The following is a 1,153,433-nucleotide window of genomic DNA, read 5'->3' on the forward strand; positions in this document are numbered from 1 at the left end:
AAATGCTGACCAATGGAAAAGAACAGAATCCAGAAATAAGCCCATGCCATAGACGTAATTTTGATAGCTGGCAGAGGTGACATGACCCATCACTGGAGAAAGAAGGGAACTGTTTTTGAAATACTCATTTTTGCTTTTTCATATTGCTTTTATGGTTCATATTCATTAGTTATTGGTAAGGGGAAGAAGAAAGAATGGAGAGCAAATGGACAAATAAAGAGACCACTCCACGTCTTTCCTACTACTTCTGTTGCTTAGATAGTAGTCACTAGAACCTAGGCATTTTTATATATTACATTCATAATTGCATCTATTTGAGAACAAGCCCAAGAAGGTCATGACTTGGCACAACTCCTCAGATAAAAATTTGAATAGCATGTGTAGTGCTTCACAAATTAAAGTGTGCATAAGAATCACTCAAAGCGTTTGATAAAAAATGCAGAGATTCTGATTCAGTAGATCTGGTGTGGGGTCAGGGAAACTACATTTTAACAAACTTCTGAGTAATTCTGAAAACCACATTTTGAGAAACACTACAATAAAGAGTGAACCTAGTGGTAGATGCCTCTCAACACAGCTATGTAATCTTTCCCTCATCAACAAATTTTGTGGCTGTATTATTAGCTGAGAATTTGAACTTTTTCAAATGACCCTGCAACAGCCTGGTGAATGACACGAGTTGGCTATAAGTCTGAAAGCCTCCGTCTCACTACTAACCAGTTATACTACATCCAACAATGAGCCCTTTAGGAATCATTTTAGGCTGATTAGAAAACATAAGGTATCAATGTGAAAAAGTGGTATGACTTCCTGAATACAGAATGAGGAATACTTTCTGCTCCTGCAATTTCACTTTCCTCCCCATTTTTCCAGTGGGGCAGTTTGGCACCACTTAGTAACTACTGAGATTTCTCCATAGTTCACAGCAGCAGTGTTTCCCAGACCCTGCACACTCTTATCCCTACCACATGCAGACTTGAAGGCCTTGGCTAAGTGCAATACACAGAGCCAGACTCTATTAACTTCCATCCACAGCGATGCTATCCTATCCCCAGCAGTCCCAGCTCTGGTCTTGGCCATTGCTCCCAGCTTTGCATTTCAATGCTGGGTGAGGTACCCATCACTGTAACTCAAAAGCCCTCAGGAAACAAACTTTCCTGACCACTTCTTGTAAAATAACACTAAAACAATGTTTTCAGAGAATAAGCAAGGTCTGGCACATTGCATTTTTGATAAATTGAAAAGAGTAAGTACTTCAGGCTTCTCATATCTTTAACTATTTTTCTAATCTCTTATGTTCCTCATTGACTAAATTAGCACTTTCTTCCTTTAATCAAGCATATTCTACAAGTTTAAATTGTCTTGGAAAGTCTGGCTCAGGAATATTTATATATTTTTGGTGTATTGTTTATAAATAAAATATACTTGAATGCATGTAGTTGGGCTGTCATTAATGATTGCCTCATATCATGGGTCCCAAGCTGGGACTCATCAATACAGGCCCCATCAATACAGATGTAGAGGTCTCCACTCATCCCCTTCTGAATAGATATTCTTTTCTTAGACTTTCATGAGTTCCTAGGGTTTTCTAAGGGGAGATATATAAGTAGGATGAATCAGATGGAACCTGAGCAAGTCTTAGGCAATGACAGAGACTGGGCCTGTTGAGCAGGCACCAAGGGAAGTATCACCTACTGGTGAAGTGAAAGCCTCACTATTTGCTATCTAAAGGAACTGTGGGAGCCTCTGTGTTTAGGCAAAGGTGGGCTGCCTCTGAGAAAAGCTGGGAAGTCTGTGACTTACTTACCACGTAGATACTGCCCCCTCTTGCCATTATGGATTGAATTCTATCCCCCACAAAAATTTATATGCTGAAGTTCTGGAGTATCGTTAAGTACCTCAGAATGTGACTGTCTTTGGAGATGGGCACTTAAAGAGGTAATTAAGGTAAAATCAGGTCATGTGAGTGGGCCCTAATCCTATCTGACTAATGTCCTTATAAGAGAAGATTTGGACACAGACATACTCATGTTCAGAGAAAAGATGACGTGAGGATACAGCGGGGAGGCAGCCATCTGCAAGCCAAGGAGAGAGGCCTTAGAAGAAAACAACCCCGACAACACTTTGATCTTGGACTTCTTGCTTCCTGAACTATGAGAAAATAAATATCTGCTATTTGAGTAACCTGATCTGTGGGCTTTTGTTATAGCAGCCCTAGCAAACTAACACACTGCCAAGTGAACCCTTTTGGATCTCCTGAGCAACATTCATTTTCTCTTCTTGGGCACCTTCAACATCAGCGCCTTACTCCTCCCCACCCACTTACAATTCTCTTTTTTCCTACTTCTTCACTCAATCTTCATTGCTTATATTAGTTTATTAGTGCTGCTATAAGAAAGCACCACAAACTGGGTGGCTTAAAACAAGGGAAATTTACCCTCTAATGGTTCTGAAGATTAGAATTCCAAAATCAAGGTGTCGTCAGTCATACTCCCTCTGAGACTCTGGGTAGAATTCTTTGCCTCTTTCTAGCTTCTGATAGTAGTTGTCAATCCTTGGCATTCCTTGGCTTGTAGCTACATCCTTCCAATCTTTGCCTGTCATGACCTGGCATTCTCCCTGTTTCTCTGTCTTCTATGGTGTTTTCTTCTCCTCATTAGGATAGCAGCCATACCAGATTTAGTGCAAATTCTAATAACCTTATCTTAACTTGATTATATCGCAAAGATCTTATTTTCAAATAAGGTCACATTTATAGATACTAGGGGTTAGAACTTCAAAATATCTTTTGGGGGAACACAATTCAACTGTCCATTCCAGGGAAAGTTCAGATTTTCAGTCTCAAAAAACCCATCTCCTTTTATATTTTTGATCAAATTTCCTTCCTTTCACCTCCTCTGCAACAAGCCTACATTTTTCTAACATGCTGAAGAATTCTAAAATATAGTAACCCCTGCTAAGTATATCAAAGCAAGGATTTTTAAATATCTTTTTTTCAGTGATATATCGCCTGTACCCTTAACGGTGCCTGGCACTTAAAAGGCCCCATAAATATTTCTTGAATAAATGAATGGCTTGAAAGACTTATGGCATACTCTATTTTCTGACTTGCCCCATACTTGCCCTTAGGTAAAAAAACAGACCCAGCTAATTTCTTAATTATGGGGATGTGAAAGTAGAAAGTACAAGGAAAAATGTCTCTTAATAACTCAAAATATTATCCATTTGCATGCTACAATAGCCAAACAATATATTTCCAAGATAAACCAAAAGGGTGTATCAAGAGGCAACTCAGATGATTTATTAACATGTTAAAAAAAACCATTGCCTTTACTCTTAAATGTTATTAATAGATAGGAATGTAAAGTATGTGCTGTCTCATTTATTAAGACTTAGAGGTCTTTGGGAACAACATTAGAGAAATCATGAACCAAAAATTGACCTCCTAAAACATGTCAGCCTACAATAAAGACATGTATTGACACTGGAATAATCTGGCACAATGGTTGAATGTTGCATAACATGTATTAAAGTTTAGAACTGAGAGAAATGAAATTTATTTTCAAAAATCACTTTAATAAGTCTAATATAAATTAAAGATGTTAGGGGTAAGTTTTAACAAAAAAAAAACAGAAATCTGCAGCTACAAGGAACAAACAAACACAGCCTGCCCAAGCTCCTTCTTTAATGGCAGAGCAATGCTGGCAAGTGATCCCTTTCCCCTCAGGGTGTGATCCTCCTTTCCAGCGTTTTCAGTCTCGCCCAGGTTCCTCACTACTCTCATGTCCATTAGCTTTTAGTAAAGAAATTACCCCATTTATTTCTTTATATATTTTTCTGTCTCTAGAATAACTATCTGGAGATTAGGGACTCTGTTTTTCTTTTTTTCACTGCTGATAGTCTAATGCTTTAAAACATGCTTAGCACAAAGTAGTTTCTCAATAAAGCTTTGTCAGCTGAGTGACTGACAAAAATATTCAGTAGAGCATTTCTTAACATGGAAAGCATGGACCCAAAAGAGACTGATAGGAGAATTATAAGAGAATCTTATCCAAAGAAACAATGAAAATCTGAATTGCATGCAGATGGTAGGCAGCAAGCTACATGAGAAATGAAGTGAGATACAGTTCAAAGAGTAATTTAAACACAGCATTATTTGAAAATTGCAATTCTTAATAAACATGTGGAAAAAGTGGAATAGAAGAAGGGTATAGTGGAGCCCTTAGAGTTTCATAATGAGTCTGGGAAACACTTATGTTTTAAATACTGAAAGATCTGCAATCATATACCTTCATGTACCCAAGTCATTATATTTATTTTCTTTACATAACTACAAAAAAGTCAGCCTTTACGGAGCACAGTAAAATGCTACTATCAATGCCATTTTACAGATGGGGAAGCCAAAGGCTTAGAGAGAATGAACTACTGCTCAAAGTCCCAAAAAAAAATTGGACTTTGGATTCAGAAGATGTAAGTTAGGAAGATTAGTTGAGATCTCAAAGATACCCATGGTCAATTTTGATTCTAGTTCAATCCAGTCAACATGGTTCAAAAACAAATCATCTCACTTCTTTCCTCACATCAGTTTAGGTCTGGGCATATTGGCAATTACTGTAATTCCCATATTATTGCTCAAAATTTTTCTAGCTCTTTTGTATAGAGGATCTCAAAGCACTTTTAGTAATTGTGAATGATCATATTATTAATGGTTACACTTGGTATCCAGTTACAAAACAATTCAATACACTTACCTGTGTCTTCATTGAATTGTTAAGAAATTGCTTTATGCATTATTAACTAATATCTTCCAACTTTGTACTTTCTAAAGAAAGCAGTGACATTTCTTCATGCTGTGGCATAACTCTTAGCTTCTAAAAGGCTAGAAGAAGAAAAGGGAATTTTATCCCACCCTAGAAAAATTAAAACACATCAAAAAATAAATTAAATAAATAAGAAAAGCTATGGGAGAAATGGATATATAAAGTAAATAGCAGTAAAAAATTTTTAAAAAGCCAGTATCATCTTGATACCAAAGCCAGGAAAGGGCACAACAACAACAAAACTACAGACCAATATCCCTTATGAATATAGAAGCAAAGCTCCTCAATAAAATACAAGCAAACTGAATTCAACAACACATCAAAAAAATAATCCATCATGACAAAATGGGCTTCATTCCCAGGGATACAAGATGGCCCAACATACAGAAATCAATAAATGTGGGGGAGCAAGAGCAATATATGTAACCTAAACTTTTGCACCCCATAATATGCTGAAATAAAAAATACATATTAAAAAAAAGAAATCAATAAATGTGATTCACCACATAAACAGAAATAGAAACAAAGATCATATGATCATCTCAATAGAAAAAGTATTCAACAAACAGCACCCTTTCATGATAAAAACTCTCAACAAACTAGGCATAGATGGAACATCTCAAAATTATAAAATTCATATATGACAAATCCACAGCCATAATGAATGGGGAAAAGTTGAAAGCATTCCCCTAAGAACTGGAACAAGACAAGGGTGCCCACTGTCACCACTTCTATTCAACATAGTACTGCAAGTCCTAGCCAGGTCAATCAGGCAAGAGAAAGAAATAAAGGGTATCCAAAGAGGAGGTCTAATTATGGCTCTTTGCTGATATGATCTTATATCTAGAAAACCCCAAAGACTCCACCAAGAGCCTCCTAGAAGTGATAAGTTCAGCAAAGTCTCAGGATATAAAATCAATGTACACAAAACAGTAGTATTTCCATATACCAATAACAGTCAAACTGAAAGTCAAATCAAACACTCGATACCATTCATAATAGCTACAAAGAAAATAAAATACCTAGGAATATATGTAACCAAGAAGGTGAAAGATCTCTACAAGGAGAACTATGAAACACTGAAGAAAGAAATTGTGGATGACACAAACAAATGGGGAAATATATCCTGTTCATGGATTGATTGGTAGAATCAACACTGTTAAAACGTCCATACTATCCAAAGTGATTTACAGTTTTAGTGCAATCCCCATCCACATACCAACATCATATTTCACAGATCTAGAAAAAAATAATTTTATGCTTCATTCGGAACCAGAAAATAGCCTGAATCACTAAGTAATCTTAAGCAAAAAGAACAAAGCTCAAGGCATGTTATCAGACTTCAAACTATACTGCAGGCTATAGTAACCAAAACAGCATGGTACTGGTACAAAAATAGAGAAATATACCAATGGAACAGAATAGATAACCCAGATATAAAACCATCTATCTACAGCCAACTGATCTTTGATAAAGCAGACAATAATGCACACTGGGAAAAAGAAGCCCTGTTCAATAAATAGTGCTGGCAAAATTGAATAGCCACATGCAGAAAAATGAAACAGTATCCCTCCCTCTCACCACTCACAAAAATTAATTCAAGATGGATAAAAGATTTAAAGGTAAGGCATGAAACCATAAGCATACTAGAAGAAAATGTAGGAAAAACTCTTCTAGACATCAGTCTAGGCAAAGAATTTATGAAAAGGATCCCAATAGTAATTACAGCAGCTCCCAAAATAAATGGGACCTGATTAAATTAAAAAGCTTCTGCACAGCTAAGAAAATAAACAGAGCAAACAGACAACCTACAGAATGGGAGAAAATATTCACAATCTACACATCTGATAAAGTGCTAATATCCAGAATCTACAAAGAACTCAAACAAATCAGCAATAAAAAAATAAACAACCTCATTAAAAAATGGGCAAAAGACATGTACAGAAGGTTTTCAAAAGAAAATAGACAAATGGCCAATAAACATGAAAAAAGGTTCAACATCACTAATCATCAAGGAAATGCAAATTAAAATCACAAGATATCACCTTATTCCTGTTAGACTAGCTTTTATTAAAAAGTCCAAAAACTATAGATGCCGGCATGGATGCAGAGAGAAAGGAGCACTTTTACACTGCTAGTGGGACTGCAAATTAGTACAATCCCTCTGGAAAACAGTATTGAGATTTCTCAAAGAACTTAAAGTAGACATACCATTCGACCAGCAATCCCACTTACTGGGTATCTACCCAAAGAAAAAGAATTCTTTGTATCAAAAAGATACCAGCACTCAAATATTTATGGCAGCACAATTCACAATTGCAAAGTTGTGGAATCCACCCAAGTGCCCATCAATTTATGAGCATAATAGATTAACAAAATGTGGTATATTTACACTATGGAGTACATCACAGCCATAAAAAACGATGAACTAATGCCTTTTGCATCAATTGAGGAGGAACTAGAGGCCATTATTCTAAGTGAAGTATCTCAAGAATGGAAAAACAAACATCACATGTACTCTCTAACAAATTGGAACTAACCGATGGGCACACAAGTACACAACGGGAAGTAAAAATCATAGGAAATCAAGCAGGGGGTAGGGGAAGGAGTGGAGGGGCAAAAACCCACCTAATGGGTACAATGAACACTATGTGCATGATGGGCACATTTACAGCCCTGACTCAAGCCATGTATCAAAAACATTTGTACCCCCTTAATATTTTGAAATAAAAAAATAGAATTAAAATAAAAGAGGCAATAACTTTTTTTAGGACATATAACAAATAACAGCTAATGAGGTTGGAATATGCTTGAATTAGATACATCAAATGCACAGCCTCAGCTTCCCTCCATCTCACCTGTCTTCAGGGCCTTGAGCGAGTTCCACTAAGTCACCACCTTATAGGCCAATTCTTAAACCCACAGAGCTGGGTGGTTCCACTGAACACAACCAACAAAGCCTGTAATTTCTGTCTCTTCCCACCATTTCCTGACTCAGATGAAGTATTCAGCTACCAGACATGGGATATGGCTTCTCTAGCAGCCAAACTTAATGACATAATCCAAAAATGCAAGAGTGTCAACTCCCCATAGTTTACTTTGATCAGTGAGCAAGTGGAGATGGGAGGGAGCCAGTAGATATATTCGTTCGCCCCTACATGGACCATTTTGGGAAAATGTGCTTTTAAACAATCTGACAGGAGATTTCTTGCATGACTAGAAGACTGCCAGTGTTTCTCCGTGAAGCCAAGGATAGTGCACTACCTTATGTTTGCGTTCTTCCCTCTTTTCCTGACTTACCTTTTTGCTCACTCTCGCCACCCTGGGATTGCTTTTACCAGTAAAATGATAGCACCTGAGCTTTGCTACAGGCTGTTTTCCAAGGACCCTAGAAACAGCCTTAGGTACTATTTGAATGTTCTCAATGAACAAGGTGTAAAATTGGTTATATAGTGAGCTTCTAATTAGTAGAAAAGCAAACACTTAAATGATAAACCAGAATCATATGCTTACTCTTGAAGAGTTCAGCACAATTTTTGTGCTCAATTCATAACTCAACTACAAATGCCTATTAACATTGGCATTTTAGCAGTGTAACATCATAGGAAAAAGTCTGTTTACATAATGACATTTTTTCTACTTTGAAAAGAAAATAACACAATCACAAGTCTATTTTTTTGTTTGTTTAGGTAAGCATGAAAATGAGGCATATTGAGGAAAGAAAGATAGGATTATATGGCAACAGCAAGATATATAGGTTTACAGAGCATGGTACATACCCCACAGATGATGACCGGACCCTCTGCAGCATGACAGGCAAAAGGAAGGGCAAAGAGAAAGGTCAGGCGTGCTCTGCGTCTTGTTTTATAGTGTCTGGATAGGGCCCCTCCCTTGTGGTTCAGAGGTCACCATGGAACCACTTTGATTGGACAGTCAGGAGTCACATGACCTGAGTGAGCCTAAACTACACATGTGGGTTCTAGGTCACTTTCCAGACTTTATGGTACCCATGTGGCTTTTTGAGGAGAAATAATACAACCAATCATCCAAAGTACCTATCTAAAATTTAATTATCACTATCAAATAAAATCTAGGGAAATAGCAATAGAAACTACTAACCTTATCTTAAAACCCATCCCTCCCCCCACCTTCCACCCTATCCCAGCAAACTGCACCCAGCTGTATCCTGTTGTCTAGTAACCAGCCTTCAAACTGAGAATAATCAGCTGAATTTCAAAATGGAATTAAGCAAGTTCATTTGATTTCCTCTGCTTGCCTCACATAAAAAGACATAAAAATGAAAATGGATTGGTAGAGATGGTAGGAACAGTCAGGTGAACTCAAAACACTGCCATCGATCTCATTGTTTCAAGGAGCAATGGGCATGGTAGGCACAATTAGGCTTAACAGAAGAAAAAACATTCAGCTGTGACCACCATTAAAAAAAGAGAGAGAGAGATACAAGGAAGCAATTTTGCACAAGGAAGTTAATGTATTTCCTTTATAAAAATCTCTAGGGAAATGTGAAATTGTAAGTAAAGGAATTGGGAAAAGAGATGCTATAAGAGAAACCCTTGACTTTTCTCTAACCACTGCAAAATTTCACTAGAGCAAACTCTTCAAGCCATGAAGATTACAATTGACAGTTATAAGAGCCATTTCAATAAGAGGTTTGCTGGCTACTTTAAAGATTTTTAAAAAATAAGGAAATGAAAATCGGATGCTCCCTTGGCACGAACTCTTATAGAGTTTTAACGTCTTCGTCTTTGATAGGTTTTGGCCAGTGCTAGTCAAAACCAAATATGTGTTAACAGCACAAGAGAGAAATAGGTAAACATGTTGAAAAATTAGAAGACAGTCAATATTTCCCCCCTGAGATTTATCTCTGAGTGTTAGAAATCAGAGTCCTTCATATTAAGAGAGTCTGTTAGTATTATTAACGCCAGATAAGATTGATATATTTATGTTTTCAAAATACCAAAAAAAAAAAGAACTTGGTAACTATACAATTTGATTTATTTTTGTTGGAATTTAAAAGCTACAGCCTATTTAGTTCTATATGAGACATTCTGTTATTGGTTTGGGAAATTCTTTAAGGCTGATCCTTTAGTCTCACTTTTACTTACTCTAGTCAGACATCCTAACCGTTGATTTCTTCTCTCCTAGAATAAAATTATTCTAATAAACTGCATCCATCCCTACCCTCATTCCATGGTAATATTAGCAATGGGATAAATGCCAGGATCTATAAGATTTCCAACCATTTAAAGAAGATGATCTTTCAAAGATAACACTGTTCCTACATCTTTCTGTTGCTTCATCAGAATTTAAAGATTTTCTTTCCTTTTTCTTTGAGGTCCTGCCACATTTTCAGTTACCATGGACTATAATAGATTAGTGAACTAATTTTTAAATAATATTAGCTAATATAGGGTCTCTCCAGGAGAAAATGTCTAACAATTTAAAAGACAAACATTTTAGTCACCATGGAATGCAAGTGGGAGGAAATTTTTGGCCAGAGGACTATTCTATTTTTTCCAATTATATAACATGGAAGGTTGCCTAGCTAACCTATGCACAGTGCCAGTCCTAGGTTAAAGAAACAAATTAATTAGTAGCATGGGCAAATAAAACAGCAGTTTAAACAGCCAGGTAATGGATTTCTAGGGTAAGACCCTGGACCTCGAGTATCCACGCAATTACAAAAGCAAATGACTGTACAGTTATTGCATAGATGCTTTTATTGCCAAAGTTGTTATACATAAGTAGATTTCAATATTTATTTTGTCCCTCTTAAATTGCCATCCCATTGCTAAATAGCAAGAACATTTAGACCAGAAAATTGAGTTATTTTTTATAAGGAAAGTTAAGTGGACAGCAGCTGCAGGATTAATACATTCCCCTTGATTTATTTTTTATTTACAGATGCACATTTTCATTAGCTGGGATTTGAACACAATGGATTTTTACAACAAAAGCAAAAGCAGCCCAATTCTGGCTTTTATACACAGATGGGCTTCTCTCTGTCTCCTTGGACCAGTTTTGAGTGTATCTTCTTCCAACACAGCCCAGATGTGTCTATTTGTAAGCATTCCACTTGCAGCCTCCAGGCAGAGGGCATAATTTCCCTCCCTAATCTGCAGAGCAAATCTCAGACGCAATGTGTTTTCTGTATAGATGTGAGGAAGTCCCAGAGAGGTGGTCTGGAAACGTAAGCGGAATTTTTTTCCCCTTCCTCACATGTAAATAAAGGCATTTCATGCCTCTGTGATGATTTCTTCAGTTATCTGTCTATATTTGCTACAATGCTTTTCTGGAAGGCCGTAGGCTATATCACTTCTTTTTGCCTCAGAAAATAATCAAATTTGCATTGTAAGTGTCCCAGACTAATAGTTCGGTTTGATCACAGTTGTTGGACTATCTTCTAATGCTCTAAAACGCTTATTGTTCTAGACTTCAAATGACAATAGTTCTAAATATGCACAGATTCTCAAGATTTGCGGTACGTATTTTCACTGACCAGTCTTACTTGTTTTGGTGCCCAAGTCACGTTTAAGAATTAAATAAATGCACCGTCAATGTCATAAGGAACCTGAAGGTTTCCAATCACAGCCCTGACTCAGCTTTGGAGATGGTGCTTGTAGGAAATCTCAGGAGCTCTGGTTTAGAATTGTACTCAATTTTCTGTGTTAGGGTAGCAATACAGTGTTCTATACTGTTAAGAAATTTATAGGGAGAAACCTGGCTTTACTATGGCGGTTGGAGGAACGGCAGTGATCACACGTCGGCTGCTGGGAAGAACTGGATTCTCGTTTCAGGTCACCATCAGAAAAGCTAAGTTTGCTGTAGAGTAAGGATCAGGAGATCTGATCCTGATTGCAGAACCATCTCTGATTACAGAATCTTGGGTTGTGTCTCCCACTTCATCCTCCAGACCATCCCAGAAGATCTAATAAGATTCCATCTGGGAAATCACTAGGAGTTCTTAGAAGGGAAAGAAGGAAGATTATTGGTAGGAATAAAAACAGGGTTGAATGAGTTCCAGAAAGCAGGGTTCTCAAACTCCTGGACAACAATCTGCAGAAGAAGACAACTTCAAAAAACCAACTAGAAGCAACATGCAGAGAAGTAAGATGAGAGGCGCATCCTCAGGAAAGAAGACAGCTGGTCTGCAGCAGAAAAATCTTGAGCCAGCTCTTCCAGGAAGATGGGGGGGTCGCTCTGCAGAGAACCCCCCTTCAGGATCCGTGAGGAAGACAAGAAAGAACAAACAGAAGACTCCTGGAAACGGAGATGGTGGCAGTACCAGCGAAGCACCTCAGCCCCCTTGGAAGAAAAGGGCCTGGGGCAGACCCCACCGTTGAAAGTGAAGAGGCATTTAAGAATAGAATGGAAGTTAAAGTGAAGATTCCGGAAGAATTAAAACCATGGCTTGTTGAGGACTGGGACTTAGTTACCAGGGAGAAGCAGATGTTCCAACTTCCTGCTAAGAAAAATGTAGATGCTATTCTGGAAGAGTACGCAAATTGTAAGAAGTCGCAGGGCAATGTCGATAACAAGGAATATGCAGTTAACGAAGTTGTGGCAGGAATAAAAGAATATTTCAGTGTGATGTTAGGCACCCGGCTGCTCTACAAGTTTGAGAGGCCCCAGTATGCTAAAATCCTCTTGGCTCACCCTGATGCGCCGATGTCCCAGGTTTATGGAGCGCCACACCTACTGAGATTATTCGTAAGAATCGGAGCAATGTTGGCCTATATGCCCCTTGATGAGAAGAGCCTTGCATTATTGTTGGGTTATTTGCATGATTTCCTAAAATATCTGCCGAAGAATTCTGCGTCTCTGTTTACTGCTAGTGATTACAAAGTGGCTTCTGCTGAGTACCACCACAAAACCCTGTGAGGGTCTGTCTACTGACCACTCACTGTTACCTGTCTGGTATCTGTAAACACTTTTTGTTCTTAGTCCTTTTCTTGTATAATTGATGTTCTTTAAAATTGTTAATGTATAACAGGGCTTATGTTTCAGTTTGTTTTCTGTTCTGTTTTAAACAGAAAATAAAAGGAGTGATGCTCCTTTTCTCATTTCAAAGTTGCTACCAGTGTATGCAGTAATTAGACAAAGATGAAACATTCAGTAGAACATTTTATTGCCTAGTTGACAACATTGCTTGAATGCTGGTGGTTCTATCCCTTTGACACTACACAATTTTCTAATATGTGTTAATGCTACGTGACAAAACGCCCTGATTCCTAGTGCCGAAGGTTCAACTTAATGTATATACCCGAAAACCCATGCATTTGTGCTCTTTTTTTTTATGGTGCTTGAAGTAAAACAGCCCATCCTCTGCAAGTCCATCTATATTGTTCCTTAGGCATTCTATCTTTGCTCAAATTGTTGAAAGATGGTGATTTGTTTCATGGTTTTTGTATTTGAGTCTAATGCACGTTCTAACATGATAGAGGCAATGCATTATTGTGTAGCCACGGTTTTCTCAAAAAGTTGATATTTTAGGAATTGTATTTCAGATCTTAAATAAAATTTGTTTCTAAATTTCAAAGCAAAAAAAAAAAAAAAAGAAATTTATAGGGTACAGTGCTACTGGACCAGCCAAGACAGTAAGGAGGTTTCCAAACAATCAATGGCGGATGTCTGGAGTGCAGAGTGGAGGCAACGGTAGCCAGCGTCTTCATGACTACACGATCACAGATTGCAGAAAACATCTGAGCCCTGTTCCCGGGGTTTATAGTCTCCCTCTTTCCTATTCATATCCCTTACCAGGCCCTCACAGTCTCCAAAGGAAGTTAAACAACTGGGGTGGTAGGTAAGCCTTGCCTACTCCATACTTTTTTCTGTGTCCCTGTGCCTAAAACCACTAGGGAATTTGGTTGAAAAGAAAGACAGGATCTAAAATATTAGCAAAGCAACCAGAACATTTTCCCTGATATTTCTTATACTCACAAGCTTCCCAGCCCATTGCCTTAGGGAAATTTTTTCCACTTTCCTTTCACACATGCTCCTTCATCTTTATGGATGAAGGAATTATCACCAAAGACAAATTATTTTTAAATCTGAAGCTACAAAATGTTTGTGCTTGTTGGAGCATAATGCCCCATTGTTTTATCAGCAGGGTGGCTTGTGAAACAGCATCCACCCTTTCTATGCCAAATGTAGAAAAGGGTTAAAATGATGCTCCCAAGCACTGATGGTGGTCCTTACTTCAGCAAAACTAAATGAGCTGTACACCTTCCAAACTACAGCGTTGAGAAAGAGAACTCAATTCTCTATCCAAAGTATCTTCTTACCCAGCTGGAAGCCACTTCCATGTGAAAATCTATACATTGAGTTTCAATCCACAGTATATTTTCTAACAGTTCATCTGATTTCTTGTAATCTAGAGTATCATAGTATCACTCTCTGTTTCAAGAACTTGAGTAGTTAAGGCACAATTTAAAGGTCCCTTGTTATCAAATCCTGTGGAAATAATCCTCTTTGAACTTTACCTCCACTCTAGATGCAATATTTGTTGTGTGGAATTTGTAGTCAGTGTTTGGTGCTTAGGTTTTATTTGTCCAATTTTTTAGCTTAGCATGAGTTCTTCTGAGATTCACCTCTGCTTAGCTAAAGCAATCATAGAATAAAAACAAATACATAAATAAAAAGGATATTTTTTCAAACAAATACTGACTCAACCTTAACTGGAGTGGAGGGAGTCGTGCAGCAGTAATAATAAAAGTGGCAAACGTTAGCAATCTGCTTCATAGCATGAAATAAAATGTATTTTAGTAAAAACATGAACACTGCTCCAATGGTAATTTTTCACACAGCTGTGATAAAAGAACGATAAAAGTGACAAGGCATAACAATTCCTGAGTAAACACACATATAAAATGAAGTGGAAGTTCGGATCTAGTGTTTTGTTTTACTTGCAGACTCTAAACCTACCATGGCTGATGACTTGATTTTTTTTTTTAACAGCTATCGGCTTTGTTCACTTGTACTATTTAATGGATGATAAAGGTTTCCAAAAAAAAAAAAATGTTGCATTAAGAGATATTCTTTCCTAGCCTGTGCATATGACATTTTGTCACTTTGTAACATTATATACTTTTGAATAGATAGCCTATCTACTGCCTCTTGATAGGAAGAAAAATAGCAAAAGCAATACCAATGAATCTTTCCTATGGAAAATTCACTTTCTTAGAAATTATGTTATTCTGTCTCTGTTTATTAAAAAATATGAGTCTTTGCCAAGGTAATAGGATACTTCTTTCATCTTTGGAACAAATGGATGTTTGTTTAACAATCACAATTATTTTTCAAAATAGAAACACAGCTTCTAGAATGTTCTTGGGGCAAATAAATGATTTTTAAGGAACTCGAAAGATAAAATGTATTCAGGAAAAAGATGGCTATATATTTTCATAAGTATAGTCACTTTCTGCAGAATAATCTGTGACCTCTGGGTCAAGACATGGTTAAAGTAACATAGATAAGCCCCAAACTGATTATTTCTCCCTTAGAACAAAGAGCTACCTTCCCGTTCACATTAAGTTTGTGAACTATTCCATCCAGTAGTTTATTCTTGACCTGGCACACAGTATGTATATATGTATGTATGTATGTGTGTGTTTACAAACATATGGCAAGCACCTGTATGGGACAGGGTAGCTATAGACACCTAGGACAGCCTGTATGTATGGTTGTAGCAGAGGTACTTGTTCGACAGAGTTCTGTGTTGCTATCCCACAGTGCCTAGGAAAGTGTCTTCCTAGCCGGACACTATATTTTCTGGTCTTTCTTTGCATCCAGATGCAGCCAGGTGGCAGGTGCCTGTGGAATGTAAGCAGAAGAGATGTGATCCCATCTGAGCCAACATGGTTAAGAAGCAGGTGCACTCGCTCTGTTCTCTTTCCCTTACATGGTATCAATGGAATCCACATGCCGAAGATGGCAGTGCCCCAGGATGGAAAGAGTTCCTACATCACCACACAGACGACAGCCTGCCAGAAACCATGTTAAAGTGTTACGAGAGTGAGAATAAACTTCAGTTGTGTTAAAAAATACAGTCATGCACCACATAACAACATTTCAGTCAACAACTGACTGCATATACAATGGTGGTCCCATAAGACTATAATGGAGCTGAAGAATTCCTATCACCTACTGACATCACAGCTGCCATAATGTCATGGCACAATGCATTAACTCATGCTTATAGTGATAGTGGTATAAACACCCCTACTGTGCTGCTAGTCATGTAAAAGTATAGCATATACAATTATGTACAGTACATGACAATAAACAACTATGTTAGTGATTTATGTATTTACTATATGATAATTTGTATTATTATTTTGGAGTGTACTCTTTCTACTTATATAAAAATCAGTTAACTGTAAAACAGCCTCAGGAAGGTCCTTCAGGAGGTATTCCAGAAGAAGGCATTGTTATCAAAGGAGACAACAGCTCCATGCATGTTATTGCCCCTGAACACCTTTCAGTGAGACAAGATGCAGAGGTGGAAGACACTGATCTTGGTGACCCTGCCCCTGTGTAGGCCTAGGCTAATGTGTGTGTTTATGTCTTAGTTTTTTACAAAAAAGTTTAAAAAGAAATAAAAAATTTGAAATTCTAAAAATAGAGAAAAAGCTTATGGTATAAGGATATAAAGAAAGAAAATATCTTGTACAGCTGTACTATGTGTTTGTGTTTTAAGCTAAGCACTATTACAAAAGAGGCAAAAAGCTAGAAAAAAATTTAAAAGTTTATGAAATAGAAAAGTTATAGTAATCTAAGATTAATTTATTATTGAAAAAGAAAAGTTTTTATAAATTTAGTATAGCCTAAGTGTACAGCGTTTACAAAGTCTACAGCAGAGTACAGTACAGTAATGTCCTAGGCCTTCACATTCACTCACCACTCACTCACTGACTCACCCAGAGCAACTTCCAGTCCTGCAAGCTCCTTTCATAGAAGTACCCTGTGTGGGTGTACCATTTTTTATCTTTTACAATATATGTTTAGATATGTTCAGATACACAAATACCATTGTGTTAGAACTGCCTACAGTATTCAGTACAGTAACATGCTCTACAGGTTTGTAGCCTAGGAGCAGCAGGCTGTACCATATAGCCTAGCTTTGTAGTAGGCTAAACCATCTAGGTTTGTGGAAGTACACTCTACGATGTTCTCTCACAATGAAATCACCTAATGACATATCTCGTAGAATATATCCCTGTTGTTAAGTGATGCATGACTATGCATCAGTTTTGGGATTTATCTTATAAAGGAATCTTGTTGGAATCCTATAAGGGAATGTTCCTTATCATATAAAGGAATCTTGTTCTCAGAGGATCTTACCTCTAATAAGACAGAAACCCCCTTTAAATGTTTTTGGAGATGAAATCAGATATATTTATATAAAATAATGAGGGTGATAAGGCAAGTAACCAAAAATTATAGCTTAGGATATCATCCACATAGCAGAATTAAGGAATATGGGCTACAAAGAAGGACAGGATCACTTAAGTCTAGAGTGATTGGAAAAGGCCTCATGGCAGAAACACCCTTTTAACTTGATTTCAAAGGATGGGTATCAATGTGACAGCAAGAAATGAGGTTGAAAGGCATTCGAGTCAGAGGGAACTGTGTGATCAAGCAGAGAGGAAATAAAGTGTAATGATTTGGGAATAGTGAATTGTCTGCCCAAAGGATTACAGCCTGCACAGAAGTAACCATAAAATGGTTAAACTGCAACCCTGTGAGTTGCCATAGTTCAGAAGTTATTGATAACCTAACATATGAATTATAAAGTTCATGGCTTTGGCATTGTGCAGAGAGTAAGAGATGTATTGGAGGAGGGTCATCTCAGCTTAAAAGTTTTTCTCTTCTTTTCAAATATCCAAGAGCTACAACATCTCTCTCAACACTGCAGATAATGACAGAGTGATACAGGAATTTCAAAGATCTGAGAGGTCACAGAACAGAGAAGAGCAAAGCATACATCCAGTGGGCTCCAAAGTAAAAGGAAACCATTCCCCTGGAAACTGACATTTCTCAAGAAGCATCATGGAAGTGACAGAAATTCTCCAGTCCCAAAACTGCAGTGATCTGTGCAGTTGTAATACATATTATATTGATATGATTATATCAATATAATATATGTTACAGAGCCTTCTTCAACTTTGTGAATGAGACTAAAACCTTGATCTTAACATTCAAAGCTCTGATAACCAAGCATTCTATCACAGATTGACCTGGTCTACACAGCGTGACTGGGAAACCTAGACGATCAGAGAGGGGATAATATGGCGAAGGAGTTCCCCAACCTTATTTAGAAGGGATTGAAAATTAAGAGCAGAACCCCATTATACAATAATTATTTTTCAATATTTTTATGCTTGAGTTGGTAATTTAGAAAATTATGTATGATTTCATTCGACAACGTGAATATAATCGTTCTTTAGAAGGATTCTTTTAGGACATCTTTAAATTACAATTAATGGATTATTCAATAAATGTTATCTATCTAGAAAACACATCCGCATTGTTTCAGTTTATATGTAGAACTGTCCATTTATAGACAAATATCTATTGACAAATAACTTTGCTTCCCTGCAACAGGCCAGATAGGTCTTACCTACAGGAAGACAAACTATGCTGCATTCCTTAAGGCAGGATATAGAAGAGATCTATCTACCCAAACATAAACCAGCTCCTACTGCTTCCTTTTTAAAAGGTTGAATCACATTAGAGTCTTACTCTATTTAAAAAAACAAATAAAAAAAAAAGCTTTCTTGCTTTTGTTTGTCTATTTAAATACATACATAGTTTTCAAACTTTTTTGCAAACATTAGGTGTCCTAGTGGTCTGTGTAGTTTGTTCAGCTTCTGTTGGGCTAGGCAAAAGAAATCAGAGGCTCCTTTCCAAGAGAGTGCTACGTGAAAGCACTGTGGAGAGAAGGTGTGGAGTGAGCAAAGGAGGTGGCCAAAACAGTTTCCCCAAAAGTTTGGCAGGAGCTTCATAGGCCTGGAACTAACTATGCCAGTCCTGGTTCTTATTTCCGAATGTGTTCTTCCCCAGTGTCTCCACTTCATTGGCTATTATCTTGCTGCTTCTCACCTTGTGCTATAATAATTTACAAGAGGAGAAGTTTGGAATAAATATATTATGCTTAAATTGACACAAATGTCAAAGGAAGACAAAAATATCTCCTCTCTACACAGATCAGTAGCTCTTTTTCCTTTTAACATATTACTCCAGAAAATCTAAAATATATGTGACTGAAGATTCTTTTGGATAGCATATAAAGGAGATGTACTCTGAGCATGGAACAGAGAAAGAATTTTTCTGAAGCCTTAATTCTTTCTCAAATGGAAAGCTATTGGAAAATGAAACAGCACAATGTATGGTCTTAAGAACATTTTCCATGAAAAAATAATAATTTAATTCAAAGACCTAAACCTAAGTAGAATTTTCTCTCTACAGTGTTCTGCTCTTACTCTACATTATTTCCTGGGCCTTCTCTCCCTTTCTTAACCACCTTCCCCCAGTTCACTCTCTGTGGAGTCACTAGACCTGGCTACCAAAAAATACACTCTTAATAGCACCAGTCCCTGACTTTAATCATCTCATTGTCTACCTAATGCAAGTTCAGAAAAGCACACAACACACTTTATAATCTCTCTTCTTTCTGATTTGCCAACCTCATCTCCTATCTCCCCACCTCCTTACACTCCAGCAATAATGACCTACTAATTCATTGTAACATACCCTAGTGTTCCATGCCCCCCATTAATTTGTTCATTCTGTTTGCTTTGAGTAGAATATGTCTTTCTTCCTTTGTTCACTTGGTGAACTCCTATTAATTTTCAAAACTCTTTGTACCAGTCAAGGTTCAATGTAGGAAATAGAAGCCAGCTGGGTATGTCAGAATGGCATTTAATGCAGGGCATGAAGTACCAACAAAACTGTTGGAAGGACTAAAGGAGCACAAGTCAGGGGCCACCAAGTTTTCAGGTCACAACATTGTAGCTATGATCCAGAAATTGGTAATTGCTGCTGATAGCCAAAGGGCGAAAAGCTACAAGAACTCTGCCTATGTTACGGCTGCCCTCGTTGCCAAGGCTGGCGACCTGGCAGTGAGATGAGAAGTCTGATCATCACTGCAAAAAACAATGTTTGCTGGATCCCATACCTCAGCTGCCATCACTGCTAAAGGAAAAATGGATTCTGCCTCCCTTCTGCCTTGCAAATTTTGCATTAGAGCCTCTCATTACAGTTTTTAGCCTCCCAACCCCAAGGTGTAGAGACATTGGAGGGAAGAAATAAGTGCTGAGTGTCAACAGATGGTATCTAATATTCCCTTGCTCAGGCCTCAGATCCTCTGTCAATCCCCTCTCTGAACATTCTACCCCCTAAGAATCTTGGTTAATCATTCACTCATGTGTTAGTTCACTTTGGCTGCTACAAAGGAATGCCTGAGACTGGGTAATTTATATAGCAAAGAGGCTTATTTGGCTCACAGTTCTGCAAGCTGTACAAAAAGTATTGCACCAGCATCTACTTCTGGTGAGGGCTTCAGGGAGCTTCCAATGAAGGCAGAAGGAAAAGCAGGAGCAGTTGTGTCACATGGCGAGAAAAGAAGCAAGAGAGGGAGGAGGTGGTGCCAGGCTCCTTTAAACATACTGGCTCTCACATGAACTAATAAAGCGAGAACTCACTCATCGTCATGGGGAGTGCACCAAGCCATTCATGAGTGATCTGCCCCCATGACCCAAACACCTCCCAGCAGGCCCCACCACCTCCAACACTGGGGATCAAATTTCAACATGAGATTTGGAGGGGCCAAATATTCAAACTATATCACTCCACTATATCACCTCTGTTCTTTACCAAACATATTCTTCTACTGTCTTAGGAGTCCCACCATATTGTAATACTTGCACACACATCTATTACATATACTTAAGTATTATAAATACCTGGTTATTATTTTATTCATCCTTTTTTAATCTTCAATGTCTAGCATAGTCTCTGGCACATAATGTGCCTCACATATTTTATTTCACCAAATTTTATTAAATAGCACTTTAATTTGCAAAAAAAAATATTAACTTTGAAAAGTGAAATTTCCTGTTTCAATCTCCTCTTTCAGTATATTTGAAAAATATAGAGTTGAGAAGTGGTGACATTCAACTCTGCTGAGATTTCAGTAAATTCTCTTTTCTTGGAAGACTGATAGAATGCTATTCAAATAAAAATATGAATTTGGGGATTACTTGGTTCTAGTAGATCATTTACTCATTGTTTTCTCCAGTGATCAATTTGCTATTCCCAACTGGAAATAGAAAATAAAGGATTTTATTGCACTTATTTAAACTGTAGTTCATTTATACATTGTGTTAATCTCTGTGCATGCTTATAAGCCTCATAAGTAAAAACACAACAAGCAATTTGAATTTATGCTCAAAAAAATAGACCAAGCATCAAAGAAATGTTCAAGCAAGGTTCAGAATATATTTTTATGTTCCATTCACAATAATTTGTTCACTTAAGTGTGGTGGATAGATAAAAATGCCTATATGTAGCCTTCTGCATGTCTGGAGTGATACTATCTACTTTCACAAAGTAGACTGGGTACAGTCCTATGATTCTAAATCACCAAGTTACATGTTTAAGAAATGCCTGTAGACACATAGTATCCCTCTGGACTCTGTGCCAACACCCAGTTGTCCACTGGAGGCTTGATTAGGGAGAAAACCAATATTTAATATTAATAAAACTAACAATGCCTTTTAAAATACTAAGCTGGAAATGTTTTATATAAAATTATGCCATGAACTAAGAGAATGTTATATAGCTAAAGATGGATTTACTTTCAGTTTCACTTAATTTCAGTAAAAGATTCAAAAGTAAAATTAGACTATACAGAGAAAAATTAGAAGAAGACGTTGCAGTTATCAGTAGAAAAATTAACTACAGGGTATATAACTTTCATCATCAGTTCTCAATATACTTTCAAGTGTTTCTCTCGACTTTTAAAATGAAGGACCTGAGTCACCCAATACTTGTGCTGAGAATATCAAAGAAGCACAATTCAGCAGTGTTACAGACTAAATGTGTTTTCCCACCCTGAAATTCATATATTGAAGCTCTGACCCTAAGTGTAGTTGTATTTGGAGATGAGTCCTCTAAGGAAGTAATTAAGGTTAAATGAGGTCATAAGGGTGGGGCCCTGATTTCATAGGATTAGTATCTTTATTAGAAGAAACACCAGAGAGAGCTCTCTCACTCTCTTGAGCTCCCAATCTTCTCTTTCTCCACAAAGGAAAGGCCATGTGAGGACACAGTGAGGAGGTGGCTCTCTGCAAGCCAGGCAGAGACCTCCTGCCAGAAACTGCTCATGCATCACAGTCTTATGATCTTCGACTCTAGACTCCGGAAATGTGAGAAAATTAATTTCTGTTGTTTAAGCCACTCAGTCTGTAGTATTTTGTCATGGCAGCCCAAGCAGACTAATACAATCAGCAAGTCAACCGCAATTCTTCTAGATTCTTCCCCTGCTCCTGCTCCCACTCAGACACACATATGATACCTTCACCAAAAAGCCGATGGCTTAGGAAGCAGCATATGGAAAAAGGGGGGAAAAAAAGCATTAAGATTCTTATGCACCACTATCAAGGAAAATGCCATATATACACTTTGTTCCTCTGAGATTTCTCTCACTTAAGGCTATCACAGATAACAATATTTATATAGATAATATAATTATACTTAATTCACATCATAATAATGTTAACGTAAGACCATCACAATGCGATTTAGCCACCTAGGGAAAACCTAAGCCTTACACTTTGGTTGGTAAAACACTAAATGGCAATAATAAAAATGGTATTCTAGGGTCATCAATCTTTCCTGTGAGGACACAAATGCTACTACATAATTATTTATTGTATACAATGTGTTAAAAATTAATTGTTCTAAATCTTGGCATTAGAATGGATAATAAGAATTAACATCTTTTAAATCATTTAATTACAAGCTAAATCTAAGAGATAGAAACACCCTCACCCTTAATCAAATTCATACTTGGAAGGCAGTAGACCCACTGTTTCCTGGAAAAAACATAATTTTGGTGAAACCAGCACAAGGCATATCTCAAATAAATTGTTTCCCTCACCCTACTATCTACTTTCTTACAAATCATTGGCCACTTACAAACACTTCTTCTAGCTCTAAGTTTTGGCTTTAGCCAAAAACTCCAAATTCAGAAATATCTTTAAATGATCAAAATATTTTGCTGGTTATGAAGTTATTATCTCTCAACTCCAAATCTACTATTCTATACATTTTTGTGATCCTAAGGCTATAACTCTGAAAACTACTTAAGTCCTTTGTCAGAATCCAAGTAAAACTATTACAAATTCCAGCTAGATTTTTCCAAAATAAAAAACCATTTCAAATACAAATGGATTATATACATAAAAGACTATTTTCCTTTAGAATGACATTTTGCCTATATGTTACAAATAAGCATCAGTTTTGGGGTTTTCTATACAGAAATGGAATCATGCCATATATTTTGTTATGTGCACAAAACAGTTAACTGTTGGTAGTAACTCCTAAAAAGTGAGAGTGAGAGCAAAAGAGACCTTCACTTTTCACTTTTGACATTGATTAGGTTTTTATACTGAACATTTTACTTTGGCAATTAATTTTTTAAACTTTATGCTGTTGAAGCAAACAATATTCTGTTTCCTTCCAGGGCTGTTGATAGGATCAACAGCACTACGATGTCAATTGCCTAACACAGTCTTTGGCACACAGGTGGCAGTCTATAGCACACAGACATTAACTAATCCATGCAGGGCTTGAGTTTCTCCTAAGTTGGTGAAAATAATTGACTATTACGGTTCAAGTCACGTAACAGTCCAGTCTGGGTTTTCTTCTTTGTGTTGAATCCTCATGCCTTTGTAAGCATAACGCAAGCTTACGCTTTGGTTCAGTAGAACACTGGGGTCATCTTTATAGAACACGGATCACTCTATCAAAAATGACTTCAAACTAAAATAGAAAATCCTTTATTTGTATTTCTCAAACAAGATGAAAGAGAAAAATGGTCCTAGCAACGTCTTTTTTATCACCATTTCCTTCTTTCACCCCTGCTCTCATAATGGTTGCACTCCCAATCTACATCCCTTAAGCCCCCTCCCATCCTACAAAAAAAAAAGCAAAAACAAAACATAACTCCTTCCAGCCATTTCTTTCTGTTTCCTTTTCTTTCTGATTCTCTATCACAAAATCTCAGATAGTAATCTGTCCAATATGACACATTTTGGACAACCTGGGAAGGGAACAGTTTGAGTAGGTCAGGCCAGAAATCTTTTCAAATGAGTAGCAGAGAGAAATTCAAGGAACTTGCACCGGGTAACTTACAGCCCTCCATGCTTGTTAACCCTGTGCAGGCTGCATGATGCTAAAGCTCCCTGTCTCTGTGGATTGAGGGCTCCAAATATATCCTTCATGACAGTGATATACTCCCTGCAGAACTAACATTTTAGTAGCACTAAAGAGACAGGAAGCAAATTTTAAACTTGTTTTTGTGAGGAAAGTTACATTTGTTTAGGGTGGTAGGTAGCCTCCAGTTTTATGGCTCTATGATACCCCCAATGCACAAACAGAACATCTTTCACCATCTTTTCAGGCAGTAAGTCACTGGAGATATTACTATTTATTCATTTCACACTCAGTGCCCTTAGGTTACATCAGCTCAAGCACACATGGACGTAAGAATCAGGAGACAGAATTATAATTCATATGTTGTCAAGAAATTCACGATAATTATGGCAAACATGATGTTTTGCTCAGTTTCATTATCAAGATTAAAAAGTTAAAAATGAGTCTTCTACCATTCATTAAATCATATCTGGGAAGTATATAAAGTATATGCAATACTAGGAATGTAGAGCATACACACTAGGTAGCCAGTGGTTTCTTACTTGAAGTATAAGGTAAAGTAAATGGAGTTTAAAGTACTGGTAGAAATAGTAAAATTTATAGCTGTTCAGGTGAAATAAGCAACATCATTCCCAAGAGAAATGGGTATGTCAAATAACCGATGAAGAAGGGAGAGAAATTATTACAGCAAGGAAAGGAGAGAAATAGCAGAAATGAAAATGTTGAATGAAGAGATGTCTAGAAATAATGACAAAAAGGGTCTAATGTCAATGAATCCATCTGCCCACACCAGCTAGTGTTGCCAGAGCAGGAAATTTAATAGCTTTTCATTTTATCATTGGCCTTCCATTGAATTACCAATAGAAAGCTCTTACCTCAAAATAGATGAAAAAACTAATTTGCACACCAATCAAAACCAACACAGTCTATTACACTGTCTCCAAATTCTGACACTGAATCTTTCCATTTAATAAAAATGAAAAACAAAATGCATCACAGCTCCTTTTGATAATCTCTACATTGGGTAATTTTTATTTTATTGTATTTTATTTTGTTTCATTTTAGGGTGGAAATCCCTCACAACAAATTAATCGTAGGACACTGTCCAGTTGTATACTAGTACTCTGTGAACGAGATGAATAGCCAACCCATTATAAGGCTTGTTCAAGGCCTAGCAATCACTGCAAATGCAATGTCATAGTTTGGAAGGCCGCCTCAATCCTTATCATTGCTCACAGACAGCGATAATGTACAAACACTACTGAGTAATAGCAGATTACCTCATAACTCTTTACTACAGAATGTTGTCCTTCATCAGTGTCAGGCCCAAATCAATTAGTTAGAATACAACAGCAGTTATATAAACCCCGTTTTGCCTTCTGCTTCGGTGTATTACAACCATTCTGTTTGTTTGTTTCCGCTTCAAACTCGATTTGCAGGAAAAGAACTGCAAAGATCAATTGGAAACCTCAACTTATACTCAGAAATCATTTCTTTGATATTGATGTAGTGTCAATGAAAATGACAGTGAAAAATGCGATTTACTTGAGGGGGAAAAAGAAATACTCTCAAGAGCTATGCTCAAGTATAATAGAAAGGTTGAGTGCTTGGAATTCCTTTTTAGATAACCTAAGGGATAGTGGAAGAATACTAACCAATTGGTCCTCAGAAAAATGTTAGCCTAATAACCTCAGCATTCTCTTATAGTGTAGGAGTACCAAACTCTATTCTGAAAAAGAAAAATAACAGTACAGAGGTTATGAATGTCAGTAAGAGGCAATAATGGTACTTAGAATTTAATAAACCAAAGACAAATCCTAAGACTTAAAATTTATCCCAGGTAATAACCATAAATTGGTTAAGAAGTTATCACCAAAGCTCTAGACCCATATCAGAGGGGCACAAAAGAAGGGATATCCCAGTGCCTACTTGCCACTCTCTCTAAATCCCTTCCTTAATTCTTACTATAGCCTACACCACAACTCGAGGGTCCTGTTGGTTGGTATCAGGATTTCAAATCAGCTATACCTTTATACAGATCCTTCAGGCAGACTGATACCACCAAAGAACACCATACCTCTTAGGTTAAAAGAGAAGAGATGTTTTTATTCACTTTGTATGATGTCAAATAAGAAATAGAACAACATTGACCCCAGGACACTCCATAGCCAGGATGGGAAAACATTGCAAGTGACCATTATATCATGGCAGACAAATTTTTGAAATCAGAATTTTTGTCCCTCCCTGTCTCTTCCCCTTTCCCTTCCCAACTGAAAAGAAAGCTGACTTTGTGCTTTTTGCCTTAAGGAAGGCAAAAAGGCATGGATTCCTTGAAGAAAGTAGAATCCAATGGAGCCAAAGAGAATCTTGAAGGAAGAGGTAGAACTTTCTCTGAACTAACAAAAAAAGGTTCTCCAAACTGAGAAAAACAAGAAGTCTGTGAGTGTCTTCAGAGATGGGGAACTGCTTCCTGCTCACTAAAAATGTAGCAGGATCTCAGAAGGAAAGGCCAGTTGGTACCGGTTGTGGGGTAAGGTGCCTCACCCAAGAACATCATACTCCAAGGGTATCACTAAAACAGTGGAGAAGTGGGTAGAGAGGTGGGAAGAATTAGACAGATGAGGATAAAAGGTCTTCCATCAACACACAAGGTAAAAGGCCAATACAATCATAATTTTCCTCACAACACCTCTAAATGCCCGTGAGGTAGGATCTACAAACATACAATCTCTCAGTAAATGCAAGTTAGCCAGCTTCTTCCAATATTGGAATATATCATTATTTCTTCCACTGAGCCCCACCCAGAGTAAGCATCTGGATTATGATAAGAGGTGATATTGTGCAGAAAACACCCATCAGAAGCACATTCAATTTAGCTAGAGGCTCATGCTTAGGGAATTGAAAACAAACAATGAAGGATCAGATAAACAGCCCCTATTCCAGGTTCACTCCTGAGCATTTCCTTGAGTTCTAGGTAAGTAAGCAAAATTCCCTGATTGGTTTTCCTCAATTTTTCTTTGATGACAGGGAGTTGAGTTTCACTGAACTACATGAAAGAATCCAATTAGATTAAAAGATAAATACAATAAGCCAGAACCTCTGTGAGAAGAAAGTTTCCTCGATTACCTATGTTATGTGGTTATCCTGTGGTGTGCAGAATCATCAGTCATGCTGTGTGCTGAAAGTTGAATGAAGGGTTGAAAATTTGGGAGTGCTTACTTGCTTACCCAAAGGTGGAGTGTGTTTTGTTCAAAAGGGAATTAGCTTCAGCACTAAGTTAACTTAGAGTCGAGTGGTTGACCTCAGTTTGCCTGTGTACTATGCATGATCTCAGGAAAGTTACTAAATCTCTTTCTCACTTACCTCATCTGTGAAAAACAAATGATATGGGGAGTGGGGGAGATGAGTAATAAATTTAAAATATACACATACCATATACCATAGCCTAAGTCCTGGAACGTAGCAACTGTTGATTTCTTTCTCCACCCCATTCTCCCCTTAGCCACTATCCTTACTCTCCCATTGCCATTCATTTTTTACTGAAATTCAGAGAATGTCATTTTAATTTTCTAATGCTTGTTATAACGCTTGCGATGACTTAGGCTTCGTGTAAAATTTATAAAATCTTGTTATATTTTGAAATCTTCTTATATCAAAAATTTTAATTCATTTTCTTCAAAAACTTCTCAATACCTCTTATCTGTTAGCTATAAAGCAAATAAAAGAGGGACAGAAGAAAGCAATTCAATAAAAATTGGATTTACCTTTTTTAAAAGAAAGATTTCAATCTTCCTAAATTTGTCTTTGATATAGATAATTTTCAAGAGTGGGACATTTAATACACCAAAATACCATGTTAAAAGTCTTTCCTTGAAGTAATCAAGATTTGGTGATCCTTTAGAAGAACAGTGATCATTAAAAACAGCAAAGAGAAAGCATTATTAGATGTAGAAGATCAAAGTTTCTAATATATTAAAATAAGCAATGCAGGCTTGCAAATTCCAGCAAGCTGAAGATAACATTTTCACTGCACATTTCTTTAACAGAAGATAAAGAGCACTGAATCAATATATCAGTGAAGAGATTATTATTTTGTACAAGCTGAAGGTTGGTACAGGTCATTCCCAGTAAAGCAAACAGAATTTGTTAATTTAATCCAACAGACTTGGCAGTGAGGCCAAACAGGAATTTAATCAGCAGGAGAAGGTGGTGAGCATCTCTAAAAATTGAATGATCGCTGTGCAAACAGTAAATATCATTATAGAAGGGTGAGGAAATAAAAAGGTGCTCCTTTCATGATTTTCATCAAGTTCATCAAACATAATAAATGATTCCAAATAAACCATTTCTAGGACTGCAACAATGACTTAATGTTTCTTGTGCTAGAAAATTAAAATTTATAAGGTTTTCCAGTCTCTCAGCTTTCTTTAATACTTTTCTTAAAAACAAGGTTATAAAATGAAGGATTAAGTGTGGTTGTAAAATGAAGCCCCTTTTTTTAAAGCATAAGCTTTTAGAATTCTCTTGCTGAATAAGCCATGTAGGTATGTACTGTATCCAAAACAAAAAGACTTTCACAGTGGTGTTTTTTTTCTCCAGCTATGAAAACACAATGTTATCATTAAGCCAGTGATTTCATTACCCTATGAAACCATAATAAACAAATTTCAATTGGTATTTTTCAAGAAGGACAAACAAAAATAAATCATGTAATAAGTGGCAAAGGCCCATAACCTTATTTTAAAGTCTCATAGAAGTTATTTTTAACTTTAAAGTACTCCAAAGTAAATGATAAGCTCATCATCTTGAAACTCTAGAAGAAGGTTGTCTGGCTTCATGCAAAACTAGACCAAGATATGAAGAGAGAATGAAGAACTCTATTATATTAAGCTATTGAGAAAAAAGAAAATCATTGGGGAAATCAGGGGCTGCTATTTTAAAGGTATGTACTGAGAGAATAGATTGAAAATCTTAGCTTTAGGGTAAAAGAGAGATACTTTTTCATAAATTTTTTCTGTCTAAAAATGGACAGCAAAATACATGATCATTTATTTCTAGCTCAATTTTTATACTGTTTTGAATCATTTATCTCCATATTTTCTCTCCCAAAGAAATAAAATTTTCTCTTTTTTTATGTGAATACTGTTAACTCTTCTCTTTAGAACCATCAGAAAAGGTAGAAGACTCTGTAGAATTTCAGTTAATTTAAGAGTCTAAATATCCTATTAAGTGTTCATGGTGGTTTGTTTGCAAAGGGAGCCACATAAATTCCTAACTTCCCTATGTGTACATCATCACTTTGCAAGGTGCCTTTGCAGCTTACTCTATCAATAGGTAAAGAATATTTCTCCACACTGAATCTGAGCTGTTCCTGTCACTTGCTTGTATTAATAGAGTGTGGTGGAAGTGATAGTTTGTGACTTCCAAGCATAGGCCTCAAGAAACTATTTGGTGATTGTTCTTGCCTTCTTAGAGTGTTGAATTGAAACTGCCACGTGAGAAAGACCAGACTCTAGCAGCACAAGGGACCATGCAACCAAGCTGTCCTAGCTGAAACCTTCCAGACCAACTTGCCAACAGCCAGTCAACAACCACTACATTTGTGAGTGAGGCATCTCAGATGGTCCAGCCCCAGTCAATTGCCAATTAACTATAGTCACATGAGTAACCCCTGGTGAAATGAAAAGAGCCATTCAGTTGTGTTCAGCCCAAATTGTTTGCCCACAGAATCATGAACACATAAATGCCTATTGTGTTATGCCACTAAGTTTTGGAGTGGTATGCTTCGCAGTAAGTGATAACTGATACATAATTGTCACTGGGAGTAGTGTGCTTCAATGAAACTTAGAAGAGTTAGCATTGGCTTTGGGACCAGGAGATACACAGAGTCTAGAAAAGTAATGATGCAATTGTTAGTGGAACCCTGAAAGTGGAGAAGAAAATACTATCGCATGATAGCATTGCATTATACCATTGCATGATTTTAAAAAATACAGTAAGTTGAAATGTATAAGATGTGCCTAATGAACTTGTTCTAGCTAAGAAATCTCTGGTCAGTATGTCAAAAGTCAGAACACTGGGTGTTTCTAACTGCATGTGACAAAGCAATGGAAAAAAGAGAAGAATGAAAGAAAGAACTTACTGTTTGCAAGTAGAATTTAGAGGAAGTTGCTAAGTTGGAAGACAAACCTGTTTCTTATCCCCAACCTCTCCAGTTAGCAGAAGATTCCAAAATATAAAAGTTACCTCATACAAAGATCAAATTAAGGGTGTGGGTATTTTGTTATGACCTCAGAAATCTTTAAGGTGGAACCTAATAGATCCTCTCGGATAAAGGGCAATGTTTCACATCATGCTGACACACACAATAGAGATCTGTGTCAAAAAGAATTATGGATGTGGCTGTGTGGGCATGTGATAAATCCTGATAAAATTAATACAAAATATACAAAGTTTCTGAGACATTTGTACTAGCAAAAGCATCTCCAGCATGTACTAAAAGGGGCTGAGTAATTAAAAATAAAAAGGGACTTCCTGGGCCTTTAGCTTTCTATTGGTAAGAAGCAGGCTGAGAACACAACTCAGCTACAAATACAGGCCATTTCTTATAGAAAAAGAAAGATTCAGAGGGTTGAACCAAGAATCAAGAACAATGGACTAGGAAATCAACCCACTGGAACCAGCCTCTAATCAAAGAACATTCTCAGCCACTAAAATAGAGAAACCTGGCAACATGCATCGAGTTAGATTTGAGAATTTCCATGGGCAAGTGACTGCTGTGTGTTCCCATTCTTCCCTTTTCTAATGCAAATGTCTGCTACAGTTATCCTCTCTAGTATTACACTGCATGTCATGTGTAGAGTAAAAAATTACTTACTCTTCTTATTTCATAAGTTTCTGGATCAAGAAGAATCATAACAAAGGAGTTGTATAGCTAGCCCTGATTTAGACAATGGAATCTTGGACTTCAAGGATGATTCCATGTGGATATAAGACTTTTATGGGAGAGGTGAGTATATTTTCATATGGAAGATATATAAATTAGTATTGCCAGAAGATGGATTATGGTAAGTTATATGCAAAGATAGCCACAAAAATTCTTCCAACCTCTGTATGCATGTCCCTTTGCAATGGGACTTTGTTGATCCTCCCATCAAGAGATCAAGTTTATTTCCCCATCCCTGAATTTGGGCAGACCTAGTGTTGTGGGAGCTCCAAATCCTAGGTATCAAGAGATTTTGCAGCTTCTCTTGTTGTTGTTGTTGTTGTTGCCATCTTAGAATGCTGTCCTGAGACTGCCATGAAGAAGCCCAACATAGTCAATTTGAGGATAATACACCACATGGAGTAGAGATGAGTCATCCAACTTAGGCCGCCTAGGCAACCAGCCAATAGCCAGTATCAACCTGCCAGACATGTCAGTAAGGCCGTCTTACACTAGCCAGTCCCATTAGAGCTATAGAATGTAGCCACAGCATTAACCCAAGGGAGATCAGCAGAAGCAGCACCCAGCTGAGCTTAGCCCAAATTATTTATCCACAAGGGGAAAAAAATGACTTGTTTCAGGTGGTTTCTTATGCAGCAATAAATAGCAAAGTAACATATTTCCTAATTTACAAATACAATCCAGATTTTAAATATTCTGTCCTGTTATCATATGATGTGTCCAATGGATGCCCTTTTTAAATTGAAAACGTGGTCCCACGACGCAGTAAGTACTAAAATGTGTCGTATAATGATGAACACTAAATGAACACCGTTCACCTTCTGGAAGGGGGATTGTTATTATAGTCTAGTATTAAAGTCCTTTTAATCCTGAACACAGGTACCTTTCCTTCCACTCACGTAAAACAAAAAGGGTGGGGTGGATAATCAAATTCAACTGCCTTCTCTCTGCAGAGATATTGTAGATAACACTCAGTGACATTTAAGTCCAATAAATTCTTTGAACATTCTTCCCCAGGTGTCATTGTCTCATGCCCACTCTTTCTGCCACATGTATCCATAGAAGCACAGACACATAAAAGATAAAATGAGGAGTGAAAAAACTGTAGATTAAGTGACAAAGATGAATAAGTGTTATAATGACACACTGAACAATCACATTTCTATAATATATTTTTGTTTGAATTGCCTCCCAGCTAGACCTCTCCTTTGGGAGACGCTGTGTAATTTCTCTGGTTATGTGATAGAACCAAGATGAAAGATAACTCACAAGCTCCTGTGGCTTAAAATATAACGGTTGAAAATTGGTGGGTTATTTTTAAAGTTTTTTTTACTTCTGTTCGGCTAGGAAAGGTAGAACTGTACTCATCACCCCCACCCCCGTCCTTCCGCAAAATAAAGGTCAAATTGCTTTTTTTCTGTTTTTAAAGACATTGCTAAAAATATATAATATATATATATCTGATGCAAATGTATAAAGAGTATTAGTACAGTGGCCTAAATAACATCTTCCTCTGCTCTTTCTCTACAATGAAAACCAAAAGATCTAAACTTCTTAAAATAAAGTCATATATTCAGATTCTGAGAAAAAAAAAACAACTTTGTAAATCATCTATAATTGAAGATCTGTAATTGCAAAACCTGTCACTGTAAAACTATATACCTCATGAAACAGTCAGTTGGATTAAGTGATCACTTATTTTAACTCCCACTATTCTTGGAAAAGATAAAATTCGAGAATTTATACATCCAGAACCTTATCTCTAAGGATAGCTGACTAATTCCACCAAAGTTAGAATTGATTTAAATATTGGTTATAAATTAAATTTAAATTATTTTAAACCTTCTAGACTGATTTAGTGCTGGTAACACCCTTGTTCAAATATACTGAATTATTTGAAGGGTTTTTTAAGCATATACTCCAGAAATAGCTAAAGTTTTATAAATGAAAACCAAAAATCATAGAGTGTTATCTCTGAAAGGAACCATAGTTAAAGTTCTTAACTTTATGTATGAGGAAACTGCAAATCAGAGAGTTAAAATGATATACCTGGAGTAGCAGGACTTGTTAGTGGTGCTGCTCATTTGAGAACCAGGTTTCCTGGCCCCTCGGATCAGTGCTCTCTCCCCTGTACCATGTGGACTCACACTGGAGATTGTGTCCACTGTGGATGGGAGACCCTGGCTTCTCTTACTTCTGAATCCAGGAGCTGCCACACCTCAGCACAGAATTTCTATAATGCCTCTGCCACAGCCCTATCCCAGACTTCAGATTCTCTAGAGATGAGCAAAGTATTAGTAATGTTTTTAAAAGCTCCACCCAGGAGATTCTAAGATGCAACCAGGGTTGAGAACCACTGAAATGGTTTCTCATCCTCATCTTCTTAAGTGACTCAGGCTTACCAGGGTAAGAGTCATAGCCTTGCTTTTCAGAATTTCTGGCTCTCTTTGGGCCTTTGGTACCCTAGACATCAAGAACCTAATTCTGAGAGGTTAGACTCTTTAGAGGAAAACTAAAAGGGAAAGATAGAGAATAATTAAAGTACATGGGTCTAAGGGACATGCATTGTCAGTGACATTTCCTATAGACAAATGAGAACTTACAAGAAGAGAAAATTGTAAAAAGATTTGCCTTAGCTATTAAATGTATAAACGTAGTATTATATACAGGCATTTCAGTAAAGAGCTAACCAAGTTTACAATAATATGTATCAGATTGTTTATGGGTTAATTTCTTTACAGCACTAAACCACTCACATAAAGTCATGGTCATCGGTTCACACATTCATGAAACTACAGGCAACATGACTTAGATACATTCTTAGAAATTATGACATTGGAGAGAAACAGAGTCATACTATTTTATAAAAAACAAGGTCTAAATCAGTCAGAATTCAAGTTAGCCATATCACAAAAATTGTGAGCAATTCAAAGATGAACCTAAAATATATCGACTGACCTTCAATTCCAGCCCAATTCTCAAAGAGTAAAGCCAAATCTGGGTTACTTTGAATATCAGAAATGAGAAAGGCAAAATTCACTTGCTGGAATAAGATTATAAACAGAGATGGCCTCCTCACCTCTTTGGAACTTTTGCTCAACTCTTGTAGTTCTGTTGGAAAAACTGATGATTCCTTGAATTGAGCTTGCAGGCCATTTACGTTTCCAGGTAAAGTGTAAACATAGTTTGGCCAGCAGTAGGGCCACCTATTTCAGTCTGCTTCCTTGCACAAGCAGAGTTTTCTTTGTTCAACTATTAATTTAGATCATTTTAAAACCAAATATTAAAGATTTGGCTTAAACAGTCTAAATCTGAACTACCTACTCAAGAAAGGGCACGTCTCAAGAGTAAAATGATGGTTACCGGAGGCTGGGAAAGGTAGCAGGGATGGGGGATAAAGTGGGGATGGTTGATGTAGGGAAAATATAGTTAGTTAGATAGAATTAATAATATTTCATAGCACAACAAAGTGACTATAGTCAACAATAACTTAAGAGTAAAATTGTAATGTTTCTAATACAAAGAGATTATAAATGCTTGAGGTGATGGATACCCCAATTACCCTGATTTGATTAATACACGTTTATGCCTGTATCAAAACATCACATGTACCCTATAAAAATATACAGCTATTACTGATACATAATAATTAAAAATTTAAACTTTTGTATAAAACAGTTTTTTTAATTGTTTAGGGAAAAAACAAGCGCAGGTCTGATACTACTTGGCTCAGTTCCATGTGGGGAATAGTCCGATACTCCAGAAGCAAACATGTCCCTTAAGCCTTAAGCAGGACTAGAAAGAAAAAAGCTAAAGTTTGCCTGGTTTTATCTTAATTTTCTAGCTTGAGGCATATTTTATAGAACTGATTGTTTTGTTTTTCTGCCTCTGTCACCAATTCTTCTCCACTACATTAAATCCCACACATGGCAAACATGAGTTAATTAAGCATTATATTACAGAGTATTAATATAAATGTTTCAGATGCTGCTCTGTAAGCCTCCATGGCATAATTACTATTGCCCTGAAGAAGAAATTAATTTTCATTGTTAACAGAAATACTTATAAACAAACATATTTAAATGTTTAACCATCAGTTCTAAAAGAACAGATTAAAGGAAGGACAGTTAAATCAAAACGTTAACATTTAGATGGTCCAGCAAGGTAATGTGAAAGGAGAACACATTCTCTTTTCATTTAAGCATATTGAAAAAGCTTTTCAAGTAACCTCATTTAGTTTCATTTCAAGAATCAAATAAGAATGTTGTCAATATCACACTTTACCTTCCAACAGTCAAATCATGAATATCATCAAGAAAGCATTTCTTCCAGCTCATTAATCTGCCTACCTTCAATAGATTAAGACAACTTCACAAGCATCGACAACCAAAGACAATGTAAAACAATAGCAGGGTGAAAATCACAGATCTGCAAGTAACTTTCACCATGAAATGTCCGATTTCCTTAAGTACTAAGTTTGACAGTTGATGTCTCTGACATTTCACTTTGACACTTCTTGTTTTATTTTTATTGTGAAGGTACATCCTCAGTCTTTCAAACACATGTTTTGGCTTGTGATTATCTTTCACCTTTTTTTTTAGAGCAATTTTTGTGAAACTGTGGATAAGTCAAAAATTTGTGTTGTTTTCAAATATGAGTTCTATGGTGGAACCAATGCAGCACAGACAGCTCGAAATATCAATGAAGTGTTTGGGAAGGATGTGGCTAATGAATGCACAGTATGTCAATGGTTTGAGAAGTTCCATTCTGGTAATTTTAACCTTGAAAATGAGCCATGTGGATGACCTGAGACCAAGGTGAATAATGATGAGCTAAAAGCTGTAGTGGAAGCAAATCCATCTTAGCTTACATGTGAATTAACAGCAAGGTTTGATGTTGCTATTCCAATATTGGACCATTTGAACAAATAGGCCAGGTGAAGAAGCTAGGTATTAATAGATGGGTTCTGCATGAATTAAATGAGTGTCAGAAGAGAAACTGTCTCGAGGCTTGCCTTTCTTTACTGTCACAACATGCATGACATAAAGGTGAACCATTTCTACTGCATATTGTTTTGTATGATGAAAAATGGATTCTTTTTGACAATCACAAGCGTTCAGCACAATGGTTGGATGAAGATGAAGTGTCGAAACACGGTCCAAAACAGAATATTTATCAAAAAAAGCTAATAGGGTTTGTTGGTGGTCCAGTGCTGGTGTTATCCACTATGGCTTTATGAACCCTGGTCAATGGATTACAGCAGATGTCTACTACAACTGATTGGATGAAATGATGAGGATGCTTGGGATTAAGCAACCAAAATTGGTCACTAGACACAGGCCAATCCTCTTGCAAGGCAATGCTTAACCACATGTCACACAAACAATGCAACTCAAACTACAGAGGCTGGACTTGGAAACGCTCTGTCAACCACCATATTCACCAGACTTTGCATCAACTGACTACCACTTCTTCCAGGCTTTGGACCACTTCTCACAAGGAAAAATACTCAATTCTCAACAATCCATGCCAAACACCTTTTGTGATTTTATAGCCACTTGCTCTCCAGGCTTCTTTGCTGCTGGCATAAACAAGCTACTGTTAAGATGGAAAAACTGTGATGATAGTTTAGGCACATACTTTAATTAATTGTATTGCTTCTTGTTTGAGATATAATAAACTACACTTTAGATTCAAAATCGGACATTTCATATTTATTAAATGCACCAGCCTACTATCTGGTGCATCTTCCATCTCCAACATAATCAATCATTCACACCAGTGGTTCCCACCCTTGGCTACACATTGAAATCACCTGAGAAGTTTTTAAGACCTCTGGTGCCCAGCTCTGAACCTCATAAATTCTAACTTAATTGTTAGAGGGGCAGCCTCAGAATTTTTTAAATCTCTCCATATGATTTTAATATGTAGCCAAATGCCAAAGTCCATCAAAGACCACCAAGGAAATACCTGTAGTCAAGCAAAGTTAGGCTTACTTAACTTGCTGAAGCAAGGGAGATCTCAGGAGAACCTCAGGGGCTTCTCAGTAAAGGGAAGTTTACTGGATGATTTTAAGGAGGGATTAGGGATGCAGGGGACAGTTACAGGCTGGATGGCATCAAGAAATGGGGACTACCCTGTGATTGGGTTTCTCAATTGTCTTCACCCAAGAGGCATAAAGATTAGTGCAGTGATATCATTGATAAAGAAGCAGAGATCACTCAAAAGGCAAAGTTGTTAGCAATGAGAAATAGAGTGTTAGTCATTTTTGTGGGTAAGGTGTGGCCTAGTCATTGTCCTGTTCTAAACGTGGTGTATTTATATCCTTTGGTGAACACCTTGGTCTGGTTACCAGCAAAGCTAATTTTCATTTTCTGTGTTGAATCAGGCTGATTTTCATATTCTCAGAAGATTCAGAACCACTGACTTAAACAAACTCAAAAACCTAGATGAATATGAGTGTTATCCAGTTGTGACATCTGTTATTGTTTTGAGTGTCAGGGTTAAAATTAGCTATTGTCTGGCTTATTAGATATTTTTTTTAATTTTGCCCCAATTTTTCCAAGTGAAACCTTCCCAAAGCTGAATCTTCCCAGAGAAAAATTTCTTTTCCCATTCCCTTGATAGGATATCTAGTTATGCCCACAAGTTTAATTTGCAAGAGAATACATTTTTTAAAGAAAAATCTGATGCAAAATAGCATCTTTTGTTAAACCACCTTTAAAACACTAGGTATGCTATATTTAAAACTCAGGTTCTATTTATTCTGTTCTTGATGGAAGCCATTGTAAATTTCTGACAATTAGCTGAGAGCTGCTTTATATGGTATTACACATGAAGGGTGGGGCCCCTTATAGGAATGTTTTCGACAATATTTTGATGATTCACCTAATGCTCTGTTCTATAAGAAATCAGAATGTTGGCAACCATTTATGCTTTGTACCAAGAATGAATATGTATATGCAATAGAAATTGGGGTATTTAGCTCTTCTTTAGAATATCTGTTTGCTCTCTTACAAAGCCTGGATAACCATAAACCCTATTTAATGTCTCCCTGAAAATAAGGTTCTTTTGGTGTTTTACATGTATCAGTATAGGAAATCTTATTTTTATTTCTTTATCAGAGTCAAAAATATATTACCTTCTGGTAGTATATCCAGAACACCTGTCATTCATAGGGAACCCTACTCAGGGCTGCCTGTTCTCAACCCAAGAAAATGCCGTGTCACAGGTTCATTTCTTCAGGGGTAGGCAATGAGACAGGGTTTGGGTTCAAGATGTAGATAAGGGATCAAAGGAAGGGGAGGGAGCGGGATTAAGCAGAGGAAAAAGTCCAACTGTGAAAAGGCCCAAAACAGCCTTGGCCAATCAGGCAGGAAGCTCTGGAGGGAACGCTGCCCATCAGAGTCATATTATAGTTGGTTGAAATTACTGAGTTTTTATCCCTCTCCCAGCTCAGTCACCAAGTATGGGGTACCCTGGAAAGGGCACAATCCTAAGCATCCATCCCTTTGCAGCTGAGGCAGACCCTAAAAGAGCAGGCAGCTGGAGACACTCTGCTGCCACCCTCTCTTCAGCTGGACAGCAAGTCCTTTCTTGAAGGGGCTTTGGGTAGCACACATTCACATCTACCACAGACCATGTTAGAGGATCTGTTCAGCAACAGCTTTCCCAATATGATATTATGATATCCAGCACTTGGTCTCCTGTTTAGACATAGGCAACACTAAGTAATCACAGACCATCTGCAGAGATGGGCAACTGAAAATGAGCATGGAGATGCAGGCCCAGAATACGCAGTTCTCACAGGCAGCTGGGTCTTAGAAGAAGAGAAAAATGAAGAGGCTGAGATATGTGTATGCCCGCTTTTTGTTCCTACATTCATCAAAAATATTTTGCTCCATGGGAAAGAGTGTGGAAACAGATGTGGAGACAGGTCAGGAGTAATATGCTAATGATGACCCTCCACATGGAAGGAAACACCCCGAGTGACAGGTGAGTTGTCCCCTCTATCCTTTACCAGTTGAGTCACAGATAGTAAGTTCAAAGTAGTACGAAGAAGCTTATTCTCATTTCTAGGTCTCCAGATTATAATGATAATTAAAAACTGTCATGTATACAGTAAATCACTTTTCTACATACTTATAAATATATTCCATTTGAAAGTGTAGTTTCTGGAGAATTGGTTGGTTTGGGTTGGTTGTTTAGGGAGTTGGAGGCTGAATTTTATTCTTGTAGTCCCATGCAAAAGAATAGATTTATCTACCAAGCTCTAAATAACATTAACATTTTTAGATCATCTGTACTCTTTTATGTCTTCATACAAAAGTCACAAGGGGGGATTTTAATCTCTCTATGGCAACATGATACTGTATACGCTACAAGTAGCAATTTTGCAGCCAGACTTTCACCCTCGTTCCCCTTTCAGCTGCTCAGGAAAGGGAGTGCCTTGGAACTCAGATCAAGGAATCACAGTAACATCCAGAGCACAGGAATCAAACACAGCTGTGGAGATACCCACTTCCTCAGTGAACTGTTGAAGGTGACTCCAAGAGTGACCACAAGGTGCAAATCAGTTTTAAAGGAGCATCAGCTATGTCAAGGGCATGTCAGTCTCTTCTCAGCCAACCAAAGACACTTTCTTTTGCATAATTATCTAGTCCTTCCTCTATGACAATATGATAATACAATTTTGCTAAGAAATTTCATTTTTAAAATAATAGCCAACTGTTTAATCAGGTAAGATTTGATGTCATGGAGACTCACTCACAACAAGATAATATGTAACAAGCTGATAATTTCTGCATGTGCAGCTAAGACAAGACAGTTTTTTGGAAATTATTTGAGACTGCCACAAGACGACTTCCTAAAACCATCTCTCTAGAATATCTGCCTGAAATAGATGAAACCTAACCAAGTTAGGGAAAACAGAGATCTCAGCTGGATCTGCCTGAGTCTTCCCGAACCTATGCTTTTAACGATGTTTAACAAAGTCTGGTCCTATGACCACCTACCACACAGACACTTCAGTTGCTTGTAAAATGCAGATGGCTAGACCCCACCCAGTGAATGAGAATATCCAGGTAATGTGCCCCAAGAGTCTGACTGTTCAACAAGTTCCCCTGAGTGTTTCTAACACCCACTGTGGTTTGAGAAACACTGTTAGAATTTTAGGCTGGAAAAGATCAAAGTCCAGAATTCAGACTCAAAGGAAAAATTCTACAAAATTCATTTGACATTTATTTGGAAAGAGTATTTTTCACAGGACAAAAGTAAAACTCATAGTCATTCAGTAAATATTGTATTGTGTTCCTGCCACATCCAGATACTGTGCTAAATACAACATATTCAAAAATAAAGTGCACTGAAGATTGTAAAAGTGCTCTAGAATCACCACACATTATGGCTCCTCTCACACTGAATTCAGACCTTGGGGTATGTATATCACTAGAAATTAAAATGAGAATTCAGGGAAAAAAATTAAACTTTGCTGAGGTGGAACTACCTAAAGGAAAGAAAAACATTAAAAGGGGTATAAAAGATACAAGTAAGGGTATCTAGTCTTTTCTGGGGAAAAGCAGGATGTGGCAGGGTGAATAGACATGCATGTGACTATTTTGAAATAAAAAGGCCTCTTGAAATGAGATCAGAGCCTAGAGATGATTCCCATCCCAACCTGAATCAGTTCTTTATACTAGAATCAGAGAGTTGATGAACTTTTGATCTGTCCTTTATTTCTCTGGAAGCATACATCTAAAAGCTGTTATCAAACAAGGTCATGAAGAAAGGATAAAAGGATAATACATAAATCATTGTTGATTTTCTATAAAGTATCCATGAACCCTGCTGAATCTCCAAACATTAAACCCACTTCACACACACTACCACAGTCCACTAGAATATTACTCCCTGCTTGCTAGAATAAGCTAAGCTTGCTCAAGAGTGAACACCTGAAATGGTTTCTACAAAGCTTCAAACAAATATGGTAACGGTATGAGAAGCAACATACACACAACTCCATTTGACCCTCAGAGCTTCTGTTTATAAGATTTCACAAAGTATTTGTGTTTATAATTTTGTCCTATGATTAAACAAAACCTATTTAGATGATTTTATCAACATCTTACTAAAGTCAAAACAAAGAAAATCACACATTTAAAAAAACTGGAAAACACATATTAAAATTAAATGGTGGAACTATGGTTGATTTGCCTACATTTCCTAATTATTTAATGAGAATGTGTTACTTTATAATAAAAATATTTAAAATTAATTGCTTAATAGGGAGTTTTATTTTATGACAAAATAGAATTTTTTAAGTAAAAATAAATTTCAAAGTGTCAGTCTTCAATTGGTCATTGTTTCTTTTCACCTTATTTCCTTTCTTCTTGTTTTTAATGTATTTTAACCTTCAGGCTAGATCATCTCTATATTCTTTCAAACATATATGAACTTCAACATTTTTTCCTATAACAAAAAGTTCTGGCTTTTCTTTTTCCCTTCTTTTTTATTGCAACCTCATAAATTCTAACTATAGCTGTCCACTCTACCTCCCATTATTCTCAATAGTCTTGACTAACAGACTTTGAAAGCATATTGCTTTAGCACATTAACTTTCGCTGGGGCACCTTTTTACCACACCTGACTCTCCTACCCTGCAATTTTATATCCGCTCTAACTAATAGTTTTCCAGGTAATAAATTATACATGACATCTGTCTTGTCCTAGTTTTTAAAATCCCTGTAGCCTCTTAAAATCTTTTTAACGTCCTTATTGTCAAGCCCAGGACAATTCTGGTATGTTCTTTATGTAATACTTTTCTAGTTGTCTTTTTTCTATCGTTGCCTTATGTTCTACTCCACTGTCTTCCTCAGCATTTTTTCCAGGAGGTTTTTTGTAATCCCTTTTTTGTTTCTTAAATTCTTTTTCATGGCTCACTCTACCAGTCTTGGGCTAGTGAAATGTGAACATCTCATTCTCCACCAAAATTGTAACCCTTCTATTTAAAATTTAAACACAATTACAGTCATGCACCAGGTACTGCTATTTTGGTCAATGGTGGACTACATATACAATAATGATCTTTTAAGATTATCATGGAGCTGAAAAATTCCTATAACACAGTGACAAATTGGCTGTAGCAATATCGTAGCACAACGCGTTACCTTTTCTATGTTTAAATATGTTCAGATACACAAATACCATAGTGTAAAATTGCCTACAGTATTCAGTGCAGTAACCTGCTGTACAGGTTGGTAGCCTAGGAGCAATAGGCTATACCACATAGCCTAGGTGTGTAGTTGGCTAAACCATCTAGATTTGTGTAAATATACTGTATGATTTTCACACAATAACCAAATTGCCTAATGATGCATTTCTTAGAATGGATCGCCACTATGAAGTGACACATGACTACGAAGACTATGACATAATCTACTACACATCACTCCTAGTTCCTTCTGTGAGTAATGGGTCACTCCTACCTGGTCCCTCAGAATATTACCTAGATTGGGACTTACACATCATATTGTCATTTCTTGGTTTTTTATAACCTACTTTTCCTTCTAAACTTTAAAATCCAAACAGAGGAAGATGAAATCTTCTTCATGTTTATATCATCAGTATTTATTCATAGCAAATAGCACAGGACAAATATTTAATAATTATCTTTTGGATAAATATAGGATCCACTTTTTACAACATACATTTAGAAGCAGATATGGGAATCCAGCTGTCTTCTACTAAACCAGACGTTAAAGAAATTTGATAAAGTGTAAAACAATGTTATCCTCCCCATTAAATCATTTGTTTTACAAAGCATAATCATTAAATATTCCATTTTATAATTCAATCATTAAATGTTATTTTACATATGTCATTATATAATGGATTTATTATAGGTAAGTAAATTTTTTAAATAAACATTTTTAAATTTTCTCGGTTTTATTTCAGACATAAAATTTCTCAGTCAAGATGCTGTAAAAGCTTCTGAACGCTTATTCTCAATTTCTGTTCTTCTCATGGACTAGTGAAGAGTCTACCACCCACTGACTGTACTTTGAGTAGTGCTGCTGTAAAGCATAGGACAGCCCAGAACCTGCCCTGCATCCATACACACACAACCCAGAACTGCAGGAGGAATGAAACACCTCATGGGGTGACTTTTAACCAGGAGGGGACAGATAAGGTTCCGAGATATGCCGTACATCCTTCCTGATGTTCCAGGGGATGGAGCGGCAGTCACCCATCGCTATGGTTGATTCTTTTTTTTTTTTTTTTTCTGAGACAGATTCTTGCTCTGTTGCCCGGGCTAGAGCGAGTGCCGTGGCGTCAGCCTAGCTCACAGCAACCTCAAACTCCTGGGCTCAAGCAATCCTCCTGCCTCAGCCTCCCCAGTAGCTGGGACTACAGGCATGCGCCACCATGCCCGGCTAATTTTTTCTGTATATTTTTAGTTGTCAATATAATTTCTTTCCATTTTTAGTAGAGACGGGGTCTCGCTCTTGCTCAGGCTGGTCTCAAACTCCTGAGCTCAAACAATCCACCTGCCTCGGCCTCCCAGAGTGCTAGGATTACAGGCGTGAGCCACCGCGCCCGGCCATGGCTGATTCTATGATGTGTGCTCCCCCTGCTTTGCTCACTCTGTACTCTCACTCCCCAAGATGACGCTTCCCCAATAAAGTACTCAAACTTAGCCTTTTGTCTCAGGCTCTGCTTTCTGGGGAGACTAGGAAGCAACACAAAATATGCTCTCTGCATCTGACTGAAGCCAGGGAGAAACACTGGGGCTCAGGACGTCCAAAATTCTATTATTCTCCTTCTAATGCTGTCCATGGTTTGTGCTTCTTGCTTTCCTCTTTTTCTTTTTGTTTTTTTTTTTTTTATTTCAGCATATTACAGGGGTACAAATGTGGGAGGCAGGAGAAGGAGATGGGTATGTTCATCCTTTCTTCTTTTTCCACTTCTTGGTCTGTCTCTTTCAGCAGCTGCTGTAAACTTGGTGTAAAATCATTCAACCTATTGTAGCTGCCTCTCTTCTTCTTCAATTCCAGACACCACGTTTTCTTCACTCTGGTATAAGCCATTTGGCCATAAGCAAGGCTCAGCTGATCCTTACCATTGAGCCTTAAAATTAGCTAGTGCAGTGAATAAGACATTTACCATAATCCTTGGCTCATCAATGGGGAAACAGGGGAAAAAAGATTAAGTGATCTTTCCATGAACATTCAATAATTTAGTGACTGAGTGGTGAACAAAGCTCAATTACATTGTTTAGTTTTCCTTTGTTTTCACATAACTTTATGTTCTGACGAGAGCAGACAGATGTGCCCAGCCAAGACGACCAACTAGCATAGTGCTATGACTCCGATGGCTACTATTTTAACAGATTAGCTATAGTAAAATGGAATATGTGAGTGAAAATACAAGTTCCTTGCAGAGAGAGGTCAAGAATTCTCCCTTAGAGAATGTATTACTTTGAAAACAGAAAATATTTCATAAATATATGATAAATAAAACAATAAATAAATGATTAATCAATCTAACTTGGTATTTTTACAGTCTGCAAGAATTTTAAATTATTCTGCTAGAATAAAACCACTCAAAGATTTCAATCACAGAGACACCTAGAAATCCCCTGGATCATAGGAAATAGTTTTAATTTAAAGATAGTGCAAAGTTTAACACATACACACACACACACACACACGCGGACAAAATATTCTCAGTCAATAATCAACATGACAGGTAGATTGAACTTATTTCACAGAATAACAATATAAACATATTAAGTAAATTCCACACTAAATCTCCATCAACACTTATGCATTCATTGTAAGTAAATATGTCAAGAAGTCTGAAGACTTGAGAAATGCCATCTATAAAAATTATCCAGCACTGGCCTTTTAAATTCTGGCAAATCCTGAGTACACACTTGACTCCAGAATATACAGCCAAACAATGCAAGCACGTGTGTGCCTAAACTGGAACTGGAAGCATAACTAGTCATCTGGTCAGGAGATGAGAATGTCATTCCCTAGGATAAGTACAGTTTCATGGGCAATTGATAATACATGCCAGTTCTATGAATGCGTTCTCAGACAGCGACTTGAAAGACCCTGAAACTATAAAGGAACAAAATGCCACTTGAACCAGAGTGTGATCATTCTGATTTGAAATTACTTGAAAGGAAGTGATATTACATACCAAATATGTTTTTTTTTAAAAAAAAGAAGACAAAGAAGAAGAAAGAAAAAAGAACTATAGAAGTTAAAAACTTATGAAGGAAACAACAGGTGAGACTCTTCAGAATTACAACAAACCATTCAAACCTGTGCTGTCCAATACTGTAGTCACCTGCCACATGTAGATATTGAAATATGGTTAGTGCAACTGAGGAACTGAAGGTTTAATCTTAATTAATTATAAATCACATTTGATTCTAATTAATTTTACATTACATTTAATTTAACTAACTTTAATTAAATTTAAATTTTAAAACCAATCTTCAATATGGTTATTAAAAAATGTTTAAATGTATTTGGAACAATTTGGCTATGTGAATCTACTTTTTCAATTGTAAATTCTATGAAACCTAAATACATACAAGTGTTTTCCACGGAAAATTTAGTGTTCAAATTAAGATTTTCTGATCCACTCAGTTGTTCGCTACTTGCAAAAGAGTGAAAGACAAACAAATAAATAATGGCACACCTTGCTAAGTACCTACTAAAGAGTCAGAAATCACTAAACCATGACAATTAAATACAAAGCTGCATAAAAATTTCCCCCTAAAAAAAAAACAAAACTATAGATAAGCAAGAAAATGTCCTGAAAGAAACTCGCTATCAGTTTTGCAGGCTCAAATTCTATATCAGAAGGAATATCAAAAGATCAAGAAATCACCAGGGGTTTTCAATATTCCTAACATTAGGTTCCATAATTATACTGGGCATGAGTTCAAAATGCAGCAAGCCCCATCATCATAATACAGCAGTCAACTCATCATTTCTCAAATCTTAAAGCATATTACCAGGACTTGAGAACAGGATGTTGGGTGGGATGGGGGAAGAAATACCCACTTGGTGTAATGAATGAAAAGGAATGTATTCCAGCTAAAACAAATCGAAACCAAAGGTAGAAAAGTTGAATAAATTTTTGTCTTGGATTTTAAATAAGAAAAATCTTGGAAAGATTCCACTTTTAAACATTCCTCAAAAATAACTATTTAGGGGTTAATATACGAGGTTCTAGATCTAATTGCAAACTCATGGCAATAGATGGCAACTATTATAAAGTCTGAAAGATTTAAGAAAATTTAGGATAAAAGCTTAGAACTTCTGCCCAGAAGGTATAACCTAACCTCATCAATACCTTCATAAATAAATATGATTTAGAATGGTCTTTGAATGCAGCAAGTAGAGCATTATGCTGCTGAAAGTCAAAAATGTTGGGCACCATTACAAAAGTTTAGAAACAAAACCTTTGTAGGGAAGAACGTCATATTCAAACCTGGAATAATGCATTCAATTCTGTGTACTGCTCACATGTCCACTAAAAGTTATGTTTACAATAGCATTTCTTCTAACAAAAAAAACCAATGTACATATCTTAATTAAAAATACTTTATCCCATGCTAAAAAATGCTAACGATCATCTGAGCCTTCAGCAAGTCATAATGTCATAATCTTTTTGCTGGTGAGGGGTTTTTCCTCAATATGGATGGCTGCTGACTGATCAGGGTAGTGGCTGCTGAAGGTCGGGGTGGCTGTGGCAATTTCTTACATAAGACAACTATGAAGTTTGCCATGTTGATTGACTCTTTCTTTCACAAACCATTTCTCTGTGGTGTGCAATGCTGTTTGATAGCACTTTACCCAGAGTATAACTTCCTTCAAAATTGGAGACAATCCTCCAGAACCCTGCCACTGCTTTATCAATTAAGTTTATGTTATATTCTAAATTCTTTGATGTCATTTCAACAATGCTCATAACATTTTCACCAGAAGTAGATTTCATCTCAAAGAAACAACTTTCTTTGCCCATCCATGAGAAGCAACTCCTCATCCATTCAAGTTTTATCATGAGATTACAGCAATTTAGTCACATCTTCAGGATCCAATTCTAGTGCTAGTTCTTTTGCTTCCACCACATCTGCAGTTGCATCCTCCACTGAAGTCTTGAACCACTCCAAGTCATCCGTGAAGGCTGGAATCAACTTCTTCCAAACTTCTGTTAATGCTGACATGTTGGCATCCTTCCAAGAATCATGAATATTCTTAATGGCATCTAGAATAGTAAATCCTTTCCAGAAGGTTTTTAATTTACTTTAGCCAGATCCAACAAAAGATTCACTATCTATAGCAGCTATAGCCTGACAAAATGTATTCCTTAAATAGAAAGACTTGAAAGTCAAAAGGACTCCTTGATCCATGGGCTGCAGAAGAAATGTGTTAGCAGGCATGAAAATAACATTAAACTCCTTGTACATCTCCATCAGAGCTCTTGGTGACCAGGTGCATTGTAAATGAACAGTAATATTTTGAAAAAAAAAATTTGTTTCTCTGTAGGTCTCAAAAATGGGCTTAAAATATTCAGTAAACCATGCTAGAGACAGATGTGCTGTCATCCAGGCTTTGTTGTTCCATTTGCAAAATACAGGCAGAGTAGATTTAGCATAATTCTTAAGGGCTCTAGGATTTTCATAAATGTAAATGAATATTGGCTATGACATTGGCCTCTAGGCAGAAGTTAGGTCCATTATTGTACATTGAAAGAAAAAAGATTCATTCATTTGTTCTACAAATACCCATCTCTCAGCACTCCAGTGCTAACCACCATAGTTCACACCACCGTCTCCTCATGCCAGTAACATCCCAGCTGTCTCCTGCTTCAGCTCTAGGCCACCTCCACCCAATCTCTGTAAATCCTCTGTACTCATGTTTTTTCTGTGTAAATTAGATCATGTCACTTCCGCTTAAATCGTATCAACAGTTTTCCATGGTATTAAGAGTAAAATCCACTCTCCTTACATTGCCTGCCAGGTCCTGTGTGACCCTGCCCACCTTTCAGTTGTCACACCCTGCTCACTCTCCCCTTGCCTGCTGAGCCCAGTTATGCTCTTTGGTCAGTTCCTAGCACACTCCAAATTCTTTCCCTGTCTCAGGACCTTTGCTCTTTCTGTGTCCTCTGTAGAACATTCTTCCTTAGGCTCCCATGTTGCTGACTCTATTCCTTCCTCCAGGTCTCAGTTTAAAGGTCACTTCCCCAGAAACGCTTTCCTGACCCCTTCATTTAAAAGCACTTTGCCCTTCTCTGCTTACTTCCTTCATATTATTAATGCTTACCACAATCTGCAATCATTTTGTGTTTTTGTCATTTTTAGTTCTTTACATTCTGAATCATGCTGACCCCATAGTAGTTGCTCAAAAATATACAGTGAACAAAACAATATAGCTAATGAGCCCGTAAACACCACCACCACCATTGAGGCAAATCAGTGGTAATATGTTTTAATAACTGTATATCTTCTTTCCCATTTCAAAGCTTTTCTATATATCAGTTTTATCAGAATTTATCTGGAAGAGGTGGAGAGTGCTAAACATGCACAGTACTGTTCTCCTTAATTATATACTTTCCTGAGAGTAGCCAGGATTTAAGTTCAAGTCTTCTGTCCTTTCTATACTTTGACCTTTAGAAGGGGTAGTGGAGTATAAATTGCAACTTCCATGAGTAGTTTGGATGCCCACAAATATCAAAAGCTTTTCCTTTACATGCTGATATTGTCTGATAATATTGCTGATATTGTTGATAATAGATATTAACAGGTGATAAACACATAATTTGAGGGTATACTAAAGAGACAAAAGACCATACTTCCTGGATTTGAATCTTCCTGCTCTGCTCCTTATCAGCAGTTCCCTTGAAAAATATCACTTTTCTGATCCTTGGTTTTGTCAGCAATAAAGTGAAGCTAATACAGCAACATCCATTTCTCAGGGTTGTTATGGAAAATAGATGGGCAAATCTATGTAAAAAGCACTTTGCAAACTTTCTTTACACTGTATGCTATAAGTTGTCATAACTATTTCAGTGTAAGCTTTTCTCCTTGGCTAAGCACAATTTGTAACCCTCATTTCTGCTTGGAATGCAAACGTTATGGCAACCTAGATAACTGGAAAAGTTTAATCATCACATAATGGGGCACATTAATGTGATAAGGATGGTTACACTGGCACAATCACTGTGCCTTATGTCAGTTTGGTCCCAGTGCCAATCAGGCCTTTTATATACATGCTTGTATGTGTGTGTATGTTTCATAAATTTATATTTTATATCCTAAATACTATTTGCCAAAATGAAACAGATTCTGAGAAATTGGTTTATTTCTGAGATATCTAATTATCCATGCTTTGCCTCTAAGAGTATAAAAATTACCCAAACTATTAATATATTGTGTTTTCAAGAATTTAACTCTTATTTGCACCATCTCAACAACCAGTTTTTAGTCCCAAAATATTTTCATATATTTAAAAATGATAAAGATCAGGTCATCATCTACACTCTTTGCTCATATTTCTGCAAAAAACAGCACTTAAATTCAGTTCTGAGTTTCCTCTCTCGGCTATGGCTTTCACTCTAGCAGAAATTTCATCAAGAGTTTCTGCTCATCTTATTCTTTTAATTATAATATAATAAACACTAGGATTAGAGACACAATATTTGATTAGTCCAGAACCATATAACTTATAAAGAGTTATCATGTTTATGGAGTTTATTATATAATAAAATAAATTATAAGCCATAATTAAATTCAGAGGTCTACTATTTTACCTCTATAACATCAAGTAGTTTACATGCTTGTAGAATTTATTCCATTTCTACTGAAATTTTATTTTCTTGTGGGAATTTTGTATCAATATATGTTTTTCCGTTTACTAGAAACAAGAAAGTAAGGAAATTTAAAACTCTAGAAAAGTAGAACACAGTATAATAAAGCCATGATTTATTCAACTACCCCAATATAAAACAGGAAGTCAGCTGCTTTTTTAAAAAGAAAATAATCCATTCTAAAAAGTATAGAGAATAAAAAGTATAGAGAATTTCAAGTTATCATAAATGCTTTTAAAGAAAAAAACAAGGGGCTGAACAGTAGAATAACAGGGATCAACTATCTTTAACTAGGATGTGTAAGAAGAGCTCTCAGAGATAACTTTTACGATGAGACCTCAAGAATAAGAAGGAGATAGCCATGTGTAATGAACACTTGTCATACTTGGAGCTACTCAGTGCTCCAAGTACCCTTCCTATATTTGGAGAATTTTCTATTTCATAAGCAAAAAAAGTGAACATTCAGACCTACTGGAAAATAATTTAGCATTTTGCAAGAATCTGTTGCAATTAAGCAAAAGAAGCCAGTCACAAGAGACCACATATTATATGATTCCATTCATGTGAAATGTCAAGAATAGGCAAATCTATAAGGAAAGAAAGTACATTCGTGGTTGCCTAGGGTACTGGGAGAGGGTGAAAGAAGGATAGGAGAGAATAGGGAATGATTATTAATGGGTACAGCAATTCTGTGGGGGATGATGAAAATATTCTTAAATTAGATTGAGGTGATGTTCGCACAACCCTTTGAATATAGTATTAAATCTCTAAACATCGGTGGAAGTGTGACTCACAAGACTGCATACTTTTTTCCTGTGGTCAACATTAGTTTAAACAATATAGGCTAAGAGTTGTGGAGAAGCATTTTCCTGGGAGCAGAACGATGTTAATCATGTAATTAAATGTTTAGGTTGAGCACCAGAGTCAGTGAACAAAAGCACCCATGTGTACTTTAATAAATTGATTGTAATACACAGAGCCCTGCAAAGTTCAAGACCCAGCAAAGAGCCCCACTTGCCTTAACTGAGGGGGTGGCAGTGGACATGAAGAGAAGTGGAAAAACTCTAGAAATATTTTGCAGTGAGACTTGACAGGACTCAATGATAGGTCTGATTTGGGAAGGAGGTCAGGGGGAAAGCTGTCAATTCCTACCCACCTATGAATCCCTCCCACATCCTGAAAGAAGAAGGAGAGGAGAAAGAGAGGAAGGAGAAGGAAGAGGAGGAGAAGGTATGTAGAAAGAAAAGAATTAAAGTAAAATTAGAATCAGAATTACTTTCTGAGCAGCCATGTGCTCCATACTCCCTTCCCCAACCCTAGCAGCTGAATGATTACTTGTCTAAATCAATCAGTTATGAAATTCTCCTAACCAGGGACTGATTTAGATATGGGCATACAATATAACTTTGACAAAAAATGTACATATAAGGGAATATCTTCTGGGAGAGCTTCTGCTGTGATTTTCCTTATTCATAAAAGGACACAGAAAACAAATACTTTGCTAGAATAAATATTCTTATCTAGACAAGATTGATTACTTTCTCATTTGCATCCTCAGGTTTTATATATATGTATGTACTACAGCTCATTTAACACTAACCTACTTACATGTTTGACTCTTTCTATTAAACTTTAAGACTCTCAAATGCATAGGTGATTTATTTATTGATTTATTATTTGTTTGAATTATCCTCAACTTATTAGCACAGTGCCCAGCACATGGTAGGTCTTATTAAATCTTTGTTGGATGGTGGCAAAAGGCTCCATATTAAGTCCAATGTTAGAAGACGTTAGCAATATGGTGAAGAAGACACGTGCTTTTTCATCCATTAGAGGGGAAAAAGGGAATCAGGTATTCCAGGACACAATATAGTTCAAACATGAAAACAATTCAAATGTGACGTGATTTTGAGCAGTCAGTAGAATGTATGACAGGAGAATGCAAATGTCAATCTTGCTGCTGCCTTGACATCTGGTGAAATCAGGAGGGACTCCAATGGCCTAATCCCAAGTTTCCCTTCCCACCCTGCTGCTGTGGATAAGGTCTCCTAACCAAATGACCCTCCGTATCAAACAGACCAGCTGCAGTTCCTGCTCATCCCTGGGTAGCAAGTTTTAGTTCTCTGCTAGTCTGTCAGTTTATTCAAACAAGCCAATCACACCTCCTTACAGCAACCAGGAAGCACCCCACATTCTTGTTACCACAAAGCCTGCCTCACATGGCCTCTGGTTGCTTGCTCTGCTCCTGAGTGCAACCCCCATGAGCCCCTGTGTCGCATGTGATATACTCTCCCCCTGGGCTGTCAGTATACGTACTATACACCTCCCTGTCTGGTGCTGGCTTTCATCTGCACCTTACTCTCTCTACGTTCTTCTCTTCTCAAGGCCAGTCCAGGCGTGCTCATGACACTGATCCCAAGAGATGCCGATCTCATCTGTGCAGTATTGGGTGTTGTGTGTTTGGCTATTCCTATAACCCTAGAGTAAGAATCCCCCCTCACCAGCAGGATGAATAGAGGACAATTAAAACAGACGATTGTCTGAAAAAGAAATTTAAAAAGCAATCCTATTTATAATTGCTATAAAAATATAAAATACCTAGAAATCAATCTAAGCAAAGTGAAAGATTTATACAAGGAAAACTGTAAAACTCTGATGAAAGAATAAAAAGAGGATACAAAAAAAATGAAAAGAAATTCCATGCTCATGGATTGGAAGAATTAATTAAAATTACAATACCACCCAAAGCAATTCACAGATTCAAGGCAAGCCCTATCAAAATTCCAGATATTCTTCACAGAAATATTGTTTAAAAATCCTAAAATTTATGTGGAACCACAAAAGACCCTGAATAGCCAAAACAATCCTGAGCAAAAAGAACAAAGCTAGAGGCATCATACTACCTGACTTCAAAATTTACTACAAAGCTATAATAAGCAAAAGAGCATAGTACTGGCATAAAAACAGACATATAGATGAATGGAACAGAATAGAGCAGTGGTCCCCAACCTTTCTGGCACCAGGGACTGGTTTCATGGAAGACAATTTTTCTGCAGACTGGAGCCTGGGCTGGGGCCATTCATGTAGCCACAATCACGGGGCAGCTCAACTGGCTGGATGGTCTAGGATGGCTTTTCTCAGCCGTCTTGCAGTTGGTGCTGGCTGTTATCTGGACTTTACTCTCCCCATGGTCTTTCACCCTCAAGGAGACTGGTCCAGGCTTTCTTTTTTTTTTTTTTTTTTTTTGAGACAGAGTCTCGCTCTGTTGCCCGGGCTAGAGTGAGTGCTGTGGCGTCAGCCTAGCTCACAGCAACCTCAAACTCCTGGGCTCAAGCGATCCTCCTGTCTCAGCCTCCCGAGTAGCTGGGACTACAGGCATGTGCCACCATGCCCGGCTAATTTTTTTCTATATATATTTGTAGTTGGCCAGATGATTTCTTTCTATTTTTAGTAGAGATGGGGTCTCGCTCTTGCTCAGGCTGGTCTCAAACTCCTGTGGTCCAGGCTTTCTCATGATGTGGCACTGATTCCAAGAATGGACACTGTAAAGCCTTGAGGCCCAGGCACAGAACCAGAAAATGTTACTTCCACCACAGTCTATTGGTCAAAGTGAGCCACAAAGCCAGACCTTAATCGAGTGATAGGAAAATAGAAGAACAACTGAATCACAGTGCAAAGCGGTACACTCATAGAGTAGGCAGGACTGAACGTGGTCGTGTTCGTATACTACCTGCCACACCCGCCCCCACATCTCGAGGAAGATGTGCCCAGATTTACCCTGTAGTTATGGCACTTCACTACATGTTCCTTAGGGTATATGGAAACCAGGATGAGACGCATGAATCGGAAGAATATTCACATTACACTTGTATGAGCATTTTTACTAGGAATACCGCATGAGTAAGATGAATGGTATCACTGACACTCACGGGTGTGAATGAAATATGAAATAAGATGAAGCACGTTAGTAACATCCAGTGGGATTTGCAGAGCCTATGCCGTTTTGATTTTTCTCCTTTTCTCTATACTTTGCAGAATTGGTTTTTAAATGGGCACAAAGGGAAATGCAGTGAATCTTACATTGGTAAACACAGAGATGAAGTACACAGATCAATATATTGACAATGAATGGGCCCCAAATAGCACCAAAACCACCACCACAATTTATAAAGAGTTTATATTTCCTCACACACTTTTGTTTCACGTTTTTTCCCACTTGCTCAAGATCTACTCTGCCTCTCTCACCTGCAGGTCTAGGACATTAATTCACTTGAGGATTTTATCTTCTCTTCTGTGATCCTTTATAAGCACCTCAGATCACCCCCTGGTTCTTGGTAACCTGGGTCCTTCTGTTCTCTAATTATTTCAACTTTTAGTTAAATTATGTGTCTAAAGAACACTGATAGTCAATGTGTGCATTTTACAAATTGAGAATCTTCAGTGAAGTTTACTATAGAAATAAAACCTTTTTCAAACAACACTCAGTTAAACGAGGCTGTTAACCACTGCAATCCTTCAATCTTAATTCTATTTTATTTTGGACAGAATCACTACACCTATCTCTACCAACTCAGTTTAATGCCAACTTGGTTTCTCTTCAAAAATGAAAACTAATTACAGAAAGGCTTCAGCTGTGCTGAAAATTAGAGGTGTTACACGTAACTCTTTGGGAACAGAGCTTGCCCATACTACCTTGGATATCTTGCGTTTGGAGATCAGCAACAGATTGTCACAAAGTCTGCTTGCCAACGAACAAAACTAGTGGTTTGCAGTTCTCAGTGAAATACACATTACAGGAAGGGTTTCCCTTTGTCTTTAAAATGCAACTTCTTCATAAACTTGATTATTTTTTCTTCTTTCCACCTCTGGATTTAACAATGCCACCCACAGATTAAGCCTTAAAGATTAGTGGGTTTAAAAAAAAAGACAAAAAAAGTGAAGTTTGCTGTATGCTGTCAGCATGGTTCTTTCATCAGAGTAAAGGGGTAAGCACCAAAGTTGACCTAGCAAAAGTTAATAGTCATAAATTTAACAAAAATTATCTTATTATAGAAAGCTGGGGGAAGGAACTGCAGGAAACTCTTTAGAAAAGTACCTATTCAGCCTTAAATTATTATAATTTTCTACCTCGTGATTCTGCTCTTATTTTATTTTCTATTCTGCAGTTTACAATATTATTGGATTCTACCTTTTTCTGTGTTTTGATCCTCTGAACTTTCTTTCATCTATTTAGTGTACATGAACACACATTATTAGCCAACTATGCCAATGACTAAGCTACTACAGCTGTGAGCTAAGCTTTTCGGGAAAGGTGATTACAGTATCCTGCAACGTCACAGTTTAAATTCTACAGCACTTGTGTCATGTCCTCTCTCCCATCCTAATTTATTAATAAACTCAGATAATAATTATGATAACTGACATCCATTGTACATGAACTAGGTACCAGGCACTGCACTAAACATTTTATGTGTCTCAGATCATTAAATCCTCCCAGCAGCCCATGAGGGCTCACCACACCATCTAATCAGAGTTTGGAGGAAAAGGATCTTTTCTCTTATTTGAATGCCATTTTTTAATTTCTATGCCAGCATGATGGACAATAATTGCAAAACCACATTTGAGTCTTTTCCTCATACAGAAGTGATTTGATTATGAAAATATGAGCACAGTGAAAAGTAGATAAATTACAAAAGAAGTTTCCTCTTTACAAAAAGCAATTGCCAGAATTTTTTGTAAAATTAAACATATTCACTGGATGACCCAGGAATTCTACTTACAGGTACTTATGCAAGAAAATTTAAGACACATCCACACAAAACAGCAGCTTTATTCATAATAGCCAAAAACTGGAAACACCCCACAGTCCCTCAACAGGTGAATGAATAAGCAAACTGGTGATGAATGTTCAATGAATATTCAAACAATGGGCTAGTACTCAGCAATGAAGAAGAACGAACTACTGATACATGCAAACCATGGATGATTCTCAAAACACCATGCTGAGCAAAAGAAATCAGACATAAAAGAGTACATATTGTACAACCTTTTTTATAGGAAATTCTAAAATAGGGAAAATTAATCTATAGTGACCAAAAGCAGATCAGTGGTTGCCTGAGACAGAAAGTAAGGAGAAATAATTGCAAAGGGGTGCAGGAAAGCTTTCTGGAGTTCTGTACATATTCAATATCTTGACTGGAGTGCAACTGATTGCACATGTATATATAATTCTTAAAACCCATCCTGTACAATTAAAATGGGTGACTTTTTATTGTAGGAAAATTAAACCTTAATAAATTGATTAAATATAAAAGATTGCCAGTAAAGTTCATGTCAATAGGAATTTTCTTTCCCTCAGCCCTTATATATTTTTAACTACTGTTGAGAGGTGAAGAGACAAAGTACTAACAGCTGCAGTCAATTAAAAAAATCATTCTAACCTAAAATAAAGACAGTTTCTGAATTATGTTAAACTCCATTTAATTCAAAAATCACTTATTTTTGCATCATGCAAATAGACTTATTATCTATCACACTTCTGTCTCTGGGGAATTAATTTATGTCTTATGTGTCACTACTGTAGACTTATTCAGAAGAAATGTGTTTTTCTTCTTTCCCAAGAAAGTAAGGAAGAGAAGCATGAGTCTCATAATAAGGAAACTTTGACAACCCAGGCAGGCTCACTCTTTCCACCTGACCTAGGAAACATGTTTATTCACCCCTTGTCTTTAGACCTCAAATTGTCAATAAGTGCATCCCTCCAATTTTTCCACCCATTCTGTATTGCCAGGGCCTACAGCTATAACCTTTCTCTTCCTAGGACCATCATCAGGAAAACAATAGCATGCTGGCAGCAGCATGACCCAGGGTCCACTCACCACTAATCCACAGCATAAGATTTCCCATCCTTTGCCTAATCCACAGGCTGGGGAATAGTATTGGCTGGACAAGAAAATTACTATCTGCTTCTCAGCAAAAGGTGTTCATCTGCTAGTTATGCAGTGGTGAGATAGCCTCCTCACTGGAATCAAGGTTAACAACAATTCCTACTGTCATGATGCTTTCTTTGGCCAACCCAAAACCTATCATGAGCTGTCTAAGCAATTCTGGCCAAAAGCTAAATTTTAAATTTTGGAGGTGATTGAATTGTATGTGAACTGGCATTGGAATGAATTGGGACCACACCTGGGGTGGCTGCATTTAATCCTGATGTCCCCACTGCGTCAGTTGCTGTTAGGAAAACAATCTCTTGGTGTTCCATGTTGCTATAATCACCACTATTCCCTGCCTATCCCCTCTTTCTAGTGGCAATTTCTGAATTTGTTTGATTTCCCTGATTACTTCAGACAGGAATATAGTTCTGCTTTTGTAAGGATGGCATGAGAATTTTTAGGGTTTTTCTTTCCAGAATATTACAGAGGTAAAAATGTTCTGAATTGCTTTTGTGCAGTTTCAGTCAATGTTATAAGTGTGACCATCACCAAGATACTGTGCATTGTAGCCGTTAGGTGTGAATTTACACAATCCCTCCTCCCCCTCCTACCTGCTTGATTTCTGTTGAGTTTTACTTCCATATGTGCTGGATTAATAAAATGTGGTATATGTATATCATGGAGTACTACTTAGCTATAAAAAAATGGGGAACAAATACCTTTTGTAACAACCTGGATGGAATTGGAGAACATTCTTCTAAGTGAAGTATTGCAAGAATGGAAAAACAAACTCCACGTGTACTCACTATTAAAGTGAATTTCTAGTTGATATTTTAATGTTCCATTTACCATTTACATGATACCTGTTTTCTGACTGTAATAAGGTGGATAGAAAACCCAGGAGATATTGCATCTTTTTTCCCAGGCCTGGATGTCTTTGCCTATTTATCTGAGTCCCCTTAGTCACTGGGTGTGATGCTGGAGTGTCCATTTGTTGATTGGTTAGAGAAAGAACAGTGATATCTGCAGCCACTTCAAATCATAAGTTAGTGTCCATTGTAGTCAAAACATTTTATTTATTCAGACTACATGGTAAGGATCCAATATAGTCCACTTGCCAATCACATTCATATGTGTTTCCTATATGGGCATCATAAAGGATGGTAGCCTTGTGGGTATTTAGGGATGTTGCCATTTCAATTTTTAGTTGTCTTTTTTTTTTCTTGACACAGAGCCTCACTAGAGTGCAGTGGCATCATCACAGCTCAATGTACCTCAAACTCCCAGGCTCAAGTGATCCTCCTGCATCAGCCTCCCGAGTAAATGGGACTACAGGCATGCACCACCATGACTAGCTAATTTTTTTATTTTTCTTTTGTTTGGTAGAGACAGGGATTCTCTATGTTGCCCAGATTGGTCTTGAACTCCTGGCCTCAAGCAATCCCCCCACCTCAGCCTCCCAAAATGCTAGGATTACAAGCGTGAGCCACCACACCCAGCCAAGCCTATTTTTTTAAATTGATAGTTTGACCTCATTAGCCAAACTGGGAGATTAAAATAGTAAAATTTGCATTATTTATTTTTCAACTTAATTTAAGGTGGCAAAACAAACTTCATCACTGGATTTTTTTGGTGTAGAAAAGACACACCTTTTCTTAATGTGGCAGCAAAGACAAAGTAGACAATAACGATAGCTTTACTCAGAAGGGTAATCCCTCATGTTGAATTCAGTTTTGTACTTGCACCTTTATGTTTTCTACATAAATGTATATAAGTTTTTATGGTCTTATTACTTCATTAACCACTACATCTCTACAAAATAACACACTGTGGTTTTAGCACTTCTCCATTCTTGTCAAGGGTTTCAAACTCACATCACCATAAACTTCCAGCACCACTTTTGATTGTGACATTACAACCCCTGGAAGGTTTACTAAATCTTTGTTAAAATTTTTCTTTGCTTATTGATATTAATTCTGTCAGCCCACCCTATAAGCATCCTAATGTAGCACCGCTTAAGACTTTTGTTTGAAATATTTCAGACAACAGTGTTTTGGTACTTCAAATAGAGTAATTGAATTGTCACCCTAGTATGACAAACTTTATAAACCTGAACCTCTAGTATTTATAAATTCTAAAACAACTATTCCCTCATTTCTGAACACTGATTTTAAGGGAATCTCACTGGTATTTAGACATACATAATTTGTATAATGCTGCTAAACCATTCATCAGAGTCTAAAACAAACAGAAGGACAGTCCCTATTGCCTTGCACAGGGGATACCTGAGCAAGAGACAGGGGCACCTCTGCACAGGTGTTACGCTTTGGCTTTTTTGCCCCAGCCTTGCTCTAGCCGACTTCCAGCCCTGGAACAGCTTGACATGCAGGCATCCTGCCAATGTCAGGAATGGAAGAAATTTCACCCTTGACCCCAGCCAGAACAGTTTTCCTTTTCCTATCCCCAAAAGTTTTGGCTTATACCTGGCACTTTGATGTTCTGAGTATATGTAGAGCACAGTTACACCTCATGAAAAGTTATTTAAAGAACTGGAACAGATATTGAATAATTTAATCTATGTCTTTTTATCCTTTGCAGAATCCCTCCTAACATCCCCAACCCTGAACCCTCCAGTCCTTTTCCGAAAGAAAAAAATAAGTTTCACTCATCTGGATAGCTTTGTGGCTTTTGCGTTATTTATCTCACTTTTCTATTAGACATTGCACAGGTAAACTGAATTTCAGCTTGTCAGTGACCTGTTGACAGGGTATTCACAGCACAAACAATCTGGTTTTTAGTAGGCAGTAGTCTTCATGACTAAGATAAAAAAAACTAAAGAAAATGAGGAATATTTTCAAGATTAAAAAAAGTAATATAAGCCAGGCACAGTAGCTCATGCCTGTAATCTCAGCACTTTGGGAATGCGGAAGGATCACTTGAGGCCAGGAGTTGGAGATCAGCCTGGGAAAGATAGGAAGACCCATCTCTACAAAATTTTAAAACTTAGCCAAGTGTAGTGGCACATGCCTGTAGTCCCAACTACTCAGGAGGCTGAGGCAGGAGTATTGCTTGAGCCCAGAGTTTGAGGTTGTAGTGAGCTACAATGACGCTACTGCACTCTAGCATGGACAACAGAGCAAGACCTCGTCCTCAAAAAAAAAAAAAAAAAAAAACGAGTAATGTAGTGTCACAAAGAGTGAAGCAGTAAAACATTTTTAAAACTTTAATAAATGTATTCTTGTATTCATACAAAAGGCAGTTTATATTAAGTATGTCACATGGAAATGAAAGGACTTGTTAAAGCTTCTAGGGTTCACATCTTGGGAATAGTTACATGTAACTTACGACTCTGTTGATTGAATAGAACTAAAATAAATAAAAAATATTACACTACAGATTTGTTTTTTAATCCAAAATTGTCCCCAGTAAATGTTCACTGAGGACCCAGGAAAAGGTCCAGCTAACACAGCTTACAATTTAGAGGGTGGTTATCCCAGGATGCCACAAGTAAGTAGCTTCACTGAAGCATTTCTGCATATCACTGCATTAGGAAATGTTATTTATTTTTACAACCATTTCCTCAGAGATCTGGCTAAAATCATTTTTCTTTTGAAATCACTTTCTTAATATATATCATACTGCCACCTTGTGGTTAAAATGTATTTTTAGTTTTCTTCTCTCATCTTTACAAGTGTGTTTATGTGTGAATGACATTTCTCTGAAACTTCCACTCCATGGTAAACTTTAGTAATATTACCTATATTCTCAATAACATCCATTTTAAATCAAAGCACCCCTTTTTATCCCTAAAACTATGAGTCTTTGAGTAAATCATATTTCCAAGCAGACACTGTTTATGCTTTTAAAAAGTTCTAAATTCTGATATAATTCCACAAAATAATCATAGAATGAGATAAAACATGATTCTGGATCTATGTACACAAAGATAAATAAAAAATATTGAGGCCATTGTTCGCATAACTTAGGGGAGAAAATAGCAGCTTCAAGATTAGCAAGAGGCTTTAACTTTATTTAAATGCTACAGTGTATGGAGTCTCACTATCGGCATTTAAGATCTTTGGCAAAGTACCAGGAAGGCCAGAAGCAAAAGTACAGAATTAGACTTAGAGGGTCACATAGAAAAGTTCTCTAGCATCTAGTTTTTTCCTACTCAGTGTTAACCCCAAACCAGAACCTTCGCCAACATCTGAGAACACGTTCGAAATTCAGAGTCTCAGTGCCCATTCTAGACCTACGAATCAGAATATCTGCATTTTAACAAGATTCCCAGGTGATTCATACGCACAGCACAGTTTAGAAGCATCGCTCTATCCTTTATAGTCGTGTCAAGAGGTTGCTTAGATTGACTGAAACTATGACCACTGAAGACCTAGCAGATGTGGTCAATAAACTTTGCGTGCCTAAAGGCTGCTTCAGGATGTGGTCATTATAAGTGAGTTAGTCGGTTTTTCAAATTTCCTACTCACTTATACAAAGAACAGGTCACATACGAGCAGAAGTACAAAGAGTTTCTATAAAAGGTCATCAGAAACTAAAATTAAATTAACACCTAAGGTAAAAGAAAGGTATATGATGATGACGGCCGGCTTTCAGTTTTTCTTTTCCTTCCTTTCCTTCGTCCCAGTCACCAAGCCCTCGGCCCCCCATGTCTTCTCCCAGGAGGGCAGCCCTCTGCCTTTGCTTCCTTCCCCAGCGGGCTGAGACCGTTTCAGTCTTTCCTGCCTGCTGTCTAGCCGTCAGGCCCAGCCCCTCCTCCCAATCCCAGACCCAGCCGGTGAGACCCCCTCTGAAGACATCTCTCTGCTGGCAGGAGCAGGAATCACAAGACCGTGCACTCAGGTCACTCTGCTGCGACCTTAATGCATGTGGCCTTACTGCTCAGCAATCTCATTTCTTACCCCAAAGGCGTCTGGATCCATCCAGATGCAGACACGCCCAACCGCCAGCCCACCAGCAAACAGGATTCCAAGTGGAAGCACACCTGCCCCAAGCCCCACCACTAAACCCAACCCTCCAGCTCCAGTTCCTCCCCTCCCTCCAGAATCGTCAACCCTTTCTCCTCAGCTGGCACATTCCCTTCAACAGAAAAGCCTGCTGCACTCTCACGGTCTTCCCACCCTCATGGCTACTCTCCTTTGAGAGTGGCCACAGGATGTGTCCTCACCTCCCATCCGCTCCTCAACCCCATCAGTCTGACTCCCACCTGACCAGCCCGTGGGGACCACCCACACTCAGGGCTCTGGTGACCTCCTAGGGCCAACTCCAGTGTGCATTTGTAGACTCCTGATTCCGGCTCCCTACACCCTGTGACTGTGCCGACTACCTTCCCCGGGTTGAAAGAGCTCCTTTGTTTGCCTCCTTGACAGGACTTCAGTCCTCCTCCCACTCCAGGTCTGCCAAAGTTTCCCGGTTGGCTGCTCTCCCTGTCTCTACAAAGGTGGCTGTCCCTCTTCTCTCGCTCAGTCCACACACTCTTCCTGGGATTTCTAATCCAAACACAGGCCTCTGACCATCACCCACAAGCAAATGACTCCAGAATGATTCTCTCAACCCAGAACCCTCTCCTCAGCTCTAGAACTGGCTGTGCAGCTACTGCAGAAAACCACCTGATGGCCCCACTGACTCAAAATTAAAAATCTCCCATCTAAAGTCTGCTTCTCCTCCTGCAGATTCTAAGGGAACGGAACCATCTATGCAGAAGTACAGACCAGAAACCTAGGAATTATTTTAAACCTCTTTCTTCATTACTATATCAGCTGTTCGCCAGGTTCTAATAATACTACACAAAATATCTCTTTACTCAATAAATATTCGTTTAAGTGCCTGTGAACCATAACACTAATAGCAACAGCACCAGTAGCAAAAACTTGCCAGGAATCCACGATGAGCCAGGTACTAACTAAGTGCTTTGCATAAATTGGACCACTTAATCCTCACAACAACCCTATGAGATAGGTATCATCATCCCCAGTTAAGAAATAGTCCAAAGTTCGCATTGCTCGTGAGTGACACAGCTCAAACCCACAACTGCCCAGCATCAAAACACATGATCTTGATCACCGTCCTGTATATACACTGTCTTCCTTCCACGTGCCAGGCGCTGCCCTAGGTTCTGGGAATACAAGAGTTTACTGTCTAGTGGGGAACACAAACGAGTCAACAAACAGGCACAGTACACGTAGTATATGCTAGGAGAGGGAAGTACGCAGTGCTACAGAACACAAAACAGAAACACCTAACGTGTTTCACCTACCAGTTAGGGTAGTGAAGGAAGACTTCCCAGAAGAAGGTAAGTTTAGGTTAAGCCCTAACTGATAAATAGCCTGGTTGGGCAAAAGAGCAGAGTGTTTCAGGCCTCGGTGCCAACATGAGAGAAGGCCTGGATGGGAGACTGTGGTGGCTTCAAAACACTGAACAGGCCGGGCGCGGTGGCTCACGCCTGTAATCCTAGCTCTGGGAGGCCGAGGCGAGTGGATCGCTCGAGGTCAGGAGTTCGAGACCAGCCTGAGCAAGAGTGAGACCTCGTCTCTACTAAAAATAGAAAGAAATTATCTGGCCAACTAAAAATATATATACAAAAAAATTAGCCGGGCATGGTGGCTCATGCCTGTAGTCCCAGCTACTCGGGAGGCTGAGGCAGGAGGATCGCTTAAGCCCAGGAGTTTGAGGTTGCTGTGAGCTAGGCTGATGCCACGGCACTCACTCTAGCCCGGGTAACAAAGTGAGACTCTGTCTCAAAAAAAAAAAAAAAAAAAAAACAAAACACTGAACAAAGTTCAGTATGGCCTATGTAAAAAGTTCGGGGGGTGGGGGGGATAAAGGAGGCAGATCATTAGGAGTCTTAAGTGCCTAAAGTAATTTAAATTTGGGGATTTTATGATGAGAGTGATAGAGATCCAGTAAGGGGTTTTAAGAAAAAAGTGACATTACTGGCCTTATTGAAAGTCAATCTGGCACAGTCCCAACCCTCATGTCTCTTTTATCTGGACTATTCAATAATTTCCAAATTGGCCTTCCAGCCTCTAGACTTGTGCTATACAATAAGGTAGCCACTAGTCACATGTGGTTATTTAAATTTAAATTTAGACTAATTAAGATCCAATAAGGGTGTGCTTGTTCACTCCTATAATCCCAGAACTATGGGAGGCCGAGGTGGGAGGATTGCTTGAAGTCAGGAGTTCTAGACCAGCCTGGGCAACAGAGCGAGACTGTCTCTAAAAAAAAGAAAAAGAAAAAAAATTAAGCAAATAATAAATGAAAAGCTCTCCAGATGATTCTAATATACAACCAAGGTTGAAAACTGTAGTCCTAATTTATCTAAAGTCAGCCCAATTCCAATGTTAATCTTCCTGCATAAACTGCTCCTAACCCCAAGAAATTGCTGGAGTTGGAATATTCCCATCAGACAGTAAGGCTAAAATAAAAGTCTAGTCAGCCAAGCTGCTAGGACAGCAGATGATATTGTCATTTAAAACCAAATAAATAAAATTTAAAATTCAGTTCCTCAATTGCACTAGCCACATTTCAAGTGCTCAACAGCTGCATGTGGCTAATACCCCATATTGAACAAGACAGATTAAGATCATTCCCATCATCCAGAAAGTCCTACGGGCTAAGGTTGTTCTAGTTCCTCCAATTCATCCTCTGCACTGAAGCCAGAATTGCTGTTGTAAAAGATAAATGTGCTTAGGTCACTCCCTTGTCTTAAAAGCTTTTGATGGCTCTGCACTGCCTCTCCATAAAACTCCTCGGCAGTGTATGTAATGCCTTTCAAAGTGCAACCTTTTCCCAGCCCTCCGGCCTTTCTTATTTCCCTGCAAGCTCCAAACTGTGAACTTGGCTTCCTAAGCCACTTGCTTTTTCCCTCTTGCCTTTGCACGTAAGGTTCTGGCTGCTGGAGAGTTGTTCCCACGCATGCCTCCCTTTGCCATTGCGCCTATCACTCCGAAATGCCATGGTAGGTCTGCGTGTCTGTCCCCCATCCCACCCTGCCCCTGGCCCAGAAAGCCAGTTCTCCGATAACTGGAATCTTTCTCCTCTCCATCCCCTGCACCCAGCTTGGAGCAGGCATCAATAAAATGTGGTTTGGGGGCTCCCCCAATGCCAGAACCTGAGGGTTGCGGAAGGGACTTGAGAGGAATAACTGGGTGAGGAAATTCTAGGCCTGGTTTGGACTTGGGAGGAGGAAGGTGGGGTGGAGCCCAACCGTGGGGTGTCCACATACCAGAAGTTTACTTCTCCACCATTTGCACAACACAGCTGCCGGAAAAACCTACTGCGCACGCATACTCGAGAGAGCTTTTCAATATGCAAAAAACAATGACAAAATAAAAATTTGCAACTACCATCAGGCCCTGTTTACTTGTTGCAAGACAAACTAAGAATGTTTTCTTAAACTATGTTAAGTATTCATTCATCACTTCACAGTTATTGCACACCTTCATACCAGGCACCATGCCAGGCATTTTCAAAGGCTTGATATGGACTTACAACTATATTCTAGTGCCATCTCTGCCCTAGCCAGCTGTATTAGTCAGGATTCTCCAGAGAAACAAATTCAATAGGAAATATATATATGTATCAAGAGAGGGAGAAAGACAGAGATTATAAGGCATTGGCTTATGTGATGATGATGGCAGAAAAGTACCATAATCTGCCTGCCATCTGTAAGTTGGGGATCTGGAAAAGCCAGTGGTGTGGTTCCATTTTGAGTCTGAAAGTCTGAGAACCAGGAGTGTCCACGATGTGTCAGTCCAAGAGCAGAGGACCAATGTCCCAGTTCAAGCAATCAGGTAGAGACTGGATTCTTTCTTCCCCTGCCTTCTTGTTCTATTCAGGCTCTGAATGGATTGAATGATGCCTGTTCACATTGATCCGGGCAATCTGCTTTATTCAATCTACCAATTCAAATGCTAATCTCATCAAGAAACACCCTCACAGGCATACCTGGAAATAATGTTTACTCAAATATCTGGGCACCCCATCATCCAGTCAAGTTGACACATAAAATTAGCCGTTATACTAGCTTTATATAAGCAAGTCACTTTATGTCTCTCTGGGACTGTTAACCATTGTAAATGGGACTAGGGAATAGATGCTCTTCAATAGACATAAAAACATACTCATTTTAGTGGAAAGTAAAGGGGCCCTTTTACTTTCTGTGTTATATTTTTTTAATATTTGGATTTTACAGTAAACATCTAATTTTCAGTAAACAGAAAAAATTCAAATTCAGTAAAAAAGTAAATGAATATATCAGTAATATCCCAAAATAACTATATTATCTGTAAAGGAAGTCACAAGATTTTCCTAAAATTCTTATAATTTTAGTCCACTACAACTTAAAGGGGAATATGTTATAAAAAGCACCACTTGGTGGGGCCAAACAAACCATATTCAAATCATAGCAATGTGATACCTCCAGCTTTGTTCTTTTTGCACAAAATTGCTTTGACCTTTTGGGGTCTTTTGTGATTCTATATGAATTTTAGGATTTTTTTTCTATTTCTGTGAAAATATTGACATTTTAACAATATTAATTCTTTCAATCATGAATTTGGGATATCTTTTCATTTATTTGTGTCTTTTTTGATTTCTTTTGTCAATGTTTTATAATTTTCAGTGTATAGGTATTTCACCTCCTTGGTTACATTTATTCGTAAGTATTTTATTATTTTGTAGCTATTGTAAATGGGATTGATTTCTTGATTTCTTTTTCAGATAGTTCATTGTTAATGTTTGGAAATGCTACTGATTTTGATATATTGATTTTGTATTCTGCAACTTTATTGAATTTATTAGTTCGAGCAGCTTTTTGGTGAAGTCTTTAGGATTTTCTATATATGTGATCATGTCATATGTAAACAGAGACAATCTGACTTCTTCATTTCCAATTTGGATGGCTTCTATTTTTTTTCTCTTGCCTAGTTGCTCTGGCTAGGACTTCCAGTACTTTATTGAATGGACATGGTGAAAATGAGCATCCTTGTCTTGTTCCTGACCATAGAGGGAAAGTTTATAATATAGCGTTATTAACTATAGTTACCATGATGTACAATAGATCCCTGGAATTTATTTCTCCTGTCTAACTGAAATTTTGTATCCTTTCACCAACATCTCTCTGATAGCCCCTCCTCCCAGCCTCAAGTAACCACCATTCTACTCTTTGTTTCTATGAGCTCAAAAACCAATTTTAAAGTTCTGTGTTTCTATGACCATTAGCTCTGCTCCTGCCCAACATTAAATCAAGTCAGCAGATCATTTATCTCCATGCTTTAGAGTCAACCTCAGAAAATAAGCAACATAGGTAACATAAAAAGCAAATGTAGAGAATGAAAATAATATGAAGACTCAGCCACCAAAAGATGCCTCTGCTTAGCAATCTTCATACTCCAAATAAAGACCAGGACCTTCACATTAAAGAAACTAAAAATAGTTATTCTAAGTCTACTGGCACTGTATAAGTATAGATCAAAGAGTACTGTACTGGTATGCAGTATGAGATCTAACTAGTATGCATTATACAATATCACATATTATAAATTTTGGTCCACGATATTTTTGTATATCCAAAGTATAACTAAAAAGCAAGACTTTTGAATATCAATATCAACATAAAAGTTTTCTGTTTCAATAGCAACACTTTAACTTCCATGGTCTCTGAGCCTAGACAATATCTTAACCTTCTATAAAAATCAGAAGTTCTGAGAACTAAATGGCATTGCATTGCATTTAAAGTTGGATTCCTGGTCAAATTAATTACTATGGGGAATGAAGAATTCCATAATAGCTCTAACTAGGAGAGGGATTGGGAAACAATCCTAACTAGAAAGTTGTATCTGAATGCCCCCTACTCCAACAATAAAAATGAAAAATATTTTTATTAAAAGTTAGATCAATTTGTTACTATTTAGATACATTTAGACTATACTTAAACATAAGAGCAAGGTTACTTGAATTCATATTTTTAAGCTGAATTTAACAAACAGCAAAAATTTTTTATGTGTCCATAATATCAATAATTTGTTCAACTAAACTTTCATCCTTTTCAAGCGTTGTTTTGTCACTACATCAACACAGTCAGGCAGAAGTTCAAATTTTGCTTGACATTTTCCTTGTTGTGTTTGGTTGTGGTGTGATATAAATATTGGACTTGCCATCAAATAACATTCCTGTCATGCTATTGTTAGATCATTTTTGTCTGTCATAAGCCACCAGAAGTGGTCTTTATCAAAAGTCTCCAAGGATATTTTGCAAGGAAAATTTTCCCTCTGACTCTATAGTTTAATATTTTATGAAGTGAAGTATGATCTTATGAGCTAAAACATAAAACTCTTAAGTCACCTACTTTACTACATAAATGTTATTGGTTATAAAATTCTCCCAACCACATTTTGAATCCAGCTGTTATAACTGGCTTGATGACCTCCTGTGGTAATAAATTGCACAGACTGAATAAATGCAATCTGGGAAGTACTCCTATCTACTCTGTTACTTTTACTTACTAAGGCTGAAGTGAGCAAGGGAGAGAATAATAGAAGTTCAAGTTTCCTTGAAGAGAAAATTGGACTTATTACTTTCTTGTAACTGTACTTGATAAATGCTGAATACCATATAAATATCACTCTTCTCTGCGCCTTTATTAATTGAGAAAATCTTTATTTTAAAAAGGAGGGTTATCAGTGCCTATTGTATATTCATTACTTCCACTCAAAAACACATACTATAATGTATCATGTGCACTTTTAGTATGCATTTTTAACTTGAAATATAATTTAAGTTGGCATTAGTTTAGGATGCACATGTCTTTCTACTTGTCCATCTGCTTTGGTTTTTACGTTAGCAATACAAGCATCATTTCTGTAGCTCATAAAATTTTCTATTTTGTTCTTTACTATCAAATAGATTTTGTCCATTACTGTTAGTCCAAAATATAATTTTTAGATGCTCAGTCTTATGTCTAAAAAGGGATAGAGGATTTGCCCTTGATTCTTCCACACATACACAGACACACAAAACAAAGAAAGAAAGAGAGAGAAAAAATAGGTAAAATGGAGGGAAGCAATTATAAGAATAATTTATATCCAAAATTCTGCTACTGACGAATGAAATAACACAGATCAGCCTGAGTTAATTTAATTGCTTGTATATATTGATAAAATTCATAAAAAATTATTGACTTCTGTTCTAATAGGCCTATGTAAACATAATTAAAAGCAGCTCTATTGTAAATCATCTCTTCCTACTCTGCCCTTTAAGCTCCAATGGGAAAAATGAAAATACCCTACATTTCTGATGAATTTCTCTTCCATTTATCTTTAGATATTTTACAACACCACGTCATTGATCCTAACTATATTACTTCAGATAAATAATGGAAAAATATCACTATATGCCTTCATGGACATGTGCTAGAGCACAGAAAAGTTAATTAACTTGCTGGAAGTCATACGACCAGTCAGCCTGAACCACATTTGTAGTCTCCTGTCTCCATACATCTCACATTCCACGTTCTCTGCTTGGCCTCACTGATCCCTGCCTCTACCTTGGGAAGTGAGTCTTTCCTGCATTTCTGAAACCTGAGCAATTTTATGGTTTAACTTTAATTTTCCTCTTGTCATTGTGCTTTTTCTTTTAAGATTTGTACTGCTAGATGTCTGAGCTGAAGGTTATTTTTTTTAAACTTTGAGCTGTGAGTTTTTTCACCCAAAAAAAAGTTTTGCAATGGTGCTCTCTCCATGAATAAATCAAAAAGGTGTTCTGTTTTCTTCTATGTTTAGTTTATATCAATGCAAAACAGTATGGAATCCAGCTATCAATTTGGAATGTCTCTTACAATTTTGATATTCTGTTATTCTGCAGCTATTACTTAAATAGCTACTACTTGCCTGAAATTACAACAGGCACTAAATTTCAGAATATGATGAAGGAAGAAAGTATTTTAGGCTCTTAGTATATTAAGTGAGGGAATCACAGGAGGCTATCCAGAGATTACTGGGAAAGAGGCTGGAATAAATGGGGCAGCAGGTAGAGTAGGAAAAGCTTCAATAATGAATCGAGGAGTTCCAACTTGATTGTTAACAGCAGATAAGAAGTTAACAAAATTCTTTCCCCTTCTGCTTGAGATGCTAACTCTCAATTAACTTTCTGTTACTATTCCCCTGATACCCTAATAAGGGTACAATGTTAACTGTATAGCCTCATAATATTGCTTATGGTAAAAATGACCCTGGACCATGATGAACTATAAATTAATTATAAAGAATGATGTGGATGCCATACTTTAAACTTCCCTAAATGTGGTGACTTTTGTAACTTGCTTGTCCTTGCAAGGGCCTTGGAAGCTATGCCTGTGAGGTTATTAATAGAGCAATTTGCACCTGTGGAGCTTAAGACTGCTAAACTGGACAGTTTCCTTACTTCTTAGCAATTGGACTGCTACAATAATTCCCTCAGAAAAGAAAAGACTCAGCTGGGTGCAGTGGCAGCTGCTCCAGAGTCTGAAGCAGGAGGATCTCTTGAGCCTACGGTCCCCGGAACAGCCTGGGCAACACAGTGAGACTTCGTCTCAAAAAAAAAAAAGAAAGAAAGAAAGAAAGAAAAGAAAGAACTGATGCTGCCCTGTGGCAATCTTTGTTTCTTCCTACTCCTTTTGAATCAGCTGCTGTTAATACATTCTTTGATAGTCTAAGTGAGTCTGAATGTTTAGTTGGGTCTAAGAAAACCACCTGGTACATATTGCAATAACCAGTGCAGATTCGGAGGATGATACAAAGGTACTTCAGGATGGGTTGAGTGTTAGAGGAGAAAGTGGTGCTAGAATTTATGGCAGAGTAGAGAGAAGGGTGCTAGGATGTCTGGCTGATTAAAGAGAAAAGATACCAGAGGCACAAAATCAGGTTAGATGGCCCTTAAGATAATGAGGGAGTGATTAGAGTAGTAATAATGGAAAAAAATACAACAAAAGGGACAAATCTGAGGGTTATCTTTAAGAAAACAATAACTTGATAACATAAAATGAAAAGATAAAAATAGAAAGTATGAAAAAGGATTCCAACATTTCTAATCTAAAAAATGAGCATAATGGAGGGGTCACTGACACAGAAAGACAAGAAGAGAAAGTTACTTATAAAGAATCAGTTCACTTCAGTTTCTGTCTTTGTTTAAGATAATGGCAGAGGCTTCAACTAAAGCTATTGTATAGACAATTATGTAGACAGGACTACTTGGCTACAGACATAGCCATCTTTGCGAATGGTGGTAAAACCATGAAAGTGGATGAGATCTTCAAGACATTGAGTACACAAAGGGAAGAACCAAGGTTCAAACATTTAATATTGAGAGAATACCCAAAATTAAAGGGTGCAAAAAGGAAGGACTAGCAAAAGCACAGAAGTATTAAAAGAGCAGTAATATCCATGGAAACTAAAGGAGAGAATGTTTGTAGTAGTGGTGGTCAAAGTTATCACAGAGGTCAAAGAAGATAGCTAGAAAGAGATGAATAGGGACCGTTGAGAAATAAAAGCCAATGCTATAGAATAGAAGCAACATGTTAAGGAGTTCAAAGGTCATGGGAGGAGAAAAACTGAAACCACACATGTAGATCACTCAATACCCAAGTTATTTGACAGGGAGAGAGAGAGAGAGAAATAGGATAGTACCCAGGAGAGGCAGCAAGATAGGGCAAAATTAAGCTTAATGTATGATAGAATCATGTCTGAAGGCAGATTTATGGAAATGAATAAATTATTAGAGATGGACTGGTAGATCATCAATCAATTGGACAATCAAAAAAAAAAACACTTATTGAGGAATACTGTGAATCAAGCAATGTACCAGCCACTGGAGGCATACAAGTATGACATTATTACCTCCCCAAGTAGCTCACTGTCAGATAGGAAGACAAGCAATACATACAAATTAACCATAATGTGGCAGGTGCTACTTAAAAAAGAGCCAACCCAGACCTGAGGGCTGGGGCAAGGCTTTGCTTATCAGATATCAAAAGTAAGTTTACAAGAATAAGGAGGAATTAGACAGACAAATAAGTGAAAGAAAGCTACCTAGGCAGGGATCATCGTGTGTATAAAAGAATAGGGGCATAGGAAACCTGGCAATTTTGCAAATTGCAATAGTTTTGTCTGGGTGGTACATAAGATGAAAACTAGGGAGTCAAAAAAGATGAGGCCTTGAATTAACAGTTAAAGTTAAATAACAAAAACCCTAATAGTTTGAGCTATAGAGCTTGAATTTGTTCTGAAAGTAATAGGGATGGATTCATTGAAGGATTTAGAGCAGAGGAATAACACAGCTTTTAAAAGAGGCCTCCAATGAATACTGTATTCATTTCCTATTACCACATTAGCAACTTACCTCAAACTTAGTGCTTTAAAACAGCACAAATCTATAGTTCTGGAGGTCAGAAATCTGGAATGGGTCTCACTAGGCTAAAATCAAGGTGACAGCAGGACTGTGTTCCTTTCTGGAGCCCTACAGGAGCATCTGTTTTTCTTGCCTTTTCCAGTTTCTAGGGATCCTCCACATTCCTTGTCTCGTGGCCTTTGTCCATCTTCAAAGCTATCAATGGCCTGTTGAGTCTTTCTCACACCGCATCACTCAGTCACTGACAATTATACCTCACTCTTCCCATTTCAGGGATTTGCACTGGGCCTGCCCTGGGTAGTCCAGGATAATCTCCCATCTGAAACTCTTTAATTTACTCATATATGCAAAGTCCCTTCTGTTACACAAAGTAACATATTCACAGGCTCAGGGATTAGGATGTGGACATCCTTAGGAAGCTATTAATCAGACTATCACAGGTGGCATTGTTCTACATTTCTGATTCCCTTTAATATCTGGCTTAACACAAGGCAACTGGATTCTTATATCAGGCAGCCTCTGGAAAAGTCCACTGTACACTTGTGAGATAATGAGAGTAAAAAAGGTAATGTCCAAGTATTACAATAAAAATAATTTTGATCTCATTAACTGGCTAAAAGGATCTCAGGGACCCAGGCATCCCAAGCCACACTTTGGAAACCAGTGTACTAGCACTTTGCAAACTACCAGCCTCTGGATATTTCATAACTGATCTGAGGAATTCACAGAATTGGTGAAATAAGATGAAAAACCTTATTATTATTTCCTCTGAGAATCAGTTCTTTTCACTTTGAATATAAAGTTAATATTATAGATACTTAATACCCACCATCATCAACAGTTTGTACTGAAAAAATATATATTTTTATGAATTCTGTTATAGAAATATTTTCATTTATACCAATCAGGAAATTTCTCCTCCTAAATCCTGTATGTATTTTTTCAATTTTTTAAAGCAATTTGTAGAGAAAGGCTTTTGAGAAATGTATGCTTGAAAACTAGGTTTTAATGCAACTGTATTTAAAAACAACTGAAATCACAGCTATTCTTAAGTGTTTCTTTGAAATACTCAACCCTGAAAATATGAGTGAAACTCAAAAGGCAAAGGTCTGGGTAAGAAAGAAAATGCACAAGAAGGCAGACTCTTCCCCATGAAATATGCATTTGCCAGTGATAATGGAAAAACAGAGGCCATTATCATTTTTTTCCCAGTCTAATTTAAAAGCCCGGCAAAAGAGAAAACAGCAATTCAAAATCTTTCATAATCCCAAAGGCCCCTCTGCCCTAACGATTAAAGTGATATAAGCTTAAGATTTCCAGAAGAATATATATTAGCCAAAATATAATATTTAGAAAATAATTAAAGCATTAGATGAAAAAATAGCTACTGGAGGTTCTAATTAAAAACAACACCTGGCATTTATTTCTTGATGCAACCCGTCCCCCTTTCTGACTATATATTAAAAATACCAAAACATAGAGAAAGAGAAATGAAAACCAATAAAAGTTAAGATTGATGGTCGACCTATTGCCAGGAACCAGGAGAACTTTGCCATAACTATACCTTATCTATATCACTGAACCAACTTATTGAGAAACAATTTATGACTCATGGGTACTTTGCCAACTAGAAACAATAAACTGCCCAACCTAAGATGATATCGGGAAGACACACTGTCAGTCACTTGCTCAAAAATTTTTACAAGCTACGTAAAAATGAGCAGTCACCCCATATGGAGTGGACACTGTATTTTGAAGCAGCCAGAGTTGTGCTGTTTAGCCCTCCCTTCAGTTTATATTTCTTTAGAAAGAGACCAGATCTCAATTCCAGCTGTAATAAACAACAGCTCAAAAACAGAAAAGGGAACCCTCTGTTGTTATTTGCCCCTGAGTTAGTACAGACCCCACTAGTAAAGTACTTCAGGAAGAAACAAATTAAGAGCCCGGGTAACTCTACAGGTTTTGCATTCATTCCTAGTATTAAATTTTTTAAAGCAGAAGTGGTAAAGGAACACTCCACTTCAGTCAGCCCAGCAAAAGTAGAATGCTGGCTACTGGGAATTAGACTTATCACTGCACAGTCTGGTTTCTGTGGCGAATTCATATGAAATTTAACTAGCATCAAGTTGGCTAAATGTAATCTAAGCATTTTGACTATCTATAAATATCCTTTATGGAAAGAGCTCTCCTCATTCTAGAGATCATGGGGAAAGCATAGTCAGTCTTTCGATCCACATGGACATGAATTTTAATCCTGGCTTCTCTACTCTAAACCTCAGTTTCCTTATCTGTTAAATGAAAACAATAATCTTCATGCATGGAAATCTCCATTATAATGTCTAAGCTGGAGTTGGTACTTAATAAATGACAGCTATTATTATAAGAAAGGATAAAGGGAGGAAAATTAGAATGGGCTTCAACAAAAATACTAAAAAACAAGTATAAGAGTACAACAGAGTAAAAAGGAAAAAGAAAAGCATACCTCTAAAAATGATTATAGGAATTGAAGGAAAATGTTTAACTATAATTCTTCTTTCTATAATAAAAAAATTAAAAGTCATAATCTCTATAAAAAAAGAAAACAAAATCCAAGGAGGAAACAAAATGAAGTTAAAACAAAGATGGCTAAAAGGTATTGAAAGGATAAAATTTAAACTTTAAATTCACTTTTTATAGGAATATTCATAAAAAATAAAATAGAAATAAAATATTATTTTAGTTGTAATAAAACTTACAGAGCTGATACTGAGGAAAATAGGATAAGTGATGAGAAGGATAAATTTGAAATGATCTCACAGAATGCAGAGGGAGAAGATTAAGAAACAAATGAAAAGGATGAGGGCAAAAGGAAGGAAAAACAGGCATTTAAACTAAAAATTCTTGATTTTTCTAAAAAAAAAAAAAGAATTATTAGAATAGATCTAATTTATCAAAGATAGGATTGAAGACAATTTTCCTAAACTGAGCCAAACCAACATAAAAAGAAAACATTCCACCTGGGTACCCTTTCTGAGGAAATTACTAAAGAAGGTATTCCAACCATATGGAAATTAGATCAGAATGAAGATTTCAAGAGAGATGGGAAAATAAAATATGGTGATGAAGGGACCCAGACCCTAGTGAAGGATTAAATTACAAAATCTATACATAATACAAAAAGCTGCTACCTGAGCACTGGAGAGGGAACAAAAACAGAGCCTGGTAGGGAGAATATGTTAAAGGCAGAGAAAAAGGATCCTATAGGAAGTCAATTTCCAGATTTTGTGGCTCTGAGATTCAGGCTAAGTGCAGCTGACACACACATCTGAATCAGCAGGCAAGGATGCTGGAGGAAAAATGCCGTCTTTCTTACTTAAGGATACATATTTAGAAAATCAAAACATTTTTCTGGTTAGGTCTCATTGACTGGGATAAAGTTATTTCTGATCCAGGACACCTTCCAAACTAAAATATATTAATATCTAACACTCAATACATAAGCAATGTAATTTTAACTTCTCTCAGAGAGAACATAATTACAGTATTTTGGGAGATATTTCTACCAGAAAAGAGTACGCTGACACTGCTTTTTCTTTCTTTATCCTGAGATAACATAAACAGAAATTTAAGAAATCACTTATTCAGTTATAATTTTTACAATTATAGTTATTATTTTTAACCAGAAAGATCATAATTATTTTTCAATTTAGGTTATGGTCAAAAATACCATATAACTAAATGTCAAGTGACAACCCATGCTCGGAGATTCAGACTGTAGTTACAGAAAAAATCACCAAGAAAATGTTGAATAACCCCCTGCCTCCAGAGGGGTTTCTTCCAAGATTGTATTTATCATAATGTTCCAGTGTTACACAGACATTTCTAAGCTACATTTCCTTACTGCTCAAGCAAATACAAGAAAGTGTTTAACATATGAGGCATAATTAGATTTCCTAAGATGTTCTAGCAGAGGTAGGGTAAGTCTGTAAAGATCTAACTGCTTTTTAAAAAGCATTATATAATAGTAAAATCACAATGCACATGTTTTACAGGCAACATTTAAAGAAGTAAACCATTTTATAACATGACAGATGTAATGAAAAATTCTTAAGACTTCGTATAAAACCATTTCTTTTCCACTTACAATGTCCCATTTCCTTGCATCACCTGATATAAGCATTTATCACTAAAAGCAGTTTTAAGTCATTTTATGAACAATTTATCTGAGGTAAAATACTGATATAATTATCTTTTAGGTGCATTTTGCAATAAATTGAACTCTTTTTATAGTCTCCTAGAGATAAAAAGAAAACATTCACATTAGAACATTTTACCTGATTTTCTATAATGGAAGATTATACACACCAAAAAGCTAATTGGATCAATCAAATCCAATTATGAAATACTATAGAGGAAAATCATTCATGCTATCTCATGTGTTTTGAAGAACTACATTTCATTGCTTTTTAAAAAAAAATACGTTTTGAGTTGTTAAATATTTTCCCCAAAAGTGCAGTTTTTCATTTGCCTGTTCCTACCTACACATTGTTTTTCTCCCTTTGGCAACTGAAATTATGTCACAGCATAGAAAACAACTGTGGTAGAGAATTATAAGGCAAATTTCACCTGCATTGTAGTCTACCATGGGCACTGACTTTCTAACACACTTACACACAAAGACTTATAAACAAATCTAAAAAATCTTTCTGTTCCCAGAATATACCCTCCTAGTGTTCTCTAACATTGCTGCTGCTGCAATAGTAAAGAATTGCTCTAAAGGAGCAATTACAGGGAAAAAGCATTTCTAATATCTGCGAATGAAATACAGCATTGTTTAACACCTGGTAACACAATAGAATTATCTGAGATTTAAAAAAAAAGAAAATACAGATACCTCACCCCAAGTCTACAAAATCAGAATTTCCAACGTGGCTCCATATATTTGTATTTTTTTTTAAAAAAAGCTTTTTTACTTGTTCTGATATGCAGCCAGGTCTGGGAACCACTGGTATAAAAGATCACACCAGCAAAATCCAATTCTCAAGAAACTGATCAGTATGTCAACTGACATTTACTTACAGTTTTCATTTTTTGTCATTTCATGGCTACTATATATTTTAATTTGTGTAAAAACATTCCTATCTCCTTGACAGAGGTAGAAATGCTAAAATCAAAATGTTTAGATTCATTCTAATTCAACACAATATCCTTGGATAAGCATAACTTCATAATCAAAAACTCAAAACAACAAAATTGAATACAAAATACAACATTTATGTGTCCTCGTATATGTTGAATTTGAAATATGGCTTTAAAAATAATACATAAGATCATCCAGTGTGGATGTAGTGGCATATTGTCAGAATTTTTCTTTTTTTCTCTTGCAAAACCCCAAAAGTAACAAGGAAAACAAGAACAGAAATAGAAATTCATCCATTAGCTATGTCTAAAATACAACTGAGAAGAACCCACATAAATTCTTTTAGAGCAAAACAGAATAATGAAATACTGTCATTATTAAAATATACAACATAGGAAAAACATACAAGAGTTCTGAATCTATTCATCAAATGGCAGGACATCCTCCAGGAAAAAAAATAGACCCACAGCAATCAACGTAAATATGTAGCTTTGTAAAGCTGTAAAAATTCAAAAATAATGAAGGAATATATTAGGAATACAGGGAAGAAAAGATCAAGTCATTCACTGGGGGAAAAAATGAGTCTGGTCTCAAACATCTCTATAGTAACATTCAACATTTAACAAAGCAGTGGAACAATTATAAAAAGTGTAACCCAAGAATATCAGCACAGCCAAATGTTTGTTTGACTATAAAGGCAATATTCAATCAATTTTTAATATGGAGAGAAATCTCATTCCCCATTCCCAATTCTTTCTATGTGAAGAGAGCCTCACTACTATAATACTCCTCTTCAATCTCTCTGCCTCCTCAATCCCTCCTAAGAAGTACCTTAGCTTATTATTAATGTGAAAAATTAGGATCTACACATCATATTCCAGTCCCTTCCTCTCTAACATTATTCCTGACAGTCACCTGAGAACAGAAAGTATGACATCTCAATTACTCTCAACCATGTATCAGGTCTGGTATAACATTCCTAAATGTGGAAATGTTTGATATTTTGGAAGGCATAATTCTTCATGTATTACAGGACTTTAAACCTTACTCCCCACTCACTAAATGCCAGAAGTACTTCCCAATTATTGTGACAACCAAAACTGCCCGCTCACATTTCCAAGTGCAAGCAATAGGGAGGAAATTTCCCCTAGTTGAAAATGACTTGTAAAACATATTGGCTGGAAGAAAAGTCCCTTCCAGAGAAAAGTCATGTGATTCTTCAGCCTGCTCATGACCAGGGGAGATATAGTTGCCTAATTTTTGAGTTCGATGTTAGGAAGTCTACTTGCCTACAGATAATATTGATAATAGACAATAGCTAACATTTATGGAAAGCATACTATACAGGCACAATCCCAAGAATTTCAGATGTGTCTAGCATTGAATCCTCAAAAATACCCTCTAAATTAAATACTTCTATCTTCCTCATTACATAGTAGAGGCACAAAGAGATCACAACCCTATTATCTAGGACAGGGGCAAGGAACATTGAAAATAAAAAGAGTCAGATATAATGTGGAAGTAAAATTTTACATGCAGACAGATTATGTTTCCTGATACAACCAGGAAGTGGCTTTAAACTTGGATGGTATTTTACTAAGTACAAAGAGGGTTCTTGAGCTCTGCAAAACTAGCAAAGGGGTAAACATGGAGGTTTACCTGGAAACCAACTGAAGAAAGTTTTTCAAGGATGAAGGAGAGATCGACCACGTCAAAAGCTGCAGATAAGTCATGTAAAATAAGGACTGAGAATTAATCACTGGTGACATGGAAAATACCAATGACCTTGAGAGGACAGTTTCAGTGGAGTGGCATGTGTGTGTCAAGAGAGTATTGACCAAAATTAATGCCATTGAGGCAGAAATAATTTGATAAAGCTTTGTTGGAAGCCAAATGTAAGGTTCAACCTTGGAAGACATACCAACAAAGTTGTGCATGTTCCAAAGTCTGCTACAAATTGGAGTGCTTTTGTAAGAAAGTTTAGGAGAAGGGAGGAGCACTCCTCATACCAGAGTTGTCCTTTTTCATTGGAGGGTACAATACAGAGGTTACAATCATTGGCTACAGATGACAACATACAAGCTAAAATGTTTTATGCACAAGACAACCAGTAAAACTTCATTATCAGAAACAAATCAGTAAAACTTCATCCTTCAAAGACAAATCAGTGTCCTCTTTGATGTCAATAGGTTACATATTAATCAGTTCATCAACAGTTTGAGGAACTCACACTAAGAGTTGAGGGACTCATGATAAGAATCTTTACTCAGAGACAGGATGTAAGCCATGAATCATAAGACTTTCCCCAGGCAGTTAATTTGGAACCCAGGCAAATGTGACCTGTGGGTTATCAAAGGCAAAAGCATGAAGTGGGCTCATAAGACAATTGGGGAGAACATAACAAGGCAATTGTTAGTGTCAAGAGAGGGGCTCAAGAGAGGTTTTTTAAAGATGGAAGAAAGAATCGCATGGTATTTTTAGATGCATATTTTTAAGCTGATGGGAATGATTTGATTGAGGGACAATAAACAATGATGGAGGAGAGAAAGGGACAAAGACTAGAATGCTGTCCTTAAACAGGCAAGAGGTGCAGAAGGAACACAGTGTTAGATCGGAACACAGATAGTTCACCCACGGTACCTGAAGGGAAGACAAAGCATACAAAATCAATGCTTGCACACAGGTAAATCGGATGGGAGAGGTTCGTAAAGTTCTCCTCTGATTACTTTTCTTTTCTCAGTGAAATAGGAAGAAAATCTATAACTGCAAGTGAGATGAGGGAAAGAGGTTATATAAGTGTAACTTGTCCAAAATTGAACTCCTTACTTTCTATCCCTTTAATAGAGTTTGCTATATAACAAAATACCCCAACATACTGGCTTAAAACAAGCACCATTTTCTGTGGGTAGAATTGTGTCCTCAAAAAAAACATAATATTGAAGTCCTAACCCCTAGTACTTGTGAGTATGATCTTATTTGGAAATAAATACATCTTTGCAAATGTCATTAGTAAAGATGAGGTCAAACTGGATTAGGGCCAATAATTGCATCCTTACAAGATGACCTTGTGAAGACACAGAGACATACAAAGAAAACGATGTAACAATGGAGGCAGAGATAGGAGTGAAGCTGCTATAAGCCAAGGAATGCCAAGAATTGCCAGCAGCCACCAGGAGCTAGAAAGAGGCATGGACGGATCCTTTGCTATAGTCTTCAGAAGAGTGTGGCCCTCCCAACACCTTGATTCTGGACTTCTAGCCTCCAGAACTGTAAGAGAATAAATTTCGATTGTTTCAGGTTACTCAGTGACTTAAACTCATGACTTAACTCATGACTCTGTGTATCAGCTGTGTGTATCTTCTGGTCTAAGCAGCTTTCCTATCTCTGCTGAGCTCTCCCGCACATCTGTCTGGATGTCTAGATGTCTGGCAGCTCAATGATTTCATGCATCTGTGGTCAGTTGAGCTCTCAGACATGTCTGGAAGCTAGTAGTCTTTCAGCCAGGATGCCTCAAGTCTCAAGGGGTAAGGAAAGAGACTCTATCTCTTGATTCAGTGTCACTTTGCAAGCGAATGCTTAAAAGGGAAAAGAATCTGTGGCCATTGTTATAATCATCTACAATAAATCTGATCTACCTGCAGCCTTCCCCCATCTCAAGCGACAGAAACTCCATCTTTCCTGAGCACACATGTGCACAGAGGGAAGTAAAACTCAACAGAAATCAACTGGGGGAGAGGGGTGGAGGGGACAGGCAAAAACCCACCTAACAAGTACAATGAACACTATCTGGGTGATGGGCACACTTTTAACCATGACCCAACTGTTATAAAAGCAGTCCATGTAACAAAAAATATTTGTATCCCTGTAATACTTTGAAATTTAAAAAAAAGAATATATGCAGAGAGACTTATTAAAAGAAAAGAATGAAAGAAGGAAACTCCATCTTTCCATGTATTCAGGCCAAAACCTTGTGGTCATCTTTCACTATTTTCTTTCTCTCACATGAAAATTTAATCTATCAGCAAATCCTGTTGATTCTACCTTTAAAGTATATCCAGAATCTACCATTTCTCATTACCTTCACTGCTGGCATTCTGGCCTAAGCCACCATCATCTCTCACCTGGATTGCTACAATGACCTCCCAATAGGTCTCTCTGCTTCTACTTTCACCTTCCTACTATCTTTTATTCTCAGCTAAACATCTGTAGTGATCCTTTTAAAACAGAAGTCAGATCACATAACTCTTTTGCTTAAAAGCCTGAAATAGATCTCCATTTTACTCAAAATAAAAGCCTAGACCTTGAAATGGTCCACGAGGCCTCACACACTCTAGCTGTCCTTTCCCTCCTTTCTGACCTCATCACCTCCTCTCCCCCTCAACTGCCCCATTCTGACCACACTAGCCCTCACATTATCCTTTGAACAAGTCACATAATAGGGACTCTATTTTAACTACACTCTTCACCCACAACACTCTTGCCCCATGTGTCTGATTATAACTCCCTTACCTCCTTCACACCTTTGTTCAAATGTAACCTTCTTTAGACCTTACCTGGACCACGCTAATACTCTAACCTGCCCTTGCTTAGCCAGAACTCAAATCCCACCTACCCTGCTCTCTTTTTACTTTTTCCCACAGCACTTAAAACTTTCTAAACCTTTACCTGTTAGTTTCATTGTGTATTGTCTGTTTTCCCCAATAAAAATGCAAGTTCCACAAAGGCATTGTCAGTTCTGTTCACTAATGTTTCCCAATGTCAGAAGAAATTATCGAAGAATTGGAAAAGGGAAAGAGAGAATTACTGGGTGTCCGTTCAGTGGAATGCTGGACATAATCTAGTAAACCGTCTGGCGTTTTTCAGATTCAGATTTCAGATTCAAAGGTGTGCATCTTTGATTGTCCTTCATTGATTCTGTAGAGATAAAAGTTAACATTAAAAAAGCTGATAATAAAGCAGGTGGCTTCTTCCATAGTAATGCAAATGATTTCTGTTCACAGCAATGCAAATGTATTTTGTTCATGACATCTTATTGGTCCTATCATTGAGTAAAATAAAATATTTGATGTGTGTTCTTATCTTATAGCTATAAATGTCATGTTTCTACCTTTTTGATAATGATCCTTTAGCACTTTGCAAGTTACACACTGAGATTCCCAGGTGGACCGACCTGATGGAGCCAACCGAACTATGTTGCCAGAGCAGCCTTCCTCGTGGGCTATTTAACCCCAAGCCCAGCCACATCTTTTCTTGGCTTCCATAGTGAATCCCAAGGGGCAATAGAAGCTTAACTTTGCTGATGATTTCTCTAGGATTTTTGTTTCCACTCTACTGAGTTTGTGAGGTTTGTTTATTTGTTCATTTGTTTTTTGAGACAGAGTCTGGGTAGAGTACAGTGGCGTCATCATAGCTCACTATAACCTCAAACTCCTGGACTCAAGCAATCCTCCTGCCTCAGCCTCGCAAGTAGCTGGGACTACAGGCTCACATCACCGTGCCCAGCTAATTTTTTCTTTTTTTTTTTGGTAGAAATGGGGTCTCGCTCTTGCTCAGTCTGGTCTCTAACACCTGAGCTCGAGCAATCCTCCAACCTCAGCATTCCAGAGTGCTAGGATTATAGGCGTGAGCTACAGGCCAGGCCTGTGTTTTATTTTTATTACTGGTTTGTAGACAGCCAGTAAATTATCCCCCATTGGTGGCAGCAGTGATTGAGAGTTTGGTATATGGTCTAAATTCTCTCAACAGATGATGGCAATCCATTTTTTGTTGGGTGAGAGATAAGAAGAGAAAATCTGATTTGTTAGTCTTTTTTTGTTCACTTGTTCATTTGTCTATTTATGACCACAAATCAATTAGGAATTCATACCCCTGAGAAGAAGAAAACTCTTTGAGTCTTGAACCAGGGAGTTTTGTTTTTCTCTGTTTACTTTTGACCTGTGGCTGAAGTTGTACAACTTAGGCTATAAACTCTCTATGTGCCTTTCTGTCTGTATGTTTGTGTGTCTGTAATTAAGAGAAGTCTTCACCTCTTGTTATATGAATACAAAATGTTTCCCTCTCTCCAGAAAACACAGTATTAATAATTTAAATTATAATGTCCTTTAAATTAAAGGAACTCCATTCTGATTGGTTCATAGAGGCAGCTATCAACGTGGCCTAAGCAACTATCATCTCTAATAGTCTTATAATTCACAAAACAATAAGGAAATTGAATTTCTAATAAGCTAAATGTGCTAGACATTTAAGAAAAAAAACTCCTCTTATAGAAACTTCTAGCTAAGAAATATTTTAAGAATCCAAGATAATATAACTAAGATTTAATTATATGGATTTGATAGTTTAGTTTTTTTTTTTTTCTTTGTTTTGAGACAAAGTCTCACTTTGTTGCCCGGGCTAGAGTGAGTGCCATGGCGTCAGCCTAGCTCACAGCAACCTCAAACTCCTGGGCTTAAGCGATCCTACTGCCTCAGCCTCCCGAGTAGCTGGGACTACAGACATGCGCCACCATGCCCAGCTAATTTTTTCTATATGTATTTTTAGTTGTCCAGATAATTTATTTCTATTTTTAGTAGAGACGGGGTCTCGCTCAGGCTGGTCTCGAACTCCTGACCTGGAGCGATCCACCCGCCTCGGCCTCCCAGAGGGCTAGGATTACAGGCGTGAGCCACCGTGCCCGGCCTGATAGTTTAGTTTTTTTAAAGAGCTGTCTTTTCTCTAATTTATTAGTTAAGTTTAATACAAGTGTACATTTTATTTTCTATAAGAGATTGCTTCTTCACAAAGAAACTAGTTAATATGAACTTCCTAACATTACTCCAACATTATATTTAAGATTATGAAAAGTATAAATTTGTGTAAAACTAATTTGAATCATTGTGACAATCTTTTTAAATCATCAGTAATTATGATTTATAATGTGTCAGCTTAAATATAATTTCTAACATCTTAGGTAACTTAAAATCTTGAATTAATATTAAACTGAGTTAGCTAATAGATAATTCTTGGGTACCTACATAATTTTTGAGCAATAAAAAATACTAAAACATTGGTTACTCACCATAATTTTAAGTTTATACATTATTATTATTTTTATATACTGTAGAGTGACTATATCTTTGTGTCACAAACATGTTCATTTTGGGCAGTTTAACATGTAAAGCTATTATATGTAGCTAAAGAAAGTTGGGTAATGCGTATTCATAGCCATGGTCTGCTAAAAGGCTTGAATGTGATGGTTTTCAGTTGCCTACCTCTCAGCTTTTCTGTACAATAGAAGTTAAATATTTCGATTAATCTGCATATGTGTTCACTATATTAACAGATGAACTTTTAATTTGAAATTAAAATGAAAGAAAACTTGCTTAAATTATGAATCAATCATCCAGTTAAAACATCTATTTAGGCACCCCATTATGAATGGAACACATCTCAAGCAGGGCATGTATGTGGCGAGGCACGCGAAAAGAAATTAATGAGCCCTTTTCACATTACAAGTGATTAACCGAGGCTCAAGAAAAACAGAAATGCAAATTAAGTGTAAGGAATACTTATGAGTTAGAAACGAAGGTGGTACAAAAACAAGGAAGGCAATAATGAAATGGTGGAAGAGTCTAAAACCCAGGGAAGGCTGGCCACAGTGGCCATGAGTGATGGTTTCTAGAAAAAAATTCCCTAGGAAGTGTCCACAAAGAGATGTGGAAGACAGAAAAACTACCCAAAAAACTTGGTCCCCAAACCTAATATTGAGCAAACACACTTATAATCATTTAACTGCCCGATTCATCACTTCCTTGTGTCCACATGATACAGCCAGAAACGATGAAATGCTACAGGTGTCAGCCACAGCCAAACATCAAAGGGAAACACACACCCCTCCATGAAGAGGCATGGTAATCACATGCTTCTAATGTCTCGCTAAATAATCGTCGGCAAACTTAAAGTATCTGAGTTGAGTACACCAATAAATCAATATTTTCTTTGGTTGCCTCCTCACTGAGAATTTAGATATAACCTCAATTTGGCTTACCTTTTTCTGAAGCTGATTTAATTTCAGTTGATGCGAGGAAAGGACCCCTCCATTTGCTTCCTCCCTGAGCCAATGTGCTAGGGCTTGGAACTTCAAGTCAGAGATAACTAGGTTTAACTCTGGTTCCACTTACCAGCTAAGCAAATTACTATGTACTCTAAATCCCAGTTAGGCGAAGTAAAGGGGCAAAATAATACCTATCTCACTAGGTTGTGGTGAGAACTAAGCATGAGAACATATTAAGCACCTAGCATGTGCCTGCCACAAAGAACACTCTCAACAAATATTCTCAATTCTTTCTCTTCTTGCAAAGTGCAACTGTTTGGGGAATGATTCAAGGATCCCTTGCATCATTGAAAATATTCTATTTCAAAGATAAGTTGGTCTTACTGAGTTTTTCCCCAATAGAATTAAATCCCTAGAAATCTTACAGTTCTGTAGAATTGAGTGCACCCCCAATATTTTCATGTCATGGCACCTTTATAAAATAATAATAGTGACATGGCACACCGGGATAAATGGACAAGGCTGATCTCAGCCACAGGCAACAGACCTATGGCTCCGGCCTTTCTATGATCTACTTGCTACCCCAAAAATGAAGTAGGTCATATTTCAGTTCATTTGAAACCCATAAGAGGTAGCCCACCCGCTAGAACTCTAATTCATTCTCACAAAGTGTCCTCACCAGACCAGCAGGGGGAGCTACCTGGAAACTTGTTAGAGATGCAGTCTCTTCCACACCCCATTTCTACTGAATCAGAAATTCTTGGATTGGAGTTCAGCAATCTGTTTTAACAAATTCTGCAAGTGATTCTGATGAACACTTAAATTTAAGAACTACTGTTCTACATGAATCTCTGAAATTCTTAAGCAGCAGAGAACCTTTTCTTTTCTAGTGAATATATTAATACTATTTTCTTTTAAATCTTGCCATTTTAGTGATAAGAAGACATGTGACTCCAAGGTAAGAGCAATTCTCTGATGGTCTCTCCCCCCTTATGCGTGGTATGTTTCAAGAATGAGCAGTAGAGTTCTGCCCCACCCCTCACAGCCCAGCAGCAAAATGTCCCTTCATGGCAGGAGGGTTAGGGGGAAGAAAAATAAAATAGAGAGTCAGAGTAGAAAATATTTAATTTTTGGAAAATCTTTCCAAAGGACCTTAGGTCCTTTTCTGCCTCCTAGAACCTATTTCCTTGAGCACCTATGAAGCACCTATGAAGCTTAATCTTTTGTTTTAGCTATTCTTGCCTAGAAGATGAATGAAATTTTCTACTTGGGTTTTAGGAGGGGAGCCCTTAACCTTTCCTACTCCATTACATTATGAAAATTAAAGTTAAATAGCCTAATGGAGAAGCGGGGAATTTATTTCATATTTAATAATTAAAGTCATCAAGATGATCGATTTAACTGTGCAGCATATTAGGTAGCAAACGTGAAAAGGAATTGTTCTTCAGATTAAAGTGCCATCTTTATTATAAAGTAAGCATTTTAAAAAGGACTTTTACAATTCAAATAGCGTCTCTTTTATTCCCTTATGGCCACACAAAAAAAAATGACAGACTTGTCCTTTTGTTGTGAATAATTTCCAAGTGAAAGACTCACAGCAGGGGTGAGAATAGCACAGCTCCAAAAGATCTGAAAAGAGAAGATTGATTCATCTTTTGACATTTGGTTTCTTGTGTATTTATTAAAAATTATACCCTTTTAGTGGAATTGGTTTTAACAAATGTCAACCTCAACCATTTTCACATTTTTAAAAAACCAATTCCACACGTTAGCTAGTTCCTTATTCACACCTGCAGTCCCAATACAGCCTGAGGAGTGTGCCCCTAAGATTCACTGGTCTCCACTGAACTTGGGTCAAAGATTCAGTGTCTCCCAGGACTCTGACTGAAGATTTCTCTGTTGTTACACTACTTTATATCTTGTGTGTTCTTTTCCTCTCACAAATGAATGTTACTCCTTTCTATTTTTAAGTTTCCTATTTTATAGTTAATAGTTATACAATATTTATTTCTGAAAAATGTCCTCTAAATTTTATAAGTTCTCTACCAACAGTCTTTAAATTAGCCACAATCAATAAACAATTTAGTCTCCTAAATGTTTTGCAGGTGTGTTAATGTGAAAAGGATTTAATTTAATCCAAATGTGAAACTGAGATTTTATCTGTCATTCATATGCAAAAATGATGACATTTATTAAAGGATCTCAAAAGATGTCATTTATTTGCAATACTTAAAGGCTACATTCCTTTTTTTCTGTCTTTTCTGTTTGCTTGTTTGTCATTTGTTGTTTGTATATTAATTGCCACTTTTATGAAGAAATTATTTCGAAACTCTGGACTAGAATCTAACATATATTTCTTAGATTTTATAGGTTATCAGAATAGACATAAAGAAGATAGCCTCTCCCTTTGGTGATTTTTCTAAGAAGTTCTAATTTGCCTGACAGCAGACAATAAAATGTAGTGATTTTGAAATCAGAGATTCCTGGGTTCATATTCTAGCTCTGCCTCTCATACAATGTGAATGACAATGAGGAAAATGCTTAATTTCCATTGCATGTATCTAGCAAGACTGATAGCAACCAAAAAACAGTATTAGGGTGTCTGACAGAGACATGTCACCTCTAACCTGCGGAATGATTCAGCTGATCCAGCTGGCAGACAAATGTCCCACTTTTTCCTCACTACTCAGACGCTGAATGAAAAAATATAAAGATATCTTCCGTGATTATTTTTACACCAAGAATACAAGAATAACCATATTCCATTGTTAGAAGGATGGTAATGTAAGAACTGAGATAATTTCAACAGTGGCAAACGCTGTTTTTATCAGTATTGTAAGAATTAATTTCTTAAAGAGGTGCCTTTTATTTTTAAATCAACACAGAGTTTTAGGCCACAGATATTTGAAATTATAATTTAACTACCAATTTCTTAGAAGAGAAAAAAATTAAGATGAGAAAAAGTTAAGGAACGAGGGAGGGAGGGAAAAGAGGAGGGAAGGAAAGAAGAAAAATAAGAATGGAGGAAGGAACAAAGAGTTAAATGTCATTGATTAAAGGGAGCTAGTATTAGAATCAGGTATTTAAACACATTAAACAATGTTTTCAAAACACTTAAAACATCATGGTCAACTCACATTGGAAGTATACTAGCATAGTATAGGCTCTGAAAAGTCCTGCAACAAAGAAATTGGTCTAGATTGTTTTAGCCTATGATTTCAAAAACTTCATTAATCATGGAACTCTTTTTTTCTTGGAATACCTCTGAACACACTGTTGAACTACGTTTTTAAATAAGACAATGTGGAGAATGTTAATCTAGGCTAATCATTGGGTATACCTGAGAACCTAGGGCCAAGTCTTCAAACATCTGAAGTCCCACTTGGGGCTTTATTATCCATCTTCATTTGTTGTGACCCAAACAGATTCTATGCCATTGACTGATTATGTTAGACATTTTCACACTTTTGTTTAGATGGTACCTTCTCAATTAATCAAAATCCTAGTCATCCTTAGGACCCAGCTGAAATACCTTACCGGATCCTCCCGGGTAGAATTAATAATTCCATTCTCTAGGATCCCCATAGTACTGTGGGTTTTTATCTCTATTCAGACTTTATTTGACTACTGATATTCTCTTTTTAGAATTAGGTCATAATACATGTATGAAATAAAATAATATAACTCTTATATCATACTGCCTTTTATCATAAATACACATAATTTGCATTGAAAACTAGGCTTGAACTCCTCTTGAATCTGCAAATCTTTCATTAAATTCTACACAATGCTTTACATAGAGTAGACACCCAAATATATCTCCCACTTGAATTAAATGAAGACTCAGAATTGAGATATTATTTGAATTTCCTCTAGGAAAGAGGAAATTGCTTTCATTTCATGTATTCCCTTAATTCCCCATCTAGACCCACACTTACTAAAACTTCTTAAAACAAGAAGACAAAACAACATATTTTATCCTCTGATGTTAAAATATCATGAAGAAAGATCCATTCTTAGTTTAATACTTTCTGAGAACTGGGTCATATGCATCTTAACACCACATAATTTGGCATTTTCAATATAGCCAGAATGAAGATTGTAGTGCAGCTAAAAAAATGCATTCAAATAAATGTAAAAAGTCAGGGTGCATAATTCAAATCCAAAATACATTAACAGCGGGTTTTATTGGCTTGTATCATCAGGAGAATTTCCTCTCCACTTAGTTTACTTGCACTGGCACAGCTTTAAGGAAATTAATCTGCAGATAATGCTTTATTTTAAATTAAGCTATGGAAGGAAACCTATATTTCTCATTTATTACCTTTATTGTCTTTCCCATGAAAGTTCCATTTCATAGGAAAAATATTTCCCAATAAACTGGAGTTAAAACTTCAGTGGAATGGGATCTAACCAAAGAGCTCATTAAATACTGTAGCTTTCCTACAGACACATAAATGTTAGGAGCTGGAAAGCTCTCCTAATTACTTGAAGAACACCACCTTTAACTCTCTTCCATTGCTGGACACAATCCTAGTCCTCAACAAGTTCACCAGTCCGTGGGGATTCCCTCTAATTCCTCTTGCAGCTCCTAAAACTCTGGATCCTTCTTGCTTTCATTCAAATATTTATCAGATAAAGTAGAATTAAGTTATATTTTACTGTCATATAGGCATTACTTTTGTACTTTATGCTTAAGAAGTACAGAAACCTCAAAATTCCTTACGTGTGACATTTTATCCCTATTTCCTTAAGTCTATATATTGGGTTCATTAACAAAAAATTTAAGCATGAAATGTCATATATATCCATATTGCCATCATTGGTGTCCTTTTAACACAGGCTCAGGGAAAGTATTTTGAATACATTATTATTAATGGCAGTTAACATTTATTAAGCACTCTTGTTAGTTCTTTACGTGAATTAGTTCATTCATTTCTCATAATAATATCATTAGGCAGATACTATTATTATTCCCATTTTATAGATGAGAAAACTGAGGCACATAAGGTTAGTTAACTTGCCCCGGGTTAAATAGCTAATGAGTGACAGCTATGGTATTTGAACCCAGGTTGTCTGGCTCCAGAATCTATGCTTTCAACTACTACACCACACTGTCTCTATTGAAAGTCTGAGCAAGAAAGTATTATAAACCATCTAATATGCCAGCTTTAAGAAATGATACAATTAATATTTTTTTAAGTATCCTCTCAAGCATATTTTTAGAAATATTTTTGAAAATGACTTCTTCACTCAACATGTCTGGCCTATTGGCCTCTCTTTCCACATGTGGCTTCATCCTCTAGGGCCCCGAGGTTGTCAGACTTCTTAGATGGTGGCCCAGGGATCCAAGAGCCAGTGTTCCAAAAGAAGAAATTGGAAGCTGCCACTCTGTTTAGGCCCAACCCTGGAAACTGGCGGAAGACCACTTCTGCTACCTTCTGTTGGTCAAAGCAGTCATAGAGCTCGCTTAGATCCAAGGTGGGGGTTCATAGTTGCCCACCTCTTGACAGAACAGGTGTTCAGAAATTCGTGGCCATCTTTAATCTGCCACACCTAAATTAATATATTTAAGCATGTCTTTTTAAACATATAGCACACAAATATATATATACATTGTAAATTTTAAATAAATACAATGATGTGACAAATGCTATCTTTGGAGACTCTTTTCTTTACATAGTTTACTTTTATTTTATTTACCTCCCCCTTTACCCTACACTTTCTCCTCTCAAGCACATGCCTCCTTTCCCCAGCCAGGTAACTAACGTTAATAAATGGGAGTATATCCTTTCCTGTAGATATATATAATCATGTTTTATATACACATGTGTGCACACACACTAACACACGCACACAGACCTTTAGTCATTTAGCAGCTCATGAAAACACTTTTCTTGATCAAACTTTGGTTAAGCTCCTCTAAGCTCTTTTCTCAACTATACTTTGACCTTGGGCTTCAGGGTCCATCATTGCCAGGCCTGCATGACTCAGTTTTAGCAAGAATCATGTGAAGTCAATTTAGCCAGAATCCCCCTTTATCCTTGATGTTTCCTCTTAGTAATTTTCCATCCACTATGCCCCACCCTGTTTCTTGCCTGTAAGTCCTGACTTGTCCTGGCTGTGTTTGGAATTGAGCCTAGTTCTGTATTGAGGTCTCTTTCCCCCCATTGCAATAGTTCCCAAATTAAATCTATTTTTACCCCTTTAACTACAGTCCAGCTCTCGCTTTTCTTTAACATAGTACACTGGAAATATTTCTAAGTTACATGGAAGGAGCTAACATTCTTTTTATTGGGTGCATATCTATGCTATTAATATGCCAAAATGCATTCGACCATTCCCTCTAAAGATGAAAAGTGATATCCAAGAAAATTACGACAAGAAAAGTACGGAGATAAAAAAAAATAGTGGATTAAACAAATGCAGTTACTCCTGCTCTTTCCTAAAGGCTCACTAAAATGACTTCACAGGGAATTTTGTGTAAGTCACAAACCTGCAATGACAGGAAAAACAGAAGAATATACAACAGCAACAAAATTTCAGAAACTGGAAAGCAGATGGATGTTTTGCAAATCATGTATCAGATCTGAGAAAACTAAATCCTAAATCAGCATTGCAGAGAGCCAAGAACAAATAAATTTACACTGCAAAATCTTCAAAAGGATTGGGAATTGTGATATCATGTACCTATGGGAAAATGGGAGACTGCAGCAAAGAATATTGGTTGAAAATCTATTTAAGAAGCAGTTAAATCTTAAAACTCAACTCTACTCAGAACAAGAAGGAAACTGCCCTTCTCCAACTCTGGCAGAAAACTGAAGGCTTAGTCTCTAAGGAAGGTAAAACAAAATATGTGGCAGTTACTGTCATGTGTTCACCAAAACCAGTTTCCTTGTCCTTCTAGGCACACAGCAAGACTGTATCTGCCAGCCTCCCTTGCAAGAAGGTATGACCATGTGACTGAATTCCAGCCACTAAAATGTGGGTGGGAGTGATGTGTTTCTCACATCCAAAGTTCCCATAGGTAAATATCTCATTTTCCCTCTTTTGGCCAACCAGATGCAAGGGATCCAGCATAAACTTCAATCCTGTAAGATTGAAAGAACTTGGCTCCCTAAATAACTACATAGAAGGCTGTCCGCTGAAGATCACATTAGACTTTGGGTAAGCAAGGTATAAAACTTTACTGTGTTAAGCCATTATGATTTGAAAATGTGTTTGCTAAAACAGCTTTTTCATATTCTCACTTACATAGAACCTAGTACCCTGAAGAGAGAAGCTATCACAACAAAACTAAACTAAACGAAAATATGTGGGGTTGATATGGCATTCAAGTAAACAAACACGAGAGCCTGGAAGGCTGTAGATCCCTGTAACACCAGGCAAAACATTGGATAAAACTTCTCTCAGTAATAACTTGAAGACAGACCACTGTTACTAAGTCTGCAGGCCTAGGGGAAGCGTTTGGAAAATGTTAGAGAGATCATGTATGTATATTGGCCACTACTGCCTGCCTTCAGCAAGGTATTACACGAAAGAGCAGGGCTTAGGCAAGAATTTGCTTCCATATAACAGAAAAGAATGGACAAAGTCCAGGGGCTTCATGGGTTTTGAAAATTCGGCCCTTCTTTACTCAAAGAGTAAGAGAAGATTTTTTTTTTTTTTTTTGAGACAGAGTCTCGCTTTGTTGCCCAGGCTAGAGTGAGTGCCGTGGCGTCAGCCTAGCTCACAGCAACCTCAAACTCCTGGGCTTAAGCAATCCTACTGCCTCAGCCTCCCGAGTAGCTGGGACTACAGGCATGCGCCACCATGCCCGGCTTATTTTTTCTATATAGATTTTTAGCTGTCCAAATCATTTCTTTCTATTTTTGGTAGAGACGGGGTCTCACTCTTGCTCAGGCTGGTCTCAAACTCCTGACCTCGAGCGATCCACCCGCCTCGGCCTCCCAGAGTGCTAGGATTACAGGAGTGAGCCACCGCGCCCGGCCTAAGAGAAGATTTTTAAACACCTTAAGCAACAAAATCCAATGAGACTTTTCAGCTAAGTAAAGTGACTCAGCCTTGTGACAGGTATCAAAATAAGGATACCACTCTCCCAATAAGCCACCACTCAAAGGAGCTGCTCTTAAGATGAGAGATACGAGAGTGAAGAAATAAGCAGGGAAACCCTAAGAATTATGTCTAGGAAAAATCTACATGAGTAGTGACCAACATGTAACATACTAAAAGCAAATAAATTGAAAACTATATCAAAATTTTGGTGGCATTACCAAAAAAATCATGAGGCTGGTTTGAAAAAGCCTAGTTTGAAAAAGTCTTAACATAACCCTTAGGAAAGAAGGGACAATGAAAGCCACACACACTCCCAAGGAAGGCATATGCACCAAAGTCCATTTCTGATGTGAACATGAAGGGTAATAGACAGGAAAGAACCTCCCAGAAGGACAGCCATTCCATGAGGAACAATGATCAAAGGAGTTCCTCTCCAAAGAAGAATCAACACCAACCAAGCAATTTCTTCCACCTCCAACTTTGTAATGCTTACTCAACAGAATTTCAGAATCTATGGGCCAGAGATCGCTGTATGTCTCCCATCCTTTTCTTTTCCAAATGGGAGTTTTCTTTGTGTTTACTGCCCCTGCTTCACCATCACCAAAGGGGTAAAGAGAGCAGATAATTTTTCCTTCTGGTTCATAAGCCCATGGTTCACAAGCAGACACATTCAGCCCTCATAGAGAAGACTGTATATCACCTATAAATCCTCAAGTTGGAACTGGGTGCAGTGACCAGATGGGTTTTCTGTCCTGAGGTCAAGCTGGGGTGATGTGTTCTGTGCGTAGAAGGAATATGAGTCAGAGCCTAAATGGCCAAAGGGTCAAACAGTGACAAAGACTGCTTTATGTTTATCGAAGCCCATTTCATTTCTCCTGGGCACATGCTAGATATACATTTTCCCAACCTGCCTTACATATAGGTGTGACTGAGTGTAACTGCCTTTGGCTGAAAGGATATAAATGTAATGCTGTATACAGGCTCTAGGCCCAAACCCATAAAAATCTCCCAAAGTGATCCCCCCACTCTTTTTCTATCTTCTGGCCAAATTCAGCAATTCAGAGAATTCTGAGGCCCTCAGGAATGGCAGAGCCACAAGACAAAATACTTAACAAAAAGCCTGGGTCCCTGAATGACCATGAAAAGAAAACAAGGAAAATGGTGAGGAAGGGACCGCCAACAAAGAATTGAGAACATTTCCCAAAACCAAAAGATATAAACTCTCTCAAATCAAAAATTGTACCAGGCAAAGTTAGATAGAAAAGGAAGGCTATCAAGACTGTCACAAGATGGACAGAGGCTAAAACTAAATCTGAGCTCAACTTCACTGAAACAAAGGGAGGGAGAGTCTTTAAGAGCTAGGGGAGGAGAACCATAGACCACCTGTGCAGGCGAATTAACCTTACCCAAAGGAACAGTGAACTTCCTTGTACTGTATCTCCACAACTAGGGGTAGTTTTACAACCTGGAGCAAGGCAGCCCACCAAAGTTAGACTCCTACCTCCCAGAGAATGGCCATGATAATTACATTTTAAAGCAACAGTTCACAGATCCTTGAGAAAGGCAATCCTGGGTTGTAAAACTCCCTAGAGGCTTTTTAAAAGATTTACATCTCGATTGCAGTACATTGAGCTCCATAGAGACAGCGCCAGGGCAAGTGAGAGCTGGACGGGCACTGGGTGACTCTGTGCCTCGCTGAGGAACAATAACTAAACATGGGCAAAGGAGATCCTAAGAAGCCGAGAGGCAAAATGTCATCATACGCATTCTTTGTGCAAACTTGCTGGGAGGAGCACAAGAAGAAGCACCCAGATGCTTCAGTCAACTTCTCAGAATTTTCTAAGAAGTGCTCAGAGAGGTGGAAGACCATGTCTGCTAAAGAGAAAGGAAAGTTTGAAGATATGGCAAAGGCGGACAAGGCCCGTTACAAAAGAGAAATGAAAACCTATATCCCTCCTAAAGGGGAAACAAAAAAGAAGTTCAAGGATCCCAATGCACCCAAGAGGCCTCCTTCGGCCTTTTTCTTGTTCTGTTCTGAGTATCGCCCTAAAATCAAAGGAGAACATCCTGGCCTATCCATTGGTGGTGTTGCAAAGAAACTGGGAGAGATGTGGAATAACACTGCTGCAGATGACAAGCAGCCTTATGAAAAGAAGGCTGCAAAGCTGAAGGAAAAGTATGAAAAGGATATTGCTGCATACCGAGCTAAAGGAAAGCCTGATGCAGCAAAAAAGGGAGTTGTCAAGGCTGAAAAAAGCAAGAAAAAGAAGGAAGAGGAGGAAGATGAAGAAGATGAAGAGGATGAAGAGGAGGAGGAAGATGAAGAAGATGAAGATGAAGAAGATGATGATGATGAATAAGTTGGTTCTAGCGCAGTTTTTTTTCCTTGTCTATAAAGCATTTAACCCCCCTGTACACAACTCACTCCTTTTAAAGAAAAAAATTGAAATGTAAGGCTGTGTAAGATTTGTTTTTAAAGAAAAAAAAAAAAGATTTACATCTCAAAGGGGCAGAGAAAGAGTTTATAATTCCAAGTTGTTTCAAGTAAATGCTGTAAGAAAAGGGAGGTCAGAGCCTGAAGTCAAGAAGAAACCTGTGTACAGTTTAGTCAAGTTGAGGGGAATGTTAAGGCAGTCCTGGTCAGCTTCTGTTGTGCAAATGCCCGAGAACTCCTCAGAAGACTGGATGAAAACAGGCCCACAAGAAGGCACACAATTGTAAAATTTCAGCATACCAGAAATAATCAAAGATCAACAAGTTTCTACAGAGAAAAATCCAGTCACATACAAAACAAAGAATCTGGATGACTTTGGACCTCTCAAAGCATCGCTGAAGCTAGAAACCAAGGGAGCAATGCCTTCAAAATTCTAAAAGAAAATGATATCCAACACAGAATTCTATATGCAGCCAAACTCTCAATCAAGTGTGAGGATAAAATAAAGATTTACATACAAATAAAGTGTCCATATCTTTCTCATGCTCTCTTGTTCAGGAGTCTATTGAAGGGTGTGCTCAACCTCAACAAAGTTGTTAACCAAGAAAGAAGAAACTGTAGGATACTGGAAAGAGGAGATTAAACACAGGAGAGAGAAAAAAGAATCTCCAGGTGATGGTGAAGGGAGATCTCAGGAAAACAGCTATGCATCGGGCTTAGTTAGGGGGCAACTAGTCCAGGCTGGAGCATATCAGGAAACATTTAGAATTCTCCAAAGTGGTGAAATTAGTAGAATACCTGAGGCATCAGAACATCTTGGGAAAAGACTCAGACAAGTTGGTGTCAAGTTTGGAAGTGAATGAATGTAAGTATATTAAAAATTGAGCAAGCAGGCAGATGGGAGCAGGCAAGAGGGGATGGGTATATTCACACCTAATGGGTGCAGTGCGCACCGTCTGGGGAATGGACATGCTTGAAGCTCTGACTCGGGTGGGGCAAAGGCAATATATGTAACCTAAACATTTGTAACCCATAATATGCTGAAATAAAAAAAATTAAAAATTAAAAAAAATTGAGCAAGGAAACAAAAAACAGATCATTATTAATCCCTGAGAAAAGTAAAACGTCGTGTAAGAAAGGAAAAGTGATTACAATATACTAAACACCTCAGCTGTGAATAGGGTGTTAGAGCTATAATGATATAATTAGTGAATAATTATCTAACCAAAACTACATTGAGGGGATGGGGGATGGGTAGGCTGCATGTGTGGTAGGGAAAGGGAACAAGAGAGCTAAATTCTCATCTACCATACAAGGATATCAGTGTAAAGTTCAATGTAAAATAGAAATCTATACATTATTGAATTATTGCCTCTGAAAAAGGAGAACTCAGAGGAGCCAACAAGAACACTAGTTATTTAAGGAAAAAAGAAAGCCTTATAAAACTATTGACCATTAAACTGTGTACATGTATACCCTGACAAAACCACAACTAAAATAAATGAATAGAATGGAATAAAAGAAAAGTAAGAGATGATTTTCCTTGCAGAATATTAAAGCATGCTATTAAGCCATTGTATTCAATTCAATTAGTCATTGCAAGGTAAAGGATAAATAGTGAAACACAAAAAGGCTAAAACCCAATGGACCCCACTATCTATTGGGATTTAATTCCCAATAGAATTAAATGAAAAATGTGATATTTAAATTACATACAGAGGTCAAAACTAGCATGGTGGTTACCAATGTCTGGGAAGAGAAGTGGAGAAAGGGGATAAAGAGAAGTTGGTTAATGGATACAAAAAAATAGAAGGAGAAAGTTCTAGTATTTGATAACACAGTAGGGAAATTATAGTTAATAATTTATTGCATATTTCAAATAGCTAGAAGAGAAGAATTGTAATGCTACCAACAAGAAAAAAAATTCAATGTTTGAAGTGACAGATATCCCAATTACCCTGATTTGATTATTCTTTATATTCAGATATCGAAGTATCACATGTACCTCAAAAATATGTAAAACTATTATATATCAATAAAAAAAAAACAAAAAAATAAATAAAAAATAAATTCTGTAGGGAAGGAATACATTGGCATCAGTGACCATTCATCTGAAAAATAAAATAAAATTATTCCCCTATCTCCCACAATATATAGAAATAAATTTGAGAAGGATTAAAGACTTAAATATAAAATTAAGCAATAAAAAACTTGGGAAAAATCTAGAAAACTATATATATAACTGTAAATAAGCATTTTTTAAAGATAGATCTATTTAAATTTATAAAAACAAATTATAGGGCCAGTCGCAGTGGCTCACGCTGGTAATCCTAGCACTCTGGGAGGCCAAGGCAGGAGGATTCCTTGAGCTCAGGAGTTCAAGACCAGCCTGAGCAAGAGCAAGACCTCATCTCTACTAAAAATAGAAAAAATGAGCCGGGTGTGGTGGTGCGCATCTGTAGTCCCAGCTACTCAGGAGGCTGAGGCAGGAGGATTGCTTCAGCCCAGAAGTTTGAGATTGCTGTGAGCTAGGCTGACACCATGGTACTCTAGCCTGGGTGACAGAGTAAGACTCTGTCTCAAAAAAAAGAAATTATATGGCAAAAGATGCCCTAGCAAAATCAGTAAAAACTTGAGAAAAAAATTTGTGACATACATATTAAATAAACTGTTAATCTCTCTGATACCAGAGGTCCTCAAAATTGATAACAAAATCGCAAACAAACCAATAAAAAATACAAGCAAATGATAGGAATTCATAATTTACAGAAAGACAATACCAAATAGCCAATTTATCTATGAAGATATGCTTGAACTTTCAGGTAGTCAGAGAAAAACAAATTAAAGTAGCCATATTATGAGATTATGTATTCAACATGTTAGCAAATTCCTTGTTTGGTAAAGCCTGCCATTAGTGGGGTTGCCACGCGAGACAGCACTGCTAGCAAATATCTAAGATGTTAAGGGTGCTTTTAAGAGGCAATCTGGACACGAATGAGATACTTCCTCTACCTTCTCTCCCTTTCTTTCTGTTCTGTCCATCCTGTTGCTGGTAACCTCTGAGTTTTCCTTCTGGGAGAATGCTGAGATCTTCACAAGCACACCCAGCTGAACCTGAGTCTTCAGGCCACAGGCAGTTAATTTACTAATGGATCAAAAGCTTGATCCTTTGAGGCCTTCAGGAAACTTAACATTTAAAAAGACCATACTACCCAAAGCAGCCTACAGGTTCAATGCAATCCCTACCAAACTACCAACGTCATTTTTCACAAAATAGGAAAAACTCAAAACTTATATGAAACCAAAAAAGAGCCCAAATAGCCAAAATAATCCTGGGCAAAAAGACCAAAACTGAAGGCATCACATTACCTGTCTTTGAAATATATTACAATGCTATAGTAACCAAAACAGCATAGTATTATTATTTAAAAAAAAAAAAAAAACAGAAATGTAGTCCAGTGGAACAAAATAGAGAATTTAGAAATAAATCCACATATTTACAGCCAACTGATTTTTGACAAGTGCCAAAAACATACATTGGGAAAAGGATACCCTCTTGGAGTGCTGAGAAAACTGGATATCCATATGCAGAAGAATAAAACTGAACCCCTATCTCTTATCAATTCAAGACTGATTAAAGAACTAAATGAAGACCCAAAACTATAAAACCACTAAGAGAAAACATAGGGGAAACATTTCAGGACATTGGTCTAAGTAAAGATTTTATGCCTAAGACCTCAAAAGCACAAGCAACAAAAACAAATATAGACAAAGTGACTATATTAAACTAAAAAGCTTCTGCATAGCAAAGGAAACAACCAACAGAGTTGAAGAGACAACCTGTTGAATGGGAGAAAATATTTGCTAACTATTCATCCAACAAGGTACTAATATGCAAAATATGCAAGGAACTCAAACAACTCAAGAGTAAAAGAAAAAAATGAATAACTCCATTAAAACAATGGGCAAAGAATCTGAATAGACATTTCTCAAAAGAAGACATACAAATGGCCAGCAGGTATTTTAAAAAATACTCAACATTACTAATCATCAGTGAAATGCAAATCAAAACCATAATAAGATATCATTTTTACCCCAGTTATAATGGCTATCATTAAAAAGACAAAAAAATAACAGATGCTGGCAGGAATGCAGAGAAAAAGGAATTCCGATGCACTGATGGTGGGAATGTAAATTAGTGTAGTTTCTATGGTAAACAGTATGAAGATTTCTCAAAGAACTAAAAATAGAACTACCATTCAATCCAGCAATCCAACTACGGCGTATTTATCCAAAGCAAAACATATCAGTATACCAAAAAATTACCTGCACCCACCATGATTATTACAGCACTATTCACAATAGCAAAGATACAGAATCAGGCCAGATGCGGTGGCTCATGCAAGTAATCCTAGTGCTTTGGGAAGCCAAGGCAGAAGGATCACTAAGGGTCAGGAGTTCAAGACCAGCCTGAGCAACATAGCAAGACCCTGTCTCTATAAAAAATTTAAAAATTAGCCAGTATGGTTATGATATATATATGGAATCAACCTAAGTGTCCACCAATAGATGAATGGATAAAGACAGTGTGGTACATATACACAATGGAATAATGTTTGGCCACAAAAAGGAATGAGATCATGTCATTTGCAGCAACATGGATGGAACTGGAGATAATTACATTAAGAGAAATACCCAAGCACAGAAAGACAAATGTTCTCACTCATATGTTGGAACTAAAAAAGTTGATCACATGGAAATAGAAAGTAGAATGATAGATACCAGTGGCCGGGAAGGGTGTGTGGGTGGAGGCAGGGAATGAAGAAAGGTTGGTTAATGGGTACAAGCATACATGTAGATAGAACAAATAAGTTATAATGTTTGATAGCACAGTAGGGTGACTGTAGTCGACAGCAATGTATTGTATATTTCCAAATAGCTACAAGAGAGGACTTGAAATATTCCCAAAACATAGAGATGATAAATACTTGAGAAGATGGATACCCTAAATACCCTGACTTGGTCATTATACATTCTATACATGTAACAAAATATCACATGTACCCAAAAATATGTAAAATGTTGTTACCAATAAAAAATTTAAAAAATTAAAAAGAAACAATCTGGCATTATCAATTAAACTTTAAATTCATACAGCCATAGACCCAGCAATCTCTGGTTTGGATATCCAGGGGTCCCTGACCTAGGGTGAGTTATATAATTATTTCATTATATATAACAATGTAATAGAATAATAGTAAATAATAGTAATTTATTTATTATTAATCATAGTAATTTTCTCTGGCCCATGAAATTGTCTTCCATGAAAACTTGGTCCTTGGTGCCAACAAGGTTGGGGACCACTGTGGATATCTATCATATAGTGATAAAAACCCCAATGAGTATAAATATCAGTACAAGGATGTTTAATGCAGCATTGTTTGAAGTGACAAAAACTGGCAATCTAGAGGGTTTTTTAATGGTGCCACTGATGAAAATTGCTGTTTCAATAGGTTAAGTCACAAAAACTGGATCAATACACTCAGCTCTATTTAAACAGTGTCCTTGACTTATCAAGAAAGTTAGTATTTTCCTTTCTCTCCTTTTCACCCTGTCTCTTGATTTCAACCATCCCAAACACTTTCAGATTTCTGAACCCCATGTCAGCAAAATGCCTAGCACCCACAGAGACAGTCACATATCCAAAGCTTTTCATCAGAAAGAAATCACTCTATTTCTATTTTGTAACCCTCACCAAAATTCTCTGTGGATCTGTTGTTTCCCATTAGATCACACTGTCTTTACTAAGATATTGCTTTGAAATTCCAGAAAACTGAGTGACAATTATATGACAAAAAAGCAACAATATCTGGCATAATCCCAGTTACATATAATGATATGTATCTTACTTTCTATCTTTCTCTGGAAAGGCATACCAAATTCTCAACAAGTTAACCCCATCTGGTTGGTGAAATTAACAATCAATTTTTTTCTCTTCTACAATGTCCACATTTCATTCAATAAACACATACTTTTGTAATTGGAAGCCTCAATAAATATAATTTTTAAAATAGCATTATCACAGTTCCAGTTTTCTTCTTTGCTGGTATTTATGTATGTGTCTATGAAAGTGGAAGGTAAGGTATAATGTTTTTTAAAAGATATGTGTTTGAATAGTAAAATGAACAATATAAATAATGAATAATATGTAACATTTAAAAATGAACAAAGAAAAAGGTAGAGCTACTTTACATCTGGGACTACAAATGAAATTTTTAAATATAATTTTTAAAGAAAGGATCCTTCCATTTTGGCAGCCTCTAAAACTTGAGAAACCATTCAATGGATTACTCTTCACATGCTTTTGTCCAATAGCCGTGTACATAAAAGATGGATGCTAATACACCTACATAAGTAAGATTTTTCTCTAAAGAAAGCTCTGAAAGCATAACTCCATTGAAAATATATTAGCCCATAAAATCAAGTGACTGCTATTCGTATTTTGGAACTTAGTGAGAAATAATTCTCTATAAGGTTATATCGTAAGTAAAGATAATAGAAGGCATCTTGAAGAGATCACACAAAAGAAGCCATATTTTTCTCATAATAGGGAAAAATCATATTATCTGTAGCCTTTCTAGGAAAAGATGTATTGAATGCACCATGAACTTGAAAATACTATGCCAAGGAGAACTAAGTCTTCATGTAAGTTGTCCTTTTGATTTAAAGTTATAATACCTCACCCTCCTTCAATTCTACTTGGCATTATATTTCAGCAACTCAAGGCTCTAAACTGCGTTCATACAATACAGACAAAAACTATCTTATGATTGCAAATATCCTGATTAACATAAAGCAATATGAATAGTAGTAAATGTCTATACTATACACATTTCAGAATGTGGAGCAGACGAGAATCAAAGTCAGGACTCCTGGATTCTAGACCTGGAGCTGTCACTAGCTGATCTTGAATTGTTTTCTCTCCTCTAACATGGTTAAATTACATGATCTAAACTTCTCCTGCCAGAAATTTTATGACCTTGTGGCTGGCTATAATCAGGACTGTGGAACTAACAGTTTTTTTCAGCCTTGCTGGATGCAACTAAGGATGTCTCCTCCTCTGCCTCTCACTCCCTTAGTACACATGGCCTTCTTTCACTCTTCATTGCTCTTTCCTTCCTCCTCCTGCCAATTCTTTCATTCAACACTACCATCCATTATTCTCCAGTAATAATAGCAGCATTCACTGAATACTTTCAATGTGCCAGACACTGTGCTGAGCATTTTACATTTATCATCTCATTTAAACCTGACAACCACATTATGAAATAGGTAAAATTACTTCCTCATTTTACAGATCATGAGCCTGAGATTTAGAAAGATAGTTTTTCCTTCACTCTACCCATGATTTCTGTGGCCAGTGTATACAACAGAATAATTAAACACTTTGAATGAATGAAGTCCTTGGCCATGGTGACAAGAATCAAAGGACCAAATGAGTAATCTCACAGCGTCTCAGCGCAATGCTGCTGATCATGAGTCTTGAGCCAATCCCTTAAATAATGCCTGAGATTTAATTGGGGCTGTTAATGCTGCTCAGGGAAGAGAGTGATTTCTCCAACTACCTTCCTGCAATAACCTGCATAAATCACAGGGTGTTTCAGCAATAAGTGGAGTTTGGATGTGATATGTATACCTTGATCAAGGACAAGATTCCCACACTCACAAAAACTGATAATTAACAGGTCAGGAGCCAGAGACAAACATTTTGGTCACAGTGACTTTCTTCTTTTTTTAATCAATTAACTGTTACTATTCCTGTATTGACAATGAACTGTTCTTGCAAATATTTTAAACTCATAAAGATGTTGGGGCATTCAGATTCAACTAACAATTATGAAGTGCCTATTCAGTGTGTGCCTGGCACCGTGTGCAGATCTTTGACACATGTTATCTTGTGTTTTTTTAGATAACATTTTTTTATATTAAGAAGCAGCACATGCTTATTATTTGAAAAATTTGGAACATGAGGGAAAGCTTAAAGAAGTAAAAAGAAAAAAAACGAAGGAGACAAGATGGCTGACCAGAGACACCAGCCGCCATATCATCTCAGAAAGAAGAAGTTTTACATGAAAAAGAAAAAGCAAACAAACAAACATAGACCATGTGTAATTCTGAGGGAAAAGTGCCAGAACCTATCAGAGATTCCATGGGAAGAAGTTGCAGAGCAAAACAAGAAGGAGCAAGGTATCAGCACAGATCGACTCCCTGGAGGCTTGGAGTCCAGCGAAAAGGGGACGGGGAGTGACTTGTCTCTCCCTCCGTCATGAGTCAGCAGGATCCCGAGCTGCTAGAGAGCCTTTCTACCCTCATGAGCCCAAAAGCTGCTGCCACCAGTGAACTAGGAGCTTCTTGAGGACAAAGCACCAGGCTGCCAGCCCCCATGCAGTCCCTTCCCATCACCAAAGACCCAAGCCAAGACAGCAGGTGATAGATATATTGCCCCTCCACCCACTGTGTGCCTTTGTCCTCCCTAGGGGGCTTCAGCCCTTCAGTTTTTGTCTCACTCATTCCCACACAAACATTTCCCAAGTCTGGCCCAGGTGGCAGGAGCCACAGGAGACCGGTGGGTCGCAGGGGATCTGCATGACTCCAGAGCCTGGACATTCCAGGTAAGCTGCCTTCCAGAGAGAGGGACAGAGATGACCAGAGTGCCAGCTTTCCTCCATCCAGACTCTTTTTTTCCTCTTCCCCTTCCCTGCCCATGGTTGCCAAGAGAGCCAATTGAGCCAGGAGTCTCAGAAGTAGCTGTTTCCCCCTCTCTGTGCATCCACCACACTGAGGCTACCACAGAGAGTGAGCCTCAACCCTTCTTCTTAAAGACCTGCTGCGGACTAAGGGGTGCTCAGACTGTGAGCTCCCTGCTCACTGGCCCTCCCTGGTGCTGCTTGCCCAGCTGCTCCATCAGATCAGGGCATACCCCAAAGCAGAGAGACATCAAACCTGCTTGAGCACCTCACAGGCAACTTGGGAACAGCAGGCTTCTCGCTGGCACAGTCCGGGATTGATCTTCAGGGACTTGAAGACAGGCCTGCAGGCCAGATCCTGTACCCCCAGGACTCAATCGTGTTGCTCAGGGGCATGGAGGGAAGATTTGTGCACTAATGTCAGGAGGCAAGGGAGCCTGCCTGGGCAGAACTGAAAAGAGAGTGCAGCATAGGTCCCAGCTGCAGTGCATCTATGGAGCACCCGCCCCCACAGGAAGGCCGCACTCTCAGCCCCCAGCACCATGATGGGGGAGCTCAGCTAGTTTGAGCTCCTGACTGCTGGAGAAAGGCCATGGGAGCATGGGAGAAGGCAGAAGAGAAAAATCCACTCCTGACAGCCAGACTATGAAACTCAGATGGCCCCTCCACCACAAGCAGACTTGCTGGCTAGGTGAGGCCACTTCAGCCCCTCCCTGGTGGCTTTCCCCAGAAACCTGGGAGATGACCTTTGACCCCTGCTGAAATAGTTACCAGCTTTTGTGGAGCCTGACGGCAGACTCACCTAACCCAGCCCTGCCCAGCCTCACTCTCCCACCTGCCGCTGTTGTGGTGGAGAATAAGGACTCATCTGGAAGTTCCAGGGTCCCCACCACGACCTGGGGCTTTTGAGTGCTTCTTCTGAGGCACTAGAGCTAGTCACAGGTCCCAGAAATAACACTGCAGCATATTCCTTCTGACAAGCACCACGTACTGACAGGAAGGTCGATTTGCACAGCCCTTTATACATTTACTGACTCAATCATACAGGGTGTGGTTGATTCTCACCCACCAGCACCACCTACTGTCTCAGAGATTAAACTGGCTGTGCCAATACAATTCATACTGTTAAGACAACAAGGCTGGGGAAAGAGAAAGGACTCCAAAGACCTCCAACCTCTCTCATCAAAGAGAGACAGGGAATCTGCCCACTCACATAGCTCATGACTCCCACAGCCTAAAAACAACTAGTAACTGAGAAAACCACCACATTAAGGATATCAATAACCAATGCATCCATCCAGAACCTAGACTGCCATCAAAGCACCCAGAAGCAAAGCCAAAGGTTCATACCCAACATATGCTACAGACACACCCTCAGGAGTGAGTGTGGGAAACCCCCAAAAGAAAATCCAAAAATAAAAAGTGACAGCTGCTCCAGATGAGAAGAAATCAATGAAAGAACTCTGGAAGAATGAAAAATTGCCAAAGGATGCCCCCAAACGGGAACACCAGCTCTCTAGCAATGAATATGAATCAAAATGAAAATATTGAAATGACAAAGAATTCCAAATATGAATTGTAAGGAAGCTCAATGAAATCCAAGAGAAAATGGAAAAGAAACCAGAAAAACAATTCAGGAAGTGAATAAAAAATTCACTAAAGAGATTGACATATTAAAATAAAAACAAATAGAACCTCTGGAAATGGAGGGAAGATGTCCAAGATGGCTGAGACATTGCTTGTTGGACCATCCTGGCAGGAAGGTAGGATATTTGATACAGAAGAGGGGAGAAGAGTTGCAGCTCAGTTGTGGATCACAGAGAGAGACAACATAGACAGCAGGGGACCCCATGGAGAAAAATTGCGAAGCTGAGAAGGAAAAAGATAAAAAGAAGATATGAGTGAGGATCAAATCCAGAGAGGCTTAGAGCCCAGTGAAAGGGTAGAGAGGGATTCTCTCCCCCCTACCACGTGCCTTCAGTGAACAGAGGCCTTTATTGAAGGTCTTCTCACCCTCCATGAGCCAAGTCATGGCAGCAAATAAGGAATAGTAGGGTGAACTGGTGAGTCCCAGAAGTTTAGGCAGTCTGTGAGGGGCTTTCCCCGGGAGAGCGGTACAAGTGATCAGAGTGCTGGCTTTCTTCCATCCAAACACTTCCTCCCTTCACCTCCCCTATCCACTGCAACCAAGAAACCAATCTGAGCTTGGGCTGACCAGCAGCGGTGACCACTGCCCAACCCATTACAATGCAAGAGTAATTTGAGCCAACAAATTCACAAATGGGCCACTTCTCTCACCTCAGCTGGCGTTCACTCCAGGCTGAGGTCTCCACAGAGAGAGGGGCCCACACCTCTTCCCTTGAGGACCTATGGTGGAACAGGGGTGTACAATTTGGGAACTCCCTGTCTACCAGCAATGTGTGGGGTCACGTGCCAGTGGCTCAGACAAGCAAGCTGGACCTGGTGCCCCCTGGATAAGAGAGGGGTGCAGAAGGACACAAGGGAGAAGGCTGGGAGCTGGACTCAGGTGGCAAAGAAGCCCATGCAGACATATCTGATGGGAGAGTGTGGTGGGGTATTGAGGAACAGGGATCTGGGAGTGTGCCCATCCCCCCCCACTGGAGAACCGCCATATTGGATAAGGATGTGGCCTAGCCCCTGGTTCCATGGCAAGCAAATGTCTCAGACCCAGGCACACCCAATGACTGGGTGCTACGGCCCCTCCCCCTGCCCATTACAACAGGGAGAGCAGTTTGAGCCAAGAAGTTTGCTAGTGGTCACTTCTCTCCAGTGGGTGCATGCTCCAGGCTGAGGTCCCCACAGACAGTGGGGCCCACACCTCTTCTTTGAGGACTGGTAGAGGAACAGGGCTGCACAATCCAGAAACTCACCACCTGTCGGTGTTTCACAGAGACACATGCTAGTGGGTTGGACACACAGACCAGGAAGAGGTTTGAGAGCTGGACTCAGGAGGAGAGGGTGCACATACAGACTAAACTGATGGGAGTGTGCTGTGGGGGTCCAAGGAGTGGCGATTTTGGAGAGCACCCACCCTACCCCACAGAAAAATTGTGCTACTGGATAAAGGCAGAAATATCCCAGCCCGGGGCCTTAGCATTCAAGTGTTTAGGCACCTCTCTCAGGAACAATCCTCCTGATTTGGAGAGCTTATCCTGACCCTTCTACCATCAACTCCCCCTAGTGGCCAAGAAACTAAATTCTGAGCCCCACCCAGGCTTTGCATTTGTTTATATTTTCAGCTGTCTGCACTGCCTTGGTTCCACAGTGGAACTCATATAAGAAAATAACACGAATTTTTGACATATCCATGGTTTCACAAAAATTGCTCTAAAAAAATTTTGAAAGATAAGCAGAAGCCAAAACGCGGGTTTGCAAGACAGGGGATGTACCTTCACAATAAAAATAAAACAAGAAGTGTCAAAGTGAAATGTCAGAGATATCAACTGTCAAACTTAGTACTTAAGGAAATCAGACATTTCATACTTAATAACCTAATATAAGGATTAAACAAGATAATTTATGTGAAATGCTTGAAATGGTAAGCATTTAAAATATATTACATACAGGCCAGGTGCGGTGGCTCACGCCTGTAATCCTAGCACTCTGGGAGGCCGAGGCAGGTGGATCGCTCCAGGTCAGGAGTTCGAGACCAGCCTGAGCAAGAGCGAGACCCCGTCTCTACTAAAAATAGAAAGAGATGATCTGGCCAACTAAAAATATATATAGAAAAAAAATTAGCCGGGCATGGTGGCGCATGCCTGTAGTCCCAGCTACTCAGGAGGCTGAGGCAGAATCACTTAAGCCCAGGAGTTTGAGGTTGCTGTGAGCTAGGCTGACGCCACGGCACTCACTCTAGCCCGGGAAACAGAGTGAGACTCTGTCTCAAAAAAATAAAAAAATAAAAAATAAATAAAATAAAATATATTAGATACAGATGTAGATATAGAAAATGAATGATAACTATTAGGTAAAGACACACACATATATACAAATTAGCAAACACATAGATGATAGGTAGATGGATAGATGAACACACACATGGAAGTGAACCTACACGTACATAGCTTACCCTGATGCTTACCCTAAACCTCAAGAAAACCATTTAGGCCCTGGAATATGCTCAAATACCATAATGCCAACCCAACCACACAGAATGCCAACTTTCTCTTTTTCCAATGAATTTGAGAAAGTTGGGTAAAACAATGTAAGGAGAAAGCAGTGGCACCTTGACTACATTCGTTTTTACTGCAAAAGGCTCTGGAGCCACCTTGTGGCCACAAAGCACATCAGGCCCCGCCAAATCAAGTTCCATGGAAGCTGTGATGTCTTAGCTTTTTCTAAAGACACCTTTTAATACTGATGAGGAGTTTCCTTGATTGGTAACTGGAAGAAGAACTCTATCCCATCTCAGAGGAAAACAATGCATAAAGCTCACTGTGTTGTCCACAAAGCTTTATTGGTGTTTTTTATTGAATTAACCTCACTAACCATTCTCCCTGTGAAGCGCACAGTGGGTTCTTAAGGATTCAGCTACCAAAACATGGGAGAGATAGGCATGTTACACGACTGACTAGAACACGATCAGAAAAGAGTTATAACAGAGATGTGTACAAATGAAGCACACAGAAATTATGGCTTTTGAGGAAGCTCACTAGGATTTTTAAAACAGAACTGAGAAGAGCCCTAGCAAGGGCTAGGTGGGGGAATTCAATTCAATGAATTTTTTGAGCTCCAGCTACTATGAGTCATGCTCTCTGCTAAGGGATAGAGATATGAAAATGGCTAACACCTTAAGAAGCACACCTAGGAAAAATCTTCAGAAAGTACTAAAGAATCAGAAGGAGCACACTGTTAGAAATTTCCCGGTTAGCCCACATAAGCCATAGGTCTAGGGGAGGAACCCTAGTAAATTTATAAAGGTAATTCCTGAACATAAAAATGTTGCTAAGTGAAGGGAAAACTTAATTCTTATATATCACTTCTGATCGTGGAGAGAGAACAAAACCATTCTCTCCAGTAAAAAAGCTTTCACTCTTCTGCAGCCAAGTTCAAAACATCCACTACTCCATTATTTCTTCCCTAGCCAGATAAATCCCAAATCATTGTACCACCACTTCTGTGAATTTTAGGCACTCCAGTCCTTATCTTATTACCCAGCACTTTATTCTAAGTGACTGAATTCTTTTCCAGTGAACTCAATTATTCATACATCTTGCCTCCTCATTTTACCCAAATACATGTGGAAGATGTGGAACAAGTCTTCAAGTTTTGCAGTTCCAAAGTCCAAACCCTCCATTCCCTTCAGCTGGTCTTGACTCCCATAGGTCATGAGCTCATCTATTGCTCTTCACCCCTCTCCACAAATTTGTACACATCTCAACTCACATTTCTCTTCTGTCCCCTAATCCCTGAGAAAGAGGTGTTTTGCTTCTGTTCAGAGATGATCTTTCTGCCATGTTCAGGATTTCCTCTCTGTTCACTTTTCTCTAGTACCTAACTTCATTGATTATCCTCTCTTTTTCATATACCTTCAATCTCTCTCTTTATGTAGTTCTCTTCCTCTCAGGCTATATGGGGAATTTCATATCTCTCACACTTAAGGGACCATTCTCTAGCTGCTTCCCCAACTCTCTCCTTCCTTTCTTATCCAACCTTTCTGGAAGCCTGATCATGATCTTCACTCTTTCCTTCTCCGGTTGTTTCTTGATCCACCACAGTCTGGCTTCCACCCTCATCACTTTTCCATACAGTTAGCAGAGCCCTCATTGATGTTTAATCCAATAGACTCTTTTTTTATTTTCTATCTTATTTGACCTTTTTATAGCACTTGACATTGTTGACCACTTGCTCTTCCTTGAAATTCTCCCCAAAGTACCCTTCATTCAACAAGTATTTATCAGCTCTTTGCTATATAAGACAGTCCATACTAAGCCTGAGGAGGTAAAGGGAAAATAGTCATCCCTGCCCTCAGTTTACAGTCTAGGAAGGAAGGCTGAGTACAAGGTAACGGGAGTGCAAAAGAAAAATTATCTCAGTGTCCTGCTTCTTTTAGTGAACATTTCTACATTCCCCTTTTCCTTACAACAAAGGTCCCTCCAATTTTTAACCACCCACCCTACCCATGTATGCATTCCCAGTATATTTATAAGTATATACATATGCACAGACATGTACTCATACATATTATCAGCTAACTTCTCAAGATAATAAGATGACATTTGTCATTAGCTATGCTGGATATAAATCCACATTTCAAATAGTCTTCTGGTTGGCTTCCCAAAAATTACTTTTTAATGAAGCTGATAAAGAGATTAAACTTGGAGTAAGAAAAATGCCAACTCTGCTGCGGTCTTTTGTTTGCTTATGCTTTCATTACAGATATTTATTGTCAAACTGCAATTTCTCTGCAGAAATCTTTTAAGTAACTGTTGTAGTAAAACTTATCTAACACTATTTAGTAAAATATTGTGTATACGCAATGTACTTAATAAGTATGTATTAATAGATTGAGGTAATATACATCAGGGCTTAGGTATTTTCTATGCTAAGAAAAGATAAAACATGTTTCAGGTAGTCAGGAAGACTAGAAGTCCAAGGTGCTGGGAGAAACTGGAGAAGCCCCCAAGGCAGAGTTCTGGAGTGCTGGGCACAAATGTTCCAGTCCTGGGAATATAACAACCCTGAGGAGGCAGAAATGCATGGAAATGGATAAGTGCCACTGAAAGCAGAATGGTTCCTGAACAAAGATTAATATTTGGATAATTGATTTAAAATAAGAGAAAACAAATATATATTTGTTTTCTTAATGCCCCTAGTATTGGCTTTCAGTTATGGCACCTGTCTAATTCTTTTTAATTAAAAAGAAGAACAGATTTTATGACAGGAAGGAGACCCATTGTAGAACCAAGTAGTGTTCCCACTGAGTATTCCTCATGTCCAGGCATAACTGGCACAAGGATGTTCGGTCAGGATACATTAGAGGTTATTTCAGTCCAAATAGTCAGCCTCAAGTGTAAGACTGAGCTGCTGAGTAAAAAGTTTACCTCTGAACCCTCAGATAGACTTCAGAATAAGGAAGGCATTCAGCCTAATGAAGGAAAAAAATCAAAGTGCCCAATCTTGGTATGAACATAGAGATCAGAGTTGGAAGTAAGAGTTGGAGACTTCTAGTTGTTCACCAAAACTTGCTGTCCCTTCTTCCATACAGACCTTAAAACTGGCCACCTGGCCAGAGACTATTTTCCCTGCCTTCCCTGCTATATAAATAAATTATCATCAATGGAAAATGAGAGGAAGTGATTGAACAACTTCTGCCTCATTCTTAGAAAACAACTTGCCTTGGACTTCTACTCATTTCTTTCCTGCAAGCTAAACCGTGGATGTGCTCATGCCACAAGTTTCAATCATGGTGCCAAGCACAGTGCTCTCGGAAACAGCAGAGCAACAGCATGGAAGGAGTTGGGTGACCTGAATGACTTCGTGAAGCAGAATGACTCTACCAACTTGGAAAACTCACTGCGGAACTATTACATGACAGTGAAACTGCCTTCTTTAAGCCACTCCATGGTCTTTTGGTCCTCTTTGTTACAGTGGCTTAGCCCATACCCTAAACAATACCAAAGGAAAACTGAATGGCTCATAGGATGGTTCCTGTTAACTGTTACCCTCTTGAATCCTCCTAATTTTATATAGCCTGGGGAAATTTTTGACTGATTATATGTGGTAGAAGCAGTATAGTACAGTACAAAGAGCACTAGAGTCACATAGACTTTGGTTGAAGTTCCACCTTGACCTCTAAAAACTGTACAACTTTGACCAAGTTACTTAAACTTTCTAAGCTTCAGTTCACCTATAAACTGAGGATAACTACATAGCAAGGATATTCAAAGAATTACATGAGGTCATATATAAACCCACATAACACAGTCCTGAAAAAGAGTAGTCATTTCATAAGAATGAGTATCTTTCCTTTTATCCTTTCTTCTAGAAACTCAAATCCCAGGACAAGATAGACATGACTCTAGTGAAGTGAATTTCTCATATAAGAATACTAGAATCAGAAAATTTAGCCAGTGGAGCTTTACCATGTCTTTGTTAAAACAATCATTTTGGCAAAATATTTCTCCTTGAACATTAGGTAATTTTTGTCTCACTTTAGAATAAATGTCTAACCATTTTTTACACAGTAAGAGGTAGACTTGGAAATAGTGTTGATCGTTATTTGAATTACTGTCCCCTTTAGGAGTTAGTTTGATTTTCAAAGGAGAAAACTAAATATATTTCTTGTCATTCACTTACAATTTACTGTTTATTGCTCTTTATGATTATCTTTAATAGCATGATCTTCTTTATTTTATCTTTCACACCACAGTACTCCATTTTAAAATGGTAGTCCCATCAAGTTCTAAGACTAGTCTTATTGGTCAGGTAAAAGTACTTAGAGATTTTAAATTATTATACTTTTCTGATGACATGTCATTGTGAAGTCAGTAGTTTATTATCTGGCCTCAAACAACACGGAAGAATTGTTTTGTTAATATGCCCTCTCCCTATAGTTTATTACAAAATATCCTGAATGATCCAAATTTACTTATAAGTCACAGCCGAATTCCCATTTTATAATCCTCCAGTTCTAATGAGTCACAGCAAAACTAGCAATATGCTTTTCAACATTTGCAATAGCATAACATTGTTTTCCACAAACCATACTGGTTTTGAGAAGTATGTGCTAAAGAGGCTGACTCAGAGCATTCTGAGATGTTTTGACATTGTATTTCTCAAAAAAAAAAAAAAAATCTCATACTCAAAGCAGAGGTCATTTATATGCAAAATTGGCAGATTGTTCATCTATATTAACTCCTGACAATTCAATGAAGGTTTTTTTAGCATTATGTTTTCCTTAATCTAATCTTGTGTGGCTTTTATAACATTTACAAACTAATTGGTAAACATACTCACATTTTCAATCATTTTACTTTGGAACATACTATCTTTATTCACCACACTAAAATATTGGGCAAAAAATCTTTCACAAGAAGTGCAGAAATAAAATTGCTAAAGTCTAATTATAAAACAAAAATATTTTGGTTTGATTTTAAATGTTTTCAGTACAGGAGGAAAACCAGTTTTAAGTGGAGTCCACTATAACTAGCCAATTTATATTAATATAATAATAACTTTTTTGCCCTCTTCATATGGAAAAGAGATTATGACAAAGAGAACGATCTTTGTTCTACCATATCTTAAAGAATAGAAGCATATTGCTTTGTCTGACCATTTAAGACCATGATCATTTTTTAAATTCAAAAATACTTAGACACACTTAACAATTGTCTTAATTCTTTGTAGTCTGTGCTATAAGCACACACACACAGATTACACAGATTTTTTTTTTAACTTTTTAATGAGTATTTTCTAGTTTCACTAGAAGTAAAAAGTGTAAACTTGTATTTCCACCACAAGGTGTCAGTCCATGGTAATTTAATCTTTAAAAGGTTTTACCCAGGAAAGTCAATGACTACAAAAAACACATATATTAAAACATAAATAGTCCTCGGTGGTGCCTTAGCAATGAATAAAGGACAATCACGGAAAAGGCGGTTGAGGGTTTATTTTCCTTTGCATTTTCTAATCAGACTAGTTCTGGGAATGTGTACACCAAATCCCCAGATGTTGCAACTCAGATCTCAGACATTCTCTACCCTGAGGGTGGTTCCAGCGTTCTTTTTTCTAAAACTTTTGAGGACTGAACTCTGATTTTTTTCCTTTTGTTCAAATTCCTTCCTAAGGAGGCCAGATGAGTCAGGCTCACAAATGGTAAAATCCCACTAAGCAGTTTTTTGTTAACCAAATACAGTGTGGTTTACTTCCCAACCTGATTCCGGTGTACCATTAGCATCACCAAAAAGACAGAAAGCCCCCATCTTAACTCAAGCATTCCAGCAGATCCTTATCTCGAAAGATTCTCCTCTCTGGACCTCCTAGAGTGCTTGCACCTTTATCTTAAATTAAGCATTTCCTTTCTGGTCTTTTAGATAAAGCCTAACTCTCTCAGCCAAAGAATCTTCAAACCCACCTATAACCTGTAAGTCCCCGCTTCGAGATGTCCCATCTTTTCAGGCCAAACCAATGTGTAATTCCCACGTACTGATTTATGACTTTACCTGTAGCCCCTGTCTCCCTGAAATGTATAAAACCAAACTGTAACCCAGCCCCAGCGAGTCCACTGCTCAAGGCCTCTTGGGCGTGGCTCCGGGTCATGGTCCTCAAATTTGGCTCAGAATAAACTTCTTTCAAATATTTCAGAGTTTGGATTTTTCCGTCCGCACTTTTAAATATTGGCATTAACTTTGCTTTAGGTTTGGAATACTTCATTGAGCCAGGATATGAAGGTGCACTTAGTAGCTGAGGGCAAGGAAGGGAAGGAGTAAGCATGGGGTTTAAGGGCATTTTCAGCGGGGGAGCAGGGTCTGTGAGACTTAGGATACAAGATGTGGACCATTCAGGGAGCAAGCCACTGTCAGAAATTCAGATTCGGATTCCTCAACTGTAAATAACAGCCACGTCACAGAAAGGCTGTTAGGTATTAAATAAGCTAATTTGTGGAAGGGTCTGTTAGCTCTAAAGCAGTCCATCTCCAAGTGTGACCTGAGCATGCTTCTGCATCGCCTGGGAACTCGTCAGAGATGCAGAATCTCAGGGCCCCCCCCCCCCACAGACTTGCCAGACCGGACACGCCCGCAGCCGGGCCCGCGCCGGGGGATGCCGATACACGCTGGGGTTCCGAGAGCCCCTGGGGGCTGCTAAAGGCGAGGGAAGGGAGGGCGCGGGAAGGCGGGATTATCGGAAAGGAAGCTGGGAGGCGCCAGCTGGCGGCGCGCGGAGATCCCAGGCGGGGCAGCTGGGGCGTCGGAGGGCCGTCCGGGGCCGGGAGGCAGCGCGCCGGCAGGTGGCGCCCGCCGCGCCGGGGCGAGGAGGCGGGGTCTGGGCCGGCGCGGGGCGCGGGGCGCGGCGGGCTGGGCGCCGCGTGGGTCGGCTCCGCCAGGCAGCCGCGGCGGCCGCGGCGGACGGTCAAGCCACGCTGAGGAGCGGGTGAGTCTCTTGAATCGTTCCCGCTCGCCGCCTGCTCCCCGAGTCCGCGCGTCCTCGCAGGGCCGGCGCCGGCTCCCGGCCCCAGGGGGTGCCCACTCGGGACCCGGCGGCGGCGGCGCTCCGGGGCGAGCGCTGCTCGGGTGTCCCGCGCGCGGGCTCAGAGCCCCGCTCAGTGCGATCTCGCCGCTCGGCTGTGGCCGGGCCAGGGGCTGGGGTCCGGGGGCGCGCAGGAAAGCTTTCGCTAGGAGCGTGGCGGGGGGTGGATACGATGGATTATTAGGTTTGTCTTCAGGTTGGGTTCTGGTAGCAAGTTTTTTAACTTTGCAAAGTCCTCGAGAGTTTGCATCGCCCTGACGAATGATTGGTGCCTAGTACTTAAAGTCCTGCTGCTTCGTCTTCGGGTTTCCTAGTAACTGGAAGTTTCGATTTTTAGTCCTTGGAACATTGGTCCTCTTTCAGGATTTGGATGGTGTTCAGGTTCCCACCAAGGTAGTCAATTAAGGCTTTAAACATGTCAAATCCACTGGTCAAATCCACTGGAGGGGGTTTGTAGACATAATATTGACGCACACTGCCAAATTCCTTACTTTGTTCTTTTTGTAAAACACATTTCCCCCCACATCCCCACGTCTAATAATGGGTCATTCATTTAGCATGCATCTTAAGCACACCAGGGAAGCAATGCTTTAAAAAGAGAAAAACAGCACAGTGAGAAAAAAAAATAATCTCCCCTTCATGTAGTTAAGTGTGGTAAAGCAAGTATGCACTTGAAAATATAAAAAGTTGGAAATACAATGCAACCCATAATGTATTCCAGTCATTGGGTTTCTTCATATTCTAAACTCTAAACATGAGTCAGTTGGGCTGTGTCAATATTTAGCAGGAACACCAGGCCAGCCATCCTGGTACAGCAAAAGGCAAGTTAGAGAACTTTGAGTCAAATTCTGGAATTCCTAACATCTGAACAGTGTGTTGTTTTCTGTTATGTTTTTGGTGTGTGTGTGTTCTTTTTTTCTTTTCATGAAAAGATTTTACTGTAGGACTTAATTATGTATTTGGTTAATGTCTCATGGAATCCAACATATTTTATTTGACTGATAGTTTATTTTCCTGGCTTGTGGGCACAAAGTTGACTGTGGGCCACACAGTCCACAAGCTCCCACACTGTCATGGACTTTTCTCTGGCTGTGCTCTTCAGCAGGTCTCCTTACGGTGCAAACAAATGGCTGAGTATCTCTCCAGGGCCGCTCTGGCTTTCCGCTCAGATTCTCTTCATAGTGGTCCTCAGGCAGCAAACACTGCCAACTTGCAAGATTTGCAAGATACCCCAGGACTAGATCTAGAAGCAAGACCTTTTTCTCTGCTGCTTTTCCCATGCCACCATCTATCTACGAAACTTCTCTTCCTTTAGTCTGCATCACACTACCACGCAGGTACTTGTTGAAATGCCTGCCTTCTCTTCTAGACGTCGATATTTTTGAGAGCAGAGGCTTCATCTCATTCAACTTTGTATTCCCACTGCCTGACCTCATTGTTCACAATATAATTCATGAATTAATATTGAAGAAATGTAGATTTATATGTTAACATGTTTGCTATCCTGAATCTCACAGTTCAAATATCCTCTAAACATGGTAAATTATTTCTTGTATTTGATTACACTAGATGATACTTCTACGCCCAGACACCCCCTCCAAACTACTCTATTTATAATGTTGGTTAAATCACCAAATGACTTGGAGTAATACTTCTTGAGGAAATAGACTGTTACTTCCTCCAGAGCGGGCACAAAGCCTCATTTCTCTTTTTCCTCTTTAGTGCCTGCCATACAGATGGGTTTAAAATACTTGATGGTTAGCATATGCTTTGCTCAGAATTCTTTTTTTTGAGACAGAGTCTCACTCTGTGGCCCAAGCTAGAGTGAGTGCCGTGGCGTCAGCCTAGCTCACAGCAACCTCACACTCCTGGGCTTAAGCGATCCTAGTGCCTCAGCCTCCCAAGTAGCTGGGACTACAGGCATGTGCCACCATGCCCGGCTAATTTTTTTTTTTCTATATATATTTTTAGTTGGCCAGATAATTTCTTTCTATTTTTAGTAGAGACGGGGTCTCGCTCTTGCTCAGGCTGGTCTCGAACTCCTGACCTCTAGCGATCCACCTGCCTCGGCCTCCCAGAGTGCTAGGATTACAGGCGTGAGCCACCGCACCCGGCCTCAAAATTCTTTTAAGTGCCAATGGTGAACACCCAAATCAAACTAACTGAAGCAAAAAAGGGAATGTATTGACTGTGTAACTGAGAAATTCATGATCTAGTCTCAGGGACTCTAAATACTCAAAATATGTCACCAGGACTCTTCTGTGTCTTTCTCCACTTCTTGTTCTGTTTCTGTTGTTGGCTTTCCTCTGTTCTAATGAAAATATCTTCCTTACAGCATGGGAAAAAAAGCATTGTAGGCTTATACCATCCCAACTTAACAAAATGTTAAAGACATCTCCTCTCTTTCTTCCACTTCCCTATATAAGTATCAGGGAAGGACTATATTTGGTTCAAGAAGGGTTGTGTGCCATCCCTGAGCCAATCAGTGTGATCTGGGCAATAGGAAACTGCAATTGGCCAAGCCTGTCATATGCCCACTTCTATGACCAGAGAATAGGTGTTTTGCCAATACTGTAATTGGCAGCCTCCTGAAATCGTATTGAATATAGGAGGGGCATTTCTCCAAATGGAGGAAATGTTTTATATCAGAAAAAAATAGAGAAAGAATGTGGGCAAACAAAACCAGGAAATATCCTCATCATGAATGTTCTGAAATTTCAAAATAGATATCTTGAAAAATGTTCCAAGAGCACCTCAACAAAGACTATGTTGGCATTATGTAAAAGTGACTCCTTTTTATTCTTTGTGAAGGTCAAATCTTTAAAACTTGGAGAATGTTTTGAGTATAGTTGTGTCACTTAACAACAGGAATATGTTCTAAGAAAATTGTTATTAGGCAGTTTCGTTGTTGAGTGAACCTTACAGGGTGGACTTACCTAAACCTACATGTTACAGCCTGCTACACACTTAGGCTATATGGTATAGCCGATCGCTCCTAGACTGCAAACCAGTACAGCATGTCACTATACTGTATCCTGTAGGCAGTTGTAACATGATGTTAGGTATTTGTGTAGCTAAACAAATCTAAACATAGAAAAGGCACAGTATAAAAAATAAAAAAAATGGTACACCTGTACAGGGTACTTACCATGAATAGAATTGCTCTGCGTGGGTCAATGAATGAGTAATAAGCAAATGTGAAGGCCTAGGACATTACTGTACACTACTGTAGACTATATAAACACTGCACACTTAGGCTACACTAAATTTATTTTTAAATTTTTTTCTTTCTTCAATAATAAATTGACCTTAGCTTACTATAACGTTTTTACGTTATAAACTTTTTAATTTTTTTAACTTTTTGACTCTTTTATAATGACAGCTTAAAACACACGTCATACAACTGTACAAAAATATTTTCTTTCTTTATATCCTTACTCTATATTCTTTTTAGAATATATTTATCTTTTATATTGTTTTACTTCTAATTTTTTTTTTACTTTTTAAACTTTTTTGTTAAAAACTAAGACACAAACACAGTAGCCTAGGTCTACACAGGGTCAGGATCATCAGCATCACTGTCTTCCACCTCCACATTTGGTCCCACTGAAAGGTCTTCAGGGGAAGTAACACACGTGGAGCTGTATCTCCTATGTTAACAATGCCTTTTTCTGGAATAACTCCTGAAGGACCTGCCTGAGGCTATTGTTCAGTTAAGTATTTTTTTTAATAAGTAGAAGGATTAAACTTTTAAATAATGATAAAAAGCATAGTAGTAAATGGGAATTTTTTAGCTCCATTATAATCTTATGGAACTACTGTTGTATATTCGGTCAGTCATTGCCTAAAACATGGTTATATGACACATGGCTATATTTTAAACTATTCCTGGAAAAAACTTTCTAAAGTACTACAGGTGATCTAAAATTCAGAAACACTTGGAATGCCTTCTGTCAATCAAGTTGTAGTATAGCTAATCTGTTTTTCTCATTGAATTTCATAAAGTACAAATTGGAGATATATTCCTCTGGAATTAAATGTAGAACTAATAAAAACCATGAATAATATTATGACATTGTATATTTCCCTTCCGTAAAAAATGTTATACCAAGCCTGAATGAGGATCTGTGAAGGTTGTTAAGGAAAAGATTTCTTTATACAGTAAGAAATTTGACAAAATTATTTTCCACAGGTTTGATCAGGAGAGTAGGCATGTCAATAATTGAGCACAAATTCAATACCACCACTGAAAATATACTAGCAATTCACATCTTACCAACAAAGACCAGCCCATTACTCCAATGAGAAAATGGCACTCTGAAAATATGACCTTTTGGTCCATCATGCCACTATCAGGGTTCACCTTACCAACAGTATCTATTTGGTTCATTGCTTAAAACTCAGAATACATTTCCCCATAAAATCAATTAATTATTGTTTCAGATTCCAGTGTCAACCCCAAAAGTCATATAACTTCCAGAAGTATAATCTTATATCAGCTACCTCCAACCTCCATTGATGACATTGTTAATTTCAAAATAATGCATTCCTAATTCTTTTTACCTTTGAAAGGAGTTGGCTTTCTTTTAGATCTGCGGTCCCCAACCCCCAGGGCCATAGCCCAGTACCAGTCCACCAGAGCTCCGCTCCACCACCCACCCACCCACCCACAACACCCCACCTCCCTTCCCCAAGTCCAGGGAAAAACTGTCTTCCATGGAAATGGTCCCTGGTGCCAAAAAGATTGGGGACTACTGCTTTAGATGAGAACCTGGAGTTAAATCTTCCTAAAATAAAAGGCAACATCTGATCCTTTGTATTCCAGGTAGACATCTAAGTCATTCATTTAACAAATAGGTGAATAAAGAAGAGTGGTTGCTATTGACAAAATGGCATTGGTTTGAGACTCTTACAGATTATAATGTGAGCCTAAATGTGTAATCGTTCACTATCCGAATTTTATTGTACTTTATCTGCCACTCTAGTCTTTAAGGAAGTAAATTTTTTATGTTTTCCCATCAAACATTAACAGTATAAACAGAATAGACTTAAAGAAGATAATTATTTTTATAGGTGGCTGAAGCCGTACTATTTTGTCGAATTAATGGAGAGCAGAAAAGATATCACAAACCAAGAAGAACTTTGGAAAATGAAGCCTAGAAGTCTAGAAGATGATGATTCTTTGGTAAAATAATAATGATAATAATTAAAATCTATAGACATAATTCAATACCATTCTCTATCTCCTAGTGTTGTAAAACTGAGTTTCACCGTAGTCCTCTGACAACTGCCCTCAGATTCCTATCATTGATGCTGTGATGGGTGCAAGGGGAGTGTGCTATGTATGAAAGAAATCGCACCTTGACTTATTATCAGGGACTTAACTGAGTAACCTTGAATAAGTCACTGAAAATCCTAGGTCTTAGTTTATCTATAAAGTGACAGAGTTGGACCAGGTAATCTGCAAGGCCCTTCCGATTCTTTCTAACTGTTCTAAGTGGGGAAAAAAAAAGTTATCAGTGACCATGTAACAGTAGTTTTGTAAGCAAGCATTTTTCTCGTAAGACACTATCGCACCTTACTTACCAAGTGATCATCAAGTGAATTGATGATTCACTGTTTAACCAAATATATTTACTTTTGGATAAGAATCACTTGCCCCACTTTTGGTCAACCACAAGATTGATTAAATGTTTCACACTACATTATTTGCCTGGAAAAGTGGCAGAAAATTTTGGTTCCAAACTCTTTTCTAAATCATCTCAACTGAAGTTTTAGCAGAAAATATTTATTTTATCTTAATTATTTGAATGAGAAAAGGTAATTAATTACTTTTGATTAAATTATAAACACAACAAATGTGCATAACATGAAATCATTTCATTTGTCAAGTTAACTATCTTACTCATCTGAAGCATGTATTTCTTTTGTCTTAAAGACAAATGAATAACAGCAAGTAATAGAGAACCACAATGTAGCTAAGTGCACCTTTGGTCAGAGCAACATATTCCACACGATCTTCAACTAACCAGTATTCAAAAGCAAGGTTCTAAATGCCTTATTCACTGAGAAGCATGATGATTGAGCAATAAGTAATTAATTTAAGAGAAAGTCCCTTGTTTTGATCACTTTTAAGATGTTTATTTTCTTTCCTTTGTAGAATAAGGACGCAGGAGAGACCAGCATGCTGAAAAGACCTGTGCTTTCGCATTTGCACCAAACAGCCCATGTGGATGAATTTGATTGCCCTTCAGAACTTCAGCACAAACAGCAATTCTTTCCAAAATGGCGCTTGCCAATTAAAATAGCTGCCATTATATCATCCCTGACATTTCTTTACACTCTTCTGAGGGAAATAATTTACCCTTTGGTAACTTCCCATCAACAGTATTTTTATAAAATTCCAATTTGGGTTATCAACAAAGTCTTGCCAGTGGTTTCCATCACCCTCTTGGCATTGGTTTATCTTCCAGGTGTGATAGCAGCAGTTGTACAACTTCACAATGGAACCAAGTATAAGAAATTTCCACATTGGCTGGATAGGTGGATGTTAATAAGAAAGCAATTTGGGCTTCTCAGTTTCTTTTTTGCTGTACTGCACGCACTATATAGTCTATCTTACCCAATGAGGCGGTCCTACAGATACAGGTTGCTAAACTGGGCATACCAACAGGTAGGATGACAATGTTGACACTATTACTAAACTAAAAGGTCTAAGTCACCTAACAGATTAATCTTTTCTTGTTGTAACGTCAATACCCCAAATTCCTGTTGAAATGCCATGTTGAAAAAGTAATCTGTCTGGAGATAAATATCTATATATGGATCTAGATCAGTAGAAATTGTCATAAGAAAAGTGTGTTACCTGATTTAATAAATGAAAACTAATAATAGTGACTAATACTGCTTATTATGTTCCAGAAACTATGCTAAGAATTTTTTGAGTATTATGTTATTTAATCCACATAATAAGCCCTTGAGCAATATACTTCAATTATTAGCTTTAATTCACAGTTATTGAAAATGAGACACAGAAAATTAAGGATTTTGTCCAAGGTCAGGCAGCTAGCAAGGGTTAGCAAGGGTGTAATTAAGAAAACATAAGTCTTTCTTAAGGGAAAATTGGAAAAGCAAATATCTAGGTTCCCATTTTCATTGAGAAAAATATAAAATCCAAAATATGAGTCTCTCTTAAAGCAGGGAATCAACTTCAATTAAATTGAAACAATACATAATCCTTTGTTATTCAGGCTCTATATTACAAATTATTATCTCTGCTGATAGCAGAAGCTAAGGATAGAAAATGTTTATAACCCATGTTAGTAAATTATGAATCTACCTACTAAGTAATCTGGATAGACAGAGAAGTTAAACTAAAATGTAATTCTTCTTGATCGAATATATGTAAGGAATATAGGAAAATTCTTATTTCACCACTGAAACCGCAGAACCTGCAGCAATGGCACACAGATAATAAATGTTAAATTTATTAATGTATAAATATTATATTGATATAAACTATAGGTCCATACATACAAATATAATCCTACTGACCTACTCATGTAGTAAGATTTGAATTGGTTTTACTATTTATTACATATTATTATTTTCTTCATATTATTTCTTTCCTTTGTGACCAATACAGTGTGTTATGAAACTGTCAATAACTAAAGTTTTGTTCATTGTCCAAAAAAAAGTAATCTGAATATTTTAAATTTTTATTATAGCTTCACTGGGGCTTGGTTGTACAGTTTTACATTGAGAAATTTTTTAAAGCTAAAAATAGAATACAACTTCAACAACATAAAAAAAATTTGTTCATGGATGGGGTCACATTTCAATCTTCTACCGCCCTCCCAAGATTACTTTTTAATGCTGATTGTTCTGCTTATTTATCACACATGCACGCGCACTACAATTCTATTCAAGTAAAATGTCAAATAATTATTAAATAATTAATACAACCAATTATATAAATGTTGCATTCAAGGGAAAAAAGTAATAGCTCCTATGTCATTTCTCTTAGAGGAATGCAAAGGAAAATAAAAAAAGAAAAAGCCACAAATTTGTGGAGGCCCCTCCCTTGTTATCAGGGCCTCCCTAGTAGACAGAGAGAGGAATGTAGAAGGAAATTCACATTTGGGAAATAACTGGTTTGCATTCCTCCTTTCTTCTTTTACCTTCTTGTAGGTTCAGCAAAACAAAGAAGATGCTTGGATTGAGCACGATGTTTGGAGAATGGAGATTTATGTGTCTCTGGGTATTGTGGCACTTGCAATACTGGCTCTATTGGCCCTGACATCTATTCCATCTGTGAGCGACTCTTTGACATGGAGAGAATTTCACTATATTCAGGTAAATGATATATAAAGTAACTCAGAGAAGTAAATCTTTCTATGCTTATAATACCTTACCCCATAAAAAATACAAATGTTTCCCAGTAACAAAGATCCCATACTTGTTCCAATCAATAATGTGCTCTCCTATTTTTTTTTCCTATTTCCTCTAAACAGGACAAGTGTTTTCTAGACATAAATAATAGCCATTACTAAAAGAAAAATATTCTTCTGACATTTGAAACTTGTTAGACAATTGGCTGCCCACCTAGTAACTACAAATGTGATATTTTGGGATCCAATATCCACAGTTTACTAGTTCCACAAAAATAAAAATATTATTTTACCCATCACCTGACTCCAATCATGCTTTTTAAGTGGCACAGCTTTGTACTATCCAGAAAAAAAAAATGGAGTTTTATCTGCCAAAGATGTTCTAATATCTAATTTTAAAGGCTGTTTTTTCCAAGTTGCATTTTTCTGGCTTACTCACTTGAAGTTTCTAAATATTCTTGGAATTTAAAAACTATCTCAGATTTACTGAAGTTTATCTCCTAGTGGTAGATTACACTTAAAAAGCATGATGTGCCAGAATTCAGAAGGGGATCCTTATCTGACAAGATTCAAAGAACTAAGTTTAGTTCAGTCGTAAGCACTGCCAAAATGTTTTAAATTATATACCTTTAGCTTTTATGGGTGGACATCTTTGGAAATTCCCACAAAGTTATACATTCCCCACTATCCTTTCTACGTGTCCACATATACCCCAACAAGACATTTTATCAGGGCATCTGATTAGACTGGAAAGTATGTCTCATATCTGAATCATTCCAGTGCAGCTTAGGGATGTTACCTCATTCTCCAAGCACAGTATTTGTTAATTTTGTAGAGTCAACGTGATAACCATTGGAGTTCTCTGGGCCTTGTTAAATAGCTTTCTTCTTACATTGCTCTGCCTGTCACACATATGCTGAGCACCACTTTTCAGATTCCATTAGGCATTGCAGCACTACATCTTGACAACTGAGTCCATTCCACTGTATGCATAACACCTAGCCCATGATAAGTATACAATACACATTTGATAAAGTTACTCTTCAACCAGTGACATGTATTTTTCAATTATTAACCTAGAAACTTTTCATTTAGAATCTGAGAATATGATTTACCTTGGAGATTCCTCTGAAAATATAAACTTAGCTATTTGATTGTATTCACTGGGGCTTAAGAATGCAGCTGAATAATTGTGAGTTAGATTTGTTCTGGCAGGCTAATGACCATTTCCAGTAAAGTGAATGGAAGTCAAAAATCATCTAGAAGAGCTATTGTCAGAATGCCATAAGATTACATAGGTGAACAACTATTTTTAAGCAACTTTCTGTGGTGCCAAAGCATTTCAATGCAAGCTAAAATTTTTCTTCACATCTCCAGATCTCTCTATTTTGTTCAAACAAAGAAATAATTGGTAATATTTTTCCATTTTATCAGACTCTTTTTTAAACATAGGCCTAGCTCATTCACTTCAGTATTCATGTGCCAAAATCAGAGTGAATCACATTCGTTGCCTTTGCAATTGATAAAAATCACTGAGGTCAAATTGATTTTTGCAGTAATCTTCAGTCAACCCACCAATATGTAATTGAACACCTGAAATGTGCAAGTCATTGGTTCATTCTGCAGGGATCCTATGAGGAGTAAGACTCAGTCCCTCATTTTAGATGTCTTTTGATAGGTGGCATTAAAACAAATGCACAAGAGATAAAGCACCATGAAATAAATGTCTTAAGAGAGATGAACAAAGTGCTGGAGAATGGAAAGACAGAATTGTTGATCACCTAAAACTGAAAAGGATGGTTGTGAATTTTCTCAACTTAGCCTGGGGATGAGAATATTACCCGAAAGTAAGGTAATGAAGGGAGATATGTAAAAAGAGTAGAAAGATATGAATGAACATTATTTAGAAATGTGATAGGAAAACAACCTTAGATGAATGAAAGGATTTCCAAGCCACAGAACAGATCCAGATGAGGTAGGATGGGATACACTGTTATTGAATCAATCTTCACTAAGGTAATTTTCTTCTTTTGCAGAGCAAACTAGGAATTGTTTCCCTTCTACTGGGCACAATACACGCATTGATTTTTGCCTGGAACAAATGGGTAGATAAAGAGCAATTTGTGTGGTATACACCTCCAACTTTTATGATAGCTATTTTCCTTCCAATTGTTGTCCTGATATGTAAAGGCATACTATTTCTGCCGTGCTTGAGGAAGAAGATACTGAAGATTAGACGTGGTTGGGAAGACGTCACCAAAATTAACAGAATTTAGATGTCTTCCCAGTTGTAGAATTACTGTTTACACACATTTTTGTTCAATATTGATGTATTTTATCATAAACGTTTCAAATATTTGGTAATAAAAAGACCACAAGAACAGAGACATACCAATGGAACAGAACTGAGAATCCAGATATAAAACCATCCTCATATAGCCATCTAATCTTTGACAAAGCAGACAAAAACATACACTGGGGAAAAGAATCTTTATTCAGTAAATGGTGCTGGAAAAATTAGATAGCCACATGTAGAAGACTAAAACAGGATCCACACCTTTCACCCCCACACAAAAATCAATCACGGTGGATAACAGACTGAAACCTAAGGCATAAAACTGTAAGAATTCTAGAAGAAAATATTGAAAAAACTCTTATAGACATTGGCCCAGGCAAAGAATTTATGAAGAAGACCCCAAAGGCAATCACAGCAACAACAAAAATAAATAAATGGGACCTGATCAAATTAAAAAGCTTCTGCACAGCCAAGGAAACTATCACGAGAGCAAACAGCCTACAGAATAGGAGAAAATAATTTGCATGTTACGCATCTGATAAAGGGCTGATAACTAGAATCTATATAGAACTCAGGAAAATCAGCAAGAAAAGAATCAAACAATCCTATCAAAAAGTGGGCAAAGGAGATGAACAGAAACTTTTCAAAAGAAGATAGACTGATGGCCAACAAACATGAAAAAATGCTCTACATCTCTAATCATCAGAGAAATGCAAATCAAAACCACAACAAGGTATCAATAACTCCAGTGAGAATGGCCTTTATCAAAAAGTCCCAAAACAATAAATGCTGGCGTGGATGTGGAGAGGTAGGAACACTCATACACTGCTGGTGGGACTGCAAACTAGTACAACCTCTGTGGAAAGTAATATGGAAATATCTCAAAGAGCTAAAGGTAGAACTACCATTTGATCCAGCAATCCCGTTACTAGGCATCTACCCAAAGGAACAAAAGGACATTCTATAAAAAAAGACATCTGCACTAGAATGTTTATAGCAGCACAATTCACAATTGCAAAGATGTGGAAACAATCCAAGTGCCCATCAATACATGGTTGGATTAATAAAATGGAGGCATATGTGTACCATGGAGTTTTACTTAGCCACAAAAATCAATGGTGATCTAGCACCTCATATATTATCCTGGATAGAGCTGGAGGCCATTCTACTAAGTGAAGTGTCAAAATGATGGAAAAACAAGCACCACATGTACTCACCATCAAATTGGTATTAACTGATCAACACTTAAATGCACATATAGTAATAACATTCATCGGATGTCGGGTAGATGGGAGCGGGGAGAAGGGGATGCGTATATACACACCTAATAGGTGCAGTGTGCACTGGCTGGGGGATGGACACACTTGAAGCTCTGACTCAGGTGGGACAAAGGCAATATATGTAACCTAAATATTCGTACCCCTGTAGTATGCTTAAATAAAAAAAATTTTTTAAAAGACCACTTGAGGATCTTAATATATCTCTCTGTTTATGAGTAGTGAGTTTGAAATATCTGTATTTCCTTGCAGATTTGATTCAAAGCAAAAAGAAATTTTTTAAATACTGTAACACATTCTGTATGTTTAGTAAAGCAAAACGTGACAAAACAATCACATCTGATTTGTCAGACTGTATAGCATAATTAATAATAAAAGTCCTTGAAATACCAGTCCTTGCTGCCCATTACTTAGGAATCATGAGCCATGAAAAAAAAATTATCTTGGCCAGGTGCAGTGGCTCATGCCTGTAATCCTAGCACTCTGGGAGGCCCAGGTGGGATGAATGCTTGAGCTCAGGAGTTTGAAACTATACTGAGCAAGAGTCAGACCCTGTCTCTACTAAAAATAGAGGCGTCATGGCACACACTTGTAGTTCTAGCTACTCAGGAGGCTGAGGCAGGAAGATAGATTGAGTCTAGGAGTTTGAGGTTGCTGTGAGCTATGATGACGCCCCTGCACTCTAGTGGGGTGACACAACGAGACTCTGTCTTTAAAAAAAATACTATCTAAATCTGTGACACGAGTATATTCAGTGTTTATGATTGTTGTTAAAGAACTTCCATTTTTATGTAACCCAGTTTTATTCATGGAACACCTATTTCAAAAAACACTCAGACTGTATCTACACAAGTAAAGCAACAGAGTAATATCAGATACACATCGAGACAAAATAAAACTCAGGCTACCCAGGAGAAAAAGTAAATTCAATAATTTCCACCTGAGTTGTGAACCACTCAATTGAACTTACTTTAATACGTTGGCAAAAGCATACCATAAACCAGTTCCTGAAAGAGCAAACTGTATGTGCATTAGCTGTCAGGACTTTCTAACTCTATTAACTGTACACTTAAAGGTTTTTCATAATTAGCAAAAGTAATCACAAGCCCTATCTTTTATACAGGTAAGCTGTTTATTTTGATTAAAGACAAGAGCTAATGCTAATGGTACAACTTAGGAAAAACAATTAGTACATTCATTGAGAGGAGTCTGGTTTTTCTATTTTTTGTTCTATGACAAAGGCTAATTATTCATTGTTACATGGAGGATAGGGAGCCTCCTTGAGTATAAATTCGAACTCTATGCACTATTGGGACTAAGACATACAGTGACATGTTTGCACATAGTGAAGAAAGGAGAGCAGCAACTGTCAACTAAAGACAAAGCAAATAACAGTGCACTTGAGAAATAACTTACTGTAAAAGAAAAAGGATGTCCTACCACCATTAACCAGCTCTGAGATGCCCCAGTCAAGTACTTGTTCTCTCACCTGCATGGCTAAGTGCCAGCATCTTCAGTACTGAGAAGGAGAAATTGAGTTCCAGCCTTCCTGGTACCAAGACATCATAGAGGCTGCAGCTTAGAAACAGAGTTCCAACCTGAAGTGGCAGCTCAGTGAAGCTTTCAGGAACAACAGCCGAGTTCTGGCTTGATTGTTGCAGCTGTGTCTGTTAGCCGGGGTAACAAGCAACAACAGGCCCATTCTGAAACTCATACCCCTTAAAGAATTCCCAGTGATAGGAATACAAGGGCCTTAGAAGCAAAGCACAAAACATCTAGATTCAATTTGTACTTATAGATTGGTTAAAAACTACACCATTCACTCTGTAGATTTTCTGAATTTTTTACAATGGTTGGGTAGTGTTATTAGAAGCAGAAGAAAACAACAAAAGTCGACTTAAAAAGAACAAATTATGTTCTCGTATAAGCTTGAATTTCCTTACATTATACTTACTCAGCCAATGTCTATGGACCACATCCCATATACCCGGCCAATGGTAGACAGGATATAGCAAGAGAGAGATGACCTAGTCCCTACTCACAGTCTTCAGGGAAGACAAATTTTAGTAAACCAATGGATTCTGAGTTTACTGGTGTCAGTAAGGAAAAAATGATCTGTTCTGTTCAGAAGGGCAGAGTCAGGAAAGTGTGAGGTTGATCAAGAAAAGAACCATTTGAGCTGGTTATTAAAACATAAGTAGAAGTTCTTCAGATAGAATTGGAGGGTAAGGTGTAATATGATGTGTTGAAAAGGTCTAGTTCAGAGAGGCTGGAACAGAGTATATGAAGGAAATAGCAGATTAGGTACAGACAAAGGCCTGATAGGTTATCAAGGTCATTGTATGACATGAAACTAAATTTAGACTTTACTCTTTAGGGAGTGAAGAAGCCACTGAAAAACTTTAACAGGGACTAAATATCAACAGATTTATATTCTAGAAAGACCTATTTCTAGACTCTCCAGGAGGTGGATTTGATGGTGAGGAGCAAAGGGTGAGGCAAGTTGGAAAACTGCAAAAATATTTAAGGAAATAACTGCAATATCCCAGAACAGAGATAATAAACTCCCAAATGAAGGTCATTACAGAGGACATGGATAAAAGAGGAGAGCTAATGACGTATGATAGGATGATAGAAGTTCCAGGAATTCATGAACAATAGAACATGAGACAGGGAGAGGAAGGCATTTAGAATAGGACTTCTAGAATCCTTTTAGCTTGGATGACTTAAAGAATGATGCCATTAAACAGGATAGATAATTCAACAGAAAGAGTAGATATTTTAACAAAAACAAAAGCTGTGTGTTCTGTACATTGTATGCTGCATACAAAAATCTCAGTTGCTAAGGAATGCGGCATGGTTTTTTTTTTTAGTTTCAGGGTATACAAATATAACTATGAAAGACATAACAGTTTGGGCAATGGGAAGGAAAAGGAAGATATTTCCCTGCTCCTTTGAAAAGATGATTTGTTAATAAAACTTCTGATATAGTTAATACAATTGTAGACGACAGTCACACAGGGTCTTCCTGGAACAGAAGGAACAGCACATGGAAAATTACTGACCATGAGCCCGGTGCCTTCCTTCTCCAAGCAGAACTCTCTTTCCTGATCAAAATGCGTCTACCTGGGGTTTATTTTCATTAAACATTTGCTCAACTGGGATCTTATAATCTTCTGTTTTAAAAAAAAAAGTTAAAATGATTCTGTACTATTTAGATAATTAGTTACATTTAATTTTATTTTATGACAATAAAAAAGAAATTATGATTCTGATGTGATTTTCAGACCAAAGGACATGTCTAAGGAAGGCTGTAAGAAATTATGGCCTATTAAGTGTGAAATCTGTAAAATTAGGCATGAAAATTATAACAAAAGTATGAGATTTTCATTTGTAATACTAACTGTAGAATTTTCTTCCAAGAAAATGAACAAGATAAAGTAGCTCCTTTTTTCTAAAACCTGTCTTCAAAATAAAACTGTTAGAAATTTTCCAGTTTGGATTTAATGTTAAGTTTTATTCAATTAATTAGAAGTCCTCTCTCTTCATGCTACTTTTTTCAGGCATTAAAAGGCCCTTTGAAAAAGTAAATTATTTGATCTTCTATTTGTTGAAAATAATCCTGTGCTTTAATAGATTAATAAATCACTGACTTGTGACCATTATACACGACCTGAGGCTAAAGTCTGGTACCTTCTTTTTCTCAGCTGGTACTTCTCCAGCTGACCAGGGGCCCTCACATTTATTGCCAGTGAGTACGTTACATTCCCAGAATTATTAATGGGTGCCCATTTTAACGGTGCCAAGAACAAGCTGCCAGTTCCTGCAGCTACAAACTTACTGAACCAAAAGAGACTGAAGAGGTCACCTGAGCTCTTTAATCCCTTCCCCAGAGGCATGACCCCACCAAAATGAGGCCTCCCTCAGAAGAATGTACTTCTCAACAACACTGAAGACAGAGGAGAGAGGAAAGGAACATTGATGCCAAAACTGTAACAGTAAGGAGCCTGTTGATCTTGGAACCAATACCCGCCTCCTGCACCTCAGCTGGACCAGGGAGTAACTGACTGAACAAGATCTTCTCAGAGTCAGAGAATGAGGATGTTAATCTTGGGGGTCTTGATGAGCATGCCATAATATGATTGACACATACCTAAGCACATGACCCTGGGAAATAACTTCAAATCTACCCTCAACTTGTAACTGGAAGCTGTACTGTCACAAAATATACATATTCATGGATTTATGTATGTAGTTAAATAGTGTAAGAACTGGAAAAAATGGGCTTTACTTTTTTTTTTTTTTTTAGAGACAGTACCTCACTCTGTCACCCAGGCTGGAGTGCAGTGGCACAATCACTGGAGCTTTGAACTCCTGGGCTCAGGTCATCCTCCTGCCTCAGCCTCCTGAGTAGCTGAGACTACAGGTATGTACCACCACATCCAGCTAATTTATTTATATATTTATTTATTTTTGTAGAGACAGGGTCTTGCTATGTTGCCCAGTCTAGTCTCAAACTCCTGGCCCTAAGTGATCCTCCCATCTTGGCCTCCCAAATTGCTGGGAGTACGGGCATAAGCCACCACACTCAGCCTCATTCTTTTTAAATAAAAAGAAACTTTTTTTTTTTTTTTTTTTTTTTTTTTTGAGACAGAGTCTCGCTCTGTTGCCCGGGCTAGAGTGAGTGCCGTGGCGTCAGCCTAGCTCACAGCAACCTCAAACTCCTGGGCTTGAGCCATCCTACTGCCTCAGCCTCCTGAGTAGCTGGGACTACAGGCATGCGCCACCATGCCCGGCTAATTTTTTTATATATATAATTTTAGTTGGCCAGATAATTTCTTTCTATTTTTAGTAGAGACAGGGTCTCACTCTTGCTCAGGCTGGGCTCGAACTCCTGACCTCAAGCGATCCACCCGCCTCGGCCTCCCAGAGTGCTAGGATTACAGGCGTGAGCCACCACGCCCGGCCAAAAAGAAATTTTTTGAGCAAAATCTTTAACAAAAGCCCAGCACATAACAGAGGTCAGAGCTGAAGCAGAGCAGAAGGACCAGGAGCACTGCCTTTTTGTTACTTCTTCCATCCTGCTCATAAGCCTTTGTGACAACTTGGGCTCCACAGTGCACGGTTTAAAAACCCCTCCTTAAGCCGGGCACGGTGGCTCACACCTGTAATCCTAGCACTCTGGGAGGCCATAGGTGGGCGGATCGTTTGAGCTCAGGAGTTCAAGACCAGCCTGAGCAAGAACAAGACCCCATCTCTACTAAAAAAAATAGAAAGAAATTATATGGACAGCTAAAACATATATAGAAAAATTAGCTGGGCATGGTGGCGCATGCCTGTAGTCCCAGCTACTCGGGAGGCTGAGGCAGGAGGATCACCTGAGCCCAGGAGTTTGAGTTACAGTGAGCTATGATGTTGCCACTGCACTCTAGCCTGTGTGACAGAGTGATACTCTGTCTCAAAAAAAAAAAAAAAGACCTCATCTCTAACAGAAATTTTTTAAAAGTTAGCCAGGCATGGTGGCACACACCTATAGTACTAGCTGAGGTGGGAAGATCACGTGAGCCTAGTAATTTGAGGATACGGTGAACTATGATCATACCACTGCACTCCAGCCTGGACTACAGAACAAGACCCTGTCTCTAGAAACAAACAAAAACCAAACTCTTTACCATGGCCTACAAATCCCCAAAACATGTGGTTCCTGCCCACTTTTCTACACTCATCTCCTGCCTCTCTTTACCTCACTTAAGCCACTCCCAATACATTGGTCCTCTCACTTTTCCTCAAATAAGCCCATTCCTACTTTAAGGCCTGCATACTCACTATTTCCTCTGTCTGGAATATTCTACCTATGCCTCAATTTTCATATGATTAGCTCATTTTCATCATTCACCTCTATGTTGACATGTCACCTCTTCAGAATGACCTCTTCTGACTACCATATTAAAACCGCTCTCTTCCTATACCACTCTTTATCCTTTTCCTTGGGTTTATTTTTATAGTTTTTATTACTCTCCAGTGTTATACCTTTTATAGGTGTGTTTGTGTTTGTCTGGTTGTCTGGTTCCCCATACATAAAAACAGAGACTTTGTCTTGTTCATGGCAGTATTCTCATAAACAATACTGCCTGGAACATAGTAGAAGTTTAATAAACACTTCTTGGATAAATAGAATAAATGAATTGATGGATGGATGAGGTACATGGCTTTTTTTTTTTTTTTAATAGATGGATTCTTGCTCTGTTGCCCAGGCTGGATTCAAACTCCTGGGCTCAAGCAATCCTCCCACCTCAGCCTCCTGAGTAGCTGGGACTACAGGCATGCACCACAGTGCTGAGCAATGGTTTTATTAACAATAAATGGTTGATAGAGTGACATTTAGGGAACAAAAATGACTAAGATAAGTGGTTCTCAATGTATGGTCCACAGACCAGCAATATCAGAAGCTTATTAGAAATACAAATTCTGAAACCTCCACACCAGACCTACTAAGTCAGAAACTGGAGGTGAACAGAGCAATCTATGTTTTATCATGCCCTTCCAAAGACTCTGATGCATGGTAAGTTTGAGAACCTCTGTTTCACGGATAGGCCAAACCTAGTCCCCTGCCTGTTCTGTCAGTAAGGTTTTACTGGAACACAGCCACTTCCAGTAATTTACGTATTATTTATGACACTAAAACAGCAGTGTCGAGTAGTTGCAACACAGACATTATAGCCCACAAAGCCTATAATATTTACCATCTGGCCCTCTGCAGAACAAGTTTGATGATCCCTAGTTTAGGTCAACACCTTATACTGTGTAATTATGGCAGAGTAAACACACACATCTATCTCATTTTCTAGCCAAATCCCACTGAAATTAAAAAAAAGTTATGGTTAAACAAGGCTGTAGAACAGACTGAAAAATAGAAAAGGATAGCATCAGTGTACCAGATAATTTGTGGAATTTCTGAGACATAAAAAGCATTTGGGGGAGGGGAGACACAGATGGGATCAGATTAACAGAGAGACAAGAAAGGAGAAACTGCACCACAAGATCCAAATAGAGGCTATTGCAAAAGGAAGCAATAGTTCCCAAGGAAACCCCAGATGAGTTTTATTTTCCAAGCTAACCAAACTAAATCAGCCCTGGAGAAATCATCGGGTGAATCATTAAAGGACCGCAGTCAGAAGAACTGGCCAGTGACCCTTCCACCCAAAGACCTGAACAGCTGGCTACAAACTTCATTTATAAACAAAGCTAAAAGTCTCCTGGGGAACAAAGGGAAAAGCTCCTGGCTTCAGTGCTAGGGCCTGAGAAGTGGAGTCCAACAAGACTTCCACAGGGACAGCAGAGGCACAGAAAGAGAAGGGCGGTCTGACCAGAGCATTTGCCAGCAGGATAAACGTCACGCATAGGTCTCTGAAGTGGGGGTTCTGAAATAGGAGACGCCCAGAGTAGCTTCTGGGATTCAAAGAGTAGGACAACACACAAGGTAAGGATGGGAAGCCCACCTTCATTCAGTGGAAAACCCACTTTCCCAGTGTTATTGGTTAAATTGTGTCCTCCAAAAAGATATGTTAAAGTCCTAAACCCTGGTACCTCAGTATATGACCTTACTTGGAAATAGATTATTGCATATGTAATTAGTTAAGATAAGGTTATAACGGAGTATGATGGTCTCTTAATCCATTATGACTGGTGCCCTTATAAGAAATGGAGAGGAGAACACCACGTGAAGACACAGAGACACACAGACACAGGGAAGATGACCATGTGAAGACAGAGGCAGAGATTACAGTTATGCCGCCACAAGCCAAAGAATACCTAGAGCTACCAGAGGCTGGAAGAAGCAAAAGGATCCTCCCCAAGAGGTTTCAGAGGTTGCATGGTCTTGCCAACACTCTGATTCTGGACTTTCAGCCTCCAGTACTACGAAAGAATAAATTTCTATCAGCCACCCAGTTTGTGGTTTGTTAGAGAACCCCAAGAAACTAATATACCAGCCCTCTTGACCACACATTCTACTGCTCCCCTTTTGTCACCAAAGGTGGAACCTGAATTAACAGACAAGTAAACAGGAACTCTCACTTGGCCAGAGAAATAGATCCTCATCATCAACCATCACCAATCAAATCATCACCAAATTACTTGAGGCAAATTAACACCATTAGAAAGGATCATCTGATTCAAATAAGATCTAAACAACTAAAACCAGCAGAAAACTAATGGAGGCAACAGAATAAGACTTTAAAATAAGTATAACTAATTTATTTGGAGAGATTTGATAAGATATTATATCAATTAATAAAAATATGACTGCTATGAAAAAGAGAAACACTTGGAATTCTTGGGAATTAAAACTATTATGACCAAATTTTTTAAAAAACTATGCTTTATAGCACAATACAGTTTATTAAGGTAAGAATAAAAGCACTCAAAGAAACAACAAAATATCTTTTGGTATTCAAACATGCATGCATATTTAAGAACATATATCAAATATCTTAAATAGAAACAATGGTGGGAAGAATGGGAATGCAAATCAGGGATGAAGATTAAAACAATAAGTGAAGGAAACAAGACTTGTACATGGGCAAATTACATTGTGCTATGAGTTAAGACGTTATAATTAACTATTTACATATAGAATTCAGAGAGGAAAAAAAATTTAATTGAGGAACTAAACTCCAGAATAGATATAGCTGAAGATTCACTTACAGAACTAAAGAACTAAACTGAAGGATTCTCCCAGAACATAATGCAAAAGAAAAAATTCGTAAAATGGAGAATGTTAAAGAAAAGTTAAGGGACATGGAAAAGAGATCCAGATGATTTCAAATACATTTGACGAATTTCAAAAGGATGGAGAAGGAGCAATAAAATGAGAAAATAAATAAATAATGAAAGAAAGCTAGAGAAAGACACTAGACTTCGGATCAAAAGCTCTGTAAGATGAAGAGGGTAAGAAGGGAAGGCAGAAATTCACACCTGTACAAACTTGGTGAAATTTTGGGCCACCAAAGATAAGGAGAAAAATCCCAAAAGCTTTCATAGAGGAAAAAACAGACAATTTGCTTTGGAAAGAAGAATCTAGATTCATAATAACTGAGGAGAAAGAGTGGGTGGCTATGCACTAAAATGTGGCTCTACAAAAAAGTTGGGCAATAGATGGTATTGCTAGAAGGGATGTAATTAATAATAGTTAGATACTAGAATTATCACTTTCCTCATAAAGCCTCATGTTCTGAAAGGAACAAGGCAATTATAGTTCTGGTCCTAGTTTTAAATGGACTGGTGCCAATGCATCATCAACCAGCTGTTCATCTAAAATTCATCTAACATCCATCTCCCGTAAATGGACATTCTAATGTCTACACATCTATAATCCAGTATAATTTCTGTAAATTCTGAGTAGCATCATTTCAAATTATAAATCCCCATGAAGTCTCATTTTATAGATGACACTGAGACCAAGGGAAGGAGACTTTTCCAGAGTCACTCTCTTGTAGGTGGCAGAACAAGGCCTGGGACCAGAGCTCCTGACTTGGTAGCCAGGGTTGGTGCCACCATGCCATGCTGAGAGTTCAACACTGATTGTTTTATAGTCTTGCGTTTTCTTGCCTTTGTAATGAAGGATGTGCATTTGTGACATTAGAAGGGTTGGAGGAGAGTTCAAAGGCTCAAAACAGAGCAAATCTCCCCATTCTCAGTAGAAATCCCCAGTCCTAGCCTCATGAGCTCACCAGTCAGAGGCAGTAATCTCCAAGATTGCTTCAGGTCACCAGAGGGATGGGATGTGTAATAGTGCTGGAAAAAGAGTCACTTGAAAACCCCACATCTGGGCATTGTTCAATGACCGCTAATACTTTGTGGCAAAATTCTTCTTTCTAATGGCACAGAAGGCCATAAAGAGTCTGACACTTCCATCAGTCACCACTGTGACTTCCTGACCCATCTCTTTTAAGCAATAATTCTAGCAATAGTTGTTCTTCAAAAGCAACTCCAGAATAATTATTAAAATTCTGTGAACTGATCATCACAGTGAGATATGCTTTCAAATTAAGAGCCACCATTTCTTCCTTTTAAAAATTTGTTTTTTAATTTACCAAAAAGCAAATGGAATGTGAAATTTATTGAATCTTGCTCTAAAAACTTGAAATTCAAATACAAAATAATTTATTAATGCCTAAGTTTCCTATACTTACTAGGGTTTTTTAAATCTATATTACATAAACTAGAGAATTAACATATTGTCTTTATATATATAATCCTAATCTAGTCTCTGAATTTTTTTTAAGACCAACTGTTTTAATATAGGCCAGGACTTTACATTCTCTATTACTCAATCTCAAACCACATTTCCTTCCTCACAATAGTCCTTTGACAAAATCAGTCTTTTTGTTCTTTTCAGAGAATAAGACTAAGTATAACTAATTCATAAGAAGTCCATATAAAACAAAATTATTTCAGATTTTTATCATATTTTCACAATATTACTAGTAGAGAAGGAATGGCTTTCCAGACAACTTTCTGGAAGGAAAATATGAGTAGTAAATATACCAAGCCTATATAGTTAAACAATTCCAAGATAGAATTCTCTTTTTTCCAAATGCTTAATTTTCATAATTCAACATATAATTTTAAACCAAGGCAACCAGATTTGCAACATGGAAGCTGAAATTTTATTATTAAATTACACTGGTCTATTGCATAAGTCATACCAAATGAAAGAGCAAATGCTTTTTTTTAAATCTTGCACAAAGAATGTTCAGGAATCTTCTTCAGATGACTAAAGAAGAACTTTTTGTCTGCTGAGGGCGAAGCTAAATTTGTTCCGTAAAAGCTGGTGAGATGCATTTCTCACTTTTAAGGAAATAAAGGAAGAATAATGTAAATTGTCTTTTAAAAAAATCCAGAATAGTGCCAAAAGTTAGCCTCCCACTTTGGCATCCTGCCTTTATCCTGAAAGATAATATCTTCTCCATTATAATAGCTTATGTAAGATGAACTGTCAACAAGAAGAGGGAGGATGGAATGAGGGATGGAGGAAAATAACAGCATCACGAAAGAAAAATTATAAAGCCAATCGACCCAGGATTCTCACTTGGTTTGCATTTATTTATGTAAACAGAATGAAAAAGTCAAATAGCCCGTTTGGCCAGATGCAGTGCAGATAGAAATGGCTGGCTAGGACTTTCCTTGCTATTGTCAAACAGCTGATGAGTGAATATTGCATCAGCTTGGTTTTTTTGATGTTTCCAGATGGCATAAGAAAACTTTATATTTCCAACAGTATATTCCAAAGATGAGAACTCAGCTGTGTGATTTTTAGAAAGTCACTAAAATTATCTATGCTTTTAGATCTTTCACAGTTGCCCAAACAAACATTCTCAAAGGCTCTATTTTTCACGAAAATATTCAACTGGATTCAGGGAAAGTAAATGATAAATTCTAGGGCAGGCACCAACCAAATCATGCAAACAGAAGAGGTTTTTCCAGACTAGAAAAAAATAAAAGTGCTCAGTGAATCCAAGGTGTGGGGCGAGGGAATCAGGGGAATGAAGGACATGTTTTCTTTGTATTGTCCCACTTCCTTGTTTGCTGTGTTGCACAAACCCTATTGAATATCAAGATTTGGCCTCTTATGAATGAAATACTTAACAGAGAAGGATGTTAGCTTTTTCAAGCCCATACATATCTTTTAACTGTTTGCAGAATTTTACAACAATTTGATTAAAAAGCATAAAAAAACATAGCTTGTATAATTGTATCATTAAAAATATTTTCAACTATTACTTAAGCTCATTAATGCTGAATACAAAATACTTAAGTGTTGCTATTTAAGCTTATGAGCTAAAAGGAATCTTAGCAACTGTGAAGTCTAACTTCCTTGTTTTACATTTCTGTTTTATTTTCTGCGAGCAATGTATTTTATTTGCTTCACGATTATGTTAAAGGAAAAGATTTTTTTCAGACACAAGAAATAATAATTTTTTAAAGGAAAGAAAATCAAGAAAAAATGAATTAAATGGTATTGGGCAATATAGGAAAAGATATTTATAGTGTATACATCATTTCTAATAGAAGGAAGACACATGGGTTTGTCATTTGTCAGGGTACCTTTTGCTTTTCTGAGCATTTTATGACCAGTTTTATGCAGCATAGAATCAAGTAGGAGTAAGAACGGCAGTAATTTGCAAAGGTGAAAGATGGATGTGACCACAAATCCCCTGATCCTGGTTGCAGACTGTCTACTAAGCTGGGTATGCTCCAACAGAGATTAGAATTCACCAGAAGCAACAAGTGAGAAACAGGGAGAAAACTGTTAAGAGGCCTATGGTAGGGGAGATTGTGGCTATTTCCTTCACTTACTGTCATTATCCCTTCTCTTGAGTGTGTGCATCTTTGTGTGTGTGTGTATCACAACTAGTCAAGATGGAATAATCAAATCTCTTAGCTGGAAGGGACTTTAGATGTTATATTCCTACAAGAAGTCTAGTCTCCACCATCCTGTCCTCAAAAAGGAATCATACAGTGGCAGATAACTGACCATTTTGTAAGGTAGTCTATTCATTTTTGTAAATACCAGCTGTTGTTCCTAATATTGCTATCCAGAGTCTCAACCTGAAAATAAATATCTTATCTCTCCCTATCTATCTTTCACAACAAAAACAAAAAATTCCCCTTTCCAGACATTGTTACATCTGTTAATGACATAACCATATTGTCAAACTCAAAAACTTTGTGTTTCCTTACATAAAAATCCAATCAATTATCCAGTCTTGTTGTTCCATTTTGGAATATGTAGCATTCTTTTCTACCCAGTTTCATGTACAGCATACCATCACTCCTTCACCAGTCAGACCAACACTAATACAACATGGAGGAGGATTATGCAAGGGCATGAATATCAGGAGGAAACATTGGGGTGCATCTTAGAGGTTGGCTACCACACAATGTAACAGAAAAGATGACTACTGACAATGGTAGAATCTCTGAGGAAGAGGGTATCTTTCTCCATAAGTCTAGCAAAACAAGTTCTAGAGATAGCCCCACTGGGCTCAGTTTCTGTAGTTTGAGCAGTGTTGTTTTTTGTGACATGTGGTTTTGCAAGAAGATTGGCATGTCTGTATTGACTAATAGCAAGCATCCTCATCATTTTGTCCAACTGATTGCAGTAGACATCTGCTATAATTGATTGACCAGGTTTCATGAAGCTATAGTGGATAATACCAGTGCAGGACCACCAAACAGACACCATTAACTTTTTTTGATGAATATTCAGTTTTGGACTGTGTTTTGGCACTTCATCTTTATCCAACCATTGTGCCAAACGCTTGCAATTGTCACAAAGAATCCATTTTTCATCACACATAACAATACAGTATAGAAATGGTTGACCTTTATGTTGTGACAGCAAAGAAAAACTTGGAGACAATTTCTCTTCTGACGCTTGTTTAATTCATGGGAACCCATCTGTGCAGCTTCTTTACCTTGCTGATTTGTTTCAAGTGGTCTAATATTGTCAGAATAGTAACTTCAAACCTTGCTGCTAATTCACGAGTAGGTTGAGGTGGATTTGCTTCCACTACAGCTTTCAGCTCATCATTCTCCACCTTGGTCTCAGGTCGCCCATATGGCTCATTTTCAAGATTAAAATCACCAGAACAGAACTTCTCAAACCATCAACATACTGTGTGTTCATTAGCCACATTCTGCCCAAACATTTTGTTGATACTTCGAGCTATCTGCACTGCCTTGGTTCCACAATGGAATTCATAAAATAACACGAATTTTTGCCTTATCCAAGGTTTCACAAAAATTGCTCTAAAAAAAAAAATTTGAAAGACAATCACAAGCCACAACATGCGTTTGAAAGACTGCAGATGTACCTTCACAATAAACATAAAACAAACAGTGTCAAAGCAAAATGTCAGAGATATCAACTGTCAAACTTAGTACTTAAGGAAATTGGACATTTCATACTTAATAACTTCTACTCCAAGCAAGCTATCTACAATGATTAGACTTAACACATACTATTTTGTTATTTTGTTTTAAAGGAGGCTGTTTGAACTGAAGCACAGTCAATGCAAATTGCTTCTAGGAAACCATTTCTGAGAGAATTTGGCTGTTTACATCTTTGGCCAGAATTCCTTGAGGTTTGGCTGCCAGTCATATTTTGCTTTCCTGGTAGAAATGTGTACTCATAGTATCTTGCCTACAAGGATGCCTCTCCAAAAGGAAATTCATACTACATCATCATGAAAGGACAAGAGCGCTCTCAGGCAGACTACTGGCTTGTACTCTAAATGAAATGAACCCACCCATCATTGCTTCCTTATCAAATATGTAAGACACTGTTTCAGCTATTGTGAATAAACACTGTGCTAGGTGCTGTGGATATACAAAATAATCCAGAGGTTATTCTAGAAAGGGTGGCAACACAAAATAGTATGCATGTTCTAAGTGAATAGTAAGGATAATAGGTGTCATAAATAATTAGAGAAGTTAGAGTTTTGTGTGAGCTGGGAGAACTCAAGAAAGGTTTCAAAAGGAAAGGGATCTAATCAGTGGATCATTTAGTAGAGATGGACCAGTTAGTAGAGTCCCACTAGATATAGGACTAAAAATGACATATTCTAATCTAATAGAATTTAAAAAGAGGGCTTATATAGGGGCATGATGAGTAAAAGAAGCTAGGTAATTAGGAAATACATTGGAAAGGTTTTAATATTCTGTATGTTATACTACAGACAGTGGAGATTTTTCAGTTTTCAAGCACCAGCAAGATAGTGTTTTAATATCAAACTGAGAAATAATTGTCAGTTTAAAAAAAGCAATTTTTTCTTAAAAAAGAAATAATTAAATCGCTAAAATAATTTTTTAAAAAGACAGTCACAATTAAAAGGAATCTTTTTTGATAAAAATCACACATAGCTTGGAAAGGAATTAATAAAGTTCAAAGTCAAGATTATGAGTAAAAAATATATAATTTAAACCCTAAAAAGGCTAACATAAAAAGTAATGTTATATAATCAAAATAAATCATCACTTTTATCCACATTTAGTGCTTTTTCCTGATTATGAAATAATTCCGATCCAGCAATCCCACTTCTGAGTATTTATCCAAAAGATTTGAAATTAATATGACAAAAAGATGTCTGCATTCCCATGTTCATTGCAGCACTATTCACCATAGCTAACATATGGTATCAACCTAAATGTTTATTGATGGATGACTTGATTTTAAAAATGTGGTGTATATTGGAATTGGTGTATAATGGAATACTATTCAGCCATAAAAAATAAAAAATCCTGCCATTGTGACAACATGGATGAACCTGGGGAATATTATGCTTAATTAAATAAGCCAGGCACAGAAAAACACATAAGGCATGTTCTCACTCATATGTGGATCTTAAAAAGTTCAACTCAAAGCAGAGAATAGAATGGTTACCAGAGATTGGGGGCATGGGGAGAATGGGAAAATAATGATCAAAAGATAGAAAACCTCAATTAGACAAGAGCAATAAGTTATTTTTTCTTTGAGATATATTGCACACTATGGTGAATATAATAAATAATAATGTACATTTCAAAATCTCTAAAAGAGTAAATTTCAAATGTTCTCACCATAAAAAATGATAAGTATTTGAAGTAATGATATGTTAATTGGTTTGGTTTAATTATTCCACATTGTATTCACAAATCATAACATCACTTTGTACTCCATAAATATGTACAACTATAATTTCTCAGTTTATAATTAAAAACAAAAATTACATAAAAACATAAAATAAAGTAATCCATATTCCTTGTTTAGAAAGCTTCCCTGGAAAATTTAACTTTGTAAAATATAACTGGAAACTCAGAAAAAATATAATTAAGAATTTAAAAATTGTTGTGATAAAAAAGGGATATCAACGGCCGGGTGCAGTGGCTCACGCCTGTTATCCTAGCACTCTGGGAGGCTGAGGTGGGAGGATCACTTGAGGTCAGGAGTTCCAGACCAGCCTCAGCAAGAATGAGACCCCATCTCTATTAAAAATAGAAAAAATTAGCCGGGCATAGTGGTGCACCCTGTATTCCCAGCTACTGGGGAGGCTGAGGCAGGAGGATTGCTTGTCCCCAGGAGTTTGAGGTTGCTGTTAGTTAGGCTGATGCCACAGCACTCTATCCTGGGCAACAGAGTAAGACTGTGTCTCCAAAAAAAAAAAAAAAAAAAAGGGATATCAAAAATCTTTGTATTAAAATTTAAATACTTTATTTTTAATTAGAATTTCACTGAGAACCTATTTACAGATAATTTTAACATGGTTATATCAAATGTTTAACTATTTTATGAGTTTACAGCTGTTTAGATACAGCAACTTAGAAGAGTATTACTAGGTGCTGGTATATTGATAGCATTAAAAAGTTAAAGTTGGCATTGAAAGTAGAGACAAAAAAAAACATGAAAAAATATACACTCAACAGTTAGAGTAGTCCATTTAAGTATATAAGCAAACAGCTGCTTGCATCTGAAATTATTGTAATTATAACAAAGTAATTTACATTTCTAATGACCCTGTATCCTGAAGAAAGCATAAAATTACATAGCATTTAATCTATTTAAGAAGGCTTTGAAGAGATTACTATCAAGAATAATTTTTTAAAAAACTTTTGGACTTAAAAGGGAAATTTTCAATTATCTAAATTATTCCATAATTACTCTAAATAAATGATAAACTATGATCATCATAATTAGCTTGGGAAAGTTCTGTATTACAAAGACATGTTGAAATTGAAAAAATAGAAAAAATTAAAATAAATAAGTAACATAAAATAAATGAAAAGTGGCAACTATTTTAAAAGGCCCTAATTATGACCTGTAGAAACATCTAGAATACAAGGACACAGGCACAGAAGTCACTATTTTAACAAGTTTTTAACACTACTTCTCATTCAGAATGTTATTGCACTTAAACGGAGGGCCTATTATTGAATTGAAGTATCTTTCTAGCAAGAAGTTAAAGCATAAGTTGAAATGTGATGGGTACAAAATAATTGGGGTGCTATAATGAAATAATTATGCCTCTTAATAAGTTTCATTCCAGCTAGAAATCCAGGTTAGCAAAAGTCAAACAGGTAAAACAAGGATTTTAGAGGTTGAGTATAAGATGAGAGATACTAACTGAAATATTTTGGGCAGCTGTTTTATGATTTGTGACTCTGGACATTTACTAACTTTTTCTGCTTAGACTCTTTCAGTGATTCTTTTTTTTAAAATTTTTAATTATTATGGGTGCATAATCGTATATATTTATAGAGTACATGTGATGTTTTGATACAGGCATATAAGGTATAATGCTCAAAGCAGGGTAATTAAGGTATTCGTCACCTCAAGCATTTGTTATTTCTTTGTGTTAGAAACATTCCAATCCCACTCCTTTAGTTATTTTAAAGTATACCATAACTTATTGTTGACTATAGTCACTTTGTTTTGCTATCAAATATTATTCATTCCAGCTAACTACCTAACTATAGTTTTGCACCCATTAATCATCTCCACCTTATCCCCCCTCTCCACTACCATCATTCTATTCTCTGTCTTCATGAGATCAATTGTTCTAATATTTACCTCTTACATATGAGTGAGAATATGTAAGACTTGTCCTTCTGTGCTTGGAGTATTTCACTTAACATAATGTTCTCCAGTTCCATCCATGTTGTTGCAAATGGCAGGATTTCATTCTTTTTGACAGCTACGTAATACTTACTCCATTGTGTATATGCACCATAACTTTTTTATCCATTCATCCCTTAATGGATATGTAGATTGATTCCAAATCTTGGGTATTGTGAATAGTGATGCAATAAACATGGGCGTGCAGATATCTTTTCCATATTTTGATTTTTTTTCTTTTGTATATATACCTAGCAGTGGGATTACTGGGTCGGATGGTAGTTCTATGTTTAGTTTTTTGAGGAACCTCCATACTGTTCCCCATGGTGGTTATACTAATTTACATTCCCACCAACAGTGTATGAGGATTCCCCTTTCTCCAACTCCTCACCAGCATTTGTTATGGCCTGTCTTTTTGATAAAAGCCATTTTAAGTGAGGTGAGATGATATCTCATTGTAGTTTTGATTTGCATTTCTCTGATGACTAATAATGTTGAGCCAACACCTGTTGGTCATTTGTATGTCTACTTTTGAGAAACATCTATTCTGATCCTTTGCCCATTTTTAATTGGATTATTTTATTTTTTCCTATTGAGTTGTTTGAGCTCCTCATATATGCTCTAGTTTTCAATCCCTGGGTGATTCTTTACTCTGGTAGTCATCCTTTCCAATGTAGTCCATGTGCTTTGAAGGAAGATGACCTATTCCCTAGTTATAGGGGTAGACTCTGCATCAAACCACATCTGAAGCTCTCCTACCACTGGATCTTTCAATTATGAAAGCCAACACATTTCTTTTATTGTTGTTTTAAAATGAGTTTTATTTCCTCAGAAAATCAAATTATATCATCCTTATATATAATATGTATGAAATATGCGTGCACAGTTAAAATAATAATAAAATGAATATTCATATACTAGACATCCAGCTTAAAAAATAAAACATGTGTTTCAGAGGCCCCCTAAATGCCTTGCCTTAGATAGCTGGCTCCTTACCCCGACCCTCAGAAGTAGACATCATCCAGAATTTTTGGCTTATCATTCCCTTGCTTCCCTTCATCATTTTAGCTCCTATGTACGTATCCCTATACAAAACTATTTTCAAAATAATACTAAAATGTTATTTGTCTTTTTAGTTTTCATTCTGTCTCAAGTGAAGAGTAGAATTTTCCAGAGGTTACATGGCATGTGATGTTGCAACAGATTGAATACAAAAGCAGATATGAGGAGCCAGCTGTCTTCAGTTAAGCCAGACATTAAAGGAATTTGCAAAAATATAAAACAATGCCACTTTTTTCACTTTTTGTTTTGGAAAATAGTTACTTTTCATAAAAGTATATTGATTATGTTAACATGTAATTAATTGGTCTATTATTGTTATTTTGAAATGAAATACTACATATTTTCAATATTTCTTAATTTTAATTTCTAAGACAGTAAATATTGATAGATATAACCCACAGAAACAAAGGCTCTTTGGGATTCTTCAATAATTTTTAAGAGTGTAAATATCTGAGGCATATAGCAGGAATAGTATTGTTAGGCTGAATACCATGCACATGTTTTTGGTCACTTTTCTTTTGGATTGCTGTTGCTTTTTATTAATTTGTAAAAGTTTTTATTTTTGGAAACTAATTACTTGCTTATATATACATAGCAAATATCTTTTCACAGTGTGAGTAATCTTTTTTAGTTCCCCTGTGGTTTCCTTTGATTTAAAGAGTTTTAATTTTAATGTCAAATGGATAAATCTTTTTCTCTTTTGGTTCATATTCTTGTATATATGTCTTATTTAACAGATCTATTCTTACTCAAATCTCATAACGATATTTTCTTATGTTTTTTCTTTAAAGATATTTTTCTATGTTTTCAAGGTTTCTTTTTCATAATGTCTTTCATTTTCGTAGAATTGATTTTTGTTAGGTAAAGTACAATTTCATTTTTTTCTCAAAATTGTTTTTCATAAATTAACATGAACAATAGTCCTTCCTTCCCACTGACATACAAGGCCTGCTCTGTCATAAATCAAGTTTTGTTCCTCTATTCCTGGGTCAGTTTTAATGTTCTCTATTCTGTTCCCTTGGTCTGTCTAATTCTGTGTTATACAATTTTTATAGCTGTATAATTAGGCTTGATATCTAGGAGGGCAAATCATTCTATGTTGTTGTTCTCTGGAAATTTCATGACTATTGTTTACTCTGCTATTCCATATCAATTTTAGAATTAATGTGTCTAGTTTCATGAAAAATCCTGATGAGATCTTGATTGGAACTATACTGAATGGACAGATATATTTAGAGAGAGTTGCATTTTCATAATATTGCATCTTTCTACCCAAGATTATGGAAGATGTTTACATTCATTTGGATATTCTTTAATGTCTTTTTCAATGTGGTTTATACTTTTCTCCATAAAAAGTCTACATATCTCTTGTTAGATCTATTAGTGGATAGTTGGTATGTTGGGTTGCTATAATAAACGGTATCTGAACTGCATTATTAAACTGCTCATTGCTGCTGTATAGACATGCAATAGACTTTTGTATTTTGATGTTTTTAATCTAGCAATCTTGCTAAACTCTCTTATTAAATCTCATAATTTTTCTGTGGAACCTTGAATTTTCTATGTAAAGTCATTTCATCTCTGAATAATGACAATTTCGTTTCCTCTTCTTCAATCATCATACCTTTTGTTTCTTTTTTTTTTCCTTACTGCAGGAGCTAAGACTACAAGTACAATGTTGAACGATGATGGTGACAGAAAACATCCTTGTCCTGTTCCTTACTTAAGAACATGCTTTCCATATAAGTATGAAATTTGCTGTAGGATGTTTTTGCAGGCCTGATAGCAGATTAAGAAAGTTTACTCTTATTCTTATTTACTAAGTGTTTTTTTAATACATAAATATATGTAGAATGCATTTCCTGCATTTATTAAAAAGATCATAGATTTTTCTGTTTAAATTGTTACTATAGCAAATTATATTAACATATTTTCTTTTTTTTCCCCCCTCTGGTCCTTGATTTAGGAGTACATGTTTTCTAATGTTAAGTCTTCTAGTACTCTTTGTAATAAATTTAAACATAATGTATTTTTCTTTTTTAATTGCTAGATTCCTTGTTAATTTTTTAACTTTTGCATTGATATCCAAAAAGAAAATTGTGCAGTTTTTGTCTAAGCTTGATAAAGGTTATGGTAGCCTCTTTAATTGAGTTAAGGAATATTCTCTATCATTCTGTTTTCTGAAAGAGTTTGTGTTTATTGGACTAATCCGTTCTTAAATATTTGGGTAACTCAAGAGTAAAGCCTCCTAGGCCTGATTTTGTTTGTTGTTTTTCTTTGTACTTTATGGAAAAATTTTAATTAAAGATTCAGTTTACTTATTGGCTGTGAGATTATTCAGGATTTTTTCCTTAAGTCAGCTTCAATAAATTATCTTTAATCTATTTATCCAAGTTTTCTTGAATCTGTTTATCCAAGTTTTCAAATTTATTTGTAAAAAGTTACTCATAATAGTCTTTCATTATTGGTTTAATCTTAAGAATATTTATGGTTATGTTCACTCTTTCATTCCAAAAAGTTGTTTAACTCTTTTCTTGATTACACTTGTTAAAGTTTCAGCTATTTTACTAGTCTTCAACTAATGAATTCTGGGTTTGTTAATCCTCTCTATAATGAGTTTTCCATTTCATTCAAGTCTGCTTTTATGTTCATTATTTTACATTTTCCGCTTTCTTTGGATCTATATTAACTGCTCTTTTTGGTTTTTAACATGTTAAGAGTTAGATGTTTAGGTCATTATTTTTAGTCTTTCTTCTTTTCTAATTAAGCTTGTATGGCTTAAACACCATCCACAAATTTTTATTCTCAATATCATTCAATTCTAGATATTTTCTAATTTCCATTATAATTTCTTCTCTGATACAGGAGATGTTAGAAGTATAATTTTGATTTGTTTTTAGTTTCTAGACATATGGGAGTTTTTTTAGCTGTATATTTTATATCGATTTCTAACTTAAATTGGTTGGATCAGATGTAATCCTTGCACTCTGGGAGGTTGAGACAGGAGGATCATTTGAGGCCAGGAGTTTGAGACCAGCCTGAGTAAAAGCGAGACCCCATCTCCACTAAAAATGGAAAAAATTAGCTGAGTGTGGTGGCACATGCCTGTAGTCCTAGCTACAGTGGAGGCTGAGACAGGAGGATTGCTTAAGCCCAGGAGTTTGAAGTTGCTCTGAGCGAGGCTGACACCATGGCACTCTAACCTGGGCAACAGAGCAAGACCCTGTTTCAAAAAAAAAAAAAAAAAAAGGCTGGATCAGAGAATATGGACTACAAGATATGTTAGGTATGCTTTATGGCTTACCATTAATTTTCATCAATGTATCATGTGTATGTGAATAGAATGTATATTTTCTAATTTGAGGGTTCAGTGTTGCACATATATACACATTAGTTTAAGCTTATTAGTATTATTAATAATGCTATTCAAATTATCTATAGCCTCACCGATTTTTGGTCTCTTTGACATATCAATGTCTCAAAAAAAAATGTGTTGAAATCTCCTCCCTGTGTTGGTAGATTTTTAAAAAGTCTGCTTGTAGTTCTGTCATATTTTGTTTCAAGGGTATGGGATTAGATGCACACAAAGTTAGAATTATTTTACCTTCTTGGTGAACTATGTAATTACCCTTTATAACTCTAATAAAGTCATTTTGTCTGATAGTATTTCTTGGCATTTGCCTGGTATCTCTCTTGAATCCTTGATTTTTAGTTTTTCTATGCCCTTGAGTTTTATGTCTGACTTTTATAAATAGCATAAATGTGTATTTGTTTCAGTCTGGTCTGAAAATTCTCTCTTCTAACTGGAGAGCTTATTCCATTCATACTTGTGATGATTACTAGTACGTGTAGATTATTTCTAACCTCCTTATTATGTGCTTTCTATTTGTCCCATTTTTTTTCACATGTTTTCCCTTTTCCCTAAATTTCCCCTCTCCTTTATCCTCACTTTCAGCAGATGACTTTGCTTTCGCAGAGAAAGAATCAGTCAGAAGAGAACTTCTGCAAGCTTGCCCGTAGCATCTAACAGTTTCACTGCAGCTAGACCATCTATAGAACCTTTTCTTCTATTGAAGATAAACAGTTCATTCTCCTAGCTAAGACTAGCGCCACCATTTATGCACAAAATCCCATCCCTTCTTGCCTACCCAATGGCCTTGCTCCAGCAATTCTCTATTCTGAAACATCTATCTTTCTCTCCCCACTGGATCTTTCCCATAACAATATATGAAGGATTTTTTTCCATCTTAAAATATCCCCTTCCCTGGACCCACCCTTTTCCTTTAGCTACCACCCCTTTCTGTTCTTCACTTTATAGCAAAACTCTTAGGAGTTGTCTATACGCTTGTCATCTCTGGTTTCTCTTCTCCCATTCTCTGAATCGATTCCCATCACGTAAGTTACCAGCAATCCCCACATTTTAAACCTTGTTCTCATTTCTTATCCCACTTAATCACTTAAAAGCATTCAGTAGTCCCAGCTACTTGGGAGGCTGAGGCAGGAGGAGGGAGAGCTCATTTCTTAAAAAAAAAAAAAAAGTATATGACACAGCTAATTACTCCTCTTTCCTTAAAATACTCTTTTCTCTTGGCTTATAGGACACTCAATTGTCCTGCTTTTTCTTGCCTCATTAGTGGCATCTTCTTAGTTTCCTTTTTCCTTTACTCCTTATCTCTCTTATCACCAAACACTGGAATGCTCCAAATCTCAATCTTTGGAGTTCCTCTCTTTTCTAACCACTCTCACTCCATTGGTGACTCCGTGGTTTGAATATTTTATATGCCAGTAACTCCAAATTAATATCTTTAGACTAGACTTCTCCCCTGAATCCCAGACTCAAATATCCAGCTCCCCACTTGTCATCTCTAACATAACATTCCCCACACTCAACTCCTGATCTATTCCCATCCTAATCTGGTTTGACACAATCTTCACTTTCTCAGTCAATGGCAACTTCAGTCTTGCTGCTGTTCAGGCCTAAAACATTGGCATTATCCTTGGCTCCTTTCTTTTTTGAGACCTCACATCCAATCCACCATCAAGTTCTGCTGGTTCTACCTTTAGAATATATTAACAATCCTACATTTCCCCTAACTCCATACCTACAACCTTAGCCTATCCCATCCCCATCTCTCACCTGAATTATTACAATAGCCCCCTATCTAGTTTCCTTGCTTCCATCCTGTCTCCTTTCAGTCTATTTGCAACACTGTAGCAACAGTTAGTCTGTTAAAATACCAATCAGATCCTATCACGTCTACTTAAAATCCTCCAAGACTTCTCATCTCATTCTGCATTAAAAACTAAATTCCTTGCATTAGCCTGCAAGGCCCTAAACAATCTCAGCCCACCTGCATCCCCACATGCCACCCTCTAATTAAGCCCTGACCTCACCTGCCACTACTGGGTTCCATTCAAACTGCTCCAGCAAGGCTGGCTGCTTTCTGGACACGGCACCTATCTGGCCTCGGGGTCTTTCCACTTGATTTCAACCCAGCTAGGACACCTTTCCCTAGCTGTCTACATGGCTCACTTGCTCATGTCTCACTTTCTAATAAAATGTCACCTTAGGGGCCTTCCGCAGCCACACTCTCTATTTCCCTATTTTTCCTACAGCATTTAGCATCATCAAACATGCTTTATATTTTTATTTATGTACCTTATCTATTGTCTGTCTTTCCTCAGTAGAATTAAGGGCTGGTCTTTGGCATTTTGGTGCAAATTAGAAAAAAGACTCAGGCATGTACATGTTTGCCTGTACGCACACATACACACACATGCACACACCCCCGCCCCCATACTGCCCCATGCGTAGGGTTTGGTTAGTAACTACATTTGTGCAAAGAAAAAGGCACGTGTAGAAGCAGAGTATTAGATGAATTTTACCTACCTCCAGACTCCCTCCCCATTCAACTCAGCCAGATGCCTCTGGACAGTACATTATCATACACATGGTTGACAGCCTTAAGTAGAATGCACACTTCATGAAGAAGGGATATTTTTTGTTTATTTTGCATTTTGCTTGTTGTTATGGCGTCCCCAGTCCCTTAGAGAGTGGCACACAAAGAAAACTCAATAAATATTTGCAGACCAAATTAATATTAACAGCGTCAAAAAACACAAACAGTAAGAGTTATTAGTTATTGTTTTAAAACAAAACATGGACCCCCTTGACTAAATGACATAATTCTAGAAGAGATTGTCTCAAAACATCAATGATGTTCATAAAAATGGATAAATTTACTGCTATGAAATGCCCTAGGAATTAAGAAGGCTCAGTACACGTATACTGAATATTGGAAAGTCTGGGAATTACTTTATTATATAATTGCATAATAAAAATAAGAACAAGAGAAATGTTCTTGACATTTTTAAGTCAATGGCCTACCTCTTACTTTTTGCTTTGTCTAAGACACGCTACAAATTTTAAAGAAGTCCTTTGAATGGTAAACTCTTTGGTGATTTACTTTGAGAAGGAAATACTTAATTGCTCAAAATTAATAAACATAAAAAAATAAGCCTATGAAAAGTCTATAGACATTACCTGTCCCAATGTCTCTTTTATGTAACAATTTTATTTCTTCTTTATTAAAATGTTCAATTCTTTTGCCCATTTATTGAAACCTAAACTTTTGCTTCTCTTCTGAATTTGTGTGAGCTATGTAGAATATTTAAGACATTAATCTTGCATTAAATTTATAGCAATCATTTCCGTTGGCTTATGTTTTTGAAAAAATATATAGAATTTTAGATTTTATTTAGTCAAAATTATAAATCTTTATCTTTGAGATTGCTTCCATCTATTCAAGCTTAAGTAGTCCTTTCCCCACTAGAAACATGACAAATATTCATTTCTGTTTTTTCTAATTTTCTTTCTCGTGTGACTTCTAAATTTTAACAATTTGACCTAAATAGAACTTATTGGTGTATTTTATGAAACTAGGCATTATAAAGCACTTTGTTATTTGTAAGTACTATGATCAATTCTTACAGCATTTGTTGAGAAATAAATGGCAATCTCTTTTCAGAGAGAGTTGGATTTAGAGTCATACAATTCCAACATTTTAAAGGACATTTCAATTTTACTTCAATGCATTTTAAAAATAAATTAACTGGGTTAAATATAATTTAAAAGATAATAAAATGGAGATTAAAATAAACTCCTGCTTTAATATATCTTTCATTACTAATCCTCTTTGATCCTTTTACAGTCATGAAGGTCAAACATTCATGTTTATAGAAACAGCAGTTGGATTTGTTTCTTAAAGCTGGTTTCTTTTATCAGATATCAGGATTTGTAATGTTGGAGACAACTTGATTATGCCTGGAACATACAATCTTAAGCCAGACATCAAAAAGATGATGAAATGGTATGAAACCATGAAATAATGTCTTTGCAATTTTTTAAAAACAATAAAGCAAAGAAGGAAATAGTCTACTGAAAAAAAAAGTGTTTATAGCTGTACCTTAAAAGTTTTTAAGTAGTTCATATGAGATATATATATATAATACACATTATTGAGCCAAAAAAAAAGAAAATGAGCATTTTTTAGTCCTTTTTTTGGTTCTCTGTCACTGCATAATGAATTGCCCCCAAATGGACGGCTTAAAACAACAATTCATTTTTGTTCACAGTTCTGTGTGTTGATTGACCTCAGCTTGGTAATTCTCACTCAAAGTCTTCCATGCTTCTGCTATCAGATGGTAGGTGAAGCTGATAGCATCAGAAGGTTTGATCCTGTTGGACATCCAAAATGGCTTCTTCACTCACATGATCTATATTTCACCTGGGTGGGCTGGAACACCTGGGTGCTGGTCAGGGATTCATCTCTTCACATAGCCTCTCTATGAGGCTAGGTTGGGCTTCTTCACAGCATAGTGATCTCAAGGTAATTTCTTACACGGCCACTTGCTTCCCCCAGACTAAGCATTCCAAGGGACCAAGGCAGAAGCTGCAAGTCTTCTTGTGATCTATTGTTAGAATTCACACAGCATCACCACTGCTGTACTCCATTTGTTATACAGGGCTGACCCAGATTCAATGTAGAAGAGACTACACAAAGGCATGAATCCCAGAAGGTGTAATTCATTAGAAGACCGTCTTTAGAGACTAGCTACCACAGTGCTTTCTACAACATTATGAAGAGGATAGTCAAGATGGTGTCCAAAATGACATTAAAAAACTACAATGAATTGGAAAAGGCAGGGGGGAAAACAGGAATAATTTTTTAATATTGTACAGCCAAGTGTGAATTTTCTAGTTAATTTTTTAATCTGTAATTAATGTGCACATTCCCTATTTCTGACATATTCCCTTCTGCTACTTTGGAGAATTTAATTGTGCATTCAAACAGATACCAGAGAATGAGACAAGGGTAGAACAAACACCCAACAACTTCCAACTAGATGATACCACATAGAGGTTTGACCCCTTGAAAGGCACATTTTCTCTATCAAGTACTAGAAGTACATGACAACTTATCGTATAATAGTGAGTGTACTGAAAATGTCACAGGACTTTAGTACTTGAAGGGACTTGACTGAAGATCAACTTTTCATTTTAAAGACAATATAACTAGTGGTTAAGCAACTTGCTAAAGGTTTGCATAAGTCACGGAAGACCTTCGAACTCCTGGTCCAAACTAATTTGCACTGCAATATGATGTCCTTTTCATTTACCCAGTAGTATTTCAACTGTAACTCTAAATTACTAAAAAGGCAATGAACTAGGGTATGGTTGATCCTTATTAATTTTTTTTTTTTTTTTATAGAGTCTCACTCTGTTGCCTGGGCTAGAGTGCCGTGGTGTCAACCTAGCTCACAGCAACCTCAAACTCCTGGGCTCAAGCGATCCTCCTGCCTCAGCCTCCCGAGTAGCTGGGACTACAGACATGTGCCACCATGCCCGGCTAATTTTTTCTATATGTTTTTTTTAGTTGTCCAGCTAATTTCCTTCTATTTTTAGTAGAGACGGGGTCTCACTCTTGTTCAGAGTGGTCTCGAACTCCTGAGCTCAAAAGATCCACCCGCCTCGGCCTCCCAGAATGCTAGGATTATAGGCGTGAGCCATCCTACCCGGCCTCTTATTAATTTTTAAGACATAAAAGTGACAGCTGTGAGGTAAAGAAGAGCATGAAGTATAGAAGGAAAAAAAAAGTCCAAGTTAGTTCTATTTAAATAAAGTATGAAGTTCTTTTAAAGAAAAAAGAAGGTAAAAAACCCTAAGTGACCACATTATTAACTTAAATTTTTTTCTGTCTGTATGGATTTGCCTATTCTGCACATTTTGTAAAAATGGAATCACAAAATATGTGGGCTTTTCTCTCTGGCACCTTTCACTTAGTAAAATTTTTCAGGGTTCATCCATGTTGTAATCTGTGTCAGTACTTCATTCCTTTTTATAACTGCATAATGTCCCATGGTATAGATGAGATTGTATACATTTCATTTATACCTTAATCAGTTAATGGACATTTGGGTTGCTGACATTTTTGAGCTATTATAAATAATGCTACAGTGAACATGTGAGTGCAAATTTTTATGCAAACATGTTTTCAGTTCTCTTGGGTATATAACTAGAAGCAAAATTGCCAAAGTATTTTGCAAAGTAGCTGCACATTTTATATTCCCATCAGCAATGTATGATGTTTCTAATTTCTCTACTTCCTCACCAACAGCTGATATTGTAATAATAACATTTTGATTATAGCCATCCTAGTGGGTGTGAAGTACTATCTCAGGTGGTTTTGATTTGCAACTCTCTAAGGACTAATAATGTTGACCATCTTTTTTATGTGCTTATTGGTCATTTGCATATCTTCTTTGGAGAAATATATATTCAAATTCTTTGACCATTTTGTAATTGGGTTATTTGTTTTTATAGTGTTTAGCTCTAAGAGTTCCCTCATTTGACAAGGTTATACTATCAATGAAATGATAAATGCAAAAAACATGGGCTCTGAAATTACATGGTTGTACTCAGTTATAAGGTAGTCATCTATGAGGTCCAGAATCAAATTTGCTTATATGAAAAATTTTAAGATTATTACTTTTTTAAAAATTGCACATTTTAAATGTTAGAGAACTCTAATATCCTCAAGAATACGTACAATTTAAATACTGTTTTATGCATGGACTAAATCCCACCAATAGGTAGAACTAGGTGAGTGCTCTTTGAGTGAAGGAATGGGAATTTACTAGTGACTGAAAATTTAAACATCAATGTATGAAGGCATGTTGTGATACTAGAGTATGATTATATTTTTACATTTAAGGAAAGTCTGATTATCATAAGAGAAATTCTATAAAAGTCACTGCCAATATCCATGAATTCTGCCCAGGTCATCAAATGCTGGGAGCACATGGGTGAAGTTGACTGACTCCATATTTTCTTGCATACTTCGAAGCTATGAAGAAATTCAGAGCTCTGCAGATAGTCCACCCTGGCCTATTTCTTGTTGTTTTTTTTAATGCTTGTGAAGTTTTCCCTTCCTACAAGGATACCCCAAAGATGACCAGCCTTACACTGGGGCTCCATGCAAATATTGGCTCCTCTTTCTAACATTGGTCCTAAGTCCACTTTACTGTTCTACACCAATTCTAGATTGCGAGCCAATGCTTATATCTTGACTTTTCTGAGCATTGTTATAATTTAAGATAAATTTGTTTAATTACCACAAAATTAGTTTAGAAGAATCCACAGAGCAGAGGCACATTGGGAGGGAAATAGCTTCAGGGTTCTATAGACATTCATGACCAAAGCTACCCAGTCAAATTCCTCCAGATATTTTTGCCATTTCCTACAGGTAAATTTAAATTATGCACATTTTAAAGCTTTCTTAGTCTACTTAAACAAAAACAAATTATAAAATTCAGTGCCAATGAGATCCTGAATTTAAAAGGTAAAAGTATATCCATATTTTTCATTACAATTTTTCAATTGTTATGGAAAGAAATATGGGAAGATATAACCAGAATATAAAATTTCTTTTTAATTTAGTAAACCCATATTTCAAAATATATCCCAAGGAAATATGCCTTTCATTTATTACCCCAAAGAGTAATTTGTTCCAAGAAGTTAAAGCAGTGTTACTTACAATAGTCAAAGAATCAGAAAAATGTATTTTCTTAAAATTTAGGGTTAAGAAAACTATTCTATACCAATATTATGAACTATACAGCCATTAAGAGATTTATAAGAATTTGGGCCATGTTGATACATGGAAATATGCTCATGAAACAATTTTTTTTCTTTTTTTTTTTTTTTAGAGATGGGGGTCCCACCATGTTGTCATGCTGGTCTTGAATTCCTGGGCTCAAGCAATCCTCCTGCCTTGGCCTCCTGAAGTGCTAGGATTACAGGTGTTAGCCACTGCATCTGGCCAGAAACAATGTTAATTAGAAAATACCTGTTTTGTCCATATGCATTCATGCATTCTAGTAGATTTATAAATTTTTCTATGTTATTTTGTCTTCAAACACAATCTATTTCAAACAGGTTATATGTCTAAATCTATTGAAGTATATGAATGTACATTGACAATAAATGTAAGATAATATTAACAGAACTTTATGTTTATTGGATTCTTTGGTTTCAAAAAAAAGCAGCATTTCACAAAAATCCATTCTATTGTTTTTATAAGCATTGCTCACAAACAAAGGTTCAGTGCTCAAAACAAATTCAGAGATTTTTTTGGTAATAGGTTAAGTAAATTGTCTTTACTGTAGAAATTCTCAGAACCTCTAATTCATCAATATGCATTGTGAATTTCTAAAATGAAAAGATTCCTCTTATTATTATTTATCTCAAAGTCTACAATTTTCATTGTGATTTACATGATTACATGATTTTCCCTTGTTTAAATAAATTTGTATAAATCTTATTTGGATTTGTTTACTAATGTATCTTCCCCATCAAACCATAAATTCTATCAAGACAAGTAACTCTATCTGTCTTCTTCACCATTGTTCCCAGAGTTCTAGCCAGGGCATATAGCAGGGACTCAACAAATATTTTTGTAGTAAATGAATTGCCAGAGGAGCATCTGGGCAAACCAGTGCTTAAAATTACACATTTTGGGAACTACCACTCTAAAGCTATTCAATTGTATAATAACTTCAAAGAAAAAATTATGTTAACACCTCTAGGCCACTAGAGATCCATTTAATAAATTATTGCTACGCTTCAGTGGAATCAATTACTACTTCAGGGAACTGAAGGGATTTCTCAGAGAGCATCTCATGACCTGGAAAAGTCTTGCAAAATCATATTTATACTCTGAAATTCCAACTGAAAAACAATGGTAAAAATTACAGTTGCCATGGAATGACCTGAAAGGAATCATACTTTGCATCAACACCAAAAATCTTTTGGAACACGTTTGTCGACATTGGATTTTCCATTAAGGATATTTATTTATTTTAATAGTTTAAGTATGAAAAACAGACATTCCTCGGAAACTGCAAATTGTTGACTCATTGGTTCCCTTTTGGGATAAGAGATTTCACATATTAGTTTATTTATTTTCTGAATAGTCAGAGCCCATGTTAAGACAGCTTTTAAAAATATTTTTAAAATATGGTTTACCTACATATTTTACCTACAATAACTTACGGTTTTAGAACAGTTAGAAAATGCTATATCTTTTAATAACCCTTTGTGAAAGTTATATAATGCTCTTGTTTTCTTAAAAAAAATACAGAAAACAACATACTTTTCATTAACTGCTAAGATTCATGAATTTTGTCCATAAATTCTCCAGAACAAGTTCTAGAGGAAAAAAATTTCCCGCTAATCTCATTATTTGAGAATTGTGTTTAAGCGAAATAAAAATTGACATAACATTTAATGACTTTTTTTTCCAGTTACCAAAATGGAAAAGTATGTCACCTAAACTTTAAACCTTAATGATACTTGGCGATAGGGGAGGGGTTACATTTCAAGTCAAACAAAGGATGTACTTCCAAAGCAGCATTTGCAAAGGTTAATCTGTGTATGGACTACAAAGGGGAAAGTGCAGTGCCCCAAAGATCGATCCAAGACCACCTCTTGGTTTTTTTCCTGGTTAATAAACCACCGGGAGGGATAATTTTTAAACTTAATTTGCTAAAATGGGAATTTACTAGCGTATGAAAACATTTGAGAATTTTTGGTAAATTGACTTTATATTCGAGAATAAAGATCTCTTGCTGCTTCTGCTGACACCTTCTACACAAAAAATAAAAGATACTTGACCATTTGGTAATCTACAGGGAGAAAATTTACAAAATGCCAGAGCCGACGTTGCCGTTACAGGTCAGAGATTCCCCGAAATACTGAAGCCACCGCAGCCCTAGGAGGTAAGCGGCTTTCCGAGGAACACAGGCATCCTGGCTCCCGGCCTAGCCTTCATTTCCCCGGCACCAAAGCTCGCGCGGCACCAGCTAGAGTGAAGGTCAAAGTCAACAGATGAATCTCTGCAATCCAGGGGCCGTGAGGGACCTCCTATCCGAGGGAGTTTTAAAATGTGTTTTATGAAAGGGCTTCTCTGAACATTTTATTCCAAGGACACAGTCCAGCCAAAAGACAGTTTAGGTGGGTAAAGTTGAGAAAAAAGAACACACACAGAAGAAAAAGCGCCGTTTCTTGGAGACTTGTCAGAAACTAGGAGCGGGGAGGTGGGAAGCGAGGCGCGCGGGCTTGCGGGGGCGCGTAATAAAAGCAACGTCTAAAGCTGAAAGGCGACCACACATTACAAAAGAAATGGAATACAAAAGTGGGCTTGACGATTCTACAGCTGCTCCAGAGGGAATCTCCGGGAGACCACGCGGAAGCCCCGCGGGGTGGCGGGGGGCGCAAGCGGAGGTACGATATTCAGAGGCTCCCAGTTGAGGGGAGTGCAAAACTGCGGAGCCGAGCGGCCGGGGCACCCCCTGCGCTCATTGCTCTCTCCGGCTCGGCGCTCTCCGTCCTCCCCAGCTGCCCCCACCTCCCTGCTCGCTCGGAGCTCCCCGATCCCTCCCCCGCTCTCCCCCGACCCCGTCGGCGCGCTCGGCGCCCTCCGGCCGCGCAGCCCCCGGCGGCACGTCACTGCGCTGCCGGCCTCCGCGCCTCCCCCTCCCCTCCGGCCCTGCGGGATCCGGCTCGCCGAGGCGGGGAAGCCGCCGGAGCGCGACCGCCGCGGCAGCCACCCTGCAGCCGCCAGTCGGAGGTGCAGTCCGTAGGCCCTGGGGCCCGGGCCGGCCCGTGGGGAGTCGGCGCCGCTCCCGGGGAGCTGCAGGGCTCGCCCCTGCCCCGAGCTGAGGGCGCCGTGCGCGCGGAGGTGAGCGGATCGGGGTAGAGCGCGAGAGGAGGTGGCGGCGGCGGAGTTGAGGGTCAAGATGCAGTCGGCGCCACGCTCTGCACCCGCGCTCTCCGGATTCCGCGCCCTCTGCGGGCGTCCGCCTGAGCCGACGGGGTCCCTGATGTGGCCCCTTCAGGTGGGGAGTGGGAAGGGTGGAGAAGGGTGTCGTTTCCTCCGATTCCGCCCCCTGCGTCTCGTGGTCTTCCCCGACCCCCGGGGCAGTCCTGAGGTCGGGCCCAGTAGAAAGAAGGCCAGGAGGGACATCGTCCCAGGTAGGATGTGCCCCAAAGGGAAAGGACAGGCAGGTTACTTTCGCCTCCCTGATTAGCCTTCCTGCCACTTTGCGTTGACGCAGGGCATTTATTGGGGATCATGCAGTGCTGTTTTGCGAACAAGTGTTTGTAGTAGTCATTTTGTTTATTACCCAGTAATGTGATCATGGTGTGTTTAGGCCATTTTGTGTTAGGAAGTAATTGGCCTCTTCTTTGAGTGTCCTAAATTATCTTTGAGCCCGGTGTTCGGCCTCAGCCAAAACTTGTTGAAAATTATGCCCTAAAAATCTTGCTCTGAAAATAGAGCAGAGAGATAAAGAGAATTTTTGTCGGGAGATTTCCGTTTATTATCTCCCCCACCCCATGGAGAAGGATTGGTGTCAGTTTTTACTCCTCAGGCAGTTCGTATTTTAGATGGAAAAACTTATTCCAGGCCATGGTTAATTATCCCTCATCACTATAGGGGAAACAGAATTCAGACTCCTCCCTGCACCCCGCCCCCACCCCACCCCTACGCCCAGGACTTAGATTAGATTCTAGTTCTGTTAACATCCCCACTGTTTGAAACCTTTTTAATTCTCCAAACCACCTCCCCATCCTCTTTCTTTTCCCCTTTATTTTTCTTCATGTTACTGATCTCTGTTTATTTTATTTTTCTCTAACGCCACACATATATATATACTTTTTTTTACTCTGCATCTTTCTATTGCTTCAAAGCTTAGAAGCTGTTTAAAAAAAAAACCATCCTAGCTATTTTGCAGGATATTTAGAAACATATATGGAACTATAAATGATGCCATTGGGATGGCTGCTGTTTCTGCCTCTTAGCTAGTCAGGCTGTCAGGGTTCCTAAATGAATGAGACTATTAATAATGATAAATTGAGCTGATTGTGCAGGAAGGAAATGAAAAGCTTTATCCAAATCACTTTTTATTCTACTACTGCCATGGAAAATGTACTTATGGTGAATGAGCATAATTGTATTTTAATACTGAAAAAAATAGCACAAATGAAGGCAAATTTTTAAAGAAAGAATTATAAATGAGTTAGAAAAGTGAGAAAGAGGATAGGTACATCAAAGGTTGGAAAGACTAGGACCACAGGTGTGATAAAAGACAAAATCAGGACATAAGGAGATGCATTTATTCTCTGCTTAGCCAATAACCATGGCATAGAGGTAACCAAGACATTGACATAACCATGACATTGATATATCACTTACCCCTTTGGGGCCTACGTGTCGTGATCAACAAAAAGAGATGTCTGACCTAGAGAACTGTTACATCTCTTTTGGTCCTGACATTTTTGATGCATTCAATACGAAAGAACATTTATTGCATCCTTAGTTACACTGCCAGACAATGTGGAGGCAGTGATGGACAAGACAAACATGGTTCTGCCCTCGCAGAGCTTACTGTCCAGTGGGGGAGATAGTAAACAGTAAAGAAACGATTATGTACAATAATTACAAAGGAAATTTAACAAGGGCTGAAAGGAAAAGGAAAAAAAAAAACCTGGAGTGAATCATTCTACTAAAGAGACAGAACATACTATGCAAAGTTCCCAGCATGGGAAAGTGGTCTTTTTTCCTTCTAGAAAAGGATGCTGTAGCTGGAAAATATACAGGGTAGGGTTAGAGATGTGAGCAGAGGCTAGCTCATTCAAGGCCTTTTCGGTCATGGTCAGAAAGGTGACTAAAGTTCTAAGTACAACAGGAAGCCATTGATTTTAAGGAGAGGAGAGACATTTTTGCGATGATTTACATTTCAAAACTGTCTTGACTGCTATGTGGAGAATGATTTGGAAAGGGGCAAAGGAGAAAGTAAGGCAGACCGGTTAGGAAATGTTTGCAGAGTTCTGGCAAGAGATGATAGACAGCTGGACTACATTGGTGTCAGTGGAAAGGGGTTTAAGAAATATTTTGGAGAACAGCAGTTGGCTTGGGATTTTATGTCAAGGATGAAGAAGCAAGGACTCAAGAATGACTCCCAGATTTCTGACTTGAACAGCTGGTGGGTAATGGTGCCAGTTACTGATATGAGGAAATTTCAGGGTGAATGGGAATAGGTCTTGGGGGAGAAAGTTCCGTTTTGAACCTAAGTTGATATGTCACTGGGACAGGTCATAACCATAGCCCCTTGGGAGGCGAAAGGGGATGGTCTCCAGGACAGAAGTGGATAGACTGGCCTTTGATAGGTGAAGGTGGTGATCATGAATTTAAGGTGAAACTAATGAGCTCACTTGCTAATTCTTCTTTAGCAACCTTCACCAACTTGGATACAGATAAAAAGAAAATGGATAGCTGAGTTCTTTCAGGACTAGAGTTTTGCCAAGCAGATACGATGGAGAGTAAGGGGGTAGAGGATCTTTTCAAAGGAGTGACTATCAATATACATTATAAAATCTAGTCTGGGTTTAAAGAGAAACCAGAGCAGGTTGATGGAGAGTGGAGGACATTACACAGTTGGAAAGGTAGGAGTTAACAGATTAGATTTCTTTTGCTGTCTAGAATTACTGTTGGGAATATTTAAACTAAGATTATTGGCAGTCTAGGAGATAGTGCTTGGAGATAGCAGAAAGTGAGTGACTGAGGTGGGGTAGAGGCAACAATTCATTGCCTTTGATGAGTAAGTCAAGGATACAAGAGGCCTTGAGGTCAAATGGTTCATCTCCTTGAATGATGAAGTCCTGGAGAAAGATGACAGCTATTGGGACAGGGAGGATGACTGTGTGTGTACTGGTGGCCAGAGTCTGCAGTCGTAAGGAGTAAGTCAGGAGTCAGTGAGGACCTGGAGAGAGTATTATGAGGTGCCATGAGTCTCAAAGGAACTAAAGAAGACATGTTCAGATGTGGGCTTATAAAGTCAAGAATATGCTACCCACCCCATGGCCCTTGAGGATTACATTTTCTTGATAACCTATGCAAATCAGCAGGTTGTGGATGTCATCAAATCTCTGGAGACAGCACATTCAGTGTAAGTGTCATCCAGTAATTGATGTTCTAGATATTTATGTGTAAAACAAATCAGGTTCTATTTTTCAAAACTAAGATAGCACAACAGCTGCCATTCAGCTACAGGAATGTCCAGAAAATCCTTCTAAACTGAAAACCATAGAAGGCCACGTAGCTGAGTGTAAGTGAATTCTTTACCATGATAATACACTCTCAAGTATTAAATGCATGCAGCAGGTCAAATCCCCATTCAAGAAAACTGTGACCTTGAAATTTCAAGGAGCCCATGTGTTACTTAATCACACTTTGAGGTTGAGCTCCCAAAGTTGAAATGTTAAATATAAGGCAGTGATATTACCATTATTATATAGCTTCAAGACTCAGAAACAAAAGAATTTTAGTGTTGGAAATGACCAGAGGAGTCAAGTACAAACTCTTTGTTTTCTATTTAACAAAGGAAATTGAGACAGAGAATGGAGAATCGAGGTGATTTCAGGAGCCTAGGGCTGCCCTTTTGCCTTGATACCACAAAAACAAAACTTTCTATAAATGACATAATTTTATCAATTATTTAATCTGGATTACCTATGGATAACATCAAGTGAAAAGGTAGAGACTCTGGGACTTTGTTAGTTAAAGTGTGGCCCATGGACCAGCTCCTTGGGCATCACCTGGGAGCTTGTGAGAGATGCAGAATGTCTTGCCTCACCCCAGACCTTCAGAAACTGAATGTGCATTTTAACAAGATCCCCAGGGAATCATATTTGCATCAAAGTTTGACAAGTGCTGTTCTAGGAAGTCAGTTCACTTGCGAATTCTGGTATGCTTGGGTCAGCAGGACCTATGATGCCTGGAGAACTGAGGAGAGGAGTCCCTTGTAGGACAGAACAAAGAGAAACCATCATCAGAACATTCTGAATTTTGAGTGCTGTGAAACAACAGGAACAAAATGTGCTGTGTGGTGGGATGACACATTTTACAGAGTGATATTACCCTTCCCAGAAAGTGAAGAAAGAAAATTGCAAAATGGTGTGTGGGCCTTCTGATACTGCCTGTGTCTGAGTGGGAAAGGGGAAAGGACCGCATGCATATTCTTCAGCCTCCTCTCTTCAAGGGTAATTGTTTTTCTCTAGCTAGTATATTTAATAATTTTTCATTATTACAAACAACAATGTAAAAATGGACATAAATGAGGGCCAAAAAGCCACATCTGCTATCTCCAAATACCTAAATAAGTATTAGATTGAATCCTGAATCTTTTAGTAGAGTTGTCCTCAATCTTGGCTGCATATTAAAATACCTGATAATCTTTTAAAAAATGCTGATATCCAGGCTGGACCCCAAGCCAATTAAATAAAAGCTGGGTGGGGGAGGGCAGTGACCAGGGATCACTGTGTTTTAAAGTTCCCCAGGTTATTACAGTGTGCAGCTGGGGTCGAGAACCACCACTTTAGTAGGTAATTTGCAACCCTGTTGGGAAGAGGCAGCTCTGAGATTGCAGTTCTGCTTCTCCACGTGCCAAAGCAGGGGGACCCCCCCCCCATCACTATCATAACATAGCACCAAGCCAAATCAGCAAAACTCAGGTCACACTCTCACTGGCCAGTGGGGTTTTCAGAACATTGAGAGAAGTAGGATTTTTTTTGCTTTGTTTTTCATTTGTTTGTTTGTTTTTTGAGACAGAATCTTGCTCTGTTGCCCAGGCTAGAGTGCTGTGGCATCAGCCTAGCTCATAGCAACCTCAAACTCCTGGGCTCAAAAAATCCTTCTGCCTCAGCCTCCCATGTAGATGGGACTACAGGCGTGCACCACCATGCCCGGCTAATTTTTTCTATATATTTTTAGTTGTCTAGCTAATTTCTTTCTATTTTTAGTAGAGACTGGGTTTCACTCTTGCTCAGGCTGGTCTTGAACTCCTAACGTTGAGCGATCCTCCTGCCTCAGCCTCCCAGAGTGCTAGGATTATAGGCATGAGCCACCACGCCTGGCCATGTTTTGTTTTTTTGAAACAGGGTCTCACTCTGTTGCCCAGACTGGAGAGCAGTGGCGTGATCATAGTTCACTGTAGCCTTGAACTTGGCTCAAGGGAGCCTCCACCTCAGCCTCCTGAGTAGCTGGGACCACAGGTGCACTCCACCATGCTCACATAAGTTTAAATTTTTCTTTGGTAGAGACAGGTTCTCACTATGTTACCCAGGCTGATCTCAAGCTCTTGCCCTCAAGCGATCCTCCTGCCTCAGCCTTCCAGAGTGCTGGAATTACAGGCATGAGCCTCTGTGCCCAGCTGAAGTAGGATTTTTTTTTCTTTTTTTTTTTTTCATTTCAATAGATTTAGGGGGTACAAGTGGTTTTTTGATACATGGATGAATTGTATAGTGGTGAAGTCAGGGCTTTTAGTGTACTCATCACCCAACTAGTATACATTGTACCCAATAAGTGATTTTTGATCCCCCACTCCCCTCCCAACCTCCTCCCCTCTTAGTCTCCAAAGTCCATTGTACCACTCTATATGACCATGTATACCCATAGTTTAGCTCCCACTTATAAGTGGGAGTGAGTACATGCAGTACATGCAGTATTTGTTTTTCCATTCCTGAGATTTATGGAATTATGGCATCTAGTACCATCCAAGTTGCTGTGAAAGACATTATTTCATTCTTTTTTATGGTTGAGTAGTATATGTATACCACATTTGTATTCCATGGTATATGTATACCACATTTTCTTTATCCACTTATCAGTTGATGGTACTTCGGTTTGATTCCACATCTTTTCAATTGTGAATTGTGCTGAAATAAACATGAGTGCATGTGTCCTTTGATAAAATAACTTCTTTTCCTTTGGATAGATACCCAGTAGTGGGATTGCTGGATTGAATGGTAGGTCTACTTTTAGTTCCTTGAGGAATTTCCATACTGTTTTTCATAGAGGTTGTACTAATTTACATTCCCACCAACAGTGTATAAGCATTTCCTTTGCACTGTAGTCATGACAACATCTATTGTTTTTTTACTTTTTAATGGCCATTCCGACAGGAGTAAGATGGTATCTCATTGTGGTTTTAATTTGCATTTCCCTGATGATTAGAGATATTGAGCATTTTTTCATATGTTTGTAAGCCATTTGTATATCTTCTTTTGAAAAATGTTCATGTCTTTTATCTACTTTTTAATGGGGTTATTTGATTTTTTTCTTGCTGATACGTTTGAGTTCCTTGTAGATTCTGGATGCAAATGCTTTGTTGGTTGTATAGTTTGTGAATATTTTCCCCCTTCTGTAGGTTGTTTGTTTACTCTGTTGATTATTTCCTTTGCTGTATAGAAGCTTTTTAGTTTAATTGTCATTTATTTGTTTTTATTTTTGTTGTGTTTGCTTTTGGGGTCTTAGTCACAAATTCCTTGCGTAGGCCAATATCCAGAAGAGTTTTTCCTAAGTTTTCTTCTAGAGTGTTTATAGTGTCAGGTCTTACATTTAAGTCTTTAATCCATCTTGAGTTAATTTTTGTATATGGTAAGTGATAAGGATCTAGTTTCAGTCTTCCAAATGTGGCACTCCAATTTTCCCAGCAGCATTTATGGAATAGGGCATCCTTTCCTCAGTATGTGTTTTTGTCTGCTTTGCTAAAGATCAGTTGGTTGTAGGTGTACAGTTTTATTTCTGGGTTCTCTATTCTGTTCCATGAATCTATTTGTCTACTTTTATACCAGTACCATGCTATTTTGGTTACTATAGCCTTATAGTATAATTTGAAGTTGGGTAATGTGATACCTCCAGATTTTTTCATTTTGCTTAGGATTGCTTTGGATATTTGGGCTCTTTTTTGATTCCATATGAAATATAGGATTGCTTTTGTAAATCTGTGAAAAATGACATTTGGTATTTTTATGGGGATTGCATTGAATCTGTATATAATTTTGAGCAGTGACATTTTAACAATATTGATTCTTCCAAGCCATGAGCATGGGATGTTTTTCCATTTGTTTGTGTCATTGACAATTTCTTTTATCAGTGTTTTGTAGTTCTTGTAGAGATCTCTCACCTCCTTGGTTAAGTACATACCTAGGTTTGATTTGTTTTGTTTTGTTTTGTTTATAGCTATTGTAAATGGTATCAAGCTCTTGATTTGATTCTCAGGTTGGCTGTTACTAGTGTACAGAAATTCTACTGATTTGTGTACATTAATTTTGTAACCTGAGATTTTACTGAATTTGTTTATCAATTGAGGGGGTCTTTTGAAGGAGTCTTTAGGGTTTTCCACATAAAAGATCATATCGTCAGCAAACACGGATAATTTGATCTCGTATTTTCCAATTTGGATGACCTTTCTTTCTTTCTCTTAGCCAATTGCTCTGGCTAGAACTTCTGGTCAAAGTAGGATTTTTTAAAAAGAGTTTACCCTTAGCCAGTTTTCCTGAAATTTGAGTAATAACAGTTACTCTTGATGAAAATGTTCTAAAGCTGGATTATGGTGATGGTTGCATGACTCTATAAATGTACTGAAAGTCATTAATTTGCATACTTAAAATCGAATTTTATAATATGTAAATTATACCTCAAATAAGGTTTTTTTTTAAGTTGCTGTGTATGCTTCAATATTCATAATTCATCATATTAATTAGATAGCCAGGAAGCCAGTGCCTGTTTTGTGTCATTGGGTCATCAGCACCCAGCCAGTGCCTGATGGGTAGGGCTCAGTAAGATGTTGGATAGGTGAATGGGTGGGGATTGATGGGTGGATGGATGGATGAGTATCATCATGATCTTTGGCTGTGGACTGATTCCTAAACTGATCCGTAAAGTTGATAGCACTCAGTGGTGGGCATTGGTGCCTTTGTAACCACAGACATGTGTCAACTATTATCTGGTAAGGCATTAAAATTAGGGAAATGGATTTGCATAGAGGCTAGAGTGCCAGGTCTTTCATAGCTGACTGTTTATTTACAAGTAAATTACTGCAACACAGAAAATTTTCTATTTGCCAGCCAATAAACATAGCTATTCTTATCTCAAAGTACCATCTGCAACAAGGTTATCAGAAGGGGAGATTATTTCAGCCATGTTGTGACATACTATGCCCAACTTCATTTTAGATATACCTCCTGGTCGTGTTAACTTACAGTGTTAGGAAAGCCTGGGTAAGCAAGCACAGGGCACATGGCTGTGCTTGAGATAGCATGCTACACTTGTAAGGTAGGCAGAGGGATGGGTACAGCATTCTTCTCTGCCTCATACACAGAAGAAAAATGGGTGAGGAAGCATTGGGGGAATGTTTTTGTTTTAACCTTTTGAAGAGTATCCTAGAATTTTATTAACTGAAGTCCTTGGGAAAAAAATTATTTAAGTAAATTTCTGGACTAACCTAGATTTAACTAGAAAGCTTTTTTGTTTAACATGCATCAGAATCATATGTAGGGCTTGTTAAAACACAGATTGCTGGGCTTCATCTCTGATTGAGGAGGTCTGAGCTAGGGCCTGAGAATTTACATTTCTGACAAGTTCCCATGTGGTGCTGATGCTGCTTGTTCAGGACCTCACTGGGATAACCTCCATGTTAGAAATAACATTCTTATTTGCAAGCAGAATTGCAGCTTGCTTTTGGAGTTTTCTAAAGGACTTACGAACTTCTTCCAAAAAATAAAAAGCCTAAAAGCAAAGCGAAAAAGAATCCCTACTTTTTCCTCCAAAGAAACTCTTTATTGTCGTAAATATAAGCAAATAGTTGAGTTTTGCTTGTTTATTTAAATACCAAGAGAATTTGGGGATTATCTTAGCACAACTTAAAGTTTGTGATAGTAAAAATAATCATCTAGTTACAGAAAATTCAACTGGGATATATGACATTGCATCTCCAGAATGTGCCCCTACCCCCTGAGTATGAAGCAAATGTCTCCAGGTGCAGGGGGCTGGCCCCAAGGTGCCTTCCTCCCCTCTCCTGAAGGGTTTTCTGTGCAGCAGGCTGAAGGGGCTCTTTCACATAGAGAGCTTCCTAGTATCTATGAAAGCAGTAGTCCTCAGACTTGTACATTTTACATACCAGTAAAATAAAATGAGAGAAAGGATCTGTATAGGATTGCCAACTCAAACAACTGTTATCACTATCATTTTATGAGAGAAGGACATTTTGACCCCCAAAATTAGGAAAGACATACTCTCAGAGTAAAGGACAATTCTTTAAGTTAAATAATTTTATGAATAACTCCCTACTCTGTTCATATATTTTTAAATTGCTATTTGAGAACTATGGGCCAAGCACTTTTAAGGCAAGGTAAAAGAAAACCAAATATAATTTGGGGGGCTTCTAGTTTTAAGCTAGAATGAAGTTGTACACTGTCAACAAACTGATTTGAGGAAATTCTGTGTGAATTAGAGACTATTTTGTAAATATAATTTTATTACTTCTGTAATCATTAAAGAATGACTGGATATAAAGGAACAAGCACCATGTGATATTTTCTTCTCTATGTTTCTAGACCATGCTCTGATCATACAGTCTAGTTTTTAATTGTATGCTGATGTGAGGTTTTTTCCTGCTCTGTGTTATAAGTACATCCTCTCTCTTCCTAACTATAGGAAGAGACAGAGGCAAAATTCCTTGAGCATAAGCACCATGCCTTCTCCTGCCCTTTGTCATAGGAGAGAAAGCACACAGCAGCCTGTGTAAATTCATGTTAGGCCACAGAAGGGTAGATCTGTCTTTAGATTATACTTGCATCATTCCTTGCCAATGGAAATGTACAATGTAAGGTTTTTAGTATTCTTTTTTGTAAATAGCTGAACCTCCTTCAGATGTTGACATTATTCATTTTTTTGTTACTCTATTTTTTCATGGATATCACAAGTGTTAACTTCAGCTCAGCTGTTAACCAAATGATCCAAAATAATAGATTAACAAATTGTAAGTTGATGAGATTTTGCTCCAGTGTCTCAGCACCAGATAGTTACTCATAGCTATGGGAGATGGGTTGCTCTTAGATGTGGGTGTGGGTGAGTCCAACAGGATAATGACATACTTCTTGACCCTGTCTTCTTTCCTCCCCTCTACAAGTAGTACATACCCTTGTGGTGTCTACAGAGTCTCCAGAAAACAATGTGGGTTGCTATCCAAGATTGTTCAAGAATTACACAGCCACCAATTATGTTTAGTTTTATAGTATTAATAAATTTAGATCTTTGCTGGTTTTTGTCCAAAAATGGGAATTATTTCACCCATATTTTATCATTTTATGATTAAAATTCCTAAGCATTACAGTTTTGGATTAAGCTAAAACTATCCTAAACTGAGATTCAAATTTTAGCTATTTAAAGTTAGTATTGTTTTTAGAAAGCATAGTTATAGATGACATTTGGAGATGCTAAACAGTTTTGAGTTAAGATTTCCCATATAATGTTTGCATTGCAGTTTCAGAATAAGCGTAGGTTGGAAGACTTGTATTTGAATCCTGGTTGTGTCATTACAAACTGTGCTGTGTCAGACACATCACTAAAGTTCTCTGAGCCTATTTCCTTATCTTTTAAGATGGGCATAATATATACTCCACAGCCATTTGAGAATTAAACAAGATAATATTACATATGAAAACATTCTATGAACTATGAAATGGCACACAAGCATACGGTGTTATATGCCTTCAGAAATAAGCAAGTAATCCATCTCTTAGATCTTTTTTTCCCTCTCTTTCTCTCTCATGGATGCTTTTACATTCCTTAGAAATGTAATGAAAAGAGTCTCATTTATTAGGCCAACTTCTATTCATAGCCACAGCCACACTACTAAAGGGTTCAGTTAGAATTTGCCATTATAAATACTATGTAAATAAAGCCCAAACTTGTTAGACCAGAGTCATGTATAAAACGCATGATATAATGAGGGGCCTGTAGGTGATTGTTAGGTCCTGTTCACATTATGGTTTACAGAAGGGGTTTGAACCTGCTTTGTAAAATAAGCAGAAAATTGATATTGTTTTGTTTTTAGTTCAAAAAGGTCTTAATCATCACTATGGTTAGATTTAAAGATTTTGCAATTCTTACATATACTTTGGGAGATGCTGCAGTACACACTCAGAAGCTCAGGACAGGGATATAGGAAACTGGGGTTCCTGTGTGTGAGTCTAGTAACCTTTTACAGCCTTAGATAATGCATATGATTAGGGGTAGGTAAGTTGGTCACTTCACTCTTAATTTTTTAATGAAATGAGCATTGATTTCATTACTTCTGGTTCCTTTAACCACTCCTGATTCCCAACATAACCAACCACATCTCCAAGAGGATGCTGACAGTTTTGTACTAGCCTAGTGCCTCTGACCCCTACCTGCCCTTCCAGGTGTGTGAGACCATTCAAGGGTAAGCAGATAGATACCACCGCTTCTATCTTGAAAGGTGTGAAATGAAACATGTAATAGATTTTAGAATAATAAGTTTTCTCCTTTCCCAGGATATAATTTAGACATTAAGATCACTAGGTAATACTGAGAAGCAATGAAATGACCAAAGAAAAAGGAGTAATATACCAATATGAGCACAACCATAATTCTTCCACCTTGACCCCCATAACCCCTCCCCCCCAAAAAAACCCTTTCTTAAATTTCTTACATGCACCCAAATGATACGTGCCTTAGCTGGACTGCCTGAGTTCGAATTCTGGCTCCCCCACCTTCTGTCTTACGACTTTGGACAAATTGATTATCTTCTGCATGTCTGTTTCCTCATGTATAAAATAAGCATGACAACATTAGCACTATCTCATAGGGTGATTGTGGCGATTCAATCAGTTAATGTAAAGGACAAGATAGCTGAAACATAATATGTGCTATTTAAGTATTAGGTAATATTACTATTATTACTGTCTTTCTAAAGCTTAATTTATTAATGTATTTGGAGTCATGGAATGTGTCCCACTTCTAGGGTAAAAAGTTTAATTTTTCTGGCTCCAGTAACTTCAAATTTCGTTTAGTAAAAACCTCCCCAAAATGGTTTTTTGAAACAGTCCACCTGTGCCTGGAAAATCCATTAAATCCTCTGAAGTGATTCACATCTGCTATTATTAGCATAAAAGAAATTATGCAATTAGGATAGAATGCAAGAGTATTTTTCATTCAGACACAACAGTGACATTAATTCATGGCAATCTTATTTGTATTCTTGAGCAAATTATTACAAACATGAACATTTCAGACATTAGTCTCTCAAATAAAAAATAACTTGACAAATTTTTCCAGGAAGGGTAACTGCATCATAGCCTATGCAGCCAATGAATAAAAAGGGAGGAAAAGGATTTCATGAGTATTGTGTCATTTAAGACCATAAACACATTACTAACCCATTTTCCTTAAGGTAGCTATCTTTCTCAATAAGTTATACGATGTAGGGTGAATGATAGAAGTCTATGGTAGTTCATTAATCCTTTGTTATTTTTTGATGCCTCTTTTTTAAAAAATATTAAGTGTCAGGGTTCATTTTTTATTAGCTGATTTATCTTACTTTCATTTAATGATAAAGTCACTAGTTACTGAGGTGTAGAAGACAGTTTATAGCCTTCACCCCAAATGACTCATCTGGACAGTTTTGGTTTAAATGGCTTTTTTTTTTTAATGGTTTTACTGTCTTCTGTTGATTTGTGAGCTATCACTTGGTGTCATGGTCCTCTCTGCCTCCAGCGGCATTTCTGATTGGCTGCCTCTGACCTGGTGAGAAGCTGGGTAATCACACTTATTAAACGTGTGTTTTTAAAAAAAGTTGTGGGTGAAAACTTCAGTCTCTTTCCTTTTGTGCTCTAGTGCCTTGCAACTCAGAGGGGTCTGCAGATCAGCAACACTGGCATTGCCTTTGTTAGAAATGCAGAATCTTAGGCCTTCCCCAGACCTACTTAATCAGAATCTACATAGTAACAAGATTCCCAGGTGACTTGTGCACATTAAAATTTGAGAAGCCCCACTTTAGCTCATCACCTTTGTGACAGTTAATTTTCCTATTGAGAGATGCTTTTTTAAAAGGTGAAAGATTTATACAATCTGAAGAGAAACCAGAGTAGAGATACCTTCTTAGCTTACAAATTGCGTCTGGCTGTGTTCTATGTTATATAGTGTGCCAAAATATTTAATCTTTAGAAATGCAGGATATTATTACAACGTCTAGAAGTGTTTTAATGTTTGATAATAGGTACTTGATGAATATTTTATTTTCTCTCCCCTAGGATATTCCTGGTGATCTTGGAAGAGTCCATATCATGGAATCCATTTCTATGATGGGAAGCCCTAAGAACCTTAGTGAAACTTTTTTGCCCAATGGCATAAACGGTATCAAAGATGCAAGGAAGGTCACTGTAGGTGTAATTGGAAGTGGGGATTTTGCAAAATCCCTAACCATTCGACTTATTAGATGTGGCTATCATGTAGTCATAGGAAGTAGAAATCCTAAATTTGCTTCTGAATTTTTTCCTCATGTGGTAGATGTCACCCATCATGAAGATGCGCTAACAAAAACGAACATAATATTTGTTGCTATACATAGAGAACATTACACCTCCCTGTGGGACCTGAGACATCTGCTAGTGGGTAAAATCCTGATTGATGTGAGCAATAACATGAAGGTAAATCAATATGCAGAATCCAATGCTGAATATTTGGCTTCATTATTCCCGGATTCCTTGGTTGTCAAAGGATTTAATGTTATCTCAGCTTGGGCACTTCAGTTAGGACCTAAGGATGCCAGCCGGCAGGTATGTATTTTAAAATTTTATTCTTATTTACCTGGTATTTTGTAGTTAAACAGCTAAGCAAATATCAGATATTTAAAAACCAAATTCTGACATTCTCCAATGATTATCATTTTGAAAACTGTGTACAAGCACCTGAAGATTAATGTTGTGACCTTGTGAGGGGACACTTCTATTCCCAAAATGATGTGGAAAGCTGGGGAAATAACCTGGACTTTTCTGTCATAACTAGTTAATTAAGGAAAAGGCAAAGTTGGCTAATGAATAATGTGACACATTGCATTGAGTCTCTCCTGGCTTCCTCACAAAAAGAAACGGTAACAAACAAGTCATTTATTTTCCCTCTTTTCTTTTCTTCCTTCTTCCCTTCTTTCCTTCCTTGCAGCTATTTGGTAACGTAGTCTTCCAACTCTGAATGAAATACTGTTCAATATGATCCTCAAGAATTTAAAACCATACAGTTTTTTTTATTTTTATTTTTTTTATTTTTTGAGACAGAGTCTCGCTCTGTTGCCCGGGCTAGAGTGAGTGCTGTGGCGTCAGCCTAGCTCACAGCAACCTCAGACTCCTGGGCTCAAGCGATCCTACTGCCTCAGCCTCCCCAGTAGCTGGGACTACAGGCATGTGCCACCATGCCCGGCTAATTTTTTCTATATGTATTTTTAGTTGGCCAGATCATCTCTTTCTATTTTTAGTAGAGACAGGGTCTCACTCTTGCTCAGGCTGGTCTCGAACTCCTGACCTCGAGCGATCCACCTGCCTTGGCCTCCCAGAGTGCTAGGATTACAGGCGTGAGCCACCGCACCCGGCCTGTTTTATTTTAAGTGTGGATTTTAATCTCTGTGCGGAAAGTAGTGGGCAGACTTGATTTCTTAGGTTCTCCTTTGGCATATGAGTTTACGGGCAATGTTTTATCTAGTTAAATTGGAAAAGAAAGGAGATGGGGAGCTTTGTCAATGCCTTTGTGGAATGAGAGCTTTTATTAGTAAACACATAAAATAGTGCACCTTAAACATCTTTTAAAGGTGTGCTTCTGCATTGTGATTAAACATGAAGATAAAATACTTTTGTTATTTTCATTGATAAACACAATTGATTAGGACAAGTGCAATGGCTCATGCCTGTAATCCCAGAATTTTGGGAGGCTGAGGCAGGAGGATCACTTGAGGCCAGGAGTTCAAGGTCAGCTGGACAATTAAACAAGACCCTGTCTCTAAAGATAGAAACAAAGAAGTTAGCCAGTTGTGGTAGCATGCACCTGTAGTCCCAGCTACTTAGGAGGCTGAGGCAGGAGGATCACATGAGCCCAGGAGTTTGAAGCTACAGTGAGCTATAATTGCACCTCTGCACTCTAGCCGGGATGACAGAGTAAGACCCTGTCTCTAAAAAAATTTTTAAAAAAGGACAATTGATTAGATCCCTTAGAAAATTAAGCATTGTATCATTGTATGCTGTATATTAAAGTCATGATAACCATTCACTTAAAAGTCTTTAACTTGAAGACTAGTAAAAGAATATATACTTTCCTACGGGCTATTCTGAATTCTTTTTTTTTTTTTGTCACATTCACCGAAGTTTAGCAATATATATAGACCAAAGCAAATTAGAGCCAGGACCTATGAGACAAACCGGAATTTAATCCTTCACCCACATGTGTGACAATTTTAATTTTTTAACAGAAAAAAATTTTGGACAGTGATTAAATTCAAAATGAGGTACAGAAATAGTTTAATTTTGTATTTCAGAATGCTTGTGCCCTTATTTTGAATGTTTGATCTATACTTTTAAGTTTGTTAGAAAATTTTATAACTTGACAGAAATTTTTTCCAAAGGAGTACAAAAAGAGTTTACTCCACCATTATCACAACTGTAATAAATTAATTTAGAATGCTTTTCCGTATTTCTTTGGTACAAAAGGACTCCTATTTTAGAAGTTCATTAATGTTTATATAATTGTATAGGATTTGTCATTCATCTGGCTAATGTTACCTAAGATTGATAATCTAAAGAGCTCTATACGGTCACCATTATGTAAATAGGTTTAGCATGCAAATATTTCAGTGTGGTATATTTCAGAGCCCTCATACAAACATCTTCAGGGATATATTTAGGAACTTGTTTTCCCAAACATTGCTTGGAAACTTTATAGAAATATTTTTCTAGCCCTAAGTGAGATGACCTACCTGTTAGTAATAGTAGCTCACTCCAGTGATAAACTTGGTGCTCAATAAATACTTGTTGAATTTTCAACTACATGGTTTTGGTTGTTTGCAAGACTACCTTAACCCACACCCATGACATCATTAGAGTTCCTTGAAAAGTAATATCTCAGTCTTAGAAAACGGCAGTAGCTTTTCTATTTAAATTAAACTTATAATCCTTATAATGTCATTTTTTTTACTTACCAGATCTATCATCATTTAAAAATAAAAGGATATCATATATTCACCAACGAAATAATATATCTGAGATTATCCATGGTTTTTCAGAGATACTTAGTATATTAGTTTCTAAGCCTAAAGATTTTTATGAATAGTACAGCATCATGACATACTTTTATTTTTAGAGGTTTTTAATTGTAAATGCCACCGTCTAGAGCCCATGCCCATTCTCGCTCTTGCTGAATGTCTGTAAACAGCAGAGGTTGCAATCACACTACTGGGCAGAATCACTACAGTCCTAGAACTAAATGTTGTCCACGAAGGCCGGGAGAGCCAGTCCCATCCTGCCCGCTATGCTATGGGAGTTAGAGAGCTGAAAGGAGGCAGGGGCATGGCCAGCAGCTCATACTCCACCTGGACCCCTGCAGGGGAGACCTTACCTGGCTGCTGCTACTGAAACACATGGCCACCTTTCTTTCCACCTGCCTGCCTTTTCGTAAGGACTCCACTCTGAGGACCCCAAGTTGAAGCTAGATTTTCGTGCATTTTACTTTCATGTTATTACAGGTGGCAAGGACTTTTTTGTTTTTGTGACACTTTTAAAATCTATTAATGATAGGTTAATAAATTAATAAATGCTTTATCTCCTTAACTCTAGTCATTTGCATCACTCAAGGCCATCACAAGCAATGCTCCATGGATGAAGTGGAGCATGCGATGGTTATACCATTTTTATAAACGGCAGTAGTGATGAGTCTCTTTGTTTTTTCCACAGGTTTATATATGCAGCAACAACATTCAAGCTCGACAACAGGTTATTGAACTTGCCCGTCAGTTGAATTTCATTCCCATTGACTTGGGATCCTTATCATCAGCCAAGGAGATTGAAAATTTACCCCTACGATTATTTACTCTCTGGAGAGGGCCAGTAGTAGTAGCCATAAGCTTGGCCACATTTTTCTTCCTTTATTCCTTTGTCAGGGATGTGATACATCCATATGCGAGAAACCAGCAGAGTGACTTTTACAAGATTCCTATTGAAATTGTGAACAAAACCTTGCCTATAGTTGCTATTACTTTGCTGTCCCTGGTATACCTGGCAGGTCTCCTGGCAGCTGCTTATCAGCTTTATTATGGTACCAAGTACAGGAGATTTCCACCTTGGTTGGAGACCTGGTTACAGTGTAGAAAACAGCTCGGATTACTAAGTTTCTTCTTCGCTGTGGTCCACGTTGCCTACAGCCTCTGTTTACCAATGAGGAGGTCAGAGAGATACTTGTTTCTCAACATGGCTTATCAACAGGTACTGAACGTGTTTGTTATTTATCTGATTCTAGTAGAATATTTTATTAGTATAAAATGTAAAACATGAAATTTTACGTACCTCATAATGGAATTCTACTTTTAGTATTTTAGGGAAGGGGACGGACGTATTGTTCTTTAAACAATGTTTTGGCATAAGAATTGTGTGGATGATTCAAAATTATTTAGGATAAAAAACTGCTACCATCCCCTTCTTTGCAGAATCAAAGCAGAGATATGGAGGGTTGGATTCCCCCCCCCCATTTTTAATGTTACAATTGCAATGATTACTTTCAGCATTAAAGAATTAATTATTTTAACGTTTTATAATTGGCCATGCTCCAAAAGATGATGAGGCAACTTTCAGTAAATATATACAGTAGGTCAGGCTGTGGTAGCTCATGCCTGTAATCCCAGGACTTTGGGAGGCTGAGGTGGGAGAATCAGTTGAGGGTGGGAGTTTGAGATCACCCTGAGCAACATAGTGAGATCCTGTCTCTACAAAAAAATTTTTTATAAAAATTAGCCAGGTGTGGTGGTGTGCACCTGAAGTCCTAGCTACTCAAGAGGCTGAGGCAGGAGGATCACTTGAGCCCAGTAGTTTGAGTTTGATTGCACGACTGCACTCTAGTCTAGGTGACAGAGTGAGACTCTGTCTCTAAAAAAAAAAAAAAAAAAGTTATACACACACAAAATAAAATCAGAGCCAGTGAAAATATAAAACAAAACAGTATGTCAAGATCAGGAAAAAAAGTAGAATACACCTCTGCTGGCTAAGAGTGTCTACACAGCTTCTTTGGCTTTGAGATTTCTGATACAATGAAAAAGGAGACGCTGTTACTTACAAGGCTCTTGTTATCGAAAAGCAGAAAAGATTCTAGTTCCTCAGGTGAAGCTTTTCTACTACTTAGCACTTCACAAAAAAAATCTCAGAAAGAGCTTCATGGAAGGGGCTTGATGAGGAAGTAGACTATGATTTTCCTCAATAATTTCCATTCTACAAATGTAATACAAGGGATTTCACTGAAGCTGTTTGATGTAGGATTTCTCAATGAAAGCCAAGGACATTGCACCAAAACAAATGTGTAAAAGCATTTGCATTTTATAAGGAGCCAAGGCATTGTGGTCCAAGTATGTAGCATCTAGTACTTAAGCTTGTTTCAACAATAAAGCCTTAATTAATGTTTAAGAAATTAATAGATTGATGTCCTTTAAGCCATTCTCTTTCTAAAAATAATACTTCCCCTAACTGGACATAAAGGCTTTCGTAGTTGCCCAACCAGCTCCCCCACCTCCTTGCAATCATTTGCTCAGGTCTCACCTTCCCAGTGAGGCCTATGTTGGACACCATTTTAAATGCTGCCACCTGCCTCCAATCCCAGGACTCTCGGTCCCTCTGAGTTACCCTGCTCCACTTTTTTCTTTTTTCAATAGCACTTACCATCTTCTAATACACTTGATGTTTTCCTTGTTTAATATATTTACCTTTATCTGCCTTCTCCCATCTGAATGTAAGTTCGAGAGAGAGGGATCTTTGTCCGTGTTCACTGTTGCATGCCCAAGGCCCACAGCTGTGCCTGGACGCAGTAGACACTCTGACAGCATATTTGTGGGATGAATGAATGGACTGGAGGGCAGGTAGATCCAGGTCATAGTCCCTGTGGCACACTGTTATTCTGTATTGTTGTATAAACATCGAACAAGAAGATGATACCTTTTTCAAGAGAGGAGCTCTGTGGCCTCTTTTAGGATGTTGGTATGATTGCTTCAGGAAACTAATATCTAAGAAGTAACTTTTTTAAAATTTCAACTGTTTTGTAAACTGGAACTCGACAAAGTTAAACTAGAGTTAAGTTAGAATCTGTTTTCCATGAATAGATATTTACTTAAATCAAAACTTCAGCTGAGCCTTGCATGTGCCTATAGTCCCAGCTACTTGGGAGGCTGAGGCAGGAGGATCATTTAAGCCCAGGAGTTTAAGACCAGCCTAGACAACATAGCAAGACCCTGTCTCTAAAAAAAAAAAAAAAAAAAACACACACACACACAAAAAAACCAACAAAATATAACCAACAAAACTAAGCTGAAAGAATCTAACCCTTGATTTATACAGTAATATTGTTTGTGTGTAAAATACCATAAATTCAGAGTTAATTGTCTGACTTGATTATATTATATGCATTATCAATGTAAGGAAAAGATATTTAGAAAAAAGCTATTTGTGAATGAGGCAGTTGGACAGTTGGAAGAGTATATTAATGAGGCAATTAAAGTGGCTAAATATTTGAGTTCCATAGGGCTTTATAGTCAGGGAAATCACAGCTTTCTAGGAAGAGAAGATGAGAAGAAAGAGATAAACAACACAAATACATTATTCATGTGAGGAAGAAAGATTCAGAAGTAGTTTAGAAATTCCCTGCCTGGATCTAAGTTGAACTAAGGTCAGAATGTACCCCAAATACCCAAGCAAGTTTAAACCAGCTCAGAAATTAAGTCTAACTGCCAATAACTTCTTTAGTGTCACCCTGGAACCCCCCCGCTCAGCAGTTCATGATCTTGGACTCCAGAGCCCCTGTAATGAAGATGCATTACCAACGTGATGGCATAGGTTTTCCCCTCTGCTCACACATATGCAAGGAAGGAGAAAGTCTTAGTCTTCTTTTTGTTTAACTCTCCCTTCCTTTTCTCTTATACCTGGAACAGTACCATCCAGTAACAGGTTCACCGTAATGGTTAGTTAAATTGAATCAATACAATTTAAATATGTCCATATATGACCTAGGTCGTCTTATGCCAAAAGTAATCTCTGTGCTGAACCAGTTAATGTTCTACCAAATAAAGGAAACTCACATTTGCTTTCTTGATAGATTCATGCAAATATTGAGAACTCTTGGAATGAGGAAGAAGTCTGGAGAATTGAAATGTATATCTCCTTTGGCATAATGAGCCTTGGCTTACTGTCCCTCCTGGCAGTCACTTCCATCCCTTCAGTGAACAATGCATTAAACTGGAGAGAATTCAGTTTTATTCAGGTATGTTGGGTTTTGTTTGGTGAGGGATTGGGCAGCATAGAACTTCATTGTTAAGTACAGTTGAATCTTAAATATGATCCTTATAAAAAGAGTACCTTTGGGGGCTGAATTTATGCATCTAGGAAACCATTGTTGGAGGCCAGCTTAGGACTACTCTGGTAGTAAGTGAAAGACCAGTACATGATTGTACTGGAAGGCTTTGATAGCACTACCTACAGTGTTAAGGATGAAGATTATTTTTAGAAGAAAAAAAAAAGAAAGTAGAAGAGGAGTGAGCTTAGATCAAATTTAATGTCAAAAGTCAATTTATTGTTAGCCAAATTAATGAAAAATTATTTTATGTTTTGAGTCATCTTGATCTGTGCAGAAAAAATCTCATTAATTTGAATTTGAGTGGGGAGGTCAGTCTCAATATTTTAAAGAAGTGTGTGTGTATACACACACACAAACACAAGTACTAGTAAACTAGGTAACTGGATTAATGGATTATGACAAGCAACAAGCCTGATGAATCTTGTTAAATTATGTATTTATTATATCTGTCTTATACTAATGTATATAAGTATAAAGGGATTTCAAAACAAGTTTAGTAAGTTAAACATTCACCTTCTCCAATAATAACTAAATAGTAAGTTTGCCTATTTTAAAAAATATACAACTCAGGGGGGGTGGGGGGAGGGGATGGAGGTATGACTACATGGTGAGTGCCAGGCGTACTGTCTGGAGAATGGACACGCTTGAGGCTCTGACTCAGGAGGATGGGCGGGACACGGACAATTTATATAACCTGAGCTTTTGTACCCCCATGATGAGCTGAAATAAAAAAAAATAAATAAAAAAATAAAAATATACAACTCAGACCCTATCTGTATTTTCACAAAATCTGTATTGGTTGTATCCAAATGGTTTATAGCACAATACACAGATTAGTGCATCTTTGCATAGATTAGTACTACTTTGATCATATACTAAGTTTTGTTTCATTTCTTTGCCTATTTGCTTGAGGGTTTTTTTGTTTAAGTCATGTAAAAGTCTCATTCAAATTAAGGACATAACCCTTGTCTAAATTTATTTTCCCTTTTTGAAGAAAAAGGAATGTGAACACTTTCCCAATAGCTAGTTTAATCACACCTACAAAGAAATAGAAGGCTCTCTGATAAAAGGTTCTAGACAGGTGCAAATTATCATTATAAGTTTAGATGAGTAATTGCAAACGTTTTCCTGCTAAAGAGTTGATATTTTCTCAGTGAAGTTAGACATTACATCATTTTACTGATGTAATATTATTTTTATGTGACAGACCATTTCTCAAAGTAAGCAATGTTAAACTTTAGGGAGCCAAAGAATGCTGACCTTTTAGAATTTAACCTGTAAACTGCCTAACTGCCTAACTAATCCCATTTAATATGGTCAGTAAAGCCATATGTTTGAATTGCTATTTATATTACGTATTAATATTATAGGATTTTTCATATTTACCTATTAACTAGTGTGTATGTGGGTGTGTATATGTATGTCCATGATAATGCTTTTCAGCATTTAATTTTATCATGTATGTATTTATGTATATACAGTCATGCCTCACTTAACAATGGGGATACATTCTGAGAAATGCATTGTTAGATGATTTCTTCGTATGAACATCATAGAGTGTACTTACGCAAACCATAGCCTAATTGCTCCTAGGCTCAAACCTGTACAGCATGTTACTGTGCCGAATACTGCCAGCAATTATAACACAATCATAAATATTTGTGTATCTAAACATAGAAAAGGTACAGTAAAAATATGGTATTATAATCCTATAAGCCACTGTTGCATAATGCTCTTTGATGTTGACCAAAATGTCATTATGTAGCACATGACTGTTTATATGTATGTGTATACACATACACACACACACACACACACACACACACACACACACACACACACATACTTTTTTTTCTTAATACACAACTGGTGGGAATATGGATAACCTTTACAAAGAAGAGTTTACTTGCAGGTACATGGATGGATGGAACTGGAGGCCATTATCTTAAGTGAAACAACTCAAAAACAGTCCAATACCTCATGTTCTCACTTATAAGTGAGAGCTAAATAATGTGCACAAATGGACATGACTGTGGAAAAATAGTCACGGGCGACTTGGGAGGGTGAGAGGAGGGTAAGGGATGAGAAATTACTTAATAGGTACAATGTTCACTATTCAGGTGATGGTTACACTAAAAGCCCAGACTTCACCACCATGCAATATATCCATGTAACAAAACTGCACTTGTACTCCTTAAATTTATTCAAATGAAAAAAAGAAGAGTTTAGTAGTCTGTATCAACACCCTTAAGGAAAAGCTAGATGTTTTGACCAATCATCCTATTAGAAATCAGTCCTAAGGAAATAAACCAAAATATAGAAAAAGGCCTAATGTGACATTTGTAGTTGAGGGAAGTTGGAAATAGAGTAAATTATCAACAAAAAGGAGTGGTTCAATAAATTATGCACATCCATTCAATAGAATATTATGAAGTATTAATGTCATTTTCATATTTAATGACATGAGGAAAATATTCTTTTTTATTTGACATATAATAATTGTACATATTTATGGGGTACATAGGGATGTTTCAATACATGTTTAATCATCAGATCAGGGTAATTAGCATATCCATCATCTCAAACATTTATCATTTCTTTGTGTTGGGAACATTCAATATCCTCCTTTTAGTTATTTTAAAGTATATAATATATTATTGTTAACAATAGCCACCCTACAGTGCTCTGGAATGCTAGAACTTATTCCTTTTATCTAGCTCTAATTTTGTATATTTTCACAAATCTCTCCTGATTCTCTCTTCCCCATACCCTTCCTGGCCTTTAGAATCCTGCATTCTACTTTTTACTTCTATGAGATCAACTTTTTTTAGCTTCCACATATAAATAAGAACATGTGGTGTTCCTGGCTTATTTCATTTAACATAATGTTCTCCAGTTCCATCCATGTTGCCTCAAATGACATGATTTCATTCTTTTTTATGGATGAATAGTATTCCATTATCTGTATATACCACATTTTCTCTATCCATCCATCCGTTGTTAAACACCTAGGTTGATTCCATATCTTGGCTATTGTGATTAGTGCTGCAGTTAACATGGGGTGCAAATGTCTTTCTTGATACAATAAATGCAATAATCAGAATACTAAACTGTATGCAATAAATAAATAAATATACATGTATCTATGAAAATGTCAAAAATTGTGTAATTCAGTAGAGGACAAAGAGTAGCTTGATAATTTAAGACAAAATAGTTTTATCAAAATAAAAACATGGTGACTAATGAATGAGTGCTCAGTAAAAAAAAAAACATAGTATATCTGGATGGGTTAATTTATGATTTTGGATAATTTGTTTCTTTTTCTTCCTCCCCTGCCCGAAGTCTACACTTGGATATGTCGCTCTGCTCATAACTACTTTCCATGTTTTAATTTATGGATGGAAACGAGCTTTTGAAGAAGAGTACTACAGATTTTATACACCACCAAACTTTGTTCTTGCTCTTGTTTTGCCCTCAATAGTAATTCTGGGTAAGGTCATTTTACTCCTTCCATGTGTAAGCCAGAAGCTAAAACAAATTAAAAAAGGCTGGGAAAGGAGCCAATTTCTCGAAGAAGGTATTAGAGGAACAATTCCTAATCTTTCCCCAGAGAGGGTTACAGTAATGTGATGATAAATGGTGCTCACAGATGCCATATAAAGTTCTACTCATGCCATTATTTTTATGACTTCCTCTATGTTCAGTTGCAAATGTGCTGTCAAATTACTGTGGGTTGAAACTTGTTAAATGAAATTTCAGCTGAATTAGAGATAAAATATTCTTCAAGTTAATTTTCACAAATGTCATGTTTTAACAATATAATTTTTATAGTCAACATACTGTTGAAATTTAGGAATGTTTTGTTTTGCACAACCATAACAGTATTGAATAACTATATTTCATAAGCAGGCAAAAATATTTATAGTTAATATAGATATAGCATAATGTTAAAAACAATTTGCAAACCAGCAGAATTTTAAGCTTTTAAAATAATTCAATGGATGTACTTTTTTTTCCTGAAACTTAAGTAAGGTTTTAATTATTATCCAAGTTAAGAAATAGAAATTCATAATCATACATTGTTTTTAAGAAAGGACATATTACATTAGCATGTAGGTAAGGGTGCATGCTAACATTCCTATATTTCTCTCATATAAGATAGGATTTGAAGAATGTAATTAATTGTATGAAGGTGAGTATGTGAACAAACAAAAAGACAAATGTGAATTTATATTTAAAATAACATTGGAGACATGAAATACATACTGATTAATGCATACCTCATGAAATATTTTATTTTTTATCACATTACAAAGCGCAGTTTCATTTTCATATCAATATATTGATAAGGGAGAGGACTCAGAAATATTTGGCCTCCAAAACTGCTATCTCTAATATAGTACCAATCCTGGGAATTGTATAATTATTCCTAGTTAGAGTGAAAGTATCAAGTTTACACACAAATAGTTGTCAGCTGATCCATGTTGTTACATCTTAGACAGTGACTGCTCTCTATAGTATGGGATTTTACTGATGTTCATTGAGAGATTATAACGTGCCAGGTGTGGATCTAAGCACTTTACTTGGTAGGTAGTTATTATCCCCATTTTACCTATGAGGAACTGAAGGATAGAAAAGCTAAGTAATTTGATCAAGGTCACACAGTTAATAAGTGGCAGAGTGAGTATTCAAGTTCAGGTAGTCATATTCCAGAGGCCACGATTTTAACTAGTAGGCAATACAGATCCTACTCCATCTCCATGCATTAGGTTCACGATGCCAGTCTATTAATAGATGCTTCCTCTTTTGTATAAAGGCATTGACATTCTTTAGGGTAGGTTGTATGTATCAAAAAGGTGTATGAAAATGTTACGATCCTAGATGTATTATTGCTTGTGGGGCAATCCTTAGCTGCTTACCCTGGTCTGGCCTGGGACATGAGCCTGGAGACCCATGGCAGTTCATACGCCTCCCTATGCAGTGACAGACTCAAGCAGAAAGAGGACGCAGCAGTGTTAATGAACTGCTGAGGTCCTACAGAATCTTTAAAAAAATCTCTGTAGAGTTGGTTATCTCCTTGGCTCTTCCTGAGAAGTCCTCCAGTCTGCACCACCATTTACTCAAGAGCAATTTACAGGCATGAAGGATATTAGGGTAAGTGGTTGATTATAAATCTATTCTGGAGACATACAATTATACAGATTATTCATAAAATTTTTCAGTGTTGGCATTTCACATTTAAATTGCATTTTGTTCAAACTTTAGAGTACCCTACATTCCCTCCCCTCCATTTGCTCTTTCCTTATTAAAATACGAAGTTGCAGAGAAGTTACAATTATATGCATTCCTCTTCCTAAACACACTGAGGTACTGCTGAATCCAGCTGCCAAAAATAAAAGGACTTTTATTTAGTGGAGGCTACTTTTCCCACCAATGGCTCTTTTCCCACTACTGCATTGTCAGTTTGGTAAATCACTCATGATTCTCTGATGATGTCTTCTTGGTGAATTTTAGTATCCTGCACTTTCTAATTGAGCTGTCCATTTTCTTTATTTTAATTATATTTCTCCCCTCTTGGTAATCACTTGTTAGTTCTTGGTAGGATTTCAGTTAGGTGATAATAACTTTTAAGGGTAAATACACAAGCATACTATTATAGTGGACTAGTGAAAATAACAGCATATTTTCGATATTTTATTGTTCCTTAAATTTCACTTTTTTAAGACTGCTTTAGCCATTTAATGTGAAAATATAATGAAATATTTCTAAAAGATGACTGTTAAAGTATATATTGTTGCATGTATATGTTAAGTAGCCAATAATATAAATATAATTATCATTATTACAGATAAATGGGGCCTTTGAAAATATGAAAAAACAAAATTTTATGAAAATGTATAAAAGATGCAACTGATGTTTCAAATGGCAACATCTTTTCAGTACTACAAAAATGGAATCATTCTGAAGTTTTAGAAAACATGTAATATATTCATTATAATTCTAAATATCTAAAAGCCTTTCTAAAATGCAAAACTATTAATTGACTTTTAATTGCCTTATTTTACTTCTCATGTGATTATTTTTCTTAATTGTTATTTTTCATAATTATTATTTTTCTGAATCATTCTTCTGGCCTCAGAAGTAGGACTGAATTCTGCTGTTGCTAGATGTGAGAAAGTGGTGATGCAAACTTTAAAGCAATAGAAATTTGTTTCCTGATCTGTGTTTGGAGAAATGCCCCTGAGAAAAATATAAGAATGTAGAAAATATACCCTGTCTTAATCCTATGCAAAAAAATCAAGTAATTTTTTTTCCTATGAGGAAAATAACCATGAGCTGTATCATGCTACTTAGCTTTTGTGTACAGATTTCATATGTCTCCTCTCTGAAGAATATTTAAAATCACATTTAAATATGAATATATTCATGCTAACATTATTTTTCAAAATATACATGGAAATTTATCCCAGATTGTCTACACATAAGATTTTTATTTAAATTTTAAATATTTGAAAGTATGAATAAATTATATTTATAGGTATTTATCAGAGATAATTATTTTGTGCCACATACAGGGATGTCTAATGAGCGCTAGTATTAAACTACCTGATTAATTTCTTATACATCAACATAACCTTGGCTTGATTAAGGAATTTTACTTTCAAAGTTAATTTGATAATAGTAACTTAAGGTATATTCACACTTACATTACAATCAAATTATGGAAATCATTTATGTAAAAGGGCTTCAAGAATACATCATATCTAATTTTTATATTTATGTCCTATGTAATATGATAAAACTGTAATTCTTTTTAATTACCATTTGCCATTAAGCTATTTCATAATAAATTCTGTACAGAGAGTTTTCCCCCAAAAAAGAGATTTATGAAATTTAAAGTTTCTTATGTGATATTTTAAATAAAGTACGATAAATATAATCATAAATATTTCTTTAGAAATACTATAAACACTGAACTTAAATATATAATACCTGTGTCAGTCTATAAAGTCCTTGTTTTGAAATAAGTAAACAGCCTAAAATGTTATTGAAATTATTTTGTAAATTCATGACCTAAAGCAGTACACACACAGTATAACACACCTTAGTCCAGTGTTAGTATTTATATTTGTGATGTGTCATCATGAAAATGAGATGTTCCACCCTCAATTGTCCATCAGTTAGTAAAACAAATTCTGATATATATTCAGTATATATATAATTAGCTTTAAGTGAAACTGGAATAATTTTAGTGGAAGCACAAATCTGTTCTTAACCTTTAAGCCGTGAATGTTATAATAATGAATAGGTTCTTTGATTTTTTTCTTAGTGTGAGGAAATTATAAAGTGCTTAACTTCCAGAGATTGTTCGTATGATACTAAAAACTGTTTCATTCAGCCTAACACACATACATTCTGAGTTGTTTTTTCTTTTTTTTTTTAACTTTCCAAATCACTGACTTTCCATCGTGCATTTATCTAAAATTAAAGCATACTGTGTGGATTCTCCCAGTGGTTAGATGAGTTAAATAACAAAAGCAGATGCTTTTGTGTGATCTCCAAATTGTCAATTATAAGGAAGTATTCTGTGGAGATTTTCTTTAAAGGTAGCTTGCAGATATCCAGCCTGAACGGACTGGAAGTTGTCTCCCAACGTCTGTTTACCCTACTTCTTTAAAAGCTGCTGTCCATCATGTTCCTCAGCTGCCCTTGCAATTAGGTGTACAAGTGACTTGAGTACTGGCCAGTGAGATGAAGTCAAAACTAATCCTGTCTGGCCTTCAGTTCTTTGTCATGATACCGTTTAACACTGATCGAATAAAATAGACTGCAATAATTCTTACCTTTAAAAGCTTTTAAAGGATAATGCGCAACTGATTTGCTGTTGTTAATTAATTATACTGATTTTCTTGCCTTGATTCTTCATTAGGTATTTTGTATCTGCTTGGAATATATTGTCTTCTTTGTAACTGTGTAATTGAAATTTACTAAAACTCTGTAATCTCCAAAATGCCGCTATTATATGCCATGGTTTTATAGCATTCTAATAGATCTGCCTTATAAACATTTAAATAAAAAGTACTATTTAGTGTTTTAACTTCTCTTGTGAAATGTTGTCTACACATGGTTTTTTTTTTCTTACTGAATACTAATTCCAATATTTGATGGAGGCCAACTAATACTATTGAGTATTTCTTTTTAGAAGCATCCAGAAGGCAATACATGTGATAGCCTTGTTTTGGAGGGCTTTTGTTTGTCTGTCTGTTTTTACCAAAGTAGTCATTTAGAAAAACCTCCATTTAATGAGTCGATATTCTTAAAATTATTTCATTGCACTGGTATTCATTAAGCATCTTTAAATCAGGACACAAAAATATTCAAGCTATTCTGTAAGCTCTCTGACAGCAGGAATTTTATCTTATTTAGTACTAAATCCCCAGTGTCTAGTACAATATGGTCTGTGGTAAGTACTAAAGAGATAGTATAATGAATCATGACTCATTTTTACAGAAAGTTATGTTTTTTATCACCCCACATCCATGCAGCCATGCCTACTTCCTCCTGCCTCTTCCTCACAGCCCTCTCCATCACTGCCTCCACCTCTAGCCTTGCCTCCCTGCCAGTTGCCTAGGGCTGCCCTGTAGTCCTAAAGAGCAGTCGCTGCTGCTGCCACTACTGCCAGCACACTGCTATATGCTGAGGAGTCCTGTGCACTGCACCACTGACTAGGACAAACCCACCTATGTGCCTGTGCATAGGATCTGTGGAGGCTCTGACTTCCCCAGCTGCTGCCTGGAAATGCGTAGGTGCTAATGTCCTGACAGTAGGATTACCAGGTAAAATATAAGACTCTCAGTTAAATTTGAATTGCAGACAAAAAACAAATAACTTTTTATTATAAATATGTTTTTTTTTTGTTTTGCTAAATCTAGCAACCCTACTTAAGGAGTGAATTTTAACCAAGGAGATGCAGCACAAGATGTAGCTCACCCAGATGGGCTATTCTAAAGTGCAATAACTCATAAGACCTTCATGAAAATATCCTAAAAGATCAAGCAATTAACTGCTCTTGTTCCAAAGTCATAACCAGCTCAGTAACACCTATATTTATGTCCCCTTCTCTACTGCCTCACTTCCATTTTTTTCCTTACTTCTGCCTCCCAGAGATAGCACTCCCCAGTAAAGTGGCAGCAGGTGAATGAATATTGGTTGCTGTTTGTTTATGACAGCCTGGGGGAACCTAGGCTAGCACAGTACTTTTGGCAGTAGATTCTTTTAATGGAAAGTGAAACATGAAATAAATGGTGATTTTAACAAAGTCAGGCATAGGAACCAGCAGGCTCAAAATCCAGATTTGTTGAAACCCCTTCGAGTGGATACATCCCTCAGGGACAGATTCACTTTGGTTTTTTTGTTTGTTTGTTTTTTTGAGACAGTCTCACTCTGTTGCCCGGGCTAGAATGCCATGGCGTCAGCCTAGCTCACAGCAACCTCAAACTCCTGGGCTCAAGCAATCTTCCTGCCTCAGCCTCCTGAGTAGCTGGGACTATAGGCATGCACCACCATGCCCGGCTAATTTTTCTGTATATATTTTTAGCTGTCCATATAATTTCTTTCTATTTTTAGTAGAGACGGGGTCTTGCTCTTGCTCAGGCTGGTCTCGAACTCCTGAGCTCAAACAATCCACCCGCCTCGGCCTCCCAAAGTGCTAAGATTACAGGCGTGAGCCACCGCACCCGGCCTGACAGATTCACTTTGATCAAATGTATGGTGATAGATTGTTAAATCAGAATAGTAATTTATCACTACTGTGAGAAATATCAATGTCCTATAGGCAAGAATACCATTATTGCCTTAACTAAACATATTCTATTCTTGAATCTGTTGTTTGTAAGAATTCAAATTATAATCCAAAGGATATCAGGATCTGTTACAGTCTGAGTTGTGTCCCTCCAAAATTCATATTTCAAAATCCTAACGGCCCCCCCCACCTCAGAATGTGATTGTATTTGGAGATAGGGCCTTTAAAGAGGTAACTAAGGTAAAGTGAGGTCATATGGTTGAGCCCTAATCCAGAATGACTGGTGTCCTTAGAAGGGGAGATTAGGATACCGTCAGGCACAGAGGGATGACCACGTGAAGAAAAAGGGAGAAAATGGCAAGCCATGGAGAGAGGTCTCAAAATGAAACCAATCCTGCCAACATTTTAATCTTGGACTTCTAGCCTCTGCAACTGTAAGCAAACAAATTTCTGTTGTTTAAAGCCACCCAGACTGTGGTATTTGTTAATGCAGCCCTCAAAAACTAATAGAGGATCCATGGAATCAGAACAAGTCAAGTTAGTTACAAAACTTGAATGATTAGTGTCATTGGAATAAACTTGTTTGATTAATCATCCCCCACAATAAAGACAGTTCTGTCGTGGGGTTACTTCACTACAACCTGCCCCATGTAAACACAATAAGCAGTTGTTAATTCTAAAAGCTCAGAAACATTTTTATTTCATGGAAATATTCCTGTGTCATGGAACTAAAGCTTTGATCAGGTAAAAGCAGTTCTTAATAAATTCTTCACTTCATTTATTACCATTTATTTAGTTTTCCACTAAACATGAATAGTTCCTGCAGCTTCCTACTTAAAAATCACTTGCAGTTTGGGGTACTGTTAGTACACTTTTCGTTAGAATGGTTAACTTCAGGGTTGGCTATTCTTTTACTTTCATTTTCTGTTCTCTGTACTTACTATTCCCATATTTGCATTAATGATTTTGTTGGAAAGAGGTAATTACTTGGATTTTGTTTTTAGACTTTGTTTCTGTACTGTCAATCTGAAAGAGTTTTTTAAAATATCGAGGTATATTACATTCCAGTTTTATATATATCTCTTCTGTTACAAAATTCCTCTAAAGTGAACCTACTAAAACTATAATTACATTTCATATGTGCTATAAAAGTCTCTATTTAAAGTAAATTACTCTGACTCAAAAAGGAATAACATTTGTTTGAACATTTAGAACATCTGGCATTAGTTTAAAGGCTACCAAATTCCTATGTAATCTAAAACACTTATTAGAAACGTTCTTAATTCATGAATATATAATTATCTGTATAATTATAAATAATTATAATTTTACTACACATTGCTAATTAGGCAGAGTGCAAACAAGAAAAAATCAGAAGGGAAAAGTCAGAACTACATTCTTGCTTAATATTATATTTATTTTAAAAATATATTTAGCTTTGTTTGTTACTTTTAAAAGTAAAAATTGTGTGTAGGTCAACATTATTAAAACTTCTAGTTAATCTTTAAGTCTACAGGTGCCTCTGAGAAGAAAGGGTTGTGTTGCTGAACCAGTAAATACCATTAAGTATGTGGTGAATACAAAAACAAATTGATGGACAAGGTGGCACCTAACACAGTAAAGGATGTAAAGGAGGTTTCCTAGAAAAGTCATGTAACCCGAGTTTCATAAGGAGTTAGTCATCTGAAGACAGCAGCACTTACAACACAATGCAGAGGTAATGCAGGAAAAAGTTTGGCTCTTGGGAAAACTGCAAGAAATTCACTCAAGATGGCTGAATGTGGAGTGTTTGAGGCCTTCCATCGTTGTCATTTCTCACCTGTCAATGACTAAAACAAATACCACTGGAGTTAAAAATAAATAAATAACAAAGCTGGGTCTATTAACTTACCAGAAAAAGAGGACCTACCCCATGAAGAATTTCACTGATTACACTGAGGAGGAAAAAGTCAGGGGCTTTTGAAGTGTTAGAAAGGGGGAATTCACGGGATTTATGCTAATTAATTATTGGAAACTGGTGCTCTAGATATAGGACCGAAAGAATATATAGATCTGTACACAGTTAAAATAAAATCTCCCATTGTTCATTAGTGAGGAAAGTGTCTTCAGTTAGGTCCAGTGAGGAGTCTGACTTGCCAAGGTCACTGAGGTTTATGGACCCTTATCAGCTTCAGCCTGTTGTGTTGAAACACAAGAGTCAGTTGATATCTCTTAGGCAAGCTCTGCTTTAAGTGGAAAATTTTCCTTTGCAATCTCCCTCTTCATCTTTCTTCATTCTGAGATGCCAGGATGACCACACAAAGGATAAGCAAATGATCCAATTGTCTGTCCCACCATCTTGGTTCTGGGTGCCATACCCACAGGATTACATTGTATTTATCCAAGTATTATTGTTACAGCGAGTGGTCCTGAGGACAGACCGAGCGGCACACGGAGAGTCGGAGAATCAAGGTTTATTCACCGGCGGGCTCAGAGGGGTCTCGCCACCAAATTCTGTGCCCTGTCTACCCAATTTTTCCCACTTTTATTAAGTTGGGGTGATCTAAGGGGTGAAGTCTCAGGTGACTAATGTCCGCCAGGTAATAGGTTAGGTTAGTTGTTGTACCAGGTAATAGGTTTAGTGTTATGTTGATGTGTCAGGAAATAGGTTAGTATTATGTTGATGTGTCAGGTGTTAGGTTAGTATTATGTTAATGTGGGTCTTTTGTGAGGGGTGGGGGTCTTAGGTGGCTGCTGTGTTAAGTAATAGATGGGGGTTTTCCTTATCATTATCAGTCTCCTTTCAATATGGTATACTCAGACTGTGCAACAGCAATTACGGTCATGTGAATAAAATGCTTAAACCCTTTGTACTCTCCCTGGTTGATAGCAACCTTAGACCTAACTGAATCGGCCTCTAGATGTAAGGGCTGAGAGTACTTTTAGAGATACCTGGGAGTAGGTAGGTAGCAGACTGGCGCAGCAGAGGCGTGCTGGGCCCACAAAGATATTTATGAGTAGCTGTAAAGATAAAAGAAAAACAAAAAGCATATGGAGGCGTAGGCAAGGAAGTTTCAAGAAGGGGAGAGTGGTCAGCAGTGTGAAATACTACAAAGTACAGCAGGATAAGTACAGAAAAGTGTTCACAGACTTTGACCACAAGCATTGGTGACCTCAGAGCAGTTTCAGAGGGCTGAGGATGTGGAAAGTGGAAATAAGGACTGCAAGTGCTCAGTACTGTCTCAGAGAACCTGGGTCTCTTTGGCTTAGGTGCTGCCAGGCCCTATCTAGGTTTTACATTTCTATTTCAGGGCCTGAAATGTCATTCAGTGGTCAAGGTTGAAGGAACTTTAGAAATTATTGAACAACCTGGTCATTCTACAAATGAAGAGGGAAGCCCTGAGATGTGAAGTGAAATTTTTTTTTCATTCAGTTTATATATAATTTTAAATCTATAAATTCTTTAGAAGATATAAAAACATACATTTAAATCTTGAAGAGTTTCTGGAGAATAAAAAAAAAAACAGATCAAAAGGGTTAAAGGATTTTTTAAAAAGTTTCACAGCCATGGTGTTTGGAGTTATTAAATTATATTGATGATTGTCATGAGAAGCTTTCCACTAAAGTCATGACCCTTCCTGTATTATTATTCAGGATACAATGGATAGATAACAACAGTAATAGTAATAGTAAAGATAACGATAATCTTGATTATATTGGGTGCTTATTATGCGCCAAGCGCCACTTAAACACTATCATCTCATTCAATCCCAGCAACAATCCTATTTTACAGATGAGAAAAGTGGGGCTTCCAAGGGTTAACTTGCTCTGGTTTCAATAATTTGACTCAAAAGCCTATTAACATTATGTACAATGCCTTTTTTGTTTGTTTATTGATTGGGCCACTAAAATACAAACGTGGTAAAAGGCTGGGGAACTTAGGAGACTGGTCATTTCTCTAGGGTGAGGTAACCTCTGCTTCAGCACCCTCCGTCCATCACATCACCACCCTGCATCCCACGTACACCCCTCAGCCCTCCACCCACTCACGCCTGTTTTAAGCAAGGCTACCAAGACAAAAACACACTCGGCGCCTAACGTGCCACCCCCCGCTAAGTACGGAGGTCTCCCTCCAGCCTCGCTCTGGCTCGCCTGCAAACTCACCCATCGCGAGCGCGGCGGGGTAGACTGGACTTTGGGTAGTTTGGCTCTCCCGGTTTCCGTAGGAGCCACCATCTCCTCCGCCTCTGGCTCCGCCCCTAGCAACGCGCAGGCTTGTGTTGGCAACTAGCGGACTGGCTGCGCCTAGGCCTGGGGCTGGGCGGCCTCGGCACGATGCCGGCGGTGTCGCGGTGGCCCAGGCCAGGACCGGACGCTCGGGGCCTTTCGCGACTGTAGCGGCTCTCAGGCTGCCTTAACTTCCCGGTGGCAGGGCCTCTTTGGACCCAGCGGCTGCGGGCACACTGTAGGGCAGGAGGATTCCCCCACCACCATCCCCCGACACACACTCTCCTCCCCGCTGCCGCCCGCCATGTCCACAGCACCGGCCGTGGCGACGGCCGAGGCCCAGGAATCCGGCTACAGGAGGAAGTCCAGCAGTCCCCGTCAAATCCCGGTGGTTGCGGTGGTGACGGAGGACGAGGAGGCGCGGGTATGGCCAGTTGTCTGTGCTTTGGGAGGTGGAGGGGACGGGGGTGAGTTCTGGGGGAGGGGACTAAGCCTGGGGGTGGCAAGGGCGGAAGTGGGGACCCGAGTGGAGATGGGGGAGCCCGCGGGACAGAGGTTCCAAGCGCAAAGCCGACCTCCTCCCCCGAGAACTGTGCAGCCTGCGAGTGGGACTGGCTGTCGTCAACCAGCCTGTCTGGGGACTGGTGCTGCGTGGTCCTCCTGGAGCTTTTCCACTAACCTGGGTAGGCGGGGCTTTGCCCGTGCTAGGTTGGAAAGTGTGGTCACGAAGGAACTGGGAGGGAAGATATCATTCTTAGCCAAATTTGATTTGATGACCAGATGACTGTTTGCACTGAGCTTTTATACGGAGATCTATCTCTGTTATCAAATGATGTTTTTGATGTAGGTGTACATTCTCCTATTGGTTGCTTTTACAAATGAGAGCCCTAAAGCCTTGAGAAGTTAATTGAGTTCCTAGTGCTTAAATGTTGCTACTATTAAAGCCTGCACCTGAAGGGGAGGAATATGTTGTTAAAACTAGAAATTAAGCATCCTTTTAAATATGCAATTGGAAGCTGGTGGTTATAGGTTGGGTCGGAGAGAATGGGGAGAGAATAGAATTCATTTGTTTTATTGTGCTGGTACAGAATTTGTTTTGGGTTTGCTTTTGTTATGAATAGAAAATAAATACTTCAAGTTGGTCTGTTGAGAAATTTCACCCGTGACGCTAGCTTGGATCTCCATTCGTGGCGGAGGTGTTTAGAAACCCTAGGTCGTTTATTTAATACAAGGCTTCCACTGCTCTCCCAGAGAGCCATGATCGTGCCTTAAATGCCGTGAACTCTGTGGAGTAATCCTGCCCTGCCTCACACTAATGGCGTGGGGCCATTGTGGGAATTCCAGTTGAGGCTTAGCAAGTCTCAGGCTGCGTCAGGAGCCCCGTCTCTTGCGTCCACAGCCTGGAGCCTTGGAGAGTTTTTGGGGGGTGGCCAGTTGACTGGGGACCTCTTCTCCCAAGGAAATAGGATTGAGCTCTCTCAGGAGGGTCAGACGTTTACATAGTAACCTGCAGAGCAACAGCACTTTTGCTTGAGAAGGAGCTAGTATTAGGGGAATTTACCTCAGTGGTTTTGTGGAGGTATTTCCAATATGGGTAGGGAGAAGAACTTTGGGGAACAATAGCTCTCCACTCCCAAGGCTGTAAAGGAGATCTGTACTCCCAGGCACGGGACTAAACTGACAGGTAAGTGAATTTATTTGGTAACTGATGGCTCTCATTCTTCCTTTACTTGGTGTAAGAAAAATTGGGCAACATTATATGAGTCAGGCAAACATGGGTTAAAACAAAAAAAGAAGAAATACTTTTAACAAGCCATTGCCAAAACAGTCCATAACGTACCAAGTAAAACAAAACAAGTATATGTGTATTTTCTCCCTTGCTTATCTTTCATTACTACCACTCCTTCCAGGGCCTAGGATTCTCTTCCAGGAGGAAATCTGTCAACATGCATTAATTCATGTTCTTGCCTTGTTAATAACTACTTCTAGGAGTAGTAACATTTTTGGAGTACTGAGGGAAAAGGCAGTTTCTACCCAAGAAATGATATAGAATAGGAACGTTTTAGAGCTGGTTTAGAGACCAGTCTAGTTTTTTGTTTGTGGTTGCTTTTACAAATGAGAACCCTAAAGCCAGGAGAAGTTAATTGAGTTCTTAGAATGATAAATTTAACCTTTTAGACCTCTGCCTCAGGCCAGTGGAGGAAAGACCTTTGGAATTCTTAATGTTTCCAATCCTTTCAAGCCATTCCACATGTGCATCTGTGTTTTAGAGATAGTATATACTAGTGGCTAAAAGTGAGAGTGTGGCTTCAATTCTGTAAGCCAGCTCTGTCACGTACCAGCTATGTGACCAAAGGCAAGTATCTAACTTTTCTGTCAAATGGAGATGATAGTACTCATGGCATTATAAAGACTATATGAAATAATGTATATAGAGAACTTACATGGTGCCCTATATATTGAAAATATGCAGTTATCAACATCATCATCATCATCCTTTATCCAGGGAGGTAGCACTCCTAAAATTATTTGTATCTTAAAGCTAAGGGATTCTCTGGAATTCTTAACATTCCCACTGCCTTCCAGGATGTCAAAGTGACACTAGATTCCCCTGACATAATACTTGCTTAATCTAGATTTTGGTCTGCTCACTTTCTCTCTTCAGAGATGTTTCTAAGAGGCAGCTGGAGATTTCTTAATACAGAAATGATACTTTGGCTGTTGTGTTTTTGATAGCTGTTTTGCATCATTTTCTTTATTACAAACCTAAATCTGAAGCATTTCAGTTACCATCTGAGTTTACATAATTGAAGAAAGGCTTGAATATTTACTTAAGGCAGAAGGTAAAATGTACAGGTTATTTTGCTCATCTTTTTATATATGTCTCACTTCTGCCTTAAATAGTATTTTTTTCTGCATCTTTCACAAAAATAACTTGCGTAAAAGGCAATATAGCTACTGCAAATACTAAGCTACCATAAATAGTATTAGCAGAATATTAGATTTTTCTAATTTCATTAACTTTGAAATGTTTATAGATGGAATTATGGAAAATGTAAATGTAGATTATGAGTGAAGCTATTAGTAAATGGGCAAAACAATATTTAGGAATCTGAAATTTTGAATCCTTTTGTGTTGTTCCATGTTGTGACTTTTCATGGAAAGATATTCTATGTAAGCACTCTAAATTTTCTCTCTAAATATTTTGATAATGCCTGCTATGATTCCAAAGCCTTCATTTTTAATTTATTTATCATACTTTTTAGATTTCAAAACAATAAAATAGTATTAGAATTTTGTTGGTCATTTTCTAATTGTTAGAAACTCAGGACAAGTTGCTTGCCTTTTCTAAGTCTTGTTTTCCTCATCTGTAAAAGAGATTTTTAGAAATGCCTACCTTATAGAATAATTGTGAGAATTAAAGTTTAAAGTATTTGTAAGGCATTTAGTGCAGTGCTCAGTATATACATTCTAAGTGTCCCATAAATGGTAACTACCTTGGTTATTATTGACTCTAGTCATGACATCGTTTATTATTATTAAGTAAATTCAGATGATATTTACAAGGTATCCAAACCTTTATTAGGTGCAGTACTAGGGAAAGACAAATAGAAAGATAGATCTCAGATTGTTTTTCTAGTATTAGTTCTGGTACCTATGTGGCTCTGGCTTTCTACTAGAAGGTAGAGGTAATGTAGATTAAAGATATATTATAGCATTTCACCCCTGGAAGAGTGGCCGTGAAATATACCTTAATCATATGTTGAAATTACAAGATACCTCATCGATTACCCTTTGTTTTCTATTTTAATGTTGTTCCCCTCATTCTAAAGAATTCCAAAGTCCTTTAGAGCAGGGCTTCTCCAGCTGTCATGCACATATGGAGGATTTGGGGATCTTATTAAAAAGCAGAGGTCTGGGGTGGACCCCTGGACTCTGCTTTTCTAACAGGTTTCCAGGTGATGCTTATGTTGCTGGTTGGAGGACTCCATTTCCCACTTTGAGTAGCAATGCTTTAAGTGCATTATAGCTGCAGGATGGTATGATCAGTGCTACACAGTTTTACAACAAATTCCCTGAAAGCTGTAGGAGATAGTTTCTGGTAGATTCAGATTATGAAATAATAGACAACAACAACAAAACAAAATTTCAAATCTCCCCCCTGCACCAGATCAGATGATATGATAAAAAATAAGGAATACCAAATGGGGCTTTAAAAGAACTACTTGTTTTCCTCTCCTGTCAGGGCAATGCCTCAATCAATCCTGGATTATTGTCACATCCTTCTAGTTAGTCCTTTGGTTCACACCTCTTCCTCTCTCCCCAATCTGTTCTCCTTAAACTCCTCTTCATCATCCTCCTTCCTCCCACTGAGCCCCACACACTCTTCCTTTCAGGATTCCATAGTAGCTTCCATTGCTTACCTCATCTAACATATTTACATTGACTGCATTACTTAACCTCTCTAAACCTATTCTTTTTTCTATAAAATGAGCCTGTGTTAGATGAGTGTTCCCTAAACCTGGATGACCATTACAGTCATCTGAGGAACTCTTTAAGGAAATTGTGCACAGCTGGGCCCTACCACAGATGCATGTACTCAGGCATAATCCCCAGTGTGAAGCCTGGGACACTTTGAAAAAGCTTCCTCAACTGATTTTTAACCACTGAGCTAGATAATATCTAAGGTCTCTCTCTGTCTAGCCTAAACTGCTTCTATTCCAATTCTTTGTCCCATATTTAGGGTTTTCCAATACATGATCTGTACTTTATCTGTACAGATAAAGTATATACTCTGCTTAGTGCCACCCCTAGTGAGGGCAGAAACTTTGTTGTTTTTTTCTCTAATATTCCCCAATATAGTACCCAATACCTGGTACACAGGAGGTGATATTAAATATTTATTTAATGAATGCCCTCCCCGTTTTCTGAATTTCACTAGATCTTACTCTACCTTCAGATCCTACCTCTCCAACATGAAGTACTCCTCCAACAGGAAGCACTTCCCATTTATTTTCACCCTCATAGATCTCCTCATGAACTGGTATAGTCCTGGGTCCGAGTCACACAATTTCTCACCTAATTGTCACTTGTTTTATGTTGGTCATGTTTTATTTGTATAAATTTTGTCTCTCTCACTGGAATATGGGAATATTTCCTTAAGAGTAGGAAATATCTTAATAGTTTTTTGTCCTTCCCAGCATTTCTCTACTCTGAGCTCAGAATAAAAATTTAGGTCCTGGATTCCAAAGCCTTCTATGCTCCAGCAACTTTGACCCCCTGGCTTCTCCTCAAGCATACCAAGTGTCCAGCCTAACGGCCTTTGCACATCCTGTGCCCACTGCCTGGAAATTTTCCCCTTGATAGCCATGGCTTGTTTCCTTACCTCCTTTAGACTTTGCTGAAATATTACCCTTCTGTGAGTCCTTCACTGACTACTGAGTGTAAAATTATACTCCTTGAGCATCTCAGCACCTCTTACCCCCTTTATTTTCTCCAGAGCATTATCATCATTGTATCAATAAAAAATGACTGATTTTTGTCTCCCCAGAAACATTAATTCTTTATGAAAGCAGGAGATTTTTGTGTTTTATTCTCTGCCATATCTTTAGCACCTAGAACAATGCCTGACACAGGATAAGCACTCAATAAATATTTGTAGAATAAATGTATAATTGTAATTAGTTGACTCGCATAGGTGTTATGGCTGAGCTTCCTTGCCCAAATTTGCTCTCCCTCGCCCAAATTTGCTCTCCCTCTGAGAACCTCTGAGAAGTTCCACAGTCTGCCAGTTGATGTCATATCCTATCACTGTCTATGATACTGCCATGGACTATGTACCCTGTTGAGGGTTCTTGCAAGAAATAACCTCTGCTGTGAGCTGGGCATGGTGGCATGTGCCTATAGTCCCAGGTATTTAGTAGACTGAGGCGGGAGGATCACTTGAGCCCAGGAGTTCGAATCCATCCTGGGCAACATAGTGAGACCCCTATCTCTAAAAAGAGAGGGAGAGAGAAATAACCCCTTTGGTCATCAATTGAGGAACCAGGCAGATAACTACAGTGCAAAGAATCAGAATTTCTACGTCAGACAGACCTGCTATCTCATTTAAGCAATGTGGCTTTAACAAGTTAGATCCTAGGGCCTCAGTTTCATCAACAGTGATAATAGTGCTACCTTTATTTGATAGATATGAAGATCAATTGAGATATAAAGTGCCAGACACATGAAAGAACCACTATAAATGTTGGTACCTTTCCCTATAACCAAGTATTAAATGAGCAGGATTTCTCCCCTCTGAAATGTCCCTTGGTAAAGTGGAAAAATAAGTTCATCCTATAATGTGAAGTAAGTGGAGGTCTAATTTTCATCAAAGCAGTTTATTAAACTTTTGATTTTAAAAGGTTTTGTTTTATATTTTTACAGTTTCTCTATAAACATGATGATAATAATTATTTTGATATTTACATGTATACATTCTGTTTTTACTTTCTGTTTGCTGATCTCATTTACCCAAAATCTTCAATTATCACTTTAAGCCTATGATTCAGAAACCTCTGCCCCAAATTTATCTCATCTCCAGCTCCCAGCACAAACCTCTTGCTCTAGCATTCCCTGTCTCAGTAAATGGTGAGACCATTTGTATAATTCCTCAAGCCAGGGAGTCATCCTCAGCGTTTTCTTTCCCTCTCCCACTGCATCCAATCACTCATTAGGTCCTCCTTGATGTTTAACTCCATTCACAGTCGTCTATACCAGTTGCTGCTACCTTAGTCAATGCCTGATTTTACAGACTGCTCTCCTACCTTCAGTTCAGTCCTTTCCATTTCAGTCTCACACAGTAGACAAAATGATCTTTTTATTATTACATTCTTCTAGTTAAATCTTGTGGAAATAAATGAAGACTACTCCAGTGAGAACAGAGACTATTCAGAGCTTGCTATAGGGAGGAAGTCAACCCCATCACTTGCTTTTGGTAAGAACTCCCAGACAGACAGGGAAGCTTTATAGTGGGGGCTGGGGGAAGGGGAAAAGGACTTCTAGTATGCTTTAATTGTAGGTTGTTGCCATGGGGAAGTTAGAGGTGAGCTAACTAGAAGTGGGACATTCTATATTATGAATTAGGAAGCATATTTGGCTTTCTCTGGTTAGTACTAAATTGGAAGCAGGGGGTGCAAATGGGGAAGCTGGCAGTCATTGACCAAATCCTGACTTTTCTGGCCCAGTTGCTGCAGAAGTTGTGACTTGGTTTCCTGGGCTGGTTGCTGTAGAGCTTGTGAACCAGATTTATTTTTTCATATATAGTCTGTCCCATTTCTGTTTATATATTCAGTCTCTCAAACCATTTAATGGCTTCTTAAGATCCTTAGTATAATGTACAAGGCCTTCTGTAAAATCCCATGCCAGATTAATAGCTACCTGAGCTCAGGGTGATGTGTTCCCCACACCTAGCACAGTTTCTGAAACAAAAAAACCTGCTAATAAGTATTTGCAGAAGGAGGAAAAGGTTAAGGAAGGCAGGGGGAGAGATAAAAATCTTTAAAAGTCAGTCAAGCAGGTAAAAACCCAGAGTAACATGAAATGATAATGCAAGATAAATAAAGAGGAGGAATCTATACTTTAATCTTTACTACTACTACTTGTCTACTTGTTTCTTTCTTTTCTTTTTTTTGAAACAGGGTCCCACTCTGTCATCCAAGCTAGAGTGCAATGACACGATCATAGCTCACAGCAGCCTCCAACTCCTGGGCCTCCAACTCCCACCTCAGCCTCCTAAGTAGCTAGAACTACAGGCATGCACCACACCCAGCTAATTGTTTTTTATTTTTGTAGAAATGGGGTCTCACTATGTTGCCTAGGCTGGTCTTGAAGCCCTGGCCTCAAGTGATCCTCCCACCTCAGCCTCCCAAATTACTGGGATTACAGGGGTGAGCCACTGTTCCCAGCCTTTGTTTCTTATAAACTTATACCTATTGATTTGGGGAAGAAATTCTGATAACACACAGTTATTAAAAAGAAAACCCTGCATTGAGTTTTTATTTCAATATTCTTGTCTAACCCTCTGAGCAAAAATTACAGAAAATAAAAACCCATTATATATGTGTGTATTATATAAATGTATATATATAAAATCTGAGAACATAGAAGGAAACAAGAAAAGACAACTAAGGTAGTGGCAAATGGCACTGTTGAATCCCCAAATCTTAAAAAGCACAATTCTATTTACCAAATTTTTTTGATAACAGTAAATTTAACAACTTAACAGTAATGTTTAATAATTTTTATTGGCATTCATAATATCAAATATAGATAAGTACTTAGTAAATCCTTTTAAAATTATTTTTAAAGGTAAAAATCATTTTGAGTAAATAAACTCATTCAAATACTTATTCTGCAAGCTTAAAGTTTAGGATGTTTAATGAAAAATTGTTTTGGAAAGAAATTTCTTGAGATCAGAATATGTGAATTTGTAATGTGAAAGGCAAGGAAATTCTAGACCTAAGACATGATGTAATAATGACTGTGGAAATACAGAAAACTATGTATTATAGATTTAAAACTCAGAAAATACAATTATGTTAATACTAAGTAAAATTACGTAAAGTCTTTATGCATGTAAATAAAAACAGAAAATCTATAAAAATAAGTATAAATGCATTTAGATGATAGATAATAAGTAGAATTTTTCCCCTTATGATTTTTTTTTCTTTTTTCTTTTGGGAGACAGAGTCTCACTCTGTCACCCCAGCTACAATGCAGTGGCATCATCATAGCTGCAGCTCACTGAAACCTCTAACCCCTGGGCTCAAGAAACCCTCCTGCTTCAGCCTCTGGAGTAGCTAGGACTATAGACAAGCACCACCAGGCCTAATTTTTTCGATGTATTTTAGAGATAGGGTCTCCTCTTCCTGGCCTCAAGCAATCCTCCTGCATTGACCTCCCAGAGTGCTAGGATTACAGAGATGAGCCACTGTCCCTGGCCCCCCCTTATGAGTATTTTTTATATCATTATTACATCATCTTTTCAAACAGTTATTTTAAAGTAGAAGTAAGTGTGAAAGGAGGAAAGAAGAAATAAAGGAAACTGGGATAGCTTAACTTCTGCAATGGGTGCAAGGAATATTGATAAAACATTTGAATTAAAATGTCCGGGAACAAAGCATTAATCCTGAGATAAATATAGCCAAAACTACATTCAGAATTTGGAGATTTCTGTATCATAAATACTTAAACTTTCATCAGATTATTTGTTTTTTTGCTATCGAGTTTCTTGTGTATTCTGGTTATTAACCACTTGCCAGATGGATAATTTGAAAATATTTTCTCCCATTCATGAGTTTTTTCTTTACTCTGTTGATTGTTTCCATTCCTGTACAGAAGCTTTTTAGCTTGATATAATCCCGTTTGTCTATTTTTGCCTTGTTGCCTGTGCTTTTCAGGTCTTACCCCAAAAAATCTTTGCCCAAACCAATGTCCTGAAGCATTTCCCCAACATTTTGTTCTAGTAATTACATAGTTTCAGGTTTTACATTTAAATATTTAATCCATTTTGATTTGATTTTTGTATATGGTGAGAAATAAGGGTGTAGTTTCATTCTTCTGCATATCCAGTTTTCCCAGTGTTGAAGATACTGTCCTTTCCTCAATGTGTGTTCTTGGCGCCTTTGTTGAAAATGAATTGGCTGTGAATGTGTACATTTATTTCTGGGTTCTCTATTCTGTTCCATTGGTCTATATTTCTGTTTTAATGCTACTTTTCCATGCTATTTTGGTTACTCTAGCTTTGTAGTATATTTCAAAGTCAGGTAGTGTGATGCCTCCAGCTTTGTTCTGTTTGCTCAGGATTGCTTTGACTATTCAGCATTGAGTACTTAAAGTTTCTTTCCTCATTTACCTATAATAACTTTATTATAAAATGCCCTCTTCTTGGTTGCATTTTCTAAGCATTTGTTAAACAACTAACAGTAGTATATGTCAGGCCCAGTGTTGGGCACTGGGGATGCCAGAAAACAAAAGCCTGCTCTCAAGCGAATTTGGGGGCAGGGAGTCATGGAGGATAAACATGTGAAACCTTTCAGAATAATGGGATGAGAATTGTAATGGATATACACTTAGGCTGCTGTGGGAGCACAGGGGAGAGACATTTTTCTAGCCTTTTTCATCCTTTGGGAAGGTAACATCTGAGCTTCATCTTGAAGGACCTGTAGAAATTAGCCGAGGAGAGCAATACGATTGTAACAACATAAGTGAAAACAGAGGAGGGGGTAAGAGACATTAATGGGGAGTCATTGAATGGTTTAGATGGGTTATGTTCAGATTTGAGTTTTATTATTCTGACCATAGAGCAGAGGACATTGTTGAAGGGCACAAGAATGGAAACAGGGAGAACAGCAGGAAACCTGTGCAATTGAGTGAGAGATAAGAACTGAATAAATCAGTAAGATGGACTGGGCTCAAGAAATATTTAAGATGTAAAGTGTGTAGTATTTAGAAGTTTCTGTTTCCTAATGTGGATTACTGGAAGAATGCTGGCACCAACTGAGAGGAGGGGATACCTAGGTCAGGCAGGCAATCTCCTACCTGTAGTTTAAAAGCAAGTTTTATCATATATCTGTGTAGGCAAACTTGGTGTAATGTGTATGCACATAGAAGATAATTTTATTTCCTAAAGCATGAAAGTGCTGTTATTTCAAATGGTTTCTTGGGTCTTTCAGGGCTAATGAAATTTAAAAACATTAAGATTATAAAATAATACTAGAATTTGGGAGGTTTTTTTTTTTTTTTACTCAAATTTATTTATTCCTACAAGTTCTTCTGCATCTCATTTCCCCTTGCTATTTTATTGTCATAAGATTTTTTTTAAGTTACCAAGGGAAATAACATATAAAATTAGTGTGTTTGCTGTGGTTTCTTGATTCCCTTGGTATAGACTACTAAGATTTGTATATTTTTTAGGATATTTTCAAGCCTATGGACCTTAATCATATCATCAAACTCCTTGAAGAGACTGATAAAGTGAGTAAATTTTGAGAGCAAATAACTCTGCTACATCACTTATAAACTTTTATTTCCCTGAAACGTAACATGAATTCCCATAAATGTTAGCCTCATTTATCTCCTTTTGTTGAAGATATTTCAAACAGTGTATATCTTATATTCAAGGACTGTGTGAATTTAGTGTGAATATATTTAACAAAACACAGAGGCTGGAGAAGGAGAATGGATTTTCTTTTATGGTATGGATAAACCCATGGTGGCTGTAAACTGAAGGAATCGTAAGAGTAGAGAAAGGATCATCTAGCCTCTATAAAGTGCTTGGATGAAGGGAGTGGTAGAAAAAAGGGTATTATGATGTACTAATTAAAATTTCCTAATATGAAATCAGGCGATACACCTACCCACGTACATACACACACACACGCATATACATACTCATAGATACTTTATTTTGAAAAATATACATACTCATAGATAATTTATTTTGAAATCGTATACAGAATGTAATGTAAATGAAATTATTTTGTACACAAGACTCAAAATTGAGAGTTCAGGTATTGGGAGAAAGTATAACAAATGTGTATGCACACATGCTCATCTACCACATGATATTATCCAAGAATTGACTGAATGCCTGAAAGCAGCACACACTATAAAATAATGTGGCGATTTCCAAAGAAGAGTGTATATTCTTAATAAATAGAAAATGGGTTAACCATGGAATAGCCTACCAAAACAAAGCAATGTCCTATGAATAGCAGGCACAAAAATTTGGTCATTGTTTTAACATTTTTTTAGTCTCTACTTTTTTACCTTGAAGAAAAACAAAAATAATAACTCTAAAAGAGTAATTTATCTTTTGCTGCCTAAGGTTTCTATGAAAAGTTATTTTTAAATTGTGACTATAGCTGCATTTCCTTAAAAAAGAAAACCTAACTATGTAGTACTCCTATTAGCTGTTTTGTTTGTTTGTTTTCTTTGAGACAGAGTCTCACTTTGTTGCCCAGGCTAGAGTGCCATGGTGTCAGCCCAGCTCACAGCAACCTCAAACTCCAGGGATCCTCCTTCCTCACCCTCCCCAGTAGGTGGAACTACAGGCGTGCGCCATCACACCAAGCTAATTTTTTCTATTTTTAGTTGCCTGGCTAATGTTTTTTTTTTTCTATTTTAGTAGAGATGGGGTCTCCCTCTTGCCCAGGCTGGTCTCGAACTCCTGACTTCAAGCAATCCTCTCACCTCGGCCTCCCAGAGTGCTAGGATTATAGGCATGAGCCACTGTGCCCAGCCTCCTATTAGCTGTTTAATAAGGCTAAGGGAAAAAATATAAACAATGCCATGGCTTCTCAGAAACAATTTAAGATTAAAAGAACAGAAGGAAATCGATCATGAAAACACATCACTGTATAGACTTTGTTTTCATTTTTAATTGACTGAAGATGTTTGGTTTGCACAGAATACTGAGCATATTTTTGAAGTTAAAAATACAATTTCTAGAGTCACATTGCCAAATTTGACTCCTAACATCACCACTTTTTAGCTGTATGTTTTTGGACAAATTACTTAAAATATTTCAGCTTGCGTTACTTGTTCTGAAAAAGAGGGATAACAATAGTATCTTCCCTAATGGGTCATTTTGAAGATTAATGAAGTGCTTGTATGGTGCATGACATAGAAAAAATGCATAATGTACTTCAGCTATTGTTAATATTGTTTCTGGAAACAATTATTGCTTTTATATTAACCTCATTTTGGGTCCCAATTTCCTAATCAAATTTAAATGGTAGTGATAGTTTCTATTAATACATAATATTTGTACAAACTGATGAGGTACATGTGATATTTTGTTACATGCATGGAATGCATAATGATCAAGTCAGAGTATTCAGGATACCTATCACCTCAAGCATTTATCATTTCTGTGTGTTGGGAACAATTCAGATCCTCTGTTAGCTATTTTGAATTATACCATACATTATTATTAACTATAGTCACACTACTGTGCTATTGACCATTAGAATTTATTCCTTCTGACTATATGTTTGTACTTATTACCCTACTTCTCTTCATCCCCCCATATACCCTTCCCAGCTTCTTGTAATTATCATTCGACTCTCTACCTCTATGAAAACAACTTTTTTAGCTCCCACATGAGTGAGAACATGCAGTATTTGTCTTTCTGTGTCTGGCTTAATTCATTTAACATGATGTCCTCCGGTTCCATCCATGTTACTACAAATGGCAGGATTTCATTCTTTTTTATGGCCGAGTAGTATTCCATTGTGTACATATACCACATTTTCCTTATCCATTCCTCCATTGATAGACACTTAAATTGATTCCATATCTTTCCTCTTGTGAATAGTGCTGCAGTAAACATGGGTATGCAGGTATCCCTTTGTTATACTGATTTCCTTTCCTTTGGATAAATACCCAGTAGTGGGATCACTAGACTGTATGGTAGTTTTGATAGTTTATTTTTATCATCACTGTTTCAGGAAACATTTTATAATGCTTACATCATAATATAGTAATTTAAGAATTACTTGATACTTTTAATATTTGTACTTTGTTTTTATATTGAAGAAATTTTTTAAAATCTCAACAGGTTTAATAGCATAAAAAAACTAAAATAGATCATTTGTTTTAGGATGATTTAGAAGAAAAACAGCTTAAATGGGTTAAGAAACTGGTGCAATGTTATCAGAATGGACTTGTATCCTTTACATATATATGTATGTTCATTTCATTTATCCTGAATCAGAATTTCTGTTAGAAAATGTTTTAGTTTCTTACTGCTGCTATAACAACTTACCACAAATTTAGTGTCTTAAAACAATATAAATTTATCTTACAGTTTTGGAGGTCAGAAGTCCAAAATCAGTCTCACTGGGCTAACTAAAGTTAGAATATTGGCAGCCAGATTTTGGAGCATTTCAGGTTAAAAAAAAAAAAAAAGAAAGAAAGAAAAGATATTGGCAGGGCTGTTTCCTACTGAAGACTCTGGGAAAGAATCATTTCCTTGCCTTTCCCAGCTTTTGGAGGCTTCCTGTATTCCTTGGCTCATGCCTCCTTCCTCGCAGTGGTATCACTCTCACCTCTGCTTCTGTCATCTATCTCCTTCTCTCTCTGACCCTCTCCTGCCACCCTCTTTCCCTGAAATGGATCCCTGTGATTACATTGAGCCCACCTGGATAATATAGTCTCGTTTTCCCATCTCAAGATCCTTAATGTGTCTGGGGGAGTAGGACACCGACATCTTTGGGGGGGCCGTTATTCTGCCTGCCATAGAAAATATCTAACATTTTGTGTTTTTTATAAATTGCCTTCTATCAGAAAGTAGAAATAAAATTTAAGAAACAGTATAACACAATTAACTGTGTGGATAATGTCAGTTTCCATAGTTTCAGAAAGACAGTGGATTTAGTTAGGAGGGCCATGTCAAAGTCTTGTTTCTGTCAATTTATGTGAGCAGTTTTACCTTTGATAAGCTTCTTAACTTCTCTACCCTTATAAAATAGAGATTATAGCACCTCATGAGATGGTTAGGAAGATCAGATGAAATCAGGTACATGTAAGTGCTTGATAATCTGCAAAACATTGTATATTATCCCCACTGAACATACCACCCTAATCAGAATACATGGAAACCAGTGTGTCTTAAAGCTCTCTGTGCAGAAAAACCAGTTTGTTGTTGGGTTTTTTTTTAAAGCCTTTGGGTATATATGCTATTATAAATTACAATAAAAGATAACAGGAATATCAGATTGTTATAAAAGTTTTTAAAGGTCTACCCACTTTCTGTACTCATCTTGTCACAGACTGGTAACACAATTCCAGAACTGACAGTAGTCCATAGCATAGACCATACTTTTAGTAGCACTGATCTAAATGACTTGAGAATTGTCTGACTTGGTCTAAAGAACGTATCAGTCTCTATATTAGCTTGTTCAAAACCTCCTAAACCTTCTATTTAGGGAAATGTACCTTATAGTTTTATCTAAATCTTCTCTTACTATATTTTTTCCTTGATTTTATCTGGATATGTTAGGTCAGTCTGAGAGCTTGTATAATAGATATTAAGCACAATTTACTGGTAGCTGAAAAAGTTTACTAATAAGTGATTTCTTCTCCAGTCTTAACCTGACACTGCCATCATTTTTTTTTCCTCGGGTTCGATGGTTGGTGACAAATGGCTCTATTTCTGGATGCTTTTCATAGGCTTGCTTTAGAAGTTATAAAATTTAGCAAAGATAAGTTAGGGGAAGTATCTTGATCATCTCTCTAGGAAGTTAACAGAGCATTATAATTACCTAGCTCTCCTGTCTCTTCCTAAGAAGGTCCTAGAAACAGTCTAGAAGTAATAGGATTCAACCAAGAGTGTAAGTCGTAACTCCCTTGATTTCTTAGCTATAAAACTAAATCAATGAAATTTGTTTATGTACCAACAGGATTTTTTAAATAGGTAAAATAAAGATGCTTTTTACCTGAATATCTAGAAAGGGTACATTTTGCTTTCATACTAGTTTTAAATGAAACAAAATAGCAACTAATTTAAACATTAAAAACAAGAAAATGCATCTGAGTTAAGTGTTAATAAAGTAGTACAGTAAAGTAAGATTTGGGTTGCTTATTCTGGAGCAGTGTATGTTTGTGTGTGTATGTTGGGGGAGGGACTGGAGATGAAGGATATAATTGAGCTTAATCAAAAGTTAATTTTTTTCAATGCCTTATTACTCATTGCCAATAGGAAGATACCAATCAACCAAATCAGTGTTACAGTAATTGGAAATCTAATTTTAAAGTTGTGTGGGGGAAAAAATTGAATAAGAGGTTACTGAGACAAAAATTAATATTCAAAAATAATTTGATTCTGAGTTTTCCTCTTCAGACTTCAAAGTAAGAATAATTAAAACAGTATTCTACCACATTTAACAAAATAGATGGAATTCTATAGACTTTCTTGGCAAAAGTGCTGCAAAGATATTAACCTTAATTTTATTTCTTAACCAAAAATATTAAAGCCCTTAAGGGATTTAGCACAGATATTTAAAATTCTGAATCTGTGTGCAGGAAAGATTGAAAAACAGCCCTGTTTTGCAGAATCTGCATATGATATCCTAAAATTGTGTGGGTAAGTTGATTTTCTTTATTTTGTATTAGCAAGCATTTTATTATGTTTTATTTTGTATTACAAAGATATTATACATTATAGTATAGCAGAGTGATACAGAACTCAGAAAATTTCAGTTAATCACTTGATTCTAGCAGTTGGTATTGCAAAGGTAGTCAATTTCATTGTAGTTTGAGATTATTAGCCACAAGAGATTAAATTATAAGTAAACTAAAAGGTTTTCTTGTAATTAGCTGTTCGTGGTGAATGATAAATATTAGATGAAACCAAAGAATTGTAGTATTTTTAGATAATTGTTGATTAAATTTATGGGTAATACTTATAGTTTCAGTCCAGTGTTTTTCTCTCTCTTTAGAAAATTTGGCTCTCCAAAGTATATTAGGTTATATGTAATGTTTTATTTGGTTTTCCAAATTTGAATGAAGAATGAAATATTACCAGTTATGTTTGGTATGTATTTGTAAAATTTGTGTAAATTAGAACTAAGAATTATGAAATTAATATTTCTCATCCTTTCTACTGTTATTTTTCCATCGGGTTCTGGGAACTGTGAATATATTGTGCTTCCTTGCTGCCACACAGTGGCTAATCTAGGTATATATTAAAATATCCATCTTTAGTTGCTCCATATAATATGGTAGAGGAAACTACTTAAAGTGGGAATAAACCTTTTTGACAATTTTACCCACTAAACCTTTTTACCAATTTAACTTTTTAAATTGTTTGTTTTAATATTCAAATAGTAGAAAGGTTTCGTAGGACTATTATACACGATAGGTACTAATGCAATTTTAGGTTTAGTAGCAATAGTATTTAAAATTTTGTAATTATTTACATTTAATTTTTTGATGTCAGAATAAAATAATCAAAATAATTTATTGAATTACTGCACTATGCCTTACTTTCTAAGAGGGACTATGGAAAATAAATAAATAAATGATTGATCTGGTGTTTTCAAGGAACTAATGGAAATTATTATATTAACATGAGATTGTATTATGTAGAGCACTTTTAAATTTCAAAGCTGTGCAAGTCCCAGAACACCAAGTTCATAAGCATCACTTTCAACATCAGTGCTCCTACAGAGCTCTGCCCAAAGTTGGTTCTCTATGAAAGCTTGTGACTGAATGTTTCATTGCATAATAGGACAAATCTTTTGAACTGCAGTCTTCACTTTCCCTCATATTTCATAATTACTTACGTTATTAATTTTTTTCTATTTTTAAATTTCTGCTTGTGTCCTAAAGTCTCTATACTTCACCCTCACTTGTGTCTCTTTTCAAGACTTTTTTGGGAGATAAACACATTGAAAATAAGAAAAATAAAGTCAAGCCTTTCTATTTTGGCCTTTAAATAGTATGTTTTTCTCATTGTATCAGAAGTACAATGCTTATTTTTTTTATAACCTTTTTTGGTTGAAAACTCTTCTGATGCTTTATCTTATAGGTTGTCTCCTATGAAAGAAAAGGAAAGCTTATGGACAAAAAGCACTAGTTTTAGAGTTCTTCATTGTAGAGATCCAGCAGTCAGCTGGATAACAAGTAATAAGTTGTTTGTTTCAAATGACAAATTCTAACAAACACTAGAAATGAAACTCTGTAGCATTTATATAATTCTCCTTGCCATAGCTTGCCCTTCAAGTATCTTTAAATTCAAATTGACCTGCATCCTCATGTGATAGTTCTCAGTACCATTTTTCAAACCCTTGGTTAATTTTTCCTGAAAAACATGAATTAAAAGTCCTATATATACAGAATATGTTACACTTCCAGTAGTACAGGAGGTTCAGATTTTGAATTCATGAAATGTCAAAATAGTTTACATATTTAAGGTATAACTTTTATATCTCCTTTGAAATTTAGACTAAATGACTCTGGTTCATGTGCCTGATCTTTTATGATTTGTAAATAAGTTATTCTCAAAAACTTTGGTTATAGTAGCTGTGAAATGCAATTCTAATATAATTAATATTTGTTAACCTAAATTCCTTAGTGTCTATAAAAGCATTCTGTAATTTTGTGGACAGTAACCAATCCAGTTAATAAGGAAAAGAGTACTGACCTCTAAGAACAAACAGTCTACTGATCTATTAACTAGCATTTTGAAAACTTCAGAAAAAGCCCTTAAACAGTTTTTAAGTTATAGGTGATCTTAGATCTGTGGTTTGTATCAGATTATACATCATCTTCCCTTGATAGAATTATAGCCATAATTCATTATTATTTTGCCCTCAAAGAGAAAGAGGATTCCTAAGCTTTTTATTCATGCAGTGATACAAAATGGCTTTCTAAACCCATGCATTTTATATCCATATTTCTTCATTTTTATAAAACTATTTTATTTTCTTTGTAGTCAGTCAGTTAGAAACACTTTTTTCTATATAGTTGTCAATTTCCCAAGGCTAAAGAATAAGATATCACCCTGATTTTATCCTTTAGAAAGGAAATTTCCCGTACTTTACAAATGATGCTTCAATTAAAGACTTTATTAAAAATTACTCTTACATTCTTCATTACTATGAAGCTTGCCATTTTTGAAAAAGAAAGTATCGGATGAAATAACTTATGCTGAAGATACTGCTAATTCAATTGCGCTTCTGGGTAAGTTAAGATTTCCTTAAGATAGAGAGAAATGTCTAATTTAGCTATGTTTAAGAGTGCTTGTTCTCCATATCTAGGTTCTTCTCTTATTTTCTAATTGGGAATTAATCATAGTGTGTTTGATAATAATTCTGACATTATTTTCTACTCAGATATTTCATGGGAACAATAAGAATATATGTTCCTGAAGTGCAGGAAATGGCAAATACCTCTTTGCACTTATCTGACTTGGTATTATTTAGTTTGATGAAATGTTTGTTAATTTTTCTTGTAAATCAGAAAGTTTACATCTCCCTCTTTCAGTAATCACAAAAATGTTTTATTTTATTTTATTTTATTTTAAGACAGAGTCTCACTCTGTTGCCCGGGCTAGAGTGAGTGCCGTGGCGTCAGCCTAGCTCACAGCAACCTCAAACTCCTGGGCTCGAGCGATCCTCCTGCCTCAGCCTCCCGAGTAGCTGGGACTACAGGCATGTGCCACCATGCCCAGCTAATTTATATATATATATATATATATATATATATATATATATGTATGTTTTTAGCTGTCCGTATAATTTCTTTTTCTATTTTTAGTAGAGACGGGGTCTCGCTCTTGCTCAGGCTGGTCTTGAGCTCCTGAGCTCAAACAATCCGCCCGCCTCGGCCTCCCAGAGTGCTAGGATTACAGGCGTGAGCCACCACGCCTGGCCCACAGAAATGTTTTAAACTTTGAACTCTAATACTTAATTGCTAGAATCATTGAGTTTTTAATTATTCATTAAATGATCTAAAATTTTAAATAAAATCATAAAATGGTAGAACATTAAGAACTTTAACATACATAAAGATGCAGATACTTCTATTTTATACATAAAATATGAAAAGTATCATAAAAGAGTAGGCATTTATATCTGGGTTATTGCTTGATTTTCTAGAGAAAGAAAATAATTTCCTAGGAAATGAGATCAGTGAAACACTAGGTCTTTGAGTCAGCTCCTGAGACATGACAGCATGTTCCCAAAACAAATCCTACATTAAATTTATGCTTATTAATTTAAGTCTTTATTTGCATAGGAGAAATAAAAGATATGTGATTGACCCGATAAATGTTTTTAAAAAACATTTACTGAATAATTATGTTTCCTGCATTATAATCCATACAGAAAAGTATTAGAGTTTCAACTGGAATGAGTAAAAAAGGATTTTTATTTTTGACATAGACGCTAACCCTTCATATCTAAATAAGTGTTATAGTCTTTAATTGTAATTACTTTAGGCAAACTACCTAGAGTTCATCTACTCTACGGCCTAGAGTAGGTGAAGGTATTGTGGAGATTAAACATGGGTAAAGAACACCTTAGGAAGCAGGCAGATTGAGAAATAATGGGAAATTTTAATTCTGTGGTAATAGAAATTTTAGTTCTATCAGTGGAAATTCACAGTGAGAAGCCGACTCAAAAGAGGACATGGTAGTATTAACAGATAAAAAGTATAGGTTTTATTGGTATCATTATTTAAAAAATGTGCTTGTTGCCCTTATTATTTTAAAATGTTGCCTCTGAGAGTGTTAGAAGGCATTTGTATTATAAATACATGGTCCATTTCTTACTGTCAGCCTGCTTTTTGCTTAAGATTGGTCACCTGTCTACAGAACACATTACTGTCTTATTTGAGAGCAGTATGAATTCTTAGCTTTAGATGAGCCTCCCTCAATAATTACTGACTGCAAGTATTACTGTTCTGTCCCTTATTTTTTTAATTTCCAGAAACATGAGTTTAAACTAAAATAATTGTGTGTAGGATGAAGTGTTAAACAAAGGCTATTCATGATTTTTAATAATAACTTCCAATTTCTACGATGGACTAGTAAGTTATAGTACATTTTCTTCCAAATAATACATAGATATTTCTGACTTAGGAGCAAGATTCTGGGAGTGGGTTAGTGAAGAAGTTGATACTCTGCCCCAAGATTATAAAACAGGAAATTATGAGATATTATTCAAATTTACAGGGAATAAAAGTGTGGAGAAGCAGATGAGAAACTCTAGAATTTCCCAAAAACCTGAATATTTGGGTAGTTTTATTAGAAGTTTGCAGTTGTTCTTGTTGCCTAAAGCTTTTTAAATCCTAGTGATTCTCCAACTCCAAAAGAAGGGTCCAAAAATAAAATTAAATAAAATTAAGAGTTAGAATAATCTTGAAACTGTCTTTTGCAGACAGAGATTCCTAAAGCAAAGGTTGGGCTTTTCTTTGTGCTTCTTCCTTTTGTCCACTTGTTTCCCTACTTACCACCTCCGGAGATGAACATTATACAAGGCCTAATGCAAAGGAGGAATACCTAATTATTCTTTTACCCTCAGAGAATCCAACCAGATCTGGTTCAATTCTAAAGCTGATGCTCCTGACTACAGATGTCCTCAGGCATCCAGAGAATGTGGATCATTTCCAGAGTCTCACAAATCATTTTCAGATTTCACTGGGGATTAACACTTGTAGGACTTCAACAATCCAGTAAATGCAATCCAGTTTGAAATACAAGCTAAAGCCAATTCGTAGTAGTTTAGATATGACTGAAAAGGAACCCTTTCTATTCCCTAACCTTACCCAGGTAACTTCAACATAAAAGTATTACATTTGCCCATAGGGCAGACTGTCTTAAAACCACACTCTTTCAGTCTGCCAGCAAATTGAAGAGCAAAGCTCACCTGGAACTTCTTGAAGCAAAGAATGTATTATTAAAGGCAATAAATTACTGACTCTTTAGTTAGGGAGAAAAATACTAGCCCATATCTTGCCAAAATAATAATAATAGCTAACACATGTAGAACACTATGTGCTAGACATTGTTCTCAGCCTTTTTCTCCTATTAACTTATTTAATCCTCACAATGATCCTAAATGTAGTAATATTATTATACCTGTTTTATAGATGAGAAAACTGAGACACAAGTTTACATAGGTAGTAAATGACAGAGCCAGTATTTAATCTGACAGTCTGGTTCCAGCATTTATGTTATTAATCATCATTATTTTCTTCCTAGGGAAAAAAAGCCTGGATTGATTAAAGGGCCAAATATATAAGGATAGGTCTGGGGTATTGTGTATGTGTATATGTATGTATGTATATATGCATATATGCAAATGTATATATGATTATACATAATCCAGTGTGAATCTCTGGGAATATTTTTAATAATCATGTTATTAATATTTATGCTTAAATTTGAAAGTAAGCTTATAACAGTGTTATTAAATAGCACTCGTTTATCTTTCTGGCAGGTGACTTAATGAAAATACCAAGTTCTGAATTGAGGATACAAATTTGTAAGTGTATTGTTGATTTTTATCATGCAGAACCACCAAAGAAGCATATTCCAGGTAAAGTCTGCAATGGTCCTTCAGTAATAGTTTGTGTATTAAGAGGACAGAATATTCTGTCTCATTTTTCTTTGAATTTGAAAGAGACAATGGGCTCATAAATGCAACACATTAAAAATAAAATTTTTTTTTAGAATCTTGAGCTCTTCAGTCATCCTAAAAAAAATTTCTATATATATTTCTTTCAGTTTTAGATTTGCGTATTTTTATTCTGATACTAAATGTTTATGAAACAGTTTGTAAAGTCACACCCAAATTAGTTTAATTATAATTATTACTATTCATTACAGTTGTTTAGTACTTTTGATAAATTATTTATTTTTAAAAATTATTTTTCTAACGTATTTTATAATTATTCATAATATCTGTCCAACCCAATTAGATGTTAAATTACTAATGCTGGTGCCATTCTCCATCATGTTTGGGAAAAGAGTTAAGTACATTACAGCTCAGGGATCTTAATATATAATGGTAAAGTGGACCTCACTGAAATGGGTGGGATCAAGACAGGGGGCACTTGCCCTGTGACAATATAATGTTATTTAAGACATACTTTATCCCTTCATAGGTATAAAGCTATATGTTCCTTAATATAGGTGGAAATAAGAGTCTGTGGTAATTCAGAGAAAGATTATTTATGACTAGGGAAAAGTGGGAAGACATCTGAATTAGAGAAATGAATAAGGAGATTATTAAATGTCAAATTTGAACTTTTGATGAGATAGACAGGTAGAAGTGTTTGGTAGATAATAGACATGGATACTAAAAGCATACAGGTTTGGAATCCACCCAAATAGAGATGAAAATTGAATCCATGAGAATGGTTGAGTTTGCCAGGAGATAAAGCATATAAACAGCAAGGGGCCAAGAATGACATTGTGGAGAGTACCCACACTGAGGTTTGGAAAAAGTGATTCAGAGAAATTCGTAGTGAAGGGAGGTTCAAAGAGGAGGAAGACCTAAAGACTGCCACATGTTGTGTGCCAATCAATGAAATGTTTGAGGAACGAGGAAGTGGTTTCAGTGTTAAATGCTGCAGAGGCTTCTGTAATTGAGGAATGAAAAGGCCAAGTTAATGTGGTATCTGAAAAGGTGTAGTTAATTTTTGACAGATCTATTGACATAAAGTGGTCATTGCAGATGCAGGATTAAAGAATGAGAGGATTGTGAGAGTAGAGGCAGTAGGTTTGATAGTGAGGCAGTAGAGGCAGTTCATGAATGCAGACTTATATTTTAAGATCATAATGTTAAGAGAGGCCAGGCGCAGTGGCTCACGCCTGTAATCCTAGCCCTCTGGGAGGCCGAGGCGGGTGGACCGCTCAAGGTCAGGAGTTCGAGACCAGCCTGAGCGAGACCCCGTCTCTACTAAAAATAGAAATAAAAATTATCTGGACAACTAAAAATATATATATAGAAAAAAAATTAGCCAGGCATGGTAGCACATCGCTGTAGTCTCAGCTACTCAGGAGGCTGAGGCAGTAGAATTGCTTAAGCACAGGAGTTTGAGGTTGCTGTGAGCTAGGCTGACGCCCACGGCACTCACTCTAGCCCAGACAACAAAGTAAGACTTTGTCTCAAAAAAAAAAAAAAGGTAAAAAAAGAATCTTAAGAGAAAGGAGGAAGATGGAGAACAGCTCAAATGTAAAAGAAAGGGTATTAAGGTTTTGATGTTTTTAGGATAGGAAGAAATGATGTTTGTAGGCAGACAAGCTAGAAGCTGGTGAGTGGGAAGTGGAAAGTCAAAATTCTCAAAGAAAGCATGAGAGGATGGACTTCAAAGCACAAGCTTAGAGTTAACCTTGGCGGAATAACAAGCACCCTTCAAAGAATAGGAGACAAATGGTGTAAGTGTTAAGATAGAGGAGTGTTATGGTGTAAAGAAGTGAGATTGACCTTAATTTGATCAAGCTCTGAAAATTAGGACTTTTAGTGCTCTCACTAACTGTCACACAGTTTCAAGAGATGGGCATGGCTGGACATCTGAGACCACAGCTGAAAACTCCTCGGTAAAGTAGTTAAAAGAGACATAGCCCTGGAGGCAGGAATCAAGTCCATGAGCCTTACTAGTACTATATCCTTCTATGGAAATGTACCCTCCCTAGAAAAAGATACAGTAAGTATGAAGTACATTTTGGCCCATCCATATGATAGACTATTATGCAAATAAAAAGTCATGATTTTGGAAAATATTTTACAGAATGGAAAGAAACTTACAATAAAAATTTTAGTGGCTACAGTAGAATATAAAATTCTGTATATACTATGTTACCAAAATTATATGCATATATTAAAGATATCAGCAAGAAATAATACTAAAATGTTAGTGTTATTATCTCTAGATTGTAAAATTACAGGCAATTTTTGTCTGCCTCTTCATACTTTTTGAATGCCTTTTTAAATTCGTTCAGTGAGTTGCTAGGGCATACCATACAGAACCCATCACAGCAATGGACAGGGCTTTATCCACAACCAGAGATCAACATCTCAGAACTAGGTCAGAGTTCAGGAATCTAGTTGGTCTCAAAAGTCAGATAAGTGAGATCACTAAGTGAGAAAATAGCCTTGTCTCAAGTAAACAAGTATCCTCTGGTGTTTATTTAATCCCTCTCATTGAATGTGGTTAGGCAGACACCTGCATCAAAAGGAGAGGTAGTGTTTCTTACTGGTGCTAAAGCAAAAGGAAATTCTTATATTAATAAGACATGTCACCAAGGATCAAGCTCCCCTAAAATACCATTAAATTCAATAGCATTTATCAGAGCAGCATTACATTTTTCACCTCTTATTTCATTGTGGACACCACATAAATATCTCTCGAAAGCACTGAAGTAATGCATTGGCCCAAATGGTGAAACTGAATAATAAAAACATTCAGTATGTGTAATGACGCCATTTTCCTTTATGGAAAGTCATATGTACTGACAAATAAGAAATATTGTTCTCTTTTAGAATTTAAGATGTATCCCCAAAATTTGTGGTCCTATTTCAAATGATACACCAGGGATCAGCAAACTGTGGACCCCAGGCCAAAATAGACCCACTGCTTTAAATAAAGTCTAGTTGGAACACAGCCATGCCTATGTATTTTTATATTGTTTATGCCTACTTTCTTGCTACAATATCATGCTACAATGTGCTACAGAGTTGAGTAGTTGATAAGAAACCTTATACCTACAAAGCTTAGCATGCTATCTTGCCCTTTACTAAAAAAATTCACCCATTCCTATGCTATATAATTCTTAAATGCCATATACTTTTTAAAGGTTGTTGGTTATTGCTGTTCCTTAATGATAGATAACTTACTCATTCCTTTGGTCTCAATGATCATTATGTGAGATAACTGTATATATTTATTAACTAATTGTTGTTAGGTTACCAGCAAGCTAGTTCATCATACAAGATTCAAATGGCTGAAGTTGGAGGATTGGCAAAAACAATGGTCCAGGCAATGCACTTGCTTGAAAATCAACTTGTTGAGAAACTTTGGGTACTGAAAGTTCTACAACATCTCTCAACTTCTGGTTTGTATAATATTATTATCATCTTTATCATCAACTATTTTTGTTTTCATCTAACAATGTCAATATTATAAAACAAATAATTTTTAAAATTTACTTTCAGAAGTTAATTGTACTTTAATGATGAAAGCACAAGCAGCCAGTGGAATTTGTGCTCACCTCAATGACCCAGATCCCTCTGGACAGGTTCTATTTCGTTCATCAGAAATACTTTGGAACTTATTAGAAAAATCTTCAAAAGAAGAAATAATACAACAGCTTAGTAACTTTGAATGTTTGCTGTAAGTATATGTGGTTAGATAGGAATGTTTTTTTAACCTTAAAATAATAGCCAGTGACATAACTAAGATCTTTGTTTGAATCCGTGTTCAGTTAGACTTTTGATTCATGTAATGGCTGTTTCAGGACATATTTTTTGTGCCATGAGATAAATGAATCTACACAATAACAAGTGCAGATTCCTTCTATGTGGAAGGCTCTCAGAGTTGGTTATTAAATTATGCCTTTGAATCTGTAACATAAAATTAGACATTTAGAAGAATTATTTATTTATTCAGTAAATCTATTAAGTGTTTACTCTGTTCTAGATATTGCAGTAAGCATTAGCAATAAAATGTGAGTAAGTCTTCAAGTTGCTTATTCACTTATTCAACAGATAAATATTGTCTGTGCCAGGTTCAGTACTAGGCCACAGAAATACACTTGAAAATAATATAGGCATGGTCTGTATTTTCATGGAATTTAAATTATGCTAGTAGAGATAGGCAAATAAATAGACAACTAAAAGAAATTATACTAAATGTTATTAAAGAGATTATTGGGAGGTACTACACATTTTTCGGAAAGTGAATCAGCACACTTCATTTGCAAGTGACCAAAAACCTAACCCACCTGACTTAAGCAATGTAGCAAATTTATGGACTCATGTAGCTACAAAGTCAAGGGATAAAACTAGTTTCATGTGCAACTTTATTCAAGGCTCAGCATAACTTGGTCTCTGTTCATCTCTCTGCACTGTCTTCCACTGTGTTGTTAGCTTCACCCACAAGATCCACATAGTAAGACCTAATAAGTATAGGTTCACATCAGATCAACCTCAAATCAAGCAGAAGAAAAGGCTTGTTATCCTGAAAGCTCAGAAAAAATTTTTTGAATCGAGTCCTTGTTGGCTCTGAATGGTCTGATGTTGGTCAAATGCCCATTTCAGAGTGAGTCACTAATACTAATGCCAGTGGAAAGAATGCTCTGTCTAAAAGGTAGCTAAAGGCAGCTTCATGGGACCAAAAGTCAGGGATGAGTAAATGCCTAAATAAAAATAAGGGTGCTATTAACATAAAAAGGACAAGTGGGTCACAGAGGCCAAAGCAACAAATGTCTACTGTCTACTGTAGAGGGAACTTCACCCAGAGTTGGAGAGTTAATAACTGCTTCTGAATGAACTCCAATCTAGTATCTGTGTGATAAATAGAAATTGGCTACACAGAAAAGTTTTGCATGCAGAGAGCATCCTAGATAGGAGGAACAGAAGTGAAAATAGAACTTATCAAAATCAAAAAACTGAAATTCAGTATGATGAGAGCATAAAGAACAGGGTAGAATGGTGAGAGACAAGGCTAAGAATGTTAGCAGGGATTGTAATGTGAAATGCCTAAGAAGCCTTTTAATAAAGAGGTAGGGCTTTATTCCAAGACCAAAAGAAGTTTTAAATGGCTTTAAAAAGGAAAATGACATGATTGAATATTTTAAAGTGGTCACTTTGACTGCCATATATAGTGTGGTTTAGTGGATTCTTGTCTAGTACATAGTGAATTGGAGGCAGATTTGTGGAAAAATTAGAAACACTTTCAAACAAATAATAGTATAATATAAAAAGGAAGATTTTGTTGATAGACACTTAAGTAGTATTTCCACAGAAGTATGTGTTTTAGTTTGGGCTGCTATAAACAAAGTACCATAAACAAAATTGCTTATAAACAACAGAAAGTTATTTCTCACAGTTTTGGAGGCTAGAAGTCTGAGTTCAGGGTGCCAGTGTGGTTGGGTTCTGGTGAAGGCCCTCTTCTGGGTTGCAGAGTGCTGACTTCTTGTAACCTCACATGGAGGAAAGAGAATGAAAGAGTTCTATGGGGCCCCTTTTATAAGGGCACTAAGTTAATCATAAGGGCTCCACCCTCATGACCTGTTTACCTCCCAAAGACTACACCTCCTAGTACCATCACATTAGAAACTAGAGTTTCAGCGTATGAATTTTGGTGGGACACATTCATTTGATAACAATATGATTTTTAAAATATGATTTTACTTTCTAGGGCTTTGAAGGAAGTATTTAAAAATCTGTTTATGAGAGGTTTTAGTCATTATGATCATCAGCTTAGAAATGACATATTAGTGATTACTACGATTATTGCTCAAAATCCTGAAGCACCAATGATTGTAAGTATGAATCAAATTGCATTAATTTTAATTGTGGAAGTGGTGGGAATGGGGGAAGGGAGTCTAAATTATGTTATAATATTTATGTATTTTGTTATAATGCCAAGTTATGCTGTAATGTCATGATGGTCACCAGTATACTTATCACTCTGCCAGTTCTTTGCATTCTTTTGGGAGTTTGGCATCCTCCTCATATTTTGTGATTTATGTACATATTTACCACATATGATGCTTTTCCTTCTTTCCTGATGATTCAGATTTCCATCTGGCATGATTTCTCTTTCCCTAGAAGAACTTCATTTACCATTTCTTATGGTGCTGGCTGCTGGTAACAAATTCCCTTAGCTTTCTTTCATCTGAAAATATCTTTAATTCATCTTACTTCTTGAAGTCTATGTTCACTGAATATAGAATTCTAAGTTGAAAAAAATTTTTCTTTTGGCACTTTCAAGATAATGTTCCACTGTCTTTTGGCCCCCATTGTTTCTGATGAGAATTATTCGTTATTTTAAATCATTGTTTTCCTATGTACAATGTATCTTTTTTTTTTTTCTGTATGTGTTCAAGGTTTTCACTCAATCTTTGGTTTTCAGCAGTTCTAATATGATGTGCCAAGGGCAGTCTTTGTATTTATCCTAGTCAGGGTTCATAGAGCTTCTTGGATATGTAAATTTACGTCTTTATCCAGATTTGGAGAATTTTTTCAGCCCCCTCCCATTCTCTCTCCCTTCTTCTTGTGCGACTCCAATTACTTATATGTGTGACCTTTTGATACTGTCCCACAGGTTTGTTCACTTTTTTCGATCATTTTCTCTCTGTTCTTCAGACTGGATAATTTGTATTAGTCTATATATTTAAATTCACTGATCTTTTTTTATTTGCATTCTGCTATTAATCCCATCCAGTACATTTTTTATTTCAGATATATTTTTCAGTTTTAGAATTTACTTTTGATTCCTTTTTATAGTGTCTGTTTCTCTGCTGAGAGTTGCTATCTTTCTAGTCAATATGAGTGTCTTTACTGTGGATTCTGATTTATTCCTGTGAAGAGTATTTTTTAATTAATATGTATTTTACTTGACTATACACATCCCTGTGGTGGATGGCAGCCCAAATCTCAGTTCGGTTCTTCTAGCCTGGTATGCTTGACTATTCCCTGCACTTGTGTGGTTCAGAGTTTTTAAAAGAGTTTGTACACAAAATTTGGGGTTCTCCCTCTGTGGTTCTCTCATTTATGAGATTTCTCCCTTCGCTTTCCGTTTCTGTGGTTCTTCAAGCCACTAAAACCACAGGGTTACTGATTTTTAGCCTCCTCACAAGGTGCAGAACATGGCCTGCTCTCAGGCCAAAAGCCATATTTTTAAAAAATGGGAAACACATAATGCCATTTCCTTCTTCAAAATCCTAACTTCCTTACAGTGTCTGCTTACTCTTGGTCACAAGATAGTTTTTATATTCTGTTCAGAGTTTATAATTGTTACCAGCAGGAGGATTTATCTTATAGGATCTACTCATGCATACTAGATACTTAGCCTCCCCATATTTTATAATATAAAAATCATCAAATGGATGAAATCCTAGAAGACAGATCTTTGGGAAAAATCTTAACATGTCAACCACATACTTTTTAGTTGTACTTCAAAGACCTGGCTGTGAAGGCATCAACTCCCTATCATTAGACATCAAGTGGTCCCAATATAGGAGACATAGAATTCTTACTGTACAAATAGGGAAACGGTCCGTCCTACATAGCATCCTGGTTAAGGGTGCAATTTGTAGATAGACTTTATTTTTCTCTGGAAGCCCCTGGTCAGTTAGTCAGTTCTCGTTACTGTCTTTGCAAACATTGAGATGAATTTCATGAACATGAGTTAAGGAAATAATATCCTCACCATTTAAAGAAACCACATGGATCCTAATGTAGTAGGAATGTAAAGCTATAAGCTCAAAAGTCCAGGGATTGCTCCTGTAAACTTTTCTTAATGTGCAAAGTCCAGCTAGAATATCTCTATCAGGAATGAATTCCCTCATGCTGAAATGTTTGCAACTCTGGTCATTCTTCAGGGCTTTTCATGTGAGGCAGCAACTATTATGTTATCGCTTAGCCAAATATTTGACATAATGAGAATGATTGGAGTAGGGGTTGGGGTGTTTAAGAAGAAAAACTGTTGAAAGTAACTGGATTTTCCTCCCTTATTGTGTCACTTGATAGTATAGCTAATGAATTACAGAAGTAACTATGAAGGACTAATACGTTTTGCGTTCTTACAGAACTTTAAACAGTATCTTGGAAAATATTTGTAGAATAATATAAAATATTTCTTAGAACTTATAGAAGCAAGTTTAAAATTAAATAAATTGCAAGTTTTTCTGACTATATGCTCTCTTTTTTTTTTTTTGCTTTATCCACATACTATTATTAATGCTTTATGAATTCAAAAGAATGACAATAGAGAATCTGATAAATGTGCTTAAGTAGTAGGTAAATTTGGCCATCTCTATCTTAATTTCCATCTAATTAATTCATCGTTCTGCTTTTTGTGTATTTCTATTAGGAATGTGGCTTTACTAAAGATTTGATACTATTTGCAACCTTTAATGAAGGTAAAAACCAGAAAACTTTAAACTTTTTATTAATTATCTTGAGGAATTCTGTACATCATTTCAGCTTTCATTTTACTCGTTTTTTCCCCTCACAGTTAAAAGTCAAAATCCTTTGGTAAAAGGACTTAAGCTTTCTAATTCCTATGAAGATTTTGAGTTGAAGAAATTGCTATTCAATATAATTGTGATCTTATGTAAAGATTTACCTACTACACAGGTAAAGAGTAATCAAAACAGGAAAATTAATAACAATTGTCTCACTTTGCGGTATAACTTTTTTAAAGTCCTCATTGCAAATCTTTCATCAACTCATATGTTTATCATAGAAAGTAACAAATTCTTACTGGCCTGAATTTTAGCTTTTAAATTTTTTCTTTGCTAATCTGTTACTAAACAGTAAAATACTTAAACCATATAAACCAAAAAAAAACAGTAGTAGAACCTGAGTTTTTTATTAATATATTTAGATCTCCTGAATAGGAGAGCATAAAATGGAAGAAGTTCCACATAGGCCCATCCAGCCTGATCATCTATCTCTGATTATCGTAGTAACAAGGGATGATTTAATGCTTGAGGAAATTGCTAACTCTGTGATGCCAACCTCAAACTCTTATAAACCTGCTTTTTCACCACACAAATCTGTTGTCTTTAATTTTTTCTTATCTATGAATTTACCTTAATACTTGATTTCCTACATAACAGCATGATGTAACTTAAAACACTGAAACGGAATTTCACTTCTGGCTCATCACCTCTTACTAGCTATGTGGCTTTGGCAAAATTACCTTATCTTTATGGAGTTCAGTTTCTCATTCTGTAAAAGAAAGGTTATACTACTTTGGCCCTGCTCACAGGGCTGTTGTGAGGTTAAAAGGAAGGCTTTGTAAACTATAAAGTGATAGAAAAATGTGTTACTAACAATTCTGTTAGTTTAGTTACTTGCTGCAGTAAGTGAAATTTCCTTTTAGTCCTAAAACTCTTTCAAGCTCCGAAAGATTACCATGAAAAAGAAGTGGAAATTCATTCTGTTAATATCATTACCAGTAATCTAAAGGTAGGGTAGTAGAGCGGTAAAGGCTTTAGTCAGGTGGAACCCCAGTGCTGTCACTTTGTAGGTACATGACCTTGTACAGATTGTTTGATTTCTCTTAAATCCCAGGTAGCTCAACATCTACCTCATGAGATCATTATGAGGATTTAAATAAGCTCAGCATTTTCTTAGTAATGCTACTTTGAAGAATATACATTTTTTGAGATGCTCAGAAAAAGAGGAATTGTCTTTACAGTTATAACTTTATTATTATATCAAAAATATATACTATATAGAACTTAAATATATTTTCTGAAATGCTAAATAGAAAATTATTCCATAAAATGTGGTTTATTATTACAGTGCAGTATTAAATAATTATTAAAATGGTAACTATAAAGACACTAAATAAAATTTATATTATAGTTTATAAATCTTGATTGAGTAACATTTTATAGGCTACAGAGTCAAGTAGCACAAAGATTATGGTGAGCTTCTTAAAGCACTTTGCGAGTAGTAGGATCAATAATTTTTTGATATCATATATTGATAGCCCCGTAATAGTAGTCATAATGAATATGTGCACTATCATTTGTAGTTCACTTGGTATTTTAAAAACATTATCAATTTAATTCTCACAATAGTGATAGAACTAATAGTTATTCCTGTTTTCTCAACTCTAAATCTTGCATTCTTTTCATGCAGACTAGTAGACAATTGACAAGACATCGTAATTGTTAGTGTAAAAAAGTCTTTATAGAATAATGCCAAATTAAAGGAAAATTAAACATAATATAGCATATGGTGTTTAATTCTGTGAACCATAAATATACATCAGTCAGAATTAGCTATAATATTAATTCTGTTATCTTAATAGCTATACTTTTGTCTTATTTTTATTGATGGATTGAATAAAATTTTAAAATACTAGGCAAATAATTAAACATGGCTTGTGACCTGACATTTATTTGATGGAATGTTTGTATAAGTTCTGTTGTGTTTGATTAAATATTTGTTGCTGTTGTTACTTCAGACAAAATTGTTTTTTATAATACAAAACTGAGTCTGTGAGATGTTTCCTTTTTTAAAAATAAGGAAAAGAAATGCCAGTACTTTATTTATCCCAGATTTTCTGCTCCTATGGTTTTATTGTAAACAGAAGCTAAATTACATATATAAGCATAGACAAAAAATTAATGTATACTTTATATTGTCAGCTAGAGAGTGCATACCTCAGAAAAGAGGGTCATAACTGTTATTTTTATATAATTTTTTGGTTTTGGTTTTGTTTTTGTGGGTTTTTTCTACCCATCAGAGGTTGGAGATATTTAAGAAGGAAATATTTTGAAATGATCAATAAAATTTCAAAGTATAAATCTTTTATTTAACTTCTTAGATTAAATAATTTTAATTATGTTTCTAACAAAGTATCCTTTGCTCTTTCTCATAGCTATTAATTGAGGGCAAAGTTGTTTTGGCTTTGTTTACCTATGTTAAAAAGCCTGAGAAACACAAAATAATTGAATGGTCTGCAGCACAGCATGAAGAATTACAGCTGCATGCAATTGCCACTTTGTCATCAGTGGCTCCTTTATTAATAGAAGAATATATGTCATGCCAAGGAAATGCTCGAGTTCTTGCATTTCTAGAATGGTGTGAGAGTGAAGGTGAGTGACACTGCAAGATTTTTGTCAAAATTGTAATCTTCTATTTCAACTGAACTCTCAATATATGCATAGAAAAGGCAATAAAATTAAAGAGAAATTTTAAAATGTAGATCTGTTTTTTAATATATTTTTGTTTTAAGAAAAAAAAGATTTCATTCGAAGTCAGATATTAATAGTAAATGTCATAACTGTAACACCTAAAAGAAATCATACATATAATCTGATTTAATTTTTTGTATTATTAGTCCTAGCCAAAAATTATATTTAGGAAGGAAATAAATCCTAGTAATGTTTTAATGCATTTATTCATCAAATATTTATTGAATACCTACTAGATACCAGATACTGTTTTGGCTGCCTAAAATACATTTATGGTTAAAATAAATAAAAATCCTTACCTACATAGAACTTAAAAACTAGATCTCTAGCCAGAAGTAAAGGCTCCACATGTAGTCTATCAAATTAGCAGAATCCCAATTTGTATTGTATTTTATTTTGATTCTTAAAAAGGAAATAAGAAATACATTCATGTTTTTAAAAATGTTATAAGAAAGAAACTGCTTTTTTTCTGGTAGTAATTTTGCTCTGGAAATAATTTTGTATGATGCATTTTCATTAGATCAAGAATATCACTCATTTGTCCACGGGAGAGGAAAAAAAATTATAGCCTTTTTGTTCTCTAGTTTCTAATATGTTGAGCTACTAAATTTAGTCTTGTCAAATTATTTTCCACTAAATAAAACAATTTTTCTGTCTACCCTTTATATCATTTATGTTTACAGAAGACTATAAGGCAAAAGGGAAAATGCTGCCTAACAAGAGGAAGACTGATAGCTAACAGTTATTGAGAACCTACTATATGGGAGGCTTTAAACACCTTACAAGTATTAATTCATTTAGTCCTCCCAACAAACCTAGGAAGTATAGGTACCATTATTATGCCTTTTTGTTAGATGAGTGGAACTCAATCTGAGAAGCTAGATTACTTGTTTCTGTCCAGGCTCCAGAAACCACACATTTAACCAACATATGCAATACTCAGAACAGTATTTTGAACTGTTTTTTTTAGCTTGAAACTTAAAGCTACTTCTAAAAGAACTTTTTAAAGAAAACATATCGTAAAGAAAAGAAGACTTGCCTTGCTATTTATAAAGACCTAACATATGGCTATAGTAATTAAAATTATGTGATATTGGCTCAGGGACTAGACCAATGGCATGGAATATATGGGAGGTTGGCATTATCAGAGATGATATTGCCAATTAATGAGAGAAGGTTGGTGCTGGGGCAGTTGGTTGTCCATGTGAAAAAGTAAAAATTAGATTCTTTCACTGTTAAAAAAAATCAATTGCAAAATGAATGTGAAAGACCTAAGTATGAAAAGTTAAACTGTGAAACTCTTAGAAGAAAATATGGAAAAATATCTTTATGATAGACATCAGACTGGGAAAAGATTTCTTTAAAAAAGACTCAAGAGCTTAAGCTATACAAGAAAGATCAATGAACTTAACTGCTATAAACACATAAATGTCTGTATGACAAAATCTGAATGAAATACTAATCTACAAATTGAGAGAAGACATTTACTACCCCTGTGACTGATAAAGGATTAAAATCCAGGTTCATAAAGAACTCCTACATATCAACAAGAAAATAACTCAGTGGAGAAGTGTACAAAGAGTAGGGATTGCCACATCACAAAGAAAACCCCAAATTTCCAAAAAACATTTAAAAACACTCAATCACATTGGTAATCAGGGAAATGAAAATTAAGATAACATTTAACAAATTTGGGGGGAAAATCAATTAGTCTTATTGTTTTTATATGGGAAACAATTTGGCAACTTTAGTAAAATTCAATGTGATTGTACTATATGATTCTAGTGTTACCTAGAGAACATGAACCAGAATGTTTATAATAATAGTTTGTACTAGTGAAGGATAAAGTATGATTCGTTTATAAAAATGAATACTGAAAACAACTAAAATATATAATCTAGACCTACTTGAGACAATGTGAATTTTAAAAACAATGTTGAGTAACACAAGCAAAAGATACAAACAACATGATACATTTGAGTAATATTTTAAAACACATATTCTGTTCTGGGAATAGAAGGAAGAAGAGGAAGGGGATATATTTTATTTCTTTAAAAAAAACTAAAGTAAATAAGACAAAATTTTAACATCTGTTTAAACGTGTAGATATATATCTGATATTTTGTTTATTTGAAATGTTTTTGTTTTAAATTTCTTGATTTAAAGTAAATTATTAATTTTTCTTCACAGATCCTTTCTGTAGTCATGGTAACAGTTTTCATGGTACAGGTGGCCGTGGCAACAAGTTTGCCCAGATGCGTTACAGTTTAAGACTTCTGAGAGCCATGGTCTACCTTGAAGATAAGACTATAAACACAGATCTTTGTGAAAAGGGAGCAATTCAGCAAATGATAGGTAAAATATAACATGGTAATTTACTGATGAAAGGGGAATATTTATATTATTATAGATATTATATAGATCATATAATACTATAGATTTTGTTTGAAATATTTTTCTACTGATTTGTTTTGTCTTTTTTTTTTAAGCAATGGAGTCTTGCTATGTTGCCCAGGCTAGTCTCAAACTCCTGGCCTCAAGCAGTCTTCCTGCTTCAACCTCCCAAAGTGCTGGGATTACAGGTGTGAGCCACTGTGCTCAGCCTTGTTTTATCTTTATGACTGAGGAACTCCTGAATATTTTCTTGATTTTTATTTCATATTAGAACAAACATCATAATCATTAATCCTTTAAACATTTGTTTCCTTAATTCAGATACCATTTCATTTAGGATTATCTTTATATATTTTTTAAATTGGCTATTGCTATGTTTCCTTCTTTTAGTAATAAGATCACCACTTTTGGCCAAGCCTTTTGGAGCCATTTTAAAAGAGGATAACATTACATTTTCCAGTGCATTTGGCTTACCAGGACACTGGTGTATACAGAAATGTACAGAGGAGTTTCTTTTCTGATATGAAATATTCTATGCTAAGTCACTTTATCCCCTAAAATAAGTACATTTAATCACAGTGTAAAATTCAGAGCCCCTAAATAAAAGCTGCTTTACTTTAATTTAAAAAATACAGTCCCCCAGCCCTCACCTTTCCTTAACTTTGAAAAGAGCTATAATATTTCAGTCATTCATAGCCAGTGATTGCTATATGAGTAGATGATATAATCTGCTAAATGTCAGTTAATTACAAATAGCTACTCAAAAATTCTTCTGTCTGTTAAATTAAAGTAAATGCCTACTTTTCCATCATTTGTGGAGTGGGGTGATAGCCTCCTATAATAATACTGGTAAGGAAAAGGAAGTATATTGAAAGGGGAGCTAGGCAAAAACATTTATCTTCTTACTGAGTTTGCTTAGGATGACCAAAACTGAAACTATATTTTATCACTCTTGTGCATATTGCATTGCACAAAACTCAGTCTTAAGGCCCCAGCCTAACTGGAGGAAGTCCTGGAAATATAATCTTCCTCTGTATGTCTGGGAAGAAATCTTAATCCTATCTGGGCTGGGGGAGTAGGGTAGGGAAAAGGGAAAACAAATAGCAATGGTTTTTCTCTTCTTAGAACGTTTCCCCTTGAACTGGAAAAAAAAAGCTGATCTCTTTATCATGTTGAGTTCTTGGAGACAAGGACTTTATCTCACTGAACCTGACACAGTTTTGTAGCAGTAACATGCTCAATGAGCAGTAATTACATTTTAAACATAAATATTTATACACTTTCTATGCAGGCACTGGGGTTACAAACATGTATAGAGCAGGCCGCTGGGGACCTTGCCCTTCCTTGATGAGAACAAAAGAATATCATAGAAAGATAGCATATGTTACCCTGCACCATCAGGCAGGTACTTAATGAGTAGTACAGAGAGTAAATGTTACAGAAACTTAAGAGGCTTGGGTAGTTTTTAAGGCTGGGCAGTCTTAATAGGATCCTGTGAGGGTAAGGGCAGTTTCAGGAGGGGATGGCCTTTCCAGTAAGGGGGATAGCATGAGCAGAGACATGGTGCTGAAATATGCACAATGAGGTGTTCAGAGCTAGTTTAAGTGAAGCAAAAGTTTTATGAAGACAAATGATATGAAATAGGTTAAATTGTACAGTCAGAAACCAAGCTGGAGAGTTTTGAGTAATGGACTACAATTTGAACTTCATCCTTTTTAGGCACAGGAGCCACACAGGGTTTTGATCAGTGAGGTCATGTGTCCAATGTTGTGTTTTAGGAAGAAGAATCTTGAAGAAATAGAGTGATTCAGAGTAGAACAAGGAGAAAAGGTAGAGGCAGGGAATTAAAGGGTACTTAAAAATGGAGCAAATAATTCAGTATTAACTTACTGTGTGTTACAGACACCAGGGAAAGTTACATGCCTACACCCAGGTAGGAAGGAGAATGAGATAATCTAGAAAGGAGAAGCAGACCTATGACTAGCAGGTTGCATTCATAGAAGATGCTCCTGATAAAGGCACATAGGCCCCTCTGTCCATGGAGTACCCCTTCACTGAACCTGCAGCAGCCTTAACTAGCCTCCCTGGGGTCTGATCCCCCACCTGTGATTCTTCCTAACAGGACCAAGAAAAGTCCCCCAGGGCCAGGCTGTGATTTCCATGCCCCTTCTACTTTGGAACATAGCTTCATACTTCCCTGCTAATGCCAGTGACCTCTTTAACACAGAAAAAAAAAAAGACTTTTGTTTCTCATTTAAAGCTTAAAGGAGAATTCCTTTTTGAGGCAAAATTTTATCATCAATATCATTTCATGAGGGTTAGTGGCTGTTTATAAGTCCTTTTCAGTTTTGATTAGAAGCAAGGGAGGGATTTTAAAGGACATGGAATGCTGTTACCTACAGTTGTTGAAGACACCTTCAGGTGGACATAACAAGAAGATGAAGAAAGAAATAACAGGAATAGAACACATACTAGAGAGTTCTTTCACGTTTGCTTAAAATTGACCCTGTTAACTCTGAGGAGAGGAAGAGATGAGATAAACTACAATCAGGCATTTTGGTCATATATTTGCAAAGGCACTCTTCTTTCATGAAACTGCATGTTTTTAAGCATAATTTGCTGAGTTGTCATCAGTATCAGGTTGTTAGGACATCTTTTAATGACACTCCATTAATTCTGTACTAGAATTTCTACATATGTGGGACTACTGATTGTATTAAAAGATCAAGGAATCCATTTGTCATCCTCTCTCTACAGCTTCTAGGTTACTACGCAAATGAAAATATCCCCTTCTAAAATAATTTCTCTAGCTGAAGAAATTTTTTAGAAGGAATTTCCAAATAGTAACTGATCAAAATAAAAAGCATCCAATAACTTTACATTCTTTAAACTTTTTCATACCAGGAATCTTTAAAAATATAATAAGCAAGCCTAATGAAAAAGAAGAGGCCATTGTTTTGGAAATCCAGTCTGATATATTGCTTATTTTATCTGGTCTTTGTGAACATCATATTCAAAGGAAGGTATGTATACCTGTGAAAGTTTTGTTCAGATCTCCCAGTCACGCAACACTATAAACTGTTATAACACTTTTTTAGTAAGTGCCCATAATTTTTTTTATCTTGTGAAAATTTAATTTAATTTTTTAATAATTAGAGTATAATTATATACAGTACAAGGTACAGATTTTAAATATGCCGTTTGATAGGTTTTAATGAATGTATACACCCATTTAACTAATACCCCAGTTAAAACAGAATATTGCCATCTCGCTAAAATTTCCTCATTGCCTGAGCAGCCATCCCCCCACCCACCTCCAGGCAAACCGCTATTTTTTTTTTTCTATTCCTATAGATTGGTTTTGCCTATCCTTTAATTTTATATGAATGGAATCACATAGTATTTACTCTTATGTCATCCAGCATCATAGTTCTGAAATATATCCATGTTGTTGCATGTATCAATAGTTCCTTGCTTTTTATTGCTGAATAGTATTCCACTGTATGAATATACCAAAATTTGTTTATCCATTCTTCTATCGATAGGCACTGGGGTTATTGCCATTTGAGACTATTATGAATAAAGCTTCAGTGAACCTTCTTGTACTAGTCTTTTTGTGGATATAATGCATTCATTTCTATTGGGTAAATAACCTAAGAGTGGAATTGATGTATCATAAAGTAGGGATGTGTATTTATAAAGAACTGCCAGTCTTCTAAAGTGGGCTATATCATTGCAAATGTTATTTGGGGTTTGAGTTGGGTTCATACCTAATACCAAAAGTTAGAACAAGTGCTTAATTCCCTTTGATCTTTTTTAGTTCCATCATAAACTCTGAGTCTCAGAGATTGATAATTTAAATATTTAACAACAAGAGACAGAATTGGAAAGATAAAAACCAAAAATGATCAAAGTTTCGATAGATAGGTTTTGGTAGGAGGCAACAGTAACAGTGAATGCATGCTAGCACCAAACTTTGGTGCAACTTCTTATATTCTCCCACTCTGTGCCTGTGCTCTTCTGGAAAACTAATCATAATCTTGCTTACTGAGAACCAGAACTGAGCAAGACAATGAGAACAATAGTTGGTAAGGGGAACATATTAAGTGGCAATAACTTCATCTAAATTATTGAAGGTTTTACCTTCCAGTTATATACTTATTTCTCTCTTGGGATTATTAGAAAATCATCCATGATAGTTATTACTATCTAGTATTGATCTCATGTGGTGCTAGACTGTATTTATTATAACATGGAAGAAAATCATGGGGCAAGTCTTATGGTTTTTTTTTAAAAAAAAAAAAGGAGAGAAAGGGAAAAAACAATCTAAAGGGACATTAAGCTGGCATATTGATTGATGCCCTCTCTTAAAATGATTAGCTTTATAATAATTTGTTTTAAATTCCTGAGAACAAGTATGAATTTTTTAAATTACACTAAAAATGCTATTTAATATTTTCCTAATGATGCTGCTGTATTTCTCTGATAAAAAAAATAATTTTAGGAAACAGGATAAAGTGGGGAAGGAGGAGATTATTTATTTCAATAAATAATTTTAAACAAATCTCTTAAACAGGAAATTTTTGGAACTGAAGGAGTAGATATAATTCTTCATGTAATGAAAACAGACCCAAAGAAGTTACAAAGTGGCTTAGGCCATAATGTACTTCTTTTTAGTACATTGGACAGCATTTGGTGAGTATGACTGTAACCAAGTTAGGTAGAATCACAGTACGGTCATGTGTCACTTAACAACAACGGGGATACATTCTGAGAAACGTGTCCTTAGGTGATTTCATCTTGTGCAAACATCATAAAGTGCATTTACACAAACCTAGAGTGGTACAGCCTACTACACATCTAGGCTAGATGGTACAGCCTATTGCTCCTAGGCTACAAACCTGTACAGCATGTTACTGTACTGAATACTGTAGGCAGCTGTAACACAGTGATAAGTATCTGTGTATATAAACATATTTAAACATAGAAAAGCTACAGTAAAAATATGGTATAAAGGATAAAAAATAGTATACCTGTGTAGGGCACTTACCATGAATGGAACTTGCAGGACTGGAAGTTGCTCTGGGTAAGTCAATGAGTGAATGGTGAGAAAATGTGAAGGTTGAGAACATTACTATACACTACTGTAGACTTTATAAACACTGTACACTTAGGCTACACTAAATTTACTCTTAAAATATTTTTCTTTCTTCACTAATAAATTAACCTTAGCTTACTGTAACTTTTTAAATTCATAAACATTTTATTTTTTTTAATTTTTGACTTTTTATAATAACAATTAGCTTAAAACTAAGTGTACATTGTACAGTTGTACAAAAATATTTTATTTCTTTATACTCTTATTCTATAAGCTTTTTCTATTTTTAGAAAGTTTAAATTGTTTTTACTTTTTAAACTTTTTTTTTAAAAACTAAGACACAAACACACACATTAGCCTAGGCCTCTACAAGGTTAGGATCATCAAGATATCACTAGATGATAGGAATTTTTCAGCTCTATTATTATATAACCTTATAGGAACACAGTTGTATGTGCAGTTGATTACTGACCAAAACATCAAATGTCATTATGCGGCCCATGACTGTATGAGAAAATTGTTAATACTCTGTAGCTATGCATGCCAATTTTCTTCCCTCAAAACCATATCAGAAAGATAACTCTTCTCTCTGTCTTTCTCTTTTAGATAGTCCAAAAATGACACTCAGCAGTGTCCTTTGGAAAATAATTTTGCCCATCACTCAAATACAAACTCACTCATATCTAAACTTAAATCTCTGGTCTAGGAAAAACACAAGTACCTACTATTGCTCATACAGTATTATTCTTATACTCGAAGACTATTGAATTCTCCATTTATCTTCTCTTCAAGGAGTTGAAAACCAATTGATTAGACATTGATTAGATGATATTTTTTCATAAACTTTTTAACATTCCTAATGGCAAAAAATACTCCTTTTCTTAAGCATTAATTGACCATATTTTGTCTTGGAGAAAATTACTTGACTTCTTTATATCACTAAACTTAATATATTTCTTTTGTTCTATTTGGGCCAAATGTAACACATTTAGTAACAAAACTCGGATTAATATTGCTTTCCATCAGATCAAGTAACTAGATTTACCTGCTGCAAATTCTCTGTATATATAGAGAGCTAGACTTCTCAGCTCCCATCCAAATACACACAATGGACCTAATTAGCTACTCAGATTGTTTTTTACTGTAGGGAAGAGAAGCATACAGTGATAATATGATCTTTTTTAAGTTTCAACAGCAAATTATTTTGACCAAAGCACTGTATTAACCATGATTTAAAACTTCAGAGACAAGTATTGATGAATAACCACCCTTACTATGGAGCAATATATTGGGATTCAGAGGTTTTTGCAGAAAATGTCTCGATGTTTCCTAATCCCTTCTTTATTTAACACATCTCAATTATACCAAAATAAAAATTAAAAATTAATAGATTAATGACTTTATTTCTGTGTTTTATTGTAATACAATTTCAAATCCTTTGGATAAGAGATAAAGTAGATGTAACAACAAGTAAATGAAGCATAAGTCATTTTATCTCTATTGTATTGACACCAAATGCATACTTTATAACATTCCAATTTAGTACAGGAAATACTTTTAACAGATGTCAGAGTGGAGTTTCCTCTCTTATTCCTGATTTGCTTTAAAATATATAAAAACATCTTAGAGCATTCTTAATTACTATTTTTAACACATAAAGTTAACTGGAAATATAATCTACTTGTCATCTTTTTGGGGTCTAGTAAATATTTAATTATTTTCTAGTCATTAGTACGTATAATTAGTCCAGGTTTATCACTTATATTCTTATAGTTCGGCTTGTGTTTTTTTAAATGTGTTTTCCAAATATTTTTCTCTTTAATGTGCATGTCATGCTTTATGTATATTATAGCACATTGTCACAAAATTATCACAAAAATACCCATGCAACCACCATCCTCATTAAGTTATATAATATACTAGCACCCCTGAAGGCTTCCTCACACCTGTCCATCTCGATTTCCCCTCCTACTCCCCAGAAGTAATCATCCTGATTTCTAATACCATAGATTAGTTTTGCCTGTTTTTTAATTAGTGAAATCACATAAGATACATTCTTTTGTGTCTGACTTCTATTTTCATGTTTGTTAAGTATGACATTAATGTACTTATTAGTTTTCATTCCTGTGTAGTATTACATCATATGAATACCACAATTTATTTATTGATGGACATCTAGAGTTTGTTTTTTAGCTTGTAGCAGTTTGACTAATATTGTAACAAATATTTTTGTACATATATTTTATTACATATGTATACGTATCTTTGTCAAGTATATATCTAATGTAAAAATCGTTGAATATCTATTTGGCTTTAGGAGATAATGCCAAAATTTTTTCCAATGTAGTTATATCAGTTACACCTTTCCAGTAGCGTGGAGATTTTTCTTTGCTCCCTTACCAACACATTGCATTGTGAGTATTTTTAATTGCTGCCATTCATTTGGACTTGTATCATTGTCTCATTGTAGTTTTAATTTTCATATTCTCGATTACTAGTGAGTTTATTTGCCATTTGAAAAGGCTCTTTTTTTGTGTGAAGTGCGTATTCAAGTCTCTTGCTCACTTTTCTGTTGGATTGATTGCCTGTCTTTTTTTTATAGAATTCTTTGTGTATCTTGGACATGATTCCTTTTCTGTTATTTGTTCGTGAAATGTATTCTGTGACTCCAAGCCTTGCTTTTTTCATTCTCTTCACTCTTTTTTTGTTGAACTAATAGTCTTAATTTTAGTGTGGTCCAATTTATCAATCTTTTCAAGAAGGAGCTATGTTTACGAAAGGGACACAGGAGGCTGACCTCAGCAGGCTTGCAATGCCTGGTTGGAACAAAGATTAGCCTCTGTTACTATTGACCATTACCACCAGCAATAGCTTGTTCAGCCTGGGAAAACAGTGTAAGTAATCCTGGCAGCAACTTTAGTCCTTTACTTCATATGAGCTACGCAGGCCTAAGCGGGCACGTTAGCAAATAATCTCAATTGAAGAGATGAGATATAATCAAGAATTATCAAATGTTTGCGGTATACCAATACCATGAAAGAGAGACAATAAATGGATAAACTTTGAAGAAATAGTTACTAGAATGACCAGAAGAGATCTTTAGGAATAATTAATATCGTAAAAGCAAAGGAGAATGTTGCATTACAGAAAAGAAATAGGCAGTTATTAAGAAGAATTGATACTGATTAAAAAAGGTAAAACTATACTGGTAAAGTTTCCTCAGAGTTATATTTTTTTAAGTAAAACATTAGCTACTCGATTTAAGGAAATGAAGAAAAAAAATGTTCTTTGAAAACGCTTTAATAAAAATAAAACTGGCTGGGTGAGGTGGCTCTCACCTGAAATCCTACCATTCTGGGAGGCCAAGGCAGGAGGAATGCTTGAGCTCAGGAGTTTGAGATCAGCCTGAGCAAAAGCGTGAACCTGTCTCTCCCCAAAATAGAAAAATTAGCCAGGCATGGTGGCACATGCCTGTAGTCCTGGCTACTGGGGAGGCTGAGGCAGGAGGATCGCTTGCGCCCAGTAATTTGAGGTTGCAGTGAGCAATGATGACACTACTGCACTCTAGCCCAGGTGACAGAGCAAGACTCTGTCTCAAAAACAAACAAACAAAAAAAACTGTACAAATTGAGTTTAACAATAAATGTCAAATGAATAACTTCTTTTCACTTTAAGGTGCTGCATTTTGGGATGTTATCCTTCAGAGGATTACTTCCTTGAAAAGGAAGGCATTTTTCTCCTTTTGGATTTATTGGCAGTAAGTATGGTTATAGCAATTGTAAGGCAAAGATGAATGTGGCTTTATTAATCTTTTCCAAACTGAGTGCCACAGAACACTACTCTAGGAATAAATGTGCCCCCAAATCATGTTCAAATATATTATTTAAGCAAAACATCACCTGGAAATTCATAATCACCAGCGTATTAAAGGCTCTGAAAATTCCTCCAGTTAAGAAATCAGTTTACTTAGGTCAGTGTTCCCAAATACACATATGCAGAGAATTTATTTTTTCTTTGTACCCCACCAACCTGCTAAGAAACAATTGTGAAGAGCTAGACTATACCAAAACCCCTATTCATTTATTAATAACTTCTAGCTTCTCCTAGTATTAAAAGTTAAGGGCCACATTAGACAAGGAACAAAGATAAGTATTTTAAACAACTGTGTATAGTTTGGAGGTAATGTGAAAAAGTCTAGTATGTCATGGACTACCATTTTGCAGACTGAGCAGGAGTGAGCATACTAAGCCTTCCAGGAAAGACAGTTGCCATCTAGCAGCTGTGAAAAATGTAACTTCCAGCAAGCCTGAGTTCTAAGTGGGGTCCATAGTCAAGAGGATATGGAAAAAAAGTGTAATTTTGTTTCAACAAAATTTTGAAACAAAAGAGATTGTCCTGCAGAGTTCTAGCGCTGTCTATGGTTGCCACCGTTCTTGATTTTATTAACAGAAGAACAAACCTACTTTGATTTAACAAAAATGCTAAAATTATTTGTATCCTTTAACCTCCCTAAAAGAAAATTAGTTCATTTCTCTGTTTTTGATTTCTTTATCTGTAAAACAGGGTTAACAACGGTACATACCTCATTGCACTGTTGGAAGGATTAAATGAATGTGTGTGCATGTACACGATTGTGCATGCATACTTATATAGTACACACATTGATTAAAATAGTATCTGGCACATATTGCTATGTGTTTACTATTGTGAATATTATTATTAGATTGTGTTTAATTCAATTGAACTGGTCAAGTTAGTTACAAATTATAAATATTCTTTAATGTAGTTTTTATATCAACTTCAACCTTTGACATTTGCCTCTTTCTCCTGAAAGTGAAGTATAGGAATAAAAAATTCAATTGACTGAGGGTTCTGCATAATACACTTCTGCTAAAATATTTATAAAGTGTGCAATGATAATAATTGCTGATAATGGTTAAATATTATTGAGAGCTTACTATGTGCCAGGTAATCTCATAATAACCCTTTGCAGGTAATATTATTATCTTTCATTTTATACAAGGAAACTGATAAGGTTTGCAATTCAAAAAAAAGGTTACTTGTTTCTTTTGCTATATTTAATTAGCAATATACTGTAAAAGTTAATCGACAAAAAATATTTCACATAGAAGAATTACTGTGTGGAGCCCATTGCTTTGGATGGAATTTTCTGTACCTAAATTTTGGTTTGCTGAAAACTAGTTGTAGCAAAATAAAGGAAATATTCTTGATAATAAGAGAATGTCTCTTGAATGCTTAAATACTCTTTTATGGATGCTAATTGTCAAAAAACAAAATTATATCTCATTTTATTTTCATATGTGACTGTCACTTGTAATTACCATCGGTTATTCTTTTGATAACAAAGACATTATAGTTAATATTAATGTCAAATCTTTACAAACCTTCATAAAGCATGTTAATGAGGAAAGATCTTATAATTACAGTGAACTATGTAAAGCACTGTTGACTTCACTGAACTTAAAATGAACATCTTCTCTTATTTTTGCAAATCTCCCTTTTCCAACTGAACCAAATCAATTACATTTTTGGTCATAGCATTTTTATGGTTACTTCAGAATTATATTACGTCTTTTTCTTTTTATCCTTTTGAATTTCTAATGTTTGAAAATGTACTCATTACAATGGGAATTTTAACAGGAGATTGTCCCAACTCTGAGTTTAGAAGAAACTGATAATGCAAATGTTCCTCTTTTTTTATTAAGGCAATAATTTTTAATATTTATCACAACTTTTTTCCTTTTCTATTTCCTTACTAAAGTTGAACCAAAAAAAATTCTGTAATCTAATACTCGGAATAATGGTTGAATTTTGTGATAATCCCAAAACTGCGGCTCATGTCAACGTTTGGCGAGGGAAGAAGAATCAGACAGCTGCTAGTCTTTTAATTAAACTGTGGAGAAAGGAAGAAAAAGAACTAGGAGTAAAACGTGATAAAAATGGGAAGATCATTGGTGAGTATATTTATAATTGTTAGTGGGAGCAATTAGATGCATTTTTTAAAAAAAGATCTTTAGGCCAAGCGCAGTGTCTCATGCCTGTAATCCTAGCACTCTGGGAAGCTAAGGCACGAGGATTGCTTAAGCTGAGTTCCAGACCAGCCTGAGTAAGAGTGAGACCCTTTCTCTACTAAACATAGAAAAATTAGCTGAGCATCGTGGTGCATGCCTATAGTCCCAGCTACTTGGGAGGCTGAGGCAGGAGGATTGCTTGAGCCCGGGAGTTTGAGGTTGCTGTGAGCTTGGCTGATGCCACAGCACTCTAGCTTGGGCAACAGAGCAAGACCGTCTCAAAAACAAACAAAAAAAGGAAATTGAATCCCCTCCTCACTCTCCCCCTTCATATAAAAAATCTTTAAAAGATATTATTAGAAAAGCCTGAGGACTTTCACCCCTTGGTCTAACTAAAGTTCTTTTCACAAGGGTTTAAAGAACTTGGTCTCATAAATTCTGAATGAGTGGAAGAAAACTAAATTAGTAGTAGGTTCATATTTTTATAGAATATTTTCAAGAAATGGTATTTGATTATACTATTAACTCAAAAAACTAACAGTGGTTCCTAAAGAAGTTTCTTTGCGTTCCTTGCTTTTAGAAATTGATTCAGTAATATTTCATTTACCAATGAAATTTTGGGTTATAAATAGATTACTTGAAAATAATTTTATAGCATTTTATACATTTCTGTTGATTAATGTTTATATAATTTTTACATGAAAGAATAAATTGTTTTCTAAATAAAAATAAATCAAAAGTTCATAAATTTTAATTTCTAGATTCTAAATTAATGAGGATAGAATTATCAGAATTTATAGTTCATTTATTTACATATTCTATAATGCTATATTACATTTTCTGAACCTTTTAAAATTCTTTTGGTTTCATCTAAACTGTTAGTACTGTTTATTTTTAAATGAAAATACTTCCCCTTCTGATGATTCGTATCTTCAATCCATTTTTATTATTTCTGAGTTTTGATCTATAACATAATAAATTAGTTTTATATTTACAGCATAATATATAGAAGCAAAAAGCAAAGGAGGTTTTATCATTGTTAAACTGACATTATTCAACTTCTAGATCTCAAAATTTTTAAAGTTATTTACATAAAAATTTTACTTTTAAAAAGTAATTTTGTGAAATTTTTAGATTTTACATAAATAATAAAAATTAAAGCTTTAAGTTTTGCCACCGTGTGGGGAGGAAATTACTGATTATTTATGATTTTGAAAAAGGTAAACCATGTACAAGGCATATTTTACTGCTATAATTATTTTTATTTATTTTGCTATCTAGACTAAAATCTAAAAATTCAGTATTTACCACAGTTTTTATCTTTCCCTTCTACGAATGATTAGATACGAAGAGACCTCTATTTACTAGTTTTCAAGAAGAGCAAAAAATTATGCCACTGCCTGCTAACTGCCCATCTATTGCAGTTATGGATGTTGCTGAGAATATCAGAGCAAAAATTTACGCTGTATTGGACAAACTAGGTAAGAAGTTGCTCCTCAAATTCAGAAGAACCTCTTTGTTTTGCTGAGTATACACATTAATTTTGCTTTGGAGTCCATTTTTCAAACATAGTGAGCAAAGGTTTCTATATACAGAGAAATTTATGTTCCATTGTTACCCCAGTTCTCAAACTGCACCCATGACCAAACAGAATCTCTAGATGTGGAGCCCAGGCATCAGTATTTTTTAAACCTTCCCAGGCAATTTCAATGTACAGCCAGGATTAAGGGCAGTTAGTTTAGATGATTAGAGTTTAACACTAGCATTCTGAATCATCTGAGTTTTTTAAAGTCCTTGCTTCCTATTAAGCAAAAAGTCCTCACACATTAAGCTACTGAAAGTAAGATATCATTGTCTCATGACAACACAGAAAGAATGATTTCTCTTCTAATGGCTAAATAAAGATGACCTGGCAGAGGTTTGTTATAGCGGAAGCCTATTCACAAACTACTCACAGAAGTAGCTTTTTCATAAATAAAGATGAAATCAAAAGTAACTATTAATATTTGCATGTGTTTTTATAATATTAAGGTCATTAAATATGAAACATCCAATTTTGAATCAAAAGTTTATTATATCTCAAACAAGAAGCAGTATAATTAATCAACGTATGCACATAAACTGTCAATACAGTTTTGCCCTCTTAACATAGCTTGTTTATGCCAGCAGCAAAGAAGCTGGAGAGCGAGTAGCAATGAAGTCGCAAATGGCATTTTCCACAGCTTGTTGAGAATTGAATATTTTTTCTTGCAAAGAGTGGTCCAAAGCCTGGAAGAAGTGGTAGTCAGTTGGCAAAAGTTCTGGTGAATATGGTGGATAACAGAGAGTTTCTAAGTCCAGCCGCCATAGCATGAGCAGCATTATGTGTATGACTTGTGGTTGAGCGTTGGCTTGCAAGAGTATTGGCCTGTCTTTATTGACCAGTCTCGGCTGCTTAATCGCAAGCATCCTCATCATTTTGTCCAACTGGTTGCAGTAGACATCTGCTATAATCGATTGGCCAGGTTTCATGAAGCTGTAGTGGATAATACCAGCACTGGACCACCAAACAGACACCATTAGCTTTTTTGATGAATATTTGGTTTTGGACTGTGTTTCGGCACTTCATCTTTATCCAACCATTGTGCCGAATGCTTGCAATTGTCAAAAAGAATCTATTTTTCACCACACATAATGATACAACGTAGAAATGGTTCACCTTTATGTCGTGACAGCAAAGAAAGGCAAGCTTCAAAGATGATGTCTTTTCTGATGCTCATTTAATTCATGTAGTTCCCTTCTATCCCCCTTATTTATCTTGCCAATTTGTTTCAAATGGGCCAATATTGTTGGAATAGTAACATCAAACCTTGCTGCTAACTCATGTGTAGGTTGAAATGGATTCGCTTCCTCTACAGCTTTCAGCTCATCATTATCCACCTTGGTCTCAGGTCACCCACATGGCTCATTTTCAAGATTAAAATCACCAGAATGGAACTTCTCAGACCATCAACATGCAATGTGTTCATTAACCACATCCTTCCGAAACACTTCGTTGACATTTGGAGCAGTCTGTGCTGCATTGGTTCCACAGTGGAACTCATATTCAAAAATAACATGAATTTTTTACTTATCCATGGTTTCACAAAAATTGCTCTTAAAAATGTTTGAAAGATAATCACAAGCCAAATTGTGTGTTTGAAAGAAAGAGGATGTACCTTCATTCACATTAAAATAAAACAAGAAGTGTCAAAGTGAAATGTTAGAGATGTCAAATGTCAAACTTAGTACTTAAGGAAATCAGACACTTCACACTTAATAACCTAAAACCATATATGCCTCTTGGAATCACTTACTCTGTTACAGTAATTCTGTCTTTATAATTTTGTTTAGATTTTGAAAATTTACCTGGCCTATCCACTGAAGATTTTGTCACCCTCTGTATTATACATAGATACCTCGATTTTAAAGTAAGTACCTTTTTAATAATATTATTATTAAAATCTAATATGGCAAAAAATTAATTGGGAAATAGACCTATTCACAGTTGTGAGCAATCAACCACATTTTGTGTAGTTTTTATTTTCCATTTTGCATCTGATACTGTTAAATATATATTAGATATAAAGAAAATATCCAATCAAATATATTTGGGATAAGATTTCATCCAACTCAGTTTATAAAAGAAGAGGTACATTACTGACATAAAGCTATTCAGAAGCCTAACAGAATTTTTTAAAATACAATTTCTTCTCTTTGAGCATTAGCATTTGAAATTAAATAAATTATTACATATTTAAATAAATTATTAATGCTTATTAAAGTATTTTATTATAACTTTATATCATGATCAAATCTAAATGTAAGGATATTAAGTTTCTTACCTTGCTGGTTATATTTTTATCAGTAAATAAATGCTTTTGAAGTTTCAGGAAAGTCTTTTTAAGTAAACATTCTCCTTAAACTAATATTAGTACTATGTATTTGAATGTTGTTAATGAATAAACCTCTATTTTCAAATGAAAACAAAGTTGAATTTTATCCATATCCTAGATACATAAGTTTTTCTCTAATTTTAAATATTCCCAAGCACATTAATTTCTAGACAACTCAGATTATGAGCTATCAGCATGATGGAACCATGGAGTTAAAAATTTGAGATACAATTATAATTAACTAGAAGGTGAGGAGTAGGGCCCTGTTTTCTCAGAGTACCTGGGTCCTAGGGTCCCCATAATCCTCATGTTCATTCTCCTACAAGTTCAGCTTGACCTAGCCTTCAATACAGGGCTTTAGGGAGGAAAGCAGCAATAGTTCAGAAAGATGAGAATAAATCAGCAGTTTCAGCAGCTGTGAAAACAAGGCAAGTGTTATAAGCCAAAGGCCAATGATGATGGCAATGAACTACACATAGGTAGTGGAACCTCATCCATGAATACCTTATCATTGAAAAACATTTGAAAAATTACTTCTGAATACTCAACTGTAACTGTTACCCTAAATCATTCCCAATATACTTATTCCCAAGAAGTAATCTAGGAAAAGCTTAAATGTTGACAAGAGTGACCACTCACATAAGTTTTAGGTAGAAGATTACCTAAAACCGTATCATTTATTTTTGGTTAATGTATCTTTATCAAACCTAAACTTTGTTATAACAGATTGGAGAAATATGGAATGAAATATATGAAGAAATAAAATTAGAAAAGTTAAGACCAGTCTCTACAGATCAAAAAATTTTAGACACTATTACAACAGCATCAGAAAATATCGGAAAGATGGTTGCTTCTCTGCAAAGTGAGATGATTGAAAGCCAAGCACGCCAGGACGTACAAAATGAACAAAAAGCATATGCAAAAGTAAGCCACGTGGAGTGGGGGGTATGAAGAAAGGTTGGTTAATGGATACAAAAATATAGTTAGGTAAAAGGAATAAGTTCTAGTGTTTGAAAGCACAATAGGGCAACTATAACAATAAGTTATTGTGTATTTCAAAATAGCCAGAAGAGAAGATTTAGAATGTTCCCAACACAAAGAAATGATAAATGTTTGAGGTGATGAATATCCCAATTATCCCAATTTGATCATTACACATTGTGTACATGCATCAAAATATCACATGTAGCCCTTACATGTGTACAACTATCAATATTATATGTTAATTTAAAAAGTAAGCCACAGATACCATTGAGGCACAAGATATTAATTTCAGTATATAAACTAGATTAAGTTATCCACAGAATTTGTCTTATTTGTGAATGTTTCAGCCTTGAGTTATTTTGTGGGTTTTCTCTTACAGTTATTTTAAGTGTCTCTGTGATGTTTTAAAAGAAACCATGGAATTAAAAGCTTGAGATTCCATTACTATATTAAGTGTTGTTTTATGGCACTATAATTTGAATTTTATAGTCTTACATCTTTAAAAGATAAAGAGATACCTGAGACACTGCCATTTTTTAAAATACCAAACATGAGTCCAAAACTTGTGGCCTACTTACATGTATACATTTAACAAATTCTATCTGACAACAGTGTATCTCTATTGACTATATGCATAACCTCACTGAGAGATAAAGTTGGCCCCCAGCCCTCACTCTATGATACGTCCTTACTGATATTCCAACCATAGGCATATCTATTGATGGGCTTCATCCTTACCTCAGAGCCAAAACCTTCATTGTGAGCATTCTATAAATAGAGATAAAGGTCTCTGACTTTAGCTATCAGAAAAAGCCTATCAGAGGATATCAGCCTTTTTTCCTAATTTGATAATATCTAGTATTTAGATATTAAAGAAATAGCCAATGTATGACAAAAATAAAGTTAGCCAACTAACACATTTTGTACACTTTGTGTTAAAATTCATAGAAAGGCTGTCTTCTGAAAAGGACTTTTGGAATGAAATGCTAACATCCCATTTAAGTGACACACGTGCCTGTATTCACCGGGTTGGTGGTGGAAAGGAGTTGGAAGAAATGAAGGATTCTAGACCAGAATGTTCCTATTTAGAAGACAGTTTCAGATATAACCATTGTTATATGTGTGTAGTTTATTCAACACTACTGTGTATATAGTGGACAAACTTAAGCCCTTATTTGAAACATCTGGTCTTTCTAGATGTTTAGAAGTATACAAAGTATGTTAAAAGTAGAGGTAGTAAATACATTTTGTAGATATCCATTTGTTAAAATTCTTATAATGTATTGTCTTTGGAAATTAAATGATCAAACTACTTCTTTGAGCAGTACACATTATTATATCTGTGCTGGTACAGGGAGGAAGGAGGAGAGAACAATGCAAAGGGCTTTGTACTAATGTGTTTATGGTGAGGCAAGATAGACCATTGTTTCTTCTGTCTGTGCATTTTATTTTACTTTGCTACGTATATTATGTATATAAAGGACAAATGAGTCCTAATTTACAAACATTTAGTCTTTCTAGATGTTAAAGAGGTTGCCAATATATGACAAAAGCAGAGTTGAGTAAACTAATACATTGAATACTGTTCTGAAAAACACTTAAGGAAGTGAAATTATTAAAAAATCCCCTCTAAGCATTACAAATGCTTATACCTGTCCACTGAGTTGACAGAAATGGGAAGGGGAAGGTTCTAGGACAGAATGTTCCTATTTAGAAGACACTCTGAGATTATAGTTTTTATGTGTGCATGCTGTTTATTCAGTGCTACTGTGTGTATGGTGGAAAACTTAAGTCCTGTTTGAAACATCTAGTCTTTCTAGATGTTTAAAAGTGCACAAAATATGTTAAAAGTAGAGAGCTAAAGTAACACCCTTTAAGTAATTTTTGTTATTTCATAGGAGTAGTTGTTGAATTTTGGGAATGGAATTATAAAACTTCATGTCTTGGAGAGTGTGCTAACTGTTCGCTGGGTGGTGGTGGGAAGGGGGAAGAAGTATGCAGAGAGAAGGGTTCTGTGCCCATGAGTTAGTTTAGTTCAGATTGACTAACATGGTTCTAATACATGCATTTTAGTTAACATTGCTGTGTATTAAAGGATAAATAAGTCCTAATGTTCAAAGTATGTTACAAGTATAGGCAGTAGGCTGGGCACAGTGGCTCGTGCCTATAATCCCAGCACTTTGGGAGACTAAGGCAGGAGGATCACTTGAGGCTAGGAGTTCAAGACCGGCCTGGGCAACATGGCAGAACCCCATCTCTACAAATAAAGTTTAAAAATTGGCTGAGTGTGGTAGCACATGCCCCTAGTCCCAGCAGTTCAAGGCTACAGTGAGCTATGATCGCACCACTGCACTCCACCCTGGGCAACAGAGCAAGACGCTATCTCTAAAAGAAAAAAAAGGAGAAGTAGTAAAAAATAACCTTGTTATAAATTTCCTTTTGTTAGTTTTTAGGAAGAACTGTCTTCTCAGAATTACCTTTGTTAATCTACCTCTTGGAGATAAATGTAGCCCTATAGTTCATCACTGGAATTGTGGAAGAGGGAGAAGAGGAAGGATGAAGGGAAGGGCTCTTTGCTAGTATAGTTGGTCCATATCTAGAAGATGGTTTTAGATTATAACCACAGGTCTATATGTGCACTTTTATTAAAGTACCTGTGTTTATTGTGGGCAGAGTTCATTATATTGCAACATCTAAGCTTTATAGATGTCCTGAGGTGCTAATGTATAATTAAAAAGTAGAGCTAGTGAATTAGCCAATTTGTAAGTTATCTTTTTGCTGTAATTGATAGAAAAAATGCATCTTGGATGTGGAAATTATTAAACCACTTCTGAGTAGTGTATAGCGGGACTTGTTCATTAGGTTGGCAGCAGAGGGGCAGAAGGAAGTATAAAGGCAGAGATGTCTGTAGATGTGTTCATATTTATATTTTGATGGTAGCCACTGATATATATGCATTTCTTTTTGCTGTACTATAAGAATACATTAAGTAATTCAATGGAAACATGTCTTCTTGCTAATATTTTAATGGTATAGATCTGATAATGAATTCTCTTGGAAACATTAAAAAATATTCTTAGGTTCATAATTTAAGATTAATGGTATATTCTATACTACCCAAGGGCAGGTGTCCTTTGATTATATGTTTAATGAATAGACTGTTGAGAATTACAGACTTTGCAGTTTGTTAGTAGGTAGCTCCCTAGACTATATCACCATAACAAATTCAGCACTCATAAAATTGCTGGTCTTACTGAAGTTATAAATTAGAAGTAGTTTTACCAATATAATTTTGCCTAAACTATTATCTATGGCTAACAGGAATCTCTTTTTATTTTCCCCAGTGAATTTGCTATTAAATCATTTATATAGCTTGTCTGGATTATAACCTGTTTTCACAAGTAGTAATCATGTAAAACAATCAGTCTTGCTAGAAAAATTATTGTTATAAAAATATTAGTTTTGCATTACATGACATGAAAAGCAGTAAAAACCTTAACCATATAATGATTAAAGGATTGTTTTCCATTTTAAGGCTTTTGTTTTTAAATTTTTAAGTTCTGTGAATAATCCTTTAACTAGTCAGCCTTAAAATTGACCTCAGCAAAGAGCAGGTGCTTCCTTCAAAATAAGAGTTTTCAAGCCCTTTGGTGTCCTTTTAGAGAAACCCAAACTCTTAATTATCTCTCTTATTTCAGATACAAGCTACACACAAGCAAAGAGAACTGGCTAATAAATCATGGGAAAATTTTGTGGCTAGAACTTCAAATGCTAAAATGTTAAAGGTAGGGTTTTTAAAGTATTACGATATCTACAACAAACAACCAACTCTTACAGAGAGACTTTTTCAGGAATGAATACTCATTCACTTTTTTCTGGTGACCTTTCTGCACATTACCAACACTATCCAATCCTCACATGCAATTTAGGGTGACAACTGAATTTGGTTCAGCCAGGAGAGGTGAGTGTGGTGTTCCTGGCCTACATAAAGAAGGAGATGATAGTGAGGCAGGAATGAGATGGAAAAATGTGCTCTGCTTTCTATTCTGAACCTTCTTATTCTTTGATTTCTTTTCTGTAAGAAGCAAAGGACAGAAAAAGCAACTGTCCTGTATTACCCTCTCCCCCAAGTGTTTTCCCCCTCTGTGATCACTGAAAGAAACATTATATTAAAGCTTAAATGGGAATTTGGGATAAATATCCCTTTGTAAAAAATGTGATAAGCTGCTTTAGCTATAAGGTAGAAACTAATTTTAAAAGTTTATAATGCTGATTGTTTGAAATACGTGAGAAGTGCCATGGATTTCCAAAGTTTCATATTTTTCCCCACCTTTTCCATTAGTACTTTGAATGCTTTTTTACATAATGTTACAGTTCTTTCTTTAGATGTGAAATTGTTAAATGTTAAGTTAGTCCACTAACTTAACTATACTATAGTGGAACTATACTAAGATAGCAAAATCAAATACAGCCATCTGTACAAGCTCACTCAAGGTACCAAGGATCCGCCTTTTCACTAAAAGTTCCTCCCAACTGTACTTACAAAATTTCCTCATAACTGCCTGTATTTTTAAGGAATAGTTAATGAAAATCAGCCCCTTTCCTACAGATCATTTGTTACCTCACATTTCACCTATTTAGTGCTCAACTATTGAGCTTGAATATAACTGCAATGAGTTATATAATTTCTATTGTTGTAAATGTTTAAAGCATAATAAGTGTATTGAATTAGTACTTAATTTTGCAATGTGCATCACCTGATATAAATTTAGTAGCTTATTAAATTATGTGCTAAAAATTGAACCTGTTTTCCTTAGGACCTGCTTCATTCCTTGGTCATGTATGGCCAATACCTCTGGAAATCTCAGGAACATTTTTAGTGTTTTTTGGTGTCTTCTTCAATGTACAAAGGATCTAACTTACTAATAACTGTCTTAGACTAAATGAGTAAATGCAGATTTCAGGGCTACCTAATAAACAGCCAAAGCATAAGCCAAACACAATTAAGTGTACTTTTCATTGTAAGTACCATAGTTAATGCTTTAATACCAATTAATATTATTATCTTTCTAATTTAAAATTCTGCAGAAAGCAAAAAGGCTTCAGGAAAAAGCTATAGAATCCTCTAGATACATTAAACGACCACAAAATGCAATATTGCACCAGACAGATATTAAAGGCCTTAACACAACGGTAAGATTGTTTTTTTCTATAATGTTTTCTTAATAAATATTACATTTAGGCCCCCAAACTGTTACTTCTATTGGATTTTTGTCCCATCTTTTCCTTTTGCTGTTCAGATTTCACATTGTTAAGACATACTTATCTCCAAGGTACATCCACTCTTGCCCAGCGCTGGTTTACAGCAGGCCCAGCCCTCTAGGATTCCTAAGAAACTTCTACAAACACTAGTCAGTGTATCTATCTTTATATATGTGCAGTGCCTCCTCTGTCTGGCAAGTAGATCCATGCCATATGCTAGTGTTCCTGGTGTCTTCTGCTGGATATAATTTTCCCTGGGTTACAAAGCTGATAAGTAATATAAGTAGAATAAAAACCCGCTTTTCCTGGCTCCAGAGCCCTTATCTTTCCATTATGCCATACTGTCTCCTACTTACTCATATGTATATCTTGTATCTTTTCCAAAGTAAGCTGAAGGATGAATGGGTTTTTCTCTTATTGAAAATTTTGTAAGTAGACTCACAGACATTTACCTTTTGCATTTTTAGGTACCCTCTGGTCCAGTAGTAACAGTGAAAAGCACTCCTGCCCGATTAATAGGAGGACCTCTGGCTGATACTGAGCTTGCTCTTAAAAAACTGCCCATTCGAGGAGGAGCCTTCCAGAAGGTGAAAGCAGTTAAAACTGTGGATGAACCAAAAAAGAGTATTCCTACATCATATACTCTAGAGACCTTTTGAAATAAATTCTGCTTATTATTTTTTAGTTAAATATATCTTTATATGTAAATATAAAGCAAATATTTTAGTAAAATACTATAAAAAATAAAAGTAAGGACATATAATTTATTTTTATTGAAAACATCAACACATAATATCAGAAGAGTTGTCATCAATTTCTTTGGAAAGACTACCAGTTCTCTTAACTGAAATTGTAAAACATAGTGTATTGGTTAGAACTCTTTTGGTTGCACATGAACTACTCCAAATAGTTTAAGCCAAAAAAAATTTTTTTACAGGCTCTGTATCTACCGCATCTAGGATTAATTTAGACCGCAGGCATTGTTGGATCTAGGAACTAAAACTATATGAGTAGGATCTTCGCCTTTCCTAGCAGCTCCTGCCTTACATTCTTTCAGGTTCATATCCAGTGGAGAAGAGTATATCCCTATTTCTCAATAGTTTCTACAACTGCCTATGCATCTTGAGACCCGTGATTGGCCACATTCCCACTCCTGAGCCATTCACCGTGACTTTGGCCAGATCCGAGTACGGCCTTACTCCTGGACCCAGAAGCAGGCCAACCCTGTCCAAAGCATTTGAATGGAATTGGGGAATCAGGGTAACTGTTATCAGAAGTATGTATTAATGCTGGGCAGCAAAATAAACAGTAACTCTGCAACAAATATGTTGGTCAAAAGTAAAATAAGTTATCTCTACTATAAAAAGCAAATGTTAGTCATGAGTTAAAGAGTAAAAATGAAATGTAAAAATAATAGCTGGTTTTACCCTTAATATATAAATATACAAAGCAAACTCTAATGCTATTTCTCTTCTTTAATGGGGAAGGGAAAAGGAGAGTAGGGGAAGTGTTTTCCTTCCTTTGGTGGTGGAGGTATCTTGCCGAAGAATAGGAGGTAGATGCCTTAATGCTGAATGTAGAGCAAATCCATGTCTCTGGATGCTATTATGAGGTTTCCATGTCCTGTCTTCATCCCCATCACACCCCTCCTCTAGCCAGGAAGCCACAAAATTGAGTTCATGTCCAAGGCTGGGAGAGACAAGAACTTGTTTTCTTAAACAGGAAAATAAACTGTATTTGAGTCTAGATTCTAGCTAGGCCCATAGAGTGCACTCAGCAGTGTACTGGTAAATGTATAATAACTGGCTCTCCAGAGGGGAAGCCTTGATTGATAGCATTTGCCAATTTGCATGGTATAAATACTCCCACTAGGACCAATTTCAGGCTACCGACCTGATGCCATGGAATGCAGAGTTGGGAAGAGATACATACATTCCATTTTCATTATTAGATAAGAGTAGGCTCTATCACCCCACTGGCCCACCTTTTCCTACTTCCTCTTTCCTCCTCCTCCTCCTTTCTGAACTCACATTTCTCTAGGAATTTTACATTATCCTCTCTGTGAGGGTAGTAGCTTTTTCACTGAGGGGAGAAGTTTCAACTGTTACTGTTCTAATTAGAATGAGTTGCCAGTTCACCTTTGGCTCGCAGCCTCTCACCCTGGCAGAGCTGCCCAGGCCCCTTGTGGCCCACAGGAGTAGATATAATAATATGCATCAGCTTATCAGTGAGCTTTGTTCTCTCTTGAATCCCTCTCTCTACTACCACCACCCCCAAAAAGATATTAAAAAGCATAATGTGTTCCTTTCCTTCACAGGAAGCCCTAAGCATAAAAATTCCATGTAAAAAGGGGTGTTACTAAAACACAGGAATGGATGTGGGTAGGGTAGGCAATGATGAGATACTCATAGAAAAAGCACCAAATACACCTTAGGTATACCTCAGTTTATACCCAGAGTTGATAGGAAGTGTCCATGGTTATAACAAGGAATCTTTGCCCCATTTTGTACACCACAAACACATTCCCCAGATTCTAAGCCCCCCTGGGAACAAAATAGAGAGCATATCTCAATCATTATTGTAATCAACATCTCAGTAAACAAATTACTGGATAAATGTGATGGTAGCCTCAGCTCCTGCTAACCTTTCCCTTGAGCTCTGTAAATGCAGCAAAGTACTGGCATCACATTACACAGGAGAGAATCTGTCGTCATAAGAATACCTACAAACAGTGCTGTACACCATGGTAGCCTTTGTGAAAACCCATGGGACAGATTTCTATTGATTCTTAGTCCTAGAAAAGGCCGGGCCTCTCCTGAACATGTGGTTTGGTTTTTCTTATAAGTATGTGAATCTTGAAACTGCTCATGAGTCCCTCCCTCTTCACTTTGAGAAATGGAAAACAGAGCAAATTTACCGGTACCCTTTATCAAAGATACTGGCTTTTATAACATGTACTCAAAAGTATTAATCTAAACCATAACTCCATATTACTAGTTTCCTGTCTTCACTTCCAATCATTCCAGTATCCTCATCTGCTTCATGTTATTCTACTGTTTGGTATATTTCTTTAAATCTTCATATCCTTTTTTGAATAAGATGTGAGATATAAATAGGTAATATAAAAGACAAACTGAGCTAATGCCTAAAGACAAAAATTCTATCAAACTGCACTTTACTAAAATGAAGTTTCTTACTGCCTTTTTGTTTGTTGTTCCTTTTTCAAAATGAAAACAATAATGAGAACACAAGTTTGTAGTCCTCAATGCATAGAAAAATACTTTAATATATAAGATGGCTTGGTAATGAAAAGCACATTTCAGAAGCCACACAGTACACTACATCAAGATAAAATATCACTTTTTGGGATAATACTGCCAGTTTGGCACAGTTTTAAAGTCAATATTAATGTATAAGAGACCTTACAAAATTAGTTATAATTTTCCATTGACTATTAAAAATGTATCACATTTGCTTTTAAGTGATATTTTATTTAAAACAAAGACACTTTACAGAGACTTCTAAATCAGAAATTATTGACAAATTACCTGAAAGGATGGGAATGATAATTCAACAGCAATAAAGCAATTACATACCAACAAAAATACAACCTTGATCAATATTAAAGAATTAGAAATAGTTTATAACTACTACAGGAAATATTTGACCTCATAAACACTGACAGAATTAAGCTTTCAGGTTGGTATCATCTTGCTGGAGGTATTTTCCGTGTTTTCCATCTTAAATGTAATACTCATGTTTTGTAAAATCCAGTCCTGTAAAATTTGAGAGGAGAAATTATTAATATTTATTCTAATATGACTCTTAAGATTCCCCCCTTTTGTATAGCCCTATTTAAAAGATTAATTTTAAAATCCTAAATACATGTCTGATGTTTTAAAATTTTCTTCAAATGTAATAAGAATAATTACAGGATTAAATGGCTTTCTTATGAACTTATTTATGAGGAAACAATAAGAATAATTTTAATGAGCTACAAAATGTATTATATTCCAAGGTCATTTAGAATCAGGTATTTGTATATCAGAGCTCCCATGGTCTCTAAATAATATAAGTAAGAAGGAAAATCAAAGCTTATTATATTAGAAAAAACTGAATATGGCAAATTTGCTAGCTTATTGGATAAACTTTAAAAAATCAGGATTAAAAATTAAAATGTAAAGAAAACTAAGCTTATTCTCTTAAATACACATTTAAATTACCTCCTGTTAGTTTCTGTGGAAAATTGTATTTGGGGAGCATTACCTGTCTTCTGCCCAGTCCATGAGATCTTGAAAGCAAGCAGTCTACATACATGTCCCAGAAATCCTGAGCTATGTTTAAGAAGACATTATAATGTCCAGGCTGCTGGGATTTTTGCAAGAACAACATGAAATTCCAGAAAGCATCCACATTGTGCTCTATCTTGAGTCCCTTGAGATCTATCAATGTCAAAGAACAAGCTTTCCAGCACTGGAGATCAATGTCTTGGGTGATCCCTGGGCTGATGTTGGCAAGCACTCCCTTTTGAAATTCAAAATCAGCATTAACCAGATTGATCAGCACCATGCAGCCTAGTGGCAGGTAGAAGCATCTTCCTGTGGCAAAACCCATATTCTAGAAAGAAAAAAAAAAGAGATATTTTTAACTTAATTCAAGTACTTCATCTAAAAATTATTTGTTTTTGATCAAGCCAAAATTGCCTACTATGTATTTGTTAGTTTTCCTCTAAGTTGCTAACTTTCCTTTGAAAAGGATATTATAATTCCAATTTGATTACCAATGTTCTGATAGAGTCTTCAGGAGCCACTGAAATCCAACACATCTTTATAAAAATGTGATAGGTTCATTTCATCACAGACCTTTAAAGCGGGAAGAAGCCTTAAAGAGCATGTGTTTCAATCTTCTCCCTTTACAGATTAGAAAAATTCTCAGTGATGTCGTTCAGTAAGTGCTCAGGCCTCCTGACTGCCCATCCAAGACTCCCCCACCAACACATTCCAAGTAAGTGGATCAAAATGTGTTCCTTTCTGTGTGTAACCATGAGAAGCGTTTGGTTGTTAATTGAAACGTTACAAATTTATTAACCCAAATGGCATTGAATCTCTAGAGCACCGTTTTAAGTTTCAAAGTTACTGCTGCTTCCATGTTTGTTTATTGAAAAATATTTGTTAAGCACTGATGTCTGGTGGATCCCTAGCTTCTCAGATTGATTGTTCAGGAGCTGGTTGGAGAAGTTTAACATACATACATGAAGGAGCATGAAAACAGAGGTGATAGCTAGTACGAGACGGTGCAGGGCCAATTACATTAAGCAAAATGCTAACATTTTCTAAGGCTTTGTTGCACAAGTTTCCCTGCCAATCAATTTCTCAGAAAAATCGGCCTACATACAGAACTTAGGTGGAAGTCAAGAACTAAGTTGGCATTGAATTGCCACAAAGCTGCTCTTCAAGGCTGGCATTGGAAATGTCCCCGTTACAACTCTGACAGCAGAAAAAGATAGGCGAGGAAGGCAGACCCAGAACACAGGACTCACCTCTTTCCCACCGTATGCCGCCGTCCGTCACTTCCCCCAAAAAGGTTAGGCTAAAGAGAGAAATCATACGAAACAAATTTAAACAAGATATTCAGGTCGTTTCACATCGTCGAAAATCGTGCGGATTCCCCAAACTGAGCTGATGGCCACTTTATGATACGTGTGCTAAAGGGGAGGGTCCGGGTGGGACCCCTCAGTTTCAGGTTAGCCCCCCGACCAGTGCCGTCCTCCCGGGATCAGGTCACCCGGACACAAGAGGGGGCCCACGCGGGGGTCGAGCGGCCGGGCGCGGGGTGCTCCGTGCGCTGCGCCCGCTCAGAGAGACCCGGGCGCACCCGCTCAGCAGGGACAGCAGGTCTCGGAGCCGGCCCGGGGTGGCTGACCGCGGCCCTCGCCAGCGCCCACCCTGCCCAGCCGGGCCCACCCGCGGAGGCGGGCGAAGGCGGGAGGCGGCGCTTCCCAGGCTCGGAGCTCGCCCGGCGGAACCGTCTCGGCCGCACCGCGCCCGGGCGCCGGGGGGCTCGGGCTCACCGAGGGCGGCGCTGCCGGCTCCGCTGCGGAGTCACCCGCGGACCGATCCGCGCCCCTTTTCTAGCGGCGGGGCGAGTGGGCAGAGTGGGGGGCCGCGCCGCCGCCGCCCCGCCCTCACCTCGCCCCCCGCCCCGGGCCGACCCCCGCGGGGGCCCCGCGCCCTGCACCCCTGCCTCGGCCGCTGCCCCGCCTCTCTTCCCGCCTCCGACTTTTTGAGATGCCAGCGGCCTTCCTTGCTCCCTTCCTTCTTTTTCCCTCGTTGGAAGAGCCATCTCGGCAGTAGTCAGTTCACATACTCAAGTTATCTTCTCCCTCTTCCCACCCCGTCCCCACGCTCTATTCTCCTGTCCAGAGGAAAACTCCCTTAAGGCTATGGACCGTATGAAAACCCTAAACCTCCCTGGCCGGTTCCACTCTCTAGCCATTTAAATTATTAACACTAACACATACACTCGTACAAACATACCCTTGCTTCTACCTAAATACACACTGTTTAATTCCTGGGGAAAAGTGTCCTCTAGCCTTTTGTGGAATGAAGACTCTGGGCAAGTCCCTTAAATTCCATGTGTGTATGTTGTCCATCAGTCCCAGCCCTGACACATCGTTTGGACTTTGTGTTTCAGTCCCCCTGCTAAGCCTAAGCCCCAGGAGTGATGATCAGATGGGGTCGGAAATCAATCTAAAGCCAGTGATCCCACATCCCCTCAGGCAGGTGATACTTCCTCCCAGGTTCTCGAGCTGGGATGGTGAGACTATGAGGTGAGATGAGCGCCAAACCCACAGCCAGACACTGTCCCCGCTAACGCCCACTTCTCCCAGCACCTACCACTACTCAAAGCTCCACTTTGTTCTCCTCCTCAAATCAGTGGAGCTGACATGGTTAATCATTAGTCTTGCCCTGTGCCCTTTCCATCTGCAGGACTAGCTCCTGCACAAAACAGAACTCGGAAAAGAAGACTTGTTTACTCAGATTATGTAGGATACACACAAATCCATCTCACACCAGGTTTTCTTCTGCTCTCGTGTTCCAGGTGTTTTAGTCCAGCGTTAATCATGGACTCTCAAAGTTAGTAGAGACATTAAAAGTTACCTAATCCAATATCCCAGCTGAACCGTGAACACCCCACCCTCCCAAGGAATTTCCCCACCCAGCAAAGCTGTTGTCCAAGCTTTGACTTAACCCTGGGCACATCCCCTGCTCCTTTAAGGAAGCAACCCCTTCCATTTTTGAGTTAAAGTTGGCCCTTCAACAGCTCCTTCTAAGATGAATTGGCTCTCATTTCCCTGTCGAATAACCACATGGTTCCTGTATACAAGTATTGCAAAGCCTCTATAGAAAAGTTGTAAAATATAGAAAGATATAAAGAGGCAGGTAATAGTTGGTGTTTTTATTTCCAGACTTTTTTCTCCAATTTTCTTAGTCCTTTTGTGTTGCTATAACAAAATACCTGAGACTGGGTAATTTAAAAAGAGAAGAAATTTATTCCTTGCAGTGCTAGATGCTGGGAAGTCCAAGATCAAGGTTCTGGCATTGGATGTCTGGTGAGAGCTTTCTCGCTGCATCCTCACATGGTGGAAGGTAGAAAAGCAAAAAGGGTCCAATACTGTGTGAGGCCTCCTCTACAAGTGACTTAATCCCATTCATGAAGGAAGAAGGAGCCCTCATGACCTAATCACTTCCTACAGGCCCCACCTCTTAATACTATTACATTGGAAATTTAAGTTTCAACATGAATTTTGGAGGGGCACAAACATTCAAACCATAGCACCAATGCTTGTTAAAGCACAACTAAGATCATTCCATAAGTATAATTTTGTATATTGTTTTATCAATTATTAGTATCTCAAATATTTTCCCATGTCATTAAAATGCATTTGTAAAGAATATTAGAGGACAAAACTACTGAATAACGGTACATATTTGGGTATGATTATTGCGACACACATACACACACAGAGACACTCAATGGAATGGTATCCTGAATAGAGAACTTCTATAAATCAATAATAGATTTGATGGCCGGGCGCGGTGGCTCACGCCTGTAATCCTAGCTCTGGGAGGCCGAGGCGGGTGGATCGCTCGAGGTCAGGAGTTCGAGACCAGCCTGAGCAAGAGTGAGACCCCGTCTCTACTAAAAATAGAAAGAAATTATCTGGCCAACTAAAAATATATATACAAAAAAAATTAGCCGGGCATGGTGGCTCATGCCTGTAGTCCCAGCTACTCGGGAGGCTGAGGCAGGAGGATCGCTTAAGCCCAGGAGTCTGAGGTTGCTGTGAGCTAGGCTGATGCCACGGCACTCACTCTAGCCCGGGCAACAAAGTGAGACTCTGTCTCAAAAAAAAAAAAAAAAAAAAAAAAAAATAATAGATTTGAGACCAGTCTGGACAATGTAGTGAGACCCCCATCTCTACAAAAAATTTATAAAATTAACTGGGCATGGTGGCACGTGTCTGTAGTCCCAACTACTCAGGAGACTGATGCAGGAGGATTGCTTGAGCCCAGAAGTTCAAGGTTATAATGAGCTATGATTGTGCCACTGCACTTTAGCCTGGGCAACAGAGCAAGACCGTCTCTAAAATTTAAAAAAATTAATAGAAAAATAAGTGAAGGACATTAACTGGCAACTCATAGAAGAGTAAACCCTAATATCCAGTAAACAGGAGAAAAGATGCTAACTTCAAGGGAATGATATATTGTTTTCCCCAATTAAAGCTTAACCGAAATTTAAGTATTAGTTTTGATAGTGAGGGATTCCGGGTCTCCTAGGGATGAAAGTGAGTGCTGTTGCCCCCATCTTGGTCCTGCCTAATCTTAATTCTCCATACCTGGGGGAGGAGGGAATACCCTACAAATCTGCCAATGAGAACTTGGCATGCCAGCTGCAAAAGAACGCAGAGGACTCTCTAGCCCATGGGCCAAGCAGCGTAGGTACCACAAAGTCTGGAAAGTGACCTAGAACCCACATGTGCAGTAAGGCTCAGGTCATGTGACTCCCAACTGTCCAATCAAAGTGGTTCCATGGTGACCTCTAAACCACAAGGGAGTTCCCTATCCAGGCATTATAAAATAAGTCCAGACCACAGTCCATCTCCCTCTCTTTGCCCTTCCTTTTGTTTGCCCTGCTGCAACAATAGGCCCATCGTCTTCTGTGGCATATGTACCATGCTCTGTAAACCTATATCTTGCTCTTGCCCTATAATCCTATCTTTCTCTCCTCAGTAAACCTCATTTTCCTGCTTGCCTAACTTTGGCATGTCTGGTCATTGTTCAACCATGGCTGTGCCAAGAACTGATGGTTTCAGACTAAAACCTAACAAAATTACTTGGTAAAATACAGTATTAGCAAGATTTTTCCCCCCTAGGTGAAACACCTAATGTTTATTGGTTATATATTTGATAGAGGTACATACAGTTATCAATGGCTGAATACATGTTTTTTGAGGTAAAAAGCATATTCTATATAAATTCTGTCCCAAGTGCTGGACTCAAAAGCACATGAAATTTTTATCAACACTTTCATGTTCTTCATTAAGTTAAAAATGGCTATCCCATGAAATGTTGTGGTAATCTAACCCTTGCCTTGTTTGAGCATCGAGCACTCAAATGCTGCTCTCTGCTGCCCTGGCCTTGTCAGAGAAAGCTGCCAGGAGGCTGTCTGGCTTGCTTGAATGATGGGATCAGATGGCCTGTCTTGGACATTCCAGTTCACCACTTACAGCCAGGTGATTTTGGATTTCATTTATAGCTTTTAAGCACCAGTTTCCTTATGTGTACAATGTGGATAAGAGCTCTTCCATGCTTGGGTTTTCCCAAGGCTTGAGACACTTTGTGTCTGTAAAGCAAGTTTTTGAGAAAACGAACACTTCATATATTTTTTACCAGAATGTAAGCAGCTATAATCACCATGGAAGAACATTGGCATAATCACTTTAATCTGAAAGTGATCCAGAAATTCCACTCTTGGTGTCTACCCTCAAAGTCACTGAGAGAAAATATTTATGTGACTAATTTCACACCTGTAATCCTAGCACTCTGGGAGGCTAAGGCGGGAGGATTGCTTGAGCTCAGAGTTTGAGACCAGCCTAAGCAAGAGCAAGACCCCCTCTCTACTAAAAATAGAAAAATTAGCCAGACATGGTGGTGTGTGCCTGTAGTCCCAGCTACTTTGGAGGCTGAGGCAGGAGACTTGCTTGAGCCCGAGAGTTTGAGGTTGCTGTGAGCTAGGCTGGCGCCATGGCACTCTAGCCCAGGTGACAGAGTGAAACTCCATCTCAAAAAACAAAAAAAACCTTTTAGCAAAACTAAGAATATAAGATAATTTTATTAACCTCATAAATGTTATCCACCAAACCCTACAGGAAACATCTTTCTTATAGTAAAATATTAAAAGAATTCTCTTTTAAATTAGGAGCAAGAAAAAGATGCCCATTATCTCTGCTAACATTCAAAATAATATCTGCATACAAAGGTTTGGAGGCGGGGAAAAAGAAGGGGGTAAGGATTAGGAAAAATGAATCAGAACTGTTTAGCCAAGCAGAGAGACAGCAAAGCTATTGGTGTGCATGGAGCTTGGAAATAAATTGCCTGGGTTTAAATCCTGCCTTCTAGGTTCAAATGATAATTTGTGACTTTGGACAAGTGATTTAATCTCTCTGTGATTCAGTTTCCTTATATTAAAACAGGGATAAAAAATGAACCTGCTTCAAATGGCTGTTGTGATAAGTAAATGTTTTTAAAGTGTTCAGAACAATGCCTAATACATAGTAAACAAGCTGTGTACAAGCATATGTTCAAAAATAAGAAAATTATATACACAGACAAATTATTTAAATTAACAAGAGAGTTTTATAAGATGTTGGATATAAAACTAATCTACAAAATTCATTGCATCTCTCTATATGAGGAACAAACAACATATAAATTAAAAAAGAGATACCATTTACAACAGCAACAAAAATATAAGGTATCTAAAAGTAAATTTAACAAAGGTATATTAATCGTTTATGGAGATTTTAAAAATTATATTGAAACGTTAAATACAATCTACATAAAAATAATGCTAATATATGGTCTATAAAGATATCATCTTCCCAAATCAGCAAGGTAAAATACCTGGATAGATGGGTATCACATTAAATAAATGAGCATCAGAAGAGAAATCGTCTCAAAGCTTGCCTTTCTTTGCTGTCACAACATAAAGGTGAACCATTTCTACACTGTATCGTTATGTGTGATGAAAAATGGATTCTTTTTGACAATCGCAAGCGTTCGGCACAATGGTTGGATAAAGAGGAAGTGCCACAACACAGTCCAAAATGGAATATTCATCAAACAAAGCTAATGGTGTCTGTTTGGTGGTCCAGCACTGGTATTATCCACCATAGCTTCATGAAACCTGGTCAATAGATTACAGCAGTTGTCTACTGCAACCAATTGGATGCAGTGATGAGGGTGCTTGTGATTAAGCTGCTGAGATTGGTCACTAGAGACAGGCCAATCCTCTTGCAAGACTACATGTTCCACAAACAACACTGCTCAAACTACAGAAGCTAGTCTTGGAAACTCTCTGTCATCCACTGTATTCACCAGGCCTTGCACCAACTGACTACCACTTCTTCCAGGCTTTGGACCACTTCTTGCAAGAAAAAATATTCAATTCTCAACAAGCTGTGGGAAACGCCTTTTGCAATTTCATCACCATTCGCTCTCCAGGCTTCTTTGCTGCTGGCATGAGCAAGCTACTGTTAAGATAGCAAAACTGTGTCATTAGTTTAGGCACACACTTTAATTGTACTGCTTCTTGTTTGAGATGTAATAAACTAAACTTTTGATTTGAAATCCAACATTTCATATTTAAGTACCTAATAACTTAATTGCAAGCAGGGAACTGCAAATTAAGACCACAGTGAGATATGAACTCACACCTGTCAAGTCAAACATTAAGAAATCTGACAATATCCAGTGATGGTGAGCATATGAAGTGTATTAGAGTACTTTAGAGAAACAGAACCAACAGAATATACATAATATATACAGTATATATATTTATATAAACTATAATATATACACAATATATATTATACAATATATGCACATACATATTATATGTATTATATATACATATTATGTATAAAATATAATATATAATAAAATTTATTATATTTTATATAAAAGAGAGATATTAAAATAAACAGATATTGTTATAAGGAATTGGCTCACCTGATTATGCAGGCTGCAAAGTCCCATGATCTGCCTCTGCAAGCTGGAGGGAGACCCAGGAACGCTGGTGGTGTAGTTACAGCCTGAGTCCAAAGACCTGGCTGAACCAGGAGAGCTGATGGTGTCTGAGCCTAAAGGTCTGATAACCAGGAGACCCATTCATGTAAGCCCCAGTCTGAGAGCAGAAGACTGATAGCTCAAGCAGTCAGGAAGAGAGAGTAAATTCTTCTTTCCTCTGCCTTTTTGTTCCATTCAGGCCCTCAATGGATTGGTTGATGAGGAGGGCAATCTGTTTTATTCAGTTTATCAATTAAAATGCTAATTTCATATAGAAACACTCACAGATACATCCAGAAATAATGTTTAACCAAATACCTGGGCACCCCATGGCCCAGTCACATTGACACATATAATTCTCCATCCATGAAGCAGCAGGATTCTTACACAGTGCTAGTCTAGCACACAAATTGGCACTATATTGTAGGTTTATGCAAGTGCATAACTTGCAGTAAGTCTTCTCATTCCCAGGAATACATCTTGAAGAAATTCTTACAAATAGGTGCCAAACAACATACACTAAAATGGAATATTCATATTAGCACTGTTCATAAAAGCAAAAACAATCAAAATGACCATTAACAGAATATACAATTAACTGTGGTATATTTGGCATAAGAAGATGTTATTCAGCAGTGAAAATGAATAGACCATATCTATATGCATTATAGATTTAAAAAAGAAGACATCATTTTTAAAGGGCTCAAAGACAAGCAAAATTAAACCATATGTTCTTTAAAAATACATATAAATGATAAAGTAATTTTAATAGTAAGGAAGTAATTAACACACAATTCAGGGGAGTGATTAGGTTTGGGTGTATAAGGAAATGAAATCTGGAAAGAATACATAAAAAGCTTCTATGCATAGTGATTTCATTAGTCTTCTTTTTATGGCTATGGTTTCTAACATATTTATGTTAGGTATATTATTTTATATTACCAAATAATGCCTAGTAAAATGTTTAGGTCAATGACAGAAATGACATACTTCACAGATAGACAAAACATGGTGACTGATCACACTGATATGAGATGGAGAGAAAACAAAAAAGAACGAATGCTTTCAGCATACTTGCCTATGAGGTGACATTGACAAATATGGAAGATGGAAAGAGAGATGGTTAGTGGGGAGGATTAATGTGATTTAGGACATGCTGCATTAGAGTTGATTCTGGATCTTATGGAATATCTAAAATTTATCCAGAAATGTAGCTAGTTTGAAAGGTCTCTATTTTGATAGAAAATTAGCACTGCCGTGACCACATACATTGATAAGAGAAAGTCAAGATGAATATGGGGAACTATATTTAGGGGTTCAAGTGAAGGAAGAAGAGAAAGAATAATCAGCGTATAGTTCCAGTGTGACATAATGTCACAGAACCAAAGGGAAGGTACAGTTGGAGAGCCAGACGACTGCTGTAGGGTCAAACACTTCAGAGAGGGCTACGAAAATTGGATTTGAAATAGATTTTCCATTTGGCAAAAAGGAGGAGCAGTGGCAAATCTCAAAAGCACACAACACATTTTAAAAGAGCCATGATAAACTCATGTAAATGTTTAGATTCTGTAGTTGGTTATTTATAAAGCCAAGTGTACTACCTAACTAATCCATCTTATTTATCATTAATGATAATGAGCCATGTGACTAAGCGAGTATGTTTTCTAAGTCATGCATTTTTTTATTAAAATTGTCTTCACTAGCAGCAATATATTCATCATTACCCTACGATAAGCATCCTGTTCCTAGCATACTCTCATTGTCCACAGACTTCATCTCTGAGTAATATTATAGAAGATCTCTTGCTTCTGTCACTTTAACGCTGACCCAACTCCAAAGTCCCTTTCACAAAATTCAGTTTTACCTCTACAATTAGGTGTCCATTTTCACTGCATTACTCGGCATCCATTTTTGAATTACTACAGTGTGTTGTCTTTTTTCCATGAGAACATATAATGTCCCCCTACTAGTTTATAAAAATAATCTCTTTCATGTTTTCCTAGTGACTGATGTATAGTATAAAGGGCACTCAATAAATATTTTTGACTGATTTCTATTTCATATCCATGCTATTTCCACAACTTATGAAGTTTTATCAGCTTTCCATCAGCCACACCCCTCAAGTCTTTCAGAATTCCAGTTGATAATGCTGGTTAAGATTTCCTGGTTTAATCAGACCAGTAGCCTATTAATTTGTCCCCATACTCCCTACCTTCTAATCACTTAGTTGCAGCTTTGTCACACTTGCGTTTATCCTGTTTCTCCTTTATTCAGCATGCTTTTCCAAGAAATACTGCCATCATCATTCCCCACAGAATCAAGATGAATCTCCACACACAGCAGGGACATGTTGACTGACTAATGCTACTGACTACCTACAAAAAGAATAATTTTTCAATTCATTGACTTTCTGACTCAGTATAATGAAAGACATTAATTTAAAACATCTACAATTGCATTGCCTCTTGTAAACCTTAATAACAATGTATTTATCAAAGCCTGATTCAATGGCCTTGGGGAGAAAGAAAGCAGGAAATGAAGTTGAAACAAATAAGTACCCTGCAGAGAAAACAAGCACTCACTGCTGACTAATTGAAGGCAAAGATGGCATTATTTTTTCAGGAACACAGGAGACAAAGATGTACAAAATAGTCTGTCAGAGAAAGGACGAAAAAAGGTTCAAGAGAGAAGTTGAAAAAGATCATTAACCCTTACCCCTTCCAAAAAGGATCATTATTAGAAAATATTAATATGTTGTTATTGTTTAAGAAAAACAAGAAATAAAAGCTTATCTTAGGACATTAGAACTGAAACATAGAAGGCATATAAACATTGTGTATTTTAGGATCTTCATTTTCCCTCTTTGCATTCTATCAGTGATTGCTCTAAGGATTACAATATATATACTTAAGTTTTCAGACCACTTAGGGTTAATATTGAATCAATTCATGTAAAATGTAGAAATCTTGCAAGTTAGAAGTCCCTTTACTCACCTTCCCATCCTTTTTTTATAGTTGTCAAATACATTACATCTACATACATTATAAATCCCATGATACAATGTTATAATTTCCAATGCTCTTTATTTCTTGCCCCCGAAGACCTGAATATTCATCTAGTTGTATTTTTCTGTAGTCTGGAGAACTTCTTTCATATTTCTTGTAGCACATGTCCACCAACAACATATTCTTTTAGCTTTCTTCATCTGAAAATGTATTTTAATGCACTTTCATTCATTTAGGATCATTTTCACTAGATATAGAATTCTGAGTTAATGTGTTTTTTGTTTTTGTGTTGTTTCCACCAGAACTTTTTGTTTTGTTTTTGTTCTTTTTAGAGACAGGGTCTTACTCTGTCGCTCGGTCACCCAGGCTAGACTACAGTGGCCTGATCATAGCTCACTACAACCTTAAACTCTTAGGCTCAAGTGATCCTCCCACCTATAACCTCTCATTAATTTTTAATTAATTCATGCCACTTTTCTAGCAAAATGCTGAAAATAGAGGTTCCTGAAAGATATATTTTATTATGTAAAATTTGTTTGAAATTACCATACACACATATAAACAGATGTTTCTAACATTAATACTTATTTTAAAAACTTTAATAATACACAAACGCATTTAGGGTGGGTTTTTTCTTTTGTTTATATTTTGAGCCTATACCATTTTGCAGTAAGGAAAAGAGTTGTTGGCAGTCTATTCTCGGTTCTTGTTGTGCTCTTGGCTGAAGAATGACCAGACACACCAATAGCAAGGGAAGCATGAAATGAAATTTACTGACGAAGAGCAAGATACATTGGCCACAGACAAAAAATGGCAAGGGGCCCCGGTTATGGTCTGGGGTCCTGTTTTTATTGTCTGGATCGGGCCCTCCTTGTTCAAACATCACCTGACCCTGTCTCAAAAAAACCTAAAAACATCTACACAGAAATAACCTAACAGAGAAGTAGGTATGCTGATGGAGATGAACATCTCATAATAATGTCTGAGTTCGTATTGCACATGAAAGTCATCCAGAGGGAAAATACATACAACCATTACAGGTTAAACGACAATTAACAGCTTTACTGATCAGTGGTGAAGGTCCAGGAGCAGCAAAGTAATCAAGACAGAGAGGGGTGGTTTTCACATCGTGTATTTCCAAATAATCAGTGTCTTAAATGAAGGGTGGAAGAGACTGTCACTTTGAAGTGTGAAAAGGATTCTAGAAATTAGTAGTTTTAGTGGTTAAGAAAGAATTACATGACTGGCAGAGCAGTGCAGGGCTGTTTAGTATGGCCGCGCATGTTAGGTCCAGAGCTGAGAGGGAGACACACAAAGCCTCAGGTTTAGCAAAATGCTGTTTATTTTGAGCATCTGGGTGCATATGGGTGGAGGCGGAAAAAAGTGTCCACCCCAGGAAGGGGAGAGTGGTGGGTTTTATAGAGTGTTTATAGAAGAGTAAGTAACTGAGCCAGAACAGCCGCTTGTAATAAATTTTTTTTTCAACCAGCTCCTAGGACCCTTGCCTCAGTCACATCCATCCTGCAGCTCCAGCACCGTCCTTATCAGGAGAGACAGGGAGGGATAAACTTCGTCCTTATCAGGGGGGAAAGGAATACAAGCTCCCCCTTTGCATTCCATTTCTTTATCTCCCTAGGAGTCTGGCAAAGGCTACTCGCCTAATAGTGCACATTTTCACTGCTTGAGGGAATGGGAAGAGCCACTCTCTGCCGGTCTTGTCCAGTTTAAGGAAAAGTAATTTTCTTATTAATGCTCACACAGGCACGCTTCAAATGACAGCTGAATAAAAACTCTTTTGTCCACCGGACTCCAGGAAGCTACTCTCTGACATACGGTTGAAGACAAGTTTCCTTCCCCCACGTAAGAGTTCTTATAGATCTCAGAGCCTGACATTATTTTCAATAATACTTTCGTGCCACAGGTTTTAAATTGTCTCCTGCAAGCTTCTGCTGGAGATTACTCAGCTCGTCACTGAACTAACAGTTTTTTGGGGTTCTTCTTTCCCCAGTCGAGTTCCCGTGTCTTTTACGCGCTTGGCTTTACAGTCCGATGGAGGCTTTTTCGCTCTAAGACTCTGGTACGTTCTGGTTTTCTCAATTAGCATAAAAATTGCTCCAAAGTAGCTGAGTCTCCAAGTCCATTCCATCGAAAATGTTCATTCCTGAGATACTGTGCACCCTACTGTCCCTTACCGCACTGCTTCTTGACTTTATCTCAGCGTCTTATTCTGCTTTACCCCCAAAGACAGGCCCCCTTCCTACTCCGCACCCGCATTCAGCGTCCCACGGCCCCTGAGCGCCGCCCCGGCAGCGCACGCTACGACGCATGCGCCGGGCCGCGGGCGCCTGCCAAGGGAAAACTCGCGCCGACGGCCGGCGGTGACGTAAAAAGGTTGCGCCGTACTTCAGTTCCTGCAGCTTCCGCGGGAATCGTGGCCGGTGGCAGTCATGGTGCATTGCGGTTGCGTGTTGTTCAGAAAGGTCCGTGTCTGGTGCTCCTCTGCCTGGTTCCCTTCGCCCCAGCTGAGGGCTCTGGTTCTCCCTCGCTCTTCTCCCTCCCCACTGTTTTTTTCCAGAGGTTTTTTTCCCCTCTTGGTTTTACCGTAGTCCTCTCTGCTCCTCCGGGAGTCAGGCTTTGCCAATAAAGGGTGACAAGGGGGTGTCTGCCTGGCGTGATTAGGGCGGTCGTTTGGGGACAGGGTTTGAGGTTCTTTAGGGGAATTATGTGCACGTGGCATGAGGAATTGGGATACCTGCCTGCCGTGACTCAAATATTGTAGTGTTTTTTTCTTCTTTTAAGTAATATCCATAGCCTGTTCTTCCATATTTTTTTCTCGAGTGCAATGGTAAGATCTTTCTAGGCCTGGCGCAGTGGCTCACGCCTGTAATCTCAGCACTCTGGGAGGCCGAGGCGGGAGGACAGCTAGAGGTCAGGAGTTCCAGACCCGCCTGAACAAGAAGGAGACCCCGTCTCTACTAAAAATAGAAAGAATTAGCCGGGCTTGGTGGCGCATGCCTGTAGTCGCAGCTACTAGGGAGGCTGAGGCAGGAGGATCCCTTGAGCCCAGAAGTTTGAGGTTGCTGTGAGCTAGGCTGACGCCACGTCACTCCATTCAGGGCAACAGAGGGAGACTCTGTCTCAAAAGAAAAAAAAAATTATTTCTAAAAAAGACTTTATCACGAAAAGAGAATGTGTAATTGACATGCCTTCTTGCAGAAAATTTAGGTCTGTTTGTGTGTACTGTCGATCTTAGAATGGCTGCTGTAAAAATTTACAACTGCTTCGAATTAAAAAAAAAAGCACACTTTATATGGGCCTCAACTAGTAATGTTTTTTGAAAACCTGCCGGCATTATATTTTGGCCATTACCTTACTACTAAGGATCAGATTGAAATATTTCCTTTAAGTGAGGCTCCTAAACCTCTGAATCTGGTGAATCTAGAGCAGTAAAAAAGTGTCACATATTGAATAGAACTTTAAAAACCTTCCTCTAGAGTGTATCAGAATGGTCAATATTTCAATTTTTTTCGAAACAAACTTTTTTTTTATTTTAATTTTTTATTTTTTTAAGGCTAGTTAAGGGAAGCAGTGGGAATGAAGAAGGAACAAAGGACTCTAACTGGTTGTGATCAATTAGTTGTAACCACCACTGCACTGGGACCATCCTTAAATAGATGTTTTGATACTTATAATGTGACTAAAGTTGTGAAGATTATGAATTTAGGAAATTATGCTAAGATATTTTGATAGCCTGGGAGGTTAATACATAAGTTCTATACCTAAACGAAGTTTTTGATTTAGTGAAGGAAAAGGTAAACACTAAATACATTATAAGATTTCAAAAAGGGTAATAATAGAGGTATAATAAAATTGCTGAGAGGGCCAGCAAAATCAGGGTAAGAGTTGATTAGAGGAATGAAGAAAGACATAAGAAAATATGGCATTCAAGTTAGTTTATGATAGAAAAGAACATGTGACAGTTTAAGTAGAGGAAAAGCGTGAGCAGAGTGGCATATAGACATGGCAGTCCATTATGTAGTACAGAGCAAAGAGGAAGAGGAGATGGGAAGGGTAGAACAAATGAAAATGATACTGGAAGTGTAGATTAAAGTCTTTGAATATACAGAGTACTAGGAATTTTAGACTTTATTTCATAAACAGTAAAAAGCAAACAAAACCATGGGTGGTTTTTGAATAGGGAGGAAACATGATTAGAGATCAGATCCATTTCAGAAAAATAGCTTGGGCAACAAGATGGAGGATGCATTAAGGAAAGAATGACTAGATACTGAAAGATCATTTTTTGGTCTAGTTACTAGGGCAATGGTACTGGAAAGAGGAGATAGGGTTAGCAGGGCTTCAGAAAAGACGTATGTATAGTCTGAAAGATTTTCATTTGTGCAGTCTCAGTGAATAGATGAACCATGGTTCCATTATTTGAGAGAACATTGGAGGAACAAATTTTGCCTGGGGAAAAGTTTGATTTTGTTACGTTAACATTTGTTTATGAGGTGACTATTATTCGTTCATCTGATATTTAAGAACAAGTTAAATATCAGAGGAGTTTCAAATATAAATTAAATACAGATCGTGTTCTCAGTTGCTTTAAACTACTAAAAGCTACATACATCCTGGTGGAGATGTTCAACATATTGGACATAGGAAATATCTTTCCTATGCAATAGTTATTTATACTCACCCAGGGAAGAAAGTCTGGCATGAAATGAGGGCCAAGGTCAGAGACCATGAGGATAGATGGGACAATAATTGATAATTGAAAAAAAAAAAGTCTTAAGAGACATAATCAAATGAGAAAGGGAGGTCACACTGGAGGTGAGCTAAGAAAAGGTGCTAGAATTGGCATACAGAAAGCCATTACTGATTTTTTTTAAAAGAAGTTTTAGTGGAACTAAGAACTAGAAAGGAGTTCTAAGTTGATAAGCACATTTGGTATATAAATGTTTCTCTTTTATTTAAGTATGGAAATTTCATTGATAACCTAAGACTCTTCACTAAAGGAGGAAGTGGTGGAATGGGTTATCCTCGCTTAGGTGGAGAAGGTGGAAAAGGTGGTGACATCTGGGTTGTAGCCCATAAAAAAATGACTTTAAAACAACTTAAAGACAAATATCCTCAGAAACGCTTTGTGGCTGAAGGAGGAGCAAACAGTCGGTAAGTACTTACTGAGTGACTTTAATTTTATAAAAATCAAACCCTCCTGGAAAAAAAAAGTTAGAAGATAAAAACTTAATTGGTATTTGAAGTAAATTATTTCTTGTATTTGTAACTGAGCGAAAGTCTAAAATATCTCAACTCATAAAAGGCTGGTCCTAAGGAATATTTTGGAGTTTTTAAACTTTTTATCCATTTCTTCTCCCATTGTCTGTCTGTATTCTCTTTGCATTTCCTATGTAGAAATAGAACATTATGTGAATTTCCAGCATTTTCTTTTAAGATTATCCTTGACAACCTTTAGGAAACCTTTCTCAAATCTGAACCATACTACTCCACCCCACCACCATTAAAAGTCAGTTTCGTATAATATTCCACTCAGAGATTAACCTTTTCTTGACTTTTCTAAGACTTTTCTGTGTGTGTACACAAATGTAATTATGTATATGCATATACAATTTTGGGATACAAAAATGAAAGCACAATATTTTACAACCACCTCTTGTTGTTTAACTTTTTTTTTCCATGTCAGAAAATTATTCAGAATAACTATAATATTATAGTATTGAAAATGAAAGTTTGTCATTTGTCTATTTAGGTTATTGTTGACATTTTTTGCTCTTATAGGCACAATGCATCATTCTTATGTAGGTATTATTTTACCTGGTGGTTCAATTATTTTCTTGATAAATTCCCAGATACGGAATTACTAAGTTACAAGTTTATGCCAATTTATTCTCTCATGAGCAGTTTGAGAGTAGCCAAATTAGTCTGTTACAATTTAGGTGCTCTCATTTGAGGTGAATTTTTCAAAAGCTTTGTTATTCAGTGGGTTTTCAATTTTTTTCTATTAATAGCTGATTTGTATCATAGCAATGGTCAGGGGTACAATATCTTAGTTCATTATTGGTTAAAATGATTTTTCCTGGTTAATTTGGTTACTTAAATCATTACCTGATACCATTTTAATGTAATACAATAGTCTAAAATGCAAATAAATAGGGAACATTTTAGTTTTTCTTTAATACTGTATTTGACCATTTGACCAATCTGCATTGGCCAGAAGAGTTGATTGCTACTCTCCTTTATAAACCATCATATTTGCTTGAAGTATAAACCCTCTAATTTAGAGGTTTTCCTTATTTTCATTTGGCTTTTTTTGGTAGGGTTAGTGCACTGAAAGGCTCCAAAGGAAAGGACTGTGAAATCTCTGCACCTGTAGGTATTTCAGTAACTGATGAAAATGGTAAAATTATAGGTGAGTGTACTTCATCTTCTAAGATTGTAAAAATGTGCACATTTTCTAAAATTGAGGATTTGTGGGAATATCTTGAGTTTTAAAAAAAAATTTTAAATTATTATGGCTACATTATAGTTGTATATATTTATAGGGTACGTGTGATGTTTTGATACAGGCATACAATATGAATTAATCAAGTCGGGGTAACCAGGGTATCCATCACCTTAGGGCTGTTAGGAACATTCTACTCTTTCAGTTATTTTAAAGTATACCCTCACTTATTGTTGATTATAGTCACTTTGGTGTGGTATCAAACTATATTTTTGCACCCATTAACCATTCCCACTTTATTCCTCCCTCCCTACTACACTTCCCAGCCTCTAATAACCATCATTCTACTGTCTCCATGAGATCAATTGTTTTTAATATTTAGTTCCCACATATGAGTGAGAACATACGAGATTTGTCTTCTTGTGCTTGGCTTATTTCACTTAACATAATATTGTCCAGTTCCATCCATGTTGTTGCAAATGGCTGGATTTCATTTTTTTTTATGGCTATGTAAATTTCCATTGTGTTTATGTACCACAATGGCTTTATACATTCATCCACTGATGGACACTTAGGTTGATTCCAAATCTTAGCTATTGTGAATAGTGCTGCAATAAACATGGGAGTGCAAATGTCTTTCTGATATACTGAATTCCCCTCTTTTGGATACATACCTAGCAGTGGGATTGCTGGGTCATATGATAATTCTATTTTTAGTTTTCTGAGAAACCTCCATACTGTTCTCCATAGTGGTTGCACTAATTTACATTCTCACTAACAGTGTATGAGGATTCCCCTTTCTCCACATCCTCTCCAGCATTCGTTATGGCCTTTATGATAAAAGACATTTTAACTGGGATCTCATTGTAGTTTTGTTTTGTATTTCTCTGGTGACTAATGATATTGAGCATTTTTCATATACCTGTTGGCCATTAGTATGTCTTCCTTTGAGGAATGTCTATTCAGATCTTTTGCCCATTTTTCAATTGGATTATTTGATTTTCTCCTATCAAGTTGTTGGAGCTCCTTATATATTCTGGTTATTAATCCCTTGTCAGATGGGTAGTTTGTAAATATTTTTTCCAGGTCTGTGGGTTGTCTCTTCACTTTGTTGATTGTTTCCTTTGCTGTGCAGAAACCTTTTAGCTTGATGTGATTCCATTTGTCCAATTTTGCTTTGGTTGCCTGTGCTTTGGGGGTATTATTCAAGAAATCCTTGCTCAGACCAATGTCCTGAAGCATTTCCCCAATGTTTTCATTCAGTAGGTTTTTTTGTTTGTTTATTTTGAGACAGAGTCTCAGTCTGTTGTGCAGGCTAGAGTGCTGTGGCATCAGCCTAGCTCACAGCAACCTCAAACTCCTGGGCTCAAGCAATCCTCCTATCCTGGGCTCAAGCAATCCTCCTGTCTCAGCCTTCTGAGTAGCTGGGACTACAGGCATGTGCCACTACACCCAGCTAATTTTTCTATTTTTAGTAGAGACGGGGGATCTCAATTTTGCTTGGCCTGGTCTCGAACTCCTGATCTCAAGTGATCCCCCCCACCCCCTCAGCCTCCCAGAGTGCTGGGATTACAGGCGTGAGCCACCCTGCCGGCCCTTCAGTAGTTTCTTAGTTTCAGGTCTTAGATTTAAATCTTTAATCCATTTTGGTTTGATTTTTGTAAATGGTGAGAGGTAAGGATCTAGTTTCATTCTTCTCCATATGAACATCCAATTGTCCCAGCACCGTTTATTCAAGAGACTGTCCTTTCCCCGCTGTTCTTGGTACCTTTGTCAAAGATACATTTACTATACCTGTGTGGATTTATTTCTGGATTCTCTATTCTGTTCTAGTGGTCTGTGTCTGTTTTTATGCCAATACCATGCTGTTTTGGTTACTACAGCTCTGTAGTATAATTTGAAGTCAGGTAATGTGATTCTTCCAGTTTTGTTCTTTTTGTTTAGGATGGCTTTGGTATTCCAGGTGCTTTGTGGCTCCATATAAATTTTAGGATTATTTTTTCTATTTCTGTGAAGAATATCATTGGTACTCTGATAGGGATTGCCTTGAATCTGTAGATTGCTTTGGGTAGTATGGACATTTTAACAATATTGATTCTTCTAATCTATGAGCATGGAATATCTTTCCATTCTTTTGTGTCTTCAATTTCTTTCCTCAATGTTTTATAATTTTCATTATGGAGATCCTTCACTTTGATTAATTTTATTCCTAGGCATTTAATTTTATTCGCAGCTATTGTAAATGAGATTACTTTCTTGGTTTCTTTTTCACATTGTTTACTGTTGACATATAGAAATGCCACTGATTTTGACATTTTGATTTTGTATCCTGCAAATTTACTGAATTTGTTTATGAGTTCTAATAGTTTTTTTTTGTGGAATCTTTAGGTTTCTTTAGATATAAGATCATATTGTCTATAAACAAGATAATCTGACATCGTCCTTTCCAATTTGTATGCCTTTTATTTCTTTCTCATATCTCATTGCTCTAGCTAGAACTTCTAGTACTATGTTGAATAACAGTGGTATAAGTGGGCATCCTTGTCTTGTTCCAGATCTTAGAGGAAAGGCATTCAGTTTTTCCTTATTCAGTATGATACTAGCTGTGGGTCTGTTCTGTATGGCTTTTATTTTGTTGAGGTAGGTTCTTCTTCTATACCCAGTTTGTTGAGAGTTTATCATGAAGGGATGTTGAGTTTTATTGAATGCTTTTTCAGCATCAAGTGAAATGATCATATGGTTTTCGTCCTTCGTTCTGTTGATATGATGTATCACGTTGATTGATTTGCATATGATTCATCCTTGCATCCCTGGGATGAATCCCACTTGATCATAATGAATAATCTTTAAAATGTTGAATTTGGTTTGCTAATATTTTGTTGAAAGTTTTTATATCTATGTTCTTCATGGATGTTGGCCTGTAGTTTTCTTTTTTTGTTGTGTCTTTGGATGTCAGGGTGATACAGGCCTCATAGAACAAGTTTGCGGGTATTCCCTTCTCAATTTTTTGGAATAGTTTAAGTAGGATCGGTATTACTTCTTTGAATGCTTGGTAGAATTCAGCAGTGAAGCCACTGGATCCTGCACTTTTCTTTGATAGGAGACATTTTATTAATATTACTGCTTCTGTCTTGTTACTTTTTATTGGTTTATTCAGGCTTTGGATTTCTTCCTTGTTCAATCTTAGCAGGTTGTATGTATTTAGGAATTAATCCATTTCTTATAGGTTTTTTCAACTCTGATTTTATTTCTTTGGGTCTTCACTCTTTTTTTCTTAGTCTGGCTAAAAATGTGTCAATTTTGTTTATCTTTTCAAAAAACCAATTTTTCATTTCATTGATTTTTTTTTTGCTTTGTTTTTAATTCCATTTATTTCTTGTATTGATTTATTTCTTCCACTAATTTTGGGCTTGGCTTGTTCTTGTTTTTCTAGTTCTTTGAGAGGTATCGTTAGGTTATTTGAAGCTTTTCTGCTTTTTCTACGTAGGCATTTATAGCTATAAACTTTCCTCTTATTACTGCTTTTTCTGTATCACATAGGTTTTGGTGTGTTCTGTTTTCATTTTCATTTGTTTTGAGAAATTTTTTAATTTCCTTCTTAACCTCTTTATTGAGCCACTGGTCATTTAGGAGCATATTGTTTAATTTCCATGTGTTTGTATAGTTTCCAGTGTTCCTCTTGTTATTTATTGATTTCTAGTTTTATCCCATCCTGGTCAGAGAAGATACTTGGTATGATTTTAATTGTTTTGAGATTTTTAAGACTTGTTTTGTGGCCTAACATATGGTCTATCCTTGAGAATGATCCATGAGCTGAGGAGAAGAACATATATTCTGCAGCTGTTCAATGAAACATTCTGTTTCATATCTCTGAAGTTTGTTTTGTCTGTAATACAGATTAAGTCCAGTATTTCATTGTTGATTTTCTGTCTGGATAATCTGTCCAGTGCTGACAATGGAGTGTTGAGGTCTCCAGTGATTATTGTAGTTATATATCTTCATATATATATCTGAGTGCTCCAGTATTGGCTGCATATATATTTAGAATTGTTATATCCTGTTGCTGAATTGATCCCTTTATCATTATATAATGACCTTCTTTGTCTCTTTTTTGCAGTTTTGTTTTGAAATCTATTTTATCTGATAGAAGTATAGCTATTTCTGCTCTTTTTCGGTTTCCGTTTGTGTGGAATATTTTTTTCATCCTTTTATTTTCAGTCTGTGTATGTCTTTATAGGTAGAATGGATTTCTTGTAGACAATATATAGTTCGGTCTTGGATTTCTTTTTTTTTTTTTTAATCAATTCAGCCACTCTATGTCTTTTGATTGGAGAGTTTAGTCCATTCACATTCAATGTTATTATTGATAGGTGAGGACTTACTACTGCCATGTTGTTATTTGATTGCTGGTTGTTGTGTGGTCCTCTCTTTCTTTCTTACTTCCTTCTTATCTTCTTTGTTAAAAGTGATTTACTCTGATGGTTTATTTTAATTTCTTGCTTTTTATTTTTTGTGTATCTGTTATAGGTTTTTTGATTTAAAGTTACCATGAGGCTTGCAAAAAACATCTTATAACCAATTATTTTAAACATGACAATTAACTCTGCTTACAAATAAACAAGCAAAGAGAAATCTAACAAACTCTACACTTTAATTCCATCCCTCCTCGCTTTAACATTTTGTTTTCATTTATATAGTTTTATACTATCTATCTCTCAACAATTTGTTTGAGTTATTTTTGATAGGTTTGTCTTCTAGTCTTCTTATTCAAGATATAGTTTATGTACCACAGTTACCAGCAATAGAGTATTCTGTATTTGTGTACTTACTGTTACCAATGAGTTGTATAACTTCAGATGATTTTTTACTGTTTGTTAATATCCTTTTCTTTCATACTGAAGAACTCCTTTTAGCATTTCTTGTAGGACAGGTCTGGTGTTGGTGAAATCTCTCAGCTTTTGTTTGTCTGGGAAAGTATTTCTCTATCAAGTTTGAAGGATATTTTTGAAGGATTTAATAATCTAGGGTTACGGTTTTTTTCCTTCAGCACTTTGAATATGTCATGCCACTCTCTCTTGGCCTGTAAGGTTTCCCCTGGGAAGTCTACTGCCAGAGCTATTAGAGCTCCTTTATATGTGTTTTTTTTTCTTTTTTTCTTTTTTCTTGCTTCCCTTAGGCCCTTTTCTTTATCCATGACCTTAGGGAGCTTGGTTATTAAATGCCTTGAGGTAGTCTTGCTTCAGTTAAATCTACTTGGTGTTAATATTGATATCTTTTTGTAGATTTGGAAAACTCTGTTATTATTTCTTTGAATAGACTTTCTACCACAGTCTCTCTCTGCCTCCTCTTTAAGGCCATAACTCTTAGATTTGCGTTTTCGAGGTTATTTTCTAGCTCTTGTAGGTATGCTTCATTCTTTTTTATTCTTTTTTCCTTTTTTATCTTCTGAATGTGTATTTTCAAATAGCCTGTCTTCAGACTCACTAATTCTTTCTTCTGCTTGATCAGTTCTGCTGTTGACTCTGATACGTTTCTCAGTTTGTCAATTGTATTTTTCAGCTCTAGAACTTCTGCTTGATTTTTTTATTATTATTTTAATTTCTTTGTTAAATTTCTCTGATAGGCTTCTGAATTCCTTCTCTGTGTTGTTTTGAAGTTCACTGAGCTTCTTTAGGACAACTCTTTTGAATTCTTTGTCTGAAAGGTCACCTATCTCCATTATTCTGGAATTGGTCACTGGTGGTACCTTATTTAGTTCATTTGTTGAGGTCATGTTTTCCTGGATATTCTTGATGCTTGTGGATGTTCATTGATGTCTGGGAATTGAAAAGTTAGGTATTTATTTTAATCTTTGTAATCTGGGCTTGTTTGAACCCATCCTTCTTAAGAAGGCTTTCTACATATTCAAAGGGAATTGAGTCTTATGATCTAAGTCTTTGGTCTCTGCAGCCATAATAGCACTGGGGGTGCCCCAAACCCAGTAATTTTGTGATTCTTGCAGACTCCTGGTGGTACCACCTTGGTGGACATGGATAAGATATGGGAGAATTCCCTGGAATACTAGGCAAAGTTGCTCACTCTCTTTCCTCACTCTCTGTGCTGGGCTGCTGGAGTTGGGGAGAGGAGTGAGGTGAGACTCTGTCATGGTCACTGCAGGTCACTCCTGAAGCCAGCTGAGTCTCACCCAAAGCTCATAGTGACTGCTGCCTGGCTACTTCTAATGTTTATTCAATACTCAAGGGGCTCTTTAGTTAGCAGGTGGTGAATCCTGTCTGGACTGGATCCTTCCCTTCTGTAGAGCATGTTTCCTTCTGGCCCAGTGGGTCTTGAAATGCTGTCCAGGAACTAAGGCCTGGACTCAGGGGCTTCGGGAGTCTGCTTGGTACTTCTACTGCAGCTGAGCTAGCACACAAGTTGCAGAACAAAGTCCTCTGAACTCTTCCCTTTCATTTCCCCAAGTGAAAGAAGACACCCTGAGCTGCACTGCCTGGAGTCGGGGGAGGGGTGACACAGGTACTGGCTTGGCCATCCCTGCTGGTGTATCACTGGGTCATGTGCACCCCAAGTGCACTAGCTCTGGGCCAGCACAGCTGCAGGAATTGCCCAAGGACTGCATCCTTTGCAAAGCCTGACTGCTTTACGGATTTATTCCACGTCCCAGGCTGCTGTGTGTCAACTGGTGGTGGGGCTAGCCAGACATAGGGTTTTGAGGCGGAGGATTTCCCTTGGCCAGGCTGGTCTAAACGCTCCCTCCATGGGTGCCTGCAGAATTCTGCCCTGTGCTGTGTTCCCCCCGTGACAGGGCGTCCCTGAGTTCCATTGCAAAGTCCCAGAATCACTTCACTCTCCCTCTGCTGGTCACACAGATTCTCTCTCCACTGTGTGTGCTATCATGGCACTGCCAGGAATGGGGGAGGAGTGGCGTAGGCAATGGGAGGCTGTCTTTTCTGCTCTCTTCAGTGCCTCTTTCCTTGATATAATGTTAATATCAGGTACCATGATCACTCACCTGATTTTTGGTTCTTCTGAAGGTGCTTCTTTGTGTGGACAGTTGTTGAATTTGGTGTTTGTGCAGAGGGACAATTTTTGGAGGTTTCTATTTGGCCATTTTGTGCCACCTTTTCCCTCTCTTGAGTTTAAGAATAATTTTTTTAAATAATTAACAGTTTCAGCAACTAATTTATAATAGAATATTTTAAAACACAAAAGTTGTTCAAAATTGACTTCTTGATTTAAGATTATTTTAAAGATACAAGAGTGCTCCATTTTATTTTTTTATTTTTTATTTTTTTTTTGAGAAAGAGTCTCACTCTGTTGCCCGGGCTAGAGTGCCATGGCGCCAGCCTAGCTCACAGCAACCTCAAACTCCTAGGCTTAAGCGATCCTACTGCCTCAGCCTCCCAGGTGGCTGGGACTACAGTCACACGCCACCATGCCTGGCTAATTTCTTTTCTATGTATTTTTAGTTGTCTATCTAATTTCTTTGTATTTTTTTAGTAGAGACGGGGTCTCGCTCTTGCTCAGGCTGGTCTCGAACTCCTGAGCTCAAACAATCCACCCACTTCAGCCTCCCAGAGTGCTAGGATTACAGACATGAGCCACCTCGCCTGGCCTACTGCTTTGTTTTAAAACGTATAACTAGTCTCTTTTCAACTGCTTTTAATTGTTTTTCTAGGGTCAGACCTTATGATAGAAATTCAATTCTTTGGTTTAGCCCTCTGGATTTGTAAATTGGAACTTCCTGGCATGTATTTCTGAAAGAGAATATCATGCTACTTATTCTACTTATTGATCTTTGCTGTAATTCTCTCCCTCTTTTTAAGGAGAACTCAATAAAGAAGGTGATAGAATTCTGGTAGCTGAAGGAGGTCTTGGTGGCAAATTACTTACAAATTTCTTACCACTGAAAGGCCAGAGACGAATAATTCACCTTGATCTAAAACTTATAGCTGATGTAGGCCTAGTAGGGTAAGTATCATTGATATTTTTACTATTATACTTTCAAAGAGACAGTCTATGAATAGAAAATAAACGTACATGGTAATTTGGGGCCAGAATTATTTGTAGTTTATGGAATTTGTGCATTGTGTATGTACTTTGGCAATATGACACTAAATATAGTTATTTTCAAATTGTCAGCATAGAGTTTCGTCATTAAAATTCATTGGTAAAAGGAAGATCAGAGCAATTGAATAGGTCAATGGGAATGTCAGAGAATGAATAAAGAAGAAAAATCGGTCAAATGCAATGTTATAAGGAGGTTAAAGAATGTTACCATATATTAAGGAATAAAATTAGGAATTCAAACAAACCATATTTTTAAAAATATATAGAAGGAAATAAAAAGAAGGGAAAAAAATAAAAAGAAGGGGAAAAAGAAGAAATAAAAAGGTTGAGATGTTCGCATGAGTCTTAATAGAGTCATTGAGGTGTCAGTAATCAGATGGCTAAAGATTGGTGTAGACAGTCTCAATTCTCACACTTACACACTAATGGACACCAAATTGGATCTTGCTATGACTATTTCTGTGCCCTTTATGCCTCTGCTTAGGATCTGTCTATTTCAGTACTGCAGGCCTTGCAAGATCATCATCTTCCATCAGCCTTGGTTTTTTCATTAAATAATGCTATTTAGCTGTGGGGTTTGCAGTGCTGCTGCCCACTGGAGGGGGATAGATAGCAAGATAGTGAATAGATAAAGGCAGGGAAAACTTAAATTTACATTTCTCCATTCTCTCTCTCCTCCTTCCTCTCTGTAGCCCTCTTAAAGCATTATAGTTATTCAGATGGGAGGAGAAGATAGGGAAAACTGCCTTATTTCTATTCTATTCCAAATTCCTAGTTCTTTTTTTTTTTTTTTTTTTGAGACAGAGTCTCACTCTGTTGCTCGGGCTAGAGTGCCATAGCATCAGCCTAGCTCATAGCAACCTCAAACTCCTGGGCTCAAGTAATCCTTCTGCCTCAGCCTCCCGAGTGGCTGTGACTACAAGCATGCGCCACCATGCCTGACTAATTTTTTCTATATATTTTTAGTTGTCCAGCTAACTTCTTTCTATTTTTAGTAGAAATGGGGTCTCGCTCTTGCTCAGGCTGGTCTCGAACTCCTGAGCTCAAGCAATCCTCCCGTCTCGGCCTCCCAGAGCGCTAGGATTACAGGCATGAGCCACCGCGCCCAGCCTTAAAAAATTCTTAAGTAGAGTGTTTTCTGTATATATGCTAGTGCTTTTACTTAGGCAGCTATTTTTGAAAAGTTCTTACTGTGAATACTGGCATAAGTAGATATCCTTTTAGCTGGTTTTCAAAATGGACTGAACCATAGAAGAAAATTATCATTTAACTAATACGCTTGTACTACTGTTGTCAAATCTGATCTTTGCATAGGTTGGATTTCAGCCTCTAAAATTTTCATTAAGTACTTTTCAAGAAAAATCTCAAATATCTGTTCTTCAGCCATTAGCATCGTCTTTCTAATCATACTTTGATCTTGGAAATAGTTGCTTGCTTTTTTATGTGCTTAATAATTATTATGAAAATATGAGGATATTGGAAATAAGCAAGTCCAGCTAGTAGTAATCTTGGAGAAAAATATTGCAATTTGCTTTTCAAAAGTTACAAGAGCCTGGGTGAAACAGGATATGAGAAAACAATGTATGTTCCAGAAGAAATGAGTCATTAAGAATCTCACATAATTACATTTTAAATTCATTACAGAAAGATTTTTTATGAGGAAAATTGTTAAAAGAGCTCCTTATAGAGCTTATGAATTTTTATAGAATTCAAAATTAATATTTGCAAAATGTTACATTATTATTCCAAATGAAAGTTTGGCAGAATTTTTTGAAAGAAGAGCTTTCTTAAGGAGACAGGGATCACATTTGTCTCATTACTGTATTTCTGATGCTTAGTATGTTGCCTTATACAAAGTCAGTGCTTGATAAATATTTGTTGGATAAGTTCAATGAAAATATGTGAATGAGATTTAGGAAAGAATCCTTTAAAATGACCCCCATTTCTAGTACTTACTTTCATACGTGGCAGGACTTTCCTAAGGGAAGTTTAGCAATGAAATCAAAAGCCTTTAATATGAGCATATATTTTACTTCACGATTTGCTTATCTAGAAATTTACTCCAAGAAAGAGATCAAAGGTATATACAGAGGTTTAAGGATAGTCACTGCATTGTTTAAAGTTTCTAGGAAAAAGTTAAATAATACATGCTTATTTGCGGAAAGAAAAAATAGTTGTCTATTAATCCTACCACTCAGAGATGACTATTAACAGTATATGTCTTTCTAGCTGTATACATGTTTTTTGCAGTGTTAGTTACAATAGTGAAAAATTGGAGACAACCTAAATGTCTATCAATAGGAAAATTAGTCAAATAAATTATACTTTACCATTGAAACGTGTTCACCTTATATTATTTCATTTAAAAAGCAGGCCAACCAACTGTAAGTAATTCTTTCAAAAAAAAAAAAAATTGACCAGGTGAGCTGGCTCATGCCTGTGATCACAGCACTTTGGGAGGCCAAGGCAAGAGAATCACTTGAGGACAGGAGTTTGAGACCAAGCCTGGGCAATATAGCAAGAAACCATCTCTACAAAAAAACTTTTTAAAAATTATCTGGGTGGGCATGATGGCATGCGCCTATAGTCCTAGTTACTTGAGAGGAGTCTACTTGAATTCTTAGGAATTCAGAAATAAGCAAGTATTATTAATACTGGTATTTGCTGTAATGTGCATTTTAATTTTCTCATTTCAGATTCCCAAATGCTGGAAAATCCTCTTTGCTAAGTCGAGTTTCTCATGCAAAACCTGCAATTGCAGATTATGCATGTAAGTATAATTTGATGGTATGTTTTAATGTATGGAGGTAAACTTTTTAAAGACTAATATTTCTTTTCAGTATGAATAAAATGAGAGCTCTGAGGGTAGCCTTAGTTTAAAAACTTTTAGCAGATAAAATACATGCATTTTCCATTAATCTTTGAAACCTCTAAACCCCTCAGCAAAGTTTCTTGTCCCTGTTAGACACTTACTTTATTGCATTTAATTTATTTCTCTGTTGCATAATCATTTATTTGGTTTAGTTAGAATTTTATGAGCCACCTACTCTTTATCAAGTACTGTGATAAATACTAGGAAAGCTGAGAGAATACTTTCATTTATTTAGAAAATATTTATTTCTAGGAACCACATTACGTTGTGGGGTTACAAAAACTGGTAAGCAGAAACGGCTACTATTCTGATTTTTATTGAGCTTACAGACTAGCAGGGGAAAGCATATATATCACTAATAAATAAAGGGAATATAGAAGGGTTCTAAGAAAGAGTGTAGGTGACTGCTTTAAATTTCCTTGAGGAGGTGTGATGCTTGGACTGAGATATGAAGAATAATTATGAGTTAATTAGTGAAAGGGAGGGAGGTGAAGGGTCTTTTAATCAGAGGAAATAGCATGTACACAAAGACTTAGTGGTGGCAGGGCGTAGATTTGTGTGTCTGGAGATATGAAGTAAGAGAAAGAGGAATTGAGATGAGACTAGAGATGTATGTAGAGACCATATCACATAGACCATGTGGGCTGTATTTGATCTTTCTATCTTAAAGGCAATTGGAAGCCTTTAAGCAAGGGATAAAATTATTAGATTTGCTTTTAAAGAGATATGCCTATAATATAAAAAATGGATTGGTGTGGGACTCAAAAGGATTTGCAGAAATCAGTCAGTTATTGCAGTAACTGGATGAGATATAATAGAAACTTAGGGTAAGAGTAATGAGTGAATACGATGGGATCTCTGCCATCATTAAACAAAAAGACACAGAATGACATTAACCTGGAAAATAAAATTAAGCCATTCTAAAATTAGACTGTGATGAAGTAGAGTTAACTTTGGACTAATTGCTGTAAATTGCATGGCCAATATTTGTTGTAATACAGGGGACTTGAGAAGGAAAGAGGAGGAAAAGCAAAAAATCGTAGGAAAGAGGCTAGTGTAGGATTGGTGAAGCTTAAGGATAACTTAATGAGAAAAGACTAGAAAAATTTCATCTACAAACCCAGTAATAGAAACCTAAATTCTGAGCCCCACTTCCCAAAACTTTCTTACCATGCACGTTGAAGTACAGTAGAGAAAAATTGAGACTTACTAATTCATAAAAATAAACAGCAAAGATAATCACAGCTTCCATTTCAACAAGTTAGAACAAAATCTGAATTAAACTGTTCACAGAAAAGAAATATTATTCATTCTATGCATAATGTTAAAACAATTTTGAGAGTACCAGCCTTTATTCTAGGCTTAATTTATTGTTGCTTTTCCTTTTAGTTACAACATTGAAGCCTGAACTTGGAAAGATTATGTACAATGATTTCAAACAGGTTGGTATTTTTGAATTAAAACATTTGATTACAAGTGAATGTACTTGGTTTTGGTACTTTGACTTTATATTTGCCTGTTTCTATGGTATTAGGGGGGAAAATGGTAATAAGATTTTTTTTATGATAAATGAAGCTGGTCAAAATAATTCTGAGCACTATCATAGTAAAATATTGTGTAAGAACTTAATTTCTTCTTCCAAAGATTCGTTCCAGTTTATTTATCTCCTTAATCTGTTTCTTCTCATTGCAAGTCCTTCTTTTATTACCATATTTGGATTATTGATCTTCATTTCCTAAAATCACTTTCTAAAGTTCATGGAAATGATTTTATTCCAACATTCTTTTTTTGAAAAAAAAAAGTTATAGTGGGATTTTGGTCTCATCTAGCTATTTAAATTTACTTTTCCTTGATAAGAACTATAGATCTTCTGTATATTAATAATTAGAATAAAAACTAAATAAATTTTTTAAAATATATACAATCTAGTAGTTGTGCTCCTAAATATTTCCCAGATGAGTTGAAAAGTTATGTCCACACAAAAGCCTCAATATGGATGCTTATGACACCTTTATTTATAATTACCAAAACTTAGAAATAACTTCACTAGGTGAATGGATATACTGTGGTACATTGAGACAGTGGAATATTATTCAACTGTAAAGAGAACTGGGCTATCAAGTCATGAAAAGGCATCGAAGAACCTTAAATGCATATTACTGAGTGAAAGAAGCCAATCTGAAAAGGCTACATACTGTATGATTCTAACTATATGATCTTCTGGAAAAAGCAAAGCCATAGAGATAAGCAAAAAGATAGGTGGTTGCCAGGATTAGTGAGGAAGGAGAGGTGAATAAGCAGAACACAGAGCATTTTAGGGCAGTGAAACCATCCTGTTAGGATACTATAATGGTGGATACATTATGCGTTCGTTAAAACCCATACAGTTACTTACTATTAAATTGGAACTAACTAGTGAGCACACATGTGCATAGAGGGAAGTAAAACTCAGTGGAAATCAATGGGGGGAGGGGGGAGGAAGGGAGGGACAAAAACCTACCCAACGGGTACTATGAACACTTGCACTATTTGGGTGACGGGCACACCTTTAGCTGGGACTCAAGGATTACAAAAGTGATCCATGTAACTAAAACATTTGTACCCCCTTAATATTTTTTGGGAAAAAACCCCATAGAATGTACAACATCAAGAATGAACCCTAATGTAAAGTATGTACTTTGGGATATAATGATGTGTCAGTGTAGGTTCATATAATCCTATGACATAATTGAAAAGGCATAAAAATTTATGTTCATTTATAATAGTAATATAACAGTAAAAAAACTCAATTATAATATATAATATTAAATAGTGTAAATATAAGATAATATACAGGGAACAACAGAGGAAAAGAAAACATTGTTAATTGTTAAGGGAAATCAGTACAGAACCTCTGAAGGACATTTCAGAGTCTGTGTTGTGTACACTGTTTTGTCATGTAGGTGCCACTTCCTTCAAGACTGAATTCTTTTTTTTTTTTTGAGACAGAGTCTCGCTTTGTTGCCCAGGCTAGAGTGAGTGCCATAGCATCAGCCTAGCTCACAGGAACCTCAGACTCCTGGGCTTAAGTGATCCTCCTGCCTCAGCCTCCCGATTAGCTGGGACTACAGGCATGTGCCACCATGCCCGGCTAATTTTTTGTATATGTATTTTTAGTTGTCCATATAATTTCTTTCTATTTTTAGTAGAGACGGGGTCTCGCTCTTGCTCAGGCTGATCTCGAACTCCTGACCTCAAGCGATCCACCCGCCTCGGCCTCCCAGAGTGCTAGCATTACAGGCGTGAACCACCGCACCTGGCCAAGACTGAATTCTTTATCCACACTGGGCAGTGGGTGTAGAGCACTACTTTTCTTCCCTTACTGCACCTCTGAATTTGTCTGTGTGGTTCAAGAACAACAATGATAAAGGATGACTAGGCCCAGAAATTTGAAACCAAACCTCTGGAATAGGGCCTGGGCATCTGTAGTTTCTAAATGTTCCCTAGGTGATTATGATCACAGTGAGGTTTGAAAAGCACAAGTGTAGAATGATGGTTAATAATTCTTGCCATCTATGAAAGGAATATAGGAACACTGTATTTTTCACTTTGTATGAATGGTTCATAATCCTGCTGGTATCATGTGAACAAAAAAGGAACAATGGTGCCAAATAAACAATTACAAATTGAATTTAAAACTATAGAGCTATACTTAGTAAATGTCTGCTGAATTAATATTCTTGTAAACTTCTACAAATTCAGATTGTGAAAGTTGAAATTCTATGAAAAGTTCATATTGGACAATACAATTTATGAAATTATAAGTTTATGTGATTAGTAAATGTTAAACTCATCCCTAAATTCCTAGATTGTTAGATTAATAAGTAAAAATAGGACTTTAATATCTGATAACAAAGGATTTTAATACTCTAATTATTTTGCTATAAAGGTATCTTGGCTTTTCAAAAATGCATTGGTAATCATAAATTAGGAACTGTTTATATTTGAAATATGGAAATTTTTGTATGTAATTGAACATGAGGTTTTCATATATTTTTCTTTTTCATCAAACCATTTAACTTTGTGTTAGATATCAGTAGCTGATCTTCCGGGTTTAATAGAAGGAGCACATGTGAACAAAGGAATGGGCCACAAATTCCTGAAGCATATAGAAAGAACTAGACAACTTCTTTTTGTTGTAAGTCATATACATGTGTTGTTCAAGTGAATGTGAAAATCAATAAGTTGAGTTTTCCTAGAAATTTTAAATAAGATTTAAAGATAGTGTAGTAGCTTATGTTACTCTGCTAAGTCTGTTATAATATGGGGATAGAAATGGTATTGTTTACTGTATCAGATACAAGTTTGGCCATACTTGGGAAGGCTTAATTCCTTAATATTTCTAACATACTACTATATTATATAGTGTCTCTTTCATACTTCATTGATGGTGCTAGAATTATAGGTGAGATTTGTCTATAATTGGTATAAACTTTCTTGTCTATACTAGTTTTTCATTTTATTAGTGACTGTTATTTTGGCAGAATAATTATAGTTACCTTGATACCTCAATTTCTGTTATTTATTTTGAATTGCTAAGTTACCAGTATAGATTGAGAAATTATTTTTGAGAGAATAAAATATTTCAAAATATAAAAATGTATAGCTGTTCTTACATTAAAGACTATCTCTTTCCTTCTTTTTTAGGTTGATGTTTGTGGATTTCAGCTTTCTTCCCAAACTAAATACAGAACTGCTTTTGAAACCATAATACTGCTTACAAAAGTAGGTTTTCTGTTGTATTGTGTTCTGTATCTGGTCTAATATGTAGGCATAAGGGACTATACGGAATGGCATATTTAGAATAAATACGCCACCTTACTTTTTAAAGCTTTGAATATCAGTTAAAGAATTATTTAAACTTGCTGTCTCCAGTTGTTCAATTTTCACTTGCTCCTCAAACTATTGCAATGGATAAAATCCTCCTTGGGCTTCCAACTACCTATTGTAATATTTACTTGTCGGACTTTATCTTGCTTCAACTTTGACACGTTGTCTGTTTCTTCTTCTTGAAACATTCTCAGTCTTAGCTTAATGAACTACATCTCCTGGTTTCATTTCTACTTCTTAGACTGTTTCTCAGTCTACTTCTTAGGTTCTTTTCTGCTCATCCTTTAAGTAACATTATTCAGAGTCCTATCCTAACCCTGTTGTGCAATCTTACCCATTTCCTGTTGCTTCAGTTACAGGTAATATCCCAATAACTGCCATATCTGTATCTGATATCCAGATCTTTTGGTTGATCTTTGGTTTGGTATACATTATTATATGTGATTAGACCAGATGCGTATTGGACAAGTTTGATTGGATGTCCTCTTAGCCACTCAATATGTATAAAACTAACTGGGGTTTTTTTTGTTTGTTTTTTTTGTTTTTTTTACCTGAGCCACTCCCAGAACTTTATTGAGCATGTAAGCCAGAAACCTGGGTGGCTGTCTTGATTCTTTCTTCTCGCCACCTACATTAAGCTCTGTCAGTTTTATATCCTGAATCTCTCTGAAATCCATCCACTTGTCTCCCTCCGCACTGTTATCATCAGCCCCTCTCACTGTAATGCCGAATGTGGTCCTGTCTGGTCTTCTCTGCTTCCATTCTTGCTTTTCTCTAGTTCATTTTTTATATGGCGGCTGGAGTGATCTTTGTAAAAGAACCAAGCTAATATTTGTTCCCTGTGTAAAACATTTTGATGGTCCCCATTGCTGTTAGGTCTAACCTGGACATGGTGTATGAGGTCTGGCAAGTCTGGCCCTTGCTTAGTAGTCCTTCCCTCAGCCCCTTCCCTTATATACTGAATTTCAGTTATGTGATTTTTCCTTTATATAACATGATGTTGACTTCCAGGACTTTGTAGATCCTGTTTCATTTGTCACATTTTTTCTTTAATGAGTAATGCTGCTGTGAACATTTACGTATAGGTTTTTGTGCAGACATATGTTTTCATTTCTCTTGGATACATACCTAGGAGTGGAATTGCTAGATCATTTGGTAACTCTGTTTAATATTTTGAGGTGCTGGCAACTGTTCCAAATTGGCTGTACCATTGTACCATTTTGCAATCCTGCCAGCAATGTATAAGGGTTCCAGTTTTTCCACATGAATGCCAACACTCCTCTGTTGTTTTTATTGTACCCATTCTAGTGGGAGTGCAGTAGTATTTCATTATCGTTTTTATTTGTATTTCTTGTTGGGCCTAAAAATACTGAGTCATAGAAATGCCCCCTGTATTTCTGGAGACAAGATTTGATTTCAGAAGTCACATAAGGCTTTGCCTTAAAGAAAAAAGAAATGTGTTGGTTCAAAAGCTGCCTCGTCTCAGGAGGGCGTCTCCTTGGTCAGTAAAAGCTGCACTTCAAAGAGACAGCTGTAAACTGGGCCTATGGTTCTCACCTGTTTTGAAAGACAAGGCAGGCCTCTTCCTAGAGCCATGGGTTGCCGGAGCTGGCAAGGACCCCCGGAGAGGAGAGCTGATCAGAGAGATATGCTAATGCCCAAGCCGGGCCCAGAAGGAGCCATGCGGTTAAAGTAATTAACACAAAGCACAGCTCATGTTGACTTCTGAAATCATCTCTGTCTCCAAGAACACAATCACCAGAGCCAAGATGTCTCTGTTTTTTGCTAAAGTAATAGCCTTATCAGAAAACTTAGAAGTTTGCCCCAAGAAGATTTTACAACTCATTGTTCCCCTAGTTAGAGTTAGTTAAAGGATCTGTAGTAGTCTTTTAGAAGACTTTGACCCTAAAGCAAACTGCCTGTTAGTATGTAAATCCCGTTGCCCTTGGCAACGGGAGCCTGTACCTACCCTATATAATACCTGTGTGGATATTAAGTTTTGGAGATATTTCTAGCGGGAGGAAATATCCCCATCCGGATACCCTGCTTTTATCTATTTTCATAAACCTTTACTTTATAAACTATATCTTTGGCTCTGTGTATTATTATTATTATTTCTGTTTCCTACTATTTTTTCATCCTTTGCGAGACCCCTGCCTGAGAGACCTGATCGGAAGAAAACCTCTTTGCTGGGAGCGTAGCTAACTCCCTGCACACTGGCGTGGTCAACTTAGAGACCTGATCCAAAGAAAGAGACAAAACCCCTTTTGCGGGGAGCGTAGCTAACTCCCCGTAATTTCTCTTATAATTAATGATGCTGAGCATCTTTTCATTTGCTTATTAGCCATTTGTACACCTTTGGAGAAATGTCTGTTCAGATTCTTTGCCCATTTTTTAATTGTGTTATTTCTCTTTTTAGTGTTGAGTTGTAAGAGTTTTTTGTATTTTTGGATATAAGTCCCTTATCAGATACATGATTTGAAAATATTTTCTCTCCTTCTGTGAGTTGTCTTTCCACTTTCTTTATGGAGGCACAAAATTATTTGTTTATTTCCCCAGTTTTATTAAGGTATAAAAGTTTGTCAATTTTTATGAACAGATAAAAATTATATATATTTAAAGTGTGCACGTAGTGTTTTGGTACATGTATGTATTGTGAAACAATTAAATCAAGCTAATTAACATCCATCACATACTTATTTTTTTGTGATGAGAACATTTAAGATAGCTATTCTCTTAGCAGGTTTCAAGTATATAATATGTTATTATTAATTAGAGTCACTATGCTATACCATAGATCTCAAGAACTTATTCATCCTGTCTAACCAAAACTTTGTTTCCCTTGACCAACACTCTACCATCTCTCTCTTTCAAGCCCCTGGCAACCACCATTCTGTTCTCTGCTTCTGTGGGTTCAACTTTTTTAGATTCCACATAAAAGTGAGATCACACAGTATTTGTTTTTCTGTGCCTGGCTCATTTCACTTAGCTTAATGTCCTCTAGGTCCATCCATGTTATCATAAATGACAAGATCTTCCTCTTTGTAAAGGCTTAATAGTATTCCATTGTGCATAAGTATGTGTGCATAAATATCACATTTTCTGTATGCATTCATCCATCAACGAACTCTTAGATTGATTCTATATCATGGCCTGTTGTGAATAAATGCTGCAGTGAACACGGGAGTACAGGTATCTCTTTGACACACTGATTTCATTTCCTCTGGACTTACACCCAGAAGTGGGATTGCTGGATCATATGGTAGTTCTATTATTAATATTTTGAGGAAACCTTCATACTATTTTCCGTAATGGCTCTCTTAATTACATTTCCACGAACAGCGTTCAAGGCTTCCTTTTTCTCCATAGAGACTAGCACTTGTTATCTCTCTTTCTTTTTCATAGTAGCCATTCTAATAGGTGTGAGGTAATATTTTATTGTGGTTTTAATTTGCATTTCCCTGATGACTAATGATGTTGAGCATTTTTTCTTATACCTGTTGGCCATTTGTAGGTCTAATCTTCTTTTGAGATACATCTATTCAGGTCCTTGCCCTGTTTTTGATTGGGTTCGTACTACCCAAAGCAATGTACAGATTCAGCACAGTCCCTATCAAAATTCCAATGACATTTTTTCACGTTTTTCTATTTCTAAAATTCATTTCAAACCATAGAAGAGCTTGAATAGCCAAAGCAGTCTTGAGCAAAATGTACAAAGCTGGAAGCTTCACACTACCTGGTTTTGAGACTTTCTACAAAGCTCTAGTAATCAAAACAGCATGGTACTGGCATAAAAACAGGCATATAGACCAATGGAACAAAATACAAAGCTCACAAATAAATCCATGCATTTATAACCAACTAATCTTTAACAAAGTTGGTAAGTAGACATAATGCTGCAAGGATAGTTTCTTCAAAAAATGTTTGGGAAAACTGGATACCTGTGTGTAAAAAATGAAATTTGACCCTTATTCCATCTCGTATACAAATTCAATTCAAAATAGATTAAAAACTTAAACATAAGACTTGAAACTATAAAACTATTGGAAGAAAACATAGGGAAAAAGCTTCTTGATGTTAGTCTGGGCAGTGATTTTTTAGACACAACCCCAAAAGCATAGGTAACAAAAGTGAAAGTAGACAAATGGGATTGCATCAAACTAAAAAGCTTTTGCACAAAAAAAGGAACAATCAACAGAGTGAAGAGACACCCTATGGAATGGGAGAAAGTATTTGTAGACCATACATCTGATAAAGGGTCAATATCTAAAATATTTAAGGGACCAAAACAACTCAATAGCAAAACAACCCCAAATTTTTTATTTTGATTAAGTCCCATTGTTTGTTCTTTTGCTTGTGCTTTTGGGGTTATAGCTAAGAAACCATTGCCTAATCCATGGTCACAAAGATTTACTCCTCAGTACATTTACTTTTTCCACAAACACTATAGGTATAACATTAAATTTTTATTATTGACTTCTGAATTTTATCTGTGTGAAGTTCAGATACCTATATTTGGCTCTGGACACAAGATCATGTGTCTCTAGGATGTTGTATAAGCTAAAATATGCTAGCACATGACCTAAAAAAAAGCATTTTCTGAATTTCCTTTGTTTTGTGCTTATTAGGATTTATTGCATTTCAGTAATGTGAGTGGGCTTTAGATTACCCAGGCCATTAAAGTACAGAAAGATATTACCAGATAGGTAATTTATACAGATAGTTTTATAAAATTATTTGATTTTTCTCTTTTGATTTAAAGGAGTTGGAGTTGTACAAAGAAGAACTTCAGACAAAACCTGCCCTCCTGGCAGTTAATAAAATGGACTTGCCAGATGCCCGAGATAAATTCCATGAATTGGTAAACCAGCTTCAGAATCCTAAGGGTAAGCCCATTTATTCATTTAATTCTAATTCAATGAATACATGCAGAGAATGCTAAGTTTTATAATCAGTGGAAAAGAAAACTGACAGTTTCTACTATTAAAAATCAAATATATTTGAAGAAAAAACACATACCATATAAGATGTTTAAATAACATTGTTACATAATTATCAAGTTCCATGGCCAGACATGGTGGCTCACACCTGTAATCCCAGCACTTTGGGAGGCTGAGGCAGGAGAATCACTTGAGGCCAGGAGTTCAAGATCAGCCTGGGCAACACAGCGAGACCCCATCTCTAAAATAAAAAAAATAAATAAGCTGGGCATGGTGGCATGCACTTGTAGTCGCAGCTACTTGAGAAGCTGAGGCAGGAGGATCACTTGAGCCCAGGAGTTTGAGGCTGCAGTGAGCAATGATCACACCACTGCACTCCAGACTAGGCAACAGAGCAAGAGTCTGCCTCAAAAAAAGAATAATAATCAAGTTCTAGAATGTATGATATGGACAATAAGTTAGAGGAGACAAAAGAAATATTAATTTGAACTGAAAAGGCCAGCCTTCGTGAAGAAGTAAAAACTTAAATTGGGGCCCTTGAAGAGTGCATAGGATTTGGATAAAAGGAGGAAAAAGTCAGCATCTACCTGTGAATTCTTTTGCTTTAGTTAACATACTTCACAAACTCTAGGACTTCATTCCCCTAGTATGATACACTATAAATTTAAAAACAGAGCTAATAGTTCTGAAGAGGTATGCTTCTTTCCAACACCAACTCTATAGGTCTCTGAGTATTTGTTTTCTAAAAAGAACTGGAGTTTTCTTATGTATGCCTGACAAAGAAAAACAGATGCTATTAATCCAAAAGGATTTATTTGTTTGAAATTTCCTTTATGGACCACTTTGTGTAAAATAACTTAAAGGGGCTCTCCACAGTTTTGAATATTGACCTTTTCAGAACACCCTTTATCCTATAGCAATGATGCTTTCATTTTTCAGCATCTAATAGAGGACCTCATGCACAAATGAGGAAAAGTAGGGTGCATAGTAAGTGGCTAACATGTTTTCAGTAGTACTAATTTGTCTTGTTTTTATCCTTGGGATAACAATTGGGGAAAATAGATTATATAGTGTACTCTAGGACTTGCAGATGGCACCGTAAGTTCCTTTCTCAAAAATTTTTCTCCTGTGTAATTTACATGTTGGAGATGTGTGGGATTAATAAGTTACTCTTTGGATATAAATATTCCCTGATATTGTCAGATCGTTAGACTTCATTCCTTAATGTCATTTGCTTCATAAGATCCTTAGTTTTGTTTGCTAGCTTGTCTTGCAAAGAGGGGAATTTTCACAGGAAGTACCAGAAGTGAGCGTAACTTAAGATTTTGTAACTATTCTCTGGACTATGATAAAACAAAAGGTAGGCCTTTCAGTGATATTTCCTGAGTTAGCTTCTCTAGACTTTCTTGGGGGCCTTAGGAATCTCAGAAAGCCAGCTCCATGCTGTCTTTTTTGATCTCTTTCAGTCTAGCCTTTCTAGTTCGTATCAGTTAACCCATCCAGTCAGTATGCTGTGCCCCCTTTCCATTGCCATGGTAGCAGGAAAGAGGAAAAAGTAATATAACAGCTGTTAGCCCCTGTGAGGTGATAGATTGGGCTCATCTGAAATGATCTTCCCTTGAACTCCCCGTACTTCCTCTTCAATTTTAGTATAAATCCTAGCATCAATGATGATAAGCCTATACTTTTGGGAAGTTAAAGATTTCCTGTGTACGAGGCCAAATATAAATGATGTCTTTATTTTTTTTAGAGAAAATTTCTTTCAAAGAATCTATTGCCTCACTTTATTGACCCCCCCCCCAAATTTATTACTACTGTAAGTAAATTGTTTTTGTGATTCATCTTCTTATACTCAGTTTGGTTTAAAATATATTCATCCAACAAATATTTACTGTGTACCTATCGTGTCAAGAACCTTACCATTGTCAGTAGTAAAATCCAAAGGTTCTGAGAGCTTATTAGAGAGAGGAGGGGAAAAAAGGAATTAAAAATGGTAAGTTTTTGGTTCCTTGCTTCACAGATAAAACCTCTAACACAATTTTGACTGACTTTCAAAGACAATCAGCTTAGCTTTGTGTCGTTTCAGATTTTTTGCATTTATTTGAAAAAAACATGATTCCAGAGAGGACTATGGAGTTCCAGCATATCATCCCCATATCTGCAATTACTGGAGAAGGAATTGAAGAATTAAAGAATTGTATAAGAAAATCACTGGATGAACATGCCAACCAGGAAAATGAGGCATATCATAAGAAACAGTTGCTTAATTTACAGATTTCCAATACAACATCTTACAGTGAGCGACTGTCAAAGCAGACTGTTACTAGTTCCAGAGTGGACATAATTTAAGCCTATTAAAAATAGTATCGGTGGAATACTATTTAGCCCTTAAAAAGAAGAAAATCTTATCATTTGTGACAACATGGATGAACCTGGAGGACATTATGTTAAGTAAAATAAGCTAGGCACAGAAAGACAACTACTACATGATTTCACTTATATGTGGAATCTTAAAAAATTTAGCTTTTAGAAGCAGAGAGTGGAATTGTGGCTACCAGGGTATCTGGGGTTGAGGAGATGTTGGTTAAAGGATGCAAAATTTCACTTAGATAGGAGTAAGTTCCAGAGATCTACTATATAGCATGGTGACTATAGTCAATAATAACAATGTATTATATTTTGAAAATCACTAAGAGTAGATTTTAGGTGTTCTTACTAAAAAAAATAAGTATATGAGGTAATGCATATGTTAATTAGCTCAATTGAGCTGTCTCCACAATGTATATATATTTCAAAACCAGGTGTACATAAATATGTACAATTTTTCTGTGTCAATTAAAAAATAGTATTGAGATTGTATTAATTTGAAAGCTTTTTTCGTGGATACTTTTTAGTATTACCTTTTTAAGTTTTTTGTTTTGTAGTTGAGTATATCAATAGTAAAAGAAAAGTGAGAGCTAAAAATTACATTTTACAAGTTTACAATCAGTCCACCTGTAATATTCTCTGATATTGCTTTACTTATCATGTCTTTATTGAGATCATTTTAAAAAATTAAATAGAATTCCCTAGATTATTAGAATGAGCAACTAATTAGATAAATAAGATTCCCTAGATTACTAGAATGAGCCGTTGGTTTGTTTTTTAGTTTATCATGTACCTAGTTGCACTAAATATATAATAGTTTTCTTTTCTGGAAAACCTCAAAACCCTAAATTTGAACATATGGTTAGTAATAATAAAGATTTCTGATAGTATTTAACAGAAATCAGTAGATGGATGTTTGTGATTTGAACTTTTGGAAAATTTTTCTTTCCTAAGCATTTTTACTACATTAGAGGAGACTGATATATAAGTTTTGTTTTCTTATGTCCTAGTCTATTTCATTTTCCATTTTCATTTTTTAGTAAAGAGAGAATAAATAGGAAGTACAAACCTTAAATAATATTGGCTGGACATGGTAGCTCAAGCCTGTAATCCCAGCACTTTAGGAGGCTGAGGCCAGAAGACTGCTTGAGGTCAGGAGTTGGAGACTGGCCTAGGCAACATAATGAGACCCTATCTCTACAAAAAAATTTAAAAATAAAAATAAATTAGCTGGGTGTGGTGGCAAATGCCTATAGTCATAGTTACTTGGGAGACTGAGGTGGAAGGATCTCTTGAGACCAGGAGTTTGAGGTTATAGTGAGCTGTGATCGCACCACTGCACTCCAGCCTCAGCAGCAGAGTGAGACCATGTCTCTATAAAAATAAATAAATAAAAATATCAATCGTCAATGTGATGTGATAATTTATAAGAGATCGCAATTCCTAAATTTCTGCCTGAGTATTTTAAAAACACAAATTGAATGTTTTCTCTTTAAATGATTTTATTATAAAATGTACATGTTCATTGCAAAAAAACCACAAAAATTCAAACAATACGAAAGCATATAAAGTAAAAGATAAAACTCCCTTTCTTTTTGCATTAGGGCTCCCAGTCCTTCCCATAGAAAACAGCTGTTAATAATTTATGTTCTTATAGAAATTTTTATGCATATATTTTCTACTCAAATGAGTTCATCATGTAAATTTTTAACTTTATTTTTTTTTACAAAATGGCAAGTTAATCAACATGAAAAAATTCTTTGCTACTTTTAAATTACTAGAAATTATTTGGAATTAATGTTAATAGAGCCTTTACATATGGCTATTCATACTTTTGTAAAGTATTAAAGAAAAATGATGCATTGTTTTAGATTTAAATTTCTTCTTACTTGTGAGTGTCTTTTTACAAGTGTTATTTCACTTTTGTTTGTTCTGTTTTCTGTTCCCCACTCCTACTTCCCATTCCAGTCCCCAGACTGGCTTTTCTTGTATTTCTTTTTTCTTCAGTGCACAGGTATTTATTGTCTCTCACATGCCAGGCACTGTGGAGGGTGTTGTATATATGATGTTGAATGAACAGACAGGACCTGCCGCCCTCGCAGATCTCCCATTTGATAACAAATTGCGGGGATTGGAATAGCCTGGTTCCACTTTACAACAAAGGAATAAGAGTGGAGAAAAGCGTTTACAATTTGTACTGATCATAGTGACTAGGTTTCATATGGGTATGTTTTACATTTATTACTTCAGTGTCATTTGTTTTTTTTTTCCTAGCTCTATTAATTACTAAATATAAACAAGTATCAATGTGAGGACAGTTTCATCAGATGAATTTCAAAAGTCTTAACACCATAATTTTATTTGCACTGTGACAAAGGACAAATGTATGTTGAGGATTAAGAGGAATATTATCATATTTGCTGTCAGTAATGCCCAGGGTACCATGCCACAACTAAGTGAAGCATTTTATTATGTGATTCACTAAAATGTTCCATTAGTATTTTCTAGTTACTGAAAGTGTACTCTATGTACCTTTATTTGACCTTTAATTTTTATTCTAAACAAAAGTAGAAAATCCAGGTGCTTTTTTTATTTTATACAAGTTACATTTTAAAAATGTAAAGATTTATTTTGAAGTAAATCTTTTAACATCTAAGATGCATTTTATTTTGCCCTTAAGCAAGACTTTTCATTTTTAACTTTCAAAATGCATTCTTGAAATCTGTACTTCTTAGAATATTTAATCATTATATTACTGAATAATATGAGTATTAAATGCAACATACAAAGTCCCAGTAGTTCTTGCAGAGTTTGCTATAACAGATTTATTTACCACTATGAAATACAAGTTTATACTAGTAGACACTGTCTGATATTCAGTATATAGTACTGGGAAGTTAGATCTGTACCATGAAGATTTCACCTATGAATAAACAAAATTCCAGAATACCTACTATATTGTGCTTTTTGTGATGTGTACCCATATTATATTTGTCATAGCAAGATGAACTTTGTTTTCTTTTAAATGGTAAATATGTATTAGTTACATAATAATGGAAAAAGTCTGTTTTTATAATAGGAAATATTAGGTCAGGGTATTTTATTTCAGGTTTTGTCCAATTAGTTTTCTTGTGATGTTGTGCGTTTCCTTATTTGTTTTGCAGGGATGGAGAACAGAGATTCCTTTGAGTAGTTAACGAAAGCTCCAGGTGTTTTCCTTGCCAAAAAATGTACGTAAACACTTGAAATAGTTTTAAAGCAGTTTCACGGGGTTTGCAAAATTCAGATTTAAAACTCAGTTAACAAAGGTAAATGCCATCCAGAATTTACAATGTCATTAGGGTACATTAAAAATAATGTTTCAAAGTAACAGCATAAGTACACTTACAAAGTATAGCTTAAAAAATGAAAATGAGCGATAATATAAATTGTAAGCCTACACAAAAGACCTTATTGCAAAAATATGGCAACACTTTGTTTAAAGACCAATAGTGAATTGAATTTAATGTATATTTTTACATCCTTAAGAGTATCTCAAATTTGGTTTAAATCTGTCTCACCTTACGCCATAGACAAGTGAAACAAATCCAGAAGTTTTAAGTACATGGTGTGTGCTGGTAACCATAATATCTAACATGGTAATGTTACCATATGCTGGGTGCTGAGTACATCACAGATATTAATACTAATTTATTTAGACACTACATTGTATTGCTTTCTGCCCGTGTATTTTTTTTTTTAAAGTTGGGTAGTGTGTACATGAGGTGGGATTTTTTTCTTTTTTAACTTGTTTAAGAGTCTAAAATACTTGATTTTTTTTTTAAAGAAGATTTAGGAAAAAAATAGTTTGCCTTATAAAAGTTTATAACTTGTTAATTAAGCCAATGAGGTAAACATATTGACATAAAATGTTGGCAGACAACATGCTCTAATTTTTACTGCAAAGTTAATAATGAAAAGTAACCACCTTAAAGAGAAATTTCATATGTATTTTGTATGTTTTCTGATTGGAGTTTGGCAAGTAGAGGGGAAAGTACCTCTTAGGGGAACCTCTTTAGCTTTGAGTGGGTGTCGAGCCAGCCAAAGGAAAAGCAAACAGATAATAGAAATGAGAAAGGAAGAGAGGAAAGAAAAATATCGGTGTTGAAAAGTTGTATTATGTCCCTGTGGATAATTTGGAAATAACAGATGGCGTTATTTGCCTCACTTGGCTATCGTAAGCATGAAAAAGCGGGAGGCAATTTCTACTACCATTTCTGACCAAAACCAACCACTAATTTTAGGCAATTCTAATATTTAAAAGTTTTTCTCTCACCATGTGACAGTTGCTTAATTAGTATTTGTTAAGTACTTGGAAGACTTCAGAGGAAGTAATCACCTTTGTGTATGTTATTAGTGTGTTTATAATAGAAATTAAATTCTTTGGGATGCCCAGATACTAAGCTGTGAAACATAGTTATTATCTGAATCCTATCCTTTGAAATACTTGGAACTTGAAAAACAGGTTATGCAGCTTATATTGGAACTAATTTTGGAGCAATACATGGCAAGATAGTTTTTTGCTATTTTGTAAACTCTGAGTACACTGAAAGTTGAAAGCAAAGAACAAAAGCTTCTTTGTACATGGCCCGTATTCCGATATGCTTTTCTTAAATTGCCATTATCTTCTGATCAGTGCCTTCATTTTTTTTTATTGGTTATCAAACATTATTGGTATTATTTCTGTATAAAAGCCTTTAAGAAGACTGTGGTGTAATTTTCTTAAGAAAAAGGACATGATTATAAAGCTAAAATATACCTTCAATTTTATTTTGTGTATGACTGTGTACAAATTGAGGGAGATGGAGAATATTTTAAATCAAGGACAGATAGTAAAAGCTTATGACTTTGGATGGATTTGAAACAAGATTCAATGACAGAATAAATAAAAGCTCCTGGTCAACTGAATTATAATGAGGGAAATAAGAGTACTCTATAATAATTGAGGCTCAGTTTTAAAAACAAATCTTTCCAGGAACTGCTACCACTTTGGGGTCAAGAGAAATTGTAAGAACAATAAAATGAGCACACATGGTCTTCCTTTCCTATAAAAATATGAACCAGAAAAACTCATCTGCCTCACAGAACCATTAATGTTACACAGTAATCTCCCTTTATCCATAGGGGACATGTCCCATGACCCCAGTGGATGCCTGAAACCTCAGACATACCAATCGTATATATACACCATGGTTTTTTTCCTGTACATACATAGCTATGATAAAGTTTAATTTATAAATTAGGCATAGTAAGAGATTAATAATAAAATAGAACAATTATAACAATATACTGTAATACAGATATGTTGATGTAGTCTCTCTCAAATTATATTTTTGTACTGTAGTGACTTTATGAGATGGTAAAATGCTTGTGTGACAAAATTGAGTGAAGTGAATGACATAGGCATTGTGACGTAGTGTTAAGCTACTATTGACCTGGTCAGATCAATTCAGAAGGAGATAATTAAGATAATTCCCAACAGGAGAATTACCTGCTTTGAGTAATCCTGGATCATTGAGCCATGACGATGTCAGGAACAGAGAATATCAATGACTATCGGGCAGGTAGCATACACCATACGGATCCACTGGACAAAGGGTTGATTCACCTCCTGGGTGGGATGGAGTGAGATTTCATCATGCTACTTACAATGGCACATGTTTGTTTCTGGAATTTTCTATTTAATATTTCCAAACCGTGTTTGACCATAAATAGGTAACTGAAACCGCAGGTTAGTGGAGGGACTGCCGTCCCAAATTTGTACCACATTCATCAAAACTTTAACATACATGTTTCTCTTTTAAAAACTAGGAAAAATGGTGGTGGTGGTGGGCATGGTAAAAGAAAGTTTTTGTTTTTTTAACACAATGAAGACATGATAAAAAAAAGATTTAAAATACCTGAATGCAATTACAGGCAAAAGCCTTCCATTATCCTATTTATAAGCCAATTCTTTTGTCCAGTCCCTTTCCCTTTCTCTCCCCCTACTTTACTAATAATTTTGTTAAAGAAGAATAGAAAAAAAATGTGCTGCCAAATTTGGTGGTGCAGCACAGATTCGTAACAGTTTTTAAAGTGATATTATTTCATTTACTCAGAACCTTCTTCCTTTCCCTTACTACTTTGCTAGGGCTGCAGTAACAAAGTACTACAATCTGGGTGGCTTCAACAAAAATTTATTGTCCCACAGTTCTGGAACCTGCATATCCAAGATCAAGGAGTTGGCAGGGCTGATTGCTTCTGAGAGCTATGAAAAGATAATTTCTTCCATTCCTCTAGCCTGGTGATTTGCTGGCAATTTTTGGTGTTTCTTGGCTTGTAGAAGCATCTCCCCAAACTCTGCCTTCACCTTCATGTGGTGTTCTCCACAAGTGCCTGGTTGTATCCAAATTTCCCCTTTCTATAAGGACACCAGTCAGAGTAGGGCCCACCATAATGACCTGCATTTTGAGGTAACAAGGATTAGGACTTCAACATACACATTTTTGAGTGATACATAAAACTTAAAATACTAATAATACACTTTGCAACTATACTTTCAGCTTCCCAATTAATAGATAATGTTATCTATTTGACAGGCTTCTCTAAAGAATATTGTATGGGGAGTAGTTTTCATTAATCTGTTGAATTTCAGTTATGGACTTGGAAATACTCTGGTGAGATATGACTAACACATAAAAAGGGAAACAATATATGCAAGTTAGTTTACATTTTGGAGTTGATGAATTGTATATAGCTTAGAGAAGATAAAAATATTCAGAGAAAGGGGAATGGAGGTAGGTTTCAGGTGGGTAAAAAGTATGAGGCCATTCCAAGTTCAGGAATAGCTGGAATGAGCATTTAGAGTGAGTAGCGTCTCAGAGGCAGAGAGGTAAAATAAGGAGATTGGCCCGAGTCTATAGGGTTCTGAGCAGTGACAGCAATACTTTAGGAAGTTCCACTGCTTAATGCTTCTTGACCTTCAGCAAATTACTCTGTATCTCATTGTCTTTGCCAGGAATATGGGGTTACTGGAATTAGATAATCCATGAAAAGGAGCCCAGTGCTTCGTATGTAATAAATAAGGTTATCTATTATTTTTAATTGACATTAATATATATGTGAGGAAATTGTTGCACCTATCTTGATGTCAAGAGGTGAGGGCTTGAATAGAATTGTGACAATTCCTTGTGGTGAAAAAGGGACAAGTAGATATTTCAAAGGAAGAATCAGGGAGATGTGGTTCCTAATTTGAGTGAAAGGTGTAAAGAAAATATACTTCTAAAGTGAAACTACTAACAAAATAAGGAATGATGGGAGACATAGAGGTATTTATTAATTTGTATTTGGAAGATGATGAAATTGAAGTAATAGTCAGCCATGTAAGCTGATAATTAGAAATAACACTAAAGTTAGGAAATGTTTTGGCCAGAGATTTTGATTCAAGGACACTGAAAACGGATTTCCTTCTAAGGAATTTTTCACTGATAGAGAAGGGCCCAGGAAAGAGTGTAATTTGATAATTACACTGGGGAGTGAGGGGAAGAAGTGAAAGCAACAGATGGTCAGAACTAACCAAACTAGACAAACCAGAAAAGAACTAGAAATGTTGGTGTTTCCAAATCCAAGAAAGAAGAGTTTAGGAAATAGAGGTGGTCAGAATTGTACAATGTAGCTCTGAAGTTGGAAGAAAATTAGGACTGAAAAGAGGCCTTTGGATTCAGACAGAAAGAGGTTATTAGGGACTGTGGTAGGCATAACAATGGTACCTTAAAGATGTCCACATTCTTATCTCCAGAATCTATGAACATGCTATGTTACAATGCAAGGGGGAATTAAGGTTGCAAATGGAATTGAAGTTGATAGATGACCATAAAATAGAGAAATTATTCTGGATTATCCAGGTGGGTCCAAATAATTGATTGCAAGAATTCTTAAAATATGGAAAAGGGAGAAAGAAAGAAGAGTGTCAGAATGATCTGATGTGAGAAAGACTTGACCAACCATAGCTGGTTTTCAAGATAGAAGGGGATCATGAGCCAGAGAATGCAGGTGTCTTCAGGAAGCTAAAAAAAGACAAACAAATTCTCCCCTAGAGCCTCAAAGAAAAAAAAACAAAAAGCCTACTGACATCTTGATTTTGGTCCAGTAAGACCCATGTCACACTTCTGACCTCTAAGATAATAAATTTATGGTATTTAAAGCTTCTGAGTTTGTGACAATTTGCTATGGCAGCAATAGAAAACTAATATAGTAACCAAATGGAAACCTTTGTAGAATTTTAGTGATAAATGGTATATTGCAGTACATTTGTTTTAAGATTTGACTTAACTCAAGTTAAAGAATCTCTGATGAGAAAAATGGGAAAGCTAGACTTTTCATTGCTAATGTAAAGTCTCATCTAAAGTACCTTTGAGAGTGATATTCTAAGAATCTAATCACTGAATGCCCCTAGGGCATTTAAGTATTCCATTCCATCTTTGCTATACCAAAGGCAGTCTAAGCATAGACTTCTAACTTGATTGATAAGTCTAGGGATAGGGTTGTCTTCCCTTTTTGTGCTGTGATTTTTAAAAATTATTATAATCAATTGCATATACATCCCAGCTAAAGTCTGCTAACCAGGTAGTATTCATCAATGATCAGGAAATAAGTTATAAAATGATTTTGTACACAGTTATTTGATTCAATTCAGTTTTTTTTTTGTTTGTTTTTTGAGACAGAGTCTCACTTTGTTGCCTGAGTTAGAGTGAGTGCCGTGGCGTCACCCTAGCTCACAGCAACCTCAAACTCCTGGGCTCAAGTGATCCTACTGCCTCAGCCTCCCGAGTAGCTGGGACCATAGGCATGTGCCACCATGCCCGGCTAATTTTTTCTATATATACTTTTAGTTGTCCAGATAATTTATTTCTATTTTTAGTAGAGACGGGGTCTTGCTCAGGCTGGTCTCGAACTCCTGACCTCGAGCGATCCACCCGCCTCAGCCTCCCAGAGTGCTAGGATTACAGGCGTGAGCCACCGCGCTCGGCCCAATTCGGTTTTATAGACAATAGAACTGAAGAGCAGAGCAAAGACCTTATTATCCTGTGTAACACTGCCATCATCCACCTGGTATTGCCAGAGCTGGCCTGGAGCCCAGGCCTATCTGTTCTCAGATATCTTTTCACCACCAGTGCAATCTTTCTTCCTTAGTATTACATTTGGGATTGGGTTGCTTCCAGCATTAGATAGCCTCATTTGTCTTCTGAAGTAGTATGGCAGATGAGAGGCAGGTAGCAGTGGATAGACAGCAGCACCCTGCCACACCGTGTTTTAGTCACTGGCAAATAGTTTCCTTGTTTGTTTACTAGAGCAACACACAACAGAAAATACTAACAACAAACATACAGTCATTATGTGTCAGACACTGTTGTAAACTTCTCTCTATATAGTAACTCATTTAACCCTCATCATAATTTTCTGATGTAGATATACCCATACTACAGATGAGGCACAAAGGGGTTACTTATCTTGACCCGGGTCATACAGGCACAGAGTGGGATAGAGGTGGGTGCCATCTTTTACTCTCATGTAAACTATAATTTTTCTCCTTTTAATTTTGAAAAATTTCAAAACTATAGAGAATTTGAAGGACTAGTACAATGAACACTCAATATATTTACTCTGTCTAAATCCAACAGTTACCCACATTTACCACACTTTCTTTATCTTCATTTGAGTGTGTGTGTGATAATTTCAAAGTAGTAGGCATCATGACATTTCGGCATCCTTAATTAAAAAAAAAATCAGACCAGTGCTATACAGGACTTCTCAACCCTTTAGTTTAATACGGATACTAACACAGAACTTCACATTTAAGAGAAGCCAACAAAGATTGTAACTGTGTGGTAAAGTTAGTTCAAATGTCTAACAGCTAGCTGTATGCTTTGTACTTTATATTAAGTACTCATACATAGAAAGGTCACTTGCCCAGGGCCACCCAGCCAATATGTAGCAGAGCCCCACACAAACCTAGGCTGTTTGGTTCTAAAGTTTGAACTCTTTTTCGCTTTGTGCCAAAGTAAACACTTTGAGAGGGGGAAAGTCCAGATTTAAGAATTTTTGATAACAACCTTCCTGCTAATGGGCAAGTCAGATTTAACAGGAAATATTTATTTGGGTACCCGACTCAAAATTATTTTTAGTTTTGCCTTTTTTTTTTTTTTTTTTAACCTATAACCCAAATCTGGACGGAACACAGGTGAGCGTGGAATCCGGGGAAGCGGAGGCGAGGGAAGGAGAAAAGGAGGGGACAGTCGGTCGCAGGATGTTGCCGGCGGCCCAGTGGTTTCTGGGAATTGTAGTTCCAGGCATTCTTGTTTAGGGCCGCGGGAGAGCCGGGCTGCGCTCCCAGAAGCCTCCGGTGCGGCTTTCTGGGAACGCACTTCCTGGAACGCTGAAGAGGAGACGCTCCAAGAGGCTCCTCAGTGTGGGCGAGTGAAATGCTCTGCGTGTGAGAAACAGGTAGGTGTGGTCAAGAACGTTCCGATTTCTGTGTCTTTTGCATAAGTAGTTGAGGGTTTTATGTAAAACAGCTAAATTGAGAGGGATCAGGAACATTGAAAAACGCTGACTACATTTGTGGACGTGAAAATTGACTGAGGAGGTATCTGATAAAGCTTTACAAAATTATTTTCTACACAGGAGGATGGAAATGTCGAGGTTTGTTGCCGGAGCAGCTAAGGGCTGGGAGCTTGGCTGGCCGAGGTGTGTGTGGAGCTGCAAGTGGCTATTTTTGAATAACCAGCTGATGCTGGTTGTGTAATGATGACCTGCTTGCGGTTCAAACCCACTCAGCGTTTCAGGGACGGGCTTGCTCCGAGAGCGTCAACAGTCGCTGTTGGAGTCTCTGTTCATTGGCTCTACCCAGGAGGGCTTTTTTGTTCCTTTTTTCTTTTTTCCATTCCTGTCAGCTCTGTTGCTCCTAAAGACACAGCTACAAGGGATGGAGGAGGAGAGAACTGGTGGGAGGGTGGGAGGCAGGCGGGAAGCGGATTGCCTTGGCAGCTTGATTTGCTTTCCTCTGCAGCCCAGATTCGGTGTTCAGGCCTTGGAGGGGACTGTCAACACGTTAGAGAAAGGCCAGACTTGGTGACCCCACTTAAAATGATTGCCCAGGGATTCTGTTGTGTGTTATTAATTGTAAAACGATTTCCTCTGACTTTGGAGTGAGCAATTATGGTTGGTACCAACTCAAGAAACGTACATTTGGGTGGAAAAACTTGAATGAAATCTTGTGTAGACTGTTGCTGACAGCATTCTGTATAATGATCATAATAGTGCTAGTGATGAATGCCTCAATCTGGGAAGCTCTCAGGCATTTATAAGTTTTCATTCTCATCCTTCCTGCTTGAGATAAATGGTATTTGGAAAGCTGGATGGGGTGGCTTATGGCTGTAATCCCAGCACTTTTGGAGGCCAAGGCAGGAGGATTACTTGAGCCAGGAGTTCAAGACTAGCCTGAGTAACATAGCAAGATCGCTTGTCTAAAAAAAAATAAAAATAGCTGGGTGTGGTGGTAGGCCTGAAGTCCCAGCCACTGGGGAGGCTGAGGTGGGAGGATTGCTTGAGGCCAGGATTTGAGGTTACAGTGAGCTGTAATTGGGCTATTGCACTCCAGCCTCGGCAACAGAGCAAGACTCTGTCTCTAAAAGAAGTATTTGAAGAGGAAGTAGCTGATGTTTAAAGTAGATATATGGAAGCATCTTAAAATGGTGGGTTGGGCCATTGGTGGAACTATAAACTCAAAAAAAGCATTCTAGTTGCAAATGTTAGTATGCCCAGTGCAGATCAACATCATCTGGTTTTGTTGCCAGTATCCTTTTAAAAAGTATAAAAGAGTGAATTTCTTTTACTTCCAAGACAACTGCACATTGTTTCTTCACCCTCCTTACTCTTTCCCTGTCATCAAGGATCTAAAAAATTCATTAAGGCTGGGCACCGTGTTCATGCCTGTAATCCCAGCACTTTGGGATGCCAAGGCAGGAGGATTACTTGAGGTCAGGAGTTTGAGACCAGCCTGAGCAGTGTAGTGAGATCCCATCTCTACAAAGATACAAAAATAAACACTAGCCAGGGGTGGTGGCGTGCATGTATAGTTCCAGCTACTCAGGAGGGCTGAGGCAGGAGGATCACTTGAGCCCAGGAGTTCAAGGCTGCAGTGAGCTATGAATCCTACCACTGTACTCTAGCCTGGGTGACAGAGCAAGACCCTGTCTCCAAAAAAAAAAAAACCCATTAAATATCATATATAGCCAAGACAGTAAAGTGATTTTTTTTTATTCTTATTTCTCCTATCTTCTTAAGTCACAAAATGAGAGTTAATTTTTTTCTTCTGTGTCTTACATATAAATAGTGCATGAATTTAAGAATAAACTGCCTTTTTTGGGTATAACATTTCATTGGTTTTGGATGATTGTTAATTATTTTTTCTAATTCCATGTGAATTTACATTGAGTTTTTAGGGAAGTACTATATTAATTTGGAGCCTTTTTCCTATTTCTTTAGGCCCAGATCATCACTACACCGTATGTTCAGATCTGTATATGTTTCTTCTAAGTTGATTAAAGCTATTTTAGAACTATCAGATACCTCAAACGGTAAGTACATCTTTGATTATATCTCATTTCCCTTCCTCCTGTTACCATATATCAGCCAATAATGACACTTTTTTCTCTACTTCCACAAAACAAAGGTATAGGAAAGACCTTCCTTGCAAGTGCAATGATTGATGACTTAAACAATTTCTAAGAAAACCCAAATTATAGGTAGAAGGGACTGCCAGTGTTACATAACATCAAGAATTAATTTAGCTGGGACTGGGTGTGGTGGCTCATGCCTATAATCCTAAGACTATGGGAGGCTGAGGCGGGAGGTTCGCTTGAAGTTAGGAGTTTGAGACCAGCCTGAGGAAGAGTGAGACCCCATCTCTACCAAAAATAGGAAAATTAGGTGTGGTGGCATGTACCTGTAGTCCTAGCTAGTCAGGATGCTGAGGCAGAAGGATTGCTTGAGCCCAGGAGTTTGAGATTGCAGTGAACTATGATGACACCACTGTGCTGTACCCAGGGTGACAGAGTGAGACCCTGTACCAAAAAAGCAAATTAATTGCTATTAGACATGTGTTCTCTTATAGCTGTTCCTCAGAGTTGTCCCTGAAAAAATAGCAGTGGATCTATGAATTCCTAAAGCTTTTAGCCACTATTCTTGCTCCCGCCTTCTTTGAACTGTGTTCAAAATTAAATATATCATTTTTAAAATATTTTTATTTGAATTGGTGTCTTTGATAACATTTTATTGTGTACTAAATTTTATCCGTCTCCTTCTCTGAAAGTCACTGTGGAACAGATAGTCAAATGACAAATATGAAATGGTTGTTTTGAAACAGGCTCTAGATTTGGTCAGAAAATGTTCCGAAGAGAATGCTCTATCATTCTTGTTTTATGGCTGTAATCATCTGTGGTTGTTTGCTGAGAGCTGAGAATAAAAACATGCTTCTAGTTGAAGAAAGTAAATAAGCCTACTAATAATCATTACAACTTAAATTTCTGACCGTATTCTGGTTTATAAAGGGCTTTGCTATTTGTGATCGCATAACTATCTTCTGGGACATTTTATAGAAATTTGAGGTTCAGAGGACATATGTGACTTGTCCAGTTTGTAAATGATAGGTTATGACTGGTATTTGGGCCTTTGGTCTCCTGGACAACAAACCAAGCCTACTCATCTGTATATGTGACCCAGCTCAAAGCTGTCACCCAGCTAGTGTTCATGACTGCCTGTCACATTTGTTAAAGTGTTCTTAACCTTACACATTTCCCACAGTCCCTAATTAGGGGCTTTCATCTGGCAAAAAGATGTTTATTTTTTTCCCATTTCTGTTAAAAATGTATTTATAAGTATAATAGTTTAGCTTTGATAACTATTAATTTGATATTAATCACTCTTAACTAAGAGAAGTACATCAAATTCGTAATATACCTAATAAGTTGAAAATAGAGGAATCAACACAGGAATAATTGACTTTCTAACCACTATTGAAGTGAACCAGTGTTGCCAAACTTAGATATGTATTTCTAGAAGCACAGACTTTATGTAAGTACCCGGGAATGGCCTCATCTTTCCTGATCACAGGTTTCTAGGGGAAGAAAATGAACTTTTGACCAATAAGGAATGGAAAGCAGGGGCACAATCTGGAAGTAGCCTGAATGCTTCAGAACACAGGATGGTGTGAATTGCCCCAAATTAAATGAATGGATACTAAATTTTTAACTTTCTTTGTATATCCTGATCATAGTCATATCAGACCCTCCATTTCTTTATTCATTCATTCAACAAATAATTGAGTGCCTTTTATGTGCCAATATTGGAATATTGAATATGTCCAAAGATCCCTCTATTCTGGGATCTTTGTCCTAGAACTCAGTTTGATGGGAAGGAAAAACACTAAACAAGGAATTATAAGAATGGTCACTGCTACCAAAAAAAAGTGCAAAAGTGCTACCAGAGCATATAACCAGGGGCAGAGGGAAGGTTTAGGGATAAGCTTCCTGGAAACTAGAAAGATAGCTAGATATTATTAGCTAAGCAAAGAATAGATTGGGATTAGGAAAGTTCTAGGAAAAAGAATAGCATGAGGGAAAGCCCTTAACACATTAACTGTCATGAGAGTTGTATTTAACTCACTCTAGTTTTGACCCCAGGGCTGTATGAAACAAATATAAAATCTGATGTTCTTATTGTTACAATTCATAGTGATAATTTAATTCTAAAAATGTGGATTAAATGAATAGAAGTCAATAAATTTCATTTTTCTATTTATGTTTACCTTTAAATTACACTCAAAGTTTTTATTCTATTTTTGTAATAAAACACTGTGGCCCCAAGGAAAAGTTTCTGGGGTGTGTGTGTGTGTGTGTGTGTGTGTGTGTGGGGCAATCAATGTGTTAACCCAATTAGAAAGTGGAAAATTTGGGAAGTTAAAAGTGGTACGGCTACATAGACTGTAGTAAGGTGAGAGAATGGCACATAAGGAGGTTGAGAATTTGGCAGGAATCAGATGGTGCAAGCCATGGGGAGGATTCGAAAATTTAGAAACTTTATTCTGTGGGAAATGGGAAGTTAAGTGAATGGTAAGAAGTGGAGTGATAGGATCAGATTTGCATTTGAAAAAAATTATTCTGGATTCAGTGTGATTGACATACACAGGAGTAGAAGTCTTCTTATACTCAAGCATGAACAAATCCTGATCTGGAAGTCAGCATTATCTTTCAGTTTTAAAACATTAAACTTATTGCTTCCCTCAGTTATACTATAAAATGTTACTTTATCACTCTCAAGGGATATATGACTTATCAAATTATAGGTATGTGGAATTAAGAACAGGAAATGAAAGGTAAAGCAGCCAAAGGAAGTTATAAGGAGCTAGACATAATTCCAGCACCAAGGTTGAAATTTAGCTTAAGAATTGAGGTTAATAGTATTTCCCTCTGAAAAAATACCATGGTATCTTTGTTGACTCTAAGTAGGACTTTCAGTCAGCCCCTAAGATCTGAGCTAAGAATACTTCATCAAAAGCAAGTTTAGAGGATTGATATAATTCTTGTATTGATTTGATTCAGGATCTAGTTAAATGTGCTTAATACTGTAATAAATATTGACCCACCTCTGTTCATTAATGTCATTTGATAGTCTGTAGGCAAAGAATTACAGAATTTGTTAATAATGAAGTTATACATCCTTATCTTTGTTTCTCCTCCATTTGCATTGTAAGAATCAGTGGTACAGGGCCGCTTGATTGGAGAAATCTCAATTACATTGAAATTCCAACCTACCTCTGAGGGCAAGAAGGAATTGTGATTGGGTTAGGACTTTGAGTTATCTGGAGTTCTGAAGCTTTGAAAGAAACACGAGAGAACCTTTTTCTTATGTCTTAACAATTTTAATCAAATCCTTATTCTCCTTCATTGCTCAGTCCTTAACTCTGGATGACAAATTTTTATGAAGAGGTACCTTACTCACTTTAACACCTAACAACAGGTAACTACATGTAAAATGTAGTTATCATACATTTGCTTCACTGTCAGCCTTTTGCATTTGAATAAAACAGCCTATTCTTTCTGTAAGTCTGACTGTAAACACATTGGGAGCAAGGTCCAGACTTCGGTGATCTTGATGTCCTTCCAGGGCCTAACAGAGTGTTTTGCATATGCTAGACACATGGCACAACATAAATACATGTTGAATGAATGAGATTGCTTAGTAATAGCTATTTCCTGGTCTAGTTCTCCTTTACCAATGGCCCACCTTTGTGAGTTACTGTGTCTTTGTACAGAGCACACTACTCATTTAAATAATCTTAGAACAACGTGTGTACTAGGCAGTGTGCAAGTTGCTGGCAGTATATGGGGAGACAGACAGGTGAATGGGGAGAAACCAACAGGAAGCTGAATTCTGGAGCTTGGCATCCTTAGTAGCCCTTTCCTATGTAAACATTCTCAAATCTGCACTAGAGTTCCCATGTCTGGACCAAGGTGTTCAGTTGTTAAAATTAAACAAGACAGTTTTTTCCCAAATTGCATGAAAAAAATAAATGAAGACTAATTCCTTTAAGCCTTTTCATCCATAAAATTTTCCTAAATAATTGCTACGTCTGATAATACTGACAAAAGACAACATAATAAACAAGTGGTAAACTAATATTAATGGAAAAAATTATTATAGAACTAACCATGTTTAACTTGAGGACTTCTAAAAAATGGTCATTTGTTGTGAAACTCTGACTTTATGTTGTATACTTATATATACTGTGTGTATGAATATATATAGGCATATATATGTATATATACACAGGCATATTTTTTTGCCAGTAAAATTGCTCCTAGATTATATAATTTGATTAAATGTACAAATAATGTTGTTTTCTAAAAAACATTGTACCCTCCTCCCACAGGAATAGATATGAGAATCACATCCTAAGCCAATTTCCTAGCATTTTGTTCATAGTCGTCTTTCTCACACAGAACTCCTGAGAATGCTACTCCACCATCTCAGCAGATATTTGGTTCTAGTAAGGATGATGGATTCTCTAAACACCACTGTACTGAATCCAGAAATAAAAATTATTCTCAACTTTGCCCCTTTATCATGCTCTGACCAAAAATAGTAAATATGCTACCTCATTAAAGTAGTCTGCTCTATTGCCTCATAAGGGGCATTGTAGAAGGCAGAGAAAATACATTTGAATGGTGTTTTGAGAGTGAGTTTCAGACACTTGAAGAAGTTAAAGCTGAATAAGATACTGGTCTTTATAGTTTGTCATATATTGAAAAAGAAGGTAGCCTTTTAATTTGAGATGAGAGAAAGGCCTGGCTATAGTTTTTCTTATAATAGCATTAATAGAAACAGAAATCTTTGCATTCATCTTATATGAACAGTTAATAGTGTACTAACCAACAAGTGCTGTAGATTTCCCTGAAAAGCACTGGGTTATCTTGAATCAGCCAGGAAATAGTTGAATGGAATAATTTCAGGGACCTTTGTTCTCATCTTTTCATTTGACTAACTCATTGGAGATGAGTCCATTTACTTTTTATAATTTCCTCCTGTGCCTAGTATATAAGAATGAGATCGATTTGCTTTTTCTTATTTAACATTCATTCAACAAATGTTCTTTGAACTGCTCTGGTGTGCCAAGCATTGAGTCGGTCACTGAGTTCAAAGAAGCAGTTAACACTTGGCATAGCACTTACAGTATTCCAGATGTGTTTTAAGCACTTGATATTATATTACCTCACTGAATCCATAGAACAACTCCGTGACGTAGGCACAGGGAAGTTCTGTAGCTGACTCAAGGGCCACTTGGCTAGTAAGTTAGGAGACAGGATTAGAGTCCATGCAGTCTGCCTCTGAGTCAGCCCTCAACCACTGCTGTCCTGTAGTGCTTATTTGCCCACACCTTAGCCTTTTGTGAGCTGCCTTCACCTCTGTTGCATGAACATTTGAGGCTGAATTTGTGGTGTTTGTTGATGAGTACTCTGGCCCTTGCTGTATATGAGTGCCTGACACTTAAAAAGTACATGACATACACATGTTGAAAGAATGAGTATTGACAACCAAGAGAATTTAAGATGTGATGTTAAGAGAATTTGACATTATTTTGATTGTTCCTCTAATTAACTATGAAGAAAAAATACTGATGGCTAAAGATTTTAGTTGCTCCATGACCTAGTCAGTGATAGCCAAACACGTGTGTGTACCTGTGCTGTGAGGTCACACACACGTGCATTTGTATACATTTATATTATACAGAGAGAGCAAAAGAGAGTTTTCCTCTTTGCATTGACATTTCATCTCTAGATGTGTTGCCAGTTGGAACCATCTTTCCTGCTCTGTTCTATTGCCCCTCATGATTTGTCCTCTTGTGTGTCACCCCTTAGTCTGACAGTACTGCACAAGCCTGCCTGCCATGGGCTGTCGGGATGTCCACGCAGCCACAGTCCTGTCCTTCCTGTGTGGAATCGCCTCGGTAGCAGGCCTCTTTGCAGGGACTCTGCTTCCCAACTGGAGAAAATTACGATTGATCACGTTCAACAGAAATGAGAAGAACCTCACTGTTTACACAGGCCTCTGGGTAAAATGTGCTCGGTACGACGGGAGCAGTGACTGCCTGATGTATGACACTACGTGGTACTCATCAGTTGACCAGCTGGACTTGCGTGTCCTCCAGTTTGCCCTGCCCCTCAGCATCCTGATTGCAATGGGTGCCCTGCTGCTTTGCCTGATTGGAATGTGCAACACTGCCTTCAGGTCCTCGGTGCCCAACATCAAACTGGCCAAGTGTCTGGTCAACAGTGCAGGTTGCCACTTGGTGGCCGGTCTGCTCTTCTTCCTGGCAGGTACCGTGAGCCTCTCCCCATCTATCTGGGTCTTCTTTTATAACGTCCATCTGAACAAGAAGTTTGAGCCAGTCTTTGCATTTGACTATGCAGTGTATGTCACTATTGCCAGTGCTGGGGGCCTGTTTATGACTTCCCTTCTACTGTTTATTTGGTATTGTGCATGCAAATCCTTGCCTTCTCCTTTCTGGCAACCTCTGTACTCCCATCCTCCTAGTATGCATACTTACTCGCAGCCCTATTCAGCACGCTCCCGCCTCTCTGCCATTGAAATTGACATTCCAGTAGTTTCACACGCCACCTAATGGGAAAATAGTTAATTGTTAGAGAAAACTTGTAGCCTCACATTCCTCTTGTGCAAGGAGCTCTTTGGCCCTATGTACATTTTCCTTTGTTTCTGACCAGTCAGTGAAGCCAAATTTTTATGTCGCGGTAGAATGAAGTGCTGCTGGTTTTTATAAGAAGTACATTATTTTAAATGTGAATCATACCTTTTATCTTTTACTGGAAGGATTTTTAGCCTTCATATTGTGATCAATTCTTTAAGTAGAAAGGACCTCTGTCACAATTGAGGTGATTTAGAGCAACATGTTAAAGAATGATGGCTTGGAGAAGCTGTTGTATACAATCTTTATGAATATTTCAGAGTGTGTATTGTCCTTTTTCTATAATACCTTAAACTGGAAAAAAGGCAATTTTAAATATAAGAAATTTCTTTCAGGCCGGGTGTGGTGGCTCACGCCTGTAATCCTAGCACTCTGGGAGGCCGAGGCGGGCAGATCGTTTGAGCTCAGGAGTTTGAGACCAGCCTGAGCAAGAGCGAGACCCCATCTCTACCAAAAAAAATAGAAAGAAATTATCTGGACAACTAAAAATATATAGAAAAAATTAGCCGGGCATGGTGGTGCATGCCTGTAGTCCCAGTTACTTGGGAGGCTGAGGCAGAAGGATAGCTTGAGCCCAGGAGTTTGAGGTTACTGTGAGCTAGGCTGACGCCACAGCACTCTAGCCCAGGCAACAGAGTGAGACTGTGTCTCAAAAAAAAAAAAAAAAAGAAAGAAAAGAAATTTCTTTCAGATAAGGGGGTAATATTTTAACAGTAGTCAATAATCTACCAGTTTAAGACTGTAACTTTTCTTCTCTCTTGGGGCTAATTGTATGAATAGGTGTCAGTAGGTTGAAGATTACTTCCTTTTGTGAGTTCCTTCTACCTCATGCAAGTGTTTAGAAATAAAATGTATTTTAAATGATGTCAGAATAACATTCTAAATATCTGCTACTTATGGATAACATTTAACACAACTTTTAAAGTTAATGATTCCATGAATTGTATTATTGGAGTTAAAATGTGCCATATGACAGGTTCATGTTTCCTTGAGGCAGAACTCAGTTCCCAGGCATCATTCACCAAGCTGTACTTATGTCCATATACAATCTCTTAGTGACTAAGAGAAGTAAATAAAAGGGCCATAATGGTTTGTTCTCTTTCAGACATAAGTGTAGGGGACAAGAGTCTATTCTTCAGTGACAGCATCAGAGATTGACTCTGTTGACTGCCTTTTGAGTAATGGATGCAGTAAAGTGCGGCTTTACCGTGACCACATTCACCCTTGATTCATTTCCTGCTCATATCACTGATCATTTCCTTGAGCATATATCTGTGCCCAACACTTTAGTAGGTGCTACAGAGGATACTTGAAAAGTATTAGACCTGGTCCCATCCACTAAGACATTTTAATCTAATAGAGAAGATCAGACTGTTACTTGACAGAGAACAGTCTGACTTCATTGGGAGCTGGCCTTAACTTTCCAATCATTGATCCAGGAATAAATTTATCCAGAGACATGAATTCCTGGCAGACATAATAATCGTACAACACCAATATCCTGGAACTAGAAATTCAGTTACTTCAATCCATTGGATCCTTAGGGCACCTATCTTAGTGTAGATGTTGTAATAACACTTGTATCAGATTCATGAGAATGGGCAAAACTGGTAGAGAAATTGTTTCCTTTCCGCCTCTGAGAGTATGATGATGTATTAGGGAGGAGTTTTTAAAATCTCTTCTGTTGAGGTAGCAATTGGATAAAACCATGTTAAAACTGAGATGAACACTTAGAAATTCAGGGATATTGGTCTTTAGCCATATGCATTTGAGCTGCTTATTTAATTAGTGTAATTTGCTTAGCACTATGTTCCTAAAGATTTTGTTTTATTAACCATTACAGATTTTACAAACAGCTAGTTGTATGGTAAACAGATTATTATGCCTTTTTGCAAATCTGAGTGTGATTCTGGTATTTGTGTAGATGCTACAGTTGGTACCTTTCTTTTTTTCCCAATTTCCAATACTAGTTTATGTATATAGCAAATCCAGTTGTATAATTTTTAAATGCCGTCAGTAGAAAGTATGCGAGACTATGGGTTTTTAGTTTTGGCTTCTGATTCCTTTCAGTTCTTTCTTTTTTTTTTTAATTTAATTTAATTTTTTTAGATACAGGGTCTCACTCTGTCTCCCAGGCTGGAGTTTAGTGGCATGATCATAGGTCACTGCAGCCTTGAACTCCTGATTCAAGTGATCTTCCCGCCTCAGCCTCCCAAATAGCTGGGACTGTAGGCGTGAGCCACCACAACTGGTGGCTTCTTTCAGTTCTGATCCTTTTCATTCTTCTTTCTTCTTGGATATAGTCCTGATCATTCCAAGACAATGACAGGTGGAATTTTGAGATTAATCTTTCCCCTTTGCTAGTTAATTTCAGTCCCCTGTCTCACTGAACTTTTGTCCAGAAGGATCAAGAATTCCACCATTCCCTTGGTCTCTTTGTATAAACAATGTTAAAGAAATATAGACTGAACCATTAAGATACTAGACAGTTTTTAGTCCAATGGATTATAAATGTAAACATTAAGCTTTCCTATAAGAATCTTTTGGCCTCATAATCTGTAGGCTCAAATTAGTATTTATTGATTCACTAGGCACAAGAAACAGCTGTTTTATTGTCTTGTTTCTCGTTTGTGATTTGCCATCAGTAGCTATTTTTTAAAGCCATCAAAGGAAAGCAAGTATTTACCATTCCTTTTAGTCACTTTTGAATACTCATCAGGCTATCATTGTGATGGGGGTGATAACTTTGTTGTTGTTAAAAGCCTATTAACGTTAAAGGCCTTTCACAGAAGCCAATTTGGAAAACAACCTTAAATGTGGTATGATGCACCAGATTTGGTTTATTCAGCCATGGGAGAAACAAAAATGAAACTGAGTTTACTTTACTTGTACATATACACTATAATGGATAGTATGTTTACTGTAAACTGCAATGTAAAACCTCAATAAAAGTGCACTGTACTTCTTGATGTTTATTAAAAGATGTATTTTTATAAGTTTCTGCTTCTGTTTCTTTCTTACTGCTTTAATATGAAATATTTTGAGAAATGTTTCCCAAGAAGTGTGAAATTCTTCATCCATTTCTAGGAGTAGTCCTAGGAGGTCACTGGGCTGTTTTAATAGTCCACAAAGAAACAATGAAGTTGTGGGCCAGATTTACCTCATCGATGGAGTTTTCTCATGATCTGTGATCTTGGAGATTAGGGGTTCTCATATGGTTATGTAGTAGACTCATTCCTTACTCTCAAAGCATGAGGTTGCTGGAGAAGTGGTCCTGGTAGGCAAGTTACCTCAAAATTTCTGAAACCTATGATGAGCTTGTAGTTTTGGATTACAGCAGTCTAAGGACGGTTTTTACATACACTTCTCACTGAAACCCATGGCTCTATGATAGCATGTTAGCTGGCAGAGTCATATGTTGCACTGGAAATCAGAAGCTACTTCAAGTTGGACGTCCTCAGCTGGTTACACTACAGCACAACAGTCCAGAGTCTGCTCCTCACTTCTTCAGGTTCACTGAGGGGGACTAAATAGAGAAATCTTCTTGCTAACCAAATTCACAAGAGACTGATTTACCAACCAGAAGTGAGAAATGCACATTATTTGCAACTATTATCCAAGACCTGTTCTAAAAAATACACCCTACCTAGAGCTCCTTGGAGAAAAGACTGCTTCTAATACTGAGATACAGTACAAGATGAGCTCACCACATATTTTTCTGCAAGAAAAGGAGGAAATGGTCGAGAATCATGGGAGCTTATCAAATTACACAGGAGCTAAGTTGAAGGAGTCCCCACTGGCCAAATCTGGGACAATTTGAACATCAAAATAAATAATAGTAATGGATTATAACTCATTGAATAAAATAAAAATCCATGTGTCCATACTGATATAAATGGGGAAGAAAGGAAAGCTCTTATAGTAAAATACCAAGTAATAAGTATGGAAAAAATGAGAGAAAAACATAAATGAAATTAAAACTAGTTGGTGAAATACTGACGAGAGACAGGATATTTATTTTGTGTCCAAGTACAAAATGGCTTGTTAATTTCAGAGGGGAAAATATAATGGATGAACTTGGCAGACACAACCTTAACTGATCAAATTTATCACCAATGATGAGACAAAGTAGTATCATATACCTCCTGATAGAATGCAATGAGAATGCTACAATCTTGCTTCTGTGGTATTTCTACTAACAATGCATAGCCTGAGTCTAATCTTGAGGAAACGTGCAGTCATTGGTCCTATTTTTGCTTTTTGTTTCCTTCTCTACCTCTACCTTTTCATTTTTATAAAACTGCATAAAAACTTAGTCTATCTCCAAAATATAACTATTTTAGGGATTTTAAAGAATTTGTGTCAGGTCTTCTGTCCTGAAAAACTAAAAAGGAAAAATCCCTGCAGAAGAGTTATGAGTCAAGTCAGGCACAGTGGCATGTGCCTGTAGCTGAGACAGGAGGATCACTTGAGCCCAGGAGTTTGAGGCTGCAGTGAGCTATAATCGCACCACTGCACTCTAGCCTGGGCAACAGAGTGAGACCTTATCCCTTGGGAAAAAAAAAGTTATAAAGTCACAAAACCACAGGACTGGGTGGGATCTTAATTAGCTGTTCCATTTCCATTTGGTTAGTGATATCTTCAATCCTAAAGCATACTAACAGGTTAGCCTAAGGGGGCTCTTTCTCTCCCTGCTTGCTTCCTTCCCCTGACACTGGAGTCCCAGGTGAGAGTTGTCCTGTACTTGCCTCACCACCCTCCAGCCCAGGAGAGTTCTGTGTCAGTGCCATAGCTTGCAAGAGCTCTTGAACTCTCACTGCAGAACTGTGGAACTTGGGGAGAAAAAGCACATCTATAGCCTGCCTGGTATTCCTATCCAAATCTGCTATTAATGGGAGAATTGAGTTGGTTTGTTGTATTTTGTTTGGAAACATGCCCACTTTTGAGACTGTTCTATAAAAACAATTTATTCAGCAAATTTGGGGAAAGAAAGATGTGGATGAGAAGGAAAGAACATTTTTCTTATTTTGTATGAAAAACCCAGTGTGAGCGGGCCTGTTAGAGTCTAGTAATCATGATTTTGGGGTAGTCCTTATTGAACAAAATCCTTTTTAGAAAGATTATATATTCATGTCTCCAGGATTTTGCTTTATAAAAAAGGGTTATAGCTTTTCATTATAAGAAAAGAGGTTATTGATATTTCAGCTGCACGTATCTAGTGGCCTTGCTCCAAAATTCCCTCTCAACAGTTTGAAAGGATGCCTCTAGTAGGTATTAATCTAAATAACCCACTTAAATATTTAAATAATTTTTGTCTCTCTCCTTATGCCCCCTTTCTTGCCCTCACCCTCAGAAGAAAATCCTGTGATGTGGAAGGTCCAGCTGGCGGTTTTAGCACCAGGAGGCTGCTGCAGGTCATGAGGACCCCCAGGTCCTGGCCACCTCCTCCAGGGTGAGCCAGGTGCCTTGGAAACCTGTCTTCACCCTTACTGTCCATGTGGATGAGGGCCTAGACTCATCTGGTCCCTTGTATTCCTGAACTTCTAACCTTTGGCTGCTTCTGCTTTAAGAGCTTAAAGGTAGCAGTGGAGTGCTGGAGCCCACCTAACTCTAGCCAGGTACTAGCCACAAGGACCAACGGTGTACATATCTTCCCAACTCCCTGTCCAGTGACATAATGTTGGTAGCTTGAAATTGGCCATGATGGAAGTGCTTATGTCTCAGAAGTTGGTAAATGCTACAAATTCGGGCTTTGCTTTGCTTTTCCCCCTGAGAGCTGATTGTTAAACATTTACCAGCACACCAGTGCTTAGGCGAGATTAGTTTGTTGAGTTTCAGGTTAGTTAATGAGGAATCACAGCAAATACTATGAGTTGTAAAACTTTATCTGTGGTAAAGGGGATTACCTGAAACAGCCTCTAAACCGGTCTTTCTATCTCCAGTATTGCTGTCTCCCTACTACAAGTGCATCCTGTACACAGGGAGCAGAATGATCCTAATAAAATGAAACTAGGACCTAGCCTTTCCCATACTTAATTCAGCAGTTACCTCTCAGAACAGTCAAAGCTCTTGCTTTAAATCTGAATGGAAGGTCTTGTACAGTAGTACCCACAGGAGTACATCAACGAATATAGGGAAAAGCAAACTGCCTGGCATAGCACAGAGACAAGAGTTGTCTACAGGAGAATTTTTTCACTATGCCCAGAGCTGATCAAACTTTTAGTGATCATTGACACTATTTCACAAGTCTAATGTGTAAAAAAATAATGTAAATTCAATAATAAGTAATAGGGAATATCCCTTTTCTAAAGTGGTCACATTCCTTATTCGGGAATATCTGTTTCCTGTATGATGGAAAGTAGCATGATGAATGTGGTAGCTAACCTCTGTGATGGCCCCCAATGATCCTGCTTCCTGGTATTTATACCCTTGAATACCCCTCCCCCACTGACCTGTGTTACCAGTAGGATTTTGCAGAAATGATGGCATGTAACTTCTGAGGTCATAGGTCATAAAAGACATGGTAGCTTCTGCTTCGTTCTCTGGTGGATCACTTACTCTGGGGGAAGCCAGCCACAATGTTGCGAGGACATGCAGGACTGTAGGATTAACGTAGGGGGAGCTGAGGCCTTCTGCTAACAACCAGTTCCAATTTGCCATCCATGTAAGAGAGCCATCTTGGATTTCCCCAACCTCAGACAGACCTTTTGATGACTGCAGCCTTACAACATCTTGAATGCAACCAGATTGAGAGACTCTGAGCCAAAATCACACAGCCAAGCTCTCCCCAACTTCCTGACCCATACCAATTGAGTGAAATAGTGCTTATTGTTATTTTAAGCTGCAAGTTTGAGATGATTTGTTATGCATAAATAGGTAACTAATGCAAAGAGCAAATAAATGCAGAGGATCAATCTTGAGAAATATTTGTTTCTATGCTGTGAGCTATTGGGAGCTTTCCTTGTTCCATATCAGAAAAGCTCTTTCTCATGATCTCAGATTCCCTTGGAAAGTGCTGAATATTTATTGCCAAAATGTGTTGAAGCAGCCTAATCGGAAGGTAGGGAGAGGGGGAAGATCAGAGTTTGGATTTAGGAGCAGAGTTCTTTCTAATTTTGGTTAGGTATGAGTCGCTGCTCTTGTTACCAAAGCAATAAACTGAACACTGATTGTACATGGAGTTTGGAATGGAAGTTAAATACATTTGCAGTCAAATTAATCTGATATACATAGTGGTTATGTCGTTATATGGTTACCAGGAACAGACAAACTATTCCTATTAAAAAATGCATCATTTGTTTGTTTTTATCTAACCAATCGTAATCTAAAATCAGCCCTTTAGGAAGAAAATACAACTGATAAGTTTCTCAGAATTAAAGCAGAAGAGATATTGCAAAAGGAGATAGGAAATAGCTGATTCTAAGATTCATTAGGCAGTTGAGTCAAAGTGATGCCTCTCTCTCATAAAACAAATAGCAGTAGAACACTAGAACTTATTTCCTCTGCTACAGCAGTGGTCCCACCATTTTTGGCACCAGGGATTGGTTTCATGGAAGATGATTTTTCCATGGACCAGTGGTGGGGGAGGGATGGTTTCAGGATGATTTAAGTGCATAACATTTATTGTGCAGTCAAGCCTCTCTGCTAATGCTAATCTGTATTTGCAGCCACGCCCCAGCACTGACATCACTGCCTCAGCTCCACCTCAGATCATCAGGCATTAGATTTCCATAAGGAGTGTGCAGCCTAGATCCTTCGCAACCTAGATCCCTCGAATGCGCAGTTTACAGTAGGATTCGTGCTCCTATGAGAATTGAATGCTGCTGTTGATCTGACTGGAGGTGGAGCTTATGCAGTGATTTGAGCGATGGGGCGGCTATAAATACAGATGAAGCTTCGCTTACTCACCCACTGCTCACCTCCTGCCGTGTGGCCTAGTTCCAAACAGGCCACAGACCAGTACCAGTCTAGAGGGTACAGAATTGAAACCACAATGCAGTGGACTTAAGCTAGCTTTGACAGGGAACAGAGCAGGAATTAAAGAAGTCCTAACACCATGTGGTAAATGAGAGTTATCTGTAGTTCAGCTCAAGTCAGTGAAATTCTGTGCTCTTAGAAGTGATACAGTGAAAGAAAGATGAACAAAAATTCAGTTTATTCAGAGAACAAAGATATGTGTTACGGAAATAAAAGAGTCACATATTTAAAGATGTTTCAAAGAGAAAAATGGCAAAGAAGAAAGAAAGTTGTCTTACCCTTATTTTTTTACTTAAAAACCCTGCCATGGTCAGTCACTTATCAAGAGACTGGCAGCCTGACCTTTCTATGTTTATGTATTTATTTTTGTTTCCACAGATGTCTCTGAAATCTTTGTTAAAAGCAAAGGCACTCAGACTGCCAAGAGAAATGAGCAATGCTTCCACCATGGCATAGACATGAATCATACCAAGGACAAATAGAAGCACCCCCTGCATACTGCCCCAACTCCCGCTTTTGGCCCCCATTGTTATCCGACGGCAGGGTAGGCTTCATAGGCACAAGGCCTGTGCAGTCACAGAGAACCCTGTGCTCAGAAGGGCCCTGCCCTCATTTTGATATTCTGTGGCTGCTATCTGGAAATTTTTAATGTTTGAACAAGGGACCCTGCATTTTCATTTTGCAATGGGCCCTACAAATTATGTAGCCCATCCTGTGTGAGAGTACTCTGGAAAAGGCAATACTCCAGCTTTGGAGGAAGGCAGGTTAGGGATTCTGTCCAAACTGCCTCTTACATGCCACACAGTGGAAAAATTACTTATCCTCTGAACCTCAGATGTTCATCTGCACTGAGGACAATGCCATCTCCCTGTTAGGGTTATCATGGTGAGGATTAGACATTGTTGTGAAGGAATGCAGGTAAAGCACCCAGAACAGTATACTTGACTTCACTACAATTATTATTCATAAAAGCCAAGTCCATATACTGTATCCCAATTGATGTTAGTGCCGATGATATAAAAATAAGTACCTTTAGAAAAGTAAATTGCTGCTTTACATTTTACAGGAAGCTAAAGACTTAGGTTGCTACTACTCTTACTTTTGCCAGGATCTTCATGGCTTCTTATTACTGCCTTTGCATCCATACTAGAGACTAAAAAAATTAACAATGCCGTTAAATGTTAGCTACTTCTTGTGAAGCAGTTATGTTTTTCATAATTCCATACCAGAAACAAGAAAGTCAGTGTTTCTCTGGTTCTTTAAGGAGATATGAAGGTGACTAGAATATAAAATTTAAATGTGTGTATATATACATATATTATGGTGCCCTTTCTGATAGTCTGGGAAAAGGATTTTTCCACTGTCTCCACTGTTCTCACTATCAAAGCAGCAATCTATTCTCTTTTCTACCAGCCCCCAAATAGCTGCAGTTGTAGAAATATACTTCCTTATTTATTATTTTCCAAGAAAGAATGACATTGAAGCACCGATTTACCAAACCCAAATCAAATCTTAAGTACTATTTTGATGGGCTCAAGTGGTCTCTACTGTGGGGAGGGGACAGGGAGCCAAGATAGACTCTGACATTACCCAGGGTTGAGGTAAGGTACCAACCAAGGCACATGACATTGTGTATAAATACAGGCTTTTCTCATTCACTGTAGTTATTTTCTATAAAGTCCCCCTGAACACTAAATTAGTAAATACTGAACCACTACTCTTAGAGGAAATACAGGTTTAGATCACAAACACTGGTCACAACATTTTCATTAATCAATCAGGACATAATCTTGTTTTGTGTGTGTTTCTGCTTAAAGATATTTAATATCGTAGATTCATTAACATTGAGTTCATAACCAAGAGCACTATAACTCATGCCGAAAGGAAGCTTATCTAATGCACATTTTCCCCCATAGGGCACATCACAGCCTTCTGCTCGGGAACACTAGACAACACTTCCAAACTGTGCTTGGGGGCCATTTTACAGCAAATCACCAACAAAAAGTACAAAAGCATGAAAAATGTGTCACTAAATAGACCACAGAAAGGATACTTGTTTCCAGTATGAGAGCTGAAACAAGAAGTCAGGGCGTCACCTTCTTAGACCTCAACTGGGAACATGCATATTGGGCCATTCAAGTTTTTTGCAGCTCCGTGCACATCCAAGAGTGACCATGAAAGCACAGTGAGTATTGCTTTTGGGGTTACAAATAAATTTTAGTGAGCAGGAAAATTTGCAAATATGGAATCCACAAATAATGAGGATCAATTGTATACAGAAGTTGAGAGGGAGTGATTGAATTATCTTAGTGGACTTGAAGAGAAAATTAATGCAAAGTTGGTTAAGAGATGCACATAAATGTGACATTGGGTGATTATTTCAAGCAGAATGAGGTTAAAGCAGATGGAGTTGGGAGAATTGAGATCTCTGTAGTTTCGGGTTGTCTTACTAGCTAGGCAACTTAGGTAAGCATCTGAAACTTCCTGCTCCTGTTTCTTAGTTTCCACATCTGTTAGTTGAGACCAATAATATTTGTCTTACTTCTTTCTAAGTGTGGTTGTGAGGATGCTGTGGATTTTCTTTAAGTTCTGGCTGTTACCTAATGTTAGGGCTGGGATTGAAGAAGGTGAATCAGGTGTCATTTTGTGAAATGATGTTTTTCAAAGTACTTTGTGATGTGGCAAATTTTTCTTGTTTTAGAATTGCACTGGGTAGTATGTATAAGCACCACTATTTTAAAACAAGGGACTCACAAATCTGAAGTTCTTTCCAACTTCGAAATTCTTTGCTCCACTTGGCTAGACCTTTATTTCTGTGGGATAATCATGACATCTAGTGGCAAGTCTAAGTAATTTCCAAGGAATGGCTTCATATACTATTTTCCTTAGCTACATTCTTTTAAATATGAGAACTTGCTATTCAAATAATACTGTCGTAAATACTTTTGTACATATGTATTTACATAATTATATGAGATAAAGACTGAGAAGTAAAATTTCTGAGTGAAAGAATATGTATATATACTAATAGAACGTTGATATTGCTAATTCATCCTCCAAAGAAAGTTGCACCAATTTGCACTTCTACTGCGATTAAGAATAGTTCTTCACATCATCCCAACAATGAGTATTATAAAATATGTTAATTTTTTAATAAATGAAGCATTTCATCTTTTTATGGCTTTTCCGCTTTCTTTTTCCTTCTTACTTTCTTCGTATTTATTTTGTGTTTTTTTGCCATTTGTTATTTCTTTATCAGTGAAATGTCAACCTACATCTTTATCCCATTTTTAGAAGATTTACTGGTTCATAAGCATCTTTTTTTTATTTGTGCAGGTTTTTTCATATTGAAGAAATTTATATCATTTGCATTGAAAATATTTTTTCTAGTTTGTCATTTATTGTTTATACTTTGTGACTGTTTTTTTGCTTTCCAAAGTTTTAAATTTTTATGTAATCAGGTATATCAGTATTTTCCTTTATAATTTTAGTTTCATGCCATATTTAAAATGCCATCTCCTCTCCCAGAGGATAAAAAGTAAAAATCATATATGTTTATTTATTATATGTAACATAATCATGTATGTTATTAATAGTGTTATTTTAGTCCTTTATCTATCTGCTATTTTTGGGAAACACAGTATTAAGAATCCAATTTTATTTTCCCCCTAACAATGTAAAGGCGATTGGCAAATTTATTGATTTTCTAGTCTTTATTTCGTGTATTTATGCTCTAATTCTTATTCTTTCTACTAACTTTGGGCTTAGTTCTTCTTTTTCTGGTTCTTTGAGGTATAATGTTAGGCTGTTTATTTGAGATCTTTTTTGATGTAGGGATTTATCGGTATAAACTTCCCTCTTAGGACTGCTTTTGCTTTATCCCATAAGTTTTGGTATATTATGTGTTCACTTTAGTTTGTTTCAGGATATTTTCTGATTTCCCTTTTAATTTTCTCTTTGACCCACTGGTTTTTCAGGAGCATGTTGCTTAATTTCCGTGTTTTTGTGAATTTTCCAAATTTCCTCTTGTTATTGATTTCTAGTTACATACCATTTTGATTGGAAAAGATACTTGACATAATTTCAGTCTTCTTAAATTTGTTAAGACTTGTATTGTTGCCTAACAGGTGATACCCTGGAGAATGTTCTGTGTGTACTTGAGAAGAATGTGTATTCCGCTGCTGTTGTCTGTAATCTGTAATCTGTATATATTTGTTAGGTCCACTTGGTCTAAAGTATAGTTTAAGTCTTATGTTTCTTTATTGATTTTCTGTCTGGATGATCTGTCAGCTGTTGAAAGTGGGTTATTGAAGGCCCTTACTATTATTGTATTACTGTCTTTCTCTTCTGTCATATCTATTAATATTTGCTTTCTGTATTCAGGTGCTGTGATGTCTCTTGCCATCCTCCTTTGTGATTAGGTGATTTTTTTTTCCAGTGGTATACTTTGATTCCTTGCTTTTTATCTTTTATGTATCATCTATAGGTTTTTGCTTTGTGGTTACCATAAGACTTAATATTTTATAGTTAGAAAAGTCTATTTTAAGATGATAGCAACTTAACTTTGATCACATACAGAAACTATACTTTCACTCTACATCTCACCACATTGTATGTTTTCAATGTTACAATATACATCTTTTTATCTGTGTATCTCTTAAGAGATTATTGTAGATATTATTATTTTTAATAGCTTTGTCTTTTAACCTTCATCTCTTGTGAAGGTATTTTTGCACATGGGGGGGCAAGCACTGGAAAGTCTTCTTATTCTGCCATCTTGCTGATGTCAGTTGCTCAATATTATTTATTTTTAACTGTTTTGATTAAATAGAATGGAAGTAAAGGGAATCTGTGGACTATTATTTATTACTAGGTCAGTTATAGTAGTATTATTTTCTTCATCTAAAAACAATACTAATTCTAAGATTTGTATTTGATTTTGCTTTTAAAGAATGGTTGAACTATCCTTGATTTTATTTCACTTGTTCTTGCAAAATCACATAAGCGTGAATTACAATGTATGCATACAAATATGTGCATGCATGCATTTGATGAGAGGATGAGAAGAAGACCTAACATTTACTGAACATTACGTAACAGACAGTTTTCTGATGTTTATTTTTTGTAATGGACAAAAGCTAAAGAGACTATATCTGAAAATATTTTTGATACTAGATGCAAAATTTTTCAGCAGAACTACAAACAATCCTGCTGAAAGAAAGAACCATGTAGCAATCCTCCTGAGGAATTTGAGATTGACCTAAGTCTGAAGCAAGGATTTAGATTTAATTTTAAATTATCTGCCAAAAATCATGACCTTCAATTTTTTTTCCCCAAGAAATGTCTTTTAGAGTCTGCAAAACAAATTCAACTCACATGAGAATGTAAATCAACTTAGGATATGAAATCACATATGCTACCTGCTGGCTTCATAGAAGTTTGACAGCAGAATTTAAGTTGCAACAAGCTTCACGATACTCGAGAAGACCTTTCATTTCAGGGTCTGAAATGATTAAATGATTAAAATTGCTCTTTAATAATTAAACACACCATCTGTAAAAGGCAGAGTGTGACCTTTCACCCATGGTCTCTCAGGCTGTTCTAGAATTTCTGCAGTTGGCACATATGGTATCAGAAATCCATTGCTATTCTTCCTTTGAAATACTAGAGGAGCAGACTTAGAGCAGCTGTTTTTGTGCTGCCAGATTTCATTGAAATGTGGGTTTTAAAAGCCCTTGGCTTGTCATTTTGAGTTAGCTTACCTTAATCACAAATCTCGCCATAATGTAATTCAACTGTTGCCTGAAACTCAATATAGTGGAACATTTGCTGAACAATGCACTTAGCAGTAATAACGAACCAAAACGTACATTTTCCACTGAAATGTCCTTTTCATGTTATATGCGCTCTCAAAAATTTCTAATAGATTATAAATATTCCGTTTTCAATAACAACAAAATACCAAGGAAACAATTTCAATCGTGTGGTCTTTCTCTTAGTTGAGAATATACAAGGGAATATGACATATGGAGAACTATCTGCTTTAGGATTTAGAGATTGATAGTACTACTAAAAAGTTGATGCAACCCTGTCATTAAGCCAACAGTAGTAATTAGACAGCCATTATGAGTACACTTGTATGTTTGTCTTAAATGTCGTATCAGTCAACTTCCTTAGTTCAGTGACTGACAGTTACACCGTTCAGAATAAAGGGATATCGGTCATCATAAACAATTTCTCTGTGTGTTTCAAGGCAGGAGATATAGACCCTGGCTGTAACAGTGCTCACTAGTTAACCTGTAATATACTGGAGACTTTTTTTCAGCTTTCCTTCAACAGGCTGTTTACTTATTAAAGTTCAACTGTTAGACTATATTCAAATGCTTTCAGTGTTGAATTTAATGCTTGTTTTGGAGATAAACTCAACTCTTCATTTCCATTTAAAGCCTTTGTGTGAACTTTTAAAGCCAGAAGCAAAGATAAGTGAGCTACTATTATTTTTAAAATATACTGCAAATTTTATTTTTAAAGCCAAGCTGTGGGCAAAGCTTTCTTAGAATTCTGTTATTTTAATTTGTTCTTCACATAAACATATAACTGGAATCAGGAAAAATGATATTGTTTGCTTTTATTGATGTATTTATTGTATTCAGGATTGGAATTGAATATATTGAATTTCAGATGGAATTCTCTGGGCCTAAGACATAACATAAGATAGAGTACATTTCCTTTTTTTCCTTTGTAAGATTTTAGGTCATGGGGATAAATAATGAATGTTCACTCATTCATTTATTTATTCAAAAATATTTATTTATGAGTTTCTCCTATAATGGGTGCTGGAATACTTCCCACCATGAATAAGACATTTAAGAACTCAATCTTGATTAATTTAGGGACCCAACCATGTAAAATAAATGTCCATAGTAGAAGGTGATTTTAAATATATTTATTTTATGTAGAGAGATATAACATAGAGGAGAAGGCAATTCATTTGGTGAAGGGAAGGTACTAGTTATCCACTGGCTACTATAATTTGAATGTGTCCCCCAAAAGTTTATGAGTTGGAAATGTAATCACCAGTGCAACAGTGTTGAGAGGTGGAACCTTTACAAGGTGATTAGGTCATGAGGGCTCTGCCTTCATGAATGGACTAATGCCATTATTGAGGGAATAGGTTAGTTATCATGGGAGTGGGTTCCTGATAAAAAGGATGAGTTGGGCCCCCTTCCCTCTCTCTTGTGCATGCTTTCTTGCCCTTCTGCCTTCTGCCATGGAATGACACAGCAACAAGGCCCTTACCAGATGCAGGCCCCTCAACCTTGGACTTCTCAGCCTCCAGAACTGTGAGCCAAATAAATTTGTTCCTTATAAATTATCCAGTCTAAGGTATTTTATTTTAGCAGCACAAAATGGACTAAGACACTGGCTAACACTTCAAATCCCTTCTCCATCCTTCTCTGCTCTGCCTTGACCTTTACAGATTATATTACCTGAGTTTCTTTGCCCCTCTGGCTTTGGGAGGATAGATAGTAGGAGAAGAGAATGGTTAAGGTGTTTATTCCCTCTGTTCCCTCAGCCAAACTATATTTCCTCTACCTTGTTTTTTATTTTGTTTTTCTGTTTTTTTTTTTTTTCAGGTTTTTGTTTGTTTGTTTTGTTGTGTTGTGTTTTTTAAGACACCAAACCAGATCCAGATATCTCCTCTGCCTTATGACTACAGCTTCTATGAGTTAGCTCTTCCTCAGTTCTCTCTGGTTTCAGCCTCTCCACTCCCTGCTTTATCCCTTAAGTTCCGGGGATGGTAATATCTTTCCTTTGTTGTTAGTCCCTGGGTGCTTTACCATTCTTTCTTCTTCTTATTCTTGCCATATCTTTGTATTTAGTCCGTAGATTGAATTCTCTTCCATTAACCTTCCTGCTGGGCCACTGACTGACACAGACAGGAATATACAAGGTCAAGGAAGATAATACAGGGGTTCCTTTTTTTTATTTCAGAGTATTGTGGGGGTACACTTTGGTTGCATAAATTGCCTTTGCACTGCCCAAGAAGTGTGTCCATACCCAAGACGGCATGCACTACATCTGTAAGATGTGGATTTACCCATCCCTTCTTCCCCTCTTCCACCTGCTTGATATCCTATGAATGTTACTTCCCATATGTACACAGTAGTGTTGATCAATTAGTACCAATTTAATGGTGGGTATATGTGGTGTTTGTTTTTCCATTCTTGTGATACTTCACTTAGAAGAATGGGTTCCAACTCCACCCAGGATAATACAATAGGTAGTTCATCTTTTTTTTTTACAGCTGAGTAGTACTCCATGTATACATATACCACATTTTGTTAATCCACTCATGAATTTATGAGGAAGGCCCCAAAAGCAATCACAGCATCAACAAAAATAAATAAATGGGACCTGACCAAATTAAAAAGCTTCTGCACAGCCAAAAATACTATCACTAGAGTGAATAGACAACCTCCAGAATTGGAGAAAATATTTGTATGCTATATATCCCATAAAGGGCTAATAATTAGAATCTATAGAGAACTCAGGAAAATCAGCAAGAAAAAAATCAAACAACCCTATTAAAAAGTGGACAAAGGATATGAACAGAAACTTTTCAAAAGAAGATAGACTAATGACCAACAAACATATGAAAAAATGCTCAACATCTCTAATCATCAGGGAAATGCAGATCAAAACCACAATGAGACATCACTTAACTCCAGTGAGAAGGGCTTTTATCAAAAAGTCCCAAAACAACAAATGTTGGTGTGGATGAGGAGAAATAGGTACCCTCCTACATTGCTGTTACGACTGCAAGCTAGTACAACCTCTATGGAAAATAGTATGGAGATACCTCAAAGAACTAGAACTACCATTTGATACAGCAATTCTACCTACTGGGTATCTACCCAAAGGAAAAAAAGACATTCTATAAAAAAGACATCTGCACTAGAATGTTTATAGTAGCACAATTCACAATTGCAAAGATGTGGAAACAACCCAAGTGCCCTTCAATACAGGGGTTTCTTTACCTTCAAATTTTCAGCACATGGACTTAGATCTGAGCAAAGCTACTATCCAGATGAAAACCATGCATTTCTGTTACCACCAACAGATGGCATCAGCAATCGTACTTAGTCATTTAGGGCCATGAGGTGTTTTCTTGAGTCTGTTGGCTATTTTTCTCTATTTTAAAAATGTTCTACAAATATTAACTCTATTCATACCTGATAAATGCAAAACAGTAAAAGTGTTGAAAAACTATTTTAATAAGCGTACATTTGCTTGTGATAAAGACAAGAATAGAGATTATTTGAAAAAGATGGAAATTGCATGTACACAAGGAATGAATTTTTTTTGAAAGGAATAATTTTGGAGGGTAAAGCATAAGTCATATGACAATAGAAAAGTGCTGTGCCTAACTGTTATGGACTGAATTTTGTACCCCCAAATTTATATGTTAAAGTCCTAACCCCTAATGTGACTATATTTGGAGATAGCATCTTTGAGGAGGTAATTAAAGTTAAATGAGGTCATCAGAGTGGGGCCCTGATCTAAAAGGAAAAAAGCAGTAACATAACAAGTAAATTATATAGCATTTTAGAACACAATACAATGCCTTAGAACAATTCAGGCTGACAAGGGATTTGGGAGTGCTGGTGTGTGGTGGGGAAGGGTGAAGGTTGCAATATTCTCTAAGGTCATTCAGGTTAGGTCTTATTGAAAAGATGCCATTTGAGCAAAAACTTGAAGATTAGGGAGTTAGCCAAGGGGTTATCTGAAGGAAGTGTGTTCCAGGCAGAGGGACCAACCACTGGAAAGGACCTGAGGTGACAGCGTGCCTAGTGTATTTGAGAGACAGCAGAAGTTCCAGCAAGACTATGCTCTAATGAAAGAACGGGAGGGTGATAGGACATGATGCCAGAGGGGCAAGGTTGGGCAAGTGTCAGATCACACAGGCACAGCCTTTTGGGTATTACTCTGAGTGAGATGGAAGGTTCTGAATCGAGGTGTTACCTGATCTGACTTTCATTTTAGGAGAATTACTGGTGCTGTGTTAATAATAGGCTGTGTGAGGAGGGCAGGACAAGGGTGGGAGCAGGGAGACCAGTTAAGAGGCTGTTGTAGTAACAGAAGAGAAGGTAGAAGTTTGCTGATTTGAAGGTAGAGGTGATTGACTAATGGGCTGTATATGGAATTTCAGAGAATAAAAGGAATCAAGAATGACTCTAAGATTTTTGGACTGAAAAACAAGAAAGGTAGAAAAATTGATGAAAGAAAGATCATAACTTGTGAACATGTTGAGATGAGATGTTTGTTTGCCATCTATTTGGAAATGTTGAATAGGCATTGTGTTATCTGGAGTTTGGGAGAGAGGTTCAAGCTGAAGGTATAAATTTGGGAGTGAGCAGCACATGAATGGTATTTACAGCCATATCACTGGATAAGATTACCAAGAGAATGAATGTACTTAGAAAAGAAAATCAAGGATTAAGTCTAGGTCACTCCGATATTAACAGGTCTTGGAGAAAAGGAGCATCCAAAGAAGACGACTGAGCACGAGCAACCAGAGATTCAAAAGAGCTTTGCGAACTAGAAGCCAAGTGAAAAGGTACCAAGGAAGATGGTGTGATCAACTACACCAAATGTCAGTAATAAGTCAAGGAAGATGAGAGCTGAGATTTGTTCATTGCATTTAGCATATGGAGGTCTTCGATGTCCTTGACAAGAGCCATTTTGGTGGAGCAGTGGGGGGAAAATCTGCTCAGACAGGATTTAAGGGACAGTTGGATAAGCACTGATGTCAATATTCAAGAATTCTCTTGAAAAATTTTCTGCTGAGGGCAATAATAAAGTGATAGCTCATTAAGGAAGTGGCATTAGGACAAGGTTCGTATGTGTGTTTTTTTAAATATGTAAAAGTAAAAGAGTTTATTATATCCTTTTAGAAGGATATAATAGAGAGAAAGAAAAAAGAAAGAGAGAAAGGGAGAGAGAGATGGTGTGGCATCCCAAAGAAAGAGAAGGGAGATGCCAGCAGCTAGGCTAAGTGGCTTGCTGCTTTTATGGGAACGAAAAGAAAAATAGTTAATGTGAATTGCCGTATCTGCTCCTTCTCTTCTTCTTGACCACAAGCAGAAAATGGAATCTGCTGTGTGAAACTACTGCATCCATTCCCTTTGCTTTAAGGATAAAGTGACCTTGCCCTCACAATATGATTTTGGGCTAGGTTCATGTCCGGAGATTGTCCCCCATGCTGTCATCCAGGAACTTCTCAGGAACTACTCTAGGCTATAGAAACAGATGCTAAAAAGACAGGGTCAATAACATCATGTTGATATACTATTGGGAATGAACCAGTAGAGACTGAAAAATGAATGATGCAGAAGAGCAAGAGGAGAGTTGCTGGAGCAGTGCTGTTGGGGAGATGAGGGTGAGATGTAGTGCCCCTGGGAGAGGTTTGGCTTTGAATAGGAGCAGAGATGTGAGTGCAGACACTAGGGTAAATATAGAGTGGGAGTCTGGGGAAATTTCCTTCTGACTGGTTCCATTTTCTCTGAGGTAGTAGATAAGATCATCATCCAAGACTGGTCTGGAAGGGCAACAAGTAAGTGGCAGTTGTTATGTTGGCATGTGTGAGATTGCTGGTTCCAAGTCAGCCAGAATTGGAGCTACCTTCCCTCTCTGGGCAAGGTGGTACTTTTGATGAGGCAATGAAACCTCACTCATAAGGCACCAAGACACTTAGGCCAGACCAACGATTTCAGGCATCACTTTCTCAACTCTCTGCCTGAGGTGGCATGTTGCAAGTATCTGAACCGATTCAGGGACCCAGAGCTGGTGAAGTACACATTTGGGCCATGGGAGGCAGCAGTAGGCATAGCAGGGTGATGCTGAAAGGGAGGGAATGTCCTGATCTTTTCTACTATTCTACTCTGGAAATTGTCTATGGTAACAGACAATAATCACAATTTTCTGTTCTTAATTAGGAACAATGTCAAAAAGCTTTCCCCTTATCTTTTACAGATAGATTTGTTTATTTTGCAAATGTGTATGTGTGTGTATATATGTCTATGTGTGCATATATATGTATATACACAGAATCACACATTGGTGGAAATATATAGATAGAGCAAGAGAGAAAGCCTGATTTATGTACAAAAGGGGCTTTAGTCATTGGATTTGTAGACTTACATCTTTCCCTTCCTCTAGGAAGGAGCACAGGAACCTTGCTTAAGAACCATAATCACAAATCTGTTACCACAATTTTTCCTTCCTATCATGAATCTTGATATGTTACTGTCAAGGGATGCTCAAGAGACAGGAAACATAATTTAAGCTGGCTTAAGAAAAAGGTAAATTTACTGACTTGGATAATGGAACAATCTGACCCCAGGCACTGTCAGATCCAGTATCCAGATGGATCATCACAAACCTGTTTCTTCTGAAACAATTCCATTCTCATGCTGACTCTCTCCTTATGAGGTTGAGTCCTCCGAGAAGCAGATGCCAAGACAGGATTAGATATGGTGATGATTTGGGTCTCCATGTATCAATGTCAATTCAGGCCCTGTATCTGTGTGTTTCTCTTTTCCTAGTATACAGCCACCCTAGTAAATGGTCCTCAGTCTGCTGCTTAGCTATGTGCACTCTGCTACTACAGGGTATAAGGGCTACCAGAGAAGTCCTCTCACTTTCATACTTAGCCTTTAACTGCTCATCAATGGCCCTCAGTTTCTCATCATCCCTCTGCAAGGCATCAGTACAAGTCTGTAACCAACCAACCCTGTTGCCCTTGCAGGCACTGTTCCCCTGTGTCTTTGGAATGCTTACACTAGTACACCTACCAGGACATTCCCTTTCCCCAGTTTGTTTTCCTAGTTGGAAAACAGTGAAATCTTTAGCTATTCAGCTGCCGTCTCTTTCTAGGGACTACCCATACTCCACATACTGCTCAGGGTGGCGTCTTCTTTACCTAATATAAAGAAACAAGTCTCAAAGTTTTATCTTACTCCCTGGTCTCTCAGAACAGTTCCAACAGTATTTGTGTTAGTTTGGGTCCTTCAAGAGTCATCTGCCAAGATGGGATTACAAGTGCAAGAGGTTTATTGGGGAAACAGTTGAAAAAGATAAAGGGGAGGGAGTTAGTGAAATTGAGGAGAACTTTCAAACAGTGATGCAGGTCTGATACCTGTGAAGGGGAGCAGAAGGAAGGAGAATTCGGTTGTCAGAGTTTCATAGCAAAGCACAGCTCTATGAAAGGTTCAACCAGATTGATGAGTAGTACACAAGCCAAAATCTCCCATTGAAGGCATCTCACATTAGTACTCCTGCCATGGTTAGTCTTGACTGAGGGTAGCTTGTAGGAAGCATGGCCCTGGCGTGAGTATGGTGGAGAAATCTGAGGGACAGCAGCTGAGCTCAGTCAATTATGCTTTGATATGGCTATTTTCATGTCCATATTCCACATAGTCTGAAGATGACTTTTAGCAGGTAAGGGAATTAAATCCCTCCAAGTTTGAATCCAGATGAGAACAGGCACCACTGTTCCCCAAAAGCCCTGAGATTGACTTGGATTGGGCCAGCATAGGTCACGTGCCCACTGCTGAGCCAGTCATGGGAAATTTCATGCTCTGATTTACTAAGGTCTAGTTTTCATGTTCTACCTCCAGGATAGGGGTTGGAACCCCACCCATACCATGAGAACTGAAAGGCAGTGAGGGGCAGATTTCCAAGCAAAATATGCACATATAGAATATATTTATTTTTAATTTTATTTTTTTAACCAATAACTTATTGTTTGTTTTTATTTCAGCATCTTATGGGGGTACAAATGTTTGGGTTACATATATTGCCTTTGCCCCACCCAAGTCGGAGCTTCAAGCATGTCTATCCCCCAGACGGTGCGCACTGCACCCACTAGGTGTGAATATACCCATCCCCTCCTCCCCACTCCCACCGAGCCAACACCCCATGAATGTTACTACTATATGTGCACATAAGTGTTGATCAGTTAATGCCAATTTGATAGTGAGTACATGTGGTGCTTGTTTTTCCATTCTTGTGATACTTCACTTAGTAGAATGGGTTCCAGCTCTATCCAGGATAACACGAGAGATGTTAGATCACGATTGTTTTTTGTGGCTGAGTAGAACTCCATGGTGTATATATATATATATATATATATATATATATATATATATATATATATATATATATGTATATATATATATATACATATATATATATATATATATATATATATATATATATATATACCACATTTTATGAATCCACTCATATATTGAAGAGCACTTAGGTTGTTTCCACATCTTTGCAATTGTGAATTGTGCTACTATAAACATTCTAGTGCAGATATCTTTTTTATAGAATGTCTTTTTTTCCTTTGGGTAGATGTCCAGTAATGGGATTGCTGGATCAAATGGTAGTTCTACTTCTAGTTCTTTGAGGTATCTCCATACTATTTTCCATAGAGGTTGTACTAGCTTGCAGTCCCAACAGCAGTGTAGGAGGGTACCTATTTCTCCTCATCCACACCAACATTTGTTGTTTTGGGACTTTTTGATAAAAGCTCTTCTCACTGGAGTTAAGTGATATCTCATTGTAGTTTTGATTTGCATTTCCCTGATGATTAGAGATGTTGAGCATTTTTTCATATGTTTGTTGGCCATTAGTCTGTCATCTTTTTGAAAAGTTTATGTTCATGTCGTTTTATTTTTAATTTTAATAGCTGTTGCAAGATTGCTTTCCAAAGACACTGTAGCAATTCATAGTTCCACCAAAGGGTATAATGATACTTTTCCCCCAACATCTTCAACAACAATATGTGTTACTTTTATTTTTAAATATTTGCTATCTGATGGGTAGAAAGTGATAGGTCATTATTACTTTAATTTATAATTTCCTAGTAGTAGTGTTTTAAAATTTTTTTTCAGATATTCACTGGCAACTTGGATTTGCTTTTCTGTAGAAGGATTCTCCACATCCTTTTCCATTGTCCTATTTTTGTTTTGTCCTTTTCTTGTCAGTTTATAAGAGCACTTTTCATATTATAGCTAATAGCCCTCTGTTCTCTGCATTGCAACTGGGAAAGGAGAAAGCAGCTTGGAGCTCTGTACACGTCTTCCCCTTCTCCGTCTCTGTTGTCAGGACTAGATCCACAGTCCTCATAGTGCAGTGGGGTTCAATATGCCAGGAGTGCCATGCAGTAACTCCATCATTCATTTCTGGAAAACAAAACAAAATAAGTCCTAGTTGAGGACAAGTTTCTATTACCCACCTCTGTCCCTTCCCACATATACATTGGGGCAATATTGCTCAAGTTTCTGTCATTCTAAAACCACTTGCTCAATTTTTTGCCATTTTCTTTAAGTTGTGTACTGCTATTTATATTTCCAAACATTAACTTTTTTGCATAGATTTATTTTAAAAGTCTATGTTGTTGCTGTTATGTCATTGTAAATACTAATTATATTTTTCCAGTACACATTAAAATAAATTCATAACTATGAAAATAAAAGACATCTGCATACCACCTAAAACACACCATATTTTGGTAAGCCACATCAGAGCTGGCCAAGAGGATCACCACTCTAGTGAAGGACAAGAGGGAGGATTTACAGAGCTGTGAGTTTCAGGGCCTCATCACTTACCAATCACACAACCACTCCCACCGGCTGATATGGATGGTAGATTCATTCGCATTTGAGGAGAGGCCGCACAGAAAGGTGCAACTGCTTTACATGCTATGTGGTGGTGGAAATTAGAGTCCAGGTCTTTCCCCCAAAACAACAGCGTAGCGGGGGAAAGGTATGGGTTTTGGAGGGTACTAGACCTCATTCAAGCCCGGTGGACAAATTGTAGGCGGTATTCAGGGCCCAGGAAGCTGGAGTCCAGCACCAACAAGGATTGCCTTACAAACATTCCACATTCTGGCTGGAACATCAGGGGTTCTAAGGTTCTTCTAATTATGCTTGGGTCCAGGGCTCGGCAGCGATGGCCTCAGCACCCGGGGTTGTGATGGGTCACAGTCCCTGAGCAGGATCCGACTGTCCAACCTGGTATCTGGTGACTGCCACATTCCCACTGGTGGAGGTCGCCAGGCCGGAGGAGCGATGTGCTGGCTGCGGGCATGGGGCCAGATCCTCCTGCCGGTTTTCCTTTCCCTCTTTCTCATCCAACTGCTTATCAACTTCTCAGATAATGGTTTTCCCCAAATCTACAATTCCAGGAACACTCAGGTACCAAAACAAGGGACTGAACAGGGTGAGTTATCCAAAGCCCAGAGGCAGGTGCCCCACGCGCTCCACCGCCATTGTTTTTCTTTTCAGTTGTGCCATCCTGGTGTACTGAAATTCTCATCTCAAAAGTTGGCATTTAGTGTTGGTGGGAAGACATTTCTAAAGGCTCATGGTGTTTTTGGTGAAACCCAGTTACAGTGAATTCAAATTAATTTGCTTTATGTAAAATGTGAAAAGTGGATTAAAACAGTTTTTAAATTTGGGGAATACATGCATTTTCCCCCTCACTTTTGCTATGACCTATAGCATAATAAGCTTTATTCTGTGAATAAGCTGTTCAGTTTTGTTCTAATCAGACCCCACCCAATGGTCATAGCTCCTCTTTTTTTAGTGTTTTGATGTCTTGGTTAATAAATTGCTTAATTTTTTTTTCTTAAGACCTAATTACTTCAATTTGGAAGCTTCCCTTGATTTCCCTCCCCAAATGAAGAAATTTTGAAATGTTAAAAGTCATGCTGAGTTGAATTCATGAACCTGGAAATAAGGTGTTTAGTATTCTAACTTGGAATTGTGTAGATAGAATAACAGACAGAATTTGAATTACTCAGAAAATGTCCTGTAAAGCTAAGATTGCCATTTTTATGGAGACTATAAGACAGAATAGTTACCGCTGTCTGGTTTCCATAGTATAAAAGAATGTTAGTATCTGTAAGCAAATCAGTCTTCCTTAGTAAACCAAACCCACAGCTCTCAGCTTTGCACTAAAATAAGGATCTTCTTTGAGGAGGTGGAGTGGGAGGAGGCTGAATCAAAAGACCAAGTTGTTTTCCTTGTTTTGTTTTTTTTCCCAGATTCTTTTTAAAAAATATTTTATTTTACTTTATTTTATTTCAGAGTATTACAGGGGTACAAACATTTTGGTTATATAAAATGCTTTTATACAGTTTGAGTCAAAGTTCTAAGTGTGCCCATTACCCAGATAGTGTTCATTGTACCCTTTAGGTGTGAATTTACTCATCCCCTCCTTCCCTTTCCCACCTGCTTGATTTCCAATGAGTTTTATTTCCATATGTGCATGTAAGTACTGTTTGATTAGTTCTAATTTATTAGTGAGTACATGTGGTGTTTTTTTTTCCATTCTTGTGATACCTCAATTAGAATAATGGTCTTCAGTTCCATCCAGGTTAATACAAGAGTTATTAGTTCACCATTTTTTATGGCTCAGTAGTACTCCTTGGTATATATATATATATATATATATATATACACACCACATTTTATTCATCTACTCATATACTGATGGCACTTGGGTTGTTTCCACATCTTTGCAATTGTGAAATTGTGCTGCTGTAAACAATTGAGTGCAGATGTCTTTTTGATAAAATGTCCTTTTTTCCTTTGGGTAAATACCCAGTAGTGGGATTCCTGGATCAAATGGTAGATCTGCTTTTAGTTGTTTGAGGTATCTACATACTACTTTCGATAGAGGTTGTACTAGTTTGTAATCCTACCAACAGTGTATAAGTGTTTCTATCTCTCTGCATCCACACCAGTGTTTGTTGTTTTGGGATTTTTTGATAAAAGCCTTTCTCACTGGAGTTAAGGGATATCTCACTATGGTTTTTGTTTGCATTTCTCTGATGATTAGGGATGTTGAGCATTTTTTCATATGTTTCTTGGCCATTACACTATCTTCTTTTGAAAAGTTTCTGTTCATGTCTTTTGCCCACTTTTTTTTGGGGTTGTTTGATTTTTTTTCTTTCTTTTTTTTTTTTTTTTTGAGACAGAGTGTCACTTTGTTGCCCGGGCTAGAGTGAGTGCCGTGGCATCAGCCTAGCTCACAGCAACCTCAAACTCCTGGGCTTAAGCGATCCTACTGCCTCAGCCTCCCTAGTAGCTGGGACTACAGGCATGAGCCACCATGCCCGGCTAATTTTTTTTTTTTTTTTGTATATATATTTTTTAGTTGGCCAGATAATTTCTTTCTATTTTTAGTAGAGACGGGGTCTCACTCTTGCTCAGGCTGGTCTCGAACTCCTGACCTCGAGCGATCCACCCGCCTCGGCCTCCCAGAGCTAGGATTACAGGCGTGAGCCACCGCGCCCGGCCTGATTTTTTTTCTTGCTAATTTCCTTGAGTTCTTTGTAGATTCCGGTTATCAGCCTTTTATTGGATATATTATAGCATGCAAATATTTCCTCCTGTCCTATAAGTTGTCTATTTGATCTGTTGATTGTTTTCTTGACTGTGCAGAAGCTTTTTAATTTGATCAGGTCCCATTTATTTATTTTTGTTGATGCTATGATTGCTTTTGGGGTCTTCTTCATAACTTCTTTGCCTAGGCTGATGTCTATAAGAGGTTTTTCAACATTTTCTTATAGAATTCTTATAGTTTCATGCCTTTGGTTTAAGTCTTTTATCCATCCTGAATTAATTTTTGTGAGTGGTGTGAAGTACAGATCCTGTTTCAGTCTACTACATGTGGCTATCCAATTAGCAGCATTTATCGAATTGTTTTCTTTGGTTTTATCTTTCCCATAGATTTCTGTGTTTTTTAAACTCTTGGGCACCCCCATACATACTCCAGGAGAAACAATGTTCCACTGTCATCCTGGCCCCTTCTGCCCCCAAACAACACTTAAAACCATCAGCCCAAGCATAGAAACAAACCCTTCCCTTTGTTCCCTAGCAAGATGGAGTCATATGGGAATTTTTCAAAAGACTTCATTAAAAAGCTGATAAAGAACCAAAAAAGGTAAACAACAAACAAAACAAGTCAAGAATCACAGATAACACAGTCTGGTCTTCAAAGACTGAAGTTTCTCATTCTAGCCAACTCACTTATAGGGCTGGCCAACCCTGGTCCATGTTTCTGAGGAAACAGTTTGCCTTTGCCTGGGAAGCCTGGATCTACCTGTCATCAGCCTCCCCTGAGGGTTTGCTTCTTAGCTTTGGGCAAATTCCCCTTAGTGCTTGCATTCAATTTTACCATCTAACAAGGATATATTTTCTTAAAGATCACCATGCTTTTCACTTCCAAAACTGAGAAAAGGATTCTAACCCTTCTCTGAGATCCTCACCTATATCCCCACTTAGGCTCTGAATGACATACAATAGGTGGGACTTTGTGAAGGATGGCACATCAAGCAGGTTGTTTTGATTCTCAGGGCTTTTAACTCTGATGCTAATTTACATTCTGAGAACTTAGTAAGTAATATCCCAAGAAAATACAGTTTGTGCTCAATGAAACTTTGGTGTTAAATCTTCTTCCCTAGTAACTAATGAATGAATAAAAAATGTACTGAAACCTAGAGAAAATTTTTTACCAGAAGTAACCAGACAACAAAGGGGTATAGTCAAAAAACTAAGTGGCAACTAAAAAAAGAAATGGAAGATTTTGGATCAGAACAAAATATCATAGCATGTCAAGGCTCCAAATACTACCACCACCCCTTAGAAGTAACTAGTGACTTGCTAAACTCCAAGAATATCTGTTACTACTCCCACATTTGGAGAGGAGCAAATCAAGTAGGTGTCTGGTTTTCACCCTGTTCTGATGAAAAGGGGAAATGGCCACAGAGGAGAAATAAGTGGAATGAGAACCTGAAGAGAAGGCCTGAGTCTGATGGAAACACAGGTTTCTGAGCTACACACAAGCTGAATTTGGGGGCAGATCTGGAGTCCACAGATATCCCCTTCATTGAAATGGGAAATAACTTTAATGAGCTAGAGCAAACCTGGCATTAGAAAATGACAAAACCTCAGAAGAGGGAGTAGAGCCAGATATTCTAGCAAAGCCTGCACAGCCTTACCTGAGTTCTCCCCCCTTGTCAAATGCTGAAAACAACCAAGTGAATAGAACATAAACTGAAGTTTCTTGAAAAAAAAAGTCTCAAGGATATTGGTAAGGTTGTTAAGATCTCACCTACGCTATGTCAGAACAAATGAAAAGTCTGAATAGAGCTATCCAAGCATTAATAGGATGAAAATAATAGAGCAGCTATGCAAACACTTCATAACAAAATAATGAAATAAAGGAGTATATGATAGCATGCAAAGAAAACAAATAATCTACCCTAGAAGAAAATATAACTCAAGAAGTTGATGAAAAATTTTCTGCAAGTGCTTTTAGCTACAGAAAAATAAAATGAGAAATAGATTCAGTGAAACAAGGCTCAAAGTCAAGATAATAAGATATCAGAATGAAATGAAAAGGCAGATTGCTCCAAGGAAATAACTGAAAGCCACATAATTTGAATATGAGGCAAGGCTTTCAAGTTTTCTTTCTTCACTTGTTTATTTCTCCTAATAGTAAATACACCAAGAACATTTGTCATGTACATTCTAAGTATATTTATTGTATTGGGCTCTAATAGCTGCCTCTTCCCTCTGTTCTCCCGCCTAGGGGTTGCTGTTACCTGGGAGAAAGTGGGATTTCATTTTCTTTCCCCTGGTAAACTTCTCAATCTCTTCCACCACCTGCATACCCAATTCTCAGCATTAAGTTTCCAAAGTTATATATACTTGGAGTGATTTCTGTTTTCCTGTTGGATCCTGACTGATACAGACATCTTCAAGACAAAAAGCACTGTAAGATTTTGACCAGTAGAAATGTAGTAGGAGGATTAGAGGGAATGACACTAAGGTTTAAATGCTGTTTGGAACCCAGAAGGGAAATCTGGTGCCCCAATTCTGGCTGAGGTAAAAGAAGGGTGAGATGATTTAAAAATAAAAACAAAACAGACAGGTTGAAGGGGAAACATTAGGAACTTGTGACTCACTTTCTAGAGATTACTCTAAGAAACCACCAGTGTCATAGATAACATGAGGCTAATATGGGTCTCAAACAGTAGGTTAACAGTAGCAGGAAGAAGTATCTTAGCAGATGTGCCCAAGGACTGCTTCACAGAGTCCCTTGAACATGAAAATTTTGTAGGGTAAGGGGTAGAAAGCCCTAAAATTCCCAAGATAGTCGGTGGGGTACAGGTGGGGCAGCTCTTGTAAGAGCTGGCAAAGTTGAAGATGACAAGCCATTCCAATAGAATATGTGGACCTCATTTCTAGAAGCCACAGCAGGACCACAGATGATAGCACACAACACTCATAAGGAAGGGGCAAGATGAGATTCAGCACAATGGAGGCTATCAAGGGAAGAGGAAGGGACTCAAGTCAGTCACCCCTGATGCCAAGGCAATACATAGCTTTCATTCCCCAGAAGAGTAGAGCATCCCCTAAAAAAGGGGAAGGAGTAACCCCGAGTTTAGCTAAATAGTTACTCAAAGGAGACTGAGTTTATTGACTGAACTTGAATTTACAGGTTTAAGGTTTTCTGCCACTACCAGAAATCAGGGATTTGGAATTAGGCTAAATTGTAATCTAAAACTGAATTCTGATATTGAGGAGCCCAGATCAAATTCCACCTCTTCTATGATGCATTCTTTAATTCACCCCATCTGAGTGAATAGTTGCTTCTATACTTAGCTGTGCCTCTCTGACAGTACCTATATCATCTGAGAAGCAAAAGAACACAGATACCAAGGGCAGCAAGCTCAGACTGCCTGAACTTACTTTCCAGCTCTGTTATTTCCTAGGCTTTTACTTACTGTATCACAGTTTCCTTATAAGAATAAAATAGTATCTTCCTCAAATGGTTGTTATCAGGATAAAATGAGTTAATATACATTATACATGCAGAATACTGCCTGATATGTGGTAAGTGTCCAATAAACATTATATAGTCATATGTCACTTAATGATAGGGATAAGCTCTGAGAAATGTGTTATTAGACAATTTTCATAGAAATACCCATGAAATAAGAACAGACTATTATAAAAAAGATTAAGGATCTTGGAAATTAAAAACATAATCAAGACAAACATAGCTAAAGAGTGAATTAGCAAGCTCAATGATTGAGCCATGTAATTCTTACAGAATGCTGTACAAAATAACAAGATAAATAGAGCATGTAGAAAAAAGAGAGAAGAGTTCATTCCAACAGTGTGATAGGAGTTTCAGGAGAAGAGAGGAGAGAGAAGGAAGAGAGAAAATCATGAAAGATTTACAAGAAAATGGGTTTGAAATTAGAACATATAAATAGATTAAACAAACTATGCTCTAGAATATATAAAATAAAAATGTTTGGCATACCTAAAGAGTAGAGTTTATTACTCACAGACATCTGAAAAAAATACTCAAGGATATCATCCAGAAAAATGAAAAATGAATCTAAGGAAAAAATATGGCTTTCAGGAAAGAGTAGTAAACAAAGAAACTAGTAAAATTAGAGTTCATTCTAAATAATTGACTATAAGTCAATAGCAATTTAAATATAGTATGTCTAATAATTATTACTATTTAATAGTTTCATGGCATGAGGAGTAAGAGGAGAGTAAAAACATATTAGGATCCTTGTGTAGGTAAATAATGTAGATCCTAATTAGATGATGATAGAAAAATGCACATAAAATATCTCTCAAAATTTTTAAAGTAACAGCTCAAAAATAGAAATAGGACATATGTCTATGAAACCACTAGAAGAAATGAAGGAACAACGAATAAACTGATGGAATAAAGTATACATTGCAAATGCTACTGAAAAAGAAAGCAAGAGTAGCAATATTGATATTATATAAAATGGGATTCAAGTCAATAATCATTAAGTAGAAGAATACGTGATATTCCATATTGACATACTGTACAGCACACCAAGATGCCATATTATGAACCTTTATTCACCTAACATAGTTTTAAAATAAAGGCAGTAAAAGCTGATAGAAATAAAAGAGCATTTGACAAATTTAAAACCACATGGACTTACTTTACATCCTTATATCAGAAATACACAGTTCAAATAAAGATATAGCATAGAGAATTTTAATATATAATCTTGTTATCCATTCCCCATTATTTTTTTCCTCTTAGCTGTTCTTGAAAAAATTTCTCATCCAAATATAGTTTATTTTATAAATTATTAATTTATTAATTCATTGCAATGCCAGTCAAAAAGAAAGTTTTATTTTGATATCTGGTATAATATATTTTTATGCCAGTCAGTCATCTGTAGGCATTTGAAATTGTGATCCTTCATGGGAAAAGAGAAGAGGATCATGGATGGACTTTATGGAGTAACAACATTTTACACGTTGGTAGAAGTGGAACTAGTCAAGGGAACTCAACAAGAATGGCCAGAGGTGTCCCAAGAGAAGTAGGAGAGAATGAATGAATCCGCAAAAGTCATGAAAAATGTAATCAAGAGGAAGGAAGTAACAGAAAACAAACACCAGGCCATTAGGTGAAGAATCTGGTACCTGATAATGCCATGGAAATAGCTAGTATAATACTTCTTTCTTTGGGAATAGAATGGAAAAAAAAAGAACCTACTGATTCATGTAGCACATAGGTCAGCTGTACCCTCATTGGTTTTCCAATAAAGGCAAGAATAACTATTAAAGAGATTGCTAGTTAGTTATACAAATGCTCGATCTAAACCTCTACTATGGAACCAGATAAGGCCATTCACTGTCATAATGTGTAGAGGAGGAAACTTCACCTGGGCAGTGTTCTTTGCCAAAACTCATATCCCTAGTCTTATCACGAGGAAAAACATCAGACAAATCCAAACTGAAGGGCATTCTACAAAATTTCTTACCAGTACTCCTCAAAACTGTCAAGGTCATGAAAAAAAAGGAAAGATTGAGAAACTGTCAGAGACCAGGGGAAACATGTGTCATCCTGGATAGGATCTTGGAACAGAAAAAGGACATCAATACTCATGTGCACATATGGAAGTAAAACTCAGTGGTAATCAAGCAGGTGGGAGAGTGGAGGAAGGGATGAGTAAAATCACACCTAAGAGGCACAATGCACACTATCTGGTGATGGGTACACTTATAACTTTGACTCAAACAGTACAAAAGCAATTCATGTAGCCAAAACATTTGTACCCTCATAATATTCTGAAATAATAAAAAATGACATTAGTATCAAAACTGGTGAAATTATAATAAAATCCACCAATGTTGGTTTCTTAGTTTTGATAAATTTACCATGGTAGTGTAAGAGATTAGCCAATGGGGAAAATGAGTGAGGGGTATAAAGGAACTCCCTGTATAATCTTCACAATTTTTCTATAAATCTGAAATTATTCCAAAATAAAAATTTCAGTTTACAAGAAAATCTGTGGGAAGCAAGTAGAGTTTGGAGAATGGTGGCCAAGCCATGTGCCTTTTGTTTCCCTGCTCCTGCCTCCTGAAAGAAGCCTGAGGCCAGCTGACCTTGACATATCTGAGGCAGTAGAATCTTTCCCATTTACCTTGCCTTTTCTTTCACTCAACTTTCCCGTGGGTACTTCAGAGATACTTTGGTGTAGGAGGAAGTAACATTCAATAGGACTTAATTTGAAAACTGAATTGTAAGTTCTTCCCACAATCAGATCTGCATCCAATCAAATAATTTGAAATTAAAAATAAAGGTCTGATCTTTCCCACTGAGCCTGTGAACTCTGTCTCGAAAATAATAGTTACTATATCATAAAACAACTAAGACATTAATTCTCCAGACCTCTTTTTAAAGGAGATATTGCAGCAATAAGCTGAGCCATCAAAATGCTTTTTTCCAAACTCATAGTTTTTATTCTAGAACTTTCAAATATAAGTCATACTGTTTATTTTTTCACAAAACAAGAGGAATGAAAATCCTTTTAGGGGGTTAAGTTTTTAAAGCTTGTGGCAAAACAGGACAGGAAATTACTTTTTCTAATATTTGAAGGATTAATGAGTTAACTAGGAATATCTTGTCAAAACCATGCTGAATAGCAAAGGTGTTTACTAAAAGAGGTTTTTAAAATATGATGTTTTATAATAAATATACAGTGATGTTGCCAATTTGTTTTTCCTTACTGTGTTTCGAAAGTTGTTTTTTAGAACTTGGCTTGTCAAAGTTGGATAATGCCATTTCATGTTTTCCCAAGTAACAGGAGAAAAGATTTAGGATTAAGAAAAGAGTTAGGATTTAAATACTACTAGTGGGAAAAGTGTCTAGATACGTGAAAATAATGAAGTAAAATGCTAGAGTATGTATGAATATGGCTTGAAACAGGAATGACTAAATGAAATGCATTTTAATATAAAATTGAGCAATAAATAGGCTTTGGATTTACATTTTTGTACCTAATTTTTTTTCTTGTAGCATGTGCTGAAAAGAAGAATTGTAATTCATGCACAGAAGATAAGGCAGTAAGTTAATTTTCTAATGAGGAAATTATCTTATGAATGTTATAAGAATCACACAATTTACAATTATCATTTAAAAGATATGCTAAACTTTGTTTTACACAATTTTTTATAACAGGAATGACTAATAACAGTCATTAAGATCTATTTCTGCATTTCAAACCATTCTTTGAGGATATATAAATAAACAATGGAAATAATTTAGTACAAACATGTACTTCTGTCTGGAAAATTATACTTCAAAAAGAAAAGAACTCTGCTTGAAAAAAAATTATACCGAAATTTTGGAATAATTTTTTGTAAGTAAAGGAAAAGACCTGTCTTTTGAGATGCAGTGACAACTTCCATGCCACTTCTAATCTCTAAAGACTAGAAAGATAATGACACCCCATTCCTTAACCACAATGTAGCTAAGGTCCCCTTCTCTAATGATTAAATGTCTGAAACCATTATTTTTCACTTCAGATATGGAAGAAAACAGAAATGCCAGTAAGTAATGAGGGCAATAGCCACTTTGTGCTGCACGGAGATTTACAGCAACCCTCATAAAACCATTCTAGTCTAACCTATATTGGAGAACTGACAACACCAAAAACAGAGATGCAATGTCACTAGTTAGAAAAGGGCACACTCTTGGAATTGGAATCTGTCATAGTGATCTGGATATACCCGCCTCTGCCTCTTCTTATTTTCTGCCTTAATGAGGATCTGGGTTCCTGGCTCATGGGATTCTCCACACAATGCCTATGATCACTTTACATGCTTTCCACAGCCAGAGGATGGCCCAGACACTAAAACATCACCTTCGTCGCACAACTGAACCCTGCACAATAGATATTAGCTCTTATGTTCTCATTCCCTTATGCTGTACCTACTCTTTGGCCTCAGTAAGACAAGACCACCTTTCAGTCCATTAACCCCCTCACTTTACCTTCAGCTGACTGACCCTTTCCTATGATTCCCTCCCTTCTGCTTTTTTGTGATTAAATGTTTTACAATGGAAATTTTCAAACATAAAAATAGATAAAGCATTATAATAAAATTTCATACCCCAAATATCCATCTTGGCCAACTTTTTTTTTTATTCCAGCATATTATAGGGGTACAAATGTTTAGGTTACATATATTGCCTTTGCCCCTCCTGAGTCAGAACTTCAAGCATGTTATCACCCAGAGGGTGCGCACTGTGCCCATTAGGTGTGTGTATACCCGTCCCCTCCTCCCTGCTCCCATCTGCCCGACACCCAATGAATGTTATCACTATATGTGCACATAAGTGTTGATCAGTTAATACCAATTTGATGGTGAGCACATGCAGTGCTTGTTTTTCCATTCTTGTGATACTTCACTTGGCAGAATGGGCTCCAGCTCTACCCAGGATAATACAAGAGGTGCTAGATCATCATTGTTTTTTGTGGCTGAGTAGAACTCCATGGTATATATATACCACATTTTATGAATCCACTCATGTATTGATGGGCACTTGGATTGTTTCCACATCTTTGCAATTGTGAATTGTGCTGCTATAAACATTCAAGTGCACATGTCTTTTTTATAGAATGTCTTTTATTCCTAGATGCCTAGTAATGGAACATCTTGGCTAACTTTGTTTCGTGTATGCTCTCCCCGCCTCAATAGGATTGTTTTATACCATATCATTTTATTTATAAATACTTTAGTATAAATCTCTAATAGATAATTTACTTAAACATATTACAAGTCCATGATCATACCTAAAATTAACAATAACTTAATATTAAGCACCCAGGAAATAATCAATTTTTTCATGTTTTTGTTCAAATCAGATCCATACATTGCAATTGGCTGATATATACACTAAGTCTTTTTTAATCCATGTATTCCTTATCCCTCCTTTTTTTCTTTATTGCAATCTATTTGTTGCAAAAACTGGGTTGTCTGTTCTACTGAGTTTTCCACAGTTTGTATTTTGCTGGTCACATCCCCCTGATGTACTTTATCATGTTCCTCTTTTGCCTGTTCATGTGGTCTTATAAACTGATATTTAGGTATGTAGGCTTGATCGGATTCCGTTTAATGTTTTGGTAGGCATACTTCATGCTGAGGACCTTCATTAGGAGGTAAACAAGGTCTGTTGTCTAGCATTTGGTGATGTTAGCAGCCACTGATGATCCTTGCCTAGACCTACTATTTCCTTGGGAGTTGCAAAAACCACCACTGTTGTAATGGTTTTGCCCTCTTATTTTTCTATGCTGGATCTACATTCTGTAGCTCTAAGTACTCCTTTGGTTTATCTTTTCATTTGTTGTGCATTATTAGCTGATTGTTACTCATGCATATTGCATCAAAGTCTGCCTTAGTATAATCACAAATTTACAATTTTGGATTTCACCTGATCCCAAATATTACCAAATATTTGCTTTTGATTAGCAACATTTCCCCACAGCAGCAATTCCCGCACCCCATCTATCTTAACAGATGACTTTGTCTCTGATTTTATAGATTAAAAATAGAAGCTGTAGGTGTAAATTTCACCCCCCAAACTGATAAAATAGCTATCATTTTTACCCATCATTCCCCATTCTTACCCTTCCTCTTAGAGAAAGAACGCCTCCTCAAATTCCCCTCTCTTTTGGACTTAAACATGTACATTTTAAAATTGCAACTTGTATAATATGAATTATTTTTATGTTTACTTTCCCTGTTCTCAGTTCCTTGAGGACAGACTCTGTGTTTTATTCATCTTTGTATCTAACACCTCACACATTTCCCAGCACATGACAATCATTCACTAACTATTGAATTAACTCTTTTATTTTTCTTTTTTTTGAGACAAAGTCTCGCTCTGTTGCCCGAGCTAGAGTGCCGTGGAGTCAGCCTAGCTCACAGTAACCTCAGATTCCTGGGCTCAAGCAATCCTTCTGCCTCAGCCTCCCAAGTAGCTGGGACTACAGGCATGCGCCACCTTGCCCGGCTAATTTTTTTTCTATACATATTTTTAGCTGTCCAGATCATTTCTTTCTATTTTTAGTAGAGATGGGGTCTCGCTCTTGCTCAGGCTGGTCTCGAACTCCTGACCTGGAGCAATCCTTCTGCCTTGGCCTCCCAGAGTGCTAGGATTACAGGCGTGAGCCACTGTGCCCGGCCTTGAATTAACTCTTGAGCCATTAGAAGAAGGTTAAATTATAATTCAACATACTGTATAATGTAACAAATTAGAAAATTCTATTTAAAACATTTCCAAATGTTAGCCATTATGGTAATTCTGGGAATATGTGTATTTTAGTGTAATTTAAAAAATATTTCCAGTGCCTCATAGAAATTAACTAAGAGATAATTCCATATGGTCAACATAGAATTAGGGTGTCACCTTTTGGAAAAAGACCCCCTGCCCTCCCAGACATTGGAAGGACACAGGGTTTCAATGAGAGTTTCTGCTACCTCCCATACTTACAGAGAAAGTGCCAAAGATTATAGGTGGCAATTCATCAAGCAACCAAGAATATCTGAGTTCTTGGACTAAAAGGAGGATGAACAGATGTTCTGGTATACCTGGGACTGTCCTACTTCATACCCATTGCTCCATTGCCCTGGAGAAATTACGCATACTTATTCCTTTCCATTTCCCAAAATATTCCTGTTTAAGTGGATGATAAATTACATGTTTATCCTTAACTGTAAGGGAATCTTCCTAGATTCTATCTGAAGTATTTCCTTGTGATTCAATAGTATAGCACTAGCCTTCCTAGAGTTAGAAAACATTCTTACCAAAAACCAATCCATAAAAAGCAACCCATTTACAATACTACCCCTCAACACACAACTCAAACATAGCATAAACAAAACATACTATACTTTCATTATCTTCTCTTCCATTAGAAATAAAATTTTAAAAATCATGCTAACTTAAAAAAGCTAAGCATTTCTTTATCTGTGCTTTTATTGCTATTCAGTCATTATGATCACTGTTGAATCCTTAGAATGATACTTCTCAGTCATGGTGGCACAATGGTGAGACTTGTCCTAAGTAATTTTTTTTTTTTTTTACTCATGAAATTTATAAGACTGACTTTTGTAATTGACTTTAAAAAAACAAATCAGAGTAGATCCTAGGGATTCTCCATAATCACCTCTTTCTCATTCATTGTGTCCTGGTATTGATTATTGGTTGGGACAAAAAGGAGTAAAGTTACAGCAAGCCCAGGAGTATTTTTTGAATCTCCCCCAGCCCACCTTGTCTATTGCGCAGTTTATAGGAAATGATCATTATTCACATGCCTGTAAAGTGCATTCATAAATGCCATACCTCACTCCCCACAAAGATGCTCACTTTGATATTTGTTTTCCTGAAAAAGCATGTGTGGGGGGTAGGGTGGACATGGAGTGGGGAGGTGGGCATGGGGATGGGTCTGAATCTGGATATGCCAGGGAATTTGTGAATGTGGATATCGCCTGTCAAAAGTCCTTCAGCTGAAAAAATCCGGACAACCAATATCATGGATTATTTTCCATGGCAACTATTCCCAACATCTTACCTGCTCTTGGCATGATCCCCCTGTCAGAATTTGATTTTCCTTGAGAAGTTTAAGGCCATCCATCTGTCAGGTTCAAGTTCCCTAATATTTTATCTGAATCTAGTCAATGTCTTTTCTCTCACACTGTCTTTCCCCTTGAGAAGTCTGTTCTCATTTCTGAAGCTAATCCCTTAATCTTTGCCTCTGTGGATGAATCATATTCAGAAACACATGCACATTCACAAACTCAGAAACTTTCTAATTTCCTTGTTCCCCCTATGACAAATCCAGTCTATTTCTGTGCATTGGCTTCCTCCTATTTCTGTGCATTGGAAAAAAATAAACAAAACCTTTTGGTTTCTTTCTAGTAGTGAAAGTACTTACTCTACCATTGCTTCACACAGTATGATTTAATTCTTAGCAAACTGGTTTAGAGGTTGCAGAAGACTCCCCCATAACCAAATATAATGACCTTTCAAATTAGTCACTCATTCCTTCTGGAAACATCCTTAGTGATCTCAGCTTTGTACATGGCCCTGCTCTTTCCCTCACCACTCTGTTTCCTTTACCAACTCTTCCTCTTTACATTCCTCAACAAGAACATCTCTTAACCCTGTGATCTCACCCCTGTGCTATCTCACTTACAGTCCTGGCATCTACCATAACCTGCACATAAAGAAATCCCAAAATCAAATCTATAGGCCTAATAACCCCATAATAGTCACACTCACACTTGTTTAATTGACATTTCTTCCTGGATAGTTTTTAACACCTCAGGCTCAAATTTCTATAACTAAATTTACCTTTTTGCTTTCCCTAACGAAGCTCATTTTCTTTACATCTTTCTTTATTTCTGATACTATTCTCCTGACTCATAATTTTAGAAATCTTTGGCTCCTTTCTCTTCCTTTTTCTCCATCTGCTTTCCATTCTTTTCTTTCAACTGGAACAATCCTAGATTTCCTACACCACCCCCTTCCCAACCTGGTCCCTCCAGTATTTCCTGATGCTTTATTCATTATCTTAAATTAGTATTTTTTTCACATCACCTTTTAGCTCCAAATAATTCTGTTGAATCCCCATTGTTAAGGTCAAACACAAAACGTAAACTCCTTAGTCTGGCATCCAGAACTCATCACAATCTGAGTTTACCTTTTCTAATTATTCCACAAAACACCACCAGGGCGGATTTTCACTTCTGCCACCATGAATACTTGCCGTTTCATATTCCTATAGCTTCTGTGTATAAGACCCTCCTATTTTCTATACAGATTTTTTCTGTTCCTCAAGGCTTAAGCTAAATTCTGCCTGTTCCCTGAAAGAACTATCTAGCCATTCTAACTGGAAATGAGTACTTTCTTTTCTGAGCTCCTATTACATTTTATATCTGTTCCACTCATTTTAAAATTATAGTATTCTTCCATTTAGAAATTTATATTTTTCTTTGTAAAGTGTGTACGTGTTGTACCTACCGATTAGATTGTTACCATCCCAAAAAAACTAACATATTGCTTTATATATCCATGTAACCTCTGCTTATCTAACATTTGCTCATAAATACCTCATAAATGCTCTTTTGATCCTCTAGATGTCCACTACTTTAAAATCTCCCTTTGCACAATAACACTTATTTTCTATTTTTTTGCCAGTATAATATTAAGCCATTTGTTTTATACAATGTTAACAAACCACTAAACATTATTATATACCTTCCCACTTTGTGTATTTTTTTATTTTAATGATATTTTTCTTATAAAAGTAGCAATTTAGATGTCAATATAAGCTTCATAAAACAGAGTTCTAGCCTAAAATGTGTACTTTAGTTTTCCCGTGGAACAATAGTAACCATCACTGTAAAGCCTTCTCAGTTGTCACATTCATTCCTAAAAGGCTGACATTGGCATGGCTTCGTATTTACATGGGTCATCTTCCTTAGCTACAAGAAAAAAACCATGTAATTTGTTTTAAATTATACATTACCAATTTAGAGATGTTGAATGTATTATACTGTTACTCTGGACAATGTGAAGTTCTGGACTTGATAACTTTTTGGACTTAGTTAAGGTATTAGTCATATCTTTTTGTAGTGACAGAAACCCAATTCAAACTACTTTAATAAAAAGCGGAATTCATTGGCTCACAAAATTGGGAAATTGGGGCCTGGCGTTGGCTTAATGCACAGCTGATTCCAAAGAATGTCGTTCCCATTCCTCTCTTTCCTTTCGTCTCTCAGCTCTGCCTCCTTTCATGTATTGTCTTCATATTGACATTCTCCATACAGCTGGGAAAGAGGTTGGCTGCCAGCAGATTTCTCCCAATGTCTATATACAACTCCAAAGAAGATTCTGATTGGCCCTACTTGGGTTTCATGTCTGGTCTGGTACTGTTACTGGGACACTGCCTGGATCAAAGAACCACTCCAATAGTAGGGAAGATGTGGGGCAAAGATGATTGACAGCTGCAGGGCTACACTACACAGGATTGGGGGAGGAAGTCCACAAAAGAAAGAGGGTGTGGGCCAGGCGCAGTGGCTCACACCTGTAATCCTAGCCCTCTGGGAGGCCGAGGCGGGTGGATGGCTCGAGGTCAGGAGTTCAAGACCAGCCTGAGCGAGACCCCGTCTCTACTAAAAATACAAATAAAAATTATCTGGACAACTAAAAATATATATAGAAAAAAAAAATTAGCCAGGCATGGTGGCGCATGCCTGTAGTCCTAGCTACTCAGGAGGCTGAGGCAGTAGGATTGCTTAAGCCCAGGAGTTTGAGGTTGCTGTGAGCTAGGCTGATGCCACGGCACTCACTCTAGCCCGGGCAACAAAGCGACACTCTGTCTCAAAAAAAAAAAAAAACAAAAAAACAACAAAGAGGATGTGATTACCAGAAGAAAAATGGGGATGCCAGGTGAACAGACAGGGATTAGAAAAGTAAATTTCTTCAGTATACTGTATTTCACCCTTGACGTTTGAGGACAGGCATATTCTGTTTATTCCATCCCCATATTTTAAAAAATGCTCCTGGCAAAATAATGCAACTAAACCTCAATTGATTGTACTTGCCCAGAGTGGGTCAGCTACTGCCTCAGCTCTAGGGCTGGAATCTCAGAAAGATGTGCATTACTCTTCAGCATCATGCTCCTTTAAGTCAGCTATACAATCAATTAAACCAACTCCCAAAGACCCATTATTCAACAGAACACCAAAAGCAGGATAACAACAGTAAAAACTCTGATTTAGAAAAGAGAGTAGTGGTCAATAGTCCTATAATATATTCTGAGTCTATAATATATTATGTTGAATTTTCCTAGCTGAGCAGTGAGTTGTTGGTCACCAATCTGGCTGCCCCAGGTTTGGCCCTAACGAGCTCCCTTTTCCACTGTTCTCTGAGACCCCACCAGAGACAGGCATGGAGAGAATGTCTACACTGCCTCAGGAGCTCACCTACTGTGGGCTTGCTTACTGGGGCCTGGGAATCAGTTTAGCACTTAAGTAACCACAGCTTTTCTCTGCCAGGGTCAGGTTTTTTCTGGCAATTCATCCTCCTTAAAACACTCCTAGATGGCATGGACTTGATTCCTAGAAACTCTGAGTACTAATAAACCAATGCCAGAAGCCTTTGTGGGCTGTAATCTTTGAATCCAGGCCTTAACTTTGCAGTTCTGGTCTTTCAGCAACAGTCCAGGAGGACAGGACTCATTTAGCATAAGCATCTTCCATCTCAGATTTGCCTAATGGCTTGACTTGGCCTTCAGTCCTGGCCAATGTGAAACAAAAGCTGGCCTGGAATATACCTCCTGCTCTCAGGCAATGTCTAAGGGATGGTTCTATACACTGGGGCAGATCATTACCTCTGCTGGTCTCAGGATGTATAGCAAGAAGTGATTGGGAGGGGTCTGGGATCTATTTGCTAGGTGTGTGACCTTATGTAAGTCATTTAACTGCTCTGTGCCCTATGTCCTCATCTGTAAAGTAGATGTAATAGTACCTAGCTCACAGGGTTGTCATAAGGATGAAATGAGTTAATATACATATGAAGGGCTTAGAACAGGACCTGTCAAATGGTAGGCCCTATGTAAGTGACGGCCAGTTTTTACCACTCTGTCTGCATTTTTTGACTCTTCTAGGTTCTAGTCTTAACTCCCACAATGGTTTTCACCTTTGTGCTTTTGCTTCAACAAGTGACTTGGAATTCAGTGTTTCTATTTCCATGTGATTATATGAGCGAAGAGGGGTAAGGTAAGGCCTGTTGATAGCACCACCAGGGCCACATTCAACAGAGGAGGAAACCCAGAGGAAAGAGAGGGTGCTGTAGACAAGGGGAATAGGAAACTGTGTAGACGAGATTTTAAAAACTATCTACTGCAGTTATTACTACTTTGTGAAATATTGTCTTTCTTTAGTTCCGTAAAAGCAGTCTGAGAAAGGGATTTAGGTGCATGTGATTTTTGAGTGACTGCTCTTCAGGAAAATCCAATGAAGAGGTGAGAGTCTCAGGGAGGATAAAGGACAAGAGCCAAGAAAAGATGAGGTCTTGGCTAAAGCCTGAAACATGGGCAGCCCTTGAGCAAAAAGTCACATGGCAAGGATGCCCACTGTTTGGAAACCTGTATCAGTCAGTCACTGGCCTAGGGAAATAGTAACCTCATGGGCTAGGTGGTTCTCATCCACCGAGGGCAATCGTTCAAGAAGAGGGGAGGCTGTGAGCCATTGGCAGCCAACACTCACTGCAGCTAAGGGGGATCTGGGACAGCCACCAAGGGCATCTACTACAAATAATAATTATAAAATAATAAGGACAATGATGGCTATTATTTATTAAATACTTATTGAAGTAGTACTGAAAACTTACTAGGGGATTGTGGTTATTGTACTTGAACTGCTTTTATTTTTTTCCTTTCCAAATACAGTGTATTTGGTGCAGTGAAGAAAGGGCTTGCAAAAAATATTGTTTTCCATCTTTTGGATGTCGATTCAGTTCTGCATATTGGTTAAACTGTACAGGTAGGTCGTCCTTATTTAAATGTTTATGTACTTTATTTCAGTTGACTTGCAAGTACTATTGATTTGCTACATTTGAAAGATTATAAATTATTATATTTGTTTTGCATATTAAAATATAGCTAGTCCAGAGCTGTTCATTGGTGTTTCCCTGATACAGGCTTATTGGTTGTTTCCAGCCAGTGTTGGTTCAAATTGTCAGCATTCATTCTGATTGGTGGATGCCTTGCCATACCAGTACTAAATTTCCATTTCTAAAAATCTTTGGTATAGGATATCCATAACCCAGTTAAGGGATGTTTGTATTCTTATAGGCCAGTACTGGGATGAAGATATATTGAGTCTAGTAGCATTACTGTGACTTATATTTCCTCAGCTACTGTATTCTAGACTGAGAATTGCTGTTCAGAATGATGATTTCCTAGGACTGAATAAATCTCAATCATCAAAGAATCTTTAAATTAGAGTTAAATTATATCTGTAATGTTGGACTTCTGATATATTGTATGGTATTTACCAAGGCAGGAAAATGTACCAGTATCTTTCAAGAGAGTTTTCCAAAAAAATTGAAACAAAAGCCTTTCCAAGTGAATCCTAACTATATGAGAAAACCCAATCTGGAACAACCAGTTGTCTATTTTTTTCTTAATTGAAGAAAAAGATATAAAATTTGCCCTCACATCTCTGTTTCCTTCAGGTACTATTAGGTATATTTAAATTATATGTGTTTGTAGCTTGTAGCGAAGTAAGACTTCATGTATTAATACTTAGTATAAACAGAAACTGGTCTCCTATTTCATGTTTGCCCTTCTAGTTTCATTTTACAGTACACCAGGCTAATAAGCTACATAGTACTGAGGGGAAAAAAAAAATTTTACCAGTACTAGAAATTTTCTTTCCCAGCGAGCATTGGTTGTCTCTTTAAAGATGAACTGCTGAAACCCAAACAATGAGCCATCCCCTAATATCTATATGCATCTTTATATTAATAGAAATAATAACATGAGAAATTTGTTGTTTTATCTGTTGAGATAGTACCAGAAATGAGTTTAGAAGTAAAATAAAGGAAAAAATAAGCCAGTAGTCTAATAGTTTACCAATTCACAAAGAAATGAAATATTGCTTTCTTTAACAACCCATTTTATTTAAAAATGTTGGTGATTTTGTGTTAATGGTAGTTTTATTGGAATATGTGATGTGTTATTGTATCATTTTCAGTAATGATTTGTGAATTTATATTTAAGAATCAGACTGCATAATACTAAAAAAGATGAAAATATGAGAAATTATTGATCTTCTATTAACTTAAAATGTATTTTTTCATATATTTCAGTTGACATGTTTGGAATGATGATGCTTCTACTCATTGCAATATTAGCTACAGCGTTCCTTTGGTATTGCTGCGCCTTGTACTTTTTCCTGCATGAGTATGTTCGTTTTATCCTTAGTAAGAATGCACTTTGGGAGAATATCATTGAAGAGAATGCTAACTAGTCATCAGGAAATATTTTACCTTTTTTATGTAATAAAAATAATATATCCACGTGGTAAGGGAAAAAAGTTCAAAAAGTACAGAAAATTGTAAAAGGAAAAGAAAAAGTATAACTTTCTCATCCCTGTCTCCACCTCTAACACCTCCTTCTCGGAGCATGGTTTTATTTGTAGCTCTTCTGTTGGTTAATTCCAGATATTTGAACTAGATGGTGATATCCCCTTTTCATGTTTTTTGGGGGGGTTTTGTTTGTTTTTAGAGACAGAGTTTCACTCTACTGTGTCAGCCAGGCTAGAGTGCAAGTAGTGTGATCATAGCTCACTAAACCTTAGACTCAACTGATCCTCCTGCCTCAACCTCCCAAGTAACCTGGACTACAGCCATGTGCCACCATGCCTGGCTAATTAAAAAAAATTTTTTTGGTAGAGATGGGATTTCGCCATGTTGCCCAGGCTGGTCTTGAATTCCTGGCCTCAAGCAATCCTCCTGCCTCCACCTCACAAAGCACTGGGATTACAGGCATGACCCATTATGTCTGGCAATTTATTAACTTTAGATGCTAACTACTGACTGCTTATCATGCAAGCTGAAAAATTTATCTTGCGCTATCCATATTATTATTTTGCTGTTATTTTGCTGTTAGTAGATATTATTATTTTGTTATTTTGGGATTATTACTATTTTTTTTATTATGAGTTATTAAAATTACTAATCTTTTGTTGGTTATTTTTTTTGATTTTGAATAATCTGTTTTTTATTTCTATATTTTAATCTTTCTCATATTATTTGAGATAAGAAAATTTAGATTCCTATACTTCCATCTATCCTCTCCTCCCTCTATCTCCTAAACTCTATCAGCTTTCTTATTAATTTGACCTTGTCAAGTGGATAATATTTACATTCCATTCTGTGGCTATGATATCTTGAAATGCTTACTATATAATTTAAGTCTAAAATTTTTAAACTACTAAAAAGAATAAAACATATTATGATTGTATATTGTTCACTAAAGAACCAAAGTATAAGTAGGAAATATAATTCTCTGCCACTACCCTGTATTGCATGAAATAGAATTATCAAGTATGAAGATCAAATAGATTCTCTTTCCTTATTCTCTTTCTTAAAATCATGCTAAATTTCAATTTACTTCATGTTTACATTGTGACTTTTCTATACAGCTTTTTCATTTTCCAGAATTTTTAATTATCTTTATTACTTCTCATTAACAAAAACACATATATCTTTATTCTCATTGCTGTGATCATTCATTTTTATATTTGCTAAAATATATTCATTTTTTCCTATATACATTCTTCTCAAAGTCGTCTGACTTCCTGTTCTAATTTATAAAAATTAGGCCAGGTGTGGTGGTCTCGGCTGTAAAATCCTAGCACTCTGGGAGGCTGAGGTGGGAGGATCGCTTGCGGTCAGGAGTTTGAGACCAGCCTGAGGAAGAGTGAGAAAAATTAGCCTCACATGGTGGCACATGCCTGTAATCCCAGCAACTTGGAAGGCTAAAGCAGGAGAATCGCTTGAGCCCAGGAGTTTGAGGTTGCTGTGAGCTGGGCTGATGCCACAGCACTCTAGCCCATGTGACAGAGTGAGACTCTATCTCAAATAATAATAATAATTATTATTATTTACAAAAATTAGTTTCTTTTTACTACTCTACTGAATTAAGAGGATTTTTTCGATCCCATATCTTCCTCTATTTAGGATTCTTTTTTTTTTTTTATCTTGCTGGAGTACATCCTCAAGTAATTTTTTAAAAGGAATTTCACAGAAGGTTTGGAAAGTATTTGCATAATCCATACATGTCAACAAATTTGTTTATTCCCCATTCTCCTTCAACCCAGCATGGCATTATTTTCTTTCTTCAGATTGTACACCCTTTATAAGAAGGATCCATAGATAAGATAGACCCAAAGATAAGATAGATGCACACTGATAGGCCCAACTGTAAGTAAAATGTGCTTATAATAACATTAATAAAAATATAAGAGTTGGCCAAATGTTTTGTTTGCTTACTTAAGACCTCTGTTTTGTCTAAAACTTTGTATTTTTCTGGCTACAAGACCATGTCCTTTTCTTGTTAACGTACAAGGACAAGACAGGATAGAATGGAATACTCTTATTCATAACCTCTAAAACAAGCCAAAAAATCAAGAAGAAAGAACCAATAGAGGACATTATAGCATGGGAAGAGGCTGTTTTGTGGATTTTTTTTTTTTCTTTTTTATATTTTCTTCTCAGGATCCTGTCTTCCTGTAACTGTCATCACTTTCTTGTATAGTACTTGTGAGTAAAGTGGCAAATTATGCTGTTAAGAGTAGGGGCCTGACAAACATTCATCCCTGAAGCTTCTTTCATCTACAATTCAATTGAAAAACCCTCACACCTCTTTGCAAATGTAGTTCAACAATTGTACGCAGTTCTGGTTTAACTCTGCTATTTATCCACCATCACTTCTTTTTGAATTTCTTCTAGAGATCTTCTAGACCTGGTTAATTCAATTAGTACTGTATTCTGTTAGAGGAATTTATCTTATTAAGGGCTTATTGCACTTTATAATCCAAAAATCCTGGTTGAGTTCTAGATACATCGATCTTTCTTTTTAAAAATATCCTTGAATGACCAATGAAGCATCAAAATATTGATTGCTGCATTTGATCTAATATTCTTGTTACCCAGCAGACATAATTATAAAAATTAAAGCACTTTCTTTTTTATTTTTTTTTTTGAGACAGAGTCTTGCTCTGTCACCCCAGGTGGAGTGTAATGGTATCATCGTAGCTCACAGCAACCTCAAGCTCCTGGGCTCAAGCCATCCTCCTGCCTCAACCTCCTGAGTCAGGCGTGGGCCACCATGCCCAGTTAATTTTCTATTGTTAGTAGAAACGGGATCTTGTTCTTGCTCAGGCTGGTCTCGAACTCCTCTGCTCAAGCAATCCTCCCCCCTCAGCCTCCCAGACTGCTAGGATTACAGATGTTACCTACTGCACCCAGCCGAATTAAAGCACTTTTAAAAGTTCTAAATGTTAGAGAATATAAACCTTTGATTGCCTATGTACCTAATGCCTCTTGGTGCTCATTTATTGTTTTAGCAAATACTTATTGAGTATTTATTATATACTAGGCAGTGTCATTGTCATTAGGGATATAATGGTAAACAAAAAAGGTCTGATCCTTACCTTCGTTGAGCTTACATCCTCTTAAGGAGACAAAGAAAGTAAAGAAGCAGTTGGGGTTTTTGAGGGGGTGTTCCAAAGTATTATGGGGATATAACTATTTTTGGTTGCATGGATCACTTTTATAAAGCTTTAATCATGGTTATAAGTGTGCCTGTCACCCAAATAGTGTTCATTCTACCTGTTAAGTAGCTTATTGCCCATCCCCTCCTCCGCCCGCCCTCCTGCTTGATTTCCACTGAGTTTTACTTTCCTCTATGTACACGTGTGCTCATTGATTAGTTCCAATGTAATAGTGCGTACATGTGGTGTTTATTTTCCATTCTTTAGATGCCTCATTTAGGATAATGATCTCCACTTCCATATAAATTGTTACAAAAGGCATTAAGTCACCCTTCTTCATGGCTGAGTAATATTTCATGGTGTATACATATATATAGACATACACACACACCACATTTTGTTAATCCACTCATGCATGAATTGATGGGCACTCGGGTTGGCTACACATCTTTGCAATTGTGAATTGTGCTTCAATAAACAGTTGAATGCAGGTGTCTTTTTGATAAAATGACTTCTTTTCCTTTGGGCAAATACCTAGTAGTGGGATTGCTGGATCAAATGGTAGGTCAACTTTTAATTCTTTGAGGTATCTCCATACTACTTTCCATAGAGGTTGTACTAATTTGCAGTCCCACCAACAGTGTAGAAGCATTCCTTTCTCTCTGTATCCATGCCAGCATCTATTATTTTTGGACTTTTTAATAAAAGCCATTCTAACAGGGGTAAGGTGATATCTCATTATGATTTTGTTATAATTTGCATTTCCCTGATGATTAGTGAAATTGAGCATTTTTTCATATGTTTATTGGCCATTTGTCTATATTCTTTTGAAAAGTTTCTGTTCACATCTTTTGCCTACTTTTTGATGGGGTTGTTTGATTTTTTTCTTGCTGATTTGCTTGAGTTCTTTGTAGATTCTGGTTATTAGTCCTTTGTGGGATGTGTAGTTTGCAAATATTTTCTCCCACTCTGTAAGTTGTCTATTTGCTCTGTTGATTATTTCCTTGGCTGTGCAGAAGCTTTTTAATTTAATCAAATGCCATTTATTTATTTTTGTTGTTGATGTGATTGCCATTGGGGTCTTCTGCATAAATTCTTTGCCTAGGCCAATATCTAGAAGAGTTTTTCTAACATTTTCTTCTAGAATTCTTATGGTTTTATGACTCACATTTAAGTTTTTTATACATCTTGAATTAATTTTTATGAGTGGTAAGAGATACGGATCCTGTTTCATCGTTCTGCATATGGCTATCCAATTTTCCTAGCACCACTTGTGTAATAGGGATTCTTTTCCCCAGTGTATATTATTGTGTGCTTTGTCAAAGATCAGTTGGCTGTATGTGGCTGGTTTTATATCTGAGTTTTCTGTTCTGTTCCATTGGTCTATGTCTCTATTTTTGTGCCAAAACGATGCTATTTTAGTTACTAGAGCCTTGTAGTATAGTTTGAAGTCTGATAACCTGATACTTCCAGATTTGTTCCTTTTGCTTAAGATTGCTTTGGCTATTCAGGCTCTTTATTGGTTTCAAACAAAGCATAGAATTATTTTTTCTAAATCTGTGAAATATGACGTTGGTATTTTGATGGGGATTGCACTGAATGTGTAAATCACTTTGGGTAGTATAGAAATTTTAACGATGTTGATCATGCCAATCCATGACAAAGATATGTTTTTCCATGTGTTTGTATCATCTGCAATTTCTTTCTTCAGTGTTTCATACTTCTCTTTGTAGAGATCTTTCAACTCCATGGTTAAGTATATTTCTAGGTATTTTATTTTCTTTGTAGCGATCGTGAATGACATTGAGTCTTTGATTTGACTCTCAGCTTGACTATTATTGTTGTATAGGAATGCTATTAATTTGTGTACATTGATTTTGTAACCTGAGAGTTTTCTGAATTTATTTACCAATTCCAGAGTCTCTTGGTGGAATCTTTGGGGTTTTCTAGATATAAGATCATATCATCAGCAAAAAAGCGATAGCTTGACTTCCTCTTTCCCAATTTGGATATCTCCTCCCCCCACCCATCATATGGGTGTATTTGTACCATATGTTGGGTAAGAACATTTGGCTTTGTTTGTGGGTACTTTGATGGTGCTCTAGGTTCTGGATAAATGCCGTGGTTATAGATATCCTTAGTGTGGTGGTTTTCCCAGTTGCTAGCTGTTTGTAGGCTGTAGTAGTGGTACACTGTGTTTGTGGGCAGATTCCCTGTCTCACTTTGATAAGAGAGGATGGAGATCTTTGAAATCTTTCCTCTTTCCCCAGCCCTGTGGACTTCTTAGCCATGTTGCAATTCTTAGTTCTATTGCTAACTTATTGATATTTTAAATGATATTCCATTTATTTTAATTGTTTTTTTAGTCAAATGCTTCAATTCTCCTGGTGGGTAGATAAAAGGAGAATTTAATTTAATAAAGCAATGATAAAATATTGCATAAATGTACTCTAATTAAATAAATAACTCCAACTTCACCTTAACTATTCTGAAAATAAACCTAATTCTAAATTTACCATCATTTTGAACAGACGTCAAGTCTATGTTTATGGAAGAGACGCAACAGCTCCTGTTCATCACTGGAATGCTTCTGGCAAGTGTTTTTATTTATTTGATAGAATGGCCCAGACTCTTTCAGTAACAGCTGGAAATCTTCCCCATATTTGTTTCAAGCATCAAAATTAAAGTATGAGTAGGACACATGACAACAGATTTCATTGTTCTCATTTCTAAGACACATTTTGGTAACCTCAATAACTAAGCTAGTATTGGTAAAAACACAATATTGACAGAGAAGAATTAAAAATTTCCAACCCTATTGGGGTTATTAATAGCTTCCCCATTTTTCCCAAATCTCACTCCACAAAAGCAACTTAACAAAAGATGACCTTTGCCTTAAGGAGTCCTTGCGGGCTTTCCCAGATTAACTCACTTCATTTTATGTAGTTCCTCAGCTGACCTTCTACCCACTCTTCTCACCTTGATTCTTTAAACTCTCTTTCCTTATGAGGCTCCCCCTCATCCAGGACTCAAGTCTGGGCTTTCCTTGGCTCATCACGCACAGTTCCTGGGTAGGCACTACCAATGTTCTGCCCAGGCCTGGATCCTGGAACCCCTACTGGGGTCAAAACCATGATCCCCTTTTCACCTAAATAATTGGACCACAAAAAATTTTAGATCTGAATAATATGGCTGAGGAAAGGATACTGCAAAGTCCTTTATAATTACCATTAAAAATAAAACTTTGCAGGGAGGGGAGGCATCCAGATTATTGTGGTGCTCTGGACCACAGGGGCATAATGATAGGGAATATGGAAAAGCCTGGGAACCATACTTTCACATTACAAAATCTGAACGAGAAGCAAGGTAAACCTCAGGGGCAAGGATGAACTGTTAAGCACATATGCCTTCCATTGCCAGCTCTAGACCTTGTTATATAGAAATTGTTTTGGTGGTAATAGGATCATGAGGTATTTTAAAAAGTTGTTTCAGAAAGGGATCTAACATGCAGGGCAATTGCTGCTTTTTTCTAGGGTTGAAATGAAACCAGGGGACTGCAGAGAATGATGCTGCATTTCAATTTTTCTCCCTCCATTTTAAATTTGACAGCACATTGGCCCAGGAGGAATACTTTGAATCGAGTACAGGATTGAGTATTTATTTATTTTAGGTAGAAAAAGTTATTTATTTACAGATTGAAAATAATTAGGCTTATTGCAGGGTATAAAATATAATCAAATTCACAAGGCAGGATTCTTTTCCACCCAGGAGAGAGTCCAAGGGGAATGCCTACATTGAAGGGTTGAGTAAGGGAAACAGAATTCTGTAAAAGGAACTGAGAAGATGAAAAAAAGAGGAGGCAGTGGTGTCATAGAGATCAAGAGAGGAGGGTCTTAATATGAAGATAGAGAGGTTTATAAGTGTCCTCTGGACTTACAAATTGGGAGATTTTTGGTAACCTATTTGTCTATGGTAGTCTAAGAGTGTTTATACAAGGCATAGAATAAGCAGACTTCTGACTTGTGGAATAAGAAAATATGGAGCCTATAAAATGTTATATATACTATGTGTCATTTTACCATGATACTCCTCACCTGTGAAGTTATTTTCCAGGAGTGGTAGTAATAGTATCCTTCTTGGTCCACACTTCTTTCTTTCCTAGAAAATGAATTCAGAGATGATTTGCTGGGATTAGGGATTCATTAAGTATCCATAGGTTTTCTGTCACTGGAGACAACTAGTCTTGTGGTCACCATCAAATATTTGATCTTTTCTTCTTTGTCAAATTAATACCCAAGTTGATAGTACCTTAAGCCACTTGAGCCCTAAATATTAAAATAGCAATAATATTAAAATCTCAGAAAAGAAATCCTTTGATTGTTCATGAATATTTTATGTTTAACATTTTTAAAGATTAGGTAAATCTTCATTGACTTTTCTTAGAAAGAATTTGAAAAGGTAAATTTATTTTCTCTTCTCCTAGGATATGAGGGGTAACCAAAAAGATATATCTTCCAGAGTGAGAAGGAGGAAGTTTCTTCAATGGTAAGATTTTAAATTATATATTGCATGAATTTTCTGCGTGCCTTTTTCCCTTTCCCATTAAACTACTTTTCAGGAATGTAATCAGAATTATTAAGAAATAAATGGAAATTAAATCTAAAATGTATTCATATTTTCAATGCTTGGAAACATGTAATAGAAGGAAGCAGAGAATGGAGATGTAACAGCTCCTGAGTCAGACTACCTTAGGTGAAATCTGAGCTTTTCTATTTGCTATGTATGACAGATTGGACAACTAATTTAATCTGTTTGTGCCTTAGTTTCCTCATTTGTTAATATTATCTAATCATAGTAACTAAAGTATTATTTGGGTGACTCTGAGGACAAAATAAGATTTTATAGGTAAAATTTTTAGAATTGTCCCCGACCCTCAGTAAGTCCTCAATAAATAATAAATGTCTGTTATTATTACTACTGTAATCTCAGAATCTCAACATTGAAGGTGCTGAAAGGTCTTCCTGCCCAACACCTCTCTCAGGACTAGGATCCTCTTATCAACATCCATGGCATATTTGATGATGGACAGCTAGGGACTATCACTTGGATTACAACACAGTTACAAATTTGACTTTGTATGTGTGTAGGTGCATGTTTGTCTTTCAGCAAGGTTAAACACACAGCATAATTTTATTTCCATGTTCTATATCTGTCTGCACGGGAAGGAGGTCCCCAGCTAGAGGCATGTTCCATATTTCCATGGCTTCTGAAGTAGTCAGGACAGGTTAACAGTGAGGAAGGGGAAGGAGAATGCAGGAACCTTCCGGAAGCTTACCGGGCCCTCTAAAGGCCAGACTGTGTTCCAGGAAAGAGATAATACATAATCAGTTTTAAAATTCATTAACACTAAGGTGACCTTATATCATCCAAACTGGGACCATTTTAAAAGTGAAAGGGGCACTATTAATGCTTATGATGAGAGAACAGATATAAACCAGGGCTTCCTGGGCAAACAAGAGCAAGAAGTCATGATGGTTAACACGCAGTGTTGTGAGGGAAATGTGTGCTTTTGTTGTTGTCAGGATCGGGCATCTTTAAAAACTTTTTAAAAGGTGATCTTTCACTATCTATTAAAATTTAGGGCTTGGTGGAGCATTCTTTGACCTGATAACTCCATTATTAGAGGTATTTTTCCCCCTTACAGAAATGGTTCTTTTAATGTGCTGTTGAATTTAGTCTGCTAATATTTTTTGAGGATTTTTGCATCTGTGTTCATCAGGGATATTGGCCTGTGATTTTCTTTTCTTGTAGTGTCTTTGCCTGGCTTTGGTTTTAAGGTAATGCTGGCGTCATAAAAGGAGTTTGGAAGTATTCCCTGTTCTTTGATTTTTTGGAAGAGTTTGAGAGGATTGATATTAGCTCTTCTTTTAATGTTTGGTAGAATTCAGTAATAAAGCCATCAGGTCCTGAGCTTTTCTTTGATTGCTTTTCTCCTGGGCTCAAGTGATCCTCCTGCCTCAGCCTCCCAAGTAGCTGGGATTACAGGTGTGCACTACCACTCCTGGAGACTTTTTACTCTGATTCAATCTCCTTACTCATTATTGGTCTGTTCAGACTTTCTATTTCTTCATGATTTAATCTTGGTAGGTTGTATGTTTCTGGGAATGTATCTATTTCTTCTAGGTTATCCTATTTGTTGGTGTATGTTTGGTTGTAGTAGTGTCATGATCCTTTGTGTTTCTGTGGTATCAGTTGTAATGTTTCCTCTTTCATTTCTGATTTTATTTATTTGAGTCTTCTTTTTTTTTGAGTCAAGTTAAAGGTTTGTCAATTAATTTGGAGCTGAAACAGTTATTGATAAGGAACAGAAAAGAAAAGAATTCTCTTTTTCTTTTTTTAAAAAAACCATCTCTTAGTTTTGTTGATCTTTACTGTTGTTTTTCTAGTCTCCATTTCATTTATTTCTTCTCTGAGCTTGATTATTTCCTTCCTTCTACTAATTTTGGGCTTAGTTTGTTCTTCTTTTTGTAGTTCTTAGAGGTATAATGTTAGCTGTTTATTTGAGATCTTTCTTCTTTTTCTTACTTTGTTTTTTTTTTTTGGAGACAGAGTCTAGCTCTGTCACCCAGGCTAGAGTGCCGTGGTGTCATCATAGCTCACAGCAACCTCAAACTCCTGGGCTCAAGTGATCCTCCTGCCTCAGCCTCCCAAGTAGCTGGGACTATAGGCATGCGCCACCATGCCCGGCTAATTTTTCTATATATATACATATATATATATATATTTTTTTTTTTTAGTTGTCCAGCTAACTTCTATTTTTTTAGTATAGACTGGGTCTCGCTCTCGCTCAGGCTGGTCTCGAACTCCTGAGCTCAAATGATCCACCCACCTCAGCCTCCCAGAGTGCTAGGATTATAGGCATGAGCTGCCACGCCCGGCTGGATTAGGTTTTGACTTGAGAGAATGTTGTGGCTGGTTTGATTTTCTATCCAGACCACTAAAACTTTCTCCCTATGAGCAATAAGCCTCTTGCGCTTTCTTATCATTCATGTGTTCATTGGAGTAGCACTTTTAATTTTCTTCAAGAATATTTTCTTTGCATTCACAGTTTAGCTAACTGGCACAAGAGGTCTAGCTTTTGGCTTATCTAGGCTTTTGACAGTCCATCCTCACTAAGCTTAATCATTTCTATCTTTTGATTGAAAGTGAGAGATGTGTGACCCTTTCACTTGAACACTTAGAGACCATTGTAGGGTTATTGATTGGCTTCATTTCAATATTGCTGTGGCTTAGGGAACAGGGAGGCTGGTGGGGGCGAGAGAGAGAGGTGGGGGAATAGCCAGTAAGTGGAGCAGTTGGAATACATACATTTTAGTTTGCTGTCTTCCATGGGTGTGTTTTATGATGCCCAAAACAATTACAATAATGACATCAAGGTTCACTGATCACAGATCACCATAACAGATATAATAATAATGAAAACACTTGAAATATTATGAGAATTACCAAAATGTGACACAGAGACATGAAGTGAGCACATGCTGTTGGAAAAAATGGTGCCAACAGCCTTGTTCAATGTAGGGTTGCCACAAACCTTTTGTAAAATTTGTAAAAACCACATTATCTGTGAAGTGCAACAAAGTGAAGTGCAATAAAATGAGATATGCCTGTAATTGAATAATGGGGTACTTGATGAGGTAGTAAAAAGCAGATCTAAAGGGACAGAGAGTAGGGAAGAGTAGAAGGTTGTACCAGAGAGTATAATTTCCACCTAGAACAGTAAGAGATACTTTAGATCAGGGATTGGCAAACATTCTCAATAAAAGGCCAGGTAATAAATATTTTAGGCTTTTTGTGGCCTTCTGATCCCTGTCACAGCTACTTTGTTGTTGCAGTGTGAAAAAAGACATAGACAATACATAAACAAATGTACATTGCTGTGTTTTGATAAAGTTTTATTTACAAAAACATGCAGAAAGTCAAATTTGGTCTTCAAGCCATAGTTTGTGGACCTCCTGGTTTACATGATGTAAATGATCACCGAATGGCTAGCTAACTAGCCAAGAAAGTGTTTGCTTAACTTGTTACGCTGACTTGTAATGAATTTTTTAAAGATACCGAATAAAACAGCCAAAAGAAGATACAAAAGGAAAGCTAGAATAATGTAGCCGGTATGAAATCTATAACCCCATCGCTTTTGTCACATGGCTGATCGTGTATTCCCAGCCTTTCATTTCATGATTAACTAATCTTTTCATGCTTCACATTTATATTCTTACTTCAGAAATACTCAATTTTTTGAGACAGAAGCAGCAATTAATCCAATCAATATATGCCAACCTGACTAACTCCAATGTGTTTTGCCAAACACATCAAAAGAATTAGCTAATCTCATGATAAAAAACGTAGCAGCAACCCACAGGAATAGATCAGACTTCCAAAATACACACGTGGCAGGGAAAGGGGTCTTTTCACTTAATTTGTGTAGTTTTTGACAAATCTTTTGCCCTTTATACTTCATTATGCATCTATTCAATTAGAACACATTTGACACTTCCAGAGTTTTGAAATCTACATGATGAAATTTTAACCTCATCTATAAAGGGTGTTCAATGCCTTTGTAGGATAAGCCAATATTTTCCACATCCAACTTGTTGCTCAGACAAAGCAACAGACAGGGATATTATTAGGGAAAGCCTTTGTTGAATTGTAGGTGAGATGAGATGGTCTCTAATCATCATGCTTGTACAACTCATAGAAATTTACTATGAAATTTTATTTAATCTTATAATTTGGATGCCCAAATAACTAAAAAGGTAGAATTAAAGAGAAGCCTTTATGTCTCTTGGCTATCTTTGGGTAAACATATGCTGTTAAATTATGTATTGAGCGTGCCAGAGCCTAATGAGCAAATTGTGACTGAAAATCATAGAGAAAGACTGAATCTACTCTGTCCTTCTGGCAGAGGAGAATGCCAGCTAAGAGTGAGTGTGAGTGGCAGAATGACAATAGCTTTGTTAACTGGACTGTAGATTAGAAGATTGTTGCCTGAAATGCCAGCTTCTGGTTGGCTGTAAGAAAATGTCTTTTTCTCATTTCACTCACCAGCTTTTCCCCCTCCATTTAAATGGTAATTACACATTTATAATGCATTGCAAGTGTCTCTAGTTTTACTCGGAATCCTCTGGGAACTTGCAACTAGTACTTTCATAATGAGGGATACTCTTTAAGGGTTATTTCTTTGCTTGGGAAGATTTTGGTCCTATTAATTTTTTTCTGTTTTCACTTGTACATTTTCCCCCTCAAAACCAATAGAATTTTCCCAATCAAATAGCACTGGTAAAATTGAATAATGACATTCAAGTCATGTAACTTCAAATCATGTATATATTTTTGGTATTGTTCAATTATCTTGGTAGTTGCTGCATATATGTGAATTTGGTATTGAGTGCTATTTTCTCTTAATTGAGTCAAATTAGTTTTCAGTAACTCCTCCCCCTAATATTTCTCTTTTCAAATTTATATTCTTATATTATTTTAAAATCTAATGGTTAATTCTGATCCTGATGAATCTTTACTTTTTTCCTTCTGTTCTCTGTGCATGCATTTAATTTGATTCATTTTGGTATTCATATCAGTACCTACTTATTTCTCTAGGTGTATTATTTTATCCTGACCTTCCAAATAATTTGAATGTAATAGAAATACCAGGCAAAACTTAATGATCTAGTGAAATTAATAATGGCCAGCACTAAATATGGATTTCTCAATATATTCCTGACCTACTGTTTGTATAAACAGTTTTTATCCTTTCAATATCAAGATCACTTTTATGTAAAACTTCATCAAATTTTCAGGAGGATTAGCTTTTTTTTTTTTTTGCCAAGTTAGTTATGATAATTAAGTAGTCAATATCTAAAGGCAAAAGTTTACCAAAATATAATGCAGGGATCACATTTTTTCTTTGAGTGTATTTAGTGGTGATTTCTGTCAAAAAGGTGTCTAAATGAAATAAAACCACATAAATGAAGTCCTGTGGATGATAATAATAATAGTAATGACAATAGCATTTTTCTCAAGGGAATTCTCCTAAAATATGACAAGTGCTTTTTGGGGGAGGTAGGAGAGTTCTGGAGTAACGTTTAAAATTTGTATGTGGAATCTACTAGCTGTGAAATCTAAGGTAAATTGTTTAATATCTCTGGGCCTTGATTTCCTCATCTGCAATATATTAAATAGGAATAATAACTGTTAATACTTTGCTAGGAAATTTAGGAATAATGTGGGAAAAGCTCCTAGAATATAATATACAATCAATAAATGGTAACTCTTGTACAGGGGAAGGAGCCTGGAAAGATATTGCAATGAAGTAGAAAGAGCTCAACCTCTGAGCCAGAAATGTCTTGGATTCTTATCTCTGCCCCACCGGTTTTTAGCTTTTTAACATTAAGCACGTTAAACTACTTAAGCCTCCCTGTATAAAAGGGAAATCACGCTACAAAAGTTGTGTGAGAAGTAACTTAAATACCGTATGTAAAGCACTTTGTATAGTACTTGAAACATAGTAGGTGCTCAGTAAATGGTTCTATTATTACCTATTATACCCCTATTATGTCACTGTAATTCTGTAGGCACCGTGAGAACATAAAGAGGAAACTTACAGGGTATCGTAGGACAATTAAAATCTTTGAAGGAAGGTAAGCCCTTGAAATAAGTATAAGTTTAGATAGTATAAAATACAGTGTAGTAAGTTCCATAAGAGAGGTCCACAGGTGCCCGAGAGTTGAGTTAGTCTAGAGAACTCACATAGTATAGTACGTAGGGATCAAGTACGGCTTCCTGCAGGTAATCATGGCCTCCCAGCTGGGCTTGAGGAATGGACAGTTTATCAACAGGCAGACGTTGAAGCTGCTAGGGGAGGAAATTTTCTGGAGAGGAAGAAAATTAAACAATTAGAAGCATGAAGGTGAAAAAGCACAGATTATATATGAATAGTAGTAAATAAATTATACTACTCAAAGTATGAGGAACAGGTAAGATGAGGAATTAACAGCTGACATTTATTGGGCACTTATAATGTTCTGGACACTGTTTTAAGGGCTTTACACCTATTAATTTATTGAATCCTCACAAAAACCCCTTGAGGTAAATTCTAGTATTAATCATACTTTATAGACAAGGAGACAAAGCCCTTATATTACCTTTATATGAAACAGAAAATGGTTCCACTTCTCTTAGCCTATAGCAGCCATGTGCGGAAACACAGTTTGGTGAGTGGTGTGTGCACTATGCTTCCACACCCGCCCCTCAGCCAGATGCAGCATGTGGGGACCCCTCAGCCTACACAAGCATGTGCCGTGGCCCTGCTCGACGTCACAATCTGGGCAATCTGGCTTCAGAGTCTGCACTTTCAATCACAACACTATGTGATGAGAAAGGCACCTGGTCTTTATTTGTGGAGAACTTTGAAATCTACACTTAGGAATTTGGACTTCATTTTAAAGGTAGTGCGGTGACTTAGCCTTTTTTTTGAAGGAATGTGGAGGCATTTTTTAGGTGGGATGGGGGATAACATAATCACATTTTTAAATGAAACATACCTTGATGGTGTTATTGAGGGGGTCAGGAAAGTAGACTGGGTGGAGGGTTTAGAAAGGGAATATTCAGGCAGGAAGACCAGTCAGGAGGAGAATGCTGGACATTAAAGTGAGCACAGATGAAAGCCTAAACAAGGGTGATGGCACTGGAAATTGGGAGGTGACAGACTTGAATGGCATTTCAGAGTTAGAATGGGCAAGCCCTGGTGATCATTAGAAGTAGGGAGTGAAAAAGAGTCCCTAAGAAGAGACTCCAAGGTTTCCATCTTGGGCTACTGGAAGATGGTGATGCTGTTAACATAAAGAAAGAAAACAGAAGGAAGGGCAAGAAAGTTTGGAGAGAAAGATGAAGTTTTCATGTTAAATTCTTGGTAATGGCAAAACCTGCATGTAGAAACTCCACCTAGGAGTTGATATTGTGAGTCTGGAGCTGGGGCTGTTTGGGCTGGAAACCTAAATGGGGAAACAGTCTACATGGGGCCATGAGTATGGGCGGCAGTGATTGTGGCATATATAGAGAGAAGAACAGGCGGCCAAGAATGGATCTTTCAGGACAGCCTTAATCTAGAGTATAGGAAGAGGTTGTGTTGTCCCCCAGGAGCTGGAGGAAGGATTCCCAGGGCAAGTGAGTCAGGACATACGGGGCTGGGGTGTAGGATAACCGTAGTCAGGAGCCCCAAATGCAGGGCACAAGCAAGAGCTGTTCGTACACATAATCTATTTCGCAAACTGCCGTAATGCTTTTAAACTGTTAGGATGTTTCAAGGTACTAAGAAACACTTTGCTAAATAATAGGTCCTATGGTAGCTGAAAACAGATTGTAGCTTCCAAAGTGCCTTGAATTGCAGGATACATTTCATATACTAAGAGGAGAGTCATACACAATAAATGTTTTATCTTATGAGATAGTGGTTACCTGGGGCATCATGGAGAGAAGTAATCTGAGCAGTGCCCAGGCTCAGTGGGAAGGAGCGCTGTGATCTACCAGCAGTACTGCCCGGGGTGGAGGAGTGGGGGTACTCCACCTAAACCGGCCCCTCTCCATTAGGTGCTTTCTGAGATACTGTGAAAACTCTAAATTTCTGTGATTATCAGTACCTAGTTTATCATACATACCAACTAAGAGAAAGAAAGAGACAAAGAAACAAAGAGAAGCAAATGACTCCTCAGGATTTTGTATTAATAGTAGCAGTTTTCCAGTGCCTAGATTTATAAAATAAAGCTGAATGAATGAAAAAAATTATGTGCCTTCAGTAGGATAAATAAGGGAGAGTCATGCACACACCTTTTTTTTTTTTTTTCAATTTTCAAACATTCCTTGTGTACCACTAAACAATGGCTTTGTATTTTTTTTTTTTCAGCTCATCATGGGGGTACATAAGTTTAGGTCATATACATTGTCCATGTCCCGCCCATCCCCCCAAGTCAGAGTCCCAAGCGCGTCCGTTCTCATTCTCCAGACAGTGCGCCTGGCACTCATCATGTAGTCATACCTCCATCCCCTCCCCCCCCCCACCTCCCCGGGTCTGCACATTCAAGCATGACCATTCCCCAGAGGGTGTGCAACGCACTCGTCATGTAGGCATACACCCATCCCCTCCCCCCACCCCCCATCCCAGTCTGATATCCAATTGGTATCCTTCCCTGATGTACATTTAGGTGATGATCAGGGAAACCAGTTTTCTGGTGAGTACATGTGATGCTTGTTTTTCCATTCTTTGGATACTTCACTTAGTATAATGGGTTCCAGCTCTCTCCAGGAGAACCAAAGAGATGTCGTATCATCGTTATTTCTTATAGCTGAGTAGTACTCCATGGTATACATATACCACAGTTTACTAATCCATTCGTGGATTGATGGGCACTTGGGTTGTTTCCACATCTTTGCGATTGTGAATTGTGCTACTATAAACATTCGGGTACAGGTGTCTTTGTTAAAGAATGACTTTTGTTCTTCTGGGTATATGCCCAATAATGGGATTGCTGGATCAAATGGTAGGTCTACTTGAATCTGTTTAAGGTATCTCCATATTGCTTTCCATAGGGGTTGCACTAGTTTGCATTCCCACCAGCGGTGTATGAGTGTTCCTGTCTCTCCGCATCCACGCCAACATGTGTTGTTTTGGGATTTTTTGATAAAGGCCATTCTCACCAGAGTTAAGTGGTATCTCATTGTGGTTTTGATTTGCATTTCCCTGATGATTAGGGATGTTGAGCATTTTTTGATACGTTTTTTGGCCATTCTTATGTCTTCTTTTGAAAAATTTCTATTCATGTCCTTTGCCCATTTTTTGATAGGATTGTTTGATTTTTTCTTGCTGATTTTCCTGAGTTCTAAATAGATTCTTGTTATCAGTCTTTTATCTGATGTGTGGTATGCGAAAATTTTTTCCCATTCTGTAGGCTGTCTGTTTATTTTCGTGACTGTTTCTTTGGCTGTGCACACACCTTTAACTCAGCCCTTCCCTAGGACAAGCTTTAGGGGTGTGTGTGTGTGTGTGTGTGTGTGTGTGTGTGTGTGTGTGTGTCTTTAGTTGTTTGGGACTGTGTATTCTAATGGAAGTATTGTAGGAATGTGTGAAGAGAATTGAAGGTAATTCCTTCTTACTGAAAGAAAAAAAAAGTTATTTAAATTTCTGCAGTTCAAGAACGTTGACACTAGAGAGCCACAGACAGGGAACATAAGAAGCCAATGCTGAATTGGGTTACTCACTCAGGAAAATTTATGATAACCACATTAATAAAGTTTTAGATGAGACTCTTCACTGTTCTATGTGTTGCAGCTTTTATTTTACAAGTACTCATTATCATAGAAATTTACTGATTTTAATCTTGAAAAAGCTGTGTATAAACACTTCTGGAAAATACCACTGTAATTTGAATACCTATTAAAGTTAATTTTTAAATAATATAATTTTGTCTTGTAGAAATTGAGAGCTGTAACTTTTTGTTTCTTCTGCTATATTTACGCTATTGTAAGAATTTACACCAGTCATTCCTCTATCAGAATATAAACTTCTTGAGGGCAAGAACAGTATTTTGTCACTGTACCATTTGGCATCATCAGGTATAATGCCTGGTCTCTCCCTGGTTGTCTTCTCTGACTTTTCTACTTCTTGCCAACTGACATTTCCAAGAGTTAGCTTTCATAAACCCTCTTAGGAAAATATAGGTTTGGTGCCTGCCATCAAAAAACTTAAAATCCAGCCACCAGGAATAGATAATAAACAAGAAATTGTTTCTAATAACTTAGAGAATAGGTCTGCAGTAATTTTAAAAACTTGATTGCATGTTCATTCCTTTTTCAGACACAGATAAATTCCCTAGTCATATATAAACACAATTTGGGACCTTCACAATTTGAGCTCAAAAGACGGGACAATGTATTATGTAATAACTCTACTATTACTATTTCCTATGTACACTCAGTATCTGTTCTTCTTCCTGTATGTTTGTTCTATTTTCTTTCTGATAAAGGCCTCTTGCACCAATTCCTGGTATTCATCTGTCAAAACCCTCTTTTTCAAAGCTCATCTTAACTGCTATCTCCAAACAAATTTTCTTAGTCTCCCTTAAGCAGATGTTATCTCTTTCCTTTTGTATTTCCAGCTCACTTTACTTTCCCCTCTTTTCCTGGTACTCATCTTAGGGTGGAAATTGTGTTTTACTCAATGGAGTGTAGAATCCTAGCTCTATCACTTACTGTTTATATCTTGGGTACATTATTAACCTCTTTATGTCTCAGTTTCCTCATCTGTAAAATAGGGATTAAAAATAGTTGCTTGTTCACATGGTCGTGCTGATACAATGAACTAACCTATATAAAGTACTGATAGCAGAGCTTAGCACAAAATGAACGCTTGGTAACTAATAGCTGTAATAGCAGCACCTTACAGTTCCTGGCAGATAGTACGTATATATATTGGCTTGAATAGTAATGATAAAATTGAGTAAACAATGAGTTCATCTTGCTCTGGATCTGATAAAATAAAGGGCATCAGGAAAAAATAGATCGGGGTAGAATGGAGTTGATGAATTGAACATTCATGGAGTTTTTGCTTTGTGCCTGTGCCAGGCATTGGGGAGACAACTTGAACAAGACAGGCAATGATTTCTGCCATTAGGTGCTTATGTTCTAGTACGGTTACAAAAAAAGTGAGGAGCAATGGAAAATAATTTAAAATTTTGCACTGGGAAGAAAAGAAGGGACTGAAATTATGGGGAAAGAGGTCGGGAAACCTACTTGCCATAAATAGGGAAGGCCTCCATGAGAGAGTGTGGTTTAAACAAAGACCAAAATATGATAAAGGTAGGGGAAGAGAAAAGTAGGGGGAAGGAACAAGCCAGGTGGAGGCTCCAAGATGACATAGAGCGTGGGGTTTTAGAGAAACTGGAAGTTCAGTGTAGCTGGAGACATACGCAGGGATCAGATTATGTAGGGATTTATAGGCCATTATAAGGCGTTGGGGTTGCACTAGACCTGACTGAGAGGATGTGATGTTCAGCTGGGCTTAAGACTATGTAAAATATAGAAATATATTTGGAAGTTGACATTTGAGATGACAGAGCAAAGACACGGAGTTGCGACTAAGAATGGTGTCCAGGAAGACAAGAAATAGTCTGATGAAATAGAGGAGTTGCATCCGGGAATGTGACTAACTATTCTCCTTGGAAGGTATAATTCCACAGAACAGCTGCTGCCTTGTGGTGATGGACTATGATAGAATTTTTTTTCTTAGCAGACGAAAAGTTGAACTGATGTGGTGACCTTTTGGAATAGATGGTTTCTTTACTGCCAAGTTGAACCCTTTCTGGGAATATTTGTGCTGAGTGAGCTCTCTAACCTTAGTGCCGGGTGGGTAAATGCTATCCCTCGTGAACATTCAACTCATTCCCTTTCATGTCAGCAGAAGGAAATAAATCATTTATGTTAGTTTGGGTAATTGAAGAAGCTTTTCATTTCCAATTTATTCCAGTTGTGTGTATCTAATTTGAGTTGGTCATCATTATTACTCATGTACAGCTTTTCAAGGAATGAACTATGAGTTGGAAAACATAACATTTCTATAAAAATTGGTGTAATGGCCTTGAACTTAAGCTTTCTAGTTGAAATGTGAAACTTGAGAGTTAACATTGTATTATATTTCCAGTAATGACTGTGTCCTTTTTCTTTCAGGCTTCCTTCAGGATTTTAATCATCCTTACAGCCTCTTTGAGAATGATTGAACTTCCAAATTCCCTTAAGTTAAAATTTTAAATTCTATTGAACATTTTTGTAGAGTATTTCATTACTTTTACATTATGACTTGTGCAATAATTTGAGAACATAAGGGTTGAAAAAGCTCTCTAAACAAGATTTTATGGTCAGTTAATTTTTTTGAACTTTTGAATAATCTTCTTCCTAGCTAGTTTCACAATCTTCATATGTAGATTTCCTTTGAACATAAAGTGGCATAAATATATGTTCAAGTACCTGAGATATAAATTTATTTATGATTCCAAGATTGAAGGCTATACCCTATGATTATGCCTGATATTATTTTCTCATCAATATTACCAGACAATAAATAAATACTCTAATTCTAATTTTGTTTAGATTTATTATTACAAAAAAATCCCACTATTCAAAATACTCCCTATAATTGTAAATTTGAGGTAATGATTGATATTTAGAGGATTTTTAATAGGATAAAATTATGCCATATTTGTTTCAGTACCAAGTAGTTTCTTCATTAAAATTCAGTAATGTTCTAATATATTAATTAATAATTGTTTCACCAAACTTTTTTTTACCTTTCGCCTGTTAGACGGAATTTGGAAAAAGAAAGTATAAACATATATTTGATATTGTTGTTACTTGCAGTACTTAGATATAAAATTAACATGGCTTCAGGTGAACTTGGGGGTTTGTATGATATCAAAATTGTGAAAAAAATTATTGACTTTCATCATGGGGATGAATGAAGCTTGAGTCTGTATATATTTAGGAGTTTTCCTCCAAGATATTAAGGCTGGAATTACTTGAACTAGGAAAAGCTAAATTTGCCTAAGTTGAGGTGGCTGCAACTCCAGCAAGATAGATCTTGATTGGATCAAAGATTGATTTCTCTACTAGGCAGAAGTTTTGACTTTGGGTAAAGAACTGAAACAGCAATGCAGAAATAAGTAATCTCTTTTGTTCCACCAGAATCCCAGAACTTCCTCTGCCTTTTCTTGCGGGAAGTAATAATCCATCTAGTCAACTGAGCTTGTCTCTCCTGTCTCAAGTTATTTTTTCCACTTTAGTTGTTTCCTGGAGTTTGTCCTCACTTTAGAGTGGATGCTGAACCTCATTGTGAAAGGGGATATTTTTAGTACTCTCAAATTGCCTTTATGGTTTTCTTGGTGATAGTTTTTTTCAGTAGTATTCTTAGGGGATATACATGCCATGTAAATCCAATCAGCCTCATTCTTCAGTTGGAAATATAGTGCTATGGCACTAAGATACAGTGAATAGATAGATGGAGCCCAGGAAATTCAAGTGTTATTAAACTTGCAACAGAGTAGAACTTTATTCTCATAACTCTGGGTAAAGGTGGGATACTTATATGTAGAAAAATTAGGAAGAATAACCAGATGGCATACTTGTTTTGACTTTATAAAATTACCATTGCCAGGTTTTTTTCTTTCTTACTTTTTTCCTTTTTAAAAATTTTTTAATAGATTTAGGGGATACAAGTTGACTTCTGTTACATGTGTATGTTGTATGGTGGTAGAGTCTGGGATTTTGGTGTACTCATCACCCTAGTAGTGTACAATACACACCATACGTAATCTTTCATTCCTCACCCCCTTCCCCCTCAATCCTTGTGAGTCCATTATACCACTCTGTGTGCCCTTGTGTAGCCATAGTTTAGCTGCCACTTGCAAGTGAGAACATGTGGCATTTATTTTTCTGTTGCTAAGTTACTTCACTTAGGATAATGGTCTCTAAGTGAGGTTTAAATATATCTTATGTTTTTATTAGAGGGATTCATATCTCAAAAGCATGCTAACTTTTAGAATGTTTAAAGTATATCCAGTTTTTGTTAATTTTCTACATGTGGCCATTTTCACACATCTTTCAAAAATCTCATTAATTGATGTTTTGGGGAAATTTCATTTTTTTCCCCTTTCACCAAAATAAACTCCAATTTAGCATCTTAGCTCAAAAGAATTCAGATAGGTGCTGTGTTATCGTCTATAAAATGTTATGTCATCGTGTCTCCTTCAATAAATTGTGAAAAAAATCATCCTTTAATTCTACAACTTGAGTATGGCTTTTTTTTTTTTTTTTTTTTTTTTTTGAGACACAGTCTCACTCTGTTGCCTGGGCTAGAGTGCTGTGGCATCAGCGTAGCTCACAGCAACCTCAAACTCCTGGGCTCAAGCAATCCTCCTGCCTCAGCCTCCTGAGTAGCTGGGACTATAGTCATGAGCCACCATGCCCAGCTATTTTTTTCTATATATTTTTAGTTGTCCAGCTAATTTCCTTCTATTTTCAGTAGAGACGAGGTCTCGCTCTTGCTCAGGCTGATGAACTCCTGAGCTCAAAGGATCCTCCCGCCTTGGCCTCCTAGAGTGCTAGGGTTACAGGTGTGAGCCACCACGCTTGGCCTGAGTATGGCTTTTGATTTATAATCATCTGGAAAAGGGTTTCTATAAAAAAACAACAAATGAAATTTTTTAAAAAGCCATAGTAAAAACTTTTGTTATATTTTGATTACAATATAATGTTTTCAATTAAATTCTTCATGACTGGCTCTGATTACTTCATTTTAGAATCTACCATAATTCTATATTTATAAAAATAATTTACTCACTTTTTTCAGTTTTTAAATGTTATTTTATATAGTCAGATTTAATAATTATCAATATATCGTAATTCTAAAATGCACACTACTATATCCAAAAGATTAGATTTTGGATTTGTTTGGTGTTAAATGAAATTGTTAATAGCCTTGTTCTCTGTTCTATTTTCTTTCATCACCTTTCGGTGAATCTAAAAAGTAAAGTGCTACTTAGCTGACTGCCTTTGAAGAATCACAATTTGAGATAAGAATAAGTTGATAGTGTAGTAATAAGGTCTGGCAATAGCTTTCCCAGGAGATATCTTATGCAAAAATGATGGAGGTCTGCCCGTCATTGCACATGGAATGCTGACATTCTTGACTTTAATGGGAAACCATTTATCTTTTGCACCTGCTCCAATATATGAATAGCTGTCATGTACTCCAACAAAAGGAAAGAAAAACTGTCACTATGATTTAAAAAATATGAACTGGCATGAGAAAAAGCAAAATATTTTGAGCAGTTAGGATTTATTTTTCTTGCTCTATTATGCCTGGTTTCTACAATGAATTATTTGTTTTATTTAATATTAATAGTATTAGTATTTTCCTACTGAGTTCATCAGTATGACTTCTTCATTATAGAAATCTCTTTAAATTATTAAAGACTGCCTGTGTGCATGCTTTAGGAATGAAAGGTTAGTGCATTTATGATTCCTGCATTTTCAGTGACATGTATCTAAATGAAACACCTAGTTAAAACATAAATGCAGTCTTTGGGAATACTATATCATTAAGATATAAAATTTAAAGTTGATAAAGTTAAAACTTATTCCTAAAATTTTACTAATTAAAACAACTAAAATAATAGAATAAAATGTATTTTAAAATTATTTTTTAAAAAAGGCTCTTATAGGTTTTTAGAGTCTTGGCATGTTGACTATGTAGCTGAGCCTTTAAATATATTAAAATATTGATATGCTACTGCCTTTTCACAACATTCTTATTTCTAAATATTACTGCTTTTCTGGGTAAAGCTATGAAGGAAGTCTGTCATTTCTCTTTTACATTTATGTTTTCCCAGCAGGTGTTTCCTCCCATGGCATTTTACATGCTGATTTTTCTTCTGCCAACTTTGAATTTTAACTTTCCTTTTAAAAATATGCTAGAGAATTTAAGATTATATACACCCAAACACATGGATGGAGTATATGCATATGTAAAGTATAGTTATAATTTAATTTGGTTTCTCTTTTAGCAAGCATACTAAAATGATATACCAAAACTAATTTTCTCCCTTGAGAGTATTCACTATTGGAACTTATTCATTTATTTTAGCACTGCTGATATTATTTAAAATGTCTTTGGATTTCTTCCTTTGCAATATCCTTAACAATCTGCAGAATGTTTAAAACATATACATCTTCATGGTGGCAGGTCATCAGTCTTTGAGGATGGTTGAGAACTGGGGACAAAGAATTTGTTTTTGAAATAGCAAAAAGGCATTCAGAGCCATATGTGATGAACAGGTAACTGATTATTTTAATTAATCCATTTTTGGTCAAAGTCACTGATAGGCTATAAAGAACTTGTGTGCATGGGAGAGGATAAATGAAAAAGCAGGGAGGAAAAGGAGGGGCACAAACTGACTGACGGTAATTTAAAAAGAAAAATCTGAAATGGTGTCAGCAGCTGTTGAAAAAAAGCATAGAACTTTCAATGGTGACTATTTTGAAAGAACAGAAATCATTTGGAAGTATTGGCCACCCACAAAGCACTTAGGTTATATGATTTTCATTTATACTTCTGAGCCCATTATATCCATATTGGGATTTAAAGTGATCAGCATATAAATTAAAACCAACTCTGATTGGTTTTATGCATAGCGGTTATAAGAGAGTGATGACACTGTAAAACTCCCAGAGAACATGAATTCAAACCCCATTTTAGGGCCACAACTTCCACCCCTTCTAGTTCATGGGTTCAGTCACCCTCAGCACCTCTGCTCTGTGTCTCCCCTCCCCCAGTGATAATTCCACTCTCTTCACATCTCTCAGCCCCTCTTGCCCTCATGTCCTGTCCCATCATGACCAACGTGTCAACTACTCTTGTTAATCCTAAACTTTCTTATTTCTCTGTCCTTCAGAACCTCCTGTCTGAGAAAGTCTCAACTATAGAGAAATGTAACTGCCTGTCTTCTCCACATTTGTGCCTTGGCTCTAAGCTGTCTTGGAAGCTGTCTCCTTTTGCCTTAGAATGCCCTTTGGTTCCAATCTTTGGATGCCCTTTGAATAGGCAAGGCTGAGTGAAGTCAGGGTATGGTGCCTGAATATTTCTATCTTCCTGATCTGACAACACATGCACACAAGGGTGGGAGAAACTACTGTATATGTGAGTATTTGCCAAGCCTTTCTCTCCACTGCAGTGGGCAAGCATCACCTAGTCAGCTGATGCAATGACTAGCAAAAGGGTAGTACCCACCCTCTATAGTAGCCAGGCCTCCAGTCTGGGGAAGCTGTCTCATTCTTTTGGGGATAGGACAAAATTTTATAGATAAGAAATAAAAGTATCAAAGTAGAGCTTTGATTAGGTTTTATTCAGAAGATGGAGTAAACAGGTAGATGGACCTATTTCTCAAAGATTAACTTTAAGAATTTCTCATATGATAATCTTTTCTAAAATAATCAGTGAAAACCTTCTAATGACTTCTTGTTGTTGATGAGTTTGATTTCTTTAGCAAACATGAATTTGAGTGATGGCGGCTAAATAGAAAACTTTATGGCTTGGAACTTAAGAGCCTGGCCTATTTTGTGCTAACCTAATTTCCTTGAGTTTTGTAGCAAATGAAACTCTGTGTGACAGGTTCCTTATTGAGACCCTGAAACTGGCAGCTGTTTTGTTAAATTTTATGGTTACATGAATTTTGGTATCAGCTTCAGCAATTTCTCATGCTTTCTACGTCCCCTTAAGGGGAAAGGGGCAATCATTAGAAGGTAGCTATGGAGAGCTTCCTCTTACCTATTACTAGGTACTGCTGGAGAAAAAAATCATCCTATGGGGCAGATTGATTTCACTATAAATTTATGGATACCCACTCCAAATGGGTCCACAACATTCCCCGTCAGTCCTGTTTCCCAACTCAACTCTTTCTCTTATTCTTTACAGTTTTTTCAAACCTTCTCTCCTATTTTCATAACCATCCACTTTTCCACTCTCAAAACTCCAACAGCTCTGATTCTCTCTTCACTCTCAGAAAAAGACTGTCTTATGTTGTATAGAGACAGAAGCCATCTGAAAGTTGCTCTTTCCATTTTCACCACAATTATACAAAACTACTCTAAGCCAGACCCAACTCTTCTTCCTCCCTTTCTATTACCATAGAAAAGGTCTCCCTCTTCTGTTCAAAGCTTACCACTCTGTGTAGGCACCTGTAGGCTGGTTCCCAGTGATCCCCACTTCTTGGTTATTCATGCCCTTGTGTAATCCCCTCCTCTTGAATAAGGTTGGACATAGTGACTTGCTCCCAATAAATAGAATACAAGCAAAGTGTACAGAAATGTCACTTCTAAGGTTTGGCTAAAATTGAGACTTCTGTCTTGGTCATCCTCTATGGCTCTCTTGCTTTCTCACTTACCCTGGAAGAAGCCAGCTACTATGTTGTGAGGTGCCTTATGGAGAGGTTCATGTGCCAAAGGAGGCCTCTGGCTGATGGTCAGCAAGGAACTGTGGCTCTCAGCCCAGCAGCCTGTGAGGCACTGAATGCTGATGGCAACCATATGAGCAAACTTGGAAGCAGATCTTCCCTCTAGTTGAGTCTTCATATGAGACCACAGACCAAGCAAATGGCCTGACTGCAACCTCATGAGAGCCCTGGAGCCAGATGCACCCAGTTAAGCTGAGCCCTGGTTTCTGACCCACAAGAATGGTGAGATAATAAATGTTTGCTGTTTTATGCTGCTAAATTTTGAGGTAATTTGTTATGTAGCAATAAATAACTAATACACCCTTCATCTATGCTCTGGATCCTTCTCGCCTGCCTCTCTCTTGTCCACATCTTCAAATCTTCTCTCTGTCCATTTCTTCTAATTAGCAATTACACATGGGGAAAAATCTATTTAAAAGAAGAAAATCTTCAATTCCAAATCCTCTTCCAGCTACAGCTACATTTCTCCCCCCCTCTTTAGAGCCAAACTTGAATTATCTACATTACTGTCTCCATTTTCCTTCCCTTCCATCAGCTCCAACTCATTCCCCTGAGTGCAGCCTTTAACCTCACCAACTCCACAGAAGCTTCTCTCACCAATGTCTCCAGTGAACCCAATGGGTATTTTTAGACCTTATTGTACTTGACATTTTTGTATCATGCTGCATAGCCCATCCCTCTCAAAAACGTTTTCCCTCCATTATATCCATTATACTGGATTCTCTGGTTTTCCTCCTATCTTTTGGATCATTCCTCTTCAATCTCCCTTGAAGCCTCTCTTTACTCCAAAAGCTTGTTCTCCTCAGGCTCAGTCCCAGGTGGTCTGCACTTCTCACTCTATATACGATACCTGCACAATCTCACTTCCTAATGAATCTCAAATTGATATCTTCAGCTCCTTTCTGGGCTCCAGACACAAATATCCAACAGTTCCCCTCAGCAAATATAGTACTAAACACATCATTAACTACCACCCTTGTCTTCTGCCTTTTCCTCTTCTTCCTATCATAGTAAATGCCATTACTATCTGGCTATTTTTGCCCAAGCTAGAAAAGTAGTTAACTTGACTCCCATCTGTCCATATACCCAGCTGTTATCTATTCTCCTTTCTTAATATTATACTCCTTTAAATTTCAACCACCAGTGTATGAGAGTGCTTCTTCTCTCACATCCTCAGCAATAATGGGTATTAGAGTGTTTAAAGTCTTTTTAGAAAAATTTTTTCCAATGAAAAATGATCTTGTTTTAGTTTGTAATTATATGATTATAGGGAAATGATATACTTGTTGATGGGCAAATTTCTCTATTAAGGATACCAATACTTTGCCATACACTGCCAATTTTTCCCACTTTGGTATTTTAACAGGTACTGAGCTCCTCTCTGAGTAAGGGAAAGTGGCATGGAGGTGTGAAAATGTCAGTGATGATCAAAGCAATAGGGCTATGAGTGCGTGTGTGCGTGTGTGTGTGTGTGTGTGTGTGTGTATTTAACCAAATGAATTATTCTTCAAAGAAGTGGTTAATGGGCAATGGTATAAAAATCCTCTTTTATTCCTCAAAAAGTTAAACGTAGTTTAGAACAGGCAAATTCACAGAGACAGAAAGTAGACAAGTGGTTAATCACCAGAGGCTGTGGAGAGAGGGAATGGGGAGTGACTGCTAATGGGCACAGGGTTCTTTGTTGGCATGATGAAAATGTTCTGGAATTTGACAGTGGTAACCATTGCACAACTTTGTGAAAGTACTAAAAACCACTAAATTATACACTTTAAAAGGGTGAATTTATGGTATGCAAATTATATCTCAATAAACCATTATTTTAAAAATTCAGTGTGCTTATTTTTCAAGTACACAGATAATGTCAATTTGAATAAAAAGGACAAGATGTTTTAAGTCATTTTCCCAAGGCAAAGGAAGGCAGAGGACTCTAGACTTCAAGGCTAGTGGGTACAGGGTTTCTATTTGGGGTGGTGAAAATTTTCTAGAATTAGATGATGGCAATGATTGTATAGCTTTGTGAATATACTAAAATCCAGTAAAATGTACACTTTAAAATGGTGAATTTTATGGTACGTGAATTATACCTCAATTTTTAAAAAATGGAAAAAAATTAGGCACAGGGTTACTATAGACAATAACCCCATCATAAGTTGAAAATATCATGTCAAACATGCAGCCCGATGCAGTGGTTCATGCCTGTAATCCCAGCAACTCAGGAGGCTGAGTCAGAAAGATTGCTTGAGGCCAGGAGTTCAAGACCAGGCTGGGTAACATAGCAAGACCTTGTCTCTGCAAAAAAATGAAAACAATTAGCCAGGGCTAGTCACACAAGTCTGTGGTCCCATCTACTTGTTAGGCTGAGGTGGAAGGATCACTTGAGCCTAGGAATTTGAAGCTGCAGTGAGCTACAATTGCCCCACTGCACTCCAGCCTGGGGAGGGAGGGGCAGAGGGAGACCTTGTCTCTTAAAAAAAAAAAAAGAAAAGATAATGCATCTAATACCTTGATAAACTCATTGTAAAGGGGAAAAAATCATCAAACCATCATAAGTCAGGGACAGTCTGAACATCACACAAAAATTTATATACACAAATTTTCAAAGCAGCATTATTTATAATAGCCCCCAAACAAACTGAATGTCTATCAACTGGTGAAAGGATAAACCTTGGCATATCTGTACTATAGAATATTACTCAGCAGTGAAAAGAAATGAAATATTGATGCGTGCTGCAGCAAGGATGAACCTTGAAAACGTTATGCAAAATGAAAGAAGCCAGTCACAAAAGACCACACATGGATTTCCATTTATGTGAAATGTCCAGAATAGGCAAATTTATAAAGATACAAAGTAAATTAATGGTTGCCCTGGGTGAGGGGAAATGTGGAGAGTGGCTACTCTTAGGTAGGGGCTCCTTTTAGGGGCAATGAAAATGTTCCCAAATTTGATGGTGGTGATGATTCACCTTGTGAATATACTAAAGACCATTGAGTTGTACACTGTAGATGGGTGAATTACATAGTATGGGAATTGTTTCTCAACAAAGCTGCTTTAAAAAAGGAAAACATACTAAAAAGTAGTTACAAAATGTTAGGACAAAGGTTGAAGAGGGACAGATGGATGGTAGAAGATAGTCTCTGAAATGTAAAAAAAAAAAAAAAAAAAATCCTCTTTTTCTTTCCCAGCCTTTTCCATGAATTGTAGGCAGCATTTACCAATGTCTTGAGTCTGTAATGATTCCTTTAACCCTTTTCTAGATCTCAAATATATTACTTCAGATTAGTTCTCCCCTCCCCTTTCCCTTGAGTACTCATTGTTCTATGCTCATGCACATTGCAAATGTTATGCTTACTTACAGAGTTTATGAAATCTACTTACAGAGTTTATGAAGTATACGTGCATTTTTGCCTAATGTTATACTGTAATATGTTACAATGAAGAATTTAATGCCATCTTTAAATTTGTGCTTTTACCTTGCACTCTTTCTTTATATATAAAAATGCCAAATTAATCATTCATGCCGGACAGTAATCACAATTGTTGATTTCTGCCAGAAAAGCATTTACCACTAGGCTCTGGTTCTTGTGATTACTCAACTCCCTCTCCATGAAAATTATGTCTCCCTAGTAACTAGGTTGTTTTGGCCATTGTTTTGACTTTTAACAGCTTGGAGAGTGGAATCTTGTCAAATGTTTTAAATTATAGCACTTCTGAATTCATTCAACAAACATTTATGGAGTACCTACTATTGGCCAGATGCTGTTTATTTTTTTTACCACAATTAAGGAACTCCAGTTGGTTAATCATGCATGATTTTTCCTTTTATGAATGTACCAGTAAGAGCACTTCAAAGATGTGAATGGGATTAATTTAGGGCTATCATTCCTAACAGATAAGTCAGTCTACCTGCTGTTGAATGACATGCAGAAAAGAAATTCGATAAGAAGAAAGTTATTTGAGTAAATTCCTTTTGCATTTGTAGAGTACTTTTGTTTTTTGGTTTTTAACCAACATTTTATTTTTAGATCCTTACAAGAACCGTGGGAGTTAGATTGGCAACCCTTTTTCCATGATTCTTCTGTGGATGAAGACGTGGAAGTCAGGGAGGTCAGGTGATGAGCTTGCTCAGAGGTGCACAGGAATCCAGTAAGTCTGACTCTTACGTCAACCTGACCTCTAGAAGCAAACAAGGCTAATCACCAAGTCTCCTAACATTCCCTAAACTGTCTATTTTAATCAAACTTGATTCTAATGTGAAGTTGCTTTTAATGACGACAGAACCCCACCTAGCTATTTGCTCAGTGGGGTCTGGGATTCCATCTAATTTCCATATGTCAGTAGATAAATTGAACAAACTTAAAAAGAAAACTAAATCTTTTCTCAATGTTTGGAGATGGTGGAGTCAGTTAATTTATCTTCAAGGGATAAAAAAGGTAAAGTGTACCTCTGTTTTTGGTGAGAAAAGCTCAGAAATGACCGTGTTTTGTTTATGAAAACTTCACAATACTTACCTTTGGCTAAACATGAAAAAAATTCAACCATTCAAAATGATAATTTTTGTAAAATTATACATAGTAAAAACAAATGGATCAGATTCTTCATCTATTGCAGTAATTTTACAGCTTTAAATATTGCCCAAATACATATAAATGCTATATTTGGAGCCATTGTCATAACGATAATTTCTTACTTTTATTGCATACTAATTGTGTACCAAGAACGATTATAAGTATTTCATAAGTGTTAACTTATTTAATTCACACTATCAGGTGAGTGCCATATAATATAACACAATATAACATAAATGTCCATGACATGGTATGACATGACATAACATACCCTCATCTTATAGATGAGGAAACTGAGGCACAGAGAGAATGAGTTTCTTTCTTTCTTTGTTTGTTTTGGAGACAGGGTCTCTCTCTGTCACCCTGGTAGAGTGCAGTGACATCATCATAGCTCACTGCAACCTCAAACTCCTGGGCTCAAGCGATCCTTCTTCCTCAGTCTCCCAAGTAGCTGGGACTACAGGCGTGTGCCACCACGTCTAGCCATGGAGCCTCTTTTATAAGGGCATTAATCCCATTTACTAGGGCTCTACCCTTATGACCTAATCACCTCTTAAAGGCTTCATCTCCTAATACTATCAGTTTAGGGGATAGGATTTCAACATATAAATTCAGAGTAGGGGGTTGGGAGCCAAACAGAACTATGCTTAACATGAGAGCATTTGACTTAAATAAGGTAGAAGAGAACGGTGCTCAAGCGCATGGGCTCAAATCTTATCTTTATTCCTTAAAAGAGACTTTGATCAAGAAACTCATTCTCATCTGGGCACGGTAGCTCACACCTGTAATCCTAGCATTCTGGGAGGCGAGGTTGGAGAATTGCTTGAGCTGAGGAGTTCAAGACCAGCCTAAGCAAGAGTGAGATCCTGCCTCTACAAAAAATAGAAAAATTAGCTGAGCGTGGTGGCGCCTCCCACTCGGAAGGTTGAGTGGGAAGATCACTTGAAGGTTGAATGGGAAGATCGCTTGAGCCCAGGAGTTTGAGATTACTGTGAGCTATGACTGGCCACTACACTCCAGCCTGGGTGACAGAGTAAGACCCTGTCTCTTAAAAAAAAAAAAAAAGAGGCTCCAGAAAGCTCACTTGCCCCTCCCACCATGTGAAGTTACAATGAGAGGACAGTTGTCTACAAACCATGAAGAGGCCCCTCACCACACACTGGGTCTGCTGGGACTTTGATCTTGAACTTCCCAACCTCCACAACTGTGAGAAATAAATGTCTGATGTTTAAGCTACCCAGGCTATGGTATTACTATTATGGTAATATAAACGTAGCCCAAAAGGACTAAGACATATTCTTAGTTCAGATTCTAGCAACTTCCCTCATATTTATCTGTCTGATTTTCAATCAAAAGTGTAGTTTATTGTATCTCAAACAAGAAGCAGTACAATTAATCAAAGTATGCACATAAGCTATTGACACAATTTTGCCATCTTAACGGTAGCTTGTTTATGCCAGCAGCCAAGAAGCCTGGAGAGCTAGTGGTGATGAAATTGCAAAAGGCATTTTCCACATCTTGTTGAGAATTGAATATTTTTCCTTGCAAGAAAGCCTGGAAGAAGTGGTAGACAGTTGGTGCAAGGTCTGGTGAATATGGTAGATGACAGTGAGTTTCCAAGTCCAGCTTCTGTAGTTTGAGCAGTGTTATTTTTTGCAACATGTGGTCTTGCAAGAGGCTTGGCCTGTCTCTAGTGACCAATCTCGGGTGCTTAATCGCAAGCATCCTCATCATTTCATCCAGTTGGTTGCAGTAGACACCTGCCATAATAGATTGACCAGGTTTCATGAAGCTGTAATGGATAATACCAGCACTGGACCACCAAGCAGATACCATTAGCTTGTTTTGATGAATATTCAGTTTTGGACTGTGTTTTAGGACTTCATCTTTATCCAACCATTGTGCTGGATGCTTGTGATTGTCAATCAAAATCCATTTTTCATCACATGTAACAATGCGGTGTAAAAATGGTTTGTCTTTATGTCATGACAGCAAAGAAAGGCAAGCTTCAAGACGATTTCTCTTCTGATGCTCGTTTAATTTATGTGGTACCCATCTATCCAGCTTCTTTACCTTGCCCATTTGTTTCAAATGGTCCAATATTGTTGGAATAGTAATGTCAAACCTTGCTGCTAACTCATGTGTAGGTTGAGATGGATTCGCTTCCATTACAGCTTTCAGCTCATCATTATCCACCTTGGTCACAGGTCACCCACATGGCTCATTTTCAAGATTAAAGTCACCAGAACGGAACTTCTCAAACCATCGATGTACTCTGCATTCATTAGCCACATCCTTCCCAAACACTTCGTTGATATTTTGAGCTGTCTGCACAGCATTGGTCCATGACAGAACTCATATTTGAAAATAACATGAATTTTTGACTTATCCATGGTTTTGCAAAAATTGCTCTAAAAAAATCTGAAAGATAATCTCAAGCCAAACCATGCATTTGAAAGAATGAAGATGTGCCATCACAATAAAAATAAAACAAGAAGTGTCAAAGTGAAATGTCAGGGATAGTAACTGTCAAACTTAGTACTTAAGGAAATCGGACATTTCATACTTAACAACCTAATAGTTTGCCAATACCAAGGTCTCAGGTAAAGTTTGAAATCTTTAACATGTTTCTGTTTCCCTGCATGTACCTGTCATCCCCCTCCTCTGTCTTTGTCCGGCCTTTCCCCTCCTGCTATGGGCTCTGGCTCTGGCCTCTGGGGCTCCCAAGCCCTATCATGGAACCCCATCCAGGGCAGCCCTGCCAACTAACTGACATATTCCTTCTTTTCTCTTACTCTACACTGCCTCCACTGTGCCTCAGCTGTTATGAGGTAAGCCCAGTAGTATTTTATGTCTGAAAAAGAACCTGTTGATTAGGCCAGAACACAAAATCGGATCAGGATTTGAAGGTGAGTGAGAACAACTACTTCTAAGGTAGCTTTCCCTTTGGCTTATTCCAACACAGCAAACAGTGCAAAGAATAGGCAAGAAATCAAGGATGAAAGGAGTGGCTATCACTATGTGACTATGTAGGGACTGGGCGTTACTTGCCTGGGTCCCTACATAGTGTATTTGAAATTCAGTGGAATTTCCTAACTACAGTGGAAAAGTGCTGGGTCAGAGGAGCCCAACTGTGGGTGCACTGCCTCTGGTATGCATGGTAGGGAAGGAGGGCACGTGATAGCTCAAGAGCCCACCTTTTAGCCTGTTACAAAATGCCTGCTGCCCCACAGTTACTTAATTCTACTAGTTTTGGAGTCTACAGAGGAATTTGCCATAAAACTAATAACGTTTAAGTTTGGGACTCCTCACTTCCCCACGCCTTTGTGAGTGGTGGGAGTTGCAGGGAGCTGTAGAATGTTCCAGGTGGGGAGGGAAGCTAGCATGCAGTTAGGAAGCAGAACAGTATAGGCATTTCTTGTAAATTTCCTGGAGTCCTCAGAAGAAAGAGACTTACTGATTTCTTTTCTCATTCTAAATTAATAACGTTTCATATCTAATTCATATTTGTAATTTTGTTTTATTTGTTTAATTTTTTTGATGCAGCTCATAAAATTGCATAAGCACCGGATCCCACACCTAATGCCTACCTGGCTCTTGTCATCCTAACTGAATTATAAAGGAATGGAATTTGTTAGAAAGAGATTTGGGGGCTAGCAGCCTGTGCTCAGTGTTCTGTTTGTCCCTCCAGACCCACTCTTCACCCTTCTGTCCCCTAGTCTGCAGCCTAGAAGGCTACTCTTTGTGGATGCATCCCTGGCTCCCTTGCCATCAGGTTGGGGTCCACCACTGCAGTCACCTGCAGGGCATGGGAGGGCTGGATTTCCCTGGCTCCCCGCTTGCCTGACAATGGGTTGGCAGGAGGGCTGTCTTCATGGGCCCTATGCAGTCAACAGGGCCCCATGCTCAGAAGGGCTCTGCAGTTGGTCTAATGTTTTGCTGTCACTGTCTTGAAATTCTTAATAGTTTTATCATTGAATGTGTGTTTTGTAAGTGAAGTCTGATGGGAGAGTGGAACATGTACCTAAACAGAGGAATGACATGCAATATGTATGTCTGCCATTTCTGGTTGCCCCATTCAAACATAGCATTTTTAGTGCCCCACGATCATAGAATTCCTGTGTACCCACGCAAGATGCATGGAAATTCAGGGAGACTCAAATAAGTACAAGGTAAGCTTGTCAGAGCTACAACTGGTAAAGCTCTGAGATGCTGTGCTTCCCATTTCAGCCAAAACTTGCTACAAATTCAGAAAAAAAGACAGTGGAATTTTAAGAAACACAAACAACCAAGGAGCCCCATCATATCCTTTCTTACTTATGTCACTTCCCTGTATTAACCAACTGCTTGCACTAAACATGATGTCATAGAATGAAAAGGAAAGACAGGAAGAGCCACAGCACCTTTTCCTTTCAGCTCTTCATTGCCCGTCAGTCAGCCAAGGGTAGAGAGTGTTGGTATAATGCGTGGATATAAAGAAGCGAAATAAAACAGTTGAGCTAGTTTTGTGTAGTATTTCCACTGTTCTAGTATGAACAAAATACATATATATATGTACAAACTATGAAATACCAACTATGTAATTTTAGCAACTCTACATATGAGCTAAATATTCCTGTAATGGCATTTAAAACTAGCAACGCACAATGTAAAGATAAACAGCAAGATTCAAGCTAACAATTTAAAACTTTAATTTTTTCTTTACTTAGAATGGTGTTAAATAGAAAAATTTTAAAACCTAACAAGTGGAGAGAAACTGTGGAAGGAAACCAAAAGCTTTATATTGTAATACCTTTAATCACACTTTTTTCCTTGCTTTTTTCCCCATTTGCACGGGGCTTTGGTTCACAATGGCTGCATTCTTCCACTAAAGGCCACAATTCCTGATGAGTGGCCTTGTACTGCAGCCGCAGGTCTCCCTGGCTCCAGGCATGGCTCCCTTTTCCTTGTGCCTTCAAGCCTGCTCCTTGTAGCACTTTCCAAAGTCTCCAGCCCCAGGAGTGGTTGGGGGTGGGGGTGGGGTTAACAGAGGAGGGAAAGAGACTTCACCTTTCCTTGTTATTTTCCTTTGACCTTTGTCCACACTTTTGTAAGTCATTCTTTCATTAGTCTCTCTTCCACTCTTCCCTTTGTATGTATTTTATTATAGGCAATTTCAAAGATAAAATAGAGAATAGTATAATGAGCAACTGTGTGCCCACTATCTAGCTTCAAGAGTAATTCTTTCACCCCTTTGGAGTGTGCCATTTGTTTCCTGTTGGGATCTTGGCTGATAAAAGGCCTTATACATTTTGACTATTCATTATACAACACCCCCCGCCCCCCAACAGGGAACAGCAATTTGACAGGCTGTTTCTAAAAAGAATTTAATGAACATTAACCCACAGATCAAAATGGCAGAAGTAGCCTTAAACATATTCCCTGCCTATTCAGTGAAACTTTGTTTCCTAACACCCTCCTGGGCATCCAAGCTCATCTCAACCTATGCTTTGTTTTGTACACAAAGCTGCAAAAAGAGGGCATATTTGGTGCCCTCTAAAATAAGTGAATCATATTAATCAACAGCATTTATTCCTACAGATTAATAAGTGCTTTAACTTTTCACTTATAAGAGAAAAGGAAACATTGGGGAGAGTTATCTTCTTTGTGAGGATTGATTACATGGTCATAGATCAGCAACATACTTGTTTTCCACAATTTCATGAAGATAATTTTGTTATTAATGAGATTTGCTAGTAAAGCAGAAAGGTCATAGCCACAAGGAGAGAGTCATTTTTATTATGAGACCCTGGTCTCAGGGTCTTACTATCTCAGCAAAAAAAATAATCATCTCAGATTTAGTCTTTTTACTAGTAGACGCAATAAAGGTAATACACTATTCTACAAATAGGTATTTGGAATTAGTCTCTTTTTCATCATATCCCATCAGGGATACCATAGAATGGTCCAAATCAATAGGAGGATAAAGAAGGAAGGGGTGGGGAAAGAACTAATATTTACTGCATGCCTTCTTTGTGTTAGAAGTACTCTCATGTTTATTATCAATTTAATCCTCATTGTAATCCTAGGAGGTAGATGTTATTATTCCTGTGTTACAGCAGAGGAAAGTGAATCTCAAGGAGGAAAAGTTGCTCCAAGGCCCACAGCTACATGATAATTACAACAGCCACTATGTAGGTTTTGCAGGGCTTAACTCTACGTAAAGCACTTTATATCCATTATGAAATTTAACCCTATGTTGCAAATCACATTATGCCCATAATACAGACAAGGTGAGTTAAGCATCTTGTCCATGGTCAGATTAATAATAACCGGCAGAGTCAGAATTCTGAGTCAATCCTGTCTGACTCAGATCCTTGCTATTCTCACTACCCTCTGCTGGCTCCCAAGGGAGATGGGTACATTATTGCGATTTCTTTTTCCACCTTGAGCTTCTCTTCCCTTTTACCAATGTCCATTCAATCACTCTTATTTAGAAGATCTTTCTCTTTGATAAAGGACACAAAAGCAAACAGGAATAGACAGGTCCTTTGTCATCATCTTGCATAGTCAGCCTCAACAGTGGACCTGTTCTTTTCTCGATTGTTTTCTTGTCTAATACATAATTTTCTCTTTTCATTGTGTCCAGACATTTTCATACATGCACACCTAAAATATTTTAAAAAGCAATACATTCCTCACCACATTTTTAAATAGATGCCTAAAATTTTTATCATAAGGTAAAAGAGTTGTATATGTATGTGTGTGTGTATATACATATATATGTAATTTCTAACACATTACAAATATTAATAATGACATTTTAAAGTAAATGGTCACATCATTAGATGATATCTGTATAGTGGCATCTAAATAGTATAGCAATTTGGTATGCCATCCTACTTTTTAATTTATTTTTATTGTATATATTTATGGTATACAGTATGACTTAATTTACATATATGTAGTGAAATGATTACTACAGTCAAAAAATTAACATATCCATCACCTCCCGTAGTTACTTTTTTTTTTTGTGGTAAGAACACCTAAAATCTCTTAGCAAATTTTCGGTGTACGATATTATTAACTATAGCCTTCATGCTGTCCATTAAATACTTTTAAAATATATATAAGTTCTTCTTTACCTGTAGGAAATTTTCTTTTGTTCATTTTCTCCTTGAAATTATATTTCCATTCCACTTCCTACTATATTTTTATACTTTAAAGTATTTCATGAGCAACCTACTTGTCTGCAACAAAAATATATAAATAAATGGAAATAATTTTAAATTTCCTGTGACCATAAGGTTCTGTTAGAAAATTCTACACAATTTCTCAAAAGACATAAATAGATTACAAATACTGATGAATGATTACTAAACATAAAATGTAAAATTGTATTGGAATCGCTGTTCTCATTGAGGTGGGTAAAGTCTTTTTCCCCTCATGTACCCAGGGGAAGATGTGATAGGGTTCAGCAGCAGTGCTATGATTTGGTAGATACAGGTGCTGAGAAACCCTTCAACTAAATAAGTAAAAGGGAATGATAGAGTTTTGTTACGGCAATGGGGCTCAATTCTTTGAATTCTTCTTCAGTTATGTACCAAGAATTACATGATAATCCATCATCAAGATTGTTGTTAGTGATCACTCATCTGAAGGCTTGATTAGGTGCCTTTCACTTTTGTAGAAAGCAGAGGATTGGAATCCATCTGACTTGCCACAGGATTAATTACCCCATCATTTCAGTCATTTGTTTCCCTGTTTTTGAGTGCCCCAGAGGTTTCTACACCCCAGGCAATGCCTGAGTAGGTTTGGGATGGGTGTGAGGTATGCCTTTCTATTATCAAGTGATAAAAGAGAGGTGATTTTGCAGGGAGATAGGAAAGGGGAGCAGCTGGATGTCTTGACTACAGGGGCTTTCTTGGGTCAATCCCCCCACCCCTGCTTGAAGACTGCTGATCTCTAGCATTTGTTTTTCCAAGCTTTTGCTCATTTGGCACTTCAGCACCCTGGAGGCACTGTGGATAAACGTTGTAGCGAGTCTCTTACCTTGTTCTGTGAGATGACTTCCCCCCGCCCCCATCTTTAGTACATATTTTCTTAAACTTTAAGCTCTTTTGAAACCTCCCTTAGGGCCTTGTAAATAAGACAGCAGTGTGAGCACAGATGTTTATCCTGGTCAATTCAGTTTTAAAAAAGAAAGAAAGAGGGAAAGAAAGATTGAGCACAAATATCCTCAAAGACAGAAAGGAGATTTCAAATTATAAGAGGTTGATTCTGTATGGAGGGGCTGTACATGGTGTATCAGGCATGTAGGGATTCAGGCCTCTCTCTCACGCTCACACAGACATTGATAGGTTGCTTCTGTTGAGCATCTATTCCTTGCTTCCCCCAGCAAGAGCGCCCCCAGCTTATTCTCAGTGATGTGGCTTTGGTGACTGATCCCATCTCAGCTCTGGGGTAAGGCCTGGTTGCTGACCGAGGCCAATCAGTATATCCCATACTCCCGGATATAGGAATTGATGGGTTCGAGTTAGCACACAATTCGATCCAAGAGATTATGCTCATGCTTCAAGGGTAAAAGAAAGCATATAAGAATTAAAAATATATATTTTTTAGCAGATGCTACTAGCAGAGTTGCTTTCTTTGCTGCCGGACACGAGTGGGAAGATATAGCCCTGGGAGCCTCTGGGAGTCACCTTACAACCATTAGGGTAGATAGAGGTATCTTAAAAACAGACACAGCAATATTTGTTTCTATTACAATTTCTTTTTCCATTTTGAGCTTCTTAGAGCTCTTGGCAGAGCCAAGAAATAGAAAGTAACTGGGCACTGGTGATGGTCATTTGACTAGAATCAACCTCTCCTTGATCCAGATAAATCTTTGAATATGCTGTTGGTGACCCAGTGAAATTTCCTTATTGTTTATCAGTTTGAGTTGGATTTCAGTGACTTGCAGAAAAAATGGTAAATTACATAAAAAAGTGAAAATTAATGTAATCACCTACTATAACCAGAATATCTCTGCATTTATTTTACTCAATTTTTTTTCCTTCACAGATTGGGACTCAGATATACACAGTTTGAAGAATGAATACTGTTGCTTAAAAACATTGAAAAGCCAGATCTTTATTCATGTCAGGAAAGATATTGGGGTTTTGGGGGTCAATATATAGCACCCCTCTTTTCTCCACCTGATCTCCAAAGCCACAGAGATCTAGATCACAATGTCAGCACTTACTGATGGAGCTGCTGTAGTCACGGCTTACAGGTACCACTGCAGTGGGCTCCTTAATGCTTCAGACCTGAACTGGACTTTGGCACCCAGCCACAGACAGTGTGGGACCAGCACGGGCCGGTTCTTGTGACACAAACAAATGAAGACTCCACGGGCAGGCTGACTTCCAGGAGAAGGGAGAAAGGAGGGGCATGGCTACAGCACCCAGTGTCTTATCTCAACCAGTATGTCAATCCTCTTATCTGGAATGAGATAAGAACAGACAGGGGCTGAGAATCAAGAAAGTAAATATACTAAAATATGTAATTAGACTTGTGGCAAATACTAGAAAGGAAACAAAGCCTTGTGAGAAAAGAACTGGGTGGGGTTGCTTTCAAAGGAGTAGCCTGACAACGCTCTGTGAGAGGACTTTAAAGCTGAGACCTGAATGAGGAAAAGGAGCCTGCCATTCACTAGGGGGAGGAGATTAGAGGCAAGAGCATTCCAGGTAGAAAGATCAGTAAATACAAAGGCCTTAAGTGGGGAAGAGTAGGGGTGGGGGAGTGGGTGCAGAAGATGAAGCTGGAGACATAGGGCAAGGGCTGAAGCATGCAGAGGCTTAAGCGATAGTGAGGTGTTTGGATTTCATTTTAAATGCAATGGGAGCTGGTGGTGGCTTATGCCTGTAATCCTAGCACTCTGGGAAGCCAAGGCAGGAGGATAGCTTGAGGTCAGGAGTTTGAGACCAGCCTGAGCAAGAGAGAGACTTGTCTCTACTAAAAATAGAAACAATCAGCTGAGTGACTAAAAATAGAAAAAATTAGCCAGGTGTGGTGGCACGTGCCTGTAGTCCCAGCTACTCAGGAGGCTGAGGCAGGAGGATCACTTGAGACCAAGAGTTTGAGGTTGCTGTGAGCTAGGCTGATGCCATGGCACTGTAGCCCAGGCGACAGAGCGAGACTCTGTCTCAAAAAAAAAAAAAAAAAATGTAATGGGAATTTGTTGAACCATCAAACAGGAATAACATAACTGATTTATACTTTTAAAAGATTGCTCTGGCTGTTCTGAAAACAGCTGAGCAGGTATAAAAGCAGAGGCAGGGAGGTCAGTTGGGAATATTTTGCAGTAGTTCAGGTGAGAAATGATCTAGAGCAGTGGCAGTGGAGATACACACAAGGTGACAGGTTTGAGACATATTTTGGAGCTAGGCTAGACACCGTTTGCTGATGGATTAAATGTGGTTAAATATGGGGAGTAAAGGACATCTAGATTTTTGGCTAGAGCAAAAACACATACTATTTCCTTCCTCCTGCCCTTTCTTCCTTCCTTCCTTCCTTCTGTTAAATAAAACTTATAAGAGGCCATTGGTTTGAACTAAGTTCCCGCACTAGGCCTAACAGATCAAACCAAATGGAGTTACACCACCAAGCTGAAACTAAGTTGTTTATCTGAACATTAGAGAAATCAGGAGAGAGAGAGAGAGAGATAATAGCCAAATCCCCAAACAGGCCAGTTTTAGCCAGCATGATACAGAAGTTGCCTTTGCTTTAACCTTTACAAGGAAAGCAACTTTGAAATGACCAGTCAGCTTTTTGTTCTCTGTTTCTTTCTTCAGCCTATAAAGCCAACCTCCTCTGCCCACCTCATCAGAGCACTCATTCTATTTTGTAGGTGTTCCCTGATTCTAGAATCACAAATAAAAGCCAATTAGATCTTTAAACTATATTTGTTATAATTTTAACTCCTTCCTTCCTTCCTTTCTTCTTTTCTCCTTTTCTTCTTTCCTTCTCCTCCTCCTCTTTTTCTTGTCTTATTCTGTTTTATTTGGGAAGAATATATCAATATTTCATGTATAGACATGTTAAATTTGAGATATAAACATGTTAAGTTTGAAATGTATAGTTGAAATTTAACTATATGGATGTATGAATATGGAGTTTAAAGGAGATGTCTGGGGATACGCATTTGGGAATTATCAGCAGTCAGATGTCATTTAAAGCCATTGGAATGAGGACTTAGGGAGAGGATAGATGAAAAGAAGAGACCTAAGGAATCAGAGGATCTCCAACATTTAGAGGTCTGATAGAAGCAAAGGAGCTAGAAACGTGATTGAGAATGAAGAGCCAATTGAGTAGGTGGCAAATAGAGTGTAGCATCATGGAAGTCAAGGGAAGAGTACGTCAAGGAGGGGGAGTGGCCAATTGTATTTCACATACTGCAAGAGCACTATAAGATGAAGACAGAGAGGTCTTTGCATTTTATCCCATGGAAGTCTTCGTTTGCCCTTGACAAGAGCAATTTCAGTAGGGCAAGGAAAGCTAACTGTAGTGTTTTGAAGAATGAATGGGATGGAAAAGGACAGTCTCATCAATAAATGGCATTGGGACAACTGAATATCCACATGTAGAAGAATGAAATTAGATCTTTATCTCATACCATATACAAAAATCAACTCCCCAAAGTGGATTAAAGACTTAAGTATAAGACCTGGTGCTTCTAGTGAAAGTACTAGAAGAAAACATAAGTATGGGCAACGATTTTTTGGGCATGACCCTAAAAGCACAGGCAACAATAGCAAAAACAAACAAATGGAATTACATCTGTTTATTGTTTCCTTCTGCACAACAAAGGAAACAATAAACAAAGAGAATAGACACCCCATGAAATGGGAGAAAATATTTGCAAACCATACATTTGATAAGGTGTTAATATTGGCCAGGTGTGGAGGCTCATGCCTGCAATCCTAGCACTTTGGGAGGCTTGAAGCAGGAGGATTTCTTGAGCCCAGTAGTTTGAGGTTGCAGCGAGCTATGATGATGCCACTGCACTCTAGCCCGGGCAACAGAGTGAGACTCTGTCTTGAAAAGTATTATAAGAAATTCAAACAATTCAATAGCAAGAAAACAAATAATTCAATTTAAGAATGGGCAAAAGACCTGAATAGACATTTCTCAGAAGAGAACATACGAAGGACCAACAGTTATATGAAAAAATGCTCAACATCATTAATCATCAGAGAAATGCAAATTAAAACCACATTGAGATATCACCTCACACCTGTTAGAATAGCTATTACAAAAAAGACAAAGGGTAACGGAGCATTGGCAAGGATGTGGAGTATTCCAATCACTGTTGGTGACAATGCAAATTACTACAGCCATTATAGAAAATAATACGGAGTTTCTTCAAAAAATTAAAAATAGAACTACTGTATGATCCAGCAATTCTACTTCTGAGTATATATCCAAAGGAAATGAAATCAGTATGTCAAAAGGATATCTGCACTCCTGTGTTCATTGCAGCATTATTCACAATAGCCAAGATATGGTTCATGAATGAATGAATAAAGAAATGTGGTATATACACAATGAAATTCTATTCAGCCTTAATAAAGAAGGAAATCCTGTCAATTACAACAACATGGATAAACCTGGAGGACATTGTGTTAAGTGAAATAAGCCAGGTACAGAAAGACAAACATTGTGTGATCTCGTTCATATGTGGAACCTAAAAACTTGAACTCCTAGAAGCAGAGAGTGGAATGGTGGTTACCAGGGGCTTGGGGGAGGGGAGTTTGGGAGATATTGGTCAAAGGATACAAAATTTGAGTTACACAGTAGAAATAAGTTAAAGAGATCTATTGTACAGCATGCTGACTACAGTTAATATTACAGTTAATAACAATGTATTGTATACTTGAAAATTGCTAAGAAAGTAGATTTTAACTGTTTTCACTACAAAAACTAAGCATGTGAGGTAATGCATATGTTAATTAGCTCTATTTAGCTATTCCACAATGTACATATATTTTAAAATGTCATATTGTACACCATAAATATATATATTTTATTTGTCAATTAGAAAGTCATTTAAGAAATAAAAAGGCTTATAAAGTAAAAATAAATGTAAAAACCAATGAATGAGAGGTGAAGAAATAGAAATAGTTATAGGCAAACTGTTTTGAAATATTTTGCTGTGAAAGGGAGTAGAAAAGCTGTACACAGAAGGAAATGCGGGGCTAAAGGAGGTGTTTGTGTATTTATTTGTTTACAGGTGGGAGATTCTATAGCTATATTCTATGGTTTGCTGGTAGAGATGATCTAGTAGGATAGGAGGTAGTGACATGTAGGAGGGAGAAGGGTTAAGGAAAGTGGTGATCTGGAGCATAAAGGTAGAAATTGAAAACTGAGAGTGAAGGCTTGTCCTCTGCCTAACAGGAGAGCAAAAAGAGACGGTAGAAGTAGAAATGAGTAGGCAAAGAAGATGAGCAAGGTTCCATCTGAAGCTTCTGTCTTCTTACTGCTGTTCAGGGCCTAGAATAGAGTGATATAGCTATATCACTCTCAATAATTCCAATGTCTTATATTTTTAAAAATGCTTCCATATATAAATCAAAATATGACTTAATTTATAACATTGAGGCTTTCCATAGATATAAATTCACAAAGAATAACAAATTTCTTGGTTAGAGCATGTGTGCAAATGTTTTCAATGTAAGTATAATCTAATTGACCACATTTAGAATTAAATATGAGAAACAAGAGTATTCTATGATTATGATCATAGATATAATTACTGACATTTGGAATCTGCTTGCTTGAGTAGACCAGATAATTAGAATATCATGTTAAACAGGCTGAGGTTCAAACCTATACAGGACTGAATGCTTTGGAGAGAGAAAAATTTCCATGGCTGGAAAAAAACTGCATTCTTAACCTGGGCCAGGTATTTCAAAAATATGCTGTTTTGGTCATGCGGGAGCACAGGGAGGGTGTAGAGTGGGTGGGGAGAGAAACATTACAGATGACTTTGCGCAAACTCATCACCACTGTAGGAAAAACAACATAAAACCACTACCCAGTCAGTAACATTATCTTTGTCCTATAGAGAACCGGTACATTTTTGGCCAACTGACATCCTCAATAATTTATCTTGTTGTTACATAATATGTTTCCTTAAGAGAACTCCAAAAGCCCTACACATGTTATTTCATTGTCTTCATAACATTCTGAAGCTGAGAGGAGAAGGGAAGTTGTTCAGATCAAGGAGAAATATAACTCTAGCCACAAAATTTTCTAGTAGCTACATTTTTAAAACAGTAAAAAGAATTAGGTGAAATTAATATTATCTTTAATATTTATTTTTATTTACCTTAAATATCATGTCAGTGTGTAATGAATATAAACATTTATTTATGAAATCTATTACCTGTTTTTGTTTGTACTAAATGTTTGTGTTTTTTTTTCTTTTTTGAAACAGAGTCTTGCTCTGTCACCTGGACTAGAGTGCAATGACATCATCACAGCTCACTGTAACCTCAAACTCCTGAACTCAAATGATCCTCCTGCCTCATCCTCCCAAGTAGCTGAGACTACAGGTGCACACCACCACACCTGGCTAATTTTTCTATTTTTTTGTAGAGACAGGGTCTTGCTCTTGCTCAGGCTGGGCTTGAACTTCTGCCCTTAAGTGATCCTCCTTTCCTCAGCCTCCCAAAGTGCTACGATTATGGGCATGAGCCACCATGCCTGGCCTGTACTAAATCTTTGAAATCTGGTGTGCATTTTACACTTACAGCACATTTCAATTCAGACTGGCCACATTTCATATGCTCAGTAGCCACATGACAGCACAACTGTAGAGTATAAAAGAAAGGGCGTGGTCACAAAATCCGAAGTCCATACTCTACTGCAAGCTAATATAATGTGAGTCAGAGTTTGCCACTGCCCTGCTGAAAATCCTCCAAAGGTTTCCTGTCACTCTTAGAACAGCTAAAATCTTACCTGGAAGCCTGTACATGGAACGGCCCCTGCCTCCCTTATTGGTTTCATGGCCTACAGTTTCTCCCTCATTCTGCCCCACCCCTGGCCTTCTTGTGTGCTGAGTCAAGTTCATTCCGGTCTCAAGGTGGAGGCACTTCCTCCTCCTTCAGCTTTGAATGCATCTTTTCATGGCTCAAACCCTGAATTAATTTGGATTTTTGCTGAAATGTCATTTGAGAAAGGCCTGTGATCAAAAACAGCTCTCCTTTCTAGCCACTCTCCAGCTACTTACCCTGCTTTCTCAGTGTTCATTGCACTAAGTACTGAAAGTACACATGCATTTTTTTATTTGTTTACTATCTATCTCCTCTACTAGAAAGTAAGTTCTAAGAGGTCAGGGGGCTTTGCATTGTATACTATTGAATTTCCAGCATCTGGCACACAGTAGGCTTGTTGAATGGACAAGTGAATGGTGTCATTTTTGCCAGATTATTTAGAGGGTATAGAGTTTGCACTCTGGAGTCAGACTCCTTGAGGTGACTCCAGCCTGTGTGCTGACAGCTCTATTTCTGTTTAGTAATTGTTGAGCCTCTTTTGTCCTCAGGTTCTTCATCTGAAAAATGAGGATGTTAATAACATTATTATCTATTTCATAGGTGATGTTATTTCGAGGATTAAATGAGATAAATTAGTTAAAGTACTAATATAGTATCTGGTTTATAATAAACTTTTGAGAAAATTTGCCATTATTATCTGTTAAACAGAGATTAAAATGAGTGCTTCTGCTTACCTGTCCTCTACCTACGCCAGTGCTCCACCTTGACCTGGCTGTGGTCAAGGTTTCCAGCAGTTCTTTCCTGCCTCTGCATGTGATCCATTCCTATCTTAGGTTCCCTTTCAGCACCACTGGCCACACTGGACCTTCTCTTCCCTGACTCCCGCAGCATACGGGCTCTTCTTCTGCCTCTCTGCCTCGCCTACTCACTCCCCTTTGTAGGCTCCTCCTCCTCTTCCCTTGTTTATATTCCTTCAGGCTCTGCCTTTGACACCCATTACTCTTGGTTTTTTTGTTGATTTTTTTACTGTTATAATACATGTAACATAAAATTTACCATCTTACCATTTTTAAGTGTACAGTTCAGTAGTATTAAATATTCACATTGTTGTGCAATCACCACCCCCATCTATCTTCATAACACTTTTCATCTTGTAAAACTGAAACTCTATGCCCATTAAATAATAACTCCCATTTCCTCCTCCCCCTAGCCCCTGGCAACCACTATTCTATTGTCTGTCTCTATGATTTTGACTATTCTAAGTACCTCTTGTAAGTGGAATGATGCAGTATTTGTCTTTTTGTGACTGGCTTATTTCACTTAGCATAATGCCTTCAAGGTTCCTCCGTGTTGTAGTATGTGTCAGAATTTTTAAGGCTGAATAATATTCCATCATGTATCTATACCACATTTTGCTTATCCATTCATCTGTCAATAGACACTTGGGTTGCTTCTACGTTTTAGCTATGTGAATAACGCTGCTATAAACATGGGTGTACAAATACCTCTTTGAGACCCTATTTTCAATTCTTTTGGGTATATACCTAGACACTGAATATTCTTTACACCTACTCCCCGAGCAGAGCAACCTCATCCACCCTGGACTTCAATTGCCATGCCTATGCTAATAATTCCAAATCTACATCTCTAGCCCAGCATTCTCGCCTGAGCTCCAGGAACATATCTAGGATGGCCTTATAACCATTCTGCTTGGGTATCCAATACTGAAATCATTCCATTTCTGCCAAACCTGCTCCTCTTTGTTACTTCCTGTCTAAATGAATAGAATCCACACACATCCACTGTCCATACTAGAAAATGCACTGTCAGTCTTGAGTCTTCTCTCTTCCATCCCACAATCCAATCACAAAGTATTCACAGATCTGTCTACTTCTATGCACCCCTGCTGCCATATGTAAATCCAGGCCAGTATCACTTCCTTTCTGCATTCCAGGCTCCTGGTAACTAAGAGCTTCCTATAGACAACCATCCTTTGCAACCATCCTTTCCTCCCTCCAATTCTTCTCCATAAAAGTAACTAATTTTAATAAAATGCAAATCTGCTATCAGATGCTCAGAAACTCATTGCTTAGAGCTCCAAGGTGATGGGTAGCTCCCCATTGCCTTTAGAATAAAGTCAATTTTTTAATAATTTAATATTTAGTTATATATTGTAAAAGTTTTTTATACATATACTTGTTATAAATACACAAAACAGCAATCCTCCAACACACCCTCTCAGATGTCATTGTCCACCATTTCTTATGGTTCAGCTCCCTAGGGGCAAGCACTTTCAACTCTTCTACCTGATTCCTTTGGAATTATCTCTATATCTCTAAATAACATGTTTGTATTGCTATTTTTAAAAACATTTCAGTGACTTCCAACTCTAGAAATGAAGATTTAGCTCACTTTCATCAAACCGTGTGGTACCCACACACATGCATACCTCTCATTCCTCATCTTCCCAACATGGTCAGGTTTTAATTATATTGTGTTCAGTGTTTGCACTGACATGACTTTATACAACCCATTCACACTGTAGCCATGCTAGGAGAATTCCCCTCCATGCTAACTCTACCCTTTAAAAATAATAAAAGCCCTAGACACTCCCAGCCCTTTGCTCACCTTCTCATCAGTCCATGAGCACTTTCCCTGCTGGGATCCTCCAGATTAGTGTACTAATTATATTTTATTCATATTCATTGGTGAGTGCATTTCGTCATGTCTGGACATCTAAATAAATTCCACCTTTGGACAGACTGATCAAAACAGCTTTCTGTGTTCTTATTATGACTATATTCCCAAACTGTCCTCACTTGCAGTTTTGTAAATTTTCCCTCAACATGCTTTAAACATCAGTCATCCTATCAATGCCATTATCGTGATGAAATTTCTCCTGGACTCTTCTGCCCTGGTCTAGTCCACCAGTTTGGTTGACTGGCGTCCTTCAGCGCTGTGGTCTTGGGTTCTCTCTGCATCGCCGTCCTGCCTTTCTCCTGGACTGGAACCTTGTTTCCAGGATTCCCTTTTCTCTTTTCTTGTTTTGGTTGAACATTTATTCTGATGGCTTACCAAGAAATGAACCTGTGAGGTAATGTGTTTTGACCTTTCATGTCTGAAACATCTATGTTCTGCCCTCCCACTTAATTAATAAGTTGGCTGAGAACAGAATTCTAATTGGAAATACTTTTCTTCTATTTTCTAGCATCCAGTGTTGCTGTCCAGAAGTCTAAAGCCATTCTCATACCTGCTTCTTTTTAGAATCCTGTTTTTCTTTTCTGAAAGCTTTTAGAATATTCTCTTTGTCCACAGGGCTCCACAATTTCATAATAATGTGTCTCAGTGTAGGTTTATTTTCATTCATTGTCTTGGGAACTCAATAGGTCCTTTCAATTTGAAAAGTCATGTTCTTTTGTTCCAGGAAATTTTCTCGAATTGTTTCTTTGATAATTTCATATCTTCTATTTTCTCTGTTCCTTCTTTCTGGAACTCCTATTATTCAGACATTGAACTTCCTGTACTAGTCTGTATTTTCTCATCTTTTTTACTCCTCTTTCCATCTTTACCTTTTTGTTTTACTTTCTGGGAGATTTCCTCAGCTTTATGTTTTAAACCTTTACTTGATACTTTCTTTTAAACTATACTATACTTAATATCCAAGAGTTCAGTTTTGGACTCTGACTGTTACTTTGAAAATTTTTATAGTATCCAGTCCTTATTTGCCTATAATATGTTATAATACTATAATCACTATCTTTAAATCTTTAAAGTATTAATAATAGGTTTTTATCCTTCTGCATATTCTTTATTTCTTCCTAGTTGTTTTTCTATGTTAGTTTGTTCTGGCCTCTACCTTTCCTATTAAAATATTCCATCAACTCTCCAGAGATCCTTGGCTCTTTGCCCATATCTAGGACAGAGGCACTAAAAAGTTTTTGGAAAGCTTGATTTATATGGTTTAGCCTATCAGCTATGGATTTCACTATAGGACAATCTATTGGCCAGAACTATGGGAGGGAAGTGAGAAAAGGTAGCTGTGGTTCTTGACATTCAATTATAAACTTTTGGTAGGTTGCTGTTCGTCAGCCTTGCCAAGTGCTGGCTTAGGAATCAGCTTTCTTGGGACGCACAAGTCAATTACTATTCAACTATAATTTTTACAGCTTCCAAAATTGTGTTGCTGCTGGTTCCTCTTCCATTATCTATGTGTTTGCAGATTTATGCTTTAAAAAAATCAATTCACCATAGTTTTAGTGGGTTTTCAGGAAGAACAGCAACTACCACAAGTGCTTTCTGACATTTCTAATAGGAATTGAAGCATAGTACCCTTTGCTGTATGATTATGGAAGTGTCTCCCTTTTGGCCCTTGCCAGATCTACCTGCTTCATCTCATGTCCGCTCTATACTGCAGCCACCTTTCAGTTTCTTGAATGCACCATGTTCTACTGTTGCCATCTGTCCTCCACAGATGCCGATCCCCTGTGAGGAACTTCTTGCTGCCTGACTACCTCTGTGGGTCTTCAGATCTCAGTTTAGGTGTGATTGCTCAGGGTGGACATCCCTGACCCTCAAATTATGGAGAAATCTTCCTGCTGTAAAGATTCGTATTGCTCATCCGTTCCCCTATTTTAAAATGGATCACTTTTTATTGTAAATGGTGGTGTTCACATCATTTTTCTCACCAGCCGGCAGGGACTGTGGCCATGTTCCATCTCCTCCCCTGTAGTATATCCAGCTCTTAGCACAGTGCCTGGGACATAGCAGATCCTCAAAATGTGTTTGATGAATAAACAAATGAAGACAAGTGAAATTATTTGCTTATGATAAGAAAATAATTAGTACTGGCCAGGTGTGGTGGCTCACACCTGTAATCCTAGCACTCTGGGAGGCCAAGGATGGAGGATCACTTGAGGTCAGGAGTTCAAGACCAGCCTGAGCAAGAGCAAGACCCTGTCTCTACCAAAACCAGAAAAAATTAGCCAGGCATGGTGGCATGCACCTGTAGTCCCAGCTACTCAGGAGGCTGAGGCAACAGAGTGAGACCCTGTCTCAAAAACAAAAAAAAAAAAACAAAAAAAAAAAAGAAAAGAAAAGAAAAGAAAAAAATAGTACTGGAAACCGATTCTTCCAGTCCTTTCCATTTAATTATATCTGCCATCTGGTTTCTTGGTTTGTAATTAAAATAAATCAAATATACTTGATTAGGTGCCTCCAAATTGGAAAAAGGAGATAATGACCCCTTAAACTTGTAGGGAGGTAGAGCTGGAATAACTATCTCTAATTTACAGATGAGGAAGCAGAAGATTGGTAATACTATACAGGTTGTGAGAGGTTTTAGAAGCAAGAATTACTGTATTCTTCTCCGAGCCCTGTTTTCTTTTTTACTGTTTGAAACACACCTAGGATGTTATCTCTCCAACCCTATTGTCCTTCACGCTCCACTAAGTACTTCTATGTTGTCCTCTATATCTGACTTTCATCAAATAACTACCATCATGTTGCTACTAAAAGGACGAAATCAGTGATTTTCACTTGGTGGGGGAAGTGCAATAATCACCTTGAAAGCTTTTCAGGCTACACATGCCCTCCTCTTCCTGCCCTAGAATGTTCTAGAGTGGTCCTTTGAAAGTGCTCCGCAAGTAATTTTGGTACGACTTACCCTCACAGGTGAGGATTAAATATTAATCATGACCAAACTGCATTTTGTTAATCTGTTACTGACATTAGTACTTTTCATATTTTCCTCAGATGTGGAAATGGTGGTATAACATGAACCAAATACCAGCTTTAGAACTGGACAGACCTGCCACTTACCACTTGGGTCGGTTGGTTCCATTTTACCTTTTTATTCTGAAAATTTAAAAATCTGTAGAAAGTTGAAAAAATAATACAATGGAAATTGTACATTCTTCACATAAATCTACCAATTTTGAACATTTTTGTCACATTCATTTTCCCTCTCCCCTGTGTGTGTACACATACTTATACAAATAGATATTATACATGTGTATTTTTGTTGTTGAACCATTTGGAAGTAATCTGCATACATCATGATATTTTATTCATAAATACCTGTCACACCTAAGAAAATTAACTTTAATTCAACATCTAAGTCAATAGTTTAATTTCTCATTCTCTCAAATGTATTATATACCTGTTATAAAATACTGTGTGACTTTATTTTATTTAATTTCATTTTTAAATCCAGGATTCAAAGTTTGTGGATTACTTCCGGTTGCTATGTCTCTTCAATTTGTCTTAATCTAGAACAACCTCCTAACCTTTTTGTTTTCTTTTTTCATGAACAAACATGAATATTGATACATTTTGAAAAGCCCAGGTCAGTGATCTTGTAGAAGGACTTGCATTCTGGGTTTGTCTGATTATTAACCGTTAAACATTTTTGTTGAGAATACGACACAGGTGGTATGGATACCTCTTACTGCCTTACATCAGGGAGCACATGATGTTAGATTGTCTCCTATTGGTGAATCTATGTTTGACCACTTGAGTAAGGGCGTAACAGCCAATCTCTCCATTGTGAACATAATCTGTGGAGGATTATTACTGCTATGGACTGTATATTTGTGTTCCCCCAAATTCATTAAAATCTAATACCCAATGCAGTAGTATTAAGAGGGCCTTGGGGAGGTGATTAGATAATAAGGGTGGAACCGTCATAAACAGGATTAGTGCCTTTACGAAGGAGGCCCAAGGGAGCTTGCTGGCTCCGTCCATTATGGGAGAATGAAGCAAGAAGGCACTATATATGGGAACCGGTGCTCACCAGATACTAAATTTGCTTGCGCCTTGATCTTAAACTTCCCAGCCTTCAGAATTGTGAAAAATAAATGTTTGTTGTTTATACACCACACCGTTTATGATATTTTTGTTAAAGCAGCTCAAACAGACTAAGAAAATTACCATGTGAATATGCTTTACCCAACAGCTTTGCATTCAGTGATTTATTTGCCTCAATCAGTTATTACTTTGGGGATTGCAAAATTGTGATCTTCTAATTCTGCTATAACTTTTACACTCAAGCAGCTGATTAGTTTTAAGACATTAATTCACTCTTTATGGGCCTTAGTTTTCTTACCTGTAAAATGGGATATAATAAAAGACACCTCATAGTGTGATGGTGAGATTAGAGGCAATATCTTTGAGTGCCTAGCCTGTAGCAATGGTTCAATGACTGATATTTTAAAAATGTTTAGTTCATTTATAAACACCAAGTAGAGTAGAAGGGTGCCTCTTTTTCAAAGTGAGTTGTACATCTTTCAATACCACATTTTTAATTTCTTTCTCATAACGTAGGAAAAAGCAAAATACAGTGTTAGAATTTAGGAGTTTTGACCCATCCATTAACCTGTTGGAGTCTGGCCAGTTTCTTGAACTTTCTTAGCTTTAGAATAGTTCCTTTCTAAAGCAATAGGGACAATCATGGCTATACTCAAAGTATGTCAAAAGAAAAAGAAATGCCATACATACATCATGCTATAAAAATGCTTTGTAAAAGAAAACTTCCTGGTAACCAAAAGTGTGTGTCAATCTAAAACTGGAACCTACGTGATGATCTTGGGCACATTCTTTTGTCATTTCTAGGCCCATTTCCTTGTGTAACAAAGTGATAATGATAATGTCTCTTTGGGTTAAGATATAATGAGATCATCAACTCACAGCCTATTATAAAAACCGTAATTTATTTCAGTCATATTTTATCATTACAAATAGTAAGTCATTTTAGCTAGAGAATGTTGTATGTGCAATGATACTATTAGTATGATTATCCTATAGATACTTTTTCTGGCTTGAAGTACCTGATTAGAATAGACACATGAGTGCAGATGAACTGTCAAGGACCTCGGGAGGAAATTTCTGAACTTAATTACCCCTAACTGGGCTTGTTTGGACTGACCAAAAGGCATAAGGTTTTAGTTTACTAAGATATTAGCTTCACATTCATGTCCAGAGTTCAGTTACAGGACTGGCCCCTGAAGTTTAGTTCTGATTGATGCAACAGGATACATTGAAATTGATGACATTCATAAATGAGGGTCTTCAGTTAATGGCACATCTGCACCACACCCAAAAGTTACACCAAAGGGTATAATTAAGTGAATTGTGTCTTAGTCAGAAATGGTGGTAGATATTTTCACATATTAACTTCTGTAGTACAAACTATACAACAATGACAAACCTGAATGATAGGCCATTATAATATTTAAGCATGGTTTAATGGGAAAGGGGAATTTGCTGGTTTTTCAATGCATGCTTTAACCCTGGTAGTTTATCTTCTTCAAAACTATTCTGAGCTAATTTATGTTTAACATCATTTGGATATTTTTTGCAACTTCTTTGTTCTTTCTACAGTCATTTGGAAGTAAATCAATTTACTTAGGTCCCTAGGTCTCTTGAAGTGTATGATGAAAAAAGATAGAATCACCTATAAAACAATAAGGCAAATGTAGGTCTTATTCCTGAACAAGCCTGGAGGTTTGTGTCAGCAGAGAGTGATTTCTGGAAATGGGAAAAAGATCTGAATTAGGAGTGAGTAGGCAAAGGATGGGCTGATGGAAAGAAGAGGAGAGATGGGGGAAGCCTCCATTTATCTGAGTTGTGAATACACTGTTTCTGCAACCTTCAATTTTACTCTCCTTTCCGATTCCAATTTCCTCATGTTAAAAAACAAAAACAAAGACAAAACCCAAAAACCAATGAAACAAAAAAAGGAACCCTGAAGACTGGACACTGTCCAACAGCTGGAACATAAGAGTTGGTGACAAGAGTTTTGGATTCTATGTACTAATTTCACTGATGACTCATTAAGAACTCAGTATAAGTCACTTAACCTTGTGTTACTTCAGTTCCTGGATGTGTTCAGAAAAGGAGGCTAAATCTGATCCTAAAAATAATTAAATAGGGTGACTATTTAGAGTTCTAAGAGGATATTTAATTATGTAAATTTCCATCACTTTAATAATTACACTCTGACAGTATGTCTTAATCTTTAATTATCTATGCTTTGGCTAAATGCTAAAATTTTACATTAGTAAACATATCTTCTTTTTTAAACTTCATTTTCCAACTCTATTCTCCAGGTCCTTGGTATCCTTGTTTAATGAATTTCTTTTCTTTGATAACATTTTTCAAACTGTTTGAGGTCAGTAAATCTGCTTCTGCTTTTGCTGGTACTTTGGATTCTAATCAAATTCTTTGTATTTCATCTTTTTTGGATTAGGATTCTTTCCCTTAAAATCTACTGACAGTATATCATTAGCCTGCTATTTTTTCTTACATGGAACAGATCCATGCTGTTTTATTTTCTAATAATAGCATAATTTATATATATGACTAGAAATAATGTATTTTAAGTTAAATTTCATATAATTTTTGTCAATGGATCTTTGTTTATTGTGTATGAATTACTCTTCATTAATGTATCTATCTTTAGTATATAAGCTGAGAGAGGGGAAATTTCATCATCAAAGTTAGAATCAGAATTCTATAGATAAGAATGATCCTAGAAGTCATGTAGTTCAAAGCCCTTCATTTTATAGATAAGTAAATCACTCATTTGTCTAAGTCTATACAACACTTAGTGATAGTTGGGACTAGAACTCATATGTACTAGGTCCTCAGCCACTGCTGTTACTATTTTTTTTTTTTTTTTTTTTTTTTGAGACAGAGTCTCGCTCTGTTGCCCGGGCTAGAGTGAGTGCCGTGGCATCAGCCTGGCTCACAGCAACCTCAGACTCCTGGGCTTAAGCGATCCTACTGCCTCAGCCTCCCGAGTAGCTGGGACTACAGGCATGAGCCACCATGCCCGGCTAATTTTTTGTATATATATTTTTAGTTGGCCAGATAATTTCTTTCTATTTTTAGTAGAGACGGGGTCTCACTCTTGCTCAGGCTGGTCTCGAACTCCTGACCTCGAGCAATCCACCCGCCTCGGCCTCCCAGAGCTAGGATTACAGGCGTGAGCCACCGCGCCCGGCCTTGCTGTTACTATTTTGGGCCTAATACATTTGCATACTTTAACTGATGAATTTGGTTAAGGTCAATCCAGGCTGGGTTCAGCTCCTACATAAACTTACCTCTTTGTATTCAGACACTGCATCTTTAATTCAGACCCTCCAAAACTATAACCTTGTGGATCAAGGTTGAAGTCGAAATGGAGAACTGGCAAAAAGCCATCCTCCCACTGAAAATACATATGCCACACAGATGCTGGAGAATCATCTTTGTTTCCAAGTACAACATCACTTCTCCGTGGCAGAAATCCATTCTATATTCATTTGACAAATATTTAATTTATGTTCTCTATGAAACAGGCACTGTGCCTTTCATATCTCAGGGTCTCTGCCCTCAGGGAACTTACAATCTAAGTTGAAGGCAAATGTGAAACAAAATAACCCAAAGAGTCAAATCCTTAAAAATAAGTACACATACCTTGAAAGCATGAAGTTAAAAATTTCCCTCTTTGCATTGCAGTTTCTTGCAAAATTTGCCATTTTAATATATAACCAAGAAAGGGAGCAGATAAACATATAATGGAAAGTTGGTTATTCATAATTGCCAAGCTTTATTTGGTTCATGACTAATAACTATTTCCCCTGCCAGGTATGCTGCTGTAATTAGATGACCTTTTTACTATTATAAAAGTAATGCATCCTTTGGGTAAAATATTCAAACAATACCTAAAGGTATAAAGTACAAAATGAAAAGTTCTGTTTTCCAGAAATTTTCTATGCACATAGAAACATATATATGTGTATATATTTCTTCCACAAATGGTTTAATATTAAACATACTTTTTTTCCATTTTCCCTAGACATATTTATACATCGGTACATATCGATCTATCTCATTTTAAAAAATGGTTGCATACTATACTTTTGTATGTTTTCACCATACTTTGTTTAAGAAGAAGCTGAATACTTTTTTAAGGTAAGAAAAAGTAGGGAGGTGAAATAAAGACATATTTAACACATCATATATTTGAAACAGCCATTGCCAGAGTGAATAATAGCACAGCCACAGACATATAGTAGTCAAAACATATTAAATTAATGACTATTTCTTCACCTTTGTTGACTAGTAGAACACATCAGTGTTTTGATTGGTTGCTTTTGTCTTTTCACTTATAACTGTTGATAACTTTCTCCTTAGCTAACCTGAGGAAGTGGTAAAAGTCAAACTTTTTCCTGTATGAGGCCACACTTGGTGCTGTCTGTAATTACCTAGATATGGCAGCCAGGATCCAACAGCCTTGCGTTTTAACTCATACTGACTTTCCTGACGAATTCCCAGCCTTCCTCTGCTCCCCACTTGGCTTGGCTTCCTGTCTTTTATCAGTGACAATCTATCAAGACTCTATAATGTACTCAGTGTAGGGCAGAACAAATCAGTGTTTTACCTCACAATTTAAGGAAGGCAGGGGGCTAGTTTTTGTTTTAAGATAAAAATCTTTTAACAAAACATAAACTCCCCAAAACTTCCTTTAAGCCTAACAGCATTGTCACACCCTCAGAAGCTCTTATTACTTACACAGCCAGATGACTCAAGATTACTAACATTTCTATTCATCAGGAGTTTGCTGGCCCCAAATCAACTCATTCAAGCCCTCCCCCACCTTCCTTCTTTCTCCCCTGGGAGACTGAAGTTTGGAGCTCTCACCACACGTTATTTGAATGAAGATGATGTGTATCTGCTGCTGGAACTGTTTGTCCTGGGATTTTATAAAACCTCCCATTACTTTTCAAAGTTCATTTTTTTGAGGTGGGGGAAAAGGAGGGCAGAATCTTTTGTGTCTTTAAGTCTTCCAATTCAGAAATATGTTGTAAGAATGGGATATAAATAGACTAAGGACTGTGTTTGCTATTTACTGCAGAACGGGGTATTCATATCAGAAATCACCTACATCTATCACCCAGATCAGAGACAAGGACGAAGGAAACAACAGGAGCCCTGCCTTCCAAGAGGTTATAGTTGAAGCTTCCACTTCTGCACTTGACCTCAAAACAAACAAATCCAAATCAACAAAAAAATGAGCCCACATTTCCCTCTGGATCTTTCACTTCACAGCTTTCTCGGCAAATTTTTTAAAAAAGTCAGCCCTAAACCTGAATGTATCTCCAAGGCCTTACCGGACCCCGTCCGGGAGGCAGTCGTGGCGGCCGCCCTCCACCCAACTCCGCGCCTTTTTCACACGCGCTCGTGCCAAGGAGAAAACCGCTCAAACGATCAGGACTCAGCCCGTTTCCTTTCGGTAGCCTCCCGACGGCCTAAGGTGCGGTCCCCAGACGCGGCCGACTCCCGCTCCGCCTGTTCGGCCCTCCGCGGGCCGCGGTCCCCGAGCGCGCGGGCGGGGCGGGGCGGGCAGGGCCCGGGGACCGCGGGGCGGCCGGGAGGGGGCGCCACCGGGGCGCGAGCCGGCCCGGGAGGGCCGCAAAGGACGCGGGCTCCGAGCGGGGAGCCGGGGTCGTCTCAGGGTCCCGCGCCCAGGGCCGTCGCCGAAGGGGAGGCGGGGCGGTGGCGGCGGTGGGGGTGGCGGTTCCGCCCGCAGCTCTTTCTGTGCGGCGTCTGCAACTCGGGGTTGGGAACTTCTCCCCAGCCCGCCCGCCTGCCCCGGCCTCGCGCACTCGGCGACTCGCGGCTCCCGCACCTCGTCTCCAGCCCGCCCCCGCCTCCTCCTCCGGCCGCACCACCCCCCCTGCCGGCCGCGCTCCTCTCGGTTACAAAGGAGGGAAAATGAGCTGGGCGGCGGCGGCGCGGCGCGGGGCCACCACGGCGGCGGTGAGCGCCGCTGCCCCCGGGACCACGTAAAACGCCCCCGTCCGCCCAGCCGCGGCCCAGGCCGGAGCGGAGCCCGCCGCCCGCCGCCCGCCTCCTCAGCCCTGCGCGTCGCCTCCCGGCCCGGGGAGGAGGTGGAGGAGGAGGAGGAGGCGCCGCCTTCCCCGCGGCGCGCGCCCTCGCCGTTGTCTGCGCTCCGCTCTGGACCAGTTTGGGGAAGTTGCCGGGGCCCCGCGTCGCCCAGATGTGCGACCTCATTGAGCCGCAGCCGGCCGAGAAGATCGGCAAGATGAAGAAGTTGCGGAGAACTTTGTCGGAGAGTTTCAGCCGCATTGGTGAGTAGCGGGCTGCGCCCCGCTCCCCCGGCACCCGCGCCCTCGGCCCCGCGCCCCCGCCGCGCTCCTGGCACTAGCGGTGCGGCTGCCACCCGGGGCTGGCGTGGGGGGCGCTGCGGACGCGGGATCGAGGGAATAGTGTTGGCGATCTCGGGGCTGGGGGAGGGCGAAGACAGAAAGAAGAGAGACCTCTCTCCCCCGAGACCGGGGGACTCATTTGTGGACTATCTCAAGCCTACAATTTGGGTCCCCCCTTTCCGCCACTAGTGCTAGCTCTTTTCGCGCCCGTGGGGGACGGGAGAGGGGACACCTCGGTCCCCACCGCACGCGGGGCTGTGCGGCCCCTTGGGTCACTTGGTTATTTTTTGTACGCAGGCTTTGATATTGGGTGTTTAGCCGGTAATTCAGCTTTGGAAATTGGTGAAACGTTGGATTGTGCCCTGGTATTGTCTAACATATCCAACCTAAAGGGAAGTGGGACAGTTACCTTGGGACCTATTGTTCGGTACTTCGGGTCCTGGAAAGCGAAATTTGGGTGTTCAGTCTCGCTCGAGGTCTCTGAATCTTCCTGCTGCTGGAGAGAAATGAGCGCTGTGAAGTAGTCTGGACATTTAGGAATAAATCTTCCTAACTTCGTTTACAAGAGCTCGGGGCTATTGTCTTTAAACCAACCAACAGAGCAACAAAAACCCACCGAGGAATGTTTAGGACACTTCAGAATAAATTCATGTCACAGGCTACAACAGGGTGACAACAGTGTCACGTGGAATGAGTTTTTAGATTTTGAGTGTTGGGCATAGAAAACGCCTTTTAACCTGAACAGGTAGCTGCCTCCCCTACTGTCATAAACTTTCATTGATGCAGGTAACTGCGCTCTGCAAGAAACTGCTGCAGGCACAAAAAAATTACCCCTCAGAGTCCCTAAGAAGCCTTCTAGCCTTTGTTTCACTTGTTTAACAAGTCATCCATGTTAATGAAGGTGTTAGTGGAAATTAAGCATAAAGGTGCTTCATTCCTTAAAATAAAACCCTGGAGTTTTATTTATAACACATCAGTGTTACAGTCATCTTTCCACCCATTCATTGTAAAATAGACAACTTTCTTCAAGAGAGAGAAAACAATGGACCAAAATTTAGCCAAGTTTTTTTGTTGCTGTTGTCTTTTGACTTAAAGTTTTGTGTTGGTATACAAAATCTTTTGCAAGGTGACTGTACAGTTATAGTGTGAAACCAATCTTTAGTCCTGGTTTTACTTACTTCATGTATTGGATATTTGCAATTTCACTCTGCAGAGTTAGGGATGCATGCGGGGAGTTTTTGGGTTCAAATGAAGTTTGAAGCCAAGAAGAATGTGAAAGAGCAAGGTGTTGAGCCCTGTGCATTATTAACAAGGGTGTTTCAGCTCCGACCCAAACCTTCACAGAGGCACGTTCTGGAGTCCATTAAGCCCTGTTCTAAAACACATTAACTATATATTTACTAATGCTAATGATTCTGTTGGAGCCCCTCCAGTTTTGTGTTAAATAATTCATTGCAATTGAGTCTCAGCAAGAAACCAAAGATGTTAATGTAAAAATTCCTTATGTTTAAATAATTTCAAGGTTTTGATCGACAATCAGTAAAATGTGGATTAAGTACAATGCTGGCAAATGGGATATTATAGTTAATTGGATTTCCTAGCTTACTGAGATTTGGTGATGTGAAACTCCTTTTCAGTCCAACTCTTGTTAAAATGTCTTCTAAGATCTAGTGGATTTTATATCATCCCTTTAGGAAATAGAGTACAGTGCAGTGAACATAATTGATTATTTCTTGTATTGATGGAAAGTCATGATTCTGAACAGCAGATGTGATCATGGAATACTGTAAAGGAGATATTGAAGTTTTAAGTGATTATAGTTGTATACTAAGCCCAGGACATTGATTAGAAATAGCATTACAGAAAATAAGTCTTTCATGTCTATTTACTTTCTTGATGTTTTATATTTTATTTGCAAAATTAAAAGCAGTGAAATCATTCTGTTTAAGGATTTTTAAGGTGCTAGAGGTCGTTGAATTGAGTCTTTGCCATGGGACTATATAGTGTAGGAGTTAAGGATGTGATCTGTGAGTAAGACGGACTGGGCATTCCTGGTGTTGCCACGCTCAGCTGAGTGACCTTGGACAGGTCTCTCAACTTCTTTGAGCTTCAGTTTTTCATGTACAGCTCAGTTCTGTTGGCACTTAGTGAAATAATGCATAGGATATCCTGTGGCACGTAATAAAGACTCAGTAAACGTTTGAGGTTTGTTATCATTATTATCATTACTAGGAATTGCATCATACTGACATAACTGATTTTATGTGTAGAAAGCAAGAGAAGGAGGAAGCAATGGCCACTGATTCTGTAGTATAGCTAGCCTGAAAACAGGATGTAATTGGAGTTAGGGAGGCCTGAGTTTGAACCCCATTTTCCCTGCTTGCTGTGTGCCTTTGGCAGAATTTCCCTAAAGTCTAGTGTTCTCATCTGTAAATATTCATAAATCTGTTTGTGAAGATTAAATCAGATAAAATACATAAAATATGTAGTACAATATCTATCCCATGGTGAAGATTGATACTGGAGATTGTTATTATTCCTTGCAATGTCTCTGTTTATCCACTAGCATCCTTCTTTCTTCTTTGGTAACTTCATGAGGAGATCATGGAGTGAATGGTTTATTCCTGTGGAACAATGCAACACTGCAATGTATTCATTCCCTTTAAGCAATCTAAGATGGCTTTTGAAATAAACATGCTGACTTTATTGTGTTTTTTAGTACGATTCTAAAGTGTAGCTTGTTATATGGTAAAATGTACAATATTATTGTTTAGTCATAAGAAATTAGTAATTATTCATCTACAGAAAATGAGGACAATGTTTGAAAGTAGATGATAGCCAATCAGTGTTTTTCATTAATAATAATAATTCTGAATACATAAAAGTAGCAATGCTAATGTTTAATTTATTTACATGTCAGAAATCATGCTGACTTTGTTACTGTCCACCCCAAATACAACTGATCTGAGATTACTACATTATAAAAAGTGTAATAAAACACATTGGCTTTCAAGCTATAGTGCTCTAATTTACGACATCTGCCAGGGAGTGACTATAATATAGCTATGGTTCTTTTATAAGATGTGTGTAATTGAATTTTAAAGTCACCCATCAATTTCAGTAGTATTTATGGTTTTCTGCTACATAGTGTCAGTGTGGTTGCTTACTTAGGAATTACTATAGTTATCTCACTTTTTTGAAAAATTTAGGCTAACAAAGGCAAATGGGAGCTTAATTGTTGAATAGTTTAAATATAATAAAATCTATTTCCTCTTTTCTTTTTTTGTTTCTTTTTTACTTTTGAATGTTAGCCTAGAAGGAGAAAGGTTTTGTGTAATATCTGGTGTATGATTAAGGTCAAACTAACATTTCTTCTTATTCCTTTGAATGCATTCCTTCACACTTATTTGGATTATCTACTGGAGAAAGAAAGTTTATACTCTGTGATACTTGAGATGAACCCTGTGTATACCATTTCTTTAAAGGATGTGGTTTGTGAGATAATTGAATAAAAATAAGAGGCTGTTATTACACTGAATTTTTGTGTTTGTTACCTTGTACTGTAAGTGTGTAATTCTAGAGTCCAGTTGTCATTTGATGAATTCATTCTGTCAGAAAAGAGAAATTTAAGGTTAAAGGCTTAGACACAAAATTTAACTATTGTGCTATATTCTCCTCCAATGTAATTTCAAAAGATTTTAATTTGAAAACTACAAAATGGAATTTATACCTGTGATCTTTTTATAAGAGAAAACAGCATGTGATTTATAAGAGAAAACAGCATATGCCATACTTTAGTATTTCTCAAAAATAAGATGCTGTCCTTTTGCCATTGAGGTATAGGACTCATTAATTCAACAAATAATTATCTAGTACTTCCCGTGTGCTAGATATTGTGCTGACGCTCAGATTTAGCAACCAATGTGACTTGTCCCTATCCTCAAGGATTTTAAAGGAAGACAGGCCAATGAATGGGCATTGACAATATAAAGTGACAGATTCTACCATGAAGATTAGCAGAATTTGCATTGGAGAGCACAGGAGGAACACCATTTTCATTTTAGTGAGATTTTGCAAAGCTTTCTGGAGGAAGCAATGTCTGAGTAGAGAACTGAATAGAATATTTGCTCCTCTTAAATAGTTTACTGTATGCCCCTTTGCTAATCCAGAATAATGCAGTATGTTTATTCCATGAAATCCTTGAAGACAATTGTGGATTTACATTTACATGAATGATTAATGACAGTTGAAGAATGTAATCAATAATGCTTGTTTAGGTCAAAATTTACTCATCAATGTCCCGATAAATATCTGGCAAAGACACCTTTAATTGGTCTTTGTTGTCACTGTTAACTGCTATTCAGGGCAAGGATTCAACATTAAGAACAGACAGGATTCGATATTTAGAAGAAATCAGGTAAGGTGTCTGTCTAGCAATGAAAGATTTCAATGAAGTAATGGTCTTTTATGATACTCTGAGCTTGAGGATATTGTGCAGAGGAGAGAATCTGGCTTCTTGTTCCTTATATCTTAGCAAGTATACTTACAGTTTCTTCTATTTCTTCCTCCTCTTGCTATCTGCAGACCCTGCCTCTTTATCCAGAATGTTGAGGAGTTTGTCAGGACTTAGGAGATAAGAAGGAAATGGTCTAGTCTGAATGTTCATGACTTTCTAGTTTTCTGCTCTCTTCATTTCTCCACTTGAGAGTCTTTCTTCCATGTTTGGAATCCCCTAAGGGATGGTATCAACTGTAGTTCTTAATGGATGCTTTGCTTAAGAAAATACATGGCTGAATTTCCAGAATTTTCATAATGTCCAAAATAAAGAAAATAAATTTAAAAGTTTGTGCTGTGAATTGTAAGCTTGCTGCTGTAGCTTTGCATCTTGCATAGCAATCACATAGTGTGTATGTTCCATTGATCTTTGCTGAATGAGCTAGGTATGAGGCTGTATGGTAATTTGCTTGTGTGTGACTTTGTATTTGAAATCAATGAGGTATGAATTTCTTATTCCAAAAAATTTAGTTTTTCAAATAGAGCAACTTGTTTATATTTAGAATTGTATTACTAATATTTTGTTAAGGACTCAGTAGTCAAGTATGTTGATTAAAGGACACACCTTAGGTTAAGGAAGTAGGGAGTATTTTTGACTAGTATTTAAAGATAGCCTTGTAGGTTAGAAGTTAAATTCTAGTGAAGATGTAGGCATTAGGAATGTTTAGGATCTTATATCTTTCTATCAAAATAGGTTATTTTAGTTTTAATGTAAGTGAAGTCAAATACAAAATAAAACATGTGCAAGTAATTGAAAGCAAGACAAGCTACTTGAGAATGGGAAGACTTTATTTTCCATTTAGAAGAAATTGTTATCTAATAAAGTAGAGAAATCTATTATAGATCAGTTTCTTAGGCAAAATGGAGAGAAGAAACTTTCAGAAATGTTTTATCTCCCTCAGCCTTCCCATATTCCCCTTAAATCGCCACCACAGTCACATCCTTCTTGGTCTTTTTGAGAAGACACATATTATATGAAACAGAGATAATAACCTTTTTGAATTGATGGGAGTGTATATTATAACCTTTTATATGATAACTTCAGTTTAGGCACATTACTTTTTTCAGCACTTAATTGCCAAAATAATTTGCTTTTCTTTTCTCTTGTCAGAACAAAGCTTTCCAATTGCTTCTATCCAAACTAAAACTATCTGGTATAGATCAGTAAACACCTAGGCACAGCTCTGTTAATTTGAAACTTTTCTCCAACTAGTGGTTTCAGATAAATTAGCTATTTCATGCATTCCCCTTAATATGAAACATTCTAAGTAGTTGTCAGATTTAAGGAACTGGATGTGTTTGCCAGCTATAGGTTAGATTCTTCTCTTTTTCTTTAGGGTGATAAAATTCCAGTTCTGAAGCTATGTACAGTCATATGCTGAATAATGACGTTTTGGTTTACCACAGAGCACACATACTACGTGGTCCCATAAGACTATATAATACTGTGTTTTTGCGATACCTTTTCTGTGGTTAGATATGTTTAGATACACAAATACCTACCATTGTGTTACAGTTGCCCACAGTGTTCAATACAGTAACACACCATATAGGTTTGCAGCCGAGGAATAATAGGCTATACCGTCTAGCCAAGGTGTATGGTAGTATATACCATCTAGATTTGTATAAGTAAAATCACCTAATGACACATTTCTCAGAACTTATTCCTTTTGTTAAGCCATGCATAACTGTATATTTAAAATAAATTTGAAGTGTTTGCTGATTTCTATAAAATATTCTGAATGTATTGTTTTCTTTGGAAATGCTTTGTTATAAAATTTGTCATGTTGAAATGTTTGAATTATGTCTCTTACTCTGCAATGCTTATTTTACACGCTTGGTTTTTCATTACTGTACTTACACTTCTCTTACCATGAAAATATCTTTCAGGGCACTATGCAGGGTATCATCCTAACAATTGGTTTGGGAGGTCTACACACCACACACGATGATATATGCATACTCAAAAACCAGGAGTTTAAGGGGAAATTTCTTTAAGATTACTTTGTGATTCTTTTATACTTTCATTAAAACACACTCTAACTAAAGAAAAGATAGGGGCAAGATATGCACGCTTCTTTTCCATATTTGGGAGGATAGTTCCATTTACATATTTATGAAAACTGTCTCACAAAGATGCATGCTGTGCAATTTTCTCTTTTTCATTTGCAGTTTTCCTATTTGTATCATAACATTGTTATTCAGGTTGGGGTACAATTTACTTTCTGAAATGAAAACACCATACTGCTTTGTTTATTTCTGTTTTCTAGAACTTAGATACTTGGTCTCTTTGGGATGTTTTCCAGTAACTGTTTCCTTTCTCTTTTTATTTTACAGCTTTGAAGAAAGACGACACCACCTTTGATGAGGTAGGTTAAATTTCTTTATCTAATGTTAGACGTATTTAATTACTGCCAGGTAAAATCAATAGGTGCCAACTTCACAATTAGAAACAAACAACCAACCAAAAAAGGTGTATAAAACAATGAACAAGAGATGACATCTCTTTATTTGGTTACATTATATTATTCTCCAAATTTAAATAATTGTTCAAGTGCATTTTGGTAGCAATCAAAAGAATTGTCTTTTTAAATTAATACACAAACCAATTTAAGGACACTCTCAGGCCTTTGTGTTGTTGCCTTGTTGCTGGTGGTTGTGCTTGGGAAGCCCAGCGTGATGTGCATGCGTAGGGCGAGTCTGGAGCTGTCGGTGAGCCGGGCACCAGGGCTTCCTTACAGACCGTGGGCAAGTCAGGCTGTGATGTGGTGTTGACGCCACATATTGTCTGTCCGTCTCCCAAAGGAGGAGCTGACTTTTCCTGTTCTAGTTTTCCTATTCTTTGTACATCAGATCTGTCTTTATCTACTTGCTACAAAGTAGTAAGAAAGCCTGTTTAAGTAAGGCAGAGGGTTTATATGCAATTAATAGTATCCTGAATGTGATTATTATATTATACCCTTTTCTGAGTTTTTGCAGTCTAAGTGAGAATCACCAGAGAAATAATGGGTGCTTACAAAATGTTTTCAGCGTGCTATACAGTGAAGTGTTTCATTGGAACCACCCAAAGCCGCAGTCATTGACCTGTGTTGTAAACTGGGCCACGTGTGTATATATGTTGGGTGTATTTATATATGAATACAGATGTATCTGTATGATGTGCTCACCCGACAGCCTAATGAAAGCATAGATTAGTTTGCTTTGGTTGTTTGTTTTAACAGTTACAGGTTCCAAGAAATATGCTACCTGTCCTCTCTCTGCTGCAGTGCTTCAGTGAGGAAAGGTTATTTGTGCTCATGGAAAGTCCGCTAGGCCATGTGGCTGGCTGTGGTGCACGGCAGGGCCACGCAGGGAGAACCTGCCCCAGGCCGGGCTTTCTGGACGGGGCCAGCGTCATTTGGCTGTCACAGTCTGCTGCTTCATCTGCTGCACCTGTTCTTTTTTTTCCTGGGCTGTGCTCTACAAGCTGTGTGTCCCTGGACTCCAAAGCAACCTCCCCTGCCAGAATCCCTATCACATCCTCTAAAACTTAATTCTCTTATACCTGAAGCAATAGAGGAGTCTTTTCTTCCCCATCCATAGTTGGTAGTAATGGTGTTTTCCTCCAAACCTGTATTTCTGGAATTTCTGCAGAGTTGTCAACTGAGATGTTTTCAGGAGGCTATTTTCTTTCTTCTTAGGAGAAATCAATGTGGGAGTATTGGGCACCTTTTCTCTCTTTATAAAGGAAGGTTATTCCTCTAATTATGGAGGTAATTTAAGCTTACATAAAAAAGAGGGGGTCAGGTGGGGTGAGTATGAAAATTTAAATAAACACATTAAAAAAAAAGAAAAATAGGAAAAAGAGAAAGAAAAATCTCCTGAGTCCTGTTACCCAGATACTAACACTGTTGAATGGTCTTATTTCCTTCCCCATGTTTTAACAAACATGCCTATTATAATAATCTAGTTTTTCCTTTTAACCTATAACATGATATTTCTCCATATTTTTATGAACTCTTCCTAATCATCATTAGGAGTTTTAAAAGCCTCTTTTCTTGTTTAAACATCATTGTTAATGATTGTGTATTATTCAGTCACGTGGCTGTACCATTAGTTAAAAAAAAAAAAAAGCCTGAGACTGGAGCCCAGGTGAAGGTTAAGGATGTATAAGGTTAAGAATGTATCAAACCTGTACCACCTCTACCTCTTATTCTGAAACCTCCGCACAGTGAAAGGTCTGGATTTTGTAATTTGGGGCAAAATCATCCTTAGCTTTTACAAGGTGTTTTTCTTCCTCTGTGCCACAGGAGATTGGTTAAATACTGTAAATTAGTAAGTAAATCACAGAATGGTAGAACTGGAAGATCCATTGGAAATCATCATTCCCCGCTCCATCCTTTCAGTGATGAAGAAATTGAGATCCTGGCTGGGCGCAGTGGCTCACGCCTGTAATCCTAGCACTCTGGGAGGCCGAGGTGGGTGGATTGCTCGAGGTCGGGAGTTTGAGACCAGCCTGTGCAAGAGCAAGACCCCGTCTCTAAAAAAACTAGCTAGGGTGTGGTGGTGTGCGCATGTAGTCCTACCTACTTGGAAGGCTGAGGCAGGAGGATCACTTGAGCTGAGGAGTGTGAGATTGCAGTGAGCTGTGATAATGCCACTGGGCTCTATCCTGGGCAGAAAAGCAAGACCTTATCTCCAAAAAATATAAATATACACACACACACACACACACACATATATATATATTATAGAAGCAAATGGTTGGGTTAGATTGAAGGTGAAAGAAGATTGGTATTTCATAGTTTTTAACAGACACAATGTTTTGGGGGACGTTGTGATGACAGCCACCAGTAAGTGTGAGGCTCTTATCTATGAAACTGTTGCAGAACTTTCCAAATGTCTTTTTAGCCTTTTGTCACAGGCCATGTTCCCTGAGTGGCCCCATTTTTCCTAGGGCAGTGAACAGTAGCTACACTGTGACTTCAGGTGGATTTTTAAATCTTATGTTTTGATTTAATCATTTGCTTTAGAATAATAATACCTAATGTGTAAAAGCTCAGAAAATGTAGTTAATCTCCACCAGTGTAAAATTACCACACATAAAAACTTTTGAACTTTGGAGATAAAAGCTCCAATTAAGTGTAAGTATATGTGTATAGAAAGAGTTGGAAATGTCTGTAGCTACAGCAATTCATAAATTGTTCTTGTGCATCAATTAAGTTTAAGTTGTGCAGTTCTGCTTCACACCACTGTTATTTAGCTCCAATGAGTTGCCAGAATAAAGTCTGGACTCTGCTTGGCTCTTGGGTGAGAAACACAATAATTTTAATGATTGGAATAAACTTTCGAAATGCAAAGAGTTTCATTTATTTATGGCATATAATCCAGATAATTAAGGAGTTAATTTGTTTGAAAAAAATGGATGATAATTTATGAGTTTTCTAATTATTCTCTGCTCTGATCAGTTATTTCATGTGTTTGAAATAGAAGGGGCTGTCAGCACTTATTTTAGCATTTTGTAGCTATTTTATTTTTTGAATCTTAGGAAAATGTGTACGAAGCATATAAAAATCTTAAAATTTTTACGTCTGATCTGTTGAGTGCTCCGAGCACATTTTTGTAGGTTAACTTGCTTACTATATGTTTCACATAATAATTCTATTAGATAGATGGAGACAATGTATGTTGATATTTGCTTCTAGTCTATGTCACTCTTTGTTATTTTCATATAAAGATATAATCCCAGAGAAGATAAACGTGGCAGTGATTTTTATGAGAACCAGAGTTTTGGGGTTAAATACAAATGTGACTTGAAGGTATTTCTCGTCATTCTTTTCCATTCATTGAGAGCTGTGGAAGCTGGTTCTGTCTCTCCTCCACCCTAACTACTGTCGTCATGGGAGGTCTCAGTGTCCCTAGCTTCCGAGTTCCCTGGTTTCCTCCCTCATACCTCCTTTACCCATACTTGGTTCTGCAGGAACTGGATCATTTCACTGGGGCTGTCACAAACTTACAATATTAAATCCCACTAGCACCTTTCCTGTCTAGCTCTCTCACTCCCACTGTCCTCCTTATGTCTTTTGTTTGCTTGTGGATGAGCCCTTCCCTGCCTGCCCATTCCATTCTCCCCGCCCAGAGCCCCTTTGTTTCTTCGCTGTTCACTCTCGGTAGGTACACCAGTCTCTCCACTGTATCTGCAGTGGCCTCACCCCTTTGTACTTTGCTGTAGTCTGTCCTGCCAGCCCTTGCTATCGACCTGGCATCTTTTCCCCTTTTACCTGATAGCTGCCAAGAGCCGCTTGAGGAAATCACTCCATAAATACATGTATCATTTCCAGCTTCAGCTGGAACCTCAGGCAAGTGTGGCTGGCCTCGCATTTGTGTCCCTGTGCCACTGCCTGTTTCCTGCTCAGCCCTTTTCACTCCCCTCAGATCTTCCACCAAACCTCCACCTTCCCTCTGTTCCTGGATGGCTATTTCTAGGGCCGCCCTAGCAAAGTACCACACACTGCATGGCTTACACAAGAAACCTTGGCGTATCTCCCAGTTCTGGAGACTACAAGTGTGGAGTCCATGTAGGTAGGGTTTGTTCCTTCTGAGGGCTGTGAGGGAGGGATCTGTGCCGGGCCTCTCCCCTCAGCGTGTAGTGCCACCTTCTGCCTGTCTCTCTTCACACTGTCTTCCCTCAACGCTTGTCTGTCTACAAGGACACCAGTCATACTGGATTAGAGGCTCCCCCTACTCCAGGATGACCTCCTCTGAATTTAACTACTTACAACTGCATCAACCCTCTTTTCCAAATAAGATCACTTTCAGAAGTACTGGGGGTTAAGACTTCGACATATGAATTTTTGGTAGACAGAATTCAACCCATGACACACTCCAACTTCTGAGAACACTGAACACTATTAGGTGTCACCTCCCTTTCAACACCCTGCCCCCCACGTACCTTCGTTTGCTCCAATCCTACTTCCTTCCACTGACCTCAGAGCAGGTCATGTCCTTTCTCCTTCCAGGCCAGTTCATCTTCCTGTCCTCCGCTTCCCCTCCTTTCTACTCCAGAAGCTTACATAATTGATTCTTTCTTTTCCTTCTTATAGTATCTGTCTTTTCTTTTTTATAGGTACTTTTGCCCCAGGCTCTGAGCATGCTTAGGTCTCTTGTGTGGTCTCTTCTGTGGTAACTTAAGGGCTCTGTCCTCTGTGATCACTGTCATGCTCTCGCCGAGTGGTTTGTCTCCCTTTTGCTTCCTTATCATGCTCACATCAGTGTGGCTCACTCAGCTTTTTATTCTAAACTCCACACCCAGGTGTCTAGTTGCGCATTCGATGTTTTTGCCTTGGTGTCTCACAGTCTCCTTGATCTCAACACATGCAAAGTACTACTAATTCTTATATTTCGCAAACCCACACCTTCTGTCTCCCCTATCTCAACTATTGGCTCTACCAGCCACGTGACTTTCCAAGGCAAGAAGGTGACGCTATCCTAAACTTCTCTCCAAACCCCACTTCCCAGTGTTGGCTTGGCCTTTGGTCCTTGCTGTCTTATCCATTCTCCCTGCTCAAGTGCACATTCAGCTTCAGCATCTCCTCCTGGACTTGCAGTCGTCTTCTAACTGGCTTCCCTTCTTATTCCAGGAGAACGATGGACCTGAAATACAAGTCATGCTATTCTCCTGCTACTGCTTGAAAAGCTTCCCATCAGCTGCAGGTTTAAGTCCAAACTCCTAGCTTGTATTTCAAGGCCTTTCATGGTCTAGCTCATGCCTCCCTTTTCATTCTTATCAAACAGTTATCTCTGACTTTAGTGCCTTCATTATCATTGTAGCTGCCGCATCTCAGTTCAGAACTTTATCACTTTTAGCTATTTTATCCCAATAAGCCCTTGGTCTCACGGCTCCATCTCTTACTCCTTCACTCAGCCTTCCCCAAATGTCTTTCTTGTCATGATACTTCTCTTTTCAAAGATTTGTGCGTCAAGTGTTTATTGATGTCTGTTTTATGTCAGGCTGTAGATATCATCTCAGCCTGACTCTTGATCTGGTCAGTCTCAGAAAATCCAGTCTCATGGGCATTTTCATGTTGACCAGCTCGTAGCGTCTTGCAGTGCTGGACCTGGACAGAGATTCAGTCTGACTCTCTCATATAGGAAGATTTTACATTACCTTGTATCCTGTTTTATTTTCACTGTGGTCATGTCTGCCAGCCCTAGATGGTGTGAACCTATCCCACGAAAGAGGCCTCGAAATTTACAGACGGTTCTTTGGTTATGCTAGTAATCTAGTAAGTCATTATATTTCAAATTCAACATTTTATTATTATTATTTTTTGAGACAGAATCTCATTCTGTTGCCTGGGTAGAGTGCAGTGGCGTCATCATAGCTCACTGTAGCCTCAAACTCTGGAGCTCAAGCAATCCTCCTGCCTCAGTCTTCCGAGTAGCTGGGACTACAGGTGCACACACCACCACGCCCGGCTGATTTGTCTATTTTTTGTAGAGATGGAGTCTCCCTGTTGCTCAGGTTGTTCTCAAACTCCTGACCTCAAGCTATCCTCCCACCTTGGCCTCCCAGAGTCTTTGGATTACAGGTGTGAGCCAGCCCACCCAGTCCAAATTCACCATTGTGGATAGCTGAAAAAACACCTCACTTCCTCCTTAATTCTCTCATTGGAAACTTAGTTTTACTTTTTAGATGCTTAAAACTTTCTGTGCTTCAGTTTTTCCTTTTTATAAATGTTTGATCACATTTACTATCTCCCTTATTATGGTAGACATAATTACCATAATTAGATCTACTCCCAGACAGTGGCTAGAATGTCTGGGTAGTGTTGTAAAGATTCAGAGAGGAAGTACATGTCACAGAATGCAAGATGTATGTCATTTGGGAGAATTAGTCACTTTCACATTCCTAATTCCCAAAAGGCAGAATGTTGCAGACATTGAAAGCAAGGGTGGTGCCCTCCTTCTGTCCTGAGCAGTGCGCACCCTGATGGCAGGCTCATTAGCCTGTAGGAAGTCTCTCCTTTAGGCCGTGCTCCCTCCCGGGCAGGGCTCTGATTTGCACATTTGCATTCATTTGTAGAAAGCTGACCTTTGACCTTGGAAGTCTTTCTGTGCAGCCTGTGTACTTAGGATTTTCTTGAACAAGTACAAAATAGGCCCAGCTGCAGGAAGTATATTATGCCCATTTTCCTTCTGACTGGAATTTGAACCACTGATTTATAAATCCTTAAGTTGCTTGGTTGCAGTTGAGATGGCCTCTCCTACTAGGAGCCATAATGATAATTGAAATCAGCTATGCTGGGGGTGGGAGTTGTCAGAGTTTTCTCAGGACTGGAATCTCTGGCCTATATTTTATTTTTTATAGTCCAAAACACATTTATCTTTTATTCCTGGTGCCATCAAATTTGTAAAAGGCATAATTACAAAATATTGGAACCAGCAGTTTGCTCTCAATTTTGCAAGCTTGATTTCTTCAGGACACATCAGTGTGGTAGGTTCCTTGAAGGAGTTCTTTTGCTGTTTAAAGATAGCAATTTAAATAATACTCAGTTTTCCCTTTGGAATCTATTTTATTTTCAATATGTACAGTTAGCTCTGCTTATTTTTTCCAATAATTTATTATTTAGTTTAACATTTTCTTTGTTTCCTTTTCTTTATTTTATTTTTTTAGAGATGAGGTGTCACTCTGATGCCCAGGTTGGAGTGCGGTGGCTATTCACAGGTGCAGTCACTGCGCTGCAGCCCCCAGATCCTGGGCTCACACCGTCCTCCTGCCTTAGCCTCCCAAGTAGCTGGGCCTACAGGTGTGCACACCACGCCCAGCTCTGTTTTCTTTTCTTATTAACATTTTTACTAACTATAACATTATCCTATAACATAAAATGAGTAAGAATAACTTACGGTTACTTTTTTGATTTTAATGAAAACATTTTTCATTAATTTAAAAAAAATTGTGAACAAATTGTAAAAACATTGTAAGGAGAGATAAGATTGAGACAAAATTGTCAACTAAGTAGATGGTAATTACTCAGTGTGTGTGACATAAAATTGTATGTTACTAATAGTCATTCAAGGCATGAATTACACACACTTTTGTGTTATAGGTGCTCATTTATTTTAAATCTCCAGCTGTATAGCTCTCTTTATATTGTCTTCAAGTGAATGTGCTGGAGAACGTCCTGCAGTGCTTGATTCTCTTCTCTTAAAAGACAGACTATTTAATCTTGTAAGTGGGCATCCTTGCATCATTAGATATCGGGGTTCAGGTGTGCAAAAGGCTTGGTAACATATGGCCTGTCCCCAGATGCCCTAATTGAGTTCAAAACTTTCCCCAAGAGGTTTGCATTACTTCATCTAAATGATGTATTATTACATGTGCAGCAAAAAAGATGCTTTAGTAATAAAAGGAAAAAAATAAATACGTACTTTCAAAGTAGAATGCAAATTGTACTGTGTACATTACATTAATTTCTGTATAGTTATTGGTATGTAAAAATATTAAAACATATATGACTGACATTAATTGGACGGTCACAGTTTTGTATGACTCTTCATTGACTATCTTTAGCATTCCTTTTATTTCCCTTATTATAGCTTCTTCTTTATACATGTTCCTCCATTTGAATATTTTTTCAGGCAACATAGGCAGATTAAACTCACCCTGGATTTTTTTTCAGTTTCAGAACTTTTCCTTCTCATCACAATTACATTTTTTATTGAATAATTTTAATACTTGCTATTAAGAAAAGTAATTATATTCATTGCAGAAAACATAAAATATTAAAAAGCATAAAATAAAAATTGCAGTGTTAAAGTGAAAATGACCACTGTGTATAGAGTATGATCTGGCTTTGTACGGTATAAATGTCCTCTGCATGGGGGAAAACATGTGAAGGAAATACAACAGAAGGATAGTATGGAAATTACAGTTCTTTGAAGTTGTGACTTACTCACGGTCCCTCAGCTAGAAGAAAGTAGTTTAATCCAGATTCCAGCCTAATCTCTCTGCCTCCAAAGTATGTATACTTAACATTTTACTAGGCTGCCTCCGAGAAGGGAGACAAGGGAGAGATACCACATAGGGCCTGTGGATGTGCTGTGCAGCGTATGGATGGGGGAGGACCCAATGTTCTTACAAAGAAGTAACTGATGTTTGATAGTAGTTCTAGCAGATGAATGGTTTTTTGGTAATAATTCATAACAGTAATCGAACCTAAATGATTCCTGTAATAGATCTGTGTCATTTTTGAGGTGAGTTACACCCATTTTTAGAGAGGAAACTGAGGCTCAGGGAGATAAAATAATTATGTTAATAAAAAATGTTGCTGAAGAGAACATTACTGATTGGTTGTTGTGAGATCAAGGGGGTTTCCTTTCTAAATTACTCTTTTCATTTTAAATTTCAATATCAAGATTATGTTAAAACTGTATTGCCAGTTTTGTCTGGATTTAGGTGGAGATTGGGTAGATTGTCTGGTGAGATATAAAATTAATTCTTCTAGTAGTAATTTGTTTAGTTAAAATTTCCGGATGGACTTTAGGACTCTGCAGACAGTGAGAGTTATGTACGGAAGGCTACCTGTTGGGTAAGGTACCATGGACCACCTGCATGACTGGTTTGAGCTGGGAGGCGTGATGAGAACGATGCTGGTATGCGTTTTAACTGGCATGCTCAGAAAACAGTGTCAAAATTTCTTTCAATGGGTATAAATTGCCTTCCTTGAACAAGACAAAATGTTAATATTGAACAGAAAATGTCAGATAATAAATTCATTCTTTTTCTTGGAATCCTGAATATATGTACTTGGATTATTAGCTTGTACAAGTGAAGCAACTGTACTCTTTTTTCTTTCATATTGTGACAGCTGAAATCTTTGTGAAGGATAAAAATATAGAGGAAATAGACAGATCTTTTTAATATTTACATCTTAGTAAGAAATATAAAAGACTTTAGGTGGGCATGGGGAGAAACATTGAATACTTTGTATTCTTTTTTACTGGTGGAGCAAATGCTGAGAAGAGCAGTAGACTCATTTTTTCTTTCTTTCCTTTTCCTCTTCCCTGTTTCCAATATCATTGGGTTTTCTGCCCCCACCTTTTTTTCCCCTGGAAACTGCTTAGTTTTGGTGGGAACAAGTAGCCCCATCTTGTGCGGAGCATATAGCTCAGCTGCCAGCCATGGGCCTTGCTTTGCCCTGAGCCCTTTTGTGGCCCAGGCACTGGGTCTAGTAAATTTTGTGACCATTGGTTGCTTGTGCCATCCTTCCACTGTGGCGGACATAATACTTTTTTGGTTCCTCACTGGGGCAGGCAAGGGAAGAAGAAGGGAAAAGTCGCAGGCAGGAGATGGGGATGTTTTATAACGATTGGTCCCTGTTCTGCTATTAGGGAACAGAATTATGGCTCCTAAAAGAAGACTTGGCCTTCCTTCGGCTCCCTATTGCATTTCGTGGGCTAGTTCTGGCGCATCCTGTACATTGTTTGATTTACTTTGTCTTTTCCTTCCCTGGTTGAATTGGGAAGATTTGAGGACACACATAGGAAGAGTGATTTTAGATTCCACTCTGGTACCTTTTGGACTCAGAAATAGGAGAATTTGGGGCTTATTAGTGTTTTTTTTTTTTCTTTTTATCTTTTTGATGAGAAGGAGCAGGGAAGTGGAAATCTCAAGAGAGCAGAATCAGTTTTCCGGTCACCAAGCTCATTAAGTTAATATTTACTTTTAAAATGAATGTATTTGCCAGCCCTTCCTGCTGTTTGTTTGGGAATCATTGAACATACATTTGAGAGCCTCTAACTAGTTTCCACTTGCATTGGGCATTTCACCTCTGCGGACCGTGGCTAGTGTAATATAATGTCTGCTCCCATCCTAACATGTATTTCTTTCACTTCACAATTCATTTATCTTGAGGGTAAAGGAAAGGAAAGAAATGAAGCTAAGTCAGTTTTTTCCTGTTTCTCTCTGCTGCTCAATCTTGATTGAATGATATTTAACATTCCTAGAGCTTTTAAACCTGTTTTGAATAACACAGTTGACACATATGCAGTGGTTTAAGGAAAACTGTACTTTTATTTAAAAGATACAGCCTGAAAACTCAAAAATTACATTTGGAAACTTATTTATATTTTACTACTATTAATGGTAATAGCGTTACATTTTTTATATTATAAAATAACACCGAGTTATTAATGGAAAGATGAAAAATACAGATGATACAAAAAAAATGAAAGTTTAGAAAGGTAAAATTTTATATTCAGTCAAAAACCATTTTCTTTCAATATTTTTAAAAGAATATCCTTTTCGGTTTACAGTTTTTCCTTTTCCCATGCAGGAACATTTTTCTTTTTTAAATAAAGATCTCTTCATACAGTACCTATTGTAGTTTTCTTAGCCTTTATGACTTGCCTGTTTCCATCTGCTTAAATGTTATTTCAAGGCATCTTTTTAAAAAATAATGGCTAAATAAAAATGAGAATCATTTTTTCTTATTCCTATTCGTATAGATTTTTATAAATACAAAATAGTATGTCATCTACAAATAATTTTTTATCTTTTTCTTTCCAGTATTCCATAAAATGATTTTTTCAGTTTTCTCTCTTGATGCTTCTAACTTTCTAAATGAAAGCTGTTATTTTTCTTTAGGTCTCAGATGAGTATTTTTTCAACATAAAAAATTTTAATGAACGCAAAATATTGATTATTTCATCTTCTCTGGGTATTATATTTAGTAACCAAATGGTCCTCAGATACATTCTATAGTAAGTTTGGTTGGTGAGTTTTTTAAGCTTGCGTGTTAGAGAACTGCCAATTATGTTTATTTATTTGAAGGATGTTTTGAGGAAGTTTAAAGTTTATGTTGAAAGAAAAAAGAGATATATGACTGTTTATTCATTATCTAGTTGACATCCCTTTTCTCTTAAAAGTGTGCATATTGTGTGTCTGTAATGTAAGCCTCAAGTGTATTGTGCAAGATGTTGCGATAAACTTGTGGTATTTTTGTCTAGTTGGAAACTGAGAAATATTGATGAACTTTTAGTGAGACATCTACTAGGATTTTGAGGATCAACAAAGCACAGATGAGTCATAGGAATTACTAATTCAACAGTTGGTTAGGCTGAGATTTCTTTTGTTTTTGATGGATTGGTTTGTTGGCGCTGGCATATCAGGGTCAGTGGTGATGCTGTTTCTGGTTGTGACTCTGTGTGCTCCGCAGGCAGCGTGAGTGATGCTTCTCCACCCCAGGCTGTCTCCGAAGCTGGGTGGTGAGTGGAAAGCATCGGGGCAGGAGCTTGGGAATCTTCTTCTAGCTCCCTCCCTCTCCTCCCCTCCGTTTACAGATACCTCCCCTGCAGCCTCCTTTCCCTTATCTGTACAACTAGGATAATCGTCTCCACCTGGCACAGTGTTGCCTAAGATAAAGCTTGTAATTCCTTTAAAGGGTCTTGGCACAGAGCAGGCACCGCCACTTCACAGAGCTTAACCGTGCACTCGCACATTTGCCTTGCTCAGTGTGGTACTGCGTGTGACATTTGGGTCACCCCTCTCCGTGTGAGTCCACATCTGTGGGCACCTGGTGCCTTTCTGGCTTTGTGTTGGGACACCAGTGATCTAATTTTAGGAACCTCCTCACTTTAAAGATGAGGAAACTGAGACCGTAAAGTCCAAATTTAGGCTTCCTCCTGTCACCGCCTCCCTCCTGCCCCTCAAGTGGCCAGGCCATGACCATGTGCTGACTGGATGTGGCAGAAGGGAATGTCCACTGGTGGGCTTTGTATTCCAAGTGGGTTTTGGTGGATGAGATTTTACATCCTCCAAGACAGCCAGGAGCTCTGCATTTGTGAGCACTCTTAACCAAGGTTTTAGAAGGCAACAGCATTCGCATACATCACATCTACAGTGTGCATCTGGCCACGGGAATTTCCAGGAAGATCTGTGATGGTTACCCCAGATATAGAGGAAGGAAGAATCCTCCTTAGCTTTCTCATTTCTGGTTTGGTGCTTCCCTGGTAGGCTCTCCTGATTCTACTTGGTTCTCTTTCTTGTCTACCTGCATCTCTACTGGAACATATTCATATAAAGGGAAGCCTTTGTCCCTATTCCATGTGTCCTGTGTCCGTGTGTTGCGTAACTGGGGCATTGTCTACATCACAGTGTTTTCCCCTTGTAGACAGTTTTCAAACTTTTGGAACTTGTTGTCTGAGCAGATATTCATGTCCTTAAAATCATCTCTTATTTCCGCTACAAGAGTGTAAGGTTCCTGGGGGCAGAGATAGCATTTCTGCTTCTCTAGATCTCATTTGTTCAGCACAGTCCTTTGCATCTAGTTGGTGCTGAATAAGTGTTGCATGAAAGAATAAACAGACAACACTTTGGGGGTCATTTTGTGAATTTGTTTCCATAATTCAGACATTTTCTTTTTTTCGTTCTTTTAGAATGCCATAGGAATTCACCAATTGTTTATTAATGGGGAATGAGACTTTATCTTAAATGTTTCTTTTTTAATATACCTTATTTAATTTTCTCCATACTGTTGGCATTATTATTTCTGGGGAAACTGAGGTTTAGAGAAGTCAAGCAACTAGCACAGGGTCACAGGGTTGGTGAAGTTTCAGAATTGGTAGTGACCCAGACAGGGCCCGGGGCTAAAGGAGAGACCTGCTGGATGGTTGGCGTTTGAAAGAGAATTTGGAAAATTCTTTGCATTTGAATGGCGATTGGGTTACATTTACTGTTGAATTGTGTAACTTTTAAAGTTGCAAATTAATGCTAAGAGTGTATTAGGGTAGTGGCCCTTGGCTGTGGAACTAATTGAGAAGCAAAGTGCAAAACGAAAGTGCTGCAAACAAATTGATTTTCCTACTTAGAGTAGGTACTTACTATTAATCCTATGGCATTTCTTATCTTATTAAAAAGTACAGGCCAGATGTTGTGTACTGTCAATAATGCCTACTTTTTTTTTTTTTTTTTGGTCTCTGTTGTTTGGAAACTACAATTTAGGATATTCTGTGCACATTTTTTTTTTTTTAAAACAAACATAAAATGGCTGTCCACTTGTGTGGTAGTGTTTTTGCTCCATAAATGTGTGTATCGTCATCTTGAGCCTTTAAATGTTCTGTACTTATCTTGAAACTTCTAGAGAAACTGTCAGTCCACTGTGGTGACATTTCCCTGAAGTCCCCAGCTTGTAATTGGGTACAAAAAGTCGTGATCCATGAACACATGTTTTGGGGTTAATTCTATTTGTATCTTTAGTTTTTCTTCTGTTTTCCCAAGATGTATAAAAATTAAACATTTGAGATTGGACATTAGTGCATTGGATTTTTATCTGGGATTGTCCCTCCTCTAAGTGGGGAGTAGGGGTATATGAGGGTGGGGCAATACCTACTAACTTTATTAGTGATTTGGGAGATGTATTATCCTTATCCCAAACATCCTAAGCTAACACTACCCTGTGTTTTTACTGAAAACTCTTCCTGTCGTTCTGGGTAGTTTATGTTGTTTATTTATTTACCTTGTGTAAGGAAATTCCTTCCTTTACTGTCCTCTTATCTTAGATCAAAGTTTCCACCAAGGGACTCTTACTTAAATAGTATTGTCTGAGACTGCATATGTGTTTTCTTTTCTTTTCTTTTTTTATTTTTTTTAAAGCTTTCTGAGTTTTTGCCCCATCTGCACTCTCTGGTTTTCCTTCCTTCTATTTATGACTATTGTGTAATGAATATTCATAGTTTCCCTTATTAATGTAATAGCATGCCATTTGTCAGCTCACTGGCTTTCTTCTATTATATATATTTTAAATCCTGTTTCTTTGACTTATTTTTAAATTTTTGTTGTCTTTTTTTTTTGGTCTTCTATAAATCTTTTTCTTTCTAGAGTTTGTGGTCATGTGCTTTTCCTCTAACTGAGACATATATGTAGGTCTAAAACTGCACAGTACAAAGATGTCAAATGGCTTAAAAGGATTTCTCCTGTGGACTGAAAGAGTGAATCTGTGCCCGTCTGAGAGTGTAGCCTGACCACATGAATACCAATAATTAGACATCTTTTATTTTAAGCATGGGGCAGCTGTTAATCTTTCGTTGCATTTGGAATCTTCAGTTATTTTGCTCTCTTTAAAGGGCTCTTCTCCATATATGCATGTGTTTGGCAGGGTTGATGGCGGCCTGGGATACTGGCATGTGATAGTGTGAAACGGGAAGGAAAAAAGCACGTCTGAAAAGGAAACTCTGAAGTGTTCTGAACGTTAGACTTGAAGGTATTAGGTTTGTTTTCTTAAGTGTTTTTTAGTCCATTAATAAAAGTAGACTACTTAAGCATTGTGAACGTCAATTCATTTTTCAGTGACTTAAAGGTAAAATTGCCGTCTTACACTTGATCAGTCTAGCAATTAATGCTCCCCTTTAGTGTCCTCAGCCATCCCTCGGAGGCTTGATTAGGATAGCAGTTACGGGCGATAATGCCTTCCTGGAGTTTTCAAACCTTTTACTGAAACCAGTGCTTAGTATCTCTCACTGTTGCTTAAAAACACAGCTCCCGAACCTTCAAACCCACTGACGATTTCATCTGGAAGGTTGAGTTATTGGGTGTGTGGGGTTACAGGGACAGACTGCTGTCTTCCTCTCTGTCATCCTCAGAGGCCCTGAAACCCTTTTTCTCATGCTGGCTAATATCAGGCAAGACTCAGTGCATATTTATAACATATTATATAGGGCTTCAGAGTTTACAAAACAGTGTCACATGTTATTTCATTGAATTCTTGCAAAACCCTATGCAGTAGTGGACACATACTTCCATCTCTGTTTTGTAGAGGAGGAAATTGTTCTCAGAGAAGGTGAGTGCCGTGCCCCAGGCCACAATTTTCTGTCCTCACTGTGGAGTTTTGTTTGGTACCCAGGTTTGCTGCTTTCTCACCCCCACTCCATTATTGTGTGACACCTGGAAAAGTCAGCATTTAAGGATGTCATATTCAGCATCAAATTAGGGGAGGTGAGTGACCTTCAAACCCTAGTGATGTGGATTTCAAAATGGTAGTGATTTCCTCAAAATTATAACATCAGTGACAAGTAATAAGAGTCACTTGCTAATTTGTCTATTCAGGCAAGTGCATTTTATTTTGCATGTTCCAAGTTTCTGTGTTCCAGACTTATAGACCCAAATACTTAATTTTACATAACTGTGAAAAGCATAAATCCTGTTTTGTATTCTTCAAATGCTCCAAGAGCCAACAGGTCAAACTGGGTGGGAGTATTGGCAGTCTGGCTAAGAGGAAAGAAAGAAGTGTCTAGCAACCATCCCCTGAGAAAAGGAGATAAGTCCCACAGCATCACACACTGGGACAGAGGTTTGGCGATAACAGGAAGCTGCTTATGAAAAGGATTTAGCATTAGATATAGATTCAAGTCTTGTGCCCCACCACTTCTTAGTAGCTTTGTTACCATGAACATGCAGTTGCTAAAGCCCCCTAAGCTTCCTCCGTATCCTCATCTGAGAGTGGAGCCTGGGAGGCGAGAAGTCTGGGTGCTAGAGTGAGCTGTCTGGTGTCACAAACCTGCAGTCATATCCAGGCTCCAGCACTTGTCTGTGTGATAGTGCACATCTCCAAGCCTGGCTTCCTCATGTTGAGCAGAAGGATAATAATAATACTTAGCTCGTAAGGTTGTTAGGATTACATCAGTTTTAATAAATGTAAAATGCTTAGAATAATGAGTGGCTCACAGTAAATTCCCTATTGAAAGTTAGTTGTTATTTTTTGTGGAATAAGTTAGGGTAATATGTGGCACATATATTAAGCTTTCAATAGGCTAGTTTCTTTTTCTCCTATATAGAAATGTTGAGGTTAATTAAGCCTAATGAAAGGAATTCAGAAACCACTAAAATATAATATTTTAATATTGGCGTCAGATTTCATTCATATAGTTATTGGCCTCTTACACCTTGGGTGTTTATTTTTTAAATGTGATATTTTTTGCACCATTAATCATTTAAAATGCTGTGTTGTATCATGTCTAGGAAATTCATTATAAGCCTTTCCAAGAGAGAAGGCTTTGTGATAAAAGCCAGCTGCCCAGACATTTCCACCCTCCTCACCCATCCCCCAGCGGGCTGCAGAAGCAGTGTGTTGGCAGAGGTCCAGATTTCCTAAGTGATGGGATTGTTCCCGGGGCCAGGAATGAGAGGAATCTGCCCAGATTGGAGATGGCTTTAGCTACTTTGCTTGCTTTGTACATGTAGTCTTATTCCCAAACTAAATCTGACCCAGCACCCTTTTCCATTGTTGGGGTTGCTGTTTTAATGCTTTGTTTGGAGGTCTGGCCATTTGAAAAACTAATTTCTGAATCTACTTTTTAATCCCATGGGAGCTTTTCTGTTTTTCTTTGTGCTAGAGAAGAACTGTGGGTTAATTTTAATTTATAGTTACGCCTCTACCAATCAACACAGTCAGCCACTTGTAGTCCCTTTCTTGATCTGAGCCAGGTATTGAGATTGTGGTTTTGCTTTTCCCGTTTTACTTAGAGGCGGGAAGGTTTAGTTATGTGAATGGCTTAGGCCAGGAAATTATTGGCTATTGTCAATGGAATTTGTTTATCTTTTCCACTCCTACATTCCTAGACTCTGAGAGAACTGGTCATCACTGTGATTGCACTTCACTGTTTATCAGCTCCTCCCCTTGCTCTATTTTTGTTAAATACTTGATGTTTCTCTCTTCTTTGGGTGTAAATTTAGGGACCCCGATGCAGACATTTCAAAAAGGACTCTTTTACCAGTTGTTAAAATAAAAAGATCAATACTGCCAAACACTTCCCCTTTACCCTTTTTATTTGGCTATCTCCGAAATACTTGTTTTCTGTAGTTATTCTCTATGATTTGGGATTTCTCTATTAATATCTTATAATTTTTAAACTTAAGATTGATGTATATATAATTCTAATGAGCTTCTAGGCCAGTTCTGTCCAATAGATAGATAATGCAAGCTATCTAATAATTAACACTTATCTAGAGAGATGTCCTTTGTTAGAAAAACTAACTGTGGGATAAAAGATCCCAAAACGTGAATTCAGCTGCAGCATGTGTAAAGTCACCTAAACAGTGAGTAGGCTGACTTCTTGACTGATAGTGATAAACATTGCTTTGTCTTAAGGCAGGAGTAGCTGTGGGGACAAGAACTGGCATTTAGCACAATCTCTGGATGCATTCTTTCACATAGAAGCTGTGCAATGCAGTTTTATGCTACTAAAGTCTGCTGCAAAGCTATGAATATTATTTATTTGTGATTGGCACTTCATTGTCTTTTTTTGTTCCCAATTACTTTTCAGGGTCTTGAGGTTTAACTCATGAAAGGTGATTTTTAAGATGCTTAGCTTGTCTGCTTTCTATTTCACCCTGCACCCTGATTTTTTCAGGATCCTTCAGTTACCTTCTTCGGGAAATTGGTTATCAAGTGTTAAAGGCCATTACTGAGTCTTCAGTGTAGTTGGCTGTGGCCAAATATCAGCCATCAGAAGGTCTCGTGCATATGATCTATTTTACAGCAGTGCTTCTCAGACTTTAATGTGGGTGTGAATCACCTGGAGATCTTGTTAAAGTGAGATTTGATGCAGTAGGTCTGAGATGGGGCCTGAGATTTTGCATTTCTTACAAACTCTCGGGTAGTGCTGATGGTGCTGGCCCACAGACCACGTTTGGATCCGGTGTGATGGTAACAAAATGCCAATCTCTAATAAGATTTTATCAGCCTGCAGCAAAGAGTAAAATAAGAACAATATAGTGAGCTTTTCTGCCAAGCTAAAAGTACTTTTTTGTTTTATTTGTATATTTCAAAAAAAAAAAAAAAAAAAGGAAATCATAGATTATTTCTTGCCTGGCTTCTTGTTACCATGGTGATTGTAAATGGTAGATATAATTATTATTTTTAAATAAATTTCATGGCAAAATTAAAAAGCTGACAACCCTATTCATGTCTCCAAGTTAATAAAAGAAAATAATTTTACTGTTTCACAAACTTCTTAAGTCTGATGCCACCCACTGTCTAAATTAGCAGTTTATAACTTACTTCCATAGCATTTATAGTATTTTGCATTGATACAATTACTTGGGCAGTCGTGCCACTTGTGCCACTTTCTCCACTATGCTTTAAGCTCTATTTTTCTTTTTTTTTTTTCTTTCTTTCTTTGTTTTTTTTTTTTTTTTTTTCTGAGATAGAGTCTCGCTCTGTTGCCCGGGCTAGAGTGAGTGCCGTGGCGTCAGCCTAGCTCACAGCAACCTCAAACTCCTGGGCTTAAGCAATCCTACTGCCTCAGCCTCCTGAGTAGCTGGGACTACAGGCATGCGCCACCATGCCCGGCTAATTTTTTCTATATATATTTTTTGTTGTCCAGATAATTTCTTTCTATTTTTAATAGAGACGGGGTCTCACTCTTGCTCAGGCTGGTCTCGAACTCCTGACTTCAAGCGATCCACCTGCCTCGGCCTCCCAGAGGGCTAGGATTACAGGCGTGAGCCACCGCGCCTGGCCCTTTAAGCTCTATTTTTGAAAAAAACATCAGTTTGTCCTAGTGTCTAGCACTGGTTCTGGGGTCTGCTGGTTCCCAGTCAATACTTTTAGGATGGCTTTATTCAATGGATCCCAGTAGGAGTGGTACTGCCCCCTAATGGAGCATTTGGGAAATTGGTGGGAACTAACTTTGGTTGTCCCAAAGAATGGAGTGTGCTACTGGTGTTTGGTGGGCGTGGGGTGAGGGTATTAACATTGTAGTATATAGATCTGCCAACCGAGTGACGGCTTATTCTGTGCATTTTACAAAATCCTTGAATGTCCTTATTGGTGGTGAAAACCCTCCAGCCTAACTTGGTAAAAAACCTATCTATAATTACCTGAGCCAAAAAGCTAACTCCATTTCACATAAAAAGACAATTTTTTTTGTGTGTGTGTCCAGTTTTAATATACAGTAATGCGTTGCTTAAGGATGGGGATATGTTCTGAGATACGTGCTGTTAGGTTATTTCATTGTGCGAACATCACAGAGTGTATTTGCACAAATCTAGATGGCATAACTACACACCTAGGCTTTATGGTACAGCCTATGGCTCCTAGGCTACAAACCTGTACAGCATGTTACTGTACTGAACACTGTAGGCCGTTATAACACAATGGCAAGTATTTGCGTATCTAAACATAGGAAAGGTACAGTAAAAATATGATATTATAATCTTACGGGACCAATGTAATATGCGCAGTTTGTTGTTGACCAAAATGTTGTTATGCAACACGTAACTATATTCTGAAATAAATTTTAAGAAATGCATCTGCAGAGTACTTCAATAGTTGTACTTTGATTTACTGGTAACATTACAAAGAAATGTTTACCACTTTGACAAATGATACCGGTAGACATTAGCAGTAGTGCTTCTTGTGATATTTGAATTATTATACACACCTGCACTAATACACATTTGTAGGCAATATGGTGATTATGCACATATGTTTATGTGTACACATACATTCAGCCCTTATTTCAAAATATTCAATAAAAAGTGTTGAAATGTTCAGGTGAATGTTTTTTACTTTTTAAAAATCTAAACTTATTAAAAGTATTTGCAAGCATCTTACTAAATCATTAAATCATTTAATGTAGTTATGCCTGAGTATTTGCATGTTAGAATATATATATAAATATATGCATGTAAATACAGAAATTACACATATGAGAGGCAATAAAAATTACTTCCCTTTATTTTGCCTTTATCTTACAGCTTGGGCTTTATGTTGTTTTTCTCTCTCTGCATATATACATACTATCTCTGTAGATTATAAACATTTGCTATCCAAAGGTGGTGCTGCTGTGATAGGATTGAGAACCCTGTTCTTATAGAAGCAGCATGGAATCAAGGATTTCTATGTTCTGGCCTTGGTTTATTTCTCTAAGCAACTCATATAAGTTTTCTGAACTCACTTGCTGATCTACATTATTGCTGATAAGGTAATGTCATAATGTGATAAGTCACAGTAAATGCTTCACGGACGACTACATGTGGAAAATGCCTTGGCTTACCTGGTGACTCTTGTCGGGGGCTCTTCAGAAAGGCAGACTGTCCCCTGAGACCCACTGTTCTGCCTCACTTGCATTTTCAGTTAGGGAAGACAGACTGTCTTGGAGGAAGGGATTTGGCTACTGCTTTGTTTTGAAGGGGTGGGGGGAATAGTGGTAGTGATGATGGGACAGTGTTAATGAATTAGAAGTTCAAGTTTATCAAATGAATAAGAGTAGAGTGTGTTTTAGTTTTCCAGGAAGAAGTTAAGATCCTTAGACTAGGGGCCAGTATTGTAAGAATTTTTTGACAGTTCCACGTTTGTCTGTTCCAGAGTGATTAACAGCCAAAGGCATGAAGACTCATAGACTGAGGAGACTTGTGTGTCTCATTCAGCAGTCGGCTTGGGTGGGCCACAAAGCTCAAAGGGCAAATGGGAGTACACAATGTATACAGTAAGTGCTACGAAAGGCTCTTGGGATTAAGTTGGGGAAAAATGATACCAGGTTCCACGGCAGAAAGCCCGTTTGAGCACTTAGATCTGGCTACAATGTTGCTCATTAATCGCAGCTAGAAAGATATAGGGGCTCAGGGGTAACTGGCACTAGAAAAAGGCCAACGAAGGTGAATCCACTTAAGACAAAGATAAAAATTTTACAGTTAATAATGCATAGAAAGTTTGATTGGGGTTGGGTCTTTTAGAAAATAAACTGATAATCATGAAAAGAAAGTTTGTTCCCATTTTTATTTGCAACTATGTGCTAATTCTTAGGGAAAAAAACAAATGAATTTAGTAAGATATTTTTGGAATAATTTTTCTGACAATTTATGTAATGATACAACATGCCATGCTTTGCTTAAGCATAAAGAGATTCTTAAGCGTAAAGAGATTCTTTCTTCAGCATTGTTTGGTCTGTAGAAAAAAGAGGTGTCCATTTATTTATTTTTATTTTTTTCAAGGGATTTTTATAACTTTTGATATACATTTCATTCTCTTTTAAATCATCTATAAAATTGTAGATTTTTTCCTCTTTAATTATTAATCATAAAGAGGATCCTGAGACCCTCATTTCCTGTGGTCTTGTTTGTTGTGATTTAAGCAGTTTTCCAATATTACTTTCATCAGTCTCATGAGATATTGTCTCTTTTTCAAGATTTGTAGTTGATTTGTTTACATTTTCATGCCATTGGCGGGGAGGGCAAGCAGGGAGGAATGTTAAAGTGCTGAACTGATTTCATTAATATAAGTGATCAGTTTCGTAGGGAATGTTTTTTAATTATGACAACCTAAGTTTGGGGATATTTAGATTGCAGGTCCCTTTTCCCCCATAGATATTATGTATTTTGTGGTGCCAGTTTGGTGATCAGAATCTTTTCAAGGGCTAAAATGTATTCATCTTTCATAGTCTCTATCGCAGGGTCTCATGCAAGGTAAGTTTTTAATAAATGCTTGTTGGATGGAATTGATGAATATTGTGAATTTATATTCCTCCATGATTTTGTATTTGTAGAGTTTCTCTGAGCTGCTCAAGGTTGCCCTTATAAAATTTAGTCTGACATCTTTTTTATGTTATACTTTTAAGGTAACATTTTCATCTAAGATTTGGAGCACGGCTGTTATATGTTTGCTTCAAAGAGAACACTTTGTTCTTTGAAATTAATGATAATTGAGAAAAATCCCACACACTGGATCACATCTGTGCAGGGATCTTTCCCTTCCCTATTATGAGCAATTATAAATCATGGCCAAAGAGAAGCCTTGTAAATTATCAATATTCTGAAAACAATGAGGCATCTCTCCTGCTACAAAGATAACACTGCAGTTAATGGAAGTGCCATATGCCTAGGGGTTGATGTCATCAAGACAAACATTTAGTTTGTCAAAGTGACATTTAGACGACTGTAAGCAATATTAATCCAGTCATGAGCTCTTGTGAAGCTTAAGTCTGATTTTAAAAGTAGCTATTTTAGGCTTATTTGTCTATGGCTGTCTAGTGTAGCAAGTGATTTGAAGCCATCAAACTTTTAGGGTAAAAAAATAGAAACTGTCATAAAATTATTCAGCATTTGGATTTATTTTTACCAAGTGCTTATTAATACAACCCTTCTTGATTATTTGAATTGCCTGGACTGCTTTGACTCATCCTATTTTATTATGAATTACTGGAGAAACTAAGCTCCTTCCTCCACATAAGTTACCACTACTATTGTGTGTAGAAAGAGGTGTTAGCAAACAGAGATTTTGTGTAAGATAGCAAGACGTCAGGATTCAAAGTCAACCAAGGGAGCCCAGCCATCTCTAAGATCCTCTAAAGCAGCTGTGTTCCGACTGGGAACACATACGCTTGGGGAAGTGCAAAAAGACTTGCCAAGAGGTCTGTACTCCTGGATAGTTATAAGACAATCGATCTCCAGATTCTCAGCTTATGAAGTATTCTTCCTGAAAATTGATCTCTGGGCATCACACAGAATCTCCTTTCCCACCTTTTCTTCTGCCACAGCCTTTCCTGTTTTACAAAACAACAGTCTCCCCTATCCCTAATCTTGTTATGGCACATTGCCCCAAGGTTGTCAAAGCCCTGATCATCAAACAAAGGACCACTTTATAGTTTTGATATCAGGCAAATCTTAAGACCTGTAACCATTCCCTGCCATATCTTATTACGCAATGCATTACCAATACAATTTGTTCCTTATGTTTAATAACTATTTTTCACAGTAAACATGCTTATTGTGTCCTCTTAATAATTATAATAACTGAATTCAGAAGAAAAGCATTAAAGCTTAGAGTTTTGTGGTCACAGAAAATCAAAGGCATTTAAAAATTTTAAAGTATGTACGACATTTTATGTTACAGGGAAGTATGGTAAAGTATTTTTAAATCAGTAAAAGACCTTCAGGCATAAATATATTTCATTAGGTTGAAATTCTGAGGGAGGGAAGGAGTGAAATATGATTTCAAGGAGAAAAGGGTACAATGTAAATTTTTAAAGTCCTTGTTCATGTATGGATTATGGTGGAAATGAAATCTTCATGGTGTTTAGGTTTCTCTGGATACATTTAAAAGAATAATGTTAACAAAGTGAAAAGACAGGCCATAGAATGGGGGAAGATTTTTGCAAATAATATTTCTGATAAGGAGGTATTGTCCAGAATATATAAAGAAATATTACTACTCAATAACAAAAGACAACCCAATTAAAAATTTGGCAAAGGATCTGAATAGATGTTTCTCCATGGAAGATATATGAATGACCAAAAAACATATGAAAAGATGCTGTACATTATTAGCTGTCAGGGAAATGCAAATCAAAACTACAATGAGATACCACTTCATACCCACCAGGATGGCTAGAAGAAAAAAGACGGGTAATTACAAGTGTTGGTAAGGATGTGGAAAAATTGGAACTCTCATTCCCTGTGATTGTAAAATGATTCACCTGCTTTGGAAAACAGTTTGTAGTTCCTCAAATAGTTACCCATGGAGTTAGGATCCAGTAATTCCACTCCTAGTTATGTACCCAAGAGAAATGAAAACATATGTCCATACAAAAATGACTACATGAAAGTTCATAGCTGTATTGTTCATAATAGCCAAAATATGGGAACAATGCGAATGTCTATCAGCTGATCAATAGATAAATAAAATATGGTATATCTATACAATGGAGCATTATTTGTTAATAAAGAAAATGAAGTACTGATAGATGCCACAACAGGAATGAACCTGATAACATTATGCTAAATGAAAGAAGCTAGTCACAAAGGACCACATATTGTACGATTCTGTTTATAAAAGGTCGAAAATAGACAAATCTATAGAGACAGAAAATAGATTAATGAATGGTGGCCTAGGGCTGGAGGGAAGGGGGAGGAGGTGATGGGGGATGGAGGATTGACAGCTAAGGGGTATGGGGTGTTTTTTTTGAGATAAAATGTTCTAAAGTTGATTGTGTTGATGTTTGCACAACTCTGGATATACTAAAAGCCTCATTGAATCGTACACTTTAAATAGGTGAATTCTATGGTATATAAATTATACCTCAATTTGTTTAAATAAATAATGTAATAGTTTTATTTTTAAAATGTCGATGTTTACAATATGCCAGAAATGACATACTCAGCATCCTCTAAATAAACTTATGATGAGCTGCCGTAGATGTCACCTTAAAAAATTTTTAAAAATGCAATCTTAACTTATCAGTTTTAATGGTTCCATAATATTTCATTGAGTTGATGCGGTATACATTGCTCAATCTCCTCCTATATAAGTACTTTCTTGTATTTTGATATTTTAAACAATAAAAATTTCTGTACATGTTAGTTTTTTCTTTTTCTGTTTCCTTTGGTTAATACTCTAGCTGATGCTCCAGAATGAATAGATTGCTGAGATTTTTAAATAGTATTCCCATGTTACTTTTTTGAAGGTTGAACCAATTTTTATCACTTAAAATGTTTTTACAGTTTTGTTAAGTATAAAATGTTGTCTACCATAGTAAAAGTTGCTTCAGACTTTATTTCTTTGACTAGCTAAGTAAGTTGTTGTTAACCTCTGTTTGGAGTGATGAAGGGTTGTATTCACTAAGTGCGTGTTTACTGAAATCCCACTGTGTGCCAGGGCTGTGCCAGGTACTGGAGACCGGTGACACAAAGACGACAAGGCTTAGTCTGTGCACTCAGAGAAGTTCCACATTTCATGGAGAAATAGTTAATTATGGTAGGTAAAATGAAGGCTCCCATTAAAATATAAAAAGGTGTTTGAGGAGGTTCCTGGAGGATGTGGCTGGCACAGGAGGCGAGGTGATGTATGTCCAGCTTGAAAGATGAATGGGACTTTGCCTGGAGTCAAGAGCAAGACTCAGAGAGGGCGTTCCTGGTACAGTTACAGACACAGCCTCCAAACACCATGATGTGGGCAAGCAAGTCACAGAGGTTCCCTTTGACTGAAGAGTTATCAGCTCCTTTGCGTTTCCCATTTATTCATTAGCACATGCAGTTGTTTTTGTTTGCTGTTTGTTTTGTTACTATGCTTCTGTTATTTGCATTCCATATAAATATTAATGGTAATGTTAATTTTTTGTCATTTTTAAGACAATTTCCTTTTAGGCTGTTCTTTGACTTTTTATTTCAGTTATTTTTCATCTTTTACATTCTGGTCACATAAGGTTATGATGATTTGTTTTGATGTGCACCATATGGAAATCTCTTAATTTATGACGTATGTATTTCGCTAGTCCAGTAGTAGCAAAACCTCAATGATATCTTGTTTGTTTTTTTTTTTTTTTTGAGAGACAGGGTCTTGCTCTGTCACTCTGGCTAGAGTGTGGTGGTATCATCATAGCTCACTGCAACCTCAAAGTCCTGGACTCAAGTGACCCTCCTGCCTCAGCCTCCCGAGTAGCTGGGACTGCAGGTGTACACCACCATGCCCAGCTAATTTTTCTATTTTTTGTAGAGACAGGGTCTCACTGTTGCTTAGGCTGGTCTCGAACTCCTGATCTCAAGTGATCTTCCTGCCTCGGCCTCTCAAAGTGCTAGGATTACAGGTGTGAGCCACTGCACTCGGCCAAAACCTCTTAAAGTGGTTTTCCCACTAAATGAGAAGAATTCTACAATGTATGTGGGGCCCATATTTCTCACACCCAAGGTCTTTCCATGTCTGATCCCTTTATGGTAATACAGCCTGATGTTAACTTGATGGCTGAGTCCAGAAGCCAGAGGATAGTTTCTCTTTACTTGCTCACCTTCTCAGGGTAGAGTGGCTTCATTCATTTGACCTGAAAAGCCAAACTAGCAACCCTACTCTGTGATCCTCTCTGGGTCTGTAGCAGGAGTATATTGACAAACTTGTTCATATCTCAACAGCCTGAAATTTTTATTCTTTCAGCAACATAGTATGTATTAAGGAATGAGAGAGTGGAAATCAGATGGAAGGGAAATTGCTGTGGTCTGAATTGTCTCCCCAGAATTCATATATTCAAACTCTAACCCTCAGTGTGACTGTATGTAGAGGTAGAGTGTTTATGGAAGTAATTATAATTACATCAGGTCATAATGGTAGGGCTCTGATCCAACAGGATTAGCATCCTTATAAGAAGAGACAGCAGAGAACTCTCTCCCTGCCGTGTGAGAATACAGCGAGACCTTGCAGTAGACGTCTGCAAGCCAGGAAGAGAGCCCTTGCCGGGAACTCAACTTTACTAGACCTTGACGTTGGACTTTCTAGTATCCAGAGCTGTGAGAAAATAAGTTTCTGTTGTTTAAGCCACTCAGTCAATGGTTTCTCTACAGATGGAGGATCTAATGCAATAATTTCTCTCAGGTCTCAGTGCTGGAAAGGTGAATCTGTGCATCCTCGTTGAGCTTATGTCTAATTTAGGAAATAGCTCTATGTAGTTAATTTACATATTTTAAGGGGAAAAAGACCCAGCAGAAACCATATGTAGATTAAAAAGTGTTTCCTGCTGAAATAATTTTGGGAAACATAGATCCTCTTCTTGGGGGATGCACCTTTAATACTTAAGACTCTGAGAAATCCTGTAGTGAAGAAACCTGTCTAACTTTACCTTTGTGTTTCTCAGAACGCCTCCTAGGGGCATCCGTGGTGATACCCAGGGGAGCAGTGTTTCATGGACACCCATTCGGGAAGTACAGCCCAGAGTGGTCATTAGATTCCTGTACTGGCCACCATGGGCCTATTTAATTTATAATGTACTTAAATGTTTGATCATCATTTATACTTACTACAATTTATTGAATTAAAACATGTAATGAGAATGTATGTTTATGTTACTTTGAAAAATTTAGTTGAATTTAGCTTTTTTTTTTTTTTTTTTTTGTCTAAGATTAGGCAAAAAACCCACAAGGTGGATAGTTATGAACTGTAGACATCCTACCTCTAAGGAGAAAGTAGATGCATCTGTGAAAGTGAGGTTTTTTGATTTTAGTGAGCACCAAGTATGGTAAGCATTTTGTAGGGCAGAAAGGATGAGGGTCCCAATCTCATGGAATTTACATTGTGCAGAGGTGTGAAGATTAAGGTTTACATGTATTCTTTTCAACATGTTTACATATATCTGTACATACTGTTATAGCTGGAAGGTTTTCTGTACAATATGGCCTTGGCCACTTGGCATTGTCTTGCCAAGTCAGTCCTCAGGTTTTTCACTCATTAGTGTTTTGATAATGAAACTTACTTTAGGCCTGCTTGGCTTCTAGTGTTTTATTCTACAAATGAATCTTGTTTCTAATTATGAAAAGAATGGTTTCCCCTTAACCTTAAAATGATTTAGAATCTCTAAAGAGACTGGTTAATTCTAATATTTTTTTTTTTTGTTTGTTTCTCTTTTTCTGTGACTCCAAAGCAGTTTTAAAAATCTAGACATTTGCCAGGTTTGAATTGAAAAAGAATTTGAGCGCCTGGGTGAAGGTGTTGGTAAAGTTGTTTGGCGGGTTTTATGATAGTATCACTTAAATAATTTAAAAGGAAAACTCTGGGAATTTTCTTCCTCTGTAAAATAGGTCCTACTACATACTTGATAACATTTAACATGAATGTTTTTAGACAGCTATAATTTATTTATAGTTAGATGAACCAGAAGTCTTTCCCTTCTGTTACTAAAAGCAAGCCTGTTTCAAGACACAAATGGTCTCATCTTTAACATATTGGCCAAAAGAGAAAAAGAATGTTCCTTATGAAAGCATGTTGTCCTACTTCAGTTTCCCTTCTGTGTCACACACAGTGAGCATAATTAACAGCCACTTAGTAGACTTCTTTTAAGCAGATCACTGATCTGGGAAGTGCTCACTTAGTCTCAGAAAGGGTTTGGTCAGTGGAGAAGAAAATCGCATTTGTGGGTGGAGTCGGTGGGCAGTAGCAGCCAGCTTTTTGACAGCAGTTGTGTGCTCTGAGGGACCCCAACCAGTTAGGAAAATGAAGGCTGACTTCTTTTTATTGCTTTAACCTTGCCCCTTTTTGCCTAGGCAATTCTGTCACATTTCATGATTCACAGAGCTTAGAGCAGGAGGATATTCATCTCATGGATGCCTCTGGTTGTTGAGTTAGTGTTTTGCATTAAGATGGCAAGAGAAAGCTCTCTTGCCTAATTAGGGAGAGGCACACTGACAGTGTGAAGGACTTTTTTTTTTTCCCCTCTAGAGGTGATTTTTAATGGTTGAATGTGCGTGTGAGTGTCTTAAGCCCAAGCCAGACCCTGGCTACTTTGATGGACTGCATTGCAAATTAGTTGAAAAGTAGCTATAACTTAAGCCTTTATTGTTTTCTCTTGTTATTTTTCCCTCATTAACCTTTTTCCTTTATTAAAAAAAATTAAAAATATAATATAAGCATATAGTACAAAAGAGCACACAATAAGAAGTCTTTTTCCTACTCCCAAGTCCCTAGTTACCTTTTTTAGAGGTGACTATGAACAACATTTTAAAAACTGCTTTCAAGCATTTTCTTTGCTTATAGGTCCTTTCTTTCCCTCTTTTACACTAGTAGGACATATCTTGTTTTTATTCCTAACAATATATCGTGGAAGGTGTTTCATATCAGTGTATATATAGCTCCAACTCATTCTGTTGATAGGTTGCGTGCTGTTCATCGTTTGGGTGTACTATATTTACCTGCTTTTTTATTGGTGAACATTTAGGTTGTCTGTAAGATTTCATTCTTATAAACAGAAGTGAATGGATAGTTTTGTTCACAACCATAAATACTGAGTCACACAGGCTATATACATTTAAAATTTTAACACAGTGTGTATTGCCAACATTGCCTGATGCACTGATTCACACCACTACCCTAAATGTCTGTTCCTCCACCTTTGCCCCTATTGTGTTTTCTGAAACTTGCTGATTTTTCCAATCTGGAACATGAAAATTAATGCTTTAGTAGCTGTTTTAAATTTTCATTCCTTTAATTATCGGTGATACTGAGCATCTTTTCTTTTTATGTTTATAAGCCCATTTGAATTCTTCTTTTCTTGTGAATTCCAGGCTTTCAATACTTAGTCATACCTGATGAGAATTCCCACACAGGTTTGGGGAGAGATCCAAAGACTGGTATTTTAGAACTGTGTTAGGTGTTATTAGGAACCTTGGAGGTTATCTAGTCCCACCTTCCAATTGGTATAAGAAATATTTTTATAGCTTCTGTGATTTAGTCCTTTGATCATCTGCTTGAATGCTTCCAATATTAGGGGGGTTAAAACCACATGGGCATCTAATTCCTCTGTTGGCTTTAGTTCACAGAGATTGCAAGATATGTTAAAAGAGTAGTTGAATAGATAGAGAAGGTAGGAGCAGCTGGACTCTTTAAATAAACTGTTAATGAAGCTAGAAGATTCTTTCAGTTCCAATTGGGGAACCAGGAGCAATGCATATTTAATGAATCTTGTCTGTTTGACTAAGAAGGAAAGACTATAATCAAGGGAGACCCTTTGAGGGTATGTTAGTTATCTATTGCTGCGTAATGTTACCCCTAAACTTAGTGCTTTAAAACAATAGACATCTATTGTCTCACAGAATTTCTGTGGGTTAGGAATTTGGGAGCAACCTTGTTGGGTAGTTCTGGCTTTGGGTGTCTCTGAGATTGCAATCGGGATGTTGGTCAGAGCCGCAGTCTTGAAGGCTTGACCAGGCCAGGAGGGTCTGCTTGCACCATGACTCACCCACATGGCTGCTGGCAAAACGTCTCAGCTCCTTGCCACGGGGATCTCTACATAGGGCTGCCCGAGTGTCCTCACATTCTTGTGGCTGGCTTCCTCCAGAGGGGTAATCAAAGAGAAAGCAAAATGGGAGCCTCATGTCTTTTATGACCTTGGAAGTTACACGTTGTCATTTCTGCAGTATCCTACTGGTTACACAGGTCAGTCCTATTCATTATGGGAGGGGACTACACCAGAGTGTGAGTAGTAGGAGGCAGGGGACAGTGGGGGCTTTCTTGGAGGATGATTACCGTGGCTCCCAAAGATCTCACTCACTTCTCTCAATGGCCCCAAATCTCATCCCAATACAGAACCCAACTCTGTATGGGAGAACTAGGGGATATTTAAACAGAGGTTTGGGAAGCTAGGAGTCTGTTAAGAATTGTCCTTTGTTGGAAGAAATTGTTGGATTTGGGCAGTATTCTCAATTACAAAAGTATTTTTTTTTTTATGATCTATCCTATGAAATTTCTGGCCCAAATAAATAGGAAATAGATTTATAAGCCTGACAGAGGAATCATGTTCTGGTAAAATATTCCAACTTATTTTTAGTCAGAAAATCTTTATAACATTCGCTAGTTCTAAAATACGAGGGTTAGGTTCCTGGAAAACCCGTACTGGAGAATTCACAGTTGAGGAACTTGAAACCTAATAGGGCAAATATGGATGTCAAACTTCGTTGGCTCTTCAGTTGTGGTTTCAGCTTCAGGCCCACCATTTTGTACTTTGTTTTGTGAGGCTGGGGCTGGGACTCTGCAAATTACATTTCCCAGATTCCGCTGCCAGCTGGGCTGCTGTGTGCTTCTGGCACTGGTGGAAGACTGAAAGGCAGGAGGGAGGGAGAGAAAGGACTTTGTTGTTTTCAGCCCCTTCAGCATGTCTCCTGTGGCCAGCAGTAGCTCTAGCCCGTAGCTTGTTTAGGAACTTCAGCACCAGCTTTGCCATGGTCCCAACCAAGGTCCAAGTAGCAGTTATACTGTGTGTGTCTCATTCCCCCCATGCCGCTTAGCATTCTAGTACCAGTCCCTCCTTTGAGCCCCCGGATTCTGGTAACCCCACACCCTACTATGTATTTCTTCAGCCCTAAGGTGGGCAGCTACTCTTGGCAGTTACTAATATTGGAGCTATCTGTATCCCCTTTTTACTTGTTCAGTCTCCCAACACCTATGTAATCATTTTCCTGTATTAAATTCCTGCCTTTTAAAATCCCTAATGCGTGAGGTTTCTGCCTTCCCACTGACTGAAACAGTTGTTAAGGTTTCTAGATACGTCATCCCTCACAATGACAGTGACATGTCTGTAGTTAATTTTTCTTTCTTGCAAGGTGATAATCCTACCAAGGGGCCACTGTCTTCTCCATCTGGCCCTTTGTCCAAATGTTTAGTGCTCATGGCCACTGACTTCATTTCATGGGTCTGACCTCATGGAGCAGGTCCCCGGATCCTACTTCCTTGGTCCATAGTAATTCTAGAGGTCCAGGTTATCCGGGATGCTGAGTAGTTTGTAGTCTGTTTAACCCAAGTACTTTGCCTGTCCATTTCCCAGTACAAAAGGGCACACACTGTATATTTTTGGCTTTGTTAGTTCCTGCCTGCCCAAGAGCCTGCTGTTTGAGCTTCTCTGCACACTGCCTAGTGGCTGCCCCCTCACCGACACTGCTCACCAGAGGGCAACTCCAGGACCTGCACTCGTTTTCCCTCATCTTTCCTTAGTTTTCCTGCTCTGCCATCTGCTCTGCTTCCCTTTTCTATTCCCAAGCCCTAATTTCCCCTTTTTCTTATTATCCCCAATTGGAACAATTGATAGTTTGTGTATATTAAAATTTGAAGCACTTGCTGAGAAGGTGTGTCTGCTGAATTACTTGAATTTTATGTAAGGAGAACTCTAGCATGAGGGAGCATAATTATTTCAACTTAGGAATCCAATGAGCATTTTATAGACTGGAGGAAAAGGGCTAGTGATGTCATTAATGGTACTTCTGTTCTTCAAGTTAATTAATTAATTAGGCCTTTCTACTTTTATTGGCAGGGTTGTGTGTTTAGTAAACATTTATCGTGTTGCCCTGTTTACACACAGCACTATGGCAGGTAGTTGCATTGGGGGATAGCAAAGGAATAACATGACCTCGCTCTTGCCTGTCTTGAAAGACTTTATTGTGTACTTGGGGAGATAGAGAACCTGCATGAAACAGTGAAGGGACCAAAATAAGTGCAAAATGATGTGCTAGAAACTGTATTTAAGTGTGTATTGTGGGGCAGATAAGAACAGTACTTCCTGTACACAGGCACTAAGCACATTGTTTATATTGTCTTATTTACCCCTTACAACTCTAAGGTAGTTACTCTAGTTAGTTATAGTTTGCAAGTGATAAATCTGAGGCTTAGAGGTTAAACCACTTGCCCAAAGATACACATCAACAAAGTGAGAGAAGTGAGGATTCGCACCTTAGGTTGGCCTGAGTCTAAAGATCATAAATCTGTAGAAGTGAAGGTTACATACGCTGTGTCTGTGCTTGTTTCCGTGTGTGTTTTGAGATGTGCTTGGGATTTTCTGTTTGCTCCCCTGCATCCCTTCTCCATCCTGCCCTGTCCCTGGGCGGCTGACCCGTGTGGGTTACAGCAGTCGGCACGTTTGCCCCTGGGCTTCCAGCCAGGTTGGACCAATGGGGGAACTCTTCAGATGTGAGGGCAGGCTGAGAATGACGTTGGGTGTTCATTCCTCCAGTTCTTCTCTGCCGGGTCCTCCTGCCCGTTGGCTCCATAGCTGTCTGTGTGTCTCTTTCTGTCTCTGTCTCACCTTCTCTCTCTACCCACCCCACCCTCCCCCACCTGCATCTTTTAGGATTCTAGGGATCACTGTCACCACTTGCGCTTTCCAGCACTGAAGGGGTAACCATCCCTGTCGTTAGTACTAACCCTGCCCCCGACTTTCAGAATTGTCCTTTGATCAAACTCAATTGGAATGTATCATACCCACTTTGAGTGTATCACGTGTTTCCTGCCGAGACTCTTTGGCTGGTGTGGGAAATTCTTGTAAAGTGTGTCTTCTTTCCTCCCTCCCATTCCCCCTTCTGTTCTTTCTCAGTATGTTCAACATGGAAGATAAGAAATAGCTGAGACCTGGTCCCTGCCATTGGGAACTTATAGTAAAGGTTAAAATTTGATTAGTATTATATTAATGGAAATGAAAACTAGTAATGTACTTAGGAAGCAGAGTGACTAAATAGAGAATCTAGCAGGTGAAATTAGTTAATTACTTAATGGGAAATGCAGAAAACACTTCACAAATTCGTTGCTTATTCTTTCTACCATTGGACATTAACTTTGTCCCTTGGCCAGAATTTTGAAAAACTCATCTTTTCTTTATTTAGTTTAATAAAACAAAATCAAGGAGAGTATAATGCCTTTTTTAATGTGAAGTGACTAACTGAAATTTTGGTTTTTAGAACTCATGACTTCACTAAAAGGATAAGTTCACTGTAAGAGCTCTCTGTCAAATAAAACTCCCGACTAGTATCCCCAGATTTAAGATGCATATGAAGTTTAGGAAGGCCTATTAGTTTTTTAAAAAAAATTAATAGACTTTTCTGAGGGAGCAATTTTAGGTTTACAGAAAAATTGAGCAGAAAGTACAAAATTCACATATCATCTCTCACTTCCCCACCTGTTTCCCTTATTATTAAAATCTTGCATCAGTATGGTGCATTTATTACACTGATAAACTAATATTGATTCATTATTATTAACTAAAGTCCATAGTTTACAGTAGGGCTCACTCTGTGTTGTACAGTTCTGTGGGATTTGACTAATGCATGACATATGGTCATCATTACTTTATCAGACAGTGTAGTTTCACTGCCCTACACAAATTGCCTGTGCTCCGCTCTTATTCTTCCTTCCTTCCTTCCCTGCCCCTGAACCCCTGACAACCACTGCTCTTTTTATTGCCTCCATATTTTGCCTTTTCCAGAATATTATATAGTTGGAATCAAATAGTCTGTAGCCTTTTCAGACTGGTTTCTTTCACCTAGCAATATGCATTTAAGGTTCCTTTATGTCTTTTCATGGCTTGATAGCTCATTTTTTTAAATCACTGAATAATATTCCATTGTATGGATATACCACAGTTTGTCCACTCACCTATTGACGAATGCTTCCAAGTTTTAGAAACTATAAATAAAGCTCCTATAATCATTTTGTGCAGGTTTTTGTATGGACATGAGTTTTGGACTGACGTCTCAGAGTTCAAGATACTTGTGGAGTTCAGGGTTTTTTTTAACAGCCAGGAAAAATGTAGTTTTTGTCTCTGTCAATGGTTAGTTCTCACCCTGTTAATAATGGCTTGGCTGATTAGGCAAGCACTAAGGCAAGAACATGACATCAAAAGATAACATAGGAAAAGAAGTATTTCTGGAGTAAACTACCTATTCTCAGATAGGAAGTTCATTCTCTGATCCTGAAAAGGGGTTTCTTTAAACTAGTCGGAGCCCAGGGCAGATACTGATTTCCTTGCCAGACACATTTAGGTTTGATTAATCACTTAATTAATCACATATGGCCTAAGAATTAGAGTAGAAATACAAACTGAATATCTGACATAAGTCAAGTATAAAATACTTATCTGTTTTATAATTTCACATGAGCAATTTACTTGATGACTTTTATTTCAAAGTGAGGACACTAAACACATTACAAATGCATATCTAGAGTATGAACACATCTTTGGGATGTTAATGTGGCTTTTGAGTAAGCAAAGAGCCATTCTTTCAAGACTTCCTGTGGCCACCAATAATTCTGCCAGGGGGTCCGACATCCTGGATATTTGCCAACCTTTTTTCAGAGACTTTGACTCATGTTGAAACACCCTTAGTTTCCGGTGGTCTGTTTAAATCTTCTGGTTCAGTGTATGTGGGTATTGAGCCAGACCTTATAAATTCCCATCTGAAAACCTAACTTCAGGAAAATCCCTTCAGAATTTTTTGTGTTTTAGAAAGTACCAAACCTCTCTCTGCTGCCTGAGGACATTATAAAGGAAGATTAGGCCATGTTTTTAAAGCACTTACAACTCACCAGGGGAAAGAGCTTTGCAACTTCCAAGCGTAATTACGGGTGCAGTCCAGCTGGAATAAGGCAAGCAAAGTGCACTCACTTTAAAGCCGAATACTCATCCTTTTTTCCAGGGAATCCATTTGGCTTCTTCACAGGGGATATATTCATATACTGAAAGTGAAAGCATTTGAGTTGCAATGAGGGAATTTTAATTATTGTTCAATATTTCATCAAAATTTGTGCTCAATAATTATTGTTTTGATATCTCAACCTAAATACATCATACACAGTGATCCAAAATCTTCTTTAACCCAAATTAAAGTAGACAAGTGCTTCTCCTTATTTCTGAAGAGCCCTTAGAGCTTCTTGATCTGGTTGTACCTGCTTGGTAGAAGCATTCCAGTCTGCATTTCTCCATGTATTAAGAGTTAGAGCATCACATATGGTAATAGCATTCATCAGGTGTCCGGCAGATGGGAGGGGGAGGAGGGGATGGGTATATATACAGCGAATGGGCGCGGTACACACCGTCTGGGGGATGGACACGCTTGAAGTTCTGACTCGTGGGGCAAAGGCAATATATGTAACCTAAACATTTGTACCCCCGTAATATACTGAAATAAAAAAGAATTAAAAAATAAGAATTAGAGCATGTATTGTGAGAATACAAGTGAGAAACATTGAGAAATGACTTTCTAATTTTTCTAGTGTGCTTATGGTAGAAATGTTCTAGATCTATATAAATTCATCTTTTGATACTTTTTTCGATCTGTGCTGTAGGTGCTAGACACTTGTGCCTAATAAGCATGTGAAATGTGGCTCATGGGGCTGAGGGACTGAATTTTAGATTTTAGTGGCTACTGTATAGGATAGCACAGCTCAAGGGAGTCATTTGGTTGCTAAAGGCTTGTCTTAAACTTTATCTTAATGTCCTGGTGGGCTTAACAACAACAACAAAAGTAAGAATGTATCGGGCATCTGCTTACTTTATTCTAGGGGTATCACAGGATATTTATTTAATAATTTTCACTATATACTGCAACCCTACGAGCTTCTATTTTGCTGTGAGGAAACCAAGGTGCCCTGAACCTAAATAACTTGACCAAGGTCATAGAGCTAGTCCCCATCTTTGCTGTTTCTATTTTGCTACGAGATCTAATTTTGGTTCAAACTGTGGGATCAATCATTTTGTTGAATGCCTCTCTATTTGGGTTTGTCTGGTGTTTTCTTATGATTAGATTGAGGTTTTCCAATATTTTCCTCAGCGTAAACTGAAACCCTGTACCTGCCGCCAGCAGTCACTGCCCATTCTTCCCCCTCCATGGCCCCTGGCAACCACTTACCTACCTTCTGTCTCTAAAGATTTCTCTATTCTAGAGATTTCACTTAAAAGAAATTATACACTATCTTAGTCCATTCAGGCTGATGTAACAATGTATCTTAGACAAAATATCTTAGGCTTATAAACAGCAGATATTGCAAGTTGGAGACCAGGGTGCCAGCATGGTCGGATTCTGGTGAGGGCCCTCATCTGGTTTGTAGCCTTCTAACTTCTTACTGTGTCTTCACATGGTAGAAGGGATACTCTGGTCTCTTTAGCCCTTTATACAAACATTAATCCTATTCATAAGGGTACCACATTCATGACCTAGTCACCTCTCATAGGCCATACCTCCTAATACCATCACATTGGGGATTAAATTGCAGCATATGAATTTGGGGGGCGGGTCACATTCATACTATAGCATACACTATATGGCCTTTCGTGACTGTATTCTTTCATTTAACATGTTTTCAGGGTTCATCCATGTTGTGGCAGGTATCAGTACTTTATTACTTTTTAGGGTTTAATAATATTTCATTGTATAGATATGCTACATTTTGTTTATTCATTCATCAGTTGATGGAGACATGATTTGTTACCATTTTTTGGTTATTATGAATAATGCTGCTATAAATATTCATGCATAAGTTTTTATGGGGAAATATGGTTTCATTTACTTGGGTATATACCTACGAGAGGAATTTCTGTGTCGTATGGTGACTCTGTGGATAGCATTTCTGAATCAGGGTAGTTTCTTTTTGATAACTGTGATTAGTTCTTCATTTTTTCAGGTTGTTTCTATTTAGTAGTGAATTAGGGTTACAGTGGAGTATAGATTCAGGACAATAATAATTAAAGAACAATAGTGTATAATAAATAATAAATAATGTATTTATTGTTCTCTCATTCTGGGTTAAACATTTTAAAAAATAATCCATACTTGTTTTCAGATTTCAGTACATTGAGGATTTTAAACAAAATGCATTACACTCTTCTTTCTTATGTCTTCTTGCTTCATAGTTTCATTTGAAAAAAAATATACATAGGTCAGTATTTATATAAATGACATTCTCAGTGTACTCTGCACAGTGGGAGTCCATAGATTGTTGGTAGAATATTGGTTGAAATAACAATCTGCAATTTGAGTAAGTATTAAAGATATCTAGGGGAAAGTTTATGAATCCAAAGCGGGACAATGATCCCAGTTAGTTTATAGCATTTTTCTAGGACTTATTTTATTCAGACCCCAAAGAGTTGGATTGCATGCCTTCCTGCTGATCTGTCTGCAAGAAACAGCATAATTTTAAGGCAGTATAGCTTCGTTTTGTTCCATAAATAGACATTTCTTGCTGAAATGACCGAAGTCTGAAACTGCTTTTTAAAAATACGCAGTTAATAATTCCATGAATGTTGCCTAGAAGTGATCTTACTAAAATAAGGATATGATGAACATTGGCCTGTAAGAATATTACCCTGAATTGCAGTATAGTTGGTTAAACGAGGAAAAAAAAATCCTGTTATAAAAATTTCCACACTTGTGATATTTTCCTCTGTTTTATCAAGGAGCTTATGCAAATAAGGTAGAAATGAAGAAAGAGTCCGAGAATGGTACAAAGGGTGTGGGAAAGTTCCAAGTAGTTCAGAAAGAGCTCAGCAGTCTGGAGTTCTTGGAGGGTGTGGAATTCTGGAGCTGGGGAGTGGGTATGTGTGTATGTGGGGGGGTGTGCACGAGCACATGTGTAGATCTCTTGGTTTGACTCCCAACAGTAAAAACACAACCTTATTAATCTGGACTCCACTAATTAGGAAATTCTTATGAAATGGATAAGGACTGAGGTTAAAGTTTAGATAGGGTTTTCTGAGAAGCTAAGACAGGAGGAGATAATGTTTTAAAGTACTTTTTAAATGAAGGAGTCATATCTAATTATTTTAACAACGTTTTTTGAGTATATAGAATGTTGAGAAAGAATAGTGTGAATTCTAGCATCAGATTCCCAAGGGTCATATATTGGCTCTGCCACTTTCTAACTCTGTGACCTGGGAAAGTTACCTAATTTCTCTGAGCCTCAGTTTCTTCTGTGAGTTGGGGATGATGATCTTGCCTACCTCTTAGTGTTGCTATGAGAATTCAGTGTACTAATACAAAAAAATACTTGGTACCTGATAAATGCTCATTAAGTGGTAACTATTGTTAATATGTTCCTGGTTCTGTGCTAAGTGCAGGGGGGAGGTAAAAGAGAATTTCTGGTGTCAAAAATATAACAGATTAGGTTGGGCACAGCAGCTCACACCTGTAATCCTAGCACTCTGGGAGGCCAAGGTGGGAGGATAGCTCGAGGTCGGGAGTTTGAGACCAGCCTGAGCAAGAGCGAGACCCCGCCTTTACTAAAAATAGAAACAAATCAGTTGGACAACTAAAAATATATAGAAAAAATTAGCTGGGCATGGTGGCACATGCCTGTAGTCCCCAGCTACTCAGGAGGCTGAGGCAGAAGGATTGTTTGAGCCCAGGAGTTTGAGGTTGCTGTGAGCTAGCTGATGCCATGGCACTCCAGCCCGGGCAACAGAGTGAGACTCTGTCTCAAAAAAAGGAAAAGAAAAAAACAGATTAGCAGGTAAAATAACATGTATTGATATATACATACAACTTTAGTATAATATCATATAAATAGGTGCATATTTTCTGTCTAGTTTACTGTTTAAAAACTGTGATCAATTCAGTGGGCTTTCAAAAATCTAGTTTGAATCTCTTCAGACAGTGGAAAAGTAAGCATTTCATACAACATGTTCTGTGGTTCTGACTTTTACATAAATTCTGAATTACCTTCTCCTGGTTGGATTGATTCAGTGACATTTGACTATTTATTTGACTCCCTGTGGAAATGCACGCTAACTTTTACCTACATGTCTCTTGGGAATGTACCAATTAGGGGGGAATGTCCTTGTTTCTTGAATACCTTTTTGTGGCCCAGGTACAAAACAGTGGCTCCTGAGTCAAAAAAGGTGGAAACTGGTGATACTCTGCAGTGAAGCTACTGTGTGAGGTGCCTTCCGCAGTGACTGTTTGGCACCTAGAGATGGAACAGACATTGACCATCTGGTCATTTCCCAGTGATTCCAAAATCATTTCTGACAAAAATGTTGAGACGCAGGTGAATTGAATTCTATGCCTGCTACAAGATTCCTGTGAAAACTTTTAAGAGGCTGAAATTTGCCTAATGAGGTCTATTCAAGCTGAAATTAAAAAATCAAAGCAAAACATCTTTTGCAAAATTTGTGTTGGCAAGTTACCTGTGTCTTTTGTTGCTCTTTTTTTTCTAGCTTCATTGCTATTTTAGAAGTGTGTGGAGCAGGGCTCAACTCCAGGGACACTGCTTACTTATAGATAGTTTATGCCCCTTGGAATTGTGCAGTACACGACCTGCGCAACCATGCACAGAGATCCTGGTGCTGAATTTAGCTCTTAGTCATGTTCTTAGAACCTGCTGTTTCAGGTTCTTTGGAATTTGTGCTGTTCTTATTGATAAAATTGGGCCTTTAACTGAATAGGGTCTTAAACTCCGCATATTCAGATAACCCTGTATTTAACCACATGCCTTCTGTGTCTGGTGTCATTAACCCAGACTCTTACCATTATCACCCAGGTTTTTATGATATGCCTTGTCACTGTAGGTCATCTAGTGACTGGTTTAAAGGATTTCTAACCCTTGTGTGCTGGGACTTAACTAAGCATTCTGTATTTTTAAGCCTGGTTTGAGTTATAACAGCCGCTGTAGCTGGGATTGATTCTTCTCTTGTCATTTGAAGGTCTGGGAGGTTATAAATGCATTGATGCTTGTGTGCAAGAGACTGCTGTATCTCATACAGCAAGGCTGGCCATGCTGCCAGCTGCTCCAGGCAGGGTGTCGAGCAGCTGCAACAGCTGCTCTAGTAGTAGTCAAAGAACTCTCTTGCACTGCAAGAAGATTAAATATGCTACTTGGTAGAGCTGTGTCTGGCAAGAGTCTTAGAATACTTCCAGGAAATAAAAACAAAATTGTATTTCAATAAAGGAGTAAGAAAAATTGGCCCTTATCTCCGTGAGGTTATTTCATTTGGGCCAAAATGTTTATGTGCTTTGTTTTAGCCAACTTTGTAGGTACTTTGAGGAATACCTTCACATGTTTGGTACTTAGGAGTACTGGTAGAAAGCAAGTCTGTTGATTTAGACCATAGGCATTTAGAAACTGAAAGAAATTCTGATGTCATTTATCATGAGCTCCCCATTTTACAGGTGACAAAGCCCCTTGAGGACCTGAGAAGCTAAATAACTGGTGGGAAGTCACAGAGCCTGTGAGTGATAGGACACACCCAGCATCCAGGTCACACTGTGCCAGTGAAACCCAAGTCCTGCTTTGCTCTCTCAGTTCTCTCCCTTGAGTAAGGTTCCCTTAGAGACGTCAGAGAGCCTCCCGGGGGATTTATCCAATCCCTCCTTGCAATTGGGGTGATTTCCATCTGAACACTTTGTTGGCATAGTGTGGAATAATGCTTATAAAAGGCACTGTCGCTTACTAGATGAATGTGCTTGGGCAGTTAGTTAATCTCACTGTGCTTCACTTTTCTACTCCATAAAATCACATTTACTTCCTCACAGAAATACAAGGATGCTGTGAGCTAACACTTAGAAAGTACTTACACCAGTGCTTGGCACAGAGTAGGTGCTGTGCAACCTACTGTTAGGAATATGTGCCCAGAGTTGCCTTTTAATTTTTTACAGCCCATGTGTAAGAAGGGAAATATCTGTAGAAAGGTTTGAACCGTCATCATCTTGTGACCTTGCTTATATTAAGAGTATGAAAAGAACAGAGACTTTGGTACCAGACAATCATGGGTTTGAATCTGGGCTCCTCCACTTTCTAGCTGTCTGACCCGATAGAGCTCACGCCACCTGTTCAGTTTGCTCCTCTGTACAGTGGAGACATGAATATATATTTAGTAGCTTGCTGTGAAGGTTAGAGGAGATGGATGTGAAACTTAACCTTGGCACACAGGTAGGTGCTTTTTGTTCCCTTTCCATTGAGGGGAATATCTGCAAACACTTTGGGATCATTGGGCCAGGATGGAAACCCCCCCAGCACACACAGGTGGAGTTTTGTTCCCTCCACGAAGCTCCCTGCCCCATTACTCTCCAACTTTCATAAATCTCTCTCCATTTAAACTATTGCACAGGATTTCACTTCACGTGTATTGCCTTGTATTATGTAAAATCATTTATTGTGTATTCACTTTATTTCTCAGAATTTGGGTGCTACTTGAGTAAAGGCGTTCAGATGCACTTTTTTTTTTTTTTATTTCAGCTCATCATGGGGGTACATAAGTTCAGGTCATATACATTGTCCCTGTCCCGCCCATCCCCCCGAGTCAGAGTCCCAAGCGCGTCCGCTCCCACTCTCCAGACAGTGCGCCTGGCACTCACCATGTATTCATACCTCGATCCCCTCCCCCCCACCTCCCCGGGTCTGCACCCTCAAGCATGACCATTCCCCAGAGGGTGCGCAACGCACTCGTCATGTAGGCATACACCCATCCCCTCCCCCCACCCCCCCATCCCAGTCTGATATCCAATTGGTATCCTTCCCTGATGTACATTTAGGTGATGATCAGGGAAACCAGTTTTCTGGTGAGTACATGTGATGCTTGTTTTTCCATTCTTTGGATACTTCACTTAGTATAATGGGTTCCAGCTCTCTCCAGGAGAACCAAAGAGATGTCGTATCATCGTTATTTCTTATAGCTGAGTAGTACTCCATGGTATACATATACCACAGTTTACTAATCCATTCGTGGATTGATGGGCACTTGGGTTGTTTCCACATCTTTGCGATTGTGAATTGTGCTGCTATAAACATTCGGGTACAGGTGTCTTTGTTAAAGAATGACTTTTGTTCTTCTGGGTATATGCCCAATAATGGAATTGCTGGATCAAATGGTAGGTCTACTTGAATCTGTTTAAGGTATCTCCATATTGCTTTCCATAGGGGTTGCACTAGTTTGCATTCCCACCAGCAGCAGATGCACTTATTTTGGATCACCCTCTCCTTAATACTCAATGAGGAACTGTTAACGTTGATGGATGAGTCTGTCGCAGTAACCAAGAAGTGAGTCTCCTGCCAGTGTGTTCAGAACCTGCATTCTCCAGCCTTTTTATCCCTCAATTACTGTTTTTAATCTCAGTAGCAGTGTGTTGGTGGTTTCTGCTTCTGCTCTCTGAGGATAAACCATTGTTCCCTTGTTTCCATTTTTCTAGTGTGAGAAACTGGAAATATTCCCAGGCATTGAATTGTCATTAGCGAAATTTCTGCTCTGAGTTTTTGGTCATACTCTTCTGTTCAAAGTGTTCCTCTCAAAATTCATTGGAACCTTCAGTCATCTTTAATTTTAATGAAATAAGAACAAATTTCCATTCATTTTCAGTGTTCAAGAGCTCCTTGGTAGTGCTTGCATATTATAATACCTTCACTTTGCAGAGCAAAAAAAATATTGTGTTTTAATGGTTATAGAGTATGAATCTAGTGAAAATTGTTTACACTATCAGTCTAGAAGTTTTAAAAATGTAATTTTCTAATATATTTTCTGTAACTAAATTTCACATTTTACATCTCACATTTGGCTTAAAAACTTTCTAAATTGATTTTTTTCTCTTGAGTGCTGCTTAAAAATTATGTTGTTGTTAATACTATTTTAAAAACATTCATGACTTCCGTATTTATGGTGCCCTTTATGACAGGTGCTGTGAATAGGGTGGTGAATGACACAAACTTGGTTTCTGCCGTTGAAGAGTTTACAATTGAGTGGAAAGTGGGGGAAAATAGCCTTCAAATGTAGTCATGGCTAAGGAAGGGTTAAAGTCAACAGAAATTGCTAAATTGTACTGGCACTGAAACTAATGAATATTTTAAAAAAACTGTTTGAGATGTGATAAACTGTGAAACTAGATCAAGATGAATGTCTTATTTTTCCCATGATTGTTTACATTTGCAAGAAGTATAATAATTTATTTTTCTGAACTTATGTGGCACAGAACTTAAAGGATCTTAGATATTTTCCTGCAGCCATCTGACATCTACCACAAACTTGATCCCAGTGTCTGAGCTTGTGTGTGCAGCAAATGACTGGCAAAGAAAAAGCATCTTTCTATAAAATTTAAGAGTGCCAGTAGAGACAAGGTGACACTCCTGTTCTGTTTTCATCAGAAAATGGACAACCTCACATTAAGCTAGATGAAATTTTGGATGCCTTTCCTTTGCACTAGATATTTACCTGATAATTCATGTTGAGTTATCACCATTAGTCACTTGCTGGAAGGCACAAAATCATGAGCAAACAACCTCTTCAAGTCCACTTTTTTCCTTACAGCTTTATGATATTATGAAAGCCATACACATATCTAGTATGAAATGTTTTTCCCCCTTTTTGAAGGAGCCAAAGAGGATTGATAACTAAGACTAATGTACCTAAGGAAGAGCCAGCAGAACTTAATACATTTGATAATTTTTAAAAATCATAAGTGATTTATGGACTTTATCTTCTAATAGACTTACCCACACAGATCAGATTCATAATCCATGACAAGATCATGGCAATATGGTGTCTGCTCTGTGCCTGAGAGAATTTCTAAAGAATCGGAAGAGCAGAGCTAGTTAAAGAAACTCTACTGTCAGTGTGGGAGGGGGAGGGCTTGGTAAATATTGGTTGATGATCAGCTCAGCCCTATCTTGGAACTCCAAAATTTTTACTTGAGGAAAAATAACTTTGAAATTATATTTTACTTAGGCAAGAGTTAGGATTCAGCTGTAATAATTAATGTTCACCAGATGCTTGGAAAATCTATTTGCTTGTTCTATTTAACTCATGGGTGTTGTTTTTATTGTTAATTTTCCTAGTTTTATGTATTAATTTGATAAACTGCTTACATTGTTTTGGACGAAGTTTAGATAAGTCTAATTCTCTTTTAATAAAAATAAAACCAGGATCACAATCCACACTGCATGAATGTAAATCTCTGTGGGGCTGGGGACGGGAGGGGGGTGCTTGGTGCATTTGGAAAGGCTCATTTAAGGCAGGAGTGGGGCTGTGTGGTGTGGGGCAGTTATTTTTTTCTCCAGCAGATTGTATCCTGTAAAATTCCAAACTCAATATTGTCCGATCTTTAAAAATATCAAGGAACTCAAGAAATCCAGATTTTTATGTTAGATCTTTAAATGTTCTTAAGTAATTAATTTTTTTTTTTTCAAGAGCACAATGGATGGCAAACAAACCAGTTAAAAGCAAATCCTCAGCCAGGCAGTAAGGGGACAGTTTTTAACCTTAGTTGCAGTCAGGGTTGTTAATTGAAAGTATATCAGGAGAAATGACTGTAGAGTAGCTTTTAAGTAACGAGGGTAAATTCTTTCAAGTGGTAGCATATCTCAGAAGTGTTCTCTTCTTTCTAGAAGTGCAGGCATCAGAGAAAAATATGAGGATTTTAGAAAGGAATTTTCTAGGGTGTGTCATATAGGAGAATTACACATTTAAAAATTTCTGCATTTGCAGCTCTGGTAGCATTAGTTGTAGTAGTCGTAGTATTGCATGAGTGAGTTATACCTAGGCTGAAGTTTGAATAATTACAGCCGTAGACTGGGAAGTTGTTTCATTGAGAAATCAGTTATGATAGAGACACATGCCTTATCCAGTGCAAGTCATCATGCTTCAGGGTGAATATACATCTGTTTGGGGACACCAAAAGGGACTGCAGGTTTGACCACACCACTCTGTTCAGTCCTGCAGAGGCTTTTCCTCTTCTCACACATCTAGCTCAGGAGCCCAGCGAAGTTCCCTACCCGGTCCCTGCCTGCCCCGCAGCCCTCTTCTGCTGGTGTGCTCCCGTCCCCCAGTATTCGGGGGGTCCTCTCGGGTCCCAGGTGTTTCCTGGGTCCTCTTGTTTTTGCATCCCTGTCCCTCTATTCCTTTTGCCTTGAATGCAGTGTTGCCTGGTTAACTTCCTGTGTTATTTCCAGGCTCAGCTCAAATATCTTTTTCTTCAGCAAAAACTTTTATCTCTAAGCCAGCACTTCATGAAGTCTGGTTTAGGGTGGATCTTAAAAAACAGACAAACATTTTATTTGTATCAGGCTCTGGAAGTGATTCTGATTCTCTGCCAGGGATGTAACCCTGAGGCTCTCCATGAAGTATTTCATGAGCTAAATAGGTATGCTGTAGAAATAAGTGGATTCACGTGAGTTTCCCAAGTGAGACATACCATAGCTCCTTTTGGCTGACTAACCGTGCATGTGAGCATATTAATGGCTCTGAGAATTAGTGTAGCAAATACATTAACTTTGATCCAGTGTTTCCCAAACTTATTTGACCACGGAAGATTTTTGTTTGAGAACATCTGTTAATATTGAGAAATGTCTGGTGTTTCACAGAGCACAGTTTGGGAAAATGTTGCCTTAAAATGTGGTTTTGGTTAATAAGAGGAAATATCTTAGGAAGGAATGTCCTAGAAGTAATGGAAACACCAGATTTTGTCCATCTCTTTGAATAGACTCCATGACTTGGCTTCAGTATTTCAGTAATTACTTCATTATCAGTGTATACTCTTTAAAGCCATGGCTGGCCCAATTGCCACATAGTCCAACCACAAGAAATGCAAACTTCGTATCACAATCTCTTTTAATAATTTTTTATTTGAAAATTTCAAACACACACGAAAGTAGAGAGAGGAGTATATTAAACTCACATATGCCTGTTACCCAGATTCATTAGTTACCAAGGTTTTGCCATATTCTTTTTTTATTGTCTACTTTTTTGCTGAACAGTTTTATTTTTATTTTTTTGTTTCTAAAAATTTTATTGATATATAGTAGTTGTACATATTTTGGGGGTACATAAAATGCTGAACTCTTTTAAAGCATATCCAAGAAATCGTGTCATTTTACTAATACTCTTCAGTGTGCATCTTCACAAAAGATGATTTGCTTTAGGTAAGGCATGTGTCCCTATCATAACTGATTTCACAATGAAACAACTTCCCAGTCTACATTTGTAATTATTCAAACTTCAGCCTAGGTATAACTCACTCATGCAATACTACTGCTACAACTAATGCTACTAGGAACTGCAAATGCAGAAATTTTTAAATGTGTAATTCTCGTGTGTGACACACACTAGAAAATTCCTTTCTAAAATCCTCATGTTTTTCTCCTATGCCTGCATTTCTAGAAAGAAGCGAACACTTCTGAGATATGCTACCACCTGAAAGAATTTCTGCTCATTACTATATTACCTCAATAGTATTGTTGCGCCTACAAAAATTATAGTAATTTCTTGGTTTAGTTAGCTTTTTCAAAAATTGAGATATAAATTATACACCATAAAATTATTCTTTGAATGTACAATTCACAAATTTTTAGTATATTCACAAAGTTATGCAGCCATTAACCACTAATTCTAGAACATGTTTATCACCCCAAAAAGATACCTATACTCATCAGCATTCATTCTTCCATTTTCCTTTCCTCCCATGAATATAATTTTTGCATTGTAGTTTTGTCTATTCTGAATTCTATGTGGTCTTTTGTGACTGGCCTCTTTCATTTAGCTTAATGTTTTCAAAGTTCATCTATGTTGTAGAATGTATCAATAATTTATTCTTTTTTGTAGCTAAGTAATATTCTATCTTATGGCTATATCACATTTTGTTTATCCATTCACCAGTTGGTGGACATTTGGGGTTTGTTTCCACTTTTTGGTTGTTCTGAATAACGTTGTTATGAAATTTCTGAACAAGTTTTTGTGTTAACGTATATTTTCATTCCTCTTGTGTATATTCCTAAGAGTGGAGCTGCTGGGTCATATGGTAACTGTACTTGTAACTTTTTAAGGAACTGCCAAACTATTTTCCAAAGTGATTGTAACATTTACATTCCCACACCAGCAACTCATGAGGTTTCCAGTTTCCCCACATCCTTACCAATATCTGTTATCTGTTTCATTTTAGCCATTGTAGTGGATGTGAAGTATCTCATTATGGTTTTGATTTGCATTTCTCTGATGACTAATCATGTTAAGCAGCTTTACATTGGTATTGGCCATTTGTATATCTTCTTTGGAGAAATGTATATTCAAATCCTTGCCTAGTTTTTAAGTGGGTTGTCTTTTTTATTATTGAGTTGCATGAGTTCTTTATGGATTCTGAATGTTAGTCCGTTATCAGAGATATGAGTTGCAAATATTTTCTCTCACTCTTTGGGTTGTCTTTTTGCTTTCTTGATGATATCCTTTGAAGCACAAAAGTTTTCAATTTTGCTGAAGTCTCGTTTATCTGTTTTTTGTTTTGTTTTGTTTTGTTTTATGGTTTTGGTGTCAATCTAAGAAACCATTGCCTAATCTGAGGTCATGTAGATTTATGCCTTTATTTTCTTCTGAGAGTTTTATAGTTTTAGCTCTTACATTTAGGTCTTTGATCCATATTGAGTTAATTTTTGTATAGGGTGTAAGGAGGGGGCCACACTTTTAAAAGTAAATTTTAGCTTCAGCTTTCAGGGTGGCCTAGAAAGATAGCTATTTGCCCTTTGCATGTATCCACTTGTGCACCCCATCCCCCATCCCAACTCTTCTATCCTTTACTAATTATGATGTAATTTATTTAATATTAGAATATATTTGTGTAGTAGGTAATAATACAATCAGAACCTATGAAAGGACAAAGTCTCTGTTACAAATGTGATTACATTTAATTAAGCAAACAACCAGGTCAGAATGGACATCTGCTGTTTTTACCTTTCTTGCCTACTCTATTTTTCTGGAAATGGTACTTGGTTTGTTCTTTGTGAACTCCCTTTCCACAATTTAGTCTGTATACTGACCTTGCTCAAGGGTGGGCAAATTGCACTGACTTAGCCGATGAGGATTAGATCTCTAGAGCCACTGTGATTGGTTCAGAGATGAACACAGACTGAAAAGGGTCATGTGAGAGATACCTACAATTAGTGAGTAGGAAAACTGCCATAACCAAACTGGAAATACGGCTGTCTGTCTGTTTAGAAAGACAACATGAAGAAATGTGAGCTGAGAGGTGGAGAGAGACAGATTCTTAATTATCGATTAAACAGCTGAATCTAGCTGTGCCTGGAGCTTAGACTACTTTCGGAACTTCCAGATACATGAGTCTGTACATTCCTTTTTAGCTTTGCAGCTGAAAGAGTTGTGACTGTTACACAAATACAGTGTTAGGAGCTGAGGAGACGAGCTATATAAGATATTTTCTGCCTTCGTGGACTTGACAACCTAGAAGTGAGACAGAGAGACAGAAATAAATAAATAAGTGACAAATGCAAAAGTAGACATCGGCATGAAATACACCGACAGCACAGGGGAAGGAGTGGGTGACCGTTGGGGAGGGGTGAGAGAACTGGGAAAAAATCCTCAACAAAGATAAATCCTGATTTAGAGTTCAAAGATGAATTGCACTCATGAAGTCCTTCTGTAAACAACAAAACTGATTTTTCCACTGTAGCCTGAAGAAGTCATTTTCATTATTTTTATAGAAGTTGGATAGGTTGTTACACTCTACCAGTGGTATGGCACTAACCATCCAGTGGGCCATACCATGGCACTTTTTTCTTCTAATAGCCATGAAGAGGCTGTAGGAACTCACTGTAGCAGGTTATGTAATTTGGGAAGCAACATTAAGACTTTCAGAACCTTATTTTATTTAGTATATTCTTGAATAAAGTCCCAGTGTAGTATTGTGTTTTAAGTTGACCTAACTCTGTAGACTTGGGATCATTTAGTTCCATTCATTCATTTTACAGAGAAAAAATTATAGCCCAGACAAGCTATAGAATGTGCCCAAAATCACACAGCAGGGCTGGAACTAGAGTCTTGGTTACCTTATTCTTGGTTCAGTCTTTCTGCTATTTCACATCTTCTTCTACTTGAGGCTTGTTCTTAAGAAAGGAACTCTTTCTTAAGAACAAAAGCTGGTGGGCTTCACAGCAAAATTGCTGAGGAAAAAAAATAACGAATAGGGGAGGTTTTTATGTGGATGAGCTCTTTGTTTAGCAAATTGCCAGCTGGATGTTTTCATCATTCTGAGTTTGGTGCCCAGACTCCACTGGAATGGCTGGATGGTTGCCATTTCCCACCCAGATGGTGCGCCCCTGTGTCTGTGCAATCAGGCGGGAAGTTGTGATCCTCGTGCAGATTGCCAACACACCTATTTCCAGCACTCAGGATTTCCAGCGTACTGAATTCGAGATCAGGCAATCATTAGAAGTCACAGATTCTTTTTTCCTAACTCTCAGGAGGTGATTTTTTTTTTTTTTTGTCTTCTTTACTGAGCCACCACCTTCTGCCATCTGCAGCTCCATAAGAAGGTGATATAAGCTCGCTGTAGCTTTGAATAAAGCTATCAAAAGCAATTCTGAAAATGTTAAGATGTAAGATAAAGGAATCAAAAAGAATTCTTTTTCCTTTAAGTTAAAGTGTAATGCTAATGTTTGGTCCCTTCCAGTGTCACTCAAAATCTTTATATAAGACAGGCGTAGAAGGGGAAGTCTGCATTCTGGATGACTTGTTTTGAGGTTTCATTTGGATATCAAGCCCATATTTTCTTATCTTGCACGTTATTTGGGGTGACTGAGTAGAGGGCAGCTGATGCCATTGGGGGAGAAAGGGTAATGCCCCCCAACTTTGGCCTATATATCACCACTGGTCATTTCTTCGTATCTTTCCTGATGCGCAATGGAATTGTTTCTAATCAATTTGCCACAGTTGTGGTTATGAAACTTGCCTAACAAATAGGCAATAACTTCAGCACATTTACTGGATAGTATGTAAAAAAACCCAGAAACTGAATATGGCATAAGCCAAGTTTGCTGTTTAAAAAACTGAGGATGACACAAAAAGACAACTGTGTTTAATTAAGCCCAGTGGCAAATTATTCTGCTCCCTTTGGAGTCAGGGAACTATTTGCCAGAGCTCCAGGAATTGAGTAGCCTGTCAGTTATCTTCATGTTGAATGCAGTTTATTTGGGGGTTGAGAGAAGTGGGAGGAGTAACTTTTGGAGTTACATGAAGCTAGTGTGGAAAGGTGACTAGAACTGGTGAAATCTGAGTAAAGCTAAGAGAGAAGAATATAGGATATGAAGATTCTGTATTCTTTTTGGTAATACCTTTATTGAGAGATAATTCACATACTATACAATTCACCCATTTAAAGTATACAAGTCAGTGGTTTTTAGTATATTCCCAATTTTGCAACTATTTCTACAGTCGATTTTAGAATATTTTTATCACCTCAAAAAGAAACCTTGTACCCTTTACCTGTCATCTCCGTATCATTCCCATCTCCCCTAGCTTTAAGCAACCACTAATATACTTTCTGTCTTTGTGGATTTGCCTGTTCTGGACATTATTTTTAAATATGTGGAATCATACAATTACAATATTTGACCTTTGTGTCTGGCTTTTTTAATTTAGCATAATATTTACAAAGTTCATCCACGTTGTACTATGCATCGGTATTTCATTCCTTTTTATAGCTGAATAATATTTTATTGTATGGACATACCATATTTTGTTTATTTATTCATCAATTGATGGACATTTGGGTTGTTTTCACCTTTTGGCTGTTATGACTAATGCTTCTATAAACATTTGTGTGTACCTTTTACTATTGCACAGATGTACTACAGAAGAGCAAATCAGTGCAGAAATGATTCTCAGATGTCAGAAATATTTTAGTTTGCCATAATTTAAATGCTGGTTGACCTTTTATATCATAGAACAGTGCGTTTACTTCTAAAAAGTAGAAAGTAAGTTTACAAGACTGACTTTAGTTCAGTTTATGGAGCTGTAACTTTTCAACTGATTCCATTCTAAGGGATTATTAAATTTATTTCCTCATACACTTAAGCACTGGTTCTCACACTCTTACTGGTTTATGCCTGAAGGATAGGGCTTCTCCAATCAGAAACTGTGGTTCTCTATTGTAGTGATTCTTAGGGTGCAGGGAGGGGGACTCAGTAGCAGAAGACAAACACAGTATACTGCCATGTGTTAGATACCGATATAGGGGTGTCAAAGGTTGGGAAAAGAAGAGAGAGAGATGTCCTTATTCTGGAAGGGTTGAGAAAGCCTTCTCTTCACAGATGTGGTCATATTCAAATTTAAATTTTTAAAAACTGAACAAGAAACTGCATTTCTTACCATGATAGAAAATAGTTTAAATTTTTGCTCATTAATTTTTTTTGTTACCATCCTTATCACTAATGTTTAGCACTTGATGCATTTTATTTTTTTCTAATACCAATCTCCCCTTTTATTACGGAAATAAAGTAAGATAAATCATATTTATATAACAAACAACCAAACCCTGTCAGTTGCCCAGAGTTTAAAAAAATTTCTATTATTGGTACATTCTTCTGAGCTATTTTATACTTATATGTTGACTAACTTTTTTGTCTTTTTATCTACCTGCTGAACAGAAAACTTGGATGTTAATGGCAAGGGCTAAGTGGAGCTTTATGTGGAAAGATGAAGTTCTTAGTGTTGAGACTATATGTTTTACTGGATTTAATATTAGTTCTAGTGTTGCAATTAAAATTTTTTTTTGCCTAAGTTTTCTCAGTATATTTTCATTACACAAATGACATTTTAAACTCTAGTATTTAAAGAACATTAGTAACACTACTTATTATTTTATTTATGGATGTATAAAAATTACTTACTTCATTATATTTAAAGATAAAGAATTTGGAGGAAACTCTTGAAATTAATTAACTCTATTGCCCAGAGACACAGTAAATGGTGCTTGTTAACAGGATTTTCTCTAGAAGCCTTTTGACTTTAGTGTGATAATTATTCCAACACACATCATGATACTCAGAAAAGTTTGTATCTGAGTTATCACAAATACATGTTTTTATAAATCACAAAACTGTAAATATCATGCCTTATTTGTTGTACAACACATCCTTACTTTACTTTCATGGTTACTGCTGATTGCACCATTAAGATGTTGGAATACTAAGATTGATGCATTTTTAAGTATCCTGACATCCACTGGTTTATATCAAAGTTAAAACTTATTTTTACATATATATCAAGGTCTTAATAAGCTGAGTTAACAATTTGTCAGTCCACATACATACCACTTACAGCTTTTATAGAATGTTCAGTCCCGTCAGGGATGAATGTATTGTTATGGAAATGGTATTTGACATTTGGACACTTAACTAAGTTGTCTTAGCCCCTGGTTTCATAGTGAGATGGTCTATTGTTCATAATAAAGGGCATATCAGATTGCACAGAAATTCTGAAGAAGCCTTGTGAAAGGGCTGCTTCTGAGGATAGAACACCATTTTTAAGAATATGGTTATCTATAGCAAGAAAAAAATATAGCCTTTAAAACAAAGCCCTGTTTAATGACTGGAATATGGATCTACTAAGGTAGGATCATGAGGGAGAATTTATAGAGTTGAGCCTCTGGTTGGTGGAGGTGGCTGGGCGCCACTCTGTGGGTTGTCAGAGTTTGGATTGGAAGTTTCAGCTTTAATAAATCGTATTAGTCTAGAGAGAGCATAGCCATAGCTAAAGACAATCAGTTAGGAAAGGTGATAACAAATTCCTCTAGAGGAGTATGAGAGGTGAATTTCTGCAGATGCAGACATGTTCAGGGTGAGAAGAGAAATGAGCTATAGACTGACCTCAGTAGCTTAATTTGCTTCTATGATTATACTTGGAAATGGGATAGTAAAAAAAAATTAGACTTTTAGATTTAGATGTTTTAGGGAGGATTCTCTTCTAGGGGTCTAAAAAATGTCATAAAATGCATAATTATGGTTTGTGCAAGCATCTTTTTCCAAAACAATTTTGTCTAGACAATTTTAAAAATGGTGAGTAGAAACCTCAGTGACACACTTGCCTCCTCCCAGGAAGTACTGCCCCCTCCCACCCTGCACTCTGGCCACTCCAGACCCCCTGGGACAGGCCACAGCTCCTCCCCAGCACTCCCAGTCTGCTTTGGCCACTGAGCAGTCACTCCTGTCACCTCTTCTTCTCTGCCTGGACAGGGCGACCTCACCCTAGTCTGAAGGGGGAGCCCTGCTCTGTCCATCTGGAATATTTTGACACTTGGTGTAGAAGACAACGTAAAAAGTTTTTTCCCCTAGGTAGGCAGTTTTATGAACCCCATTTATTGAATATAGTTTTTTCTCATTTTGTAGTGTTTGACCATGGTTAAGACAGAGGGAAAATTTGTGTGGCTTATCAACATGGCTCTGTCTGATTAGTGCCGAGATGGTTTAGATGTGGAGGTAGTTGTGACGGTAAGAGCCTGGAATTTTGCCCGATTTTCCTTTTCCATACATTAACCTTTCATGTATAGTAGCGATTTTTTTTTTCTTGAGACATTATTTTCCATTCAGCTGTGTGTATATTCTTGTGCCAAAACTGTGCTGTTTTCTTTATTATAGGTATATTATAACACATTCTTATAACTGGTGTGGCTAGTCTGGCCTTTAATTCATTCTGTTTTCAAACTTCTTTTTCGTATTTTCATCTATTTGAACACTTTGTTTTTAAGGTCTGAATATAGGCTCCCCTCCCCCCTTTCCTAAATGAATGTTGGCATAGACCATGTAGAACTTTTTTCTTGGAATATAAATTTGGCCAGTTGTGGCCGGGCACAGTGGCTCATGCCTGTAATCCTAGCACTTTGGGAGGTCACAGCAGGAAGACTGCTTGAGGTCAGGAGTTTGAGACCAGCCTGAGCAAGCATGAAACCTTGTCTCTATAAAAAGTAGAAACAAACTTAGCCAGGTGTGGTGGCATGTGCCTGTAATCCCAGCTACTTGAGAGGCTGAGAGAGGAGGGTGGCTTGAGCTCAGGAGTTTGAGGTTGTGTTGAGCTATGATGACGTCACTTGCACTCTAGCGAGGGCAACAGAATGAAACTCTGTCTAAAAAAAAAGGAAAAAAAAGGCAATTGCTAGCAAAGTATCAACGGTTAATTTTGGATATTATGAAGTTGATAGGAAGGGATGTACTCTATAAATTAACTAGCCAACTCTAACTTTATTAAAGGGTTGATATTCTTATCTTTTAAACACCACCTTCTTGAATTTCCCTCAAAAATAGAAACAATTCAGTGCACCTATATAATTTATTCTGTTTTCTATATATGCAAACATATACAAATGGTCTGTTTTCTACATCAGTTCAGTACCAGCTTCTATTCTGTGATCTTACATGATTCAAAGATTGCAAAAATTCACAGTTGAGAGAGAGAAAACCTTTCATGGCAACCACGATCTTATTTCTACTTTACTGATTTCTTTATATCCTGCTTACTTTCACAAATGATTTCAGGGTGCTTGTAATGAAAAGCCCATTTTTAATAAGACCTAAAACAGTGAAGGGAGATAAGAGGTATTAGGAGGGGGCTTGACATTCCTGATGGAGAAGTCAGGGAGGGCCTCCCTGAGAAACTGACTTTGATAAAATGGCCAGAAGGCTGTGAGGGAGCTGCAGGGATGGGTTCTCGGCAGAGGCTATTCCCAGTGCAAAGGCCTTGGTATGCTTGTGGGAGGAGGTTGGGAGGAGAGGATGGGTGAAGTGAGGGGAGAGTGGCAGGAGGTGGGTCGTGGTTAGCACTTGCAACTCCAGGACCAGTCCTGGATGTTTCTGGGCTCTTTGGGTGAGAAAGGGAGGGGCCAGAAATAAAACCAAAGACACTACCTTTGCCGTACTTTCCGTGTGTTTATTCAGTTGTATATCAAGTTTTTTTATGTGCTTGGAATTTCTGACATCTTGAAGGATGGAGAGAAGTGACAGTGTATATAGGTACAAGTTTACCATTCCTTTTATATTTACTTCGAGACAGGCTATTTTGAAATCTTGGCAAATATTTTAGGATGTACTTCTAAATTTGATACATCATTGTTTATTTTGGAAGCAAATAAGAAAAGACCTCTCTAGATCCACTTGGCATTACAAATGCTTAGACAAATACCGACTAAAAGAGTATTGTGTTATATAAACCAGTGAGCTTTGTGGTTTTGTAGTCTAGTTTAAGTAGTCAGAGTTGCAAATAATAATCCCTGAAATACAATTTTCTGTCATTCACTTACCTGCCACCTAAATTTATCAGTTCCTATAAAACTTACTGTGAAACTTGAGCTGATTATAATTGCCAATTTCAGGCTATTTTTTTTACTTTTTTCCAAATAAAGGTGCCTTAAAGTTAGGCCGTTGAAGTCCTATAGTCATTTTCACATTCTTACTGTGTCATAGGCTGTTTGTTATCTGCTTATTTGAAGAAAATAGAGTGATTGTAAAATCCTGGTTTCAGTTATGTTCTAAAAATCTAATCTGGTAGTCATTTTACTGAGGTCATTTCTGTGTATTCACTAAAGGGGAAAATACCAGCTCTCTCTGCCTTTTGGAGATGATGGGGAAGAGTAAGTAACATGTTTTCCTGGAAGCTCTTCTTTCTTCCCGTGAGTAGGAGGCGGCATGCCTACCAGCTGCACCCGACGCATGTGTAATCAAGCCTGTTTACTCTGAGGTTGATGTTTCGGGGCCTAAGATGACTTGATTTTTTCCATTTTAGTGACATTTACGAATCTTATTCCTTTGTTTCATGGAAGGGGGAAATGGGAGCAAGTGTTATGAATGTCAGGTCTCTGTGGTCAATGCATTATGCCCCACTCTAGGGCACATTGTCTCTTTAGGCTGTCAGGGGATTGGGTTAGGAACATGCCCAGTGGTGCCAGCTGTGTGGCTGGCAGTCAGCTGGGCTGTGGAGGCGTCTCTTTGGCAGAGTCAACAGTTGGGTCAGAGAGCCAGTGACTCAGTGATGAGTGTAAACATTTGTTTAGTTTGAAAGATTAGGAGCAGAGCCGGTCTCCGGTTATTAGCTGATTATGAGACTGAAGTGGAAAAGCCACAGCTTTTGTTGAAGACCAGTGCTGTTAGAAGCATATAACATAAGGGCTTTAAGGGAAGCCAAGTAGGTTCAGAATATCAAATGAAGCCACAGCATCACAGGACAGGCAGTTGGTGGGTTCTGCAAGACTGAGAAGAGGGACCAGCAGAGAGGGAGAGTGTGGAAGTGGTTTGCCCGGCATCCTTGGCCAATCCTTGGGGTGAATGCTAGGTGTTGGTTGCTGAGACCCTTTGCGGTCACATCGGTTGGTACATGAGCAAGTAAACCTGACCCAGAGCTTTAGAGGAGAAGAGACACAGGGAGAATTACCACCTGTATTATTAGTTGTTTCTGTTTATGTGTCCCTCACTGGACTGTGGGTGCCTCGAGGGTGGTGTTTATGCTTACTCATTTTATAACACCAGTTTTTATTGGAATGAAATGAAAGGTGAGATGAATTTCTCTTTTTAATGTGCCATTTTTTAAGCGTCTTCAGGCTGAGGCTAACTTGTTATTCAGATATGTTCTGAGAAGCCATAGTGTATAACATTACTTTTCATCATTTTAAAGATATGGGACTTAATGAAGGAGGATTGCACAAAAGCAGAGGGTGGGATAATCTTAAGATAAACTTGGAAGCCATCATTTGTTCACTGTGTATCAATTCATTCATTCATTTATTCATTTATTTATCAGGCATCTACTGGCACCAGCTATTGTCTGCCAGGTGCTGGGATGCAAAACATGACATAATCAGTGCCTTAAGGAGGAGCTTACAGACTTCTGTATTTGAGATAAAAAGAACAAGAGAATAATTATCCACCTCAATTAATTTGTCTCCAAAGGAATTGCATTAGGAAGAGTTGGGAACAGTTCTTAAGAAATCTACTTCAGAGATAATATTAGGTGATCGGCTTAAAATGTATTAAGTGATTGCAACTTGAATTAACAAAATAAGCTGAGTTACATATTTAAACATAACATTTTAAAGCTTGTTACTTAAGATAAATTTTTTTTGATAATTCACCCAAAGTGTTTTTTTTTTCCGCTGCCCTCCCACCCTCATCCCCACCCCACCCAAAGTATTTCTATCTGTGTTTTATAGTAATATTAATGACTTATTAGGCTAGGTAATATGTTATCTCTTTGATAGCCTGGAATGAATATTATCTCTCATTGAATAAATGTGTGTTTTGTCCAATTGTTTATCATATATTCCTTCCAAAGACCTCTAGAAATACCAGTCCCCAAAGTAGTTTATTTTAAAGAGAGTTATAGGTAATATTGAAAAGAAATAGAGAAAGAACCAACTAACACAACTTTTTCAACCTCTTAAGATATTCTGCACATATGCAAGAAATGCTCTTAAGTGACCCCACTAGTTCTACTGAATCAGAGGAGGTAGTTTACTTTTGTACGGATCAATCAATGTTTGCTGGCATAGTGCAGCTAGGTTATATGAATTGCTGTATAAATCATTGAATCTTTCATTTTTAAGAATGAATTTTTAAAATGATCTTTTGCTGTAAAGAGTCATAGTTGCCACAGGCTATTGAAGAGACTGTTTCAGAGTGTTGAGGATGGATGTCTCCAACTCAAATGTACTGTGGCTTTCAGAGGCCATTGTCTTCATTATCTTTCTCCTGGTGCTTTAGATGTAGTTAAAAATGATTCTGTGTAATTGAGTACAAGCAGCTTATAGCATTAGTATTCCATTTTTGTTTATATACATAATTTATGTATATATTTAGTTTATATATATTTGTGTGTATGTATTTATATCTATATTCCTGTAAACCTTTAGTATAATTTGAGGACTAAATAAGAAAATGTCTGCATTAAGATAGGAGTCTCATGTAGCATTTAAATTTCTTTTTGTGAAATATTAGCTCCGCTAATGACATTAGGACATCAGTTTAATGTCATCTGCCTTGGATATTATGAAAACCTCTTTGAGATGAATTTGAATTTTGTCGTATCATTAGACATAGTTTCTAATGTATGATTTAAAAATACTGTTTATTTTAATGTTATTTTACATCTCCAAATATTATTTAAAATGATTAAATTTCTGCATTCATAACACAATGTGGGTAGAGCACGAGCTCTTCATTGATTGGAAAAATAAAATATAGCATGAATAATAAATTTAAAATAACGGTGTAGAAGAAGCTAGATGAGACCCTCGGGTCAGACAGAATGAATTTCTATTTGTCTTGCTCTCAAAGACACTGTGTTGGAAATCTATTGGGCAAATTAATCAGATTTCCTCTGTAGGCTCTTCATAACTTAAGGCCGTGCATTAAGTTGCATGTCTCATTGTCATCACATGTCATATGTGCATAATATGCAGTGATTCTGATCAGCTGCTGAAGCGTTTGGGCGCTTTTGTTCCTTTGAGTCTTTGAGAGTGGAGAAGAGGTGGGGGTGCATAGAAATTAGCTCCAGTGACTCTGACATTATCATTATATTATTGGCACATGTTTCTAATGGAAACGCTGTTGTGATCACAAATTAGAAGACTAAACAGCTCATTTTTAATGGTTTGAAACCTTGTGGGGCTAACCAAATTTTGTTCATACCTGGATGTACTTTAGAACACGGCTATGTACACAATTAACATGTTTTCTGAAAACTCTGTTGGAAAATTAAATAGTCTTTTTTATGGAGTCTGTGAAGAGGCAAATTCTGCATTGTGGAGTATATATGTGTTTGAAAATATAGACACTTTGATTTATTTTATAAGAGAGCATCAAGGCCAGAGTTTTAATTCCCCGCTTGTCCTGTGTTCTTCTGTTATTCTCTTTTGATTTGTATATTTATTTTTCTATGAAAGAGTTTAATTAAGACTTGACTAATTAGGATGTACATTCAAACTATGTGGGTCATCTGGCACCATACGTTTCTGCTCTCTTGTATTGTTGGTCTCTGAGAAAACAGAGAGGCTCTTAAATTGAGGTTGCCTGTAAACTTGATCAAATGTCACTTTAATCCCTGTGCACTTCCGGAAAACAGAGCTGTTCAGGAAGTACTTAGTTCACTTGCTTGGGACAAATATTTTCACTGCAGATTTGGTAGAGGTGACTCCATTTGGGTGTCTTCCAGACACTCTTAACCGACCTCCCGTAACAGACTGGAAGGATTAACGGGTCCTGTCCGTTGTCTCTGAGAACATCCTGACTGGTCAGCTACTCTGTAGGATGCACAAGTTTCAACTACTTATTGGTCATTTGTTTCTCTGTGTGTGTGTGTGTGTGTGTGTGTGTGTGTGTGTGTGTGTGTGTGTGTAGTTTCTATCCTTTGGCAATTTTTCTATTGGAGTAGTGAATTTTTCCTTATTAAGAGCCAATTTAATTCCTAGGGACAGTAATATTTGCTTTTTATATATATGTATATCTCAAATATTTTTTTCCTATTTGTCATCTTTCTTTCAAAAATATATACATGTTTTTATGCATAGATTTTCTATTTCATTTTAAGGGAATCAAGTCTATCAATCCTGTAATGGTTTCTGGTATTGGGGTTATGCTTATACATTTCCCTATACTATTATAATATGAGAAAAATATTCACTCATAGTTTCACCTTTTACATTTACATTTTTGAATTACCTGAAATTTATTTTAGTGTAAGGATTGAGTAGGGTGTTCATCTTTCTTTTTCTTTCACATTGCTTTCCAGTTGTCTCAATGGCACTTATTAAATAATCCTTCTTTTCACCACTGCTTTGAACTGTCACTGTTATTATAAATAAATTTTTAATATATGCTTGGGCCTTTATTACAATGATGGTATTACATTATTTGTCTTTCTCTTCCTGTGTCAACACCACCTTCTTTTAACTACTGAAGCATGATGATATATTTATCATATGCTTAGTCTCCCAGTAAACATTAGAAAAATTTTTTTCAAAATTTAAAACATTTCCTATGGAGATTTTGATTAGTATGGCATTGAATTTAGAAATTAATTTAGGGAGAATTTGTATCTTTACAATATCAAAGTCTTAGTGTTCAAAAACAAGTTCTCTCCAATTACTTGTTTTCATCTGTTTGTTTTATTTGCATTTTCTAGTTTTTCTCATACAGGTACTGTGAATTTCTTGTTAATATTTATTACCTGATATTTTATGTTTCTTTTTCTTGATATTTTGATTGTACTTTTCATTCAACTTTATTTTGTTTTTTAATATTGGCACATAAGAAAACTGTTGTATTCTAGCTATTAATTTTAACAAACAGTATATAACACAGTATATGCCTTTGGATAAGTTACTGCCTCCAATTTTCTCATCTTTAAAATAAGATAATGGTTGTAGCTGCTTCATAGGGATTATTTAAAGTTTAAATTCCAGGATATTTTAAGGAGGTTAGCACATAATTCTCTATTAAAAATATTCATTTTTATTATTATTATGATGTTTTGTTTTCTACAAGTTCCTCTACCACATGTTCTTATTGTTCCCAGTAGTTTTTTCAGTTGATGTCTTCAGCTTCTAAATATTCAGTCATTCATTTCTGAATCAATATTTTCCCTTCTCTTTCCAGTTAGGTAAGATTTTAAAGTGCCTTTTTACAAGGCAGTTTAATTCAGGGGAAAAATATCTTGGATCATTACCATTTTCAGCTGCCTTTGACTTATTGATCAAAATGTCAGCCATGTCCTAATGTGAATTAATTTAGGAAATAACTTATGAAAAATGAGTTACACACTATGGTGTGGTTGTTTCATTGAGAAGCTCCTGGAAGACATGGTGTGTAAGAAAGGTGTGCTATTCTGAATGACCTAGTTAAAAATTGAAGTCCAACATTATCTTATTAAAAGAAAAGCACTCTGTTTTGTTCTTTACTATATCCCATTTCCTTTCATAAATACTGGTAAATATTGTCAACTGAATGAATTAACCAAAAATTATAATATAGAGTGTATAAGATGAAATAGGGATATTTCTGTCATTATTTTCTAAAGGTAGGATGTTGTGAGGAAAATGATAAATCCAGATTACTACTAGTGGCCATTAATCATGAGATAAAGATTTGTTGGGAGAGTCAGTTCAATGTTTTTTGTCTTGAATTAAAATTTTTCATATGTTAAAACATTCTAATATGCTAAAGTGAATTTTAAGTGAGTAATATGGTTTTGTTATATTTTATGAATAAGAGAAGATGAAAAACTCTAACCAAATCACAAATTGTTTGTGAACTAAAGACCAGGGGGAAGAAAGATTTAAAAATTTGTTCATTATGATCGCCTCTGTGTGAATGGATGATCTAATCGTGAATGAATTATTTTTTTAAGCAGCAGCTGTGACTTATGCAATTTAGAAATGTTAACTTTTAACAAGATTAAACCATCCACATCAAAACAGAAGGGATACTTTATTCAAAAAATATTTCACTATTTCCTAACCCATGATCTGAGTGGGCCGCAAAATACCATGTAAACATGAGAAGTAGGAAGATTTAAGGGATGTCTAGACTAGCGAAATCTGTTCTTTTTTCTTAAAACTAAAAAATCTTCAACACAAGTCTGTCATATTAATTGACCAGTGTTAAGGGTCTATTTAGGGCTGTCCTGGAAGTTAGGCTGGGTAAGAAGAATCTATGAACTACTGGACTTTTGGGTTGAGGGAGGCTAATTAAAACAACAATTGTGAGAAAAAGCTTCATTTAGAAGGATCTGAGGGGTGAAATGGGTTTTGGTTGGTAGAAGGTTGAAAGGGTAGGCTTTTTGAGTTAGGTGGAAAGATGGGAGTGGTGGTACTGAACATAGATATAATTATGGGGTATGAGGTCAAAGAATGGATCTAGATGCATATTAATGACTAAATGTGTAATGAGATGGGGAAATGGGGAAGTGATGTGCTAGGATTTTGGAGGGTCTTGAAAACTGGGCAGAACTTTTTACCTGTGGTATTAATATTTTGGGTAAAAGTCTCCACCCCTTATCCCCAACCGCAGAAGGATTTAGGCAGTTATTTGAAACATATCTTTAAAACCTAATTAACTTTTTTCAAAGGAACTTGAAAGAGAAAGATGCTATTAATCCTGGATAACACCTTGGATTATAAAAGCAATTTCTGAGGTACCCTGATAAATGAAATTGTGAAATGGTAGCATCTTTCTTTTACTGATGATCTAAAACAAATAGGTACAGTTGCTGCAGCTAAAAGCAGTAACTGCCAAAGGACAGAAAAGACAGGCAGTAAACACTTGATTTAAGTCACAGGATTTGACAACTGAGAAATGTGACTTAGAATAATGATTTCTTTTTTTTCTCAATGTCATAAATCAATACCAACAATATTAGAATGACAAAGTATAAAGTAAAAGGCTCAGGCCATAAGGACAGTATTAGGGGGGAAGTTCAAGAGATCCAGGTTGAATTGTGGCAATCACAGCAGTCAGAATACACATGTGTGACACATTCCTGTGACTTGCTCCCATGTCTAAAATGAACTGAATACAATTATTGCTTCAGAGATTTCCTGTGGACATCCAATATCTGGTTTTGACACCTGAGATCAGTCACAGACCAGTGAATACAGATTTCTAATGGAAGTCAGTAATGACACCTGCGAAATAAAGAAGAAATGGAAATATAAATGGAAAGAACATGTTATCTTGTGATCATATTAAAAAACTTAACAACCAGAAGACATAATCTATTTTTCTTAAGTCATAATTAGCCTTACCTGTGTCACTACTATGAAATCACATTATTAAAAATCGGTTTAATAATTTGTTTTATGAAAAAGTTGTTTTTTATTGTTTATGGGGCACATGGAAATGACTTCACAGTCATGAGTGTTAAAGCACCAACTCAATATTCATGGGCAATGACAGTAATAGGTATTAACAAAAAACCTTCTGCTAACAGGTTATTACAAAAGTAAACTGGAAAACACATTCTGTGATATATTGCAAGGAAACATGATATATTGAAAGTTTATTATGATAATATAATAGAAACTGTCATATTTAGTGACCCCGTGAGAGAATATCCTAAGACAGGGGATTTCTGAGACAGCAGGCATTAAAATCTCCACTGGTGTCCTCATTGCTGACTTCAGAGACAGATTCAAATAGCATTCATGTGTAGAAACAGTGTTTACAATGTGATTACATTACTGCAACAACACGTAAGCCATAATGAACTTGCAGAGTCCTTCCCTTCCCTTCCCTCTCTCCTTTCCTCCATCCCACCCACCTAAATGACTGTGCTCTTAAAATCTACCAGACATGTGGTTAGGGTTGGGTTGCAATGGTTAATAAATAAGATAGAACAGCCCCTTGCCCTCCCACCCTGTTTGCCTTTGTTGAGCTTAAACTCTGCCCCTCCGACACTCTTCCACCCTCAGTGCCCCCAGCTTTCAGACAAGTAATCAGGCAGCTAGAATATAGTGCCAGTAAGAATACTGGAGTTATTATATAATAATCTTGAATTCTGGTGCTCAGGGATAACAGATATAGCAAAATGTGGTTGAAAGGGTGGAAGGAGACTTGTAGATGGAGTTCTTAAAGGGATTTGTGTTTATTTTAAAGAATCATGGAAATAGATTGGCCGTGGTGGTTTTAATAGTTAATTTAACCTCACAATTTATGGTTTTCTTTTTATCTGGCATAAATTAGATACCACCTTAATTTTTGTCTGTTTTCATCAGGATCATTTGTTGTTTTATATGTGGATTGAAAGGTTGTTCAGGGAGGCTGGGTGTGTAGAACCTCTTTAAATTATTGAACAACAAATGGCTGAACATGGGGGAGAGGGATTAAAGAGGGAGGGTATGCATGAGTGAAAATGAAAATGTTTAATTAATTGAGCTGTGGTCTGTGAGCCCTGGCCTCCTTTGAGGAGAATAAGACTAAAGGCATTTTTACAATCAGGTCTTTCCATACTGGCCCAGGGGAAACCATTAACCCGGAGTAGTTTAGTTGCTGACTAGAAGTCTCTTTCTTGAGAAGGGGTAGCAAATTCATGGTTGCTGGAGACAGACTGGTTTTGTATATTCAGTGTTCATAAACTGAATTGACATAATTCCACAATTCTTAAAATTTCAAGGGAATTAGACCTCAAAATGGCATTTGAAAAATCTACGCAATTTGCTCTAAATACTTTGAGGACTCACATCTTCATGAAACACATCTTATCTATTTTTGTTTCCTCCTTAGGTAAGTTCTAGGTACTTAATAATTGTTTGCTGAATGGATGAAAAATTTGAAAGTTGCTAGTAAATTGAAAATTACTTGGAAATCATTCTTTGATGATTCAATGAGAAGTGAAAATTTTGATTTTTGAGAATATTTTCATAGAATTTCAGGATTCATAATTAATGTAAGAGACTTACATTGTGAGTCTCACTTGTATTGATGTTTGAACGTACATTTTGAGTTTTTTTTAATATTTTTTTTTAATTAGTTTTTTTTCTTTGGATGCATGCGAAAATGCATTAGAAGAATCTGATCATTTGTCCTGGGCATCTTAATTTTGATAAAATGATACACCACCAAAATTGAGGGCCCACATCTTTAGACTGTAAACCTTATAAGGCAGATCTGAAACTATTTTTAAATAGTCTGAAAGGCAGATAAGGTGAGTTTGCTTGGTAGTTGATGTCTTAGAAGAGGTGGAGAGGGTGACATTGAAGTGTGTGGGTTCTGTAGCCAGATCATCTGTATTTGATTCCAGCATTACTGAGATTCCTGTGAGTAGCTTATAATTTTAGTGCCCCAGGATTCTCATCTGTAAAATGGGATTAAAAACAGAATTTACCTACCTCAAAGAAATGTTGCACAGATTAAATATAGCTATACACGTAGGACATATAGAACTACCCATTATTATTAATAATAGTATTATCAACTTCTTTCCCTATGTGTAACTTTTGTTTAGAAAATATTTATTAAATTTGATGTAATAGTGTGGTTTCTCTCACATTGAGCCAGATGGCGTTCTCCAGCTACAGAATAAGGAAGTCCTTTAGTTGTGTGTCATTTTATGAGAAATCACATACATTACTATAAAATAAATTTAATATGGAATTTAAAAATTTACATATGGCAAGCATAGTAGTTTCCATGTGGTTGTAATAAAGTGACTCTTGCATCAAGATACTTCAAGAGCAAAAAAATGTGCATTAATATAATTGCACTTGTAAGAGTTCATTTTGAAAAAGATTATTTTAGAAAGTAAGCAAATAAAAGTGAGAACAAAAAAAACTGTATGTTTAATTATAAATGTGACCACTATTCCCTTGGTGCTCAATTCAGATTTAAATCCTCTATATACTCTGTATTGTGATTTTTCTATTTTATTTTTATTCACAGTAATAATTGCTTGAAAATATTTTTTAAAAACAAATATATTCACATACAATTTTATGATTTGCAGATGGAAATCACTTCATTTACAATATTTATTGAACATCTAATATGTATTTATCTCAGTTCTGGATATGAACTGTGAACAAAACAGACAAAAATCCCTGCCTTCATGGAACTTAATTGTGAAGGTCGGCAGGTAATAAGCACATACGTAAGATTTGCTTGTTTGATGGTGGTAGGTACTATGGAGAAAAATAGAGAGGGAGAGTATAGGAAAGTTGGTCATTTTAGATAGGATGGTCAGGAAAGATATCATAGAAAAGGTGACTTTTGAGCACGGATTTGGAGGCAATGAGGAGTGAACCATGTGGGTGCATGGGAGAATGTTTTTTTAGGTAGAGAGAACAGTGAGGAAGCTGCTGTGGGTGGAACAGAGTGAGTAAGGGGAGAGTAGTAGGAATGACATCAGAAACATCAGCCACATTGTACAGGGACTTGTAGGCTGCTATAAAACTGGCTTTTACTCTGAATAAGATGGGAAACCACTGGAAGTTTTCAAGCAGAATCAAGTGACTTGGCCTCCATTTTTAAAAGATCACTTTATCAGCTGTGCTGAGAAAAGACAATAGCGGGTAGCAGGAAACCAGTTGAGAGACTCCTGTGATAACGTGCAAGATGATGGTGGGTCACCAGCATCCAGCTACGGTGGCTGCCCTGGAGATACTGAGAAGTGGTTGGATTTTTTAATTCATTTTGAAGGTAGAGCAAACAGGATTTGCTAACAGAGTGGATTTCTACTTAGAGTCATCAAGGCGTTGGGTCTGAACAACTTGAAGGATGTAATGACCATAGGTGAGGTTTGGGAGCACTGTTGGAGGGGTTAATTTCAGGATTGTTGTGGGGCAGGAGATGAGCAGTTTTGTTTCAGGTAAGTTGAGTTTAAGAGGCAAGGTGCGTTTTCTACATATATAGGTAGTCCCATACCCCGGTGTCTTAAAGGTATAAAAAATAAAATGAAATGTGATGCACTCCAATCAGAAATACATGCAATTTAAATTTGGAATTCTTTTCAACATATTCTTGACTGCAAATATTTGAGAACCTATATTTCAGGCTTTCCTTCTTATGTCATTGGTCCATCTAACACATCTTTTTCTGTGAGCCAAGATTGTATTTTTTGTTTGTTGTATTGGTTTGGTTTCTAGACAGATAAACCCAGACATTCCATTATGTATTTATCTTTCAAGGACTTATCTTTCAAGTATTATCTATATTGGATGGCTATGTGTTTATTTCAAAATGATGCCGCAATTGCCCAAATATTTTCAGAATTACATTTTTATATTAAAGAATTAGCTTATAAGCCACTCAGGAAAGTCAGTCTTATAGGGGCTATCAAGTTTTATATATTGACTTTCATACCACCTCTGCTTTGACATATTGTACATTGATATTCCTTAAGAGCCAACAACCATTCATGTGCCAAGTTTGGTCTTTCACCTGTTGGTAGACTAATGATGTGGATTAATGAGAATGCGTAAGGGCCCTGCCTGCTGGAGACTGTGCTGGGGGAAGGCAGATTCTTACCCTCTGCCTCCTGCCCCAGAACTGCCTCTAGATTTCATTGTTACTTTCGAGAAGTTTTTGCCACTCTATCTGCTAATTAATTGTATGTATATATGTCTTAATTTTTTTCTTTGGAAGCACGGGATATTTTTATATTATTATTCTGGTATAGTCAAATTTCATAATCATTTGCCTTCAAGTAGGTCTCTTTTTTTCATTCATTAGGCTGTGCACTTGGTGGGCTCTTCCAATCTAAAGACTTGTGACCTTTGGTTGTAGGATGCATCTGGAGACTTTTGTCTTTTGGTTCTGGGAACTTTTCTGGTTTTATTACTTTGCTTATTATCATACCTCTCTTTAATTTTCCTGCTTTCTGGTTAGATTTTGTATCCACTGAATTACCAGATTAATAGTCTAATAATCTTATTTGTTCACTTGCATTTCTCATTCCTTAGTATTTTGTTGTTACTTTCTACAAGTTTTCTTTGAATTAGTTTTTTTAGCTCCTTGATTTAAATTTTTGTTTGTTATATTTTTAATGTTAGCAATCATTTTTCCTTGTTACTCATGATTCTTTTTATATAGCATTCTGTTCTTATTTTAGATATGTGATATCTTCTTCCTCTGAAGATGTTAATCATAGGTTCTATTTGTTTTGTCTGTATTTAAATTAAGGAATATTAACGGTAGTTTTTAAAAAAATTGTTACTGCTTTTTTTTTTTTAACTTATTTTTTTAGAGACATGGTCTCTCTGTGTCGCCTATGCTGTAGTGCAGTGGCGCGCTCATAGCTCACTGCAACCTCGAACTCCTGCTGTCCTCCTGGCTCAGCCTCCCACGTAACTGGCTAATTTTCAAACTTTTTTTTTTTTGTAGAGATGGGGGTCTTGCTTTGTTGCCCAGGCTGGTCTTGAACTCCTGGGCTCAAGTGATCCTCCCACCTCGGCCTCCCAAAGTGCTGGGATGATAGGCATCAGCCACTGCTCCTGACCTTCTCCTTATTTTTAAAGTATTCTGTTCTGTGCAATGTCTGTGTTATATCCAGACCTTCTTTTTCCATGTTTATTTTTGTATGTTGCTCGTATATGTTGGAGACTGTTCTTAAATGTATAGTTATCAGGTTATCATTTGCTATGTGGTGTTTTTTAAGAGTGGTCCTGACATGCTAATTAGCACCTCCCTCTGTGCATCTGTGTGTCTCTGAGGTTTATTAGGTTGCTTTGGCTGTGTGGGGATGAAGTGGCAAGCAAGCTGCTTCATCAGGGGAATCACTAATGTCAATATGTGAGATGATTAGTTTTTCCAGAGGAGATTCTTCTAACTTCTTAGATAGGGAAATTCAACTCTGTGTGTGGAGCAGATCAAGGGAGTAGATAGATCTGAGGGTCCTAGTGTTCTTCAGTGTTCAGTCTCTCTGAATTCAGTCCTGATTCTCAGTCTGCTGTCCCTTGATGATAGCCTGACCGTCAAGAGTCTAGAGGTCAGTTTCCCCACAGAATAACCTGGCTACATTGGGTAGGGACGGAGGCCTGGGGGTTTCAGTTGTTCCCTAGGGAGACTTTAGGTAGCTCTCCTATTTCAGTCCTGCTCCTCACCTTCTCTCCTCGGTTTTCCTGGCCTGTCTGGGTTTTGTGTGTGAATCAGCTCACATCTCCTTGGCACTCCCCTGCAGGCGCTTGACCTGCAACTTTCTCTGCTCTGTCAAACCAGTAATTGGTCCTCCAGCATTGTTGAAATATTTCTAACTTTCTCTTTGTCCAAGTGAATTCACATCTTTTTTATTCCTTTACAGGCATGTGTTTGAAGAGGGGAGGAGATAAAAGGTCCGAGTGATTAATCTGCCCTGTTTAACCAGATGTCCCAGCTATTTGAATTTTTATTTTAACTTGCTTTATTATAGGTATTTCAGAATCTGCCTTAAAATCATTTCTGGAACCAGGCTGCCTATAACATTTTTTTAAAACTCCTCTTGAAGGAAGGTGCTGTGTGTTGATGTGGAACTGCAATACGCAGTGGAACGCAGAATTGAAAGTTCAGTGAAAGCTTACTATAGTGATATAGTGGATAGAATTTGGCATAATTAAAGACAACCTTTGCATTTTTAGATGTCTGAAATATTTGATCACTGACCCTTCTACCCAGATGATCTTCTCACCTCAAAAAAAAAAAAAAAAAAAAAAAAAGCAAAGGAAAAAAGCTCAAAGAATGATTGAGTTTTCCCTAGATACATTCTCTTTTTTATTACTATCATTCTTTCACTGCTTTATGAGTGAGTACTTTAGAGATGAGGGCATCTTGAAAAATAGCTGTGACCACCACACATTTTTATAGATTTGATTACTAAAAATCGATTTTCAAATAAAAAGAATTTAGATTTTATAGTTTCTAGGTTTTATCTATATGTATTTGAGGTTCACAATGATGAATTATTACCTGTTAGTTTTCAAGGGTAAGTTTAATCTTTAGTAATCACGTGACAAATTTAGATCGGCAAGTGAAAATGTAAAGGACCATTTTATATTTGTGTTTGCTCAAATAGGGTAACTAATGTTATCTACTTGTCTAGAATCTCATTAAATAAGACTTTCTCATATTTTTTTTCTTTATATTATATAGATTTAGGACACTTTTGTATGTATCTCCTAAATGGAGAATAATGTATTTGTATAAAAGCAGTTTCCTTGCTGGAGTATATTTATTATATTAATATATGTATAAAACATTTTGTTTGATGGGTAATTAGCTTGAGCACATTGTTCTCCCATCTCACTGCTTTTAGTGCATTGGGAAAATCTAAGTATTTAGCTACGATTATTTTTATTTTATATAATAGATGCACACATAATGCTTATTATGTGCTAAGCACTGTCCTAAATTCTTTACAAAGATCAGCTAATTGAATTCTCACAATAATCCTCAGATGCTGTTATTATTATTACACCCATCTTCTGGTGAGGAGATGGATTAGAGGACACATTTTCAGAGGTGGTGAAATAAATCCTGCATGCCTTAACTCGGAACATCTGTATTTTCTCTTTGTGAGGTCTTGATATGTGCACATGCATATTAGATTTTGCTGGACAGCTTGGTGCTTGGGTCCTTCCCACAATTGTAGGCCAGCGGATAAATTCCAGAATTACCCAGATCTTGTATTAACTTGGGGCAAAATGAAAAGCCTTCTAGGCAATGAGAGAGTATAGATTATCTGGTTCCTGCATTATACGATAACAGTGTGTTAGATGGAGGACTCTATACTAATGGTCCCCAACTCTTTGGCACCAGGGACCAGTTTCATGGAAGACAATTTTTTCACTCCTAGGGTGGAGGTTGGTGGGGTGGGGAAAGTAGAGTGAGTTCAGGCAGTGATGCGAGCAATGGGGAGCAGCTGTAAATGCCCACCACTCACCTCCTGCTGTGTGCACCCTGGACCCCTGCCACATTCCTAAGTTTCATCAAAGACAATTTTTCCACGGATGGGGGTTGGGGGGGTGGTGGAGCTCTGCGCCCTGGTCCCTAACAGGCCCTGGACTGGTGCTGGTCTAGGCCTGGGGGTTGGGGACTGCAGCTCTACATGATTAATCCCAGAGCAGCTGCAGCTGCAAGTCCATAGGGATCAAATGGGAAAAGTGAGAAGCAAGAATATGGCTGAATGGAATACTACTCAGCCATAAAAAATAATGAAATCATGTCTTTTGCGGCAACATGGATGGAACTGGAGGCCATTATCTTAAGTGAAACAGCTCGGAAACAGAAAGTCAAATACTGCACATTCTCACTAAGTGGGAGATAAATAATATGTACACATGGATGTAGAGCATGGAACAATAGACATCGGAGACATTGGGGGAGGTTCAGAGGGAGGCTAGGGATGAGAGATTACTTAATGAGTACAATGTACATTGTTTGGGTGATGGTTACACTCAAAGCCCAGAATTAACCACTACACTATATGTCTATGTAACAATACTGCACTTGTACCCCTTAGATTTATAAAATTTTGAAACAAAGAATATACCCATTTGTGTGTGAAGCCAACATGTGATATACAAAGAAGAGCCTAATTGTGAAAGATCATGCCATCACAATGCTCATGGAAACCAGAATATGAGGCATAGTGTGGAATTAAAGTGTCGTATAATAAGAACTAGGTACTAGGCAAATACTGCTTTCCAGTCACCTGTGAATTCAGAATCTCAGCAGGCTTGGAGTATGGGGAGAAATTTGCCTGCAGGCTTTGGCATCAGCAGACTCAGGCTTGAATTCTGGCTCCACCACTCATCCTGTGACCTTGGACATGCCGCTTGGCCTCTTTAAGCTTCATTTATCTCCTGTGTAAAATGGGGAGAGTAATAGTGCCTAGACTAGGCAACATGATTAAATGAGATAGTTCTTACAAGCTTTAGTACAATGACTGGACGCTGAGACATTCAGCATGTTTTGGTGACGACAGTATCAGTTACAGCTGTCAGCATCAGCAGCGACATCTCACGCTCCTTTACATCCTCATCCTGTTGGTGTAAGTATTTGTCAAATTTCTTTACTACTACTCCTGTTGCTTAAGTTTTAGTTCCCACTTCTCACCTGTACTACTACAGTACTGTCCTGTTTGTCTTCTTTGACTGATTTTATACATCTAAAATTCATCCTGAAAATTTTTGCTAGTGATCTTTCTAAAACTCTAATGTGCCCCCAGGCCCACTCTGCTAAATCCCTCTCAGGGCTCCCCGTAGCCTTCAGGATAACAGCCGTTTATGTGGCATGGGGCTGAAGTACATACCCTCCTTCCCGATCCTTCTCATGGTTGCAGGAAGAGATTTGCTTTTGAGGTTTAAACTCCAGCTGGTTATTTTCTTTACAGGCTACCATTCACAGTCTTGGAAGAAGGGACTAGGGGTTATGTTTTCTTGCTGTATCCTAGATCATGAAGTCAACCACTGAGTAGCCATCCTTGCTCCACTGGCCAGTTTTATGAAGGGGAGATAATGATTTCAGCATTCCCACTTGTGGTCATGTAGCTCTTTAGTTAAGCCAATAAGTGTTTATGGAACACCTTCCATGAATTTGGCAAATTGGACTGACTGGACTTGTTCTTTCTGAATCTCAGTCCGATGTCTTTTTCATTTAAATAACTTTTGTGCTTACTATGGCCTGGAAATTATATTGAACTGTAATAGCAAATAATATCCAGGTACTAGGTGTTTTTATCTTATTTTGACTACACCAGCATTTCTGTTCATCTGTTTTGACAATATATGGAATATCTGGGAAGAAGGCTGGTAATCAGAATCAGCTTCCCTGTAGTTTCTGGGTCTCCTATGGGAGGTGTTATTATCCCGAGGGGTTCGTAAATGAATAGGATTATTTTATATAAATAATTTTTGTTTCAGTAGTGTGTATGCTAAAGTTAGAATCCAGTATCTTTGTAGACACAAACCTAGATTTCATTTTCTACATTATAGCATTGACTTGCATTTTTCATTATATTTTGCATAGAAGTCACTGCATTGTTCTGATGTGAAGGAAAAACTGCTTTAAATGCAGGCCATTTCTTCTATCAAGTTAAAAAAAATTCTCTCCAGAGAAAAGCATTTTGCCAGCAGAGTTCTATGGCTTATGGGGTATACTAGGAAAAGGTCCATAAAAATGTGAAACACATGAATGAAAGAATAGTTATTTTATCCTGTGTGTGAAAAGTCAGATTTCTTTTTCATGCTGTTATAGGAATTATTTCAGATTTTGTACATATTTGCTTTTTTCCATTTTGAAATGGTTGCTCTGTGTATTCTTCCCAAAGATATTTAAAATGAGACTACTTCTGTGGAATGTAAATATTGAGGTTGATGTCTAAAGGTCATTTTTAAAATTTAAAACATCTGCACTCCTTCATACTTAAATATTTATTGAACAGAAGTTGTATAAGTTATATAAGCTGAGGGCGAGTCCTGACCTGGAATAGACTCTAGTCTGTGATACCAGCACGGATTTGGAGGAGGTATGCCAAGGTTAGCACCCCACTAGGTAAGTGTTCCTAGCTGGGGAGAGACATCTTCAGGGCTTTCCTCATTCTTCCATAGCTTGAGTCTTTACGATGAATAGCTTTGTAGATACCTTTGTTTTTGGCTTTCCCTAAACACTACACATGCATGGTTGTGTTGTCCAAGCAAGGATTGTTCAGGGAAGCGGATCGGGAGGACAGAAATTGAACTAGTTTGTACTACACAGTAACTGTGCCGTGTTGCTTCTTTGTCCCTGGAGTCAATTCACTGGACTCAGTGGACTCAGTGCTCATAAGAAGTCCCAGTGAGAGAATATCCACTTAGGTTTTGACTTCGGGTCTTCTGCCTTTGTTCATTCATCTTAATGATTCTCTTTTTAGATCTGCTCTGGTTTGGTATTAACTGTAAACTTGCTGAGCAGAAAGAAGTTGCTTAAGATGGCTCTGATATCACACATTAGTTATTTATCTGAGTTATTTTAGCTTCCTTTTAAAATGGACTTACAATGTAAGGAGGCTAATATTAAGAAATATCATTGAAGGAGAGCAAGTATGTCATTGGAATTAAGTCATTTGGGTAAGGAGATTAAAGCAGACGTAGATAGATCACATAAATTACATTGATAGTCCATATCATGTGGATGTCCAAGAGGTGGAAAGGAAGGAAGCCTGGATGGCTGTCATCAGGATCCACTGCAGGGTGGAGATCTTATCTGTTTTATCTTTGTGCCTTAGTGCTTGGCACTGGCCTGCCGTAGGTATTCAGTGTATGTTTCTGTGAAACAGTCAGAGATGGAGTAACTACCAAATGAGATGTTGAGAGTAAGCTCTAAGGTAGGAGGGGAAGTAATGATTTCATTATAAACGCTAAGGATGCAGAGGAAGCCAAGGGGACTAGAAGGTAAATAATGATTTAAACAACCAATTAAAACATACTCATTTAATTTTAATTGAAAGGCATTTGATTAAAAATGAAACTTAATAAACTAACAATATGCATTCTACATTAAGCTTATTTGTACTAGTAAATATTAAATATTAAAATCAAACCTACTGTTTTAACCTTAAAAATATATGCCCCTTGTCCAGATGAACTGAACTTTATTTTACTTTAATTTGAAGTTTATGTTGGATATACTCTAGAATATTTTGGTATCCTAATAATCAGATGCCAGTTTTTTACTAATTGAAATAACTGTAATTGAATTTTCTTGTTGAATATTTCACTACCAAATATAGTATTAACATTTAATATTAGAAGTAAGTTAGCTGATGCACTGTGCATACACAGGAATCTGTGTGCATTAATTAAAGACTGTCATGTAAGTGTTCTTAGTCAATTGATTAAAAGTTGAAAATATTCAAATTGAAACATGCTGAGAAAATATTTCGTTGGGAAAATGGATCAGTTAAAGGGTTGTGGGCAAGAAAGTATGAATACCTTTTAGGTATGAACCCTTATTATTTAGGGGTTAAATAATCATTTATGACATATGCTATATGTCTTATCTTTGTGTGCATCTGGAACTGCTAAGTTGCTACTTTAGCTAAGAACAGACATGATTACATGAGTTATATAATCTTATGTGACCAGAATACTTTTTCCCAAATGGAATTCCAGTCACTGTTTCTCTGTTTGTGACAAGGGTGTCACATCCTAATGCCTACAGGATGACAATCAAATCTTAGAGCGGCACACAAGACCCTTCATGCTTGCCCTTTGTCTAGCTTTTGGTTTTATCCCACACCTTATCTTTCACCTACACTCCTTCCTTCTCCCAGTTTTCCCCAGCCTTTTTGTAGGGAATAACCTATATTCCCTTAAACATATTGTAATGTTTCCTACCTTATTTGTTTTGCTCATGCTACTCTTTCTGCTTAGAAATCCCCCAGCTGGCATTATGAGGCCCTAAAAACATAACTTGAAAAATATCTAATGGTTCCTTTGGTATCATACCATTTGTATTAAAGTAATAAACAATTGAAATATATATTCTTTACCTCAGTAAACAATGGGTAAGAGTATAGAAATGAATCACTCATGTATTCATTCAACAAATATTTACTGAGCACCTACTATTTAGCAAGTCACTGTTTTTGGCCCTGGAGATTTAAGAGGGAGCAAAATAAATAAATATCTGCCACCATGGAACTTTTATTCAAGTGGGGATGACAGGCAGATAATCAACAGAAATAACATATCATGGTCAGGCCAAAATATGAGGATTATAACCCAAAGCAAGGAAAGGGGAAAGAAAGAGAGGAGGTGGATGCTGATAAAATGGTCAGAAAGGCATTTCTGAGAAGGTGACATGTGAGCATAGATTTAAAAGAAGGGAGGGAACAAACCATGGGAGTATCTGGAGAAAGAAAGTTTCAGGAAGAGACTGCAACAGCCTAGGGTGTTGAGGGCTTAATGTTCTTAAGAAACAGGAAGAAGGAGCGCAGGCTGGCTGGAGTGGAGTGAGCAAGGGGACTGGTTTAGAAGGTCAGGGATATCATACCTTGCTGGTCATGGTTAGGATGTAGCATTTTATTCCAAGTCAGAAGCTCTTTGAGGTTTTGAGCATGACAGTGATACTTTTAAAAATTCTAGCAGTTGTGTTAGAGTGTAGACTGGGGCAGGGGGAAGAATAGGAGAGTGGCAGCAAAAAGACCAGTTAGGAAGCTATTGTAATCATCTGGATGAGATATGAGGGTGGCTTGGACTAGGATGGGAGGAGTGAGGGTGCTGAGAAGTAGTGGGATTTGAGTGTGTTCTCAAAGTGGAGCCAATGGAACTTGCTGTTGGAATGCATGTAGGGTATTAGAGTACAGTCAAGGATTCTTGAGTTTTTGACTAGAGAAATTGAGTGAGTTAAAGGTGGGGTCATATTGAGAGGGGGGAATATTGGGAGGAGGAGCAGGGTTTTAAGAGGTTATGGAATCAGGAATTTGATTTGGGACTTGTTAAGTCTGAGATTGCTATTAGATATCCAAATGGAGTTGCCATGTAAGTACTTGGACACAGATTTCTGAGGACAAGGGAAAGGTAAGGCCTGGAGATATGAAATTGGGAACCCTCAGTGTGCTCATGGTATTTAAGCCACAGGAGAGAGTACGATTACCTAGAGAGGGAGTACAGATAGGTAGAAAGGCCCATGGTCCCAGTCCTGGGACACCTCAGTGTTTAGAAGTTGGGTAGAGGAGGAGTGTCTAGCAAAGGATTCTCAAGAGGCAGAGCCAGTGAAGTGGGAGGAAACTGAGGGTGTGTGGCATTTGGACTCAAAGTGAAGAAAGAGTTTCAGGGAGGGGGAGGTGATCAATTGTGTCAGGTGCTCTGAGAGGCTCAGGTGAGGTGTGGGAATTGCCCAGTGGTATTGGTATTGAGGAGGCCACTGTTGACATGTCGTGGAGTGTAGAGGACAGAAGCCTGATTAAATGGGTTTAAGAATGAATGAGAAAAGAAGAAGTAGAAGCAACTGGGATCAATTACTTTTTTTGAGGCATTTTGGTATAAAGAACAGAGAGGTGGACCTGTAACTGGGAAGGGGTGAGGGATCAAGGGAGATTTAAGGTAGAAGATGACTAGGAGTCATGACAGTTTTATTCCCCTTCCCTCTTTTTGTTTTGTTAAACAAAAAGAAGACGTGCCTTACCTCACAAAATCCTTAGGTTTAATATTTACAGTCCCTATAAACATGAGAAAGTTGTCGTTGAAAGAGGTAGATTTCATTCTCTTTGGTGCTAAAAATCTTTTTATAAGGTACCAGACTTCAGTGCAGTTACAATGTGCTTTCTCTCTTTTAACTTTTCAGATGTTAGATCATGTCTTTGAACTGGTATAAAGGTGAACTGCTCTGTGTGAGATTTTCTATAAACTGAGAAGTAATTTCAGAATAAAAATTGTAGAGAGAATAATTCTATGTTTGAAGCAAAGTTGGTGAGAATTATAGTATTCTCATTCTTTTAGAATATTTTAATAAGGTTAAAAGAATCAATCATTTTCCCAGATAATTATTTCTACTTAACAAAAAGCGTTGCATGGGCATGCCAATTGTAAAAAAAAAAATGTACTTAAATACTTGAAGAAAATTAGCTGATATGTGTTACTTGATGTTTGTTCTGATAGGTAGGATTAGTTTTAGTTAAAATTAATTGCCCACACAATTATATGCTTACATTTTCAGTGTGTGTATGTGTGGAATATCTTCAAGCAGTGGACTTCTGTAGAGTCCTGGGGTAGGGGTATTTCATCTGAGTTTGTATACACTGTTCTAACACTAATTACTTTTTGTTAGTGTTTATGTGCTCATTTTAATTTCATGCTAATTGCAATGATAGCACAATAATGAATTCACCCATAAATTATCTTACCTGCTAATAAAATACAGTTTCTTCGTACCTAATGCCACTTGAACATAGAGGTAAAATACTTCTGTAAATGAGAGAAAGAGCAGAAGAATGGTAGGTTTTTCTGATTGAGATTTAACACATGTGGGTAGATTCTGCTTCCACGTAGATAAATGAATCATGGGTGATTCACCAAATTTTAATAAGAAAACCAATTCTTTGTGTATGTTTTGAAAACTGATGCCTCAGAATTTTATTCCTTCTTGGATGAGATAGAACATTTGCTTAGTGCTGTCTCAGAAGACGAGAGTCCTGCTTCCTGATTGGTATCAGTTATCTTAAAAGACCTTCAGATTTTTTTGAAATTTGTGCCTGCTGTTTGTTTGAACAGTTATTGTGTTGCTGAATTGATTCTTGATGAGTTTTTGTTGTTTTTTAAAATCTTCTCTTGTCCAAAGTTTCCAGTGGCAATCGGGTATGAATACATTATGTGGCTGATTTTCCCGTTGGTAAATGTAAAGTTCACCTCTTCTAGTGTTTGCTACTCAGTTAATTTCCTTTATGTGTTCTGATGGTGGTAAAATGTCTTGTCATCATTAGAATTTGTTCAGTAAAACTTATCTTTGAAGTTTCATTATGTAACCATGGGTTCTCAGTTTTGACTTGACTCAAGCTGCAGCTTTGTAGTTAACAGTGGGGAAATACAGTAAGAAAAGGAAGAAGGGGGGGAGAAATAGAGAGGAGACAGTATATTAAACTTTCTCATTAAAACTTATATCAAACTATAAATTACTCCTTTCACCTTTAGCTAAAGGAAATATCAAGAAAGTCTGTGGGGTAGCTCCTATAGCTGTTAAAAAAGTGTTTGAATTTCATGGAATGGTACAAAAGCAAAGTGCAATGACAATAGAAACAGAAATGTAGATACTGGAGAAGAATGAACAGGAAGTGATGGAATTAAGGAGTGACTGAGAAAACAAGCCTGACAGGCCATGGCTGATACAGAAGGAAGTGCCAGGCTAATCTGAATAAGAGAACCAAGACCAGTACCAGACCTCCTGCAGAAGTAGGAATAGGGGGTGTTTGTGGTGTCTAAAAGCTTAGTGCCTGATCAACCCTAAATATACATTATGCTTATCACTCCATTGTAAGAGCCCTTATTTACTGAGCGCTGTTCTAGGCAGTTTGTACAACATTTAGCCTCACAACAACTCTCTTAAGTGTAGGAACTATTCTTAGTATTTTTGTAAGATAGGTATCTTGCACAAGGTACGAATTGGGAACCCATGTTTGTTCTTTGATTCTTGAGCATATGTTCTCCATCTAGCTGTTCTGCATGTGAATTTATGTGGAAGTTAGTGCTCCATTTGGCCTTTGTATTGTAATAAGTAAAACCTCACTATCCTTAAATAAGAATCAACACTGGGGAGAGGAATAGAAAGGTAAAAGATGGTCTCCATGTTCCTTGTGATTAACTGTTGCAACAATTCCCAAAGCTAAATTTTCCTTAAGGAAGATGGAAAAAAGTTTGTTTGTCTGTGTCTGGGGCAACTAGGAAAAGACACATCTTTGAACCATATGGGCAGGCGGTGTACTTGAAGACCCTGGAGTCTATCCAAATACTCTTCCACCAGAGGGGAGAAAAGAACCATTGTTCGTGAGGGTTCAAATTACAGAAATTGTTCAAATATTCTAGGCTGTCCTCCTATGATATTACAAAGGTTCTTTGTTAAATTTTCAAATTATATCCAGATATAGATAACAATTCTTGTGCTAAGAGTGATCATTGCTAGTCTTTTGATATACATCCTCCACCCTCAACATCTTACCTATTGAATTCTTTGTGACTCTGGTATTCAGAATTTGATTACCTAAAGTGAAAATCTGCCAATTTTGCTTGATCCATCATTCTGAGGCCCCCCTGAACCTGAACTCCCATAGTATTTTCTATTACCTTTTCTATGGGAATTATTTCCTGCATTATATTTATTTGTATAAGTATCTGCGAGAGCAGCAGTTGTGTTTCATTCATCCTTCTGCCCCCTGTGGTGCTTAACAAAAAGCTCAATAAACGGTTGATAAATGAATAAACATGGAAAAAAATCCCTTAGTAGTGAAACAGAGAAAACGTAGTTCACTTTATAATGTCTTCTTAGCCCTTTCTTTACATACTCCATAAGTTCCTAATGTATTTTTGTGCCTTTTTCCAAAATTCCCACAATGTTACTTCTTTAATTTTTAATAACCCTCTTTCCTTCATGGCCAGAGCCTTTAAAGGTCAGGACTGGTGCAACAAACCACTTTCGCTGTCATAATTTCTATATGACGTTTCATGGCTACTTATGGGTGGTGATATTTAACAACAATTTATAGATGGTATCTGCAAGGTTAGTTGGCTTATTTCCCTTTAGGTACTGTGCCTGAGATTTGAGTGTATGCTACCACAGCAATGCCTGGTTAAACTAATTATTCAAAGGATTCAGGCTTCCTACAGGTAGCTAAAGCTCCATGGCTTTCCCCTATAAATTATGAGTAAATAACAAAATTTTAGTATATATAATACTCAATTTAGTATAAATGTATGGAAATATTATTATATATAGTTAGGTATGTGAAATAGCTTTGTAAAAACCTTTGACTACTATTAAACCCGCCCTTTCCTGCTATGATATATTAGCATCAGCCGTATATCTCCCTTTCTTAGAGTTTAAACTAGAGTTTAAAGCAATACATGTATTAAACCTATCTCTGGCATTAGTGTTTCACAATAGCTCTGTATCCTTTTTTTACATGTATTCCTATGTGTACTAGCACTCTTGGTTACAAGGAACTGAAAATCATCTCTAAATGGCTAAAGGGGAAAGAATGGGATTTATTGGGAGGATAAGTGTGGCAGAATACAAGCAAGAGCTGAACAACCATGCTTTAGAAAGTCAGGCAAGCAGCAGTGCTAGGATCTCAGGGACGGGGACCAGGGATTCCGTGTTATCGGTGCTGCCTGTCTCAACTCTTAATTTCGTCTCTCCTCTTACCACTTGACTGCTTCAGTGTCTCAGTTGAGCTTTTCCACGTGGCTACTGGCTGCTTCTAAACTGACACTTTCTCTCTTTTGCTACTGTCAAGGGTAGAGGGGTGGGATACAACTGAGCTCTGGTTGGAAAAGTCATGGGAAGGATTGGTCTAAGCTAGATTCCTTATCTGCTCCCTAGACTGCAGTGGGTGGTGAGCGGAGGAGCCATTCCCCAGGAAGAGAGAAAAGATGCGGTGGCTATGCCCAACTATTGATTCTACTTCTTTCTGGAAACAAGAGCCTATCCTATTTTAATAACCACTTAAGAAAAGCATTCCAGGAGTGACAAAAGGGATTCAACTAATATTTGAGTGCTGCCATTGTCACTATTGTTCTGGATACAAAAGGGTTGCAGAGTAAGTTAAAGTATTTCAGAATTGTTAATATCCCTGCTATTCATTTTTGTAATAAACCTGATTCTCTGTTATGTCAGTGAGACTGGACTGGTAAAGAGATTGTATAACGAATCTTCCTTAGGCAAAGGCTTACTTTGGTTTGCTTTCTGTTCTTTGAGGGTGATGTACATGTGGTTTTGGAATGATTTAAGTTATACTAGTATTAACTTGAAAAAGCAAATACTAAAGCCTTGGCCACAGGAAAGTCAACTAAATCCCATAGGAGCACATATTTTAATTTCAGTTGTGAGTGTCTTCAGTTGGTTATCCTTTCATTATCATAAGTATTTATTGTTTAACGTCCATCACTGTTACCATTCTTTCCCAAGGTCCTGCTTCCTATGTTATTTTATTTCTTAGGTATATACAGAGACAAAGGAAGCAAATTTATTCAATGAGTATTTTTTATTTTAATAGTTTAAAGCACAGCCTAGATCAGTGGCAGAGTTTTTCTAGATTTAAAGATGTCAAATGTAATTAAAAATTATTTCTGTATGTTTATTTGGCAGGGTCTTTTAGAAAGTTTTCTTCCTTTTGGGATTTTCCTGAATTTCTAACTAAGTGAAATTTTAGAAAGCTGGGATTAAGTTTCTAAAAGCAATAAAGCTGACTTATAATCCCAAACTAGAAAACTTCCTTTTCCCTTTCCATAAGTGATTAAAAACTTAGGCAATTAAAAAAAAATGAAACTTAGCTCCTTAAGCAGCTTTTTGGTAGTCATGGATTTTTAGCCTCGTTCTCACTGGCATTCTGACACCAGCAAGAGAGAAAATCTTCACATTTTTTCCTCAATGCCTCTTGCCTTTTTTCTTGCTGCTACTGGAGGATTTTGTGTCTGCCATTGAAGTCTTATAATTTAATGCACATTTCTCAGATCATTTTAGTGCTATACATTTGGAACTCTCTGATACTGTTCTTTTGTGAATGTGGTTATAATAAAATCACTTTTACATCTGGGTCTTCTCCATTCTACACACTTGGAGCATGGCACCACATCAAAACTCTAGTTGTGTTTCTGCTAGGGTGTAAATAGGAAAAACTTGTACTGGGCCGTGTAAATCCCCATGCATTTTATATATCACTTGAATACATACTTAATACACACATAAATGTGCATGTATATGCATGTAGAAAACCAATATATGTTTCACTGCAAATACAAGTCTTGTGTGACAAGGATTAAAAATTTAACTAGTGGGAAGCAAAGAAAAGTTGTTACCCAGGGTAGTTGACGTACAGTCAGGAATTACAACATGCAGGAAGAAGGAAAATTGTTCCATAAAAAGGAGTAGGCTGATACCTTGGGTAGAAGCAGAATAGTGCTCAGACATCAGCTTTTTTTGATAGCCTGGCAAAAATAAGGTCTTTTTTTTTTGTTGTTATTATTGTAATCTGCATCTACCTGTTTCTGTTATTAGAGTCATGATTCTAAACTTTCCACGCTGCCTCTTGACAACCATAACGATCTAAAATTCCCCTGCTATTGCTCTATCTTTGGATTTATAATTTCCAACTTAGATAAAGTTCATAACCAAACTTTTTTCACCTGCACATATTTTCTGCAGCACAGGATTTATCTCTAGCCAAGAAGCAGTAGAGCATGTATTGTATGCAAAACCATTATCAGCACTGTAGGGAATGTAGCAATGAAGATCTGGGTTGTGTGAATGTAAATGAATTGTTTTGTTTTTATTAGTGCTTTGGATGCATGGGTTTTGAATGGTCTGTCCTCAATCTTATTTTCTCCATAAGCACTCTAGGTTTTAGAGTGCAATTTAACAGAATGCAAAGTTTTTCTGGCAACATAGTTATTGGGTTATGATAGAATCACCTGTATTTAGTAATAAAATTAGTTTCTTTTTTCCCCTCTAGAATCCAGGAAACACTCACAGTTGTATAATATTCAGAGGGAAATTCAGAATATTGAAAAGATATTTGCACTCCCATGTTTATTGCAGCAGTATTCACAATAGCCAAGATTTGGAATCAACCTAAGTGTGCATCAACAGATGAATGCATAAAGAAATTGTGGCATATATATACAACAGAATATTATATAGCCATAAAAAAGAATGAAATCCTGCCATTTGCAAATACATGGATGGAACTGGAAAACATTATGTTAAGTGAAATAAGCCAAGCACTGAAAGACAAATCTCGCATGTTCTCACTCATATGTGGGAGCTAGATATTAAAAACAATAGATCTTGTGGAGACAGAGAGTAGAATGAAGGTTATCAGAGGCTGAGAAAGGTATCAGGGAAGGGGGACAAAATGGAGCCGGTTGATGGGTACAAACATATAGTTAGATAATTAGATAGTATGAACAATATTTGACAGCACAACAAAGTGACTATAATCAACAATAAGTGAGGGTATACTTTAAAATAACTAAAAGGGTGGAATTGGAATGTTCCTAACGCAAAGAAATGATAAATGCCCAAGGTGATGGATGCCCCAAGCACCTTGATTTAATTAATTCACATGGTATGCCCGTATCAAAACATCACATGTACTTTATATAAAAATATTATATACCCATAATAATTAAAAATAAAATTTTTAAAAAAAATTTTTAAAAACTTAAAAAAGAGGAAAAATCTAAAGTTTCCATGAAATACTGTGAATGACATATGGATAGTTTTGGTATTGTGGTTAAGAAATAGCTTTTAGACATTCAATTCAAACTCCTCCAGAATTTTCAGTGTTTTGAGAAAGTATTTTAAGTAAATATATGGGTGTGTAAGTAGTGAACAGCATCAGTGGATAAAGATGGTCACAAAATTTTGGGGGTTTACAAAAAATTGGTAGACTCACTAAAACAATATGAATATTTAAAAATCAATCAATAATGTGAACATTTTACTGTAAAGGTTTACAGTAGAAATTACTAGGGTTATATGGAATTCTAATCATTTGAAAATCAACTTACTTTTGGAAGATTTCTATTTTTTATCACTTTTCGAAAGAAAATTAAATTTTTCTTTTTCCCTGCTTTAGACTTAAAGACTTAGTGAAATTTATTCATAAAGTATTAATGGGTGACTTATTATAGTTAGATTCATATGCATAAAGTAGCCTTTTTTCCTGTGGCTTCCCTAATCTTTAAAACGTTTTCTTAATGTTCCCTTTTCCTTGTTCAGTTAAAAAAAGTATTTCTTTATCCCTTTCTTCACTTCTTTCTTCAGAGTTGGTTGGTTTGTTCATTTGATTTTTTTTTCCTGGCCCCACCTGTCTGTAAGCCCCTGCTTATGTGAAGATCAGTCATCTGGCAGCCTTACGTGTCTGGGATAGCTCCAGGTAGGCTGACATGAAACACGGGTTTCTGCATGGCCAAGAAGTACCACAGAGCCTGTGGCGTAAAGCCTACACATTTTGCACTCAGGAACAAGTTCCTGGTTCTGCTTTGAACCCACCTGTTGACTCAAACCAGGCCACTAGTCACACATTCTTGTAATAGGCCTCATTATCTAGCTGCCCAATGCAGGGATAGTTGAAGAAACTGGTAGCAAGACTGAGAAGAGTGTGGTGTTGTTAGAAGGAGGAGGCACATTTAGAGCCATGAGAAGGAAATCCTGGTGGCCAAAGGAGAATGAATCATAAAAATGAAGCAGAGGAATGCTTAGATATCAGGTTTTGAGATTAGGAGCCAACTGGCCCTGTATACCTGCTGTTAAACCCTGAAGGCTGTCACTAATGATTGACTGTATCATCAGTTGAAGATTAGACTGTGGTTTATTATAATATATTTAAAAAGTCAGGGAAGTGTGTGCTAGTTTTTAGAATTAAAAAAAAATCTCATAAAGGCAGGCATATCAAGGGATCAATTTTTGTTTGCTCACAAAAATGACATAAAGAGATGCTAGATTCTAGCATTTTTGTCAGTCTTCTTTCTTATCTTCTCCTCTGTATCCACTGAGATGGTGTTTTTACAAGACTTTTTATCTCTTCTCTTTGAAGCTAGAACCTTTATTTTAAGCTCTACAATTGTTCTTCCATGGCAATGTTTTGGATCCATCTTAATGTCCACTAGTAAAGATATTCTTAGTAGCAGTAGATGTGAATCCTGTGTAACAAGAACATAATGATTAGTTTCCTGCAGCTTTGCCCTCTAGCCACTACACTTACTTCTGCTTTGTGGCTGAACTTGTTGTATATATATTTGTTGACACTATTTGCACCCCCTCCATCCCCATCCGTTTCCACTTTACACAAGTCCACAGAATTTGTTTGACTTACTGTCATCAGCAACTCCTCTTACTGTTTATTTATTCAACAAGTACTGAGTGCTGTCCTAGGGGCTGGGGAATTACAGGAGATCAAGTGAATGGAAGTCCATGCTCTTGAGCAGTTTGTGTTCTAGTGGGGGAGAAAGACAAATAAAATAAATTAGATAGTGAACAAAACCAATGCAATGTGAGAGGGGAGGGAGGAGCAACAACAGAGGAAAGCCAGGGAAGGACTCTGAGGAGCTGATTCCTGAGGTCCAGCTGAGTGATAAGGAGTCAGCCAAGCAATTGTCTGGGGAAGAACTTTGTAGGTAGAGAGAACAGCAAAGATAAAGATTCCTAAGGAATCAGCTTTGAGCATAAAGATTGTCCATCGTGACTGAACCATAGTTTGGTGGGTGCTGTAGGAACCCTGCTCAGACCCACTTGGTCAGTGGGTGCCTGGGCTGAACAGAAGCCCTTCCCCTCCAGACCACAGGCAATGACTGACCAGCTCAGGTGTACAAAAGCCTGGCACTCTTGCTTCAAGTGGGACTAATGTTGGGTATGGTTGTTTGATCTGAGGCCATATTCTTCCTTGGCTTTTCTCCTCCCTGTCCTGCCTCCTCACTCCTTTTCCCCGAGAGCATGCCTTCAATCAAGTAGGTGAATCAGGATCCTGGCTCAGCTCTATAAACAAACTTTGGATCTTTCGTCTGAGCTCCAGACTGTTATATAGCTACCTACTCAACATGTCTGTTAATACTTGGATGTTCCAGAGATACCTAAAACTCAGCATGTAAAAAGTTGAATTCATGATAGTTTTCCCTCATCCTTGAGCTTTGTTCTTCCTGTGTTCACTCTTTTAGTTTATGATCTCCCCTTTTACCTAGTTATCCTAGAGAATCCAGTATGGATTTTCCCTGTCCATTACACCTTATGTCCAGTCGCTCAGCAGGTAACTCACACTGAACATCCCTCACCTCCTTTGCTTTCCACCCCCATTTTTGTTGCTTTAGTTCAGGGCCTCGTCTGAGCCATTGTCTTAACTTCCTAAGTGGCGTCCTCATGTCCCTGTGTCCCTCCTTCACCTCTCCAGTCTATCTTCTATACCATTACCATGTTGTAAAATGAAAAAATCCCATCCAACCATTATTCTGCCTCTAGTTTTTAGGGCCTGAGTATTGGATTAAAAGGCAACTTTCTGTAGGATAAAATTCCTAACTTCTTAGCATGGCTTATGGGCCCCTTTGAGCCACCTTTCCCCTCAGCCATCACAGCTGCCACGGCTGTGTGTACAGCTTGGCTATTTCCTCATTCAGCTTCCAGTTGCAGGCCTCATTCTGTTCCTCAGAAGCCCGTCCTGTCCTGGGAAGTACCTGGAAGCCTCAGCTTTATGCCACCTCCTCTGTGAAGTCTTTTTTGAGCCACGCAAGGAAGGTTATTTGTACCCAACTGAGTGCTCTCAAAACACTCATTTCAGTGTATTGTAATCACTTGCTTTCTTTCTAATCATTCATTGGGTTCCTTGAATGCAGAGGATATGGCTCTTCACATTGCTGGGCACATTACATTTTTGTTAAATGAATAAATGAGAGTAAAGGAGCAATTTGGTAGTGTTAAGCTTGTTGGTTTTTATATAGGATATGTTAGTGAACACAAACATTGTACATGCAGGAGCTACTTAAGTGAAGTGACTAAAGTAACATTGCTGATGTGGATTTTTTTCCAGGCAACATTGAATGATAGGGGAGGGGAGATTGTCTAAGAACAACCTTTAGCCCTAAAATATGGAGCTGGGGAGTTCATTAATTCTTTAAAATATTTATTTAATATTTGCTAGATGCTTAGCATTGTGTTATATTCAATGGGGGATTAAAAAAGATGCATTTGATATGGTTCATCCGTCAAGGGCCTTAACATGGGGAAAATGCCAACAATACAAGCAAGTCATATTATGAAGCAGCATATTAATAAATCCTGAATGACTCAAATCAGAAGTACCATTGGTTCTGAAAAAGGAGAGCCTTTGTGGTCTGGAGGGATAACCAATCACAAATAAAACCTCAAGTTCTTGAAAGACCTGTTGAAATAAAGTCTGCCCTGCAGACATGATGCTCATATACTTCAGTAGTTTTCAGATATTAAGGAGATAGCGTTCTCTCTTGGCGTTGGTGAAGATAGATGTACATAATATTTGTGTTTGAGGAAGAATTTTTGGTAAGATTTTGAATGAGCTTTTGTGTCGCAGGAAAAAAATAAAGTTGAATATCTTCACAGTGTCATTCAAAATGATGAAGGTGAAGATGCTTTGCAAGTGGGAGAGAGGGGAGATGATTAATTTAAGCCAATTAAAATGTGATGGTAACATGCTTTTCCTGAGCTTTTTGATCATCATTGCACACGCAAGTCCGGGGAGCTTTGGGAATATGGACCACTCATCATTGACACAGTAGTTACCGCCTCTTGTACCTTAATTTCTTAAATAAGTGACTTTTATGAGGTCAGATTTCATGCCTGACTTTTTAATTTCTTTCCTAAGGTATTTCTCAGTTGTACTGTTGTGTCTTTATCTAATTTATGCCCTTTTGTGGTTCTGTGTTCTGAGAATAGGAAATCCTTTAAACAAGAATGGATTATGGATCTACCACTGTCCTGTAGGGGTCGCTATGAGAGTAGCAGTTCGGCATCCTTTGCCACCTAGCACCTTGTGGCATGACTTGGCACAATTTGCCTAAGGATTGTGAGATCTGGTTTGTGTTAGTATTTTATTTTTGAGGGTGGTATGAGCTCTAAGCCCACCAAAAATTTTGTAGGCTCATAACTATGCTTTCTATCACTGTGGTTCTGTATATGCTGCTGCACCTGTGCATTTTTTTTTTTTTTACCATGTATTTGGTGCATGGTTATTTTGGAGTTCTCATTATGCCCCATTTGCATATGACAAATATATACACATAGACACTATTTTTGCAGCTTTTGCGGCATGAATGATGGTGTCCTAAACTTGGCCTTTTATAGGATCTCAGATTGTTGTTTAATGGGGTTGTCACTCAGGATACTTACTGGCTTTCTCCAGCGTTCTTAAAAGATTGAATGGAACATGATGAGGTGCATCCCCTTGATTAAATGTTTTTCCTCCTATGCAATCACCATTAGCTGTTTGGCTCCCATTCCGTATTCTTTTGAAGCAACCCTGCATAGCAAATCAATATCTTTCTGAAGAGACAGTGTGTTGTGAATTGCCTGGACAGCATACACACAGTTACTTTGGCTGCAATGCTGCTGCAGAGCCCGGTTACTCTGCCTTCCTGGGAACTCCACAGGCAAGTCCATCGTGTTTGGAGGAAAAAAAATTAGATTTTTTTGGGAAAAAAAAATTGAACTCTTAAAGCTATCGATACTGTATGTTAGCATGTCCTTTGTGTTCTTCTGAAACATTTTTGGTCTTATTCCACAGAGATTAGCTTCTCTTAGGTGATTTCTGGGATTTTTTTTTTTTTTTTGCTTTGCTTCCCCCTCTCTTGATTGTAGTACGGCCGTACCATTTCAGCTTGCTAGTGCAGAAAGATGTGAATTCAGTTGCTGTATGAGCCTGGCCTGGTGCAAACACATTGCTAGAGACATGTTAAAGAGTTCCAGGTGAATCAAGCCTGAGAGAGACAACAGCAAAACGGTAAGACAGAGCATGCTTACAATTATAGCAAGGGTTTTAATTTGGAGCATCTCGGCAAGTCTGAATCCTGACTCACTCATTTACAACTTGAAAAGGATTCATTTTATGCATGTCATTTTACTCACTTCTTTTTACTTAACTGCCAAAACCATCACAGATTGATAAAGGGGCTATTTAAATTAGGGATCTGACAGGAGGTTACTCATGGGAGAGTCTTTGGAGGCTCCGAGGCTACTGCTTGTAGTTTGTAAACACCAGTAGCAATGATAAGATGAGGAGAAGGTTTAACAACTGCTTCTTTGCCATAGCCGAGTCTTATTTCTTCTGAAACTAGTCTTATTTATTATAGCTTAAAGAGATCTTATAGATTGTTTTGCCTGGCTGTGCTTGGCTGAATGTCCTCTGAGTCAGGCAAGTGAAGGACGGGAAACCACTTTTTCCGTTTGGGTAAACTGATGTCTGTGAATTTAGCTGGATTGGATCTGAGTAGAATAAATATCTCTAATATGTTAGGGATCTGGGGCTTCCTTGCTGCTCATCCAACTCCCTCCCCTTTTGAAGCATAGAAACGCACCGGCTTTAAGTGTGTGCTTCCTAGCAGAGGTCAGTGTGCTGGTATTTTGCATCCTTACACCTGGAGTGGTTATGCTTTCACGTATGGAAGTGAGAATCCTTCATGCAGTTCTGCTTGAAGTGCTGGCTTTAATAGTGGACTGTTAGCATTTTGGATGCTAATGGAGAACCCCTGCATGCTTGAAGGACCAGGGCAGCAAACAGGCTACTCCAGTGATGCTTACCTGTTTGTAAAGAAGATAAAAATTGAGAGATAAAAGTGCAAGCAAACCTTGATATCTTCAGAAGCTGAATTTCTGTTTCCTTTGTTGATTGCCACGTAGTATTTGGTGTAAGGGGGGTGGTTTGAAGTTGAAGGACATGTTTTAATATTGTTCAAAGTGAGACCAATACATTACATGGTCCTGGTGAGTTTATATAGACCCACCAATAATATCGGTGCTGAATGGTAAGGATGTCAGCATTTGATTTTTTGGTTTAAAGATATCCTACTTATATACAGTTTAATTAACTTATAATTTAGGTAAAATGTAAATGATGTACATGGTGAATATTAGTTGAGAAAATCAGCAGTAGCTTGCATGTTGGCCATAAATCAGTTCTGTATAATTTTGTGACATAAGAGAGAACACTTGATTAGTTGATAGGCTAATTGAGAGAAATATTGATAACATGGTTCACTATAAGTACATTTCTTTTATGGAGGAGGGAGCCTTAAAGGTATTTCTGTATTCGCTCTACTATTTGCTGCAAAGGTTGGATGTTGATTCTTTGGGAATGAATATTTGTGTTTTCTTCCAAAGAGAGTTCAAATTTTCTTTTATTTTTATCATTTATTATTTCCTAAAAAATAAAGATGAACTATAAGCTATTCTTTCCCATACTTTGGTCATTCTTTTTTTTTAAAAAAAATTTTTCTGTTTAGAAGATGATGTGCCCTGTGTTTTCTATTTCTTTTTCTGAGAATTATGTGTTCTACCTATTTATATTTTTACCTTTCCTTTGTGTAGGCTGTGAGGTTTATTTATTTATTTATTGTTTGGTCTTGTGACAGAAGGAATTGTACATTTGTAAAAAATAACTATTTTTTAAAAAGTGGGATAGTAGGCTGGGCACGGTGGCTCATGCCTCTAATCGTAGCACTCTGGGAGGCCAAGGTGGGAGGATTGCTTGAGCTCAGGAGTTCGAGACCAGCCTGAGCAAGAGGAAGACCCCATCTCTAGTAAAAATAGAAAAATTAGCCAGGTGTCAGACCCCGTCTCTACTAAAAATAGAAAAATTAGCCAGGTGTCGTGGCGTGCGCCTATAGTTCCAGCTATTCTGGAGGCCAAGGCAAGAGGATTGCTTGAGCCCAGGAGTTTGAGGTTGCAGTGAGCTATGATGATGACACTGCACTCTACCTGGGACAACAGAGGGAGACTGTCTCAGAAAAAAAAAAAGGGGGGGGGGATAGTGGAGCAGTAATATTACATTGATTTTACAAGCATACAGTTTTTTTCTCTCATTCTACAAACATTTATTAGCCGGCTACCTACTATGTGTAAGACATTGTAAGACGTGCTGTGAAGGAAGTACAGATGCAATAGATACACACTCCTCTCCTGAAGGAGCATAGATACAGTATGGTTGGTATTTTCCCTGGGATATGCTCTATTATACTTTCTCATGGATATTCAATTTGGTGCTTCTTATATATTATATTTCTTGCTTAGGAGAATCCATCCTCTACTTTTTAAAAAAGCATTTATTAATTGAATATGGAGAATCTACTGTGTGATGATGAGTAAAACAGATCTGGTTCTTGTCCTCATGGAACTTGCAATCTACTTCTTTTGAAAATATTTCAAGAAGAAATTCTATGGCAGGTTTTTTTTTTCATTTTGGTAGTTGTGAAGGAGATACTGTGTGCTTTCAATTTTTTTTCTTGCAGTAAAATAGATATAACACAAAATTTATCATTTTTATCATTTTTAAGTTTATAATTCAGTGGTATTAAGTACATTCACAATGTTTTTCAATCATCACCACTATTCATTTCCAGAACTTTTTTTTTTTTTTTTTTTTTGAGACAGAGTCTCACTCTGTTGCCCGGGCTAGAGTGAGTGCCGTGGCATCATCCTAGCTCGCAGAAACCTCAAACTCCTGGACTCAAGCAATCCTCCTGCCTCAGCCTCCCGAGTAGCTGGGACTACAGAGATGCCCACCATGCCCGGCTAATTTTTTCTATATATATTTTTAGCTGTCCATATAATTTCTTTCTATTTTTAGTAGAGACGGGGTCTCACTCTTGCTCAGGCTGGTCTCGAACTCCTGAGCTCAAACAATCTGCCCACCTCGGCCTCCCAGAGTGCTAGGATTGCAGGCGTGAGCCACCGCGCCTGGCCTCATTTCCAGAACTTTTTCATCATCCTAAAGAGAAATTCTGCACACATTAAATGGTAACTCCTCACTCCCCCTCCCTTCTAGCTCCTGGTAATCTCACTCTACTTTCTGTGTCTGTGGGTTTGCCTATTCTAGGTACCTCATATCATATTACATTGAATCATATGTATTTATCCTTTCATGTCTGCCTTATTTTACTTAGCATGTTTTCAAGGATCATCCATGTTGTAGCATGTATCAGAATTTCATTCTTTTTTAATGCTTGCTTTGATTTTTATATAGAAAAGACAGAAGTTTTCCCTCACTATATGATGTCACTGTAAATCAAGTTCCCATATAGAAACCATAATAGATAATTTATATATACTAGAAATAATAGCCTGTGGAAAGGGGCAAGGAATAGGGACTAGAAATGCAGTCAGGGAAAGATCTGTGGATATATTATCTTTGGATTCTTTCTGTGGCCTGGTAATTGAGCATGGTAATTGGGCTGCTAAGATTTTCATGTCAGTTCTTTGCTGATAGAGAGCAACAATCAGTTGAAATACTCAATGGGAAGCTAGACTGTGGCTTTCATCATCATTAACATTTGAATTTTACCCACTGTGCCTCTAGTCCCTTACTCTGTGGAGCTTTATAAGCAAAGACTGATCACGTTGAGGTCCTCTTACAGAATCAGAGACTCTTAGAACTGGCAGGGACTTCAGATATTGTGTTATCTAAGTGGTTCATTATCATTCATTAGCCAATGAGAGAGTGAAACTCAGTCTTCTGATGCCCGCTGTGGGCCCCCTTTCACTCCCACTCCTGTTTTCAGTGGGCACTCAACCAGAAAACTCCAGGTATCTGAGTTTGAGAGAGAGAAATGGGAGAGGCTGTAAACTTGATGCCATATTAAGCAGTTTTCCATAGGATGAAGTAAGCCTACCTTCATCAATATAGTTTGCTCTTTCTCAAATTTCTTCCTGATACTACTTCTCTTAAATCCAGATGGTTTTTCTGACAGGAGATCCTTTTTAGAAAGCCCAGTTAAGGCCCGAGAGCTGTCCTTTTATTTACCATCGACTGATTTCACGATTCTTAGACTGGGTCAGTCAGCAATTTATATCCATGCTTTTAACTCACTATCTGGGGACACAAACATCTATAGAGGAGGAAGAGTCAACATGGAAATGTCTAATACTTGAGTCCCTCATCTTCCCAAGTAGCCTGATATTCCTAAGGAATCTTATTGCCTTCTGCCCCCCTAACTATTTTTCCTTTATGACCTGACTTTTGATATGAAGCTGATTCAGAATCAGATTAATCACGGGCATGATAAACGAGTGGTGTGTTTGGAGGGAGGAGGAGAAGATAGGCCAGAAAATCTAAACCACAGAGCAGTTATTTTGCATGGCTTTGAAAGTGTTTTTCTGTTGCATCAGGAGAGATCAGAGAGATGGAGAGAACTGTTGCTCATAAGGTTTGTCTTTGGTTTATGTTTCTCAGGTTATAAGTCCCAGGGGACATGTAAGAAAGACAACACAGTGGTCAAGAGCTTGAGCTTTGTAGTCCGAACCCTGCAATAAATCCCCTCTCCTGTGTTTACCTTTTATGTGACCTTGGACCTGTTACTTAATCATATGTGCCTCAGTTTAATCATCAGTAAAACTGAGATAACAATAGTACTCCCCTCATGGGGTTGTTGTAGAGATTAATTGAGAAACATTTTTAATGCATTTGTCAAAGTAACTCATATAAGAGCTCAATAAAAGTTAGCCATCATCATCGTTTTCATCTCATCTAGAAATCCTTAACTTCCATCTCTGTTTTCTATCAGCTGCATTATATCTTGCCCAAGATGTATGACTGTTTCTTACAGTTATTGAGTTTGAGTGGATACAAGGACATGATAGAATGCTCCACTATTCCGCTTATCATGTGGCAGGCTTTGTTAGGGTGTATGTTCCGTAGACTTACTCTTCTGCCCAGTTGATAACACGTTTGCTCCAGCAGCTTATTCCTCAGCTAAATGAGACCTTGCTAAAAATACAAAGTTGACAGCGAAATGCTTCTGGAAGCACTGGGGTTTGCTTTCAGGTGGCAGACAAGCAGCAGGATGTTTGTGTCCCACTGTTCTGCTCTATTCGCCTTGGATATCTCGGTTAGGATGCGCTATTGACTTTTCTCAGTCAGAGGAAAAGGTTTACAGAACCAGTCTTCATGAAAGCAGTTAGGACTTTATTATTAATATGTTGCTGTCAAATTTATTATTGCTGCAGTTTTAGCTCTTTACAATAGATGAACCCATTTTTAAAGCTGCATTGAAAGATACTTCCATTTTCTCCTCATAGGTTCATTGTTCGCTGTGTTTTTCTTCATAAGCTCTGTGTGGTTAGTGACCTATATATGATTCTCTGAAAATGTTAAGAGCTTCAAAAGTCGATCCCGTATTGAGTGATGCCCTATATTTTTCCGAATTCTTTGGTGGGGTTTGCATCCAGATTTATTTTATTAGTAGAAAACATCAAACTTTTAAACTTTATAACATCACTCAACATGAACCACCAAATTATTATCCAAGCACTAATAATACATTTTATGTTTTATTGAAAAGGTGGTTATTGTAGGTGAGGAGATGTAAGGTGTATGTATTTATATAGCCATCTGTTTCAGAGTAAGAAGATAGTACACAATTTGATTTCTCCTTCAGGGAAAGAATTTAAAAATATTTATAATCTTTATTTTTAAATGCTGTTCATATGGTTACCATGGGGAAAGAATTCAGATCCTAATGGATCAGTCGTATCTCCAGTAGTGTATTCTCTTTAGTTTTCATTTTTTAATGTTATTACACCTTCTGGATGCTTTATATTACATGAGGGACAGAAGAGCAAGCTTCAGATATTTGAAAGGTGTAAACATGAAGGAGGAACTGGCCTGGTTTAGTACAAAGAAGCCAGGGGTGGTTCAGTGGAACTCAGAAGTGAAACAAAACAGAATTCAGAAGACACCTGAGACTGTTGTCTGCATGGCCTTTGAGGCAAATAACAGCTTCTGCAGTCCTTATAATGTTTTTTAAAAAACCTGAAATACTAAGCATATGTGTACAGGTAGAAAGCGTCCTGGACTATGTTAATGATTTCAAGTCAATGAATCTGAGTTCAGCCTGTTCTGGTATTAGTAATTAGTGCTTCTGACATGGTAGACATTCTTAGTTTTTAAATTGGTGTAGTTAACATTAATCAGTCCCCTTTGCTAGGTTATTTTACATCATTGCGTGATGTGGGGTCCTTTGAGAATACACTCTGGTTTCCCTTTCTCAGACAGGACCCAAGACAACCTAAAACAAGAAGAGCTATATTTAAACCTGTAAATTCTATGTGTGTGTGTGTGTGTGTGGGGAGGGGGTAGTCCATATTTGCAGGAACAGACTTTCTTTTCTAGAATAGGAGCTTTAAGGAAATAGTGTCTTGATGAAGAAACTAATTAGCCATGCAGTGTGAGCCACTTTGTGTAGCTTGATTCTTCTCTTTTGTCGAGAATGGGTATTCCATTTCCCCACTGCAGCTGTGGGAATTTTGTGGGCTGGAATAGGCTTTTTGCTTTGTGGAATCTCAGGACAAAGTCACTCCCTTGCTGTGCATGGAGATCTCATCCAATGTGCCCCATTTTTGAGCTCTCTGGCTATAAATGTTGGGGGGAAGGCAATACGGATATTAATTCTAATATTTTGCCTTCCAAATCTGTATACTCATTTGGCCATATGATATGAACTCTATACCCCTGACTCTTTGTTCCATGATAGAATTTTAACCAGCATATAATTGTGGATGTCAAGTGTAAGTCAGAAAATGTACATATATTCTTCTTTCTCCTCTTGACCTTTTGTGATATTTAATATATTTTTAGTGGAAACAGTGTCTGAAAGGTATCTCACCTGGTCTTCCACAGAATGAGAGTAGGAGTTTATGTGCTTTGTCCAATCTGGAGTGGGAAATGTTCACTTATGCCATACAGGCAAGAAGCTTGTTTTTTTTTTAACCCCCAAGGGAAGAACTGTTTCAGGATACGTCTTCACAAATATAAGTTCCTTTTTAAATGTGTTTTCTAGATCTTGAAGTGACTTCTTCTAATTTTATTTTATTTTATTTTATTTTTGTAAAGCTACTGAATAAACCCCGTTAAATAAAAATCAAAGGAAGATTCTGGGTTCAATTCTCCTTAGAATAATTTTGTGGTAATTTTTTTTATAGATATGGTGGCCAGTGGCAAAACAGTGCTCCTGTATTAGAAATACATAGATCCATAAATTTCTATGCAGCAAGTAATGCCACTTATGCATAATAGTTGTAATAGTATAACCTGTATATATTTTTCTTTCTTTACTCCTTACTCTAATGCCATTGCTTTTTCATAAATATATTGGTCATATATTACTGGAAAATTTTACTTTATAGAGTACAAAATTATATTAAAGAATTATCTGAAATTTTCATGATCTTTTGTGAAAAGTTTGAGCAAAAAATGTTACCGAAGGAATAGTGAAATGGTTATCACTCATATTATATCCAGAGACTGAAACAAATTTTGCTTCTAAAAGAGTTGACCTCTCTCACAATCTCAATCCCTTATTTGACCATAGCAGCAGAATATAGCATTACATGGCTTAGAACACCATGTCTCAAACTTTAATGTGTATGCAAATCACCTTGGAATCTTGTTAAAATTCAGATTCTGACTTAGTAGAATTGTGGTGAGCCTGAGACCCAAGGTGATGTCAATGCCACCAGTCTGCAAGCAGCAGGGGGTTAGAGAATATCCCAGATGAAATTGTGACCCCACACAATAATACATTCTGAAAAACCTATATAGGCCAAAACTAATGATAGAGGTGGTACTTCTGCCCTTGCTATGAGTTGTTCACTAAACCTTATGTTAAATTTACCATTATGATTTGGATAAAATGAAGAACATAGGGGTCAGTAAATATGCATCTATCTACATGAGCCTGTAAACAAAACTGTATCTCATCTCAAATGTGTAATTATAACCGAAGAGAAAACAACTAAATAAAATTATTTTAGCTATGTCTACCAAAGTTTAAGTTGGAAGGACCACCTAAATGTTTCATAATAGAATTAGCAAAACAGTTATCAAGCCTGTTGATGGTAAGCATTGAAGCCATCCCCCATGGTAGGAGATATAACAAAACTACAGTCTCTGAAGGAATGTAATGTCCTCATGAGTTCTTCATTCAGCTGTGTCCACTAACTGATGAATTCAGGATTTAAGTGAAATTAGGTCAGACCCCACTGAAACCAGCCAGTATAAAAATAAGTCTTTAAAAACTAAATCACAATGTTAGACATTGAATTCTGGTGAATGGGAACAGCTGGTAAAAGCATTTTCATTGACTGGAAAAGATCTCAACTCAGAAAGTGCCTCATTTTTATGTAGTTTCTTGGGACTAATTTTGTTAATGGCCTATTTGCAGTTAAAGGGGAAAACTTATATTAAGGAAAACAAGCTGTTTCATGTCTAGTCTTTTATTTATTTTATTTTTTGTAGAGATGGGGTCTTGCTTGCTGCCCAGGCTGGTCTCAAACTCCTGGCCTCAAGTAATCCTTCCACCTTGGCCTTCCAAGGTGCTGGAATTACAGGCATGAGCCACCGTGGTTGGCCTCATGCACAGTCTTTTGTGCTTTGGGGGCACTAAAGAAATGGAAGATACGGTTTGTGTGTTCAGGGTGTTTACAGTCTGGCCATGGAAATATAAACATGAGAAAGGGAGCAAAACAAGGATAGACTTCCTCCCACCCCAACAAAATAAACCAAATGCATGAAACAAATTCCACAGTAGCTTATATGAAAATATATAATAAGATATATTTAAATAAATTATGAGGTACAATCTAAAAATGATGTTGTTTGTAGTGATGGCATTTTTGATTGTGACAGTGACAGTGATGTAGGGGCATGACTAGGGTTTGGCAGACAGAATCAGGGTTGCCAAACGTCCTGTAACTGTACTGTTGCACAAGTGCTGCATCCAAATAATTCTTTAGTTAAAATGCACAGGATGCCACCATTGAGAAACAATGTCGGGATTTCAGAGTTAAGGAAAATCTGAAAAGACTGGAGACATCAAGAGAAGTATTCATGGTGTGTACCTGTCTTTGTCCTTTCTAAACCCTAAAATTCTAAGGGAAGGTGGAACACAAAAAGAAGCGCAAAGAAGTGGATTTATGTGTCTGGCCTTACTAGTTGATCTATTCAAAATCATTTACCAGCTGTCAACTGCCACCTAGAATGCATAATAGAACATTAGAGCTGTAAAAGATCTGAACAGTTGTTTACTTCAGCTGTATCATTTTACAGACCGGAAGAGTGAGATCCAGAGGGTTTGAGTGGCTTATTCTAAGTCACTTAGTTCAGATTTGTGTGGGCAGCAGGTTTGCATGTATTAATATATGAACTATTGTTCTGAAGGTGATCTTAGGCAAGATCTTGGTTCTGATAAAACACAGCTGTAAACAAAAACACACTCATGCATGTATCTCCCTAAATACATACAGACAATACATGCCATGTCTTTGCTCCATGTAGCCATTCACACTGCCACCTCCACACACACATGTGCATACACACTCACTACTGGCTACAGAAGAATAGAGAAGACAACAACCAAAGAGAGGAAAGCGTACTTTTGGATATTGCAGCTTTAGGTTATAGATGAAGGCAGCTGCCAGGGGTTATGATTCGGTGGCATTAGAAATTTTTTCTACTTCCCTCTTCCACCAAAATGCCTTGCCCATCTTATCCCGATAGCTGAAAGACTTTTACAAGGGAGGAAGCTTTTTATTCTATAATGCTTACAGTTCAGATAATCCTGGGAGAGGTAATACTCAAAAACTTGTTAATGATGATGGTTTTTTATTGGGAGCAGATTTTGAGAGAAGATACTGGGTTAGAGAAAGCCATCAGGCTCTAATGGGGTCATGGATAAGGGGGAAAAAAATGTAAGAGGCTGTCAAGATTTCTGCTTGTTTCAAATTTGCATTGGGACCTATGATGGATATTTCTTTCATGAATATCTAAAGATAATGACCTAGCTACTGGCTGATACATGATGTATATTTGCTGTGGGTCAACCTGGAGTCTTCTAAACCAATTATTTTCCAGTGTCTGCCTTCAACTAAGAGTGTGGCATGAAGAAGTAGAGAAGATCACACTCTGAACTCAGGAAAATGCCAATCACCAGAAAATAGTTGATTCAAAGGGACAATTTTCAGCCCGAATGAATGCACTTGAAATGAATGCCAACCTTAACTGAATTAAGTTGTGCTCTTTCGGATTCACTGCTGTGAGTTCAGTAGACAGTTGTTTGGATTTTACATAGCTCTAAGCTAAAATCATAGGTCAAACTGTGACTTTTGGAGCCTCTAACACTGAATTTCTAACCATTTTTACCGAGCTTTGAGTCTGCCAGAGAATGAACACACCCCTGTTAATAATGAGTGGACCAAATTAATCGATGCAGATGAATATCCTATGTGTGGTTGTATCTCTAAGCTAGTTTGAAATTCTGGGTTCTATTGAATTTACTAGACAAAAATGAAAGAACAGAAGTTGATTTTGGTATTTGCGATGATTTCTTTTTTTTTTAATCTGCTTTCAAACACCATGAGAATCCCTGCTTACATGAATTTTGCCACTTCAGTTTCTAAATGGAACAACAGTGTGAAAAAATGCCATCATAGAGAAAACATATTCTTTATTCCCATTAATATTGGAATGTCTTGTTTTCACACAGTACTGAGAGCACAGCTATCTACTGCGACTGGCCTTGGGTACAGAGGTACCAAACTTGTTTTCTTCTGGCCCCGTGATTTGAGAAAACCACTTTTAACTTGTGGAAGTCCATTATTTTCCATGAGTTAGCAAACATTCACTAGGGCTCTTTAAGAGGAGATTTGGTGGGAAAGGTACTGTTGGGGGCTATAAAATGAATATAAGACATAGTCCTTGCCTTGTGGAGGAGACAAGCAGGTTGTTGACATATAAGTATGACAAGAAGAATAATTGCAATCCAAAGTGTTCAGAATACTTACTGGTGCTAAATGCACAGTCAACTGAACTGAATTCTTTATAAAGGATTAGTCTGGGTGGGTGGGATTTAATCCAGGGCTTCTGGGCAAAGGTAACTTTGGAGACGTGGCTTGGTGTGGGAGGAAGTTCTTCAGACGGAGGACAGCAAGGACGTGTGTGTGAAGGGCAGTGAAAGCTGATGGGGTGTGAATGTCAGAGGGACTCCTGTGCCTAGAACCTTCACAGCTCTTGGCCTTTGTATTTGGCCAAGTGCCCACGTCCTTACAAATGTATGTAGCTAATAAATGTAATTTGGAAACCAATTTGTCTCTTTCTATTTAAGCATTGATTATTGACTTAATTAAGTTCCTTCATTTTATATACTACTATTTTAACCTATTTCAGACACTTTTAGACAGAGAAAACATGCACAAATATAATTATTGCAAATTACATTACTACAGTTAGATTTACCGTCTTTTAAAACAACAACACTGTGGGTTTAATTAATTTCATTAGTATTTCTATATTCCTTTTATACCTTCCTAGGGTTGTATATAGATCTACTTATTTAGAGTCCTTATAGGAGGTTCAGTAATAATATTTTCTGTATCTTCTTGGGGTTTTGTAATCTTTATAGGGCCACAAGTAGAACAATGCCTTCTCAGAAAACCCGGGGTTACATCATCTGAGCTGTTGGCTTTTGGGGTCTTGGTTGCTTTTTCCAAATCAGTGATTCACATCTGAGGCACAGGTTGGCAGTCAGGCTGAGTTTTCTTTTTAAGCATTCAATTTCATTTGTGTTATTACTGTTTAACTTATTTTCAAAAAATTGCTTTTCACATTGGTTCATGTAGGTTTTCTTTGTAATCTCTGTCTCTCCACCAGATGTATACTTTGTAAAACATTGCTTAGGCTCTGTCACCTACCTGTGTCATATTATGCTATTATATCCACCTGGTCTATCATCCTGGGAATGTGCCATGTTACTCCTCCTTCTATACTCGTGCTGCCTAGACCCTCTCCCCACAGGCCCTGATCAGCCATTTCTATTCATGGTACACTTCCTACTTTTTTCTAGCACTGCTTGGCGTACTCACAGTTCTATGTATTAAAACCAACCATATCCTAATTTATTTATCCTTTTATGTTATAACTGCCATTTGCCCTTCATAGTAACTTTTCTCTTTTGAAATCATAATGAACTCATTGGTCTTTCAGCAACTCAACTTGTTTCATCTAACCATATTTTTCCTTTTGATGCTTAAATAAATAATCACAGTTTGGCCAGTGGGAGACCGTTTAGGCAGATTCCGTTGTCCTTGTAGCATTGTCCCTGACAGTTTTGAAAGGATCTTAGTTTTCTGGTAATAGCCAGGATTTCTTCTTTTTCTTGTTGGAGAACTGGAACATAGGCAAAATCTGGGCACTTGAGGTGCACGTGAAAGTTAGTGGATGAAAGGGCTACCATTTGGTGGTTGGAAAAGTCTGCCTTTTTGAGGGTTGAGTTTTTACTGATTTTTTTTTTTTTTTTTTTTTTTTTACAGCTTGACATATCGTGCTTCTGTCCCTGAGTTTTCTTATATATGAGGTTCTATCTTTTACTAAGACTTTCTATTGCACCGACCATAAGCATTTTGTTGTGGGCAGAAAGACAAATTCTATTTGGGGAGGGGATGTGTTTATTTAGATTGCGGACAGGTTGATGGAAGCATTCAGCTGAAGACCTGGGTGCTGGGGAGTAGCCCCACTTTCCCTTTACATTTCTCTCACTTTTCTCTTCATGCACCCTGGGCACTCTAGTAATTTTATTCCAAAGGCTGCCAGAAATTACAGCTTTCTGCAGGGAATGAGCACTATTCTTATTTCACCTTGCCTGGGTCCTTCTTTAAATCAGCCCCTTGTTTTTCGATTCAGGGTTTGCAGGGTGAACTGCCGGCTAAGCTTGTGAGATCCACAGGACTGATTCCCCATATCTTTATGAAGAGCCTGGATTCTGCTTTCTGTTGTGCTTGTGGTTAACAGAGGTGGCCAGATCACGTTTAAGTAGTTTGTCCTAAACATTGGAAACTTGAAACGTTTCCAGAACAGTTACTTTGCCCTGTGTGGAAAAATCAAGTATAAATTACTTTCTTGGATGAAGAGGCATACACAAAGCAGGTGTTGATACCAGTATTATTCACACAAACCCGTGTGAAATGGAGACCCAGCATAAATTGTGCATAAACTTCATTATGTGGAAAACTTGTTAATAAGCTTTATAATATTAATGGAGTGACATTGTGCAGAAAAGTCTCAGTATATGGTCATATATTGATACTAGTCATAAGAATCATTGCTTATTTTCTCCTGGATCTAATACAATATATCACATTTGGAAAGTGGTATCTGCAACAGTATTGGAAAGACCATTCTGTTCAGATGTCAATGTATTTCAAGCAGTTTCAGTAAAACAAGTATATTCATTTTCTATTGTATCACACACTACCACAAACTTACCGGCTTACTATCTCAGTGTCTGTAGGTTGGATGTCTGGGCTTGGCACAGCTGGTTTCTTTGCTTAAGATCTCACTGGGCTGAAGTTAAGGTGTTGTCCGAGGTTGCTGTTCTCATCTGGGCCTTAGGGCCCCCTTACAAGCTCACTAGCTGTGGGAAGAACTCGTGTTCTTGTGCTTGTAGGACAGTGATGTCCGTTTTTCTACTAATTGTCAGGCAGAGACCACTCTCAGCTCTGAAACCCTGCCCAGGAGTTCTGTGCCATATTGTCCCTGTAGACATTTCATAGCATGAACGTTTGCTTTTTTATAGGCTAGCTAGATCACGTCTCTCTGACTTTCTCTTCTGCCACTAGCTGTGAAAATGCTCTGCTTTTGAAGGGCTCACCTGATTATCCTACCCAGGGTAATCTCTCATGTGCCATGTGACATAATGTAATTATAGGGTGGCTCATCATAGTTGCACTCAAAGGGGAGGAGTTGATTCAAAGGTGAGGGACATTGGGTATATCATTTTAGGATTTCACAATGAGCTTACAGTTAAAAAATTTTGTTGATAGCATTTTATGAATATATGTATATTTATTATTTGTTTCAAAATTATTGTTTTTTGACAATAGGTTTCAGATAATAAATGTCTCAGAGCTTTGGCTCTTTTGGCAAGAAAGTATGAACAGTACTTATTTGAATTAATCTTGTAAAATCTGATTTATTCATTCAGCAAAACCTTATTGAACTTTACTGAGGGCCAGGCACTGAGCAAGGCCTTGTAGGAAAAGGATGTAATGACATAGATACCAACCTTGTTTGCGTGGAGCTAGATAAGAAGATGTTGAGTCTCAAATGTATTCTGCTGGTGGGGTGCCTGGAAAACATGATACTCTGCAAACCACTATGGAATATTGATATATTTTAAAATTAATGTCTGAACTAGAAACTAATGAGCAAGAAATATGTTTTTGAATGTAGTTACATCACAACCATAGGCATGTGTCCATAAAAGTACACTGTTTTTAAGAAGTTTGTTTTATGTTGATTGTTTTCTGCTTGTATTTTGTCATTTGCTAGTAGATGGCAAGAATGATAAACATGAGATGTTTAAGGATGTTTGTGGTAAATATTTTAGGTTTAGACATTTTGTTTAAATATTTTTTCCTTTTAACAATTGGGACAAGGCTGCCATTCTTCTGTCATGATGGTGGAATGCTTTAGAGAAGTTGGTTTTCCACAGGTGCATAGTGTCCCCTGATTTTTACATTTATCAAGTGTGCCGTAGTCAGATCCATTAAATGAGAGGCCACCTGACTCAGGATGTATTAATTGAGGCCATTAAAGCATAATGATGGAGATAAGCCTTTAATTGATTCTGTAACAATTCCTTTTGCTTAAATTGTATGGACTCAGAGAACTGTCAAAATTTCCAGTTGTAGTTCCTCTCTCTCCTAAAGCCAGCAAATGAATTTGTGAGTCTTTGTTTTGCCAGAACTGGTAGCATGAAGGGCAGGAAATGAAAGGCTTAATATGAGTATATTATTTTATGAACTGGGTAAGAATTAAGTTCATTTTTTTAGCTTTGATGGTGCCCTTACTGCTTTTCTTTCCTCTGCTGAAGTGACATTTGTTATTTCACTCTTGCTAATTATTTTTTCTTCTGTGGCTGTTTTGGTGTACTTACACTACGAAGTTACACTTCATTGTAAACTTTTCCACATATATTTTAAGTTAGGAAAAAATAGAGTTTTCTATCTGATAAAGTCTTAGTTTGCTAATACAGTTTAAAGACCTTGAATGAAAAATGGAATATAGTATCAAAATTAGCTCCATATTCACTTTGGCAGAACTATGAGATGTTTTGTGTGGTTTATGTTTATGAAAATACTGACTTTCAAGGATAAGGATGGAGTCCAGACAAGCTACCATTTTCCCATTATCCATGTATCAAGTAAACCTCTGTTTTTATCATTTTATGTAAATTTATTACCTGGATTGATTTACATATGTATATCTCTTTTTAAGATAAGAAAGAAACTACTAATATTGTATGGCTGAAACACAGAGGTTAGCTTCTTCCTGAAAGTGTTACAGTAAATTTGAAGACCCATGAAGTAGTCCTTCTGTTTTGTGCCCCCCTCTTAGTTTTTGCTTCTCTCAGCCATGCTTTATAGTTTCTGTGTACAGTTCTTGCACATATTTTGTTGTATTTATCACTAAATATTTTATATTGTTTGATGCTATTATAGTGGGTTTTTTTGTTTGTTTGTTTTTTGAGACAGAGTCTCACTCTGTTGCCCAGGCTAGAGTGCCATGGCGTCAGCTTAGCTCACAGCAACCTCAAACGCCTGGGCTCAAGCGATCCTCCTGCCTCAGCCTCCCAAGTAGCTGGGACTACAGGCATGCATCACCATGCCCAGCTAATTTTTTTCCATATATATATTTTTAGCTATCCAAATCTTTTTTTTTTTTTTTTTTTGAGACAAAGTCTCGCTCCGTTGTCTGGGCTAGAGTGAGTGCCGTGGCATTAGCCTAGCTCACAGCAACCTCAAACTCCTGGGCTTAAGCGATCCTACTGCCTCAGCCTCCTGAGTAGGTGGGACTATAGGCATGCGCCACCATGCCTGGCTAATTTTTTTCTATATATATTTTTAGTTGTCCAGATAATTTCTTTCTATTTTTAGTAGAGACGGGGTCTCACTCTTGCTCAGGCTGGTCTTGAACTCCTGACCTCAAGCGATCCACCCGCCTCGGCCTCCCAGAGTGCTAGGATTACAGGTGTGAGCCACCACACCTGGCCCCAAATCTTTTTTTTCTATTTTTAGTAGAGACAGGGTCTCGCTCTTGCTCAGGCTGGTCTCGAACTCCTGAGCTCAAATGATCCACCCACCTCGGCCTCTCAGAGTGCTAAGATTACAGGTGTGAGCCACCACGCCTGGCCTATAGAGTTTTTTAAAATTCAAATTTCTGATTGTTGTTGCTAGTATTCAGAAACACAAATGATTTTTGTATATTGTTCTTGTATCTTGCACCCTTGATAAAAAAAATCGCTTTATAACTCTAATGACTTTTTAAAAAACTAGATTTCATTAGACTTTATATATGACTTCTGTGAATAGAATCTGTTGTATTTCTTTCTTTACAATGTGGGTGACTTTATTTATTTTTCTTGCTTTATTGCATTGTCTAAAACTTACAATACAGTGCTGAATCAAAGTGGTGAAAGTGGACAACCTTCACTTATTCCTGTATGATGTTAACTGTAATTTTTTTGTACATGCCCTTTATCAGGTTGAGAAGTTTTGTTCTGTTTTTAGTTTGTTGAGAGTTTTTGTCATGAATGGTTGCTGAATTTGTGAAATGCTTTTTCTGAGTCTATTGAGATGATTATAATGATTTTTTTAAATCTATGTATTAATTATCTATTGCTACATGACAAATTGTCCCATAACTTAACATTTTAAAACAACAAACTTTTTTTCTTTCATAATTTGTGTGGCTGTCTAATACAGGTGTTCCTTAGCTGACTGTCTCTGGCTCAGGGTCTCTCATGAGGTTGGTCTCAAGCTGTAGGCTGGGACTGTGGTTTGTCTTGAAGGCTTGACTCATGTGGTTGTTTGCAGGGCTGAGTTCTTCTGCACATGTGCCTCCCCACAGGGCCGCCTCACAACATCACAGCTGACTTTTGCCACAGCTAGTGATCTAAGAGAGAGGAAATGTGAGGGAGAGAGCACCAATAGAGAAGAAACAGTCTTTTAATGTTTTCTCAGAAGTGGTATCCCATGATTTCTGTCATATTCTATTTATTACACAAAAGTCAACACCTTAAATACTGAGGTCATTGCTTTGAGACCTTTCTTCTTTTCTATGTGCATTTAGTGTTATAAATTTTCCTACGACTGAAGTACTACCTTAGCTGCATCTCTCCATTTTCACATTTTGTATTATTATTTTCATTTAGTTCAAGATGCTTTCTAATTGCCTTTTTGTATTATTTAGTTGTCAAGTATTTTATCTTTTACTTTTTCTCTATGTTGGTTTTAAACAATTTGATTTCCATGTGCACTTGTGTACTTTTCTTCAAATTTCTGGTGCTTGGGGTTTGTTTACTTCTGGGGCCCATGTGTTTATAATTTAATTGCCTCAGTGATGTCGGTGGTTTCTTATCTACTGCTTTTACATCCTTAATAACATGTAGCTGATGTGGTGACTCACGCCTGTTATCCCAGCACTTTGTAGAGGATGAGGTAGGAGGAACATTTGAGGCCAGGAGTTTGAGACCAGCCGGGCAACATAGTGAGACCTCTGTCTGAATAAAAAAAAAATCTAGCCAGGCATGGTGACACATGGCTATAGCCCCAGCTACTTTGGAGGCTGGAGTGGGAGGACTGCTTGAGCCCAGGAGTTTGAGGCTGCAGTGAGCTATGATTGTACCACTGCACTCCTGCCTGGGTGACAGAGCTAGGCCTCATCTCTAAAAAAAAAAAAAAAGGAAAAGAAAAAAGAACACGTAAGTCCTTAAAAATATTGTGTGCATTTAACCTACTTGTGATAAGTTGTTGCTTTTTGACCATGGTAGAGGATTCTGCCTTGAGTCTATAAAAATCATCTTCAGTAGTTTTGTGGTGTGCTAAAAAGTGCGATGGTATTCTTCCTATTTGACTTAATTAGTAGTTGAGACATACTCTTAGAACAGAGTTGATGCTTAATATTTAATGAAAAGCTTTTTTGTTTTAAAAACTTGAGAGAGCTTAGTTTGATTATATATACTTTCCTACTTTACAATTCACACAATACAGGGTGTGGAAAAAATTACTAATCTCATCCTTTACCCATTCAATTCCGCATATCTGGAGGTATCTGATGTGAACAGTTTGTTGTGTTTCCTTCCGTACTTTTCACTGTGCTCATACACACACATACAAATATCTGTATCTGTGTCTGTATGTATATCTGGATCTACCTATATCTATCCATATGCATAGATTCATTTATTCCCCACGTGGAATCATCCTGTGCATATTACAGTCAGCCCTCCATGTCTTGCGAGTTCTGCATCCACAGACTCCACCGATGATAGATTGAAAATACATACTCAAAAACTTTATATTTTTACTGTAATAATGTAGCCCTTTTTGTAAATATCTTCTGTTTCTCTGCTTTTGATGGCATGTAGCGATGTGGAAACTTTATACAAGAAGAAAAGAAATTCTAAAAGCAATTTTATTTAGAGTTATCTTTTTCTTTAGAGAGAATAATAAAGTTACCCAGCTTTATAGACAAGCTGAAGGCCATAAAGTTATTAAATAAGGACAACAAAGTCTCCAGAGTATAGGGAGAATGAAAGAAAGGGCTGGAATACAGAGTAGAAAACAAGGAGCAAAAGTCAGAGACTAAAAATAAAATGAGAGTGGGGCGGGCTGTGCAGGGAGAGAATGAGTGAAGAAGGGAGGGGAAGGGCAGGAAGTAGAGGTCTAGTGGAGTGATTTAAACAAAATTTTGAAATGAGTGGATTTTTTTTGCAGTATTATTCCTTTTTATCCATTAGCTTTGGAATTAAAAAAACGCCACTATTGTCCTCAGTTCTTCAGTGCCTTTAACCTTTAGCTCCATTCTAATTTGGAGATGAAATCAAGATGGGGACAGGTTTTAAACATGTATATTCAGGCATAAAACTTTTAAACAACATAATGCCCTTTTTCCTCTAGCTGTGTTAGCTGCTTCCACGATGACCCATCAGTTAAAGTGCCCACCTGATTCAGCCCAACTGTTTTTTGTTTTGTTTCTTTTTAAATTAAGGCAAGTTATGCAACCTCTTAATGAGAAATAGTCCACTTGCAGTCAGATGGTAAAACACGTGACACAGGTCAAGAACCTGTGTACTAGTAGTCTAGGTCTGTAGTCTCCTATTTTAGGGATAGACTTTTTTTTTTTTTTTTTTTTTTTTGAGACAGAGTCTCGCTCTGTTGCCCGGGCTAGAGTGAGTGCCGTGGCGTCAGCCTAGCTCACAGCAACCTCAAACTCCTGGGCTTAAGCAATCCTCCTGCCTCAGCCTCCCGAGTAGCCAGGACTACAGGCATGCACCACCATGCCCGGCTAATTTTTTCTATATATATTTTTAGTTGGCCAGATAATTTCTTTCTATTTTTAGTAGCGACGGGGGTCTCGCTCTTGCTCAGGCTGGTCTCGAACTCCTGACCTCGAGCCACGCCCCCCCCCCCCCCCCCCCAGCCTCCCAGAGGGCTAGGATTACAGGCGTGAGCCACCGCGCCCGGCCAGGGATAGACTTTTTAGTATAAGCTCTAAGCAAGTATAAACAGAATGATTATGAGGAATTTTTTTTTATACTGCGATTTAGGCTGATGTAGCTTTTAGAATGTGGGCTTTTGGGATATTTCCTGAAATTGAAATCGGCACACTTTCTAGAGTAATAAATCAGCATGTTTAGTGACATTAAAGTTTCGGTGTCGAGTTCTGAATTTAATTTCTTTCTTGCTTTTTTTTTTTTCCAGATATGTGTCACAAAGATGTCTACACGGAACTGCCAGGGAATGGACTCAGTGATCAAACCCCTGGACACAATTCCTGAGGATAAAAAAGTCAGAGTTCAAAGGACACAGAGCACTTTTGACCCATTTGAGAAACCAGCTAATCAAGTAAAGAGAGTGCATTCTGAGAACAATGCTTGCATTAACTTTAAGACCTCCTCTGCTGGCAAAGAGTCACCTAAAGTTAGGCGGCACTCCAGCCCCAGCTCGGTAAGTGCAGGCTTCTTGTTTATCACTGGGTGAACAGAAGGAGTATCCCTCTTATAATAGTCGCATGCTGTGCTGGAAGACAGCAAGTGGCTTTATCAGTGTGTTATTATGCGTTCTCTCCCAGGGTGGTTTAATGTTTTAGAAGAGAGAGAGAAAGAGAAAGCTATATATGGACTCATTATTCATAAGCACCTAGCAAACAAATGAATGAAATGATTCAACTTATTTTTGGAAAAATCATGTGTTTTAATTGTTTCTCATTTGAGGAGTTTATAATTAAAAATTCTCTTATTGCAAACCCTTGGAGAGGTTATTTGAACTTTGCAGTGTGGGCAGGAAGGATAGTTTTGAAATATGCAAATTCACAAAAAAGTTCATATTGGAATAAATGTCAAAATTTGTTCACTTGTATTATTCCAGTTTGCTGGGGAGTAGTTGGCTAGTCTTCCTCCTGTGATTGCTCTAAAATGACAAACTGAAGTACCTTTTCAGAACAAAGTCCTGTGCTGAATAGAAAATGCTGGCGTAGAATTCTCTGCAGGGCAGATTCCACAGGGCCAAAGGAAAGAGAATGTCTAGAAAGAAGTGTTGGAGGGACATAGACTTTAGATATAACTAGTGATTTACCGGCTACAAAGAAACATATCAAGAGAGAATTTTCTGTGTTGTATATCTATTCTCAAGTACATTTTTTCTACTTTTTGACTTCAATTTATATACAATATTTATAATCTTATGATAATGTAAATAGTGTTGAAAGTGAAGCCACATAGTGTACTATGATGAAATTTCCTTCCTTGCACAACTTTATGATTTTCCTAGCTGAAATTGCCTCCTCTTCATTTGTTCATGGTTACTATAATTTATAGTTTTAATCACAAATTGAAGCCTAAAACTATTAATATGTGACAAAACTATAAAATTCTCTAAAACAAATAAGAATCAGGTAATCTATCAGTTTTTCCCCGCCCAAGTTTGTCCTTGAAGTTCTTCATAGTCCTAAATTAATCTGGGTTGGTTGATCTTCAAGCCTATAGTCATAATGCTTCTGTTCAGTATCTTCCTGAGAATTTTATTTACCTTCTTTTTTTGTTACTTATTCTCTGGGTCACATGTCTTTCTTGTTCTTGGCTTATTTCCTTGTTTTGTAGAAGCATATTCTCCAGTAGCTCCTTGAGAAAGGGTGATGGAGAGTTTGCACATATGACTATAGTTTTATTCATAATTGATTATTTGATTAATAATCTGGCTGGGCATATGATTCTAGTTTAGAAAAGAATTTTTTCTTAGAATTTTGAAGTCTTTGTTTTGTTGTTTTCTAGTTTCCTATGTTGTTACTGAATTCCCTAGACTATTCTGATTCCTAATTCATTCTTTATCTTTTTTTCTTTGTGTAACCTTCTAGGACTTTCTATCCCTGGTGCAGACCTTTTTCTTGATATTCAGTGGCTCTTTTCAATTTTGAAATTAATTTCTTTCAGTTTCAGCAAATATTCTTTTGTTATTTAAATTTTCCTTTTAATCTTCTCTTTAAAAGAAATTTTGTTAGATGGATGTTGGTGCTATTATATTGATCTTCTGATTTCCTTATCTTTCCCCTATTATTTAAAATCTTTTTTTTTTTGATATCTGGGTGTATTTTAGACTTTAATTTCTATCCCTTCAATTACATTTTTAATTATGCTAACATTTATTTCCACAGGCTCTTTCTTATTCTTTGAAAGTTCTTTTAAAAAATCATCCTGTTCTTTTTTAATGAATAATATATCACTTCATATGTTTCTGAGGATACTAAATGTAGCTTTGGGAAATTTTGTTTTTCTTTTATATACTCTCTAAATTATCTCTGAGTTTCCTTGGTTTTTGTTTTTGTTTATTTGTTTTGGTCTCTGCCTTGCCTACTGAGATTTTTGGTGGGTTTATGTCATGCCTGTTGGAGAGAACTATTGGCTTGCAATTCATATTATGAGTTAATGTACTAAAAAGTTGATTAGAAGCTCTCTGTGCCTGGATGGCTCGTCAACTGGTGGGCTTCAGCATAGAGACTACTGGTGAAGACCTAGTTATTTCATAGGAGTGCTCTCAAATGTCACTGCATCTTGATTTTTTTTTTTTTCCCCTTGGCTGGATAGTTCTCCCAACATGGATTTACCAATCTATTTTTTAGGACATACAAACTAAGCTCCCGTTATTCTGAGATGATCAAGAAGAAACTGAAGGCCTTTCAGTTTTCTGTACAGACTTTTTATTCTCTGTTTTCATTCACTCTGATGACTCTTCACCCTGATATCCACGTCTAGTGTCTCAGTTCTAGTTGAATTCTCTGATTCAACTTCTTTAGAGAATAAACGTCTGTTGGGACTGGGGAGGGCTACACACCTGGCTTCCCTCTCCTTTTCCTACCACCTCTCCCAGCCTAGTGGTGCTCTTCAATAGCTGTTTCTATTGGGATTATAATAGGTGACTGCCTGTCTTGGTGGCCCAGTTTAGAAGGGATATAATTGAGTTGAGCCATCATAAGCTGAGTCTAGGGGAAAAGACCTCCTCCTTAAACCCACTCTAATTAATCATTTCATTTTTAGCCCCACTTTGAACCTCCGTCTCTAATTTTTGAGTGTCTGCAGTGTTCTCCTTACTCATTCTGTTTGCTGTCATGGGTTGTAACTTTATTATCATTTTAGTATGGATTGGTGAGAGGGAGAGATAAATACATGTGTCCAGGCCATCAAGTTGACCTGAAACCTTTCTGACTCTCTTTGATTTTATTGTTAACTTTCTTTAGATCCTCTTTTCTGAGTTTCATGTTGGGCTTACCCTTTCCTGGTTCACCCTGGATGACTTTTTTTTTTTTTCATATCAGGGCACTTATATTACTTTGTATGGGAACTGTTTTGCTTTCTTTTCATTTTAGGAGGTTTTGCTTCCCTTCAGTGTGTCCTGGAAAAATGTCTGTGCTTTTTCCTTATTAAGCTGGAAAAGGTTTCTTTTTCTCTTTTAGCAGAGTGCTACAATATTCTGGTTTTTTTTTCTGAGTTCTTTCTGCCTGCTGTCTTTTTGTTCTCTCCCCTGTTGTGGTAGGAGGGGGTATTTTATTACACTTTTTGTTTTGTGGAAAGGCTAATTTCCACTGGATTCCCAATTGGGTGGAAAATAGAGATAGTTACACTTCTTGTGTAACACCATTTTACATCCCCTGCAACAGTGTGTGGGTTTGATCGTTTCAGACCCATGGGAAACATGGGAAGGCATTATTCTTACAGACGTGTGTAGAGGATGTAACAACGGCTGCTAAACATCAAAGGAGGAGTCCTTTTACCTAAGAGTCACCAGGGTTAATGTCATAACTTTATTTTACGTATTAGTTATCTTGAATAGGCTTTACGAGTAGTAGAGTTGAGAGGGAAGGAGAAAGTGATAGAAGTGTGGCATTGCAGCCACTGTTTTAACGAGGAAAGTATTGTTTCTTGGAAACACAGTGGTAGAAACCATTTTAAAATACCACATCTTCCCAACTATATATATCTATATGCTGATCGGATACTGGCCATTGTATGTTTTAGGAGCCAGGACTGAAATCAAGGAACGAAGAGTACCCTGACCTCAGTGGCCATCATGCTAGTCTATATACTTGCTGATTTTCCCAGATAGGGCACCTTTAAAATTCAGGCAGAAAGTAAAGAATGTAATTTTATTTAAACTGGTATATTTCAAGGGGGTGTGTGACAGATTTTGTTTATTTGCTTTAGACATTTTTTTGAATGTCTGCTTTTCCCAGGACTAGTCCCTGGTAGTGTTTAACACTGTCATTGACACAACGGGAACCTTCCATCCCCTTTTCCTACCACCTCCCCTAACCTAGCAGTTCTCTTCGATGGCTACAACTATTGGGAGTGTAATAGGCAGCTGCCTGTCTTGCTGGCCCAGTTTAGAAGGGATTTCATTGAATTGAGCTGTCATAAGCTGAGCTTAAAGAGAACATATTTTCAGAAATTCATATTTAGCTTAAGGTTCTCTATACATTCCACAAATGGCTCCATATTTACTCTTTTCCATCATCATAAAAATTTACATCTCATGATTGACAGGCCTAATCTGAAGTGAGAGGAGGAGGGTATAAGCCTGCAAATGAGAGTTCAATTTCAGTTCTCCGATCTTCATTCTTGGAGGGGGGGTTGTCTCCTCTTTTTGCTTCGTTGTGGGGAGTAGAAAATTCCCAGATAGAACCAAGCCCCTTTGTCAGGTTGTTTCCATATGTTGTGTTTGGGTCCATCCGCCTGTCCATCACCTAGATCTGGTTTATAACCAAGTTACCTATCAACTATGGATGACCTTACTGTGGCTGTACGAGCCCTATCAATGTGGGTGATAAAGCCAGTTCTGGAGATGAAAGGCAAAAGAAAATTAGCCCAGGCAGGTTTGACTTTAAATCCTTGTTTAACAGGGTCATGTAATTCTGATTGAATCCTTCCTCCTTCACCCTCACACCCACTCTCATAATTACAGTACAGTGTAGTAGAGGTGGGATTCTTAATTATTATTTTCCTGTAATTCAGAGGGTTTTCAACAATCTTAAGCAAGGGGTTATGTGTGAGGGTAAAAATCAAATTTCAGTGAAGTCAGTGTGAAACTATAGGCATTCCTATCAGATATCATGGTATCATTATAATGAACATTGAGGTATACTTATACAGTTTATAAAAATGCAGTTCAAAAACCCATCCCTTCCTCTAGGAGTGGAGTTTTAGTAGAAAGCAGACCGAATCATGATTAATATTTCCTCCATTTAGGTGGGACTTAGGAGTCCATGGGGATATTTCACCAATATAGTAGAGGTAAAGAAAATAGGTTCTCAATTATGATCAACTTGGTTTGAATTCCAGTTCTGCCGGTAGCTATAGGATTTTAGATGAGTTACTTTAGTTCTGCAGTCTTTAATTTCTTCGTGTTCAAATAGGGACAGTAATGGAACCAACCTCATGGTGGTATTATAGGGATTAATCTAGGGAATATATTTACAGTGATAACGTCAAAGCTGGGCACATAGCAATCAATTGATATTGTTATTATTACCGTGCAAACAAATGAACTGGGCCAGGGTTAGGAACACTCTCTTCATGGCAGGGTGGCAAACACTGTTCAGCTGGAACATTATCTGCACTTTTCATTATCCATGCCAATGTTCCCCTCCACTGGTCCAGACAATTGACACTTCTCTGTACTTTTATTCTATTTTAAAAAAATGTATTAACTTTATCTCGTTAAATTCCACATCTCCATGCAGTTAGTGTCTGTTAGCAATTGATGATTAGCCCTCTGTATTTCTAAGTCTCTAAAGTGATATTTCAAGCCTGCACTCTAAGTAGGGAAGTGATAAGCAGAGAATAGTTGTCCCATTAAGCTGTTTCTCATCCATCCACACACCTGACATCAAAGAGCCAAAGATAAAGTTTAAGGTTGAATACATCTTAGTTTGATCCAGCATCTTTATTTAAATGTGATGATTTAATAAAGTTGAAGGGAAAAAAAAGATAAACGAAAGGCCTGAACTTTAATTATCAAACAAAATAGGATCTCTCCTTCTGAATTATTCTTAGTTTTTGCTCATTTGATAGGAAGGATTTTATTACTGGCTTCTTTAAAGACATGGCATTTGGATTCCTTATTTATATGCGTAGTAATTACAGATCAGACTATTTCTGCATACTTAAAATAGGAGACTGACTTTATAAGACTCCAACTCTGAAAGCTCAGACTATCTCATAGACACACCCTACTCCATAGGCTTGTTCTTTAGTAGACTAGGACAGTTTTTGCAGAGGAATTACATGTTTGATTCTTCCTGTGGAGCCAGCATGATCGATCTGTGAAATACAGTGTATTTCCATAGTGTCTACATATCAGCTTTATAGGGCAAATAACATTGATTGTTTTCTACCAAATGTGGCAGAATATTAATTTTCTGGCATTTCAGCGTTAAAAGAATATACTTTAACCATCATAGTTAATACATCCAAATACATTTAATTAGATAGACTACTGTATACCATTAGCCATCTTCTTGTACATGATTTTTCTTGTAAATAAATGGAGATTGTTTTTGTAAAAAAAAACTTTCCTTGTTTTTCTAATGTCCTCAATTCAGTTTCTCAAGTAGTAAGTTTAATATGGTCTGTCTTAAAACAATTACATGACTTTTTAATACGAAGCAGTTTGTGAAGAGTGAAATACATCATTTTTAGAAAAATTATTTGTGCCTTTCCAGGAAGAGAAAATATTGGCTTCCTGATCTCTTGCCAAGTTTGTGGTTTCTTACTCTAAGTAGGCATTAGCAGTTTATCAACTAATAAGAATAAAGAGGTGATTTTCTGCTGCTGCTTTTTTTCTTTTAACTTATATTGGATTCATTCTTAAAGGAGCACATAAGCAAACACACAGACCTCTCATTCTGATTTTAAATAATTTAGAGTGGAACTGTGAACACAATATTTTCCCCATTGAAGATCATTTTATACCGAAGTTTAATATAGGTTTTAAAATTTCTATTTAAAACTTAGGCTCAGGAGGGTGATGGTAAAGTGTGACATTCACAAGCTGTTTCTCGGTGATGAAAAATGCATGAGAACATAACCCACACAGGACTAGTCAGGCGACTTTGAATGTAATTTTCCATTAAATTTTACTTTATTCAACTCAACACATGGTTTGTTTCTTACAAATTTTCTGAAGAAAAAAATAGGTGGTCCTAAATGAACGTAACACTTAAAGAGCTCATCATTTTAATCCATGGTTTAACTTAGGTGGAAACTAGTTAAATTCCTAGAAAAACATCTCATAACCTCTCCTTTCTTCTTCTCTTCCCTGCTTACCTTCTATGTTAATTTTTGAAAATTTTTTTCTTTCATATATATATAGAGAGAGTTATGGGCTGAATTGTGTTCCTCTAAAATTTCTGTGTTAACATCCCAACTCCCAGTTCCTCAGAATGTAACCATAGAAGATCTTTAAAGATAAAGTCTTTAAAGAGGAGACTAAGTTGGAATGAGGCTGTTGGGGTAGGGCCGTAATCCAGTATTACTAGTATTCTTATGAGAAGAGAAGAGACACCAGGGATACACTCGACCAGAGGAAAGGCCATGTGAGGACACAGCGACAAGGTGGCCAACAGCAAGCCAAGCAGAGATGCCTCAGGAGAAACGAAACCTTGATCTTGGACTTCTAGCTTCCAGAAGTGTGAGAAAATAAACCTTTGTTATTAAAGCCACCCATTCTGTAGAATTTTGTTATGGCATCTCTAGCAAACTAATACATGTATCTAAAAGAGACACTTGTTATTTGGTTAGAATGTTTCCTTAAAACATTGTTAATTATAAAACTTGTGCTACTGTTTTGTTTTTTTCCTCATACTGAGTGCTAGATCAGAACAGATTAAATAGATGGCTTTTGGTGTGAGGAAAAATGTATTTAATTAAAGCTCAGTGTATGATCTTGAGCAAATCAGTCTTTCTGGGAAGTTTTCATATTTATACATTTATATTAGATGATGCCGAAAGTGTCATACAGCTTTAGGAGCTCTGATTTTGCGAAGGCAAGACTTCTACTTTTGTTCTATATTTCCTTACAAAATTAGCAATATGTAATCTCTGGGCTTGGGGAGGAATTGACCCCATATTGGATACTTTGGTCAGGAAATGGGTTACTATGGTGACCAACTCCGTAACAGATTACTTAACTCTGGAAGCTTTCTTGCAGCACTTACTAAATTTTCTGGCAGTTCTCTCTACACTTGCCACAGTCATTCTTCCTTTGAAGGTATTAAATTGCTTTCTAGAGATATGCTCAATTAATCCTTGGGAATCTCAGAAATTAACTTACTTGCCTCTCTTTTTATTAGTGTTAATGATGAGTAACAGAAGTTCCGCAGTATACACAGCTTCAGGTTACCAGATGTTCTGTACATCTTGAAAGAACTGATTTTACGTTCTGCAAAATCACACAAATTCTGTTCTTTTTTTTTTTTTTTTTAATTCTTTTAAATTTAAGGGGCACACGTGCAGTTCTGTTACTTGGATATATTGTGTAGTGATGAAGCCTGAGCTTTTGGTGTAGCCATCACTGAAATAATGTACATTGTACCCCTTAAGTGATTTCTCACCCCTCACTTCCTTCCCACCCTCCCATCCTTTGGAGCATCGAGTGTCTATTCCACTCTCTGTCTGTGCATTCACATTATTTAGCTCCTACTTGTAAGTGAGAACATGTGGTATTTGACTGTTTCTGAGTTATTTCACCTAAGGTAATAGCTTCCAGTTCCATCCATGTTGCTGCAAAAGACATGATTTGATTTTATGGCTGAATAATATTCCAGAGTGTGCGTGTGAGTGTGTGTGTGTGTGTGTGTTTGTGTGTGTGTGTGTGTGTGTGTCTTCTTAATAGCACTCGTTCTGACTGGTGTAACTTGATATCTCATTGCGGTTTTTATTTGCATTTTTCAGTTGATTAGTGATGTTGAGCATTTTTTCATATGCTTGTTGGCCATTGGTATGTCCTCCTTTGAGAGATGTCTATTCATGTCCTTTGCCCACTTTTAATGGGGTTATTTCATTTTTTGTGGTTGTTGAATTGTTTGAGTTCCCTGCAAATTCTGGTTCTTAGTGCCCTGTCAGATGCATAGTTTGTAAATATGTTTTCCCATTCTGCAGGTTGTCTGTTCACTCTGTTGATTATTTCTTTTTCCATGTAGAAGCTTTTTAGTTTAATTAAGCTACATTTATCTATTTTTGTTTTTGTCGCTTGTGCTTTTCAGGTCTTAAGTATGAAATCATTGCCTAGACCAATGTCCAGAAAGGTTTTCCATAGGTTTTCTTATAGTATTTTTATACTTTCAAATCTTACATTTACGCTTTTAATTTATTTTGAGTTGATTGTATTATATGGTGAGGGATAGGGGTCCAGTTTCATTCTTCTGCATATGACTATTCAATTTTTCCAGCACCATTTCTTGAAAAGGATATCCTTTCCTCAGTGTATGTTCTTATTGACTTTGTCAGAGATCAATTAGCTGTAGGTATGTGGCTTTATTTCTGGATTCTCTATTCTGTTCCATTGATCTACGTGTCTCTTTTTATACTAGTACCATGCTGTTTTGGTTACTATATCCTTGTATTAATAGTATAATTTGAGGTCAGGTAATGTGATACCTCCAGCTTTATTCTCTTTGCTTAGTATTGCTTTGGCTATTCAGGCTCTATTTTGGTTCAACATGAATTTTAGGATTATTGTTTCTAATTCTATGAAAAATGACATTGGGATTTTGATGGGTATTGCACTGAACCTGTAGATTGCTTTGGGCAGTATAGTTATCTTAATAATATTAATTCTTTTGATTTATGAGCTTGGGATGTTTTTCCATTTGTGTCATTTACAATTTCTTTTATTAGTATTTTGTAGATTCTTTGTAGAGCTCTTTCACATCTTTGCTTAAATATACTCCTAGGTATTTTATTTTTTTGTGTGTGGCTATTGAAAATGGGATTGACTTATTGATTTGATTCTTAGTTTAATCATTATTGATGTATAGAGATGCTACTGTTTTATATGTTGATTTTTTTATCCTGAAACTTTACTGAATTTATTTATCAAATCTAAGTTTTTTTGAGGAGTGTTTAGGGTTTTCTAGGTATGAGATCATATTCTTGGTAAGCAGAGACAATTTGACTTCCCCCTTTCTCATTTGGATGCCTTTTATTTCTTTCTCTTGCCTGATTGCTCTTGCTTGGACTTCCAGTACTAAGTTGAATAGCAGTGGTGACAGTGGGTATCCTTGTCTTGTTCCAGATCTTAGAGGGATTGCTTTCAACTTTCCCTGTTCAGTGTAATGTTGGCTGTAGGTCTGTCAAACATGGCCTTTATTATTTTGAGGTATGTTCCTTCTATGTCTATTATGTGAAGGGTTTTTATTATGAAGGGATGCTGGATTTTATCACATGCTTTTTCTACATTTATTGAGATGACCATTTGCTTTTGTCCTTAATTCTGTTTATGTGATTAATCACATTTATTGATTTGTGTATGTTGAACCATCCTTACATCCCAGGAAAGAACCTCACTTGATCAGGGTGTATTATCATTTTGATGTGCTTTTGGATTTGGTTTGCTAATATTTTATTGTAGATTTTTGTGTCTATGTTCATCAGGAATATTGGTCTGTAATTTTCTTTCTTTCTTTCTTTCTTTTTTTTTTTTTTGTGTGTCCTTGTCTGACTTTGGTATCAGGGTGATACTGGCTTTGTAGAGTGAGTTAGGGAGGATTCCCTTCTCCTTGATTTTTTGAAACAGTTTTAGGAAGATTGGTGCCAGTTTATTCTTGCATGTGTAGTAGGATTTGGTTGTGAATCCATTGGTCCTGGGCTTTTTTTTTTTTTGCTGGGAGTTTTTGTTTTTTATATTATTGATTTAATCTCACTTCTATTGGTCTGTTCAGGCTTTCTATTTCTTTCTGATTCAGTCTTGGCAGATTGTGTGTTTCTAGGAATTTATCCATTTCCTCTAGGTTTTCTATATTATGAGCATATAATTGTTCATAGTAGTCTCTGATGATCTTTTGTATTTCTGTTGTGTCAGTTTTAATGTCTCCTTTTTATTTTCTGATTATGATTATTTGGCTCCTCTGTCTTTTCTTGGTTTGTCTAGCTATCAATTTTGTTTATCTTTTCAAAGAGTCAACTTTTTCATTTTGTTGAGCCTTTGGAATTATTTTTTTCATCTCAATTTCATTTAGTTCTGCTCTGATCTTTGTTATTATTTTCTTCTGGTAGCTTTGGATTTGGTTTGTTCTTGATTTTCTACTTCCTTAAGGTGTGATGTTGTTAATTTGTAATCTGTATTTTTTTTGAGGTAGGCATTTAACACTATAAATTCCCTCTTAGCACTGTTTTTGCTGTATTCTAGAGGTTTTGGTATGTTGTTCTTACATTTTCAGATGAGATCAGGTGCATTCAGGATGGTATGGATGTAGACTTGTTTTTATATTTTCAATTGTAATTTCTGTCTTAATTTTGTAATTGACCCAAAGATCATTCAAAACCACATTGTTTAATTTCCATATATTTGAATAGTTTCGAAAATTCATCTTGATATTGATTGCCAGTTTTATTCTGCTCTGGTCTGAGAAGATACTTGATATGATTTTGATTTTTAAAAATTTATTGAGACTTGTTTTGTGCCCTAACATATGGTCTATCTTAGAATGCTCCATATGCTGTTGAGAAAAATGTGTATTCTGTAGTTGTGGGTGGCACATTCTGTAAATTCCTTTTAGGGTCATTTGGTCTAATCTCCAGCTTAACTCCAGTTTTTTCTTTTTTTTCACTTTCTGTCTTGAAGATCTGTCTAGTGCTGTGAGTGGGGTGTTGCAGTCTCCCACTATTATTGTATTGCTATCTAGCTCTTTGTTCAGGTCTAGTTATACTTGTTTTATAAAACTGGGTGTTCCAGTGTTAGGTGCATATATATTTAGGATTGTTATATCCTCTTGTTGAATTGATCACTGTATCATTATATAATGACTTTCTTTGTCTTTTTTCTTTTTTACTGTTTTTGATTTAAAGTCTGTTTTAACTGTTTTAAGTATAGCTATTCCTGCTTACTTTTGGTTTCCATTTATGTGGAATATCTTTCTTTTAATTCTTTTACATCAGTCTACAAGTGTCTTTATCATTAATGTGAATTTCTTGTGAGCAGTATATGGTTGGTTCAAGTTTTTTATCCATTCTGCCAACCTATATCTTTTAAGTGGAGCATTTAATCCATTTACATGCAAGGTTAATATTGATATGTGAGGTTTTGTTCATGTTACTAGGTTAATTATTATCCAGTTGCTTTGTAGATTTTTTGTGTCTTTTTTTCCCCCTGTCTTTGTGGTTGGGTGGAGTTCTTTCGTGTTGCTTTTTGATTCTTCCTTTTACCCCCTTGTGTAATTATTTTATAAGACCTGTGAGTTTTATACTTTTGTGTGTTTTTATGGTAGCTAATATCAACCTTTCATTTGCCAGTATGGAACTCCTTTGAGTATTTTGTGTAGGGCCAGTCTCATGGTGACAGATTCCCTCAGCATTTGCTTGTCTGGGAAAGACTTTATTTCTCCTTCATTTATGAAGCTTATTATGGCAGGATATAAAATTTGTTGTAGGCAGTTTATTTCTCTAAACACCTTGAAAGTAAGATTCCAGTCTCTTCTGGCTTGTAAGGTTTAAATGGCAAAGTCACCGTTAATCTGATGGGGTTTTTTTATAGGTTACTAGATGCTATCCTCTTGCTAATTTTAGGATTTTTGTCCTTCACGTTGACTTTAGATAGTCTGATGACTATATATCATGGTGAAGCCTATCTTGCAATATATTTTTCTAATGATCACTGGGCCTCTTGTATCTGAATGTCTAAATCTCTTGATAAATTAGGGATGTTTTCATCAATTATTTCCATACATAGGTTTTCTCTAGACTTTCTGCTTTTTCTTCTCCACTGGGGATATCCATGATTTGTAAGTTTGGTCACTTTATGTTGTCCCATACTTCTTGAAGGCTTTGTTCATTCTTTTTTATTTTTCTTCTTTATTTTTTTCTGACTGGATTCATTCAAAAGACCTGTCTTCAAGAGGCCTGTCTTCTCAGATTCTGTCTTCTGTCTTCATCTATTGTTGAAGCTTTCAGATTTGGCGGCATTTCAGATTTTTGAAATCCATGGTGTGATGGGGTACATATAAATAGTAAAATCATCACTATAGTGAAGCAAAATAACATACCCATCATCTCACATAGTTTCCCATTTTTTTTGTTGTTGTGGTAGAAGCAGTTAAAATCTACTCATTCAGCAGGAATCCTAAATACAGTACAATTTTATTAACTATAGTCTTAAATTCTAATTTTATTGCATTATGTTAAAAAAAGTAGCTTGAAGGGTTCCTGCAGTTTTCAATGTTGAGATATTCTTTGTGGCAAATCTATTGTCATTTTTTGTGAATGTTAAATGTATGCTTGAAAAGAATATAAGTATATGAATATATGTGTTAGATTAAGATGTTCATTCTAATATTCAAGCCCCATATATATCTTACATATTGATTATGTGCTTGCTGGGTTGATGTCTCAACAATGTATAGTTTGTTCATCTTTCATTATCACCATGGATTTGATAGTTTCTTATTGTATTGCTACCAATAATTACTTCATATATTTCAAAACTGTGTTATTTGGCTTTTACTAGTTTATGGTTATTAGATTTCTTGGTGGAATTTAACATTCATTTTTAAGGGAGATAGTAATTTAATCTATTTATTGTTTTGTAAATTCTATCTTGTCTACCATCAATAATTCATCCTTTTAAAAAATACTTTTTGGACTATATTTTACCCAACTCTTACTTTCATATTTACTTTTTTCTTTTAGTTTTGTGTCTTCTTAATAGCATGTTGCTAGATTTTCTTTTTTTCAGTCTGAGAACTTTTCTATTAATAGAAGTTGATTCATTTATGTTTGTTGTAATCATTGATATGTTGGGATTTCATTCTTAAGAAATTTTACTTAGTATGCTTTCTTACTGAGTAGCCCTCCTCTTCTAAACCTCCCATGCCCTCCCCATTTCTCCCTTCTTCATTGCATTTTTTCTTCCATTCCCTTCCCCACAATTTCTTTGGGGTCTGTACACCTTATTTATATCAATCTAGTAATTGCCTATTAAAAGTTAAGAAACATGCTAAAACTTATGCATTTGGAGTTTCAATTTGTATCTGTAGTCTGTCCTGATTAATTCATGAAACTGCAACATGCTTTTGTTTCTCCTTTCCTACTGTTCCTTGCCTTCCTGCACTTCCCCATCACTTGAACTGTATCTTATATTGAGATAATACAGAATTTTATATTCAGATTTTTTTCTGTGGGTAGTAAAATTGCAGTGTTTCCATATCACACTTGAGGAAATATCTTTAGTATTGGTGATGCAAAATAATTTTTCCTTTTAATTTTGAAAATATTTCTTAATTATCTTTTTGCAGCCATTGTTGTCTGTGAAAATGTTATGCTTGTTGAATAATTCTATTTAGATGCAACCTCTTCCCAAAGTTTTCTGGAAGAATTCTGTTCCAACATTGAGCTTATTACTTTTCAACTATGTCCCTTCTTCTATTCACTGTCTGTTAAATGATTCATCTTTTATTTCACTGATTAAATATTTAATCTCTGAGATCTCTAGTTGTTTCTTTTTAAAGGAGATGTTATTTTTTTAAAGCTCTTTGAGATTATTGGTTATGTATATTCAAAGTTATTCTTACTTTCGTACTGTCAACTTTCTTTCCAGGGTTTTAATTTATCTACCCATTGAATTTTATGCTTCCATTTCAGGTTGTTGATTTTCCTGAAATTATTGGTGATTTTTGGTTGAATACTTATCTTTGTGTTTGAGAATCACTGTCAGCTTATTGTATTTGGTGTAAATTGTCTTTATCTCCAGTGATTGTGTGAAAGGGATTACAGCTTGGGAGTTGGAGAGACATTGCTCTTTCTCTGGGTATTGGCTACTTGAGTCCTTGCTCTGCCCTTCCAGCCCAAATATCACATTCTCAACTGTGTCCTCTGTACAGGTGCCCTTGCAGCTCTCTTGGGAGGACACCAGTCTCATTTGTGTTGATCAGTCCTTTACCTAGAGGCTCCTGCTTCTTTTACTTAATAGTCTTACATGTTTGGGCTTTTCTCTGAAGTTTTGAACAGGATTACTTTCTATCTTTCAGAATTCCTCAAGATTTTGATATGTATTAACACTCATTTTTGTTTTCCATTTCTGGTTCTGATTTACTATTTTTGAAAAATACCTTTTCAGTCATTATGTGGTTGTTTGGGTGGGACAGAGGTAAGAAACGTGGTCAACCTGCCACACAGAATCCTAGTAAACAGTGGGTGTCAGAATCATTGCCCATATTTGTATGTTTTTTGATAAGTGGTATAAGAATATACTCAAAAATAGTGTTCAAACTCAAGCTCAAGAATAGAAGTTCTCTCACTAAACTTCTAAAGTTGGTTATTTATGAAGTATCATAATCATTAGCAATGTTTTATGAATTATATATGCACATACAATTGAGATCAGATAATCCCTTTAGTAAAATGTTTTTAATTACTTATGTAATTATTATTTCTAGTATGCTTTAATATTACCCTTCTGTAGTGACATTACAATGGTAGATAATTTCTTACTGATATAAGAAGTGAGTGCTTCTCTGCCATGGAGGACAGCACGCCGCTTGTCTTGCTCCATGATTAAAGTTGGGGTGGGAGTTGAGCACAGCAAGAGTGATGAGATCACTCACTCAGCACTTTTTTAGTCAAGATGGGCTGTAACCTGTCTTAGGGAAGAGTTATTTTGTGGCAGCTAAACCTTAAGGATTGTTTTTTACATACATGAGAGAGTTTCATTTTGTTTGTATTAATTATTGATATCTGAATAATACATCTTTGATTATTTGTTTGCAGTATCACTAAAAGGTATTGGCGGAGTATCTTTATATGACTGAATATTATATAGTAATGATTTAAAACAGGAGTCAGATCGTAAATATTTTCAGCTTTATTGGCCATATGATCTCTATTGCAGTTATAGCTCTGTTATAGCCATAAGACCCAAAGCCGTAAGACAATATACAAATGAATTAGCATGACTGTGTTCCAACAAAACTTTATGAACACTAAAATTTGAGTTTATATTATTTTCACATATCATGAAGTTTTATTCTTCTTTTGATTTTTTTCCCCCCATCCATTAAAAAAAGTAAAAACCATTCTAAATGCATGGGATTTACAGAAACAGGTGGTGGGCTGGACTTGACTCGTGGGCCACAGTTCACTAGCTCCTAATTTAGAAGATTATATAATAATGTGGAAAATGATCATAATATGTTGAGCAAAAAAAAAGCAGGTTACAAAATAGGGTGTATTGTGTAATCTCATTTATGTAAAAAAGCAATTATCAGCATATAGATAGCACTGGAAGAAAGAGATATCAAAATACTAACAGTGGTTCCCTGGTTAGATTATGGGTAAAATTAATTCTACATTGTATTTATTTATATTTTTTTGAGGTTTATACCCTATGTATTATGTTGTTTTTAAAAATAAATATTCTTATGTCAGAAAAAAGTTATTTAAAAAGTTACAAAGAGTCTGTACAGTCTCAGCAAAATCAGGGTATTTATTGTTAATTAATTTGATACAATCTGTTTTGTTTACCTTCTGCTCCACTTCTAGCCAACAAGTCCCAAATTTGGAAAAGCTGACTCATATGAAAAACTGGAAAAGCTAGGGGAAGGATCTTATGCTACAGTATACAAAGGGAAAAGCAAGTAAGTCTATTATTTTTTGACTATTTCACATGTAAAATGTATCTGCTCTCTTAATCCTAAATAGCAGTGTATTTAAATACTTCTTATTTAGTATACAATAGATTCTACTCCTCCCTACCAGGGGTTTTCTTTTCGTTTGTTTTTACAAGTATAAAAGTCAGCAGAATTGGTTTTCCCTGCTGGTAGACAGTTTTGCAGACTTGTTCAGTTTATCTTTTCTGTTTAACTCCTTGGCCCAACTTCGTTTTCTGTTTCTTTCAGTGTAATTGGAACACTGAGAATTTTCAGATGAAAATTCATTTCCAGTTGAATGATGTGATTAATTTCTTATTGAGGTTTAGGGTTAAGAGTAAAAGTATTGATTTGACAAAGCCAAATGTATTGGCCATTTTTGACATCTTTTTAAATAGAGTTTTTAGTCTATCTTTCAGAAGTCACTTAGTTAAAAAAAAATTGCAAACTTTTCCTTGTCTTTCTTCCTACCTGTCTGCTTTGACATCAGGCTGCATGTATTTCCAGAGAAATGACTCTTTCCTCCTTTGTCTCTTTCACTCCGTTGTTATCCTGAGGTCAGGGCATAGATTTGAATTCCTAAAAAGCTTGTCCCCATATGTCTCTGATTGACCTCCTTGCTCTTCCTTATTGATGAAGGACAGAGAGGTACTTTCTTTAGTGTTGTGTAGCTTGTAGATAACTTAATGCTATTTCTGAAATAGCTACAGAAGACACAACCTTAGTTTGTTTACCTTAGTAACTTTACCAAATGGTGTCGAAAAATAATTTTCTAAATATCCTTATTGTTATCTATTTTTTAAATCATTGTAGAAGATTGGACATTCTGACCTAAGTAATTAAATAAAAAATATAGAAGAGAGAGTTCTCTGAAGGATCATCCCAAATATGTAATTGGAAATTTTTACCATGTGCTGATTTAGATAATCTTCGGCTTTTCTGGTGTGTAGTCTTATACCTTTGTTCACGGTTTTTAAGTTAAGAAGTTGAAGAAATATTCTTTTTAAAGGGAGTTATATAAGTAAGGAAATGCAAAAATGCTGTTAAGTCAAAAGTAGTATTGGCTGGGGAAGGTGGCTCATGCCTGCAATCCCAGCACTCTGGAGGGCTGAGGCTGGAGAATCACTTGAGCCCAGGAGTTTGAGACCGGCCTGAACAACAAAGCAAGACCTCATTTCTACAAAAAATAAAAAAATTAGTGATCCTGTCTCAAAACAGAAAAGTAGTATTAATTTTAGTATATTAATAGTACTATTGGCTGGGCGTGGTGGCTCATGCCTGTAATCCTATCACTCTGGGAGGCTGAGGTGGGAGGATCACTTGAGGTCAGGAGTTCAAGACCAGCCTGAGGAAGAGTGAGACCCTGTCTTTACTAAAAATAGAAAGAATTAGCCAGGCATGATGATGCACGCCTATAGTTCCAGCTACTCGGGAGGCTGAGGCAGGAGACTTGCTTGAGTCTAGGAATTTGAGGTTGCTGTGAGTGAGGCTGATGCCACACCACTCTAGCCTGTGCAACAGAGTGAGACTCTGTCTCAAAAAAAAAAAAAAAAGTACTATTCATTAGAGAGCTGTAAAAAATTGCTAAAAAAAAAAAAAAATCAGCATGATGGGGAACAAAGAAAAAAAAAACAAACAAAAACAAACCCAAAGGGTTGTTAATGACTTAACCATGTTGGTTGAGAGTTTTGGAATGTCAGGGTAATGGTCTAAATGGTTGAGCTAATTTCTGACAGGGGTTGTGTCTCATGTTTTTATATTCTTTCCTGAAGAAAAATAGTGGTACTCTACTGCAGTGGTCCCCAACCGTTTTGGCACCAGGGACTGTTTTCATGGAAGACAATTTTTCCATGGACGGGAGTGGGGTTGGTTTTGGGATGATTCAAGCACATTACATTTATTGTGTACTTTATTGCTGTTATTATTACATTGTAATACATAATGAAATAATTATATAACTCACCATAGGTTGGGGATCTCTGCTTTACTGTATAAAAATTACACGTACATTTAATGTAAGTAACATGATGATAACTACCCTTTATTGAGCAATTAGTTTGTATAAAGTACAGTACATCCTTTGTTTCATTTACTCCTCACACTGCCATTTAAGATAGGTTCTATCAATTCTATCATTGTCATCTCTGTTTGACCGGTCAGCAGTCTTGGTGCTTAGAGAGGTTTGGCCACTTGCCCATGTCCACACAAGTGGTTAGTGGCAAAGCTTGTTTTAGCATGTCTATCTGGTGGCTTGAAGCCATTTTTTTCCTAACTATTCTACCATTACAGATTCCATAGTATAAGACCTTGAAAAAATTTGGTTCTTGTTGAATATTCCAGATGGTTCTCACATATGCTCTGACTTGTTTTAATTGTGACTCAAACAGAAGCAAACACACCATTTCTTTATAAGGAAACAAACCAAGCAATTGGAAGTGCCTGGCCATAAAAGATGTGCTCATCTGATCTCCAAATATAAGTTAATAACTCCATTAAATGTTTAACTTGAAGACTTGTGTCAAAATCTTGGAGATCGTTGAAAAAGTTTCCATTTATTATGCCTACCTAAAAAAAAGACTTTAAAAGTTTAATCTTTGAAAAGGATGGTTCTGGACAGTTGATGGTTTTCACTCCAGCAGGTCTGCATTTATCTTGTTAGCATTTCTTAAGCAGTTTCAAGCCTGCTGGTCACATGCAGTATAGTAATTTCCTTCAGACGGAGTTGAAAGCCATCCCTGCCTGCTCACCTGCTTTAAGAGTTGACAGGCTGCCTGGGTCTGCCTGCATTAACGTATCAAGGTCAGGCTGAAGAATAACAGCTACATGTCATATAGCAGGACTTGAGAGCTGCTGAGTTTGTCTGGTGTGTCCCTAACGTGTTACATAATTTAAAGAGGCAGGTAAATGTTGGGATCCCTGTTTCGGTACTCCTCACCGCTCTCCCTAAATGTCTGCCTCCCTGCGGCCATCTTTAAACGTTATCATTGGCATCCTCCCCTAGAGCAGCTCTCATTATTTTGCAAAAAAGCTGCCTGGCATTTGTAGAGATCCCTGTGGTTTTTAGTTTGTGAGCATTTTACATATATGTATTGATTTACAGGTGTCAAGTTCAGATTTTATGGTCAACCTCATTGTATTAGTTTGATAGGGCTGCCATACCAAAGTACCACAAGCTGAGGGGCTTAAACAACAAAAATTTTTTGTCTCAGAGTTCTGGAGACTAGAAGTCTGAGATTAGTATGTAGACAGAATCGGTTCCTTTTGAGGGATTGTGAGGGAAAATCTGTTCCATGCCTCTCTCCTAGCTGCTGATGGTACGGTATCAATCTTGGGCTTCTGGCTTGTAGATGAGTCAGCCCAATCTGTCTTTATCTTCACATGGCTTTCTCCCAGTGCTTTGCGTCTGTCTTTGTGTCCAAGTTTCTTCTTTTTGTTAGGTCACCAGTCACATTGGATTAGAGCCCACACTTATGACCCCTTTTTAACTCGATTAGCTCTGTAAAGACCCTGTTTCCAAATAAGGTCCCATTGTGAGGTGCTAAGGGTTAGAACTTCAACATGTTTTTTTTGGAGAACAGTTCAATCCATAACACTTATACATTTCAAACCTCACTAACACGGCAGCGCATTCCTGACAGTGTTCTCCTTTTTCCTCCTGTCCTCTGTGTAAGCCATCCTTTATCTCTTGGTTCTTCTTCTTTAACCAATATCAACAAAGGATATTCCCCTCATCAAGGTTTGTGTAATTCTTAATTTTGGAATAGTTGCTATAAGCCATAGTTTAGAAACTTGAGGAGGAATAAAAGGATTTTAAATTACTTTTGAATTCTCCTAGGTCTCTTATTCCTTTAGGGAGACACATATTGGGGATAAATTGACTGAGATTCCTTACAGGTAGTCCTCTTGGGAATGAGCTTGGCTTCTAAAGAGTGGCTGGCTGACCATGTTCACATCAACATACAAAACCCATAAATAAGCTTTATCATTTTTTAAAAGGTTTAAACTTACCATATTCTCATTTTGAGTAGTGAGTTTTTGTTTCTGTTTTTTGACCAGTATGCTCCAGTGTCTTTCTGCTTTCTGTGTGTGTGTGTGTGTGTGTGTGTGTTTATATTTAAGGGAGTGAGGCAATTTATCATTATTTCTGACTGCTAATCTCTGTTCTCGTTTGGTTTCCTGATTATGTTCTCTCTTCCACATTCCTGTAGCATTAAATATAGGATAAAAAAATCATGCATTGTATAATTCTTTGCATATTTAAAATATATGGCATTTTAAAATGTCTTTAATTCAGCGCCTTAAAATCATCTTTTTACCTCTCAGTTTGCCAAGGACTTTTGTACATTAAGAGACATTGTTAATATTTTTTTAGCTTATTCAACTCACGATGAATGTTTATTATATTATGATTATGCCCTTTTTGTGCTGTATGTGAAAAAGAGGTAACTCATATGAGAATTCTGCCCTTAGGAAACTTAATCTCAAAGGGAGATGATACATATATATATATATATATATATATATGTATATATAAATAATTCTATGTATGTTAGGATTTTTTTTTCTTTTTTTGAGACAGAGTCTCACTCTGTCACCTAGGCTAGAGTGCAGTGGCATGGTCATAGCTCACAGCAACCTCAAACTCCTAGACTCAAGCCATCCTCCTGCCTCAGCCTCCCAAGTACCTGGGACTATAGGCACACACCACCATGCCTGGCCAATTTTTATTTTTTTTTTCATTTTTTTGGAGATGGAATCTCTCTATGTTGCTCAGGCTGGTCCTAGAACTCATGGCCTCAAGTGATTCTCCCGCCTCTGCCTCCCAAAGTGCTAGGATTACAGGCATGAGCCACTGTACCCAACCAGGATGTAGTATATTCTTTATAAGCTGGAATGTATAAGAAAGGCCCAGGTAAAATGGTATGGGAAGGAAGAGAGGATGATACTAACCAAAGTATTTTAGTGTGTTCTTTCCAGTGGTGACTGATTGAATTCAGAAGCCACAGCCTCATGTGCTTTTAAATCAAACCTCTCTCATCACCATGTATCCTGTGGAATCCTGGGCACAGTTCCATTTGGGGCTTGCCCCTGCCCCCCAAACAAATATAATGAGATTTTCGCCCTTTGATTATCAGCCTCTTCACTAAATGTGTTGAACCCCGAGGGCCTTAAAGTAAAAGCAAACAGCTTCAATTTGATTATTGTGCAAATTTTGATTAAGCAACAGTGTTATGTTCTGAGTTTTGAGGTATCATTGGCTTTACGCAACATAATTTGGAAGGATTGGTGGTTTGCTTGTGCTTCGGCACCCGTGAATACCTGGCTGTTGTAAGTAAGACCTCCCACCTAAAACATAAAGTTGAGAGGTGCTAGGGCCCGTATTCTCCTCAGTGTACTGGGATCTTCTGGCAGATGGCACCTGAATCCCCAGGTGCCTGAGTCCCCCCAGGGTTTGGCACCCTGCCTCGTGTGGCGAGAATCTATGAATCTTTGCTCTCCCTGGGACAGGGTCCTCTCCTTTCCGTCCTACGGACTCTAGGGAGAATGTGAGACTAGAGCTGCTTTTGATTTTCTTCATGTACCGTTTAGAGGACGAACACTCCTAGTTCCACTTCTAGAATTGGAGCATTGGCCTTACTCCGACTAAGTTGTCCCACAGATGATCTTGATCTCGGGTCATTTTCTCCACTTCAGTTTCTGTTGAGGTGAAGATGCCAAAGTCTTATTCCCGAGGGAGGCTGCTAAAGAAAAGCTGGTGTGTGCCAACCCCGAATTTTTATCTCAGAGGTCATTAAGAACAATGGAGGAATTTTGCTCACTTTATGTAACATGAGATTTATGTGATTGAAAGTGCCAATCTTATTTTAGCATTTCATTCTGCCAATTTGTGCTGAATAATTGAACTTGATTTAAATGACCTCACAAATTGAGAGACTACACCAAACCCAGACTGAAATATACTAAATACATGTCAAAGAGCTCTTCAAAGCCTCAGGAGAAATAGGGGGAAGAAATGCTGTTAATTAAAACAAGCAGCCGCAGAAGAAAGGCAGCAGCAAGTTAACCACCTTTTCAGAATATGTGAGTTTAAAGATGTGGTTCTTCCTGCTTGCCCTGAAGGTCGGCTCCGTTGAAACACTATCAGGAGGAGTTTGAAGAATTCTAGAAGTCGGTAATCCTTGGATGGAAAACACTGGACTCCTGGTTCATTGAAGTTTTAATCTTAAGTGTTGACACCTGGGTTGTCATGCCGACGTCCAGTGTCCTGAGAGGTTACCTGCCCACAAATGGGAACTTTGTTCAAAGAGAGGCAAATCTGATTACATTTTACAAGCTCTGCTGCAGGATGCTCCTGAGGCCCCTTTCTGTTTCTCATTAGGTCTGCTCTGATTTCTTTTAGACTTTGGGTCCATAGGCCAAAGCTTATTATCGCAGCTTACTCCAAAGATCAAGCCTGTGACCACACTCTTTAGTCACAGGGTATGAAAGTGGTAATGCAGTAGAATACAACTAGTGTTGGTTTTGTAATTTAATATTGAAAAAAATATAGCATTACAATGTGTAACAGGAGAAAACTGGATTTTTTTTTTTTTTTAAAGCTAATGGAGTAAATGGAGTTTGCTGTGTGGGATTTTCAGATCTGTGTTCCTTGTGTTTTGGTGACAGTTGAAAAAGTAAGGTCCTCATCCTTACCTAGTCCGAGGACGATAATAGCCTACCCACCAACATCTTGCTAATTTTACTTTTTAAAAACCCTTAAAGCCTTACTCAAATCGCAGATTCAGCCCTGGCTTCTTTTACAGGAAGAATGCAGGCATTGGAGTCTGGTTCATTGGTACAGCTGGTTTCATTCAGCTTGCTGCAGATAAACAAACAATGCCTAATCTTTTTGACAAAAGTGACAATGAGGATATTGTTTAAGCAAGAAGCATGATTTTACTTATTAGGCTAAACTGTACTGGAATAACTTTGCTATTAGACAATGTTTAAATGTATTGGCCTCTGTTAGCCATTTTTATTATTAGAGTTCTTTGATCATTTGATTATCAAAACAATCAGTGATATTTTCTGTCTTCAAAATTGTGGTCGTATATCAGCTATGCCCAACTGGTGAAAATGGAGGCCTTTTTTTGGATAGTGGAGGAATTTTTTGAAAGACTGTGGAAATTTCCAATTATTGAAATGATTGAAACTCATAATAATTGGAGCTCCTGGGATCTCTCCTATAGTTCAGTTTGAGTGGTTTTTGAGCAGGACTAGGGGAAGGATATGATAATAAGATTGGTTTCAGTTTAAAGCACACCCACATTCCCAAATGGCTTCATTATTATTGCCATCTTTTTGTTTAAACCAGGATGCCAGTGAAGTATTACAGCATCTTTCTGGTCTAAACCAGTGGTTGTCAGCTAGGGATGATTTTGCTCACTAGGGTATCTATTTAATGGTGTCTTGAGACATTTTTGGTTTTCATAACTTGGGGAATGGTGGTGGTGTAACCGGCATCTAGTGGGTAGAGGCCAGAGATGCTGTGAAACATCCTACAAATGAACAGGACAGTTTCCCGCAACAAAGACTTATTTGGCTCAAAATGTCATTAGTGTAAAGATTGAGAAACCCCAGTCTAAACAAGGAATTCATGGAGGCAGTGTTTATTTAAAAGAGCTTATTCCTTTTGAGGCATTTACTAAGCCCCTACTGTGTTCTGTGTGCTGGGCCAGGCGATGGATATGTGGTGGCGAACAAAGCTGACAGGGTCCTTCTTTAATCGAGCCTGTCATCCAGTGGGGGGGAGGCAGAAATTAATCAAGTCAGCAGACACGTCTGTAATTACAAACTGTGTTAAGGAAGAGAGAGCTATGAGAAAGAATTAAGGTAGAGAATGGTAGGTTATGTGTATTTGCATCAGAGAGAGGGATGGGCAATAAATATACTTTATTTGGATGGACATGGAAGCCTTGTTGAGGAGGGAACACTTATGCTTAGATCTGAAGGAGGAGATGTCACCAACCTGGTAAAGAGTAGAGATGAGAATGTTTCAGGCCAGGCTCTGAGGTGAGAATGAGCTTGATGTGTTCCACACAGAGCTTTGTGACTGGGGGCGTGGAATAGGGCAGGGGAGATTGTCATGAATCGAGTTTTGAGAAGTTGGCAGGGCTTTGAGGGTCATCTTAGGAATGACCTGCTTATATGTTGTGGCAAAGTGAGCCACCCCCAGACTTAGAGACTTTAACAGCAACTGTCATGAATCTGCTGTGGTATCATTTTGTGCAACTTGGCTGGGATATGAGGGATCCATTGCCACCAAGGTTCACTCACGTAGCTGGTAAATCAGTGCTGGTGTTCACGTGGCTTGGGCTTTTTAAGGGCATGGCAACTGGGTTCTCAGAGTGAACATCCCAAGACATAGGAAATGACACTTCTGGCTTCAGCTCCAACATGTAAAGAGTTTGGAAGTTGTCACTCCCATCCTTACAAAGAGAAAAATGTGGGCAAACTAAAAATCATTGACTTTCTTTAACCTACTGGGGAACTGAAGTCACAGGTCAAATCACTGTTCTGGAGAGACAGATGCGTCCAGATGGGGATAGTCAGATCTGCTTATCTGGAGCACAAGATGCTGGAGCCGTAAACGTGCAGGGACATTTTTATTAATAAATGGTAATTCTGATGAATTGCTGCAAACTGTGTTATGTACAAGAATGAGAACTCCTGGGGCCACAGTCTGAGCAAGGTCCCCACACTTTGTTGAGCTTTATCTCCAAGAACCCCGCCAGGTTCTCACAGTGAAGATCATGGAAAGATTCCCTTGTAGCAGGGGGAAGGGAATAGGAATCATTGTGAAATACATTCTTTATCACCAAGGCCCATTCTCCAGGGAAAATACTTTGCCAGAGCCTTATCTTAGATAGGGGAAGGTAATTTCTCCCATTCCAGCTCTTTCTAGCCTTCGTGTCTCACCTATTTGGAAGAAACCATAGTCAAGAGTGGCCAGGCTTCAAGAAAGTAGATTGGGAACACTACAGCCAGGGAAGAACGTAGAGGGTTAGAAGGAAAAAATGCTGTGTCACTGGAGAAACCCTTGTGAAGGTCATATTCCCAAGATGCAGGCCCTCTAACAGAAGTCAAATTTACTCAGAAGGTTATAAAGTGCTTACATTTACTCACTGTACCACCAGGCCAACAGGCCTCCAGTGTAATAATACTGGATTCCAGCTGTGGAAGAGCTGTAGGACACAGATTTTCTCTGAGGAGGAGTATTGAGGAAAGCCCAAAGTCAAGAGCAGACAAAAGCAGGACAATAGAGTCAAATGAAGCCTCTGATAGCTGTAGTTTTAGCAAACGGTAAACAGAGTCCAATTCTTAGCCACATTAACATAAATCCTTAAGTGTTTGGCTTTCAACAAAACATTATAAGGCATTCCAAAAGGCAAGGAAAAAAAGAAAGACATCCTGCAAAGACAAAGCAGTCTTCAGAACCAGACTCACATATAACACAGATGTCGGAATTATCAGAGCAGGAACTTAAAATAACTGTGATGAATGTGTTAAGTGCTCTAATGGAAAAAGTAAACAACATGCAAGAACAGATGCATAAAGGAAACAAAGAGATGAAAACTCTAAAAAGGCATAAAAAATTGCTAGAAGTCAAGAGCACTGCAGTAGTAGTAAAAAATGCCTTTGATGTACCCATTAGACTCACTCTGAGGAAAGGATCAGTGAGCTTGAAGATAAGTCAATAAAAACTTCCCAAACTGAAATGCAAAGAAGAAAGAAAACAGAACCCAGAAAATCTGAGAACTGTGGGACAGTATCAAAAAGTGTAACATGTATAATTATGATATCAGAAGAAAGAATAGAGCAAAAGTATTTGAACTAGTAATGGCATAAAACTTTCCAAACTTGATGACAGACACCAAACTTCCTCTCCATTCAGCTTGGAGAACATCGTGTGTGTGTGTGTGTGTGTGTGTGTGTGTGTGTGTGTGTGTGTGTGTATAGGTATATAAACAGGATAAGGATTATATTAATATCATACTTCTCATTAGAAACCATGCAAGCAAAAAGACAGAGAGTTAAATACTTAAAGTACAAACCACCAACATAGAATTCTATGTCCTATAAAATTATCCTTCAAAAATGAAAGAGAAGTCAGAACTTTCTCAGGCAAACCAAAACTGAGGGAATTCATTGCCAGTAGACCTTTCCTGCAGGAAATGTCAAAAGAAGTTCTTCAGGCAGAGGAAACATGGTATAGGTCAAACACTTGGATCTGTATAAAAGAAAGGAAGAGGATTAGAGAGGAAATAAATGAAGACAAAATAAAATCCTTTACTTTTTTTAGTTGATGGGAAAGTGAACTGCTTATTTAAAGTAATACTAGTGACAATGTGTTAGATAATTATAGCACGTGGATAACTGAGGTGAATGACAGCAATGTTACAAGAGATGAGAGGTTGAAAGTGAGCCCTGTTATAAGGTACCTATACTACATATGAAGTGATATAGTTACTCGAAAGCAGACTTAGATTAATTAAAAATGTATATTATAAACTCTAGAATAACCACGACAAAATTTTAAAGAATATAACTGATTCACTAAAAATATAAAATGGAATCATATAATGTGCTCACTTAAAATCATAGGAGGCAGAAAAAGGGGGAGCACAAAAACAGCAAGTAGAAAACAGTTACAAACATGATAGACAATACAGCTATATCAAAATCATTGAAAATGTGATTGGTCTAAATATACAAATTAAAAGACAGATTATCAGAGTGGATAAAAAACCAAGACCCAACTATGTGTTGTCTATAAGAAACCCTTTAAATATAAAGACCCAGATTAAAATATTGTCCTCAAGGAGTCAGGGTGGCAGTCTGTCCTCAGTTCTTGGTGTGCTCTTGGCGGAAGAATGACCAGACACACCAAAGTGTCAAGTCCAGACTATTATCTTGGAAAAATCACCAGCAGGGCCAATGTGACAGGGTAACCCCAGACAGGAGGCAGTTTCATGCAAGTAGCTCTTTATCGTAGGACAAAACGGGTCTGTCTCCGAGAGTGGAGAGAGACAGACCTACTGACCCACTCTCTCACTGACTTCTTGGGTTGTATCCTTTTATTAGCCCAATCTAGGGGAGGGCTCTCAGGAGGTGTGGGGTATTATCAAATGACCAAAAAGTGTCCTCAAAATTCCTTCTGCCTATTGGAGCTCCCTCTCGGAAATTCCACCTGAGGGGGTGAACTGCAATGCAGATTCAAGCTAATAGCATAATAATTACCCTTTGGTTACTCTCGGTCACTTTCTAAATTCTATCATGCCTGGGCGGGGGAATTCTGGCATTGTTAAAGCTTGCCCTCCTTCCCAGGTGTAGCAGTTACTCGGGATAGGATTAAGGGTTGGGCAACACCAAAATGAAGTGCCCGCCCTTATGCTTCCCAGGTGGAGCAAATACTTGAGACAGCACCGAAGCAGGGAACCCATCCTGAGAAGAGCCGGAGATCCTAACTATCTACCTAATAAAGGTATAGAGCTAAAAACAAACAAAACAAAACAAAATAACTCATTAAAAGCGATGGTATAGAGAAAGATATGCCATGTGAACAGTGATTGAAAGAAAGCTAGAGTAGCTATGTTAATTTCAGACAAAGGAGGCACTTCTGCTGATTCAGAAGATCTTCAGGGATAAAGACGGGCATTATATAATGATAAAGGGATCAATTCTCCAAGAAAACAACAACCCTTAATATGTACATAGCAAACAATAGAATGTCAAAATATGTGAGGCAAATATTGATAGAACTGAGAGGAGAAATCAACGAATCCACCGTGGTAGCTGAGACTTCAATACCCTTCTGTAAGTAATTGCTAGATCAAGCAGACAGAAAAATCAGTGAGGATTAGACGACCTGAACAGTACTACCAAGATCCAGAAAGTGGAAGCTGCCAGTATTTTCAGGCCTGAACCCAGAGCAGCACAGTACGCCTTTCACCTACTCTATCCGTCAAGTTTCAAAGACTCCAAATCCAAAGGTAAGGAATATAGCCTACACCTCTCCATGAGCAGTGTCAAAGAATTCTGGGGCCGTATTTTAAAAGCTCACATGGAGTTTGGATTTTATTCTAGTTTGAATTAAATCTTCGCTCTCATCTTTGCATAGAGTTCTTTCAGATATCTTTTCTGAGCACTTGCTTGTTGATTCCTTTTTGGATTAACTTTATTAGGTTTTAGAGGTGCTCTTGAGAAGGACAAAGATTCTCTTTCTTATAAATTGCTTTGTATAGACCTTATGTCTTGGTTTGCCTGGGACAGTTCTGGTTTGTGCTTGTTGTCTTCGTGTAATTGTTATTAGGGGTTCTTTTTACTCTGAATGGTGTCCCATTTGGATGATAAATTACATGATCACCTTACTTATATAATGCTCTATTTTACTTTTTAACTATACCTTATTTTTATTTTACTATATTTTATATTTATATATATATTTTATTATATGTATTATTTTACTATTTATTTTTCTGGAAACTTGATAAAACATTTCGTCAGTGAATCTATGGGAGCATTTTTGAATAGTTTGTGGTTGCATTGAATATCTAATGCAGATTTGTCAGTTTTATAAGTTTCATGGGACGTTAATGAGCTTAATGTACTGCACATGCTCATAGACAGCAAGGTCAGACTGGACTTGATTTTTGTGAAACAGGAACTGATCAGTCTAAAATTCAAATGACTACCCAGACCCCTTACTACACATAAATATTAGGCTCAGAGTAATTCAAGAGAGCTGAAATGCTGGAAATTTGAAACAAGAATAACGGGTAAGCTGGGGCTTGGGTGAAATCAGATGCTATTAGAGCTCAAAGCTAATAGGTTGCAGCGTCAGTGAGTTTTAGTCAAATGCTCACGGTCTATTTAGCACTAACTCATACAAAGATGTACACTATACCATTAGGGGTAATTGCAATAATGGAGAGACGGCATGTACCTGAAAAATCTAGGACTACAAATTGCATAGAGTAATCCAGTACAAGATTACATTGCAGACGCGATGCTGGGGAGAGCAGCAATACAGGATCCTCATAGGCCAGGATCAAAAGGGAGGGCTTTGGAAAAAGGACTGGGGCTTGCTCTCATCCTTTCCTTAATTATGCTTGGGTTGCTAGAGAAGTTCAACTTCAGGTTCTTGTTTGTAGATTCATCATAAAGCATTGAAGAGTGATACCTACTCTGGTCATTAGAATCTGAAAATGGAGAAGATGATACAGACTTACTGGCTTAGGTCCAGAAAAATATCTGAGCTTACACTTACTAAGTTTTCTCAGCCAGAAAGGAAATTATTTTAAAGATGTCAGGTGTAAGACATTTTTTCATGCTTAATTTCTGGTTCCTGAGCAAAGATGTTCTCCTTTTCTTCCAGAGTTCCAAGGCAATAGACATACATTTTCCTGTATAAACAAATTCTTTGAAAATTTAACAGGTAATTCTGTCTCTAGCTCAGAATGGCATTTTTGAGATTGCTGTGTTTTTAACTATCACCATTTTCAGGGATTTAAATCAATGATCCTACAGATCTGCAAGCATTATCTGAGCTGAGGAAAAATTGTAAACATTAAGCACTTTGGTTAATAGTTGAAAGCCCTGTTGTAACCCAACAGAGAATAAGAGAATTTATTCGTAATTGGCCTGGTGGGTGAGACAGCAGAGAGAATTCTGAAGCAGCTTAGCAGCCAGCACAGGTATTGACAGACAAAGAATCCTCTGGGGAAGTGAAAGAGGAACCAAAGGCTTTTGTTGTGTGTCTGATCAACCCTCTTAGGAGAAAGAAGAGGGAAATTGAGATACTGAGAAAGCAAGTAAGTAGTGTTACAAATGAGGCCTGTTGGGGATCCCAAAGGAAGCTGAATTCCTAATGAGAAAGCAATGGATTAGGTTAAACAGAGTGACACTTTTTTTTAAATTAGTATTTTTGCTTGTTCTTCAGAAAGTTTCAGTGCTAAGCTCTGGAGAGTTGCGGGCACCTGGGACTGTGCCCAAAGTAAAGCATCTAGGATTATTAAATTAAAATAGAATGTATCTCAGCTCCAAATGAAATAGAGGGGATGAAATAACAGAACATCAATATTTAGGGTTGGGTAAAGGGAGAAGCAAAGAACCGAAGAGGGATTGCCTGGAGAGGTGGCAGGAAAACCAGCCAAATGCTAAGGAAGGGAGTTTTAGGAGAACGTGGACAATGATGTCTAATATTCAGAGAAGTCAAATCAGATGAGTCCTGAAAAGAATCCATTACTTTTTGCAATTACGAAGGTTTTTCTTAAGTATGTTTAGGGGACTGGTGGAGATGGAGACCTAATTGTTTTGTGTTGAAGAGAGAAAGGGAAGTGAAAAAATGTAGGGTGATATACAAGGTCCTCTTTAAGGAAAGAAAAAGAAGAAAGGAGAGAAGTGTTTTGTGTTGTTTTAAACTAAATGGGAAAGAATTGAGTATGTACATATACCATGACAAGGAAGTTAGTAGAAAGGGAGAGAGAAAATGATTAAGGAAACCCTTGAAATATGTTCTTGATGAATAAATTCGAGCTCTATTTTCTCTGTCATTTGAACTTTATTCTACATGGCCCAGATAATTGGTTTTCCCTTTTCTTGTTCTGATAATATATAGATCTGAAATAGCTCTTTTTATTGTCAGCTTCATCTCATTTAGGATTTAGACCTATAAGAAAATTATCCTTCTTAAATATGTCATCTCTTTTTTTGTTCATGTTCTTTTAAAGTTCAAATACATCATTGAACTCTGTGTAGCACAGTGATTTCTCTTCTTGGCCCCATTTTCTTCATTGATCCTAGTTGTGATTTTCTAATAACATCTATTTTTGTGAATCTTCTCTCTTGATACTACCATTCTCTTTGTAATTTAGAGTCATGAAGTAAAGCTAGTATTTATTGAACAATGGGTTAAGCTTTATTCTCACCTGTAAAAATAGGGCTAATAATAGAATTGATTTCACACAGTTGTGGAGAATATATATGACCGAATACATTTGGTGTTTGGAGCATTGTCTCGCATATAGCACATGGTCAATGAATGTCACCTATTCCTTTTTCCTTTATTTCTTACAACAGTCATAGAAAAGATTGGAAATAAGATCATATCCCTGATTTTACAGATGAAGAAACTGAGACGCATAAAGGTCTAGTCATTGCTTACAATCACACAGCTAAATGGCAGATCCAGAACTGCGCTCTTAATTTTTATCATTTTTTGGAAAATTTCAGAATCTATTTTCTTAAAAATCTAGTCTTACCCTACCATTCCCTGTTAATTATTAACTCTAGAGGTACATAGCCAGTTTCTCGTGTAATTCTTGTATTTTTCCTCTACCAGTGCTGTAGCTTCTCTTTAATCATGGTAATTCGTGTTTGCCACTGTTCTAGGCAACTCCACAGTGACATCCTGGCTCTTTACTCCCATTATTTCACCCAAGTGATTTGTGGATTTCCATACAGTAGGTGCCTGCATGAAATAGAGCACTCACTGCTCCCCTTCCGATCAGATAGATTTATTTTGGACAAGGGCTTTCCATTTTGTTGCTGCCTTCTCATGTGGACCTTGGCCTGAGGTTTGATGGCGCCATTTCTCTTTTCTCACTGTCATATGAGTATATAGCAAACAGAACTCCTGAGTCGCCTTGTGTCCTTCTCACAAGTAACAGGGGAACTAATATTATAGCAGGAACTGTACCCTAAAAAAATAAAATTCTTTAGGTTTTTGAGTAAATCAGAAACTCAGCCCCCTTGAGCCCCCACCTGAAGTATATCCCTGGCACTTAGTGTGAATATATTAATAGTTCAGTATTCAAAATTGAGTTAAGAGTAGAAAGTGATTCTCTGTACTTGTTGTGTCTTTTAAAACTCTTGCCAAATTTTCATGATCTTTTCTCTCATTTTTTAGTCAATTCCTTATATGTGTGTATCTAAGTAGGTGCATATATAGGGTTTATATACATTCATTCACACAAATTGATAAAACTTCCTTAAATTGTTAATCATTGTTTGTGATAATTGATGTGACCTGAGCTAGCTTACCATTGACCCCTCTATTAAAAAAAGAGCTTGTTTAATTAGAAAGACCTGGAGAAAACCACTGTATTTAAGGCTATTTTGTCTAATAAACATGGTTATGTAGATGATGCTAATAATTACAAATGCAGTTATTAAGGCCAGCATGTCTCTACCACGTAGAGATAATGTTAGTAGCCACTTAATCAGCCTGAATAGTTATGTTTCCCTTTCCACTTTTCAAAAACTTGCCCTTGTATTATAAATATTCATGTGTCTGTATGAAAAAGAAAGCTCAGAGAGGTAGCAGAAATTATCTTTGAAAGTTGGAGAGTCTGAAAGTTGGAAAGCAGAGTTGGCAGGTTGAATGATGGGCCTATGCTTACACGTACCTGATTGTAGCAGAGCTGCACTGAAAGCTTGGATGTCTCCACTTCTCGGCTGTCACTTTCTTACTATACTTCAGACTTGGAGCCATTCCATCTATCTGAAATGAGTCAATCTCCCTCCTTTTTCAAATATCCTATATAATTCAGGCACGCTTTCTCCCTAGTCACTCAAAATTAGTGATTTTTATGGCATACTGATTGGGTGCATGCCTGATACATGAGTAATCATGTTCTCTCACTTTCTTAAATTCAAAATCTTTTAGTATTCATCTTCAAAGGATGATTTAAAAAAATTGAAAAAAAGAAATTCATTTGCAAAGGATGATTTGAAAAAATAATCAAAATCTTTGAGTCTAGTTGGCTAATTAGTAGTCTGGATTTTTAAGATCATGGTAAAAAGAAGAAAATAAATGATATGTTTCCTTTAAAAAATTGTGTACTTAAAAACAAAGAAAAAGGGAAAGGTAATACTATGTATTACTGGTACTATGTACCAGACAAAGTTGTTTATCTACCATGAGCATGGACATTAGTTTTATAGTGTTGATTTTTGATAATAATTTTTACACAGCTACATGATGGAGGTTTTTTTTTTTTTGAACAAGAAAAGACTAGAAACAAATCTTTGAAAAGAGACAAATGGTAGACAGTTACTAATGAGAGATTAAAACCTTTGTGATATTTGCTGTAGAAAGATTTAGATATATGTATACAATTTACCCAATTTACAGATATACTACCTTTTCTTTTAAAAAAACTTTTTATAAGGTACTATGGTACAGTAGCTAAAGTCTCATTTATTTTCGGGGCTAGGATTTGTATGTAAGGAAGGATTCCTCAGGATGACTGCTGATGATTTCCCATCTGCTTCAGTTGGAGAAGAGTCATGGCAGTTGTATTCATAGCTCATTTTGGGTGAAAATTGAGCAAAGAAAGATCTAATTGCTTTAGAGTATATGTTGCCCCCAAAGCCAGGGACTTTACTGATCTAACACTCATTTTCAGCTGGAGTGACAAGCATATCAGGATGCTTTCTATTATGACTGAGAGGACTGATACAAAGGAGAGACATTTAGAAAGCTGACTTTTGTGATTTCTTTTGTTATATAAATTGTTCTTTGAACAGGGAAAGCTGATGTATTAGGTTATTCAGTATGAAATGTCCAGTTTCCTTAAGTTCTAAGTTTGACAGTTGGTATCTCTGTCTGACATTTTACTTTAACACTTTGTTTTATTTTTATTGTGAAGGTACATCCTCATTCTTTTGAATGTCTGGTTTGGCTTGTGATTATACTTTCAAATTTTTTTTTAGAGTAAATTTTGTGAAACCATGGATGAGTCGAAAATTCATGTTATTGTTGAATATGAGTTCCATCATGGAATCAGTGCAGCACAGTTGGCTCGAAATATCAACAAAAAGTGTTTAGGAAGGATGTGGCTAATGAACGCACAGTATGTCGATGGTTTGAGAAATTTCATTCTGGTGATTTTATTCTTGAAAATGAGCCACGTGAGTGACCTGGGACCAAAGTGGATAATGATGAGCTGAAAGCTCTGGTGGAAGCGAATCCATCTCAACCTACGCATGAATTAGCAGCAAAGTTTGACATTACTATTCCAACAATATTGGACCATTTGAAACAAATCAGCAAGGTAAAGAAGCTGTATAGATGGGTACTGCATGAATTAAATGAGCATCAGAAGAGAAATTGTCTCACAGCTTGTCTTTCTTTGTTGTCACGACATAAAGGCGAACGATTTCTACACCATATTGTTACATGTGAAGACAAATGGATTCTGTTTGACAATCACAAGCATTTGGCACAATGGTTGGATAATGAGGAAGTGCCAAAACACGGTCCAACACTGAATATTCATCAAAAAAAGCTAATGGTGTCTATTTGGTGGTCCAGCACTGGTGTTATACACTACAGCTTCATGAAACCTGGTCAGTCAATGACAGCCGATGTCTACTGCAACCAATTGGATGAAATGATGAGGATGCTTATGATTAAGCAGCCGATATTGGTCACTAGAGACAGGCCAAGCCTCTTGCAAGACCACATATCGCAAAAAATAACACTGCTTACACCACAGAAGCTGGACTTGGAACCTCTCTGTCATCCACAGTATTCACCAGACCTTGCATCAACTGATTACCACTTCTTCCAGGCTTTGGACCACTTCTTGCAAGGAAAAGTATTCAATTCTTAACAAGCTGTGGAAAACACCTTTTGTGATTCATTGCCACTCTCCAGGCTTCTTGGCTGCTGGCATAAGCAAGCTACCATTAAGATGGCAAAACTGTGTAGATAGTTTAGGCTCCTACTTCGATTAATTGTATTGCTTCTTGTTTAAGATATAATGAACTAAATTTTTGATTCAAAATTGGACATTTCGTATTTAATGACCTAATAATTTGTCCTCTGTAGCTATTTTTACTGCTTTAGTTCTTATTTGAGATAGTTGACTTCATTTATTCACTCATGCAGTGTTTTTTTTTTGTTTTTTTGTTTTTTTTTAATGAGACAGGGTCTCACTCTGTTGCCCAGGGTAGAGTGCAGTGTCATCATCACAGCTCACTGCAACCTTAAACTCCTGGGCTTAAACCATCCTCCCGCCTCAGCCTCCTGAGAGCTAGGACGATAGGTGCATGCCACCACACCCGGCTAATTTTTCTATTTTTTTTGTGGAGATAGAGTCTTGTTTTGTTGCTCGGGTTAGTCTAGAACTCCTGACCTCAAGTAATCCTCTTCCTTGGCCTCCCAAAGTGCCAGGATTGGAGTATATATTAAAGCCAGACTGAATTGAAAGGCATTTAGTGTAAGAAAAAGCCATAGGATTCTCCTCAAAGTGGCTAAATTGTGTTATTCACAGGAAATAAAATAGATTTCTTATTAAAAGCTAGATTTGGTAGCAGAGGCTTAACATTACTGCGTAACTTCTTGTTTAAGACCTTGTCAGTTTACTTTCCTTTGTAGTACTAAACCTAGCAAAGCAGATGGCTCTGTAGAAAAGGGCTGCTAATGTACTGTTCAGTGGTGATGAACACACCTGTGATTGCTTGGAAAGCCATGCGAGTAGCTTAGGCAGATTTAACACTGTATATTCTGATTATTTTTGTCATTACAGTGAAGATTTACCACCAGAGATTTTATAGTATGTGTATATAACTACCACATTGAGGTCCTAGAAATTGATTAACTTTTTAGTGTGTTTAATTTTTATTTATAAGTATATTAATGTTACAATCTGTTTTAATCTGTGTTTATATCATGAGCCAAATTTAGTAGACTTATAAACTCGATTCACCATTATTGGTTAGGATTAAAAATGTATTTTTAACTTCTTTGAATGAACATTGTTGACATGTTAGCTTTTACTTCATTGATTTTTATTTATCTCATTCAAAGCTCTACTTAAAAAACTTTAGTAGGTAATACAAATGTTGATTAATGTCCAGCAAGATCAAATGTCTAATTACTTTACTGGATCAATTTTGTGGCCAGCCCAGCATCCAGATCTGTCTGGAGTCTGCATTTCTTCTTTATGTCCTGGTACTTCCCCTTTTTCTGCTCTCCAGGCTGTAAATGTGCTTTGCTCTCCCAACTTTTGTATCTTTCTTCATGATGGATCCCTGCATATGGAAGTGGTTTACCTCTCCTTTTTGCATGTCTCCATCCTATCCCATCTTTAAGGCTTAACTCAGGTCCCACCCATACCATGAAACTTTCCTGACATCTGACAATACCATTTCCTTGACCAAACTTTGTTATTCTCCTCTAAGCTCCTCTTGTTGACTAGGTGTTGCCTTTGGCCCCCATCCTTGACAGGCCTGCATAGGCCAGTTTTAGCAAGAATCCTATTGAGTCAACCCAGAGGGGATCCCCTTGCCCTTGATATCTGATCAGCCCACCTGCCCACAGCAAGAGTCACATTGCGTCAGCTTACCGAGAATTCCCCCTACCCTCCATGTCTCTTTTTAGTAATTTTCCATTCACCAAGCCCCCAGCCTGCTCCTGGATGTAAATCCCTACTTGTTCTTTGTATTCAGGGTTGAGTCTGATCTCTCTCTCCCCATTGCAATAGTCTTGACACCTGTCAAGACAGTCTTCCTTACCATTTTAGCAAGTGTCAGAATAATTTTTTCTTTAACACTTCTTGCATGATTCAGTTACTGCCTCGTTTGATATCTCCTTTACTTCCTCATAGGTATCAACTTACTCTTCAGCACCTGTAACAGTGCTATTCATAGATGCTCAGTTAATAAATGTTACCTAGGTAATGCTGGAAACAATGTTTAGGAATGCTCTGATCAGACTCTGTGAGTGTGATGAAAAGAGACTCTGACCAGCAGCTGCTTGTTTGTAGCCAGGACATAGGAAGTTCCTTCTTCAGCTGCACATTTGGATACTACATTTAGATATAGTCTCAGAATCTGGGTTCATAGAGTAAAATCTGCTGACATGTTTATCCTGGAGATGATTTGATTGGTTGTTTTCTGTCACTGTGTGTGGAACATTCCCATTAGACTGAATTCCAGCCTAGCCTTTTCAGGGACATTGTGTCCCGTGATCTTTCCCCCATGTGGCTGCCAGGCCTATTCCCCAGTCTTCTATTGCTTGGTTAGCAAGTTTGCTTTCATCAATAAATCAAAATGCAGGGATCATGAAACTTTATGAAAGAAAAAAGTGCTGGGGCCATTTTCCTTAAAGGAAAGTGTGAGCTTACTGGAACTTGAGACTTCTTGGGTTCTTATTCCTACCCATCCAGTTAAAGGATATATTATTAAACTACAACAAAATAGATGACCAAATATTAAAGTTCTTTATGATGCCATTTTTTGAAAAAAGATATTTACACATAGAAAAAAATCCAGAAGATATATAAATACATACATGTGGGAGAATTGGCCTCTGATTAGTGGGATTATTGTTGATTTAAAATTTTTTGTATTATCCAGCTATTCTGCCATAAACATGTATTGGTGTTACAGTTAGGTTAAGACTTTTTAATTACATTCTATAACATTGATTTATTTTTGAGGTTTGTAAAGAATTATTAGAAACCACCGATAATAATGACAGTACTTTCAGATGAAATAATTTGATCATGAGTGTTTTATACCAGTAAGCAGTTTGCCTGCGAATGAAGGACTAGTCGAAGAGTGTGGACTCCACACCTTTCTTCTGTGGTTCACACTTTAATTATTGCTAGCCCACAGACAGTTTATGAAGTCTGACCTCCTAGATCCAAATTTCAGACCTGCCTGTTGTGTCGTGTGCTTTAGAACAAACTACTTACCCGCCTTGTGCCTCAGTTTCTTTATAAAGTGAAGATAATGGTATCTATCACACTGAAGTGCTATAGAGATTAAATTAGACAATGTAATAAATGTAAATAAAGTCATTGGCCCAGGGCCTGGCACATTTCAGGTACTTAAATATCAGTGCTATTTTTGAGTTAAAGGGTACTATTTTAACTTTAAACTTACTTTGTGTATAAACTAATTATTGTGTGTATAAAACCAGTTCATTCTCCATCAGGCTAATTTGTACTGTGGCTCTATTGCTAGATTTTGGAAGTAATGCTAGCTAGCATAGATCTTTGTTATAACAATTATATATAATTTTTTTTTTTTGAGACAGAGTGTCACTTTGTTGCCCGGGCTAGAGTGAGTGCCGTGGCGTCAGCCTCGCTCACAGCAACCTCAAACTCCTGGGCTTAAACGATCCTCCTGCCTCAGCCTCCTGAGTAGCTGGGACTACAGGCATGTGCCACCATGCCCGGCTAATTTTTTCTATATATATTTTTAGTTGTTCAGATAATTTTTATTTCTATTTTTAGAAGAGACGGGGGTCTCGCTCAGGCTGGTCTCGAACTCCTGACCTCGAGCGATCCACCCGCCTCGGCCTCCCAGAGGGCTAAGATTACAGGCGTGAGCCACCGCGCCCGGCCTACAATTATATATAATTTTTACAAAGGTTTTTGATCTTATCAGTTCTTTGGTAATATATGAATTAATGTAAACCCTAATCTTCAACATATGTAGGTAGATTTTGTTTACCTTTATATTTAATCCAATCATTTTTTACTTTGACACCTATATTGTGTATAAAACAGTCCATTTTAATTGACACTTTATTTTTAGAAGGACAGTCTAAACTGTTTTAGATAATTCATGATGCCATATAGCATTGTTCTCTAATCCTTTTTGTCATAAAAGTCTAAATCAAAGTAAATAAAATTGGCTTTGCTTGATATTATTTCTAGGTTTCCTTTAAATATATTTAACAATAACATTTTCTATAATTATGAAAGTAATACATTTTTATTGGAGAAAATAAAAATCATTCATAATCTTTTTGGCTTAGTATGTCTCTAGTTCTTTAATCAGGCTACTGTGAAATTTCCTATGTGGGTTCTCCAAGGGCTTTTGCAGGCAAACCAGAAAAAGAAAATACTAGCTTAATATCATGGTTAGAACATAAACTCAACGGGTGTGTGTGTGTGTTTTGGTCTTTATTAGAATGGGTGGAGAATAGTCTGAACTCTGAATACCCCTGCTTCAGTGACTCTCCAGGGATGCTTTAATTGTTTTCTCCTGCTGTTCCAAACTTCACTTAATTTCATATGGCTATTTTTGAATGTGAAATGCAAGATCTCTATGATTAATGCTACTTGGCAATGAGTATTTGGGGACTTCTCAAAGGCTTGTGGTGGTGAATCAGTGATCCGCTTTTTGGTGCATTTAACTTCTTTGGAGATGCTTTTTCTCCTGAGAGTGGAAACTCGATTTCTCTCTTATGATGCTGGATGTGTATGCCTCTGCTAGAGAAAGGGGAACATTTGTGACTCTACTCAGGAAATGGGAATATCATGCTTTATACATTTCTTTGGAATAGGAAGCTTGAAATACTATAAGATTGAACATTAGTCTTTATCTTCTTTTCTTTAATCCCAGCTCATGTAATGACTCACTCTGATTGTGCTGTTGTAGTTAGACTTTTAAAAAAGAAACTTATGAATGAATGGATTTGACTTTGATTTTTAGATATAGTATGAGATACAGCATGTAAGAGTCAGCCAGAAAATAAGTAATCCAAGATTGCGAAAAGTGATAATATCATCAAGAAGTATATCCATTTTTTTCTGCTTTTTTGGAAACGTTTTCTGTGGGGAACAAAAGCTACTGGAGATAAAAATCTATTTGAAGTGGCAACTTGACCTCAGAACAAGAAAATTTGATTTCTCTGGAAATGTAAAATGCAGCCTTTTCAAAGACTTCAGTAATGTGTTTCTCCAGACAAGGGTGCTTGAAAGCGGGACTAGGGAAAAACAAACAAAAAATCCTGACTTCAGAAATAATAACTTCTTCTTCTTCTTCTTCTTCTTCCTTCTTTCTTCTTCTTCTTCTTCTTCTTCTTCTTTGTTATTCAGTGTTTGTGTTCACATCAACCCTTCATTCTTAATTTTAACTGTGTATATGTGGATATTGTATGTTTATGGATAAAAACTTATAGAACTAATTAACATAGTAAGTTTCAAATCTCACTATGTGTGAAAAATCAATCTGAAAAACTCCTTGCAAGGGACTACATTTTTTTATTTTTTATGAAACCATGCCCTCTCATCAAATAAATGTGGCCTTTCTCTAGTAATTCAAGAGTACGTGCAACTGATGGCTTTCCGTCTGTGGATATCTTTAATGTCTTTTTTTGTGCTTTGCCTGCTGTCTCTTGATGTGTTAGCAGTTCTTCCATCCCCTGTCTTTGATAAGTTTGCCTTACTTTTCTTTAGAAACTTAACCTTTGTTCATCATGTGTTTTGTCCTGTCTCCTCTGCTAGCTGGTAATCTCCTTAAGGGCTACATGTGTGTTACTTCTTGCTTTATCCAGAATGGTTCCTTGCATCTAAGAGGTATTCCTCGTCAAAGTCCTGAAAAGTATACAGTCCACTGCCCTAAAACTACAGAAGGTTGATGTGTCAAAATGAGTGATAAAGGTCTCTTGAAACTGAACAACCAAACATCAGAGCAGATGAAGCACAGTTCAGCTCAGTGAGAAAAGTGGGGAAGGATTGGAAACCAAGGGTGAGCTCAGGTTTGAAGTTCACACACCAAAGACACCACGGGGGTAGAAAGGTGACAGAGAACCAGTGTAATTACTCACTTTCTGTTTTGATTACATAAATGCTTCCAAGGAGACTTGGCTTTGGGCATGAAGGTGCAGAATGTAGGAATGAATTAAATTATCAGATGTCTCAGGATGTTTGATAGTACTGTGGTTCTCTAAAGAGTTGTCATTTAACACCTGAGATGACTGTTTTACAGAATTTTAAAGAAATTTGGAGTTGAGATAGTTCCATCACTGTCAGTTATCTTGGCGGAACTATGAAAAGTTAGAGAGGCAGTAGCAGCCTTGAGATGTCCAAATATTCACAGAAGATGATAAACTCTATGAATCAGAGTGGAGGGAGATGGTGTAACCTTCCCCAGCATGCCGTCTTGTTCTCCCTCCTCTAATTAAATTTTACAACAAATGATTGCTCAGATGATTTCTGAGCAGTTAGAAAGCAAAATAGTGAGTAGGAGTTAGTAAAGAATTATGTCATACCTGAATAAGCTTAGTTCCTTTTTCTGATCAGATTGTTAAGCTACTGTAGTACCAAAACACTGCAGCTATTGTGTATCTGCATATTTTTTAAATGTTGGTAAATGTTCTTGATTATGTTCTGGGAGCTAAGAGGGTTATAGGCAGTTGGATGATATGCTGTTGCTGGTGATGGATTTAAAACAGGCTGATTAACTATACCGAAGAGTGCTACAGTTTCCAGTAGGTGCTGTTTTAATATTTCCCTTATGTGGTAAGGGTTTAGCTTATTCGTTCACCACTGAGCCCGAATTGTGTGCCAGAAATTGTGCAAGGGACAGATTTCCATCACAGTCCGAAGGTAGAGGTGGAACATCAGTCTGGGACAGAGGGGCGGAGGCCTGACTGAGAGAGTGGCCCTGGAGAGCAAGGACCGGACAGGAGACTTTGACAGTGAAAAGCGAAGGAGGGAGAGAACACTAATGAAGCCATGTGCCCCCAAAGGTGGATGGAGTGGGGTCAAGAGTGTCACGCCCGTGAGCACTGCCCTGGGCCTCGCCCTGCCTGGTGTTTTCATTCATACCTGGGATGAGGACAACTAGAAGAATGGGGGACCAATGCCTGTTATTAACAGAGTTGGAATTTAGAGGAGAGGCGTGAGCAGTTGGTGGCTACTAACAACTTGGAATTTTATTAGGGATAAATCAGACTCCTGAAATCATGTTTAAAAAGTGAATTGTTAGGTATAGGGTAAGTTAGAGATGGTATCATTTCAGGGCTCATGAAGGAAACTTAGGGTTTTAATTTTTGACAAGATCAATATGAGTTTACAAGGTTTTGTGACTACGACGGTTTAATACACGCTCAGCCCAAATTAGCGTAAGTTCAGTTTCCGTAATAGGGCAGGACACTACACTGGTCCACTCAGCACTTACCAGACAACTTCTGGTCGTGTGTACTCCCTGGCAGTCACAAGTTCAAAAGGTGGTAATCAGCTGAGACTTGTCAAGGAGTTTGCAGCTAAGACGATGAGGGTACTCAAAGTAATTGAGAAATTTTGAATGTTTAAAAAGGAGACGTCCGTGTTGGAGAGACCAGGAAAAAGAAGAGAAGCAATGCAAGGCTGGTGTAGGAACCTGAGGGCTTAACACAGTGGTTCTCAGCACTGGTGGAACATTAGAATTATTGGTGGTGTTTTTAAAAAATACAGATGCTAGGACCCCACCCCACACCAGTTAAATGGGGGGTTGGCCAGGCATGGTTGTGTTTTAAAGCTGTGCAGGGGATTCTCATATGAAGCCAGGGTTGAGAACCTGTACCTTCATCTAACGCACAGGTGCAAATCCTGGCCCCATCCCCCTCCAGGCCTTGCCTAGTGCACACAGGGGCAGCTGTGCTGAGTAGCTCTATTCCGCTGCTTCTCAGAGACTTCAGGATGGACCCTCTCTGCCTCACATAGAAAGCTCCTTGGGCATCTATTGTCTCTCAGACCTCATCTCCTTATTTCTTAATATATCCCTTATAATGTCTCTTTCCTCCACCCTTCAGGCTCTTCTCATGGCTTCTAGATATCATTCTCTGATTAGCAAATTCTTATACATTCTCTACCTCTTTTTTGAGTGTTTTCTTTACTCCTGCTTTAACAGAAAACTGGCTCTCTCTTGCAGTCCTCCAAGTGACTCATAAATTTTATATGTCTGGCCTAGATTTTTGCACTGAGATCCAGACCCATAAATATCAATGCTTCATTTATGTCTCCACTTGGATGTTCCTGAGATCTTCCCAAACAGAACTCTTGCTACTCTTTAAATCTCTGCTTTAATTTTACTCGTCACAATAAATGGTACCTCCATCTACCCAGATGCTGAAGTCAGGAAATTTGGAGTCATCTTTTATAATTTCCCTACACTAATTCAATTTATCCTGACAGTCTGTTGATTCTGTCTTCAGAATATTATTTTCCTTTTTTCCATTGCTCTTACCAGTACCCTAGTATGAGTAGCCACCATGTGTCACCTGGACCATTGCAATAGCTTCCTGACTGCCCTCCCTGCTCCCACTGCTATGCTCCTTCAGGAATTCTCCACGCCACAGCTAGTGGGCTGCAGACACATAATTTAATCATATTGTTACGTTCCTTACAATCTTTCAGTGGTTTTCTCCCAATCCTTTCTGTGGCCCAAAAGGAACTTCATGATCTGGCTCCTGGCCTTCTCTCCAGCTGTTCCTCCACACCTGATATAGCTCCTTCCTTCCTTCCTCTTTCCCTTCTTTCCTCCCTCTCTCCCTCCTGCTTTCCCTTCCTTTCTTCCTTCCTTTATTTATTTTTAACATATTATGTTCTCTGCCTCTGGACTTCTATGCAGGTTGTTCCATCTGCCTGGAAAGTTCTGTGCTTACTCTTTTATTTTTCTTGTTTCAGCTTAAATGTCATATTTTCAGAGAGTATTTCCTTAATTGTCTAATCTAAAATAGGTTATTTGTTTCTTTTATATAGTTCATTGCAATTTTCCTTCATTGTCTTTATCCCAATTCATATTGGATATATATTTTTAAAAACTGATGGAAAATAATCAGTAGGGAGCATAGCCATAATGAATCTCCATGAACCCATCACCCACCTTCAAACATTGGCAACTCATGACTGATTTTGTTTCCTCTATATTTGTTCCTTCTAAATATTTTGAAACAAACCCCAAACATTATATTATTTAATTGTACATTTATTCTTTGAAAGATAAGGATTCTTTTTTAAAACCCACAATTACAGTGGTTCCTTAGTATTATCAGTGTTAAAATATACTTTATTTGAATCAGGATAAAATTGGGTCCATTCATTGTAATGAATTCCAGTTAGATGATATTTCTCTCTTTTAATCTATGGGTTCTACTTTTTTTGTGTGAAATTTATTTTTTGAAGAAACAGGTTTATTTCTCCAATAGACTTTTATATAGTTAGATTTTTCTGATTGTATCCCAATGGTGTTATTTAACTTACTCCCTTATGTCCTTTAAATAAGTAGTTAGATTAGATTTGGGTTGGATTTAGTCCATAGAAGGGGATGAAGGAAAGCTTCCATTAGGAGGCACAGAATATTTGGTAGGCTCATTTTGTAACAACCATTGATAATCCATTAGGTGATTAGGGTTAGCAAAATGATGATACTCAGATTCTATCATCCCTTATTCATTTGCTACATGCAGTTCATCTATAGAGAAACTTCCCCATATCAACTACAGCATTTGATTACACGGACGTACAGGGTTTATGAAAGAATATGAAAGGGAAGGTAAATGCTTGATATATTCTCTTTATTTAAAAGATTGTAAATTAATTAAATGATTCCATAGCACCTCCCAAATATGACCAATGAGTTTTTTAAAGCTTCATTTTGAACTTACCAATTTAAACATATTTGCTTTCTTTCACTGGCAGGTATTATTTTACTGATGCTCAAATTGTCCTATTTGACATGTGGGAGCCTCCTGACTCCTTTTGACGTGTCTCAGTTGTCTTTGTACTTAGGTGCTTTATGTCTAGTTCCTTGTCTAGACTGTTGGCTCCTTAAGTTCAGGGACATGTCTGTATCCTTTGTCCTTATCCTTTATCCCAAGCATAGACTCACAGTCTCTATGAATATTTATTGAATGAGAGGTAGGATAATAAAACTTCATTAAGTGAAGGGCTGTCTTGTAGAGGAGGACTTAAGTTTAGTATTTATGGATTCAGAACTTTTGTTTGTTTGTTTGTTTGTTTGTTTTTGAGACAAAGCCTTGTCCTGTTGCCCAGGCTAGAGGGCAGTGCCATCCTCATAGCTCATTGCAACCTCAAACTCCTGGGCTCAAGCTAGCCTTCTGCCTCAGCCCCTGGAGTAACTGGTAACTGGGACTACAGGCACGCATCACCATGCTTAGCTGATTTGGTTTATTTTTTGCAGAGACAGGATCTTCCTATGTTGCTCAGGCTGGTCCCAAACTCCTGGCCTCAAGCGATCATCCAGCTTGAGCCTCCCAAAGTGCTGAGATTACAGGCGTGAGCCACTGGGCTTGGCTGGATTCAGAATTTGAAGCAGAGAGTAGAACTTACAGGAAGCAGATTTTTGTCTCAGCATAAATAAGAGCTAAATAATTTGGGTTATTGTGGAGGACTTTGACTTCCATCAAAGTCTTTAAAGGCTACTTTGTTCCAGGCAGTGAGAGTACAAGGATAGACCATCAAGGCAGTGAGGATCTTTTTGTCTATTTGGGATCCTGAATGGTCACTGAGGTTACTTCTAATTGCAAGATAATAAGACTCTAAGATCCTTCATTGATAGATTTTATTTTTGGAAAGGTGCAAAGTTGGCTGGCTTAAAATTGTCAAAATGTACATAATTTTATTTTCTCCCATGAATATCATATGCCACTATAATGTTGTTTCAAAGTATTATCAGTTTGTATATTTGATAAAACAAATGATGATGAAGCATACCTTAATAGCAGTCATTTCTTTTTATAGGTAATGATTTGATTGAATATATCCACTTCTCATTCTACTGAATCTTCAGACTTCTTGCACTGTTCTTCATATCCTAATAAATAGCCAGTACACTATTGTTTTATTAATTGTTGGATTTTATTCAAAAAGAAACTAATTTAACAGAAACTAGCATTCATCTTCTTCCAATTCTTTCTATATTACTTTGATAAAAGTTAGGACAAGGTGTGGTTACTGATAGTTTACCTTGAAATTCTTATTTTTCTGGAATGAAGTATAATAGATCACACTTTTAGGATATTCCAGAATAACATAGGTTAAATCGTATTGAGATGACTTCTTATTCACACCTGAATAAAAACTGAATTTAAATGACAATAGCAAGGTCATGAAAATTTAGTCAAGCTTTTAATTTTTTGAAATATAAATGTAATGCAGTATAGTAAGCTTTTAAACTAGTTTTTAAAGAGAGAATTAATAAATGAAGCATTGCTAGTGTAACTTTTCAAATGTTTTTGATAACTTTGTCAAAAATCTATAAATCCAGCCCAAAATATTGTCCTTGCTGTACTCCAGCTTTCTGTTGTCACTCCCTTGGTGACATTTCCTTCTATTACCTCTATCTGTACCTGCTGTATTGACAGCAAGGAAACAAAAGCATTGTATCTGCCTGTACTTGGTACTATTTTCCTTTGCAGTTTCTCTTGAGACAAAATCATAATGAAGGAGAGAAGCAGAATGTATTAAATTTCCCAGAGTATATTAAATTTCTTATAGGTATATTGCTTTAATTTCCTTTATATCCTCTAGACATAATTTCTTCTAGGTGTTAGCCCATGGACACTATTTTCAAAGATGACCTAGATAATATTTGTAATTTTGTTTTATTGTACCGAGTTATTCTATTAATTTAAAGTAACTAATGGAATAGAAAACCTTTAGGCCTTCCTTTGAGAATTGTTTCTCTGTAAGGAAATTCTCTTTGCATACCATCTTTTGAAACCAGAAAATGTTCCCTAAAGTAAGTGGGGAGTTTTCTTTATAGGTTTTACAAAACATTGAATGAACAAAATGAACGAATAGATGAAAAAAATCAATAGGCTGTTTTCTTTATTCATTCACAGTTTCCAGACTTAATTCACTCTCCGAAGAAAATTTTATATTTACAAATTTAGGGCCAACAGATCTGTGGAGAGAATTTCTCAAGTTGACAAGGATTTGGATTTGTGGTTAGAACCGATTTGAAACCTGGATCCTACTTCAGCACGGCTCTGCCTAGCCACCTGGTGTCCCCCCATGTCTCTGTATGTGGAGCTCTCCCTCCCCCACCCCACCCCCATGCGTGCCCCTCTTCCTTGAGCTCACTTGAGAGCTTGTCCTGTGTGATGGGCAGACTAAAGCAATCAGTCATCCTTGGGCCTAAAGTGAGTCTTGCAACAAGGCCAAGCTGGGAATGGCAGTTGTTGGAAGAATAAAAGAATAGTAAAGAATCTCAGAAATAAAATGTCTACACGGGTTAGAGCAACCAGAGACAAATTTGGCAATATCCCTGATAGAATGTTCCTTGGTAATGTTAACACAATTTAAAGCATTTTCTTCACCACATTATTTACCTGAGTTGATGTCTCCACTGGCAATCAAGCCTTGATTGCCTCCTATTCATTAGCTTTTGATTTAATTAATAAGACTTGTTAAGAGGCTTCTTCAATGTTTTCTTGTAAACAGCTCTAATTTATTGATCCAATTTGAATTTTGTAATTATTTTAAGTTATTTAAATCAATGTTTGCATTATATGTATTAAGCCTTCATAAAACAGCTTAAATCCACAAGATATTTAGAAGATACAGTGTTCATTTCATTTTTTATAGAATAACATGTATATATCTTTTTTTGATGCTTTTAAAAACTTACGTTTTGTAAATGAGTTAGTAACTTAGAATTTCAGGTATTTCAGGCTGTACTAAAGTTTAAAATATATATGCACAAAAGGCAGAATATTAGTACCATTTCTTAATGTTATTTTTTCCAAAGATACCTTTTCCAAAAGTGGAGCCAGTGACTTAACATTTTTAGTAGGCATTAAAACTGAGGGATTTAGCAGTTGCTGAGTGTCTAAACATGTGGAGCAAAACTAATTAAGAAAGGAGAAAGTCACAATGACTCTTAGGTTAAAGAGCAATTTGATAATCAATATGATTCTTGAGGGGAAACCAGTGAAGCAATAGGAGAAGAGGAAGATGCGATTATTGGTCTGTGCTCAGATTGTTAAAAGATAGTGAATGTTTTGAAACATGTTTGCTGAGTGCAGAAAGGTTAATTAACAAAGCATCCTACAAATTCTAAAACTTCAAGGATGTGAAAACTTTTCCCTATCTACATGCATCAAAAACAAAGAGACTGCACCTTTAATTTGAAAAAAGAAAATAAATATTTAAACCCAACATGAAAGAAGATGTTGAAAGCCTTATGCAATTTTGGCATTTCTGGAGTTGCTTGGAAATAATAATTTTAATACTTTATTTCATACTTATTTTGCAAGTATGAGGAGGAAAATGTCAATATATTAACAGTATCAATATTCATTCAGTAAAACATTTTGAGAATCTAGTCTATGCCAGGAAGGTTCTAGATACTGGGCACACTCCAGGTAACAAAACAAAAAGTCCTTTCACTTCTGGAGCTTATTGTGTAGTACAGATTTTAAGAAAATCTTAGTCTCATGTCCTGTAATACCTAAAATCTCAACATCATTAGCTGTTGTGATGATCATAACCTATAAAAACCCTAATATTTGGTGGTTCAATTCATGGAGAATTCAGAATCAGAATCCCATGAACCTGGGTTTTGTTCTTTTATGCAGTTATCACAGAAAATATCAAAAATTTTTTCACCATAAAAATAATGCAAATTATTCTATGAGATTACTTACAGGGGTTCCATCTTTAGTTGCATTTAAATAATGAGTGTTGACTCAAATGTTCATCTTCTTTCAGTATGTTACAGGGCAATCATAATTTCATGGCCTGAGGTTGTGCTTTAAGTGTATACTCTCAGAAGCATGAGGTCCCTCTGTTCCAGAATTTGGTTCACACTATACACAAGTTAACACTCTCAAGGGAAATGGAAAGCTTTGCAGGGAGAAGGTTGTGTATATGTTTTATGGGTGAGGGGAAAATATCTGTAAGTGAGGGGAAAATTCCAAGCAGTTCCTGGAATCAGTTACTGGCTCCTTGGGGAGCCAGTGATGAGCTCAACTGGGCTGAGAAAAATCCATGCAGATGTCAGCACTGACTGCATCCCGGTCTCCAGAGCTGCCAAAGGCCTCTCAGCCCTGAAGGACAAATTGAAGAACACAAGGTACAGTCTCCAGCTGGATCCCACGTGCATGGTAATTTTTTGCCTACACCTGGGTACCTAAAGCACAAACGGGACTAGAAAAATCAAGGTAATATACTCAGGAGAGGAGGTTGCAGAGCAGAAAAGCAGCAAGCCTGTTCTCCCAGCTGAAACACAGGTAAAAATAAACACAACTCCTAACCTTGAGGAGATGGTGTATTGTGGAAACTTACAATCAGATGTCCTTATCCCACTACCAGTAATAAAGTATTTCAACAATCAGTTCAATGAGAAATGTCATTAGGATGGTTGGACTGTGATAAATCCCTTGGCCTTTTGAGTTTTGTGCTATAGCATCTTTTTTTTAAGTAAAAATGGACAAATTAGATATAGTTTTTAAAAAAGAGGTATTCAAATTTTTTATTTCAGACTCAGGCAGTGGATTCTCTGGGCTGCATGAGTTTTTCTTTGCTGGTTCCTTAACCTCTAAAGATCTTTGGTAGCAGTTTAAATGACAACAAGAAACCATTTTGACTTAATAGATTGGCAAAATAAAACATTGATGACACATAGCATGGGTGAAGGAGAGGAGGTATAGGAGCTCTCCTTATTTACCATAGGAAGGGCAAATTGGTATCTTATATGTAGGATAATTTTCCAATATTTGTAAAATTAGAAATTAAAAATGTGCAAACCTTTTGACCTTGTAATTTCACATTTAGGAATTTATCTTACAGATATATTTTTACATGGATGAAATTACATACACAAGAATATTTACTGTATCATTGTTTATAGTAGCACAAAATCGGGAACAAGCTAAATGCCTACCAGCAGAAGACTGGAATTAAATTAAATACACTGTACTCATGCAGAGTCATACCCTGTGGCACACCATGGCCTTTCAAAAGCAAGAGGTAGTTTTGAATGCATTTATAAAGAAGTCACCAAAATGTATTATTTAATGACAAAAACAATGTACAGTATACTCTATTCTGTACTACCATTTGTGTATGTGCGTATATGTTTGTGTGTATATATTTATGTGTGATATATATATATATATATATATATATAGATATATATATATGGAAGTCTGTATATCTGAAAATATATGTGCACAATGGTAATTGGTGACCTCAGAGGATAGCGGTTGGGTGGCTGAGGAAATGTGTGGCTGGGAGATTTACTTTTTACCAAATACCTTCTTTTAACTTTTACTTTTTTTAAAAACACAGTCAGCCCTTCATATCCATAGTTTTCACATCTGTGGATTCAACCAACTCTGAATCAAAAATATTCAGGAAACAAAACAATAAAAAATAATACAACCATAAAAATACAGTATAACAACTATTTATGTAGCATTTACATTGTGTTAGGTATTTTATGTAATGTAGAGATGACTTAAAGGATAAGGGAGGATACGCATGGGTTATGTGCAAATACTACACCATTTTATATTAATATAAGGGACTTGAGAATCTGTGGATTTTGGTATCTGAGGGGGTTCTGGAACCTATCCCCCTGAGGGTTGTATGTGCTTTTTTTCCCTTCCTATTTTAATTAACAAACAAACCAAATAAAGTGTGCTGCTAGGCCTAGTAAAGGTAGAAAATAGAACCTTCAAGAAGACCAATATAGATAGTCATCTTTGACTGTTGACAGAATTGACTGAATAAAAAGTTATCTTCATAGCGTAATTCTTACTTTTAATTAGAGCCGGCACATATTTAGAATGTGTCTGGAAGGACCATCTGCTTTGGATAGGTCTTGTATAATCTTGTAATAGTGAAATATTCATAACTTTTTTGATAATATACTGTAAGATAAAACACAACCAGACCAAATATAATTTTAGGAGGCTCTAGTAAAAAAAAAAAAGGAAAAAATGGGAATGGGTGTTGTTGAGAGAGAGAAGGCTGAGTGTCAAATTTCTGTCCCTGGGGATTGAATGATCTCAGCTAAAGACCGAACATGAAGACATTTCAGCAAAAGAAACAAAGAGCAAGTTATTGGAGAAAAGAGTAATTTTGACTGCTTGATTTTTAATTAATCTGAGAATAATTGTCAAGCGTGGTGATTTTGTTAAACACTAGTTTCATTCTGGAAGGAACACAGTGAATCACAGAAAACTTCAGTTAAATCTTGGCCTATGCAAGTGTGAATATTCAAAATGTGAATATTTATGATGATGATACAGAATTCCCAGCCTTACTGAAATTAATCTTGCTGTGGTGATGTAATTGAGTCACTGACATTTTCAGTGCAAAAATACATAAAATACAAATTATAAGGAAGACAATGAGAACCATAATGAGCACATATTTTCACGAATTCACTTCTCATCTTTTCTTTCATTTGTCACAGGGTAAATGGGAAGTTGGTAGCCCTGAAGGTGATCAGGCTGCAAGAAGAAGAAGGTACACCTTTCACAGCTATCAGGGAAGGTAAGCACTTTTACCTGTTATCTTTGCTTTTGTGTTTGTATGATGCCTGTAGCTATTTAAATATTATATACCTCTGAATATGTAGAGTTTTAAAATTACATAATTATATCTCTTATTGGAAGGTATAGGCTGAAATTCAAAAATTGGTACCTCTTGAAATCATACCAAGTCATGTTCCATAAAATAAGACCACCTGCTGTATGCTCAGATATGGGAAAAAAATGCCATGCATTGGTGGTGAGGCTATATGGGGAATTGTCTGATTTTGTTTCCAGGGCTCCTAAGATACATATTAGTTTAACATTACTCTGTTTCCATGACTAAGAAGGAAAATCCTTTTAAATGGGGGCAGAAGATCATGCTATCTTATTAGTCATTTGAATTTCTACTTTCTTGATTTCTTTGTTCCCATCCTTTGCTGTGTTTTCTACTGGTTTTTCCTGTTGATATATAGACACTCTTTATATATTAGGGCCATTTATTGTAATTTTTTTCTCCAGTCTGTCATTTTCTAAAAATTCCTTTTATAATGTAGTTATTTGCTACATATAAGAGTTAATTTTTATGAAACTAAATCACTGTATCTTTGCTTTGTTAATTTATGTATAGAAAAGTTTCTCTACTCCCTGAGAATAAAATATCTTCTTTTTTTAATGGGAACTTTTCAATTTAGTTTCATAACTTTTAAGATTAGTAGCTTTGCCTCTACTCCATTTTTAAAAGTGCAAATGATGGTCAGCTGTTATTTCAGGTAGAATGAGCAAAGGAAACTTCTCCATTTCATATATCCTTCTGCCTACTTGGCATCTTCTCTTGAATCTAGTAAATGTAAAAGGGATAATACATCAGTACCAGTGAGGTTCATTTCAGGAATGCAAGGCTAGTTCGATCTTCAAATATCAATCATTGTATCACGGTTACCTCAAACTTAGCACATTCAAGTGAAACTCATTGTTCTCCTACCATAACCAAACCTCTCTCTCTCTCTCTCACTCACTCTCACTCTCACTCTCTTTCTCTCTCTTTTTCCTTAAGAGACAGGGTCTTGCTCTGTCGCCCAAGCTTGAATACAGTGGCACAGTCATAGCTCACTGGCTCACTGCAGGCTTTAACACCTGGGCTAAAGTGATCCTTCTGCTCAGCCTCCCAAGTAACAACTACAGGCACATGCCACCATGCCTGGCTAATTTTTTTTATTTTTTTTAGAGATGGCAGTCTCATTATGTTGTCCAGGCTGGCCTTGAACTCCTGGCCTCAAGTGATCCTCCTGCCTTGGTTTTCCAAAGTGCTGGGATTACAGATGTGAACTACTGTACCTGGTTGACACTTTTTATTTCTTTTTTGTATTTCAGTTACATATAGATATAGAGTAATATATCTGAAATTATATATAAATATTTGAAATTGTGTGTGTGCATATATCCAATTATGTATGAATTTCATTTCATAGTAGTAAAGGCAAAAAAAGTAATAAAAATGTTTGTTATATAAAGATGGTATTGGGTTTGATAGAATTGAAAACTATTGGCTGAGATGGAACTATGGGTTACTGTTGAGTTGTGGAGGAAGACAAGGTTAAAAGTGCTGTTGAATTTGATTATAGTAGACCCTGAATGTGAGAGAGGAGAGGGGCAAGGGATGCTGGGCCCAGAGGGAAGCAGAAGGAAAATGAAGCTGGCCAGCAGCCAGGATCCCTAGTATGGAGGCTGTGCGATAGAATTAACTAGCCTAAGCTTGCTGTTGGTACTAATCCTGGTTCAAGGTTAAGAGCAAGTTCGTAATGATATTAGAGGATCCAGGGTGACAGGCAGGCCCATCAGTGGGAGGTTCCAAGGAAGAAGCAGGTAGGTCAAATTGAAGTTGTTGAGGATCTACTTGTTCGCATTGGCTGGGTGTGAGGCAACGCCCTTGAGCACAGTGGCAGGTGGGGTCTAGGCAACACAGAGGAGCAGAGACCATACAGAATCCCTGGCACCCTGAGGGCTAGGTTTGGCAGGCAACGTAACTTCATTTTAAGCCTGGAGATGACCTTAGGAACTGGCCCTTAGCTGCAGTTGTGTCGTAGAATTGTAGAATGCAGAGCTGTGTAGGTGGGACCTTGTTCCGTTTGAGATCCTCAGAAAACTTTTGAGCTGTGCATATTCAGAAGAGAAATCTGATATTAGGACATGATCTAGATTAGATAATGAGGAAACTGGAAGCTGATAAATCAGTCAAAGTAGTGCAGATTTGAAATTATGGGTTTGTTGGAAGGCAGTGATGTTGTATAGAAAATGATGTTGTACAGAAAGAAATGCCAGAGATAGGCAAATTATTGGTTATAGATGATATAGGAGGGAAATATCAATGCTTTTGAGTTTGATGAATGGACAAATGGTGCCAGAAATAGAAACAGTTTGTGATTGCACAGAGAATTGTTTTTAATGCTTTAAGTTTTAAAAGGCTGTTATACAACTTAATCTTCACATTAGTGCTTTGAGGGAGGTTTTTTTAATTTTATAGAATTTACATTGCTCATGGAATCTATATTATGAATATGGAATTGAGGCTCAGAGAAGTTATTAATAGATGACTAGTGTAAAGGAATTGGATCTTGTACCTTGATCTTGTTAGATTCCGAAACTGTGTCATTACTGACTTTTTGGAGTGATTGATTTGGGTTTTAGAGATTTTGAGCTCGTGAGACCTCTATGTGAGAATGTCTTGTTGGTAATGTGGGAGTGTAGCTCATAAAAGAGTTTGGCATAAGCAGTGTATATTTAGCGTGGTCCTTGAGAAGTTGCACAAGTCTAAGATTTTTGTAGAAGAGAACTTTGAGTGAAAACAGGCAGTTAGTTGTAAGGTAGTATAGTGAGGTGGAAACTGCTGTGGATATTGGAGTCTGGAAAGCTGGATTTTGATTCTAATTTTGTCTTTCGTCACTGTACCATATAAGACAAGCCAACTGTATTAGTTTGCAAGGGCTGCTGTAATGAAGTTCCACAGATTGGGTGGTTTAAACAACAGAAATTCATTGTGTCTCAGAGTTCCAGAGGCTGGAAGAGTGGGGTGGGAGCAAAGTGTCATGGCCCTCTTTGTATGAGGGCCGTGAGGGGACAGTCCGTGTCAGGCCTCTCTCCTTAACTTGTAGATGGTCGTCTTTGCCCTGTGTCTTCACATCATCTTTCCTATGTTCCTGGTTGTGTTTGTGTTCAAATTTTCTATTCTTATAAGAACCCCAATCATATTGGATTAGGGCCCATCCTTATGACCTCATTTTAACTTAATCACCCCTTTAAATCCCATATAGTCTCCAAATATAGTCACATTCTGAGGCACTGGGGGTTAGGATTTCAACATGAAGTTTTTGGGAGATGCAATTCAGCCCATAACACCACTGAATGACTTTTGGCCCTAGTGACCTTCCCTGCAGAAAGCAGGAGTTGGATCATGCCATCTCTCGGGGACACTACCTTAGAATTGTGGTTTTAATTTCCCAAGGAGTCTCTAAACTCAGATTTTTGGATGTTCTGGAGATTATGAAATGTTAGATGAGTTGTTGAGGCCTGAAGGGGCTGATCACAAAATGTCATTCTATTTTCCTTTGAATAAAGGAAATGACTTGAATAAAGGAAAGGATGTCTTTCTAATAGTCTGACTTCTCAGTGATTTTTAATGGAGATAAAAGATACTATGGAAGGAGGAAGAATTAAACTCTGGGTCAGTTTTGGTTATTCTTTTCTTACCTTCTCATTCTTCTCTTTCTTAATCGTATTTTTCTGCTATTTATGTGTGAAAGCAAAAGCTATCACCATTGCTCAGCCTTTTTATCTTTCTCTATTAATAGTTCTAGAAGTTCATGCTCAATATCTCCTCTGTGTATCTAGTGGTAGAACTTGAAATATTTAGGACAAGGTGGGCGACACTTGGGATATGTTCATTTTTACATTCATAAGGAAGCAGCACTGCTTGTTCAATTGAGATGAAACACTTGAATTTGAGTTTGCCCCTCTTCTGCTGTTTTGATCAATTTCTTATTCACAAAATGTCAACAGCAGGAAGATCTCAAAATATGAAAGTGCTGTGCACAGTAAAGTAGTTTTCAAGTGGCTGCTTGCCACTTACAGGCTTATCCAGGAATTTGGATTTTAACACATAATTTTCACCTAAAGTGGAAATCCTTGCAAGCAACCCTAATATTACCTAGATTTATGTCCAGAGATAGACTTTGAATTTTATCTTGTTGAGCTAGAGTGTGCAGGTTCAGGAGCTTTGAAATTCATTCTGTCTTCTTTGATGGCAGCTTAGAGAAATTAAGTAGCAGTGCTGAGGACCAGCTTTTCTATTTTAATTTAGAATCTGTGTGTGATTGTGTCTCGGTTTAGGGTGGTATTGATGAAGGGTCAGGAAATACAGGAAAGGTTGGAAAGGGAGTGGATGAAATGTCTTAAGGTATCCCATATTTAAAACTAAGTGTGTATGTTCTTATACTGTGATATTATGTTCTAATGTCCGAAAATTTTTTGTCTTAAGATTTTCCCAGACAAGGAATAAAGGTGAGGGAAACAGTTGTCTCCTTTCATGGATTCTTGAACATCTGATGATTTTCTTAGGCAAGATGATTTTCTTAGTTTTCATGCTTAACAAGATAGCTAGATTCTCTAATAGGGAATAATTTTAAATTAAAATAGTAACAATATCAGTAGACAGTATTTAGCATTTGCTTGCACACTGTGCATACACAGCCCGAGCCTAGTCTCATTTAATTCTCACAAAACCCTCTAAGATATGGACTATTATTTCTATTTTGAGGTGAAGAAAATTAGGCATGGAGGGGTTAAGCCACCCACCTGAGGGCACAGCCAGTATGTGGTAGAGCTAAAAGTTGAAACTGGGCAGTCACACTGCAGAGCCTCCCCCTGAACATGGCACTATGATTGTGTGAGATTTTGAATAAAAAATTTGAATTTATGCCGCATTTTCATTTCATGCAGGGGGTTGCATTATTGCCATTAAATCAATGTGAGCAAAATAGGGCATTTTTTGGGGGAAAAATTTATTAATAAAAGTGATAGCACATTATTCAGTAAAGATAGGAGGGCAGCACCCACGCAGGACAAGGAAGGGTCGAAACGAGGAAACAAACAAATAGGTTCAACACAGTGTAACTCAGGGACAGTAGTAGAAACATGTTGAGGAAAAAGGACCCTCTAATGGTAAACTCTCATAGTATTGAACTTTTCATTTGGGTATATTCTTTTTAATACATGTTTGAATATTCCCATGTGTTTTACCCACCTTTTTTCTTCTCTCTTCCTTCCTCTCTCCACCCTTTTTCTGTGTTTTTCATTATTTATTCTATTAGAATTCTAGAGAAATATTTTAGATTTCTTTTCTCTCTTTTTTTTAATTTCAAAATATTATGGGGGTACAAATGAGCCATTTTAGATTTCTGATAAAAATTATGGTACCCAGAAAGGCAGAGGTGGATAGAAATTGAAAAGAAGATTAAGGAAAAAAAGATAACCTCTATATTTCAAGTATTTGGAATTACATGACCTGCTTATAAAATGTATAATTTGATCCTTTAATTATTAATTTTGAACTATGTATTAAAATGTTTCTAATAGTATGATAAGTTTGGTATAGTATATAAATTATCTAAGTTATCGATATTATTTTTATAAAGGTATTAAAGTTATGAAATAGACAATATGGCTGTTTTTAATTGAGCCATTAAAAATTCTGGTATGTGACATCAATTTGATTTTCTTCAACACATCTTTCTATCTTATATTACAAAACCTCTTTATTTTTGTTGTTTTTTTATTAAATGCACTACTTCTTTTCCTTGTAGCTGTCTAATGTAATTGCTTATGAAGATTGAATGTTAGGTTTGATATGTAATTGAGTTGTAATTCAACTGGTAATTAACCAGTCTAAGTTTCCTTTCTTGCATTTCATGTTTGGGGTGTTGTATTACTTTTCTAGGGCTGCCATGGTAAATTACCACAAACTTGGTGGTTTATTCTCTTACAGTGCTGGATGCTAGAAGTTCAAAATCAAGGTATTGGCAGCACTATGCTTCCTTTTAAGGATGTAGGGCCCAGGCATAGTGGCTTGTGCCTGTAATCCCAATGACTTGGAAGGCTGAGGCAGGAGGATACCTTGAGCCCAGGAGTTCAAGGCTGCAGTGAGCAACAACAGCACCACTGCACTCCAGCCTGGGTGACAGAGCAAGACCTTGTCTCTTAAAAAATAAAAAAATAAAATAAAGTCTTTAGGGAACAAATCTTTACTTGCCTTTTCCTAGTTTCTGGGGACTTGTGGCAGTTTTTGGTGTTCTTTGGCTTAGAGCTACATCATTCCAATCTCTGCTTCCGTCTTCACGTAATCATTTCTGTGTGTCTCTGTGTGTCTTCTCCTCTTCTTGTAGAGATACCACTAATTAGATTTAGAGCCCATCCTAATCCAGTATGGCTTCATCTTAATTTAGGTAATTACATCTACAAAGACCTTATTTGCAAATTGAGGTGACATTCTGAGGTTCCAGGTACACATGAATTTTTGGGAGATACTATTCATCCCACTATAAGTATTTTTTCTTCTCAGTTTCACATAGAGATTTGTAGATAATAGTGGACTGGGACCTGCCTTGCACTTCAAAAGCTTAGGAGAAAAATGTACTATATAGTGGTTTTGATAATACTCTTCATTGTTTTCTTTTTATTAAAGTTTATATATATTAGCTGAATGAATGGGATAACTTTCTCCAAGGTGATTTGGTTTTGTTTCTCTCTAGGCTCTTTTGTTGCTGTTGTTCATTTGCTTTTATTTTGAAGAAAAATATCATTCTTCCTGGATGATTGACTGTCTCATGAACTGTGGCTGTGAGACAGATTACATCTGTCAGGGCAGTGAATATGGTTGAGACATTGGTAGTTAGTCTGGGTTGGGAGCAGGGAGAACTGGTATAATGGAGATCCCCAAGGCTTCTAAGTAGATGGGAAATGATAAAGATCTGCTTTCACAATTCTGTAAATTGGTTGTTGGGATTTCAGACACGTTTACTCAAAGACAAAATGTTTTAAATCTTGATTGGATTCCCAGGCTGTTATGCAAGTGTCTTTTTAATCCAGATGTACAGTTGAACAGATGTATAGCTCTGATGATCAAATAAAACCTAAACAACAGGTTTATAATCATCTTTGATTATAACCTAAATCATCTTAAATGTCTGGATGCCGAGACATCTTACCCTTATCATCTTCCCAGTAGAGAGAGGACGTCTGCCAAAGAGAACTCAGGCCTTTCCTTCCCTCCCTCTTACCTGACCTGGAGTCTCCCATTGCTCAGGCTCCTGGAAGCTACGTTGAGAGAATGGGCACGGATGGGAAGAGGGGTTCCTGGGGCATAAGCTCCTTCTCTAACAGAACCAGAGGGCAGTGCTGGAGAGGGGGAGAGAGGGTAAATGTTTGTTTCCATGTTTGTGCTTTGTGAATACTGGTGTTTTGAATTGTTCATCCTCTTGTAACAATTTCTAAATTAACAAGTAGATTATAAACAGAATTTTTACTGAAACTTTACCCTATGCTATTCCAACATCTGACCCTATGCAGTGGGTGACAGGTTAAAGTAGGTATCTTCCAAGGGTCTTAATAACTTTAGGATTTAGCAATTCTGTGCTCAGTTTAGACATTTCTGAATTCAGCTGTTTACTGGCAAGTGTTTTTTAAGACACTAATTATGCCGTCATTGTTCAAAGTACAGTAATCCTATATGAACTAATTTGGAAGCTAAATGAGACTTTAGAGATTACCTTGTCCGGGGATTTCTCATTTGCATCCTGGTGGTGCTCAGACTGCATGGTTTGGCTCTTACAGTAGATTTTAATAAATAGTATTAATGATCAACCAGAGGGAGTCTCGCCTAGTGGTTAAGCACTTGGTTTCTAAAGCCTGATTGTCTGGGTTCAAATTGGCTTCCATTCCTGGCTAAGTGTATGATTTTGTGCAAGTCTTTAACCCTCTGTGCTTCTAAGTTTTCTTTTCTATAAAAGAGAATGAAAATAATATTAACTTTATGGGATTATTGGGATATTATATCCATCAAATATGAACATGAGGGTATAAAATAGAAACAATCAAGGAATAATGAAAATTTCTTGGAAATAAAAATACTTTAACAGGTATTGAAATTGCAGAAGAATATTTGGATGGTGAACTGAAGGAAATCTCCCAAAAGATGATTAAGACAAGTTATTTTCTCTTATTTCTTTGAGGCTAAATGATACAGTTCTTTGAATTTTCTTCTGTATTTTCTCTGTTTCATTTTTTTTCTGCTTGTCTGTTTGGATCTCTTTCTTATTGGAAGCATCCTTCAGCTACCTGGAGTTACTGTCAACTTCATATTTAAGAGAGAGGCTTGAATATGCTGACTGGAAGCTCTGGGTGCTTGGATAGGGATGTTGGTTGGTGAGTTTCACTGTAGTGTGATGACGTGAGTTAACCAGTTTTTGCCTGGAAGCCCCTCAGGTGTGAGTACACTGGGGTTTTTTTCTTGGGAGGAGGCTTCAGTTTCTACAGGGAAAGATTATTTAATCTCCTGCCTAGAGGATTTAAGTTGCTGCTCACATTATGGGGATTGAGTAAGAGACAAGGTTGTAGGAGAATCTATCTCACCCTTCAACATGCATATTTTTATTGAGTCTCCTTGTTTTCAGTTCAGGTCATGCAGCTACTATATAGGGGCTAAGAGGTATTGAAGTACTTAGGGAAAAAAATGGTAAAAGCCTACAAAAAGGCCTTGGTGGTGGAGAGAGGTAGGGGTTGATTGTGTTTGGGAGGGACTTAAGAGGGACACCTGCTAGGGTTTGGTGTTTGACTAGACATGGAATTTGATGGAGATACAGGTATTTAGCTTGACTTCTAGGATTTTGGCTTGGGTAATTGGGTAGATAGTGAGTGGAACAAATAATAAGAAAGGGACTATGGTCTGGGGCTTGGGTAAGAGGAGGTGGAGCGTGGGAAAGATAATGAGTTCAATCAATGGGTTTGAGGTCTGGCATTCCTGTGGTGGTTGTTTACATGGTGGTGCAATTTAGATAACAGGTTCATTACAACTAGCCATATTCAAGTATATCATCTCACCATAATTTTTCAATACTGTGAAGAATGTTGATGTTATCTTCATTTTGCTAATTAAGAAGCTGGACCTAAAGAGATTTATGCCCAAAGTCACACAAATAATTAAATGGCAGAGGAGCTCAGCTTGGATCTTCTAACCAGTGCCTGCAACAGTGCCTGGCACATCATGGGCACTCAGTATGTGTTGAATAAATGCCCAAGTCCTTTCTTGTTATTCTACTCTTCTGCATTGCTATTGGGAAAGAAACCCATATGATGGAAATTGTGCACAGATTCTTTTCAGGCTGCTAAGAAGCATAGAGGTGAAGTTGGGAAAGCACTGTAAGCAAGTTGGAAAAATTTCCAGTGTTAGTGGAGCCACTGGCTGGGTGATCATGAGTAATCATTTTAATATATTTTGTCTTCATTTTTGAAATGAAGTGGGAACTATATGATATTGTTAGAACTTTATGATTAAAATAATAGTGTTGGCATGAATCTTTAACCTAGATAAAGGATCTATTATTCTATCATCAGCGTTCATACACATGCTGCAATGTGATGCACATTTATTGTGTTAAAATATTTTTAGGCCCTCTAATAATAACACTTTATGTCTGTCACTGCAAAAATTAACATGAATTGCTTCAGAGCATTTTACAATTGATAGGCAGAAATTTTGTAAATGGAAGATAAAAATCCATGGGTCTATAGACAACTGAGATTCTAAGTAAGCTTATATAAATTGCCACAATTGTTATTTTTTGTAAGTCTGAGTAATTTGATGGGTATCTGCCAATTGATATCAACAAAAATTTGTAAGCTGTTAGGTCATGTGACTTTAAAAACCATGAAAAGCATATATTTTCTTTTTCATGTCATTAATTTTAAAGGATAAAGTTTGGGTTTTTAAAAATCAAGTGACTGATTTCTTGGCTGCTTTAAATTTGTAAAAATTTTATATTACATTTTGTTCTGTTTTGTCAACTGGAAATATAAATTGAGGTGTGATACTTTTATATTTAAGATATTTTTAGATGTATTATATAACCAGTTCTGATCTGAATGCATTTATAACTGTCTAAAAATCCCCATGGACTTTTCCAGTTCCTACCTTGCCAATCTTTTAGAAATGCTGCCTTATTTAATTCTCACCATAATCCTATGTTATATATAAGTATTAATATCTCCAAGTTACAGATGAGGAAATTGAGGCTTAGAGATAAGTAAATTGTCCAGTTAGGATATCAGCTGGGGTATTTTAACCTAAGTGTTTAAAGATAATACATTCTTCCCTTCAAATTTTTTTGGCTAGTTTTAAAAAGTGATGGGAATTCATAATCTGTATATACCTGCTTTTCATGACAATAATGGACATAGCTACTACATATTGCTTTAAGAAAAGGCAACCCATTGGTATACCTTCATTACTTCTTAATATTTGAGAAGCTGTTATACTGTTTTGTCACCTAAAGCTGTATTCTCTTTAGTAACCTAGAAATAGTCAAAGGATGAGCAATTCATGACCAATGTCATGACCACTGACAGGGTTTAGTTTCTTACATGTCCTCAAGCTCTAGATTAAGATAAATTTCCTTAAATGTTTAAGGAACTTGACAGTTCCAGAAAGAGAGGAGAGAGAAATGGATAAAGACATATTTTTAAAAAAGAAATAATTGTCCCCAAATTACTAAATTTGTTGAAAAAAAATGATTAACCTATCAGTCTAAGTAGATCAATGAACCACAATTAGGAGAAACATAAAGAGACCCAAAACTAGATCCATCATAGTCAAACTGTTTAAAAGGAAAGACAAAGAGGAAATCTTGAAGGCAGGAAAAGTAAAACAACTCATTACATGCAGGAGAAAAATTATGTTTAAGAGCTGACCTTTCATACAAACCAGTAGAGGCAGGAAGGCAACATAATGACATATTCAAAATGCTTAAAAACAAGAGAAAACAACGCCCCCCCCAAACCCCTGTTAACTAAAAATCTGTATCCCACAAACTATCCTTCAAAGTCTAAGGCTAAGACATTTTTCAGATCAGCAAAGACTGAGAGAAATACTAAATGAGGTCTGTCAGACTGGAAGAAAAACAATGACACTAAACACTAACTGAATTCCAGAGGAAAAAAATAAAGAAAACCAGAAATGGTAAATATGTGAGTAAGTATAAAAGATTCTATACATTTTCTCTTTTTTCTCTTACTTTGTAAAAAGACATTGTTTAGCTCAATAATAACACTATATGTTGTATATAAAATATACATAGATGTACTGTGTATGAAAATAATAACCGAAAGGCGGGGGAGAAAATTGGAACAAAGATAACTACACTTTTTTTTTTTTTTTTTTTTTTGAGATAGAGTTTTACTCTATCACCCGGGCTACAGTGCAGTGGGGTCAGCCTCGCTCACAGCAACCTCAAACTCCTGGGCTCAAGTGATCCTCCTGCCTCAGCTGCTTGAGTAGCTGGGAGTACAGGTGCACACCACCACACCAGGCTAATTTTTTCTATTTTTAGTAGAGACAGGATCTCGCTGTAGCTCAGGCTGGTCTCAAACTCCTGACCTCAAGCTATCCTCCCACCTCGGCCTCCCAGAATGCTAGGATTACAGGCATAAGCTAGCTACCGCACCTGGCCGAAGATACTATATTTTATAAGTATTAAGTTAATATTAGCTGAAGTAAATTGTAATACATTAAGCTGTAAATTGTATAATAATTTCTAGAACAACTGCTAAGGAAATAATATAGTTAAGTCAGCAAAAAAATTTTAAAAATACACTAAAAATATTTGTTTAACACAGAGAAAAGACAGTAAAGGAGGCACATAGGTAAAGGTATAAGATATATGGGGAAAAATTAGCAAATGACAGATGCAGATATAAATCCAACCATATCAACAATTATTGATAAGGACTCTAATCAAAAGCGAAAGATTTTCAGACTGGATAAAAAGAGGAGATTCAACCACATGCTGTTTATAAGAAAAACACTTCAATTCTAGAGACTCAGAAAGGTTAAAAGGAAAGGATGAAGACAGATATACGGTGTAAGTAATAATCACGAGAAATCTGGAGTGACTTTGTTAACATTGGACACAATAGAACTTATGTTAAATAATCGAGACGAAGTTCTATTTTTTTCTATTGAGAAAAGGGGACATTTCATAATGATATAAGGGTCAATAAGACGTTTTCACAATTTTAAATTTATACAATCTACAAATAGAGTTCAAATACACAGAAAGCATAAACTCACAGAATTGAAAGAATAGACAGTTCAGCAATTTTAATTATAGATTTTAATACCTCACTCACAATGATTGATAGATCAACTAGATAGAAAATCAACATGGATCTAAAAGACATGCAGGACAGTATAACCAACATGACATGTATACAGCACTCAACCCAACCTCAGAAGAATGTGCATTCTTTTCAAAAGTACATTGAACATTCTCCAGGGTAGACCATAGACTAGAGCACAAAACAAATCTTAATAAATTTAGAAAGGTTGAAATAATTCAAACTAGGTTCTGTGGCCACAAAGTAATTAAATTAAAACCAGACAACAAAAATGAATTTCAGAAATATATGGGAATGTAACAACATATTTCTAAACATGTATGGGTCAAAGAAAAAAACACATGGGAAATTTAAGGCATTTTGATTTGAATGAAAATAAAAACACAACATATCAAAATTTGTGGAATGCAGGTAGAGCAGTGCTTAGAGGGAAATTTAGAAATTTAGACATATATTTTAAAAATGAAGAAAGATCTTGAATTAATAATCAAAGTTTCCACCTTAAGAATAAAGAATAGCAAATTTATCTCAAAGAAGAAAGAAATAATAAAGATCAGAATGGAAATCAATGAAATAGAAAATAGAAAAACAATAGAGGAATCAGTTAAACAAAAAGTTTGTTCTTTGCTGTAAACAACAAAATAGATAAACTTTTAGCTAGATTGATCAGTAGCTCTATCTTGGACGCTAATCTGCTATGTTGACATTTGATTAACTCCAGTCCCATGAGTGTCTTTTGACTTTTATTTTGTTTACTGTCCTTGGTGTTAAGATCATGTACTCACTATCAATCCTGCCTTTAGATTAAAGCAACCTTGATGTTATCATGCAAATTATAGGTTATTACACATACAGCATTCTTGCCTGTCCTGGAGGGTTGCTTTTAATTGTCTTACACAGAGCACATAAGCACTTTCTCTATGATAGATAAGCCCTGGCTGGGTTTGGGGTAACAGTTACGAGTCTACCTGTCTTGCAGCTGCCCAAGACTGCACTTCTGTCTATAAATTCCCCCGATAAAACTCCTTTTATTTTTCTGCCTCATTCTTTGATTTCTTGGCTCTTTCAGCATTTGGGGGTTGCTTTGCATATACGATCCTTTCATGGAACACTTGAAAAAGAGGAGATAGAACAAGATATTGAAGATTGTGTCCAGTTCAAGGGGATTAGTAAATTCTGAGAACGATTTGAGTGTCTACAGCAAGGATGAGTTTGAAGTGGATAAAACTATTTACAGAAACAGGAAAGTCAGAAGTGGCAACAGTTTTAGGGCTAAAGTGATTGAATTCATGTTGTATATGCTGAAACCAAGGTGATAGCCATTTATCCCAGTAGAAATCACTGAATCCTAGGATATAAAAGCTGAGAACAGTATTAGTGATTAGTGATTATGTCTCTGATCTTGTCCTTTTACGAAAGAACAAACCGAGTCCTAGGGAGAGTAGGTAGTTTCAGCTATCACGATCAGGAGAGTTCCGGCCTGGAGTGGGAGTCGTGCGTCCTCACTGTAGAGGAGATGCTCAGAGATCTGGCAGTGAATCACATCTTTAAAGTGCAGCTCTTACCACAGATTATATTTGATCTTGGTGTCAAGTGCCAAAAAAACACGTCATTCAGATTGCTCTGTATTCATTTTCTTCTGACATTTTAGAATGTGGTGGAACTCCTTAAAAGACCATCAAATAATTTATAATTTAATCTTTTAAAAAGCAAATTAATAGCATATGTAGGGAAAATGTACCATGTAGTATACTATGGGAAAAGTTCAGAAGCAGAAAGTTAAGGGGAATTTTAGTATGGGACATTTATATTTTTTGGACACATGCCATCTTAGTCAAGTCCCTGAATATACCCATAAGAATTGAATTGATAGTAGTACTTTAAAAAAAAAAAAACACAATAACTTGAAAAGGGCCCAAGAAAAAGAATTGAAGGAAATAATAAGCAAGAACTTGGCTGTGGTTCTGTTATCTGTGAGCTGATACTCTCCTTTTGTCCTAAAGCTTAGGACTAGTGTGGGCAGGAAGCAGCAGCAGGGGGCAGTTTTAATGACGACAACTCGGTTTCACAGAAGTGTTGATGACTATAAAATTTTCTTGATGGAGACCCAGGTTAGTTTTTCTATAAGGGCTACTGGCACTTTTTTTTTTTTTTTTTTGAGGATTGAGCCAGTTTCCATGATGAGCAGCAGATTGGTGGAATTTGCTTATTTAAGATGACCTGTGTAATGTTTTTCAAAAGTTCTAAATGCATAATACTCACTTAATAAATGGTTGTCTGTGTTACTTTCTAAAAATTTTTAATTAGGCCAGATGCAGTGGCTCAGGCCTGTAATCCTACCACTCTGGGAAGCTGAGGCGGGAGGATAGCTTGAGGTAAGGAGTTCAAGACTAGCCTGAACAAGAGCAAGACCCTGTCTCTACTAAAAATAGAAAAAATTAGCCAGGCCCGGTGGCGTCCATCTGTACTCCCAGCTACTCAGGAGGCTGAGGCAGGAGGATCACTTGAGCCCAGGAGTTTGAGGTTGCTGTGAGTTAGGCTGACGCCATGGCTCTCTAGCCTGGGCAACAGAGCAAGACTCTGTCTCAAAAAAAAAGAAAAAAAAAGTCTTTAATTAAACTATACAGATTGTAAGCCTGTTGGAAGCAGCTAAACATTTCTGCTCTCTCAGGGACTTCCAAGGTTGGATCTGGAATAGATCTTTCATTCTGCCTCTCTTATGTTAATACATTTGGAATATTGAGGCTGCTTGATGGTGGGTGAGGGAACCAATCTCCCACTACCTACCTATGCTAACCAGCAGATTGTAAACCCATAGAACTGGTTATGAGGTGGATTCAAACCTAGGTTCATCTGACATTAGAGCACTGCTCTTAACACTAGGATGGGCTGCTTCCCAGAGGCAGGATCATAGAGGTTAAGATTTAACCCTTAAGTGAATTGCTAATTAACTGGCCCAGAATTGCAGACTGTACTCCAACTCTTGCTCCAGATTTCCTTTCTTAGCCTAACACACGCAGTCCTCTCTAGGAGAATTATGAATGTGTTAGAAAACAATCAAAACTTGTCTGGCAGGGATTCACCCATAACCAATTAAATCTTGGAAAAATGGATTAACCAAATATTAAACATATTGCTATTTCATAGGCAATTAATATAGCAGAACTCACTGACATCACACATGGTGGAATAATTAGTGCAAAAGAAAATATGTTTACAGTGTTGCCCTATCAGGAGAACTAAATTAAACTGAAAATGGGAAAACATGAAAGAACAGCTGCTTATCCCACAATTTTGTTTTCAGATGCATGCTTGAATGTTTTTAGAATTGGGGATCACTGGCAGATTAGCTAAAGCTTGAATAACTACATTTCTAGATACTTCTTATATTTCTCTAAGATTTTTATTTCAGTAATAGCCTGTTGAAAAGACTTGGCCAGTAAGCCCATGCTATTATAATTTCAGATTTACTGAAACCATTAAAAATGAAGTAAAAAATATTCAAGCAAGCGAATGACTGTAAATTTGGTTTGTTAGGAATAATTTCTCCTTAACTTTGAAGTTTATGCATGTTATGAACAAATTATTGAATTTGCAGTGTTTAGTAGGAATTCCTGCCTTCCTTAAGTAAAATATTCGTTAATCTAAAATGTTTTGAGGGAAACAAAACCTTAAGACCCACAAAGAGCAAATGGCCAGTATTTTTTGCATATATGTAATTTGTTACCTGAACTCTTAATTTGCTGCCACATTATTATACATGTTGCTGTCTTGAAGTAAAAATACGACCAGAGTAATATATGGGCATATTATTTCAATGATTCGATAAACCCGTGTGTTGCTTTTGGGCTTCATAAAGCATCTAAGCAAATCCTTAAGTATAATGATATATTGGTTTGGTTTATGCATGGAGTTGTTAGTGGAAGCTTTATGTGTCATTGGAGAGCAATATATGGCTTTTTATATTTCAGAGATGAAGTATTAATATAATGTAAAAGCAAATTTGAGATGACAGTCAAGAACTGAGATTTTCAAACCTATGGACTTTTCTAATGAAGAATGTTTATTTTTCTTTGTTTACAAGGAAGTAACTGAAATGATTTGTTATGCATATGTGGCCCACAAGGTATCTAGCAAGCTTTATTTAATGCTAATATTTCCAAGATACAGTCCTTTCTATATACATGTACATGAATATACACATCAACACATTACTCCAAATTAAATGCGTATTTTAAATAACTCATGTTCACTAAGTGCAATTTGTATTTTGCATTTCCCCGTGGAGATTTTTTTTTAATTTCATGGAAATAAACTTAGAAAACTGTCTTCTTTTTAACTGCTGTAGGCCCCTTGAGTTCATGGACTTACTCTAAATAATCTATAGTCTTTAGAGAAGATATTTCTGTAAGGTTTTAAGTGGTCATGTAAAAATGCATATATTAATGTAGAAAACCAGTCTTTTCTGAACTTCCAGCTAGTTTTGTGAGGAGCCTTACTCCCCCAGTAGGAAGAGGAGGCTTTGCAATAACTAACACGTGCCCTTTTTTCTGGAGGGGCAATGGAATTCTCCTCTTTGAGACAATTTTGAGACAAAATTATTTTAAAGAATAATTTAATCAAGACTCAGTACATTAAGAAAGCACATAGTAATTCAAACATAGGAGTCAATCTTTTATAGAAATTTTCTAATAAAAACTAGGGTGTTTTCTCTTAAAGGCTATCGGTGACTTTCACTTAGCAAAAACTCATGACCTTGTAAAATTTTTGTTCATCCTGAACACCATTTTTTGATTTGACATCATTTGCTGCTACCACCAAAGAATTATCTTAGCATCTATTATGTCACATTTTCCTGAGTTTTTTTTTTTTTTTTTTTTTTTGGTCTGTTTATTTCCCAAGTTCCAAGGGTTGCCGGGTAAGATACAGTATGCCCAGTTAAATCTGAATTTCAGGTAAGCAATGAATAAAATATGAGTATGACCCTTGCAGTATTTAACGGGGCATCTGTATTTTTATTTGCTAAACATGGCATCTTGATGTCTTCTCTCTTCTCTGTGTAGGTGTTCTCCTCTTTCTGTTTCCTGTGGCATCCTACAAATCCATGGCCTTGACTGTCTTCACTTCTTCGCATGAGTTCACCTACCCTTACGATACCAGCTGTTAGCTGTTTGTGTTGATTTCTCAATCCACATCTCTAGCCTTGACTGATTTAGCTCCAAATTTCAGACAATCTAATGTAACTGTAGTTGAACATGTTGCTACTATCTCCAACTCAACATGACCAAACCAAATTCTACCTGGAATGCCCTGGACCAGGTATCCTCTTGCCTTCAGGGATTATATTCTAACATTGTTTTCATAGACTGAAAGACATCAGTCTCTCGGGTTGTCTGTGCCATGGTCATGTTAGACTCCTCTCTCCTCATAAGAAGTCATTCAACATGTTTGTAGAGTTTTCACCAAAATGGCTACCACCTTTAACACCTTCCTTCTCAGCTTTGTTGCTGTTACACTATTCAGATACAAAGTAGTGAAGGTTCTTGAAATAATTTCCCTTCTGGGTCCTTCTGATTCATGTGTTCTTTCTTTCAATTTCTCCTACATTCTGCTGCTTGATTAGTCCCCTCTAAGCACAGTCTTAGGTCAAGGTCCCTGGAAACAGACCCAGAGGCAGAGTTACATGCATGTTCATTGGGAACTGGTTCAGGAAACACAGCTGCAAGGGAGTGAGGAAGGCAGGGTGGGACAGAGAAGGAGATTGACCTTCAATGAAGTTATGCCTGAAGCCTCAGCTGATCCTACAGAGTGCTCCAGAGCTGGGAGGGGCTTTAAAGTTGTCAAAAATTGAGGCCAAAGTCCAGGCCGTTAAGCCTTATTTTCCTGGGTGGCCCCTGAGGTCCATTTCAAAGGCCCTCTAATTTCATTGCCTGCATGGCTGTCCTTTGCTCTGTAACCACTCTATTAATCTTCTCCTTTCTGCCTCCACAAGTACCTGGCTCTGACCAGGTCACCCCCTGAGAGGAGGCATAAACTGGGCAGAAGCTGCTCCTATAGCCAAGGGCTTTTCCCACCAAAGGATACAGCTGTGTAGCAACTGAGGGATGGGTCTATTGGCACCCAAGAAGGCTGTGAGCTGAGCTCCATGCCATCCACTGTAATCATGATCAAGATTTCCCTTTGCTGTTTAGGAACCTTACTGCCTGCTTCATCAAGGTAAATGTCACTGTCAGACTTCAAGGGCCCCTCCCTTATCTGACCCCCATCTTACCTGTCACTGAACCATCTTCTCACCATCTTCAGTGTCTACCCTCCAGTCCGTCAAGGGGCATCCCCACTGGAAAAGTCGGCTGCGTGTAGCCTTCTGGAGACCCCTGCCCACCCATTTGTCCACTCTGTGCCTTCATTCAGGCCTCAGGCCTTTGCTTCTGCTGCCATTTCTTCTGGAATGTCCCCTCGCCTCTAAGTCTTCTACTCTTTAACCCCCAAGGTGTGAGTCCTGCTTGTGGTTAGTACTATACCATTCTGTTCTTCGTTGTATACTATCTCATATTTCCTCATTAGCTCTGTGTGTGCTCTTCTTGTTTTCAACATTATATTATTTTAGAAGGTGAGACATATATTTCATTTCTTTGGTATTAATATTCTTTACAGTATCAAGCAGAATGCTAGGCTCATAGTAGAGGATCAGTCATATTCCAAATATTTGCATGGTTATATTTGTAGGTGGCACAGCCAAAATATTAATACTGAGAGTGATAAGATAGAGGAAGTTTTCTAGAAAGATTGTATTTGAGCTCAAGCAGTGAACTCTGCTGAAAGAGTTTCAGAGTTACATGTTTCTAAGGGCTTGACTGGCTCCTGCGTGGATGACTTGAAGTAAGATCATGAATTAATGGCTGCTGTTTCCTTCTGCTCTTTTCCCCAGTTTGCTCTTCCCCACATTGTGCCGGGGCCAGTACACACTGGGAGTCCCTTCTCTGTGATTCCAGCCCACCGTGAGCAATTCTCTTCCTGTCCTGAGACCCCGGGACTGTGCTTCCCTCCCCTGCCCACAGAGCAGCACCCCCTGGACAACATGGCTGAGCTCTGAATCCCTCTGGCCAACTCCCCCCTTCAAAACTTAAGTGTATCAATGAACGAACTATTAATACATTTACACACAACAAAACATAATGTTGACTGAAAGAAGGCAGGCACAAAAAAGCACATGTAATTGTGGCAAAAATGGGCAGAATTTATCTACAGTGTTAATCAGGACAGTGATAACTCATGGTATGGCCGGGATAATATTTAGAAGGGGATATGAAAGGGCTTCTAGAATGCTAGGCATCTTTTATTTCTTGATCCAGGTGCAGATTATATGGATGTGTAAGCCTTGCCCAGTATACTTGGGACTTTTACTTCTTTGTATAGATGTTGCACTCTGATAAAAAGTTCTTGAAAATTATCTGCTTGGTAAGCTGAATACTCTATGAACCCTTCTGTGAACAGGGGCTAATATGTGGCTCTTCCCAGAAGTACTGATTTGGAGATAAATAGAAAGAGAGGAATCGTAAATTTGGCCTCTTTGTCCCTCTCTCTTCATGGTGGCTCTGGAGAGGACTTGGGGGTTACTGAGCCCATCCCACTGCTTCTGGATGTTATCATTCATTAGACTCAAAACTCATGTTCCTACATTTAAGACTCACGAGTCTTAAATTTTTCTTCTAATAGTGCTAAGCTATCAGACTGTTTTTCCTCATGTCTTATTCATTCCTTCACCCCAAAGGAAATGTCTTTGCTCTTTATCTTCAGAAATAGTTAAAGAATAGTTCTTTATGATTTTCTTGAGGTATTCTAAGTAGAACAATAATTAGTCCATTTTCAAAAAACATCTCCCATTGAGTACTTCAAAATATCCAGGAAGGGAAGATTGAAGTAGAAAGTACAATTCTGGTTATTTGTTCTTTTTGGCTACATTGTTCAATTTGGGTGTACTTTTTTCATGGTACAAAGGCTTCCAGCACTGAGAGAAGAGGCCCTGTTGGGCTTTTTCACTTTTACTTGGCTGGTGAAAATTAATGTGATCAGATTAGAAAGGTGACAAGAATAGGAGAAATGCTCACAGCAAGTCAGAGTAGGAATGAGTAGGTAGGTTTGCATCAGCCAGACCTCGTCTCCACCCTGAGTCCTGGCACTTGGTATGTGAAGTTGGACAGATAGTTTAACCTTTCTTCTAATGAGGCAGTGACAGTGCCATCTTCCTGTGCCAGGTTCCTATGAGGACTAGACATACTGAGAGAAAATCTCCAAATCCTGGCTGTGATGGTTCCTGCTGTTGTGACATGGGACTAGAGAACAGAGAGAGCACACATTTCCAGATTGTTATTTGAATGCGCAATATTTCCATACAGGTAGCACATAGTAGGTACTTTCTGTATGTTTGGGAAAATAAAAATAAATAGAAGGAAAGTATTCCTGCTCTTCAAACAATAACACAAAACTTTGTGAAAGAAGTAAGCAACAATTTTGTGGCCATGTATTGGCAAGTAGTACAAAATCTTTCCTAAATACAAAGGGAATCTAAAGTGTAAATGAAGATGCCTGTGAGATGGGGTTTGTCAGGGAAGGCTTATGTTAACAGATGCAGGTGTGCCTAGAGCTGAGTTTTGGGAGACAGTCATGATGGTGATAGACAATGTTGATTCTACGTGGACTTTGAGCTGGGTACGTGACTTCCTTCTTTACATGTATTCTATCATCTAATCCACACAACCATCCTATAAGCTGTAGCTACTGGCATTATCCCCATTAAAGAAGAGAAAAAACAAAGCTTCAGGAGAAGAATGTAGCACACCCAGAGACACAATTGGTGACAGAATAAAGAAAGTATCTGTATTCAAAAGCCCTTGTAGCTGGCTTCATCATCCTAAGAATGAGCACAGTGTTTGTAGAGTATAGTACCAAAATGGTTTTGGAAACAGTTGCTCCCAGGGGAGCTGTTGAGTCAATTGGGGAATCAATAATTCTACCTCTGTTCCCTTAAATCCCAGTGGAACAACAGCTAATGAAAGGTAGCATCGCTAGGGAAAGAATGTGGATGTGGAGTGAGAACTGGTTCCAAGATATTGCCACTCATTAGTGCTGTGCAGCCCTGGACAAGTTACTCAGCAAAGCTGAGCATGTGTTTAAGATATCTTTAAAGAGGGTGAAGAAATGATGTACTTTGCCATTTTGCTCTATGGGTCTATTGTAATGATCTACTGGATTTATGAAATTGTCAAGTGCTACAAAGCAAATTATTTTTGTTAATAGTCTAATTAATAGATGTGATGATAATAATAATAATATGGTGATGATGATATGACCTAACCATGATAAAATAATTGAAAATAGTAATAACAATAGACAATAATAGCTTGGAGTAAGATGGCCACAAGGATTGAATTACCCTTTGCTGGCAATATTTCAAATATTTGCTGATTAAGTTGTTTTGGTAGATTTGTAGTTTATGGTCCTTATTGGCTCAAGTAAGCAATTAAATTCTCCTCAGGAAATCATGAAAGGTTGTGTTTCCTTGTGCTGTTGAAAGTTTGGCTTCACTTCAGGATTCACGACAAATTAACATGTGGATCACTTGCGGCCTATTCACGAAGAATAGGATTATATATATAACTAAAGCTTACATACATAGCTACAATGACTTGAGTTTCACAGTAGCTGGGAGACAGAGACCTTACTCCTGTAGTCCAAATCAGGGAATCACCAGCTGAGATGTAGCCATCTATGGGTCTGTGATGGTGTTTATATTAATATGTAAGTGAGCCTCTGACTGGGGTTGGAGCTTGCTTATTTAACAGAAGGTGCCTCCAGTTTAGCAATTGAGATTTGTAAAGGTCCCCTGTAGGACCTCCCAGGAATTTATTTTTGTAAGTGAAAAATAATGCCCTCATTGTAGTCATTTGCAAATCATCTCTTTAAGTAAAATGCCTATGAAAACTACTAAAACCACGGTATAATTATTTCTGAAACTTAAATTGCAAATACTCTTGGAGGGACTTCTTCAGAGCTAGAAAACATTTGTTTCATACTTATGGTGGTCTTTACCCTTGCCTGTCTTGCCGCGGTATAAATGATGGAAGATGTGTATACACACTGTTATCTTGGAAGTGATTATTTTTAGATAAAATTTTTTTGGATAACCTGTTTTAAAAAATAGCTTGTTACGTGAATTATAGCAAATATGGTTCTTACTAACATAATTTTTCAGGTAGTATGAACCTGAATATTAGGGATCTGGGAAATGTGAATTATTTTTAATAAGTTCTTTTGCTAAGATGGCTAATTCTGATTGACATAATTTCCATATTATAAATCTATTTACATTGTTTAAAAAATTTATTACTCATGTTTTGGAAAGGATTCTTTGAGGATAGATTAATGTAAAAATGACCACACAGAGTGTGGTAGTTATACCTCTGTTAGTCAAAACTCCTAGCAGTTTTATTTTTTAAATTAAAGGCTTAGTGGTTAGAAGTTTCAAGAAATTGCGTTTGCAATTACAGCTATCTTAGAATTCCTTCCAGAGAAATTCCTTCCAGAGCAAGGATGCCAATTAATTCCAGCTGTTGGAGTGAATTATATGTGAATGTCTATGAGTTCAGCCTCTAATAACTTAGAGGAAAGCTCCTAAACGTTATAATTTAGCAACCAAAAAACTTTGTAGGCTGTTGGTCCACTCACTTTGAATTCTTGAATAAAGCATTAATTTCTTCATTTTATTTTTCAAGAACTCAGTATCCCTGGCACTGTTGGCCATCTTTGTGGAGATGCCAGTTCTAGTAGGAAGGCAAGATTGAGGGAGAGTAAAAAAAACAAAGCTTAATTGGTTAATTTCTACTTTTGAAATTTCTTTTAATTAAATTTTTTTCTTTAAACTTGCATACTCATTTGTGTGTGTGTGTGTGTGTGTGTGTATCTTTTAAGTAATTAATTTTATTTTTTAGAATAGTTTTTAGGTTTATGGAAAAATTGAGTAGAAGGTCCAGTGTTCCCATATACTCATTTCCTCTGGCAAACAGTTCCTTCTTTTTCTAAGGTCTTACGTGATATTATTGTGGTACGTTTGTTACAAGTGATGGACAAATATTGATACATTATTATTAAATAAAGTCCATAGTTTACATTGGGGTTCCCTCCGTTTTGTATAGTCCTTTGTGTTTTCACAAATGCATGATGTCGTATGTCTGCCATTGCAGTATTATACAGAATAGTTCTACTGCCTCCCAAATTTCCTGTCTTCTACCTAATTCACATCCTCCTAAACCCACCCCAACGTCTGTTAACTGCTGCTCTTTCTATTGTCCCTATAGGTTTACCTTTACCAGAATGGCATATAGTTGGAATGACAGAGTATATGTAGCCTTTTCAAATTGCCTTCTTTCACTCAGCAATGTGCTTTTAAAGTTCTTGCCTGTCTTTTTTTGGACTGGTATCTCATTTCTTTTTATTATGGAATAATATTCCATTGTATGGAGGTACCATAGTTTACTTATACAGTCACCTACTGGTATACATCTTGTTTGCTTCCAGGTTTTGGCCATTATGAGTAAAACTGCTATAAACATTCTTGTGCAGGTTTTTCTGTGGACCTAAGTTTTCAACTCATTTGCATGCTTAATTTCTTTTTACCTAACATTGAGCGCAAGTAGACACTGAGCATAAAGGGTAAGGGTCAAGAAAAACACACCGTTCCTATGGGAGTAGGAGGTATGGGAAGATGGACTTTTGAAGGATTAAAAGTATGGGTCCTGGAAAAATGCTAACCTGTCTCCTGCCATTGGGTAAGTGGACTATGGGGAGAAGTTGGAAGGCCATTATTCTGCTTGGTGATGGTTCAGAACAATCTAGAGGAGTACCAACTAAACAGCCTTAGTCAGTTCCAATGACAGGCCTAGTGAATTCAATTCCCATAAGTACTTTTAAACTGCACTTATAAATTTAATATATTATTAATAATATTTGGTTCTTTTTAAGCATTCAAATGCCTTGATCTAACAACTAGAACTTCTCCAAGTATGTAAACTATTCTTGTAAATCTAATAAAACAAAATTTATGAATGTAGTTCCTCTTAAGCATTCCAGTGCTGGTGAGAACCGAATAAAATTCCCTCCTACCTTTCAATTTAAAATCACAAGTCTAAAATAAATTAAATTGAAATTATAAGAATAGTCTATTAATATATCAAACTGGTTTAAACATAAATACTTTATGAACTACATATTGAACCCTGTCCAAGTGATTACACATTGAACCCTAAACTTAACTTCAAAGGTTTTAGTACTGTGGGTTTGATTTAAAATCATTGTGTCTCTGTTTAAAACTCAGCATTCCCAGAGCCCTTGTCACCCAGAGTGATTTAGAGTTATTATCCTAGGAAGAGTGGCCTTGTTACATAAAGTGAGTTAGGGAACTTACCAGCCAGAGATTGGAGACCTGGTGGAGGTCCGCCATATAGGTCCAGCAGCACCCTGCTCCCCGGCCACTGAAGGACGCCTGGCAGCATTCTCTCTAGTCAGTGTCACAACTGGAGGATTCTAAGTCTCTGCTGTTAAGTAGTTCTTTCATCTCATTTGAATCTGCATTCCTCTGAATCAGGAGGTACTTAACTTCCTCTGACTAATCTCTTTAGCTTCTCATTGAATTCTTTGTTTCATGTTTTTTTTCTACTAAGTTAGGTCAGAATTCTTAAAGCTATTTTAATCTAATACTGCTGAATTCCCCGTATCTCTCTCTCCTGTCTGTCTGGCTTTATGACACTAGTCTTGCTAACGACAGCAGTGTCTGACTGAGTTTCCCATGGAGATACTCACTCATCTGCTTGTTGAATGAATGATGGACTGATCTGAGTTCAAATCCCTGTGAGGCACTTCAGTTCCTGGTGTTAGATTCTACTGACCGTGTCTTCCTTACTGACAGTAGCCTTCCTCCCTGTCTCCTTGGCTGCTTGCCGCCCTCCCTACTGCTGAAGTGGCCCAGGGGAAGGTTACACGTAAGAGAACCTAATGAGAACACTTGTTATTGGGCACTTAGCTGATTGATTTAGTTTTCCCCTGTCCTGCATCTTCATGTTATGTAAAACCAGAAGTCAAATTAGTGGTGTAAGCACAAAGCTGACTGTAAAATGGAATACTTGGAGTTACTTGCAGACTTAGGGTTCCTAAAGTAAGCCATCATCTGCAGCAAAGAATTTACATTAGACGTGGCCATTTATAGTTTTTTTTTTAAGTTACTTTATATACAGAGTAATTTATAGTAAAAAACCTCTTATTTAAAGCAGATAAGCCATTTTTAAAAGGAAAATACCTGAAAATCCCTTGAATAGGTTTGTATTTTTGAGATACCATTCAGGATGAAAAACATTAATATATTGCCAAATAGTGAAGTATCACCGAAGGTAAAATAAACGCTTATGTTTGAAAGTGCTATGCAGTGCAGGAAATACCCAGAGTTCCTGTCCTTCTTTGGCTTTTCCTACTGGATTCTGCCTCTTTGGCTCCTGCTCGCCCTGGTCAGGGGCAGGTGGACAGACAGATGCAGAGGGATGTGTGGGCATCATCTCTGGTCTGAAGGTGTGCCTGAGTTTTGTAGGCTGATCCCTAGATTTGCAGATTCTCAAGACATTAGTGTAAGCAGGCATATTGAACACCTAGTGAAGTGGTTTTCAAGCCTGGGTGTGGGTTGCATATCAGGATTGTGGTGAGGGAGGTAAAGCATGTGTTGTTAGAAAAACCATGTGTGGTGTGCCTGTTATTTTCATAATACAGATTACAGAGCACACGCTGATCAAAGTTCTCTCTCCTGCAGCGGACTTGATGGTGGTCCAACGAGAAAGTTTTGCAGAAAGTTTGGGTGAAAAAAATATTGAAATCTGGTCCCACCCATTCATTTAAGAGGTGAGGAGACGAATCAAGTCCCAGAGGTTAATTGACTTACCCAGCGTTGTAGAGCTAGTGGTGTAGAATTGAGATGATAGCGTGGTCTCCCGAGTTGTAGCCCTGTACCTATTCCCACTCTGCCCATGCCTCCTGCCTCCGTACGAAGAAGTTCATTAGCCGTAATGAACACGGTTGCCGTTCCCGTGTGGTAGAATCCGCAGCGAGAGAGCTTTCTAGTGACAAAGGTTGTAAGCAGAGAAGCCCGTGTGCTTGCTTCCTCCCACCGCATCTGTTCTTTTCCCTAGAAGGCAGCGCTTTAGTGGTCTGCTTGCTGCAGTGTGTTCCTCAAGATTCAGAAACGAATGGCAAATTTGTGCCTTAGAAGTCTTCGAAAGGTGGAAACCACATGCTACATATGAGAAACAAATAATCGTATTTTCTGGTCATTTTTCATACTTCGTCCTATTGACATCATAATGCTGTGCTGACCTTCCCTTTCTAATAAAACTATTGGTCTTAGTGAAATATAACTTATTGCAGGCAATAGAGTTTTATGCATGTTTTTCATTCAGAATTAAAGTGGAATATGTTACCAAGTGCTTGTGAATAGTGAGTTGTTGTTTTTTTTTTTTTTCCTTTTTGCAATTGTTTCTTAGCATTACGGTGATTCTTCATGTCTCCATTCTGTCTGTACTGACTCACAGGTTTGCTAGCTGGGACATTCATTTCAGTGCAGCCCACATTTATTGTATGCCTACTGTGTAGACATCTGGAAAGATATAAAAGCATGAAGGGTGAGAGTTAAGCTGAGTATCATTTATATTCTGGGCTGGGGGTGAGAGGCTAGAAATAACTTGCTTCAGAGAACAAGCTACGTCTATTTTCTTTCTAAGAAGGACTGGCTGTCATATTACCCTGTCACTGTAACCAGAAGCTATTGGCCTTTCAAGCTAAGATGTTCTTTTCTCCTATCTTTTCTAGCCTGGCAACGGCCTATGTTCCTTTCAAAGCTCTATTTTATTTTAAGTGAGTGGAAAAGATAGCAGTGGGCGCAGTTTTCCTTGTTGGAGAGATTGGTGATTTTTAAGAACCAAGGATGAACAGAGCTCAAGTCTTAGTTGAGCTGTAAAGTTTGGAAAGTTCATGATCCTTAAGAATAAAAACATAAGAAAGCTTTTATTTTCTTTAAAGCCTTAGTGATCTGCCAAAAATATCCAACAGAACAACCAGAACAGGATATTCTCCTAAAATTAATTATAAAAACCCTTTTGATATAGTAAGATTTAGGTAGGCAGGGAGAACAGGAATTAAAACAGTCTCTTGTCTTTTAACTGTGGTCCTTCCCATCCCTTGCTTTGCTGGGGTCGGGCTGGTGGGTGGAGAATTGGAAACATGAGGGAAGCTTGTGGTCTGAGTCCACGATAGGACAACGTGGAAGCTCTGGAAGACTTGTAGGAATTTAAACCGAGAAAGAGTCCAGGCACCATTTCTCCTTATCCTTTTTCCTGTTTTATTCACTTCCACTTCAGTGCTCTTCCCTTCTACAATCAAATAATTGGATTTTATCTTTGCAGTGGAAGATGAGACAAACCTCTTAACATGCATTTTTTTTTTTTTTTTGAGACAGAGTCTCACTTTGTTGCCTGGGCTAGAGTGAGTGCCGTGGCGTCAGCCTAGCTCACAGCAACCTCAAACTCCTGGGCTTCAGAGATCCTACTGCCTCAGCCTCCCGAGTAGCTGGGACTACAGGCATGCGCCACCATGCCCAGCTAATTTTTTCTATATATATTTTGTAGGCTTTAGTTTTCCAGATAATTTTTATTTCTATTTTTAGTAGAGACGGGGTCTCGCTCAGGCTGGTCTTGAACTCCTGACCTCGAGCGATCCACCCGCCTCGGCCTCCCAGAGTGCTAGGATTACAGGCGTGAGTCACCGCGCCCGACCAACATGCATTCTTATATACCAAAGAGCTACAACTGTTCTCTGTTGAGAGGTTTAACCAATACTGCATTTGGGGGAATTCTGAGGATTTCTGTTTACTTTTTCATTGACATTGTGTCTGTTTAAATTAAAATGCATATGAATAAAGGAAAGATCTAAGAGAGTACACATATACACACACATACACATATGGTGGCATATGAATGGAAAAAGAAATGGGAGCAAAGGCACCAAATTGTGGTTTTCTACCAGTTGGGATTATGATGGATTTTTGTTTTTTGCTTTTTACTTTTTGAAATTGTTGAACTTTTTTTTTAGGTGAATACATTTTACTTTCGTAATAAGAGTGAAAAACATTCTTCCTGTTTAAAAAGTAAAAGTCACAGGGGATTTTTAGGACATTGAAACTATTCTGTGTCATATTGTAATAGTGGACACATTTCATTTTATCTTTGTCAAAACCCATAGAATGTAAAACACAAAGAGTGAACATGAACCACAGACTTCACTTAACAAAAATGATCAATATTAGCTCATCAGCCCTAAGGAATGGAGCCCACGATGTTCATAATAGGGGGAACTGGGAAGTGGGAGGAGAGGGAGTGTATGGGAACCCCCTGAACTTCCTGCTCACTTTTTCTGTAAACATAAAACTGCTCAAAAAATAAAATCTATCATTAACTAAGCATGTTGCTTAGTAGCCTCTGTTACGGGGCTTTTCCTACAGTAGCACATTTATATGAAGTTTCTGGTGAGTAATTATGTTTTCATCACATACATACGCAGGCATCAGCTTTTCCAGTGGAACAAAGAAAGCTGAGAGGATTAGAAGATAGATTGTGATTACTTGAGGCTACTTCTTATATTCTTGGTAGTTTGAGACCCTTGCTTATGGAAGGGAGGAAACTAATTTTTATGGAGTGCCCACTGTGTTCTGGGTGCTATGGTAGGTGTTTTGCATGTCCTTATCTAGCCTTTGTAGTATCCTTGTGATATAGGTATTATCCTCACGTTATAGATGAAGAATAACCTAGCAAGATCACAAGCTAGCAGAAAAAAAGCCTAAAATTTAAATCATGGCCTATGTTCTTTTGACTGTTATAGTAAGAAGTATGATATAACTGTGTTGTGTACTAGGCAAATTTAGCATCTTATTTTATATATTTTTTCAAAGGATGCTTTTTTTTTTTTTTGCTTTGGAGACAGAGTCATGCTCTGTTGCTTTGGCCAGAGTACAGTGATATCATAGCTCACTGCAACCTCAAACTCCTGGGCTCAAACGATCCTCCTGCCTCAGCCTCCCAAGTAACTACAGGGGCCTACCACCATGTCTGGCTCATTTTCTATTTTTCTTCTTTTGTGGAGAAGAGATCTCACTATGTTGCTTAGCTTGGTCTTGAACTCCTGATCTCAAGTGATCCTCCCGCCTCGGCCTCCCAAAGTGCTGGGATTACAGGTGTGAGCCACCACACCCAGCCATGATGCTATTTTGATCCTATGAAACCATCATTTTGAAATTTTGGCAATAATGTTAGGCATCTGACTTCATTTTCTTTGGTCCTGTCAAACGATCCCCACAAGTACTTAGCGCTATGTAAGACTCATGTGAAGGCTTTGTGAAGGGTTTGAAAGAAGCCAGCTTAAGGTGGGAAATGCCCACTTATTAGTGAACTATGCAAAAGAAGGCAGTGAGAGTGTGCACCAGTGAGTAATTTGGTACTACAGCTTAGGAAAATGAAGGCAGAAAGGAAGGATGTTAGGAACAAGTGGCACAGATTGGAGAAAGCAGAAGCCGCTAGAAAAGACTTCTGAAACAAAAAGACAGATTTCTCAGAAGAACCAGAGTGTTTTAGACACAATCTGGAAATTAAACACACACATACACACACAATTGGCACCATTGGTCTCAAAAGTTGGTACCACCGTTAACCAGTGGCTGGTACTGAGCATTCTATGTAACCAGAAGATAATGGTTAGAACCTGCAGTCCTACTTTGTGAAACTCATTAATCCTTGTGTTAGAGTCTGCGTTGAATAAATATCTTAACTTATGCGTGAAAAGGTGACATGACATTTCCTGATTTGTTGTATGGATCTTTCACAGGGATACCAGACAACCTTACTGTTAATGTTGCTTTTATTGGAGAGATTTGCACAGTGATGATAATTTTCCCTCTTCTTTTTATAGAGACCAAAGCATTATTTATTTTTATTTATTTATTTTGAGACAGGCTCTTGCTCTGTTGCCTGGACCAGGGTGCAGTGGCGTTGTCATAGCTCACTGCAACCTCAAATGCCTGGGCTCAAGTGATCCTCCTGCCTCAGCCTCCCAAAGTGCTGGGGTTATAGACATGAGCCACCACCCTGGGCCTAAACATTATTATTGTACTTATAAGGAATGTTCTGCTGTTAATTATTTGGTTTGCTTGTTTTAAGTAGAAGAGAGAAATTTTGATAGCTCCTTAAATTTATATCTTCTTCACTAAGAGTGGGAGTTAATGATGTTTGGTTTGAGGTCATATGAATTTGATGCAAGCCAAAAGTTTGCATCACATAGTGCTAGTTCTCTTCTGGCTTTAATATTTTGGCTCACTAATCCATTAATCTCAATCCCCTTTTCCTTCAAAAAATACATTCTTGTAGTTTAATGTAACTCATATGTACTTGTCACATGGAAAGAGATGCAAATTTAAATTTAAAAAGTAGTGATTTATCTTGATTTTTAGATTCATTTTGCAGCTTTATCAGAAAATTGATTAATGACTTGATTTTTTTTTCATTAAAATTAATTGATGGTGATATTCTTAACCCACTGGGAATTAACCATCTCCATCTCAGTAGGTTAACCTTGTATCTATGAGAGATAGTAGTACAGCTCTGAATTTTAAGGGTAACAGTCATTAGGAAAAATAACAAATCTAATCGTAGTCCTGAATAACAAGCATCCCAGAAAGCAATTGATCTGGTCTCCTTAGTGCTGGGGTGGTGGCAGGGGAGCCTTTTGGACTCAGACCTATGGCAGCGCTGCCAGGACAGAGGCCCAATTCCCTATAAGTGAAAAGAATTTGTTCCGCTGTGCATAAGAGAGCCAGGAGCGGTCTCTTGGGTACTTTCTGGTCTGGATGCCAAAGTCCACCTCCTGATCAGAGGGAGGAAAATCCTTGTAAAGGCATGGTATAGGGAAATTCAATGGCCTGGAACAAATCCGGATGGCTTTTATGCTATTTCTGCCTCAGGTAATGTAGTTTTTGACTATGATGTGTATAGTATAGTGTAATTTTTACTGATATATATATATCCATTGTCAATCTTCTGTTGATATATCATCTTGGAAATTCTACTAAGGAAAAGGTAAGGAAAGGTTTTTAACCTATTTTCACAGTGATGCCAAGTTATAATTTTGGTTTTATACTTTAAAATGGAATGGATTTAAAAAAAAATTCCGTTACTCCTTGGAGTGCCCTTAGCAACAGGCATATATTAACAGAGCAACAGAGCAATAACAGGCTCTGCAAGTTTAGCCAGAAAGATTTTGGAAAATTAGAAAAGCACTTTAATAGCTAATTGCGTAGGCATTTAATACTGGAGCCTGGAGGGAGATGACCTACAGAAGTGTACTTACGATTGGGAATTAGAAGATGTGAGTTTTATCTGCTTTTGATAAACCCTGACTGTTGTCAAGGAATTTAACTTCCCAGCATCTCAGGTGGTTTTTATTGAGGAGTGAGGTGAAGACGGGTATACTTTTTGTCTACAAAATGAAGAGTTTGATTTAAGCGACACATAAGTTGCCTTTCAGCTGGCATCGTGTTTATTGAGAACAGATGGTGAAGAGAGCACTGGCCTGGGAGTTGGGGGGGGTGGGCCCTAAGTCCCTTTGCTGGGTTTTGGTCCCTTCTGCTCTAAAATGAAGCATGAAGCTAGATTATCTTCTCAGAACGTCTAGATAGAAAGTTCTCTATTTTCTGGTTGTGCTCATTCTATTTGCACAAATTTGCAGAAAGCTGGCAGGATTGATCAGGTTTCATTTCTTACCTCCAGCTCCATGGTTCATGCGATCTCAACCCTCTCTACAGTCAACAAATGAGGGATACGAAAGTCTCAGTGCCATTTACATATCAGGATGCTTTTGGCTGCAAGTCATAGACATTCACTCAGATGGTGTGGTTTAAACAAAAAGGAAATGTGTTATCTCACACAGTTATAAGTCCAGAGGAAAGGTGGGGCTTCCGATGGTGCGTGATACTCCTTCCCCATCTCTGTGCTCCTCTCTCCTTGGTGTTAGCTTCCTTCTAATATGGGGCCCCTAGGTCAGGTCAGTCACAAAATGGCAGCTTGTGGCGAAATGTCTAGCAGGAGAGAGGGAGAAACCTCAGGCATGGAAGTCCTTTATTTTTTTCTTTAGCAGTTATTGCACTCTAGCAAACTGCATATTTTACACCTTCTGTTTTTTTCTTTTTTTGGTTGTCTCTCCCCAGTAGAATGTAAGCACCAGGAGGGTGGTATTTTTGCTTATTTTTTTCTTTTGTTCACTGCTGTGTCTCCCGTGCTTAGCACAGTGCCTCTCACATAGTAGTTGCTAAATAAACATTTGTTGAACACATGAGTTCTCTTAGCATCATATGAGCAAGTATTGCATGGCATACATTAATGAGTTTTAAAATTATATCTATATTTTTGAAGATATTTAAATGATAAAGATTATACTATGTAAATCTTGTTAAACATTTTTGGATGTCCGTGTTTTTATTCAACTTGTTTTTAAAGATTCAGTTTTCTTCTTCATTTTTTAAAATTATTAAATAGAAACATTATTTTCTGGGGGAAATTTTCATCAGAAAATTGAGTAAGCCCCTTATTTGAATTCCTCTTGTTTTTTTTTTTTTTTTCCATTTATTCCTCAAGATGAAGTAGTAGTTTAAAACTAGAAGGAAAGAAAATGTCCAAGTTCAACTGTATACTGTGTAGGCAAGCAAAGATTTGTTTTCCTTGGCTCTCTTTTCTGGTGCTACTCATATTTGAATACATTCCCAGAAAATCTTCTCATAAGACTTGTTTTAACAAATCATACTATTCATATAACAAGTAACAGGAACCACTCAATGCTAACCTTTTATTAGACATCATTTTCATTTCAGTTAATATAATATCTATATGAAGTTTTCTGAAAAAGTAAAATGAGCATTGTTTTTCCCCCCTTGGTGACGCTGTTAAGTTACTGAGCTAGGATGACAGTTTCTAGCCATTAATAGCTGTCCTGTCAAGTTCTACTAGAATGGTGCATTCAGGTAATTAGTTTTATGTGAAAGGACATTCTCTTTTCTGACAGTAATCCATTCTGTGTATTCCTGCTAGATGAATCTTCCTAGAACCTCACTTTTTGTTTAAATTCTCCCTTCTTTTTTGTGTAAAATAATAAACTGCAGTGGGGACCCAAACCTTGTCTCCAACTTTGTCTCCATCACTTCCCTTCAGACTTTTGCTTTCCAGCCAAAATAAACTACATAATATTTCTCATTTATGACACTTACTCCTTCCTCATACTCTAGTTCCTTGAGCTTAGAATGTCCCATCTCATTGTAGCACATCCACAGGTTCTTCTAGAGCAGCTCATATGACACCTATATTATCAGGTTCTATACTTTGCTCCACTGGGAGTTCTCTCTCCTTCCTCTTCATTCCCTTAAGTATTTCAGTTGTTCACATGGCACTTAGACAGATCTGATGTAGTAAAGTTTTTTCTCACCCTCCTGAGTGTAGAAGTTTTGCTTGAAGTAGAGATCTAGGTAAGATTCTTTGAGCTGCCACAGTTTGTGCTGTTGCTGAACACTTTCTTGACTAGCTGCAGGAATGTTTAAACAGAGACAGTCTCACTTTGTTAGAAGTAGCTCACCTCTACCTTTCTATCACAAAAAGCAATACCTCTCTAAAAAGGGAAAAAGAGATCTATTTATGTATTAAGGTAGTAGGAACAAAGGAAAAAATATACGAACACATCAGTTGCCAGTGCCCCATGCCAGGGTAGGTTAGGACCGTGATCTGGGTAGAGGCTACCTGTGGCCAGCTGTGCATGTGATCAGTCACCACGTGGTTGTGGATCCATTGCTTGCCTTGGTTTTATGAGGTGATTGACTGGGAAAGAGTGAACATCACTCGAATAACCCAAATGGCTCCAGCACCCTAACACTGGGGCTCAGCCGCCACGTACACTCTTGCCCTCCCATCTCACTCCCCTTTTCCTCCCCTTTCTCTTGCCGGGAACAGTTTGCTCTCTATTTGGTCCAGTCTGTTTCCTCTAAGCTGTTCTATATGGATGGAAGAGCAGCAAGCACGATGTTATTTTTCTTTTCATTGTCTCCTTTCGTTTTGAGATTCCATTAGAAGGTTTTTAGAGTGGCAAGAATATTTATTTATTTTGGTTCAACTGCTTTATCTTACTTAGGGAAGAAGGGCTTGTGATTGTACTTATCAAAACCTTTCTCTAGGCTGGGTATACCAAAGCAATCTGGAGTTGTTTTTGGATGCTTGTCTCCTCCATCACGAACCTACACATAGTATAATTTTTGCTTATATTCCAGGAGGAGTAAAATCTTAAGTCTTCCAGCACTTGCTGTACCTTTCTACATCTCCCGAGATTAGATAATCACAGGCAGAACATAGGTGTTCAATAAATATTAGTTGAAAGAATGAATAAGTAGTTTTTTAAGTATATACCCACCTAAGAAGAGAGTAGAAAGCAAAGGAATTTTAAAAACATTTTTATGAGCTATATTTATAATATTAACATAAAATAATAGATTATCCAGGTAAAAAACTAAACTAAATAATGGCTATGAGATAAAAGGTAAACCACCACTCTACCCACACTTCACTGGGTAGAGCTCTATGTCATTCTGCACAGGTAACTTTTGTTCATAGCTTCAGGGGTATATTCCCCCCTCCACTTTTTTTAAATATATACAATTCTCACCTTGATGTTTTCTGCCCACTAAGTGTATCTTAGGCATGTTGCAGTATTAGTACCTATTATATAGAACTATTACATACTTTTTAATGCCTACACAATTTTTCTGTTATGTGAATGTACCATATTTTATTTAACCAGAACACAGTGAGTGACAGTTTAGACTATTTCTGGTTTTTCACTGTTCATGAACAACATGGAAGTGACCATTCTTATTAATGTATCCTTGCTTCTTTCTGCCCCCGTGTCTGTAAGAATAAATTTCCAGGAGAAATGCTGGTTCAAGGACTATGAAAGTGTTTTAATTTTAGATAAATGTTGACCAATCTCCCCTCGCACTCCAGTAACACTCTAACCTCAAATAGTGAATGAGTGTGTTTATTTTCTCACATTTTTGCTAACATTAGGTATTATTTGACGAATTTACTGAGTTTCATGCATAACGTTTCCTCTCTGATGGTTGTCCTCCTTCTTATTCTGTTCTGTTTGTGTGTGTGTTGAGGGGTGGAGGCTGTGAGGTGATCAAAAGCATTGCCTGTAGTGTTCTCAGACTTAAACTCTGCAGTTTTATAGGTAGAAGCCTGGTAGCATGACCTGGCTCCTGGTCCAGTTTGGCCACTGACTCTTTGTTGCTACCTGGAATAAGGCCATTTTGTTTCTCTTTATTCCTCAGTTGACTAGGAGGTAAATATCGGTTTAATGCCTACCTGGTTTTTTCTCTAAGTCTCTGAGAATGAATTGGAGAAACAGAGGGCTAGAGAGGGGAAGAGACATTCTTAATTGTATGATTTTTGACACTCTTTCTGGGTTACACTGTTACTATCTGGAAAAGTACATCCATTGGATTAAATGTCCTTCAGTGACTGTTTAGATCTGTCAGTCAATGAATCTATATTCAAAGCAACATGAGGAAAAGAAAAGTCCTGTGCTAGTAGTAACACTAAGGGGTTCTTATTCCATCTTGTGAGTTTCACTGAGACTTTGAGATAAACAATTTGAAATGGTTATAATTTTATTTCTGTCTATTCTTCTTTGAAAGGAATTATGACCATCCTGTAACAGCTCTTCCTTGTTTTCCTTCACATCCCTTTTCTTACTCTATTTATTGATCTGTGGGGCCCATAAAACAAACTTCGAATTGGCTACTTCCAGTTTCCTCATAATTGTTACTTTATCTTCTACAAAGTGATGTTGAACTTTTATACATAACATTCAAATATTAATTTGAGCATCACAAACTTAGAGGTCCAGCAAATAACAGGACATATGAGCTTCTGCCACTCCTGGGGAGCAGGGAGTGTAGGGGACCATAACAGTGGTGCTTGTATAAGGGTTGGTTGTGTTACTTCTACCCACATCCTGAAGCCCAAGATGGCAAGGATTCTCATTTTTCTAGAAAAGCCAGAGTTGTGCATATTATGTGAAATCCTCTGATCTTTAAGTACTTAATAAAATTTTTAATACATTGCACAGGTCAAACATACCTAGTCTGTGGGTTGGATTTGGCTCTACTGCAAATCTGTGTATGGTTAGAATGTCTTCTTCCTTTTCTCATTGTTACTGCCTTATTGCTTATGAGCTTATCTCATGCTGAATAAAATATTAGGATACACTTTTACTTTCTGACATAAGCTTTTAGAAATAAATCATACTTTCAAAGCAAATCTGTTACCATTTTTTCCGTAATTTTAAATGAGTAGAAATAAAATAATGCCTTTTAAGTTATAAGTTTAATATACAGAATTTCACCCACTTATGAGAGGAAAGTTCCTGATGACATTCTATGGGATTTTTTTTTTTGCTTCTTTTTAAAATTCAGTAAGATATGCAGCCTCAGTGTGTTTGTCAGTTAATATAAACATGAGAATGGATTTATTTTGATCAACATATCCAGTCTGAACTAAACACATGGTAGTAAGATAACTAATCTACAGTTGAGTGCAATACTAGACACTGTGCTGTTTGCAGTGATTTATGGAAAATCACTTAAGGATTTTGTTTTTCTCGTTCATACGTGCATTATTCAGTCAGCACTTAATAGGCATCGTCTCTAAACTCAGCACTGAATTGAGTGCTATGGGCACAGCAGGAGGCAGTGCAAATACTGAGTGGGGGCCGATACAGAGAGGTGGAAATAGTCCATCAGGTGATTTTACTGTGACCGAGCAACACTCCATGGTGAGGGACTGATATAGAAAGTGCACCTAACTCAACTTGGGGTGTCAGGAGACTTCCAAAGAAAATGATAGCTAGGTTAAGATCCAAAGAGATGGTGGGGATTGGTGAAGCCCAGAGGCCATGGGAGAGGGAACGGAAGGGACCACGTCCCCTAGTCTGAGCACAGTGGTGAGTTGGAGATGAGAGAGAAGCGCCATATGGCTGGAGTCCCCAGTGTGGTGGGAGTTGGGGAGCTGCAGGGGGAGCTCCATCAGGAGCCTGTTGTGAGGTCCTTGTAAGCCCTGTTAAGCAGCTGTTGAGAGGTTTTAAGAAGAGAAGTGACTTGATCAGATAAAGGCAATTTTCAAAAGCGGATTTGAACAGCTATTTCCTCTTTAGCTCCCACTTTACTTATTACTATCTTTTTAAACATCTTTAGTCCAGGTGGTGACGCTGCAAGTGAACAGTTTTCACAACAACGAGGATATATCTGATGTCCTTCTGGTCTGCTTGGCTTCAGATTTTTCTCTGTTCAACACTTGGAAAGATATGAAGATAAAGGGAAACCATGACCACAGTAAAAAAAAAAACTAGGAATGAAGACAAGAAACTAAGACAAAGGGAAGAGCAGGGAATGCATATTTGATTATAAAAACAAAATTGTATTATGTCAGTAACCAGGAGGCCAGGGTTTGAGACCTGTGGCCAGATTTCTCTATTTTTTAGTGTCCTCAATTGTCAAATGAAACCTTGGATGGAGTTGAAGGTGACACTTAAGCTTTACAATTCTATGAGGATTATTTCTGTTGTGCATGATGAATCAGTCCCCCTTTGTGGAAGTCAATTTGTAGATGTATTTGGTGCACTAAGATTTTGTATATGTGTGTGTGTTTACGTGTATGTGTAACGTACATGCAACAAGATGAAATTTCATTAGAGAGGGAAACTTGGGTCAACAGAAGGTTGAATACAGGGAGAAGATGGTGGTAATACTAATAATGGGTGGGTGCTTGCCGTAGTTCTCAGGAGCCGCCTCTCGTGTGTGGAAAGGCAGGTTATATGTGCAGGAGCTGTTGTCAGTACCCGTCACAAGTGTACCTTGCAGAGACACTAAGAAAGCCCTTGTACGTCACAATGTTTGAGATTCAAAGCGTCAGCAATCAGATAGTCTCTTTTCTAGAGGAAAGTATCATCAGATTACTTCTTCCCCCGTTTCCTCTGGTTGGCAGTGGTGGAGACAGAGAAATAAAATTTCTGTCAAATTTAAGATCAACAGCAGAGAAGCCTATTTTTCTTCCTCATTGTCATTTTCTTGAATAGCTGTGTTTTTTTTTTTTTGAACTACTATGACAATCTGAAGTTACCTTGTTAATTTAGAAACATAAAATATATAATGTACAATTTGCTTATCTTTTACTTTACTGATATGATTGAAATGTACAATTTGCTTATCTTTTACTTTACTCATATGATTATTACAGTAGATCATAATTTTAAATGTTTTATCTTCAGCGATTATAGAGTATGTTGCATGAGATCTAGAACTTCTAAGATGTTGCCAGTTTCTGGCAAGTAGACAATGACTTTAAAGGAGAAAACAGGAGGCTCTAATAAAATCTTTTAAAGTTATTGTTTTTTTGTATTGAAGTGGCTTCTCTAATATTGAGGAGATTTAGGAAATTCTTATTTTCAGAAAAAGTTGGGAGGAGAATCTCCCCAAACTCATTAAATAACATTTTGCCATATGTAACTTGGCATAAACAATTTTATGTTTGTCATGATAGGCTTCTGAATACTGAGTACTGGAGATAAGTCACTGTGCCCTTTATAGGTGTGTTTGTTTTCCTATCTTGCTTTTGTGTCTTTCCAGTCATAGAATGGTCTCCTCCAAATGCTGCATTAGCCGGAGAGAAATGAGACCACTCAGAGGCTGGGATTCTCCTGTCTTCGCCACCATATGCTTGGAAGGCCTGACCGAATCCTTAATGACTTTTCTTAGATTAAGGATCTTGTGAACATCCTGAACATTTGCATGGTGCTAGAATTGGCGGTGCACTGTGGAGTTAGCAGTTGCACCTTGTTGGATTTTAAGGAGGACAAGTGCAGGTGGCAGAGGAGCGAGCGGGGTCTTAGATGTTTGTGACCTTCCTATGACTGACAGAGCTCACGCAGGGCTGAGATGAACGTGGCTTCCCACCGGGGTCACCACTGACTAGAGGCAGCATGAAGGATTTTAAGGCTTTGTTCAGGCACAGGTACAGTTTACTGAGTTTTGTCGTGAACGAGGAATGGGTGAAGGTAGGGTGACTGCCTGAAGGTGAACCGACTCTGAGGAACAGGCTCTGGGACCGTGAGCTTTCCTCTGAGCTGTACTGCACTTCGTGATTTTTTTAAGCTTTGACTTTGCTATTCAGTCAAATGAAGTAGTGGTATGTTTGAAATCTCACCCAAGCCCCAACCAAAATGCTTATTCATTTTTATGGCCTTTCCCTTCTCTTCTTTCTGTCCTCAAAATCTCTTTACTGTATGTCCAGACCTGCTAATTGTATCCTGTTTATCAAAGTGCTGGTTCTAAAGGAATTTACAACAAACCTTGCTCTTTCTTTTTTTAATATTTTAAAAATAACTTATTATTGATGCATAAAAGATGTGTTAATACATAGTTTTGGGGTAGATGTGATAATTTAACACTTTCATATGATTTGTAAAGATCAAGCAGTATACTTGGAATATCCTTACCTTAAATATTTGTCTTTTCTTTATGCTAGAAACATTTGAATTATTCTCTAGCTATTTTGAAATGCACAATAGATTATTATAAACTGCAGTCACCCTGCTGATCTAATGAACTCTAAGTCCTATTTCTTGTATTCCATCTTTATGAAAAGAACATTAAAGAATCATATAGTATTTAACCTTTGCAAAATATTTAACATAACATTTAAAAATAAAACGAAATATTTAAATAAGTCTCAGTGGGAAGGTTGGTCTGAAGCAACCTAATTTGCCATGTCTGGGATTTGTCTTCAGATTTTGATTTAGTTTTCTGTGATCTAATAAGAGTATGGCTTTTAATGATTTTCCTCCTCTCAGTCTCTAAAACAGATAACAAGTTTGAGCCCAACCTGCAGTATTTTTCTTGTTAGACTTGATTTCAAGAACATGAGCCTTTTCCTTAATAGTACATTCTTCTGGAGGGAAGCATCCTTGGAGAAAAAAAAGTGTAAAACATTCAAATAATCTTTCCTATTTCTTGTGGATTACACATATCATCTTCAATTACTGTCCTGGGCTCTCAACTAACTTTCCAAATCTTTGATGGTATCACAGAGGATTTTCTGTTGCTTGCTCAAGCTGTTGATTCTTTTTTTTTTTAATTATTTTTTAAATTTAAATAGATTTAGAGGGTAAAAGTTGGTTTTTGATTCTTGGATGAATTTGTAAAGTGGTGAAGTCAGGGCCATCAGTTTACCTGTCACCAGAATAGTATACATGGTACTCAATAGGTAATTTTTTGATTCTTTACCCTATTCCAACTCTCCCTCCTTCTGAGTCTCCAAAGTCCATTATTCCACTTTATGTGACCATGTATACCGATCGTTCAGTTGCCACCTATAAGTGAGAACATGGAGGATTTGTTTTTCCATTCCTGAGATACTTTACTTAGGATAATGGTTTCCAGTTTCATCCAAGTTGCTGTGAAAGACATTATTTCATTCCCCTGTTGTGGCTGAGTAGTACTCCATGGAATATATGTAGCACATTTTCTTTATCCACTTATCAGTTGATGGACACTTAGGTTGATTCCATATCTTTGCAATTGTGAATTGTGTTGTGATAAACATAGGAGTACAGGTGTCTTTTTGATATAATGACTTCTTTTTGTTTGGATAGAGACCCTTAGTAGGATTACTGGATTGAATTGTTGGTCTACCCTTCTTTGAGTTATCTCCATAGTGTTTTCCGTAGAGGTTGTACTAATTTACAAACCCACCAACACTATGTGAGTGTTCCCTTTTCACCACATTTGTACCAACATCTGTTGTTTCTTTACTTTTTAATAAGTGGCCATTCTGACAGGGGTAAGGTGGATATCTAATTGTGGTTTTAATTTGCATTTCTCTGATGATTAGTGATGTTGAGCATTTTTTCATATGTTTTTTTGCCACTTGTATGTCTTTTGAAAAAAAACTTTTCATGTCTTTTGCCCACTTTTTAATGGGGTTGTTTTTTTCTTGCTTATTTCTTTGAGTTTCTTTTAGGTTCTGGATGTGAGTCCTTTGTTGCATGTATAGTTTGTGAATATTTTCTCCCATTTTGTAGGTTGTCTATTTACTCAGTTGATTATTTCTTTTGCTGTGCAGAAACTATTTAGTTTAATTAAGTCTCATTTATTTATTTTTGTTTTTGTTGTATTTGCTTTCGGGTCTTAGTCATAAATTCTTCGCCTCGCCCAATATTCAAAGAGTTTTTCCTAAGTTTTCTTCTGGAAATTTTATGGTTTCAGGTCTTACATTTAAGTCTTTAATCCATCTTGAGTTATTTTTTGTGTGTGGTGAGAGAGAGGGATTCAGTTTCATTCTTCTGCATGTGGCTATCCAATTTTCCCAGCACCATTTATTGAATAGGAGTCCTTTCCCCAGTGTATGTTTTTGACTGGTTTGTCAAAAATCAATTGTAAGTGTATGGTTTTATTTCTCAGTTCTCTATTCTGTTCCATTGATCTATGTGTCTAGTTTTGTATCAGCACCATACTTCTTTGGTTACTATAGCCTTGTAGTATTAAAAACTTTACTCTCTCACAGATTTTAGAAATTGTTGTAGGATTGAAAAGGCCATATAACCCTGATTTTATCAATATTTTATTCATTATGAAAAACGTTATGGGCTGACATATTTTGGGTTTTTGAACTGACTAGGAGAAAACTGCACACATCAAAGTAGCATCAACTTTTCAGAATAATGAATTTCCTCTGCATTCTAGCTCAAGACTATAACTTTTAGTAGAATCTCTCTCAATGGCTCTGTGTGTCTGTGTGTGTGTGTGTGTGTCAGGGGGAGATGCTGATGGAGAGGCAGAAACAAAAATAGATACTAGGTAAGTGACCTGAGTGACTATCTTGCCTATTTCTGTTGATTTGCTTGTGAAGCAGCTACTAGATTGAAATGTAACTAAATGCATAAAAACACATACACACCTCATAAACGTGCCACCCTTCTCCCCATATCAAAGCTATAGCACAGTGATTTTCAAACTTTAGTATGCATAAATATTGAATACAAAGTGTGGTCAAATACAATATACAGGCTTTATGGGGACAAGGGTTTTTGTATTTTCCCTGTTTTATACCCAGTGTTTAATGATTGGCACATAGTAAATGATAAATAAATATTTATTGGATTATTCTTGGGGTCAATGCCTATAAGCTCAGATTTGGTAGGTTTGGGATAGGACCCAGGGAATCTACATCGATCTAAGGTGTGCCAGTGAGTTTGATGTTGGGGGTTGGAGGATCATACTTTGGGAAGCACTGCATGCTGGGCCTGTAGCTGCAGCTGTTGTGAAGTCTGCTTCCTGATGGGGGGGCAGAGTCTACTGTGCCCCAAAATATGCTGCAAAACCAGCTAGTTTTGTGGAGGAGTCTGACAGTGCTCCACCTCTTGCCTGTTGTTTTAGAAAGTTGAGTGTCCTATGTGTAGGCCCTCAGGAACTGGGACTTGTAGCCATGGCAAAGGGGACATTTTCTGACTTTAAGCTTATCTTCATTTGTGCAAAAGAATACAATAGCCATTCACATACCTTCATGTAAAGAGAAGTTGATTTAAGCCTAGTCAAACAGCAATAGCTAATATGACACAAATGTTTATTCTTCTTAACTAGAAGGCATAAGAGGCTTGGTGCCAAACCACATATATTTTTTATTACATACTTTGTAGTGTTCCTGCAGATTACACATGCAACCCATGTGAAAGAAAGTATAAAATAGTTGAAATCAAGCAAACTACTAACAGCTTTTAAGCCTAATTTGTATGGCCAGACATCAAACAACTCTTCTGTTATCAAGTCTTCCAGAAACCCTCAGTCGCTAAATTGTCTCTTTTCTGCCTGAAGACCATACGTGGAACATAACCACCACTATTCCCACCGCTGTTGCTAAGCAGGTTTCATTTCTGCAGAAGTTATTAGCAAGATGTTTGCATTTGAGAAGAACCACACATCTAGCCTTTTTGTAGCACCTGCATTTGCGTGGGTCTTTCCAGTGGCAAACAGGAACACGACTAGCTGGAACATGGAGAAGTAGCTGATGGGCCACATACAAATCCAAGTGTCAGTAATCGGAAACAATACAATTGAGAATGTTTTGCACTGAGTAAATTAATTTTAATGCAGGAAAGCATTTAGATAAACAGTTTCAACATTTTGGATTTGTGTGTGATAAGAGAACAAATTATAGCTGCTATGGGATCTGCAGTGTAAGAGGCCCTTATAATATAAATATTTCCACCAGCAGTAGTGAGGAATCTCCCTGCAGTGGTAGTGATTCATTACCGTAGTTGTACTGTAGTTGCATATTGGTTGTGCAGTTAAACATCTGTATGCTTTTTATTTTATAGTGTTGTTTCAGTTCTCTTTTGCCAATCCACTTGTAATAATGAACTTTTCCAGATATCTCCTTTTTATTATAAAAGTAATATATCTTTGTCATAAACAATTCAAATGATACAGAAAGGTACATGTAGAAAATTAAGTTGTTTCTCTATCCCTCTTCTTGGCTATAACCATAGTTTGATGAGTAGATTCTTCCTACCTTTTTTTTGTTCCCTACACAGTCAATTCTTGGCCATTTGGTAAAAGATTAACTGGTTTGAATATTAACGGAGGTAAAAGTAACCATGCATTTGTGAAAAAGTTAAAATTGCTTGGAGCCAGGTAAAGGCTATTAGGCTGAACCATGCAAAATTGTTGTTTGTAGGTCAAAAATGTCAAATATTGGCAGCTTCATGTGGCTAAGCTATACTGAGAGGAATTTGTTCTTTGAAGTGGTCAATGTGATCATGTGGGGCTGCAATATGGAAATAGCCCCCAGCTGATGCTCTTTGCTGGTAGTCAAGTGGTGGGTAAACAGGTATTGATGATAAGGGGGCGGTTGAGGCTGTAATATCCGACACCACATTTCAGTTCTGTGAAGTTAGAGAACTTAGGGGAAGCAGAGCAGGGGGAATATACAGTGGGATTGAATTGTTGCCGATCCCCAAATAGAAAATCTCTAAGAAGCTAGTACAAAACTGTAGACTTTTTTTGATGGAGAGAAAACGATTTAGGTGCTATTTATAAAGTATCCCTAACCCTGTTGTATTACCTTTCCACATTTGGATGACATCTGGTGAACCAAAAAAAACATGTCTCTAAATCCTAAATGTGATTTTTAGCTAAATTAAAATTACATGACACCACCTTCTGTTTTGGGTTAGCTATGACCTTTTTACCCCATAACCCAGCGATGACTCTGTGTGTGTGTGTGTGTGTGTGTGTGTGTGTATAAAGTATAAAAACAAATATGGGGTCAAATATACAAGCCTGTTTTTAACCTGATTCTTTCATGTTTTTCATTTATTAGTTTATGGTTCCGTGTGTGGGGTGTGTGTGTTTTGTCATATTAGATACCAGGAAGGAGAAGGTCCAGAACTGAGCAGAACCACAGTATTTACAATTACTCTCCCAGTACGTAGGCCAAGTAGGCAGCCTGCCTGTCAGAACCATGAACGAACCAACTTGGAGCTGTGCTTCTGTCCTCAGGGTGCACACATGTTCCTTCTCTGTCTAAACCATCTCCTCATCACAGACACAGTTAAACAAGCAATCTTGTCTTTCCTGTGCTTTTTTTTTTTTTTTTTTGAGTTCCCTCTTCAGAGTCCCCCTCTCAGAATATTTTAGCTATGAAAATATTCAGAATTCTCTGTCAAGTAAATGGGATTGAACTTGTTGTTGAAAGTAGTTTTACTCTTTGTAGTAACAAATAAATGTCAGTAGCCTTAGAGCTATCCAGCTGTGAGCTTGAAGAAAAAGTTGATGTCTTTTGTGGTTGTAGCTTGAGATGCAGTTGGCTCCTTGGGTTTTATGGGTATTAATTTTTATCTTCTGGAAAAGTCAGGCAGCTGCCCCTCCATCCCACCCCACTGCAAAAGAACACACAAAAAAGATGAAAGAAAAAGGGGAATGCACCATTTCTTTCCAGAGGCCAAAGGGGAAGTGAGAGAGGATTGGTTGTGTGTATTTACAATCTCTCTTTTCCTAGCAGGATGTCAAATAATGACCTAGAAAATCATCTCAAATATTAAAGAAGGATTTTTTTTCCTTTGTTAACATTTTTTTTTAAACCACTACAGTGGAAATCTGGTAAAATGGACCTACTCTGATTTTTTGTATTAACTCAAAATTTATTTTAATCATAACGGGATTAGAATTTAGACGAAATTCATCCTCTTCCAAGACAAAGTGTTTATTCTCAAGGTGGTAGGCTAAGGTTTGAATATGGCTGGTTAGTATGTTATCTGAGTCCTGTTGCCAACCTAAGGGTGGGCTACCTGGGTCCCTCTGTCCTACTGGAACTTTGTCAGAGGCGCAGTTATCTTTGTGAGCAGCAGTGTTTTTCTAGTTTTGTATTGTTTTGCCATCACAGCCCCAAAATTATTGTTATCATTTTCAACTCAGAACCCTAATTACAAGTCTTTTACGTTGTTTACAATTGTACCTTTCACATCTCACTGGTGAAATGAGTTTAAAGTGTTGCCATATGTTTACCTGACGTTGGCAAAGAAACCAAGCATGCTAGAATTGCTGACATTAATGTTACAGGATTTTTGTGTGGAAACGATGAAGAAAGTAACATGTGGCATATTTATGATATTGTTAGGATTACGTAGAGCATTATTTTGGCAGAGAATGTCTTGAAGAGGGGGCCATACTGGCTTTGGAAGTGGTAGGTGCTAATCCCTGGACTGACTTGGCAGCCAGGAGACTCGCTTGCCTTGCTAGCAACACGAACTACAGTATCTGGCACCTTGCTGGGACCCGTGGCTGCTGCCTTTGGCAGCCTCAAAGTTAGTCACGTCTGTCACCTACCTCAGTGTTGGTAGATATCGTAGACTGTTTTCTGTCCATTAATGTCATTTTACTGCCATCAGCTTTGCAATGAGTGGCTCTGTCCTCTTCCAAGTACTCATTCATTATGTTAATCTCAAAAGAGGGCTGGCTTTCAAATTCAGATGTCGGTATTTATTTAACTGACAGTGTGTTTTAAAGTGTATATAAATATATTCTGAAATATAAAATCTGTAATAATTGAGATGTGTTAGGATGAAATGTGGAGGCCTTCAGACTTCATGGAGAAGTGGTAAAAAATATAATATAAAAAAATAACATGACTTTTTTCTGTAATATTAGTCTCTGTCAGGAAAAAAATATTTTTTTCCCAAGATGAGTGTTGGCAGGAATTTGATTTTACTGAAATTGTAGGAAAAATGCAGTGGGAAATGATGGCTGTGAAGATATTACTTTGAGAAATGAGACACAATTTAGGTGTAAGTGGTGAGAGAAGAGAGGCGGTAATGGGGGAAAAAGGGAAAAATATCCTGTGGCAAAGGGTCCTCAGGGTGTGGGATTCTCACTGAAGTGGGAGCTTCAGTAACTTTATGGAGCTGTTGCCAGTAAGGACGGCTCGTCACTGAATCTGACAACCTGAGGGAATAACTTGAAAAATGAAATTGGACAAGATTGCAAATAATGTTATATAATGTGTTTCCAAAACTTGCCTCACAAAGCCATGTACCTTTCTTGCAACATGATATTTGTAGATCCTTAATTCATTTCATCTGTAAAAGTTCCTGCACAGGCTAGGTGTTAAGTACAATGCTTTGCCATCATTTAAAAATACCCCGTTGTGGCTTTGAATAATGATCTCTGAGGACAATTCTCTGAGTTCACTTAGGAAGACTAGTACAGAAGCAAGTATCCTTTTTAAAATGAGCCAATGTGAAGTTGATCCCTAGATTGGTATCTGAAAGCTAGCAATTTTAATAAAACTTTAATTGTTTAAGGCTGATAGGCTGACTGAATAGTTAAAGAAGGGAGATTGTGAAGTATTAGGATTAACAATGTTAAATTCTGTGGTTAGCCGATAGTGATCTTCAGCGTTCAAGCGTGTAATTTTATTGTGTTATTGCAATTATTTTCTCACTGGAGTACTGTTTTATAAAGGTAAGATAAAAATAAATTTGTATGCATTTTTACAATAAGGTTTTTAGTGGCAAAACTAACTTGCCCTTGGCAGATGTGCATGGGGCAAAAGAGAAGGCCTCCTCACGATTTTTAGCTTATACTTCTCTGGCTTTGGAATATACACTGATGCTCCTGATTCGGTTTGAGAGGGTACACTCTTCTTGTTGTCTTCTAGTGTTGCAACCAGCCACACCAGTCAATTGTCAGTCTAAATGGGCTTCCTTTGACCAATTATATGTTTATAAAAGTTTATCTTGGCATTAAGGATATATTAATAGTATGTTGTTTGAAACAGGTTTGCTTGGGGAAGACAATGGAAATTCATAGCAATACTAATAACCCTAATAACGAGTGCTTACATTCATTGAGATCATACTGGAACTTAGCATCCTACATGCTTTATCTTTGCTTTCTCTGGGGACTGTCCAATGCAGCCTCTTTTGCATGGTGACTGCATATTTAAAATACTATTTTATTTGAGTGAAATATTAAATAATCTGTATTTGCTTTTTCTTTTAATATGTGAAAACATGGGTCAGTCCTTTGATTTTTATTTTTTAAATAGACTTTACTTTTTGGAGCAGTTTTAGGTTTACAACCAAATTGAGTGGAAAGTACAGAGAGTTTCTGTATATCTCTTGCCCCCACACATGCACAGCCTCCTTAACTGTCAGCGTCCCCACCAGAGTGGTACATTTGTTACAATTTATAAATTTGTAATATTGACATATCTTTAGCACCCAAAGTTCACAGTTTACATTAGGGTTCACCCTTGGTGTTGTAAATCTCTTTTTAACATGGTCTTGCAGTATTATTGAGTATTTGTCAAGGGATCAGGGCCTGCTCAGGGCCACCAGTGCCTGCATCTAGATTCTGAATAAATATTTGATGAATAAATGAATTATTACAAGTTCTTGATAGGATGCATGCAAATTATTTTTCTTTTTTATCTTCACGATGTATAGATTCTTAAGCAAAACCCAAAATTTATTTTGATATCAATTAATAACGATACAGGAAATCTCTATCATTTTTGAGTAATCTACTTGAATAGTCATTGCTGTAGGGGGAAATAATTGTGATTATTTTTGTTCTTACTGAGGGATGAAGAAGAGTTAAATTAATACTTGTGCTTGTGAGTATGTAAAATGTTCATATATTAATTTAATAAAGGTTTGGATTATTTGATAGGATTGGTTACTTGCAGTATACAGTATTATTTACACATTTTTCCCCTGTCTTTCATAGTTCTTTTACTCTTACACAGGGTTAGATAGATGTAAGGCTAAAGCCATCACCCAAATTTAATGAGTGGTATCTTATAAATATATTCATGTCTTTAGACGCTGTAGTTCTATTTTTTACAATTCATCGTAAGGAGATAATCCAAAAGAAAAGGAAAAAATAGGTGCCCAATTATATCCTTTGTAATATTATTTTTTAAAACTGAAATCTTAATCTAAATTTTCTTTTCTTTTTATTCTTTTTTTGAGCTGAACAGCGTTGTGAGGACTCTGATTATGAGTGGTAGGGTGACTAATTCCTTTTTTGAGAGGATGCTTATATAGGGGAAGACAGGAGATTTAAGAGGCAGAACTAGCTGTTGCTTGCCCAGACCTTGAAGGTGCTAACATTGATAGCCTGTCTTCTCTGGCTTTTTGGAGGAGTAGATATCCAGGGGCCCTTTGTTGAAACTGAGTGTCATCAGCCTGAGGTTTGGGGCTAGTGCTAATCTCAGAGTATAAGGAAGATAGGTCAAACTTGAGGAAGAGCTGCCAGGTGGCAGCAGGCCCTTCTCATTTAAGGAATAGCCATCCCACCCCTAGGGACCCTAGATGAATGACATTCAGCAAATTTATTGAGTTCCTGTTATGAATCAGGCCTTGATCTAGGAGCAGAGATATATCAATGGGGAAAAAAAATTCCTGTTCCCATGTGATAAGGGATTTGGAGGACAGTGAATGGTGGCTGCCTAATGTTGAGTCTTCCCATTCAGACTCCTCCAAAAGTCATAAATCCAGCAGGGAGAGCAAATAAAAGTGCACAAGACCCGCACCTTCAAGAGCATTAGGAGACAGCAGCAAGCCTGTAATTGCAGAGAAGGGCACAAAGGAAGCTTAGGAGAGGATTAAGAATCTGCGAAAAAGAGTGCAGGGATGTGTGCAACTTAGTTTAAGCACAGACAAAATCATTCCAAAAAGAGAAAGCTTGGACTTGATGAAGTTCACAAAACTGGCTATGGGAAAGGCAGCCATTGGAAAGCATTGCTTCTGGGGGAGATTCAGCTATATATGGAGAGGGCAGGACCCCTTAAGACAGGATACTGAAAGTAAAGAAGGAACGGGGAAATTAAGGATTCCATGGAAGTGAAAAAGAAACAAGACACTCCAAATACTCCCTCTTCCTCCAGTGAACACCAGCTATAAAACTGCAGGGTGTTTTATATTTTCCCAAAGGAAAAATTTTATAATGAATATTTTGTAAATAAAGGTACATTTCGCTACAATTTCCCATTTTCCCTATGTATAGTGACTTTTGGGACACCCTGTACATAGAAGAGGACAAAACTGACAGAAGGGCAAAACTAGGAACCCATTCTGTTAAATGAATAGGAATAGAACAAAGTAGCTCACATCTGTTAAAAAAAAAAACAAAAAAACCCAGACTGTTCTAAAAAAGTAGAATATATGAATCAATGCATTTTAGCTGATAAAAAAACTCTTGAAAAAATCAGCCATGTAATTAAAGATAACTATATACAACACTGAAATATGAATTAAGTATTCTCATTCAGGCTTTGAGTATATGAAACAAACAAATAAAAAACCCACCTTGAATTGGAAATACAAAAAGTAAGAAGATAAATGGACAAAAACCGAAATGAATTAAATCGAGAGTTAATTGAACTTCTGGAAAATATAGAAGAAAATATAAAATCAAATCAGAAATGAAGACTAAATTGCAAGATGCCCAAATAAAAAACAGATTCAAATGACAGATGACTCAGTATATTAATATTCACATTAAATGTAAATGGCCTAAGCACATCAATGAAAAATCAGAGACTGGCAGAGCAGGTTTAAAAAAACATGTAACCCAACATATATGCTATCTATAAGAAGTTCAAGAAAAAGGATAGGAAAAGATACACCATGTGAACACTAATCAAGAGAAAGGTGGGTAACTATACTAATATCAAACAAAGAAGACTTTAGAGCAAAGAAAATTACGAGGGACAAAGAGGGACATTATATATTGATAAAAGGGTCAGATCACAAAGAAGACAGCAATCTTAAATGTGCATGCAGTAAATAACATAGCTTCAAAATACAAAAAGCAAAAAACAGACGGATCTCAAATGAGAAATTGACAAGTACACAAGTACAATTGGGGATGTCAGCACCCTATTGAGAGACAATAATTGATAGAATCACTATTCAGAAAATCAGTAAAGATACAGAAGAATTCAATGACACTATCAAGCAATAGAATGTAATTGATATTTATAGAACTCTCCACCCAACATCAGCAGAATACATATTCCCTACATATAGAACATATACCAAGATTAAAAAACTGTATTCTTGATAATAAAATAAACTTTAAAGATTTAAAAGAATTGGAGTCACATCAAGTATATTCTCTGACTATAATGGAACCTAATTAGAGATTAATAACAGATGACAGTTGAGATAATTGAGGGGAATTTTGTCTAAATGAAAACCTTGTTTTTCTATTCTTGATTCTGAATTGTTATTGACTGGGAACATGGGAAAATAGATATATTTCATCTGATAATGTGTCAAAATGATAATGATACATATTACTTGATTGTTACCCATGATAAAGTGTCTCTGTCCACTTTATTTTACAGCTTCTCTGTTAAAAGGACTAAAACATGCTAACATAGTGCTACTTCATGACATCATTCATACCAAGGAGACGTTGACACTTGTGTTTGAATATGTGGTAAGTAAAATAAGAACTTTAAATTCAGACTTTTAAAATATGAATGAAATTCTTTTAATGTTATCATAGGTAACTATAATTATCATACTTTTGTTTTTAGATTGCTATACTGAAGTAGATATTTTATCTGAATATATGAGACTTGTAATTTTGCATAAAATAGTAGCCCTATAAATTATTTTTGAATGACATGTATCTTGAAAGAAAAATTCAGGAAAATGTTAAGTTGAATTTTCATCAGATATATTATCTATTTATAACCTATTTGCTACTAGAATGCACTGTAATTTTTATGTTTATCAAATAGGATTAAATGGCATCATGGTGATGGCTATCAAAGGAAGTTCATAGACAATAAAAATATTTTCTCTTTGGACTTGTAACTTGGTTTCTCAAAAGCATCCTTATTAGGATGCTTTTTTTTGGTGGAAGAAAGCCTGATACTTACAATTTAGACTTCAAAGTTTTTCCCCTCGGTTGGTATTTCAACTATTAATTAAAACTTCCAATTTGCATAGCACACAATGTAATGATCTTATTGTGTTGAAAGTATTACCGCTAGAAGACTTGGACTTGAACTCATAATTAATCTTTCTCCATTTCCCTTAGAAAAACATATGGTATTTGTGTAGTGCCACTTCAGCATTTAACTGTAGAATCGTGAAATGTAACCATGATAATTAACATCCCAATTTTCACAGATGGATCTGAGAACATGTAATTTATAAGATACAAATGACATTGGTGTAGACTTTTGTTGAGAAGAATAGTTGTTAGTATTGTGAATGTATTAAGATTCCATTTTGTAATTGCCATACTACTTTTTTAAAAAATTTGAAGTAGTTTCCATTTTTTCTTAAAAATATAACAGAATGAATATTTGCAACATTTTATTTTACTAATGTCTGCCTGTGTCTGTTTGTCATTTGAAAATTGTTGTCTTGTGAAGAAGCTATTCATCTTGTCTATTTACATATAAATGATAGATACATTTGAATAATATGGTAATGTGGCTGCAAGGACAGCTAGAGTGGAACAGTTGCATATATTATATAGTACCAAGAATGGATGCAGATTCACACATCAATGCAAACATAATTTCTTTTGTTTAATCCATCCTTTTGGAGTCAATAATGTATTCAGCTGATTTAGACTTGGAACTTTTGATTCATATTTTCAAGTGTGTCTAGTTCACATATTTCAATGAAATCTAGATTTTCCTGACTATACTTGACTAACTTTTATAATGCTTTTTGGAAACGAGATTTCAAAAATGACTTATTCCCTCCTCAAACTGGATAATTAAATTAAAAGGAAGAAAAATAGTTCAGGCACCAAAAATGGAAATATTGATAGAGAAACTAACAAAAATAATGTGAAAATATGATTTCCAAATCTTAAAAAAAAAGAAATGTATTTGTGAGGCTTAAAATGTACATACTGGATTAAATGCCATTTGATGATTTTATATTTGTGGAATTTCCGAATATTAATGTAAGGAAAGAAATTCACTGTCCTGCAGTATTTGCCAATTAAGGCTGACTCAAACATTATCACTTTTCTTGATGTAAGTGAAATTTTCCCTGGTCCCAATTCTTGTGGAGACATCCCAGGTCCTCTTAAATCAACCTTGTAATAGCATGGACATACGGAGTTTCCACAAGTAACATTTCATTCCTAACTTTTCTGCAGAGTTAAGACATGATATAGATTGCCGTCTTCTCTTTTTGAGAATGAGGCAAGATTGTGTCATCAGTGGCTCATGATTGCCCTGCCTCTTCTTCCCTTCTCCTCTCCTTTATTGCCTTACTTTCCTACTGTTTCTTTGCCTTTCTCCTTTCCACCTTTCTTTTTCTGTTGTCTTCACCTTCTGTCATTTTGCTATCCTGGGGTAAAACACTTTTTGCTGCTGCACCTGAAGTTTGTTTTGTTTTTGTTTAAGTAAAAGATGTTTCAGTGAATCTCTGAAATCAGCATTTGAGGAAAAGAAGAACTTCAGGCTGTAGAAATTTCTTAAGAGAGTCTTCTCAGTTTGGGTGGGGAAAGTGTAGGCTTTTGGCAGGATTAGCCTCACTAGGTGGCAGTTCCCAGTATGGAAATGACTTTCCTGAGTATCGCCTAAAGTTTTTATTTTCTTACACTGCCTTCCAATTGCATGTTCTTTGTAAATATGCTGATATCCCAAGAAGAATTACGGTTCTTACATACTTTAATGGATTAATTTAATCAGATTGCTTTCCTCACAGTATCTAGCAGAAATAAACTGCACTCTTTTCTTGCATATTTTATAGTAGTGGAAAGGCAATAATAATTTTGAAGAGTGAAATACCTTGGGCATTAGAGCAGATTTTAGTGCGGGGCATAGGGTAGGAAACATGAGGGCACTGAGGGCTTGGGATGAATGAGTGAGGGCTGCAGAAAGGGAGGTGAAAGAGCTTAAGACAAGTATGACCACAATAATAAAAACCAACAACTAAAATGTATGGACTTTCATGCTGAAGGCTTTACATTCATTGTAACTTTTGATGTTCTCAACAGCCTTGTGGAAATATGAATGTCACTGCTTTACAAGGGAGAAGCCTAATGATTAGAGAGATTAAGTGACTTTTCCAGGGTCTTGTGGTTTGTAAGATAAACCAAGACCCATCTTACTCTGAATTCTAATTGGACTATATATCTCATGTTTACTTTTACAGTTTTACTTAGGCTGAGCCTTTGGTCAGAAGAGGAAAAGAAAACTACTTTTCCTTCTTTCCATAACCCTCCTTTATTCTACACTTAAGATCCTGAGTGTAGTTAAATCCTAAATACAGTTAAACTGCTTTATAGTTTAAATAAGTTTTGTAGACAGATTGTAACCTATCCATTTAAACTTTTATTTCAATTATGAAATATGTTTTAAGTTTCCATAAAACAAACTTATAAGTTACAGTATTGCCCCATATTTTCCACTAGTGTCTATTTAAACACACATGCACACACACATGCAAGTGTAGAACTTTGTTATTTAGCAAGTTCTAAAATCAGTGTCAAACAATTTAACCTCAAATTTTCTAAACTTAATGTTGTCATATTTCAGAATTGTTAACATCAAAGTTATTTTTTAAACAATGTTGATTTTGTAGTAACATGTAATTCATAGTACCCTTCTTTGACGGAGGTGACATCGTAAGTTAAATAGTGTAGGAAAAATCAATACCCCATGCTCATTAAAACTCTAGATGTGAAGGGAAAGTAAGATAATTGAAGATTGATATACTTTTGACTTCACAATTAATTAAGTTTAAAGCGCTTTTTGAGTTACCTATGCAATTTGAGCTTCCCCAAGTGATGAATTCTTATTTATGGTAATATACATACAGTATAAATATATATTTGTTTCTTGCTTTAAAAGAGAATGCTAAGCCTAGTTCCTTTATATTATTCCCATGAATGACATTTTAGGTTTTATAAAAGTTTTCTGAAGGCCAGAATAATGAAATAAGTGATGAAAATTGAGTGATGTGAAAGAATACCAAGGAAATTATTTTGGAGGCCGTTATCAAAGTGATTCAGTGGATGACAGGATATTGTTAGTGTTGCCATTCTCTTAAGTTCTGTGAAAAGCTCCTAAAATGTTCTGAAATTTAGATTCTTACACACTTACAAAATATGTACATAAAATGATCTGGAAGCTGCACAATTGAGAACATATTAGGGTTGTACTGGTAACACGTGGACCCCTGCTGTGCATGCTAATTTAAATGCTACTTTCCTCCAATAGTTGTGAAGGAACATCTTTAACCAAGGAGTGGCTCAGTTAGCCTGAAAAGGAATCTGGTTTCATAATGGCCTAAAATATTGTTACAGCTGTCTTTTTTCCTGCTTAGGTTTAGGACTTGGAAGAGAAATATAGAAAATAGTTAAGAATCATTGACTCCAGATTATATTTAGTTGTGAAAGTGCTAACAAAATTTTTTTCTACTTAAACAGAAAGTTAAGCAGTTTAGTTTTTATATATTTTTTTTGTGTATAAAAGAACAAATAAGTGCCACATTATCTTATTTAACACCATGCTGAAACATTTAAAACAGATTTCATAGGTGGAAATAAAAATACTAGCAGTAAACATGATTATGTAAATATATGTTGCCCTTAACTCTGTAACTATTCTGTTTTATTTTAAATTACATAAGAGCAAAGCATATGTGCAACATTACTTCATTACATATTTAATAATTACATATAACTTCTAGAGATCTGCTGTACAATATAATGCCTGTGGTTAACAATATGACATTGTGCACTTAAAAATTTCTTTGGAGAGTAGATCTTATGATATGTTCTTTCCACCAAAAATAGAAAAGCAGAGCGACACAAGGAAACTTGTGGAGACGACGGATGTGTTTATTACCTTGATTGCCTTGATTGTGGTAATGGTATTATGGGTATATGCATATGTCCAAACTCATCAAATTATATACATTAAATATATGCAGTCATTTGTATACCAATTATACCTCAGTAAAGCTGTAAAAAAAAAAAAGAGAGAAGTAACAAACTCAAAGCAAATCATGATATTGTTAGGAGCAATCATTTCTTTCCTTCTACTATACTGTAAACCAGTGAAATGTTCTAGACTAATGTATAAAATTACATAAAACAAAAATCTTGTATTTCACATTTAAAAAATTGTGTTAACAAAAATCATAAATCCCACGAGATGTTTTTTATCACGGTGTACATTCTACAAAGCACTCTCATGGATGTTATTCCATTGGATTCTACCTTCAGCCCTTTGAAGTAGGTAGAGCATGTAATGTTATCCAGTATTTTGTTTATGAGGAAAAATAATGCTTAGAAAATTTAAATCAGATTTACTAAAAACACTCAGCTAAGCTAAAAGGGTAAAGATAAGACTTTGGCTCAAGTCTTCTGTGTCCAAAGATGCCTGTTAGCCCATTTTATCATGGAACATACCTTGTGTTAACTGTCTTTATAGAGTTTTCTGTGATGGTCTGAGGTATGTGTGATGTTAGAATATGGGGCTGTAAGCTAAAAGTTTATGTTCTGTCTTTTCACCCTGCCACACAATTTACCTGATTATTTGGTTTCTCTGCCTCATGCATTTTGATTTTTAAATCCACAAAGAATACTTTAATTTGCATGATTTTATACCACATCTGTTCTTGAAAAACTGCAGCACTTCATCCATATTCTGCTTTCCAGATTACACTATCCTTAGGCAATTAAACATTTTTCCTGTGAGATAAAATGTACGTGAACATGTACATGCACATGCAACTTTAAATGGGGGTGATCAGGGAAGTCCTCACTGAGAAGTATTTAGGTAAAAACCTGAAGGAGGTGAAAGAGTGTGATTCACATATATTTGGGGGAAGAGTATTCCAGACAGAAAGCTTGTGTGAGAAGCAGCGGGCTGTGGCTGGAAGGGAGCGATCAAGGATGGTAGTAGGAAGAGACAGAGTCTAAGACACGGTGGGGTCCAGATTTTATTGGCCTTGTAAGGTTTTGCTTTGACTGTAAGGTTTTGGCTTTTACTTAAAATGAGATGGGAAGCCACTAAGGGGTACTGAGTAGAGAAATGATTTTATTCGAATCTCTCTGGCCACTTTCTTAAGAACATAGTGAAGGTGAGTGGATTCTCAAACAGGGAGGCCAATTAGGAGGCTGTTGCAGTGTAATCTGAGCATGAGGTGATGTCAGCAGAGGAAGGGTTGGATTCTGACTATCTATCATGTGGCTGACAGGCTTGCTGGGAAGACTTTAAAAATGAGCAGGAACAATGTGAGGCTGGATGGCCAGAACCAGAGCCCAAATCATGCCATGGAACCTAACCGCTGAACACCCTGCTGCCATCAGGAGGGTTGACATCAGACATTATCTCTTACTCTGCTGGCCTTGTTGCCCTGGGCAACTGGATGTTATTAGCTCTGCTCATGATGTCAAATGACATCTATTCTCATTGCTTCTTTGGATTGTTAGCTTCTGATGCTAAGCTAGGATCAGTTGTGTTTGGTAGAGATGAGGTCACATGCCTGTATTTTTACTGCCCAGAACCCTGAGAAAGTGAGTGTCTTAGCATTTTGGCTTTTGTAATGGCTGGTCTTCCCTGTCTCCCATCAAGATTCATAAAGCAGGAATTTTCCCAATGTAGCAAATACATTCAGATTGCAGGGCATGCTTCTCTTAGTTCCCTGCTTTTCTCACACTCCCCACACCCCCCAAATCGCCTCATAAACATCCACTAGAATAAGTTCATTATGTAGTCCTTGATAAGTCACATCTAGAATGTGAAAAGAATTGCAAGTGGCGTATTCATGGAACCATTGTTTATAATCTTTGAGAAAATCATTAAGAATGCAGATGGGCAAAAGTAATGCTGGTTTTTAAAAGGTAGTGGGGAACAAGTCTCTGAATCTATAGACACAGAAGCTTAATATAGAACAATAGTGAAATTCAAAACTAGATTTTTGGATAAGGTCTAATAATCTTCATTCTCTTTCTGTTAGTTTTATTTATTTAATTATTTTTAGAAATGGAGTCTCATTGTGTTCCCCAGGCTGGCCTTGAACTCCTGGGCTCAAGCGATCCTCCTGCCTCGGTCTCCCAAGTAGCTGGGACTGACTACAGGCATGTATCACTGAACCCGACTTATGTTATTTCTTGATTTCAGCAAACCTTCTGACAGGGACTCTCAGGAGATCCTTAAAATCAGAATAGGAATGAATCTAGTTGTTAGAAGATTTTCTTTTTTAATTTTGGTTTATCTCTGATTCAACAACTTTACCCAAAGCCTATTGATCGCTGAATTGACATCAGCATGGAGAAAAGTCTATGGGTGTGCACTAGATAGAGGGCACTGTCCTCGCCCGTGTTCTATTTGGTATTTTTATTAATGACTCAGATGAAGAGATGATGATGGTAGGTTTGACCTATTTGTGTGTGTGCCATAGCTGGGAACTGGAATTAACACTTGGGGAGATGGAATCAAGGGTCAAAAAAGAATCTGGTAAAATGATGAGCCTAACCTGGAAGGCAAATTGCTGTGGGAGTAAGTAAAACAGTGTGTTTAGTTTTTTAAAAAAGCATGCCAACCTAATACAGAAAAGCAATGTGGAGGAACATTAACTTATAAATAACTCATGTAAAAAAGACTAATTTCTTTGGCTTAATTTGAGATTTGGCTACAACAAAAGGTAATGCAAATCCAGAGCAAGAGAGTGGTACCTCCGCTGTACCCTGCACTTACCATGCCTCATCCACAAGCACAGTGGCCAGTGCGTGGCCCTGGGTTTTGACAGGAACTGAAACAAACAGCAGTGGCATAGAGCAGGGACAGTAAGATGGCGTGACGGCACCAGTGAAGGTACTGAGTTTTCCAGGAGAATTAAAGACATACCAGGAGAGTAGAGAAAAAGGTAGCATGTATTCCAGACAGGGTAAGAAAGCTCAGTGTGAGAGTTTAGAGAAGGCTGGTTTTGGTTTAATCCTGGGAGGAATGTTCAATTTCACATTATCTGTAAATGAAATTCATTGCCTTGAAGTGTAATGAGCGCCTTTTCGCTAAAAGTGTTCAAGTAGAGAATGAATGGATCCACTTCAGATATATCGCAGGAAAGGTTCCAAACATGTACTACATTTGTGGCATTGAAATATATAATTTAGATATGTTATTTCATGAAGTCCCCACTGATACTATGAAGGAGGCATAAGGTTCCTCCATTATGCAGACGAGGAAATTCAGGCTAAGGTGTCAGATACTTCATGCATACCCTTTCCAGTGGCTGCGTCAGATCATCTCTTGAATTGATTGTGAATCCAGGTAGCTACAAGTTTACATAGAGAAGGACACCCCAAGCTTTTGTAACTATTATATAAACTGTCCCATCTGGCATAATTTTTTTTTAATTTGTATAAATTTATGGGGTACAAGTGCAATTTTGTTATATGTATGGGTTGTGTAGTGGTCAAGTCATGGCTTTAGGGTATCTATCACCCAAATAACATACATTGTACCCATTAAGTACTATTTGACATAATTTTTGGAAACAGAAATACAACTTGTTATGTTCATTCACTTAATGATTTATTCATCTATTCATTCATTGATTCATTAATTTTTCCCTCCAACATAAAGATACCAGGAAGTATCCTTAGGTTCTAGATATACAAATATATAGCCCTTGCTTTTAAGGAGATTAAAGTCCTATGGAGGAGTATGATCTTAGAGTAGGTAACCTCCATGAGCCATATGAGTTATAAATTGCTGTCACAGATCTTCATGTGTCATGGACTTGTACATATTTGTGTTTTAGTGAAAAACAATAAGAAAACTCAGTTTGACTCATAGGCTTTTCTTTATGGAGAGTTTTAGGCATGTTTTGTTTTATATATGGAGAACTAGTTATGCAGTGTGATACTATGATTCTGAAGTGGGAGTTGTCACTCAGAACCAAGTACAGAATGTGAGCAGATGTAAACACTGTGGATGACTGAATGTGCAGGCAGTGTAAGATAGAAGAATTCTGAAGCATAAGGAGAAATTAAAGAAATGAAAAGGAAACAATCTAGCTTACAATCAGTGGTCTCTTATGAACTCATTTTCTCTAATTGGTAGGACAAAGTCAATTAACTTCTTTTCTGTCCTTTTCCCTAATGGCTTTTCCTCATCTAATATGGGATCATGGTTTCCTTTAAGTCATTTTCAACTGTTTGTTCACTGTCATGTTGGGTGCTGAGATTTTAGTTTAATTTTTTTCCCATTTATAGCATACTTATTCTTTCTATATTCTAGTTTTATTTTATGTGGTTGACATCCTTATTAGATACTCTTAATCTTAAGTGTTTAATTCATATTGTCTAAGGTGGAAGTGTGTCTGATCTCTGACTGTTGCCATAGTGAATGCCTGATTATCCACAAAAACACACAGTTATGAGTATATTCCACTGTTCTTATGAGAATATTCTATGCCTCTGTGATTTTTTTTTTAATTTTAATTATTTTTCTCACTTTATTTTAGGATTTTATCATTTAAAATACCACACTTAATGGTAGGGAAACATAGGGAAGATAAGAACAGTAATAAAAAGAGAAATCCTTTGGAAGAAAAAGAATATATTTCTCATGGTAATCATTTTTTTTCCTCACAGGAATTATTGCAATAATTCTCAAGTTAAGAAAACAATACTTTTGAAAAACTGTGCATGTTTCAGGGGGCGGGCGGAGGCAGGAGAGTGATACATTAAGCGTAATGAGACTTACAATAATGATCAGCTTGGAGAAATTAGAGAAAAACTCCGGCTAAGGTACAAAAGTTGCCATCTGATGAAAGTGCCCAAGATCAGGATGAAGATGATCAATAATTCTAATTACCTTCACATTAAGTTTGAATAGGCCATTAAGTAATTGAAGAAAAAATCATTAGCAAATTTAGCTCTAAGTGAGAAAGTATATATTATTATATATCATACAAAATGGTGGAGTGGCTATAACTTCCCGTCAATTTTCAGAATCAGTATTTTGATAAATGTGTATCATTATAATGGCCATTTTTTACATTTTATTTGCTTTTTAATTTTATTATTATTTTTTTCTTGCATTTCATGAATATTTAGTTAATGTCACATAAATTCTGTGCTTTGGCCAAGGGATACTAAACCACTCAAGGTTTATAGCCTTCATTTTTGTTAATGTGATTGTTGTTTTTATGTGATATACTTGCATATAATGAGTCACTTAGTTCTAGTTTAGTCAGCTTTCTACTCTCTTAGCTGATTCTTTTGAATTTTTCTCTGAATATCTAATAAAATTTTCTTTTATTACCACTTCTTGATTATTCACCTTTGATTCCTACATACAAAATGGGAATTTAGTTTTTTTCTCATTCCTCCACTTTAAAACAAATGGACTAATTTTTCTCCTGCCATCCTACCAACCTCCCATCATCTCAATATAGTTATATTATAATTTTGATTAGATTGGAATTCAGAATTTAATATTCACATTATTTGTCAATATAAATCTTTGCAGCCAAGGCATATAGTATACTGTGATTACTTTTCCCTCTCTGTTCAAACTTTGGTTTCCCTGGAATCAGTATTAATTTTCTATTGTTAATTCAGGGCCTCCCAGACCCTCTGCCTGGTGCATCTTTTCTGATTTCCTGGCAAACCCTTCCCTTCTCTGCTGGGTTGGAGTTCTTTTTCCTCCATCCGTGTTGTTTTGTTTCGAGGAACACAATTTCTAATAGCTTCCTAGAAAAGGGTGTGTGGAAGAACTTTTGTAGTTGAGACATTATTTAGCATTCATGCTTGAGTGACATTTTGGCAAGATGTAGAATTCTTGGTTGGAAATAATTCCATTAGAATTTCAATGAGATTTCTCCATTGTTGTCTAGTTTCCATTGTTTTTGTTAAACTATCTCTATTTTCAGTGCTTTGAAATTTTATGATGAAGTCAAAAAGAAACTAAGGTTCAGCTTAATTGCCATTGAATTTATTTCATATCAATCTGAAATCTCATGTCCTTTCATTTTTTTTGTAATGCAACAGCTTTATTGAGATACAATTTATGTAACAAAATTCACTCTTTTAAAATATACAATTCAGCGATTTTTAGCATGGTTGTGGAACCATTACCACTACCTAATTTTAGAACACTTCATCACCCTAACAAGAAACCTCATACCCATTAGCAGTCACTACAAATTCACCAGCACCCCTGCTCCCAGTAACCATTAATCTACTGTATGTCTCTATAGATTTGCCTGGACTTTTAATATAAGTGGAATCATATCAATAACTATGTGACCTTTTGTGACTGGCTTCTTTCACTTAGCATAATGCTTTTGAAGTTCAACCATGTTGCAGCATTTTTGAGCACTTTATTCTTTTTAAAGGCTGAATAATACTCCATAGTATGAATATACCACATTTTATTTATCCACTCATCAGTTGATGTACATTTCATTTTTTCCTCACTTTTTGGGTATTGTGAATAGTGCTGCTATGAGCATTTCTATACAAGGATTTGTTTAAGTATCTGTTTTCAATTCTTTTGGGTATATACCTAGGAGTGGAATTGCTGGGTCATCTTATAACTCTATCTTTAACTTTTTCAGAAACTGCCAAACTATCTTCCAAAGGGAATGCATCATTTTGCAATCTAACCAGTAGTGTGTAGGGGTTCTACTTCTTCCATACCTTTGTCAACACTTGTTATAGTCTGTTTTTTGATTATAGTGGGTATTTAGTAGTATCTGATTGTGATTTTGATTTGCATTTTCCTAATCACTAATGATGAACATCTTTTAATGTGTATATTTCCTTCTTTTGCAAGAAATTATCTTAAATTATTTTGTTATGATTTCCTCCCTTTATTTTCTCTTTTCTCTATTTTTAGATCTTTTATTATTTGAATGTTGGACCTCCTGGGTTCCTCTTCTCATTTTCTTGTCTTTTCTCTCCCATTTTCTAATTCTTTTTTTCCTTTAGCTCAACTTTAAGGGACATTTCTTCAACTTCGTATTTCACACATTCTATCAAAATTTTTAAATTTAAATTTTATCAATATTATTAATTTATAAGGTACATTTGCTCAGATTATATCATTTGTTTGTATCTTTTCTTATTTCAAGTTTGTAGTATCTTTCACTGAAAATATTAATAATAGTCTTTTTAAAGTTTTTCTAACAGTAAAACTCTGTCTCCACCAAGTTGGTTTTCTTTTTTTTTCTTTTAGTCTGTTTTGGGCTCTTTTCATATTTAGAGGCTTTGGTTAGGTAGCTGGTGCAGAAACAACCTGACTAGGAACGCTGAGTGTGTGGGTAGCTGGTTCAGCATGAATTTAACTGTAGGAACTGACTAAGCCATTTGGTTGAGAAACCCTTGATGTCAGTATCCATCTTTCCTGCAGTGCTGTAAGGTTCCCAGGGAAAATTCTTGAAACTCCTGCATGGAGGATAGAAGATTAGTTGCCAGGCTTCTGGAAGCAGCGTAGGAGATAGGACCCCACTTAATCCTTCTGTTTCGGAGTAGTATTCCTATCCCTAGCACATTGGATTTCCCAATTCAGACTCCCTCTGTTTCACCGTTTGTAGATTGGAAGGGGCAGTTATCTGTATGAGCAGGGTAGGAAAGGGCATCTAAGGAGTAAATAGCTGCCAAAAAGACTTTCAACCAACCTTCTATGTTTTAGACTTGCACACGTAGACTCCCACTTCCTGGTGCCGCCAACTGCTTAGCCTTTTGGTTATTCTGTGCATGAATAGTGCTGTTTCTACGCTTCCCCCACTGCTAGTTTACTATTCCATTTGGCTGGTTGTTTGTGTTTTGAGATGCTAAACTTGCTACCATCTGTTTTGGAACTTCTAAAATTTGGTGAGTGGGAATTTAGGAGAGTACAAAGTACATGCATATGTTCTATTTGCCATCTTTACCTTGGAATCGCATCCATTCTTAATAAGTTTAAATATGAACAAATGCTAAAACTTGTCATTCTGTAAACCACTATGTAATTAGATAATTTTTGCACATTAATGCTTGTAAAACATATAAGTCTTTGCTATTTATCAATCATCAGAATTTATCAAATGTGACAAGGTTAGTGGGAGTGAAGATATTTGAATTAACTGTTATGAGATTATTGTCCTGTCAATAAAATTACAGGCACAGGAGCAGTGTCTAAAGTTAGAATGTGCTTTTATTAGGATGTCCTGTCTTGATAGAAAATATTTTTGCTTGATTGGCTGGTTAGTCATGGCTTTGTTTTTTTTTTTTTTTTTTTTTTTTGAGACAGAGTGTCACTTTCTTGCCCGGGCTAGAGTGAGTGCCGTGGCATCAGCCTAGCTCACAGCAACCTCAAACTCCTGGGCTTAAGTGATCCTACTGCCTCAGCCTCCCTAGTAGCTGGGACTACAGGCATGAGCCACCATGCCCGGCTAATTTTTTTGTATATATATTTTTTAGTTGGCCAGATAATTTCTTTCTATTTTTAGTAGAGACGGGGTCTCACTCTTGCTCAGGCTGGTCTCGAACTCCTGAACCTTGAGCGATCCACCCGCCTCGGCCTCCCAGAGCTAGGATTACAGGCGTGAGCCACCGCGCCCGGCCCGTGGCTTTGTTTTTTGTTATGATTTGTTATGATGATTTGGGGATGTTGATACATGTATAGATACACATTCATACATTTTATATTATTTTAAAACCAATAAGAACATTTTTACAATGTAAGTGTATGTATAAGGAAATATACAGTGATGAAAGATTCTGATTTTAAATTTTAATTATTAAGAATATATAGATTTTTCATTTTGCAGTTTCATTATGTTTTGATTGCTAGGTATTATTAAAGATCTCATTTTAAGAAAATGAACTTCAGCGTTCTGAGTTAACATCCAACTTCAAGTGAGTAATTTACTCCTTTCTCACTGGCACATCCAAGCCCCGTTATAAATCCCAAACAGATGCTCATGCCTCATTTCTGTTTCATAATTTGGGAACTGAAAAACTAATTTGTCATTGCAGCTACTTGCTAAGTAAGAATTTTCCGTCTTTTGGGGTTTTCCTTTTTCGTAAATACACGATCTTTGTTTTAAGGCTTTGGATCTCAGTTATTACCTTTGTTCCAGCCATTGTCAGGGACGTTTGGAAGAATGAGTTGATTCTCTTTTCCCCCCTTTGTCTTTCATTACTCTTTTTTTTTTTTTTGTGACAGAGTCTCACTCTGTTGCCCAGGCTAGAGTGAGTGCCGTGGCATCATCCTAGCTCACAGCAACCTCAAACTCCTGGACTCAAGCAATCCTCCTGCCTCAGCCTCCCGAGTAGCTGGGACTACAGGCATGCGCCACCATGCCCAGATAATTTTTTCTATATATATATTTTAGCTGTCCATATAATTTCTTTCTAGTTTTTTTTTTTTTTTTTTTTTAGTAGAGATGGGGTCTTGCTCTTGCTCAGGCTGGTCTCGAACTCCTGAGCTCAAACAATCCGCCTGCCTCGGCCTCCCAGAGTGCTAGGATCACAGGTGTGAGCCACCGAGCCCAGCCTACCCTTTTTACTTAATAGGAAAAGGATAGAGAAGTTACAAGGAGCAAGTAAAGAGAAAATCTTGAGTACTGTAAGCTAGAATTTAAGGAAATATATTAAAGGAAGCTATCTGACTCTAACAAGACAGAAGTTCAACAATGCTGAGGGAAAGAGGTATGGGGAGAATATGATTAGTAGTATTATCAGATATTTATTAGAGAAAAAGAAAGGTCTAGAGATCTGCTTTCATTTTTTAAATCAGATTTCAGCTGACTAAAAATACAATGAGCTGAGTGGTATCTTTTAAAGAGTTCAAAGGGCAACATGATCATTCTTGTTTGTCATCATGACATCTGTGTAAGATGAATGGGCAGCTAGATTCCCTTAGAGCAGGGACTGATTTTTCATTTCGTGTGTTTCATATTACCCACTGCAGTGGGCACTCTATAAATCTTTGCCAACTTGATATGGTTATTTTCATAGAAGAAGTACATTGAACACAATGTGTGTGTGTATGCATGTGTGTGTGTGCGTGACAGATACAGAGTCATTTATCAAGGTTTTCATTAAAACACCCTTATAGAGTGTAGCAGACATAGAGATATGGTGTCTAGATTCTCCTTTAAGGAACAACTTGCTGCCAGCTAGGGGAAATAATATCAGCACAATTCCTCCAACTGTCAGCCCCTCCAGCATCTGTTTCAGCTGCAGAGACTCACCCTGAATGAGGTCACGCCTTTCCCCAGGCATCCTGTATCTGGTGACTGTGAAATGTGAAGGTATAAAGGTCCTGTCATTTCTCCCCACCATAGGCCAACTCTGGTGATAGGTTGGTTGGCTGAGGATTTATTGGCCAGCATTGCAGTTTGACTTCTGTTGTCCAGTCTTGCTTCCTTCTCTTTCTCCTACATTTCAGCTAATAAACATATTTTATTCTTTTTACATAGTACACATACTGTATTTCATCCTCCACCTGGAGAGTCCAACCTATGCCAAAGAGTAATGAAGATTAATTTATAAACACAGCTTAAAAGAGATTTGTTATCTTTTAGGGAAGTCACTGTCAGAATAAAGTGTTCTGATTTAAGTATCCTAGTGTACAAGACATTATGTTAATATACCAGGAAGTCAGATTTTCAGAGTTCAGAAGGAAAAAGCTAACATAGTATAGCAAGAATTTCTAGAAAAGTTAACTTTAGATGAGAAGTAATTGAGTGAGTTGGTGAAATTGTAACATTCTTTTAAAATTACTGAATTCTTGACAAAGGGTTCTTTTAAAATTCAATACAAATATATACATATACGTATGTATTTAATATTCTTACTATATTCTTCCTGCATTATCAGTGAAGAAAAAAGATGAATAGGGTTTGCCTAATGTGGAAGACTGTGTCACTATTCTCAGTTATTTGTGTTCCACTCCCTGCAGGAAGAGTATATCACCTTTCCCTATTGAAGTTGGTCATGGCCATCTGACTTGCTTTGGCCAATGAATGGTGAGCAAAAGTTGTTTGTTATTGCAGCAAACCTGGCCTATGCTGACTGATGTATGCCAAATTGCTTACTATCCAGTCACCTCAGAGAGAGTCAATGCTACCATTTTTTATCTTTGAAGACTTCTTTTATGATTTATACTCTCATGTTTTATCTGTTATATATGTATGTATTTTGTTTATGTGTATACTACACTCATATACTACATACTTTATTAAATCTTCTGTACTCACAGAAGTTAATGCTATTATCATTCCAAACCATTTACTAAGGTTATGCATCAATGGTTATCCATATTTTGAAATTCATGCACCCTTCCTATTAACATAAACATTCCATGCTCATCTTTGATGCCATTTTAAATTTTGGGTAAATTTTAAATTCTTAATAAAATAAATTCAAGTAATGATAATTTCAAAATATTTTATTAAGCTGTTGATTCTGCCTTTTTAACATTTAAAAACCACAGCTTTTCTCAATGAGGGCACTAAGGCAGCTTGCTTATCACAAGCTTTTGTGTCATAGGTAGTGTCAAGGGTCAAGCACAAGTGTGGTCATCTTCCTTGCCATATATGGTTTCTGCTGTGTTTTCTATCACTATATTAATAGTGATAGAAATCATTATTAGCACCTTCATATGTTGATTATGATAATTACATGCCAAGCCTACTAATTTGTTTTCAAGTAAATACTGAGAAATATTTTACCCAAATTCTCAAGTATGATTTTCTGAAGTTATTTTTGGTAATTGACTCAAATTTGAACAGCAATAACTTCTTTTTAAATTTTGCTAAGACTGACTGTCAAATGGTATTTTTAGCTCCAGCATCAGGAAAGCATTACCTGAATTCATCCCAGACGGACTAGGTGGGATTTTATCTTTCCCTTGAAATTTTTTTTCAGTAACCTTTTTCTGGCAAGTCACACAAAGTCAAGAGAATGAAGGGATATTTTTAGCTCTGATTCACTGACTGCCTAACTAGATTTTGGCATAAAAGCTTAAAACTTATAATGAGAAGTAATGATATTGGTCCTTGTTTCTTAAAGTTTCACAGTTCTTATTCAGAACATCAACTATATCTGCCAAATATACCAGGCTCCTGGGAAAGTTATTGTCTTTGAAAGTTTGTAAGTGTCTAATTATTAGGAAAAATATAAAACAGTTCTTTTTTCCAGGGTATCTTTAATACCCATTCGCAGCAGGGGATTAGCACATTTTCTTTATCCATGGACTGAACAAAGCTAGTAGAACAAAAGAAGAGAGAGTGAAGACTTGATCTTTGGCAAATTTTTTTTTATGACAGGCAAGTCAGCAATTTGACTTTTGGCCATAGATGCTGACAAATAGTTTGGAATTTCTGCTCCATTTTAACTTTTGGCAATACTCAGAATACAAGACTTCATGAGACTTTTTTTCCCCTCTGTGATCTGCGGTCTTTTTATTGTTTGCTATTAAGAGGTACTTGAAGGAAAATGTTTACAATTCTGTGGATTCTTAACAGTATATTCTACTACTTCTCAATTTCTTGTGCTTCAGAGTATTGTACTCTGTAGGTGAAACTTGAATTTTAAAAGATAATGTTGATGTGATCCTTTTAGTCATTGAGTTTGAGAAATCTAAATTACTTTTGCTCCTTTATGTACACTATATTGAAATAACTAAAGAAATAAATTTTTTTTTAAATTACAGAGATCTTACCTAAAAGTACTTACGTTTCAGGTTTGCCACAAGAATAGCAGTATAAATTGCTTCTTTCATCATGCATAGCAAACAGATATTTCATATACTTCACTGTTTGCCATGATCTGATAACTTTGTTATTCTATATTTTGTATATTACCACCAGCCAGGAAAATTTAGATAAACTCTACATTTGTAATATAAATTTATTTTTCAAACAGTTTCTTCAATTTAAGGGAGTTTTGATTTGCCCTATCGTGGAGTCTGTAGCCCACAAGTCTTGCCCCATAAAATAATCAGATATTCATGACCATGTTTAAGAATTGCACAGTGTTTTGCATTGTAAAATCTTAACAACATTGCTTCTAATACACCCTTCTGTATTTTCTTGGAATGAAACCTCCTAAAATTGTTACTGCTGGGACAAATGTTATGAAAGTTATAAATGTTTCATTTTAGTTAAGAGGAAGAATATATATTGACATATATTTGATTGTCATTATTTTCCCCATAGTCATCAGTAAGCTCCTAAATTGTGAATACTTTCTTACTCATCTTTATACATTTTATAATACTTCACCCATTATATGAGCTTGAAAGTAGATGATAATTTTTTGTTAGTATGCCAAAAAATTTGGGGTGACAAAATTAGCAAATTATGATTATTTCATATTTTCCTTTTGGTTATGTGTTCCAGAATTACTAGTTTTTACGTTAAACATAACATGTACCTGATGCTCATTCCATATGATTCATAGAGTTTTCTGAGCCACACATCTAGTATGATCATTCCCTATGTGGATGTTACTCTTACCTCTTGGAACCAAGATTATTAAGAAAGGCTCTATTATTCAGTTGTATAGTAAGAACAAGTTATTTCAGGATGGCCACATTTGATTCTTCTCTTTTCCCTCTCTCTCTATCTTTTCTCTCCTCTTCTTTAGTTCTGTCTTTCTAACTCTTTTCATTCATGTTGTTTTCACCCTGTAATTTTGGGATCTTTCACATTTCTGGTGGGGTGGCTCCAGAAAGTGTTTTCAGAGTTAAGATGTTCCTAAGAACTATTCCAGTTCCTTTTTTCTTTCTTTTGTTTCAAGATTTGAGTCCAAAATATTTTGTGTGAACCACTTTGTTAACCTTTTAAAAACATTTCTGAGAATGTTTGATGATCAGAACATTTCATTCTTTTACCCGTTGGCTTTTTATTTTTCCTCTAAAAAATTGGCTTGGCTTCAAAATAGCATGAACATATTTTTAAAGTGGTTATTTGACTCTGTTAAAATTTGTTATATGATTTAGCTTGTGAATGGTTTGCCAGAGGGCATATATATCATACTATGTAGCCCTTTTGTCTGGTTTTTGAAGAGAGGACATTTTGCTCAATCTTTTAATGGTGGAATAGCATGTGGTTATGTATTAGTAGAATGTAATGCTTCTAGAAGATTTCCCCGAATTTTTGAAACTTCCCAAAACTATACATTGAATTTATTTAATTTAAAAAAGAAAATTATTTAGACTTTCTGTAAGTTTTAAAGGTAAATAAATTATATATAGATAGGGATATAAAAATATGTTTGGGTTTAAAAATTAGCTCCTACAAGACTGAAACTACTTCAGATGCTTGAAATTTTGGAGCATGAATGTCTGCCTTCCTTTTATCAGAGAAGAATGGTTTGCAGCTGCCTTACTGCCTGGGCAGAGCTATATAATCTGTCTATCATGATGGCATTGCCAGAAGCCATATAGTAAGTTTTTTGTTTTAATGGAAGAGATTTTTCAGGTTGCTGGTTTTACATGATGGTGATGTGTTTGGAAATGCTTCCTGTTCCAGTCGTCAGCCCCAGGCTGCCCGTGCATTTTGGATTCAGAAATGACAAGTGAAACCATTTAGGCAGAATTATGGGACAGCTAAGACACATATAGGTTATTATGACCAAAAAGGAGAATGAGATTACATGATATGATTAAAAAGAAATGGCTAATTTAATTAGGAATAAACTATTGCACTGTGATTTCCACGGGAGAATTTTTGTGAAGCATAAGCTACTGCGAGTGTTACTTACCTTTATCCTCCTTAGGGAATATGTGTGTAGTTTACTGGTAGAATTTCAAACATTTCCTAAGTGGCTTAAAACCTGGTAGAAATGAAATAAACCAGAAAAAGACTTTGTAATATGTCAAATAAGTCCGTGCAAGAACAGTGGAATATTTGAGAATAACATGTGTTTGGGTGATGTGGAATAAATGGAAGACCATATTGTCTCTGTTGTCATACCACGTCTTATACAATATGAGGCACAATAATCTAGTTGTAATTAGAATCTCTATTTCAGAGAGGAGACACAGCACTTTTGTACTAGTTAATGAATGTCTTGTTTTTTGTTGTTACAGATGATAGGAAATATTAATGCATTAGCATTAAACCTAAATAATGTTTGATAAAATATTTGCAAAGTTTAATTTTGTAATCATTGTTTTAAAAATAGGCCTCTCTGATACATAGTGGGTACAAACTTCCTTTATGAAACATCCTGAATGCTGTGATTTTGTTTTAAAGGATACATTGGTTAAAGTTTTTTTTCCCCCCATCTTTTCTGATTAATGAATGCTTTCCATGTTTTGGAACTCACGACAATATAATTTCATTAATTAGGATTTGAGAGTGAATTAGATGAGCACTATAAAGCTTAACAGGCAAAGGTGTAATCTCAAAGTCAATTTAATCTTGTGGACTGCATATAATAGAGCAGGCTGAACCTAACTGCTCAGTAATTTGATGTTTTAATTCTTACAGGAATGTAGGCTGATTAAAACAGCGATTATACCTAGAGGAAGATGGCATTAATTGCTGTAGAAGAAAGGAAGGTTCAACTTTTATAAGTTTTATAAGTTTTCTTCAGTTGCCTCCAGTGGTAACAATTCTCCAATAAATTACAATTAGCTACAGGTGAAATAGATTAAAAACTAAAAGGATAGTGCATTAATCTGCAGTTCATGACTACTCTTAAGTGTGGTTTTAGTAAGAATGTGTGTGGTGTGTGTGTTGTGTCCCAGACATGGGACGATGTTAATGAAGGTGACACTGGCCAGTGGGAGAGTAAGTGTCAAGGCAGTCACATTTGCTGCCTTGGTCATACTAACAGTTACTGTCATTGCCATAAATTTTGGGACCATATGGGGTACCATAGGAGAGTGGAAATTATTTCCGTTTTCCTTCTGAAAATTGTGAATTTCTTGGTATGCTCTCTTACCATCAAGAGTACTAAAGGTTCTTTATACTGGGTCATTTACCTAGAGGAGGATGGGGTGTCTAGAATCAAAGTTGGATATGGGCCTTTTAAACAGTCAAGGATCAGTCAGAGAAAGGAGAGCTCTGTATTTTTATGCTTCCAATTTTCACATGCTATCAACTAGTTTTTAAAAATCCCATCTTTTTCAGTCATGTTTCCACTTAATTTTTTTGTTTTGTGAATCAAGCTTTTAATTTCAAAATAAAATTATAACTGAACTGTGGTGTTTAAACATAAAATAAGTATTCCTATTAAAGAATAAAGAGTTTCGGAATTATCTTCCATAATCTTTCCCTATTCTTATGCTTGTGAGACAGGTTTTTTTAGTGTTATTAAAAACTATACCAAGCTTGAATATACTGACTCTTCCTCTTACTGTCAGTGGAAAATTAAATGAAACAGAAATTAAGGATGTAGAGGCTATATTTAACGTAATTTCAAAATGAGGATTTCTGTTGGTTATCTCCACAGAATGGCTTCCTTATTTTTAGCCTATATGTGAAAAAATAGGGCTGTGCTATTTTCAATATCATATTTTGGCAGTGCTTCTGAAGAACATCAAAATTAGCTGACAAATATTGTGGACACCGTGTTTAACATTATAGAAGAATGGAAACAAATACTTGTTGTCAGGAAGGGACTTTATTGGATTCCTACTTGATGAGAAGAGTCCAGACTGAAAGCCAATGTTAATGCAAAAGCAGAATTACTTTGAGGAACTTGATATCTTGTGAATAGGAGGTTTGATCATTTGAAGAGTCAACAAATGGAAAACCTCACTTCATGTATAATAAATTAGACAAAATAAAGAGAAACATAAGCACATACTGAATGGTGAAGTCCACTTAACAATTGACCTTTAATTGTTTCTGCCCTGGAAACTGGGCAAAATTTCAAGTCTGTGAAGCTGTCTGAGTTTCAGATAGCCTTCTTACCAGTGGCTTTAGGTGGAAGGCTATTGCTTCTTTCCCCTGACCCAGGGTCAGATTTTAAAAAGGGTAAGGAGATAGGCCGGGCGCGGTGGCTCACGCCTGTAATCCTAGCACTCTGGGAGGCCGAGGCGGGCGGATCGTTGGAGCTCAGGAGTTCGAGACCAGCCTGAGCAAGAGCGAGACCCCGTCTCTACTAAAAATAGAAAGAAATTATATGGACAGCTAAAAATATATATAGAAAAAATTAGCCGGGCATGGTGGCGCATGCCTGTAGTCCCAGCTACTCGGGGGGCTGAGGCAGGAGGATCGCTTAAGCCCAGGAGTTTGAGGTTGCTGTGAGCTAGGCTGATGCCACGGCACTCACTCTAGCCTGGGCAACAGAGTGAGACTCTGTCTCAAAAAAAAAAAAAATAAAAATAAAAAGGGTAAGGAGATGGAGAGGGGAAAATATGCAAAGGTGAATGTCATAGTCCAGCTTGTTCCTCATCTTTTCCTTTGGCTGGCCTCTTTGTCCTGGTCCCCGTCTGAGGAATTGTTCTCCACTCAGGCTTGTTTTAAAATTGTCATTGTATGCATAATTTATCTCTCTAGTTTTCTGTCATGTCTTTCCTATTAAGCCTCATGCCTGTGTGCAACACACGACTAATATTAGTCATTGTAGTTCTTGGGTCTGCACATAATGGAAATCAACTGGGATTCACCTGTTTTTATTTATTTATTTATTTATTTATTTATTTATTTATTTATTTATTTATTTATTTATTTATTTATTTATTTCAGCTCATCATGGGGGTACATAAGTTCAGGTCATATACATTGTCCATGTCCCGCCCATCCCCCCGAGTCAGAGTCCCAGGCGCGTCCGTTCTCATTCTCCAGACAGTGCGCCTGGCACTCATCATATAGTCATACCTCCATCACCAACCCCCCCCCCACCTCCCCGGGTCTGCACCTTCAAGCATGACCATTCCCCAGAGGGTGCGCAACGCACTCGTCATGTAGGCATACACCCATCCCCTCCCCCCACCCCCATCCCAGTCTGATATCCAATTGGTATTCTTCCCTGATGTACATTTAGGTGATGATCAGGGAAACCAGTTTTCTGGTGAGTACATGTGATGCTTGTTTTTCCATTCTTTGGATACTTCACTTAATATAATGGGTTCCAGCTCTCTCCAGGAGAACCAAAGAGATGTCGTATCATCGTTATTTCTTATAGCTGAGTAGTACTTCATGGTATACATATACCACAGTTTACTAATCCATTTGTGGATTGATGGGCACTTGGGTTGTTTCCACATCTTTGCGATTGTGAATTGTGCTACTATAAACATTCGGGTACAGGTGTCTTTGTTAAAGAATGACTTTTGTTCTTCTGGGTATATGCCCAATAATGGGATTGCTGGATCAAATGGTAAGTCTACTTGAATCTGTTTAAGGTATCTCCGTATTGCTTTCCATAGGGGTTGCACTAGTTTGCATTCCCACCAGCAGTGTATGAGTGTTCCTGTCTCTCCGCATCCATGCCAACATGTGTTGTTTTGGGATTTTTTGATAAAGGCCATTCTCACCAGAGTTAAGTGGTATCTCATTGTGGTTTTGATTTGCATTTCCCTGATGATTAGGGATGTTGAGCATTTTTTGATACGTTTTTTGGCCATTCTTATGTCTTCTTTTGAAAAATTTCTATTCATGTCCTTTGCCCATTTTTTGATAGGATTGTTTGATTTTTTCTTGCTGATTTTCCTGAGTTCTAAATAGATTCTTGTTATCAGTCTTTTATCTGATGTGTAGTATGTGAAAATTTTTTCCCATTCTGTAGGCTGTCTGTTTATTTTGATGACTGTTTCTTTGGCTGGAGATTCACCTGTTTGAAAGTGCTTATGAGTAAAAAGTCTTTTCAATTTTCTGTGGTCTTTCCATGTCCTGTCTTTTTTACAAAAAGATGTTTCTGTCTTGCCTTCTAAATTGATCCAGTCAGAGAGAAATGCAATCAATGTGGAAAAACCCAAATTCTAAACCTTGCAAGCTCTTTTATGGAAAGCACTTCTTTTGCCTCCAGGGGGTTGTGATTTCAGATACTGCCCTCATATCCCTTCCCCCATAAATATTCCTGCACCTATGTAAATAAACAAATAAATGCTACCTGATGGGTAATCAACAGTGAGGAAAGAGGATCCTGATTTTGAAAGGAATGTATTCTAGCGTGGGGATGGAGCCTTTAGAGAGAGCCTTTCTGCTCTCCCTCCAACTTCTGCTTGGTCTGTAATCTAGACATAGCTTCCTTTAAACCCACCCACTTCACAGAAGGTTGACGTGCTATTCCCAGGCATTCAGGTATAACCCTGCCAGATGTTAGCGCTTCTAATGGCATCATCATGAAGCACAGCAGAGGTGGTGGAGTGGATAAGAGGGAGGTGTGGGAAGATGAGGTGAGGCATAGCACAGTGAGGGAAAGAGGAGCTGTTGGCACAGGGCCAGAGTAGAGCTTGGAGGAGAACGATCTTTGATATGCAGTTATCAGGGATCTAGTCTATAAGTGCTCCTTTTGATATTAGAACAAGAAACAGCCAGAGATCAAGACAGATGGATCTGAGATTATCGGTGTGTCATCCTGGGAGAGTGATGTGTTGGTCACGTGCCATAGGGCCTTCTGTTTACAATGTTTATATCGAGAATGACTTTGAAAGTAGGAATGACAAAGAAGTGTCTTCTGGCATCATTAAGTTTGGTTCTGTATTTCTGGACCAGTATAAATCATAAGGGTCACATAATCAAATAACTAGAACTAAGGAGAGAAGTTATAAAGAAAGAAGAGATGTATTGTAATGAAACTTGTAATTTAGGCACATCTGATGCAGTCCCAGGTACAGTACTGTGCATTAAAAAAGAGGTAGGGAAGAGAAACAGTTTTTAATGTAGGTAGAAATTTGTGAAACATGGATGTTAGGGTACAAAGTGTGACCTGTTGTTCCTTGCTCTACGTGATATTCTCCAGACTCTTGCCCCTAGTCACTCAGAGCAATCTGAGGTTAATGATGCATTTGCTAGACATAGTTTCAGTGGTTGTATGTAGAGAGTGGTGGAATGTGAATGAGAATGTCTGGGCATGGAGACAGGAAGAACACATACATGTAAGGATGAAATGCTGCCTCTAGAAGTTCTAGTTTTATGACTGTATTTACCATTCCCATTTTTAATTGCAATCCTTTTAACTATTCCTCCCTATTTATATCCCTAACACACCACAGAAAATCATCATCATCATCATTGTCATCAGAATCATTATCTTCAATTGTATCTACCATGTGCTGGGCAATGTTCTGAAACTGTTATGGATATTTACTCATAAATTTTCACAATAACTATATGAAGTAGGTACACTAGGATTATCCTCATTACACAGATGACGATAATGCTGATGTACAGAGATCAGTACATCCTGCTAAAGTTTGCACAGCTAGTGACAGCCATGTGTATGGGGGTGCTGTGGGCACATGTACACATCACATTTTCCTGCCCTACATCTAAAGAAATATGGATTTTAAAATTTAAAAGATATGGAAAAATTTTTATTAAATTTTCAAAGATCTCCATTTCTGGAGGTGATCTGATCTTTTTCCTGCAGTTCATGATGCTGTTCTTATTGGACGTACGTTCAGGAGGTCATCGTGTCTACCTTAAGGATCAGGAATGTTTCCCCTGACTCCTAATATGTTTCCCACCCCTGCTCATAGTTTTTGTTGTTTAATTTTAAACAAAAAGCTTGAATACTTTTTTCTTGGATAAGATTAAAATAATTCATAAGTATGTAAAATCCACACAATGTTCTATGAGAGCAGAGACTTTGTCTTATTTATGCAAAATCACCGTTTAATAAATATATGTAATACTATAAAAGTTCTTTTATACTTATGACCATTCTACTTCTTTAATTTGTTAATTTTAGAGGATCACATTAATAGATATTCTTGTGTTGAACTAGTTCTTTATTCCTAAGATTAACCTTGTTTGGTCGAGATGCAATATTGAATTCTAGTACCTACTATCATAATTTTTAGAATTTATACATGGTCATAAAGAGATTGGTTGTTTAGTTCCTTCTGTCCCTTCATTGTATTTGCCTGGTTTGTCATTGTAGCCTTAAAGGAGTAGGAAGCATCTTATTCCCTGGGCTCTGTAGTAATTTGTATACGTTACTTGAAGGTTTGGAGAATTTTCCATTAACACCATCTGATTTTAGTACCGTTTTAGGTATAGCTCCTCAATTCCTATCTCTTATAGAATTAAATTTAGTAATTGATGTTTTATTTAGAAAACATGAGTTTTGATGTAGATACCAAACGCATTGGTTTAAAAGTATTGTAGTACTCTAGTTTACAGTGCTGTATGTTCATAGTATATTTTAAAATCTTATTTTTAGTTATGCTATTTTTCTCATTCTTAATATTGATTGCATCTCAGCCAAACTCCTCACTTAAAAAAAAAAATCACACTTGCCAAAGATTGGTTTGTTTTATTGGGCTTTTCAACAAAGTAGATTTTTGTTTAATTGATCAAACCTGTTGTTTTCTAGTTTTTCTCTTTAATTATTTTCTGCTGTTAACTCCATTGATACCTTCCTTCTATTTTCTTTGAGGATCTCTGTTGTTCGGTATTCTCTAGCCTTACTTTGTTGGTTGTTTTATTTCCAGTCATTCATATGTTAAAATACATGCATTTAAAGATCTAAATTTTCTTGTCAGTAATGCTTTTCACTTTCCATTGCTTTGAAATGTAGTGTATTTATCATTTGTTTTGAACTGATTTAAAAATTTTTAGGTTTTTTAAATATTTATTTACAGGAAAATAGATTTTTTCTTCATTTCTCCTTTTCTCATTCCTTTTCTTCAACTGCTTTTCTTCCTTCCTTTTTTAATTGAACTTAAGACACTACTGAAGAAACATTATTTATTTTATAAACCACTAAGAAACAAAAAAATGTACCTGATATGAGTGCTTTCTTATCATTCAGAATTTTTATTTTATGCTTATTGAAAGAGTTATACAAGTTTTAATTCTGGCACTTAAAAAAGAAATCCTACCTGAAAATTTCAATAAATAGTTTCTAGGTAATAATTAGGGCTCATCATTCACTCTTCTCCCTTGTTTGTTGATGACTCACATAACTGAGTAAACTCTGCAAACAGAGCAAAATAAAAAGTTTGCTGAAACACAGGCAAAGACAACTATATTCCAGTCACGGCTTGGGTTATAGTAAATGAATGTTGTTATTCCAATATCAAAGATGAGAAGAATTATATGTCTTAGGGTTGATGAAATATGGTATATTTTGACGTTAATTTTATTGAGTTGAGAGGAAGGGGTATAATATGATTTCTGTTTTCTGGAAACTTTTGAGATTTTTATCTTTGTCTAATACATTGTCAGTTTTTGTGAGTAGGCTATTTGTGTTCAAAAAGCATGTGTGCCATGAATTTATTTATATATATTTATATTATAATATATGTTTATATATACACACACACTACAAAAGTTAACATGCCATTTAATTGTCTTATTCATATCCCTTATAGACTTAATTTTTTGGCCAATCCCATTTGTTGATTTTTGAAAACGGTGGGGTAAACCCTTCAAGATTTTGTGAAATTTTCAGTTTCTTTTATATTTATCAATTTTTGCTTTATATTTATGTGTCCTATTGCTAGATGTGTATTTTACACGTTTCTTAAATCCTGTTATGCTTGATTTACACTGATATATCTGATTCCTTTTTATTGATATTTACCATTATAAATAACAAAATATAGATAATATAAATACATTATAAAGTAGTATTTTCAGACTATCTTGGTGTTTTGTTATGTATTGTTTCTTGTTTGTTATTTTGAGTTTATATTTGGGAAACAGTATGAATTTGATTATTTTTGTTTTGTAAACTGAAATTTTATGTTGTTAATGAGAATTTTAACACATGGATATGTGATTATTGGTATGGTTGGATGTACTTTCTATTTACCATTTTGTTTGTTGTGTGTGAAGCATTGAACAAATTAACAGATTGACTGTAACACTAGAAAAAAAATTTTTTCCTTGGGGCCATGGTGTTTTATTACAAAAATAGAATAAAAACTTCTAAAACAAAATGATCCTTTCTAATATAATGAACAATTTGTTATTTTTAATTGTTTCCCATGTGTGAGTTATATGCAACTTGAGAAATAGTCCTCACAGCTTCCAAGGTGAAGAGGCGTGATTTACATATGCTTCACGAGGTCCAGGCTCAAAACTAGTGTGAGTTAAATACAACTCACATGGCAGTTAATGTGTTAAATACAGTTCTCGCTCTCGGATGGTATTGTATAATGGACAGTATTTTAAGTAATACCTCTTTTATATATCATATTATAAGTAAAAAAAATACTTTCTCATGTACTGTCTTCAAAGACAAATGTTTTCATGGTTTTTGTTTTGTTTGTTTTTGATTTGTTTTTGTTCTTCACTGAGGGTGGTGTTATTCCTATTTGAAAGAACGAGAAAGTTAATAATACAAAGTTACAAAATGGCAGTGTGGGGTCCAAATTTATTCTTCATTTCATTAAATGCATGAAATAAAATTTCTATAGAGTTACTCAGGAAAAACTCCATGGAACTCATTATAATAATATTAGATTTGTTTTTAATGTGCTGTCTTATACTATGTAAAACTGTTCCTATCTGTATTTATTTAGTTTATTTTTCTCTGTGTCTGACATTTTGCCTGGGCCAGAGAGACAATAATTTTCAAAGAGAACATGGTTTCTGCCCTCATGGAGTTTGATCAATTTAGAAGCTAGATACCTTGGGTATGGTCCAAGATAAAGACAGTTTTGTCTCAGAATGTATCTAGGAGCATTTCTGTTGTCCCATTTTCTTTCCCTTTGCCCTTCATATGGCTAACTTCCTTCATCCTCTACTGGTGTCTTTCACAGAAATAATTTCTTCCAAAGACCTTTCTCAAATCTCTAGACCACATTAGGTTCTCCTTCCTATACCCTTGAGCATTACCCAGTACTATTCTTAAAATAATACCTAGCTGTAATTATCAGCCTTTTTTTCCCCATTAGCATCTGTTTCATTCACTTCTGTGTCCTTAATGCCTAGTGTAGTGCCTGGAACACAATAAGGGCTCAAGAAGTACGTGATGAATGAATGAAGGCTAATTTCTACTCTGTGTCCTGAGCAGTTACTACCTGGCATGTGATAAAAATGCAAAAATGGAATCTGAAGTGTTGTTAAAATGGCTATAGCAAGGTTCTTGAATATATTGTAAAACTTGTAATTCCTCAGTAATTCAAGTCTGATATTGGGGCACAAATGCTCATGTTCATTGGCTTTCACAGAATGATTAAATGTTTCAGTGTTATAAATGTTATACTCTAATAGAAGAAAAATGTGAATAGTAACTGGACATGCTTTTTGAAAATTCTATGTAGTTTATAATATAAACAGAAAAAAGCATTAGGAAAAAATATACAATTGTGGGCAAATTGAGCTCAGCATATTTAAAAGAACAACAGCATAAGATGTTATCTAGGAATATTCTTTTTAACTTATTTGTGGATGCATTTGTCATAATTTATAATTTTGAAAGTGTTCCTATTAATTTCTAAAGTATATTTGCTGAAATGTATTCAGGAGTTCTGAAAACCTGAAAATTATTTTTTTTGTGAATATAGATGTGAAAAATAGGTCTAGAGATTATTTTTACTAGCATAATCTATTTATAGTATTTTCATCTCATATGAAATAGATAACCATAACTTGCATTTGCTGTTGGAAAATACTAGATAATTGAAATTGTAATTGGATTGGTTAATTGTGTGTGTCTTTTTTAGTTAAGGTATATGTATGTATATTCAATGAAGAGGAAATCAGACACTTAGCAAATTATGAACATGTATTCCTTTTAATGGACAGATATGTTTAACATAAAACAGAGCCTTGAGGTAAAAATGATGATTCAATTTGGTAAAAATTGGGAGTAGGGAAGCATATAACTACATACACTAAAAATCCACCCACTTGTCTTGTTTTTGCTTTGCTTAGAAGGTAATGGTGACTTTGAAGTAGAAAAATATTGATTTATCATGTTATAGCCAGAGGGATATTAATACATTTTCCCTTTTTTCTTCTAGCACACTGATTTATGTCAGTACATGGACAAGCACCCTGGGGGGCTGCATCCAGATAATGTGAAGGTAGGAAAAGATCCTTTTAAGCAAAGAGCTAGCATTCCTGATGTGCGTTTTTTTGAGCTGAAGTCTAACATATCTACCATATAACATTTTTAAATTTTCAAAAATTTTTGTGTAAAGAGAAGTAATATTGAAGTGAACCATGGTTATTGCTTTAATTTAGTTGTTGGATACCATGTTTTAACATTAGATATTTTCACTGGAATATTACTGTTTAGATGTTATCTTATTTTATCTTTCATGGAGAAACATTTGCTAACGAGTGAGAACCACTGGAATCATATTTAAACACTATTTTTAGTAGAGAGGGGTTTCAGCATTAGCTTGGATACCATCCTGAATACCAACTGATTTTAATGTAAAGCATCATTATGATCTAGAACAATGCTGTGGTGGGTTCACAGTGCATGCTTTTTCATTTGTGCATACAAGCAGATTCTACTTCCTACTGCTCTTTTTAATTTCTTTTACTAGAAATTTGATTACTATGTGTAAAAAAGAACTAAATTTTCCTAAAATTTGACCTAGCAGCCATCTTGGGACATTGCTCCAAACTTCAAGTTTACAACAGGAAAGTCTTTCTTAGCATGTGTTAGGGAATTAGAAGAGACCAAAGTTGTATCTGATATAGCTTAATGACATGCTTACATTTTGTGATTCAAGTGACTACCTTCTGTGATCCTGAGAACCAATTGAGTATTATCTACATATTTGAAGTAAAATTACTCATCTCCATTTCTTCCCATTTATTATCTATACCACTCTTTGCACCATGACATGTTTTTTCTTTTGTACTTTTTCCTTTGCTTATAGAGGTATATATGCACATGTGGTATTCTGTGTGTTTATTCTTCCTTTGTTAAAATAATATATATTATTTTTCACTTAAAATATGTCATAGATATTCTTTAAAATCAATACATGGCTATTCAGCTCAGTTTTTCTAATAACTGAATATTATTCCATAGTATGAGGAAACCATGATTTTTTATTTTTTTATTTTTAATTATTATGGATACATATAGTTGTATATCTTTATAGGGTACATGTGATATTTTGGTATAGGCATACAATGTGAATTAATCAAGTCAGAGTAATTAGAGTATCCATCATCTCAGGTATTTATTATTTCTTTGTGTTGGGAACATTCAATATCCCCCTTCTAACCATTTGAAGCTATATGATATATTAACTGTGGTCATCCTTCTGTGGCATAGATCACTAGCACTTTTATTCCTCCTATCTAGCTGTAATTTTATATCTTGTAACAAATCTCTCTGTATCTCTCCCTTTCCCCTACACTTTCCAGCCTCCAGTATCTTCTGTTCTACTTTTTACTTCTATGAGATCAACTTTTTTTGGCTTCTATCTGTGAGTGAGAACATGCAGTGTTTAGCTTTCTGTAGCTGGCTTATTTCATTTAACATAATGTCCTTCAGTTCCAAGCACTGCTGCAAATGGCAGTATTTCATTATTTTTTATGGCTATGTAGTATTTGATGGTGTATATATGCCACATTTTCTTTATCCAGTCATCTGTTGTTGGACACCTAGGTTGATTCCATACCTTGGCTATTGTGAGTGGTGCTACAGTAAACATGAAGGTACAGATGTCTGTCTCTTCGATATGATTTCCTTTCCTTTGGATAAATTCTCAGTAGTGGGATTGCCAGGTCATATAGTAGGTCTATTTTTGATTTTTTGAGAAACCTCCATACTGTTCTCTGTAGTAGCTGTACTAGTTTGCATTCCCACCAATGGTGTCTGAGAGTTCCTCTTTCTCTGCATCCTCTCCAGCATTTGTTATTTTTTATCTTTTTTGTTAATAGCCATTTTAACTGGGGTAAGATGTAAATACAGAAATGATTGTGGTTTTGATTTGCATTTCCCTGATGATTAGTGATGTTGAGCATTTTTCATATATTTGTTGGCCATTTGTATGTCTTCTTTTGAGGAATGTCTGTTTGGATCCTTTGCCCATTTTTTCATCTTTTATTTATTTATTTTTTGCTATTCAAAAATCAACACAAAATGGATCAAAGACCCAAGTGTAAGACCCAAAGCAGTAAAACTACTTGAAGAAAACATAGAGGAAAAATAATAGGACATTGGTCTGGGAAAAGATTTCATAAATAAGACCCCAAAAACATAGGCAACAAGAACAAAATAAATATATGGGATTATATCGAACTAAAAAGCTTCTGCACAGCAAAGGAAACAATAGAGTGAAAAGAAAACCTATAGAATGGAAGAAAATATTTGCAAACTACTCATTCAACAGGGGATTAGTATTCAGAATATATAAGGAACTAAACCATATTTTTAAATATTCTTTATTCATGTTCTTAGGGTTGTTTCCAGAATGTTGCTATTATAAATGATTCTGAGCCGATGTTAGTGTAAAACCTTTATACTCTTATGTCTCTTGGATATCTAGCTAATAAATTTTTTTTATTAAGGCAAAAGCACAAAAGGCAAAAGTATTAATGAATTTGACTGGAATATTTGTAAATTACAGAGGATTGTTTTCCTCTACTCTCACTATCATTGACTCTAATCAGTCATTTTAATTTTTGCCATTATGATCAGAAAAAAACATAATGTCTTTTACGTTGGCATTTGCTTGACTGCCAGTGGCTTTGAGTTTGGGGTACACAGTGATGTTTCCTGAGCATTTGTATTTCTGCTTTTATAAGTTGCCTCTTCTTACACAATTTCCATTTTTTTCTGTTGTTTTTATTTTTCATAGTAAGTCATAGGTGTTTTTTAACACTTGTGACATTAACAGTGAGGGTTTTTTATGGTGATCAGTTATATTGTACAATTTAAAAGTGTAGGAGCTTGTGGGAACTCTGACAAAACATTGTTTTTTAAGGAAATAGTAGAATCATTGTGGTACTTATACTCTGTTGATTTTTCCTCTACCTTCTTTTTATTGTGGTTTTTGTTTTACTAATAAATTTCCTTTCTTTAAAATTTTTTGACAATTCATTTTTCTTAAAAATATGTATACATTCACATAGTTTTTCAGAAGTTAGATTAGGGAAGAAATTTTAACGGATGAGAATACTTGTTATACTAATCTTGTCCATGCTCAAGTCCAACTCTAGATATTAGTATCATAACAAGAACATAATTTTATTTTTCTTTACATTAAAAATCTCAAATTTGGGGCCAGGTGTGGTGGCTCATACCTGTAATCCCAACACTTTGGGAGGCTGAGGCAGGAGGATCACTTGAGGCCAAGAGTTCGAGACCAGCCTGAGCAGCATAGTAAGACCCCATCTCTACAAAAATAGAAAAATTAGATAAGCATGGTGGCATTCGCCTTTAGTCCTAGCTACTCAGGAGGCTGAGGCAGGAGGATCACTTACTTGAGCCCAGGCATTTGAGGCTGCAGTGAGCTATGATGACGCCGCTGCATTACTCTACCCCATGCAATAGAGTGAGACCCTATCTCAAAAAAAAAAAAAAAAAACCAAAAAAAAAATTCTCTATTTATACATTCACATATTCTCTCTTTTTAGGATTGATTGGGTTCAAAATCAATAGTACAATACATCCTCCTTCCTGTTTCCACTCCATCCCTGGGAATCTGTAGAGAGTGCAGCTAGCGAGGCTCTGGGGAGCCCAGAAGTCCCCCTGCCACAGTGGAGTCAGCAGGTCCTCTGAGCTAACTTTGACTTCCTGGATTTCAGTTTAATGATAGGATTGAGATTAAAGAACTAACTGAACCTTTTCAAGGAGTCATGACGTCACTGCACTTTTATTATCGCTGTTCAGTTTTCTCCCTGCCCCTCTGTGTGTCATTAGTTATGGGCAAGTGTTAGTGTAAAATTTTGTTGGCAAAACGAAGAACAAAGGCTCATCCCACAAAGCATCGCTGTGTTCTCTGTCCCTAGGCCAGTGTCATTTGTGATTTTTGTCCCATTTTTACTGTACATTCTGCATCTTCCATTACATTTTATTTTTCCTCATTTTCTAGTGGTTATGGGAATGGGTCTCCAGATTGCTGTCTTTCAGTAACTAGGCTGTACTTCTTGAAGCTGTATTTCAGCAGCTCTTATCCAGGCTTCATATACTTTTCTTTCATCTCTGGCTATTCATCATACTTCAAATGCTTAGTGTTTGCTACCCATTCTGAGTCCAGGTTGCACTGTGGCAATAAACAAGGTTTAATACTGAAAGAGTTGGTGCCTCCTAGGATGTAACGAGAAACGTAACGTTGAAAGAGATGTGTAGTCAGTATAGAAATAATGGCACAGGAATTATATGTGACACCTACAGTGAGCCTAAGTATTAGTTATATACGTCAGAGATTATTCCCACTTGGAAGTAGTTTAACATGGTCACAAATTGATGCTCTGCTACAATTTTGTTTCTAAAAGAATGTGATGTGATTTACCTCTTATATTTTTTCATAACTGAAAATATATATTGAAATATAGGTGTCCTTTTCCTCATAGCTAGTGAAATCTTTGATTTCTTGAGAATTTTCCAAAATGTCTTAGATAATCTAAATTCTTGGCATGTTTAAGCAGCGGTCCCTAACTTTTTTGGCACCAGGGACTGGTTTCATGGAAGACAATTTTCTTCACGAATCTCAGGGGTGGCGGGTGGGGTGTTGTGGGGGGTGTGGTATGGAGCTCAGGGAGTGATACATGGCCCATTTCCAAATAGGCCACAGACCAGTACTGGGCTGCGGCCTTGGGGTTAGAGACCACAGCTTTTAAGGATACAAGAAAACCTCAATAATCACCTAAAAGGTCTTCAAACAGGCTTTCACAATAAAGTCACCTGTGAAACTTTAAAACTACATATATCAAGTTTAAAAGTCAACATAGTAATGGAATTTGTAGCCAGAGCAATCAGGCAAGAGAAAGAAATGAAAGGCATCCGAATTGGAAAAGAGGAAGTCATGATTGGCTTTCCTTACAGAAGATGTGATCCTATATGTAGAAAAACCTAAAGACTCCAGCAAAAACCTCTTAAAACTGATACATGAATTCAGTAAAGTTGTATAATACACAAAATCAGTGTACAAAAACCAGTAGCATTTTTATACACCAATAATGAAGTGTCTCAAAAGGAAATCAAGAAAGCACCTCATTTACAATAACTATAAAAAAATAAAATAAAATACTCAGGAATAAATTTAACCAAGGATATGAAAGGCTTATATAAAGTAATTACAAAAAACTGATGAAAAAAATTGAAGAGTACACAAATGAATGGAAAAACTTTCTAGATCATGAATCAGAAAAATTAATATTGTTAAAATGACCATATTACCCACAACAATCTACAGATTCAGTGCAATTCTTTTCAAAATACCAATTACATTCTTCACAGAAATAGAAAAACAATCTTAAAATTCATTTGGAACCACTGAAGAACCTGGATAGCCAAAACAATACTGAGCAAAAAGAACAAAGCTAGAGGCATCACACTGACTATAAAATATACTACAAAGCTCTAGCAACTAAAACAGCATAATATTGGTATAAAAACACATATAGATCAATGGAATAAAATATAGAACTCAGAAATAAACCCACATATTTATTTTGACAAAGGCACCAAGAACTTACGTTGAGGAAAGGACACCCTCTTCAATAAATGATGCTGGGAAACCTGGAAATCCATACGCAGAAGAATGGAACATGACCCCTGTCTCTCACCATGTACAAAGATCAATCCAAAATTGCTTAAACGTAAAACCCAAAACTGTAAAACAATGAAAGCAAACAGGGGAAACGTTCCAGGACATTGGTCTAGGCAAAGATTTTATGGCTAAGACCTCAAAAGCATAGGCAACAAAACCAAAAATAGACAAATGGAACTATATTAAACTAAAAAGCTTCTGCACAGCAAAAGAAACACTATACACTGTTGAACAGGAGAAAATATTTTCCAACTATTCATCTGACAGGGGACTAATATCCAGAATATACAAAGGAACTCAACTCAATAGCAAAAAACTCAAATAATCCTGTTACTAATAAAAAGTGGGTAAAGGATCCAAATGGACATTTCTCAAAAGAAGACATACAAATAGTCAACAGGTATATTTAAAAAAATGCTCAACATCACTAATTATCAGGGAAATGCAAGTCAAAACCACAGTGAGATACATCTTACCCCAGTTAGAATGGCTGTCATCACAAAGACAAAAAATAACAAATGCTGGGGAGAATGTAGAAAAGAGGGAACTCTTATACACTGTTTGGACTGATATCCTGATATCAGTATGGCAGTTTCTCAAAAAACTAAAAATAGAACTACCATTTCATCTGGCAGCGCCACTACTAGATGTCTACTCAGAGGAAAAGACATCATTATATTAAAAAAAAAATACCTACGCTTGTATGTTCACAATAGCCAAGATATGGAATCAACTTAAGTGTCCATCATTGGATTAATGGATAAAGAAAAAGTGGTATTTGTATACAGTGGAATATTATTCAGCCATAAAAAATAATGAAATCCTGTTATTTGCAGCAACATGGTTGGAATTGGAAGTCATTATGTTAAGTGAAATAAGCCAGACACAGAAAAGAAAGATATATTGTATGTTCTCACTCATATAATGGAACTACAAAAGTTGATCCTGTGGAGGTAAAGAGTAGAATGATAGTTACCAGAGGCTGGAGTGGGTGGGAGAAGAAAGCTTGGTTAATGAGTACAAACATACAGTTAGATAGAAGGAATAAGTTCTAGTGTTTGATAGCAGAATAGGGCAACTATAGTTAACAACAGTACATTGCATATTTCAAAATAACTAAAAGAGATGAAATGTGCCCAACACAAAGAAATGATAAATGTTTGAGGTGATAGATATTGTAAATAACCTGATTCGATCATTAAGATTGTATGACTGTATCAAAATACCATATATCCCCATACATATGTACGAATATTATGTATCGATAAAAAATTATACTAAAGAAAGGTCTTAAAAAAAAAAAAAAGGAAACGTGGGCATATATTCAGACCCTGGGATGGGAGCCCAGGCACCTCCCATGACCCACAGTGTCCCCTTTCTGTTCCTGTGGCCCCACACAGCTAACTCCCCAGCTTGGAGGACACGTACACTTGCTAGCGATCCTGGCCTCTTGCTCTTCCACAGCCCTGCAGCCTGCTGGCCTCCCCTGCTCCTCACTGTTCCATCAGGGGCTGGGGCATGACTTGGAATAAGAGGGGAGCTGGGCAGGTTGGGGAGGGAAAGTGGAGATCGTGCAAGACAGGGCCAGGACCGGGGTGCTTCGGAAAACAGATGTCATGCCTCAAACTAGATTGTAAGAGTATCCTGTGAAGAATCTCATCAGTCCAAGAGATCGGACCTCAGGAATCCAGGTGATTTTACAGGGAAGACTCCAGTCGACAAATAACTTGGATGAAGCCAAATTGCTTGCATTGATTGGATAGAGTAAGATAGGGGAGGAAACTTTTAAAAAATACACCATTAATAATCTCTGAGAGGTAAAAGAAAGTATATCCCTAAGACAAGAATGCTGTATTATTTTTAAGAAGCAGAAGTTAGTAAAAAAAAAAAGGGCTCTTGGAAATTTAAAATGTAACAAATTAAAAATGACAATAAAATAATTGAAGATGAAGAAATTTGCCAGAAAATAGAGCAAAAGTACAAAGAGGAAAAGTGGGAAAGTATCACAGAATTAGAGACCCTGTCCATGGGATTCAATATCTGAATAATTGGAGAGAAAAAGAAAGGAGGGAATCATTAAAGTAATAGTCATTAAACTATACTTTTTTCACATACAAAGGGTGTGAATTTTTAGATTAATGCCTAGAACATTTAATAAAATACACTGACAATAATGGCCATTATTGCAAAATTTCAGAATATTTGTTCAAAGAAAAATTTTACAAAAAGTAAACAGGATTTACTACATAAGATCAAGAGTTACGATGGCATTAGACTTTTCAGCAACAACACTGGACGGGAAATGGCAATGGGACAACTGAAAATTCAGACATGAAAGTATTTCCCACCCAGAATTCTATACAAACTGTCAATGAAGTGTGACAGTAAAAGAATTATTTTCAGGTGTGCGAGGAATTGAAACTTTTGCCTATCTTACATCCTTTCTCAGGAAGCTACTTGAGGATGTACTCCACTAAAACTCAGGAAACATAGCATAGCAAAGAAGAGAAGATAAAGAAACGAGGTAACAGAGTGCACCTCGGAAGAGAGGTGAAGGAAATCCTCTGGGTAGTGATGAAGAGAATCCTAGGATGACAATTATGCCTCAGTCTGGGAAAGTAACCCACTTGTCCATACAGGTCAGAAGTCCCTAGGAGAGATTTCATAAAGACAATAACATTGTTAGATAGGGTGCCTACAATGTTCGAGTAGATTTACAAGATGGGAATAGAGTTTGGAGTTGAGTTAGTTATAAACACAAAGAAAATGAAAACAAAGGAAAACAAACCAACAAACAGAAGAAAGAACTAGATTATACCAACACCAGGAAAAACAAATTTTTGTGTGGAGTTGGGAGGGGAAGGGATTCACAGTAAACTTTGTGGCTCATCTGTAAATAACATTTACATGATCACAATAATTTAAGCATTGAATTTTGATATAATAAAAAGTAAAACAAACAAAAAATACCTCTTTAAGTGATTCTGCTATAGGCAAGCCCATTCCAGCACCAGCATCCCAGAGCAGTGGTCCATTCCAGCCTCCACATTTCATAGAAAATAAACATCAGGATCGTTGAAATGATGGAACGTGATAAAGGGCTTTTGGGCTCTTTGTCCAATGTTCTTTGCCCTATAGCACATGATTAATACATTAAATTACTGTAATTAGCTTGCTGATTTGTGGCTTTATAAGCACTCATTCCCATAGGTTTGTCATCATTTTTATATTGAAGATAATAGTGATACTTTCTCTGAGGGTATGGAAAGTTAAAAAATAGATGCAGCTGAGTAATGCCTTCTGTTTTGGTGTCTGAATTGCAGTGCATGGAAGCAGACAACCCTTATTATCATGTTGGTTTCCATGGGAGGGCACTCACCTAATTATGCACTGGCTTTTCCTCCCTGTTTGTCTAACTCCTCCACGGTTACTTTTGGGATCTGCATTGCAGGTGAAATTATTCTCAAAGAATTCTGACTATGACATAAGGACAGATGTCCCCTGGGTATTTCTATTTGATGTATTAACATATTTTTTTATGTGGTGATATTTATTGTCACTTAAATTTATGAATACAAAATGAGGAACATAAGAGTAATATTTACTAAATTAACAGCTGTTCATAATGCTGTGCTAAATATTAATTTAAAAAAACAGTTGATCTTTCCGTCATTTTAGATTGTTGAAAAAGCAAATGACAAAAAAATTTTAAAAATAAACAGTTGAGCTAAAATAAGAAACTGTAATAGTTCTTTATAAATTTCAAGAGATGTGAAAACCAGGTGAGGTAATCTGTTACCTTTAAAAGAGCATGCTCTTTTAATAACTTTGAAGCTGCGTGTTTGCTTAAATATTTCACAAATCATCAAATGTTCACAATGTAATAAATACTGAATTTTTATTATAGTGAACAAAAGGAAAAGCACAGTAATAAAATTGTTTTGCTTCAAAATTTGGCAATTTTGACTTTTAGTTTCGTCGCTGTGCAGCATGAAAATATGTAGAAACATTGTAAACATTTACCTTGTTTTCTAAAAATGTACATATTTTTCTTTGTTTATATTGCATATGTACTTGTTTATTCTAAAAATGTGGGTATCATGCACTTAAGAATTGAGGAGAGTGTTCCTTAGTTAGATTTGAGTAGAATTTTAGGCATTACAATGATAATGAATCATTTAAGAATGAAGGGGAACAAAGAACAACTGGAGCAGCTCATAGCTCCTGATCATAGAAAAACATGGAATATTCTAAGGCAATTTTGTAATAATTCCCTGCAAAACATCTGTGAAACTTTTATCTTTCTTCATGTATATTCTTTGTAAGCACTAGAATAGACTCATAAAAAAATGTCAATGTTAACTAAATTTCTAGAATCACTTTGCTACTTTAATTGCCTACAGAATGTATCTATCATCAATATAGCATTCTGAAATAAATATTCACTATTAACTAATGGTTTGTTTCTAAGTATAATATCAATTTTTGACAAATGGGTAATTTTAGCAATTAATTAGAGGGCAATTTAAAACCAGAATCAAAAGCCTGAGGATATTGGCCTTGTTATAAATATTTATGATGATTAAAGACATAGCAACCAATTTCTAGAACGTGATAATTGCTATGTTAGAAACTGGTTAGAATATTTTTTTCCAAGGGCGGTTAATTTTTTCCCCCTTTACAGACCATTTACTATGAATTATAGTGGGTTTGGGCTATCACAGTTGGGTTGAAAACAGAATTTATACAGATTTTATAATTCCTGATGGTTTACAGACTGACCATTGAATTTTTTTAAATGACCATAACAGTCTAAATTTCATCTTTTATTTGAGTCTTCATGTATTCTTTAAACATTGATAAGCATGAGAGACTGAAAATTAAGGTTCATGAAAAAAAGATTAATTGATGCTGTCTTCAGCTTATATCCAGAAATGTGGATGTTTGAATCTTATTATCATGATGAGATTGAATCTTCCTGTGTTTTCATGTAATGTATTTCCATTTCTATTTTATCATAATGACTTTTCTAGAAGGTTCCCTGCAAAAACGCATTTGCCTTTTTTTTTAAATAATTAAAAATAACCAAAGTAATTTTGAACTCCCTGCCTTATTCTCTGAAGTATCTGAAATCCTACTGGCATAAAGCTGATTTTTATTTTTCATTTCAATAGATATACTAATTTAAAAGATATGAGGTTTATTATGGTTGAAAAGTTGCTATTTTTCTTTCATAGTCCAGAGAACAAGCAGGTGTATAACAGATAGAATAATGTTATGCCAAATTAAGGTTGTCTTATACAGATGGTGCTGAGAATTGATTCATAAATGAGACTTTCTAATGTTCAGATAGAAAATCAAATGACACCTGATTTTCTCCATATTCTTCATTAAAGCTCTCATTTAGCTCATAATGATTTCCTTCTATGCATTACTGTGAATATTATAGAGCCTTTCCTCATTCTGCATTTTAGGAAATACGGTTATTTCATGAGGCCATTAAAGAATGTTTTTGAAAATTTGACACCTAGTATCAGTGCCTGTCCAGGCTTCTTCTAAATGTTTTCATTCTATTTTTGTCATAGCAAAATAATCTTTCATATCTAGAAAGTAGAGAATTAACAATAAAAGAAAATGAAATTCCACTTGTCCATTCATGTGATGTTGGACATCCAGAGGTGATCTGAGTAGTGGGTTTTCTGGTTATGATGCGGGGCCAGCATGTAGTTGCTTAGAACGTGTGTATTGCATCTTCGGCATCTGCTGATCTACTTATAACAACTCCGATCCCACAAAGGAAGCAAAGCCATCTAATTAAACAGCACACTGTTTCCTAGAGATGCTTTAAAACCCAGACTGAAAAGAAATTACCCTAAAGAATGATGAAATGCAGACAGTGATTGGAAGTATCACATGCCATTTTAATTGTGGCATGGAAATACCCAGTTTGGGGATACCCATTAGGAATACGGGGAACACTCTCCTGGGCTTCAAGCCCCCTTTTTCCAGTTCAAGCTGGATCTTGCACGCGACTCCTTTGTTTGCATGTTTTCCAAGACAAACATGAGGCCCCAGAAGGGAAATCAGCTTAACTAAAAGAGTATACACACACTACCAGGGATTTTTACGATTGTCTTGGAAAGCACAGCTTTCATGTGACTAGCCAATCGAGCTCATAGGTATTTTCTCATTATTGGATACATTTCCATTACTTCAGACTTCTCTGAGGATATGGAAAGAAGTTTGTTGATCATATGCATCCACATTCACAAGTCTTTAAATATTATATTCCATTTGAAAGTATTTTTTATCTCTAGTATTGCTTGTTTTGATGAACTCTCTCCAAGATCTTTAGACTCAAGCTTTATCACCTTTGTCAATTTTTCAGTCTCTCTCTCTCTCTCTTTCATTAGCCTTTTCAATTGATAGTAAGATAATTCATTTTGATTTAATGTCTAAGATGTTACTTTAGGCAGTAAAACCATTTAAACTCTGAATATGTGTTCATTTTCATTTTGTGTAAAAAAAAATGGCCCTGTATTTGGGGGGAGAGTAACATACATCCCCAAATGAAGTTAAGTAGAAGGAATTGTTGACTCTCCATTTCCCAATTTGTATTTCATGCAATTGCTTTGTAGTACTAAAAAGCACTTATCAGTCAGGTCACTTGTATAATTCTGACAGACAGAAATTTGACAATGAGAGAAGAAGATCATATTATTTGAATTTCTTGGAAAAATTCTTTCAGTTTTTCTCTTGGAATGTTATGTTGGGTAAAACTATTAAATCTAACTACTTAAGTTTGATCACCTTGTCTTTACGAGTTTCTACCCAGCTAAGGGATATTTCTAATATTAATCTTAGGCTGATAACTGCCTTTATTAAAGGGAAGGCTTGGCCTTCCCAACATTCTTCAAGATATACACAAACCCTAATAACTTGGAAACCTACTTACTATACTAGATCTTTCACAGAACTTGGCAAATAAAGACCTGTCATACAAGCCCCATTTGACTCCTTATAAGTCTCTCAGCTCTAGATCCCATGGCTTCAGTCTGCTCACCCTGGGCACCTCCATGCCTGATTTTGGTATCAACCATTGCACTGAGACGGGAAAAGAGGGTGGAATGGGGGACTAGCTTACGTAGTACGGTCAAGGATCACAGAAACTGCGAACCATTCCTTCCCCAAGAACTTGCCCACAAACCTGAAATTCTCATTTTTTTAGTTATTCCTCTCCAGAAAGTTATCATATTAAGGAAAAGCATATTAATGTTCGAGGATCCTAAAGAATGTAAATTAAATTATTACATTATCTAGAAATGATGAAGCATGTTACATAGCCTTGAGGGAGTGAGACCAGGAAGCAGGAAGTAGATTGGAAGAACCCAGAAAGGGTGGAAAAGTGGCAAGACAAAGTCCCCCTGCCACAAAGATTTTCTAAGAGCTGGACTCATCCGAAGTATATTGCAAAAAAGTACACATGTATGGCCTGACGCCCTGGCATGAGTACTTGTGTTTTACACCATCCCAGTAGCATACTTAATACTATCAAGTATGTCCAAAGTGACACATAAATTATACAGTAATTTTGAATAGCTGGAATTTTATTTCTATCCTCTTTACATCTCTGTATAACCTTGTAAGTAATCTTTAAATATTCAATACATTGAATTACAATGATGCTTTGTAGAATAAAAACCATTGGGTGTATATTAGATACATTGTATTACAAATTAGGATTTAATGTTTGCATTAGGTATTTTGAAACTCGACTAAATGGAACAAATCATGATGAATCAATCTGTGTTATTAAAATTGAAGAAGACCTAATATTGCAGTAAAACCATTATCTGATGCATATTATAAAATATTTTGACATTGTTAGATATTTTATAACTCAAAATTTCTAATTACTTTTAATTTCTAGAAAGTTGGGTGTGTGGGTAATTTAATATTTGTGCAGCCTACGGGTTTTTAAATGATACAGTGTTAAATATGGAATATATTATTTGAAGTATTTACTACTCATGTACAACTTTGGTTTATATGCCAGTGTCATATTTTGTAGCCTTAGGTTCACACAATGTGTAACTACTTTAATCAAATAAAATAGTATGCATACTTTTTTGGGTTGCAGTATTCTTAATTATGGTGTCAGAGTAAGACAAAAATGGGTTCAAATGTTAGTACTACCTCTTATTTTATGTCCCCTAGGCCAATTTACTTAATTTCTCTGACCTTTTATTTCTTTATTTCTGAAACAGGGGTAATAATATCTACCTGGTAGAGATGTTGTGAGGATTAAATTAGCTAATGAATATAAAGCACTTAGCACAGTGTCTACCATAGTAAGCCCTCAGTAAGTGGTAGTTATTCCATTCCTGTTGTTTGATTTATAGAATCTCTTCCGTTTCTGTTATTCATAAAATTATAGAATGATATAATTTTACAATGTGAATAGTTATTAAAGATATCTGAGACTCACTCGGTCATTTTCAAGATGAGAAACCTAGGATACAAAGGTGGTAAACATGTTCCCCAGGAGGCAAAAAATTAGCATACTTTTTGTAAGAAATTGCTAGTGTGTTGTAAGCAGTAGGGCCCATTGCTAATGACTCTTTTTAGTAGACTTCTTAGTGTCCTGTAAGCCCTAAGAGACACTGAACAGTCATTAAAGGAAGTTGATTTGTACCTTGAAAATCAGACTTTGAAAATCTGTAAGATGTTTGCTGTGCTTTGTCTCATATTAAATTGAATATTACATCATTTACGTGTTTCTGACCATTCACGGAACCTAACAACTCTAGACACTGAGAAAAAGAGCATCTGATCTCACATGTTCAGACGTTAGTGGGAGAGGTCGGTTATGAAACTTGTTGCTCAGTGCAAGTACCAGTAATTCTTCCGAGCAATACATACAACATTTTGAGTCCAACAGTGTGTGCTTTTCACCAACTTGCTTTAAAAGCAAATATCTTGATATTTTTTACCTAGTTAAATTCTAAAGAGTTTCAGAGGGGAATAGATGAAATATTAAGGGATGCTCTCAAGAAGCATGTGCCATGGCACTGACAATATGAACTCCTTTCAGCTGGGGATGCCAAGACAGCTACACTAAAGATAGATCTGCTGCTGGCCAAAGTGTCCCTTTTCATTATATCATTGCTATTTAAGACATTTTCTCATTGGAGTTTTTATTGCAGAAAGTGAATATATTCAAAGTAGACTATAACTCTTCGGGGACCCTACTGACAGATTTGGAAGAATGTCCTTTTGTAAAGATTAAGTAGAATATCCTGAGGTGACAAAATATTCTAAGGAAGACCTTGTGGCTACTACGGTAGAAAGATAGGAAGAAAGTTTCGAATGTGTTAATTTATCAACTTCAGTACATGAAGCTGCCTTTTATCATGTTATTTATTTCCAAGAAGATTTTAAATATTAATAGCAAAAACAGAAATTCAATAATCATGTGCTCATTATATGCTAATTGAGGTTTTTTACAAACTTAGGTTCACTTAATAATAAAACCACTTCAGTTATATAGGGTGTATAACTCTATGCATCTGTGCACTTATGCAGCATCAACCTCGTTTAAGATAATGAGGTGCAGTAGAAAGTTCACAAGTGCTGTGTGATGGTAGGAGGACCAAGTTTCTTGTTCTTTTAGAGCTTTAGCTTTCTCATTTGTTTAAAAGAAAAGAAAAAACAACCCAGGATTAGAGATGGAAAGGATTAAGTAATATATGTAAAAGTACTTGGAATATTAGAGTAAGCCTTCAGTTAGTATTAGTCTCCCTTCTTTCCTCTTCAGTACTTCAGATTCCATTGATGTTTAGCAATTTTCATTAGCAAAGCTGATTCTTACTCTTTAGAAAAAGAATGAGTGTGACCCCCCCCCTTTGGTGGTTCTTCTTTTTCTCACCATGTCCTCTGGTTTTTCCCAGAAGATCAAGCATAGCTTTTGTGTGGCGTTTTATATAACAACCAAGTGAAGTGGCATTCTCAAAAACTTTAAATGGGAAAGTTAGGGACTTGCCTGTTTGTCTAAAGGAAAACCATCTCCGAGACTTGAGTTCTTCAGACCTTCCCAGAGTCGTCCCTGGGGCATTCTAGTTAACTGAGGAACCGGGCTGCATCCGTAGAGCCTTCCCACCACTAGCTGCCAGGGCGTAATGCTGTTAAGCGCATTAAAGTGTTATTTTTGTTAATGAAACACTTATTTTTCTAATGGTTTCACCAAAGTCTATTGCCCCCTTGCCACCATTGCTTTTATGATGGTGAGTTGGCAGGTTTGAAGTCTCACATATTGTGTTATTTGTTTAAGTTTTTCTTCTTCTGAATTGATGTTATACTTGCTTGCTCGTGTCTCCTCAGTTTTTTTTTTTCCCTCAGAAAAGCAAGAGGTTTGTTGTACCGTCATATCAACTTTTGTGTCTGGTGAATGCTCAACTTGGTTTTCTTTCAAAATTTTACATGTATTGAATTCTGTTTTCAGAATGGCAAGTTTCCTGTGATTCATTTCCTTCTTGCAGGCTATTCTTCTTATAATGGTAGAATCAAATCTACTACTTTTTTTTTGGTTAGATCTTCCCTCTGCTGTGCCTTCCATACACTCAGACCATGTTGCTGTTACAGTGCAGACCTGCTTACGTGGCAGCCTTCTATTTGTGTGTCTGTCGTACCCCATAGGCCATAGGCTGTGAGTTCCTCAAGTCTAGGAACTACCTCTTATATCTTACTCGTCTTTGCATCCCTCTGGTGTAACAGAATCTGGCACATACAGTTGGCACTTAATAAACCCTGAATGAATTTATTCTATGGAGATTTGTTCTAACATTTGTTTAGGGCTATATTTGTCATGTTTGGGGCTTAATTTGTCATGTATACACTTATAAATGGAGTGTGTAGTTGCATTTTTTCCTAGTACTGATTTTTCTTAATCTCCTTTAATATGATATCCTATTTGAATAGCTTCTGGATTAGCATGAGGATTATATATTTTCACTAATTAGTAAAGGTATTAAAAGAAGAGCCTTTTGGGGCTGCTTGATCTAGCCACTTTTGCCCTTAGCTCCCAGGGAATTCTATTCTAGGGTTTCCTGTTATTTTTTTACCTGTCACCATCCAGATGTGTCTAAATTCAGTTCTATAATTACACTCCCACTGGTTTAGGAATGCCAGCTGTGTACACAGGTTATGAAGACGGTTAAGGCACACAGCCAGCGGGAGGTAGAGTAAATATCACACTGTGATAGACACGCACAGAGGCTGCTCCGGGAACTTGCAGGAGGAGCACTTCACGCACACCTGTCATGGGGCAGGGGCCTGGGGCGGTGGTCAGGGAAGGCTCCAGGGACAAGCAGTTCCTGAGGAGAGACCTAAGGAATACATGGAGATTAGTAGACAAAGAGGAGAGAGGGCTTTTCTGACAGAGAAGAGGCAAGGACAAAGGTACAGTTTGAAGAAACATGCTCGGAGTGTGAGAGGGGGCAAGGTCACCTGGAGCCAAGGAATTAGAGTCGAAATGTCTGAGCACCCAGTTGGAATCAGTGCTCATCTCAGTGGCCTTGGAGGCCATATTATTAGGTGTCCAGATTTTGCCCTATCAGTTGGAGGAGGCAGCTTCTGTATCAATACTTTGCCTACTTGTGTTAATTTCTGGCCAAGATTGCTATAGTAGGGTGGTTAAGAGCATAGAGTTTGGAGTCAAGCTGTCTGGTTTGAGTCCTGGCTCTGCCACTTAATTGCTGTGTGATCTTGAGAAACTGCACTCAGTTTCTTCATCACTAGTAAAGAGATAATAGTACTGCCTCCTTTGTTAAAATTGTTACAGAGGTTAAATGAGGTAATATTCTATAATGCATAGGACAGCAGCTGGCACATAGTGAGTGTTATGTGTTTGTTAAATTAAAATGTGTTGCCATGGTTAAATAGACAGTTACATTCTGATAAGACCCAGCTAGGTCCCAAAGATCAGTTAGCATCTTGCAGAATACCAAATTGTTTCTTTTTAAAATCAGTGTATTTTTGAAAGTAAGTTTGTTAAGTTGTGTGCCTTTGTGTGTTTTTTTTTTTTTTAATTCTTTGAAAACACAGAGTGGCTTTATTTGCTCACTCCTTCTTCCTTCTAAACCAAAGGAGTATGGATTTCCTTAGAAATTATTAAATATAAGTGTTGGACTTTAGGGAGCAGGGAGTAATGGAAGTGAGAACTGAATGAGGTTGGAAGCTGCTGGTGATGGTGTTAAGTCTTTCCATCTGCTGTACCCGAAGGGTTGAGAGGAGAAGTCCAGAGAGGTGTGTGCTTCTGGGATTCTAGAGCCACTCTTCTAATCTAGGCTAATACAGAACGGACTACTTTGTGGTACTTAGATTCTGGAAATAATGATCCCAAACTCTCACTGCCCAATGCATATTGTCAAATACAAAGATTTTGAGATGAATTAAAACTGTTCATCTCAGATACTGTTATTGTAAGATATCTCCCCTGTTAACAAAATTTACTTTGCTTTCATAGCTCCTAGTTAGTTGGAACATTACAAAAATACTAACTTCCAGGGCCCTCAAGGAGTTGCCAATGTTGTTCATTTGAATATTCTAGAATCCTTATGCCATCAGTCTTCTACAACTCATTTAAAAGTTCCCTGAAACTGTCTTTGGTTGCTAGCTGGTTATATAGACTAGAATATTGGTGGCTTTTAAAAGTAGGATTTATTTTTTAAATTTGAATTTGAGATACCAATGAATAATATTTAATATATTTCGCATAATATTTGAAACAACCCTAGTTTGGAGAGTTGGAGAATTTTATTTATGTATGTATTTATTTGCTTACTTATTTTGAAATATTAAGAAGGGTACAAAAGTTTTTGTTACATAGATACACTCCAAAATGCTGAAGTTGGGGCTTTTAGTGTGCCTGCCACAAGGACAGTGCTCAACCAAGAGATAAGTTTTTATCCCTCAGCCCCATCCCACACCCCTCCCTTCTTAGTTTCCAATGTCTTTTACATCTTTTGATATCTGTGTGTACCCCTCATTTAGCTCCAGCTTATTAGTGAGAATGTGTGGTATTTATTTTTCCACTCCTGAGATACTTCACTTAGGATAATGGTCTCCAGTTCCGATGACTGAATTCAAGAGGGTCCGTCCGTAGGTGGGCATCTACTTGTAACTTCCAGTCCTCTCCTTGAGAGCGGGGTGCGCGGGCTGCTCCTACTCTGCCATCTTGGCCTATTTTTATTTTAGGAGATCAATTTTTTAAAAAAACTATTTCAATTAGGATTATTTTGGTTTAAGTAAATTGTTTAAAAATATTCTTTTTCATAAGCAGAATATTAGGAAAGCTAGTGAATCACATTTTTTTGTTATCAAAATAGAAACATTTGATACGATCCAATATGAAACTTCACAGGGAAGGCTATCAATCGTTTCATAAATTATATCTTGCTAAAGTATGGCTCTTGAAGCCTTGACTTTTATGTTTTCTGTGTTTCCTTTCCCTTTAGGATGGTTCTGCTCTGTAATTAGTGAAGGTACATGTTTATCTTTAGGCAACAGCCTAATCTCTATGGCCATATGTGCAAAAGCAGTATAATTACCATGTAGTATTAATTGGACCATGTGACTATTTTTATTTTAATTGTTTCAAATCATCTTATTTTTCCATTCCTTAAAGCATGTTAATGGGTGACTCCCTGGGCACTATGCTTATGTTGTCTCTATGGGATTAATATCTGCACATTTACATGAATTTGGTAAACAGTTCTTTTTTTAATCTTTATAATGTTATAGATTTTTTTCTCTCAAAATTATTTTAGGCCAGAGGAAATAAATATTATAAAGAATCAATTGTTTACATTTTCCTTAATTTATAGAACACAGATTGGAGTATAGGTCTCTCTGGCTGAGGAAGTATCAGTCTGGATCGATATAATAGATTGCTAGAAATTCTCAGATTTACTTAATGAATTTGGGATTTACATGCTAATATCACACATTGTGTTTAAATAATAATATAGGAAATTTAGTGATAGTTACACATTTTCTCTAAATACAAGTACTTGGCAGACTGTATGTAGAAACTGGCATTTATGTGGGTTCAGATTTTAACCTTTGTCTCCCTATTTTTCCAGTTGTTTTTATTTCAGTTGCTGCGAGGGCTGTCTTACATCCACCAGCGTTATATTTTGCACAGAGACCTGAAACCACAGAACCTTCTGATCAGTGACACGGGGGAGTTAAAGCTGGCAGATTTCGGTAGGAAAGCAGTTAATTACCAGTCTATTTTGTCACACTGTGAGAATGCCAGGCAGATGGTGGCACTGCATTTGTTTAGGTGCACTTCTTCTGTCATCATAGATCATGGTAAAATTTTTTCTGGAATGAGGGAATTTTTTTTTCATTTTTATGATAACATAAAACATGATGCTTGTGGATTTTTATAAAATTCAAACTGCTTGTTAGAATCTTTAATCATAAACATAAATCAGATCTTATTAGTATATACTTACAAAGGAAAAGTCAGTAAAATTTTGAGCATAAAATATACTCAAGGAAATCTATTATATTACTTTTTATTATATAAATGTCAAATATACTCCAAAGTAGAAAAATAGTATAATGACCCCCATTACCCATCTCCCAGCTTCCACAATGACCAATATTTTGCCAAATTTGAAGAAACCTGATTTTAAACCCCTAGACCTTTTCAGGGCATTGCAGAATATATTCAATAGTGTGTATGTTACTCTAAGGCTTTAATAACATAGAAATCTAGGGGCAGTGTTAACCTTTCCAGAATTGACTATTGTTTCAAGTATTTTCAATAATGTTACAAAAATAGGCACTTATTCCTATTTAAAAATTGGGGTCCTAGAGTGGACCGTTGTAAGTCATTTCTTCCTTAGAAGTTTTAAGACTAGCCTCTTCCAGCTTAGAAGCTTTCCTCCAAACACTGTCTTTGAACATTCAAAGAGGAGCAAAACTATTGTGTCCTCCTTGCTAGCGTCGCTTCCCTTGATCAAGCCTGACATTTCTGCATTGCCTGGGCTCTCTGTCATGCTAGAGATTGCGTTGAGTTGATTCCCAGCACCAGGGGATGCCTGATGGCAGCATGATGTGTTGACATTGCATTTCCTCAATTATTTTTGAATACATATTCTGATTAGAAATTTGTTCCATTAAGAATGGAATGAAAATATTACCCTTGGGACATAAAGATGCCTAAGGTTGAGATATGGGCTTTTGCTGAAATATGATTATCTTTTCCCACTCCAGCCCCCCAGTAAATAAAAGAGGGCAGGAAATGTTTATTTCTTATTTCAAGGTTAGTAGACTGTTGAATACCTTTGGAATGAATATACCATGTTGGGTTTTGTATATTCTTTTGTTCTAAAAATGAAATGAAACAAAAGTTGCCATGACTAGTGATATGTTGCAAAACTTTGTCATTGGTGCTCATCTACTTTGATAAAAATGATGAAATTCTGTGTGTGAGTGTGTTTGTGTGTATTGTTTATTGCCAGACTTTAGCATCAGAATTGCACTAGGTGACTAGATACAAAGTATTTCTGTTATAGGGTAGGATATAAGGGAGAGTATGTGGGTGGAGGAGAAAAGGTTTGCAGTTTCTCAAGTTCAATATTATTTACTGTGAACATTTTGTGGTTTGTCGGTATCAGTAAATTCAAAGGGATGTATAATAATTTTTTTATGGTGTGTTAATATGCTACATGGTATATATTGAAATGAATTATTGTATTTATCATTTAACTATATTCAACATGGGTTTTTTTGTATATTTATAAAATATATTTTTATAAAGTTGATTTATCTGTATAACCAAGGATACAATAGGATTGTATGTATGTGCTTACTAGGGATTATTTTTTAATTTTATGATGATGTTTTTATTATAATAGGCAAATTCATCTTTAAACATGTGTATGGATCTTTAAAACTGACATTTTTATAATATCAGATTCAGAAGCAAAATAAAATATAATTTTAAAATACTTAGATGATTTTTTTAGAAAATTAGAAAGTACAGAATGTATGAACAACTCAGAGATGACAGATGTTAACATTTTTCTTATATATTTTTTTGTTCTTTCATTTCTTGCTTCATCAACATATTATATGGCCTCAAGAACAAGAAAAATACTATTTTTGAAGCACTTTTTACACAGGAATATATCATGAACATTTACTCATGTTATTAAATATGACAAAACATTTTTAACAGCTTAGGTTTGTCCATTAATGGCCAAAACCTAATCTCAAGTCAATCCCTAATCAATGAGTATTTTAGTTCTTTCTGATTGTTCACTATTATTCACAGTCCTGTATAGAACATCTTTGTAGAGAAAGCTATATATGCCGCAAGTGCAGTGTTGAGTGTTTTTAAGCATTGGATTCTCCGGACCAGACTGCTCTGCAGAAGGGTCATGCCTGTGCACCTCCCTCAGTGTCATGGACTGAATCGTCCAGCTTGGAACGTGCACTTGGCATGCATCCTGTGTGCAGAGTGTAATGAGCGAGGCTCATTCACCAACTGACAATTTCCTCCAATTAATTGTGCATTATTTTTGTCTTTTAATTTAAGACATGCAATTAACTATGATTTACTGTGTTTGGGCATGTATATGTGTGTCTGAGATGGAAACTGGAAACTGCAGAGAAGCCAGACAGTCAAAATGGGATGACTCCAGGCAGCAGAACAATTAAAAACACAAGGTCTTAATTCAGCATTTGACATATGAAGAGCTTTAGGAACAGGTTTTTTTCCCTTACCTTTTTCTCTTATGTGAACAAAACCATAAAAGTTTGGTTAAAAGAGATAAATATAATCTTGTATGATTGTGGTTTCCATATTGTAAATGTTACTATTCTTATTAGAAAAATATCTGGGTTTGGAGAAACACTAAAATTTATTGAGTTTATTCTATTAGTATGTGCTAGACACTTAGTAATTCTTGCTTCATTGTCCCTTCAACCTAGTAATGTGTACTAACCCATATTTTTGAGAGAGATGAGATTCAGAAATGTTAGAAATTTGCCCAGGTTTGGACACACAGGTAGCTAGGTGCAAAGCTGGAATTCAAATGCTTGATTCACATCCTTTAATCTCAGGTACTCCATATATTATTATAAATATAGATATTTTATCTTATAAGCCTGCCTAATCTAGTAAATTTTTGATCGTTTTGTACATGCTGTTTTCTACGTATAACAAATATGACACCCATGCTATGGAATAGATTGCATTAATACAAAAATATGTATGCATCACATAATTTAAAGAACAATTTGTCATTTGACTAATTCGTAAGTAATACATGAGTTCAACCTTACAACTTTTTAGATTTTACCTGCTAGATAAGGTAAATCAGGTGAGAGTGTATTTATAGACCCATTCAGCTTTAAACAAAATGCAGTTCTGAATTCCAGGTGGTCAAAATGCTGTACCTGTTTTTTTTCCTTGAAAGTGAAATTGTATTTAAGCATTTACCTGAGCTTCATTTTCTATATGCATTTTGAATAAGTAAATTACACATGATTTAGAATCACTTTGACTTTCCTAATGCAGATATTTGCTCTGCCTGTGTATAGTAAAATAATAAAACTGTTGAGGGGGGTGCATTTGATTCATTGCCTACAAGATGGCTCATCTTTACATTATCTTTAGAAAAACTATTTCAAATCTTTTATGCAGACTGTGTGTTCACTACCTTGTTGTTCCTTGTATGCTACGGTGCACCCAAACCCTAAACTTGTCCCCGCATCAGAGCCTTTTAGATGCCATTTCCCTTTGCCCAGATACTCATCCTCTTGCTTCTCATGTGGCTACTTTTTTCTCATCCTAGAGGTCATAGTTCATGTCACCTGTGCAAAGAAGCACTTTCCAGAAATAGAACCTTTCCCATAATTATCATCTAGTCCTATTTCTTCATTAACACTTATAATGTACTGAAATTATTTTGTTTATTTATCTATTTATTTTTTGCTTGAGCTATTCAACTGTAAGTGCCAGGAGGGCAGAGACTTGACCTATCTTGCTCACCACTGTCTGTGCTATCCCTAGAACCACGCTTAGCACGTAATAGATGTTCAGTACATACGGATTGAATGAAAAAAAACATACCTGGCTAAACTGAGTATTAGTCTAAAGACTAAGACCCACCTGCATTTACTAATTTCTGTTTGGTTAGCTTAGGCAAACTAGCAGCTTATAAAATAATTTTCTCTTCATCAGTGCTATCCTCACTGTGTACAAAGAGTACAGACGGAGTTAGATGAATTTAGATGATGTTGGAGCCTCAGGATTGCTTTGAGGCTCTTAGGCATAGGTCCTGCAAATCCACTTGGTAGTTGCTATGTTTGTAATCTCAAGCTGCAGAAATAAACATCACCGAGTGAATGCAAACATATATAAAAGATGCATAAGATTTGAAATTTCTACTCTGCAGACCCTAAGTGATCATCAAGTTATACTGTTGTTGAGAGCAAGGTGTGTTGAACACTGAATTAGGAGACCTGGCTCTGTATATAACTAGCTTGTGAGTTTCAAGTCGTTTAGCCCCTCTGAGCCTTACACTCCTCCTCTGAAAAACAAGAGCATTGAATAGATACTTTCTAAATTTCTTTTAATGTTGCCATTTTATGTTGTACATTTCTGAAACTATATATAATTTCTAATGACCAGATATTTAATGGTGAGTAAAAAATCTATCCATTAAATCTGGAATCAGTGCTATACTCTCCTGTCCTAGAATCTAATTTTTGATTCTATCTTTGGACATTCAGATAGATGAGAGCCATGCTTTTATGATATGCATAGAAAGCATATTAAAAGAAAATTGTTGAAGCATGACAAGTAAATGCATAAATTCACTGAGAAATTAAGGTTCATTTGCTTTATAATAAGTATGAAAACTTAAAGGGTATTTTTCCATATAAATGAGATCAAAGCAAAATGTGTCAGTCTGTATAATTCCTGCAGGATGATGTTGGTGTTATCCACATGTCCCAGCCATTACTCCGTTATTTTTAAGGGTCATGGAATAAATATATTGAAAGACAGCTAGGTTAAATTTGCCCCTAAGAAAGAGACAGCAAAAACTCTGTAATATGAGCATGTAAAGATCTGGCATATTTTATTAACTTTCCTAATGCAGGAACCAAGTTAAACAGCTGTGTGGTTTAATCGAGTAAAAGCATACAGGTCTCTTTCCCATTGGAGATTTAAAATATTACCCTCTCAATGTTGATAGTTTTCTCCTCCAGGCTGGTCCTTGTCTAGATTTGAAAGGAGAAATTATTGTAAATCACATTTTGGATTAATTTAAGGAACACACCAGAAACGTGACTCTGTAAAGGACATGGGAAGTGCATGGTTTGTTTGTGATGTGTTTCTCAAAATTCACATAGGGAATAGTAGAGAATAGAAAAAAAACAACTTCTTTTAGCTGCAGAGTAGAGTCTGTCAGTTTGATAAATATAGTCTCTGGATAAAAGCCTGTTAGTCCCAGAGGTACAAACCTTTAACTTTTTTTTTTGTTATTTGCATAAAAAATTTACCATTGAAGCTATAATTATAAATTTCAGGTTAGCTATAACTTAGCCCATTTGTTATGGCCTGTGGAATGTATAATAAATTTTGTTGTTTCTTTATTTTAGGATGTGTTTTCTAATAGCAAAAATAACTTTATTACCAAATGAGGTATCACTCAACTTTTAAAAGGCCCACTCAACAGTTTAACACATAGAAAATTTTAAGGCAAAGTTTAGATAGTTGTTTTCATGTTGATCTGAAAGCAAAGAGGATATTTAGAATAACTGATGCTGTAGTATGAACCAAAAAAGAGCTGTTCTTTTCCCTAATTTCTCTAGGGAACATCATTAAAACTGTATGTAAAAATATACATATTTCAAAATTTATTGACTAGGTTATCAAGAATGCATGTTAGAAATAATTTTGATTTCACATGTAAACTAGACAAAGTTATTTCCCCTTGACCCATTATTTTAAAGATGTAGTAACCCTTTTGAAAAGGAATGTTAGTACTTAAAATTGTCTTCTCTCTGATTTTGAAACATCACTTACCTGCATCATTTAAATCTTGTTTAATATCTTGCTTTCCCTTCAAGTTTTTTTCCACTATTCAAGAGGAATGATGATGGTGACATCTAGTTACCATGTTTTTCTGCTTTGTGTTATCACAGTGTATATGCCTTCCCATATGCACAGTCTCCTCCACTGTCAACATTTGGCACTGGAGTAGTACATTTGTTGCAATTAATGAACCTACATTGACACATCAGTATCATCCAAAGTCCGTAGTTTACAATAGGGTGACATATATCCACCATTATAGTATTATTCAGAAGAGTTTCACTGCCCTAAAATTCTTTTTAAACTCATATAGATGAGTTTTTTTTAAAGCTGTAAATGGGAACAAGAAGGATATATATGAACTGCAACTAATATGCATATACTATTCTGTGAGAAATCTCTCTGTTCAGTCACCATAAACCAGATTGAAGCAGTGTGGATAGGGGTTGTTTGCTAAGAATGGCAGCTCAAACTCCATGGAAATGAGGAAATTTGAAAGAGTGTTAGTTCAGTTTCAGCCAAACTGTGCATGTGAGGTAACGAGACATCTTTAAATGCAGAACAAACTGCTACAAATAGGGCTGATTATCTTATTCTCCACCGTTGATGGAAACCTTCTGGGTAGAGGGATTTCAGTATGCAAAAATATCATTGTTTTTCCCTATACAATATGAGGGTAGAATTGTTGGCAGTAAATCAGATAAGTAGTGCAGGATGTGAGTTGAAATATAACCATGTATCCTTAGAAAATACCTGTGTGTGAAATGACTGGAACCCTAAGTACCAGCCATGATGACTGGAGTGGAAGAGTTATAGGTGTTATTAACAAGAATAGCACTGAATTTGTAAGAAATAACGGTGATACGACATCTCTTTGGTTCTCGTGGAGAGAGTTGGAACCCATTATATTAAGTGAAGTATCCAAAGAATGGAAAAACAAGCATCACATGTACTCACCAAAAAATTGGTTTCCCTGATCATCACCTAAATGCACATCGGGGAAGGATACCAATTGGATATCAGACTAAGACAGGGGGTGGGGGGAGGGGATGGGTGTATGCCTACATGATGAGTGCATTGCACACCGTCTGGGGAATGGTCATACTTGAAGGTGCTGACTCGGGGAGGTGGGGGGTGGGGGGAGGGGATGGAGGTATGACTACATGGTGAGTGCCAGGCGCACTGTCTGGAGAATGGACACGCTTGAGGCTCTGACTCAGGGGGATGGGCGGGACACGGACAATGTATATAACCTGAGCTTTTGTACCCCCATGAAGAGCTGAAATAAAAAAAAAAAAATGAATAGCACTGAATGAACCAGAGAATTATGTAATACATGTGCTATTGAAGGCAACATTGATTACACTTGAACATGAATTTTGTTAACACGTAAGTTTCTTAGTATGTATTCTGTTGTTTACAACCAAATACCTGAAATTGAGTAATTTATAAAGAAAAGGGATTTATTTCTTATGGTTATGGAAGCTGAGAAGTCCAAGGTCCAGGAGCCACAGCTGGTGAAGGCCTTCTTGCTAGTGGGGACCCTGTGCAAAGTCCCAAGGAGGCACAGGGCACGTGGTGAGGGGGCTGAGCATGCTCTCCTCTTATAAAGCCACTAATGTCACTCCTGTGATAACCCATGAGTTCATTAATACCCTACTGCTCACTAACCCATGAATGGATTAATCCGTTCATGAGGGCAGAGCCTCTTAAAGGGTCCCACCTTTCAATACTGCCACATTGGGGATTATGTTTCAGTGTGAGTTTTGAAGGGGACAGACATTCAAACCATAGCAGTTAAGTGTAAAAAGCTGCTTAGAGTTAGATCCTGCCCCATCTCCTATGCTTTAGCTTCTAAAAAGACACAGTTTAAGATTTGGCCCAAACCAGACACCACTAATACATACGTCAATATGTTTGACTTATACCAGGATCTTGGATGACAGCAAGTGAATCATTGTAGTCTAAAGCACATATCTTCTAAAATCTTTACTGGAAGCAAGAACAACTGACCAGCTACTACGGGGAATGTGAGGCGTGCTGTAAATTCTAACAGTTAGACATCTTTTAAAAACCTGTGATTTTGAACATTTTTTTCTCACTTTATTACTATAAATTAAATATTAGTTTCTTCTTTTTTTCTCTAGGTTTTTTTTAAAAATGCCATATGTGTTGGTTTATTCACTTTTGAAATAATGCATACGTATACATGTTAACACTAAAAAATTTCCTTCTCACCTTGAATAATTTCTATTGTGGTAATAGATAAACTTAAGAAGATATCATTTTAATAAAAGAAGAAAGTACTAGAAAATTAAAAATAAAAACCAAGTAAGAACTAATGATCTGTGCTGCTTATAAATTTTAAATACATGTCTGAAAAAACATTCTAAGTTTATTTTGCCACATACTATAAAAATAAGCTTGGTGCACATAATCAAATTTATAGGCCTAAAATTATATAACTTCTTGCAAAAAATCAAAGTTTAAAAAGGGAACGTCTCTCTATTAACTATCTGTCAAGCTATTTGGCATTCTAATATTTATTTATTTTTTTTGAGACAGAGTCTAACTCTGTTGCCGGGCTAGAGTGCTGTGGTGTCAGCCTCACTCACAGCAACCTCAAACTGCTGAGCTCAAGCAATCCTCCTGCCTCAGCCTCCTGAGTAGCTGGGACTACAGGCATGCGCCACCAGGCCCGGCTAATTTTTTTAATATATATATATATATATTTTTTTTTTTTTTTAGTTGTCCAGCTAATTTCTTTGTATTTTTTTTAGTAGAGACAGGGTCTCGCTCTTGCTCAGGCTGGTCTCAAACTCCTGAGCTCAAAAATGATCCACCCTCCTCGGCCTCCCAGAGTGCTAGGATTACAGGCATGAACCGTAGAGCCTGGCTGACATTCTAATTTTTAATCAGAAAGGATACTGATATAAAAATGCATAGCAAAGTATTTATTCCAGTTATGGAGTAGAGTTGTCAGCTAAGGAAATCTGTCTTGTGAAACAATGACTAATTAATTAATGTCATATGTGGAAACTGTGCTTAAAACCAGCTTGAGAGTAGTAGAATTGGGATCTATGAATGAAAGAGATCAGTGATTTGGCTAACCTGACTGCCTGTATCATGAGAATGGGACAGCAGAGGCATAAGCATGAAAAGTTGGAAGATTTCAGGATTATATATTTACGATAGTTTCTGAAAAGTTACCATTAACCTCTCTACTTACTTAAAGTCAATTGAGAGCATCTCTTTATAAGAATCATTGCCATTAGAGTTGCAAGAACAATATAAAATACATACAGTATGCAAGCATCTTGCTCATTGAAGCCACCATCTGGTTGTTGGTAAAATCATATCATTGAGAACGTTTTGTTCTGGATTATTTTTCAGAATAAAGGCAGCAAATTTATGAGAGGAAATTAAAATAAATCAGTTATAATTATATAAAAGGCAAACCATTCATATTTTCAGAATTTTTCAATTTATATTTTCTCTAGATTTTGAAGGAACCTCAGAGATTATCTAATTCAGACCCTTCATCTTAAAATGTGTATACATTGGCCCAGAAATGGAAAATAAGTTAACATTGTGCCTGTTACTTAGTAAGTGATATATTAAATTATTATTATTAATATTATTATTACCAATGTCTCTAGATCCGCAGTATAGTACCCAATGGCCTCCCCAAACGTGTGAGAAGGTAGGAGTGTCAAAGTAACCCATGCTGGTCTGATGACCTGTGTCAGATGATCCCTGTAAAAAAAGGTGGGACCCAAAATACTATTAACATTATTCTCTACCAAACTTCATGAGTCTTGAGGAAACGGCAAAAAACGACATAAAGAATGTTTCTCACAGTAGACCAGTAGGAAACCTTGTTGGAAATATAAGTTTGAATGGAGCTTTGGTAATTTATGAATCGAGGAGCTGCTACCCTCTTTAATTACATTCCTGAGAGAAACTAAAGCATTAGGAAGCCCTGTAGGCAGATTAAAGGCTGAATTGGCTTTAACAGTGTTCTTGTTACAGCTCAGCAGTGCTGGGCAGTAGCTGAAAACATGCTCCGATGACTCTCAATGGAAGTGATTTTCCGTTCAGATCTTACCTTTTCATGGTACTCTGCTGTTTCTCACAACACTTCTGACACCAACTTTTTGGGTTTTTTTCCCCCCACACCACCAACAAATTCTCTAACGTCTCAGACATCAACTAGATGTCTAAAGATTCAGCTCAATTCTGTGGCTAACTACCCAGATTTAGCACAGACCTTATAGGTGGGGGGCTCAGTTCCACGAGACTGCCTCCATTTTGGATGCCAGTCCTGGACCTTCTGTATTTCTGACAGACCGGCTATAAATTGGGAGTTCCCACAACCCCCTCCTGAAATTCAGTCATTTGCTAAATAGCTCACAGAACCAAGAACACTCTTGGATTACATTTACTGGCTTATTGTAAAGGATACAACTCAGGAACCACCAAATGGAAGAGACGCAAAGGGCAAGGTATGGACAAAGGTTACTCAGAGCTTCCGTGCTGTCTGCAGGTGTACCACCTTCCCAGCACCTCAGCATGGTCACCCACCTGGAAGCTCTCTGAACCCCATCATTAGGGCTTTTATGGAGGTTCCAGTATGTACACACAATTGATTAAATCTTAAAGAGTGGTGATTAGCTCAATCTCCAGCCTCTTTCCCCTCTGTTGAGGGGCTGAAAGTTACAACCCTCTAATCATGTGTTGTTGGTCTTTCTGGCAGCCTGTCCCCATCCTGGAGGTATATAGTGGCCCCTAGCCACCAGTCATTCTTAGTAGCATTCGAAAAAGACACTCTTGTCACTCTGGAGATTCCAAGGGCCTTAGGAGATCTTGTGTCAGGAACTGGAGACTAAGAACAAATATTATAACAAAAGATGCTCTTATCACCCCTGTTACTCAGGAAATTAGAAGGGCTTTAGGAACTCTGTGCCAGGACTGGGGATAAAGACCAAATATATATATTCTTTAGCATGTCACAGTGTCACACAAAGGTTGGAAATAAATAGTACACAACTCCATTGTAGAGGGGAAGGAGATGCCTCTAATCCTTGCTTGGGTGAGGCAAAGACATAAAATGTAACGAAAACGTTTGTACCGTCATAATATCCTTTAATAAAAAAATAAATAAATAAAAAATAAAATAGTACACAACTCTAGGGCAAGTGGAGGTGTAACAGAAGTACTGAGTAAAAAACGTTTTAAGTCTGAAAGAGAAAATTTTTACATGAAAGTAAATATACCTGTGTGAAAAGATAAAATATAAAAAATAAAGTAAAATATCCCAAAATGGGTCAGGTACAGATTATTGAGCCAGATGCCTGAGTTTGAATCCTGCCTCTCCTGCTTACAAATTGTGTGTCCCTGAGTGAGTTTCTGAAATTCTCTGTGCCTTAATTTACTCATTTTCAAATGTGGATGATAATAGTATCACTGTGTACCTCAGAAAACTGTTTGAAGAATTTAAAAAGTTAGTACAAATTATTTCAGTACAATACCTGACTGATAGATAGTCATATAAATTTCATGTTTATTGTTAGCTGTTTTGGTGTTCTATTTAATTTTAATATGATTTTTGTCTAAAAGGTATAACATACCTTCTTGCCTTCTTACACAAGGATATGATAAGGAATATTCTTCAGTAGTTCATTCAACAGATTTTTAATGAGTGCATACTATATGCCCAGCACTATGCTAGTGGCTGAGGATATAGCAGTAAATCAAGGCACATGTTTCCTGCAGTCCTACCCTAAGCTTTCCTTAGAGTCTTGGGGTCAACATTTAGAGTGTCAGCTATCGTATTACACAGAGATGACCTTGGGAGCTAATGAGCCTTTTTAAAATGGACTGATTTTTAAAATATTGTCTTGCATATTTTATGGAAGTTGTTATTTGACTATTTCAAAATATAATTACTGGGCAATGGAAGATTAAAAATAATTATTTAAATAACAACTTGTTTGTAGTTCAGATTTTAAAATATCTTCCTATCACAGTGCTATTCGGTTTAGCTTTTCTGGCAAAAGCACTAAAAATAATTTAATAAGAGGGAATCATTCTTGTGATAAAAACTTTTTATGATATATTTGTGTACTTAGTGTCGTGCTTTGAGAATAAAATTAGACTTCATGTTAATTCCTTTAAGAGACAGAACACTTTGTTAGCTAACCAAGAATTCACTAGTATCATATATTTTCTCCTCATAAACAATAACTGAGTGTTTTTGCCAAATATTTTCATTAGGAGAGAGCTGTGAGATAAGAAAATTCTGTGGACCGCAAGAAAAATCGGTCCTAAAGAAAAACATAATTACATGTTAGTGTACACTTTAATTTTAAAAACAGGTATGTCCTCATCTAGAATGTCCAGTATCCGAGTTTGTGGTCTCTTAGGAGTAGATCTTGCTGCAAATACTACTTTTACATTGTCAGATAACGCAGAAACCTAAATGTAAAATGGCATACTGATTTCTAAGAGTCTGTAGAGGTTTGATGCTCTGTAAAACAGTGAAATTAGTTTATAAGAAAGCAAAATATGGACCCTTATAACTTGTCTTCTAGGACTGTTGTGACAGTTTTCTTTTTCCTTAATTAGATTTGTTACCAGCCTCCAAATGGAGGTTTTTGGTGATCTTTGGAAGAAAAGAATTTCAGGATTCACCTTTGCAGTTTATGAAGTGCTTTCGTAGCTCTTGTTTTATTTTATCCTTATAACCCTATGAAGTAGATAGTATAGCTCTCATTACCCCCTTTTTATTATGAGGTAATTGGTCTGTGCTTATAATAGTAGCTCAACGTGGGCATCAGAATGACCGATATTTTAACATGGGCATTTCTGCTGAGTCTATAGGCTTGAAGATAATTCATCTTGAAGTCTTATAAGATCATATGACTTCTTTTACATCCTTTTAAATAACAACATGAAGAGTCTTCAAGTAGTTCTTTTATTATGATCAGTGATCTTTTAAATATGAAAATTATAGATAAATAAGTTTTGCTATCTAGTACTTTATCAATGTCATAGCTATAAATGAACTCTTTGATCTCCCTGTTAATATTAAAATTCAGACACAGTATCCATTTACTTTGAAGTTCAGGGGATAGGTAAAGAAATTTTGATGCAAATTTGAAATTGTCTTTGAACCACTAAGTGAATGCCAGAATAAACATAGCACTTTTACCCACCAGTTCTAAAAGGGTTATCTATAAATAGAAAGCACAAATGTTGAAGGCAGTAAAACATTGTAGTGTATGCTCACTTGCTGTCTCCTTGCCAAAGGTGTAAAATTTCTGGAAAGCAGGAAGACATTAAAAAGCAAAAACAAAACTCGAAACCTCTTTTTAAAGCGACATATGTGACATCCAGCAGGATGTTCATTGAACTTTACTCCCCTGTTTCCCTTCCTGTCTCCAAGCTGCCCTGTACCACCCCAACCCCCTGACAGTCCCTGTCACTGCTGGTGAGACCTGGAGTATATTCACTGATGATGGGGGAAGGAAGGGCAAGACAGAAAGAGTACTACTGTTTTGTCTTCTTCTTAGCTATAAATTGTTGAGAAATGCAATCACTTAATTTGTTTTGCTCATAAAAATACCATGCTTGGCAGATTTGGAGAGAGAAAAGGCCAGAAAGGACTATAGGAATATTTTAAGTGAAACTTTTTCATCCTGGCATTGTTTTTAGGAGGAGTCAGACAGTTTCCCTCAATTGGTTGGATGGCTACTGTACCCTTTATATACATATTGTGCCTTCTTTCTGAGGAATTCAGACCCAGCTTTTGATTACTATTCTTTTGCTGCTTCTGTAAATATGAAAAGTCATTTCTGAAACTGGCCCATGGAACATACATTAATGAAAAATAATTTTAAAAGTTAAAAAAAAAATTTGTGGTCCAATCTTCTCAGGGTAAACTGCATATGTGTGTCTTCCCAACCGCCCCCCACCCAGTGGAGTCATAGTGTCCATTAGTTAATGGTTAAAGGCTCTCGGTCTCTTGCTGCTAAAATTAAATCTGCCATTGCATCTCCTAGATTTATTAGATTAAGTACACATTTTTAACTCTGGAACACAAGTTGGGGAAATCTTGGTGTACTAGCTATCTATTGCTGTGTAACAAATTACCACAAATGAAGCTGCTTAAAACAGCACTTGTTTATGATCTCACAGTTTCTGTGGGTAAGAATCTGGGTATGGCTTAGCTGGGTGCCTCTGTGTCAAGGTCTCTCTCAAGGCTGCAGTCGGTCAGCCGGGTCCGCTCACATTTCATCTGAAGGCTCCACTGCGAGACGATCCCTTTCCAAGCTCAGATGGCTGTTGGCAGAATTTAGTTCTTTGAGTCTGTTGCCTGAGGGCCAGGCACCCACACTCAGGGTGGAGGATTCCACAACAAAGTGAAAACCAGGAGGCGAGGGAGTCGTGGGGAACACCTTAGAGTCTGCCAAACTCTGTTGGTATAAAAAGTGCTGTCCAATTATCTCACGGCAATTAAACTGTGTGATGCGATTGTCCATAAAGAATGACAGCTAACTGAGCATATACTGCATATCAAGACTTATGCTAGGGTATAAAGACTATGAGGGGTATTGATGATGGTGATGATAATGATGATGATAAATAAGCAATCCTTATTGGCTAGTGCTCATATCAGACTCTGGGGCGAACATGTTGCCAGTAGTATCTTATTTAATTCTCATATAAATCTCCTTTTCCAGATAGAAGGTTGAGTTATGTAAACAGAGGGCTGTAAGTTGTTCTCAGGCAACTTACTGAGAAAATAGACAGTTTATATCACTAGTTATATTTTATGACAGGTGACTTCTCTTTACAGAATGGGAGACCCAAAAAGGGCACCACACTTTGTGCTTGGGAGATTTAGAAGGGAAAACCTAAAGAATTGTTTTCAAAGGAAGGGTAGGATTTAATAAAGTTGGTGAGACAAGGACAGGGACAAGGCCTAGTATAAGTAAAGGTAGGTAAGTTTCACATAATGGTAATATTTTATAATCCTCTACTAGTAACATATGAGAGGACAGAGCTTGTACTGTTTAGCCATAAGCAGAGATGTCAGTAGGACATGTGGACAACAAACCCAAACAGTAGATTAATTGTCAGTTAAGTGATGGGGATAGCAACAGATGACAACTATTTGGTTATATTTTTTATTATTTATTTATTCACAGCCTCTTTCCCAAAATGACTCTGAAGCAGCTGCTGATCTGATGGTCCACTTGTTGTATTCGTGTTTAGCCTGCAGACTGTGCTAGGCAGACTTGTTTGCACCCACCACTTGCCCCCTCCCTAGCTGCAGTCGGCAGGCTCCACCTTTGACCACGTGCATCTGGAAAGGCAGTCAGGGAGGTCTTGGGTCTGGAGGGCTGCGGCACAAAAGGGTTTCAGCATGCATTTTTCTGGCTTTATGTCAGCTAGAACCTGTTCCAGTCATGAAGGACCTGGGCCAGGACCAGTCCCTGTCCAGATAGGCCCTTGGGACTCTGGCAGAGCACTGAGCCAGGTTTCTGCAGTGTACAGCTTGCCATGCATGGAGCCAGTTGACAGACCTCAGGAGGCCAAGGCTGAGAGAGTAAGTCTTGGTCCAGTTTACCAGTCCTCTGAGCTAGAAGGAGAATGACAGCCAAGGCTCACAGCAAAGACTGGGGCTCCCAAAATAGGAACTCAGAGTCTTCTCTGGAAGCCCTTCCCTTGGGCAGAGATGGCAGCAAAAAGGCAGACTCATTTTTACAGAGAAATTTAGCTAAAAAAAAAAAAAAAATTATAACAAAGACTGAGAAGTCCAAGCATTTATTCTAACTTTGTCACCAATTAGCTGTTTGACAGTTCACTTAAGTGGACAATTTTGTTTTCTGTAAATTAAAAAAAAAAAAGACTGAATTTAATGATCTATATGTTTTATTATAAATTCCAGCTTTTAATATTTTAAAATGTTCCATAAAAACTGTTCTTTTAAGTAATTTTATTTCATTCCCTACCAGATGTATATATAATTTGTGGTTATTTCCTTAAAAATACTTTTGCCAACTTCCAAGCAAACTTCTGCTTGGCCTATGAAAAATTATTAATAATAAAGAAATCCAACAAAGATAGAATTATTGGGACTGCCAGCCTTACCTGGAATGGAGATTTTATAATCTTTCTTAGTGTCATTGTCCTAGTCCGCTTTGTGCTGCTATGACAGAATAGCACAGACTGGGTAACTTACACAGAACAGAATTTTATTTCCTCGCAGCTCTGGAGGCTGGGAACTCCAAGATCAAGGTGCCATCATCTGGCGAGGGCCCTGTTGCTGTGTCATCCCGTGATGGAAGACAGCTGGGCGAGAGTGGGAAAGAGAGAGAGAGACAAAATAGGGCCAAGTTGTTTTTTTATAAGAAAGCCACTCCCAAGGTAATGAAGTCACTTCTGCAATAATGCCATTAATCCGTTTATGAGGGCAGAGCCCTCAAGACCTAATCACCTCTTAAAAGTCCCACCTCTTAATACTGTTATAATGGCAGTTCGTCATGAGTTTGGGAGGGGACAGGCATTCAAACCATAGCAGTCGTCATTCGATGACTATAACTACATAATGAGGAAAAGGCATGGTGAATCTTTAATGCTTTCAGAAAGTTTCATTAAGAGTAAATTCAAGGCAAATCTTGAAATACTTCTTTACACCAAAAGAGAATGCATAGTCCCTTTTTCTATGTGTATCCATTGTTCTGAACATTGAGAATAAAAATGCCAAAGGAAAAAATATAAAAACATTTGTTCATTATCTTTTGAAGCTAATCACAGTAGCTATTTTACTATTTTCTAAATACCTTCAATTTCTTGATTACATGGGTACATATCTTCACATAGTGGCAATTATACCATTGATAACAGATTCTGTTTTTTTTCACTAACATATCAGCAATATTTTTTGTATATTAAGTTTTACAGTTAGTAACATGTTCTTTGTTTTAAAATAGAGGTTATAAGTAGTCATAAAGGAGGAAATAAACGTTTACCTGTTATCCTCTTTTCCTCATATAGCCTCTGTTAACACATCTCACAGCCTTTTCTGTGTGCTTACATAATGACATATTTTCTTTTTTAAAAACATTGCTTTATTTATTTAATAAATACAGCATTTCGCTCTGTTGCCCAGGCTGGAGTGCAGCGGTGCAATATTAACTCCCTGCAGCCTTGAACTCCTGGGCTCAAGTGGTCCTCCCACCTCTGCCTCCTGAGTAGCTAAGACTACAGGCGTGAGCCACTGTGCTCAACTTATTTTTTTTAAAAACACACACATTGCCTTTTAAGACTACATGATTTTATTAATTTGGTGAATTTTTTAACCAGGTAATAACCAGTTTATTAGTTGTCCCAACTGGTTCATAGTAAAGTGAAGACTTATGTGCAATATTGGAAATGCAGTAGAAAATGGACAAATGTTTTTCCATTAAATGGTCACAAAGTTTATATTGAAATCCAGTAACATTGTATTCCAACATGAGTAAGTCCTTAACTTTTTTATATCTCAATATTTGTAAAATGTACTGCTCAAGTTTTTAATAGAGAGAAAACTTCTGTGCAGAAAACCTGAATGATCTCCTATATTAATGCTATTTCTCTCTTTTTCCTTTGAATTCACTGTAGTTATTAGCTTGTTTTAGTAGATACTAGATCTGTTCAAGCTTGTTAAATGGTCATTGTTTTCATTTTTAATACGTATCTAAACCTGAATAATTCTGTAAACCTTTCGATTCTGAAACTTCAGCTTTGGTGCCTTCAACAAGAGAACATTTTTTATGAAATAATTAACTGCTCCCTGATCTACCACCTCCTGGTACATGGGTGAATACTTATGTTGAGCCTGTATCTAAATTGAAATATTTTTAATAATTCAAAGTCTAGTGTATTATATATAATAGTTAAGAATAATTTTTCATAATTCTACATAGTGAACTGAACCAAATGTTTTAATACCAGCTTAGTGGTTATTTGTAAGAACAACAAAATTGCAAGAGTGTAGAACAGGGGTTGGCAAATTAAACTCCGCAGACCAAATCTCTGACATTTTTCTGAATGATGAACACTTTCATCATCTTAGAAAGTACCCTCATTCTGCATAGCACTTGAGTAAATATTATTTTTCTTCCTATTATTTTTTATTTATTCAGACCTTATTCAATCTGGAATAGTAGGATTCCAAATCATAAAATACTGCTTGGAAAACAAAATCTTTATCTTATGAGATATTCCAGACCAGAGGTTGGCACTTTATATGTAAAGGGCCAGATAATAAACATTTTTGCCCATGAAGGCTCTCTTGCAACTATGCAAATCTGTTATTTTAATGAAAAGGCAGCCACAGACAACATGTCAACAAATGAATATGGCTAGATTTGATCCATGGGGTTTAATTAGCCAACTCCTGTTCTAGACCTTTACGATTTGGTGTTCTTACTAACAGCCAGTGAACTGGCAATAAAACATTTGATTCAGTGAGATTTTCAAAGGAATACATAGAAATGGAATAATTGGTAGTATTTTTATTTAGTAAGCTTGTTTTTTGAAAGTTATTATTTTTGGAAGTATCCAATATTTGTGGTATTCCAAAAAACTACAAAGTGTAATTAGAGTAAGTTAATGTTGCCCAATTTTTATTGTAGTAGCAAAGAGATAATGAAAAAAAAAAGAATAGTGTTGAATTTCTATTAAAGTGCAAATGGTAGATCCTAAATCACACCACTATCGTAAGAATTTTTAAAAATTATTGACTTCCATCACAGTGTATTTTGTTTTCCTGTAATATTGCTAAATTCAGGGTTTTTTTCCCCCTACACTTAATGACAGCCTTCTTTTTTCTTTAATGAATAATCTATCTTCACTTTGTGAGTATTTCGTAACCATTTGAAAAATCCCACTAAATGCTGAAGTTTTGAGCTTGTGGTGGAAGAAGAATGTCAGGTCTTGGGCACACCCAGAGGCCAGGCTGTGATTGGAGCACTTTTAGGTATTGGAACTCTACTTTCTGAACTTGTGGCCTTTGTCATATGTATCTCTTCTCTCCTTAAAAGTCCAACTTGCTAATGTTATATTGTTTTTATCAAATCATTGTTGAGTTAAACCTAGGAGTCTAGTAAAAATGCAACCCAAATGTACTACTTCACGCATTGCCAAGACATGAGTTCATCATAGAAACTAGGTAAAGTCAATCATTTTTAATAAAAAGCCAGTCATGCGTGACATTATGATAATTATATTGCAAAAAAAATGCATGTTAGTGTAAAAAAATATTTTTAGAAAAAGTATTTTATTAGATGGCTTACTTTTTGACTTAAAAGTAAATAATGTATGAAGTTGTCAATAATTAAAACAAAAACGGTTTATAGAAAATGACAATATAAAGGGTATCTTTTTAAACATCTGTGGGTGTTTTGTTTTGTTTTTAATTTAATTCACTTGAAATTTGTTTTTAGAAATTATACTGCATTTATTCACAGTGTTTGATGCATTGTCATCTGTAAAGTCATGTAATAGATTTAGAGTAATTTAGTACCCACGAGTTATTGTTTTATACTTTGGGATTTTAATATGCAATCATAATTTCCAAGATTAATCAGTCTAGATGTACTAAATTTAACTTGACTTTCAGACATGTATTTCAAGTGTAGTTTACCCTTTTTGCTCTTTTAATAAAAGATTTAATGAAGGAAACAGTGGGATCAAGAGAAGGATGGATAGCAAAATAGAGAGTACTTTATGATTCTGGAACTCAAATTTGTTTTGAAGAAAATTTCTAGATTTCATATGTCTTCAGCTGTATTTTAAGATTTCAAATAAAGCTTTATTGGAGAAGAAAAATGCCTTGAAGGACAAGTTATCTGGTCTGACAAGATGGGACTATTTAAAGTATACTTAACAGATTCTGAAGAACCAGGACATGTGCTTTAGATATTAAGTTTCTGTCTGTAATTCTTAAAAGATAAGATAGTTGTCTAGTATAGCACAAGATGAGTTTATGTTTTATTGGTGACAGCTCTTTTAAAACTATGACAGTTTTCTGAGAACACTCTTGGTGCTCTAAAATTTAGCATGTGTGATGTTTGCTGACAAGTGAGAATACCTAGATTGTCAGGTTGCTAATTCTGAGTTCAAATTCCTCAAAATCTATCCAGCTATATTCTTGCATTCATTAGTACTTGGTTATTAGGACAATCTGCCTGGTTGTAGAAAAGAGACATTTATTGCATTCATTGTATGAATTATAAAATTAAAAAAAATCCTATTTGCTTGGCTAGTTTTGATACTTTCATCATCTTAGACAATTCTGTCATAAGTTTTATTCTGTAAGCAAGTTTCCGTTCATGGAAGATTTTTTGTTGTTGTTAATTTCCAAATTGCTTGATGATTCAGATTGTTCGTGTAAGCTTATACCAAGTTTCAGTAGCGAAACTGGCTATTATGTAGACAAGCCTGAGCTTCAGAAGGCAACTGGGTTGTGCTGGTGAAAAAAATTTAAATAATAGTTTATTTCTGCTTATTCTACCCAGTCATTAACTCACTCCTGTCAGCCACTAGTTTCCCTGCCACACCATGAAAGCCTGTCATTTACAACTGATGACTATTTTAGGACCCACCCCGCACCGTAAAGAAATAACTCTGGAGTCTTGGAGGAGATGGGGTGCTGAGACTGCTCAGGTTTGAGTGAGGACTTATTTGACCTTTTTTTCTTTCTCTCCTTTAAAAATAATTATTTTTTTTTCAGTAGGTAACATGCACACATAGTAATAGACATTTCAAGCAGTACAAAATGGGAGTATAGTGAAAATTTAGTTTTCTTCTTCCTCCTATTTCCTTGTTCCTTTCATCACAGGCAGTTGCCTTTACCGGTTTCTTATGTATCTTTCCAGAGATATATCATATGCATGTACAAGCACTTATTTTTACACAAATGATATACACCTACTATTATTTATTTTGCCTTTTCCCTTAACAATATATTATAGTTGGTTCCATATTAGTAGCTATGAATTTATTGGCCTTATTGGCTGCATTTTGTACCTGTACCTTCATTTATTTAGGTCTCCTGGAGTTTGAGGTTATTTGTAGTCTTTTGCTACAAATAGTGTCACAATGAATTGCTGTGCACATAGGTCTTTGTGTGTATGCATACAGGATAAACACTTAGAATAAAGTTGCCATTGATCACTCTGTGAAACTTCTGAAACACAACCAATAACTTCTAAGTTCAGTTCAACCAGTCAACTCAATGAACACATTATTCATGTGTTGGTGCTGGGGGCTTTCAAGGATCAGATATGGCCTGTGCCTTAAATAGGTTAGGGACACTCTCCAGTGACTGTGATGCTTCAAGGTAGAGTGTTGGGTGACAAATCAGAGGCACAGATGAATCTTAAGAAAGTCTACAAATGATTTCTGACTTCAGGGGTCAGGGAAGAATTTGAGGATGGGTTAGAATTAGAATTAGCTATGGGAAGTGGCAGAGAAAGGCATTTGGGGAGGGTGCCGGAAGCATGGATACACCGGAGTGCCAGCAGGGCCTGCTGCACTCCAAGCCTGTGACAAGCCAGGCCCACCCTGCCTCAGAATGTGGGCACGTGCTGTGCCCTCTGCCTGGATCACTCCCCCCATGTCTTTGTGGCTTGCTGCCTTTCCAGTGATGCCCACAGAATATCAGGGCTCCTCAGCATGGGCCCTTGTTTTTTGTTTAACTTTTTTTTAGAAATAGGGTCTTGCTGTGTTACCCAGGCTAGACTCAAATTCCTGGGCTCAAGCAGTCCTCCTGCCTCGGCCTCCTGAGGAGCTGGGACTACAGGGCGTGCCACTAGGGCCCTGGTTATTTGCATAAGTGCACCAGATGTTCCGTTTTGTTCAAAACAGATGCCTCCTGCTCCTGCCCCCCATTGTTCCTCCTGGCGCCACCATAGAAGTGCTTCTAATGTTGACCTTTCCAGCATACCTGGCTCCTCCCTGGTGTCTTCCACTGTCATGGCTATTCTGTCCTCCTTTGCCATCTCTCCAAGGGTAAAGCTGGCCCTTCCCTTAAGATTCTACAGTACATCCGGTATCAGGCTAGCATTTCCAACAAGATTTTACGAAAGTTAGACATTTGGACAAAGGCAAGACAGGGTATCACATACTTCTCTTCAAAATGCTTCATTAGGAAACTAATGGCTCCTCCTCAGTGGTGAAAAAGACCCTCTCTTTTTTTCCAGCTTATCTGTCTCTGACTAGGCTGGCTTCTCTTCTTCTTCCCGAATGATTGTATCCCAGCAGTGCTACCTGGAATTCAGGCCCCACAAGTTCAAGTCTCGGGAAAGATTTCTCCTCTTGAGAAGCTGAAGCCCCTGGGAGGTCTAATTTCAGATCTTGAGGGCCACCTTCCATCCCCCAACAGGACTGGGGCCTCTGCCCCCTAGCCCCAGTAGACAGTCACAGCACTTAATATTTATACCAGAACATGGCCAACAGTCCAATATCAGTATTCTTGTGAAATTGGTCCTTTCCTTTGGAGGATGAAGAATAGCTCTCACCACACACACTTTCTTCAATACTCTGGGTTCCTGAAAGCTGCCGATGAAAAACTGGGGGAAGCATCGTTGTGCAGTCCCTGTGTTCCTTGAGACAGAAATCATCTTCCTCAAAGAAGCCATAGAGCCTCAGAAGCACAGCTCTGCCAAAGCATGCATCCAGTTTACATTAAACCCTTTCCTCCGTTTGAAACATCAAGATGCAGGTTAATTTCACAGCTTGCCCCAGAACAGTGGGGAGGGACTTGCTTTACATTCATATAATAGAATTTGCCATTAAGTTGATTTTCCTAGAACAAAGAAACAGCCTCAGAGGTAAATTCAGGTCTCTTCCTTCTGTAAAACTGAACAGCTGGAAGCTTTGAAATGAGTGTTTTTGTACTTCTGCCCATCAAGATTTTTAAAGAACTGTCTGGTCTGGGCATACTTCTTTGTATGCTCAAATTAACTTGTTGAGAGGCAGCTAAGGTGTCATGAGAATCAGAGAAGCCTGTTACTGCTATAGTTGAGATCTAAGCTGGAGTAATACGTCTTAAGTATTACAGTTCATAGCCTGGTATCCTAGTAAGCAGAGGAAAAACTGACCTCTTTCTGAATGTGCTTTAGACAGACTTCGTCTTGTCTAAGTTCTACATTTTACAGACCTAATGTTATATAGGGTCCCGAAGGGGTGGGAAGTGTGGTAAGCTATGTCTTTGCTCTTAGGGATCTTATATCTAGCGAAATAAACATAGAGATGAAAATATGAATAAAAAGAGGTGTATATGCCGATTGCTTAGTGAGCTAAACAGAGAACGAGATGTAATATAAAAGTTTAGAGAAGAGATTGATTAATTCTTTAGGTTTTATTTGTCTAAATTTTAAATATCGTATTAGATAAAATTTGAGAAAAATGGATTTGTCAGGAAACCGGCTCTATCACTTACATTAAATAACTAGTAGCTTGTATATTATTAATAATATCCTTCTGGTCTGTATGTTTGTATTTTTATTTAAAATATATGTGAACATCATCATGAAGGGGTTAAATTATTTTTTATATATTTTGAGGTTATTTCTTATGCTCCAAAATAGATCTTGACCTTTTATGTGATTCAACTTTACTAAAATTAGGTTTTTAAATGCTTTGAAATCCAGGGACAGGTTTTGTACTGAAGTGTTAAGGTGTAGAACAGGTGAAAGCAGAGGTGCTCTGGATGAGGTGGTTTGGGTCCTGCTGTGGTTTGAATGTGTCTCCTAGAATTCGTGTGTTGGAAATTTGGCCCCTGGTGTGGCAGTGTTGGGAGGTGGGGCTGTAAGAGGCGTTTAGGTTGTTAAGAGGAATTAATGACACTCTCACAGGACTGGGTTAATTCTCATGGGAGTCCGTGAGTTCTTGCTCTCAGAGGACTGGATTAGTTACCTAGAGAGTGGGTTATTATAAATCAAGGGCACCTCATGTTTTGCTCTTTTTTGTACGTGCCTCTCCACCATTTTATTACACAGCATGAGGCCCTAACCAGAAGCCAATCAGATGCAGCTGCCTGATCTTGGGCTTCCCAGGCTCCAGAACCATCAGCCAAAATAAATCTGTTTTCTTTACAAGTTACCCAGTCTCAGATATTCTTATATAGCAACAGATAGACTAAGACAGTTCTCCTACCCCATCGGCCAGGATAGTACATAATTGCCATCTGATGAGGGAACACTGTTTTAGAAGTTCATACTAGGTGGCTGTTCTTGCTATATATGTCAGTCCAACGATAGACTCACTGTGGGCCAGACACCATGCCAGGAACTGGGGATGCAAAGGCCAGTGGTTCTCCTTTCAGGGAAACTGCTCTTGTGCAGGGCAGGTGAGAGCTGATGTGAAAATGAATGGCTGTGCAAGTGCAGTGCTGAAGTAAATCAGAGGATAGAGGAAGGCTCATTACCTGGACTGGGGAGGGGAGGGCTTAGTGTGAATATAATTTTGAAGGACATGTAGGAGTTTATCTGCTGAGTAACTCATAACAGGATAAAGACCATTTTGTGCCAAGTAACTGACATAAAAAGAAATAATTATAGGCAATTTTATTGGTTGCTTACAGTTGGTTAGTATAGGGGAAGGAATGAAAGGAAACAAAGCTAGCATAATAGCAGGGGCTTTTATTTCTTGGAATTTGGACTTTGAGGGTAAAGCTCAGGGGATCCAGTTTTTTAGCAGAGGAGTGGCCTGATCAGATGGTGCTTTAGTTGACAGTAACAGCCAGTATGTATTGAGTGTTATTTTAGGCCAATTGCATGATCAAGCATTTTCCATGTATTATCTCATTTAATTCACACAAATATCCTATGAGTTACGAGTGGTTTTTTTGTATCAAGGTCTAGAAGGAAACAAAGGGCAACTAAAATGTGATGATTGAGGGGATTGTTTATGAAACTCTAGCAGGGTTACGGATGTGAAACCCCTTCAGGCTAACAAGAGTGTGGAGATGTTCCACTCCTCTCTGTGCAGGGTTAAGAAAGAAATTGATTCTGGAACCCCCTGAGCAAGAGCTGTACCCTTCCTGGGAGAATTTAGCCACTGCCGTTTCCTTGTCCAGCTGGAGCCAGAAGAATGAATATAATGACCTCATTTTTTTTCCTTCCCTCTGATCTTTGGTCAGCTTGCTTCCCATTGGCCAAACCCAACTTGAGGTCAGGGCACAGGGACTCTGCAATTATAGGGCCATTAAGGACACCCTCTGGGGAGCATAAAACAGAGTGAGAGTCAAGAATACATCAGGAGAGGCAAATGGAGAATGTCCAGCAGAGATACTATGTGCATTTTACAGATGAAGCCATTGAAACTCAGCCAGCTTAATTGATTTGCTCCAAATCACAAAACTTGTAGATGGTGGTCCTAACTGACCCCAAAGAGGAACGCTTATACACTACATGTAACTGTCTTTTCATCAGACTATGGAAATGGAATAGGCAGGCCAAATTTTGCAGCTAGGAGACCAGTTAGGAGCTCTTTCTAATGTTCAAGACTCAGAAGTCTAAGTCCTAAAGTGGCAGTGGCAGTGGGGACAGGAAGAAGGGAGTGGATTAAAAAATAGCAGAGGCAGACTGGATAGAACTTTGGCTCTTGATTTCCTTTATGTTTAAAAAGAAACGATTATATAAAAGACACAGACTCTCTTAGATCCTTTCCAGCATGAAAGCTCTGTGACGATTCTTCTCTGTAGTGATTGTGATATGTATTTATAATATATCTTAGACTTAATGTATTTTTGAAAATATTCCCAAAATGGTCTGTGTGTACCTCCTTTTGGAGATTTGAGGTGGTGACGTTTATCTACTATGTTAGCAATGCCCCACTCCAATTTCAGGACCACCAAGATTGTTACTAGATGTCACAAAACATGTTTAAAATCATCAAAATAAAGTAAACATGTATACATTTTTTAATAGATATTTGCTTCTTATTACCATGTATGGAATCCTATATTGAGTACAATGTTGAGATCCCGAAATATAACTTGACCTGTCCTCAAGTAGTATGACAAGAGGAAAGAAAACAGTAAAAGCAGGGCTGAAAAATAATTCAGAAAAATAGGGTGGCAACCATAAAATTTAAAAGTATTACAATAATTCAGTATGAACCAAAGCTTTTTTTCCTTGAATTGCCTCATTAATTTGCATGGGTTCAGAAGGGCACTTGCTGTTGTAAAAACATAAAAACCTCTTAGTTCAAGTTTGAAAGTAATTGCCTATTTTCATCTCATGGAATGTTTTAAAAATGCACTTTAGTCAGGACATTTCAGAAGAGCTTTTTCTTTCAGTGTTATTTATTACATCCCCTTAAGATTGGCTCTGACCACACCCTGGTTTGAGGTTTCTGAAAAAAATGAGCCCTCAGGATCTTGTGAGATAAATAGGCTTTTTCTGCCCCGGCCCCACCCCCCAGCGATTTCCATTTCCAGCTGTTCCTCTCCAAGTCATCACTGCCCTCTAGCTAACAGCTCCATTTCTGGGGCCACTACCTTCTGCCATTTCCCCTTCAAAATAAACCAACAAAGCGGGTAAGAACTGCTGTCATTTCAGCAGCCAGACCCTAATCGGAAGGTTCCTGAGCGTTTCTCTTCAGTTCTTTCTTATTGGCATACTCTTTTCCACATAGCCTTTTTGTCTGATGGTTCTGAGGCTCTCTAGGCAATGTCATTCTCTCTAGTTTGCTCATATTTTTGGAACCTCCTTCCTGGGAACCAGCTTGTGATTTCTCTTCACTTCCCCTCTCTCCCCTGCCTCCCTTCCCCAAGCCCCATCCCTGTCGTCTCTCCCACCAGCCTAACTAGTCACCATTCTGGACTTTGGACCTGTGAGGTCTAGGCCACCACCCAGCTAGAGCCCCGTATGTGCCGGGCAGCATGTTCCTAGGTGCCCAGTCTTCAGTCTTCTGGGGAGACGGTTACAGCACCTGCGTTCTCCTGGCACGGCCATTTACGTGACCTGCGGTAAATTAGTTTCTCCGGGCGTTCTTTTTCTGTTTGTTAAATTTGGGATATTAATAATCATACTACATTCTAGGTTGTTATAACCATTAAGTGATATAATATATTTTAAACTTTGAGAGTAACCAACAGGTTGTAACTGCTCGATAAATTCTCATCAGTTTTTCCTCTGTGTTATAAACACTAGCCTATCTACTGATTTTCATGGTTTTGTATTATCTGTAATAAGACCAACTAATGACATTGCCCCTTCCCTCTTGCTTTTGAAAAAAAATTTAGGTGGTTTAGGAAGGAAATTGGAAGGATTTTTCTCATAAGCCTCTCATAGAAATGCTCATTCTAATTTCTTCTTTTAAAAGCTTAAGAAATTAATATACTAATATGCATATGTTGTCATTTCAGATATTATATGTATAATAGATTTCATCTTTATAGATTTTCTTCTTTCCTGTCAAGTGCAAAGCATACCTGTGGCATAAAATCAAAATTACTCTTACTTATTTGACCTAATTATGGTTGTGATTATTTCAATAAATATTTTCTTTTTAACACATGCAAGTGCATATTCATAATATTTTGGGTATATATTAATAAATATTTACAAGCAAATGCCTTAAAAGTTCTGAGTATTATGTCTTGATTTAAAACTTAGAGTCTCCTGATGAATTTAGTATGTTTTACCTTTAATTTTTTAAAATTGGCAACAAATCAGCAAGGATAGGGAAATTCATCCAAATTGCCGATTTAGTCGGGTTATGAAATTCATTTTCTATATTGTGTTGTCATCTAGCACTGGAATAATAACTTCAAATTTCATTAACTGAGAAGCAGAAACTAGAAAATGAAATGTAAACCAGTGAACTGTGAAAGTGATGATATATTCACATATACTCTATGGAAAATGATTTTGCATTCTCTGCTAATGCAGATGTGATGGGATGGGATCATTGAGGCGGAATTACTTACTTAAAGGGCTCTTTAAGAAAGTGAACATATATGCTCTTCATACATTTCATGAACAGGATTTTTACTAGTATCTTCTTAGGATCGCTGAGTGTTAGTACTTGAATGAACCTTAAAGTTAACTTAGTCTGGCCCCAGAGGTCAGCAAACTTTTTTTTACAGGACCAGATACTAAATATTGTAGCCTTATGGGTCATATGGTCTCTGTCAACTATTCAGCTCAGCTGTTTAGTGCAAAAGCAGCTCTAGGCACTATGTGAATGAATGGGTGTAGCTGTTTTCCAACAAAATTCAACTGCAAGGATGGGTGGCCAGCTATCAGGCCATCATTTGCTGACTCCAGATCTCAGCCCCTCACTGTACACATAGCGAAACCAAGGCTAGAAAGCTTTAGCAACTTAATCAAGGATCCACAACTAAGTAAGTTGTGCTAAAACCACTATCAGGCATTTAGTTGTGCCATATCACAAGTCTTCTAGTACGCAGGCTAATGTTCTAACAACAAAAGCATGTTTCTCATATGGTAATCACCCAAAGAATTCTGACTAATTGGTCTTACCGCATCTCTTAATTTCACTTAAAGCTGAGTTTTTGGGAAAAGTATATTGTTTTTATCTTCTGTACAAAAATAGAAAAATATAAAATTAAAAAATTTCTTTATTGTATATGAAAGTTAATTATTTGAGTTTTTTTCTTTTTTGGAATGCCTATATTAACATGTTATCATTTCTGTATTTAAAAATGAAGATGTAAAAAAATCAGTGCCCTTTAGGATAGGTAAAATTAGGCATAATTTATTGAGCTTAAAAATGCAAAAATACTAAAATCAGAGCAAAATAAAATATTGCCTTAATATGTTTTGATATTTTATGAACTTAATTTCATTTTATTAGAATTTATGTTCAAAAATTACTTTTATTCAGCAGAAAGACTGGCAAATGCTAAACATTTTTTAAGGGATTTTGGTAACCTATAAAGAGTAGCTCCATTTTAAGTAGAAGTCTGGACAGAAACCAAAATAAAGATGTTATATTCAAAAGAAATAAAAGGATACTATAATGGTAATCTTGAAACTATTTTTCCACTTTAAACAGCACCTTATGATGTTAAATGTATTTTAAAAAAATAACCATAACCTGTCCTCAAGATACTGGATTTCCTGGAAAAGATACCCTTCCCCTTATGGCAGATGAGAGGGAGGGAATTAGAGGGTGTCCCCCTTTCATAGTGATTATATGGGAAGATTGGACATTGGAGTATTTTATTGTTGTTCACATTGAGGAATGTTCCAATTAAGCTATAATTTTCAATAATATTAATTGCAATAGGTGTAGATTATTTATTGTCTAGAAAATAATTTGAAATTGGTACTATCGTGCCATGGATAGACTTAAAGCCAGTATAATAGTCTAGCAAGGGATGGTGATGAGAACCTAAGGAGGAGGAAGATCTGCCAGTTCCTTGTCAATTTCTTAGTCAAAGCAATGAAATGGGAATTATCATTTCTGACCCCTTATCCAATCTATGTACAGCTAAAAGAACTTTGGCTGTTTTGGGAACCTAAACCCTAATACAGTGCACTTGCTCCTGGACTCTCATGGTGTGTATTCCCCGTATGAATTCGGTTTGGGTTATATCGAGTGCCTATAGAACATCCTAGTGCATATATCTAGTGGGGAATTGACTAGAACTAGGTCTGAAGCCACAGACAGGTATGATCTAGAGATAAATTCTTGGGAAAAATCACCTATGGATGACAGTTAAAAACATGATATAAGCCACTGTGACCTATGGAGCGTGTATATTTGAGAAAGCACTGGTTTGAGCATATAGTCCTAGACAAAACCAGCATTTAAGGGTTAAATAGGGAAGGGGCCCAGAAGATGACCAAGTCATTCCTGGTTAGCTAGTCTATATCTGAGAAGTAAAAGGAGAAAAATTAAAAGAAGGAGAGTAGTCAGCAGAGTCTAATGCAGCAGAGAGAGCTATTGAGATAAGTCCTGAAGAGTCTCCATTGTTCGATGCTTAATGGCTGGTCTGCTTAGGGAAGTGTCAGAAGCACTGTCCTGTGATTTATTTTGTGTCCATGGCAGAGTATAGGACCAGGCTCAGGGTGGCAGCAGATGTTATCTATAGGATAGCCATCTTCTAGAGATATGAAAAGGAATTCTTTTATTGGTTAGAGGTTAGCTATGAAGCTTAACTCCTGGAAATCCAAGATTCTGCTATGCTAGTATAAGGCCAGCCCCACTTTGAATCATTGCCAATAGGGCTTGAATAGTAGGATTATCCCCTCTCCTCTAGAGTCTTTCATTATTTAGAAATGACAACACCTTGAGTTGGATGCACTGAATTGTTATGCAAGCCATTTTAGGTGCCCATAGGAACTTGCGTCCCTTCATGGCACACACTCAGCTAAAACAGCAACATGCAAATAACGTGTACTCGTCCGGTTAACATTTCACTTTGCTTTTTGACTTTAATTCAAACTAAACTTCAATATAAGAAGTTTTGATAATAACCCATGAACTTAATCTTTTTTAAAAGGTAGTGTAGCTCTCTTCGTGTGGTGTAACCATAGCAACTGACAAGGAACAGAGAAAGAAAGCTTTCACACATGCTGTGCTAATTAATCCTGTCCTACAGTTTTCCTTCAGCTGGAGGATGCAGTTTAATAAATTTTGCATGAGTAAGCATGTTTGGATGCATGAACTGTATGAACACATGGCAATATCTTTATCAAAAATATTTGGAAAAAATGTAGGTATATATTTATGCTTCAAGATCTTTCTTTTTTTAAATTTTTTTTTTTGAGTCCTTGTTTTAATAATTTGCTCCCTCCCTGAAAAGTTTTGGGATTTCTTTATGTTATTTACCAAACAGAAACATTTTTAGAGTGAAAACCTTTTGTTCATCAATATACAGGACACTTCCCAGAAGAAACTGTTTTAATTGACTAACTGTATTAAAGTATGATGCATCAAGTGCTGCAGAATAATGTTAACACATGTTTAAGATACATTAAGAAGAATGTATCTTAATGTAATAACATTCTTCATTCTATATGACACATTTATATGCAAATGATTTTAAGAAAGTCGGTCTTAAGGCTTTGAAAAGTTAGATATTGAAAACTTATTTTCACTGTGGTTTTGGGAAGTTATATGGGCCATCTGAATGAAGTTGGGGCAGTCTTTGCTCTTAAACATGTGGAAAGAGAATAATGTAGGTAAAGAGCTTTTTCTACTTATATCTTCCACAAATATTTAACCAGTTTAACAACCTTATATTCAGAGTGAGTAGAATTAAGCAGACGTTATGTATAGTTATTTTGATTTATACTGTTTCTAGGTTATTTCAAGGTCTTGTTCTTCCTTTACAACTGGGGATATCACAGTTCTTTATAACAAATTTTTATAGGCAGGTCTGAGCTGTCAGAGAAAATCTCAGATTTTTTCATTCTCCCATCTCCCTGGCCTAGCTTTCTGACAATAGGGCCTGGGGAAAACCAAGGGAATCAAGCCTGAATGTTTTTATCATCCCACTTGACTTGACAACAGCATATGGAAGGAGTCAGAACCTATTTCAGGGCTTATGATTAGCTCTTTGGTCTCTGTATGGAAGCATCGTCATCTGAGGAACCAAATCTTTTGATGGGATTACCAAATTCTGGGCACACTATCATCCTAATTGTCCTATCTATTGTTCAGTTTTGCCTGAATTGAGGTAGGATAAACCTTGCAGAGAAAAGAAGAGGCTATTATGGAAATCTGTTATCAAAAATAGTTACTCCATTCACATGCAGAAAAATTGGGGACTATGAATGTGTAAGTATGGTAGTATGTTTGTGTGTGTATTATCTGTAAAATTTAATATGGAGAACTTACAAATGTCAACCAATTTATAATATACCATTGCATTATTATAAAAACTGCATTGTAGAAAAAAATTGAGTGACTGTTACCATAGCTGAATTAATTAGAAATTTTTTGTCCGATCAGCTGTCCTATTAATTTTAAAACTTACATATAGTACAGAAAATGAAATGCATGTTAATAAACAAGAAAAAGTTATCCAAGTACTACATAAAAATTTTAAATAATCAGAACATTAAAATGATTATGTTATGGTAGTTTCACTGTAAAAATGTTTTATGCACATTAAGCATCAAAGTGGTAAATAACGCTTTACACTTGTCACTAATGAACGTAGCCAGATAGAAAGCTATCACATAGGGGGTTCTTTTTCTTTTAGGAAAATGACATCTGTAAATTTTTGTGATTTTTCTAAAAAAATGATACATTTATTGCACAAAACTTGGAAAAAATCAGAAAAATGTTCTAAACGAAAAAAATTGGGTAATCCCATATTCAAGTACGTTTTCTGCCAGTCATTTTTCTATGCATGTGTATTTATGGTTATGAGGTCAAACTGCATATACTTTTCACTTAACATACTATTGTGACCATTTTCTCAGTTTTTAAAATTTCTTAGAAGAGATTTTAACTTATTATATACTATTTCATCATCTGGATTACCAGATTTATTTGACTATTCCTTTATAATTATTTAGATAGATGGTTTTCAAATGAGCTTCTCCAATGAGCATTTCCTAAAGAGTGTTTGACAGAATACTGAAATCATAAGTTTTAGGAAAACCCTTTGAGAAAAGTGTCACATGCTCGTCTTGCACATTCACAATGCACATGATAAAAATTAAGGGCACTGAGAAGTCTTACAATTTGGAGACTGTTTAACATTCTAAATCCATTTTTTCTCGAAGTTATTTGACCAAGAAGCCCTTTCTCATAAAACATACAATTACAACTCTCAAAACTAGAGTTTCTGGAAACATACTTTGGAAAATCCAAGAGATTTCTAAGTTTCCATGTTTTGTATCTAATAGTTTATGAATCATTTGTTTACTCTGCTGACATTTTCATAGACTCATGATACTAGTGCTTTATTAGGAAAAATAAATGATTTAATGGTTATTGGCATGTATTCAAAACAGAGAGACCACAATATGCTTTCCCCAACCTTTCTATTAACCTTGATACTGCATTTGTGATTCTGCATTACAGTACCGTGTTTGACCTTTTTAAATTGTGAACTTTCCAATTCAAATTCCCTTGTCCTATTAATGCCCGTTAAACTTCTTTATGTTTCGTGTAACCCACAGGTCTTGCAAGAGCAAAATCCGTCCCTAGCCACACATACTCCAATGAAGTGGTTACCTTGTGGTACAGACCTCCAGATGTCCTCCTAGGCTCAACAGAATACTCCACCTGCCTTGACATGTGGTGAGAAATGGAAGCTTCATTCTAGCTAATCTATCTGTAGTGCTTGGTCTGGGTCAAGCCTAGACAAATATCCTAACAGTTTGAATGAAGATTAATGGTGCAGGGTGTTTGCCTGTGTGTGGCAATACCGCTGGATTTTTTAAAACATGATTGGGAATGTTCCCTAATCAGAGTGTCCCTTGCAGATGGTGTCTAGTAATGGTTCTTGATGGACAGGGGCAGAGACATTTATCTAACTGTCAGTACTATGATTTTTCTCCCTAAGGGTCTTAATTTGTGGCTTTATTTTATAACAAGGAAGTATGTATCTCCAAACAGCAGTAGAGTTGGCAGTAGCAGGGAGCATGTTTAAATTCATGGCAAAGCTCAGATAAGTGATCTAAAAATTTGGTGTAATTGTTGGGCATTCAATTGGTTCACAGTATCCCTGAAAACTATTGATACCAGTTATCCAAAATGAAATAAAATGATTACTTTTTAAAAATATTATAAATGTAGTTTCACTAGAGTCTTAGGTGTAACACAATGGTTTAGCAAAGCTTAAAAATCTATTTTATGAGGTTCAATGACCAGAAAGATGTAATGCATAATTATTATTAATGGTAAACTATGCTGAGTTATGTGATCTAAATCAAATAATCAAATAAGTGAATCTTATTTTAGTGACTGTTGAACATGTCTTTTATTAATAGAAAAATCTCTTTTTTAGATTCACAGTTGTGTTTGAAGTGAAACAATGCACATAGCACATGACTATTTTATAACAGGAATCATCTTCCCTAAATGATTATGATCTCAGATATAGAATTCAGCTACTTGTTCATATAATATTTATGACCTCAGTAAAACTTCATCATATATTGCTTATCTTACTGTTGGTGTATACTTAAGTCACTGTTCTACCCCAGTAATCTTCGCTTTTTGTAAATTAGGCTGTGATAAGGCCTGGCTTCTTCCCTGATGTTTTTGACCCAAAAACTATATGGTGAAAAAACAATAAAGTTTCTTACAATGAAGGGCACAGTGTAAACTTTCTTAATTTAGGTTCCAGCAACCCCCCTAGGAATAGGATTTTAGAATTTTTAAAGTCACTGAAAATATATGTTTTGTGTATATGACAATATATTTATTTTTATGGGGTGTATATCTGTAGCTTTCATTAGAGCTACAGAAGAATCTAGATTATCAGACAGCATAAGATCTGTTCTCATAAATTTTGTAGTATCTTATAATAAATCTAATACCATTTTAATGATATTCTAAACACTGAGAGAATAAAGATGTTCATCTATCATTGAGTAGCTGAGCTAATCCATTTTTTAAATCACACTTCCTAGCTTTTTTCTTTTCTTTTTCTTTTTTTTGGAGGGGAGAGATGGTTGTTTACACAGTTAGATTTTTTCCCCAAGGCTAGGCAGGAGCTTGGACAAAATAGGTATTTGAAGAATTAGTTGTAATGGAGAAAAAGGTTGAAAATAAAGGCCAAGGAATGCATCAGGATATCAGTTACTGACTTTCTCATTCCTTTCCCGCTTCCTGCCTTGTAATTGAGAGTTGGCTATGCAAATAATCATTACTTAATATTTTTGAGTTAGGGAATATTTTTCTCTGTTTTCTGAGTATGGAAATTCTAGGTTGTCTTTCAGTGAGGTCAGTTAAGGACTCTGCTAATAAACCATAGTTTGAAAACATTTGTGGCTTGGAGCCAGTTTTGTCTTAGTTGCCTGGCAGTTCAGTTCAGTTAAGGCTGTACCCTGAGAATCAGGAGAAGCTGTTTTTTATATACTAGTGGCTAATTTTTCCCAGACCTTTAAAAGTGCTCTTTCAAATACTGTACAAAGAACCATATGGACTGTGACTTGCTAACATGTCTGTTTCTAAGGTGTAGCACAATATTTGATTTCTAGTCTGTGCCTCTTTCCCTCCCTGTGTGTGTGTGTGTGTGTGTGTGTGTGTGTGTGTGTGTGTTCATTCTCTCCAGGAAGACGGCTTCAGCACTTTCTGCCAATTTGCTTTGAACAGAGACATAATGGAAGCATAAGAAGGCTGATATTTAAGTGGAAGGGAGGAAAACTGATAGAAAATAGTAGACCCCAAATGCCCTTTTGTCTACATGCCAAGATTATTCATTGCCAAAAACAAATCGCAAATGTGTTATGTCTGAGCAGCTTCCCGTGCTTACGGGCTCTTCACTTCTAAGCCCTAAAATCTAAGTTATGTCTATGCTATGCCTGTCATTCTGAATCTGATTTCATTCCAAGTCATTTTCTAAAAGCTATTTTGTTATTATCCTATAAGTCAGGTAAAATGTATGTGTTTTTCCAGTTAGAGAGAAGTGCACAGGCACTGATTTCTGTATAATCAATGACATCGATGCTGGGTATTCAGAGACCTACAAATGGGACTGTAATTGAGTCATGGCTCAGCTGCACCAAAGAGAAGTGCAAATATTACCCCATGGACAATAGCAGGGAGGCAGGTGGCAGTAGTTTCAGGCTATTTTTACAGTTCATTTACCATCTTGGGGCAATAGAGTAGTAACTAAAAACTAACGATCCCTACACAGTGTTACATTTTCCAGTTTTCTGTTTAAATAGCCACAGGCAATAAAAATATTAATGAGGACACATTTGCATTAACAGTGTCAGCACGTGATGGAAATCAGAGCTGGCCGTGTTATGATTTACTCCTCCAGGTCTCCGGCACTGTGACAGTGAGTGAATACCCTGCACTGTTTGAGAACTCCTCAAGACAGACAGTGTTTGATACCTTTGTCTCCCCCCATGAAGGAGGTATTAAGCAGAAGAATCAAATTGAAAATTGCCTCTGTATAACTTCTCTTAATTTTTGGATTTTATAACTTTTTAACTCAAGGCATAGGAAATCATTGCTAAGCTTCTAAACGAAAAAAGCTTACCAAGCTCTAAAAACCACATTGAGAGAAGTGCACATGTAAACAGCAGCTTATCTGTGTTGTTCTTCCCTTGCCAGGGAGCTCTGCTCTAGCTGTTGAGGTCATTGCTTGAAATAAGCTTTATATTCCTTTATAGACGCTCATAAATATGTTTAGGGCTGCATTTGTTTTTTAAGTAGAAAAGCAGAAGGTCACTTGGGATTGATTTTTAATACAGGGTGACTAAGTTACCTGTAGCTAATAAAGGATTATTTCATCAAGATCGCAGTGCTTTTGGAGGGCCAAAATATTAACATATAGTAGCACTACGCTAAGGTATCAACTACAGTGCTCCCCAGCACAGTATATGAAGAATGATAGTATGTCAGTCTCTTCCTTTCATCATCTTTTTAAAAGCTAATTAACATATTAACTATGCTTGTCAAAATGTGGGGCAAATCATTTATAAATAAGCCTGTCAAATGTAATGAGATTGCATATTAAATCATCCGTTTCTCTATTACATCTCTGATTTAAGATTAAAATTAATTTAGTTAACATTATAGCAGCTGGGTGGTTAGAAAAAAATTTCCATACCATTTTTGATGTATGGAAAAATGTCTGCATCAAAGTTGATTTTGCATATATTAGGAGAGAAATTGCCTGTTTATTAAGTATTACAAGGCCATTTAGCATTGCTTTTATTAAATAAGCTTAATTACCATATGTACTGGCAATATGTAAAGTTCTGCCATCATCTTTAATGTTCTCTCTTGAACCAAGGAAATTTATGTAATAAAATAAGGTTTTCCTAGAATTCAGATTTATTTACTAGTGTTTAAAGAGACAGAATCATAAATGAAACCTACTACAGCCCCTACCCTGAAAATAGTTATTCTATATGAGGTCCTATGGTTTAATCTGAGACTTGAATAATAATGATAGTAACAATAATAGGTACTTTTATGGAACACAAACTATATTCTAAGCCCTGTTAATGCATTTTAGTTACTTGCCTATGGAACCTTGACACCATGAAAGAAACAAAAAACTCAGAGAGTCTAAATAATATTATAGTTAAGGTCATACAGTTATTGAATAGAGCCAACATTCAAACTCAAGGATAACCCACTCAAAGCCCTTTCTCTTTACAACATGTTACATAATCTCTTAAAATGATTTATAAGAAACTGGTCTTTATTTTACTACCAAAGTGACTCAAAAGCACAAATACAGTAAAATTCCTATTTTATAATTGAGGTTATACTGTGAGTCTTAGGTCCTTTGCATAGTTCATATATAGTGGGTGGCTTTCGCTCTTAGCCAACAGCCTGTGGATGGCCTCTTCTGGCATCAGTGTTCTAACGGATTCTACTATATAGTTTTGTTCAAGGAGGAGTTTTTAAAAAATTAACTAAGACATGAATCACTGGATTGAATAGATTTCCATGGGACTAGTATCTGTGCTGACATATATTTTTCCAATTTCTAGTCATTACTCATTTACCACTTCTGCTAAAATGGATGAGTCCATTTAAAAGGAATGGCAATAAAAATGAGAATTTCAGTTCATGAGCTGCATCAAGTCATCTGTCTGTCAGTACTATTTGCACATTTTCTAATTAATCAGGTCATAAGACCAAGGAGGATATGAATTAGTTACTGTTAAATGTAACAACTCTTTAAGAGCTCTTGAAAGTTGCTCAAATAGTGCATGATCCAAGGGACTTGGTGTAGCCACTGACAGTGCAACGGAACATAACAAAAGAACCAGGGACGGTCAGGAAGGCATCCGGGCGATTGGAAGCTGAGCTCATGGTGGCAGCCCACTCCCACTACTGAAGTCCTTTAAAATTAGAATGACCATATAGTTTATCATCATATCAGGACACCTTTGAGAGTTACTAATAATTCTGCCAGGATAATAGGTGTACAAGAGAGATATAACAGTGACATGTGGTCACCTTTCTCATGATGCACTAGAGCAATAATTTGCTAAATACTACTAGTCAAAAGAGACTTAATACATTTTGAGTGTTTAATTTACACCTAAGGACTGCTAACTACAAACTCAAAGTCCTTGCAAAAAATTTATGTTACGTTGCCTAATCATGAATTATTTCCATAAGCACAATTCTGCAATATTAGATTATTATGGCATTATAGAGTGGCTACCAAAGTGCTGAATTTAGTGATGGCTTTGAGATGCTGAAAGGAAGCAGTTCTATTTTTCTATCAAAAGTCTAGTGTTGTTATGGTTTTTACACCCCATTGTTGTTTATCAGTGTGTATGTTTGTGAGAGAAAAGGTGTATGTGTGTTTCCAGGATATGTTTGGTCACTTATGAGTGATAAATTAACTGAGTGATAATATATAAAATGAGGTATTGTATGTACTCTTCATTACTAAATACTTCCCCTATTTTTATCAATGTTGGAAAAATAATCAGCTACCCCAAAACTGGTTTGGGGATGGTTTTTAAATAGTCTATCACAGAGACTAAGTTGTATGACGTTATTATAACCCTTGATGTACTCAGTTGCCTCACTGGTTTGTGAGAATAACAAGAGATTGTTACATGTGAAATTCTTTAAGAAGTATAAAACTCCACAGATGTTGAGAATAGTCTTCTTATTAGCTCTTAGCATGTCAATCAGTCAAGCTAAATATATGGTGTTTCTCTTGGGGTACAGTATCCAAGGGTGTTATGGGATATGTAAAAGAAATGGAAGCTGCTGTATTTGGTTTTAGGGAAATTAGCATAACATCTATGGCTTGAGAATTAGAGATAAGTTTTGGCCCAGAATATTCTAATCTTGTGTGTGTGTGTGTGTGTATTTTAATTTAGAAATATATAAATTGATGCTCAAGGGTTAGAGAACATTGGATGTACACTAGTGCATTTCATGTTTTACATTGTGTATTTATTCATGTAGAAATCATCTCTCTGGACATTGTCAACCTAAATAACAAAAAGAGAGGGGGACTCTCTAAAAGAAAATTGTATTTATTCAAAAATAGGCATTGCAACGGGAATACATGTGCCATAGGAAATTATGCATGTATTTAGGGAAGTAAGGAAAGACAAAGGTTTATGAAGGAAAAATGAGGAGGATTATATAATTGTTTTGACATAATTATCTTTGTCTACAAGGATCAGTAACGGGTGGTGCCAATCAAAAACTGGACAGGCAGTTGCGGGGCAGATGTCCTCACAGAAGTATTTTTTTGTGTAAGATTGCAGTGGCCTTTGCTTGCCAGGTTGTGATTTTTGCAGAGCCTTTGTGATAGTTTTTATTATCAGGTGTTCGTGCATGATAACGCTCCCTTCATGGCCTTCTGAGGCTCTATTTGTCAGGGTTTTTAACATATGATTCCATTTTGATTCTGACAAATTTTACCACATGTAACTAGCAATCTTTTGCTGCGTAAAGGAGAGGCAATGTTGTACTAGAAAACAGGTATTGACCTTTGGTTATCTTATTTTGTGTGTGTGTCCTTGTCTGGTTTTAGTATCAGAGTGATGCTAGCCTTATAGAATGAGTTAAGTAGAATTTCCTCCTGTTTGATTATTTGGAATAGTTTCAAGAGGATTGGTATTAATTCTTTGAATGTTTGGTAGAATTCAGCTGTGGATCCATCTGATCCAGGGCTTTTCTTTGTTGGGAGACTTGTTATTATTGATTCAATCTCACTACTCATTATTGGCATTATTGGTTTATTCAGGTATTCTGTTTCTTCCTGATTTGTCTTGATAGGTTGTATGTTTTCAGGAATTTACCCGTTTCCTCTAGGTTTTCCAGTTTGTTAGTGTATAGTTGTTCATAATAGTCTCTGATGATCTTTTGTATTTCTGTCATATCAGCTTAATATCTCCTTTTTCATTTCTGATTTTGTTTATTTGGATCTTCTCTCTCCATTTCTTGGTTAGTCTAGCTAGCAGTTTATCAATCTTATTTATCTTTTTGGAGAACCAACTTTTTGTTTCATCAATCCTTTGTATTGTTATTTTAGTCACTATTTCATTTACTTCTGCTCTAATCTTTATTATATCTTTTCTTCTGCTAATTTTTTTTTTTTTTTTTGAGACAGAGTCTTGCTCTGTTGCGCAGGCTAGAGTGCTGTAGCATCAGCCTAGCTCACAGCAACCTGAAACTCCTGGGCTCAAATGATCCTCCTACCTCAGCCTCCCGAGTAGCTGGGACTACAGGCATCCACCACCACACCAGCTAATTTTTTCTATTTTTAGCAGAGATGGGGTCTCGCTCTTGCTCAGGGCTCAGGCGATTCTCAAATTCCTGAACTCAAGAGAGTCCTCCTGCCTTGGCCTCCCAGAGTACTAGGATTACAGGCGTGAGCCACTGTGCCTTTTTCTTGTGTTTCTATTAATAGTTGCCTGAGGTTCACTGTTAGATAGTTAGTTTATAATCTTTCTACTGTTTTGATATAGGCATTTATTATTATAAACTTCAAGAAACTTTTTGATTTCCATTTTAAGTTTTTCCTTGACCCAATAGTCATTAAGGAGCACATTGTTTAATTTCCATGTATTTGTATATTTTCCAGAGTTCTGGTTGGTATTGATTTCTAGTTGTATTCCATTGTTGTCTAAGAAGATAATTGATATGCTTTCCATTTTTAAAAATTTTTTGAGACTTGCTTTTTGGCCTAACATATGGTCTATCTATCCTGTAGGATGTTCCATGTGCTGGTGAAAAAAATGTATATTCTGCACTTAGATAGAATGTTCTGTAAAGGTCTGTTATTTACATTTGGTTTACTGTCCAGTTTAAATGCAATGTTTCTTTGTTGATTTTCTGTTTAGATGATGTATCTAATAATGAAAGTTGAGTGTTGAAGTCCTCCACTATTACTGTATTGCAGTCTGTGTCTCTCTTTAGAGCTAGTAATATTTGCTTCATGAATCTGGGCACTCCAATGTTGGATGCATATATATTTAGAATACTCCTATCCTGTTGCTGGAGTGATCCCTTTATCATTATATAATGACCTTCTTTGTCTTTTTTTTTTTTTCCTGTTCTTGACTTAAAGTCTGTTTTATCTGATATAAATATAGCTACTATTGCTTGCTTTGGGTATCCATTTGGATGGGATATCTTTTTCCACACAGTTACTTTTAGTCTGTATGTGTCTTTACTGGTAAGGAGAGTTTCATGTAGTTGGATCATTTTTTTTATCCTTACAGTTGGATCATGTTTTTTTTATCCATTCAACCATTCTCTATTCAAGTGGAAAATTTTACTTTCACCTCTTTTAGCAAGAATATCTGCCTACATCTGTGTTCAATAACTGTTTATATTACTATTTATTGATTTACCATTTTAGACATCATCTACTAAGTAGGTGTTATGGTAAATGAGGATTTAACTTTCTTCTGTCAACCTTACCTCATTCCATTTTCACCTCATTCTCCCAATATAGAATCTGTATCACATCTTGAACATTAATATGTAAATATTATTCATGGTTAAGTCAATTCATGATTATATATTCTTATATGAATTTTTCGCCTTTTTTTTTTTTTTTTTGCTTTTTTTGCTTTTGCTTTTCCTGGACTTAATAAATGTTTGTGATTTTTATTAGTTTAGTTGTTTTTGTTCCTATTGCTATTTAATTTCATTATGTCCTGCTGTAAAAGATTTGTCATTTACCTGTGAAATGGTATTTTCCAAATACTCAAACACATCAGCAAATCTATCAATTCCATTTAATTTTTTTGACAACTCCCTCTCTCGACTTTCTTTCTTGAGACTTTCCTCTGTCAGTTGTCTGACTTCTTGCCTTAGCATAGGTGAACATTTGTCATCCCAGGCTTTCCTTTGCCCTCCACCCACCCAAGCCCCACTTTGCCCCCACTGTGTTGTTGTGTTGTTGTAGACACCATGCTGGTTTTTCTTTGTTCCCCTCCAAATCTGTTCTCCACCCTCTTCTGCCCTACCCTGTATACTAAATGGGTGACCTCTAGTGAATGCATCTGCCAAGCTGCCTTGACTACTGGTTTCCAGCTGGGTTCAGGAAAAAGACAAGTGAGAAGAGAGGGAGATTGGATGTTTTTTCCTAATTCTTACCTGCTTTAGGCCATGCTTTTAGTAATGGCTAACTACAACTTCTGCAGGAAGCCCCTCTTCCATGGCTGTTGCTGTTTGTAGACTCTTTGTAACCTTTTAGTTCCAGGGGCAGTAAGGGCTTCATGCTGTTGCTAGCCTCTGAGTATTTCAATATGTTGTATTGGTTCCCCTATACCTCTGTTAGTGGTCATTTCTGGATTGGATTCAGTTTCCGTCTAGAGCTTTACTGATTGCAGATTCCCTATATCTGGATTCCGTGTCTTCCTCCTTTAGTTTCCTAAGAAGGACTGCATTAGAGATACAGTTTTCAAATTCTTAGCTTTTTGAAAATGTCTTTATTCTACTCTGAGAAATGATTGATAAAGTTTGGCTAAGTATATAATTGATAATAATGTATAATATACTTGAATATTAGTGTTTCTTTCTAAGAATTTTCAGTGCATTGCTTCATTTCCTTAGAGCTTCTAGTGCTGCTGCTGAGAAGTGTGATTCCATGCTGCTTCTCAATCACTGGTGTGCCCCTCATACTTGCTCTCTGGAGACTATTAGGTTCTCCTCTCTGTTACTGGTATGCTAACATTTATGATGATATGCTTGGTAGTGCCTTTTTAAATCAGTGCTGGGTGGGTTCCCTTCAATGTAAAGACTTATGTGTTTCACTTCTTAGGTAGCTTTTTGAATTTGTTTTTAAAATGGTTTCTTTCCTTCCATCTTCTCTGTCTTCACTTTTGGTGCTAGTTTGATATTGGAGCTTCTATCTTGATCCTCTGTTTTTCAGAAGTCTTTCCTCTCCAGCCTGAGAAAGAGTGAGACCCATCTCTACAAAAAAATATTTAATAGAAAAGTTACCCGGGCATGGTGGCACATGCGGTAGTCCCAGCTGCTCAGGAGGCTGAGGCAGGAGGATAGCTTGAACCCAGGAGTTTGAGGTTGCTGTGAGCTAGGATGATGCCACTGCATTCTAGGTGGGGCAACAGAGTGAGACCCTGTCTCAAAAAAAAAAGAAAAATGAAAAAAAGTCTTGTCTCTCTTATTTTATAACTTTTATGTTACAAACATTCCATTTAAAAAAATTACTTACTATAATGTGTGTGTGTGTGCGTGTGTGTGTTCCTGTTTCATTTTCATCTGATCTCTATTGGAAGCTTTCTTCAAATATGGGAGTGGAAGGATCCTTGACTATCTATTTACTTTTGTAAATTAAGCACTATAAATCTATGTACTTAGGAGGGACCAATTGACTGGTCAGGTTATTGTATATTGTTCAAGCAAGGAGCTGGACTTTTCACTGGGAGATTCTCACATGTCAATATCTGCAGGCCTGTTCTTTGTTCTTCCTTGGATGCTGGCTACTGGCAGCTGGCACCCTCAAAACAGGGTGGAAGAGAGGAGCTGATGGTCACACAGATCAATGAACATATCATTCACTTGATTCCCTTCTTTCAGCTCTTTGGCTCACCCTACTCTCTGCTGCAACTTTTATCCTCAATTTGAGGCCTCATGGATTTAATTTCATTATCTCCTGTTGGTGTGTGTTTGGGGTGAGGTGGGAGATGGTCAGAGAAGACCTATGAGTCAGTTGCTCTTTGTATAGACTTTCCAGCTGTCAGACTCAGCTTCACACATTTTACAGCCTGTATCTCCATGACCGGAGCATTTTCTGAGTTGATGTAGGTAAACAATCTAACTATAACGTGAAGCTGTGACTGCCTGTGGTCTGCCTAGATTGTCCCATCTTTATCTATACCTTCAGAAAACAGATTACCGCTCATCCACTTGTGCCTTCTCATATATTTCTTTTGTCTTTGTTTTTTTTCATTTGTTTGTTTTTCGGGTTTTTTTTGTTTTGTTTTGTTTTGTTTTTAAGAGATAGGGTCTCGCTGTGTCCCCCAGGCTAGAGTATAGTGGTGCACTCATAGCTCACTGCAGCCTCGAACTCCTGGGCTCAAGTGATCCTCCTGCCTCAGCCTTCTGAAGTATAGTGGTGGAAGTTTGTGGGCCTTACCACTTAACTATTAGTGAAATAAAATAAATTTGAAAAGAAAGCCAAACACTGGTTAATGAGCTAGTGCAGAAAGGGAATAAAATTCGAGGTCATGGTTCTTAAAAAGATAAAAATTTTTCATGAATTTAAAGAACAGATTGTAGAGAGTAGTCCTGTGGATCTATGGCATGTATGAATCCAATACAAGCTTGCTGTTAGAACAAGCAAAAGTAATTAGTGAACCTTTTTCAACAAATATTTCAGGCAATAGAAAATTTCTAACCCAATGAAGGTAGAAAGGTGGATTGTTAACTTATATGCACAGGGAAAACATGACTGAGTGGAAATGTGATTGAAGAGAAACTAGGAGCCTTTGTAAACATCATTATGTGACAGTAGTAAAGTGACTAGGTTGTCTACATCATGCTGCTTATTGAAGGATGGAAGTGGGGACTTGTGTACTAGTACAACAATAGTGAATTAATTCCTCAGGACACTGCATTATCTGGAATGTATTTTAATTAAGAATCACATTTTCATTCACTGGTATTTTGCTGTATGAGCTAAATATATCCTAAATGTATTAGTAGCTTTTTTGATTTTAGATGCTATATTATGTAATTGATAAGCTTACATTTTTTAAAAAAAAATTTTGCTCTTCAAATGCAGTGTCCTTAGATTCCTGTTGGTAGATGTCATTAGAAAATAAAGCAAAGACATAAAACAATAATTGAAAAGAATTGAAGTCAGAGTAAACTAAAATAACCTACCAGTGGCCAAGAGACAGCCTGTTAAATTTCATTAAAAATAAAACAAAAGATATTCATAATATGTGACAGGCACTTAGTAATTCCTAATGACTGAATCTGAGTAGCTTCCTGTTTTCCTACACACATGTGGGTAGTTCATCTTTTATTACGGCATTTTATATTTCTCTGTATTTCCATGTGAGACAATAGATTCCAAGAATGGGATGTTTAAATAATTGCATTTTCTGTAGAGCTTGGCAAGACTTTTCTCATTTTTTCTGATTGATAATTCAAATGGCTCATCCTTTATTGTTAGCTTTTACCATGTTTGCTTTTGAAAACTGAATACATTCATAGCCTAGTGAAAACTCAACAGATTAAAAACTTTATTATAGCAACTATTTAAATTTTCATCTATTTGTCATATTTAATCCTAACATGTTTAATTTAGAAACTGTTTCAGAATTTTAGTAACCCTGGGAAATCAATTCAAACTTTGGTTTTATTACTGTTTTATGGTTATTTTAAACCCTGTAAAATTAATTGAATGTGCTTGGTTATTTTCCCACACTGGATGTGGTGGGTGGTAGCACAGGAAAAAAAAAACACCTCTAGGATCCTGGGGCAGCCCCATTCCCACAAAGATCTCCCTTATATAACATGAATTTCTTCATTCATTCATTTGTTCATTAAGCAAAACATTACAGAATGTCCAGACGTTGAATGTGGAAAAGACCTGGTTCCTGCCCTCAAGTAGCACCCACGGCTACTGCAGTGCACAACTCCAATGGGCGTCATTCACATTGTGGTCTATGTGTCATCTCCAGCCTGCACAGACATATTCCAGGGCAAATCTTCAAGAACATGCCCAGAAGCCCACAGACTTCACAAAAAAACAAAATGGACCATGAGGATTTATAATGAAAAGGTTTTCCCTTTAGATCTTCCATATATCATGAAAGATATCAGTTAGTTGTCAAATATTTTACTGTCAAATATCAGCCATCCAGTCATATATCTTCATAGTTCCCATTCCAGCCTCCTTAGCCATAGTCTGTCAAAGTCTAGCTATGCCATTTGATGACTAGAAATAAGTATATCAACTTAACCTACTATAAAAATTGAAGTTCAGAATTCTTTTTATAGGGGGATAATTTATATGAAGATTTTAGCAGTGGTTTCTCTGCGCGATGTATCAGATATGGTTTCTTGGAAAAGATTGCTTGAAAGTGTTATTCGCTTTGATCTTTAAGATAATTTACCCATGAACAATGTTTTTCTAATTTCCTACATTGTTGCTTGAGGATTAATACATCTGCTGAGAGAAGCCTTAAAATGTAAGACTTGTTCTGCATCAGCTGTCATATAAACAGAAATTAAAGATGTGCAAGTCTTATCAATTTGTTTTTTCATGATCTTCCTGGTCTATGCTTATTCCTTGGAGAATTGCTGTCACTGGTAGTATTTTAAATGAATTATCAAATGGAACTTCTCTCTTCTTTCATTGTTCCATAGTACGTGAAATAATAATATTTCTTTGCTATTCAATGCAATATTTTGCATTTTCCATTTTTTTTCCCCCTCACAGTAATCCTTAGTTAGGGCATTTCCTATTTACATTTTTGTATTAATTGTGACTGGTTTCTGGATGTTACCAGTCTGAATATTATCTGTTATCTATATAACCTGAGGTTATTATTTTAAGATAGTCTCTCTAGAGTCTTCATTATCCATGGAACTCTTTTGAATTTTCAAGCATTTTTAAACATGACAACCATCTTATTTTCAGTACTTCAGTTTTCTAGGATCCTTTTACTCTGTTCTGTGCCCAAACTTCTAATTTTGAAGACTTGATTTCAGTTTTATGGTCATCCTTGCTAGCATTGGTGTCGCATGGAAAGAAAACGAAGTTGATATCTCTATTTCCTGTTTTTCAATCTGACGGGGCAGACCAAGTAAAGGACAAGCTGTGCTGCTGTCCTGACTAGGGAGGCGGCATGGCACAGTGAAGGATGGCTGGCCCAAGATTCAGGGGATGCACTTCCTAGTTCTGGGACTGAAACTAAGACATTTAACATCTAGTACAGTTTCCTTACATGTAAAAATGAAAACATTATCTCGGGTATTCGCTAAGGTCCTTCTATCTTTACATTTAGTATTCAAATAAATTGTACTGCTGACCCAGAGGTTTCCATGGAGACTGCTGGAGTTCCTTCAGAGTGTCTTATAAATGAAGTTAGGGTTTAGATATTTTGTTGAAATTACTGAATTAATTTTTCTAGTGTTTACTTTCATATGGTAATATTCACTCTAAATGAAATGCCTTTCCCTATGGGTGTGTGCACTCCTCAGACTAGTTTATGCAATTCATTCATTCATTCATTCACTCACTCATTTTAAAGATATTTATTGGACACCTCTTTTGTATAGGCAATATGTCAGGTGCTGAAGCTACAAAGATGAGAAAAATCTATTCTTACCTTCTACGTTAGAGGGCAAGACAGTGTGGTGAGCTGTAGCACAGGTATTCGCTTAGCACAGCAGCAGCTCAGAAGTGAAGGCAGTAAAGTTATCCTTGGTGGATTTAAGGAGGTGAGGGGAGGCTTCACGCAGTGGTAATGCCTGACTTGTCAAAGCCATCTTTCTTTGTTGACAGAGCTAGCTAGGTTCAAAGGACACAGAGATCATGCCGTGGACAAAGATACCATGAGGGGGTGAAACAGCTAGTATTTGTGGATTGGGATGGAGGATAGGGTTTGGGAAGCACATGGGGAAAAGGGAAGGAAAGGAGGGAGGGGAAAAGCAATTGGAGATCAGAACGGAGGACTGTTTGAGAGTACTTAGGATGTGACAACATGAATACATGTATAGTAAGGGAAAGGCAAGGGTTTCAGATGATTCCTTGGTTTCTGGCTCAGGTAAGTGGACCAGAAAGCAAAAATATAACTTTGCCATTTCATTAAAAATAATAATAATAAGTACACACAGACATGTACTACTTAAAGTGCATGAGCAAAAATTATCATTGGAACATAAGGAACATTTTTGCCAGTTGGTACTTTAAGATGGTGGGGGCTTCTTGATCTTCCTTGTTAGTCTCATTGCATATGTGGACACTGGTGAGGGGGCTCTAAACCACTTGCCTTGTGCCTCCCCCAGGTCAGCAGCAGACCACTCTGGGACTTTACTGAACCTCATTAGCTCCTGTATTTCATCTTTTACCTTTGTCTAATTTTTATTTTGATATACTCAATTTGTAAACTAAGAAGTTCACTTCTTAGAGATATAATTGTGTTTCACAGTTGAAAAATAAATCTTAATGTTTCCCTTTATATAAAAAGTTTATTGTTTTAAATTGAATGTTTTCTAAGATGGGCTTTTACCCACAATCTGGGGTTTTGTTTTCATTCCTTGAGAGCAAAGTACTCCATAGCAGTATTTGACTAAGATATATTGTGCCTATCTGTGCCTAATGAAGCACTAACCATAGTAAATGATGAGTGGCAGTTTAATCAATTCAGTTCCTTCAGTAGTCACCAAGGGCATCTGGAATGTAATTTTTTAATCTTTCACTTTTCGTATACTGCAAATGCCAAAAGGAAAAGATCACATCTGTTATATGTGATTTTTTTAAAACAGATTATAGGGAAAAAGTTGCTTTTTAATTTTTATCTTTTAGAAGCTGACCTCCTAGGGAACAAAATTCTTTGGTCTTTTTACAGAAATATACATTCCTTCAGAGGATAGCCAGATAGATAAATGGCTACCTTGCTGCATCAAATAATTGTATAATGGTGTATTTCAGTGAACCATGGCTAAATAAAATTACCTATTAAGTTAATTAATGTGTAACCTTTCTGAGCTAGTATTGCATCCCTGTGTGTTAAATTTGGATTGTGCTATGCATTTACTCTAACTTATTTCACCAGTCTACTGTTTCTTTGTTGTTCCTTTGGTTGGAGCCCGAATACATGTTCAGACAATTAATATGAGTTATACGCCTTTCAAAACAGAATTACTTAGATTCCTTTACATTCGTGCTCCTCCATATCTGACTTTGAGAACAGCAGCATGAGTATGGCTCAGAAGCTTGTTAGAAATGCAGGGTCTCAGGCCTCAACTCATACCTAGTAAGTGAGAATCTGAATGCTATAATAGCAAGAGCCCCATGTGATTAGCGTACATATTAAAGGATGAGAAGCATTGCTTCAAATTGTTGTTTTTTGTTTGTTTGTTTGTTTGTTTGTTTTGATAGATAGATAGGCTTTGAGGACATTTCTGGTGCCAGTATAATGTTAAAAGGCAGAAAGACAAAAGAACTGACCTCCAGCGAGTTATGGTTCTGTTCATCTGCTTGCCTCCTGGCAGAAGCAGCTTGAAACTGCCTGTCTCTATAGCTCTCTTTCCAAAGAGGGCTGCATTTGACAATGCAGATTGTTCTGAATGGCTCTAAATAATTTTCTGAACTTGCAAAGATGCCTCTTATAACTTTCAGTTAGGGAAGTCTGTATAACAAGGGCAGGTCTCCACCCACCATGATAGTATAGGTTGGGTGGGTCACTGTTTCCTCCGCACAAATGGGAATGCACAGGTGTGCATGGTCCCTCCTGGGCTTTGCTGGTAAACGCTGCTACTGGAGAGTGAAACTTTCAAATCAGAGAAGAACAGCAGTGTTTTATTTTTTGATATATTTTGGGTAAGACCAAAATTAGATTAATGTCAGCTAGAGAAATAACAACCTTTAGGTCTTATTTTTACACTTGTTCATATGAGATAATCATTTGTTGGGTTAATTACCATCTTGTAACAATAATGTCTTTATAAGAAAATGTACTGGATACATTCTGCTTGCAATATCATGTCAAGTGCTGATATTCTTTGAGTATATGTGCTGATGGATGTAATTAATCACGATTTTAGTTGAAAGATAGAATGTTACCCTGCACCATAAAATCCCAACAGGACTTTGATGAACAAATACATACATTACATTGCATATTAGCTGGTAACTTTAGTGACCTAACCAACCCTATTTTATTCAGGTCTAATAGTGTTGCCATATTGCTGTAACATCTTTCATTCATTTGCACTGTATCTTTAAAAGTAAAAGACCAAATTCTCTTTCTGAGAAAGGTAATGGTGGCTAATACATTTACGAGTAAATAAATAAATTATGGTTATAGGAAGAATCACAGGGAGCATAGAGTTTGGGGGACCTAACCTAGTCTGAGAGGTCAGGAAGCCTTCCCAAAGAAGTAACATTGAACTTCTCTGTTCCCTACTCTGATGGAGAAAAGTTCTTACTCCTTCCCTGTGAATTTCATTTTTTCTCTGCATTCCAGACACCACTACCCCTGTGCCCCATATATAATAGTTTAGATAATTTTTTTCATCTTGAATTCCTTTGTCATAGAGTATATATATCGGTTTTCAAATACCTTCATATCAAACTTAATTAATCTTTAATTAGTTTGCTGCCCAAGTTCTTTAAGGTGGAACCTTAACTGACATTTCACATTCTCAGCCTGCAGTTCTAGACGGCTCAGGTTGCTTCCATCAAAATGTACAGAGGGGCCGGGCGCGGTGGCTCACGCCTGTAATCCTAGCTCTCTGGGAGGCCAAGGCGGGTGGATCGCTCGAGGTCAGGAGTTCGAGACCAGCCTGAGCAAGAGCGAGACCCCTTCTCCACTAAAAATAGAAAGAAATGATTTGGACAGCTAAAAATATATATAGAAAAAAATTAGCCGGGCATGGTGGCGCATGCCTGTAGTCCCAGCTACCCGGGAGGCTGAGGCAGTAGGATCGCTTAAGCCCAGGAGTTGGAGGTTGCTGTGAGCTAGGCTGATGCCACGGCACTCACTCTAGCCAGGGCAACAGAGCAAGACTCTGTCTCAAAAAAAAAAAAAAAAAAGGTACAGAGGTATTTTGGTTTTGTTTTGGTGTTTTCCTCATATAGGGAAAACTTAAAATGAATTAAATTGTGATAAAAAAGCATTCATATACCTGAGACAGAAATTTAGAAATTTTGAATTCAAAAAAATTGAAAAATGTGTGAGGCTAGGTGGGTATTTATATATTACCTTACCAGATAACTAATCCAAAAATAAGAGTTTGACCATGATGCATCCTATGACACCTTTAATTGTAAACTTTTATGACCAGTTCTTATTCTTGAAAAATTCAGATTAAGCGGGTGATAATTACATAATTATTCAAATTTCAAAAAGAAGCAAAAAGGAGACATTTGCTGACATAAGATTATATAGTACAAGTATAGTGCTTAAGAATATGAATTTTTTCTCAGTAAACTGCCCAGTGCAGTCAACTTAATGCATCAAGAGAGAGGGGGCATAGGGCTAATGGAGGGTAGAAAAGGGAGGAAAAAGGAAAACAGGCAACAAACAGCCCCTTTATATTACATTGAAGAGCTTCTCTTGCTATTTGGCAATAAGACAGCTCCAATAATACAGAATAATACAGAATTCTTCTATATTAATATGTTGATATGCTTTATATATCTACCTTTTTATTTTCTTGTACATTATATCTTTTTTTATAAGTACCTTAAGTATAATTCTCCCAGCATCATTAGTACACACTCAAGCATCTTTGAACACGATGATGTCATAGGAAACATCTATTAGAAAGGAAAGTCCAAGTCCCTTAGCCAGCTAAGCAGGTAAGAGCCTATAGAAATTCTATATTATTTCATTCCAACTGAATAGAATTGAAGCATAGATTTATCTTTGAATCATTCTCAGTATCATATTAATGGAGATGATGTGGACTAAGCATAAGATGTGGTAAGATAAATTCTGTAAATAGTTTTGACAGTGTCATAGTCACCCTCCTAGCCAGCTTAGCTGTGTACGTGTGGGGGTGGCTGTGGCTTCTTCTGGGGCTCTTCACACTTGCAGCTTGTGGCGGGAAAGATGAAGGCTGAAAGGTGGAGAACAGAGAGTATATGCTGAGTGTGAAAAAAGAAGGTGCAGGTAGCTATTTGAGATCTAAGATATTTTATGTAAACTTAAATAAGAGGACAATAGAAATATGGGTCAGTAGTCTTAGAATTCTTGGCAGAAAAATTTGGAAAACCACCATACTGGAAGTATGTTAATAAACAGACTTAACCAGACATCTGAAGCCCCAAATTGTAAGCATATTATTGTATTTTAATATACTAATAAAATAATTCTCTCAGATACCTATGTTATCTGTCAAATCTAAAATGAAAACAACTTTTGTTAAAACCCGTCTGCCTAGGACACTGATTTTAAATTAGTTCTTTACTACTTAAATGAAATTATTTTTTATGATATAAAGGGGGGTTTGTTTGTTTTTAGTCATTTTGACACTGTATACCATTGGTGTTTAATTTGAATACGAGTGCAACAATTGAAGAAGTGTCCCAATATGCTCATGGTTTTATCAGAATGCTTGCAGGAAACATAAACCCATTCAAAGTAGAGTTATTAAAAAAAACCTAGAGAATTTCTAGGAGGTAGAGAGGTCTAGAAAATACACTGGATTATCTGAACATCCAGACCTCCAGAAGGCAAGAACCAGGTCAATTCAGGAGACTTCATCTGCAGGAATCTATGGTCATTCATGCTAGTTCTCTGCCATTAATGTGACTTATCCCATATATACATGCTGGTGTCATACCATCCTTCTCCCCTTGTTCTCCAAAGTCCCAGCAGAAGTATCTAATTGGCTTTCTGCCCATGCTCTGGATTGGTTGTTCTGTTGGGTTAGGTGCAGGCTGCTGTGGTCTGGGGGCTTAGGTTTTCTGGTATGCTGGACTACCTTGCTAGGTAGGAACTGTGAGCATGGAAGGTTAAGCTAGGAGAGGAGGCTGAGCATAGTAGATGACTACTATATTGAGTGAGGACTTAATCAATAACCTCATAAGGAGAGCAGTCTTATCTGCAGAAAGATTCATGGAGATGTATTTAAACGGGATTATAGAGGTTGGGTTCGATTTAGATATCAAAAGCAAATAGGTGAAGAAGGACGGTATTCTAGGTAGTGAAGCAATGTGAGCCAAATTGTATAGGTTTATGTTTCGCACTTGGATACATCACTGGCTCAGTGATCCTCTGTGTAGCTGCCCTGAATCATCTGAGTAGCCCATGTCAATGCCGGGCTCCAGCTAGACTGATTGAAACAGAACCTCTGGGGTTTGTCGTCAGAACATTTGTAGTTTTTAAAAGTTCCCGAGATGATTGTGAGGCAGAAAGGATTGACAAGCACTGAACAGCTGGAGACTACAGTACACTCTGAAGTAGTTGGACAAAGAACATGACTGTGGAGACTCTTCTGTATCAGGCTAAGGACTTCTCAGCTGTATCCTGTAAATAAGGAGAGCCACTGGGATTCACTATTTTATTGGTTTCTACTGTTTTCTGAGCCCAGTATAGCTGCATCTATTTAGAGATCTTTCAGGGTAGGGCAACAGACAGAGTGGGGAAGGAAAGCTATGGGATCTGGGTATATGTCACACAGCTCTTGGTGCTCATCAAGAACATCATTTATCCACTCACTGGTTCTCCTCTATAGGAGAAAACTAATTCCAGATATAGTTTTCTAAGCAGAATGTACTGAAGCTTTGTAATGATTCTTTCTTCTCTGTTTAGGGGAGTCGGCTGCATCTTTGTTGAAATGATCCAAGGAGTTGCTGCTTTTCCAGGAATGAAAGACATTCAGGATCAACTTGAACGAATATTTCTTGTAAGTTCTTTACTGAGTACTTCTGAGGAAAATTAGTTTTTAGTCACTTAGGGACAAATTCTACAGTGGTCTATGGAAAGTAATTTAAAGCAAATTATCTGTTGTCACATCTAGTTCTAACATATTTTTGGACTTTTGAAAAAGCAGAAAATTAGTTAAAAATTGTGTTTTTAAACTATTGTACATGAATAATATGTGAAATGATGAGAAATAGTAGGATGTGAGAAGCAGTTTAGAGTAACGGTTTAAAAATGAGGATTCTCATTCCAGCCTGGGCAACAGAGCAAGACTCTGGCTCTGAGGAAAAAAAAAAAAAAATGAGGGCTCTGACAGAAGAATTCCAAGTAATTTATACAGATACCCACCCTTCCTTGGCTGTGGGCTTTGATTGGTAACTTTTTTCCAAAAAAAAGGCATGGAAAGTGGTAAGACAGTGATGTTACATGGAGACACCAAACAGTAGCTGGGCCAGGTCTTCAAGGCTGGCATCATCAAAGATAAGTCATGTTGGTACCATGTCCCCTTGATCACATATGTTGAGAATGGTACTTCACCTCTGTGGTCTTCCTCCCAAACCATAACCCCAGTCCAATCGTGAAGAGCACACACACAAACCTAAATTGAGAGGCATTCTGCAAAACACCTGACTGGTACTGCTCAAAACTGTCAAAGTCATCAAAAATAAGGAAAGTCTGAGGAATTTTCAAAAACCCAGAGGAGGCAAGGGATACATGACAACTCAGTGTAACATGGTCCCTGGATGGAATCCTGGAACAGAAAAAGCACATTAGGGAAAACTAGTAAAATCAAAATAAAGTTGTTTAGTTAATATCAACTTACCAATGTGAGTTCCTTAGTTGTGACAAGTGCATCCCATAATGTAAGATTTTAACAAGAGGGGAAACTGGGTGAGGAGTATACATGAACTCTCTGTATTATGTTTCACAACTTTTCTATAAATCTAAAACTAAAAAGCTTACTTAAATTTTTAAAAATCTGAAAAAAAAAAAAAAGGTCCAATGTCAGACTATCTGGATTTAGTTCCTTGCTCTGTTAGTTTTTAGCTATGTGACTTTGGGCAAAGGACTTATTAGACCTCTGAGCCTTAGTTTTCTCATGGGTGAAACAGGGATAATAATGGCACCTGTCTCATAGATTGCTTTGAGGAATAATTGGCTTAATATACATAAAGTACTTTTATTAATAGAACTATGTTTGCATATAGTAAATACTCCATAAATGTAAGTTGTCATTATTTTCATTACATCATTGTTATGACAAATATTTTTATTCAGTAGAATTTCCACATTAGCTAATATTCATATAAACCTATTATTTAAAACATGAAATCAGAGCTAGAAAAATTAAGATTTTTGTTAAAAGGATTTAAACTCTCTACATTATGATAATTAATATTGCCATACATTTTCCTTCTGTAATAAAATTCTTGTGTGAAATCACTGAGGCATATTTTAGTATGGTTCATGTCAAGAGATGTATTTATTGGATTATCATTCGTTTTAGTTAAGCCAAGGATGGCATTAAAATATAGCTTTCATATTAAGTGTGGAAACTGCAGTAGGAGCAGTAGGAAGTAGTGTTAACCTGAGACTCCATCACTACTGTGTTCACCTTGATGTCAGCAATAAAATAAGAAAAGGAGACTGGACGGACACTAGAAAATTAAAGCCCCTGTGATTCCTCCTTGTAGTACCATGTGTCCCTCTGCGTCCCTGCACACTAAAAGCAAATGGACAAGCAGCAGAGTCCCTAACATAGAAACCCTCCTCAAAGTGTTGTCCTATTGGTTTTTTTCTTCCAGAAGCCATCTGTATCCACTTTCTTTCAATTTTATTTTATTTGATATCTATAAATTCCCACACATAAATGCTAAAGTGATTTCTTATGATTATAAAAATAATATAGTTTTATAATGGAAAATTCCCACAATGTCAAAAAGTGTAAAAGCTGAAACAAAATCACCCTTTGTGCTACTACCCAGAGAAAAATCACATTTAGTGTTTATGTATGTGTGTATATATATATATGTATCTCCTTTGTAGGTACTTTTCTATGCATATTTAAAAAGGTTGAATATCTTGTATACTATTTTGTAACTAGGTGTTTTCACTTACCAATTTCTAATTAACACCTTTCATTGAAAATTCAGAAACCGATCATCATTCTTAATGACAGGGGAGTGTTTCACTATGTGGATGAGACATTATTTACCTAACCAGCCCAGTACTGATAGCTTGTTTACAGTTTTTCACTATAATAGAGTGCTGCCAGAAACATCTATTGCATGGTATCCCATTAGTTAATAATAATTCTTAGAACTGAAAGTCCTTAAGTTATAAAATTTAATTTTCATAAATTTATTGACTATTCTTTTACATTCATCCCTTCCTCTATACTCACGAGACCCACTCTTCTCCCTTTTGCCAAGAAAACCTCTTACTGACTTCATTGGGATTGTATTGAGCCTATGGAAATAATATAAAATTGAGCTTTCCCATCCAAGAATAAATTATTCATTTTTATTGCCCTTAGCATAAATGTACAGTTTTTATACTCTACTATTAATATATTTTGATTCAGTCATTTTAAATAAATTTTCCACAATAATTTTATTAAAAATATAAGGTTTTCTATATATTTTGTCATTGGAAAAGCTAGCATTAGAGGGAGTTTTAATGGGTTATAGTTTACATCATATAAAGTTTTATGCAAAAACATGTCTCCCAATATTCAGCATTTTTATTTATTTAAAGCTCAAGTATAAGTATAATAATAATACCAGTAAATTATATTCTGCAAATAATTTCATTTACTGTTTCACACTCTGAGTAGCTATTGAATAATAATTATTTAATATGTAACTTTGTCAAGTTACTGATTTGTTTTATGCTAAAATCATTACTTTACTTGAAATCAGAAAACTTCAAAGGGGAATCAATATAGAAAGAAATATCTCCACTTAAATATTACTTTAGGATGAATTTTAAATTTAAATTTCCTTTTAAAGGAAAGGAAATGATTATATAAATGAGGTATGTTATATAGCAATGGAACCAAAAAAAAAGAGTTTTATGAAAGCATAATTTATTGACATAGCTTAGTCAAAGTTTTCATTTGAAATATTTGTACAATGTAAGTAATTTCCAATGGGTAATATCTTGTCAGATTGCTTCCTGTAAAGAGATTTTGCTATTATTTCTTAATTTTCTGGCATTAGTTTCCTCATTTTATGGGTATTCGGAGACCTTTGAATTGTGACTAGGCTTTTAATAAGTCAGAGAAATAAATCATTGTAAATTTCCCAGGGGATTATTGATAGACTGAACCATTGTTTGCTTGTTAGAGCACAGAGACCCTTAAATACAGATAAGCATCATGATTGATAACAATACATCTTTATTTACTATATTATTTTACATGTGTAATGCTTTTTACAAGTAAAATGTCCTTTGATAATTAGGAAGTAAAGATCATCTATATGAAATTGCTGCTTTAGAATTAAATGATGTTATGTTTTGCCCCAATGAATTAGACAAAACCAGATAAAGAGAAATCTACAAACTTCTTTTGACATAAACAAGCAAACTCTCTCAGTACTGGTGTGATCATTGGAAGAGGAAATTTTACAAACCCAGTATGGTTAAATGACTGAGAAAAAATGCTTTTCCTCTGTGACCTTTTCTGTCTGATCTGAAGGGGAATGACTATTAAACCGTGATTAAATCCACTTTAACGGGCTTCTAATATAAATTGCCAGAGACTCTTTTCTAAAGTGGCAGTTGTATATCTGGCCTCTGGTAGAGCATTGCCAAGGAGATAATCAACTCTGAAAAGTCATGAAACGTGGGATTATTTGGTTTGTTTTGTGTTTTAATACAAGGATTAAGTCCATTCATTTGCCTGTGAACTGCATATAGAAAGGTGGTTAATAACTTTGAAGCACAAAATTAATAGTTTGTTACCCAAGATTGCTAATATAATTAGCTCCCACACACTGAGTCTTTATAAAAAATGTGAAAGGCAACAAAGATCAGCTAATAAAAGCCTTTATATATTTTTTTCCTAAGGCTTTTTTTTTCTTTTTCCCCTCTTTTCGTGGAAGGGAGCAGTTCACATTTTTAACAAGTCCAATGAATTCGTTTCTGGAACATAAAAAATGTGTTCATATATACAAGATGAGCTGGCTATGCTGCAATCTGAGATTTCACCATTAAATAATTTTCATTGAAATTTTTGTGTTGCTCATATGCAAGAAAGGAAGGAAAGTGATGGAATTTTGACAATTTATATTCAAGATATTTTGAATTGCCAGGTGAATAGGCACCTATTTCTCTAAGCAGTGACTCTACTCTTAGGTGGAAAGAGTGATTTATTTTTATTTCTTTGGCATTTCCCATTTTTTAATGTGGCATGATATATTCTATTCACTGCCATTAGTTGCAGAAATAAGGAGAAAATGTATTCATCCAGTTGAATATATATTCAGAGTGACAAAATCACAACTAATAAAAAAATTTGTATTCTAATCATATTGTTCCAAATTGAAAAAGAAGTCTGCTTGGTGGAAGCCTGGGAATCTGTGTCTCTCTCACTGCAAAACAGCTGAACAAATGGCAGAGAGTGCTAAGAGTGCTTGCACAGCTGTTTGAAACCTTTGGCAGATGCCGCTGGGTTTGCGTGGCTCATAGCCCAATGTACAACAGCCATGACAAGAGGAGCTGGCATGATTCTGTTTTTCGGGTCTGTTCTTTTTCTGTCTTTGAATGTTACTAACCCTGACAGTCCCACCTTTTCCTGTCTCCTGGGTCCCCTGGCTTGCAATGAAATTCATCCACCAGTTATTAAACTATTGTATGTTATTTGATTGGTACAGTTGTTACAATACTCCTCTTCATCAATATATGTCATTCAGAATTTGAAAGTAAGTGTGTGGGGAGGGGGGAGGCCACTTGCAACTTTGAAAGCTGCTACAGTCCTCAGTCTGACATTTGAGTCAGATTCTACCTTAAGCCACTGTTCCTGTCTTTATTTCCCCATTGTGGCTCTCTTTCTAGGGTCTTAGAACTAGAACCATAATCCTGGGGCTTCATGTTTGGCTAGGGCAGCCATATAGAATTTAAGGGAAAGCAGACACTACCTCATTTCGTGGTTATTACCATCCAAGTGGATGTAGCAGCCTTATCGTTGAGATGGAATATTGGCATCGCAGATTTGTATCATCACTATCACCATTGGATTTGCTTTAGGTCATTTCCGTCACACTACTTCAGCACCTGCTCTGCAGCACTAGGTACAAGGTAAAAGTAAAGGAATTGTGTGGAACTGTGTCAACCCTGGAGAAACTGACCAGGACAATCAAGGCAGACAGGCAAGACATACTTTAGGGATAGAGTCATGAATAAGTGCTGAGCCACTGAGCAGCGGATGGGAGACCCAGTAATAACAGTGGATTCTATGTTAGTTAAAATGTAAGAACTCTAAGAGTTAAATATTGGGTTTAACCTTAATCTAAGGTTCTTTGTCTCTTCCCTACCTCCCAAACAAGTCACCTTTTCAAGTTGGATAGTAGTTTCTACATCTTTAAAGGGAGAAATTGAACTAAGTGAGTTTAGTATTGTCTTGCAGCTCTAATCATTTTTAATTTTAAAAAATGCTTGATATTACAGTATTATGCATAAAGATCGTGGGTGTTTAAAGAGAAAATTGCTAAGAAAATTTTGTTAAGCATTAAAGAAAGTATGCGATTTGCGGTGAAAATAAGGGGGAAAAGGAGACATCAGGCAATGGTATAGCAGTGGAAGGGGGCCAGCAGGAGTCTGTCCTGTGTGGGTGGAAGGTGAGATTGAATGTTCAAGACTTAACTCTCCTGCCTATAATCCTGGCACTCTGGGAGGCCTAGGTGGGAGGATTGCTTGAGGTCAGGAGTTTGAAGACCAGCTTGAGCAAGAGCGAAACCCTCTACTAAAACTACAAAAAATTAGCTGGGCAACTAAAAATAGAAAAAAATTAGCCGGGCATGATAGCGTGCACCTGTAGTCCCCGCTACTCTGCAGGCTGAGGCAGGAGGATCACCCTAGCCCAGGAATTTGAGGTTGCTGTGAGCTAGGCTGACACCACGGCACTCTAGCCCGGGTAACAGAATGAGACTCTGTCTCCGAAAAAAAAAAGTCTGAACTTTGATAGGTTAAGTATTTTTATTCTCATTTTATTCATAAAGGAATAAGGAGATAGTATACTTTTTCAACAAGAGAGTTATGTTAAAGTGGCATTTTAGCAAAATTAACACAGTATGATAAAATGATAAACTCAACTATGTAAAGACTGACAGAAATCAAGAACTAAGCAATATATGTTGGGGTGAAGAATACTGAAAATATTAAGCAACAATTTTTAAGTTATTTTTAGAAAAACAATATGGGGGCAACAGTTTATTGTACTGTATCTCCCATCCTAGAACAAGTACCCCTTAATTTGTGCATGTTTCCTTCAAGCCTCATCAATAGGCATAATCATTTACATGGTAACAAATCTTTTTTAGAACACTAACTTTATATAAATAAAAGAAAAATTTTAAAAATAGTATGAGAAAAAAATCACCACTGAGAGATAACCAGTGTTAAACATTTTTGTATTTCCTTTTCTAGTTTTTCACAATTGGGGTTCATAATAAATTTATAGTTTTGTAGCCATCTTCTCTTATTGTAACATTAAATAGTGAGCAATTTCCAAGCCATTAATATATACTTGAAAATGATATTTTAATTATACTATAATATCTTATAAATGTACCTAGATTTACTAATATATTCTCCTATTACTAGGTAATTTGCTTGCAATTTTTATGTTATAATAAACATCGCATATTTTTACCCCATTAAATTATCCATTTATTCAGCAAGATTATTAGGCATCTATTCTGTGCTGGTCACTGTTCCTACAGGTGGTGGGGAACCAACAGACACAGTCCCTGCTCACCTCCAAAGTACGGTCAACTGAGCTGCATTTGAATAGCTTCCAGAAAATCAGATCAGGATGTTGCAAAACTGTTGTTATCAGTCTTGGATATAAATGATGAGAAAGGGAAGGGAGTCAAATATAGCCAAAAAATTTCACATTTGGAGAACTTAGTGAGGTCATTGAAAATAATGGGGACATTGAAAAGGAGTTCCTGCCCAGGGAGAGGAGGAAGCGAGTTCATGTACTGGACAGTGTGTGATAGCAGATGGCCCCAGAGGGAGACGTCCAGCATTTAATTCCTACGCAACAGAATTAGGAGACAGATGGGAATCAAGGGGTCATTCACCCAAAAGAGACGGATACCAAACCCTACCTGTTCTTAAATTGTGAGAAGGTAGAGGGGAAATGTGGTGGAACAAACACTGCCTGAACCTCAGGGGATGCTCATGCTTTGTGGGGGTGGGGTGAGGGTGGGGCTCTCGCCCAGGAGGGAATCAATGCAATGACACAGTCAAGGAAAGGGTGAGCGGCAGAGAAGTGAAGAGTAAAAGAGGAGAAAAAAAATTCACTCCCTCAGGGAGCTTATACATCAACTCAGAGCTGGTTAGCCGGTAGGCGAGGGGAGTTACGAGCCGTTGCTTTCTCGTGTTCCCTCAGCATGTTCTACACACTGCCCGTGTAGTCTGTGGCACATTGTGTGTGCTCAGTAGATACTTTCACCCCAGAGGCAAAGAAAGATTTCCTGCCAAAGAAGTGTAAGAGTTGACCCAGAAAACACATCTGGGTTTAATTAGGAGAATTTAGACTTCCCATGGCCTTTCAAAGGATGCTGTGATTCTCCTTGGTGTGCGTGATGCTGGAGTGAAGGTGGGTGTAGCCCTAAGCAAGGCACACTTCTGCATCCTCCACCCTTGGCTCTGCTTTTATTAAGATTTTATGTGTAAAACAGATCTTATTGCTGAAAGAAAGGTTGAAAACTCCTGGACTAATAATATTTTAAGGTACTCCCAGGGTCAATAGTTCTATTTAAAAAAAAAGTTTACACAGAATAAAAATGTTGAAGGGAGATGCATTGAAAATGAAGATGTTGGAGAAGTAAACATTGAGTGATTCGTATATGGAGACATTAGACCAATGATCTATAATAATAAAGAAAGTTTAAGCTAATAGAGATGTTGGCAGCAAACTTCAGTAGGGTCATTTGTCTTAAGCAAAAACTAAGACAATGAGATATCCCTCTATAGAGTATCTGATCATGTTACTTTTTGCAAAGAAATTTCTATTAGAAGATAAGCTGGCTGTGTTAATTAGCTGACATGGTGAAATTTTTTTAAATTTCAGAATATTACAGGGGTACAAATGTTTTAGCTACATGAATTGCTTTTGTGCAGTTTGAGTCAAAGTGGTAAGTGTGCCCATCACCACATTGTGTGCATTGTGCCCATTAGGTGTGATTTTACCGATTCCCTAAAATTTTTTTTTGCTCCAAGTATTTTTGTATTATAGTGTCACAAACTTTCTATAAAATGGAAAATGAGGACCCTTAAATTAAATCATTCATTCTCTAAGTTTTTCATTTCTTCAATAGATATTTATTATGTACTTACTCTGGGCTAAATACTCTTTTCCATGTTATGTGGAGACAGCAGTGCACAGAACAAAGTCCCCGCTCTTGTAGAACTTAAACTCCTGTAAGGGAAGATAGACAGTAAGCAGATAAATACATATTTTGTCTCTTAAGCGCTGCTATGTGAGGTGCTATTTTACATACTGTGTTCTGGGGAGTTTTCTCTCAGAAGGTGATACTTGTTCATTAAAGGTTGGGAGAGCACAAAACACACAGATCCCAGGTTTCAAGCAGAGGGAGTAACCAACTTGTGTGTGTTTAATGATGATAGTACTAAGTTATAGTTCTCATGCCAGAATTTGTTAAATTAAGGATCATTTCCGTGTTATATCGAGGTGACTTCTGATGCTCTTATTACTTTGACTTCCCTTATATAAAGCATTTTTTATTTGGGAAATGCTTACTTTGTGTGAGGCATTAAATTCCTGTATATGTTACTATTCAGACATTAGATTGAGTGAATCCACAGAGTCTGAAGTACAAATGAGTCCATGTTCCAAGTTGGAATTATGCTGAGGCTAGGAATTTGGACTTTCTGAATTAGTTCACCATGAGAATTGGTACAGACAGAAGAAAGTGGACAATGTTTCTATTTTGGAGAGTAAATGATGGTTTAGAGGGGAGAATAGAGAATGAATGTCCAAAATATGAGGACAGCCATAGAGCACTTTTTCTGAAAGTCAAAAGTGGAAGGATTTCAGGAAGGAAAGATTTACCAGCTACATCAAATACTACAGCAAGGTCAGTGGAGGATGGTGCTGAGAAAAGGCCACTGGATGGTAACTTCTGACGGAATAGTTACAGGGTGCTGGATGTGTACAGCCAGGTTACAATAGGTTTACAGTGAGTGGGTGGTGAAGAATTGGAAAACCTGGAGTATAGACAACTTTGAGAATTGGGTCAGTGAAGAGTATTGATGTCACCTTCAGGGTATTTTTCAATCAATATTTATACATTTTATAATATGCCACAAATATTTTTAAAATGATGAAGACTAAGATGTTTGTAAATAAAGGACACCAATGATATAGAGGGCATTTTTGATGGATCAGGGTATGGGAGCAAGCAACAGAAGATGAGTGGGGGAGACAGTCCTTGAAATGAGGATGAAAAGTTTTTCTGAAAGATAAGAAAAAAGAATGGGAAGGAAGGAGGGGGAAATTTGAACAAATATTGTAGGGGAGAAAGAAGAAATTTAACAGTATCATGATCTGCATTATTCTTAAATGAAAGAGATTGGGTTTAGCTGCACAGTGGGCACATGTTGAAGGGAATTGATAAAGTTTGCAATTCTGGTGGAATAAAAAATGATTTATAACTGATATGACTAGAGGAGGAGATAGCTGCTGACCACATTTTTTAATCTATTGTTGATCTGAGACATTGTTATAGTAATAGAAATGCCTTATTTCCAATTTCTATAATTTGTAATAGTTTATTTTCCTATTAACATACAATTGCTTTTAGGCATATCTGTTCTACCTGTAAATATTTCCCAGTTGAAGTAGTTTTTACCAAAGACTTTTTTGGAGGCTTTGGTTTACCTCTGTGGTCCAACTGTCTTAAATGTTTTGGGAAATTTTAAACCTATTATATTCTTATTTTAATATACCATCTTGCTTATATATGACCTTATTGTCAATATGTAACTACTTCCTGGTGGATCCTGATTATCTCTTGTCAGTCACCTCAAAACTCCATGGCTTAAATCAGCAACAATCATTTTTTAAATTATCTTTCATGATTTTAGGATCAGGAATTCAGTAAGGGCCTCACTGAGCAGTTCTGGACTTAGGTAGTAGACACATGGTGGCTGGAGCTGGACCAATGAGGGGCGGTAGCAGTTGGGGCTGGCCAGACATCTGTGTCTCTCTCGTCACAGAGTCTTGGAGCCCTCCATGGTTCTCTCCAAGTGGGCTGAGTTGGGCTTCCTTATGGCATGGTGGTTGGGTTCCAAGAGTGGGTGTCCCAAGAGGACCAGATGGAAACTCTGTGGTTTCTCTCAATTTAGCCTCGGAAGTCACGCAGTATCTCTCTATTGGTCAAAGCAGTCACAAACCCTCACATAAAGTCAGAGAAAGAGGATGTAGACCCAGTTCTAAATAGGAGGAGTGTCAGGAATGCTGGGACCGTGTTTTAAAACTGCCACACTGACCACGTAAATTTTCATTGGGGCATATCAACAAGCTAAGCTGCTAAACTGCTTTGCAGAGGGAAAAAAATCCAGGAAATAATTTTATCAAGCTCTTGAATTTTTTTGTGTTTTTTCCCCTATTCCTTATAGCCATTTCAATACTGCTTCCCATGATAAATATGGAAGCATGAATTATCACAGAGTATCACTTGGTGGGTCATGAGGTACCTCATTTGCTCACCCTTTTTTCTTTCCCTTTTGACTAACAAGTTCACAGATGTGTCAGACTGAGAAAGATGGTGAAATACTGCCATAGCATGACACATCTGACGCAAGTGAGGAGGTGGTGACACTTCTTAGCAGATTCTCAGAATGTCATCTGTAAAGCGTATTTTCATAACTCAAATTCTGCATTTGAGTAAAACTTACTTTCATTTGCAACCTTTTTCCACACATAAGTCTTTTATTCCTTCGAACATCACAGGTGCTATCTCTTGTGGTAGCAGCACCTAAGATGGCTCCTAATGGCCTCCTGGTAGGTATGCCCTTTTGTAATGCCGTCACCTGGAGTGTGGGCTGGACCCAATCACTTGCTTCTAATGGATAGAATATGGCAGAAGTGATGGCCTAGCACTTCTGAGACTAGGTGACAAAAAGATTGTCACTTCCTTCTTTCACACTTTCTCTTGCTCTCTTACTGGCTCACTCTGAGGGAAGCCAGCCGCCATGTTGTGAGTTGCTCAGTGGAGGGAGTGCTCAGTTCTTTCCTGCCAAGAACTGATGTTTACAGTCAATAGCCAGTGTAGACCCAAGGCTTGGTGGAAGCCGTGTGAGTTTAGAAGTGAATCCTCCCCCATTTGAGCTTTCATGTGAGACCACAGCCATGGTTAACACCTTAATTGCTACCTTGTGAAAGACCCTGAACCAGAGGCACCTACCCAAGGTGATCCTGGATTCCTGACCAACAGAAACTGTGGGATAATAAGTGTTTGTTACTTAAAGCCACTAGGTTTTGTTATAATTTGTTCTACAGCAATAGATAACTAATATATCTTTTAGAATCCCATGACCAAGAAGAGGTAAGTACTATTTCTCTTGTTTTACAGCTGAGGAAATTCTCTTTAGAGATTGTATGAACTTGCTCGAGAAGACATGTTTACTATGTGTCAGAACTGAGACTAAATCCTAAACCTGCATACTCTTCCACCAAAATACCTTTGCTTTTGTCTTTTTGTTTGGTTTGTTGTTTTTGCTCTGATTCTTAATCAGGACTGTCTTAGAATGACTTAGAAATCATTTCTTGAATACACATTCTTAGGTCCCAGTCAGGGTCTCTTGAATCAGAGTCTCAGGAGATGGGACAATACCTATGTATTTAAATAAATAAGCAGGTCCTGGTTGATGAGTTCTCCTTATAAAGAACCTCCACTCAAAAAGACACATGTGGTCCTTTGAAACGTTAAGCATGTTTTAAATTTTCTGGTATGATATGACAATAAGAATATAGAAATTGTTATTCAGTTAAAGTAAGTCCTGTGTTTCTTACAGAGATACTTTTGATATGACCTTAAGGGACCTGCCCTTCTAATGAGTGTATTCATGGGTTCTTTCACGTGGCTTTCTGTTAATAATATTAAGTTACTGTTATTAGAATTGTGTACACAAGCAAATGAAGATCTGTAATCACCACATCCTAGCACTGTAACTTCTTATCTTGCCTGATCACTTCATTAATATTCTGTTTTCCACCCTCATTTTGGAACCTACCTTTCCTTATGCTTCAGAAGACTTTCCCCTCAAGGGTAAATCTGTCCAGGCTGTTAATCGTTTTGTGAGTCATGAGTGCATTTAAAACCTGGCCTTGTATCATCTTCTGCCCAACCCTCTGCAAGCAAAAAGCCTCCACAAAACATTCTATCCTAAATGTCTCATTGTTATATAACTTAATAAAAAGCTATGGGTGTTAGATTAAAATTTATCATACAAAATGATCTATCCAAGTCAGTGGAGCATATCCCTTAGAGAACAGTTTTATTCTAAGTCAAGGTAACAGATTATCTGACCTTGGAGCTGAATTTGTCCTCTATCTCACTTCTCTTTTTTGACAATGATAGTCATACATTTTCCAGGTAGTGTACATGTGTGTATGCTATGGCATTTTGTATTCTTCCTAAAATCTCTTTATTTGTCAGTTTAGTTGTACTGGAAAAGTGCTGGAAAACTGTGTCTTTTAAATGCGCCATTCAATGAATTTTTTCATAGTGTAGTACCTAATATAAATTCAGCCTTCTGTTAATTCTGAATAACTCTAGATATTAAAATTGTCAGTGAATCTCAGACTCTGGGAGTATATTCTTCTCCAGGACAAGTGCAAATGTCAGTCTTGTCACACTTTATCTTTCATGTTGGCCAACCCCTGGTAAAGATGCCAGAATTGGTTTAGGGACACATCCAGTGCTAGTAAACTTCTGTGCTTTACACCTGCTAGATTCTCCTCTTTCCCTGTCTCTATTGTCTAAATATAATCTATCACTGGAAATAATAAAAATGTTCCCCATCCCCCAGTGATTTTTTTCTCTGATTTTTCAATTGGAAATTCTCTCTCCTTCTTTTAGACCTCTTGCTCTCTCTTGCCAAACCTCTCTGCTGTCTCCCTTCAGTTTCTACCTTGCACAGCAGTTGCTTTTGCTCTTATTCTCCTAATAAGAGTTTAGAATTTGGGAATAGAGGATGGGAAGGGGAGAAGTACTTTGTGTGGAGCAAGCATTTGTGTGCGCCCTGATGCTGTGTAACTATTGACTCGTGATGACACAATTATTACAGAGGCCAAGGGCATTTCTTAAACTTCCCTGTGTTTCTTTTTAAAAACATCTTTTGGAGAATTCTGTGGGGATGACTTTAAGAACCACTTTAAAAATTAAAGATAGATTTCCTTCTGTCGTTTGTTTGTTTAAAAATAGATGCAGGTTCATGTTTTCCATTAGTTTCTCCTTTTGCAGTTCCTTGTTCTAATAATATGTAAATCACTAATGGCAGATAACATTTAACATTCAAATGCAGAGTTCATTTTATTGAAGTGCAATAGAGCAAATTACTATCAATTTGCTCTAAGTAAAATTCAGTATTAAGAATGTTTCTTGTTTGCCAAGTAGAAAGTAAATAGCTGAAAGGTGTTAATAAAACCCTATTAGGAGAATAATATTAGATTCATTTCTCGGATCCCATCTTATTCGTAATAATATGAAATATTGCTTATCTCTCATACAGAATAGTGATATATACACATGTAATCTGATTATTGACTTTTGGGATGTGATTCAAGTCATTCGGCAGTTGTGTCTTTGATATGCCTGGCACTGTGCTGCAGCGAATTTCTGTTTTGAAGAAGTTTGGCAAAATTTTTATTGAATTTTCTTTTTAGCATTTAGTACTGGGAGTGCCACTCTGAGGGAATTAGGAAGCTAGATCATGAGAGAACTAAATTTGATTGGCAATTCCTTATTAATTTTTTCCCTTATAGTGAAAATCCTTTTTAGACTTAAATAATCAGATCGTGCACAGAGTGGCATGTCTCATTATTTTGATCTTTCTGATATTCCACAATGTCAAATTAGATGTGAAATGGGAAAGGCACTAACTTTAGTGAAATTATAACCCTATTCCTAGCAAAAAAAATTTTAGATGAATGTAATACAGTTTTTGTTCATCTTTCTAAATGTTCAGCTCAGTTTTTACAAGCAATAAAAAAATGCTGTTATATGAGAAATCTCTGTACTTTCCACTCAATTTAACTGTGAACCTAAAACTCTTCTAAAAAATAAAATCTATTAAAAAATGCTATAGATGAATAAAATCAGAATACTGTCTGCAAAATCCATCCTCCTTTTGAGTTAATGGTAAAATTCTCTTTTGGGGAATTTTATCTTTCTGTCAGTGAGACACACTGTAGAAGGGAACAGGTACTTAGGCAATAAAAATACTTATTGCCTTGCAATTTAATGGAAGCTATGGTAGGTGGGGTAGAGGTGTCTTAGTGCATTTTCTGTTTCTATAATAGAATACCACAGACAAAGTAATGTATAAAGAAAAGAAATTTCTTTCTTACAGTTCTGGAGGCTGAGAAGCCCAAGGTCAAGGGACTGCATCTGGTGAGGATTTTCTTACTATGTCTTAACATGGTGGAGGCATCACATGGCAAGAGGGCAGGAGCATATCAGCTCAGGTCTCTCTTCCTCTCCTTATAAAGCCACCAGTCCCATAATGAGGGCCCCACCCTGATGACCTTGTTTAATCCTAATTACCTTCCAAAGGACCCACCTCCAAATGCCATCAACATATTAATTTGGGGGTTAGGTTTCCAACACATGAAATTTGGGGGACACATTTGAAACCATAGCAGGAGTTGCAAAAGTAAGTAAATACCAGGCTCTGAAGCAAAGGAACTAACAGTATAATAACAGGATCAGGTTGAGGCATTAGAAACCTATCATTTGTGCTCTGGGGGTAGGGAGTATTGTTGGGGGACATCAACATCGCTGATAATCTTCTTCCTATGTATTTAAGTTGGCATGTATTGGTTAAAATGGGAGCATTCATTTATTTGAACAGACCCCTATCAACATTACTTCAAGCAAGGTAAGAGATGCTACACCACATTGTTCCTCACACAAAACTCAGCAACTTTAGTAGAAAATAATCAGTCTTTTACCTTTGAGTTTTAAGATAGAGGGTGGCCTATTTGTTCAAATATAAATATTTTATGATTAAAAATATTTAATTATTATTGTTTACTAGTAAACGATTCTATCTTAGCCACCACTTTAGCATTTCTTTAATACCAATTTGAAAAATTCAGTGACTGAGCCAAATGATGAAATAGTTTCATTTTCTGTACTAATATATACCTTTTTTTGTCCTCTAATTTCTAAAGTAATGATTTTATTTATGAAAATGCTACAAGAAACAAAATGCCTTTGTTCAGAAAGTTAAAGAGCTGCAGAATACATAACAGAATGCTCATGTCCTCTTGCCTGTTGACTTAACCATCCACTTGTAGGCCTACAGCCCAAGAACTGAGTTTGACAAGTGCCAGGAATCTAGCCTGTAATTTGTATTTAGTGTTCAAAACCCTACATTAAAGTGAAAAGAACTACAAATCAGTCTTCTATAGGCTACGTCTGATTCACTGCTCACTGTTTTACCATCTCTTCTTATGTGATCTTGCCCAAGAAACAGCTATGCTTTACTTCTAGCTGATGTACACACTTACTCCAGCTCATTTCCACTGACATAAGCCAGGCCTGACAAGCCAAGCGCTGTGTTTATAGCTTGGGGATAGGATCCAGGAAAGTATCAGAAGGATGTGGCTACTTCGTAGGTACATAAAAAGATGATGAGATTCATATTGGTAAAAGTAGTTCATTAACGTGTTCCTACAATGACAGAAAGTACTTTTTATTCCTTCATGTAATCCAGGCTGTTCTTTGATAACTTTTCATGCTTCTGGGCTGCCTGTGACAATATTTAGGAAACGTTTTAGAAAATGTAAAAGCAAGGATAAGAATCCATTTTAAGAGGCTCTTTCTCAAACCCTTAAAAAAGGAGATATTCTAAATGAGGTCTTCACATTTAGTGACATCTTCAAAAGAGCATCTTGTACAGGGAGTGATCGAGAATGCTTGTGTATGCTTTGGGAAACGTATCAGGAGGTCAACATAGTCACTAAGAGGATTACACATTTAAAATTAATGCATTTCTAAATGTCTTCATTAATATTTGTTGGCATTCACTGAAATAAAGTTTATGGGAGCAAGGTAGTACTATGTTAGATCAGTTTTTAGAAATATGTGACTAAATTCAGAAATTGCAACTATAGATCAACAGACAAAAATATCAGGGGTTTGTTATTGTTATTAATTTTTTTTTAGTCCTAGAATCCGAGAACTCTTAAAATTAATGTTTACCTTTATGCTCTAAACTAGGAGCTAGTAGTTAGAAATGCTTTCTTTTCTTTTGTTCTAGTTCATCTATTTATGATAAAATTTTATCCCAATGAAATAGGTTTTTAAGTATTGTGGAGAAACTATACACTGTCTAGGATGACAGATTAATTACCTCCTTTCCCCGTTAAGGGAGTCTAGTAAGAATGTGAAGACATATCAGTGCTGATAGCTTACCCCTAAGGTCTGTGTGTTCTACCAAAAGTAATGAAAAAAGGAAATTTAGTCCTGCTACTGCCTCTCAAGATACATTAGCTTTGATAATACCAGCCTGTTGTTTCAGATGATAAGATAAAAAATTCACTCAGAAAAGAAAGAAGAAAGCAAATGAAGAGATTTTATCCACAGTATGTTGCAGCTTAACCTGCTGAATAAATAAAATAGTGATTATGGAAATATAATATGAAGGTACCTTCAGTAGTAGCTCTGCTTTTTGTTTTTTCCTTTCATAGGAAAGGCAATACTTTTTTCAAATGTGACTATAAAGAGACTTTCTTTTTATCCTATTATTCTGTCCTTCACTTCTGATAAGTATTTAATTAATTCCACTGAAACCACAGGGGGGGAGTTAGGATATGTTGAGTAATTTGTATATTCATCTCCCAGCAATATTTTAGGAAAAAAGTTAGTTGATCTGCATACTCCATGCTACCTCCATTAAAATCACTCACATGTAAATCTTTCCTCTGACCATAGCTGGCACAGCTTAAACACAATTCTTGTCTTTAAAGCTCTTTATCTTTGTATTACATGGTGCTTAAGGCCAGTATAAGTGATACAACATAACCATTTGTAATAAACTTATGGAATTTATGACTCCAAGAGATGATAGATGGGGGGTGGGGGGAGGGGATGGAGGTATGACTACATGGTGAGTGCCAGGCGCACTGTCTAGAGAATGGACACGCTTGAGGCTCTGACTCAGGGGGATGGGCGGGACATGGACAATGTATATAACCTGAGCTTTTGTACCCCCATGAAGAGCTGAAAGAAAAAAAAAAAAAAAAAGAAGAAAAAAAAATAAAAAAAAAAAAAGAGATGATAGTAATATGGAAGTATATCAAGGATATTTTTAGAAATTCTGGAATGAAAGATCATGGTCTCTGGACTCCTTGTTGGAAGACCCAACTTAAAACTCTCTGTATTTGTAACTAGACATGCTTAAGGAATGTTCGAGTTCTTCACCTATAGCATGGTTATTTTTGCTTTATGTTATAATATCATTGATATATTTTAAAATTAATGTCGTAAATATCCCTTTATGTCTTGATATACTATTCTAAATGTATTGCCTTCATTAAAATATTTATTTCTGTCTTCTGATTTTGTTTAGCTATATATGAATAGTTAATTATTTTGTTCACTTGTATAGTATGGGTATTTTGATCCCATAGCAATTTTTTTCATAGCCTCTTACTAAAACTAAAGATTCATGGACAAACTCAACAAATACTTATTTGTCAGTTACTGTGTTCGAACCCATGATGGAAAAATAAACAAGACATTGTTTCTACCTTCCAAGACCTTACAGTCTGGCCAGGGGGAAAGACAAGAAGCAGACAGTCATGATACTGCATATTAACTGCTGAGTCCCAGCCTTGTGTATCCAGCCTCCTGATTAATTTATCTTCTTGGATGTCTAATAAGACTATCATATGTAACCCATCTAAATCATGGCTCTTAATATATCACAAACAAAACCATTTAATTTTGTTCCTCCCCAAATTTTCCTATTTCAGCAAACAGCAGTATCCCTCACCCAGTGGCTCAGGCCAGCAATGTAAGAGTCATTCTTTTTTTTTTTATTTCTTTGTCTTTGAGACAGAGTCTCACTCTGTCACCAGGCTAGAGTGCACTGGTGTCATCATAGCTCACTGCAACCTCAAACTCCTAGGCTGAAGCAATCCTCCTGCTTCAGCCTCGTGAGTAGCTGCGACTACAGGCGCGTGCCATGATACCTGGCTAATTTTTCTATTTTTTGTAGAGATGGGGTCTCGCTCTTGCTCAAACAGGTCTCGAACTTCTGTCCTTAAGCAATCCTCCTGCCTCAGCCTCCCAAAGTGCTAGGATTACAGGTGTGAGCCATCACGCCCGGCCAAGAGTCATTCTTAATTCATATACTTTCCTGATCCTGTGTATCAAATTTATCGGCTAGTTTCATTAGTTCTAGTTCTAAAATAGGTATTTACTTGATTCACGATTCTTCACCACACTGGTCCGAGTTACCATTGTGTCCACCTGGTCACTGCTGCAGTCTCCATCTCACCTGCATTTTGCCTCTGCCCCCTGACAATACTCCTGTCTTCTTAAATGGCAGCCCAAGTGTACTAATTAGCATATTAGTTTGCCTACTTCAAAAGAGGCAAAAATGGCATGTCTAGAGAAAAATAGATGGTTTATATTTTTCTTCATGTGTAATTCAAGCTGGCAGGTGGTCTTGAGCTGTGCTCCATGATATCTTCCAGGGACCTGCCTTTCTTATATCTGTGGTCCCTCTCTCTTCCTGGGTATTGCCATCATGCACAGAGTTGAAACTAGCTAACCACCACAGTATCAAACTTCAGGCACCAGGAGTTTTCTCTTAAAGACATGATGTAGAAGTTGCAGGCTTCCATTTGTATGATGTTGTCCAGAACCCTCTTACATGGCCGGGACAAGATGATAAGGAGACTGGGGAATGTAACCTCTAGCTGGGTCACCGTGTGTTCAGATAAAGTTCACAAGGATTGATTGTTTAATGGAGAAAATAGAAAATGGTTGTAGGGGGCAGTAAATAAACTCTGTTACATAGAGTGATTATTTTAAGATGTCAGATTATGCTCATCCCCTATATTACACCCTTTAATAACTTTGCACTGTATTTTGATTAAGAAACCAAACAAATTCTCCTAAACACACTGTATCAAAAATGTGTGGAATATAGCTAAAGCAGTGCTTAGAGGGAAATTTATAGCATTAAAAAACATATACTAGAAAACAAGAAAGATTTCGTATCAATAATCTGTGTTCATACTACAAAGTAGAAGAATAGAAGCAAATGAAATCAAAAGCAAACAGAAAGAAGAAAATAATAAACATACAAGAAGAGATACATGAAATTGAAAACAGAAAACCAACAGAGAACAACAATGAAATAAAAATCTGGTTTTTTGAAATGATCAGTAAAAGTGATAAACATCTAGCCAGATTGATTAAGAAAAAAGGGGAGACATAGTGACAGCATCAGGAAAGAAAGAGGAGACATCATTTTTGGGTCTGAAGACGTTAAAAGGATAATAGGGAATGTTATGAATCAATGTATGCCAATAAAATTCATAACTTAGATGAAATGGACAAACGCCTTCAACTATACAAACCTATCACAGCTCACCTGAGAAGATATAGATAACTGATCAAGCAGGGACTGCTACTGATGAGGGGAACTTCCCACTTTTTTTTCTAAGTTGAGGAGAAGGTGAGGAAGGTCAATAGGACACTGCAGGGATTGAAGATTTGGATTTTGAAGGAAACTCCTACTTTTCCTTGAAGAGTATCAATTGCTATTATCTTCTGGTAGTAAGTTGTTGGTAGGTTGGATGACTTGGAACCTAAAGGACACAAGAGAAGGTCTGAAATAACCCGTGAGCAGTGTTCAGGGTTGACCACGAGAAATGAATAATGAAATTAATTAACAGCGTTGAGGACCAACTTAAGGTTTAAAGTTTCTGCATTCTTCAATGGATGGTTACCCAGCGATGTTCTTGTATCCATCAGGGTCCAGTCTGGAGTCAGAAACCACATTGTAATTTGAACAGCGGTGGTTTAATATAGTTGTGAACTCTTTATAAGAGATTTGCTGCTAAGATGATATAAAAGAGAATTCTAAAGAATTCCCTAAGTCTGAGGGAGAGAATACAAGAAAGAAACAAACTGGGAAAGGCTCTCCTTCCCAAAGTTTGGGGTTCAGACCTGCTGGAGAAGGTGTGGCTGTGGTCCACTGGATGGGGAGAAGTTCCCTGGGGTGACCCTGGCCCAGAGCTGGTCCACAGCTACAGGACAGAGGCTGGTGGCATGGAATTGCAGGCCAAGACTAGTTAGCTGGGGGCTTTCCCTAGGGTTCCAGTGGGCCCACGTTGGTGGGCAGAGCGCCGTGAGCAGGAAATCTGCATTCTGGCAGGCTGAGGTTGTGGGCAGGCAGGGGAACTGCTGACAAGAGCTAGAAAGCTGGACAGTGTGTGTACTGCCGGGGCTGCCTGCCACTGGATCAAGCCAACATCCTTCCTCCTCTGCGCTCCCTCCAGCACCATCTACAGATTAAACTTAACATTGTCTCCACTGGCAAGGGGGAATATTCCAGTAAGTATCACAAGGAGGCAGTGGAAGGTACGCTTGGAACTGAATGGCATTACACTGATAGCAGAAACAGTTCTTCAGGTCTACCCTGAGTACTCATTAAAAATTTCACAGGCTTTATTTCCTTTATAACTCACATGTGAATACATATAATTTTATTATTAACCAAAGTAGGAAAAAAATCAGTCTTTCACATGGTGAGTCAAAGGCCACAGCTCCAAGTCCAAGCAAAATTACCATTCCAATTCAGTTGACTTGTGGTCAGGGAGTCTTGGAACAGAAGCAATTTAAACTGAGCTTGCTGCACTTGGAGAAAAATGACACATTTTGGCAGAATTTTAAGGTTTACAATTTCACATTCCAGGGTGTGGCCGCCGTACCATTCTGACACAGGATTGGCATCCCGAATTAATGTTATGTGAAACAGAGGCCTGTGAGGCAGAACTGAAGGAGACGGTTCCTTGTGAGGCAAATGGTAGTATTTATAGGACCAAACCGGATTTTGCTTTTAGGGTCCACGTGGCACTTAACAGATGGTGATGTGGGCGGCTGTGGTTTAGGATCTGAAGTGGTTCATAAAGACATTCAGTCTTGTCCTGGTCCCACCCTAGAGGCAGTGACGGCTATAGGCCCGTCTGAGCCACTCTGCAGCAAGACGGAGTGAGCATCCCTGGGGGCGGGCACCACTGGACCCAGCAGACAGACTGCGCCCTGGACTGCAGGGCAGCTGGGAACAGCCTGCTCTGGCCTGCTGGCTATGTTCAGAATTAGCATAACCGTGCTTATTTTAATCTGCAAAAGAACTTGGAGTTTTTCCCCTCATGGCTCTCTTTAGTTCTTAAAGATAAAATTTTATGTTGAAACTACCTCTCCCCAAAGGTCCTCTCTTTGAGTTATTCTTTAATATTCCTTTCCATCTGCTCTGTAGGCTGCATTTATCCAGAAACTTAGATTCTGGCTAAAGGGCATTGGAAGGGGAGAGAAAGTCATTTAACATGTGCTCATTTTCTTTTTTCAGAACACATTACACACTCTCCGTGATAGGAATTCCTTACTACCAATACCTGCGTTACCAAATTCATTTTCGTAATTTAATCACATTCCATTTTTCTTATCATTTGTTCTCTATATCAATATCCTGTTCCGTTTATTTTAAATTTATTTTATATTGCATTTTTTTTATTTATTAAATTAAAAAAGTGCTCAGAATTCTGCTAGATTTTGGGAAGTATGTAAATTTGAAAGTTAAAGTTTTCTCCAGCATCATTGTAATCCCCTCTCTGGTAACTTTCAGTGAAAATTTCATTCATATCCTTTCTTTTATGCCTATGCAGTCATTCACATGAACAGTATGGGCTTCTGAGCAGTGTGTGTTTCACCAAGAAATGTCACAAGCATTGTTTTCACCTTGCCTTTTTCACCTGCATCAGTCATAGACAACTTTCCCAGTCATTTCTTATAAAACTTCCTTTTTTTTTTTTAACAGTTGCAGTGTGATCCATCCAGTGGCTATTATGTATTTATCCCACCTATTCCTGGAGATTTAGGTTGTTCCTAGTTTTTACCATCATGGAAAGACAAGCCCGCTGCATCCTTGTTCATCTCCATACCTTTATGCACTCTATGTTATCTCTGCAGAAACAATTCCTAGAAGAGGCCTGCTGGGTGCACCTTGAATATTTTTATGGATTTTGACAAATAATCCTCCAAAACTGTTGAACCAATTTAAACTCCCATCAGCAATGATACATGCACCCTCCCATCCCACCACGGTACAAGTACTATTGAGTCCCCACGAGAAGCTGCCCTCTGCCTGGACTGCTTGGCACTTAACATTCTTGTTCAGCCGTGATTTGCTTCCTCGAGATGCAATAGACTCAACAGGAGCTTGTTACCTGTCTTAGATAATTTGCTACAGTAGCATTATTCCCTGGAGAACAGTATTCAGGCCAGACCTTCCTGGAGCTTATTATAGTACATGCTCTGCATATAGGCAGGCATGGGCCATATCACTAAATTAAGTAGGATCAGTTTTCTTCATCCTATGGGAAGGGAGATTAAGTTGTGATAGTTATTTTCTAAATTGTATACATTTCCAGACAGAAAACTGCTAGACACATTTATAAATGTATAACAATCAGATAACTGTTACCAGTAATTGGCAGTCAAACAAATCCACCCCAGCTACAACCACCCACCACAGGAGCAAAATAAATGTTATTTTTTCTTTTTTCCCAGATGAATAGAAGCCTCAGATTCATTTCAGCTGGATAGAATGAAAAAGCCTTCAAGCTAGCAGCTGTCAATAGACTTTTTTTGTTCTATAAAGACTATATAACATCAATAAAAATAGTTTGTGAAAACAGGAGGGAGGCAAAAAACCCACAAAAACCCTGACAATTACTTTATTTTCATTTTTACACATCTTTCTATTTTATATCCATCTGTCAGTATTTTTATGTCATTGAAATCTTTTTATGAATACAGTTTTACACTCTTTCTCTCTCTGTGTGTCTTTTTATTTTAAACAGGACATTTTGCTAGACGTTCCATGTAACAGTTGCAGCCTTTGTAGTCAGTGTGTGTTAGTTCAGGTAAGGATGGTGGTGACCTCCCCAGAAAAAAGACTTTTGTCTCTTTAATTATCCCATTGCTGGATTGGGATTACTCTTTCGGGGCACACCAGAGCCTTCCAGAGTGTCTGGGAGTGGGAGCCAGGGTAGGGAGAAGGCTAAAACACAGTGGACAGTGGAGGCAGCATTAGTTGTAGTAATTCCACTTAGGAATTGGTTGCCTGACACTTCACAGAGATCTGCTGGGTCAAGGTGAATCCAGCTAGCAACATGAAATTGTGAATTTAGTGTGGCTGGCAGGATGATCAGCGTAATCAAGGGTGAGAGAAAGAAAGGCAGGTGAGGAAAAACGAACAGCTGCCTAAACAAGCATTGCAGCTTTTGATCTAAGTTTAGAATAAAGGCCAAATGCAAGACTGCATTTTAGGTCATTCTTGGAGGGTTCTTGCACATTTGTTGTTAGTTGTTAATTTCCCTTCCTTCCTTCCTTCCTCCCTTTCTCCCTTCCTCCCCTCTCTTCCCAATCTCCTCCCCTCCCATCCCTTCCCTCCCTCCCCCTCCTCTTATATTTGCACTATGCTTCCAAATACCTTTTTGGCAGTAATCTTTTTTTCTTAAAGCCTTTAAAATCAGAATCTCAAAGGAACTGGAGCATATCAAAGTGAGTGGAGGAGAATTTACAGTTTGAATAACCATAGTCAGTAATCATTTCTTTTTTTCTGTCAGGATACTTAATTACTTCTGAAATTTTAAATAACACTCATGAAAGGCTTGAGGCTTTTATGTTTAAAAGAAAGCATTCAACTTAACTAAAGTTTTAAAAACACTACCTAGAACAAGGATACAAAGTTGCATTTTATGCTAAATTTTCACCTCTTTCAGGCTGTCATTCTTTTTTAAAAAAATTTTAATCACTTTATCGAGGTATAATTGACACACTGTAAATTGCACATGTTTAAAGTGTATAATCAGGTAAGTTTTAACATGTGTATACACCCATGAAACCATCACCACGTTCAAGATAGTGATATATCCACCATCCCCCCAAATTTCTTCATACTTCCTTGTAATCCCTCCATCTCTTCCCTCTTTCTGGTTCTGTCCCCAGGCAACTGCTGATCTGCTTGCTGTCACTGTAGATTAGTTTGTATTTTCTTAAATTTTGTATAATTGGAGATATAGGGTATATTCTCTTTGGGGGGGGGCGTTTGGCTGTTTTTCAGTGAGCATAACAATTTTGAGAAGCATCCATGTTGTTGCTAGTGTCAATAGTTTATTCTTTTTTATTGCTGAGTGGTATTCCATTTTATGGATATTCCACATATTTTTTTAACCATTCACCTGTTGATGGACATTTTAGTTTTCAGTTTTGTTGTTTCTGGCTATTACAAGTAAAGTTGCTGTGAACATTCCTGTAATTTTTTTTACATGGATGTGTTTCATTTTCCCTTAGATAAATAAATACATAGGAATGGACATGCTGGATCATATATTGGATGTATGCTTAACTGTTTAAAAAACTGCCAATCTGTTTTCCAAAGTTATTATGCCATTTTACATTACCACCAGCAGTATATCAGAGTTCTAGTTATTACACATCTTTAATTTTAGATATTTTAATAGGTGTATATCAATATTTTACAGTGGTTTTAATTTGCATTTCCCTAATGATTAATGATGTTAACTATCTTTTCATGTACTTATTTTCCATCCATGTGTCTTCTTTAGTGAAATGTCTATTCATATCTGTTACTCATTTTTTTATTGGGTGATTTGTTTTCTGATCATTGAGTTTTGAGAGTTCTTTACATTAAATATATTCTGTATAGAGAACTTTATCAGATATTTGCACATATTTTCTCCCAGTCTGTGGTTTGCCTTTTTCATTCTCTTCACAGTGTCTTTTGAAGAGCAATGAACATAATTTTGATGAAATCCTAAGAAATCTGTTTTATACCATGGTCACAAAGATTTTCTTCTGTTTTCTTCCAGAGGTTTTATAGTTTAAGGTTTTATGTTTAGTTCTATGATCCATTTTTAGTTAATTTTTGTTTATGGTACCAGGAATAAATTAAAGCTCCTTTTTATATTTTTGGCATATAGTTTTTCAATTGTTCTAGTACCATTTGCAGAAAAGACTATCCTTTTTCCAATGAATTGCCCTTGCAACTTTATTGAAAATCAGTTGATTATGTGTAAGTATTTCTGAGTTATGTCATCTTGATGCCAATACCACACTGTCTTGATTACTGTAGCTCTATAATAAATCTTGAAGTTAGGTTATATAAATCCTTCAGTTTACACATGAACTTTTCCAAAGTTGTTTGGCTATGTTATGGATCCTTTGCATTCCCATATGAATTTTAGAATCTGCTGGTCAGTTTCTATGAAAAAGAGAAAAATGCCAGCTGGATATTTGCATAGGATTATGTTGAATTTGTAGATCAGTTTGGAGATGACTGGCATTTTAGTAATCTTGAATATTCTAATGTATGAACACAGTATGTCTCTTCCTTTATTTAAGTATTTAATTTCTCTCAGCAATGTTTTATAGTTTTAAACATACAGGTCTTGCACATCTTTTGACAAATTTGTAACTATTTCTTATTTTTATGCTATTGTAAATGGTATTTTTGTTTAAAAATCCCAATTGTACATTGCTTGTACATGAAAATACAATTGATTTTTATATATTCATCTTATATCCTGCAACCTTGTTAAAGTCAACTTGTTCTAGGGGCTTTTTTGTAGATCACACAGATTTTCTATGTAAATGATCATGTCATCTGCACATAAGGGAGTTTTCTTCCTTTTCAACATTTAGTCCTTGTATTTCTTTCTTTCTTTCTTTCTTTCTTTCTTTCTTTCTTTCTTTCTTTCTTTCTTTCTTTCTTTCTTTCTTTTCTTTCTTTTCTTTTCTTTCTTTTCTTCTTTATGCACTGGGTTGAACCTCAGGTACAATATTGAATAGAAATGGTGAGAATGGACATCCTTGTGCTGTTCTTCATCTCAGGTGAAAAGCATTCAGTCTTTAACCTTGAAGGATGATGTTAGCTTTAGGTTTTCTTGTAGATTCCCTTTATCAGGTTGAAGAGGTTCCTTTCGGTTACTAGTTTGGGGAGAGTTTTTATCAAGAATGAATATTAGATTTTGTCAAATTTTTTTTCTCATCTGCTGAGATGATCATATCATCTTGGACAAAGAAAAATCTGCTGTCTTCCTTTTATGTGTTCCTCTGTATAGTTTGTGTCTTTTTTCTCCTGCCACTTTTAAGATATTCTCTTCATCACTGGTTTTATTAATAAGTAATTTGATTATAATGTGTTTTGGTGTGCTTTTTATCATGCTTTTGTGCTTGGGGTTCATTAAACTTCTTGGATGTTACTTTACGATTTTCATCCACTTTGGAAAATTTGAAGCTTTTGTTTCTTAACATAAGTTTTTCTGCCTCTCGCCCCTGCTCCTCTCCTTCAAGGACTACAGTTACATGTTTACTGGACCACTTGATTTACTCTTTGTCGCATGACTCATTGATTCTCTGTTTCACTTTTTCTCTTTTCCCTCCATGTTTCAGTTTGAAGCATTTCTGTTGTGTCTTCAAGTTCACTAATCTTTTCTTCTTCAATATCTAATTTGTCATTAATCTGGTTTAGTGCATTTCTCATCTTATATAGTGCAGATAGTATGTCTAAAAGTTTGTTTTGAGTCATTTTTTAAACAAAAATCTCTTCCATACCACTACTTAACATGTGTAGTCTTTTTTGTAGATGCTTTATGGAATTTAGGCTTTATGGAATTCCTATGTAATTATTTTTTCTACAAATTCTGTCATCATTTCTGGGTTAGCTTCATTGATTCAGCTGATTTTTCTTCTCAGTAAGGGTTATATTTTCTTTCTTCCTTGTATGCCTAGTAATTTTTTATTCAATACCTTGCATTGTGATGTTTTTTTCTTACCAGATTCTGGATATTTTTATATTTTTAAAAATATCCTTCAGCATTTTCTGTGATATGCTCACATTACTTGAAACAGTTTCATCCTTTTAGTCTTGCTTTTAGACTTTGATAGGCAGGACCTAAGCTGCATTTAGCATTGGGTAAATGTTTCTGCGCTATGGAAGATCCTTTTTAGTACTATAAACAATGCCCTGTGAATTATGAGATTTCGTACTAGGCCATTGGGAATAGGCACTATTCTCATCCCTGCGTGAGCTCTGGACACCATTCCCTCTAATATTTTAAGGAATTCTTTCCTTAGTGTTGGGTAGTTTCCTCAACCTTATGCACTGACAGTGCTTAATCATCAAGGGGGACCCTTTGCAGACCTTCAGAATTGTCTGTTGCTACCAATTTCTCCTCTAATCATCTCCTTTGCATATTACAGTAACCGTGGCTTCCCTGGACTCCCAGCAATGTATCTTCAACTCAGAGAAGTTACTAGACTTTCTTTGGTTTTCCTGTCTCTACATTGTGACCTGGAAATTTTCTTCAGGCAGTAAATTGGAACAATCATAGATTTCACCTTTTTTGTTTCCTGTCTCCCAGGAATCACTGTTCTTTATTACCTGAGATTTAAATTCTTGAGAGCCATTACTTTGTATATTTTCTGTGGTGTTTTAGTTGCTTCAGGCAGGAGAGCATGTTCAGTGTCTGTGACTTGATCTTGACTGGAAGCAGAAGCTGTGATTGTTCCTTATGCCCCCTAGTGTTTCGCCTGCTGCCGGGTATGTAGTAAATACTCCTCAAAGAGTGAGTATAGAGGGTCACTTACACAGAGCCATATACAAACACATGGGTGGTGTGTGAGAGAAGTGAGAGAAAAATAGGTAATTTTTTGAGAGGTTGTGACATTAAGCAGGGAATGTCAGACAACAGAGCATTTCTGAACAGGGCTTCCTGGGATTGCCCGTGTCCTGGCCGGTCACCCGGGACACCAGTGTAGCAGGATTTTACCTTTGTCCAGCACCGTTAAATAGCAGAAATGACATGAGCATGTAACTACTTAATTTATTACCGAGCTGGTGGGAGAAGAAACAAGTCACCACAACCCCAGAAGGTCCCAAACACAGGCTTAGATTTACATAGTAAACAAAAGCCAAGTTCCCTTCTTCCGTTCTCTTCCTTTCCTCTTTGCAGGTTCCTGCCCAGTGCCTCCCTCAGGGGGGACTTAACCAGGGCTTCTGATTCATTCTTTTATGGGAGACAGACTGGCTGGTATTAAACTAATCTATTTCTCACTTTCTATTTTGGGTTCTGCTTTCTGGCAGTGGATTGTTCTTTGCTTACATCTACTTGCTTCCACCAATTATTAAAACTTCTTTGTATTTTACTTCATTACCTATGACTCTCAAAATTTTATGAGCCCTGAAACGGAGTCAAGATTTAAAGAAAGACATTCTAGAAAGCATCAAAGGAAAGTACCATATTATTTTCCACATGGAGCTTTTTCCCTTTTTCTTTTAAAATGTCACTTTGGTATTGAGAAAATGTGAGCAATCTTGTTGAAACCTAGGCTCCTGTCCTGGCAATTTACCGGTGTTTTTAAGGAAAGGTCTTTCGGAGGATCACGCAGTTTCATCCTTGTGGGGTTTTTTCTCCTGTTGCTTCTCCTTAATTTACCCTGAGGTGAGAAAAAGGTGGTTCTAAGGAGAATCTTAGTGTCTGACTGTAGTAATCACAAACTTTATGTAACAGGATTAATTGAGGTACCATGTAATTAAGACTCAATCTAAAGAGGTTTATTAGCTTTGCACAGGAGAGAATGCTAGAGAGTGTTTCCAACCCTGCTCAAGTCGTGTGACTAGTGAAATAACCACTCAAAATTAGAAAATTGAACTGGGAAGTAGGTGAGCTAATTTTATTTTCTTTTATAGTCATAGATGTGCTGAGAGTATCTCACATAAACTCTGCTGGCATTTAAGCTGGTGACATTTTGTTAGTTATCAAAATGTTAGAAACTTAAAACATCACAGTAAATGACACCTCTTGTCTTTCTGCTGGTTCCATCACCAGACTTCACATTCAGCTTATTATAATCCAGTGCTGATTTTTAAAGTCATATATTAGAAGAACTAAAATTTTTACTACTTGTATTTCTGGTAAAGAGGAATTGGGGGTTGGGGAATAAGGGAACAGAATTTAACTGCAGAACAGAGTCTTTTGTTTCTATTAAGCTGTCCGCTATTTGGCTCCCCTTACTTTCTCAAATTAGTGTATATTTCAGGGATTTTTCTCTTTTGCAACTCAGCACTATACTGTAGACATGGGAAAACTGAAACACAAAGGTAATCCAGAACAGAAATAGAAATTATTTTGTGAACTTCCCATTCCTTTCTTGGAGTCAAAACATGAGATCATGTTTAGAATGATGGTTTAGTATAGCCATGTTCTTTTTTCCAAGATTTTTTAAATAAATGTTACCAACTCTATAGCATAAAATGATGATGATTTTTATCCTCATCTTTATAGAAGACCATATATTGTCATATTGTCACCAGGCTAAATGTGATATAAAGGTGGCTATTGTACTAACCAAGCATAGAGATTTTGTGAGCACTAAAGCTAATATTTTAAATAACTGTACCATAGGTTAATTGTCATTAAAGTACATTAGCTGCCAATAAAGGTTAGTTGTCTGTATTGTTGCTAATAGATGTTTGTTTGATTTGAGATAAAAATGTTGAATTCCATTGTGGTGCATGCCCACAATGGGTGAGGAGCCTCAGGTTCCAGAGCCTGAGTGCCCACTGCCTGGCTGTGTGACAGTCCGTTTGTAAAGATGCACGGATACCTGGAGCAACTGTGAAAGCCCGTTTCAGTTTTCAAAGTCTATGACTAGTAACATGAAATCCTATATTCCCTGAAACTAAGTTTTAAAAAAAGTTCTATCCACTGTCACTAATTTTTCCTGTTATTATACTTAGTATATTTCCCTTATAGGATGCTGTCTTTATCTAACAGCATATTCTGTGTAATATGTCATTTGACTTTGCCTTGGTCTATTTGTACTTTTGCTCATTTTCTTTCTGCTTTAGATGAAGTCCAGATACCTTAATCTCCACTTATCTGACTCTACCTTGCCTGCTCATTGTTCTTCTTTATCAAATCTGATCTGTCTCTATACAGTCAAGCTCATTCTTATTTCTCTTTCTTTTCTCAAGCCATCACCCCTTCCTCAAGGCACTCCCTGTTTTCACTTGTGCGTTCTTCACTGCTGGGGGTCTGCAGCCTCAGGAAGCTCTTCCTTTGCTAATTACTCTTCACTGGCAGTTCAGATTGCACAGGGTGTACTTATCCTGCATTCCATCTGCACCCAGCATTGCTCACAGTAATTGCAGATGTATCCTGCAGCAGTATTCATCTTCTCATTAAACAGGTTTGATTTTTTTTTTCTCTCCAGTAGAACATGTCTTGGTTTTTTATATGCTACTCTATGGAATATAGGTAAGGCTCAGTTCTGTGTTTATAAACCATAAAAAAAAGTACATGAATATTTCTCAAAACATTTGTTTGATCTTCAGGAAGAACCTTAAAATGATAGTTGATGATTTATATATTAGTTGATTACTCTTTTAATTACATTTTGGGAAATTAATTGGGACTTTTGAGTTAACATGCAGCATATCAAAATATTTCCCATTTAAGGTAATGGGAAATAGGCTCTCAGCATTTTCATGCAGAACAGTGACTTTTCAGAAATAGATTACTGACCTAAAGTGAGCAATGCCCCTACCTACCATCACTAAATAAATAGATGCCTGCTGTTACCACACCGAGGATGCCCTGAGGAGCTCCAGAGACCTGCCCCCCAAAAGAGCAGCCCCATAGCCAGTCCCCATCTGCAGAACAATGCCTGAGGTTAGAGCTTCCTCCTTTGTGAATTTTGATTTGAGAATATTTGAAAACCAGTGTGTTTTCTGTGCTGGCAAAAACGTAATACTCTTATGTGTTTCTACCAATCACCCTTTGCATGTGCCTCTCATGTTACTGTGATTTCTGGTGGCCCTGCAGGCCTCGCAGACGGAATTTCGTGTATCCCTCAATTGACAAGCAGACAGTTTCAAACATGCTCTCAAGTATTAATAAAAAGCCATCAAGCCATTATCCTAGGTGGTACAATCAACTAGATAGATACTTACATTTATTAATTTATACTATTTGTAGATTATACTCTAATTGTTTAATATGTGCCTTACAACCCCATCTAACCTATCAACCTTTGTTGTAAGTTAGTTGGGCAACACTGCTCTTCCCTGGCCCACCCAATCCAGTCTTCAATCATATCAGATGTTGAGTAAATACTTCCTGAGAGATTTGCCATCCAAATCAGAAGCAGAATTGCAGGATGTGTTTGAAACTTGAATAACATATCATTTATGTCTGGCCTTGCTGTGGTTAAATCCAGTGCCGCTAGGTATGCTAGGTGCATTTTATGTTCATCAACTATAGCAAGTTTTAAGGTGTTGGAAGCCAGATTCTATTGGAGAAATAAGGGAGGCATGAGCAATTTTTTTCATGTGTAAAACTTTCAAATAAAACTAAACAAATCATTCTCTATAGTAACCTCACGTGCACCAGTACCGTGGAGAAACAGAAGCTGACCTAGAGGGGACCTTTGTTAAAGCCTCCCACAAACTTCAATATGCCTATTATTCCTATCAAGAAAAAGAGGAAAAGGAAATAAGAAACAAAATTCTTATATCCAGGAAAAAGGCAGCTAGAATTCCTGTGGGGCTCTTGTTTGTCTGTTCCTGGGTCCCCAGTGATGTTCCCTTTCTTCACTTCATCTGCTGGAATCCATTTATAATGAGCAAAAATGGTTTAAGGACATGGGTCTGTTTTCTTTGAAGTTAATGCTTTTTAGAGAGGTATATTCCACTTTTCAAGAGAGATTGACTTAAGACTTTATTTCCCACTGTTTTCTCCAATATGGAAAGATCTTTAAGACACGTGAAAGAAAAAAGCTAAGTACAAACTAGGTCTAAGTGCTCATTAGTGGGAGAAGGGAGAGGATGGCTGAGCAGATGGGCATGATGTGATGTCCAGAGTGTGCAGGGGGGATTTCTAGCTGATGGTTTCCTACGACGCTCAGGACATGGCCTGTGCTAATAGATTCACTTTTTATTAAAGACTCTTATATATTGTTTATTACTATTATTTATTATTATGCTATTTGCATGTGATATTTTCATGTTAATTTTTTAAAGCTGGAGATTAAAACATTTTTAGAGTCCTTTTAGAACAAGATATCTCCTGGTCAGCTTTCGTGTAAACTTTCAGCTCAGCAGTAGGCTGGGTGCTTGGTGATGCTCCGCGAATCATGGACTTTTGGTCTGTGTATTGCTATTATGGATTACTTCAGATGGCTGAATAGGTGTTTGTTCTTGACATAAGCACAGTAAATGGGCAATGCTTTATGATGGGTGAGTGTCAGAGCTTCTGAAAGGGCTCTGCATTCACAGAACTCTTTTAGGAAGGGCCAACACCAGTGTATTCTATTACTGCTCTTGTTCTGCGAGTAGGGGTGCAGCTGTGCACAGAGATAACAGAGCATTTTGAATTACAGGGCCACCAGGGTGCAAAAGCTAGCCAGCCTTCCAGATTATTTTCATAACTAGAGAATGGTGCTGCTAACCAGCGTCATCCAATTTCAGGGGTTGGATGAAACCAAATAAGATTGACTTTGCATCAGCCAGAGGTTGTCCTGGCAAACAGTAGACAAATCAAGGTGACCATATTTGCTAAAAGAGGCTTGGGGACAGTGGTATTTCTGAGTGGATTTATTGTATGATTTATAATGTTAATGGTGAGAGGGTATAGACTGGATAAATTTGAAATCTTCAGTACAAAGGAAGCAAAAGAAACAGAAAGGAAAGGAAGTCACCTTTGTTCAGAAACCTGAAGAGCAGTGTGATCTTGTAGAATGAATGTAGACCTTGGGGTCAGAGCCTTGTATTTCATTCCCTCTTAATTTAGTTGCTATTTGTCCTCATACAACAAACTTCATTTTCTCAGCTATCTCTGTATCATGACCGTTTGTCTATTTGAGCTGCTATAAAAAAATATCATAAGCTGGGTAGCTTCCAAAACAGCAGAAATGTATTCCTCACAGTCTGGGAAGGCCCAGGCATATTTGGTGTGTGGGGGGGCCTCTTCCTCACTGAAGGAGTCTTCTTGCTGAGTCCTCTCATGGTGGAAAGGGACGGCTCTGGTCTCTTCAGCCACTTACAAGGGCACTAAACCCATTCATGAGGGTTCCGCTTTCGTGACCTAATCACCCCTCAGAGGCCCTACCTCCTAGTACCATCACATTGGGGATGAGCTTGTAACGTATGAATTTTGAGGAGACATCAACATTCACACCATAGCAAGTACCTAACCTGTTAGGATCATTGTGATGGTTGAAGATAATACATAGAAAGAGAGTTTCAGCAGAGCCTGGCATATAGCAGGCTCCAATAAATAAGAGTAATTTGCTGTCCTTACTGGCAGAGCTGCAGCAGCCACTGTGCCGAGCTGGCTTGCTCTTGCCTCCTCTCCATCAGCCCCAGGGGACTGGCCCACCGCTGTGAATGGACAGCTCCATCCAGCTAATAGCTTCATGACGCTTCCTCTTTCATGTCTGTAATATTAAGCTTTAACACTCTTACTACATCCTTATCCAGGGAAAATTACACCAAATAGATCTGGCTTTGATCTATTTTCAATTTGACTAAATTATGGACAATAATACACTATTTTAAAGTACAGCCAGAGACTCCAGGCTACAAAAACTCAAAATCTTTTTAGTCTTTTCAGATCTTAAAAGTAGACGATTAACCATTGTCGGCTCTACATTGACTAGGGCTTTCTTGGCTATTGAACTCCTGGCTCCAATTTACACCTCTGTTCTCCCTTTAATCCTGCAAAATGTAATTTTTTGTGATGCCTTAATTTCAGAAGTGCATTTTTATGCGTTGGTTTTGTTATTTTATCAGAATTATGATCTTTGGTATATTCTATCCCAGAAGCTTCTTATCACCAACAAAAGGACTATTAAACCATTAATTATACCTTCCTTTGCTGCTTAGGGCTTTCGTCCCCAGAATACTAGTGCTGTGAAATACCACGTTAATAAGGCCTCTGGTGGACCGGAAGTCCAAAGAACTCTTCATATTCTGTGATAATGCTGCATAACTACGTAAGAATTCTTTCTTTTTCTTTTCCTTTTCTTTTCTTTTCCTTTTGAGACAGAATCTCGTTCTGTTGCTCGGGCTAGAGTGCCATGACGTCAGCCTAGCTCACAGCAACCTCAAACTCGTGGGCTGTAGCAATCCTCCTGCCTCAACCTCTCGAGTAGCTGGAACTACAGGCATGCACCATCACACCTGGCTAATTTTTCTATTTTTATTAGAGATGGGGTCTCCCTCTTCCTCAGGCTGGTCTTAAACTCCAGAGCCCAAGCGGTGCTCCCGCCTCAGCCTCCCAGAGTGCTAGGATTCCAGGCGTCAGCCACTGCACTTGGCCACTACATCAGAATTCATGGCCTAAAGCAATTACTTATTCTTGTTCAAATGCTCATGGGTGTGGGTTGGGTGATCCAAGCTCAGCTCTTCATCTGGAGGTTGAGTCCATATTTTTCACCCCCTTGGACAGCAGACTAATCAGGCATGCTCTTCTCTGGTGATGGCAGAAAGGCAGAAGGGTCAATGGAAACATGTGCTGCTTCCTAAGTCGTAGGCTTGTAACTTCCCCCTTTCACTTCCAGCCCCATTCCATTGGCCAATCAAGTCAAACCTCCAGGAAGGAATTGCGGAGTCATGTGGTAGATGATGTCGTTATAGGGAGGCATGAAGAATCAAGATCAATAATACAATTGACCAAGGGACTTTGAACAGTCTCCAAGCCTTAGCTTCTCAATGATTCTGTTCATTCATACATTCAGCAGATACGTTTTACCACCTACCCAATGCCAGGCATTTTCCTAGGTGATAAGAATACAAGAGTGAATAAAATATTCAGAAACCCTTGCTCACTCACATAGATATCATTCTCTAGTCAGAGATAAACAATACATAAAATCATGTGTGTTCATACATGCATGAGTATGTAATATGTCAGTGAAAAATGCAGGGAAGAAAAATTAAACAGGATAAGCAAAATAATTCACCTCTCCCTGCCCCAGAGATTGCCACTGTTAATGGTTTGGTGCTGTGGTTAAAGGGATGGATAGTGGAGCCTGACCACCAGGGTTTGAATCCCTGCTCTTCCTTTACTTGCTTTGTAATCTTGAACACGCCTACTGTTTTTCTATTGCTGCATAACAAATGACCACAAACTTAGTGGCTTAAAGCAATATACATTTATAATGTCACAGTGTCTGTGAGTCATGATCCCAACCAAGCATAGCTTAGCTGGGTCCTATGATCAGGGTTTATAAGGTTGCCGTCTGGTTATTGGCTGCGCTGCTTTGTTTTTTTTTTTTTTTTTGCTAGAGATCCTCTTTCAATCTCATGGTTATTGGCAGAATTCAGTTCCTTATGGCTGTAGGACTGATGTCCCCATTTTCTTGTTGACTGTCAGCTAGGGGCTATTCTGAGTTCCTACAAGTTCCTATACCTCCTTTCTATTTGGTTCTCTAGAAAGCCCTCTCACAGCATGGTAGCTTGCTTCTTCAAGGGCAGCAGGAGCCTCTCTCTCCAGGCTACTAGGTCTACAGCAACAGTGTCTGCCACAACGTGCCTAATACAACACACCACAATCATGGGGGTGCCTCTCCCATCACCTCTGCCTTATACTGTCTACTAGAAGCAAGTCACAGTTTCTGCCTGTGTTCAGTGGGAAGGGTTGAAAGGAGGGCATGACTAACTGATGGTCATCCTAGGGTCCCGTCTGTACAATGTGGTGTGTAACCTCTCTGTGTCCCAGCCTCCTCCTCAGTAAAATGGCAGTACTAATGGTATCTACCTCTTAGGGTGTTTTTGAGGATTAAAGGAATTAATGGAAATAAAGCACTTAGAACAATGCCTGCTACACAGAATTCCCTATATGTGTTAGCTATTTTATTATCTGTAAAATGTGAGGATTTTGTTGGATCATTTTTAAGATCCCTTTCAGTTAAAAAATTATGTTTTTTTTAATCATACACTTTAATGCAGAAATGAATAAGTATAGGAAAACTATTGAGAGAGAGAGAGAGAGAGAGAGAACACACACAGTATAGGGACATGCTGAAATTACCTTAAACAGACTCCATGTTTCAAGGAGACAGGTTCATTCTTCTTTTGTTTTGCCATCAGTAGACCTTTCATAAGTTCTTCCTGATTTGAAGTTTTGTGGGGCATCTTGTCAAGGATAACTTGGGGGCTTGAAGCCCTCCAAGCAAATACTGCTTCATAAGAAACTTTCCTCCTTTGGTCATGATACTCTCTCCTAAATTAATTGAAGCCTGGGAGGTTTTTTTTTTTTTTTTTTTTTTTGAGACAGAGTCTCGCTCTTGTTGCCCAGGCTAAAATGCCATGGCATCATCATAGCTCACTACCCTCAAACTCCTGGACTCCAGTGATCCTCCTCCCTCAGTCTCCAGAGTCACTGGGACTACAAGCATGCCACCATGCCTGGCTAATTTTTCTATTTTTAGTAGAGACGGGGTCTCGCTCTTGCTCAGGCTGGTCTCGAACTCCTGAGCTCCTCCCGCCTCCGCCTCCCAGAGTGCTAGAATTGCCAGCATGAGCCACCACGCCCAGCCTGAAGCCTGTGAGTTTTAAATAGACCACTGAATGATGCCACTGGGTTATAATATCACAGTTTGAAACAAGTGCCAGTGCTGTGTTTAAGATGTGTGAGTGTGAACAGCTTTTAACCAAATATTTTTAAACATAAGTAACTGGGGCAGTACAGCCCTAAATGACCTCTCGCCCACACAGGCCCGTGAAGAGGGGGCCCGATGGTCATCTCCCTTCCGGAGGCTGGAGGCAGCAGGATGGGTCTCCTCTCGGCCGTGTGGCCACACCTGCTGAGAGCTGCTTTTCCTCAACCAGGCAGGAAGCTGCTGGGGGCGGGGGGCAGTCTAGAGGGTCACTTCCATTCTCTGTCTCTTTGGATGATACCCTCTGTCTGGAGTCGTGAGGAGCCAAGAGGCAGCTTCAGTAGTTGTTTATATAATTCATACTTTGTGTGTTTATGTTCTGTTCGTAAAGGCCCATCATGTAGAGTAGGGTTTCTCAGCAGCAGCAGCCGGGTCAGTCTGTTACAGAGGGCCGTCCTGTGCATTGTAGGGTGTTTAATAGCAGCGCTCGCCTCTGTCCACTAAATGCCAGTGACACTCCTCCCCCACACCCCAATTTGTGACAATCAAAAATGTCTACAGACATTGCCAGATATCCCCAGAACATTTTATATAATTATGTACTTACATACTTATCATGAATTATTAAAATAAGTAAAACATGCATGATTTTAATAAATCCAAACAGTGAAAAATATGTCTCTTAACCCAGTACCCCAGCAAGAGGTTCCCCCTCCAGAGGCAAATGTATTGTCATTATTTAGGCTACAAGAGATCTCCAGACATTGCAGCCATGAGTTTTACATTTTTATGAGCAACTTTTTTTTTTCCATTTTTGTTTGAGATGAAAGGAAAATGACCAGAATGAATCTGCTGTAGTTTGTTTCCACTGTATTTTTTTTATAAAGCTCATCAGCTCTTTCTGAATTAATACTCTCCATCTAAGAAGAATTATTTCCTGCCCGGTGGGAAGCTACGTCCCCTTGACTCACTCCCTTGGTCTCACCATGGTCTCTTTTAAGACTGACCCCATATGGCCATAAGAAAGAACTTTTTGGGGCATGCCTATTTTAAGCCCTCAAAGTATACACTTTTTCATGTAATAAAACAAGTGAATCCTTCAAAAGTACAAAGAGCTGGTTTTGGGGGGGGAATATATGAACTTTGGTGTTTATTGATTTCCTGTGCTGCTCAGGGCACAGTGTCCATCATGGTGTTGTATTTTTTGTAGTACAGCACCACAGTGGAATACAGTGTTCATATCAAGGCTTGTTGATTAATCAGTACATGTGATTTACTGTTTTTCACAGTAAGTGTGTTGCTATTCCTGCTACTCTATCAGTCGGATTTCTGTACCATAGTAACGTAAGACTTAAGTTTGATTTTTGTTGGTGGTAGGGGTGGTGGTTGTCATTTTCACTTAAAGTTGACTTCCATGGCTTAAACAAGATATGTAGTCACTCAGGGAAGATTTCTCAAAATGACAATTCCTACTCTTGACAAGATAAAATACATACTTCGTTACTCCTGATGGGATTATAAACTGATATAATGATTCTACAGAATAGATTGGAAAGAATTTTTAAATATCTGTACCATTTGACTAAAACACTAGACTCCTCAGAGTTGCTAAATAGGTACAAAGACACAAAGATTTCTGAACAGAAATGTCTATAGAGAATAGACAAATTATTTTAATTACTACCACTGTTGTCATTAGCCAGCAAGGTACCGTGCTAAGCATTTTATGCATTATCTCATTAACTCTCACAAGGCTGTGAGATAAGTGTTATTATTATTCCGTACTCCACGAAAGGAGAATGTGTCCTAAAGAAGCTAAGCAACCCATCCAGAATGATGAAGATTCTGATGACGATGGTGATGGTGATGATAGTGATGGCAGCTAACATTTACTGGGTGTCACCATGTGTCACATGGTATTCTTAGTACTTTGCCTGTATTACTTTATTTAATCTTTTCACCAAGAATCCAATGAGGTAGGTACTCTTTGTTATCCCCATTTTACCAAAGAGGAAATTGGGGCACAGGGAAGTTAACTAACTAGAATAAAACAGTTTAGATTATAAGGTTCAAAATGTTTAAACTGGGATTTGAATGCAGACAGGTTGGTTTTAGTGGCCACACTCTTACCATAGTGCCTACCATGATCACATGGCTGGTAAGTGAGTGGCGGACCAGGACTCAAATCTATGTCTGGTAGACATGCTCTTAATCACCGAACAGTACGGCTAATTATTTCAGCTGATCCCATTTGATGGGATGTCTTGTAGTATGTGATGTGATTAGTTACTCTCTTCGGAGAGCTACGTGGGGTGACTTCGTAACACAGAGAGCTTATCGGGGATAAGGAAGAAATGTAACGAGTTAACTCATCATGTTAGGATTAAACCCCCACCCTAGCTGCACCCAGGATATCCTGCTGGCTTCCCAATCAGAAACATGACTAGGTGGAAGTAGACAGTTTTGTCCTAGAAGGGAGGATACAGACTGAGCCTAGAACCTACAAGCAGTGTCATATTAAATGAGTGGCCCTTGGAGCCAGACACTCCTACTTATTTATTTATTTTTGACAAATTATAATTGTATATAATTATAGGGTGCACAGTGCTGTTACGATGTATGTATACAGTGTGAGATGATCACATCAAGCTAATTAACATGTCCATCACCTTAAATACTTATAATTTATTTCTCGTGTCTAATTGCAACTTTGTACCCTTTGACCAACATCTCCCCATTTTCCCCACTGTCCCCCGGTAACCACCATTCTGTTCTCTGCTTTTGTGAGTTCAGTTGTCTTAGATTCTGCTTATAGTTAATGTGCGTTATTTGTCTTTCTGTGCCTGGCCTTTTTCACTTAGCATAATGTCCTCCAAGTACATTCATGTTGTCACAAATGACAGAATTTCCTTCTTATTAGAGACTGAATAATACTCCATTATGTTTATATACCACACTTCTTTATCCATTCATCTGTTGATAGACACACATGTCTTGACTATTGTGTATGATGTTACAATAAACATGGGAGTGCATATATCTTGCAAGTACTGATTTCAAGTCCTTGGAATATATACCCCAAAAGTGGGATTGCTGGATCTTATGGTAATTCTGTGTTTAGTTTTTTGAGGAACATGCATGCAGTTTTGTATTCATTTACATTCCCACCAACAGCAGACGCTCCTTTTAAATCCTGCCTCTTTGCCAGCTTGGAGACACCTTAGGACAGGCTCCTTGGCACCTGTAAGCCTGTCTCCTCCTCTGTAAGGTGGAAGAATAGGACCCACCTGGGGCACTGCTGTGAGGATTAAACAAGATGATGCGTCAGCATGCCCTGCACAAAGGGAGCACTGGGTGGTGGCAGAGGCCTCTGTCCCCTCAGCCCTCCCGGCACTCTCCAAGCACCTCTTCCTGATCTAGTAGCAACCCCTGAGCGCTACGCTGAAGTCTACAACTGTGAACACTCCTTGTAGCCAACTAACTGATAGTTTTCTACCCTCCCTTCACTCCAAACACAATCCAGCCTGGCCTCAAATCCAAATAATGTTGAATAATTTTGAAATAACTTAGGAATCGGGGATATGTGTCTTTAGGTTTCTTGTTTGCTTGCCTACTGTGAACCACTGGCATAAAGTAAAATAAGTGAGGCCTTCTTGGGCAGAAGCAGGAGGGTCTGTGCATTTTTGAAGTGTTTCTAATCTCGTAATAGAGCTTTTCATAGTACATGTTAATAAGAGCATCAGATTATGTTTTATATTATGAATACACCTAATAAAACTGAATTGCCTTTCACTATACTGCAGTTATACCTGCCGCTTTGTTCAAGATCTCTTATTCCTGAAGTCAGCCACAGAAGAGCCTGTTGAGGTAGAGATGGATTTCTACCAAGAGATTGTCCAAAGGTAGAAATGGAAATTTTAAAAGGCATCTTGGGGAAACTTAGCTTTTCAGTTCAAGTGGGAGGCGGTTTAAGGCCTACTCAGTGAGTAATTTAGTAGAGGATGATGAGTTTTATGACTTAAATCTTATTAAATTGTATTCATGCAAGCATGGTTTATGGAATAAGCAAGTGATGAAAATGATGTTGATTGTTCTTGGACTGCAGTCTGGTATTTTAAGGGACTGCGGGTGACCTTGATTATATGTTTGCTGCCTCCTTTTGACAAGGCTAGTGGAGAAGGGAAGACACAAGTGGTCTATTTGTGAATTACCGTGCGGCCTGAAAATGCATCTGCTGAGGACGATCTTGGGAAAGTCAGAATCTGCGCCAGCTGCCTATGCGCTGTCCCTAAAGCAGCACAGGAAAGTGAGAGCCACAGTGAAGGTTAATCTTGTATATACTAAAAGAATGAGTTCTAGGACTCTTAGGCAGCAGTACCATTGTCGACAATCTTAATTTTTTATCTTTCAAAAATGCCTACCCACTTTCCATCGCTGTTCCTCAACCTGCTGCACTGTGAGCCTATGTTTTAATCATAAGAAACAGCAGGACAAAAGTGGCTGAAAATTTAAAATCTAGGTGAGCTCTTTTAGAAAACTAATTTGCCTGGCTTTTTAGTGGACATGATCGTTAGAGTGCACCCTGGCTGGCCCGGCCCTTCGCTCCTGTTTGTGGACTGGCGGTCCCGCAAGGCTGTCTTTCTCCCCGAGCCCTTTCGGCAGAGCAGAGGCACAGTGGAGAGAGCATGACGAGAGCCTCGTCCTCCAGAGATCGGAGGAAGAGCAGCTGCCCACAGTCTCGGCTGTGGGAGGAGGCCATGCGGTGTCAACTGTCTGGATTCCTAACTTTGGAAACTTTATCCTTTACTGAAAATAATAAGCCATCTTGGCAATGTTTTGTGATGTGTTGGTAATCCAGAGTGAAAACAACTGTTGGAGAAATAATGAAACAGGATAGTCTTAGAGAAGTGTGATGGAGAATTGGGGAAGTGATATTGTTGGCTCAACCCCTGATTTGGCTGAGTATCTTTGGTCTCCATTTTATCCTTCATATGAGGGTGAAATTCTCCATCAGAGGTCAACATGTGTGTTTAAATTAATGTTTTAGTATAATCTAAAAGGAATAAAACCACTAGAGTCTAGAGAGCATCCCCTCTCCCCTCCCTTGCCAGTCACCATCATGTGACCCTTGGCAAGTCATTCAGCCTGTTTCAGACACCATTTGTATATCTCTGCATAAATCAGGGCTTCCCATTTAGGGTTTATTGTTCATCGTATACATTTCACAGTCACAGATGATGATATCCCCTCCTCCCAGCCTCTCTGACCATTACAAATTCTCTGTCCAAACTGCCATGATGCAGGATAAATAACACTTTGCATGTTTCTCACCTGGAGCTTCTCTAGGACAGGTCCCCACTTTTCTTTCCTTGGTACACGTAGGCAGGCAAAAGATCTCTTAGTCTTCCTACCTCTATTCTTTCCAGTGTAATTGTGGAGATAGTATCAGTGTCCAAAAGAAATCGATTAAGGGGTAGGGAAGAATTCGGTGTGTATCTGCGTTAGCATTAGCCTCTTAGCTGATTCATGTGTAACCCACGATGCCTAACTGTCATAATTTCTGGTTCTTGGAAAATAACTGGCCAAATACCTGTTATTGGTGCAGAAATGCATTAAAGTATAATATGAAGTTAATCAGATAACTCACAATAATCTAAGCTGGTGCTCATGAGGTTACATTAATACAAGTTGATAATTTGAAACCAAGAATAAAAAAGCAACAGAAATTTAAAATCAACTCATCATAAAACGGACAATGAACCTATACCTCAGTGTTTTCCAGAGAATGGCAGAAGTCTAACTCTCTTGACATAGCATACTTCCTGGGGCAGTGCCTCATTTTCAGCCCTGTGCCATTTACTAATTTTAGATGATGAATGCTTAATTTTAGTATTAGGATTCTAAATACCAATTTTGGCCCACTGAGGCTGTTAGGAATAAGTAGCCCATGTGTAGGTGAAAGTCTGTAGTATTGTATGTCAGTTGCCAAGAGTGGGAGTGGGAGTGGGAGTGGGAGTCCATTACATTGGGAGTGGGAGTTCATTCTTGACCAGGAGTGGGCTTGTGGGGCCCGGTGACCTGGGGCATATGATGGAGATCACCTTTTATCACAGGGACTATCTTTTTCCGTAGTTTTATCCTAGCTTTTAACATAGTCCTTGGCAAAAATAGGCTCTCAATAAGTTCTTCGAATAAATGAATAAATATGCAACAGTATACACATATGTTAAAATGGTTATTGTATATATCTAAATGGTATAGATACAGTTGCAAAAACTATAACAAAATATCGCAAATGTAGTAAATTTTTATAGAGCTATTCTGACCTAAATTTCTTAACAGATTTTCTGCCAGTAAACTTACCAGAGGCTCAGTTGTAACCCACACATTCCTGCAAACCCTATTCAAAGCTCTAAAAATAATAGCATCTTTTTTTAGAACAGGTAAATGTATGGATTTTCTTTCAGCAGGCAGGCCCTGACCTACATACTGCCATTATAGGAAGAGCCCTTGCAAACCAATAGTCAGTGCCTGGCACAGCCCCCGGAGGCTGCGTTCTGCTCTCCAGCTTCCACTGCAGACACAACAGCACAGAGGAGGGGGCCTCCTCTCATGCTCCCCACCTCTTCCAAGAGCCCTGTATTCTGCCTCTCAAATGCCCCGTCCCATGTGCAAGTCGATGCCTCTGTGAAAGAAGAGGTAAGAAATTGTGAAGAGAAGGGAAATCCAAGCCTGTGGCCTGGTGGAGACCCCTGCAGGTTGCTTCCTGACCACCTTGCAGTTGCTCCCCATCCACCAGTGATAAAAATGTAGAGAAAACTATTCATTTTTTGACCACCCCTCAGCCCTTCCACGACAGTTCTTGTCACTTCTCCTAAGTCACAGCTCCCTTTCTGTTCTTGGCTTCAGAGTCCCCATCCCAGTGTCTCTCTGGGCTTGGAAGCCTCGGGCCAGCCTGTTCCTCCTGCTCTTGGCTGGAGTCGCTGCCGCAGGCTGGAGCTTGGCGAGACTCGGGGAAGAGAGAACAGGAGGCCTGTGCTGCTTCCTGGGCTGCCTCCATAGGAGGAGTGCCGTCGCCTCCCTGGTGGATGCTTTTTATCAGAAATGCTGTTGGACCACGGTGTTTTGGCTCTGTTGTAGTGCCTTTGGGTTTATTATGAATTAAGCAGCCTTTCGTGCATCAGCCAGCAGACTAACCACTATGGAGAGAATTGTTTCTTTGGGGAAATACATTGTGAGACCCAAAAAGCTCTCAAACTGTTGGAACACAACTCCATTTTAGGTGCCAATATTTTAGTTTTGCACTATGGAATTTTATAATGGTAAAGGGACAATAAGATTGCTGCTGAGCTTTCAACTTGTCATTTTTGGCGTGATGCAATGTTCCTTCCTGTATCATGGCCAGAAACCTATACAAAACACAAATGCCCATCCATAGGAGAATGGATGAATAATAATCCATTCACATAATAGTCACAGAAGTTTGGATGAATCTTAGCAATGTCATATTAACTGAAAAAAAAAATCCCCAAAAATTAGCTATAGCATTATATCCTGTATGTAAAATTTAAAATAATTAAAATAAAAATATTTTATAATCTTTATAAGAACAACGAAGTTGTATAAAAAGGAAAGGTAGAGAGTAGTGGACGTGATTCAGGATGGAGCTGACTTCAGGTGGAGGAGGCCAGGAAATTGCATGGGGCCTGAGCCAGAGAATTAGGTGTGGGTTGTTGATAAATGACCTAGTTCTTGTCTGGGATGGTGAGCTCATGGATGCTTATGAAGCTAATTAAAACCAAATTCTGTGTGCCAGGTCCAAAGAAAGAAAAAACCTAATAAATACATTCTTTTCTTTTTGGTTTGAGGATAAACACTATTACATTTGCCAGGGTCAAGAAAGAATGAATCACAAACTTGGTTTTCATAGGAAATAACCATATGGGAATGCCACTCCTTGACTTTGAAGCCAAACGAAGTGTGTCTAGTACATCAGCAGCACAGCAGGACCTGCTGGGAAGAAAGAGTCACTTAGCTAGTGGAGTTGCTTGGCTGACCACTCAGCTTCAGTCTGTGGGACTTTGCTGGTCTTGCTACATAAGTGCGCAAGGTCTTTGGAAGTCAACTGAGATGAATTAACGGTCCTATTAGTAATGTTTCGCTGGATGCATCTGAGTGATGAGGTGGGAAGGGCACCAGATAAGGGACCATAAATCCCAGTTGTGTCCTGATTCTGTCACTTGCTTTCAGGGGACCCACACAGGGTCCCCCTCTTTGCAGATACCATGTTGTCCTCTTTCATTGGGGTCAGGCACAACTTATGAAATAGGTGTACAATTGCAAACAATAAAGCAGCTTATATGAAGTTATTATTGCTGCAAGTAGACATATTTCCACTGCTTTTTCTATCTACCTCATATATTTTCTATGTATGAAGTATTCCTTTTGGGTATCATTTATAAATAATATCTTGCAAATGGTAATTTTACTCTGTAGTAGGCTAACTAATGGATGCCCAAAGATATTAGATCCTTATAACTGAAACACATAAGTTTACCTTATTTGGAAAATAGGTCTCTGCAGATGGGATTAAGTTGAAGGTCTTGAGATTAGAAGATTATTGTTGAGTATCCAGGTAGGCCATTAATTGAGTCATCATTGTCCTTAAAAGAAAGAGGCAGAAGGATATTGGACACTGAAGAGAAGGCAGTGTGAAGACAGAGGCAGAAATTGGAGTGATGCAGCCACAAGCCAAGGAATGCTGGTAACCAGCAGAAGTTGCAAGGGGCAAGAAACAGCTTCTCCCCCAGAGCCTCCAGAGGGAGCGAGGCCCTGCTAACATCTTGATTTCAGCTCAGTAAAACCAGTGTTAGACTTCTGGCTTCAAAAATCTGGGAGAATAAATTTCTCTTGTTTTAAGCCACCAGGTTTGTGTTATTGCAGCAGTCACAGGAAACTAATATGTACATTAACATGTTTTTGAAGATAACATAATTCTCTAAAACACATTTGAGGATGTCAAAGTTTTATAGTGTTATAACTCAGTTCAATAGTTTTGTCATATTTAATCTTAATGCAGTCAAAATGAATATACTAAATATTTACAATACTACACTGTTGAGAGCAAAAGTTATAGTTAATGCTTTTTTGCATCTCCTGACAATCAGCACAGAAAGATCAGTAAATAATGAAACTACTTTCATTCAAGCAAAAGAAGATCGTGATTAATTTGGCCATGTTTATATGTCATATCTGACATATATGTGTCAGAATTTTAAGTGGCCTCAAGTTTGTAGGTGAAGTAAAGGGCATCATTGGGAGCACTGGGTATTTTTGTTAATGTCCTGCAAGTTTCCATTCTGATTCAGCAGGTCAGGGTAGGGTCCAAGCTTCTGTGGGTGGTGCTCATGCTGCTAGTTCATGGACCACACTTTGAGTTATCAAGGGTCTAGCATCTAGGGCTCCTGCCTCCAGGTCCTGCTCCCTGGGTTCATTTTTCCCTGTGTCAAGACGCTGCTTCAGGCAGTCGTGCTAGTTCTGCTGCATTTGCTTGGCAACATCACCTCCCTCCAGCCTCTGCAGTCCCCACCCTCAGGCTGCTGAACGTGCACATACATTTCCATTGCTGTGGCTCCCACAGTGCACAGCTGGGGACTGAGTCTGAAGCCTGTCACAATAACATCACTCAGTCTGAAAAGAAGAGCAAGTCTTTGAGATGAGAGTGAAATCAATGAGGGAGTCAGAGTTTAGGGAGACAGGGAATAGAAACAGTAGGGGAGAGGGAAACAAATGAAAATATAGTTGGGGAAGATTTTATTTTAAATGTGCTACTTTCACTGCACAATTTTCCAGTCAAAGCAAACCAAGAGCATTTTCTGGAATAAATTTATTTTTTAGTTATCTTTAATGTCTTTAACAGTCAACTGCTTGTTTTGTTCATTCATCTACTACAGATCTTTCGTGGCCCTCTAGATTTAGGCTGAGAGCTTTTAAAAAAAAAAAAAAAATCTGTATACCATCTAACTAAACCGAGCAGCTCCCGGGAGACTGCCTGGTTAGATCGGGCCCGTTGGTGGTCCCAACCGTGGCTGCCGTTGGAATCACCAGGGAAGTTTAGAAAATTCCACACATCTAAGCTACAACTGGGACCAGTTAAATCCAAATCTTTGGGATGGGTCCCAGTCATTAGTATTTTTTTTTCTTTTTTTTAAATGAGTATTTTTTAATATTCCCTGGACAATTCCTATGTGCAGCCAAGCACCGCTAAACCAGAACTTTACCTTCTAGCAGGGGAAGTGAACTCATTTTAAACGAAACTCTGAGAGCTGTCCTTAACTAATTTAGGTTGCTTCCCATCAAAACCTTTGCTATGTTGAAAACTCTGTGTAATATTTTGGGAACACTCTCTCCTTCACTCCTGCACCTTCAACTGAACCGCTGATTGAAACATTCAGGCAGCTTTCTGAAGCCCTGGCAGGTTTTCATTTTCTCAGTCCCATGGCTCCCCCTGCTGGCCATTCCCAGGTAGCGCTCACTGCTCCACCGACCCTTACTACAGCTTCTGGTCCTCTGCAAAACACAACCTAGAATCAAAGCATTTTAGGGAAGTTTTTCTAATCCCAAATCCTACCTGTATGCCGTCGCCGAAGTAGGCAGTCAGAACACTCTAATCCCATCTATATTGGCAGTTTAGGTAAGGCCTAGGGAATGACAGAAGAGAAAAACTATGTAGACACACATAAACTCATACACACATGCACACACATGTATTGCTTATCCTGCTAACTAGAAAACCCTCTAATATTAGCCATGTGATTATGCTGGTTCCTTGTGAAATAATTAGCATTGACATTACTCTGGACAGAAAATGGAGAATGGGAGCTTTCCTGCGTACCTTCTCTGCCCTCCTTCATCTAATCATATCCTTCTTATCTGCTCACTTCTCCCTGTCTGTCCCCTGAGTTGGAATTGCGCAGCTCTTGTCATGGGTCCTTGTTACCGTCTGGCTCAGTGCAGCATAAATCAGTCTCCCACTGACAGTGCAGCAATTCATCTATTCGACGCGATGCCCCAAACCATTTCTTTCTCAACAAGGGTAAACATTTCTAGTCAACCTAATGGGACATGGGGTCTGACACCCCCTGACCTCTCTGAGTACATCCGCTAGAAGACTACGTTATTTTTGTCTCTCTTCACATGAAGCACCTGGTACTGGCACAGCAATCCAGATACGTTCTGACTAGTATATGGTGTGATTCAATGATAAAATCTGCATTCATTGTCTATTGCTGTATAACAATATTACCAAAAACATTGTGACCTAATGCACATTTATCATCTCACAATTTATGTGGGTTGAGATTCTGGCATGGCTTAGCTGGGTTCTCGGCTTCATGGTCTCACAGGGTTGCAATCAAAGTGTCAGCTGGGGCTGCAGTCTTGTGTGAGGGCTGACTGGAGCTCATGTGGTTCTTGGTAGCATTTGGTTTCTTGCAAGCTGTTGGACTGAGAGACTCAGGTTGTTGCTGGCTGTTGGCTGAAACTACCCTTAATTCCTTGTCTTGAGGTCTTCCCAGCATGCTGCTCGCTTCCTTGAAGCCAGCAAGGGTGCAAGTCCTCTAGCACAAAAGCAGTTGACATCTTAACACAACATACACTTGACCCTTGAACAACACAGGTTTGAACTGTGAAGATCCAGTTATATGTGGATTGTTTTTTCAATAAAAGTGACAACGAGTGCACTGGCCTCTCATGACTCTCCCTCCACCTCCTCCACCACCTCTGCCACCCTGGAGACAGCAAGACCAACCCCTCCTCTCCCTCCTCCTCCTCGGCCCACTCAATGTGAAGATGATGAGGATGAAAACCTTTGTGACGATCCACTTCCACTTAATGAATTATAAATATATTTTCTCTTCCTTGTGATTTTCCTAATGACATTTTCTTTTCTCTAGCATACTTTTTTGTAAGAATACAGTATCTAATACATAAAACATACAAAATATGTGTTAGTTGACTTTTTATGTTATCACAAGGCTTCCAGTCAAAAGCAGGCTATTAGTAGTTAAGTTTTGGGGGATTCGAAAGATGTGTGAGGATTTTCAACTGCATGGAGCGGGGGATGGAGCTTCTATCCCCCATGTTCAAGAGCCAACAGTCATCACAGAAGTGTCATCTTGTGACTTGTGCCTCACTCTGTCGGTTAGGAGCAAGTTGCTGGTCCCACTCACACTCGAGCAGAAGGGTGTGAGCACTGGGAGGTGAGGATAATGAGGCTACCTTAGAATCAAGCTGCCCAATACCTGTGATTTCCAGTGGGTGTTCTCTTGGAGTCTGTACTCGGCTAAAAGCAACGAGTCTGACTTTATGACGCTTACCTGCCTACCAGGTCTTCCCATCTTGAACAATTAATTAATAGAACTTAAATACAGGACTTTATGTTTATTGCTATCAAATTTCCCTGTGTTAGGTTCAGCCAGTTGTTGCTGCCTGATTAAATACTTTTGAATCCTGGCTCAGCCATCAGAATATGACACATCCTTCTATTTTGGGTCATCTGAAAAATATAAGACATTTCTTCTGTCTTCCTCCAAGTCACTGATGAAAATGTTAGAGAGGATGGTACCTAACATGTACAGTATATGCATATACGTAAACACACATATACTGTATATACATATGCACACATACATACAGATGCTCACGTGTGTGTGTGTGTGTGTGTGTGTGTGTGTGTGTGTGTGTGTGTGTGTTGGATGGGAGGGAGAGAGAGGATGAAAGAAGCCTTGTTCTTAATACTCAAAACCTCCTGCTAAGATCTGGTCAGGTGGCTGTAAATTGTTTTGTACCCTCTGAGCCACATTTCTCTGTCTGATCCTCCTGGGAGCAAGACAGAGCAGCTCTTTAAATCATAGTCTTTCTGGTCAAACCAGCCTGATTTTGAATTTCAGGTTCACCATTTTCTAGCTATGGAGCCTTGAAGCTTCTCAGGGACAGTAAGTGATAACAAAGGATAGCATATTTTGTCAATGCCTGGCTGAAATCAGCGTACTCCGGAGCAGAGATTACAGCCTGTCTTCTCAGAGTTCAGGACATGGACGTGTTTTGTTTGACCCATTTCATTTGGTTTTTCTTTTAAATTTGGATTGGGTAATTTCTCATAGAAACTTGAATTAGGTCACTGGATTCAGGTAATTTCGTAGGAAATCCAGGTGTCATCTGGTCCCCTTAGAAAATGAAAGCCACGGAACTACTGGGCCACGCTCTGCGTGGGAGCCACGGGCAGTGGCTGAGGGTCGGGTCACTGGGGGCAGGGCCTGGCCCACGCTCAGCCCTGTACCCAGCCCTTCCCCTCAGTCCCTGCCTGACTGGCTCCTGGGAGAGTTTGAATCTGCATTCCCACTCTTCTCTAGGACGAAAGAGCAAAGTAGGAGAAAAAGCACAAACTTTGCAGTTAAAGACAACTATCCTCTACTTTTTAAAAAGGTTAGTTTAATGTGACTTTTATTTAATAAAGTCATGATAATTTGTCATTCATGAGGATCCTTCAGGTCTATATAGTTTATCCAACAACTACTTATTGAGTACCTATTTTGTGCCACTTTATGTACTTTGATAGCCAAAGGGAATATAAATAAGTAAAAAGAAAAAAGACGTGATCTGTTTGTTACACTTAGAGTCTAATGGAAGAAATAGACGTTTATCAGATATTCGCAGAAATAACTGTAAAGCTTCAACTGTGACTGTTACTATCAAGAAATTCAAGGTGCTATGATGCTATATCATGGGGCTTCTGCTCTAATATGCAGGGTCACATAAGGCTTTCAACTCAGAGCTGGAAAATGAATTAGGAGCTAATTAGATGGAGTGGGCACAGATGTCCAGGCTTCGGAAGTATGTGTGTAAAGGCCTGGGGGTGAGGGAGGCAGACAGCAAATTCAAGGCACCAAAAGATCAATGTGAGCAAAGCATGAGAGGAAAAGGAAGGGGTGGCAGATCATATAAGGGGAGAGCAAGCCAGGTAGCAACTTGAGGACCTTGTGTGTCATATCAGGATTATCCAAGAACACTGGGAAGCCATTGAACCATTGAAAGACTTTACTCAGGGAATGGAACTTGATCAGATTTGACTTTGAAAAGACCACTCAGGAATATGAATCATTACTTGGAATAGGGTAGGAAAGGAGACAAGTGGTTAGGAGGACCCTGGGCCAGCTCCTTAGGACGTGGTGGCAGCCTGCTGTAGCATGGACGTGGCAAGAGAGGGAAAAATAGTTGATCAGGAGGCAAAATGAGAAATTGGTAATGGAAATAGGTTGATGTGGTTGGGCAATGGAAGCATATATAAAAGTAGTAATAACAAACCTGAAGAAGTTATTCAAGAGTGTTTTAGGAAACCCCATGCGTTTTTTTTGTTTGTTTGTTTGTTTGTTTTTGGGGTTTTTTTGGAGACAGAGTCTCACTCTGTTGCCCAGGCTAGAGTGCCATGGCATCAGCCCAGCTCACAGCAACCTCAAACTCCTGGGCTCAAGCAATCCTTCTGCCTCAGCCTCCCGAGTAGCTGGGACTACAGGCATGTGCCACCATGCCTGGCTAATTTTTTGTATATATTTTTAGTTGTCCAGCTAATTTCCTTCTATTTTTTTTTTAGACGGGGTCTCGCTCTTGCTCAGGCTGGTCTCGAACTCCTGAGTTCAAACGATCCTCCCGCCTCAGCTTCCCAGATTGCTAGGATTACAGGCGTGAGCCACCGCACCCAGCCTACCCCCATGCAGTCTTTGGAGCCCTTGCCCTGGTCTGGCATCTGGACTGGTTCTGAGGCTGTCGTGGGAAGTCCCCAGCCATCTGCTCTTTGCTGTGAATCCTGACGGTGGGTCCAGCAGGCCCCGCACACCAGGCCAGAAGAGTAGAAGCCTATGAGTGCCCCTTCAGGTGTCTACTTGGTGCTCCCCAATATTCCTGCTTCCTCTCTTCTTATTCTAGGACCGTGGGTCCTCCGAATTGGCTCTCTTATTCCACCAAGATTTTTGCTGTAGTGTCATAGCATACTTTTAATGATAGTATTTTCTGTCAATCAATGCATATCATAATGTTATTTATGTCTTCATATCACTACAGAAAGTAGAAAACCTTTATGGATTTCCATAAATAGAAGGTAAATATAGAAATAGATTCAATGAAAACCAGTCAATATTACTAAATGAGATCCTTTTGCCTGCCCAGGCTTCTGAACCCGAGGCCTACTTTCTCTTTAGATGAAAAATGTTGGATAAATGATGTTAGCAAGTATTTGAAAGGTCTAAAAGTGAGCACCAAGCTGATACTTTCTCCTTGATGTTCTCAAAAGAATTGAAAGAGAATTGAAATCTTTTTGCAAGTAAATATGATTTAATGTCCTGTTTATGTGGGAGTACATATCCCACACTTTGTGAAAAGCTGCTTTAACCTGTAATTCTACCACTAGAGTTAGAATCACCTGTGGAGATTTTACATCGAGCTGATTTAGTTGTTCTGGGCTGGGACCTAGCCAGAGATACTTTTAAAACAATAATTCTCAGTGGAAGCGTTATCTGGGGACATCTTGGGAATTGGGATTATTCTTGGTTTTTGTACTGATTAAGGTGCTCTCAGCACTGTGTTGATCAGTGCTGCCCTGGAAGACCTCCTATGAGTGAAACACCTCATTATAATTATCCAAGCCTGGAATTACTTAATGCCTCTGTTTTACGTGCAGATACAACAGCATGCAAGTAGTATAATAAACAATGTATATAAATATGGTTTCACTTATAAACACAAAACATTTTTGCTCAGTTTTAATACATGGTAAATATTAATACACTGAAAACAAAGATGCCGTTTCTGGGCATCCAACTAATCAATGGTTTCAGAAGATCTTGTCGCTAGCAGCAGTGCATCTCGGGATACAATGCAGTTAAATTGCTGTGGCCTTCAGGGTAATTTGATATATGGGTGCAAGCATCCAACTACTTCATTTTACCCTTTCGTGCCATCCTGTTTGAGTTTTTTCCTATTGCAATGCGTACTTTTTCATTAAACACTTTTGTCTTCCTCATGCAGCAGTTATAGTGTCACATTGATTTTTTGCAGGTATGTGTGTGAGCTCCATCTTATGATCTATGAGTTCCATTTCTGGACAGTAGAATGTTATACACTGCGTTGTAAAAGGGGGCATCTGGCCCGTGAGGATTGAGCACCTCAGTCCTGGCTTTAGAAGCCCCCAGGTGGTTCTCATGCGCACCAGACAAGAGCGCTTGCCCGGGCCCTTCTCCGTGGCCTCTTCGCTGACCTCTCAGCTTCTGCTCCCCCTTCTCCACACCCAGCTCCGGCAGTTTGGTGAAGCACAGTCTGGTCTGTCACTAACGCCCTGTGTCTGCGGCACTGAGCCCTAAAGCCCTTGGCTATGGCACGTGCCTTGACAAACGGCAAATGGCACTGCCTCCTCCTCCTCACCTCTGCTTCCTCCCCCCCCTCGCCAGCCCACCTTGCACTGGCTGGAAATACAGATCTTGATCTCGGAGAGGAATTTCAGATAGAGAAAAACACTTAGAACTCTTCGGTGTATGTGTGGTAGTAAAAAGCAAATGCTAAAATATGAGCTACAAAATATGAGCTATAAAAAAAATGAGCTGCAATCCATTTAGAGTTGCCAGAGGGGCGTTCCCGGAAGACAACACCAGATCACCCAGAGCTGACTCATGCGCACACGCACACGCACACGCACTCCTCCATACCTGTGCACACGCTCTCTCTTCTGCCTGGAGTGTCCGCCTCCTCCATTTGACAAACCCCTAGTCATCTTTGAAGCCTCAGTTTTCGTGCTTCACTTCCTTTAAGCTGTTCCTTCCCTCTCTTCTTGGGCTCCCGTGGCTCTCTCCGTACCCCTCCTCTGCACAGCCTTCCCGTCTGAGCCCCTGTTTCACACACGTCTCCCTCCGGACTCAGCAACTCCAAGGCAGATGCTTACTTTTCTATCTCTTGTCTTCTGCACCTAGGAGAGGGCTGGCCATGTTGCTGGTACGCAGTACATTTCTATTTTGCACATGGATGGGAAAGCATATCTGACTAATGAGTGAATAGGTAACATGTATGTGATAGAAAATTGAAAAGGTGCACGAGGGTGGCCAGTGGAGAGCAGGGCCCTGCCACGCTGACCCAGCCAACCATTCTCCTCTCCAGGGACCACTGCTGTTGCTTCCTTCTTTTAAAGATACCGTGTGCAAGATACCGTGTGCCTGCTCAAGAAGTTATCTATATAAATATAGCAAAAAGGAGTATTTGATTCAAGTACACGGTCAGCATTTTCGAGGATTTGCATGCTGAAATTTGCTCCCTTTGGTCATTTCCTTCTGTCCTGGGCCACCGCTGATTTCCTGCTACTTGCGTCTTTCCCCCCACCCACCCGTAACGTACTCCATCCTTTCAATCTCTGCCTTTTCTACTACTGTGTCCTCCTCCTAAGATTTCCACCATCTGTGAGGCCGTTGGACCCCCAAGCCTTTCCTCCTCACCGTCAGCCTGCCCCATCTATAGCACAGCCGTTGCGCCCATTGTGCCATCTGAGGTCAGTGCAAGCTCCAAGTGGCTCTTCTGCATTTCAGCCCAATCATTATTTTTCTAGCAGGAGAGTGTACAATCAGGACAAGAATTAGGAAGTTCCACCTTCGCTCTCTGGCTTTTCTAGGAAATTCTTACTATCTGTGCCAGAGCGGGTGTATATCGCAGCCGAATTCTGCTGAGCCACTTTGTAAGTTGCTTTTAGGACTTCTCACTAAATATATTCTAAACCTAAAATAGTACTGCTACGAAGCAATCATTCTTTTAGAGATGTTATATGCATGGACTTCAAAGTTTCAGTTTAAAAATCATCAGAGTTATTAGGATGTTCTCCATTCCCTTAGAGTTCACAGCTAAGTCAGTGTAAAATCCACATCACCACTGCAGTAGTGCTCATAAAACTTAACAGCCTGCAGTAAGAACCAAACACTTTTCACATCGCTTCATTAGGACACGCGTGTGTGAGCCAGTTTTATTAGCACCCCATAAGGTAGAATTCCTCTGTGCTGTAGTCTCTGTTAGAGACTTCTCAGTCCCCTGGACCTGGGAAGAACTGTTAGCATTCTTGTTCTGCTTCAACGACAGGCATTGCTCAGGGAAAGCCCATGGACTCGTGTTTAGCAGCCCCAAGGCCTGTGGAAAAGCAAAGAGGATGAAATGAGAGAATGAGTGGAACTATTAATAGTTTAGAAGGGTAAGTAAATATTTCTGACAAACACTAGTTCTTGAACTCTGAGCTCTTAAAGTTTAGAATTCACTTTTCTTCTGTTATTTCGGAAGTAGATGTTTCACAGAGAGGTCGTCTTTTTCTCAGTATCTTCTCTGCCCAACACAGAGGCTGACGTGATGGGCAGGACCTCTGCCACACCAGCCAGGGCACAGCAAACCCCGAAGAGTAAGTTTGAGGTCATTACGTCATAGTTCATCAGGGTCAGGGGTGCAGACCGCCACTGCTAAGGTAAGCCTGTCCGTGTTTTTCTTAGCAGATGGTTAATACTCCCGGAAATCACCGAGATGCACTTCTGGCAGCTGTGTGTGTCTGAACGTAGGGCAGTGAGACCATTTTGTAGCTTGTGTCTATGTTGGCATTTACTTTCTATGACCATGTACATACTGAAGAGTTCCAGATGTTTTTCTCTATCTGAAATTCCTCTCCCAACATCCAGATCTGTATTCCCAGCTGCCCTATTTTGACCTACAGGCGTTTCTAACGTGTAATAGGTCAGAAACTAAACACATCACCCTCGGGCTCCAAATCTTTTTATGTATGGCATTCCTGATTTCAGCCAATAACTTCTTTTTCCCTATACAAGTGGCTTTGAAACAGCAAGAGACACATTTCACATCATGACGCATTATGCACCCACAGACATAATTTGAACAAAGCGTTCATAAGACAGTATGTACCTTTACCATGTATATTGCCCTCTGATAGCTTCTCTTGTATTTCATCTTTTAAAAAGTTCTGATATCAACTCTCTAGATGAATTTTACATACAATCCCCCAATGAGTCATGTGATCTACAGTTGGAGAAAACCTGAAACAGAGATAAAATGCAGTCTCCTTGGATTCAGTGTCTGGCCTCAGCTTCCATCCCGTCACCCAACCTGCAGTCTGGTCACACTGTTATCCAGACACACCATTCACTCAGTCTCTCAGTCAACCAGTCAACGTTTACTGGGTATGTATCTGGTGCCAGGCACATGGTAAGCTCCAGAGATCCAGAAATGAACATTATGTACTCCGAGGACCACAGTTCAGAGGGGAGACAGATGAGTATTCTAGCAATTACCAGGCAGTGGTTAGGTCCCATGATAGAAGTCTGCACAAAGCAGTTGGATAACACAAAGAAGCAGCATGTAACTTGGACCAGAGAGTCCAGAAAGTCTTTCGGGGAAAGGTGACCCTTGAGCTGAAGCTACAGTAGAGGAAGGAGATTCAGCGGGCCAGATCAGAGGCAGGGCATTCAGAGAGAGGCGGCCGCTGTGAGAAGGCATGGGGGCTGAGCAGCATGTTAATTTGGAGAACTGAAAGTATTTTGACATAAGCCTATCCTTGAAACTGGACACTCTGCTGTCATTCCCAGTCCTTTTCTTGACAAACATGACACAGTCTTCCCCCTCCCACTAACCATCTTCTCCCAGTAGCCTTTCTCCTGCCCCCGGGAAGACTCAAGCATGTTCTCACCTTACTCTCCCACTCCTCCGAGAGAAGGAGAGAACGCTTGTTATGCTGCAGGCAGTTGTCACTGCACCATTTATCTGCCATCTGCCTCGCCAGACCAGGAGCACCTCAAGGCAGAGCCCAAGTGCCATCCTTATGTCTCCTGTGAGGAGTACAGTGAGTGTTAGCTGAATAAAGAGCTGGACCAACAAAGGGACAGGGAGATGTACGAGCCACGTGCACAGGGTTAAGGTGAGACTGTTTAAATGAATATGTAGAAGACTTCTCAGTGTATCAGATGGAAAGGGGCCTCAGATGTCTTGAACCTGCTTATTCACAGATGTGAGGACCACATTTTAAACATTGATGGCACACCACATGCAATTTTCTCTTCATTTCTGTTTTATGTGCAAAAGATTATTTTTGGCTTTTAGAGAATACTCTTTTCCCTTGTAATTTAAAAGTGTCTTGGTAATGGAATTTATTAGTCAATTAATACAGATGAAAATCTGGCATCAGAGAAAGCAAACACCCTCTAGCCCTTGTGCACAGGTAGCCAATTGTTGCTAATCAGACATTTAACCCAAACTCCCCTTTCTAAAATGGCTTTTACAGGAAGCAAAATTAATTTTTAATTCTTCTTTTCCTTTGCCCACTTTCTGCCCACTTTGCATTTCCTGTGCAAATGGTCTATGATTGTAGGCAGGAGAAGAATTTGTGGTCTGGAATCGCAATAGTGAAGTCTGTAATTGAAAAAAAAGTCCTATGTATTTTCCCTTTCCTGGCAATTTTTATGAAATGGCCATAATCATTTTGAAACAGAGCACTGGCTATGGGTGAGGATAATGCCTGTTGTGGAAACAGGGACAGTTAGGGTAACAGTCATACTTTCCTTAGGAGCAAGAGGTTAGGGTTAGGGTTAGAACTGGGGCCTGACTCTTCGTTGTTTATGAGACTTGCAGAGGCTCTATTTCTTATGTGATGGATTGGCTGTGTTCGAGTCATGATTTGGAGCTGACATTTCCACTGTTTAGTTGCTGAAGTTTAGTTCTGTTGAACTCCTTTGTCCTTCATGCAAATTTCAGTGCGAGAACAAAGTGGAGCATTTCCAGACAAGCTGTGTGTGCTGTCGGCAGACTTGTCTCTTTCTCTGGAAATAATGATTGGAATTATTGAAAAGAAAGGGGAAAGTGTCTTTTGCAGAGACACTGTTATCATAATCGTTTATGTCAGAGACAATGCCTTTGTCTCTTTTCCTTCTTACGACTCTTCCAGCCCTCTTGTCTGCCTCCTCCCTGCTCCCTACCCAGCCCATCAGTAACGTGACCATATTTGTGTAGAGCTACCTATTAATGTTAGTATTAATTAGTGCTTGAAAAGTCAACCAATTATGATTTAAAAGAATTGTACTATCTCATTTGATGGCGCCAGATCCACGTTTCAGTGAGGAACGTAAATACGTGTATTTAGCCCTGATTCAGCAGACTAGTTAGCAGCGAGTCAAGCACTCACTGTATGTATGCCACCCTTTGACACCACAGCCCTGTCCCCCCCAGTAAATAAATGCATAAATCCTTAGAGCCCTCTGTTGCCTTATTGCCTGGCAGCGCCTGCTAATCCTCAGAGATAAAGGGAATAGGCTTCATTTCCTCCCATGATAATCCCCCTTCGCCAACCCTCAGCTTCATTGCTTGCCTTTTCTAACCTGTTTAACTGTCTGTGTTTGTCCAGCATAGTTTGAATGACAGCATCTGGCACTGACTCCCCGGAACAGGGAGTCACTGTGGAAAAAGTGGGCAGGCTAGATTCTCCCGCATGGCTGGGGCCTCCCTGACCTGACCTGGTTTTCTGTGGGTGCTTTGAATGGATGGTATCTAATTCTTACCTCGCGCTTACTGTGTGCCAGGTAGTGTTCTCCTCACAGATGAGTTTAGTGGTGTTATTACCTTCCAGTTTACAAATGAGGACATTGAAGCTCAGTGAGGTTATTTCTTGCCCAAGTTTATGTGGCTAGTAAGTAGGGGAGCAAGGATTTGAACCCAAGGAGTCTGCCTTTAGGGTCTGAGCGCTTAACCCATAAACTCTGATGTTCTTAATCAGTGATTTAATTTACCATGATGATTGAGTATAAAAGCCACGTGGAACTAAAAATTCAGATGAAACCTATCCAGTTACGTGTGAGCTGGAATGTTGCCCTTTAATTCCTTTCACCAGATCAGACATTGTAGTGATAGAAAAGTAGATGGGGAAAGAAGGTGAAAGTGTGGATAGAAAAAGGAAAAAGTGTAGGAAAAACAGCATTTTGGCAAGAGGAAACTGTAAATCACATAATTAAAGATTTTACCAGTAATAAGAGAATTTGAGCATCCTAAGCTGTCGATCTTCCTTCTTTGAAACATCGTGATGCCCAGACAGAGGATGTGGAGAAGAAATGACAGAATTGTTAGAACTCTAAATGATGAGACATGTGGTACTGAAGTGAAGGACAAGAGCTCATGAAAGAATCATGAGGACACACACTGACTTTGTGCAGTTTCATGAAGACGACAGCTTATCGTTTGATTCCTTCACCTACTTACTAAGTTTGCACTTGGTAAAATATAGCAGATTTAACTTGTCTTACCACATTCAGCTGCATTTGTTAAAACACAGAGATTCATCTTGGGTGGCTCTTTAGCCGGGTTTATTTTTACTGCAATAAAATCCTTGGCACACGATAATGGAAAAAAAAAATCCAGAGTTTCATAATGTGCAGTGTACTCTTTTCTACACTTGAAAATTTTGAGTGCTTTGGAAATAATAAGTCTGTTTCCACAATTTCTTGCTCTCCACCAGGTTCTTGGAACACCAAATGAGGACACATGGCCCGGAGTTCATTCTCTACCACATTTTAAGCCAGGTATGTTTCATTAATTATAAATGACGAGGTGCTTCCTATATGCAAAAGGTGACTATATGAATGTTCCCTCTCGAGTCATATACTACCTTGGAAAATTCTGGTTACTCTTTCCATTGTGTACTTTATCTTTTAATGGAGTTCTTTTGTTTTCACAGTTTATTCGTAAAGATAGAGTTAATAACATCTCTCATGAGAGATTTTCAACATACGTACTTTGTTTGATTTGACCGACTGATCTTGCAGTAACCATTAATTTCATCATCAGTTAGACTAGAATCCATATCTTTAAAAACAAAGCAAAATTTAAATTGGGTAGTACAAGCCATCTGTGTCACTTCTTGTACTAATACTAGGAAAAGTATTCAATTGTAAAAGAGAAGCATCACAATTTGATTTATTTTTCAAAATTAGTGACATATGGTCAGTTCATTTGAATTTAAACATATAAAATGTTCTGAGTGTTCTATTGTGCAACATTTAATATGTTTCAACGTAAAATATTTAAACTTTAAACTGGAAAATCTGAGAGAAAATGTGAGCTTTTAAAGTCATTTGTCCCTTTTCCCCTTACCAGTAGGTGGCAGTCATGAAACTTTCAGTTTTAATGCACTTAACAGGAGAATCTCAAACATGGGCTGTTTAATTTTTATGGGAAGGATGAAAGATTTGGAATTGGAAATGTAATAAAATCAGTGAAATGAGTTATTGTAAAATGACTCTCTTGTTGGTTGTTTTTTTAATCTTTTTTCGGTTACAAAACATGTTTTATAAAATGCAGACCCATCATAAAATTATACTGAAAGGGATTTTATGGAAGATGTAATGGTCCTTTATCATATGAGGGAAAAGAGCTATGAATAATTTCTGTTAGAAGAGCCAAGTATATTCTTTTTCTCCTCTTCCCCTCTTTTGGGGGACCATCAGGAATAAATTATCAATCCCAAAGAATGACTGAATTGGGAAACTATTTTTATTCTTAATATTCTTCTTCTGAAAGTGTACAATGTGCTGAAAATTCTTTTATCTTCTTTAGCTGCTCCAAAGACTCTTTGTATTTGTACTGAAAATTCTAAATGACTTCTGTGTCCTGAAAGACTACAGAAACTTAACAATTTAAAGTGGATTTTTTCTTTTTTTTAAATCAAGCAAGACGCATCCTCTGACTGATCCACTTGTTGCTGATAAAATCTAAGTGAAGAACACAGCTCTTACAAATACCAGTTGTGGGCTCTTAAAGAAAGTTAACTTCTCCATGTTAGGATCTAAATTTTTAAGTCCTAGGGAAACATTAATAAAACAGGAGAATCTGAAAAGATTTGAAATGAATAAAGTTAAACGCAGAAAGGAACCATTAAGATAGTCATTTGGTGTGCCCAGTTTCTGGGCTGGAAAACATGGAGTAATTTGTTTATTTTGGTGTAAATAAATTTATCATCAACAACATACAAAAGCCTTTATTAAATGTATTTTGGAAAAAACTATGATTTAGTGCAAATTAACCTAACAGATTGTGAGCTTCACGAGACCAGGGACTGTTAATAGTACGTATTTGGCATTCAATAAATGTTTGTTGCTCTGAATTATATTGAATGTTGAAACAGACATGATCTATGTGACTCCTCTAGTGGGCGAATATAAACTAGAATAAATATGTTATTAATATTACATGTCAGCACCGCGACAGACACATCATGCTTAGGAGGTAATGGGGTCCAGGAGAATAACGTGTTTAGATGGTGGAAGGTATGGTGCCGATGAACAAGAAAGACATTCCAGAGAAGCTGCAGCTTGTGGATCAGAGCAGAGAGGATAAGTGCTTCCTGAGTTTGCTTGAGAGGAGTCAAGGGGAGACAAAACAATAGGCTGAGACACAGGAAGCAAATCCAGGAGTGTTTTCCTGCAGCACTAGACAGGCCGTCCTGGGGAGTCCTCGTCCTTGACCTCACAGTCCTCATGCTCCAGGGGCAGAAAAACACAATCCCAAGGGAGGAAAATACCAGTGCCAGGGCCCACCTGTCTCACCCCCACTCTCCACCTCCTTATTCTACCCCGGAGGGTACCTTAGAGAGTCTGAGGGGGAAAGAATCTGAGCCACGGGACATACTTTATTTAATTTTTTGATAGATAATAAATGTAAGCAATTCAAAAGCCAAACAATATGAAAACGGAGCATAGTGCAAAGTGCAAGCCTTCTCCCCACCCCAGCTTCCTCCCTGCCCACCCCCCAGAACCACCGAACCCCCACTGCAGGCCCCAGTGTGTTTGTTTCTTATGTTTCTTTCCTCCATGTAAATGTAAGAAATTATGAATATGTATTTTTATTTTTCTCATAGTAAACACAATTCTGTATCGTTTTTCTCATTAATGCATCTTATCGGTCTTCTCATGTCACTGTATAGAGGAGGCCAATGTGGCTTCCCTCTTGCCTCTTAGACCTGCATTGTGTGGATTTAGCTTGTTCCTTAATTACAGACATTTGGTTGTTTCCAGTGTTTTGCTATTATAAATATTAACGCAGTAAATAACCTCGTACATATACATGCACATACACATTGCATGTATGTAAGTATATCTGAAGGATAAAGGAAGAGAAATAGGGTTCAATAGTCAACAAGTATACACAATTATAATTTTGAACACTTCTGTCAAACTGCTGTCCAAAGGCTCAGGACCTGTTGTCCCTGTTACCAGAAATACATGAGAATGCTTCTTTTCCACTCTACAGCGTGTGGCCAAACCTGTGGATTTTGCCAATCAGTTAGATGACAGAAACATTTTCAGTATAATTGTAATTTGCAGGCTTCTTTGTGGGATGAGATTGAACATCTTTTTACATGTTTCAGGATCCTTTGCATTTTTTTTCTGTGAACTGTTTATATCTTTTGCCCAATTTACAGCTGAGTTATATGTCATTTTCTTATCACTTTCTAGGAGTTCTTTATATTCTATAGAAATTATCCCTTTGTCCATGAAAAGCCTTTGCTTCTCTGGGATTTTGAAAAATTATCCTTTCTACTTTTTAAGCAATTTTGAAACTAATCCTCAGTCTCCTGTCTTCCTTGACTTGCCTAGCTGAATAAATTTTGCCTCAAGGAAAAAAAGCCTATGGTGTTTTAAAAATCGTGCAGTCATGGTTTTTTGTAAAGACCAATTTTTGTTCTAGATATATGTATAAATTCATATATATGTATCTGTGTAAGAGAAACCAATTTGGGCTTTAAATTAAAATGGACTGCTTAGTGGTTATGGTCTAGGTCATGCATAAATCTAGAAAGCTGTGTTTCTGGTTTTAATATATTCTAACATAATTACCTAGTAGTTACTTTTTTAATTAACCTATTTTTATAGTTAATTTTTCTAGAATGAGTTAAATTCATGTATTATCCAGCAATATTTATTGAATACCACTTGTATGTCCAGGCACTGGAAGGTGTTGTGTTGAACAAAACACAAAAGGTCCCTGTTAGGAGAGACATATAGTAAGTAAAATATTAATATATAGCATGTTAGGTGGTGGTAAGTACCATGGAGGAAAATAGAGCAAAAAGTGGGTTCAGAAAGTGCCAGGGAAGGGGGTGATTTACAGTTTTAAAAAGGGTTATCAAGAAAGGCCTCCCTGGAAAGATGACATTTGACTGAAGAGCATGAGGGAGAGAGCCATGAAGATATTTGGGGGAAGAACTCTCCAGACAGAGAGAACAGCAAGCACAAACGCCCAGAAGTGGGAGGGAGAGGAGGGTTGAAAATGAAATCACAGGCAATGGGGGCTGGACTAAGTCATGTAGGGACTCGAGGGCTACTGTGAGTCCTTCATCATTTATCTGAGATAGAAAGCTCTGGAAGATTTTGAACAAGGCAGCCCAGGAGCTGGTATTACCCTGGCTGTTGTACTGAGAATTGGGAGCCGGGGCAGAAGCAGGGAGGGCAGTTAGGAGGCTGCAACATAGTCTAGGGGAGAGGGGAGGAAATGGACCGAGGATGAAATGACCTTACGTTTTCAGCTCTTCCATTGTATCTCAGATCTTGGCATGGTTTTCCTTTGAAAAGTGCAACAAAACTTGAGAAACACCTTTAAAACAATTGTTGATACAGTAAGAAAACAATTAGATAAACACTGAGACTTATTCTTTAGTATTTAGCCTGTATATATCCTCTTCTGTGCTTACATTTATGTTAACATAAAATTCCTTAACCTCAGTTTATTCCCGTAACAACCAGGCAACTATGGCAGGTCACAACTGCATTATATATTATAAAGTCCGTGTGTGTGTGTTTGTGTTGCATATAATAGGGAGTCTAACCTTGGAAGCTGCTGTTTTTCCATCATTTAGTTCAATTTAAATTTCTCTTAAAAGAAATGGGAAGTGGGATTGTTTCTTCTTTGAACTCAATTGCCCTCCTGTTTCTTCTGCCTCGCCCTCAGGGTTCTGTGGTTTATGGTCTTTTAAAAGTAGGTCTCTCTCTCACTCTCTCCTACCAGTGTCTCCTTTTTTTGCTGTCTCCAGGATGCCTGCTGTGGGACAGCTCAGAGGTGAGAGGTTACACTGTGGTGTTCTTAGTGCTCCAGTAATTCTATCACCTAGGCTAAGATGCATCACAGGCCAAACCCGTCCTCTAACACAATGTAGGAGTCCACTGTGAAAATAAGGCATGTTTCTTTCCACTGGTTTCATAGCTCTTCCTTAACGGGAGGCCTTCGAATAATGCTCTCTGCCTTAATTTCCTTCAGGGATAATAAGAGGCTTTCCAGGTGAATCCCAGGATCACTTTCTTCTGCCTGTTTTACCCCCTGCTACATCCCATCGACAGAGGCAACATGATTCGTGTGCCTCTGGTAAAGTGACAACTGACATGGTTTTGTTTTAAGACAGACTTAACATTTTTTAAAAATGCATCTTTTGTACATATTTGAAGGGGTTTTTGAGCTTGGTGGAATTGTGGTAACCCTAGATCAGGGCAGAGTGCATGTAGTATTTGAGGTTCTTCAGACTAGTAGAATCAGGGTGACCGATGGAGGATTCTGTGAAGGCTTTGGAGTTTTCTGCTGTCGAGGAGTCCCCCTAGGGCTGCTTGAGCCAGGAGTGTGAGTGGTGCCGTAGCTATTTAAGCAAAGTGACTACTTGAGCTGGAAGAAGTCCGGGGAGCTAGTTGGGCTTTCTTCTTGTGAGGTTAGGAATCTGATGTCCAGAGATGATAATGAACGTTCCTAAAGTTAGTGTCAGAGGTGGAAGTAGATTCCAGGTCTCCCTGGATCTTAGTTCAGTGATTTTTTTTTTTTCCAGCCTACATCATGGAATGTCATTCTACTGAATGTGTATCACGATTTCTCATTGACCTTATTCACAGTGGCCACCAACATTTTGGGCACCAGGGACCAGTTTCATGGAAGACAGTTTTTCCACGGACCAGGAGTGGGGGAGTGGGGTGTCGTGGGGAGGGATACGGAGCTCAGGCGGTGATACGAAGCCAGTTTCCTAACAGGCTGCAGACTGGTACTGGGCTGTGGCTCGGGTTGGAGACCGCAGTGACAGTTTACTGAGTTAGTCTATTTAAAAAATCAGTAGAGAGGATCTGATCTCTGTATTTTGCAAAGTATGTACAGAAAACCATAAATAACACTTTTTGTTAAATGGTTTGGCATTGAAATAACATGTAGACTCTATGTGTGATAGTTTCATTCATCTCCTAAATGCTTCCAACAAAAGGGGCATTCAACAGCTATTTAATGACAGGTTATTATTCAGGAATTCAAAAAGGAAGACACTGTAAAATTCAGGGAAGGAAAAATGCTGCTAGGCCAGAAGCAATTAAAAGTAATGAAATTTAGAATCAAATAATTTTATTTTCCAAAATCAAGCAAGAGAACAGAACATTTCTAAAGTGATTGTTATTCCTAAGGGAAAGTTATCCAATACAAGAGGATATTTGATTAAGGAAACTTTGATGAAAATGAAAATGTTTGCCAATGAATGAAGTAAGATAGATAAATACAGAAGAATTTATCATTGGAAGCAATTGGGGAAAGGTGATATTTTACACATACTATGCCCCAAACTAAACCTACAGACACATTGACCTTGAAAGCAACATGTAAATGTGTCCTTAGTTGTATTAAGGCTTTGTAATGAAGTAGAAAACTTCTCCTGAAGTTCTGTGTATTTCCTGGCCTGACTGGAGCCCCCAAACCAAATAGATCCAGACTTTTAAATTCCAGAGGGAGGAACTAAATTATTTCAGAACTAGAATACTACGGTGATAACACCTTATGTTTGATATTGCATTTTATCATTTACAAAGTTTTTAAAATATATTATCTCATTTAATATTTAGAGTAACTCTGAGTTATGATAATGTTTTTATTCTAACATTGTTATTCCATTTATAGACAGACTAACTGGGATCCTGAGGCTCAGCCAGATTGTGTGTCTTGCCCCAGGCCTCATCCCTCCAGCGCTATAGTAGAGCCAACACACAAACTCGAGTCATTTGACCCTAAGCCTGGCATTCTCACCGATGCCTGTGGCTCCTTTTAAGAGAGCTCCTCGACCTGCAAACCTAGAACTATGAGAATTATCAGGGTCTTCTCAGCTCTGCTTGGTGTCATCTTGGAAAAGATCTGTATTTTTTTTTTAAGATCTGTATCTTTTTGTAAATACAGAACTCACCCTCTACCTGCTAAGTAAGGGCATATTCTTAAGCATTTTAAACCTGTGCCTCCAGTAAATTGTCAACTCCAAAATGCCCTCTGCGGATGTTTCATCTCAGATTTGCAGTCCTTAGTACATATTATGAGAACTGCCCATTTTCATCATTTGCAGACCTGAGGATGTTTCAACGCTTAGCCTTTATTCACACTCTTGGCTTTTCCCGACTCTTTTTGTTTTTGAGACAGAGTCTCACTTTGTTACCCGGGCTAGAGTGAGTGCCATGGCGTCAGCCTAGCTCACAGCAACCTCAAACTCCTGGGCTTAAGCGATCCTACTGCCTCAGCCTCCTGAGTAGCTAGGACTACAGGCATGCACCACCATGCCCGGCTAATTTTTTCCATATATATTTTTAGTTGTCCAGATAATTTTTATTTCTATTTTTAGTAGACACGGGGTCTCGCTCAGGCTGGTCTCGAACTCCTGACTTCGAGCGATCCACCCGCCTCGGCCTCCCAGAGGGCTAGGATTACAGGCGTGAGCCACCGCTCCCGGCCTTCCTGACTCTTTAAGAAGGTGATGGAAAAGCTGCGGAAGCAGCAGAAATTGTTGTCAGAGTGGGATATTCCGCGCAGGAGGCTGGAGGGCAGGGCATCTTCTTGCCATGACGTTCTCCTGCACAGACCCCAGCTGCACTGAGGGGACACCTGTGGTGTGCAGAAATGTCTTCCTTACTCTTCTAGAAGAATCATGTTTGCTTTATTCAGCCCACAGATTTCCTGTGGAAATTAAATGAGATAATCTATCTTTGTTATTTATTTATGCTCTACCTATTTTTAAGAAGATTTGAGCTGACATAACTGATACAAAAGTGCTTTTACACTGTCAAGGGCACGTAGTTACAAAATAATATTTTTATTACTTATACCACGTCCTCTGCCAGGGTTCCCTTTCGCACTTGCTCTTTATACTTTTCTCCTAGGGAATTTCTTATGTCTTTTTTTTTTTTTTATCGACAGCGACTGTAATGATCATGGGTTAAGGTCTAAGTGTATAGGGTGTAACTATGTGACAGTTATAAAAATGGACTTTAAAAATTATTATCCAAATATCTGGTTTTTATGTCAGATTTTATTGCTATTAATAAAAGCACTGTGGGTCTGCTTGACACAAGGTTTAGGACATTGAGGGCTCTCTCCACCCACCATCTGCCAACACCTATGTCAACTGTACTGTTCCTCTTCCCACAAATAAATGCCAGTCACATAGTGAAAAAGCTAGTTAATTACTAAATTATGAACGATGTGAACTTTATAGAGCAGAGGAAGTAAAACATGTAAACGTGACAGGCAGGGCCGGCTGTCTTTACTTTCCATTGTGGCGATCACACTAGGAGGGTGAGTGCCCAAGCTGAGTTCAGTCAGCAGCGACCGTGCGTGGCATCCCCTTGTGATGCCACTGGGTGCTCACTGGGTGCCAGGCAGTGTAGCAGGTGCTGCAGAGACCACCATGAGCAGAGCAGACAAACCCTGTTCCTTATGGCGCGTACATGCCAGAGAGGGGACTGGTGATAGATCACCAGTGACTATGGCGGGAGAAGTGTGACCACAGGCAGAGTGGCAAGAGACAGTACAAGGGGACCAGTCCTTGGAAGGCCAAGGTGAGGAGTTGGGATTGTATTGGAAGTGGGAGAGGAATCATTGGAGGGGTTTGAGCAGGGGAGGAAATTGATGTTTTATGTTTTGAAAAGGACCTACTGACTACAGAAGTCACAGACCTATTCAAAGCTGGAAAGAGGTTTTATCTCAAGCGAGAATTCCCCTTGATTGGTCATTTCTGCCTGTGGCCCTGGGTAGAGAAGGCTCTATAAGGGCAGGTCCTGGCTCAGAGGGAAATTATTCTCACACGAGTTAGCAGTGGTGCCGCAGACACAGGGGACATTTTTACCCATAGGTCCATAGTTGACCAGGAGAATTTGATATGAAATAAGTCATAGATGTGGCCAATGATATAAAAATAAATAAGAAACAGCCAGAAATCTTGATAATCACTCAAAAATGTAAAATAACAATTTATTTCCTCTCCAATAGGCAGGTGTATGGAGGGAAATACTGTATGAATTGTAGAACCCCAATTTAGTGCAAAGCGTCTATACTTTTCTGTATGTGCTTGAAGAAATTCCCACTTTTTTCACTAGAGGGCATCAATAATGATGGAGACTAGCAGAACGTCTAGAAATTGCCAGAAAACTGTAAAAAGATTAAATTTTCAAGGGGAAATGAAGTTCTTCTGATGACAGACTTATTTTTTAAAATCCTAAATAAACTAGTTTTATTATTCCTACTCTCTGGAATTTTGGAAAATTCAGTTTGGGAGTTATCTACACCTCCTGTCACCAAAGTTGATATGGAATGCCAGTCACCAAATAAAGACTTTATTTCTTCAGTAATCCCAATCCACCCAAGAGTATTACAATTCTTGTATACTGTCCAATTTTTATGATTTGATTAAAAGTCACATCAAAGAGAAGAATTAAACTTTTAGCATAAGAGTTGAGATCAGAATGAAGACATGGATAATTTACATGGTACTGGGAGAATTATCATCTCTTTTAAAATAGAACATTTGATCGAGTTGTTATATGCCAATGGCATTACCATAAACTAGCCATACGATTTTAATGGCTTTCTTGAGTTTGTAACTTGATGTTTTATATTTATCCTGTTCACAAATACATGTCAATGAGTATGTAACTAGAAGTCTATACGTTGTAAAAAGTCCTCCATAATGCCTGACCCTGAACTTTTAAGTCTCCTTTCAAAAACTTTTTAAAAATTAAGATCTTAGGAAAGGAGATGAGGGCATTGGAAGTTTTGATCTAAAACAAGAAAACTTGATCCCTGTGTTCAAGTTGTGTGTTGACCCCAGTACCTTGAGTAGGAAACTGTACCGTTAGTGGGACTTCACAAGGCCAAAGGCTTGGACAACTGCCCAACTTGAGCAGGACTCCCTACCACTATGTGAGATTCATAACTGAGTAAGTGGTTGAACCAGGGGTAGGATGAAAGATTTTCTCTCTGTCATTAGAAACATTGGAGGCACAGAGAAATGCATGGTGCTCAGTAATCTGAGAATTCATATAAATTTTTCAGTATTTGAAAATTTCTAGAAACAGAATAATGACAAAAATTTTAAGTGCTAGTTGATTGATGATGCTGGGCATTGTAGAGCTGTTTACTGTGTATCAAATGCTTTCATAGACACTGTCTCCTGAGGTCCTCCTAGCAAGACAGGTAGGCAGGGCAGATGGATGAAGCTGAAGCTCAGAGAGGAAAGCCCTGTTTCATGGTAATTGGTAGCGCTGGACCAGAACCTGGAAGTAGCAGTCAACTCTGCTGTGATAGTGCCTAAAACAAACCACCCCAAAGTCAGTGCCATAATTAATAAGTATTTGTTCATTGCTCACACCCAGGTGGTAAGCTGAGTTTCGGCTGACCTTGCTGAGTCCCACAGTTCTTGGCTCCAAGTTGCAGGTCAGGTTCAAGTGTGTTCACTCACGCCTTCCTCATCCCCTTTGGTGCAGCAACTGTGGAAGGGCACTCTTCCTCAGGGAAAGGCAGGAGCACAGGAGAGCAGACCCAAGGCCACGGGCACATTTCAAGCCTCTGCTTGTGTCAGTACCGCTAACACGCCCACTGTTCACACAGACTCTCAGTGGAGCAGAGAAGCATCCTCTATTCATGAAGGTGGGAAGGAAGGAGGGAGTGATTATTTCCTGAATAATGATCTAATCTCCCCTACTGGGTCTTCTGATGTCTAGGCTTGTCTGCTACTCCTGGCTAAGACAAGTGCATCAAATTCATTTTTTTCTGTTGTTTAAAAAATCCCTTTAGGCCTCTATAACAGGGTTCCTTCAAGACAAATACATGACTAAAGAATAATAACTCTTAATTTAATATATAAATGAAAGAAAAAAAACCTTGGTTTCCATTATTTAAGATGCAAGTAATATTTTGCCCTCATATATTCAAGTCAGACTAATAGGATGGTAAACTGACTGCTACTTATTAGCTTAGTTGTAAGGTCTGGTGAAATTTCCTTCATGTACACGTTTCTTCTTGCAGCGCCATCAGAGAGTACCTTTGCAGCTAATAGACGATAATGTTTGCAATGGAGATAGTCTAAAAAGGACATAAGTATGGATGTAAACAGATGCTTGTGCCTCTAGAGCCAGCTTTGTAAATCCAATTAATAATCTCTCAACTGTAAAAAAGAAGCACAATTGATATTCTCTCAGAATGCCAATCCTCTCTCTCCGCTAGTATATTAGAATCACAGAATTACATATCCGGAGTTAGAAGAGCATAAATGTGTTTGTGGATTTTATTCATTTAACTGTCACCTCAGAAGAGGTAATTTAGGAGAGCTTAAGTGTTTATCCTTCCTGAAGTAATACTGTTTTCTATATACCATATGTCTCCTTTGTGTACATATAATATAACCAGACAAGATAGTCAGTTTTTCAAGCATATTATTATTAATAATAGTTGTGGTAGGAGTAGCAATAGCTAACAAATATTGTTTATTATGAGTCAGGCACTCTTATCAGCTCATGAGATACATTTTCTTATTGTATAGTCGCAGTAATTCTATGAAGTAAGTACTGCTATTACTGCTTAACTGTGATATGGGAAAACTGAGGCACAGCAAGGTTAAATACTGTGGTCAAAGTCACTGGAGCTTGGAAGACATGTGTCAGGAATTTTCTGTAAATATAAGACAGATTTGTTCTCCTAGACTTAAAAGGGTAAGACATCCTTTTAACATAAGACCTGGCAGCAGGTGGAAAGGAAGTTGGAAGTGGGGAGTAAGGAGAATCTTGTTTGTGTGCATGTTTTTTATTGCTGGTCAAAAGATCTTTGATCTGTTTGTTCTGCTCTTGGCTTTGTGCATGATGGGGTAAAACTTCAAGTCTCTCTCATCTGAGACACAGAGAGAGGTGTCATGGTATAGTGACTAAGAGTATAAACTCCAGATCCAGACTGTCTTGGTTTAAATATCAGCTCTGCTGCTTTTGAGCTGTGTAACATGGACAGGTTGCCCAATGTCTCTGTACCTCAGTTTCTCCATATAAAAAATGGAAATAGGCCGGGCGCGGTGGCTCACGCCTGTAATCCTAGCACTTGGGGAGGCCGAGGCGGGAGGATCGCTTGAGGTCAGGAGTTCAAGACCAGCCTGAGCAAGAGTGAGACCCCGTCTCTACTAAAAATGGAAAGAAATGATCTGGACAGCTAAAAATATATATAGAAAAAAATTAGCCGGGCATGGTGGCGCATGCCTGTAGTCCCAGCTACTCAGGAAGCTGAGGCAGAAGGATCGCTTAAGCCCAGGAGTTTGAGGTTGCTGTGAGCTTGATGCTACGGCACTCTACCCCAGGCAACAAAGCGAGACTCTGTCTCAAAAAAAAAGAAAAAGGAAATAATCATAGTCTCTGTCCCATAACGTTGTTATGGGATTAAGGTGAGTTTATATTTGCAAACCACATAGGACACAACAAATGTTTGTTAAATATCAAATAGGACACTTGGATATCACTGCTCTTTGGTGATTGTAGCCTGGGAGTAGAGGCCTGGTTCAGCCTCTGCAACTATAGCTTGTTTCATGGCCTCAGGCAGCTTAACCTCTCTAGCCTCAGTTTACTCATTATGAAATGAAGTGGTTTGACCACCGAATTGCTCGGGTCCTGTCCAGCTCACAGATCCTCCTGAAGGTGCTGGTCCCCACCCCTGCTGCTCTCTTTTGCCCTTCCGAGAGTTTGGGTGAGGGCATTCAGAGAGGGGTGGGGGTAAAGTGAGACACAGCATGTTTTTTCTGCTCTCTTTTCTGGTGGCTGTAAATTTGCTCTTGTTTGTGGATAGTACCTAACTTTAATAAGTACCTAACTGATTAAACTTTAGTTCTCTAGAGAAAAATGTCTTATGGAAAGAGCAGTGGTCTGTGAATTCTAGCTTGAGAAAGTTGGTGGATAGTTTGAAGACCTCATTTGGGAATATGCACTCACAAATCCATACTTGTACATATGTTAGAAAAACAAATGCCATCCCAAGTGAGAATGTTTAATGACAACAGTAGAGCATTTGTTTCTAGAAGTTACTCGGAGATTTACTCATTTAAAAAAGCACACTGTTGGATTTGAAAGATGATTTGCTGTATCCGGGGCAGAGTGGGATGCTGCAGTCTCTGGTTTAAAAAACAGAAGATGCTGCTCAGCATTTGGAGGTAGCTCTTCTGGGTGACAGCGACAGGGCAGTGCGATTCTGTTCAACGTTGTTGTGTGACATCAAAAACTTGCCCTGATAATGCTGGGACTCTTGTCAAATCTGAGCCATTAAATATTTTGGGAATATCAAGTGTTTTAAAGCTGCAAATTGCAGTTGGGCAAATCCGTATCATGTCCAAAATGCCTGTTGGGATCACCATACTCTTTTGGAGTTAAGATGTCTAAAATCCCCAGATTTTGGAACAAGTCTGGCCCTCTCTGTTCAAGGTCACCCCTCTTCTGCTGTACATGAATTCTGCTTCTGTTCCAAGGACTGTAGATCCAGCTTTTTAAATATCTTGATGAGAGTATTAACTGAAATGTTCACTGCTGGCTTGGTTTTCCTAATAAATATAAGAAAGTAAAGTTTGAGTAAAAATTCTTATGGATAATTGTGAATGTAGTTTTCTTCTAATGAGAGCCCTTTAGTATTTGCATGTTTGGTATATTGTATTTAGTATACTTAGTGTTTGTATATTTAGTATTTGCAGGTTTGCATGATTTATTGTAGGCTAGTTATGACCTTGTATGTTTTCTGGACTGCTATATTCTCAGTGCCTGGTAAGCAGTAGACATACAATAAATATGTATAAAATGAATGAGAATGAATGAGTGAATGCTGTGCCTTCTATCCAAAAGGATTTGAGAATATTATCTGTTACATAAATAAATAATTAGGGTAATTGTTTTAAATGTAACAAGAGTGATTCATGACTCTGTTCATTGTTCACCCTTATATAAAGGACTGGAGTGTGCATCCTCTATCTAAGCAATCCCAAGAAGGGCACTGGGTGGGCTCAACACCTCTGCCAGATGCTAAGTTGCCCATTAGCATGGCCACAGCTCTTTGCTGAAGTTGTTACTACTTTTTCACCAGCTCAATACGAGTAAATTCATTTATTAAAATGCCAAATAATCCTATATTTAAATTGTGCGTAGTCGAATATATGATTTAGAAGTGTTAATTACAAAGAACATCTAGCATTTCGTATGGCATTTTGGACATAGTAATTTTTATATTGATTTACAAACTAATGCTTATTCCATGGTATTATTTGTATTATGTAATATCAAGTCCATTTGCAAAAGATATACTAAAGTTTGAGCCTGTTTATGATCTCCTCTCTGCTGCCCTCTCCTCCTTGTCTGTTCACTCCCACTAACCCCCCAAAAGAATGAAAAGTGTTAGCTACAAGTCTTGGTTCAGCCTTTCAAGTCCTTTGAACACACTTGAGGTTTTTTATTGGTTGGTTGGTTGAACCTTTTACTCTTATTTCTTCCTGTTATTGAAGTTAAGAACACAGCAGTATCTTATAAGATACAAAAACATTGCTGAGAAGAGAATGAGGACAATAAAAATTAAAATTAATCTGAAGTATACAGTGAATACTTGAATATTTGCATGCAAACCAGTAAAATCCAATTTAAGTTTTATCTTCATGTAGGTTAAAGTTTGCTTTCTTCGTGCCTCAAGCCATTTCAGTTCTAGCTCTTTTAAGCTGGGAGACTTTACAGTTTGTAGCATTGTTCTCCAGTTGTTTTCCTGTGGAATGTCAACGAATTGCAGTGCATAGGCGGAAAACCTTTCCAACCTTCTGTCCTCCACTCTCCTTGCTTAGCAAGTGATGTCTTCTCTGCAAACTCTCCTCGCTGGTCTCCTGCTGTGTTGGGATCATCCTCTGCAGCGTCCCTGCAATAAGAAGGGAAGGTGAAAATCAGCCTGCAGGTTCAAATTAATTGCACTTCTCACTTACGCTATGAGTTAGCCAACGCTTTAAATAATGACGTTCTAAACTTCTAGTTTAAACATAATTGGAAAGAGAAAGTTGACATTAAAGTAGTAAGTGAGAGTAAACTTAACTGTGTAAAACATTCATATGCAAATACTCGAATAATCTGATAAAATTATTCATAGGCAGTTGACTATTTTATTAAATACATTTGTTACTGATTTGAAGGACTAATTTCAACATTTTTTTGCCTTCACAACTTACATAGCTAATTATGTTGCTTTCATTCCAGTAGAACATTACTTTTACTTACAATGGGAGCAGTTTTAAAGATATAATCTTTTACTCTAATTGTAAATGTATTGCAGAAAATGTTAGAAATGGTTCCATTTGAAATCATATACTTGAGCAATTAAGGTCTCAAAGATGTTGGATACAAGTGATCAGGCCCTTTGTGTTCCTGGAGCTGGCTTCAGATGTTTGTTTAAGCTGTCTTTATTTGGAAAAGAGACAGATGTAGTCTTGGCTCTGGCTCCCGTCTCCAGGACTGTGTCCCTATCCACACTGCAGCGTTTTTCACCCTGTATCTGTAATTCTGTATTTACATTTCCGTGCCACTGAACTATAACCAGGACTTACTCATTTCTGTGTGCCCCTTGCCTAGTGCAGCACCTGGCAGAGAGGCAAGTGCCCAGGTCATAAATATTTGCTAAAATAATTAAGATTTTATGTGAATAGTAATGGAAAGTAAACCTAGGAATGAGGCTTCATTCTTCCTTTTTTTTATTTTTTACTCTCATATGGCATGTTTCACTGTCAATTTTGTCTCTTTTATGCACAGCTAAAATTGACATATTTTCGGAAAAAAATTCTATTAGCATATCCTATCAAGCTCTAAAAAGGTCAAGTCTTAGAACTGATATTTATGTGCAATCGTTAATTGCTAAGAACAATAATTGATTTGTAAATGCAAAATTGTATTAATTTTATCTGTAATGGAATTCCTGTTCATCCTGAAATCGTAGCAAATTATTAAAATTGCTTTGTGAGGAATATAAAGTTGAGGAAGTCAAATTTGCTTTATAAGGACATCTGATTTAATTAATTTTTAAAATAAGTCTTGTTTTCTTAATGCCAGACTTTAGATAATATTTCTTTTTTAATTTTATACAAAGAAATATTCTTCCCCTTTCTCTTTTCCTTGTCAGTTAATCCTCAAACCTAAAATATATGCCTTTAAATTTCTGTCCTACACTAACTGGCTGAATTATGTTGCATCTTATATGATGCAATCTAGTAGAGAATAAATTCAGAAATTAGACATTCTTTTGAAACAAATAAATACATAATTGTAGGTGAGCGCTTTTGTCTATATGTTTAGAACAATGGATATTTGTGATCGGGGCTGATCTTCAGCTAGTGCACACTGTTATGGCATAATGGCTAGTTTCTGTTCCAATTGGTCAATGCCTGTCTCTTGCAGGTTATTAAATATTTTGTCAGTTACCCCTCCTCAAGTAACTCTGAAACTCCAGGAGGACTCTACCTCCACTTTAATTACCTTCTAAATCATCACAGATTTATGAAATTCTGCATCTTTGAAACCTGGAATTTGAATATCAGTACGTGTTTTATTAGCCATCCTTGACTCCTCCCTTCTGTCACCCCTCATCTAATTCACCAGTAGATCTCACTGGTTCTACCCTGAACACTTTTTCAGACTCTGACCCCTTTCTCATTGCATTCACTCTAGTCCCATAGCCCAAGTCCTATAGGCTGTCTCCCGGGCAGTTGTAATAACCTTTCCGTGGTCTCCCTGCCTCCAGCCTTGCTTCCTGTGGTGTGTTCTCTGAACAAAAGCCAGAGTGATCTTTTTGTTTTTTTTTTTTAAAAAGGCCAAATCTTCCTAGATCATATCTCAAAGGCTACAAAGGCCCTCCACCCTTCTGCCTGTCTCTGTCTCAGTTTCCACGCCCTCTCCCAGGTTTTTGGTCTACTCCAGCTCTCTGGCCTCAAACAAACTCCAGCTTCTCACACTCCTCACTGGAAGATTTTTTTGGTTTGATTCCCTCCTATGTCTTCAGTAGTTGTTCAATAAGTAGTAGTGGAATGAATGAATGAATCATTGTACAGTGTTTTTAGTCATTTCTTTTGAGTAAGGTCTGGTTTAGAAATAAGAAACTGAGTGTGTATTTTACTTTCCTTTTGTTCTTCTTATCCAGTGGTAGTCTTATATGTGAAACGTACCATAACAAAAATAATATATGTCATTTCATTCTCTCCTTTAAAACATTGCAATTAAAAGCAGGCAATACTGACAAAGGACATCAACCAATATTAAGCAAAATTAGGCCTCATAAGTATTAAATAATTAAAAAGAAATGAAATCAATATAAAAAAAATTTTTTTAGAGATGGGGTTTCATTCTGTTGCCCAGGCTGGAGTGCAGTGGTGCCATGATAGCTCACTGTAACCTTGAGCTCCTGAGCTCAAACGATCCTCCTGCCTCAGCCTTCTGAGTAGCTAAGACTACAGATGTATACCACCACACCCAACTGGGTCTCACTGCGTTGCCCAGGCTGGTCTCAAGGGCCTGGCTTCAAGCGATTCTCCCACCTCAGCCTCCCAAAATACTGGGATTATAGGCATCAGCCACTGTGCCCAGCCATTAAAAAAAAAATTTTAACATTACTGAAGTACTTACACATGAATATTGTCTAAACATCTAAATGAAGAGACATACCAGATTCTTATGTACATGTACAAAGATTTCATATCATCCTTTTCAAATAAATATATAATTTAATGGAATTGCAACCAGATTTCCAATGGGAACTTTGTTTATCTTGTTGGTTGACTGTTTTGTTTTAAACTGGCCTGTCCTCATTACCAACCTTAAGTGTCCTCTCATACTTAAGTCACTCTACATCAAATCTCCTTGTTTTACTTTCCTAGAACACTTACCACTTTCTAAAATTAGCTTGTTTATTATGTTGTTGTTGGTGGTGGTGGTGGTGTTGGTAGTGTTTATGCTTTTCTTGCCTATCTCACCTGTTCTAGAATATAAGCTTCATGAGGAAAGGAACTTTTTCTGTTTTGTTCATGTGTGTATTCTGAGCACAAGAACAATCCCTAGCACTTATTAGGTACACAATAACTGTGTGGAATTAATGAATAAAGAAATGTTCACAACTTACCCCAATAATTCAAAAAAAAAAAAGAATACTAGCTAGAAAATATATTTTCTGGAAGATAAGAAACACTCTAATTAAAGTAGTATGATACTAGCATGAATAGGTGAGTATGAAAGAAAAGAGTCCAGGCTCTGATATATTTGGGAACTTAATATAGGATAAAGGTGTCATTTCAAATTATTAGAGAAAGAATAATTGATTTATTACATAGTCCTGGCATAATTATCTGACCTCTTTAAACAAACAAAATGAGAACTGTATGTCATTCCATATTAAATAAATAAATTCCAGACATGAAAACCAAGAGTTAAAAAAATTAGTAAAAAAAAGGAGAAAAATGAAAATTGTTTGTATAAACTCAGAGTCTTTTTCTTTAAGCAAGACAAGAAAGCCAAAAGAAAGAGAATAATTTATTTTACTAAATAAAAATTTAAATTTCTGTATGGAAAAATACTTCATAAATAAAAGTGAAACTTCACTTTATATTTATATTTATACGAGACAACTTGATCATATACAAAAAAACTTCTATAAACTGATAAAGGCCCACAAATCAGTATTAAATTTAAAATTGATACCAGCTATGGAAAGTGAAATTTGAAACAGAAGAAGAAATGCAAATAGCCAGGAAGCAAATAAAAAGCCCAAGAATGTTTTATCAAGCACAGGTTTGGCAAAAATATAAAACACTGATAACAACCAGTGCTGGAAGGCATATGGAAAAAGAGACACTGTTTTTCATCACTGGTGGGAAAGTGAAAAGTAATCTTTCGGCATCTATTAAAATTTAAAATGTACATACCTTTTGCCAAGCAGTTATATGTTGGGGAATCTACACAACAAAAATGAAAGAAAGCATCTATATATAGAGACAGATGTGCAAGGATATTTATTGAAGCATTGTTTGTAAGGGAAAAGGAACTGGAAACTACCTAAAGGTTCATCAATGGGAGAATGTCAAGTAAATTATGGTACTTCTATCCTATGGAATGCTATACCATTTTGATACAATTGTACGTATATTTTCTTGATTGGAAGGACTATCCGCCGTATATTATTAAGTGCCAAAGAAAGTTTCAGAGTAATGTTTATTGTAAAATCCATTTAACAAATAAAATAGTATATATGTTTGTATATATGGATGGGTATGTTTTATAAACATAAAGAAATATGTGGAAAGGTACATACCAAGCCATTAACAATGGCTATATCATCAGGAGTGAAAAATAGAGAGCAGGAGAGGAGATTATTAATATCTATTCTATGTCACTTTATTGTTTAAGTTGGTAAAACAAACAAGTTCATTTTTAATTTTAAAAAATATAATAAAGATTCTTCAATGATAAATATAAATATACATTATAGGGCATTGGTAGTTTGGCTTTGAGTGTGTATAAATACCATAAAGTGCAAGAAAGTAGACCCAACATTACTGTATTTGGTCAGAGAAATCTTCATAGAAAAAACAGCATCTTACTTGACAGATGTGTCAATATTCTTCTGTAAATCTACTTACAGTTTGGAGGTTTGGAGTTTGCATTTCTTTTTTAAACTCAATTAAAACTTAATTATTCTAAGAAATAATTGCTAGGAAACCAGATTATGAAATAATCATCCTGGACAAAAGAAGACAATGCTTCATTGTTTAAAATGTTATGATCTTCCTGTTGTACTCTTTATAACTACCCAGTCTAAAGGGGAAAACCCTTACTATGGCTAGTTTAACTATGACTAAATAGAACACTGTCTTTTGTAAAAGTTAATCTCTTCAACATGCTTGCAGTATATATATTCGATAAAAAGATTGCTTATCATTTTTCTTTTTTATTTCAGAACGCTTTACCCTGTACAGCTCTAAAAACCTTAGACAAGCATGGAATAAGTAAGTCTTTATACAGATTGTGCTCATTCTTTTTCTCTCTCTTTTAATATTTACAACTCTCCTGATAAGCTTGTCATGGCATTTTTTTTCATTCATTCATCTTGCTGTCTGTTTATTTATCCATTTGACCATTAAATTATTATTAAACCCCAACTGTATATCAGCTACCATGTTCAGCCTGAGCCAACACTGTAGGAGTTTGGGTTCCTAGAGCAATGTGGCATTGCTTCAGAACTGTAAATCCTAACATTCCTGTGGTCAATCTTCTTTTAACTAAATTCCAAGAAATATTTTAGTATCAGCAAAACATCATTTATAAAATATAATATAGGAACTGACTTTCTAATCTAAATGGTACTGGTGATGATTTTTGAGCTAGATAAAATTGATCTTTTAAATTTTTTGTTTATATATCTTTCCCCTTGGCCGTTTTGGGAAGCTAGGTACACTTACGGCTTGAATTCAGTATATATACTCAATTTATTTCTTTTCTGTTCTGTATCAGAACTTGTCGAAGTGGTCTTAATTATTGGTTTCAAAATTTCACGAAGTCTGACAATCTTGGTTTTGCAAATTACTCAGGAGTCTTTTAGTGCAAGCCAACCTGTTAGTAAATCATTGGAAGTCAGAAAACAGAGGAATCGAGTCACTACCGTTCCGTTATCGGCATCACATTTTGAGCATTATGCTGGGGGAAAGGTGACTGGCACAGCTTTGATGAAATAAACTGTCATGTCTCATAACACAATTTTGTCTATTGGGAATTTAGCATTATGGTCTCGCTTTTTACAGTTATGACATGTTTAATTTTGGACACCATCAGTTATGAAAATAAGAAAAAACTTTTTCATGTTAAAAATGCTTTCAATCAGTGTTGTCAGTAGATACAGTGCACAAAAGCTGATTGTGAGGAACTCATGGAATGAATGCATTAAGTTCTGCAGTAGTTTATTTGAAGGAGTTGGCCGTTTAAACGGTTTTATTACTTAGAAGAGCACATTGGCGTAGTCATTTTTGTCTAACATAGGGCTTTGCATTTGCCATTTGAAGAGTGGATTCTTAATTTCTAGTGCCTCTCCTGGGAGGCATGCCCTCTGCTGGGGCATTCTGGGTGTGCCCCTCACCTCTTAGCTACTACCCTTTACTGGTCACTGGTCTAACATAGTTTAATTAAGTGCTTGTTCAAATGCATTCCTCTCTCAAAAAGTTCTGTCCCACCAGATGATCACTTTATGAAACAATTCTTGATAAAGCAATGGAATCTCTAAGCCTATATTTGAAGTAACAGGAAAATCTGACAAATCATGCACAGCATACCAGCATTTGTGGAAAGCGATAATTAGAATTGTGGAATTTATCATTAGAATTAATTCAAAGTCATTTTATAAACGGAGTCCCACCCTTGGTTTACTTTTTAGATATTTTAAGGAAAATATTAAAAGCTAAGCTTGAGGTAAGATTTTAAAATTATAAACATGGCTTGTTTAGAACCATGCTATTTTTAAGTCTCCATAAGTCTCATTTTATGTTGCCTTCAGGGTTTAATTCAGAAACACTAAGTAGTAAAATCATTACTAAAAATATTATTAAAATATTACTTTCTGGTATTCCAGTGTTAAGTGCTGAATCTTTAGAGCCAAACTATAGCCTCTAGCCAATTCAAACCCAATGTAATTTAGAGAGAACCAAGATTCAGAGACATTAATTATGCTATTGATTCTTCCTCTAAATGGACCTTGCAACCATCATCAACATTCCGACATCTCTCACTTCAGGAGTGAGGTTTAGATCCAAAAGAATTGCATTAAAAGACTATTAAACAAGTGTTGGTTTTTCTCCGTTGCTATAACTAATTTGCTTGTCTATGGCACAATTACTAAACTAAAACAATTGGTAAATTCTCTTATACAGTAGTAATAGGTTTAAAATAAAGTGGACTAATTTATAAGAACTAAGTTAAATTTAATTTAGATGAGTTAATATAAGATGGGTGGGTTAATATAAAAAAGTAAGTCACTGTTCAAAATTTAGTAACAATGCTTTTAAAAATATGTGTTATCCCAGGTATTGAAGCTAGTGGATGTGTTAACCTGCCTAAGAGAGTAGGAATTTCTTGAGAAATGAATTCGTAAATCTCTTTGAATGGCTACGACAAGTGACACGGTTTATTTGGGGTCCAAGTCTGCCCTAGGTAACACCCATGCAATTCCCTGCTGACTTCATTTGTACCAGTACCATGGGCATAATTTTATCCTTTGAAAGATTTTTTAGTATTCTGGGGAAACAAAGCAGTGTCAGGGGTAACATATCAAAAGATCCAGCAGTTAGCCAAACTCAAAAAGATAATGTAAAGAAGAAATCTTAATTACAGGCTTAAAAAATAATAAATATATATTAATAAAAGAAAGTCCTTTTATTCCCTCATACAGGAAGTACATGATCCATATGAGCTCTTCCTACATTTGGATTAAAGGGAGACAGATCTTAATTTTATAAAAACATGTATTGTTTTCTGACTGCCTTCAAAACATCTCATTTTATTTCATTGGATTTATAAAGACTCTCTCTAGTTCTCTTCCAGATCTCTCTATTTATAGTTGTCTGACACTGGCATGTATGTGCAAGCAACCAAGAATTTCAGCCACTTAAAAGATCTTTTATTATTTTGGCTGGAAAAGAAGCCTTAGTATATACTCTCCAGCACAGTTAAGGGTAAGATTCCAGGAACACATTTGCTTGTTTTGGAATTTTTTCACAGCTGAACAATTTGGGAGGTTTGAAAGTATCAGAAAGAGAATTAAGGATAAACCACTAAGTCACGGAAGACAGATCTGAAAACAGCTAGCGATGGTAAAGGGAAGCATGTCCAGAGACTGGAATAGGTGCAGGTTAACCTCTTCCTGCTTGTTCCCACACATGCTCTGTCTAGTTCTGCCTGTAATCCTTTTGCTAGTTTGGTACAGCTGGATTTCTCCTAAGAACTTATAAAAATTTATATTTTTAAATGTACAGCAAGTACAGAGACGTTGTAATGAAACTACCTTTCTGGGAATGCAAAAATAGAGAAGAAAACATTTACCTACTATATTTGAATGTACCCACAGAGTCACAATCCCTAATTTAGAAGATTTAGAAATGTTTCCTAACTTTGTGTTCTTGAACTTTCCTTGAATATTTTCTCTGATTCAATGTTTAACTTCCAAAACTTCCACAACTATCTATTGTTAGATAGTTGTGTCACATATACATCAAACATAATGTGTTTTAGGTAATGTTTAGAGGAATAACATAAACTTTCACTGTGTGTTTGTTAGTGGTGCACTATTTTTCTTGTCATCATATCTGATGTGTCCCATTAAGATTAGAGTCAGTGCCTTCTTAAGAAACTGAAAGACCTCGTTTCCACTCCCCCTAATGTTCTCAGTTGATCTAAAATTTTCTAACACAATACTATATTGGAAAGTTAGTTAGAGCTTTAAATTTCTTTGCCAGCTTAGAAATGAGAGGAAGGTAAGAGCAGTGTTACTGCACTAGGAGGAGCAGTTGAGTTGAGTCAGATCTTTAAATCATCTTTCTTTGCTTTCACGTTTTTTTTAATTGTTGATCATTTTCGTTATAATTCTATTTACTTCAAAGTAACAGTTTTAATTTATTTAGTGCCTGGAGACTTCTTCTCATAATATTTTCAAAGAAATTATTCTATACGTGGTCTATTCACTTTCAGGGGGATGGGTTTGTTGGGGTAACAAGCTCTAAAGCAGACAGTTAAGCAGACATTTTGAAATTCTAGTCCCTTAACTCAAAGGGTGAGCTACAGGGGTCGACTGCCCAGCTCTGTGCCTTTGAGTTCAGCTTTAGAAGACTACGTGGGATGTAGTTCTTCACCACATGTTATACCCTTGATAATGTACAGTTTTCAACACAATAGTCAGATCCAAGCAAGTCTCTTATCTTGACCTTGGACACCTATATATGGTAATGTTTGGAGGCCCCAAAGGCTCACCCGCTTGCTTGAAAGTTGCAGTTCAGAACAGTTTCTGGGGACATTCATTTTCATATGAATGAACCATTAGTTCAGTTACTGAAAGCATTATGTGGATGTGATGTTCATCGGACTCGACAAACCCCTTGCCACCCAATAGAGAGCAGTTCTTCTGGGGAATTGCAGATTGGATTCTTGAAAGGAACAACAGGAGGACCTATAGGAGATGCTTTCTAAGCCCTGGTGGGAGTCCTAGAAAGCCCCAGAGAAGACAGAATAAAGGTCTGTTCAAAGACACAGGTGCGGGCCGGGGCCAGGAAGACAAAGAAGCAGCTATCTGAGAGGAAGTTGGTAAATTTGCCAAAGGCCTAGCCCTGATCACTAGTAGTGGCAACAGCACAAATGTGAAAGCGTATGAAATATACCTAGTGAAAGGCCTGACATGCACTGATTGCCCCATAGCCCTCCTTGTGATGGTGGAGGTGGTGGCAGCTAACATTTGGACAGCCTTTTGCAATATAGAATTCAATTTCATGTATATTGTCACATGCCCCACATATTCTTACAGGGCAGGTATCGTCATCTCCATTTTATAGCCTAAAATAAAAAAACATACCTGTAAGATCAAATGATCAATGCAGCGTCCCCCAGTGAATCTTGTGAAAGGAATATTATGAATTTTAAAACCCTGATATTCATGAGGGTATACCAGTATCCGATTTTATTTCATTCTCACCACAGTGGGTGAGGAGATCTCTTCTGGGAACTGAGTCATTCCCAGTCTATGCAGCAGGAGAGCTGGGGTGGAGTAGAAAGCTGAGTTCCTCTATCCTGAGCAAAATAGTGTTTGCAGCAGACTGGCCACCCACACCACCAACGCAGGCCTCTCCCGCACCACTGCTGGGTCATGCGCCATGGGGAAAAGGCTGGCTTTGTGACAGTCTAAGTTCCAGAGATGACAGGCCCACCAGCCACCCACTCGCACCCTACCAGCGAGATTTATCGCCTCTTGCACACAGCCCCCACTCCCCCCAGGAGGCTCTCTCCTGTTATTTTGTGTCATTGCCAGATTTCTTGTCCATGTCTTCTTTTTGTAGCAAAGAATTCACTGCTGTTAATGCCTCGTGATGGTCAAGGGCAGGCCCTGTGCTGTTTGTTATCTGGTGGGCACGTGTTTTCTGTTCCCCTTCTGATAGAAACTATCCATCTTCTGTCTTACTAATTAGCAGTATGTGCCAGGCTTAGGAGTTGGCACCAGCCATTGTTTTTCATCCTTTCAGATTATGTGTTGGGCTCGTCATCCAAAAGTACATGCTTCTGGTGCAGCTAATGCCTTCCTTCTGCCATCCAGCTCATTAAGGAATAAAACCCAGCCACACTTGGGAAGTGCCATAGAGCTTCCGGAGGCTGCTGGGCTGTGGTTTCCCTAAAAGGAGGAATATAGAATTCGGCTTTCTTGAACTGTTCCCCAAAACAGATTCTAGAAGTGTAATCTTTAGAGGTTCTTCTGCTTCTCACAAATATAAAGTGGGGTATTTGTATTTTGTGACTGCCATAGCAAATTGCCACAGATTTATTGGTGTAAAACACCATAAATGTGTTATCGTACTCTTCTGTCGGGCAGAAGTCTGGGTGAGCAAGGCTGCTTTCTTTTCTCTGGGTCTCACAAGGCCAAATCAAGATGTTGACCGGACCAGGCTGGGCTCTTATCTGAAGGCTCTGGGGGAAGACTTGCTCCCAGGCTCATTGAGGTTGTTGGCAGAATTCAATTTTTTGTGGGGATAGGGCTGAGGTCCCCATTTCCTTGCTGTCTGTCAACCAGGAGCCTCAGCCAGCAACTTAAGGCCTCCTGCATCCTGCATGCCTCATCCATGGCCACCTTTTCCTTCAAACCAGCTTCTAATCTCTCTGACTTCCCCTTCTGCCTCCAGCGGGAGGAAGTTTTCTGCTTCTAAAGGGTCGTGTAATTAGATTGGGACCACCTGGCTCATCCAGGTTAATGTCCTTGTTTAAAGGTACAGAGTCTCTTTTACCGTGGAAAGTAACACAGTCACAGACTTCAGGGATTAGCAAGTGGACATCCTTGGCGGCCATCCTGCCTACTGCGAGTGGGTCCCGGGGTTTCCTATTCAGTCGTGAGTCCTGGGGTGGAGCAGAGCAGAGGGGAGAAACCCACCCTAGCCAGGTCAGACACAGCCTCTCTCACCTGGTCTCTGACCCATCAGGTAACAGGTGTAGACCTCTGACTCGGATGGGTCCTCATTGCCTGATTCACAATAGGTCTCCTCAAAATTATGTATAAAGAAAAATCATTTTTTTATTCCCAGCATAGAGAAAAAAGAGATTACACTCAGGGAGGCTGGTGGTCTCTGAGATCACTAAAAGTCTGGCCTGACACTTGTGGGCCTGCACTGCCCAATGCAGCAGTAGCCCTTAGACCCCCGTGGCTCCCGGGCACTGGAAATGTGACTAGGATGATTTAGGAACTGCATTTTAAATTTTATTTAAATGTAATTAATTTAAATGTAAAGAGCCACATGTGACAACATATTGGACAGTTGTAGATCAACATGTGAAATGCTCATTTATTTTAAATGCTCCCCATTGTAACACACGCACGGGCACCTGATGCCTGGAAACTCTACATTAAAGAGTAGTTGCATTTTGCACTCAAGTGTCCAGAGATCTTGCTGTATATTTTTGCATCTCACCTCTATCTTTTGTTTGTAAACACTGTGAGAAGATAATGGCTCTGGAGTACCCAATGAGCGTAATAAATCTGCAGGGGGAAGAGTGGAAATATCAAAGAACATCAAGCAGACACTCCCTCCCGCCTCCTCCCCTCGAAGCCACGCTGTTCCCTCCTGAGGGGCGCTGCCTGTTGCAAGCTCTCTATTCCTTTCTCCTCCCTGTGTTCTCTCTCTCTTTTCTGTTGGGAACTGTTAGGGGTTAGACACACAGCTCTCCACCCTTTGAACTCCCCTAAGAATTCACCTCTCTGCTGTTGTTCCCCGTTCCCTTGATCTCCCCTAACTCTACTCAGAAAATATCGCGAAGGCTCAGCTTCCTGTTCACTGTGTAGGAGATGCTATTGAGAGGGGCTCCATTTTCTAAATAAGCCTCCCAAATCAAGAGCCAGGTCTTCCTCACCGGGCCCCTGTGGGTACACATATTAATTCTCAAGCTTTAGGACGTTGACAACTGCCACATGTTAGAAAGTGTAGCATAAACAGAAACTCAGTCGTTTTTACCTGTCCTTATTTAAAAGAAACACCTGATCCCTTGCCTCAACACTTATTTATATCATTTTCTTTTGATTACAAAAATATTTACAAAAAATTTAGTGAATTTTCAGCCTCAAAATGAAGATGAACGTAAGTCACTAGAGAAAGAGATGATTTTAACATTGTCATCTTTTGTATCCACTGTCACCCACTCCACCCTCTACCTTGGTTGATTGTCTTGAAACGAGGTCCCCTCATCATCTGGGGACATTTCTATAAAACTGGGGCTCAGCATCCACTCATTGTGAGGACGCAGTTACTAGAGCACTCATGTTGCCACATGCGTCTAACATCTGCTGCATAACTAGTGGTCCTGCTGACCTTCTAAGAATACAGAGTCAATAAATACTATTGTTCTCAACCAAGAAAGAACAGAAGAGAAAAAGGGAGGCTGCACAAGCTAATTATTGGCACAGTGGCAAGAAAACACCTGAAGCCCCCTGAATCTTTGGTATCATAGGGACCAACTTCAACCCTAGATCCACTTCTGAACTGTATAATATTCAGCAAGCTCACTGACTTCTCTGAGCCTCAGTTTTTCAATTTTTAAAACCTCTTGGCAGGATTATCGTTTAATACTTAAGGTAAGGGTGTAAATTACCGGGCACCTTACCAAGCACAGTCCCTCGACAAATATTAGTTTACCTTCCTTCTGATTTTCAGCACTCCCTGCTCTCGCCTGCCAGTCAGAGCCTTTAATTCAGTTCCAAATAAACAATTCTCTTCGAACGTGAATACCACCCCTACACAGGATCCCCGCACATCCTCTCAAATATTCTTTCTACCTTCTTAGGAGCACATGCTGAACTGCTTGGTCACCAAATCTTTTTTTATGTTTTAAATACTTCCTGTGTAGAAACAAGGTTTACCCTTACCCAACAGTTTCTTCCTAAGAGCGATATGTTAACAAATAGCATTTTACATAATTAATGTAAAACTGTGATTTATCCTAAGTCTTGAAACACATCTATTAGGCAGTTTTCCTAATTAGATTGAAAGAAACGTGTAGACAAGTCACTGTTACCAAATTCAAACGTTTGCTAGACCTTTTCCCGTGATGTTATCTGCATAGGAACTGCTGAGTCTTAGCCAGGTGTGTAGGTGTTCACTTGACCTGTGTTTCAGTGACGAGACTAAGTGTAATTATTCTTGCTATTTATAGCATTTAAATGGGGAGGGCAGGTGAATTATCTCTTGAAACACATGCTGGGAGCATGGCCTTGCTGTATCTGTCATCACTGACGAGGAGAACTGGCAGGGGATTCCAAAGGTAACCTGCCTGCCTTTTTGTTTCAGACAGTGAGCCCCATCTGTACCCTAAGGCACACATCCCATGTTAAGCTGTTAGATCCATCACGGGAGTGACTTTAACAATAGATTTCAGTATGTCTTTAACAACAACAAAAATAGATAAAATTACCTTGAACACACACACACACACACACACACACACACACACACACACACACACAACTCCTAAATCAATATTTTTTTTTCTTACCTGAAAGAACATTTTAAAATCATTTCAACATTTTTGAGATCTCAGAAAAAAATCTAGTGGTGGTTTACAGTGGAAGTCTCCTAGTGTTTATGTGTGTGTGTGAATATTGTTACTTAGATTATAAATGAGAGATAAATGAACAGAAATATTAACACAAAGGGATCAATATTCTGGCCCTCGTTGCATTGTTATACACCATATCTTTGTGTATCTGTATGTGAATTCTCTGCTAGTCCTTAGCTGCATTTAATCCCTCAAGACTTGGTGTAAAAACATAATGCCAAATAAAGAATTTTCCTTAAATTATTCAAATCTGCCCATAAGTGATTTCCCACTCTTCCTACAATGGAAAACATTTGATCATAAATTCAATTAAATCAGCCATCGTCTTTGTGATGTTTGTCCAGCTAAATCCTTTAGTGACTAAACCAATAAACATACCAGCTGTGTGTGTGCATGTGTGTGTATTTATGGCACAGCTATTGCAATAGAATTGATTTGAAGTAAGGATGAAGGGTAGTTCTCATTTCTTAAGCCAGATTTTGACCACTTCACTGCAGCCAGGACTTAAAAGATTAAACTCTTTGGGATAAAATCATGCATGTTTCTTTAAATGCATTGCCTTTTATTTCCCAATTTGGAGACGAATTTTAATATATTTTTAGATCAAAACTGATACACTTTGGAGATGTTAGTAAAAGCTGCCAAGCCACATCAGCCATTCTTCCTCCTCTTTCTTCCACACCCTGTCCTCCCTAGTTAAAACAAAGGAAAATTGACTGTCGACATACTTTTAAGTTTCTCAGGGAAAATGCTGTGATAGGACTATGGTACTATTTATAATTTCTTATACGCGTGTCAACCGAAGAAGTAAGATTTATTAGAGGCTTATAAATGTTGATTGTTTCTCATTTGGATTCTAAAGCCTTTCAGACACACAGATATATCACCAACTTCCCCCCTTCCTTTTCATCTTACCTTTACTAATGATCCTATTAATTTGGATATAACTGAACCCTTATTTATGTATATCTTTACATATACGAATATACATGTGGCCTGTAGAGGGCAGCATGTTCTGAGGAAAAAAAGGTTACAAGAAGGCTGCTTATCTCTATAAAAAATGTGAGATAAGCATACACACACATACACACACACACACACACACACACACACATATTTTTTCCTTTAGCAAAACAAGTAAAATGTCTCTGGTAAAGAAGCCAGTGCTGCCCTGTGCTTTGATTGTCCGTCCCTGTCTGCCATGTTAGGTATCTGTTTAGATGACAAATATTTTTATGAACTGGCTCAGCTACCTTGGAGTCTGCTTAATTAGGGAATATGCCAGGTTCCATGCCTTAGCCTCCAAATGGGACTAAACACATTATTTTATGTATAAAGATGAGTACAAGTGGGATTTGTTATTTGCTTCTCATTTCTTGTCACCCTTGACTGAGGTTTAGAATTTGAGGCAGATTGTACCTATAGCTCTCATTTTATGTGGTGGTTAGGCGAGGCTTTACTTAGAATTTTGCTATTCCACATCCCTTACTTTTAGGTTGTAACTGCCAAAGGAATTCTAGTGTCTTTTATTTTCCCCATGAAAATGAAAAATATTTATACAGGGACATCTTCCATCCGTAGTGGATGTTAGGCCTAAAAGTTGGGTTTCTTTCCTTGCCAGGCAGCACATCTTTGGGGTAAGTCTCTGACCTGGACCTCTTCTCTATTGCTGCATTCATTGATTTTATCAGTCCGATCTCTACTATTCATCTAAAGAACTAAATCTTCCCAGTGAGTTTGTGAATTATGTATTTCCTTTAAGAAAATTTAGAAATTTCTAGAAGCTGCACGAAATCATTTAAGAATATAGAACTTCACTGTCCAGTAGATCTTTGTGTATTGAAGGAGATGTTCTATATCTTCACTTTCCAATATGGTAGCCACTAGCCAGCCACATGTGACTGTTGGGTAATTTAAATTGTTACTAGTGCAATTGGGGAACTAAATTTTTAAATTTTATTTAATTTTTATTAATTTAAATTTAAATAGCTACATGTGGCTAGTGGCTACCAAATTGGATAGTGCAAAATAGAGCATGACTTCTGATCAGTTTGAAGCAAATGTGTTCTCAGAATATATTGTGAGGTGGATTAGGTTTTTCAGCTAAAAACCTACTGCCCAGGTTTTTATTTTCTCATTAATTTCTTTCTCATATAGCTGTAGGCTTAAATCCAAATCCTCTGACGCTGCCCCAGGATTTACTTTCTCTCAGAACATCTGAGAGATTTTCAATTTTCAAATTCTTCGATTTTGTTGAATATTGAACATATCTCTCTTGGGTATCCAGAATGGAGTTTCAAAGCATGGCGTTTCCACAGCACTGATTCTGTGGACACTGGCTATTTCATAGTCTAAGCACTGTTACCTGTTTATATCTAGTTTTCCTAAACATAGAAACAAAACTTAGCAAGTGTGCTAAAATGTGTCATGCTGCATACAAGCTTCATATAGGTTAGTGCATTTCCTAAATTGATTTTGTGTGTGTGTGTGTATGCATGAAACAGCTGTTTACATTGATTACAAATAAAGCCTATGTTTGTATCATCCGTTCTGAAGTGACCTCAATACTCTTTTGAAAATTTTCTTGTAAGTTCCCAAGTAATGAGTTTTTTCTTCTTTCATTTCTTTAAGCACTTCCATATCTTTACACATGATCTGTAAATGCATGTGTTCAGTTTTCTACATTGTGCTGATCCTGTTGGTTTCAAGACATAAGTAGACTTTTTTTTAATGGTATGTGTCATGCCACCAGTTTCTGACTCAGAGACATGCCTGAAAACGCCCTACATACATATATATACCTAGAAATTATAAATAGTTGGACCCCAGATGAAAACAAATGTGTCTTTTCTGTTCATTTGTCTTTCTTTCATTTCAGTTGTGTAAAGGTAGAATTACTGTTCACAAAGATAAACAGCTCTAACAGTCATACCAATTTGGGAGTTCTTTAAGCCACGGATATGGAATTGCACCCTTTCATTATAAATCATTTTATATAAAGAGCCAGATGTAGAGTCAAATCAGGCATAAAGAAATGTGCAACTCAAAGGTCATGCTCACTTTCAGTACAAGCCTCAGCCTACTCTATGCTTCCCATCGAACAACACATGAGAGCACCCATGCCCCCAGATCTACAACCTCCTCCATGGGAGAGAGGAATGCAATGCTTGCTGGTAGTCATGTTATATAAGAGACCAGCCTTTTAGATAGGCATCCTTTCACCACAAGGCAAGACAGAACAAAATAAGGAGTGATCATGACATGCTTTTCAATGTCTTTTAGTAATGGGCTTTAACACTGGGCTCCGCTGCATGCAGCCAGTTCCCTGCCAATCTAAGATTGGTAGGTAGGCTTTCTGCTAATGATCGTGAGTTAACTGCAGAGAAATCATCCAACTGAGGTCCCTATAATGAAGCAACTCTTTCTGTATTGGGAACAACCACTTGCAAACTCCAGAAGCACTTTAGGCTACTTGATAAGAGTGTTGCAGTCATTTGCAGGTTCAAATAAGTATAGAGAGAGAAGATGAAAGGTCAGAGACAAGGGCTTGGAACTAGAAGGAGAATACAAGGTACCATTTCTTAACTCTTCTTGATAACATAGAGTTGGAATATATCCTGCAGATTTGTTGTTAAAAGTCTCTCCTTAAATAACACATTCACTTCCTAATGTAAGAGGAAATGATGTCTTTTGAAAGAAATATATTAAAATTTTTTTCTAAATATTTTAAAATCTCTCCTCCAATGAATTCTCATATTTGTTGTATATATCGCAGAGTAGAATAAATTATTTCTTAGGCCTTGAACCACAAAATCAAAATAAACACAACAAAAAATGTTGTCTTTATACTAACTTTAGCACATGACAGGTAAGAAATTACAGTAATCTCTTCCTAAACATACATTGCAGTTACTCCGAATTCTAGTAGATGTCAGTTTGAGACTCTGCTGCTTGGAGGGCCCTGGTTCAGATGTTTGTGAGTCACTCTGTTTGGGGCTATTTGAACAGAAGAGTTGGGAAGAGGAAAGGAGGAATGAGGATAGATGAGTAAAAGACATGCTTTTGCACTGCTGTCTTGATCACTCTGGACTTGAGGTCACCCCCTTGGTGCCTACTAGGAAGGAGGAAATCAAGACATATAATGCTAAGATGGGCCAGGGAAACAGGAACCAATTGTGGCAAACCATAAAATGAGGAAGACATTGGACATGTAGAAAAAGGACATAGTGGGAATGAAGGGGAAACTGGCAAAGAGGGGGTAGACTTTAGTGTGGAACACGGCAAAACACATTTACAGAATCTTCTTAAAATTTGGAGGCAGATCCTGAAGCATATCTATCAAGAGAATGTTTCTATCTCAAGGTATGTAAAATAATATTGAAAATATTTTTATTTAAGGTACTCTATCATTATTTTATTTTAGTGAGCCTTTAAATAAGATGAGGCCTTTTTTGTATAGGTTCACTTATGACCTCAATCCTCCTAACTCCATTTTTTCCCATTCATTGTAAATTCTCCAATGAGTTATCTCCTACCAAAGGAGTTTCAGGGATGGACTCTGATTTGGGATAGAATATTGCAGTCCTGAAGGACTTTTTTTTACTGCATTTAGTAGAGTCAGTTTAATCTTTGCACACACATAGAAGTGGTGAGGTAGCAGTAATGTAGTAAGAAATACCACCAGCTGCGTTTGCTCAGAACACACATGTCTGTGCCTCACAGCATGCCAAATGCTCTGTCTGCATTGTCTCATTTATCCTGAAAACAACTCTCAAATAGTTTTCCTGATAGGAACATTTAAGCTTATTTTAGAAATTTTATTTTCCTGTCTTCAGTTATTTTGTAGTCCCAAGAGCAGATCTATAAATATATTTCTCATTTGCCATTTTTATACATAGCAGGACCGAGACTGGAGAGGCATGTAAGGCACTTGCCTTGGGTTCAGAATTTAGGCAGTGTCAAAAAAGCCTCAGTCACCAAGATAAGTAACATTTTCATACAATATTTTAAAAAAGCAAAAGATAGCTTCAGTGCTTTCTACGCTGTCCATCAAACTACCCTTCATTAGCACCCATTGCCCAGATCCACACCCCCCTCCTTCATAAGCACCAGTACTGGTGAGGGTACAGGAAAATGGGCCCACGTACTTGCTGCTGATGGCCCTGCAACCTGGCAAACAACGTGGAAGACAATATGGAAACATTTTAGAGTGCGGAAGGATATCATGGCACATTCAAGAAGTTCGATTTAGCATCATCTCAATGTTCTGGGTGCTTGGGAATTTACAGACAAGGTTCCTGCTCTTGTAAAGCTTACCTTCTAGAGTAGTGAGGACAGTAAACAAAATAAAACAAACGGGGTAATTTCAAACAAACGGGGTAATTTCAGAGAGTGGCAAGTACATGAACACAATAAAACAGGCCAATGTCATTAACAGGAAGAGTGTTGGCAGGCTCTAAGCCATACGAAGGCTGGGGTTTTGACTTTTTGTTCAGTTCCATATCCTTGGCACCTACAACAGAGCCTGTCACTTAGTAGGCACTCAATGAATATTTGTTGCAGAATGAAAGTGCTTGGTGGTAAGAATGTAGTGAGTGTGGGGAGAGTGAGAGAAAAGGAGATTGTCAAGTAGAGGCAGAGGCCATGGAAGGAATGGCCTCATAGGCTACAGTTTGGGATTTTAATTTACTTCCAACCGGAAACCTGAGGAATTATGTTTTTGACCTAGTCATTTCACTCTTTAGTATTTCTCCCAAGGACCAAGTAAAAACCTAGTTGCCCAGAGATTCTCATCATTGTGTTATAGATTAAAATTTTTAAAAAGATTTGGATATACAAAAATTAATTCAAGATGGATTAAAGACTTAAATGTAAGCCATGAAACCACAAAAACATAGGAAAAACTTCAGAAGAAAAAATTCTAGAAGAAAACATAGGAAAAACTCTTCTAGATGTCAGCCTATGCAAAGAATTTATGACTTCTGCACACCAAAGGAAATAATCAACAGAGTGAATAGACAGCCTATTGAATGGGAGAAAATATTCTCAAACTCTATACATTGGACAAAGGACTGATATCCAGAATCTACAAAGAACTCAAGCAAATCAGGAAAAAAAACAAATATCAAAAAGTAGGCAAATGACATGAACAGAAGTTTTTCACAAGAAGATAGACAAATGGCAAAGAAACATGAAAAAATGCTCAACATCACTAATCATTAGGGAAATGCAAATTAAAACTGCAATGAGATACCACCTTACCTTTATCAGAATGGCCATTACTAAAAGTCAAAAATCAACATGCTGGTGTGGATGCAAAGAAAAAGGAATGCTTATACACTGTTGGTGAGACTGCAAACTAGTACAACCCGTATAGAAAACAGTCTGGAGATTCCTCAAAGACCTAAAAGCAGACTTACCATTTAATCAAGCAATCCCTCTACTGCGTATCTACTACCCAAAGGAAAAGAAGTCATTTTATTAAAAAGACACTTGCACCCAAATGTTTTTCGCAACACAATTCACAATTGCAAAAATAAGGAATCAACCGAAGTGCCCATCAATTCATGAGTGGGTAAAGAAAATGTGGTATTTATATACCATGGAGTACTACTCAGCCACAACAAGGGAATGAAATAATGTCATTTGCAGCAACTTGGTTGGAACTGGAGACCATTATCCTAAGTGAAGTATCTCAAGAATGGAAAAACAAATACCACATGTTCTCACTCATAAGTGGGAGCTAATAGATGGGTACACATGGGCACAAAGAGATGTAAAGAACATGAGAAACCAGAAAGCGGGGAGGATGGGAGAGAGATGAGGGATAAAAACTTTCCTATTAGGTACAATGAACACTATTCTGTTGATGGACACACCAAAAGCCCTGACAGAAGCATTATACAAGGTATCCATGTAACAAAACCACTTGTACCCTCTTAATATTTTGAAATAAATATAAAAAGACTTGGTACCAACTTAATCAAGAATCAGGGAATGAGGAAAGGTTTAACAAATCATAATTTCATGAACATGGAATATTACACATTAGGATAGTGTGTGTGAAGACTCTAAAAACATGGGAAATGCTTCATATATTTCCTGAAAAAGCAGAATAAAAAATTATATGCATAATAACATATTACAATAAAAATATCTGTGAACTGTTACAGAAACGTAATATACAAGATGAAAATAGTTGTATTAGGGTAGTAGAATTTGGGGTGAAATTATCTTTAATATGGTCATGTTTTTTTAATAACAAAAATATGTTGCTTAATTTGTGTAGAGTTTCTGTTGAGGGTGATGACAGGGTTTTGGAACTAGTGGTGATGTTTGCACAATGTTTTGAATGTATTAATGCCACTGAATTGTACACTTAAAATGATTAAAATGGCAAAGTTTAGGTTGCATATATTTTATCACAATTACAAAACACACCAGATATCTTCTGTAATCATCATGTGGTCCACAGCCCCTGAGGCGGTTGCTGGTGATCCCACCTTCTGGTCTTTACACCCCCCGCCCACCTGTTCAACAGTCTTAGCCCAACTCTTGCTTTAGACATAAATACAGTTTATCATCATGAAATCATCATAATGAAATCATATATTTTCAGATTCCAGATGCAATGTCATGAAGTGGCTGAAATTAGATTCTTCCTTTGCTTTGAACTAAACTTCCATAACCCATGACCTCTTGCCTAACTTACTTGCATTGTGATTTACATGGGAGCACTATTTTTGGTGATTTTCTCCCATCCTAACCATTTACTATCTTTAATCTACCAGACAACGATTTTTTTAAGAGGTGGGGAAACATTTCTTCATATCAGCATACAGTGCTAAACTGTATATCTTTTGCCTCTAGAAAAAACCACCTTTTTTTGGTCACATTTTTTCTTATTATCTTGGATCATGTCCAGTCTGTAAGGAAATAAACATGTGAAGAGAGAGTTCTGTGGAATGTTAACTGCACTGCTATTTTTCTTCTTTTTATCATGCCCCAAGATTCACCAAAGTTGATATAAATTCACCATGCCTTCTTTAAAAAGCATAACAGCAAGGCATTCTTCCTGTAGGAGTCAGACTGTAAAAGGTGATTTCCTTTTACTCCATTTGGTTTAAGCCTGTAAAAAGCATTAAGTGAAAAATCTGATATATGTGTTAGGGCATTTATTGCATTACTAAGTTATATTTTCAGTTCTCAGTGAAAGGTTTATTGAGAACATAAACTTTGAAGAGGTTTGTTCAGGATTAAAGATATTTTTTCTTCTCCTTTGGTGAAATAATATCACACAAAATGATAGCCTTTCAGGAGCTATTTTTAGCACTGTTTATGGTCCAAGAACACACCGTTCCATTCCGGTGAAGCAAACATCAGCTTTCCAAAACCTGCCTCTGATGATGAGATTTGTAACTTCTATAGGGTTTCACAAGAATGAAAGACAAGGAAGCCCCCATTTCAGTTAACTCCATTTACTGTGATACAGATGTGCCACTAAGTTAAGGTTTTCTTACCAGAGCCTTTGATGGTGAAAATGGTTTTCACACCGTCTGCATAATTTAGACTAAATATCTATACCTAATCTATCTGAAACATAAGCCATTGCTAAAGTTTAATGAAGATTGATTTTTTTTGATAAATGAACATTTGGATTTAAACTTTAATCTTTTATCATCAAAAATGAGAGTTTCTATTTCAGGCAAAACAGTGTTTTAATCAACCACTTTGGATTCAGGAAAATTGGATAATCTTTATTCTCTAAATAATATAAATATCAAGAGCATCACAGGGGTATAACATTCACTAACAATTTACATTGCTTCACTCTTGATTTCCTAAAAACATTTTTAAAACTGGTGAAGCAGATGAAATAATAAAATGCCTATAATCGATTTAAGCAAGATATGGTAAGAAAAGGTCAATCTTCACAGCAGTCCTGTGAAGTAGGAGAGGGCTGTTAATTTTATCCTGATCTGTATCCAGAAGTTGGAAAGGTCATGAGTTCCCTAATGTCCTTCAGGTAACGATGGGATCCCATACGGGGCAGGGTTATAAGGCATAGTGCTTGTAAGAGGATATAACTATAAATAACTGGGAAGTTGGAAATCAATTCCGTTTAATGCAAATCTTTAGGTTTTGAAGATATTCTTTGTGAGTTTAGACATTTCTTTTAAGTATTCTACAAGCCTTATTCTTCTAATTATAAGGGTTAGTTATTATAAATGTATTTTTATTCTCTTTTACTGAAATGAAATTTATCCGTCTTGTCTTTTTCTATCATGTCCTCCTGTCAGAGGATTGAAAAGTAACTATTGGTGTCTCTTCTGCTATTAGCTATATTGTTAAAGTAAAAAACAAAGATTATAGAATCATATAATCACTGGTCCATTAGATCTAGGAATCTTTTCTGAAACATAACTGAGATACAAGTATAACACCTGACAGGTTTTTACTGTAAAATATTAATGTTTGGTAAGTTATGATTATAATTTTTAAAAATTATACTATTAGGCGTGTGGAATTATAGGTTAAGTACATGTAGATTATAGCATTTTATAATATAAATTATTAAGCAATGAAACTTAACTCAAAAAAGTCACTGCCACTAGGCACTGGAGAAGAATTGGAAAGGAAATTAAAGTAGAATCTCTGCAAAATACTGTGGTAAAGTAGTTAACTGATTGTTTCCTATAAGCAGGTAGAATGAAAATATAATCTATATTTGTGGTAGTTAAATGAAAATAAGTTTCAATACACTAGGGCTATTGTTGAAAAGAATATAACAAAAGTTAACTTATATTAGCTTATGAATATTTTTAATAATATCTATTTTAATACATCGGGGATTTATGAAATGTAAATATGAAAACAGCTTCATATTAGTATATGGGAAAGGCTACTATAATTATAAGCTGACAGATTTTTAGAAGCCAAATTACCCTTTATTTGATTTCAGAATGAACTTAAACATTTGAGGATACCTCTTTTCCCAGGGAGGGTAGGAAATTATAATAAATAAAATCAAGGCTGGGAAATTTAGGGTAAATATAATCAAGTTAAACTCTGAAATCCAAAGGCAAGAATTTAATATTTTTCTTTTTCTGGCCCACTTTTTGGCAGTTGAGAATAGCCTTAAGAATTTCAGCACTAGCATTTTCAAAAACTTGATTCATTCAGATCCTGCTGAGGGCTCTTCAGCACTTTCTGTACTTTTCCACCAGGTAGAGTTGACTGCAAGGGCAGCTGTATTGACTAAGAGTCAGATCTGAAAGAGAGACCCAGCAGTGTGGGTTTATATGATTGGCTTTGGGGATTATTCATCTTGTCCATGTTAAGGCTGGACTCTCCCTGTTGTCTTTATTTAGTATAGGACAGTGAAGGTGTTAGCAAGAATACAGAATAGTCTCCACAGCAATAGAGTTCAAAATTAAAGGAAGAGAGAGAAATATCAAAAAATGTAAAGTGTTCTTAAGGAAAAATTTAAGAATAACCCAATAATTCCTTTACCAAATAGGTAGCATACAGCTTGCTATCTACATATTTTAGCAATAACTCTTTGGCATGGCATGTAGTGGACACTAAGATTTAAGAGTCAGAAGTCTGGATACTCTTCATTTTGTAAGTATGACCCTTTGATCGTCTGGATCAAACAAAATAATACATGGGAAAGCATTTTGTGCCCCGTCGAGCCGCCTACAAATAGCGTTATCATTATACAGCATTGGCAGTCACATGTGCCGACCATTATGGGAATGAGTGTCCACCAGGGAGATTGTGGCATTAAGCAATTTCATTAGAATCAATGACTAAGAATTGAGCAATTTTTTATGCACTAAAAACCACAACCTATTTATGGAAACTAATATAAAATGTTATCTGTTTACCTTGAGGGGAGGAATCTCATTAACTGTTTGTTTTGTTTTTACAAGTAGTATACGTTGACAAAGGGAGTCTCAGTGTTAAACAACTCTGGGTCTTCATTATTAATGTAACTAAGAGTCTTGCCTCGCATTTCATCGCAAAGCCCGGCACGTAAGGTTGAGACGTTCACTGCACAGGCCTAAATCTTTTCTTATATTAGTTTTCATTTTCCCCCAGAGTTTATCTCAGTGTCAGAGATTCAGTCATGTTCTGCTTGACCAATGACTGACCCCTCTTTGCAAAATGAATACATTTAAGTCTATTTTCTAAAAATAAGTCACCTTTTAAAAAATCAAAGCAGTGTTATGACTATAGTACTTTAAGACAAAAGCTTTAAGAAGAGGCTAAATGAGCATTTTGCCTTTGATGTGTAGATAAGAAAAAGTGCTGCCTCGGACACTTCTGTTCAGTATAGTTAAGGAAAACAGACAGTCTTGTCTTTATTGGTGGGTGAACTTCACAAATCATCCTTATCATTTTCAAGAGGTCAGATGTTTTGTAATCCAGTGGCCAGTGCCCACGTTGGCATCTTTGCCACAGAGACCACCTGTGTACTGTCAAATGAAAGGACCCAGGCTGTCTGGCTTTGCTCTGTGAAGAGTGTGACAGTTGAGTCAAGTGTGAATGTAGAGACCCTCTGTATCACTCCAAGTTGCTCCACTTCCAGCTCTGGTGAGACAGAGCACACTAATAAGCTCTGGATACAGGCCCATGGTGAATGTAATTCTATCCCGTCATCACCACGTAGAATGCAAGGGAGGAATATTTTAGAACTTTTTGTTCCCTTTTATTTCCTGTTAAGCTTTTATATGGAATTTAGTATCTCCATTGAATGCTCTAATAAATACATTAAACCTACTATACCACTAATCCTTACATCCAGCTTTCATGAGCTAAAACATTAATAAATCCCAGTGAAGATTTTTATAGAGATATTTAGAAGTCAACCCTTGGGAACAAAATGTAACTTGCCTTAGTTGTTCCACAAGCAGATGTGTCATCAGTTTTAGAGGGAGTCTTTTGGAACTATGGTGTAAAAAATGCTAAAACAAAACAACATGCAGTCTTCATTTATAAGTGAACATAAAAAAGGCAAGGATCAATTTTCTTCCTGCTTTAAAAAACCAAAGAAAATGACATCCTTTTGGGGGATGTATATTTTGAAGAAGTTCTTTAAGGACCAGGACTTGCAGTTAAGACTTTTTGGCTCAAAAATGATTACTTACTATTTAAGTTCTTGTTTCTTGGGTAAAGTAAAGGCTCTGTCAGTATAACTATTGATAAACTCCATCCTCAAAGCAGGCATTCAGTCGTTTGGCAAATGTCATGTCCTCATATTGCACAGGAACAAGGCTTTGCAGGAAGTAGCCCTCTTCTTCCTCTTTTTTTTTTTTTTAATTTCAGCATATTACGGGGGTACAAATGTTCAGGTTACATATATTGCCTTTGCCCCGTCCGAGTCAGAGCTTCAAGTATCCATCCCCCAGATGGTGTGCACCACACCCCTTAGGTGTGAATATACCCATCCCCCCTTCCCCACTCTCACCTGCTGAACACCCAATGAATGTTGCTATTATATGTGCACCTAAGTGTTGATCAGTTAACACCAATTTGATGATGAGCACATGTGGTGCTTGTTTTTCCATTCTTGGGATACTTCACTTAGCAGAATGGGCTCCAGCTGTTTTTTGTACCATCCTGTTTGTCCTTCACTTTCCACTCTCTTCTCAACTTCAACATTCTTCTTTAGTCTGGCAACGGACTCTGGATTTGCTTTGCTTGCTGTTTTCAGGAAGCCTTAGAAATTTAGGTGAGCTTTTGGAGGAGAGTTAGTTGCAAGGTTGAATGGAGAGAAGTGAGAAGCGTTGTTTGATCTTTTCATTGGTGGCGGGGGGGAAAAATTCTGGTATGTCAGCCCAGGCAGGTCAGTACAACTGTGCTCCCTCTCTCTACCTCTAGTTCACAATCAGCTTCCTTCTAGATTGGAGGGTATGTAGTATAGGAGCTAGAACAACCCTTACAGATCATCTGTTCCATCTTCTTCGTTTCTGAGGTGCCAAAACTAACCTGCAAAGGAGTGAGGAGACCATCCTGCTCTACATCCACGGTCTAGGGCTGTTTTTTACTATTCGTATTATCTTCTTTCATACCTTTTTGTAAATGTAGGTGAAGCGTGTGTGTGTGTGTGTGTGGGTATGTGTGTGTACACAGAAGCTCACTGAGTACCCCCTCCCTGACCTGATGGGCACAGTGCTGACTGTCAGCCGGAGGCAGGTCCCCACTCAGTGACCCGGGATAGAACACTGAAATCAGTAGGAGCCTTGCCATTGGCAGCAGCGTCTCCCCATATGCTGTGGCGTCCCTTCAGGCAGTGCTATCAATCACCCCAAGACTTGGAAGTCTCAATTTGAGCCACTCAGAGGAGGGCAGTTCTCCATCCTTGAGGCCTGAGTGTTCCTTGTGAAAAATCTGCAACACTCCATCTCTCTAAACTGCTCCCTCTGCTGTATTTCCTTGACAGTCCCCTGACCCTGCCCTCTCACAAGGCCCAATGTTCACCCTTTGTGATCAAGATGTAGAGCCGTGTAAAAAGACTCTGTAATTCCCCTTTGTCAACCCTCTCACCCATCCTCCAGCTGCTGGCTGGCAACCACTGATGAGCTTTCTGTTTCTATCATTTTGGCTTTTCCAGAATGTTGAATAAATGGAATTACATAGATAAGAAGCTTTTGGCTCCTTCACTTAGGATAATGCATTTGAGAGTCATCTAAAAGTTGTGTGGTGAAGGAATATTTAGCCTGAATCAACTTCAGATAGCTAGTTTTTTGAGGCTAAATAGAGGTGACCTAACAGAATTAGTTTTAAAAAAGAGAGGAAAGGGACAAGGAAACCATACCAATTTTGTGGTTATTCCAGAGAGAAGGACCTAAAAATTACATGTATAGATGATTTTATGGTAACTAATTATAGAGATTATAAATGTATACCTATAGGGGGAAAAGTCTCTTCTACTATTTCTAAAAATAACCTAAGATGCTGGATAAAATACAACAACACATCCTTTCAAATGCACGGCTGAACCAAGAAGAAAATAAGTGAAATCTCCAGTAAGGCCCAGAATAAAGAAAGAGAGGAAACCAGAGTGATAAGCAAATGCTGAAGTTACAGATGCCCTGGAGTTGTTGTCTAAAATAGGGATGAGGAGCCACCTGGGGGTCAGGAAATAAGGCTTTGGGCCTGAGAAAGGAAGGGCATAGGAACTGAGATTCTTCACATAGAGTGGAGACCCTCAAAGCACAGTAATGGGCTTCAGTAATAGAATTCAACCTCAGTAATGGGCTGGGTTAAAAAAAAAAAAAATCTGCTTCCAGCAAAGAGAGACTACAAGGACAATTGTTTGTGGCACCCTTTGCTCTGGATAGGGATGAAAAAGTCTCTCCTGAGAATTCCTACAGGTTTAGGTTTAAATGTATACAACTTGCATCATCTTGGAAGCCAACAATAGGAACTTGGGGTGCCTTGGTATTGAGAGAGTCCAAGAGATTTTGGTGGAAGCAAAAGAAAATCCCTGTGGAGAAATACATTCTTAATCCATGCCCCTCAGGATTCCCACAGATTATCATTAACCAAGCACGAGCTCACAATCCAGAATGGTAAAGCATGTTAGAAAAATTCATTGTGAGTGATGATCAGTAGCAAAAGCAACAAAATTGAACTCTCTTCTCACCCAGAACTTCAGATATTGGGAGTTATCAAACATAACTGTGTTTAAAATGTTGTAAAGAAATAAAAGATCAAATTAAAAACTTAAACAAGAAACCATCAAAATCGAACAGACTCAGGATTTGATGATTGCACGCTGCCATCTGACCAGGATGTTGATGACTGGATATGTCTTGTAAAAACGAAGTTTCTTAAAGAACCTGGTTGTTGTATTGCTGTCATGGTTTTGCGGGTCTTGGGAGAGCTCTGGTGTTTGTTGCCCTAGCATTAATTGAAGATAAAATGAAATATGAAGATACAGTAGAGTTCATATGACAAAACTGAAGTGGAAATTTTAAAAGCAAGCAACTTTTGTATTGGAGAAGTATCTTGTAAAATTCAGCTGCGCTTCATAGACACCAGTAGTTATAGAAACAACTGTTGCTATCTGTGAAACCAGGCTGCCTGATGCTATTGCCTTGGAAATGGAGCTTAAGACAGAACCCAGTTTATCATATGTGTTAGCCAATGTGTAGGCTTAGTGAATGATAAGTCAAATGAGGCTTCCAAAGGAGTATTGATTGGCAGTTTTTCTGGGCCACAAGCTAGACAAAATTGCAGCCTCTGTGTTTGGATTATGATCAGCCTCTTTGGACACTTAGCAAAACATGCTTGTTGTTCAGCATTTAAAATGTGCTTACCATTTGTATCAACTGACCTTTCCTGAAATCATGCAGTATTGAGTTATATCTTCTTCGTATCTATTCCCATGTCAGAATTTTATCAATATATAGGAAATGTAGAGCAATTGGGTACCAAAATACCCAGCACAACACTTTTATGTTTTTACTATTATGCAGAATTAAAATCCCAGGAACTGTGAACAACACTCTAGACCTTTTGTGGTTTATTCATTCAATCATTTCAAACATTGATAGTGGTACCTATATGGCTATTTGCCTGCTAGTTTACATCTGCCACATTTAAAATAGTATACGTCAAGTTTGTGTAACCATTGATTTTGTTGGCTTTTGTTCAAGTGTTATGATGATTTCTTAATGTCTTTCTATAAATCTCATTTTTGCTGTTAAGAAAACCTCCATTTTGAAAATCACAAACCTCTGGTTGAAAAGTTCATGTAAAGTCCACATTGTACAGAAGCACATATCTTTAGTGTCAAACAAAAAAGTCTTAAAGTTAATTTAATGTTTGCACTTTGGGGTGCAACTTAAAAGAGAGGGCCTGAAAAAAGAGTAGGGGAGAGCTATTAAGTATTTTTAGCAAAATGTGTTTGGCTTGTGCAGGACATACGCCCTTTAATTTAGTAAGATTTTTTTTTAAGGTAAACATGCTTTGTTGTTGTAACTAAAATAATGCATAATCATAAAATTTTTGAAAATCCTGCAGTTTTTTTCATATCTATTAGAAGTTGTTTCCCAACTATTTTTGTTTGAAGTGTGATTTTTTTCCTTCTCTTTCCAATCTCTTTCTTGCAAAAAGAGAAGTCAGTTTATGCTAATGAATTGAGCAGACATATAATATTTTATATGCCTATTGAGCTGTATAACTTAATATTTGCATACTGAGTAATTTATTATATAGTTGATAAAATGATATATATTGATATTAGTTCAACCATATATTTATACTGTGTGGAATGTATGATTATAGTTCTGTGAGACAGATAATTTCTCTGTGTCCACCAGCTTGTAAAAATTTATGACAGCTTAAATATCTAAATCAATAATGAAATGTAAACAAAAAGAAGAGTTAAGGGTAATCACTAAATACATGGAAATAGCAAGTTATACCTTCCAAATAGTTCTATCTAAAATGGAAGATGCTGAATTTCAAAACTCAATCCAGAAGAAGGCAGGAAAAGAGAAAAAAGGTAAAGGAGGACAAAAGAGAATGCAAAATTAACCTGGTAGCAATAATTTCAGATGTATCAGTAATCACAAAATGTAAATGGACTAAACTTTCTCCTTGGAAGACAGATATTATTTAATTGGATAAAAATTAAACCCAACTATATAATACTCATGAAAGAGTCATCTTAAAACTATATGTCTGAAACATCAAAAGTAAGCAGGTGACAAAAGGTATGTCAGCCAAATACTAAACAAAAGACAGCAGAGGTCATTGAATTCATGTGAGGGAGTAAAATTAGCTTTAGCCCAGAAACCTTTATTAAACATAAAGAGGGTCACAATGTAAGGATTAAAGACATGATTTACCAGAAATATATAGTGGTGCTAGACCATTACACATTTAATTACTTAGATTTACAGTATATAAAAACAAAAATTGATGGAATTACAAGGAAAGATCGACAAAAAAATCTATCATCACAATGGGAGATGGAGAACAATAAGCATCCTAACAGTCTTGGTAAGGTAGGTACACTTATGACTTCAGATGAAACTTGCAATTAAGATATCATACAGAGATTCCCAACAGTGTCATAACTCAAACAACTTGGATGGACTCAGAAAGAGATACTGGTAATGACAAAGACTCTGGTGTTGAAAATGCATGTGGTGAGTTGGACTCAATCAAATTGATTCCTGAAATGCAAATGAGAAAATAACAAAACTTCTAAACTAAAATTTTGTATAATAATTTAAATATTTGTATATAAACAGTATCACAAATAAAAATTTGATTATTTCAAATTTTATTCCAAAGTTTAGTCATTTTGGGGGGAATGAGACTGCCTTATATTGATGAATTCCTTATATTGAGGCATATACATTATATTTAAATGTAAGTAACAATTTATTGCAAAAACAAAGATACAATTAAAAGTATTTATAATTCTTCAAAATAGTGAAGCCATGCTTCAGTTGTGATTCATGAACTGTTGGAGCTGGGGGACTGCAGACATAATGTAGTTCATCACTCTTGTTCGATAGAGAGAAAATTAGGATAAAAAATATGTGTTACTTTGTATTTTATGTTTTACACTCATGACTTCAGAGTTAAGTACACCCACCAAGTATTGTAATCACTTTTTCTTCTTTTACGTACATACAGTGTAACAACATATAATTTTAGTGCTTAATAATCTTCGTGTTTTATTATAGCTTATTTATTTGGATTTTAAAAATAGTAACTGTGTCAAGCTAAAACTCAGAGCTAGTCCCAAACTGGTTTTGCTATTTTACCAAAGCTATATAAAATTGATATGAATGTACTGTTCACTATGACTATATATAAATTGTACATTCAATATATAAGTGCAACTTTTACCATGAAGTTTATCTCAAACATTGCATTTGATCTGTTAAAAATATGAATGAAAAGTTTATATAATAGTGACAGTCTTAGGAAGAGGAAGGAATAATGTAGATGGCCCTGGGCCCTCTTAAAGGGAAAAAATTAACTGTAGAGAATTTCAGGAATGCCTCATTTTCCTGCGGACAGGTTTCTCTTTGACTTGCAGAGACATTTAAAACCAATCCATTGATCTTTTTTAAAAAAAAAAAACAGCCAGTGCAGCAGCCAATCACTGAACCCATTTTTGTAACCTTCACGTATGAAAATTTAGAGAGAATATCTCTTAGATTGGATCTTTGGGGTAATATTTTTTCTTTGCTTTTCCTCCTTTTTCTTCTACCACCCAAATTCATTACCTCCTTTTTGTGTGTGTGTGTGTGTGTGTGTGTGTGTTTAAGACATACATATTTATTTACTTATATGTAGTTACATATTGTTCAGACAAGCAATAGACTTTGTTCATAAACATAAACATATAAATGAGGTACTTAAAAGCTGTGTGATGTTAGGCAAGTAACTTAATTATGCTGAACCTCTTTCTCCTGTTTTGTTCAAATGAGTTTACTCAGAGTACCTTTCACATTGGATTTTTGTGCACATTAAATAAAAAGATGAATGTATTGATAAACCTCAGCATAGGGATTTATGCATTAAAGCAAGGTTTATCATTCTTTGCCTTTCTAAAGGCCCAAAACTAATAAAGGTTATTCAGGGACCTTTTCCCCCAGCATATTATGGGGGTACAAATCTTTAGGTTACATATATTGCCTTTGTCCCACCTAAGTCGGAGCTTCAAGCGTGTCAGTCCCCCAGACGGTGCGCACCGCACGCATTAGGTGTGAATATACCCATCCCCTCCTCCCCCCTCCCACCTGCCCAACACACGATGAATGTTACTACTATATGTGCACGTAAGTGTTGATCAGTTAATACTAATTTGATGGTGAGTACATGTGGTGCTGGTTTTTCCATTCTTGTGATACTTCACTTAGTAGAATGGGCTCCAGCTCTCTCCAGCTTCCTCTTTCTCATTCCTGACCTGCCCCTCCCACCCCACATCATAACAATTTTAAGTTAATACTAAAGAGCTTCTTGAGGAGGGGAAGGAGGAAGTTGTTGGTCACTGAGGAAAGATATTTTTTGGCTAATTTTGTGTTTAGTGGCTTCAAGGATTTTAAAAAAATACTCATTGGCAGATGGTACTTTCCCTTACCTCCTCCTTGGTGTCCCTGAGAGTCACTGCACATATGACACTGTGTGACAGAAACTCACGAATCCTTGGGTTAAAGCCTTTAGAAATGACCCCTGAGAGGAAGAGAGCATGGTATGTACAATTCACTTTAGAGTTGAGTGAGTAGTTCTAGGTGGGTTTGAATCTCCTCTGAACCTGCTAACTGAGTGATCACTACCATCTCTCACTCCTGCTTAGCTTCCACTACTATTAAATAGAAGCAGTTACCTTCTCAGACTGTAATAAATGAGTGTGGAAAGTGCCTGACATATGTTCAGCTGTGCATAAGTAACAGTCACTATTAGAAATACTTTTATTATCATTATTATGTTAGTTCCCCGGCTTGATTGCTTTGAACAGAGAAATAAAAATTCTATGAAAAGCAAGGCTGGGCTGGACTGGATAGTGCTGCTATGCATTGGGAAGCATATACCACATGAAAGATGTTATTTCTATGCTTTTTTTCTATAATCTTGAGACACATATTTTCTATTCACTGTTGTTTTAAAGGTCATCTCAAATTGATTCAGCCCCATATCTTTTAAGCATACCCTCTTTGTTAACCTGTATGTTAATATTACGATTGTTGATATTTGACAGGGCACTTGTTCCAATAATTTTATATTCAAGACAAGAAAATTTAAATTCTTAGAGGAAAAGAAACCTTAGTAACTAGAGAATTTAATAGCAGTTTTATTTTAATTCTCCTAGTTATTTGGTATTAATTTCCTATAAATGCATCCAGATGTGTATATATAATAACACATAAATTCTATGAAAAAATTCTGGCAACTCTTTGATAAGTTGTCTTCTGAAATTTTCCACCTCTGGACCCATTCTGAACATATCAACCCTTTGCTCACAGTAGAAATATTTTAAATCAATGATACTGGGATAACAAGAGTAAAAGTCGGTTTAGAATAACAGACACTCTAAGAACCAACATGAATTCTGCTTCTTTTTATTTTCAGCAGATAATTTAAGTTGTTTTCCTGGCCAGGAATAAATTGAAGTCCAGAAAAATTAAGTGTGCTTTATGTCTAAATTTAGTGGATTTTCTTGTTTGATCTGATTTCTCTTTTCTACTTGTGTATTTAGGCTCAGCTATGTGAATCACGCAGAGGATCTGGCCTCCAAGCTCCTACAATGTTCCCCAAAGAACAGACTATCTGCACAGGCTGCCTTGAGCCACGAGTATTTTAGTGACCTGCCCCCACGGCTATGGGAACTGACCGATAGTGAGTATGACAAATCCACAATATCCAGTCAGAGCAAAGACATCATTTTAGCATCTCTATATAATATGCATATAGAGAGAGATCCACATATTTATGTGTGCACAAACATGAAATATGTATGTTTGTGTATGCATTACACATATATGTCTGTGTAAATGTGTGTGTATGTGTTTTTATATATATATATATATAGAGAGAGAGAGAGAGAGGGAACATGGAAAGGGGGGACATGTGTATGTATGTTTAGTGGAATCCTGCCATTCCGTTGCTAGCTCACCAGACACAGGGAGAAAATGGATTCCTTTTTTGCTATCTCTGCACTGCAGTCTGCAGCTGCGCGTCTTTGTATTTGTGTGTCCAAAAAAATGATCTGAGCAGTCATAAAGGAAAAGGAAAATATGATTTACATATTTAGTGCTTTATGCATACAGTACTTTTTAACTGGCTGCAGTACACAGAGGAGAAAATGATTCATTTCTGTTTGATTCTCAGAGACCATCTTGGTCATAACAATAAAGGGCTGCTATGCAGTGAGCTGAGGAACAGAGTTGGCAATTGGCTGAGGCACTGAATTGACATGTACGAACTGAAGACATGTAATTCATTTTAACTACAAATGCTCTTGGTATTCATACAGACAGCTCTTCTCTGTATCTTTTAAAACAAAACACATTCCTGGGTGGGTTTTGTTTTGTTTTACAAAAGTGTTCATATTTACACAGCCTTTTTCAATTACATTTTAAATATTTGGGGGAGGATTTATGGCTGGGAGGATCTCAGCTTTCTTCCAAAGTGTGAAACAGAATTCTTGTAAAATTTTGCAAAATACTATTGCAGTAGGAACAATAGTGATGTGTTCTTTCTAAAGAACAATTGAGATTTCTTCTCATACTCTTTTCTGATTGCCTTTAAAATTAACATACTGCATTTATACGTACGTATTTATAATATATTTATTAATCCTTGGGCATATATCATTTATAGTAGACATAAAGTTATTTCTTTAGTCTCTTGGATTTTAGACTTTTCCCCCCATCACAGTATTGTATACTCCTTGATAACAGTAGCCCTTTATTTTGGAACTAATTCCCAAGTAACAACTTCTCTTGGGTATTTTTATTCTAAATCTATTTTGATATCACACATGATTTCTAAGTACTTTTCTTTAAACCCTAAAGTGACTATAGATATTACCAGTCTACCACTCTTCTTATGCTTAGCAAATCTACATTAACATTTCACATATTCCCAGCCTATATTAACGCTATACTCTGCCCAACTTCCCTTCTAAAAGTCTACCCACTGACTACAGCTACCCATAATTTATAAAAATAGAAATGAAAATGAAATTCCTGTGGAAAAATAATGAATTGGTGACACTTTTTCCTATCCTGAAAAAAAAATGATGTAAATAGGCTCATTAGTTTATGTCTCGTCATATTCAAACATATGATTTGTTTTCCCATTTAGTGTAACTTGTAACTTGATATCACTCCTCCTTGGTGACATCTCAATCCCATCTGACTTGATGATTGAGTTTAAGCCAGGATTTTGATGGTCTATGAATTCTGAATTCTGTAGTAGTACTTTTCTGTTAATATGGACTTATTACGCACTTGCCACTTAGTTTATCAGCCAGTGGTTAAATCCAGTTTCTATCAGTGAGTAAATGCCTACACATTATCACTCGGCAGCAGACTGCCAAGGGAGACAGCCTTGTCCCTGTCATTAACACGCACAATGTATGCAGAACACCAGAGGGGAATTAAAACCACAAAAAATACCTCAGGGTGGTATTTTTAATATGAGAATTTAATTTGTAATTTCACAGATTAAGAATTTTGGCTGCATTAATCCCTTTATCAGCTCACAGCAGGCTATTTGCGGAAGCATAACCATAAGGCGATATTCATTGGCAGAAACACGTCTTTGCATAACGTTAAACATCAGGAGCAGTGAAACCTTTTGAAGGGGGGAGAATAAAGATGAAAAATCATTATATTTTTAAAGCAAGATTCTACTAAATGCCTCCGGTAACAATTTTGAGTTACAGAAATGCTATTTCTGTGTCTAGAAGATAATCATTATGAAGCATAAATCCAGTCGCAAGAAAGGACAATCCCAGTATTAAGTACTACAGTCATTTCCATTTAGAACAACGTGGCTATACTTGTAAACATGTTTACAAAACAAAGAATTCCCAGACTTTGAAGACTCTGGGAATTAGTTCCTTTAAGTGAAATGACGAGTGTTGACGACACTGTCTAGGCTGATGTTCTACAGACTATATTTAGAAATTTTTAAAATTCAGTTTCATGTTAGTGTAGAATCCTGTAGCTGTCCGCCATCTGCAATTGCCAGCAGCATCAGCGGTACCCTTATGTGCTTCCTTTTCAAGGAGATTTGGAAGGAGGGCCACCTGGGAAGACGTGTTACAGAACCAATAAATGGATTGTCCTAGCAACCAAGTCATGGTATAGACTGATCAATTCCAGGAACCTCACTGTCTTGGGCTGCTCAGGCTACTATAACAAAATACCATGGAGTGGGTGGCTTAAACAGCAGACATTTATTTCTCACAGTGCTGGGAGATGGGAAGTCTAAGATAAAGATGCAGCAGATATGGTCCCAGGTGAAGTCTCTCCTCCGGACTTGCAGAAGGCCACCTTGCTGTGTCCTCACAGGAAGAAGGGAGCAATCTCTCTCTTCCTCTTCTTATGAAGCCATTAACCCCATCATAAGGGCCTTACCCTCATGATGCCATCTTACCCTAATAACCCCACTAAGGCCCCATCTCCAAAGACCACCTCCAAATATTAATACCATCACTTTGGGGGTTAGGACTTCCACACATGAATTTGAGAGGAGCACAGTTCAGTCTACAGTACTTTCATTCTCAAAGATGGCTCGTGGCACTTTTTAAAGAATGTCCGTGAAGGGAAAACACTTATGCAAGCAGGAAGCAAAACCAGGCTAAAAGGAGAAGATTTAGGAACAAAAATAAGTTAAAGTGGGCTTGAGCCTCCTTGGCCCATGTTACTATATCAGACCCTGCGAGAAGAGCATCACATGTTGTTGGAGCCCGAGGAACAACAGAGCACCACAGTCACTCCATGCATTAGCGTAAAAATGAAGTTGTGTGCTTATTGCCAGACTCTTCCTTTGGAAAAATACTTAACAGTGTAGTGTCTTTCTTTATTGTACGGTTCCTTCAAACCTCATCAGGTTACATAATAACAAAATTTGGAAGTAATGTATTAGTGTGCCACTGAGGCAGAAATTATTACATAAATGCATCAAGCAAGATTAATGGTGCAGTTACCTAACGGGATCTGGCCGTTAAAGCTGGCTAATGCTGATGGCACCCTGTCTGTCATTCTCCCTCTGTCCTGAAACCCCAACAGCCTTGCCCCACTTATTCACAAATGTTTAATTGCAGGAAAGTAAATGGAGGGCTGATTTAGAAGAAATTCATTGCTTTTCCCAAATACACCACAGGGCATTCTCCTGCGTATACTATCAAGTTACATAAATAATTGAAGTTGAACTACCCTTGTCAAAGTAAATGAACAAAATACACTTCATAGCACAGAGTCCTTGATTTTATTGCACTCATTTGCTAATTCGCAAAACTCAAATCCAGCAAAGGAAGGCCAACAAATTGGTACTGAACTGGGATTCAGGCCACCTGGATTCTAGCTTCAGCTCCACTATTAACTAGCCAGGGAACTCTGGACAAGTGCCTGTTGTCTCTGGGCTTCTGACTTCTCATTTAGAGAGCAGGTAAGATGGACACAGTTATCCCGAAGGACCCTTCCAGCTCTAACGTTTGTAAGTTTCTCCGCATATTCCGGTATATGTTCTGTGTATTATCCTAAAACGGCATGATGCCATTAATGTAGCAACATGCTGTCTTCTTAAAAATAAAACAAGCACACCTGTGTTGGGTGTATTTTCCGCTTCTAATTCCTAGATTTCCATGCTGTTGTGAATCTTTTCCAACCAGGTTTTTGTGCTCACAACTCCTGAACTGTTGTTTTCGAAGTCTGTCCATTGGTTTTTTTCCCAGCTTCATTTTGATCTATCAACAGAATTCAACACATTGACCACCACCACCTCCTAGTAACACTTCCTACACTTGGTTTCCAGGACAGGATTCTCTCATGGTATTCCTTTAGTTTAGAAAACTAAACTCTGTTTTTCAGACTCCTTTGCTGATTTCTGCTCATCTGCCAGACCCTCTCACTATTAGTGCCCTGGGGTTTAAACCTCACATACTTCTATGTGCATCCATTCCCTGGAGCCTAGAAGGTCTCATCTAATCTCACCATTTAAATATTGTCTATACATTGACAGCTTCCATATTTCAATCTCTAGTCCTATCCTCCCTGACTCCAGGGTTGCATATCCAACTGACTACTCAAATCTCCTTGTGGCCACCTAGTAAGCATCTCAAACTTAATATTATCAAAACTGAACTCCTGATCTTTTCCCTCCAGCTTGCTCCTCTTGTGGTCTTACCCCTGTCAGTACATGGCAGTGTATTTCTTCCAGTTGATGGAAGTTAATCTTTGACTGCTCTTCTTTTGTCACATTCCACATCCAAATCTTCCACAGACCCTGTTGCTGCTACAATCAGAATATATCCAGAATCTCACCACTCCTCACTTCACTGCCATCGTCCTGCCCGAGGACACTCACAGTCTTCTCCCACCTGTGTTTGTACAGTAACCTCCTGACTTGTTTGCCTGCTTCTCTTCTTGCCTCCTTAGAGTCAGCTCTTGCTGTTGCCTCTTCTTACACTTTGTAATTGCTCTCCCTCTAGATAATATGCATGGCTGGCCCTCTCACCCCTTTTGGGTCTCTGCTCAAATGTCCCTTATCGGGGAGCCTTCAGTGACCTCTAAACTTCCAGTTTCTCTTGCCTGCTTTAATTTTCTTCATAGCATTTAACACTCTTTATTATATTTGTTTTGTTGTTTATTGTCTGCCTCTCCCTCACCTGGAATCTACAAGAACAGGGATTCCCTTTCATCTGACTTGCTCACTGCAGGATTCTGCAATTCCTAAAACAGTGTAGGGCTCAATAAATTTCTCCAATGAGTGAGTGAAAGAATGGCACAAAGAAAGGGCAAAATATATTGTTTCCAAGTCCAAGTTAATCGTCTAGATCAGAGAAATGTGAGAGATCATCTGCGCTGTGGCTCTGAGGGGAAGGCAGACTGTCCTGTCATACGTGTGTGCATATGTGTGTAAATGCACGTGTGCCTGTGACCACTTGGCATTTCAAAGACCAACACATACCATAATGTTTGATGTACAGGACAACCAGAATTGCACCTCAATCTCTATTTTTTTTTAAAGTAAAATACTATAAATATGTCCATAAATGTATAAACGAGAAAACTTTCCATTTTGTCCACAGTGTCTTCTATTTTTACCGTCCCAAATGTGAGATTGCAACCAGAAGCTGGAGAAAGCATGCGGGCCTTTGGGAAAAACAATAGTTACGGCAAAAGTCTATCAAATAGCAAGCACTGACAGCACAACATTCTCAAGCGAGCACAGGTAAGATGACTCGCTTTACTTGGAAAGTAATATTTAAGAGATACTGAATAGATCTTTTAAATGGAATATTTCGGACTCATTTCCCCCCAGACTATCTTATGAGTCCCTTCTGTTTATTACTGCATTCATCAGGTGTTCTGCTGAGATTGAATGCAGTCAGGCATTTCCATATTTTCAGGCCCTTACTAGATTCTAACCAAAATTATATTCTTACACTTTTATTTATGTAGTCATAGGCAAACTACTTCATTCATAAGCAAATCATTTTAACTGCTCATACATTCTTCACTGAGGTTAGAAAAAGGTCCACTCTGGGCTATATCTAAGCCACAGACCTGCTTTGTTTTGCCGACACAATTGTTTAATTAGTTGCTTTCATTTTAAAATGGGGAGGTTTTATCTAAAAGTCTTGGTTTCTGACTTTTCTTGAAAAATTAGCAACCCTGGCAATACTACACATTCCTACCAGCAGTTGTTGTGTGTAACTGAATGGTGACACAATTTACCTGGCCCCCACTCGGGCCAGTTCACCTGTTTCTCAGGGCTCTCTGGACCCTGGTACAGACCTTGTCATGATGGAGCTTTTCTTTTTTACTGTCCAATTCTTTGACCACTACTGTTGTGCAGATAGGAAGCATAATCTAAACATGGTCGTCTCTAGGCATGTTAGCATGTCCCAGTCCTCGCAAGAGCTACACAGGGACCAGCAGGAAATGGCAACTTCTGGAAAGGCTGCCTTTCTTGATTGCTAGATGGAAATATCTGGGATTTTTGGAATTTATACATATACATATGTGTATATATTCTTTCCTTTTTTTTTTTTTTGCCAATGAATTATGATCTTTATTTCTTTCCTTTAATGTAACATAATTCTCTGAAGCAAATAGAGAACAAACATTTTTGTGGGGAAGGCTTTGTATGTGCTGATGCGTACAGAGAAGTGCATGTTTGTTCCTTACTGCTGCGGATGTTCAGTCATTAAGTGTTGGAGTGAAGGATATATGCAGCGTGGCACGAGCTCCTCGTCCTTCCTCCATCTCTTAATCTGAAATATGTTAACAGACTAAATGGGCAGCGTGGTAAAGAGAGCAAATTAATTTGTCCACATTGTCTTGTGGGTGATCTGCTGGTATCTTGAATTATTTTTAGACTTAGCTTTCACGTGTCGTCAACATGGGGGCCAATTCTGGCCTCTCAGGGTGTGTGGTGGTGATTTGTGAATGATTTGGAGAGAAAAAGATTCCCAGGTAAAATATAGTGTATAAGTGACTGTCAGAAGATGTTCCTGTTAAACTTGCCACTCCATAGTTAAGAGTAAGATTCTTCATTCTTCAGGTTCTCTCTCCCTATTGGATAAAAAGTTACCTAGAGGGACAGCTCTGCTCACTGGGTCACACTTGTCCTCCCACTCTGAATTTCAGTTGGTCAGACAAAGAGTGGAGCTGAGTTTTTGACCATTTACCTCCTAGTCTTGAGAATGGTTTTGATTCATGAGAATTGCAGCATATGCTGTTTTAAAAGTATTTAACCTGCGCTATCATAATGAGAGCCTTGGCTTTATAAATCCCTTAGCCAGTTCAGTAGAATAAAACAAAAAGTGGACTTTGTTTGTGCTGCTGCCTCAGACGCACATGCGTACAAGCAAGCCTAAATTTCAGTTGCAGGGTTATGTTCCTTCTTCTTGGCCCTTTTGAGATCTTGTTATCTGAGCCTGGCCAGTCAAAGCTGCTAGAACATGTTGCAGCTCAGTTCCTCCTTGTAAAATCAAACCAAGCTCACTGGATAGAAGCTTTGCTAATTGTGGCCAGGCATGGTGGCTCACACCTGTAATCCCAGCACTTTGGGAGGCCAAGGCAGGAAGATAGCTTGGGGCCAGGCGTCCAAGGTCAGCTTGGGCAACGTAGCAAGACCTCTGTCACTACCAAAAACACAACAAACAAACAAACAAAAAAAAAAACAAGTAAAAATAGTCAGACATGGAGGCACACACTTGTAGTCCTAGGTATTCAGGAGGCTGAGGTGGGAGTTGCTTGAGTCCAGGAGTTCGAGGCTGTTGTAAGCTATGACCATGCCACTGCACCTCCAACCTGAGAGACAGAGTGAGACCCTATCTCTTAAAATAAAAATTGCTAATTGAAAAGAGATTTTTTAAAGGTGCTCAGGACTGCAATCATCAGTATTTGCAAGCCTTTACGAAAATGTATTTTCTTCACAGTATATGTTTTTTAACTAGATGTAAGGTTATATCTGCATGGTGGAAGCTTGTCCTCTAGAATTATTTGATAACAATACAAATATTTTCTCTATGAGGTTTTCCATTTTCACCTCAATTTTTGAAGCTCTGATATTATTGTTGTTGTAGTTTTCTCCCAATTCCAAATACCTGAGCTTGATTCAACATAATGTTGAGGAAACATCTCAATTTTTCTTTTCCTAGAAAAGCTGCAGGGAAGTTAGATTATAAGAATTTTCTGTCAGTCAACAGAAAAAGAAATCATTTTAATTTCTCACCTTTGCAGGGTGTTTTTATAAATGGAGTCATCTTAGAAATCAAATAATATAGCCTATTCATTGGCCTAATATATCCTATGGAGTGGCCTTACTCTGACCAATAGCTGAATATCAAGATCATACTTAGACGTGATAAAGCAAAATGTCTGCATAAATAAGGTATTCTTAGAGAAAAATCTGTAATTCCTAAGACCTTGATTTTGTTGTTGTTGAATTCATTAACTGTTTTAGAGTAGGCTGTGCCATCTTAAATTTCCCTCAAATCTTCCAGTTCTTTGTAAAGCCCAGAGAGATTGGAAGGGGAGGGAGGGATAGGGTTGGGGGCTCCAAGAGGCCAAGCCTATAGGCTAGCATTTCAACCCCCTCTCTTTGGGGAGTTGCACAGAGGTCAATGTGGAAAACACATTGTATCACTTCTGTCTTTGAAATGATAGAGGACTGAGCAGACAGGAGTGTTTCCAGTCCTAATTTTTCTCCCATACCTCGGTGCCAAATTATTTCTTTCCTTGCATACTAAGGTCACTTCAATTATTTAGTTAATAATGCTGGATTTGCATAAATTGGCCTTAGTGGAAAAGCTAATGAGATGTATTTTGCTTTGCAGCAGAAAGCAATTTTGGTTTCAGAGTCTTGTAACCAAATTAAATGAAAAGAAAAACACAAACACCTAAGTTAAAAATGGGAGAGGTGCCACTGGATGATCAAAATACTGTGATTCTTACATTTTTTTATCCTCTAAAGATATGAGTAGACTAAAGATTGCTCATTTTTATCAGCACTGAAGGGTAAGACCCTTCTAAATTCTGAGAGAGCCTTAAATGTGCATGCAAATTTTCCCCAAGGAAAAGACCAGAGCTATATTCAATACCACATCTATTAATATCACTTATATTTGCATACGGTGATTCCAAACACACTCCTATGTTGAGCTTAATTTTCCAATCATTCTAAACTGAAAGTCACTCTGTCTACTTCTCCTTTTACTGAATACAATTACAAATGTCCTCTACTCTTTATGACACCTGTTTTATTAATATTTTTCTGAAATAGTATTTCTCATTATGGAACATCTCTTTTCAATGAATCCATTGGTTTTCAGATCCTATTACATTCATAGTAAGTTTACAAATATCTGTATAATGCATGAAAGAATTGTATTTGGTTCAAGGGCAAGAAGTTAACTGCATACATATTTTGGTGACCCTCTCTTTACTGCATACATATTGTATTTACTAATCAACATTATTTAAGAAATCTGTGATAAGGAAAAAAATGTGTTAGACTCTTCTCTGCTTGACTTGATCATTAAGCAATAATTTCCTACAAGTAGGCTGTCAGGTAAACAGTAGAATGCTCAAGAAATTTTAATTAAATTAGATAAAGATTTTTTTTTAGAAACCAGATTTTAGGCAGAACCCCATGCACTGGTGTAAGACTCCGTGGCACCCCCATCTGAGCATCAGCAGAGCAGTGGTCCTCACACTCCGGGGCCCCGTCAGTTGTCTGCCATCTCAGCCACCATCTCGACTCTGGAAACTGCTCCTAGAGAAACAGCCACCTCCTGTTGCTCTCCTCCGTGCTGTGACATTATTTTTCTGTCCCACTTTTTCTGTCTCTGCATCAACTAACATTGCTTTCATCTTCCCTTCACCGCGTGGCTTCTGCGGACTTGTTTCTGCTGATTCATGGATCCTGCTTATTATCGTTTCTCTTTGTTCCTCTACTTCTGGGGCAGGCTACTGCTGACCTCTTTCTGCCTCAGACTCCAACCCTCCCAGGGAGCAGCTGTGATTGATACAGCCATCATCATGAAGTTGAGAGCAAGGCTGTTGTGTCAGTCACCACATACAAACTGCTGGCCGACTGTAGGCTGCCTGGAGGTCAGGCTCTGAGCCCGGCATAGTCAGCTAAGCTGAGAGCTGGGTGGCCAACCTGGTCCTTCAGAAATGGGCTCTGGGCTTTGCCGTCTCAGACGCTTCTGTGAAGCAAGCATTGTAGCTGGAAGGCACCTTGCCTGGCCTGTGTACTACCGAGGGAAAAGTCAGATGAGTACAGAGGGAAACTCCAGTTTTGATGGAGAGACAACATACATCTTCATCGTGTGATATTTTTGGCTGTTGACCCAAAGGTCTTTTTAAGGCATGTTGCATTTTCTCAACTATAGACACAAAAGGAGATAATATCCATTAGCACTTTTCACTGTAGAAGAAATTCAAGTATTAGATCTAGGTTTCTTTCAGTAGCGGGAAGATTTCTGTTTTCTTTTTTATTTCCTGCAAGAACTGCTGTTTTCTGCATGATGCTATAAATTGTTTTTCCATCAGACAACTACAGTTTTATTATCTCGGTTGCCTCATGTAGTAGACAATTATGGAAATAACGGGCAGAGAGGAAAACAAACCTTTGTGTTTCTTACAGGTTTTATCTGAAAGAATCCCTGGTTGTCGTCATTGTCCCCACATGACTGTAGGTTAAAAAATACGTCTTATTTGGGAAATTGACAAGCACCTCGAACCACAAACGCATGATGCATATTATGAACACCCGATTGAGAACAGGCTGGAATATCCTGTAGCTTCCCCACCCCACTTCCCCCTTCTTACGTTAGCTTCCCACCACCCTGGGGAGTCCATTACCTCGTCTAAACGCTAATGCAAAATAGCAGGCCAAGGAAGTTTGTCTCTTGTGTCCTCCTTCCTTCTCTGCCTCTCCGCCCACCCCCCTTCCTTTGGGTCACCTCTGATCTATATTCTGCACCATCACCACACCAGCCCCCTGAACGGTAAGCAAAGGACTCTCAGGCCTTCACTGCCTAATCTGCTTAATGATGTCCTGGGATTGTCACAAAGCAGAATGAAAATAAAGTTATATCATGCTTCATCCAGAGTGCATTTTTCAAGCATTTATTTTTTCATATTGATATAATTTTAGATATAATGAAAAGTAGCAAGAATAGCACAAAGAGTTCCTGATTCCCTTCACCCACTCTCCCAAAATGTTAAGTTTTCTACATTTGCTATATCATATTCATTCTCTCTCCTTTTCTCAACCCCTACGCCTGCCACTTTTTTTCCCAAACCATGTATGTTGATCACAGGATGCTCCATTATCTTTAAATATTTCATTATGTTTTTCTTCAAAACAAGGAATTCAGAGTGATATTTTTAATTTAAAATAATAATAGTTTTTTGCCCTTGCTTTTCCTTTTCTCTTCTTTGATTGACGAGTTTTAAAAGCGAAATGGCTAAAAGAGAGGAAACTGGTTTGATGATCCACAAATTGGTTCTTCAGCCTATGGATTCTTAAAACTTGACTATATTTTTGTGATTCAGCATTTCCAGGTCAGATGAGCTTTCAGATTGGGGTGGGGTAGGGCGGGGAGGGAATAGCACTTGCATCTTCTGGCTTTTTAAAACCCAAATTAATTTCTTAGGGACTATTTAGCCAGAAGCATAATATGAGTGAAGCTTTCTTATAAATAGTGGGCACAAGATGTAATGTGGCTGGTGACCAAGATATCCATTACAGTGTTTGGCTAAACTATTAGGAAGTTAGCAGTCACATAAAGAAAGTAGTTAGAATCAGTTTATTTTTCCTATTTTTTCCTATTTTGCCTTTCCATTTAATACTGATTCTTATGAATTTGGGATATGGAGGGAATCGTCTATGCCCTAAGTGCACTGTATTGTATTATTAATACCAAGATAGCAGCGGAGTCCCACTAGACAGTCTTTGTGGTCTGCTGATACTCTAAGAAGTGTCTAAGCATAAAAGGAGGCTGTTTGAGTTGAAGTGGGCTGATGGTCTGGGATGACATTTGAATGCACGGAGGACAATGTCTAAATGACAGTGTCAGGAAAGGAAGGCAAAAAGAAACTCAAAACTATTTCAGTTGTCCTGTGGATGCTCATCACTCCTCCTGAGATATTCCTCACGTGGGAGCTTTGTCTGGGCAGAAATAGGGAGTGGGAGCAGGGAGGACTAGACACTGGGGCCTGGAGACAAAAGCCAGGGTTTCAGGTCCTTAGACACATTAAAATTCTAGGCAGATAGCAAACGTAATAAAAACCACTACCCAAATGTATTTCAATAAACAAAGTTAAGCATTTTAGCCAAATTATTACAAGTATAATTAACAAAATGTTTTCAATACTCTGAGATGCTTCTATGAATAAAGCTTTTACAAACATCAAATTGGTTGTGCAAATGAATAATTTACTGAGTCTCTTTTGGAATTTAGGATAGCTGCTTTTTCTGCCAACCTACACACACATTCTCTCTCTCTCTCTCTCTCTCTCTCTCTCTCTCCCCCCCTCCCTCTCTGTCTCTTTCAATACATTCACACAGCCAAAAAGAATAATTTTTCAGCAGTCCTAGAGTTGTTAAGATAACATCATAGATTAGTCAGAGGATTACTTTTCATCTTAAGGAAGTAATGTACAAGGTCTAGAACTCTAGGACAAGAACAACGCAAAAGTTAGAGTAATTTGTAGAAATTTATCCCATAATAAATATCACCATGTATGCCAAGCATGAAGTCGAATATTGTTAACTTCCATACTTGGAGTGAATTTTTTCCCTTTAAATTATCACCATTCTTTTAATGTAGTTTGCATTATGTATAGTGCCCTTGGATTTTTAATTGCTCTGGATTATCATTTTCAATGCAATTAGTAAAATGCCCTCAATTACATATAATAATTACTGTAAATGGGGCTATTGGCCTAATTACTATAAATGGGGAAAGATGTGTGATTATCATGTGCAATTAAATCATGTACAGTATTTATTTTACATTATTACATACAATGGTATAATGATAACACTTAATTATATTGTATCGTTCCTTGGTCAACAAGTCTACTCCATGTTAGGATACCTAGAGTCATGCTCCATTGCCAAATTAACCACCTACTGGATTATTGTTTCTAAAGTAATTGGGTTATTCTGTGGGCCAAGTACCCACTAAGTTCAAATATAATTAAATAAACTGATTCCGCACAGACAAGAAAAATCTGGAAGGAAAAAAATTATTTTACCTCCGCTAGTTAAGAATGCCCAGATTATCCTATTTGTGTCAGTGTCGAGAATTTAATCCTCCCTGAGCCTCATACCAACCTCCACTGTACCTGTTTGTTTTTATGTGAATGCGTAAAAATCAACATCCCTAAATGGTGGCAGCATTTAAAATATGCCCAAGAAAAAAGAGGTCCTTTCTTCACTGCGGCAAATATTATAATCATCCCTAGTTTACAAATGCACACTTAACGAGCTTATAGCACGTAATTAATTCTGCAAAGGATGCTGTTTGACAGAGTGGGATTATGAGAATTGCATATTGATAGTGGCAGGAGAAATAAATCTATTTTCTCTATGTAAGGTAGGGTATCCTTGTGTTCTTTAGAAACTGGCACATCTCAGAGGTGTTGCTCTCAAAATGATCTCAGGATGGAAAGAAATCAGTAATTACAGAGCCAGGCATTCAGTTGTGTCCTAATTTTCCCACCAGTTTTTCAGTGTTTCAGCTGCCTCAGAGACTTAAAGTATTCTCATTAGGTAGCTGCAGAGGCAGCCGCTTGCCTACTCCCTCATTCTCTCACTGGCTTTTACTTTTTTTTTTCCCTTCCATTCCTGCCTTGGGAGTGACTGTGAAGATCATTTGCTGGAGTGATTGGCAGGTTAGAGGATTCGATCAGATGAGTTCCTCTTAGTGCAGGTCAAAAAGGCTAGTTAGCAGGAGCTGTCGAAAAATGCCAGCAGCATTCGAAATGGGAAATGTCATGACTTCGAGGCAGGGGGTGCCACCTGGAACAGAAAGCTCTCAGCTCATTAGCAAGTTACAGGATGCGGGCTTAACTGGAGGGAGCAGGGAAGGAAAGATAATACCCAATAGGGAAAACGATTGTGAAGTGGAATTGATTTCATGTATAATTTGTTTATCACTAGAGGGGACAAATGCTGTCCTTCTGACACGAGCAGAGGAGTGTGGACTATGAATGAAGCAACTTAGCATAATCTCCAGGTTGAGCTTTGGATTTAAAGAATGCAAACTTCTTTATTCTGAACTGTGGAAATGATCAGGTCATGTTACATTAATTAAAGCTGACATACTCTCAAATGTTTTATCTGGGCAATTGTGGCAATTCGACAGAAACGGATAGAGATGGGCAACTTTAGAAAATAAGAGGGATTTTTTTTTTTCCCTCTGCTGGTGTGGAAAACTAGCTCAGTTGCATACTGAATGACAACAGGGCTGGTGTTTATATTCAGTGGTAAGCGAGGCTGCACAAATCAAACTGGGGTTCCTGAATCACATGCAGTCTCATTGATAGAGCAGACCATATGCCCTTTGGGAGATTTGGATCTGATCCATGGTAAAATAGATATGTATATTTTAGAATATAACTATCGTATTTTGGTACAGTGTTAAAATTTTAATCTTTTTTTTTTTTAAGGAGAAGTTCTCTAATTTCATTACTGTCTAGATGTCAGTTCATCTAGCATTTAATATTCTACCATGAAGTCAACAATTTACAGTGGCCTTATTTACAAAAAAAACTAAATTAAAAAGGTGTCCTTCTAGAGAAAATTAATCCGCAAATTGTAAAAAGAGAATATACTGGCAAAAGAGAAAATAATACTGCCTAACATGTACTCATACTAAACTCCAAATTTAAAGCTTCCGGTGTTTTTACAATGTATTAAATGGACTTTAGTGTAAAACCTTTTGTTACATAAATTCCACTAGAAAACGTATTTTTTTGATAAGAAACTTTTATGATATCATTTATCTTTTGCATGGAGATCTTCATCTTGTTATTTTAAGTCACAAATGCCACAGCTGCAAGTCTTTCTGTGCTGAACTCTAAAGGATGTTTACTTTGCATCCAGATTCTGGTTCAAACATATATTTTCCAAATGTCTTTGCCTTGGGTTTCTCTTTTCTATTAAATATTGAGACATTTTATGAGGCAGTTATTAAATAGCCAAGGCTTGTTTTATCAAGCAGCCTCAGACTGCTATCTAATGTGAATAGAAATCTTAAAACTGCCTAGTCAAAACACTAGTGCAAAATTCATTCTATTCTGTATTCAGCATAAAAAGCTTAGCATTAAGCTACTGTATATAGCTGTCAAGATATACTGCATTAGTTCTGTCAAATATAAAAATTTAAACATCACTGTGAATCCACTCATCCCCTCATTTGGGAATTTTATTGTGCGGTCCAGAAGCTGGCCTTGAAAAAAATATTTTTATAGAATACTATTGGAAACGGTTCATCTAAAGTTATGATTTTTATTCTTTCACAGTACTCAATTTGTTAATAACTGATAGATTTATTGCATTAATAAACCATTTTGAGAGAAAACATTGTCAAAATTTTTTTTAAATAAAAGAATTGGGTATGATTATCTACAAGTGGATTTCTCAGTCTTTGGTAGTTGAAGGTGTCTGACCATGCAGAGAAGGAGGTGAATGGTGGTGTTTGTGCATGTCTAGTCTCATCACCTCCCTTTTTCCCCAGCCCCGCCTGTCAAGTCAGCTTGCCAAAGTCAGCTCTGCTCTCACTGATTTCATAGACTCTCCACTATTTTTCATTCTTCTCGATTCATCTCCTCTCCATTAACTAAACTAATCTCTGGCATGTATTGACATTCTTCTATTTATCATACTTTTTTTTGAACCTTTCCACAACTTTATGGATTGAGTGACCATGTGTTTATGTCTCACCTTCAGGTTTGCAGGTTCTCCTCAGAGAAGGTCTAAGTTCTAAAGAAAAAAGAAATGGCATTTTTATAATCGTCCTTTACATCAGCAGATCTCAGAGTGTGATCCATATACCCTGGGGATCCCCAGAGGCTTCATGGGGTCAAAACTATTTTCATAATAATACTAAGATGTTCTCTGCCTTTTTCACTGTATTGATATTTGCACTTGTGGTGCAAAAGCAGTGGTAAGTAAAACTGCTGGCTCCTTAGCATGAATCAAGACAGCACCAAACTGTATTCCTGGGAGCTATATTCTTCACAGCTACACAATCGCAATGTTTTTTTTTAAAGCTAGTTTCACCTAATAATGTTCTTGATCAAGAAGTAAAAAGTATTAATTTTATTAAACTTCTACCTTTGATTAAATGTGTTTTAAATATTTTGTGTGACTAAATGGAAAGTTTGCATAAATCATTTCCACTATCTACCTAATTACAATGATTGTCTTAAGGAAAAGCTCTTGTACAGTTGTTTGAGTTGCAAGCTGAACAAGCTGCTTTTTTCCTAGAACATGATTTTTACTTGAAAGAATGACAGAAAAACTGTGATTATTCAAACTTGGGTATTTGGCAGACATTTTCTCAAAAATGAATCAAAAGTGAGGGTCACCCAAGGAAAACAACCTATAGTGTTTGCTGCTGATGATAAAATTTAGGGTGTTTAATAGAGAAAATTAGAATGTGGGGAAACTGTGGGTAACTTTTACTTGCCACTGTGAGATGAACAGTTTGCAAAAGACTTTTCTAATGAGATTGGTGGTAATATGAGCAAATGTGATTTTTTGATACTGGGTAGTGAAAGGTATCAACATTTGAAAAATCCACATAACTCATTCGATCAACATTTTCCAAATGATCTATTCATGATGTTAGAAAAATCATGCATGGATAAAATATTCATAAGATAAACCAAGAGATTTTAAGGTAGCAGAGTACAAAGAGCTTATCAATACCATTTCAGATCTCCCAGTGCAACTAACCCTTATGAGACTACCACTTGTGGAGTTTTGTTGTAATATAAAAGGAGAATATGTATCCACAGTTATCTGAAAGAGCTATTAAAATACTTTTCTTTCCCACTACTTATCTGTGATAGGCCCATATTTTTGTCATTTGCTTCAATAAAAACAATGTATCATAACAGAGTGAATCCAGAGACAGATGTGAGAATCCAGCTGTCTTCTATTCAGCCAGACTTTAAAAAGATATGCATGATTATAAAGCAGCGTCACCCCTCTTACTAATTCTGTTTGGAAAATATAGAGTTTATTTTATTAAATTAATGCTCTTATATTAACACACAATGAGTTTTTTAATAAATAAATATTTTAAATTAAGAATTTTAATTTTCAATATGGTAAATATTAATAGCTGTAATTCATATAACCAAAAGCTCTTTGGGGGTCCTTTACAATTTTTAAGAGTATAAAGAGTTCCTAGGACCAAAAAGAGGGAGAACCACTGCTCTATATTAGTAGTGTTATGCCTTGACTCTAACATACTATGTTGGTAACATTTGCCCTCTTGAAGAAATTACTATTCATCACAAAATATTTTTTGCTATACAAAGTTATTCCAGTTCTACCAATTTAATAGCTCAGTTTTTCTGGGGTACAACAGATAAAATCCCTATTCTTGTGTTCCTATAGGTATCATCTGAAAATTACGGTTGAATGTCATTTACTACATACCTTGATGATTAGTAGACCAATTCTTAAAATACTGTTGCTGCATTTTAGTTGGGGGGGCGAGCTGTGACTTAACATTTTTTACATGCATTGCATTTGACCTTGCATGGAAAGCCTCTGGACACATGATACTAAATCATCAGGCCACTTTACACAGCTTATTCACAGGACTCAGAAAGGCTTTCACTAGAGCCCTGGTTAGACACAGCATAAATGCAACTCGATGTCAGAAGAAGGGATTCACGTCGTTCCCTGCCCAGTTATGAGGTAGTTCTTCGAAATATAACTACATTTTGGGATTGAGAATTCAAAATAACTACTCAGCTGTTAGATTGAGGTTGATTGTTTTTTGATTCTATATTTTGAAGTACTTTTAGATTTATGGAAGAGTTGTAGAGAGAGCTATATCCTTGCCCCACTTCTCCTAATATTAACCTTGTTTTTTATGACCTCAGTGCTTTTGAAGAGTACTGTTCAGGTATTTTGTAGAATGCCCCTTGCGATGTTTTCTCCTGATTAGACTGAGGGTTTGGGCACCACTAAGATAAGGTACCCTCTCGTTACATCATGTCAGGAAGCACATGATATCCACATCACTTATCGCTGGTGATATTGACCTTGATCACTAGGCTTACAGCAGATAAGGTTTTAGAGCCAATGTGATACCTAGGAAGTAAAGTCAGAGAAGCAGGAGGTCTGGGACAGGTTCTCAGTCAAATGGAAGGAACTTGAGGTGGTTACTGAACTGAGGACAGGGCTGCCTGATGTCAGAACCATAAGAGAGAAAGAAAGTGCTCTCAAGGCTCTGACTGGAAATGGGTGGAAATGGGGGTGGAGTTATCAACAAAGAGAGGAGTGTCTGAGTTAAAAACCCTGAGAAGTTCCAGCCTTTGACTCAGGATCAGTGAGGTATCTGACGGAGTGTAAAATATATTTTTGGAACATGAATAAAATACGGCTATTTTACAAGTTCTGGGAGCAAAGCAAATTTTAGCCTTTCTGTGCTGAAGTCACCTGTCCATGTGTGTTTCTTCCCCACTGGAATCTAAATCTTAGAATACAGAAAGTTGTTCACTATTTTTTGTTGTTATTTGTTTTTGAGATAGTCTCACTGTGTCGTGCGGGCCAGAGTACAGTGCATCATCATAGCTCACCTTAACCTCAAACTCCTGGGCTCAAGTGATCCTCCTGCCTCAGCCTCCCAAGTAGCTGGGACTTCAACTTCAGGTGCACACCACCACACCCAGCTAGGTTTTCTATTTTTGGCAGAAACAGGGTATCACTCTTGTTCAGACTGGTCTTGAACTCCTGAGCTCAAATGATTCTCCTGCCTCAGTGTCCCAGAGTACTGGGATTACAGGTGTGAGCCACCACACCTGGCCTTTGTTCACTATTTTATCATCGTTTCACTATTTTATCCCCATTTCCTAGAATGGCATGTAATTTATACCCATTAAATATTTTTATAATATTGACTGACTTGGTGAATATCCAGCTAACTCACCATACACTAAACCTCTGTCCTTTCAGCAAATATTTTCTGAGCAACTACCATATTGGTGCTGTACTAGGCAGTAATGAAGAAGACAGTTTCTATAATAGCTATATGACACTCACAATTTAGGGGCACAAATACAACTATTTAAATTTCAGGGTGCTAAAGGCTACAGTTGATGTTTGCATAAGCTACTCAGGAGGACAAATGAAGGAAAAGTTAATTTTGCCAGAGGGGCTTGCAGAAATTTTCCCGAAGGAAGAGATTTTGAGCAAAAGGAGGAGTTGAGTTTTGCATGGGCATTAAGAAGGAGAAGGATGCTTTCAAACAGAGTGAGCAAACACCAAGAGCAAAGCTGTCCCACAGGGTACAGCATCTTTAGGAAATGGTCTGCAAGAGCTAAAGGGCAGGGAGATGAAGAGTGAGAAGAGTGGACAGAAAAAGCCATCTGAAGCCCAATTATGAAGGGTCTTGAATGACATGCTAAAGAGTTTGGATTTTAATTTGATTGCTTGTGGGGGAATACATATGACTTCCTGGTCAGACACAGGAGAATCAAAACATCTTAAAGCTGGGAGGTCCTTTAGGAATCATTTAACAACTCTGAAAGAAGAGGTGGTATTTTTTCTTTAAATTTATCATGGTAGATGTCTTGAAAATAAGTAAAGAAAATAAACAAGATTCCATTCATATTTACATCTGTAATAACATAACGCTAGAAATGATACCACCACTTACTCTTCTGAGGTTGAAAACCTATTCATCCTCCAGCCCTGACATTTTGTGGCTCTATTATGGGTATGGTTTCTTTATTATACATTGATTAACAATGTACACAATATGTTTCTTGAAAGTTATGCGTAAATTCTTTATTTTAGTTGAAAGAATTTGCCTTCTTTGTTCATCTATCTTTTTGTAAAATGAATTATAACCCCCTCAATTTAACTTTTGTGAGTGTATTGAATTTCATATGTTAAGATACATTGACACCATTTAGAAGAGGTGTAAAAAAACTAAAAAGTAAGATAGTTTTCTAGGGATAAAAATTTAAAAGCATTGAAGGAAATGTTTAAGAATTCGGTATCTTCATGGTCTTATTTGTAGTATATTCAGCACTCAATTGGTGTGCAAAAGTGTTTTCATGAATAAATTCATATTGATGAATTTATGAGTTAACTCTAGTTTTTGTGCCCAGCTTTGCCTAAATCCAAATAAACTGTAAAGTATTTGATGGTCTTAAAGTATGTCTAACCAAAATTTTGAAATCACCTTAATGTTTTAATAACTCAGTAACTTATTTGTGATGATGAAAACTTTTTAGTGATGATTGTGATGTTAATGACAAAAAATGTTTAAACAACTACCATAAAACAAATTAAATATAGATTATAAAGACTAGAATAAACAATTTAAATAATTTTAAAGGAAATCATTACATAAATTAAAGTGTACCAAACTGAATGGAATATGATACAGTCTTGAAAATTATGGTTATTAAGGCAAGTAACATGGAGAAATACATGTGGCAATGTGAAAAAATAGAAAATTTTGCTGCATATATAAAATATATATGTAGGAAAAATTATTGAAAGGAAACATATTAAACTGCTGTGTCCTTAGTTTAGCGGAGAAGATGGTTTTACAAATTTTATTGTATAATTAAGAAAGTTAGTAATTTACAGTTTTATAGCCATGGTAGGTTCTCACTATATTCCAACCTCAGAAGCCCCTTGGATGGGTCCACATTCTTTGATGCTGTCTCATCACCAGACTTTCCTTTGTAGATGTCTGATGAAGAGTCAGATACTGTGCCAGCTAAACTCATTTTACAACCACAGGGCATTTCATAAGTTAACATTTAAAGTATTTTCAATTACCCCTAAGAAATGCTGATCAATTAGCGCTAGACATAGCAGTGTCCAGATGATTAAGAGATAGCATGGAAACGTAATTTAGCCAAATGCAAGGAGAAGAGCTAAAGTAGTCACATCAGCATAAGAATTTGGGACTCCAGATTCTTCACCTGCTGTATCTCAATGGAGTTTCAAACAGCTGTTTTTTGAGTCTTTTTAAAAAAAAAACAGCATGTCTTCTCCTTTGCCAAGCCTAACCACAACATTGCTTTGTGAATAGACAGAATGAACATGTTGCAAGAAAGCCATGACCATTTTCCCATTTTATCCACTTGACTATATATGGCTCAATAGCTCATGGCTCATGCAAAGTCTTCAAGGTAAGTATTTTCTTACCACCGCACCTAGTCCCCCAAGTATCTCGTGATCGTGGTAGTGTTGGTCTGCCTGTGAGAACATAATACAGTCCTCAGTGGTCCACTGCCCACTTGCCAGGACCTGAAACCATTTGTAAGAGGTCAGAAATTAAGATCTTGATCTCATTTCTTTCCTATCTGCAGCTTAGGGATAAGAAGAGAGACTGGTGAGACAAAACCATTGTCTTTCGTTGTACCTTTTGTTTGTAATACAGGGTGAAAATAAATTTTGAGAAGAAAATATATGTTAAGAAAATGAATTTGTAGAATATTTTGACGTGGTGTGTATATACAAACATATCTTGGGACCCAAAACCAGCTTATTCATTGACCATTTTACATAAATAATATTCAAATATGTATATGTATGTATTTATGTATATGTATACATAATATATGTCTGTCAAAAAAAAAATTTGTTTTATTTTTAATTCTCTTTCATTTTCTTTGTGACTTTCCCCATGGTACTTCATCCTTCAGTAAGCTCTGCCTTTTGAATTGTCTATTTTCCTATAGTTTCCAATTTCCACCTTCCTTCCATTTCTTTACTTGAAATGTTACCAAGGAGGAGCAAAAAAGGAAAATTGGGGGCTGGGGATGGGGGGTGAAAAGAAGGCAGAGAGAGAAAGACTGCTGAGGGGAAAAATGATTTAAATGAGAACTAGAATGAATGCTTCACTTGTTGGCTTTTTGCACAATTACCATACCTTAGGAAATATGCAGGGAATAGTTAATTACCACTAAATGAGCCTCTTTTAAAGGCAGTGGCAGGCCCAGGGATCTGACTGTCAGGGCTGTGAAAGATACTGAATTGGAAGGCTGGTCTCTGTGTCAGGCGGTAGATGGTCTGCCGGGTAAGCCAGACAGAGAAAAGATAGCCGGGTAAGAGTCGCTTCAAACAAGGGAGCCACATATAGCATTTGCATACTTCTCCCGCAAAGGGGGTTTAATCCAAAGAAAGAAGGAGATTTCAGTATTGTCAGTCAGGCTTTGTTCAGGGTGAAGAGCAGAAGGAAATCAGCTGAAGGGGCCTTTCTCAAAGCCTTGGCCTCAGCCTTGAGGTTGTCCTAGTAAAGTTATGTTCTTGAGGGTTGTTTGCACACTATTGTCTGTTTGAAGATCTTCTAAACCCAGAGGGCTCAAAGTATCCCCCTCTGCCAGCACAAAGGAAGGGAATTTGTGTGGTAAAAATGACTTGTGTTGCAAACTGAACCCAGGGACCCTTTGTTCTTACACAAAATACTCTGAAGTTCCGAGAATGTCTTTTAGAGCCAGACTGAGTGAGTCGTCCCATCAAAGTGTTTGCAGGCTGGAAAACCAGGTGCAACCAACCTACACTTGTGTCTTTCTTCGCCAGTTCAAAGGTGGCCTTAATATACTTGGCAGAAAAGATGGCTCAAAAAAATGGGGCAGATAAAAAACAATTTTTGATTGACATAAGTTGTTTTTGCCCCACTTCCTTACAGAATGTTCTGAGATTGAAATGTTTATGTCTAAAGTTGAGGCAAATTATCTGGACCACTAAGCAGTTCAAGTTTTCTCACCCGCCCGGCCAGCCTTACCTTTTGTCTGGCAACATGAGCTTCTGATTTTGGTCTGTGCCTAATTTTCAAACCTGTAACTTCTTTTCTAAAATATGATGTCCTATGTAGTGTGTGATGGTTTACTCTTGACCATAAGTTTTTCTGATAATCTACACATTTACAATGTGTGTAATCATCCTGATGTTTATGGTCAGAAATCAGGACTTGTTTCAACTTCACTAGTTGCTTTGGGCCTAAATGCCCGTAATCCCTATAGTTCAGGAAAGTATGTACTAAAAACACAGACTCTGAGTTTTAAAAAAAGAGCCATATACTTGTTTATAAGGGTAATATGGGGCAGTTCTAAGTGCCTTTCAAGGTTATAATCTTTCACATGAAGCTTAGTGCTTCAAATAATGTCGTATCTTAACACATTATAAATATATATATTATATATATTTGTATATTTAATATATATGTGAATTTTATATATATATATAACTCAAAACATACAAACTGAACATTCCTTGTAACTGGTCAAGTAAGATACACAATAGAACTTGACATTGAAGGTTGGGAAAATATATATATTTATATTTAGCAACTAATTTAGCTTTAGTTTTTTTTAAATTAAGGATATTGCTTTATCAATTGCTTTTAATTTTTTTATCTTTTTGCTAGAGCTTTGTCTCATTTTGAAATTTTCTTAAAAGATCCTATATAAATGCAAAATAAAAATAAGTAATGAAAAATCCGTTTGTCTGAGGGTCTAAAAGACAGCAAAATGTCCGTCTGGTTTTCAAAATAAAGGCAAAACTTGTAACATGTAAAAAGAAAGAGGAAGCTTACTTTGAAATTCACATGAGCCGGCTTCTGAGAGAAAAGTTATGCCCTCTTCATTGATAGAGTAATTAGGAAAGCTTTTATCAGGATAATCATATTTGGGGCTTCCCCTGAGGTTGTAATGCTAGTGGGTGTGGATCATGGGTGAGGTTGGAAGCTAAGACATTGGCAATGACCAGATAAGAGCTTTCTGAAATTATAAATAAGTGGATAAACTAGTGCTTGCTGCTTTCCTAAATACGTTATTTTTTGTTATGGTTGAGATGCTTGTCTCTGATCTAAGTAAACTCTGCTTTGCTGGAAGTGGTGCATTTCTTTCTCCTGCTTTGCATTTTTCCCTGTGAGAAGCGTGTCTGAATTGGGGGGACCTGAATATACCTCTTTGTTGCTGAGCTTGTCAAGCACAGCGCTGTGTTCTCTTTCCCACCAGGAAGGTCAGGCCGCTGGGGGCCAATCTGTTTTCTGAAATGAACCCTACTGTCTGTCCTCCGTGTCTGACAGATTGAAACAGTTGTCTGTGTTACTGTGTTTTAAATGCTGTTTAAATGCCTTGCTTTCCGGGGAAAAGATAGTATATGTAGGCAACATAGAAAAAAAGAAAATTCTTTATAACGTCTGTACTTTGGATGTGAATATTTATCTAAAAGGCAAATTTAATTAACTTTCTAAGAACACATTTACAGATTCAGGAAGTTAAGTCTATGCACTTGTGTGCACACACACAAGCTCATACAAAGATACGCTTTCACTTATGAGTTGTACTTCAAAAGATTTATGTGTTTTTTTTTAATTGGAGTAATAAAATTATGAAGTATGGAACTGTTTCAATAGTAGAGTTGTAGAGTAATAGTCTTTTGTTCACTTAGATTTCAGTTTCATGTATTTTGATGAGAGGTATGTACAAAGCCTGAAGAAATTCGTAGTGTGCTGAGCCTCACTTCAATACTCTCCAGATAATTGAGCTAATTAAATCTTTATCAACATTAACACAACTCCAGCATTCCTTGGACAGTGGATAATTATTGCATGAACATGGCAAGCTTAAACTAAACAGATGAAAATAGAGTTCTGGGGAATGGGTATTGAGTTTATTCTTTATTCATCTTTTGATAAGGTTTAATTAAAACTGCCTCTCTCCATTGTGGTGAGAATGAATGTGCTTGTTTTCTTAGTGAAAAGCAAATTATTCACTTCAGACATGGTTCAATAATCAAAGCCTTTGCAAAGTTTTAGGTTATAGTGTAGCTGTGGGGATATAATTGCTGCAATTCTGTATGAAGGCTTTATCTTTTTTTATTACTTTCTCTTATTTATTTTTGCAGAAAGAAATTTATAAAAGCACATTTTGTGATTTGGTGTGGAAGTGTATATGTTTGAAGCCTTGTTATAGGTTTACTGTGGCTAGATTTTTTTAAAAGGTGTATTTCTTAGAGCCTATTACTAAAATGAAAGGGGAAAAGGGACACACACTTAAATAGATGGCATTTGAGATGGATTTTTTTTTAAGTTAGTGAAGAAAGTTCCATAAAATTTTTAAATCCTGTGGCTGCCATTGGACTGTCATAGTAAGTCGACAACCCTAAGAGTGGGAAAGTAGAAGACACTGGAAATTCTTTCTGCAAGTACGTAATTTGCATTCTCTTTCACTTCCTTTAAATCCACCAGAATTATTTTCTGTATTGTTCTTTTAAAGGTGGGAGTGGGTGTGGGATTTTTTTTTCTTAGACTGGTGATAATTTTGTAGCGAGAATAGATTTTATTAATGACAATTTATTATTGAATTCATTGTCACGACTGTGCTGTGATATCTTTTCCTTCTTTTCATTTATAAAATGGGAGATTACAAGGATATAGGATTTTTTATGGAACCAAGAACAAAAGTGAACTGGACCTTGAATATAAACTGGAAGTAAGGACTCGAGCACAGATAGGACATCTCTGTCCTTCTCCATCTTTTTGTTGCCTTAATTCTGGCTTTCCCTGCGTCTCTGGTGCATCTGATGGAAACCAGGCTGACTTGTCCTGTGATTTGTCATAAGAAGAAAGACCAGACATCACTGTAGGTCAGCATTCCCAACTCCCTACAAAGGGGATTTGCCCTTCTTAGGTCAAGTGGATCAGCCCCACATTCAAATTCTAGGGCCTCCACTCAGCACTTCTGACTGCATGTTTTCTTCCTTGATTCCTTCGGGAGGGTGGAAATGTAGACAGAAGCAAGTGTTTCTTAATCTATGTAATAATTTAGAGGGTTAAGTTGTTGAATACAGTGTTTTCTAGCTCCCTTAATGGATAGTGATATCAATCTAGTGGCCTGGAAATAGTGTTTCCTAAGTGGAATAGACTAAACGAGAAAGGAAAATGTCTGAGATGATCACATGTAATAAGCATAAGTATCGTTTTATGAAATTTTTGTTTCAGCTGTGTATGTTTGTGTGTGTGCATATGCATGTGTGCTTGTACTGAGTCACTTCAGTAAATGCATTTTTTTACAGTGAGTTGTGGCCAAAACAAGTTTCAAAGCAGTGACTGCTCCTCAGATCCCCTTCAAGGGCTCTCCCAGGAGCCAGGGGGCCGGGAGGAGGGAACTTGGCCTGGCTCCAAACCCACCACTCTCCCCATCGGATGGCTCCACTTTAATCTGTTTTACACTTTATGTTTCCACCTCAGATGTTTTTTAAACAAAGGATGCAGTGGCCAAAAGTTTGAATGAGTGATTTCCCAGGTTCGTTCTTGGGATTTTTAGAGCTAAGTATAGTAGCCTTCAGGACCAGAGCAGGTATTATTTCGACTTTCTGTTCTAGGGAGAGCTTGGGAAACTATCCAGCCCTCAATCTCTTGGCTGGGTGGCTTTCTTTCTTTCCTTCTTTTCTTTTTCTCTCTTTTTCTCTCTTCCTCCCTCCTTTCCTTCCTTCCTTTCTTTCTCTTTTCTCTTTTCTTTTCTTCTTTTCTTTTCTTTTCCTTTTCTTTCATTCAAATTGAAATGCAGTTTCCCTACTGAATCCCATAGAAACTCTGAGACTTAGCATCTAACCAGGGCAAACACTAACCCTAAGTGGACTTTAAACAGTCTTGCAATTAAAAAAGAGAAAAACAGTAAATCCCTCTCCCTGTACTTTTCCCTGTTCAGTTCTTTAGGGAGGGATGAAAGGCAGAAGTGAGCAATGGCAACATGAGTGAGAAGGATTTGGGCAACTCCTCGCATGCTCAGATAAGGTCCTTGGAGAACTGAGGATCGTGGGGAGAGGCAAACTCTTTAATAGAAATAAATAGTAAGAGAGCAAAGACTAAATAAGAAAACAAGCTGACTTTCTTAGAAATGTCTTTTACGTAACTTCCTTTGGAAAGTTAAAATAGATTTAACAATTGCTTCTTCTGCCCTTGACATTGAATGAGGGGATCTGTGTGGCACAGACTGTCCTGGAGCCAGAACTTTATGTTGAGCTGTTTTGTTTAGTTATGAGTTGTGTTGTATCTGTTTCCAAAAAGATGTGAAGCAGTTACGGGCTTCCTTTATTTTGACCTTAAATTAATGGACCTTTTATTAGTCATTCATTATGTTAACATCATCTTTGTTAGCAGTAGACTTCATTCAGTTCAGGCAGCTCTCTCTAACTCCAGAAGCAGTGTAGAGTAGAGAGTAATATCTTTGGCTGATACCAGCAGCCTGGGCTTTGAGACTGTGCTATACTACTTACCAGCTCTGTGACCCGGGCTAAGTCTTAACCTTTGTAAGCCTCAGTTTTCCCATCTATAAATGAGGACTAGGAATAGTGCCTATCTGGCAGCTTGTGAAGATTAAATGGGACAATAAATGTAAAGTGTTTGGCACTGTGCTTGCTTGGTACATAACAAGTGCTCAATAACTGTTATGAATCCCAAATTTCATGAAGTCTGTGATAAACAAAAAATAGATTTGAGATCTTTTATGATAACTGTTTTTGTGGGGCTTTTTCCATTTCCTTTACCTAAAATAAAATAAAAACCAAGACAACCTTGCAATGTAACGGATTACTTGGTACAAATCATGACAGAAGGAAGAGCAGATTGGGCTTGGTTTGGCATGAGTTTTAAAGGGGATGAAGAAAAGGAATTGGTGGAAATTGGGAAAAGACATGCAAGAGATTTTTTGGATCAGCAAAAAGCGCAGAAGTAGGACTGTGTTGCATGCAGGGATGGCAAGAACTTACTTGAGTGAAGCAAAGAAAGTATTAATAAAGTCGAAGCAGTCTTTGAGGAAGGTTATTTAGGTTTCATGGCCCTCAGTCGGTGGCCATTCCAAAGAAATCATCAGTGTGACATGGTCACGTGGTTAGAGTGGGAGGAGACAGAGAAGAATTAAAATTGCCTCCACTTTGTCAGATTAATTGGCCAGATGGCACCTTCACTGGTGGCCTCAAAGAACTCAGAAGGGATAAACAGTAGGTGAGAATAATTAGGCCAAGTCTGGGGGTGTAAAGTAGAAGTGTCTTTTTGTTGAGGTTGGTATATCAACAGAGAGAGAGAGAGAGAGGCAGAGAGAAAATGAAAGCAGAACTGAAGCTTTGGGAGCCGCTGGCATGGTAGGGCTTGATGGGGTACACTTAAAGATTCAAAAGCTGGTTCACTGTTACTGAGCTGAGGCTAGAGGTCAGCACAGACAACAGAGAAAGTAGGGTCACAAGCGAAGACAGAGATAAGTTACAGATGCATCCCAGCTACCATCTTCTCCGCCAGTGCATTCCAGCCTACATCTATGTTGTCTTTCTCTTTTTTCCAAAACACTTGTGGAGGTTGTAACCTGGAAGCCTTTAAGATACCACCTATAGCATTTGCCCAAAACAGCATTTTAAAATCTTTATGATAATAATCAATTCTTTAAACTATGTAGATTTTACATAAAAATACAGGTTTTTCTGCATCTCCTTTTTAAAAAAAAAAGAACATTAGGCTCCACCAGGCATTCTCTACCCCCAGGGATCAGCTAGGGCTGAGTAGTGGCTGCCTGCTTTAGAAAAGGCTGTGACCTGAAGTTTGCCACAGTCCTTGCCGCTCCTTCTTGTCTCCCTGCCACTGAGGCTGAGAAGCAATTGCTATTTACCTTCACCTTTTTGTTGTTGTTTATCTTATGGTGGAGGAAAAGAAAAGTGAAATATTTCTTATAACCATGTCTCTGTCCTAACCATCAAGTTTAAAAATAGCCCAAAGGAGCCTTTTGTTGGAAAGATAATTGGCAAGAGCATATTTCTTTACATAATAATCCAGCCCATGTCATGCACTTAAGTTGCCTTCTTGGCCCTTATGGAGCTACTGTCATGGAACCTTTTCTCATTGTTTGCTATTTAATCAGGTTTATTATATTATATATGTTTATCTTCCATTCCCAAGGGGACTATAAAGCTTCTTGTGGTGAAGTTGATCTGTTCCATAGCATCTAGTATAATGTTGTACACGAAGTGAAATATTTGCATATAGTTGCTGGGGAACCAGGAACAAAGTGAAAAGAATATAACAAGTTTCCAAGGAAGAAAGATCATCATGAAAATAAATGGCCCAAATGAATGAGACCCAGAAGACAAATACGCAAGCATTTATGAAATGCCAACAAATCACAGAGATGGATTTTGTGAGAGACACACAGATGTACAAGATATGATCTCTATTGTTAAGCAGTTTACAATGCAGTAGATGACCTAAGATAGAGACGATTATTAGCTCAAGGTAAAATGTGAAAAGAGTAAGTAAAATGCAATGAAAACAGAGCAAGGACAGACCTCACGGACTCAGGGAATGCTTCATGGAGAAGACACCATCTGAGCTAAAGCTGAAGACGAGGTGAGATATTTATAGTCAGGGATGGGCTTCCAGGAAGGGGTACCAAAAGCCACAGAAAGCCTGGAAAGCCCAGGATGTGTTTGAAGCTGGACAAGAAATCTAATAGCCTCAAGAACAGGGTACACGGTGGGTACCTGGGTCCCCGCGGAAAGACAGGAAAGAGAGTGTGATCAAAGACCATTGGCTATTGGGTCAGAACAAGCACAAGCTACTTTTTTTCCCTCAACCGTTTCTCTTTGCCTCTTATTTCTAGAGAAGTCTGCCATGCCATAAAGCACCTCATAAAGCTAATAATAATAATAATAATAATAATAATAATAGTGATAACATCTCACTTAGTGGGTGCCTACTGCATGCAGACACCATGCTGAGCACTGTACTTGAGTAATCTCATTTAATCCTCATAACAACCCTCTAAGACAGGTGTTCCTACCCCCATTTTGCAGACAAGGAGACTGAGACATGAACTGTTTCTTCATGTCCCCAGTGTCCCACAGCTAAGAGGTGGTGGCACTGCACTTGTAAACTAGTAATATGCCATCTCATGGCACTTACCACTGGTCTTTTTATTTTGACTTCTGACAAGCCTGTTTTATTTTATATGTTTCAATCATAATCAGTGTAAACCTATGTGATTATTTAGTTGCTAACGCCTATGGAGAAACTTTGGCTGCCTCTAGAGATAAAATTAGAGATTAAAGAACTACAGTGCCCTCAAAACTCTGTCCAGATTGAGTTAATTAATCTGTATCTCGAACACACCCCAAAGGCCCTATTTAAATACAATTTCACTGTGAGTGAGAGCTGTGGGAACCTTGATTAAAACAGAGTGCAGTCAGAAATAAAAAGCGTAAATCTGTCTTTAAAGGTCTCAATATGAAAATGTGGCACAAGTGTCATATTGTTGCTGTTGGTTTTTCAAATTGTATCACAGTTGTTAACAAAATGATAATGTTCTATATAAATGTCCTGAAAGCACAATTGGTCTGAAAACATCTGAGATTTCCACATAAGCATTTGTTTTTTAAAAACCTATGCCTAAGATGCTATTATTATGGGCCACTTTTGGATGGTATTGGCATTTCAGAAACATTTCTTTCAGGATCAAAAATGCAGTAGGTACAGTCGAATTCAACTGCAGCTGTCGTCTCTGACCGGTTCTAATAGATCCAGGCAGCTCTGCCTTATTTACATCGATACAAGGGATAGGTGGCAGAGATAACAGAAGTCATTTAGTTTGTGGGTGCAGTGTGGGAGCCACAGCTGTGCTACCATAGTCATTTTTGGCATTGTCTAACAGTAAAATTAGTTTGTATACCTTAAAATATACATTTTGGAGCAGAAATTCTAGGACATCCTGATGCCTGGAGCAAGTCCACAAAAAGGATAATCCACTGATAGATATTTGAGGACTTTAAAAAAATTATTAAAAGCAAACACTGAAGAATCAAAGATAAAACATGCAAGGGAGAGATGATTGAAAAGAAAATTGTAAGCTATTTTCTAGCGTTTTGTTTCTACTATCGGACTCTTAGGTTGTATCCTTATAGTTAGACAGGTATTAGGGACGTAGGGCATGGAAAAGAGAAAGAAGGGGGACTGTTGCTTTCTAAAGATTTGCACACCGAGAGAGATCGTACCACTTTCCTTTCATTTTCACCTTTTTATTCTTACTGAATTGCTGAAGCTTGTGTGAGGAAAGCCATAGGTGTTTACGGCTCAGATATCAACGACTCTTAAAAACAAAAAGGATAGGTGCTGACGGTTCCTAAGAAAAATACCAACTGGGTAAGTCAGAGGGAGGGGTGACCTATTCTCTTCAATGTTGTAAGATTTCCTATTGATGTTGATAACAAATGTATGTGAAGGCCTGTTCCGATTGAGCAATCTCCCTGCAATCCATATAGTGCCTTATTTCTTTAGACATAGCTTTTTAGAGGGCTGAAATTTAAATTAATAAACCAGCCAGGGCTGCATGCCGACATGACTTGAAAGTTAACTGAAATTTATTGATCTGCAGCCTACAAGCTGTTCTATCCCGCACTGCACACAAGAAAGTCAGTCTTTAAAGTCACTAAAAATTTTTTAATTACCTCAAAAAAGATCTTTTACATCTTTAGACAGTACTGTTGTTTGACTGGAACCTTCTCCCCTCCACCCCTCTTCCTCCAAATTGGGTCATTAGTGGCTAGTGTTGACAACAGTGACAGCTAATGCGACATTCATAATCCATGCTCAATTTTCTGCATTAATGGAGGGGAACGGAAGAAATGGCTTGCCAGACTGGCCACTCTTCAGCCGCTGTCCTTGAGGAAGTTCAGTGAGGGGCATAAATGGCTGTCTTGATGGTAATTTCAAACGGTGGGGATGCAGGTAGAAGCTCCTCATTTCCTGTATTAACTTGTTATGGATCTAGCCTCCCCAGATTTCCCAAACTACTTAAGCCTATTTCAGTTTCTCACCAGACACTTCCCTCAAAGAGCCACCTGTTGTTACATCTAAGTCCTTCCTCTCTGTGTCCTAAAAGAGCCTTTTAAACTTCAAAGCTGTTTGCCTGGCTTTCCTTTTTAGACAATAAGCATAATGATACCCCATGTATGTCCTCTGCAATTTTATAAACTTTTCTAGTCATTCCTCTCAACTTTTGTTTTTCCATGCTGAACAACCTCCATTTCTACCTTCTTCTGTCTGCCTCCATTTTTCTTTGGTTACAAACATACGAATCAATGAAGTTTTCCCTGCTCCCCTTTTAAAAACAATATTTAGAATATTTTATTTCCCCAATTTTACTAGACTTTTCTTTTCTTTTCTTTTCTTTTTTTTTTTTTTGATACTATCTAACTCTTTTACCCAGGTGAGTGCCATGGCGTCAGCCTAGCTCACAGCAACCTCCAATTCCTGGGCTGAAGAGATCCTCCTGCCTCAGCCTCCCGAGTAGCTGGGACTACAGGCGCACACCACCACGGCCAATTAATTTTTCTATTTTTAGTAGAGACAGGGTCTCACTCTTGTTCAGGCTGGTCTCGAAGTCCTGAGCTCAAACGATCCTCCCGCCTCGGCCTCCCAGAGTGCTAGGATTACAGGCGTGAGCCACTGCACCTGGCCATCACTGAACTTTTCTAATCATGTATCTAGCAGGACACAGTAATCAAACTTGGACAAATTGGGTGGGTGCAGACAAGCCAGTTTGGTACAAGGGTAAGAGCATCATCTGCTTATCACTTTCAGGTCCCCATAACAGCCCCGGCCCCTCCTCCACCAGCACCTCACTTGCTCACTCTCCCTTTCTTTCTCTCTCTCTCTCTCTCTCTCTCTCTCTCTCTCTCTCTCTCTCTCTCTCTCTCACACACACACACACACACACACAGAGTGATCTTATGGTTTTAGGAATTTCATCACCTGAAAGAGGCAGATGGATCCTGTAGATTTGCTTTTTAAAACAATTTTTTATACTCTCTCTCTCCAAGATAATTTTCAATATTAAAAAGCTAATGCTGAGTACTAGTTACCTTTAACTTCTCTGATGGAAAATACTGGTTCAACTCATTATTTCCCATCTTTAATCAAGTTCTCTCTTCATAAAGAAACATTCTCCTGAATCCCATGTCACCTCTGTTTTTCTAAACCATCTGTGATGTAGAACCTTGCCGAAGGCTTTTTGAATGTTTAAATAAATCATATGCCCTGCTTATTTACCCTCTCAAATAACTCAAAATGATTGGTGAGACAAGCCCGCTCTCCACACAAACCATGTTGCCTTTCCCCTAATAGATTATGTTTGCATATGTGATAATTACCTTACACTTTATTTTAAATGCGATCAACTTGCCATATGTGAAGTGAGGCTGCGAGCTGAGTCCCAGGATCCAAACTAAACTCATTTTTTCCCTCATAAAAATCTGGATAGGTGCATAAATAATCCAGCATAAAAACCAACTGTGAAATTATTTCTCTTTTGTTATTATGATATGTAATAGCTTTTGTTCATCTCATCTATGTTTGTAATTATGTTTAACCTTAAAATTAGTATGTTTAACTTTAAAACCATCATCAGGGAATCAGTCAAGAAGTAAAAAAAAAAAGACCTAGGGTTAAAAGTTTGTATATCTGTATCTATCCACACATGTATGTGGGTACACACATATACAGACATAATCAATAGCTATCTCTGGATTCTCAGAAGCATGTGAATAGTAAAATTAAGCTGTACAATATGAAATAAAAATGTATATTAAAAGGGAATTTGCAAATCAGATAACAATGTGCTTATGGCTGTGTTTTACTCACGTGGGAACCCTCCATTTCCAGTCCCTCTAATAAGATACGGTGGTAGCTTCTTCAGTGGGCGTGAAGTTTGTGACATAACAGTTAGCAGTGGTCCCTTAGGGTAGAAAGTAGACTGGCCCCTGTAAGAATGGCCTGTCCTAGGTATTCAGGCTACAAGGTCAAGTGAGCCATAATGCCCACCCTGAAGGACATGGCATTCCTGCAGGGGAGGCAGACAGCAGTGGCTGGGGCAGGTCTGGCACTCCCAGGAGTTAGTCCCTCCCTCGAGAGCCCTGAAGAGGGTTGTGCAAGCAAGGCTGCTGGTGGGTGCCTCCTTAGAGGTATTCTTTTGTTTCTTCCATTTCCTCCGTATCAATACAAGTCATCCAATGTTTATTCAAGTCTTGCTGTTTATCAGGCACTGCCTGTAAAGGGCCCACAGACTAACAGCAACAGTTGTCAAAATTTTATATAAAAACATGACATGTCATACGTGAAAATTTATAAGCAGGGAGACAGTGCCCTGTATTGGAAACCTAATGATTTTAGATTACTCTGGGTGGACTCATAGTCCTAGCTTTCATTAATAATAATATCCACGTAACACTCTGATTTTTGCCATAAAACATTGTTGCCCTCTCAAAAAAGAATTGTGAGAATATAAGCAAGAGGGCCATTTCAACATACTGTGTAAATAGCCCTCAAAGAAGTAGTAATAGATATGAGGTGTTATTTAGGTGGGAAGAAAAGTTGAAAAGAGCTTTATTTCAAAACATTCGTGTCCTCTTCGGAGACCCTTTTCTGAATGTGCTGTTTATATTGGGAGTGTCGTCAAGAGAAAAGCACCACCTTCTGCACATGACAGCCTCATTCTTTGTGCTCTTTCCTTTTTGATTTTCCTCCCCTGCCCACCACCTTCCTGGCATGCCCCGCCCTCCGGTGCCAAGACACACAGCATTCCAAGTGTGGACGCGAACTGCTGATGGACTGCAAATGACATTCTAATAGAGTTTGGCAGTCCAGGCACTCTCGGCTAGCATGTAGCTAATGCATAAAATGTTAATGCTTCTTAAAAAGAATATGTTATAATCTCAGTGCCTTGTCAAACACACTCTAATCTGTTAGCAATTTTAGGCTGACACGAGCTTGTTCTTGGCTGCATATCTGTCTCTACAGTTCTCTCTACTGTATGTTCTGTGCAAGTTCAAAGCATGATGATGACATTAAAAAGCACGTTTTGATTTTGTTAGCTAGCTCTAAACTGTTTTATATGAATGCACTAATTTCTCACTGTATGTAATTAAATATGCCATATGGGTAGGTTCTGCTTGCCCTGATATATTCATTTTATTTCACTCCATCTCCCCACCCCCATTTATGGACCCTATGCATCCAGATCTATAGTGGGGGAAAAAAATGATAGACTCAGAAAGTAAGGGATTGCAATGTAGTGATTTCACGCCCAGTTGTTGGCTATGTGTTGGCTAACAGGGCACCGTAGTTTTTATTTAGTGAGGCCTGGTGGCAGGAGATGAAGAATTGTGGAGGGCCCAGCTGCCACGGTTACAGAGCAGGCAGCTTAAAGGGCTTTGGGGTTCCAAGTGTGAGGGGAATTGTCTCTTCCCAGCAGGTAAGAGATAGATCTAGGCAGAGTCTGTTGTGTTCAAGATGCTGACTGGCCTGGCCAATTCATAAATCCAAAAAATTACAACGTCTTCTGGTCAGGAGGAAGTGGAAGGGACATTTAGTGGTGCATTTAACCCTTTTAATGCTAGGACATAATACCTCTTGCTTGCTGACTGTCTACAAGGAGACATTTTGTGTTTAAAATATTTCTGTAAAATATAATTCTCCTTTCCAAGTCTCCTTTTAAATTAAAGTGTAATAAATCAACTAATTATTTAGTGAAATCTAGTCAATCTATTTACTTTTGCTGCTTTTGTATATTTCCAACATTTTTCAGATAATTGGTGATTTTTTTTTTTTGTGTTGGTCTAAAAGGACTAGGAAGGTCTAAAGTTTATGTTATGGTTGTGTGTGCGTGTGTGTGTGCCTGTGCCCACACACACATGTGCAAACATGTATGAGATCACTAATAAACGTATACAACTTTTTAAACTTTTAAATTTAGTGTATAATAATTTTTGGTAAGTCAAATGGCCTGGTGAATTTGGCCTTTGCTCCATTTATGAAAAGTAGTTTGCTAAGTCAATAAATATTCAGAAGAGAAACACTAAGGCCAGTGTTCATCCTATTAAGCACGTTAGATTTACTGTTAATATGCAAGACCAAGTGAGCCCATGAGGGACCTCTAGTTGATGAAGTTCACCCTCTTCTAGTTTCCATGTGTGCTTAAAGATAATACAATTGTATCCCATGAAAGAGTATTAGAATTTAAATTTCGATTCTGATATTTCTTTCAGACCTTTAATTCAAATTAATTAGGTATTACTATAATAAATACAGGATTCATATTTCTTTATTATTTGCCTCATTAATGCCTAAAGTATTTTTACTGTGTTTATGTGAAGAACGCTCTGCCCAAAGACACAGAAGTCATTATTATTTTGTATTTAATGTCCTCAATGTCCCGAGGATTGTATGTCCCATGAAGCAGACATAATTTATTCCTAAAACTGGAGATCCCTCGAGGGGAATACTCCACGTGTTTCTGCCTCTTGCTCTCATCGCCTCATGCCCACACCCCAGTTTTTAGGCCATCTCATAGTCTGGGACTGAGAACTCAAAGTCCCAATTTCAAAGTGAGTCTGATTTGCTGATAGGTACAAGTCCAGTGGGAGCATCCTCATCACAGAATCCACTCGTTTCAGGTCATATCCCTGATACAGAATAGGCCTATTAAAAGTGGCTTGTTGCTATTTAAATCCAGATAACTATGAATCTAGTCATGTTTTCATTCATGCAAAGCATGGCATCATCTGTTAAAGCCTGAGGAAATGTGGTTAGCCTATAAAGTGGGGGGCTCGATCTGAGTTTCCCTAACTCCAGAGTCATGATGGGGTTCCCTTTAAAACCATACCTTTTTTTATTCCCTGGTTTTTGTTTCTCTGGTTTATTTCTTAACAATGCTACTTTAAATGATGTTTGCCATGCTTTTACAATAATCTAAACAAAAACTGGTTTGGAATGACTTCCCTCCTGGAGTTCCACATTTGGTTCCAAAAGGGCACTTTTGTTCATTACCCCATAGATGCAGAAGAGGAAAAATGCCTCCCTTTTCTCTGCATGTTCTCCCTTTGATCCAGGTTCATGGCTAGCTGTGTGACAGAATCCACTGGTAGTTAAATACCTACATTTCATGGTCACTAAGTTGGAGAGAGAGTCTCAGTTTTGCCCACTTATGATGTAATGCTGTGGCCCACGAAGCTCCAAAGAGAGAAGTAGAGCAGTGTAAAGAAATGGAAATTAGGGCCAAAATGAGATGGAACAGTCCTTGCAGTATGCAGGCTCAGCTGGAGTTATACCCATGCATTATATAAAACCAAACCTGTGTGTTTGGGATTGTGGTGTTCCTAAATGCAACCAGTGGGCTTGGTTGGCTATATAAACCAGTCATACTTTCCTCATGTAGTTACAACTTCTCCAAAGCCTCACAGAGAAATTATAGTTCCCCATATAGAACACTTATTCATGTAGTGTTGTGCCTTATGAATCGTGGTATGATCTTTTGGTCTCCATAGATACATAGCAACTTAAGAGTAATTTAGAATATAGCGGGGAAACACACCAACTAGAATTACTATTTGAGAATCATGTTATTTTTTGTCTCCTCTTCCCTTTCTGCCTATTTTATCACTAAATCACAATCTTGTATTATCAGAAATTAATATGATGGGTAAGTATTCCATTATACTACATTTTCAAGTTTACTTGTATGTATCTCTTAGATATCTGGCAAAGCTAAGTGGATACAGAACATATTCTTTAGCTTTAACATTCATTTAATTCATTTCATTTAGCTAATCATTTCTGGTACTGGTGTCATATTCCATTCATAAGTCATATGAAAGTTGTTTCCAGGATTGTCCTCAAACAATTTGTGCTTATTTTATGTAAAGATTCACCTATTTCCTCTAATCTATAATTAATTCAATAAATATTTATTGACTGCTATGTGCTTTGTACTGGGGTTATAAAGATTAATTAGATATTATTACTGTGCTTAAGGAACTGAGAATTGAACAAGAGAGGCATACATGCAAATATATCAGTTTGATATAGGTGGAAAATGCTGTAGCTCGGGTGTGAAGAATGTGATATACAAGATGGAGAATAGCAACTAATCATGTAAATATTAAAACTGCAGCACATAAGTGCAGGAAGCATTATTAACACCATTTTTCTGGTCTGCCCATGGTAGTGATGGCCTTTTATAATAACTGTGACCTACAGGTTGAGTGCCATTTTCCATATATGTCAAAATTAGAAACACCAGTTTATGTTACAAATAAATCCAAGTTCTTCTCTAAGAATTGAAAGGGGGTGTAAGGGATGGAGCACAGCTCTGACTGGTCCTTGGCCAACTGCAGGGCTGGCGCGGCATGAGTGAGGGTGTAGCTAGGACATCAGTCTGGGTAGGGTTGAAGACTCTCCTGGAAAGATGCAGATGCTGGGGTAGAAGAACCAACAAGAAGCCCTAACCAAAGGGACTCTAATTCTAGGCAGAGAAGCTTTCAACCTAATACCACAGACAATGAGAATTCATATTATGTCCTTGAGCAGGGAAATAACGCTATGGAAGTAGTGGGATTTTAATATTAGGTTTTAAATAACACTTATCATGGGAAGGGGTTCTGATTACAATGTATAATATGTCCATTGTAAAATTTTGGAAAAAGCATAAAAATAAATCTCTTAGAGTCCCAATACCTCAGATGTAATTTTGGTTAACACTTTGGTATATATCTTTCATGGTGTTAGGGGTTTTTTGGTTGTTTCTGCCCATTTTTTTTTTTTTTTTTTTTTTTACAAAATTTGATTCATACTCTACTTAACTTTTATAATCAGCTTTTTTTTTCCACTTAGTAAATCATGAATATTTTCCCATGTCATCAAATCCTCTTCTGTCTGAATGGTGTATATTCCCTCATATGGATGTGCCACAGTTATATTTAACCAACCATTGAACTTTAAAGTTGTTTCCAGTTTTGAGCTGTTATTATTCATGTTGCAATGAAGACTCCTGTATACAGATCTTTGCATACATTGTTAATTATTTCCTTAAGATAAATTTTCAGAAATTTTGACTCAAAATAAATTTCACACCAACAGGGATGGATAATTAAGGTTGCTGATACATATTGCCACATTTAAAACACTATTTTAGAAAAGCAAAGTGCATACAGTATGCAGCATGGCTTGGATGAGAGAGTCCATGAGAAGCAATTTGATCTGGCACAGAAGAACTGAAATGGCTTGGTCAGATGGCTGGGTTCAGATCCTGGCTCCTCTCACTATGTAACCTCAGTCAAATAAATTAATCTTTTTGTCTTGATTTCTTCCTTATGTAATGAGATAATTCATATGAAGCAATTAGAGCAGTGCTTGGCACATAATAGCTGACATTATGGAGTTGTTGCTAATGTTATTACTGCAATAATTTAGGTTTGAATTGATAAAGGCCTAGGTTAAATAATTGAGAGAAAAAATACAAAGAGAGAAATCTTTGACAAATCAGTGATACTCAATAACTAACTGGCTGTATGGCTGAGGGAGAGAGAGAGAAGTAAAACAATGAGTCAAAGTTTCTAAGCCTAGAGAAGTGGTTATTTCAGTAATGGAGGTGGCCTCTGGGTTAGACCACACCGAAGTGGACGCAGTGGACAGTGGACACAGGCTAGTGCCTGTAGGTTAGAGGGTAGAGACTAAGGGAGGGCATGTGGATCTGGGAATGATCAGAAGTAAACTGTTGCCCTGAAAGTGGGTGGACTCCCAGGAAAAGTGAGGGTTGAGAAAACAGGGCTTAGGATCCTAGGCTGCTGGAGGAAAGTGGAGATGGGGAACAGCAGGAAGGAAGACAAACTAGCCAAGGATACTGAGAAGATGCCATTGCAGAGGTGGACAGAAAATCAAAGCCATGGGAACCATGGAAGGATAAATGTCCCAAAGGAGAGGGTAGTCAGTAATGCCAAATGGCAGAGAGTTCAGAGGTAATAGGAAGCAAAGACCATTGCTAATACTAGTTAATAAATTAAAGGTAAGAGAGTTTAAATTTTCTTTGTGTATTCTATCATAGTTCTTTTGTTGATTTTTCTCTTAGCTTCTTAAAACTTTCTTTGTGAATTCCAGTCTCCATATTTCACTGTATTTCCTTGGTTGTTTTCAAACACAACTGCAAGTTCTTTTTACTCTGTAAGTTACATTTTAAGAAAACTTGTGAAGTAGTTAGTCCTCCAACTCACGCAATAACAGATCTTTGTTTCTCATTTATTATCATCTTCGGCACAGTTGCCTAAGCATTTGGTTCATGTAACCATTAAAAATGCATGAACAAAAAATGCTGCAAAATAAACAAGACTGCAATGTTTTATGTAATAATCACTTACGAAGTCTCCCCTTTGAAACTGAAGCCATTTTTGTGTCATTGAAGTATAGTAGAATGATCCATAAACAAGATTTCTGTTGGGTTTATGTATTAAAGCAGATGAAATCATTTTAATTAAAATGTTAAAAGCATGTACTTCCTAGTTTGATCCAAAAAACGTTCATCGTCCATCCAAAATTGAAAAAACAAAATAAAACTGAGTTTTGATCCCCAATTCATTTTCTGGGTAAATCTGGAAAGACAGTTTCAGATATAAAAACTCAATCACTAATGTAAATCATTTCTTATTTCATTCTACTTTGTACAAGTCGTTTTCTTGTAACCATCTCACTGTTCTTACGTTTAAGCTTAGCTTACTGGCACTCATGTGTCACCTTCTAACTTTCTATGTGACTCTTGCTGAAATTGGCTAGCAGATCTCTCACTGCTAGTTGCCTGCTACTGGTGTTTCCCATCACTTTTAAAGTACAGCATGTTTTGTTTTGTTTTTGAATTTAATTTGCAATGTGATTTCCCTGTGGGTCTAGCCTACCTGACTTTGCATTCAGTCATTCTGAGGTTGATTTTTCCCCAAAACATGTGTTTGTGTAATTTTTAAATCTCTTCATTAGATTTGGCTTAAACTCTTCTTTCTCCTGTTTTCCATTATTTCTTGGGTGCCCAGCACAGCACTGAGCCCAGATGGATTCTTTGTAACGGCTGTTTGACAACGATTTGAAGGAGGGAGTGAGGAGATTCTTTTTTTCTCTCTCTTGCCTACAGCTGCTCTCAATATGGCTCACCATTACTGAAAGAAAATGAATAAAGATGAGTTATCTGAACTGAAAAACAGCCGCAGAGCAGAAGCAATTCATACTCCCCAACCCATCCATGAATCCAGTGGGGAAAAGGAAGCCATTGCCATCGTTTATTTATTAATATATTTTTAATGGTGGGAGGATTATTTTTTAAATCTTGTACCTTTGAGTAGTGGCCATTTGGAGCATTTGTGAAAAGCCATATGGTTTCAAATGAGATTCCCATCACATTCTGTGCATTTGAAACCATTTATGCCGAGCCTCTTGGCACGGTCCGCACTTGGAGCATGAGCAAGTCCATAAAACACCGTAGACAAAACTAAAGAACATGCAAATAGCATTTAAGGAAATGTTGGTGGTTTGAAATGCCATTTTTGGATCAGCCTTCATTTTTGGATCAGACTGCACAACCTATATTTTATTTTAAGCAGCTATCATTTTCATATTTTGTGTATTACATGTCTCCAGTAATTAATTTCCATCCTTGTAACTTAGGTATCTTAAGTGCTCAGAGACATTTCAAACAGGGAAACATGGGGAAGGAGGGTTTTGAATTTGGGTCTAGATTAGGATGAAGGGTAAAGTTCATCAAAAGAAGTTGCCAAGTCATGCCTCATGTTTTGTCTTTCTCTTTGAGAAGAAACTATGCATGAAAGTCAATTTATAGCTAAAATTGAGATTTTGAGATATGAGCACCTAAACTCTGGCCACAGTCAGATTTTATCTATAATGAGCAAGAGGTTCACCGTGACTTGTTCTTCAAAGGCCCCATAATGCTTCTAGTTATACTTCATATTCATGCAGACCTGGGTTTAAATCCCAGCACCATCATTTCTCGCTAACTGTGCATCCATGGGCAAGTGACTAAATCTCTCTGAGGTTTATTTTCTTCATGTCCAAGTATGGATGGTAATACTGATCTTAAAAAGCTGTTGTTGAGAATTAAGTACGAGAAGAAGGATGTCAAATGCCTCCTCTTACCTGAGAGTGTTGAGTCATGTGGCATGGCCATTAGCAGTTCTGGTGCCAAGGTCAACTTTCTGAGTTTGAATGCCAGCTCTGACACTCACTAACTCTGTAAGTTTAACCCCCATTTTGTCGTCTAGACAGTGATGGTAATCATATTCACATCCCATGGACATGTAATGAGAAGTGACAGAGATGACACATGTAAAGCACTTAGACTAGTACCTGCCTGGCACATGGAAAGTTCTCAACACTCTGACATGCTGACCTTGCAGGATGGCTGGGCCGATGGACATTAATGTCTGTGATTCCTGGCACATCATGAACCAACAACACGTGGTAACTTCCATTGTTGTCATCCAGTGTGCAGTGCCACCTAACAGTGAATTCTCTTGACCAGATACCCCTGGTCCATCATGGCCACAAGACCATCTGGTCTGGCAGTTACCATCTATGATGACACTGTACTTCTTCAAAGCCATGATGAGTTCCACAGCTCCCAAGAAACTATTCTTTTTCTCACGATATCGATTTGCCAAACACAGAATGTTTTGACATCCATTTAGGCTATTGCACTTCCAGACTGGTTACGTTAGAGATGTGGAGTTGGTCACAATTTACATATTAATGGAATATGAAAAATGCTTTAATTTCCAAGAATTTTCTCTGCAAAGTAATGTCTCTTTCCCAAGATAAGTTACATTATATTGAAAATTGCCATAGAAAAGGACTGTGAGAGGCATTCCAGGTCAGGTGTGTGAATGAGTGGTCCTTCTCCCCTGACAGAAGTAAAGACCTGATAGGCAAAGGGTTGACACCTTACTCTACCTTAGAAACCGTCCGGTCACAGGAGAAATTTAATACCCTGGCTGTCTAGAGGCAACTCAGATAAATTATGTTCTTAAACGTCAGGACTCCAAAAGACAATGGTAATTCTGTTGTATTTCAATGATTTGCCTTTCCCAGGAGGAGAAAACTATTAATATCTGTGAACACTTTATTTAATATCCAACAAATGTGATATGCTGCTGATAGAAAGAAATGACTATTTCAATTTTGTGCTTCATGGTAATAGAACAATACAGAGTTGATATTGTAGTAACTAGGCTCTAAAAGTGTCCTTCTAATGAAAAACAGCAGTGTTTGAGCAAATATTTTCTGGCATCTTTATATTTTCTTTAACTGGAAACAGAGAAAATGCTGGCCTGGTGTCATGACTATGGGATACTGTGTTTTCTAACTAAAAACAAATTGTGAAAATAGTTTTGCCAAGAAAAATGAAGGTGGTTAGAAGGTATGGAACCAAGGACTTCTGGCTGCTCACATCTAGCAGCTTCATGGGTGTAGATTGATCTGCTAACTAAGGGCTCAGTGTGGTAATACTGTTGTCTGCTGTTATTTTCTAAGATAACACTTAATCCCCTTTTTACCTATTGCCTCAGTGGTGAAAAAGAGCATTCTGTACATATGAATAAATCAGTGTCACAAGAATCATGAACACTTGGAAATTTGGCAATATCTGAAATCTAGATTAGATCTAATTATCAATTGCCCATAGCCAATTATTCAAAATCTATATTATCTAAAGTGCTGTCCCAAGCTTGCTGTCTATACTGGGAGCAGAGGCTGTGCCCAGTGGAATTTGGACTGCCCCATAGGCTCAAGGGCACAGTGATCTCAATGAGAGATAGAAGGAAACAAAATTGGACAGAAGGCAGCAGTCTGAGTTGTACATCACAACCAAGAGTCTGCCAGAAGACAGGCGATGGGGCCAAAACTGGTGTTACTAGCTCAGGACAGGAGGTTCCAAGTGTGACTTGATGGTAGGTTCTGGAGTATGTCTATGGTGGTATTTATAGGACACGGGCAGCTTCAGTCACAGACAGGGAGGGAGCCGTAGAGGCACAGCAATGGATCTGATGAGCTCCAGTTTTCCTGGAGTTCCCAGCTTCTTGATTATATGCTATTTTTTCAATGCACAAGTGTAATAGGAAGATATTTTTTACCTGGGCTAACAGTTAGGATCAGACTTCATCTCAAGAAGAAGGCTTTGTCTGAAGAAACATCCATTAGAGTTTACATTTAGAAATGAGATCCACCTGGGGTGGGAAAATGAGGTGATGCGAAGATTACTCTAGAAAATATGAATTACTTTGTCCAGGAGAGAGAAAATGAAGACAAAAGAAAATGAAAAATAATAGAAAGAAAGGAGCCATCTGGGTGCCAAAAGACCCATATGCCCTTGGCTCTCCTTTCCCTAAATCTTCAGCAGATTCCACTAAAAGCATCTATTGTGTGCCAAAGTTCACTGTGCATGGCCCATTCCAGCAGGTGAGGAGAGGACCAGAACCCAGTATCCTAAAAGCATAAGTACCAACTCCACCCTGGAATTTATAGAAATCTTGCAGACTGTGGACTCCCAAGAGCTGAGGAATTGTCAGGGTTCCTACCAGTTTTACCCAGACATAAAGGGCAGACAAGTTCCCAGGCACTATCTGGGTAATGTATGTGTAAAGGTTGTGTTAAGATAGGGAGGGGTTATAAATTCAAATAAGTGACTCGCAGTCTATAAATAATTTTACTGAAATGTTGAATTCAACAGGGAATGGAAACCTATAGCCAAAATTTAGTTTGTAGTTGTCTGTTGATTTTACTTGTCCATATTTACAGGTAATCAAATATTCACTATATATGTTTTTAAAGATTTTCTTTGCCTATTTCAAACTCCTTTTACTATATTTCATACTTGCTATTTCCTTTTTTATTTATTATTAATATAATATATTTAACAACCCTATTTAAGTACATGGATGTTATGTGTTTTACAGAGTATGAGGGGTCACTATAAAATAATATGATTGCTCTTACAGGACATACATAAAAATCTACACTTCTTTTTTCTATGATTGTAAGTATTATATATTTATACCAGAGTGTATCATGTGGTTGAGAGACAGCTCACAAATACACACACACACTCAATACAAAAGACAAAATAAAGTACTGATTATCTCCAGAGTCACTGATCTCCAAGAGCTGCCTGTCTAGCTGGGGAGGGAGATGGATGTGGAGATCCACAAAAACTGGAAAGACAAGTCATGGGAGAAGCACTGTGAAGAGATGTGGGCAATTGGTATCAAAACCATGAGCAGGCGGATGCTGCTTCTGACTTGGAAGACTCAAGGTGGAGGTGGCATTTGATCTGGGTCTGGATAGGTTGGTGGGATTATGGCTATTGTGGGGTAGAAGTGGGCAGTAGACAGAGAGGATTCAGGCAGCAGCTGAATCCTGGCACAGAATCAGTGGTGAGATAACCAGGGTATGCCTAGATGGCATCACGGGCTAGAGATTGGATTTTTTAGAAAGAGGGGGATGTAAAGTCAACAAAACTGAATTTACTTCTTCTGGAAATCATCTAATTTGCAGTATATCCCCAGAAAGATCTGAGTGGTGAGATTTCTGAAATGCAAGGTTTATTGCTCAGAATGGTAGATTTTTTTACACTATCAGGGCAGAGTGAGAAATAACTTTATATCTTGATTATAGGTAACAGACGTAGGCTAACCCTAAAATGGCGGTGGAGCGAAGGTACCAAAATCATGCTCTTACGATAAACTCATCAGTCTCTTTGTTATTTTCATTATATTGCCTTGTTAACAAATCGTTACTTTTACTACTTCAAAACAATTTAAGGCAGACAACTTCTAAATAATACATAAATTAGATGGGCCTAAAATGACTTAAAATCTAAGTTATCATTGCAAAATACATAGTTAAATATTAAAACAACAAAGATATAGGTACTGCTACATTCTTCTTGGCATTCAGGGCATGGTAGAACATAATAAATAAAATATTAGTCTTAGTTCTTTCCTCAATTTGTAAGTTGGTAATTTCTATTAACAGTTCATAAAATGACATGTCAACATGAAATTTAAGTATATTTTTAATATAACACTAAAGTAATAAAATCTCCACAGAAGTACGGAAAGCAAATTAGCTATTCTGTCTTCTCCAAGCTTGATATTTAAGAAAGATTAACTTTTTTCGTGGTATCTCAAATGTTTGTTATTTTTTAAAAACTCGTGAAAGAGAGGCACATAAAAGAGAACAGTCACTGCCTTCTTTGGCAGAACAATGGCATCAGCTTGGACTGACTTGTTGGAAAACCCTCAGTGGACGACTTAGTAACACATAGAAACATAGTATTATAAATTCTGACAGTATTGGTTTTCTTTGAGAAGAGCATCTTCTCAAAGCAACCCAATGAAAATGTCCAAGCTTAAGTTTTCAAAAACCTCTCTTTAAATTCCGTAGGTCAAAGTTGACTCCATTCATTTAGTCACTCAATACATTTTTATTTATTGTCTCTCTTTTTGTATTTTATTCTATTGGTTTTTTTTATTTCAGCATATTACGGGGTTACAAATGTTTAGGTTACATATATGGCCTTTGCCCTGCCCAAGTCAGAGCTTCAAGCATGTCCATCCCCCAGTGTGCATTGCCCCCATTAGGTGTGAATATACCCATCCCCTCCTCCCCCTCCCACCTGCCCTACACCTGAGGAATGTTACTACTATATGTGCACTTAAGTGTTGATCAGTTAATACCAATTTGATGGTGAGCACATGTGGTGCTTGTATTTATTGTCTGTTATGTAGAAGACATTACACGGGGTGTAATGGTCTCTCTAAGCACCAATTTCTCTAAAAGTACATGTGAATGAGTACCTTTTCATTTTTTGTATTTCTTTCCCATATGCCTAGTAATCACATAAGCCTTGTATTTAAATGAAGTGATTTTTGTGTGTGTGTTTCAATGATACATTTAAATTTCTTTCACTCATAGAAAGCTTCAGAGCACAGGTGGAAAAGGCCTTTTTGGGAGCGGAAGGGGCAGGTGGGAGGTAGGAGACTGACTGGGGAGTCCATGCTTGGGGAGTGATCGGTATGAGAAGGTGCCAGGGGAGGAACAAATAGAAGACAGTTACTGTGAACTGGGCAGGAAGGGAGGAGGAAGAGGAGCCCTGGCGCTGGGGTACCTGCAGGCCTACAGAGCAGGCCCCAGGTCAGAGGACTAGGGCCAAATCCCAGCCTCACCACTTACTAACTCTGTAGCTTGGGGGAGTTACTCACCTTCTCTATGCTTCCAGTTCCTCATTTATCAAATCAGAAAATAATAGTAACAGTAATAATATCTGCCTCATAGGATTGTTGTGAGTATTGTATTAAATGGATTAAATTAATACATGTTAAGTACTTAGAATGGAGTGAAGCACATAGTAAGCAATCAATAAACGTTAGCCATTATTATTATTATTGTAATTATAGGTCCTCTTGGAGAAGGGGCGTGTCACCAGAGAAGGCAGCCTCAGCTTGGAGGTGTGGTATGGCTGGTGCCACCTCAGACTCCCTTCTCTGGGAAACGTTGTGCTCCCTAAGCGCACAATATTATCAGTTGTGCATTTGTTATTCCTACGTAGTTGTTCCTCAGTTATCATCTCTTTCTTCAAAAATCCAAATTTACCTATATGTTCCTGAAATTAACACTTGGACGATACGTTCACATTGCTGCTAATGGCGATGACAGGAATTTCCCCCTGGTATTAGTCAGATTTTATTACATGTGTGCTGTACAAGCCTGTAGGAGGTGAAAGCAGCTAAGAACATCTTGCCAGAGTATAATAGTATTATCCCCTTGAGCCCCTGACATTGCTCTTCGTGTCCACTCTGTCTTGCTGGTCCAGGCAGCCTGCAATAAATTGATACAAGGAAGTGCCTGGCTCCTTCAGAAGCCAGTGCAGGGTTTGACGAAGCTGCTGGCAGTACTGCAATGGAAGCATTCCTAATAATAGGTCGAGGATTTTAGATTGAGGAGTTTGGGTCCAAGGGGAAAATATCACTACAGTTATTATGAATGGCTTATATATGATTTTTAATTGACAAGTCATAATTGTGTACATTTATGGGATACAATGTGCTGATTTGATGTATGTATACAATGTGGAATGAATAATTAAGCTAATTAACATATCCATCACCTCACTTATCATTTTTTGTGTTCGGTATTTGAAATTTACTCTCTTGTTGTTTTGAAATATACAATACATTATTATTGACTATAGTTGCCCTACTGTGCAATAGATCTCAAGATGTATTTCCCCTAACTGAAACTTTGCACCGTTTGACCAACAACTCCTCATTCCCTCCCTCACCCCCAGCCTTTGGTGATATTCTGAATTATTTAAGAATGAGATGATCCATATAAGAAAAATTTTAGGCTGGGCGCAGTGGCTCACGCCTGTAATCCTAGCACTCTGGGAGGCCGAGGCGGGTGGATCGCTCGAGGTCAGGAGTTCGAGACCAGCCTGAGCGAGACCCCTTCTCTACTAAAAATAGAAAGAAATTATATGGACAACTAAAAATATATATAGAAAAAATTAGCCGGGCATGGTGGCGCATGCCTGTAGTCCCAGCTACTCGGGAGGCTGAGGCAGAAGGATCGCTTAAGCCCAGGAGTTTGAGGTTGCTGTGAGCTAGGCTGACGCCACGGCACTCACTCTAGCCTGGGCAACAAAGTGAGACTCTGTCTCAAAAAAAAGAAAAAAAGAAAAATTTTAGATAAATAGATTTTGCAACTTTAGGTGCACAAACCAATTGTTATTATAACCATTTTGGTGAAGAAGATGGGTAGGCAATTGATTCAGGCTTTAGGGTCAAAAGCATGGACTTGAGTTTTGCATGTAACACCTGCTAGTTGTGTGATCATATTGTATTTATACTGTCTAAGTCATAGTTTCCTCATTTTGAAATTATGAGTTGGATTAAAAACATCCACCTCAGAGGGAAGCTATAAGTATAGATGCTGGCAGTGGCAGACAGCATGCAACATTATTTACATAGCAGAACATTGGAAACACACTAAATGTCCAATAATAGGTTAATGCTTGAATAAATTACAGCATAGCCATATGATGTTCATTACTAACAGCCATTCCTTCACTGATGTACAGATGATTACAATCAGCTGAGATCCCAAACTATGAGGAAGTCTTAACCTTGTGGAGTGAAAATAATAATAATAGCTCATATTATAAGGTGCTTATATGGCAGGCCCTATGTAAGTCCTGTACATATTACTCATTAAATCCTCACAACAGCCCTAAGACAGAGCTACTCTTGTCATCTCCATGTAATACATGAGGCTACTGGGGCAAAATAAGTTTAAGAAATAAGTCTAGCTAGTAAGTGACCAGGCCAGAATCAGGGTAAAGGAATTGGGGGGTGTGCGTGCAGTTAGGAAGTGGGATAGATGAAAGATGGCTCCTCCAAGTCTCGTGGAGCTCTCTGATTTCCCAGACAAATGTAAAAAGATCTGGCTACATTGCAGATGAATAAAACACGCCATTATTACGTTGCTGGCTTAACAGCAGCTGGCCCGGAGTACAAATGGAAACCATCATACTCAGGGTGGAAAGCCCTTCAAGTATCAAGATTGGCAGCAGATGATTCTGCACACCCAGTTTCCAATTGCAGACCATTTTCTGCCTTCCTGCTCTACGCCGCCTGCCTTTATTGAACGCAAATTGTGACGTACTGAAGGAATCCAAGATAAATTTGTAAAACATCATGTCAGACCCTTTCTAGTCCCAGTATCCCCTGGTGATCCAAGGTTGGGGTCTAAAAAAATAGAACAGAAGAGAGAAGAAGCAGCAGACACCAACTTGCCACAGATATGCGTTGAGTGAAGGAGATATTTTTGTTTAAAAGACAGACAGCTGAGAAACAGTTATTTGATCCCTGCTGCTTGAGGGACAGTAGGGAAAGAAAGGTATTTTTGTGATCGCTCTTCAGCGTTCCCTATGCGGCATGGTTCATACAGTCACAACAAAAACCCAAGCTCTAATAATACATTGCAACCAACCACAGATATGTTGCAAGCATTATGCACAGTAGTAACTAACATTCAGCTTCCTTTTGATTACTTCCAGGCCTGTGACATTTAGATTGCAGTACATTTCTTCCAACCTCAGTAAATTCACAGAGTCAACAGCATACATCTAATAATCATGTGCTGACACAGAAACTCTAAGGAGTTGGTGCCATTTGTCTGTCTTCCATCATAGTAAGGGTAGCAGAGTATAAAAGCTCTGCATTAGGAGTCCAAAGACATGAGTTTTGGACTAAATTTAACCTTGTCACCAACTAGCTGTGACCTTGAGCATGTCATTTAATCTCTGTGAGGCGTCTGGTTCATTTTCTGTGAAATAAGGATAGAGTTTTGTGTCTCCAGGACCACTTTCAATTCCGGTATTCTGTGCTAAGTTATCAGTGAGTTCTGGCTAATATTAGTTTCTAAAGGAAATCGTACTTATCATATTCATTCCACTAAGGAAAATCAGAGAGCAGGAAGACCAAGAAAGTGGACATCCCAGATGCCCAGATGCTTTTATTGTTTACCCATCAACTGGGGCTGGCTCAAATAGTTCTCAAAGTAAGCCATGCATAACTTTCCTAAAAGAGGAAGTGAAAATGTTAACTTGCATTTGAACAATTTAAATGTCAAATGCCTCTGCATTGTTTTTATTTATAAAAGTTATCTCTATGGCATTATCACTATCAAAGTCAATCACAGCTTTATTGAGAAATACAAAAAAAATTTTTTTTCTCACTCAAGTCTTCTCTGTACTAAATTTTGTTCTATTGCAACATACTTGAAAATTAGTGATGCATACATTTGGTCAGCAAATGCATATTTTTTGAGCAAACCAACGTAATGTAAGAGAGCAGCTTCAGTGTTTTCCTCTACTTGTATTTGTGGGTGCCGTTCATTGTTAACTAGGCCACGCTACACAAACCAACTATCACAAATGGACTGTTTGCTAAATGGCCAATTTCCCTAATTAGGAGGTGTGTTACTGACAGCCTTATGTGTAGGAGGTCTCATGTAGAGAGACTTACGAAATGGATATCTGGATTTCTATGTTGTTTTTTTTTTTTTTTTTTTTCACAAAAGTCTAACAAATTCATGTAGTCAAATCTTAGGAAAGAAAGTATGTTTAGTAGCTTGAGCCTGCTGTCCATACAGGCTTCTGTGAAAGACCAAATATCATCCCAGTGGACCTGACCTGGTTGAACATAAATACACCATTGAGAAGCAACTGGCTTCAGAATTAATAAAGCTTATAAATAAATAGGATGGCCTGTGAAGAGGCTAAACTTGAAGTGCCTATTAATTAATATTTTACAAGTAATATAGCGGCATGCAAAAATCTATGAAATGAAATTGTTTTGTAGAAGGCAATTGGATTATTCGTAGTATTCATGTTTTGCAAGATTAGAAAATGTGTTTAACCTAGAGTGCGATCATAGTGCAGAGTCTTATGTTTTTTTGTAAGATGCTGATCCAGCCCAGTCAAGTAATTTGGCATTTTCACTTTTTATTCATAAGGTCTCTGAGTATGTGTGAATGTGTTTGTAAATGTATCTCAATTTCAGTTTTTGTTATTCATAGAGTACATACAGTGGTCCTTCTGATTAGTCCCAACAACACAACTCAATCTGTGTCTGAATTGATTACTATTAAAATTTAGAGAGCTGAGCAGTCTGTGCTCTTGGGCCTGCTGGTGAAGTTCATTAAAGAATCAATCACCAATGAGGGCAACCATCCAAACCCTCACTTCATTTGATAATATTATCCAGGAAAGAGGAATATTTTTCAGTTTTTGCTCACCTAAGCAGAATTCTGAGAAGTAACCATAAAAGATGAGACAGAGAATTATAATTGGGTCTTTGGTATAGACAAATTGTACTGTGTCTTTTGAGTTTTTATTTTAAATCCCCCCTCAAAAGGTCACTGGACACAAAAACAATCTTTGAGTTTATTGAAGGGAAAGCTACAAAGCTGTTATATGTAGCTTTGTTATATGCAGCTCAATCTATACCTATTTGTATTTCACACTCTCTTTTGTCACCCAACAACAGACAAAATGGAATTCAATCTAAGAATTTCTTTACTGTCTTATAAAGATTTTCTTCAAGAACTTATTCACAAATAATGATGAAGAATATTTCTAATTTAAAAAAAAAAGAAAAAAACAAAGCCTCCTGTCCCCCAACGTTTGCCTTATTCTAAGGGGTCTTTTCTGTGTCCCCAGTGGCAAATGTTAGAGATACATTTCAAGTTGCAGTTCCCCTGAATGAATGTCATAAGGTCTAGTTTCAGCTTCCTCCCCTGGGAGGTGCATTTTTGACATGGCAGCCATTGCTGCATTCACTCTGAAACAATTAGCAGCCCAGCTGATTGTTACAATGCTGATGGGATCATGGCTCCAGTGCAAACCAGTCTTTGTGACACATTGCATGTCTGAGCTATCTTCCGGGTGACTAGGTCTCAATCGGATATCTCAGTTTTGGATTCCAAATTGGCCAGCTGGATATCATGACATTGCCCCAAACAATAGACTAGCTACAGGCTCTCTGGTGCAAAGAGAGGCCATCCATCCATCCAACGGCCTGGGTGTGAATCCTAGGTCTGGAATTTTGCTATGCAAATCACTTCACCTCTCAGGGCATAATATTCTCATCTAAGAAAGTGGGGAAAGAATAGTATCTACCTTGTAGGGTATAAAATGAAATTGTTTTGTAGACAGGAGTTGGCTGTTCACATTTTACAAGATTAGAAAATGTATTTAACCCAAAATGAGATTATAATGCAGAGCCTTATATTTTTTGTAAGATGGTGATATAGCCTAAAAGCTGATAATTGGGGCTGCTTTACATCCAGTTATGTGAATTAAACAAATTAACTTTTGTAACATGGTTAGAACAGTACCTGGCACATGATAGACATTTTGTTAGTGTTAGCTATTATTAATATAAATTCAGGTATATACTTATCACAGTCAAAGAATCCCTGACAGAAGTTATAATTAAGGAATTAAAATATAAGACAAATTTTTTAAACATTTTAAAATTTTACTTTTCAGGCATGGTGCTATGTACTTTATATTTATTATCTTATTAATGATGACATGATGCCTTGGGGAACATGAATTTTACTCTGCTAAAAAGAAATTAGGCCGGGCGCGGTGGCTCACGCCTGTAATCCTAGCTCTGGGAGGCCGAGGCGGGTGGATCGCTCGAGGTCAGGAGTTCGAGACCAGCCTGAGCAAGAGTGAGACCCCGTCTCTACTAAAAATAGAAAGGAATTATCTGGCCAACTAAAAATATATATACAAAAAAATTAGCCGGGCATGGTGGCTCATGCCTGTAGTCCCAGCTACTCGGGAGGCTGAGGCAGTAGGATCGCTTAAGCCCAGGAGTTTGAGGTTGCTGTGAGCTAGGCTGATGCCACGGCACTCACTCTAGCCCGGGTAACAAAGTGAGACTCTGTCTCAAAAAAAAAAAAAAAAAAAAAAAAAAAAAAAAGAAATTAGACAATAATTATTGAAAGAACAGATATTTCCTATTTTTATATGTAGACCAAATATCCACTAACACAAGTTACACTTCACTTTCTTAATTATCATACATTATACCATAATGCAGCATTCCTCTCAACATTTTAAAAGTCTTTTCTCCTTTAGGAATTCATTTTTTATTTACCTGTTTTGGGAGGTAAATAAGACAGATATTATTAACAATTTACAAACTAGGACATTAAAAGTTTGGAGAACTGGGGGACGTGACCATCCAGGTCGTGAAACAAGTTCACGGCCCGGGATCACAGCCGTGAGTGGTCCTCTTCTCTCCACTGTGCAGGGCCGTGGGCACTGTCTGCTGCATCAGGCATCTGCTCCACAGTCATTTCCAAGAACAGAATAAAACCACCAGCCTGGCATGTTTTCCCAGCTATTGATTGTGCCCCTATTCTTCGTTCATCTTGTGGGTAATAAATCCATCCACTTAAAGACAAGAATTCAGTGTTCAGCTATGGTCTGCTACACACATGTCCACTGTCCTTACAATTTCTTTGAACGCACACAGTAAAATCTATTGTACAGCTCACCGGTGTGATAGCGCTTTGATAGACACTGAGTGACCTAATATACACACTCCAGTGTACTCTAATCTGTGGTCTCCCAGCTCCCACTCGGCAGGAATTCTGAGATGTTGATGGAACCCCGTGATTTAACAGAGCAGCCGGGCTGCCCTTTCACCCCTCACACTGGTTCTGACAGCTGCCTGCCATGTGTAGAGAAAACCTCACAGGCTGAAACCCTGTCACAGAGTCAGGGTCCCCGAATAAACATACAAGCATGATCATGCTACACTCTAAAATTAAATTGTTTTTCTTTTTAACTGAATTTGCAGTAGGGACATTTTACAGCTGAAGATCTGAAGCACCCCAGGGTAAGCCAAGTACCTTCTCCCTTTAAAAATAAAACAAAATAATACACACGGCAAGGCTGGTCTTGTTCACACTTATTTGAGTTACCAGTTTTTTCTCAAGTGGATTAAGCCAATTTACCAATGCCCGGGTTTTTCTCCTCTGAAACAGTAACAAGCCTGCCAGGAATGATGTGCAGCATTTCCTGGCTTAGTTAGGAAACTCGATTTGTGTTTAAGCTGTCAATTTAATCCACACTGCCTTTTTACTTTTATCAGGATATTCTTCAGGTAGAAAAGAATGGAAGGAGGCTTTAGGCATGACTACCGTCCTAAATATAAAGTTGGTTTAAAAAAAAAAAAATCCCTACTCGGCCCAAATAGCATTGTGCTTTATAATTCATTCTTTTCACATACAGTACCCTGCGTTATCATGGCTAATGTTTTCCTGCTGAGCTGCCATCATCTTTTGTCAAGCTGTCAGGGTATTAAATTGATGTACCTTCCACATTTGGATAGAGGTCATTATCCTGTTGCCTGGTTGCATTGCCTCTGCTGAGCAGGTTAACTGCTTGAGGTCTTTCATCTAGATAAATGTTTCGCCAGCACTTTTGCTCTGTGATGACATGAGCTGTTCCTTAGAGGTCAAATAGTGATGCTATGATAAGTTGTTCTGTGTGTGTTCACAGATACAGAAAGGACTGGAGTCCAAACTTCATAATAGGTCTAAAAATATTGATTAAATGCTCAGTTTAGCATATTTTTCCCCAAGATACTGTATGTTGGGCTCTTTTTTAAAAGTATGCATATGTATTAATTTTACATACAGGGAAAACTTTTGCTTCCAAGTATTTTACTCTTTCTGTATCATGAATGATTCTACCAAATGTGCCAGAATCAACCCTTTAGTTCTGATGATGGCAGAAATAAATGACTGTGGGTGTGTATAATTGATAATAGATAAAATTGTAATTTTCGGATTTTCTAATACTAAAATAATATTTAGAGTAATTTGAAGACCACAGTAATCGACCCTTTGGTATACTGTCCACATAGGAAGATAGCTTTTAAGTGGAGAGATATAATTAAATTGTTTTCCTTCAGTGAAAATTGACTTGTTAATTTAAAATAGTTTGTTTGCTTATATTCAATTATTTATAATGAAGAATATACCAAATAAAAAGGAACATAATTTTACCTGATTTTATTATAACCAAATAACTTTTATGAAAAACTTATTTTTGAATTCTCAGTTTTCAGTCCAGTTTTTTTCTTTTTTTTAATTTCAGCTTATTATGGGGGTACAAAAGTTTAGGTTATGTATATTGCCCATGCCCCCCACCCCCCCACCCCCGAGTCAGAGCTTCAAGCGTGTCCATTCCCCAGACAGTGCGCATCGCACTCATTAGGTAGGTATGCACCCATCCCCTCCCCCCACCCTCCACCTGTGTCCGATACCCAGTTGGTGTTATTCCCAAATGTGCACTTAGGTGATGATCAGGGAAACCAATTTGCTGGTGAGTACATGTGGTGCTTATTTTTCCATTCTTGAGATACTTCACTTAAAATGGGTTCCAACTCTTTCCAGGAGAACATAAGAGATTCTATATCACCGTTATTTCTTATAGCTGAGTAATACTCCATGGTATACATATACCACATTTTACTAATCCACTCATGTATTGATGGACATTTGGGTTGTTTCCACATCTTTGCGATTGTGAATTGTGCTGCTATAAACATTTGAGTGCAGATGTCTTTGTTATAGAATGTCTTTTGTTCTTTTGAACAGATGCCCAATAATGGGATTGCTGGATCAAATGGTAGGTCTACTTGTATCTGTTTAAGGTATCTCCATATTGCTTTCCACAGACTGTAGTCTCTTTTTAAATGTAAATACAACAGCACATGGAATTAACTCTCTTGACATTGCATAATTTGAGGCCAAGCTGCTTAATTTTAATCTTTGAATAACTGATTTTCTGTTTCTGAATGGTATAGCGTTATCTTTTAAGAATGCATACTGTTATTTTCAACAATTGATTAGATTTTAAGTTGTTTTATGATCGCTTTGTGAATTGAGGATCAGTTGTGTGCAGTCCACAAATTTTTCCAAATTTTCTAAAACAAAATTTAGATCCTGCCTAGAGGTACCATCTTTTTATTGAGCTTGGATTTAGTGAGCCCAAACCCAGTGATAGATTTATTCATTTACCAATAATATCTGTTAGGTGGTATAGAAACAAACATGAATGAGCCAATGAGGCCTACTTTCACTGGAAGATTCTATATTCCCTTTCCTATTTATTGCTTATATTGTCAATAGCACAGTGGCCCAAGCTAAGCAGCTCCGCATCCTCCATGACTTGCCCTGTCTTTTAACCAGACATTCAGTGAGCCACCAAGACCTGTCAGTCTGCCTTCTAAACGTTAAAATCTATTTTCTCTTCTCTATGCCCCATTGTCTCCTATCTATAGTGGAGGCCCTCTTTATCCCTCATCTGCTTTCTATTAATAAACTGTCCCCCTGCCTCTGGTGACTCCTCTCCTCACTGACGTCCATCTTCTTCACTATTAAAAGAGCTTTCTTTTCAAAACACCAATCTGACAGTCACTTCCTGCGTAGAAATGTTCCTGAGTCCTATTGGCTAGACGAGCAAGTGAAGAATTTTCTGAGGCCTACATGATCTGCCCCTCATTTCTCTTTCCAACTAATCCTTGAAATTCAGTGCTTCAGCCACAGAGATTGTCAGGGTGCTAAACACACCTCACTCTCCCACAGCCCCGGTCCTGGTTCCCTAGCCATGGAAATGCCCTCCTTCCTTATTCTCTCATGCTTATTTCTCTAAGAAGCCCCACCCCACTTTTTTAACTTCTCCAAGAAGTAATTGTTCTTCCTCTTTGACTTTGTACCTTGCTATTTCATATCAAATTTTATTTTTATTAATTTATGTGTTTCCCCCATGAAATTATGAATTCCTATGAGGCATGAACTAGGATGAATGTACCCCTCTACACCCAAACTCTTTCCTAAGTTTCCTATTTTGTGTCTAAAATTCACCTGCCTCTGCTTCTTGTTTTCTAATGACATTTCTTCCCCTTTACCAAAAAAATAATCCTCTCATCCATCCCAGTCTTACCACGTAGCATGATCTTGACCTGCACAAACTTCCAAGTAACAAACAGAAGGTTGGATCTATTTCCTGGCGTTGAAAAAACTTCCTCTGATCAAAGCACCCAAACTCATTCTAGTAGTAAATACCTGTACTGTTCTTCCAGAGATACATCAACTAATCTGGGGAGAAGTGAAGCAATCCTCATCTACCTCATTAAGAGATGCATTTCCAATAAAAGTTTAGTTTTATGTTTAATAATTGTTTTCAAATTTATACTATTTTGTTAATTTGATCAATTATGTACTAATAATTGTAATGGTAATTCAACTCAGAAGAAATTCTTTTAATGTTTTTAATCTTATTGTCTTGGGAAATTTTTAAAAATTAAATTTAAATTTATGCACCTGTTTATGCTATAGAGTATGATGGTGTGATAAATAAAGAAGTTCCAGAATAAGAACACATTATATTAGGTTAAAATTCTATAAGAGAAGTACAATGGAGGTACTAGTTAAAGGAGAAAAGTATATGATGTAAAATTTCCAATGGCTAAAGAACAATTTATTCATATACTGTTTTAATGGAGAGTGGTGGGTCAAATTACACTCCATTGGACCCATTTTTAGAAATTTTCTATTTAAGTAAAATATACATATTATAATACCAACATTACCATTTTTAAGTGTACAGATCAGTAGTAATAAATACATTTATATTCTTTCTTCTCCCTTCCCCTCCTCCTCCCCCCTCCCCTTCCTGGCCTCTGATAATCACCAGTTTACTCTCTATTTTCATGAGATCCACTTTTTTTTAGCTCCCACATATGAGTGAGAACACTTGGTATTTTTATTTCTGTGCTTGGCTTATTTCACATAATGTTTTCTAGTTCCATCAATGTTGCTGCAAATGTCAGGATTTCATTTTTTATGGTTGAATATTATTCCATTTGGACCCATTTTAAAGAATGATGTAAAATCTTCATTTTAAAATGTTAATATTTTTTGTAAGTCAAACATTACATTTTTGTTACTGTTTAAATTTATGATTAAAAAAATCCTATTTCAACTTCAAAATGTGCAAAGCGATACACAGTTTAACATAAACATTTATGAAGTGTTCAAGTAAAAAAGGGTGAAGACTAAATATGACCAGATTCCAGCCCTAGACATGCTGAGCAAATGTGCAGAATGTTTATTCCCTGCATCTTCATAAAGTTTGTTTAGTCTTAAACATTTTATTTTTATTTTAGTGTTATAGATGAATAAGTAGGCAAAACTGCTTTCCTCTTCAAACAATAAATATTATCCAAAGGTTAATAAGTGACCACCCAGGACATAGGATTTCTGCAAATCCCTAAGCCAAAGGGCCTCCCTAATCTCCATGGGTGGATTAGTGGGTAGAGAATTTACTGGATTTCTTATGAAAGCACATGTCTACTGTTCTCAACTTTGTCAGTTCCTGTCCTTGCTGCTGATCTAGCATAAAAGAAGCTGGGTCAGGAGGTCAGTTCTTATTTTGATTTGGAATTATGTGGTTGAGAAATCAATAACAGCCAATGCTGTCATTAAATGTGCAACTTTCTGTTCTTGAATTTTTTATTGCACTTAAATACCAGGAGATCATGAACATTGGTTTAATTGTGTAATAGGATCCTTTGTAATGGATCCACAGTCTCCAAATTCCCCTTGCCAGCGGAGGCACGAAAGCACAACCACATGATTAACACAATCAGAGGTTCCCCCCGAGTAAACATGACCATTAATGTTTATCATGAAAGATGCCTTTCTAGATATTTTAGATGCAAAATGCATCACAAATTCTTACCACTTCTGCCTTCATGGAGTTCATTTCCTATTTTTGAGGAAAAGTGAAGGTAATATTATAGTTCATGTTACATAACATTAAAGTAATATTTAATGACATACTGAAATATGTTCTATGTCCATCATTAAGTGAGGAAAGCAGTTTGCAAAATAGCTGTATACAGTACAACCCCATTTCTGTAACTAAAATAGAGTTACAGTCTAGGAAGGAAACTGAAAAATATAAACAAAATGTTAACAATGGTTCACTCCTGATTGAGTAGGATTATGGGTGAGGATTGTCTTTTTGCATTTGTAACTTCTGCAATGAAGATCAAAAAGCCATTGTCATTATTTTTAATTAAAAGAAATAATACAGCCTATCTATGTCACATGAGTAATGGGATGGATGGGGATCTCTCTAAGAGCTCGGGGAGGAGAACCTATGTGGGGTGTTTTGGTCAGAAATGTCTTAAAGGCTGAAGGGGAACTTAGCTGGGATTTATAGAAGGAGAAAGGAAAAGAAGTGTATTCAAGGAGGCCAAAAGGTGAGAAGTAGTATTTTTACATTTTTTATTATGGAAAATTTTAAACATATATAAAAGTAAAGAGAGTGAACCCTCATGTACCTAGCTTCGACAGTTACCAACTTCTAGCTATTATTAATACCCAGATTATTTCATAACAGATTCAAGACAGTATTGTTGCCTCTTTAAATATTTCAGTATATGTGCTATCATTTTTAAACCTAATCACAATACTGTGGTCACACATCCCCAAATTTCAACATTTCCTTAATATTATGAAAAATTCAATTAGTGTTTATATTTCTCTGAGTGTCCAATCAACCATTGTTTAAAATTTCTTCTTTCTCTTCCTCACCTTGTATGTTGCCCTCTCCTTCTTCCTCCATTCACCCTTCTCCTTGATTTCGGTGATCTAGCACCTCTTCTATTATCCTGGATAGAGCTGGAGCCCATTCTACTGAGTGAAGTATCATAAGAATGGAAAAACAAACACCACATGTACTCACCATCAAATTGGTATTAACTGATCAACGCTTATGTGCACATATATTAGTATGTCATTGGGTGTCGCCCAGGTGGGAGGGGGAAGGAGGGGATGGGTGTATACACACCTAATGGGTGCAGTATGCACCGTCTGGAGGATGGACATGCTTGTAGCTCTGACTCAGATGGGACAAAAGCAATATACATGACCTAAACATTTGTACCCCCATAAGATTCTGAAATAAAATATATATATATAAATATATAAAGAAATTTCATTGAATAAGCCAAAGTCACTTAATTCTTGAGAGTTTCTCACAATAACTTTTGCTGGTTGCATTCCTGTGGTGTCTTTTAACATGTTCCTCTCTTTCCCATATTTTCTATAAATTGGTACTTAGATCAAGAATTATGATCAGATTCAGGTTTAATATTTTTTAGTAAGAATACTTCATAATGGTGATATATAGTTTCATAGCTATTAATGATCATTGCCTAGATCCAATAATTCATTAAGGATTGCAAAATGATAATCTAATTCTATCATTTCTTGTTAGTTTATTAGCTGGAACATTTCTATAAAGAGAAACTTCCCCTCATTATGTTGTTACCGTGAGGAACCTTTTATATAGAAAAGACAAGATGAAGGTTTTTGTTTGTTTGTTTGTTTGTTTGTTTGAGACAGAGTGTCACTTTGTTGTCCTGGCTAGAGTGAGTGCCATGGCGTCAGCCTAGCTCACAGCAACCTCAAACTCCTAGGCTCAAGCAATCCTCCTGCCTCAGCCTCCCGAGTAGCTGGGACTACAGGCATGCACCACCATGCCCGGCTAATTTTTTCTATATATATTTTAGTTGGCCAGATAATTTGTTTCTATTTTTAGTAGAGACGGGATCTCGCTCTTGCTCAGAGCTGGTCTCGAACTCCTGACCTCGAGCGATCCACCTGCCTCGGCCTCCCAGAGTGCTAGGATTACAGGCATGAGCCACTGCACCCAGCCAAGATGAAGGTTTGGTTCTTTCTCTTTTCAAAATAAGGAGTGGTTTCCTAATATCCTCCAAAGGTGATTAGTGTATTTTGATTTATTGCAGTTATTTTTTTACCAATGGGAGACTCTTCAAGTTGCTTTCTGACTCCTTTTGACAGGACTCTAATAATTTCTGATAGCTTCCTTTCTTTCTGGTATGACAAGATGTTCCAGACTCCCCTGGAATCAGCCTTTTCTACAGTGAGACCACAATTTGAGTGCTAGGGGTGTACACTGTTCCTAGGTGGATCATTGATTGTTTCTAGACCTTTTCAATAGATTGTGATATGTGTGTTTCTCTTGAAGATGACACACTTTACGAGTTTGTGTTAATAGTTACAATTCAAATTCAAGATCACAGAGTTTTTAACTTAACCTGATCTTAGAATGATGTCTCCTTTCTACACGCTGAAAATTATAGCCAAAGGATTACTCATTGTCTTTGGCCCACACTGCACACACACTAGCCTCAGAATGGCAACATGATTGATGAATATGGTTTGAAGTTTTTTCTTTTTGTAGTTCTTTGTTTTTATTAGGGCATTCCAATAAGAAATATGCTATATCATCAATTTATTTTATAGTACCATAATCAAATTCGTGTTTTAAAACCACTTGCAATAATTCTTCTCATATACCACCAACTGGTGAACAGATTTACTTATTTTTTATTTTTAAGATTGCCTTTAAAATTTGGGGTTTTTTTTTGCAACTTTATAGCTTTTATTAATAGTAATTTTTTTAAAGCTTTATAGCTCTTTTTTAACATGGTAAACTTTGTAAATAGTGATTTTCTCATTCACTTTTGTATTCCTCGCTCTGTTTTGGCCCAGGACTTTGTATACAGCAGATGCTCAATAATAGAATACAGCATCTTTTGGTTGCCCATATAGATTTTCTCCCAAGTTGTAGGTTCCCATGAAAATGAAACCAAAAAGGAACAGAAATGGACAAATTTTTTTTTACAAAGCTCTAGAGACTCCATGGCCCCTCACCTGGACTCCCTTTAGGATCTAGGCATAGGTGCCAGTATCAATTATCAAGGAAAACTAATCTTTCAAAGAAAGGCTATCCTGTGCATTAAATAGCACAGAAAAAGCCACCTGGGTCTGGTTTTTCTAAATGTTTGTGGTGACCGAAATGACTGGCTAGTCAGCTTTGGAAGGCCACAGAATGAGTTACGTTGCTTTCAATTGGCATCTCGCACCACTGATTTTGTTCCACAGGTATTCACCCCTTATCTTGGCTCTCCTAACTGGATAGGTTCCTTCTTAAGAAATTAGAATGGAAGCAGAGGGTGGTAAAACTGTGGAGAGGAACCAGGTAATAGATTTTCTGATCTACTTAGTAAGTGCTGAGACATCTAAGCTGAATTTTTTGTCTAATAACATTGTGAAATATGTTTCAAAGTTAGATTTAAAAACAAGGTGTAGTCAAAGAAGTCTACCTTCTATCCCTGTCTCTTCCTCTTTTTATACAATTTTTTAAAATTATATGGTTTAACTTCCATTAAACCTGTGGTCCCCAAGCCCCAGGCTGTGGCCTATTAGGAAGTGGCCACACATCACCACCTGAGCTCTGCCTCCCCACCCCCCTGCCCCGCCCCATCCGTGGAAAAATTGTCTTCCATGAAAGTTAGGAATCGGCCTCACGGCAGGAGGTAAGCAGCATTGAACAAGCAAAGCTTCATCTGTATTTACAGCCCCTCTGCTCCCCATGGGATCTCATCGCTGCCTGAGCTCCGCCTCCCCCCTACCCAACTCCATGGAAAGATTATCTTCCATGAAACCAGTCCCTGGTGCCAAAGAGATTGGGGACCACTGCATTAAACCATAAATTTTTTTTAATTATGTAAGGAGAGGGAGGGACAAGGATAGAAGGTAAACTTCTTTATAATATAAGCCAAGGAGGTATCTATATTTATGAACTCCCTTTTCTTAGATAAATGGCAGTGTGCTTTTCTTTATACCACTATATGCACCTGCCACCTGCCTTGCGTCCTTTAAGAAGAACTGAAGAGAAAAAAAGGAAGAAATATGGACGGAAAGCACTTTTTTAAAAAAGGAAAAGACCTGTACAAATATAAGAGACTCATATTAGAAAACCTAATTTTACAATGAGAGATTATTCAGAAACTCAGTTTTCATTAACATTTTAGCCAGATCCTATTTCCCCTAAAATGTTGAGCATAAATTTTGCACCAGAGACGGAAAGCATATGCTCATTACTCTAGCTGAAGCGGAGCTTTCCAAGGCATATCCATTTACATGCAACAAGTAAACACTAGCTCTGAGATTCACGCTGCAAACCTCTAATGCATAGTTGACTTCTAAGGGATTTAATCAAGCTACAGGATATATGATTCAAAACTCCAAAAAAAAAAAAAGCAATTAAGAAAAATTCTTCCTATGGCAAGGAAAAAGCAGATTGTTTCCATTAATTTTATGAGTAATTTTGTTTTTGTTGGCTGAAAACTGAGCCAAGGCAGGGGTGGTGCACAGTGGGAGGGTGGACTTATTAGAACAGCACAGGGTTTGTTTGTGTCACAGACGTGCCTTACTACACAGTCACATTAGCACACATATGCACATAGACCGGCTGGCTGCTGCACCTCAGGATATTCCAAACTGGTCTCCTCTCCCCTTATAAGTCAGCTTCCCCTCTCAACTTTTCTCCCCTTATGCATGGTCCCATTCTGCTCCCACTGGCTCTAGGGCTCCTTTCATCTACATTTTCTATCAGCTTCCAAGACCTGCCCATCTTTGCTTTGCGTAATCTCTTGAATTCCTGCTCTTTTCGTATATTTTTGTAAGAGTTTCTCCAGGATCAACCAACCAAACAATAAACAATTTATCGAGTGCTTGCTGTGACTGCAGCCTCTCCCTCGTTCCCCTCTACCCTGAGCAGTGACATATAAGTGTTCCCAAATGCTGTTTGCATCATGTCATTCATTCCCTCCTCTGAGATCTGAAGTGACCCCTGATTTTTTCCACCTCCAGTCTAGCCACCTCTGTTTGAATTTCAATACCTTTTACAGTCTGACTCCATGCTGCTAGAATCTATCCCAAAAGTCCCAATTTCTCTACTCAGACCAGATTTTCTGTCTCCATGTTTCCACGTTTCACTTACTCATTTTGTTCATACAAATTCATTGAAGACCTAGTATATACCAGCCACAGTGTTAAGCTCCTAAAAATAAGACGTAGTTCCTTCCACTAGAAGCTCCAAAGTCTTAAGGTAGAAATATATAAGGAAACAACATAATATGATATGATCAAGATTTTATAAAGGTTCGCACAATGTGCTGGGTAAGTTTAGAGGAAGAGTGACTGTTGATTCCACCTGAGGAGAATTAAAGAGGCAGACTATTGGTTTCCTCCAAAGGGTCCAGGGAAATTGTCCAAAGGGGGCCAAGGCCAAAAAAAATGAAGGCAAAGCTGAGAGTCCAAAGCTGGTGTAATATATCTACTTAGTCAAAGACAGGAAGGAGGGGAGTCAGAATGAGAGCACGTGAGAACAAGAGGAAGGGTCCTAGACAGTCACCGAGAACAATATCAGAATGTGGATAATGCATCTTTATTAAATGGTGGTGTTTGGCATAAGGTCACTAAATTGGTGGGATGAAGGTGTAGTGGGAGCTAACACATTGAAGCAGAGGATCCGTGTAGCTTGAGCACAGAATAGGTGCTGGAAATGATAGTGATGAGGCAGGAAATGTAGGATCAGACTGAGAAGGACTTTGATTTCCAGCCCCAGGGGCGTGGACTTTATCCTTTACAACTGCATGCAGTTGGGGCTGGAGCCCTAAGAAGGAAGATTGGCCAGGCAGCAGGGTGGGGGCCAGTCGTGGGTGAACCCATGATCCGCTCGAAGGCCACAGATCCTAGAGAGGAGCTGCATCAACCTAGGGGAAGGGGACACCTTCTTCTAATTTACATAAAGGCATGTATATGTTGCTAGTGACGGCCCCAGTTGTCATCTGTATTTTAGGGAAAGGATTCTGGCAGCAAGTGTTTGTTCATATGTTCAGTTATTATTTATTAAGCACCTCCTATGTCCCAGGCATAATTCTAGACCCTGGGGACTCAATGGTAAATGATACAGATTCATTTCTACCCTGGGAGTCCAGATAGAGTAAACAATGATTGTAGAAATTAAATAACTGTTTAGAAAGCTTTTGCCCTCCCTTGTCTTTCTTGATCCCGTTCTACCCACGCTACAGAGCCCTACAGTTCTAACCGCCTTTTCCTGCGTGGTCCATAGCCCCTATCAATCTCCTTCTCCAAAGCTTCTATTTATAAAACTTTTTTAAAAAACTATGATACTTAACTTTTTTCCTGACTACGGAAATAGCACATGTTCAATATATAAGACAAAAACAACAGAAATGCCTAATATAAAAGATACAGTCTCACTTACCAAACAGAACTACTTTCCATTAGTATACATTCCTGTAATATTTTACTTCTGTCTAGCCACCAGTCATTGTCATCGTCATCATCTTCATGAACATCATTATGAAATGGGCAAATGAGATGTCCAAAATTATGGTTTTAGATTTTGTACCTACAGATGTACAAAATTCTTTTATAGTTACAACTTTTTTGAGATATATTTCACACACTCTAAAATTCACCCACTTAAAGTGCATGATTTAGTACTTTTTAGTATATTCAGAATTGTGCAAACACAACCACAATCTAATTCCAGAACATTTTCATCACCCTAAAAAACTGCATGTCCATTCGCAGTCACTTCCCATTCCTACTCCCCCACGTTCCACACAGCCTCAGACAAGTACTCATCTGCTTTTGGTTTCTGTGGATTTGCCGGTTCTGGACATTTCACGTAAATGGAATCATACATATGTGGCCTTTTGTGACCGGCTTCTTTCAGTGAGCATAAAGGTTTCAAGGTTCGTCCATGTTGTAGAATGCATCACTACTGTCTCCTTCTCCCTTCCTTCCTTTATTTCTTGCCAAATAATATTCCATTCTATGGATAGACTACATTTTATTTATCCATTCTTCAGTTGATAGGTGTGTAGGTCATTTCCACTTTTTGGCTATTATGAATAACGCTGCTATGAACATTAAAGTGGCTACCCCATTTTACATTCCTGCCAGCAATGTATGTAAAAGGATTCCAATTTTTCCACATCATTGTGGATCTGAGGTAGGCCAGATGGCTACTAATGGCCCTTTTATTTTTTTAATATGCAAATTATAAAATCTTTGTCTTCCAAGTTTAGAGTAAAGTATGAAAAGCTACTTTTGAGTGAACCCTTCTCTTTGGGGAAAAAATATTTATATAGGTTAATGTTCTTCACCAGAGACACACAGTTGACTATAGTCTTTCTCTTTCAGCAATCACATGGATCCAAAATGTAGGGTTCTGTTTGCTTGTTTGATTGGTTGGCTGTTTTTTCTTTAAATTCTAAGACATAAAAGGAGCCTGAGTTTAGACATCAAGTTCTGGACTATTGCTGACTCTCTAGAATCTGTGACCAGTAAAATATTCTCTTTGAGCATTAGTTAGTTACATCCTTTAAGGGAAAAATATGCACATGAAATGTTATACTTGGTAACACTCATGGAAATAACAGAGCCACAACAAATATGCAAGAGGAAATACCTCCAAAATCAGGTTAAAGGCGAGGTATTAGCTCAATTAAAGCACAAGAATAGGATCAGAATTAAATAACGCCGTGATTGAGAACAGTTAAATTACTTAAAACAGTACATAATTATGTCTGTATCATCACATCTCTTTAAATATGGCTTTAATTCATTTAAACACAATAATTACTCTTTGCCCTTGTTATAAGGTATACTTTTTTCATTAAAAATATAGTTAAGTACTATTAAATATTCCTCTGGTGGTTCTTGCCATGTGCCACAATTTAAACATTACTCTCTTTTTCATATTGCAGTAAAGACACATGGGAATCCATAAACAGCCACTTCAATGTTAGCTTTAAACCAGAACTTTAATGAGGGCATATATCACAGGGACTGTGTGGGAACCCAGCAGATGGCCAGCCACCTCTTCCAAACATTTTTCTGAACACAGAGTGTTCCTTTCACTATTAATCCCATAATTCTCTTCCTGTTATTAGTTATTACCTTTTATTTGTTAAGAACTGTAATAATTTTCAGATCCGGAAGAGTCAGGGAATCAATGTTTATTAAGTGATCCCTAAGTGCTCAGTCTTACTGTGTGATTCATTATATTTTTTTAAAGAGGAGTTTGATTTCCTATAATTAAATGAAGTTTTTGGGGATATCATTTAAACATTCCTCATTTATTACTGATAATGTACATTGTAACAAAATGCAAGTGTTAATCGTCAGTGGAATTGAGAGGAAAGTAGTAGAATCTAGTGTTTCTGTCCTCCCAAACTAAGTCACTAAAAAAAAAGCAATATCCAGATAAAACAGAGCCCTCATGATCAGAAGAATCCCCAAGAGTTATACCCCATTGTCAACTTTTCCCCTGGATTCTGAGTTCACCAGTTAAGAGTTAGAAGCTCAAGTCTAAAGTACAGTATGTGTATAGATAGAAAGATGGACGGATGGATGGATAGACGGATACATACATACATAATTATTTTTAAAATGCCACCACTGTGTTATGTTCACAGTAAGATTTTCAGAATCTCTCGTTAAAGTTTTAAATAAAAATTACCAAGTCCAAAGCTTTTGTCTTGGTGCTCGTTATAGAATATGGTTATAGAGAAACTAGGCATTGGATTAAGAAAATAATTCCATTGCATTATTGCCAGCATTATATCATACCTCAGAATAAGCCGTGACTGTGGAGCAAGAACATACCGCTCTGTTGTGTACTTGTTGATCAATTTAGAAGTAAGAGATTCAAGCTTAGTTTCCTTTCTGTAAATCGAAGGATAAGATAAAATCATGTTAGAATCAGAGTGTTTATCTTTTATTCAGTAATGACCAAAGTGTCTAAAATTGTGCAGTTATTTGATTTTCTTCGTCATCCATGTGTTTTATGTGTTTGCAGGTCAAAAGATTGAGCAACATTTAACATTCAGGATTATTTTCAATTTAGGTGTCACATTCTTTCTTTTTTCTCCTTATCATTTCAGTTCATCACTAATGCCTTGAATAGATATCATGACAAAAAAAAATCACAAAATAATTTAATATATATCTAAATTGAATTATTTTGTGACTTTTGTCATGATATCTAAAGCAACGCATGAAACATAGTTTGCTTCTTCCCTTTTCTGAACAATTTTCTCTTAAACAAGAATATTTAGCAAAGCATTAAACATTGCTGATCAACTAAGCCAAGTGCCAAACAGGTCTAGCTTTTCATTGCAATTACCAAATATTACCATCTCACCAATCCACAATTGTGGGATCAGCAGTTCTTCATCACAAATAATAAATACATGTATTTATTATACATGAATAATAAATGCATTCATGTTGGAAAATAGCCAAACAATGTATAAGAATATCTGGTAAAACTTTAAAGTTCCAACCCAACAGAAAATCTTGATCTCTTCAATATTAATAGTTGATGTGTATCTTTTCAGTTCTTTTTTGACATGCATGACATTTCATACTTAAAATTTCAAAAAATATTATTTCTTAAATTTTACTCAGATTCAAATTACATGAAATTCAACTTGCCTAATCTGAGAGTAATATTCATATGAGAATCCCAATTTTTTTCACCATATATTTGGAAACTTTCCTATTGCTGAGAGGAAGAAACACAAACAAAAATAAAATGCTATAAAGCTTGGCAGATATATCTGATACTACTCATTTTTCAATATGAAAGCATGAATTTTCTTAAATGGCCTGTGGTATTTTTCTCATTACCTTATCAAACTCTGTTCTATTATTTTTCAAAAATAAATCTGTTCTCCTGCCCACATAATGTAAGAGTGAATTGCCATCACAGTACAGTAGAAGGAGTGTGGGATTGGGGGGGGGGTGTTTTCTTTTTTCCTTTCTCTTTTTTAATTTCAGAATATTACAGGAGTACAAATGCTTGGTTACATATATCGCCTTTGCACCACCCAAGTCAAAGCTACAAGCATGCCCATCCCCTAGACAGTGTGCACCGCACCCATTAGGTGAGAATATACCCATCCCCACCTCCCTCCCCACCTGCCCAACACCCGATGAATGTTACTTCCATATGTGCACATAAGTGTTGATCCATTAGTACCAATTTAATGGTGAGTACATGCGGTGCTTGTTTTTCCATTCTTGTGATACTTCACTTAGTAGAATGGGCTCCAGCTCCATCAGGATAGTACAATGGGGTATTAGTTCATTTTTTATGGCTGAGTAGTACTCCATGGTATACATATACCACATTTTATTAATTCGCTCATGTATTTATGGACATTTGGGTTGTTTCCATATCTTTGCAATTGTGAATTGTGCTTCTATGAACATCTGAGTGCAGATGGATTTTTTTATTGAATGTCTTCTTTTTCCTTTGGGTAAATACCCAGTAATGGGATTGCTGGATCAAATGGTAGTTCTACTTGAGTTCTTTGAGGTTTCTCCATATTAATTTCCATAGAGGTTGTATCAGTTTGCCATCCCACCAGCAGTGTAAGTGTTCCCATCTCTCCACATCCACACAAGAGTATGGAATTTGTAGTAATAAAACCTGAGTGCAAGTTCCAACTTTGCCACTTACTAGCTCTGGGTTCTTAAGTGTATTATGTGTATTTGCCACCCCCATTTTCCTCATTGGAATGAGGAATGGCAAAACAAACTACCTCACTAGGATGGTTGTGAACAGTAGATAAGTTGCAGTTTTTGTTCAAGGACTTATGATCCAAATTAGACATGATAGACATTGTATCGTTAAGGATACACTAGGCTTTATGGTTGCTTAATACAACAAACATTCATTTCTTGCTCATACCACATGTTCACATGAGTCGCTGGGGGACTCTGTTCATTGCTCACTCAGGGACACAGGCCAAAAGAGGCTCCATCTTCACAAGGTGCTTCCTCAGTCACCTTGAAAGGGGGAGCATATTTGCCAGGATAAATACTGGCCCTTAAAGCAGCCACGTAGATGTGCGTATTTCATTGGTCAGATGGCCATGGGTAACTTCCAACGAAGCTGAGAAAGACATCCCACTGAGGGTCCAGAAGGCAGAGAGCTGAAAATAATGAATAATATTCATGACCACCACGGAAGTGTTAGCAAATACTAGAGATAATGTAAAGCATTTCTAGGAGAGGGTGAAAAGTCATTCTTTGTTATTTTCTTTGATCCCAGAGGGATCAAGAAAGATTTCCAAGGGGAAATAACAAGTCTGGGGACACAAATGGGAGGTCTGTGTGGTATCAGGCGTGGAAAGAAACATGGCTTGAGGACTTCAATAAGACAAGAAAGTTGGGGGGATGGCATGAAAGTGAAATGGGTTGGGTGTCACGTAGACTAGAGATCATACGTGATCTCCCACACTGTTAGGTCTGAAGAGGGTTGCAAAGGGCAGCCTACATTGACTCGTCCTCAATTACCTCTGCACATCATCAAGTGTAGGACGTCTGCACCACACAAATGACCTCAAGGCCACCTGACCCCACCTTTTTGCTCAGTTCCTGGTATTGCTTCTGGAGTCTGGTCTCACTGGCAGCATTGTGGTGTCACTTTCTGCCTTTATGCAGCTCCTGGTGCTTGTTTGTCCTGGAAGGTAACTTCCCTATCTGGGGTTGGTGACACCACAGCCACCAGGTTTCAGACACCAGCAAAACAATCACAGCAGTTTTCTGGTCCCTCCGAACCCCTCTGAAGAGCATTCTATTTTCTTGGTGCTTAAAAGTAAAGGGAGCAAAGTGAGCCTCCCTTATTATTTAAAAGGAAGACATATCAAATGAAAAAAAGTTTAGATTTCATTATGCCAAGTCATGTTTTTCCTTAAATTTCCTCAACTTTGGCTTAATTGTAAAAGGGTTACAAGTCTACAAGATGCTTAGTGTCCCATATCTATATATTTAAAATTGACCTCCCAAGCATTTCTTGAAAAATATCACAAGCTGTTTTCAAGTGGCAGGGTGTGTATGCATTTGTGGGCGTGTGTGAGTGCACTGAGGGTAGGGCAAATAAGAAAAGGGGAAATGTGAAGCTTTAAGAAGCGGAAATGCGAAGTGGCCTTGCTATATTTGATCCGGTGGAAAACTGGGGTCAGAAAAGTTATGTATGCTTTGATTTTGAAATTCTTGGTCTCTAATACTCAAGGGAAGAAATGGCATAAAATTAAATGGTATAAAATTTAAAATTGTGTGGATCAGAGAACTGGAGCAATTCTGTGCAAATGACCTTGAACACGCAAGGCATCAGGGGGAGGAACAGGAACAGTTAGGCATGGTTGCTATGGCAGCCTTAAAGTGATTGAAATGAGATTGAGGAATCCTGGTCCTTACCTGACTCAACATTTTCCTTTTCCCTTTTTAACTGGCTTCTAAAGATTTGTAGTCCTTGGGGTCTTGGTGCTACGAAACCAGCTCACAGAGAGACACCATGTAACCAAAGCTGTCTCCTAGCAAAGAAGGCACAAGTAACCTGGGATGAATGAGGTGTGAGAGTAGATAAGGTTGGTTTAACCAGGGAAATGAAATGAGCAGGAATCATCAGAATGCCAGCCTTTCAGGCCAAGTCCTGGTGTGCCACAGTCCTGACATTACAGAACCAAAGACCACAGCAGCCAGACCAGTCTGTGAAGAGCAGATAGAAGACCATGCATTGGTCTCCTGATAATCAGAAGAAACATTATTGTTGGTAAGAGAAACAAACCTTTGTCCAGAGAGTAGGAATGGGAAATACTTCTCCAACTTGTATTTCTGAGCTTCAGCTTTGGCAACTATAGCATGGAATAAAAATACCTGCCTTGGAAGGTTGCTGTGAGGACCAGAGGCACAATAAATTCTCCCAGACTACTCAAATTAGTTGTCTGCAATCCTTTCTGAGGGGGAAAATATGGGTGGCCATATTAAGAATGATTGCAAGTTTTTGGCTAAGGTTGTTTTTACCTAAAAAGAAAATAAGAGTTTAGGGTCATTAGCAAAGTGATAAGAAGCCCTCATAATAATTTTTATTTTCATAACAATAAAACAATAAAGGTAGCATACTAAATAATGTGATTATTAATGATATCTAATGTCATTAGTAAGAATGGTACTGCAGAATGAATTTCCATTTATTTATCTTTAATCCTGCATTAATATTAGTAGATCACTGATTATGAACATTAATGGAAAAGAAAGGGCAGGGCAAGAGAGGGGTTGTGTTTAGGAAAAGAGTCTTCTACTCAGCTCCTCCAACTCAAAGGACCATCTAAACAGGGACCCACACCACCCACGTGTGCTTCTGTTGGCTGTTGCCCTCATCAGATGGAGTGGTCCAGGCTCTACCTCTCTTGAAGGAAACGTGTAGACTAAGATATTTGGTTTGTTTTGGTTTTGTTTGTTTGATTGTATTTTCATCATATAGAGAGAATATAGGAAACCACATAGACCTTATCACCCCTGAACAGGACTGTTGCTAGATTGTGCCCTTTGTTCAAAAGGAATTTCCTTCAACTACTTAACTTTCATGGAAGGTATTTCCTCTGCAGTATGCTCTGAAATTAATGGCTAGATGGTGGAAATTCTTGATGCTCCAGCATTCTGACTTCCTAATCCTGAAGTTCTTGACCTGGGGTCCATGGATCTATTAATGGAATTCAGAAGGTCTGTGAACCAGCTGAAATTGTATGAAGAATATCTGCATGTAGTTAAATACGCAGTTTTCTGGAGAAAATTCCCTCTGCATTCATCTGGTTCTCAAATTTGGCAGTCACTCAGAAGGTTAAGAATTATCATAGTCTGGGTTCTCTGCGTCTGTTCTCTTATTGGCAGTTGTGTTTGTCAGTGTATTGCCCACTAAGGGTTTGGTAAGAGTAGGTAAGAAGGACAACATGAAAGAAATTTTTTTGGTAAAAAAAATCAAATTTTACTCGGATTCTGAATTAAAACGGATCTCTCCTATTGCACAGCAATTTCCTGTGTAATACCATTCAAAACTCATCAAATAATGCACATAAAATTTGTGCGTTTTATTGTAAGTAAAATTTATCTTAAAAACATAAATATATATTGAACTCTAATTAATGATACGCATGTTTAGGGGTGGAGTGTACTGGTATCTGTAACTTTGAAATGCATCAAAATAATAGGATGGACAGAAGGAAAGATGGGTGAGTAGATATGTTAAAAGCAAATATTTCAAAATGTTAATTATAGAATCAGTGTAGTGGCTACATGGATGTTCATTGTACCATTCTTTCATTTTTCTGTGTTTGAAAAATTTAATGAAATGTTGAGAAATATGTGATTATAACATTTAGAGTATGTACAACTGTGTATGACATAGCAGACAGGTGTAAAGAAGTGAATGGAAGTTGATTTCATAATTACATATTTATTGAGTCAATTTGGAAGCACTTCTTGAGTACATAGAAGTAAATCCAAATGTATTTGACTTTCAGTCGCAATGAATTTATGATCAGGAGAGATTACTGTGATCTATGTGTAGTGCTTAGAAAGATAGCCCTCCAGTGACCATGATTATATACAGTATTTTGTCAGATTCAGTAGTTTTTCTGCAGTTTTATTTGGGGGTTCTTCTAACATAAAGCTATTCTTGCCATTAATTGTTTTCTAAGCCTCTCTAGATATTTCTTTGCATGATTACACACACCATGCATCTGAGCAATTCTCCTCTGCACTATCTAGTTCAGATATGTCTTAATCTGAATCACCCATCTCCAGTATGGAGACAATCCTAACCATACCACATCTGAGAGAGCTAAAGAAAGAGTTGCTTTGTTCTCCTTTATATTTTACCAGACATATGTCAGTCCCTAGAAATCAACCTGTTAGATTTTCTTTTAATGAGGACGTACTGAGAGAGACAAGCTTTAGCCATACCATGTTAATCCAAGCATGAGTGTTTTATAACGTATTTGGACCAAAGTACTCAATAATTGACTGTAAGAATTATATAAACTCTAGCACCAAAACTCAAGAGGTTAGTCATTAAATAATAAAAGAGCATTTCCATTTTAGCATTTTAGGCTCAGGCTCATTGTGCGTGACATCTCTCGTACAGAACAACTGAATTTAATAATCACAAAAGGAATAAAACTAAAACAGCTTATTAGAGCTGATATGGGCTGATATGTTTTCGATTTATATACTTTTCACAATATAAACTCTCTTTAATTATGTTTAAAATGAAGCTGTGATTTTTTTTTCCCATGATAACATGAAACAACTAAGTCATTAGATTTTGTTTTTTTGTTTCCAAATGACACCAGTGTTGCAAAGTCAGAACTTTTGAAAAGGACTCCACAGAGGTTCATGAGACGTGATAGGTGCTTAGGGTGCAATTTTAATGCCAACAGACTGGAAAACAAACAGCATAACCCAGACAAGACGTGACTTTGTTCTTTAGCATCCATGTGAATAGGAAATAAGATCTTTCTGGGATATGTTCCTCACAGGTGTGGAAGAAAAAAACGTCGCATGCTTACTGCATTGTGTGTGGGATTCTGGTTTGGGCCAACGCAAAGGGGCATTTCATTGCTTCTCGCAGTGAAAGTTCAATTCACTTAACTCGGTCGGTGCTTTTGTTTCAGTCTGCTGCAAGTGAACAGTACAAAAGCATGAAGCGTCCCTTAATCCCATGAGCCTGGTGTGTGCTGGCTACTCTCACTGCATTCTCCAGCTCTGCTGCCAATGGAAGTGAGAGATTGACCCCAGGCCTGCAACCACTGTTCTTTGCTCTGCCACTAAACCACTGAGCTGTTGACACTTTAATTGTTTTATACCAGGAGGAAACCAATTGTGTTGATGTGAATGTCTTATTCATCAGACGTTACAAGCTTCACATTTTTAATGAGCTGAAACTCCTAGTTTAAGACATGTAACCACAGTGAATCAAGACAAGAGTATAGTGACGACGCTTTCTGATTTACTGTCATTGCTCTTTAAAAGATTTGATGGTATTTCAGAATTCCAAACTGCAATTAGAAAGTCTGTCTAAGGTTGTGTGTTAATCAAAAACAGCAAATCATGTTTGTATTATAAATGACAGCAGAGTAGTAAAGGCAGGAGTTATTAATGCATATTTTTTCCTTTTTAAAATGGGTAGGCAACTATAGAGACAGAAGAAAACAAACTATTTTTCAAGTATGTAAAGCATCTTTCTGGTGTATGAAAATGTTCAAATTATCCTCATGGGCTATATTTTGAAAATTTTGATCCTCAGGAAGAAGCTTAGTTTCTATGTCATCATTTTTCCAGAACACTGAATATTTCTCAGTAGTGGAATAAAACATTTCAACATTAAATGTAACAAAACCTGGCACTTTGTGAACAGTCGCAATAGCCATTTGAAGAACCAGCTGTGGTATCTGATTTGATGGCTTCCTAAAGAATACAACCACTGACCCACAGACTTCACGGTAGCAAGTCAAGATTTCATACTGGTGCAAAGTATCTGACTGCCCTTGGATTCGAACCTGGGATTCTCTGCTCAAAGCCTCTGATACTTCCTCACTGCATCCAGATAAAGCCCAACCTCCTAAGCAGGACATTTAAGGCCCTGTGCCCCACCACCCTCACCTACCTTTCAGCCTTCCCTGCATCCCTATCTGCATCCCGATCCTGACATGCACACATGTGCCTGCCCTTGGCTATTCGCTGCTTCCCACAATCCTTGCCCGTGCAAGAATACCCTTCTTCCTCCCTCTCTAGATGTGAAACTTTGTTTATTTTTCAAAGCCGACTTCTTCCTCACTGCGTTGTTACCTCTAGGATAGCACTTAGATTTCCGTTTTTACTCATAGGTAATTCTTGTCCCAGCCATCTCCCCCCTTCAAATCTTCAGCTCCTTAAGGACAGCAGTAGGGTGTTAGTAAATGTTTAACAGTTGTCTCTCCAGAAAGAAAGCAGAAAAGTCCTGATTGGTCATGTTTGTCTGTGACCTGTGGTGTAAATATTCCCACGATGGCTGATTTCAAGGAAGGCTATGTTTATCAACTGGCTTGCAAAATTCCTGAAAATTTCAACATTCAGCAATCTTGAGCAAGGTCAAGCCAGTCCCAGAGCACCACTGGGACCTTGATTTTTTTTCTGTTTGTTTGTTTGTTTTTTGTTGTTTTTTTTTTGGGGGGGGGACAGGGGCCTTGATTTAATATAATAGTCCTTGTCATACTGTCCTCTTCCACTGTAAACACTGTGCTTTGCTTAAGAATAGATGCTCAGTAAATGTTCCCTGAATTGATTTAGGCAGGACAGTTGATGGTATTGCTCCTTCGCCAGTGACCTTAGAGCAGGGGTCGTTTCTGGCAGTGATCCAGGCAACATTTGCACTTCTTGTCACTTCAGAGTGGTGGCCTTACCCTCTGCATGCCATGCCACGCTGCATGCACATGTGTGTGCTTAAATAGATGGATTTATTAAAAGTGTAGCTGAGAATGGTGGTGGGGAGCAAGTTCACGGTCTTAAATTCAACAACTTCATTAGAGCAGAACATGATTCACTATGATTTCAATAAAAAAAAAAAAAACAGAAGAAAGTCTCAAACACAGAGTCAAGATTGTGACTCTTCTCCCTGTATAGTCTGGGAAGTTGAGAGGAGAGAATGCTTCTGGCTCAGTTCCCATCTTCTTTTCACCTTTTCCTGTTCTCTGTGTCTCACATCTGTAAGACTTTTGTGACTCATATTTTCAGAGTGAGTGGAGTGTTAGCATATTTTTCATTTTAACTCATATAGTAAAGTGCCAACTTGTTACCTCTGTTTTTATAATAAACTTGGAAGTCACCGTTGTTCCTGTTAGGGTGACCAACATGTTCTGGTTTGGCCCACTCTAAAACCAAAAGTCTTGAATCCTGGGAACACCCTCGTTCCAGGCAGACTGAGCCAATTGGTCACCCTAGTGCCTGTAAAGGTTGTGGGTCCTATCACAAATGCTTTGGATATTTAAACCTGCAGTATACCTACCTCTTACTGCCACTGTTCCAGAAGACATTGAATCAATGACTTAAAGGATTAGAACTTCTAAAAAAAAAATCCCAGTTTTTGAAATCTCTTCTAAAGGTTGTGATCCTATTTGTCAGGCACTTTTATTAAATGAGAGAATAAATCGGAAAGTACTTTGGATAGGAGAAAATGCCACACAGCACAAAATGCTAGTATTTATTTCTCATAAGGATACATGTGTTCTGTAACTCTGTCTTTGAGAACCCATCTTGGATATTATTGAAATATAGCAACTTGTTATGATGAAATAACTATTAATAGTATCAAAATACTTTAAGATAGCCTGGGTGAGGTGGCTCACACCTGTAATGCTAACACTCTGGAAGGCCAAGGCAGGAGAATTGATTGAGCTCGGGAGTTCAAGACCAGCCTGAGCAAGAGTGAGACCCCGTCTCTACTAAAAATAGAAAAATCAGCTACACAGGAGACCAAGGTGGGAGGATTGCTTGAGCCCAGGAGTTGGAGGCTGCAGTGAGCTATGATGGTGCCATTGCAGTCTAGCTAGGCTACAGAGTGAGACGCTATCTCAACAATAACAACAAAAAAAGTACTTTAAGATAACTGATTATAATTTTGTAGGGAGTACGTACTGGAGGACTGTACATGAAGCTGATAGAGTCTTAGCTTCCATGGGTCAACATTCTGTGATGTCTTTGGTTCAGGAATTGTTCATTGGCATTATGTATTGTGAAGCAGCTACATGGGAGAGAGCTGGAGGGGGGCTGAGGTGGCTGTGCAGCATCCACATCCCCTAGCATGGACTTGTTAGACCCTCCTCACTGTCTGCAGACATTTCTTGGTAGAAATGATATGCAACAGTAGTGTCCACATTGTCACTTTGTGACAGTGTCAGAATGTGTCCCCACTAGAATAGACATTTCTGCTATATAGTGATATCCGTGTTCCCACCTGTGTTCTGCAGAATCCTACAGTAAAAATTGTAAGGCTTATGGGGAGAAATAGAGTAAGGGCAGACCACTGTAAATGTATTCAACTTGGTAAGCACAGCACTGAGAAAAACAGTGAAAACACTAATAAAAATACTTGCACCATTTATAGGTGAAAGAAGCTTGATGTAAGGGTTGAAACTGCTGAATTTTGGATAAAAGGGCAAAATGCTCAAGGATCCAGGAGACTTGTACAGTGAACAATTAATTCCAAGACAGAGCATGTAGCTGAACCGAGCCAAAAAGAAGCATGTGGAGTAACTGGGCAGCATGGACAGCACTCCAGGCTTTTCAGCTTGCGTGCAACTGTGCTTGTGTGTCTTGCACATGGCACTGTTAACTGGCGGCTCAAAATAACACTGGAAAGAAATCTCCCATGAACCAACATAACCTCTTGTTCATGCTTACAACATTCTCTATTAACCATTTACATGGGATCTAATTTATGCTACAGAAATATTTTATAATAGTTTTGCAAATTTTTGCTAAATAAGATGGTTCATGAAACAGGTTCAAAATTGTATGTGACTGTATATATTGAATTCAGAACCCTAAGCATGAAAACTTACTGTGCTTCAATACTTTGGACACTAATACTAGACAATTTTTAATTTGGAAGAACAAAATCCACCCAAAATGGAGTCACATCTCCTCTCAAATCTTTTAATTAAAGTCACACATGAACCCTTATATTTCCCTGACTGCCAAATACTTAGAAGTAGTTTTATGAGATTTGCGTGTGTGTGTGTGTGTGTGTGTGTGTGTAAGTTGTAAAATAAAAAATGCACACACTGCCAAGTTACATGACTTTGCATTTGGTTTATTTAAATATAGTTTAGTAGGACTGTAATATATAAGGAGGGTTAAAGGGTCAGAATCCTATTTAATTAACTTTTACCCACTTGGGAGCCAGTCACTTGTAAAGGTATGCTGAGCAAATAAGTCTTCAAATAACATGAAATTTTTGAAAAGAATATGCCACCTTTGGTGAAGGCTTTTCTATTAACCTTGTCATTAAAACTATTTCAGTGAACTAGTTCAAACCTCACAGTTTTTATATATATAAAAATATTTTAATGTACTTATATATTTAATCTTTTTTAAAAAGTCAATGAAATTATTTCATAAGCCATTTCAAACCTCACAGTTTATATGTGTAAATATATTTTTAGTATATATTTATATAAAAATATTTTTTAAAAACCATATAAATCATATTATGTGATTTTTAAAAAGTGTGTCTTGATGGTTCTCAAAAGATCTAAATCAGTGCTTTTCCTGCACTTGTTCTGGCATTCACTGAGACAGGAAGTAATCCCAGAATTGCCTTCCTTTTGTCCATATGTGTCTAAAATATGACCAGTGTTTTACATTTGCATAAATCTGATTTAATAAACAATCACACCATTAAAATAAAGCATTCTTTTCAATCAAGGCTAATTACACATCATTTAATGCCTGGTCTTTAATGAGGATTTCAATAAATGTTCGTTGATAATGATAATTATTAAAATGATATGTTAAGTCAGTCTCCTCGTGTGAGAAATGCTTTGTTTTGAAATGTTAGACTTACAGCTTTGCCTAAAAATTTTTAATTAAAATCACCACTTTGGCATGAAGCTTAAAATGTGCAAAGTTGCTGCAATTAGTGCATTGTACATCCATATGGATGTTACCAAACAGCTTTCAACTTAAAGGATTTGGGCTATTTTGAATGATGGACCTTCTGTTAAGCTTAAAACAAAGCCTGTCTATCTCCGCATTCATTTTAATTAATATTCTCTTGCTGGTCTCAAAGATGTGTTCTCTTCTGGAAGGAAGAAGTGTGATTATCATAAATCAGAAATAAGTTACAGAAGTAGGTTTGACTAATTTTCTACTTCCTTCTGTTTCATACTATGCCTTCCCCCCCCACCCCCCAAAGAGCTTCAATGCAGTATTAGAGAAACTGGAAAACACTGATTTCAGATATTCTAAAAGAAAACCTGTATTTCTAGCCAAATCATAACATTCAACTTACTCAAAAAAAATGAGTGAATTATAAGCTGTCCCCAGATTTTCTGAATTCAGTATGACATTTAAAATGTATCATTTTGAGTCCAACATTCATATAAAATCCATAGTATAAAATTTGACTCTGTGTTGTATCTATATATACACACATACGTATTTGTGTATATATATGCATACACACACAAATGTATACACACATACACATATTTGAGTGTGTATATTTGATATTTTTATTTCAGACAGATTTGTACTTGCCTAGGTGCTTAAGGTTTAACAACCTAATTTGTAGACTTAATTCTTTATAATAGCAAACTCTACTTGAAGATGAAGTAGGTACAAACATTTTTTTTCTTCTTAGTATTTTAAGCAAAATCAAACTCAAAGTGGCACAGTCTTGTAAGTTGATTTTTTCTCTTTCCTGGACATCTTTCATGTGAAACTTTACTGGCACAGTACGTGGGGAAGGGAAGCTTTCTGAACTTTGTTCTCCACAAAATCAGAATAAATTCTACAAATGGCTGTACATTTTAATTAAGGCCTTGATTTTCTATGCTCAAACATCTCCCCTACAACTACTTCCATATACCTATTTCCTCCTGTGGCCACTGGAATCCTCTGACTGTCTAGGTGCCCAATTAAGGGCAATTTTGAATGCTGGTATGAAAAGCAGACAGCTGAAATGATTTTTTAAAAGTCTTCATTGAATTCTTAAGAATAGGGTAAATGTGAAAAATTACAAAGCAGAATTGTAATTTACCAGAACATGTGGGTAAAATAATTCATCCAACATGTCAGTGGAAAGGCATAAAATCAGTAAGTCCACTATAGAACCCCACCATGGCAAGTCCTGCTTTTGTCTTTTATTCCAGCAACATGGAAACCCAGTCTCCATATCCATTAGATGTGGCACAAAGATAACACTAATTTTTCTATGTTACCTGGATGATTTATTTTTCTTTCCTTTTTTAAAAGCCTGTAGTTAATTATATACCTGTCTTTAATTGCCTCCTTAAATACCAGTATTTTGGATTCTACATTTGAGAAGGTTGGAATTAGTTTTATTCTAGCTTAGAAATAGACAAGGTAAACTTGGTCAAATGATAATCATTTTTTTTTCTTAAAGAGAACCTCATTGTTTTATGATTTTATACTGTCTTTGCTGTTGTGAGGTAGCTTCCTTTCTGTCAAATTTTAGTATTTTTTCCTTCTTTTGTTAGGTGTATTTACAAAGAAGTCTCTGAAACAGAAATGAGCAGATTACCCTACAGCTTCACATACATCCTGGAGAATATCCCGTTCACAATTTACGTGATAAAAGGAAAACCTACAGTTGTTTTAATTTGGAACCAAAATAATCACTTCTCTCCAATGAGGCTTAGAGTGGGGGAAAACTGTGTGCCAGAGTCGTCTTGTAGAAAAAAAGAATACTTTGAGGAGGGGCAGTGGGGGCAGTACAGCAGGAAAAAAAAAAAAAACCCAACACAATAAAACAAACGTAAAACCTTAGAGTGGGTAAATAGGCCAACAAAAGAACAGGCCATCTGATCACACCGAAGCACCCCGAGCAGCAGTCCACAGCTATGTTGTCCCTCCGGTGTGTAAACTGCATGCGTGTGTGTAGGGGTGTGTGTGTATGTACACACAGAGATTTAACAGGGAGCACAGAGGGAATTAGAAAGAGCCTGGCTCGTTTTTAATTTGGGTCTGTTTGCTTGCATTTAGCACTTAAGGGCTTCTACATTCAGTTTGCTCAAAAGAGTGATGAAGCACTCCTTGCTTATGCCTCAAATCAGAAATGCATGAAGTGCAGCTGCAGAGATAATACATTTTCCCCAAAGGCTTTGGCTGAGCAAATTAGGTGTCAATGGGGTGCCTGCGCAGGCAGTACTCTCTCTAATTAGTCTCTTGAGCCTAGTTGGTGGCGGGTATGAGATGATCTAATCAATTGGTCTGTGTCTGATGGTTCGTGTAAAAATCCTACCAGGCAGACTCTCTCCCACAGGTCACCCACCTGCACAGCGGGACTGCTCATTTTCATTTTTCATCTCTTCCATCACATGATGCTGACAGTTGGTTTTAAGAAAATTGAATCCAAAAAAATATCTAGTTCATAGGGCACATGGGTCAGAACAAAGTTGCATTATGGGTACCAGCGATCCAATTAATTAATATTTATAGCTGAGAAGCTGTATGTAGATATTTCTGAATAAGGATTTTATCAATCAAATCCAATTTCTTGTTTAAAACATTCATTTCTAGAGAAAGAACATTGTAAAAGCTGAAAGCAAGGTAAAAATGGCATCCATTAATCTTATTGTTTATATACCTATGAGTGGATGTGTGCATGGTTGAGTTTATAATTCACGTTTGCTGTTCATTTGTATTGTGTATGCAGCATATTTTAATAATGAAATGTAAGGAAAGGGCTTGCATTGATGCTGTATTTTGCTTCCCTATGATTGTAGTATACCCTCTCTCCTTCCACCTAAATCCTCACCCATCAAATGCATGATTACATTTAGATTTTTTAAAAGATTTCTAGCAATAATCTGGCCTTCCTCATATGCACTCATTGAAAATTGAAGCTAGTGCTGCCCAAGGAGAGAGGAGCGACATCCCATGCTGCTGTGAACAGCACCAGGCAGGGTAGTCGGCACAGTAGGGGCCATTCAGAGTCTTCTCACAGAGGCAGGAAAGAGTCTACCTCTCATCGGCACCTCCCTTTTGCTCTCATTATTGACTCCTTCCATTAATGTCTGAGCCCAAACCCAAGTAATAGACTTATCATAATCACTGTGTTCACCGTTTATTATCCAATTACTGTTATTATGTATTATCCTTTATTATCCAATTCTGCTTATGCCCTAGGTTAGGTACATGTGATTTTCCTAGAGATTACACTCAAAGAATCAGGACAAAGGCAAGGACACACACCATGAGTGGCTAAAAGATGTCTTAAATCAACCCAATAAGATAGTAAATATGCCATTGACTATGGTGACAACATAGTTTATTATTACTTGAAATCACATATACTGAAAATGAAATAATTTCCTTCAAATAGAACGTCATAGAATAAAAAAGAAGAAAGTTTGGCCAACAGATGGAGGTTCCCTGTGGACAGCCTGCTGTGTACCCAGCGCCGTGCTATTTCAGCGAGAGCACAGCACAGCATTTGCCCTCGGTGACTGTGTCCTGGGGAATGTGCCCTAGGGAACACTGCCTCTGAGAACACATTCCACTCCCAAGTTTGCAGATTCTGCCTTTTCCCCTCCTGTTCATTCGACAACTGTTTATTGAATGCCTGAGCCAGGCCTGGGCTATGCTCTGAGGATACAGTGGTCAACAAAATCAAACTTAATCAAGAACGTAATGACACACGTTACGTTATCTGCTCCCTCCACACCTCAGAAGGGACCCAGCAAAGGCTCAGGAGGCCAACATGGGGACCAGGTCTCCATTCTGCTGATTAAAGTGGTAGAGGGAGGGAGAGCCAGGAAAGGCTGCATCCTTTGGGTATAGCTGTAGGGCTCCGCGCCTAGGCAAGCAGATGTCAGGACAAACCCACAGCTCCCATTTGGCTGGGGTGGGCAGACTTCCCAGAAGAGCTGGAATCTCAAGTGCTGTTTAAGCTACGTAGAGGGAAAAGGACACTTTTGCCATCTGTTTAATAAAAACATCAAGGTTAGTAGTGGAGTTGAGGACTGAACGGAGATGCCTGTGGACAAATGTGCTTGAAATACTGCGGGGACCAGTGCTGTCTCTCCTCAGTGTCACGGGCCTAAGTCAGAATGTGTAGGTATGTGGAGCGGCAGCGGGAGCAAAGGTGGATTTTCTTCATTTCCTGGGAAAAACAAGGGTAAGATGGAGACTAAGAAGGTTGTTCCCATGTAATTATTTTTGCTAGGGTGGTGACTAGCAAAAACAGAGGTTGGATAAAGGCATATCTGGGCAATCAAGCAGGTGAGCCACATGGAGAACCGTGCCACAGGCAGCAAGTATTTGAGATAATAACTGAGGAGTTAGGATTTAGTGGTAGCCAAGGACCTGTGTGTGGTGTCCATCCGTGCCCAGGCCTCTCCCAGAAACTTAAGAGAAAGGCTTTTGTTTATCTACAGCTCGGACACTGAGGACAGGGGTTTTCTCAAGAATGAAAGGTTCCCCCTACCTCATACCATATACAAAAATTAACTCAAGATAGATCAAAGATCTAAACATAAGGGCTAAAACTATAAGACTCTTAGAAGAAAATGGAGGAGTAAATCTTCATAACCTTGGATTTCACAATGGATTTTTAGATATGGCACCAAAAGTGTAAGCAACAAAAGAAAAAGGGATAAATTGGACTTCTTCAAAAATAAACTTTTGTGCATCAAAGGACACAATCAACATAGTTAAAAGGCAACCTATGGAATAGGAGAAAATATTTGTAAATCATATATCTGATAAAGGATTGATATCCAGAATGTATAAAGAACTCCTACAACTTAACAACAAGAAAACAAAAAACCCAATTTAAAAGTGGAAAAGGACTTGAATAGATATTTCTCCAAAGAAGATATTCATATGGCCAAAAACCACATTAAAAGGTGCTCAACATCACTAATCATTAAGGAAATGCAAATAAGTTCACACCCAGTAAGATGGCTGCAAATTAAAAAACAAAACAAAACAGCAAACAAGTGTTGGCAAGGACGTGGAGAAATTGGAATGCTTATATAATACATTGCTGATGGGAATGTGAAATGGTGCAGCCACTGTGGAAAACAGTTTGGCAGTTTTTCAAAAAGTTAAACATATAGAGTTGCCAGATGACCCAGCAATTCCATTCCTAGGCACATACCTGAAAGAATTGAAAACAAGGATTCCAACAAATACTTGTACATAAATGTTCATAGCAGCGCTATTCGCAACAGCCAAAAGGTGAAACAACTCTTTCAGTGATATACGTCACCTGATGAATGGATGAACAAAATATGTTATATCCGTACAGTAGAATATTATTCAGCCATAAAAATAATGAATACTGATACATACTACAACATGGATGAACTTCAGAAACATTATGCTAAGTAAAAGAAGCCAGACATGCAATAGGCCACATATTGTATGATTCCATTTATATGAAATATCCAGAATTAGGTAAATCCATAGAGACAGAAAGATTTGCAGTTGCCAGGGGCTTAGGCAAGAGGAGGATGGGAAGTGACTGCTTAAAGAGCATAGGGTCTCCTTTGAGGGTGATAAAAATGTGTTGGAACCAAATGGAGATAATAGTTGCACAACATTGTGAACGCACTGAATGCCACTAAATTATACACTTTTAAATAGTTAATTTTATGTCATCTGAATTGCACCTCAATTTATAAAAAGAGAATGGAAAGTTAAATTCCAAAAAATCATCATACTAAGTGGGGGAAACGAGTAGAGTGTGGGGAGGATGCTGTTTTAATGGTTCTTAAGTGTAAGAGTGGCACTTTTTGCTCTCTGGCCAAGACACTGCTAAGGTGCTGCCATTCAGGCGTGATGTCCTTGATGCCACAGGCTGTGTGGGCAGCAGCAGGGCCCCTGCACTGAGAAGTCTCAAAAACAAGGCCAACACCTACAGGATCAGGCTCTATCCAAGGCTCCCTCTGCATCCAGGAAAATGACAGTGTGGCCGTGTGGATGGGGACATGAAGGTCTGACCAGGCCTCAGTGACCACAAGCTTCTAAACCTAGAGGATGCGTTGGTTCGGGGACTCAGTTCAGCTAATGGGTGGATCTCTTCTCGGCTACGTGACTTGAACCTGGGAGTGTTGGTTTTCACCCTTCCTGGCAAGATATTCTTTTCCCATCCTGGAGACCCAATGAAAATGCTTAAGGGCTAAAAACAAGTGTGGAGGGGAGCAGAGTGAACACTCCTTCTTTCTCCTTGAACCATTCACCTGCAAGCAGCTACCGAGTTTTAAGCAGGCATCATTGGAAACGTGCGGTGGGATGCAGGATGTGGGGGAGAGGCTGCCAATTCAGGTCACTCTGGCCAATTCTCATTCTGGTGACACTGAAATAGCCGATGATAGGCAACCGAGGAATTATATACAGCTGAATTTTTTAGAAAGCATCTATGTGATCCATTTTTCTATTTCATGTTCATAAAAAGAACACGATGATATGTCCTTTTAATAGTCTGTATGATGCTACAGGCACTTAATTAAGACCAGTATTACTACTAAGGATTTGGGGAAGCAAATTTGCTGAATTTCTTTCTATCTAAGTTTCCAAGAGGAAGTTAGACCAATTGAATTCATGGAGTTAAATTATTTTAAGAGAAGAAAATACAGTCAGAACATTTATGCATCATATAATAAGAATTATTTTGGTTAAGTAGACTATTCTGCCTGATATTTTTGTGCTTAGGGTAGCTGTGCAAAACACTGATGGGCTCACTTTGGGCTGACCAATTTTGATGTCTTATGTAATTTAGGAAAAATGAATGATGTAATTTTTTTTTTAAATAACAATTTTCTCTTTTCCTCCTTCCAGGATTAAGTTTTCATCATTCTGGAAAGGAAAAAAAAAGCAAACATTAATGAAGTGGCCAATAATGTGAAGGGAATCATGGATCAGTTTCCTTTCACTCCCTGTGGTGGATTTCACTTACAAGAAAATTGAAGCTGGCAAGACCCTGTTTTCTCTGCAATTTATTTAAAACCTTGCACGCATTTGGATACCTTGTGATTTCCAAGAACTATGTGAAGATTAAGCTTTGCTTACTGATACATGGCATGTATTCTTTTCAGTCTTTTGTGTTTGATTTTGTTTGATTTCCCTCTGCAGCGCAGCGTCTCTGTAAAGGTTTTTATGCTTTCACCAGCCATGTCTTAAATACATTAAGACAACACATTTGGTGTTCACACTTCTTCAGTAATGTCTGTACTTGAAAGCCACACAGTGGCATAAAACAATGTGTGTTTTCTTGGAGAGCAGTGTACATTTTGCAACCAGCAGGAAGGAAACGTTTTCCTGAAGCAAGCCCCTGTCCTCTGACTTGACAGCTTGGTCCCTGACTGCGGGGAGGACCCCCACCTGTTGCTTACCTTTTGAGGACATTTGCAAGTGTGAGGTTTTTTTCTTGGAAATAACTGCACGTTTATATAGGATATTGGATCTGCTTAGCATTTTCAAGCCATATAGCATGGCTGTTTTTTGAATAGGTTGAAAGTGAAGAAACGAATATCAAACATTAAGAACAAAGACAGGGATAAAATGCTTACTTTTCAACCTCTGGAGATGGGGGTAACTTTTTACATGTGGTCTGGGTCTTGTCAACATCTTATTATTTTTTTTTCCATCCACTCTGTTACTCTTTGTAGTTTCTAAATGGAGAAAGTGAGGAACAGAATGTTTAAAACTTGGGTGCAAAAGAATCATATCCGTTGGATGAGCCCTGAAAGCAGTCTTGGCTTGATCCAGTTAAAAGTTTGTTCATTCATAACAAAAGCACCTTCAAAAGATTATGTTTTTTTAGAAAATTCCAAGCTGATTGGAAGACATCATTGGGTTCCTTACTTTAAAAAGTCTCCTGGAATAACTGTTCAAATGCAGGTTTTAGGAACAATGCAGGAATCTTGCTTTGAAGATGGAAAAGGGAAACTCCTTGTTTAAGGAGTTGAGGGGCCATGTGACACTGGGGGACAGTGGCCGGGCGTGCACTGTGCTTTGTGCTGGAGGGAGAGCTGCCTGGTGCAGGCCGGCTCCCAGGGAGCAGAATCCCCAGTAATACTGGGGATTAGGAAATTTCATCTAAAGCATGAAACCTAGTTCCTCTGGACACAAATTCCTATGGAAATACCTTTGTGTACATTGTTTTACATGTTCTTATTAGTCAGAAAGGAGAGACTAGGAGCTTCAAATGTGTCATACTTTTTTAGGATCAAAACCAGGAATTACGAGCCAGTTTGACAAGGACTTTCTCTGAGAGTCTGGTGAGACAAAAACTTTTCTGTAGTCAAACCCAATACACCTAGGAAACTGGACCCAGAATTCCTAAACTTTAAAACGGTACTATCTCTGGAGGGAGGTATGAGTAGATATGTCAGGGTCATAATTCATCCTATCCAAATGTAGCATTCATTGTCAATTTGTAAGTGCTAAGCAAGGAGTTCTTTACTGATTGATTTTAAAGAGAGCAAAAGCCACCCAAGATTAGAATGTTTACTGTTTGCTACCTAGAAATCTTTCTCATTCCTCTTTCATACATTCCAACCCACTGGAACTCTTTAGAGGTATTTTGATTTAAAGTGTACTTCAATTAGGATTTCTTAAAGTAAATATAGGGGGAAAACTTTACATGCAATCAAAAATGGACTTTCCTATGATTTATTTTGAATCATTCATTTGGGGGAGAGGCATGACTTTTGTGTTTCACTAAGTTTAAATCAAGACCAGCTAATTAAATCTTGCTATTTAATAAGGTTTCTAACTTGAAAATTTGCAAATATTTAATGTTGAGAGACTTCAAATAGGGCTATTAGAGATATGTGTCCCTTTCACAGGCAGCTTCTCTTGGGAAGTGAAATACAATGATACTCAGTGGGGGGAGAAATCTGTTTTATTACAGAGACATGCCTCTCAGAAGGTTAGGGGGTTTTGAGTTCCCCATCTTTGCCATCAGTACAAGAAATCCAAGGTTTGGTTCTCTCCCTCTCTCTCTCTCTCTCTCTCTCTCCATATAGATATAAAATCTTTATCTTTTCCCTCGTTCCTCTCCTATTTGCAATCACATTTTCCCTCCCCTTCTTTTTCTCTCCTACCCTCTCTGAGGGCAGTCATGAAACTCCATACATTCTGTGTTCATTAGCAGATTTATTATTCTATTGAGAAAGCACTGGAATGTTTTGTGAGATTATTTTTATATGAAGGAATAGCTTGAATTCAAACAGCTGGTAGTAGTACAAACACCTTAGTACGGTGATTGTATCAACAGGACATCACTGCACACAGTATTCTGAAAGGAGATTTGAGATTTAATTTTCATTTTCTTAAAAGAACAGTTTGGTTGACTTAAAAATACAACATGTATAGGACATGAAAAAAAAAAAATGTTTGCAGCGCTCAGCAGAAAATAGAGGACAGAAGGCAGGGGCGGCTGTCCATCCACTGATGCAAGGGTGAGAAGCTACTTCTGCCTCCCAAGAGTGATCAGAAAAGTTTCTAGGGGAACCTCCAGGCTTACAAAGAAAGCGAGGCCTCTTGGTATCCTTTCCTCAGTGTGTAAATGACAGCCAATGTAATCAATACCCTAGGTTATGCATCTATATAAGATACTCATCTGTGAATATTATTGGTTTTGTAATCTTTGTTATATAAGAGGATGTTTAGGCTGTACATACTGGGGTAGATTATTGCCTGCCTCCTATACATAGGAATATGCTGCATAATTGCGCATAACTTCCATCTTCTTTACTGGCTTGTAGGCAGAGAAAACTATATATGTTACTGCCTTGTAATTTTCTCATATACCAAAAAAAGAAAAAAACCAACAAAAATAAAACCTCAATAAAATAAGCAATCTCCTATTCTCATTCCTTTTCCCATAGCAGCATATTTTAGAGACATATACAAAATCTACATTCTCTAGTTGGGAGTGGATTTTTTATCCTTTTTTTTTTCTTTTTTCATATGATGCACTGAGATGTGTACTTTCTAACAGGGGGTTGGTACCTAAGAAATGTGCTAGCATCATTCAGAAAACTATTATACTTCAAAATGAGATATAGCAAGGAGAATGGAATAATACATGTTGCATATTTGTTACCCATTGTAATTTGTCTGTATTATGAAAGATGTAATGGTTTGTCAGCTGTCACTGTTGTTTTCTTGTAACATGATACGGAATAAAGTATAGCAGAATCTCCATACATCTTGGTACACCTTTTCTTGATGGGTACCCCAAAAGACCATATACCATACCAAAGAAACATGGTCTTAAAAACTCTTCAACCACAACCATTCTTACAGAGCGAAATAAGATCCCAGACATACAATATGTGGGAAGGAGTGAGTTAGCTGGAATGTTCCAGGAGTCTGTGAAACCCTCTCCTTTCCTTGATCTGCTATGCCAAATATATGTAAAGGAGTCGAGGCTGTGCAAAACAAATCCTGAGCTACAGCATCTTCACAATTCCCCTGGCTCCTTCCTGATGTTCACCACATGTTCTGCCCGTCTCAGATGCATCTGGAGCCTTTCTGGTTTTGTTTAATGACAATCCTATCTATCTTTTATTGGCTCTCTCTCTATTTTTTGCACATATCCTATGATGAGGTAAGTAGATTACCCTCCACTGAATACAAACCAAAGCTTCAGCATACGGATCTTCTGCCAGAAAGTATGACTGTTCTACTGCCCCGAACACCACTTAGGGGATGTCTGGATCTGAATGGGCAGAGTACTCTTGGGATCCCACCTTTGGATTGACAATGCCAACTTGCGGGGCCGGTCCCTTTTCCATCATTGCCTTTTCCTTCTTGTCAGATCTGTCATAACCCCAAACAAACCCCTATGATTTGATAAATTGCTAATTTATTTATATATACTCATCAACTTATAGATAGAATATTTGGTGATTTTAAAGTGTTTATAAGCTCATATCCCATTTAAAGACCCAGGACTCCTGGCTTTCCCCCTGGGCAGACCCTTACCCACCAGAAGCAGCTCCCTCAAGTTTTCCTTCCCTTGTTCTTCTCCTATAACATCTGTGACTTCGTGGTTTGTAAGCCCTTCCTTTACAAAGGAACATTCACACAAAATGAAATGTGAGCGCTCTCAGCTGATGCATGTTCCACTGCAAAAAAGCTGTGAGAGCCGCCACATCTTCAGCCCCCGGCTGCTGCTGCTGCTCCCTATAAAGCAGTAAGCCATCCATGCCAAAGGCAAATGCATTTTCAGTCACTGCCACCACCCTTGGACCCTGGGACAGGAGATTGCATAGAGGTAGACTCACAGCAGCCAAAATAGAGATAATATGCAAATTTCTAGGTTGAATGGGAGCCATAAATTACCCTGGAAACTGATTAGAATTATAGACGTGTGAAAAGAATAACTTGTTCCAGGAAAGTGTTTTGAGGGAGCAAAGCACTTGGCGCTGTTTGACTTCCAAACAGGTACGCCAGCCCGTGTGCCCGTTGCTGAGGTCTCGCCCAGCAGCCTCCCTGGCAAGCTCACATTTTAGAGCTTGACTGTGCTCCTGGGTTGCTTTAATCGCGTGAGCTTTTACTAGAGGAAAGAAGGGGGTGGAGGGTTGGTATCTACAAGAGGCCAAAGAAACACATTTGAGAAGTATTTTTAAGTTTTAAAATGTGGCAGGAGAAATCCTCTCGGTTCCATAATTGCCCAGTGTCCCCATCTTTCTCAGCAGAGGCTGTTCCAGCTCGGCCAGGTTGCAGCTGCGGTGCGTGCTGCTCACGGAGGCAGCAGCCAGAGTCAGGAGGGCAGCACTGCTATAGTTGCTGCTGGCCTCCAGAGTAAAGAGAAACCAGAGGGGAAGGTGTTGGAGCAACCTTGTGCCACTGGGTTAACACGTACAGTTGCTGAATAATGGCGGGCATTGTAAATCTCTGCAATGAGAACCCCACAGTGGCCCAGCAGCCTGCTGCTACCAGTGGGTGGTGGCGTTATGGGCATTAGCGTTGAGAAGCTTATATAGCAGAGGGGGCTAGGATAAAGGACACAAATCAGGGAAAAACTGACAAGATTAAAAAAAAAATCTAAGGCCTCGTATTTACTGTTCATCCCCCGTGCTCTCGGTGTGCTATATTGTCTGCGTTGAGTCATGCTGAGAGAGAGCCAGGCACAATAATAGCTCAGAGCAGCCGCGCAGCCCCGAGCCATCCTCTGCCAATGGGGCCGACTGTGCTAGTGGAGAATGGGATTCTGATAGAGTTGTCTTTTTTCTTCTTCCCTGCGAGACCACCAATAATTATGGAGGGCATGCTGCAAAGATATGGGGTAAGGGTTCCCTGTTGGGGTGTATCCTGAGAAGGGACCCAGCAGGGGTCCCTGCAAAGGTATGTGCTGCGTAGCCCAGGTGCGCCCGCCTGACAGAGGCAGACAGTGCTGGGGAAGCCCCGAAACACGTTTGAAACGGCGGTTGGAGGAGGGTTTAGAGAGGTTAAAATGAAACTTACGTTTTATAAATCATATCACAGTGAGAAGCAATGACTTGTTCCCCCCTCCGACCTCCATCTTCGGCCAAATCTGACACCTGGGTGCCTTGCTTCCTCAGAGAAAGGCTGTCCTCCACTAAGATCCTTGGGGAAAGCAGGCTCAAGTCCTGCAACCGTCTTCCCTAACACTTGAGGAACTCGGACCCTCCTGTGTCCTTTTCCTTAGCCCACTGGGTCTCAGCCCTGACTCTCATTTGAATCACAAGGAAGTTTATAAAACACCTCCACCCAGACCAATTCATTCAAGAAATATTGAGGGTGGGGTTCTGGCATTGGTCTGTTTTGGAAAATCCACAGGTGATTGATTCTATTGTGCAGCGAGAACTGCTAGACTCCTTTCCTCCTGCCTGTCTGCTACTCCGGGGTGAGGGCCGGCACGCTTTTTCAGTAAGCACAAAATAGTGAATACTTTAGACTTTTGAGGCCATACAACCTCTGTCCCAACTACTCCCTTTGCTGCTGTGGTGTGAAAACAGCCATGTACAATACATACATGAATGAGCATGGATGTGTTCCAAGAAAACAGCTTGTGGACACTGGAATTAGGGTTTCATATAATTTTCACATGCCATGTAATATTGTTTTTCTTTTGATCTTTAAGAACTATTTTAAAATGTAAAAACCATTCTTAGCTCACAGGCCACATGAAAGTGTAGTGGGCAGGCATTAGCCTGGGGACTGGAGTTTGCTTACCTTGAGTACAATGCAGCCCTGGTAAGGGGGCAAGCAAGGGCCACCCCTAACATCTGCAGGGCACAGGGTAAAAGTGAAAATGAAGGCTCACATTCTGTATATCTAAATATTTTAAAATATAAATCCAACTAACAAAATGTTAGATATATTCTATTTTCTCACCTTCACAAATATGCCTTTACAATGACCTAGAAGGCCGGATTTACAGTTAGAATTCTTGAACTCCTCAAAGTTCCTCACCAAAATGTGGCATTTTAGAGAGAGCCATCCTAGCGCAAAACTTCCCACCCCCTACCTCCATCCACAATTTGAGTGGCTGCACATGCACGTGTGTGGACATTGCAGCCGCCACACCCACCCTCTGTCCACACCTTTGGCAAACAGCTCCTCCTTGGACAGCCCTTGGGGATGAGGTGCATGGCCTCAGGGAGGGTGGTCTCAGGGAAGACTCCATTTGCAGCTAAGAGTCCAGGGTCCTGGGCATCTGGAGTATGTGGAGGAGAAGTCGGGGAACTACGTTCCCGCCGGGCACAGCACTGTGGATTCCTCAGGCTGTGGGCGAGGGCTATGCCTGCGGAGGGTCAGACCTGGGCCCTTTCAGCATGGGAACCAAAACAGGGGCCCCTCTTGCCTGAGTCTAAGCGCCCCACTGATGAGTGGTAGGAGCCTAAGAACTAGCTCCAGTGAGTTTTCAGGTCCCTTATGTGTTTCTTTGGCCCATTTGACTCCAAACTCATAGAAACAAGCCTCATCACGATGTGACTGTGAGGCAGAACCATTCTAAGAACAGGGAAGAAATGATTTTCAGAACATCTCTTGGAATGCAAGGATCTGGCCTCCTGTCAGTCGTGTACTGGAACAAGCTGCTACCAGTTCACAAGAACCAACTGTTAAATATTTAGGAATTTTGTGAGCCAGTCCTTAAATCATTGATAACTTGAAATCAGATGGAAATATTTACACTGCAGAAATTGGCAAACTCTGCAAATCATTTTTTTTTCTTTTGAGGAACAGTTTCCATCATATCACCATCTCTTCCAGCCTCAGCTTTCATCCCTCCATGTGCACACCCTCTGCCTGCACCATGATGAATGTCTGAGGATCCCTGGATATTCCAGACTTCTTCATGCCCCAGCTCTTTTGCACATGCTGTTCTCTCTGATTGGAATGCCTGTTCCCATTTTTTGAGCAGATAAATTCCTATTGATCCTTTTAAGACCCTTTTCAAAAACTAAGTCTGGGCCGAGCACAGTGGCTCATGCCTGTAATCCTAGCACTCTGGGAAGCTGAGGCGGGAGGATCGCTTGAGCTCAGGAGTTTGAGACCAGCCTGAGCAAGAGTGAGACCCCCCATCTCTACTAAAAAAATAGAAAGAAATTAGCTGGACAACTAAAAATATATATAGAAAAAATTAGCTGGGCATGGTGGCACATGCCTGTAGTCCCAGCTACTCGGGAGGCTGAGGCAAGAGGATTGCTTGAGCCCAGGAGTTTGAGGTTGATGTGAGCTAGGCTGATGCCACGGCACTTTAGTCCGGACAACAGAGTGAGACTCTGTCTCAAAAAAAAAAAAAAAAAAAAAACTAAGTCTGTTGCAAAACATTCCAGAACTCCCCGCAAAACAGTTTCTCCCTCTTCTGTGTCCCCACGTCACTTTGAAAACAGTAACATAGAGATCTTGTTTTCATCTGGACATCATATAGGGTGGGCTCTTAGTCCAAAGCTCATGCACCAAGAGAACAAGACAGCCAGGTGGAAGCTGTATTGCTTTTTATGACCTAGCATTCTATTTGTTAGAAATGAGTTACTAAGGCCAGCCTATGTTTAAGAGAAAGAGAATTAGACTCCACCTTTTGATGAAGGAATGTCAAAGAATTATGGGCATGTTCTCAATCAGTAACAGTTTGTCCTTCGGCACAAGTTACTAATATTGATCCCACATGCAAAATACCCTCAACCCCCTCCTAAGACCCCCAGTTATCTCACCTGTTATGGCATCAATCTCAGGCTCAAGGTCCAGTAGCACTTCATCTAAATCAGGTTCAGGTGTTGCAGATGAAGCCCCTCAGGTGCAGATCCTCATTTATTTACCGCTTCTTGAGTAGTGTTCCGGATCTAAAGATCTGTGAACTAAAGCAACAAGTTATTTGCCTCCTCACCAACATACTTTGGTGAGAGAGGCATTGGATAGCCAGCAGAGACTTTTCAAAAATAGGGCACATGGGGTAATCAGTAGTCTGCAGCAAATCTGAAATCTAGCCAGGTGTACGTTGCCAGCTCCTTAATTAGGACTCAGTAAATTCCCTCAGAATGATTGTCTATGACTCTGGGCTCCTTTCTCTGTGCTATTGGCTTCTCCAATATGAATTATCCTTCCTGTCCTGGTAAGTGTACCCCATTTTTATGGCTGATTGCTTTTCTCAGCCTGCTTCACTCTCACAGAATTTCAGGGGTCCAAAACCTCTTTTCATTTTGTACTACTTCTGTCTCTTTTAGTATAAATTGGCAATATTCTCATTAGGACAAGTCTCTTTAAAACTTTGTGTGTTTCCTATAATCTTATTGGGATTCAGTACATAAGATAAAAGCCGCATCCACAAATCTAGATAAGATAAGCTTCTTTCTACCATAGGCTTCCTCTATGGCCACTCTGGAACTGTGCCCTTAAGATTCTTAGGCGCATTTTTTTTAATGGAGACATCTGAGAGCAATGCCCTTAAGATCTTTAGAGTGAGTTTTGACTGTTTGAAAAAAACCTATGTGACACTTCCTTAAAGCTGTCTGAGGTCTTAACGAAGGATTCTAGAGTTACACTGTTGCCTTCATCTTTAAATGGAAATGATATATTGTAATTTTAGCCTCATTTGCCATCTGGAGAGGATAAGACTAAGAAATAATTTTATTTTTTGAACCCCAAAAGGCTTGACTCTTTTATATTTAACAATTTTTTTTATTTAATTCAGCTCTCTGCTCTCATATTTTACAATGGGCAGGTAGAAGAACCAGGCAGCACCTTCAACAGTCTGCCTGGAAATGTCCTTACTAGGTCTTGAACTTATTAGATACATTTTCTATTTTCTATATTACCACAGGTGACAATATTGCTAGACTTTCCACCACTTCATAACCAGGGCCTCCTTTCCTCCAGCTTCTGATACACTTTGCTTACTTTTTTTTTTTAATCTCTCACTGACAGCCTCTTCAAAACTCCTCTGATCTCTACCCTGCACCCAGGCCCCACACTGCCACGTGCTTTAAGTCTTGTAATGTCAATGCCTCACTTTTAGGTAACAAAAAATGTTCAGTTATCTATTATTGTGGAACAAATCACCCTCAAAACTGGTAGCCTAAAAAACAAGAAAAGAAAAGAAAAAGAAAAAGAAAACAACCTTTTTAAAAAAAAAAAGTTCTATGGTTTTCATGGATGCAACTTCTGGATCAGCTTGTCTGGGTGACCTGGCAGATCTCTTGCAGTAAGTTTCTTGGGTTGAGGCTCACCTCAAAGGCTCCTTCACTCCCATATCTGGCACCTGTGCTGGCAAGATTTGAACAGCTGGGGCTGGAAGTGTTGGGTCTCTTGAGGTATTGTTCTGTTTGTCTCTGTGGTCTCTCCAGCACGTGGTTTCCATGCTCAAGAGAGAGCCAGGCACAAACTCCATGGTCTTTTATGAACTAGCCTGGAAAGCCACACAAGATCACTCCTGCTACCTTCACTAAAGTAGAAGCAAGTCACTAAAGCCAGCCCAATATTTAAATGGAGGAGAATTAGGCTCCGACTCTTGGTGGGAAGTGTTCCAAAGAATTTGCAGATGTGTTAAAAACCATCACACCTGTGGAGGCGAACAACATAGAGGCTCATCAGGAAGAGTTTGGTGCACTGGGGAGAAAAATCCCAGACAGCAATTTTCTTGGAATGCTGGGAGTTAGGTCTCCTGGTTTTAAATTGATCTGCAACTGAATGTTATACCCCATAATCACTTAAGAAACCTTTGTCTACTCTATTGCTTTTGAATCCTGAGGTGATAACTGCCTGAAGTCCCATCTGCCTCACAGGAAACCACACGTTATATAGGGGAGTGTTGCTCTCTGTCTCTCCTTAGCTTCCTGCTTCCCAAACCCAGGCAGCCGCTATATCCCAAAGGAAAAGTAATCTGCGTCAAGTAGCCAACAAGCAGTACTCTGTCGCCAGCCTCTAAGACTTGCTAATGCTTGGATTTGACTTAGTCTAGGTAAGTAGCTTTTTAATACTAATTTTTAAAAACCCTGCTGTGCCGAAGAATTAAATAAGCAGTCATCTAGTTTTAAATGTTTCCAGGGAACTGAAATAATACCTTTTGGGACAGGCAATTAGGTTTTCAACCCCACCTCATCCAAGGCCACAAAATTTCTTTTCTACAAGGTTTTGATTCTGTGGAATGTCAGTTTTGTGGCCATAGCTAGGAGAGTACAATTTTCCAAATGTAAAACAAACAAAAAAAAATTCGAGGGGTATAGGGATTTTTATTTGCAACCTGACAATTGAAAAAATATATATATATATAGGTATGGGGGGTGCAGGAAGTGAGATATTCAACCCTCAGAGATGACAGGAGTCTCTTTTTCTATATTTAGACTCTGTCTTGGAGTTCATGAAAATGCATTGCTTGTTCTTTTCCCCTTTAAACCATTCTCTCTCTGCCTCCTCCTTTCCCCAGGCTTTATTTATTTATTTTTTTTTAAATAACTGAGTCACATGCGATTTATTTCTAAAGCTTAAGACTTATGCTCAAACACAAATCCCATTGTTCACATCCTTAGGGAGCATGAGTTACTCGAGAGGAAAAAAGTAGAGATTTTTGTATACATTTTGATTCTGTGAATAATTTATATTAAAATAAATTGTGCAGAAAATGTGAAAGATCTTTGAATTATACAAAGGTACTATATTTTGGACCAGAAGGGAAATGATTGAAATACACAAAGCTTTGGAGGGAGCTATGAGGAGGAATTTACATTCAACATTCAACGTTTTTTTTGTTTTGTTTTTGTTAACAATGTCCTTGTTGTTCTGAATGCTGAGAGTCTATCTGTTGTTCCAGGGGACTCCTGCATTGCCACCTTGATCACTTTCTCTTCCCCACTGTTGAGTGTTGTTTGGAGTCTATGAAGTTTTGATAGTGACTCAGCTAAGGTAAACTTCAGCGATCATGTGTTTGGTATAGATTAGATGAGTGGGGGGGGGGAAATTCAACAGCGGCAGAAGGGGGAGATAGTAGGCTATGATGACAAAGTATTATATTGAATCTGAATCTGATCAACTGTCAGCTTTTAGTTTATTTATATATTTATTTTTATTTTAAGACAGAGTGTCACTCTGTCACCAGGGCTACAGTGCCGTGGGGTCATCATTGCTCACTGCAACCTTAAGCTCCTGAGTTCAAGTGAGCCTCCTGTCTCAGTCTCCCAACTAGCTGGGACTGCAGGCAAGTACCACCATGCCTGGCTAATTTTTCTATTTTTTGTAGAGACAGGGTCTTGCTCTTGCTCAGGCTGATCTTGAACTGACCTCAAGCAGTCCTCTTGCCTCAGCCTCCCAAAGTGCTAGGATTACAGGCATGAGCCACCACGCCCTGCCTTGTCTCTTAATTTTAATCATATCTTTCCTTCCTGCGTGTCAACAATATTGCTGCCAAAAGCCTACAGCTAAAAGTGACATAAACATTTAAATCTACCAGAGACAGATGGCAACATAAATCTCCATTGTTCTCTTAGAGGACTCCCAGCACTGCTGCAGTGTGCGGTGAGTGGGACATTAGAGGTAGCTCTTTCCCACAAGGGTGTTTTCCAGATTCACCTTCAGGAAGCAAAGATGCTTCATTGTTTTGGGGGAATTTTGCTGGCTAAGATCCTGGGGATGACAGCAGCCAGAGAAAGCAATACTTGAATGAAAGTCACCAATTAGCCACTGCACAACTTCCTTTCTGCTCAGCCTCCCAGGATAATAGATGAGGTTGTTCCAGCCACCAGCCACCCTCTATCCAAAAAGTTTATTCATGATTACACAGAGTGGCCAGGCTAACAGCTTGTCTGAATCATAGCAAGGGAAAGGCGAATCACCAAGCCCTGTTTTTGATCATAAAATCTGAAAGAACTTATTTGAATCTGTGACCACACACTTAACCAGAATCTGGCCTTGTGTGTCATTGTCTTAATGTCCCATTTTCCTATTTTGTGACAACCTTTGATCAAGTTTGGTTGATCTTCACTAAATATATTATAACATTAACAGATCTTCACATATACCTAGAAATTAGCCCTTTCTATCTAAAAATACTTTTGCAGTTGATTTTAGGAACCTAACTCTGCCATTTTCTATAATTATTAATGGCTTTCACTGCAATGGCCACATTAGGGGTGGGGTTACAAAGCCACGTCCTTTCTCTTAAGAAGATCCCTGGGACCTGGGATATTAATATCTGTCTTGAGTGCCAAGGCGGAGCAGAATTAGCCCATGTCTGTCATAGGAGAGAGAACAGAGGAAATGTGAGACAATTTAAGAATCATATTGCAAACATTAAGAGCCAGAATAGAGACCTGACATTTCAAGAGACGCAAGGGACTGAGAAACAAAGGTCTATATTTAGAAAAAGAGATGGAATTTCATAATCTTTGATTAGAATCTCTTCCTCCATGAATATAAATGTTAAAATAAGCAACTTCTAACAGCCAAGGAACCCCACTTGAATTTAAACATATCCAAAGTGGGGTTTTAAGAACCCTGGCACAAAGGGGTACCTGGCGTGTAGAATCTTTTGTGTAGAAAGATAATTGAGGCTTTCTAGAGATTAAACCAATTAAATCAAAACACCTGTGTCTCACAGAATACCCAGAGCACCGTAATGGATAATTCCCAGGGTTTACTCAGCTCTAAACTTGATCGAACATGAGCATCAGTGTTTCCACAGCCTTTCTGAGACTCACGCTCTCAACATTTCTACCCAAACAGCTTGAAGTGGTTCTTCCTGCCTCCCATTCACTCTCCTCCAAATGCTGCGCCATCATGTAGCTGAGGGAATCTTTGGAAGCCCTCTCCTGCCACACACCCTCCACTGTTTCTCCTTGTTCAGGGTGCCGTCCATACCAGGCACCAGGGCCCTTCCCGATGGCACCCACCCCCAGCCCTGGAACCCAGCGCTCCGCCAGCCTCAACCACTGGCCTGTTCTTGGTCTCTCTCACTGGGCACCTTTGCAGTGTCCCCTCAGGCACTTGACCAGACTGTAATGAGTACCCCCTTTTACTGTCTCCTCTGCACAATTCTAAGCTCTGCTTTCTCTCTACATGGACATAGGGTCTGGAAATGGCAAAGAGGAGTGTCTCTCAGCTACATCCTTGGTTTTTGACTGGCTTTTAACTGTCTTTTCACGAGATTTGTAGCACACACATAAAAATGGGTATTTGAACATTGCTGTTTATGTGAAATATAATCATGTAAGCAAACAAACCAAAGAAAGGAGTGAGAGATGACTTTGCTCAGTTCACCATTCATTCATTCATTCCGTAAGCATTCGAAGGATAAGGCACCGGGAACACAGCAAATGTTTGGAAGAGAAACAACCACCCCACAGCCACACTGTTAAATGACCTCTGCTTCAGGATCTTGTTTCTCTTACTTTCTAAAGTATGTCACTGTATACATTTGTTCATTTACTTAAGAAATATTTGCTGAGAGCCAGCTTTGCACCAGGACCTATTATGGACAGTGAGGACTCAGTGATGAGCAAAATCTGTCTCAGCTTCTGTTTCCATGAAACTTGGAGTTTAATGGAGAGGACGGACAGTATCACACAGTTGCCTTAACATATAATCAAACTGCAACTACTGTAACAAAAGGAAAAAAAAGAGGGTGCAATGAGAAAATATAGCAGGGGGGCCCGAGCTGAGGAAGTGGAAAAAGCTTCCTTTAGGAAGTAACTTTCTAACTGAGATCTGAAGGGTGGAGGAAGAGAAGGAGCAGGTGAATTGGAAGAAACCAGTATTGGAGTGGAACAGGGGTCCATGGTGATGAAGCTGGAGAACTGAGCCAGGGCCGAGGAAATTCAAGTCATATTAAGAATTTTAAAGAATGTTAAGGAAGGTTGTGATCTGCACAGATACAGCTTTTGCACTCTGTTTACCATCCACTAGATTGTTTGGAGGCTGCATCATCCTTATTTTTTCATCTCTTACTACATCCAGCAGAGGACTTTGGATGCAGTTGGTGCTCAATTACTACTGGCTGAACATGTGGAAAGGATGTCAGTGCCGTGACCATGCACTTGGATGTGAATGGTGATCTATCTAGTTCAGTGGATACTTGTACCCCCAAACCAGGAGACACCCCCAGTTTCCCCAGTGACTTCCCCCAGGCCATGCAGATCAGAGGTGAGGGGGCCAAGACACTCTATTTTTCACTTATGAAATGTTTCAGTTGAGATAATTTCTGTAGAAGAGAAAGAGTTAGGAGCTATCCCCTGTCCAGATTCTCACTAGGAGAATCACTACTTGGCCACACTCTCGACTGCTAAACTCACTGAGCATTATTCTGATGATTGGGGGCAAGTGGGGTGAGGAGTGGATTCTCTTTCCTTAGTCCTTCCAGCTCTTCTCTTTCACTCAGAGAGCCTGTGATCAGCGACACGGGGGTCCATAGCCCCTGACTTTGCTCTTTCACATTCTGAAGGCCTTTGCCACCCATTAATTGATCACCACCCACAGGCTGGCCAGTGGGATTATAGGTGTCCTGGTGGGATTCCGACTTCTGTGGGATTGACTTCTTTTATATCTTTGGATTGATACTCAGCAAATATGGCAAATGCTCCCATTCTCTGCTAGAGAAAATGACACCTTTGAGGTCATTAACAATACATTTGCCACCTCCATCTTTAGATACTAAGGAAAAGGCTTTTTGGAATAGGGAGAACAGATAGAGATAAATTTCACAGGCCCTTTTCATGCAATAATGATTTTCTCAAAATGGAACCAGATTTCAAGGATCTTTGTCCCCTCTGGAGAGGCTTTTCTTCCCAGTGTGTGCACAGTGTGTGAATATGATTATACAAATGCAGTGCGAAGCCAAGCTCCTGATCACTCTTTAAATTACTTGATGCTGGCAACGATCTCAATTTTAAAGCCACTAGAAACCGCAGTTGATGGCTAAATTACTGACATATTTTTAAACAGCTTTGGTATTTTTCTGTTTGGCTGTTTTCATCCCTTATTCTCCCTCGTGCGGTTCTGTGATGCCGCCTCAGCCTCAGAGATTCAGCGTGGCCGTCTGCTGAACACATGAATACTAAAGAATTGGTTTCCTTAGTAACAATAACCATGAAGCAGCTTGCAGGACTTCCTGCCTTTCTGTCTGTCCAACTTTGTTTGTTTTCTGTTGGTCACATGGAAAAGACACCCAAACCCAGCCTGCCCATAAAGAATGCACGTAAATTTTGTGACCCATGAGCAGAAGGAAGTCTTGTCTCTGCTGATTTCATATTTCTTTTCTCAACATGTTGATCTGTTCTGTGTGGTCAAGGCTAAGCTGGGGATACCTGTGAAGGTCCATGGGCCATCTCAGAGCTCATTTTCTTTCTTTGGAGTCAAAATCAGGAACCACAAAACCATAATGTAGGACACATAAATGAGATGACCCTTTCCCTGTGGGTCAACAACATAGAACTTTCCAAACAAGAATATATCCTTTTCACAATATTTTAAGTGATAAAAAGAAAATGTTAATTGAGAACAGAAAGCTTTGCTGATTTTCCAGGTTGTTTTTTTTTTTTCACAACAGAATTTATCTCTTTGTTGTGAGAAATTGCACTGCTTCCTACCCCTCTTCCTAACTCTATTCAGGATGAACCCAAGGGAACTCCCTCCCCAGAGGGAGCAGAGGGAGATGCTGCCTTGGGAATCTTAGGTCCATCATCCCACTCCCAGGTCCTGAGCCTGTCACCTAGACCCTTTGGTGGATTCTGCCATCTTACCACCTGGGCACACACCACGGTGCCTGATCCTCTGTGACTCCATCTCCTCACCTGGCTGTGGCTACAGAAGTATCCCTTTCTGCAGGGCAAAGCACATGCCTGCTCCTTCTTGCCTCAGTGGTCTTCTTGGGGCTATGTCCACTCAGTGTACAAACACAAACAGAGCACCCACTTGGTGCCAGGCACAATGCTAGACACTATGGGTCTGGGAATGACTATGACAACACAGTCCCTGCCTTCAGAGGGCTCACAGTCTGAAATTATAATTTGAGTGCAATACAATAATTACAGTGCCACACAATAGGAGGTGTACCCACGATAATAAGGATCACATAAGAGGAATGTCTAATACAACCTGTGAAATTGGAGGCAGAACAGGGAAAGCTTCCTGGAGAAGGTTATGCCTAAGTCTTAAAAATTAAAGCAATAGTAGTAGTAGGAGGAGGAAGAATAGGTACAATGTGCTGAACACTTACTATATAGTAGGAATGATGACATGTGTTATACACTCACTATTAGTTCCCACAACAGTCCCAGGAAGCAGATCATCCCCCCACTTCACACACCGAGGCTCAGAGGGCAAGAGTCCTCACACATAGTAATAACACCAGGAAGTGGCAGAGCCAGTAGTCAAACCCAAAGCTATCTGGTGGCAAAGTCCAGGATCTTAAGCACAGACCGCATGAAAGCGGCTCGTCCAAAGCACTCTGGTATAATGGGCACAAGTGGTTTGGTTTTGCCAGGGCAAGAGGTGTGGGGTGAAGCATGGAAAGAGGCGGGGAGGGCTCACAGGGGCCTTACTGATGAGCTTGGCTGTGGTTCTCCAGGTGAAGGGAAGCCACAGGCTGGTTTTAAGCAATGTTGGGAAATGGTCTGATTTGCATTTTGGAAAGAGCATTCTGGTAATTGTGAGGAGGATGTATTAGAGGAGACAGAACTGAGGGTAGGGAGCTCAGGCCCTTGCAGTCAGTAGTCCTGGTAAGGACTAAGGTTGGTCTGAATTTGGGCATTGGCAATGGGGATGGAAAGGAAGGGGCCTCCCAAACCTTTACCTACAGGGCTCCGTCAGCCTGTCACCTCCTGCCATTATCGTATCTATAGCTCAGGCTCCAGGGTCATAGAACTCGTCTCTGAGACTCACATGCTCCCAAGTGACAGCCACTTTTGATCTCATATTTTCAAATCTATCTGAGTTTACCTTCTTCTCCCACACCCCTCACTGCATCTCGTTTTCTTTGCAACACCCAGAGCCTAGTACAGCAGGAGGCACTCAGCAAAGGAATGTTGCATGGAAGAATGAATGAATTGAACAGCTTCCAATTTCCTTCCTATTTATCAAAACCCGTGGTCCTGACCATTGCAGTCCTTTCGCTGCCCTCATTCAAGGTGGTCCATGAAGCTGGATGGATGCTCTGACCAAGCCTGAGGTATGAGCAACCTGGTTGTCACAGCGCACACTCCTTGTTGATATGTTGTGTCGTTTCCTCCATCATGGATTTGATACTAAGAACACTAAGTGACAGATGTTAAACTTTAATTTCCTCAGACCTTTGAGCTAGAAAAGAAAGAACTCAAAAGGTTAACTCAAAAGATTACTGTCGTGACGTTCTGCATTTACTTAAAGAGGCGGGCATGGACCCACAATTTTCCTGACCCACGGAGAATTGAGCCACAGTCTGCTGGGATGGTGATAGGTTGAACTGGGCACACACACAAAGAGAGAGCTGGGATGTTCCAATCGGTGGAGAACCCACTGTGGAGCATCTTGAAGGCAACACAGTTTATAGCTAATAATTCTCCCATCTGGTCCTCTTAATTTGTCCTTGTCCTAAAAGAAGTAAACTTTTTAAAAAGAAGACACAAAACCAGAACAAACAACTGTGGGGTAAACTTAACGACATCAGCCACAATGGAATGAAGCACACGTAATGTACTATAGCCCAGCATTTTAGCAAATAATCCAAGGCTTTCTACTTTTCGTACATGTTCTCAAAAAAAGAATTTTGCTAAGTATATCCCATCCACATTTTTAGATGGCTTTATTATTCATCTGTTTAAGTGTATAATTCAATAATTTTTAGAAAATTCCCAGAGTTGTGTAACCATCACCAGAATCCAGTTTTAAACTATTTTCATCACCCCAAAGAGATCCCTTATGCCCATTTTTCCTGCAAGTTTTAAAGTTATGTAAAATTTTGGTGGAAAATTTTAAATGAGATTAATTTTTGGCAATAGGAGGAAGTAACATATCAAACTTTTAATATGATGTGATGGATTGTAACTGGAATAACTAATGATGTGACTTTATAAAATAGACTTTCTCCTATTGAATAATATACCTCAGATCTGTAGAAATTATGTAAAATTTTATTTAAGATTTTGTCACTCAAAACTGAGTTCATAATAATGATAAGAAAATAAATAAATAATATGAATTGAGAACTCTCTGATACTAGGGACTATACAAACCCTTGCAGTCATCTTCTCATTGAATCTTCACAACAAACAATAAAATAGGTACTATTAATAGCCCTAGTTTACAAATGAGGAAATTGGGATTTGGAGAGATTACATAACTTGTCAATAAGTGGTGGAGCCACATTCAAGCTCGGACAGTGTGACTCCAGAGCAGGGGCTCTTCTCAATGACGTCCAAGGCAGCCCGGCAAGCGAGTGGGGGAAGGAGTTGCTGAGGGGTGCGGGTTCAAGCCGACCTCTCTGTAGCCCTCCTCTCCCACTGATGCCCTTTTCTGCACCAGCTGCAAGATCTACCATACGGCACCAAGTTTGAGATGTCCACCCCTGAAGACCGCTGTCCCTTTCTGAGGATGCCAGCTCGTGAGAACCAGACATTGTCCTTTACCACAAAGCCCCTTGGCAATTTCTGCACATCATGTAACAAGAAGCCCAACCTGGTACCCAGCATCCAGAAAAGCAGGACTGAGATGGATGAAGGATTCAGGGACCCAACGAGTATGGAACCCTATCGTCTTTGTCTATAAGATATATTCCTGTTAAAGAAATGAAAATTTGCAAATAAATGCAAAATGAGGGGAGATTACCGTAACTCACATTCTGTGATAAGGAAGAGCCTATGGCCTCTGACTCACTGACCAACAAATCACGAACAATGTCTTAGAAAGACACGGGAAAATACAACTAGCTCTTCAAAAACCATACATTGCAATTACCATATTTTAGCATATGGTTCCACACTGAATTTTTTCACAGTTATAAATAGGATGCTAATACAGCGCAGAATTGGACCATACACTAATTTGGTATACCTTTTATCTAATCTGATGGAAATGCAACATTTATAGGGCCTGACTTTTCTTTTTTCACAAGCAATTAAAAAGGACTTCTTCAGCTTAAGAACTTAAATATCACATTCTTTTTTTTTTTTATTGTGTTGGGCCTTGGCCTGTGGTGTGTTTATATATCTATCTATCTGTGTGTGTGTGTGTGTGTGTGTGTGTGTGTGTATGAGAGAGAGAGAGAGAGAGAGAGGGAGAAATTCTACCTAAATTATAGGCACAAGCCATACACTTTAGTCTCTGATTTGTTTCCAGCAATGATTTATGATTCTTTTCTTTCTTTTTTGCTTTTTTCCCTTGTCTTTTTTTGCCTTTGGTGAATTAAAACTGAATCTTCTTCTCCAGGACAATTCTCTGTTCCAGTCATAGTAAATACCAATTTAATTTCCATCCTATTATTTTTCTAATTAAACATTTGTCATGCAGAAGGAGATCTGAAGTGCCTGTACTTTCCATTATGTAAAATATTCAGTTATGATAATAGCTTTGCAGTAGTATTTTGAAGGTGTGATGGAAAGAAATCAGGGAAGAAATAAAATCAACTGTATTTTACCTTGGACTTTCCCCTGTTTATTTTCTCCCTATTTTGCTATAATTGCCAATATTGACCGTCTCCCATCATGAGGCATGTACACATGATTAATATCCTTTAATAAGGAGAATTCTGTAAAATCCACCTTATCTAAAAATTTTTGAATGTTAAAAATATAACCGTTTCATATAACTTTAGATTCTTTTCCCATTTTTTCTCTTCTATTCACACTTAGCAAAACCTATGCTTCTATACTTAATGAAATGTGCTTCTAAGCTCAAATTGTTTCAGAACAAAGTAGGAATATGCCAGAAGGACAACCTGATATTTCTTGGAAATTCTGTCTTTCTTCTTATGACAATTCCCACGGGAGTTGGCTCTGTGGAAGGAGAATTTATTTTCTAAACCCTTTGAACACAAAGCTTTTCCATTTTCTGGGGCAAGATATTTTTCCCAGACAAACATTAACAATCACATCTTATATCTATATTTATATCCACATATTTATGTCTATACATACATATTCTAAATATGTGTATATGTGTATCTGTATGTATACTCTTATCTGTCTATTGATCTACAAAATCTTAGACTTTAATTTTTAATTATTTCTATAGTTTGCACAGAATTAGCTTTGAAATTGGACTTATAAAGGTAGGACCATTTCCTCTCAAATTCTCAAAATATAGACTGAGATGTTTCCAATTTGGGAAGGAGCATTTGTGTATTTTCTGCAATCGCTACCTCCTGTGTACGTGTGTACATGTGTACGTGTGTGTGTGTGTGTGTGTGTGTACACCATGCTGGAATAGAGAGTGCTACAGTTGGATCTCACTGAGAGTAACTGTGTTCAGTATTTGAGGAAGATGGATGGGCTATTTTGGTGCCCCTCCCAGATCCCATTTACTAGGCTAGTGAACCCTCCTCCAGCTGCTTCATGTGTTGGTTGCTGAAGGCCCATAGATGCCTCCGTTTCTGGGAAAATTGGCCCAGGCTAATAGAGGAGCCACCTCACCCAGTAAGGCAGTGGAAGAAGGCCACGGCCAATGACTGATTGATAAGGGGTATGGAAGGCTGGCACCCTGGCCTCAAGGGGGAGCAATTCTGTGGTGTGGCTAATGCTTCTGATCCCTCCCCGTGACCAAGGCTGGAGTTTCCATGAGACCACATCCTCCCCCGGCCTTGCTCCCTTCCTGCCTGCCAGGATTTTCCTGTAGACACTCTCAAGAAGTCACCTGTACCCAATCCCCATCTCAGACTCTGCTTCCAGGAAACTTGCTTCAGTTTTGGACATTCAATATCCTAATCAGTAAAATGCAGATAATAATTTTATACTGTCCAGTCTAGTTTTCAAAGTTGCGATGCAAATGGCAAATAAGGTACAAGAATTTTGTTAACAGCCAAAGAAATAAAAACGTTCTGCAGGCAACATGATAAATATTATTTATTTTCATATTTAACCTTAGGTCCTATGAAAATATGATTGACTTCCTCCAACTTGGGTTTTTGCCTACTGTGCTCATCATATCGTTTCCCAGAAAAAGCTGATTTGTAAGAGTTGCTGACTTGTCTGCGTTACTCTCTGCACCTGGGCTCTGCAAGGTGAGTGAGTGAAAGAGATTTGAATCCAGTGACAGACTCGTCACACTGGATTCAAATCTGGCACACAGCCCTAGCCGAAGGCTGAGTAACAGGAACCCAGACCTGGTCGTGCCTGATGTTCAGAGGGTCTTAAGTGAATCCAGGTACTAGAGTTTTAGGTGAAATCTCCAGATTCTTAAATACTAACAACATATTTTGAAACAATGTTAAACCCTGCTATTCAAGTAAAACACAACTAGGGGCCTGAGTAAGCAGTGTGTTACCTCTAACCAGATTTAAGCCTCTGAAAGAACAGACCCTCTGATTCTCACTGAGGGCTCAGCATTTAGCGGGGCGCTTGGCATAGGCAGCTGGACTGGCTGAATACACAGGACCGCCCCTGGAAATGTGGGTTTCCAAGGAGTTAAACGAAGTTCCGCTAGTTTCAGTAAATAGTTCTCTACTTTGTAAAAACCACTTAGCATATGATTCTTTTCCCTAAACAGTATTACAACACATGCAGATTTTTATTTCCTTGCCAGCTTGTGTTGCACAACTTTTCAAGGACGCTGAGTCTGTCTCCTCATTTATTGAACAGAAACAATTATGCCTGACCTGAAAGTAAGTGAAAGCATGTAAAGGTGCTTTTGAAACAGTGGAGATCAATCCAGATGGAAGAAATCATTGTTTTCTAAATTCTGCCCCGGGGTCTAAATCCCACACTCAGAAATTTGAAAACAAGAAATGGAGGCTCTCATCTTTCTTCTATTATAAGATGGTGTTTCCTTAATTTTAGTTGCAATTTTTGCTTTAATAATTGCATTCTTTGCTATTACTATTAATTACCCACTTTCTTTCTTTAAGTCAAATACATTTTTTTGCTTACTATCAACCATCTTTTTCAACTAGCAACTTTATCTTTGTCCTAAGTAATGATATCCATAAATGCACAGGTTTTATGTCATATATTTAACTTTTATATGCATACACACACCCACATATGTACATATGAAAATGTGTGTACATATACATATATAATGTGTGTAGATGTGTATGTATATATAAAAATATTCATCTGTGTGCCACCTAATAAATCACCTTGCTTATCACCAATTTTATGTGTCTCCCATTTTGGTATATTTTGCCCCCTAGAAATAGTAGAACTTCATAGGAAGATTTTCTTCCTCTCTGAGTTTATTAATTTACTCATTGAACATTTGTTAGCTACTGTCTATCCCGTGTAAACCTGGAACAGGCAAAAGAAGATTAAAGTCATTGAGTTCCACAAAATTTTAAACCACTCGAAAGAGCTTTGGAAGTCAATGCAGCTAATGAAATTCAGATAGGAAACTCATGCTCCAAATCTTCCTGCTCTAGATTCCTGTGGACTTGGTAATGCTAGTGAATTACAGAGGGTAACTCTTAGAGAGTCATAGTTGCAAAGTACTTAGCTCTTAGGTTTTACCCTAGGGGAGCTTGGGTAGTACTATACAAATCAGTTTTAACACGGCAGAGTCTGGTGGCACCTTCTCAACTGCTTTCATGTAGGAAGCTGTCTGCCACTATGTTCCTAAGTATCCAAGCCCCCAACATTGTAATTTCTAAGATTGACTTTAGTCATTTAATAAGATAATGGCATTCAAACCAGTTTCCAGTGGGATCCAAGACGATGTTAATAATTACAATCTGCATTTAAGTGGCGCCTCTCCCTGCAAGCACTGTGAGTTTTACAAATGTTATCTCATTTTCATCTTCATGACACCCTTGTGAAGTAAGAATTTTTATTGCATGGCTACAGAGAGAGCAGCTGAGACATGAAGAGGTTAAATGGATTGCCCAATCCGGAATCAGAGATCTCAAACCTGGCTTGATGTTGTCTAAAGAAAGTATTTGTAATGTGTTTGGATGGGGGTTTAATGCTAAACCCTGCAAATGTCTCTGACAGTATTTACATTTAGATCTGTAAACTCATACACTCTTTAAACCTTGCATTCACTGTGGAATCAATGGCATGCATCTTCCCTAATTAGCAAACAAACATAGAGGTTTAATTCCAGAGTCTGACATACTAAATACCAACTGCCTGATAACCTAATAAATCCTTATGTAGCACTTGCATGTGCCAGGCACTGTTCTAAGTGCTTTATATATATCAATTTATTTAATCCTCATAGTGACCCTATGAAGGAGGTACCAATATGTTCTTCATTGTATAGGGAAGGAAACTCAAGCACAGAAAAGTTAGTAACTTGCCTAAGGTCCCACAGCTGGGAAGTGGCAGAGCTGGGATTCAAATCCACACAGTCTGGTTCCTGAGTTCATGTCTTTAACAGAAATATTCTATAGTCATTGGGCTTTTAATAGTTATTTGTTGAAAATTTCTACTTCTCTCTTTCTCATGCCAGGCAAAGGTGTTTTCCTATGGGAATGGTTAGCCTCTTAACCTCACCCCAGGCAGAGTCTTCCCATTTAGCCAATGATCCTGCCCCTCCGACTATAGGCTAGGTGATGGCTAGCTGGTGACCTAGTGGAGTGGAAAAGAAGGTTTCAGAAAAGGGGAAGCTCAGCAACTCAATTCTATTCAGAGTCCAAAAAGGCAGCACATAAAGTATAGAAGAAAGGAAATCTTTTCTTCATTTGTGCTTTGGAAAAAGAAAAGTAAGATTTTCCCATCAGTTTGCCCCAGAATTGAGACGAGTTGTTATAGGAAGCAAAAATATTTTCACAAGTGATTTATGCAATATACCTTATGCTTGTTTTCAGTGTTATATACATTCATCATCTCATTTGATCCTTACACAAAAGCCCAGTGAGGTAATCAGGGAAGCTATTTTTACAACAGCCATTTCACAGATGAGAAAACTGAGGCTCAGCATCATTACATAAACTTGTCCAAAGTCACCCAGCTAACGCGCTGTAGGAGCGGAGTACGTCCAGTGTCATATGTTAACAAGCTCTGTAAATTATCTCACCTCTTAGTAAGCTGAAGAGCTTCTGGTGATATCACCGCTAAAATCAGACATTTATTTAAACAAATAAAACTCAGAGCTCCTTCTCAGGGTTGCAGTCATTCAGGACCTTGAGAATGTTTAATGATTTCCAGGTTCAGCTCCTTTCTTCTGTGAGAGAACATAAAATAGACTCTCCAGGGTCATGGAAAGGAGGAGGGCTTCCAGATGGCCATGTCCACCAAACCTAGGACTTGGGCTGTCTTGCCTGCCCAGACTGCCCCCTGCCAGGGTGCAGGGGAGCTCTAGTCCCAGGAAGAGTCATCTCCCTTCTTCCAGAAAGGTGTCACTTCTCCCCTGGTGATAGACACTGTGCTGAAGAATTCATTCCACTAAAGCAGGAATGAAAAGGCAATTCACTGGGATGAGTAGTGTGACGGGCTAGGGGTTGAACCCTGGAGGTCAAATCTGCTGACTTTTACTTTCTCCATTAAATGTTTCCTGTAGAAAATTGGTTATTTTTCTGTTTCAATGGCTGGAACAATTGCAATGAATTACCATTTATGATGCAAGATATTTTGATACTTAGTCTCCCCATCTATTATACATGTGATTCGCTATTTCTGCAAGTAGGTTGCTATTCCAAGCATTGAATTCCTTCCTCCTCTGCGTAAGAGCTTTACCTCCACTCGACAGGGATCCAGTTGTCCAGTGTGAGTCTCTTTGGTTTTCCTCCCTGCCACATCAGGATCTCCTAGATTTTCTCCTCCAGTCCCTCTGTCATGGGAGAGGTGGCCTTCCCTCTCTCCTTAGCATTCACTCTGCTCTCTAGAATTTCTCATTTGGTGATGCATCTACTCACACTATTATTACTTTTGTGTCTGATAGAATACTTTTCTTATCAAGTTTCCTTTGAAACAACAGACCAATTTCATTTATAAATAAAAGTGCAATGCTCTAAATAAAAATTTTAGCAACTAGGAACCAGCAAAAAAATCAAGACTAATATAGTATGACCAAGTATATGAGGCTTACTCTAAGAATGGAAGTATATAACTCAGTATTAGGAAACCTATTAGTATAATTTCACCATATTCATAGATTGAAGGAGACAAAACTCATATGATTACTCCATAGATGTTGAAATTTGATAAAATTTAACATCTTTTCATGATAACAACTCTCTACAATGAGAATAGATGGGCACTGTTTCTTTAACATGATAAAATAAATGTCTCTCATCTCAAATGTCAGCTTTATTCTTTTTCTCAGGTCCATTCTTAATGGGAAAATAGAAGTGTTCTCATTAAATCAAGAATAGGACAATTATGCTTAATATTACCAGTATTTATAATATTTAATATTATTCTGAAAGTACTAGCCAATATAATTAGACAAGAGAAATGAAATATAAAATTGCAAAGAAAAAGAGGTAAAATTATAATTATCATAAAATCTTACAGAATAAAATGTTAAATTATAACAATCAAAGAATTTGGTCTAGATGTGTTAGCCAATGTGTAGGGATATGAGCATTCTCACCTATGTCTTTTTGGGAGAAATGACAAGGAATTTGTGGCCACCCTTAATCCTCCACAGACTTCCACATTTGCTCAGCTCAAATCACCATAGTTATCACAATATCTACTCGAAATTATTCCTTAAAGTGTTAATAAATCTGGGTCAGAATCTCATCTTATGCAACTCCTAGTAGTTACTGTTTCTCTGAAAGAACAAAACAGCACAATTTCTGGCTTTGGGTTAATAGAAAAATAATTTTACAGGCTCTTAAAATTCAAGAGCTGCTTTAAAAACTATTTAAAATTCAGTCCAAATTTATATAGGTCTGTTTTACAGATACAAAGATCAGGTGGCATATCTATGAAATCTGGAGAAAGTAGGTGAAGTGAATTTTAATCAACCTTTTTTTTTTTTTCAAAAAGAAAAGCCAGTATATTTCTGTAAAAAAAGATGAGTATTTCTGGAAGGCAAAAATAATCATAAATCAGAGGTGTCAACTAGCTTTATTACTAACACTAGAGAAGCGCCTGTCTGGATGTGCCCCCCAGGAACTTGGGAGTGTCCTTACCAGCCACCAGGAGTTCCACTGGCTTCCCGGGAGAGCTGATGAAAAGGATGTAGGATTTGAAATAAGGCCTCCAGTCCATCAGAGTTAAGATATGCCATTGGCTATAACCCAGCCTTCTCACCGGTCCTCAAATGTGTCTTATTCCTTCTGCCTCTGAGTTTTTGCAGACACCATATCTGTGTATCGTGATGTTCCATTCTCTCTCCTTTCCATGTTTTCCCTTTTGACTTAGCTAACTCCTCTTTGTCCTTCAGGTGATGGGATTATATTTCTCATCCATAGGGAAACTTTCTTTGATCCTATCGCCTTTCCAAAATTAGGTCAGATGTTCTTGGGACAATTCATACTTCTCTTGTATAAATAATTTTGCACAGGCTGCCTGATCTTTTCTCTAGGGCCCTAACCTGTTGCTCAAGGGTGGCCCCCAACAGCCATGTCTGTCCTCTAAAACCAGTATCCCTGGCTCAGACCAGTTAGTCCAAGGGCAGATACTGCATTCAAGCTGGACCAATGACTTTGCCTTTTGAATTGAAAGACTTAGAGTTGTTGACAACCCAGTCACATTAATGAAGCATAATGGAAGATTCATAAACTCTTGCCAAAGAGATAACTTGGTTCTTGTGCTTACTTATCTCTTTCTTGGATCCTGTTAGACATCTCCATGTCCTTCTCATGCATTCATTTCTTTGGTGAAGTTACCCAGAGTTATCTACAACTCCCAACCAAAAAACTTAACACAATTTATACCAACTGAACATGCATGTGTGTATGAATGAATGGTTTAAATATTTGTTCTTTGTCATTTTTTGGAGCTAGAATGAAAGTTCTGTAAAGACAGGGAAGGTGTCTGCCTTGCTTGGTGTTGTACGTTTAACACCAAGCAGAGTGCCTGGCACATGGTCAGCACTCTATAAATATTTATTGATTGAATGCATAGATGGAAATGCAAGACTAATGCAGCACTTTGGGAAGTGATTGGGAAAGGATAAGACTTCATTTTGGCTGGATGGGAGGGTTAATGGACCATGATGGGGTTGGATTTTGTGTTGGTGAGAAATGCTTTGAAATGAAACCTTTGATTGAATTTCTCAGGTAGTAGTCACTTACTCAACCTTTGGAAAACAGTCTGTATTATCTTGTGGCAGAAAGACTGAAAGTACAAAGACCTTGTCTACCTTGGGATACCAAGATTGACCAAAAGAGCTTTCCTACCATGGACAGGAAAATCTCTCTAAACTTGGGCAGTGCAGGAGGGGAGGATGGTAGCTCTGGGTGGCAGTGGATGCTGCACGACTGTGTACTGCATAGACTGACAATACGGACAGTCTCTAGAGGTCAGTGTGTGAGGAGAGTGTAGCCATGACAGCCATTTTTAGCAGGGAGGGCTGCTAGAACTGGATGGAAATAAGAAGATAGGCGAAATCCCATTTCCTGACTACACCAATCCCCACATACAAGACAAACTGGAAACAGGGCTGGCAGAGTTGAAATTTCAGTGTCCAAATTGATTCTAAAGACACAGAGCTCTGGGGTTGCCCCCTAAATCCCCAAGTCATTAGCACTTGCATGGCTGGTGTCACAGGGTTACACTCTCCTAGCTGCATACTGAGGTACTTTAGTAAAAAACAAGGCTCCTGCAGGACACAGGCTTTTAATTTATCACAGAGATGTGTCTCTTCATAATTATATATTTTTTGTAGACATGAACCTGTTAGATAACTTGGCCTGATGTGTGAAATCTGAGTTCAAGAAATGAGAGCCTTATATTTCTGTGCTTTAGCTATTTACATTCTAACTGCCCTGAAAGATGAAAAAACTTTGCATTAGAATACGTCTTGTTAACAGCCAAATTCTGGATGCCATTTCTGAACCATGGAATGATACCCAACTAAGAGCCAAGGACGAAAGCCTGGATTTCCCAGCAATCACAATACAGTAACCCTCAGGCCTGTGACTCACCTCATTCTTCTTGGGGAAGGTTCCAGCTCTGCCAGTTCAAGCTTGCCCAATCTTGTCAGGAGCATACTCTGGCAATATACTACAGGTGTCTGTGTAGAAGTGAGACATTTTGTTCAACTGCTATGAGTCTGAGACTACCAAATCTGTTTTAGTGATAATTTTATTCAAAACATTTCTTAATATTTGGTGAGGGCCCATAACTTTAAAATTTTTGTTTAACAGTTCTTAAAAGGCTTGACTCTAGTTAGCTAAGGGAGAATAATATTAAATATAACCCAGTGTTAAGCTCCTACATGCTGTAAGTCTCGGTTCAAATTTCCATTCTTGTGTTCATTAGGATGTGACCAGTTCCTTAACTTCTCTAAGCCTCATTTCCTTTTCTGTAAAATGGAGATAATAATAGGACATCCTTCATAAAATTGATGTGAGAATTAACTAGCACATAGTACGTACTCAATAAATGTTATTTCTACAACTTTCTTTAACCCTGTGATATCATAGAAAATGAGTGTATAAATTCAAATTTCTTAGCATGGCACTTTTTGAAAATTGCTACAAATTCTTTGACACTGCTTCCATTGAGGCAGTGCCTATGTCCTTTGCACTTGTATCTGGTCAGCTTGTGACTTCTGTGACCATTAGAATACGTTTGAAGCGGCCTTACATAACTCCCAGGGCTGGGCCATGAAAAACATGCAGCTTCTGCCTTGTTTGCTACAACACTGAGCCACCACTTAAGAAGTCCAAGACCACCCTAAGGCTTCCATGCTGGAGACGTCACTTGTAAGCACTCTGGGTGACAGTTCCATCAGAGTCCAGCCATCCCTGCAAGGGGCCAGGCATTTTGGAAGTGGATCTTCCAGCCCCTACACTTCCAGACCTCAACTGTCTGAGTCACCCCTCAGATGTTGGAGTCCTCCAAGCTGAGTTCTCAGACTTTGTGGAGTGCAGACAAGTCATTCCCACCGTCCCTGTGCACATACCTGACCCCATGAATCATGAGCATATGGAGTGATTATAATTTTATGTCTCTAAATTTGGGAAGGTTTGTTACACAGTAATGGAAACGTGGAACATTTAGAAAATAATGGATGTGGGGGCAATAATGAGATAAAAAGGAAAATTTAACCATATCGAAAATCATCAGATCCGATCCTGATCTGTGTGTGTATTTTTCAAAACCCTGTGTGGTTTCTAATGATTGCAAGTTCACTTTCTTTCTAAGCTAAAAGTTCTGTGTTAATCTGAAGGCCCTGCAGCAAACAGAATGCCCATATGAACTCCATAGACTGAAAGCCCTAAGGGGGACTCACACTTGCCCATGTAGACAGCCATTTCCCTTCCTTCTGTTCTTGAGAGAACTAAGGGGAAATGAAAGCTGAAATTAAAAGCCCTTGGTTTACATGGACCCCGATTGCATTCCATCCTATCAGATCAATAATGCAGAGATTCCTAAAATCAATGTGCTGAGGCAGTTTTAACAAATGCACTTGCCTATAGATTAATATTCTGACTTTTAAATGTAAACACACATGCCTATTTGTTGTGATTAGAATTACAGTGTATTTAAGTCAGCAAGATAAACAATACCAATTAGATTATCAGTCTAATTGTATAAATGAGGAAACCGAGAAAAACTTGCCACTATAAAAGAAATGGCAATGCCTTTTACCCAGAATGGAAGAATATGCCAATGTCAAATGTGAGGATGATGAGTACATCCCCTAAAGGTCTGCTCCTGGTTCAACTCAATTCATAGGAAAGCTACGTAATGAGTTTACTGTTTTATCTCCCTGCAGAAACACCTTCACCATTATAGCCTGGTTCTTATCATGGTTAGGTGTGAGAAATGGTCTTCTGACATTGCCCTTATGATGTTTGATATCCTTTGTACTAAAAGATCCAAATGACTGTCTTAGAGCTAGGATTTTGGGAAAATTTTTTATTTCCTAATGAGCTTTATTTAGTTAGATTATAAAGGCTGTAGAGTGTATCTTGTTTCCCTTGGCATGCAGCTTTGGTAATGCATGTGGTAACTGCATTTGAACCCAGAAATAATGTTAGTTTAGAATCTTAATATAAATCAGGTATATGTACTCTATAATATAAAAGTCAAGATAATCACACTGACAATCTCATTTGATAAGTTGTTTTAGGGAAAGCTGAATGTATATATTTTTAAAGAATGGACTTTTCAATGAGAGTCTATAAATTGAGGCTCTGTGTATGAATGAATGCAAAAACTATCTCACCAATGTAAAGAACAGATTTGTGTAAGAATGAAAGAAATAATGAAGAAAGAAAAGACATTTGTTTTTAGAATTTTTGCAAAAGAATACAGATGTTTTGAAAGATAAGAATTAGCTTATGCAGAGATTTCTGGCTTGGAAATTCAAGAAGAAATGAGGTAGAGACTATGCTGAAAGCTTACATAGAATTATACCTAATGTGTCCCTACAAAGACAATATAATAGACTCCTACGTGATACCACCCAAAAAGGAGGTAATAGAGTAGTCTAACCTTTCTCTGTCACTATTAGCTCCCTAACCATTCAATAGACCTTCCCTAGGAATTCAAGAAGAGTCAGGAACTCAAAGCATAGCAGGCCAAGTTCTCCCTTTCTCCTCCTGACATACAAAAATAATACAGAAGTGAGAGTCCAACCTTATAAAATAAAATTTAAAAATATATTAGGTTTAATCCAGCATTTCTCAAACTGTATCCCACAGAGCATTAATATTGAGCAAAATATTGATACAACATAATATACATGTGTGTATGTGTGTGTTTGTGTATATGTGTGTATGCGTATTCCAAGTGTGTGTGTATATATATTCCAAATGTGGGAAATACCAGATAAGACAAAGTTTAAAAACAGTTCTCATAAGGACATAGAGTATGGCCTTTTCCCAAACTTATTTGAACAAATTTATTTCACAGAAGACCTTTGGTGAAGATACTATATTTCACAGAACAAAATTTGGAAAATGCTAGTCTAACTCATCAGTGAATCCCAGCATTTAAACCCCTATCATATATATCCTTGTATAGAAAACTATGTTAAATACTGAGGAATCACCCTGAAGTGCGCCCAGAAACCATATTTTCTTCTATAATTTTTTAGGAGTGGACACTTTCACATAATCTTACTCAATGGAAGGCCTACTCTGGCGCTTACTGGCTATGGGACCTTGGACAAGTTACTTAACTGCTTTGAGCCTTAGATTCTTCATCTATTAAAAGGAGATAATAATTAGTACCTACCTCAAAGTACAGTTTAAGCCACACAATGAATGTATACATGGTACCAAACAATGCCAAGTATGCATGGTAGGTGCTCAAAAATATAGTCTTAACCTGTGTTATAATCTCTGTTATTGAACAGGGACAATTCAAACCTGTATCCCACAAACTAGCAACAAAACAACTCACCTAAAAGCTTAAGGTCCCTCAGCTTGTACTTGGAGCCTTCACCTAACTGCGTGTGTGTTCGTGAACACTCAACTGTATGTAATTGGAACTGGAGCTCTAGCCCTGGTAATTATCCACATTCAACCTGACATAAGCAGTCTGCAGAAACTTCAGAAGATTTGGTAAAGGCCTGATAAAACAAGATTTTTGATATAAGAAAACTGGACAGAGTCCGATGCTTGACAAACCAGCATCAAGGAGGAATGGGGTCATGTTTATAGTTTTGACCTAATTGAAATATTTTTATTACCAAGTTCATAATAGCTCATACTTATTTAGTCACTTTTATCTGTGGATCTCAAACTTTTCCACACCCTGAGGAATTAATATATTCTAGACTAAAGTTAAAATATACTGTTCCTATTTCTCTTCTAATATTTTGTTACCCACTGCCTTCATCACCTTCCCCAAAAGACCTCCTTTCATAACACTGGTTGTTATTGGTTACAACTCTGAACTATTTCTGATTTTAATAGCTTCCTCTGTATCACATAGGTTTGATAAATGAAATATTGTATTTATATAATAAACAAAGAGAAAATCAAGTTTGTTGGGTTTTTTTTAACTTTGGAGACAACTCTCAAAAAACAATTTAAAAAAAATTTACAAGGTCTTTTTCTCACACCATCTATTGAAAGAGAACTTCTACAAAAAAATTGACTTTTTAAAAAAGATAAAGAGAAGGACAGCACTCAGAAGTATATCAAAAGGATTAAAATAAGCATCTAATAAAGTTCAAGCCAAACAAGGCCTGAGGCACATCCCTCAACATTTCTGAGCCCAGTATTCTTAATTGTAGACTGGAGAAAATGAACTAGTTCCTAGATCACATCTTTGGTTCCTTCTAGTCCCATGATCTGGTAAGAAAATGACATTTTCCCCTCTCTTTTTAACTCTAGTTGTACTTCTGAGCCTTCTGCCTAGTAAACTTCACTGTCAGGTGGAAGATAAATAAAACAAGTTCAGGAATTTCAATAGAATAACTTCTGAAGCAGGAGAGTGTCATTTACTCTGAGAAATGGAACTGAGTGTCCTATCACTTCAAGAGAGAAGAGGAAGGATTTGGCATGATGGAGGTGGTAGATGTTTAACGCCTGTGATGCTTCTTGGTAATTAATATATTAAACTCACTTTCACTCAGCCCAGTCACCTAGAATGACCTTGAGGGAATGGAACACAAGACAGATAAGTCTTTGTGAGAGAGGAGTGATAGAAGAGAGGTGGCTTGGTAAAGTTCCTAAGCATGGGAGACTGTCAGCAGGGGAATGAGTATCCGAGTGGAAGGCTGGAGAACAAGTATCCCTGGAAGCCCGGGGGCCAGGATGCTAGAGGGCAACATGAAGTCACTGAATGTGAGTGCTCAAAGGACCTCAGAGAGCATCTGTGCGTCCCAATGGCCTTTTCAATATCAAAATGTGTCATAAACTACAGCCAATACACACACCCACACACTCGTGCTCTCTCTCTAACATGTGAAACCTATTGTGCACTTAGTACTTGTTGCTTCTTTAAAAAATACTAGGAATCAGAAATACTTTAAAACAAGTAGATATTTCATGACTTTACTGCCTCCATAATATCTGAAAAACAATAATGTGTGTATCTGAGACAAAGAGATGTCATTTTGCTTTAACAGGTTAAGATATGACCACACATTCTTTAGACACATTAACATGCGTGGTAATGACATTCACAGATACCTGTTAGTATGTAGTACAAGTAACGCCCATCTTAAACAGTGACCTTTATGGGTAGATGAATATTAAAACTTCCTAATGACTGCCTGCCTCAGGGTTCCCTCTTTCACAGCCATCCTGAAACCACTCCCTGCTTATGTGGGGAAAAGTGACCTTCAGTAGCTCCCTATTGTCTACATAATTTGACCCAAACTTTTTAGTATGGACTAAAACCTTTTCTCCTGCCTCCCCCACAATGCCTAAGTCACACACACCTTCTAGCCACACACCACCCCCTCAGCAATTTAAGCATTTTTAAGCTGCTTCTTTTGTACCTTGTGCCCACTTCTCCATCAGAACTTCCCACCCCTTTTCCCCCTTTCCACCTGAGCTGGTTTCTTCCCCTGTGCCCTTTTGACTGGGGCTGACGACCTGAGCACTGATTTATATTTCTATGCCCCTTTGTACTATGTCCTCCTCTAAAGCTGGACCAAATCTGGCTCATCTTTACACCCTGTCCTAAGACAGTGCTTACAGAATAATGGGTACTTGGTAAGTAGCTATTAAACAAATGAATGGATAAACGAATGATAGGAAATAATTAGATAAAAGTATACTTAGATAGAGGCTAAACACAGGCCAAAGAATCCTATGCAGAATTAATAATACAATGGCACTTCATTGATAAAACTGAGTCACATAGTTAAACCACCATTAAAAATAATCTTACAAAGAAAACAACTACAATGTGTGCCTGCTGAGAGGGATTATGTTGTTTTGGAAGGAGAAAGGGAACGTGCAGTTTGCTTTTTCCTTTCCGACTGTTTTTTGTTTGTTTGTTTTGTTTTTTAAACTGGCCTCTCCAGCTCTGCAGCCCAGCCTGTGCAAGCTAAACGGCCCGGGTCCCGGGAGCTCCCATCGGGGCCCGGGGCTCCCCGGGGTGGAGGACGGCTCCCCGCGGGCCCGGCCGCCGGCCAGTGCGGCTCCAGCCGGCGCCACCTCCGCGGCCCGGGGCGGTGAGGACGCTCCCGCCGAGGGGCCCCCACCGCCTCGGTAGTCGGGTTCTCAAGTTTTGCTCTCTAAAAATTTAATGGATAGTTTTCTTTTGCTTCTGTTTCTGACTTGATGAAAGAGGAGAAAAAAGGCGTTTGACTCCAAGGAGAATAATAGTAGCAGAAGGCGCATCTGGCTTTACTTTTTAAATTCCATCAAAGTTTGTGTTTTGTTGTTGTTTTCCTTCATTTGACAGCGATCCTGTGAACTTCTCCTCCGGGGAAATGGCGCGCCCCAGGCCCGCCGAGCCCAGCCTGCGAACTTTAGGATTTATGAGAGTCATATTTTAAACAAAACCTCGACAGACACAAACTCAAAGGAAACCGCGCGCTCCTTAAGTCACAGGCACGTTCTCACAGCAGCGCTCGGTTTGCTGTTTGTAACCAGCGTTAAGAGCAGGATTTTTAAACATGAAAACGGATAAAAGAAAAGCAAAGCCAAGTCCCGCGTCCTCCGACTCCTATTCATTATCTCCGGCAGCATATGGGGCCGTTCTCCTACTTGTCCTCGCCCTTTCTTCCGCAGAAGCACAAGCAACCATGCCTGTCCCGCTTCCTAGCAAACCCACTCTTTGTGCCTGAGCGGTGCCACCTCGGCCACTTCCTCCTCCCGCCGCCCCCTCCCGCCGCCGCCGCCGCCGCCGCCGCCTCCGCCGCCGCCGCCGCCGCCGCCGCCAGCTTTCGCTCCGGCAGGGAGGCGGCGGGCTCCCTCTGCGCCGGGAAGCCGGGGCGGCGATTGGGCGACGGTCCCTGAGCCTCCAGTTCTGCGTCGGTTTCCAGGCTCCTCCCTCCTGGTGAAAGACAGACTGCGGGGCGCCTGGAAACCGGTCGGAGGGCGCGCGAGGGAGAGGAGAGGGAGCGAGTTGAGGGACTGACACAAATGGTCAGGCGGCGGCGGCGGAGGCGGAGGCGCAGGGGGGAGCCGAGGCCGCGGGGCTGCGGGGAGTTGCGCGCTCTACGGGGCCGCGGCCACTAGCGCGGCGCCGCCCGCCGGGAGCCAGCGAGCCGCGGGCCGGGAAGGCGGGACGCGACCCCGGCGCACCCGAGCCACCGGGGCTCTGCCCGCCGCCCGCACTTCATGAATCGCAAGTTTCCGCGGCGGCGGCGGCTGCGGGACTCAGAGCAGGAGCCGGGGGAGCGGGCCGAGCGCGGCTCGGGCTCGACGGAGGGCACCGGCGCAGGGATCTCCCTGGCCGCAGGGGGAGCCGCCGCCGGGAGCGCCACTGCCGGCCCCAGCGGAGCGCGGCCAAGAAAGGAGCCGAGAAAGTATGGCTGAGGAGGAGGTGCCTAAGAAGTCCCGGGCCGCCGGCGGCGGCGCGAGCTGGGAACTTTGTGCCGGGGAGCTCCCGGCCGCGCTGGCGGAGGAGGGGAGCGGGGACGCGGGCAGCCGCCGCCGCCCCCCGGCCGACCGCCGGCGGTTGGCGCGCCAACTGCTGCTGCTGCTTTGGCTGCTGGAGGCTCCGCTGCTGCTCGGGGTCCGGGCGCAGGCGGCGGGCCAGGGGCCGGGCCAGGGGCCCGGGCCGGGGCAGCAACCGCCGCCGCCACCGCCGCCTCAGCAGCAGCAGAGCGGGCAGCAGTACAACGGCGAGCGGGGCATCTCCATCCCGGACCATGGCTATTGCCAGCCCATCTCCATCCCACTGTGCACCGACATCGCGTACAACCAGACCATCATGCCCAACCTACTGGGCCACACGAACCAGGAGGACGCGGGCCTCGAGGTGCACCAGTTCTACCCGCTGGTGAAAGTGCAGTGTTCCGCGGAGCTCAAGTTCTTCCTCTGCTCCATGTACGCGCCGGTGTGCACCGTGCTGGAGCAGGCGCTGCCGCCCTGCCGCTCCCTGTGCGAGCGCGCGCGCCAGGGCTGCGAGGCGCTCATGAACAAGTTCGGCTTCCAGTGGCCAGACACGCTCAAGTGCGAGAAGTTCCCGGTGCACGGCGCAGGCGAGCTGTGCGTGGGCCAGAACACGTCCGACAAGGGCACTCCGACGCCCTCGCTGCTTCCAGAGTTTTGGACCAGCAACCCCCAGTACGGCGGCGGAGGGCACCGCGGCGTCTTCCCGGGGGGCGCCAGCGCGTCCGAGCGAGGCAAGTTCTCCTGTCCGCGCGCCCTCAAGGTGCCCTCCTACCTCAACTACCACTTCCTGGGGGAGAAGGACTGCGGCGCGCCCTGTGAGCCCACCAAGGTGTACGGGCTCATGTACTTCGGGCCCGAGGAGCTGCGCTTCTCGCGCACCTGGATTGGCATCTGGTCAGTGCTGTGCTGCGCCTCCACGCTCTTCACCGTGCTCACCTATCTGGTGGACATGCGGCGCTTCAGCTACCCCGAGCGGCCCATCATCTTCCTGTCTGGCTGCTACACGGCGGTGGCCGTGGCCTACATCGCCGGCTTCCTGCTGGAGGACCGGGTCGTGTGTAACGACAAGTTCGCGGAGGACGGGGCGCGCACGGTGGCGCAGGGCACCAAGAAGGAGGGCTGCACCATCCTCTTCATGATGCTCTACTTCTTCAGCATGGCCAGCTCCATCTGGTGGGTGATCCTGTCTCTCACCTGGTTCCTGGCGGCCGGCATGAAGTGGGGTCACGAGGCCATCGAGGCCAACTCGCAGTATTTTCACCTGGCCGCCTGGGCTGTGCCGGCCATCAAGACCATCACCATCCTGGCGCTGGGCCAGGTGGATGGCGATGTGCTGAGCGGAGTGTGCTTTGTGGGACTCAACAACGTGGACGCGCTGCGTGGCTTCGTGCTGGCGCCGCTCTTCGTGTACCTGTTCATCGGCACGTCTTTTCTCCTGGCCGGTTTCGTGTCGCTCTTCCGCATCCGCACCATCATGAAGCACGATGGCACCAAGACCGAGAAGCTGGAGAAGCTCATGGTGCGCATCGGCGTCTTCAGTGTGCTTTACACCGTGCCAGCCACCATCGTCATTGCCTGCTACTTCTACGAGCAGGCCTTCCGGGACCAGTGGGAACGCAGCTGGGTGGCCCAGAGCTGCAAGAGCTATGCCATCCCCTGCCCTCACCTCCAGGCGGGTGGAGGCGCCCCGCCGCACCCGCCCATGAGCCCCGACTTCACGGTCTTCATGATCAAGTACCTCATGACGCTGATCGTGGGCATCACGTCGGGCTTCTGGATCTGGTCGGGCAAGACTCTCAACTCCTGGAGGAAGTTCTACACGAGGCTCACCAATAGCAAACAGGGGGAGACCACTGTCTGAGACCTGGGGCTCAGCTCGTTCCCAGCCCTCTGCCGAGCCCCGGCCACCCCCCAAAAGCCTGCACCGTGGAATCCATAAGCCTGGCTGCAAGGCTTCCTTGCTAGGCACTCACTTTCGCAGGCCCTTTTTAACAACGCAGCTCCTGCAAAAGCTTCCGTCCCTAAGGCAAACTAGGACCCCGACTGCCAGAGGGGGGATGGACCGACCCTCTGCCCTCACACTCTGGTACCTGGACTGTACGCTTTTATGGTTGTAAATAGCCTGTGTAAGATTTTTGTAAGTATATTTGTATTTAAATGATCCATCACGCGTTTTTCTTAAAAATTTTTTTTTTAATTATTTAGTGCGGTTTAACCATTTGAGGCTTTTCCTTCTTGCCCGTTGCGGAGCACTGCAGAGGAGGTGAAGCCGGGCCCAGGGCTCTTGCTCGTCCTCCCGCGCCCCTCCCTGCAGCGGGTGCTCCCCGGGCTTCAGCTCCGGGGCAGGGTGCGACTCAGGCCGTGTCGCCGGGTCACCTCCCGCCTCCTCCTCCTGCCCCCCTCATTTCCTTTCTTTGCTTGGCGTGGGGGCTCTTAAGGTACAGAACTCCACAAAGCTTCCAAATCTGGAGGTGGCCCCTGCCCATTCCTCCCTTGTTCAGCCGCAGATTGCGAAGGCCTGTCCCTTTGACTTCCTGAAGCTGAATTTTAACTGTTGAGAACCTTTCCCCAAATTCCTGGGGGCCCAAGGGTGTGGGCGCTGGCAGTTGCAGCTTCCCACCACGCTCGCCTCCAACGTCCAGACACTCCCTCCTTCCACCTAAGTGGTTAGCGGGTGACTGGGATAACCATTGCCAAACTTTTTAAAGTCTAATTTTTGGTGAATGAGCTCATTTCATTCTCTAGTGTCTAAAACCTGGTATGGGTTTGGCCAGCCAGCGTCATGGAAAGATGTGGTTACAGAGATTTGGGAAGAGGCAGGAAGCTTTGTGTGGGTTGGGAGAGACTGAAGATAGGGGTTATAAAATGTTAATTCTAATTGCATACTGATGCCTGGCAACCTGCCTTTAGGAATGAGACAACCCGAGTTTAGATTTTACCCTTCTGTAAAATGGAAACGTTGAGGTCACCTGGAAAGTTTTGTTAAGGAGTTGATCTTTGCTTTTCTTAATAGGACAGCAGAACTAAATAGAAATGGAAAACTTAAAGGAGATTTCAGTGTAATGGACTTCCTCAAAATGAAATGCTATTTTCTTATTTTTAATCAAATAATAACCAGACATATATCAGAAGCTTTAAAATGGAAAAGTTGTACACTTGCAACATTTTATTTTGATTGTTATTCAGCAACATGTTCTGAGGGAGGAACAATCCACACTACTGCTAATAACCTGGTAAGATTTCAGGAGGTAAAGGAGGTGGAATAGTTGATGGGGTTAACTCCTGAAATAAACAAAATACGGGCATGCATGCTAAAGGGAAAATGTGTGCAGGTCTACTACATTAAATGCTGTGTGCTCCTTTTTTGGATTTACAGAAATGTGTCAAATGTAAATCTTTCAAAGCCATTTAAAAATATTCGCTTTAGTTCTCTGTGAAGAAGAGGGGATAAGCAATCCTCCTGATTGTATTGTTTTGAACTTTGAGAGTTTATCAAAATGCCAGTACTTAGAACCTAAATTTATCTATGTCTGTCATACCCTACAATGACATTGGTCTTTGAATTTGGTATGCATTTATTCTGTTCACTATCACAAAATCATCTATATTTATAGAGGAATAGAAGTTTATATATATATATAATACCATATTTTTAATTTCGGAAATAAAAAATCAAAGTTTTGTACAAAATTATATGGTTTTTGTGCCTGAAAATAATAGAGCTTGAATGAACTGTTTGAACTGTCTTTACATTTATGATGTCTCATAGCTAGTCCAATAGTATAAACATTCAGGAGTTCAATGAAAAAGTCTACCCTTAAACCTTTAGCTCAGTTCTTCCAAAGAATTACTCTATTTGCATTGGTGTGATTGACATTTGTGAAGTCCCAAGAAAATACCTGTTTTCCTCACAGTAAAAAATACAAGTTTGCAAGTTATTTCTTTACTCAAAGAGGAATATTAAAAGAGAACTCTAATTTTACTATTAAAGTTTTTTTTTTCTTTCAAGGGGTAAATTTACATGACTTTTTATAATATAGAGGTTTATTTTTAAACCATCACATTTTTTCACAATTTTTGTGAGCTATTGTCTTATCTCTTCCATAATCTTGGATATTACAGAACCATAAATAGACAATAAATGGGTAACTGTGTGTTCATAAGCATTGTAAAGAGCAATTGGGTTTATAAGGTTGTTTTGTTTGCTTCTGAAGAATACATTTTTTATTATTGTTCAAGGGACTGTCTCCGGAGAAATCATCTAGTTGGTCTACTCTGAGTTAGAATTTATGTGTGTGTTTGTATATGCATGTATATATATAGAAAAGTATACACACATTAATTTTTACAGAGATGCAGAGTTTACTTGTACATTTCATAATATGGAAATATGGTTATGAGAAATGGAAAATGCTAGATGGAAAGCCTCAAATATCAAAAATATCTTTACTAAATTTTCCCATGAAAATATTTTGTGATAAAATGGCAAGGGACTAAAATGAAGATCATTGATACAATAGAGTTACTTTCATGGTTTTAAGGCAGTGGTCTTATGAATCATTATCATTATTCATTTTAAGGCAAATGAAAAAAAATTAAATCTTATTGAAAATCTAGTGTTTGATTTTAAGTAGCAAGATGCAATTTTATGTTCCTTTATTCTTTGTTACACTAATGTAATATAGAAGATATCTGAGAAGGTTTTATTGAATAGGCACAAAAAAATAGTAATTCTTAGGGCAAATTAAAACATGTCTCCTCACTAGGTAGTTGAATTAAATGATGATTTCCAGGGAAAAAATGTTTTTAAGATTATTAGTCTCTATCCAAGGAGTGAATGTTAAAGCAGTTGTATTGTGTATGTCCTTAAGATGATGTAACTATAAATTTGATGCAGAAAGGTTTTATATGCTGGATTTAAATAGTTTTAGAAGACATTTTTAAGTCACCAGCAGGTTTTGTTTTTAGAGAACAATTTGTTTAAAATAATGTAGCATATAGAAAACCAGTGTATTCTTTTGTTTCTTTCAATACTGGTGGCAAAATAGAACTTCCCTAAAAAACCATAAAGCTACTGGGGATATTGTCCCATTAGCATGCTGTTTCCATGACAAACCCTATTTTCAGATGACTTGATTTGCCTATTGTTTTTTTAATCCACAATCAATTGGAGTCAATTTTCCCCCTCACAGTGTTTCATTTAGCTTTTAGAGTAGATATAGAAGTAGCATGAAAGCCTCCCAACACTTTTTAAAAACACACACAAAAAAACAATTTTTCATTTGGACATTGTAGGGACAGAGAGTGATATTTTTTAGACATTGTAGGGACAGAGGGTGATATTTTTCTCAGAGCCAGCCAGTCTCAAACAGATGCAAAAGAGCTGGACCAGGTTTTTGAGCTTGTCCTCTGATAGTCACTTGTCTGCCTGAGTGTACTGTCCTGCTCCTTTTGTCTCCACTGTAAGTACTGAAGCCTTCTGCTGTAGTTGCATCATTCCTGAAATCCAGCATTTAACTTGGAAAGGGAACCACAGTGAAGTGTTGGTGTCCAATTAAGAAAAAAATGGACTAAATCACAGACCATTTCAGGACTTGGGTGGCTTCAGATTGCTTTCCCTGATAGCATGTTTCAATCTTGTTACACATTTTTTTTAAGGTGCCATATTTACTGTGTGTGTTTGTGTTCAACTTCAGCTACTCTTGCTTCTATTGCTTTCTAATCCATCTATTGGCTATAGGCTATATTTTACATAATGCACATGCAATTAATTGAAACCAGTGGTATGACATTGGATATCCCTGATACATTTCTGATTATATGTAATATTCTATGTAACTGGGGCCTAAGAGATTAGAATCAAAATGTGGTCATTACATAGAGGTGGACACTAATGATATTGTCACCGAATACTTTACAGAATACACTAATAGCAAAGTCTTACAGGATTAATCTATAGGAGCCAAAATAAGACATTGACTATATATAAGAATACTCTAGTTACATGACTAAAAAGGGATTGCAATAATATCTTAAATTAAAGACTATTAAAGTCCTTACATTTGAAATGGGATCTTACGAGGGAAGTGCCAAACAAGATAAAGTTTATTTTGATGACTCCCAAGATATATATCCATATTTTGAACTGTTGGCCGATGCCAATTTCCCTTAAAATTTGAAAAACAGTACTTGAGTTTCAACCCTGACTCAGAATTCCCTTAAACTTTTTGAGCTTAAACATTTTTATCCACTTTGGTCATACCTTTGACAATGGATATGTTAAACCATAACACTTACAGTGACAAAACACCTTGCTTAGAACCTGGCAATTAAAACATAGATAATCTCTAGACTAATTTTTCTAAGTTTTATCATTATTTGTGTTGACAAGGTGTCTCTAATACATGACAGACTCAAGTTACTGTTCAAATATAATTCTTCCTTTGGAGATTTTTGTTTATAGGTTGGTTTGGGACCCTAATAATGGGTCAAAGAAAAGGATTTCTCAGAGAAATCTTTCTCATGTAATGCAATGGATAAGCTCCAGTACAATTTATAAGTACATCTTACAATGAACATATAATAAATATTCTGTGGGTCATAATCAGTTTTATGAGTCAAGCAGATTCTTAAACTGCTTGAAGAAATAAGATACCATTTTTCTAATAGAGATTTCTTTAAATCTTTTTATTTTAAAATGGTAGTATTCTAAGAGGTATATTTTTGAATGATAAATTTCAAATAGCACTGCATTTTCTTGAGGTATTAATATACAAGTTGGATGGCATAATTGTATAACTAATAATTCTAAAAGCAAGGTATTAGAATAGCATTGATTTGGACATTTTACACACAATTCTTTAAAAGATGAAGCAACTTACTTCGAAATAATTTTTAAGTTTTAAAATTTATAATATACATATTTTCTATAAATATCTCAAGAAATTTCATTCATACTATAAAGTTTCAAAACATGTTCATAGCAATACTGTGATTAACATGAAAAGGAACCACTATTGCTGCTTTGATATAGTTCTCTATGGCCTGGATTAGGTTTCTTTCCTTTTTAAAAACCAAGTATCCTCTAATATGTGGATATCTCCATGTTTCAGATCTCAATACCTGTTTGAATTAAATTTGCAGGGGAATAACTGCAGGATTCCCCCATAGAAAAAGTGTGGCCTTTATTTCCTTTCAAGTTGGCAGCATGTCCTTGCTTAAATGAGGCACTCTGAGACAGAATGTTCTCTTGCCCTTGGAAATGCTTGTCTTCACAATTGCAGCAGCAAATACCTGGAAGTCATACAGGCTAGTTAGATGCATAGTACAAATACCATATGTTACTAGATCATTACAAGGATTTTTATTTTCTTAAAAAGTATATTTAGGGAATATCCTTCACCTTGTATTTTCAACTCTTGGAAAACATTTTAAAAAGTTAACTTCAACAAATATTAATACTTGTCAAAAACTCAAAACTCCTTGTATAGATTGGCCAGCTGTCCAGGTTTGCCTAGGACTGAGGGGTTTCTTGGGATGTGAGACTTTCAGTGGTAAAACCAGGAAAAATTCTGAACACACTGGTTCGTTGGCAACCCTATTCCATGGATTAAATTGTGCTCCCACAAAATAGAGTAATATCTTATATGTTGGTCACTGGTCCAACATTAAAAGTACTCCACTGAGGCTATAGCATTTTTTTTTTTTTACTCCCAGATGAAAAGCCAATGAACATAGTAACTGGTTTTTACGGTGAATACCAATCAATAGAAGCCAAGTGGATCATGAAGATACAATGGAGCAAACCACATTGAATATCTTGGCCATTCTGCCTTCAGCCTTTGCCTCCTGAAGAAATCAGGTATAGATACAGGGATCTAACCAGCCATTGAACCTTCATAAAATCAGGTTAAATTGCTATTTTTAGAGAAGACTCTCAAAAGTATTCTCTTGGAATGAATGGTTTTAAATGAATGTTAAAATTTATCAGATTGTTAGGAGCAATTAGGTTTTTGCATGTGTTTATATTTATTTTATTTTCGTATATAATAATGCAGTTCATTGAAGTGAGATTACAAACTCAAGCAGAAATTGCCCCAAATGGCTATACATCAACATGATTTATTTGTCATACTTTTTCTCAGAGGTAAGTAGAGTTAGCACCCATACTTTTCCCCAAATGAAAGTCTTATCTACAAGAAGGAAAAACAAGTAAACTAGATCTTAAAATTATACTGTGATTATTGGAAGGCTGAGGCGGGAGGATTGCTTGAGGCCAGGAGTTTGAGACCAGTCTGAGCAAGAGCGAGATCCTGTCTTCATAAAAATTAGAAAAATTAGCCTGGCGTGGTGGTGTGGTGGTGCCCATCTGTAATCCCAGCTACTTGGGAGGCTGAGGCAGGAGGATCACTTGAGCCCAGGAGCTTGAGGTTGCAGCAAGCTATGATGATATGACTGCACTCTAGCCCAGGTGACAGAGAGAGACCCTGGCTCAAAAAAAAATTTTTTTTTAATTTAAAAAATTATACTGTGATTATTTAAAATTGTAGAATGACACTGTGTGGACCATGCAATCCATGACCTTTACATTTCTGTATGAAACTCTTCAATCAGAATTAGTCTACCCCTTTTTTGAGTTCAATGTCATCTTCCTTATAAATGCACATAAAATTGCAATGCCCTTATTGTTCAAATCACAACATTATCCATGCTATGTCTTAATTAAACTCAATGTAAACAAATAAACAAGACAGGCAGATAATGTAATTACTTCAAGAGGTACCTACACATTAGGCTCTGGAGCTGATTCTCACCAGGGGGCAATTTTGCCCTCCAGGAGACATTTGGTAATATCTGGACACATATTTGTTAGTCATGACTGGGGGTAGGGGTGCCATCATCAAGGATGTTACTAAACATTCTACAATGCACAGAACACCCTCTGGCAACAAAGAATTAGCTAATCCAAAGTGCCAAAGAAACCCTGCTCTAGAGGAATAATTAAAATTATGAAATATATTAAATACATTTTTAAATAGTGAAATGTATTAAATTTATAAAATACAATTGAGAAAAATATGGATTTACTGTGTATACAACATGGGCTTTATTTTTGATCTGTAAATTTTCTTTTAAATTGATGAATAGAGGATTTTGTAGTTTAAGATGGGAGTCTGCCAATCTCCTCATTGGCCAGCAAATTAATAAACTTCTCATTCCTTTTCCTCGAACCACTTGTCCTCATTCTTCTGATGTGGTCTTGAGGACAAGTGCTGAACTTTTGTTAACAGAATTTGGCATCCCTGGGTGGGCCCACTGGCTCCCCAGTGGAATGGCACCCCACAACTGCTGGAAGAGGCCAGGAGCAGCTCCGGGTCAAAGCTGTGGCTGTTCGTGGGTAAGAGCAACTTCTTTTCAAGATGAGAGAGCAAGGGACAGTCCTGGTAGCTGCCAGAGCCTGTTTTAGCTCCAAGGAACTCCCATCTCTCTACCCAAAGTAGACACTGCTCCCTGCAACCTGAACTGAGTTGAGGAAGAGGAAACAGATTTGAGAAATATGGCAATGCTATGACCATTTGTAAGTAAAGTGCCCTGGGGGTGCCAAGACCATGTTTCCACCTAAACTGGTGGGGGGGGGGGTTGCGGGGGTTCAGACCTCCCTGTTGGATTTGTCTTGAGGCACAGATTTGGGGTTGGGAGTCAAGAGGTTGAGTGGAAGCAGGGAACCTGGTTTGGATGGAGCTCATTTGAGCTTCCCAGGGAACCAGGGGGGATTGGGAGATGCTGGTTCTTTCATCTGAGAGAACTGGTTCTTGGTTTGTCCCCTTTTGGATTAGGAGATGCTGATTCTCAATTGAGAATTTGGTTCTTATTATGTGTTGGCTGTGGCATTTTGTGTTAGGGACTCCCTGTATTGTCTGTGTTTGTTTGTTTGTAAAATTTTGTTGCAACATAAGGAAGTTAGTTCTATCTAAAAGTCCCTTGGGAAAAATTTTGGCTGAATGATCAACTTACAGCTGCAAATTTATGTCTAAAACTTACAGTTTTATTGTAATCCAATGTATGAGCAGGAGTGTGAGGAAAAGTGGCTAAGTGAAAATTCCCATTTGATTGATAGGCTGTGGCATTTTAGATTGTTGGTGTTGGGAATTCCCTATGTTGTTTGTGTTTAATTGTGAGTTTTTGTACCTATGTCTAACGATTATTGTGATACCACTCATCTGGAGTGTGAGGAAAAGTGGTGGTTGATGGTCCGTGATTTATTCTGAGCTGTTGGTTTTTTTAAAATTCAGAGCTCAAATGGTTGACTTGTTACTATAGAGTTAAAATGTCAAATCTCAAGCTCTCTGTTTGAGATAAACTCATTGTTTATGGTATACAAAATGATCTATGTCTGTATGATTTTTGATAAATGAGATCCTCCCGTCCCTGCCGGAACCCCCAGAGCTGGCCAGGGTGAGGCACTTGGTGGGGCCACAGCCCAGGGGTGGACCTGGCAGGAAGGAGGACTGGCACAGGTGGCCTGCCACCAAGCGGTGCACAGCAAGGGGGAAGGAACGCCTGCTGCTGCCGCCATCTTGGCACCATGGGAGGGGTCTCGGAGGGCATCACCTGAACTAACTCTTCAATCCCATGCCCAGTAAATTATGGCTCAGGGTTCAGAATGGTCTCTCCCAGCAGCAAACTCAATTTGGGCCAGAGGGAACCCATAGCTGGTGTGGGCAATTTGCAGCAGTATCAGATAGGGGGCTTGAATATGCAAGAACAACCAGCAGGATCCTTTGAGACAGTTAAAAGGAATGGGCAAAAAATGCCGCCCCAGAGTGACTTTTTGTAAAGAAGAACCTTGAAAGGAACATTGCCCAAAAGTTGCAAAAGCCTCCAGGTAGCAAGAAGCCCCCAGGAGAGAATTTTTTTTTTTTTAAGTCTAGGATTCAGATGGCGAAGGAGGGGGCTAGAGCCCCCTGCCTCCAAATATCCCCACAGGAGCCCTGGAAAAATTGACAGTGGGGTTTAGACTGGTGCCAACCTGCATGGACAGAAGTGGTCTGGTGGGGGGCCCCTTCCCCAGGCCACAGCCCTGACCCCGGCACTGGCCATGCCTGGCCAGATAGGGAGCGGTGGGGGAGGGGCCTGGCAGCAGTGAGGCAGCCCTAGGCAAGCAGCTGAAAAAACTTAAATGATACTCAATTACACTTAAATTGCAGGATCCTGGGGCTGTGTTGCCTCATGGGTTTAAAAGGGCTCTCCTGCTCTGTTTGATAGAAGCTTAGCAGCGGACTTGTGAGACCTGCAATCGGACAGATTTGTAAACTTGTATTAGCTTACCTGGGGTTCCTAGGAATGGCTGGATCCCAGACTTCGGACTGACGTTAAAGTCCTTGTATGGAGAAAAATAAGGAATGAGCCTTAGAGACTCAGTATAGATGCTGGGAGGCCTCCCATGGCCAGTGGCTGGCCAAAGCCACTGAACAATATTGTGAGAGGATGGCCTATTTGCCTCCGGGCAGTTGCAGCTACTTGTGAGTTGTGTCTATTCTCAATCCTGCCACCCTTTTGCCAGTCAAAGAGAATGACCCTTTACAACGTGACTGTTTAGAGGTTCTGGAGGTTGTATATTCTAGCAGGATAGATCTGTAAGATCAGCTGATGCCAGAACGAGATTGGAATCCTTTTCACTGATGACAGCAGCTTTATGGACAACAGGAGGCTGGATATGTGGTGATCACAGCAGTGGCACTGCCATCTGGGACTTCAGCCGAGGAAGCCGAATTGCAGTTATTCAGGGGAAAAAGGTAAATGTTTATGCGGACTCTAAATATGCTTTTACAATTGTGCATGCTCATAATGCCATTTGAAAGAAAAGGGGTCTCCTAATGGCAGGGCAGGAAATAAGAATATTAAGTATCCCACTGAAATAATGGCCTTGATACAGGTGGTGGCTGAGCCCAGGCAGGTGGCCAGCATGGCAAAAAGAAGTCAGGCCACTGGCAGAGCTGCTAAGGAGGCTGCTGGAGGTGATCTGTTCCTTGGGGCCTTGATACCCTGGCTAGATTTAGACCTCTTTAAAAACTAAAGACTGGGGCTCTGACATTTGGGATGACATAGCTAAATGGAGACAGAATTCTCATAGACTTGTCTTCCATCCCAAGCTTTGGTTCAGCCTCTTATGAGGCACCTACATGAATACACACGTTGAAAGCATGATGCCTTGAAGGATTTGCTGCGACCTCATTTGAGAGGTGGTCATGAAATTGTTTTAGACAAAAATGGGATTATGGGATTAATCAGAACTTTTAAAAACTCTGTACTTCTGCTCAGTTGGTACTTTAAGACGGGAGTCTGTCAACCTCCTCATTTGCTGGGAAATTAATGAACTTCTCTTTCCTTCTCTTCAAAAAAAGAAAATTGATGAATAGCCTGATTATATTACAGAGTAGTCAATGTCTTTGTTTTTCAACTTGCTATAACAAAATGCCATAGACTTGGTGGCTTAAACAAGGCATTTGTTAGTATCATACTTCAGATTCTACATTTCCATTTTCATTCCCACATTTCCCTGAATTATGGAAGGTGTTCTTGTACAGGAGAAGAACTCTGGCCTGGGAACCAGAAAACCTGAGGTCCCGTCTTGACTTACTTGTTTAAGGGACTTTGAGTAAGTCTGACCCACAGGATCAGATGTGAAAGCCCTTTTATAAACAGTGAAGCTCTGTACAAGTGTGAGAATTATCACTCACATTAAACTAATTAAGGAGGAGGTTGAGCAGTCTGAAGGCTTCTGCTTAGCTTTGACTGCCTTCCCTTTAAAAAAGGATATTCCAATCACTGAAGAAACCCACAATGACTGGGGGCCTTTCTGCCATCCTCCTCTTCGCCTGTCCTTTGACGTTATCACTACACTTGGGTTCTTCTGGACATACGTAGGATATTTCACATTTCTTATTTTTTCCAGACTCTGGTTAAACTTAATATGAATCAGTCTGCAGTGCAGTTGCTATGACGCTTGAGCGAGGCTAAGTCCTAGTTAGGAGAAAGGCACTTATTAATACTTGAGAGGGCTGGTATGGGGCAAGAATTCTATTACAGAAGTGTTTTGAGGTTAGGGACAGGGGGACTTAAGAGTATGTTCTAGGTCCACATGTGGCAGATTCACAGGCAGACATTCTGACTGAGAGCCCTCACAGAGTGACATGGGTCCTCAGGAGCTGTGTTTGTCTGTTTGTTCATTGACAAATGGGGGTAAATGTGAGGAGCATCTTGGGGGTGGTTCATGTCCTAAAGGAGGACAAGTTGGGGTCATTTCACATTGGAAGGGGAAGAAAAAGAAAGGGGTATAATGAAAACCAAAGTCAACCACTCTTTCCTAGGGCTGGCCCTGGTGAGAGTGAGTAGAGGAATTGAGTGGAAACATCTTTTGAGTAGGGTCATAACCCTGGATTGGAAATATGATCTCCTTCTCTCCTCCTCCTTTAAAAAAGAAATCAATTTCAAGATAATAGGGAGCTGGACAGAGAAGTTGAATGTCTTCTTGGAAAGAATGTCGGACTTGCAAGACCTGGCTTGAATCCCAACCAGCTCTTAGCCTCAGATCCATTTATCTAAAATGGCAATAATTATAATTTTTTACTAATTCACTTGGCTGTTGGGAGGACCAGAGAAATAATGTATATAATGGTATTTTTTAGCAGTAGAGTCATCTTAGACTGCAAATCTTAGACTGTTCTACTCCACCCTGCATATTTCTTTTCTCTCTTCCTCTTCTCCCTATTCTTCTCCTCTGCACCCTTCTTCCTCTCTTCTCTCTTTTCTCCCCTAACTCTGTCTATCCTCTCTCCTCCTCCTGTCATTCACCATTGCCTATGATGGAAATTTAGAAGGTATGAGACAGACTAGTGGCCATATTTTTCCTGCATGTCTTTTCAGGATAAACATGTTTTATAAGACTTACTTTATTTATATAAATGATTAAGTTAATGAACAACATTAAGGTCAAATGACACAAATAATGTAGTGTATTAATCAACCATTGTTGCTCTTAAAGCATAAGTGCATTTCTATGCATTAATGTATGCTTTGAGATGTACTACAGTCATGCACTGCATAATGACATTTTGGTCAATGACAGACAATATATAGGATGATGGTCCCATTAGATTATAATACCACATTTTTACTATACCTTTTATACTTTTAAATATATTTAGATAGCACAAATATTTACAGTTGTGTTACAATTACCTACAGTATTCAGTACAGTAACATGCTGAATTTTGTTTGTGGCTTAGAACAATAGGCTATACCATAGAGCCTACAGATGTAGGAGACTATACTATCTAGGTTGGTGTAAGTACACTCTATAATGTTTGCACAATGGCAAAATCTCCTAGGGATGCATTTCTCCAAACATATCCCTGTAATTAAGTGATGCATGGCTCTACAGTAGTCCCCCCTTATCTGTAGTTTCAATTTCTGAGGTTTCAGTTACTCACAGTCAATCACGGTCTGAAAATTGGTGCGTACTATACAGTATAACAAAACAATTTGAGAGTGAGAGAGTGTGCACATTTACATAATTTTAATCATAGTATATTGCTATAATTGTTCCATTATTAGTTATTGTTGCTAATCTCTTAGTATTCCTAATTTATAAATTAAACTTTATCATAGATATGTATGTATAGGAGAAATCATAGCATACACAATGTTCCATACTATAAGCCATTTCAGGCATCCGATGAAAGTCTTGGAACATATCCCCCATGGATAAGGAGGAACTACTGTATTTCAATTCAATTTCTTTACTGCTGCTGACAATGCTGACCTAATTGGTAGGTGGTATACTTGGGTAACATGACAAAAATCCTCTGAGGTCACTCTAAATCATGACCAGGAAGAGAATCCTAATTTTGGGGGGGAAATTTGCTTCTCTACTGGATTGGTAACTAATTGGAATTATAGAAGTCTTTTGTTCATCGTTGTTGACTATATTGCCAAAGGGAACTTATTCAATAGCAGTTATGAAAATGTTCCTTTGGTACTACTGAAGTGGACTGAATATATTTTGATGCAGGAAGTCGAGCAGGGTTGAGGGCTCATTTCAAAAAGGTTGATTGGTAATTTCATTATTTCTTTATACAGAGTAAGAGCAGCTAGCTACTTTAGTGCCTTGGTCACCCCCATGGTCTAGTGTATTAGTTTTCTATTGCTGCTGTAAGAAATTACCACAAATTTGAAAACCACAAATTTATCATCTTACAGTTCTGTGGGTCAGAAATCTGGCACTGGTTTCATTGGGCTAAAATCAAGGTGTTACATTGTTGTGTTTCTTTCTGGAGGCTCTAGGGGAGAATCTATTTCCTTGCCTTTTCCAGCTTCTGTTCCTAGAGGCCGATCCCATAGCTCATGCCACCCTTTTCCTATCTTCAAAGCCAGCAACACTGAGTTTTCTCTCACCATCTGATTCTCTCCATTTGGAAGTAGTTCCCTACTTTTGAGGACTTGTGATTAGATCAATACAGTATAATCTCTCCACCTCAAGGTTCTTGACATTAATCATATCTGCAAAGTCCCTTTTACCATGAAAGGTAATATATTCACAAGTGCCATGGATTAGAGCATAGACATCTTTGGGGTACCATTATTTTACCTGCTATATCTATGTTTAGCTGTTAGAAAGAGCTAGAAGTGTCTTCTTTTAGGAGTATTCCTACCACATTCTCATTCTTTACAATTCCATTTTTACAAAACTGACTTTCTGAATTTCTTCTGTTCCGCTTTTCATTCTCTAAAAATATGTTTCTGCCAATGGTCAATTTGTCATTGATTTCCCCTCTCTCTTATACCATTTTCTGTGAAGAGGCCTGCAGATCAGTCCTAATGCTCTAACTCTACCAGATTTCTCCATATTCCAGATGTCATCTTTCTTCCTCTTCTTTGCTACATATCCTCCTTTGCTGCCCTTGCTGTTACTCTATGTCTTTTTAATACACCTCTCTCTAGATTCATGTTTGTCTTTGTCCCAGCAATAGATCAGGAAAGGATGATGATTGACTAATGTCAACCCTTTTTTCCCAAATGAACATGCATAATCCCACTCTTTCTTACTACAGGTGATATAACTGGTTTTCATCAGAAACACATCGTCAACTGATGCATTTTTTGCTCTTTAGTGAGGGGCTGGATGTGAGAACATCAACATAGTTCTTCTCATCTCTGATTAATCCAATATGTATTCTAGCTGTGATTATAGATTTTAATTCTTTATGAACTTACCATCATGTTTATAGAGGAAATATTTTTCTCATGATCTTTAATTTAAGCATTTTGTCAAAAAAGGAAAGAAATCTTGATTGCCTGAGTTGCATTTTATACAAATTCAGATAATGAATACTCCTGCCCTAGTTTAAAATGTTATGTTGACATTTTTTGGAGAAGAAATTTTTTCTAGCATTATAAATGCATCCTTAAAAATGTTCTATAAAATGAAATTTTTAGTCTACACTAACAACCAACTGTAAGATTTTTTGTGTGTGTTTATACTGTTAAAGGCTAAAAGTATATATTTTCCTGCCATATACATAGAAATCTGTCAGAAAAAATATGCCTTTTTAGCAACTATTTAAGAAGCAGGATTTCAAGTGTTCATAGTTCTCCTCAAATATACATCATTTTCAAGCATGTGAATTTGGAGAAATTACATAAAGATACAGCAAAATTTCTAGAAATCAGTAATAAGCATATGTAAAGCTATCTTCTAATATTGCAATCATTTATCTTTTTAAACATTTTACATCATTCATCTTCTTTGTAGCTTTTTTCCCAAGTAAGGATAATTCAGGAATAAACCAGAGGTCACTTGAATGAAGTAATGGCCCTATAAATAAAGAAGATGTGTTTTAATAATATACAGCTTCATTAGAGCCAAGTTGAATTAATGTAGGAGTTGCAGGGTGTGTTTGAAAATCTCAGATAAGATAAGTTATAATGAATCCTCATTCCATGCTAACTAAAATAAAACCAGATGATCCTTAAAATATATACTATTTATCAGAGGTGACAATGGGTTACTAGGAATTCTTAAAATTGAGTGTACATAAGAATCACCCAGGGAGCTTGTTAAATATCAGGATTTCTGGCCTCATTTTCAGAGATTCTGATGTTATTGGTCAGAGTTCAGGAACCTCCATTTTGGTGATTTTGATGCTGGATGTTCTTCTTGAGTTGCTCTTTGAAACACTGGGTTAAAACACAACGTCAAGACAAACCCCTAGTGATTCCTCCCACCTGCAAGCCCTCTCTTAAAAAACGTTGTGGAAACTTCACTAGTGAAGTGAAGCTATGAGAACCAGCTTTATAGACTCCTCAATATGGAGCAGACCTGTCCTGCCCGCACTTTGTCCAGAAAGGTCTAAATCAGAAACAGCCAAATTCTAGCCTAGTATCTCCCTCTCGCTACTAAATGGTTTGCCCAGGTATGAAATTCTTTTAACATTTATTCTTTTTTAAAGGCCAGTGGAGGTTTAATTTCACAACTAGAGATTCACTTAGAGCGATCCCTTTAGTAATACTCAGTAATACTCTGAAAGAAGACTTTCAGGGTAGAATCAGTTAACCAATCGCTAAGTAGGGAAGGAGGAAGATACGGATTCCCTCTTGCTTAGCTAGGGCTTCTGACAGCAGCCACAGAGAGGCAGACAGTGCAGCAGGTGGCAGCTTGATGGGCGGGCAGAGGAGGGGCTTCAAAAGACTCCAAGCTTCCCCCAGGGTGGGCCTCTTTGCTTTCAGTGGGGCTGCCATCTGCAGGAGCTGTGTGCATGGAGACTTCCTAGGCAGCTCAGCTTCCCAACCTTTCTAAGCATTTTGTTTGTTTAGGTTTTTAATACAACTCACTTCTTAGAAGGCCCTTCCTTCCCAGGGAATTCACTAATCAAGGTAATACTCTATTTATTTCCATAAACAAATCCTTATGAAAGAACCATTCATTCATTAACTAAGAAATGTGATCATTTCCACTGTTGTACCTGACAGCTTCAAAGCACCATTGTTGTTGCTCACATCAATTAATCCAGGTAACTGGGAAATGTGAGTAAGTCAGGACTAAAATATATCCCAACTGATTTTACAAGATAAAAAAAAAATCCAAACCTAAGATATCTAAACTCATGCTGTCTTAAGCATGTTAACAACGCTAAGAATGTTAATTCTTCGCAGGAAAGAATCACAGTACAGAGGAGGATGTCAAATCTTTTTAGAATGAAGTGATTTTATTCTAGAATTTCCTGTAGCTTCGAAACTTTCAAGCAGTCTCTTCCTTTGTACTGTGGAATATACTGGGAAGAAATACCTCCTCCGGGTATGTAGTGTGCCATGTTAGAGTCTAGCTAGAGAGTATGGATTTTTGATCATTTTTATTATTAAAATAATTATGTAAGTAAACATTTTACATATTATTTATATAAGCCTTTTAGCAATATGTAAATTAATCTATGTAAAATGGGTATTAAATTTCAAAGATATTTATTGGATCTAATTTATTTCTTGTACATAGTCTTAATACTTAATTCATAGGGCAGTTCATTACTAATAAAAAAAAAAAAGAGCTGGCTATTAGATGGTCATTTAGCAGCCATTCCTTCCAAATAACAAATGGTGCGAACTTCAAGTCCAAGGCACACACATTTTTAATGAGATTTTTAAAGAAAGTTACAACAGAGATACCTGAATTAAGGGGAGATGTGTAATCAAATAAAGTCTTTTGTGAGAAAATGATATTGATCTATTCCCCACCCATTCCAACTGTCCCAACTAATTCTTTCAGTATTTTTTTACTGAGATATAGTTCAGAAATCATAAAATTCACCCTTTTAAAAAATAAAATTAAGTGGTTTTTAAGTATTTCACAAAGTTGTACAACTCACAACTACCTAATTCTAGAACATTTTATCACCAAAAAGAAACCCTAACCCATTAGCAAATACTCTTCATTCTTCTCTTCCCCAGCCCCTGGCAACTACTCATCTACTTTCTTTCAGTATGGATGTGCTTATTCTGGATATATTATGTGAAGGTAGTCAGACATGTGGGATTTCTTTGTCTGACTTCTTTCACTTAGCATACTGTTTTCTAGGTTCATCCATATTTTAGCATGTTCATTCCTTTTCATGATTGAATAATATTCCATTGTGTAGATACACCACATTTTGCTTATCTAGTCATCAGTTAATAGATACTTGGGTTGTTGCCACTTTGGGCTATTATTAATATTATTGCTATGAACATTTGTGCAAATGTTTTCGTATGAATATATGATTTTAGTTCTCTTGCATATATATATTTAGGAGTGGTGCTGGGTCATGTGGTAACTCTATGTTTAATTTTTTGAGGAACAGCTAAACTGTTCTAACAAAGTGCCTTCAATTATTGTACATTCCCATCAACAATATGTAAGGGCTCCAACTTCTCCATGTCCTTGCCGACATTTGTTATTGTCTGTCTTTTTGATTATAGCTATTTTAATGAGTATCAAATGGTATCTCACTATGGTTTTGATTTGTAGTTTACTTCTTTTCAATATTTTGAAGTTGATTCTATGGTGAAAAAAGAGGGAAGTTCATGATGGTTTTTATACCTCTGAATAAACTGAAAAAGGAAGGTGATTCTAGAATTATATTCATAGTTTACCTATTTATTTATATACCACTCCATTAACAAAAAGGATTCATATGGCTCATCAAAATTTATAGTAAAACATAAATGTAAAACAAATATTGGCTCTGTAGAAAATACAGGTAAGGTAACTTACAATATGCAATGGGAATATTATAAGGTTTTGTACACTAGCCAGAAGTGGGTTAAAATTTTGTCTCTGAACTTCCTAGGAGCCAAAGTAAAGTGAAAAATTGAAAAATCCATAGTTCTCAGAAGATTAAAAACAAGTTAGAATCCTTTGCTGACTATCGTAGAGTCATTAACTACTCTCTGCATGATCCCTTTAGTATCAAGCAGATCCTGGATCTTGATGCACTCCTTCCCATTGCTGACTATTCTAGTTGGGAGAAGAGCTAAAATCAGCCCCTCACTTCCATCTGTTGGAACCATGTCTGCTCCTTGGAACCTTCTTCAGTAGATATGTTCCTCTATTTTCCATTCAACAGCAGTGCGGCTGTCTGATGATGTTAAACACATGTAGAATGTTTCTTCTCTAAGCTGAACACTCATTCTCTGTGTGACAAGCATTGGACAGCTCCCCATTTTCAAAACTTGTAAGTCCTCACTAGCCCCTGCCTGGTTCTCTAGCCCCATTTCCCCTCAGCCTCTGATATAATAAAATCCAGGCCAGCTGGACTCATGGTTCATTCTGCTTGGCAAGTCCCTGTCTACATGCCTCCATCTCCTGACCCCTTACCACTAAGGAAATTTGAACTCCACTCTTCAAGGGCCAAATTCATGTGTTATCTTTTCTTGGTAGATTCTTAATGCCCGCAGGCAGAATTAATTTTCTTTTCTCTATGTTCCCATAGCACTTTAAAAGCTGCCATTGTATGGAATTTATCATAGTGATTTGCTCATGTGTCTGTCTTCCCCAGTGGACTGTGAACGGTTTCACAGGAGGGAACTGTCTTCATTTTTATATCCTCAGTGGCCAGCACAAAGCTGCTATTCCACAAAGGGTAGTTGCATCAAATTGATTTCATAAATCATTCCTGTCTTCTCACTCTCCTGTAAACGCACGTGGGTTTGTCACTGTCCCTCTTTAAAAGTGACTCACAGAAGGAAAAATCATTTTTCAGATTTTAGCCCATCAGTGTGCCAAATGTCTATCTGCTCTGGAAATTATATGCTTCTATTAATGTCATATCAGACTGCATGGGTTTTGCTCATAGACATATTCACTGTAGCATCCCAGAAAACTTTGCTGAATATTGTGATTTTTTTTTTCCCAGGGAAACCACTGCCAGACCAGGTTTTCCTCTGCTTCTACTTTCCCATCTAAATGTAAGCCTTTATATGTATTCCTGATAAATGTAATCTTGTTTCCCTCTGGAAAAGATAACTTCATCTTTCCAGACTAAAACGATAAATTTCATTTTTAATTCTGTCATCTGTCATATCCACTCCATCTTCCAGTCTGAAGTTACCTACATATGGGAGGATAATGTGAAATATGTGCATTTGCCTTTTTACTGTAATTATGTGTTTAGTGCTGAAGAAAAATTATCCAGTACATCTAATTATTTATTGAGAAATTTTTGTTGCTTTTCTAATTCAAGATTCTAAGCTATCATATTCCTCCTCCCAACCACCAGCAAATCTTCCAAAGATGTATGAAGACAGCTTTGGAAAAAATATCATCGCTTAATATATGTGTCTTCTGCCTGATATCTTTCTGACCCCCACAGAGCCCCTTCTGTGCCCCTGCTATGCACTCATGTAGCATCTTGTACCTTCATTATCACAGAGCTTGCCACATTTTATGTAATATATTGTATAATTGTCTCTTTCCCTTACTAGTCTACAATCTCTATTTTACTCATTATCTCAACAGCTTGCTACATTGCCTGGCTAACATTTTATTTGAGTCAAATCTACTTTAGACCAATAATATAATATCTATAATTACTGTATTCTTTTGTGTGGTTTCAGTACTGGGTTAGTGGCTAAAAAGATGGGGTCCTGACATCTCCAAGTAGCAAGAGATGTTATTTCAGGGCAAGTTAAGGCAGTCAGCAGATAAATTACTTGTCTGATAGGACCATTTCAAGTTTTTCATAAACTGACTATCTTAGTCTGTTTTGTGTTGCTGTAACAGATATACCTGAGGCTGGGTAATTTATTTTAAAAAGTGGTTTATTTAGCGCATGGTTCTGCCGGCTGGGGAGTTCAAGAATCATGGCACTGGCATCTGCTTGTCTTCTGGGGCGGGCTTTTCATGCTGTGTCATAATGTGGCAGAACGTCAAAGGGGAAGTGGACACGTGCAAAGAGGCAAAACCCAAGGGCATCCTGGCTTTATAATAACCCACTCTTGGGGGAACTCATCCATTCCTTATGAGAAGTAATCCAGTCTCGAAAGATTGAGAACTCGCAGTGAGAACAGCACCCAGCTCTTCACGAGGGATCTTTCCTCATGACCCGAACACCTCCCACAGACCCCACCTCCCAATACTTCCACATTAGGGGTCAAATTTCAACATGACTTTTTTGGGGGGATAAACCATATCCAAACCATAGCACTAATCAAATAATGACTTACATTCAGCAAATTTAAAATCTCCCAAATATAGACTGTAATAATTTATCAACAAATAACATGTTAATTTAATAATTCCAAGGTTTATTATTATTTGTTGCCCTGAAACTTCTATGTAACTCTAGGCTGCAATGCTGGATCAGTTGGGGCATCTTAGGTACTATCCAAGAGGTTTAATTCCTGAAGCACTAAAAGGATCTTATTAGAAGCCACTGCCACCCTGAAGGAGGTTCCACAGCAGGAAGTCTAAGGAAAGTGTTATGGTGAGAATTCAGTATAATCTGGTTTTAAAAAATTCCACTCTGCAAGACATCCCCGTGATATAAATATTCCTAATTAGCACAAAATTTCAGTTCCTTCATACAAAATGCTGCAGTGCAATTTAGGGCTGCTTAAAATTACCTTAACTTGTCCCATTTGGCAAACTAAGCAAGGGTCTTAGAATAATGTGAAGCTGTAGTGTGCAGGAATGTGGGCAGCTTTGAGAGCCCCCTCCTTCCAGATCTGAGAGCTTTTGTGTTGATCTTACACTGAATTGTTACATTTCAATATATCGTCAGGATGTAACAGCCAGCTACTGGCTAACTGGCAAGAGAAACTTCTGGAACACCAAGGCAGAAAAAGGTAAGAAGTGAAAATGATCAAAATCAAAGTTTTTCCAATATGGTTTGCTGCTTAACATACATTCATCTAAGCGGCCAAAATGAAAAGTAGGTTTTCTGTTAGCAAATGCTGAAAAGACAAAAATACTATTCTTGTCTGCTTTCCTTCCTGTAGGTTAGCTGTTGGATGCCATGAAAAATAAAATATGTCTCTATTTCCTGAAACCACCCAATATTTTTAATATCTTGACATTTATATTTATGTCCTGTCAAAAAGTTTATAATAAGAAGGATTTATTGTAAGTCCGGAGCTTTGTGTTTTGAATCAGAGCAGCGATTATTAAGGACTCATATGTATGCAGCACTGAGTCTGTGCTATGACATGGTCCTGTTCTCTGGAAATTGACCGTTGAAAAGACACACCACTAGACAAGAAAAATTTTTTTCCCTTTTCTTCCACCACCTTAAAAAAATAATAAAATAAAGCATAAGAATTGAGAAAACAAACAAACATTATACTAATAAAACACCACAGGGACTGGAAAACTGTCAAGAGAATGTGGAAAAGGGAGGGAAAAATGTGGCAGAAGAGAAAGGGGATCACGAATATTAATAGATTAAAAAATGATTGCATGTGGCAAGTGAGAGCACACCATGATTCAAACATGCCTGCGTATCTAGACCACTGCCAGAATTCTACTTTAATGAAGACCAAGGCATCTCCTGGGAAACAACTCATCTTAGGCCGAAGTCAGATCTCCCCAGCTTGGTGGAAGATTAGTGCTTGGCTTTCGGGAGTGGGAGGTACGTGAATAGTACTCTCGATAGATCCCCATGCAATCATGCCTACAGCCGACTAAGAAGACAGCCTAAGAATGAACATGAAAAGCTCTGTTTTCATAAAAATCTGTAAAAGATACTACTAGCACGCTGCACCACTGCATTGACAAAGCGCACTCTGAAAAAGTGTCCCACTTCATTGGAGAATTCATCATGCTTTTGTGGAGCTGACAGGGTGGGCTCGTTGGCAACTTCAGCAATGTGGGTGGATTTGGTTCACTAGAGCTATCATGTTACTGCATCATCAGTGCAGGTGGGGCTGACTGGCTTTGACAGTAAATGGAGGTGGCCCAGTGCCAACAGAGGCAGCAGAGGGTTTGCAAGAGCTGCCTCATTAGAAGCTCCACGGGTGCTGCAAGCTTCAGAAGAGATCTCAGGAAGGGAAAGATGGTGGGCATCACATAATAATTGTGAGGACCATGTTCTCGAGCACATGTGAGACACCTTTCAGAGCTCTTGAAATTAGTGGGTGAGGGTGAATTTTGAAAATAGACTGAATGAATTAACCATAGTTAAGCCTGGGGTGTGGGTTATGAATGGGGTACCATGTAATTTATTGTCCAGTCAAGGATGCCTTTGCAAATGAGGGGTTTGCTGCTAATAATTATGCCAAGACAACAGATGTAAACTATGACTGTCCTGGACAAACTAGAATGTATAGTCACACTACAAGGGGCTGTCACCTTCAACTCTGTTAGTTTTGTAATGTTTGCAATTTTAATCCTAAGCATGTGTTTTTTTAATTGGAAAAATATATAAGAATATGGAATGAATAAAGAGGAATGGAGTGACAGGTCAAAGGCAGCAGAATAATGTTTACGCTGTTACGGTGACACTAGTCTCTTCCTCCTTCTTGATCCCACATTACAGTCTAGAAAATTGTGTCTGCCAGTTATTCAGCACCCACTGACCATTCCCAAGCAGCCCACCTGGCTTAGCATGGTCATGCCGTCCCAGCAGTTCTCGTGGGCCCCACTTTAGTTATTTGATTTTGCTGTCTGCTTTTTCTCTTGGAGATAGTAGTTTTCCTAGGTCCAAAGGGACGTTTTTATGTTAAAAGCCTGGGGAGTGAAGTGTAGAAACACAATGCGTCCTCATCACAGCTGGCTGTCAGTGCTGTCAAAGTGCTAGTAGTAGGAAATTTCTTTATAAATAGAGTACCTGTGAGATCAAGATCTTAATTTACTTTGTTCCTAATTCACAAAGAGAGCTTGACTTCTTTTTTTAGACTAAGTGAGGTTTTGTCTTTAGTAAATGCTAACATGTAGCTGGAAATTTCCATTGCAATTTCCATTGCTTGTTTTGTGCTAAGTTCTTTCCAAGGGACGTTTTTAAAGTTTCAGTGTAGGCACTCCTCGTCTGTCCATAGGGCTGGGACAGATAGAATTATGAACTTTTCTGGCATTGTCCCAGCCCACTTCTTTGAGCAACTGCCTTTATGAGAGAAGAGATTTGGCAACTCAGCTCCCAGTGCCCACAGGGGTGCAAATAAAGCTGGAGCCGAAGCCATCTATGAGAGCAGATGGGCTGCCAGTCCAAAGACTATAACTTTGATAATTCTGCAAAAGTTGAGAGGTGGCTTTCAGCTACAAAAGGAAAGGCCCAGCAGGGGAAGTAGCTGACTACCTGGTCTGATTTAAGATCTCTTCGATAAAATTCTCTTTATTAACCTCCACAGTCATTTAAACTCTATGAAGGCAGGAGTTTTTGTGTTTTGTTTATAGGAGTATCCTCAGGGCCTAGAATAGTGCCTGGCATATAGTAGGAGCTCAAAAATATTTGTTGAATGAAATAATATTTTAATAGTACCTGCATCAGGATTGACATTCAGCTGGTTTCCATTCTGATATATCATTTCAATGTCACAGGATTGTTTGACAATTGTGTAGATTAAAACATGCAAAGCATTTATAATTGAATCTGACACAGAGCAAATGGTCAATGAATGTCAGCTGCCATCAGTTCAAGGCAAGGAGGTTGACACCCAAGAAGAGGGGCAACAATGCAAGACCCCAGTAGGGGGCACCCCTGAGTCCGAGAAGCAGTAACTGGTTCCTTGGGCTGAGTCTGGCTTGACTGGTGGGAAGGACAGTGGCCAAGGATGCTGTAGTTCTTGTTAAAATCGCCCAGGCTTGAACTTGACTGCCAGGATATAGGGTTGGGGCAGGAGGCAGGGTGAGATCTGAGGAAAATAGCCACAGTAGGGGTGGGGGCTATTGTAAAATGGCCCCCCTAGGAGCTTGTTTACAATTGAACCATTAGTTTGCTATTTTTTTTGGCAATATATTGTATATACAGGTATCTAATCTCTGTTAAAATGCAAATACACCCGCAGGGAGGTCATACGTTAACCTGGCATCACTAAATGGTATTTATACAGTGTGCACATGGTTACTGTTCTCTCAGTGAGGAGATGGCAATGTTCTGAGAGAATGGGCCACAGTCAGGGAAGTGTTGATGATGGGGCAGAGGGAGCATCAAGGCAAGGGACCGTGCCCAAGAAGGGCTGGCCCAGTCCTGCCCGGGGAGCTCTGTGGACGAGAGTGGTGGCGGCTGCAGGGGAGCTGGGTGTGACCGGAACAGGCGGGAAGGCCCTGCCACTGCAATGTCTACCTGGAAATAAACCGTGTTACAAAGATTAGAAGCTCAGCCGTATTCTCAGAGGCCTTGTCAGCTTGATTGCCCTGTTCCTTTTCCTAACCAGAAACTTTATCAATTTAGGATACGGGACATGGTACTCTTTATTAGGTTTACATGTATGTAAGAATCAGGTAGAAGGTTAAGTTGGGTTGGAATTATTACCATTTATGCATTTGGTAATAATAATTCTTATACCTCACATTTGTATAATGTATTATATAATATATTACATACAGATATATATGTAATATGCATGTAATTATATGCAGATTATCTATATTGTATATAGATAATTATCCATATATAATCTACTTGGCCACTATATATAAATATAATTTATAATCTATATACATTATATATAAAATCTATTTGGTCACAATAACTCTGTGAGGTATGTAGGGTATGTAGTATTAACTCTATTTAACATAGGAAGAAAATAAGGTGCAAAGTATTAAGATTCAAGGGTAGTGGTAGAAGCCCCTGGGCATAGGGATATGGCCTTTTTGCTGGTGTTCCACTAATTAAATGTTAGAACAAGGACTCAAACTCTGGTTTTCTGCTTCAGATTCAAAGGACTTTTTTCTTTTTCTTTTTAACCTTTCTTGGCTGCCCTTCAACCACAAATTAATTGAAAAACTTTCCAGGTTCCACCAGTTTGTTCCCTATTAAATATACTAATTGAAGAGCAAACTAGTTCTTTCTCTAAACCAGTAGTTCCAAAGGATATGCAAGATGATCCATCAGAGTGTGGGAAGAAAATATTAGGATTTTTAGTTTTATATGTTCAGATGTGTTGAACATAATACATCAGTATGCCTTAATACATATATATAGCAATAAATATGTATAATTTATAAGTAAGTGTATTTACAGGTATTGAGATGCACACTTTTATTTTTTAAGCACAGAGCTATTGGCGCAAAAAAAAAAAAAAAAAAAAAACCTGAAAATCATGTTCTTAACCAGTAACTACTTTACCTAGAATGTCTGCATTATTTTTAGCTAAGCACACATCTCCTTTTGTTTCGCCTTATGCTTAATGCCACAGAGTATGGCAATGGGCTGCTATGCCCAGAATAACAGGAGCTTTGAGTGAGAAAGGCCTGGAGGGATCAATTTGCCAAACCTCTTCATTTGACAGGGGAAGAAACTGAGGCTTACTGGGGTTAAGGGATTTGCCCAAGCTGACAAGTTAAGGTTGAGCTCAACAATATGGGAAACGGATGGAAAATCCAGTTAATGCTTAGCTAGCCATGGTAATGTGTCATGGGGTTGGCTTGCAGAAATTAAATCCGTTAATAATCCCCAAACCTTATTTTAGCCAGAAGTTTTAAATGCCTCACCTATCAACTCTTTTGCTAAAAATGATAATGTAATGGCTTTGTTTCTCTGGGCACCAAGAATGTATGCATTAAGCAAAAATGTCACACATTACAATACATGCTGGATATCTGGTTTTATTATAAATATAAATGAGGGGAATACATACAGCTATTTAATATATATATATAAATTGGCAAAAACAATTGTACTAAAACAAATATACTCTCCCTACTCCTGCCCGTGCAAGGAATGGAACCAAATTATCATATTGTCCAATAGGCAAATAATTACTTACTGAAAATCCATTGAATTTTGAAATATAGCAAGTTTGCTTCTAAAGGGAACCTCAGAATTTAAAATCAGACCAAGCTGGACTATTTATCTTATACCAAATTCCAGTAAGTATTTGGTTCTATTTCTGGACTCTGTGTTCTCTTCCATTGATTTTTTTCATGTATTTAATTACCAGTACCTAAGGGTTTTATTTGCTGAAATATTATGGCCGATGAGACTAGTCCCTCTTCATTACTTTTAAATTTTATAAAAATTAAATGCCATGGCTATGAACTTTAGAATGATTTTACCTATTCAAAAGCAAAACAAAACAAAACAATCCCCCCCCAAACCACCATCACCAACGAAAAAGCCTACTGATTATATTTATTGGGAAACCCATGAAATTTATAGATTGATTTAGGGAGAACTGAGATTTTTATACTGAGTCATTTTTCCATATATATATATTCAATTAGGATATATATTTCCATTTATTCAATCATTTATGTCCCCTTAGCAAATGGGATTTTCTCATCCTATTTAATTTCCTAACCGGTTACACATTGTATGTAAGAAATCTGTTGACATTTTTTGCGAATCGTGTGATCTGTCATCTTATTGAATTTTCATATTGTTTTTAGCAGTTTTTAGTTGCTTCTCTTGGTGTTTCCACAGGTACACCCATCTCACTTGTGGATAATGACTAATTTGCTTCTTTCTTTCCAACTTTTATGCTTCTTACTTTGTTCTCTGTTTAACTGTATTAACTACTACTTTGAGCAATTATTTAATCATGCCTCAATTATTGATTGTTTAGATTTTTTTCCATTCTAGTAATGCTGCAGGGAACATTTCTTTGCACAACACTTAAGCAGTTTGGTCATTTCATTAGGCTAGATTCCTGTAAGCGTAATTTGTTGCATTAAAAGATCTAATAATATGTTGTCATATTACTTTCCCACAAGGCTTTGTCAGTCACAATTGTCACCTTTCCTCTACTGTCCACAATCTGGAGGTGCCCAGCACAGATGCCCTCTCCCCATTCCTTCCTCTGGGTGCCTTCTCTTTGCTGGATACCCGGAAATTCCAATTAAAGCCTCTCAGAATCAAACACAGAAAAAAAACAAACAAACTTGCTGCTCAAGTAACCTGATAATCAATTTGGAGATGAAATCTAAATGACTTGGAGATTATTTGCTCTTTGCTCACTTTACCTGCAGATCATCCTAAGCTCTTTCTTTCCCTCATTCCTCACATTCTGAACTCTGCTAAGTCCAGTAGACTGTACTACCTTAACTTCTCTCCTACCCACTCTTGAATCTCCATCCCTGCTGTTACTGCCCTAGTTCAGGAACTCATCCTCTCTCACTTGGACCACTGTAATAGTATCTGACTGATTTGACCATCTCTGCTCAATCCTTTCTTTACTCAGTACCCTGCAATGGCAGGAAAATTCCTTAGGATGGCCACCATCTACCTGTCCAGCTGCTGCTTTTTCTCTCCTCACTTCCCTACTACCCTCTGGCTCTACCACACTATTTGCAGTTCCCTGGCAACTTGCAATCCCAAGTCTCTGTGCACTTAAACGTGCCATCCAACTGCAGGAGTGTCCTCCTTAGCACCCTGAACCCCCAACCCCATTCACCCAGCAAAATCCTTTTTACCCTTTAAGAGCCAACTCAAGGGCCACCTCTCTGGTGAAACATTTCATATCCTCCACTTCACCCTCCACCTGAACCTATTATAGGAGTGCTACCCATTGATGGGGCATGACAGTATTTCTTGAGGTTATTTTCTGCACCCAATTGTCAGGGCTCTTATGTAAATGGAACAAAAGTTGATGAAAATTGGCAGGGACTGCCTTTTCCCCCCTTTCTGGTGAATTGTATTTGTTTAATGTGACTTCAAGGTTATTCCATACATATCTATTTCCAACATCAGTATACACACAGAATCGGCATTGCAGAAGGGCCCTCTAACGGGAGCTGGGGGAGGTATGCTTGAAAGGTAAGAGCTGACTCCGGGTCTGCCTGCTCTCACATGCCTCAGGGCGCTTACCTTGCTGACTGTTAATAATCACCATAGGCCCTGGGGCACCGTGATGAGAGACCCCCGTGCCTGTTGCAACTTCAGATAAAGCTTTTGGTCCCCCTACCTTTTTTTTTTTTTTTTTGGTAAGAGAGAGATTCAGAAATTTTGTGAGCTAGTTTGACAGAAAGGTAAAACCTTAGAGCTGGAAAAGAGGGTCAGCATGTCATCTAATCCCACTCTTTGCTTCCAGAAAGACCTGAGGAACTAACCAGTACTTCCTGTTTCTAAAGGTCTGTGGCAGTGAAAACTCCTTTGTTCATCCAAGCCAGCACTTGTCAGCCCTCACCGGCACAGAGTTCCCAGGTCTCACTTGCTACCCTGCCTGCTGTTCATCTCCTCGTTCCTTTAGCTCCATTTCGTATGAACAGGAGGAACAGCTGGTCAGCTGCCTCTGGGGTGACCGGTTTAATATCTCTGTTTTCCTGGTGAGCAAGAGTCTTCTCTGCACACAGTGTGTTGCAGATTTCCAGCTAACACCGGAAGAACCTTTCTCTGAGTCTTGTTCTGCAAAAGTCGGTGAGGTGGGGGGACTGGGGAGAGTCACACACCCAATTCATTGAGGACATGGAAGAGGTGTTCCTGTCACACACCTGGAGCATGAATTTTGCTTCCTACAGCACATCTGCCCTCTGCAAACTGTTCCGAAGCAAGCCAATTTGTTCCAAATTCCACTGCAAGTATCTGTGAAAATCTAGTGAGATGTTCAAAGTGAGTTAACCATCTACTAGTTACGGGGGTGCTCTATTTTTTTTTTTTTTTGATTCATTGAGAAGCACAGAGAAAACTGCTAACATATGTTTCTGTTGCTAGACCTTAGTCTTATCACAGTTTGAAACTGTAGGAAATCAATTATGTGCTTTGACTTACTCTCCTTCTTGGCACAAAAGCATTTCTTCATTCTTTCAGGATAGTGAACAGTGTGTAACGTCTACCACTAACAGCCTGTTAGGATTCTCTGCTAAATTAATGTAGTACAAATAAACCAAACAGAAGGCCGGTGGAATGCTAACCATCTCCCCTCTCCTCTGTTTCGGCTCCTCGTAGCTTGGGACCACTCTGCCTTGCTGCTGCAACATCTGGACAGCCTTCGAGGTTGTTTCTCAAGGACACAAGCGTGCACCTCCGGTGAATTTCAACTTTCAACATCTCTCTGGCTCTAATCTATATTTAATGTTTCATGACTAGTAGTCAAAGAAGCTTCAGCTAAATATCAGGTTGGAATGAAAATGATCCTTGGGAGAACATTCGTTTCTAGCGTGCGCCAGCAAAGTGTCTGTGACAGAGGCTTTCCCCCGAGATTTGTTGCCCATTCTCTTGCAGTAATAATAATTATGCCTTATGATTGCTGTGCCCACATAATCAAAGATCGCTTCATCAAATGTGATCCCCAGGGGAAGCCGTCTCTGCTCCTAACTGGATGTCAGTCACAGAGAGCAGCACCCTCAGGGATCCCAATCTTTTGCCTGCCCTTTTCAGTACCGTGTTGTTAGCATTGTGTTTCTTCATATTCTTCTCGATGCAAATGATGTGTAAATCATGCCCTCCAGAAGGCACATGTGGTGAGGGGGAGAGGGTGGGGAGAGGGGTGGGGGCTGGTGTATTCTTCTCCCGCGGCCCCCTCCCCAACCTACCACAGGGATTTCTCACACGGAACATAATTACATCTGTGCCATATGGGCTCATTTATATTCTATTACAGGTTAAGCTAATACGACTCAGAAATATGCTAAAAATACCTCAAAGTAGTCTAGAGCTGTCAAAACACTTGTCATTTCTTGCTCGCCCGTTTGATTGCTAGTGTTTTTATTTTTGTTGGGAGATTCAGAGAGCAGAGAAATCATGCTGGTGTACTGGTGTCCAGTCTATAAATACAGTTTAATTTCCTGTATTATTGTAATCTTTAGGCTTGTAAAGAAAAGATCTTTCTTTATAATCCTGGAATGGCCCCAAGACATGGGCACTGAAGCCCCTATACTTGTAGATTTTAATTTCCCAAGAGGTAGAAAATACAGATTTCAGATGTGCGGTTTTGTCAGCTTTGGAATATTTCTTGTCTTTGTTTGATGTAATTATTCATTGTGATAGAGAAACACCTGCAGCGGGCTGACACACTAGAGAAATGTGCTGCTTGAGTTATAAGAGCTGGTTTGGATGTCAGGCAAATCTTGTCAAGATTTTACATGCGGCATAGTAATGAGAAGTACAAACTGTAATGAGTAATGAGTTCAACAATGATTTACAAGGGCATGTTGGGTTGTTTTTATGTATGGTTAAAGTCCATCAACTCACTAGCTGCTACCATCGATTTGGAAAATTGATAGGTCATGCATATGTAGACTCTTAACCTAATGGTTTGTTTATGTAATTAATTTTTTCATTATTACTATCTTAACATATTAGTGGAATTTAAAACATTAGTCTTGGAAATAGAAGATCAAGCACAAGTATTTTACTTTTCCATGCTTGACAAGCAACATTTCCCAAGTTTATAAGGGGCTAATCACATTAGCCATCAGTTAAACAGACCATTTAACTGAGAACCGAATTCACACAAAGGCATACTTTTCTAATTTGCTAATGACTGTTCTATGCTATCTGGCTGATGAAATGGTTAAGACTGCCTGGGTTCCAATTTCAACTCTGCCACTTGCTAGCTTGTTATCTTGGCAAATCCTGTAATTTTTCCAGTGCTCAGTCTCCCCATCTGTAAAATCAGCCTAATAATAGTAGCTATCCCCAGGAGATTGTTGGAAGCATTATGCAAGATAATGTAGTAATATACTTGGTATAGTATCTGGCACATAGTAATCACTTCGTAAGTAGTGGTTATTATTACTGGTGTTGATTTTGGTATCAAAATAAATAGCTTTGTTATATAATTATTTGGTATTTTAATTTTTAAAAATATATTTTCCAAAATCATGTTAATTGCACAAACTTCCATTTATCTTAGATCATGCCATCCAGATTTGAACCACACAACCAAGTCCTTACACCATCTAGGATCAATAGATATTTTATGAACTGGCATGGGAAGAAATTGAAAAATTCAGTGTTAATGTACTAATGACAGGTTTTTCTATTTACCTTACAATTTTGCAATATTTGCACATTTAGGATTGTTTAGGATACAAAGTATATGAACTCATGTAATTGAAATGTTACACTTAAATAAGAAGAAATTCCAGTTTATAGTAAGCAAATGATTGAGCCAGTAACTATAGCCAAGTTTTAAATTTTTGTTTATTTAAATTCTTAATCTAGAGCTATTTGAAGACTTTGAATGTGTGTGTTGTGTGTGTGTGTGTGTGTGTGTGTGTGTGTGTGTTTGTGAAGGACAGACTCTCTGCTATGGGTACATGTACACAAGAGAATCTGATTTTGAGGTCTTCATTTAAGTGTTCCTATTCAGCCTTATGACCTTGGGTGAGTCGTATGCCTTCCTGGTTGCAAGATTGGGCTCTAGATTACCTCTCAGGTCTTTCCCCTGTCTTTCAGGCTGGTTATACTACCGTAAAAGTAGATTGAAGTTCATTATTATGAGAAGGGCTATATGTTGCCTAGACACTGCAAACTTTATATTTTTGAATTGAAGTTCTAATGTAAACTTGATGTAGAAATAGGTTTTTTTTGTTTGTTTTTCTTTTCTTTTCTTTCCCTCCCCTCCCCCACCCTGCTTACCTTGGCTTAGTGGTTAGGGATAGAGACAACGGCAAAATGAGATATGGGCAACTTTTTACAGGTGACCATCCCCACCCCTTCTTCTGCCAGCCTGTAGGCACTAGGTTTGTGCACCAGGGTGCTAAAGATTTGAACGAGTTGGTAGCTAAAGAAATAGCAATGTGATTCTAGATCCTTATGACTTATGAAATTTCATGCTTAAAGGTGATGTTTTTCAGCTTTTAGAAATTGTTTTTTTCTCTCAAAATGACTGCACAGACTTTTCTGCAGAGATTAGACACACAAGCTTTCAGTGGTTAAAGTTTAATCATATTTTCTTTTTGGTTTTCTCTTGTCAATTGTATTGCAAATTGCTTTAAAGTAAAAATAAAAGTTTTCCTCTGTAACTTTACATATGAAAAATAAAATGAATCTTTAAAATGGTAAATGGGGTAGATGTCCTCTGACTGGGTCAGTAGGAGATTAATGCTTTCATAATTTCATTCCATTTTGAACCAAATGTCATGTGATTTGATCCTAAATCTTTTCTTGTAATATCTTCCCTAAACTAGTCCTTTATTGTCAACATGAGACTACAGAGGGTGTCAGAGATACGGACTAGTAGAAACCTACTTGACTGAGAGTCAAGAGGAGGTCTTTTTCTTTTCTTCCATAGAGTTTCCCTTAATAGATCAGGAAAAAAATTCTCTAGGAAAAGCTCAAAGTAAAAGTGAAACAACATAAGACACCCACTAAGTTCATAAACACAAACGTGTATTTTGGTCCTGGGGGAAGAGAAGTGTATGTGTGTGTGTATGTATTTGCTTTTACTTTGAACCAGACTTAACTACAAATTTAAAATTAACTAGCTTTCTCTTTAAACATGCCTAACTACAGTGTCCCTTACCAAAGACCCCACAGTAGAAGCCTTGTTCTCCCAACTTAGCCCTGAGTGACAGCAGCCTCCACTAAAGCAACCTAACTCACCACCATTGTGGCTTTCCAAGCCAGAGGAGAGAGCATAAGTTTCTTAAGCTTTAGAAACATAGCTCCTGTTTCCCCATATCTTCTGTAAAAGGCATTTGTCCTCTCTGGAAGGAAAGATCATTTCAAATTTTAAAATTTATTTAGAGAACTTTTGGACAGAAACACAACTTCCTGGAGTTTCAATTGACTGAAAAAAAAAAATCTGTTACATGGAAAAAAATTCTTCTGAAGATGAAAGAAAACTCAAAATGTAGCCACAAAGTTGTGTCACATTTCACATGACCTAAGTAAAATATCATGCAGAAGATATTGGGAAACCTGGGAGCTGTGACTAAATAATTTATTGATTTTTTTTTAAAAAAATGCTTTTAGGAAATTTAATGTACTAGAGATAGTATAATGTTTATTCTCTTTTGTTGCTTTTTGTTAATAATTTTTTGTAGGACATTTAGAAAATGACAAAAGATACATAGAAAAAAATAAATTTTACCCAGAGATAAACATCATTGATGCTTTATTTCCTCTAGTCTTTTCTCTATGCTTAAAGATACATTTTAAGAAAATGAGATTGTGCTACACATAAAATTATATATCTTGGATTCCCTCTTCCATTAGCATTCTTTCATCATTTCTTCATGTCTTTAAATATTGTTCCAAAATTCTATTTTTAATGACTGCATAATATTCCATTGCACAGTTATACCATAATTTGGTTTATCTACATTTGCCATTTAGGATTTTCACTTCTTGGTGATTGCAATATGTGGATGAATCATTCTCCGATTGTCTTGTGTTCTCCTATCCCTGACCTCTTTTTCCCTTGTGGTGTGTCCTCCTCTCTGTAGTCCCACTGCCATGGGCAGACCTTGCTCGACCATGTTATTTCACCCTCTCAGTGTCATGTATCCCACTCTGACCAACAGCTCCTGACTCCAGATCACCCCCTCTAGTGCTCTGACCCGACTGGGACCTCCAATTCCCCTGCCACCCTCTCCCTGTCCCTCACCCACTTCATGCCCTTGCATCCCTCCTTATCTAGCTGAGTTCCATCTACAATAGTCACTCTCAGTTGCACATAGCTTCAATCTCCTTGCCCTGCCCCAGCTTTGCCATGTTGGTCTGACAAAACCACAGTGTTGTTTAAATTCAACCCTGCCTACTCTGTATCTGAACCTGGGTGACTTATCCTGGCAGGAGAAGAAAAGAACACAACCGTGCTGATTGGTCTCGCTTTAAAGTCACACGCACAAATTCAAGTGAACCCTCGGTGATCACATTAACTATTCCGTGCCTCTCTAGCCCATTCCACACCTCTCTACCTGACTACCTGATACTCTCTTCTTTCTCCTCACACCTCTGTGTCTCCCCTCCCCACTTCCATTGTCTTAGCTGATGGCATTGCATCCTCCTTCACTGAGAAAACTGAAGCAATTAGAGGAGAACACCTGCCGACTCCTATGATCACATCTCCACGTGCTACGCCTGCTCCCCCATGTGCTGCTGTCCTGCCTGCTCTCATAGAGGAGGTCTCTGTGCTCCTAAGTGAAGCCACCTGTGACTACAGCCCATCCCTTCTCACCTCTTCAAGGACACTGCTTTAGCAATTATCCTTTCTCTCTCCCATGTTACCAAAATGTCTACTCTCTACTGGATCATTCCCAGTGGGATACAAACACTCCACTAGTCTCCCAGCTTTCCCTAAAAGATATCACCACATTTCTTTGGATTATTTGCCTCAAAATTCGTTGAAAGGGATGTCTCTACTTGTCACTTCTGATTGCTCTCCTTCTATTCTCTTCTGAATCCTCTCCCATCAGCCTTTTCCTTCCCTTCAGGACTTCACTGAAACTGATCTTGTCAAGGTCACTCATGACCTCCATGTTGCTGACTACAGTGGTCACTTCTTACTTCTCATGTTATTTGATGCTTCTTCATTTGGCTCTGGGACAACACACTGTCTTGGATGTCTTCCTGACTTCCTAGTTGCTTCTGCTTAGTCTCATTTGCTGGCTTCCTTTCTACCTGACCTCTGAATGCTGGGGCTCTCCAGTGCTCAGTCCTTGGTCCTCTTTTCTTTTCTATCTCTACTTAATTCCTTGGTGATTTCATCTAATCTCACAATTCTATACCACTTAAATGCCCAAGATTCTTAAATTTACATTTTCATCCTAGACCTCGCTCCTGATTTCTGGGCTCACATATAGTTACCTACCAACATCTTCATTTGGTTGTCTCAAACTGAACGTGTCAAAACTGCACTCCTGATATGGCCCCTGCATGTGCACCTTCGGCAGCCTCCCCCACCTCAGCTGATGGAAACATCGTCTTCCCCAGCTCAGGTCGCAACCTTGGCATCATCCTTGACTCACACCCCACATCCAATTCATCAGAAAATCTTACTCTACCTTCATCTTATGTCCAGAACATGACTATTCCTCAATACCATCTCTGCTACTGCCTTGGTCTGCACCACCATTGCCAACTTCCTGGCCTACCTCCCCGTTTCCACCCTTGTCCTTCCCACCATCTCTTCTCAGCACAGAAGCCAAAGTGACCCTTTTAAACCCAAATCTGACCAGGTTACTTCTTTTCTCAGAATCTTCTAATGGTTCTCTAGTTCACTCAAAGTGAAACCCAAAGTCCTTATAATGGTCTACTGGGTCCTGTGTGTTCTGACCCCAGATACTGCCCGATCTTTCTCCTTTCTTTCACCTGATTCACTCCACTCCAGCCGCACTGGCCTCTGTGTTGTTCCTCAAACATGCCAGGCAAACTGGCACCTCAGAGCCTTTGCACTGGCTGTTACTTTAGCCTGGAAAGCTCTTGGCAAAATGAAAAGTCTTTATGCAAATGTCACCATCTCTATAAAGCTTGTCCTGGTCACCCCTATGTTATACTGCACCCCACCACCTCCTGCTCTCCTGATCCTGTTTACCTTGTTTCTTCTCCTTTTCCCGTATCATATGGAAAAACTTCCCATATCACATGGGAAGCTTCTAACAAGCTATATAATTTACTTATTTATTATGTTTGTGTTTATTATCAGCATTCCTATCTGAAATTCAAGTTCTCACAGTCACAGGGTCTTTATTTTGTTCACTGAGATATCCAAGAACAATGTCACATAGTAGGAGTTCAAGAAATATTTGTTCAAAAATTTTAATAAATAAGCCTATTCGTACAGAAAAGGCAAACATTTTAAAGACATGCTAACTTTCTTAGTTCAGTCAATATTTGTTTTGGAAAACCTGCTTTCTGAGTTCAAGTGTAATTTCTAACTTTTGTTTGAATCCCTTTACTTGAAGCTTCACCTTTCTATACTTTAGAGAAGATGACTTTCAAAAATGTCTCGATGATTAATAAAATGAGATAGAGTAGCCAAGCACACTGAAAAGCAAAGTGAAAAATTATGACAACCATCTGGATCTCTCAGCTACAAGAGCTCCAGCAGTGAATTCCTGTCATCCAGTGGAATATACAACTCCCAGCAGAAACACTTTAATTTGTGGGTTGGAGTATAAGTGGTGGTAGGGTGGAATGGGCATGCTGAGTGGGGGCTTAGTGGTGAAAAGGAAGTGGAAAGTAGAGTGGTAGGAAGATGGCTGTGCTAGAAAAGGCACCAAATAAATACCTAACTCTTATAAGTGACAATGCCTATGGGTTACATGTTGGAAATGCCTGTGTTTTTCTGACAGAGAAAATTGTGGTATGCATTTACCACACACCATAGAGAGCATGACATTTATCTTTTCTTCAGGTCTGACACATATTTCCATCACTAGGTTGGCTTGTTTTTAATTTCCACTGAAAACTTAACTGTAAGAAGTTTGCTTAAACTTTTTCCCCACCCTGTGTTCTAGAGCCTGAGCTCATGCTATTACTCCAAACACACTAATCTGTTGGGAAAAACCAGGGTGATTTTTAAAGATCCTTTACAAGTATGAAAGCATTTGAATCCTGTCAGGGAGACAGGAGGGGCAACTACTAAGCAAATACCTGCATTACTCAAGGAGCCTTCAGAAATAGGGCTCCACCTGCCCCAGGGAGGATTTGGCTAAGGGACGCCTGTTCTCCCGAAGAGGAAAGCTAAGCTGCCTATGGGAAACCAGTCATGCGCGTGCACACTGTGCCATAGCCATTTTCAATTTCTCCTGATCTGCTTGAATCAGTTTCCTATTAGTTTTTTTTCCTAGTTGACTTCCAGTGTGGAGAAAAATTACTTTATCATTTAATGGTGAGGGGTGGGGAGGCTGGAGCTAGAGTAGGGGATGGGAGGAAGTGAGCAAAGTAAGCACTCTCCTTCCTTATATTGCCATGTTTAATTATTGGGGGGAAATAAAAAGAAAGTAAAAGAAGAATGTCATCAAGGCCCCAAGTAGGATGTTCAAGTCCAGATGGGCAGTAAGTAGCTGGGGGACAAGAGTGCAGGTTTCTCAGGAGAACAGGGAAAACTGACTGGGGAGGGAGGGGAGATGGAGAATACTAGGATGGGTGTTTGGGGGTGGGGGAGCATTGAAATTGACAACAGAGTGGTCAGACAATGCTTTATTGAGAAGGGAACATTTGAGCCAAGACCTAAGGGGAGTGAGGACTTAGGAGAAGGGCAGCTAAGGCCCTGGGATGGGAACATACAGGGTGGGTTTGTAGAATGTCAAGGATGCTGTGTGGCTGAAGTTGCGTGATCCTGCTTTATTCCTCCCTGTACACACAGCCCTACCCAACATGCAATACATGTTCTTATTGATTTTTTTCATCGTCTACATCCCAGCACCTAGAATAGTGCCTGGCACATAGTAGATACCACGGTGGGTGCTGTGCCACCCAGATTCCTCTTCAGAAAGGAAAACTCCTGGGAGTGGTGTGAAAAGACAGTTCTCACCTATCCCCACTCCTTGGAGATTGTCTCCGGCCAAGAAAATAGCACAAGGTCTGATCAAGCAGAGATATTGTGAAGACAGATCAAGTGGGGGTATAAAAGCCTGGGTGCCATGTCCCAACTTGGGATAATTCTGAAAGGCCCCCAAAGTTCCAGAACATTTCACAGGGTTGGCTGAACCCTTCCTTGAGACTGCATCAGAGTTCAGCTTTTCCTCTGCCCAATTTTGCTTCCTTTACTCCTTTCCACAGGTATTGATTTCAAGAGCACTCCCTGTTTAACATGCTCTGTCTCATAGTCTGCTTCCCAGGGAACCCTAACTGAGGTGATCTCAAGAGTTGCACTGAGAAAATAGATTCTCAGATGGGATTTTGGAGGTGGACCGCTTGCCAACTGGCTGGTTATAAGGACTCCAGTGCTCATGGCATGTGGTATGTCCCTCATTTGAGGTAGCAGTGCAATTGTTAAAAGTTTTATTCCTGGTAAACCGGGATGGTGTACTAGCCAAAACTTATTAGGATCCAAGACATTAGGGCTATGCATTTTCTTTACATATTCAATGATCTATCATTGGAAATGGTAGATCATAAATAGATGAATCCCTTAGACTACTCTTTTGCCAACTTTAGTTTTGAAATAACTGTTCTAAACTGCACATGACATTTTTCAGAACATTTACATAGGCAAGAATCAATTGAATTCCTTTAAACAAAAGAACAGAACTATTGTTCTCCTTGCACCTAAATTTTGCCAACAACAATGCTTTCTTAGTAACAGAATTCCTGCAGTTGGTTATAGATTATTTTACAATGTGACAAAAGATTACAATATAAAATCTGTTCCAATTAATGTTCTTAAAATGTTTGCCTAATTGAAGAACTATTTTTTTCCTTTCCTCTTCTTTAAAAAGCTATGGATTTCCTTTTAACATGTTTAGTTTAAACCTCCTGTTTCAGCTTAGCAGAATTGGCTGTAAATTATAAAGTGTGGTGGAGCCAGGAAATTTGGAGTAAGGTAGAAATTAGCATGGCCATCCCTTTAGGTTGTAAAAATAAAGCTTGAACAATGAAAACACTGGAGTTATTTATTAGTGTCCTGTGTTTTATTTTAACATTTCTTCACTGACCTATAGAATTATCCATTTACTTATTCATTCATTCCTTACTTTTACAAATATTTGTAGAATGCTTACCTTGCATAAGGTACTATGCTACAGATATGAACATGGTTTAAAATTGATTATCTGGAAATATAGTGTATCTTTTGTGGCTCGGTAGTGCAGATCTCTCAGCTCTCATCAGCAGGGTGAGGGCAAAAAGCTCCTCACCTGGAGGCCATTTCCCACTTTTTAAGGGAGATGAAGCCTCCTCTTCTGACTGAAGCTCTTCTAGCAGCCTGCAGTCCTATAGGAGCTAGAGGAGATTTGGTATTCATCCTCACCACTGGGCTAAGTTAGCATTTCCAAAGCATTTCTTTACTTTCCTCTGCCTACCTTCTTCCTCCCAGCCCTGGGGGTCTTAGAGGAAGGTGCTCTGAAAATCAAGTGTAGAGGAAGAAAGTGAAAGACAGAAGTTTACTGCTGGTGCTGTTTTTCCTGAGTGAAGAGGTGATTTTGTGCAGTTCAAGTGTAAAGCGAAGAACTATGAAGAAAAAAGGTAAACTAGATGGGATGTCTGGACAAATTCTCTATTTTTTCAGAGTTGACACCCATGCCAGACTTTCATTCTTTAAAAAAAAAAAAAACTGTATTAAATCTCCAAAATGTCAGAAACAGTCTTTTTCTAGTGTCTACAAAATTGACTACAATCTAAAAATACGAATAAATATAATGGGTCTTGGGCTAATAGAGTCATTGACTCTCTCCGTTGTTATAAGCTATTAAAACCAGATTTTGTTCAACTAAGCAAGAAGTAAGAGGGAAGATATATTAAGAGGTAAGATTTCCTATTGCCCACATCATACCCACTTCAGAGCCTCGGTAGTTGCTGTTCCCTCTATCTGGAATGGTCCTGTGGCAGAATATCTTTGCAGCGTTAGCTCCACTGAATTAAAAGGTATCCCTCTGGAGAGGCCTTCCCTGAAAACCTAACAGAAAGTAGCTCTCTGCATCATGCTCCATCATGGCACCCTTGCTTAATTTCTGTGTAGCATTGACATTTTCCCCAAATTTATTCAGTCATTTTATTTATTTGCTCTCTAATTTTTATGTCTCCTCCCTCGACCAACTAGAAGAAAAGCAGGGCTCTTACATAACTTGTTCATTGCTATGTCCTTTGTGTGTGTCTGGCACATAGTAAGAGCTTCATGATTAGGTTGGAATGAATATATTAACAAATGAGTACATTTAATTGCATTGGGTTTCTGTGTTATAGTCTTGATTTGAAGTCCCATGATGGATTCCAACATTTAGTTGATACATGCTTGGCTTATGCACTTAACATTCTGAATGTTGAGCTAGCTACTTATGGATTGTCATGGTTCATTTAAAAACATTCAGGGATTTATTTCTATGATCAGGTTTGTTTTAGACTTTTATAGGTCAAAATTTCCATTGAATAGTGTCTCTGTCTCTTCAAAACATTCATAGACTTTGCTGGTAGTTAGCATCTACTGTCTTATGCTGTTATCAACTTATTTGGACTGATAATTTGAAATTGGAAACTCTGTGTTACATAGCTATTAAACTTGTATAGGACTTAGGCTCCCTATTTATAGCCTGAGTAAATGATAAGAGATAAAAGTGACTATGGGATGTGTGAATTAAGTCTCCAGGGACATATTAATCTTGCATTCAAATAAATGGCTCAGAGGCCCAGGAAGTGGCTAAAATTTAGTCTAATCTAAAATAAACAAGTTATAATTAATAATATCACTAATAAAGTTGCTTGAATTAAGCAAACCATAATAATGCCCTGCCTGGCCAGCTCATAGCTCACTGCAGCCTTGAATTCTAGGCTCAAGCAATCCTCCTGCTTCAGCCTCCTTAGTAGCTGGACTATAGGCCCACAACACCACGCCCAGCTAATTTTTCTATTTTTTGTAGAGATGAGGTCTCGTCATGTTGCTCAGGCTGGTCTCAAACTCCTGGCCTCAAGCGATCCTCCCACCTCAGCCTCCCAGAGTGCTGGGATTTAGGCATGAGCCACTATGCCTGGCTGTACCCAATTCATTATCACTTCCTATGTCCACACGCTTTGCCTTGTAGTTTTGCATTCCCCACTACTAAAGGCAGAGTGTCCTTCCCTGCCTCTTGACTTTGGGCTGGTTTGTTTGGTAGAATGTTAGCAGATGTGATGCAAAACGCAGCTAGAAATGTGCATATGTGGTTGGGCTTGGCATTTGGTGTGCCTTTGCCATCACCATGAGAAGAATGTGCCCTGAATAGCCCAGTGGGACCAAGGAAGCTGGAAGCCATGTGGGGAAGACACAGACCTTCAGATCTGTACTGTGAAGCAAAACCAGCCCAGGTGACTCACAGATCTGTGAAAATAAAATAAATTTTTTGAGTCACTGAGTTTTGAGGTTATTTGTAAAACACCATTATTGTGGCAAAAGCTAATTGATACAAGATGTGACTCTTTCTACATTAAAGTCAAACGTTTACATCTTTATGCAAAGTAGTTTAGCTACTTACTGTCCCATTTGTCCCCATTCCACAGTAGCATTTTGGCTTTACCTTTGCATAATAAAAATGCATGTTAAAATGCTTTCTCACAATAAAAAGACAAGGTGAATTTTCCCTCTACCTGTGGAGATAGAAAACCAAAAGCTGCTTTTAAATGACCACTTTTCTATTTCTGAAAAAATATATATTAAAGCCTAACTCCAGATGAAAGTCCAGATTTGCCAAAAAGACAAATTAGTGATTGTTTTGATTTGATTTTCTTTCTGATGAAGTACTTTTCTATAAATATGCCCTTTATTTGTAAAAATATTGTTAAGGATAATGATTCTGTCAGTATGTCTGTCATCTGCCACTGGATTCTATGTCCCCTAAGAGTGGGCAGAGGCTGAGTCTTGTTTGTCTTTGTGTCTCCAGGAGCAAGTCCAGGCTCACTGTAATTGGTCAACAGTCGCTTGTCATGTTTCTTTACAACTAAATGCAGATCCTGTGTAATTCACATGAGTAGAAAAGAGATGAGGACTGGGTTGACCTTAGAAAATATTCAGAGAATAAGTGGTGTTGGTGGTGACCCTGAATGATTGAATAGGATTCGAGTTGACAGAGAAGAGATGGAAAGTATTCTAAGTAGGGAGTAAAATGAGCAAAATGTGATAACTGGAAAGCACAAAACTCATTTAGAACCATTTCAAACGTGATTTACTTTATAAATATTTTTACATACACAGTCATCCCTCAGTACCCACGGGAGATCTGTTCTAGGACCTCCCGTGGATACCCAAATCCATGGATGCTTAAGTCCCTGAAATAAAATGGTGTAGTGTTTGCATACAGCCTGTGCACATCCTCCCATACACCTTAAATCATCTCTAGGTTGCTTATAATACCTAATACAATGTAAATGCTATGTAAATAGTTGGGACACTGTGTTGTTTAGGGAATAATGAAAAGAAGAAAAAATCTGTACATATTTAATACAACTATCCTTTTTTTTCCTTTGAATATTTTCCATCCAAGGTTGATTGAATCCATGCGTGCAGAACCTACATATATAAAGGGCTGACTGTAATTTTAAAGAAACATCTGTTGTGAAAAATGAAGGTAATCTCTGCTGAACTCAAAGACCAATCAATACTGATAGTATTTCTTCAAGGTCCTGAAGAAAAAACAAGTACAATGGAGCTTTGCAAAAAACAAAACAAACAAAAACCTCAGCTATTTTCTTTTCAATAGTATGTTGAAAACTGGTGAGCAGACACATTCCAACTCCAGTTCTGTTTCTACCTTAATCCTATTGTCCCCAATTCCCCTAAAAATGTCTCTGAGATTTACTTTGATCTGCATTGGATTCTATATGTCATTGCTCCTCATTCCTCATACTTATCTTGAAGCACATTTGAATCAAATGGATTCAGTATATTTTATTTACCATTTGTCTTTAGGTCCTATACATTGGTTTGCATGTAGCAGGTGCTCAAAATAGTTGCTGTTATCATATTTTTATTAATAGTTATATTATTTGCAATAGCTATGTTAGTAATAGCTCATCATATTGATTCATCATCCCAATTTCTCTACAGAGTTGGCACCAAATTTAAGTCTGTTTTTCTGTGGAGGAAACTGAAGCTTAGAGAGATTAAATGATTAAGAGATTAAGTACCAAGTCACACTGGGAGTAAGAGGTAGCGCCATTACTCAAGTTCAGATCTACCTAAACTAACACCATGACATTTTTAGTTGAACTGACACACATGTTTAAGACCCTACAGAAAGCACCATATTTCAGACATACTTCCTATTTCAGTGCATGGTCAGATAAATCATTGCAATGCCAAGTGATGTTGTACATTATTTAAATTTGTGTGTGTGAATGTGTATGTAAAGGGTGATTTGCCTTCTCACTGTTAGGTCCACCTCTTGGCAGACTGTTGTCCTGGTTCTTTGGCTCCTTGCTTGGAAAATTCACAAGCAGGGCTGGTGTAATGGAGTGACCACAGACAGGAAGCAATTCCGCACCAACATCTTTTATTGCAGAAAAGAAGAAAGATATACAAAGAAAAAAAACATTCCAGAGAGAGGAATGGGTCAGTCTCCTGAGTGGAGAAAGACATTGAGGACTCCCAGATGGTTTCCTTTTACTGGCCTGGTCCCGGGGGAGGGATTACAGGAGATGTGGGATGTTACCAGATGATTGATATACATGACTGACAGGTGTTCCCATAATGAAGTTGCAGCTCCACAGGTGTGTGCGTCTCAAAACCTCGAATTCCTGCTTTTTGCAGTTGTTAGCTGTGTTTTCCTGCAGTCCCTTCCCTGGCTTCTCTGCCCCTAGGAACTGCCCTCCTGGCCTGTATCTGCCACCTGCAGATTTGGTCCCTGCCTAACATCACTTCCTAATGATAAACTTGAAGAATAATTGTTTTCGTGACACACAAACTGCACACTTATGTTTTTTGCATTTTGCACACCCTAGAATGCTCATTTACCTCTCTTCTGCTTGGGAGTTACAATGTTCTCATAGCCAGCAAGAATGAGCCTACTGATGCCGCCTTAAAGTCGGTGTTTAAAGAATCTCATAAAAAATTGAAATTCCCACCTTTATTCAAGCTTGTTAGGAAATCTCCCCATAGCCCTTTGTATCTGAAAATGTGTTATAGCTTGTTTAAAGCACTGTGGGAAACAGTTTTACATTTTTTCAGTTGCACATAAAATCACCTTATGAGCTGCCAAATGAAATTGGGAAAACTCAGTGAATGGGGGTGCTTCCTTCAAATTCTCCTTTGTCAAATAGAGCCGCCATAATTCCTTGACTAAGTAGCTAAGCTGGTTACTTTATCTTTTCATTTAATTCTTTAGGACATGCTCATTAACTACAGTGAGATATAACCAGTGCTCACTAGTAGAACTGAAACAATGAATACACCCCAATGGCTGCTCTCAGATAGGAAGGGTTGAGAGTTGAAATGGAGATGTATTAGAGCAAAGTTTTTGTATGATATTAAAAGTAAGTTGGTATTAATCCAAACTAGACTTATAAACTAAGATGTTAATTCTAATCCCCAGGACAACCACTAAGAAAATAACTCTAAAAAATATTGTAAAGTAAACAACAAATGGATTAAGATGGTATGCTAGAAAATATTTATTTAACACAAAGGAGGACAGTAATGGAGGAATCAAGGAATTAAAAAAATAAGACATATAGAAAACAAATGGCAAATGGCAACTATAAATCCTACTTTATCAGTAATAATATTAAATGTAAATGGATTAAATAGTCCAAATAAAAGCCAGAGATTGGAAGAATAGATTACAAAATGATCCAACTACTTACTATGAAAAAATACAAATAATATGTGAATATACACCTATAAAAATTCAAACATTGCAGATATATATATAAATATGAACATATAGATATACAGAAACAAATATGCAGATAATAATATATAAAAATATGTAAATATATTTAATGTACAGATATATACACAGATAATTTATAAATTTATGATAATATATATTTAAATATAAATATATAGATAATATAGACATATATTACATATAAATGTCCCCATCCCTCATTCTCAATTCCATTGTACTTCTCAGAGGTAACCACTATCTCAAAGGTTTGGTGGGGATCCTTCCAGACATTTTCCAAATTCTTAAACAATCAATTAAAATTTTTATGGTAGTATATCTTAAATTTGTTTTTTTCCATTCTTTTTTTTCACTTAATATGTTCTGGAGGTCTTTTTATATCGGCACATAGAGACCTACTTGTATTTTTAACTGCTACCTAGTAACATAATATGAATGTATCATAATTTATTTAACCATTTTTTGAGGGGTATTTAATTTGTTTTAATTTCTTGCTTTTGCAAATGATGCAATGAATATCTTTGAACGTACATTTTTATGCACATGTGCAAGTGTTTCTGTAGGATAGATATTCAGATGTTGAATTGCTGGGTCAGTGCGTGTGCTGCCAAACTGTCCTTCCAGTAGGCCATACTGTCACCACTAGTGTGATAGGGAGAATAATGCCTCCTCCTAGAGATGCCCATGTCTGACTCCTGAGAGCCTGTGAATGTGCCACCTTACACAGTTAAAGACCTTGAGATGGGGAGATCATCCTGGATTTTCCAGTTGGGCCAGATCTAATCACATGAACCCTTAAAAGCACACAATGGTCTGTCCCAGTTGTGGTCAGAGAAGGAGAGGTGACTGCAGAAGAGTGATCAGAGAGATGCGGCATTGCTGGCTTTGAAGATGCAGGAAGGATTGTCCTCTAGAAGGCAGGGAAGTGGAAAAGGCAAGGAAAAGGAAATGAATTCACCGCCCCCAAAAGCCCAGTCTGACACCTTGATCTTAGCCCCATGAGACTCTGTGGGACTCCTGACCCACAAAACTGTAAGATAATAAATTTGTGTTGTTAGAGCCACTAAATTTGTGGCAATTTGTTACTGCAGTAATAGAAAACTACTACAATTTGTGTTAGAGAATACCCGTTTTTTAAAATTCTTAGCACTAGATATTATTATTATTTTTAACTCGTACAAATCTGATAGTCGAAATTGGTGAGCCACTGTTGGCTTTGCTTTGAATTTCCATATTCCCGAGGAGGTACTGCTTTTTCTCATAAGCTCTTGACCATTTTAATTTCTTTTGTGACTTGGCTGAGAATACTCTAGGTTCATTCTTCTGTTAGATTGCTTGACATTTCTGATTGATTTGTAGTTTCTTTTATATTTTTGCATTCTTATATTAGAATTTAATAGCCTTTGCTTGTTATATGTGTGCCAAATATGTTTCCCCAATTTGTCACTTGTGCTTTTACTTTCTCTAGACTCATTCTACTTTATTGAGTTGCTCAGTCTGCCTCCCGATTTCCTAGCTCATCACTCAGTACTGTCCGTGCTAAACACTGCCTGCACATCACATGCACAAGAACATTGTTGAAATGGGAACCATCTAGCTGGTGGACTCCGCCAAGGTTGAATAGATAAAAATGCTGCCTCACTCTACGGAGAAGAGGTGAAGAGGTTTTTGGTTTTTGTTTTTTAAAATATAGGAATGTTCCAAGATAGTAAGTAAAGTTGTTGTCTTAAAAAAAACATCCACAGATCCTGTAAAATCAATGTACTAAGAAGTTAACAGATTAATTCAGAATAAAGAATTTTTTTCATCAGAGTCTACATGACCTGCTGTCTTGAGTCAAGAGGTATTTAGTAGAGCACCTGCCAACATGTGTGTTTAGGGCTAACCCTATTCTGTTCTTACCCTATTGATTTGGTTCTCATTAAACCAAATTTTTGGTTCTCACTAAACCAAAAATTTAAAAAGGAAATGTCTAGGGATCCAGAAGAGTCAGGCACATTTAAAACACAATATGCTACTAAAACGATTAAAAGCTAATTTTTACTGATGGATTACTATGTGCCAAGCTTCCTACTGGATCCTAACAACAGTTCTATAAGGCAGGTATTGTTATTACATTATACAAATGAGAAAACTGAGAGGCTCATAGGAGCAAGTACTTGCCCAAGAACTCATTAAATGATAGAACCTGAATTTGAACCTCAGAAGCCAGTGGTCTTAACCACTATAACTAGGCCAGATATCACATCTGAAAACCAGTCTTAGCTGTCTCATAATAAAAACTCTCCAATAATCTGAATTAGGAAAACATTCTGAATTTACTGTTTAACTAAAAGTAAAATTTAATTTTCAGAACATATACAGTAACTAGGAACTAGACTACAAAGTGTCCTGTAGAAGAGTTGTGTTTCTTTAAAATATTTGATTGAATAGATAGCAGTGCATTATAATTAGTCATTGGTGTATCAAATGATTACCTGTTGACAGATGCTTCTGAAACAGCTCATGGTACTTGAAAAGTAGCTATCCCTGTTTCTCTGCAATCTTATTTAACCTATAATTTGCAAAATAAATCTTTTATTCAGAGATAATACAGAAACTTCATTATAGCTCTTATCTGATTTATCTCAAGTTCTGGATTTGTAGAATCCAAATTAATGAGTTTAACTGTTAGGTCTTGCATTTCTGGTTTCTCTTTGACATGCGTATATGGGGGTGGGTTTGGGGGAGTCAGGGGAGGAAGGTGGCAGAGAGAGTGACCTAACTGCTTTCTGGAGAGAAAAAATATATTCCGAGGACATTTATGCCTGCTCAGAAGCTGTCAGAAGGCCCTGGGCTGGCCCTGCCCTCAAGTCCCCTGCCCCAGGGGGCTTCCAGGACAAGCTCACACAGAGCCACAGCAGCACTCACCCAAGGCCTGTGCATACTCTTCACTTATCTCACAAAATCTGAGTCTCTGCTCACATTAAAGTTTCAATCAGTCTCTTCAATAAAAATTCTTTTCCTGGTATCTCTCCAGAAGAAATTAACCTCTTTATTGCCAAGAAATACGTAGGCCACATTTTGACCATAATGGAAAATTTTGTGTGTGTATGCATGTATTCTTTTAAATATTAAGAGGCACCTGTAGAACTCCTGGTTCGGCAATGTTTTGTTTTGTTTTGTTTTGTTTTGTTTTTTTTAATCCCATTTTCTATAGTCCCAACATTTGCATTTTAAAATTACAATAGTAAACCACTCTCTAACATGATTATTAAAACCGGTTGTAGAGTGTGTAGTGGACACAGGTTGTTTACCAGGATCCTTTCTTCCTTTGAGGGACCACAGCCCCCCAGTCTGTGTCCCCACCACTCCTGGAGATAGATGGAAGCTGGAACCTCACTGGCCACTGAGAATGAGCTTGGGAACCAAACTGTCAAGGTTCTCCCTGGGGTTCCTGTTAGAGCTAGCAGGAACTTCTATCTCTTGCCTTTGCAGGTCATTCTGTTAGCAAGATCTGAAGTTTGCTTATGAGTGGCTGTATTTTTTTTTTTGTTACATGAGGGAGGCGCTGTCTGGAATGAAAAAGAATGGGGACAAAACACGGAGGGAGGTAGAGTTGGTGGAGAGACAACTCTAAGGACATCGCCCAAGCTCGCAGACGTGGCTGCCTCTCGATACTCCACCTATAGGTTCCTGCGACGTGAGTCAGACCTTCCCTTGTGGTTTAAGCTAGCTTCCGTACAATTCTGTCACTTTCAACTGAGGATTCTGAGTAAGGCTTTCTTCCACGTATATTCAACACCTGTATCTCCTTCCACTTTTACAGAATAGGATCATTCTATATATATTGTTTTACCACTTGCTTTTCCACTTAATAGGTCATTGGCACTTTTCTAGGTAGCACATTTAGAGAAATCTCATTTTTTAAAGCAGCAGAACATGTCACGTGAACACATGGTTCCTCTATTTGTTTTTAATCTACTCATTGATGAGTGGACCTTTTGTTTGTTTCCCAGGTTTTGATATTATGAACCAGTCTTCAATGTACATCTTTAAAAAACTAGCTTAGGCACCTGGGCAAGTATTTTTATAAAATAAATTCATGGCAATGGCACTTCTGGGTCAACAATTTTATAGAATTTTTTTTATAGAAATTGCCAAGTTGCCCTCCGGGGAAATTGCATCAATACTGGGCTCACAGCAACCATATATATAAAAGGACTCCTTTTCGTATACCCCAACTAAGGTGTGGGATATTATTATTCTTATTAATGTTTGATAATCTGAGATGTAAATGTATATCTCGTTGTTTTAAAATTCTTTAATTTTTAGTAGGAGTCTTTCCTTCTGTTTATGGTTATGTGTATTTCTTTATCTGGGACATGCTTGTACATATCCCTTGCCCATTTTCTGCTGGGGTGTTCCTGTTTTTCCTGGTGATTCATAATAACTTGCTGTGTATTAGTACACTGCTTGTCATATAGACTGTCATTTTTTCCTAATTTGTTCCATTAAAAAAATTTGTAGTCTTTCACCAGGCTGAAATTTGAATTTTCACATAGTAATATATATAAATACTTTCCTCTTTCTGTTCATTTAAATAACTTAATAAAGTTATGAATGTAGTCCTAACATTAATTCCAAAATATTTTAATAGCCACCTATAAATAATTAAATTTTGTTGGAAGATTGTGTGCTAAGACTTTTAGGATACTGGATGTAATTAGTAATAATTTTGTCGGGAAAACACTACATATCTCTTCTAAAACGGTTCTATTTTAATGCATGTGGTGATTTTGACTCTGGATAAGTGTGTGTTTATCACTCTAAACTAAGTAATGATTGGCAAAAGTTGAGGGGAGGATCCGGGGATTAGGTTTCTAGCCTGTCTCTGCACCAACTTGGTGAATGATCTTGTGTGAACCAAGTAAACTCTCCAGGTTTCATTTTCTTCATTTTGAAAAGTAGGTTAGATGACTTACTCTCCAGGGAGAGAGGGAGAGAGGGGGAGAGAGAGAGAGAAAGAGAGAGAGAGAGAGAGGGAGAGAAGGAGGGAAGGGCAGAGAGAGAGAGGAAGCGAGAAGCGTGAAACTGAGGGGTGGCTATAGAAAAGGAAACTTCTACACTAATGCAACATCAAGGAAACAGGAAAAGGAGCGACTGTGATTAATAGTGTTTGCTACTTCAGTAAAGAAGTTGGGAGTTGAGAAAAGGCACATAGAATGTTACTGGTGACACTTCCTCAGAGCATAATAGCAATAAATTTCCATTGAAGGATAATCTTCCTGAGGGCAGTGACCTTACTCTGTCTTGTTTACTGCCATAATGTCAACATCTAGAACACTTCCTGGTACATAATATACCTTTGAGAAATATTTATTAAATACATGAATGAATAAAGTAGTAGGGAAAGGGATGAAGAAATAGGGTAGAAAGAAAAAGCAACAAAAAAGAGAGGAATAAAATGAACGATAGAATGATAGAAAAGAGCTTCAATAAATGATATGCAAGAGAATGACTAGATGGGGTTGCAAAGTCAAGGGGGGGGAAGTTGGGTAGTTGGGTAGTTGTTTAGTTGATGTATCCATTAGGATTTGGTCCAGCTTTATGTGAGAGAAAACCCAAAATAGAGCTTGTTAAAATAGAAGCTTATTTTTCTCTCACATAAGTCAAATTCAGGGCACTATATGGTAACTATGAAATTCTTTGAGTTCTAAGCCCTGTCATTTCTTGGGTGTGACTCTTATCCTCATGGTCTGTGGTAGCTTGCCCCCAACATTGGCCCTGACAATTCCTTTTTTCACTGTATGTTTATGTTGCCCCAGCTTCTTTGTTATGGGTGACTGTTTTGACCATTAGAATATGGTGGAAATGATGTTATAAGACTTCCAAGACAGGTCTTTAAAAGATTAGCAGCATTCCTTCTTGCCCTTTGAAACCCACTGGCCATGATCTGAGGGGCTACGTGGAGGAAAACTGAGGCACTCTAGTTGATGGTGCCAAGTGTCAGATATGTGATTGACCCATATTGAATGTTCCTGTCTAGTTGAAGTCCCAGAAGAACACAAACCCAAATGACATCACACAGAGAAGAAGAACCACCCAGCTGAGCCCAGTTAACCCACAGAATCATGAGAAATAATAAAGTGTTTGTTGTTTTGAAACACATGGCAATAGATAGATAAGCAAAACACAGTCTAAGAACTGTGATTGGCCACATGGTTAAATGTGTGTAACACCAGCATTCCAAGTAGCAGGAAGGGTAGATGGGGGGTACACACACTCTTTTTAAAGGAGATGTTCCACAAGTTGCCAAATTATGTTTCATTGCTCAAAACTCAATCACATGGCCCCATCTTGCTGCTAGAGAAGCTGGAAAATGTAGTCTTTTAGCAGGACATTGTTGAACTCAGCTAAAAATCAGGGTTCTTTTAATCTGAGGAAAGGAAGAGCATTGGTATTTGGTAGGCAATTCACAGTGTTTGTACTAGCTTTTTGTTTGTTTGTAGTAAGTATGTAGTAAGGTTGATCACAATTAGCTTTGCTAAAAGGTGAGGTATATTTCCTCAGAAAGCCAAGCAGGAAACAAGGTGAAGGAAAAGTGGCATTGTGAGGTGAACAAGAGAGAAATTGAAGGAATGCTCATCAGAGGATTTCAAGCCAGCTTTCTTAATGTGACCCATTGAGATTAAGGAAGCTAGGTTCGAGCACTGAGAGAGAATCTATAGTTTGGGAAATTCAATAGGAAGTCAGTGGTGAATAATGAAAAGCATTGCTGAGCAGCACCAAGGACCTAGGGTGAATTTCTGGGGGACCCAGTGAAGCTATTAGAAGAATGACTTTAGTAATCTTCAGTATACAAGACCAGACTGGGGGAATTACTCAGGTTTGGGGACTGACAAGGTAAGAATGGAAGAAATTCTAGGAATGGGGCTCTGGGGTGAGAATATGTTCATCACGAAGTTTCAGATTATAGATCTGGGCTGGTTAAGGAGGAAAATGCAGCCAGCAGGGAGATGATAGATGGCAGAATTGGGAAGAATCTGATGCTAATTAGAATAGCTCAGAGAGAGAGATATGTGTGTGTGTGTGTGTGTGTGTGTGTGTGTGTGTGTGTGTGTGTGTGTGTGTTGTAGAGGCTGCTGAGGGCTTCCCTATTAATCCATTTTCTATTTCCTCTTTGATAATAGATTTTACAGTTCTAACCTAGGGCATATGGCTACCTGAATAAAGGCTACATTTCCCAAATTCCCTTGCCATTGGGCATGACCATTTGGCTAAATTCTGGCAAATAAGATATAAGCAAAGGTGTTGTTAAAAATTTCCAGAAAACCTTCTTTAAAAGATAGCTGTCATATTCTCTTTGCTTCTTCTTCCCCTTTCCTTTCTCCTATTGCCTAGAAAGTGGTTGTGTTGACTGGAACTCAAGCATCCACATTGGACCATGAGGATGAAGGTCTTACCCTAAGAATGGCAGAGCAGTGATCTGGAAGGAGGCTGGGATCCTAATGTGCACAGCATCACCAAATCAGCCTTGGGTTGCCTATTTTCAGACTTCATTTATAGGCATCTGTCTTGTTTAAGCCGTTGTTGCTTTAGCATTTCTGTTACATGCAGAGACTCTAAACCCATGTGATGCAGTCTGGAAGGACAAGAAGCTGGGGTGGGTTTCAGAATTTTAGAAACAGAAGTAGAAGTTTCAAATGACCATGTGAAGTGCTCTAGAGTGTTGTTTCACTTGAAATGGAGTGAGGTGAAGTCATTTTGCTCGAAAAGACTAAAGAACTATGAGACCAGGCTGTTAGAAAGATCATCATCATAAATGCCTTAAGGCTACTAGTATGATGGAAAAGTGGTAATTTTTCCTAGATTTCAGTGCCTAGAATTTTGGCACTGAAATCTCCAGTAGAGGGAGGACACTGTTCTGGGGATTGGTATCCCCTGTAAAACAGGAGGGAAGAGGTTCCCATTAGTGAATAATGTGGACCTCAGACAAGGGGGTTGCTGGAGACAGCAAGGAGGGCAAGGCCGTGGACCCAGCAATGAATACTGCTAATGATCACCATGTCACCGTCAAGCTAGGAGGGGAAGGGGATGCTCTCTGGAGAGGGTTTTAAGGGGCCTGATGTCAGGGAATGCCAGGTTTCAGGTAATGTGAAAAGGTGAAATGACTTGGCAAGAAAAATGAACAGTTTGAGTGACTGGCACATAGTAGGCACTCATTACATATTTTTAAAAATTAAATTACTATAGAATGGGGCTTCTAAAGGCACTGGAGAGAGAAGAAGAAGAAATACTTACGTAGCACACTGTGCCTGACACCGAGCACTTGGCATAGATTAACTCCTTTAATCCTCACAATCCTATGAGGTAGGTACTATGGTTATTCTCCTTTTCAGATGAGAACATTGAGGCACAAAATGGTTAAGGGCCTTGCTCAAGGCCCATAGCAAGTGGTAGAGCCAAGATTTGAATCCAGAGTCTGAAGCTCATGTCATAAGATTACTATTAATATATTATCTCTTATACAGTGCTCTATGCCTCTTACTGAAAGGAGAGGAAAAGTTATCAAAATCTGGGTCTGAAGGGGCAAGTGAGGGGAGCCTAGACCTGGTTAGGGGTGAGAGTATGGGAAAGAATGAAGGAGAAGCTTGTCCCTGGGGTGGTGCATTCTGACACTAGGGATGGCAAACAGGGCAAACAGGAGTTGGCAGGAAGGTTGGAGAAATATAAGACTGTCAGGAGAGAGAGGGAAGTAGGTAGCTCCAGGGCACTAAAGTCTACTTTTGTCTGCTGTGTGATTGTCGGGGTTATCTACATCAAGTGCTAAGTTAAAAATACAGGGCATCTCAGTGTATTTATCAGAGCACCCACATAGGCTACTTAATAGATTCTGCATAATGAAATATAAAACTTACTAGAGATTGGGGAAATAAAATGTATAAAGGAAGGGTACTGTTTGCTTGTTTGCTTTGATTTCTAGAGAAATCAGTGGAAAAATTCACAAGAACTGAGGAGAATGAAGAACTGGAATTAAAGGGAAAAGATGGGGATAAACTCTGTATCTTCTTTAAAAACAGTAAATGAATTTAGTAACCAAAAGACAGAGGGATGTAAAGCCTTTGCTCAGTGAACAATAGGCTGTTCCTCTCATCTAGTCTACATCTTCCAAATGTGTCCAGCTGGGAAAATTTTTATAATGCTGTTTTTTTAACTACCCCAGCAAAGTTGATCAGATTTTCTCATTGTAACATGTGGACTCAAATTTCTGGTGGTGACAGACAAGTATAATAGACCAATTAATCTTTTGAATTTTTGCTAATCTAATGGTGAAAAATATATGATGCTATTGTTTTAATCTTATTTTTTAATTAAAATTGAAGCCAAGCATCGTTTAATATGTTAATTGAACATTTTTTATTTCTTCTGTGAATACATCTTTATATCCTTTGCTAATTTTTCAATTGGGTTGTTTACCTTTTTCTCACTGATTTCTAGGCATTCTTTATGTATTCTGGTTATAAATATTTAGTTATATGTGTTACATGTAACTGTCTATGTAAGTTGCGGCTTAAATTTTATTTTTGTTTATGGTATCTTTTCCATACAAAAGGTATTTTAATGGCATCATATTTGTCAGTTTTCCTCTTACGATTGGTGGGTTTTGTGTCTTGTTTATGAAGTCATGCCCTCCCCACAATCATAAAAGTATTCTATTTTTTCCTAAAAGTTTCTAAATTTTTTTTTTTTTTTTTTTTTTAGACAAGGTCTTACTCTGTCACCCAGGCTAGACTGCAGTGGCATCATCATAGCTCATTGCACCTTCAAATTCCTGGGCTCAAGTGATCCTCCTGCCTCAGTTTCCTGAGTAGCTGGGACTCTAGGTACATATCACCATGCCCAGCTAAGTTCTATTTTTATTTTTTGTAGTGATGGGGTCTTGCTTTTGCCCAGGCTGGTCTCAAACTCCCGGGCTCAAGCAATCTTCCTACCTTGGCCTCCCAAAGTGCCGGGGTTACAAGCATGAGCCAGCATGATTGGCCTGCTTTTCTTCTTTAGGTTTTAATCTATCTGGAATTGCTTTTGCATACAGTTTTAGGTTAGGATCTGATTATATTTCTTCCCTATTACCAATTTAATTTTTGAATCACCCATTCTTCCTACTCTAAGTTGTAGATTTTGCAGGATTTTCTACATAAGTGACTGGTGTAGTATTGGATGGAGTAAAGATAGAGAAATAGATCAGTGGCATAGGCACTAATATAGACTTTCTATTCTATAGAGAGTCTCTCTATATACATTCAATTGATTTTTGATAAAGTAGATAAGGCAATTCATTGCGGAAATGATAATCTTTTCAATAAATGGAGCTGGAACAATTGGATAGTCTCTTGCAAAAATGAAATAAAATATACCTTGATCCTTAACTTACACCATATACAAAATTTAACTCAAAATAGATCAGTCTTTAACGTAAGAGCTAAACTATAACTATAAAACTTTTAGAAGAAAATGTAGGAAAAAAATCTCTTAGTGACCTCAGGTTTGGTAAAGACTTCTTAAATATGACACCAAAAGTACAACTACAATGGGAAAATAAAAGTCAATAAATGGGACTGCATCAAAATTAAACACTTTTGTTCTTCAAATAACATTTTTATGGAAGTGAAAAATCAAGTCACAGCCTGGGAGAAAAAATTTGCAAAACACATGCCTGATAAAGGAATTTTTGTATGTAGACTACATAAAGAACTCTTACAACTAATTAATAAGATAAACAACCCAATAAAAACTGATAGAATTTGAACAGATATTTTACTAAAGAAGAAATATGGGTACCAAATAAAAACATGAAAATATGCTCAACATCATTAGCCATTAGGGAAATGCATGTCAAAACCACAATGACACATCACTTGACAGCCATTCGAATGGCTAAAATGGCAACAACGGACTATATCCAGTAAACAGGGATGTGAAAAAACTAGAACTCGCCCACACTGCTAGTGGAAGTGCAAAATGGCACAATTGCTTTGGAAAACCATTTGGCAGTTTCTTAAAAAGTGAAATACACACTTACCTTGACCCAAGAGAAAAGGAAGTATATTTTTATAAAAATATTTGTAAATAAATGTTCATAGTAGCTTTATTCATAATAACCAAAAGCTGGAAACATCCCAAATGGCTGTCAACAGGTGACTGGAAAAAAAAAAAACCCTTCTGGTATATCTATACAATGAAATAAAAAGGAGTAAATAGGAATATCTGGAATAATAGGAATAAATAGAATTATCTATTATAAGAAATAAAGGACTGTTACCTACAACATGGATGGATTCTCAAAATAATTATGCTGAGTGTAAGAAGCCAGACAAAAGAGAGTATATATTATTTGATTCCACTGCATAAAGTTCTATAATGACAGAAGCTGTAGTGGTAGGAAGCAAATTGGTGGCTGTCTGGGAAAGGAGGGCTTCTTGGGGAGAGTAGGGGTGATGGATGTGTGCATTATACTGATAGTGGTGGTTTCATGAATGTTTACATTTTTATAAACTTATTAAATTGTACAATTAAATATATACATCTTATTTGAGGTCCATTACACTCACAATAAAGTTGTAAAAAAATGGATATATTCAGACAGAATTACTTTTGATTTACCTTAACAGATAAATGTACTAATAATGAAGACAACTGAGAGTTCACTTCTTTTAAAATCAAAGACTTTACCAAGTTTCCAGGATTTTTAACAGAAGGTTTTAATAGACAGCTCAGTTACTTATGCGTAAAGAAAACAGTTCTTACTTAATCGTGGCATGTATATACCAGTTTTCCTATATCATATATCTCTTGCATTAAAATTTTCAATTAACCTCAGCATGACTTTGCTGATATTACCTAAAGTGGTGAGAAATTAATCTCTTAGGCATAGAGAGGAATGTTGGGTGTGTGGAATTTTGTTTTTTAATGCAGAAAATAAAAAGCACTTAAGATTCTTTGCCCAAGACGTGATCTTAGAATAATTTCACTCTGAAACTGTTTGCAAAAAAAAAAAAGCATTTTTGTTTTCTTAAAAAATAATGCTTCTCACCTTTGACAATCATATTTTAAACACGATCTCTCCCACCCTGTTCTTGAACTGATGATTTCTAAGTCAACATCTTATAAGCTTTAAGTTCCAATGAGAGCTGCCTCCAAGGCAGTCATGCATGAAGACACGTGTGTTGTGTCTTTGACTGGTACTTCCCTTTCTTCAAACATTTTCAAGATTTCTCTTTGGTAGGCTTATTTCTGAGCCTGAAATTCCCCATAATGTTATTAACAACTGTTATAATCCACTTTATATACCTGACCGGGTTTTACATCATTTCAGACTATTTCCAAAAATCCCCCAAAATTAATTCCCACAAACAAACAAAAATTGGCAGCAATATTTAAAAAAAATTCTAGCCTTATTTAACAAGTAGATTGCTTGACCAATACTCTGGTGCAGAAATATGTCTTTTTCTTTTCACCAGTAAAGAAATAAAATATTGTTTATATATTTAAAATTGTCATTAATACATTCATTCTTTGTGGAAGAATCAAAACTTAATATGTGTGTGTATAGAGAGAGAGAGTACAATGCTAATAAAAATAGAAACCAGCTACACCCTAAGGTCATTCTAGTTAACCACCATAGTCTAAATACGAGAAAATTAATTTTTCCTGATCCAAATTAGTGAAATCCTAAAAAAGATTGTCTCTAGAGAACATTATTTAAGAGGACAATGTCATTTTCACCAGAGTTCTGAAAATCAAACCAATTTTGTAGCAGAATCACAGAATAATGTTTTAATTAAATTTGTTTCTCAAGAAACTGTCAGATTTCCATTCCTTCAGGGGATACTTTCACCAGTTTGCTGTTCATTTCCACAAGTTAAACTTTATTCATTACTATTAAGAATATTAGAAATATTAAGAATATTAGAGAGATTACATTCATTGCTTTTTCATCTTCTCAAAAAGACATAGGCAGTTTTGCTAGACTAAGCAGACATCTTTAAGGCATGTAATAATGACATCCCCACAAACATTCTAAAGAAGCCACTCAAAGCATCATAATGTCATCAACAGGCATATCTTACTCCTCCTTAAAAAGAAGTGTTGAGCAAGTTAAAACTGATTTTATAAAGAACATGTAATGCATTGGAGTTGCTGTAGAGAAGAGTTCAATATGTCCAGGGCCCTATTTGGGTAATTAATCTGTGTGCTTACACAGTCTACGAGACTTAGCAGAATCCAGACTTTCCGGCAGAAAACAATACCCAGGCCTTTTATGTAACAGACTGGAAATGCTCCACTTACAGAGCAGATGGTTATGTAAAAAGAGTGCTGGTTTTTCATAGTGGGGTCCTAACACGAAGATTAATATCAAGATTACGATGACCACAAGTTTTGCAAAAACCAAAAAATTTGTATCACCTAGCTTGCAAGACATTTTTATTTAATGTCTTGAGGCCAGTGACTGTAACTATAGACCTTTGCAAGGACAATGAGAGTGCCTAGTTGAGGTGCTAAGGAGACAGGTCCAAATGCACAAGAAGTTGGCAACCTCATGAGCTCTGGTTGAGAGCAGTCCAGCCCGCCACAATCATTCTTTTAGCCATGCATGGCTACTTTGACCTGCTCTCATGGATTGTATTCTGGTTAGTTGTAGTAGACCTTGTTTTTGTTTATTTCAAAATGCAGTTCTCCCCAGTAGAAATGCTAGAGCTTATAAACAATCCCACACCAACCTAAAAGTCCTTCGTTCTATGACTTTGGATATAGCATTTGTCACTAAACAAGCTTCTGTGAATAACATTGATTACAGAAAAAGAAAAACTGTTGTATTACAGATAGTGTGACTCGATCTTCAAATCTCAGACCTTCCCCATACAGATTTCGGGGGCTAGCTACTACAGCACCCTCACAATCTGTCCCTACTTTCATCTATGTCCAGTGGGAAGTATACACAGCCAGGCTGTGACTGGGTTCCTCTCTCTAGGGATGTCCCAAGCTGTACCTCCCAGGGATGATCCCTGGCCACCTTTGCTGCCTCTCTTCTCATCCTAGCAGTGGCACCTCATTCTGGACCTTGTAAAAATAGATGTCAGTAATATATATTTTGTGGTTGAATGAATATGCCATTGGCTATGAAGTTCATTTTAAAAGGAGGGGGTTTCCCATCAAGCATGTATTAATAGCTTCTCAAAGTCATTATTGAAAAGGTGGTCTGAACTTGTATATGTGTGTATATAATTCAGTAGGACCAGTGAGATCTGATTTTAATATACTTAGACCAGAAAATCCCAAGCCAAGACACAGTAAATGGAGAGTCATCACAGAATGCCACCTTCATCAGAACACTAACCTCTCAGAGTTGTTAATTTCCAATGGTCAGTATAAGGAAATAAGAACCATCAGTAATTTTTCTTGAATGTCAGTGCTCTGATAAATGGCTAGGCACATATGTTAGTTTTTCCTTTTCCATCTCCTCTCCTTGACTTCCTCTGGTACTAATAATACCTGGTGCTACCACATAGAAGAGGAAAACCAAAATATCTTGATGAGACATTCCTCCCCCCAGAAATAATTCCAAGCAGAATTTAAAGTAAATCAAAGACTAAGATCTTTTATTTGTCTCTGATTATTTTTCCAGTGACTTGTCTCCTATTTTTTGTGGTCAGCACAAGCCTTCTGTATGTTTTGTAGAGCCTCACTTCTGTCTCTCACAGCCTGAAGGGACCACGTCCCTTAAGGATGGGCTGGCTCTGTGTCCACACTACTGAACCCTTGGCCTTTTCTTGTCAGGGACGTGGCAGGGAAAATCTGCAGGTCATGTACCTACATGGAGATGGAGGAAAATGGAGAAAATGGACATGCCTTTTGCTGACACTGCCCTCTTGCAGTTTGCAATTGCAAAATGAATCTTGTTGTGTTACTAATCCAGAAAGGCAGCTGGAATTTTCATCTGTCTGCTGTAAAATGCCCTGTTAATGTTATATTGGATTATATGATAATAGTGGGATAAATCCTTTAATGAGTTACCCCAATCATGCTGCAGATAGTAGAGTAAAGCAGAATGGGCTAGGTAACAATTCAGAGAGAAGCAAGAGGCTGAATGCATGAACCATGTTCAGCCAAAGAATTGCAATTGCTTTGCTGTCTAGCTCACCATGTAGTTTCTACCAAGTGACTGAGTGATATATGAACCAAGCTTATTCCACCTATTAGGATTGACTTTGTTATTTGATTTATTTATTTTCATGTGAAACATACCTATGAGGAAGTGATCTTTATTACTTACTATTACCGAGAGGACTTGTCCCCATAATTGTTCTTTTCCCCAGTGTCATTCTTGGGGAGGGAGTGGGTTGGGGGAGAAGGCAGTATTTTCCTTTTACTTCATCTCTCTCCCAAAGAATCTAAGAAAGGGACTTGATCATACCAGCTGTTCTTTTTTTTTTTTTTTTTTTTTTGGTGATGGAGTCTTGCTCTTGTTCAGGCTGCTCTCGAACTCCTGACCTCAAGCAATCCTCCCACCTCAGCCTTCCAGAGTGCTAGGATTACAGGTGTGAACCACCGCACCCAGCCCATACGAGCTGTTCTTAATGATGATCTGTGGGGTTTTTTTGGCCTTTACCCAACAGAGTTAACCTGGGTCATCACTCTCAAGAGGGAGTTGGTGAGATGGAAATACTGCTGAGCTTTTGGATGGAAATTCTAGGTTCAAATCTGGGCTCTGACTTTGGAACTTTGTGAACTTTCTGGGATTCACATCCTCATTTGTAAGTGCAGGATATTTTACCCACCTGAGACACTAACAACCAAGTGAGAGAATGGATATGAAAATTATATAGGAAAAGAGATGTAAAAACATAAGTCTTTATTATTACCCACTAGACTAAGGGTTCTCAACTTGGCTGATCATTAGAGATTTCTGGGAAGCTTATTAAAAATGTAGACTTCTGGGTCCTTGTGCAGACCTACTGAGTTAGCATTTCTGAAGGTGAGGCCTGAAAATATGAACTTTTATAACTTTCTGAGCAATTCAGACGATCACTCAGGCCTGGGAGTCACAACACTAGGGTTTGAATGTTTTGAAGATGCGTGCTGTATAGCTTGGTGTTTTGAAACTTTTGCATCTAGAACATGGTACTCACATAACTACATAGTAACCAAGAATTCATTATACAAACATTTATTGAGGGCCTACCATATGCCAGGCACCATGCTAGCCCCCAGGAAGACACCGAGCACAACACTCTAATTGTCGGTAGTGTGGGTGTTGCAACGGAGGCACAGTAGTGTCCCTGCGATGTGCTGAGCACTGTCAGAGAGGTTGAGCCATTGAAGGGTTTTAAGCAGTCCTTTGATATGACCTGATGTTGTTGAACTTGTCAGTCTTGCCTTTATACTGGATGCCTGAGAACATTCTATTTTCAGTGCTTTGTTATGGGCAATATTTCCTGCAGAAAATAGTGAGAAGCTTTAATGAAAACATTTTGTGGATTTTACCATTGGCCGGATATCTTGTTTCTTCATGGTTAGTTTCCTTGGACACATGAAATATGTTCATTTTTATACAAGCGGCATATTGGAGGCAAATGCCAGTGAAGATATGAAGTCTAAACACCACAGGTGCAGAATATGAGATGCCAAAGGACATGCCATGAAAGGGGAGAGTGAGAAAATATATCCTCTGGGAACTATCACTCCAAGATGAAATGTGCTTTTAAAACATAAAGAGACTACAAGAAAGGAAGTTAAAATTCCAATGTCTGTCTTGGGATGTGAAGTACAGAAATGTTCTTGCTTCAACCCAAACATGGCTGGCTGACCCCAGTGTCTGGCTAACCCTAACAGAGTTGGCTGACCCAAGTTTTGCCCATCCCTTGAACCAAACTTGAACCTTATGTAAGCTCTGAAGTCATGTGAAAGATCATTTGAAAATATTTTCCTCTCTTTGTCTTCTGGTTTTCTCTGAGACTGCTCTGAGCAGAGTTTTATCGAGCTGCAGAGGAGAGAGCTCAGTTTTTCTATATTTGTATGTGCTTTTACAACGATTTCACTGTAAGAGTTGGCCAAGGAAGAATCGATGAGCACTGAGAGACTCCTTGATTTGCACAGGGTGGTATGAGCAAATGGAGCTTCCCACTGAGGAGATGTGGTAGGAGAGGAAGCCCTGGATTCAGAGTGTGAATCTGCTAGTTCAGGTGTCCTGCTTTGAGTAGCTATTCTAAACATGCTGCTGAATGAATTAAGGAGTGGACAAATGAAGGAATGCCAGCTAGGTCTGATTAAGACATTTTACTAAACATGAGATAAAACTACAGCAATAACAGAAACCAAGAATCAGGGGGTTACCCCTTTGGAGGTATAAGAAGCTGGGTAAGAAGCAGAGGCTTAAGACGTAGGCCTTGCTAGGTGCTCACAATCTGAGAACCATCTAGTGATAAACTCTGAATTTCATAGGCCATTCACTGAAGGAAAGGTCTGGTATTGGATTCTGCATGAAAAGGAGTCAGGACCAGAACTGAGCCTTGAAGGGTGCAGATAGTCTGGATTAGCAGAAGAGAGGGGAAGAATGCATCTTCAGTAACAGGCTGAGAAGAAGCACAGAAGTGGTTTAAGTCATGATGATAATGTTTGTGAAGCAGTCAGCTGACCAAGGTGACTGAGAGAGATTGGGGAATGGTGGGCAGAGCAGGTTGACCTTGCTGTGGGCAAGGGAATAAGAACTTGGTGTAGGAGGCAACAAAGACCACTATCGGCTCTTGAGTTGAAGAGTGATATTCTGGGTGACTGGTTGGTTTGGTAGAGTGGATATCTCTCCACCCACCTCCCGGCCAATTCTTGCTCTTTGTGCCACAGCTGAGGCTAGATGGAACTCCAGCTCACCTTTCTGCCACTGTCTAGGTGAGCAAGTCTGCAGATGTGTGGGACAAGACCCCTCACACGCTGTCCTGTCCAAAACTTAACCAACATAATGGAGACTAGATCACAAGCTTTCAAAAACAAACTGAGGCCCTCTTCCCTCTGATATGATTCGCCAGATGACAGATGATCCCAATCCCTGTAATTAGTTAGATACTTTAATTGACTTTCAGTGGCAGTAATAAGTAACTGGAGTTCGGGCTTGTAGAATTTCCGTCCTAATTGTCGCTGTTAAACTACTCATTACAGGGATAAATAGCACACCACTTTATTTAAACCATTTCCTGCGTACACGTAAATTCCAGCGGAAGTGTCTCAGCATTTGCAGCCCCTGGGAGAGGTGTCTGGGGGCTAGAAGCACGGTGATGCTCTTTTGAGAGAGCTGCTTAAGCTGGTTGGCTGTTTCGTTTGAATAAGCAAGCCACAAGTTTCCAACACTGACACACTTCCTAGTGCTTCGGATTTAAAAGGCTGTAGAAAGGATAATTGACCACAGCTTGTCAGCACGAGAGATTTACTGTCATTAGTGCAAACGCAGATGAATTACTTTAATATCATGGAATATAAAAAATGGCCAGATAGTTTCCTTTCTCAGTAAGTTAAGAGTACTTAACCAGCTTTTCACACTCCACTTCTGCGTTTGGTTGTAAAGGAGGGAGGAAGTCCTAGAGGGCCATGAGTGTGCCAACGGAGGAGTGGGATTAATTTGGCAGAGGTAGGAAAAGGCAGATCTCAAATTCTTAAATCAAATCCAAGTGAACACACCTCTTCAGGGTTGCTTGTTTTCAGGGTGGTATAAAAGCTAAACAAACATTCATTTTTTTCAAAGTCCCCAGTATTAATTTTTATTTTGCAGTGTGGTCTTAATTTATAACATTCCTTTACAACTTGGATTCTTTGTGTTTTGACTCAATCATAGAGAGAAAGAACTAGAAATATTGCAAGGCAGATTCTAAACCCTGTATGAAGCCACAGACACCAGCTTGGGGGACCTGAATTGTCTCGTTTGGGGCCATGCAAAAATTGATGTGTTTTGTTCTGTTTTGTCTTGCTTTTGAACCATCCATTTCTCTGAAGACTGTGTATAAGCCAGCCCATGCCCAGATACAAAGAATGCCTAGAACCTGAAGCAATTTATTTTCATTTTGCTTCCCCATGGTTCCTTTTGCAAATATATTTGTCTCCTAACTCTTAGAACACTGTACAAGCTGCCACTGGCAATTATTTCATTTTGATTTTCAGGAGGAGGGCTTTCTTCCTGTGTGATCATCGAATCTAGACTCGCTTTGCGATCTGTCCTTTGCTTCCACCAAGACATGAACTTGTGGGCCTGGTTCCTGTTGTTACTATAACTGATATGGAACTAATCTCCCCCATTTTTGTGTGGCTCAGCTCTGCAGATTAATATCTGTGGATGTTGCTGCCAATTACTATTGCTCTATTAGTCTGTGGTACGTGCTATTTGCTCTTTTGAGAGTTATTTTTCCCCTTTTTATTTCTCAAGCACATCGTGACATACCTGAGAGGTGAAAGAAATAGAAATTACCTTCCTAAAGGAGGGGAGAAAGTCTGTAAAATCCAACTGCATATTTAGTTACTGTGCATTTGATTGTTTCCGCTTTGCCACTGAGTGTCATGGCAATAGCATAGAGGGAAATGAATATTTCATAAAATAACCTCATTAGTATCTATGTTGTTTAAAACAAATAAACAACAGCAACAACAAACCAGCAACACCACGAGCTGTGGTCTCCCCTTTCACTGGCTGTCTTGTCCCGTGGTTCAAGGTGTGTGGGCTGGACTTTTCAGGGTCTGTACATCGTGGCAATTGCAGAGAGCGGGGGCTGCAGGGGCTCTGCCTTATGTCTGCTTTCTAACATTTTGAGTTAGTTGTTGCTTCCCCTACATCCCACTAGTCTGGTGAGGCCTCACCTGCAAATTGCTTTGAAAGAGTCATAGTTTGAGTCTGCTAATTCCAGTTTCAAAATTCAAGTGGAGCAGAGCCCCCAGCCCCCCAGCCATTTGTTCATAAGTTTGTGTGTCACAGAGGAAGACATGATATGTATATAAAGAGAAAAAAAGCTATGTAGAGGCTAGAGAGAGATTTGAAGAAGTAAGTTCAAAGTTGTTGAAACATAGTTATAAAATGCTTTTGCTCCCACATCCCTACAAGATAGGCAGTAATGGAACATCCTTTATCATTGCAAAATGTGTGTGAAATGATGGCAACCTTCACATGAGAAAAAAGAACATGGCAAGAAATAGCAGTGTGCCTGACTAGGTTATATTAGCATATGATGACTTGTTGGTGTAGTCAGAGGTTCTTTCATGTTCTCCAAGACAGATTGGATCCAGTCCTGACCAGGATGACAACATTTCATTTTGAATGGATAGCCATGTGTCCTGTTAAATAAAATCTACGTGCTCTGTCTCTGCTTGTTGGGCAGCTTAACCGGCTGTCACATGCCTGGTGGAGTATTAGAGTCCAAGGCTGGTTGGAAATAAGGCAGCACATCATATGGGAGAGGCTTGCAGAAGTGCTGGGAGGTACAGACAGGATGCTGATCACTCCTGTGTCCAAGAGTGTGCAAAGCAAACTTACTTCATTTCCAGGACCAGAACACAGAGGAAAAAAGAGAACTTTTAAATTTAAATATGCCAGCTTGCCACTTGGAAAGGCTTCACATCTCTCTCAAGGGATGGCTTGGCCCATATGGCAGGTTATAAGGGATTTGAAATTTGCCAGAAGAAAGAAAGAAAGAGAGGAAAGGGAGGGAGAGATGGAAGGAGGGAGGGAGGGATCAAAGAAAAAGAGAGAAAAATCAGATGTTGGGTTTAGTTTCTGTGCCTGTTTCATTGTTTGCAATAGAATGCTAAATGTATTGAATGTTTCACTGCGTTATTTCCTAATGAGGAAGTGCATTTCTGGATAGGATAGGCGTGTGGTAGGTGGGCATGCTCTCCTGCCTTGCAGGACATGCCCCTCGTTACTTTCCCCCCTACTCCCCTGAAAGCTCGGCTCCTCTTGCTGGCATTAGAGAGACCATCAATCCCCAGCAACCTGTGCATGTGCACTGGGGAGGGTGGGAGGAGCAGCAAGTATTAAATCACTAATGAGACAAGCCTGTGTGTGGAGTGACACCACTGGAAAAGCTCCAGGTCTTTTCTATAGTCATGATTTCCCCTAGTCTTTACCATGTCACTGGACTTGCGTGAGCACAGAGGGGCTTTTCAATAGGTCCCTGAAATTTTGTGTATAAATTTTGATGGTTGGCTTTCAATATATTTCAATTAAATTGAAATATATTTCAGTTTAATATGTGCATTAATATGTTCATGCCCCCTACTGTTGAGTTTCCCCCCAAATTTAAGTAGTTCTACTTTTATTCTCTTGCAAAGCAGTTTATATTAATACAATGCAAAGAGGTATAAAGAAGTAAAAATTACTTCTTATCATCTGGTGATAACTCATTTAATATTTTATTAAATCTCTTTCTAGATATTTTTCTATGCATATATACACATAAACACAAATAAGTATAAACAAACATAGGAGGTTCTTTCAAAAACCTTTTTTATTTAGAAACATATTCAAATTCCAATGCCCACAACTATGTTCTATATCACTCTCTCAAATGGTTTCTTAGTAATCTTATATAGATAAAGTGCGCTGCAACTTACATACTTGCATATACATCTTTGCACACTTTTATGACATCTTCAGGATAAATTTCTAGAAGTAGGCTTGTTGATTTCAAGATAATGCACATTTGAAATTTAGATTTGTAGTGTTCTTATATTGTCTTTTAGAAAGAGATATCAATGATAAATATGGATGCATCTGTAGTAGGGTTTGTGTGTGTGTGTGTGTGTGTGTGTGTGTGTGAAAGAGAATGTTTATATATTTATTTTCTTCATTTCCATAGTACAGAGAAAAATATTTCACTATTATGTAAGATTTTTCTAGAAGGAAAAGTCATGTTACATTCAGATGATTATTTTGTAAATTTATTGTTCTTTCACAGTTCCTGGATTGTGGTTATTATTTGCTGTTAAAAAGTAGAATTATTGATTATCATTTAAGTTCCTTTGTCATGTATGAAAGTTATAATTTTCTCTTTCTTCTGAATGTTATAATTTTGTGATTTCAAACTATTTTGTGTGGGCATGGTGACTTTTGGGTAGTGTGCAGGCAGGTATACATGTTGGATTTGTTTTGGAGTTTATATCACAAAACAGCTGTCCCCAGATGATTCCTAGGGACAGTGTAACATGAATGAAGTCAGAGCCATGGGCCAGCTCATCCTCATTCAGCCTGAAAATGGTATCCCAGCCCTTGACCAGCAGCAGGCAGTATATAATTCAGGCAATATGTACACATAAAGGTGTATGCCATGAAGACACAATCAGACACAGAATAAAAAGTCCTTAGCCTGTTGCTAAAGGAACATGTCCACAGTCTTATGAATAAACAGAACAGGCAAACCGAGAGTGTCGTGTGTGGGTGGGGGGAGAGGTAGATCAGGAGTTACTGTGGCTGAAAAGTATGAGAAACTTCGGGCTAGGGTGGCCAAAATTGGTGACAATGGCTGCTTTTCCCAGAAACTACCATATCCAGCCTTTTTAGATATCAGCAAAATAATCAAATTAAGGCAAAACATGTAGTCCCTGTGGCAAAACTGAACCTTAGACACAAAATAAACAGTTATATAAATTCAGCCAGTTCAGTTTTTACTGATTTCAGTGTGTGTGAAAATGTACATGGCTGAGAGTTTGCATGGATTTCATTGTTCGGGAGGAGGAACACATACATCATGCTGCCTGATATATTCACTCGCGAAGCTCAGTCCTTTAAACATGAAATCGTAGCCAACCCTCTGGGTGCAAACACAAGGCATGAGAACTATCAGCACCATCACTGTTATTTTCTGTTATCTGGGCCTTTCATTAATATTTATGGGACCCATAGATTAAGCATAGACCCTTCCTTTGCTCAGTGAGCCAACACTGTACTCTGAAAATAGTTTAATCTTGGCTTTTAATGTAAAAACAAAATTTTTTAAATGTTTGCCCCCAAAAAATATTTCCCCAAAAATGTTCCTCCAGATAGGCTATGTAGCTTTAAAAAGTTCATTTTTCCTGAATTGAAAATCCATGTTCTGTTCGGATGTAACCCTGGTGACTATTTTGGCTCTTCTACATATCTAAATGGTCCTTTTTTGAACTGTATCCCAGAGGGATAATTTTCCTCATCTCTCATTCTGACTTGTTTTCCTATGCAGAAGGAAGGAAGGAGTAAAAAAAAGAAAAAAAAAACCAAAAACAAATCCTACAATTTGCTGGGCACCTCATATGTACTGTGCTAATTACTTTACATATGTCAAATCATTCAATGCCAAGTCATATTATCCAGCTCCAGAGAGGCCAAGTTGTCTACGGTTGTTCATCTAATAATACTTGGTGCAGAAGGACTCAAGCTTAGGTTGGGTTAGCATGATGCAAAAGCTATGTGCTTTTCTCCTGAGCTGCAAAAGCAAGCAGCAGAATTCTCCAGATTCTTCATTCCTCTTTGGCATCACAGAGAAAATATGGCCCAGAGGCTCTGTAACAATATCCACATAACTCATGCATTGTTGTAAACTGTATTTCTTACTGGCCTACTTGGGTTCCATTCTGTGCTCTTCACTACAGGGGCTGCAAAAGAAGTAAGATGCCCTGGTCTTTGCCCTATGACAGCTTCTAGAGCTCTGGTCCATATTGCACCCGTTGGCTGCCCCCAAAGATAGTATTAGGCAATATGTATTCATAGCCAGATCAGCTGGGATGACTCAGAGGAGAGGCGTCTGTAAATCTCAGCTGCCTTCCCACACAGCAATGACAAGCAGATTGGGGACACCGGTTTTTCATCATAGTAGCCACAGTTTTGTGACTACTGTCCCCTCAATATGTGAAATAGTCTGAATATATGTTTAACTCTCAACATATTTCAAGAGAATGCTTATGCTCTCAATAACTTAAAAAAATAGAGCGAGGGATATTTTCCTAATTCAAAAATTCTTTTTGCAAGTTAGTTGCCCTAATTTGAGTCTTAAGCCAGTCATAATAATGTTGATGATAATAATGATGATGATGGCTAAAATTTTTTGAGCACTCATTCCTTGTTAAACTTCGTGCTAAGCACTTTTCTTTTATTACCAGATTTAGTCTTCATGGCAATCCTATGAGGTGTCTACCCATCTTACATGTGAGGAAACTAAGACTTGGAAAAGTTAAATGATTCACTCAAGGTTTCATAGCGAGAAAATTGAGTCTGGACTCAAATACAGGTCAGTTTGATGAGTCCATATATATACTCCTCTTTAAACAGAAGCAGCAAATTGTGCTCTTTACAAATAACATCAGTCTTCATGTCTGCCTAGTAATGAGCCCAGCTATGTGTGCAGATTATGTATAATATAAGGGACCCTGCTGAGTTGTGTCTGTCTGTGCACACTGGGCCCACCCCACCTCCTTCCACTGGCTTGCTTCCTGCTTAATCTATAAATTTTACCATTTATGTTCTTCCTCAGCTCGTCTGGCTATGAATGTGCATTGCCTGGTCCTATATTGGGGGCAGGCAGTAAAAGTCGGGGGCTTAATTCCAGAAAGCTGCTACAGTATTGAAAAGTGCAATGTGGAAGGAGAGAAAAAGTCCTGGGGCATGGCTCAGGCGGAGGAGTCTTCTTTAGCATTTTCCCACCTATGTTTTGTCCCCATTGACTAGTGATCCCTCTGGAAACCATTTAGCTGTTGACCTCAAGTGATTGGCCACAGAGCAAGTCAGCTGCTTAGATCAGGAAACCATCCCTGAAGGTCATAGTCTAATACATTAGGAGCAGTTTTGTTAGATTGCAGAACGCAGCACTTCATTGATAGACACTTGTAAGTGCATGGGATGGGCACCAGACACAAAGGTTATTGTGATATTGTGATTCTAGCCGCATTGTTTAGAGTTTTCTAGTAGAAATTGATTTCTTGAGCACTTCCTATGTGCAAGGGGCTTTGTAGGATAAATGATAGACAGGACAGTTCCTGACGCATGTGAAACCTAAAGAAATGAGTACATTCTACCACAAACCAACCAATATTAATTCATTCTAATGCAAATCAACCAATACTAACATAGAGCCAAGGGATTGGAGGGGGTAAAAGCAAAGAAGACAAGGTTCATTCGGGTACATGCTCTGATTTCTTCTTATTACTTCATTTTCACTAACACTTTCTAATCGTGACAAGAAAACAAACAAGATACGGACTTAAAAAATACAGACTTATGGTAGAGACAGAGAAATGAAACAATAACCCAAAGTAGCTAATCTTACTAGAGGTGGATGCAAAGGACTCTACGTGCTTATAGAGGATGTGGCTTCGGTCTGGATCTTGCTGGCAGGGGGCATTTCACATGATGAAGAGGGGCTGCCAACCAGCAGCCAACTTGGAAAAAAGCAGAACTTCCAGTATGATGTGAATATAAAGCGGGGGATTAGAGTTAGGGCTGGAAAAGTAAAAGAGATGAGGTTCTGGAGTTGCCTAGAGGCTGTGCTTTGGATTTTGGATTTTCCCAAAAGTTGGTGAAACCCCCTGGAGACATTTCAGATATTTCAGTCAAGAAGTGACATTTTCAGAGCTCATCTGCCTTCCGTGTGATGGCTGGCTGGATGTGGAAGACGCCCAGGTGGCCTCTTCCCAGGTGTTCCAAAGGCAGTATCTTGTTTAACTTGCAAACCCATAGAACTCTATTCTCCAGTCACCTATAAAAAGTCACAAGGTCTAGATGGTTCCTACTCAAATCTGGTCCTTTTAGCATCAGTCTGGATTACGCTTTCCCAAAGCTATCTTGCTCTCCATGGTTCTTTTCTGAGGCAAACCTCTAGATCTAAACATTTATCTGGAATGGGCATTCGGGGCCCATCTCCAGGTCTTCTAATCTGATGAGGACAGAAGGGAAGAAGAGGTAGTGGGGAAGGAGAAACAGGCCCTCTTGGGGGCTTCTCTGCCTCTGATGATTTAAACTCTTTCCAGGAAGAAGGGAAGAAAATATTTAAGAACCAGATATACTTTTTAAAATATAGAGCCCATAAAAGACATGGAATTTTGGAACCAAAAGAGGCCTCAGAGAGCTGGCGTCTGCTTTTCATGATCAGGATACTATTAATAGAAAGAGTACAGGACTTGAAATCGGGAGCTGGTGTAGCTCGGACTGCTTATGTGACTTCAGGCAAGGGACTGAACCTCTCTGAGCTTCAACTTCACCTGTTAAATAAGGATAATAATATACCTCTCAAGGTGTTATGAGAACCAAATCAAATATTAAATGTGAAAAGGTAAAACCATGTACAACATGGTTGTGATTTCAGATAAAGAAACAGAGACACAGGGAAGTTAAATGAGCAAATGGAAAAGTGGCCGTTTAACTGCACTGAGCAGATTTCTTCACAACGCTGTGCTCTGAAACTCCAGCGTGGCTTTTCCAAGTCCGTACGCATTACCAAGCTGATACGATGCTTTTAGTAGAAATGGCAAACTCTTTTCGCGTGCCCTCTGTTCTCACATTCCCTGAATTTGTAATGTTTCTTGCTTTAAAGTAGCTGATGCCATTGAACCCGACTATCTGTCAGTCTTAGTTTTAATGGTGAAGGCTTAGGGTGGATTTTGCCTAGCAGTTCATAATTTGTCTCTAGGGAGCCTCAGTGCCTCAGCATCTCCAGAAAGCCCTTTGTGGGTTTTTTCTGGAATGAGTCCAGCGCTTACCTCACACAGGTGTTTCAGCACTCCAGCCTCCCTGGCTTACGCTTCCCTTTCACTCCCTCACCCGTTAAAGTTGGCTGCCTACGTGTTGATTCATCCTCTGTGAGCAACTGGGCAACAAAATATGATGATTCCCTTTACTGCTGTGTCCCTTCACCCATCACCTGCTCTTCTTTTCTTGATCCTATGGAGACCTACCTTTCTCTTCCTCAAACCATTGCCTGTCTGACACGAGATGCGTTCTTCAGTTAAGTGGTTGATTGCCTCAAAGTGGAAGATACCCAAGACCCCAACAGAAAGGATTAATTGCAAGAATGGGAAAGTTATCATATTCTCAGAATGACTTTTTAATAAAATCTCACTGAAAGCAATTAATTTTTTTCTGATGATTTAATTTCTGCCTGGGCAAAGCTAAGGTTTTAACTGTGTTTACAAAACTGCTACTACTGACCATGGCTGCTAGAGTTGGTCGCTGATGGCTAGATCTTCCACACTAGAGCCCTGGTTTTGATTACCCAAGAGAGTGGAGAATCACTCCACAAATCTGTTGTCCACCATAGCACATCCCTTCCACCCCACTGTGCTGCCTTTCCTGTTAGGATGACAACAACAAACACAGCAGTAACAAGAGCTAATCCTGACTTTAGTATTTACTATGAACCTGGAGCATTCCTAAGCATCACACCTATATTAACTCATTTAGCACATACACACAACTTCCTTTATAACTTCAAGGAAGCTGGGAACAAGAATTGATGGGGCCATTGTCAGACTGAAGAGACTTTTAGTGCCAAACAGTGGTTCTCAACAGGGGGTGATTATGGCAATGTCTGGAGACATTTTTAATTGTCTCCTCTGGGGAGATGCTACTGGCACTTAGTGGGTGGAGGCAAGGGATGCCGTAAAACACCCTAAAATGCAGAGGCCAACCCCCCACAACAGAGTTATCCAGCCCAAGATATCATTAGTGCAGAGGTTGAGAAACCCTGGTGCCACATGTCTTAAATACTCTTGCCCAGATTGCTTAAATTCAAATTCTGCTTCTGCAACTTACTAGCTGTGGATCTTGGGCAAATTGCTTAATTCTGTTATGCCTCAGTTTTCTCATCTTTAAAATGGGAATGACAGTGGTAATATTATATTGTGGAGTTGATGCATGATTAAAAGTATAAGATTAACATATGTAAAATGTTTAGCTCAGTGTCTGGCATATAGTAAGTGCTCCCTATGTTAGCTGCTGTTTTTTATTAGATGAGCCCTTCTGACCTTAGGGAAGCAAATGAGGCTTTTCTTTAATCTCCATAGAAGCCTAGAGAGGATGCCTTCAGTCCATGTCATCCAAGGAAATGTTTTTCTCCATCTTAATCCTAAAGAGAATGTCCTATTTTAGCCCCCTAGGAAGTTTAGGAAAAGTTATCTTTGATGTGTTTCAACAGAATGTCTCTTTGCCATCTTTTTCCTGCACATTGTTTTACAATAGAAAACCAGTGTTTTCTGCCCTGCACTTGCATTTTGTTGCTTCACTGTTTCCATGCTTACCCTCCAATGAGGTATTGGCTGTTCACCTATTTCCCCTGTGTCGTCACACCATGGAGTGTACTTAGGGAGAAGGAAGGCTTTTAAGGCTTCCTCCAAGTCTACGTCCCTCTCCAGGATTAGTGTGTTCTCAGCATGTAGAGCAAGAAAACCAGGCTTGCTTAATAGTCAGGAAGAATTAATGGGCTGGTACCGCTGGAATCATCTAGAAACCAAGGGCAAAAGAGTGTCCCTAACTTGCTTGAGTTATCCAACGAGTGAGTGAGTGAGTGAGGAACATATGGAGCCTCTGGTCCCCCAGTTCCATGTTCTTTGCACTCCCCACTGGGGAGATGTCAGTGAACTGCTTACACCTACATCTCAGATCTTCAGAGTCTCATGCAGTTATTTACCATGCTTTGTGGTGGGAGTCCCTTTTTGAAACTGAGTTGGTTACATGATTATAATTCAGACTGGCTGCACATTTTTGAGCAGGGCTGCTAGAAAATTCTACCAGAAGAGAGAGAGCCTCTTGTGAAGGAAGAGGAAACTTGACAAGTGTGACTTGATAATGAAACTTCAGGGTTCTGGTGGTAGGGAGTAATCCTGAGTACAGAAGGGTGTCTGTCACACAGTGTCCATGAAGATGAGTCCTCTCTGAGCCCAATGAGTTTATAGAAGTCCTGTGGTAAGCAGGGGAGTAGTGAGTAAATTTAAAAGATTTTTTTTCAGGAAAACTTTGCAAAACATTGTGCCTGGGCAGCACAGCTATGTGTCTACCTAACAGAGTGTGAAACAAAACAGAACACTGAACAGTTTGGCAAGTGGAGGGTTCCAGTGCCTCAGCTGAGGGGAAAACAGCTGTTCTAGGAGGTCATAGCAGTACCACCAGATGCCTGGGGGAAAAATGATAGAGGAAGGGGGGGATCTGGCTAAAGTGGACATGAGACCCTTGCTGGGGACTCGCTAGAAATTCTGTGGAAGTATTTCTGCAGACAAGAGCCTGTGAATTCTGATTTGTAATGTTACCGCTTTGGTATGTACTGGCCCGAGGAAATGGATGGCATTTGAGATTTCACAAAGATTTTGGTACCTCAAAATGCTAACAAATATGGCAGCTTGTTACACTTTTCTTTCAATCCTTCAAACTGGCATTTCCCTCTGGCATGGATTGTAGACTATTACTTTCAAAAGCCTGCAACACGTTACCAGAAATAATATACTTACAGAACAGCCTGAAACCCTGGAAGAATCATCTCATCATGTCATGTTTTAATTACCTCAGTATCCCCATTCGCAGCAATCAAAACACATTAATTTTAAATGACATTCTGTGTTTTAGACCACAACTACTATAACCATACTGAAGTCATTTAAATATAAATGAAGTCTACAGAAATGTCAGGCAAAGTAAAACTGCCAAAATTAGAAGATCACTGGCAAATGTATGAATGGCAGCCCAGGGCTGGGCCTTGAAAAATTAGAAAGAATCTTCCCAAGAGAAATTCAAACTATGCAAACACAGATACATTTTGGAATTCCATCCACTTGAAATTTGTGTATTCAGTAAGTTGACTGCCTGTTTGTACCTGGGACCAGACTAGGTAATGGAAGTGATGGGGTGTTGTGAAGCTAAGAGGAGGAGATTGGCAAGGGAAGTTAGTGTCTCAGTTATCTATTACTGCTAGACAAACCACCCCAAAACCTAGGAGCTTAAAACAACCATTTTATTGTCTCTTATAATTCTGTGGGTTAACTGGGTTCAGCTGGATGGTTCTTCTGATGTGCACATTGGAGTCTCTTACATAGTGAGAGATGGTGACTTGAGCTGGTTCATCCAAGATGTCTCCATTGTTAGCGTGGTTGGCTGGAAGGCTGAGATATCTCTTTCTCTCTCCATATGGTCTTACTGTGTGCTTAGCCTGGGCTTCTTTAAATGAGCTTCTTAAATCTGAATCTCAAGAGTACAAAAGTAGAAGCTGTCAGCTCTTCCTTCTGAAGGCACATGCCCAGAACTGGCACAGTGTCACTACCATTCTATTCTATTGGCTAAAATAAGTCAAGGGGCCAACACAGATTTAAAAGACGGGGACTACACAAAGCCACAAAAGCCACAAATACGGGTAGGTGTGGTCCCTTGGGGGCCATCTTTGGCAACTTGCTACCAGACACAGCCAAGGTAATAGTGGTGACAAAAAGAGAGAGTGAGCTCTGAGCTTGGGCAGATGAAAAGAGCTAATTGATAAATAGATTAAAATATGTTATCTAGCATATAAACATCAGATATTCCCAGAATACAGAAAGTTATATCCATGCATGAATAGAGATGTTTTTTTTTAAATCCTAAAGGACGTATTGCATGACAAAGAATTGCATGATGGTGACCTTGGGTTTCTCATCCTGAAAATGTACTGCAGGTAAGGATGACATTATATTATTATATGAAAAGCAAAACACAACTGTATTCATTTAGAAGGCAAGAGGTAGAAGCCAGAGAAGAGAAAGATATTTTAAAGTAAAGTAAAGCTTAAAGAAGAGGCTGAGGAAGTTCTTACTGAACATCCTTCATTTTCTTGGGTTGTTAGAAAAATATTTACTCCTGGTTGAGAAGGGCAGAGTTAAGTTTGGTATACTCTGTGGAGAATGGGAAATGGTTCCAAATAAAGGGACATGGAATGCTGAGAACTGCCATCCCCAGGTGATGCAGGACTTACAAACGTGCAGTGTGGCCCATTGTTGGAGCTATATGGTTTCCTTCTATAGCACATTGGACACCTGGGACAGGCACAGACATCAGTAGTTAGGTTCTCAGAAAGGATGGGTTGTGAGTATGGGAGGTGTGTTCCACTTTCCTTTTTCTCTCTCCGAGAGAGATTTAATGGAGACAGCTTAAGATCTTGGAGGCACCACCTTTCAGGACCCTCCATCCATCAGCTGCCTCCTAGGGAAGCATTCAGCTTCCTCCCCATGGGTGATTTCTTTCCCATAAACTCTGCATGCAAAACAAGGCTTACAAAACTCATTCCAGTTGACTTTAAGATGGCAAGGATACTTTATAAGAAATTTATTTCTGTAATATTTCCATATCAATAATTTATAAAGTTTTTTAAAAATAATTTTTTCTCACATAAGTAATGTATGTTGACTATAGAAAATTAGAAAGTAAATATAAGTGCAAAAAAAAGAGAAAACTTAAAATTATCCTAATCCCACATCTGAGAAATAACTGTGTCAACAATGTGAGATAGATTCCAATTTTTTATCTTATGCATATACAAAATTGTTATAAGTAAGTGAGGGGCAGTGTCTTACACTCAGGATTAGTTACGTAATTCCGGGAGCCAATGCAAAATTAAAACATGGAGCACTCAATCAAATACTAAGCATTTCAAGTTGGTAACAATAGAGCATTAAGACAATGGTGGGGTCCTTCTGTGTGAAGACCGTGTGCACGTGCACAGGTTGCACACTCGTGAAGTAGGCCCTGCTCATACCCTAATCTCAGGCATAAGGAATTTACTGGCTACAAAGCTTTCTTCTCCCTTCTTTTCTCTTAGCTTCAATGGTAGCTCTGGGGCTTCCAGAATGTTTGCAGCTACAGACATGGTTAAGGCCAGTTCCAGGGACAGTTCTCAAGTTTCATCATGGGCAAAATCAGTGGCTTGTTTTCAGATACTTTCCATTTTCTCCTTTAGGTACCTGCCGCCCTCCCTTCAGCCTCACTCCTAAGGGAGCCGGGCCCTCTTACAATTCCCTGAGGGGTGGGGTCGCCTGCACAGTACTCCCCTGGCCAGCCCAGCCAGAGGACAGAGCATTGAGAAGCAGGGGGATATTCTTGAGCCTTCAAACTCAGTGGAATTTGTCCTGCTGGATTTGGGGCTTGTTGAGGACCTATGACTTTTCTTTTTCCTTCCAATTCCTACCTTTTGGAATGGGAATGTCTATCCTATGCCTATCCCATATAGGCATGTATTTTGGGAGCAGATAACTTGTTTTCTAGGTTTTATGGTCCAGAGATGGAAAGGAATTTTGCTTCACTATGGACTATGCCCAGAGTCTCACCTACATCTGATTTCGGTGATTTAGGAGCTGGGATTTGGGACTTTTTGAGTTGACTATATTTAAATGAGATTTTGGACTTAAGAGTTGACTCTGGAAGGGGTTAAGATTTTTAAGGATTTGGGGAGAGGGTGAATGTATTTTGCACATGGGACATGTGAACTTGGGGGAGGCCACAGAGTATTCTGTCCTGGGTTGAGTTGTGTCCCTCAGAAAAAGACGTTCAAGTCTTAACCCCCAGTACCTGCAAATGTAATCTTATTTGGAAATAGGGTCTTTGCAGATATAATCAAGTTAATGTGAGGTCATACTGGCTTAATCCAATCACCTATATCCTTATAAAATGAGAAAAACTTAGATACAGAGACACACAGAAAGAAGTCCATGGGATGATGGAGGCAGAGATTGGAGCAATGCAGCTCCCAGCCAAGGAACACCAAGGATTGCTAGCATCCACCAGAAACTAAGAGAGAAGCATAGAACAGATTCTCCCTCAAAGTTTCCAGAAGGAACCAACTGTGCCAATACCTTTATTTCAGAATTCTAGCTGTCAGGACAGTGAGAAAATTAATTCGTATGGTTTCAAGCCGATATGAACACAGTTCCACTGATGACCATTTGAAAATGATCACTATAGCTAAGCATGGAGAATGGATTTTAGGGGAGCCAGAGTGTTAGTAGGGAGGCAAGTCAGGAGGCTTTTGCACTGGCCCAGGAAAGAAATGGTGGTGGCTCAGACCAGGGTGGTAGTGACAGCAATGGTGACCAGTACTGGGTCCCAAACACATTTTGAAGACAGAGCTGGCAGGACTTGCTGGTGAGTTGGAGCAGGAGGGTGAAGGAAAAAGAGGAACTCAGGATGGTTACAGAGTTCTTGGTATAGCCCTGGGTGGATGTTGGTTATCATAGGCTGAGTTGGGAGACTAAGAAAAGAGCAGGTCTAGGGAGACTCAAGTGTTCTCAAGGCTGAGCTCTCCCTCAGATTTCCCACAGAATTGTCCCGTTGTAGGGTCCTTTCAAGTCTAATTCCTCAGCTAGTCTAGAGGGCAGCTAGGTGTGCAAAAACCTCAGCAGACTCACAACAGGAGTTACCCTGTGAACACTCTGCCCAAAAATGAAATCTAGGGAGACAGAGAACAATCTCATGACATTCTGTGAGCTCTTAGATTTAGCTCATGCCTAAAGTCCATTTCACCTCTTTAAGTTTTCATGTCAACAACTTCTCTCCTTTTTTATTGCTTAAGTTGTGTTTCTGTCATTTGCCTCCAAAAAGAGGCCTTAGTACAATAAGAAAGATAACTCAGTGAATAGTAAAATAGAACTGATGACACAGCAAGGTGCTTTATACACTGATAAAGTTTTTTTAAAACAAAGTTTACGATCTAGTTCCATCTGTTTCCAAAGGGGGAAAAAAGGATTTGAGGTCACCGTAAGAGGGGATATGACATTAAAATATTATTTAAGCAAAATTAAAAAAAAAATCTCAGTTGTTTCTTTATAAAAAGTGAGACCAAGGTGAGTTGTTCCTCTCTCTGCCTCTTTACCCAAGCTCTCTCCCTGGGATACTGCATAGCTGCTTTCCCTCGTGGGGTACTGTGGAAGCAGTGGATGTCCTGGGGTGACTGCCTCCCTTTCAAGCCAACTCTCTCATCAGCTGCAATCCTCCCAGGCTGCAGAGTTAAGTAAGGCTCATCCGCCGACAGCTGGCTCGTGCCTCAGACCCCAGATCCTGCAAGGCGCATCCTTGAGGCTCGCAGCCTTTCTCGGCACAGGAAGAGCGGTGTGGCACTTGTGTCTGAGGCGCTGCAGGAAAGGAAGAGCGGGGCCAGGTTGGGAGTATTGTTAGCTTAGCCTTATTAATAAAATAGGGTTAATGATTTATTCATGGCCGGGACAATGCGGCTGTGCTCTGGAGGACAGCACAGAACCGTTTCATTAGAGATGAGCAGCTGCTGCAGAAGAGATGTGAGCCTTCCCAGACACGGTCTCGGGCTGCTTCTGCGAGGCAGCGAGCAGGTTTATCTGACCAAGTCAGAGCTCGGAGGCAATTATCTGTGTACTGTGGATGGGGATAAATGCTGGCGATGGAGGTCCCTGGAAAGATGCCCCTTGCTTTCCCGTTTCTCTTCTAATGAGTGTTTGTTCACCTTCCTGCCTTATCCTCTCCTCCTCGGTACCTGGAAGATGCTTGAGTTTGTAATTCAAGATGTGTCATCTGGGGAATATCAGTATAATACACATCTGAACGTGATCCCCATCAAAGGGAGTTCATTCCCGGAAGCAGAAGAGAGAAATACTATTTGGGCTTTTCTTGTGCTTGGCTACACGTTATGCTATTTTTTAAAGATTAAATCATTTAAAATCATATATCTTCTTTCCCAAATGGACTGCAGAATTTTTATAAATAGTTAGAAAAGAGGTTTAATATGCTGCAGAATCCTGATAAATAACTGGGAGAGATAATGTTTTAAAAAAATGCCCATTACTGTCACTCTTGTTAAGGATGGGGTAGATGTCTGTTAGTTCATCTGCTTGTTGGATGATTAGTGGGTTTATGTGGTTCAGAGGGCAAGTTGAGTCAGGATTTGACAATCTCCAGAAAAACAAAAGCAAAAGAAATCGCTTCCCAGCAAACCAAGCCAGACTTGGCCGGAATGGACAAAAATCAGATTTATTTGCTGCCATGTTGTTGTTTTTGCTCTATTGCCCCCATCTGAGCTTGCCCGGCCTCCCCTATGACTTCAGGAGATTTAGATCAAATGTCAGAGAGGAGAGCTGGGTTTTTTTCCCCTCTGGTGCCTGACTAGAGGGGAGAATTCAAGGCCACGGGAGGCATTGAAGAAAATCTCATTGTTGGTGTATATGCTTCCACACAGCAAGGCTTCCTGAGGGACTCCCCTCCCCTCTGCTCAGCTTCCCCGAGAAGAGATCAAATGTTTCAAAGCACTTCCACCTTTACTAATTTTTAATGCCTCTGCCAGACTGAGACTTGCCCACTGGAAAAAAAAAAAAAAATCTATGCTCGTTGAAACAGCCAAAAATAAAAGTGATCCTCTAACAGTAGCACACTTAACTTCCTCCACAACTACCAGCAGGAGCAGAGGAGTACAGCATTCGCCCAATATATTAAGCATTAAAAATGTCTTGGGGAAATGATCACACTGCAAATCAGGATATGTTTCAATATAATTCTCAAAATTCAGAATCTTCTTACAAAAGATTCAAAGAGGCTATCACCCTGATCCTTCCCTGCAACGTCTCCAGCTCCTGGCCCCGCCCTGCCCATTCTTTTCCTTTGCTCGTTTGCCCAGTTTCCCCCCAAAGCCACCCACCAGAGTTTATGTGGGATCCAGGAATGTAACCCTAGGATTTGGTTTCCCAGGCCATCAGGAGATAACACTGCCTATCAGCCAAAAAATAAAGCTTCCTGGCTGCAGTTGCAGAAATTACAGCTAATTATACGCTCTATGCTTCCTGCAAAAGATATATATTTTAAGCTGCTGGGCTGATTTTCTCCCTTGGCTGTATTTAAAGGTTAGTTTCTGACCTGCTTCCTGGTTTAATGGAAGAGTTTAAATATTACAAATCATTACTTGATTCTAATGAATTACATCTCCCCTGGCACCTCACAAAATCCTTATCGTGCCAGAGGAAATAGTTGGAAGGAACAGGGAGTCTTCACGATAATAAACAGAATAACATGCCATAGGGTTGTAGGTTTCAGGATCCCCGGCTTCTTGGGTGGTTGAAAGCTTTTGGCCCTCGGCCTCGCACTCAGCCGAGCACCTGAGGCATGTGGCTGAGCAGCGTGAACTCCCACTCCCCTGCCTCGCACGATTGTTCGCTCGGCTTAATTGTCAGCTCCTGCTAAGAACATGTAACATCTCATTTTCCCAGAGACTGTGGAAGTGTTGAGCTTTGCTTGTGGCCAAGTTGGGTAACTGAATAGGCATCATTTCCTTCCTTGATGCTCAAATGCTGGGACTGTCTAAACCTATCTCCTTATGTAGAGGCTTTTATTGAATTCCAGTTTCCGATTCCAGTGACGATCTAAACACAAACCGTCTCTCTTTGTGTGTAATTGAGTGGGTAGATATTCTTATCCAACTGTTCCTATTTACATATATCACCAAATCTTATGAAATGGAAAAAGTAATCGAAACATATGTACACAACAACAAAAGTTAGATTCAAGGCATGGAAGAAAAGAGTACATGAAAGGCCCTTCTCCTTCCTCAGTAACTAGAAGGAAGAAATTAGTCTCTTGATTCCCGCAAAGTACAGCAAGGTGAGATTGGAAGGCTCTGTCAGCCTTGACAACTGAATTGTGAATTTCCAGGTCTCTAGTCGTTTGACTAAAATGCCCACATGGAAAGTGAAAAACCCAACCAAGTGTATAGATTATTTATTTGTGTGGCACTAAATGTTCTGATTTTCTTCTCAGTGGCAGGCATATTTGAAAATGAGGTGAGTAACCATTGAAGTATCAATGATGTATCACGTTTCTCGTGACCCTGAATTCTCTTGCAAGATATCTAAATGATAAATAAGAGAACTTCTGGAATCTGTAATTATCCTTACAAAGGATAAGTCTTGTGGATGTATGGGTTTAAGCTGCTGAGGTGATATAACTGAAAGTTATACCTTACTTCACACCCTATTCAAAAATCACGCACTGCTCTGTGCAGGTAATTCTACCATTAGAAACTTTTTTTTTTTTCCTCAAGAGATTCTTTATTAAACTCAAAAGTCCCTGGAAGAGGTGATTCACCTTAGAAAGGGTAAATTTATCAGATTTTTCCTAAGATGATGGAGTAAGGCAAAGGCCTCAGTGAAACGGGCTTAGTATCTGTGCCTTGAAGAGAAGAGACATAACAGGGGCTGCAAGAACTCCAAAGCCAGGCTGGCCGTCTCTGCAGTATGGAAGTGTCAGGAGAAGTTCACTTGTGGACCATTAGCAAAAAGGAGACATGACTTCCCACTGGATCGATATTGCCCACTCCCAAATAGAGAGGTGGATGCTCTAGTGGAAAATTAAAATGTTTCGTGTTTTATTTTACAGAATACTACACTGGTAAAATTAAAGTTTGGAGCCTTTTCTTTTTAAGAATTCCATTTCAGAGAGAGAGAGAACCAAAATGAAAAAAAAAAAAAAATGTCAACAGGGCCCTTGGAGGCACTTTCTCTGAGAAAAGTTAAGTAAAACCGAAACTCTAGCAGGGATAGAGTTGAGGGTAGATACAAACGAGAGCAAAAGCCAATTTACAAAGAAAATCACCTCTAAAAGGATGAATGTTATGAAACTGGGTTGTTTTGTTTTGTCCAGAGTAGAGGAGAGTACAGAGAATCAGGGAAGAGTCAGCTGATTTTTCTATGAAGAGAAACAAAATGTCTCACAAAATTTCAATTTACTTTAAAAGGAAACTCATCTGATGGGTGTTTCAGCATCTTCGTAGATACGGCAGAAGGAAGGTTTTAACTTAATATCTCTGTCAGCAAGATAGTTTATCACACTCAACAGAAATGACAGCAGAAGGGAAAAAAGGATGGGAAACCATTCTGGGGTGAGCAAAGGGTGACAGCAGGATGGGAAAATCCAGCTTCACCAAATATTTATTCATGCTTATATAAACCTCAATTATCTGTCTTAAAATGCTAAGTCTCTGCTGAAGAAAAGGAGCATTTGGAAATGTGACTTGGAAGTTGGTTGGTGTCAGTTATTTTGCTGCATTGTTGATTAATGTAATTGAAGTATATATTACAGAAACAGAAAAGGAAATGTGACTTCTTCAGGGACCCATTAATTTCTTAAGCACAAAGTGTTTGAAGGTTCAAAGGCTTTGTTGAAGCTTATTTTAAATTTAAAATTTCCATTGCCAAGGGATTGATTACCATTCTTATATTAGCTTTGTCAAACACCAAGTTGATCTTAGTTCTTTCAAAGTTTTGTGGCACTTGACTGTTTTCAGAGCAGTTTTTTTAAAAGAGAAGGCTGTTTTAACAAGTTCTCTCAAGGACAGACTTGCTTTCCTTTCACAAGAACAGCAAGATGAAAATTTCTAGAATCTCAAAAAAGAGCAATTCCCACTCTCCCCATCTTTGGGGTCTTGAAAGTCGTTCCTGCAAGTCAGGCACCACACCTCCTCATTGAAACCCTTTCCCGTATTAGTTTGTGTTTGGTTTTCCTTTGACTTTAAAACGTCAACTTATTCAAGTGTCTGTATGTTTGAAGCTTAGTTACATTGTTTAGGGACTCCTCAGATTATTTAAGCTTTTCCCATATCTCCAGCCCAAATGAGCACACACAGTTCTTACAGCTTTCTACTCTCTCCCTCTGATCACTGTTTAAGGCACTCTCATAAACAACACCCTCCAAAAGTGAGCCAAGATGTCCCAAGCACCCGTCTTTATTTGTGCTGTCCCAGTAGTGAACTCATTAGTTCAAGAAGTCAGACAGCAGGATTTCCGGCTCCTTGGAAACCAAGCCAGAAAGAGAACTGTCATTTCACACAAGGGTAAGACTAGAAAATATGCCGTTCGGAAATCAGGGTTAAGATGGCACGAAAGCATCATGACCCAAGGCTTTGCCCCAGGAAATCAATAATGAGATTGCAGACACTCTAAGAGTGGTTCAACAGAAAACCTTTTTTACTTACAAGAAGAAAGGTATTTTCTCTTCAAATTTTGCTCTTCCCTACCTTGCTAGTCCTGATGCTGCTGCATAGTGTGGGGGGTGTGAAGTCAAGCCAGCAGGTGCTTCCTGTTGGCCCATGCCACCTTCGGGGCTGTCTCCACGCACACTGGGAAGCGTGGATGAGATTCTGGGCTCAGAGCTCGAGAACTGTCCCCCCCAGCTGCACCCACACCTTGGTTCTGCACAGCCCTGAGAACTGTTTGGCCTTGGCTAATGCGAACATACATTCTCCCATCTGGTGTGGAAGATTTTGTTCAAGAAATGCTGTCAGTTACATTGACTTTATTTTCAATGTCTTTTCTATTTGTGCTCCGTCTGGGGGATGATCATCTGGATCCTATTGCAAATATCTTGAAGGCAGAGGCAGGCTGAGTGTGGGGAAGGTAATGCGACTTTGAAGACACTCCCTTCTCCAGATCCTTTCATAGTGGTATCTTCTAGGTCTGTGCTTCCAGATTTTTATCTCAGCTTTCCTCCTTACAACCCACCCCCCAGGCAAAAATATGTTCCATGTGCCTGCTTCTAAGTCTCCTGGCCCCAAAGAATTGGCAAGAGAATCTGGACTACAAATGGCTTTAATGTGCTCTCAATTTCTAGTAACATTTATATATTAACTAGCTGAAAATCGTGAATCGTGAGAGTGGTGTGTGTGTGTGTGTGTGTGTGTGTGTGTGTGTGTGTGTGTGTGTGGTAAGGGGTAAGTGTCAGGAACTGGGTAAGGCACTCGGGGACTGAGATGCGCGGGGAGCAGTTTCCCAACACGTGAGAGCAGGAGTGGCACCTGTCCACTGTTGCGCACGGTCAAATGCCTGGCAGATGGGGCCTTAATAAAGGCAATGAATGATGATGATGTGGATGGGGGACGAAGGGAGAATGTGAAGGGGAAGCACAAAACCAGAGGCTACAGTTTCATTAATGCTAAAAAAAATATCCCCAGTGACTGGCTGGAGGACGGAATGGAGAAACACTTAAGGGAGCTAGGCTTTGCCGCCATGGTCAAGCTAAGGGCCCCTCCTGGGTATCACATTCCAATCTGCTAAGCACCACAGAGGAGGCCGGGCAGGCTATCCCCTGGGGAATTCAGAGGTGCTGAGCTTTTGCATCATTTTTCATACTTTGCAGGCCAGTTTCCTCTGTACCTAAGAGCATGGAGACACGCTTCACTCTCAAAGAGCCTTCTGTGGGAGCTGCAGGGCTCTCACAGCAAGAGAGCTGGCGAGTGGCCTCTCCTCTGTGCTTTTGATTTATCTGAAAGGAGTTGTTTGTTAACAGTAAGAGGGAGATGCCCCAGCAGGGACTTCTCCCCGCCCCCACCACCATTTCCTCCGTATTCAACAAGCATGAAATTATGTCCTCACTCTGGAGTCAGGCCCTGTCCTAGGCATTTAAGATGCACAGGAGTAAGTGGCCCCAGGAGCGCAGAGGTCCGTGGTATTATCACCATTTGAGAATGACAAAACAATGTTGGAGAGGTTAAGTAGTTGAGAACGAGGGTATTCTAAATTGTTTCATTAGATATTCAATTTGATAACTCAAAAGCTGGAAGAGACCTTCATGGTTGTCACAGCCATTTCTCCTTCTTCAGGAGAGGCGACACACAAACAAACCTATAATCCTCCTCTCCCCTGCTGTCGTAGCCATGGACTGGTTGGAGAACCTGAGCTGGAGCAGTTGTGACTGGCCCAGGTCACATTCTTAGTGCTACATCTCTATCAGCTCAACCCCAACCACCTGCTCAGACAGCCTGGCTTTACCTTTCAGTTTTATTCTAGACCACTGAATGACGGATGACAATGAGGAATAAGAGTGTGACAGCAGCAATAACCACTACTACTTCTTTTACCACCATGCCTGCCTATATTGATTTTATTCTAGGTGTCACTTTCACTTTAAAGCATTATAGAAATATCAATCCTGCGAGTATCATTTTCACTGTGGTAGTGTAGTAGTTAAGAACCTAAGCTTTTAAGTCAAACAGACCTGGATTTGAATCATTATTACCATATTTTACAAATGAGGAAACTGAGGCTTATAGAGTTTATCATTAATACTTGCAGGAGATCACATGGCTTGTAAGTAGAAAAACCAGGCCAAGATGTGATGTGTTCCTGTCTTACTCCAGAACCTCTGCTTGTTTCACTATGGGATACTATCTACCCACATAGATCCCAGCATTTATTGATAATAGGAACCATTTATTAGGCATTTACATGTGTCAAAAACTGTGCCGAGCAGTTTATTTACATTGGCTCATTGAATCATTTTCAATTATTATTTACAATTACCTCCATTTTACAGAAGAGGGAAGGAGACCTAGAGAGATTTAACAACTTGCCCAACGTCTCACAGCTAGGAAGCAGAATTCAAACTCAGGCCCAGGACTGTCTGGCTCTGAAGCCCATTTTCTTGACCACTCTTGTACGCCGTTTAGACAGGGAGCTGTGACAGACCAATGGATTGGCGTCACATTCAAATTTTCCTTTCATTGCTGAGTAGAAGTTTTCATCACTGCTTTTTTGGATACAGAAAAACTGAGTGTTAGTTTAGAAACCCAGGTTATTGGCACAGGTGAAACAAATATACACAAATGTAGACCTTCAAATCATTAAACCTTTGCATTAAAAGGGATCTTTTTGAAAGTTAAAATGCACTTTTCCCCCCTGAAATTTAATTTACTTGAAATAGCCACAGTGTCCAATATCAGATTTGGATTGTTACCACTGATAAATGTGGTACTATTTTTAATTAGCCCTGACTTCTGAACTGTGCATTCCCTGATGCTGCTATCTTTATTAATGATGGGACACTCTCCAAAGGCTCTGGTAAAGAGAGCTTTGCAAACTTTTATGTGGGTCATAAACGTACAAAATTAGGGATCGTTGGCCTGGACTCAAAAATAGAAGGGAAGTTCTTAGAAGTAGCCTTTTATTTGTTTGTTTTTAAAACTTCTCCTTAAATAGGAGTGTCTTGTGGATTTAGTGTGTGTGAGAAGGCCATCTTGGTTTCAGCTTATGGCCGCTGCACTCGAGACCAGAAAGGCTTGAGAATGAACCCTCTCCTCTCAGAAACTGTCTTCTCAGGGCTGTATGGGGCCAGTGGTGACAGTTACTATTGGATTCCTCTTAAGTGACATATCATGTCGTGAGGGATGAACAAATCAGATTTCATTGCTATTAAAAGTAAAGTGGAAATAGCATAGGCCCCGAGTCAGAGAACCCTCAATACTGTTTTCCATATGGCTATACCAACAGTGTGTAAGAGTTCCCTTTTCTCTACATGTTAGGGAGAACTGACTAACTGGAGTTTCTCTCTCTCTCTCTCTCTCTCTCTGTATATATATATGTGTGTGTGTGTGTGTGTGTGTGTGTGTGTGTGTGTGTGTGTGTATGTTTCTCTTCCTCCTCCTCTACTCTTTTCCTCCCCTTGTCTTCCTGGCCTGGAGTTGGCTGAGAAGAGTAGGAGCCCATAGTAGACAGCATGTCATCCATTCCTGACAGCCTCAGTGCTATTATATGGGCCTGCCAAACCCATTACGATGACAGCGTTGCAGAATTAGAACACTCACTCCAACATGGCTTGAATAAGTTCAATATATATTTAATTTAGGATTTGACAGCTCAACGGAAACTCCAAGATCTTTTTGTTATAGGTTGAATATGCTCAGCTACAGTAGCAAATGCACTTAAACATATCATGGCTCAGCCTAATGGAAGTTTAATTTTTGCTCACATAACAGTCCAAGAAGGTTCTAGCTTGGCAGAGGTGGGTGGGGTCATTGTTCTGCTACACACAGTCAATGGAGACACAGACTGATGGCAGGGGCGTTGTCATCTTCAGCATGCAGCTTCTAGGGTTGCCTGGGGGCTGCCAATGAGCGAGCCAGAAGATTAAAGAGCCAGGAGCAGTGCTAATGGGAGAGTTCTGTGGGCCAGTCCTGGGGCTCGCACACTTTCCTTTTGTTCCTATTTTGATGGAAAGAACTTAGACATATGGCCTCAGGGATTCTGGGAAATGTAGTTGAGCTGTGTGCCCTTGAAAAGGAGAATGGATTTTCGTTCACAATTCTCAGTCTTTGCCACAGTTTTCAAGGTCATTTCTATCTCTTGAGGAACAACTACACCTAAGTCACCCAGTCAACTTTCTCTCTTTAAGTTTTTCTAGGGAAGGAAAGGTCTTGGTGACCCTCAACCAATCTGTTTCAATGATTAAAAGAAAGTAAAAATAAATCTGATAAAGCAGACAGACAGCCACTGAAGTTGAGAGCTGACTGTCACCATCAACATCTTTATTTACATCAACTTTAGTTTTGGAGTTTTTAGCAAGTTGGATAATAAGTTGTCTTGTGTTATTAATATTCATAAGGCTGTGCTTTTGAAAGAATATTAAGAAGACAGAAAATTTAGATTTTTTTTTAGTTTCTAAAATTGTATTCATGGTAAACATAATAGTATAAAGATATGGAAAAATAATTGTATATTGAATTATCCAACTACATGTAAAAACAAGACTAAAAAATTTTGAAAACAGTTTTCCAAAAGTTCATTAACCTATGAATGATGTTTTTAAATGAAATCATAATCAAGAACACAAAGAGGTTAACTGTGGGTAGTAGGATTATTGAATTTTTTTATTGTGCTTTTCTGTGTTTTCGTTTTCAATGCTTTTTGGTGTATAATCTCCCCATCATTAGGAAAAACTGCTATTTTTAAAGAGAAATGAACAAATCAGATTTCATTGGTATTAAAAGTGGAAATAGCACGGGTCCAGAGTCAGAGAAACCTCAGTATTGAATCTCTGCTCTGCTCCTTGTGGTTTGTATGGCACTGGCCACTTTTTAACCTCTCTGAACCTCGGGCCCCGTCTGTCAATGAATATTTCCACCTGCCTTCCAGGATTGTGTGAGGATTAAATGAGATATTGATGTAATCACTTATTAATTCCCTTCCCTTCCCTTCCCTTCCCTTCCCTCCCCTCCCCTCCCCTCCCCTCCCCTCCCCTCCCCTCCCCTCCCCTTCCCTTCCCTTCCCTTTCCTACCTTTCTCTTTATTCTTTTTCACCAGTTAGAAATATAACTTGGAGCGAAGGGTGTGGTGGGGAGGGCAGAATGCTCTGTTGAAGTTCCTAAAAGCATTTGATAAATGATGAATTACAAAGTCGTAAGAGTCTTCCTACAGTGTCTTGGTGATGGCAATTAATGAATTCATTAACATAAAACAGGTAAGGAGAAAAATAGACAAGAAGAGGGCTGAGGTAGCTGAGATCCAGTAAGAAAACATGTGAAGAGTCTATAGCATTGTAATTTAAATTCTCATCTGCATCTCATTATCTTAATAATCCAAAACAACAGCCCTACGATGCCTTGCACAGGAGGATGGGAAATAATTTCCTTGGACAGGGTCCCCGGGCTCTCCATCACAATAAATATTATTTCCAAATGTTGAGTGTCGAGGGAGTGTTTCACATTCTCCTAACCGTTAAACAGTTTGGCTTCCTTCGGGGAGGGGGCGAGTTTGGCAAGCCACAAAGCAGCCGGTGGAAGAGACTTCTCTGGAATTCCAAAGTGCCAACAGAAATACAATGCAGCATGTGGAGCCTCCAGAAAGAGTGCTTTAGCCAAATCTGCATCCTCCTTTTGGAGTCTCTACAGACAAAACTCAGTTCAGCAGGCCATGTAGGATTTATTTCACTTTTTTCTCCTGGGAAATTTAATGTTTTTTTAAACTGTTTTATTTTGAAATATTTCAGACTTACAAAGGAGTTGTAATAGTACAAAGGATCATAAATACCCTTCACCCAGATTCTTCAAATGTTACTATGTTAGCACATGTGCTTTCCCATTCTCTCTTTCTCTCTGTAGTTATACATGATTGTCGTCAATACTATTGTCTTACCATTTGCTAGCAAGTTGCAAATATGATACTTGTTAACCCCCAAATACCTCTGTGTATGTGTCCTTTAATACATATATGCTTTTCTTACGTAAACACAGCACGATTATTACAATCAGGGAATTAACATTGCCACGTTAGACCTCCTTCAAATCGCCACTGTCCCAACAATAGACTTTGAGGCAAAAGGATCCAGTCCAGGATTAGGACTCGACATTTTTGAAGACTATAAACCAGCTATTTTGGATAATGTCCCTTAATTTGGGTTTGCCTACTGTTTCCTCATAACTGTTTTCAGGTTACGCATATTTGGCAGGAACAGCACAGAAGACAGGCTGGCTCTTTCTCAGTGTACGATCATACTTGATGTCAATTTGTCCTATTAGACCGTCCTAATCTTGACGTTGTTGTTCTTTTGAGTAATTAAAAAATCTTGTAGGGAGATACTTGGAGACTGTGTAAATATTGTGTTTCTCCTCAAACTTTTACCCACTAGCTTTATCTCTTAAAATATTTTAGAACTTGACCCTTTGTGTAACGTTTAGCTAAACATAACAAAGATTTACTATTAGTGAAAGTTCATCTCCCCAGAAAGTCATACATAGAAGGGTGCTCTCTGAGGCACAGGAGGCAGCCCTGTGACAGAGCCCCCTCGCCCCCAACCAGGCTTGTTCTCGCGGGTGTCTCTGAAGCTCTGTACGCTTGCAGAGATTTCTTCCACTCCCACCAGGAAAGGGGAGAGGAATCTTTCAAATAGCCCTCCAAGCTGGAAGCTGGGACAAACTGGCCCCCTGCCATCCTCCAGAGAATCTCCCTTGCCAGTCTTACCCCCATCCCTGAGAATGTCGTCTGGTGGTTTGTTTTGGGGGCTTTTTGCAGAGCTGTTGTTTTCTCATGTCTGTGGATCTCTTTCTAATGGCTTCTCATTGTTTATGTTGGAAATCCCTGACTTTGCCTCTGGCAGGGGCTTAAGCTCTGAGCCCACGTCTGAACTGAGAGACTAGAGTGGTGGGGGACTCTGAGGAGGTGGGGGCCAGGGGAACGCTGGGAGCCAGTAGGGGGCCACGAGAAGGGCCCCCTGCCACCACACGGGAGCTCAGTCTCTTTATTCTTCAAAAGACCCTATGAAAATGAAAATGCAAGTAGCTTGGGAGAGGTTGCGCCGTAACATGACAGACTCCTCTCCTCAGGAGGAACTGTTAGTTCGTCTGTGTGGGTGTTCCCTGGTCCCCCGGTTTCCAGTGTCAAGAATGAGAACTGGTACCCAGTGGAGCTGATGATGGAGTGATCACAGCCACAGAGCGATTTTATACAGTTTATCACATAAAAGAAAGAATGAAAGTACAGAAGGAAGCTACACAAAGTGAAAATACGTTCCAGACAGTGGAACGGGTCAGTCTCCACGAGTGGAGAAAGACATCAAAGTCTAAGCACGCGTTGCCTTTTGTAAGCTCACTAGTCTGTCCCGCCTTTCGCCTGGCAGGATTGGTTGCAGTTTCCCACCTTTGGGGGTGATTGACAGGTTGGTGTTACATAACAGGTGACATAACAGGTTACAAAACAGGGTAGGTTATGTAACGGTTTCCTTACTATGTATGCATCTTCCCCAGAATTCTCCACGAAGCTCCACCCATTTATGCTAATTAGATGGTAATGAGCTCTCGGTCAGTTAAAAGTTACTAGGAACTTTTTACCATGTATGTGCCCACCAGGGAGCAGTTCCTAGCCACCATTTGGTTCCTACCTGCAATTCGGTTCCCACTCTCTGCCCTTAGCCACTTCACTACCACCTGCTTGCCCTCCACCAGACCTAACGGAACTCCTGCCCGCTTGGTAGTCTTCCCGCCACAGTCCTGCCCCGGGTCTCGTGCTTTCCCTCCGATTGCCACTGTGTCTGACATAATGAGTGACACAGCCTTGGGGTCGGCATTTTCCTTTCAAACCCTGCTCTTATTTAGAAACAAATGAGAGGGAAAAAAAAAAGGAATTTTCTGTCTGTCTGGGGTCCAGTGGGGATCTCAGTACCTGCCACCAACACTTAGAAGGCCAGTGCTGAAACTGCTGAGCTCAGCCTGGGCCTGGCAGCCACACTTCACTCCAGAAAAGGCCAAATACATTCTGCCTTTTCTTTCTTTTCTTTCTTTTTTTCTTTTCTCTCTCTCTCTTTCTTTCTTTCCTTTCTTTCTTCTTTCTTTCTCTCTCTTTTTCTTTCTTTCTTTTATTTTTTTAAAGAGAATTGTGATATAAATTGAAGTACAAGGGGTAGTTTTTTTAAAAAATAGGTTTATTGAGATATAGTTCACATACTATACTATTTATCCATTTAAAGTGTACAATTTGATGGAATATATTTACTGAGTTGTGCAACCACCACCACAATCAATTTTAGTACATTTTTATCACTCTAAAAGGAAATCCATACCCATTAGTAATGACTCCCAAAGGGTAGTTTCAAAAATGGCAAACCTTGTGTTTCTTGAGCAATAGCTGCCCATGTTTTGTTCTCTTCCTATGTTTAACTATTCAGTTGCTATCTTCTAGCTCAGCTGTACCTGCAGTGGGCTCTTGTGAAGACTTAATTGTTGGCACCTATGCAGTTGAGTTTTCTTCCCTAAGGGACACTAATTTGAACTTGTGCTTAGTACATTCAATTTTGAATATCTGATGATTTTTTCCCTAAAGAATCATCCTTAGGAAATGACAGAATTATGGGAATCATCTTTGTTAGGATTTCCAGTTCAAGTAGCACTTTCACATACACAATGTGGTTTTATTCTCCAAAACAACACTTAAAAGTAAAAATAACAAGAGCAATCATTTATAAAGTGTTTATTCTGTGCCAAGCATTTCTAAGAGTTCCCCATATGTGCATTAATTCATCTAATCCTACTATGGTCTGAATGTGTCCCCCAAAATTCATATGTTGAAGCTTAATTGCTAATATGATAGTGGGGCCTTTGGGAGGTGATTAAGTCATGAGGGCAGAGTCCTCATGGGTGGGATTATTGCCTTATAAAAGAATTTGAGGGAATGAGTCCATTCCTTCCAGCTCTTTTGCCATGTGGGGACCCAGTAAGAAGGCCCTCACCAGACACCCAATGCCAGAGCCTTGATCGTGGACTCCTCAGCCTCCAGAGCTGTAAGAAATACACTTCTGTTGTTTGTAAATTACCCAGTCTCAGGTACTTTGTTATTGTAGCAGAAATGGATGAGACAAGTCCTTAACCACCAGATAAGACAGGTACTGTTAAAATTAGCCAGAAGTACAGAGATGTTAAGTGACAACAAACCCAAGGTCATGGAGCTAAGTAAGAGCAGAGTGAGATGTGAATATACATGTGTAGTTTGAGTCTAATCTGGACTGTAAGCACCACTCTGATTGCTTCCAGTATTACCATTTTAGAAGCAAGACTGAGTCTCTGAGAGGTTACACATTATGAGAGGAACCTAGTTAGAACTTAAGTACTGCACATGTATTCGAACTTCAAGCCCAATGTTATTATATAGCCAGTCAACGTGCCTCCATCAATGACGTACTTTGGTATCTTGCCAGATACATAAAACTGAGTTCCTCAGCTAAGCCCCTCCCCCCCAAAAGGAAAATATTCCCTACTGAAGGTTCACATCATCAAGTATGTTGTTATGATGACATTAGTAGCGTGCAGAAAAGCTACCAAGATGTTACAAGGTTGGCTACAATTTCGGTGGGCCAGAAGTATTTTTCAAACCCATCTCCAAGGTCAATTTTCCCTTCTTTGCTTTTGCCTCCCCCTTGGTAACCTCTCTCGATTTGTCTTTCTCAGTGTCTCCTATTCACAAACAGGGAATGAAGCACATGGATTTAATAACCAAGGCAGTGATTCATGTGTACTTTCATCTAATCAGAAAGAGCAGTGGCAGGCCCAAGAACTCATTTTAGTTGTATATCATTTTAAAAGAGTTAACACACACGTCCTTTAGAGAGAAAATAATAAAATGTTAAAAGAAAAAGCCAGCGTGGACCTGCCAGCTGCAATGATTGGTTACACAGAAGAGATCCAGGGAATTCTGAAGCCATTTGGGTCTTGTTAAGTTTGCTGAAACAGCACCAACTGTGATCTCTACCACTTTCAACGGTTTAATGACTTTTGGATAAGCCTTCAGAGTTAAATGGTTAAATCACCAAATGCTCCATAAAATAATTATGCAAACAATTTTCTGGCTAATTATCTAACAGGAACAGAAGCACACAGCTGCTAAGATATATAATTGCTATTTCATCAGGGCTGCCTATTGTATTTACATAATTCCTTTACTGATCTTGGTGTGGTTTGGTGGGAGAGCACTAACATGGTATCTCATGAAATGAACAAGTTAAAGGCACGGCTCCAGTCCCAGCTGGTAGATAACAATAGTGACTTGCTTTGATTTTTTTTTTTAAGAGAATGGTTTAGGGCCTTCGAATCCATGTACATTTGTATGGTATATGTAAGTCCTGGACGTGTGTATTTAAAATAAGTTTGGCAAAGATAAATATTTTAACTCCATTAGATGCGTATGTACATATAGAGAAGTAAATGTCATAATTATATAATTCACAAACTGAGCACATTCATGTAACCAGCAACCAGAGCAAGGAACAGAACATTACCAGGACCCCAGTAGACTCGCTTGTTCCTCCTTCCAGTTTTTGCTCCCTCCAAGGATAGTTACCATCCTGACTTCTATCAGCAGAGATTAATTTTACTTGTTTTTTACTATATTTGAATGAAATCATACAGTGTGTGCTCTTTTGCAGCTAGCTGCTTTTGTTCACCATATTTGTAAGATTCATCCATACTGTAATTTACTCATTTTCATTGCTGTATAGTATCCCATTGTATAAATACACTACAATTTATTTATCATTTTATCATAGATAGGTGTTTAGATGGTTTCCAGTTTGGTGAGATTATGAATACAGCTTCTGTGAATAGTGTTGTGTATATCTCTTGGTGAACATCTGCATACATTTCACTTGGGTCTATACCTAGGAGTGGAATTGCTGGGGTGTGCATATCTTCAGCTTTATTAGATATTACCAAACACTTCCTAAAAGATTGCACCAACTAGCACTCCTACCAGCACTAGAGGCAAGTTGGGATAAATGTTTTGAAGAATTCTGACCAATGCATGCTAAATTTTAAAGGGCAGTGTAGAGTAAGGAGCAGCATGGACAGTAGGGCTAATGGAGAGGACCCGGGCAATGTGGCCTGGTGAGTAAAGATAGGGTCATAGAAAGCAGCCTGATGGAGGAAGTAGTCACATTTCAGTCATTTAGTGGGTAGAAGAAGCCTCCTTTGGTATTTACCACCCATTCTGTGCCCCTCTGTAGCAAACAGCATGCATCCTAGAGAATTACCCTGAGCCCATTTTCCCTTTTCTCTTCAGCACACACAGATGCATGCCCAAGGGCTGCCCAGGGCTGAAGCACCACTCTAGAGGCTTGGGGATGCCCTCCTTGTTAATAGATGGCTATCCCTGCTGAGGTATACAAATTGCTAACACTGGTATCTGGCACCTCTGAAACAAGGGTACTATAGACTAAATGTTTGTATCCCCTCAAATTCATTATTGAAATCTTAACCCGCCCATGTAATGGTATTAGGAGGTGGGGCCTTTGGTAGGTAACTGGCTCATGAGGGTGGAGTCTTCATGAATGGGATTAGAGCCCTTATAAAAGAGACCCCAGGGAGCTCTCTGGCCCTTCCACTATGTGAGGACACAGCGAGTAAATGGCCATCTACAAATCAGGAAATAGGCCCTCACCAAAACTCTACCGTATAGACACCTGATTTTAGATCCCCATCCTCCAGATTTTGAGAAAGAAGCTTCTGTTGTTCATAGGCCACCGAGACTATGGTTCTTTGTAATAGCAGCTCACACTGACTGAGTCAAAGGGGGATTGATGGTGAACAGTGAAGAGCAAGCAAGAGAAATCAGAGAGAACAGAACGAAAACCTGCATTGGATCTGGCTACCTAGTGTATAACGTTAAGCAGATCACTAAAATTAACTCACAGGTTGGGCTCCCTCAGCTGCAAAAAAATGAAGGCAATAATACTTAACTCACTGTTTGCTTGATGATTAAATAAATTAAAAGAATATATGTGGAAATGCTTTGGAAACTTTAACAAAGCAAATGTTAATTGTCTTTTTGACAGGATATTATTACTAATAGTCAAATTGTCACTTGAAAGTAGAAATGTATCTCTAAGAAGTAATATTTGTTTCATTTTTCTATTCGAATTATAGCATTTGCATTAACATACTAAGAAATAACATTCTCAGTGACGTTAACAGGAGTAACAGGCAGGATGTCTGAAATCAGGACATTCATACCTAGGATCACCCAGGATTCATTGCTTCACCCACCCAGCTCTCCAGCCAGACTTACATCCATTCATTAACTAAGATTCAAAGGCAGATTTCAAGTGATCTCTGAACCTTCTAATCTTGTGTGAAGGGGAACGTGGGGGTGACATCTGCTATCAGATTCTCACAGGATTCTGCAAAACGCTCTCTCCAAAAGAAAGGTTAAGAAACACTGCTTTAGGGATGCATGTGATAAAGGAATATAATAACTTTATAAAGTAATATGTGATTGCATAGGAAACTACAAATTAAGCTGGCAGCAGACTCCCTCTTAACAACAGTAGATGCCACAGGATAACAGAATATTATCTTCAAAACGTTTAGGCAAAATATATATTAACTTACAATAATATACCAAGCTCAATTATTATTCAATTGTGGGGTGGAATAAAGAGGCATTTTCAGAGACACAAAAGTTGAGGGTTTACCAACTTTAGTCCCACATTGAAAGAACTCATAATGGATACAGTTCAGAAAGTAAGTAAGAAGTGCAAGAAGGAATGATGAACAAAGAAATGTGTAAACATGTTTGGAACTCTAAGCAGCACTGTTTTGTTTTTTTTTTTAAAGAAAATTGGTGAAGGAGTTGTTCAAATAACAAGAAACTAAAATGCTAGATGACAATAACATGGACAAAGAGAGCAGGAGAGACTGAAATTATAAAGTCCAAGTTCATTGTGTTATTCAAGAGGAAGATAGAGGCAGGTTCACCTTAGACTTTAAATAAGTATGCTTTTAAAAAATTTAAGAGTAACTCTCAGAGAGTAGGAAAAACATATGTAATTTCTTTAAAAAAGTACATGAGGAAAAAGATGAGAGAACACTGGATTGATCTAACAGGAACAGGAAAGAGAAAAAAATAAGCTAAGAAAAGACATAAGAAATAGAAAAAACAAAATATTGTAGAAAAAATATAGATACATCAGTCATCTCTGTAAATGTAAACAGATTAAACTAGTGTTTACCCTCAGATTATTTTTAGAAAGTAGTACAATATTAATTCAACATACATGTGATAGATTAATGTTAATTCCTAGGAAAAGATATAAAGAGGTATAGATAAAAAGCAGACAAAGGAGATGATGGAATGAAATAATTAAAATTACTTTATTGTCACAAAAAACAAAACATGAAAGAAGAGACAAAAGAACAGAGGAGACATCCTCATGGTAATGAGGTAATAATCCTAAATGTACATGTATATACTAATTAAAGTATACATAAATTGAGTTCATTAGCAAAGTTGTCCCCTATTTTTTTTGTGGAAGAGTTTCCTTTCTGCTGCTGTTACGTACCCAGGAATGGTATGAGGATGGAGATGGTTTCAATGATGTTTATAAGGTATGTAATTGTATGTGCAATGAAGCTAAGTGGTATGTTTTTTCCTACCACAAAACAATATTTGGATTTCAGGTACTAATTGTTTGTTTCTTTTTTCACTTGAAAATAAAACTGTTATTGTTTTATGGATGTAATCTCAAATTCATGGACTATATTTAGGGATCTCCTTTGCAGATTTCTCTAACCAAGAGTTGTGACTTTAAAAATAAACTAGGCCGGGCGCGGTGGCTCAGGCCTATAATCCTAGCACTCTGGAGGGCCGAGGCGGGTGGATTGCTCGAGGTCAGGAGTTCGAGACCAGCCTCAGCAAGAGCGAGACCCCGTCTCTACTAAAAATAGAAAGAAATTATCTGGCCAACTAAAATATATATATAAAAAAAATTAGCTGGGCATGGTGGTGCATGCCTGTAGTCCCAGCTACTCGGGAGGCTGAGGCAGTAGGATCGCTTAAGCCCAGAAGTTTGAGGTTGCTGTGAGCTAGGCTAATGCCACGGCACTCACCCTAGCCCAGGCAACACAGCGAGACTCTGTCTCAAAAAATAAATAAATAAATAAATAAATAAATAAATAAATAAATAAATAAATAAATAAATAAAATTAACTGGGTCAGCAGCTCAATATATAGTGTATGTCATGGATATGACGTCCACCGTGATGGGGCCATCTTTGGTGTTTCTTTCTGAGTGTTAGGCTACAGTTGGCTCACACATTGCTAGAATCCCGGCATTAAAGCAGAGATAGCAATCAGTATGCAATCTTGATGCCTTACCGGGATAGCAATCACACACATGACAGCACACTGAGTCATCCCACTAGTAAACATTTCCCAAAGTTTATGCTCCAAAGTTTCATTTGTCATGGAGTTGTTTGAAACAGAGAGTTAAATGCAAGCCATAGGAAGATTCCCATATTTACCCAACAGAAGGAATGACAGGAGCCATTTAGGAAAGGAAAGGGAAAATCAGAGATCCTTTGAATTCAAAAGAATCATTGTTAGTCATCTCAACCAGCAATTTTCAAATTTAATGAGCACACAACTCATCTGCAAAGGTTATTAAAGTGCAGATTCCTGGGTCACAGTCCCAGAGATTAAAATTAATGCTGTAGGTTAGAACCCAAGAATCTAAATTTTTAACAACCTCTCAAGATTGTGACCTCAGATTACACTTTCAGAAACACTAATCTAGTTTCAACAGATCATACATGACAGGTGGCTTCCAGCATCTGCTTGAATTCCTCCATGAGGTCACCGCATCACAAAGCAGCTCATTCTTTTTTAGAATGTTTTTCCTCATACTGAGCCAAATCTGCCTCTGCCTCCTGTATGTTCAGGCTCTTCCTTCTGAAGCTACACAGAATATGTCAACTAGCTCTTCAATTATGACAGCTCTTTATATTTTTCAACACAGTAATCAGGTCTCCTTAAGAAACCCTTTTCTTTTCAAGGCTAAACACTCCCAGTTACTTTGATGTTTTCTCATATGGTACGATATTTAGACATATCATCCACCTTTGTGTTTGCTGTATGTGTCTTAAAATGCAATATCAAAGCTGAAAAACATACTTCAATTTATCCTCACTATTACAAAGTTCCACAAGGGTTATTACCTCCCCTGTTTTGCCTTTATGGTTTGAGGGTTTTCTGGGATCCTTTGGACTCCTATTTTTTTCAATCTATTTTGACTGATACAGAAGACCTGCTTTTCTGCATCAATTCATTTGCATAGTTAGAATAGAAAAATCCCAAAGAACATAAAACTTAGATTTTCTCCTATGCATTCATATTTGAAAAAATATTATCAACAGAACTAGTTTGACCTCTGAAAATATTGTTACCAGAACAGGAAAGTTTTGAAACTTCAGTTTCCATCACTGTTTGTATGTTTGTTTTGTTATGCAGTCCTATGAATTTTAACACGTGTAGATTTATGTAATAACCACTGTAAACAGCATACGTAACAGTTCCATCACACTCCCAAAATTTCCCGATCCTATACTTTTCTAATTACAACTTTCCCCACCTCTAACACTGATCTGTTCTCTGTTACTATAGTTTTGTCTTTTCAAGAATATCATATAAATGGAATCATCAAATGTGTAACCTTTTGAGATGGCTTCTCTTACTCAGCATAATGTCTTTGAGATTCATCTAATTTATTGCACATATTATAGTCTATTCCTTCTTATTGCTGAGTAGTATTCTACTGTATGGATGTACCAAAATTTTTTTACCCTTTCACCTGTTGAATAACAAAACATTTGTATGGTTTTACTAGTAAAGCTGCTATGAGCTTTCATGGGCAGGTTTTTCTGTGAAAATAAGTTTGTATTTCTCCAGGATAAACAATCAGAAGAGAGAGAGCTGGGTCGCTAGTAAGCATATGTTAACTTTATAAGAAATTGCCAAACCATTTTCCAAAGTAGCTGTATCATTTTGCATTCCCACCAGCAATGTATGAGAGTTACACTTGGTATTGTTAGTATTTTTATTTTAGTCATTCTAATAGGTATGCAGCAGTATTGAATCATGGCTTTAATTTGCATTTCCTTAATGGCTAATAATATTGAACACCTTTTCACGTGCTTATTTTCTATCCTTATATCCTCCTTGGTAAAATGTCTGTGCAAGTCCTTTACCCATTTTTAAATTGGTTTTTAAATTGTCTTTTTATTGAGTTTTGAAAGTTCTTTGTGTATACTGGATACAATTCCTTTGTCCATCCAATACGTGATTTGCAAATATTTCCTCCCAGTGTTCAGCTTGTCTTTTCAATCTCTTGACAGAATCTTTGACAAAGCAAAAGTTTTTAATTTTGTTAAAGACTAATTCATCAAAGTTTTATTTTGTGGGTGGCATTTTGGTGTCAGTTCTGAGAACTCACCATTTAACTTCAAGTCATGAAGATTTTCCCTCATGTTTCCTTCTTGAAATTTTGTAGTTTTAGGTTTTATATTAAGATCTAGGCTCCATATTAAGTTAAAATTTGCATAAGGTGTGAGGTGTAGTTCAAGTTCATGTTTTTATATATGAAATACCAATTGTTCCAAAATCATTTGTGGAGAAGACAATTCTTTCTCCATTGAATTACTTGTGTGAATTGTCTTTGTCAGAAGTCAAATGGCCATATTTGTAGAAGTCTATTTCTGTACTTTATTTTGTTCTCCTGATCCATGTGTTTACCTCCTCACCAATTCCACACTGTCTTGAATACTGTAACTTTACATTAAGTCCTGAAAAAAATTATTTATGGTAAAAGAGCTCCAATTTGATTTTTCTTTTTCAAGATTATCTTAGCTCTTCTAATGCCTTTTCTCTTCCATATAAATTTTAAAATCATCTTGACTATATCTACAAAAAAGTATGTTGGGATTTTGATTGGTACTGCTTAAAACTATAGCTCATTTTGGGAGAACTGACATCTTTTCTATGCGGAGTCTTCCAAGCCATGAATACAGTATATCTTTCCGTTATTTAGATCTTCTTTGATTTCTTTCATCAGCATTTTATAGTTGAACATGTAGCAACTATAGCATATCAGTCACCGTTATTATGTAGTTAGTAACAGTTGTTAGATTTGTAACTAATATTTCAATTTTTAGAGACATTGTGAATGATATATATTTTTAAATTTTAGTTTCTAATTTTTCATTGCCTACATATATAGAAATACAACTGATATATGTGTAGTGACCTTTCATTCCCATTGTTTCTTGATAGAGTCCACTAGCTAATACTGGATAGTTTCTCATATTATGTAGCTCTCTCTCTAGAGAAAGCAGAGCATTAGACCCCCAAGGCTAGGACACAACATAGAAGTAGGACAGGCAGAAAGCATGGTGCATGTGAAATAACCTGTGCTTCAGGTAAAATAAGACAAGTCTGAGATCCTATCCTGTCTTCTCCACTGCTTCTCAAATGTGTGACCTTGGACAATCTATTTGCATAGGTCTGGTGCACTGTAAGTTCTCAGCAAGCATTAGCTTTCCTTGATGAAGAGAAGATGAAAATGTCTAGAGCTATCATTTCCAGACTTTTAAAAATTCCTTTTTAATAATTGAGCTCTTTCTTCAAACAACAGCTTATGTGTCAAACCAGCAGAAATGGAAGTGCTCTAGCAGAGTGACAGTGTCGTAGCTGTATCTGTGTAAGTCTATTTGTGAGCCCCACTCCATTGCCTCAGTAGTGCCCACTATCCCCTAGAATTTCAGGGATCACTGGTTGAGAAAAAGTTGTCTGCAGCACGGATACAGGAAACCCTGTGAAGGTGGCCAGACTCCACAGGGTCAGGGTGGAACAGTATGTATAGCCTTGCTACTTCAAGTGTAGTCCCTGGACTAGCAGTGTCACCTGAATTCCAGGCCCATTCCAGAGCTACTGAATTGGAATCTGCATTTTGATCTGTGTGCACACTGGAGTTTCAGAAACCCTGGTACCATGTGAGGACAGGGGGAGAAAGCACACGATAGTCATCACAAAATGTAAGGCATTCCAAAAGAGCTCAACGAAATTTTGTCAAAGCTGCATTCCATTTATCCTTTTCAGAAATTCAATGACTTGTGTACTATTCTTAGCAATTTCCAGATTTCTTCAGGGAGTATGCATTTATTAAGAGGATGACACATTTTACTTACTTCTTCACTTCGACCCCTCAGACCCATTTCTGGATTTCTAAATTATCTGTGGATTATGTCAACAACTCCCACCCCTGTGAAGAGTAGTGGCTTGTAATTATTTTGTGTTTTAGAAAAACAAACACTCCAGCCACAAACAGAAAACCCACAATAACTTGATTCCATAATGTGAGTTTTTTAAATGGAATATTAGCTATTTGAGGGCAATGGTACTACACACAAATCATGAGACAAGGTAGAGACGTCCCAGGCAAGAATCTCTACTCCTTTTCCATAGGAATGGCTCTGCGGCCCTTCATCTAGACGCTGCTGTTCTTTTTGTAAATGACTGATTTTACCGCATCTGAATACTGATAAATCTATAACCAGCTCTGATGTTAATATTGTGCCAGGATGAAAAACAGAACAATAATGACTCATTAGGGGTTACAACATTGAAAGAGAAATTGGAAATTCAGCATATTGAAAAGGGGATTTATTATCTATTTCTTTTGTGATCTGACCTGGAGTCCAGAAATTGCGGTATCCTTCCTGTTCCTTCATCTATAAAGTTTGGATTAGCTATGATTTTCAAACTATTCTATAGCTAGGGGACCCTTCGTGCAACCTTCGTGCAAAGGAACTGGCACGTAGCAGCCCTATATATGAAAGAAATTTTTAAAAGGGAAAGAAAGCGGACGTGGTGAGCCGGGGTTGAAACTTGTGGGCAAGTTGCTCAGGTGTTGTCAACCTTTGAAAATGGGGCCGGGCAATAAGCAGTGCTGGAAAATCAGTGGGTTGAAGCCAACTTGTATTTATCTAAATTATTTTATATTTATTCTTGATAAAAAACAATTTAAAAATTATGTGGCTGAGGGGAATCTCTAACGTAAATGGGCCATGGCTGCCACTGGGCTAACATCAAGTGCATCCAATGCCATCAGTTCTTTCTGAGCACTGCCTTTCCCATTCTTCCTCTCCTTGTGGTTCCCACAGGCACCATCCTCAGACAAACATAACTCCCACCTGGACATTACAACGGCCTCCCAAAGAGCCTCCCTCCATCTCTAATTCTTTGGGAGACAAAGCCAAAATTCATAGATACCAAACAGGCAAGACAGTCTGCAATTTGCTCATGGCTTTGTTGGAAAGCCCCACTACCATGGACAGCAGAGTTCAGTCCCTTGCCTGACATGAAGATTTCTCCACTATGTGGCCTCTACTGAGCTTTCTATTTTTCATTGCTCTCTTCGGCAAGCACTGCAACCTAGTCCAACAACAGCTATTCTCTCTTTCTAATTTGCACCCTACCCTGTGTGTCTGTCTTTCTTTTGCTACTCCCTGTGTCTATCATGTCTTATCTGTCTTCTTCATATGTCTAAATAATACCCACTTTTCAAAGAATCAGCTCAAATGCCACCTCCTCCGTGAAGTTCTGAGTCTGTCCTTGCAAAAGTCCTCCCCATCCCTGCTGTCCAAACTAGCATCACCATATCACTTAATATGTATGTGGATCCCACTCTGAGCATTTACCCTGTTCCAGTTTGAGTCATAACTCTATACATCTAGCTCACATTATATTATTAGTGACTTTCATTACCTCACCTATTGGCTCTTTAGAGAACAGGCAACTTGTTATTCAATTCTGGATCCCTCGTGGTGTACAGCACATGCTAGACACTTACTAGATATTTGATGAACAAAACATTGTCTGTCTTCTAACATATGATTATTGCCTCCCTGAGAAAATCTGTGTTTAAAACAATTGTTTTAATGGGGAAAAGAGGGTTATGGCTATTAAACTTAAGTCCATAACAAAATTATTTTCCCAATCTGAATTTCAAGAATGATGTTTTTAAATAGCTCTAAGTATATTTTGTTACTGCAAGGAGGTAGATATTGGGTGAACATAACTCACTAAAAGAACCTAAAGCCTTCTTCATTATCCTTTAACCCACCCATTAGGAGCCTCTTGAGTTCCTTTATCACACTTGATCATGAACTTGTGCTTTTGCTTACAACACAGTTCCTAACTAATCACAGTGAACCAAATACAGAGAGGGTAACTGCAAGACGAGGATGCAACAGAAAAGTCAGTTACCCAAATTATAAGTTATGACTCTCTTTGCTTTGCACAGGAAATATAAATTATGATGCCATTGCCCTCCATAGAAAATGTTGATAAAGGAAGGACATTTATTCTTCCCCCCGCCTCCACCCCGATATTTCTATTGGCATTCTGCCCTCTCTTTCCTTGGGGATTGCTGGGGGCCTCTTTCTTCACTCACCTAATTCCCTCCTCCCCATCGGAGGAAGAGTGAGCTGATTGGTCAGAGCCCAAGCCATTCATAGCCCATGGTTTTAGCTTTGGACAGAGTCTGGGCACTACAGCCCTTAAGCTCCCTTTGGCTCCAGGTCCACAGCTGATTGGGTAAACAGACTTGGAGCCTGCTCCTCAGATGGAGTCAATCTGTTAAGTAGATATTATAGCCTAAATTCAGGAGAGTATTAGAAAGGTTTCATGTTGGCCTCAGTTCCAAGCTGTGTTCTCTAATTGAGACATTACCAGACCCTGCATTTTGAGTGATATTGGGTATTTTGCTCTACCAGTTGTAAAGCTGATACTGAATTGTTTATATATCTATTTTCTATCAGTCAGAACATAGGAGGGAGAGGTGAGTTGCAGGCCTTCCACCCTCTGACACAAAAACTTCCTTGCATTTGTAAAACATTCTGTAATTTATAAGGCATGTTTGCTTGTGGCTCACTTGATTCTCTCAACCCTATGAGCTACCTACCTTAAGATCCTCCTAGCCTTGCATGTGACCTTCTCAGTGGCAGAATATGCAAGTCTTCTGACGCCAGGAAAATACTCTCTCTACTCCATCCTGCCACTGGGCCTTGGCAGTGACTTGAAGATCCTTCTGTCCTGTTTCCTGTGAACTAGGGCTGAGAATTATCTTTTGCAACACTCTCAAGCAGAGCTTCCTTATGAATTGGGGGCAAAGTTGCATAAATAGAGGAAGATGCCTAGGAAATGCATTTGGGAGGAAGTAACAGAAAAAGGAATATGACTTGTAAGTGATTAGCTTGGAAATCCAGCAGTTGTGGCAGAAATGCTAGACAAGAAAGAGAATTTGAAAGGACAAGTCTTCACTCCTGTGGTCCTCTGATTTCCGGGTGACCAGGAGAATCTAGTTTTGAAATCTGTAATAAAACTAGAGTATACTCTGGTAGTGAAGAAGAGTTGAGGCACCTGGAGAATGAGGAGACCATTTGAAGAAAATGACAACAACTTCTGGTACCGATACTGGGAAGCAGCTAAGTATTAATGACCCTTAATTCAAATAGGAACAAAGCTGTCTCTTATGCCCTTGATCTTCCCCCAAGCTAATGCATACTGCTGGAGTTACCCCAGACAGACAGAGATATAAATGTGGCTTGAGCTAGTTGCCCATTTAGTTTTCAAAGGCAAGGAGGCCCTATCTGAAATTGCTGCTTGGGGACCTTGAATTCAAACCTTCACCATTGAGTGCCACTCACGTAGTCTGTAGACAAGACTGCAAAGCAGAAGGACATCAGTAAACTGGTACCTTTTAAAGTTGGGCTCTCAAGTGCTGGCTGCTTCCCTTCTGGAGGGCACTGATTGGCATGTTTGCCCTGTGTCTTGCCAGTCTAGCATTTACCTACATGGTTTTCTTGGGTTGTTTCTCTGTGGATTTCTTACACAACCACTTAAGGAAGAAGAAAGGAAAGGAACATTTATTGAGCAGGATGCCAGGCACGGTTGCCAGGTAATTTATTTATTTTTTTCAGGCAGGATGCCAGGTAATTTATAAAAGTTATCATCACATTTACCATCTCCTTATAGGAAGTCAAAGCATTAAATAGCACTTCACACTTATGAAATAGTCCTCGGTTTATAATTCACATCACTTATTACCTCATTTAATCTTCACAATGGTTGTATTGTGAGGAGGGCATGATCCCCATTTAAATCATGTGGAAAAACTGAGACCCAAAGAGATTACCCGATATGCCCAGACCACAAGGAGAGTTTTGGGAGAGGTAACACTTGCACCCAGATTAGTATCCATTCCACTAAGGCCTGAAATCCTGATTTCTCTGATGTCCATGTAAGACCTGTTCTGAAGATAATGGAAAAATTGTAGGCTTCAGAGTCATCTGGATGGGGGTTCAAATCCTGGCTTTGGTACATCCTAGCTCCGTGGCCTTCATCAAATCTCTTAACCTTATAGAGCTCTAGTCTCGTCATCTAAAATGGAGAATATAATACCTATCTCATAAAATTGCTGCACAATTTAAATGAGATAAGTTTGTTATGCTTATGTGCTTGGAGCTTAACAGTTTTCAACAAAAAAATGCTCATTCCTTTTTTTGGTTTTATAACACAAATCTAAGTGTATATATATATATATATATATTTTTGGGATACAGAAAGGATTTTATATTATTTTTTAAAATTTTTTTATTTCAGCATATTATGGGGGTATAAATGTTTAGGTCATGTATATTGCCTTTGCCCCACCTGAGTCAGAGCTTCAAGCATGTCCATCCCCCAGAGGGTGCACACCGCACCCATCAGATGTGTATATACCCATCCCTTCCATCCCCCTCCCATCTCCCTGACATCTGATGAGTTTTATTACTATATGTGCATTTAAGTGTTGATCAGTTAATACCAATTTGATGGTGAGTCCATGTGGTGCTTGTTTTTCCATTCTTGGGATACTTCACTTAGTAGAATGGGCTCCAGCTCTATCCAGGATAATACAAGAGGAGTTAGATCACCATTGTTTTTTTGTGGCTGAGTAGAACTCCATGGTATACCTATACCACATTTTATTAATCCACATTTCCTTTTATATTGTCTTCTAGAGCAGGTAATTATCAATGAAGGCATAGGTGGGTGAAAGATCTAGCATCACAAACTGGGAGTATATAGTGAGAAATTTGAGTACATGTTTATCAAAAGGAATATATACCCTTAAAAGTTGAAAGCCACTCCACTCTTCCAGAATTTATTAATCTCAACATGTGTGATCAAACATTTTATTGAGCACTTTCTTCATGAAAGGTACCATGTTGGATGTTGAAGGGGATATAAAGGCATGGTCCTGCCTTCAGAGGTTGAACTTTGGTTTGCTGTGAATGTCTATTTTTCTAAGAACAACTGTGGAATAAGGTGCAGATTCTTAGATTCTAGGCTATTCCCATGTCCCAAGCAAGTCCTCCATCCTTGTATGATTTCTTAAGAAGTTTTCCTGCAGCTACAGCATCAAAATAATAAAGGATAAAGTTTAAAAGTTATACGAAGCCTTTACAATCTTTTACCAGATAGTATCCCTGGCAATCCCTCAGAATGTACTTGGAGCCAGGTTTGCTGGGTCTCTCTCAGCTCTTGTCCTCTGGTCTTGGAGGTCAGCCATGCCCACTTGCTCTAACATGTTTTCTTATTAGTGGGTCATGAAATCAATTCAGTAGGTCTTGACCAGCATTTTTTAAATTAAAAAGATCAGACCAAATTAGAAAACATCAAAATGTATCATACTCAGTAAGTTTTGTTTTCCATGAAACATTAGCCTGTAGAAGATACTTTTACTGTGGTGACCATCCAAAGTGTTTGAAAAACATGTTCTAAAAAAACAAGGTTTTATAAATTATAAGTGCCAAGAGTGTGGAATAAGTGACAGGGATTAGACCTTGGGTTTAAGTCTGGCACTTTAGAAATTATTTTCTTCTAGGTGTTTCTATTAAAATTTATGTAGTTGCCATTAGATAAATGGCCTTCTATTCTGTTATGGCTACATGAACCAGTCAGCTATGTTTTCCCCTAACGTCATATTCAGCTCCACCACCACCACCACCACCACCATCTCCTCCTATTTCTATAGGGGAATCTCTTTGTCAGGGCCCCTAGATCTAGTCCCTTACAGGCTGGAGCATCACTAATTTTATTCTCTGTATCTCCTGAAAATGGGTACATGATCAGTCCGTCACCAGAAATAACCCAATCTAATTCATAACTGTTCAGAATTCCATATAGAGCCTAAAGGATAGGGAAAATGTTTGTTGTCATCATTTTTGTTCTCCTCAAGCCACCTTCTGTTCTGCCACCTCTGACTTGTATGGGTGCCTGGGAATAACCTCTCCCTTGAGATTCCCTCCTTCATCCTTTTTAAGCCACTTCTCCTTGGGGAATTCAGTTTCATTCTGCCACCATGCCCTATACTCAAACCAGTTAGCCTCACTTCCAGCTGTCATCATTCAGCTCCAAGTTAGCAAATTCTATTCACCTGGATCTTCCCATACCTTAGAGGGGAGTTTTCCTAAGACTAAAACCTTTCTCTGGCTGATACTGTTCACTTTTCAAAACATAACTGTAATGCCTTATTATGATTAAAGGGGACAACGATGGGAAGAGAAAGGGAATGAAATGGTCAGAGCACCCCATCCTGCCATGCTTGCTTGTCTTGTCTCATGAGATTTGGGCTGTGTTCTCTGCATCACAGGAGGTCTCCACACGGGACAGGCTGTGAGCTGACAGTGGGATTCCTAAAGAACTCGTGCTTTTATCCCACTGAATAATGTTTGAACCAAAAGATATTTAAAATATAGATACACATTAGTTCCCTTCCAGTGTCCTATAGTTGTGTAGTAGTTCAGAGAAGGAAGTGCCAGTGAGGACTAAAATGACAGCAGAAGGCTTTGTGGAGTAGGGGAGGTTTAACCTGAACCTGGACAGATGGGCAGACTTTGGATAAGTGAAGCAACGTAAGTAGAACTTTGCAGTCAAATAGGGCAACAAACATAGCAGGAAGGAGGCAGGAGACTCTGCCCGAGTGAATGGACCATGCTGGTGGGATGGAGAGTTGGCTTGGAACGGTGTCGCAAGGTAGCATGGAAATGTGGATGTGGCCAGATCCTCCTGGAAATTCTTGAATGTCAGAAACAGGGGGAAACCTTGGTTTCTGAGCAAATAAAAATGGTATTTTAGGGAGATTCACGTTCTAGTTGGTGGAGCAGGATTTGGTGCAGAGACGTCCAGGAAAATAGATCATATGAGGACCACTCTAGTAATCCAGACTTGCGCAAACAGGGCACCGACTAGAGCGATGCAGGGGGAACTGGAAGGGGAGCATAAAGAGGAAGGCTTTTTTACAAGACAGTGTGCCGTCGACTTACAGCGATCTGATTGGCCACGTTATATTTATGCGCTCCCTCTTGAACCAGTTAATTTGCCCTTCAGATGTATCTTTCTTGAATATGTAAACTCTCATTAAGATACACACCATATGCCTGCTTTGAAGCTAAGTCAGACCCCACCTAACGCTGGTCTTTACCCTTTTTTCTCATTGGTAATCAGCTCACTGAAGCAGATGTTACTTCCTGGCTCCAGAGATGCCAACAGCCTCAGAAAAAAATGGATTATAGAGTTGGGGTCTGCACTCAGCACGATCCAAATATGGAAATCAAACTGAGGCCTTCCTAGGCTCCATTCTTGGCAAGGAGAAGGAAAAAGGGCTTAATGTTGGGCCTCAAAAGACACTGTGGTTACCAAGGCTTAGTGGGCCCATTTACTTGCCCACAGAAGGTCTTGCTAATTTACACTAATGGCGTACTTTCAATTTACCTCCATGGATTAATTTGACAAATATTTATTGGCTGTGTACCTGGCACCAGACAAGGCTGTGGGAATAAAAAGATGCAAAGGGTGTAGTTCTTGCCTTTGATAAAGTTACCAGCTGAGTAGGGGAGACAGGCCCATAAACAAGTAAGTAACATTACAGTGGAGTGTTCTGCTCTCTGCCCGTCCTCTGAGCACCAAAAATTGTAATGATCTGAGGCTGTAGAGATATATAGTTTGGGATTAAAGCCTTCCCACTGCATACTTTTCAATAATCACTTGGAAGGTCAAGAAGCCACATATACATACTTTACACTAAACCTTTTCTTTGAGTAGAAGCAAAACAAATAAAACAAAACAAATAAAAACAAACAAACAAAACTCCCTGAAATCTACAAGTCCTCAGTAAAAGCAAAACCTGGGAGTTTTCCCCAGAATTATTTTGCCTTTTTCCTTGGGCCTTTATTTAACTAGTGTGGTTACACCGTCTGGCCCTTCTTTTACAGAAGCCTTGAACTTCATGATGTGGCGGCCCCTATTCTCAGTCCCTGCAGTGAGTCAGACTGCCAGTTCTCAGTGGTGAGGTCCAACTGTCAGCACTAGGTAGGAGCTGGAAGGAGGAGTGTGCTCTTAGTGAAATCCTTATGTAGGAGTTATGAAAGTATAGTCTAGTGAGGTTTGGGTCTGGGAAGTTTAGGAAAAATGAAAAGCTTGTCTGTGATCATTTACATGTAATCTGCCCTGTGAATTACAGTTATTCCTTTGCAGACAGAATCCTGTCTTGCAATAGGTATTGCTTCCCAGGGACGACAACAAAAGTACATCTTAGGAAAAGGTCAGCTCCGGATCACCAAGTAAAGAACAGATTTGGTTGTTAGTCATTTAATTTATGTAGCAAACTGTTTGTCTTTGCTAAAAATTAGAACCACATATGATTATGAGTCTTTGCTTTTCTTTTGTTTTACAGTAAACTTTTTTTTTTTTTTAGTTTAAATAAGGTAGTTTCTAGTGGAGCAGGATATGCAGGGCTGAGGTTTGAGAAGGCTAACAAAGTGGATGTTGACTGGGAATAAATGCTATAATTATGTTGGCTTTAAGGATTATTGCAAACTTTAGGAAGAGAGGAAGGTATTGAGAACTCTTTCTCTTTTTATTAATAAAAGTTGTAGATACCACGTCTCTAAATAGTTTCAGGCTTGTTTCTTTGGAGAGTATGCTGCTTCCTTTCCTCCTCATGTCCTTGTTAGATTTAGCTTAATAATAATGTGAGGGGCCAAAAAAGCTTTTAAAGCTGATTTCCTTCAGTTTGTAATTCCTTGCCAGGAACTGGAGGACTGATTGGCCATGCCCTCTGCAGTCTGCTGGCTATTTGTGAAAATATGAAATGAAACAAAGTGCACATGCCTACACACACACACACACACACACACACACATGCACACGCACACACACATAGAGCCAGCATCGCAGAAAAATATGTTCATATTAACTTAATTTCACTAAAACTGGAAGTGGTCAGAGGAATAATAAATCCCATTAGTAGACTGTTTTCTTGTTCTCAGAGAGAGGTGCCTGCCGCTTAACAGCCCTCTACGGAGTAGAGTGTTAAGTCGTACCTTCCAACTGACCCTGCTGGAGACATAACTTCGATCCTGTGTTGGTCAAGGACCAGCCAAAGTCTGCGCATGGAGGCTGGAAATGCTGAGGTGAAATCACAGGGTTTTGTGTTCCGAGCTTTTCAAGTGAACATAAATAATTCAACAGCTGTGACTTACTCCACTGGGGTCCCCCTCACAACATTCACCCACTCCAAAGGTCATTTAAAGGGGTGCACACCGAAGTAATTAGCGAATTATTCAGTTCAGCTGTGTAGCCAGGTGCCAGAGGCGGTCTTACGCAGATGTCAGGTGATTACTTAAAACAGGTAAAAATCTACAGTTCCTCTTCTTGCTGATTTATGAACTTTTCTCTATTAATCAAAAGATATCAGAAAGTTGTGTGAACCACAAGGGCACTGGAAAACATCAGTACAACACATGTTGAGCCAAAGTTCCCCACTATCTAAATTGTTCTCTAGTAATGATGTTTCCACCTAGTTTAATATATTAAAGCACAATTTACCAGCCTTCCACTAAATCTAACCTGGCTCTTCCTGCAAGAGAGAAAGCCATTTTCTTTAATCAAATCAAAACGTAAAGGGCTTGATTTCCCATCCATTAGAAGGAGAGTGACTTTCAACATTCTTGGAGTTCTACCCAAGACAACTAGAGTAAAGGTGAACAACTCATTCATTCATCAAACATTTATTGGATACCTACAACATTTCAGGCATTACTAGTTGCTGGTAGAAGATGAGAAATACATCCCTTGCCCTCAAAGTCTAGACAAATCCGGCATGTTCGTCTAGGAGAAGGGCTAGATTGAAATTACACACAGGGGATTACAACAAAATGAAGTGTACAGTAAAAACGTGGTCAAGGAAGTAAAGGGGTCTGGGAAGGCACTATGAAGCATAGTTGAAAAAAACTGAAAGTTTTAGGGACATTGCAGATATTATTGTTTATGGCTCAAGAGGGTAGATCCAAAGCCAACAGGTGGTGGATTTCTGTTTAACATAGAAAGGATATAACATCTAGAATCATCTCAGGACAGAAGGAGCTACTTTGGAATGTGACAGGAGCCATACTCCTATGTGTTCAAGTTGCCAACATCTTAGACACCACTTCTCAGTGGTCTTGTGAAGGCATTTTGGCATCAGGCAAAGGTTTGCATCAGAGGACTTCTAATGAGCCTTCCAATTCTGTGATTCTACAATTCCATACACCTGATGTACAGTGGCCACAGAAGCCCCCAGCTCCATTTAGCAATTCATTCGCCATCCTGAACATCCCAAGTCCAGTCAAGCTAAGAACTGGGAATGACTCTTTCCCTTAATTCCAAGTGGAACAATGCAATATAGCAATAGAAACTGCTCCCTCCTCTCAATTTGCTCTTACCACAGACTCATCCTTACAGATCATCTTCCTAGAGAGATGGTCACTGACCAACAGTTTTATGGAAAAGGTCTTCAAAATTGTATAGTAATTTGTTTAAAGATACGTAGCTCATTGAAGGCAGAACCCAGACAATAAGCTCCACTGTTTGAGTTCAGTTCATTTTCTATGACAGGCAGACTGTTAATGGTGAATTTTGAATCATGTTCTGAAGAGCAAAAGGATGGTAGTATTTGACTGTGGCTGAGCCACATGCTGAGCCCAGGACATGGATTCATCAAGTCCAAATTTCTGCATTTATTTAACTCTATAATATGTCAGATGCAGCCTTGGAGTTGCCTTGCTATAAGATTCTGAACAGAGAAATCCTAAACTTCTTTCCCTACATTTGCAATTCTCCTTTTTCCCCTTTCCTTCCAACTCAAACTTTGAGGTTCCATGACGTTTATATAATCTGACACTTTGTTTCAGAAACAGCACACCTAATGTCTTAGTGAGGAAATGCCCTGCAAATGCTCAAAACCTCAAAACTATTTTCAAATCTTTCTTTCTTTTTCTTCTAAACGGAAAGAACAATTAAAAAGATTTTAGGGGATGGATCTGGCATACAACACCCTCAACTACCTTCTAGGGTATTTTCTTTGGAGGATATGATTACAGCTGTTCAAATTTAAAATTATTTACATTGAACAAAAACCTTGATTTTAGAAAGTCATATGACTTTATATAAACTAAAAAATGGCAAAGAATCAAAACTTGGCATTTTTCATGGACACATATTGCTCATGGACTACGGCCTCTGACGGGTGATTTTGGGGCCTTGGGTTGGTGGGAAATGATAAACGAAGACTTGAAGAAAGAGAATTTTGCCTAGTGAGTCATATTGGGTTGCAGCTGAGTTTGAAAACAGCAGGTAGTCATCAGAAAGGTTTATGTGAAATCTAATGAATCAGAAAGAGAAAGCGAGGGGAAATGGTTTCTTTTCATACAGGGCCAGATTCTCATCTGATGTAAGTCTTGGAGAATTAGCCGACATATGGAAATTATCCCCATGTGGTCATGTGGGATAGCAGTATGAGGAATCGTTAAAGGAACAGGAGCATTTAGCTTTGTGAAGAGAAGATTTGGGTGGGACAGATAGCTCTTTTCAAATATTTGGAAGGTCAGCATGCAGAGAAGGGAGTATTGTGTTTGCTCCCAAGGGCAAAACAAGGTCAATGCGTAGACATTGGAAAGAGAGGCTGTGGTTTAATATTCTCTTGTCTCCCACTAGGGCATCAGAGCATGGCTGTTTCCTAACAGCAAGACAGGCTCCTTAGGGGGACAGGAAGCTGTTTGTGGAGCCTTTCCCTGGCAACTGGGATGGGAACTGAAGGGACTGAACCAGCTCTTGGACTGACAGCAAAGTTTCAGCCTACCAGGCATGGCTTGACTGCAAAGCCAATATCCATATGCAGTTTAGGCAAACAGGCAGCAAGGGGGAATGGAAAGCACCAGGCTTTAGAGTTAGGAAGGTCTAAATTGAAATCCTAGCCTTGTCATTTGTTGTCTATGTAAACCGAGGAGAGTTTGGCTTCTCTGGGCAGTAGTTTCCTGATCTGTATAATGGGGATAACATCACCTGTGTTAATGGACAGCTGTTGTTTCTGTCCACTCAGCGTTTCCTCTCCCTGCTCTAGTAAATGCACCTTGATTTCCCCCAGGTCAAATAGAGTCCTGGTGTCAATCAACGTGACCTATCTATCCCTGGACAGTCAAACTTTGCCTCCCTGGAATTTTGATCTTGAGCAGAGTGAACCAAGGATGGAAAATGGTTGATTGGAGCTGATTCCTTCTGAGGACAACACCAGGAAAGGACGGCCTATCAATTCCATTAGTTCCTGCTGCCTGAATTTCCTGAGTCACCAGGTTGCTATCTTCTTGGGGCAGGAAGTTGTGTAGCTTCTTCAATTCTATGAGCTACCCAGGTTCTTCCCACAGACTGTTTTTGTTTAAGTTAGCTTAATCAGTTTCTGTGGTTTGCAGACATGAAACACTATACCTACATCCCTACCCTAATGGGTCACTTGGAGAATTAAATGAGAAAAAATATGTAAAGCCACTGACATTGCCCAAGTGTCTGGCTCATAATAGGTGCTCTATAGATAGTTGCTTTTGTGACTATTGGGTGCTGTGGGCCCAAGATGAAGTGGAGAACAGTTCTGACAGTTGGATTCTGAAGTGCAGGTAGACACAGCATGAAGGGTATCTATTTTCAAATATCAGGCCTCAGCTACTGTGTCAAGAACTTGTTAAACATTAAAGTTGGCCTGGCCATGAGATTTGGTGGGACTTCCTAACTTGAAGTGATCAAGCTTAGAGTAAAGGCCCCCAGACAGAAGGTCATAGAAATGTTCCCACAAGAGAACAATATTCTCTCCCTCAAGAGAGATGTTGGGCCTGAGGTCCCCAAGGTCTCTCCCAGCTCTATGTGATTCAGTGCAATGGATGCCCCAACAGCAACAGGCTGGCATGCAGGGACAGCAGCCTCAGGGCCCCCTAGTAACTAGGAAGCGCTTTCAGTCCTGATTTTGCTTGACCGCTGTGCCATTTGGCACTGTTAATCACCTCTCCTTCCAAGCTCTCCTGTACTACCCCTCCTTACTGCTTTCCCTCCTACTGCTTTGACAGTGCCTTTTCATGTGATGCTCCCTCTGCTCTTAGTGCCCTTCTTTCCTTCAACCATTAGGCTGACTCCTATTCTCTTTCAAGATTCAGTTCAAGGGCCGGGTCTATCCCAAAGCCTTCCATCTCGCCCCCGTGTGCTCTAGCATGCTCTGTTCCAGCGGTCAGCACCCTGGGTTTTCACAGCTAATCCCCCACCCCATCTTGATGCTGAGGTCAAGGCAGAGGCCAGATCTTGTTCACTTAGTATCCCCAGTGCCCAGCACAAAGCCTGACAGGGAGCAGGCATTCAAGAAACATTTGACAAAGGAAGGAAGGGAGGGGAAAGGTACCAAGGGAAAAAGACCATACACTATACTTCAGGGTTTTATTTGTTGTGGGGGTATGTGTTGGAGGTCATTTGTTAGCATTTGTTGTTGGAGTTGGAAACCCAATTTATGCAAATATACCCAAAGAGAGCAGGTAGGAAACGTTTAAACCGCTCACAGCTTACGTGGCTTTGCTGCCAGGGAACACAGCCAGGACCCAGAGAGCGATTCAACCTGAGAGCAAGTGAGAAGACATCAGGTGAACCAGACTGACTGAATATTACAGGCCAGCTCTTTAATTTCCAGACCTAGGTAGCTCCAGCCCTAGATAATTCTCAACATGTTTCCCCCAGGATCAAAGATTACAGGATGGTTCACATAAAGTACACTTGAACATGCCTATTGTGGTCTGACATAAACTGTCCTCCTAAATCACATTTACTACACAAGCCCAAAGAGAAGAGAATGCATTACCTAATTGTTTTAACTTCATTAGTTAAGGAGTCGTTGACATGATTAGTTGCTTTAATCTTGGCATAACTTTATGCCTAACTTTAAAACAAAGCAAAAAGCAAAACACCAACTGTCCTGGTTTGTTTCCCCTGGATGTCTTCATGAGCCCCTCCAGTGATGAAGAACATGAAGGTTTCTCACGATGATGTGGACCATGCCCAGAAACATTTAGATGACTTGTTATTATTATTAGTTAAATGAAACTTAGATCTTACATTAGAGAAAAATGTGCTTCTCCTTATACTCTGTATTATGAGTTTCCAGGGTCAGGGCTGTGGTATAATAAGAAGTTGGGGCACTACACTAGTGTCATTATCTTCAGTCTTCCCAAGCTTCACTCTTGCCCATGCCTCAGACGGGAAGCAGGATGAAGCTCACACTGGCCTGCCTACCAGGGCACATTCCAGTGGCGGGAAGCAAGGTCTCCCTGCTGGGGACACACCCTGAGTGTCCACCCTCAGCAAAAGTCCTGGGCATGGACCAATCAAGTGAAAATGAGAGGAAATGTGGGATGCTCATGTTTCTTTCATACAACATGCCTACTATGGGGTTCCGGGAGTCATAGGATTTCATCTCCGTCCCACAAGATGTGTCACCTGCAGCAGCCAAGCACATCTTTTGCCGGAAGGAAGCAAGACATTTTCACTAGAATAGAGGACTTGGAGATAGCTTATAAGATGGGAGAGACATGTGAGAGTTGTCTTCAGAAGATTAGGCTTATTCTCCATGGTCACACCCAGAACTCTGGAGTGGATATACTTCCACTCAGTGTGGTTGATATCTTTCTATCAGACAGAGCTGTTCAAAGAAGAAAAGGGCTCCCAGGAGGCTTCAACCAGACACTGGGAGCCCACCTCATGGAGAGGAAGGACTATAGAAAACCAGTGGGTGACTGGGCTACCAGCCCATGGAAATTCCTGTCTTCCTCAAAAATGTAAGAAACCACAATTTAAAAGAATCTCAGAGCATGTCAGAGAGGATAAAGGATAACTTCTTTCTTGCTTAAAATAGGTTTTGGGGGGTCTTCATGGGTGTGCTAGGGAACATCAGAGTGATTTTGATCATTAACCAAAGAAAGCCCTCTCAACAAAAAATATACACATTGCCAGGGTAAGCTGGCAGGAGTCTGGAGACACAATCCCAGACTCACAGAGCATTCAGCACACACTGGACAGCATCTAGAATTATTTTTATTAGGTATTCTGAATTGCCTGCTATGCACAGAGCGCTGTTGTAGGTATTGGAAGAATTACAAGATGTTTATGGCCCAAGGAAAGTGTAATATATGTGGAGAAAGACATTTTTACTAATCCAAAACTTAAAATCAACATTGAGAAAATTTTGAAAATATTCAAATATGGAAGAAAAGGGAGCAACTGAAGAGAATCCCCGCTGTAAGTTAGAAGGCGAGGTTGCCCTGGATCCCCAGATACCTGTTTAAGTGTTCTGTGGGTGTGGGCCTTTAATGTGACAACCCACATCCCCTTCTCATTCATCCCTGGGACCTGATCAGGGTTTGAGCAGGGTGAAATGAAGAACTCTATACTTGGTAGGGGATTTTACTTTCACACAACAAGGTTTAGTTGGTGAAAATAGCTCCTGCAAACTCTTGGCTTCGCTTCACTGATCTCTTTTTCTTCTTATTTCCATGCTGCTTTATTGACATTTACTCTACTTCCCCACAGACTGGTGTAGAAGGCAGTCGTGGGACAGGCAGGAAAAGTGAACGGAGGGAGACAGAAGAAGAGAAAACAGGCTTTGCCTCCCTGCCCCTCCGCTGCATTTAGGCTGCACCACTAACTTCTGCTGTCCAGGTGAGGTTAACCTTCACAACACCAGATGAAGCCAGGGGGATCTCCCACATGATGCCAGCATCCCAAGCTGTCTCCAGGCCCAGTGGGTGTTCAGTACATACCCACACGCATTGTGGGTGCGCGCGCACGCACACATACACACACACAATTTTGCGCTTATATTTGGCAGAAATAAAGCTTTTTCAAATCCATTCTCCTTTGAACCGAATACCAGAGAAAATATTTCCCAATGTAAAAATTACTGCTTAATTTTGTAGACTTTTAGATCAGGCATAGAAAAATATCAAGACCACAGGACTTCTGTTCCAGAGAGAGGCACAAGAAGGAAGGTATAAGCCAGGAGGAACTCTTGACAAATAATTTCAATGGAGCTTTGTATTTTCAAAGCAGTTTTAAATCATGAAGTAGCCCACCCAGCTATCCTGGGAAAATAGGTCAGCACAATATTTTCACAGGTGAGGAAACTGAGATGCAGTGTTCAGTGGCTCACCCAACACGTACGGCTAGGATAGGAACACAAACTTTGAATTTCCATCTGGAGATTCAGTCGACTAGGCTGCCTTCTTCCCAGGAAGAGAAAATATAAGCATTGAGCAACTTTTATTTTATATTTTTATATGCTAACTAGGCTGAAGCACCACTGCTGTAGACCGAGAAGTCTTGAGGTACTAGCATGCCGAAGGGTAGGGGTTGAAACTTGTGAGTATTCTCCAACCTAGTCTGCGGTTCAAGTACTCTGTTCCAGGGACATTGCAATGGTTGGAGAATCAGGAGGCCTGGAGTCTAGGGCTGAGCTGCATGACTTTGCAAAAGTCATTTAAAATCTCTGAGACTTGCCTTTTCTTCCTCAAAATGAAGATAATACTTTTGGAAGTTTTTCATTTGAAAATAGAAAAGCACAAAATTCCAGTGTATTTTTCTAAGTGTATACAAAAAGAGGGGGCGAGGAAATTGCAGAACACGCAAATAGGTGGAAATCCATACCATGCTCGTGGATTGGAAGAATCAACATTGTTAAAATGTCTATACTACCCAAAATAATCTATAGATTCAATGCAATTCCTATTAAATTACCAACATCATTTTTCACAGATTTAGAAAAAATAATTATACACTTTGTATGGAATCAGAGAAGACCCCGATTAGCAAAAGCAGTATTAGGCAATAAGAACAAGCTGGGAGGCATTAATTTACCAGACTTCAAACTATACTACAGGGCTGTGGTTATTAAATCAGCTTGGTATTGGCACAAGAACAGGGACACAGACCAGTGGAACAGAACTGAGAATCCAGATATAAAACCATCCTCATATAGCCATCTAATCTTTGACAAAGACATACGCTGGGGAAAAGAATCCCTATTCAATAAGTGGTGCTGGGAAAACTGGATAGCCACATGTAGAAGACTGAAACAGGACTCACAGATTTCACCTCTCACAAAAATCAAATCATGGTAGATAACAGATTTAAACCTTAAATGGGAAACGATTAGAATTCTAGAAGAAAATGTAGGAAAGACTCTTACAGACATTGGTCTAGGCAAAGAATTTATGAAGAAAACCCCTAAGGCAATCACAGCAACAACAAAAATAAATGAATGGGACCTGATTAAATTAAAAAGCTTCTGCACAGCCAAAGAAACAGTCACGAAAATAAACAGACAGCCTACAGAATGGGAAAAAATGTTCGCATACTACACATCAGATAAAAGACTGATAACAAGAATCTATTTAGAACTCAAGAAAATCAGCAAGAAAAAAATCAAACAATCCTATCAAAAAGTGGGCAAATGACATGAATAGAAATTTTTCAAAAGAAGATATAAGAATGGCTAAAAAACGTATGAAAAAATGCTCAACATCCCTAATCATCAGGGAAATGCAAATCAAAACCACAATGAGATACCACTTAACTCCGGTGAGACTGGCCTTTATCAAAAAATCCCAAAACAACACATGTTGGCGTGGATGTGGAGAGACAGGAACACTCATACACTGCTGGTGGGAATGCAAACTAGTGCAACCCCTGTGGAAAGCATTATGGAGATACCTTAAACAGATTCAAGTAGACCTACCATTCGATCCAGCAATCCCATTATTGGGCATATACCCAGAAGAACAAAAGTCATTCTATAACAAAGACACCTATACCCAAATGTTTATAGCAGCACAATTCACAATTGAAAAGATGTGGAAACAACCCAAGTGCCCATCAATCCACGAATGGATTAGTAAACTGTGGTATATGTATACCATGGAGTATTACTCAGCTATAAGAAATAACGACATCTCTTTGGTTCTCCTGGAGAGAGTTGGAACCCATTATATTAAGTGAAGTATCCCAAGAATGGAAAAACAAGCATCACATGTACTCACCAGAAAACTGGTTTCCCTGATCATCACCTAAATGTACATCAGGGAATGATACCAATTGGATATCAGACTGGGATGGGGGGTGGGGGGGTGGGGGGAGGGGATGGGTGTATGCCTACATGATGAGTGCATTGCGCACTGTCTAGGGAATGGTCATGCTTGAAGGTGCTGACTCGGGGAGGTGGGGGGGGAGGGGATGGAGGTATGACTACATGGTGAGTGCCAGGCGCACTGTCTGGGGAATGGACACGCCTGAGGCTCTGACTCAGGGGGATGGGCAGGACACGGACAATGTATATAACCTGAGCTTTTGTACCCCCATGAAGAGCTGAAATAAAAAATAAAAATAAAAATAAAAAAAGAGGGGGCAGTGCCCCATCTCTAGCCCAACAGTACCTTCCCAGAGCTTAATTCATATCTTTTAGGCTCATGCAAATTCATGATTTTATATATATATACAAAATTCATAATTATGATTTTTAATAAAAAATTGAATCATACTGTACATGTTTGTTCTGAAAGTTCTTCTTTTACTTAACAATATGGCGTTATTCCACTTCACCCTGATCCTGTTTTAATGGTCGCAAAGTATTCCACTACATGGATGTTACCTAATTTGTTTAGTAATTCCTTTTTTGATGGTCTTTTATAAGGTCCAAAGAAGATAATACATGAGAAAGTGCTTTAAAAATCATAAGTCATGGTTTAAGTATAGCACATTATTTTGATTATAAACCAAATGTATATGACATTACTAAACTGGTTTTAGCTTCTAAGCTCTAAATGTAAACACTCTGTGGATGTACAAAAAGGGAATTAATATGTTGCCTGCATACAGAATCACTACCGTCATTTGAAAATCTGATTTATTGCAGAGATTTAAAAAGAATTGTTGATAATTAAATGTACAATGCAATATCTATTGGGTTCTTCCTGGGAGGAAAATCCATTTTTATCCAATGAGTAGCCTCTATTTATTTGGCTATCTTATACTCTAAAATAAAATTTTAAAAACTCATGCCTTGCTCTTATAAACAAATTGAAGAATAAAAACTATAAAGTGAAGTGTATGGAAAGAAAGATGTACAGATGTTATCTTATATAAAGAATAAAGATGAGGTTTTTGGGTTTCTTGTTTTGTATGTGTGTCTGTATTTTTATGTTTGTTTTGTTTTATTTTTAAATTACCCCCAAACTAGAAGTAGAGCATTAGCAGGTCCTTTGTCAGAGAACAGAAATTGTCATCTGTACTAAGAAAACAGAAACTGCATTTTCTATCTCTGATATGCTATCTGCAAATTTAAAATAAAATTCAAAAGAGAATTTATTGTACTTAGGAGCAACAAACCTTGCTTATAAGGCTAATATGTGGGTCTTAGCCTTAATTTTCCAAGTTCTTTATATGCACTAATTAAGATTGGCTAATTGGATCAATCTCCATTTCATTTTGTCTGTGTGAACATAAGAGTTGGTACATAACAAAATTTGCCTTACTCCAGTGACTTATGGAAAGTGGTGACTGCTAATATGAACTTCTCCTAAAGACAGGGTTGGGGTACGTGGTTTGCAATTTCTCCCAAAACAATGCAGCCCTTTTTCTTGCCCAAGGGCTGAAAGACAGAGGGTAGGCAGCTTCTGCTATACCCACCACTCTGTAAAAGTTCAAATTCATAGGCTGTCTGTTTGATCTCTGGGGATACGCCCTTAAGTGGAAGGAGTGTCACCAACGCTGCAGCAGAGCCTAGACCACTGCCAGCTGGCCTGGGGACATGAGGCTGCCACCCAGTGATGGTGACTGTGGTTCTCAACATTTATTCCTCCGTATCATACATGGTGGATGTTCACAAGCCCAGCTTGTGGTCACAGACATACCCAGGCTACAGGAAGTGGCTGTAGGTGCCATTCCTGGCTCGTTCACTTTGCCTCCCAGTCAAGAAATCACATCGAAATACAAGCGAGGGAAAGTGCCATAAATATAGGGATAATTTTTAATCCCTCTGATGTACAAAAACTTTGGCACTCTGTTCACAACCGATTGTGACCTAACAATGTGTCCCAGGGCAACAACTCAGGACCACTGGACAAGGTAAACTGTTCAGATTTCACATCTGAAATCTCTCATTCTGTGAAAGATACACAGATCCCAGCAGCAACCAGGAAGTGATTCCTCATAGGATTTTGATCAACCAGAGTGATTTTGTATAGAAACATCCAGAAGGCTAGCTCAGAACCGGGCATTCTCTGCTGCACATGAGAGATCACATATCCTAACATGTGGCCCAGAGAAAACTCCCCTCTGCTCCCACACTCCATCCATAAACTTCAAAAGATTTACTTGCTTCTGGCTAACACTGCATTTGTAGGAGGTGGTTAAAGACAATAGGTGGCACCTGAGTTCTAGATCATGTAAAAGTACATTCAGGGAAAAGTGACAAGGGACAGGACCCAAGGAAGCCAACAAGGCCAAATATCAAGCAATTGAATATCAAATGTCCCTGTCCTAGTCACTTCTCTTTTCTGTAGTTCTAGGTCACTGAATAAAGGTTTTACACAGTCTCTTCTCTCTATTTAAACATATCCAGCGACAGTGCTTAAAAATGTGCATCTGAAAGTTTACGGGGCTGCCCTCACCCTGGGAGAAGGGAGGAGTGGAGTTCTTTGCATTGAACTCTCCTCCGACCCCCGCAAATACACCTTTTCACAATTGGAAGACATTTATACCTCTCCTGTTGACTTCTGTCTCTGTTGTCCTGTTGAACACTGATCTCATTGCACTCAAGTGTTCACACATGCAAAGGAAATGTCACTAAATGCTGCTGCTTGCTGAGCTGGTGATTTTGCATGGATAGAGCAGCGGCAAAGGCCTGCAGAGCTAAGCTTCACACGAAAGGTTGCACTCACATTACTCTCCTCTGGAAAGGAGTTCTGTATTTAGCCTCGTGTTTATGAAACATGAAGACACATGTCATAAAAATGTTCTGCATATAAATGAAATAATGCAAAGCAATTATTGTGCTTGTTAAGAATGCAACAATATGATTATGAAATGTAAAGTGTTAATGAATAAAATACGTTTTAACTTGTTTAAAATTATTTGCCTCTGTCCTCCATGCAATGTGTGTTACTAACACAAGAAAAGATGTCACTTGGAAGGAGTGTGTAAAAGGTAGTAACCTAGACACAACAGAGTCAAGAGGCAAAAACTGAGAAGTCGATGTGTTCTCTATCCACACTGGCTATGAATATCGTTCAAATTATCAGGTTAATTGCCAGATCTCCACTTTACTTCAAGCTGTATAGATGGAGCTTGTGTCAAAATTAGATGCTTCATAAATGGTTCTCTTGATGTTATCTTCAAATTCATCTCCTTTCCAAAGAAGGCCTATTAAAGCAGCATCTACAGTGGCAACAATCTTTCCAACTAAAGTCAAATAGCTTAAATGCTTAATGGGCCCAATTCTCTGCAGAAACTGCTGCTCACTAACCTCCTGAGGCAAAGATGCTGCCAATCAGTACTTAGCAACCTCTGGCACTAATAGGAGCCACAGGTGGGGGTGGGGTGGAGGGAGGTGGGAGAGTAGAGGGAGTTTTTCCCCTCTCCACCTCCAGGGCACTTGGTAACGGTAATAAGCAACTTCATTCCTGACCTTAGAGCTCTCAGCCTGGCAGGACAAGGCATGCTCTTCCTCTTCTCATACCTCCATTCTCTCCAGCCTCCAAACCACCCCCGCCCCACACTTCTCCCTTTCAGCCCCTGTCTTTGCAACCTATTCACAGAGAAACATCGGAGATAGCTTCCAGGAACTCTTCCCCTTCCCGCTACCATGCTTATAAACCATTGCCCATCTGAAAACATCCCCTTTTCCTTCTACAATCTAGGGTAAACCCCTCTACCTGGACTTGAATCCCATACCTTTATGACTTCTCAGGGGCTTTATTCCACTCCTGAGTATAACCTTCCTCTCCTTTATATTCCTGCTGACATCAAATATCAAAAATGTAATTTCACCAGAGTAGACTTGTTTTAGTATAAGTATATCCCAAATACCGTATGGGATTTTCTTATACTGAAAAAGTATCTGTTGTTTATCTGACATTCAAATTCAACTGGGCATCCTGTTATCTTTATTTGCTGAGCCTGGCAACCACATACCACAGGGGTCCTTCTTGACCACCCACTACATCAAATAGTACTCCCCTACAGAAAGTTTCTCTCACCTTTGTCTCCACACACTATCACCACAGGGAATACTATATATTTGTACATTGGTTTATTGTCTCTGTTCCTTCTCCTCCCGCTAGAATGTAGGTTCCATGGCTGGAGGGCATTATAACGTTAAGTGATACAAGCCAGGCACAGAAAGACAAATATCGCGTGTTCTCACTCATATAGGGGAGCTAAGAAAAACCTGATCTCATGGAGGTACAGAGTAGAATGATGGTTACCAGAGGCTGGGAAGGGTAGTGGGGGGTGGTAATGAAGAGGGTTGGTTAATGGGTACAAAATACACTTAGACAGAAGGAATAAGATCTAGTGTTTGGTAGCACAAGGTGACTTAACCATGATTTGTTGTATATTTCAAAATAGCTAGAAGAGAGAGGACTTGGAAAATCCCCAACACAAAGAAATGATAAATGTTTGAGGTGATGGATATCCCAATGACCCAGACTCGATCGTTACACATTATATGCTTGTATCAAAATATCACATGGACCCTATGTACAACTATTATGTCTCCACAAAAATTAAAAATTAAAAAATGAAATTTAAAAGAAAAAAGAATGTAGCGTCCATGGGAACAGGGACTTTCAAAATTCTCTGTTGCATTCTCAATGCCTAAAACAGGATGAAGTGTCAGGTTATGGTTTGATAAATGTTTGTTGAATGAATAAATACTTGAGTCTCTCTCATTTTAAAATTGTCACTTAACATCAAAATCTCCCTAGATGTATTCCTTCATCTCTCTCTCTCACTTCAGAGCCAGATTTTTAAAGCGGTTTTACCATTTTTTTACAACGTTTTACTGTCACTGTTATTTCATCTCTCAGTTCCTCCTCTTCCCACTCCAGTCTGGCTCTGCTGTCATGCATTATTCTGCTAACACAGCCCTGGCTAAGGTCACCAATTACCTCCATAATGTCAACTCACTCGAACATTTTTACCCCCATCTAATCTCTCAACAACATTTGATGCTACCGACCAACCCCTACTTCATGAAACAAGCCACTTGTTTCGGCAGCACTGCACCTCCTGGTTTTCCTCCTCCCTCCATAATCACTCCTCCTTAGTATTCCTTGCCAGTTTGTCCTTCTCCACCTGGCCATTAAAGTTTGGACTTGGCGATGTGTGTGTGTGCGTGTGTCATATAACCATCTGTGTCAACAAGAGAACCATACTTTTTCAGGTGATCATAACAACTAGCACACACAAGCATGTCTAGATGTTGGTCACCACGCCATGGGTCTGTCTTCTCTTGCTTTGGGTTGCTAACCTGCTCTGCTACTGGGTGGCGAGCATGCACTTTGAATTGCTGCTCGCTCCTGTGAGTTGCATTGTGGAGGCCCAACAAGTCTCAGCTGTAGATTCAGCTGACCTAAGTCAGCAGTTTGCATAATTCCTTGGCATTTGTTAGCAGGCCCTCCATAAAGTGGTCTTGTGTTGGGTGTTTTGGCTGGGACCCATCTGTGCATTTTAGAATGAAGCTGTGACTGAGGCTGGGTATTGGCTTTCATCTACAGGCCTGCGGGTGGGGACTGGTGGTGAGATTTTATTCTGTGCAAATTGTGTGTCTACGTAAAACCTTGAACATAAATGTTTATGGCAATGTCATTCATGATAGTCAAAATGTAGAAACCAAATAATCTATCATCTAATGCGTGGATAAACAAAATGTGTAATATCCACACAATGGAATATAATTCCACCATAAATCCAAATGAAGTATTGGAACATGCCACAGCATGAATTTCTCTTCAAAAGACTATAGCAAGTAAAAGCCAGTTTCACTTATCCCATATGATATGATTTCATTCACATGAAAGTCCAGACTAGGGACATCTGTAGAGAGAGGAAGTAGATTACTGGTTGCCCAGGGCTGGGTGTTGGGGGAGGAAATGGGAGGATAGGGGAGTGGATATGTAATGGGTACAGGGGTTTCTCTGAAGTGATGAAAATTGACTGTAGTGATGACATGTATGTGCAAATACACTAAAAAACTATGAATTATATAATTTAAATAGATGTATTGTATAGGACGTGCATATTTGAATAAAACCGTTGAAGTAAGTAAATGCATTAGGAATTTTGGTTCAAATCTGTTAAGGGAATTAATAGTTTCCAGGTTTAGTCCAAATTTATACAACCTGTTATTGTTTTTCTTATATATCAGAAAGAATAGGAATTCAGTTGCCTTGGAGATAGCTTACCCTTTTACATTTCAAAATTGTCTAGGGACATCCCCAAAGACTTATCTAAAATCTCTTTCCTTCCAAGGTACAATGTACACTTGACATTTTTAATGAACTTGTCTTATAGGTAGTAAATGGTCAGAGAAGAGTTCTCAAGCCCAGGAAAGGGTAGTAGGATTCAAATGTCTCACCAGAGCCAAAGTGCCAGATGTGTAGGTTTAAGGGTGACAGTCTCATGAGTCTATGACAAGCCCTGACCCTCGAGGACATCAGACTCTCCTGTTTCAGTCTGGCCTGGCCTGGACACCCTTTTGCTCTGAATAAAGGGGTCACTACATGTGGAAGCGAAGCCTGCAATTCTTTGCTCCCACCTGTGTCCCCAAGTTCAGAAGGAGCTGTGGAAAGACGCTAGTGTCTGACCCCAGGTCCTGAACAACTTCTTCTATAATTCAAATACCCATTGGTAGGGACAGATCCCGAGATGGCTGAATCTTGGTTGGGCTCAGCCACATGACCTCTCACAACTGTCACTCAGGTTAAAGGGAGTGGGGCCATAGGAACTGTGGGAGTCACTCTGCAAAGGTCTGCAGACATCTCCGTTTTTTCCCGTGGAGCAATTGTCAGCTTGTCTCACCTGCCTCTAAAGAGCTGTGGTGGCTCTGCCTCTGCCAGGCTGTGATCTGTACTGGCTGAGAAAGCCTTAGAGGGGACATCAGGACACCCAGGAAGCCTGAAAATGGGAAATGGTGAGATTGTGGCTGGATGTTCCCAGACTGGGAAAGAAGAGCTGGCTGGAACTGTCAGGAACTGACTTTGTCCAGGGGACCTGGGCCTCCCTGTGGTCAACTCCAGAGTCTTGTCAAACTTTTCCTGAGTGGTTGAACCATTTACATTCTCACCAGCTTGTAGGAGTGATCTAGTTTTTCTGCATCCTCAGCAGCATTTGTTATTGTCACTATTTGGTTCAGCCATTCCCAAAAATATGCAATAAAATCCCAGTGTGGTTTTCATCAGAATTTCATAATGACTAATGATGTTGAACATATTTTCATGTGTGTATTTGCCATCTGTATATCCTCTTCTCTGAAATGACTCTTCATATATTTTGAAATCTACTTGGACTATTTATTTATTTTTTACTGTTGCATTTTGAGAGTTCTTTATATATTTTAGATACTAGTCCTTTGCTGTATGTGCAATTTGGAAATATTTTTCCCACTCAGTAGCTTGATTTCATCATCTTAACTGGGTGTTTCACAGAGCTAAAGTTTATTTTGAAATAATTTTTAAAGTTTTCATATAAACTTTTTCATTTCAACCATTTAAAGCATACTAATCCATGGCATGAATTATATTCATAATGCTGTGAAACTATAACCACTATCTGTGTCCAATTTCTTTCATCATCCCAAATGGAAACTCTGTACCCATTAAGGCAGAACCCTCATGTCTACCACCACCCCAGCACTTGTTACCTTCAATCTATTTTCTGTCTCAAAAAATTTTGTCTGTTCTAAATACTATATATAAATGGAATTATACAATATCTGTGCTGTTTGTTTCTGGCTTAATTCACTTATAATGTTCATCTATGTTGAAGCTTGTTCCAAGACTTTGTTCATTTTTGTGGTAGAATAAAGTTTTATTGTGTGTATACCCTAAACATACAAACAAACAAAAATTTGGAATTGGCCCTAAGCCCTTTTCTCTCTTTACTCCATGTTCTCTCCCTTGGGTAATCTCATCTATGTCTGTGGTTTCAATGACCATTTGTTTTCTGATGGCTCCCAGATTTGTACGTCCATCCCACAACTCCCCTCCTAGTTCCAGACCTATATATCCAATTGCCTACCTGGCATCTCCACTGGATATCCCTAAGTTATTTCAAACTCTGTTGTCTATACCTGAATCTAAGACACTCTCTACTCACCCTAGCCCCGATCATCTTCTATTGTTCCATATCTCAGTGAATGACACCTCCATGTGCCTAATGGCACAAGCCAGAAAACAAAGTCATCCTCCACTCCTATAAATCTCACTTCCCAGATGGCTCTTGAATCCATTCATTTCTCTTTATCTCCATAATCAGCTAGTACAAAGGTGTGCTACCTCTTGCTAGACTGCTATACTTTCTTCTTAGCTAAAAGAGCTACTTCCACTGGCTCAGACCTCCTTCCAATCTGTTCTCCACATTTATAGCTAAAGTGATTTTTTTCACCTGTTAAAAATTCTTCATTGGTTTCTGAGAAGGCCCCAACCTCTCTTTCCAGTTTTATCTCATACCACTCTTCATTCTCTCAACTGCAGTAACACTGGCCAGGAATTGGTTTCTTAAATGCAACTATACATCGAGAGGGCTAGATAAGAAACTGATCACAAAATAACTAGTTTAAAATAGTGCGGTAGTCAGAAATAAATTTTCATATGAAAACCTGCCATTTTCCATGTGCCTAAAACATCACATAAAACTTAGGGCTAGAAGGTCCTTCACACACGATCTGGTCTAATTCTTTCCCTTCCAATAAGGAAATGAGATAATGAGGGTCCAGAGAGGAAAAGAGACTGATCAAAGCCACGCAGCTATTTAGTGGCAGACCTAGAAGTGAGCCTTCAGACTCAAGAATCATGCACTTTGTCAATGAACTTTCTGACCAGGTTGAAAAGGCCTATAATAGACAAGTGTCAGCTAGTAGTCAATGGCATGGGTGGGGCCAGGGTTGGGGTCTTGGTGGGACAAATGCTCAGTATACAGGGAAACAACAAGGGGTCCTGATCAAACTACCAAATGAAAATCCACCTTCTGTGAGTCTTCCACATAAACCACCTGTTACCACCTGGGATTTTCAAAAGATCTCCTTCTCTCTCCTCTGAGCCCTAACAGTAATCAATGTGGGGTCCATTGAGAGTTACCAAATGAGGGCAATAGATTCAAGGCACCACTGTTTCCTGACAATTAGGCAAAGGTATCATCTGAAAGATCCTAGTCCATTTCCTTTCAAAGGAAATCCCAAGCTACTGAATGCAATTCATGCTTTGAAACTAAAGTTGTCATTCAATAGCCAAGGGAAGCTTTCTGGAAGACTCTTCTATTGAGATAAAGGGAGGCTGAGTAAATACCCTCTGTATGCTTATCACTATGGGCACTGAAGTGTAAATGAGTGTGAAAGTTGCCTTTTGGTGTCAAAAGACCTGACAAGATTCTTTTCCAAATGGGATTGGAATTATTAGTAAATTTGTTGAGCTGAAAGGCACTCTTTATCGGCTGTAAGTATTTTTAATTGGTTTCCAGGGAACACCTGTGTTAGGGTTGTAAGCATCAAAGGTGATAAACAACTTAATTATCCTTCCAGAACCATTAGGAAAAAGTATCACTGTTGGTGAGCTTTCTTTGATGCCTTCTTTTGAAATGCCATCCCGCTACTATTGTGGGACTATTTGTAGTTTATTTCCCAGAGCTTTGATGCTCCCTTCATAAACAGAAAAGGCTGTTAGATATAGATTAATCAAATTAATAACATTTGCACTGGTCAAGTGTATCTTAAACTACCATTGAACACAACTTCTCCTTGGAGAAGCAGCAAGTTAGAGAGAATCAGAAAACCTTGAGAGAATTTTGAGAGAGAAGGGCAGGGAGCACATGAAGAGACAGAAAGGCCTGTGCCCGGCACCCATTCTTTATCATATTATCTTTATCACCATTCTTGATCATTGGCAAATCCCTTTTCTCAGGGTTTGCCAATCTGGGAGGCTGTTACAGGGAAGAAGGGGAAGAGTTTTGTATTTTATTTATTTTTAATTACTGTCTTTAAATTTATTTTTGTGAATATAAGTTGAGATATGAAAAGCAGAGTGTGGTAGTAGTCGTTAGTTGGCCAAACTCTGCTCAAAATACCTTTCTTTCCTAAGATTCCACCTTTGCATAGTGAAAGTTTTTTTGCTTTCTAGAACTTTTTTATTTCAATATAGTGTCCCTGGGAAGCATTTTTAAAAAGTCACTGCTATGACAGAGAACAGTAACCTTTCTGCAGAAAACAACAAACAAGCAGGAAGTGAGATTCCAGTAGAGGCTGGAGATGGACTTCCCCTAATTCGGTTTTGCTCAGGACTAATCCTGAGTTACTTAGCATTTTGGTCTTGTCGCCTTCTTTTATTTCTCTATCACATGCAAAATTTTTCTGGCTCTCACTTTCACTCTTTGAAATGTCTTTTTGCCTGGCAGGAATGAATGGAAAACTATGTTTTGAACTCCTCAAGAAGAGGTGCTGTATAGATTCAGGAAAATTCACTACAATCATTTTTAAACACTTCATGTTTTAAAAACTGCTGACTGTGATGAAAATCACAGAGTTGGAAAAGGACCACAGGGAAGCTACTCCTGTCTCACTTCATGAATGAAGAAACTGAGGTGCATCCCGAAAACAAAGCTCTCAGCTCAGAGCTCTTGCCAGTCTACCCCGTGGCCTTCTCACTTGATTCTGCTGCGGGAAATCTGGCACCACGGCTGGGCCTAGGATCATGTTAAATGACTGTCTCCACATGGTATCTTTGGTATGGGGTAGAATTAAAGGGAAACACAGTGGCCACGATCCTTTCAGCCCTGCCTCAACTCGGCAAACTACCAACTAGGCCAAACATTAATTTCCCCAAACCATTCTGAAGCAGGGAATGTGATATCATAATAAAAATGTCGGTTGGACATTAAAAATCAGAACTTAAAGAAAATACCTAAATTAATTACTTTGAATTTAAACCGAGAATGGAACAACTCCATAGTCTCTTTGTCTGACTTGATCCAAAAGGGGCAAGACGTTTTAGCAATGGCAGGTCTGTTAACATGGGGCTCTAAGCTTATGTCAGGGTTTGTCTCTGTTCACACTTATCTATACCACCATCAGTTTCCCCTTTCTCCTTTTCCTTTGTCCAACTCAGTAGTTTTAAATTCTTTCTGAATATCGGTGAGAATTTTTTGTTGAAGAACAAATAGTCCAGCTATATTTATTTATATCATACGAGCTTTAAAAAAAAGAGAAAGTATGTATGTTCCAATCTTATGATTTCATATTTGATATGTAGTATGTTTTGGCTCCAGGAAGGAATTTAAATAATCCTGGTTATCTCAAACCAAATTGCCCCAGTCTGCAGACAAAGGGCCAAGTAGGAACTGCCGTGCATTCCCCAGACCCCAACACCTCTGCCCTGCTGATTCCCACCACAGCCCTATTTCTGAGATCTTTCTAAAGGAGGCAGACAAGAGAGATTATTCCCCCTGAGTTCCAGTTTTACATCAGAGAAAAACAGATATCTTCCTTATCTGGGTTCTATTATTGTTTTAACAGAGAAAGGGCAAAGACAATGGGTCCTATAGTCTTTAGGTGGCAATCAGCCCATGGCCAGCCACCTTTGACCATCCAGTAATTCCTGTCTGCTGGTGTTGGTGGTGGTCATTGACAAACCCGTAGGATTATGGGAGCTTGACACTCACAACCACTTTAAGAAGAATAAATGATGGTTTTTAAAGAATAAAGCCAATGTTCAAGAATTCTGCATCGCCAAAATACCCCACAGGTTTTACTCAAAACTTTCCCTTTTTTCCTACCCTAAATACAATGAAGAAATATAACACAAGTTTACCAGTAATTGCGGCTCTCTGTGACAATGACTTGCCACATCCTCTTAAGGGGGACTTTGCATCCTTAGAATATTTGCCATGACTTATTGATAAAACTGTTTTATAAAATAATGCTATCTATGATTATTAAAACTACTAGAATTAATAGAAAGATTATCCCAGCACCCTTCTTCCCAGCCAGGCTAGGGCTAGGGTTTTGGCTTCAGATTAAACCACAACTCTTACAGAAGACAAACCTGCAACCCAGGTGATTTCTGTCTATGGAGATTTTTCATCTTCATATCTTACTTCTCATCTATGCCCTTATCATTTTGTCTCAGGATGACCCACAGCACCCGCACTGTAACTGACCAGTGTCTGACCTCCCTAAAGTTCACCTCACTATTGTCTCCCTACCTCCTTTACTAAAACCATGTCTTGACAAATCATCAATCCTCTTAGCAAAACTTTAGTATCTTTTGTATTCCATTTCCTCAAGATCTTACAGATACCCAGGAAGATATTTAACACACCAGCACATGATAGGGTTACATGGACAATAGAGTATAGCTTTTAAAAGTGTGTGCTTGAAAGTCAATCTGTGTACCTGAAACATTGTAAGGGCTCAATCAAGCAGAGCTATTATTATTGTATTGTCATTGTCATCAACAGCAGCAACAGCAGCAACTATTAATGGTATACTGATCACCTTCTCCAAATATTATTGTTTTTCTAGAAGCTTTCAGTGATTTTCCCTTTGAATTGAAGAATGTGAAAATTTCTGTTTCTAACTTCTCAATGGGGAGATAGTGTTGCCGAGACATTTTCAATCCTTCTAATCCTTCTCCTGTCCTGCACTGAAGCCTGGGCCTGCTCATGGTTTTTGGAGGCATCCAGCCCTGATCAGTTCCAAGCCTCAGGCAGGGCTGGGGCAGCACACAGCAGAGAGAGACCGGGGCAGGTGGGGTAGGCCAGAGCATGGCCACTTCTACTCCCCATCATGCCTCTCCCTCTCAGGAACCACACGGGCAAGTTCCAAAGCTGAGATTCAGGAGATATCTTTAAGTTCAGTGTGGATGAGCAGATAAGAAAAGTAAGGAGGTTCCTTCTCTAGCAGTCTTGATATTCTACATGACGGGGCTTTCAAAACATGAAGAATCCTTTCTAGTGTGTGTGTAAGAACTGGACAAATGCATACCCTCACTTAATCCCCAAGAGTGGCACAGGAATTAGCATCTCCTGAATCCCTTATAAGTAGAAGTAGCAGAGTGGTGATAACATTCCAGGGGGAGCCACTGTGTCGCACTGGTTAAGATTGATGGTGGGCCTTTCCCACTTCTGGTGCTGTAACTGGAGAGTGTTATCTGCAAGGATGCTAACGCACCGAGAACTAACGCTTTGCCGACTTTGGCTACCACATTGTGCTGGCTCTGAAATAGAACATATTTCTCAAGTGAGTTAATGTCTATTTACCACTTTGTTGTAATGTGTAATTATCATAAATGACACTTAATTATTTAATTACCAGACCAAAAGGGTAGATAAGAACTTGCTGCAAGGAAGATATAAGACCAAGCCTCTTTCTATATAAAAGGACCTATATATTATATATGCATATGCATCATACATGTTCATACATATCTAGAGAAATTTTATGAGTGTTTATGTATAAATCCACACTTGCACATATTTTTGACATGCCAGATTGTCATGAGTTTGATTCAGTGGTCATACATGTGGACTGCAGGAGAGATGCAGCCAAAATAAAGAAATACTTTTGTTGACTCAAAATGTGAACTCCTTTTAAAAAGCTGCTTTAGTAACAGTGTTACTAAAGGCTACTCCTAAAGACGACTCTGTTGAGCAACATTGACCCTGTCCTCTTGTTGCTCTCCTCTTTAAGAAAATAATCCACAATGTGGTGAGAGCTTATAGTTATTGGATTGCACATAGTGCCAACTTCAGATGGAGAGAGGGCGGCCAAACTGAGCAAAGTTTTTTAGCTGGAGTCTAGTGCTTACCCAAAAGAAGGGCTGATCTTTTGAGGAAATATGAAGAAAGAAATATTTACTTAAACTCCCTCTGTGGTTTGTGACAAATGGTTCCTGCAGGTCTTAAAGGAAAGCTGACCTCCCTTTTCACAGGAGGAAAAGACATAAGACCCCCAAAATTCAAAGCAATTCTAGGAATGTGCTGTTTCACAACCAAATCTTTTCTGAGACACTGTTCCTTGTGGATCATTTCCTAAATACAGTCACTACAGGCTTCAAGTAGCTAACAGTAATAGCTCCTGTTAACTAAGCACTTACTACCGGTGTTAGGCTAAGTGTTTTATTTGTATTCATCTATTAATATTTGTTTTTTACAATGATCCTATTAGGTACATCCTACTTTTATCTGCATTTTATATATAAGGAAACTTGGAGAAGGTAAGTAACAAGCCCATTGTCACACAAGTAGTAAGTATAGAAGCAAAATTTTAACCTATGCAATTAGGCTCCGGATCCCACCACTAAACTACCAACCTATACCAGTATACCTTGCATTGGTTTGGGACTAGTGCTAAAGCTTTCACAAACTCAGAATAGATTAGGGAAAATATATTAGTTTCTACCAATTTTGAGTGTTTTCAGTGGCTGATGGAAATATCTACCAAGAAAACAAAAGCAACAAGAACAACAGCTGCGACAGAGGTTCTGGTGAAACCAGTGTCTGATTGTGACTCAACAGGTAAGAACAAGTCAAGACTCTTGTTCTCCCTGCTTGGCACTGGCTGCTGCAGTGGAGTTAGGGGCACAGTGGAGGTTAACTGCTGGGTAAGCGTGTTCAGCAGCTCCTGCTCCTGGGGCTCATTAACCACAAAGGTGACAAACATCACAGAAATGGTACAAGTCACCTAGGGAAGACCTGGCTAATGACACCAGGCTCATGTTCCCAAGCCCAGAGGTAAGTTACATGTTCCCCTCAGAGAAATCCTTTAGTGCTGTCACAAAACTATTATATGTTATGTAGAAAAAAGACGGTTGAATCTTTATATTTCCTTAGCTGCCTGGTACTATCATATGTATACTTAATATTTTGAAAAGAGTCTTGAGATGTCATGAAACCCACAGAGGATTTCATTTAATATAATAATCCTTTTGTAGAAAGTCTTCCCTAATTGTCTTCCTAATGTCTGAGGTGACTTTATTTATTTGAAAATTGCTTCATTTGCTAAAGAACATTTTATAAAATATATGGCCAGCAAAGCTAGCCTTACCCCTGAGGGAAGATGAGGGAGATATTCTTTTATGTGTTTTGGGGGAGGGGAACGTTTTATGGATTCCTCCAACTAAGTTATTTGGAGCAGCTGTTGTGTCAGGGTAACTACCTGGAGGCTGAGGAAAATATAGGGATAGATAGCAGGGTCCTTTTCTTGAAGAAGACTTTGGAGTTCTGCCTGCAATGATCAGAACTGCCTGTCATATAGACATGTTGATAATGCCACCATCTTGTCTGGGCCATCCTCATTGTTACCACCAGCCCCCAAGTCCTTCCTATCCTCAAAATAAACAAGCAAACACAAACTGTTTGAGAAGAATAAAGCTGAAGATAGAATACCAAAGAAAATGTTTTTAAGTTCAACTTATTTTAGAGCCCAAGCTTCCAGACTCATTTTGACGTGTGAATAAGTCTTATGGTAGGACGTTTATGAAGGTAAAAGTCACGAGAATCAGAATTTCTGGAGGAGAAAAGATGAGTTGGCTACATGGTGCACGCATGCACACACACACATACACATACAAGCACTTTCTGGGTAAATCTATGGCTCCAGAACTGACAATTACCTTCTATTAATATATTAACTCTATGTTTCACAGCCACTCTGAATTTTAGTTTTTATTCATATATGACTAACAGTACCTGCTTTGCCTGCCTAGAAGGGTTGATATGAAAATAAAATGAGATATGAAGTATATACTCCATAACCAGATTCTTTTTGGAGGGAAAACCACATGAGACCATGGGCCTTTCACCTTCAGTTAATTTTTCTTTAGCTGTTCTTTTGTTTGTTTAGGTAACATAGTAATAGAGGGTGTGCTTCTGTAAGACAAGTGGTTTCTCACCTCAGGAAACTGGAAAGACCTTTGTTATGAGACACCTGACATGCACCACTTCGGATCCTTTCTGTTTTACCTGTCTCTAAGTCCAGCCACTGCTGGGATGAGTAGTTGTCCATGGGTTCTGATAAGGTTCACCCAGGCTCAAGCTGACAGTGATGTACTATATTCCCTGATTTTGCACTTTCTGCCAGAGTCCCCATATTAACATAGAAGTTTAGAATGCCACAGGACCTTGTTAGGCACCCATGCAAACACAACCTGGAAATGCAAGGGAGTTATCACCCCTGTGGAATGAAAATCTGACCAGTTCAAGGCAAGAGTCCATGGACTAATTTATTTCCCCTCTCTCCCCCTAGAGAGACTACCCTAAGAAGCAGTTATATGTCTTCTCAGAGAATGGTCTTACAACATCAAGCAATTAGCTGAACTTAGCAGCAGTTGCCTTGATCAGCATTCTGTGTTTTCCTCCATCCTTTGCTGCTTTATAATCCATATTCTTCATTCTGGATTACACTCCACAATAAAGTACAAGGTAAGCCTTTGTTTCATGGTTTTATTTCGGGGGAACCAAGGCTAACACAATTGATACCAGAGTGACTCCAGAAAGAAGCCCCCAGGAAGATATTTTGGATCTGGGTTATAAAGACCCCAGTGCTGGCAGAAGGTGTGGTAATGATGGTAACACCAAGCATGTAGTGGCATCATAATAACTAAGACTTTCACCTGTGGTTAATTGGGCTGAGAAGCAGGTGGTAAATGAAGGGGCCATGGTGGTTAAAAGAATGGATAAAATGATAATTATAGAAATTGTAGAAAGAAGATGACTGCTGTTAACTACACTGGAGGTCTTAGAAAATAAAAAATAAACTTGGGGAAGCCAATAGTCAAGTCTAGCCATGCTGTGAAATTCAGAGGTCCTCTGTGGCAGCTGCAATGGAAATTGTCATCTCACTGAACCACAGGAAAGACCATGCTAAAATCAAAGCCAGGGTCTAATTGTAAACGTGCAGAGCCACAAAGGAGTGTGAATACACAGGCTTAACAGATCTCTCATATCAAATTCAGGTCCCTGATAGGAAAAGAGTGGATAGGAATATTTGGGTGAACCAGCCTGAGAATCTTGGAAGTCCCAGATTCCACTAAACCCCTCCACGATCATTAGCAAAGGAGAGAAGTAACTGACTGCATGGAGACTGTTCAAGGACTTCCCCCAAGGCAGGTGCCTCATAAGATGTTAATTTTCCTCCTTGAGATCTGGCTGCACCATTGCTCATTGCCTCTAGACTGTCGACCAAGGTGAAGTCTCAGCCCAGCCCAAGTACTACTCCTGGCTGAAATAGCTTACATGCCAAAGGAATTGCAAAAACTAGTTCACATCATCTGATAAGAATAGGGGACTATATATGCAAAATGGAGCTTGAGGGCCTTGGGCTAGAGTGAGGAAATCAGAATATGAGACTGAACAGAGGAAAATTTACTAACATGGGGGCTCTCCTCCGTGATCAGAATTCATGCCCTACAAAACTCCCTGGAGCTCATCCCAATAGTCTGTTGAGATGTGTCTTGAGCTTGGTGAAGGGAATGCTTACATCAATGACCATAATAGAAAATCACCATCTGTCCCCCAGTTTGCAGATCTAAATCAGTTCATAGACCCAGAGTTCAGTGACTGATGGGGAGGCCAGGCACCCTTGAGGAAGGACCCTTAAATTCCATCACAAGCATATACAATAAATGTTCCTTTGATTCTTCCCCCCAAATGTACCTGTGGCAGAGTAACTATTGTTGAAAGGGGAAAACCCAGGCCTTTTAAAGTCTGTTAGATAAGGGATTGGGACTGAAATGATACCAAGTGACTTGAAGTGTTATCAAAGATCTCCAGCTAGAGTGGAAGCTCATCTGGGCACAATGATAATGGACTTTTGGCACAAGGTTGTCTCACAGTGTTGAAGTATTCACAGACCCATCCTGAAGTTATTCCCACACCCTGAGTGTATAACTGGGATAAATACATCAGCTGATAGAACCCTCATTGTGGTTCCCAGATCTGTGGTTTAAGGGCTATTATGAGGGAAGGGCCAAGTAGAAACCCCTGAAACTGCCTCAGTCCCCATCAGAGACCACAAATCAGAAGCAATACTCTATTTCAGGGGGAATTTCAGATATTAGTGCCACAATCAAACACTTGGAGTATACAAGGATGATGGTTTTCATCATATCCCTGCTTCAATTTTTTTGTATGTTCATTTCAAAGTCTGTCTGGCCCTGAAAAATCCTGAGAGCTCATGGTGGATGATGGTGAATTACCATAGATGCAACCAGATGTTAGTCCCAATTGCATCTGCTACGGCAGGTGTGGTATCTTTACTGTGAGTGGATTAGCAGGCCTTCTGGTCCTAGGGATGTGGCAGTTAGTCTGGTGTATGTGTCTCTCTCAGTGCTCCTAAGGCAGAAGAATCAACACAATTTACTTTTACATTACAGGGACAGCAACTCACTTGTGAAATGTGTGCTTTCTGTTCCACTGTGGGTGGAAAATGGGGAGAGGAGCTTCCACCAGGCACACAAAAAGGGTTGCACTGAACTTGGAGCTTCAACTACCACATTTTGGGCTCCTTGCACTAATGTACCAGAGGGCAAAGAAAAAGTTACTATACTGGCAATGGTAATTAACCCTGCTCACTGTGGGGAGCTAGAGCTGCTCTGCATATCATTCTGATGTGTCCCACATCAAGGTGATACACGTAGTGGCAGCCCTCTTGTTTACACGTACTCAGATTGACTCTTCCTCCTTCCCTGCTTCACTCCCCTTGTCCTCACAGCATCTCTCTGACATCACACCCCTAACGAAGTAATAATACAGAATCTTGGCCTCATGCTCCACTTTCAGGAGAACCCAGGCTCAGGCTGCTGGTCCACTGACAGGTTCAAGTATACTCACTTAAAGGCAGAGAACATATATATGTGGCATTTTACATATTTCATTTCACTTAATTCTCCTGACACTCTTGAGTGGTGGAATAATTATTTCTATTTTCCAAATAAGGAAACAGATTCAGATGAGTCAAAGGACTTACCAAAGGACCTACAGCTTATGAGTAGCACAGCCAGGTTTTGAACCAGGAAGCGTCCAACTCTAAAGCTCAAGCTCTGTCCTTTATACCTTAGGGCCCAGGTCAGCAATGATATAATTGAGTGCTCAGAAGGAAGAAGACAATTCCACCTCTTACGTTACTCTGATAACCCCCTTTACACTATTGGTGGTTGGTTTTTACTTTAAGATTTCATTTTTCTTTTTAATACATAAGTGAGTACATGGTGCATTGTTTAACAGGTAAATGCTGTAGGAATGTTAAAGGGAACTGCAGACTCTTTTCCAGGGACCTACTTAGGGTTCCATCATTCTGAAATGTGGTGATAGAGGAAATCAGAGTGTGCTATTTAAAAAAAAAATCAAGATCTAAGAGGTTAATGCAGATAACCTCTGCAAAAAGTCAGCTCATTAAATTTTTTCTCTTTCAGGAAATAATTTGTTTTTAAATAAATTCAGCACAATAAAAGGCATGAAATAAGAAAAATGTGAAACCTTATCATATAATTTCAAGTTTGATTATGTCACCAAATAAACTAAATGGCAATACAGTAGAAAGAAACATAATTCATAAAGGAAGTGGAAGAGGTTAAAGAAGTCAACAGTAATTAAATGGGGACTGAAGCTGAATGGAAATTGATCTATAATAGCTGAAGGCCATTCCTGTCTTTTAGTATGTTATGGATCAGTAAAGAGAGAAAAGAAAGATTTCTGCTATTTTGACATAAAAATATGCCATTTCTGAGCCAAGGTTGCTAATTGAAGACAGCAGTAGATTGTCAATACACACATTTTAATAATCCACACCTGCTGGCAGGTATCAACCAGCTAAGATCCTTTAATAAGGCTCTGTGGGGCTATGAGTCATAAGCCCCTCATTGGTTACCGGCTGTTTACACTTGTGAAAGCTGAAAGCAGATTGGCTGAATTCAATGCAAATGGAGTTGAAAAGTGGCAGTCCTCCCTTATAGCTGACAGAGCCTCTGACGGATGGTCATCTGTCCCCAGGGATATAGCTGCTCTAGAGGGGCTCAGCTGACAGCAGGAAGCTGGAAAAACATATGCTCTACTTAAGATTCTGTCATGGTGTTGCTTCTGGATATTAGGGCTTGCTGATTTAACACATCTAATACAAATAAAACTGAGTGATATTTATAATTTTTATTATGAATGTTAACATTATGGACAATCAATCATTATTATTAATGATGATGACAGTGACTACCAATAATTCAGTGCCTACTTCATTCTGGGTCTTTAAAATTGCTGCACTTACAACTCTGCAAGGTAGGTGTTATTATTCTCTTTCCACATGAGGAAACTGAGGCTCAGAGGGAATAAGCAACTCCCATGAGATGAAGACTGAGATAGTTAAATTATCCTAGGCTTGTATCTTTTTTTTCTCTTTGTAGACTTTTATTTGCTAAATTAATCAAACAAACCTGTTTGAAATGCTTCTCTTTACAGAAAGAAAAGTTCTTCACACCAGGTAAATCAGTAGTAAATAGAAACAGTAACCTTGACCTATTTACCTTTGGTTTTGAACATAAGGGTAAACTTTTATAATAGAAACAACAACAAAACCATATTCTTTCAGTAGATATAGCCCATCTTCAGAGAAAATAATTTCATTTGGTTTCCTGACAAGAACATGGGCAACACCACATTATTACATGCTCAGATACAGTAATTTAGTGATTACAAAATCAAAGAACCTATCACATCAACTTTTAAAGATTCTACCTTACTAATAAGAGAATTGTTTCCTAGAGCTTATATGCCATTTTAAAATATTTCCTTTCCTTTCTCTCTGCATCCACGCCAGCAATTATTGTGTTTGGACTTTTTAATAAAAACTATTCTAACTGGGGTAAGGTGATACCTCATTGTGTAGATTTAGTTTGCATTTCCCTGATGATTAGTGATCCTGAGCATTTTGGGAGGCATCACACTACCAGACTTTAAACCATATTACAAGGCTATAGTAATAAGCATGGTATTGGCACAAAAATGGAGACATAAACAATGGAACAGAACAGAAAACTCAAATATAAAACCATCCACATATAGCCAACTGATCCTTGACAAAGTAGTCAATAATATACATTGAGGAAAAGAATCCCTATTTAATAAATGGAGCTGGGAAAATTGGATAGCCACATGTAGAAGAGTCAAACAGGACACATATCTCACCACTTACTGAAATTAATTCAAGATAGATAAAGGACTTAAATGTAAGGCATGAAACCATAAGAATTCTAGAAGAAAATGTGAGAAAAACTCTTCTAGATATCAGCCTATGCAAAGAATTTGTAAAGTAGATCCCAAAGGCAATCACAGCAACAACAAAAATAAATAAATGGGACTTGATAAAATCAAAAAGCTTCTGCATAGCCAAGGAAATAATCAACAGAGCAAATAGCCTACAGAATGGGAGAAAATATTGCAAGCTATATACCTAATAAAGGACTAAATAACCAGAATCTACAAAGAACTCAAGCAAATCCACAAGAAAAAAATCAAACCACCCCATTAAAAAGTGGGCAAAAGACATGAACAGAAGCTTTTCAAAAGAAGACAGACAAATGGCCAATAAACATATGAAAGTCACTACCAATTGATGGCAAAAATGCATGGTCATTCCTGGAAGGCCATTCATTCATTGAATATACATTTGTTCTGAGTTCTTGGTGCTGGAGTTGTGAAAGGTGGTGGAGTTGAGGAAAATATGAAAAAATTAATGACATAACTAGAAGTTCTGATACTTTAGTAGTACTCATCAAATCAGAATTTGTTGTACTTTTGGTAATTTGTCTAATTTTTAGCAATCAAATACAAATGGTGGTCGGGGCAGGTATTTTAACATGAATACAGTTTATAGATTTACATTTTGATTCTGAAGGTAATTCTCAGTTCAAAGCACCTGGAAGTCAAAGTTCTTTTTGTAGACTGTCAGAAATACCATGGCAGAGACTAACAATTTGTCACCAAGCCTATCTCCTTTTCTTCCGGGATCTATAATTAGACTACATTTCCCAGCCTCCCTTGCAGTTAGATGTGGCCATGTGACTGAGTTTTAGCCAACAGAAAGCCAGTGAAGGTGATGGGCTCCTCTCTTACCCTGGTCCAAAAACATCTCCCAAGGAAATTTTCTCCATGCTTCTTCCCCTTTCTCCATCTTATTGCAAATGAGTTTAGTGACCCTAAAGCCAAATGTTAAAGACATCAGAGCCATACACAGAAAGAAACTATCATCCAAAATGGCTAGTTGGAAGGCCACCCTCCCAGAAATTCTACATTGAACAATTATATGAGCCAGAAAGTGTTAATACACTGAAATTTTGGGGGTTAACTTGTTATAGCAGTTAGTATTGCTCTGACAGATATTTATTTGAGCGCTGTTACATATTTAATTTCCTCTTAACTAAGAATAACTGAACTAGCAGATAATATGATTGTATTATTACATATAGGTCCTCTCACTTCAATAATCAGGAATGCATTAGATGCTTTAAATCACATTTATGGGTTTTTCTTGTATTGCTGATTTGTTGTTTCGATATTTGTTTTGTTCTCCACCAAGATTTGCTAGCAAATAAGGTAATAACATAATAAAATTGTGGGTTTTTTTCAATTTAAGAGAAAAATATAAAGTTTAAAGCTGATGGCTAACGAAAGAGAAATTCTATAGGCTGGGAAAAGACTTTCAAGTATTTGTTTTGTCTCAAACTAACTAACGGAAGGAACATCAATATTCTGGAGAAACATAGTGGGGCCTGGCCTGCAGGAGCAAAATGTGAGACCCCCTGACCTAATTCTGAGCATCTCAAAGGAAATGACATCACTCTGTCCATCCATTTAAAGATTTGACACTAAAGGAGCTCAGGAAATTTCACCCCAAAATATGACTCCTTGGTATAAAGAGTATCTTGAATTAATGGTCCTTAGAGAGCAACAGGCCTTTGAAGGGGATTTCCCTCTTTACTTATAAAAGCCCTGACCCATCAAAAAGAACAACTGACTTCCCTTCCCCTCTCTGTAATCTCAATATATTGCAGGAAAGAAGATTGAAAATGCAACCAGATCTGGCCCAAATCATTTTAAATATAATACCTGTTTCTCAGGCTAATTTAATTTCCAAAGAGAATCATTTACAAGTCAGTCTGTTTTCCCCCATCCACTCATTCTCCCAAGTATCTATTCATACTCCCTATATTCCTATAACCACTTATTACCCCTAAATAGAATTACCTATATTCCTCATCTCCACCTGCCCTCTGAAATAAGAGTATATAAATTTCTGGACTCCATCGGGATATTGGGTAATCACTCTATTGGGTGATTCTCTGCATGAGCATGGTAAATAAATCTATTTCTTTTATTAATCTGCCTTGTTAGTCTGCTTTATTGTGAGCTGATCTTTCATGAACCTTCCAAGGTGAAGGGAAAGTTTCCCCTCATTTGGACAACACAAAGAAAGCTGAGCCAAGTCACTGAGTGACGTGAAAGACCTCCTGGTCCCTGCCAAATTGGAGGGAGCCAGGTATGGCAGAAAAGGCATGGACTTTGGTATCAAACCTTTCTTTGAATCCTCATTCTTCTACTTGCTGCATGTTTTTTTAATCACTTTGAATTTCAGTTTTCTCACTAGTAAACAAGGAGTGATAATATTTCTCAAAAACACTGTGATGATTGGAGACAAAGTTTTTAAAGTCCTAATGAATAAAGTATCTCCATATATGGTAATTATTATTAGATTTATTATTACTTGTGCTTACTACGTTTATAAAATGCACACAGAGAAAGCTTGAACCATTTGCAACAAGGTACAATACACAACTGAATATTTAGGCTACCGATTTATGATTTCCTTTATTGTTCATGCCATGGCAAAATTTAGTTCATTTTATTCTTATCATTCAATAATTAGGGCAAAATCATGCAACCATTTCTAGTAATCTCTTGGGAATGCAATTCAGCAAATACTTCTCAAGTACCTTTACTATGCAACACTTTATGCTAGTTTCTAACTATGCTGAATCTGCATTTTATTTGGCTCTCAATGGTTATTTGTAACTCTCTATTGTCACCAAGATAAGAATTACCTTATCTCAGGAGAACTGAGACTTTTTTTTCCTTCTAAAGAACTACTTCAAGGATCACTGAGAGATAAAGGTGTCTGTTGCTATCAGTGCTATAACCTTATTCTACTCCCAGTATCCCAGAGTGATGTATAGTACACAGAGTAAATGAGCCTCTTATAAAAGATTTAGAAGCAGTGAATGGAAGCTAATTTGTAGAATGTGTATGTTTAATGCTCTGAGATTGTAGAAAGACACTAAACAAATTAGGGAAAGAAGAGGCAAAGAATAAAGAAGCCCTTTTCTTTTTATTCCCACATGAGTTCAGTGAATATATTCTAACATTCCCATGACCTGAAGCTTACCACAGACCAGGAAGACCATATGTTTGGTTTGGGCATGGTGTAATTTTAGAATGTAAGTGTTCTTAAGGCTGGGACTTTCTAGTCTTGCCAATGCTTTAAGCTCTTCTTAATCAAGCCTTATTCTTTTATCAGCCCCAATACTGTGCCACACCAGCCTCGTGGTGGACTCTCACCATGGTTACCACTAATCATTATTATGGAGGGCAGGCATCCCTGCCTCCTTCACCTGCCTGAAGTCCACGCCTGACCTACTGAAGAACAGTGAAGGCAGGAAGCTGTCGTAGGCAGGTTTGTAATACACAGGCAATATGTCACATTAGCAATAACAGAAACTCACTCATCTCCCCTCTCCCACAAACTACTCTGGAAAGGCACTTTTGCTGTACATCTCGTTGGAGAGCAGTGGTGATCTGAAGAAATGCTTCCTCTTGAAAGAGCCCTTTTTATTCACAGTGGAATACTCTTGAATTTTGCAGATCGTCAAACGCACAAAAAAAGTTTTTTTTAATAGTTGAGGAAATAAGCCTAAAGAAAATGTGTACCTAATCCTATTAGCTGACTTAATATAGAATTATTAAAAGCCTTGATATACAGGATTTAACACAATCTTTCTAGCAGGGTGTGATGTAATCTGTTTTTGTTCCTCAGCTAGCAGATGGCTTACCTTTAAGTAATTTCCAATATGTTAAGAGATCAAAAGCCATCCTCTCGCCACCGAGGCAGTAATCGTTCTTCTCTGCTGGGGGTTGCTTGGTCCTGTGGTAGGGATATGCAAAGGCTCCTGGCATTTCCAAAGATAGAAGGGCGACATTTCTTCAGACTTTGAAGTTAATAATCCTTCAGAAGTTGAAAACTGAGGGATTTTTCAAAACCCTTTTAATGTTCTATATGCCATGTGTGGAAAGTAAATATCTGTAAGAAATCACTGAGGGCTGGTGTGAAGCTTGGAGAGGTGCCCTGCAACCTCGAATGCCATGGACTGGCGCAATCTCTTTTTGCGGAAGGTGCAGATGGATTACGTGTCCATCGAGTAATGTTCTTTGGAGGATGTGGTTTCTACGTTGACTGTCTTGAGAAATGATGCTGGAAAAAATGTAAAATTCATTGAATAGACTGCCATTGCTGAGCCCACACTGCGGCATTACTGACAGGCCTATCTCTGCAGTCAAAACATGACTCTTCCTAAGCTTGGAAGCTTTCAACTGCTTCCTCCAGCATTTGTCTAGTTGTTGGAAATGATCTATTGGTGAAGAAATGGAGTAAATTGCATTTGGGATTCTGTTTGATCTTTCCTATGACAGAAAAAAAAATGTTCTGTGTCTCAACAGTTGAATATGCTCCTAATGGATCCAGAGCACACAGGTTTTTTTTTTTTTTAAATCCAATTCAGATTTTCATGACATGCTTAGTGATAGAATCCTGCTGAATTTGGAGTTTAGACAAACCTAAGTGTCTCAAGGTCTGTTATCCCCTTTGCTTAATGCAGTTGTTTTTGATACTGAGAGGTTTCATTTTATTCTTTGGACCAGTTATTTTCAGGCTGCTTAAAATGAGAGAAAAGTCTCCATAGGAAAATATACTCTTAGACATACAGGAGGTCTAAGATTCTATCTTATCCTTAGAGATATAAAAACAGGTTTTTTAACTTAAATCGTGGGCTCCTCTATCACCCCATCCTCCTTCTCACCACTTTGGTTTATGGATTGGATAGTTGGGACATTGCCAGGCTAGGGATAGGTAAATGAGCATCAAATAGTCATCAAGAGAGATATAAGGAGAAAATATGAAATGGAATTCCAGAAACATATACAGGAAACCTGCAGGTACCAGGTTTCATTAGGAAAGGAGGTGTGGATAAATGGCCTGTGGACATTCAAAAGGATAAGATGCCTGCATATCATTTTATCTCCACACAGAAAACCATGAATGAATGGAGAGCACCTATTTTCCCAAAGTAGACCCACTGAATTGTTTGGAGCTATAAGTCATATCTGCTCTCTGTTCTAACCCTTAGCCAACAAGGAGCAATATCATTCCTTGAAGTCCTCAAAAGACTCTACAATGTATTTCCCTGCTTAAATTTTTCTATTAAGTATCCTGAAATAATTGATCTAAGCAATGAAATAAATGTCTCCATATCAAAATCAAGGAGTAGTGAGAGTTAAGTGGATGATTTGTAAAGGCTCTTATACAATCGCCCTCTTTCCAGAATGATCTCACCACAACTGCTCCCCATACTCTCAGGAATCTCTTTATCTGTGTCTAAAGACCACAGGTATGTCTCTGCTTTCTTCTCTTCAGGGTGAAAGGAACCCGTGATTTCTTTAACTTCACTTTAAGACCTCTTGCTTTCTCATGGGTCTCCCCTAGGCTCACTCCTGAGTTGTGAATGAGGGTGCAGAATGTGCTGATTCAAGTATAAGGCTGAGGCTGTGGCCAGCCATGGGTTTATTTCCTTAGTCATGGACGTAAAGATAGTCTGACTTTGAATGGAATGTCTAAAATCTAATTATAAATGCCTGAAGAGCCTGGAAAATGGGGAATTTTGGAAAATCAGCAATTCTATTTGAACAGTGGTCTATCAGGTTGGATAATAATTGCCCATCCTCTGAGACTAGAGAGGTAGAGTGGGCAACTGTCACTGGACTAGGTAAGTAAGATTGGGGTGGGGCTGGGAGGGTAGTCATGGAAAACAAAAAATCAAGGGTGTAAATGAAATTAGAGTTATTCCTCAACTATTCAGCACTGACATGTGTGGTTACGAAGTGTCATAATCTACAACATGCTCACCCTGAATATTGCTGAACACTTAGGGAACAGTTGCTTAGTTCTTGTCCTACCCCCATCCACAAGAGAGGAGACAAAGCTTGACGTTCCTGGGCTTCCTATTGGGAGGAATGAGGAGCAGGCTGAGTGTGAGTGTTCCGCGCCCCCCTGCCCCCCTGCTTCCATGGCCTCCTTGCAACCAGAGCAGCTCTTTTAACTCGCTCTGTTCACCTTCTGAGGAAGTTCCAATTAGCAATAATTAGCTGCTGCCTAATCATTCAGCTCCCCTTTCCCATGGGGGTGTGCCCCACATTCCTGCTGCACCTGAACCACAGTTAATCCATAAATCAGCTAATCTGACACTGGATAATGTCAAATTCATTGTATTAGATACTTGTTGGATAATTGGGCATCTAATTTGGAAACATGAGAGAATTTTGCACCAATATGACACTCAGCTCACAGAAAACTGTGATGATTCTCAGAGAGTTCTGGGTTCCTTGAAAAAACAATACTGCATAAACCACAAGGTCAGATCTCTTCTCCTGGCTCCTCGGGGTATAACAATCTTCTCTCTTAAGCCAGGGTGAAGAGAGATATCCTCTCCAACCGAGACTGGCTCGCAGAGTGCTGATAATTGCCACCTTCTACCTCTACCTTCCCATATCATAGACCAGGGAGTGGGTTAATTTCCTGCACGCTGAACTCAGACTTTGAATTCCTGTTCTTGTCCCTTTGTTAAAATTACAGGAAAAAACTGCCCATTCCTGTAGTGAATGCAGAATCACAGTGCCAAGATGGATTTTTGGAGCTTAATAAATTCATCTCTCTGCCTTTCTGCAGGACTGTGCCCCTTGCCACCAGATCTAGAGCTCCTGGGATTTCGAGGCAGTGTAGAAGGAATACAGGATATCTGTGCCTACAGCACACAGTGAAAAAACTCAGCCCAGCAGTGAATGCACAGCACTTTCTGTATTCCTACTGTGCCCTGAGTAAAGACTTTTCACTTCATACATCATTCACAACTTGCTACAGGGATTTCACAAAGCCAGTACATACCCTTTACACAAAGAAAAGAAGAAAAAGAACAGATCTGGGAAACGGAGAAAAAAGAAAAAAGAAAGGCACATCCACCAAGGGTAGCATTATCAACAGGGAAATTAACAAGGCATATTGTAGTTGAGGATGTTAATCAAATAAACAAATGGAGTTTCTCATTCTGTTCACACATTTGAAGAAAGCTAGAAAATTTCAGAGTCAAACACGGTTAGACAGTTTCATTTCCTCCCTGGGCTCTGGTGCCATGAGGAGCAAGGCAAAAGACGGGGAAATTGGAAGCTACTTGTCCCCTAGAGAGATCTGGTAAGCAGATGCTGAGTTAGTCCCACCATCTGGCCCACAGAATCCCAGGGTCCCAGAGGAGGGTGCCACCTGGAGGTGCTGGAGGTACCATCAGTGCTGGCTGAGAGAGGGCCCAGCATGCAGAGGAAGGGACAAGGGACAGAGGCCTCAGCTGAACCCTTGTGTGTCCCAAGCCAAGATGATTTTTTCCACAATGAGGTGAAAGGACAGCTTATTTCTTGCTGATCCTTGAGGGATTTCCCCTCTTCATACAAAACTATTCCTTACAAGCCTTGTCATTATTTCCAAGTAATAACCACTTCTACTAAACAGTAATTGAGACTCCCTCCCCCCACAGCTCTGTATCATATTATATTCTGGTTGGGCTTCATGGTAGCCTGATGGGCAGATTTGCATAGAAGAAATTAAGCCATAGAGAATTAGTCAGAAGAATTAATCAGAGATAGCGTCATTAGTTTCCAAGTAGTGAATTAATTTGGGAAAACCACTGGCTATGTCGCTTTCATTGTCTTTTCCTCTTGAGAAATAAAAAATGTTGATTTTTGAAGGTTAGTGGAAAATATCTGGGGCTGTAAGCCTGTGCTTTGATATTACTGAGTCATTTTAGGCACCAATAGCTCATTCCATTCTCCTCCCCACTCACACTCACCCCATCTCCTTCATGCAGAAATGAGCAGCAAGTTGTTTTCTATGTCCCCTGAACCCAGCATCACCATTCAAGTTACTAGGAACCAGGTGCCGAGTGTACAGAGTCCCAGGACATGTCACCTGTCTGCTCTGCCTTTAGCCTGCCTGGGAGCCCCTCCCACACCACACCATGGCAGGCTCATGAAGAACCTCAGGGACAGCAGATCTAGGCAATTGTATGCAACCTCCACTTACTGGCCAAGTTCTACCCCTTTGTTGACTCTTTGGTTTCCCGATTCTTTACTTTTCCTGCTCTTTTCCCTGGTTATCCCACATCCTCTCCTAACTCTGGGCTTTGGGGCATCTATTCTGATCCCTTTTTCTGGTTTACTAAAAAGTAACCCACAGCCTCTCCCATCCAACTCCGAGTTTTATCTACTCCCTGGACTCAGGCACACCCCACAGTTCTGAGCAGAGCTCCCTCCCTCAGCCTAGCCTGTGGCATCCTGTCATCTCTGATCTCACCTGTCCAGAAAGCGGGCTGTGTGTTTTAGGCTTGTACTGAATGGCTAGGGAGGTGGAAACCTCTCACAGAACTCTGAGTTCAGCTTCCCTTATCCACACAAGGGGTCAGTCCTGAAAAAACAAACTAAGGATGAGAATATCTTTGGGGATAACCAAAAGCACCATTCACCCATTTATTCATTCAATAAATATTTAAGTTTCCACTATGTGCCAAGCATGGCATTAGATTTTAAGACGCTGCTAGGTCTCCCATGTTTGTACTGCCAAAGAGGATGTAGCTAATACTTTTCTCTTATGAACAGGCTTGGAATAAAATCACCATTGGAGTATTGCTATTTTATGTGGCCAACCAACAATCAAAATGTCTGATTGTTGCCAAGGCCCAGATGCCAACAACATGTTGCTCCGAAGATCATTGTGGTAGACTGCTTGTAGAAAATGTTATGTATAAACCTATGTCAGGATGTATGGTTTCAGGACAATATCCAATTCCATTATCTCTCTCTTGTGGTTCATCTAATGATTATTCTGGGATCTGCCTGCTTCATGAGATGTCCCTATATGATCCCAACAGCACTGACTCAGCCCTTTATCATCGTCAGCTTGTGGATTCTAATATTCACCATGTGTTTGATTGGCTTATCTGCCTCTTGCCTAGAAACTTAATTGAGAGGAAATCCAAGATCACAAGATGATGGAACAGATATTCAAATTACTTACTACAAGTAGCTGGTTTTGTTTTCCTTTGTTTTACAGAAAAAAAATCAAAGCATAGTTGTGCAACTGGTAGTGTAGTCTGCAATAGAACTCACTCTATGACTCGTTTCCCTAGGAAGAAACATAAGTGTCATAGTAAGGAATAAAAATCCATGACAAGAGGAGAGTGATTGAGTGTGCTCATATAAAAATAAATGTGAATATATCTGGTGGCTTGGGATGGTGACAAACAGGCTAAGGCTCAGAATGAACAGAATTCTAATGGTTTCACTGTGGAAACAGTACAATGCTTTGTTTTCAGTGATATTGCAGGTAGATACTGACTTAATGATACTTGTTCATAAAGGCAATGTAGATTGCATATTTTGAAAACTGAAGAGAGAAATCCTCTAGATAAAAAAAAATTATAGGGTTTTTATGGGTCATTTCATTTGATCAGCCATTATTCCCTCAGAAGTCTTTAATAACTCTGAGGTACCGTCAATGAAAAGCTTTCCTCAACAAAGGTACTTTAAAGAGATAACTTTTTAATATGTCCTGAAAGATAAAGAGAACCTATTGAAAATCAATTGAAGAACCATAGGCATGTTGCCTTCCTGTGGTTGCTAGAGAGCTGGAAGAATTTCTGCCCAAATTGTGCTGGATTTGTAAAGATCTCCATAATAGTGTTTGGATTCAGACCAGCTTTTGTTCAAAGCATTGAAACAGCATAAGGGGGGTAGGCAATAGAAGGACATGATTAGAACAGCAGAGTTCTAACTTTGAGAGCAGAGTGGTTCCCCAGTGTCACTAACTACATTTCTCCCCACATATATCACTGGGGAAAATGCTGGATCATTAGAAGGTAGGTATATGGCTGCCCAATTTTTTTGTGAAATGAGAGAAGGAAAAGACCACAAAAGCCCAGCAACCCTCCATCAGTGCTCCTATCTGTCTACCAATCTAGGTGAACTAACAGGAGCAGGTGTTTGTGATGTGGGCCATGTTTCATCATTTGACTTAAAGGAACAGAGTTCATTCACCCTGTTTAGAATTGACTCCACAATTACAGGGAGCTCACCTGTTGTTCTGCAGATCTTCTAAAAATGACTTTCCCAGGAAATTGAAATACACTTATACTAATATATTAGTAAATCTTCTTTAACATAATTCTAAAATATTCAGAGGTTGGAAGTGTGATTCTTCTCGGAGACAATCACAGTAAGTTTAATATAATTATTATGAATATGCGCTCTGGCACTAGACTGCTCAACTTTAAACCCTGGTTCTACCTCTTATTAGCTGTGGAAATTTAGATATTTGCTACTAATAAATTAGAATTTATTAAACCACTTTAAACTTTAGTTTCCTCATCTATAGAAGAGGGTAATAATTGTGTCTACCTTATAGTGTTGTCATGAAGATGAAATGAAATAATATGTATGAAGTGCTTATCAGAGCACCTGACCTATAATGAGAGCTTAATAACTATTAGCTATAATTATTATTATTGCCAGTCATGTGTATCTAATAACATTAACACAAAAACAGACTAATGGCCAAATAACATATGAAAAAATGCTTCAACATCTCTAAGCATCAGGGAAATGCAAATCAAAACCACAATGAAATATCACTTAACTCCAGTAAGAATGCATTTTATCAAAAAGTCCCAAAACAATAAATGTAGGTGTGGCTGTGGAGAGGTAGAAACACTCTTACACTGCTGGTGGGACTGCAAACTAGTACAACCTCTGTGAAAAGTAATATGGAGATACCTCAAAGAACTACAAGTAGTACTACCATTTGATCCAGCAATCCCATTACTGGGCATCTATCCAAAGGACAAAAAGACATTCTATAAAAAAGACTTCTACACTAGAATGTTTACAGAAGCACAATTCACAATTGCAAAGATGTGGAAACAACCCAGGTGCCCAGCAATACATTAGTGGATTAATAAAATGTGGTATACGTATACCATGGAGTTCTACTCAGCCACAAAAAACAATGGTGATCTAACATCTCTTGTATTATCCTGGATAGAGCTGGAGCCCATTCTACTAAGTGAAGTATCCCAAGAATGGAAAAACAAGCACCACATGGACTCACCATCAAGTTGGTATTAACTGATCAACAATTAAGTGCACATATAGTAATGACATCCATCGGGTGTCGAGCAGATGGGAGGGGGGAGGAGAGGATGAGTATACACACACCTAATGGGTGCAGTGTGCACCATCTGGGGGATGGACACGCTTGAAGGTCTGACTTGGGTGGGTCAAAGGCAATATATGTAATCTAAACATTTGTACACTTGTAATATGCTGAAATTTAAAAAATTAAAAATAAAAAAAGAAATTTTCAAGACATCTTGGAAAGCAAAAATTTTTTCTTTTTAATTTTTTCTTTGGGATTAATGATTTTTTCCTTTTTATTTTTAGTTGATATGTAAATAACAGTATATATTTATGAGGTATAGAGTGATATTTTGATACATGCATACAATGTGTAATAATCAAATCAGGGTAATTAGGATAGCCCTCACCTCAAACATTTATCATTTCTTTGTGTTGGAAACATTCAAAATCCTATCTTTCAGCTTTTACAATATACACAATAAATTACCGTTAGCTATATTTACACTGCTATAGAATACTAGAACTTTTCCTCCTATCTAGCTATAATTTTGTATCCATTAACCAACCTCTCTCTATCTTTTTCTTTCCCCACACTTCCCAGCTTCTAATAACCATAATTCTACCCTTTACTTCTATGAGCTCAATTTTTGTTTTAGCTGCTACATGAGTGGGAACATTCAGTATTAATCTTGCTGTGCCTGGCTTATTTCACTTAACATAATGACTTCCAGTTCCATCTATGTTGCTGCTACAAATGACAGTATTTTGTTCTTTTTTATGGCTGAATAGTATTCCATTGTGTATAGATATCACATTTTCTTTGCCCATTCATCTGCTGATAGATACTTAGATTGATTCTATATCTTGGCTATTGTGAATAGTGCTGCAATAAATATGGGGGTGATTTCCTTTCCTTTGAATAAATATACAGCAGTGGGTTGCTAGATCATATGGCAGTTCTATTTTTAGCTTTTTGAGAAACTTTCACACTGTTTTCCAAGGTGGCTGTACTAATTTACATCCTCATCAACAGTGTATAAGAGTCCCCTTTTCTCTGCATTTTTGCCAGCATTTTTTTTCTGTCTTTCTGATAATAGCCATTCTAACTGGGGTGAGATGATATCTTATTATGGTTTTGATTTACATTTCCCTGATGATTAGTAACACTTAGCACTTTTTCATATTTGTTGGCCATCTGTGTGTCTTTTTTTGAGAAATATCTATTCAGATCTCTTGCCTATTCCTTAATCAGATTATTTGAGCTTTTTTTTTTTTTTTTTTTTTGCTGTTGAGTTGTTTGAATTCTTGTATATTCTGGATATTAGTCCCTTGTCAGATGAATAGTTTACAAACATTTTCGCCCATTCCAAGATGTCTGTTCACTCTATTGGTTGTTTGCTTTGCTGATCAGAAGCTTTTCAGTTTGATAATAGTCCCATTTGCCTATTTTTGTTTTTGTTGTCTGTATTTCTGTAGTCTTACCCATAAAATCTTTGCCTAGACCAATGTCCTAAAGTTTTTCCTCTGTGTTTTCTTCGTAGTTTTATAGTGTGGGCTCTTATGTTTAAGTCTTTAATCCATTTTGAATTGATTTTTGTATGTGGTGAAAATAGGGGTCTAGTTTAATCGTTTTGCATATAGATATCCTGTTTTACCAGTGCCCTTTATTGAAGGGGATATTCTTTCCCCTGGTGAGCCAGTTCTCTAGTCCCCAGGCAACATGGCCAGAGAGAGCAAGGTTGTTGTCACCAGCAGCAGCCGGGTTAGGTGGCTTTCAGGCTCTGGGGAGCATACATGTTGGCTCCCTATGTCCTGGGGGCAGCCTCCCTGATGTGCTGGACTGCCTGTTCCCTCGAATATACTGCACTGGTGGGCTCAGGTCACACAGCCAGGAACATGGCTGCATTGCTGGGTCCAGCTGGTGTTGCAATGCTGCAGCCCCCTTAATGGATGTGTGGGGAGGTTGGCAGGGCCCCAGGAATGTGAGATGCTGGGGCTATTGGCTCCCAGGGCAGGATGTAGTCTGGTGGTGGCTCTGTTCTCAAAATGGACCTTTGCTGTAGCAGCCTGGATCCTGGGGGCGGAGGGAAGAGGGGCCAGGGCATAGCGTGGATTTCTTCTCTGGAACAATGCAGCAGTATGGACTCTAGGGAGCTCCCTACACTAGGCTCTCCTATAGCTACAATTACATGTACATGTGGTGGGAATGTGGACTGCTGGGAATCTCTCACTTAACCTTTTCCCTGCAATGGACAGTCCCTTTTGGCTCTGAGCTGATCCCAGCCAGCTACTTTGCTTCCCTCTCCAAGCCAACATCTTGAGTATCTATGTCTCAGAAGGTCTTTGTCACTTCCTTGCTGAATTCCAGTGTTTCCCCTTAGATACTCTGTTTGATATGTGGTTATCAACTCACTGTTTTGGTCCTTCTTTGTGGAGAAGGCAAGTAGTAGGCACCTCTAGTCAGCCATCTTGATGATATCTCTCTAAGAATTTTTGAGTAAATGAAGATATATGCAATGTTCATGGATGAGAAATCTCCCTATAGTTCAATAGCCCAGTCATGCCTGCGGAAGCTTGGCTGCAGGTGTGAACAACCCTTATGTGGTCTACTGCATCGTGAGAGAGCAACGCCAGCTCTAGGGCTCAGACCAGGTCTTATTCAGACTGTTGAAAAGTGTCACGTTCAGCAAAGTGTTGGAGGCAGCACAGGTAAAAGATGGGTATTACCTGGCTTTCTGCCTCATAAAACAAAGTGAAAGTGAAATTCTATGATCAGCATCTGTGTCTTAAGGCTGTGTAATTTCTACATCACCATGTTTTAAGAAAGAATCATAGCGCAATATTGTCCAGAAAGAGGAAATAACTTTCATTTTAGAAGAACCTAAGACAAGTTCATGCCCTACTAGTTATGAAGACAATTATAAAACTCCAGTGGTTAAGGCAGTATGGAATTGTCACAGGAATAGACAGATCAATGGGAAACAATAGAGTTAAGAAACATACCCACATAAATGAAAAGCTACCATCTAACACTTGTCTTGGTGAACCATTCATTAATTTATTTTATCATCAGTTTAACTATATTTACTAAGATAGGCACAAATTATAAGGTGTCAGGCATACTGTTTCTACTCTTGCTTTATCCCCAAATTATAGGGTTGAAATAATGGATTTGGTTGAAAGAAAAATACATTGATCATCACACTACCTTATTTAACCTGATGTTCACTGTGATGTCAATAAAATATCTATTTTTATTTTCTCCATAATCTATTTTTTCTCTATTGGTTTGTTCAACTTATAAAAATTAAATTGAACTAATATTACATAAGATTCCTAATAAAGATAATGGAAGTTAATCTTGTAACACTATACTCCAACCAAATTGACAAAAACTAAAAGTCTGACAATAGCAAATGTAGGTGATAACAGGAAGCAATGACAACTCTGATACACTTCTGTAAGAGTGTAGATCAATGCAACTACTTTGACATTATCTAGTTACATTAAATATATGCATAACCCATGGTCCAGCAATACCACTCGTAAGTATAGTTTCTTGCACGATGTACCAGGAAACATGTATAAGAATATCCATAGCAACATTATTTCAAGATCTGGAAAGTACCCACATTCCCAGCAACAGCAGAAGGGATAAATAAGTTGTGAGATAGCACATAATGGAATATCATACAGCAATGAAAATAAATGAATTTCAGCTACATATAACTACCTGACGTCAAGCGGCAGAAGCCAGACACAAAAGAATATGTACAGTATGATTCCATTTATATAAAATTCAAAATTAGGCATAAATATACTCTAGTGTGTAGAGATGCATAATTAGGTGGCAAAAGTATAAGAAAAGCCAAAAGGTGAAACCACAAGAGGAAAGTAGTAACCTTTGAAGGAAGAAAGGGTGTTGGGATTAGGAAGAAACACATGCAAGATTCTGAAGCGTTAGTAATTTGTTTCTTGATCTGGTTCAGAGTTACACAGGTGACACTTATTAACACATCTCTAGATTTTATCACTTTTCTACGTACGTGTTATATCTCACAATTCTTTAAACAGTTAAAAAATAAGTCGAACATTTGGATACTTTTTCTCAGGGAGCTAAGGACATATGTCTCTGGACCATGATTTCCCTTTCTTTGTGGTTGGGCTTCCCCTGAGACCCAGAATTCTTGGTAATGCAGGCTCAATGCAAGTACCACTCGATGTCAGGAAATATGTAACTCAGAGGGCTGAGATGAAGCTGAGCTAGCTCAGCATTCTCTACTTTGGAAATTTGAATTTATTTCTCCTCATGGGATATATCGTGAGTCTGTAATTGACTTTTCTGCTATACTTTTAAAATAAATCCAGCCTGTTTTCAAGTGTATTTTTTGATCTAGTGAAATACAGAGTGCTATCGATTAGATATTATGAATATCATCTGTTTGTTATTATTTAGTAATGTGATATGCCTTGTGTATCCACTTTGGGGGCTTTTAAAATTTCTATATTCATCATTATTGCAAAATCAATCAAATGTGAGCAAAAACAAAGGCAATTTGAATGACCCAAAACTGAGATTTGAGCTGCCAAAATAAACAGTAAAACAATTTTTACTAGCTCTATTGATTGCCAGAAGATAGTAGTTATAAACTTTATTTTAAGTAAGGTTCTAAAAGATCTGGGAATGTGATTATTGAAATGCAGATTGTACAGAACTTTATGTCCACTGATTACTCATAGATGAAAATTATCCTGCAATTGGAAGCATGCAATTGGAAGCATACTAAGATGTTGCAAAGATGTTCTGGTATTAGTCACATGCTGCCTTTGTTACTTTAGTGTCAGTTTGCTCATTCTTTTCAAACGAAGATCTTTACAGTTTATATTTTTTCACAGATGGGAAATGATCAGGTGAGAATTATTCAAACATGGCAATCTGTTCACCACACTTCCTCCCAGAGAATGGGATTTTTTTGTAGGGAGACAGGCAAAAAACAGTTACTTCTTGCTTTTTACATTTGGAGTTTATTTGGTTTGTATTAAATGAGTGTTTCATAATTGTATTGAACTTCAAATTTGATGTTAAAATCAAAATAAAAATGAAATTCATCAGTATAGCATGCTATTCTCACCTCATTCCCTTCTTAGCATGACTGGTTCCATTTTACTCTTCACATGTCAGATTAAAAATCATCTCTCTTTCTCTGAAGTAGGTTCTTCCATTATTCGTTCATGGTACCTTGTTCTTCTACTTTGTAGCATTTATCACAATTTATAATCACATGTTTATTTGATTGTTGATTTTGTTGTCTGCCCCATTAAACTCAAATCTCCATTGGGGAAGATGCTGTGTCTATTCTATTCACCATTCTACAGCCATGTCTAGCATAGTGCCAGGCGTGTAATAGTCCCTCACATATTTGATGAAAGGACGAATGAAAGAATGAAGGAATGAATGAGTGAATGAAAATTACCAGATTGAAACTATCAGATGAAAATTATGATGTTGTAATTCTAGGTACAAATCCATCCTTGCGTTATTTTGCAAAACACTTGGTTATAATACTAAAGGAAGCTCAACATTATGGACTCCATCTGGCTGTTGAACAAACCCACCGAGTTAAAGCAGGTTTCACCTTAGGTCAGCGATGCCTTTCTCCTCCCCAAACTCCCTCATCTCACACACTAACACTCATCTCCTGGTCTCTCCCCCAAAGACAACGTAATGAAGATAAATAGGCATTTTACAGACAGGTAATCTCACGATAACAGATCCCTGTTATTTACACCAGCAAAGCCATTTCCATGGTGTTGGGACTTGCCTGTGCCCACCAGGGTCGGGTTGGATTCTGCCAGTCCGTGATCTGTAAAGGTGTAGGGTTCATTAGGGCTCTGAGAACAGCTGTCTACGTCTGCTGCAGATCGGATTACAGGATCTCATTAACTCACTCTCCTTGCCTGCTTCAGGCCTTTTGTAAGGACCAGACCTATTATTTCAACTTGTCTCATATCAAGAGGGCCAGAGGCTGAGGGTTTTGTTTTACCTGTTTCTGTTCAGTATCATTTTAAAGTGTATGCTAAGGAAAAGCAATGGCTGTATCATTTACTGCAAATGTTACTATAAAATATAGAATTGTTTCAGGCCTTTGAACAGCTAGTTCTTGTCTAAAACTTCTTAGTTATTTGGTTAAGAATGATACAGTTTAAATTTTGATTAATTTGCAATAGGCTGTTTTAAATAGGGAGAAATTAATACAACTCCTGGGAAGTTTTGTTATTTTATATAGCTTTATTATTTTTAACTTTGGTTTGGTAACAAGTCAAATTTAGAAAAAGACTTAAATAAGGAAAGTGGCCTGAGTGTTATTAAAGGCATATATGTTTATGTGGGGCTCATGCACACAGCAGGCTTAAGCTCAGAGAGCAGGCCAGCATTTCCATTTTCCAAAGTGCTAATTGCAAGGGCACCAGTCTTCTGCAAGACTTTGCTGTGGACAAGTGAATGGTTATTGGAGAATGTTCCAAGACAAAGTGAAAATGTGTGTCAAGGCCTTAAGGAAGAAAGAATATGGAGGGATCCAGAAATTAGAAGAGTGCAATGTGATGAGGAGTTCAGAGGGGAGAGTGAAGCTAGAAGAGGGGCAAGATAGGTAGGAGCCAGACCATGCATCCTTTTACAGAGTGTGTTAAGGATATTGCTCTTTAACCCTCAAACAAAGGAAGAGCCTTTGAATGGCTTTAACTATGCATGCAGTTAGAAAGGTAGGAATGTGGTCAGATTTGTCTTTTGAAAAGACATATAGACAGGTTAGTGGGGGGTGGTCTGTAAAGGTCAGGTTGGAGTGATCCATGGTGAGTAATCATGATGGTTTGGACTAGGATGCTGGCTGTGTAGATAAAGGAAAATGAAAATGCAAGGATTTGGGACACATTTAAGACATAAAAGTATACACACTTGTTAATGAATTTGGGCATGTAGTGCGAGGGAGGAAGGAAGGAAAAGAATGACTTTCATGGAGCTCTTCAGCAACAGAGTGAATGGTAACACCATTTACTGAGAGCGATTGCACTGAAGAAAACCACACATGGAGGAAAAGATTATGAATTCAGGCTTATAGATACTAAGCTTGAGATCCTTATATACAAGAGAAGATGCTGCAAAATCAATTAGGTATCAGTCTAGAGCTCAGAGGAGAGGTCTGTCATCGGCACTGATAATTCAGGCCATGGGTGTGGAGGACATGGCCTGGCAAGAGAGTATAAAATGAGAAAAGGGGGCCTGCAACTTAGTTCTAGCAAACTCCAACATTTAGTGGTGGGAGGATGAGAACTGGCAAAGAGAGTGAGTAAGAGCAGACAGAGAGACAGAAGGAAAACATGAAGAATGGGGAACGACAGGGTAAGAGAAGCCAAGACAAAAGAGTGTTTAAGGCAGGGGGACTGATCAGTGGTGGAGAGATGGGTGTTAATGCTCTGAGCATTAATGCTCTGGAAATTGCCTCCTGGATTTGGAAACAGGATGCTCACAGGTAACTCTGGAAGGAGCCATTTTGTTAGCATGAAGGCCAAAGTGAAATAGGCCTTTACAGGAGTTTGTGGAATGTGAGGAAATGGAGAAAGTGAATATAGAGTTTGGAAAAATGTCATTGTGAAGAGAAAAATGGAGGGCTAATAGATGAAAAGGAAGCAACATTAATGATGCTTCTTTTCTTATTATTAAACAGAAGAGACCAGATGATATTTAAATATTGGTAGGAATGATTCATTTGAGAGAGATAGATTGAATAAACAGGAAACAATAGTGGTCATTGGCTAGATTGTTTAAGGATGCTTCTGCTGGTATCATCCTGTGTTAATCGGAAGCCCAGATACCATTCCCCAGCCCCACACCCTTCTTGGCTATCGACAGACACCACAAGAAAGGGTTCCTCTTTCTGCCAAGCGTTGCCTCCAAGTTAAGCCTTCTGAATCATCAACCTCCACTTTGGCCAAGCCTCTTGCTGATCCTTCAAACTTTATGGCCTCTTGCTGTCTGAGATCAGTGCAGTCAGCCCTCCAAATTTATTTTTCCTTTGCTCCAAGACCACATCACTAGTGCCTAGCCATGGATCTTGGGGCCTCACCCCAGGGCAGAGCCCTGGGCTCTTCCCTTGACCAGGATGGAAAGCAAGAAGAGTAAACACTAACATCAACAAAAGATCAGTACTGTTCAATGGCCAGAAATATTTCTGTCATAGACCGATCTCTTATTCCATCTTAAAGCCTCCAACTTCAAGTACAACCCACAATAGTAAGCCAGATGTTGTGCACTCCTGAGATTCCATCCCAGGTCAGGGTGCTCCCTGTGTATGCTTCATGAGTTTTCCTCTCAGGCCTCCCTCTGGCCGGTTTTCTATTAAACCCAATGTGGCTGTCACTTCCCACAAAGATCTAGTTCCATCTGTTTCATGTCTCTTTCTGGACCTTTTAATGTCCTAACTTACTTCTTTGGAGAAAATATTGAAAGCTAAAAGTAGTAGATAAAGATTTGTTTGCAGGAAACAAGCTGTCAGCACAGATGTATGGTATAATTTTTACCAAAAGTTCAATATTACCTTAATGTATATTCAGGGGAAAGGCTATAAATATAATGTTCGCTCTAAATGGGGTCATAAAACAATAGAATATTTTCATAGCTTTTCACCCAGACATTGGTTTGAGGCAGTTTTGCACTCTATTATTTCTGATTTTTATGTGATTACTATTGGAGTTTCATAATGAAAGGAAAAAAGGAAGGAAGGAAGAAAGGGGGAAAGGAGGAAGGGAAAGAAAAAGGAAAGGAAGGAAGGAGAAAAGGAGAGAAGGAAGGGAGAGAGGTAGAGAGAGAAGGAGGAAGGAAGAAAATGATTCTCCTTTAATTCTTTCCCTAACAAGGTAACAAGCACATGGGTATCTCGTTTAAAAGTTCAGAATTCTGTGATATTTCCTTTGTTTCCAACTCTGCCCACCTCATGCTAAGAGGTAGCACAATACAGTGGTAAGATCATGGGCTTTAGAGATAGATAGATCTGGGCTCACGTACCAGTTCCATTGTTTGTTATCTATAAGACCTTGGGCAATTTTCTAACTCTTTGAGCCTCTGTTTCTTCATCCATGAAATGTTGAATAATATGAACCTTGCTGGGTCATTGTAAGGATGACATAGGATTATATGTGCAAAGTGAATTATAAATCAATAATTGTACCTATTAATGCAAAATGGACTGAGACCCAACACACACATGCTGGTCTATCTTCTTCATGAGAGAAAAATCTAATTAGAATTAGAGCCATCTGTTGCAGGTGGAGCCTTTCACTCTAAATGGACTCATTTATACTCGAGTTGTAACTCTCATAAGAGAAGGGACCAAAATGCTTCATAGCATGATAATGTCAGTATTATTATTTCCCATGAAATATGCTTTCTTCATGTGAGACTAGACTGTGAGGTCTTTGGGGTGGGTGTGGAGGGGGTGGGTGTGGTGAGTGGAAATGAATGCTTGCTTTGATTAATACGTTTGCTTCTTTAAGGGCCAGAGGAAATTGGCCACAGCTTTCACTGGTGGAGAAATGAATCAAGGCACTTTCTATCTCTTCAACTCATAAACCCAGACCATACATTTCTCCTTTGGGATCTGCAAAGCCTGAGAAGCTTGAGTTCATGACACTAGAAATAACATAGAATAGGAAACTCCAGTGAGAAGCAATGGAGATTCCCGAACAGTGAGTGTGTGCACAGGATTGGGGGCAGGGGGCATCTAGAAGAAGGAGCTATAAGATGATAGGGGAGTGAAAGAGGGTTGCAAAAGAGGAATAATCCTTTCTTTTGAGGGTCTAAGTCTGTAAGCTCCTCTCATACCTTTTTTGTGGTGGAGGGAGACAGAAAATCAGGTGTTCCCAGGTGGCATTGCTCAGGGAGACCTTCCTGACCTTTTCTAAAAGGAATGTGTGTGTGCCTTCTTTGAATTCTGGCATTATGTTTGGTCTGGGGAAGACTAGCCAGGCAAAGAGTACTTGAGAAAGAAAAGGCCATGATTTCCCAATCACCCTATAGGGAGTTCTCTGGCCATCCCACCAACCACTCACATTCCCACATATTATTGGTCCCCTCAGAGGGGCCATGAGTCAGCTGCAGCTGAGACTACTCACCAAGCAAGATGAGGTTCCAAGATTTCCTCCCACAACTCACTATGAGCAAGAAAAGATGGGGTACTATCAGCCCATTCTTGAGAGCTCCTCCTTGGTGTGTGCTTTGTGAACCTCTTGGTCCAACAAAGCCTAACATCACAGCTATGCTGTTTGTCCTGACTATCCTCCCCTGCAGACTCTCACTGCCCATTGCCACCAGCCGTCCTTCTTCTGTAATCCCCAACCTTGCCTGGTTTTCTCATTTCTACATAAGATTCATACTTTCTCCAGCTATCATTAGCCAAGTGTCTGATCTGCACTCAGCGAAACTAAATTCACTTCAACTAATCACACACATACCTAATACACACCTACATCCTCCCATCCTTCCACTGGGGAAGAATTTTGAGGATCAGTAATGGCTTAAGGTGTGTGAGTGTGTGTGTGTTTGTGTGCGTGTGCATGTGTGTTTATCTTGGAATAACCTGTCTAAAAAATGCATCAAGCTATATATTACAGATCAGTGTACTTTACACACAATGCTTTTCACCAAAATACATTATATATAATATGTATTATACCAAAAGAACCCTAAACTAAACAGAGACAATAGGATATAAAGTTATCTTTAAATATTAACTTAATTATTCTCTTTGAACTGGGCTTGTATCTATAGCTTAATGTCTAGTTGGCTAAATATGCATTTTTGTTTCCTATTTTCAGGCTTGCTCACTATGGCCTCCCGTCTAGTACGTGGTAGTGTGCCAGAGACAGGGCAGCTGGGCCAGTTCTTCTCAGACACAGTTTATTTAAACCACAACTGGTGAAAAGGCTGCTCCCAGCCATGCCTCCTGGTTTTCAGTGATAATATGTCAGGGAAGCCCTATCACAGTCATCAGACTTATCCCAGCTTCAGCAAAAATTGCTAGGCAAACATTTACCTGTTTAGTATTTCTAAAGTAAATTCTCCAGATTGCCATCATCAGAATCACCTGAAATGCTGGAGTAGGGCCTTAGATAGAATTCAGTTGCCATCAAGTTCTCCCTTTTAAATGGTATGATCCAGTGTTTTTTAATATATTCCCAACATTGTGAAATCATCACCACTATCTAATCCCAGAATATTTCATCACTTCAGAAAGAAACTCTGTCCTCTGTCCTCACTCCCCCACTCCCTGCCCCTCCAGCCTCTGGAAACCACAGATCTACTTTCTGTGTCTATGAAGTTACCTATTTTGAGCATCTCATATACATAAGATCATACAATATGTGATCTTTTGTGCCTTTTGTGAAAGACAACTAACTTTAAAGAAAAGTTAATAACACTGTTTAGTGGAATATATAACAGATATAGAAGTAAAAGCAATAACAATAATACCATGAATATCTAGAGTGGGTGATAGGGGTAGAAGGTAGAATATGGTCCCACAAAGATATCCACATTCAGCTTTCTAGGATCTGTGACTATGTTACATCACACGGCAAAAGGGAATTTAGGTTGGCAATCAGCTGACTTTGAAATGGGGAGATTATCCTGGATGGACTCAATTTAATCACGTGAGTTCTTAAGAGTGGAAGAGTGAAGCAGAAAAATGGGTCAGAGAGATGTGTTGTGAAAAGGACTCAACCCACCAGCAGTTGTTGGCTTTGAAGATGTGAAAAGATGGCTTCAAGTCAAGAAAGGTAGTGGCCTCTAGAAACTGATAATGTCTCTCAGTTTACATGCAGCAAGAAAATGAAAATCTTGGTCCTGCAATGTCAAAATAACTGAATTCTGCCAACAACCTGAATGAGTGGGAAATGGATTCTCCCCTACAGGCTCTAGAAAGGAACACAACCCTGCCAACACTGGTTTTAGCCTGGTGAGATTCCTGTCAGAATTCTGGCCTATAGAACTGTGCAAGAATAAATTTGCATCATTTTAGCCTTTCAATTTGTGGTAATTTGTTATGGCAGCAATAGAAAACTAATCCAGTGGGTAAATGAAGTTACATACTGTTACTTATAATATTAATTATAGTATGCTACTTTTAATATTAATTTTACAAGACTATAACTTGTGAAGTAAGAAGTAGAAAGTTTTGGATGTAAAGTAGAAAGTATGAAATGGTCCATTATTAACTATAAGTGGACTTTGATAAATTAAGTATATACCTTGTTAGCCCTAGAGCAATTAAAAAAACATAGTGATAAAAAGAGACTCAGTTAAGACACAAATAGAAGTCAAATGGAGCACTAAAAATATTTTATTCACCCCAAAAGAAGGTGGTAAATGAATCATAAAAGGCCAAAAAAAAATCTAAGGAACAAATGGAAAACCAACAGAAAGTGGGTAGACTTGAACCCAATCACCTAAAAATTTCATTAAATGTAAATGGACTGAACGATTCATTTAAAAGGCTGGATAACAACAGCAAGACCAAACAAAATGCAGTCTACCAGTAATGCATATAGATACTAATATACAAAATATTTAAAGTAAAAGCATGGGAAAAGATATATTATGCAAATAGTAAGCATAAGAAAATTAGCATGGCAATATTAATTTCAGACTTCAAGAGAAAGAATAGTATAAGAGATAAAGAGGGCTATTTCATGTCACCAAATCTGACTCAAAAAAGTAAACAATCTGTATAACCCTTTATCAAGAGATAAAATTCATAATTAAGATTATGAATTTATACCAAAATTCACAATTAAAAACCTTTCAACCAGTGATTTCTATCAACAATACCAATTTTGCACCAACTCTTTCAGAGTGCCAAAAAGCACATACAATGTTGCTCAACATCGTTCCTCTAAATGCAAATTACAACCCAATTCAAATACAAATTCATACCTATTATAGTAGCTAAAATTAAAAAGACTGACAACTCCAAGTGTTGGTGAGAATGTGCAGCAAGTGGAAGTCTCCTAGATTCTGTTAGGGGTATAAAATGATCAAATACTTTAGAGAAGAATGTGACAATTTTTTGTATATAGCTATGTATCACTAAATGATGAGGATATGTTCTGAGAAATGCATGATTAGGCAATTTCCTCATTGTGCAAACATCATAGAATGTGCTTACACAAATCTGGATACTATAGCCTACTACACACTTAGGCTATGTGATATAGCCTATCACTGCTAGGCTACAAACCTGTAGAGCATGTTACTGTACTGAATACTTCAGGCATTTGTAACACAATGGTAAGTATCTATGTATCCAAACAGATTTATACATAGGAAAGGTACAGTGAAAGTATGATATAAAAGATGAAAAATGGTACACCTGTAAAGGGTGCCTACCATGAATGGGGCTTGCAGGACTGGAAGTTGCTTTAGAAGAGTCAGTGAGTGTGAGTGGTGAGTAAATATGAAAGCCTAGGACATCACTGTACACTACTATAGACTTTATAGGCACCATATCCTTAGTCTACACTAAATTTATTTTTAAAAATTTCTTTCTTCAGTAATAAATTAAACTTAACATACTGTATTTTTTTATTTTATAATTTTTTTTAACTTTTTGACTCTTTTGTAGTGATACTTAGCTTAAGACAAATACATTATACAGCTGTACAAAAAATATTCTTTCTTTATATCCTTATTCTATAAACTTTTTTCAATTTTTCAATTTTTTATTTTTATTTTCTACTTTTAAAACTTTTTTGTTAAAATCTAAGACAAAAACACACACATTAGCCTAGGCCTACACAGGGTCAGGATCATCAAGACATCACTAGACAACACGAATTTTTCAGCTCCATTATAATCTTATGGGACCACCATCCCATACGTGGTTTGTCATTGACCAAAACATCATTATGGGGCTCATATTTGTAGTTAAATGTAAACTTACCATGTAACTCAGCAACTCTACTCTTAGGGGTAGAAAAGAAAAGAAAAGATATGTCCACAGAAAGACTGTTATGTGAATGTCTTATTCATAATAAGTTTTATTCCTAAACTGGAAACAACTTAAATATATGTTGGCAGATAAATGGGTAGACATATTTTGGTATATTCATGCCATGGAATGTTAATTTAGCAATAAAGGAATAACTACTAATATGAGCACCAACCTAGATAAATCTCAAAAACATTTTGCTGACTGAAAGTCAGACTCCCATTCATATGAAGTTATAGAACAAGCAAAACTAATCTGTAGCAATAGAGATCAGATTAGTAGCTGTCTGGGGCAGGAGGTGGAGTGGGATGGACTGCAAGGGACATGAGGAAACTCTGTGGGATGATAGATATGTATGTTCTACATCTTGATTAGGGAGATGGTCACACAGTGATGTACCATAAAACAAAGCACATCAAACTGCACATTAAAATGTATGCATTTTATTGTTCGTAAATTATACCACAAAGAGTCGAAAATAAAGTTAAATATGCTAGGTGACATGGTACATTATGTGAAAACTTAGTTGCATGTAGGTCGACAGACATGGGTGTTAATCCTAACTCTGATGTTAACTAGGCTGTGTTATCTGGCACAAAACACTTTACTTTTCTCAACTCCCATATTCTTAACTGTAAAGTATTAAATAATGGGTTCTTGACCCTGTTGCACATTACAATCACCTGGGAAGCTTTTAAAAAGCAGTGATGTTCAGGTTACATGACCAAAGACTGTAATTTAATCGGCCCTGACTTGGAGCCAAAGCCCCGACATTTTTTCAGAAACTTTTCAATTGATTGTAACATGTAGATAGTGTGAGAACTTCAGGAAGTTTATTGAAGGAAAAGTTTGCAGTTTTGTCTCCATGAAAATTAGTCATTGATTATTGCACTATGGTTTAGAAATTGTGAAACTGTTGAAAGAACTGCCTAGAAAGATATCATAAATGACACACATTTTGCCAAAGCATGGAGTTATTTTCTATAAAGAATAAATATTTAATAACCAGCCCCAGCTTTCTCCATCATTATCCTGGAATAGATGGATATAAAAGATACATTATCTGCTCTATAGAAACCACCTTCTAAGATAAAAGTAATCAAAATATGCTTGAATTTTTAAACTTTTGAATCCATTTTGAAATTGTACTAGTAGGAATTTCCATTTTTATATAATAGAGCTAACTGGTTAGGAAGCTAACTGTTTCTTTCTTGATGGCCTATTCAAGAAGCAATCTTGTTTAATTTCTAGGCTCTTACAATGATTGAGGAAGCTATAGAAGAACCTTCTGTGCTACTTTTCAGTGAATCACCAGGCAGACTCACTAGTTTCTTTTAACATTTTGAAGCTATTCAAAAGTGCAATCCAATTTGGTAATTCAAAGAGTGATTATTCTCTTTGCGAATTATCTAGCTGCCCGATCTCTCTTATTCTTTGGTTGTTTGACAACCATTTATCTATTTCTCCATTGGAAAAGAGGTTTGGACACTTGCGGGAAACCAGGTCATAGTTAAACAAATGTCTACTTAGCAAATAGCTCCATTTGTGGGAAGAAATGGAAACCGTTGTTTAAATAATGGTTTTAGAATTATCCTAAAATTTTTCATGATGAGCCCCATATCTTGGCACTATTGATGTGATGTGGTGTGTGTGTGTGTGTGTGTTGGGGTAAGGGAGAGAAGAGAGATGGTTATGATAAATAGTAGACTCTTTCAATAGTTCAAACCTGAAACATGGGATTAACTATATTTTTAAAAGCTATTATTTGTCAAAGTAGTTTTTCCCTCCTACTTAACATGCTACCTCTTAGTCATGGAGTAGCTATGAGCACAGCAAATGTCATTCTTTTAAAAATTATCCCAGTGGGGGCAATAGGAGTCTTGGGAAGGAAAACCTACACTTGGTGCAATAACATATGGTCTAACAAATTCACAACTGAGTGACTTTTCTTGCAGCTGTGGTTCAAATTATAGGCATTTCAGATGCTTAATGGTGACTTTAATTTACTGTGAGGAAGTGCATGCTGAGCATCTGGAAGGACATGATTTTACTTTAATCATTTTGATTTAAGTGACAGTAATTACAAGTATCATCATGGTCTGTAGAGAAAACATTGTTTTTACTGTTACCTGCCAGGACTTGTTTCCATCCTTTACCACGGAGTTGTTTTTTTTTTTTTCTCTTGGACCGAGAAGGGTTAAATCACCATTCTGAAATTTCCTTTATTATTATTTCCTTTATTATTTATTATTGTCTGGCATGAGCATGGGTTCATAATAATAAAACTAATTGAAAAATTTGCTCAGCCAAACTGACTACAGGTTAAAAGATTAGGAATAATGGTGTTTAATTTACCTGGGAAAAGCAATGCTAATCTTCCCTAGAAATTATATAGCTAAGTAGGTGCAGCAACATGAAAGACCTCAAAGTAACATAAACTGTTTCTGTAGGTAGATTTGGGAAAACCTCCCCTAGGGGCTTATCCAAGAAAGCATTAAGCATGAAATGGGGCAAATGTCTTTCTCGTAGATCTTCAGTCACTCTATTTCCTGTTTTAAAAGCATAGAACAGAAAGATTTGATAATAATTTAACTCTAAATACTAAAAAGAGATTTAAACACAAGATCAAAATATCTCAGATAACCAGAAAGCTTTTCAAACCACAGGGAATATTTGGGAGATACGAATAAACATACTTCAATATGGAGACATCACCGAGCACAGGTGGCACATAGCAGGTACTCAATAACATTTACTGGATGAATAAACAATAATACTACCCATCAAAACTTTGTTAGAATCTATTTGCCAAACGTCTCCTAGATTTTAAAAGTATCTTGCAAATAACGGCATCTTACTGGTTTAAAAAATAGGTGGAATCCCCTAAAGACTGTGTCTTCATTAAAAAGATCTAACTCTATTCCTGGCTCTGCCTAGAATATTTTATACTTCTGGGCTCTCTGAGTCTTATATATTTTTTTACCTATAATATGAAGGCCATTCCATATTTTCTTTCTACATCACCAGGTTGTGAAACACACAAGCAAGAACACACAAGCAAATAGCAATACTTCATAAACTGAAGAGAGTTGAAAAGTGCAGTGTTTTCTGTATTACACTACTAATGCTTTCCTATAAAAGATGTTTCCTTTTTCCTTGTTTCTCTCCCACATACATACTGATAAAGGTATTTGAGATCCAGGCACTGTATTTCTTCTGGAACTCATAAATAGCAATGCTTTGCTTTCAGTCATGGGATCATTCAGAAAGCTTGTACTTAGTTATTCCTGAGTTGATTAGGCCCAGTCCTATTCAGCTGGGTTTACTCTCTTTTGAGCCATTTGCTTTGACGTAATCTCTCTCCATGTTAGCACCTCTTTCCAAGGAGACACAGCAGAAATTAAAGACCACTAACACCATATTTCATTAGAGTTAAAAAGGGCATTAGAGACCTCAACACAGATCTCCCTGTTACCTAAAGTATAAGGTCACTAGAGAAAAGTTCCTTGGTCCTGAAAGACCACATCTGCATAGAGCAAAGCTGTGTTCCTCAGGTCCCCTGTCCAAGGTTCTTTTCATTACTACAGTCTAATAAATTTGACCAGTAAAGATGCTTTTGGCATAGAGGAGTTGAAGGCCTTAGTAAGTGGAGATGATCATTTCCCCCTGCCCTTCCTACCCTCTTCTTTGGGCATTTGAGAGGTAGCTTTGGATGAGAAATCCCAGAGCCTATAGTAAAGATAATTAAAGCTATGAATGCTTTGCATTTTTTTGTGGTTTTGTTCTTTAGTTTCATTCTTCAGAATCCATGAAACACAGATTCTATAATGAGAAGCTCTTAATACTAGATATTTTTAATGGTTGAGTTATAAAAAATAAATTAGCAGCTTCAAGACTCAAAGTATATTCTGGATTGATAAATTATAGAATTTGTACTGAAGAGGATTTATGTTATGGAAATTTGAACTGAATTCTCCCCAGGTGAAGGTATTATGATGGCATCTCTCAGCATAAATTCTTCCCTATCCACTCAGCCTGCCAATCCTGCAAATCCCATTCACCTGCCAGTGCGCATGAAAGGCATGTGACCTGCTTCTAGCCAATGAGCCGTGAAGGAAGGTCTACTAGGTAGGGCAGGGATATCTGGGAAAGATTTCCTTCTCCTAAAAAGCTCACAAGGAATAAATGGCCCCTTTTCTTTCTCTGGAAAGAGTCATACCTGGGTGTGATGCCTAGAACTGCTGCAGTCATCTGGATGTCTACCTGAGAATGAACCCAACATGTAGGCATTGGAGAGCCCAGGGGGATGTCAGAGAGCATTTCTTTGGATATTTACAGAGCTTCCAGCTGGACAGAGCCCTGAGAAACTGTGTCTCTGGGAAATAATAAATTACTTTAACCTGTTTAATAGAAATTTCCTATCAACTGCAGCTGAAGTCATCCTAATTGAAATTTTGGGTGACAGAAACTCTAACATTAGGAATAACCCGCCTCAAACTCTCATCTCCGAAAATGCTTTGAAACAGGTAGTTTGCTGATACATGGCCATTCTCTGCAAATTTTTCTCTAAGGAAATATGAATCTCAGAGCAGAGGAATAATAATTATTTATAAAGACTCTTCCTGGAGCATCTACTCTGCTTCAGGAGGGTTGAATAAACAATAGAATTAATCAGCTATAAAGGGGGAAAATCAATCAACAAGTCCTTATTGTCTACTACTGCCCAGCATTTTACCAGGAATTTAACCAAGAGTATGCAAATTGTTTGTATTATTTTCATGAGAAAGACTGTTCATACTTGATTATCAGTTTCTAAAAGAAGTATTTTTAATTCCAAGCCTGATAGTTCTTATGCTGTTAGTATCTAGTGCAGGTAAATGTGCCTGACGAATTTGTGTTGACTTTTTTTTGCTAGCTAACACGAAGGCCAGCCCCTGCCAAAATCAGCACTAAAACTATTTCTCACGAGTAATAATAATAATATTCTTTTCCTTTATAGCACCTTTAATCCAAGAATCTTAAGCCTATATAAACATTCACTGGATAATACACTCAAAATCTCAGTATTTGCTTGATGGGCAAATTCAACTAGATGCAAGAACACGGAAATAAAAATAGAACCCAGAGTCTTGACTCATAATTGTCTTTCAATCTATTGGCCCCACCTAACAATTCAAGGAAAATCAAAAATTACAGCAGCTTCAGCAGGATAAACAACTAAGTTTTTCCAATCCCAACTGATGATTCATTATTTCTCTTTTCCTGCTGTTTAAAATTTTTTTTTATTTTTTCATTTTTATTACATTTTATTTTTGACAGTGAGAGTCATGAATGCCAAATGGTAAGGAAATTAAGGAATTAAGGAAATTAAACTGGTTAGGACTGTCTCAATATCTTACATTTGCAAAAAACGACTTGGCAATACTTGAGGAGTGGATATTCCTCAAGTGGATATTCTTTGGATATTTGCAGAGCTTCCTGTTGGACTAAAGTATTGTCATAACAATCTTTCTCTTGATTCTTAAGTAATTTTCTTCCTAAATTGAAAGGGAAAACAAAGTAATGGAATCAAGTTTTGGAGGAATAAAAAATGATGATGCATTAAATTTCCAATATCCTGAAGTTCAGTGGATTATGGAGAGAGCTTTGAACTCCATTATTTGGGACTTAGGGTAAGTCAGAAGAAGCTAGGCAGAAGTTGATCTTTGACCAACAATACATATTTTTAAGAAAATTCATAGTAAAAATAAGATTTCATGACACTGCATTTGAGGACATAAACAAATGAAAATTAATAAGCTGATTATACATTAATCATTTCCACTAACGAATGAGACCCACTAGGATATCAACTTGGCAACATTATGATGAATTCATTGTTGGTTGATTGATAATTATTGTATCTTGATCCTTGAATTGAAATATCCTCATAGAAAGTAATAAGACTGCATTTTTTAAAAGTAATTCTACTTAACTTACTCAGTTTGAGTGCCTTTCTATTTAAGTCTATATTAGCTAGAGTCTGATTCAGCCCAGGAAGCTGCCTGTGAACATGGCCAGTCAGCTCTCAGAAGGCAAGTTGACAGTGAAGATCTTGCTAAAATATCCCCACCACATTTCCTGCTGCTGAGTTCACAAAAAGAGTATAGAGAAGATACAGGTTTTCCTTTAATTTGCATTTTGAATCTTCCATCAATAACTCTCAATCATCCTTGTCTGGGACCTACACTGAAGTTGTGATATCATAAATTACACAAAAGGACTAATGAAAGATGAAGCTTAATATGAAAACCCAAATACCACAGGAAACAGTCCCAGATTTAGTAGGTGGTACCACTTATATTTTAGTGGATGCCAAATCATGTTTTGTTGGAGATATACTTTTGTTTCTTTTTTATTATTTATTTATTTTTTAGATCAGATAAGATCTGCCCCTCTGTCAATCTCTGGCTGTGAAACCTGCTCTGAAATAATAACTGATGGGTAATTTCTAATTTTCAAGGAACTTTATTCTGACTTAGTACATTGAATGCCCACAACTGCCATATGAAATAACTTGGACAAGCATTATTAATCCTACCACTGTCACGTGCTCTAGGTGGCCCAGCTGTTAAATTGGCATTAGAATCCAGTCTCCTGATTTTTCATCTATTGATCTTTCCTCTCCATCATTGATGTGATTTTTCTTACAATCCTGAAAGATTAGCCCTCATAACCTAACTCATTTCTGTTAAAATACTCTCATTATCATCTTTATTTTCCTGTACTATTTCCATAAGAACTGAATCATCACATAAATCCACATTTCTAGGCATAGACTCTTTAGTATTGCTATAAATTATTCAATGGATTTATCCTACTTCCCAAAGGCTGATGAACTTCATTGTGGAGAGCATCTCTTCAGCACATGCTATGTTGTTACCCTATTGGACCAGGTCTGCATGGCAAAATCCTTTATAAAATCTTTATAATCTGAAATTGCTATAAGCTACCCAATTCAGAAAATGGGAAAAAATAAAAAGTATTCACACTATACTCAGATTTTTGAAATGGCTAAGCCAAGTTTACTACTATACCATAGAAGAAATCCAAAGACCAACAAACCCGGGCCCTCTATAAGTCTCTTCATTATGATGCCTCTTCTAGAACAAAGTACTTTATCTGGCATCAAAATTACATCAATATCCTATTCACGCTGCTCTTGCAAGGAACAAATACTTCTTTGTGTCTGAGTTTTCCACATGATTGCCCTGATGAAACATATGCCAATGGAGGACAAATATATTGATGCAAGTAAAAAAGAACAAATTAATTCCAGAACCTAGTTAGAGATAAAAGATGCCATTTCCTTATTTTCTGAAATGCAGTTTAGATAAATGTCACAATGGGCTTAATTTTCAGAGGAAAGCGTGCTACAACTTCATAGCCAGCAATTTTTCTAACTTGACATTTTGTCCATTCCAAAAATGCTGAACCAAATTGTGGGCAACTTCTTTCCACCACTTCTGGCTAGCCCATTCAGTAACTCTCCATGCTGTTGTTCAAGATGAATGAGCCACCCAAGGGTTTAAAAACTTGATTCCAAAAATCTCTGTAAAGTTTTGGTACAAATGAAAAGAGTCAAATTTTGAATATTCCTAGATTAGCAAGAATACCTTTTTCTAGGAGAACCTGTAGTGCTTACTTTCTGGCTGATCTGTGATTCTATGAGCTCTCCTTGAAAATTTTGGTACCCTTGCCAGAAATTGGACAATAAAAGGAAGAAACTGTAAACCTTTCTTAATAGTTATCCAGAATAATTATCAGTAAATACACATTTCATTAAGTAATTATTTGCTGGAACACCTGACCTAATAGGAGAGATATTTTTACACAAAAATAAAATGCTTTCACTCTCAATCAGCACATCTAAGCCACTCACCACCCACATTTTCAGACTGAAGCTGAGGTAACTCCCAAATAATTTGATGAAAAGTAAAAAATAACTGAGTTTTAACAGCTATACAGGACACAATCTGAATGAATTCAGAAAATCTATGTCTCGTTATTTTTATTGAATTCACTTGTAACAGTTTGTAAGGTTAGGCATAGCCTGGATATTTTTACAGTCTCCGACAGGAACAGCACACCGACTCCGAAACTCTGATATGACATTCAGTCTCTGAAAATAACACACACCTTTTCCATCACCATGCAGCCCAGTTCCTGATGTATATAGGGCAATTCATAAATAATGAATGAGTGAATAAATAGGAAAAGAGTTTTTGCTATTTAGTAAATTATGCCATCCTTCTCTTGGGAGACATAACCATTCATTCTCATGCAGAGTGCCCTTGAAAAAGATAATTTGAGTTTGATGCTAATGGTCAAGTAAGAATTAGGAAAAGTGGAGGGAAGGATGCAAACAGCACTAGTCAAACCTTAAC

The 1,153,433-nt window shown here is 37.8% G+C and overlaps 11 protein-coding genes and 1 long non-coding RNA gene across 22 annotated transcripts; 11 read left to right on the forward strand and 1 right to left on the reverse strand.

Moving 5' to 3' along the window:
* The first annotated feature begins 11,560 nt into the window (after positions 1–11,560).
* On the forward strand, positions 11,561–12,945 carry LOC123647332 (mortality factor 4-like protein 2). Its single transcript, XM_045564700.1, is given in 2 exon segments — positions 11,561–12,163; positions 12,165–12,945. Coding segments are annotated over 2 exon segments (867 nt in total). The 5' UTR covers positions 11,561–11,854; the 3' UTR covers positions 12,723–12,945.
* Positions 12,946–95,273: 82,328 nt separating this feature from the next.
* LOC123647770 (high mobility group protein B1-like) lies at positions 95,274–96,129 on the forward strand. Its single transcript, XM_045565529.1, has one exon. The coding sequence runs from the start codon at positions 95,371–95,373 to the stop codon at positions 96,013–96,015; it is 645 nt and encodes a 214-aa protein (XP_045421485.1). The 5' UTR covers positions 95,274–95,370; the 3' UTR covers positions 96,016–96,129.
* A 19,739-nt stretch (positions 96,130–115,868) lies between these two features.
* On the forward strand, positions 115,869–126,829 carry STEAP1 (STEAP family member 1). The gene is made up of 5 exons (XM_045564035.1): positions 115,869–115,948; positions 121,118–121,229; positions 122,205–122,717; positions 124,235–124,399; positions 126,471–126,829. The coding sequence occupies exons 2-5, from the start codon at positions 121,149–121,151 to the stop codon at positions 126,708–126,710; spliced, it is 999 nt and encodes a 332-aa protein (XP_045419991.1). The 5' UTR covers positions 115,869–115,948; positions 121,118–121,148; the 3' UTR covers positions 126,711–126,829.
* A 33,458-nt stretch (positions 126,830–160,287) lies between these two features.
* Positions 160,288–189,885, forward strand: STEAP2 (STEAP2 metalloreductase). 3 transcript variants are annotated; one of them, XM_045564036.1, is made up of 5 exons: positions 160,288–160,568; positions 174,462–174,986; positions 178,140–178,667; positions 181,534–181,698; positions 185,134–189,885. In XM_045564036.1, the coding sequence occupies exons 1-5, from the start codon at positions 160,467–160,469 to the stop codon at positions 185,419–185,421; spliced, it is 1,608 nt and encodes a 535-aa protein (XP_045419992.1). In that variant the 5' UTR covers positions 160,288–160,466; the 3' UTR covers positions 185,422–189,885. The 3 variants fall into 3 exon arrangements, with proteins under 3 accessions (XP_045419992.1, XP_045419994.1, XP_045419993.1); XM_045564038.1 differs by lacking the exon at positions 160,288–160,568 and adding an exon at positions 160,860–161,025; XM_045564037.1 differs by lacking the exon at positions 160,288–160,568 and adding an exon at positions 161,063–161,182.
* A 5,957-nt stretch (positions 189,886–195,842) lies between these two features.
* Positions 195,843–257,928, forward strand: CFAP69 (cilia and flagella associated protein 69). 9 transcript variants are annotated; one of them, XM_045564047.1, is made up of 23 exons: positions 195,843–196,223; positions 206,756–206,815; positions 209,445–209,510; positions 211,819–211,928; positions 214,452–214,528; positions 217,789–217,887; positions 221,259–221,408; positions 221,509–221,686; positions 223,715–223,838; positions 226,394–226,442; positions 226,538–226,659; positions 228,923–229,139; positions 231,429–231,593; positions 234,537–234,655; positions 236,209–236,327; positions 240,406–240,487; positions 242,513–242,705; positions 244,106–244,243; positions 246,135–246,211; positions 247,403–247,600; positions 251,359–251,445; positions 252,749–252,853; positions 253,390–253,726. In XM_045564047.1, exons 1-23 carry the CDS (start codon positions 196,104–196,106, stop codon positions 253,579–253,581), a joined length of 2,847 nt encoding a protein of 948 aa, XP_045420003.1. In that variant the 5' UTR covers positions 195,843–196,103; the 3' UTR covers positions 253,582–253,726. The 9 variants fall into 9 exon arrangements, with proteins under 9 accessions (XP_045420003.1, XP_045420004.1, XP_045419995.1 ...); XM_045564048.1 differs by having other exon boundaries at positions 217,789–217,833; XM_045564043.1 differs by lacking the exons at positions 206,756–206,815; positions 209,445–209,510; positions 211,819–211,928; positions 214,452–214,528 and adding an exon at positions 257,841–257,928 and having other exon boundaries at positions 196,167–196,223; positions 253,390–253,509.
* On the reverse strand, positions 257,117–258,508 carry FAM237B (family with sequence similarity 237 member B). The gene is made up of 2 exons (XM_045564049.1): positions 258,462–258,508; positions 257,117–257,539 (listed from the first exon to the last, which is right to left on the reverse strand). Exon 2 carries the CDS (start codon positions 257,534–257,536, stop codon positions 257,117–257,119), a length of 420 nt encoding a protein of 139 aa, XP_045420005.1. The 5' UTR covers positions 257,537–257,539; positions 258,462–258,508.
* Positions 258,509–270,668: 12,160 nt separating this feature from the next.
* Positions 270,669–297,863, forward strand: GTPBP10 (GTP binding protein 10). The gene is made up of 10 exons (XM_045564378.1): positions 270,669–270,757; positions 273,256–273,449; positions 274,616–274,707; positions 282,564–282,708; positions 285,504–285,577; positions 287,069–287,121; positions 289,749–289,856; positions 290,366–290,443; positions 295,311–295,434; positions 297,575–297,863. The coding sequence occupies exons 1-10, from the start codon at positions 270,725–270,727 to the stop codon at positions 297,835–297,837; spliced, it is 1,164 nt and encodes a 387-aa protein (XP_045420334.1). The 5' UTR covers positions 270,669–270,724; the 3' UTR covers positions 297,838–297,863.
* A 10,217-nt stretch (positions 297,864–308,080) lies between these two features.
* CLDN12 (claudin 12) lies at positions 308,081–317,578 on the forward strand. Its single transcript, XM_045564379.1, has 3 exons — positions 308,081–308,376; positions 310,420–310,511; positions 316,350–317,578. The coding sequence occupies exon 3, from the start codon at positions 316,379–316,381 to the stop codon at positions 317,111–317,113; it is 735 nt and encodes a 244-aa protein (XP_045420335.1). The 5' UTR covers positions 308,081–308,376; positions 310,420–310,511; positions 316,350–316,378; the 3' UTR covers positions 317,114–317,578.
* A 23,738-nt stretch (positions 317,579–341,316) lies between these two features.
* PTTG1IP2 (PTTG1IP family member 2) lies at positions 341,317–369,402 on the forward strand. Its single transcript, XM_045564149.1, has 6 exons — positions 341,317–341,467; positions 350,630–350,676; positions 360,072–360,165; positions 361,496–361,589; positions 367,428–367,498; positions 369,389–369,402. Exons 1-6 carry the CDS (start codon positions 341,317–341,319, stop codon positions 369,400–369,402), a joined length of 471 nt encoding a protein of 156 aa, XP_045420105.1.
* Positions 369,403–369,412: 10 nt separating this feature from the next.
* Positions 369,413–381,799, forward strand: LOC123647141. Its single transcript, XR_006738144.1, has 2 exons — positions 369,413–369,450; positions 381,679–381,799. It is a non-coding gene; the product is annotated as an uncharacterized LOC123647141 (long non-coding RNA).
* Positions 381,800–420,388: 38,589 nt separating this feature from the next.
* On the forward strand, positions 420,389–943,130 carry CDK14 (cyclin dependent kinase 14). The gene is made up of 15 exons (XM_045564652.1): positions 420,389–420,729; positions 427,699–427,730; positions 537,000–537,245; positions 553,535–553,629; positions 588,862–588,941; positions 640,495–640,589; positions 670,192–670,254; positions 690,057–690,180; positions 723,211–723,331; positions 743,683–743,776; positions 803,782–803,845; positions 823,566–823,614; positions 852,681–852,820; positions 858,246–858,388; positions 939,756–943,130. Exons 1-14 carry the CDS (start codon positions 420,639–420,641, stop codon positions 858,359–858,361), a joined length of 1,410 nt encoding a protein of 469 aa, XP_045420608.1. The 5' UTR covers positions 420,389–420,638; the 3' UTR covers positions 858,362–858,388; positions 939,756–943,130.
* A 32,443-nt stretch (positions 943,131–975,573) lies between these two features.
* Positions 975,574–979,797, forward strand: FZD1 (frizzled class receptor 1). The gene has a single exon (XM_045564654.1). It carries the CDS (start codon positions 976,019–976,021, stop codon positions 977,966–977,968), a length of 1,950 nt encoding a protein of 649 aa, XP_045420610.1. The 5' UTR covers positions 975,574–976,018; the 3' UTR covers positions 977,969–979,797.
* Positions 979,798–1,153,433: the final 173,636 nt, after the last annotated feature.

This window comes from Lemur catta, chromosome 11 (genome assembly GCF_020740605.2).
Source record: "Lemur catta isolate mLemCat1 chromosome 11, mLemCat1.pri, whole genome shotgun sequence".
NCBI classification, from domain to species: domain Eukaryota; kingdom Metazoa; phylum Chordata; class Mammalia; order Primates; family Lemuridae; genus Lemur; species Lemur catta.

Excerpts from the sequence above, each read along its gene's own strand:
- GTPBP10 (XM_045564378.1), top strand. The coding sequence starts at position 270,725 with ATGGTGCATTGCGGTTGCGTGTTGTTCAGAAAG. Across the intron at positions 274,708-282,563 it reads TGAAAATGGTAAAATTATAG|GAGAACTCAATAAAGAAGGT; the intron begins GTGAGTGTACTT and ends CCTCTTTTTAAG. Across the intron at positions 285,578-287,068 it reads TGCAATTGCAGATTATGCAT|TTACAACATTGAAGCCTGAA; the intron begins GTAAGTATAATT and ends TTTTCCTTTTAG.
- STEAP2 (XM_045564036.1), top strand. The coding sequence starts at position 160,467 with ATGGAATACAAAAGTGGGCTTGACGATTCTACAGCTGCTCCAGAGGGA. Across the intron at positions 174,987-178,139 it reads CTAAGGATGCCAGCCGGCAG|GTTTATATATGCAGCAACAA; the intron begins GTATGTATTTTA and ends TTTTTTCCACAG. Across the intron at positions 178,668-181,533 it reads TCAACATGGCTTATCAACAG|ATTCATGCAAATATTGAGAA; the intron begins GTACTGAACGTG and ends CTTTCTTGATAG.
- CFAP69 (XM_045564047.1), top strand. The coding sequence starts at position 196,104 with ATGTCCACAGCACCGGCCGTGGCGACGGCCGAGGCCCAGGAATCCGGC. Across the intron at positions 221,687-223,714 it reads AGTAACTTTGAATGTTTGCT|GGCTTTGAAGGAAGTATTTA; the intron begins GTAAGTATATGT and ends TTTACTTTCTAG. Across the intron at positions 247,601-251,358 it reads AACAAAAAGCATATGCAAAA|ATACAAGCTACACACAAGCA; the intron begins GTAAGCCACGTG and ends CTCTTATTTCAG.
- CLDN12 (XM_045564379.1), top strand. The coding sequence starts at position 316,379 with ATGGGCTGTCGGGATGTCCACGCAGCCACAGTCCTGTCCTTCCTGTGT.
- PTTG1IP2 (XM_045564149.1), top strand. The coding sequence starts at position 341,317 with ATGTGCTGGCTGCGGGCATGGGGCCAGATCCTCCTGCCGGTTTTCCTT. Across the intron at positions 341,468-350,629 it reads AAAACAAGGGACTGAACAGG|CATGTGCTGAAAAGAAGAAT; the intron begins GTGAGTTATCCA and ends TTTTTCTTGTAG. Across the intron at positions 360,166-361,495 it reads ATATTGGTTAAACTGTACAG|TTGACATGTTTGGAATGATG; the intron begins GTAGGTCGTCCT and ends CATATATTTCAG.
- FAM237B (XM_045564049.1), bottom strand. The coding sequence starts at position 257,536 with ATGGGTTTTGCCACAGGAAGATGCTTCTACCTGCCACTAGGCTGCATG.
- CDK14 (XM_045564652.1), top strand. The coding sequence starts at position 420,639 with ATGTGCGACCTCATTGAGCCGCAGCCGGCCGAGAAGATCGGCAAGATG. Across the intron at positions 420,730-427,698 it reads GGAGAGTTTCAGCCGCATTG|CTTTGAAGAAAGACGACACC; the intron begins GTGAGTAGCGGG and ends TTTATTTTACAG. Across the intron at positions 823,615-852,680 it reads CTTAGACAAGCATGGAATAA|GCTCAGCTATGTGAATCACG; the intron begins GTAAGTCTTTAT and ends TTGTGTATTTAG.
- FZD1 (XM_045564654.1), top strand. The coding sequence starts at position 976,019 with ATGGCTGAGGAGGAGGTGCCTAAGAAGTCCCGGGCCGCCGGCGGCGGC.
- LOC123647770 (XM_045565529.1), top strand. The coding sequence starts at position 95,371 with ATGGGCAAAGGAGATCCTAAGAAGCCGAGAGGCAAAATGTCATCATAC.
- STEAP1 (XM_045564035.1), top strand. The coding sequence starts at position 121,149 with ATGGAGAGCAGAAAAGATATCACAAACCAAGAAGAACTTTGGAAAATG. Across the intron at positions 121,230-122,204 it reads TAGAAGATGATGATTCTTTG|AATAAGGACGCAGGAGAGAC; the intron begins GTAAAATAATAA and ends TTTCCTTTGTAG. Across the intron at positions 124,400-126,470 it reads GAGAATTTCACTATATTCAG|AGCAAACTAGGAATTGTTTC; the intron begins GTAAATGATATA and ends CTTCTTTTGCAG.